The sequence below is a fragment of the Rhineura floridana genome, chromosome 2 (assembly GCF_030035675.1).
Source record: "Rhineura floridana isolate rRhiFlo1 chromosome 2, rRhiFlo1.hap2, whole genome shotgun sequence".
Classification (NCBI taxonomy): Eukaryota; Metazoa; Chordata; class Lepidosauria; order Squamata; family Rhineuridae; genus Rhineura; species Rhineura floridana.
The window spans coordinates 107,299,764-108,287,205 of NC_084481.1; the positions used below are offsets into that span (position 1 = coordinate 107,299,764).

Here is a 987,442-nt window from a genome sequence, read left to right on the forward strand (position 1 = left end):
CATGTGCTTCAAATGTGTGTTCAGTGTGCTTTAAATGAATGATGTGGATCTGCCCTAAGTATGCTGTGCATTCATTAGTGAATTGAAAATAATGATTTTAAAAGATACTTTTTTAAACAGGGAAAGGCTGTAGCTCAGTGGCAGGGCATATGCTTTGCATGCGAAGGTCCAAAATTCAATTTCTGGAAAAGACTATTGCCTGGAATCCTGGAGAGCCAATGCTAGTCCATATCATCAGTACTGAGCTAGATGGTATCAAATTGCCTGAGTTGGTATAAAGTAGATTCCTTTGTTCCTAAAAGTGGAAATAGACCCAAGGGCCACAGTGACTTCAAAATTTATTTATGTATTATATTTACGTTTATGTACCACTTTATTGTAAAAAATCTCAAAGTGGTTTACAGAAGGAATTAAAACAATAATATTATTGGCAAAAATACTTAAAGACAGGCATTTAAAAACATTCAAAATAATAAAACCAACGAGTTAAAAACAGATAATAAACACAATAGCTCCTACATGCCTGCGTAGGCTTACCTAAACAAAAATGTTTTTAGCAGGTGCTGAAAAGAGTACAATGAAGGTGTCTGCCTAATGTCGATAGGCAAGGAGTTCCAAAGTGTAGGTGCTGCCACACTAAAGGACTGATTTCTTACAAGAGCAGAACAAGTACTATATGGCACCCATAACATAGAAAGCACACCTTGAACTTGGCCTGGTAGCAAATCCACAACCAGTGCAGATTTCAGAACAGAGGAATTATGTGCTGATAGGGCCTCACTCTTGTCAGCAATCATGCCACAGCATTCTGCACTAACTGCAGCCCCTGGGTCAGGTTGTGCTGCATGAGGATTTCTGTGACCTTGGCTTACTGGCTGCCAGGATTTTTTTAGTTTTGGTGTTTGGTTAGGAATCCTGACTGGTTGTGGGATGCTGAGTGTTCTGCCTTACATATAGGAATTTTGTTGTGGTTGGTATGGTATTGCATTTAGGAAATCATCACTGTCTTTTGTTTTTCTTTTTCTGTTTGCATTTCATTTAACTTTAACTGCACTCTCTTACATCCATAGAAGCAATAACAGTGGTTCCATGCACTCAGCTCTACCCTCTTAAACTCACTGATGATGCACCTTGTTGGTTGCATGATGGTTTGTTTCTTGCCCAATAGTGGTAAAAGAGAATTCACATACTGGGAACTGTGGCTACAATTGTTGTTGTTCCCAAGCTGCTGTCTGTGAAGGTAGATCAAACCATGTGTTTTCTGTCAGTTATTACTTACTAGAATTGGGTTGGCTGTCAAAGTGAGTTTATAGCACAAGGTAGACAGAAAAGGGTAGAGAATCTTCTTACTCTTACTCTTTTGGAAGTGAAGGGTCAAATCTGTAAAGAGGTTTGGAGCAGCCATGTTGAAAGGTACAGGCAGGGCATTCCAGGCAGGGGGTTGCCAACCCTGTTTGGATATGGATATCTTTACAGAGTATCCCTAGTCAAGCTTTACCAACAGCACAATCCAAACCATATCTACTCAGAAGTAAGTCCTATGGAGTTCTATGGGGCTTAGTGTGTTTAGAACTGTAGCCTTCAGGGGCATCCATCTGTACTCCTGAGTGCTCCTATCTAACATCTCCACAACACTAGGCTCCCTTCTTCGTACAATGGCCTTCTGGTGACTGGCCTGGCCTGAGGGCACTTAAATCCTTCTTGCCAGAATCAAGTAGGCTAGGTTAAATGTTCCCTACCCAGGCGCTATCTTTTAGCTAAGATTTCTATCTTAATTTCCAATCAGAGAAATGTTTTTGTTTGAATTGTATGCTCTAAGCAACTGTGGTTTATGTTTAATGTATCATGCTTAATGACATCATTAGGGCCTGCCCCTGTGACATCACTTGGGCTTGCCCCTGTGACATCACTACAGCCCATCCCTATGACATCACTAAGGTCCGCTCCTAAAATCTCAGGGTTTGGGATGCTTCTGACATGGCAATCCTAGTATCTCATGTTATCATTGGGTAAGCATAGCATCTGAACCCCTCCCCCCCAACAAAAACCCTGCCTCTGCCCTAAAGATCTTGTAACATTGAATAGATGGGAGAAAGCATAATCATGTTATCCTTATTCAACATATTGACAGAGATGTAGGTTTTCATTTCTAAATACATTTACTCACATATTTCAAACTATTTTCTAAGGTGTGGAGTAGTGGTTAAGGTGTTGGACTACGACCTGGGAGACCAGGGTTCGAATCCCCACACAGCCATGAAGCTCACTGGGTGATCTTGGGCCAGTCACTGCCTCTCAGCCTCAGAGGAAGGCAATGGCAAACCCTCTCTGAATACCGAAAGCCCTATTCGTAGGGTCTCCATAAGTCGGGATCGACTTGAAAGCAGTCACTTTTTTCAAGATATTCAAGGCAAATAATTATACTTGGCTCTGAGAAATTATTTTTAAAATATATATGTGCAGCACCAGAAATTCAGGCTCAGCAAATTCTTTTCTTTGTTTGGGGAAGGAGAGAGAGAAAGCTCAGCAAATTCTAATTCCTTACTGCAGAGGGTAATGCCATTCCGTCTTCCAGAAAGAAAAGCAGAGCCCAGGAAATGCCTGTCATAGTTTCCTTGATATTGCAGAAAAGAGTAATGGTTTATATAGGCAGGGGCAGAAAAACTGTGGATGATCAGATAACAAAGATGACAGGAAGGACAAGCTCATACTATAATAGGAAGAAAAGTAGGTTTGATAAAATATTATGTAGTTCATTGTATGTAGGGAATACATTGTATGTGGTTCTTTTTGTGGCCAGTTGCTCTCAACCCCACTCCCAAGGTGTAGATCCTTAATTTCAGTGGAAAATTTTAGGGGTAGAGACATTAATAAAATATTATGAATGGGGATGGGCAAAAAAGGATCACATTATATCCAGACAGTCCACAGGCTGCATTGGTTTCCTAATATTTTCTTGGGCTGATTTTGATACAGATAGCTCCTCAGACTATACCAGATATCTCTGCTAGCTAGCATTGGCAACTGGGCTGCATCAAACTCATGGTGGGGGTTGTATCCTTCTGCAGGGAGCCCAGCCACCAACCCCTTTCTTCTCATCACCATGCTTCTTGGAGCTGTGTGGGAGAGAGGCAGGCTTGAGTGGGAAAACTTTCACTCTCTCTTGCGGCTCAGTCTTCCTCTTCCCTCCAGCGAAGGTGGAAAAAGAAGGGGAGCAAAACTAGGATATATAAGAGCAGTGAGGAGCCTCCTCTTCTCCTCTATACTGTTCTCTGCTCTTTTCCTTGTTGCCCTCCCATTAAAGTAAGTGTGAACTGAGACATGGAGAGGAGTGCCGACTCTGTGTATTGGCAGGCCACATGGGGACTTTGAGACTCCACCCAACAGATAAAAGTGATGGTGCTTGACTATGGTCTTATCTATAAAAATATTTATATACCGCTATTCATAAAAATATCAAAGTGGTTTACAACAATCATATACTATAAACAGGGGTGGTGGCAAAGAGGGGCAAGTGCTCCCCCAAACAAGGAGCTCACCCCCGCACCTAGCATATTTTGCACACCTAGCGCCTGATTTTTTTTTCTGGTGATGTTGCTGACTATAGAGAGTAGGATTTCTTGTGTGATGCAATTTGGTCTTTCTGAGCTTCCCTTCAGATCTTCCCATGTTCATTATGAAGGTCTAACGGGATTCTAAGCATGTTCCGGTGAATGTCTTTAGAATCCTCTCTGCAATAAGGAACCCTGATAATGCAGGCTTCCTGATTGCTGGAGTGGGGAGGTCCTAACCACATCCCCCTGAATGCATTTAGAATCTCCCTTCAGACCTTGGTGCTGGATACAAGTAGGTCTGGAGTGGAGGCAGTGTGACACGGAGCAGGATGGCTTTCACATGTGCCCCCTCCTCACTTGAAGCCCACGTGTTCACCCCAAAGGCTTGACTAGGGCTAGAGTGACTTCTCCAAGGCCATTCAGTCAGGGCACTCAGAGGCATTTCCTGTAGCTGCTGAGAAGGGTTGGAATTCCCTCTGCTGGTAGACTGCCAAAGTTTTTACCACGCTCTGCACTGAATAGTATCCTCAGTTTGAAAACACTCTTGAGCCTGCTTGACATGGAAACATTGGATACACACTGGTAAACTGCATATTCACTGTAACTTGCTGGAGCTCTCTTTGCTCCCTTCCCCCTCACTGTGTGCATTTTGTGTGCACATGCTGTAGGGCAGGGATGCTGCAGAAACTGTGGCTCTCCAGGAGTTGCTAGACTCCAGCTTCCATCAACTTCAGCTAGCATGGGCACAGTCAGAGATAGTGGGAGTGGCAGACCAACAATATCTGGAGGACCATAGTTTCCAATCTCTGCTGTTGGGAGTCTTGAATCCCTGTGGGGTGTACTCACAACAAAGGAAGAAAAAATACCAGTATGGTTCTCACATGTTAAAAGGAATATGAGAATGTATGATATATAGATGTGTATCTTCTAATTCCTTTGTGGTTATGTGAACAGGTTCTTTTTTGCATATACAATTTCTCCTTTTAAGAGGATGGTGAAATTTTGGTTAACATAACAGGCCTGCATTCATTGTCTGAAATATAAGCATCTTCCTTTTAAAGCTTATAGTAAATTACACACTCCAAACTTCTTACACAGGGAAAATGATTTAATCTGATCTTTTACTGGTTTACAGATTAAAATTCCGGCATTGCACGGAAGTGGGTAAACAAACAGCTGCAGCCTATGCTTACTGACCATCTTTGTACACCTTTAAAAAGAAACAGGAGCATGTCCTCTGTGCTAATTACTTTCAGTGCTTAATTGCTGGAATGAAAGTGTTTTCTCTTTCTGTTTGCATATTTAAAATAATGAGAGTCAGATTCTCATCTCAGTACCAAGAAATTGTAACTAATTATTTTGGGACCCATCACATTTCATTTCTCAGGTGCACGCTTTTAGATGTGTTGATTTAACAGTCCCCATTTCACCACTTAGGGGCCAATTCTGTCCTGTTGATATAAAACTGTTTTAGTTTTATTGATTTCAATACGGATTTGAATGCCAGCTAAGCTGATGGCCCTATTGATGTGAGTCGCTCATGTTCAAAGGTTGCCTTCTCCTTAACGCAGTAGGAGCTTGATTCCTCACTAACCCCCTGCTGAATGCTTGTGTCAAGGCACATACCAGCTTGTCTGAGGAATCCTTTTTCAGATAGCTTACTTTTCCTTGTATGATTTTTAATGTAGTTTCTCAGAGGTTTGAGGTGGGAGAAGTCATTTTTACAGCATTGTTTATGGCTGTAACCATTTTTGACACTGGTTCAGATATCTCTGTCCTGCAGGCTTGCACTTGCCTATTCCTTTCTCAGTGTAACTAGTTTGCTGTGATGTATGATCCAGGGAAACTATGTGTGATACCACTGACCAGTTGCCTCCATCCCACAACTGGGAAACAATAGGTTTTGGTTTCTGACTGTGGTTTGGAGGCAAACTATACTCAGTGGCTGGTAACCACAGCTTGCCACATTCAGACACCATGACAAACTATGGTCACCGTTAGCTAAGAAGTGGAGGAAGGCAGCAGCACATGATTGGGGAAGAATGAGCAAGAGCAGGAGCCCACAGCACACTGCTGATGGCCAATCCATAGTCTAGCAAAGACATCTAAACTGGGAAGAACTAGATATTACAAGAAATATGGAACTGTTGTTGTGCTGTACTTCTTTAACTCCTCTTTCTGGTAATGTTCAACCACAACATGTGATGTCATTATATTGTTTTTCCCCTCTCCTGTCACCAGTATAGCCAATTATGTGAAGTGCCAAAAGGCACAGCATAATATCACATCATGTGTTATTTGATATTAATGTCACCAAAAAAGGCAAACACAAAGCAGCAGTAGTTCTGTGTTTTTTGTAATATCTACCTGTCTGTCTGTCTTCTGCCCTTCCTCCCAGTAGGACCCCAGGGAAGCAAACAAAAGCACTAAAAACATTCCAAAACATCATAAAAACAGACTTTAAAATATATTACATCCTTAAAAACATATTAAAAAATATTTTTAAAAAAGGTTTAAAAAATCTTTTAAAAAAAGCTTTAAAAATTCCAATACAGATGCAGACTGGGATAAGGTCTCTATTTAAAAGGGTTGTTGAAAGAGGAAGGTCTTCAATAGGCACCGAAAAGATAACAAATATGGCACCTGTCTAATATTTAAGGGAGGGAATTCTAAACGGTAGGTGCCACTACACTAAAGGTCCATTTCCTATGTTGTGCGGAATGGACCTCCTGATAAGATGGTATCTGCAGGAGGCCCTCACCTGCAGAGTGTAGTGACTGACTGGGTATACAAGGGATAAGATGGTCTTTCAGCTATCCTGGTCCCAAGCTGTATGGGGTTTTGTACACCAAAACCAGAACCTTGAACTTATCCTGGTAGCTAATAGGCAGCCAGTGCAATTCTTTCAGCAGCAGGTTGAAATGTTGACGATACCCCACCCCAATGAAGTTGCACCACAGCAGTTTGCACCAGCTGTAGCTTCTGGACCAACCTCAAGGGCAGACCCACATGGAGCGCATTGCAGTAATCTAGCCTGAGGTTACCAATGTATGGACAACAGTGGTCAGGCTATCCTGGTCCACAAACGGCCACAGCTGTCTTACCAACAGAAGCTGGTAAAAGGCACTCCTAGCCACTGAGGTCACCTGGGCCTCTAGCGACAAGGATGGATCCAGCAGCATCTCCAGACTATGGACCTGACCTAAAGCTACTGGCTTAGATAAAATCTATGCTGGGAAAATAGGTGTTTTTAGTTAAGAAAATTCAACTATATATGCAATCAACTGAGTTGAAACTGAATATGAGTTTGTGGTGGAGAAACATAGAATCATAGAGTTGGAAGGGGCCTTGTAGGCCATCGAGTCCAACGCCCTGCTCACAGCAGGAAATCCACAGCTAGAGCATCTCCCGCAGATAGCTGTCCAGCCTCTGCTTGAAGACATCCAGCGAAGGGGATCCCACCACCTTGCTAGGCAGTCGGTTCCATTGCCAAACTGCCCTTACTGTCAAGAAGTTCCTTCTAATGTCCAATCTGAATCTACGCTCCTGCAACTTAAAACCATTAGACCTAGTCCTACCCTCTGGGGCAAAAGAGAACAAATCTGTACCCTCCTCTATGTGACAGCCCTTCAGGTACTTAAAGAGTGCAATCATGTCACCCCTCAGCCTTCTCTTCACCAGACTGAACATGCCAAGTTCCTTCAACCTTTCCTCATAAGACTTGTTCTCCATACCGGCTATCATCCTCGTCGCCCTCTTCTGAACCCGCTCTAACTTGTCTATATCTTTCTTAAAATGAGGCGCCCAGAACTGAACACAGTATTGCAGATGAGGCCTGACTAATGCAGAATATAGTGGGACTATTACTTCCCTCGACCTGGAAACTATAGCTCTGTTTATGCAGCCCAAAACCGCATTTGCCTTTTTTGCTGCAGCATCACACTGCTAGTTCATGTTCAACTTGCGATCCACTACAACTCCAAGGTCCTTCTCACACGCACTACTGCTAAGCCGGGTATTTCCCATCCTGTACCCGTGCATTTTGTTTTTGTGGTCTAAATGCAGAATCCTGCATTTGTCTTTATTGTATTTCATTTTATTAATTTCAGCCCAATTTTCTAGTCTATCTAGGTCCCTTTGGATTTTATTCCTGTCTTCCATTGTGTTAGCTATCCCTCCCAGTTTCGTATCATCCACAAACTTCATAAGGCTTCCCTCCACCCCATCATCTAAGTCATTGATAAAAATGTTGAAGAGTATCGGCCCCAGGACAGAACCCTGTGGCACTCCACTCGAAACCTCCTTCCAGTCCGAAGCAGAGCCACCGACGACCACTCTTTGAGTACGGTTTTCCAACCAGTTGTGAATCCTCCTGACAGTATTTGACCAGTTTGCTAATCAAAAGGTCGTGGGGGACTTTGTCAAACGCTTTGCTGAAATCTAGATAGATGACATCTACAGCATTTCCACCATCTACTAAGCTAGTGACCCGATCAAAAAAAGAGATTAGTTTGACAGGATTTTTTCTTGACAAACCCATGCTGGCTCCTACTAATCACAGCATTGTCATCTAGATAGTTGCCAATGGACTCTTTTATTATCTGTTCTAATATCTTTCCTGGTATTGAAGTCAGACTGACCGGCCTGTAATTCCCCGGATCTTCTTTTTTACCCTTTTTAAAGAGCGGGACGACGTTTGCCCGTCTCCAGTCCTCCGGCACCTCTCCCGTTCTCCAGGATTTCTCAAAGATGATGGCAAGAGGTTCCAAGAGTACATCAGTAAGTTCCTTCAATACTCAGGGATGCAGTTCATCAGGCCCTGAACAGGATTCAGTCATATCTTAACTCTCAGATCCAATAAGCCAACATGTTCTGAAAGTAGTATTCTGTATTAGGTCCCTCATGGCATGTGGAAGGACTGCTTATTGCTTCCTCCTGGACCAGACACAACATAGTAGCACTGAGGAAGGTGCTTATGTGCTTCTGCCAGGTGCTTTCCCCTTGCATACTCTGGCTGGGTGGCTGGCAGACAAGGGCTTTTTAGATGATTTGTGGTGGAGTGCAGGCAGCTTAGGGAGCTGCAGCAGACTGCTCATGACTGCTGCTTCCATTGTGACAGGTGTATGATAGGCTGGCCAAATGTGGAGTAATGGAAGAAAAGAATAGCAGGGGCGATATCTAGGTTTGATCATGGGAGCCCTGGATGTGTAGCCATTTGGTTATGTCCCGTGCTACCCAACCATTGCTCAAGACTGTAGGACATACATGTGATCTGTAACATAGCATTAAAGAGGGGCACCAGGAAGTGGCTTGCTCTTGATGGGAACCTCGGTGGCAGAGAACCGTAGGACCTAAAGGAGGCCTGGCTTTGTGGCCTCTTAGTACCTACATGGGAATAGAATTCCATTGCCCAATGGCCTCTGTTCTGAGGCTACTATTGTGATCTTGGTGTACTATGGTGATGCACCACTTCAAAGGCAGTCTGAACATCTTTGGTGGGCCAGTGGACAGCTGGATGAAGGAGCCATGGCTGTTGTGGGCAGAGAATGGTATCAATTTTAGTATATTTAATTAATTTCATTTATGAATTGCTCCCCATAAAACATCCCAAAGCCATTAAGAAAAATATTATCAATAATAAAATTAATACAATTTCAGAATTAATATACATACAGATTGGGAAAAGACTCTCACCTTAAAAGGCTTGAATATTCCACCCTATGCTCTTCCTCCATGATTTCTTCTTTCTCCCTTTCCTCTTCTTCTGTAAGGTTACAGCTCTCTCCCCCCACCATGTGCTCATGGCTTTTATACCTTCTTCCTGCCCTTAGGAATCCTACACTCATCAGTCAAAGTGCAATACTGGTAAGGTAGCCATGACAATATGATTATGTTTGCAGTTGTGTGTCTGCATAGGCATGATACTGACTAGCTTGTGAAGGTGCAAACTTTGGCACAGTGGTGGTGGGATAAGAGGGACATAGAAGTGGCCTGTAAAATAATTAAGGATAAAACCAGCACATGCACAAAAGTCAGAAAATGTAGTGCTGAAACTAATATAAAGGCTTCATCTAAGCTGGTACTAAGGAGCTGACAAAACCTTGTTCCCTAAAGATGCAACTTTGGATGGGTAACTTATGCACTCCAGAAACATACAGCCTAAAACAGAATGCTGTTTTTCCAGGCATTTTCCTTGATAATGTGGCAGGCATACAAAACATAAGCTCTTCAACCAACTGTGAAACACAAATGCCAGAATTAATCACTTAATGCCCTTTGCATTAGGATAAAGCATGTGGTTTAAAATACAACAGAGCACTTTTAAATGAGGAACTGCTGAATGCTGGGGGGGAAAAGAACAGTCTCCCGCATCCCAGTAATAAACGAAAAAGGAAGCTTAACTTGTAAAGATTCATGGAACTGATGAGAATAATAATGGCTAGGAGCTTAATAAATTCCCAGATCAGTTTTTTTAAAAAAAGCAAATTGATAAAAAAACCAATTAAAGCAACCCTGGCAAAAGTGGACCCCTTTAAGGATGAAGCTGTGCACACCTAGCTATCTCAGTAACTAAACACATAGCCAGTTTGTCTTCTCTCCAGTGCCCCTCCACCATGTGCAAAGACAAAACACACCAATGTCACGTCTTACCTAGAGGCAAAACTATGTTGGTAGTAAAGCCAATTCTGTCAACATATTTTGGGTACAAAGCCCAAGGATTCTTTTGCAGCATTTATTACATTTGAAGGAACTCAAGGCAGCATACATGACATTGTCAGGTGGCTGTTATGCGATAGCTTGGAGTTGATATGAAGGCAAAACTTCTTGGCATCAAATTAATAGTACGTTTGTGCAGTAGCGGTAAGGTTAAGAACTTTCCTTTTAGTTATTTAGCAAGATGTAGATTTCCTTTCCTCTGTTTTACCAGCAGTAGGAAAGAAAGGACAGACATCCAAGTATTTATTTTCCAACACTGCACAGAGAATGAACAAACAACTGGTTCCAGCACTGATTATGGACCATACAAAATAGGTACAGGCACTACTTTATTATTGCACTGACAAGAAAACGGGCCTTTCACCTTCACTGAGTTATAGAATCTGCTCACTTTCTCTTAACTGTTGGCGCTTACACCACAGCTCTGGAAAACAGACTGCCAGTTTTGCAATGTGACACGTAGAGAAATGGAAGGAAGAAGACTGTGTTAGCAATATACCCTGGTAGCTTTGAAGATGTTCCCTCAGTATGAGTGCAAGAGATTGAGTTTGATGGATAATGCCCCTTCCTCTATTTTTTTTTTAAAGCCACAGACTGGCTTTTCTAAGTAAACAGAATCCATCTTCCATTTTTATTAGTTTTTCATATCACAACCCATGGCACTTGTCACTCAGCTGGATTCCAAGTCCTTAAAATAACTTCATATCATGTAATAGTGTGGATGAACACCAGAGAGGTTATTTTCACATCCCCACCCCCTTAAAATTGATAGAAAGGCTATAAGTAGTGAACAACTGAAAGAGGTTAGCATGCTTTATTCTTTAGTTTCTTGTATAATAGAAGCAGTACAGGATGGAGTACAACCTTACAAAACCACAAACTAGCTGTAACTACAAACTTTATTAAAACTGCTGCTAGTAGCACAAAGTGCAGTTCAAAAAATTCACAATTCCCCAAAATCCATGGGATTCTGATGAACTTCCATCCTGGTTTTAATTAAATCTACAGTCCCAACTGTGGTAAGTGGATTTAATATTTCAGTAATTTCTTCTGAAGAGGTTAGTGGCTAGGGCAATAGTGTGCCCAGAGAGTGAAATCCCTCACCGGACATGATCTGCATATGTAACCACTGTAGCTTAGCTTGAGGATTTCTAGCACCAGGATGGTCCACATGTGAGTTGTATAATACATTCCTTCTGCTATTTATTTCTCCAGAGGGGCATAATTTAGGAGCTTCTCAATCAGATCCACGTGGGCAAGCAGCATTCGCCGACAGCAATATCTCTTCAGACCCAGAGCATCCAAGGCATCACTAAGAACAAACAAGAGTATGTTTTTAAGAAAAGCAGCATGCTAAAACTAGATCCCAGCCAAATAAAGACTTGCCTATGAAATAGCAAGAAGAATTATAGACCCTAGAAACAAGGAAGCAGAGAGGCTAGAGTACCCTGAAGGCTGGCTGACGTTGGAGGTTGTGATCTCCCCCCCCGAAGATCAAGCAAGTAAGACTGCTGTTGTGGTCAAGTACATTTTCTATAAGTTGTACTCTGATCAATTGCTATTTAGTTTTTTTATTCAAGTACATTATAATTATAAACTCATTTCAACAAGACTGAATGGGACAGCCTACACCTTTATTATTCGCCCTTTAAAGCAGATGTAAAACTGTGCCTGAAAAGTGCACAACTTACATGATGGCCTGACTGGCTTACACCTCCCCCCCCCTTTAAAAACAGTTCTGATATTCCTGAAAGGAAATCTCAACCATCTGTCTCTTTATTAAGGTCTGCCTAGCCACAAACAGAGATTTCTGTTTTATTCCAAGAAGCAAGGCTGTAAGGCATGGGAAAAAACCCTGACATACTTGCATGCTGGTAGGCTGGTTGACCAATAGTCAAGAAATCAGAAGAAGCCTAGGACTGGGGAGGGCAGCTATGAGAGAACTAGAAAAGGTGCTCAAATGCAAAGATGTATCACTGAACACTAAAGTCAGGATCATTCAGACCATGGTATTCCTGATCTCTGTGTATGGATGTGAAAGCTGGACAGTGAAAAAAACAGATAAGAGAAAAATCAACTCATTTGAAATGTGGTGTTGGAGGAGAGCTTTGCGCATACCATGGACTGCAAAAAAGACAAATAATTGGGTGTTAGAACAAATTAAACCAGAACTGTCACTAGAAGCTAAAATGATGAAACTGAAATTATCATACTTTGGACACATAATGAGAAGACATGATTCACTAGAAAAGTTAATAATGCTTGGAAAAACAGAAGGAAGTAGAAATAGAGGAAGGCCAAACAAGAGATGGATTGATTCCATCAAGGAAGCCACAGACCTGAACTTACAAGATCTGAACAGGGTGGTCCATGACAGGTGCTCTTGGAGGCCACTGATTCATAGGATTGCTGTAAGTCGTAATTGACTTGAAGGCACATAACAACAACAAACAAACAAACAAGGCCTTTTAGCCTTTTAGCAAGGCATCAAATGCACAAAACACCCTTTCTGCCAGAACTAGACTGAAGGGAAGGAGCTTCCTTCTCTCAAAAGATAAAAAACAACCATTACCTGAAAGCATATCTAGCATTTGCTTTTTTCCATGCCATGCCTGTCTTTAGAGATTCATTGTTCATCATTACAAACACTTCTGGCTTCCAGCAGCCTTCAACAGCCCTTTCTACATTTCCTCTCTCCCAACCACACAATGAGCCCTATTTTCACCACATATCCAGTATGAGAGAACATATATAATGGGGAACCAGATGACAGCAGAGGCTCCAATGTTATTATTATAACTTTATTTATCATCCCACACCCCAAGATCTCATTCAGGTGAATGTCTACAAGGTGTCTATCTGCTTTGCATGCAGGTCTCAGGTTCAATCCCCAGCATCTCCAGGTACGGCTGAGAGAGACCCTGTATGGAATCTTGGAGAGCTGCTGCTAGTCAGTGTAGACAATACTGAGCTAGATGGACCAATGGTCTGACTCTGCATAAGGCAGCTTCCTATGTTCTTCTACAATCTGAAACCATAGCAAAGCAGGGTTCCCAAATGCAGAGAGACAAGTATGCCGAAGCCCCCTTGTGGACATTCAACGCCAAGTGCTAAACAACCCCCCTTCACACATTCACTCACCCTGGTTATATCGCAAGAACAAAGCTAACAAGTCTCCCTCTGGAGAGTTCTTGGGGTTAAGCAAAGGCTGCCAGAGCAAAGAATATAGGGGGCGGGGAGGATGGGACTGCAGGTTGTTGCCAAAGACTGCTAGAAGACTGGTGGCAACAGCGGCAACAACAGCAGATACAGCAAGGAAGTTAGAAAACACTGAAAGCATTCTTTTTTTTTTTTCAATAATTTTTATTCAGATTTTCATAAAACATACAAGACGAAATCATAAAACATTCAAAGACAAAAAACAAAATCAAAAATAGTTAAACAAAAAGAAAAAAAGAAAAAAAAACAAAAATAAAAAATAAAGAGTAAAATATTGACTTCCCATTTGTCAAAGATCAAATCAGTTATAAGTCTATAATATATAACAATCCTGTCTCTTAAGTCATATTATAAAATCACTTTCCTCCAGTAGTTATCTTACTTAATCATAAAATCTCATAAACATTACTTTATTCTTTCCACAAAAAGTCAAAGAGAGGTTTCAATTCTTTAAGAAATATATCTATCAATTTTTTTTTTCCAGATAAGCATATCGATTAATCCATCTCATTACTAATTATGATAATCTTATTGTCATAACCATAGTCAAAATAAACATTTCAATTAATCCATCACATCAGAATCTGTTAGGTTCAGTAATTTCAGTAGCCATTGTTCTATTATCCCTGTTAATTCCATTTTCCATCTTCCATCTTCAGTAGTCTTGTTAAGTCCAGTAATTTCAGTATCCAATCTTCCATTATCAGTATTCCATAATAATCTTGCTGTCAAAGCCATAGTCATATAGTAAGAGTCTGATGGGAATTACCTCTATCCCAAATATTTCCATCTTCCATCTTCGATAGTCCTGTTAAATCCAGTAATTTCAGTGTCCAATCTTCCGATAGTCCTGTTAAATCCAGTAATTTCAGTGTCCAATCTTCCATTATCAGTATTCCATAATAATCTTGCTGTCATAACCATAGTCATACAATAAGAGTCTGATGGGAATTACCTCTATCCCAGATATTATCTTGCCAACCATTCTGAATAGGTTGCTGAAATACTGCTGTAAGATCATATCTCTGTTCTTTTTTTCAAAATGCACTGGCTCATCTCTTGAAAGTTTTTCCATTGTCACATGGCTGCAGTTAATTCCATCCATCACATCATTCCAGTCCAGAAGATTATCCATGCCATTGATAACTTTCTCTCTAGAATCTTCCTTAGTTTCTTCAGAGATAACATTAAATTCCAAACAATAGATTTTATTTCTAAAATCCATAAGCTAACACTGAAAGCATTCTTAAGCAACGGCTGTCTGGTTTGACATACTGGTCTAATGTAAGGCCCACCCTACACACATATACCATAAATGATGCCACAGCAGTTGGACTGGAAGCAGAACAAAGTGGCTGCGATCTTCTCTCCAGGAGCTTGCACATTTGCTTATCTACACTAAGTCATGGTTTGCTTTAACATTAAATGCACACTGGGTCACTGGTTTCTTGGGTTCTGTTCTTGACTTAAAATTCTTGTTGCTTTTTCAGATTCCTTTTCTCTGTTTTTGGATTTAGACTATTTTTAAATTGCAGATTTCAGATTCTTATGTTATTTTTAGCTGCTTTGTTTTATCCTCTTTGTTTTCTCTTCTTTAAGTTATAAAAATGAAATTCTATCTGTATATTTGAAGTAAGTTGGTAAGAGGCCATGAAGTAAGCATGACTAGTCAAAGTCAGATAATTGGTCCTTCCAGTTCAGTTTAGTCTATGCCAGACTTCACTGTTTTCGGACCTGGGAGCCACCTTTAACCTGTTGTCATATAACATTCACATATACTTGCTGCAGCTTTTTGCAATTTGATGCCTTTGGCAAATGCTTTTTGCAATTTGGTGCCTTTTTCTGCTTCAGTGCATGGAAATAGAAAAGGTGCCAAATTAAAGCAGCAGCTAGAAAAAAACTGGCAAGAAAGGAAGATACTTAATAGTGTGCTCCAAATTCTTCCCATGAAATTTGGCTCTGTAGCTTCACCAATCGAGTGTGTGATGTCATATGACATCAGATGATGGACAGGCAGATATGGGCTTTTTTTTGCAAAACCACTTCGCCAGCCAAATGGTCCCACTGCTGCTGTAACAAATGTGATGAATGATCAGTGAGTGGGACAGAAAGTTGGGTGATGGTTTTAGACAGACTCTCATTGGTGATAGCACCCAGTTATCCCCAATATCAGGCTTTGTTATTTAGCCTCAACAGATGCAGCTTCTCTAGCCTCAGCCCAGACCTTTTACATCAGCTGTCTATTAGTTTCTGTCCCCTGTAGTTTCAGGCTTTCAGCAGAGACTGATTAGCTAAGACTGACGCTTTGAGGTAGCAACATTAGAAGAGAAGCTGAGTTTTTCCAAGTTTTATTTATGTACATTTTGATATGCAAGACAGTAATACATTTCCCATCTGAGAATTTTGCTTATGATTTATGCTGAGGTGGTGGTCATTTTCCTTTCCATTATGGATCTAGTGTAATTAACATTCAGTTTGAGATGTGAGCCACTCAGAGATCAAGTAGGTAGAAGCTATAAAACAGAAGCAGAAAACTGATGAGCATAATAAGATGGTGTCTCTTGACCTTAGAGGACTTCAGCACAGGCAGCAGATTTCCACATAAGATAAAATCCTCAGTACAGTGTATGACCTCACAGCTTATTCAAACAACATAAATCAGCCTGTCAAATGTTTTAATAGAAGCTCAACTAACTTTATATTAGTTTTATTTATTTGTTTAGCACACCTAGGCTCCAATCCTGTACACTTACCAGGAAATAAGTCCCAATGAACTCAGTGGGGCTTATTTCTGAGTAGAGACACACAGGACTGTGTTGTTAACTTTCACAAAAAAATTGCTGAAAGATTTAGCACTGGAAAATATTTAAAAATAAATCTCCACACCTCGATATTTATCAACCCATGCTCCATTTTTTAAAAACTCTACAAGTGGTACATATTTAGCTAAACTATTAAGCCTAACTGAATATGCTCTTGAATATTTTCTCCTCCTCCAATATTCTGAATGACTGTCTAAAGAAACTCAATGTAAGAGAAAAGCAGCATTTCCAAATTCAACAGAATCTCTGCATCCTTAGACAAGCAAATTATTCCGTTTAGCTGACCCACTTTTTGCTACAAGAAATGATTTTAACAATAACTGACATATGGATCTACCCTCAACTACTTTGTCAGAAAGTAGTTAGCTAACAGGCAGCTTTGCTGCAAGGGGGAAACTCAAATATGTATTGTCTGCCCACAAAAACATACAAAAACACAAAAACATACAATAAATTGCAAGAGAATTTGATTTATGCCTCAGGCATATGCACTCATTCAGGTGCATTTATCATGCAAATATTGAACTAAAACACTACTTAATCTCAACTTCTAGATCTATAAATTCCAATTCTGCATCTGCAATGAAAAATCGTTAGCAAACCAGCTATGATTAACTGCAACCAGAAACAATGCTACAATGTTAAGAAAAATGGTAGCTACATCCACAAAGAATAATATATGGGCCTTCTCTAGACACTACCTAATCGAGGAACCATGCTTTTCTTGAGCCTTTTCTACTACATAATTTTGATTTTATATTATCTGGCCATTTAATTCCTAATAGGAAAATAGTGTTATAGTAATGTCAAAAGCTGAATTATACCCACCTATAAATGATATAATTACCAGCATTTTTTTAAAAACGTATGAGTGGTTAGCACAACGGGTAAAAATCTACTATTTTACTTGATTCTTTCTTCCTCCCTGTTTAGCAGCTTCAACATGGCACAGTAGAAAGTTCTTCATTCTAGTACATAAAACATCTTTTCATATTATTGAATTTAAATCAAGGGTTCATATCATACAGCCCATAATAAATATTTATTTATTATTTTATTTATTTATTTATTAGATTTATATCTCGCCCTTCCAGCAGGCCAGGGTGGCAAACAAAAGCACTAAAAGCACTCTAAAACATAAAAAAACAGACTTTAAAATATATTACAACAAAACATTCTTAAAAACATTAAAACAACTTTTAAAAAAATCTTTTTTTAAAAAAAAAAGCATTAAAAAGATATTAAAAAGCAATTCCAACACAGAGGCAGACTGGGAAAAGGTCTCTACTTAAAAGACTTGCTGAAAGAGGTTATCTTCAGTAGGCCCAAAAAGATAACAGAGATGGTGCCTGTCTAATATTTAAGGGGAGAGAATTCCAAACGGTAGGTGCCACTACACTACAGGTCTGCTTCCTATGTTGTGCAGAACGGACCTCATGATAAGATGATATCTGCAGGAGGCCCTCACCTGCAGAGCACTGTGATTGACTGGGTATATAAGGGCTAAGACGGTCTTCCAGGTATCCTGGTCTCAAGCTGTATGGGGCTTTGTACACCAAAACCAAAACCAAAACCTTGAACTTAGCTCGGTAGTTAATAGGTATGTGCACCCTTTAACAGCTAATTGGTATTCTGAAAGTTCATTACTATTTAAAACGTCCCATAATAGAATTTCAGTTCCTTTTTAAAGTTTCTAGTACTTGTAACCACTGGGACAAAAGAAGTGTGACAGCAGAAAGCTTAGGTACCAGAAGACATCTACAATTAGCCTTTAATTTGTTATAGGAACTCAGATTTTCTAAGCAATTAAGTGTTCTGGGGACTCAGCAGGAAGATGGGGCCTGTTACTTCCCACTACACTGAGAAAGCCAGAATTGTTTTTGAAAAATAAAACTATGGCTGCAATCCTCTACACACTTACCTGGGAGTAAGCCCTATTGAACTCAGGTTGGCTTACTTCTGAGTAAACATGCACAGGATTGCACTGTTAACAGACATACAAAAGAGCTGTGTTTATGGGAAACATTACATTGAAATACAAAAGATGGGTAAGATGATCAACTGTTCACTGATTTGTTTGCCATGTCAGATGGCAGTGCTCAATAAGAGAAGGAGATGCTTGAATATAAATGCTGAAGGATTGTCTGTGTTGGCATTAGGCCGTACTGCCTAAGGATGTTTTCATCAGGTCTGGAAAGTTACAAGCATGTGTTTTGAGAAGCAGTCTTATCTGCCATGCCTGGCCTGAGAGAGCAGACTTGAAGGTCAGACAGGTTGTCATGGTAATGGGAGATAACAGCTGGGAAAGTTGTAACAGCCAGTTGTTGGTTCTTCTGTTGTCCTTCTGCATCATGCCTCTGACCTGAGAGGCTGTCTTTACTTTTGCTTTTGAAGAGAAATGTGCTGTAGAGCTGGGGGGGGGGGGGGAAACTGCTGAAAAGCCTTAATGTCTTAATAAAGACTCTTACATGATTTAAATGCTCTGAAGAAGTTTCTTGCTCAATGTAACTCCAACATAATGTATGCTGTTTCACGCAACAACGCACACACGCCAACAGGGGTTATGGCCCAGATCCACAGCGCATTACACGGGAGTAAGTTGCTGGTCTGAACGGCAGACGGAGTTCCAGAGAGGGCAGCGTGATTGTGCCAGACGGTGGTGAGCAACATGGCTGTAAACCTGTCTGGGGGAGGCTTGCCGATGGAACGGCTTAATGAAAAGAATTATGGCAGCTGGAAGTCGAGAATGCGGGCTTTGCTAGTAAAAGAAGATTTATGGGAAGCTATTGAAGGTACACCCCCTGCACCCCTTACAGCGGCTTGGACTAGAAACGATGAGCGAGCTCAAGCTTTTATACTTCTGGCTCTATCAGACTCTCAACTGCTACACGTGAGGGATGTTACAAACGCCAAACAGATGTGGGACCGGTTGGAAGGCATTCATGTGCAACAGACTGCGGGATCTAGATTGTGTTTGGCACGGAAGCTTTATCAAATGCACTTCACGGGTGAGTGCGACATGTGTGAGCATCTCACGGAATTCAGACGCCTGTTTGCTGAGCTGACAGACTGAGGCGTCGAACACTCTGAACTTCAGAAGACCTATTTGATCCTGGCTTCGCTTGATGGGACTTGGAATAATATGGTAATGGCTTTCGAAGCCATGCCTGACGGAGGTTTGAACGTTGCGTTTATTGAGGAAAAGCTGACCCAAGAATGGCAGCGGAGACAGGAGGCGAAAAGAGCCGAGTCGATGGAAGCTGTCAGGAGGCAAGAGGTGAAAAATGCCGTGCCGAAGGATAGTAAACAGGAGCAGCAACAAAGGCTGAAGGCTTGTTTTGTTTGCGGAGATCGACGGCATCTCCAGCGGGATTGTCCAGTCAAGCGAAACTCCAGGGACGGAGGCTTGAAGCAAGGCAGTGTGAACTTTGTTTGTAAACAGAAGTCTCAAGATTTAGGTTCTATTAACTGGATTCTTGACAGTGGAGCAAGCCATATATTAATTAAAGACAGACGTTTGTTTTACGTTTCAGAAGAAGTGAAAGACTTTGTTTTACTTGCTGATGGATCGCGTAAGAACGTGGAAGCTCGTGGACTGGTGAAATTTGACAAGCTTGGAATAATGTCAGATTGTTTATTTGTTCCCGAATTGGCTCATAATATTTTGTCAGTGAGCAAACTGGTGAGTTGTAATTATTCAATTTTGTTCCACAAAGACCAATGTTTTGCAATGAGGGGAGATAAAGTGTGCATGCAGGGAAACCTTAATGATTCACAGTATGTAATAAAGAGCAGTCAAGCAGGGTGTGCTGTGTTAAATGCTGAGGCACAGGTACATCAGGGCTGCGTCCATGAATGGCATCAGAGGCTGGGGCATGCAAACCTTGACACGATAAAGAAAACCCCTTTGCACAGTGAAAACATGCGTTTAAGAGACTGTGGACAGATAATGGATTGTGATTCTTGTAATCAAGCTAAAATGACTATTGCACCAATAAACCGGGAGGCTGAGAGAACCACAACAGCTCCCTACCAGCTAGTTCATGTTGATTTATCAGGGCCAATAAATGCTTCACAAGGAGGTGCGAAATTCTTCATGGTACTGGTAGATGATTTTTCAAGATTTTGTCATGTTTTTCTGTTAAAGCATAAAAGTGAAGCTGAGCAGAAGCTGAAACTGTTCATTAAGAGAATCGAAACTCAACATGGCACCACAGTGGGGGCTATACTCTCGGACCAGGGAGGGGAATTCACGAGTAAAGCATTGAGTGACTTCCTTGAGAGTAAGGGAATAAACCAGAATTTCACTGCTCCATTTAGCCCATTTTCCAATGGAACTGCTGAGAGAAAAAATAGGGTGCTTAGGGAAGCAATGAGAGCCATGCTGATGGATTGCAGTTTAGGGAATTCTTTCTGGGCAGAAGCAATTCTTTATGCGAATTACATTCACAACAGGGTGCTATTGGAATGTCTCCTTATGAGAAACTTACTGGCAGAAAGCCTAAAATAGAACACATCCAAAAATTCGGGGCAAGGTGCTGGATCCACATTCCACAGGGAAAAAGGAGGGGCAAGCTTGCGCCCAGAGCACAGCAAGGTTTTGTTTTGGGATTTCAGAATGCATATTTCAGAGTTTGGTGTCCAGAAACACAGCAGTTACTTCTGAGCAGAAGCATTAAAGTCTCAGAAAAGCCTTGGGATCAAAGGCAGACAGTAATTTTTACAGAAACAGGTGGCACACAAACACGAACACCATCACAGACATTTAAGCCAGATCTTGATATTAAAGTGGAAGGTACACAAATTCCTCTCAGAGATGCTTTGAATGAGCTCATTTGTGGGAAACGCAGATCGAAGAAACGTAAAGCTGAGGAAATGGAAGATCCTGGGCACGTGGTGCCAAGCACAAGCACAAATGGGGGGGCAGAGAGAGCCGAAGCCCTGGTTCCTTTAAGACGCTCTACAAGAGCAAATTTAGGCAAACCGCCTGACAGATTTACCGTGGGATTAATAACAAGTCCTGGAATGAATAAAGTTGTAGAAATGGATCCTGATACACTTTATTTGACATGTGTTCAACCAAAGTTTGAGTGAATAAAGTTTTGAACTGTACTGAGATGTAATTTTGAACTGTACTGAACTGAAAATGTATGATGTAATGTACTGAAATGTATTGCAAGATGTATTGTAGAAATGTGTTATTGTTGTAATAGAGTTACAGACATGATGAAAAAGGGGGACTGTTGGCATTAGGCCGTACTGCCTAAGGATGTTTTCATCAGGTCTGGAAATTACAAGCATGTGTTTTGAGAAGCAGTCTTATCTGCCATGCCTGGCCTGAGAGAGCAGACTTGAAGGTCAGACAGGTTGTCATAGTAACGGGAGATAACAGCTGGGAAAGTTGTAACAGCCAGTTGTTGGTTCTTCTGTTGTCCTTCTGCATCATGCCTCTGACCTGAGAGGCTGTCTTTACTTTTGCTTTTGAAGAGAAATGTGCTGTAGAGCTAGAGGGGGGGGGGAAACTGCTGAAAAGCCTTAATGTCTTAATAAAGACTCTTACATGATTTAAATGCTCTGAAGAAGTTTCTTGCTCAACTTAACTCCAACGTAATGTATGCTGTTTCATGCAACAACGCACACACGCCAACAGTCTGTTCTTGCAGATCTTCCTGTGTGGGAGATATTGAAATGCTCTAATTGTGTTCGACATGTACTTCTCATTTTGTCACTATGCTTTATTTGTGAAAAAGTGCTTACAGTTAAATGTTCAGCAATGTAAGACTGCGTCAATCAAATTATCTCTAAATCAACCTAAGCATTGTCCCTTGAATTTCACAGGCAAAGGAATACCACAGTTCTCTATCATTTCAATGGGGTTTGTACACAATTCACCTCTCATTTTCTAATTAGTCACAGTCCTATTTCCTTAGCCATATCCCATACCCTGACAGAAAATGCAACTAAATCCTCTGCAAAATAAAATAAACCAAAGTGGGATGTGTGGCTTGCAGTCAAGCGGTCAAGATGAAGGCATAATTCCGATTTCCCAGGAGGATCCCTACGCCTGTGCAGCCTCTGAGACGAGCTCCGTCTTGGATGAAACTTATCCAGATTAAATTCAGTCAGAAGGCTCTTTTCTGACTGGGAATAATTTCTTCCGGTTAAAGAAGAAACGTGAGATTTCCCACATAGCTTTGTTTTGATTGTTGGAGTCTGGAATTCGTCAGAATTGTCTGTCTTCCAGCAGCTCAGACAGAGCGAGGATTTTTATGCTAGCTCAGCTGGATAAGTGACCCGTTTTTTTTTATACGGACTAACAGGCAAACATCCTCCTGTCTACATTCATCATTTTCTTATCTATACAGCTAAAGAGATTTGTCAAAGTAACAGCAATTGAGATAACCTAGGTGAGGTAAGACTTTCCTTTTTTTATTCACGGAACTAAGGGGGAAGAAAATATAAATAGCTTATCTTTTTTTTATTGCAAAAAGCTGACATGGAAAATAGCATTTTAAAGGTTACAACGGACGGGAGATTTCTGATTGGAAGAGATAAGAAATCTTTTTGATGTATGGCTGGGACTATTTTTTCTGATCTACTTTTTTTTTTTTGACGAATCTGCTCATTCTGTCTGCTACTAGCTATTTCGACGCTGTGAACTAAAGCCGTTCTTACACTTCCGGGCAGATAAGAGATAAGGGCTGTCTAGCGTGTGACGTTAGTTTGTTGGAAAGATTAACTCCTTTGTAACTGGTTAAAGAAATAAGCTGCTCTTTGTTTGGGACATTGAAAATTGAAGGAGTTTTGTTCCTTTGGCTTTAAGAATGACAATTAAGAAGATCATGGATGTACAAGAAGGGACTTTATCTTTAGACATGTTTCAGAAAATAATGAATGGGATTAACTCAATAAAACAAGAACTGAGAAACAATAGACAAGCGTGGAGAATTGAATTTCACGAAATGAGACAGGAGCTGAAAGAAACTCAGGATTCTATGAGAAAGGAGAATAAAGATAGATCTGGAAAACAAAAAAAGGATGAAAGAGAAATTAAAGGCAAGGTTCAAACTATGGAGATTGGCTTAATTATGGACATGAAAAAAGATTTGGATTTCCTGGCTGTGATGGATCCTGGAGACAAATATTACAGTTTGGAATTCAGCGCTGTCCCTGAAGGAATTGAAGAGATTGGAGATAAATATATTATCGGTTCCAAAAAATTCTTGGACTGGAAGGATTTGATGGAACTTGAAATAGAGAAAGTTAACAGAATTAATCCCTGTTTTGTGTCAATGGAAAAACCTTCAAGAGATGTACTAGTGTATCATGTGGAAAAGAGGAACAGAGATGCGGCTTTGCAACAATACTTCAGTGATACGTTTGGATTTGATGGCAAGAAAATATCTGTGATGGAGGAAATTCCTATCAGACTTTTATTATATGACTATGACAGCAAGATTTTTGGGTGCGTAAAGATGGAAGATGGAAGATGGACCCAATATGGATAATGACAGAAGAGCGATTTAAAATTACTGGACTTAGTAGATTTGATGAGTTGGATTAATTGACATGTTTATTTAGAAAAAAAAAATTGATTGACATATATCTCAAGGATTGGAAACTTCTCTTTGACTTTTTGTGGAAGATTAAAATGATATGATGTTAATGAGATTTGAAACCAACTAAGATAACCGTTGGAGGAAGGTGATTTTATAATCTATTAAGAGATAGGTTTGTTATATATTATAGATTTATAGCTGAACTATGACAAATCGGAAGTCAATATTCTTTCTTTTTTATATATATATATATATATATTTCTTTTTGTATTGTACTAGTTATTGATTTGTGTTGTTTTCTTTTTGTATTGTTTTGGTTTTGAAAATTGGAATAAAAATTAATTGGAAAAAAAAAAAAGATGAAGGCATAATTCCACAGTTCTCCTTTGCTCGGGAAAAATAAACCCAAGTTACATAATCCAATTTATATTTGCAAACTAAACATGCTTATGGAAGTTTGTCACATTTTCATAATTCATTTGAAGTGCAGCAAGGAATGGGTTTAACCACAGTTCAACCTTCAACACCGAGCCATGCCGAAGATAAGGAGAAGCATGGTTTAAAATGTATCCAATGCTGAATCTTTTTCAGATAAAATGAAACAGTATGGTACAGTAGGGCCCCACTGGTTCCAGACCCCTGCCGAAAAGTGAAAAACACCAAAAAGCGGATCAGCTGTAGCGTGAGGGTCTGGAACCTTACCCACTGATCGCACAGGAAGAGAAGATCAGCTGTACATCTGATCTTCCCCTCCTCCGGCACGATCAGCTGGAGTGCGGGAGTCTGATCACCCGAGGAGGAAAAGATCAGCTGTAGCGCACTACAGCTGATCTTCCCCTCCTTCGGCGTGATCAGATCGAGTGCAGGAGTCTGATCGTGCCAGAAGAGGAGATCAGCTGTAGTGCTCTACAGCTGATCTTCCACTCCTCCGGCAGGATCAGCTGGAGAGCGGGAAGCTCTAGCCCCCCTTCCAGCTGATCGCCCTGCTGGCGCCGTATTAGCGGAATGCCAAGAAGCGGGGCCCTACTGTAGAATCCTTTCACTCAGTTTTAGAAAAGATAGAGGCAGTGTTGTCGTTGAGCAGGACCCGCGGCAGGCGAGCGGCTGCTCCGCCTGGCAGCTCGGGGCATCGAGCTGCAGGGGCAGAAGAAGAAACGAGCGGAGCGAAAACAGAACACAGGGGATGAAAGCAAATATGGGTCAGCCGGTGTCTCCAACTCTTTTCCTTGTGCTGGTGGGGCTTCTGGGGGAGTCGCTCGGAGTCTTCCCAAACACTGCCAGTATAGGGGGACTTTTCATGAGGAACACGGTCCAGGAGCACAGAGTGTTCCGATTTGTGTTTTCCAGGGGAGTCTATGCCATCTTTGGATTCTATGACCAGATGTCGACGAACACACTGACATCTTTTTGTGGGGTGCTGCACATGTCTTCATCACTCCCAGTTTCCCAACTGATGCTGATGTGCAGTTTGTTATGCAAATGCACCCCGCTCTGAAAGGAACCATCTTGAGCCTTCTGATTTATTACAACTCGGAGAAGTTTGTGCACCTCTATGATACAGAAAGAGGTTTGTGGCATGTCCTTGATAAGCCTAACAACGACTGACCAATACTTGAAAGAGACATGTTAGTAAGGAAACTTAAACATAGACCATTTTTGTATTTAACTTTTGTAAATTGTATTTTGTAAATTGTTTTATTGTTGTATTTTATATTGTATTTGTATATTTGTGCTTTTGTAAGCCGAAAGGGTAAGCCGAACGGTGGGGTATAAATAAATTGTAACAATAATAATAAAAAATCCTTGCTTAGTCCCAAAACTATCCAAAGTATATTTCACACACTACTAGTAGCTTTGGACTGGAAAGCATTATGTTGCCATTTATTTAAATTTCTACATAGCCCTGATCCAGAGCAGTTAAAGGAATGCCTCCTGCATAAGCTATAGTATATGCTGAGGATATCAACTGAGGTCCTGGTTCAGGTGCCACTACGTTGCAGACGTGGAAAGATGGCAATAATAAATAGAACCTTTTCAGTCTCTATACTCTCCTCATGGAACTCTGCCCCAAAGAACCAATAAACTGACAAGACTGAGACACTGTTGGTGAGTGCCTTCTCTGACCAGATGGTGGATGTTCAACCTGTTCTAGATGGGGTTACACTCCCCCTGAAGGAACAGGTTCGTAGCTTGGGGGTTCTTTTCAATCCATTCCTGTCTCTCGAAGTGCAGGTGGCCTCGGTGGCACGGAATGCGTTCTATCACCTTCGGTTGGTAGCCCAGCTACGTCCCTATCTGGAAAGCGACGACCTCGCCTCAGTTGTGCATGCTCTGGTAACCTCTAGATTGGATTACTGCAATGCGCTCTATGTGGGGCTGCCTTTGAAGACAGTTCGGAAACTACAGCTGGTGCAGAACGCGGCTGCTAGACTGCTGACGAAGACTAGGCGGTCCGCACATATAACACCTGCTCTGGCTCGTTTGCACTGGCTGCCTATCCGTTTCCGGGCTAAATTCAAAGTGCTAGTTTTGACTTATAAAGCCTTACATGGCGCAGGACCACAATACCTAGCGGAACGCCTCTCCCGATATGAACCTACCCGTTCACTACGTTCAACATCTAAGGCCCTCCTCCGAGTTCCGACTCACAGGGAAGCTCGGAGGGTTGTAACAAGATCTAGGGCCTTTTCAGTGGCTGCCCCCGAATTATGGAACAGTCTCCCCGATGAGGTTCGCCTGGCGCCTACACTTTTATCTTTTCGGCGCCAGGTGAAAACCTTTTTATTCTCCCAGGCATTTTAATCTATTTTTAAGCTTTTAATGTATATTAGGTTGTTTATTGTTTGGTATTTACGCTCTATTGTTTTGTGATTTTATTGTATTTTATCCTATGTTGTTCACCGCCCTGAGACCCTTCGGGCTGTGGGCGGTATATAAATTGAATAAAATAAAATAAATAAATAAATAAATCAGACAACAATTATTTTTAGATACCTGGTTTAGGCTGCAGTCCTAAGCCCACTTATCTGGGAGCAAGCCCCAGTGAATTCAGTAGAAATAGTTAGGATTGCAGTCTAGAACATCCCTGAGTGTTTTCTTTTATTATTACTATGGTTCCACACTGATGCCGTTTATAAAAATTGTACCAACACTTATACAATATGAGCACAGGATAAAGAGCTCTATACATACCTTTTTATAAATGAGGCCTAGGTTTCTCCTGCTACAAAAAGTTAATGGACATTTCTGAAAATAGCTGTGAAAACGTAAGTACATGGATGAGAGTGCCTACCCTTCCGTATATTCTGCTTGCAGAAGACCAAGATACGCCTCCCACTTGTTTCCAACTATTTTGCCACAAAGTGAAGCATCTCACAGGTATAATCATTTTACACCTAGGGAAACATTAAACACGGGAAAATGAAACAAAAAGCACATGATATGATGTATTTAGAACTAATTCTACCAAGCAGTCTAAGTCTTTAAGCTGCATTAGTTTCAAAGGAAGATTACTGGATATAGATCTGCCTGAAGCAGGATTACTGGAGTCCTCTTCTCGTGTTCCGCCTGAACACGTCAGGGCAAAAAAGTGTGTATAGGGCAAAGGCATGCATGTTGGCGCTACCCTCAATGTTCCCCACCCCCCGGCAGCTCTTTCTCCAACATTCTTGTATTGAGCTGGAAAGTCAGAAGGGGGCTTCTATGCATGTTGTTCTTGCTCATTGTGGGGAGGCTGAGGTTGGAGCCAACAAGCATAGGACATTGGGGGCAGCACTAGCATGCATGCCCCAGGCCCCTTACACCCTTTTTGTTCTTGTATGTACAATTTAAATTATATGACTTGCATGTATTTAATTCCAAGAACCTTAACTTTTTCTTTTAGAAAACCAAAATTGGTTATAGACATCGTTCAGGAAATAGTAAAATACTGTCAATATTTTGACCAAAGGGTATTTTCCAAATCTCAACTTTGTAGGAGAACAGTTTTGAGTGGAATTGCAAATGTCTCTGGCTTAATCAGGGCTGGCTAAAAGTACATAATGTGCATGCTCATCTGCTGTTTTTTGTTTTGGTCATTTAACTTATAAGCATTATTCAAATCTAGGGGCAAGCAAAAAGGTGAACAAAGCATAAGACTGCAGTAAGCTGCTTTTCAATGTATGAAATATATATTGGAGATACTCTATCAACTCCTCAGTTTGAGTCAGACAGCATGCATGAATGGACCTATGTGGAGCAGTGGCTAGGGTGTGGAGCTTGAATACTGAAGGAATAAGAACCTCACTCCTCTTCTACGATGCACACTTGAGGCTAGACTCCTAGAAGGGGCATCCAAGGCAGAATGGTCAAAGCTGAGAAATCAGACTAAGATGCATCCAAACTCAGAGGAAGGCAATGGTAAACCACCTCTGAAGACCTCTTACCAAGAAAACCCTATGAACAGAGTATCCAAAATGCAACCCAAGATAGTGCTGGAAGATGAGACCCCCAGGTCAGAAGACACTCACTGAGCTACTGGGGAAGAACAAAGGACAAGTACGAGTAGCAAGTAGCGCTGCGACTAATGATGCCACTGGGTCAAAGCCAAATGGAAGCCCAGAGGCTAATGTGCACAGATGCAAAATGAGAGTCCTGAGTTGTACACACGTACAATGGGAACATGGAATGTGAGAAGCATGAACCAGGGAAAGTTAGAAATGGTCAAGCAAGAAATGGAACTTATCAACATTACAATACTTAGCGTGAGTGAACTGAAATGCATGGGGAATGGGACACTTTCAATCAGGCAACTACAAAATATTTTATGCAAGAATTGAGACATTAAGAGGAAATGGGGTTGCTTTAAAAGCGAGACGTGATGTAGCAAAAGCAATTTGGAGCCATAACACAAGGTCTGAGCGAGTGATATCAATGAGATTTAACGGGAAACCTATTAACATAACCATCATCCAAGTCTATACTCTAATGGCAAACACAGAAGAGGAGGAACTGGAGAGATTTTACGCAGAAGTACAGGAAGAAATTGATCACACTCCAAAACAAGATGTTCTGATAATCGTGGGGGGCTGGAATGCAAAAATAAGGAACAAAGAAGAACTAGAAATTGTGGGAAAATGGGGCTTGGGAGATAGAAATGAAGCAGGAGAAAAACTTATGAATTTGTGAAGCCAATAATTTGTTTCTTGCAAACATATTTTTTGAGCAACTGAAAAGACGTCTGTACCACGTGGACAGCACCAAATAGTCAGTATAAGAATCAAATTGATTATATAATTGGAAGCAGAAGATGGAGAAGTTCCATACTTTCTGTGAAAACAAGACCAGGAGCAGACTGCGGTACAGATCATGAACTGGTTGTATCAAAAATCAGAGTAAAGCTAAAGAAGAACAACAAAGGAATCATAATGCTGAATTACAATTTAAATAACATCCCAGAAGCATATAAAGATCAAATAAGAAACAGATTTGAGGCTTTAAACTCAGTTGATAGAGAACTAGAAGAACTATGGATTGAAATCAGAGACATTATCAGGGAAGAATGCAAAAAGACCTCTAGTTAAAAAGAGAGAAAGGCCTCAATGGATGACTGAAGAAACTCTTAAAATGGTTAAGACAGAAGGAAAGCAAAAGCAAAAGGAGAGAGAAACATGGTTAGAATGCTAAATGCTATAATACCATGACTAGTACGTAGGGACTAACAGAACTACTACAATAATTATTGTATATAAATAGAAGAGGATAATAAAAAAGTAGAACGAGCCCTATTCCAAAACATTAGAGAAATCAAAGGGAAATTTAAACCAAGAGTAGGGATATTGAATAATCAACAGGGGAACACACTGACTGACTGAGAAGAAATAAAAGGAAGATGGAAGCAATACATTGAAGAACTCTATAAAAGAGATGCCAGGATGACAGATTCATTCACGGAGGAACCATATAATGAAGAACCAGAAATTTTAGAATGTGTGAGGTGAAAGCTGCTCTTAAAATACTTGGAAGAAACAAATCACCAGGAATAGATGGCATACCAATAGAATTGCTACAAGCTACTGAGACTGAATCTGTCCAAACTTTGACTAAAATCTGTCAAGAAATATGGAAAACTAAACAATGGCCCACAGACTGGAAGCGTTCAATATATATCCCAATTCCAAAGAAAGGGGATCCCAGGGAATGCAGTAATTATCGAACTATTGCCTTAATATCCCATGCAAGTAAAGTAATGCTCAAGATTCTACAACAAAGGCTCTTACCATATATGGAGCGAGAAATGCCAGACGTCCAAGTTGAATTTAGAAAGGGAAGAGGCACCAGAGATCATATTGCAAACACATGTTGGATAATGGAACAGACCAAAGAATTCAGAAGAAAATCACCCTGTGCTTTATAGATTACAGCAAAACCTTTGACTGTGTAGATCATGAAAAACTATGGAATGCTTTAAAAGAAATGGGGATGCCACAGCATCTGATTGTCCTATACTCTGCACAAGAGGCTACTGTAAGGACTGAATATGGAGAAACCGATTGGTTCCCCATCGGAAAAGGTGTGAGACGGGTGTATTTTATCACCCTATTTATCTATACGCAGAACATATCATACGGAAAGCAGGACTGAACCAAGATGAAGGAGGTGTGAAAATTGGAGAGAGAAACATCAATAATTTAAGATATGCAGACGATACCATACTACTAGCAGAAACCAGTAATGATTTGAAACGAATGCTGATGAAAGTTAACGAGGAAAGCACAAAAGCAGGACTACAGCTGAACGTCAAAAAGACTAAAGTAACGACAACAGAAGATTTATGTAACTTTACAGTTGACAACGGGGACATTGAACTTGTCAAGGATTATCAATACCTTGGCACAGTCATTAACCAAAATGGAGACAATAGTCAAGAAATCAGAAGAAGGCTAGGACTGGGGAGGGCAGCTGTGAGAGAACTAGAAAAGGTCCTCAAATGCAAAGATGTATCACTGAACACTAAAGTCAGGATCATTCAGACCATGGTATTCCCCATCTCTATGTATGGATGTGAAAGTTGGACAGTGAAAAAGGCAGATAAGAGAAAAATCAACTCATTTGAAATGTGGTGTTGGAGGAGAGCTTTGTGCATACCATGGACTGCGAAAAAGACAAATAATTGGGTGTCAGAACCAATTAAACCAGAACCGTCACTAGAAGCTAAAATGATGAAACTGAGGTTATCATACTCTGGACACATCATGAGAAGACATGATTCACTAGAAAAGAAAATAATGCTGGGAAACACAGAAGGGATAAGAAAAAGATGTTACAACAAACACAAAGAAGATTCTGACAGCACCATAAAAACAAACGTTTCTTGTAGCATGTGAACTAGAATCCACTTAGGGGAAGGGCCATAGCTCAGTGGTAGAGCATCTGCTTTGCATGCAGAAGGTCCCAGGTTCCATCCCTTCAATCTCCAGTTAGGGCGGGAAGAGACTCCCTGCCTGAAAACCTGGAGAACCACTACCAGTCAGTGTAGACAATACTGAGCAAATTGGATTAATGGTCTGGCTTGATATAAGGCAGCTTCTTATCTTCCTATGACTAGTGGCTCCAAAGGCAAACTCTTATGCCACAATAAATCGGTTAGTCTTCAAGGCACCCCAAGGCTCTTGTTTGAAATTAACAGAACTTACTCTGCAGTAAACATGATCAAAGCGGTTTTTTCAGGTTTTTGTAGTACTTCAACGCTATAAGGGGGTGGGGAGGTGATGCCCTAGCTCACATGAACATGACTCACTTTACTACAAGATGCCTGTACATTCCGGTGTGACTGTTTGGTTAGGACTGGGGTCCACCATCCCGAGTTCCCCACTGAGGAAGGGCGCGATTTATAAACAGGATATGATAGAAACTGAGGGAAGGGTCAGCGAAGAAAATGTCCCCATTTACCGAAATAGGTTTGAGCCCCTGGAAACGATTTCGTTCCGCTTCCCAGTCCCTCCTTCCTCAAAATGAAAAGTTGGATTATTACTACTATTATGTTAGAGGTGGCGGCAATACAGTGAAGCCACCCTACAAACACCGTTACCCTTTCTTCTCTTACAATGGTGTTTTTTAAAGAGGGGAATGAGGAATAGGCAACAACACAGAGGAAAATCCAAACTGAACCTGGTAACTTAGCGGGCCGACCGACCGATCGACTTACCTAAACTGGAACCGCCAGGTCCCGCGCACGCCACGTTCAAGTCTCGAGTACGCCGTTGCCGCCGTTACATGGTTTGCAACCGTCACGCCTCCTTCTCTCCAGACGCTACTAATACACTAAATGGAGTGGAAAAGAGGTCTTTGGCTTCCACAGCTTACTTTAACCTTTCGCTACGTTAACAGATAACCGAGAGACGATTTCCATGGAGAACAGCCCACTCCCTGGTGGGGTGGAAAAGCGTGCCACTCTGCTCATTTCATTCTTAAAGCAACTACTCCCCGAGGGTGCTGAGTGGTACGTTCCAAAAGGTACGGCATCGCGGTTGGTTCAAGACAGCTGCGTTCGGCGATAGCTTTGCGTTTCTCGTGGGCGCTGCGCTAAGTGGTAGCTGAGGCGTTCGGATTGCAGAGCGCTGGCGGCTCTGGGCAGCGGGAGTAACTAAGCTCGGAGATTCATTGGCGCAAGTGGCGGTCGAGTGCCAGGTATTTCTTTGCATTCGCATTTCTATTGCTTTGACGCTGGCTCTTTTGCTGTCACTTGTTACTAGCGATCTTCTGAGAGAGAGTTTGAAAAGGTAGGAAGGTTTTTCTCCCCCCATAGGTTGAGTTGTGCGTTTAGCTAGAAAGTGCAACTGGTGTTGTTACAGCACTTAAGCCCTAGCAAGTTTTCCCTTGCTGATGGGAGCTGTAGAGTGAAAGGACCGCCCCCCCCCCAAGAAAACGGCGTTTCTTGCCGCTCCAGTTCTATGTCAGTCGACCACTGCCTTAGATAGGAACACAGCTGGTCAGCTATTATGCTACTCGTGGTGATTTCTTCTTTTTGCGCTGCCCAAACCCTCTCAAGTTCGTCGAGGTTTGTGGTGTGCCTGGGAGGAAATGCCCGGAAGGCTCCTCACGAACGGTGCTCGCAATCTCGGCGATATTTCTGCTGAAGACGCGAGAAGAACTTTAAATGGAAACACCCTACCAGAAAGAATTTTAAAAATCTTTTCATTTTGACATTGAGAGATGAGGAGGAAGAGCAACAACCGTTCTTGGACATTTAATCCCGCCTGATTTTCCATAATGCTGCCCCAGCGCCAGCACTCTCCTTCGGAAATGAGAAGCGCTTTTACTAAGGAGAGAATTTGTCTCCTTGGTCTCGAGTGCTAACTTGATGGATCTGATCGTCGCTGGTGTCATGCGAAAACTTCCCCAATATAGGCTTTTATATGCGGGGAGTAGCTGCTCTCCAAACCACCGGGGGTGGGTCCCGCGACCGTTCTATTTTTTCCCCGCAGGAAACTAAACCGCTCCGTGTCTGGCGCCCCAGACCTTCGCACATCTGCAGCCCGATCCAGTGCACGTTTTACTCTGAAGCAAATTCCCGATCATTGATGTTGGTGATATTTACTCCCCGATAAAAGTCCCGAGGTTGGCAGCCTGACCATATAAACGGTTAGGTTGCGATCATTTCCCACCCATTCCTCGGCATATTAAAGTAGTCGTTTTGTAGACCTACATCCAGGTCGGGCTACAGTTCCTGCGCACGCTTACTGGCGAGTAAGCCCTATTGAACCGACTGTGGCTTCCTTCGGAGTAAATTGCGTGCATAAGATCAAGCTGCGCTTGTTTTGTAAAACGTGTTTATTACATTTTTGTACCACTCTTTTCCAAGGAGCTCAGGATGGCGCATACATCCCTTCTTTTATCCTCACAACAACCCAGTGAGGTAGGTTTAGGGCTGAGGGATGTTGACTGGCTCAAGGTCACCCACTTCATGTGTAAGTAGAGATCTGAGCCAGTGACTCTTTGGAAAACTCCACAAAATGAGAATTATTTGCCATAGTGCTTGGGGGGGGGTTGGGGGGGCATGCTATGAAGTGGAATTAATCCCACGCTAGTTTACCAAGGAGAAATAAATGGGGAAAATCTGGTTATGGCTTACTCTGGGGTTATGCAGCTGAAGCTAATGGGACTGCTGTACAGTATGTGGGTTTGAGGATTGTAGCCCTTCGGGTTACCCTCCCTAGTTGAACATTTTCTGCTGTTCTCGGTTTGGCTGGCGTGAATGGGTGTGGTCTAGAGTAACTTTGGCTTGTGTCCTCTCTGGCCACAGTGTACCGAATATACTTGAGAGACTCCTTTAAAAGGGTGAGATTTATTCACATCTGTATTTAGCACAGAATGTTCCCGCTTCAGGAGGATTAGCGTGTAATGTTTGCAGGATCGTATCCAATGGCAACAATTTATTAGGGAAGAAGCGTTATAAATCATGGGGGGGGCGGTGTTGCAGGAGGAAGAACAAATGAATAGGATATTAGATTTGCAAGTTGTAAGGTTCTGCATTTCACCAAGCTATTGGTATGTCTTCAGGCAAAGACCAAAAGAGAGACTATTATATTTCTTGATCTCTCCTTTCTGAGTATGCTTGGTATTTGAAATGAGTGGGATTGGTTCTCATTCTGCAAATATTTATCTAAAGCTGCAGCCATGTGCACACTTGAGAGTGAACTCACTGGGACTTACTTTTGAGTAAACATGCATAGAGTTGGGCTGTAAGGGTTATTTACCACAGACTTTCTTAAAGAGGTGTGTCATTCCCTAAAAGGGGAGGCAAGCTGGTGGTTGATGAGAAAAGGGGAGTGTGACCTGCTGGGTGGAGTGGTGTGTGTCTGCACCAGTTCCCTTCCTCCCACTCCAGCCTGGTCTAGAAACAGAGATCCAAGGTAGTTTGCCACTTTGATGTCACTGTCACTTAGAATATCTGGTGTCACTTGGGCAGGGGAGAATCAAAGTCTTCCTGGGAGAGGTAAATAAAAGGAACTGTTCCCTATAGCAGTGGTGGCCAACCTGTGGCTCTCCAGATGTTGCAGGACTTCAGCTCCTATATGCCCAAGCGAGCATGGCCAGTACTTGGGGACGATGGGAATTTTAAACCTGGAGGGCCGCAGATCAGCCACTGCTGCCCAATAGCTAGGAAGGCTATCACTAAGGAGGCAACATTGAGGCTAATGGGAATGGCCTTAGATGAGGGGTGGGAGTAATGTGGTTGTATTCAGGGAAGAGTAGGCCCACTGATATCAATAAACCTAAGTTAGTCTTGTCTATTTACTTCAGTGGGTCTACTCTGAGTAGGACTAGTGTTCAATATCGCCCATTGTCTCATCCTAGACTGGTTTGTTCAAGCCATATATCCTGTGGGTGGGGAACAGGATCACTGCTCTTTTTGTCAAAGTGCAGCAGAGGCTACCCATGAGGACGAAAGAGCTGCTGCACACAAGGATGTGAGTGATTGTGTGAAGGGCTGCAGCTTGAGGAGTGACTGATTTCCTATCCCACTTCTTTCCCCTGCCCAGCCTGCCAAGTAATGGACGTATACTGGCTATATACCATTGGTGAATCAGGGAATCCAAGAATGTGCTAACTATACTCCCTTTCCCATTACTGTGGACTTCTGGTTGGCCACTGTGGAAAACAGGATGCTGGATAGATAAGACTTTACTCTGTTTCAGCAGGGTTGTTCTCGTTTTCTTACGTTGAGAAGGCTCTTGTTGCGGCAAAAACAAGTCTCCTAGCACCTTAATAACTTTATTACAGATGGCATAAGCTTTTGAGGTCTAGTCAGATGCACAAAAAGGTAACTGTCCTAAGTTAGCAGGGATGTTTAGACCAGCAATGGGAACCTATGGTCCTCCATATATTGGACTCCATCTCCCATCAGTCTCAGGCCACTGGTGATGAGGAATGATAGGAGTTCTAATCCAGCAACATCTGGAGGGCTGCAGATTCCCCATCCCTGGTATAGAGGAAAAGAAAATAAGGTCAAATGGTAATGAATAGGCAAAACATTAAGTTTGTGACAATCCTTTATGCTACGAGTGAATTCATTCTTCCACTGCCAATCCTTATGTAGACAAAAATGGCACCATCCATGCCATAAGATGGAGGTGGCACCAGGCTTGGGGGGAACCCCAAGGGTTGCAAGAAGTACAGTTTTAAAAAATCCTAAACATAGGGGAGACAAAAACGCACACACATCTGAAAGTGGGCTGAGCATGGTCACTAGCCAAAGAACACCAAGTGTCTTTTGGAGAAAGAAAGTGTGGCAGGGTGGAATGGGGTATCCTTGAGAGAATGGCTGGCTGGTTAGAACACTGGATCAAGAACACTCAATGCTGCAACATTTTGTTGCCCTTGCTCTGTGTAAACAAGAAGGAGCAGAGCAAAGTGACCATTCACAACAGCAGCAACTGATGATCACAATCATTTCAGTTTTACTATATAGTGAGATAGGAGACCATTGCTTCTATTCAAGCCTAAGCAATGAAATCACATTTTATCATTAGTTCTAACTCGGTTATTTCATGCTGGAGTCTTCCTTTTGAAATTTGTTTGTTGGAGAATGTCAAGTTTCAGGTCAGCAGCAGAGTGTTCTGGGAAATCTAAATATTCTCCCACTGGTTTCTGAATGTTACCATTATTGTGGATTACTCTTGGGTAATTCTGGGTTTTTTGTGAATAATGAACTCCCGAAGCTGTCCATCTGAACTACTCATCTTGTCACTTCTAGTCAATTGGTAAAATAGATATGGAAAGGCCCTGACTCATTCCAAGCACTTTCTTTAATTTCTCCAGCCTTTTGATTTATTCCTTGATTGTGTGTATGTTGTGAGAGTAAACACCATCTTTGTGGTTTGTAAAGACTGTAGATCAGAGGGAGAGAACTGAAGCAGGGATTCCATAGCCTCTGTTGAAAGACCAGCTGCCTTTTGACCTCCCCTCAACTGTCACTTAGCAGCATCAGGCTACCTAAATTGTTTCCTTCCAGTAAGAATGGTAACTTTAAGACCTGGTACATGGGCTTGCTTTATCCCTCCCTCCCTCCGCATCCCTTTTTCCTTCTGTGTCATGTATGTTAGCATGCTTGTAAGCTGCTCTGGGAGTCTTTTCTGAGGCCTAGTCAGATGCATAAAAAATTGTCCTCAAATGGCAGGGTAAAAATGCTTTAAATAAAAGGCCTGCAAAAAAACAAAACAAAACAAATGGCCCTTCCCCCTTTTAAATTTCTTTCTGGGTCTTCACATCTCTTAAGTCTGTTTGTTAAGTAACATATTAGGCTACCTTCATTATTGTGCAGCAGTCAGTCTTAAGTCTGATAAAGAGTCAGAAGGGTGCATAGGGGTGCCTTGGATTGCCCATCAGTAGTTAGCAGCTGGACAGCAGAGTTAGTAGGCACACAGGTCACCTGATGAGATGCCTTGTATTCCTATGTAAATATGATGTGCTGTATTCTATCTAAATGTGCATGTCTACATATTAATTAGCCTGCAAATGTTACGCAAATTGTGTCATCTTGTCTCTTCTGGTGATGCTTTTCCTCTGTTTTGGTGGTATCTCCCTAATTGACACATTGCTTTCTGGAGCTGATGTGGGTCACTAGAAATAATCACAAAGTGGCACTCAAGTTGGACCATAGACATAGACCAATGGCTGCATTCACTCTAAGAATCAGTACTGCATGGGGTCATCCATCAGGGTGTGTTGCCCCACATTGTTACTGTCTTGCACCACAGAGGCTATCTTTGGGCTCAGCCATCGATTGTCTGCTATTGGATCAGGTTTATTTATTATTGGCAAAGCCAAAAAATCTTTCAAGAAACCGAAGGAGAGCCAGCATTGAAGTGATGGTCCAGCCAGTTCCAGGATCCAACAGCTATTTCTGTTGTCCTGAACAGAAAGAGTTAGGTACAATGCCTCTTCTTCAAAATGCAGCTTCTTCTGTAATCCCTTATTCATGGGGGTAGCTGCAGCGCTATCTTGGCATGAAGTGTGCATTAGGAACAAACCAGGGGGGAAATAAAAGAAGTTAAATGAGAAATGTGTGTGGGTACTACTGATGTTCAGTAGTTCACTAGAATTGCCAGTGGAAAGGGGGCTGGAGTAAATAAAGACATAAAAATATATCCAAATCTAGCCCAACCCTGGGTTGGACTGATTCATTACTTGATTGCTGGTTCATTAGAATCAGATTCAATTTGATATGTGTGACATTATATTAGGAGTGCAATCCTTTACTACCACAAAAGTGTGTATAGGATTGCAGGCATTAATGCTATCGGTGTATTAAACTTAAATGGATTTACTTCCAAGTGGACATGCATGGGTCTATAAGTCAGACATGCCAAGAAATCCACATGTATAAAACTGCTCACATGTGGACTATGATTTTCAGTTTTGCAAAAGCTTTCCTACCTGGAAGCCAATATTATTCATGTGACCAGGCAAGTAGTTATTTAGAATACTGCATGAAGTGCTTTTAAAGAAGAGTTGGTCAACAAGTCTCATGGGCCAGATCTGGTCCTCAGCTTAATTTTACACGCTTCACACAAGGCATCCTGCTACGTTTTGATGCAGATGTAGTAAAATACTTGCACTTGGTTTGCAAGGAAGATTGTTTTTTGGGATTGGGGTGCATGTGAGAGAGATTTCACATTTTCCCTTTGGATTTTCAGTGTAACACCCTGTACCTGTGACATTCTTATCACAAGGTAGCGTTGACTTTATTATAGAGCCTGACTTCTGGACTTCTAACTGGACCTGCTTTTAACCAATAGTGTAGTGGCAAATTCAGAAGTGTTGGGTCCCTTCATGTTAGTCACAGCGATACCCCCCTTTTTTTGCTGCAGGGCTGAGAATGATATCCTTGTTAATGCCTTCTCCCACAACAACAGACATCCCTAGGAGACAATAAGTAGGAAACAGCAGAGTGTTAGCTACTGAGAAGAGTCTTCGCAGTGTTTGACTCACTTCCTTTCACTTTGATTGGCTTCAATCAGCAGGAAAGGACACAGAAGCATGTTAGAAGACTCTTCTCAGTGGCTAACACACTCCTTTCATGCTGATTGGCTTGTAGGATACTGGAGAAATTGTGACTTGCTCCCAAAAATGTAAGGGGTCTGAGACCCTGGATGACTATATTCCTGCTTCTAACAGAAATTAAGGAAGGGAGCTTTTGCCAGCTGTTTCTCCCTGTGCCAGTTTCTGCATATTGGATTGTTGTTAAAAGCAGATACAAGAACCAGTAAAAAAAAGAGAGGAGAAAACAAGCTGGCAACCGTTTTGGAAAGGACTTAGGTTGTGCTGCAAACTTTGCTTCCATTTTCTGGACTGCTGCTGTAAGCAGCTCTGAGGAATGCAGAAATTGACCATCCCTGTTCTAAAGAAACAGACCTTGCAAGTAAAATTAACACATTTTAAAAGAGGCACCAGAATTAGCTGCACATTAAACCTGAGTGGTTCCTTAAGGTCAGTTCTTAACAATTATTCATGTTGTTTGTAATACACACAGTCATTAACATTCAAGACTTGCATGCACCAAGTCTTGATTCATTTTCTTGTGTCTAGTCGCTCTAGTTAATGTTGTGCTATTGTATTGATAAAAAGGTCCTGCAGTACCTAGGGCAAATGTCTGGGAATAAAGATTTTTCATCTATTATTTTTTTCTTTAGAAGCTGAAAATAAGCAAGCCAACAAAACTCCTTTGTGTGCACCACAGCAAAAGGGTGACATTTGTCATGCTTCTGCAAAACACTTAAGCACATACTCTACTTTCTATCATGCTTTCTGTGAGACGGAGAAAGAGAGTGCCTGCATCCCCCAAAAGCCAAAATACACATATGTATACAGCTGGATATAAGCAAACTGAGCCCGCTAGTCCTAAGTGGGTAGTTCCACTTATTTTAAGGGAACTTGTGAGTGGATTAAGGATGCCAGTGTTAGGGTAACGAAACAGCAGCAGGACCACACTCATACCCTGAACCTATCCACTGGGAAACCATCAGGGGGATTGAATGCTGACAGAACCCTTGCATAGACCGAAGATTCTAGCTGGCTTGTACCCACAGAGCCAGGTGCTGGTGTTGAACCTTTCCTGTTCTGCTCCATCTGGTCTCTGAGATGCGGGGAAGCAGGTCAACAGCCGTAGTACCTTTTAGCGTGCCAACAGATGCGGCAGAATCTCGTTCAGGCAAGGCAAGGTCAGAGCCCTGGACAGAGCCCAGGCTGCAGAGGAACTGTTGTATCAGCAAGTTGCAACAAGCCTTCTGCGCGTTGGCCAAATTAGTCTTGCTGTTGGCCCCACCCCCTCTGAGGAACTGTCTGTGCCCTTAACGGGCTGTTGCCTTGTTCTGCAGCTGTTGGCTCCTGTGGCATGGGGGTGAATGGGCCTGCCCTGGGAGTGAGAATTTCAAATCTGAAGAGTCCAACAAAGTCATGTCTTCTAGACTGGAACGATCGGGTAAGGGGAGTTGTGGAGAGTCCTTGTCAGGGCCAGCGTTAAGACTCGGCATGGTTGGGCATCTGATGAGAGCCTACAGTATACCCCAGCAAGGGTTCCATTGATGAGAGCCGCAAGGACATGTGGCAGTGAAGAGGTAGACTCATGAAGGCTTCCCAAAACCTGGATGCAATACAGCTCCTTATCCAGGCCATCCCCTGAGTTTGTGGAGGTGATAGCATCTGCTCATGGAAAGTAGACAGCGTACCTTCGTGGATGTAACTGGATGAATATAGCTGAACTGTGTAAAAGCTTACACAGAATCCAGATTTTCAAAGAAGTAAATGTGGAAAACCACACAGGTGCAGAATTGATATTTTAATTACTGGGCTACAGTTCCCATCATCCTTGACCATTGGCTATGCTGGTTGGGGCTGATGGGAATTGTTGTCCAACATCTGGAGAATGCCATGTTGACTGCCCCTGCTCTAACAACTAGCATCACACTGGCTTTTAGGGTTGGGATGTTTTCTTCTGTCCAAAAAACAAGAGGCCTAAACCGGTCATCACTGGGCTCATCAGAGCAAAGGAGGACAATGACTGGCTGCGTCCAGAAAGAATTTCAGCAGGTACCACTCTTTTTCTTTCTTTTATTTATGCCTCTGCATAAGCAGGTGCACCTGTGGGAATTCCTTAGCCATCTCCATCCTGTTTCTATGTCCCTACACCCTCTTGCCTGGAACAGATTTTGCAAGAATTCAGTCCAGTAGCTTTTGGATTTTGGCCCCTGTGGAAAGTTGCACGTGGAACAGAGAACTAATAAAGTATGCATTGAAAATGGAACTCTGTGGGGCTGTATTTTGCTGTACTGTTGTTAGCTAATTGTGTTGAATTGGACTTTACCTCCTATTGTATGACTTGTATTGGCATCGGAAAAAGAATGTGCTGCTTCGCCATCCTTATTAAGTTTGCTAGTATTGTATTACTTTTATTAAAGTGCTAGTTTGTCTAAAAATGGCATTTGCGCTGCCCCTGATGTGAGGTGATACAAGCCATTACTGCCCTGTGTATAAATAATTGTCCCTTAATGCACAGCTTATGTTAATACGTCTTTTGTAACTTTTTTTTGAAAACATGGATTATTGATTTGATGGGCAGAAACTCCAGCCTCAACTTGAACTGTGGAGGAACCCACGCTACCAATATAAGCAATGGGGTTTTGAGACTGTTGAAACATGATTTTTAGGACTTCTAGTGCTAATGAAGATACAATTTTCCCTCCTCTGCTTTCCCAAGGACAGTAATTGTCTTTAGCTGTGAACAGAGGGAATTGAATTGGCAGCGAGCACAGAAGCAACTGCTGTGTGCTGTCTTTGTGAACCAATATATTATTTTTCTTCTTTAGTTGTTGAAGTTTTCACAAACTTAAATGTCATCCTGTAATCCTTCATTAGGACTTCAGCTGTCCTGAAGAAATTATATAGTTTTGAAAGATTTTTATTGAAGTGAATGTAAAAGGGGAGATGCTGTTTAAGGCTCCAGCCCTAAAAGTTTTTGCTGAGCAACAAGTCCCATTGAGCATATTGGGATCACTTCCAAGTAAACCCAAGTAGGATTTTTCTGTAAGGGAGTATCTTGAGTTGCTTACATGTTGAGTGACTGAGAGCAGTATGATAGTCTATTTTCCTTTTGTATAAACAGAGCATGGTGGATGCAAATAGACTGCTATAGCAGACAGCGAAACATCTAATGCTGCATCAGGTATTCATAGAGTGCTACTGCTTTACCTTCTGCCACCTCACAGCGCTTTCTTGCACTCTCTTGGCTCAAATTTCAACTGCAAAACACTTTCTAGCTTCCCTCTCTGAAGCTGAACTGAGTGGAAACTTGGAGATGGTTGCTTGAAAGATAATATTGTGTTATGGTGTAATATGGGCTAGATGCTGCTGCATGGTGCAAACACTAATTCCGCCTATCTATATTTCTCCCAAACTCTGGTGCATATTTCATTCCAAGGGTATTGCATTAACCCTTTTGTTAAGTTCCTGATTACTTATGAAATTCATCAAGTAAAACTGTAATGGTCCTATTGATTAAGACAACCAAACTCCTATAGCTTCATAATGCAGCAATTTAGGTCAAAGGAGATCAATATTTTACTAATTACTTATCAGAAACCATGTTGGCATTGTTATAGCTTGATTGTAGCTATGTTAACTTGGAAGACCTATTGAATTCAGTTGGAGTTATTCTCACAGGTAAGTGATCATAGGAAGACAAAGGAAAGGCCACAAGAGCACCTTTCTATGCATGAGGATCCTCAATAAATTTATTATTTATTAAATTTATATCCCGCCTTATGGCCAAAAGGCCCTCAAGGCGGCTTACAAAAACATGAATATAACACATCATAAAGCATAAATACAATAATGCAATTCTCAAAATTAAATAACAAATAACATTATTAAAAGAAAAGAAAAAACATTTAAATGTGTCACAATAAGAGAACCAAACACTTTATAAAAAGGCCTAGATAAAAATCTTCAATTTCCCAGCAAATAAGTAGCATTTTTATGTTTAACATATAAATATACACAGTATATAAGTAGCCAAACAATAATAAACAAACTAATGAGAACATCTCAATATACAATTAAACAATCCCCACACACTTCACAACAGTGTTTAACAAAAATATGCTATAGTCCAAATAACAGCAAAAATGAATCTCCAAAATTAAATCTTGACCCCCAAAACAACTAAAAAACAACTAACCCCAGTAGTCTATAGACATCCCGAGCAGCAGGTTCACGCACACATACACACACACGGTCTCTGGCCCCTTCAGCAGTTGCTGCTTTTGTAGCTGGAGAGAGACAGGGCCCCGCCCTCCCAGGCCAGGTAGAAATCAGCCACAAATGCAGGGAGCACGTCTTGCAGAAACTCACACAGGTAGATGGTCTCTGGCCTCTTCAGCAGTTGCTGCTTTTGCAGCTGGAGAGAGACAGGGCCCCACCCTTCCAGGCCAGGTGGAAATTAGCCAGAAATGCAGGGAGCAGGTCTTGCAGAAACTCACACAGGTAAAATATCTTTTCAGCATCTGATTTGTTTGCATATGGCCTGCACTGAGGTGAACAATATAAAGGCCTAATACTTCTGTCACATCTTTAAACGTCTGCAAACCTGTAAAATGCAAGAACCCTTACAAAATCTGAAATTGAAAGGTTGTTACTCGTGACCACATGATGTCTGTCTTAGCACAGAATGCTCAGTGATGGTTTGTTGAACAAATCCAAGTAAGCAGTGCAGACAAGTAAAGTAACAGCAGCTTGTTTTGCCTAACGTGGGTTTCATTTTCAAACTGTTCTTGCCTTGTACCTCTGTAGCTAAGTGAATGTCTGGCTCAGAGCACTGAAACAAACCAGGATAAAGCCAAGATAGTGGATGTAGATGTAAACAGGAATCATGGTTAACACAAGCCAAGATTTATAAGCCAGCTTCAAGCCATGCTTTCATATTCTGGTTTGCTGGCTATAAACAAGCAAGTTATTTGGCTGGGGAGGGTTTGACCATACATACAGTTAAGGTAAACACACTAGATCTTAGCATTAATGTGCCTTGCAATATGTGCACTTGACGTTGTGTCTTGCAGTCATGTAGTTCTCAAGGGTAGTCAGAGATGACTCTGCTGGCTGACTGCTCTCTATTGCCCTAGATGTGGTATGTGTATGTGTAGAGAAATAGCCGGCCTGAGCAAGCCTGTGTCTCATAAAAGCCTTGTAAGTTGCTTTATCTTCTAGACGGTCTGTGTCATGTGCATGTTGTTTCCTTTGTAACACTAATGTGGGTCACTAAAACATTCTATGTATGTTGATTTTCTCCTTTCCAATGCCAACCCTCACTCCTACATTTATTCATCTTTCGCTCTGCTTTTGCAAGTGCAAGCACTATTAATAATGAGCCACAGAGGTTTCACACTTTCTTGTCTTCTTAGCACTCTGATGAAGTGATAGTCCCTTGATCTTTTGACCTCGGGCTGTTCTCTGAGACTGCAAAATGTTTTTATGTGCCTTACATTTTATGACAATTGTCAGAATTTATTTCTCTTATTTATGAATGCATGATACTCATATGGATCAGACTGATGAAATACAATGCAATAGACTGTGAGGTGTGTGCTGTGTGGCAAAACTAATAGCTATGTTTGCTTGAAATAGGGATCGATTTCTGATCAGTTATTTGCACTTTGTTTTTTTCTTGAAATGCTTGTATTTTGCATACACCTCTTGCTAACTTATGCATCTGGACAGGCTACTTGACTGAGCTGCTTGTCAGACAAAGTTGGGTGTGTAAGAAGTTTTACAAATAGGCTCATGGAGTTCTGCAGTCAATTGTTAAACACCCCTCATTTAACAGACCAGCCTTCTCTATTCAGAGCTACTCAAATATGCCTTTTTAGACATTGTTGCCTGTGGATGCCATTGTGCCTGCGAAGGCATTCAGTGGTACCTCCAGCAGGTAGTCCAGAATCTGAGCTTCCTTCCTTCCTTTCTTTCTTAAGTAAGTTTCTAGTTCTCCTTGAAAGAAAATTATGGAGCAGAAAATGTGCAGGTACCCTTCTAAGCAATTAATGTGAAATTAACTAGCCTGGCTGCTCCTGCCTGTCAATGTTGTTAGCCAATGAGTGAAATAGGAACTCTGATTTGATAAGTGACTTGTTTGGACACCAGGCAAAAGTAATCCCTGGGGTCTTAAAGAGCTGCTGCCTTGCCCTCCCTTTTAGTGCACTTTTCCTGCTTCTGCCTTTTTTACTAGTCTTTGGAATCTCCATAGTTTGCTCTTCTTTTTCACTAGCAACCAGGATGCATCTTCCCTGTGCTGGGATTGCCTAAGATCACATAGTGCCCAGAAATTATTTTCTGCAAACATCACTACACAAAAAGTGACGGAAAATGTTAAAGAATTTTCCTTCCTTCAAAAGGCAAATGTGAAAACTTTGCAAAGAAGCATTGTCTTCTGCTTTACAGGAACTAAAGACCAGGGACTCATTAAGAATCCACTGTATTCAACTTACAGTACATTGGTACCTATGTTTCTCAGAAGAAAGTTTCTTTGTGTTTAATGGGGCTTATTTCCAGGTAAATGGGTACAGAATGGCAGCCTAGGGTTTAGTTTAGGTTTGGCACTGGGGAAAAACAGGCTTCTTGTGCCTTTAACAGCTTTATGGTAGGCAGAAATCCAACAGGTTAAATATTTTCTGGTATGGAAATACAATTATGAGGAAAACTTCACCAAGACTACTTGCTAATTTTGTATAATGCCATGCCTCCATGGGCAGCAATTTTGTGACTGGTGCCCCCAGCACTCTCTCAAATTTTGAAATGTGCCCTCTGGTCCAAAAGGCTTAGTGACCCCTGTTGTAGTTTCTCATTTAGCAGTTATCAATCTGTAGGGCAGTGATGACATCTTTGGTTAAACTCAGAAACCCTGTTAAGTGATTCAAGTGGCTGTATAACCTTTAAACTGATTTTTATAAACTGTCATGATGTGGGGCTAGGTATGATACATCTTTCTTCCTCATGGACTAATTTTCTCATTTATGCTGCAAAATGGACTTTCTACATTCATACATAATGTTAAGCCCTGGTATTTTGTAACCTTGTTCAACAAACCATGAGATATCTCACAGAAAAGCAAACAAGCCATGGCTTCTTTTTACAAAGTTTGGTTGGTTCTTCCATCTGCTCTTGCTTTGTGCTTCTGTAGCTTGGCAAATATCTGGGGTGGGGTGGCCAACAATATATGGTTAAGCAAGGCTGCTGGTTTCAGATATATCACCAAACAATATGTAAAACAATGCATTATAGCCAGCAACAAACTATAGCTTCACATTGTGGATTGTTGCCAGAAAATAACCCAAGGCTAATCTGCTGCATTGGGTTCACACATTCAGACAAACCACATTTTGGCTAAACTGGTGTTGAAACTTGTCATTTGATTTCCCAAAAGTTTCTTCCTGTGCAGAAGAGGCTTGCATTTTTCGTCTCATTCTCAGGGCACTTTAGAATTTAGGTATCTTATTTTATTGTTGTGAGCCAATCAAAGGTGGTGTATCTTCTTTTCTTTCCAGTATACATTTTTTGGGCACTGTGCAGTCTCCCTGGCTATCCATGCTTCCCTATCTGAAGAATCCTAATGGGGGAAGTTCCCTCATGATGATTTCCCTGGGCTTTAATTGAAACTTGGGCACCCAGGAAGGCTGCAAAGTGCAGACAATTGGTGAGGTGGTTTATGGAATGCAAAAAAAGAGAGGACCCACTTAAACACCTTTCGGCCACCTCAAAGGTAAGGTAAGCACAATAAAAAGCCTGCACCCTACCTATGACACCAATGGAGGCTGGTCTGGTCTGTTTGGGCGAATGAGGCACTGCCCCAATAACCTTCAGCCAACCCCCCACCTTGCCTGCTTTCTTGCCTGTCATTGGCCCAGACTCCACCTACTGTTTGTCTCCCAGCCCTCTGTCCTACCTATCCCAGTGGACACCAGCCACCACTGGCTGACATTGTACCCCGGCTGTGCAGTGTAGGGAAGATTGGCAGTGGTATAGGCAAGTTATCTAGGCAAGTTATATTCTAGGACCATTGTTTCCCACTATTGAAGTTATAATTGAGGAATCCCTGATAAGCTCCTGAGGAATACCAGGGATCTCTAGAACACAGTCTGAAAACCACCATTCCAAGTTCCTCAGTCAGCAGCAAGAGGATTTACTGGCACTGTTGCTCAAGGATCTGGCCTGCCACGAAAGGGTTTTTGCACCTCCAACACTCTTTATCCATTTTGTTTCTTTTTCGCTCCAGTCCCTTACTGGCTGAGGGGATGATATTTGCATTTCCAGTATACTTCCTGGAATTGCAAGCTCAGGGTATTTGGTTTGCTAATGAATAATCACTGAATTTGTGCATCTGCACCCAGGTGTTTGGATACCTCCCAATAAGTTTTATGCTGAGAAAATGGGAGTTGTAGGGGCAGCTCGAGCCTTTGGCTTGGATTCAGAAGTAATTGGATTCTTGGTGAAGTAGCCAGAATGTCCAGCTTTTTGCCAACAAGCAAAACTATCAAGGTGTTCAGGTGTACTGAAGGAAATTCTCTAGTGTAGGCTTCAGCTGTGAAAAAATGGGCAAAACGATGACCAAGGAAAAGGGACGGTATGGGACTTTAGATCACACTAGTAGCATAAATTGCTTGTACCTTTTTAATTAGTGCATGGTTTGTGCTCCCTTTAATGGTTTTTGGATGCAAAAAAACCCCCTGGTGCATCAGTTGATGTGTAGCTGGCACCCCTTTCTTATTGGCAAATCAGCAGCAAACATGCAGGAAAGACTGCTGATGCAGATGCAGGTATAGGGGCTCCTCCGCATGCTATGTGGTGGCAAATGTATTTGCTTTTCCACCATGTGCACATAGTGTAGGGAGTTGTAGTCTCCTCTCCCGTCATGTAAGAAGCTGCCCCAAGATAGCACTGCCTCAGTGTATGTGCTCCCCCCGCTGGCTGTTTCGAGGAGTGGAATGTATTTTGTCTCGTAAATGCTTTTGTTTTCCTGTGCCGCCTTTAGATAGCAGAAATGGGCATGTTTGTTTCTTTGCATAACTGAAAAGTTCTGATTTATCAGATTTTTGCCTGTCAACAACAGCTGAAAGTAAGCAGGCACAAAAGAAATGTGTGTGTGTGTTCTTCCATTTGTGCTAATCGTCTAATGACGGAGAGCTTGAAATGTCCTGGCATCTAATTCTGGACAGCTAGCCCTTCAGTTCTTTGCATGCTGCTTCTTGCCTTGTCACTTTGAGGAGCAAGGCCAGCTGAGGCTCTTGTGTCTGGATACGTGTGAAACAAAGTCTGATACAGTCTGTGCTCATTGCTGGACTGCTGCTTACCCAGGACAATTTTCATTGGGTGACCAGAGACAAAAATTGGGGAGGCAGAAGGGTTGGGGCATCGGTCACTATAAAAGAGGTTTCTGGCGAAAAGGTTTCTTAGGCAATGACAAAAATAAACCCCAATTTTTGCATTTTAATTAGGAATTATGACTTGTGACGTTTACAAAAAAGCAACTCAATTTAAAATCCAATATTTCCACATGCAAAGTAGTTGTGTAAACTAAATTATCAGTGACTAGGAAGGAAATGTGTATTGTGCAAGTTATCCTACTGTAATGATCTGAACTGTTAATAAAGTCTAATGCGCCGTGATTTCTTTGTATACTTGTAGAGCAGAGCTTGGAAGTAACTAGTTACAAGTAACGAATTACTTGTAATTCATTACTTTTTTTGAGTAACGAGTGGGTAATTCCTTTACATTTTGATTGTAATAGAACTAGGTGTAATTTTACTACTTTTGTGGAGTAATTGTAACATTTCCAGAATTACTTTTGGCCATTACTTGGGGGGGCAGGGGAAGTCTTCTGCTCTTCTGATTTGTGGATGAAAATCATGTGCCTCAAACTGGGCTTCTGTGCAGTGTTGCTCTTTCCTCATGCTCTGTGGATGGGTAGGAGGCGATGAGGGAGGAGGCGGAGAGTGAGACGGGGTGGAGTGGAGAAAACAATTATTTTAAAAAATGGATAGTGGTGGTGAAGAATGGAGTGGAGGGAAAAAGGATCCGGAGGTCAAGAACATGGATAAAGGAGGAGAAGGAGGCAGAAGCAGAATGGAGATAAAGAACTGTGGAGGTGAAAGATGACAACGTGTGTGTGTGTGTGTGTGTGTGTGTGTGTGTGAGAGAGAGAGAGAGAGAGAATACTGTGTTTGCACTTGGCACACAAAGTGGCGTCCACCACCCTCTCTGGCTACTGTGCTGCATTTGCAGTATTTTAACTTTTTTTGCATCTCAGGGGAAAATGTTTGCTTGAGTGAGTGTCCCTTAGTTGGTGGCAGGACAGGGTCTGGGAGGTGGTTAAGTGAGAGAGATTATGCTGGCTGGCTGAGTGAGGGGGTTTGCACTTGGTTTGACGTGCAAAAATCTGAGTAGTGGCCTCAGCCTTCCTCCCCACCACCCTTACTAGTGGAGAGACCACCATTGCTATCTTATGAATAAAAATAATTATTCTACTACCTCTGTATGTGTTTGTTTATTATTAATGTTGTTTTAGGCTACTTAGATGTGCAGCAAGGCCAGCATCTTGTAGGCAGTTTTTTAAAAGTACAGTAGGGCCCCACTTCCCGGTGCTTCGCTTCCCGGCATTCCGCTAATGCGGCAGCTTTGATTCTCTGTTTTTAAAGCCGATTTTGCCCTTTTGCGTCATTTTTGCGTCATTTTCATGTCATTTTTGTGCGAAGCACCCCGTTATATTCAATGGGGTTCCGCTTTACGGCGATTTCCGCTTTATGGCGGGGGTTCGGAATGAAACCTGCCGTATAAGCGGGGCCCGCCTGTAACTGAAATGTAATTGTAGTGATTACTCTGGAGGAAAAGTAAAATCAGTTACTTTTAGAGCAATTGTAATTGTAACGGTAATTACTACTTTTTGGGCCATGTAACTGTAACAGTAATTTATTATTTTTTAAAAGTAATCTTCCAAACTCTGTTGTAGAGGAACTGTTCACTTGAAATTCCTTGAAATATGTTACTTGCAAAAGTCAAGATTACCAAGTTTGCTTTTCTCTGATGAAGCATTGAATACTTGTATTGTGTCAGCACTTGTGACAAAGTTGAGAATGAATTTTCACACACAGTTGGAGATGAACCAAAGGTGAGTCCTGCAACATAGAACGTGTACATGCATGGAAAGGCTTCCACGTGCAGGTACAATGTTTTAGTGAGCTCGTGAACTGTGAGTTAAGTTTTCCTGAGGCAGCTATTTCCCGGAACTATCCTGGTCTCCTCTTACCTGCTTTCCTGGCATGGCAAAGAAGTTTCACTATAAAAATTAAATTGATATCTATAAATATAATTTTTCATAAGGAAATGCTTGATAGCTTCACATAGGAATTATAGTTCTCTTCGAACTACAGGAGCTCGAATTAATTGTACATGCACACAACCTCTGTTCTATAGAAAGGACCTGGGCCAGCCAGCTATCGCCGCTTCTGATGGCTCTACCAGCAAATCTCACACACCCTATTTTGTAAGTGTCCATGAGAAAAGTTAGATAAGGTGAATTATTTATAATGATTAGTTGCACAGTTGGGTGGATGTTTACAATTATTGCAACTAAGGCTCTAGTCACATTATACTCTTCAAAACCATTTTGAAATGGAACCAGCTTGAAAAAAATCAAAGGATATCCTTTCAACCTTTTAAACAAACTAGGGAAGAAATGCCTCCCAGACATGCCCATACACACAGTAGTCCAGCTCCCCATTGCCTGGGCTCAGTTAGTAAGGTCATTAGGCTTCCTGGCCTTGGAGAGTTAGCTCACTCACATCTCTGCTTCTCAGGTTCTGCCCTGGACTCGGCTAGGCTGCTGCACAGTCTAGGCCCCAAAGCCTAGGCACACCCACCAGATGCACTAACAATACCCACCAGCTACAGGGGAGGGGGAGATCCTCTGCAGTGCACACCAATGCTGTCCTTCCTGCCTTTTCTTTCTTCAATTGCAAAACGTTAGGTTTGCCAGTTGCCTCCCCCATCCATCTAGATTTGTGTTCACTTCATTCTCACTTTGAACTCTTACGTTTGCTGTGTTCACATTCCTTTGGTAACTTCGTTCTGCCCCTCTCTTTGGATGCTTAAACTGTATTTCTAAAAGCTCAACTGGAATTTTAAGTTACCGCAATCCTAGAAATTTGGGCACTGAAGGGAAATTTCATTTGGGGGGGCAGAACTATAATTTGGGGGGCAGTGCCCTTGTTTGCCCCCCCGCTACACTGTTGTGCTGACCCTTTAATGATATAAAGAGAAGACGTATGAAAAAAGGCAGAGAGGAAGATTCAGAAATGCACAACGCTGAAGGAACTGTTCAGGAGGTGAAATAGAACCGCCATTATTATATTGAGACAGGAAAATAATTATTAAAGTTGATGTCTCCAAAGTCTTTGGCTTTCCGTAACTACAACAAGGCGTTGCAAAGCTTTTGCGGTAGGAGGTGCAGTTTCCCTTGCAGATCCTTGACACACACTCCCTCGTATTGTGCATAGTGGTGGAGCTCCGAAGGAAAGGGCCAACATATGTGTGTCCCTTTGACAGCGAATGCGGATATTTTCCTCCAAGCTACTCCCACTCCCTGTTAGTCCAAGTCACAACAGTCAAGGCCAGCCTTCCCAACCTGGTGCCCGTCAGATGTTTTGGATTACAACTCCCATCAGCCCCAACTAGTAGATGAAAACATCTGGAGGGCACCAGGTTGAGGAAGGCTGGGCTACACTGAGGCCACTGAGGATTCCTTGGTTTCCAGAAGAGCTGCTCAGGATCCAAGCCATTCTCTGTCTCCAACTTTTGTGAGGCAAATTTGGAAATTACTGAAGTGGAACAGACGGGGAATAGCACTTTAAGACTGGGAGCGTGGCTGGAGATGTCACAGTTAATATTTGCTAACTTTATACCCCTGATTTCATTAAATGCAGTGCTTACAGTCTGCTTAAAATTAAAAAAGTTTCACCATATTTGGTAAGCTTGTTATGTTGGGTGCAATGAAGAACAGCTGTGGAATAAATGCATACATAATATCCATTGCCAATTTGGAAAGCAGCGTCAAGACCTTGACTTATTTGAAAGGGAGAAAGGGGACTGTTAAGGCAGGTGGCAGGCTGTTTATTTTACACCTTGTTAATTGCTGTCTGCTGATTTATTTTCCAGTGGTAAGGCTTGATAATAGGAGAAGAATCCTCTTTTATGTGCCCCAGTTTTCTTAGTGAGGCCCACTAAAAACTGTCTGCACCTTTTCACTGGGCATTGCAACCTGTCTATACTATTAAAAGCCTAATGTTGGGGAACTGGGGCGCCTTCATACATTCCCCCCTACAAGAAACTCAGCATTGCTTTCCAATTTGGATGGTCCTGGCAAGGTATCTTTTGCCCTGGCAATAAAGATCTTTCATGGAAGCTGATTGTAGTACCAAAATTTGTGAGCAGAAATTACATAAATCCCTGTTCATTGTATTCAGGCGTTAAGCTGGCATATAGCTAATTTCTACCCTGGATTTTTGTTTTGCGTATTCAGAGACACCATGCCCTGTCTTTATTGCTTGCTTCTGGAACTAGAATCCCAAACTGAGCTGCTTCAAGCCACCCATGCATGTCCCTAGCACGCAACCAATTGTAGCACACATCTGTTCTATGAGTTGTCATGTGAGCCATGGTAAGCCAAGAATAAGTAAATGTTAAAGCAATCTGTCCTGCCAATCTACATCCTTGTGATTGGGTGACCAGATGCAAAGGAGAGTGGTGCGTTGCACCTTTCTTTTAAATGCAGCTTTTCTCTCCTTTATGCCAAGTTCTATCTGTCCAAATCCTTTTCTTTATGCAAGTGCCAAAGGTACAGGGGCCCCTGTCCTTTCCTTAGCATGTAGTCACTCTACTTTTACTGCTGTTGCTGCCACTGGTAAGAGAATCAGTGATGTAGGGCAAAAAAATTCTGGACATTTTTCTCGTGCTTTACTTTTCCATGGGAAAAATTATGTTTAATAAGTTCATTAGTAACAATGAACAGATGCCCATTGCAAATACAAAACTAGGCAAGCTTGGCAGTTTCAAAGTTTTTAGCTTTGTTTGCTAAATAGAAGTAACATGCTAAATTGGATCACTAGGACATCAGATTTCCCCCCCCAATGCAACCTGAAAATCACCCAATGCAGATTTACTATAATTGGCATGGGATTATTTTTTTCTGGAAAACCCTGCTTACTGAACAGATTCCTCCATCTATATACATTTTGTTGTAGATAGGAACAATGAGCCTCTCATGAGAAGCATTTTCACCCAGATGAAGCAAGCATTTGGGCATGCTACCATAATATGGAATAGTTTCTCCTCTATTTAGGAATGGATTGAGGGTGGCCACAGCCATGGAAGTGGTCTCCAGGGTCACATGGCAAAACGTGTTTTTTCTCAGAAGCACATTTTGCCTTGAAAAGTGCTTGGGAAAAGTGTAGTGTAAATACCGGGTGAAAATATAGTCTCCTAATACTCTCAAGCAGAGCTTGGAAGTAACTAGTTACAAGTAACAAATTACTTGTAATTCATTACTTTTTTGAGTAATGAGTGGGTAATTCCTTTACATTTTGATTGTAATAGAACTAGGAGTAATTTTACTACTTTTGTGGAGTAATTGTAACATTTCCAGAGTTACTTTTGGGCATTACTTGGGGGGGGAGCAGGGGAAGTCTTCTGCTCCTCTGATTTGTAGATGAAAATCATGTGCCTCAAACTGGGCTTCTGTGCAGTGTTGCTCTTTCCTCATGCTCTGTGGATGGGTAGGAGGCGACGAGGGAGGAGGCAGAGAGTGAGACGGGGTGGAGTGGAGAAAACAATTATTTAAAAAAACAGATAGTGGTGGTGAAGAATAGAGTGGAGGGTAAAAGGATCTGGAGGTCAAGGACATGGATAAAGGAGGAGAAGGAGGCAGCAGCAGAATGGAGATAAAGAACTGTGGAGGTGAAAGATGACAACGTGTGTGTGTGTGAATACTGTGTTTGCACATGGCACAAAAAGTGGCCTCCACCACCCTCTCTGGCTACTGGGTTGCATTTGCAGTATTTTAACTTTTATGCATCTCAGGGAAAAATGTTTGCTTGAGTGAGTGTCCCTTAGTTGGTGGCAGAGCAGGGTCTGGGAGGTGGTTAAGTGAGAGAGATTATGCTGGCTGGCTGAGTGGGGGGGTGTCGCACTTGGTTTGACGTGCAAAGATCTGAGTAGTGGCCTCAGCCTCCCTCCCCACCACCCTTACCAGTGGAGAGACCACCATTGCTATCTTATGAATAAAAATAATTATTCTACTACCTCTGTATGTGTTTGTTTATTTTTAATGTTGTTTTAGGCAGCAGCCAAGGCCAGCACCTTGTAGGCTTTTTTTTAAAGTAACTGAAATGTAATTGTAGTGATTACTTTGGAGGAAAAGCAAAGTAATCAGTTACTTTCAGAGCAATTGCAATTGTAACAGTAATTACTATTCTTTTTGGGCCATGTAACTGTAACGGTAATTTATTACTTTTTAAAAGTAATCTTCCAAGCTCTGCTCTCAAGAATCCTTAAAATTTAAGTTAGGCATGTACTACTATTTCCGTGCTGTGGGGAGAGGCATGACTGGCCTGTTGCCTTCCAGATGTTGCTGGACTCCAACTCCCACCAGCATGGTCAGAGATGACTGGGAGCTGGAAGGCCAGAGATCCCCCATTTCTAGCCTAAAACTATCACATGAGCTTATGGCACAGCTGAGCAGTGGTGGCTGATAGCTCCATGTCAGTGGGGCAGTGGAATCCACTCCAGGTTCTAGTCCAAACTTTTAAGAAGCTGTCCAAGGTGCTTAGCACCTATGTACAGTCCTAGGAATGCTATCTTTAAAAGCCCCATTTTGCTGGAGAGGACATATATGTAGGGAGGAAAAAACGTTAAACCAATATATATTCTAAAGTAAATTTGTACCTATTCCCCTGCTGATACTCATGGTGGCAGAACATAAATTATAAATGGAATATAGCTGCAGTGTGTGCATACCTGGGGAATCTTGCTGATTATTTTCTCCCATAGTAATATTTAGTTTGAAAACAATTCCAAGTGAATCAGTGAATGCTTCAAGTGGGACAATTGCCCAAAGGCTCAAATCCAGAAGTCCTCAATCTAAGGCAGTAGCATGATATCTAATCCATGTAATGGATTCGGGAGGGTTGGAGTGGGTAAGGCAATCTTCCTGTGTTGAGGTTTTGCTGTTTACTGCTTTCAGAAGGTGGGGGACAGATGTGTGCTCTACAGCTAAAGAAGGGGAACATACAGCCTTGAAGAAATCAAAATAACGGTTTGAAAAGAAAAAATGTAATTAAAAGGTTGGGGCTCTGCTTATTGGGTGGGGTAATGTTTTCAGTGTTTTCTTTTAAAAGGGCTAGCTGAGTGTTGAGTCCTGGGCTGATGTGGTACAATAGGAACTATTCAACCTTTAATAAGCAACAGCAGCAAGGGAGGACTCGAGTTGCATCATTGATTGCTGCTGGTGTCACAAATTCTGTGGAACTGAGCTCATTGATGTTTGTACAACTGTGTTCCTTTTAGAAGAGCAATGGGAATAATTGTTCAAGAATTTTGTTTTATTTATTTAGGCAACCTACGGACCTCTTACTGTATATAAAATACCTCACAGTGGTTTACAAAGACTCTAAAACAAAGAACAAATAGTCAAGGGCTCTGAAATATACAACAATTCAATACACCTATACAGATAATATAAATAACCTGCAACTGAGTATAAAATACTTTAAAAAATAAACAGTATGATCCAGTGATCAACAGTCAGGAACTGCTCAGATGAAAATATACTTTTTCAATAAGCATCTGAAGCATGCTACAGGTGGCATCTCCTGGATGGAAAGTGCAGTGCCCCTTCTGTAGAAGAACAGTACTGACTGAAGATGTCTGGATCCCACCAGTAGTGTAGTCATTCAGGGTCTAGGTGTGTGTGTCACAGGCCTTTTACTTTTTGGGAAGCTGGGTCCCAATAGGGTCTGTATATCTCCAGAGTCCTTTACTGCTGATTGGAGCCAATCAGACTGAAAGGAGGCAAGTCAGCCACGGCGAAGACTCTTCTCAGTACCTAATGCACTCCCCTTTCATGCTGATGGACTTAAGAACAAGAAACCCACAAGCAGGACCTAAGTGCAAAAGCACTTTCCCCTTCTGTGATTTCCACCAACTGGAAAGAGAGCAAAAATGTGTGTATGGGGAAAAAGTGTGTTTGTGTATGTGTGATGGTGTTTCAGCTTTTAATGATGACCTATATATGTGTGCCATGCATGGTAGCGTAAAATGCAAATTAATATGGATAAAAGTGTGTGTGATGCAGCCAACTCTAGAGGTTAGGATCAGGAATTTCGATGCATAGGTTTTCTACTTAAAACTCACAAGCTCTACCTAAATGTAGTTACTCTGAGTTTAGTATGACACCAAGAAGGGAAACTCAGCAAAGGAAGTTCCTTACCTTATAGCATCTTAGTACATTTGCCTATGTAAGTGCACAGAACATAGTAGATCTAGCTGAAAGGCAACACGGGGAGATCTGCATTGATATTGCAATGCATTAGTAAAGGAAAGTACTCCAAATAAAGTAAGAGACTGAAAGCTCATTTTATTGTATAATCTTAGAAAGTTGTATAATCTTGAAAGGGGGCATAGCTGTATGGGGTTATGGCTATGACGGAACATGGCATGACTGTCATGAAGGGACTATACACTTCTGAATTTGCCACTACCTGGTGGATCTCACACACGAAATGAACAGCTGTATATTCATTGTAACACACATCACCACCACTGTAGTAGTGTAGAAATGCCTCAAATTGGCTGTATAAAAATCTGATCCTCCCTGTAGGGATGTTTCCAGCAGGTGGTTTTTCTGTTCAACCCTTTAGCATTTGTGCTATCAGGTCCCACAAGGTTCCATCTTGTCTGACCCCCTATGCTTTTTAAATCAATTTCTATATGAAGCTGCTGGATGAAGTCATCCAGAGATTTGGAGTGAGATGCCATTGGTGCATTGATGATGTTTGGTTCTATTTTTCCTTTTCATTTGAAGCTGTAGAAATGTTGAACTGGGGTCTGGAATCAGTGATGGGCTGGATGAAGGCCAATGAACTGACATTCAGTCCTGATAAGACAGAGGTACTATAGGTAGATAATTCCCTGGGTTCAGGGAGATGTTTTGGATGGGGTTGCACCCCCCCCTTAAGGATCAGGTTTGCATCTTGGGGGTTCTTCTGAATCTAATGTTGTCACTAGTGTGGAGTTCTTTGTTGCAACTTTGCCTGGTTTTCCAGTTGATTATTCTCCTGGATAAGGATAGTCTGGCCACAGTTATTCATACCCTAGTAACCTGGTTGAATTACTGTAATGTGTTACAGTTGGAGTTGCCTTTGAAGATAGCTTGGAAGCTTCAATTGACACACAATACAGCTGCCAGGATTTTGGCTGGTACAGTTTCTTCAGATGATACCTCCCAAGTGTTAAAAGAGCTCTGCCAGTTCCAAGCTTTTTTCAATTTGTTAGAATTAATTTAAAGCAGGGGTTGGGAATCTGTACTTGTCCAGATGTTGTCTGACTCCAACTCTTATAGGCCACAGCCAGTAGGGCCAATGTTCAAGGATGATGGGAGTTGTAGGTCTACAACATCTGGAGGACCAGAGGGTCCCTATGCCTAATTTAAAACTAAACAGTTTTATACACAGTTAAAAGTAAAGCAGGTGACAACCACAGAAACTGCCTTCTTAGCTATGATATCTCATCTATGGAACACCCTCCCATGGGAGGCTTGCCTGATGCCAACCTAGTCTTTTTAAGGTGCCAAGCAATCTTCTCAGTCTTTTTAGATTTTGGGCATTTAAACATCTTTCCAACTTGCTCTTTCCTCGCCTGCTATTTAGTGCTTTTAAAAATAATAATGTGGTTTTATTGTTTTGATATTTTCATTGTCTAAACTACCCTGGAATTGTTTATTTGTTAAATGCATTTCCTTATATCCTGCCTTATTTAGGATGCAAGTCCTTCCAAAGTGGCTTACGAGTAAGCAGTATCAACATATAATGGGCCATAAGGCTCCGGAACAAGAGCAGGCTCTTGATGGTGTCTTTGCCTGCCTCCCTCATTTTGCTGGGATCCTTTCCACAGGGTGGTGGTTGGCCCTGGTTGAGGGGAGGGAAGGCCAGGCCACTTGGAACAGGCTGTAGTGACAACTCTCTCTCTCCTCTCCCCCCCCCCCTGTGTCTGTCTGTCTCTGTGTGTGTGTCTGTGTCTGTGTAACAGCAGCTTGGCTGGACCAGGCTGCAGTGACTTCTTTGCTCTTCTCGCTCTCCTTTCTTTCCCACAGGGCAGTCGGTGATAGTTGGCCCTGTGTGTACGGTGCTAGGTGGCAGGGCAGTATGTAATCAATATTAAATAAAATCTCTCCTGAAGAGTATACAAATGTTCCAGAAACGAAGAATATTCCAGCTTTGCCACTCCAGCCCCTGACAAAAATAGTTAAGTCAACAGTGCAGAGCAAGTGAATTGTTTCAGGACAGCAACCTGATACAGCTTAGGTGCAGTGGGGCAAACGGGGGGGATGAATACTGAAGCGGGGGGAAAATGGGAAGTAATAATGGAATGAATTTAATAGGATGCAATGGGGAAAAGAGGTAGAAATCAATAACAGCACGTTTAGTTTTTGCCTTTCATTCTGGCTCCACACACTTGGTCCTTGGCAGGTGGGCCAGGTAGAAATACAGCCCTCAGGCTGAAAAAGGTTCTCTACTCCTGGCTTAGGGCTATGTTCTGCAGTCCTCTCCCAGAAGCTCCGGGTAAGATACATGGATTCCCATTATGTTTTGTATTGCTGGGAAACAGCCTTGGATTTATCAAGTCAGAATTGGCAGAGGAGAAGAGGAATGGGGAAAGGAGAGTTGTCATATATGCAATAATTAACTTTTATTTTTTAAGGTTGTGTTGGACTCATTCCACTCTTATATGTACTGCTCTTGAAGCCCTGCCACTTAACTTCAGATGTGTAGGATGTACTGTGTTTATTCAGAGGCCAGAAGACTCTGCTGTATAATGAAAACAAAAGGTGCTCTGCCCATGTTCAGAGGTACTCTGGTTAGTCCATATGTGCCAGAGCTGGCACTGAATATAAGTTCTAGGGGTGAAGTCAGGTAGAGCTGAGCCCTGGGTCAGTTTAGACCTGAATACAGGGCAAGGTGTCAACTCTATCGCCTTATTAGTACTTACAGAGAAACAGAAGGAGGTGTTGGAACAATGGAACCCAGCCTGTGGTTTTTATCTCATGATAATTTAAGGTCATAAACTGCCAGTTGAGCAAAATGCATATTTCAAAAGTATATTGGCAATTATATTTGTACAGCTTGATTCTTTCTGATGCAGGGGAAGAAGGTACAATCTTCAGAAGAGCTCTGAAGAGCTTAATGACAACTTTTACTGATATGTTTAGGCTTTGTTTTAAAGCAAAACTGCCATTTTGATTCACCTTTGGCTGAATTATCCTGTGACATGCCCTTTGTAAGAGAAAAGCTGTTATTATGCCAATATATTGCTGACTAATTGTGAACACTGTCTGCATGCACACACATTTTTAAAAGAGGAAGAAAAGTCACCCCTCAGAGGGACCACTTTAATCAGTAACATCAAGAAGGCTGGTCAGTGGCTTTTTCCTTCTCCCTGCTTTATGGTGCAATCCCTTCTTCCAGCTAGACCTTCCTTGGGGTTAATTAATAGAAAATAGCTAAACCTCTGTTGTATTGTTCTTTGCAAGGAGATAAAGGTACTTGTGGAAATCTATAGTCTTACCTGTCAAGTGAGTAGTACACACACAGCGAACATGTAGGGCTGGTTTGTTTTCAAAGCTGGATTCCATTCCATGTCTGGAGTTGATAGCAAAGCTTTTTATTAGCTCCAAATGGAAATTGGGGCATACCCACATCTGCCTATACTCTGTGAATACTGAGAGGTGGGGAAAGCCTTACCTAAATTAAAGTGTAATAATCATTCAGTCTCTCTTCTCCCTGCCCCCGCTCCACTCTGAGAACTGTAATTAAGTGCAGAGGGGGCCAGCTCTCTAAGGAAATTGTTGACCACCTTCCCCAATCTACTATTCACATAGGGTAAACAATAATATACATTTGTCTACAGAGAAATTGAGAGAACACCTTGTGAAAGTTGTGGGAGCAAAATATTTCTTATTCAGATAGCTCAGAGCAGTGGTGTCATATACATTTCATTTAGGGTTTTAGTAACCAGACTTTGAAAATCACTCCTCTGCATGACAGGCTTTTTTAAAGGCTAATTGCTGCATTGGGAGGATTTTTTTAAAATTACAGTATCTGACCTGATCCTTCCCAGCTATGACCTGCCTCCTTGCAAATTGCTTCCATGCACTCCAATTAGGGTTAAAAATCAGCTTCCGTTGGTGCCTTTGGAAGCTTTTTTTTTTTTAATCCTGATTGCTGTCCAAGAGAGGTTGCAGGCTGTGTGGAGGAAGCACCAAGGGCTGCATTCAGCTAGTGGTTCCGCAGCTCTGACCTAGAGAATGAATTCAGGGAGAAGCTACCGAAAGGAGATCGCAAACATTAAGTAAGTAAGCAAGTAGTGGATTGCAAAGCTTCTGGATGGCTGAACCCTCTTTCCAGCCCTGCAGGAGGCAGTTTCATCTTTTGAACAGAAGTAGTAGCGCTGTTTCCCCTGAGCTGCTTTCTGTGCCTGACCCTGGTCTGACTGTTGCCTGTTTAAATCCTTAGCAAGCGCCAGGAGGGGCTTGCCATTTTGGCAAGTAGCCACTTTGGCATCAGCAAGGCACTGAAAGGGAAGTGTCATCTGTGTTTTCTTCCTGGTGCAAACAATTTGGCAAATACTGATCTGTGAGTTAAATCTTCTGCTTTCCTGCCTTAACATCCTCTTGATTGACACTAATATATTAACTGGCGGACTGAATACTGTACTTTGTTTCTTTTTTCTCACTGCAAGAACTATTTTGAAAGATGTATAATTCCCTAGAATTTCCTGTGTTCCTGTTGTGAATGTTCCGCATGCAGCCAAAACAACATGATTCGTACACAAGGGGTGTGTGTGTGGATAGGACTGGTTGTAATCCTGACCTATCTTCTCTTCTTTCACTTACAAGAGAGGTTCAGTCTGAGTCCAGGCTGCCTCTGCAGGAGAGCTGATGCTGCGTTAAACTTGGTGTATGGTAAATGAGCATATCTGTCATCATGTGCCTGTGTGACAGACTTGCTGCATCCTTATGAGTGACAACCAGTCTCTGAAATGACAGCCTTTGGAAGCAGATCCTGAAATCTATAACATGTTTCAGCAAAGTACAGACATGCAGGAGGGAATGAATAGCTGAACTGAAATGGGCTGATCTGAACCCAGCCTTGATGAAAGTAATGCTTTTATACGTCCTCTAATATTAGATTTGTTCTTTCTAGAGGCTTTAAAAAAGAAAGAAAGAATTAACCAAAAACAAAAGCCCAAATGCTCCCTACAGTATTAATGGGCATGGTATTGGCTTCTCTTGGCAAATTAAGTATGTCACTTTGAGTGCCCTTAGGGTGATGGACACTACTCAGCGTGGTAGTTCTCTCACCTTAAGACATGCTGGGTCTTCCAAGAAATAGTGGAGCTATCGTTGTGCGAATCCAGGAACCATAGGGGTCCTGTGCTTAAAGCACTGCTCTTAAAATTACCCTCCCTCTCTCTTTGCAGTGGGGTACTCTGTAGAACAGCAAATTGCTTTTTGTTGTGTTCCTTTCAAAATGAACTCTTTCAGGTCTTAAACCAAGTACTGTGCATGCAGAGGAACGACTTTTGCAAAAGGTTTTTTATTACAGTGTTTAGAAACTATTATGGCCTAATGGGTAAACAGGAGGAAAGCCCTTATGCCTGTCCGTTGCCTTTATAAATATGGATTTTAGTTCTTTTGTGTCTCTTGCGTATGTGTTTCATTCAAGTGCTGCTGCTTTAATTTATTTGCAGCACATTGAAGGAGAGGATGGTTACAGGTGAGAAAGAGGGTGTGCTGGCTGAAGTATATGCTTCATGCAGATGCACTTCAAAACCATTAGTGAAGGAGGGCGGAAGCAGATTTCTGAGATGCATTATAGGGTGGGGGTGGGAAATGGGGGTGTTCAGGACTCGGATAACAGTGGCATTTTTATCAGGGATTGACATGCATTGGCAAAGGTTCTGTAAAGCTTTTGGCAGCACAGAGATCTTCAGACAAGCAAGGCATGCTCCCCCTTTTAAATTAAGGGTTTTCAAGGAGTCATTGTCATGTTATGGATAAACATTGGTGTCTAACACAATCTTTGCTCCAAAGATGGTTTTTGCACATGATGCCATCCCCATATCGCCTACTTCTCACACCCCAAGGAAAGGGGGTGAAAGAGCATGGGAGGAATGAAATGGAAGTGGAATGGTGAAGCTTTTTAAGTCTTGTAGATGGCTAGAAAAAAGAATAAGATTTACTAAAAGCATTCTGGCTTGTTCCACCTTTTGCTAAGGCTCTTTGCTTGCTGTAGCTAACATTGAAGGTCCTCCAGCCTAATGTACCTGGGAAGGAGAAGTATGGATCAGAAGGAAGTTAAGAGCTGTGTATGGGATCTTGCTTGGATGGCGAATGTGGGTGTTTGGTGACTTGCTTGGAAGTAAATCTTTCAGGATTGGATCCAGAACTCTGGTGACAGGATGCTCCCACTGGAGAGGGGAGGAGACAATTTTAGATTCCTTCTCACCCCTGAAAACTGCTCCAGAGGATTGGGAGACTGGGAAAGGTGGAGTTGTTGAAAATTGCCTCCTTCCTCCAGTGGGTATCTCTGCTGGATCTCAGTCCAGATCTTGGTCTCTTCCACAAACAGAATAATCTCTTCCACCCACAGAAAAGCAACTCTGAATTCAACTCAGAATTCAACTCTGATTTGAGGAGCAGCATGTTGAAAGCCCTTCCACTTTGCCTAGTACTAGCAGAGAGTTTTATGTTTAATTTCTTGGCTGTTGACAAGGTGTGCCATCTCTATGAGCACGGTTAAATAGTGGTATGTGCATCATGTTAAAACTCTGGTGTTTCTGGGATACATGATTAAATCACATAGTCTGGCACATCAGGGAACAGTTATTCAGGAGTTTGTTCTGAAGGGCAGCAGCTTCTCTTTCTGATCTGATATGCAGCTCCTGCTATGCTTTCCTGTGGACACTGGGAAAAATAAAATAATGTTCTGATCAGGAGGTCACATGATAAAAAGCTTTGTAATGATTGAGAAACCCTTTCCTGACAATAGATGGATGGCTACTAAGAGCAATGCACAGAAAATGATTATGTTGCATTCTTTTTTTATGGCAATGAACTGTGTAATGTGTATTTCTGAATAAACATCAGTTTGGTCAGAGTTTGAGTTGTGAAGGTTAGTTTCACCTTGCTGTTGCCTGTCCAAAAATGTGCCTGAGGGTTGCCTGTCTTTGTGCTTTTTGCCGTCACAAATGCCCTTCAAGCCACTTCTGGGAAATGGAGAATCTCTTCCAGCTTTGCATCAGAATGAAAGTAGCATTCCCCCCCCCCAATTCTTGTAATTATTCAATGTCTCACGAATGTGTTCACCCCTCTGGGTTATTTGCATGTTGATTGCCATTATCACTTAATAATGTGAACTTGTGAAATTGGTAGTATCAGTCATCCCATGATAAGTCTGTTGCTGGAGCCCAATCCAGGTAGGGAGAGAGTCTGCAGACTGTGTTGAGACCAAAAGACCGGTAAAAGGGGAGATGGGGAGGTTCAGGGAGGATTAAAATAAAAATTAATAAGAATCCAATGACATCCCTCCTCTTCAGTCACTGCAGGTGGCTTTGAGAAAGTGGCAATTCACAGTACTGTATAACAATGCAGCCTCGCATAACTCCCCTTTCAGCTTACCTCTTCCATTTCTTCATTGGTGAATTGTCAGGGTTGTCACTTCAGCTGACACAGTGTCATCCTCACCCTGCCAAGGGGAGTTTGTGTCAGCTTTGTTTCTGCTGCCGTGCTGTGCAGTAGCAGGCCTTGCCCTCCCTTGCAACTTTCGCTCAAAATAAGAGCCATATGGGGGGCAGTTAGAAGCAATGCTGTGTGATGGCTGATCACTAGGAACTTGCGGGTGTGCTTGGTCATCTTCAGAGTCCCCTCCTCCCTGTATTATACAGCCATGAGAGTGGCTGTATACTATAGCCAGCGTGGATTTTTCACATTCCTCAATGTTAAATTGAAAATACCCCCATGCCATTCTGATGCTTCCCATAAGCTTATTTCAAAACAAAACCTTACTAAACTTACACTCGGGAACTCAGAAACGCTTTCTTAACAACCCTCTCAATTTTCATGGTGATTTAATGGTAAGACGGTGTATTTTATCACCCTATTTATTTAATCTATACACAGAACATATCATATGGAAAACAGGATTGGACCAAGATGAAGGAGGTGTGAAAATAGGAGGGAGAAATATCAATAATTTAAGATATGCAGAAGATACCATACTACTAGCAGAAACCAATAACAAATTTTGAAACGAATGCTGAAATGAATGCTGATGAAAGTTAGAGGAAAGCACAAAAGCAGGACTACAGCTGAATGTCAAAAAGACTAAAGTAATGACAACAGAAGATTTATGTAACTTTACAGTTGACAATGAGGACATTGAACTTGTCAAGGATTATCAATACCTTGGCCCAGTCCTTAACCAAAATGGAGACAACAGTCAAGAAATCAGAAGAAGGCTAGAACTGGAGAGGGCAGCTATGAGAGAATTAGAAAAGGTCCTCAAATGCAAAGATGTATCGTTGAACACTAAAGTCGGGAACATTCAGACCATGGTATTCCTAATCTCTATGTATGGACTTGAAAGTTGTGCAGTGAAAAAAGCTACCAGTGCATGGACAACAGTGTCTGGTCCAGAAATGGCCACAGCTGTCTTACCAACCAAAGCTGGTAAAAGGCACTCCTGGCCACTGAGGTCTCCTGGGGGTTAGCAACAAAGATGGATATCCCCACATAGAGCGCATTACAGTAATCCAGCCCAGAGGTTACCAGTGCATGGACAACAGTGGTCAGACTATCCCGGTCCAGAAACGGCTGCAGCTCTCTTAGCAGCTAGGCTTCTAGCGACAAAGATGGAACAAGGAGCACCCCCACATAACAAACCTGCTCTTTCAGAGGGAGTACGACCCCATCCAAAGCAGGCAACTGACTAATTATCTGAACTTGGGAACCACCAACCCACAGCTCCTCCGTCTTGCTAGGATTCAGACTCAGTTGATTGGCCCTCATCCAGGCCACCACCGAGTCCAGGCAGCTGTCAAGGGCTTGCCGGCCTCTCCAGATTCAGATGTTACAGAGAAATTGAGCTGGGTATCATCAGCGTACTGCTGACACCTCGCCCCAAATCTCCTTTTTTTTTTTTTTTACAATAATTTTTATTCAAATTTTCATAAAACATACAAAACAAAATCATAAAACATTCAAAGACAAAAAACAAAACAAAACAAAAATGATTAAACAAAAAAATAAAATATTGACTTCCCATTTGTCGCAGATCAAATCAGTTATAGGTCTACAATATATAACAATCCTGTCTCTTAAATTATATTATAAAATCACTTTCCTCCAGTAGTTATCTTAATTAATCATCAAATCTCATAAACATTACTTTATTCTTTCCACAAAAAGTCAAAGAGAGGTTTCAATTCTTTAAGAAATATATCTATCAATTTTTCTCCAAATAAACATGTTGATTAATCCATCTCATCAAAATCTGTTAGGTCCAATAATTTCAATAGCCATTATTCCATTATCCATATTAATTCCATCTTCCATCTTCAATAGTCCTGTTAAGTCCAGTAATTTCAGTGTCCAATCTTCCATTATCAGTATTCCATAATAATCTTGCTGTCATAGCCATAGTCATATAATAAGAGTCTGATGGGAATTTCCTCTATCCCAAATATTTTCTTGCCATCAATTCTGAATAAGTTGCTGAAATATTGTTGTAAAGTCATATCTCTGTTCTTCTTTTTTACAGAATGCACTGGCTCATCTCTTGAGAGTTTTTCCATTGTCACATGGCTGCAGTTAATTCCATAGATTTTCTCTATATCAAGCTCCATCACATCATTCCAGTCCAGAAGATTATCCAAGCCATTGATAACTTTATCTCTAATATCTTCATTAATTTCTTCAGAGATAACGTTAAATTCCAAACAGTAGATTTTATTTCTAATATCCATAAACTCCAGATCTTTTTCCAATTCCACATTTGTTCCAATCTCCAGGGCTTGTATCTTCCCTTTATTTTTTCTTTTCTCATCTCTGATCTCATTCTCCTCTCTCACAGGATCCCCTATTTCTTTAAGCTCCTGCGTCATTTTGCTCAGTTCCATTTTCAGCTCCTTACTGCCCTGTCGCAGGGTTTGTTTCGTTATCTCAATCTCATCCATTATTTTCTGAAACATAATTACTTCCAGATTCTCAGCCACTTTCTTGATTGCCATTTTTAAAACCACCAAAACAAAACAAAACAAAAATAAAGAAGAACCACTTCTTATTTCAGCAACAATTGGGTTAATATTCCAGGCTTGATGACATCACAGTATAAACAGAGCAACCTGCCTTATCTCTCTATGTTCAAGAATACAAAACAAATTTAGTTCCCAGCATCAAAACAGTTAGTGGCGTCATGAAGAAGCAGATTCGTCAAAATAAAATAGACCAAAAAGAGAATAGTCCCAGACAATATAATGTTCCTCGGAATAGAAATCCCTCTTCTGTTTATATCTTTAGAATGCACTTCCAGGACAGCTTTTTGCAATAGAAACAGAGATAAGCTGTTAATTTCGTGAATAACAGAGAAGAGTTATAGCTCACCCAGAAGTTCTTTAAAGCTGATTCATTTGACAAATCTCTTTTTGCTGCAACAATTTAAACCAAGTAAAAAAAAAAATAGAAAGAAGGGTGCTTGCCTGTTAGTCCGTTTTCTCTTTGAAGAAAAGATAAACGTATCGCATTAATCAGATAGAGCTTGTTCGGAAGTCCGTCCGGCATTGCTGGCTGGACCTTTTCTCATAAATTAATGAAATCCAGTCCTCCCAACAAAAACAAGCTTTTGAGGTTGATCTCTACGTTTCTCCCTGCCCGGGAGAAATTTCATCAGTCAAAAAAAAATGTTCTGACTGATTTATATCTGAATAAGCTTCTTCTGCGGCGGAAGCCCGTCTCAAAAGCAGGCGCAAGCGAAGTCACCCTTCCCGGAAGTCCTCGCCCCAAATCTCCTGATGACTGCTCCCAAGGGCTTCATATAGATGTTAGACAAGATGGTTCCCTGCGGCACCCCACAACACAACTGGGTTGTATAAGGCAACACCGAGACTAAACAGGAGGAAATTGACAGGCAGGTTGTAAGTAAGGCAGGCAGGTAGGGGCTGACTGAGATTGGTGGGGCAGTATCTTGTTTGCCCTAATTGATCTACCACTGCTGGGATGCTGACGTGCATTACTGGACCAGTTGACAACAAGAAGCTTAGCCAAAGCACCCACACTTCTTTGGCGAAGGCAAATTGGTTATTCTGCCATGCTTGTTTGAGGTGTTGAGTGTAACTGGAGTGGATAATTGTTCCTCATACTCTTCACTTGTTCCTCGTACTGTTCAGCCTGAAAGATTGCTTTCTTCTCCACCTTGTCAGTAAAGCCTATTAAGACCTTCCTGTCCCTGCTGACCTTCACTTTCAACGAACAGTACCTGCAGTTGTGGACAATTTCAGCCACGGAAGGGGCAGCTGCCTTGGATGAGCCACTGACTGTTAATAGAGAGCCTGTTTTGTTTGTAAAAGGAAGTTAATATGTATTTTCTTAAATCCTGTGGGTTAAGTGGTGAATTTAATTTCCATAATGAAAGGAAACTTCCTTTCCATCAAAACACTTCACCCCCTTCTGAATGTCTTGTAATTATCAGATTAAATGAATTTAAAAAAGGGGGTCTGCACATTATACAATTAAAAAGGCTTAATTGTGTAATGTAAATGCAGGGCGGAGGGGGAGAAATTAATGGGTGGTTGTTGCAGTTCTGCAATAGTCAGGGAATCTAAAAATCTAGGGTATAGAAAATAGCTTTGCAGAGTTTGAATTAAAGTGCACCATAAATTTGGGAGAGACAAACATTTACCAAGGAACATGCCTAGATATGAGTGTTCTCTCCTGTAATAAGAGTAGAGATTTGTTGTTGTTGTTATGTGCCTTCGAGTCGATTACGACTTATGGCGACCCTATGAATCAGCGACCTCCAAGAGCATCTGTCATGAACCGCCCTGTTCAGATCTTGTAAGTTCAGGTCTGTGGCTTCCTTTATGGAATCAGTCCATCTCTTGTTTGGCCTTCCTCTTTTTCTACTCCCTTCTGTTTTTCCCAGCATAATTGTCTTTTCTAGTGAATCATGTCTTCTCATGATGTGTAGAGGTGTTTTTTCATGAACCACTATTTTCTCATGTCCATAGACATTGTATTTGCTAGCAATCCTTTGCTGTTTCTTACATGTATGGTTACGCAGTTGTCTGGTTTTCCCAACTATGGCCATAGCGGAATGGTGTAGTTGATTGTAACTCTGTAAAGCTTTTAGTGGGTTAAGCCTGGGATTGGCATTCTGAAGAACATCATATTGCAGCTGGAGTATGTTTTTACCCAGGAGAAGTAGGTGGTACGACATGCATCTGGCTGAGCTTGGCAGTAGCCAGAGGGGGTTTTGGGAGGAGAAATGTCAGGTCATGTTGTGTAATGGATGTGTTGCCTGATACTTGCATTGCTGTGCTTAGGAACCCGTTGGGATTCCAAGCTGTGCTCTCAGGCTTATGCACAATAATTGTGCATTGGTTTCCTCTTGGTTTGTGTGCATCTTGTATGTCAACCCTTAAGGTAGTTGCTGACAGGGATGTTACATTTTCTGACTATTTGAAAACATATTATTTTCTACCTGGGGAAAATGTGATGCTTCCCAGATGCCAATTGCAATGAATGCACTGTATGAAGTGTGGTTGCACTAAAGTTCAAGTGTGCATCTTCTGCAGTAACTCTAGTGTTTGAGCCTAGGAATCCATGCCACATGTAGCCCAAGGCATGGGGACTGAAGTAAGGGTAAAGTACAAAAAGGTAGTTCTCTGAAAGCCTGATACTGATGGATCTGCTGAGCAATATGATCAGTTCTTAAAGTTCTGTTAAGTTCATTGAAGGAAATGAGAGGTAACTGTGGCAGTTGTATAATGATTAACAGTGCAATCCTGAGCATTTTTACTCAGAAGCAAGTCCCATTGAGGTAAGTGGAACAACTCCTGAGTAAATATGTTTAATATTGGAGACTGAGAGTGCTATCCTAAGTGGATGGAGGTGTGTGCAACCTGGCAGATCTATTGCCCCTTCCAGAGCCTTGGCAGCTTGGGCAGGGCAGGGCGGGATGTGGTGTGTGTAGGGGGCAGATGTACCTTTTTTCCTGCTGCATAGATCCTATTTTGAAATCGTTTCAGTGGGGGTAATTAATTAGGCCAGCTCCAGGTTGGCATAGAGGCAGTGTCTGATTCTGGGGCCTCTCTGATGAATGAAGGGTCCTTGGATTCAGAAGATCCAAGGCTGCTTCCGTCCTGCTCCCCCCCCCCCATAATGCCATTCTGGGGCCTGGTAACCTGGTAGATGGATGCAGGTGGAGCTTCCCATGGGTACTCCGCAGCAGGGGCTGTCTCCTCCGGCAAAGCTTTTCTGCTTAACCCTAAACAGGCCTGTAGCCCCACCCCCTAAAAAAATTCTGTCCCCCTAAATTATTTTACAATATATATATATTACAAAAAAAGGCAGCCCTCCTCCTTTTTGGTACCCCACCCAAAATTTTAGGCTGGCTGTGGGTCTGATCCTAACCCTTTTCAGCCAGGATATCTGGGATTAGGATTGCTCTGTAAGGGGCTGTTACTAGATCTTTCATTTATATGCACTTTCTGTGACTTTATGGTACCACATTGCCCCCTTTCTAATATTTCTGTGCATCTTTGGTGATTAAAACAGTGGAATAGTGTGAGGTGTATGATGAGAGATTTTTATAACTGAGTTTATTAATATTTTAAAAAGAAATTTGATTATAGAAATTGTCTTTCTACAAATCTTGTTCAACTGGAAATCTGAACTGAATTCAAGCATAATCTCTCAAAGCTGAAACCATGACCATTTATCAAATACTGAGTTAAAGGTTGCTTTTTATGTAAAAGAGAATTATGGAAGGAACTGTCTCCTTCTGAGACTAATAGGTGACGATGTATTGCAGGTTGAATTCAACTACGTCTTACTTAGAGTAGATCCATTGAAATTAATGAACCTAAGTTGGTGGCACATCTGTTGTCCTTCCCGTTTGCATTGAATATCTCCTTGTATTTGTGGGATTCCTACTGTATGTAGGGACCAACAAGTCATTTCAAGGATTTGGAATCTTGAGATGCTATCCTGTTGTCGCCGCCGGGAATACGTCACTCCAGTATTATTCGATCTACACTGGCTTCCAGTTATTTTCCGGGCTCAATTCAAGGTGTTGGTACTAACCTTTAAATCCCTACACGGTTTCGGACCAGTTTACCTGATGGAGCACCTCCAGCGCCACCAATTATGCCGCCCGACAAGATCAGCCACTCGGGGCCTTCTCTCAGTCCCACCAACTAAAACAGCTAGGTTGGTGGGGACTAGAGAGAGGGCATTTTCAGTGGCGGCCCCCACTCTCTGGAACTCCCTCCCGTACAATCTTTGGCATGCCCCTTCCCTGAATGTATTCCGCAAAGCCTTGAAGACCTGGCTTTTCAGACAGGCCTTTGGGACTTCCGGGGAGGGTTAATTTTCAGGACTAACTGCCTATTACTCTGAACTGTTATCATTCCTATTTATAGTTTCCTTGTTATATTGTATTTTATGTGTATTTTATTGTGCTGCATTTACTGCAACTGATTTGTACGTCGCCTAGAGTGGCCATTGGCCAGATAGGCGACACATAAATTAAGTTATTATTATTATTATTATTTCCTTGCTAGCACCATCTGCTGCGCCCATATAGATGAGGTGTATTTCCTACTGAATTTATCCTATAAGATTAAGGTGTAGGAAGCAAGTGGCCCCTAGAGTCGTGTAAGAAGGGCTTATGAACTCTCTCTAAACATTTAAATTTAATAAGTTAAGATCTCATTAAATTATTAAGTTAATAGTTAAGCAATCAAAATAGTATTAGAAACTCCATACCTATTTCCTAGCTATTTGATGCAGACAATGATTTACTTTGATTTTTGTGTGTGTGTGTTATGTGACTTCAAGTTGATTATAATTTATGGAGAGCCTATGAATCAGTGACCTCCACTAGCATCTGTTCAGATCTTGTAAGTTCAGGTCTGTGCCTTTCTTTATGGAATCAATCCATCTCTTGTTTGGCCTTCCTCTTTTTCTACTCCCTTCTGTTTTCCCTAGCATTATTGTCTTTTCTAGTGAATCATGTCTTCTCATGATGTGTCCAAAGTATGATAACCTCAGTTTCATCATTTTAGCTTCTAGTGACAATTCTGGTTTAATTTGTTCTAACACCCAATTATTGGTCTTTTTCGCGGTCCATGGTATGCGTAAACCTCTCCTCCAGCACCACATTTCAAATGAGTTGATTTTTCTCTTATCCGCCTTTTTCACTGTCCAACTTTCACATCCATACATAGAGATGGGGAATACCATGGTCTGAATGATCCTGACTTTGGTGTTCAGTGCTACATCCTTGCATTTGAGGACCTTTTCCAGCTCTCTCATAGCTGCCCTCCCCAGGACTAGCCTTTTTCTGATTTCTTGACTATTGTCTCCATTTTGGTTAATGACTGTGCCGAGGTATTGATAATCCTTAACAAGTTCAATGTCCTCATTATCAACTTTGAAGTTACATAAATCTTCTGTTGTCATTACTTTAGTCTTGATATTCAGCTGTAGTTTCTGCTTTTGTGCTTTCCTCTTTAACTTTTATCAGCATTCGTTTCAGATCATTACTGGTTTCTGCTAGTAGTATGGTTATCATCTGCATATCTTAAATAATTGATATTTCTCCCTCCAATTTTCATACCTCCTTTATCTTGGTCCAATCCTGATTTCCATATTTTATGTTCTGAATATAGATTAAACAAATAGGGTGATAATATACATCCCTGTCTTGCACCCTTTCCGATGGGGAACCAATTGGTTTCTCTATATTCTGTCCTTACAGTAGCCTCTGGTCCAGAGTATAGGTTGCACATTAGGACAATCAGATGCTGTGGCACCCCCATTTCTTTTAAAGCATTCCATAGTTTTTCATGATCTACACAATCAAAGGCTTTGCTGTAATCTATAAAGCACAGGGTGATTTCCTTCTGAAATTCCTTGGTCCTTCCATTATCCAAAGTATGTTTGCAATATGATCTCTGGTTACCTATTCCCTTTGATTAATTCCCTTTGATTACTTTGATTAAGCATTGCCTTTTAAAAGTGTTGCTTGAAACAAGAAACTGAGGAGCATGCCTGCAGCCCTGAACTCATTTTATGGAGAAGCTGCAATTAAATCTGATTTAAAAGCTCCATTTAAATCTGTAGTTAACAAAATAATCAATTGTTTCGATTAATTCCTTTGGGCCAACATGCAGTGCTTCTTGACATAAGGAAATGAACTGAGCAGGGGAGACATGTAGATATGGGAATGGCATTCTTAAACTTATTTCCTAAAACAGTTGGGGGAGGGGAGTTTCAAAGGAAAATCTCTTAGCTTAACTTTAAAGAATTGGATCTTAATTTTGTAAGCCAATTTGTCAGCAAACACATGTTGAAATACCAGCTCCAACTCTTAAAAAAAATAATTCTGAAATAAAAGCTAATGTTGAAACTCTTCGTTTTTGAAATTGCAGAAACAAAATATTTCCTAACCGCAGAGGGAGGAATCTATTCTTACCAGCTACAGAAATCCTTCTGTCCTGCCTCTGTCCCAGTTAGTTCTTTAATATTGCATGCTGCTTGATGAAATCACAGTTGTCTTCAGTTAAAGAACGTGCTCTTTCCCAGCATCACTCATGAAACTTAAACTAGGAATAAAAACAACTGGTTTGCTGATTTGATTTTCAAAGCGGTTTTGCCACTGCCAACTCCTCATATTCCTGTGAGCGCCTCACAGAAGAGTGGCACACATTAAATGTCTTACCATGCAACACTTCTAGTTGTTATATGCATTCAAGTTGATTACGATATCTCCTTCTGATCTTGGGGCACAAGTAGGTATGGGAAGAAGTGACCCATTAAGGCAGGGGTAGCCATTGTGGTGTCCTCCAGATGTTGTTGGAAGACAACTTATGCAGTCCCTCTCCATTGGCTATAGTGCTGGGGCTGCTGGGAGTTGTAGTCCTACAACATCTGGAGGGCACCATGTTGGCTATCCCTGCCCTAAAGATTTTGAAGCTAAGTCATTCAGGTACTCACCAACACTTTTAAATGTGCCCAGAAGCAGTGTAACTGTTGCAGGATCAGTATCATGTCAGATAAGCAGATCCTACCATGGGGACTAGAGCCGTGCAGAATTTAACACATCAGGTAGAAGTCTCGGGCTGAAATATTGCACACTGTTTGAAGTGCTCAGGAATGTTCTTCCACTTCAATAAATGTGCATTCCCACAATCCAGAGGTTATGCTTTCCGCACATATCCCCACACCTCTTCCAGCTTCTAGTGTGTGTGAGTAAAGGTTCCCCTATCTGCCTATGTATGTTTACCCATACTGCCCTGCAATGGTATTGTTCTAATCTGCCCTCTGCCACTTCCTTTATGTAGGCATCCTGCTGCCTACCCAATTTTTAAAAAATCAAATATAGCTATGTGCACGAGTCCTACTGGCCATATTTGCCTCTTTAAAGGACCACCCCAAACTCGCTCTTCAGAGCAGCAACAGTAATGGTGGCAGGGGCAAGGGGTGGATTGGTAGTGTTTTCCCATAATTTGTGAAATTGACAAGGCTTGCCCCAACTATTTTTATTTCTCTGGAGAGCACAGGAAAATGGTGAAGAAAATCTGCGTCACTGAAATTGGCAGGGCCTCCTCCCCTTGTCTGTGCAGCAAGGAGTTAAAATATGAAAAAAGCCCTTCCCAAATGTGCACAACTTCACTATGGCAAAAATGCTTAAGGAAGGCCAAACATGGGTTGTGGTAGAACACACCTGCTCAAAGGTGACACACAAAATGCAGTGTAACTCCACTTTCCTGAATATATAAATATCTTATAATATATATGTATAAATATCTTAAATAAATACAAGATAAAGTGCATTTAAAGCCACATGTCTACTGATAGTAGGAAGGAAAAGCACTTTAAATGTCAATTTGAAATCTGTTTAAGTTGGTCCTTTTAATATTCAGGTCATTAACACCCATTCAAGAAGGCATTTTGGGAAAGTGATCACTACACATGTTCTGTATATTGAACTGTTTTAAATGAACAACTGTTTCCTTGTTTATAGTATATAAAAGTAAAATCACATATATTGTGCGTAAGTTATGTTTAAGCTTTACTTTTTAACAAAAGGTTTGTTTTTTTGAGCTGTCTGTGAGATAAATAAGAGAATACAAAACTTCCATTTACTTAGTACATTTGCATAAACTTGCATTTCTGCTAAGAGAACCGATGTTCCTTCCAACACATACTGTCATATTCCAATCTACTTTATTTCATGATCTGTGAGGAGGAATGGGGGAGGAGATTAAGTTTAGGTGTTCTGCAGTCTGATGAGATTCCTAGGATTTAGCAATGCAAATCATAATCCTATAAATTTTGTTCAACCAACATTTTGTTGTTGTTGTTTGTGCAACCCTCCCTGTTATGTCACTACTGTATCTGTATCTGTATTGTATATATGTGGAAAATATCCTGTTGCAGACTTCTCACCATTTCTCCAATCTGGAATGTGAAATTGGCAAGATTCTCTCCCATTCAAAAATACTTTTTGTTCTGTGGGACTATTGTGTTGGAAAGAGGGAGTTCACAGTATTCAAAAAGAAAAAGGAATAAAGTCTGCTAATGCCAGGTGCGATACTATTTTAAAGCATTTCTACTTTGCCTTTATGCCCCTAAAAGGGCCCCCAAGGTGGCTTCCAACACATAGATATATACAATTTTTTAACCCCCCCACAAATTGCATTACATAACATAAGTTAAAACAGAAGAGAATCTAAAACCAGATCAGGTTCTAATGCAACAACCTACAGCACAAGAATAAAAACATGAGGCAAGTGAAAAACTTGCCCAAATAATAACAAAGTTTTTAAAGCCTGCCTAAAATGCAAAAGAGAAGGAGCCAGCTTAGGAGGAGTTGGGTGTTGTTATGTGCCTTCAAGTCGATTACAACTTATGGTGACCCTATGAATCAGTGACCTCCAAGAGCATCTGGTTTGTACCACCCTGTTCAGATCTTGTAAGTTCAGGTCTGTGGCTTCCTTTATGGAATCAATCCATCTCTTGTTTGGCCTTCCTCTTTTTCTACTCCCTTCTGTTTTCCCCAGCATTATTGTCTTTTCTAGTGAATCATGTCTTCTCATGATGTGTCCAAAGTATGATAACCTCAGTTTCATCATTTTAGCTTCTAGTGACAATTCTGGTTTAATTTGTTCTAACGCCCAATTATTGGTCTTTTTCACGGTCCATGGTATGCGTAAACCTCTCCTCCAGCACCACATTTCAAATGAGTTGATTTTTCTCTTATCCGCCTTTTTCACTGTCCAACTTTCACATCCATACATAGAGATGGGGAATACCATGGTCTGAATGATCCTGACTTTGGTGTTCAGTGATACATCTTTGCATTTGAGGACCTTTTCTAGTTCTCTCATAGCTGCCCTCCCCAGTCCTAGCCTTCTTCTGATTTCTTGACTATTGTCTCCATTTTGGTTAATGACTGTGCCGAGGTATTGGTAATCCTTGAGTTGGGACTCCCCCAATATTTGGAGGCACTACCAGTTCCTGGCTAAAGTGCTCAAGGAAGTTCCATCTGCATTGACTCTCGTAAAGTAGTTTGTGTGGGTGTTTTTTAAAGCTGTAAAAACAAAACAAAAACCTTCCCCCTCTATTTTAGTGTTGTTCCCTGCCAATTTGTTGTGGTTTTTCAATGCACTCATCCACCTTACAAAAAATAGTTCATTTATATTGATACACAGTTTTGAAATCCTTAGATGTGATTTTTAAAAAAAAAAAAATCTCAACTATGCTTAATTTAGAAGGTATGTGTGTATGGGGAAATCTTTCCCATGTTTCAGTGACCTTTTTGTTCTGTGAATGAAACTGGGCACTGAATGCTTCGTGTTGCATTTTAGTTACTGTATTGCTTGGTTTAATGTTAGGGGAAGTAGATAGAAATGCCCTTACCAGAGGGACTGTATTTTCCTAAGCTTTGGCTTCTTTTTTAAAAAAGCCTGATGGTTCTTCTTCACTGGTACGTAGTTGTAGTCTTCAAAAGGACTGCTTCCTTGGAGAATGGATGTTGGACAAAAAAAGAGATTTGCTTCATTTCAGATCTGGCTTCTTTTGTTGCTAGGTCCATGGCATTGTTTTAAAAACAGATCTGCTAGAACAAGAGAGCCATGAAGGCTATCAGACTTGAGAATTAATGCATATTCCATTGTCCAAGTTACTGGGGGGAAAAAATAACTTTAACTGAAAAGCTCACATATTTTTAAAGTACTAGTTGGTCTGACTAAAGGTCATTCTTACTGATTCTGTACCTTGTAAAAAATGTGTGTGGTTTTATTGTTCATTCAGCATTGGATGTGCGCGAAGAGGACAGAAAAACAGAACTATACAGCACCTGGATGTTAGGGATTGCTTGTTTCCAAGCAGGTTTTTATTCCTAATTGTGTGTGACTTGTGATGAGGAAAATGACATTTTGAGCATAGAATAGATATATGCAAAATGATCAGTCATTTGCATAATTATCCTGCAGTCTTTTGGAATGAGCTTATGTGGAAGTTATGGAGAGAAGAGAGAGCCTGGAAACAGAAGATAGATGGACAACTAAAGTCAGTGGGGCACAGAAAGGGGGGGGGAAGCCCTGCTACCTCATAGCTAGAAAGCTCACACAGACCTCCACTTTTGTTTCTTTGTTTTTAAATTGAAAATGTACAGACTATAGCTGCTTAAGGGTTAGAATGTAGAAGTTCAAACACACACCAAAAATGACTTCTTAAAAATGAGGGTTTTATGTTGCTAAATCTTGTGCGAGATCCTTTATTCATGCCTTGGGGAGATATGTGCAGAATGCTGACTTCTCTGTGTGTTCCTCAAATGCCTGCCTTTTGCATAATCCATTCAACCTGTGAACATCTCCTTCTAAAATTTAATGATTGAATCAGACATTTTCTTAGGAACAATGGCTGTAGAGAGATACCTGTGGAAAGCATTACTATGGAACTGCAAATCCAAACAGATTTGTCAGGAAAAGCTCATTGCGCAGGATACGATATTCCTTTCTTGCTGTCTCCTGCTCACACTTCTTTCCTGGAAAAAACAAACAGACCCAAATCACTGAATTAGACAAATAAACTGCCCTCTTCAACAGCCCAGTAAAATTTAAACTTGTTTTATTTCTTATAATTAGAAAAGTATAACATTATACACTCAACTTCTGATGTGCAGACAAACAGGAAAAAGAAACTGTTCAAAATTTGCAGTGAGTTCTAGCCAGTACCTGCAGGTCAGCAAATGTCTTTTTAATCACAACTTTTTCTTTTATGCAAATCTGTATAAATAGCCATACACATGCACCCTAGCCCCCAACACATGGCTGAGCTGACCATATTGTTTTTCTTGATTACCAATGTGGCTGGTTCATTTTATTGTCAGCAGAAGCTTGCCTGGTGTGCAGGCGTCTTATACTCTTCCTTTTAAAAGCATCACAGTGGAGGGTAATGCTTTCATTCAGGATGCCTCACTGAGTTTTATACACTTAAGACAAATATTCCATGTACTGAGCTGTGTCTAATACCTAATTAAAAAAAGGGGGGGGGAGAAAGAGGCCAGAATCACAGAGGCGAGAACTTTGTTTCCCATCTGCCCTGTTTTGTACTTCCAAGTGTTTCACAAAGAAGAGGATCACCTTGCAACATTAGATTTGTGTTGGAGAAACTGACCCTTGGGACACGTTTCCACTTGAGTGCTGTGAGCTCTTTGGTCAGGGATGGTGAACCTCTAGTCTTTCAGATGCTGTTGGCCTACAATTTCCATCATCCCTTACCATTGGCCAAGCTTGCTGGGGCTGATGGGAGATAGTCCAACAACATCTGCCTGTAAAATTATTGGCAAAAACTGGTATTTAAAAACATTCAAAATAATAAAACCAACAATGAGTTAAAAACAGATAAAAAGCATAATAGCTTTTACATACCTGGGTAGGCTTGCCTAAACAAAACATAAAAACAGATATCAAAAAGAGTACAATGAAGGCGCCTGCATGATGTCAATAGGCAGGGAGTTCCAAAGTGTAGGTGTTGCCACACTAAAGGATCGATTCCTTACCAGAGCAGCCATAACATGCAAAGCACATGTTGAAGTTGGCCTGGTAGTAAATTGACAACCACTGCAGATTTCAGAGCACAGATATTATGTGCTGACAGGGTCTCAGTCATGTCAGCAATAGTGCCGCAACATTCTGCGCTAACTGCAGCCCCAGGACAGATTGTGCTGCATGGGGATTTCTGTGACCTTCCTGACTGGCTGCCAGGTTTTTTTAGTTTTCGTTTTTGGTTAGGAATTCTGACTGGTTGAGAGATGCTGAGTCTTCTGTGTTATAGGAATCTTGATGTGGTTGATATGATATTGCATTTTGGGAATCATCACTGACTTTTCTTTTTCTACTTGCATTTCATTTACCTCTGACCCCGCTCCTTTACATCCATAAAAGCAATAACAGTGGTTCCTTGTGCTCAGCTCAACCCCCTTAAACCCACAGATGATGCACCCTGTTGTTTGCATGATAGCTTGTTTCTTGCACAATAGTGGTAACACACAATTCACATACTGGAAAGTGTGGCTTTAATTGCTGTTGTTCCCATGCTACTTCCTGTGAAGGCAGACCAAACCATGTGTGTTTTCTCTCTGTCAATTACTACTGGAATTAGGTTGGCTGTCCAAGTGAGTTTATAGCAGCCCACAGGATAGGCAGGATAGGGTAGAGAATCTTCTTAACTCTTACTCATTTTTCAAACCTCTCTCTGCAGTCAAGGGTCAAGTCTGTAAAGAGGTTTGGAGCAGCCATGTTAAAAGGCAGGCAGGGCATTACAGGCAGGCGGTTGCCAACCTGGCTTTGATATAGATATCTGTGCAGAGGATCCCTAGTCAAGCCTTACCAACAGCACAATCCTAACCATATCTACTCAGAAGTAACTCCTGTTGAGTTCTCTGGGGCTGAATCCCTTAGTAAGTGTGTTTAGAATAGCAGCCTTCAGGGGCATCCATTTGTACTCCTGTCCCATTTAACATCTCCACAACACTAGGCTCCCTTCTTCCTACAATGGCCTTCTGGTGATTGGTCTGACCTGAGGGCACTTAAACCCTTCAGAAGCAAGTAGAGTAGATTAAGTGTTCCCTACGTAGGTTCCCAAAACAGGTGAGAAGGAATAATCCCATCACTTCAGCTGGACCTGGGAACACCCTAATTTAACTAAGATGTTCATCTTTATTTCCAATCGTAGAATTTTTTTTGTTTGAATGGTATGCTCCAAGCAACTGTGGTTGATGCTTAACATATGATGCTTAATGACATCACTAGAGCTCTGCCCCATGACATCACCTGAAATCTCAGGGTTTGAGATGCTTCTGTCCTGGCAACCCTACTCAGAAGCCTTTCCAGAATGAGAGTGAGACCATGGCTCACTGTATTGTGGAAGTTCTGGACATATTGTGAAAAGAGCTAAAGGCCTTGGGCCTGCAAGGTAGTGGTCTAGTACAGCTTGGAGACCTCTCCAGCCCATGCTAGGCCCACATCTTGCACATCTTACGGGCTTCCAGTGAGTAAGGTTACCATGTCATCTGGCTCAGATATGTCCTCAATGTTGTGGATAGGCAGGCTGAGGTGTGAATATTCCTCCAATATTAAATTGAATGGGAGAAGGTGTGGCATATGCAGAGATTCGCTCTTTAGTCAAGATGGCCTGCGTGTAGAGAGACCTATTTGATTGGCCTGTAAACCTTCTGTAAACCTACCCTTCTAAGCGCTAGTCCCATTTCAAGAAGCACCATGCTTGGAATTGACTTGCTAGTGTAGAATTATGAAGGGACTATGACACTTGTGGCACTTGCAAAGACTTAACACATTTATTATGACATAAGCTTTTTGGTAGGTTAGAGTCCACTTCATTAGATGCAGGAAGGGAATTAATTTTTTCTCATAAAAATATTCATAAGACATGATTTTGCTTTGAAAATGACTCTAGATTGGGATTACTCAAGTAAAAATATGTAAGCTGCAAGCCATTACTGACACTGCTTCATGCAGTGGAGGACCCATGATTATAGATACACTTAAGTGTTGCCTCCTGGCTTGCTCTTGCTGAGACCAGCCATTTATTTTGGACTGTCCAGGTGCTTGGTAGCCCTTCTTTTTTCCTGTCTGTCCGGGACTGCAAAATTGAGAGATAACTTGCCTGTACATAGCTGGTGAGCTATATTGAGCTTTGAGGATCACTGTGATGTTCCTGCTTATAGTGTAAATATGGTAAGTGCTGTTTATATAGAAGACATATGGTAAGTGGAGTGAAAGAGGAGGGGGGAGTACATGAGCAGTAGAATGCTGGATGATTGGCTGAGTGTTTGGATGGCTGGGAGTATAAATGGAAGAATGACAGTTGAATCTGGGTGAATGTTGGGAGTGTGGAGAAAGAGGTGTTTGAGGGTGGAGGAGTGTGGAGAAAGAGGGAGTTGGAGTTCTGATTAATAATAAGTCAAGTACAAAACAGGAATAGATGAAACCATACGCTTGTGAAACATTCTAAAACTAATCTTGTTATTTCTGATATTTAATAAATACTTGGTTTATCAAAGGCCTGATCCTTGGCTGGGGGATATACATACCAGAAGGGAGGGCAAGGTAATTACCAAGGCTGAACAGAAACAGTATCTAATGGTGGCAGCGGTGAAGGGAGGAATAATAACAGTTCAAGTATCCAGAGCAACCCAGAGTTGTACGCGTTATCTATAAAGATACAAGGGGGTTGGGAACAGCATAAGCACGCAGTCACAAAAGTAACCAGCTAGAGATAAACTCAGGCAAAGTCTCTGGGAGTATTGGTTATAGGACGTGACTGGTGGTGCTGCCTAGCAGGGGGATCTAGTGAGATCTGTGCTAGAGCGGAGTGAGAAACCATATAAAGGATGGTCCGGACTGGTGGTATCCCTGGTGGTGCCTAGTGAAAGGCAGTAGCCACAAGCAGGTGGGAACCTGACAGGGAGAACCAGGGGGAGGACGTCACAATCACTAGTTACACTTCCAAGCCCAATTCAGGGTGCTGGCTTTGACCTATAAAGTTCTTTACAGCTCAGCCATTGTGGCTTGTAACCACTGGACTTGGTGAGCCAGCCATGGGGGTCATGGGAGATGGGGCTAATTTGTTCTGGTTTTCTCCCTATCTTCCTCCTTTATTTATTTATTTATTATTTGATTTATATCCCGCCCTTCCTCCCAGCAGGAGCCCAGGGCGGCAAAGATACTGTGGGGACACTTAAGCAATGCCTTAGTAACATACTGGTAGGGTTCTTCCTGGTGACCAGCTTCCCTCGCTACTTGGGAGCCTAGCATCTTATGGAACACCTCTCCCAAAGTGAACCTACCCTTTGATCTTCATCTGAGGCTCTGCTCTGGGTCCCTCCTTTGAGGAAGGCTTGGAGGAGGAGGATGACAAGGGAGAGGGCCTTTTCAGCTGTGGCTCCCTGTTTGTGGAATACTTTCCTTTCTTGTTATAGAAATGTATGCAATAATCAAATACTAATATCATGATTATTATGGTGGACTTCGTTCAGATCTGATTTGGCGATTCAGACCTGATCTGACTAGATTCAGACCCCAAATGCAAATCAAGGTTGGAAAATTGTATTTTTATGCTATTTTATGTTCACCGCCCAGAGAGCTATTGCTAGTCGGGCGGTATATAAATTTAATAAATAAATAAATAAATAAATAAAATCCAGATCTTCGGTTCTCTCATTGACTTGGACTGGGAAATCCAAACAACTATAGCTTATTTGTTTTTCCCAGAGGTGCATGACATTTGGAGATATGCTAGCCCCGTGAGAGGATTATCCTTGCCCACATTTCAGATCGCTTTGAAATCCTGGGGGTTTTGTGCTAGTCACCTTAAAATTTGCTTTTCCCTCAAAAAATAAAACATAATTTTTAAAATACTGTAAAAGACTGTGTGCTGCTTGTACACTTATTGTGTTTAATGTGCTTGCAAGACAAAGTACTCCTAAAAACAGGACACAGTTGTAAACAATATACAAACCCTAACCTAAAAAACTAGGACCAAAATGGCGGTGGAGCAGGGGGAGATAAGGAAAGTAATGCTGCTTAGCACAGAGACAGCAAACAATTTTACATATTTTTAAATTTTAGAATAAGGATGGAACTCGGATTGATTGGGAAAAGATTGGAAAACAAACAGGTGTATAAAAAATGCTGAGTAGTAGACAAGCTGAACAAAATGCCACCAAACTCTTACAAAAGAGTGAAGCCCAGTGAAAAAGAGCCACAATGTTTTGTAATTTCACCATTTCCCTTCTGCACTTTGATTGGAGAATGCTGGGTGAGATTCTAGCCCTGGATTGGAAGCTAGAGCTGTTGTTGCAAGACTCCTCCGTAGACATGTGTTTCACATTCACATGTCCTACAAGTCTTGTGAATTAGGATCTTTAGACATTGGCAGTAGTGTGTCCTGACAGATTTACCCAGTAACTTAACACTCACACAGGTCTTAAACATGAGGGTATTTATTGAGCATAGACACAAAGAATCAAAATATACACATTTAACACTTTAATGGGGAATAGCTCAGTAACAATACATATCTACTGACAACAGTTAGGATAGCTCAATAACAATGTGCATGAGGGAATTAGCTAAATAAACCTAATCATAACCAAATTTACACACACATGAAGGAGCAAGAAGGCATAAGAGGAAGATGGGGAGGCTGAGTTCAGCAGAACTGAGGAAGGCACACTAGCCTGCCCTTTCTCTCTCTGGGCTCACTTTGCAGATTACGCCTCAGTCGTGCAGCTAGGCAGAGAGGATCAGAGTATGGCTTCTTCAAAGGCTGCTTTCGCACTGCACTTTATCCCGTTATTCTGACGGTTTCTTACCTGGTAATTTGCGCATTATATTTGCTCTTTCATATGACGCACAAGCTAGCTCCAGAATTCTAGTGGAATGTGGTGGAAGTTTAGTGCAAATTTCTGTGTTAAATGAAAACAGAAATAATTCGTTAGCAAGGCTGGGAACCCGGAAGATCGCTGAAGGTTTTTGTTAGCTGCAGCCGCTCGTGTGACAGGCATCCCAGCATGCTGTGTGTTCCTGCCCTTTAGTTGTATGGGTTTTTCTTTTGCCTGATGAATGTTGTATCGGTATTCTGGCATTGGTGCAGATAGCAGCATTTCCCACACACACCCCAGTCTTGATACAACTAAAACAATTTAAAAAGTCAGATCCTAAAGGGAGAGGGCTTGCATGGTGATGGGACAAGATCTTAGACCTCCTACACAGTGGGGAACAGTGCTCATGGGTGAGGGACGAAAACAAGCCGTATGAAAGACAGTTGTGCGAAATGCCGGTATATCAGCTGAAAAAGCTGCTCTTCCTTAACGCAACAGGTACTGCAGTGTGAAAGGGATTTTAGAAATCGGGACAGAAGTGCTACCTTTTAAATTGGTTAAACTAACGCCATCAGCCCCATGTGTGAAAGCAGCCAGTGATAGACAGAGGGATCAGACGTGGAGGCTACAATCTGTAGGGAAAGGACCTGCAGAAGACAAGACAGAAGGCAAACTAGAAATCCAACCTGAGCATGTTGAGACTCCTGGGTCATGCAGGGAAACAGCAGATGCAGCAGGCAGTTCCTGAAATGGCTTCTTGGATCTCTGCTTTGGCTGGTAATGGTCTAGAGCAGCCTTTCCCAACTATTGTGCCTCCAGCTGTTGTTGGACCACAACTCCCATCAGCCTCAGACAGCATTGCCAATGGTCAGGAAAGATGGGAATTGTAGTCCAACAACATCTGGAGGCACACTGGTTGGGAAAGGCTGGAGCAAAGCAGGAAAAGTAGCTTTTCCCTGAAAAGAGCTTTTGAAGCAACTTCAGCAATCAGGGACCTCTGTTTCAGCAGGCAGGGGTCCAGAGGTAATGAAGGAAAAGCAGAGGGGAGTCAGACCTCTGGGTTCTGGCTGGCTAGGTGATTCAGCAGGCAATTTCAGGTAGAGTGATATTCAGCAGGGTTGATGGCCAAGACACAGAGGCCCAGAACAGCAATTCAGCAGGAGATTTCATAGTGGAACTGGGCAACCAGCAACCAGAACTCAGAACCTCAAATGTGACTCTAGGAGTCCAGTTTTTATACCTTTCTGGACAAAAGCCTCGAAGGAGATTGCAGAATTGATTGGGTCAGGCAGGTATCCTTCCTTAATTTCCATACCTATGATGGGTCAGATGGGCAGGGTAATAGGCTTTTCTTTTGTGAAGACAGGTGGTGGCATTCACCTTTTAGCTAGCTTGACAAGAGAGGAGCCCATTGTTCAAATCTTGAGGGCCAAACTTTCACAACTACTTTTGGGATTGCATTTTAAAAATAATATAGGCTGTGTTGGGATGGAGTGTCTCTCACATTTACAGGCTCGCAGCCAGCCTGCCAACACTGTCAGTGAGCAAAGTTCAGCTTCCCACTCTGGTGTTCTCCTTATATAGGGTAGTATTCAATGCTAGTCTTACTCAGAGTAGACCCATTGAAGATAATAGACATGACTAACTTAGGCTCATTAATTTAAAGTTTGATAGAAATATCTGTTGGCTATAGATATGTTCTTAAATAGCAAGGGTTTTTTTTCTTATTAGTGAATTTCTCTGCTTTTTAATTGTGGAGGTAAGAAATGGGATCCTGTGCAAGTTTGCTGAGAATGGATTGATCATGTGCATGCTTATAGAGTTCAGTGGGATTTACTCCCCTGCAATCATGCTTAGAATAGGTTGACCATGGAGTAGGCGTAGGGGGGAGGAGGAAGGGCAGAGGAGAGGAGGGGAAGGGGAGCAGGCGGGTGGGGGAGGAGAGGAGGAGAGCAGGTTTGATTATTTGCATGCTTATTGACTTGAGTGGAATTTACTTGCATGCATTCATGCTTAGGTTAGGTGAAACTGACCACAGGAAGTGAGGGCTGGAGTAATGTGATGTTCCTGATTTGTAATGTAAGTATGGTAAGTGCTGGTATAATACAAGACATATGGTAAGTGGAGTGAGTGAGGAGGGGGAGTACATGGGCTGTAGAATGCTGGATGATTGGCTGAGCGTTTGAATGGCTGGAAGTATAAATGAGAGGGTGACAGTTGAATCGTGGTGGTGTTTTGTGGTGGTGTGTTGGTGTGTTGGAGACGTTGGTGTGGAGAGTATAAGGTGGCTGTTGAGAGAGTGAAATAGGAGTTCTGAGGCAATTATTAAGAAGTAAAGTACATAAGAGAACATATATGAAACCATACGCTTGTCAACAAAGTCTTAAGTAATCTTGTTATTTCTAATGCTTAATAAATATTTCTTGGTTTACAAAAAGCCTGATTCTTCAGCTGGCATACACAATCCAGGGGGGATGGCAGAGTAACCAAGGCTGAAAAGTAATTGTATCAAATGGTGGTAGCGGTGGAGGAAAAGATATTTTATCCAGTACCACAGAGAAACCCACGGCTGTAAGCTTCAGTGCAAGAGGCTGCAGGGGGGTTTGGGAATTACCTATACCCATAGACACAAGGTATCGAGATAGCCTGGCAGAGACTAAGGCACAGTCTATAGGCTATAAGGGATACAGAGTGTTGGGTAGTGTGGCCTAGCAGGGGGATCTTTTGAGATCTATGCTAGTGGGGTGAAAGGTAAAAATAAACCTGATGTTCCTGACTGGGGGTGACCAGAGGTGGGCTGCACATCATAAGGTGGGCCTGGCAGTGGTAAGACATCACTAGTGGTCACAGGCAGGGAAGGACGTCACAGAGCAGGCGGGTGGGGGAGGGGAGGAGGAGAGCAGGTTTGATTATTTGCATGCTTATTGACTTGAGTGGAATTTACTCACATGCAATCATGCTTAGGTTAGGTGAAACTGACCACAGGAAGTGAGGGCTGGAGTGGGCAAGGGAGCAAGAAGAAGGAAGAGTGGAGGGCAGGGAGGAGAGGCAAGTCTGATCATTTGCATGCTCATTGAATTCAGTGGGATTTACTCCCATGCAATCATGCTTGGATAGGTAAAACTGACCATGGGGGGAGGGAAGAGGAGAGGGGAAGGATGGAGAAAAGAGGGGGGAGGGGAGAGGAGAGGGGAAGGAGAAGGGCAAAGGAAGGGGATAGGAGGGAGGAGGAGGAGGAGGGAAGAGCAGGTCTGATCATTTGCATCCTTTTTGAGTTCAGTGGGATTTATTCCTGCACAATCATGCTTAGGATAGGTGAAACTGGCTTGGAGGAGGGGCAGGGAGGGAAGGGTAGGGGTAGGGAGAAAGGGGGAGGAGGGGGGAGATTGGGGGTAGGCACTGGGCAGAGGAAAAGCCCCTTTCCTTTCCAAAGGAAAACATTGTGAAAAGTATAATTGCTTTTCAGCGTTTCCCTCCACCGTTTTATTCTACAGCAGGCACATGTAGCCTCCCACCCAAATTTACCCCCAACGCTGTCCCTGGCCACATCCACACCTTTATGTCACTTTGGACAGTCATGGCTTCCCCCAAAGTATCCTGAGAAGTGTAGTTTGTGAAGGGTGCTGAGAATTGCTAGGAGTGGCCCTATTCCTCTCACAGAGCTACAGTCCAAAGAAGAGGGGCTGACAGTTAAACCACTCTGGCCACTGAGTTCTGTCAGGGGAATAGGAGTCTCCTAACAACTTCCCAGGATTCTTTGGGGGAAGCCACGACTGCCTAAAGTGAAATAAAGGTCTGGCATGGGTGTGACCCCCTGGTTAGCCAAGCCAAATAGCTGTTGTCTGGTTTTTAAAACAGTTGGTTCTTACTGAGCGTGCCTGCACTTATCATTGACTCCAGTGTTAAATATCTTAAATTAATTAAAAATCAGCCATGCATTTTTTAAACTTTTAAACTGCAGAAGATGAAGGTCAGAGTATGGGACAAGGCCAGTAACAGGGTTACGGGCACTCTGTGAACATGGCTGAATTTTAATTAATTTCAACAAATTATGAGATCACTGACAGAAAAAAATCCAACAGAGGTCTGGAGTTTTCCCCTCTTGTTTTAGACTTTGAACTCTTGATTCTCTCTGTTTTGTGTATCACCATGAAAACCCTGAGGGTTGTTAAGCAAGCATTTCTGAGTTCAGGACTATAAGTCTTGAAATGAGTTTATGGGAAGCAGCAGAATTGCATGGGGTTATTTTCAATTTAACATTGCAGATTGCGAAAAATCTGTGCTGGCTATAGTGTACAGACAGTCTTGCAGCTGTAGTGTTTTTCATTTTTGCAACATTTTGGAGAAACAAAAGATTTTGTTCTAACAAACTGTCAGTTTTATTATCTGGACTATTTCCCATACTTGTAACTATCCATTCATTTGGCAATGGAGATTTAGGAGCACCTTTCCTAGTGAGGTACACCTGGCCCCCTTGCTGACATCTTTTCAGTACCAGGTAAATGTGTACCTTTCCCCGTACCCTTTGATAGACAGTGTTGTTGTTTGGTGCTAGGTGTACTGCTGAAGCCTTTTGCTGCTGTTATTGGGAGCTATGTTTGCATTTTTAAATGAAGTTTTATTCCTTAAGCAGGCCATTCAGACCAACATGTTTTTTCTGATTTTTTGTGTTGTCTCTTCGTGGGAACTCTTAGCATGCAATTTGCATAGAGCAGTACTACTGGAACAAGAAGTGACCTTTTCTGTTCAATGTCACTACTTAGGTTACTTCCATTCCTCATTTTCAGTTTCTACTTCTTACTTTCTCTTCTCCCCCTTTGGTGAAATGCATTTACTTTGACTAGTATCACATTTGCCGTGGGTGGACCAGAGTGCCTTCTTTTAAACAAACCTTGTCTTGATTAGTAAAATTGCATGCCCATACGAAATATGAGGATAAGCTCATTAAAATGTTTGGTTAATAGCTTGTAGCACTGATATGAAGACATGTAGCAATCTGTTTCTTCCTTTTTATTCTGCCAACTTTTGTGGAGATAGCAAAGCGACTCCAGAGCTCATATGCATGCAAACCTTAATAAAAATGGAATAGTAGCACAACCTTCAATCTAATGAGGGCAGAAGAAAAGGAGCATAGTATGACAAATGTAAGGATTGTGCAACCAAAGGCAGTCCAGTCAATAACAGTACATGTTGTCTGTTAGCAGCACAACTCATGTATTGCAGCAAAGAGCTTGTGCAGATAACTTCGTTTCAGAGCAATGGAAATGACCTTCTCCTGCCATTAGTGCTGCACTTGCTACAGCCCCAATCCTGATAGCAAGAGATCATTACAATTCCAATATTCACTAAATATCTACATAGGTACTTTGACAATGCCGACTTAATAGTAATTGACAGTTGGCCTGCTGAAGGATTCAGTCTGCTGCAACTTCTTCGGATCGGTTTCAGTTGATGTGGTGTGATGACGTGGACAAAGTGCTTGTGACGATGCGGCCAACAACATGTCCTCTTGACCCTTGTCCTTCTTGGCTTATTAAAGCTTGCTGAGGGGGTTTGACTGAGTGGATCCAGGGTGTGGTCAATGCGTCATCGTGGGAGGGAGTGGTTCCAGCTGCCCTGAAAGAGGCAGTGGTCCGACCTCTCTTGAAAAAGCCCACCCTGGACCCATTGGTTTGTGACAACTACCACCTGGTTGCAAATACCCCCTTTTTAGGGAAGTTGATTGAGAGAGTTGTGGTGCAGCAATTGCAAGTATTCTTGGATGAAACAGATCATCTTGACGCATTCCAGTCTGGGTTCAGGTGTGGTTACGGAACTGAATTGGCCTTGGTCACCCTGATGGATGATCTTTATCGGAAGGACAGGAGGAGTGGAACCCTGTTACTCTTACTTGATCTCTTGGTGGCTTTTGATACCATTGACCATGGTATCCTTCTGGGCTGGCTTGGTGAGATGGGTATCACAGGCCCTGTTTTACAGTGGTTCTGATCCTATTTCCAGGGTCATTTTCAGATAATAGCATTGGACAATTGTATTTTGCCCCCTGGCAGTTGTGCTGTGGGGTGCCTCAGAGTACCATCTTGTTCCCCATGCTATTTAACATCTATATGAAGCCCTTGGGAGTGGTCATCAGGAGATTTGGGGCAAGGTGTCAGCAGTACACTGATGATACCCAGCTCAATTTCTCTGTAACATCTGAATCAGGAGATGCCGTGCAAGCCCTGGAAGGCTGCCTGGACTTGGTGGTGGGCTGGATGAGGACCAATAAACTGAATCTGAATCCTAGCAAGACGGAGGAGCTGTGGGTTGGTGGTTCCCGACTTCAGATAGTTGGTCAGTTGCCTGCTTTGGATGGGGTCGTACTCCATGTGAAAGAGCAGGTTTGTTGTTTGGGGGTGCTCCTGGCTCCATCTTTGTCGCTAGAGGCCTAGGTGCTAAGAGAGCTGCGGCCATTTCTGGACCGGGATAGTCTGACCACTGTTGTCCATGCACTGGTAACCTCTAGGCTGGATTACTGTAATGCACTCTATGTGGGGCTGCCGTTGAAGTTGGTCTAGAAGCTGCAGCTGGTGCAAAATGTGGCGGCGACACTGCTCACTGCGGCAGGGTATCGCCAACATGTCACTCTGCTGAAAGAATTGCACTGGCTGCCCGTTCGCTACTAGGCCAAGTTCAAGGTTCTAGTTTTGGTGTACAAAGCCCTATATAGCTTGGGACTAGGATATATTCTTTATATATCCAGTTGATCGCTGTGCTCTGCAGGTGAGGGCCTCCTGCAGAAACCATCTTATCAGGAGGTCCATTCCGCACAACATAGGAAACGGACCTTTAGTGTGGTGGCACCTACCCTTTGGAATTCCCTCCCCTTAAATATTAGATGGATGCCATCTCTGTTATTTTTTTGGCGCCTACTGAAATCTTCCTCTTCCAACAAGCCTTTTAAGTAGAGACCTCATCCCAGTCTGCCTCTGTGTTGGAATTACTTTTTTAGATTTTTTAAAGATGTTTTGTTTTAATATATTTTTAAACATGTTTTTTAATATATTTTAAAGTTTGTTGTTATGTTTTAGAGTGTTTTAGTGCTTTTGTTTGACACCCTGGGCGCTCCTACTTGGAAGAAAAGGCAGGATATAAATTTAATAAATAAATAAATGTTTTTAGTTAACATGAATTAGACCCTGGTATTTGAATGCTGACATACAATTGCATTTAGTAGCTGATAGTGCTCAATATGAAAGATCTTCCTAAACAGGTTACAAGACAAAACAATCATATTTTGAATGCTGAAGCCCAATTTTGAATTCTGATTTCCATGTTTAGGTCAGATTTCAAAATTTGATTCTGGACAAATTTCAAAACTTTTCATAAGCGTAGATCAAGCATAGGCAACATGGTGCCCTTCAGATCTTGTTACAGGACAAACTTTTAGCCGCGGTTTGTCCTGTGGTTACAGATTGTGGTTAAGGATGAGAGACTGTCATCATGATCCTGGGTTTGGACAACACACTAAGCCAGGACTGGCCTTCCACATGTTGCTGAATTACAACTTTCATCAGACCTAGCAAGCTCGGCCAATGACCTGGGATGATGGAAGTTGTAGTTCAGCAACATGTGAAAGGCCAGTCCTGGCTTAGTGTGTTGTCCAAACCCATCTGGAGGGCCAAAAGTTCCTCACACCTACACTAAGCCAAACCTTGGCTTAGCTGCCATGCAGCACTGACCTAAAAAGCCCAGGGAGGAGCAAGGTGGCTATAATCTTCTCCTCCTTGAGAGCCTGCACATTTGTGCTTAGCCATGAATTGACTTAGTATTATATGTGAACGAAGTCAGTGTAGGCAAGATACAAAATGAGTTAAATGAACCAAGGATCTGAGTGTATAAGGCAATTTCCCGTGTAGTGGCGCTTGGATCAGAAACAAGGCAACTCCTTGTGGGCCAGTCCTTCCTGCTGTGAAACCCTCTATGGCAGCTGAAGGAAACAGTCTGATGACCAGAATACTGAAGAATCATGGTGGTTTAGCCAAGTTTAATTGGATAGCGTTATCCAATTAACTGTTTGATTATACAGCCACAATTTTGGCTGTATACTATAGCCAGCATGGATTTTTCAGATTTTGCACTGTTAAACTGAAAATACCCCCATGCTGTTCTGCTGCTTTCCCATAAGCTTATTTCAAAACAAGATTTTCCAAAATTTGTAGTCCTGAACTCTTGCTTAATAAATCTCTATGTTTACATGGTGATAGACAAAACACTCAGAGAGACTCCAGAGTTCAAAGTCAAAAACAAGAGTAAAATAATTCAAACCCCTGTTGGATTTTTTCTGGCAGTGGTCTCATAATTTGTTGAAATTAATTAAAACATCAGCCATGTTCACAGAGTACCTGTGATCCTATTACTGACCTAGTCCCTTACTCTGACTTTAATATTCTGTAGTTAAAAGTTAAAAAAAAATGCCTGGCTGATTTTTAATTAATTTAAGAAATTAAACATTGGAGTCTATGATAGCACAGACACGCTCAGTAAGAACCAACTGTCACTGTTTTAAAAGCCAGACTAACAGCTGTTTGGCTTGGCTAATCAGGGGGCCACACATAAACTGTCATGGCTTCCCCGAAGAATCCTGGGTAGTTTGTGAATGGTGCTGAGAGTAGTTAGGAGACTCCTATTCCCTTGATAGAGCTCCAGTGTCCAGAATGATTTAACAGTCAGCCTCTCTTCTGGTGATTGTAGCTTTGTGGGGGTAATAGGGCATCTCCTAACAACTCTCAGCACAACTACACTTCATAAACCTTTAAAAAAAGTTTTTTAAATGTTTTTAACGCTGTTTTGCCTTAATGTATTTTAAGATTTGTTTTTATGATGTTTTAAAGTGTTTTTAGTGCCTTGTTTGCCGCCTTGGCTCCTGCTGGGAGGAAGGGCGGGATACAAAACAAACAAACAAACAAACAAACAAATTAATAATAATAATAATAAACTACACTTCCCAGCTTTCTTTGGGGGAAGCCATGACTGTTTAAAGTAGAATAAACATCTGGTGTGGATGTGGCCAGGGACAGCTTTGGTTTAAATTTGGGGGGAGACTAGATGTGTCTGCTGTAGAATAAAAATGTGGGGAAGCTCCCCAATACAATAATACTGTTGACAACAGGGTTGCAAGGTCAGAAGCATCCAAAAGCTTGAGATTTCAGGGGTGAGGTCCTAGTGATGTCATGGGGGGCTTTAGTGATGTCATTAAGCATGATATGTTAAGCATCAACCACAGTTGCTTGGAGCATACCACTCAAAATTATCTAAATGGAAATTAAGATAGAACCCTTAGCTAAATGAGGGTGTTCCCAGGTCCAGCTGAAGTGATGGGATCATTCCTTCTCACCTGTTTCTGGTGCCTGTGTAGTGAACATTTAATCTAGCCTACTTGATTCTGGCAAGAAGGGTTTAAGTGCCCTCAGGTCAGACCAATCACCAGAAGACCATTGTAGGAAGAAGGGAGCCTAGTGTTGTGGAGATGTTAGATGGGACAGGAGTAATTGACAGAGAGAAAATGCACATGGTTTGGTCTGCCTTCACAGGCAGTAGCTTGGGAACAACAGCAATTGAAGCCACACTTTCCAGTATGTGAATTGTGTGTTACCACTATTGTGCAAGAAACAAGCTATCATGCAAACAACAGGGTGCATCATCTGTGGGTTTAAGGGGGTTGAGCTGAGCACAAGGAACCACTGTTATTGCTTTTATGGATGTAAAGGAGCGGGGTCAGAGGTAAATAAATTGCAAATAGAAAATAAAACCAGACAGTGATAATTCCTGCAATGCAATTCCATACCAACCACAACAAGATTCCTATGACTAAGGCAGAAAACTCAGCATCCTGCAACCAGTCAGGGTTCCTAACCAAAAACAAAAGCTAACAAAACCTGGCAGCCAAGGTCACAGAAATCCCCATGCAGCACAACCTGACCTGCAGTTAGTGCGGAATGCTGCGGCATGATTGCTGACATGAGTGAGACCTTGTCAGCACATAATATCTGTGCTCTGAAATCTGCACTGGTTGTCGATTTGCTACCAGGCCAAGTTCAAGGTGTGCTTTCCATGTTATGGGTGCCGCATAGTACTTGTTTTATTTTATTTATTTATTTATTATTTGATTTATATCCCACCCTTCCTCCCAGTAGGAGCTCAGGGCTCTTGTACAAAATTGATTCTTTAGTGTGGCTGCACCTACCCTTTGGAACTCCTTGCTTTAAATGTATTATGTGGATCTGCATTACTTAATTAACTTTCTGTATAAATCATTTTAATTATTCTTTAAAGTGGAAATCAGCTACAAATTTTACTTTGTGACCATGGGCTGCTCGCATTCCCTCAGCCTTATCTGCCTCTCAGGGTGAAAACAGAGGGGAACCATGACCACCCCAAGGAAGAACGATACACTTAAAATGTGGAGGAAATAATAATGTACAACCATAGTGTGAAATCAAATGCATACTGAGACATAGTATGAAGAAATATTTATATAAGCATGCACGTCAAAGATGTTTATTATTTACACAACCTCTAGAGATATTTATAATGCAATCCTATGCATGTTTATTCAGAAGCAAGTATCAATGTATTCAGTGTATTCAAACGGGGAAGCGTGCACAGGACTGGAACCTCAAATGATAAGGAACTTCACTCACCCAACCCAAAATTCAGAATCATGACACTTTAAGCTGTTTTGCAACTGTTTATACTTGTTCTTATGGTTATTGGATGTTAAATGGATTTATTTCTTGTGGTAAGTTTTGTTGGTTTCTACCTCACAGGGTTGTTGGAAAGATTCCGTATACACACACACTGGAGATGTAAAAGTACATACACTCTATATAATAGTTTATTGTCAAAACTGGTTGGTCATTGCAGAGCATTGACCTTTGGGTGAAGGGTGGGTAATAAATTCTAATAATAATTCTAAATAAGCTTTGCCTAAAGGTAAAGGTGTCCCCGCACTTGTAGTGCGAGTCGTTTTCGACTCTTAAGGTGACATCTTGTAACGTTTACTAGGCAGACCATATATATGGGATGGGATTGCCAGTTCCGTCCCCGGCCTTTCTTTACCCCCCAGCATATGCCGGGTACTCATTTTACTGACTACGGATGGATGGAAGGCTGAGTGGACCTCGGCCCTTTTTACCGGAGATTCGGCTTCCTCCTTTCGTTGGAATCGAACTCCAGCCGTGAGCAGAGCTTCGGCTGCGTTACCGCCACTTACCACCTAGCTGCTGTAAAAAAAAGGATTGGAGTGGGAGAGAAAGATTTACAACACACAGTCCTTTGCTATGTGCACTCAAAAGTCCCATTGATTTACAGCACAATGCTAACCATGTCTACTCACAAGTAAGCCCTACTGAATTCAATGGGGATTACTCCCAGGTAAGTGGGATTAGCATTATAGCTATATGCCCAGAAAAGTGGGTAATGGATTAAAATTTCATATTGGGAAGGTATTCAAAACAGGCTTTGAATTAATAATAAATAAACTTCCCTCTTCAACAGCCCAGTAAAATTTAAACTTGTTTGACTGTATAATTAGAAAACTATAACGTTATACGCTCACTCAACTTCCGATGTGCCGACAAACAGGAAAAGGAAACTTTTCAGAATTTGCAATGGGTTCTACCTAGTGCCTGTAGGTCAGCAAATGTCTTGTTAATCACAACCCTGACTTCACTTATTGGCTAAAAATCTGAAAGTGTGGGATTTAGAGCAGCCACCTTCTAACAAAAGTTGTGGGTGTGTGTGCAATGTTTTAGTGTATAGTGTGAACCAGACCAACTAGAAACTTTTTTTTTAAAAAAAGAAAGCTGAGAGTCCAGAGATTAAGGTGACTCACTCGGAGACCTGGAGAGGACCCCCAAAAACCAGAGTCTCTGGGCGAAAATTGGAGACCTGGCAATGTTTTCCTTTTGACAGTGTTTTCCTTTTGGAAACGAAAGGGGCTTTCCCTCTGTCCAGTGCCCACCCACCCAATCTCCTCCTCTCCCCTCCCTCCCCTTCCCTCCTTATCCCTCCCCTTCCTCCTCCCCCTCCCTCCCCTACCCCCAGATCAGTTTCACCTATCCTAAGCATGATTGCACAGGAGAAAATCCCGTTGAACTCGATAAGCATGCATATAATCAACCTCCCTTCCTATCCCCTCCCTCTTACCCCTCCATTTCTAATTCCCTCTCCCTCACCCTCCTTCCTCTCCCTTCCTTCCTCCCTCCTCCCCTTTTCTCTCCCATCCTCCTCTCTCCCTCCCCCTTCTCCTCTCTCCCTCCCCCTTCTCCTCCCCCATGGTCAGTTTCACCTATCCTAAGCATGATTGCACACGAGTAAATCAACTGAACTCCATCAACATGTAAATGATAAATCCATTTTCAGCAAACTTGCACAGGATCCCATTTCTTACCCCAGGATTAAAAAGCAGAGAAGTTCACTAACAGGCAAAAAGCCACTGGGGTTTAAGAATGTAGCTATAGCCAACAGATATTTCTATTAAACTTTAAAAAGCAGGGAAATTGGGCAGTTACAGTGAGTGCACCAGGGGAGCATGAGACCTGACTTCTTCTCTGAGACATTGTATTGCCCTACAAATTTGTAAAAATGGAAACACAATTTGGGTTGGTCTTTCACAGTCCAATCCATTTCCTGTGCAGCTTGGAAGAATTTGGTAACATGTGCCTCTGAGCATGTGGTAGCAACACCTGCAATCAGGACTGCATCTTCAAAGATGGGAAATTACATTTTTTGTATGTTTGTTAGTGTTCTTTGCTTCTTTCCTGTGCTAGTTTCTACTGAGAATCTAATCTAGAAAATTATATTTCTCTCATTATTCATCCAAGAAATCTGTGTCAAATTTATTTTTATTAATTTCAAAGCTTTTTTATTGGTCAGTGTCATATGATTGTGAAGACAGCCTTTTGTGTTTCCAACTGGAGGTTATGTTCTATTTTTATTTTGGGTGTATTAACAGTTGAATCTGAAACTGCAGTTTGATGTAAAATCAGACTGATTACAGTATGTTGCTACTCAAGCAATGAATAAAACCTCTATTGTACTTTTCTTTTGTACCTCCATGCTCGTTTAATTTTAATTTTAATTTTGTTTTATCTGTGTGAAGGTTGGAAGAATCCTTCCCCCTTTTCCCCCATCATGAGTTGTATGAGTGTGTATTGACTCTCTGGAAGTGATAAAATTGCCTGGTGCTTTTCATGCTTGCTGTATCCAAGAAGACTATCCTGAAGAGCTTATCTAGTAAACAAATGGTGGAATTGCTCATGGTAGATAAAGCAAAAATCAGGGCAGAACTCTTGACTGACTGCTGTTCTTAGATTCCGTGCTTCTAGCTATTGGTTTGTGCTATCTCCTATAAAGGCACCCACAGTTGTTCTAAGAGGATAATGGGCTAGTGCATGGGGGACCTCTCTCTTGGGAAATGACTGTCTAGTTAGTTTGCTGTATGTAGATAATCCGTTGGCCAGTCATGATGGCCTGCTTGTATATAACAGATTACCCCATGGAAGTGAGTCAGAGAACTAATGATCCATGACAGTGCTTAACAGAATCAAAATAAATAAGACTATAAATTACAGTCTCTTTCTCTCTCTCTCTCTCTCTCTGTGCAGTCTGGGATTTCATCCAGTACATTTGAAGACATTCCAAGGGTCCATGTCAGGAAAGTTTGAAAGGGCAATATTTACAAATATCCTGCTATGATTGCTAGAATAACAGAACGATGTGGAACTGGTTGAAATGAAAAAAGATCTTGGTAGCCTTATTATTCAGGCACTGGGGGTTTATTGGTCTGTATGTGTGTTGGTCCTTGCCTCAAATGAGGAAAACTGGATAAATGCTACATAACCATTTGTCATTTGCTTAATTATAATAGTTCTCTCTGAAAAGTAGAATGCAAACTTTTCTTACCCTGAACTGTGCAGTCCCCTTTGACAGCAGGATATGAGATTTGATGTGGGTTAGTTCCTTGCTTAACTCCTTTGCAAGTTCTAACCATTTTTATGGTTAGGCTGTGATCTTAACTCAACATTGCAGAATGTTCAGTACGTGGCTTAAAAACAATTGCATATTGTCAAAGATAAGGCACTGTACTATAGCATCCTGAACAGTGCTTGCACTATTTTGGGCTGCACATCGCTGTGAAATTCACATGTGATATGATGACATTTGGGTGAATTTGTGACCTGTTTTTCTTCTGGCAAAGTTCTATAAAGCAGCAGCTTTGCATCACTTAGATTTCCTAGGGTTAACAATGTCTCCCAGAGGGAAGACGTTTTTCAGCTGCAGGGATATTTAACTAGATGATGCCATCTGGAACTAGACTATTCCTAATCCATGCTGTTTTGAGCCAGGTAAAGGTTTGTTGTTGTGGACTGCCAGCTTTGCAGTCCCATTTCCAGAGATCACTTTTGTGCTGCCTAGATGAGAACTAGATGCACATTCAGGTGAGCTTTTGGGCTAGGTGGGATTTTAAATAGAATCTTAGAATTCAGTCATGTACATAAAACTCTTCCCATCTGAGAGGCACTTGTAGCCAGGTTTTGAAAAGAGCTTACTTTCTAACAAGGCACCTGGCTGGGTAGCTGGATGTTGGGATAATTGATTAGATAGTTTTATTTTCTAAAAATCTGGCTTTAAATATAGTGCTTTGGTGGCTACCTGGGTCTCATTTAGGCCCTAGAATAAGGATAGCTAGTGGTCCTCTCCAGATGTTATTAGACTACAACTCCCATCAGCCCCAGCTAACATGGCCAAGGGTCAGAGGTGATGGGGCTTGTAGTCCAACAACATCTGGAGGGTACCACATTGGCTGACCCTTCCCTAGAAGGAAAGTTTGTACTTATCTGAAATGGTGAACAATTGTATGGTGTTGAATAGTAAACGTTTAGTCCAAGTTCTGTTTTTGGGTGGTGTCATTGCATGTGCCACTAAATAAGAAATTCTAGAAATAGTCTAACTAGATTCTACATGGGATGGCTCTGGTAAAGTTTAAAAAGCTTTTAATGCTATGTGTTTTGTCATTTTCACTTAGAATGTACAAATAAATTTATCCATGGTGTGGAGGAAGTAGACAGAGAAAGGTTGGAGGGAGAATAGGTGTTCTAGTGCTCACTGGAAGTGCAAGCCTCTCAAAGCATGTAGTGTGTGTTGCAAGTTTATGAAAACATGCACGCACTCATAGCTCATCTTCCTGGTCTTAAATAAATCTACGCCTGCCCCCTCTTTTAATAATTAGTATTTTATTGAATTTTCCAACATAAACACAAACAAGTACAGAACATTCCAGTAACAACCACAAACCCCTTCCCTCCCCCCAACTTTATGCATGTCCTTCATGTAAATCAATAAAGTATACAAATAGAAAAGATTTCATATTTATTGCCAGGTCAGAAGCATCTCAAACCCTGAGATTTTGGGGTGGGCCCTAGTGATGTCATTGAGCATGATACATTAAGCATCAACCATAGCTGCTTGGAGCTTACCATTCAAACAATTCCCCCCCATTGGAAATCAAGATAGAAATGTTAGCTAAAGAGGGTGTTCCCAGGTCCAGCTGAAGTGATGGAATCATTTCTTCTCACCTGCTTAAGAAGTCTGGATAGAGAACATTTAATCTAGCCTACTTACTTCTGGCTAGAAGGGTTTAAGTGCCCTCAGGCCAGCCCAGTCACCAGAAGGCCACTGTAGGAAGAAGGGAGCCCAGTGTTGTGGAGATATTAGATGGGAGCACTCAAAAGTAAAGATGGATGCCCCTGAAGGTTGCAATTCTAAACACACTTACTAAGGAACTAAGCCCCAGAGAACTCAGCAGGACTTATTTCTGAGTAGATATGGTTAGGATTGTGCTGTTGGTAAGGCTTCCCGAGGTGTCCTCTGCAAAGATATCCATATCAAAGCAGGGTTGGCAACCCCCTGCCAGTAATGCCTTGCCTGCCTTTTAATGTGCTGCTCCAAATGCCTTTATAGACCTGACCTTTGACTGCCGAGAGAGGTTTGAGAAATGAATAAGAAGGTTATCTACCCTTTTTTGCCTAACCTGTGGGCTGCCATAAACTCAAACTCACAGGAAAATTTAAACTTGTTTGACTCCTTATAATTGGAAAAGTGTAACATCTTGTAATGGCATCATAAAATGCATGTACATTTTAAAAATATCTGTTCAAAAATTATTTGAAAGATAAAATGTATAATATGCTGCTTTTGTAAGTAATTAACAATAATTAATTAATAATAATTGAAATTGTATACTGTGCATGCCAACCAAGATCCTGCTGTGATCTTTTGTTCTAGATCTCCTGCTTGATTTTTGTGCAGTATGCACACAGAGAAAGGCACTCTTGCTGCTGCTGCTGCAAGCTATAAACTTATTCCACTCCTGATGTGCAGATAAGCAGGAAAAGGAAGATGTTTTCAGGACTTGCCGTGGGTTCTAGCTATTGCCTGAAGGTCAACAAACCCCCTTCAGTCACAACCCTGACCTCGCTTATTGGCTGAAAACCTCAAAGGGCAGGGATTCGAGCAGCCTTCTATTAGCTCATTTAACAGAAGTTAGAGGGGCTGACATTTTAGTGTATATCTCTTGAACCAGACCACCCAGGAACTTAATTTGTTTTTAAAATGAAAGCTAAGAGTCCAGAGATTGGAGTGACTCACCAGAGTGTATCCCCAAAAAATGGAATCTCCAGGTGAAACCCGGAGATGTGGCAACACTATTCATACTGTACATGTCTCACTTGCACATAGTCGAGGACTGTATATATATAGGAAGCAAGTCCATCCTAAAGAGCTGTTGAATGTTTGTGAGCATCGCTACTCCACTGTGTCTTGACACATAGGTTATAAATGGGTACCAGGATCCTGCAAATGTATCACTCAGTTTTGCCCTTTGCAGAATTACTTGTATCTCTCTTTGAAAGACAACCATTTATAATGGCTGGTGTTCTGAAGCAAAGTACCAAAGAATCTGAGACAAACAAGCAAATAATACCATAATATATAACTTGAACTGGGGCCAAGCACACAGAATGTACTGGTGTGTTATTCCTGGTTTGTGCACAAGCTTAAAGTAACATTACAAATGCATCTTCATTCCTCTGTGACTTGAGCATGTGTGAATTAGCCATCAAAGATCAAATGCCACAGCTGAAGCTTTCATACCTACCACATCAAGCAGAATCTTTTGTCCATTGAGGCAGTTCACACATTCAGCAGCAGGTTATCCAGCAATGTGAAATATTGAGTGATGGGTTTACACAAGTGAATTGACTCTCAGTTTATGTAGGGTGTGCTATCTATAAATAATTCACAAAAGTGCACTGCCCAAAATAATTTGGATTTTTTTTTAAAAATGCCAGCACTTGGGAGTTTGTTGCAAGCTCTTTCTTTAGATTTCTACTAAGGAGAGAGGGGGATTTTCTTTTTCTTTTTTTAGAAAAGATGTTTGGAGTCAGAGAGAAATGTAGTCTCTTAATTTTAATTTTTTTTGCACAAATCCCCTAAAATGTAATTACTCAAGTAAGATCAACTGAAGCCTGGTATGTGGGTTATTTTCAGTGAAGACAGGGAAGCTGCCTTCTACTAAGTCAGCTCATTGGTCATGTACACTGACTGTCAGTGGTTCTCCAGGATTTCAGGTAGGGAATCTTTTCCAGCCCTGCCTGGGGATGTTCAGTGTATGAGACTCAACCTTGAGCCAGTGTCCTCTTGCATCTTGTATTTTTTCCTGAACAGAAAGATCCGATTTGAGATACAAAGCAAACCTGTCCCCCTTGAGGTTTAGAGAAATAGTGATGGGTGGAAGGAACCGGGGTTGCTTCACATTTTCCTCATGCACTGAACTACCTACCCCAAGGCTGCTAGTAAATTGATGGTGTATGATTCAATCGAATCATTACTGGCTGACCTGTAGAATTTCAGTAACTAAGGAGCAGGAAGGGAGGTAATTGTTGACCCACCTCCACACCATCGGGAAGGGATGATTGCACCTTTTCATAGTCTATCTTTTTGTAACAGCCCCGTGATCGATCCTGACCAATTTTACAAAATTGGGTGCACAGTTTCACACATGTAAACCTGTAATGGCCCTCATGTGCATAACTGTTTGTGCAGGACTATAGGCCAAATCTTGGAAATTGAGCAGCTTCTCTTCAGCTCCTGGATTGTTTAAAAAAATATGTTTGATTTCTTTCCAGCTGCAGTACATTGGGAAAGCAACTGTAACTTGTGGCAAATCGCAGCTCATTTTCCTTTTTGCGTGCTACCTTCTTCTTGGGGAGCCTTATAGCTCTGGCACAACTAGTAAGCGGGCAGTAATGTAGCTACTTTTTGAGTTGCTCTCTGATTTGCTTTGGATGGAGGCAGTTTCACCTCACCACAAGGCATGTGTCTTTTTCTCCCTTTCCCTTTCACTTTATGCAGATGTCATTTCCTTGCCCTTGGTCCCATCATTTGGCTTGAAACAAAAAACAACCCTAACCTTGCAGGACATGGAAGCCCAATTTTTCATGATTCTGGCATGTCCTTTACATTCTCTCTCTCCCCCCCTCTTTCTTTTTCCCTACAAAACTACAAAGGTGGATTGAGAGGTTTTTTCTTGCTAGTGCCAGTCACACTGTGAAGATTTGAGTGAAACCTGCCCTCCTTGTTCTGTCTCCCTGATGATTTGCCTTGAAATTCTTTGCTTGTTGGCCTCAGCTGGGGCTTCTGGTTCTCTTCTCTTTTCTAGCTGCTTTCAAGGCTGCTCAAATGAGAAATTCAGTGTCTCACAGTTGGCAGATAAAAAAAATGCTTGGATGAAAGATGATCAGCAACTATTTGTCTTTTAGAATGTCTTACAATGGTATATCCTCAGTGGGGTTTATGCTCTTTTAAAATGATCTGGCGGAAGGATGGAAGACATCTTATGAACAGGGCTGGTGAACAAGAGACGGGAACGTTGCTGCACCTGAAAGGTTAACACCTAATCACAAATTAGCTAGAGGACTAGTTCAGCATGATGCATTCATAGACACATGGTTCTTGTTCACTACTTACGTAGATGCAGAAGTGCCACGTTTATGCCTAGTTAACATCCATCTCTTTGGAAAGATAATCTGGTATGAGACATATGAACGTTCAAAAGGGTAGCACTTCTTTCTTCTGTATACTCATGCTAGACTCGCAAGTCATTATCCAGTGTTGTGAAGCTTTTGTACTGTACATAACATGCAAAACATGTTCATAATTGTTTCAATAGTAATAGGGCTCCCCAGGAGCATGGGGAGCAGAGAGGGAGGGGAAGTTATGTTGTGCAGCGAAATGTGCTTGAGCTGGCAGAACTGTTTAGTTGGGTACTGCCCATGATATATTTAAATATAATAAACATATTTTTATGGATATTAAATATATTCAAATTGTGAAATATCGGATTAAAGTTTTTGGTCCCCCCCTTTCCCCAGTCCTGTTTGTGTATTCCTCAAAATGTTTTTGAAGATGGTAAAAAACAAACTATTGGGATAATAAGAGATTCCTTCAGATTTAAATGAAATTTTATTTTTTATTGTTGATATTTATGTTATGGTTGTACTTACTCAAATGCCCTGTTCAACAGCTGTTAACACTGTACCATCTCAGAGGCTCAGATATGCACATGGAGAATTGTTTGAAAATGCTCTTGTCTCCCCCATGTTAAAATTTTCCTTCACATGCAAAGTTAGCATGTCAGGGAGAAAGACAAGGTTAGAAGCAGCTTTACCCTGGAAGCCAACCTTGTAATATTGCATGCACAAGTTTGCTTTTCATATGAAAAAAGTATCCAAATGAATGTGTGGGATATTTGAATTATAATAATCTGGAAAAGTCCTTTGATTAACCTGGGAAGAGTTCTTTATGATCTCAACTAGGGGGGTCCACAAATGTGATGGCCAGTGGCTGCCATAAATTTATATCTGGCCACCTCCTTCGGGGTGCTCAGGACAAAGCATGTGATTCCTCTTTTCCCTTAAGTTTCTCCTTATCAGAGAAGCAGGAGAGAATCTCTCACTCCATACTGGTGAAGGAGATGGACACGACCCTTTTTGTGAGTTCTCTCTGTGTCTGACAGGTCTTGGATGCGGTGTGGTTAGAGGTTACCACAAATATGATAACAACTGGTCACCACTAGTTGGTCACCACTGGTTGCTACCACTGCCAGCATATATTTGTGGATCCTTTTAGCTCAGTGCTATGAAAGTATCACATGGTCATATCCTATGAATTGACTTTTTACTCTGCCGTAATAAGCACTCTTTGTGAAAGGGACTGCGCACATAGTCACAATCTCCCCATGTATTGTCACTATGCTTTTCCCAAAATTAAAGGCCCAAACCAGTGCTACATCTGAAATACAGTGTAGCTCTTTGGCTGTGGGTCGATCAGATCTTCCTGAAGAGCATTGAAAGTGTTTGAGAAAGCAGGACCCCTGTGCTTTCTTTCAGAGTATGATCATACTCACGATAATGCTTCTGATGTGAAGGTGACCAACTTGCCTTTTGAGCCAGAGCTGAAAGTAGGCCATGGATATGTATAAAGACCAGCCATGCTTTTCATCCATGTTGCTTCAGCTTTCCACAATACTGCAAAGGAATCCAGTGGAATCAGCCCATTGTGTGACCCTCACTTTCCTTACTTTAACCATAGTACTTGGCTATTGTAAAGGACCTGCTTGCTAAATAATTGTACTTTCTCCCTAGTAGGATGTTGAATTCCTTTCTGGAGTAACTGTTATAGTTGCCACAAGCTTTTATAGTAGGACTTAATGCTATGTTTAAACATTTTTTTTGCAGATTTTAAAAGTTATTATGAGAGCGGAAAAGATGGATTTCATTATCTGCACTGCATCAATAGGAAATGGAGGCACATAGAAGCAAATGAGCTTTCACAGCAGTATAGGTGTTGCACCAAGATTTTAGAGCTGCTATATATTCACTAAAAGACAAAAACCCTTGCAGTTTATGAATATACCTATAGCTGACAGATATTTCTATCAAACTTTAAAAAGCAGGAAAATTGGGCAGCTATAGTGAATGCACCAGGGGAGCAGGAGACCTTACCTCCTCTCTGAGATATTGTACTGCCCTACAAATTTGTAAAAATGGAAACACAATTTGGGTTAGTCTTTCACAGTCCAATCCACTTCATGTGTAGCTTGGAAGAATTTGGTAATATGTGCCAGGGGGAGGGAGAGGGGAGGGGGAGGGAGGAGGAGGTGAGAGGGGGAAGGAAAGGGGAGGGGGGAGGGGAGGTTTGATCATTGACATGCTTGTTGAGTTCAGTGGGATTTACTCCTGCACAATCATGCTTAGGATATGTGAAACTGATCTGGGGCAGGAAGGGGAGGGGAGGAGATTGGGTAAGTGGGCACTGGGCAGAGGGGAAGCCCCTTTCCTTTCCAAAAGGAAAACACTGTGAACAGTATCATCATTTTGGGGGGGGTTTCTCCACCTTTTTATTCTATAAAAGACACATGTAATCTCCCACCCAAATTTAAACCTAAGCTGCCCCAGGCCACATCCACACCAGACCTTTATTCCACTTTAAACAGTCATGGCTTCCCCCAAAGAATCCTGGGAAGTATAGTCTGTGAAGGGTGCTGAGAGTTGCTAGGAGACTCCCTATTCCCTTTACACAGCTCCAGTCTCCAGAATTCTCTGGGAAGAGGGGCTGCTGACTGTTAAACCACTCTGGCCACTGGCGCTCTGTCAGAGGAATAGGAGTCTGTTCAGTACTAGTAAATGGACAGTGCATTATGCAAGCGTGGATGCATGTTCTTGGCTACTGATGGAAATCTCCTCAAGGGCAATTAAAGCACGTGCATTAAATAAGCAGGAAGCACAATCTACAGAATGGATACATAAAACCAGGGTCATAGAAATAAATAAATCTAGCTGTGGCCAGATAAATAAGACACAATGTGGCAAACACTTTTTATAATGAAAATAACTTGCAGAGAGAGTAAGGGGCTGAAATTACAAGGCTTTAATATATGCATATAGCTTTATAATTTTGGGTGTTACTTCTGATTCATCAAGATCTCTTGTATACTCAGTGAATGGATTCCAGGTAAACCAGAAAGTCTCAGGCTTAGCTCTGTCCGTGCTAACTTTAATTTGGTGTATAATCTTCTTAGCAATGAGGAAATTCCACACTGCCTCTCTGAGGGATTAACTCACAAATTATTACGAGATTTTACCTGTCTAGCTCATGTTACCAATCAGGTACATATCTCCCCACAGAAATGAATGACATGAACTGTAAGTTTTCAGGCTTTCGAGTAATCAGGACTTCATATATTCCTATGGATCTCAGGTTTCTAGCCTGTGGGGAGTCCCCTAACAATTTTTTTAACCCCACTGGGTAAATCATTTTTTTCTAAAACGACAACTTGCCTAAGGCTGCTCAGTGACCCTGAACCCTAAGGAAACACTTAATGCTTGTTTTTTTAATGTGATATAGAGGGTTAGGAGTGTCGCACTAGGACTGGGAAGACCCAGATTGAAATCACTGTTTAGTCATGAAGCTCACACAGTGATCTTGATCTAATCACCATCTCTCAGCCTAGCCTACCTCACAGGGTTGTTGTCATAAAATTGTGGAGTGGAGGGGAATGGTGTGCATTGTCATCAGTTCCCTAGTAGAAGGGTGGTATATAACTGTACTAAATTATGTTTTAAAATGTGTAATTCTTATGATCTTCAAACTGTGGTTTTCAGGATCAGTAATAAGCCTGAGGGAAGGAGATTAATCCCGTCTGCTTCCACTTGGCAGCAAACCATAGCTTTGTCTGAATGTGACAAATGATGGTTTGCACAAACCATGGTTTGCACAAACCATAATTTGCCCTCAAACTAAGACCCCAAACCAGGCTTTAACCATATTTTCGGATGCTAGTTGGAGGGCAAATGATCCCATGATTTGATGGGTATTAGAAGTGGTAGTTGTGGTGCAAATCTGCCCCACATTCCTGCCAGGCTATCACTTGTAAAATTGCCTGGGGTTCCTTATCCTCCATTTCCTCCAGGAATTTATTTATTGAATTTCTTAGTCACCCATCTGGCAGGCTATCCAGCCACTCTGGGCGACGTACAAAAAGTGTCATACTTCTGCCAAGGTTTCTATACACACATCCTGACATCCCCACCCCCAGCCATTGCCACCTGGCTGGCTTCATCCTCTAGTCCCCAGAAATTTTACTGGCTATGTGGCACTCATTCTATTTGCCAGACAGACTCACCTGTCAGCCTCCTGGGTCAAAGGCTCTCCAAGCAGAACTGGTGTCAATATTCTTTGCCCCTTTTCACTCTCTCAGTCTGCAGCTGACATTAGAAGCTCCCGGCACTGGAGTTCATCATTTGAGAGTATGTTTTGCTATATTCACTTGTGTAGGAACAGTTAGACTGATATTCTGTTCTAGGGCGTCTGTTTCCATTTTGAACTGCATCCTCGCTCTTCCTTTCTATTTTCCTGTCTGATATACTCCTTTGAACAAGCTGCTGAATTGTATTGCTGGACTGGACTGGTTTTTGGGTCACACTCAAGGGCTGCTTTTTCTTTCCACTTTGGGCTCTGTTGCTGGCTGCTAAAGTGCCTGGGAGAGCAGGAGGGGAGGTGGGCTGAAGTTGTCAAGCAGGAGACGTGGAATTCAGTTGCCTCTTTCCATACCCCCAAGGAGACCACCGTAAGAGAGTGGGGATCCTGCACCCCATGCCCTTGGTGACAGGCTGATGGTGGCAAGCGCAGAGACTAGGATGGGACATCCATTGCTACCTTACAGGGTTGGCGCTGGAACAGGTGGCATCCGTCTGCTTCATTAGTGCCTGATTTCCTCCTCTAGTGTGTAAAGGAAGGGGAACAGGGAGTATGTGAGCCAGAGGCTTGCTTTTGCTCATTCTCCAAAGACACCATAGTTGGTTGTTACTTTTTGAATTGAGCCTAAGGCTGTACATCAGGGTCACAAATGTGGTACCTGCAGGTACCAGTGTGTCCATCCGTTCTTCCTATGGCACCTGCAAAAGGTCTCAGTAAATATCCCCTCAAAAATCCACGATGAATAAGAGACTGTTTGCTTTTCCTGCTTTGCTCCTGTTTGTGCTGGCTTAGCCTCCTACATTGAGCACGTCCCCTTATTAAACACATCCACATTTGATTGGATGCCAGGTTTTGACACCCCCCTCCCTCTGTTCTGAACAGAGAAGAGATGCAGAGAGCTGCTCTCTGTGAGTGAGTGTGGCAGTAGCGGGTGTAGGTGCCTTTTCTCCCACTGACTGATGGGGAGCCATGCCTGCACCATTTTGTTTCTTTTTCTGCTCTTTTTGATGTGCCATATCTCATGGTGGCCATTTTGTGACTGGTGCCCATGACACTTTCTCAACATTCCAAATGTGCCCACTGGTCCAAAAAGGTTTGCACTCCACTGCTATGCTTACTGCAATGTGCTGGTGTTCTTTAAGACTCAAGCTATGTGTGACAGCTGCTGACGTGGTTGCTTAAAGCAGAGCCTGTCCCAATAATACATAAAGAGGTGGTGGTGGTCTGATTTCTAGCATAGAAGGGGCATGTGGGTGGTTGGGGGACAGTTACACTTCTAAAAGCTGTTGCTGTTATGTTTAAATATATACAGCACAGGGAAGCTATTCTGCAAAGTTGTTTCCATTTCGGTGTATGCTTTTTCTTGAAAGAGCTTTTTAAAGTAATAATAATAATGAAAAACCCCAAAAATAATATTTGCTGGCTGTGATCTCCAAAGATGTCATTTGGGAGCCGCATGTATGAAAGCTTTTCTCTCTGCTTCCATTGTTGAGCTGTTCATGGTCTGTGCCACTAATTTTCTTAGAGATGGCAAAGTACCAGCTTTATTTTAAAGTTTTGCTAGTCTATTATTTCATTTTCTGCTTTCTTCAGTTGTAAACTAATTGAGTGTTTCAAAGGCATTAGATTGACAGGCCTCAAGAGATGCAAGCTTTCTAATTCTACTGCAGGAGCCAAGCAAACTTCCCAGTGTGGCTTCTTTTGAAAGTATTTGGAAATTAGCTCAAGGGATATTGGCACTGGTCCCAATTCCCATTTTTGTGTGTGTTCCCACTTTGAATGATGAAACCAAAGTAGGGATGGAATTCCTTTTTTAAAAGGAGAGAAACGTTGAGATACAGAGCATCCCTATGTGGACAGATCTTCTTGCTTTACCACAGACCCTGCTCATCACCCTGAATGGCCAACAGAGATGCCAGCAAAACATACCAGGTTTGCGCCAAGATATGAACTTTGGGGTCTCATAATGAAAGCCTCAAAGAAGAAGTAACTGCTACAAGGCCCCTGAATTCTTCTGACTCAGATTTTAATCTGATCTGGAGAAAAATAATCCAGCTCATCTATCACCCCCTGCCCTCTATCCCTTTCAAAATCTCATCTCGGTTGAAGAGAAATGAGCAAAGTACATATGCACTTGGGCTAATGCACACAAGGATGTTTTCCGCATTGATTCCATCCTGTGTGACAGTAACCCAAGATGGGAATTCTTTTCAGTTGACACACATCTTAAAATTGCTTCTATGGGCAAAACAAGGGGAACTGTGGCCAGCCTGCAGTCCAAGATCCTCGCTCAGCATTTGCCTAACCCAGTGCCTTCCAGATGCTGTTGAACGGCAACTCTTGTCATCCCTGATCATTGGCCATGCTAGCTGGGACTCTTGGCAGTTCATTTATTTATTTATTATTTGATTTATATCCCGTCCTTCCTCCCAGCGGGAGACCAGGGTGGCAAACAAAAGCACTAAAAACTTTAAAACATCGTAACAACAAACTTTAAAATACATTAAAATAAAATGTCTTCAAAAACATTTCTTAAAAAAACCTTTCAAAACATCTAAGATTAAAAACGCTTGAAAAACGAAGGTTTAAGAACATATTAAAAAGCAATTCCAACACAGAAGCCGACTGAGATAGGTCTCAACTTAAAAGGCTTGTTGAAAGAGGAAGGTCTTCAATAGGCACCAAAAAGATAACAGAGATGGCACCTGTCTAATATTTAAGGGAAGGGAATTCCACAGGGTAGGTGCCGCCACACTAAAGGTCCTTTTCCTATGTTGTGCAAAACGGACCTCCTGATAAGATGGTATCTGCAGGAGGCCCTCACCTGCAACGTGCAGTGATCGGCTGGGTATATAAGGGGTAAGACGGTTTTTCAGGTATCCTGGTCCCAAGCTGTTATAGGGCTTTGTACACCAAAACTAAAACCTTGAAATTGGTCCAGTAGCAAATGGGCAGTTGTAGATTAACAACACCTGGAGGGCCACAGGTTAGCCACCCTATCCATTGCTGTGCATGGCAGGGTAGAGACGTGCCAAATCAGGTATAGTTTTGGGTCTACCTTTAGTTGAACATAACAGTGAATCCTCGTAAGTATCAAAATGCAAACTGCTCCAAAGAATTATAGGTTGGAATTTGATAAATCAGTGAAACTATTGTGAACTTCACTGATTCTGAAATTTTATTTGTTTAGTTTTTAAATCCACCTACCCCCCCCTCCCAGTTTTCCCCAAATATATTGTGTCAACTTGTTAAATATGGTATTCAGACTCCCTTTCTGTTTATGGTCAAAATTTTCTCCCTTGGCATTTCTTTGTGTATTGATTCCTTCTACAGCCTATTTTGCCACTTCCCATAGAAGGCCCCACATTGATATTTTATTCCTTTCTCGGTTATGTTCGTATCCTGCCCTTCCTCCAGTAAATTCAGAGCAAAGGACTTCTGGGCAGTCTCCCATTTGAGCCCTGACCAGATCCAGGTTCCTGATACACTTCTGCTGGTTTATGGTCCCTTGAAAGGGTGGGCACCTAGTTAAGCCCTTGGTTAATGTTATTGAAGGGGACTTCTCCCTGCATAATGATGCCACTCCAGTTGTTGTGCATGCAGATTTGGAGTTGAGTGGCAGCTGTTATTGCTCCTCAGACTGCGTCTGTGAGACCTGGAGTGGGCATCTCTAAGCTCCCACTGTCTCTAAGTTGTCAGTGTTTAAATGACATTTCTATTTAAGTCTAAATGGAGGTTGCCTTGACAAAGGAAAGTAGTTCGAAAGAGAGCGTTATTGCAGCACTGCAGGCTAGAGAAAAGAAAAAATTCTTTGTTTAAAATGAGCTCCCAAGTAAATCTGTCTTCTGTAATGTATGCAGAGGAAAGGAAATATTCTTTGTTCTAAATGAACTCCTGAGTGAAGCTGTCTTCTCCTAATGGATCGTGTTCAATGGCTACTTCGATAAATGACAATGGCTTGTTTTGATTCAGCTCTGGCAAATGAATGTTCTTGTGCCTGACACTTCATCTTATTGAGGTTGGTCTTTTCCAGGAAGGGCTGGAGAAAAGATTTTCTTTTCCCAGGGCTTTTGAGATGGTACGTACATCATGGACACCATGAAGAGGCCTCTCTAAATGGTTCCACATGGCAGCTGAAACCATTCAGCAAGGCCCAATGGTCTAACTTGGTATGAGGCAGCTTCCCATGTTCTTATGTTCCCCTTCTTTGCAGTGGTGTACCATGTGGATTAGACCATGTTCTCAGTGCTACCATTAACAGCCCCAAACAAAAAAGATTTGTGGTAGCCTGGAGAATGTTGCACAATTCACATGGGAGCTACTGCACACTAAGGGTTAGGAACATACAAAGCTGCCTTATATCGAGTCAGGCCATTGGTCCGTGTAGTTCAGTATTGGTTGCAGCGACTGGCAGTGACTCTCCAGTGTTTCAGGCGGTTTTTTCAGCCTTACCTGGAGATTCCAAGGATTGAACCTGGGACCTTCTGCATGCAAAGCATGTGCTCTACACTGAGCTATGGCCCTTCTTCCCAAGGGTTACAACTAACATGTGAATTTACTCTACTGGCAACAACTAACATGTGAATTTACTAAATATGTGCAAGTGGTGGTTGTAATGTGTAAGATATCCTAGGTGCAAGAGATGTGTGAAAAATGCAGGCGGTTTTCCTTCATTGGGCATGTGGCCAGCAGTGATGAATTAGGGGAACATGATGGTACAAGGTGCATACATCTAACATTGTTTACATATCAGATTGAGATGCCTTTTTTATCCCATACATTTGCGGCTGCTTAATGATGATCAAATTTCAATCTATCACCAGCTTTGTTGGAGATTAGAGGTGAAGGCATTCTCTCCAGGTTTGCTACTGTAATGTCTTTGGGAGGGATCTCTCTGAACTCTAAGGCATCTCATTTGCTGAGTCAGGGTCTCTTGGCTCCAAAATTGATGTTGCACATTGTTCTTCTTTCTTCCCCTCCTTCCCCCTTCCCTTCCACTCAGTCATTTGCTTTGGATGCTTTGATTCCCAGTTGGATTTCTGTACTTGCTGAGCTTAAACAGGATGGGAGTGTTTGTTTTCCTTCTGTCTGCAACCAAAAGCTTTTATTGCTTGACATTTATTTGCTTACAGTCAACCTCCCACAATCAGGCATGCAAAACTGCAGACTGAACCTTGTAATACAGGTGAAAAAATTTTTTTTTGAAGCAACATTTTTCATGTCTTTCATCTTCCCCCGGCTGTTGGGAACAGTATATTTCAATCTCTTCTTCCATTTAAGTTCTGGCAGGGGGAAAAGTTAAAAGATGCTCTGGTTTAGTGTTACTATTTGTTTTCTTGGAAATGTCCTTAATGTAAAGTACATGAATGGCTGTGCTGGGCACCAGGAATTGGTAGTATTGGGCATTTTATAGTGCCAAGATTTGTTAAGGGGCCCATTGGTGATAAGTGCTGCCATCTTTCATTTTCTGTGTGGCCTGGTCTCATTCAGCTGGGCCACTCCATCTTTCACTCTGTTGAAAGACCAGCTTCGTCAGGCTTACCCCTCAGCTGTCATCTACAGCAGCAAACAGTCCTTTAGGCCACAGGTGGGGAACCTGTGGTCCTCCAGATGTTGGACTTCAGCTCCCATCAGCACTAACCAGCATGCCCAATAGGCAGGGATGATGGGAGCTGTAGACTTGCAACATGTGAAGGGTCACAGGTTTTCCACCCCTGCTTTGGACTGTAGGAGAGGGAGTGATTGGGATTGTAGGACCTTTCCAGTGGCTTTGTTGAAAGACCAGCAACTGTTGCCCCTTCCCGCCTTGATTTTCCCCCGATTCAAGTTCCTTATGATAAATATTCTCTAACTAAGAAATGGTGCCTGCGTTTGCTTCCCTCTTTCCTCCCAGTCCCTTTTGTGATGTGCCTTTTTAGATTGCAAGCCTGAGAGCAGGTTCTGTCATATCATCTTGACATTTTGCAAGCTGCTGTGTGAGCCTTTTGCAGCTGAACAGTGAGATATAAATGTTTTAAATAAAACCATAATGCAAGCAGTATTTATTTAGAGTACTTCGCGATGGTACAGGGTGTCTGGAATGTGCTGTTTCTTCTGATGTGGCTCAGGATGTCAGGACGATCAGAAGTAGCATGCCATGTCCCTCTTACCTGGTCTATGCCAACTAAGAGTATGTTCTTGAGGGCTCTGAAAGATTTGAATCCAGTTCAGATGCTTTCCTGTCCTGCCACCAACCACTTCTAAAGGAGATAAGCTGTTCAAGAGTTTGCAAGAAGCTTCGAAACATCCCTAGGCTTGTACCTTAGACCCAGCACAGCTGTGCTGGCTGGGGCTGGTAGAAGTTACAGTCCTAAACATCTGGAAGGCACCAGGTTGGCTTAGACATCAGCAGTGGCCCGGGCCAAATGCCTATGGAGGAGAGCCCACAGTTATGACGACTGATTTCTCCTATCCGGAATTAGGTCTCCATGACTCAGTAATGTTGGGCCATACTTGTTAAATTTATGCTTGCTCTGAGTTTCTGAGTCTGTGTTGCTCCTCCGGAGAGTCCTGAGCCCAGTCTTTTTTGACTCGTTCAGGGGCCACTGCACTTTCTGCACAGCCAAAGTTGACTACCTTGGTTGTTTCTGTCTCTCCTGAAGAATGGCAGGTGACTTCTTTGTACTGTTGCCCTTTGAGATGTAAGACAGTCGTCGAAAGGAAGCAGATTCCACATCCAACCATGCTTCTCTCAGCACCAGTTTTGTGTGTGCAGGAATTCTTGTCTCTGGGCAGGCCGAAAAAGAAAGGAAAACCTTCACAGACATGTCAAGTGTTGACTGCCATTGGGCAGATTACCTGTTGCCCACAGGGCCTTTTTTTAAATCTCTGCAGCAAAAAGAAGCACTGCTTCAGGTTTGTACTTCACCAAGGAAAGTTGGAAACCCAATACAGGATTTGAATGAATTGGATAAACCTACATGTACCTACTTTCTTTGCATAATTTGTTTTCTTTATTTTTTTGTGTGGTGAACGTGGTGGAAGTTTTGGCAAAGAAGGACAGAAAGATGGGTAGCTTGTGGAGACTTAAGCGGACTGTAGGGACAGTGTGATGTAGTGGTTAGAGTGTTGGACCTGGACGTGGGAGATCAGTGTTCAAATCCCCAATCAGCCATGAAGCTCACTGGGTTACCATGGGTCAGTCACAGCTCTCAGCCTAACCCACTCCACAGGGTTGTTGTGAGGATAAAATGGAGAGGAGGAAAACCGAATATGCCACCTTGAGCTCCTTGGAAGAGAGGTAGGATACAAATGTAATAATAAATAAATAAATGGACTGCTTGAGGACAGAAGACTGGACCTCTGTAAGGTGCTGAACACACGCATCCTGGTCATGGGAAGACCTCCTCAGTTCCCTGGCTTTTTCTTTTTCACCAGGTACTGCCTACATATGTTTAGGACTGTTCCCTATAACTATAAACTACCCCCCTCCCAAAAGCTGAATTGGGTAATCTGCCAGTTATCCAACAAATGTGCTTGCACACAGGGCCCTGCCCCTTTGCTCCTTGACTAGGAAGAAAGTAAGTGAGGAAGCCAGGAACAGTTGCAACTTCTCAGCATTCAGGAGGCAAATTGGGACAGATGCTGCTTCTCCCTTAAGGGTGACAAAAGAGGTGTATGGCCTGTCATGCTGACACTGCTGTGGAGGTGATATAGTATGGCTCTGGGAATATATGCTAGCTAGGGGAAGCATGAAGGCACACAGTGCTGGCTGAGTAGTTCAAAACACTTGGTTACTGCATGTTCTTATAATGAATAGTAGTCTTCTATTCTCCCACTCTGCCGATGGATACTCCTTGACCAAACAGGGCTAAAGAAACAAAGGTGGTTGGATATGGTGCTGTTCTAGGTATACGTGTGTGTGTGAGAGAGGCATCAATTCACAAAGAAACAAAACTGGCAGACCATACAGGCGCCAAAAAAGAGTCTTGCATACATGCAACAGTATTGGTGATTTATTTTGTTATTTTGAGCCAGAGAGGCTCTTCAACGAAGGATATAATTTAGTGCCCTGTTTCAGTATGTTACTGTTAGAGACTTGCTAACATCTCAAAGATCATTTGTAGAGTCAACTGTGTGGTTTGCCACCTTTGTTTATTTGCTCAAACGTGGTGCTGACTGCATCATTCTCTCCATTCCACTCATGATGGAAACTGGCACATCAGGTGGATGCAAACTGCAATTTCTGCCTGAGAGGAGTATGTCCTATCAGCATTTGATCACAATGCTGATTTGGAAGAAATTGCTTGCATAGTCTGCCATCTCTCCCCAAAATGCCAAGGACCAGCATAAGGAGGAGGTGTTGATATCTTGAGGAAAACAGTCCTCCAGTCAAATAATGCTTTTCCTTTCTCATAACATTTTTGTTTTTCTTTCCTCTGCCTCCCTCACTGGTATCACTTGATTTCTTTGCTCTGGCTCATCTGCCTGATGGTAGGCACTCATAATTTTCTCTCTGACATCACCCAAACAAGAATACAGGAATCCATGTCTTCTGTGAAAGGTCATAGTTTTATAGGCAGCAGAGGGCATGAGATGGTATGACAAAAGCTATATTGCTTGCTAGCTTTATAGCTGTGATCTTCCTGAACAGGCTGTTGTACAAAATAACTTTTGAATGCATGATGCGCAACTGACCATGAAGTTTGTCACTTACAAGATAAAAACTGTGTGCAGTTACCATGTGTGAGTGTAGGTAGTGGTAGTGTAGATAGTGATGCTGTCTAGAATGCTACTTCCACTCACAGAAGATGCAACTTGTGTTAGAGGGTGTGGCAGAGAGCAGGGCCAGATGAATTCTACAGAAATGCATTTCCAGTCCACCAAGGATTTAAATTATGGTTAGGTAAACACTGGACTTCAATAACAATAATAATAATAATTTAATTTATATGCCGCCTATCTGGCCGATGGCCACTCTAGGCAACGTACAATTTAGTTGCAATAAATGCATCATAATAAAATACACATAAAATACATATAACAATAAAACTATGAATAAAGAACAATAACAGTTCAGAGAATAGGCGATTAGTCCTAAAAAATTAACCCTCCCCGGAAGTCCCAAAGGCCTGTCTGAAGAGCCAGGTCTTCAAGGCTTTGCGGAATACATTCAGGGAAGGGGCATGCCGAAGATCATATGGGAGGGAGTTCCAGAGAGTGGGGGCCGCCACTGAAAATGCCCTCTCCCTAGTCCCCACCAACCTAGCTGTTTTAGTTGGTGGGACTGAGAGAAGGCCCTGAGTGGCTGATCTTGTCAGGCGGCATAATTGGTGACGCTGGAGGCGCTCCATCAGGTAAACTGGTCCGAAACCGTGTAGGGATTTAAAGATTAATACCAACACCTTGAATTGGGCCCGGAAAATAACTGGAAGCCAGTGTAGATCGAACAACACTGGGGTGATGTGTTCCTGGCGGCGACAATTTGTGAGTAGTCGAGCCGCAGCATTTTGTATCAGTTGTAATTTCCGGACCGTTTTCAAGGGTAACCCCACGTAGAGCGCATTACAGTAGTCTAAACGAGAGGTGACCAGGGCATGTACTACCAGTGGGAGCTGGTGAACAGGGACGTAGGGTTGCAGCCTACGAATGAGGTGTAATTGATACCAAGCTGCCCGGCTCACTGCCGAAATCTGGGCCTCCATGGACAGCTTGGAATCAAGAACAACCCCAAGGCTGCGGACCTGGTCCTTTAGGGGCAATCTCACCCCGTTGAACATCAGGTCAACATTTCCCAACCTTCCCTTGTCTCCCACAAGCAGCACCTCAGTCTTATCGGGATTTAACTTCAACCTGTTCCTTCCCATCCATCCACTCACGGATTCCAGGCACTTGGACATGGTCTCCACAGCCAACTCTGGCGAAGATTTAAACGAGAGATAGAGCTCAGTGTCGTCCGCATATTGGTGACACTGCAGCCCAAATCTCCTAATGATTGCCCCCAGCGGCTTCATATAGATATTAAATAGCATGGGAGAGAGGATAGAGCCCTGTGGCACACCACAATCGAGAGGCCAAGGGTCTGAAACCTCCTCCCCCAATGCTACCTGTTGATGCCTATCGGAGAGAAAGGAATGGAACCACCGTAATACAGTGCCTCCTATTCCCAATCCCTCCAGGCGATGTAGAATGATACTGTTGTCAACAGTATCAAAAGCCGCTGAGAGATCGAGGACAAGAAAGGTGAATTCTCCCCTATCTAATGCCCTATCTAATAATCACAATTCTGCATCAATATTACTTAAAATTGTGGGCTAAGAAGAGCAATGTCTGGTAACTTGTAGAAAGTTAAGAAAAACCTGGGTGTGTTTTCATTTGTGTAATTCTGAGTTGCTGATCCTGGATAGGAGTGAGGAAGCTCTGCCTCCTGCCACTGGAAATCCTGTTCTCCCTCCTTCAGTTTCTTTTGCCCTCCCTGTTTAAGATTCTGCTTGGCAGTGGTGGTGTTGCTCACATACTTCAGAAGCTGTCTTCAGACCTGTAAGCACTAGAGGCTTTTTTAAAATGAACACCTTGCTTGATTCTAGTACGCACACTGCCTTGGCTTATGAATGACTTCTGCAAGGCCATTCACATATGTAGTCAGCCCATAGCCTGCCAAGACTGCTGCTCTTCAGATCCTGTAACACCAGTATTTTTTAAAGAAAAAGACTGCAAGCCTTGATCACAGGCTATAATAAACATGAACTTGTTTCTTGCTGAATTAGAGCTTGTATTATATTAATATTTGTACATATTAAAAGTTGCATAATAACCAAGAATGAATTATGGTATTTCTACACAAGTGTTAATGCTTTGAGTATAAAGTGAAGTTGGCTCCTATATTGTAGTACTAGAGATAGTGATGGTCTTCACTGAACTTTGTAATGGAGAGCTTGAGAACTTATACTCTGAGTGTTGGAACAAAAGTAGCTCCTGTCTCCAAATATGCGATATGCCACCACCAGACTTTCTTTTCTCTCCGAAAAATTTCAAAGGCATTTCTCAAGGCTACAGGCAATAACATTAGTTAGGGAGACGAAGGCGCCTTCAGCCCAGGGAGCAGGGTAGCTTGCTTTCCTCCAGTTCTTCTTAGACACAAACACATAGTCTGGGCTCAAAGGATTTAGACACTGGAGACAATAATTGGATTTAGACACCCCATTATTTCGTGGGCAGTCACAAATGTGCATCAAGCCCCAGCAGCCAATTTTAAGACAGTTTATTAAGACTAAAGGTTTTGGATTGTATTCACCTAAGTCCCATTCAGAGTAGACCTCTTGAAATTAATGGACCTAAGTTAATCATTTCCATTAATTTCAGTGGGTCAACCCTGAGTAGGACTTAGTTGAGAAAAGGCAGCAATTGTGCATAAAAGAAAATAAACATATCAAGTCTATCTACCCCTAGGCAACTACTTATAGGCTTCTGGTCTCATGGGTACAGCATCCTGGATGGTCAGTTGGATAATGAGGGATGGTGGGGGAGAAAAGGATATATTGGCAGTATCCCACTTTTAAGGGTTTTTATCCCAAGTAAGGTCTGACAGATGCCTCTGAGCCAGGTCTGTGGAGTAAGAGTTGGAGTCATGGAGTTGGAGTCAGAGTCGGAAGCAATTTTGGGTGGAGTCAGAGTCGGTAGAAATGTACCGACTCTGACTCCGGCTTCAAAATAAAAACTGATAATATTATAACAATATATGGTAAATATACAATTTTATTCTTATATTTTATACTTTTTTATTTTTCACGAAAAATATTTGTAATTTTGATTGACATTTTTTTTAAAAATTCACAATGTCAAAGAAGCTTCCCATGAAGTCAGCTGTATTTGAGCCAGGGCTGTGGAGTCGGAGTCGTGGAGTCAGAGTCGGAAGCAATTTTGGGTGGAGTCTGAGTCGGACATTATAAAAATAGAAGGTTTGGCCTACCGACTCCATAGCCCTGCTCTGAGCAGCCAATCACAGGAGTTGCACATAGCCAGGAAAAGTGCTGTTATCTCTTTTTGGAAGTTAGAAAATGGAGCTATTACAGTATTAATGACTGTTGGAATTACCCACCTTCCTTGCCAAACAGCAAGCTTTCCACAGGTTGTGTATTGCATTGAGACAGATTTGCCTGTATGCCTAAGTGACTCTGTGTGACTCTGTGTATTCGTTCAGGCATGATAGAACACAGAGCATTTCCAGAAAGGGGTACAATTTTGAGAGTGGTTGAGTGTGGCTGGTAGGTTTTTGAAGTTTTCCCTGTTTTGAGTAAAATTACTAGGCAAAGCCTGATTATGAAGTCAGGGCTGACATAATAGTTGGAGGCAACCCGATTGACTTGGATGTCTTTTTACCTGCTTAAACAATGTCTGTACTGTTGATCTGGCAAGTCCTACTCCATAAGGTTCTCATTTCAGTAGTTGCGTCTGGAGTGCAGCAGTAGCAGAGCTATCTGGACCATTGTCAGCCAACAAGCTTAATTATCCTGGGAATTGAAGTGATGCTTTGTGATTGTCCTGTAAGTTAGGGAAAACTCCTATTCAACTACCATACATGGATTTATGGACAGGGAATATCCTGAAACAGATCAATTGTGAACATCTGGGCCACAGAAGGAAGTTCTTAACCTATGAATAGGGTTTTTATGGTAAACTGTATTCAGAGGGGATTTACCCTTGCCTTCCTCTGAGGCTGAGAGGCAGTGACTGGCCCAAGGTCACCCAGTGAGCTTCATGGCTGTGTGGGGATTTGAAACCTGGTCTCCCAGGTCGTAGTCCAACTCTCTAACCAGTACATCACATTGGCTCTCAATGTTGTCATAACAATTTTTTAATCTTCCATTTTATCAAATTAGAATTTTTGCCAGTATCTTTTGTATTGGGGGGTAGTGATGAAGTCTGTTTTATATCAATGTTCCTGTGCTGCCTCATGTTGTGGGAGTGGAGGGCAAAGAGGAGTCTGGGGAAAACGAGGACCAAGAAAACTGGGGGCCAGTTCTGAATGAATTGATCCCTTGAGATTCAAGAGACAACGCCAAACTAAACTAGGTGATGTGAATTGAGTGAATGCGATTCTGTGCATATTTTGTGTTATGTAAATAGCAGTCTTGGGACTCCTGGGGATGAGGAGTTTTAATTATTGGTCTTTCTGCCATAGTCCTGAGAAAAATTGCCTCTCCAAAGCTGCTGTTTGCATTTTTAGAATTGTTTCTATTGGTGCATCCTTGTCAATGACACTCCCCCTCCCCATGGTCCCATGGCTGCTCAGGTTTCCCTGCAGCTGTTATTTACATAACAAAAATGTGCATGTTAATTGCTTTCAGACAGTTCACATCACAGGTAGCTTAGCTCTTAGGAACCTCCCCCCAAAAAGTTGAGGTTAGGGTTGAAAGAGGGAGTGGTGGTGTGTCAAGGGGAGTATCAGCTTTGTGTGGGCAACTGCCACCCACTCACCCACCCACCCACCGTGTGCGTGTGATTGTGTGAGTAAGGCAGTTTTGAAGAGAGAAGTCCTTTTTCATACCCCACCACCCCACACTCAAAGGGATGTGCTGCTTGTTGTTCCTGGTGTCAAAGTTGGAGGAAGGGGGAACGAATGGGGCTGCTGCAGTTGGACCTACAAAGAGATTGATAGTCAGCAATGTGCAAATGGATTTCCTGCCCTCTCTGTGTGAATGGTGGGTAGCCCTGCCCAGTATTGCATCCTGACCTTGCACAACTGAACTAGTGTTCTACTAACAGAATTATAGACATCATGATACTCCAGTAGGACTGAAAATGCATCTTTGCTGATTTAGGTCTGAGAGAAGGAGGCGGCTGATGTCTGGGCACTGAAATTCTGTCACCACCACCTGCACTCCCCCCTCTGCCTAATATAATTGCAAAGCCTGAGGAATGCTTTTAAGAAAATCGACAGATAACATCTTTCTTTCTGGTCAGAGCAAGGCAAAGGCTTTGCTCTCCAGTGTGCTTTGTATGTGGGTACATAACCAATGGTGGCTGGTGCTCATTGGGACTGGTGGGGCAGAGGGCAGTGAGCCCAACACTAGATGATGCCATAGCCAAGGATAGGCAGAGCCACCTAATTCTGTTTTGTCCCCATCCTTCTCCCTGCCCAGTTCTATAAGGGCAATCCTATCAAGGAGGAAACCACCTTCCAAGGCTGGTGTTTAGCAAGGGAGGCAGATGAGGGGCTTGCTGAAGGTAGACTGAGGTTGATGGACAGTGCCCCGTTCACCCTCATGGAGTAGCCTCTACTGCACTTAACATTGTTGATATTACAAGAAGAAGACTTGAGGTGGTTTCTAATGTTTTTAAAGCTGTCAGTTGTAGTATTGATACTCACTTTGATGTTTTTGCTTGTTTTAAAATGTAGATGTTACTTGACTTCCTTTCGCCAAAGCAGGTGTGAGAAGGTAAAATATGATGAGAATAGTCCTTGCTTTGGAAGTGGAAACTATCTTGGTTTAGATCAGCAGTGGGGGTCAAATGCGACCCTCCAGACCTCTCTGTCTGGCCCTGGGGACTCTCAAATGCGGGAAGAATGGGGAAAGCACTATTAAGAATTGAAACAAAGGAGAACAGGTTCTGGTGCTTAAGGACACCAGACTTTTATTTTAGCTCAATGTATTTTGGAGTGAACTGCTCCTGCTTGAGGAGCTATAAACAAAGATAATGGAGAACATTAATGTACCAATTCTTTGGGACTCTCCCTAGGCTAGGCCACACCTCTCACACGATACCACCTTCACCTTCACCGGGTGCTTTGGCTTGGTTGGAATGTGCCCTTGAACAGTGGCAATGCCTCTTGCTTACCTGGATATAGGGGTATGTGTAGAGGCCTCTGACTTCTGCATGGCTGGTATGTAGCCGCCTGTACAACAGAAGGAGTCCCATCCTGTCCAGTAGGAGTCGCTATTGCTGTGCCCACCTTTTCCTCTGCCTCACCCGGCACAGGCCTGGGCCCCCTGAAAAGGTGCCCACATGGGAATGCAGCCCCAGGACTGAAAAAGGCCCCCGGCCCTATTTAGATGTAGATTCCTGCCCTACCCCAAGGACTCTGGAAAGCTTTTCCACATTTTAGAACTATTGAAAGAGACAAAAAGAAGACCAGCAAAATAGATTTACACATCCTCCAATGAAGATTGTGACTGGGATGTTTGGTTCCTCACTTCCCACCCAGATCTAGAAACATTTAATTCATTTTTCACCTCTGAGTAACAACCATGGGAGAAGGAACACATTGGAATGATAGTATATGTATAGCCACTGGAGAGATGGTAGGAGGCAGACCAGAACATAATTGTGCAGAGTATAGCTATCTCCCAAGGTCCCTTTGGCTGTTATGCTTTTACCAGAAACTTCATAATTTCCCAAAATTTATTCATGCCCCTGTCAAATCTTGCTCTGTATCATTGAAAAGAAAACTGGGATTGTCAGACTTGTGCATTCAAAGCCGTGTTACACATTATGTCCATTCAGAATTCTTGAACCTTTGGTAAGTATGCCTTACTTAGAAAAAAGTAATTCTGATTAAATAAACCATGTATTTCAGCAAAGATATCCTGACACATTTTGACCACAAGATCTTCTTGGGCGGGAGGGCAGGGATACTATTAGAAATAACTATCTTTAAAAAGCTTTGTGGTTTTCTGGAAAAGTTTGGCTTGCATGCGACTGTAAATATTATACATGCTTACCTGGGAATAAGCATAGGAACATAGGAAACTCTCTTATACTGAGTCAGATCACTGGTCTATCTAGCTCAGTATTGTCTACATTGACTGGCAGGGGCTCTCCAAGATTTCACACTGGGGACATTCCCAATCCTAGGTACAGATGCTGGGGATTGAATTTGGTACCTTCTGCATGCAAAGCAGATGCTGTACCACTGTGGTATAATCTTCCCCAAATGTACGGCTGCCTCTGTGAAGACAGTGGAACTTATTTCTGAGTAAGCATCCCTAGGACTGCAGGTTGTGTCAATTAGCCAGGTAGCTAGTGAGAGTTATTCCTATAATGCACAAGATAAAAATGTAAAATAGTTGCTATCACTTTAATCAGATGTTCATTATCTCACATGTCAATCAGAAATTCTAGGAAGAAGAGTTTTGTCTCATTCAGCAAGCACATTATCCGCCATGGCTAACTCTTAGTGCACGGAACTGGTTGTTTCTTTATACGGCACTTCTTAAAAATGGATGGTTCTATATGCACTGCAAAAATGAATTTTATTTCCTTTACATTCGACTCTTGTAAAGGTACATTTCTCATTTTAATAACATTTTAAAACTGCCTGGCTTAAGGATTTTCACTTGAAAGATCTGCTGAAAATCCTTGCTTATGTGGAAAATCTATTACATGAAGATACGATCTAAAATTTCATCAAACTCCTAAGATTTATTGTATCTTATCTGACTCAAGGCATGAATGCAAGGGTAAGAATTATGAGACACGGAGCCCTGAAGCAAAGGTGGATTAAAAAAGGGGGAGGGGGGAGAGAAAGATTCAAGATCAAGGAAAATATCTATATTCACTGATACAAGATCACTTATTTGTGTTTAAAATACTTTAATTGACTGTCTGCCAAATTAGGTGCCCAAAGCAGCCTACAAAAGGAGATGGCAAAAGAATGTGACGTGAAAGTCTGATGCTCTCTCAACTTTGCAGTCAACCATTTCCTCAGGTTGAAAAATGCTTATTATTTCTGGGCAAGTAGCTTGTCAGCACAGCTGCCCAGGCAGGTCAGTAAAACCTGGGGGCAGGATTGCTCAATGGTTTCAACTGGCCCCGGTGATGCCTTTTCTGACATAGCAATAAAGTAATCGGAAAAAATGTAACAGCTTAATTTCTGTGTGTCAGGCTGCTGTTGATGGCATGGGAGCAGGACCAGTAAATACAAAAGGAAGAATAAAAGGGGGGTTGGAGGAGGACAAAAGCCAGTAACCTTGTTTGGGATGGTGGTCAGCTTTCTGCACTTCCCTGCAAAATTGCATTATATGTGCAATTTCAGAAACACTCGTCTGGAGTGTAATGTGGGAGGACGTCGCTAAAAGATCTGATGAAGGTGAGTAACGGTTTCTGTTTTATCGTGCTTTTGTCTTGGCATGAGATTGGAAAATAAAATCTGATTGTGATTAATCATGCCGTACTGTTTTTGCTGTGATATTTCATGTGCTGCCCGTCAATCAATAATAAAATACCTTCCAGCATTTAATAGATAAAAATAGAGGCACACTCTTTCGTATGCTTGGAACACTTCTCTTTATGGCTCTTGATGGAAACCCCCCCCCCCCATGCTTGTGGGAAGAACTCTGTGGTAGCAGCAATCCTGTCCTCTTGACGGGAACATAATTGTCTTCTCCACTCCTGCATCTGGTCCAGGGAGCAGTTGCTCTTTAATCCCACCACCGAGGCCACTGACATCAACAAAGAAGGAATGACCCCCAAACCGGCTGCCTGTAGGAATGGCGGTAAGACTGGATCAGCTTTGATCTCCTGGAGTCCTGGCCTCAGGCATTGTTATCTGCTGTGCTCTGAATTTGGTCCCCACCGTGTGCGTAGATGTGGGAAGGGCAACTCAGAACCTGAGTTGTCATCTGCTGTTCCGTGGTAGAAGATCTGCATATGGAAGCTCAGTCCGTGCTGAGCCTCTAAGCAACTTTACTCAAATGGGTTTGTAACCCAAACCTGTCATTTTAAGTTGTTTTCTATTGACAACCCATATACTAATTGGGTAGTTTAGTAATAAAAACATTGAGCTGTGCATCTAGATATTAGGCTGTATCCAGTGGTGTCCTTGCTTGTGAAAGGCTCTTTGCTCCAGCAGATGCTTCCATGAATGGAAGGGGAAAGGAGGTGGTATTGGCAAATTCTCCTCCCTGCACTTTGCTGTGCCACCTTCCATGTGTTCCAGAGGGACTCCCAGCTTTCTGGAGATGATGGGGCGGGATGCAGAGGAAAGGGGGAATCTGTGAAAATGGTGTCTTCTCTCCCCTCTTTCTGCTTGTGGAAGCCTTTGCTGGATGAAAGAGCTTTCCTTGAGCAGAGTGACACAACTGGATACAATCCAGAGCTTTTATTCCGCCTGGGGGCATGATTCAAAAAGCTTTGGTCATGCATCCCTCATTGCATGATTGTGATGGGATTCCTTTTTGTGCTGTTTTAATCAATTCGAATCTTCCTTGGTGCACATTGGTAACCTGTAAAGTTGGGGGGGGTCAGAAAGAGACGCAAATTGAAGACTGCCGTAATCTGCAAATGTGCAATGGTCTGACTAGAAGTCCAGAAAAAGAAAGAAGGATGCTAAAACACTGCTGTGTTTGTCTGCAGTGCAAACAAGATCAAGAAAGTAGAACTACAAAATCAGGTAAGGAGTCTGGGGAGAATTTTATAAGCATCCCTATCACTTATTCTTTAATATTGTGTCCTATACTAGCTTATAAAATAGGTATGTTACTAATTAGGCCATGAGTGTTTCCTTTCTAAATGTATAAATAAATGCTTAGTCTCACAATGAATCTAGTTAGTATAGAATACCTGCAACTCGCACATAATCAGCAATATTTGCTCTCTGGATTGGCAGTTTATATAGAGGGCAGAGGTGGAAGTGAATTGCTGCAGTGGCATTTTGTATTTAGAAAACTCAATCAAGAAAACTCAAGAGCCACTACTGGGCTCTGATCATAAAACGAAAATGTAAGGAGGGTGTTTGGTTCTTTTGGAGAAAAATGTAACAATGCCTTATAATACATTGACAAATGTTAACAGTTAAAAATTAGCTTCCTTAGTTGCAGCATGTAACAGAAGATGACGTGCAACTGATGGTGATGCTGTCATGCAAGTCCATTTGCATGGATGTGCACAATCAAGATGCAACCCCCCTCTGCAAATGTAGGGGAGAGGAGTGAAACTTTAAGAATGGCAATTTATACATTTGTTTTAAAGGCATTCTCAAAGTCTTTCCTAAAGATGACCTATCTTCAGGTAGAAGAATAAAAAAGGTTGTCCCTGGATGCTGTGCACAATAATGGGGCTGCTGGTTTTAAATAACCAGTTCTCCTCTATGAGAGGTTCTAGTGTAAGAGATGGATATCTCTGCCTTTGTTTATACACGTTATTGGAATTTAGCACCACACACACTTTCCTTTTGAAATATGTAGGCTGAAGGAAGCAACTTTTTTCCCCAGCTACCTTTTTTTATTTGTTTCTTGTTGTGAAACAGACAACTAGGTGCAAGATGGCACATAGGCCAAGGAACTTAAAAAAGGCAAAGGCGCAAGTTATCATCTTAAAAATGAATTGAAGTGCAGAGTAGCTAATCCTTTATAGCCTAGTAAAATATCGCAGCAAACCAAAATTACAGTGTCAGTTTTCCTAAGTTCCTATCTAAATTGGTATCTAATCTTAGTCACTGGGAGAATGAACAGTCAAGGATGTTGTTTATAGTGATGTCTGTCTTATTGTTCAAACAGAAGGTGGAAGGTGAAAATCTTCATGATCTTTAATCAAACAAGGCAATTTCGGGTGAAAACTCTGTTTCCAAATATCAAAGTCTTGAGAAAACTATTTTGTTATTTTAGGACAAAAGCTGTTGTAACTTAATGCACTTGACTGGGAGATGAAAAAATGAATGCTGTGACATCAACATGACTGCTGCTTTATCCAGCAGAAATGCATAAAATGATCTGCTTGCTTTTATCCTGGTACTCAGCAGGCACTCAGAGGATGGCCTCTGGTAACCTTCTTAGAGGAAGATTCTTGGGTACTGTTAAAAGGGTTGTAGTGAATTGCCTTTGAGATATGAGCTTCTCCATGCTTTCTAAACTGATGTGAACACTGACAAATTACAACAGGGGTCACCATCATGGTACCCGTAGGTGCAATGGCACCCTTGAGATCTTGACCTGATGACCATGAAGCCTCTAATATTCCCCACTCACTATCACTTTGGTCATGAGGTTAGTTCTCTTTTTCTCCCTTGAGAAGTACGTAGAGCTAAAAGAGGAAGTTGGAAGAGTGATGCTCTTCCTGCTTCCTCTTTTAGCTCCATGTGCATTTCAAGGCTCAGATTCATTTTACTGGATCTGACTTTTACCACATCCCTTGGAGAAGTGGTCTATGTGTGTACATTTTCTGACTTTATTTGGGGGGGGGGTGATTTGGGAGAGGGAGAGAAAAGTGACCATAGGTTATGCCATTTCCACTCACCCAAAAATCCAAATGTGCCCATGAGCCTAAAAAGGTTAATGACTCCCGTATTACAAGGTGGAACTGGGACTGCTGTTGAGTCTTCTGATTAATTTTCTTTCATCCCATCTATCTTGTGTAGAAACAAACATACCCACATCCCAACTTCATTGTGGTGTGCATTTCTCTGCCAGTCGCTGTCAGTCATATACTGCGGGAACAGGGAATTATATCACCGCCACCACCCCATGATATAAACATGACAAATTGTTAGTGTCATGTTCAGGTCTGATGCCAGATCCCATGGAGAAAGCAGCAAGGCTGGTCAAAGGTTGCTTGTCCATGAATAGCTCTGAATGAGCAACTTGCTCGAACAAAGGTTAGGATCAGACTGAGGCTTTTTAAGTCTCTGTCTTCAGACTACCTCCTCCAGGCTTTACCCTCTGTAGAGATCTTCAGAACCTTAAAGAGCCAACCCTCTGGACTGAAGATGGGCACTCCTCCATTCCAGAACCTCCTTCCTGGTGTGCTCCTTGTGCTGCCAGACAAATGATGTGTGGTGAGAGGCATCTGGTTCTTCAGGCTCAGGGGAACATGCCCGTGAGAGTCTGTAGGCACTAGTGGTGTCTGGGAGGTTTCCCTGTGGGCTCCTGTCCAAGAGACTTAGCTGCAATTACCCCCATAGGCTCAGCAGCCAGCCCTGAACCCTGACTCTAACCCAGCACTCCATCTGGTACCCCTGCAGCCTCAGGCTCCATGTCCAGATCACTGCTAGAATCAGGGGTCATGACAATAATTTATCACATATTTTTCAGGGAAAGAACATGTCATGGGATGTTATTTTCAGTAGCAACTCCCCTGCTCTCCATAAAGTGTGTTTTGTCCATCAAAGCAAAGATACTCTAGGATGCATTGCTACAGACTCATTTGGGGGCTTTTGTGTCAGATGTACATTTAATGTGTCTTTCACCCTTTGAGGCCTATGTTCATCAGTTTAGAGTTCTCCTGTATTACATAACCTCTTCTTATTTGAGTGGTATTTGTGCCATCATTCTGCCATGGGGACCTGTACAGACCTTTTTTTCACAAGCAGACCAAATAAACCTCTTTTGATATATTGGGTAGGTGTGCTGCAAGCATCACCCACACCTCTCAAAAGAGCCGGTGTGGTGTAGCGGTTGGAGTGTTGGACTAGGACTTCAGAGACCAGGGTTCAGATCCCCACTCAGCCATGAGGCTCACTGGGTGACCTTGGGCCAGCCGCTGTCTGTCAGCCTAACCTAACTCACAGGATTGTTGTGGGAATTAGATGAGGAAAAATAGAACCTTGAGCTCCTTGAAGGAAAGGTGAGCTATAACTGTAATAATGAGTAAATAAATACATAAGATGGTATTTTCCCCTTGAGTTAAATTGTCTGACAGCAGGAATCCTAGAGGAGCCCTTCTAATTCATACCTCTTCTTCCACATAGGCAATACAATAACTCTGTCAATTTCCAGAGGTTTTTTGCACATGTAACAGCCCTCATGTTGTCACATTGGTTGGATCTCCTTCAGCTTTCCGCTACCCACAATACAAGGGATTTGTATTAGATTTTTGTCTGCTTCGTCAGAGCCAGCTAGAAAATTCATGTAATTTCAACAAGAAAGCGATGAAACCTCTTAGAATATTTGCCTTCTAGGACTAGCTAGATGCTCCATTTGTTTTTCTTTTACTCTGTAGTCTTTATTGGCATACCTCTCTCTCTCTCCATTTCTCTAGAATATAACCTGATAATTTGGAATACCAGAGGCTGGAGTGCCAACAAAACCTTAGGCCTACCCAGGTTTCTGCTCATTCTTTTATGCTGTGTATAATCATTTAGTCTGAGGAAGAGTTCTGTGTGACTTAAAAGTTTGCATGCTACTTTGTGAATATTTCATAGATCTAAATAAAAGTGGGATTTCACTGTTCCTCTGTTCATTATGCCATATAATTGTTTTAAAAACAATTAGGTTGTTGGCCCTTTTTAGGGATGGCCCCTCAATTATAAAATTTACTTCCAAGTGAGATAAGGGGGACCCCATCCCTCATTAATTTTAAATTGGCCTTGATGACTTTTTTTTAATCATAAGACTTGTAAACTGGATCTTGTGTGTTAGTGCTAGCTGAATTATTTTTCTTTTATTGTATGCTGCTATTTTATTCTATTTTATTAGATTTATGTCCCGTCCTTCCTCCAAGTAGGAGCTCAGGGCGGCAGAGGTGGGGGACCTATTAAGTTGGTCCGCTCCCGGAGGCTTATGGATCCCGTTGCTTTCCAGAGCGCTCTGGGAGTTTTTCCGGCTGATAGCACTGGCGCTCCTGTCGAGGCCATGGTCGACCTGTGGAATACGGAGATGACCCGGGCCATTGACATGATCGCTCCCGCGCCCCCCCTTCGGTGCAGAACTCAAACAGCACCGTGGTATACCCCGGAGCTGAGAGTGATGAAGCAAGAGAGAAGGAGGCTAGAGTGCAGGTGGAGGCGAACTCCTGACGGATGTAGTCATTCTTTGGTGAGTGCTTCCACTAAGTTGTATGTAAAAGCGGTTAGGGCGGCAAAAAAGTCATATTTTGCTGCCACCATTAGATCATCTCTTTGCCGCCCAGCGGAGCTTTTTAGGGTGGTACGAGGGCTCTTACATTCTGGCCCTCATGATACTAAGGAAACATCGGAAGCCCGCTGCAACGAATTTGCGGAGCACTTCCAGGACAAGATTGCTTGCATCCGTCGGGACTTAGACTCTGATGTTATGACAGATGACTCCATTGAAGTGTCCAGAACGCGGTCTTGTCCTTCATTGTTGGATGAGTTTCAGTTGGTGCAGCTCGAGGAAGTGGACAAGGTGCTTGGAATGGTGCGGGCGACCACGTCTGCCCTGGACCCTTGCCCATCTTGGCTGGTGAAGGCCGGCAGGGCTGTAACCACCGGCTGGGCCAAAGAGGTGATAAATGCCTCCTTGAGAGAGGGAGTAGTCCCTGGTAGTCTCAAGGAGGCAGTAGTGAGACCTCTTCTAAAGAAACCTTCTTTGGACCCAGACATTTTGAACAACTATAGACCGGTGGCGAATGTCCCTTTTTTGGGCAAGGTCTTGGAGCGGGTGGTCGCCGGCCAGCTCCAGGCGCTTTTGGATGAAACCGATTATCTGGATCCATTTCAATCTGGTTTTAGACCTGGTTTTGGCACTGAAACAGCCTTGGTCGCCCTGTATGATGACCTTTGTCGGGAGAGGGACAGTGGGAGTGTGACTCTGTTGATTCTCCTTGATCTCTCAGCGGCATTTGATACCATCGACCATGGTATCCTTCTGGGGAGGCTCGCGGAGTTGGGAGTTGGGGGCACTGCTTGGCAGTGGCTCTGCTCCTACTTAGCAGATCGTTGTCAGAAGGTAGTGCTTGGGGAACATTGCTCGACACCCTGGACTCTCCATTGTGGAGTCCCTCAGGGGTCAGTCTTGTCCCCCATGCTCTTTAACATCTACATGAAGCTGTTGGGTGCCGTCATCAGGAGTTTTGGAGTGCGTTGCCATCAGTACGCTGATGACACGCAACTCTACTTCTCCTTTTCACCTTCTTCAGGTGAGGCTGTTGATGTGCTGAACCGTTGCCTGACCGCGATAATGGACTGGATGAGAGCTAATAAACTGAAACTCAATCCAGACAAGACTGAGACACTGTTGGTGAGCTCTTTACCTGCCCAGATGGTGGATGTTCATCCTGTTCTGGATGGGGTTACACTCCCCTTAAAGGAACAGGTTCGTAGTTTGGGGGTCCTTTTTGACCCTTCCTTGTCGCTTGAGGCTTAAGTGGCCTCGGTGGCATGGAATGCGTTTTACCATCTTTGCTTAGTAGCCCAACTACGCCCCTATCTGGACAGTGACGATCTCGCCTCAGTTGTTCACGCTCTGGTAACTTCTAGACTGGACTACTGTAATGCGCTCTATGTAGGGCTGCCCTTGAAGACCGTTCGGAAACTTCAGCTAATGCAAAACGCGGCAGCCAGGTTGTTGACGAGGACCCGTTGGTCCGTGCATATAACACCTGTCCTGGCCCGTTTGCACTGGCTGCCTATCTGTTTCCGAGCCAGATTCAAGGTGCTGGTTTTGACCTATAAAGCCTTACACGGTGTGGGACCGCAATACCTTGTGGAACGCCTCTCCCGCTATGAACCTACCCGTTCACTTCGTTCAGTATCCAAGGCCCTCCTCCGGGTACCAACTCACCAGGATGCCCGGAGGATTGTTATTAGATCTAGGGCCTTTTCTGCGGTGGCCCCCGAACTGTGGAACAGCCTACCTGAGGAGATACGCCTGGCGCCTACGGTACTTTCTTTTAGGCGCCAGGTTAAGACCTGGCTATACTCCCAGGCATTTTAATGTTCAATGTTTTATATTTAATGTTTTTCATTTAATTTGCTGCTGTTTGTTATTGATTTTATTGTAATACTGTATTTTAATCTTGTTTTGTTCACCGCCCAGAGAGCTACTCGCTATGGGTGGTTTATAAATGAAATAAAATAAATAAATAAATAAATAAATGATATCTTGGTCTGTATACTTTTGGATGAAAATGGGTATTTTAAATGTTTAATGGTTTAGTGTTGGATTTTATGCATTTATATTGTTTATGGTTGTAAACCATTTTAGGAGGCATTTCTGCCTAACACATTGTCTATAAGTCTATTAAATAAATAAAATAAAATAAATGTATATATGGAGTCAGTACAAAAGTAAAATGTAAATGATTGTTACCTGTGCAGATTGTGTTTCTTACCACACTTTCTTGTTTAGTTTAATTTGTTCATTTTCAGTAGTAAATGTACTCTTACTCAAAGGAACCCCTAACTCCTCCCTCCTCCCAGACATTCCATGTATACATATCATTCACAAAGAGGCAAGTTATTTAATAAGTCATGTGTAATAAGTCTTTTGCTTCACAAAAAGACCTCTCGTTCTGAGTAAGGGTGTCATCAGCAGGGGCAGTGTGAGGAGATGGGAGTCAGTGATAGTATTTCCCTCTTCTTCTTGGTAACTCCACCCTCAGCCTCCTTGGTCATCTTTCGTGTATTTTATAGGCAGATGCCTGCCCTTGGTGTGCCTGAAAGATGCTCTGGCGATTCAGCAAAAGTCTTCCCCTCTAGTTTGGAGCAAGGGGGAGGTGTCATCTGCAGTGGCAGTGGAGAGCAGACAGTGTCCAGGGAGTGAAGACTTAAAAAAAAATAATTTCTGTACTGTTTGTGGCTCCCTCTGGATTATTTCGTGGCCCCCCAGGGGGTCACGGCCCCCAGGTTGGGAACCACTGTTGTAGGCTTTAGTTAATGTCATATGTTCATTGTCTCAGCAGGTTACTCCAGAGATTGCCATGAGTTGATGGAGATGTTTTAGACATGTTGCCTCTAATATGTTGTCTAAAGATGGACCATGTTTCCTCAAAGTCATCTTTGTTTGATGTATCTTTTAGAGCCTTAAGTTGCTTAGAGAGTTTTTCCTTAAGTGCAATGGTCCACCACCCTTTCTTGTAAGTCAGGCCTGATCCTTACTTTCACTAGTCAATTCTACAAACTTTTTCTTTTTGCTATACAAGCAATTACTGGTTTGTTTTACTGGAGCTGTTAAAGAAAAAGGTTTTAATAATTTCCTAGTATGTTAAATGTAACCATTATACGCATAGATTCAGAGGTTGGAAAAGTTACTTTTTTTGAACTACAACTCCCATCAGCCCCAGCCAGCATGGCCACTGCATTGGGCTGATGGGAGTTGTAGTTCAAAAAAGTAACTTTTCCAAGCTCTCCATAGATTATTAACAGAGTGATAGATTTGACCATCCTTTTGTTACCTGCATGCATATGGCATGTGAATGAAACAAAGGTCTGAAAGGAATGGGATTGGTAGTGCTAAAACTGTCCTGTTGCTTCTGTAACTGGAAATGCATCTTTTGTGCTGTTGTCTGTTGTGATGGTATTACTTCACAAAACTGCACTGGCATTACCTGGATCTAGTCTAGATAAACTGATATAAGTAACCTGCTTGATTTTGAGTTCTGATCTCTTTAGTCATCCAACCTTTCAATTTACTTCCCAAATAATGCAGGAGCTAAATGTAAAAAAATAGTCACTTCTAGCTGCCAGCTGCATATTACAGGTGATGGAAATGATCTCTTACACAGCCTATATAGAGCAGGTAAGACTCACTGAAGTAGTGAGACTACTCATAAAAATTGCATAACTGTATATATGTTGAATTTGTGATATTTATCAAATATCTCTTTGCAAAGAATCTGCTCCACTAGGCAGATCCCATAAGTGATGGCTTTATTTTTAAAGACATTGCATATGACTTTGTGGACATCCTCTACAATTGTAGCATACCCTTTTGGCTGCCGTTGTCTTTGCCAAAGACCTGGGGTAAATGTAAGAAACTGTATTTTTCAGATGGGTTGTGTTCCTGTTGATGCCTCAGACATTCCTGACCATTGGGTGTGGTGGCAAGGGCTAACGGGGATTGTAATATCTGGAGGGCATCAGACTGAGAAAGCACACACACACACACAACACGCACACACACATGAGTATTCAATGAAACTTATTTCCAGGACAGTGTGTGGGAGTAATTTCTAGAGTTTAACTATGTGCTGTGTGAAGAAGTACTTTCTTTTGTCTGTTCTGAATGTTTCAACATTCAGCTTCATTGGATGTCCAAGAGTTCTAGTGTTAGGAGAGAGGGAGAAAAACTTTTCTCTATCTACTTTCCCCATGCCATGCATAATGCCCCATCCAAATGGATGGAGATGGCCAGATGGCAAGCCTAATTGAAGTAGCTTTAAAAAAAAAACTTTCTGGGAAATGATTTGATATTCAGAACTGCAATTTAAATCCCAGCTGATTAATCAGCCTCCAAGCCAATCCTACTAATGTTCTAGAATGTTGGAGACCAATTCATACTCCAGTTAACTGAAATAAGCAGAGGGATTCTTGTTAGCAGCCTTAAGTACTTTGGGCTAAACAATGCACAGTTGAATCGCTGTATGTATATAATTTTTAAAGGAAATGCAACTGTGGTGGCTGCCAGTTTCTGTGGAGTAATGGCAGGAGGTATTTAACCTGTCCCACCACTGCTGTTCTGAAATTTGTTCCTGATTCCCAGTTCTTACTTTCCCCCCTCTTTTGTGCACTGCTCAGATTTATCTATGGTATATAGTTTTATTCTGTTTTTTATTTAGCTTTTAAAAGGTCTTATCTGGAAGTTTTAAAATATGGATTTTACATTGATTTTTCCCCCAACTATATTTTATGTAAACTATTTCAAGATTCCTTTTTTATTAAGCAGTATATAAATTCTATATAAACCATGGCTCTTTGTGCTGTAGGGAAAAATTCCATGTACTTGTACCTCCCCCCCTGTGCCCCCAAGATAAGTAGCTGGAATAGAAATGTATGTTCATATAAATCCCTCTCCCCCCTGTTATTGCACTGAAGAAATTAGCCGCACCTCCCCTAAACTGTATTTCAGGTGTTGTTGTTTTAAAAGTTGGGAGACCTGATTACAGATACCCTGTGTAATATCTGGCTCTGAATTTGCATTTTGAGAACATGCAATTGGAGTTCAGGATTTTCTCAAGCAAGCCTATGAATCTTCTCTAACCAGGTTATCATGGGTTAGAACAGTGGTTCCCAACCTGGGGTCTGTGACTCTCAGAGGGGCCAGGAAGTCATCGGGGGGGGGGTTGCAAGGAGCCAAGAGAGGAATTATTTGTTAATTTTTTTAAAAAGAAGTCTTTGGGACAGCTGAAACGAACTGAGCAAGTGTGAACAACTTTCATTCCTGGCTCCTTCCCCTCGCCCCAAGGAAACCAGCTGCTGGTTGTTCTTCCTGGGCTCCTAGCTCCTCAACCCCTTATGGAGAAGGGAAGCTTCAGCCTTTGCATGCTGCATTGACCGGTGGCGGCAGCAGCAGCAGCAATAGCAGAAGGAGAGCACAGACCTGGCAGTGAACACGTGCGAGTGGGAGGTGTGTGTGTGTTTAGGGGAGGGGGGGTCCTCTGGCCTTCTTGCAACCTCTTCCCATAACCCACCAGACTCCTGCAATGTGAACAACACAGAAAGAGTCACACAGCAGCAGCAACACACTCCTCTGTCCTTGTGCATTTTCCTGTAGCCCCATATAGGCCATTACCAGGCTAAAAGAAAGGGGGGATGAGGGAGAGAAAAGAAGGGGAGGTCACTCCTCAGCCCTTTGCCTCAGAAAGAGAGGGAGAGAAAGAGGTGACAGTTGAGGAGGATTCCACCCTTGTGCTCGCCATCTACTTCCTCTTCTCCCTCCTGCGGGACACCCTCCCTTTGGTGTAAGGGGACAGGAGGAGGGAGTGAGGGAACGAAGAGGAGTGGGACCACGTGCATGTGTTTTGAGGTCTCACTCTGAGAAAGGAAGCACCTAGACTAGACATGCAGCCCACTTGACTCCAACCCTCCCTCCCTCCCCCTCATGTCTCGAGTGCCCTCCCCACATGGCTGCTCCTCTTCACTCTTCCAGCTGCTGCCGTCTCTTACTTGCTGCCTTCTTTTGACCCACCGAACCTCTCCCCCACCCACAACTTGACATGCAGGAACTCCATTGAATCCTGCCCCTCTCTTCACATCTGCCTCTTTTCTTTCTCTCTGCCCACTCACACTTGCCCACCCCCACCCCTGCCTCCCAAGTTTGCTCCTGTGTGGATTTTGCCTATAGGTTTGCATGAACTGTGTGTTTAAAGTTATTATATATTTATTGGGCCTTAATTTCCTGCCAAGCGGATTTCTCTCTCTCTTCAGCCTCTGTTTCGCTGACTGCATGCAAATTGTGGTGATGGCCAGAGTAGCACCAGCAGGAGAAGCAACAATTAACATGTGGGGGTCGTGATTTTTTTTGAAGTCACAGAGGGGGCCTTGTACTCATAAAGGGTGGGAACCACTGGGTTAGAAGATACATTGTGTACTCTGAATTTCTATTTTGTAGCCTCTTCTGTTTGTACTTTGTCCATCTGGGGTAGAACAGAGACTCCATCCATTCTTCTAGTTCCTTGGCAGGCCAGTCTTTTCACACAACAATCTCCTTATTGGGCACATATGCACAGGACTTCCAAAAATGTATCCAGCCCACTTCTGTCTCATCAGTTTTAGGAACTCAGCTAATGCCATTTCTCTAAACAAACTTTCACTAACATGGTGCCCTCCAGATGGGTTGGACTACTATCCAGCAAGTGCTGTGCTGACTGGGGCTGATGGGAGTGGTAGATGAAAACATCTGGAGGGCATCAAGTTGGCAAAGGCTGCTTTCAGCCTTTAAGAGATAGCAGGCCACATTTTAAACAAGAATTTTCACCTGTTCATAAGTAATCTGGATTAAAGGGTGAGCAGTGAGGTGGCCCAGTTTGCTGATGACACCAAATTATTCAGGGTTGTTAAAACGAAAAATTAATTCAAGGAGCTTCAGAAGGTTCTTGCCAAAATGTGGATCAATGTACGCAAATATCAAGTGATGCTTGTTGGGGCAAAAAAATCCTGGGTTGTATATCTGACAAAGTCATCCCATTAGTGCAAAGACATCCGCTTGTGCAACAGAACTTCCTCTCTTTTGCAGTAATGGGACAACTTTGTTGGATACAATCCCCTGTCTTCATACATGTGCTGATGGCATCTGAAGTGGCAGTGATGGGCTAGGGAAGAGATCTTCAGGTTGTGAATATATAAACCTCCTATATGGCCAAATGTGTGGAAAAAGGCAAATTCCATGCTGGGGATCATTAGGAAAGGGACTGAAAACGAATCTTCCAATATCATAATGTCTTTATATAAATCTATGCTGTAACCACACTTGCAATGCTGTGTATGGTTCTTGTCACCTTGTGTCAGAATGGGTACTGTAGAACGGGAAAATGATCAGAAAAGGGAAGGAATGAAATAAGGTTACAAGATATGGGACTTTTTAGTTTAGGAAAAAATGAGGAAGATGGGGCATGAAAGAGGCTAAGCATATTATACGGAGAAAGTGGGTAGAGCCAAGTTTTTATTCTCTTTCTCATAATGCTAGAACCTGGGGATGGGGGTGTGTGTCATCCAGTGAAACTGAATGGTGGCAGATTCAGGGCAGAGAAAATAAAGTACTTCTTTATTCAGGTGCATAGCTAATGGAATTCACTACTATAACTTGTAGTGATGGCTACGAACTCCGATGGCTTCAAAACAGGCTTAGACAAATTCCCGGAGGACAAAATTCTCCATGACTATAAGTCTTGATGGCTACGTGCTACCTCCAGGATCACAGATAGTATGCCTCTGAATACTAGCTGAATAAGGAGGCTTCCACTTCAGACCTTTGTGCTCAACCTGGGGGCAGGGCTGTAAAGTGGATAGAAGCGATGTGCTGGAGTAGGCAGGGCTTGTTGGCAGCATGCCCCCACTTTCACATGTTTGTATATATGTGGGTAAAATGCATGCTCAGACAGGGCTTGCATGTTGAGGAGGGGAAGCTGTGGCCTTGCGATGGTCCAACAGCATCTGGAGGGCCATAGGTTCTCCCCCCCCCCCCGGTGTATGTGCAGATCCTTGTACACTTAAAGCCAAATTATAAATACCATGATTTCCTGCCAAAAATAGCAACATTTAAGTGTAGGAAAATGTTTCCATGTAAAATAAATTGCCTAATTGATCTAAGATGAACAACCAAAGTTGTGCAATAGATTATATACAGAAAAGATATCTTATTAGCATTTCATATACACACCAGTGTTTCCACTTAGAGTTTCAGGTTTTTTGTTTTTAGAAGTGTTTTCTATGATTGTGTGAAAAATGATTCTTTCCGCTAAAGGTCATGTGTTGATGGGGAAAAAATGTTTTATTTTTTAAAAAATATATCCAGACATCCATCGCTGAAACAATCAAAATTAATGTTTTTGGGAGCTGTGGGGTTATGTTGGTGGTATCTTCTGCTGTTGGAATGGGAAAAGAGAGTTGCCAAGCGACAACAATATTGTGTTTGCATGATTACACAACTTGTTCCCTTCATATTCATCATTTTCATGAAGCCTTTGGCACAACCCCCCAATCTCCCTATTCTATTGTAACTTTTTCTAAGTATGTGTAACTAAAGCAAATGCATGTTCTTCCTCTGCCTCAATTTCTCTCTCCTTCCATGTATTGAATTGCAGGAAGAAGCTGCTCTTTGTACTTTGTAAAGGGCCACATGCATTGAGTTTGCTATATTATAAAATAATAATAGTCTATTAGCAGATTTCCTTAGGTGGAAAAAATGGAAATTGTTGTTCTACTGGATGCTACCTTGCATTTAGAGTTCTGAAAGGCACTCTGTTGTGCCTAAAAAGGCTTGGGGCTACAATATATTATCCTCCAGGAGTTGATGTTTAGCCTGTTCTTGACAAGGTCACACTCCCCATAAACTTCAAGCTGAAAAAGGCACCCTTTGCCACCAATCCAGGCTGAGATTCAGGCAGCAATCACAGATCATTGGACACTCCAGGCTGCAAACTAGATTCTTCAAGGTTTGAAGAATCTAATTTGCACCAGCCTATGACACCCATTGATCTGCAGCTGCTGCTTGAATCTCAGGCTGGGTCAGTGGCAAGAGGTGCCTTTTTCCAGATCCATTTGGTATACCAGTTGCACCCTTTGTTGGGAATCTGGGCTATTCCCACATTATACACCATGCTAAATGTTTATTTGGATTACTGCAGTGCACCATATGTAGGGAGGCCTTTCAAGACAGTTTGGAAACTACAGTTGGTCCAGAATGCAATGGGCAGACTCTTGTGTCGGGCTGGTTGTAGTTGCTGGCTCATATAGCACCTAGCCTAAAGGAACTGAATTAGTTACAAGTTCATTTTTGGGTTCAATTCAAAGTGCTGGTGTAGATCTTGGTTTTACACAGCCTGGGACTAGGTTATCTGAAGGAGTGTCTCCTCCCATACATTATCCCTTATGCCTTCTCATCTACCAGCAAGGCCTTTCTGCGTGTTTCCTCACCAATAATGGAAATGGAGACCTAGAACTGCTGCGACGATGGAACCCATTTGGAATTTTATCCCATTTGGAACTTCTCCCAGCTTCTAGAAGATGAGCAAAACCTTCCACTGTTAAGGAAAATTGTGTATATGTAAATAATTCCAAATAAATTTATTACTGTAAAATAATTTTCAGATAAACACCCCAGTACTAAATCCAGAACAGGAAAAAATCCTATGCAGTGTGTTGACAACAAAAGCAACACACATTTTAACATGATGGCTTTCAACAGTAGCCTAGCTTTTGCTCCTGCACTGTTTCTGTTCCAGTTGGTCATTATAAGAACTGTATTTAACTTTAAGAATTGGCATTTGAGTTTGTTTTTTTCCTCTTCCCTCCCTGACCTTTTTTCCTTTTGTGTCATGCCTTAGATTATAAACCTGTGGTCAGGGGTTGTTATGCTCTACTTGATTGTTAGTAGGCTGCTCAGCTTTTTTTGGCTGAAGAGCAGGGTACAAATTCTAAAAAAAAATACAATATAACACCAACAGGTTAAATAAATATATGAAAAATCTATAAACAACAACAATACCAGGTCAGCACTTGTGGAATAAAATGTAACTATGCATAAAAATCAAACTTTTACTCACCATAGGCATTGGCTATTGTATATGAAACTTCACAGGAGGATGACAAGACAATTGACTTCAAAATTCCATTATTAAACAACTGACCTGTCCAATTAACAATTTTCAGTAGTCTACTAATTAAAATCATAGTCACATCCATCCTAACAAATCCCATACCATAGAATTAATCTTGGTTATAACTGTAGTTTTAGTTTTGTATTGATATTCTTTCACTGTGCAGCATTCTAGTGGTATCTGGAACAGAAGGAGTTAAATGAATCTGTGATGACTATGATAAGAGGGTAGGCAGTATAGCTTAGATATAAACATACTAAGGGTTGAAATAAAGTAAGTTTATTCGTGCTCATCAGAGGCTTTGACTCTGTGAATAGAAAATAAATTTCTGTGGAGGCGGAGGTTATATTTACTATCCTGGGAAAGTTTATATTGATGGTCATATTGAATACTAATTTGGTAAGGTATGAGAAGACTTAGGGCTCATCTAGACGTCTGTAAAATGTGTGACATGATCGCTTTGTGTTTTCATTATTTTTCGGTCATCCATATGATGCCGTGCGCTTTTGCGCGGTTAAATCCGCTCCTGCAATACCGCAAATCATGCGATTTGCTTTTTTAAACCGGGAATCATCCGTTGTACCTTCGGGCACTCGGATGCTATACCGTGGACTTTACAGCTGTGGGCGTTTGATGGGCGGTTCCCCATATCCCTTCCCTCATTCTCAGCCAATCACGTATTTCCACTGTTGCGCATGTGCGCGAATGTCTGGGGAAAGCCTGGGAAAAAGGAAACTATCAGAGCAATGGTGTGGTGTTGGGGGCCCCCCCGTGCAACTTGTACTGCACAGATGCAAAAAAGCACATTTGCGCAGAAGCAGCAACAGCGGTTAATTTTTAGCCAGCCTGCAAACTGGGCACCTGCTCAGGGTGAGATCTGCAATTGTGGTTGTTTGTAAACTTTTTCAAGGGAGAAAATATTTATCTTTGCCTAACCTCCACCTCCCACCCCTCACCCCCCCGCATCAAATGCCCTTCTTGAATGTATTGGTCTTTGCTTCCAGGCATCCAGAGTCGAGGGAGAGGGGGGGAAGAAGAGAAATAGAGTCTTTCCTCTTGGATTACAGACACTCACACACCCTTAGTCAATTTTGCTTTCCTGCCTGCAAGGCTACTCTCTTTGAGTCTTGTCAATTTCAACACAGCCTGCAGGTTCTCTGCAGCCCAGCTGAGCTGAAAAGCATACAGTCGCTTTTGCAAAATATCGCAAATACAAGCAAAAAACGCACAGGAATTATTGGCATATAAGTGGTTTGCTAGAGCGTCTCAGCCACTCGCAACCATAGAAACTGGTGGTCTACCTTCCTAGACATGACACATCATTACTTGCTGTTCTGGAGAAATAAGTGGAATTGCAATCATGTGTATCTCCAGAAACGTTAAAGGTAGAAAAGCATACAGTTGGTTTTACAAAATATCGCAAATACAAACAAACAAAAATACAGGAATTATAGGCATATAAGTGGTTTGCATGTTTCTTTTATCAGAGGGAACACCGCAAAGCCTGTGCTGGTCGCTTCAGCGCAGATTGACACAGCAGCACGTGGGGCTGTTTGCCCGCATTCCCTGCCCGAGCCAAGAGCGGCCACCTGTGGAGGGGCTGTTTGCTTCCCTCAGGGGCAGCATTCCTGCCACCGAGCCGCATAACGGTCTGGGGCTGAACCCTGCAGTGAATGAGCCCAAGGGTTATGGGGGGATTTGCCCGGCAATTACAAGCACTGATCCCTTGCACTGCCCACAATCCCCCTGGATGGTCAGGGGCACCTGGAGACACACACCCCCGGCCAGCGCTGCTCCAGAGTGGTGAGCGACAAGGAACTCCATTACAGCCGCTATTACCAAACCATCAGGAAATTCAAACTTTCACGCTCGTACGTTCAAGCATCTGCGCCTTGTTGTGCTTTGTTGCAAAGGGGGAGAGGAGCATACGTCATATTTTTGCGGACCAATTGGTTGATAGAGGGGAGTATTATGGGCGGAGCTGGGAAAAGGCGAGAAGAAGTACGGGTCCTCTCGCTGCGTGTGTGGGCGCAAAACCTTTTTTTATTGGGAAAGAGCGAACAAACAGGCAAAGTGAGGACTGTCAGATGACAAACCGGATATGGAAAACGTGGATTATCCCACTCCGTTTGGATGAGCCCTAATTCTGTGGTTTGGGATTTCTTGGGAAGGATTTTTAATTTTTTTAAAATAATATTTTTTAAGTGGACAAGGTTTGCCTGTGACCAGGATGATGCTTCATGCATCTGATGAATTGGACAGTAGTCCACAAAATCGTATGCCGTAATTAATTTGTCAGTCTTTAAGGTGTGAGAAGACATTTTTGCAGCAAGAGACTAATAAAGCTATCCCTCTGGAAATTATTTGCATTCAGTCTCCCTAGCAGCGTGAGGAACTTTTTAGCGAAGAAATTGCTTTTCTGTAATTTGTTTTCCAAGTGCCTAAAAAAGCTGGATCCTTCTGCTGACATTTGATGAAGTTTTTGGTCAATAGATGTCCAGGCCTTTCCATTTGCTATGCCTACCAATTGTTGGAATGCTTATTTCACTTTTCTTGTGGATAGTGAATTGTGCCACAGCTGTAGTCAACTATTGGCTGTGTTGCCCTCAGGGGATCTGTTACTAATGTGTGTTTTGTTTTCAAGCCTCCTTCAGTTTGATTAATAACACTCATGAAGCTATTTTTTTTAGCCTGCATAAGAAATAAGTCAGATAAGTGACAAACATTTCTAATATCTCCCTTCCATCCCATAAGAGAGATGAAGTGAAATAACTATTGAGCTGTGGGGAAAATGGGGCCGTGTGAGAGAGGGAAAGTGCTTCACTCCCTGATCCTCAAGATACACCAAACTGACAAGGGTCCTAATGCGTTTATATAAATCTGTGATGTGTTCACATTTGGTATATGGTGTACAGTTCTAGTCATTCTGTGTTTAAAAGGATATTGTAGCATGCACACACCCGATTGTGGTTGACCTCTAAGTGCTCGGGACCAGCTTGTGGGCTTCCCATAGGCATCTGGTTGGCCACTGTGAGAACAGGATGCTGAACTAGATGGGCCATTGGCCTGATCCAGCAGGCTCTTCTTAACGTTCTCAGTGCTTTAAATTGCTGAGTCCAGAGTATTTGAATGGGTACCTCTTCCCTAGCATTGGTTCATAGCCTGGTTGGCTGGGTTTTTCCCAGTTTCTAGCTATCGTCTTCTGCTGCATCTTTGGGCTTACAGGGGAACTGGAAGAGTCAAACAAAGTTTCTTCTGGGCAGGTGGAGTTAGACAACTGCAAATCAAAAGCAGAAGTCAGGACTATGGGCAGGTTCCAATGGGCCTTGCTGGCAAAACTATGGGAAGATGTTGTCTCAGGAGAATGCTGAGGCCATCTGAAACCTTAAGTAGGCTGGCAAAGCCTGTACTCTGGTTGGTTCTATGTTCTTGGAAGAGAAGAGCTGGCTGTGCTGCCTTAAAGGGCTTTTGCCTGATTCTGCAAACACTGGCTTTTTGAGATGTGGAGGAGATGAGAATGTCATTAGAGGCTCATCTGCTGAGTGTGAGGAAAGCAGAAGGGCAATGTCCTCAGGCTGGGAGGGCCTAGGAGGAGGTGCCGAGGGTTCCCCTCCTCAAGTGAATGGGACAGCCTGTATTTACTTCTCATCAGTACCTTCCCTGGGGTAGCAAGAGGGGGCTGGTTCAGGGATCATGATACTAGCCATACTACCCACCAACTATTGTCTGGCCTGGATTCCCAGCTTTCTTTTTAAAAAGCAAAACAGAGTATCTAGCCCATAGAGCCAGAGATAGAAAGCAAAAATATACAAATAGCATTCTGTCTAGTCATTTTGTGATGAATGAGCCTGCGCCCTCCCTCTGTTGTTCTTAGCCAAGTAGGGAAATCACAGCTAAGATTGACACTTGGGGAAACAGCAATATCCACAGATGGTACTGCCCCTAGGCACCGGGAAGCGGGGCAGTTGCCCTGGCCCTGCGCTTTGGGGCCCCCCGTGCTTGGCAATCTGATTTTGTTTAAGATGTGCGGGTGGGCAAGCAGGCGATTGGGCAGGCGCAGGAATCCTGTGAGGTGGTGTGAAAGAGGTGGCCGGGGAGGTGGCATCGCGGTCCTTGGGCGTCAAATCGTGAGCTGCACTTTCTGATCCTTGTTTCTCTATGAGCCGCACAGCCTGAACTTCCTGTATTCAATTGGAAGTTGCTCTCGGCTGTGGTTCTCTGTGGACACTGAAACATCTGCACCTCTAGGCTTTTTGGCATCTCTATGGCGAAAGCCTTCACTGCAGTGCTTTGCATTAGAAAATGAAGGAGCGGGAAAACCTCGCCTATCAAGAGCGTGTATAGCTCTAAACGATGGATTTGGGGGCGGTTACTAATATGCAGGGACTACAACACCCAGTGTGTGTGGGGGAAGCAGAAAGTGGGAGAGTCTAACAGCTCTCTAACAGCTGCCTGTCATGCTTTATGGGGTGCTGCTCCCCTGGGTCTCCCGACCTTTTGAGATAGCTTACTGGAAAATGAGGGAAGCTGCCACTTGAAGTAGGATTGCTTACAAGCCATTGCTCTAGCATGCTGGCTTGGATCTTGACTATATTTGTGCAAAAAAATAATGGTTTGCCAGTTATCCAACAAATCCAATAAACATAAGCATAACAAAAGAAAGAAAAAGTAAGCTTGAGTCTTTGACATGTTGATAATGTTATATAATATATAGAGAGAATGAATGTGGGGGGGGCAACTATGCTTTTGCCCTGGGCCCCGCACATGCTAAGGGTGGGCCTGTCCACAGAGACCAAAAAGAAATAAAGAAATAAAAAAGGCTAGAATGGCACACCATATTAGGAGATGGAACTGCATGGTTCATTTTTAAACCAGTCTTTTGGCCATACCTGGGACTGAAGTAGTCCCAACTGAGACTGGCAATAGAAAACAATAGAGAATTCACTATTTTAGTACAGCAGTAGCATGTCCATCCAGAAGCAAACGATAGCAGCAAAGATGGGAGTTCATGCGTTTTTAAATCCAGGTTTTACTTCAGCACAAAATAAGGATATTTTTGCTGTTGTCTTTAGCAGCCATTCCATTAGGCTATAGGAGAGATGAGATGTCAGAGCCTCTCCATTGGCTCTGTTGAAAGACCAGCAACTTTTGGCTTCTTCTCCTTGAAAATTTTCCATTCCAGCTGATAAGTAGAAGAATTTGGTAGCTAAGAAATGGTGCCTGGGTTTGCCGTTTTTCTCTGCCCTCCCAATCTCTTTTTCTTTTGTGCTTTGTCTTTTAAGCTGCTTTGGGAACGTTCTTTGACAGAAAAGTGAGATAAAAATGCTTTACAGTAATATTTTTTCCAGTTTGTAAATATTAAAAAATATGTCAATGAAAATAAAAGGCATCATCATTATACATATTGCTGGTTGGCATGGTAAAATAAAGATCATCTAGCTGAGCACAGTGTCTGGCTTGCATTGTTTGAAAAACTGTCCCTAGTGCAGTATTTATGAAGACTAGACTAACCTGGCATGCTTTGAATGGCCAAACGTGTAATAAATTGACCAGCTTATAGCATGGTGAAGATTATTGCATTGCCTTTGGTCTTTGAAAGATTTCTGTTCACCAAAATGTTTAATATAAGTGGTGGAAACAATGGGTTGGCTTCTGACAAGGAAATAAAACCCTGTGCATTTCATTGCTGAGCCTGCTTATCGCTCTGTCTTTGTCTATTATTCCTTGGAAGGAACCTCTGGTTGTCATGACAACAAGAGATAGGGACCACAGAAAATGCTAAGCTGGCTCTTGTACCTGTATAATATTGCCAGTGGGTTGAAGCTCTTCCCAGTCCAACCTTCTAACCTAGCCAGAAGGTTTTTAGGCAGTTTGGTCTTAGGGTTGCTAGGAGACAACACCCATTTAATTGAAGTGGCAGGACAACTTTTTGGGGATGCTTGTGGATATTGGAGCAGAGCAGCGATCTTGCAAAACAGTGGAACAAGTTCCATGTGCTACTTCTGTGGCTGCCCTTTGGCTTGAGCTGTGAGTTTTATAATCAAGTTATGACCAAGGCAACTGGCACTGGTACCTGGCACCTTCTTTGTGCCATGTCCTTACACCTCTATAGTGTACACAACTTTGGAGTCACTCTGGCATGATCACAGTGGATCAGACAGGCTTCTCCCCTGAGGTTGAGGCAGATCTCGGAGCTCCATCTAAGCCTTCCTGCTCTCTGTAACGTGCAGGGGAGACCCAGTTTTTCCTTCAGCTTCCATCCTGATGCATTGTGCAGATGTGTGACATATGTGAAATTCTCTGTAGTGGCTTAAACACTGTGCAATTCTCTGCTAAAGGTGCTTTGCCAGAACCTACAGTAACTATACCGGCTTTTTAGGAAATGCTGCACAGAGTTGTTTGCATAACTCGTTGACATTGCATTGATTTTTATGAGCCATTTGGCTGGTGCTATGGCCTTTGATACTAGAGGTGTGGTTTTATATTGAACTATGTGTTAACTTTATTATAACATGCCAAGAGTTCATGTATAATGGGCAATAAAAGCATTAAAACCATTTCATTACTTCCTTTGTTTGGCCCCATCCTAGTGGTTTTGTTTTCTCACTTCTTCCTATTCTTTGTTGTGTTTAGAAGTGTCATTTGGTTAGATGAGTGCATGCAGTGCTTTCAGCAAGCTGCCACTTAAGTATTCCATTCTTTCTTTGGGCTAGACTGGATATTGCCTCTAGAATGTTAATCCTTTGTTCAGATCAGGGGAATGAACTTTGTGTGTACATAGATTGACCTGGAGTTTTAAGTCATCAAGGGTAGTAGCTCAGTGGCAGGGCACATGCTTTGCATGCAAAAAGTTCTGAGTTCAATCCTTGGCATCTGCAGGTAGGGCTGGGAAATGCCTCTTGTTTGCAACCCTAGAGAGCTGCTGCTGGACAGTGTCAATAGTACAACGGCTAGAGGGACAAATGATGTGACTTCCTATGTAACATAAGGTAGCTTCTTATGTTCCTATGGCATGCTAATTGGGAGGAAAATGGCTATGATGGCTGATGGAGCAGACACAGACTCTCTTTCCTGCTTATGGGAGGTTGCAGTCCCTAGAACAGTATCCTCCTTACTGCCCTTACCCAAACTGGCAGCAAAAGGGAATGGTGGCACAAATGCACTATTTACACACTATTGAAAACCAGCTGCAGGGGCACAGTAGCATTCAAGTCTTCAAGCCTACAAAAAAGGCAAATGCTAACAGAAATATAGTCTCCACATTGCGTGGCTTACTTAGTTCCCCTCTATTCAGCACAGGTGAGGCCTCATCTTGAGTACTGTGTCCAGTTCTGGACGCTGCAGTTGAAGAAGGATGCAGATAAACTGGAATGGGTTCAGAGGAGGGCAATGAGGATGATCAGGGGACTGGAAACAAAGCTCTATGAGGAGAGACTGAAAGAACTGGGCATGTTTAGCCTGGAGAAGAGAAGACTGAGGGGAGATATGATAGCACTCTTCAAGTACATGAAAGTTTGTCGCATAGAGGAGGGCCGGGAACTCTTCTCGATCGTCCCAGAGTGCAGGACACAGAATAATGGGCTCAAGTTGCAGGAAGCCAGATTTCGACTGAAAATCAGAAAAAACTTCCTGATGACATACGACAATGGAATCAATTACCTAGAGAGGTAGTGGGCTGTCCAACACTGGAGGCATTCAAGGGAAAGCTGGACAGCCATCTGTTGGGTATGTTTTAATTTGGATTCCTGCGTTGAACAGGGGGTTGGACTCAGTGGCCTTATAGGCCTCTTCCAACTCTACGATTCTATAATTCGATGATAATGTGCCTTCCCATGCCATGTAAGGGACTTTGATGCATTTTGGGTCTCATTAGTGGCTGCACCAGTATCCTTGCATGTATCCTCCCCCTCCCCCCAAAATTTACAATATTCATCTGTGCTTTCTTGCTGTAGGAAACTGTGTTTAGATCTGTGCTGTGAATCAGAGTTTATGGTAATAATAAACTTTTATAAAATGACAGGGGCTGGAGAAATGAAACTTAAGACACTATAGAATATTCTCTTCTTTTCTACACTCTTCCTTCCATTGTTTTTAGATTGCTGTGTTTGTTTAAGTAACTATTACTTAAATCAGTGTTGTATAGTGGTTACAGTGTCAGACTAGGACCTGGGGAGACCAAGGTTTGCATCCCCACTCAACCAAGAAGCTCATTAGGTGATCTTGGGGCAGTTCCTATCTGTCTGCCTAGCCTACCTCACAGGGTTGTTGTGAAGATAAAATGAAGTAGGGGAGAACCATGGCTCCTTGGAGGAAAGGTGGGATATAAATGTAAAAGCAAAGGGCGGTATTCAACTACCACATCCCATCAACGCAAGGATTTCCACTTGAGCAGTGGGACTTCTCTCCCTCTCCCCTCCTGTGTGTGCCCTCTACAAATCTGCTATCCCATATTTATTTATTTATTTATTTATTTGATTTATATCCTACCCTTCCTCCCATCAGCAGCCCAGGGCGGCAAACAACAGCACTAAAAACACTTTAAAATATCATAAAAACAGACTTTAAAATACATTGAAACAAAACATATTTAAAAACATTATTTTAAAAAGCTCTGAAGAGATCTTAAAAAAGGTGAAAAACTTTAAAAAAAAAGATTTAAAAAACATATTAAAAAGCAATTCCAATACAGATGCAGACTGGGATAAGGTCTCAACTTAAAAGGCTTGTTAAAAGAGGAAGGTCTTTAATAGGCATAGAAAATATAACAGATGGCGTCTGTCTAATATTTAAGGGTAGGGAATTCCACAGGGTAGGTGCCACCTTACTAAAGGTCCGTTTCCTATATTGTGCAGAACGAACCTCCTGATAAGATGGTATCTGCAGGAGGCCCTCACCTGCAGAGTGCCGTGATCGACTGGGCATATAAGGGGTAAGACAGTCTTTCAGGTATTCTGGTCCCAAGCTGTATAGGGCTTTGTATGCCAAAAACTAGAACCTTGAACTTGGCCTAGTAGCAAATGGGCAGCCAGTGCAGTTCTTTCAGCAGCGGGATGACATGTTGGTGATACCCTGCCCCAGTGAGCAGTCTTGCCAACGCATTTTGCACCTGCTGCAGCTTCCGGACCAATCTCAAGGGCAGCCCCACACAGAGCGCATTACAGTAATCTAGCCTGGAGGTTACCAGTTGTCAGCTCTACACTGCATCAGCAGTGTCAGGGGGGTTGGAAATTCCTGGGTCTTTGGCAGGGAAGGAAAGTACTTAGCCAGCAGTCGGGTTGTAAATCTGCCAGGCCTATCCGAAGCATACTTGCCGAGTCAGAAGTCCAGAAGCAAGGTCAGTGGAGGTCCGGGATCAATTGCCAAGGAGGTCAGTCAAAGAGATGCTGCAGGGAAACTAGGTCTACACAAAGCCACGCCTGATGTTGCAGTCAGCAACAAGCTGCAGCCAAGGTGTGCCTTATAAAGAGCAGGATGGACAGCAGGTGTGAGCCCTCAGCGTTTGGGCCTTAAGGAGACAGGCCTGCCTCTCTTCTGCCTGACCTTCTGCTGTCTACGTTCTGCAGGTGAGGGGGGAGTATCCTGTTCACTGTCTGTGTCTGGCTGCAGGGCCTCTGCTGTCCCTGGGGTGCTCTGCAGCTGAGGGGCAGAAGGAGCTGGATTCTCAGGAGGCTCCTCCGTGTCTCCTGCTGCTTCTGGGTCTGCTGCTGTTACTCCCGAGTCGTCCTCATCTGAGGAGTCCTCTGACGGGGCCATGACACCAGTGCATGGACACCAGTGGTCAGGCTATCCCGGCCCAGAAACAGCTGCAGCTGTCTTACTGTCCAAAGCTGGTAAAAGGCACTCCTACCTACGGAGGTCTCCTGGGCCTGTAGCAGCGAAGATGGATCCAGGAGCACCCCCAGACTATGAACCTGCTCTTTCAGAGGGAGTACGACCCCATCCAAAGCAGGTAACTGACCAATTATCCGAACTTGGGAGCCACCAACCCACAGCACCTCCTTCTTGCTAGGATTCAGACTCAGTTTATTGACCCTCATCCAGCCCACCACCGAGTCCAGGCAGCTGTCAAGGGCTCGTACGGCCTCTTCCAAGTCAGAAATAGAGTTGGGTATCGTCAGCGTACTGCTGACATCTCGACCCAAATCTCCTGATGACCGCTCCCAACGGCTTCATGTAGATGTTAAACAGCATGAGGGACAAGATGGTACCCTGTGGCACCCCACAGTACAACTGCCAGGGGGCTGAGAGACAATCACCCAATGCTATTCTCTGAAAATGACCTTGGAGATAAGATTGGAACCATTGTAAAACAGTTCCTCCAATACCCATCTCACCAAGTCGGCCCAGAAGGATACTATGGTATCAAAAGCCGCTGAGAGATCAAGTAAGAGTAACAGGGTCACACTCCCTGTCCTTCTCCAGATAAGGGTCAGGGCAACCAAGGCCGATTCAGTCCCATAACCAGCCCTGAACCCAGACTGGACTGGGTCAAGAAAATCTGTTTCATCCCAGAGTACTTGCAATTGCTGTGGCAACAATATATTGACCACACCCTGGATCCACTCGGTGAAACACTTTCGGCAAGGTTTAATAAGCCAAGAAGGGCAAGGGTTGAGAGGACATGTTGCTGGCCACATCATCACAGGCACCTTGTCTATGTCATCAGGCCACATCAACTAAAACCGTTCCCAAGAAGTTGCAGCAGACATTGCACTGGACACCTCATTGGGAACTACAGTAGATGTGGATGGGGCATCAAGACTGCTACGAAGGGGAGTAACTTTACCCTCAAATCCCAGTGGGCCTCCAAAGGGTCTAAAACTCCATTTCCTGGAGTTGATGTCAACAGACCCCTGACAATACAGAAAAGCTCCACTGGATGGCTACTTGATGCAGTGGAGGCAGAGAAGTGGGCCTTCTTCACCGCCCTCACCGCCACACAGTAGGCACGGTTATGATGTTTTACTCGTGCCCAATCGGCCTCACAGCACGTCTTTTGCCACTTGCTCTCTAGCTGTTGTCCAGCCTGTTTCATTGCCCTTAGTTCACTGGTGTACCAAGGTGCAAACTGGGCTCAACAATGCTGGAGAGGGTGCTTGTGGACAGCCATGTCAAGAGCATGATGTACCTCGCTGTTCCACAGCATGGCAAGGGCTTCAGCAGGGTCACCTGCTGTATCTACTGGGAACTCTCCCAGGGCATTCAGGAATCCAGTGGATTCCATTAGTCTTTGGGGGCGGACCATCTTAATCTGTCCACCACCCCTGCAGGGAAGGATCGGAGCCATAAGTCTAAACTTCATCAGGAAGTGGTCTGACCATGACAGTGAGGTGACATCCACCCCCCATCTCCAGACCACCCCATCCTCTATGTGGAGCAAAAACCGAGAGTGTGCCCTGCTCTATGCATCGGGCCAGTGACTACTTGAGACAGCTCCATGGTCGTCATGGAGGCCATGAAGTCCTGAGCCGGAACACTAGAGGCAGCCTCAGCGTGGATATTGAAATCACTCAGGGGGTGATTTAGGGGGTACTCGGGGGGGGGAGAGGGAGAGGATGATCTGTTGCACAAGGAGAAATCCTTCTGCTCGTGGAACGAGACTTACTGGTACGAATCCTACCCAAATAAATAATGTTTGTTTGTGGTGCAGAATTATTAGTTTTTATGAAATGATATATTTAATTGTTGTTATTTTTAAAAAAATCTAATGCTTGGGTTTTTTTAAAACTGAATTGCCTGTAGTTTTTGCTCAGTGGAAAATGATTTATTGTTTTTATTATTTTCACAGCGTATCTTTGCTACCAGGATTGGTTCATAACCTGGAGGTCTAGTAACTCTTGTTAGTAATGCTGGCTCAAGTCTTAGAAACACAAAAGATAAAATACATGGAAGGAATCTGGTCCCTGATCACTCCCCTTGCAGCCACCTAACCCTGTATGCTACTGCTTTTTGAGAATTGTACTAGCCACGATGAAAATGTACTACTGTGGATGCTGGATTTCCTTGTCATGGACTGCAGTATTACTACAATTCAGTGGTAATCTTACTCAGAGTAGACCTGTTGCAGTTAACAGACATGACTTAGGTTCATTCATTTCAATGGGCCTACTTTGAGTAGGACTTGGTTTAATACAAGCCATTGGTTCTTTCGTTTAGTTTGCACTTTCAGGCTTCTACCATCAGCCATAAAGACACGGAATGTGTTTTGCTTCAAAAACAAATGAAGCAAAACAAGCAAGAAGCTTGGGGAGATGCAGGGCAGCTGGCCCAAAACATTTTAGTGCCCGAGAAAAAGGACAAGATTCCCCCCCATTCCATGTACAAAAGCCAGCTGGACCGGCAGTCGAATATTACTTCAACAGTGATGATCAGACAACATCCTCTGCTGCTGCTAGCTGAGGGGGTGCATGGCATGCCACTTGGCACACACAGCTCTGTCTACCTTATTGCCAGTTCACCCCACCCTCAGCATCTGCCTCGCCCTGGGAAGATGGCAAAGGAAATTAATTGGAACAATCTAATTTCTGAGCCATGGACTGAGAACGCACAATAATAGTTAGAGCACATTGCAATATTGATTTACAGGGACAAACCATTGGTGGTGCACCATTAGGGTGGAGGTTTTTATGGAGGTAACCCCAAGCACACATTACAAATTTATACTTAAGCATTGTATATACTATCTGAAAGGCCTTTGGTTCATATGATCACTTAGAACACATTTTTGATACTACTAATTTAGGATTACAAATGCAGAAATATCTTGCAGACTTGAAATCTAAATACACCTCTTGATCTTTTGTATTGGTATGAAGTTACTCCATTTTCCTGAAAAAAGGGAGCAAGTGCATTCCTCTCCCCACCCCATTTCACTCATGTCTCAAATGCAGCTAGAATCGGTAGAAATTTAGAGACAGGTTGTCCAGCACAGCCCAGAACCAGCTAAGGGTGCCTCCAGACTGTTAGTGTTTTGCCAGAGAGATTGATGTTATTAGTGTAAACTTTAATCTACTTTATTTGTGCAAACATAAAGTGCTCTGTCATCCTAGCACAAATTCACTTGCAGAATGAACCCATGGTTAGCAAGAAAACAGCAAAAAAAATCAGAACAAATGCCCAATAAATAGGTTGTCTGGAGGAGTACTAATACACCCAATTTATTTCACATGCCAAAGTGTGCCCAAAGCCCTGAGCACAAGGTTCCCCCATAAAGCTTATCTTCTAATGCAGACTCCCCTCTCCAGATTGGGATAATGTAAATAGTAGCTACATGCGTCTTTAATGCTGGCTCTGTAGAGAACAGAACTGAAACTGAAAAGCAGAGCAAAGAGAAGTCCAAGGGGTGGAGTCTAATTCTAGCCCATAATTCAAAGTTCTAATATTTAACTCTTCAGGGGTCATGTTACTATACAGCTGTTTTTTTCAAAATCACTTAAGTAATTACAGTAGGGCCCCACTTTACGGCGTTCCGCTGATACGGCGGCTTTCACTTAGGGGAAATTCCCCGTTTTAAAGCCGATTTTGCGCTTTTGCGGCATTTCCGCTCTGCGCGACCCATTATAATCAATGGGTTCCGCTTTACTGTGATTTCTGCTTTACGGCAGGGGCCTGGTCCCTAACCCGCCGTATAAGCGGGGCCCTACTGTATAGGGTGATTATGATAATGAAAAATCCACCCTCTTTCAGGGAAAGTCTGAGTAAGCAGACTTTAGGGGGATCTTCCAGATGAGGCTTTGGTTGTGCACTCACTATGCCTTATTCACTGAAATTTTCAGAGGGTCCTATTCTCAAATTGCTCCTGTTCTTAAAACAAACTATCATTATTTAAATGGAGATTGTCAAAAATTAAAAGGACAGTTTTTCAAAAAGGAAGGGAGAAGCACAGTTCTGGGGGGGGGCAGTGCACCCATTTGGCCTACCCTGGCTACAGGCCTGCCCATCAAGCTGTTACTTGGTATGGGAGAGAAGCTGCTTTTAGCTCCAATGGAAGCTTCCCTCCTATGCCAAGTACCATCTTTGGGTGGTGGTTGGATGGAGTCTTTGTGACTGTAGTGCCACAGTCAGAGTCTTTATCAGGCCCTGCCATGGCTGCTATTTCAAGTTCTAAAAACAAGCAAATGATGTGTTTAATGTAACCTGCCATTTGGCTCATCTCAGTGACTCCTCATGCATGTGGGAACTTCAACAAACACATTGGCTTCTCCATCATCTTCAGTGCTGAGGCAGCTTTTCATGCCATTACTGTCCTTAAAATGTTCATAGTGACATTTTCCATCCCCAACCTTTTGTCATGTTTTGGTTATTTTATATAATGGAATGTTTCCTCCCCACAAAACAGTTGCATGATGGGTTACTTTTCTTTTCCATCCTGAGAGTGCAACTTCAATAAAATTGCTTCTAGTGCGTCCATTTTCAAAAGATTGCTTGACAGCACATTGTGATTATCAATTTAATGTTTCACAGAAGAGCTGTCATTTTGCTTTCTTTCACCCTTGGGTGCCTCATCTTTATCCAACTTCTTCAGATATTTATTTCATTCAGATGATGGGATAAAACTGATCTAGAATGCCTGTTCACTGGGGAAAAATGGTGTCTCAAGAATATGCAGCGTTTCTCCGCTCCCACTATTTTCTATATACATTATTGTAATACATTGGTCGTCTAATACTGTATATAAAACAATAAATCATAATTGCTGTATATTTTCTCCTTTGCTTTTATACTGTATATACTCGTGCAAGTATTATCAGTGGTCCATGGTGATATAAACACTCCCACAAAGTTTACTTTACTTTATAAATATTCTTATATATAAACAAATCAACTCATAAAAATATGGTTGTGTACAACAAACAATGCTAGCATGTTGAATAAAATCATAACTGTCAAAATAACTGTACATAAGCTATATTTACATGTGTATATGTAACTACTTATCTTAACCAAAGATATACTGCCAGCAAGTTTGGTTCTGAACAGTGGCTCTATGGGAGACCACCTGAAAACTCTGTCTGCTGCTCTAAGTTCCATCCAGGAGGGAAAAATATGAGATATAACTAAATAATTATAGTCATTTATTAGATAGACAGAAGATGGACAGAAGGGTACAAAAAGATGGTGAAAACTGCTGAGCAGTAAATTAGATCTAAAAGAACAAATACAGTTAAATACATGTAAAGCTGTTATAGGACAGTCCTATCCCGAAACCTATTTGCAGGTTTTTCACAGCTTCTGCAGTTGAAAAGGCCAGCAGAGCTGTCTGAAGCAAAGAGTGTTGGGGAGTACTTGGAAGAGGAACAGAAAGAGAAAGAAAAATACTGCAGGTGAATCACCGGCTACAAGGTGGTGCCGATGTGAGAGATTTGGATTCTGGGACCACGGGTTACGCTTCCTGGAAGATGGACTGCTGGCAAATGATGGGTTGCACCTCACAAGGACCGGGAAGAATGTGTTTGGCCACAGCATGGAGAACTTCATCAGGTGTCCTGCCCAGAGCCCGAGGCAAGAGATGGAGGCGAGGCTTGGTTCAGTTCTCTTTTTATTAGTGTGATGGTTACATCCAAAGCAGTGTGCTTCATAAACCTGTCTACTCTAGCTCACTACTTTCCCTAGCTAAGCTACCTAAGCAGTCTCTGCAGCATGTGGGGAGAGTTGACTCAGCACTAGAGTCTGGGTGGGCACCTGCTTAAGTAGGGAAAGTCTTCGTCCATAGACGGCTCCTCCGAAGTACTACCCTCTCAAGGTCCCTCTTCTCGTGCCGTCTTGCGTGGGGTGAGCCTCCGATGGCCCATCAGACAGCAGGGCTTCACTAGGTGATGGCTTGACTTCAGGGAGTGGGAAGCTGATTGGCGGGAAAGCGTTTGAAGTGCCAGGTGGGGATTCCTGTGGGGGTGGGGGTGGGGTGTGGGAGGGGTCGCTTCCCAATGGCTCAGGCAAGGAACTTGCAGGCAGCACGGGAACCACCTCGATGGGGGGGCTGGCTGGGGAAGTCTGCGGGTTGACTGCTCCCCCTTCCTTCAATGCTCCCAGGGACCTCGTCCTCATCTGACTCCTCTCCCAGAACTAGCTCCTCTTGCACCTTGTTTGCAACATCAGGAGAGCTTTAAACTGAATCCTAAGGGGGAGGGAGATGTAAACTTGGCGGTAACAACTAACAAAGGCTTATGCACAGTAAGAGGTACTGAGAGAACTCTAATGAGGCCCAGTAATGGTTTTCATAAAAATGTAGGATGGAAGCAAGATAGTAAATCAGATGGTCTTCGATGCCTGTATATAATGCCCAGAACATGGGAAACAAACAGGGTTAACTTGAACTCTTAATACAGGAGAGTATAACTGAAACTTGGTGGGATGAATACAGCAATTGAAGGATACAACTTTTTCAAAAAGAACAGAAGGTATAGAAAGGGAGGTGGAGTCGTGCTCTATGTTAAAAATATATATCCCTGCACAGAAATACAGGAGGATGAGTTTGGTAGCTCCACTGAGAGTATCTGGATTAAAATTAATGGGGCAAGGAATAAAAGGAATATGGTGGTTGGAGTCTACTACCGACCACCCAATCAAGGAGAAGACGAGGATGAAACTTTTGTCAAGCAAATTGCCAATGTTTTGAGAAGGCATGATGTACTAGTAATGGGGGACTTCAATTGCCCTAATATCTGTTGGGAGACAAATTCTGCCAAACATGGACCCTCCAAGAAATTTCTGACTTGTGTTGGAGATAACTTTCTCCTCCAGAAAGTGGAGGAAGCAACCAGAGGATCAGCTATCCTGGACTTGATTCTAACCAATAGAGATGACTTGGTGGATGAAGTGGTGGTTATGGGAACTCTGCAGGAAAGCGACCACGCTAAACCTGAGTACTTTATTTTAAAGGAAGCAAAAGCTGAGAGTAGCCATATCTGTACCTTGGACTTCAGAAAAGCAGATTTTAATAAACTCAGTACAGTGATAAGTAAGGTTCCATGGTAAGTGATCCTAATGAGAAAAGGAGTCCAAGATGGGTGGGAGGTTCTTAAAAGGAAATTCTAAAAGCACAATTACAAGCAATTCCAACAAGGAAAAAAGGTGGAAGACAGCAGAAGAAGCCAATGAGGCTTCACGAAAAGCTTAGAGATGACCTGAAAACAAAAAAGGACCCATACAAGAAGTGGAAGGAAGCCAGTCCACAAAGGAAGAGTACAGACAGGTAGCATGGAATTGCAGGGATGGCGTCAGGGAGGCTAAAGCTGAGACTGAGGTGAGGTTAGCGAGGGATGCTCAAAGCAACAAAAAAGCTTTCTTCAGGTACATCCATAGTAAAAGATAGAGAAAAGAAATGGTGGCACAGCTACTCAATGAGGACAGCAAAATGATAACGGATGACAAAGAAAAGGCAGAAGTGCTCAATTCCTACTTTGGGTCAGACTTCTCCCAAAAGAGGGTCTGGGAAACATGAAGTGGAAGGGGCAAGATTGGAACTTGAGATTGACAGACAAACGGTCAAGGAATACCTAATCACTTGAACAAGTTCAAATGAGCAGGGCCCAATGAACTGCATCCTAGAGTATTGAAGGAACTGACTGAAGAATTCTCGGAACCACTGTCTATTATCATTGCAAAATCGTGGAAGATGGTTGAAGTGGCAGATGACAGGGCAGAGGGCTAATGTTGTCCCTATCTTCAAAAAGGGTAAAAAGGAGGAACCTTGGAACTACAGATCAGTCAGGTTGACATCAACCGCTGGGAAAATTCTGGAGCAGATTATAAAGCTGTCACTTTGTAAGCACCTTGAAAACGGTGCAGTGATTATTAGAAGCCCACATGGATTTGTCAAGGACAAATTCTGCCAGACTAATATTATTTTTTTATCTAACATTTTTTTAATATTATTGTTTTTAACCTCCCTGGTAGACTGTGGGAATCCAGTGGATATAATATATCTCAACTTCAGCAAAGCTTTTGACAAAGTGCCCTATGATATTCTGATTAGCAAGCTAGCTAAATGTGGGCCGAATGGAACAACTATCAGGTGGATCCACAGTTGGCTACAGAACTGTACTCAAAGAGTGCCTATCAATCAGGGCTGGCACCAGGGGGCAGCCAGGTTGGGCCCTTGCTAAGGGCCCTAATGGCCTCCTCCTTAGGGTGGGAGGGTAGCACTCCCATTCTGCAGTCCATGGCAGTGGCAGCTGCTGACCCTTTTGCGGATCGCAGAGAGGGAGCTCCCAGACTCCCCCCCCCCATACAGTCACTGTGGGCTTCAGTAAACCCACATGCATGTCCCACCTACCACTCTCATCCCTGTGAATGCCGTGTGCACAACTGCCATCAACCAAGATGGTGGCAGAAGCTTCCATAAGGGAATGATGCTCCCCCCACCATCTTGATTGATGGTAGGCATGCGCAAGCAGCACACATATGCCTACCATCAACTGAGATGGCGGCAGAGGCTCCCCTAGGGGGCTGATGCCTCTGCCACCATCTTGGTTAATAGCAGGCATGCAGGTACAGCATGCATGTCATTCACGGGGTGATAAAGGTAGGTGGGACACACGGGTGGGTTTATTACCCCACACTGCTTGTATAGAGGAGTTGGGCTATGGAGTTATGGGCCCAGGGCAGGCTGGTGCCGGTCCTGCTATCAATGGTTCCTTCTCAGACTGGGGGGAGGTAAGGAATGGGGTACCGCAGGGCTTGGTCTGGGCTTAGTGCTCTTCAACATTTTTATTAATGACTTGGATGAGGAGGTGCAGGGAATGCTTATCAAATTTGCAGATGAGCCAAAATGGGGAGGGATAGCTAATGCCCTGTAAGCCAGTAACAAAATTCAAAGTGATCTTGATAGGCTGGAGCAATAGAATGAAATTGAACAGAGATAAGTGCAAAGTTCTACACCTAGGAAAAAGAAACCAAATGCACATTTATAAGATGGGGATAACTTCGCTCAGCAATACTACATGAAGGAGCTTGGGATTGTTGTTGATCACAAGCTGAATATGAGCCAGCAGTGCAATGTGGCTGCAAAAAAACGCAAACACTATTTTAGGCTGCGTTAACGGAAGCATAGTTTCCAAATTGTGTGCAGTATTAATTTCCCTCTGTTTGGCAATGGTTAGGCCTCATCTTGAGTTTTGTTTCCATTTCTGGACACTGCAGTTTAAGAAGGATGCAGACAGACTGAACAGGTTCAGAGGAGGGCATTAAGGATGATCAAGGGACTGGAAACAGAGCCCTATAAGGAGAGACTGAAAGAACTGGGCATGTTTAGCCTGGAGAAGAGAAGACTGAGGGGAGATATGATAGCACTCCTCAGAACTTGAAAGACTGTCACACAGAGGAGGGCCAGGATCTCTTCTCAATCGTTCCAGAATGCAGGACATGGAATAATGGGCTCAAGTTTCAGGAAGCTAGATTTTGACTGAACATTAGGAAAAACTTCCTAACTGTTAGAGCAGTACAACAATGGAAGCAATTACCTAGGGAGCTGGTGGGCTCTCCAACACTGGAGGCATTCATGAGTCAGCAGGATAGCCACATGTTGAGTATGCTATAATTTGGATTCCTGCATTGAGCAGGGGTTTGGACTATACAGTAGGGCCCCACTTTGTGGCGCTCCGCTTTGCAGCGTTCCACTGATACAGTGGTTGTCAATTGCATAAAGGCCCCACTCCTACGGTGCTTGTTCCACTTTTATGGCATTTTTTGGGTGTCGGGTGCCATTTTAGACAATGTTAGTCAATATGTTCCGCTTTACAGCAGATTTCGCTTTACGGCGGCGGTCCAGAACAGAACCTGTCGTATGAGCAGGGTCGTACTTTATGGCCTTATAGGTCCCTTCCAGTTCTCTTCTATGATTCTATGATATCCTTAGAGAGAAAGATCAGTGGTGAAAAGGAGGGGGGGCTCCATTCATCAGACAAAACTGTTTCTAAGATGTGGATCATTTGAAGGTGAGGTGGGTACTCATCCTGAAAGCTTGGACATCTTGAAAACTCTACAGCGAGACATAGAAAAAAGCTTTCCTGGGGAGAATGCTTTAGTGATAAGCAGCTAGAAGCTGGGGCACTCTTGTGGAGCTTTGCATTCCTCATGGGAACATGATTGCCACCATGGCACAGAGGACTCTGAGAGAGACCAAAAACAAGCCTTAATTTGCAGTCTACACAGATGATGGTGTGTTCATTGGATTATGCCATATTTGTTATGATTCCATTCATTGAGCCTTACTCCTCTTAAAGAATCAGGTTCACAGTTTGGGGTGCTCTTAGATTCAGCTTTAGCCTTGGATGGTACTAGATGAAGTTGGTGTGCCAACTGCAGCCTCTCCTGGGCATAGATTGTTGTGACCCAGGTTGGGGGGCATTGAAGCTCCAGACATTAAGGACTGTGGAAATGAGCAGGGGAGGGGACAAGCAGCAGGGATAGATCACGGAGTGCGCAAAGCCCAGTCACTGACACCTCAACTCCTCCCGATCCTGCCCCCCCGAAGTGCAACCAGAACTGTCAGAGGCTGTCCCTTTGAAGACTGCTATGATGGAAACACCTCCCCCACCTGCGCCCACACTGGAAGCACCGCCTGTTGCACCTGACGTTTCCCAGCTGGGTGCCCCACAGGTTCCCACGGTCGAGCAAGTGAGAGAGAGAGAATCTGAGTGCCAACCCCTTTCACCCCATGTGTGCAGGAGACAGATGCAGGAGATTCAACAGGCTTTAAGGAGGAACCAATGGCTTAGTGAGAAAGCCAAGCCTTCTTAAGGGGGCATGGAGGGGGTTTGTTGCTGATTCAATGTCATAGCACTTTGGAGTCAAGCTTAGTCAGAGTTAGTCAGGGCAAAGTTCCTAAAAAGTGTAGTTAGGATAATGAGGCGTACTGCTTTTGATGTAACTTTAATAAAAAGAGAAAAAATCACAGCCGTGTCTGGATCTCTCAACTTCGGATAGGACATAGATAGCTTGGCCATGGTTTTCTTGCTCCAGTAATATCCTGTTTGGAGTAATGTAATGTGCTGTGCTTGGGGCTGCCCAGGAAACCTTCATTTGTTCAAACTCTAGCATCTTGATCACTGACTGGGTCTGGACAGGCAGAACATAACTTGCCAGTTCTAAAGCACATACTGGCTCCTGGTCAGTTTCTGAGTACAGTTCAAAATGCAGGCCTTTATCCTTTTGAAGCTCTACATGCTTCAGGGCTTGGGTTGCTTCAGGATTGCCATCTTGAACCTAGATCTTCCCTGGCAGTTCTTCTCTGGGTTCTCATGCCTTCGGAGGTGAGACGGGTGATTGCTGGGGAACAAAGCCTTTTCAGTTGATGCGCCATGGCTCTAGAATCCTCTCCCAGTGTTTTAATACCAGATTAAGACCTTTTTATTTGCTCAGGCTTCTTACATGTTCTGCTCTGTTATTATTAATCTCTATTTTTAATATTGAATACATTTCGGCTCTGTTGCTATTTATTGTTTTATTTATTTGTTCACTATGGGCTGTACCTAGGGTTGCAGAGTCACCTTAATCTCCGGACTCTCAGGTTTCATTTTTTAAAAAAAGTTTCTAGGTGTTCTGGTGCAAGTGATATGCACCAAAACATCAGGCCCCCCCAAACTTCTGTTAGAAGTCGGCTGCTCTAATCCCTGCCCTTTCAGGTTTTTAGCCAATAAATGAAGTCAGGGTTGTGATTGACAAGAGATTTGCTGACCTCCAGGCAAGAGCTAGAACCCATTGCAAATCTTGAAAACAGTTTCCTTTTCTGTTTGTCTGCACGTTATTATTATTATTGTTGTTGTTGTTTATTTATTTTATTTGTATCCCGCCCTTCCTCCCAGCAGGAGCCCATCAGAAGTTGAGTGAATGTATAATATTGTTATGGGTCTGGGGTTGAGATGGATGATTTCTGTGAGTCCCCTTCCAGCTTCTGATTTGGAACCCTGTACCTGGAGGTGAGAAACCCACTCTGCTGGCCAGATGAGTCCCCTTTGTTAGTGTAATAGAGTGGCTAGGTAAGTTAATGGGTCTGTCAAGTGCCCATTAACTGGTGAATGAGCCAAGGAGATTCTATTGTTATTGAAACTCTTCAGGAGAGCCTCCCTCCTATAGCCAAAGAGAGGTTTGAGTTTTGAGTCTGCGGGAAGACTGGGAGCTGGAGACAAGCAGAGAGGCTAGCTCTCTGCACCATGGCTTTGGGGTGCTTTGTGTAAGCCTGATGGAAAAGCAAGATATTGGACTGATGATGCTTTGAATCCCTCTATCTTTAGCTCAGGTTGGAATGTGTGTAAATAAATAAACTATATTTCATAAAGACACCACAGACTCCACTGAGCTTCTTCCCAAGGAAACCAAACATCTGTGTAAGTGCAGGGACCCCTGGAGATCTCTCACTGCTCAGAGATTGGGGTGGTGTGCAGCACTATGTTATACTTTTCTAATTATAAGGAGTCAAACAAGTTTAAATTTTACTGGGCTGTTGCAGTAGGTAGTTTATTTGTCTAATTCATAGCCTGTTTTGAATACCCACTTTTCCCATTACCCACTTTTCTGGGTGTAAAGCTGCATTGCAAATCTAACATATTTGGGAGTAAACTCCATTGAATTTAGTAGGGCTTATTTGTGAGTAGACATGGTTAGGATTGTGCTGTAAATCAATGGGACTTTTGAGTGAACATAGTGAAGAATTGTATGGTGTAAATCTTTCTCTCTTCCTCCAATCCTTTTTTTAAAAAAGTAACTAGGCAGGGCTTTTTAGAATTATTATTAGAATTAGGATTTATTTCCTGCCCTCACCCAAAGGTCAATGGTTGTATTTGGTATGAAACTAATACTGATTTTTTTTAAAGTTCTGCAATGACCAACTAGTTTTGACAATAAACTATTATATAGGGTGTATGTATTTTTACATCTCCAGTGTGTGTGTATATGGAATCTTTCCAACAACCCTGTGAGGTAGGGTTGGAAACCAATGCAGCTTACAACAAGAAATAAATCCATTTAAAATCCAATAACCATAAAACAAGTATAAAACAGTTGCAAAATACCTTAGAGTGGCAAGATTCTGAATTTTGGGCTGGGTGAGTGAAGTTCCTTATCATTTGAGGTTGCAGTCCTGTGCATGCTTCCCTTTTTGAGTACATTGGGACTGAGTAAACATGCTTAGGATTGCACTATAAATATCTTTACAGGTTGTGTAAATAATAGACATATTTGACATGCCTACTTATATAAATATTTCTTCATAATATGTCTCAATATATATATCAAATGCGGTGGGTTCACAGCGTCTAGCAACTAATTAACGGATAAGGCCAGACCTTAAATCTGCCAGGCAGGAGAAACCAGGGGGCCAGCCAGCGTGTTTACCATTTGGGAAGCACCAAAGGAAGAGGCAGAGACGTCCTTAAGGGAGTCCAAATGTCCAGAAACCAAGAGATCCGATCAGGCAGGGCAGGGTTCAAGGCACGGGTTTAACAGGAGAGCTGGAGTAATGTCTGCAGCAAGGCTTGACATTGACTCTAGCAATAATTCTCCCTTTGCTTCCAGTCTTTTATGCTTGGCGTGCGAGGCCAGGTGCTTACAATCAGCCAGGGTTCTTGCGAGCTCTTCTGCTCCTTAGTCGAGCTGATTGCCTTTGTTGCTGCAACGGCATCTTCTCTCTTCTGGGGAAGGGGCAGCCTCCTGGTCGCTTCCCGACTCTGACAGGTGGGCTCCCTCAGGAGCTTGCCCCTGGTCTGGTGAAGGATCTTGAGCTGTTTCCCTGCTTGTCCCCTCTGCTGGATCTGTGGTCTCCCATTCCTCTTCCTCCTTGGATGAGTCCTCTGAGGGGGGCATGACAATGTATCTGATTTCACGCTATGGTTGTACATTATTATTTCCTCTGCATTTTAAGTATGTCCTTCTTCCTTGGGGTGGTCATGGTCCTCCTCCATTGTTTTCACCCTGAGGAGCAGATTAGGCTGAGAGATGGTGAGTGGCCCATGGTCACCAAGTAAACTTTGTAGCTGATTTCCATTTTAAAAATTAATTAAAATGAATTACATGCAGGCAAAGTTTATTAAGTAGATCCACACAATGCATTTAAAGCACATCCGACTCACATTGAAAGCACATGAATTCCCCTAAAGAATCCTGGGGGGTGTAGTTTCTCCCTCACAGTTATAGTTCCAGCGACCTTAACAAACTACAGTTCCCATGATTCTGTGGTGGGATTAATGTGCTTCAAAGTGTGTTGAATGTGCTTTAAAAGAATGGTGTGGATCTGCCCTAGGTATTATGTGGCACCTGTAACATGGAACGCACACCTTGAACTTGGCCTGGTAGCAAATTGGCAACCAGTGCAGATTTCAGAGCAGAGGTATTATGTGCTGATAGGGTCTCTCACATATCAGCAATCATGCCACAGCATTCTGCACTCACTGCAGTCCCCGGATCAGGTTGTGGTGCATGGGGATATCTGTGACCTTGGCTGACTGCCTGCCCAGATTTTTTTTAGTTTTGGTTAGGAACCCTGACTGGTTGCGAGATGCTGAGTTTTCTGCCTTACTCATAGGATTCTTGTTGTGGTTGGTAGGTATTGCATTTAGGGGATCACACTGTCTTTTGTTTTTCTTTTCTATTTGCATTTCATTTACCTCTGACCTCACTCCCTTACATCCATAGAAGCAACAACAGTGGTTCCATGTGGTCAGCACAACCCCCTTAAACCCACTGATGATACACCTTGTTTGCATGATGGTTTGTTTCTTGCCCAATAGTGGTAAAAGAAAGTTCATATACTGGGAAGTGTGGCTTCAATGGTTGTTCCCAAGCTACTGCCTGTGAAGGTAGACCAAACCATGTGTGTTTTCTCTCTGTCAATTATTACTCACTGCAACTGGGTTGGCTGTCAAAGTGAGTTTATAGCAGCCCACAAGATAGGCAGGAAAGGGTAGAAAATCTTAACTCTTGCTCATTTCTCCAACCTCTCTCTGCAGTCAAGGGCCAACTCTGTAAAAAGGTTTGGAGCAGCCACATTACAAGGCAGGCTTTGATATAGATATCTGTGCACAGGATCCCTAGGCAGTAATACAACCAATTCTAAAGAAGCCCTCCTTGGATCCCCAAGATCTGAACAACTTTTGCCCAGTCTCAAATCTGCCATTCCTGGGCAAGGTGGTTGAGCGGGTGGTGGCGAAGCAGTTGCAAGTGCATTTGGAGGAAGCGGATTATCTGGATCCATTTCAATCAGGCTTCATACCTGGACATGGGACTGAAACGGCCTTGGTCACCTTGGTGGATGATATGAGGAGGGCGTTGGATAGGGGCAAATGTACCTTCCTTGTCCTTCTGGATCTCTCAGTGGCTTTTGATACTGTTGACCACGGTATCCTTCTGGACCGCCTGAAGAGGTTAGGCATAGGGGGCACTGTATTGCAGTGATTCCGTTCCTTCCTCTCTGGTAGGTACCAGAGAGTGGCATTGGGAGATGAGGTTTTGGATCCTTGGCCTCTCACTTGTTGGGTGCCACAGGGCTCCATCCTCTCCCTGATGCTGTTCAACATCTATATAAAGCCGCTGGGGGCTATCATCAGAAGATTTGGGCTGCAGTGTCACCAGTATGCGGATGACACGCAGCTCTATCTCTCATTCAAATCTTCACCAAGGTTGGCTGTAGAAACCCTATCCAAGTGCCTGGAGTCGGTGAGTGGCTGGATGGGAAGGAATAAGCTGAAGCTGAACCCTGACAAAACCGAGGTACTGTTTGTGGGAGACAAGGGAAGGTTGGGGGATGTTGACCTGGTAATCAGTGGGGTACAATTGCCCCTGAAAGACCAGGTCCGCAGCCTGGGGGTCATTCTTGACTCCCAGCTGTCCATGGAGGCTCAGGTCTTGGCTGTGAGCCAGGTGGCACTGTATCAACTCCATCTGATACGGAGGCTGTGCCCCTACCTTCCCAACCATCTGTTCCCATCTGTGGTACATGCCCTGGTCTACTCTCGCCTAGACTACTGTAATGCGCTCAACATGGGGTTACCCTTGATAACAGTCCGGAAGCTGCAACTGGTACAGAATGCGGCAGCTTGCCTGATTAAAGGCAGCCGCCGGCGAGATCACGTCACTCCAGTGCAGAAGGAGTTGCACTGGTTACCGGTTGTTTTCTGGGCCCAATTCAAGGTGTTGGTTCTGACCTTTAAAACCCTATACAGTTTCGGCCCAGTCTATCTGAAGGAGCGCCTCCAACATCATCAGGGATGCCGCTCAACAAGATCACCCTCAAAAGGCCTTCTCTCTATCCCACCAGTTAAAACAGCTAGACTGGTGAGGACTAGGAAGAGGGCTTTTTCAATTTTGGCCCCCACTTTGTGGAATTTCCTCCCAAATTATCTCCGCCATGCCCCCTCTATGATGAGCTTCCGCCGGGCCTTGAAAGCCTGGCTCTTCAGGTAGGCTTTTGGGGTGGGTTAGGTTTTATTATTATTGTTGAGATTTTTAATGTTTTAATGTATTTTTATGTTTTTATTTTGTACGTCGCCCAGAGTGGCTGGGCAGCCAGCCAGATGGGCGACTAATAAATTTAATAAATAAATAAATAAATAAATAGTCAAGCATTACCAACAGCACAATCCTAACCATATCTACTCAGAAATGAGTCCTGTTGAGTTCTATGGGGCCTAGTCCCTTAGTAAGTGTGTTTAGAATTGCAGCCTTCAGGGGCATCCATCTTTACTCCTGAGTGCTCCCATCTAACATTGCCACAACTCTAGGCTGTCTTCCTACAATGGCCTTCTGGTGAGTGGCCTAGCCTGAGGGCACTTAAACCCTTCTTGCCAGAAGCAAGCAGGCTAGATTAAATATTCCCTACCTGGGCTCTCTAAACAGGTAAGAAGGAATTATCCTGTCACTTCAGCTGGACCTGGAAACGCCCTCATTTAGCTAAGATTTCTATCTTAATTTCCAGTCAGAGATTTTTTGTTTGTTTGAGTCATATGCTCCAAGTAACTCTGGTTGATGCTTAACATATCATGCATAATGACACCACTAGGGCCCCACCCTGTGACATCGCTAGGGCCCCACCCTGTGACATCGCTAGGACCCCACCCCGTGACATAATTAGGGCCCACCTTTGAAATCTCAGGGGTTGGGATGCTTCTGACTTTGCAAACCTAGGTGTACCCAGTGAAGTAATCCCATTTGTGCAAAGTCTTCCTCTTGCGCAGTGGAACTCCCCTCCCTTTCCTCTCCCCCTGTGCCCCCACACATCTTCCTTAAATCTACTCCGGAGAGTTGGGAGAACCCCCAGAACAGATTGGAATGGGTTGGAGAGCAGAGAGGGAGGGGAAGTTCTGTTGTGCAAGCAGAAGTCCTTGAGTGAACTGGACAACTTGGTTGGATTCAACCCAATGTCTTTAAAGCGTGTAAGACACTCTAGTAATCACTCTGAGGACTGAAAAACTGAGTACCAAGTACCCTAAATAAATAACATAAATAAAACTGTGTGTTTGACAATCTGCTCCTCTCAGTGCAATTTTGCAGCTCGTAGAACTTAAGTTCACAAAGAAACATAAAATGCCAGAAAATGTCCATACAGTGTTTTGCTCAGGATGCATGTACAGTGGTTTGAAGGATTGTGTACTTGGCATTCTCAAAGGTCATCCTTTCAGAGTAAGATGGGTAATTACCCAACTGAGCACTCTGTTTTAATGACATCTAAAATAATAAAAAAGGCTTTCTTCAAAAGCAGTATGAGGGCCTGGTGAGCAGATAAGTCAGACTGTGGGTTTTGCAGGAGATTTCAAGTATAATGTGTTGATCTCAATCTCACTTTTACACTAAGTGTGAAATTCTAATCCATATAGCTAGTGGTTGTTTTAGATCACTTGAGTTTTAACATAAGGTTGCCCACCTCTTTCAGCGGGGAAAAATGGCATATCTGCATATTCTTTTCTATATATGCACATTTTACCAATAGTGGGCACAGAGCTAGAGCTTTAAAAAGTCATTCCTGATTTTTTTTTTTTTTAGAATAAGGAAGAACAATAAGGCCAGTTTAGTATTTGTTAAAAATCAAAACCCTTGACAGTAGGAGGACCCTGTTCTTTTGTGCACTAACAGGATAACGTTGATCTAGTTGGGCAATAATATTCCATCAGAGATGAGACTGCTATCCTTTTAAGAAGCTGAGAAGCATCCAGCAGATGGTGCTTTTCCTACAGCATCATTATGATGAGAGGAGCTGCACCTGTGACTTTTCTCTTCCTCAGACCTCTTAGGACACATGCCCAGCTTCATTTGGAAGATGTTCACCTTAATTTTCAGCTATTAACTTTCAGGTATATGTACTTTTAAAAGGAGGATAATAGGCAAGCATTTGAGAAGTCTGAGCATCCATACACCAATTAATACACTTCTATGCCTACTTTTACAAGATGCTTTTAAACTGTGGCTGTGTTTTTTATATATACCACATTTACATAATGGCCTGTAGTATACCTGTTTTAAAATGTCAACATTTTGTGTTCTAAGAAAATCTAAACCATCTAAATTTTAGTGTGTGTGAGAGGCCAAGATCTTCACAGGTTACTGGTTTCTCTGTGGTAAACACTGGCCAAAACTACTGCTTGCTAAGTTGTAATCTGATCCTACGGACAAGGAAACATTAATCCATTGCACCCTTCTGATTAAATAGCCACAGTTCTAGGGCCTGTCACTTGAATGACACAATATTATTATTATTATTATTATTATTATTATTATTATTATTATTATTATTATTATTATTATTATTACAACATTTATATGCTCTAAGCCAGCCTTTCCCAACCAGATGTTGTTGGACCACAACTCCCATCAGCCTCAGCCAGCATTGCCAATGGTCAGGAAGATGGGAGTTGTGGTCCAACAACATCTGGTGGCACACTGGTTGGGAAAGGCTGCTCTAAGCAGTTACCAAAAACATTAAAGTTATTGATAAAACAGCTGAAAACAATTAATTTAAAACATTTTTAAAACAATTAAAAAAGCAACGGAAAAAGGATTAAGGTTGCAATCCTTGCCTGGGAATAAGACCCATTGAACCCAATGGAGCATGCTTACTCCTGAGTAGACATGTATTGGATTGCCGTCTAAAACACATAGTCTGGATAGGCTTGTCTAAACAAAAAAGGTTGTAAGCAGGTGCCTATCATCATCATCATCATCATTATTATTAAAAGCTACAGTCTAATAATACAAGGCCTTTGAGTGATTGCAATCCCATACTCTCTTATCTGGGAATGAGTCCCTTTGAAATGCAGTGGGACTTACTTCAGAATAGATACATATAGGATTGTGTTGTGAATCAGTGAAAGATGATTTAACGTCAGAGGGTAATGGAGTAGTGGATATTCAAAGTAGGGTAATTAACCAGAAGCCAAATTTATTGTTGATGATTAGATATATTCTGCATAAAGATTGTTGATGCTAGGTCAGTGCTTTTTCTCTCTCCTTGTATTATTAAGAATTAATAAATTATTAAGGATTATTTATTAAATTTATATCCCACCCTTCCTCCCAGTAGGAGCCCAGGGCGACAAGCAAAAAGAGTAAAAACACTAACGCATTTTAAAAACAGATTTTAAAATATATTAAAACAAAACATTTTATTTATTTATTTAATTGTTTTATATCCCGCCCTTCCTCCCAGCAGGAGCCCAGGGCGGCAAAACATCTTTAAAAACATATTAAAACATCTTTTAAAAAATCTTTTGTTTAAAACAAAAGCTTTAAAAACATCTTAAAAAGCAATTCCAACACAGACTCAGACTAGGATAATGTCTCTACTTAAAAGGCTTGTTGAAAGAGTAAGGTCTTCAGTAGGCACTGAAAAGATAACAGAGATGGCACCTGTCTGATACTTAAGGGGAGGGAATTCCAAAGGGTAGGTGCCACTGCACTAAAGGTCCGCTTCCTATGTTGTGAGGAACAGACCTCCTGATAAGATGGTATCTGCAGGAGGCCCTCATCTGCAGAGCATAGTGATCGACTGGGTACATGAGGGATAAAACAATCTTTCAGGTATCCTGGTATCAAGCTATATAGGACTTTGTTTCAAAACCAGAACCTTGACCTTAGCCTGGTAGCTAATGAACAGCCAGTGCAATTCCTCCAGCAGCGGGGTGACATGTTGGTGATAGTCTGCCCCAGTGAGCAGTCGTGCTGCTGCATTTTGCACCAGTTGCAGCTTCCGGGCCAACCTCAAGGGTAGCCCCACATAGAGCACATTACAGTAATACAGCCTGGAGGGTGCTAGTGCATGGACAACAGCGGTCAGGCTATTGAGTCCAGAAACGGCCGCAGCTGTCTTACCAGCTGAAGCTGGTAAAAGGCACTCCTAGCCACTGAGGTCTCCTGGGCCTCTAGTGACAAAGATGGATCCAGGATCACCTCAGACTACGAACCTGTTCTTTCATAGTGAGTATGACACCATCCAAAGTAGGCAACTGATCAGTTATCCAAACTCGGGAACCACCAATCCACAGCACCTCCATCTTGCTAGGATTCAGATTCAGTTTACTGGCCCTCATCCAGCCCACCACCGAACACAGGCACTGATCCAAGGCTTGCACGGCTTCTATAGATTCAGATGTTACAGAGAAATAGAGCTGGGTATTATCAGCATACTGCTGACTCCTTGCCCCAAATTTCGCCTTTGGCCCCATAGTGCAGAAGGGGGTGGAGTGCAGAGCCTTATCTGATCTATCATATGTTCTAATTCCACTGTTGGAGGCACTCTATCTCTGAGCGCTAGTTGCTGGGACTCAAAAGTGGAGGGAGTGCTTTTGTGCTCATGTCTTGCTTATGGGCTTCCTGTATGCATCTGGTTGGCTGTTGTGAGAATAGGATGCTGGGCTAGATGGGCCTTTGGCCTTATCCAGATCTTTAGTCATGTTTGTAACCTCAGAGATAAATTTGGGCATACTGAGTTGTTTGAGGGTTTGAGATGCACATATTTATTTATCAGTAGAAACTGATAAATCAATATTGTAGTATCGTTTCTGCTATCGTTTTCTGTGGAATAAAGGTCTGGTGTGGATGTGGCCTGGGACAGCTTTGGTTTAAACTTGGGTGGGAGGCTACATGTGCATGCTGTAGAATAAAATGGTGGGGGGAAAGCTGAAAAGCAATAATAGTGTTCACAATGTTTTCCTTTTGGAAAAGAAATGGGCTTCCCCTCTGCCCAGTGCCTGCCGACCTACCCAATCTCCTCCCCTCCTCCTACCTTCCTTGCCCCTCCCCCGGGTCAGTGTTGGACTATGACCTGGGAGACCAGGGTTCAAATCCCCACACAGCCATGAAGCTCACTGGGTGACCTGTGGCCAGTCACTGCCTCTCAGCCTCAGAGGAAGGCAATGGTAAAACCACCGCTGAGTACAGTTTACCATGAAAACCCTATTCATAGGGTCACCATAAGTCGGGATCAACTTGAAGGCAGTCCATTTCCAAACATCATTGCACAGAAATAAATCCCATTGAACTCAAAAAGTATGCAAATCATCAAACCCACCCTCCCTTCTGCTCCCTCCTATCCCCCCTCTTGCCCCTTCCCCCCTTCCATTGCCCCTCCCTCCCTTTCCTCCTGCCCTTCCAATCCCCTCCTTCCCCTTCCTCCTCCCCATGGTCAGTTTTCCCGTCTTAAGCATGATTGCGTGGGAGTAAATACCATTGAACTCTATAAGCAGGCAAATGATCAAACCTGCCCTGCCCTCCCCCTTCCTTTGTCCCCCTCCAATCCACTCCTTCCCCTTCTTTCCCTTCCCTCTCCCCCTCTTCCTCCCCCATGGTCAGTTTTACCTGTCCTAACCACGATTGCATAGGAGTAAATCCCCTTGAACTCAATAAGCATGCAAATGATCAGACCTGCCTTTGCGCTCCTTCCCCTCTCCTCTTCTTTCTTCCTCCTCTCCCCTCTTCCTTCTTCCTCCTCCCCTGCCCACTGCTGCCCTCCCTCCCTCCCCCCGGCCAGTTTTACCTATCCTAAGCATGATTGCGTGGGAGTAAATCCCACTGAACTCAATAAACATGCAAATTATCAAACCTGTCCTTCTCCCATCCTCCTCCTCCCCTCTGCCCTTCCTCCCCTCCCTCCTCCTCCCCCTCCTCCCCTCCCCATGCCCTGTGGTCAGTTTCACCTATCTTTAGCATGATTGCGGAGGAGTAAATCCCACTGAACTCAATAAGGATGGAAATGATCAATCCATTCTCAGCAAACTTGCACAGGATCCCATTTCTTACCTCCCAGATTAAAACGCAGGGAAATTCACTTATAGGCAAAAAATCTTCTGGTTTCAGAATGTACCTATAGCCCACAAATATTTCTATCAAACTTTGAAAAGCAGGGATATTGGGCAGCTATAGTGAATGCACTAGGGGAACAGGAGACCTGACCTCCTCTCTGAGATAGTGTACTGCCCGACAAATTTGTCAAAATGCAAACACAGTTTGGGTTGGTCTTTCACAGTCCAATCCACTTCCTGTGTAGCTTGGAAGAATTTGGTAACCTGTGTCTCTGAGCATATGGTGAGCGGTGGCAACACCTGCGGTCAGCCCAAAGAATAGAAAAAAGACTTGTGCTGTGCTGATCTTGTTTTAGCAGGGAGGAAGCAACATTATTAAGACAGGTGATATAGTTTAGATGGTCACTTTAAATATGTCTCATTTACTTTGCAATTTTAGTGACGTTTCCAATAGGAAATCATTTTCTTTTGATTCTGTTTCTGTGAATATGTGAAGTACAGCAACACTTTGCAAAATTTACACTAAAAAAACTCCAAACATAATTGTGGAATAATGGCACTGACTATTCTGCAGAATAGTCTCCAGTGGACCTCAGGAGTGTCTCAATTTGCACAAGATAAAACAGTGGGAGGTGAAATATATTATAGCAAAATGCTAGGTGTGCTCTGTTTTTAATTGACCGTGCCCACGTTGCCTTAAATGAAGTGGTTTAAACATAGCAGGCTGAAAACACACATCCTCTTTTTTCCAACAGCTAGAGTCATTGCTGAAGTAGCAACATATTGTAACCCATCTGAGTTTACATCAAACTGCAGTTTCAGATTCAACTGTTAATGCACCCAAAATAGAAATAGAAAATAACCTCCAATTTGAAACATGAAAGGCTGACTTCACCATCATATGACACTGAACAATGAAAAAGGCTTTGAAATTAATAAAAATAAATTTGACACAGATTTCTAGGATGAATAATGAAGGAAATAAAATTTTCTAAATTAGATTCTCTGTAGAAACATTAGTGACACAGGAAAGAAGCAAAATAAGAACACCAACAAACATACAAAAATATAATTCTCCATCTTTGGAGATGGCAGGTATTGCCACCACTCACCATATGCTCAGAGGCACATGTTACCAAATTCGTCCAAGCTACACAGGAGGCGTATTGGACTGTGAAAGACCAACCCAAATGGTGTTTGCATTTTGACCAATTTGTAGGGCAGTACAATATCTCAGAGAGGAGGTGAGGTCTCCTGCTTCCCTGGTGCATTCACCATAGCTGCCCAATTTCCCTGCTTTTTAAAGTTTGATAGAAATATCTGTGAGCTATAGATATGTTCTTAAACCTCAAAGTTTTTTGCCTATTAGTGAATTGTCTTTTCTAGTGAATCATGTCTTCTGATTATACAGTAGGGCCCCGCTCATACAGCGGGTTACGTTCCGGACCCCCGCTGTAAAGCGAAAACCGCTGTAAAGCGGATCCCATTGACTTACATTGACCAAAATGGCGCCCAGCGGCAGAAAACTGCTGTAAAAGCGGAACAAGCGCTGTAAAGCGAGGCCTTTCTACAATTCACAACCGCTGTATTAGCGGAACGCTGTAAAGCAAAGCGCTGTAAAGCAGGGCCCTACCGTTTGTGCAAAGTATGATAACCTCCTTTCATTGTAGCTTCTAGTGATAGTTCTGGTTTAATTTGTGCTATCACCCAATTATTTCTCTTTTTCGCAGCCCATGGTATGCGCAAAGCTCTCCTCCAACACCACCTTTCAAAGGAGTTGATTTTTCTTTTATCTGCTTTTTTCACTGTCCAACTTTCACATCCATAAATAGAGGTCGGGAATACCATGGTCTGAATGATCCTGACTTTAGTGTTCAGTGATACATCTTTGCATCTGAGAACCTTTTATAGTTCTCTCATAGCGGCCCTCCCCAGTCCTAGCCTTCTTCTAATTTCTTGACTGTTGTCTTCATCTTGGTTAATGGGAGTGCCAAGGTATTGATAATCCTTGACAAGTTCAATGTCCTCGTCAACTTTAAAGTTACATAACTTTTAGTCTTCATGACGTTTAGCTGCTTTTGTGCTTTCCTCTTTAACTTTTCTCAGCATTTGTTTTAAATCATTGCTGGTTTCTGCTAGTAGTATGGTATTGTCTGCATATCTTAAATTATTGATATTTCTCCCTCCAATTTTCACATCTCCTTCATCTTGGTCCAATCCTGATTTCTGTATGATATGTTCTGCGTATAGATTAAACAGATAGAGTGATAAAATACACCTCTGTCTCACACCCTTGGTTCCCAATCGGTTTCTCCATATTTGTCCTTACAGTAGCCTCTTGTGCAGAGTATAGGTTGCACATCAGGACAATCAGATGTTGTGGCATCCCCATTTCTTTTAAAGCATTCCATAGTTTTTCATGATCTACACAATCAAAGGTTTTGCTGTAACCCAGGGTGATGTTCTTCTGAAATTCCTTGGTCCATCTCTGGTACCTCTTCCCTTTCTAAATCCAGCTTGGAAGTCTGGCTTCTCGCTCCATATATAATAAGAGCCTTTGTTGTAGAATCGTGAGCTTTACTTGCATGGGATATTAAGGCAATAATTCGATAATAACTGCATTCCCTGGGATCTCCTTTCTTTGGAATTGGGATGTATATTGAACGCTTCCAGTCTGTGGGCCATTGTTTTATTTTCCATATTTGTTGACAGATTTTTGTCAAACTTTGGACAGATTCATTCTCAGTTGATTGTAGCAATTCAATTGGTATGCCATCTATTCCTGGTGATTTGTTTCTTCCAAGTATTTTAAAAGCAGCTTTCACCTCACAGTCTAAAATTTCTGGTTCTTCATCATATGGTTCCTCTGTGAATGAATTTGTCATCCTGGCATCTCTTTTATAGAGTTCTTCGGTGTATTGCTTCCATCTTCCTTTTATTTCATCTCATTCAGTCAGTGTGTTCCCCTGTTGATTATTCAACATCTCTACTCTTGGTTTAAATTTCCCTTTAATTTCTCTAATCTATTGGAATTGGGCTGTTGTTCTACTCTTTTTGTTGTCCTCTTCTATTTCTATACAAGAACCATTGTAATAGTTCTCTTTGTCCCTACGTACTAGGTGCTGTATTGTTGCATTTAGGGTTCTGACCGTGTTTCTGTCTCCTTTTGCTTTTGCTTTCCTTCTCTCTAACCCTTTTAAGAGTTTCTTCAGTCATCCATTGAGGTCTTTCCCTCTTTTTAACTAGAGGTATTGTCTTTTTATTCTTCCCTGATAATGTCTCTGACTTCATTCCATAGTTCTTCTGGTTCTCTGTCAACTAAGTTTAAAGCCTCAAATCTGTTCCTTATTTGATCGTTATATTCTTCTGGGATGTTATTTAAACTGTATTTTGGCATTATGATTGCTTTGTTCTTCTTCAGCTGTACTCTGATTTTCGATATGACCAGTTCATGATCTGTACCACACTCTGCTCCTGGTCTTGTTTTTCAGAAATTATGGAACTTCTCCATCTTCTGCTACCAATTATATAGTCAATTTGATTCCTATATTGACCATTTGGTGATGTCCATGTGTACAGTTGTGTTTTCGGCTATACTCTGATTCTAAATTCTCAGCTGCTGTTTTTATTTGTTGCCCAGTCGTGTTACAGGCTGGTGTGTGTGTGTGTGTGTGTGTGTGTGTGTGTGTGTTTAGTAACCTAAAATTGTTATTAGATTGTTTTTGTTGTAAGCTGCCCTGTGCTCCCTATGAGAGGAAGGGTAGGGTAGGGTACAAGAATAATAAAATAAATAAATAACTGCAAGAATATAGTCACCTTCTCCCATGCAGTGATGCAACAACACCAAGTTCTGTAGTGTACACACACGTGTGTGTTTTGGTTGAAGGCTTTAAAAAATCCTGACCTAAAGGATGGCTGATTACTTTGTGCTCACTTGGGAAATTTCCTGCCCAACCCTTGCAACTGTTTTTGTGAAACTCAAACCAAACCACTAGTGGCGCCAGATTTTTCTGTGCTGCCAGAATTCACTGCCATGTGGAAGAATTAAGTGTAAGCAGTTGTCTTCCAGTGCATGTCAATTATGTGTGGCTTAGTCTGTCAGACTTCACAACTGCTGCTACATACTTCCAAGCAAGGATAAGAATGCTGTTATGTGAAGGACATTTTGGTAGAATTAGGGGTGACCTAGGCTAGGGGAAGTCTATGTCTTTGGTTGGTCTGTGTCTTGCATGGCCCGTTGTTCTTTTTGTTCCTAGACTGTATCCATGGGGGCCTAACCTTGGATGTACTTCACCCAAGCAGGCGACATTTGCTATTGATAATTAGGAAAAGACAAAATAGTTTGCATTGCTTTATGCTATCTATTCCTGTTTTAGTGCTACTTTCTATAAAGTTTGATCATGTAAACTGTTTAATTAAAGGGGCATAATTTTTCATGTGATTAGCCTGATTGGAAGTCTTGCACTGTTGCTCTTTCTGGCTACTTTCTGACTATCTTTCAATACCAGCCATTACCCCCGCCCTTCCCATGTTGCAGTTGTACTATTTACTATAGACAGGTTATTAACTTGTTCTGTTTCTACTAGCAGAAGTCAAACTAGCTACTTCAGTTTCTGTTCCTCAGCATGGTTACTTCACAGTCCTTATCTCAAGCTTCTCACCAGGGATAGCCAACTTGGTGCCCTCCAGACGTTGCTGGATTCCAACTCCAGTCATCCCTGATCATTGTCCATGCTGGTTGGTGCCAATGGGAGTGAGAGTTCAACCACATCTGGAGGGCACCATGTTGGCTACCCCTGACCTGGGAGCTCTATTTGGCACACTGGTGCTATTTCAGTGTCAGTTTCGGGGGAGGGGAAGGAAAAAAAACCCAAACCCTCATGCTTGGAGAAGGATACCCAGACACTGAAAGGTAAAAGTGGAATTAAATGCTACAAAAGCACTGCTCCGGGCAAACCCTCAGATGATGAATAGTGATAAGGCAGCTGTGCAGCATAATTCAGGGCAGCAGAAAATGCCAGTTGTATCCTGGGGGAGGGATTCTTAAATAAAACCCAGGAAAAGTATCTTGGGTTGTATGTATCTGGCTCTGTCATACTCAAAGTGGATCCATTGAAATCAATGGACAATTTGCCCATTGAGTCTACTCTGAGTATGAATGAGTCATATATAACTCTCTTATCTTTAAACTAGCAGTAAGGACAGCCTTAAAACATGTTGCAGATGTGTTTCTGCACCTGTTAAGATTGTTTTTGGCTAATCCTAAGGTTCCTACTTAAGTATGAAACCATTCTACTTCCCTCATACCTTTTTTACTTCCCTCTGTGTGTGTTTTTGTTTTTGTTTACTCTGTGGTACAACTGAATACATAATACCCAAGTCGTGCTTCATTAGGGCTGTTGCACAGTTGTATTTATGCTTTTGTTTTGAGATGTTAGATCTTCAAAACCACTGAGGAACATCTGGTGCTTATTAAAGATTACTCAATAGGTCAGCACTGCTAGGGGCTCTCCAGGATGGGGAAATGTGTTAAGATGGCTTCCAAAACTGAACAGCTGGCAGCATGGGAGTTGGACACCTCTGGATTAATGCTTTTCTGGTTGTTGTTTTGTAAAAGGAAAGAACATTCAATACACTGATTTCAAAAGATTTTTATAGCAGCTCAGGGAATAAAATATTGATACTTCCACAACCAAACGGGCTGTGGTAATTGTACAGCAAAATGTTTTATAAGATCTGATTCATAGTGTTCATTTTACTTCATTTCACGATGTAGAATGTCTTACTTGTTGCTGTTCCACAAATATTTGCAGCAGTGGTTCTGTCAATGTGGAAATGTGATTAGGTAAGGCTATATCTAAAGGACTACAATAATACTAGTAAATGACTGAAGATAATCAAATTCTGGGCTGATCACATATGATTAGAGAAAATGTTGTCTATGTGATGGAGGTAAAGACAGAGAGACAAAAAATAGTGTAGATATCAAAAGCCCTGCACTATTAAAATGGAAATTCTGCAGATATCAGAATATCCTTAATTTGTGAATCCAGCAGAGAGGTATGTAGAGAAGGCTGTCTAAGCAGTTCCCCTTCCCCCTCTTATTTTGGTGTATATGTGTATACTATGACATTTTTGTTGGCTACATTGTAATAAATATTCTTTGAAAATGACAGCTGGTTTTATGAGAAAAATTGGAGAAAAGTGTTGTTCCTTGAGCGGGCCACTAAACTCCAGTTCACTGTAAACTGGATGAACACTGGCATCCCACAGAAATCAGCAGGATGTCTTCAGTGTGGATATGACTATCAAAGTCTTCACAGAATTTATCTGAAGAGTCTCTAATATAGCTGGACTTTATCCAGTATGCCTAACTCTTGAGTTAGGTATACTGGGATTTACCCCTGCATGATACAAACAGCACGAAGTGCCTGCATTTACAGGACTTGAGCAAGAGGTGCATAAAACTGGTGTGATTGAGATCGTGTTTCACCAGCAGATTTTGACTTGCCTGAGGTAATTTATTTATTTATTTATTTATTTTATTACATTTTTAGACCGCCCTATAGCAATAAGGTCCCAGGGCGGTGTACAGCATAATAAAACAGGTTAAAATACAAGTGGATGTAATACACAATAAAACATAATTAAAAATTTTCAATTTTAAATTCAAATTTTAAAATTTTTAAAATTTTTAAAATGCCTGGGCGAAGAGGTAGGTCTTTACCTGGCGCCGAAAAGATAACAAAGAAGGCGCCAGGCGTATCTCATCAGGGAGGGCGTTCCATAGTTCGGGGGCCACCACTGAGAAGGCCCTAGCTCTAGTTATCGTTCTCCGTGCCTCCCTATGCGTTGGGACACGGAGAAGGGCCTTCGACGTCGAGCGCAGCGACCGGGTAGGTACATAGCGGGAGAGGCGTTCCGCCAGGTATTGCGGTCCGATGCCGTTAAGGGCTTTATAGGTAAGAACCAACACTTTGAATCTGGCCCGGAAACATATTGGTAGCCAGTGCAGCTGGGCCAGGACAGGTGTTATATGATCAAATTTTTTTGTCCCAGTAAGAACTCTGGCCGCAGCATTCTGCACCAGCTGAAGTTTCCGAACCGTCTTCAGAGGTAACCCTACGTAGAGTGCATTACAGTAGTCCAATCTAGAGGTTACCAGAGCATGGATAACTGTGGCAAGGTTCTCCCTATCCAGATAGGGTCGTAGTTGGGCTACCAGCCGAAGCTGGTAGAACGCATTCCGTGCCACCGAGGCTACTTGAGCCTCCAGTGACAGGAGCGGATCTAATAAGACCCCCAAACTACGGACCTGCTCCTTTAGGGGGAGTGTAACCCCATCTAGGGCAGGTCAGACATCAACCATCTGGGCAGAGAGCCCCCCCACCAACAGCATCTCAGTCTTGTCAGGATTGAGTCTCAGTTTATTAGCTCTCATCCAGTCCATTATCGCGGCCAGGCAGTGGTTTAGTACGTCAACAGCCTCACCTGAAGAAGATGAAAAGGAGAAGTAGAGCTGCGTATCATCAGCATATTGCTGGAAACGCACTCCAAATCTCCTAATGACCTCGCCCAGCGGCTTCATATAGATATTAAAGAGCATGGGGGACAGAACTGAACCCTGTGGGACCCCATATTGGAGTATCCAGGGACTCGAGTAATGCTCTCCAAGCACCAGCTTCTGGAGACGATTCTTGAGGTAGGAGCACAGCCACCGCCAAGCAGTGCCTCCAACTCCTAAGTCCGCAAGACGTCCCAGAAGGATACCATGGTCGATGGTATCAAAAGCCGCTGAGAGATCAAGGAGAACCAACAAAGTTACACTCCCTCTGTCTTTCTCCCGACAGAGGTCATCATACAGGGCGACCAAGGCTGTTTCTGTACCAAACCCCGGCCGAAAGCCCGATTGACATGGATCCAGATAATCAGTTTCATCCAAGAGAGCCTGGAGCTGGTGAGCGACCACACGCTCTAAAACCTTGCCCAGGAACGGAACATTTGCTACCGGTCTATAGTTGTCAAGATTTTCAGGGTCCAAGGAGGGTTTCTTTAGGAGCGGTCTCACCACCGCCTGTTTCAGGCAGGGTGGTACCACTCCCTCTCGTAAAGAGGCATTGATCACCTCCTTGGCCCATCCGGCTGTTCCGTTCCTGCTAGCTTTTATTAGCCATGAGGGGCAAGGATCCAGAGCAGAAGTGGTCGCCCGCACCTGTCCAAGCACCTTGTCCATGTCCTCGAGCTGAACCGACTGAAATTCATCCAATAAAACAGGACAGCACTGTGCTCCGGACACCTCATTAGGCTCAACTGCTACAATATTGGAGTCAAGGTCCCGGCGGCTGTTTGTGATCTTATCTTGGAAGTGTCTCGCAAACTCATTACAGCGGGCTATTGATGGTATTATTGCGTTCTGAGGACCAGAGTGTAAAAGTCCCCGAACAACCTTATAAAGTTCCGCTGGGCGGTTAGAAGATGACTGAATGGAGGCAGCAAAGTACTGCTTCTTCGCTGCCCTCACCGCCTTCACATAGAGCTTGGTAGAGATCTTCACAAGTGCAAGACCACAGCCGTCGGGAGTTCGTCTCCATTTGCACTCAAGCCGTCTCCTTTCTTGCTTCATCACTCTTAGCTCCGGGGTAAACCACGGAGCCAATTGAGCTCTGCAGAGGAGAGGGCGCACCGGGGCGATCGTGTCAACTGCCCGGGTCATTTCTGTATTCCACAAATTGACCAGGGTTTCGACAGGAGCGTCAGTTTTATCAGCCGGAAAACTCCCCAGAGCCTTCTGAAAACCTTCAGGATTCATTAGTCTCCGGGGGCGGACCATCATAATTGGTCCTCCACCCTTGCAGAGGGGAGAAAACATTGTGAGCCTACACCTCAATAGGCGATGATCTGTCCATGACAGAGGAATAGATGTAAAATCCCTCACTCCCAGATCACCATCCCCTGCTCCAGTAGCAAAAATTAAGTCTAGAGTGTGCCCCGAAATATGCGTAGGGCCAGTAACAAATTGAGACAGCCCCATGGCTGTCATGGAGGCCATGAAGTCCTGAGCCGCCCCAGACAAAGCGGTCTCGGCATGAATGTTGAGATCCCCCAATACCATAAATTTGGGGGATCGCAACACCAAACCCGAGACCACCTCCGTCAGCTCAGTTAGGGAGGCTGTTGGGCAGCAGGGTGGACGGTACACCAACAGTATTCCCAGTCTGTCTCGCTGACCCAACGTAATATGGAGACACTCCAGACCATTAGCTACCTGGATAGGGTGCCTAATGAGAGGGATGGAACTTCTATAGACCACAGCGATTCCCCCTCCCCGACCCTCGGATCTACCCCGATGCTGAACCGAGTACCCAGGTGGGCACAGCTGGGAGAGATTAATGCCTCCCAGATCGCTCACCCATGTCTCAGTAATAAACGCCAGATCGGCCGCCTCATCCACAATTAAATCATGGATGAGGGAAGCTTTATTATTTACCGATCTGGCATTAAGAAGCAGCAACTGGAGATCCGAGAGTTGGCTGATAGAACTACCAGCAATCCTGTGGATGTGGGGAGGACCGGAACACGGTACAGCCACCAATTGTCTGTGCCGAGTTCCCCTCAGCCGGCATGTCCTCCTCACAACGCCATACCTCCCATTACCCGTCACTACGCTAACAGGGGCCCCCTCTGGTCCCCCCTCCCAATACCCTATCCTCCCGCCCAGGCACATAATAAATTTATTTATATTTATTTATTTATTTATTTATTAAATTTATATACCGCCCGACTAGCAATAGCTCTCTGGGCGGTGAACATAAAAATAAAATAAAAATAAAAATAAAATAAAATAAAAATACACACACACTCACAACATACAGTCATACAAACATCCACTCATTCCATTCAGGTCTACACAACAACCACAATCCCGTGCTCCATGCGCACCAACGCAGCTCTCAAACCGTTCTTCTACCCGGGAAAAGCACCACCTGGGGCCTGGTCCTGCAAGGTGCCCACGTGCAGAGCAGGAGCCCAAGAAGGAGAGAGCAGAGATGTTGGCCAAGCAGCAGCAGCAAAGCAGGCAGATGGCTCTCCCTCCCTGGGCGGTGATGGTCCTCTTCCCTTGCAGGCACTGGATCTCCCAAGCCCCCTCAGCCAGCCGGCTTATATATCCCCTCCAGAGAAGGGACAGGTGGAACAGTATCAGGCACAGCTGGCTGAGTACCTGGAGCCTGGTCCTGCGAGGTGCCCATGTGCAGAGCAGGAGCCCAAGAAGGAGAGAGCAGAGATGTTGGCCAAGCAGCAGCAGCAGCAAAGCAGGCAGATGGCTCTCCCTCCCTGGGCGGTGATGGTCCTCTTCCCTTGCAGGCAGTGGGTCTCCCAAGCCCCCTCAGCCAGCCGGCTTACATATCCCCTCCAGAGAAGGGACAGGTGGAACAGTACCAGGCAGAGCTGGCTGAGTACCTGGAGCCTGGTCCTGCAAGGTGCCACGTGCAGAGCAGGAGCCCAAGAAGGAGAGAGCAGAGATGTTGGCCAAGCAGCAGCAGCAGCAAAGCAGGCAGATGGCTCTCCCTCCCTGGGCGGTGATGGTCCTCTTCCCTTGCAGGCAGTGGGTCTCCCAAGCCCCCTCAGCCAGCCGGCTTACATATCCCCTCCAGAGAAGGGACAGGTGGAACAGTACCAGGCAGAGCTGGCTGAGTACCTGGAGCCTGGTCCTGCAAGGTGCCACGTGCAGAGCAGGAGCCCAAGAAGGAGAGAGCAGAGATGTTGGCCAAGCAGCAGCAGCAAAGCAGGCAGATGGCTCTCCCTCCCTGGGCGGTGATGGTCCTCTTCCCTTGCAGGCACTGCAGGTAACTTGGGAGACTTGCTTGACAGAAAACACCAAAACATTTGAGGTTTATTTCTTGCACTGTCAGAAACCCTAAGCATAACAAAGCCCACCTTTTTCTAACGAATGTGCAAACAGGATACTTTGCTTTCTCAAACATGATTTTTAAGGCTCAGAATGGAGACTCAGAATCCTGTTTGATGCCGTAAAGACACCTAATAAATACACCTAATAAATATGTTATTTGTCAATACATTCATGTTTTGTTCCATGGGGAAATCCTGTACAAGGATTACTCATTAGGCATAAAGTTTCATGCTATTACAATATGGGCTTGAAGGATTCATCATTATTAAACTGTATAACAACAGTTGGAAGATGGGAAGAGCAGAACACAAATATATAGTTAAGATCTTAACTAATACCCCCTTCTGGGCAAGGTGGTTGAGAGGATGGTGGCAGTTCAGTAGCAGACACTTTTGGAGGAAACAAATTATCTGGAATCATTCCAGTCTGGGTTCAGGCCTGGTTGGTTTTATCAAGGAATTGGCGTTGGTTGCCATGATGGATTGCCTTCTCTAGGAGAGAGACAGGGAGTATGGCCCCTTTGCTCCTTTTGGAACTCTCAGTGGCTTTTGATACCATTGACCATGTCATCTTCTTGGAGTGTTTCTGTGAGTTGAGGGTTGGAGGCACTGTTTTATGGTGGTTCTACTCCTACTTGCAGGGCCAGTCTTGGAGAATAGCACTGAAGGACTAATTAGTCCTTCAATGGACTAGGGTTAGGGTTTCCACTGGCATTCCCTTGATTTGTTGAGCTGAATATCCTGTGTTTTAATTGCTGAAATGTTTTAATGGTACTATTTTATTGTGTATTTTAACTATGGATATTTACATTTTAATGGTTTTGTGTATCTTGATTTTTATGTTTTGTAAACCACTTATAAGTCTACTCTGGCACTGTGGTAGATAAATTAATAAATAATATACATGTGAGCTGTAATATTTTTAGTAGCAATTCATAAAACAGCATAAGAGATGTGTTTTCCTTGGGATTTCTTCGTTCCTTTCTGCAGCCCATTTGAACATCTCCTGGAGGGGGGGGGAGAGAAGAGATTCTGACTTTATACACATTTTCCTGCTGATGACCAACAGATTTATATTGTAATACAGTAGAAATCTGAGAACCACCTGTGCAGCTAAAATGGCTTCTAAAGATAAAATCTATTATGCCTCTTGAAAGGCCATTTTGGTCTCTAGAGGAAAAAGGCAATTTTGACTTGACTGGGACCTCATGTATTGATCTTACACAGGTGGTGTTAACAGAAGAGAGAGATTAATCTGGGAAAGGAGGTGTTCTCTCTGACTTGTGGAACATGCCCCAGAATGGTTCCAAAGGAGTGAAAAGCTAAATACTAATTCTCTGAGAGAATGCGCATTTCATTTTTAAACTTTTCAATGCTTAAGATGTTCACAGACTTTTGTGAAACTCATAAGGCATTTGACTGGCAGGCTTTTTTTTAAATAATAGCTTAATATGAGGTTTGATAACCAGTTGTTTGCCAGTGACCCTCAGTTCCCTTTTTGTGTGGCCTCCTGGAATAGCTGAATAGTGATGGACTTGGTGGCCCAGGGTTTATATCCCACACCTGACCCAAAAAAGACTGACCTGACTGGCAATGGAAGCAGGCTTGTTCCGTGGGGAAAAATAGACAAAGTAGCCTTTCAGTAAATACCTGTTGCAGTGCAGCTATGATGACTCTTCCTGTCGAGAGCAGCAGGCTTACTAAGACACTCAAAGCTATATCTGGCAGTAACTGTAGTTCTTTAAGGGTGGTGGGAATTGTAAACTACAGTTCCCAGGATTCTTTGGGAGAAGTGATGTGCTTTCAGTGTGCTTTTAACATATGGTGCGTATGCAGCCTTCTCTGTGAAAATTTGTTAGATCATTGGCATAGTAATAGGCCTCAGTGAGATGTAAATCTTGTTTGAAGCATACCACAGCTGGATCTGGGGGCACAGGTGATGTGCCACAGAAATTAATCCCATTTTATAGTACAATATAGGTATTCTTCAGTTTCGGATAGAACATAGAATACTATATACCTTTAGGAAAAAAACCTACTTGTTGCTGGCATTGATGTCTACAGCTGTCATTATTTAACACCCAGCTGGAAAATCCATTTTAGAAGTGTTTGCCCCCCCTCCCCAAAATAGCATTAGGGCCTGTAATTGTTTTTCTGCCTGTTAATCACATTTTTCTTAGTGGTTAGAATACTTCAGGATTTACACATACCCACACACATTCCTAGTTTCAAGCCCATGGAAATAATCCTGTTGAATTCAATAAACCTTGGCTTACACTTGTTGGGATGTATAGATCTCTGTCTTTGGTACAAAGAGCCAGTCAGCAGGGGTTTGGTTTTGTACCTTGAAAGGCTTGCCTCCATTCCTGGGATTTGTGTTCACACAAGAAAGCTCTCTGTATGGTAGCTAATGTGTGACACAAATGTTGGATGGCATATCATATTACAGTTTTCAAAGAAGAACATGTGAAATCCGTCTTCACTAGGGTTCACAAATATATCCCTTTTTATCATTGTGTGAAATCCTGGTTCTGCTGAGCTTATTTTGTCTTGCATTTTCCTTTTGTTCTGTGTTGCTATTGTTAAGCTGCCTGTGGAGTGTGTGTGTGTGTGTATGTGTGAGTGAGTGAGTGAGTGAGTGTGTGTGTGAGAGAGAGCGAGAGAGCGTTTTGACTCAAGGTTAAACAGAGTTCCAGGCTTTCCTTTATTATTAATATACCCTGCTCTTTTTTTCCTCCTGGGTTTGTTGGTCATGAGGTTATTGCATTTTGCAGGACTTAGTTTAAGCAGAATTTCACAGAGAGAAGTAGCTGCAAGGCAGCACCCCTTCTCTCATTGGTGCACTTGAATTCTGTAGCATTAAAACAGACAATTGCTAAGATGCTTGTGAAGCAGCTTGCAATATCACCACCACCATGGATTCTTACTGGATAGGACTGACTGAGAATTAATTTTAAAAGAGTTTAGTGGATCATACTCTTGGGTGATGTGTATAGGTTTGCAGCCTTGGCTGTTTGCTCATATGACTTCCTTAAAAGTCCCTTTGGGCCTCTTTTTTGCTTTTTGTACCGCATTGCTTTGTTGTGATAGAAAATAAAAAGGGATAAAAAATTAAACCTACATTGTAACCAATCTCATTACAGATCACAGAAATGCAACTAGCACTTCACTGTCATTTCAAAAGTCAAAGGGAGCTGTGCTTCAAGTTTCACTGCAGCAAGATCCTTGGAGCAAAAAGTGTAGATTTGTATTTGGTGCAGATAGAATGCAGCCTAAATCAAGTCTGCAATTGCCATCATCTAACTCACCAGTACTGTACTGAGAGATCTCATCTCAAAAAATTCCCGAGCCTACTCTGATGCATGACGTCACCCTCTCTAGGAGTGAACTTGGCTGGTAACAGAATTGTAGCCAGAAAGGGGCCACTGAGAAACAAGGAGTTATCAGTATGCTTGGGGGAACCTCTAAGTTTGCAGAAGGACAAACAAAAGTCCAAAGGGGTAACCCGCTCCCCAAAGAAACATATCTATGAGAGCTAAGCATGTTCAGGGGCCAGAGAAAGCTAAGTGTTTGTCAGGTGTGTGGGAGAAAACTGGGGTGAGGGTGGGGTGGGAAATGAAAAGGAGTTTCCTATAAGGGGGTGTGGCTGACTGGCTTGAATACTGAACTAGAGTAGTCCACACTGTGACATTTTTGTTTTTGTTGCAGATCCCACTTACCCTTTTCTTCTGCTCACCTGGCATAATCTTTGTGGCCTTTTCAGTGCCAGGTGGAGACCTGTCTGTTCATCCAGGCTTTTAAAATAACTTAGGTAATCCATTTTTTTAAAAAAAGTTATAATTTTGGGAGTGCAGTGAATGATTTTTAAAATTTGTACATAATTTTGGGAGTGCAGTAAATTCTGTTTTGTTGTATTACCCCTCCCTTTAATGATTTTATGTTTTATTTGGTATTTAAATTGTGTTTGTATATTTATTGTAAGCTGTTCAGATAAATTTGTTATGCGGTGGCATACAAGTGCAATAAATAAATATCATTTGATGGAGCTGTTGTGTATATATATATATAAAGGGGGCATCCTTTTAAGTAAGAATCACCTAGTGACTATTTACGCCTTGTGCTGGAACCAGAGACCCAGTCTTGGCTGATTACATGGAAGTGGTGAAGCATATGAAAGTTTGAAATCAACATACTTTTAGTTCCCATCAGGATTCTCAAGTGTATGTAGGACACATTATATGCATTTATATATACATGTAAATGTACTGCTTTCAAATCGATTCCAACTTATGGTGACCCTATGAATAGGGTTTTCATGAGGCTGAGAGGAAGTGACTGGCCCAAGGTCACCCAGTGAGCTTCATGGCTATGCGGGGATTCAAACCCTGGTCTCCCAGGTCGTAGTCCAACACCTTAACCACTATACCACACTGGCTCTCACACATTTATATATAAAGGCCTAATATAATCCAAGAGCTGTTTGGGACTGTACCCGTGTTTCTTTTGCAATATTAAATATGGGTCATGTGGGGAAGGGAATGCCAGAGACTTAAAAATGTTGGGCTATATTCAGCTAAATGTTTCTCAGAGTAGATCCATTGACATGAAAGAACCTAAATTATTCATATCTATTAACTTCAGTGCATCTACTCTGAAGGACTAGCATTGAATGCCACCTATAATTTGGGCTGTGGCATTATGGTTATTTCTGTTCTGGGCTTCTTGGGAAATTTCACTCTTTTCCGGCAGATACCTGTTCAACACCTTTTTTCTTCCAGGTATCCCTGTTTCAATCAATTAGTATTCTCAGGCATTCTTTTGATTTACTGTAATAGATCACCTAAAACCAGTATATCTGCTCCTTAATTCACAAGATAGCACAATGAGTTGGAGAATATTTACTCTGGAGAGTAGTCTGTTGCTGCATGTATCCTGGGAGGGGGATTTTTTACTTCTGTGCTTCACTTTGGTTGTTAAATGATGAACAGAATTGGTTTCATTCATTAATGTATTCTAATGACTATATTTGCATTTTATTACATTAGGACCCAGCATTGGGAAATGCTTAAATATATTCTTAGTTTGAAATCAGTAGTTTAGAACAGGCTTGAATTCAAGTTGTGCTATTCTAGGTTGACATAAGCCTGTGATTACTGAAGTGAATCTGTCCTGCATCAAATATGGCTTCATATGCCCTACTCTTTAATGGTATGCTGATTTCCTCCCCCACCTTCTCTTTCCAAATTTAGTGGCAGATACTGAGGAAGTGCTGACTGACATGAAATTACACTTTTTATGGTCATTTTGAAAGCACATCCTGTCCTTGTAAAACACTGAAAGGCATTTTGTTTTCATTAAAGCTGTGTGAGTAGGTTTTAACAAGCAAGTATTAACCAAGCAATTTGGAGATACATTTGAAACACAGCAGAGTGCTAGCAGTACAAATTTAATAGGCAATTGTCCCAAAAATCTGGGAGATATTTTAGTACAAAAAGGACAAAGAACCTGACTCTGAATAGAAGAAGGAAAATGGGTGGTAAAAGGTGGTAGATGGGATCTGGAGTGTTGGTTCCCAGGAATTCACAGAAAGCTACTTTTACTCTAATACCCTAAAGCTATCGAAGGCTGCAATTCGATACCCACTTACCAGGGAGTAAGGCTCTTTAAAATCATTGCGACTTACAGCACCATTCTGTCCAAGTCTACTTAGAAGTAAGAGACTGAGTACCCAGATGGCTAGAATGTATATATTATCAATATTTTTCTTTTTGTTACTTTCAGAGGAGCAAATAGGAGAAATTATACCTCCATCTGTTATACATTAACCTCCAGTGGCAGTTGGATACTGGCTATGGACTTCGTGTGTTTAAAAGATGTGGCTTCATGGCTCTTTGACGATTATGCATGCTTTTTACGTTATATCCAAACCCTACAAGCAAGTTTGTGCTGTTTTCCCACATGTCTGCATGAATGGGGGCAACATAATCTGTACAAGAGGCTAGTAGTGATGTGGGGAACCAATACCATACTGTCTCTTAGAGGAATTTACCATGCTTCTGAATTAGCCCAAAGCACTGAATCAGAAAAGGGGGGGTTGTATGCAGGCAAGCCCTTAGCTGATTTGTATAAATGCCAGCAGTAACTGATTTTGCGCAAAATAGATTAGAATTGTTACTCTTGGAGCGTCTTTACTCCCATTCCCCAGTGTCAGAAATGAGATTATAAGTTCCCATGGGCAGGAGAAAAGGTGGGATATAAATGTAATAATAATAATTAGGGACCTTACTTTTGCTGTTAATGTTACCTGTCAGGATCCAATGACTTTAAATAATAATGAGTCTCCACCAGTGTTATGTGAGGTGACGCTTTGTGATTATGGAAACTTATCATAAAGGCCACAGTTGGCTACTCTAATAACTATTGTGGTGTATTATTTTATATATATTTGTGGAAGGGTTGGGATCATCTCCAGTAAAACTACACATGAGTAGAACTACTAACAAATAATGTCTGTCTTCATTAGAAATTTTGTTAATAATCTTCATGATGTGATCTCTTTTAGCTCTTAGCATGTCATCTCCTTGACTGGGGCTCTGAAATGTGTGTTAAGCAAGCCTTGGAGATGGAAAAGCAGATAAAATAAATAAATACAACACATTATTTACCTGTTTAACCGAATTGTTTGAAAGACAAGGTTGCTTTCTTTACACTGGCACTTTGCTTTCGTTATTCTCTGATGTTTTCTTTCTTGCACTTACAAATTCCACAAGAAATACTTTTCTTGTCAACGTGTCCCATTGAAATTGAGTTTTCTTTTCTCTTCCCTGTCAATAAAGACATTAATTAGTACTGCAATAGTACCTGGAAGAGCCAAATGAAATCACAATCTCTTTCCTAGGGTACTGTGCTTAAATGTGAAAAATATAGTCCATATTGCCAGTAGCCTATAATTGAAACAATTAAGGTAATCAAAGAAACAGGCTCCTTATTTTAGTTGGTGGAACTTCTTGATATTCACAAGACCACATAATACTGATTTGTTAGTCCTTAACAAAGAAACACACTGGCTAGAACTTAAGGGCCATTTATATTAACTGGTATAAAATATTATTAAATAAAAAAAACTTGATTCAAGAGAAAGTGAAACAAGCTTTTCGTACATTTTAAGAATAGTAGTTATAAAGTGGAGTACAAATAGTAATGCATTTAAATATACAATGCTGCAGCTCCCCCCACCCCATCCCACCCCATACTTTCAGCCACCTTTTCGGTTAATAAATCTGCATTCATTTATTTTCACAGTACAGTGTATGCTAACATTTACATTTGATAGCCTTGTAAGTTAAGTGACTGTGAGAACATGTTGTGGTGGACTTAACCTGGAATATGGTTTTGTGAGCTTCATTCATATGGCATACAAGAAGTGATTTAAAGTAAGAGCCATTCTGTGGTCAGGGTTCTGCATTTTCACTTGTCATGCTTCTCTTGATGGATATGCTGCTGGCCTCTGTGGAGCAGTTACCAGGGTGTTCCTCAACTGGGCGGTCCAAAATGTTTTGATGCCTGAGGTGAAGGATATAGCCGCACTCCTTCCTGTTCCATATACAGAAGCGGCCTGGACTGGTAGTCGAATCTTACTTTAATACTGGCAACAGGACAGTGTCCTCCATTGCACCTCTCAGGCTAGCTGAGAGGAAATTGTGGGCAGGCTGCATGGCACACACAGCTTTGCTCTCCAACACATTGCTGCTGGTTCTTATCCTCTAGTATCTGCCACCTGAGGTGGTTGCCTCAGTCTGCCTAAAGGCAGGGCCAGCACTGATGCTCACTAAACTCTGTAGCTCCAAGGGTGGGAGGAAGGCAGGAAGTTGTTTAGCACCTATGTGTGACTGAGCTGTCAAGGGTTTCAGCTTTCAGGGGACTCTGACAAAGTCATTTCCTTTGCTAGGAGCTGTGATAACGTTTATCTGGTTGCTTGGTATGACAGAGATTTGAAATGAGAGAGGCTTCTTAGGTATTAGTACATATGCTGTTGATTTTGACGAGACCTTGAATAAATTCCTTGTTATTGGCCACAGCCAATAAGTCATTTCTCTTGTCAAAGCAGACTATATGCTCAGGGAAGTGAGTGTTGGGAAAGGCAATCTGAGTTCTAAAAGATGTCAGAATGAATTGGTGAGAAGCTAGCTACACTGTGTTTCCCAAACCATGCTAAGAGAAGGAACTTCTTGTAGTAAGTTCAGTGAATACAAAGATTGACTTAAGCTCGTGCTTGGTGGTAATAATTCATAGCAGAGAATGGCACTATTGCAACCTTTGTCTTTCAACAAATCTTTTAAGTAGAAACCTTATCCCAGTCTGCACCTGTGTTGGAACTGTTTCTGGATGTTTTAAAGATGTTTATTTGATTATTTATTTAATATATTAAATTTGTTTGCCCCTTTTCTAGACATGCACACTCAAAGCGAGTTACAGTTAATAAAAATAAAAAATAAAAATTAAATATTTTAAAAGATAAAAATAAAACAGTACATAAAGATGTTTTTAGTGTTTTTGTTTGCCATCCTGGGCTTCCTCTGGGAGGAAGGGCAGGATATATATTTAATAAATAACAATAATAACAACTTTTTACATCTAGTTAGATGGTGGCAAAATACATCTTCTTGTGGTACTGAAAAGATTCTCAACTCCCAGAGTGCCAGGCACCCAACAGATGTTTATAGATATTCTTCATTCTTCAAATTCCTCATTCTTATCATACTTTATGAGTGGGTTTATAGCACAATACTTTCTAGCTAATGTATGAAGACTTAAGGTTAGTAAGTGCTCCATGCACTTGCTTAGATCTTTAGAAAAGGACCATAATTTAGTGCAGATTTCTCCAACCTGGTGCCCTTTGGATGTTTTGAACTACAACTTCCATCACCTTCAGCCAGCGCTGCCAATGATGACTGGAGTTGCAGTTTCACCTTTGGTATTTCTATTTACAGAATCTGTTCAACCAAGGTCTAGTAAAGATGTCAGTTGAAATGGGTTTTATATCTGTTGACAATCCAAGGCTGTAAACCTTCACTTTTCCCCAGAAAAAAAACAAAAACTAGTAATCATTGGTAGTATGTTTTGCATCAGTGTAGTACAAACCTAGAAACACACCAGATTTGATTTAAATGAGAGTATCTGTCACATGGCATAAAACACCCTTAAAAGATCACCATGAAAATATAAGAAGCGATATAAGTAGTCTACTTATTTATCCTTGCACAGTGGCGCCACTAGGGTTGGTGTCACCCGGTGCGGTAACTCATGGTGTCACCCCCCATGGACCTCCTCCCGTACCAGACCTAGGGTGCCTAGGGACAGGGCGGCTCTTAGTTAGGGTTGCCATATTCCAGTTCCACAAATCCGGGCAGGCTATTTTGCATATTATGCAAAATATTTGCATATTAATATTTGGATTGTCCAGTTGTTTTGTTTTTGTGCCTAGGAATTACCACCAAAAACTGGGGAAAGATGTGAGAAATCTTTTTTTTAAAAAAGGTAACATTTTCAGCCTTAAATGCCTAGACTCTAGTTTCCAACACTATGGAATGTTGATTGATTGATTAAGAGGATTTATATCCTGCCCTTCTGCTGTTAAAAACAGAGCTCAGGACAGCTTACAAATATAATAAAAACAATAAAAATGCACAATCAATATAAAAACATAATAAAAACACAAAATAGCAACAAACATAAAGTAAGTCAGGGCAGCAGTACGGTTAACCATTACATATACGATATATTTCAGAGATGTGGTGGGTGGAGGAAAACAAGCCAAAATGTTAGGAAAAGGAGTCTTTCACGCCACATGCTCAGTTCTAAATACTGTTGCAGCAAGTTTTACAAGTTCCTCCAGTATTCCACTGGTGCAGGCACTCAGACATTCAAAGTATCTGTATGTTTCTTAGGTTTTATAAAAGCAGAGCTTTGCTTAACTCACAATTTCTTCTCCCTTTGATCAGCCACATCTACACAGGTTCCACCTCCATACTCAAAATAAAACTGGGCCTGGAAGTGTACAACAACCCCACACATACCTTGCTAATTAGATTACCAATGCCAGGATGTCTTATCTTATCAACTATTCTCCTGCTCCCCCCCCCCCCCGGGCATCATGAAAGACCCAGTCCACGGCTCAGAAAGAAAATAAATATCTGGTCCTCTTCAAAGTACTGATAAGCCTCTTGTTTTAATTAAAATAATAATTATAAGTTCTTGCTCTTATCACTAATGGGAGTTAATTATCTTGCATATGCTGCTGTTGCTTCTATGGCTGTAACAGAGTGAGGTTAAAGATAAGTGAAATGCAAATAGGAAAAAAACACACAGAAGGCAGTAACACTTTCCTAAATGTAATACCATACCAACCACAACAAGATTCCTATGAGTAAGACAAAAAACTAAGCATCTCACAACCAGTCAGGATTCCTAACCAAAAACCAAAAATATGATAAATGAAGAAATATTTATATAAGCATGACTATCAAATATATTTATTATTTACACAAACTGTAAAGATATTTATAGTGCAATCCTAGGTTTATTTATTCAGAAGTAAGTCCCAGTGTATTCAGTGGAACTTACTCAAACAGGGACAGAACTGCAACCTCAAGTGATAAGCAACTTCATTCACACAACCCAAAATTCTGAGTCATGCCACTTTACGATGTTTTGCAACTGTTTATACTTGTTTTTATGGTTATTGGATTTTAAATGGCTTTATTTCTTGTTGTGAGCTGCCTTGGTTTCCAGCCCTACCTCACACGGTTGTTGGAAAGACTACACATACACACACACACTGCAGATGTATAAATACATACAGCCCATATAATGGTTTATTGTTAAACCAGTTGGTCATTGCAGAAAAATCAGTATTAGTTTCCTACAGAATAAAAACTGTAATACCTAAGTAAGCCCTGCCTACTTGCTTTAAAATAGGACTGGAGGGGGGGGGACAGAAAGAGAACACAAACACAATTCTTTTTTACATTCACTCCAAAGTCCCATTGATTTTCAGCACATTCATAACCATGTCTACTCAAAAGTAAATCCTGTTGAATTCAATGGGATTTACTCTGGTCATATGGGATTAGCAATGCTTTTACCCCCACAAAAGCAAGTATTGGGAAGGTTTTCAAACGCTGCCCAGGATCTGACTCCTACACACAAGAGGGGAAAAAACTGAAATGTATATACTTACTCAATTTATGAGATTTTCAGATAAACGGGGGGAAACCACCATTTTCTGGCCTTGCAATGAGGTTTACTAGACACTGCCACAGGTCAACCAAACGCTTCACTGATTGGCTGCAATCCTGAACAGGTGGGGTTAAAGCTACGAAGTGCTATACAGTAGTTTAAAAAAAGATTTAACGGGGGGGCTGACGTTTTTATGTATATCTTGAGAACCGGACCACCTAGAAACTTAATTTTTTTTTTAAATGAAAGCTGAGAATCCGGGCCAGCGAAGGGGCTAAATGGGCGCCAGGTGGCATGCGAAGAATCTGGGTAAAACCCAGCTAACCGGGCAATATGGCAACCCTACTCTGGGTGACACCCCCCTCTCATGGTGTCACCCTGGTGCGGTCCGCACTCCCCACACCCGGCTAGTGATGTCACTGTCCTTGCAGTCTGATGCAAAGCATACAGACTCAAATAGGAAAAATGGGTCAGATAAGGCTTGTTGAAGATTGACTGTTGGGGGTATAGAACTCCAAAAGCATCACTTTCAGAGTGAATAACCTGTTCTTAAGGGAGGAGAGAGCAGTGAGGCTTCCTTTGGATATTTCTTTTCTGATTTGCAGGGTGTGTTCTTGCTTTTATATAACTCCTTGATGATGAGAGTTCACAGGCAAGTCTTGGATACTACCATTCATCAGAGAGCTTCTCCTTTGGAGCTGGTTTCCCCAGGATCTCTGTGCTCCTAATAAATGTCCTATAAAATTATGGTGTCATAGAGGGACGTTGCTCCTTTCTGCATAGGGGGGTGCAAGAAACTTTTGGAATGCTATCTCATTCTGCTTTGAAGCCAGAAGGGGAGAAGTTCTCCCCCCCAACTCTGCATTGACCTAACTACTGATTAACCTTTGATAGAAAACTGTATTCCAAAGGTATATAGCACGTCAGTAGTCATACCCTGTTTACAGGAAAATTATTTAGATATTATTATTTATTAAATTTCTATCCCGTTCTTCCTCCCTGCAGGAGTCCAGGGCAGCAAACAAAAACACCAAAACCACTCTAAAACATCTTAAAAACACATTAAAAACATAATAAAACACAACATTTTTAAAAACATCTTTAAAAAATCTTATATCAAGACAACAGTCTTTATGGTAAATCACAGGCACAAATTAGTTGCTCAAGAGAATGCACTAAAGTAGCATTAAAAGCAGGTCTGACATAATATTACAAAGCTGAAATTAGGTAGGAAGGCAATTGCTGAAGAAGTATGTAGCTGCCTGGAGAGCATATAGGGAATCTTGTTATAAAGCTGCATGTGAAGACCCCTAGTGAACATGAGTTCCTTTCCTACAGAAAATACCTGTAATATATTGGTGGCCAAGTTGTATGCTTTTAAATGCACTGTTGTCCTATGGCCTGTCATAATTGTGCCAGCTGTTTGCTGGAAACTCATAAGCACCTAGTACTTGGCTAGAATAGAATGAAAGAACAGCTGGCTGCAGACCTGCTGTGCTTTTGGGCTCTGGCTGCCAGTATGCTTGCTTTCATGAACACAAATGTCAAAAGAGCAAAGATGAGAAGATGTCACTTTTGAGTACTCTTTTCAGCACAGACGTCAGCATGCCTTCCCAATAGGCTTAAGATATTTGTGAGGTAATATCCCATTTATAACTGGAGATCAATGGTTAAAAATACCAAATGGCTATTTGCAAAACATTAATTGGATATTTATTGATGACAGCCAGAATTCTAAACCCGGATTTTAGAAGGATATAAAAGGAATCTCTATACAAAAATGGTGCAATATAACATGGGAGATTGATCTCATAGAAGAACTCACACAGAAATTACATATAGCAAAGGGGAAGAAAAAGAAAGATACTTTTGCAGGAGATTGATGGAACTTCATCATAGATACTAATGACCATGAATATGAAGCATCTCTGCTGAAAATCGTTCAAAAAATATGTGGATCCTGTAATTATGTGTCCTGCATTTTTATTTATAATATACTTACCCTTGTACTTTACCTGTCCAGGCATATTATTCATAATACACTGTCAAGTTTATATTCATTTCTTTTCTCTGTTACTTTGAATATGATTTGTAATGTATTTTTGTAAATTTGCTATTTTTATTTTCATTTGTACTGGTTAATGAAAATGAATAGAAAATTATTATTTTTAAAAAATTAATGGCACATAGCACTTGATACTTGACATGGTGTTGGCTATGCTCTTTGGTCTAAATGGCACCATGAGTTGGAACTGTGCATTGGTGTGTCACCAAGGCATAAGGCAGATTCAGTCTTTCCTACAATGGTTCACACATGTATACCTTAATAACTGAAACACAACAATTATGCAGGTTTTGACAAAGCAGCAGAAGAAAAAAAGTTAGTAATGTTCACAAGAACGTGCAGGTATAAGGCAACAGAAAGGTGAATGACATTGTTATAAGAATGGCACCCTGCACAGAGTAATTAGTAATTAGATTGTTTTTTAGTTGCATTCTCATCTATGTGCTGGTATATTATATGCAGATATAAAACTTTATTATTTTTTATTTTCATTGTCCCTTCTGTATGAATAGTACACATCATTTTGGTAATGCTGTGGGATGTCTTAAACTTAACATTGCTTAGGGCCTCAGCATGTCTTAATCCGGCCCTGTGCAGGAGTTTGTTGGAAGACATGCCTAGATATCTAATGGATAAATTCATGCAAAAAAGATTCCTGAAGGCAGAAAGTAGCTATAATTAATGTTGTGGAGTGCTGGGGCTCAAGGAATCCTGAGGTATAACTTAGGGTCACATTTCATCCGATTTGGCAGTTCAGCCATTCTTCCTTCCAACAGTTTTCTTTCCAAACAGAAGCAATTGCAAAAGACTGAAGTCAGGAATATAAGAATGGTGGGGAGAGGAGCTGTTTAATCCTCCCCTCTCCTGTAGTTTATCCACTGAAATCCCTTCCTAGCTGCTTTTCTCATTATGGAAGGGAAGATAGTGAACAGTATGTTCTACATCTTTTCTTAACCGGAAAGAAAAGTAGCTTAGGACTCATAAACTTTTCAGCAGAAATGGGCAGGTAGAGAAAAGGTTGAGCAGACCTATTATTCTCCCTCTCCCAACTTCCTGCTTATACTTTCATTTTATAACATTATCATAAGAGGGAAGAATTATGGATCTGTACATCACATGTTGTTTAGTCGTGAGACAAACTTGCTCTTCATACACTGTGTGCGTGCGTGCAGGGAGGGGATTTGATGGAGCAAGCAGAAAGTAAGATGAGTCCAGGGGTGTTTGAAGGAAACTAGATAGTTTTATTAAAGCACCTGTGTCTCTCTTTGAGAAGGATTCATGTGCCACTTGTAACAAAGCAATCTTGTAGAAGTTTAATTGTTTACTGTGTGCAGAGTACTGGGGAGCATTTGAAATCAATGCAGAATTCACATGTCATTTATACGTAATATTCAATATGCAATGAGCATATTGAAAGCAATGGGTCTGGAGAAGGGTGAGTGTATGGGGCTCCCACAGACAACTTATGTTCTCTTGCCCAGTGCCCATTCAGAAACTAGGGGCTCTTCAGCTGTTACCTTAGCAGTTGGAAGCCTTCTGTGTTTGCATCTTCAGAAACATTGAAAGTTCCAGGTCACATGGGAGGAGCTAGTAATATAATTCTTTCCCTCACCAGCATTGCCCTTCCCTAAGACTTAGCGCAGTGCTGGTGAAGTGGGTATGGGGAAATGCTGCCATTTGTAGGTTGTGACCTGGAGCTTTTGATGTTACGGGAGCACGGTGTGAAGAGCACACAATGCAGCAGCTCTCACAGTGGTAAGATAACTCTGGAAAGGACTGTTGCAGATCTTTTACTCCTCAGAGTTTACACTACAGGCCTATCAACAATCTTTTTTCATATTTTACATTCACGTGTGTGTGTGTGCTTGCCCTTATAGTGGTCTGTATTCAGAGATGGTAACTGGAAGTTTATGTGATGCACTGCTCCAGCATAGCCCCAGAACAGCTTTTCCTGTGCGTAGTAGAGTCCATGTCATAAGAACATAAGAAGAGCCTGCTGGATCAGGCCAGTGGCCCATCTAGTCCAGCATCCTGTTCTCACAGTGGCCAACCAGGTGCCTGGGGGAAGCCCGCAAGCAGGACCTGAGTGCAAGAGCACTCTCCCCTCCTGAGGCTTCCAGCAACTGTTTTTCATAAACATACTGCCTCTGACTAGGGTGACCAAAATGTTTTGGTATTGATGATATGTCTCATGTGAGTGGGTTCTTGGAGCTGAATCTCTTGGAAACACTGCTGTTAAAGGTGTAAATGTACAATTGGAAGCTGCTACTACAGAATGTAAAAGAAATAAGGAAAAGTATATTGGAAGGGGCCAGCTCTAGAAGATGATTGAATACGTAGCAACAGAGGGGAGACCACATAGATAATTTATGAATCAATAGAGACAGGTGTCTATAAGTTTGGACACAATGCCTTTTATTTGGAGTCAGTCAGTAGTGAAGACTTGTCCGTTAACTATGATGCTACAGATATTGAAAGGGTAAGTTTAAGTCCCATATTGCATGTCTTAACCTTTTGCTCTATGATGAAAAGAGAGAGAAAGCAGAAACAAGTGTGTTGGCTGGCACTGACTGAAAATTAATTTCTGAAACGTGCAGGCATATTTGCTCTAACAACAACAAAAGGAGAGATAGCGCTGCTTAGTTTTGAAAACCTATCTTGTAGACATGAATTAGCAATGTCTCCAATCTAAAAGTGTGAGTGGTGAGTCATGGGTTTCCTTCATTCTACTATACAGTGAAAATTAACTTTATGCGGAGCTTGAAAATCCTGCAATCTCTAGGGCAGTGGTTCCCAATTTTTTTCCCCCATGGACCTCTTGAAAATGCTGAGGATCTTGATGGACCACATAATTATTTTTCTGCCTCTTGTATCAATTGTAACATGTGGCGCTAGATGCGGCGGACCGCCGGTGGTCCACGGGCTATAGTTTGGGAACCTCTGCTCTCGAGTCCTTTCAGAGGGCTTCCTAGTTAAAGCATGAGTGAATTTCTCAAGTCATTTATGTGAGCATTCTCAAAACCCAGGGAGGAATTTATGATTGTGTTTGTTAAGTGATGTTCACTGAAGCCTTAGTAGGCTGACAATCTCATGCTGCTCACAGTAATGGATATTTGTTTGCTGAAGCCCCACCCAATTGGCCTTGACTTTGAGTGTGCATTTTCAAAAGAAGCCTATGATCCACGAGCAGCAGGGAGCACAGGGTTATTTGCTGGCCAAGGCTGGGACACCGTGCTGCTGTGGCTGATTAGAAGAAAACTTGCATAGCACAAGTCCGAGCAGCTCTGTGTTTTTTCATAACTGTGATCGCACTGTTTTAAAAGAAAATTAGTGTCAATGACAATGGGAAAAGTGGGTAAAAAACATGGGTTGTGCTGCAAAAGAAAAAAGAAAATCCCCAAATACAGGTTTTGATAAATGAGTTTTATGTTTTGGTAGGTGGATTTTATGTTTTTTAGAGGAAGAAGAAAGGCATAGGAACATAAGCTGCATTATACCAAGTCAGACATTGGCCCATCTAGGTTGCACTACACTGACTGGTAGCAGCTCTCCAAGGTTTCAAACGGGCTGAGGACTGAACTTGGGGCCTTCTGCATGCAAACAATGTGCTCTGCCACTGAGCTACAGTCCTTCCATGAAGTATGCATTTCTACACAAAGGCATGAAGGAGCCTTTTTTCATTCTGTCTCACTATCCTGATCCATGGAGAACCACATTGCCAGTGACACCTCTGCAATCGGGCTTTTAGAATTCAGGTGCCAATGCTTAAATTTACCATGTCTTTCAGGAGCCAACTGGATACTGAGTCAGTGTATGGGCTAAATAACAAACAGATGTCGAGGTAAGCTGCTATAAAGTGCTCAGATTTGCCAGGGCTTTCTTATTCTTAGAGTGCCAAAGAGAGAAAATAAGGAGCAGTATATAAAATAGTCAAAGGCTAGTAGAGAAGCAAAAAATTATCCAGGAATTTGCACATATTGTCTACTCACTTGGTTTATTATAATATTTTATAACAGAAAAATAATATCATCATGGCTACTGGTATTGCTTACTGTAATATTTGTTGATTATCATTTCAGTAGAATAATAGGAGCAACTCCCTCCTTAGCAATAGGTGGTAATTATACATGTGTATTGGAGCTTGGAGGAGGGAATTTGGTTGCAAAGGAAAAAGCATGGTGTCTTCTGTCTCCTCAACCCATACAAATCCCTAGGGTGGTGAAATTGACAAGACTGGATGGTAAACAGCTTCTAGTCTCCTTAAAGGAAGTTCTTAAATGATAAGAAACCTTCTGAGTATGCTGGAGAAGAATCAAGGCCCGTTCTTGAAAATGGATTTAAAAAAAAAGCTGGAAATCATTCTTGAAATGTTAGTTGTGAGGAATTTATGTGAATATTCATGTGGATAAGTGGATATGCACATATCCTTTACCATTACTAAATTAAAATAAACAAAAGCTTTGTTTTGGGAATGGTAAACGGAAGTGTGTTACTTCTTAACCAGTGATGTCACAGAAACTGTCAATTGTGAAGGTTATCCACAAATCAATTGCAGCAGCTCCTTTGATGAGAGATCATGATGGGGCATAAAACAAGTAATGTCTCAGTCACAAGCAGTGACAACTCTATAATACTGTCTCTAGGTCTCTGAAAAGTTTTGGTCTGTGTATAGCCTAAAAATCATGAGGAAATTGGCCTCCTACCTGCTGGGGTGGTAGGGAAATCTGTTTTATTATTTATTTATATCCAGTTTTTCATGTGGAGTCCTCTAGGCAGAGTGCAGTGGTGACATTATAAAACATACTTATAAAAACAAAAGCAACCCAACTGTGCCTCCTTCCCTCTCCTGGTTTCTCCTAATTGACCCTGTGATGTAAAAAGACAGTAGTCCAGCTAGAGCAAAAGCAAGTTCCCCTCCCTCCTGCCCTCTTTCTTGCATTCCCTCCCATAGGGCACTTACTGGTAACCTCCAGGCTGGATTACTGTAATGTGCTTTATGTGGGGCTGCCCTTGAGGTTGGTCTGGAAGTTGCAGCTGGTGCAAAATGCAGTGGCGTGACTGCTCACTGGGGCAGGGTATTGGCAACAAGTCACCCTGCTGCTGAAAGAATTGCACTGGTTGCCATTAGCTACCGGCTTAAGTTCAAGGTTCTAGTTTTGGTGTACAAAGCCCTATACAGCTTGGGGCCAGGATGCCTGAAGGATCATCTTGCCCAGTCGATCACTGCTCTGCAGGCGAGGGCCTCCTGCAGATGCCATCTTATCAGGAGGTCTGTTCTGCACAATAAGGGAAGTAGTCCTTTAGTGTAGTGGAACCTACTCTTGGAATTTTCTTCCCTTAAATATTAGATAGACTCCATCTCTGTTATCTTTTTGGTGTCTACTGAAGACTTTCCTCTTTCAACAAACCTTTTAAGTAGAGACCTTATCCCAAACTGTGTTGCAATAGCTTTTAAATATGTTTTTAAAGCTTTTATTAAAATATGTTTTTAAAGATGTTTTGTTTTAATATGTTTTTAAAGATGTTTTGTTTTAATATGTTTTTAAAGATGTTTTGTTTTACTATATTCTAAAGTCTGTTTTTATGATGTTTTAGAGTGTTTTTAGTGTTTTTGTTTGTTGCTCTGGACTCCTACTGGGAGGAAGGGCGGGATATAAATTGAAACAACCACAACCAACAACAGCAAGGCCCTGTGGTGTGGGAAAGGTCACTCCAGCTGGAGCAGGAGCTAGCATCTGATGTTCTAGATGTAAGAGATGAATGATGCAAAAGATAATTTTGTTGCAAAATATGATAGCCTTGAAAGCAGAAGAGTCCTTGGGCTCCTGGCTCACAGTATCTTTTCTACTGAAGGTCATCACCACTGCCTTATATGTATTGCTCCATTGCTGGTTGTTTTCACTTAAGGGGCTTAGTAATCAAAGCTTTTATGAAATATTTTAAAATAGCAAATTTCTAGCATTCATGAATAAGAAAGAGCTTAGCAGTAACTGGACTTAGAAATTGGAGGGGGCATGCTGTGCTGCTACTAATAGTTATTGCTGGGACAGCTGTGCTGTTTGGTGTCCCCTCTGACTATGTTAATATTTGCCCCATGCAGTTTGTTGATCAACACTTAGGTTTAGCCCACCAGCTTATTCAGATGCTAGACGAGTCAGTTTTTGTGCAGAAGGTGGATATTTTCTTCTGTTTGCACTGGAGAGTATGTTTATCTATGTGGCTTTTACCTCCATTTGGCCATGGTAATGACTGAATGTCTTCACCATTCATGTAACCTTAACTGAAATAGTATAGTGTGTGGCAGCAGTATGACCATTTTTAGCTTGGCATATCTAGCCTTTCCCCATGGATATGCCACCCTGAAATGGCTATGTGCATGGGAACATAACATATGCTCAATTGGCTTCAGTTTGAATTGTTACAGAATTTACATTACTTTCTGAAAAGATAATTCATTTTCAGATCTAACATGGCTTTAAACTTTAAAGGGCAGGGCGGAACCACCTTTTAAACCCCCCCCCCATTGCAGAGCAATTCAGTCTAGGGTGCTTTGAACCTAGATCTGTTCTGGAAGAGAGGCACAATATGCAAAGTGCAGATATATACTAGGAAACTACGTTTGGGGAATGAAGGGTAGGCTGGTGGGGGACAAGGAGGGATTTCCTTGTGCTTCCATCACCCAGATCTTGTTTTCCTCCTTCAATAAATTCGTTTTTACAAAGATACATCTGTGTTATGATTCACATGTATTTAAAAATGAGATTTGGTTCCAGCTGCCTATTGCTTTAAAATGTGATTCTGCTCATCTTATTTGACACTGATTCCCCTAAAGTACTTAAAAGATTTGTTAGGCAGCTACATGCTTTCAGAGAACACTTAATGTTAACTTCATTAATTTCCTGCATAAAATAAAAGGCTTTATGGGATATCTTACTGAGTTTCTGCCTTGCTAGTTTGATTTACAGCCTGGCAAAATGTCAGAAACAACAATGTAGCTTCACATAACAAGGGGCTGGGAACATTCTGTTACCTAGTCCCCCCTACCTTGGTTTACTTGAAAACTGTTATAGTTTAGCTCCTGAAATGGCCAAATGTGGCCTATCCTGAGTGTAGAGCAATCATGTGCTTCTTCTACAAAGTAAGGACAGTTTATTTGTATTTTAAAATGCAGGGTTATATAATTTTTGATGATGATGTTACTGGTGAAAGTTTACAAGCACAAGAATATCAACTCCTGTGCATTTGGAAAAAGTTCCAAGAAATCTCTCCCTCACCCTCTCCGCTACCCAGGATACAGTGATGAGAACATTTTAATCTCCCCTCCTGTCATGTTGAGATCTCATAGTGCCTCTTGATCAGCATGCTCCATGACTGTTTCCAGTGCCAACAGCTGGAGAGTGGGAAGGGTAGACTGTATGGAAGGTGGCTGAGGGGATGGGCTGTCCATATATGAGGTTGTGCATCTTGCATAAGTGACATAAGTCATTAAAAGTGTATGTACCAATGAAGTGCTGTTTCCCCCTGACCTTGATCTATTGTCTGGCTTAGCATGACACTTAATGCTGTTTTTGAGACCAGTGTTAGAGTGGTTAGCTTTGGTGAGAGAAACTGATACCAGTGCTATAAAACCATTGATACCTGGTTTTTCAGATGGTGCTATAGGAATATCACCTGTGATGTGTAAGCCCTTTTGTTTTCATTTCTGGAATGAGAAGTGCCAAAGCTGAAGGCTGTTTTCAGCACTGGGCCATAAACAGTGAAGCATACAGAGTGTTTGAAGTACAAGAGCTAGTAGGATTGGAACTTGAGATAAGATAAAGAGCTGGGCACATCTCACAGGAGGGCTGAGGGAAAATTTGGGTGTCAGGCAGAGCAATTAGTTTGCAAGGTGTTTTTGTAAATACTTGTAGCAACAAAGCCCAAGGCATGTGTTCCTTCTGAAATACTATAGGCAAACTTTGCTTGATGAGAATGGTCTTTTATTGACAGGGTTGGAGTAGTGGCATATTTGTGTTTTGAAACTATGACCACCTTGGGTGTCTTTACCCAATATGAAATTATGAAAAGTGGCATGTGCATCTGCAAATTGCTCTTTTTGGGTAAGATGCAACTAGGAACTTTGGAGCTGCTACTTTGCCGTTCAAAGTTGTGCACAGCCCACAAGTGGATGCAAGGATAACCTGCATGCATGTACATATTATTTATTTTACATTATTTTCAGAATGTATAGACTGCTTAATCATAACAATTTTGAAGCTGTATGCAGCAAATATAAAAAGCAGTAATATAAAAAAATATTATAAATACAGTTTAAAACAATTAGAACAACAGAGTGATGATAAGTGGTTAGGTCCCTAACACAGGAATGCCAGGAAAATAGGGCACATCCATCCCATACATTTAAAGCACTCTTATACCACTTTAACAGTCATAGCTTCTGCCAAAGAATCCTGGGAACTGTAGCTTGTTAAGAGTGCTTATCTCTCACAACTTCCAGCACCCTTTACAAACTACAATTCTCAGGATTCTCCATGACTGTTGATGTCGTATAAAGGTGCTTTAAATGTATGGTGTGGACATGACCTGAGAAAGTCTTGAGCATGTGTCAGGAAATCAATATTGACGCATGTCTGATGTCAGAGGTGAGGGTATTCTGCAAAATGGGTATTGCTCTATATTCCTGCTCTGTATCACTGCATAGTGGACCTCAGGAGTGTGTGGCACCACCAGAAGGGCCTATCAGATGACCTTAGTGACCTGGCAGATCTATAAGGAAGGAAGTCTTTCAGGTAACCTGGTCCTAAGTTATTTAGGGCTTTGTTATACCATATACCACCAACAAAACCTTATGTGTGGCCTGGTTAGAATATTTGCAGCCAATGCACTTTCTTCAACAGGGGTGTTGTATGCTGGCAGCTGGTTACTCCAGGAAGTAGCCTCATTGCTGCATTCTGCACCAGCTGCACCTTACACACTATCCTTAAGAGCAGCAGTGCAATAATTTTTTCTTGAGTTCACCAGTGCCTGGACCACTGTGATTGGCGTGAGCCCCATGGAGCGGTCCTGGAGTGATGATGATAACAAAGATACAGAATGAGACCTGGCAGAGGATCCTAGTGGGTTGCAACCAGGAAGTGCCAAGACAGTAGGCTTCAGTACTTTTGAGAGGGACAGCTCCTCCCCCTTAGCTCCAGTTACAACAGAAGGAACACTGGCTGATTAGGAGCCCCTCCCATCTCCGCCCCTCCACCCACTTCTCCCAAGGCACCGCCGCCACACACACCTCCTGTAGAGGAGGAGGGTCTTGATGAGAGCAGACAACTGATCCATCACCTAGACCCAGGAACTGCTCATCTCCATGGCCTCAGTCTTCTCAGGATTCAGTCTCAGTTTATTGGCCCTCATCCAATCCTCCATTGCATCCAGGCTCTGGTCTAGGGCTTGCATGGCCTCATGTGATTCAGATACTACAGAGAAATATTATGTACAACATATATATACTGCCCCAAAATAATAGCTTTCTGGATATCTTACAAGTAAAAATTAAAAACTTGAGATAGAAATCATAAACATGAAATATAAAATGGAACAAAAGCAGCAACAGAATAAAATATGAAAACTAGGGTCCCCGAAGCTCCCCCATTCCCCCCCCCATGGCTCACCAAACCTGCTGCCCGGGCTCCATGCTCCTGTGCCATCACTAGCCTCCCACCTGGCCTCCTGCCCAGGCTGTAGCCACTGCCACCACCACTTGCCTCTTGCCCAGCCTCTCATTCAGGCTCCAGACTAGGCCCAGGTTGTGGCTGCTGCTCACCAGCTCATTCAGTGGTCTTGGCTGCTATGCCCTGCCATTGCCATGACTCTGTGATGTCATGGTGCCGTGACGCTGTGAGGGCTTACATTTTTATAGAGAGAGAGAATACCAGGAATAGTTCACAGTATCAGTAGAAATAATTTTAAAAGTACTAAAAGATAGTAAGATTGAAAACCCTGGGAAAATGAAATGAACATGGCACTCAGAAGACCACAACATACGTACCAAGCAAGTTTCTCTCGGGAGGGTATTCCACAACTGGGGAACCACCACTGAAAAGGCCATCCCTCTGGTAGTCAACTGCCATATCTTTTTTGTTTTGTTTTGTAATGGGAAGAGATGTGAAAACTGGATGTATCAATCTGCTGTATTGCAGAAACTACTATGTTAAAATATTGTGTCATTATTTCATGCCTCTCTTTCCCCCCTCTTTTTTAAATAGTTGCACAAAAGAGGACCATTATTGTTTTGGACCTGTGAAGGCTGTGTCTGACATCATTAGCAAACATGTTCACCCTATTAAATTTCTGCATCTTTAGAGTAGTCAAGACAGCAAAAGTATTTTTAAAAACAGAATTTTGTTTTTTTCCTATTTGTTCTCCAGTAACCATCCACGTAAACTTTAATCAAAAGGTCTGGAAAGACCAATGTTGGAAATTCAGTTTGCTGCCTTGAATCTCTTAGTGATGATCTGTTCTAGCAGCTTTTAAATTGAAGCCATTTATGTATGTGTGCGTTTGATCATTCCTTGAACAAAGACGGTCTTCATAATGACATCTTCAATCTGTGATGATGCTGTCATTGTTCAATTCATTTGCATAATATAGGGGAAGAACTTAGGGGGTGGAAGTTGAACTTGCATGATTAGATACCTCACCCCTTATAGGTGTTAAAACAAAACAGGACAAAGCAAAAAAAAAGCAACACTCTGGGGAAGTAGTCCTGCAATGACCTTAGAATAGTGGACTCCCCCCCCTTATCATTTCTGTTCTATTAAATCTTCTTCAAAAAGTGAATGCTTTGATTCTTTTTTCTTTTTTCAAAGGCTCTTGAGAGATTCCATGGGTCTGAGTCCCTGATTTATCCTCTTAGTCTCGTTTGAAAACACTAAGGAAATATTTTTCTTTTTCCAGCTTTTATGAAACTATTCATTGACCTCTGTCAGTCTTCTGATCTCTCCTAGCCTATAAATCAGTGGAACATTCAGAGCAATCATAAAGTATTAAATCTTTCAAAATGCAGTTTAATGGTGGTATTTTCCTGCAGTGTACACATCTGACATCTGTACCCCCTGTGTTTATATTGCCATCTATCTTTTGGTCAATTTTAAAAAACTTAAAAGAGTTACAGTGTTGGATCTGAGCTCCTCACCATGCATCCATCTTCATAACACACCTGTAATGTAAAGATGGGCCATTTTCAGCTTACACCTGGGAAAAGAGCTGCAGAATTAGGAAATTCAATCACTAGTTCTAGAGGTCTGTGTGTGTTACGTGCCTTCAAGTCGATTACAACTTATGGTGACCCTACAAATCAGCGACCTCCAGTAGCATCTGTTGTAAACCACCCTGTTCAGATCTTGTAAGTTCAGGTCTGTGGCTTCCTTTATGGAATCAATCCAGTTCTGGCCTCCTTCTAATTTCTTGACTATTGTCTCCATTTTGGTTAATGGCTGTGCCAAAGTATTGATAATCCTTGACAAGTCCTCATTGTCAACTTTAAAGTTATGTAAATCTTCTGTTGTCATTACTTTAGTCTTCTTGACGTTCAGCTGTAGTCCTGCTTTTGTGCTTTAACTTTCATCAGCATTCATTTCAAATATAACTCATAATATTTAGAGTGTTTGTTTTCAGGCCACCTCTAAACTTCAAATTTTATTTCTAACTTGCTGTCATGCTAGATATGGCTACATTCAGACAGCAGTTTATTCCATTTTCCTGACCTTTCCTTACCTGATAATTTCTGCATTTTATTTTATCTTTCACATGACATAAATCCACTTATGGAAATCTAGCAGAATATAGTGGAAATTTTGTGCTCATTTCCATGTTAATTTTTTCCAAAAAAAATCTACTTGCAATCCCACTAACCCAGGAAATAGCGGGAGTAAAGTGATGAAATTTGAGATGGTGTACTTGCATACAGTTCTTTCCTGCCATTTTCATGGAGGAATTGTGGGGGAACAGAAGTGTGCATATGCGGAAAGGGTAGGGGAATAGCGACATGTCCAATGATGTTCATTGTGATGTCATGCCACACTCACTGGCATGAATGAAATTTAGTGTGATGTGATGGTATATCTGTCAAAAAGTTTCAAAGTGTTTTTGGTGTTTTTGTTTGCTGCCCTGGGCTCCCCCTGGGAGGAAGGGCAGGATATCAATCAATCAATCAATTAATCAATCAATCAATCAATAAAAAGCAAGCCACAGTTCCATAATGCAAAGTTACTGCAGTGTGAAAGGAATGTTACAAATTGGGACAGAAACGTTACTGTTATAATCAGTAGAACTAATGCAATAAACCCCATGTCTGAATGCATGTTTGTCACTCTTAGTACTGCCACTTCGTTTCTCCAACTCCTCCTTAACTTTCCACCCACCTCCTGTCCCATACTGCTGTAGAGGAAACCAAGATGAAGCTTTCTGGGCAAGTATAGGCCCAGGCAGATCAACAAACATTGCTCCTGCCGACTTTATATTAAATAGCAGTAGTGAAGAATTGTGGATATGGTAGGATTAGTACTAGAGATGGGTCTAAAAAACTGCTGGCTTTTATTTTTTCAGTAGAGAACTGCCATTTCTTCTCTGTCCCACTATGCTTTGTGAAACCTGAGATCTTCTGCACTAATTTAGCTTGCAATCCTGTATTCATTTACCTGGGAATAAGCCCCAGTGAATGCAGGGCATCTTAATTCTGAGTACACACAGTTAGTCTGCAAAGAGCTTCCTGAATCACAATTTATAGATTGTCTCATGCTTCACAGTGGGCTTTACCAGAAATTTTCTCTGTCCTCTCTTCTCTTCTCCTCTGTTTTGTTTAACATTCAGCTTGAGGAAGAGATCTGTCATACCCCAAAGCTAACTCTTTATGTTGTAACTGTCAGTTGGTCATAATAAAGGTATTACGTTACTGCTGCTGAGCTGCTGGTTTTTGTGCTGTATTTTTAATGGATACATGTGACATTTAATCCTGAAACAAAGTGAGATATGGGAGGGAGAGGGGGTATTAGGATGTGTTCCACTTGCTGTTTTAGTATGTGTTATTCTGTCAAGTTTTCTCTTGGCTTTCACAAGCTCAGTTGGCTGCCTGGTATCCCCACATCTATATATATGGTATATATGGTATATAAATTAAAATACAGATTAAAGGATTAAAAAAGTTAAGAAGATTAAAAGATTTGAAGTTAGACAGTTGTGCTTTTTTTTGAGTTTGCACCGAACAGAAGCTAATTGCCTTGATTCAGAAGAAGTATGAAAAGATGTCTGTCTTTTGAGGCAGATGAAACAAAGGTGAGAGCCTTTGTCAGAGTTAGGTGGCTGTGCTTTTACAGCAGACAGTGACATACTGTTGCAGGTGGTTCTTTTTATTTTTCTCCATTAATCTCACAGACTAGAACTGTTTTTGCAGAGATGCCACTCCTTAAAAAAGCTGTGATCATTAGCTTTTACTCAGAGTAACTTAGGAAGGAAAGTTAAGAGTGATTAATAATGGTCTCTTTTCTTGTGGGACAAGATGTTCATTTGCCTTAAGATTTAATGGACTACTCTAACTTATATACCCTAATTTATATCTACATGAGAATCTAGTCCATGAATCTATACCTGTACCCTCATTGATTTTGCCTATATTTTTATCTGCAAACATTTTTTACTTCCTTATATTTTAAGCTGTTACATAGAGTTACTCTACAGTTAAACCACCTCTTTTCTTAAAAATACATTTATTATATTTTATTATATTTCAGGTATTAGTAAACCACCTTTCAAGACTAGTTTTTCCAAGGTGGCCTACATTAGTAACAGAACTGGTTATTTATTAAAAACAAAATTTAAAACAAATAATACAAATCACAATAAAACAGGAAGTTAATAAAATTTAATAAAACACCAATAGAAACCCCAGCAACAACTTATACAATAAAACTTTTGAACTAAAAGTCAAGGCAATCCAAGGACAGTTTCTTAAAAACCTGAAGAGCCAACCAAACATCTCTCCATGAGATAGGAGCCAGCACTGAGAAGACCCTATCTCTTATGCCCATTGTCCTAATTGACCTTAAAGGCGGGCATACAAGTATGGTATTTGTAGCTGATCTTAAAACACAGGCAGGTTCATTTATGTTTAGGCAGATCTTCAGTGAACTTGGACCCAAATTATTCAGAGCTCTAATGATCAAAAATGGCACTTTGAATTGGCCTCGGGAATGTATTGGCAACTGGTACAGGTTCAGTATGATATGATTGGACCATCTAGTACTAGGAAGGACACAAGGAGCTGAAGCTGAAGTTTCCAAGTGGTCTTCAAATGCAGCCACTTGTAGAGCACATGATAGTAATCCAGCCTGCGTGCGTGATTGAGGCAGGGTCTGCTTTCCCTTGAAACATTGTAGCTGTCATCCCAATGAAAGTTGGAACTTTCTGAGGCACTCCTGACCCCACAACTACTACCTGTGCTTTCACAGACAGTGCTGAGTCCAGAGTGACCCCCAAACTACTAATGTGCAATGCCACGCAGTACTAGTTGGTTCTCTCTGTCCATGTCAGCAGATTTCTCCACCTAAATATCTCCATCTTGTCCAGATTAAGTTTGAGTTTATCCTGCCTCCCGACATCTGCTCAGAGGTTGGTAAGAATTGGAATCCAGCAGCATCTGTAGAGCCATAGGTTTCCCACACAAATACACACCTCTCCATGAGCTGACTCCTAGGCTTGATTGGTTGGTTGATTGAGTTTATATGCCACCATTCCACACTGAGCTGTGCCCACAGTAGGTTACAACAAACATTCACTCATCAAAACACAAAGCGTTGGGATGCAGGAGAGAATTACAAATTCTTCCAAGCTACACAGGAAGTGGATTGGATTTTGAAAGACCAACTCAAATTGTGTTTGCATTTTGACAAATTTGTAGGCCAGTACAATATCTCAGCGAGGAGGTCAGGTCTCTTGCTCCCCTGGTGCATTCACTATAGCTGCCCAATTTCCCTGCTTTTTAAAGTATGATAGAAATATCTGTTGGCTATAGGTACGTTCTTAAACTGCAAGGTTTTTTTGCCTACTAGTGAATAACCTTTTAACATTTCCTCCCAAACACATTCCTAATCTCCAAAATAAGTTCCCAAACTAAAACACAATAGGGGATTTAATACAGAAAACAAATACCAAGGTCCTTTACCCTTTGCTGTACCCCTTTGTGGTGAGCCAACCTCCAGCAACCTGTTAAGAAGACCTGACCCTGGAAGTGTTACTGGGTTACCTCTTCCTTCCCCAGTGCTCTCGTGTGCCGCATATCTGTGCTGCTGCTGGAGGTAAGCTGGCCTCACTGCAACCACTCTGGGAGGTATAGGGGAATCTTAGAAAAAGGCAGTCCTCCACATGTCTTGATGACTGCCCTGGTCCTTGTGGTTACTCCTTGGTATAAAATCTACTCCTCTGCTCTCCTGTGTGCCATGCCTGTAGTGGCTGGAAAAAAGCTTTCTTGTGCCACAGACTGTGTAACAGGGCAAGAGCCCTTTGCTCTTGTGCCCTTCAGCTTGTGCCAATGGATTAAGACATTTTTATGCTTGCAGAACGACTTCCACACATGCAGTGGAACTTTCCCTCCATTGCCTCCCCCTGCACCCCACTCGGATTTGCACTAGAGGGTTGGGGTGCATGTGGGGAGGAGAGGAAGGGGAAAGTTCTTTTGCATGAGTATGAAGTTGCTCCATGAGTGCAATAGCTTTGTTGGATACAACCTTTTGTTATCTGGAGAGAGCAGGGAAAAGCAAAGTCTATCAGGTAGACCAAGTATTTCCTCCAGGCTCCTCCCCCGAGAAGCCTGACTTTTGTTGATACTTGGAGATAAAAATAAGTCTGACGATGAAGATATTCCTGTGGTCCTGGTTTGAAACTTCAATATATAAAGGGAGGATACTGATAACTAAAAATTGCAGACTGTGTATCCTTTATTTGTGTGTTGCGCTGCCCACCCAGTAGAAATACTGTAGTGCATTCTGAGGGGAATCATAAATGCCTGTGACCAGGTGTCATGAATTTCCCCCCTAAACCTCCTATGATTAAACATTGAGAATTTACCCACTGTTTGTGTATCTTTGAGAAAACAGACTGATTTTTGAAACCAAAAAGGAATTGTATATTACGGTACAACGGTCTTGTGGAGTTATCAAAATGGTTAAGGCACTTGAATACATGAAAAGCAGGAATTTGGTATGCGCATCATCTGAGACAGCCTGATTACTAGAAAAGTGGTGGGAAAGGACGTTTTTAATGCTTTTCACTCAAAATATTTCATCAAAGAGCACATGGAATGGAGAAGCGTGCAATTTTCCCCTTCATTCACTTTAACAATCCTCAAATTGAGGGAGGGGGTATTTTAAGTGGTAGCTAGAGTGAATCTCTGTTTGTAGAATAAAAGCTTGTATATTCTAGCATTGCATAGAATTACATGGCACAGTTCTTAGTCCTGTTAAGTCAGTACTGTATTCAATTTCCCTAGGAACCAAGTAATAAAAAGTGAGAACAAACTCCTCATTTAAAGCAATACTCTTCCAAGGGGGGGGGGAATATATATATAAAGCTAATGCTTTGAAACAGCAAAAATATTTTTTCCTTTCCCCCACCCTCAAAAAGTGAGTTTCTTCTTTGTGGCCCTGTCCTATTACAGAGTTCCTTTTTGTAACCATTGAAATTTCTCCTGTGTCAGGTGAAGCATTTTTTATGTTCAAGAACCTTTCATAGCCAATATTCTGTTGCTTTGTGATGCTAACCTCAGAACTCTCTAGGTAGTATTTTTCTTTCTGTCATTTACTGAAGCTGCATGCTTGATTGTTCTGTATATCTCCCCTATCTGTACACATCCCCCAAACTAATTTCTCCTTGTTTTGCATTTTATGGCCAGATCATATTTGTGATTGGTGTGTACCTTTTATGCCTCTTTACATTTAAATGGAAAAGTTAAGGTCAAGAAAAAGAGACGTGAGTGTTTTAGATCAAGTGAAGAAATGCTAGGATTGAGCTGATTTTTTGGCTAAACCCGAGATATGCTGGTTAAGGTAAATGTTTGCACAATATATTGGTAAAGCGTTAAAAACTTTTTCTTAAAAATAATGCAGCATATGGTGTGGGGAAAACCTGATCAAAGGATGCATAAGTGTGCTATTCAGTTGCTGTTTAGTTACTATCAGATCCTTCTCCTGAGATGTTCTATATGAGGAGCTTCTTACAAAGAAACTCAATTGCTTATAGATACAGTTTATTTTAGGCTTAGTCAAAATAATAAAAAAGAGAGGGAGAAATGCAAAGGAACTAATGGTAAAGGAAGCACAGCTTTCCAGCTCATTCTGATATCCCTTACCTGCACACAATTCTCTATGTGTGTATTATGCCTTTGCAAAAATACCCAAGCTGAGTCATCATGAGACAGTGTCTGAAAGGATGGTCTTTAGATAAATCAAGGCCATGGGTTTTCCTTCTCATTCCCTGACACTGCAGATGTTGTGAGCCCTGCTGGAGGGAAATGGACTGATGAGAATGAAGCAGAGGAGGAGGAGGACTTAGAATGGAATGGTCGAGCCGGGGAGTTGGACTCAGAAGACACCCCAACTCTGGACTTTTAACAGTTCAACCTTTGAAGCCCCAGGTATCCCTGTGAAAAGTCAACCTGACCAGCTGGTTGTTTCCCAGCCTGATGCTTCCCCTCTCCCAATGCCCGTGTCACCCACAGGCAGCCTTCCTCCCTCTGAGGGAGAAGATGGGACGGTGATGGAGGCTCTGCCTCGCACCAGGAGGTGAATGCGGTGAGAGATTCAACAGACAGAGTTGAGGTTGAGTCTTTGCCTGCATGTGCGCATGCTCCCAACAGTGACAGTTGGCACACGCAAGTAGGGTGCCCACCTAGCCTTACTTAAGCTGGGGGGGAGTAGTTGCTGAGCCGACGTCTTAGTGCAGCAAAGTTGTGCCTAGTTAGACCTAGAGAGATGCTGAGTTCTGAGTAAGCTGTAGATAGATTTATGAAACTGTCTCATACTACAATAAAAGAAAAAACCACAGCCGTGTCTGAGACTGAGTTCTTTGAGTTCAGGCAGGACAGCTTGACTCAGCCACCACCTCCTCCACCCGACAACTCTGGAGATGGAAGTGAGCGGTGGGACAGGGGAGGACTACTGGAGTGCCTTTGAGACCGTGCTAGCCAAACTCCATAAACTCTTGAGCTGAGACCCAGACCCTCCGAACGGAGAATCAGACCTTGCATCTGCGAGTGACTCAGCTTGGGAATCAAGTGTCAGTCTCACAGCAGAGGGCTGCCCCAGCCCCACCAGTGCCTACACGTTGTGTCAAGACACCTGTGGGACTGCCCCTCTGTTACAGTGGAAAGAAAGAGCAGTTTGCCACATTCATCGCTCAATGTGAGCTTTGCATCCACATACATCAGTCGGACTTTCCCAATGACTCCTTGAAAGTGGCCTTCGTCATCAAGGCTGTGGAGTCGGTACACCAAACCTTTGACTCCGACTCCTCTATTTTTCTACTGTCTGACTCCAACTCTGACTCCACCCAAAATTGCTTCTTGTCAATCAAAATTTATTTGGAAGTCGGAGTCGGTACATTTCTACCGACTCCGACTCCAACTCCTCCCAAAATTGCTCCCGACTCCGACTCCGACTCCACCCAAAATTGCTCCCGACTCCGACTCCACCTCCACAACTCCAACTCCAACTCCACAGCCCTGTTTGTCATCAGCCTCCTGGAAGGGGAGGCTGCCCAGTGGGCAACACCTCTGTTGCTTCGGAATGACCCCATGCTAGCCCAGTATGGTAACTTTATTGTGGCCATGATGGAAACCTTTCAGGACCCCCAGTGGAAGGCCACTGTAGCCCACCAGTTGGGAACCCTGCTGCAGGGCAAGAACTCTGTCGGGACTTATACCAACACTTTTCATATCCTGTCCCAAGAGATGGATTGGAATGGAGGACAGGGCTATCAATGGCTACTAGCCATGATGGCTGTGCTCTGCCACCCTAGTCAGAGGCAGCATGCTTCTGAAAACCAGTTGCCGGAAGCCTCAGGAGGGGAGAGTGTTCTTGCACTCGGGTCCTGCTTGCGGGCTTCCCCCAGGCACCTGGTTGGCCACTGTGAGAACAGGATGCTGGACTAGATGGGCCACTGGCCTGATCCAGCAGGCTCTTCTTATGTTCTTATGAGTCCACTTTGATGTACCAATACCATAACTGCCTCAGCAGCAAGATCCTCCATGAATTGGTGTGAACTCCACCACCAGACACCTTATCAGAGCTCATCCAGCTGTGCCTGCAGATAGACAGCAGACTTGAAGGTTGTCACCTAGAGCACAAGGCAGAGGAGGCCTGAGCCTTGCCTCCCACCCCACTGCCTTGCACCTGCTTCTCACCCAGCATGGAAACCTCCACCCAGTCGTGGGGGGAGCCTATGCAGATAGGGGGCATGGCTGCACCTGACAGAGACAGAGAAGCAGCAGCTGTGGGAAGGCCGGACACCTTGGAAAAGCATGCCTCTCCATGTCAGGGAAGACCCCAGTGCAGAAAAACTTCAAATCCCAGCTCTTGATTGACGGTAAGCCATAGATCTCAAGTCGGTCCTATCCCGCCAAAGTCTGCTTGACACCTGCCAATCCACCCAAGCTTGCCTGCAGGCCAAAGCATCCAAGTGTTTTCCATGGTCAATTTGGGGCATCCAGTATGCATTTGGACTTTACTAAATAACATGGCATCCCAGTCACCATGCTGGAGACTCCCCTGTCCGTGGAAACCAGAGATGGGCGGCCCCTGACATCAGGAGCAGTCACCCAGGCAACTGCCAGGTTGCAGGTGGAGCTACCCAGGGATATAGAGTGACTGTCCTTCTACCTAGCTGCCCTGACCTGATTCCTGGTGGTTCTGGGGATGACCTGGTTGATGCAACATGATGCTACAATCTCTTGGAGGGTAGCAACTGTAATGTTCCAGCTGGACTATTGCAAATGTCACTGCAATAGCAGCAAGGGCAGCAGTGGCAGTGGCCACCCCATCCAAGGAGGCTCCCCTGCCCACAAAGTACCAAGATTATCAAGATGTCTTTGACAAGAAGATGGCTGACCAGTTGCCACCCCATAGGCCCTATGACTGTGCCACAGACTTGCTCCTGGGGGCCCAAGTTCCCCCCGGGCACATACATTCATTGTCCGAACTGAGACTTCCTGGATGTCAATCTGCGGTGAGAGTTCATTTGACCCTCAAAGTCTCCTGCTGGGACTCCTTTACTATTTGTCAAAAAGTGGGGAACTTTGCCCTTGTCGTGACCCTCGGGAGCTGAATAAAATCACCATTCCCAACAGCTGTCCTTTCCCCCTTATCAACAAGATGCTAGATTAGCTGTGCATGGCCAATATCTACGCTAACCTGGACCTTCAGGGAGCCTATAACTTGGTCTAGATCTAGGAAGGGGATGAGTGGACAACAGCTTTTAAGATGCAATATGGTCATTTCGAGTCATGCCTTTCAGACTATTGAATGCTCCAGCAGTCTTCCGGCATTTTATGAACAACATGTTTCAGGACTACCTAGATCACTTTGATTGTTTATCTGGATTACAGCCTCATTTACTTGGACTCCCTGGTGCAGGATGAGACGTACGTGACAGCGGTGTTGCAGAGGCTGAGAGAACATCACCTGTATGCTAAGCTGGAGAAGTGTGGGTTTGACCTAACTGGGTTTGGACTTTCTAGGCTATCATATCATGCCAGCAGGGGTGGAGATGGACCCAGGAAAGGTGCACTGCATCCTCTCCTGGCACCCCCCAAGAGTAAAAAAGACTTGCACCAGTTCCTTGGGTTGCCAACTACTATAGACGGTTCATCGCAGCTTTCTCCAGCTTGACAGCCCCCCTGACAGGCTGCCTCAAGGGATCTGGCCGTTTTGATGGTCTGAGGAAGCCCAGCTGGCCTTTGAGCGCTTGAAAGAGTTATTCTCATCAGAACTGATGTTATAGCATGCCAGTCCCCACCTGCGTTTCGTGGTGGAATCATATGCCTCAGATGTGGCCATTGGAGTAGTGTTGTTACAACCCGCAAAAAAAGGGAAAGCTGACCAGTTCAGAGCAGAACTATACTGTCTGGGAGAAGGAACTGTTAGCCATCCAAGACACGTTCAAGACCTGGTGACACCTCCTGGAAGGAGTCCATCATGAGGTGGAGGTCTGCACTGACCACTGGAACAAATAGCTGTGTGCTGCTCAAGAACAAGACCCTTTCTCTCAGGAGTGGGTGTGAGAGCTAAAGCAGCCCCCTCAGGACCGGAGTGCGGGCTTCTCCCAGAGAAATGCTCTACCATTTTGAGGCCCTGTACATGCCCCCTGGGGAGATCCGAGCCAAAGTCCTATGGCAATGCCATAACACCCTGACCATGGAGCATTTTGGGGTGTTCAAAATGCTGTAGGCGGTCGCATGTGATTTCTGGTGGCCAAGAATAAAGCATGACATCAAGAGATATGCTCAATCTTGCCCCACATGCATGAGAGCCAAGCACACCCTGGGCGATTGGCCAGGCTACTGGAGCCACTCCCCATGCTTGAGGGACTCTGGTGGTTGGTAACCCTGGACTTTAACATGGACCTACCCACCTCTCAGGGAAAAACTACTGTTCTGGTGGTCATGGATGCCTTTAGCAAGATGGCCCATTTCATTCCATGTGCCAGCATACCGACAGCCCAAGAGACTGAACAGTTGTTAATTCAACACATTTTCCAGATGCACGGGCTCCCAACCAACCTAGTCTTGGATCAGGGTCCCCAGTTCACTACCTGGTTCTGGCATGCCCTGTTGCAGCTGTTACAGATGGAACTACGACTGTCTTCGTTACACCACCCCCAGATGGATGGGCAGACAGAGAAAGTGAACGCCACCCTGGAGCAGTATCTCCACTGTTATGTCAATTATCAGCAGGATAATTGGGTGCTTTTATTGCCCCTGGCTTTGCCTACAATAATTCTGTGCATGCCTCTACCCAGGAGACTTCCTTCTTCGCCAATTTTGGCTAGCACGCTCACATTTTCCCCACTCCTAACTCTACCGTTGCAGTTACTGTGGTGGGAGAGTTTGAGCAAGAGTTGCAGGTGATGCAGCAGCTGCTACAAGAGCAATTGACAAGGACTAAGGCCGCCTACAGGAGAGTTACCGACCAGCATCACCAGCCCAGCCCCGAGATACAGGTGGGAGATAGAGTGTGGCTATCTACGCCTTTTTTGCCAATGAATGCGCCTTGCCACAAACTAGAGGCTAGGAAGGTGGGGCCCTTCAAAGTAGAGGCACAGATCAACCCGGTAGCATTCTGTTTACGCTTGCCTATCTCCATGAAGATTCACCCAGTGTTCCACCATTCATTGCTAACCCCTGATAATGTAAGTTCTTTATCTTGACCATACGTGACTTTCATCTCTGAAGAGCAATAAACCTTCAACTTTCCTTCTCCAGTAAAGGTTTAGAGAAACTTAAGCAAAATGAGAAACATACAGAGAACAATTAGTATATATCCAGAAAGGAAATTTGCGGCACATACAACAAGTTATTTCCTACTACTGTGTTCTGTACTAAACTGTGGATATATTTAAATAAAAGTAACTTGTTTTCACAATGCAGCAGAAAACAATCTAAGTGTGCTAGGTAACTAGGCACAGTGGATAAGTGAAAAAGTGATTGGAAAACTGGAGATGCAATTCCAGCGAAGAAAACTGAACTAAACAGGCAAAGGGGGAAAGAAATTAAAAAACAGTTGTTTATTCATTTACAGTGAATCAAGTTGTTAACTAAGTAATTGATACAGGTTATGTTATGGTCAGAGTATGTGTAAGGAGGGTAAGGCTATCAATGGCCACTAGCCATGATAGCTCTGTTCCGCTTACACTGTCGGAGGCAGTATGCCTCTCTGTGCCAGTTGCTGGGAACCACTAGGGGGTGAGCTGCTGTTGCACTCAGGTCTTCCTTGTGCGCATCTGGTTGGCCATTGTGAGAACCAATTGCTGGACGAGATGGGACTTCGATCTAATCTAGCAGGGCTCTTCTTATGTTCTTATGAAACGTTGGGGAAAGAAAAGAAGCAAATCATCTGCATATGGCAGTCATGACATGCATGCTGTATGCAGCTTTAGACCACAATAACTCCACTAAGTTTAACATGTGCAGAGTGCAGGACACGGAATAATGGGCTCAAGTTGCAGGAAGCCAGATTTCGACTGGACATCAAGAAAAACTTCCTAACTGTTAGAGCCATACAACAATGGAATCAATTACCTAGAGAGGTAGTGGGCTCTCTGACACTGGAGGCCTTCAAGAGGCAGCTGGACAGCCATCTGTCGGGAATGCTTTGATTTGGATTCCTGCATTGAGCAGGGCGTTGGACTCGATGGCCTTATAGGAGGCCCCTTCCAACTCTACTATTCTATGATTCTATGTCAGCAAGGCAAACCAGCTGTGTGAAACCTCTGTGAAATTAACCCAAAATTTATGTGTTTGGCAACTCCAGATAGCAGCTTTGGAAACCTAATAGCTTGGACTAGATTTCTCTCTGCAACCAGACTATTAAACTGTGTTGGAAGGTGGCACAAAATGACCTAAGCACGATTTAAATAGAATTGAATTTGTACCCATTCACACAAACAGAATAAGGGACCAACCAAGTCTTTATTAAGCATCACTGGAGGCATCTAAGAACAGGTTTCTCCTCCCCTCCCCCCTTCTGCTTTTTCATCATTCAGCCTGAAGGAAGCTAACTCTGTGCTTTTTACAGAAAATGAATTGCAGGAAAGATAATATTTACTTATGTCCCGGCACTTTTTTCTAAACTGAGGAAGGTCACAGGGATGAGAAGGGCTCCAAGCAGCTGGTTACCCAATGAGAAAGTACAGAGCACTGCCAACATGGTATATGCCAGTCATCAGGATTCTAAGTGGCACCAGCAGGGCTGTGGCAACTGAAGTACGTATCTCAGCTGCCAGCACCTGGAGGCATTGCTTCAGGGGAACAGCCTGCAGGAGCCCACTGCAAATAACTTCATAGTAGGTGGTGGAGAATCTGGGAGTCATTTTTAGCTATGTACAGATACCTGAATCATATATCTGAAAGGGGGGGGGACGGGACAGAGGGAAATGATTCTGCTTTTCTAGACTATGCTTCTAAAACCATCACTTTAGGTAATTTACATTTAAATGGAATTTGTTCATGAAGATTATTTTGCTAGTCGTACTACATACTTCTCTCCTTCCCCTGCTCTTCACAGAAGTATTCAAAAGTTCTGGCTGACGTCTTCTCTCCTCCTTACTTTTTTAACATGAATACCTAAAATTACCTTTTCCCCATGTTTTCCTGACCCTGTTCTCTCCCACAGTACTTCCTCCTCACTTGGATGATCAATACATCTGACAAACTAGAAGGTATCTGAATTCTGATCAATTGCAAGAACTTCATTAAGGTCTACTGGCATGAACATATAAGCCCAGTGTGACTACAGAAGTAGGATGTTTCTTTCTCAGGTGCCTGACTAGCTGGAGAAATGAAAAATGCAGTTGTTAATTTCTATGTCTTCCTCTCAAGCTCTCCAAAATACAGGGCCAGATTCTCAGCTAGGAGAAAGTAGTAGAGCCTGGGTCAATTCATTAAGAGAGCAGAGGCCCTGATGTTTCCTTTTCAGCTCTATTTTCTTCAAGGATAAAGGCCAGTTAGCTTAGTATCTAACTAAAGCTGGTTGAAAGTATCATTAAAGATAAAATAACTAAGCATAAAGAAACTAAGCATAAAGAAGAAAAAAGCACGGCTGAAGCAGGACCAGCAGGCTTCTGCAACAGTAAATCCTGTCTCACTACAGTTGCCATATTGCCCGATTAACCAGCTTTTACCCAGATTCTTGCCATACTACCCAGTGCCCGCTTAGCCCATTAGGTGGCCTGGATTCCCAGCTTCCATTTTAAAAAAGCAACTCTCTAGCTCTTGTGGATCCAGAGATAGAAGGCAAAATGTGGAGGCAAGTTTCTGCCCATTTTGTTAGAAATCAGCCTATTCCTGCCTTACATTGTTGTTAGCTAATGAGGGACACCACAGCTATCCTGGGAAAATCAAGAATTTTAGTCTGTCTGCTGCATATGCAGAATCAAGCAGCTTAGAACACTGCACACGCTCACTTGATCAACACGTGCAGCTCCACCCTTTATCCATAGACTTTCTGGTTGAGTCAGCAAGGAGAAGCAGGCTTCATCTCAACTGCCTCTGTGTCTCAGGGTACGTGCCTTATGTGGTGAATGCAATGGGAGGGTCTGCCTGCCATCATGTAGGATGGAATAAAGGGGTATGAATCCATCAAATGCTCTCTCCCCTGAACAAACACAAGATATAGAAGCAAACCTCTCTATAGAAAAGACTACAGTTATTATTTGCATTTTTCAGCCCTGCCCCATCCCTGTTAAATGGTGCTTACTCCCAAGTAAAGTTGCATTGGAATGCAGCCTCACTCACCCTGTTTCCTGGCAGAGGCTCTGTTCAGCAATTCAAAAAAGGCTGAAAGTATTTTTTGATACATACTCTTCTTCAAAATAACTGACAGGCATCTCCCCACCAAAGATCACCCTAGTTCATTTCCTCCCCAGGGATGTATGTATGTTTTTATATATATAATATATATATACACACACATATGTATATTTTACACACACACACACACACACACATATATATGTATTAAGGGGGTGTAACCTGTTCCCCCCTTAAGACCAATAGGAATGGAACAGCTGCCTTGCCTAATGCAAGCAGCGCTTGTCAGGTCTCTACAATTCACTGCATTTTTTATTTTATTTGTTTAAAAAAGGGGTGCCAGCACTCAAGTCTCCATCAAGTTACAGCCTTTATCATAGAAGGCTGTGATTCCCCTCTCCTTGATCTGGTATGTGAGAACCCGTGTACTAAAGACACTTCTCATGTGTTCAAACACTACTCTTTAGATGATAGACCAAACTAATAATATTTAAATCTTGATTTCTACCTGTGTTACAAGTTATAGTGGCGTGTTCATTTCACGTTTACCAATTGTTGGTAAGGACAACCTCTAGATCACAATAGTACTTTTAATTGATGCTTTGCTGGCTTTTTCTTTTATGCTGGCTTTTTATACTGCTGCATTGATGTTTTATATTTGTTTCTATTTATTATTTTTTATATTGATTGTGTATTTTAATTGTTTTTATTATGTTTGCAAGCTGCCCTGAGCTCTGTTTTTCACCGTGGAAAGACAGGATATAAATCTTTTTAATAAATAAATATTCCATAGTGTTGGGAACTAGAGTCTTGGCATTTAAGGCTGATAATATAGGGGTTAAAAAAGATTCCTCACTTCCCCAGTTTTTGGTGGTAATTGCTAGGCACAAAAACAAATACACAATACAATCATTAATATACTTAATTTGCATAATATGCAAATTAGCACGCCCAGATTTGTGTAGCTAGGATATGGCAACCCAATGTCTCACTAACCTATTAGAGTTCTTTGACAGTGTCAATAAGCATATTGACAGAGGTGATCCAGTGGACATAGTGCACTTAGACCTTCAAAAAGCTTTTGACAAGGTACAGCACAAAATAATCCTGAGTAAGTTTAGCAGTCATGGAATAAGAGGAGAGGTCCTCTTGTGGATCAGGAGCTGGTTAGAAAACAGAAAGCAGAGTAGGAATAAGTGGACAGTTCTCCCAATGAAGGAAAGTAGAAAGTAGAGTCCCCCAAAGATCGGTATTGGTACCTGTTCTTTTTAACTCATTCATAAATGATCTAGAATTAGGGGTGAGCAGCATGGTGGCCAAGTTTGCTGATGATACTAAATTGTTCAGGGTTATTAAAACAAGAAGGGATTGTGAATAGCTCCAAAAGGACCTCTCCAAACTGAGTGATTGGGCAGTAAAATAGCAAATGTGATTCAACATAAACAAGTGTAAAGTTATGCATATTGGAGCAAAAAAATCTTCATTTCACATATATGCTAACAGGGTCTAAACTGGCAGTCTTGGGGGTCATCATGGATAGCTCAATGAAGATGTTGACCCAATCTGCGGCAGCTGTGAATAAAAAGGCAAATTCCATACTAGGGAACATTAGAAAAGGTACTGAAAATAAAACTGCCAATATCATAATGCCATTATATAAATCTATGGTGCAGCCGCATTTGAAATACTGTGTACAATTATGGTTGCCTCACCTCAAAAAGGATATTGTAGAGCTAGAAAAGGTTCAGAAAAGTGCAGCCAAAATGATCAGGGGGATGGAGCAACTCCTCTATGAGGAAGGTTGCATCATTTGGGGCTTTTTAGTTTAGAGTGACATGATAAAACTATGAAGGTGCATAGCATGCAGAGAGTGGGTAGAGAGAAATTCTCTCTCTCTCTCTCTCTCTCTCTCTCTCTCTCTCTCACACACACACACACACACACACACACACACACACAGAGGGAGAGGGAGAGCGAGAGCGAGAGATAACCCTAGAACGCATGGACATCCAATGAAGCGGAGTGTTGGAAGATTCAGGACAGACAAAAGCAAGTACTTCTTCACACAGCACATAGTTAAACTATGGAATTTGCTCCCACAAGAGGCAGTGATGTCCACCAATTTGGATGGTTTTATTTATTTATTTATTGGATATATATCCTGCCCTTTCAGTAGGAGCCCAGGGCGGCAAGAAGATTAGACAAATTAATGGAGGTTAAGGCTATCAATGGCTTCTAGCCATGATGGCTATGCTCTGCTTCCATAGTCAGTGGCAGTATACTTCTGAAAACCAGTTTCTGGAAGCTGCAGGAGAGGAGAGTGCTCTTGCACTCAAGTCCTGCTTGCGGGCTTCCCATGGGCGTCTGATTGGCTACTGTGTGAACAGGATGCTGGACTAGATGGGCCACTAGCCCGATCCAGCAGGCTCTTCTTATGTTCTTACATAAGATCCTGATTTATAGTATGAACGTACAAAGCTGTCTAATACAGAGTCAACCCATTGGTACACCTTGCCCACTTCTGACAGCTCTGCCACTTACTTAGTTTGGGTCTTCTGAATGCAATGCATGTGCTATGCACTAAGCTATCACCTCTGACCAAAAAATAATAATTTTAAAAAGTGAGGTCAGATTGTATGGCCTGATCATAATACTTATGTACAATCATTCTTTTATTCCCTGTTACCATGAAAATCTAAATATAGTTTGTAAAGTAATAAATGTATGTTACTACTGCTATTACTACTACAGCCAAGCTAGCTAAACACCCAAGTATTAAAAACAACCAACATTAAAATAAATAAATAAAACCACACATAAAAACAAAAGCCAAGCAGCAGAATCAATCACAACCTCAAAAGATCCAGGGTTAATCAAGCATGGGCATTCCCAAAGGTCTGCTGAAACCAAAAAGATCTTCAGGCAATGCTGCTTCAAGTGTGATAAATTGTCTTCATGAATAGCACTGCTGTGTAGAACACTGACTGAATGTGCATCTTAGCATAAGGTATGAGTTTTCTGTTGTTCACACTGGGGGAAACTTGATAATAATATTGTTAGATGTTGGTTTCTGTATTTAATAACTATTTTACTTGTAAGCATGGTTGTTTACTATGGGTTCTTTTCATTGTTGTGGAAGCAGAAGAGAAATCCATTCAACTGATCTTTCTCTTCCCCTCCTCCCTGGTGCAGCCTCTTGTACCCCCCCAAAAGCTTCTCTAGAGGGTTGGGGGCCAATCAAACATTTTGGTTATGTCATCTACTGCTGCAGTGAGAGAGTATAATCACCCCAAACTGGACAGAGGAATCTTGCATTCCCCCAGTGCAAGATTCCTCCACCCATTGGACAATTTACACACACGCAAACATACTGCAACTCCATAAGACACAGTCCAACAATGTTCAGTAGGTTCCCCTGTCCCTATGGAGAAGCCCTTTGGGGAGGACAACGGGGGCAGGGGGAACAGAGGGAATGATCCAAGCTGCCATTCCATTCATACAGCGTTAGACACAGCCCTGTGCTTCAACGACTTTTATAGATTTTTATTTCACCTGAAGGAACTTCAGGTTTTACAGAGTTAACATTTTGTTACATGTGAAGCAAAACTAAAGCTGTTTCTCTATGTATGCAAATGTTTTCTAAAGTGTAACCTGTTCTGTAGTGTCTGGCTGTATTTCCACCAACAAAAATGACATTTATTTATTTAAAGTATTTTTAGCTTGTTCTTCAACTGAAAAAAGGCTCCCACAGCAGCTTATAACAATAAATAAAAAGATCATAGCTGCCCTCAGGCTTTCAATCTAAAAGACACAACACAAAAAGAAAAGGGATTGCGAGGGAGGAGGAAAAAAGCAAACTTGGGTGCTATTTCTTAGTTTCAGAGTTCTTATAAGTATTGTTTCTTGCATTGAGGGTAAAGCAAGCTCCCCACAGTAGCTCCCTCTAGATTGGGTCGGGTCTACACTTTTCCATTATGTTTTTCCTGGGAGCTGGGGAGAGCTGCCTCCCAGCATCCCTTGCAGGCCTGGCACCAGCAGGTGGCCAGGTTGGGCACTGGCCGAGGGCTCCTGGCACTGGAGGGGCCCCTGCTGCTGAGGCTGGGTGGGTGTAGCTCCCACTCCACAATCAATCAACGCTAGCATTGGGTCATGGAGCATGCACCCCGTGACCTGATGCTGACAGGATCATAGCGGCAGCCACTCTCCCAAGACCTCCTGCCACCAGACGCCCCCCCCCCCATCTTGGGTGATAGTAGGATTATATGTGCAGTGTGCTAATACTTGACAAAGCAGTAGTGCTGCCATCGCCAAGGGCCCCTGCAGTCTGGTGACCAAGGGCCCATGGCAGGCTGGCATCAGCCCTCGTCCCTTGTCAATGGCAGAAGCCAGAGTGCACTGTGCTTCAGCTCTGCTGTCCTGCCAGAACTCGAAGAACTCAGACTCGGACACGGCTGTGGTTTTTTCTTTTATTGTAGTACAAGACAGTTTCAATTCAGTGCTTTTCATGAATCTATCTACGGCTTACTCAGAACTCAGCATCTCTCTAGGTCTAACTAGGCACAACTTCGCTGCACTAAGATGTTGACTCAGCAACTACTCCCCCCCCCCTCACTCGGCTTAAGTAAGGCTGGGTTACCCTGCTTGCATGCAAACTGTCACTGTTGGGGGAGCGTGCACAGGCGAAAACTCAACCTCATCCGTGTGTGTCTATTGAATCTCCTACCACATTCACCTCCTGGTGTGAGGCAGAGGCGGAGCCTCCATTACCGTCCCGTCTTCTCCCTCAGAGGGAGGAGGGCTGCCTGCAGGTGACGCGGGTGTTGGGAGAGGGGAAGCATCAGGCTGGGAAACAACCAGATGGTCAGCTTGACTCTTCAGAGGGATATCTGGAGCTGCTGGGGTTGAGCTGTCAAAGTCCATAGTTGGGGCACCTTCTGAGTCCAACTCCCCACTCAGCCCTTCCCCAGCTCGGCCATTCCATTCTAAGTCCTCCTCCTCCTCTGCTTGCACGCATATGCCATTTAGATATTAAAAGACAGGCAAAGACAAAACAGAAATCTTCAATAAATTCTCCCCAAATGATTAGTCTTTTCAGGAAAACTTTTAAGAGATTTTGACTTTCAAAGAGATGCAACTCTTTATTTCTATAATTGGTTTTATACAGATTGCTTGATGTTCCTATGAACCCCTTAACAATTTTCATTTGCTGAGACTAAATGTGTCTGCTCAATGTTACAATGATATTCTTGATGCCGTTTATCTAAGTATGTTTTTAATAATAAAGGATTATGACTGGAAGCTTGTGAAAATTCTTGATAATGCCTGATGGAATTCTATATGCAGAATTATGGTGTTACATTAATAACTTGTTTTTCCTCATGGCTTGATCCTCAAAATGCCTCCTTTGTCTTTTAAAACTCTGGAAGCAGTTCTCAGTGACATGAGTTCTGATGAGGCTTTTACTATAGATCCTATTTATCTCCACAGATAATTGAATCTCTGGGCTAACTCCTGTGATAGCCAAAAATCATCCAAAATCATGAAAAGCCCTGGAGTCTTGATCAATGTCCCAATTACATTCTTCTAACTTCTCCAATAGTTTGTCTGGGGTGGGCTCACCATTAGCAGTAACAGTAGCACAGCTTCTTTTTTTCTTTTCTTTTTTGCTGCTATTGCAAGTGGGAGAGCAAAAGCAGTGAAGGCAGCCTAGCCACTAACTTTAATCCTGCCCAAGGCCCCAGACCTAGCATTATTCTAGGGGCATGTGAGGGAAATGATAGCCTCCACACAAAAATGGTTGAGAATTCTGAGAGAAAATCCTGCAAAATAGCCATTTTCTAAGATGGTGAGAAAAAGAAAGATCTCAGAAATATCCCCAGAAATTTCAGCTTGTCTCTGCCTATACAAAGAATGTTGTATTATTTTGTCTTCATGTAAATGGGCTTCTGATAGCACATTAAGCTGGTTTCCTCTTTGCACTTAATACTGCTTTTCTGGACAGCTATTTTTTTGTTGCTGATTATAGAACCCTGAATTCCTTAAAGGTCACTTACTTCTGCACATCTCACTGTGATCCCAAAAGTTGACATAATGCTATGTTAACAGTGCTATCAATGCAATTATACATGCCCAAGATTTGTACACAGTCATCCGTGTGGCTACTCCTTAGTTATGGTACTCCTTTCTCTAAAACATCTGCAGGAAATGGTTTTTCAGCTTCTTTTCCCCAACTGGCATTGTGGTTTGAGTAAAACACCACTGGGAAGTTATTTCAATTTATAAAATCTTGCACTTTGTATTTTAAACTTTTCTCCAACGTTTGGTGCAGGTATTACACTTCTATCTTTTCGGCACCAGGTTAAAACCTTTTTATTCTCCCAGGCATTTTAACATATTTTACTGTTGTTAATATATACCAGGCTGTTAAATGCTTAAAATGTATGTTTTTAGTGTTTTTATTGTCATTTTATTGTATTTTTGTATTGTATTTACTTTATGCTGTACACCGCCCTGACAGCCTCTGGCTTTGGGAGGTATAAAAATTGAATTAATTAATTAATTAATTAATTAATTAAATAAATAAATAAATAATGCTCTTTGAGCATTTTAGCTGCTGAAATAAATGACTGCATCAGTATTTCCAGTCCTCTGATAACTTTATACAGCTGGTGACAGTAAAGCTAAATTAGATACATTGAAATTTTAAAAATTGAATAATACATTTATGATTAAGATTTAGTATGTTGAAATTTATCCTTTTGAGATGTCCAGCAGCTTCTAGCTTTGGAAAGAAGCTTGAACTTCTGTCCAATGGAAACAAAGCTTTATGCTTTTTTATGGCACATCAATCATTGCACATGATTATGCAAAAGACTGCAAATAAATATTTTCAGGCTATATTTTCTTCATGCAGCTGTGATTTTTAGCAAAATGATAAATGACCTTAAACTAGAAAGTGAACTGTGTCTCAGTGTCAAAATGGATTATAATCTTAAAGGTGACCGGCTGAAGATAAAGTGTGTTGTGTTTATGCCTTTCTTTTCACATTTTGTGTTGCATGAACACAGCCTGTGAATTTGTCTTTTATACTAGAAATTCCAATCATTCCACATCTCCAAAGCTCTAGTTCGGGAGAGAGGAAGTCTGCACATGTTTTAGGGCTGATCCACATATTCCTGAAAAGTGGGCTCCAACCATATTTCTTTCACAGTGTGGTCCTCCCACAAGTCCTTCAACTATGACTGGAGAAGAGCAATAGTTTTGTTGAGAGTTGATAATAATGATGTGATAGAGGCATGATTACCTTTTAGTGTACACACTATGTTATTTCATCCCACTGTTGTTTCTGGTCAAACTGCTTTGCAAGGTTTGTTTAAGACTACAAATGCTTGCAAGGATCCTTGACTTCCACAAGAGAGTTATGCATATTGTTCTGAGCTCCACTCTGTGCTTGACTATGGTTGCACTGTAATGTGCTCTTACTCTGTTTCTAAACCTGCTTTTTGTATTGGTGTCATCATACAAGATTAAAACTGAGTGTTTGAGAAAACAAGCTGCACACTAGTTTTTAACTTCTTAGTTATAGCATAAACTATTTTGTTTTATACCTTTTGGTATCTCCTTGTTCACTATATCCTTAACATCCTTTTTTTTATGAGCCAAAACATATGCCAGTCATTTAATTCCTGGTGTTCATACGAAATTTTCTGTTAACTTGACCTTTACATAGCCCATTATGTATAACTAACACACTCTGCATGGAGGAGGAGTGGGGAGGTCACTGCCTTTCCCTTCCTCTGGCCTGGCCGTCACATCCTCTATACCAATGAGTGGAGGAGGGGAATTGGCTAGCGCTATGTGCCTCCCCCCATAAATGCTCCACTTAAAAATATGGTTGCCTCACCTAACAAGGAAGGCCGGCTACAGGGCTGACGACTAGCCTTATCCTCCATGAATTTGTCTAAAGCTCTTAAAGCTGTTTAAAGTTGCCCATTGCTACATCTTGTGGCAGCGAATTCCATAGTATAACTATGAACTATGTGAAGAAGTACTTCCTTTTGTTTTCTCAAACATTGTTTTAATCTTTCTTGATGAAGGCAATGAGATTGAGCCATTAACTTAGTAAAATATTTACTTCATAACAGACTTCCTTTTGTAAAAATGCTTGATAAACATGCAGGAAAGCTTTCCGAATGGTAGGTTTGCAATGCACCACTGGGAAATTATTTCAATTTACAAAATCTTTCACTTTGTATTTTAATCTTTTCTTCAACTTTTGGTCCTGGTATTATGTGCTTTGAACATTTTAGCTGCTGAAATAAATGAATGCATCAGTATTGTCAGCCCTCTGATAATGTTATACAGCTGGTGCCATTGAACCTAAATTACATACATTGAAATTTAATAAATTGAATAATACATTTATGATTAAGATTTAGCGTGTTGAATAATTTATCCCTCCTAGTCTTGTTCCCGACTGTTAGATTTTAATTTCCTGTTGGACAATCAAGGGAAAACATTTTAATTGGCTGCTGTATAAACTAAACAATTGGATGCTAATTGTAGGAAGCAATTGGTTGGTGTTTTTTTACTGGTTGATGGGTTGATTTTTCTACCCAGAAACCCTGAAAAAACTTCATGCTGAGCTACACACTTTGGGAAAATCAGAAATTAGGCCTGAGTTGCAGCTAGGGCTGGGCATGTATCCTCCCAATCTGACTTATGGCTCTGATTTGTAAATGCAGATCAGGCCCAATTCAGTCTGGACAGATTTGGATCTGATCCAGATCCAAATCCAGATCACAATATGGGTATTACAAATCTTCAGAAATCCCACTGACTTACACTGCAAAACTGAAACAGCTGTAACTTTCTTGTTTTATGATCTAGAGACATGGAAGCTGCTTTATAGGGGAGTAAACATGCCAAGTTTCAGGTAGGTATCTCCATGGATTTTCATGCTAGCTACCTTTGCAGTTTAAAATGTTTTAAAAATAAAGTGGAAATAACACTTTGTGTTTTCACACTTGGACATGAAATTTGGCAGTATGGTAGCCCTTATAGAGGGGAGTAAGGCTGCCAAATTTCAGGTGAGTAGCTGCAGGGTTTTCACACTGGCCACCTTTAAATTTTGCTTTTTCAAAGAAAGTTTTTTTAAAGACACTGTTATGTAGGAGGCAGATTGCTAACAGCATTACTGAGTGCGGGGAAAATAAAAATACTACTTAATATTAATAATATTGACTGTAGTTAACAATTGGAAAACAGAACGTATAAAAAAAATTCTGTGTTTTAAGAGGTCACCTGTCCCAAATACTGTGATTGGAGAGTGCTGGGTGGGGTGATAGCATTCTAGCTTTAAGAACATAAGAACATAAGAAGAGCCTGCTGGATCAGGCCAGTGGCCCATCTAGTCCAGCATCCTGTTCTCACAGTGGCCAACCAGGTGCCTGGGGGAAGCCTGCAAGCAGGACCCGAGTGCAAGAACACTCTTCCCTCCTGAGGCTTCCGGCAACTGGTTTTCAGAAGCATGCTGCCTCTGACTAGGGTGGCAGAGCACAGCCATCATGGCTAGTAGCCATTGATAGCCCTGTCCTCCATGAATTTGTCTAATCTTCTTTTAAAGCCATCCAAGCTGGTGGCCATTACGGCGTCTTGTGGGAGCAAATTCCATAGTTTAACTATGCACTGAGTAAAGAAGTACTTCCTTTTGTCTGTCCTGAATCTTCCAACATTCAGCTTCTTTGAATGTCCACGAGTTCTAGTATTATGAGAGAGGGAGAAGAACTTTTCTCTATCCACTTTCTCAATGCCATGCATAATTTTATACACTTCTATCATGTTCCCTCTGACCCGCCTTTTCTCTAAACTAAAAAGCCCCAAATGCTGCAACCTTTCCTTGTAAGGGAGTCGCTCCATCCCCTTGATCATTCTGGTTGCCCTCTTCTGAACCTTTTCCAACTCTATAATATCCTTCTTGAGATGAGGCGACCAGAACTGTACGCAGTATTCCAAATGCAGCCGCACCATAGATTTATACAACGGCATTATATCGGCTGTTTTATTTTGAATACCTTTCCTAATTATCGCTAGCATGGAATTTGCCTTTTTCACAGCTGCCGCACACTGGTTCGACATTTTCATCGTGCTGTCCACTACAGCCCCGAGGTCTCTCTCCTGGTCGGTCACCGCCAGTTCAGACCCCATGAGCGTATATGTGAAATTAAGATTTTTTGCTCCAATATGCATAATTTTACACTTGTTTATATTGAATTGCATTTGCCATTTTTCCGCCCATTCACTCAGTTTGGAGAGGTCTTTTTGGAGCTCTTCACAATCCCTTTTTGTTTTAACAACCCTGAACAATTTAGTGTCGTCAGCAAACTTGGCCACTTCACTGCTCACTCCTAATTCTAGGTCATTAATGAACAAGTTGAAAAGTACAGGTCCCAATACCGATCCTTGAGGGACTCCACTTTCTACAGTCCTCCATTGGGAGAACTGTCCATTTATTCCTACTCTCTGCTTTCTGCTTCTTAACCAATTCCTTATCCACAAGAGGACCTCTCCTCTTATTCCATGACTACTAAGCTTCCTCAGAAGTCTTTGGTGAGGTACCTTGTCAAACACTTTTTGAAAGTCTAAGTACACTATGTCCACTGGATCACCTCTATCTATATGCTTGTTGACACTCTCAAAGAATTCTAATAAGTTACTGAGACAGGACTTTCCCTTGCAGAAGCCATGCTGGCTCTGCTTCAGCAAGGCTTGTTCTTCTATGTGCTTAGTTAATCTAGCTTTAATAATACTTTCTACCAGTTTTCCAGGGACAGACGTTAAGCTAACTGGCCTGTAATTTCCGGGATCCCCTCTGGATCCCTTTTTAAATATTGGCGTTACATTTGCCACTTTCCAGTCCTCAGGCACGGAGGAGGACCCGAGGGACAAGTTACATATTTTAGTTAGCAGATCAGCAATTTCACATTTGAGTTCTTTGAGAACTCTCGGGTGGATGCCATCCGGGCCTGGTGATTTGTCAGTTTTATATTGTCCATTCAGCCTAGAACTTCCTCTCTCGTTACCACTATTTGTCTCAGTTCCTCAGAATCCCTTCCTGCAAATGTTAGTTCAGGTTCAGGGATCTGCCCTATCTCTTCCACTGTGAAGACAGATGCAAAGAATTCATTTAGCTTCTCTGCAATCTCCTTATCGTTCTTTAGTACACCTTTGACTCCCTTATCATCCAAGGGTCCAATCGCTTCCCTAGATGGTCACCTGCTTTGAATGTATTTATAGAATTTTTTTTGGTTGGTTTTTATGTTCTTAGCAATGTGCTCCTCAAATTCTTTTTTGGCATCCCTTATTGTCTTCTTGCATTTCTTTTCCAGAGTTTGTGTTCCTTTTTATTTTCTTCATTCGGACAAGACTTCCATTTTCTAAAGGAAGACTTTTTGCCTCTAACAGCTTTCTTGACTTCGCTCGTTAACCATGCTGGCATCTTCTGCGCCCTGGAGGTACCTTTTCTGATCTGCAGTATGCACTCCAGTTGAGCTTCTAATATAGTGTTTTTAAACAACTTCCAAGCATTTTCGAGTGATGTGACCCTCTGGACTTTGTTTTTCAGCTTTCTTTTTACCAATCCCCTCATTTTTGTGAAGTTTCCTCTTTTGAAGTCAAATGTGAACGTGTTGGATTTTCTTGGCAATTGGCCAGTTACATGTATGTTTAATTTAATAGCACTGTGGTCACTGCTCCCAATCGGTTCAACAACACTTACATCTCGCACCAGGTCCCAGTCCCCACTGAGGATTAAGTCCAGGGTTGCCGTCCCTCTGGTCGGTTCCATGACCAACTGGTCTAGGGAATAGTCATTTAGAATATCTAGAAACTTTGCTTCTTTGTCATGACTGGAACACATATGCGGCCAGTCTATGTCCGGGTAGTTGAAGTCACCCATTACTACCACATTTCCTAGTTTGGATGCTTCCTCAATTTCATATCTCATCTCAAGGTCTCCCTGAGCATTTTGATCAGGGGGACGATAGATCGTTCCCAGTATTAAATCCCTCCTGGGGCATGGTATCACCACCCACAACGATTCTGTGGAGGAGTCCGCCTCTTTTGGGGTTTCGAGCTTGCTGGATTCAATGCCTTCTTTCACGTATAGAGCGACTCCGCCACCAATACGTCCTTCCCTGTCCTTCCGATATAGTTTATATCCAGGGATAACCGTATCCCACTGGTTTTCTCCATTCCACCAGGTCTCCGTTATGCTCACTATATCAATGCTCTCCTCTAAGACCAAGCACTCCTGTTCTCCCATCTTGGTTCGGAGGCTCCTACCATTAGCGTACAGGCACTTGTAAGCAGTGTCTCTCTTCAAGTGTCTTTGGCACTTGTGGTTTGACCTGTGGTAATTTTGCCCTTCTGAATTGATGTCCTGTGCCCCTGCTCTCACAATGCCTACTTCTAGGCCTACCCCTTTTAAAATTTCATCATTTCATTGGTCTTTATCCCAGGGGGGAGGTTTATTCTGAACCGGACCTTCCTCAGCTCCTGTCGGGTTTCCCCCCTCAGTCAGTTTAAAAGCTGCTCTGCCACCTTTTTAATTTTAAGTGCCAGCAGTCTGGTTCCATTCTGGTTCAAGTGGAGCCCGTCCCTTTTGTACAGGCCCGGCTTGTCCCAAAATGTTCCCCAGTGCCTTACAAATCCAAACCCTTCCACCCGACACCATCGTCTCATCCATGTGTTGAGACTGCAAAGCTGTGCCTGTTTGGCTGGTCCTGCACGTGGAACCGGTAGCATTTCATAGAAAGCCACCTTGGAGGTCCTGGCTTTCAGCATCCTACCTATCAACCTATATTTTGCTTCCAGGACCTCACGGCTGCATTTCCCCATGTCGTTGGTGCCAACGTGCACCACGACCACTGACTCCTCCCCAGCACTGTCTACCAAACTATCTAAATGATGGGCGATATCTGCAACCTTCACACCAGGCAGGCAAAACACCTTGTGGTCTACACGCCCATCACACAACCCACTGTCTATGTTCCTAATGATCGAATCACCCACTACAAGGATCCCTCCACCCCCTGGAGATATATCCTCGGCACTAGAGGATAGCTGCTCATCCCCCAAGGAATGGGTCCCTTCTAAGGGATCGTTTCCCTCTTCCTCAGCTGGATGCTCTTCTTCCCTGAGGCCATCGTTCTCCATGATAGCAGGAGAGCTACCATCCTTGGAGTGGGACACAGCTATAACGTCCCTGAAGGCCTCATCCACACACCTCTGTGCCTCTCTCAGCTTTTCCAGGTCTGCCACCTTGGCCTCAAGGAAATGAAGTCGTTCCCAGAGAGCCAGGAGCTCATTGCACCGAGAGCACACCCACGACTGCTGTCCAACAGACAGATAGTCGTACATGCTGCAGGCGGTGCAAAACACTGGAAAGCCCCCACACCCCTGCTGGCTTCTTACCTGCATAGTTTTGTTTAAGGTTTATTACGTCAATGGGTTGGAGACTGTGGTTTACTTGAGGTCAGGGAACAGACGGGCAGAGGGGGGAGCCTGGCCTCCTCGCCCTGCTGCCGAACTCGCTCTGCTGCTTAACTCGCCTTGACGCTTTGTCAGCTGGGGCCTTGATGCTTCGTCAGCTGCGGCTCCCTCTAGCTCATGGAGCTTTCCTCCCTCTTTGCACACCCTGGCGCTCTTCTTTATGTTGTTGTTGTTGTTGTTATTACAGTTTATTTCTATACTGCCTTTTGGCCGAAAGGCCCTCAAGGCGGCTTACAAAAAATAAACACAAATACAGAATACACATCAAGAAAAACAATACAATTTACAAAAAATAGATAACAAAGTATTAACATTATTACAAAGCAGCAATACAGTAGGGCCCTCCTTCTCGGCACCCCGCTTTTTGGCATTCCACTAATACGGCGCCAGTGGGGCAATCAGCTGGAGGGGGGCTGGAGCTCCCCATGCTCCTGCTGATCTTGCCGGAGGAGGGGAAGTTCAGCTGTAATGTGCTACAGCTGATCTTCTCCTCCTTGGGGCTATCAGACTCCTGCACTCCATCTGATTGTGCTGGAGGAGGGGAAGATCAGCTGTAATGTGCTACAGCTGATCTTCTCCTCCTTGGGGCTATCAGACTCCTGCACTCCATCTGATTGTGCTGGAGGAGGGGAAGATCAGCTGTAGTGTGCTACAGCTGATCTTCCCCTCCTCCAGCATGATCAGACTCCTGCACTCCAGCTGATCGTGCCAGCATGATCAGACTCCTGCTATCGTGCTGGAGGAGGGGAAGATCAGCTGTAGTGTGCTACAGCTGATCTTCCCCTCCTCTGGCGCGATCAGCTGGAGTGCAGGAGTCTGATAGCCCCAGGCTACAGCTGATGCACTTTTCAGCGGGGGTCTGGAACCTAACCTGCTGTATGAGTAGGGCCCTACTGTAACAACTTTCAGTGATAATACAATAACAGGCAACACTTCCCTAACACTTCCCTAATAAATTCCTAATAATTAGATGATGTTTACTAGTTCAATATGTTGATACCAAAGCATGGTACCACTGGGTGTCCTGCTGGTATTGCACCTGCCAGTCCTGCTACAGGAAAGGGAGCAGGAGCAGTCCAGTGTTTTGCCAACATAGACAGTGTCCACGGTAAGCAGTACTTCAACTTGATCATGGGGATGAAGCCATTGATGTTCTGGCGCACAATCTCCCTGCCCTGGCTGGCCAGGCTGCTCTCGTAGGTCATGGCAAAGATGGAAACAAGGGGCTTGAAGGGAAAGGAGAAGAAAGAGGTGGAAGCTTGCTTGGCGTGGGAGGGTCTGCCCACAGGAGAGATGGAAATGATGGGCTCTGAGAGGAAAGAAGAGGAAAGAGATGGAGGCTGGCTCAGCGTAGGTGGATCTGTCTGTGGGAGAGGCCCCGGTGCCAGAGCTCGTGTTGTCAGAGAGTTGGTGTGGGCTAGACGATGAGAGGCCCAGGAGGACAGCGAAGAAGACATTATGGTGGAGACGGGCAGGCGGCCCTTGGTGGCTCTCGGGCTTTCAAAAGTAAAGGTGGCACAGCTGCTCCTCTGCCAGGGTCTGAACTACTTAATTGTAGGCCTCGTTGGTCTCCCCCAGCGAAGGGTGGCATTGACGGCAGCTTCAGAAGCAGCAGCGTCAGCAACATCTTCCCCTTGGTCCCAGCAATTGCTCCATTTCAGAGACGCCCTGTCTGGGTTCATTAGAGACCATTTTGAGCTACAAATCTGTATAAATCTCTGCACATTGATTTGGGACTAGCTAATCCACTTGGTAGAGATTTGTAGTTGCTTCAGCCCAATTTGGACAGGATACAAATAGGCCCAAATTGGCCCTATTTGGTTTGTTATTTGTTCAAATACAGTGCACAGCCCTAGCTACAGCCTGGGTAGCCAGCCAGCCAGCTAGCTAACTAACTGTAGTGCACACAGCAGTGTTTCTATTCCTCTAGGGCTGTTTTCATCTTTTGCCATCAAGAACTCAAGAAAAGGAAAAAATAGCCACTATGATTGTGAGTAAAGTGAATGCTAAGGGTAAATTAGGGTAGATTTTTGTAAAGATCACCTTAAGTTATCTCTTTATTTCACCATTTAGCAATAAGCACCCAATCCTGCTCTACCCATAATAACTGCAAAATAAACTCTTCCTTCTTACTGCAAGCAAACAAACATACTTCTTTATTGCTGGGTGGGTAGAGAACAAAATTGAAACTGAAACTGAAAAGCAAAGCAAAGGAAAGTCCAAGGGATGCAGTCTAACTCTAGCCCATAATACCAAGTTCTAATATTTAACTCTTCAAGGGTCATATTACTATATCGGCTGGGTTTTTTTCAGGATCACTTCAGTAATTATAGGGTGATTGCGATAATAAAAAAACTACCCTCAATCAGGGAAAGTCTTGAGTGAGCAAAATTTGGGGGTAGGGTTGCCAGGTGAGAAGCATCCCAAACCCTGAGATTTTTTTGGGGGGGGTAGTGATGTCATAGGGGCATGCCTGAGTGATGTCATGGGGTGGGCCCGAGTGATGTCACAGGGGCCCTGAGTGATGTCATTAAGCATGATACATTAAGCATCAACCACAATTGCTTGGCGCACACAATACAAACAAAAACATTTCTCTGATTGGAAATTAAGATCTTAGTTAAAAGATGAAAGCCTGGGTAGGGAACATTTAATCTAGCCAACTTGCTTCTGGCAAAAAGAGTTTAAGTGCCCTCAGGCCAGGCCACTCACCAGAAGGCCATTGTAGGAAGAAAGGAGCCTAGTGTTGTGGAGATGTTAGATGGGAACATTCAGGAGTAAAGATGGATGCCCCAAAAGGCTGCAATTCTAAACACGCTTACTAAGGGACTAAGCTCCATAGAACTCAATAGGACTTACTTCTCAGTAGATATGATTTGGATTGTGTTGTTCGTAAAGTTTAACTAGGGATCCACGGCAAAAATATCCATATCCAAGTAGGGTTGGCAACCCCCTGCCTGGAATCCATCATTTTAACATGGCTGCTCCAAATTTCTTTACAGATTTGATCCTTCACTTCAGAAACGTGTTTGAGAAATGCGTAAGAGTAAGAAGATTCTCTACTCTTTTCTGTGTCCCCTGTGGGCTACTATAAACTTACTTTGAGAGCCAACCCAATTCCTACTTAATAAACTTTGCCTGCATGTAAATTGTTTTCATTATTTTTCTAAAATGGAAATGAGCTATAAAGTTTACTGGGTGACCATGGGCTACTCACCATCTCTCAGCCTAATTTGCTCCATAGGATGAAAACAACAGAGGGGAAGAAGGGCACACTGAAAATGCAGAGGAAGTAATACTGTACAACCATAGTGTGAAATCAGTACTTATCAGAACATAGTATGAAGAAATAGTTATATAAGCATGACTATCAAATATGTTTATTGTTTACACAACCTGTAAAGATATTTATAGTATAGCCCTACGTTTGTTTACTCAGAAGCAAGTCCCAATATAAACAGGGAAGCATGCAGAGAAAACCCCAAGTGATAAAGAACTTCATTCACCCAACCCAAAATTCAGAATCATGCCACTTTACGCTGTTTTGCAACTGTTTATATTTGTCTTTTAGTTATTGGATTTCAAAGGGATTTATTTCTTATTGTGAGCTGCCTTGGTTTCCAGTCTGCAACCCTACCTCACAAGATTGTTGGGAAGACTCCATATATATACACACACTGGAGATGTAAAAATACAGACAACCAGGGCTGGTTCTAAAGGGTGGCCAGGTGGGGCACTGGCCCGAGAGCCCCTGGGGCTACAGGGGCCTCTGAGGGGCCCCTCTGCTCCCCTGCCGCAGATCGCACGGCAAGAGCTTCGGAGCGCCCACTGTCCCTGCCATGAACCAAGATGGCGGCAGAGGCTTCAGCCCCTTAGGGAAACCTCGGCTGCCATCTTTGTTAAGGGCAGAGCTGCATTTGTAATCGCAGAACAAGGTAGGTTAAGCAAGGGAATGGCGGGGCATGCGATCCATGGCAGCGATCCTGCCATGAATCATGGAAGGGGAGCACCGGGGCCTGGGGCAGGCTTGTGCCCAAGGGCCCCAGCATACACCTCATATAACAGTTTATTGTCAAAACTAGTTGGCCATTGCAGAACATTTTTTTAAAAAATCAGTATTGGTTTCCTACGTGACAAAACAGTGATACCTATGTAAGCCCTGCCTAATTGCTTTAAAACATAGGATTGGAGGGGGAGAGAAAAATTTACAACACAAACACAATTCTTATGTTCACTCAAAAGTCCCATCAATTTACAGCACAATCCTAACCATGTCTACTCAAAAGAAAGCCCTGTTGAATTCAATGGGGTTTACTCTGGGTATGTGGGATTAGCATTGCAGCTTTACTCTGAGAAAAGTGAGTATTGGATTAAAGCTTCATATTGGGAAGGTTTTCCAAACAGTGCACTCTTCAACAGAAAATTTAAATTTATTTGCCTCCTGCACACAAGAGAGAAAAAGACTGAAAGCTATATAATTGATGAGATTTTCAGAAAAGCAGGGGAAAAAAGTTTTCTGATTTGCAAAGGGCACTAGTTACTGCCTTGTCAATCACAACCTGGACTTCACTTATTGGCTACAAACCTGAATGAGCGGGATTAGACCAGCCAGGTATGAGCTCATTTAACTGAGGTTGCAGGGGGGCGGCTGGCATTTTGGTGTATATCTGGGGAACCAGACTACCTAGAAACTTAATTTAAAAAAAAAAGAAAGCTGAGAGTCCATAGAGCACCCCAAAAATCCAGAGTTGCTGGTGAAAACCGGACACCTGGCAACCTTATTTGGGGGGGGGGCTCTTCCAGATGAGGCTTTTGTTGTGCACTCACCATGCCTTATTCATTGAATTTTTCAGAGGGTCCTATTCTTAAATTGCTCCTATTTTTAAAACATGCTGTCATTCTTTAAATGGAGGCTGTCATTTTCTGTCATGTCACAAATTAAAAAGTCAGTTTTCCAAAAATATTTTGGGGAGCAGTACAGCTATTTGCCCTACCCTGGCTCCAGGGCTGCCAGTCATCATGGCCATGGCTCTATGCTCTCTCCAGGGTCAGAGACAGTCTGCCTCTGAATACTGGGAAACAACAGCATGACATAGCTATATCCCTCATATCCCTCTTGCAGGTTCCCCAGAATCATCTGGTTGGCCGCTATGGGAACAGAATGGTGGACTAGAGGGGCCTTTGGTCTGATTCAGCAGGGCTGTGCTTAAGATATCACAGACATTAGTCAGAGTTAATAGACTAAAAACAATTAATGGCTATCTTAATAGCAATAGGCATGTTATGTGACGGAAGAACTTATTTTTCTAGTAACAACATATGATCTGAATGGTAGGAAACCCTACAAGTGAAATACTACTAGATCCCATAGAAAAATGGGACAACAAACGCACATTTTACCATGTGCACAGGGTGTTGGGGCCGATTTTGCTGTAGAAGGGGGATGATTAAACCTCTTGGGCTTTTTCCAGCTTTTTAGCTGCAAATATAAATGTTTAAGAGAATGAACTGTCTCTCAGATTGAAAGTACTGTACCTCACAAGTCTGTTGTTTCAGTAGTATATACGCAGCAGGAATCTGAGCTTTTGGGAGGGGGGTTGTTTTCTTGTATTCTAAGCCTCTAAGACAGGACTTGGGGCATAGAAATGACAGATACACCCCAAGAGAGCGCTCTGAAAGAGGGACCAAAATCTTCCGGCTCTTGACAGTTGGCGAGTCAGGTTTCAGTATGTGTGTGTCCCCTGCTTCCCTAAAACCAACACTTTGTAAGTGGGATGCCTGCAGTAAGGTATCTGTTTCTGCTTACAGCTTTCATAAACTGAAATGTATTCACTGATCTTCTGATATATATTTTTTAAATAAAATGTTTAAACTGATTTCAGCCTCTGGTCATCTCTGGTCACAAGCCTATCACTCACTGGGGGAAATCAAGGACCTCAGTTTCACTGCTTACCACACTTCATTTGTGCCTCCTCTGCCAGGCTGTTGTACTGTACTACCCAATTATCTCCACCTTTCCCTTTGTTGCTCCTGCTGTAAACAGTATTAAATACAGCAGAGTTGTGGTGAATTGTATTATGTTGCTATATATACCTAAAACTGTACAGAAGAGAACACGTTCTGTTCTAATTGCCCTGGCTTCCCTGCATTATGCATATATGGTCATTTTCCTTTTGCTTACAAAGGGTTTTGTCAGATTTTCATTACTTCTAGAAAGGATCTTGTTAAAATGAATGGTAACTGGATCAGCTCCAAAACAAGTGTCTGCCGATGTATTATTATCCCATTGAAGCACACACAGTGTAGATATTTGAGGCCCTCTAGTGTCTTGACAAGGGTAAGATGCATCATTTGCTAGGGAAGATAATTATTCAGCTTTGGCAATTGATTGTGTGCCATGTCCGGGAGCTCAAAGCGGGTGACAGTATTATAAGGATGCTGTTGCTCCCATTGGGCAATCAGTGGCAAGCCATTATCACGTTAATAATATTATTTCACTGATAGTGGTTAGTTGTCCCTGTTTCTGATTGTACGCATGTTTGTATGAGCATGTGCTCAAAGTTAGAAGTAAATAATCAGAGGTTAATCTCCAAAGTATGTGTTGTTCCTTTCATATTTCAGTAATGAAGGATAAGAGGGACTTTAATGCTTTTGATGTGGAAAATGGCTTCGGCAAGTATTCGGCAAAACTGCTCTTTAATTTCTGTGGCACAATGCCTGATGGGAAAAGCTGTAATATTCAGAGAATATGAAACACACACTTTTATTGAAAGTGAACATTAAAAAGCAATATTGTAAGCACTGTATATAACTTCGTTTATATGTCAAGACAGAACAAAAGATACCTGCATTTAATATATGCCAGCAAATTGGAGGAATTAAAAATGCATGCTTTTGGTATTGCCCATCTGTCACTTTATTTTTACTTTATTCTTATGATTTAGTGTGCAACTTGGAGGCAACATATATATTTTGGGAATCATGTATATTTTCCATGCAGCAAATTGGGCCTTTAGGGTAACAGGCAGCATATTCAATGGCACTTTTTGCAAATCTGCCTAGTGGAATTTGAAGCCCAGGAAAACTGGTGGGAATGGCTCTACTTATTCACTTGACTTTAGCTCAGTTCTCTTACTCTCATGCACTTTGTCAAGAGATGTGTTGTGGAAACTTTGTACTGAAAAAGCTATAGGAATGTCTTGTACATGTTTAAACTCCTGGCAACCTTCCCTCCTTTTGTGAAAGTGGACATGCTGTATTTCAATTTAGTTTCTTGCCTTTAAAACATTGGCAAATTGGTTTGCAATTATGCCTGTAATTTGACAACTTAGGGCTTTAAGCATATTTATGGATGTGTTTGAAATGGCAAAATACGTCAGTTGCAATATGAAGCTGTCTGAGGAAAAGATTGAGTTTGCTTGACAACATATTGTACAATTGGGTGTGTACTGCTCTGCTAGCTGAGGAGTTGCCAAGGAGCCCCGGGGTTTCCCAGAACACCATTTTGAACACCACTGACACACACCATTGCCCACCAGGAAACATATTCCCACTTCTCAAATATCTCCATTTGCCTGTTCATTTCTTCTCAATCCCTAATTCTCTTTCTACCAGTTAGTCTTTCCCCCTCCCTTTCACACATTTGCCAACGGCCTTGTATCTTAACTACCTTTCCTCATTGCTATAGGGATTAGTGATTAAATGGTTAACGCTTAAAGTTGACTGTTGGGATATGAAAGTTCCATTTTAAATTAGTAGCTCACAAAGGCCCATTTATAGGCCTTACCAAGAGACATATAGCACCAGTTCCCATGAGCGTGCTCCATGGCCAACCACTTTTCTCAGTCTTGCTATTTTTGCATGTGACAAACATGTTGTGTGAATAATCATAAACACACATTCCAGTTTGATGTGTTGCCACAAGCTTCCTTAATGTGCACTGAGCCAGCAGGATATCAAATCTCAATTGTTTTGCTTGTGATAAATGAGTCAAATTGCCATATGCGTGTTGCAGACTGAGCTATGGGGAAAAATACAACTGGCTTCTCACACAGAGTAGTTTTGTGAAGGGGGGGTTAACTATTCCAGGTTCATTGCAACACCTTTTGCTTATGTTGAATGTAGTAGAAGGAACAGAATCAAGCTTGTTACACATCTTTTCTGTTCTTTCCTCTATTGTGCGGAAGGGGCAGCAACCAGTTTCTTCTTGTGTACCTTAGTTAGAACTAGTGCTGCGCAGAAACCTGTCCTTCAATTTCTCAAAATGTTTTTTCCCCTGTGAAAGAGGCTTCCATTTTTCTGCCTCTTTGTCTGACATGTTAGAATTTCTTTAGAACTTTGGTGGGTGGGGGGTTGAGCTTGCTTTATTGCTGTGAGATGGCCATAGGTAGCGTGTGTGTGTTTTCTTTCCATTAAACGTTTCTCTAGAGTTTTGCAGCCTCCCCAGGTGTCCACACTTTCTGATCTCAAAAAGATTCATGGGAGTTACCTCATGATGTTTTCCCCTTAGTTTTTATGCCAGAGAAGCTGGTTACTAAGTGCTTGAGACTGGTGTACTGGTATCTTTAAACGTTAAAATACTGCGCTTAAAACAACCAAATGAACAGCTGTCAGGTGCATAGTTAGGCAGACCTTCCTGAGCTTACAGGAAAGCCCAGTTGAAGATGTCATGGGCTTTTCAGGATGTGTGGGCACCCAGGAAGGCTGCAGAGTGCAGACCACCAGAAAGACATGTATAATAAAATAAAGGACAATCACATGTGTCTCTTGGCCACCTTAGATGCAAGGCAAGCACCAAAAATCTATAATAGCCACTGATTAGATTTTCACCAAACTTTTCAATTATTTCTGTATGGAATTGCTTTTCTTTTTAATTGATGGAGAACCATCAAAAATTCAGGATAAATGTTTGACATAGAACTAGGGGAGCCTTTTTCACCCTAAGGTGACATTCCCTCATGGACAACCTTTCAAGGGCTGCATACCAATTGTAGGGAGGGCCAGAGGCAAAAACTTGCCTTTTGTACAATAGACTGCATTCTAGTCACACACAAGTCAGAGGTTACTACTACCCCGCCAACATCTCTGCATCCTCTATCTAGGGAGCCATAGGTCAAGGACACATTCCAGCCAGGCACAAGCACTCTAAGCGGATGCACAGCAAGGCTGGCAAGGGATGTAGCCTGGGGAGGAGGCATGGCATAGGAAAAGTCCTGAGGGCCAGCTGTACTTGGCCCCTATGAATTCATAGCCGTAATAGCAGATTATGCTTTTTGGCTGGTTCAATGTAAATTTTGATTAGTTGATTTGATACTTCTTTACTATTGTGATCTTGTTGTATGGCTCTTCTTCAAAGTCTTTGAAGTAGTACTCACTTTCTTCCAAAGCAATCAGCGCATCCTTGCATATAAAATCTGCAAAAGTTACTTACGCTGCACAGATTTATCCTGATCCACCAACCGAAACATGCTTTCATGACCTAAAAAAAGACAATGTTTTATAAGCTTCTGTATCTGACCACCTGAAGTTGACCAGGCAAATGGCTATTTTACAAGTCTGAATTAGAAGATCAGAGAAAACTGTGCTGCAAAGATACCTGTACACAAAGTGCTGATCTTTTCTTATATGAAAGCTTTCTTTCTCTCTCTCTCCCCCCCGTGTGTGAGAGGTTTGATGATACCTTACATAAGTAATTTCTGATTTTAATTTTTTACATGGTTTTAGTGTGTGTGTGTAATCATATATATGATTGTTGTAAATCACTATGGTATTTATTTATGAATAGTGGTATACAAATATTTTTATAAATAAATTAATAAAATAAAGTATTTTTGTTCCTTTGTATATCAGACAATTATACCTTTCCTCCCACAGCTGCCACCACAGGGCTACACAAGAACCTTCTTGCCTAGGAAGAGAGGAGAGAGAAGATTTGAACAGTCTGGGTAGCTATCTAGCTCATGGTGTTCCAGCCAAGCTGGTCTCTTTCCCCCAGTTGCCACTGCAGTGTCACCTAAAGGCATTTTGCCTTGAGGAGAGGGGAGAGAGGACAGAACAGCCTGGAGAACGGCCTACCATCTAGCCCCTGTTCTATCTAGCACCCCAGCTATGGAACAGAATAGTCTTCCCAGAGAAGCCAACCTGGCAACTTTTATGTGGTCTTGTTGGTGCCAAGTGAAGACCTTTCTATGCATCTAGGCTTTTCACTTGTATTTTAAATCTGGGCTGTAAATTGCTTTATGTTCTCTCAGTTGAAAGGGAGTATTTTATTGTTTGCTGTTGATTTTAATTATTATTATATTGTATTTTAAATATTGTTTTGTTTAAGTGCTTCAGAGGATATTTATTCATGGGCATCTGTATCAAACAAATGAACAGTACCTCAGGATTTCTATGAAATCAGATTTGTGTTAGGATTGACAGGGATGGGCAGAAGATAGACAATGGGGTGGGGAACCTTTGGCCCTCCAGATGTTGTTGGTCTACCATTCCCATCAGCCCCAGCCAGCATGGCCAGTGGGCAGAGATGATGGCAGTTGTAGTCCAACAAATATCTGGAGGGCCGTGAGGACTGCTGGTGAACCATTGGCCTCTTTTCAGTGGACCACCTAGTCTCTGCTGATCGCTGGGATATTTATAGGAATATGGGATTAGAAAGCTGCCTTATATTGAGTCAGACCATTGGTCCATCTTGCTCAGGATTGTCTACACTGACAGGTAGCTGGTTTCAGGCAGGGTTCTTTCCCAGCCCTGAGATTGAACATGGGACTTCTGCATGCAAAGCAGATGCTCTGCCACTGGACTACAGCCCTTTCCCAGGATTCTGGAGTAGGTGGACCTTGGCTTGATTCAGCAATGCCCGTCTTATGATGATAAGCAAGAGTGCATAATGGGACCACTTAACACAGTGAAGACATGTTTCACTGGAAAGAGATCCTGAACATGTACTCCTGCTTTGTGAATTTAAAACATATCAGGAGACCATGGGGTTTCTATTTTTTTTGTTTTTACAAAAGTGGCCATGCAAGACTATTCAGCTCACTCCAGAAGTTCGAGACAATTCTTGCCATTCTATTCTGTTTCTGAATCCTATTGCAACTGTACTAATGCACACAGTCTTTTGGCCTGAAATCATCTTGTATGTTTTATTTCTTTCCCTTGTGCAAAAAAAATTATGGCAATATTTTTTGTCAAAGGGTCCATAGAGGAAGGTTATGATGACAAACCAAAGTGCAGTAAGAACAAATGCCACTAGTTGTCGCTCAATTGCCATTTAAAAGATGGAATAACTTCAAGAAGAAATGCACATAGCTGCTGTTGCTAGGAAAAAAAGGAAAAACAAGTTTTTCATGTTTCAAATGTATAAAGATTAGTGTTCAAAATTTTCCAGCTGCTTCTGAATCTTGACTGTGGGGCTTATATGGATTGCTCAATGTGTTGGAAATTTATCCAAAAAACTCTTTTGCTCTTGCAGTTATTTTATTTAGCCATAAGTACATATGGTGTTTCTGTTTTTGTTTTAAAAACATCTTGCATGTGAGTGGCAACATTGTTCAGCATCCTTTTAAACTTTTAATATATTTGGTCTGGTACAAAAATATCAATTGGTGAAACTGATTATGACATGTCAGAATTATTACATTTGGGGAATGTACGTAGATCAGTGCTGTGGAGTGTGTGCTCTTCCTGCAGAACATTCCCAGGTTTACTCTCCGGCATCTACAGGTAGGACTAGAAATGTCCCGTCTGAAACTCTGGAGACCTCTGCCAGTCAGTGTAGGCAATACTGAGCTAAATGGACCACTGATCTGACTCAGTATAAGATGGCTTCCTATGTTCCTGAAAGAACAAATGTGAAAGTAGTGAAATATGTGGGTCAAGTAATGAAAGAGAGACAGACGGATGTTGTGGGACTGTAAGATGATTCTGTTTGGAGAGCGATTGGGAGGCAGCCTGATTTAACCATATAGGTTTGGATGCTAAATCTGTTAAGATAATTGTAATAGGATGCTGGTCAAACTGTTGTGTCCTTATGGACTTATAGATGTTTGCAAAGCCTACCAACCCAGCAAGCTGCTATAACAGACCTTTCTGAGACCCTTAAAAAGCAGAGCGTTTACGAACACTGAAACATTGATGAGGACTTCATCAATTAAATGCGGATTACGGAGAGCTACCCTATGTAATCTCAGTTGCTTTTTAGGGCATGTGTGCTTTGATAGCTATACCTGTTCTTTTTAATGGATGTAATAATAGCTGCTGACTCAAACGCTTGGGAAAAAGAGTAGGCTGATATAGACTGTAACCCTACCTTTAAACTAATATTTCTTTCTTATTGTTTATAGAATAAATTACCTAAAATTTATTTGCACAGCCCAAGACTTCGATTGTGCTAGGTGCTCTGCAATTACTGTGTAGGAGGCAGTTTGCATCTAAAGTAAACCATGGAAGCAGAAATTACAGGAAAAAACCCTCCGAAACATAGTCTGTGTGCTCTTGTAGACTGTTGCTTCTTATGGAGTCTACAGATGGTGGGAGTCACTGTCTCCCTGAAAAACCATTCATCTCTAGGCAAGCAAACCTGCTTGAAAGTTAGCCTTAGATGTGCTTGTTAAGATGTGTGTCTAATGGAGGTGACTATCCATTGGGTGGATTCTTCTTCTTCTTCTTCTTCTTCTTCTTCTTCTTCTTCTTATTTCTAGAGTGTTTACATTAGCATGGCACTGTATATCAATCACCTAAGGCACAGGACCTGTCCTCAAGGAAAGAGATATGGGAATGACAAAGCCAGAGAGAAGAGACAAATTGTAAACAGAATTGTATGTCCAGTGTCTAAGCTAGGTTGAGGTTTTTTGTGGGATGAAAATGGAAATGGACTGCCTTCAAGTCGATTCCGACTTATGGCAACCCTGTGAATAGGGTTTTCATGGTAAGCTGTATTCAGAGGGGGGTTACCATTGCCTTCCTCTGAGGCTGAGAGGCAGTGACTGGCTCAAGGTCACCCAGTGAGCTTCATGGCTGTGTGGGGATTCGAACCCTGGTCTCCCAGGTTGTACTCCAACACCTTAACCACTGCAAGTGGTCAAACAACACAGTAACCCTTGGTCTTCTGGCCGGTGCAAGTGGCCAGGCTGAGTTTCCCCTTATTTTTGTAGTACCAGGCCAACTGATAATTGGAGCAGAAAGCTAATACATCAGTTGCAGGGACAATTCATGCTTGCAGGGAATTCATGGGCAGTGTACCTGGGATGCCATTCCATATAGGATAGAAGGAGCCACTGTGATGTAGTGGTTTAGAGTAACTTTCCCTCTCCCTTCTCCCTTCCCCTTCCCCTTCCACAACTTTTAAAGATACAGAAGACCTCTTGGTTGCCAGGCCCGGCCTCCAAAGAGGTCTTCTGTATCTTTAAAAGTTGTGCAGGGGGAAGGGAGAATTCCACCTTGTGGTTTTTCCCATTACAGAGTTGCAAGAACACCTGCACTTGGCTGACTTTCTCTTCTCCTAAAGATACAGGATCAGTCTCAGGCCATGAACCTGGCAACCCTACTCACAGCATTTTATGCTATGGATATATTAAAAGCCATAGACTTAAAGCAAAGTGTATCCAGCAGCAGCAGGTGACCGGTATGTATCTGCGTCCTTCCCTCTAGTTCGTTTGCATGCAGCAGTATGTATAAGATGGGCCAAGTAGCACTGTTAAAAAGCTCTTACTCATGGTGATGATCCACACAGCTACCATGATGTTTAAAAGATTCTTTACACATGAACAGCACTATAGATGTGTAGCACCTGTGTTCCCTTGCAGCTGTTGCCTAGCCTTGCATTTAGGCATGCAGGGTCAGTAGCTTTTACACTAAGGTAGCTTAGGGGGAGCCAGGAGTGTAGCAGCAAATTCAGAAGTACAGGGTCCCTTCATGATAGTCATGCCATGCCCCCTCAAAGCTACACCGCTTCACTTGCTTGCTTGCTGTCTGTCATCATCTCCACATTCCTCAGTCCTTCCTACACATGCCTTTTCCCCCAACAGACGTCCATGTTACCTACAGAGAAAAGCTGGCCTAGGGTCCTTCTGGGAGGGGGAGATAAATTTAATAAATAAATAAAAAGGCTTCTTAGTGGCTGATTTGCCTCCTTTCACTCTGATTGGCTTCAATTAGCAGGAAAGACAAGGAAGCATGTTAGAAGACTCTTCTCAGTGGCAAACACACTCCCCTTTCACGCCAGTTGGCTTGTAGGATGCTGGAGACATAGGGACTCAGCTGGGACCCTGCTCCCAAAAAAGTAAGGGGTCTAAGACCCCCCCAAGATGCTGGATGACTACACCCCCGGAGGGGTGCTACATGTGGAAGGTGTCAGATTTAAAGCCCAAGGTCCTCCCTAGCACAAGACTCTTGTGGGTCTAGGATTGGGCAGTTTCTCAGGCCCCTCTCTCTCCCCTCGAAAAGAATCCATGTGAAACACCTTTGGCTTTGAAGGTGTGGTGGCTGATTGTTGGTCAGAAATGGCTCTGAGAAATTTTATCTATCTGAATTCTTTGAATTATTCCTCTGTAATAATTTCTGTATATTGTCATGTACTTGGTACATCTCCCTCCATTTTAGAGCTCTGATATGGAAAGAGGCAGATGGCTCTTTTAGGTTTGTGCAGAGCTGCCTCTCACGTTGGTGTGGGAAAGTGTGTGTTCGGTACTTACAAGAATTCATATGAAAACCAGTGCAAAGAGAGTTTTTCTTCTGCTCTTTCATGGATTGCTTTGTGTTAAGAAATGTATGCTGCTTCACTCATAAATTTGTTGCACCATTCTTTTTTCCCCTTTCTCTGATGGCAGTTTTTACTGCATGCCATTTAATGTTCAAGCAGTGGTTTTGGTTTTTGTGGTCTCAGAGAAAACCAGAATGAAAAGTCCCAGTGGAAAATTAAAGGAGCATAAAACCCTAAAATGACTTTTAAAAAAGAAACCGCTAGCGGCTCTGACTCTTAATTGTCTTTACATGATCCACACTTAATTAAATCTTAATATTTTTCAGAGCTTGTTCAATGTGGGATTTTAATCTTCAAATAGTATCCACTGCTCTGACAAAGCAGAGTCTTGCAATCCAATACACACTTACCTTGGAGTAAGTCCCATTGAACCCAATGGAACGTACTTCTGAGTAAACATGGATTGCAGCCTAAGTGAACATTGTTTGCAGTAATGTTTCCTGGGGCTAACCGTTTCACTCGCCTTCTATGGCTGTCCTGCCACCAGAAGTGCTTCTTATGCTGCTTCCTGAATTTTCAGGATGTTGAGGCTAAATTAAACAAGTATGCCTGTATCTCTGTACAAAAGTATAGAGTAGTGATGACAGTTTATTAGCATTGAAAATGTATTGCCACCTGTCAATTAAGAAAAAAGTTATGACCTGAATATATTCTGTTGTTTCTCCTCATTTGGAATGTAAAACAGCGGTTTTATCTTTAAAAAAATCTTCTTACCCAATATATGGAGTAGTGTATTTACTGTCCAATAAACCTTTTAACTCCTGTGTATGAGGAGCCTTTCCCACCTCAAAACAGCTGTTATACCACTTTACCAAGAATTTTAAACAATGTCCCAAACCCACTATGAACAAAATGGGGTGGGGTATCTTTGCTAATTATCTATTGCTTCCCATACAGATGCATGTCATTAACCGAGCTATTATGATCTCACTGGTTTCATAAGCTGATGGCACATGGGCTTAGAACTGAAGAAACAAAACCAACCTTATACTGTTGCTATGGTTACTTCCATCTGTCCTGTTTATCGTGCATTCATCTTGATTTGTTTGCAGGAAGTTTAGATAACATTGGAGGTTTACTCAGCATTCATTCTGATTTGTTTACTGGGAAGTTTTACAACATTACGTCAAGCAAGTGCTATCCCATACTTTTCCAATGCATTTTATTGTCACTTTACTTTTTGCAAAAGTCTGATGTTTTGGGGTGCATTGGGCAAGACCTCCAAATCAACTTTAATGGCTTAATAGATGATAGTTTCTTAAGCTTTCCCCCCCATGCATTCTGCTATGTTCCACCCATACATTGAGCATGAGTCTCCTCCCCTTTCTCCTAACAACCTAGTTGCTTAATCATTTTTAAAGTTGTTTTTTCCTCCCAGCATGAGGCAGTAAAGGAACTATGCAGCATGAGTTTCTCTCTGGCTGTACATTCTCTGTGCTAAAAAGGTCAAATATTGCCAGTCCTAAGAAACTGCAATTCCTTCATTTCCCTCTTTTCAGCCAGAGTAGTTATATCAATAATAACGATATACTCAGACATGTACATATATACACACTAACAGGAACTCTCTAATTAGAGGCCAATCAGATTAGCAGTGGTGGAAAGAGAAAGCAAGTAATGAGGTGAAAACCAGCAGGAGGAGCCTTAAAAAGGGGTGAGTGTGAGAAATGGTGCTAAGGAATAGCCACACCTGTGGAGTTTCTGCTACTGTTCCATCCATCATTCTTTTTATATTAGTTTTTCTGTAGTAGGAGAATACATGGGACAACTGATAGAAAAACACAGATAATTGCACAGGGATGGCAACATCATCTCCCACCACAAATTGTGAATGAACGAGGCATGGCCCTTTCATATTCATTTCCATACCTCGTCTGGAAGAACCTCCGGTTTCAGATCCTGCTTAGTAAATGGACATTAAATCACAGTTCCCTGTTTCAGATGTAATGGGAAACTCTGTTTTAGAGAGCACAGGATGGGAGTATTGAAGCCAGCATGGGTATGGAAGGGGCAAGTGGGAGCATGTAGTCCTGATGCTTATTCCCAGCTTAATAAAGTATTAAGCTTAATAAACTTATTAATCCTGGAACTTTGCATCTGAGCTTGCCCGCAGATTGGAACTTCTATCTACTTTCTCATTCAAATGTAATAGATTTTTATTTCACCAAATATTTTTTTACCAAGGCAGCTTACATATTACAATACAATAAATACAATAAAGTACAACCATATATAACAAAAAATGTAAAGGACAGGTAAAAGCAGCATGAAATCAATCAGGCTCAGGGTTAAAAGATCTGGGAAAATAAAAAAGGCCTTCACTTCGCACTGAAAAGAGGACAGCATAGGCCTAGTAGCTGACCGGGGGGGGGGGCAGGAACAGAGCTTACCTGACCTTGCAGGGGAGTCGCTGTTGCTTACGGAGTGGGAGGGGCAAGGCGGTAGGAGGTCAGTCAGCACTCTGAAAATGCACAGGGAGCCAGTGCTTCTGCCAGTGGGTTCACACAGGAATGATCTCCTTGCCCCTCCCACTCCCCTTCCTGGTAAGCAGCAGCAACTCTGTTGCTGGGAAACTCCAAGTAAGCCTCTTTGGAGAGAGCATTCTAGAGACCAGTGCCACCCAGTCAGCACCAGCCACTGAAGCTCATTTGGCAGGAGTGTGGAGGAAGGCCTCCAACAATGATCAAAGGAAATGGACAGATTTACAGAGGCAGGGGATCATTCTGTTAATAGGGGCAATTTAGAATAAAATTGATACTGGTGTCTGGTTTGTTTCATAAATGCTCATTCTCTCACACCTTTGGTTTTCTTTTTAATAATTCTTTTTAAGTAAGCACACTTTCTTGAGAAGCTCATAGATTCTCATCAAGCCCCCATAAATGCCATGCATCTCAACATTTACCCTCAGGAATTAGCAATTGATTGATTGTCTCTCATAATTATGTTTGCAACCATCTGAAGGCACAAGAAATTATTTGAAGTTTATGACTAGAGTTATTTAAAGTAACTGTGTTTAAACACCAGGTCTTTGGGGACTGTGTTGATTAAGAGAGGAATGCCAGATGCCTCAGGTACACTCGGTGTCAAGAAGGGATAATTAATATTTTGAATAAATATGTAATTTTTTCTACAAAAGTCTCAGGCTGTGCCTAACATAAATGTTAGAATCCATTGCCAACATTCTTGACAGACAACCCGCTGAGAAAAAAAATATTTTTCCCTGTTTGCTCCTTAAGTAAGTACTCCACGATACTGTAGTTGGAATGGACCTATCAAGGACACTCTAACCTGTTGCACTGATTTTTTTCCTCAGAGGGGATGTTATTTCTCAAAATCATGTTGCATGAATCAACCTTTATTCCCCTAGATGATGATGATGCCAGTTACTACTTTATACAGCATTATTCATGTTGTGATGAAGGGTGGGTTAAAAATATTTTAAATATGTTATCTCAGCAATCTTTGTTGGTTGATGTTATTATCCTCATATTACAGATGAGCATTTGAGGCTGGCCTAAAGCTATATAAGGCAAAGACAAAAAATTAAACTAGCAACTTCCCAGTTTGAACTCAGTTTTGTTTTACTTTATGCTATTTATACATATCTTGATTCTGCATATGGAATATTGCAAACATTTCATTAATATTTTATTATATAAATGACATTATTAGATCATGTCTAAATAATTCACAGATTTAGCATGTAATGAAAAGCCAAATCATGGCTCAGCATGAATGAACAAGCATGCAAGTTCCTGGTGAGGAGATCATGGTTGCTTTGCTCCTCTTCCTGTCATACTGCTTCCATGTTGCTATGAGCTAAGCCATGGTTTGGCGTAGAGTTATGTCCTAACCCAGACTTATGGCTTATCCTGCACCAGAGAAACTATGAGCTGTAGCCCAGATTTGTTCTTTGGCTTATTGCTCATGGTTTGGGGGTGATAAGCCATGAGCCTGGGTTCAGATGTAAAATTTAGAGTTAACTATAGCATAGCTCACAACAGTATGACAGAAGCAATTTTGTGGGGAAAGCAAAGTGGCCATGATCACATCACCAGGATGCCTCATGTTTAGTCACTCGTGCTAAACCATGGCTTGGCTTCGTGTTGTGTGTGAACATGGATATAGAAAGATACAAGATTAAAGTCAACTGGAATTTTAAGAAGTATATGTGCAAATTATTTCCATCCTCATAAAATGATTCTGTCTCTGAGATGTTTGGGGCTTAATCATTTAGAGCTTTAAACACTAATGAGAGCACCTTGAATTGGACCTGGAAACGAACTGACAACCAATGCAACTATTTTAGAATAGGGGTTATATGAGTTCTAGGGTTGCCAGGTCAGAAGTATCTCAAACCCTGAGATTTTGGGGGTGGGCCTGAGTGACGTCATGGGGCAGGTCCAAGTGACATCATGGGGTGGGTCCAAGTGATGTCACAGGATGGGTCCAAGTGATGTCATTAAGCATAATATATTAAGTATCAACCACAGTTGCTTGGCACATACAATTCATACAAAAATGTTTATCTGATTAGAAATTAAGATAGAAATCTTAGCTAAAAGATGGAGCCTTAGGTAGGGAACATTTAATCTAGCCAATTCGCTTCTGGCAACAAGGCCAGGCCAGGCCACTCATCAGAAGGTCATTGTAGGAAGAAAGGAGCCTAGTGTTGTGGAGATATTAGATGGGAACACTCAGGAGTAAAGATGAATACCCCCGAAGAGCTGCAATTCTAAACACGCTAAGGGACTAAACCCCATAGAACTCAATAGGACTTACTTCTGAGTAGATATGGTTTGGATTGTGTTGTTGGTAAAGCTTGACTGGGGATCCTCTGCAAAGATATCCATATCCAAGTAGGGTTGACAACCCTGCCCCTACCTTTTAACATCCAAATTTCTTCAGAGATTTGACTCTTCACTTCAGAAAGAGGTCTGAGTATTGAGTAAGAAGATTCTCTACTCTTTTGTGTCTCCCCTGTGGGTTGCTATAAACTCTATCAGCCAACCCAATTCCAGTGAATATAATTGACAGAGAGAAAGCACACATGATTTGGTCTACCTTCATAGGCAGCAGCTTGGGAACAACAGCAATTGCAGTCATGCTGCCCAGTATGTGAATTCTCTTTTACCGCTATTGGACAAGAAACAAACAACAAGGTGTATCATCAGTGGGTTTAAGAAGATTGAGCACAGTGCATGGAACCAGAGTTGTTTCTTCTACAGATGAAAGGGAGTGAGGATAAAGGTAAATGAAATGCAAATAGAAAAAGAACAAAAGACAGTGATGATTTCTTAAATGCAATACCATACCAACCACAACAAGATTCCTATGAGTAAGACAGAAAACTAAGCATCTCACAACCAGTCAGGATTCCTAAACAAAACCCAGAAATATGAAAAACGAAGAAATATTTGTATAAGCATATCAAATATATTTATTATTTAAACAACCTGTAAATATATTTATAGTGCAATCTTATGTTTATTTATTCTGAAGCAAGTGCCAATGTATTCAGTGGGGTTACTCAAACAGGGACAGAACTGCAATCTCAAGTGATAAGCAGCTTCACACAACACAAAATTCAGAATCATGCCACTTTAAGCTGTTTTGCAACTGTTTATACTTGTTTTTATAGTTACTGGATTTTAAAGGGATTTATTTCTTATTGTGAGTTGCCTTGGTTTCCAGACTGCAATCCTACCTCACAGGATTGTTGGAAAGATTTGCATACACACACACACACTGGAGATGTAAAAATACATACACCCCATATAATAGTTTATTGTCAAAACCAATTGATCATTGCAGAACATAAAAAAAAATCAATATTAGTCTCCTACATAATAAAAACAGTAATATCTAAATAAGCCCTGCCTAATTGCTTTAAAAATAGGATTGGAGGGGGAGAGAAAGATATACAACACAAACACAATTCTTTCCTGTGTTCACTCAAAAGTCCCATCAATTTACAGCACAATCATAACCATGTCTACTCAAAAGGAAGTCCTAATGAATTCAATGGGGGGTACTCAGGGTTTGTTTACTCTGGAAAAGCAAGCACTGGATTAAAGCTACAATTTGGGAAGTTTGCACAACACTGCCTTCTTCAAAATTTAAACCTGTCTGACTTCTACATACAAGAGAGAAAAAGACTGAAAGCTTACTTATTCAATCTGTGAGATGTTCAGAAAAACAGGAAAAAGCACATTTCTGAGCCTTGGGCCAGTCACTGCCTCTCAGCCTCAGAGGGAGGCAATGGTAAACTCCCTCGGAATACCACTTACCATGAAAACGCTGTTCATAGGGACGCCATAAGTCAGAATCGACTTGAAGGCAGACAATTCAATTTGACTTTACATTTTTGGTTCTATAATTCCTTGTCAGTCACAACCCTGATTTCTTATTGGTTAAAAACCTGAAAGGGCAGGGATTAGAGCAGAATTTAGAGCAACTAAGAAGGTATAGTGGGGTGGCTGACATTTTGGTGTATATCTCTGGAACCAGACCACCTAGAAACTTAATTTTTTAAAAAATGAAAGCTGAAAGTCTGGAGATTAAGGTGAGCCACCCAGAGGCCCGGAGGGGACCCCCAAAAATCAGAGTCTCCAGCTGAAAAATGGAGGCCTGGTAACCCTAATGAGTTCTAAAAGGACCCCCAGCCAACTACATTTTGGACCAATTGAAGTTTCTGAGTCGTCTTCAAGGGCAGCCCCATGTAGAATGCATTGCAATAATCCAATTACCAATAATCTAGTTACGAGAGCATGGAGTACTGTTGCCAAGTCATCTCTGTCCAAAAGGGGACATAGCTGGTGAAGCAGCCGGAGCTGGAAATAGGCACTCTTAGCCAGTGAGGCCCCTGAACGTCCAGTGACAATGCTGGATCAAGGAGTTAGCCCCAAGCTACGGACCTGCTCCTTCCAGGGGAGTGAAACCCCATCCAGAACAGGCCGCCTTCCCATCTTCTGGACTCAAGAACTTGGACCACATAACACTTCTGTCTTCTCAGGATTCACCTTCAGTTTGCTGGCCCACATCCAGCCCTCCATCACTGCCTCCAGACACCTGTCTAGCACCTCAACTGCCTCTCCTGATTCAGATGGCACAGAAAGATAGAACTGAGTGTCATCTGCATATTGGTGATGCATCACTCCAAAATTCCCGATAACCACTCTCAGTGGCTTCATATAAATGTGAAATAGCATGGGGGACAAGATGGAACCTTGCGGGACACCACCGGAAAGCTCTCATGGTGTTGAACAGAAGCCTCCCATAACTACTTTCTGGAAACATCCCGTTATGGCTGCATTACTCAAATCCTGACATATTGTATCTATATGTGTTGCCAAGGACTCTATTTTCCTTTACTTTCCCTTGAAACACTTGTTTTCATCAATAAGGCATGACTATATTGTCAGACCCATTCTGAAAATTCTGAAGCTGCTCAGCTCTCAGTATCTCCAGATACAAAAACACTCCTGCCCTCCCCCCTAGATAGTCTGTATTATAAACTCTTAGCTAGGCCTGCTTTCCAACTCCCAATTTCTAACTGGGTTTCCCATTTCTAATCAAACTCCCCTTTCCAACTGGATTTTCTCTCCTGTTTCCACCGGTTTCTGGATTTTGGCACCATCTGTTAATTTGCTGCTAAATGTTAATTAGTGGATCCAGTCAGGGCCCATGCATAACATGCCAAAATTCTGGTCTGTGCATCAACCTTCATTGGATTTTTCATCCTGGTTCTATTTGCTCAGCAGCAACCCAGTGGAACGGGGAGGAAAACACAATCCATGACTCAGAAAGACAAAATTGTAACTGAAACGAATACACCGGTTTATTGATGCACAAAGATTAATGGTATTATGGGATTAATAGAAGATAAAACAAAGATAATACTTTGATATTACAGCAGCTTAAAGTAACTTGGAAAATATCTTAAAGCAATGTGATATATATTTGCATAAACTAATTAATTAAAACAATAAAAATATGAGCTAACATAATAAATCGTATATTTTCCTCCTAACTCCCTCCAGCCCCACTACTTGTGTATTTTAGCTCTAAATTTCTTAGAATATTAGATTAAAGAAAGACATAGTTACCTATGAGTGGGTAAGCCTGAAGCCTTCAGCAAAGCATGCGAAAGCAGGGCAGAGCAGATCGCAACAAGAAAAGAAGAAAAAGTAATCCAAAGGCAATCCCCACCCCTCTGAAGAACTAATAACTCACAAAAATCTGAATACATATCTTATACCAATCAGCTAACTGGATCAAAAGGTTGGAATTATCCAATAAATTTACATTAATTTAAATAATTATGCGTGGACCCCAATAATATGCCATGTATGTCCATTCATAATGTCCATACGCATGTCCATGCGTAACCTGTACATTATCACGATCCATCTGGGAGAGGGACAAAGAGGAGCATCTGAGATCCCTGCACCAGTGATTTTCTAAGTGGTGCCCTTATTCTTTCACTTAGATATTGTTTTGTCTATCAGGCAGCTCTGTATCAATGTCTTATCAGAAGCTTTTCTTCTTTGGCAGCAGAAAGTGACAATGCTTTGCAGATATCAAAGCAGCTTTCCAACAAAAAATGACACACACAGCACAAAAGTGTCATCCATCTTGGTTCATCATCGCTCTAAGTACATCTGCTTTTAACTTGCCTGCCATATGTAGAGCATGTAACAGGCCATGTACAAGACCCAGCTTTGAGCAGATTAACAAGAGAAACCACAGTCATTCAGTTAATTTCCTCTTCCCTTTATAGTGCTTTAAATCCATTTTGCAAGCTGCAACCATGAAGTTCAATAAGAAAAGAATGGATATCTGTTTTGAAAAACTGGAAGTCACATCTTTATATGAGAATATATTTTGTTGCCACTAAACTATCGTCTTGTATCTGGACTAGTAATTTCCTTAAACTTTTTTTTTAATCTTCCAGAGACAAATCTTGTGGAGAAGTGTATAGGTGACCAGATATGCTAATTTTGGGGGGACGATAGTATGTTAAATCAAAAGAAGCTGGAGAGTATGTCAGTGGAATTGAGTATCACTGGGGGATAATTTCTCTGTTGTTAGATAAAGGGTATCATAAATCCTCAATCCTTTTGTATTGCATTGGGGTTTTGAGCCTGTGGCAGTGTTCTTGCTAAGGCGGTTTTATTTCTATTACACTAAATGACAGGTTGCATTATTATTCAGTTCATCTCATGAATAGAAGGGCTCACCAGGAGGCTGTCCAATATATCTTTATTGATTTTGCTAGGTCTTGGCAAATGCTGAAAACAAACTTTTTTTCAGTTAGTTGCAGACTAGCCTTGTAAGTTATCAGCATTGGTTTGAATTTCTGACAGAACTGACACCAACCAGTTATGACAGGTTTTATTACCAGTTGTTATACCTGTTGTTACACACCCAAACGTTATTACTTTCCAGGTGGTAAGGGAATGGCGACATATATGCAACCAATCAGGGTGATGAATTCACAATTTGGGTTGGTCTTTCACAGTCCAATCCACTTCCTGTGTAGCTTGGAAGAATTTGGTAATATGCCTCTGAGCATATAGTGAGTGGTGGCAACACCTGCCATCTCCAAAGATGGAGAATTACATTTTTGTATGTTTGTTGTTCTTACTTTGCTTTTTTCCTGTGTTACTATTGTTTCTACAGAGAATCTAATCTAGAAAATTTTATTTCCCACATTATTCATCCTAGAAAACTGTGTCAAATTTATTTTTATTAATTTAAAAGCCTTTTTATTGATCAGTGTCATATGATGATGAAGACAGCCTTTTGTGTTTCAAATTCAATTTCAATGAAATTGCAGAGTAAATCAAACATATTTAAAGTGACTGAACTATATCAACTGTCTTAAAATTGTTGCTTCCTGCTGCCTAAAAAAAGATCAGCACAGCACTTATCTTGTTTCTGTTATTTGGGCTGATTGCAGGTGTTGCCACCACTCACCATATGCTCAGAGGCACATGTTACCAAATTCGTCCAAGCTACACAGGAGGTGTATTGGACTGTGAAAGACCAACCCAAATTGTTTTTGCATTTTGACAAATTTGAAGGGCAGCACAATGTCTCAGAGAGGAGTCAGGTCTCCTGCTGTCCTGGTGCATTCACTATAGCTGCCCAATTTCCTTGCTTTGTAAAGTTTGATAGAAATATCTGTGGGCTATAGGTACGCTCTTAAACCGCAAGGTTTTTTGCCTAATAGTGAATGTCTCTGCTTTTTAATCGTGGAGGTAAGACATGGGATCCTGTGCAAGTTTGCTGAAAATGGATTGATCATTTGCATACTTATTGAGTTCAGTGGGATTTACTCCCCTGCATTCATGCTTAGGATAGGTGAAACTGACCACGGGATGGGGAGGGAAGGAAGGGCAGAGGAAAGGAGAGGGATGGGAGCATGCAGGAGGGGGAGGAGGAGAGCAGGTTAAACCACTCTGGCCAGTGGAGCTCTGTTAGGGCCGTACAAGTCTCCTCTCAGCACCCTCCACAAACTACACTTCCTAGGATTCTTTGGGGAAGCCATGACATTTGGGGAAGCCATGTAACATTTCCAGAATTACTTTTGGGCATTACTGGGGTGGGGGGAGCAGGGGAAGTCTTCTGCTCCTCTGATTTGTGGATGAAAATCATGTGCCTCAAACTGGACTTCTGCGCAGTGTCGCTCTTTCCTCATGCTCTGTGGATGGGTAGGAGACGACGAGGGAGGAGGAAGAGAGTGAGACAGGGTGGAGTGAAGAAAACAATTACTTTAAAAAATGGATAGTGGTGGTGAAGAATGGAGTGGAGGGGAAAAGGATCCGGAGGTCAAGAACATGGATAAAGGAGGAGAAGGAGGCAGAAGCAGAATGGAGATAAAAAACTGTGGAGGTGAAAGATAACTCTGTGTGTGTATGCGTGCGTGTGTGAATACCGTGTTTGCACTTGGCACACAAAGTGGCGTCCACCACCCTCTCTGGCTACTGTGCTGCATTTGCAGTATTTTAACTTTTTTGCATCTCGGGAAAACGTTTGCTTGAGTGAGTGTCCCTTAGTTGGTGGCAGGGCAGGGTCTAAAGGTGGTTAAGAGACAGAGATTATGCTGGCTGGGTGAGTGGGGGGGGTTGCACTTGGTTTGACGTGCAAAGAACTGAGTAGTGGCCTCTGCCTCCCTCCCCACCACCCTTACCAGCGGAGAGACCACCATTGCTATCTTATGAATAAAAATAATTATTCTACTACCTCTGTATGTGTTTGTTTATTTTTAATGTTGTTTTAGGCAGCAGCCAAGGGCAGCACCTTGTAGGCTTTTTTTTTAAGTAACTGAAATGTAATTGTAGTGATTACTTTGGAGGAAAAGTAAAGTAATCAGTTACTTTCAGAGCAATTTTAACCGTGACGGTAATTACTACTTTTTTGGGCCATGTAACTGTAACTGTAATTTATTACTTTTTAAAAGTAATCTTCCAAACTCTGAGTAATAGGATTACAGGTACTCTGTGAACATGGCTGATCTTTAATGAATTTCAGCAGATTATGAGAACTCAAAGAAAAAAGTCTAAAAGGGGTCTGTTTTCTCTCTCTCTTTTTACACTTTGAGCTCTCGATTCTCTCTTTGTCTATCGCCATGAAAATCTAGGGGGTTGTTAAGGAAGTGTTTCTGAGTTCAGGACTTATAAGTTTTGTAAGGTTTTGTTTTGCAGTGAACTGATGGGAAGCATCAGAATGGCATGGGAGGTATTTTCAATTTAATATTGTGGAATGCGAAAAATCCATGCTGGCTATAGTATACAGCCACTCTCATGGCTGTATAATAATCACCTGATTCAATCAGTGTGTTATCATTAATAACAGGTCACTAAGTGGCCTGTTCTGAGATTTTGTAAAACACTTTGGAGCAGAATTGCCTGTATCTATGCTCATCTTGATGTCATAATTAGTGTTGATCTATTGGAGTTTCCTGGAGCACTGTCTGATTACAGCATCTGGGATCAGTTGTTGCAGCCTGAGGATGTGGACAGGACATTTGAAGTGGTGAGGCCCTCTCAATCCCTGCCCATCATGGCTAGTGAAATCTTGGAGGAGGGGATTCACTGGATGGGTCCAGGGAATGCCTCACTATGTAGCAGACATATGCTCACTGCCTTGATGAGGCCATGGACCCAAAGATTTTAGAAAATTGCTAGATGCAAAGGTTTTAGAAAACAGCAGTCCAGTCTCTTATATTCCCTTCCTGGGTAAGGTGATCAGGAGAATGGTGACTAGCCAGCTACCACTGTGTCCTGTCTCTTGCCCAAACATGACACCAGGCATACTTGCAATAAGGTATTAAAGCAGATTAACAGTACAGACTCAGCTCTTACAATGTGAAGGGTTAGCAAGAATAAGTCTGTTCTGTGCATAAGGGCCAGGGTTCACAAGTCCAAGATCAGTAACAGGAATTCCAAAGCTGCATAGGAGCTGTGAAGTTGTTCCAAGAAGTATCCCTGCCTTATGTGCCGAGCTTTTAAGTAGATGTGTCCTGCTACTGCTTGTCGGAAGGCAGAGCTGGGGTCCCAATCCCGGGGAGCTGGATCCCGGAGAGTTGGGAGAAGAGTATTCGGATGGATGGCAGAGGGAAGGGGGAGGAACTTCCCCCCTTTGGAGCGAAGACGAAACAGAGGAACTGCCAGTGATAAGGTCGCTTAGCAACGGGGAGCCTGAGCCCTCCCTGGACATTCTCACGCCTCCCCCTCTTTCAGGCTCAGAGCAAGAGGGGAAAGAGGGAGGGCTGCTCACAGCCGAAAAGCGGGGAGGCAGTTTACCATCAGCTCCTCCCCTATCCCCCATCCTGGAATCGGAAACTTCAGAAGAGGAGGGGGTGATGCTTCCCCCCTCACCGCGCACACGCAGACAGCTGAAAAGACAGGAGAGAAGGGGGGGAAGGCGGGCAGTACCTGAGGGGCAGTTAAGGAGGAGCGAAAGATTGCGCGCCCGTTTGGCCCCTTCTTAAAGAACAGGCGGGAAGAAGTCCCTTGCTCTGTCAACTTTCTCCCAATGCCGCAGGACCTGTATCCCTGTATTGCTTCATGAGAAAACGCAGTCTTTGTTTGGACATTACCCTAATAAAACACGAATTAACTACAGCCGTTGGTCTGGTTCCTGAGTCACATCCTGGGCCTGACACTGCTGGAGTTCCTACCTTGTGGGCAGGTGCTATGTTTAGAGGGACATACCTCGTCTTTTCTCTTGATGTGCCACCTCTCCCTGGGAAACAATGCTGACTCTGCCTCCAGCTCTCAATCCCCTTGCCCTGATACACGAGACTGTGTACTTGAACCCTCCCTGTCCCCTGGAGGGGAAACGGCCTGTGCAACAGACTCTGACAGCCCCTTCTTCTCTACACATGGAAGAAAGGAAGGCTCTGAGACTCCTGCTTCAACAGCAGAGCCAGACGTGTCTGGAGGCAGGGGGGCACTCTGTCAACTCGTCTCTGCTCTGTTGTCTCATCTCCCTCTCCCGTTCATCATTCTATTCCTCCAATGCCTGCTACTCCTGGTCTGAATCATGTCCTCAGAGGTAATCATGTCCAAGGAAGCAGATTTTTTAGGGTCATTGCAGACTGGTTCCAGGCCTAGCTTAAGCACCAAAACAGCCTTGGTCACCCTGATTTATGATCTTTTGTGGGAGAGAGATGGGGGACCACAACCTTGTTGGTTCTGCTTGATATTCCAGCAGTTTTTGATACCACTGACTCTACTATCCTCTTGGAGTGACTCAGGATTGGAAGTTGGAGGCACTATGGTTCTGTTATTATCTGCAAGGTTGCTCCTAGAAAGTAGCACTAGGGACTGTTGCTTGATCCCATGGTTTTTGGGCTGTAGCATCCTGCAGGGGTCCATTCTATCTCATATGCTATTCAACATTTATATGAAACTGTTGGGAGCTGTCAGCCAGGTGGTTAGGATCATGGTGCACAGCTTGTCTCTCCGTTCCAGTTGAATTAGGAGACACTGTGAAGGTGTTGGACTGATTCCTGGAAGCAATGATGGGCTGGATGAGGGCCAATGAACAGAAGCTGACATTTCAGTTTCTCTTTCGTTATAATTGTTCACACTGTTTTAGGTACGATCTTAACAGGCCTGAACTGAAGTCATCCATCTTTATCAAACTTGTACTCTAGTACCTTTGAAACTCCTTGGGCAAAGAACTGGGACCATCCCTGGAAATCCCTTGCTATGTAACCCCTATAACAATGGCGGTGAACCTTTGTCAGTCCAAGAGCCACATTGCCTTATAGGGAATCTTGAGGTGGCCATGTTCCAGCGGTGGGCAGGGCCAGAGGATGTGATTCTTACCTTTGTACAGTTTACAACATTCCAGCCACACAAATGGCAGAGACTTCTTTACGTGCATACATACACACATACATACATACACACACACATACATACATGCATACACACTCTCTCCCCATCCATTTAGGCAACCAACAGTTCAAGGATACATTTCAGTGAGGCAAAAGCGCTTGAGAATGTGGAGCAGGACTGGGGAGGGCTGTGGCCTGGGAAGAGGGGGTGTAGCCAAGGGAGAGCCCTAAAGGCTGAATAAAAAAGCCTGGAGGCACATGGACCTTAAACAGGGCCAAGACGCTAGCTGGCTGCCTGTGTAGCTGGAGCAGAATAAATATGGTCTTTTTACCACAGCCCCATAGGATATGAGGTACCACATTCTGCATCCTGTGCAGCAGAGATGGGGAACCTGTGGATTTGGTACCGAATTTTCCATTCATTTGCTTATTTTACATAATTGCGGAACTTATTTTTATTTAGCGACTTTCTGTGGCTATTTTCAAAAATGTTTTTTTTTTAAAAAAACTGAAACATTGATAGAACAGTAATTTATTGATATTTCTTTTCAAAATATCAATATTAATATTTACTTTATGCGTTGGGGAAAAACAGAATGGTAAAAGTAGCAGTCAGCGAACAAAGAGGAAACTTGAATTGATACTGGCCTGTTAGGTCAACATAATGCTTTTAAACCGGCATTGGCCAACAGATCCCATCCCTACTCCAGATGTTGTTGGAGTCCAACTCCCATCAGCCCCAGCCAGCATTTGGGTGATGTGAGTCATAATCCAGAAATCTCTGGAGGGCCTGTCCCTACTCTTCAGCATTTACATATAATTAAGGGACAATCCTATACGTGTAGCTCACTCAGTCAGTGCCATAACTTGGCATGTGCAACAGGTGCACAGGCACAGGGCACTGGACGAAGGGGCCCCTGAAATGGATTTGCTGAAATGAAAATTATTTATAAACAATTGTTATATCGTATTTGTTTTATGATTATTTTTGCTGAAATGAAAATTATTTATAAACAATTGTTATATCGTATTTGTTTTATTATTATTTCCCCCCCCCAAAAAATATTAAGGGGCCCAAAAATAAAACCTTGCACAGGGCACATGAAAAGCTAGTTACACTACTGCACTCAATAATGGAATTTTCAAATGCAGGGATGGTTATTGATTGCTAGATTGCTGCACTCTAGAAAAGACTGCAGCTAATAACAAGATGGAGCTGAAATAAGGCATGTTTGAATATAGATGCTACCTGTAGAGGTACTCCAAGGTACAAACCAGCTCCACTAGACGTGAAGTCATGTATCAGTGACTTCCAGTTCCCTAGAATATATGGGTTTCTAACTGCCTTCTTTTCACCTTGTTTGGATTCTGTTTCAACTCATTTATCTACTACCACCTGACTGAAGTGACCACATGCTGTTTCAGAATGGAAAGCACAACTCAGTATTAAAGAAAATTAGAGTTAAGTGTCCTCCCGCTATTGATAAGATTACACTATAGATCCTTCAGCAATCTCTTCCAGCAGTCTTATATGATGATTAAAATACAAGTGACAAAGCGAGACCCTGTGGACATCACAAGTCAGGTGTGCATATAAGTTATGTAAGATCAGGGGGAAAAAATTCAACAAATTATCCTTGACACTTTTGCTGTTATTTATGCCATCTTTATTTAAGAAGGAACCCGCCTGTTTACATCTGCTGTTTTTGCTAGAAGGCTCAAATTTGTATGTGTCTGATTACTTTCCCCACAAAATCAAGTAGAGGTAGTGCAACCTATAATTTAAATGTAAATTACAAATCAGATGTATATATTAAGCAAAATTCATATTACTTTTTACTTCCATTCTAGAGATTAGATTTTTTTTTATAGATCTTCATCCCATAATACATACATTTCCTTTAAAATTCACTTTTGAACTTTACCCTGACAGTTTGAATTATCCTGAGTGGACTTCTAAAATGCTCATGTAAGAGTAATAAAAACATCCCAGAGTCCTGTAGCACCTTCAAGACTAACACATTTATTATGGCATAAGCTTTTGTGGACTGGAGTTCATTTCATCAGACGCATGTGTTGTCCTCATTTGGCAGAAGTGTCCGCATACGAGGGATGTGCATCCTCTCTGTAAGAATCCCAAATCGCAAGCAGAAGAGAAAGCCAACTTTGGAGGATTTGTGCCTTCACAGAGTGAAGCAGAGTTTCCATGAAGCATGACAGGGTGGATTGGGGTCCACACAAAACACCTTGTCGTGTTGTGTGATCCAGACATTTAAAAAATCCCAACTGCATAAAGGGCATATAATACATCTTGCCATAGAGAAACTATGTCTCACTCTCTAACCATAAGGAAAATGCTCTCTCTCTCTCTCTCTCTCTCTGTGTGTGTGTGTGTGTGTGTGTGTGTGTGTGTGTGTGTGTGTGTGTGAAGTGGAGCTTTCTAGAAGTGAAACATACAATGCTTAAAAAGCAACTTGCAGGGTGGGGGGGTGAGAGGACTCATTTGCAACTGACATGTCACATTTTTAATTGGAGGGGAAATTTTACTGTGGCTCTCTGGTCACAGTGGTTTGGGGGAGGGATCAATAAATATAAGCAAAACCACATGGAGAAAAGTCAATCCCTTTTACTTCTCCCCCCCAGTCAACTTTAAATGTGTGTAGCACAAACACCCCTGTATCTATTTGTCTGCAAGTTGGCAGGTTTGTTACTCAGAGGTACCTCTCTTATGTCTGTAACTTTCAGAAAAATTGTCCAGAAAACACTATGGGAGATGATTCTTTTTTAAAAACACTACGCAGTGTAACTGCTGCCCTGCATGAAAACCACTGTCCTGATATTTGGTAGGGTACATGCTTAAGAACATAAGAACATAAGAAGAGCCTGCTGGATCAGGCCAGTGGCCCATCTAGTCCAGCATCCTGTTCTCACAGTGGCCAACCAGGTGCCTAGCTTTCATAAGGGTTGACCACAGTTGCAAATTTCATCCAATATATCCTGCCCTTCCAAAAGTAGCCCAGGATGGCCAAAAAAAAGTGATAATGCAATAAAAAAAATCTTTAAAACATTTTAAAAACAATTCCAATACAAATGCAGACTGGGATAATGATCTCTACTTTAAAAGCTTGTGGAAAGAAGGTCTTCAGTGGGCGCTGAAAAGATAACAGAGACAGCACCTGTCTAATATTTAAGGGGAGGGAATTTCAAAGGGTAGGTGCCACAACACTAAAGGCTTGATTCCTATATTGTGCAAAATGGACCTCCTGATGAGATGTCATCTGCAGGAGGCCCCTGCAGAGCGCAGTGATTGACCGGATATAGAAGGAGTAATTCAATCTTTCAGGTATCCCGGTCCCAAGCTGCATAAGGCTTTATACACCAAATTCAGCACCTTAAATTTTACCCCGGTAGCTAATCTTAGTGTTACTGAGCTTATTAATACCTGTAGTTGGACAAGAAACCATCGTCCCCAAATGAATAGAATCAAATGTATTGTTAAGTATGAATTCTGCAGTTTCACGTTGGGGTCTTTCCTGGAAGTTCCTTTTGAGGAGAATTGCACTGTTTAGGAGTAAAGCTCGTAATGGGCTACCAGGAGACTACTGTTCACCCAGAAATTCCTAGCAATCTCTAACTAGAAAAGTCCATTTATGATTGCCGATTCAACATGATCTTATTACATGAACCACCATGAAGTATGGGGTATTGGGTTAGTTTGTTTGTTTTGCTGTGATGCTTGGAACAACTGGTGATGAGGTATTTAGGCAGTGCAGGCTTTAGATGTGTACTTTATAGGTAATTTTATATAAAATAGTGAAATACTTTTGTAGCTAAGATATAGCATGGGTACTGTTCTCTCTCTTGCACAGAAACACACACATTTCCTTGAATAAAATCCTTGAGACAACTTTCCATGAACCAATTAATGTATATACTTGTATTTAGACTGGTTTTAGTTCTTTTTTTTAGCTTTCTTTTGCTTCATTGGTTTGTGAATCAGGCCAAGTATTGCTCTGTGCCTTGATTTTCCATCCATCAAGTGATGGTAGTGTATTTTTTTAACAGATGTATTGCAAGGATTAATGAATGTAAGTGAAGCCCTTGGATGATGTAGCATGGTGGCCATCTGTGCATGTAGATGGATGAAATAGTGTTTTCAGATCAATAATCCAGAGCTGGCAGGGAAAAAACTACATTTGTGTTGCCAAAGAGTAAGAGAAATAGACTCAGATACAGAGAAAGAAGTCTCCTGATCTCAGACACAGCTGATGACAGTCAAAAACTATTTACAGTTGTTAACTCTTATATCAATTTGTCACTGGTGACGGCCACTGAGTGAAAATCCTCCTAGCTATGATCTGTACTTCTCCATCCCTTAATTTAGAGTGCCGTTACCTCACTATGTTCACCTGTATATTTCCCCCCTCTCTTTCTGAGGCTTAGCTTTTTCAGTAGCTACTAGCTTCATATGTTTCATTTTTAAAAATTAAGTCTGAAAATATGTAAAGTTTGATATTCAAACCAGGGGCAACTTCTGACATCACTCTTAACATGGCAGATGCTCTCTGGAATTGTTCAGAACCCTGAAATAGTAATGGCTGAGAGGGGTGGATGTTTCGGCTGAGAGTAGCCTGTGAAATTATCTGAACCTGGCCTTACAAGGGGATGTTGGTGTAATGAGACCATAACAGCCACACTAATGATAGGCAGTGCAGCCTTGGGATATTCAGGCTGGGCAAACATCCTTTACCAGGTGTATCCTGATCAGCTCAATAGAAAGCACCCAATACTTTTCAAAATCAAGAATTCTTGATTTTAACAGAAGCAAAAGCTGAGAGTACGTGCACCCTGAACTTCAGGAAAGTTTATTTCAATAAACTCAGAACAATATGGTTCCATGGCAAGCAACCCTAATGAGAAAAGGAGTCCAAGATGGGTGGAAGTTTCTAAAAAAGGAAATTCTAAAAGCGCAATGGCAAGCAATTCCAACAAGAAAAAAAGGGGGGAAACAGCAGAAGAAGCCAATGTGGTTTCACAAAAAGCTTAGAGATGACCTGAAAACAAAAAAAGACACATACAGGAAGTGGAAAGAAGGCCAGGCCACAAAGGAAGAGTACAGGCAGGTATCACGGAATTTCCGGATTGATGTCAGGAAGGCTAAAGCTGAGAATGAGCTGAGGTTAGTGAGGGATGCTGAAAGCAACGAAAAAGCTTTCTTCAGGTACATCCATAGTAAAAGACAGAGAAAAGAAATGGTGGCACAGCTACTCAATGAGGAGGGCAAAATGATAACAGATTACAAAGAGAAGGCAGAAGTGCTCAGTTCCTACTTTGGCTCAGTCTTCTCCCAAAAAAGGATCTATGGCCCTCCCAGGAAACATGAAGTAGAAGGGGAAGGATTGGAACTTGAGCTTGACAGACAAACGGTCAAGGAATACCTAATCACTTTGAATGAGTTCAAATCGGCAGGGCCCGATAAACTGCATCCTAGAGTATTGAAGGAACTGGCTGAAGAACTCTCAGAACCGCTCTCTATTGACTTCCGGGAAGGGTGACTTCGCTTGTGCCTGCTTTTGAGACGGGCTTCCGCCTCAGAAGAAGCTTATTCAGATATAAATCAGTCAGAACATTTTTTTTTTTGACTGATGAAATTTCTCCCGGGCAGGGAGAAACGTAGAGATCAACCTCAAAAGCCTGTTTTTGTTGGGAGGACTGGATTTCATTAATTTATGAGAAAAGGTCCAGCCAGCAATGCCAGACGGACTTCCGAACAAGCTCTATCTGATTAATGCGATACGTTTATCTTTTCTTCAAAGAGAAAACGGACTAACAGGCAAGCACCCTTCTTTCTATTTTTTTTTTCTACTTGGTTTAAATTGTTGCAGCAAAAAGAGATTTGTCAAATGAATCAGCTTTAAAGAACTTCTGGGTGAGCTATAACTCTTCTCTGTTATTCACGAAATTAACAGCTTATCTCTGTTTCTATTGCAAAAAGCTGTCCTAGAAGTGCATTCTAAAGATATAAACAGAAGAGGGATTTCTATTCTGAGGAGAAAAAAATAAAAAATATGAACTTTGGAACATTATATTGTCTGGGACTATTCTCTTTTTGGTCTATTTTATTTTGACGAATCTGCTTCTTCACGACGCCACTAACTGTTTTGATGCTGGGAACTAAATTTGTTTTGTATTCTTGAACATAGAGAGATAAGGCAGGCTGCTCTGTTTATACTGTGATGTCATCAAGCCTGGAATATTAACCCAATTGTTGCTGAAATAAGAAGTGGTTCTTCTTTATTTTTGTTTTGTTTTGTTTTCGTGGTTTTAAAAATGGCAATCAAGAAAGTGGCTGAGAATCTGGAAGTAATTATGTTTCAGAAAATAATGGATGAGATTGAGATAACGAAACAAACCCTGCGACAGGGCAGTAAGGAGCTGAAAATGGAACTGAGTAAAATGACGCAGGAGCTTAAAGAAATAGGGGATCCTGTGAGAGAGGAGAATGAGATCAGAGATGAGAAAAGAAAAAATAAAGGGAAGATACAAGCCCTGGAGATTGGAACAAATGTGGAATTGGAAAAAGATCTGGAGTTTATGGATATTAGAAATAAAATCTACTGTTTGGAATTTAACGTTATCTCTGAAGAAATTAATGAAGATATTAGAGATAAAGTTATCAATGGCTTGGATAATTTTCTGGACTGGAATGACGTGATGGAGCTTGATATAGAGAAAATCTATGGAATTAACTGCAGCCATGTGACAATGGAAAAATTCTCAAGAGATGAGCCAGTGCATTTTGTAAAAAAGAAGAACAGAGATATGACTTTACAACAATATTTCAGCAACTTATTCAGAATGGATGGCAAGAAAATATTTGGGATAGAGGAAATTCCCATCAGACTCTTATTATATGACTATGGCTATGACAGCAAGATTATTATGGAATACTGATAATGGAAGATTGGACACTGAAATTACTGGACTTAACAGGACTATTGAAGATGGAAGATGGAATTAATATGGATAATGGAATAATGGCTATTGAAATTATTGGACAACAGATTTGATGAGATGGATTGATTGATATGTTTATTTGGACTATGGTTATGACAATAAGATTATTATTATTATTAACGAGATGGATTAATCGACATGTTTATTTGGAGAAAAATTGATAGATATATTTCTTAAAGAATTGAAACCTCTCTTTGACTTTTTGTGGAAAGAATAAAGTAATATCTATGAGATTTGATGATTAATTAAGATAACTACTGGAGGAAAGTGATTTTATAATATAATTTAAGAGACAGGATTGTTATATATTGTAGACCTATAACTGATCTGCGACAAATGGGAAGTCAACATTTTATTTTTTTGTTTAATCATTTTTGCTTTGTTTTGTTTTTTGTCTTTGAATGTTTTATGATTTTGTTTTGTTTGTTTTATGAAAATTTGAATAAAAATTATTGTAAAAAAAAAAAAAGAACCACTCTCTATTATCTTTGTGCAATTGTGGAGGACTGGTGATGACTGGAGGAGAGCTAATGTTGTCCCTATCTTCAAAAATGGCAAAAAGGAGGAACCAGGGAATTACAGACCAGTCAGCCTAACATCAATCCCTGGAAAACTCTGGAGCAGATGATAAAGCAGTCAATCTGTAAGCACCTTCAAAACAATGCAGTGATTACTAGGAGCCAACACGGATTTATGAAGAACAAATCCTACCAAACTAATCTTATCTCATTTTTTGATCGGGTAACCTCCCTTGTAGACTGTGGGAATGCTGTGGACATACTATATCTCAACTTCAGCAAAGCTTTTGACAAACTGCCCCATGATATTTTGATTAGCAAGCTAGCTAAATGTGGGCTGGATGGAACAACTATCAGGTGGATCCACAGTTGGCTCCAGAATCGTACTCAAAGAGTGCTTATCAATGGTTCCTTCTCAAATTGGCTGAAGTAACGAGTGGGGTACCACAGGGCTTGGTCCTGGGCCCAGTGCTTTTCAACATTTTTATTAACGACTTGGATGAGGAGGTACAGAGCATGCTTATCAAATTTACAGATGATACAAAATTGGGTGGCATAGCTAATACCGTGGAAGACAGAAAGAAAATTCAAAGGAACCTTGATAGGCTGGAGCATTGGGCTGAAAACAACAGAATGAAATTCAACAGAGATAAATGCAAAGTTCTACACTTAGGAAAAAGAAACCAAATGCAGTTATAAGATGGGGGATACCTGGCTCAGCAATACGACATGTGAGAAGGATCTTGGAATTGTGTTTGATCACAAGCTGAATATGAGTCAACGGTGTGATGTGGCTGCAAAAAAGGCAAACGCTATATTAGGCTGCATTAACAGACGTATAGTTTCCAAATCGCATGAAGCATTAGTTCCCCTCTATTCAGCACTGGTTAGGCCTCATCTTGAATACTGCATCCAGTTCTGGTCTCCGCACTTCACGAAAGATGCAGACAAACTGGAACAGGTTTGGAGGAGGGCAGCAAGGATGATTAGGGGACTAGAAACCAAGCCCTATGAGGAGAGACTGAAAGAACTGGGCACGTTTAGCCTGGAGAAGAGAAGACTGAGGGGAGATATGATAGCACTCTTCAAATACATGAAAGGTTGTTGCACAGAGGAGGGTCGGGACCTCTTCTCAATCATCCCAGAGTGCAGGACACGGAATAATGGGCTCAAGTTGCAGGAAGCCAGATTTTGACTGGACATCAGAAAAAACTTCCTAACTGTTAGAGCCATACAACAATGGAACCAATTACCTAGAGAGGTGGTGGGCTCTCCGACACTGGAGGCATTCATGAGGCAGCTGGACAGCCATCTGTTGGGAACACTTTGATCTGGAGTCCTGCATAGAGCAGGGGGTTGGACTTGATGGCCTTATTAGGCCCCTTCCAACTCTACTATTCTATAATTCTATACTTAATTTCCAGAAAGGGAGAAGGGCTTTTGTGCATATAGCAACATCAGAGTACATGGTGCTTTAACATAACAAAAAGAAACAGGCAACATCGCTGTTCTGAGAAGCTTACGGTCCAAATTTTGACTATATTGGGAGACAACAAAGAAAAAGGAAGAAACTGAGAGGCATTCAGTGTACATCATTATATCAGATGAAAGTATTTGTCCATCCAATCCCATATTATCCACTATGCCTAGCTGTGGCTCTTCAGGTTAAGCCAAAATGTTGCAGAAAAACTTGAGTATGAGCTGGGATTTGAATGAAGAGAACAGATATTCTAGAAGCAGCGAGCCAGGCAGAAAGTGCAGTAAGTGAGAATGGATAGGGTTCTGTAAGAGAATCATTTTCATCATTCATCCCTGGTGATCACTCGTGGCCAAGTAAGATTGTCTTCCAAGATAAGGTCTTTAACAGTGGGTCCGTAAATGACTGTGGAAGCCAAATCTGGATCCACACAGCCTCCCACAGTGAGGACATAGGTTTCCAGACGGAAGATGGCCGCAATGAGGATTTGTTTGACATGCCTTCCGCTTGGCTCGTTTGTCCCGTTCGCCCTGTATTCATGCTTCTTCGAAGTCCACAGTACCTTTGATAATAGCCGATCTCCATTTGGGACGTTCATGGGCCAAGACTTCCCAGTTCTTGATGTTCACGTTACATTTTTTTAGATTCGCTTTAAGAACATCTTTAACCCTCTTTTGACTTGGGCTGCTTGGGTTGGAAAAGCAAAGGGATATGTAAACATCTTAAGTGTTGTTTTTTTTAAATTAAGTGGTCCGTACATTTTGTTACACTGTATAAAATAAAGTATGAGGAGGGGTGAGCAATGTAAACAATTCTAGAGATAGTTCTGCGTAGCAGTGAGAAGATTAAACTTTGAAAAAGGGATGCCAGAAAGACAAAGTTTACAGTAATCAAGGCAGGAGGTAACCAGACAATGAGTTGGAGATTTAGGGTGTCTCCAGACTGTCAGTATTTTGCAAGAGGAATTAAAGTGTGTGCCAGAACTTTTGGTTTGTTAAAGTAAGGTGGATTAAAGCACTCTGCAACAACTAATTCACTTTTTTAAAAATATAGAGACTTTTTGCAGTTTGGAAAATGATGTGGAAGTGTATTGAAAAATGTGGGAGAACAAATGATTAACGGGAAGTCATGTAAACACCCCACAAGCAAATCAGGATGAATGCTCATTGTCATCTAACTGCTTTGTAAACAAATAAGAAAATGCTCAAAAACTGGACATAGTCTAACCACAGTGTAAGCTTTGTACAAGCAAATCAGGATGAATGCTGAAGAAACAGACCATCTGGAGGAACATGGAGCCTGGGTGGTTCAACTTTTTAGGAGTCAAAGCCACATGCACTGACCTAAAAGCTCTGCCCCTCATACCAGTGTGTTAGCAGGACTTGGTGGAGGCTCAATGATGAGAAGAAATGCTCTGTTCCTCTTCAGATACAGTTCTGTTTATGATGATTGATTCTGCAGTTATGGTCATTTTTGTAAAACATGTCCAGACTGACTTTTCTCTCAAATCTGGATGAGCACCCATTTGTCTGCTTTGAGCCACGAAGCAGTTACACATGGCTTTCTTAGTGGCTGCCTGCTGTGTGAGGTATATTTCCATTTCTTTTTGAGGCTTATTTTTTCCTCTCCCTCAATTGCACCGGCATGAATACTTTAGAGAGTAGCAACCATGCTAACAGACCTCTGTATATTTATCAGCAGTCTTCTAAATAAAAGACTCCTGGTCTATGCTGGTGAGTGAATCAACAGTGACCCTTGGTGGCTAAATGTGTTTAGTGCTGAAGTTTGATGGCACAGACTTGCTTTCTTCCACCCCCTGACTACTTTCATGCTATATGCAAATACCTCTGCTATATTTGGCTGTCTGAAGCAGTGGATGTTTTATTTTTGAGTTTTAAAGCTAAACCATTTTCTCACCACATGGAAAAAGCTGATATTAAACTGATATTTGAATTATACATGCATGGATGTTAATTTAAATAGCCCTGATGGAAAATTTAGCATAGCTGTAATAATTTTGTATTAATAGCAGGATTTGTTCGGCTTAAAATTGTCCACTCCTACATACAAGAGATGAGTCTCAGACAGAAAAATTACATCTTACTGCACTCAGGCCTCACTTTTGCTTAGAAAATGCTGAAAACTAAGTGTGGCATTAGCATTATTGTATCTGTTAGAAATCAATTTTGTTTTTCTGGCATCTGATTTCTGACTTGCTTTCTAACAAACTAGTATATTTTTTATGTCCTTCAATGTTTTGTTGGCTAGCTGTTCCTCATAACTGCTTGACAGAAAATTGCACAAAGCAGTATAGATGAAACTGAAATGTAGAAATATTCAGGTTCTACATGGGTGCTTGTGGATCTATTTTGTCAATGAAGCATGAATAATTCATTTTCAATCAAATACAATTCAATGTTGTTTGCTTTCTGTGCCTCCCTCTCCACCACCTCTGGTGGCAATGCAACCACAGTGGACTTCTGTTTTTATCATCACGCTGGAGTCTGTTCTACAAAGGCTGTCACAGGATGCAAGCTAATGGGTCTGAGGAGGCCATTACAAGAGCTCACTGATGGGCTTAATGTGTAGCTATTGCAGGTGTGGAGTTAAGTCATTGCCAAGGTAATTTTTTGAGGCTGGCAGCCAACCGAATCTTTTTTGTTATTGTATGTACAATTGATTTGGCATGGCTATCTGGATTTTCTGTTGTTCATTTATATCCATTTTTTTCAAGGAATTCAAAGTGCATACATGGTTCGCCTCATTTCATAAAAAGCAATAAATCTGCACCATATATTTGTTGAACTCTTCTCTGATATTTTATGAAATTGTGATATCTGAGTATTTTATTTATAAATAAACAACATTTCTTTGTTTTTACATTTTCATCCCACCTGAGCTCTAAGGAGCTCACGGTGGTGTACATGATTCTCTGCCATCTCATTTCATCCTCACAACAATCCTGTGAGGTAGGTTTGGCTGAGAGAAGGTGATTGGCCGAAGGTCACCCAGTAAGCTGCATGGCTGAGTGGGGACTTGAACCTGGGTCTCCCTGGCTCTATATACACCACATGGGATTTAGCACACCAACACCAGAAACTCATTTTCTTAAAGCACTTTCTATATGTTGGCTGGCCTGCTAACATTACTGTTATTTGGTTGTCAGTTAGCTCATGAATCTGTTAAAATATGGGATTTGCATCTTTTTCTTCCCATAGTTCCTATATACCTCCTGTCCTTTTGTGCCTCATCCTCCTATCCCATCCCATCATGTGGGGAACACATGGGCTTAGAGCTGTAGGATTTGAATATAGTAAAACATGAGTGTTCCATTAACCGCTTGAGGAGGGACAGATGTTTTTTTATATATGGGTTCAGACAAGCAATAAAGATTGACGTCAGCTGTGTTAATTAACATGGCTTTATTCTGCTAACAGATTATGATTCTGTAGAGCAGATAATATGTTGCCATGCAGCTATTGGGTCAGGCCCCCCTTCCCTAGTATTCAGGAAAGGGGACCTCCTCTGGAATGGTTCACCAGCCTTCCCTAAGCCTCTTCTGTTCTGTGCTATTGATGTTCAGTGGTTGAGGTCTGCTGCCGATGTGCCAATGTGCTGTGCTCTGAGATGCTCTTTATAGACCAGAAATACTGAGGTTTAAGAAGTCATTTCTAGACTTATAAGTGGCAAATAGGTGGCACTGCCACATCACAGGAGGAAACATTATTTACTATTGTTTCCACAGTTCTCATGATCTCATCTTCATAGTCATAACATACTTATGAGACATCTGTTTTTGTGTACAGTAGGGCCCCGCTTTTCGGCGTTCTGCTAATACGGCAGCTTTCAATTAGAGTAAGGCCCCACTCATATGGCGCTTGTTCTGCTTTTACGGCGTTTTTTGGGCATCGGGTGCCATTTTATTGACGGAGTTCTGCTTTTCAGCAGGGGTCTGGAACGTAACCCACCGTATGGGCGGGGCCCTACTGTACTGTTTCCTGTCCTGATGTTCCCAGGTTTCATGAAGGCTAACTACATGAAAGAGCTTGCGCAGTCTCTTCTGCCTTTCATTCCTACAGAACTTCAATCCTCCACTTTTTGCTATTACGTACAAGCAGTCCTGGGCTCCTTATGGGAGGAAGGGCAGGATATAAAAAGTATAATGAGTATGTTTCAGTACTGGAGCAGAAAAGGAACTGGATGTTATTTGCTTAAATCCTTGCTTAAGCAATTTATTATTTAAAACCTGGTGGATATACAAAGAGAAATTAAGGTCCGGCCGTTCATTTCGTACAGCTATTTATTATAATGAGGGGATCGAAGAAAAATGCATTTTGGGCAATATGAAGAATTAGGAAGAGCATGGTCTAATAGAACTCAAGAAATTACAAATACATGACCCTATAAAAAGTTAATGAGAAATTATGGGAAGAAGTTGGTGGGCATAGGGTTGCCAGGTCTCTGGTTTTTGGCTGGACCCTCTGGTTTTTGGGGGTACTCTCAGGGTCTCTGGGTGAGTCACCTTACTCTCCGGACTCTTACCTTTCATTTAAAAAAAAAAGTTTCTAGGTCATCTGGTTCAAAAGATATAAACCAAAATGTCAGCCCCCCCCAACTTCTTAGTACTGGCTGCTCTAATGCCTGCCCTTTCAGGTTTATAGCCAAAAGGTGAAGTCAGGGTTGTGATTGACAAGATTTGTTAACTCCAGGCATAGTTAAACTCATAGTTTCCTTTTCCTGCTGGTCTCACATCAGGAATTCAGTAAATATATAGCTTTCAACAGCATAAAGAGTACTTTCTCTGTACAGGATTGGGTCTTGCTTCTGAGTAAACATGTATAGGATTGCACTACAACAAAAGACCACAGCAAGATCTCCGTAGGCATAAAAATGTACATGCACGGTTTTTAGCAAATCATCACTGTCTTTTTCTATGTGCATTTCATATACCTCTGAGTTCACTCCCTTGCATCCATGGAAGCAACAACAGTGGTTCCATGTGCTCAGCCCAACCTCTTAAACCCACTGATGAGGCACCTTGTTATTTGCATGATGGTTTGTTTTTTGCCTAATAGTGGTAAAAGAGAATTCACATACTGGGAAGTGTGGCTTCAATTGCTCTTGTTCCCAAGCTACTACCTGTGAAGGTAGACCAAACCATGTGTGTTTTCTCTCTGTCAATTATTACTCACTGGAATTGGGTTGACTGTCAAAGTGAGTTTATAGCAGCCCACAGAATAGCAGGCCACAGAGTAGAGGAAAGAGTAGAGAATCTTCTTAACTCTTAATCATTTCTCAAACCTCTCTCTGCAGTCAAGGGTCAAGTCTGTAAAGAAGTTTGGAGCAGCCACGTTAAAAGGCAGGTATGGCATTCCAGGCCGGGGGTTGCCAACCCTGTACTGATATGGATATTGTTGCAGAGGATCCCTAGTCAAGCCTTACCAAAAACGGCACAATCCTAACCATATCTACTCAGAAGTGAGTCCTGTTGAGTTCTATGGTGCTTAGTCCCTTAGTAAGTGTGTTTAGAATTGCAGCCTTCAGGGGCATCCATCTTTACTCCTGAGTGCTGCCGTCTAACATCTCCACAACACTAGGCTCCTTTTTTCCTACCACGGCCTTCTGGTGACTGACCTGGCATGAGGGTACTTAAACCCTTTTTACCAGAAGCAAGTAGGCTAGATTAAATGTTCCTTAACCAGGTTCTCTAAGCAAGTGAGAAGGAATGATCCGTCACTTCAGCTGGACCTGGAAATACCCTCATTTAGCTAAGATTTGTATCTTAATTTCCAATCAGAGAAATTTTTTTTTGAGTAGCATGCTCCAAGCAACTGTGGTTGATGCTTAATGCATCATGCTTAATGACATCACTAGGGCCCACCACCTGTGACATCAGTAGGGCCCACCGCTGAAATCTCAGTGTACAGGGTTCTTTTACATTTAACAGCTATATGGCAGGCAGAAATTCAACAGGTAAAACCTTTTCTAGTGTGGAAATATAATTATTGGGAAAGCTTCATCATGACTACTCTCTAATTTTGGTTATGCCATGCCCTCATGGCAGCCATTTTGTATTGTGACACTCACTCACGGCAACCATTTAGTTCCTGGTGGTCCCAGCACTCTCTCAAAACTTGAAATGTGTCCTCAAGTCCAAAAAGGTAAAAAGGTTGGTGACCCCTGAGCTAGGAAGTTGCTTCAAAATGAACAAGGCAGTCTTTTCTCCATTGTCTAAGTCCAAAGAAACCATAGAGTCACACATGCAAAAGAGGAGCACAGTTTCAAAGTGAACCAAGAAAGTCCTGAAGCCATTCTGAACCTTCTCTGAAATGTTTGTATCTCTACATTTCTCCATAGCACTTGTCAATCATAGCTGTGACTAGAGATGTGCTAAAGTACAGTTAAAGCTGTTTGTGTACAGGGGAGCTTCTTTAGCTGATATGCTAACTATTGATTCTCCAGCCTGTATCTATGCTTTTAAACAGAGAATCAGAAAGCTAATTACTTAGAGGTAATTACTTTAGCTCCACACAGAATCCCTTTTACTGAGTTAAGATTTAATGTCATGCCTTCTGCCTTTCTCAATGGCCGTCATAAAAAACTTCCCTTAGAACACCGGTTTTGTGTGTTTTGTAAAACGGCTATAGAGGTTGCTGTTCATTATGTTACCTAGTGTTCTTTATATAAAGATCCTTGTGAGAAATATCTGTCTGAATTTAGTCATAGGAAAATTTTTGTTTCACCAAGTGAGTTTGTGTGTTTTTTGTTATTGGACAAAGAAATATATATCTCATTGCATGTTTTCTTATTTGCCCCGGCAGCTAGGAGTTTAAGAGCTAAATTCTATGATCTATGTATGTAATGGCATATTGCTAAACAAATAAAACAATTATGGTATGGACTAGAGATGTGAAGGCACAGGGAAAGACAGAACAAAAAAGTTTTTCTCCAGTTTTTCTAGGTTTTTTCCCCGTGGGCCTTCACATCTCTAGCTGAGACTACCCTAAAAATACAGAAAAGTAGGACTGTATCACACAAGGCAATTGCTTCATATGACGCCTGCCCATTTTGCTTCATAAAATTTGTTCTACAAGGGCTAGAGTGTTTAAAAAAAATGAAAATTAGGTCTGAGTTCCCTGATGTACAGGGCCGGTTCCAAAGGGCGGCCAGGTTGGGCACTGGCCCGAGGGCTCCACAGCTCTAGGAGCCCCTGGGGGGTCTGTTTCACTCATTATGTTTCTAAGGCTTTTTGCCAAAGAATCCTGGGAAGTGTAGTTTGTTAAGGGGTCTCCTTAACAAAGAGCACCTGTGACAATTTCCCAGGATTTTTTGGTTGAAATAAAGTGCTTTAAATGCATAGTGTGGTTAACTCCTAAGTCTATATCTGAGATGCTTCACACATATACCTAAAGATATTATATATTAAAAATACTAGGTTTTTTAATACTTCAAAAGAGCCAAGTTTTGCTGCATCTTCCTGTTGAGTGTACACACAGTAGCAAACCCAGATTTACCACCATGTAATATGCATTCCTGTTAATTAAAGAGTCTAGTTTGATGGCTGGTGGACGGCCAGAAGAGCTTTTAAATAATATGGATTAAGGTAGGGATGAGAAATACTGAGACATTGGTTGGAAGACCAACATCTGATCCCTCAGCATTGTGATTGCTTTTATCATGTTGATGACTTCTGGATTTTAACACACCAGGTAGAGGTTTGGTTGCAATGGGATAATTGCCTTCATAATGTGGCTAATTTATGTGATTCATGACAGATGCTATTAGAGGTCACCGATTCATAGGGTCGCCATAAGTCATAATTGACTTGAAGGCACATAACAACAACAAAACTTGTTACATGTTTAGTGCTGCAATTTGTAGTGCTGCATCTCAATCCTGGATTTGCATGAAGCCAGAACACAGCCCTCATTGGAGGATTTGTAGTGCCAGTGGCGACTGGTGGAACCTAACCCTGATGGGGTGCCTATGAGGTCATGATGGCAGAGCCTATGAGGTTCCCATCCTCCTTCCTTGCAAAGAAACAGTGGGCAGTAGAGTTCTACAAATGCTTAGCACCAAAAAGTGTCTTACCTTGGTTCAGAAGGGGCCCCTGCAGTCACAGTGGCAGTCATTGCTGCTTCTCCACCCCCACTGCCACCCCCTAGACAACCTCGTGTTTACCATGGGACGTTAGCTATGTCTTGCTGGTCCTGTTTGTTCGGAGTAAAGCACCAACTCATGTTGCAAGCATCCTGAACCAGTGAGTCGTGATAGATAGAAAGGCTATCTGTTCTTCCTTCTGCTGATTCCACTTCTAAAGCAGGAATTTGTTCCTCCCCTTCTTCCCTTCTCTTCCTGTCTTTATTCTAAGTTAGTTAGTAATGGCTCCCTGAGTGCAGGCTGCATGGCTGCTTCGGTATGCATGCCTTTACTTCTTTGTAGTAATGAACCTTACGTTTCTTTATTCTTTCAGCTACCAGTTAACATAGCAGTTATTTCTCCAGTGCAGTATATATACCAAGAACCCTGACACTGATTGTGGAAATACAGCTGTTAAAAGGTACAAGAACCCTGTTTTTCCCAAGGCTAATCCTAAACCATATGCTTTCTTCTTTTTATGTTTGTGGGTCCTCTTTGTTCAGTAAGAGAAGGCTTTCGTCAGGCATCAGTTGTGTGTTTGTTTCATCTTGGATTCCCACTCTCAAGAGGTTTCTGGTCCTGTCAAGGCATTTGTTTGAGGGAGAGAATTGTTTATGTTTATAATGAATATAGTATAGCCTTTATTATCCTAAATATTTTGGGTAACACCCACCACAGAGGTTTGGAAGTTTGGGTGTAGAAGTGGTTTATAGGCCGCACCTGTCTGAACCAGGGTTAGACTTTGTCCCTTTACATTCAAGTCAAACCTTAACATGCAATGGTGACAGGTGTGTGGAAAATATGTGCTTGATTTTAAAACTTACTTTTTATTACTGATTAGAACTATCTAGTCATATAACTGATCTTTGTAAGCAACTCTGGAAACTTTTTTAGGATGAAATGTGGGGTATAAAAGGCTTTATTTTTCTGTCAGTTGTATATTTAGTATGCAAAATTAAAATCTTCATGTTTCAGGATAGTGGGGTTTGCTTAGGTTCTTGAAGCAAAGCGTTGTGTTCACGAGTTAGCAAAAATAAAAATAAACTGGAGTCAACAAACCAGAAAGAAGCAGTCTTTTATTTAAAAGAGGGGTTGGAATCCCTTTGAATATAATGCTGGATCAAGCCAAAATTCAATCTAGTCCAGCATCTTGCTTCCCACAATGGAAACTATTCCCCTCCGGCAACATGAAGCAACACACACTCACCCACCTACTTTCCCCCACCTCCCTTACAGCCCCCGCACCTCAAGAAAGAGGTGTCAGTTCAAAAGCATTCTATCGACCTAACAGGCTGGCATCAATACAAGTTCGTTCTATACCCTCTAGCTGCTGCTTTTACCGATCTGTGGGTTTTTCCGCTCAGAAAAAGTGTCAATATTAATAGCAATAATTTTAAAGGAAATATCTATATTTTGAAGGAAATATTGATAACTTATCATTCTTAAAATCATTGTTTTAGAGGTGGATTTTTTTAAATCATCTGTTTTCAAAAATAGCCGTGGAAATTTGCTACATTATCCTCAACAATTAATAAGTGAATTAATGCAAAATTCAGTGCCAAATCAGAATTGGGCAGAATTCTTGCACATCCCCTAGCCAACGCTCAAGCAAGCAATAAAGAAAAAAGGGCTTATCTCCTCATCCAGGGAAACTTGTAGCTGATTTGTCTCAGTCAGTTCTCTCCGTTGTCACACACACAAATTACGTAAAATCAATGGCTTTTTTCACTGGACTGCAAGCTTTCTGAAAATGAGGGAAAGGAATGACCAACAAGGTGCAGACTCAGAAACAGGAATAATTATTGGTTGTGGAAGGGCAGATACAAGCCCTCCTCTCCTCTGTTTATTTTATGGGTCTTTTGATATGCAAGTGAGCCCATTAGCTACTTAGAGAAAAGATGGGGGAGGGAAAAATGGACAGCACATTTTATCCTTTGCCCTGCCTAACAAAGCTGTCTCTAATCATGCTTGGTTTTCAACATTTTCCTCCAAGGAGATAGTGGGTAGAACCATCTTCTTCTACTAAGAAGCCTATAAGTCAGTGGTAATATATTAATATTACTGTGGGTGTCAGTGAAAGACTGGCCTATGGTTTTGGAGGGTTTGGGGGAGGAGTTGGGGATACAGAATCTTGGGAGGGCTATGCCCCACTTCGCCTTGAGACCAGCCTCCCCTGTATAGTGCCTTATCACAATCCTGGGATTTGCATAAGTCAGTGTGGGATAGGGAAATAAAAGAGAAGGCAGATTGTACAACAGCAGTGGCTGTAGCATGGGAGTGAGAAGGGAGGGACACTGGCAGTAGAAGAATGGTGGTTTAAAACCATGAGAGCAGTCTGAATAGATTGGGAAGGGAGGAACATGGAGGGTTTTGTTTTTTTTAAAGGAGAAATAGCAGGGATGGGTACAACACAGAAGCTAAAACAACAGAGCTTTCCCAACTCCCTCTCACTGTACTCAAACCTCTGTTATTGTTTTCTCTCAGTGTCCCTCAATCGCTGCTTTACTCAAACAGCCACTATTTAGTATTCCTCCTTTCTCGCTGTAATTATGCAGAATTATGGTACACTGCCACTCAAGTCACAGTTAGGTGACTCATTCTCACCCACCCTGCCTATACCCAGCATTCAGGCACCACCACCATTGTAAGTGTCTTTGAAACGTGTGTGCTGCAAACTCTTTTCCATTTTTTTTGTTTGAAAATATACCTTTTTCTTAGTAATAGTAACATAGCCATACAGCCAATCAGATTTGGCTATGTAACAATATCACTGAGGGCAAATGAACAATGAAGCTTGTAAAAGAAATGCCTATTTAGGAAAAGTACTGCACTCACTCTGAGTTAACTTTGTTTGCACTCAGTGACAAAGCATGTAGCCAAATCTGATTGGCTGTGTGAAGTTATTCTTAAAAGAAAGGAGGGTATTTCCTCAGCAGAAACAGTGCTGATGCTCCAGCCAATCAGGAATACATACAGCAGCAAATTAATGCCCCCCCCCAAAGTCTTTAGGGACCTTCTGGAACATTTTTTAGTTTCATCCAAAGCTTTTCTTTTGTCCTAAAATGTTACTTTGAGAGCACAGTCCTACTAAAAACTAAAAACACAGAGAAGTGAATCACACTCCAGATTTGTTGTTGTAAGCCAGGGGTGGGCAGAAGGAGAGCCAGGTTCTACTGGTAGAGCTCTGGGTGATTTGCAATAGGTTGGCAAGGGTTTCAGACTCCAGTTGTTTAACAGAAGCAGCAACAACAAAACAACTTTTCCCACCTAAATTATGCTGCTGATATGATGAAGGTTAACCAGGAGTAGACTTTTGTGGGAAAGGATGGTTCAGAATGTGCTTAGAGGCACCCTGTTATTTAATTCTAATTCTCATTCTATGGCAAAGTACCAATCTTTCTTGAAGACGCAATCCTGCAAAAAACTCATTTGTTTCAGTGAAGTTTCTATAGCGAGCAGCGCTATATGGATTATGTTCTGGTGGAAAAGGCCCTTGTTGCAGGGTTTCTTTTAGGAAGTGTCACATTTACCGGAACTGCAAGAAAAAGTTTCTTTTGTATTTGCCAGTTTCTGTTTTGATTCCTGAATTTTGAAAAAGAACCAGAGAGGGGATTTCAGAAGACATGGAAGGTTGCATTGCATTTAATTCATGTGAATTCCCTACAGTAGTGTTAGATTTATTGTTGCTGGATTCTCATTGAGAGAGCGTAAGTCAGAGCAAGGTTGCTGAAGACAAATAAATCAACTAGTGACACTGGAATTTACGGTCCACCGCAGAAAACAGAATGGGAACCATGATTTATATATTTATTTGCTTTAATAAATTTAAAAAAATAAAGTGTAGCATTATTTATTGAGGACTGTGGCAGTGAACGATCACAGTTCAATTTGTTTTTGTCTATGTAGCAGACAAGTCTTTCCCTAGAAAAAGGTCCTGAGCAATGGACAGTGGTTTATGAATACAAAGTGTCTATTCAATTATCTATCTGTTACAACTGCATGTTCAGGTGCAGGAAAATCCAGTGAGGTTGGTAGGCAGGGTCAGATTGTATCCATTGAAACTGAGTCATTTGGGACAGATAACCGTCTTTGTATTCTTACAGTCTGCACAATTTCTCCCAGTGTGAATACGACAAAACCAAAGGGAAGATATGTTAGATCCTGTTTTAAAATAAAAAAATATTTATTTATTGAAGTTTTATAATACAAAAGAATAAAAGAGAAGTAACATACAGTACCTGTACGCAGCACGATATTTCCAAAAAGAAGAAAATCAGCAGTAAAATAAAGAAATACCAGTAAAATAAGGAAGTATGGAGAGTATACATATAAAAAAGTTCAACTATAAAAGGAGATTCAGCTCATTAGAAAATAACAGAGAAACGCCATTTACATGTGTTACACAATAAGTCAAAAGTTTAAGGAATTCATCCTAAAATATCCTTCTACAAAGAAGTGTGTGTCAAAGGAGGGTACCGCAAGTTTACCTTAAAGAGCTTCTGATATCCCGCTCTTCATTCTCAGGGGTGACTTTGACTTTGGTTATCAAATGATAATTACAACTAACATGAGGTAACTTGAGTTTTAAGAAAATCCTAAACTTCCATGGTTATGAGCTTTCACCCTCCATTTGTATAGCAACATCCAGTATACAAAGTGCTTTATAATTGTCCTTTGAATGAAATACCCAGCAGCAGAGGGAAGCTTGCCAAGTTGGGGGGTCTTGTCATTGGGTAATCAACCCCTAAATTAATCCTGTGAAGTGGTCCCAACTTCTCTCTCTCTCTCTCTCTCTCTCTCTCTGTGTGTGTGTGTGTGTGTGTGTCAAATTTATATCCCTCTCCTTCCCCCAGATGGAGCCCAGGGCAGCAAACAAAAACACTAAAAGCACTTTAAAACATATTAAAACAAAACATCTTAAAAAACTTCTTAAAAAGCAATTCTAGCACAGATGCAGACTGGAATGAGGTCTCTAATTAAAAGACTTGTTGAAAGAGTAAGGTCTTCAGTAGGCACTGAAAAGATAACAGAGATGGTGCCTGTCTAATATTTAAGGGGAGGGAATTCCAAAGGGTAGGTGTCATAACACTAAAGGTCCACTTCCTATGTTGTGTGAAACGGACCTCCTGATAAGATGGTGTCTGCAGGAGGCCTTCACTTTTTGAATTTCAGTGAGACTGGGGTCTGTAAAGAAAGGTTTTCATAAGTTTGATCAGTAATATTCAGTTCAATAGTCTGTCTATAGATTTATCGAACAGCAGAACAAATAACACCTTCAAAAACTAATGTAAGAGTGCTAAGTTAATGAAAGATAGAGGTAATAATCAGACTCAGTGCCAGAGGTCAACCAGGTTGGGCACTGACCAAGGGCCTCAGGGGCTCACAGTGGCCCCCACTGGCCCTGCTCTACTGCACCACCACTTAACACCCTCCTTGCTGGACCTTCAGAGGCATTTCAGTGCTGAGTAGGTGATGCTGCTACTTTTGAATGGATGCCAAACTTGGTTCTCATCTGTGGTGGCCACCAGCCATGTTTAATTACCCAGAATGCAATACGCCAGTCATATATATACAGTTCCAATAGGACCACAGATCTATAAAATAGATCTACAGACCCAGTAGGACCTAGATAGACTCTGCCTTGGTTGGGAGTCCCATCAGCAGCACTCTCTCAAGGCCCCATGAAGTTTGGCCCTGACCCTGGATAAGGACTGCTTTGCACTTGCTAATGGCTCCCACAACTGTGCTCGTATAGAGGTACTATTGATGTACACTGGAACTTCCACATGGGAGCTGTATACAGGCTGCTGCAGTTTGTATTTGTAACTGAAATGAATGCACATTCTTTCCCTTTTTTACCCCTTTTCCTCTGTTGAATTTACACTGTAAGGCCTTGGGGACAGGGATCTGTTGTCTTGTACTCTTGTAAAGCATCGATGGCACTATAATCGATGACACTAATGTAATTAAATTAATTAGCTAATATTGAAAATAATTGGCCAAGTATTTAAACTAAAGACAGCTGTCTCCCTCTCTTTTTGCCTTGATTGCTTTGTGTTCAGATGTAATGAAAAGAGAATATCTCCTCCTGAGCTTTTCCTGTATTTTTCTCCACAACCTGTTACAGGTATTTCTTCTAGGAGGTTATACCGTGTAACATATGTCGAGACCTTGCAATCCTCCCAGTGCTAATACTAGCTCAAATGACATGCTTCAATTGTAAGCACTGCTAATATAAGTCTGTCTTTCATTCTGAAAATGCAATGGGGGGAAACGATAGCCATTAATTAGCAATCAGAAGAAGAGGATTGATACTTGGACAATAAATGAGGCTCTGAAAGGGGCTTATTTGAGTGTGACTCAAGGCAAACACCTGTGATTTGGGCTTCTTTGTTCATTTATCTACTTAATTTTTTTTCTTTTTTCTTAACTGTAGGCATTTCTATGCTGCACTAAACCCACTTTCTCAGACAGTCTACAACCAGAATAAAAATAAATTTAAAATAATGCGATAAAACAGGTCAAACAATAAACATGTGTTGTCTTTGCTTTTCCTATAAACTCTTGGCCGCCCTGCTCTTCTCTTACCATGCTTCATTTTATTCCAGTGACTCTAGACCAGGGGTGGAGAACCTTTGACCCTCCAGGTGTTGCTGGAGTACAGCTCCCATCATCCTTGATCACTGGCCATGCTGGCTGTGGCTGATGGAAGTTGGAGTCCAACAACATCTGAAAGGCCAAGGGGTCCCCACCTTGGTCTAGTCACAGAGAGAATGCTGCCTCCTGCAGAGCACTCCAGGGAGAACTATAGCTAGCAATTTTGCTTTTACGTTATTGTTAGTTTTTATTGTTAGTCGCTTAATGTTTTGATGTTTACATGTTCTGCTTTGTACATTGCTTAGAGTGGCCAGATAAGCGACTAATAAGTCAAATAAATAAACAGCAATTTTATGCCTTGGACAGGGCCTGACTTCAGTAACCTAGAAGTTGTTTTCCAGGTTCTGGGTGGCAGGCATCATATGCCAGTTCCACAAAGTAGGCACTTCCCCCATCCCACATACTTGTTACTGTTGGGATGAAGGCAGACTAGTATTCTGTTTGGGGGACTTCTGCTGTGCAAATATTTAGCTATGGATATTTTTAAAAAATACAGATGAGTGCATCAGTTCTTGCTATGTGCAGACTTGTAACTGCTGCTTTTAGTAAATTGTATTGTTTTTATTGATGTATTTTTATATTTGTGTTTATTTTTTCTGTAAGCCGTCTTGAGGGCCTTTTGGCCAGAAGGCGGGGTAGAAATAAACAACAACAACAATAATAATTTATTAGCTGGAATATCCAGATTACACAGGAAAGGATATGCTGGAGCGCTGGCTGTAATTTTACTGAGCAAAGGGCAAACCCTAAATTTTGAGCTTGGGCTTAGCTTTGGAAAGTGAAAAATGTAAAAAAGGGCCTTTGAGCATGTACAAAATACTTTCCCATCACTGCCAAGTAAGTTGATCAAAATGTATTGTCAAATATAGAGGCCCAGGTGACCTCAGTGGCTAGGTGTGCCTTTTACCAGCTTCAGCTGCTAAGACAGCTGCAGCCGTTTCTGGACCAAGATAGCCTGACCACTATTGTCCATGCACTGGTAACCTCCAGACTGGATTACTGTAATGCACTCTACATGGGACTGACCTTGAGGCTGGTCTCGAAGCTGCAGGTGGTGCAAAATGCAGCAGCTCAACTGCTCACTGGGGCAGGATATTGCCAACATGTCACTCTGCTACTGAAAGAATTCCACTGGCTGCCAATTAGCTACTAGGCCAAGTTCAAGGTTCTGGTTTTGGAGTACAAAACCTTTTACAGCTTGGGACCAGGATACCAGAAAAATCGTTTTACCTCTTATATACTCAGTCAATCTCTGCAGATACCATCCTATCAGGAGGTCCAGTAGTCATGGCTATTGCTCTATCAAAGAATCAAATATAAGTAGGGTTGCCAGGCTCAGGGCTTGAGACTGATCCTGTATCTTTAGGAGAAGAGAAAGTCAGCCAAGTGCAGGTGTTCTTGCAACACTATAATGGGAAAAACCACAAGGTGGGATTCTCCCTCCCCCCGCACAACTTTTAAAGATACAGAAGACCTCTTGGAGGCCGGGCCTGGCAACCAAGAGGTCTTCTGTATCTTTAAAAGTTGTGCAGGGGGAAGGGACAATTCCACCTTGTGGTTTTTCCCATTACAGGGTTGCAAGAACACCTGCACTTGGCTGACTTTCTTTTCTCCTAAAGATACAGGATCAGTCTCAAGCCCTGAGCCTGGCAACCCTAATAATATATCAATCATAGCTTTCACAGGTTATATGCTCATTGGGTTTAAACAATACACTCATTAATAATTGTCAGTCACACACTGGCCGAGTTTTGGCAAGAAAACAGGAGTTCACAGTAAGGTGAACTTGACCATTGCCTGCTTTTTCTAGACCTACTCACAGGTCTTATTTTAATGCTAGGATTTTTAGGGTTGGGGTCTTGAAAAGGCCTGTGGGCTTCTGCTTAGCTCCTTGTGATTCTAAAACATATACCTTATAATATCCACGTCTATATGTGTGGATATATAAACATTCTCCATTAAAGACACCAACCGCATACATCTAGGTTTAGAGGAAACTGCTTCCATCCACAGCATGTAGTAAAAACATAACAGTGAAGGGTGGCAGGGATGGGGGCCTTTATGATAACAAGGTCACACCCACACCATACATTTAAAGCACTCTTATATCACTTTAACAGGCATAGCTCTCCCCACCCCAATCCTGGGAACTGTAGTTTGTTAAGGGTGCTGATAGTTAGGAAACCTTTCACAGAGCTACAATTCCCAACACTCTTAACAAACTATAGTTCCCAGGATTCCTGGGGGGAAGCTATGACTATTAAAGTGGTATAAGAGTGCTTTAAATGTCCATTTAAATTGTAAAAATCCATTAAAGGCATGGACATCTAGCAATTCTTCTTATATATCTTTTCTTCAGATTCTTTAAAAGTTGTACATTTTCAACATGTTCACAAATTGGATGTGGAATTATAGAAGAAACCTGTTTGATTTTTCTGGTTGTATTGCTTTTACAAAATCTGCCTAATTGTTTTCAGACTCCTGGTGATAGTTTTGTTTTCACAGTAGTTACGCAATAGCTCTGTATAGACAATATGATATCCTCAGGGTACTCATGTACATCTTTGGAATATGTATGGGCCTATAGCCAACCTAAATTGGAGGGGGGGGAAGTGTGTGTGTGTATTTTTCTGTAATAAATGTAATTAAAAACAACAAATTAGGTGGCAGAAAAATTTAGGGGGCGCCCTCCCAGACCCTCCCTGGCTACTGGCCTGAAAAACCACAACTGAATTAAGGCATTACAACTTTCACTCTAAAGACATCATGATGTCCTATTGATTCATTTCTCCTTTCGCTTTCATGCTGTGCACATTTACTGGGAAGCAGGTCCCAATGTATTGTATAGAACATACTTCCAAATAAGTTTGTTCAGGACTGAAAACTCACCTCCATGTAATGCATTTAGGGTTTGGTTTGTTAGTCATACAGTTTCTTCAAGTTTATTACGTTCTGCCTCTTGACAGATATTACTTCAAAGTTCAATGCGACTATAACTGAAGCTGAACTTTCCACATGTAATATATTTGCTGCTGGGGTCGTTTTCCTTTCTTGTTCTTATCTCATCTGCTATCAGTGCAACTTTTGTCTTTGCATAGTGTCGCCAATGACAACTGAACACACACTGGAGTGGCGTTTTGTTAATCTTTCTGCTGGAGGCAGACTCACTCCTTTGAGTAAAGGAAAAATGATGATAGCATTTATCTGGTAGAAAAGCTAAATTTCATGCTTCCCCAGGTTTCTTCCTGGAAATGTATTTTCCTGCCTGTTTGGACTATGAATGTGAACAAATACCCAAGGGACCAACCTTCCACAAAAAGGGGGTTGGATTAAAACAGACGAACTCATACATTTTCTCAGAAACTGTTTAAATAGGCTGTGGTTGGATAACTGTGATAATTATTCCTGTTCAAATTTTCCAGAGTTGTTATTGGTTATATATCCATGCAAGTTCTATTTTGAACTTGTAATAAAGCAGCCTCATGTGCTGTGAAAGCCAACGTGAAAATGATTTCTTCTATGTCAAGCTTTCAATGATCACTAGAGAATATCTGGTAACAGAAGAATGGAAAACTGGATCAAATTATGGGCATAATAAACAGTATTGAAAAGGCAGATCAGAAATGTCAGTTGCAAGACAAGTGAAATTGAAAGGATATTTGAAGGGGATAACTTTCCCCCCACACATTGAACAATAAGGCCTGAGAACTGCAAAGTATTAAATATAATTGTTTTATTTGGATTTTAAGAGTATAAATCTTTAAGTTTGTCTGGAATTATAATTACAATGGGTAATTACTATCTATTGTTAGTGTGGTGAATTTCACCTTTGTTTTGTATTCCAAAATAAATTCGAAATCAAAGTTTCTTGAATGTTTGGCACATGATAAAGCAATGCTTGTTTTTGGGAGGTCAGGTCTAACTTCAAGATATGGCTTAACAATACAATCCTGTGCATGTTTATTCAGATGTCAGTCCTACTATGTTCAACGAGTCTTACTCTCTAGTGTGTTTAGCATTGTAGCCTTAAACTATGATCCAGATCTTCCAGTTTTGGAAAATGCCATTGCTTTTCCTTTCCATGAAAATAGGGATAATACCACCAACGTAGCTTGCAGGAACTAATGATACAATGGTAGCAGCCCATTTTCCACATCAAATGTGTTAATTTCCATCTCTCATATGAAGCATCAGGTATGGCCACTGCTGGCAATGCATTTATATCCAAAATATAGATTAACATGACTACATATAAACAAATATGAACATTTTTGGCTCATCTATTGGCAACATAATACATAAAGTAAGGGTTGCAGTTTTGTTGAACACATATGTTTTGACCTCTTATTACAGCACTAATACATTATGCTGAATATGTGTTTTTATATTGTGGCACTTTGTTGTAATCCATGTAATTAGCCGCATCCCATGTCCCTTCTCTGTACTTTACAACAATAAGTAGAGCAAGGAAGATTTCTGTGGAGAATGAGAGCAGAAAAATTCTGGTGGTGTATGTGCAATGAATGCAGTTCTGGATTACCGTTGTTGCATATGTTTGAGAGTTTGCAAGTGCCAAGGGAATGGTGGCTGTGGCTCTTGTATATTGAGATTCTAAACCAGGCTCCCAGCTGCTGCAAATGGATGGTCCCATGCTGACCATGCTGGCAGTGATGAATTGAATCCCTTGAGATACAAGGCTGAGTAGACGCAAGTGACCTTAACTGACATAAAAAAGAGGCCTTATCTATATGAGAGGGGATGCTCAGCTTGTCAACCTCTGCTGTCTGATACAAGAAAACAAGGGAGGGGAATAGGGACAATTTGCTCAGGTACAAGTTGGCATACTGGAAAACAGCTGTGAAAATACACAACCAAGCATGTATTTTTAATCTAGAGCCCTGACAAATTAGGAGAAATGTGGTGTAACTGCTGGGTGATAGTAACCGTTCTGCCAGATGTATAACTATACATTATTTCTTTCTATTGGCACAATATTTATTTGTCTAGCTTATGTTTTATTGCTGGATTACCTGCTACTGTTTTACATGGAAATGAGAAATCATTTGTAAATGTTGAAATCAGACTTGCTGAGAAACAAGAATCTAACCACCGGAGCATTTCACTGATACAAGTGTGGATTTAAGCACACTTATTTTTGCCAGATTTCCAATGAAATATTGTCAATGTGTATTCCTTGGCAACTTTATTAATTTCATATCCCGTTATTTTGCCCGATGTATATGGTTTTATAAAAACATCCTTAAGTTAAATACATTCTGTTCAGTGAATGTACTCTGAGTATGATTTAGTTGGATACCACCCAAAGATTTTACCCCATAGCACTATAGCCACTGATTTGGACAACTAACTTGACAATTAATAGGACATTTCTGCCTATCTCTATTGCTATCATCGCATCTTCTTTTAGGTGAATGTACAAAATGAAGTACTGTTTGCGTCTTGAATAGGAAATGATGTTAATGGGACCAACAAATACATTGTATAGTGGCTTAATTACAATTCTTATGCCAGAAAGTAATGATTTTACCTTGTGTGTGTGTATATCTATATATCTCTATATATCTTGTGTGTGTATATGTATACAATTCTGGAATTCTTTGTAAGTCTTAAAAAAATGAAATTTCAGAGGTGTGATTCAGTTGGAGCGGGAGAGAGTGAGAGGGTGTCTATAGAGATAGGCTTGCACAGGCAGATCTTCCTCTACGCCACTGGATGGAATTTTCTGCTCGCAGTTACATGGTGCTAGTATAATGCATGTACAGTGTTGAATAATGTCAATGTTGATTACTTATTGGAAGGCATACCTGCCCTTTCCCTCTTCCATAGAACTGATGGTCAGCATCGTCAGAGCTGACAGCACCGTTTGTCTGTTTAATGGAGAGGAGGAGTCCTTGTGTTCAGGAGCAAGTGAGGAGCCATCATCTATGCTTAGGATTGTCTGAACTGACATTAATTATCATGTTTAGATATAAATTGAATTGGACTTCAGCCTCCTACAGCTAAACTGGAGGAGAGGCTCAGTGATAGTGTCTTTTGGTGAGTTGGCTCTCAGAAACCTTGCCTAGTCTCAGTCTACTTTGTTCTCTTTTCCAATTAACTTCATGCAGAGTCATGCAGTTTCAGAATGGGTTCCTTGTTTGTTCATGAAACTAATCATGTAAAATCCTTCAAAAAACTCTCTCAAATTCTATACACCTTTCAGTACTCCTACTACTCTGATAACATCCTGATTGGATTACTGCAGTTCATTTTATGTGAGGCTTTACCGCTTACCATGAAAACCCTATTCATAGGGTCGCCATAAATTGGGATCGACTTGAAGGCAGTCAATTTCCATTTTCCCTTGAAGATGATCTGGAAGCTCCAGCTGGTGCAGAATGCTACTGTCCATACATTGTTTTGGGGTAATGAGATGGGTTCACATCACACTGATCTTGAAAGCACTGCATTGCCTACCGGTGAGCTACTAGGTCCAATGCAAGGTGCTGATACTAGTGGTAGAAAGTCCTAAATGGCTTAGGACCCCTGTACTTGAAGGATTGCTTTCCCCAATAGCAGCTGACCTGACTATTAAGATCAGCAGGTGAGGATCTGCTGGTAGTGCCCGTGATGAGTGTGCTTTGTGTGGCTACCATGCAAAATACAATCTTTCTGATGGCAGTTCCCATGATATAGAAGTCCCTCCTTGTAGAGATCTGGTTGTTTCCCACACATTCGTTTCATTCAGGTGCCAGTTTAAAATTTATTCACTAATAGATGAAAAAACCTTGTGGTTTAAGAACGTACCTATAGTCAACAGATGTTTCTATCAAATTTTAAAAAGCAGGGAAATTGGGCAGCTATAGTGAATGCACCAGGGAAACTTTGAAATTAATAAAAATAAATTTGACACAGATTTCTAGGATGAGTAGGATGAGACCTGACCTCCCTGAGATATTGGACTGCCCTACAAATTTGTAAAAATGCAAACACAATTTGGGTTAGTCTTTCACGGTCCAATCCACTCTTCCTGTGTAGCTTGGAAGAATTTGGTAGCATGTGCCTCTGAGCATATGGTGAGTGGCAGCAACACCTGCAATCAGGACTACATTTCCAAAAATGAAGAATTACATTTTTTGTAAGTTTGTTGATGTTTTTACTTTCTTCTTTCCTGTGTTACTACTGTTTCTGCAGAGAATCTAACCTAGAAAATTCTATGGTGGTTTACCAAGTGGTTTACCGAGCCCAATTCAAGGTGTTGGTACTGACCTTTAAAACCCTATACGGTTTCGGCCCAGTTTATCTGAAGGACCGCCTCCAGTATCACCAATTAGGCCGCCTCACAAGATCAGCCACACAGGACCTCCTCTCGCTCCCACCAGTCAAAAGAGCTAGGCTGGTGCGGACCAGGGAGAGGGCGTTCTCGGTTGTGGCCCCCACCCTCTGGAACTCTCTTCCTTATGATCTTCAACATGCCTCCTCCCTGATGGGTTTCTGCCAAGCTCTAAAGACCTGGCTATTCAGGCAGGCCTACAAGAATTTTGGGGTAGATTAGCTCTCTGATATATAAATTGATGTTTTTGATGTTAGATTAATTGATGATTGTGTTTTTAGATTGTATATTGTATTTTATTATTATGTTGTTGTAAGTCGCCTAGAGTGTCCGTTAATTCGGACAAATAGGCGACTAACAAATAAAATTTATTATTATTATTATTATTATTTATTATATTTCTCTCATTATTCATCCTAGAAATCTGTGTCAAATTTATTTTCATTAATTTCAAAGCCTTTTTATTGGTCAATGTCATATGATGGTGAAGACAGCCTTTCGTATTTCAAACTGGAGGTTATGTTCTATTTCTATTTTGGGTGCATTAACAGTTGAATCTGAAATGGCAGTTTGATGTAAAATCAGATTGATTACAATATGTTATTACTTAGGCAATGAATCTAGCTGTTGGAAAAAATAAGCTTGGCCAAGATGCATGCGTTCAGCCTTATTATTATTATTATTATTATTATTAAAGCACTACGCTCACCCTTCAATAGATCAAATGGTCATGGACTAGTTCTGTTGAATCACTATGTAAATTATGGGAATTGGCTGTAATGGTAAAATCTAAATAATGGCTTGTGTAAACCAATGCTTATTAAAACAATGCTTATTATTACTAGGGGCTTTGGTCCTGCCCACTTCATGTTCCATCCCCCCACATGCATTCACCCAGACACTCTCTCTCTCTCTCTCTCTCTCACACACACACACACACAGAGAGAGAGAGAGAGAGACAGACAGACAGACAGACACACACACACACACACACACGGCACCCTAGCACAAATTGTGCAGTTATTTAATTTTGGGTTTAATTATTACTGTTTAAATAAATATAGAAAATAAAGTCCCTTCTGCCATGGGTGATTCTGTATACCTTTGCATTATGAGAAACCTTTCCCTCTCTGCATCCTCACACTGCTTATACCCTTTCGTCTTCTTATCTTCAAATTTGGAAATCTGGCTAAGTAAAGTGCCAAACCTCTTTTGTTAAAGATATGTAACTTCCACCTTCTCTGCTGTTTAAGCAATGTAATGGGGAAGTAACATATAAACTCTTGGCTGAAACAATGCTGAAGACAGCATTGGCTATGCCATAACCCTAGAGTCAGATTCCCCTTCTTCAAGGGATGAGGCTGGGGATTCCAAGTAAAAGAGGAAACTGTCCTCATTGCCAGCCCCAGATGTACATACTCAACCAAAAACACTTAGGAGCCCATTTTGCAAGTACCTCTCCATTAGAAAAAAACTCCAGTTCAGAAGCCCTAGGGGACCACAGCCTCCTCTGCTCCATGACTGCTAAAATAGGCTGGGGCCCCGTTGTATGAAGAAGTTGCTCTCATAGAAGTCAGAGCTTGCAACTGAAAGAGAGGTGCATCTCCTATTTAAGGCTCAGTCTGAGGATGTCAGCTGCTGAAGCAGCATGTGAGCTCTGCATTGAGCTTACAAGATACCATTGAAGCCCCACTTCTGTAGTGATGAGGCCACTGCTCCAAAACAGGACAACTTACTGTTTTGCATTTTTTGTTTGTTTCTAAATAAAAATGTAAATACTAAAAAAGCAAGGGTGCTCATACTCTCACACTCTAAACTTGGAATAACAACTCTTGTTGAGGTTTTATTTTTATAATAGAAACATATTAGAAAAATAGCATCTCTGTCATATTTTTCCTCTTCCACTTTGCCAGCTCTTAATTTGTACTCTAGCTGAACTCACCTTTTAGTATATATTGAGGTACTAGAAGGAGGCATAAAATGATGTTGGCTGTGGAGTAGCCATTAACTCTGGGCAGTGGGAACACCCAGATGGCTGGCTGTGATAAATGTTCCAACTGTAATCTCTGATCAAGCTCTTTATCTACTAATTCCACCTATTAATTGGATGAGTCGTGTTAACTTTACTAATTTATATCCTGAGGAAACTGGGTTTGTAATGCAGAAGCAGCACATCCAGTTCAGACAAGTGGTATTGCTGCACTACTAAATATGGTGGTAAAAGCAGGTGAAAATGGCATTTGTTTCTCTCACAGAATTGCAGTAAAAATAGTGGTAAGAAGTGCAAAGTGGACCCTTGACATTATTAGCCTTGTCATCTGTGGCATACGAGTAAGCTATCTGGAAGTGCAACTGGTGTAGAGAAAATTACTTAAGGCATTATATCAACACTACACTGTAAATCAGGGGTCACTAACCCAGCACCTGCAGGCACTGTGGTACCTGGAAAAGGCCTTCATTGGTACCCCTGGGCATGGGGCCCAGGCTCTAAGCTTTCATTAAAAAAAAAGTCTCCAGCCCTCCTAGAAAGTAAGTTATGAAGCAAAATGTGCAGGTACCCTTCTATGCAATTTCTTTGAAATGAGCCAGCCTTGCTGCTCCTACCTGTCAGTGCTATTAGTCAATGAGTAAAGTCCGAGCTGTTATCAATAAGTGAGTTATTTGGACACCAGACAGTAGGAATCCCCTCCCCTCTAGTGCACTGTTCCTGCTTCTATCTTATTTTCTAGTAGTTGTAATCTCCATACTTTTCCCTTCCTTTTTTCCTAACCACCAGGATGCAGCTTTCCTGTGTGGTGGTGGTGGGGGCATCACATAACACAAAATTAGAGAGGATATGCTGTCATGGTAATGCTTTTCCCATAATTGTATTTCCATACCAAAAAAGTCTTAATTAGTTGAACTTCTGCTTGCCAGCTGCTAAAGGGACAAGAACCCTGTTTTCCCCAATACCAACCCTAAACCAAAGCCTAGGCTGCCATCCTGTGTCCACTTACCTGGGAGTAAGTCACATTAAAAACAAGCAGACTTACTTCTGAGTAGACATGTATACCATTGTACTGAAAGTTAACTATACAGTGAATTCTTCATGAGTCCTGTTCTTTTGCTCATGTACAGCAGGAAACGTGTAAGCTTCTTTGCGGTTTTCCCATTTGCTTTTTTTGAGGGGGGGCAGTTTTTTCACATCCACCCACACTTATTGTATAGTGGTATGTATAAAGTAAGTTCTAGGGACTATCTAATCTCAGATGACCCCATCAAATATTGCCGACCTGGGCTCCTGCTGGGAGGAAGGGCGGGATATAAATAAAATAATTTATAAATAAACAAGAACCCATACTTGTCCTTAAACAGTGCCGTTTGCTTAAATCTGTTATTCACCATATAATTAAAGAATTCTGTGGAAAAAATCTTTTGGATCAAGAATGGGGTCATTTAGTGTTTCATCAAGGGAAAGTCCGTTTCTTTCACATACACTACTCTGGAAATGTTATCTCTATTACAGATTCGATGGGCCTGGATTAAGGGAGAAATTTTTGTAGGGAGGGACTTGCTTGCCTGAAGTGCTGCTGAGTTGGACAAGGCAGACTGAGACTGACTGACTGTAATAGAGGCAGGCAGGATTTTGTACAAGATTTTGGGGGCCCCTAAAGCATGGGGTCCCAGGCAGTTGCTCAGTTTGCCCACTCCAAAAGCCATCACTGGTAAATGGGCACAAGGGGACAGAGATGCCAGTTCAACCAATAAAGGGGACCTAGCCATGTCAAAATTTCTCTTAGTTATAAGTTTTCCTGTGAGAGGAAACACAAGTAGTCTGCTAAATAGTTACCAATCACAGGACATGGCAAGGACTCAACTATTTATTTATTTATTTATTGCACTTGTATACCGCCCCATAGCCGAAGCTCTCTGGGCGGTTTACAGCAATCAAAAACATTAAAACAAATATACATTTTAAAACACATATTTTAAAAACAATTTAAAACACAATTTTAAAATTTAAAACAATATAAAAACAATTTAAAACACATGCTAAAATGCCTGGGAGAAGAGGAAAGTCTTGACCTGGCGCCGAAAAGATAACAGTGTTGGCGCCAGGCGCACCTCTTCACAGGGATCATTCCATAATTTGGGGGCCACCACTGAGAAGGCCCTCTCCCTTGTTACCACCCTCCGAGCTTCCCTTGGAGTAGGCACCCAGAGGAGGGCCTTTGATCTTGACCATAGTGTACGGGTCTCATAATGTGACTAACTCATAATGTGACTTTCTGTAGAAGATCTTGCAAAATTTTGTCAGTATAGATATATTTGCAGTGCTTTGGAGCAGGATTTAATTCCTGTACAGCCCGTAACACAATAGAATTCTGATTTCACTTGACTAAAATATTCCTTGTTGTTAGGAAGTCCTCAACCCCTGATTCTAATTTGGTGCTCTCTCTTGAAGGGGGGAAATGTCAGTGTTTTTAAAGCAGAAAATAAATGAAAGAAACCAGGCCTGGCAGCCCCAGAAATCAGTTTTCTGTAGTTATTCAGTGGTGCACAAAAAGGCCACAGGAGCTTATTTATGCATTCACATACTCCATACCTTGGACATTTTATTAGTTCTGTATGCTTTCATGTGATAGACACATGAAAGTAATATGAGAATTGGGCCACAAGAGAAAACTGCTTGTTGAAAATTCTTGCTTTAAATGTTTAATGCATTGTTTATTCAAGACAAAGTGAATCCATCAGCCCTAGTTATTTTGTTTACATTTTTAAGAAAGAGAGAAACTTATCCAAATGGTATACTTTTTTGAAAGAACTCAGATCTAGGTTGCCATTTCCAATACTAATGGGGTTATCTCACTTGCCAAGTAATGGTAATGGGCAGGTGAATGAGTAACATGGAAGGGTATTTAATAAAGAGGGTGCATGACACATGAGACTCCTTTCTACTGGCCTGGCAAAGTTAGAGCTGTCTCTGACCAAATCAGACCCCATGTCAAATTATGTATTTATTTATTTAATTTGTATCCCTCCCTTCCTCCCAGCAGGAGCCCAGGGTGGCAAACAAAGCGCCAAAAAACTTTAAAACTTCATAAAAACATATCTTAAAATACATTAATACAAAACAGCATTAAGAACAATTACAAAACAACCTTAAAAAGGGTTAAAAACATTGTTAAAAACATATTAAACAATTCTGACATGGATGCAGACTGGGATAGGTCTCAACTTAGAAGGCTTGTTGAAATTAGACAAAGACAACAATGCTGGATCTTTCATAGGTGGATACCTGAACTGGTTTGGGCTCCAGTACTCTCCAGCCCTTCCAGTCTCTGTCATCACGGCACCATTTGTCTGACTATATCAAATGCACAGTTGTCAAAACCCAGGGATGGACAAATGGAAAAAATTACTCATCACCAATATGCCGTGTTGGAAACAAATAAAATGGATGGTTGCATCATTTCTGAATTAATGTTCCATGGATTTATGCAAGTAAATAAAGAATGGTTAGCTGGCTGCTGTACTTTTCTTTGATGCCATTTCTACAGTTTCCAAAGGAAAATGAGGTAGCCTGAGAGCATTTTCATCTTTTGTGAGGTAGAGGTGTCTAACTTTGCGTCATGCCTGCTGAGAGAGGGTACAGGTACAGGTGAACCTGCTGTACCATGGTTCATGTCCAGAGTCAGCAGGTGGCCCTGGCTTTGAGCTTTCATTAAAGAAAAAAAGAAGTCTGAATAAACAAGTGACCAAACTACTCAGGGTAAGCAAGCGCATGTCCTGGTTACTTAGGTCACCGGTCCAAGCTCTCCACACAGAACACAGTGGATGCAGGGCTATGGACTAATAGTTAAATAGAAATGGTTGTGTTTTCTTCCTCTTATACACTAGTTCTTATTTTGGCTGTGAGATACTGCTGCCAGATGGTGCAGTAGGTTTGTGTTTCAACATAGAGTTGTTGGTGCAGCGAACTTCATAGAAATAATTAATATAGTTGTATTACTTGAAGTGGTGCAGATTATTTAAAGTGGCAATGGCTCTGTAAAACACTTGGTTAATTGAATGTCAGGGAGAGTTATAGAGCTTGATCAGTCACATTCAAGCAATATAATAGCTTTTATTTATTTCACTAGTTCAGATGTCAGCCTCTGGCCAGGTTTACTGCTATAGTAGTTAGTATATTTTAACTTCATTGTTGTTTTCCTCTGCTACTCTTAATTGCAACTGAAACAGATAGAATTTTTAAATGAGTTGGCCTATTACTATGCCCATCTTTCTCTAAATGAGGCTTTTTACTGATAGCAGTTGCCATTGTTGCAGAATAATGTGATATGTAGCAGTACAACTGCCTATCCAGAGCTTCAGACACTGAACAGTCAAGAGGTTCCCAGGAGATTGGTTTTCAGCAAATCTGTTCCTAAATCCCTAAAGTGATTATTTTCCTCTCTCCCCTGCAAAAAAGTACATCCAAAGCTTAGAGAATGGTCTTCCATAATTGAATAAATTGGCTCCACAGTCTCTTGACTTGTTTGACATAGTGGCAAGGACACTGGTGTATGTGCTGTGCTTGTTCTTATATGCTTAATACAGAAATTATGCCAGAAGTATTGTGATAAGTTTCTTTTCTGCACATAAGGAACAGGGGTGATTCATTGTAATGCAGTTCTCTACATCCATCATTCATGGCTTGACTTGAAATATCATATATAATGTAGAAAGTACATGTAAGTGTACAAACTCCAACAGCAATATAAGATCCTTCTTGGGATAAACCATCCCATCTCAAAGCGCTGTTTTGAGACCCCAGCTCTGCATGCTGTCTCATGAAGGCTGATTCTCTCTCATGTGCTTTCAGAGGAGAGCGGGCAGGCCTGTTTGTGCAGAGGGGTATGTGGTCTCTAAAAGTACTCTGCTGTGTTTAAGACCATGGTGTTGTCTCCACGACATTAATTTGAGTTTCTTTGAATGTTTTTAGCTCCCGAGGAAGGAAAGTATTTCCCAAACGCGTAGAGCACTACAATAAATTTTATTCGGCACCAGAGCTTGCCTCTCCTTTTTGTCTCTAGTTTGGTGCCTGTTCCCTTTTGTTCCTGCAGAATAGTATGTGGCAAGGTCAGCACTTGGCAGATCCAGCTTCCAGTCAGCTGAAGTGATTGGGTTGTCTCTTGGATTGCCTGGCTAATGCTTCTAGTTTCTGATGATATTCTGGGTCTGCCAATTCTCTGACCAAATCTAGAGCTGGTGTGTGTGTCTGTGTGTGTAAAGATATTCCTGCTACCATCTTAAAACAGGACGTAGGGGAACTGGAGAAATATATTAGTATATATATACTATGAGACAAGGTATACTACTGGACATAAATTTGACTTGCTTTGTCATTATTTCTGGATGATCCAGAGTATATGTGACACTAATTTCCCCTTTCCCATCACTACACCTCAGTTCTAGGAAAGGCTGTTTTAACAGCTGCATACTAGGCAGAAATTCGAGGATGGAATTTACCCCTTTAAGAATCCTAACCAAGCATGGGGAGGAGCAGATAGCCAAGTATGGGGGAGTGTCCTGCTGAAGAGACTCGAAGAACTCAGACACAGACACGGCTGTGGTTTTTTCTTTTATTGAAGTAAGAGAAAGTTTCAATTCAGTGCACTTCATGAATCTACCTATGGCTTACTCAGAACTCAGCATCCCTCCACATCTAACTAGGCACATCTTCGCTGCACTGAGACGTTGACTCAGCAACTACTTCCCCCCCCTCACTCAGCTTAAGTAAGGCTGAGCTGGCACCCTTCTTGCATGCAAACTGTCACTGTTGGGAGCATGTGTGCAGGTGAAGACTCCGCCTCAGCTGTGCCTGTTGAATTTCCTGCCACATTTGCCTCCTGGTGCTAAGTGACGGCGAAGTCCCTGTCACTGTCCCATCTTCCCTCTCAGAGGGAGGAGGGCTGCCTGTGGGTGATGTGGGCGCAAGGAGAGGTGGAGCGTCAGGCTGGGAAACAACCAGCTAGTCAGGCTGAGTCTCCACAGGGCTATCCGGAGCTGCTAGGGTTGAGCTGCCAAAGTTCAGAGCTGGGGCACCTTCTGTGCCCAACTCCCTGCTCAGCCCCTCACCGGCTTGACCATCCCACTCTAAGTCCTCCTCCTCCACTTCATTCTCATCGGTCCACCCCCCCTCCAGCAGGGCTCACGACAGGGAGAGGGAAGACTGAAGTGGATTGAGAACACACCTACTGAATGGGATTGATGTTGGGGTTGAGGTGAGCTACATACATTCTCATGTATGTATGTATGTTAGGTTCCTGGAAGTTGGTCCTGATCTCTGTTAAGTGTGACTAATATACAACTACAAAAACTAATGGGAAGCAACAGTTGCTGTATGTATTTGCCCAGAAACACTATGAAACAAGAAGAGTGGTTGTATACTATAGCTAGTGTGGATTTTTCACATTCCACAGCTTTGAATTGAAAATACCCCCCAATGCCATTCTGATGCTTCCCATAAAAATGGAAATGGACTGCCTTCAAGTCGATCCCAACTTATGGTGACCCTATGAATAGGGATTTCATGGTAAGCAGTATTCAGAGGGGGTTTACCATTGCCTCTCTCTGAGGCTAGTCCTCTCCAGCTGGCTGGGGCCTGCACAGCGTGCCACAGCTACACAAGCTGGCCCTTTCCTTGTCTTCAACTGCCAGCTGGGGGGCTACTGGGCTCCTTGGAACTATGCAGCTTGCCCGTGGCTGCACAGGTGGCAGGCAGGGCACATAACCCCTGAGCCACTCTCTGTGGGGTGATCTTTAGCTGGCTCTTGACACCCAGGAGACATGAGCAGGGATTTGAACTCACAGCCTCTGGACTCCCAGCCAGGCTCTCCTCCCCACTGTGCTTCCTATAAGCTCATTTCAAAACAAAACCTTATAGTCCTGAACTCAGAAACGCTTGCTTAACAACCCTCTAAATTTTCATAGCGATACACAAAACAGTCAGAGAGAATATCGAGTTCAAAGTATAACAAGAGCGGGAAAAAACCCAGGTCCCTTTTGGAATTTTTTTCTGTCAGAGTTCTCATTATCTGTTGAAATCAATTAAAAACCAGCCATGTTCACAGAGTACCTATTACTGACCTTGCCCCATACTCTGACCTTCATCTTCTGCAGTTTAAACGTTAAAAAAATGCCTGGCTGATTTTTAATTAATTTAAGAAATTTTGGCTGGAACCCTATGATAACATCAGGCATGCTCAGTAAGAACCAACTGTCAGTATTCTAAAAGCCAGACTCACAGCTGCTTGGCTTACCTAATCAGGGGGCCACACCCACACCAGACTTTGATTTCACGTGAGGCAGTCATGGCTTCCCCCAAATAATCTTGGGAAGTGTAGTTTGTGAAGGGTGTTGAGATTCTTATCCCTCTGACAGAGGTCCAGTGGCCAGAGTGGTTGAACAGTCAGCCACTCTGATTGAAGGTCTGTGAGGGGAACAGGGTGTCTCCTAGCAACTCTCAGCACCATTCACTAACTACACTTCCCAGGATTCTTTGAGAAAAGCCATGACTGTCCAAAGTGAAATAAAGGCCTGGTGCAGATGTGGCCAGGGACAGCTTTGGTTTAATTTTGGGTAGGAGGCTACATGTGCCTGCTGTAGAATAAAAAGTTGGGGGAAACTCTGAAAAGCAACGATACTGTTCACAATATTTTCCTTTTGGAAAGGAAAGGGACTTCCCCTCTGCCCAATGCCCACCCATCCAATCTCCTCCCCTCCTCCTCCCCTCCCTGCTCCTCTCCCTGGTCAGTGTTGGACTACAACCTGGGAGACCAGGGTTTGAATCTCCACACAGCCATGAAGCTCACTGGGTGATCTTGGGCTAGTCACTGCTTCTCAGCCTCAGAGGAATGCAATGGTAAACCACCTCTGAATACTGTTTACCATGAAAACCCTATTCATAGGGTCGCCATAAGTTGGGATCAACTTGAAGTCAGTCCATTTCCATTTTCAAACATGATTGCACAGAAATAAATCCCATTGAACTTAAAAAGTATGCAAATGATCAAACCCTTCTCCTCCCTCATGCCTCCCACTTCCTTTGCCTCTCCCTCCCCATCCCCATCCCCTTCCAATCTGCTCCTTCCCCTTCTTCCTCCTCCCCCTCCCCTTCCTCCTCCCCATGGTCAGTTTTACCTATCTTAAGCATGAATGCATAGGAGGCGAACTCCATAAGCATGCAAATGATCAAACCTGCCTCCCCTCCCCCTTCCTTTGCCCCCCTCCAATCCACTCCTTCCCCTTCGTCCTCCCTCTCCTCCTCCCCAATGGTCAGTTTTACCGATCCTAACCATGATTGCATAGGAGTAAATCCCATTGAACTCAATAAGAATGCAAATCATCAGACCTGCCTTTCCCCTCCTTCCCCTCTCCTCTCCCTCCTTTCCTCCGCTATTCTTTCTTCTTCCTCCCCTGCCCACTCTAGCCCTCCTTCCCTCCCTCCATCAATTTTACCTATCCTAAGTATGATTGCACAGGAATAAATCCCACTGAACTCAATAAACATGCAGATGATAAAAACTGTCCTCCTCCTCCCCTCTCCCTCCTGCCCTCTGCTCTCCCTCCCCTCCCTCCTCCTCTTCCTCCTCACCTCCCCATCCCCTGTGGTCAGCTTCACCTATCCTAAGCATGACTGCAGGGGAGTAAATCCCATTGAACTCAATAAGCATGGAAATGATCATTCTCAGCAAACTTGCACAGGATCCCATTTCTTACCTCCTGGATTAAAAAGCAGAGAAATTCACTAATAGGTAAAAAAACCCTTGAGGTTTAAGAACGTACCTATAGCCCACAGTTATTTCTATCAAACTTAAAAAGCAGGGAAATTGGGCAGCTATAGTGAATGCACCAGGGGAGCAGGAGACCTGATCTCTATGTATGGATGTGAAAGTTGAACAGTGAAAAAAGTGGGTAAGAGAAATACCAACTCATTTGAAATGTGGTGTTGGAGGAGAGCTTTGCGCGTACCATGGACTGCAAAAAAGACAAATAATTGGGTGTTAGAACAAATTAAACCAGAACTATCACAACAAGCTTAAAATTGTGAAATTGAGGTTATCATACTTTGGACACATCATGAGAAGACATGATTCACTAGAAAAGACAATAATGCTGGGAAAACCAGAAGGGAGTAGATAGAAGGCCAAACAACAGATGGATTGATTCCATAAAGGAAGCCACAGACCTGAACTTACAAGATCTGAACAGGTTGGTTCATGACAGATACTGTTGGAGGTCACTAATTTATAGGGTCGCGATAAGTCGTAATCGAGTTGAAAGCACATAACAACAACTCCCCAGTTTTAGCCCTGCACTCTAACCACTTCAACAAGCAGGGTAAAAACACTAACGTAAGCTGCACAGAATCTTCTCCAAGACCACAGATACATAACAAAAGTTATTTGGCTACCCTGTCCCTTTCTTAGAAACAGTGACTATATGGCTCATGCAAAGAACACTAATGGCATTATTTCCATGTTTTACATTTAACTCTGGAGAAAAGGGAGAGAGAAAACCCTTGTATAAAAAGAGCAACTCTTTATTACACTGCTGTGATATGTGGTTCCCCATTTGCTCTTTCATACCTCTTCAGTGAGCCCTGGCTGACATGGAGAAAGAGGATGCTTCTACTCATTTACCTACACTTTAAATGACTTTCCACAACAAAAAGTAACCCTTGATTGAATAAGGCTGCATTCAGACAGTATTTTATTCCATTTTCCCAACACTTCCTTCCCATTCTGCAAATCTAGTGGAATCAGGCAGAAGTTTAGCACTCCTTTCTGTGTTAACTGCTTCCGGGGGGGGGATTAACCTGGAAAATCACAGGAATTTGGTGTTTTATTTTTCCTATAACTAAATTTGGGGTGTTATTCCAGCCTACAGAAGTGCACACGCACATAAAGGGTGGAGGGGGTTACATGTTGGATGATGTCTCCGGTTGTTGTATCACACTACACCCACTGGTATGAATGAAATTTAGCATGACATGGCAGTATAGTGATGAAAAGACCACAGCTGCATAAAATAAACAGGTACTGCAGTGTGAAAGAAACATTAGAAACTGTGACAGAAGTACTAGCATTATAATCAGGAAAAATGACACAATAAAACCCACATCTGAAGGCAGCCTAAAGGATGCAATATGAACAGAGATGGAGGTGGAGTTTTCTAAATTAGCACTTTTGTTACATTAACTTTCTATCTTGTTCAAAGAGAATAGAATCACAAACTGTCCCCCTAAGCCATTTGATATTCTGTCATTGTATGCAGCAGTTGTGGAGTATCAAAGCAGAGGCTTATACAAATTTTGGAGACCAAACATATGTAGCCACTGATAATATAGTTCAGGAATGCAACAGCAGTCATTACAAAAGAGGGCTGGAAACCACAGTGCAAATACTTCCTCACTTAATGATGACAACTCAGGCCTGGTCTACACATGCAATAGAATGAGGTGGTAGGATGAACTGCACCACTTCATACTGCAGGTAGGAGAATCATATGTTGAAAGCTTCCCTACCTTTTAAACCTCCATGCAAGCAGGAAATTAGCACAGCAGGGAGCAGGCTGGACTTCCCTAGATGTCCTAGTTTTCTAATTACCGGGAGCTACTTCTGCTCCGCCCTCATAGAAGGAGCATCCAACAATGGGATTCCCCACCTGCAGAGTTACAGTCCATCCTTCCACCTCAAAATTTTACCACCTAATTACCACCTAATTCTGCTGCATGTATAGCAGCCTCAATTCACTTTGAACTGAACACAACAGGGATATGAATTATTCTCAACACATTTGTGCCATACCTAAACCTGTCTCAAGAATATGCACAAAAGTGTATTAATGACAATTACTGTATTTTGTTCAACATTCTCCTTGCGTTTACCTGCTGCTCTCTTCCTTTAACCAGTGATGATCCTGCTGCTATTGTTCAGGAAAACTTTCTGGCAGGTATCTAAATTTTGAAAAACAGCTTTGTCTGATAGGATACCCATTTCAAACCAACAAATAACCCAACCCAACATAAAGGTGTTTGGAAGCATCTGATATACAGACAGCAAAGTGCAGATTATTTGATTCTGTCCAATTATAATGGAACCTATTCCTAACATCACTATGGGTGCAATCCTAAAGCCTGCCAAAGGCTGGCTTAAGGGCCTGTTGAATGTACTATAACAATTGTTCTGCTGGCAGAGAAGGAGGCCTGCCTATGGGGTGGCATTTATGCTGCTAAACACACACGCACACGCACACACACATGCACACGCACACACACATATGCAGTGGAAAGAGGAGGAACAAGGCTTGGGGGGTATGTCAGGGCAGCCAAGGATCCTAAGCCATAGCTCTGCCACAGAACTTCCTTATCACCACCATAGGATTGCTTTAAACCTTTGTGCACTTGCCCCAAATATTTACAGCAGCCTGATGCATAAATGATTAAGCCAGTGGAACTTTTTTCACAAGTGGGTAAATTTACAGACTGCATTCAGACACACATCCCACTAGAGTTGCCAGGTCAGAAGCATCCCAAACCCTGAAATTTCAGGGGCAGATCCTAGTGATGTCATGGGGGCATGCCCTGGTGATGTCATAGGGAGTGTGCCCTGGTGATGTCATAGGGGTGAGCCCTAGTGTTGTCATAGGGAGCAGGCCCTAGTGATGTTATTAAGCATGATACATTAAGCATCAACCACAGTTGCTTGGAGCATACCACTCAAACAAAAGAAATGCTCTGATTAGAAATTAAGATAGAAATCTTAGCTAAATGAGGGTGTTTCCAGGTCCAGCTGAAATGACGGGATAATTCCTTCTTACCTGCTTAGAGATCCTGGGTAAGGAACATTTAATCAAACCTACTTGCTTTTGGCAAGAAGGGTTTAAGTGCCCTCAGGCTAGGCCACTCACCAGAAGGCCATTGTAGGAAGAAAGCCTAGAGTTGTGTCAATGTTACATGGAGCACTTAGGAGTAAAGATGGATGCCCCTGAAGGCTGCAATGCAGATATTGTTAAGATTGTGCTTTTTTTTGGTAAGGCTTGACTGGGGATCCTCTGCAACAATATCCATATCAAAGCAGGGTTGGCAACCCCCTACCTGGAATGCTATGCCTGCCTTTTAACATGGCTGCTCCAAACCTCTTTACAGACTTGACCCTTGACTGCAGAGAGAGGTTTGAGAAATGAGTAAGAGTTAAGAAGATTCACTGCTCTTTCCTCTACCCTGTGGCCTGCCATAAACTTACTTTAAAAGCCAACCCAATTCCAGTGAGTAATAATTGATGAGAGAAAGCACACATGGTTTGGTCTACCTTCACAGGCAGTAGCTTGGGAACAACAGCAATTGAAGCCACACTTTCCAGTATGTGAATTCTCTTTTACCACTATTGGGCAAGAAACAAACCATTGTGCAAATAACAGGGTGCATCATCAGTGGGTTTAAGGGGGTTGAGCTGACCACATGGAACCACTGTTGCTTCTATGGATGTAAGGGAGTAAGGTCAGAGGTAAATGAAATGCAAACAGAAAAAAAAAGACAGTGATGATTTCCTAAATGTAATACCATTTAGGACCACAAGGTTCCTATGAGTAAGGCAGAAAACTCAGCATTCCACAACCAGCCAGGATTCCTAACCAAAAACCAAAACCAAAAAAATCCTGGCAACCAGTCAGCCAAGGTCACAGAAATCCCCATGTAGCACAACCTGACCCCCGGGCGCTGCAGTTAGTGCAGAATGCTGTGGCACGATTGCTGACATGAGTGAGACCCTATCAGCACATCAGCTTGGATGGTCGGGGGGGTTGGGGAGTACTGGCCTGGTGGGTGCTCAGACCCACGCCTCCGGTGGCTGCTGGCACTCTCCATTGCTGGTTCTCACAGTGGCTGGGTGGGGGGATAACGGGATATTTTGGCACTTTAGGTGGTCCTGTCTGGAAGTGGGGGGACTTTACTTGAGTCCCGGCGGGAGGGAGGCATGTGCTTGGCAGAGAAGGTTCTTGTGGGGAGGGAGGATGGCCATGTTATCGAGAGGCTAGGCGGCAGATGCTGGAGGGGTACGAGGCGCAGGCCATGCCAGCTTAGCGGAACAAGGGATAGATGCATAATATCCATCCCCTGTTCCGGGCCTGCGCACCACCAGAAGACAACTGGGAGATGTACGACTCCACCCAATCTTCGACTGCTGTTGTGTAACGCCAGGTCTGTGGTGCAAAAAACATCGCTCATCCATGACATGATCATGGATGAGCATGCAGACCTGGTGTGCATTACGGAGACCTGGCAGGATGCAGCAGCAGCGCCTGTGCTTGAGGCCATGAGTTTTGCCAGACTCCCTCTCCACGAGACCAAGTTTGTTGACTGCATGTACTGGAGGTTGGGCCCTAAGGGCAGTTTAGGGATTCTTCTTGTGTACCGCCCACCCCGCTACACAAATGACTCCCTGACCGAGGTGCTCGAGGTTGTCTCGAGCTTGCGGGTTCTCTCCCCTGACCTCTTAGTCTTGGGGGATTTTAACCTGCATGCCGAGGCTGCTCTCATAGGAGCTCCTCGGGATTTCATGGAAACCATGACTTCCTGGGAACTGCACCTTTGTAATTTTGGACCCACCCATGTAGCCGGTCATGCTCTTGACCTTGTGTTTGTCTCGGGAGGGGAAGGAAGTGCTCTGAAAATGGGGGCTGTTTCTTTGAACCCCGTGTCATGGTCAGATCACTATCTGGTGAACATGGACTTCTCACTGCCACATACCCTCCGCAGGGGTAAGGGACCCATTAAGATGGTCCGCCCCAGACGCCTGATGAAGCCAAAAGGATTCCTGAATGCGCTGGAAGATGTGGAGCCGTCAGAAAGTCGCCCAGTCGAAACCCTGGTGACGGAGTGGAATAGGGAGATCACCAGGGCAATAGACTGGGTGGCTCCAAAATGTCCTCTCCCACTGAATAGAACTCAGATTGCACCCTGGTATACACCACGCTTACGGGGCCTGAGGCAGGAGGTGAGACGACTAGAGCGCTGGTGGAGGAAATCTCGTTCTGACGGCGATCGGACACTTGTTAGAGCAGCAATAGCTGCCTATCAAGTGGCAACGAAGGCAACGAAGAGAGAATTCTTTGCTGCCTCCATTGCGTCTGCAGAGTGTTGTCCCAGGAGGTTGTTCCAAGTGGTCCGAAGCCTGGTCGGTCCGGTTGCACAGGAACCCTTGGAACATTCTAAAGCCTCCTGTGACAAATTTGCCAAGCACTTTGCTGATAAAATCGAGCGCCTGAAGAGCACGATTCCGTACGCCGTGGACACAGGTAGTGGGCCAGAGCTGGCCAATTGCATTCCGGTCCGGTGGGATCGGTTTCAGCCCCTTCCCTCTGAGGAAGTGGACAAGGTGCTCTCTAATGTGAGGCCAACCACGTGCTTGCTTGACCCTTGCCCTACATGGCTCATTGTGAGCTGTAAAGAGAAATTGAGCGAAGGGATCAAGGCAGTGGTGAATGCTTCCTTGGAAGAGGGTGCAATGCCATTAGCCCTCAAGGAGGCAATAATAAAGCCAATTCTGAAAAAGTCCTCCTTGGATCCCCAAGAGTTGAACAACTTTCGCCCAATTTCCAATTTACCATTCTTGGGCAAGGTGATCGAACGACTGGTGGCTACTCAGTTACAGACATACTTGGATGAAGCGGATTATTTGGATCCATTCCAGTTGGGCTTCAGGACTGGACATGGAACTGAAACAGCCTTGGTCGCTCTGGTGGATGATTTGAGGAGGGCGTTGGACAGAGGTGAACACACATTCCTCGTCCTCCTGGACCTCTCAGCGGCTTTTGATACTGTTGACCCCGGTATCCTCCTGGATCCCCTGAGGGGAATGGGAATAGGAGGCACTGTTTTACAGTGGTTCCATTCCTATCTCTCTGATAGGCACCAGCGGGTGGCATTGGGAGATGAGGCTTCAGACCCTTGGCCTCTCAATTGTGGTGTGCCACAGGGTTCTATCCTCTCTCCCATGCTATTCAACATCTATATAAAGCCGCTGGGGGGCATCATCAGGAGATTTGGGCTGCAGTGCCACCAATATGCAGATGACACTCAGCTCTATCTCTCATTTAAGTCCTCACCAGAGATGGCTGTGGTTACCATTTCCAAGTGCCTGGAGTCCGTAAGTGAATGGATGGGAGGAAACAGGCTGAAGCTGAACCCTGACAAGACCGAGGTACTGCTTGTGGGAGATAGGAGGAAGTTGGGTGATTTTGACCTGGTGTTGAATGGGGTAAGATTGCCCCTGAAGGACCAGGTTCGCAGCCTCGGTGTTGTTCTTGATTCCCAGCTGTCCATGGAGGCTCAGGTCGTGGCGGTGAGCCGGGCAGCTTGGTATCAATTACATTTGATACAAAGGCTGCGACCCTACCTCCCTGTCCATCTGCTCCCACGGGTGGTACATGCCCTGGTCTCCTCTCGCTTAGACTATTGTAATGCGCTCTGAGTGGGGCTACCCTTGAAGACGGTCCAGAAATTACAGCTGGTACAGAATGCGGCGGCACGTCTGATCAAGAACAGCCGCCGCCGAGACCATATCACTCCAGTACTTAAAGATCTGCACTGGCTACCAGTTGTTTACCGGGCGCAATTCAAGGTGTTGGTTTTAACCTTTAAAGCCCTACACGGTTTTGGTCCAGTTTATCTAAAGGAATGCCTTCAGCATCACCAGATAGGCCGCCAAACGAGATCAGCCTCCCAAGACCTTCTCTCGGTCCCACCAGTCAAAACAGCTAAGCTGGTGCGGACCAGAGAGAGGGCATTTTCAATTGTGGCCCCCGCCCTCTGGAACTCTCTGCCTTATGATCTCCGCCATGCCCCCTCCCTGACAGGCTTCCGCCGAGAACTGAAAACATGGTTTTTTAGGCAGGCATTCGAGACCTCTGTCTAATTTAGTTTAAATTTTTGTATGATGGGGTTAGGTTTGGATTGAGTATACTTATTGTTGTTTTGTATTATATGTTATATTTTACTCTATGTTATATTTTAGTCTATGTTATATTTTAGTCTATGTACGCCGCCTAGAGTGGCCGTTAATTCGGCCAGATGGGCGGCCTAGAAATAATTTTTTTAATTATTATTATTATTATAATATCTCTGCTCTGAAATCAGCACTGGTTGCTGATTTGCTACTAGGCCAAGTTCAAGGTGTGCTTTCCATATTATGGGTGCCACATAGTACTGGCCGCAATAATGGACTGGATGAGAGCTAATAAACTGAGGCTCAATCCTGACAAGACTGAGACGCTGTTGGTGAGCGCCTTCTCTGACCAGATGGTGGATGTTCAACCTGTTCTAGATGGGGTTACACTCCCCCTGAAAGAACAGGTTCATAGCTTGGGGGTTCTTTTTGATCCATTCCTGTCTCTCGAGGTGCAGGTGGCCTTGGTGGCACGGAATGCGTTCTACCACCTTCGGTTGGTAGCCCAGCTACATCCCTATCTGGAAAGCGATGACCTCGCTTCAGTTGTGCATGCTCTGGTAACCTCTAGATTGGATTACTGCAATGCACTCTATGTGGGGCTGCCTTTGAAGACAGTTCGGAAACTACAGCTAGTGCAAAATGCAGCAGCTAGACTGTTGACGAGGACTAGGCGGTCCGCACATATAACACCTGTTCTGGCTCGTTTACACTGGCTACCTATCTGTTTCCGGGCCAAATTCAAAGTGCTAGTTTTGACTTATAAAGCCTTACATGGCATGGGACCACAATACGTAGCGGAACGCCTCTCCCGATATGAACCTACCCATTCACTACGTTCAACATCTAAGGCCCTCCTCCGAGTTCCGACTCACAGAGAAGGTCGGAGGGTCGTAACAAGGTCTAGGGCCTTTTCGGTGGCTGCCCCCGAATTATGGAACAGTTTCCCCGATGAGGTGCGCCTGGCGCCTACACTTTTATCTTTTCGGCGCCAGGTTAAAACCTTTTTATTCTCCCAGGCATTTTAACTCTATCTTTTAGCTTTTAATGTATATCAGGTCGTTTAATTGTTTAATATGTATGCTTTTACTGTTTTTCTGATTCTATTGTATTTTATCTTATGTTGTGCACCGCCCTGAGAGCCTTCAGGCTGTGGGCGGTATAGAAATCGAATAAAATAAAATAAATAAATAAATTAATCTGGTCTTGTATGAAATTGATCCTTTAGTGTGGCAGTACCTACGCTTTGGAACTCCCTGCCTATTTCCATTAGGCATGCATCTTTGTTGTATGCATTTTGGCACCTACTAAAAACGTTTTTGTTTAGGCAAGTCTACCCAGGCATGTAGAAGCTATTATGTTTTTTTCTGTTTTAACTCATTGGTTGGTTTTATTATTTTGAATGTTTTTAGATATCTGTCTAACTGTTTTTGCCAATAATTGTATTGTTTTAATTCCTTCTATAAACTGCTTTGAGTTTTTTTTACAATAAAGCAGTATATAAATGTAAATAAAATATATAAATAAATTTCGTAGTCACTGTGGCTACCATCTAGCTCAGTGCTGCTGACATGGATTAGCATTGGCTCTCCAGGATTCCAGGCAATAGTCTCTTCCAGAGATTGAATTTTGGACCTTTGCATGCAAAGCATGTGCCCTACCACTGAGCTACAGCCCTGTTTAAAAAACTATCTTTTTAAATTGTTCTTTTCATTTCATTAATGAATGCACAGCATACTAGGGCAGATCCACATAACACATTTAAAGCACATGAATCCCACCACAGAATTCTGGGAACTGTAGTTTTGTTAAGGGTGGTGGGAATTATAACTGTAAGGGGGAAACTACACTTCCCAGGATTCTTTAGGAGTAGTCATGTGCTTTATAGAGAGCCAGTGTGGCATAGTGATTAGAGTGTTGGACTACAACCTGGGAGACCAGGGTTCGAATCCCCACAGCCATGAAGCTCACTGGGTGACCTTGGGCCAGTCACTGCCTCTGAGCCTCAGAGGAAGCCAATGGTAAAAACCCCTCTGAATACCGCTTACCATGAAAACCCTATTCATAGGGTCGCCATAAGTTGGGATCGACTTGAAGGCAGCACATTTCATTTTTTTCATTTCATGTGCTTTAAATGCAGGTTGGATGTGCTTTAAATGTATCATGTGAATCTGCATTACTTCATAAACCTTGCCTCAGAGCTTGGAAGATTACTTTTAAAAAGTAATAAATTACAGTTACAATTACTTGGCCCCAAAAAGTAGTAATTACCGTTACAATTACAATTGCTCTGAAAGTAACTGATTACTTTACTTTTTCTCAAAAGTAATCACTACAATTACATTTCAGTTACTTTTAAAAAAAAACTCCTACAAGGTGCTGGCCTTGGCTGCTGCACATCTAAGAAGCCTAAAACAATATTAAAAATAAACACACACACACAGGGGGTAGTAGAATAAAAAAATTTATCCATAAGATTAACATAATGGCATAACAGAATCTCAGATCCCCCCAAGCAATGAAGATACACCAACACTTGAAATCAAATTTTACACTTGAAATGCTTTTATAATATGTTTCTGTTATGTCTCAAAAGAACAAGATGCTCAAAGAGCATGTCAGACAAGGAATGTCTTTTTACAGTCATTACGTTGCCACCAGTACTGAACAGGCGTTCTACTGTGGCGCTTGAAGGCATGCCTGTGTTGTGCTGCAAAAAACACCGCAGCACACGTGGAAAGCCATGGAGTGATGAGACTTCCCTGCTGAGAGACCTCAGGTACCTCACCAGTTCCTCCGCAGCAGTGTCCACTGCTGACTTCTTGCCCTGGGGCAGAAAGTTAAAGAAGTCATCTGCTAAGTCATCTCCTTCCTGGTCTTTATCTGAAGACTGATCACTGTCCTCATTAAGTACACCCATCTTTATTTCAGCTTTCAGCAAGGCTTCCATTGTGTATCTAAGAAAGAGAGAGAATATGTTAACACATATATGTTAGGAAACCATCATCTGCTCTTCATTTCCTGATGCTTGTCATGTCCGCTGGTTCAGGGTCCAGCCTGAGCCTGTGGATGATGACATGGAATGTAGGAAGGTGACCAAGTCACCACACTCATGGGGCAGCACAGCAGACCCTTAAGGATTACCTGCAGCAACCCAAGGTTGTGATGAGGAGCCCCAGGAAGAAAAGGCCCAGCCCCTGCCTACCACCTTAAGCCCTCTGATGCCTCCCTTGAGACAGCATTTCCCTTGGAGTAATCCACCCAAAGGGCTTCCCTAATGTTCTTACTTGTTGGTATGGGTGGTGGCCTGACACGATTCCAGCCAATCTAGTTTGAAGCGAGGGTGTAGGCAGGCTGCCAGAAGAAGCCTCTTGTCCTCCCAGACAGCTGCAAACCACTTTCTTAGGGCTTCGCGCACACCTCTCAGCAGCTGAAAACAGTATGTGTACCTCTCAGGTTTGTTTTCCAGTCCTTCTAACTTGCGGTCCAGATTGCAGAGCGTTGGTAGCAAATACCCCATGAACATGCCGTTCTCCCATTGCAGGATATCTAGGGACTGGGCTAGTGGCTCCATAATCTCTGTGTATTCCTGTACCACTTCAATCTCAGCAGCTGTGATCCTGGACAAGGAGCAGCGGTCCATTATGGTATGCATTTTTAGTGGCACAGTTGACAGGAGCTCATGTGGTTGCTTCAACGCATCAAAGGTGGAATTCCACCTGGTCTTATTCGGTACCTTCAGATACACACCACATTGCGCATGGATATACTCAGCAATCTGGGCTGAGTGGTTCTGCTTGGACCACAACTTGCTGCACTTTCCCATCAAGGAACGAAACTGTTTCTTGAAAGGACCAAGAAGACTACTTTTGGAGGAGTCAGAAAGCATGGCCTCTATGTCTTGTGTTGCCACAAGGTTGAGGGTGTGGCTAGCACATATCTGGTGTGGTGGTAAAACAAAATCCTCTCCTGAGTCTGCAGCTTCTTCCTCTGCCTCAGGTCCTGTGTCCAGGATCTCACAGATAGGCACAAACTCCACCTCAGCCTCCTCCTCCTCCTGGTTATTACCATCATCGTCACTGGTGCCTGCAGCTTCCACTGGTTCTTTGGCCATGAAAACTCTGAACGCTTTCACAAAGTTGGAGCCATTGTCTGTAGTAGTGCACATAACTTTGTTGTAGATCCTGTACTGCACATGTACATCATGCAGTGCTTTTGAAAGGACATCGTATGTATGGCGCCCCTTCAGACGCTTACAAGCCAAGGCCCCGACCTCACGTTTCAGGGTAGTTGGGTTGATCCAGTGGGCTGTTACCCCAAAGGAACTCTTCTTGCCATTGGTCCAACAATCTGCAGTGGTTGCTATATATGCCACAGCACCCATTCGGTTTGCAAGAGTTTCTCTCATGTGGCATGCTCTCTTCTCAATTCTGTCTCTCAGAGTCTTGGCACATATGATGGTGAGATCTTTGGGGAGTCCAATGCGAACCAGATTAATGAATGATGGTTTGTCCACAGTCTGAAGTGGTAATGTCTCCTCTACAATGAAATCAATGATTCTCCTGTCGAGATTGCTCTGGGTGACAGGCTCCCTGCCAGATCCCCACCTCTCAAGGGTTGTCTGCTGCTGCTTCAGCATTTTGGGAGGAGGGGTGTCATGCATTGGTTCAGGAAGGCCACGTCTCCTTGCCTTTATTGCTTCTTCAGTTGCTCTCAGCTTCTCAGGGTGTGCCCTCTGAGGAAGAAGAACAAAGCATGAATCCAAGAAAAAATGGAAGAGGAACTTCACAATTTAAACATAAATAGACAATGGACACTCTTTGAGGACCAGCATGACAAAGGCTTACCTCAAAATGTTTCTTCACATTGGATGAGGAGGAAACAGCTGATCTCAGATTTTTGATCCTTGGAAGGCAGTAATTGCATCGTACAACAACATTTTTCCCACTCTGGCTCACAAATGTACAAGCTTTCTCAAAGCCAAACCATGGTACTTACAGTTCTGCAGATGTGGCCGTGGGCAACTGGCACTGCTTCATGCCCTCCTCCTCCTCGTGCACAGGGCCTCCTTTCTGAACCTCACTTTCTAGTTTTGCCTCCTCAGGATCAACAAGCTGTGACTCAAGTGGCCGCACTAACTGACTGCTGCTCTCAGCAGCAAAACCTGCAACAGCCGTCTCTGTAATAAACAAGAGATAATGCTCCTATGTGGGTGAACTTCAGCTGTGATGTGCCCCCATCTCTTCCCCATGCTGCAAGATCCTCCAGTCAGAGTGGAAGCAGGTCGATAGCACAATTAAAAGAGATCCTATTTGCATCATTTTTGCTCACTAAATAACCCTGCCTGGGCCAGTCTAACCTACTATCTCACAGGGTTGTTGTGAGAACAAAATGAGACTAGGGTTCAAATCCCCACATAGCCATGAAGCTCACTGAGTGACCTTGGGCCAGTCAGTGCCTCACAGCCTCATGAAAACCCTATTCATAGGGTCACCATAAGTTGGAATCAACTTGAAGGCGGTACATATATTTTTTATTTTGAATATGATGATTATGATAATAAATATGCAGCATTTCAAATTAATTCTGTATGAGAAGCATTCCATGCCAAGCTTGGAAAACCAAGGATGAGGTATAAAATGTATACAAAAATACTTTTGACAAAATACCGTTTATCTTTTATATATATGAGCCTGGGTAGGGAACATTTAATCTAGCCTACTTGCTTTCAGCAAGAAGGGTTAAGTGCCTTCAGGCTAGGGCAGTCACCAGAAGGCCACAGCAGAGACAAAGGAGCCTAGTGTTGTGGAGATGTTAGATGGGAGCTTTGGGGAGTAAAGATGGAGGCTCCTGAAGGCTGCAATTCTAAACACACTTACTAAGGGATTAAGCCCCAGAGAACTCAACAGGACTGACTTCTAAGTAGATATAGTTTGGACTGTGCTGTTGGTAAACCTTGACTAGGGTTCTTCTGCAAAGACATCCATATCCAAGCAGGGTTGGCAACCCCCTGCCTGGAATACCCTGCCCTTATCTTTTAATGTGGCTGCTCCAAATGTTTTTACAGATTTGACCCTTTACTTCAGAAAGAGGTCTGAAAAATGAGTAAGAGTAAGAAGTATCTTTTAAAATTGTTCTTTTCAATTCACTCTTGAATGAACATCATACCTAGGGCAGATCCACACCATTCCTTTAAAGCACATTCAACACCCATTTGAAGCACATGAATCCCACCACAGAATCATGGGAACTGCAGTTTGTTAAGAGTGGTGAGAACTATAACTGTGAGGGGGAAATGACACTTCCCAGAATTCTTTAGGGGAAGTCATGCGCTTTAAATGCGAGTTGGATGTGCTTTACACATATTGTGTGAATCCGCTTAATAAATTTTGCCTGCATGTAAATTGTTTTAATTAATTTTTCAAAATGAAAATAAGCTATAAAGTGTAGTGGGTGACCATGGGCTACTCACCATTTCTCAGCCTATCTGCCCCTCAGGATGAAAACAATGGAGAACCATGACTACCCCAAGGCATACTTAAAATGTAAAGGAAGTATTGTACAACCATAGTATGCAATTGGATACTTATAGGGACACAGCATGACAAAACTGGGTGGAAGTAATGAGTGGGGTATCACAGGGCTCGGTCCTGGGCCCAGTGCTCTTCAACATTTTTATTAAGTACTTGGATGAGGAGGTACAGAGCATGCTTATCAAATTTGCAGATGATACAAAATTGGGGGGCATAGCTAATACCGTGGAAGACAGAAAGAAAATTCAAAGGGACCTTGATAGGCTGGAGCATTGGGCTGAAAACAACAGAATGAAATTCAACAGGGATAAATGCAAAGTTCTACACTTAGGAAAAAGAAACTAAATGCACAGTTATAAGATGGGGTATACTTGGCTCAGCAGTACGACATGCAAGAAGGATCTTGGAATTGTTGTTGATCACAAGCTGAATATGAGCCAACAGTGTGATGTGGCTGCAAAAAAGGCAAATGCTATATCAGGCTGCATTAACAGAAGTATAGTTTCCAAATCATGTGAAGTATTAGTTCCCCTCTATTCAGCACTGGTTAGGCCTCATCTTGAGTGCTGTGTCCAGTTCTGGTCTCTGCACTTCAAGAAGGATGCAGACAAACTGGAACAGGTTCAAAAGAGGGCAACAAGGATGATCAGGGGACTGGAAACAATGCCCTATGAGGAGAGACTGAAGGAACTGGGCATATTTAACCTGGAGAAGAGAAGACTGAGGGGAGATATGATAGCACTCTTCAAGTACTTGAAAGGTTGCCACACAGAGGAGGGCTGGGATCTCTTCTCGATGATCCCAGAGTGCAGGACACAGAATAATGGGCTCAAGTTGCAAGAAGCCAGATTTCGACTGGACATCAGGAAAAGCTTCCTAACTGTTAGAGCCATACAACAATGGAACTAATTACTAGAGAGATAATGGGATCTCCGACACTGGAGGCATTCAAGAGGCAGCTGGACAGCCATCTGTCGGGAATGCTTTGATTTAGATTCCTGCATTGAGCAGGGGGTTGGACTTGATGGCCTTATAGGCCCCTTCCAACTCTACTATTCTATGATTCTATGAAAATATTTATATAAGCATGACTATCAAATATGTTTATTTATATAACCTGTAAAGATATTTATAGTGCAATCCTATGTTTGTTTACTGAGAAGCAAGTCCCAATGTATTCAATGGGGCTTACTCAACCAGGGAAAACTGCAGCCTCAAGTGATAAGGAACTTGTTCTTTTAACAAGTCCTTTAAGTTGAGACCTTATCCCAGTCTGCGTGTGTGTTGAAATTGCTTTTTAATATGTTTTTAAACTTTTTCTTAAAAAAAATACTTTTAAAGCTTTTAAAAATGTTTTTAAAGATGTTTTGTTTTAATATATTTTAAAGTCTGTTTTTATGATTTTTAAAGTGTTTTTAGTGCTTTTGTTTGCTGCCCTGGACTCCTACTGGGAGGAAGGGCAGGATATAAATCAAATAATAAATAAATAAAAATAAATAAATAAACTTCATTCATTTGTTTAAAAAAAACACAAGTCTGCGCTATGTTTACTCACAAGTCCCATTTATTTATAGCACAATCCTAACCATGTCTACTCAAAAGCAAGTCCTAATGGAGTTCAATGGGGTTTACTCCAGGTACATGCTTTACTCCCAGAAATGGCTTTACTCCCAGAAAAGCAGATATTGGATTAAATACTTTCATATTTCATAGCCCAGGGTCTGAGTCTTGGACAGAAGAGGAAAAAAAACATTAAGCCATATTACTTACGCAAACTGCAAAAAACTCAAAGCCACCATATTCTGACATTCAGCCTAGGCATGCCTGGATCAACAAGTCACAACTCTGGCGTCATTGGCTACAATTATGAAAGGGCGGGGTTACAGCCAGAGCTTTGAAAAGTTACTTTTTAAACTACAACTCCCATCAGCCCCAGCCAGCATGGCCACTGGATTGGGCTGATGGGAGTTGTAGCTAGAGCATGGATCTGTTTAAAAAAAGTTGTGCGGGGGGGCGGTTGACGTTTTGGTGTATATCTCGGGAATTAGACCACCTAGAAACTTACTTTTTTTTAAAAATTGAAGCTGAGAGTCTGGAGAGTAAGGGGTGGTAGCCAGAGAGCCGGAGCCCCCCCAAAACCAGAGACTCCAGCCGAAAACACACACACTGGGGCACACACACACACACACACACACACACAAATCATCGTCACTCACCTCCACAGCTCTTCGCCATTCTGCTGCTGCCTTCCTTGCCCTGGCTTTTTCCTCCGGCATCCATTTTTTCCTCTCAGAGGCTAGCAGGCCCTGCCTATTCACCTCTTCCCTCGTGCCTCCTAACACAGATCACGGGGGAAGAGACAGTCTGCGCAGAGGTCCAATCAGTGTGAGGCACATGTCTTGTGTTAACCAATCACAGCCAGGAGCTGACTTCCCCTTGTTCCCGCCCCCAAGTAACGTCCAACCTAACGTGGAAACGTTAAAGTTGCAGTTGAAAAGTAGGGAAATTACTAGTCGTTCCTTTACTTGCCAAATGTAATGGAATTACCCACTCGTTATTTAAAATTGTAACTAATTACAAGTAATTCGTTAAAAATAACGAGTTACTTCCAAGCTCTGCCTTGCCTGCATATAGATAATTTCTGTCATAGCCCTGGGCTCCTACTGGGAGGAAGGGCGGGATATAAATCAAATAATAAATAAATACATTTTAAAATGGAAGTAAGTTACAAAGTTTACTGGGTGACCATGGGCTACGCACCATCTCTCAGCCTAATCTGCCCCTCAGGGTGAAAACAACAGAGGGGGACCATGACCACCCCATGGTGCAATCCTATGCATGTTTACTCAGAATCAAGTCCCAATGTATTCAATGGGGCTTACACAGACAGGGAAGCATGCACAGGGCAGCAATTCAGTGATAAAGGACTTCACTCACCCAATCCAAAATTCAGAATCATGCCACGTTAAGCTATTTTGGAACTGTTTTATACTTGTTTTATGGTTACTGGATTTTGAATATTTCTTGTTGTGAGCTGCCTTGGTTTCCAACCCTACCTCACAGGGTTGTTGGAAAGACTTCATATACACACACACTGGAGAAGTAAAAATACATACACCTGATGTAATAGCTTATTGTCAAAACCAGTTTGCCATTACAGAACATTTTTTTAAAAAAAGTAAGTATTAGTTTCCTGCCAAATAAAAGCAGTGACACCTAAGTAAGCCCTGCCTAACTGCTTAATAAAAAAAAGGATCAGAGGAGGAGAGAAAGATTGACAACATAATTCTTTTCTATGTTCACTCAAAACTCCCACTGATTTTCAGCACATACCTAACCACGTCTACTCAAACATAAGTCCTAGTGAATTCAGTGGGGTTAGCTCCCAGGTATGTGGAATTAGCATTGTAACTTTACTCCCAGAAAAGCTTCATATTGGAAAGGTTTTCAAAATAGGTTATGAATAAGACAAATAAAGTGCCCTCTTCCAGTAAAATTTAAACTTGTTTATCTCTTTAATTTGAAAAGTAAAACACTGCAGCATGTACACTTTTTAAAACTTATGTTCAAAAATTATTTGAAAGATAAAGTGTTGGACTTCTGCTCTGCAGGTGTCACGCCTTGAAGGACCAGCCCCCCAGGTACTCAGGCAGCTGTTGCTGATATGATCCACCTGTCCCTTCCCTGGAAGGGATACATAAGCTGGCTGGTTGAAGTGGCTCATGCTTTGCAGATTGCCTGGCTTTTTGCGGGTCTTGAGTCATGTGCCTGGGAGAGAGGATCCAGAGCCAACTGGGGAGACTTGAGGGCCCGGGCCCACCAATTAGTGTAGCGACTGGTAGAGGGAGATATGGCATTGTGAGGAGGACTTGCTAGGTAAGGGGAATACAGCCCAGGCAGTTAATGACTGTGCCTTGTTCTGGTCCTCCCCACACCCACAGGTTTGTTGATTGCCCTATCAGCCAGCTCCCAGACCTCCGGATGGTGCTCCTAAACGCCAGATCGGTGCATAATAAGGTTCTCCCTCATTCATGATTTAATTGTGGATGAGGCAGCCGATCTGGCATGTATAACCGAGACCTGGGTAGGTGAGCAGGGAGGAGTCAGTCTCTCCCAGCTATATCCGCCAGGGTACCTGGTTCAGCATCAGGGTAGACCTGAGGGTAGGGTAGGGGGGGTTGCTGTGGTCTATAGGAGCTCCATCACTGCTTGCTGAAGTTTAGACTTACAGTGGCTTTTCCCCTCTGCAAGGGTGGCGGACCTATTAATTTGGTCCGCCCCCAGAGACTAATGGATCTGGATGGTTTCCAAAGGGCTCTGGGGAGTTTTTTGGCTGATAGGGCTGGTGCTCCTGTCAAAACCCTGGTTGAACTGTGGAATACAGAAATGACTTGGGCGGTTGACATGATTGCTCCTGAGCGCCCTTTCCTGTATAGAGCTCGTACAGCTCCATGGTATACCCCAGAGCTGAGAGCGATGAAACAATATAGGAGATAGCTTGAGTGGAGATGAAGATGAACTCCTGATGGATGCAATTACATGCTGGTAAGTGCCTATGGTAAGCTGTATTTAGGGGCAGTGAGGGCAGCAAAAAAGCAATATTTTGCTGCCATTATCAAATCATCAATCTGCCACCCAGCGGAGCTCTTCAGAATTGTCCAGGGGCTGTTACACGCTGGCCCCAAGGACATGGCAGAACCATCTGAGGCCGCTGTAATGAATTTGCTAGGCACTTCCAGGATAAAATCTTTAGCATCCGCCGGACTTAGACTCCAGTGTTATAGCAGGTGAATCAAGTGGGATATCCAGAGCACAGCCTTGTCCCAATTTCTTGGATGAGTTTCAGTTGGTACAGCTTGAGGATGTTGACAAGGTGCTTGGACAGGTCCATGCAACCACTTCTGTGCTGGATCCTTGCCCTTCTTGGCTAATAAAAGCTAGCAGGGATGGAACAGCTAGCTGGGCCAGGGACGTGATTAATGCCTTAAGAGGGGGTGGTGACTGGCTGCCTGAAAGAGGTGGTAGTGAGACCACTCCTGAAGAGACCCTCCCTGGACCCAGAAAAGCTGAACTATAAGCAGATAGCAAATGTTCCATTCCTGGGCAAGGTCCTTGAACGAGTGGTGGCAGGCCAGCTCTTGGATGAGACCGATTATCTGGATCTATTTCAGTTGGGTTTCAGGCCTGGTTTTGGCATGGAAACAGCCTTGGTCGCTCTGTATGATGACCTCTGTCGGGAGGGAGACGGGGTGTGTGACTTTGTTGATTCTCCTTGATCTCTCAGCAGCTTTCGATACCATCAATCATGGTATCCTTCTGTTAAGACTGGCTGAGTTGGGAGTGGGAGGTACTGCTTATTTGTTTTTAATGTTTTTAATTGTTGTAAACAGCCCAGAGAGTTTTGGGTATGGGGCAGTATACAAATGCAATACATAAATAAATAAAATGTATAATATGTCATTTTTGCAAGTAATTAAAAAAACCCTGCATGTACACTTTTATGCCTACCAAGATCCTGGTGTGATCTTCTGTTGTAGTACAATTCTATGCATGTTTACTCAGAAGCAAGACCCAATCCTGTATAGACAAACTACTCTTTATGCTACTGCAAGCTATATATTTACTGAATTCCGTATGTGAGACAAGCAGGAAAAGGAAATTGTGAATTTAGCTATTGCCTGGGGTCAATAAATGTTGTCAGTCACAACCCTGACTTCACTTATTGGCTAAAAACCTGAAAGGGCAGGGATTAGGGCTGCTGGTAGTAACAGAAGTTGCCGGGGAAGGTAGCTGACATTTTGGTTTATATCTTTTGAACCAGACGACCTAGAAACTTAATGAAATGAAAGCTAAGAGTCCGGAGATTAAGGTGAGTCGCCCAGATACCCAGAGAGGACCCAAAAAACCCGGAGTCTCTGGGCGAAAAGCAGACACCTGGCAATCCTACCTCCACCCCAAACACACTACAACCCAACATAGTTTGCCCAGTTCCAAATCACTCCCCTCAGCCCACCAAACAGCTGTAGGCTATGAGGAGTGCAATTTACATGGGGAAGAAGGTGTATGGGGCCGACTCTCCTCATGTGCCTTTCTCCTCATTGCAATTGCATTATACTCAGCTTCCCAAATAACTGTTTGACATGCTGAAGGGAATGTGAATGCCAGCACCAATCAGGAGGGAGAAGGGAGGTATGCAATGGGATTTCTGCCCATCATGTACCTCCCTGCTGCCCAGCTGATGGGAAATGGAAAGAGCTGAGGTGTCCCGTTCAGAGCCGAAAGAATGAGGCTGGAGTGTGTGTGCAAGTAAATCTCATTTTATTAGAGTAATGGTTACATCAAAGGCATTGCGCTTCATAGGAAACCCTACACTAACTCACTAAAGTCCCTAACTATACTCTAGACATGCTCTGCAGCGTGTGAAGGAAGTTGACTCAACGACCCCCCACTGGGAGCGGCAGGCTTATATAGGAAATGTTTTTGAATGTAATCTCTGACTCCTTCGTAATTCCTGTCTTTGCCCTGTCCGTTTCTCGCGGCGACGGGAACGAGGAGACGGGACGTGCATCCAACAGCTCATCTGAAGACACCTGCTCCTGAGTAACAGGCTTGAGGTCAGGGGGTGGTGCCATGCTGGAATCCTCCTGGGAACTGCTTGAAAAAGGAGGAGCTGGCACTGACTCTGAAGCTTCCTCTCCCAAGTCCTCTGCATCAACTGGGGGCGGTGCGCTCAGCTCCTCAGAAAGGGAGTTACTCGTGGGAACTGGCTGAAGAGCAGGCTGCCCCCCTCCCGCATGATCCTGCTCAGACACAACAATCCCTAACTCGGCTTCTTCTGGCTGCGGAGGTGCCTGAAACTCATGCCTCCAACCTTCCTGTCCCTTCTGAGTTGGCTGCAGTGCAACATGAGGAGTATGTCTCTGTGTGTGTGTGACCTTTCTGTGTGTCCAAATGTGTGCACATGTACATACAAGTGCATGGCCCCAATTTCCACAGAAAGGTTGCTCACCCATTATTTGTCTCCATGGCACTAAACGTTTCTCCTGCTTAGTTTCTTCCATCAGCCTTCTCTTTAAAAAGAGCACAGTAAAAGAGTGGCAATCTTATGTGTCAATTGCATGCATGATATAGCTAAATTAGCTTTGGGGACAAATTCAAAGATTATGAGGAGGAACTCTTGGAACAAGGTCTTCACTGAGTGAAAGAGGCTACATTATTTATTTACATCGATTCTAAGACCTTGCTGCCTAATGGATAGCATAATTATTTGAATACACAAGAAGAGAAAGAGAGACAGTCCAAGAATTACAGGCCCATTAGTCTATTGGACATTGCATTTAAATCTATAGTTGTTATTTGTTAACTAAATTGGAATACTGAGTTGACACCAATCAAATAATTGCAAAACAGGCTGGCTTCCAGAAGGGAGAAATTCCTGAGAACTTTATTTTAGTCCAGTTAATAGCTGAATACACTACAGCCTCCACAGAGAAAGAACTATACAATGACTTTGTTAATTTTACATCAGCTTCCAATCTTATGGATAGACGGTGGCTCTGAGGCAAATTACTGTAGACAGTGCAATCTTAAGCATGTTTGGTTGGAAGGAAATCCCAGTCTACACAAGGAAATTAGTTCCAAATAAGTGTGCTTACGATAGGACTATGAGGTGTGTTTAGGATTACAGTCCAACTTCAATAAAAGATTTTCTGTTGCTAATATGGACTTTATATTAATACAGATTTGAGTGTACAGCTAAGCATATGACAATTTAAATTTTATTTTAAACATTTGTATTCTGCTTCTCAGCCTTGGTTTTAAACACATTAAAAAACCTATATAAGAAATAAAATCAATAAAACTAAAAATAACATACACACAAAAATCAAAAGAGCATAAACAAGAAAGATTGTTCAGTATGACTAGCTGTTGGTTCCCTTTCTCTTTAACAGCTATGTCAGTGGTGAAAACTAGTCCTCAAGTTTTCCATCCTCCACCTCACAATTCAGAAGCGTAAAGTGCTGGTCTTACAAGCTGATGTTACGGCAATTTCAGTTATCCAAGTAGGCCTGTGAAGGCTAATTAAGAAGTTTGGGGCTTATTGCTCTCAAGAGCGTATCTGTATTAATTACTCCAAACTAAAGTAGTAATTTTGGGTAGGCACTTGAGCGCACATAAATGGTCAATTAATGGCCATCAAATAGAACAAGTGAAGGTTTTCAAGTTCGTTGGAGTCCATTTAGTCAAACTTCTGTCTTGAAATCCATTTCCTTTCCGCTAAACTGAGAGTAATTCACTAATAGGCAAAAAACCTCACGGTTTACAGATATTTCTATCAAACTTTAAAAAGCAGGGAAATCGGGCAGTTATAGTGAATGCACCAGGGGAGCAGGAGACCTGACCTCCTCTTTGAGATATTGTACTGCCCTACAAATTTGTCGAAATGCAAACACAATTTGGGTTGGTCTTTCACAGTCCAATCCACTTGCTGTGTAGCTTGAAAGAATTTCATGATACACAGAAGAGGAGGAACTGGAGATATTTTATGCAGAAGTACAGGAAGAAGTTGATCACACACCCAAACAGGATGCTATGATAATCGTGGGGGACTGGAATGCAAAAGCAAGGAACAGAGAACAGGTAGAAATTATGGGAAAATGGGGGTTAGGAGATACAAATGAAGCAGGAGAGAAACATATTGAATTCTCTGAAGCCACTAATTTGTTTCTTGCAAACACATTTCTTGAGCAACCGAAAAGACGACTGTACACATGGACATTACCAAATGGGTAATATAGGAATCAAATTGATTATATAGTTGGAAACAGAAAATGGAGAAGTTCCATACTTTCTGCAAAAGCAATACCAGGAGCAGACTGTGGGAAAGAACATGAACTGGTAATACTGAAAATCAGAGTAAAGCTAAAGAAGAAGAACAAAGCAATCATAATGCGAAATACAATTTAAATAACATCCCAGAAGAATTTAAAGATCAAATGAGGAACAGATTTGAGGCTTTAAACCTAGCTGATAGAGAACCAGAAGAACTATGGAGTGAAGTCAGAGACTTTATCAGGGAAGAATGCAAAAAGACAATACCTCTAGTTAAAAAGAGAGAAAGACGTCAGTGGATGACTGACAAAACTCTTAAAATAGTTAGACAGAAGGAAAGCAAAAGCAAAAGGAGAGAGAAAATGGTTAGAACCATAAATGCGATAATACAGTGACTAGTATGTAGGGACTAAGAGAACTACTACAATAATTATTGTATAGAAATAGAAGAAGATAATAAAAAAGTAGAATGAGCCCTATTCCAAAACATTAGAGAAATCAAAGGAAAATTTACACCAAGAGTAGGGATGTTGAATAATCAACAGGGGAACACACTGACTGACCAAGATGAAATAAAAGGAAGATGGAAGCAATACACTGAAGAACTCTATAAAAGAGATGCAAGGATGACAGATTCATTCACGGAGAAGCCATATGAAGAAGAACCAGAAATTTTAGAATGTGAGGTGAAAGCTGCGCTTAAAATACTTGGAAGAAACAAATTACCAGGTATAGATGGCATACCAATAGAGTTGCTACAAGCTACTGAGACTGAATCTGTCCAAATTTTGACAAAAATTTGTCAACAAATGTGGAAAATAAAACATTGACCCACAGACTGGAAGTGCTCAATATACAGTAGGGCCCCGCTTCCCAGCTCTTCGCTTCCTTGCGTTCCGCTAATGCGGCGGCTTTCATTCCCCATTTTAAAGCCGATTTTGCAGCATTTTCATAGCATTTTCACGCGACATGCCCCATTATACTCAATGGGGTTCCGCTTTACGGCAATTTCCGCTTTACGGCAGGGGTCCGAAACAGAACCTGCCTTATTAGCGGGGCCTGCCTGTACATCCCAATTCCAAAGAAAGGGGATCCCAGGGAATGCAGTAATTATTGAACTATTGCCTTAATATCCCATGCAAGTAAAGTAATGCTCAAGATTCTACAACAAAGGCTCTTACCTTATATGGAGCGAGAAATGCGAGATGTGCAGGCTGGATTTAGAAAGGGAAGAGGTACCAGAGATCATATTGCAAACATACATTGAATAATGGAACGGACCAAGGAGTTTCAGAAGAACATCACCCTGTGTTTTACAGATTACAGCAAAGCCTTTGATTGTGTAGATTATGAAAAACTATGGAATGCTTTAAAAGAAATGGGGGTGCCACAGTATCTGATTGTCCTGATGCGCAACCTATACTCTGCACAAGAGTAATAATAATAATAATAATATTTAATTTGTGTGTCGCCTATCTGGCAGATTGCCACTCTAGGCGACGTACATTAAAATGGGATAAAATACAATAGTATCAAATGCAGTCACATTAATCTCAATAAATAAAATACTGGACAGTCATCAGTACATTTATAAAAACATTTACATATACAGCATATAACAGATGACAAAATCATGGAGATTAACCCATCCCAAAGATCTCAAAGGCCTGTTGAAATAGCCACGTCTTCAGGGCCTTGCGGAATACATCCAGGGAAGGGGCATGTCGGAGATCAAACGGGAGGGAGTTCCAGAGAGTGGGGGCCACCACAGAAAAAGCCCTCTCCCTAGTACCCACCAACCTAGCTGTTTTGGTTGGTGGGATTGAGAGAAGGCCTTGCGTGGCTGATCTGGTCGGGCGGCATAATTGGTGGCGGTGGAGGCGCTCTTTCAGGTAAACTGGGCCGAAACCATACAGGGTTTTAAAGGCTAATACCAACACCTTGAATCGGGCCCGGAAAACAACCGGCAGCCAGTGTCGATCAAATAACACCGGCATAATGTGATCACGGCGGCAGCTGTTGGTAAGTAAGCGTGCCGCTGCATTCTGTATAAGTTGCAATTTCCGGGTCGTTTTCAAGGGTAACCCCACGTAGAGCACATTACAGTAGTCCAATCGAGAGGTGACCAGGGCATGTATTACGAGTGGGAGCTGTTGAACAGGGAGGTAGGGTTGTAGCCTACGTATAAGGTGTAATTGATACCAGGCTGCCCGGCTCACGGCCGAAATCTGAGCCTCCATGGACAGCTTGGAATCAAGAATGACCCCAAGGCTACGGACCTGGTCCTGTAGGGGCAGCTTCATCCCGCCAAACACCAGGTCAACATCTCCCAACCTTCCCTTGTCTCCCACAAGTATTACCTCGGTCTTGTCAGGGTTCAGCTTCAGCCTGTTCCTGCCCATCCATCCACTCACGGATTCCAGGCACTTGGATACGGTCTCCACAGCCCTCTCCGGTGAAGATTTGAATGAGAGATAGAGCTGAGTGTCATCCGCATATTGGTGGCACTGCAGCCCAAATCTCCTGATGATCGCTCCCAGCGGCTTTACATAGATGTTAAATAGCATGGGAGAGAGGATAGAACCCTGTGGCACACCACAATTGAGAGGCCAAGGGTCTGAAACCTCATCACCCAATGCTACCTGTTGACGCCTATCGGAGAGAAAGGAATGGAACCACCGTAAAACCGTGCCTCCCAATCCCAAACTCTCCAGGCGATCTAAAAGGATACCGTGGTCGACGGTATCAAAAGCCACTGAGAGATCTAGGAGGACAAGGAAGGTGAATTCTCCCCTATCCAATGTCCTCCTCATATCATCTACCAGAGCGACCAAGGCTGTTTCAGTTCCATGTCCAGTCCTGAAACCCGATTGGTATGGATCTAGATAATCTGTTTCATCCAAGTGTGTCTGCAGCTGATTAGCCACCACTCGCTCAATGACCTTGCCCAAGAATGGTAGATTCGAAATTGGGTGAAAGTTGTTTAATATTTGGGGATCCAAGGAGGACTTCTTTAAGATGGGCTTTATAATAGCCTCCTTGAGGGCTAGTGGCATAACACCCTCTTGCAAGGATGCATTGACCATTGCCTTGATCCCCTCGCCCAATCTCTCTTTGCAGCTCATGAGGAGCCACAACGGGCAAGGCTAAAGTAGACAAGTGGTAGGCCTTACAGATGAGAGCACCTTGTCCACATCCTCAGAAGGAAGAGGCCGAAATCAATCCCATTTGACCGGTTTGCAACTGGCCAACTCTAGCTCACTCACTGTATCCACGGCACACGGAATCGAGCTCCTCAGGTGCTCGATTTTATCAGCAAAGTGCTTTGCCAAATTGTCACAGGAGGCCTTGGACTGTTCCAAGGGTTCCTGAGCAACTGGACCGACCAGGCTTCGGACCACCTGGAACAACGTCCTGGGACAGCACTCTACAAGAGGCTACTGTAAGGACAGAATATGGAGAAACTGATTGGTTCCCCATCGGAAAAGGTGTGAGACAGGGGTGTATTTTATCACCCTATTTATTTAATCTATACGCAGAACATACCATACAGAAAGCAGGATTGAACCAAGATGAAGGAGGTGTGAAAATTGGAGGGAGAAATATCAATAATTTAACATATGCAGATGATACCATACTACTAGCAGAAACCAGTAATGATTTGAAACGAATGCTGATGAAAGTTAAAGAGCAAAGCACAAAAGCAGGACTATAGCTGAACGTCAAAAAGACTAAAGTAATGACAACAGAATATTTATGTAACTTTACAGTTGACAATAGGGACATTGAACTTGTGAATGATTATCAATACCTCGGCACAGTCATTAACCAAAATGGAGACAACAGTCAAGAAATCAGAAGAAGGCTAGGACTGCAGAGGGCAGCTGTGAGAGAACTACAAAAGGTCCTCAGATGCAAAGTTGTATCACTGAACACCAAAGTCAGGATCATCAGACCATGGTATTCCCAATCTCTATGGATGTGAAAATTGAACAGTGAAAATAAATAAATAAATAAATAATAAAAAAGTGTATAAGAGAAAAATAAACTCATTTTGCAGATACCATAGACCATGAAAAAGACAAATAATTGGGTGTTAGAACAAATTAAACCAGCACTATCACTAGAAGATAAAATGATGAAACTGAGGTTATCATACTTTGAACACATCATGAGAAGACATGATTCATTAGAAAAGACAAAAATGCTGGGAAAAACAGAAGGGAATAGAAAAAGAGGAAGGCCAAAGAAGAGATGGATTGATTCCATAAAGGAAGCCACAGACCTGAACTTATATGATCTGAACAGGGTGGTTCATGACAGATGCTCTTGGAGGTCACTGATTCGTAGGGTCATAAGAACATAAGAACATAAGAAGAGCCTGCTGGATCAGGCCAGTGGCCCATCTAGTCCAGCATCCTGTTCTCACAGTGGCCAACCAGGTGCCTGGGGGAAGCCTGCAAGCAGGACCCGAGTGCAAGAACACTCTCCCCTCCTGAGGCTTCCGGCAACTGGTTTTCAGAAGCATGCTGCCTCTGACTAGGGTGGCAGAGCACAGCCATCATGGCTAGTAGCCATTGATAGCCCTGTCCTCCATGAATTTGTCTAATCTTCTTTTAAAGCCATCCAAGCTGGTGGCCATTACTGCATCTTGTGGGAGCAAATTCCATAGTTTAACTATGCGCTGAGTAAAGAAGTACTTCCTTTTGTCTGTCCTGAATCTTCCAACATTCAGCTTCTTTGAATGTCCACGAGTTCTAGTATTATGAGAGAGGGAGAAGAACTTTTCTCTATCCACTTTCTCAATGCCATGCATAATTTTATACACTTCTATCATGTCTCCTCTGACCCGCCTTTTCTCTAAACTAAAAAGCCCCAAATGCTGCAACCTTTCCTCGTAAGGGAGTCGCTCCATCCCCTTGATCATTCTGGTTGCCCTCTTCTGAACCTTTTCCAACTCTATAATATCCTTTTTGAGATGAGGCGACCAGAACTGTACACAGTATTCCAAATGCGGCCGCACCATAGATTTATACAATGGCATTATGATATCGGCTGTTTTATTTTCAATACCTTTCCTAATTATCGCTAGCATGGAATTTGCCTTTTTCACAGCTGCCGCACACTGGGTCGACATTTTCATCATGCTGTCCACCACAACCCCGAGGTCTCTCTCCTGGTCGGTCACTGCCAGTTCAGACCCCATGAGCGTATATGTGAAATTAAGATTTTTTGCTCCAATATGCATAATTTTACACTTGTTTATATTGAATTGCATTTGCCATTTTTCTGCCCATTCACTCAGTTTGGAGAGGTCTTTTTGGAGCTCTTCGCAATCCCTTTTTGTTTTAACAACCCTGAACAATTTAGTGTCATCAGCAAACTTGGCCACTTCACTGCTCACTCCTAATTCTAGGTCATTAATGAACAAGTTGAAAAGTACAGGTCCCAATACTGATCCTTGAGGGACTCCACTTTCTACAGCCCTCCATTGGGAGAACTGTCCGTTTATTCCTACTCTCTGCTTTCTGCTTCTTAACCAATTCCTTCTCCACAAGAGGACCTCTCCTCTTATTCCATGACTGCTAAGCTTCCTCAGAAGCCTTTGGTGAGGTACCTTGTCAAACGCTTTTTGAAAGTCTAAGTACACTATGTCCACTGGATCACCTCTATCTATATGCTTGTTGACACTCTCAAAGAATTCTAATAGGTTACTGAGACAGGACTTTCCCTTGCAGAAGCCATGCTGGCTCTGCTTCAGCAAGGCTTGTTCTTCTATGTGCTTCGTTAATCTAGCTTTAATCATACTTTCTACCAGTTTTCCAGGGACAGAAGTTAAGCTAACTGGCCTGTAATTTCCGGGATCCCCTCTGGATCCCTTTTTGAAGATTGGCGTTACATTTGCCACTTTCCAGTCCTCAGGCACGGAGGAGGACCCGAGGGACAAGTTACATATTTTAGTTAGCAGATCAGCAATTTCACCTTTGAGTTCTTTGAGAACTCTCGGGTGGATGCCATCCGGGCCCGGTGATTTGTCAGTTTTTATATTGTCCATTAAGCTTAGAACTTCCTCTCTCGTTACCACTATTTGTCTCAGTTCCTCAGAATCCCTTCCTGCAAATGTTAGTTCAGGTTCAGGGATCTGCCCTATATCTTCCACTGTGAAGACAGATGCAAAGAATTCATTTAGCTTCTCTGCAATCTCCTTATCGTTCTTTAGTACACCTTTGACTCCCTTATCATCCAAGGGTCCAATTGTCTCCCTAGATGGTCTCCTGCTTTGAATGTATTTATAGAATTTTTTGTTGTTGGTTTTTATGTTCTTAGCAATGTGCTCCTCAAATTCTTTTTTAGCATCCCTTATTGTCTTCTTGCATTTCTTTTGCCAGAGTTTGTCTTCTTTTTTATTTTCTTCATTTGGACAAGACTTCCATTTTTTGAAGGAAGACTTTTTGCCTCTAAGAGCTTCCTTGACTTTGCTCGTTAACCATGCTGGCATCTTCTTGGCCCTGGCGGTACCTTTTCTGATCTGCGGTATGCACTCCAGTTGAGCTTCTAATATAGTGTTTTTAAACAACTTCCAAGCATTTTCGAGTGATGTGACCCTCTGGACTTTGTTTTTCAGCTTTCTTTTTACCAATCCCCTCATTTTTGTGAAGTTTCCTCTTTTGAAGTCAAATGTGACCGTGTTGGATTTTCTTGGCAATTGGCCAGTTACATGTATGTTTAATTTAATAGCACTGTGGTCACTGCTCCCAATCGGTTCAACAACACTTACATCTCGCACCAGGTCCCAGTCCCCACTGAGGATTAAGTCCAGGGTTGCCGTCCCTCTGGTCGGTTCCATGACCAACTGATCTAGGGAATAGTCATTTAGAATATCTAGAAACTTTGCTTCTTTGTCATGACTGGAACACATATGCAGCCAGTCTATGTCCGGGTAGTTGAAGTCACCCATTACTACCACATTTCCTAGTTTGGATGCTTCCTCAATTTCATATCTCATCTCCAGGTCTCCCTGAGCATTTTGATCAGGGGGACGATAGATCGTTCCCAGTATTAAGTCCCTCCTGGGGCATGGTATCACCACCCACAACAATTCTGTGGAGGAGTCTGCCTCTTTTGGGGTTTCGAGCTTGCTGGATTCAATGCCTTCTTTCACGTATAGAGCGACTCCGCCACCAATACGTCCTTCCCTGTCCTTCCGATATAGTTTATATCCAGGGATAACCGTATCCCACTGGTTTTCTCCATTCCACCAGGTCTCCGTTATGCTCACTATATCAATGCTGTCCTCTAAGACCAAGCACTCCAGTTCTCCCATCTTGGTTCGCAGGCTCCTAGCATTAGCGTACAGGCACTTGTAAGCAGTGTCTCTCTTCAAGTGTCTTTGGCACTTGTGGTTAGGCCTGTGGTAATTTTGCTCTTCTGAATTTATATCCTGTGCCCCTGCTCTCACAATGCCTACTTCTAGGCCTACCCCTTTTAAAATTTCATCATTTCTTTGGTTTTTATCCCAGGGGGGAGGTTTATTCCGAACCGGACCTTTCTCAGCTCCTGTCGGGTTTCCCCCCTCAGTCAGTTTAAAAGCTGCTCTGCCACCTTTTTAATTTTAAGTGCCAGCAGTCTGGTTCCATTCTGGTTCAAGTGGAGCCCGTCCTTTTTGTACAGGCCTGGCTTGTCCCAAAATGTTCCCCAGTGCCTAACAAATCCAAACCCTTCCACCCGACACCATCGTCTCATCCATGCATTGAGACTGCGAAGCTGGGCCTGTCTGGCTGGTCCTGCGCGTGGAACCGGTAGCATTTCAGAGAAAGCCACCTTGGAGGTCCTGGCTTTCAGCATCCTACCTAGCAACCTAAATTTTGCTTCCAGGACCTCACGGCTGCATTTCCCCATGTCGTTGGTGCCAACGTGCACCACGACCACTGACTCCTTCCCAGCACTGTCTACCAAACTATCTAAACGACGGGCGATATCCGCAACCTTCACACCAGGCAGGCAAAACACCTTGCGGTCTACACGCCCATCACACACCCCACTGTCTATGTTCCTAATGATCGAATCACCCACTACAAGGATCCCTCCAGCCCCTGGAGATATATCCTCGGCACGAGAGGATAGCTGCTCATCCCCCAAGGAATGGGTCCCTTCTAAGGGATCGTTTCCCTCTTCCTCAGCTGGATGCTCTCCTTCCCCGAGACCATCGTTGTCCATGATAGCAGGAGAGCTATCATCGTTGGAGTGGGACACAGCTATAACGTCCCTGAAGGCCTCCTCCACACACCTCTCTGCCTCTCTCAGCTTTTCCAGGTCCGCCACCTTGGCCTCAAGGAAATGAAGTCGTTCCCGGAGAGCCAGGAGCTCATTGCACCGAGAGCACACCCACGACTTCTGTCCAACAGGCAGATAGTCATACATGCTGCAGGCGGTGCAAAACACTGGAAAGCCCCCACACCCCTGCTGGCTTCTTACCTGCATAGTTTTGTTTAAGGTTTATTACGTCAATGGGTTGGAGACTGCGGTTTAGTTGAGGTCAGGGAACAGATGGGCAGAGTGGGGGGCCCTGGCCTCCTCGCCCTGCTGCCGAACTCGCTCTGCTGCTTGGGTCGTCATAAGTCGTAATCGATTTAAAGGCCCATAGCACACACACACATGACTGAAGAAATTCACAGCACTATCATATCTGCTGCTTGGCAGATTACATCGTAATCCCTTCGATGAAATGTATGGGAAACCTCCCATCTTCAGATTATTGATCTATATCTAAATTCTCATAGGTAATTTTTCTGTAATGCCTAGATTTGGTTTACATATTCTCTGCAGTGTGGCCTTGACCGTTACTTACAAAGCTGACATAAGACAGGAAGATACTGACTTTTCAGCTTTGGGAGTACATCAGTGTGTTGTCCTTTCTTGTTCTCATTGATTGGAAGGATTTGTGCTGGGTGCAAGTTATGGTCAGCAGGATAATATAATGGGATTTGTGACAGAGAAATATGTCAGTTCAAGGGATTAGAAAGACAGACTGGGGAAAAAATCTAACTGTGATGACCTTGAGCCTTGAGCATAAAAAACAAATAATCTTAGGCTGCAATCCAATTCACACTTAACCTGGGAGTAAAGTTCCATTGAACCCAGTGGAGCCTAGTTCTAAATAGACATATATTGGATTGCAACCTTACTCTTCTTTGAGCAGTAGACTTTCAGAGCTGAAAAAAGATTTATTGGTAGAATAAATTTTCATTCAAAACAGCATTTAAAATTTTGCATCATGGAACCCCCCCTCCTGCAAAAATTACAAATGGAATATATACAGAATTTGAATTCTGTGACAAAGTCTGGGCCGCAAAGGCTGTTACTGTTGCCATCACTCCCCATGTTGCTCTTCTGAAGAGGATTTGGGTTCTGTGGAACTCCAAGCCATTTGAATTGACTTTTCATTAGGAAATTATTACTTTGGGTTTTTTTGTTTTGTTTTGGTGCTATGTTGTTGCTAGTGCTATTACTATCAATCTTCCTTGCTACCACTTTTTGAATCTTATGTATATCCTCACATTTTGCTACTGTTGTAGTCAATTTCAGATAAAGTTCCCCAGAGTGTTGCGCTCACCCTTCCCCCCACTGTGCAGGCATCTTTTGCATAAAGAAGATTATTGGCAGTAATTAAAATAAACCAGAAAATGCAGTGAATCAAAGCAGAGTTTCTGGCAGAAATTCAGGTGTTTTACATCTTAACAGAAGATAAGTGCGACAGTTTTATTGTAATGGTTGTGGCATTGCTTGTATATGTGACACTGCTGTGCACTGTGTCATGTGCTATAATGGTCTGTTCAAAGATTTAAGTGAACAGACCGTTCTTGATCCATCAGGATGAATTAACTAGATAAAGTGTAGAAAGCTGGCTAGTAAATTTGCTTAGCCAGGAAACTCCTAGATGTGAGTTTTTCAAACTGAGCGTGTTCCAACTTGTTTAGGCTAAATAGCTTTAGAGCTGATTTACACACTACCAGGAACCTCAAGTGGTGATATCTATTGCTGAACCCTGTCACTTCAGGCTGTGAACAGGATTACATGTTTGAATGCTTCCTCACAAAAAACCATCCCTGCACATAGCCTCCTCCTTGATGTGCTTTTGTTTCCCTTTGTTCAGGGAGGGAGGTTTTTTTATTTATTAAATAAAGACCATATAAGCATGTGATTCCCCTACTCAAAGTATAAATGATACAATCCAGGAAAAGCAGCAACATATCATTCAGCTGCATGTGTTGATTTGCCTCTTAGATTGTGGCAGAAAGCCATGCTCTCTCACAAATGGACCCATTTTGAGCACACGGGGCTGCTTTGTTTGCAGGCTGGTGGACAGAACAGCATACCAGCACAGAGAAAACAAAAAGGGGTTTCAGGGGAGTTGAAGAGTGCTCCAGAGTGCAGTGGTTTTGCCATCTATAATGAAGGAATTACAAGGTACTTGCCATGTATCTTTGTAGAATGCAGCTACATTAAAAGTGGATTCCTAAACCCATGTTTGTTTGCTGAACTACAGGAACATGGAGCCAAGAAAAGGAATTTTCAGGGGAGGAGCAGCAGGTATCGATGTTTCTTTCACCTGGTCTTCTCCCTCACCCCTCACCCCCACTGCCCAACAACCCTTGCTCCCAAACTATTTTTGCCTTCAGCCAAACTTATTTTAGTCTCAGAGCTTGGCTGGGAGAAAGGGGGGGAGGGGAAATGGTGTGAATGAAAGTTGAAGACCCCCACTCCTCCCATCACATCTCCTGTTGATCAGGCATACCTGTTGTTTTGGTGGGAAAGCTCCCATTCTCTCCAATGAAAGTCGCTTTTCCAATTTAAATCACAATTGGGAACACAACTGATAATTGCATGAATTGCATCTAGTTTGGCCTTTTGGAACTGGGAGCCCATGTTTGTTGATATAATGTGTAGTGTCAGTGCCTAAGATTTTTAGAAATGTGTAATTTACTTATTGATGATATAATTTCCAAGCCAGAGTGCCACATTATCTGCAAATCTCCATCCCCATTTGGCAAAACTGCAAGGGAGAGAGATTACAAGCTTGCTGAATATCAGAAAGTAAGATACACCAAGTTAAACACAGAATCCCAGCCCTGCCATATAATTTTGTTCCTGGCACTTAATAATTCTTCACCATTTACATCTGCATTATTATCAAAAACATGGATTTTTTTCCCTGAAAGCATCTCATTGTTTCTCCTCATAAGCAGAATGTGATGTGATACATATGCTCATTAGCATTTTTATATCCCATCCATGGGAACTGAGTTTGCACCTTTCTTAACAGGATGCCCCTGTCCTTTTAACTAGGGTTGGCATACAGCCCGGAGAGCTGAATTTTGTCTGTATTCTAGGCATGCCACCTGGTGCATTTTTAGACCTCCCTTCTGTATTGGAAGCTGAAGGACAGACACAAGAAAGTACTTTGTCACACAACACAAAGTTAAACTGCGGAGTTTGTTCCCAGAAGGTGTACTGTTGGCTGCCAACTTGCATGGCTTTAGGAGATCAAACAAATTCGTGGAGGATAAGGCTATCAATAGCTACTAACCATGATGGCTATGTTCTACCTCCACTGTCAGAGACAGTAGGCCTCTGAATGCCAGTTGCTGGGGAGTACAAGTATGGAAAGTTGCTATTGCATCCAGGTCCTGCTTGTGGGTTTCCCATAGGCATCTGACTGGCCGCTGTGAAAACAGTGTGCTGGATTAGATGGGCATGTGGCCTGATCCCTCAGGGGTCTCCTTATATTTTTATTCCAACCAAACGGACAGGTTACCTATTCCTCATAAAGGCAGAATGCAAGCTGTTTTAACTTCCTTGAATGGCTGAACATTAGAAGTCATCACCACAGGTGAGCCAATCAGTGTAAGGAGCTTCGTTGCCACAAACACGATCCAATAATGATAGTTGCTCCAAACTTGGGTAGGCAGAGAAAGCCTACTGCAGAAAAAACTAGCAGTGAGAGACCTATGCATGCTGATATATTACAATTATATTGTGTAATTAGATCTATATTGCGGTTTTCCATTTAGTTTCTAAATTTTGAAAGAAAGAAATTCTCAGTCACACTATTCCATAATATTGGGAGCTAGTTTCTTGACATTGCAATAGTAAGCATACTAACTTAGAAATGAATCTAATTGAGATGAATGGAGCTGCCAAGTATGTATGATTAGTACTGAAGTCTTAAATATGTTGATTCAACTCCCAACACTATAGTTATTGTGACAAGGGTTTCCCTTTATACTTGGAACTTCTGCCTCTACTCTTTAATGGCATGAACCATTCCACTGCTCCTTCCCCACCTTTTTGTGGTATTTATGAGGAACAGATGGAAAAACAATGGGTAGAAAATGCTCAGGTAATGACTTTGATTTACATCATTAGAAAACAAGTGGCATAAATGGATTTTGGGACCTGGAATATGACACGTTTGCATTTCACAGTGGCCCAATATACACAAATTTAGCAGGTGATGTTTTTCTTCCCTGATATATAGAGATAAATGGTAGAAAAAGTTTTATAGCTGCATTTTTGTGCACCCAGCTGCTCTTAAAGACACTGAAGAAGGGACAGTAAAAAAATGGCAACGCTGTCTAGACCTGCAGAGTGGACACCCTACCAATAATAAAGCTTGGGGTGAACTGAAGAGAGAGCAGTTTAGAAGAAAATATGTTCAGCCATTTTTAGCACATCCTGCAAAGAATCTATTGTTAAAGTTTTCCTTGTTTATAGAAACTTCAGTAATTAATAATGTTTTGGCAGTTTGGTGGAGATTATGCTTCTAATAGCTTTGTTTACACTTGCAATCTTTCCCTCAAGGGCGGGATATCTCTTGTTCATCCTCTTTTCTACCTTAGACAAATGTCAGTTTCAGTTACAGTGGCATTTGCTTCATTCCTGTAGCAGTGCAGCACAGTCCTATGCAAGTTGAACAATGGGGGTAAGTCCACACATACAACTCATTCCAGAGGTCTAATCTGGCTATTTAATATGTTTCATATTTATAATATTTTATTACTTTAAATAAAATCAATAAAGGTTATTATCTCACCTTTTCTAGGGAGAATGAAAACTCTTTAAAGAAGCAAATTGTATTCTCTAGAGCAGCCTTTCCCAACCAGTGTGCCTCCAGATGTTGTTGGAACACAACTCCCATCAGCCTCAGCCAGCATTGCCAATGGCTGAGGCTGATGGGAGTTGTGGTCCAACAACATCTGGAGGCACACCAGTTGGGAAAGGCTGCTCTAGAGACTGTATGTGAATGGAAACATAAAATCACATGTGTTATCTGTTGTGTAAATACTATTTTCTTTCAAACATTCTTGGCTGAGAAGTTTATAAAATATAACCATACCATTACAAATGGATTAAACTATCTCAGCTTATTTCCTGGGCCATTTGAGTTGTTCTTAAGCTTCCATATTTTGCCCATATTTTGGCACTGGTAGCATTGTGGGTCTCATGATGGGCAACTTCAAAGCCCTTGTTCTCCCTTTCAGATACAGGACTGTCCTCTGTAAAGGCCACGCTTGACTTGAATATTTGTAAGTAATATTACAAAATGCCTTAAGTGCATTCCTCCTTCAAAAGGAAACCTATTCCAGTTAAAGGCTGCCATGGATCTTTTAATTGCTTCAGAAAGTGGGAAGAACATTTTCCCCTCCTTCTCCCCCCCTTTTCACCATGGTTAGGTACATTCACATTTTTGTCTAAGCTATAGAAGAAAAAATGAGTGTTGCTGAACACATTTCTAAAGCAGGTAGCAAGGCAAATATATCAGCACTAGATAGACACAACTGTTTAAGTGCAGAAACAAGCTGTGAACCAAATTTATGCCTGTGGCATGACAAATGAAAGGAGAAAAGGTGCCACTCAGTAGCTCCCCGGGCTCTTCATAAATTTCAAAGTGGTGTCTTTCTTTTTTTAGTAGCCTGTAAAATGCAGCTGTGGTACCATTAGATGTGCTGGTGAAGGTGATAGGAAATGAGAGAAGACATTTTTTGGCCCCAAATGCTTAATGATTTGTCAGTCAATTAACCAGAGGTCAGATCTATCTTCCGGCTGTTAGTATTACACTCCAGCAGGCTGTGTTATCAAATTCTTCTGGTTTGTGTCTTAGAAGAGGCAGATATTATGAATCCTTTTTGTGTGTGAATTATGCCACATTTTGAATTTTGAACGTACACGTTCCATCTATGTAGAATGACACTTTGGCACATTGCTCATTCAAAAAAGGGGTGGTGGTAGGGAGAAGGTATAATTGATGCATCTTTCTTAAATGTTCTAATTGGAAAGTGTCTCTGGGGATGTTTTTTTTTAAGGAGCAGGTTTAGTGTTGCAGCACTAAACATAACCAGTGATCGCCCAGCTAGTGAGGCATGACAAGTGTTTATTTTGCTAATCATAATAGCCTCTCTGCCATGATCTGCTCTTTGCATTGATTGTTTTCCCATTTTCTACCTGTTCATTCTCCCACTACTGTCATACACATTGAGAATCCTGCTTGCTTGCGGGATACAGAAGAGAAGGGCAGCCAAGCAGACTATACTGACTTTTTTGTGGTTCTGGAGTCCTTAAAGCTACAGGCATAATAACTAGCCTTAGAGTTGGGAATTTTACCCTTGACTTGACTCTTAACACCATTAGCTCTACAAAGATGAGTTTTAAGGAAGAGGTTTAGTTCGAGTTTACAAAACTTGTGGCCCACCAAGCTAAAGGCTTGAGTGCTTTTTTACTACAAAATTTGGAGTGTCTTGGTTTATCTTGCATTCTGATTGACCGAAAGTTCATTGAGTACATAATTAACCTGTGAAATTAATTGCCACAATACGTGGTGTTGGCCTCTTGTTTCTGTCCATCCCAAATCTTCTCCTTGGCCTTTCTAATGCTGCAAGAGGTTTATGCTGTGCATAATTAACCCACAAAATTCAGCTCCAAACTGTGGTTCATTATCCTGGTTTGTTCTAATAAAACATAATTAAAACTAGCCACAGTTCCTGTTTGGGCATAATAACATGCCTTGGTTAGCTGAAAATTGATGGAAAGGCTTCCAGTCTCTTCATTGTAGTCTGGGCAGGCCCTAGGATAAATAGCGCCCTAGGCAAAGAATGCATTTGGATATTTTTTTATCTTAAAAGAAAAGAGAAAAATTTGGGCTCCTGCTGGGAGGAAGGGTGGGATGTAAATCTAATAAATAAATAATAAAAAGTTATCCAGCTGACCTCTTACAGCTTATGGCTTTATTTTATTATTATTTATATAATGTTTATAGTATTTGAAGTGCTAAGTGCTCAGTAACATTGCCTCAAAGTAAAGCTGTGTTCCAATGATTTTTACCTAGTGCAAATAATATCAAAGTGGAAATTGGAAAAAAAACCTACTTTAAAGCTAACTGAAGGAAGATCATTTTTGTAGTTAGCACCCAAACCACCTTGAAAAAAAGGTTACAGATACTTGCTTTTTGCCACCCCAGCTCACTGCAGACAGTACAGTAAAAAACAACCCAGCTATTTGGAGTCCCCCTTAGCTCGGTGCCCTGGGCGACTGCCCAGCTCAACCATCCCTAAGCCTGACCCTACTTGTAGCCTGCTTGGTAGAGATTGGAGGAGGAGAGTGGAGGTGGGAGCAGACTAATACGTTCTTAGTGTTGTGTCCAAAGATGTTCAAGGGCAGCCCAAAGTGACCTGCTTATAGACAGCAAGCTACAGGATGGCAGCAGCTTGGAAAAAAAACACCATGAGGAATCTTTAAACCGATTGTGGAAAAGCCTTTACAATCCACTTCCTGACCTTCAATCTGTTTCTCATCTGTGAGTTTCCTTTACCAAATATCCCTGTTGACACTTCCTATCATGTCATGTTTATCCACCTTTAAACAATCTGTTCTTAACTGCAGTCTGCCTTAATTTGCCTAGCAATGAAATAACTTGTATTATCGAAGGTCATCTTTGGGAGGTCCCCCACAACATGATTTATTGTATTACAGTCATTTACCACAATAACACCCTTGTCTTTTTTGATATTTCTGTGTGGGTGTTCATGTACAAAATGTATTGAGACATGGGAGGTGTTTTGCCACCATTTCATCAAACTCATTTAATGTAATTGCCACAGTCTTCTTAAATCCAAGCCCATCTGAGTTAATCTCTGAAGGTGAAAACTTTGCTGTTTGGGGTAGAGATTTTATGTTTAGACTCTTAATAGTTTTGTAATGAGGTTTTGAAAAATTTATCAGACAATTGATCAAGTTACAACTCAAAATGTTCCTAGTAAGATATATGGGTGAACCACAATCACTACTAATTACATTATGTCTTCCATTAAACTGGATGTAATTAATGCTACTTTGGAAATTGCTACAGAGAGGAAAGTCTGCAGTTTAATATGTTGTGGAGCATGAATTCAACTTTCAGTGTGATTGTTGGATGGGAATTTAAGAAGTGTTAAGTTTTCTATCAAGCTTCTAACTTTAGAATTCAGAGCAAAGGGCTTTACTCTAACGGTTTGTATTGTGAACAGAATAAGAATATCATGAGTTGCATTCAGACATCATGCTAAATAGTGAGAATGAGTCACAGCGAGCCTTGGTTCATGCATTCTCCCCTCTTCTCTTCCAGCATAGCTGTAAGTGTGGTGTAATGTCTTTTTAAGATCCATGAATTGCTTGCTAAGCACAGGTGAGAAGTATTCAATCAGCCAAGTGCTTTGTCTGGCATTCCTTATTTAAATATATGTTTTTGAGCTTTTCATAAAACCTGTTTCCCGTATCTGAGACTGGAGTGTTTCCTTTTGGAGTTTGCCATACAGGACCTTGATAGCCAGGCATTACATGGTGTCAGAAGTCAAATTGGATTTTTTCTCCTTTTTTGCAATTGAGGGTTTGTTGGTGTGTTCTTGCACACATTTATCAGCTTAAGTAGCTGTAAACATGGACTCATTTCGGCCTCCACCACCACTTGCTTTGCAAGATAATTTGGCTGAGAACTGGAAATGCTGGGAGCAAGCTTTTCAGCTATATCTTACTGCTGCTGGAGTTGATAATGTCCCTTAGAAAAGGCAAGTAGCTATTTTGTTGCACTGTGTTGGAGAGAAGCACTGGCAGTTTATAATACTTTTGCTTTTTCTGAAGAGGGCCCAAAAGATATAGCGGAACTTCTTGAACAATTTAGGATATATTGCACTCCTTGTAAGAATGTGGTATTCAAACAATATTCTTTCTGGAATCATTCAAAGACACATGGAGAAACCAGTGAACAGTTTGTTACTGAACTTAAACTTAAAGCTAGTAACTGTGAATTTGGTTCAGCATTTAATGATATGGTAAGGGATAAGATCGTGTTTCGTGTGAAGGAGGAGAAATTAAAGGAAAGATTGCTGAGGGACCCTGATCTTACTCTGGAGAAAGCAATTGAAATATGTCGTGTAGAAGAATTAACAAGAGCTCAACTACAGACTATGTCAACTTCCTCAACGTATGGCAAGGAGTTGTATGCAGTACATGTAACTGATTAAGGTTGTGAGGGGATTCCAGTACAGGCCCTTGGACCTGAGAGGTCACAATATAAATGCAGATACGAACAAACTAAAAGTAATAAGTGTTCTTGTTGTGGTACAGTGTACAAGCCTCGAAATTGTCCAGCATTCGGAAAGATTTGTCATAAATGTGGCATGAAAAATCATTATGCCAGAGTATGTTAAGTAAAATCATAAAGTTTCAACAAAGAACAACAGGGATATAAAATCCATGAGCTTGATTTAAATAGTTTGTTTATAGGAGAATTAGCTCATGAGACCACTGGTGTAGTTGCAAGCCAAGTGGGTGGATGGTATGTTGATATAATTCTGCGAGGACTTTCAGTAAAATTTAAACTGGATACAGGAGCTGAGGTGAATGTTTTGCCACTGCATATATTTTGTGAGTTACCAGTCAAGAAAGTGCTAACTAAAAGTGATATAAGTCTTGTGGCTTATGGTGGAGCGCATATAAAGCCTTTGGGAGCTATTGTCCTTGATTGTCATACCCCAAGAGGAGCAGCTAGATTACTGTTTTATGTAACAGATAGTTCTTCTCTTCCACTACTGGGCAGGGTAACCTGTGAGACTCTGGATTTGGTTCGTCAGGTTGATAGTGTGTATACAGTTGAACCTTTAACACAGGAATGGCTACTTGCTATACGTTCTGATGTTTTTGAAGGTCTTGGCGAATATGCTTACCATATCCATATTGATCCAGCAGTGGCTCCTGTTATTCATGGCTGTCGGAAGGTACCTTTTGCAATATTGGACAGATTAAAGGAGACCTGGGACAGATAGTGAGTGCAGGAGTAATATCTAGAGATATGGGTCCTACAGAGTGGGTCAGTAGTTTGGTCATTACAGAAAAGAAGAATGGGAAGTTGCATGTATGTCTTGACCCTCGTGACTTGAATAAAGCAGTTCCTAGACAGCATTATACCATTCCTACAACAGAAGATGTTTTGAGCCATTTAGCTGGTATGAATTTTTTTACCATCTTAGATGAGAAAGATGGATATTGGCAGGTAAAGTTGGATGGACCTTCATCACGTTTATGTACATTTAATACACCTTGGGGAAGGTATTGTTCCCACTGTTTGCCATTTGGACTTAAATCCTCTAGTGAGGTGTTCCAACAGAAAAATGAGGAAACCTTTGGCCATATAAGAGGGGTGTACATGATAGCTGATGATATGATCATTGCAGCAGAGACATTGGAACAGCACGATCAAATTCTTAATCAAGGTATGGAGACAGGACATGCTAAAAATATTAAGTTTAATAAGGATAAGATTCAGTTTAAGGTCGACTCAGTGAAATACATGGGTCAAATAGTGACAACTCAGGGAGTCCAACCAGATGTTGACAAAGTTAAGGCTATCCAAGATATGATACATCCACAAGATAGACAAGGTGTGCTCAGATTTTTGCGATCTGTGCAATAACTGTCAAAATATATTCCACGGGAGGCAGAATTGACAGCACTTTTGCGAAACTTGTTGAGAAAGGATGTAATGTTTCAATGCATGCAAGAACATCAGAAAGCTTTTGAACTGATTAAACAGCAATTGTGTCAGGCACCTGTGCTTCAATACTTTAATACTACCAAACCAGTTACTGTGCAAGCTGATGCATCCAAAGATGGTCTTGGAGCATGTTTGCTTCAGGAGAATAAACCAGTGTCTTATGCTTCGAGATCACTTAGCTCATCAGAGCAAAATTATGCTCAGATAAAGAATTGCTTGCAGTTTTGTATGCAGTGAAAAAGTTCCATCAGTATGTGTTTAGTAAAGTTGTTTTAGTTCAGACTGATCATAAACCCTTAGAAGGAATTTTTAAAAAGCCAATTGGTAGTGCTGCTGCTCGTTTGCAGCATATGCTTTTACAGCTTCAGAGATATCAGCTTAATGTAGTGTACACCCCAGGTAAGCTCATGCATCTTGCTGATACATTGTCTCGAGCTACTGTGCATCTTCCTGTAAGTGATGAGGATTCCATGTCTGGTGAAAGAGTAATACATGGATTGGGTACACTGGCCATGCATCCAAGCTACTATACAGGAAGCCACAAAACAAGATCTTCAACTTCAGGTAGTGGCAGCCCTCATAAAGAATGAATGGCCACAGTATCTGAGAGATGCATCTCCTGTTGCAAAGCATTTTTGATCTGTAAAAGACTTTTTACGTTGTCAAGATGATACTGTTTATTTGGAGGACAGGGTAGTTATTCCTGTGTCTCAAAGACAAGGTGTCCTCTCATAACTTCATGATTCTCATCAAGGTATTTAGAGAACTAAAGCTAGGGCAAGAGGATTGATGTATTGGCCCGGCATGTGTAATGATATTGAGAAGGTAGCTGGAAATTGTTCTGTTTGTCCTTGGTATACTCTACGTCATCAAAAGGAGCCATTTAAACCACATGAGATTTCTGAATTATCATGGCAGAAGTTGGGTGTAGATATTTTTGAACATGGTTCTTCTTTTCTTCTTTGATTATTTTTCAAAGTATCCAGAAGTATTGAGCTTGCCTGACAAGACAGCAACAACTGTGATTGTTAAGCTTAAAACTGTGTTTGCTTGTCATGGAATTCCAAAGATAGTTGTGAGCGATAATATGCCCTTTGCTAGTAAAGAGTTGGGCAAGGTCTTGGAACAAGTGGTTGCTGGCCAGCTCCAGGCGCTATTGGATGAAACCAATTATCTAGATCCATTTCAATCGGGTTTTAGGCCTGGTTTTGGGACCGAGACAGCCTTGGTTGCCCTGTATGATGACCTATGTCGGGAGAGAGACAGAGGGAGTGAGTGATCTCTCAGCGGCTTTTGATAACATCGACCATGGTATCCTTTTGGAGAGGCTCGCGGAGTTGGGAGTTGGAGGTACTGCTTGGCAGTGGTTCCGCTCCTACTTGGCGGGTCGTCTCCAGAAGGTAGTGCTTGGGGAACATTGCTCAACACCGTGGGTTTTCCAATATGGAGTCCCGCAGGGGTCAGTTTTGTCCCCCCTGCTTTTTAATATCTACATGAAGCTGTTGGGGGAGGTCATCAGGAGTTTTGGAGTGCGTTGTCATCAGTATGCTGATGACACGCAGCTCTACTTCTCCTTTTCATCTTCTTCAGGTGAGGCTGTCGATGTGCTGAACCGTTGCCTGGCCGCGACAATGGACTGGATGAGAGTTAACAAACTGAGGCTCAATCCAGACAAGACTGAGATGCTGTTGGTGGACGGTTTCTCTGATCGGATGGTGGACATATACCCTGTCCTGGATGGGGTTACACTCCCCCTAAAGGAGCGGGTTCATAGTCTGGGAGTCTTTTTAGACTCTTCCCTCTCACTTGAGGCTCAAGTAGCCTCGGTGGCAAGGAATGCGTTCTACCAACTTCGGTTGGTGGCCCAGCTACATCCCTATTTGAGTAAAGAGGACCTTACATCAGTGGTACATGCTCTGGTAACCTCGCGTTTGGATTACTGCAATGCGCTCTACGTAGGGCTACCTCTGAAGACAGTTTGGAAGCTGCAGCTAGTGCAAAATGCGGCAGCCAGACTGCTAACAAGGACCAAGCGGTCCGAGCATATAACACCTGTTCTGGCCCGCTTGCACTGGCTGCCAATATTCTTCCGGGCTAGATTCAAAGTCTTGGTATTAACCTATAAAGCCTTATACGGTGCGGGACCACGATATCTGTTGGAACGCCTCTCCCGATATGAACCAGCCCGTACACTACGTTCTGCTACGAAGGCCCTCCTCTGGGTTCCAACTCATAGGGAGGCCCGGAGGGTGGTGACAAGATCTAGGGCCTTCTCAGTGGTGGCCCCCGAACTATGGAACAGTCTCCCCGAGGAAGTGTGCTTGGCACCGACACTGTTTTCTTTTCGGCGCCAAGTTAAAACCTTCCTATTCTCTGAAGCATTTTAATTTAAGTTAATTTAATCCTAAAATTTCGTTGTATTGATTTTAGACTGTTTTTATGTTTTATTGTATCATATTGTGTCATTTATTGTATTTCCTATGTTCACCGCCCAGAGAGCTATTGCTAGTCGGGCGGTATATAAGTTTAATAAATAATAATAATAATAATAATTTGCTTGTGATTGCGGGTTTGAACAATGTTTTAGCAGCCCAGGGTATCCGCAATCCAATGGAATGGTTGAAAGAGCAATCCAGTCTATTAAACAGCGTATCAGAAAGGCAGAGGATGCTCAGGTGGACCCACATTTGGCATTGCTGAAATATCACAATACACCAGTTACTGGAATGCTATATTCACTTGCTCAAATGTTAATGGGCAGGATGCTTAGGAGTAAACTTCCAGTAACAACTAATTTATTATACCCCAAGATACCCATTGGTGTACTCAGGGACCTTCAGAAAATACAGGATAGACAAAAACATTTCTATGACCGTACAGCAAAGCACCTTAAGGCCATAGAAGAAGGATATTCAGTATTGATAGTCTAACAAAGGCTGACTCCCTGCTATTGTTATAGAGAAATGTGAGCAGCCTCGTTCGTATCAAGTAATGACACCAGATGGTTGCAGGTATCAGCGCAATAGACGCCATTTAAAGCTTAAACAGCAGATATCTGAAAAGTGTGACGATATATGTTTAGGGTAGGATGAATTTCTTGCCATGGAACAAAATACTCAACTGGACAATGCTGTTGACAACGTTGTAAGTAATGCTAAAGACGCTAATGAGGACAACATCGTACCTCAGGAGACAAGTGCTTCCTATGTTAAAGAAAGGCGTCCTGTACGTGTAAGATCTTGAGGCAGACCTGTCATTTTACCAGCAAAATTTAGGGACTTAGTCCCTTGAGAAAGGATGGTGGTAAATACCATCCTCAGCAGTGGGCTAAGTACTGGTGACCTCTGGTCCCATTATAATGATTTTCTTGATTTTTTGTGTTTATATGTCAAATATGATTTTATTGTTTTTTTATATATATGTGCTTTTGTTATGAAATGGAGATGTGGTGTAATGTCTTTTTAAGATCCATGAATTGCTTGCTAAGCACAGGTGAGAAGTCTTCAGTCAGGCAAGTGCTTTGTCTAGCATTCCTTATTTAAATGTATGTTTTTGAGCTTTTCATAAAACCTGTTTCCTGTATCTGAGACTGGAGTGTTTCCTTTTGGAGTTTGCCATACAGGACCTTGATAGCCAGGCATTACAGTGAGAAGATCAGAAGTCTTTGATTCTAATTTCAATTAACCACAGTTTAGTATGCTGTTTGAACTCTCAACTGTGGTTAATGTTAACTATAGTTTGTTTAAACAAGCCAGCTTCATAATTCAAGGTAGTTGAGAGTAACCCTAGTTTGTTAGGTTTTGATGTCACAACAAGCTGTAGTTAACCTAAACTGGAATAAAAAGCTTCCAAACTCTTCCTTGCATCTGGGAGGAGGCGGGCAGAAGTACACAAACACAAGAGTTGCTGTCAGTCATTCTCATTATACTAAATCATGGTTCAGTATGACATCTGATCTGGGCCATTGTATTAATGTCCACAAACTGTATTAATGCATGGGTCAGATTTGTGCATGACCTGAAACTGGATTGTGGCATGCCCTCAGTGCAAATTTGTATTTATTTATTTATTTATTTAAGATGTTTACTATCTTTAAACCTTCCTAAAGTGGTTTACAAACAAAAACATGAAAGAATAACATATATTTTACAATTAAGTACTACAACATTTCACCCCCAAATCCAAGTTGTAATAAAAACTATCAGCAACAGTGAAAAACATAAAATATAAATTTGTCATCAGCCCAATGCATAGGGCAGGGCACACCCTCAATTTGGTTTTTACTCCAGATAGAGGAAGGGGTGGTCTGGAGATGGGGGGTGAATGTCACCCCATTGTCATGGTCAGACCACTTCCTGGTGAAGTTTAGACTTACGGTTCCAATCCTCCCCTGCAGGGGTGGTGGACAGATTAAGGTGGTCTGCCCCGGAGACTAATGGAAGGCACTGGATTCCTGAATGCACTGGGGGAGTTCCCAGTAGACAGAGCAGGTGACCCTGTTGAAGCCCTTGTCACGCTATGGAACAATGAGGCATGTTGGACTCTTGACATGCCTGTCCCTGAGCACCCTCTCCACAGTTGTGGAGCCCAGTTTGCACCTTGGTACACCAGTGAGCTAAGGGCAATGAAACAGGCTGGACAACAGCTACAGCGCAAATGGTGAAAGACATGCTGTGAGGCTGATCAAGCATGAGTAATAACCATGCCTACTATGTGGTGGTGAGAGTGGTGAAGAAGGCCCACTTCTCTGCCACCATCACATCCTCAAGTAGCCATCCAGTGGAGCTTTTCTGTATTATCAGGGGTCTGTTGACATCAACTCCAGGGAATGGAATTTTAGACTCTTCAGAGCCTCACTGTGAATTGTTTGCAAGGCACTTGGAGGGTAAAGTTGCTCACCTCCGTGGCAATCTTGATGACCTATCCACATCTAGTGTAGTTCCCAGAGAGGTGTCCAGTGCAACATCTGCTGCAACTTCTTGGGATCAGTTTCAGTTGATACGGCTTGATGATGTGGACTGGGTACTGACGATGATGTGGCTAGCAAAGTGTCCTCTCGACTTCTTGACATATTAAAGCTTGCCGAGGGAGTTTGACTGAGTGGATCCAGGGTGTGGTCAACACGTCATTGTGGGAGGGAGTAGTTCCAACTGCCCTGAAAGAGGCGACCTTGGACCCATTGGTTTGTGACAACTACCATCCGGTCGCAAATATCCTCTTTTTAAGGAAGGTGATCAAGAGGGTTGTGGTCCAGCAATGGCAAGTACTCTTGGATGAAACAGATTATCTTGACCCATTCCAATCTAGGTTCAGGCCTGGTTATGGGACTGAATCAGCCTTGGTTGCCCTTTATCATGTTGCAGAAATGGCAAAATGCATATTTAACAACACTATCTTATCCTCCAAATTTTAAACACAAAAGGATATATACTTTTTCACTTTCAACCAACTAAAATACACAATATGTAATTCATAATATGCTCCATTTATGTCTTTCCCCCTTAATGTTTATAACACTTTGTTGATCAAAGTTCCTTGGAATGCCAAGGCCAGTTGCTGAAATTCACAGATTTTAAAGGACAAAGTTGAAAACAAGAGCCAGAATAATTGATGCCTTTTAAATTGCCTAAATAAACTGATAATTGATGCCTAAATAGTTCCTACTTGAACCAATACCAGCAATTTCTCTTTCTCCTCCTCCTTTTTATGATTCAAGGAATGAAAGAGAAGCTTAATTGGTGTTTATTGCAGATTATGACTTTTAGGGTTTTTTAAACAACCACAAAAAGCTGTGATGTTTTCTTGATGTAGCAGCACTTTAGTTATTTTTTTACTTCACTTCTTGGCCACACTGTTTGTTATACTCCAGATTACCAAAAGCTCTGGCTGCCCCTCCCTCCCCACTTTATGCTCACACACAGTTGTGCAGTGGCAAATTCAGAAGTCTAGAGTCCCTTCATGAGTCATCAGAATCAGCCTTACAGGCCAAATTTGACAGGTGACTGGGGGCACCCACCTGTCAATCACATCACATCATTATCCAACCCACTTATCGAAACCCCTTGCAGGGGGTTCCCAAGCCGCAGCATCCTGTGGCAATCAGGTGCTTGGAAATTGCTGCACATGGGGCATTGCTAGCCCTGTGCTCAGCACTTCCCAAAGCACCAAAGATAGAGCTAGCAAAGTGGTTGTTTCTCCCCTCCGCATTGTGGGTGAGGACACTGTTATCTTTTCGACACCAGGTCAAGACTTTCCTCTTTTCCCTGGCATTTTAGCATGTGTTTTTAAATTGCTTTTCAAAAATGTATTTTTAAATTTGTATATTTGTTTTTAATGTTTTTATTTGTTGAACACCACCCAGAGAGCTTCGGCTATGGGGCGGTATACAAATGCAATCAATCAAATCAATCAATAAACAAGCAAGCAAGCTGGTATTTTACAGGCATTGCTGCCTGCAAGAACGGTCCCTCTCACAGCTGATCTGCAAAAAGCAGGTTTCTTCCCCCTGCATTTTGCGTGTCAGCTGAGAGAAGGACTTCTCTCTTGCACATGATGCCTGTAAAATACAAGGGGCATTGCTTGACAAGTGTTTCTCTCACCTTGCACAGACTTGCTGCAGCCAAAATGGAGGATGCATGGGGAGAGAGAGAAAGAGGGCTAAGAAGAATGGGTGGAGAGTGAGGGGAGGTGGCATTTCCTCACAAAAAAGGGGGCAAGGGGCAAAGGAAGACTGATGAAAGGGAGAAGGAAGGCTGTCTGTAAAATACCACCCTGGGCTTCTACTGGGAGGAAGGGCGGAATAAAAATATAATACATAATATCAGCAGCAGCACTATGGCCCAAGCGGACTGGTCGGCAAAGAAGCTTGTGTGGGTCCCGTTGGAGAAACATGGGTTCGAGGCGGCAAGCATTAAGGAGGAAAAAGGAGCCAAGGTGCTGGTGGAGCTGGCTGAGAATGGGAAGAAGGTGACTTTCAGCAAGGATGACATCCAGAAGATGAGCCCACCCAAGTTCTCCAAAGTGGAGGGCATGGCTGAGCTGACCTGCCTCAATGAAGCCTTCGTCCTGCACAACCTCCGTGAGAGATACTTCTCCGGCCTCATCTGCACTTACTCAGGTCTCTTCTGCGTGATAGTAAACCCTTACAAGCAGGTGCCCATCTACTCTGAGAAAATTATCGACATGTACAAAGGGAAGAAACGTCACTAGATGCCCCCACATATTTACGCTATCGCCAATGCAGCATACAGGACTATGATGCAAGATCAAGAAGACCAGTCCATTCTTTGCACCTGCACGAATGCTATTGGTGCCATAGTGGAAAGTTATAATTCTCCCCCCTCTTTGGAAATAATGGTTTAATAAAGTTTGAGAATTTGCTATAATGGCCAAAATAAAATCTTATTTGAGAGCAAGAATGCCAAGTGAATACAGAAACAAATTTTGGGAAAATGGGTTGCCCCTTATACAATATTGCCAAGAAAACCTCCAGCAACAGAGCATTCAAGTGGATTTTGCATTTTTTTCCAGAATAAATTTTGTTATCTTATGTTAAGTTGTTTAATTTATTTAATTGTGTAATATAATGATGAGAAGCAAATATTTACTTTTGAATTAGTGTTTTGTTGATTATTGGATTATTTTGTTGATATTGTTGATATATCAGCTTTGGGGGTTGCTTTTGGATATTTTGGCTTGAGCTTTATTGTTGAGCTTTATGCTCGTTTACATTTTGATGTATATGATACGATTTTTTGTGTGTGTTGTAGCAATTGTTCTTTTTATTATGTATTATGCTACAGAGTTTGGGCTGTTTGTTTATATAAACCGCTTTGAGCACAATTTGTGGAAAATGCGGTATATAAATAGACTATTGACTATAAATAAATTAAGAAATAAATAAAATAAAATAAAAGGGGAATTACTCACAAAGCAGTTCTTTTCCCCTCAATTGTGTTTTTTGCAGGTTATCTGTGAGAAAGTGAAGGGGGAGAGAGAGAGAGAGAGCCTCACAGAGGGTGGGGGAAGACGGAAAGAGCAAAGAGCTAAGATGTGTATTTTACAAGGGGAAGAAACCTGCTTTTTGTAGATCAGTTGGGAGGAGTTCTGTCTCATGCAGTGATCTCATCCAATGATGTAAAATACCCCCACTCTTCATAGCCCTTTGTCTCTATCCCCAACCCTTCATTTTCTCCCAGACAATCTGCAAAAAGCATCATTGAGGGAGAAAAAATGCTTTACAAGCAACGCACCTTGTATTTTACAAGCAGCCTTCCTTTTTCCAGCCTACCTTCTTTCAGCCTTCCTTCCTTTGTCCCACTTTTCTGTGAGAAAATGCTGCTTTGCCTCACTCTTAGCCCCATCCCCCCCGTGTGTCTATCTTCATCTACCCTCCGCGTTCACTGCTGTGGATATGCGTGGGACTATTTGAAAGCCCTTCATTTTAGTGAGATTCTGATGCAAACCCCATCTTAAATCAGGCTTGTTTGTCCCTCCTCTTCTCAGTAAACTTCTCTCTCTTAACTCCTGTTGACCCTCCCTCCTCGTGTTTCTCTCCTCCCCACAACAATATATGGTGGAAGCCTATTAGCATGCAAGGAGATTCATACTGACTGCTGATTAGCTGTAGTGTCTCCTGACCTTGCTGGATTCTCCAGTTCTCCTAAGGCAAGAGGAAAGGGTGTCATTTTTAAATGCAAGCATACACTCGGTGTTCAGGAATTGTGGTAGCTTGATTGGCTGTAGAGACAGACAGAGGGACTGCAGGAGAGAGACAGCAGGAGGCCAGCTGCAAAAAAAGTAACAGGCTGCGTCCCAGGAAAGCGTATCTGCTCACAACTCTATCATTGCCATTGTTGTTGTTTACAGCTTGCATTGGTTTTTCTTTTGTGTATTACAATATACATTGCCATCCTTCTACCCTCTACCCCTCATGTCCCAACTTTCTACTGTACCCTCCTCTAGATCATCTTAAATCAGAAGCAGATTTTTCCCCATTGCGAATTTAGATGCCAAATCCCGCTAGAGTACTGCCATGACTTTGCCAGACAGATGAAGGCCCCTGATAACTTTAAAACCAGGAATATTTCTCATTGAACAGTATTCTTATATCACATGTGCTAGTGATGTCAAACTTGCCTCTACTAAGGCGTTCATAAGGCAGTAGTTGCTGTCCCAATTCTCCCTTCACGCAAAATGTACCATATGTATTTTATGTATTTTAATTTATTTTGTGATTTTACTATTTACAATTTTATTTATGTACATGTTTGATTTTATTTTTGTAAGCCACCCTGAGTTCCCTATTATAGGGTAGAAGGGCGGGATGGAAATATTTTAAATAAATAAATAAAATATTTTTGTTCTTGAGAGGTGTCATGTCTACTGGGGATGAGCTTGGATGTTTCACTTGAAACAGTGGCACTGAAGCATCTGGATTATTTTTGAAATGCAGAGGAGCCCACACTTTCCAGTACATGTGAATTAAATCGTTACATAGGTAGTGACCAGCTTTAAAATGGTTGTTTCCTTTGTTAGATACCACCAAGTGTTAAAAGCTGTGTTCATATTAGGGGCTGAAAGATCTGTCAGTTTCGTTTCTTTCAGTTTCTCATTTTTCTAATCTTAAATTGATTTCTCCACATTTCTGCAGCAATCTGCAATATACATACATACATACATACATACATATACATATACATATATATATATATATATATATATATATATATATATAAATCCCCATGAAAATTCTCTGGCATTTTAGTGCAAATTTCTCCTAATAAATACATTTTTGTAGGCAGCTTTGACTAATGCACACATTTTTGCAAGCAATTTATCCTAATATAATGCATTTTATATGTTATTTTCACTCATAGATTCATATTTATGCACACTTTCCTCTAGCATATGAAGTTTTGTAAACACTGGTTGATGAACAGCATTGCAAAATTTGAATAAGTGCAAATTTCAAAGGATGACTGTTTCAGCTCTCACATAGCTTTGGAAAGTGCGAATTTTATAGATTTGGCTCAAAATGCAATCAATCACATTTCTTGCCCATCCCTTGTTCATATACAAAAACACTGTGGAAATTCCCTGAAGCCCAGAACATGAAGGCATTTGATTCAGCAAGGCAACTTTTTGGTGTATGAGTAATTCCTTTGATTTCATGAGGGCAATATCAAAACTGGCCCAAGAAGGTCTTGGAGAGAAGACTTGGTACTTTGTAACACCTTCCTGCCCCACTCACATGCTGAGTCAAGGTTATTTTTTCCTGCAGAGAAACAGGTTTGTGTGTGTTCATATGGACTTTTCCCCTCCACCTTAACATCGTTGGAAGCTTATAGGCTGCAGCTGCAGCACTTTTACAAAGGTAGCAGTTGCTTGGTGGCAATTGCTAGGGTGTGGTGAATGGCAGTGAGGTGTGGGAGGACAGACTTGTGCAGCCTGCCCTGCACCTTGTACACTAGACTGCTGCCTTCAAGTGCAGTGAAGACACTGTCCAGGCTCTGGTGTTGAAGTAAGATTCAGCCGCCAGTCCACTCAATATCAGTATGTGGAACTGGGGTGTGTTTGAACATCTTGTCCTTTGCCTCAGGCAGCAAAATGGCTCGGGGCAGCTCTGTATAGTTGCAGGATGTGCCCATGAGAAGAATCCTGGAACTGGTGGCGTTTAGTTATTGGAGAGGATGGGCCAGTGGAGACATAGCTCAGCTCTCAAGATAGCCCTTCAGAAGGGCCTGAATCTGATGTACATTTCTTCATCTCTACCTTCTTAAAGGAAAATGTGGTTCTTTCTATGTTGTTTACCAGACCTGGAAGCTAAACAGAGTTACTGGGAATTTGTACATGGCTGTACAAATGGTGACAGGCACTGTTTATTTAGCAAAATAAAGCAACTACTCTTCTTCATGCTCTTTGTTCAGCCTTGGTTTTATATAATTTATTTCTCTAATGGATTTCTTCTTCAGTTGTGCTCATCCTAATCTGATAATATTCTTAAGTGCCATTGTTCCTTGATCTAATACTTTTATTGAGTCCTAAAGAGGGTCAGCTCAAGATAAGCTCTTTTGTAAAAGGTAGGAAAAGAATGTATATATATAAAGAATGCTATATTCTCTTCCGTAGAGGTTAGGTCTTTCAATAAGATATGTTGGCTACAATCTAAACTCTTCTCCTCCTTAGATTGCTTTTGAACTGAATTCTGGGGAATCTAATGGGAACAGAATGTTTGTCTGCATCCCTTTGTCCTGAAAGAGTTAAGCTACTTTTTTGTGGAGCTTCAGGAGGGCTATTAGACCTTTAAGTATCTTGTCTTTGAGGATTAGCCAGAACTGTAATAGTCCATTATTGATGACTTCAATCACACTACGCTAAACAAGTAATAGTGTTAGTTGCAGCATATAGTGTGCTAGACTAATTTTCAGACTTTGGTTTTAAATTTATTTCCATTTGTGGTAGGCATGTCCTTTGTGTGATGGTGGACATGAGGGAAGATGTCTCATCTGCTTTGCTGCGATTAATAATAATAATAATAATTTAATTTGTGGGTCGCCTATCTGGCCAATGGCCACTCTAGGCGACGTACAATTTAACAACAATACATTACATCATAATAAAATACATCATAAAATACAATATAACAATAAAACAATAAAACAGTTCCAGTACAGAGTAGTAGGCTATTGGTCGTAAAAATTTAACCCTCCCCGTTAAGGAAAATGTTTTTCCGTTTTTTAAGGAAAATGTTGCCATCACAGCTAGTGCTGAAGCTGATTGCATTGTGAAAATGTTTAAGAAGCATTGATCTATATAATGTTCAATTTTCTAATAGGATTTAACCTCTATACATGGAATGATTGTTGTTGTTATGTGCCTTCTAGTCGATTACAACTTATGGTGACCCTATGAAGGTGGTGGACTACGACCTGGGAGACCAGGGTTTGAATCCCCACATAGAAATGAAACTCACTGGGCGACCTTGGGCCAGTCTCTGCCTCTCAGCCTCAGAGGAAGGCAATGGTAAACCCCCTCTGAATACTGCTTACCATGAAAACCCTATTTGTAGGGTGGCCATTGGAATTGACTTGAAGGCAGTCCATTCCCATTTTCATGAATCAGCAACCTCCAATAGCATCTGTTATAAACCACCCTGTCCAGATATTGTCAGTTCAGGTCTGTGGCTTTCTTTATGGAATCAATCCATCTCTTGTTTGGTCTTCCTCTTTTTCTACTATTTTTCCCAGCATTATTGTCTTTTCTAGTGAATCATTTCTCATGATGTGTCCAAAGTATGATAACCTCAGTTTCCTCATTTTTGCTTCTAGTGATAGTTCTGGTTTAATTTGTTCTGACACCTAATTATTTGTCTTTTTTGTGGTTCATGGTATCTGCACAGTTCTCCTCCAACACTACATTTCAAATGAGTTGATTTTTCTTTTATCCGTTTTTTTCACTGTCCAACTTTCACATCCATACATAGAGATCGGGAATTCCATAGTCTGAATGATCCTGACTTTAGTGTTCAGTGATACATCTTTGCATTTGAGGACCTTTTCTAGTTCTCTTATCAGTCCTATCCTTTAGTCTTCTTGATGCTTCGGGGTAGTCCTGCTTTTGTGCTTTTCTCTTTAATTACATCAGCATTTGTTTCAAATAATTACTGGTTTCTGCTAGTAGTACGGTATCATCTGCATATCTTAAATTATTGATATTTCTCCCTCCAATTTTCACATCTCCTTCATCTTGCTCTAATCCTGCTTTCCGTATGATATGTTCTGCGTATAGATTAAACAAATAATGTATTTAAACAAATAACTCCCAGCAGGGTCACCCATGGCGGTAAGGTCAAGGGAAAGGAACCAGACAAAGAAAGATCCAAGAAAGTCCTCAATGACAGAACAGGCAGAGGATAACAATGTGTATGTTACAACAGCTGTGAAGGCGGATGAAGGCTGCAGCCGATAAAAGACTTCCAATCGTCATGGTATCCATGCCTTTGGATCAAAGCCTTTTTCTGTCAAGATTATGTGTTGATCGTTGTGCACTGATCTCCCCACATAAAACAAATTCACGCACAGGCATCTTCCAACCAAACCAAACCAAAAGTCCCATAGTTATCGGCAAATGGCAATGGGGGCAGGACTGTGAAATCTGGAAGCCCCTAGTCATGGACTGGCACATGGGTGGTGGATACAGACTCAGTTGTCCTGGCTCAAGGACTGAGGCGGTTGCGTAGTTTGGCAGCTGTATCCATGACTGAGCAGTCCTATTCAGAATCCACTCGGCTCACCCCGTATGGGGAGGGGGCTAGAGAAGGTGCCCTAAACATAGTCTGCCTCATCTCTCTCCCTGACTGGATCACCGCGTCCAGTGGGATCACCACTTTGTGGTTGCAAAAGACAAATGAACTTTGGAATGTGGAATATACAGACATTGCTGGACAATACAGATAGTGAATGTCCTGAACGCAGGACTGCCGTCATTGCGAGGGAGTTGAGACGTTTTAATATTGACATAGCAGCACTCCAACAAATTCGAAGAGCAGGAGAGAGACAATTGAAGGAAGAAAAAGGAGGTTACACCTTCTTCTGGAAAGGACTGCCTGAACAAGAACAACAAATACATGGAGTAGGCTTTGCTATTAAAAATGATCTTGTGAAGCTCTTGTCAGAAGTTCCTACTGGCATTAATGAACAACTCCCAACTCTCTGATTAAAACTTGCCAAAACCCAGCAGGCAACTATTCTAAGTGCTTATGCACCAACATTAGATGCTGATGAAGACATCAAGGAAAATTTTTATACCCAGCTGGACACCATCTTATCAGAGATACCTAAGGAGGATAAAATTATTCTTCTGGGCGATTTCAATGCAAGAGTTGGGCGTGATTTTGATTTATGGCCAGAAACCATTGGGAAAGAAGGAGTTGGCAATAGCAACCTGAATGGAGTTCTACTTCTGACTAAATGTGCAGGGCATAATCTTGTTATCACAAACACACTCTTTCGCCAGAAAGATAAATTTAAAACATCATGAAAGCACCTTCGGTTGAAACACTGGCATCTCCTGGATTACGTAATTGTCCATGCTAGAGATGGTCATGATGTACTCCTCACCAGGGCCATGACGAGTGCTGATGACTGCTGGACAGATCACTGATTAATTCAATCCACTATGGCCATTAATATTGTTCCTCAATGTAGGCTCCAAGGAAGAAAACCAAGGCATAAAATGAACATCCACGACCTTCAAGATCCTATTAAGCAAGCTTGTTTTCAAACAACTCTCAACAAACATCTACCTACGGAACTCTCTGAAAACGTTGAGGAACACTGGATTAAACTGAAGACTTCCATTATTGCAGCATGTGAACAAACTATTGGATACTAAACTAAGAAACATCAGGATTGGTTTGATGAGAATGATAGTGAGACTGAACATATCATCAACAAGAAAGGGAAAGCCTTCCAGATTTGGCAAAAAGACATTAACTGTGCTGCTAAGAAAAAAATTATGCCAGTGCAAAGACTGAGGTCCAAAGAAGAACTAGAGAACTTAAGAACGCCTGGTGGATAAAGAAAGCTCAAGAAATCCAGCACTTTGCAGATGCTCATGATGCACGGGGCTTTTTTAATGCCACAAAGGCCATCTACAGACCAACAAATTATAGTACAAATCTCTTATGTTCAGTAGATGATACCAAGCTTCTAAAGGACAGTCTATTGCACTGCGTTGGAAAGAGCATTACCACAACCTCCTTAATCGTAACTCTATTGTGGCTGATGAGGTCTTCTCGCAAATCCCGCAACAACAAATTAGAGATGAGCTTGCAGTATCCCCTAATTTGGATGAAGTCAGTAAAGCCATTAATCAAATGAAGAATAACAAAGTGAGTGGACCTGATGGGATTCCTGCTGAAGTCTTTAAAGAAGGTGGGCCTGAACTTACACAACAACTTCATAAGCTCATTGAAAAACTTTGGATGAGGGAGGAGATCCTGGAAGACTTTAGGGATGCCATAATTATCACTCTTTTCAAGAAGGGTGATAGAACAGATTGTGTGAACTACCGAGGCATTCTCTTCTTGCTACTGCAGGTAAAATCCTTGCAAGGATCCTTGCAAATCGCCTCCTACTTATCTCAGAAGACATCCTCCCTGAATCCCAAAATGGTTTCTGCCCTTCCAGGGGGACAGTGGACATGATCTTCACTGCACAACAGCTTCAAGAAAAATGCAGGGAGCAAAACCAACCTCTGTATATGGCGTTTGATACTGTAAATCGAACTGCTCTCTGGACCATCCTTCTGAAAATTGGATGCCCTGATAAATTTGTGAATATTTTGCAACTCCTCCATGACAACATGACGGCAACAATTTTGGATAACAATGGCTCCCAAAGTGATCCATTCAAAGTGGGATCAGGCATCAAACAGGGATGTGTCATTGCTCCAACCTTATTTGCTGTTTTCATCGCCATGATTCTACACGTTGAGGGGAAACTTCCCACTGGCGTGGAAATCACATATCGAACAGATGGAAAGCTTTTGAACCTCAGTAGGCTGAAAGCAAAAAGTAAGGTACTTACAGCCTCTGTCATAGAACTTCAATATGCTGATGATAATGTAGTCTCCGCACATTCAGAGGAAGATCTTCAAACTATCCTAAATGTCTTTGCAGAAGCATATGAAAAGCTTGGCCTCTCATTTAACATCAAAAAAACCAAAGTGCTTCATCTGCAAGTGTGAACCAATCCCTCTGTAGCACCATCAATCCAGCTTAATGGTGCGACGCTGGAGAATGTCGATCACTTTTCTTATCTTGGCAGCCATGTCACTGTAAAAGCTGACATCAATGGTGAAATTCAGCATCGTCTGACCTCTGCGAGTGCCGCATTCTCCCAAATGAAGCGTAGAGTGTTCGAGGATCAGGATATTTCCAGGGAGACCAAAATGCTTATTTACAAAGCCATTGTACTACTGACCTTACTGTACGCCTGTGAAACACGGACCATCTATAAACGCCACTCCCAACTTCTTGAAAGATTCTACCAACGCTGCCTCCAGAAAATTCTGCAAATTACTTGGGAAGATAGGCAGACTAATGTTAGCGTATTAGAAGAAGCAAAGACTACCAGTGTTGAAACCAGGGCTGTGGAGTTGGAGTTGGAGTTGTGGAGTTGGAGTCGGGAGCAATTTTGGGTGGAGTTGGAGTCGGAGTCAGAGTTGGTAGAAATGTACCTACTCCGATTCCGACTCCGACTCCTTCATAAATGGCAAATGTATATTAACTAGTAATAACAAATTTACTGTAGTAAAATGGTAGCACAAGGCATTTCATCACCACCACATGAATCCAGAGCTTGGAAAAGTTACTTTTTTAAACTACAACTCCCATCAGCCCCAGGGATTTGGCTCGTGGGAGTTGTAGTTCAAGAAAATAACTTTTCCAAGCTCTGGATTCACGTGGTGGTGATGAAATGCCTTGTGCTACCATTTTACTACAGTAAATTTGTTATTACTAGTTAATCTGCATTTGCCATTTATGAAGGAGTCGAAGTCGGACAGTAGAAAAATAGAGGAGTCGGAGTCGGAATTGAAAGTCTGGTGTACCGACTCCACAGCCCTGGTTGAAACAATGATCCTCCAACATCAACTTCGCTGGACCGGCCGTGTTGTTCGAATGCCTGATCACCGTCTTCCAAAGCAGCTACTTTACTCCCAACTTAAGGATGGAAAATGGACAGCAAGAGAGGTTTAAAGATGTTCTCAAAGCTAATCTTAAAAAATGTAACATAAGCATCGAGAACTGGGAAGCCTTGGCCCATGAGCGTCCCAATTGGAGGTCTGCCATTATCAAAGGTGCTATGGACTTTGAAGAAGCATGAGTACAGGGCGAACGGGACAAACAAGCTAAACGGAAAGCACATCAAGCAAATCCTCATCGTGACTGTCATGAACCTGTAATGGTCATGAGTTATTAAAGATCTGATAACCATACTTTGGCTCCAGTAAGGGACTCTGGGAGATGGCTATAGTTAGAAAAGACAAGCCTTTGCTAATTTGTAAAGTTAAGTTTCATTTTTCCAGCTGAAGATGGTTAGAAGAAGCCTTAACAAGCTGCACCTGGTTATCTTGGCTGATTAGCAAGTGCCTGGCACCCAAGGTCATCCTTGGCCTATGCAGTTGGAAAACACCGTTGGGAGGGGGGCCTGAAGGCGCGAAAATGTGAGAAACATCGAGAAGAAAGTTACATCAGTCACTTTCTGATTGGTCAATTAATCTTGGGCCGTTAGGATCCTTTTCCCTTAAGTATAGGGCTAGGGACCTATAGTCTTTGTTCTCTGTTCTCTGCCTATGCTGACTGGCACCAGAGTTCCAAACCTTTTCTGCCTTATGGTTCCTGGGGTTGCTTATGGGAAGGCAACCTATGTCTGGTTCCATTGCTTTATGTTGAACATCCATCTCTCTTAGGAGAGGTGCCACGCAACCAACTACCTCGTATGTAAGTAGTTAGGTGAGCTAGTTTATTATTTTCTTGTTGTGTGTATGAATTCTCTTGTAAGAACCTAAACCCCTGTTGGGTGAATGGTCTTAAAGGATTACTTGCTGCTATACGATATGTGCACTTATATATTTTAATAAAGCTACTTCTATTTAACCTGGTGTGTTCATTTGAGAGAAGGGGTGGTTCTAAATTCAGTGTTTTGACCCAACCTCAGTCACTCACTACCAAAGAGGGTTAAGAAGTTAAAAGCTTGGATTTTAAGTGCTAAACCAGAGGTGCCTGGCAAGGAGTGTAACTGTGACTCTTGCCTTTTAGGACCTTGGTTTTATATACCTTCTGGGCTCAGAGATCCCCTGGCTCTGAGTGGACCAGTATACAGGGGTGGTGGCAGCCTACCTTCTACCTTGCAGGGTTGTTGTGAGCGTACACAGCCTTGGCAAGGGTGAAGTAATAGCTTTTTGGTTCCAGTCTCATTTCCCTAAGGGTGGGGGTTTGAGCCTGATGCATGATCCCGGGACCCTGAGGGTCGGGCGGGCATGACATGGCTGGCAGTGGTGAGGATCGAAGCCATTCCTGCTCTTAAGTGAACACGCTGTGTGAGATAAGTGCATTGCAGCAAGTTGTAAATTTTAAAGAGACTTCTGACACAATTGTTTGTTATTTTGGGTAGTAAGGTTAGTGCAGAATGTCGCAAAAGATAAAAACCAGATCTCAAAAGAATGGAGCCGAGGATGTGCTCCTGGCAGACACTGTGTTGCCTAGTCAGCTTGCTCAGCTGGAAGAAGGCGCTGCTGCTCTGTCGTTTATACCTCAGCCTTCTGTGGATGACAAGGAGTTCGTGTCTAAGCAAACTGAGGATAGCGAAGATGAGGAGGAATCAGATTTGGATGAGGAAGAGCTGCCTAGGAGCATGCAGCGCTACCTGGCTAAGCAAATGAAGCTGTTGTCCCTGCAGTTCAAGGCTATGGAGGAAGATCGCCGGAGTAGGGAAAGCTTTGCTCGTGAGATGCAACAACTGCGAGGAGGAAGACCAGACCTCCATAAAAAATCCTTTCCGACCTTTCGTGAGACAGATGACATCTTTACCTTCTTCCAAGTTTTTGCTCACTCTTGTAGAGATCAAGGTGTGCCTAAAAAGTACTGGATGAGTGCTTTACGCATTAATGCTGAAGGCGAGTTGAGAGAACTGTTGAACTCTTTGCCACTGGAGTATGCAGATGATTTTGACTACTTTTATGCTTTGGCCAAGTCTCACTTTGCGGTAACAGCAGAGGATTGTTTTCGGCACTTAGAAGCAGACCAGAAGAAGTCTCGGGAAAGCTTCTCAGCCTTTGCTGCACGGATGGGCAGAAATGTGGAACGTTGGGCTGACACAGCCGAGGCTGTAACTCGAGAGGAGGTCTTAGATCTGTTTGCTAAAGAACTGTTTTACAGACGCCTCCCTCGAGATTTGATGGCTCTGGTCAGAGACCAGCAGCCCCGTTCTCTGACTGAAGCAGGCATGCTAGCAGATCGTATGTTTAAAAACAGAGCTGGAGAAAAGTATACTTTGTTTCGGAGACCGGAGTACGTTCCTGTGAAACCGCCGGGGCGAGAGACTGCAGGTATGCAGAAACCAGGGCAACCAGCGAAGGAAGAGAAAGGGGGGCCTGCTGGCTACTTCAAAGTGCCTTCCGCCCAGCCCGAGGCTGCATTGCAAGAGAAGCCCCGTGGAGAAATAATTTGCTTTAAATGTGGGAAAATTGGTCATAAGGCTAATTCCTGTTCTAAAACCTTGTCTAAGCCCAATCCTGCTGGAAGGAAGAACCCCAAGGTTGCTCTAGTTGCACGTGTGAGAGACTTAACGTCCCCTGGAGCGGAACCCCCTGAACTTTCTTCATGGTCGTCAGCCGAGGAGAATGAAGGAGCAGAATCGGATTTTGTATTTTCTGCCCCAAATTCACAAGACCGTCCTGAGACTCCTCGTGGACCAGTTGTTAAAGCCCTGCCGGTGAGTGTTGTACAGACTGTGTCAGGGGACCGAGAGGGAGGAGTAAAGAATAGTTTGTTTCCAGAGAAAGACTCTCCAGGACCCCTTTCATTGGAATGTAAAGAATGGGTTCAAACGCAGTTTTCTGAATCCATATATGTAAACTGTATTAAGGTCAAGGGAAGAATCGATTCAGGCTCAGAAATTACCAGTATTGCGGAACGGCTGGTTAAGCCGGAGCAATATGTTCCAGAGTTACAAGTGGCGGTCACAGCGTATGGCCAGCAGACAGTGCAAGTGCCTGTAGCTGATGTGGTGCTTTCATACCGAGGCTGGACTGGACGCCATAGAGTTATAGTTCATTCGGATGACCATTTATGGGATGTTTTAATAGGAGTTGATCTGTTGTTCCTAAGCCATCAAGAGACTGTACGTGAAGCGGAAATAAACGCTCTTACCAGGTCTCAAACTTTGTCACAACCTATGGAAGACTATGGGGAGAAATGGCCTCTGGGTGGCGAGGAAGAAAGGGCTGCCGTTGGGAGGGCTGGGACCCTGCCCGAACAACAGGGAAAAAACTCCTTTCCACCCAGTGTGGGGGAGACGGAGGAATGTAAATTACCGGCAGCCAGCTCTCAAGCCTTTAAGGCAGCTTTATTGAAGGATGAGAGTTTGCAAAACTGCAGAGAAGAAGCCGAGAGAAGCCCTCCTGCCTTATCAGAGACTGTGAAAGTGAGATTTTATTGGGACAAAGGCTTGCTTTATCGAGAACATGTTCCTGGGGGGAATTCTACGGACTGGCAACCAGTCAGACAATTAGTTGTGCCAAAACCTTTTCGCTTGGATGTATTGCGGCTGGCCCATGATGTTGTGACTGCGGGGCACCTGGGTGTGAAACGGACTTTGTTTTCTGTTACCCAGCATTTTTATTGGCCCTTAGTGGCTAAGACTGTTAAAGAATATGTAAAATCCTGTGATATTTGTCAACAACTTGGGTATGCGCGTGATCACCCCAAGGCACCCTTACAAGTATCCCGGATTGTGGCAGAACCTTTTGCTCAAGTGGCTGTGGACGTGATCGGCCCTTTCAATCCGACTAAGACTGGGAGAAGATTTATTTTGACTGTAATTGACTTTGCCACGAGATTTGCCGAAGCTATTCCTTTGAGTTCCATCACTGCCCCAGTCATTGCTAAAACCTTGTTAGAGTTATTTTCGCGTTGGGGGTTTCCCAAGACTATTTTGTCAGATCGAGGGCCGAGTTTTGTGGCCAAGTTAACTAAAAAACTTTGGGAACTTGCTGGCATGGAACATCACATTACGACTGCTGGTCACCATTCCTCGAATGGGTTATGTGAGAAAATGAACGCCACTATTAATAAAATGTTAAGGGCGTATGTGTTAGAACATCCTAGAGAGTGGGATGTAGCTTTACCTTTCCTGATGTTCGCCTATAGGGCTACTCCCTCTGCCAGCTTGGGCTATAGCCCCAACCAGCTAGTTTTTGGAAGGGATCTGGTGGGGCCTTTGTCATTACTCAAGAATGAGTGGGAAGGAAGGTTGGAAGCTATGCCTGTGTCGGTAGTAACTTACCTCCAGAAGTTACAGAATATTTTAAGAGATGTTTTGGCTGTCGCTCATGAGAATTTGGGGGAGGCTCAACAACAGCAGAAAGCCCATTATGATGCTCACGCTAAAGAAAGACACTTTGTTGAGGGGTCAGAAGTTTTGGTACTAAAGGCCCAAGTAGACAATAAGTTGTCGGTGGCCTGGGAAGGCCCTTTGATTGTCAAGACCCAGTTGAGCGACACCAACTATCTGCTAATTGACCCTAAATCCCATAAGAAACCTAAAGTATACCATGTGAATATGATGAAGCAATATTTTTCTAGGAAACACCTGGTTTTGACTTGCACTCCTGCTGTGGAGGTTGCTGAAGATGCCCTATCTCGGTTACCTGTTCCAGTTGACTGACATTTGATTCATGCCTATTCCACGGACTGATTTTCTGGCTCTGATGACCTCTGGACTGTTTTTAGACCTTGTTTTACTCTTTTACGCTTTTAATATGTTTTATAGACTTTTATAAGATTTTATGGCTTATGACCTTTTTTTTTGAATCCGGACCAGCTTTTGGATCACCCCATTTTTTATTCTATCTCTTTAATTTTTTAATAAAGTCTTCTTTTCTTGGGTGTTTTAGGGGTCCCTTAATTCTTTTTTTTTGTTTTGTTACTTTGTAATTTAGTATATATTAAGAAGGCATAAGTCAAGAAGTAGCTCACTTGCTTAAAAATGTATTAACTTGTTCTTTTTTCTTTTTCTTTTTTTTTAAATATATGTTGTAATGTTGGTGGAATTTTTATTTTTTATTTTTATTTTTTTTTGTTTGTTTGTTTGTTCCCTTATCCCTGGTTGCTGTGGCGATGACGCAGAACTATCCAGAGTTCTGACATCATCTTCCCAAAAAGGGGCGTGTCATGAACCTGTAATGGTCATGAGTTATTAAAGATCTGATAACCATACTTTGGCTCCAGTAAGGGACTCTGGGAGATGGCTATAGTTAGAAAAGACAAGCCTTTGCTAATTTGTAAAGTTAAGTTTCATTTTTCCAGCTGAAGATGGTTAGAAGAAGCCTTAACAAGCTGCACCTGGTTATCTTGGCTGATTAGCAAGTGCCTGGCACCCAAGGTCATCCTTGGCCTATGCAGTTGGAAAACACCGTTGGGAGGGGGGCCTGAAGGCGTGAAAATGTGAGAAACATCGAGAAGAAAGTTACATCAGTCACTTTCTGATTGGTCAATTAATCTTGGGCCGTTAGGATCCTTTTCCCTTAAGTATAGGGCTAGGGACCTATAGTCTTTGTTCTCTGTTCTCTGCCTATGCTGACTGGCACCAGAGTTCCAAACCTTTTCTGCCTTATGGTTCCTGGGGTTGCTTATGGGAAGGCAACCTATGTCTGGTTCCATTGCTTTATGTTGAACATCCATCTCTCTTAGGAGAGGTGCCACGCAACCAACTACCTCGTATGTAAGTAGTTAGGTGAGCTAGTTTATTATTTTCTTGTTGTGTGTATGAATTCTCTTGTAAGAACCTAAACCCCTGTTGGGTGAATGGTCTTAAAGGATTACTTGCTGCTATACGATATGTGCACTTATATATTTTAATAAAGCTACTTCTATTTAACCTGGTGTGTTCATTTGAGAGAAGGGGTGGTTCTAAATTCAGTGTTTTGACCCAACCTCAGTCACTCACTACCAAAGAGGGTTAAGAAGTTAAAAGCTTGGATTTTAAGTGCTAAACCAGAGGTGCCTGGCAAGGAGTGTAACTGTGACTCTTGCCTTTTAGGACCTTGGTTTTATATACCTTCTGGGCTCAGAGATCCCCTGGCTCTGAGTGGACCAGTATACAGGGGTGGTGGCAGCCTACCTTCTACCTTGCAGGGTTGTTGTGAGCGTACACAGCCTTGGCAAGGGTGAAGTAATAGCTTTTTGGTTCCAGTCTCATTTCCCTAAGGGTGGGGGTTTGAGCCTGATGCATGATCCCGGGACCCTGAGGGTCGGGCGGGCATGACAGTGACCATCTTCCATCTGGAAACCTATGTCCTCACTGTGGAAGGCTGTGTGGATCCAGAATTGGCCTCCACAGTCACTTATGGACCCACTGTTAAAGACTTTATCTTGGAAGACAGTCTTACTCGGCCACAAGTGATTGCCAATGAATGAATGCTCTGAATAAGTAGAATATTCCTTTTCACCACTATTTAAATAACCCAAGTATAAATTGAAAAGAAATGGTTAAGTGGTGAATACCTACAGCTAATACAAATAAAATATCTTTATCAGAATGAAAGTTCACAATATGATCTATGAACTTTTCTCTGAGACTGAATGCAATTAGAAAGGGGGAAAATAGATGTGTTTGGGAGAGGGCATAACATTTATCCCAGTCTGCAATCTGTGCCTGTGTTAAGGTGAGAGTAGAAAAAGTTCCATCAGACTAATTAAGAACAGTTTCTGATTACTTTATTTAAAATATTTCTATTCTGCTTTTTGCCAAAGCAGATATTCAGAGTTGTACAATAAAAACATTCTAATACACTGATAATACAATATTTACTTCACTTGAAGGTCTCATATTATTATTGCATGGATGCTAGAGAAGCAACTTTTGAGCATAATTCTATGCATGCCTACTCAAAAAGAATTCAAATAATTTCAGTAAGTAGTGCTTACTCCAAGGGCAAGTGTGTTCTGAGATCAAGTTTTGGAAGTCCAAAACCCAGCAGATAACAGATTATGTATCTAGCACCAGTGTTTTCAGCTAGGTCAAGTAAAGGGTTTAATTTGAGCCAGGGCTTAGCACCAGAACCTGCTGTGAAGGATGCCACAGCTGAATGACAGATGTATAACCTCTGAGCATAACTAGAGTACCTCTTTTTCACCATCAGGTAATAGTCATGTCTGGGGGATCAAGGAAGAGTTTGGGGGGAATGTGGGAATAAGTGTGATCTGGTAACCTCCCAGTTGGAATAATGTAATGCTGAGGTCAAATGTGTTGCCCTCCATCTTTTATGGCACCTACCAAAGTCCCCAGCTCTTTCCAGTTTCCCCCCTAGTTTGGGGGTTGCCTGTTTTTTTGTTTGTTTTGCAATGTCTTTGCTTATTGTTTGGGGTGGGGTCTGAGCAATGACACCTGTTCTATTGTGAAATGGATATTTTGTGATTCTTGCAGAGGTGGGAAACCTGTGACCCTGCAGATGATGTTGGACTCCTACCTCCCATCACCCTCAGCCAGCATGACCAATGGCCAGGGATGATGGGAGTTAGAGACCAGCCATATCTGGAGGGCCACAGATTCCTGTCCCTACTCTTCGTTGAAGCTTTTGGACCAGGGGCTAAGGTAGAACTGAACTTGCTGATCACAAACTGAATATGAGTCAACAGTGCAATGTAGCTGCAAAAAAGGCAAATGTTATTTTAAGCTGCATTAACAGAAGTATAGCTTCCCAATCGCATGAAGTATTAGTTCCCCTCTATTCAGCAATGTACTTGAGTACTGCGTCCAGTTCTGGACACAGCACTTTAAGAAGGATGAAGACAAAGTGGAACAGGTTCAGAGGAGGGCAACAAGTATGATCAGGGGACTGGAAACAAAGCCCTATGAGGAGAGACTGAAAGAACTGGGCATGTTTAGCCTTGAGAAGAGGAGACTGAGGGGAGATATGATAGCATTCTTCAACAACTTGAAAGGTTGCCACACAGAGGAGGGTCAGGATCTCTTCTCGATTATCCTAGAGTGCAAGACACAGAATAATGGGCTCAAGTTGCAGGAAGCCAGATTTTGACTGAACATCAGGAAAAAAACCCTAACTGTTAGAGCAGTGTGACAATGGAACCAATTACCTAGGGGCTCTCCACAGGTGTGCTTTAACTTAGATTCCTGCATTGAGCAGGGGTTGGACTTGATGGCCTTATAGGACCCTTCCAACTCTACGATTCTATTTTTCTATGAGTCTAAAACATGTGAAACGCCCTATAGGAAGCAAGGTCTTAAAATGAGATTATTTACATGCTTGGAGCTGAGGGGAGGACAACAAAGAACACAACTGGTGATTGGAATGACTGTACTCTTTACTCCCTTTCCCTGCTGGAGACTGAAAGAGAGATAATAGCAATGAAGAAAACATACAAAAACATTTGTTGATGTGGTAATGCATTAACAAAGATCCTTTAATTACCTGTTTTGCCTTTTTCTTTCTTGTCAGAGTGGGCACAGCCCATAATAGAGGAACCTCCCTGGTAGTATTGTCACCAACCTCTAAATTTCGGAAAGGTAGCCTCTACAATCTGTGAGGGGAATGGGAAAGGCTGCCAGTAACCCTTCCTCCCAGGACCTGGCCAGACTATGCCGATTACTGTGGCACTCTGTTTTTGTTAGGATCTATGGATTATAATGGTATATTGTGTAATTAAGCATGTGCAGTAAACACTAAGCAGTAGCTTGGTAGAAATTGCACTGAGAGTCTGGTGTAAGAAAAATAACAAACTAAGTTTATTGTAGGAAATACATTTAGTTAGAAAAGATCTACATCTGACTGAATAGATAGGAGATGCTGCAGAAGAGATGTCTGTTGCATCTGTGTTCATCCTCGGGGAGCCATGCTGGCAAGCAGGGCCAGCGCCAGGCATGACTGGGCCCTTGGGCACCAGCCTGCCCCAAGTGCATGGCTCCTGCCTGTTCCATCTACCTCTCTCCTGTGTTCTGATGCTGCGCGCACTGCGATCAACCAAGATGGCGACAAAGGTTTCTCTAAGGGGCTAATGCCCCCGCCACCATCTTGGTTGATGGCAGCCCTGCGCGTGCAGCACGTGCAGCAGCAGAACACAGGAGAGCAGTAGATGGAGCGGGCGAATGGGAGGGTGGCCTGGAAGCTCCGTCCATGCAATCCATGGCAGGTACCCTGCCACAGATCTTAGAAGGGGAGCGCTACTCTCCCCCCCATTGAGGGGTCTTCCAGGGGCCCCTCTGGGCAGCAGGGGCCCTCAGCCAGTGCCCGACCTAGCTGCCGTTTGGCGCCGGCCCAGCTGGCAAGAAGTACAAAGGAAGATTGAGATCAGAGAAGGAGCAAGAAGGGAGATTTGTTTCCTCTGAGGATATCAGTTTACACCTAGAAGGAAAGGTGAGCTTAGGTGAGAGTGAACAGAACAGTCTAGGAATTTAGGAGGACTTCTTTCTACCTCTCTGCTTCCCATGTAGCATGCAGTCCCCTCCCAGGCTTCAAGCTGAGTTGCACTGGAACATTTCCAACAGTTTTCATATTCCTTTTTCCAGGACTACATAATGCTAGTAGCTTTGGCCTTTGAACCTACCGTGGCCATTACCATTTGCTATTGTTTGTCTGCTTTCTATTTCTTTTTCAAACCTAAATGTTCATAGCCACTTGTGTGCAGGACAAACAGGGCCAATGCTGATCTGGTTGCAGTGACCTCTTCCTCATTATCTTTTCATTGGCCAGTGGGGGACTTTTGCTGCCAGATTTGTTGCTGGATCCTAGAGCATCCTGATAGATGTACTTTCTAATTGGTAATCTAATGAATTTGGACTTATTTTTCTTTTTCAGAGTGAAACCAGCAGACTTTGAGGAGCTCCTGCTGTGAAACTGATCTAACTTGGCACAGCCACAAATCAGGTACTTATTTAATTTTTTAAAGATTAGATTAAAGCTTTATTTTCCTTTATTATTGAACAAGTTAATAAAGTTTCTTGAAGTGCGGGAGGGCTATATTCTATTTTTTTAATGGAATGTTGTGGGTGATTTTGGTATCTTTGCACAACCCAAAGCAAACTAGATGGTTTGTCTTGTTCATTGAATTCCAGCTGGAAAACCATTGTCTAATCCAACCCCCAAAGAAAGTAAGTGCAAGACCATTCTAATGATGGGTCTTTAGGTCACAGCTGGGCTACAGAATAAGACACGCTGATTGTTTAAAGGAGCGTTTTAATGGTCAGTCAGTTTTTGGGAGCAGGGTCCCAATGTCTCCAGCATTCTATGAGCTAATCATCATCAAAGGGGAGTGTCTTAGCCACTGAGAAGAATCTTCCAACATGCTTCCTTGACCTTTCCTGCTGATTGGAGCCAATCAGAGTGAAAAGAGATGAGTCTTCTCAGTAGCTAACACTCTTCCCTTTCATGCTTATTAGCTCCTAGGGGTGTGTACTGTGGGAGAAGGCATTAACAAGGATCTCATTCTCAATCCCACAGCAAAAAAGGAGGAGGGGCGTGGCTATGACTAGCATGAAGGGATCCTGCACTTCTGAATTTGCCACTATACTACTGTTGGAAAGTGAGAAAATGGGCTGGGGGAAGGTAGGGCCATCATGGAAAGAGGTGGAAGCGCATGGAGGGGAAACAAATCAACAACAGTATATTCTTGGACAGGATAGTACTCTTCAGCAATATTTATCACCTGGAATACAATTGTACTCTTACATGACATGTACAAAACGTTACTAAACGTAATGGGGAAAATTGCTCATATGCATATCCCAGGGGTCCTCTCAGTCTTGTAAAGATCTTGATTTCCTTTTTACTGCCTTATGAGTTAAGAACACCTTGCAGGTTGTTAGAGGCAGGAATTGCTCAGTTTTACAGTTGCCTACTTTTTATTGCTTAAATTGTCTTAATTTTATGCTTCAGGTTTGTGCCTCAGTTCTGCACTTAATATGTTTTGTTATTTTTATTTTTACCATGAATTCTTTGACAGATTTGTAAAAGAGTTTATCCTATTTCTGGTCTTCATTGTTTGTTGGATGCTACAAGAGCATGAGAGCCCAGGACAAAATTTTTAAGCTGCTGTGCAATGCTGTATACTAAATGGGAGAAAGGGAGAAATACCCTGACATCCACTAAGCTACCCATCTCAGTTCCAGATAAAAAGAGGCTGCTCTGCCAGGAAGAATCTAGTTCATGACACCTTTTTCACAATATCAAAACAAGCAGCTTGGGTCACTTCAGATCCATTTAAAAGTGGTCTCTCTTCTCCCTATTAGACAAGGGATCCTGGTCTATGAATAGTGGTGCCATTCCTCAGTACTGAACTGATGTGTCTTTGGCTCCCAGTTTTTGGGGAATTAATTTTTTTTAAAAAAACAGGTGTAACGTATGACGTTTTACAATAAGAGTAAATAAATTAGTTGCTATTCCATTTGTGAATGGCAAATTCTCTTCTCAATTTTGGACTGGACCAGTTCTTCTGCATTTCCCCTCCTCGTTCTATAGTATGCTACTTCTTTGTTAGATCCTTTTGTTATCACTCTGAAAGTCTTGTGCCAGCCCCTGCAGTATAGATTAGGCACTTGGCAGTGATTCAGTCATTGGTTTATGTCTGCCCTATATCCTTCCTGTCACTGAAAAAGCAGCTTTCCTGACTGGTTGTGTGCACTTGCTCTGCTGCGCTGCAACCTTGTATAAATTGTGCTTTCAGACTTGCTAACACAGCAAATCCTTTTGTTGCCTAGATTGTACGTGAGCCCTTAGAGAGCATCCACTGCAGTCTAAGCGATTTCCTTTTACATATCTTCCCCAGGCATCACGTGGATGAATTAGCTAATGTTTGTAAAGTACACTGAACAGAAGAAAGGTCTCTGCAAGTGCTTGGCGTCATTATTACATAACATGCAATTAAATCTGGCTGTATTGTACAAAGCCCACTTCATGTGAAGTGCTATGTATTTCAGATTAATATATTTCAGAAGAATTGTATTACACTGAATATGTTGTAAAGCAATCTGTGCCAGTGACTAGGAGATCTCTTGTGTTTTCCATTGTTATGTTGAAGTGCTGTTAATTGCCATATTTGCAATTTAAATTCTTATGTATTGGAAAATCAGAACTACTAGGCAGTGTACAGCATTGTGTCAAACACCCAGCTAGCGCACACATTAGCATCTATGAAAGATCTAACTCAGTGTGCAGGGACTCTTCATGAATCCAGCTCACAGAAACTGTGAGGTGGGTGGGGAGAGAAAGCAGCCAAATATGGGTTAAAGCAGGGATAGCCAACATGGTATCCTCCAGATGCTGTTGAACTGCAGCTCCCATCAAACACAACTAATGGTGTTGTAAGGATGATGGGTGTTGTAGTCCAACAATGTTTGGAGGACACCACATTGGCTACTCCTTGGCTAAAGGCTAGGTTTATTTTTTTGCATGGTTGCCAGGTCACAAACTGGAGAACTGTCTCTTTAATAGCCCCAGAGCTGCAAAAGATGTAACTGCACCTTGTCCTGGGCCTGCTTAGTCATGTCACCCTCCCTTTCGCTGCACGTCCTGGAGCAAGCAGGACTCTCATGCTGCACCAGAGCAGGCAGGAGGAAAAAGTGCGTGAAGTTACCAGAAGAAGAGTGGAGCAAGAAGTGGTGTGGTTGCCAGCGTTTTTGCAGCTGTGAGACCAAATGGCTCTCTGGGTTGCAGCCTAGCAGCCAGAGCTTTCCACTGCATGTGGCGCAATAAACACATGTCACCTATGTCTGTGTAAACACACAGCTTCCTACATAAAAGTTATATCCATGTAGGAAATGAGACTTGTATGAAGCAGTCCCCACTTTCTCTTTTATAAAAGTATCTTCTTCGGTCAAATGAAAAAGGGATTTTTTTAAAAAAGGTCTAATTGATTTAGTTTCTGTACAAAAAGCATGTGCCATCCAAACTATTCTGAGGAAGTGACTCCCTTTGGCGTGGCCTCTCTGTTAGTGGTTAATTATCATCCACGTGGAGGCTGCTGGTCTATTTTGCAGTCTCCCTCAATTTCTTTGCTATTTGACTATGAGCAGGAGGCCCTATCTCTTGGCAAGCAGACTGGGAACTTCATCTTTGTAGCTGGAGCTTCTAAATGGTTATAGAGTAAGGAACAACACAAGCAGTCTCTGGAGCCTTATAGGTTCAATGAGGGACTTTGGGGTATATTAAATATTTTATGCCCAGAGCATTGTTACTGTGGAGGGGGATGGGGGTGGGGAGAGGGCATTCAGGAATGCAAAGTCAAATATCTGAATCGGAATGCCTACATCAGAGCTCAGATTGCTTCTTGCACATACGTGGAGCCTATCTGATCAGCATTTCACCTTTACAACTGAAGTTTCATTTGCCTTTATAGCCAGAAGGAAAAGGAATTGTCTGGTGAGGATTTCACTACTTATTGATTACCACTGTCAAGTGAGATTGCAGATACCTCCATCCTGTCATTCACTAGATATTTAGTTACAGAACATGAGCTCAGCTGTCAACAGCAAGGAGGGGTGCAAAGAGAAGAATTGGGAGGGTGCGCTTGTGTGTGTGCGTGCTAGGGATGGAATTCTCTCCTTTTTTACGTTTTGTTTTTAAGTGTGGGCCCCTGGTGGTCATTAATGATCCAATCCTTTTTCCTCCAATATCTTTTCATTTTTCGAATCTCATATGTCCTGTTCACATGTTACATTCAACGAGTGTACAGTTTGTGTACCTGGGTATACAAGTAGTTGAGCTGTACACTTGTACAGTTATTTACACTTAACATTCAACGAGTGTACAGTTTCCATTATATACACATTTGCTGCTAGGAAAAGGAATGGCTTCAATGACACTTAATAAAAGTGTCATTGAAGCCATTCTTTTTTACTGGCAACAAGGCAAGGAATGCTGGGTCTGTTATACTTCCTTAAACTGTTTCCTATCAATGCTTACATTCAATAGAGTTTTGGCAGAAAGAGGAACATAATTCTATTCTTTTCATTTTTCCTGCAGTGTCTTAAGCTTTTAAAATTAAAACACCAACTTTTAAAAAGAAAATACCAACTTCTGTAACTATCATAATCATAGCTATTAAAATATTTCAAATCTCATTGACTGTTATTCTTAAAGTATATATGGTTTTCTTTGATGCAAGCATTCATGGCACAATCCTATACATGTCTACTGAAATGTAAGTCCTATAGAATTCAATGGGACTTACTCATAGATAAATCTGTGTACGTGCAGACCTAAATATATTGAATGTTTGTAGATGAAAATATATTGAGGAGGGGACTGCAACAAAAACAAGCTGCTTACAAGAGTATTTGAACTGAAATGATTCTTCCAACATGGTATACCTGATTCCTTCTTGAGGTTATGTTTTAATACACAGAACTCCACTCAAAATATAAATGTGGCAAAGATTATTTATACAATTGGGCTTTCTAGCCTGCTGCTCCCACTGTAACCTACTGTGTCCCCTGGAAAGCCTTTCCTGGAATTTGGGAAAAAGGAAAGCTCTGGGCTGTGGTTTTTCAGTGGAAATGTTTGCAGCTCAGTATCAAAAAGTGATCATCAGTATCTCTTTTTATGATCTATATTATAATGCATAGCTTTTGGATAGCAGTTTAGATGCAGGGTGGGCAGAAAGTAGATTGAAATGGTTTGGCAAGGGTGACTTGCAGAAGATAAGCGAGAATTTCTGACTCCTAATCATTTCACAATAAAAACAAGCAAATGACCTCCCCGCCCATGCTGATGAAAAGAAGAAAGCTGGAGGTTGGTAATCAGGAGTGGATTTTTGTGTGAAAGGACTGCGAGCTTAATTCAGTTCTGGAACTCAAAACAATCCCAGGGCTAAGAATTATGTAATTCTAAGTGTATATATTTTGTGGCTTGCTCTGGTTGGTGGATCTTGGGTTGTTGTTGTTAATACTAATACTAATACTAAATGTTAGTACTCAAACTCTGAAGTGTACCTATCCTGATCTAGAATATTACAACCCTACAAGGTGGGTTTGTGTTACCATAAAGTCATGTAATGCAGCTTTTTAAAGCAACTAACAATTTAGATGGACCATGTCTAACTGTAGCTTCCCTGACAGGGATGTCTTTTTTTTAGGCAATCCTAACTTCACTTACCTGTGAGTAAGCTCCATTGAACTAAGTGGGACTTATTTCTGAGTAGACATTTTTTGAATTACAGTGTGAGCCCTCAGAATCTCCCTGCCTTGTGTTCCTCCTTTTGCCTTCTCTCAGGATTTCACTTGCCTGAGACCACAAGAGGCTTGAACTCCATTTAAGTTTGAAAAACAAACTTAATTTTTTAGAATTAATAATTTAGACAGTTCATTCCTAGCTCTAGCTTCCCTGACAGCGCTCTCTCACATTTTTAAGCACTCCTAACTTCACTTATCTGGGAATAAACCCCATTGAACTCAATGGGGCCTAGTTCTGAGTAGACATTTTTAAAATGCAGTGTGAGTCTTCCAAAGCTTCCCTACCCCCATTTTTGTCTCCTTCCCTCAAGTTCCCTCATTGCCAGTACACAGAAGCTCTGTTTCAGGCTGGTTTCCTTCCCCTCTTTCTTTCTCTTATGTCCATTTTACCCTTATTCCATCTTCCCAATCCAGCAATTAATGTTTCCTTGAGCTTATTTCTGATTGGCAGCAGCTGTTGCTGCTAGAACAAAGCCTCAGGCTCTCCCCCAGGAGGAAAACTAATTGCTCATGATCAAAACCACATGGACAGCATGCAGGAGAGTGAATACATGAACAAAAGACCTCTTTCTTCAGGGGACTGTGGTTATTTTTTTAACTGACGACATGTAGACTTTCTCAAGAGCAGCTGAACCCAGGTACAGGGGACTTGTATCTGGGTACAGAGTAACATGTGAATACCCCTCTGATCACTATTTATTCACAAGTCTCCACTGGTATCTATTTTTATTCTGAACCCTGTAATGATTGCCTGTTTGTATTCCTGTTCAAATGCACTGCAGAGCACACAGATTAAGGCAGATAATCAAGTCAGTGTCTCCTTCCCCACCACTGCTTACATTCAACACCTCATTCCTCCTTACTGCTTTCTGTCTGTCAGTTACAATCAACACATCATTGACTCAGTGAAAGGAATACACTTTTGAAGAGCTCACATAAAAAGTAGATTGATAAAAGCATTATTATTATTTCAATTTATTTATTTATTATTTCAATTTATATACCGCCCTTAGCAGAATAGCTCTCAGGGCGGTGAACAAACCGCCTGAGTCCCAGCTGAGCCAGAATGGAGACCTTAAGCTGGTGTACCTTCAGCTGAGCGTGGAAGAGAGACTTCAGTTGGCATATCCCCAGCACAGCCAGATATCCACATATTCCATACTCTGCTCATTACTCATGCTATCGATCATTTCAAAGCAAATTTTTAAAAAATCGGAAAAAAAGAAGAATGAATCAGAAACCAGGCATGGAGAGTTGCTACTTCAAAATTCTCTCCACAAAGATAGAGAATATCAGATATAATAATTAATCCAATGGCAAATCCAATTATTGCAGAAATGTAGCCCATTGCTAGCGTGTGCATACATGCATGGTTGTTCATCCTCTTGACAATGCTACATCATATCTATATCTATGGGTTTTTTTGTGTGACAGTACTCACTAGTACAGAGTACCAGCATCTCTTTTTTATTATTTCTTTTTCCTGCCCATTGCAGCCATTTGTGCTGGTACCCATGGCATTTTTATCAAGATATGAGTCCTGACACCTCATTTTTTTTAAAAAAAAAATCACTTTGTGCATGTATGTGTGTGTATATATATAATGCCATGAACTGATTTTGAAGATGTGGGTCATCATCATTTCTCAAAAAAGACCTTATTTATTTATTTATAGCTATATTTGTATTCCGCTATTTCATTTAAAAATATCAAAGCGGTTTACCACAAGTTAAAAAAAGAAAAGAAAAACCATTCAGTAAAAACCTTTAAAAATACAGTAAAAACAGAGATCTCCTATTACAAAAAGACATCTTCTTAATTGCCTGCATGAGCCTGGCATAAGGAAAAGCTATTGAGGAAGAGCATGACTAAGGAGAAGAGGAAGGGAAGTTCCTCCTTCTCTATGTTTTCACCCACTGAAATTGGTTGCAGGACCCCACTTGATATAACTTAAATCCACTTAATAAATTCTGGCTCTGACTTTTTTGACTGGTTGATCTTGGCAGTAGTAGCAGCTTGGCAAGGGGCCTTCCCTCCCTTAACTTGCCTGATCCTGCCCATCAAAGTGATGAGCCTTCACAAAGTCTAATATAAAGCAAATTATTCTGGACAGCTAGAGATTATTTACTTGTTTAAAATTATTTATATCTTGTTGTTACTCCCTAAGAAGATCAGAGCAGCATATACTAAAAACAGGACAAGAGTATAAACAAGCAACAGCAAACAAGACTCACAGCAGCCACCATATCTAGGAGGGTATCTCCATATCGATCCCTGCCCAAAGGATCTTACCATCTAGCTTTTTAGCCTAATTAGAGTATAATAACCAGTTTTCTTTTTTTTAATAGAAACAAAATAAACAGTAGTAATTTTATAAAAGGATTATTATTGTCAAAGCTGATTTGAAATCCAGTATATCTTCATATAAAACAGGGATTACAGCTTTAATTACAATGAAGGATGGACTGAACATTCCCATAGCACCTGTTTAATCAAGAACAAAGGCTTGCTGCGTGGAATAGTATTTTCATACCACTTTATGGTGACAATAGTAAGGAATACAAAACCTACTATGAAACAATGTTGATACGCTCCATGAGGTTGTATATATTGCTCCTTGCTTTTCCATATTGGTTTATAATAACTTAAAGTGATTGCATCATTTGTTGTTTAACACAGGGCTAGTTCATTTGGTTTGTCATCTAAGAATACTGGTTGTGTGAATGCTCTTGCACCTGCCACTGAGTGTGTATTGTGAACATATAGGGAAATGTCTAATGCCCATGAAGCTTCCTTTTGAGGATGGAAGGACTACAAAGATTAGAAGAAAAAATATTTGCTGCCTGAGCTCCTACTGGGAGGAAGGGTGGGATATAAATCAAACAATCAATAAGTGTGCATGTATCACATTATATTGTGGCAGAGGACCTGGGTGCAGGTCTATGACCTACTGCACCTATATTATTTCTAGAGCTAACTTAAGATACAAGTGGCTAAGATACTGAGATCTGAACCAGGAAGTTGCTGGTTGAAATCTTCTCTGTGCCACAAATTCACTTACAGAGCAATCTAAACTATAGGAAGCCAGTGTAATTTACCACTGTTCAAAACTTCAGGCATGGGGCAATGGCTGGCTGAGCCTGCTGAAGCCTGGCAGAGGGAAAACAGGCCTTTAAAATTGAGTTTGACTTACACCACTCTTTTACCAGTGCAACTTCCACTGGGTCATGTGACCAAACTGAATGGAGTATAGAAAAGGGGTAACTCCCTCCTGCCACACCACACCCTCTGGAACTCTCCTTTTGTAGGACTTACCCCAACATCAGCTCAGCTGCCTGAGTCCCAGCTGAGCCAGAATGGAGACCTTAAGCTGGTGTACCTTCAGCTGAGCCTGGAAGAGAGACTTCAGTTGGCATATCCCCAGCACAGCCAGATATCCACATATTCCATACTCTGCTCATCTTGGTGGTTCTTGGGTTTGGATTGCTCCCTGAGTGGCTTTAGGCAAGCTAGCTCTTAGCCTTAGCTTATCCTACCCCCATTAGCAATGTTGACCTTCAGTAGCAAAGTGGTGTGGTATGTTTTATATGCACTAAATTGATTTCACACATGTAATACAAAAATATAGTTGTTTCTTCTGGGGGCAGTCATGCAAGGGGTGCAAAAAAATATTCCAGCTGTGCAATTTCCTTTCTGTTTACTGATAAGTGAGTTCAGTGGGACTTACTTCCTAATAAGTGTGTTTGTTTGCAGCCCAAGTAGCAAAAGCTTAGGAGATTTATTTTTGTTGTCTTGAGTAACGTATTTCTAGTTTGCCACTTTATTATTAGATTTATCTGCTTCTGTACTAAGACTTTGTTTTATTGCTGACTAAAAGAGTGAAATATTGGAAGTGAGAAATATTGTTGGTCTTGTCATTGGATTTGTTTCCATTAAATGTGAATGATTATAACTAAATAGTCAGATCACTATTAAAAGAAGAAAAAGGACAGATCTATCTGGAGACCTGCCTCAAGATGCACATAATGCAGAAGACGTGTGCATATATACTTGGGAGGCATCTCCATTGAACACAACAAACATATAATTGTGCTGTTAGGCTATAGGTGAAGCAGCAATGGTCTCAAAGTTGAGTTCCCTATCCCCCATCTCAGGATCTGTAAACATACCTGTACACTTCTAGCATTTCAGAATATTAAAACATTATCAATCTTGTAAAACCAATATGTAAAAAAATATGACATCAGATGATTAGGAGCCTGTCAGGCTAACACATGTTTGGAAGAGCTGTAGTTCCAAATAGAAAGACTCCCCAAAAGATGGCATCTTCTCTTGCTTGTTTCTGGTTTGTTTGATTGCACTGAGAGCAGCTGACTACAAAATCCTTTGAAAAGTGACCAAAGACTTGATTCCTCCTCATATTAAAAAGGTCAGTCCTTATATACTGAGCTTGTGTAGTCTGCCTGAGCTACGTTTCATGCTACCTTTACATATACCTGACTGGTATGGTTACTGCTGGCTCTGTGGTTCCTTCCATGCTGATCGGAGTCCTTTGGTTCTGCTCTTGTGATTTCTGTGTTGCTTGCCTAGCATATTAAACACACCATCAGAGGAACCCTGGGTGTGGAAGCTTTTTCATGCATCCAGAATAAATTGTGTGGGAGCAATAACCAAGCCATTTGGGTTCTTGTAGAAGGGGCCTCATATATATTTTACTTTTTTGAAATGATTAATCACTGCATATTTTTTTACAGATCTTGAAGACACGAGTGCAGACATTTTGGATTAAATCCAGCAGCTAGTTATCTTGTATTGTTCTCCCTGGCTTTGCTTATTGCAGCTTCACTAATTGATTGGTTTTTTGCAGTACTTGTAGATCCTGAGACACAAAACTAAATGGAAAGTGTTGTTGCTGTGTCACCCCTGATGGAAATATATTTCCCTAGATTTTTGCTATAACACAAAAGAAGGGAGCAGATTACATTAACCTGACCCATAAGAATCCCCAAAGGAAAGCTACAGGCCAGGGTTTTTTTTCCCAAAGTTTGATCTCAAGTAAGGGCATGTGAAGATGGCATTTACAGCTGGCTTGAATGCATGACTAAGCCTTGAAACTAAGAAAATAACTGCTGTCATATTGCCTGCTGCATGGGAGACAGAAATATGTTTGCATAGAAGTCAAAACAATGTAGCAGAGAGAGAACTAGAGAGAGCAAAACAGTAATAAAATGAAGCTTAAAGAAACATTATCTAGCTCTCTTTTCCGCAGAAATACATTTTGGGAAGTTTATGCATATCTACATAAAGTACAGAAAAAGAGAACCACCACAAACATTTGTCTGTGGATAGGCTTGTCTGTAAGAGGGTTGTGTCCAGGCAAGAAGATGGGCTAGGGATGTGTTCATATCCACACCTAAGACTTTGAGCCAAATCTTAACCATGCTTTTTGTGTATGAGAGTATCACCTTTCTGTCTATTTGATAATTTCTTCCTTGATTTTTTCCCTTCTAGTCTCTTTTATCTCTTTTTGCCTTGTTGTCTCTTTATCAGGTACCATGATGTGCTCCTTTCCTCTTACCTTCCAAGGCAGAAGTTCCTTGTTTGTTTCTATATTTGTGTAACAGTAAAATGAGTCAAACCAGAAGTGGAATTCTCTTCTTTTGTGTATGTGTTTGTGTGCTTTGCTGGTTCCAGTGCATCTCCACTTCTCTGAAAACGGGGCACGCAACGCCAGTCAAACTCCACCCGTTTCTACTCTAAAACCCTAATCGGATCATGTTGAGTGTTTTAATTCAGCTTCAGGCAGATTTGGCAACTGATTGGTAGATCAACCCATTTGCCTTCGAGGTGTGGCCAATGAAAGAGCTTTGCTGCAGGCTCAGGCAGAGACATTGATTGGCCCAACACTTTGCTGGTCCTGAAAGGTCTGAAGTCAGCAGTGGAAAAAGAAGGTGTGGCCAGCAGAGGTCAGAGTTGCTTCAAAACGCAACCAGAAAAACCATGCTGGCTGCTTTTGAAGCCCACACCTTTAGAGTTTTTTCTGCAAGTAGTTTCCTCATCCCATGTTCTTTTCTGTGCTCGTGTGTGTGTTTGGGGATGAGGGTGGGAGATTTCAGGAACTACAGTATAGGAAACTAGATTGGCGCATGGAATGTGCATTCTGTTACTGGCATCTTGCAACTATACTGATGGTAAAGTGTTGCTACACTGAAGGCGCAAAACTCCCACATGATGATTATTAAAAAGGAAGTTAGCTGTAGTGACTTTCTGGGGGTTTTATTCTGAAAACTAGGAAACTTTGGAGAGGCTTTATGAAATGTAGAAACAGATACATTACAGGCACAAAGCTTTATGTTCTGGACTCCTGCTATCATCCGTCTTCCTAAGAAACCTTACACTGAATTGACTGAATAGCTTATGCCTTTCTTCCCTTCCCCCACCCCAACATCATTGCTATGCTCTTATTGTAAAACTTCAAATCTAAGGGCACTTCCATTTTGTTGCTATTTTGTGGGTGGGATTCAATTGCATATCAGCAAATTCAGGTTGCTGGATTAAAGTGAATTTAGTGCTCTTGTGCAGTAAACTCATGTCCAAAAATCTGACTTTTTGTGGTCAGGAAAGCAATGGAAAAATGTGCTGGATAGTGGGGAATAACAATTGCTTGACATGGCATCATATAACATCCTTGCAAACAAATCAGAATGAATGCTAAATAGTCTGGTAGCACCCCAAGTCTTAGTGAAAGGCTATCCATCCATTTCCCCTCTGTCTCTGATCTGTATAGAAATTGCGTACACTGAAAGCCATTGCTATTTGGCCTCTTTCTCAGGTAACTTTTGAACTCTATAGATTTCCAGCCCAACTCCATTGGATTCAGACTCATACTCACTGGTGTGTTTTTCTCCATTATGTTTCATGTGAATCTCAGCTTAGAGCATTTCATAGATCAGTTTACAGATAAAACAGAACTCTGCCTCTCTACATTGCATAACTAGGCATGACTACTCAAGCGAAGTTGTCCCAATAATTAGATATGCCCCTTGAAACCCTTTAAATAGGCTTGGGGCAGGCATTGTATTTGCATGGGGAGGGTTTCTCTGAATGGGACTGGGCTAGCAATCTGGGACTCCTGAGAACAGGTCAAAAGCTGGTGCCATCTGTGAGTTCCTGTGTATCTGCCTGCAGTGGCAGTACTTCATCAAGATCTTCCTTAGACACCATCTCTAGTTGAGCCTCTAATCTCTCCTCCTCTAGAGAAAGTGTGAGTGGCGGTAGCTTGGGTGATGAGGGAGGGCTGAGGGGAGGAAAAGGGGCTGGGTCATTGTTAAACAGTGTTTCTTCAAATGGAACTGGAACTATAGGAGTGGAGCTGTCACTGTCAAAAGTGCTGAAACCTCTTGTTTTAGCCCCCTCCTACTGCAACCTACTGGGCCTTTCCCCAAGATCCCAGACTTCCTCCTCCTCCTCTTGATCACTCTAAGAATGCTCCACAGGGCCCATGACAATAGCAACATTTCCCAAATGCCATAATATAGCCACTAATGGACATTACAACTGTGACACCACCTTTCTGTTCACTTAAGGCAGCTCCCCCCAACCTGGCACCCTCCAGATGTTTTGGATTTCCACAGATACAAATGGTTAAACAGTGTCAGAAGAAATATATTTTAAAGTATAATATTCATAGGTCACTCAACAAAGACATATTTTATTATCCTTATTGTCAATGAGGCAGTAGATTTATTATGGCTAGATGTATCAGATCTATACAAACACTGACATAACAAATTTACTTCAGTTTACTATCTTCTCATATTTGTAAGGTGATGCAAAATATAAGCTATAGTGTTTTAAAAATGTTTTATATATTGTTGCATTTTTAGAAGGCTAGTTACAGAATCAGAATTCATTCTAAAGATACTGGCTCCTTCCTTACTTGCCCATGGGCGTAAAACTCACATGCTATTTTGGACATTTTTGCTTTTGAAATGTAAGCATCAGTTTTATTCATTAGCAACCAAAAAGGGATTAACCAGCTACCAAAAAGGCAGAGTCATCTTAGTTTATAATCTGCATAGTGTTTACCACTTGCACCTCTCATCAACTATCATGGCTCTAATGTAACTGTATGGTAAATCCCATGACAAAATCCCCATTCTGGTCTGTTGAAGATTAACTATGCCGATCTCTCTCTATAGTAGTTACTTTCTCTCCAAAGCCTTTTATACCATTAAAACATTGTACCTAGCAAGACCACATCACCAATTGTACATATATTGTCTATTCTGATTAATAAGAAACTTCCATTCTGTCTGTGGGTAAAGTTGTTTGCAGGAGCAAGAATCTGTTGAATTGTCCTTAATCAATGTACTTGTTTTGACCAGTTTTAATTATTAATGGACATTACTACTGTGACACCACCATTCTGTTCACTTAAGGCAGCCTCCCCCAACCTGGCACCGTCCAGATATTTTGGATAACAACTTCCATTAACCCTAGTCAGCATGGTCAGTGGTCAGACACTAGGGTATGGAGTAGAAAAAGATGAAGACCAAACAAGAGATGGATCGATTCCATAAAGGAAGTCACAGATGTGAATTTACAAGATCTGAACAGGGTGGTTTATAACAGATCTATTGGAGGTCCCTGATTCATAGGGTCGCCATAAGTTGTAATTGACTTGAAGGCACATAACAACAACAGGGTGACTTCAGACTTGTTCAGTGGTAGAATCATAGCATTGGGGAAAGCTTCAAAGGTCATATAGGTCATGCAGGCAGTAAATAATCTACTACAACACCCCTGATGGGTAGTTATCCCAGTTCTGCTGAAAATCCACTAATAAAGGAGAGTCTACCACCTTCTAAAGACAGCCTGTTTTCCTGTCAAACAGTTCTTCTTATGTTTAGTCAAAATCCTCTTTTAATTTGAACATGTTAGTCTGGAGCAGCAGAAATCAAATTTGTTTTATCCTATGTGATAGCCCTTCAAATATTTGAAGATTGCTTTCATATCACCTCTTAATAATCTCTTCTCCAGGATAAACATACCTTACTCCTTTAACCTTTCCTCATAGAACTTGATCTCTAACCCCCTCATCTTCTCTGAACATATTCCAGTTTGTCAATATCCTTCTTAAACTGCAAATACCAACAAAGTGAGTAGCCAAGCTTGCTTCTGGAATGATACCTTGAATTAATTTCAAGTAGACAGGAAATTCCAGATTATTCTAGCCTCCCTACTCCTGAGAGTTATTTTTAACTCCAACCACCTCTGCATACTTTAGAGTTTCACTGTCAGGTATCTCATTTTTTTTTTTTAAAAAAGGGAAACATTTTTCTGCCTTAGATTATCCTCTGTAAAATAAATTCCCTCTCCACTAGTGTAACCTTTGGAAATTCAACTCTATGCTTGTTATCAAAATGAAATGGAAAATCATCTACCAGAGTGAGGTCTGATGGGAATGAATGGCGTATTGGATACTGGGTTTCTAAATATCTTGAGGTGTATCCTAAGCTCCTGATGCAAAGGACTCCAGAGGGCTGCACACAATAACCCTTTAGCACCCCAGCAGTCAAGTTGTCAGTTCTTTATATTCTTCCTGCTTCACTGAGCTAAACAGCCAGAAAAGGCTGCCATCAGTTCCCTGTGTAGTCTGTTGCACAGAGACAAACAAAGCCCAGCCAGCCATGAATTGGGGTCTGACACCAGTAATATGGCTTGTTCTGATCCTGTTCCACATCAGTCTAGGAAAAGTGTGGAGCCTTTATAAGCAGCTGTTGAATGTTCTGAAATACACACACACTGTCTTCAAAATAGACATTTTTTTTGAGGAGAATTGATCCATCACAATGTATTTCAAAGGCCACTTCAGTGGTGGTGACCTGCAAGCTGTGTGCAGTGTTGGCTTTCTTGCCTGAGAACAACATGGTGTACATGTGCAACACGTGCAACAAGTGCAAGCTGGTTGCACTGTTGGAAGAAAAAGCAAGAGTGATAAGTACGGTTCCATAGCAAGCAAACCTAATGAGAAAAGGGGTCCAACATGAGTGCAAGTTCCTAAAAAAGGAAATTCTAAAGGCACAATTGCAAACAATTCCAACAAGGAAAAAACGGGGAAGACAGCAGAAGAAGCCAGTGTGGCTTGATAAAAAGCTTAGAGATGATCTGAAAACAGAAAAGAACATATATAGGAAGTGGAAGGAAAGCCAGGCCACAAAGGAAGAGTACAGACAGGTAGCATGGAATTGCAGGGATGGTGTCAGGAAGGCTAAAGCTGAGAATGAACTGAGGTTAGGGAGGGATGCTAAAATCAACAAAAAGTTTTCTTCAGGTATATGCACAGTAAAAGATAGAAAATAAGTGGCTGTTCAGCTACACTACACAGTGAGGATGGCAACATGATAACAGATGACAAAGAAAAGGCAGAAGTGCTCAATTCCTACTTTGATTCAGTCTTTTCCCAAAAGAGGATCTATGATCCTCCTGGAAAATGTGAAGTGCAAGATGAAGGGGCAGGATTGCAGCTTGTGATTGATAGACAAATGATAGACAAATGGTCAAGGAAAACCTAATTACTTTGAACAAGTTCAAATGTTCAAATGTTGAGTAGTGAAGGAATTGGCTAAAGAACTCTTGGAATCACAGTCTATTATCTTTGCAAAATCATGGAGGTTTGATGAAGTGGTGGATGGCTGGAGGAGGGCTAATGTTGTCCCTATCTTCAAAAAGGGCAAAAAGGAGGAACCTGAAAACTACAGACCAGTCGGTCTGACATCAGTCCCTGGGAAAATTCTGGATCAAATTATAAAGCTGTCAGTCTGTAAGCAGCTTGAAAACAATGCAGTGATTACTAGAAGCCAACATGTATGTATCAAAACCAAATCCTGCCAGAGTAATCTTACCACTTTTTTGATCAGGTAGCCTTCCTGGTAGACTGTGGGAATGCTGTGGATATAATATATCATGACTTCAGCAAAGCTTTTGACAAAGTGCCTCATGATATTCTGATTAGCAATCTAGCTAAATGTAGGCTAGATGGAATAACTATCAGGTGGATCCACAGTTAACTACAGAATCATACTCAAAGAGTGCTTATCAATGGTTCCTTCTTAAACTGGGAGGAGGTCATGAGCGGGGTTCCACAGGATGCAGTCCTGGGCCCAGTGCTCTTCAGCATTTTTATTAATGACTTGGATGATGAAGTGCAGGGAATGCTTATCAAATTTGCAGATGATACAAAATTGGGAGGAATAGCTAATACCCTGGAAATAAAATTCAAAGGGATCTTGATAGGCTGGAGCATTGGGCTGAAAACAACAGAATGAAATTGAACAGCAATAAGTGCAACATTCTACACCTAAAAAGAAACCAAATGCATAGTTATAAGATGGGGGTTACTTGGCTCAGCAATACTATATGCAAGTGAACAGTGTGACGTGGCTGCAAAGAAGGCAAATGCTATTTTAGGCTGCAGAAGTTTCCAAATTGTGTGAAGTACTAGTTCCCCTCTATTCAGCACTGGTTAGGCTTCATCTTGAGTATTGCATCCAGTTCTGGGCACTGCACTTTAAGAAGGATACAGGCAAACTGCAACAGCTTCAGAGGAAGCAACAAGGATGATCAGGGGACTGGAAACAAAGCCCTGTGAGGAGATACTGAAAGAACTGAGCATGTTTAGTCTTGAGAAGAGAAGACTGAAGGGAGATCTCTTCAAGTACTTGAAAGTTGTCACACAGAGGAGGGCTAGGATCTCTCCTCGATCATCCCAGAGTACAGAACATAGAATAATGGGCTCAAGTTACAAAAAGCCACGTTTTGGCTGAACTTCAGGAAAAGCTGCCTAACTATTAGAGCATTGTGACAATGGAGCCAATTACCTAGAGAGGTGGCATGCTCTCTAACACTGAAGGTGTTCAAGAGGCGGCTGGACAGCCACCTGTAGGTATGCTTTAATTTGGATTCCTGCATTGAGCAGAGGGTTTGACTTGATGGGTTCATAGGCCCCTTCCAACTCAACTATTCTGTGATTCTATGAAACTTCCTAGCACATCAGCTTGCCTGCTAAGGAAAGCCTGCATATCAGTACAGAACCCCTGTGGGACTGAAGAAGATTCTGGGGGCATGCTGTTGGTTATGCAATCACTTCAACAAGGAGTTCTGGCCATGCCTGTTGGATCTTATTGTTGTCCCATGTGAATTGAGAATGTCCTCTGGAAGGCTGTGCACTGTAGGAAAAGATTGGCAGTGGTAGGAAAGCTGGTCTTTAGTAGTTCTTGTCTGTCTTTCTTCTTGAAGATTTCTTGATAATATTCAAGAAAGTAAAGTGTTCCTTAGCACTGAGTTTGAAAAACAAAGACCTAGCTATGCACTGAATAAGTGTTACGACTTACAGCACTTATAGGTCATGTACCTGATATTCATCTTTAAATGAATCACATAGCAAAGAGTTCCATTCTTCTAAATAAAGCCCAAAATATGCAGCTATCTTGTGGTAAGCATAACGAAGGCACAAGGCACGGGTGGGGAGCCTCCAGGCTGTGGACCTCACGAGGGCCCCCACATCTCAAAGGTTGCCCTGGAAGGCCATTTTGTGCATACTGCTACCACCTTTCCTGTGGGAGTGATATCAGATGTGGGAACGTTCGGAAAAGAATTCAAGACCTCCACAGGGACAGAAAAAGGTGCCAAATTAAAAAAACATCAAATTCAAGCTGTGGCCCCAAATGAAGAACCATACTTAAGAGTGCTCTTTTAATTCTTCCTTTGCAGCCATGGCTTGAATTTAAAAAGCACTGGCTTCAAGCTGTAGCTAATTCTTTGTAATAGCAGATTGAAGTTTCAGTCACCAGATGTCAGGTGATTGACAGGTGGGAGCCCTCCCACCCCCTGTCAAAGTGATCTATGGAAGGTTGGCTACTTCTGGATCAAGCCCTCCAGCCAGACATGGTTCTTCACACCTGGCATAATAGATAGCTGAAATGGCTTTTATCAGCGCTCATGCATTTTCTTTCATAGTCAGGCACATTACAAAAACAAATGAGGTGATGCAATTATGTATATACCTACATGGAATGATGAACTTTTCATAGTTTCTCCAAAATTGTTAATGATATGCTAAGACTACATTTTGCAGCATCCATTCTGAAATGTCTTCAATTGTCCTAATTTTTTGCAATGTGCTGAACATCTCTGCCTCCATGGCATCTGAAAATGGTCTCATTAAACAGACTTGAGCATCTAAAACCTCTAGCTCTTTTTGATGATTTAGGCCTTGCTGACTTTAATGAAAGATAGCATCAGCTTTCATTATCAAGATAATCAATCCAAGTTCAGCTCTTGGTTAAGTTAATGAAGATATAAACTGGCTGAATTTAGAAAGCAGAGACCATCATCCATGATTTTTATTGCCTTTTATAATTGTTGTTTGCCTACCTTTCTTGTAAATTAAAGGGAACAGTTTTTAAAAGTGCAAGAGATCTTGTATCAGATTTACAATACTTCTCATTTTGTGTGCCCTCTTGTGTCAGTTCTGTTTAAGATTTTCTGAGAATTATATGGCAAACGCCAAGCTGCTTTATATTCAGTTTTAACAGGTTTGTGAAACTGAGGCAGGAACTGAGACAATAAAATGCTTAAATATTAAGTTGCAGATTTTAAACTCCTAGATCACAACCAGCTTTAATTCCATCAGTTTTTAAAAGGGATGGTTTAGTTAATGTAAGCTATCCTCTATTCCCATATCATCAGAAGCAGTGACTACATCACCAACTCCCCTTGCTGTTACCCCAGTGTATTAAAAACGGTAGGTTCACTATAATTATTTTTATTACAAAGATCACTCTATTGATCTGATATGGCAAAGTGAATTAGAGCAAGAGTTATGACATTTATTGTTCTGGTTTTTTTTGTAACAGTTGCATGTGTTTTATAAGTATAATGGTTTTACTTGTTTTTATAATTATATATTTTATTTCTGTAACCCACTCTGGGACCTTATGGTGAAGGGTGGGTAAGAAATCTTATTAATCAATCAATAACTCATTAGGGGGGCTGTCAGCTCTCCATATGAAATATGGGGATAATCAGGTACACTGGCATAATTCACACATTTAGCCTAAAGATCCAGAGATAATAGTATGTAAAACTCTTTGAGCTGTCGTTATTTATTGTGCTTTTTCCTTAAGAATTATATTACTACTGTAAACTTGTTTTGAGGGAAAGAGAGTGTTGTAGGAGGCTTTGGAGAATATAATACAGTCTTCCCAAACTAGGGTTGCCAGGTCAGAAGCATCCCAAACCCTGAGATTTCAGGGGTGGGCCCTAGTGATGTCATGGGGCGGGTTCTACTGATGTCATTAAGCATGATACTTTAAGCATCAGTCACAGTTGCTTGCAGCATATCACTCAAATGAAATTTTTTATCTAATTGGAAATTAAGAAAGAAATCTTACCTAAATGAGGGTGTTCCCAGATCCAGCTGATGTGACAGGATCATTCTGTCTCACCTGCTTAGTGAACCTGGGTAAGGAACATTTAATCTAGCCTACTTGCTTCTGGCAACAAAGGTTTAAGTGGCCTCAGGCCAGGCCAGTCACCAGAAGGCCATTGTAGGAAAAAGGGAGCATAATGTTGTAGAGATGTTAGATGGGAGCACTCAGGAGGAAAGATAGATGCCTCTGAAGGCTGCAGTTCTAAACACACTTACTAAGGGACTAAGCTCCATAGAACTCAACAGGACTGACTTCTGAGTAGATATGGTTAGGATTGTGCTATTTTTGGTAAGGCTTGACTAGGGATCCTCTGCAAAGATATCCATATCAAAGCAGGGTTGGCAACCCCCTGCCTGGAATGCCCTGCCCCTGTCTTTTAACGTGCCTGCTCCAGACTTGTTTACAGACTTGACTCTTCACTATGGAGAGAGGTTTGAGAAATGAGTAAGAGTTAAGAAGATTCTCTACCTTTTCCTGCCTACTCTGTCGGCTGCTTTAAACTCACTTTGACAGCCAACCCAATTCTAGTGAGTAAAAAGTGACCGAGAAAAACACACATGGTTTGGTCTACCTTCACAGGCAGTAGCTTGGGAACAACAGCAATTGAAGCCACACTTCCCAGTATGTGAATTCTCTTTTACCACTGTTGGGCAAGAAACAAACCGTCATGCCAAGGTACATCATCAGTGGGTTTAAGGGGGTTGAGCTGAGTGCATGGAACCACTGTTGTTTCTTCTATGGATGTAAGGGAGTGAGGTCAGAGGTAAATGAAATGCAAATAGAGAAAGAAAAGACAGTGATGCAATACCATACCAATGTAATACCATACCAACCATAAGAAGTTTGCCACCCTGGGCTCCTACTGGGAGGGGAGGTGGGAGATAAATCAAATAAATAAAATAATAAATTAAACAAGATTCCTATGAGTAAAGCAGAAAACTCAGCATACCACAACCAGTCAATGTTCCTAGCCAAAAACCTAAACAAGAAAACCTGGCAGCCAGTCAGCCAAGGTCACAGAAATCCCCATGCAGCACAACCTGACCAGGGGACTACAGTTAGTGCCAAATGCTACGGTATTATTGCTGACATGAGTGAGACCCTATAAGCATGTAATATCTCTGCTCTGAAATCTGCACTGATTGCTGATTTGCTACCAGGCCAAGTTCAACGTGTGCTTTCCACGTTACATTATTGTCAAAATCAGTTGGTCATTGCGGAACATTTTTTAAAAAATCAGTATTAGTTTCCTACCAAGTAAAAGCAGTGATACCTAAGTAAGCCCTGTTTAATTGCTTAAAAAAAGGATTGGAGGGGGAGGGAAAGATTTACAGCACAATCCTTTGCTGTGTTCACTCAAAAGTTCCACTGATTTACACCACAATCCTCTAACCATGTCTACTCAAAAGTAAGTTATACTGAATCCAGTGGGTTTAACTCCCAGGTATGTGGGATTAGCATTGCAGCGTTACTCCCAGAAAAGTGAGTATAGAATTAAAGCTTCATATTGGGAAGGTTTTCAAAACAGGCTATGAATTAAACAAATAAACTTTCCTCTTCAAGAGCCTAGGAAAATTTAAACTTGTTTGACTCCTTAGAAAAGTATAACACGTAATGGAGTCATACGTGGCAGCTGAATTTCTGTTCAACAATTGCTTGAAAGATGAAATGTATAATGTTTTTGCAACTAATTAAAAAAACTGCATGTACACTTTTATTATAATCGTAACTGAAATTGTTTACTGTGCATGCCTATCAAGATCCTGCTGTGATCTTCTGACCTAGGTCTCCTGCACAGAAAAAGTACTCTTGATGCTGCTAAAAGCTGTAAGTTTACTGAATTCCTGATGTGCAGACAAGCAGGAAATGAAAACTGTTTTCAGAACTTACGGTGGGTTTTAGCTATTGCCTGGAGGTCAACAAATCCCTTGTCAGTCACAACCCTGCCTTCACGTTGGCTAAAAACTTGAAAGGGCAGGAATTAGAACAGCTGGTACTAACAGAAGTTACAGAGAGGCCTGACATTTTGGTGTATGTCTCTTGAATCAGACTACCTAGGAAGTTATTTTTTTTTTAAATGAAAGCTAAGGCTCCGGATATTGGGGTGACTCACCCAGAGACCTGGAGAGGGCCCCCAAAAGTCTCAGAATAAAAACTTGAAACTTGGCAACCCTATCCCAAACTGTCTGGGGCTGATAAATTGTAGTCCAAAACCTCCAGGTCACAGTCCTTTAGAACTTTAGAACACACACCTTTAGAACTCTCCCAGGCCTGTGCTTGAACTTTTGGGGTAAAGATAAGAGAGCTCTTAATGAAATCCACAAGCCCAGCTCCCTGACTCCCACAAGATTTAACCAAATATTGTACTTCTCTAACATTCTTTTAAAAACAGTTGCTGAGAAAGCTGTCACAAGTGGAGTTTTCATCTTCTGCTGTCCTAGCACAGCCCAGTCCTGGCTTTCATAGCCCTCCTTTTGACATTTCCTATTTTTCTGTCTTGCTCTGCTGCAATACCGTCCTCCTCAGTAGTGTAGTAGCAAATTCAAACATGAAGATTCTCTTCATGATAGTCATGCCGTGCCCCCTCACAGCCATGCCCCCACACAGCCACACCCCTCCTAAGATTATGCAATCTTCAAAGATTATGCAATAAAATGAGTTTACAGCCTCTTACTTTGTTTGGAGTAGTTTCCCTTAGTGATGCATTGCAACAACCAAACAAGATCTCCATGTGTTGCCTTTCAGCTAGACGAACTATTATTTGTGCACATACATGGTCAAATGTACTAAGATTTGGTAAAGTAAGGAATTTTCTTTGCTGAGTTTTCCTTCTTAATTGTCACATTAAGGCTTAGGGTAATTGCTTTTGGGCAGAGCTTATGAGTTTTAGGAGGAAACTTAAGCATGGAAATTCCTGATTCCAATGTCTGGTGTTAGCTGCTCCACTCTCACTCATATTCATTTGCATTTCATCTTACCATGTATGGTAAAAAAAGCCCACCATCTCTCTCTCTCTCTCTCTCTCTCTCTCTCTCACTCACTCACTCACTCACACACACACACACACACACACACACTCTCACACTCTCGCACACGCACTCACACTCACACACACTTTTTCTCTCTCTTTCCCTCTTCCTCTCTACTCCTGGCTTTGGGCTGGAACAAAATAATACATCTTCTCTCCCCCCCCCTTTTTTTTTTGCTGCTGGGTTGAAAATAAGATCGTCGTTAACAAACAAACTGGAGGCCATGAGAGAGAGGGAGAGGGAGAGGGAGAGAGAGAGAGAGAGAGCATCCCTTTAGCCAGAGTTCTCCCCTACTTTCTGTTCTAATTTCCCTTGCTTGTTTGCTCTCTATTGTCATCTCCACATTCCTGTGCATGCCTTCTTCCACAGCAACAGATCTCCCTAGGAGCCAATCAGCATAAAAGTGGAATGTATTAGCTACTGAGAATAGTCTTCTCAGTGGCTGACTTGCCTCTTTTCACTCAGATTGGCTCCAATCAGCAGGAAAGGATGCAGGAAACATAGAGACCCTGCTGGGATCCTGCTCCCAAAAAAGTAAGGGAAGTAAGACTCCCTAGGACCCTGGATGGCTACACTCCCCTCCTTCTGCCATATGTCAACATATTTTAAAATTATGCATCCCTATCCATTTTCTGCTAGCAGAGTAAAAAAGTAGCATGATAGAATATGATAGCTGGTTAAGTGTATTTGGTGAAGGATGCCCCTGAGCAACTACTGTGGCTACTGTGGTGGTGGCTTGATCATTGGGAGATTCAATACTGTGAATGCTTTCTTCCATCTTCTTCATATCATCCAGTAGTGAGAGCAAAGGGGGGCAAGATAGGTTTCATGTACAGCTTTCAAATGTTTGGGCGCATTTTGTGTCATAGTTTCCTAGAGTTAAGATTTTTAGAGGTTTTGAGTCATAATCCCACAAAACTCTTTTAACGGTGTCCGGCAGCATAGACTCATTAACTTTTAAAACTGGATGTGTGTTTAGGTAACCTGTTTGGTTTATGCCTGAATTTAGATCATACCCTGTGACTAGATTGGAAATGTGTATCTAAATAGACCCACTTTTGGAGTGGGGCTTGGTTTTGTAGGAACCATTATATTTACTGTTCACATAGATCAGAAGGAATGAAATGTATCGCTAGTTGAATGGGATGTAAATGACAATGTGAAAAGAAGAATGAGGAGACAAAATACAGAATAAGGGAAGAATCTTGGTGTGGATAAGGAATCTAAATTTGGGTGTTCTTAATGTTATATTTTAAATTGCTTTCTCAAGGTGCTCTCAATTGCTGAAATGTTCTACCTCTGAAATAAAATAAAAGCTCTTTTTGTTTGGCTCTTTAAAAGACAGCTTTTTACATTTTTCATGGAAGTCTATAGATTATAATGACAAAATTCTTTAGTCACAGTAAAGTACTGGCAATTTTAATTTCTAGCTGTTGTATTCTCCTCATGTCCTCTTGTGCTCAGTACACTGGGTGGTGCAGAAACTGCAGCATAAATCCTTGACTTGGCAACAGAAATTCTATCCAATTATCTTACTGGCTGGTCTTTATTACACTTCATCTGGTTTTCTGATTTCATTTCATATCTGCTGACATCTGTTCTGCAAGTGACAGTGGCAGGCATAGATATTTATAGATATATAGATAGATGCTCATGTATGTATGCATAATAAATACGCAAGGCAGTATGATCAATTGTGTGTTATCATACAACCTATTATTGTACAGGAAGTGGGTTATCATAGCTTTCCTCCTAGTGGCATCTATTTTTAAGATGGCTAAAATAAATGGGGAAAGTGCAACAGATTAATTCAGAGAGCGCACATTCCATCAATCATTCAAAAGTGAATGAGTTGACTTGACAAGTTCAATTTTCAAAGCAATTTCTCTCAGGGTACAGAAAGGTAACAAGTGAGGAATCCTACAAGAAGACTCAATTTACCAAATGTCAGGCAGGTGGAGTTAATTTTCAACAAAAAGGCCAAATTTTCCAATGCTGGATATTTAATTGGACTCATATTACATGTGTCGTGGAATGTAGAAGCTCTCTGAATGCTGGTCTGTGCTTATCTTTCCCTTTTGGGGAGGGTTTCCCCCCAATAAAAAGTATTCTTTCTCTTTTCAATAGCAAGTTACCTTGAGGAACACCAACAAGATTGTTTCGAACTCGCATTAGCTGTATGCAGCTTGTTGCATTCCTGGAAGCCGGAGGCACCATTGCTCAGCCTTGCACTAGATGTCATAGCCGAGATTTTCAAAATGGTGTTAAGACCCTTTTTATATGTTTCTTAGTTTTCATAAAAGATCTTGCCCAGGATCGCATTTAGCAATTTAAGCAGCAGTGGTGCAACGTTTTGCATCCATAGGGTGGTAACAGCAAGTTGTCATTTTTGCACACTTTGAAGTAATATTTTCAATACTGAAAGTAACTGTTATCTTCATATACTATAAGGGGCTAAAAACATGGTTGTATTCACATGTAATGGTAAACCAGTATTCTTGGCTTAATAAACAATATTGTGCATGAGTTGCGTGCTGGTTGTTGGCTTACCAATTGTGGTTTCTTAGGGCAAAACATACCCTTTCCTGTGAAGCAGGAGTGATCAGGCGGCATCATTGCTTGGATGAACTAATTCAGGTTAACTAATTATCTAAACTGATTCAGAAATCTCTGAATTACACCTGAAAGTAGTTCCTATAATTTCCGGATGAACTGAATGTGAATTAAGGGCCTTTCATGGTGGAACTTTGGGTAAATTCAATTCAATTCCATTTTTAATTTTTATTTTCAGTGTACAGATACATATTTGTAACCAGAACAACAACAAAAAATGAAAATAATAGAAACGGGGGAAAGAAGTATCAGGGGCTACTCTGTTGCATTAAATTAAAACTTTTTCCGTTTTTCTTTGTAAATTATTACAGGAGGTCCAGGATCCAAAGTTTCACAGTAAATCATCAGTGAAATTCAATTTTAAAATCGTATCCATATCTATATCAGTTTCACCACACTTATGAGGCCATTCCATTTACCATTTTTACCTATCTGAAAAGTTATGCTGCTGTTCAAGCTTAAAGAGCATAATTGTTGGGGAAAATAAAACAATTGTTCACATTACACTGTGTATGTGTTTTGATGTTTCCTTACTCTTCTTAAGTATATTTTATACCTTAGCAGAACAGCTTGTAAAATTCTGAAGGCTGAAAAAAAATGCTAAGGACCATGTGAATAAATTGTGAATTGAACTAGAACAGACTTAGTGCCTTTTTGGAGGGGATGAATTTGAATGAGAACTTATTCCTTTTTGGGGTATGTGAACGGGAATTAATTCCTTTTTAAAATGAACTTTCTAAGCACTGGACTGCATGCATTAGCATGCAACTTATGCACAGTATAATTTATTAAACCAAGAAATCTGGCTTATTATATTAGGTAAGTTTTAATTGTATGCTGAAGATGCACCTCTTTGCCTTTGATCCCTGAGATATATATTTTTAGGACCCACCCTGTTCTCTTGACTAATTTTTTTAACTGATTTAATATTTTATTTTAAAATTGTTGTAACCTACCCAGGGACCTTACGGTGAATAATAATAAATAATAATAACAAATATATGAAATTATGGCCACTTAAATAAAAAGAAGTCCCTCTCAGTTAAAAGGAATAATAGGAGAACGTGTGGGACAGGAAGAAAGAGTATGGCTTTGAGATTTTGGGGAAAACATTTTTTAAAAAATTGCTTGGCGTTTCACTTGGTAGGGCAGAGATTCTCCTAATGGAGCAACCACTGCATCTAGACCATAGGGCTCTTCTTGGAATCTGGCTGGGCGCACTCCCGTTTGCTGTACAATGTAGAAAATAGTTTAATGCTTTTTTTCAAATTGTTTTCACCAGTTTGTTTCTATAAGTCCTTCCCTCCTGTCCATGTGACTGGTAACAGTCTCCCCCAGTCTCATTGCTTGTTCTGCTTAATCTTTAGTAAGATTAAGGGCATAATCCAACTTTTATTTACGCTGGGCTCATGGAAGTTGGATATGGTGGACCCCTGGCTGAGCTAGCAGGGTCCCAGCTCTGCTGGGCTGCACCTGCCAAAGTCCTTCACCCCGGCTCAGCCAGGGGTCCACCAGGGAAGCCCAGACTGGCAAAAGGGGTGCCAGCGGGAGCCGGTGTAAACCCCCCCAAAAAACATATTTCCTAGTGTTATCAAATAAATACTTTTATTGGTTTACCAAAAGCCTGATCCTTGGCTGGGGATATACAGACCAGAAGGGAGGGCAGGGTAATTACCAAGGCTGAAGGGAAACTGTATCACATAAATGGTGGCAGCGGTGAAGGAAGAAACTGTAACATCGTCAAGTATCCAGAGCAACCCAGGGTTGTATGCTTTATAGACAAAGATACAGGGGGGTTGTGGACAGCTAGGGCACCCAGACACAAAATAACAAGCCATAGGGAGACTAAGGCAAAGTCTCTAGCAGTATTGTTTACAGGGAGTGGCTGGTTGTGCTGCCCAGCGGTGGGATCTTGAGAGATCTGTGCTAGAGCGGAGTGAGAAAAAATAAAAACGACGATCCTGACTGATGGTGTCCTGAGGTGGTGCCTAGTGAAAGGCGGTAGCCACAAGCAGGTGAGAACCTGACAGGTGGCAAAAGGGGTGCCAGCGGGAGCCGGTGTAAACACCCCCCAAAAGGCATTTCAGGGGCATGTTGAAGGAGGGGCCGAGGGGGGACTTACATAACATCCACCTCCCATTTGGAGCACTCCTGCGCATCCCGATCTGGACCAAAGTTACACTGGGAAAAAGGTCACTTTAAGAAAATAATTACAATGGAAATCTGTGGAGTGTGCTTGGTAGGGGCATTCATGAGGGCTGGCTTTTACTTTCCAGTCCCTGTGTGCAGCTCCAGGCTGAGCCTGTGTTCAGTCAGCCCAGAGGCTCCCAAATGCCACATGGATGCCATGGACCTTCCCACCAGCTCCTCCTTTGCCAGCTGCACTTCCTCCAGCTTCCCATGAGTTGGATTGCTCTGCCCATAAGATTTTTTGAGCTTGGTTAGACAAGCTCAAGGGTGACACAACTGTCTTGCTCCCAAGGCTTGGTAGCGTCCCTGAGCTGTGCACTGTGGGTTACCTCAAGAACCATATTGACATCTATTGCACAGATCTGTGCTGTGATTAGGACTTGATTAAAAAAAGCTTTAGATGTTTATATATTACAAAAGGTTCCCCCCTATTAAGCATGCATATTTTAACACGCAAACTACAATTCCTGAAAATTAGGCATATCTGATTCATACAAAATAAATAATTAAATAAAAGTAAATGCCTTGAACATGGAAAAGTAGATAAGAGTAGGAAGAGTTCTAGTCTTGCATCTAGTTTTCTATGTGCAGGACTTTTTGCTGTATAGAGGAGCATTCATTGTCCCCACCCACTGTAAGAAATGGTGTGTAACCCATATACATCTCAGTGAGAACTAAGCTTCCCCCAAATTCTTTATCTGAACCAAATGCTGTTTTTTCTTGAGTTCAGGAATATGCTACAGATGTGTGTAGGCAAAGGTTCTGGTATTGATTTGACAAAAAGATCACTTAGCTAAAATCGAAGTGAAAAGGGCAGAATATAAAAAATAAGGTTGAATCAACCTTAAAATGAGAGTAAATCTATTCCATTGTTGCATATTTCCTTTAAGATTTTACTATGAGAAATAGGAAACAATAATAAGGCAGGCTGTTTGCATAGCAAGAGTCTTACAAGGTTCAAGAAAGCACACAATTTCACAATAAGAATGGTTAAGTAAGAGGGCAAAGGTTTCTGGTAAGAAAATGAACCTGTTTTTCTCCAATGTCCATGACACGTTGTCTTGACACCATCCCAACATGGAATTTATAGATGCTGCTGCAGGGCGGCGGTTTCCAAGCTAAGAGAATCCCAAATCGCTTGCATCTGTAGAGATGTCAGGGGTATAATGTGGAAAAGATATTTCAAAAAAGTTAGTCTATGAATGTTCTGGGAAGAGGCAGCTTGTTAGAGAGGATTATGTGAGACGATATTTATTACTTCGCTGTCCAGCTACCAGCCTCGCAATGGAGACTGCAGAGCAGCAAGAGCAAATCAATAGCAATTCACTATGGGATAAAAAGCAAGATGTAAAGTATTTGCTCCATTTTATTTTTTTGACAACAGATCTAAGCATATTGTAATTGAGTGATAATTTTCACTTGCTGTACATGTTGCTTTAAGAAAACTACTACTACTAATGCAGCTCTCAAATCTGCATATGAAAATAATTTATTTAAAAATGTTTCAGTACTCTTTCTTAACAGATACCTTTACTCTTAAGTATTTCACAATGACAGAAAAAAAGAAAATGGGATTGCCAGATTAAAATTACCAGAATAAAAAGTATAAAAACTTACTTTAAGGATAAAATTAAAAATAATAAAGCAAGAGAGCGAGAGCGAGAGCGAGCAAAAATCTATATGTGCCTCTGAATAACAGCTGGTCTACAGAGTAGAAGAAGAGGACTGGAACATAAGTTAGATGTGTGTGATAGTATATAATAATGTGAGTTCTGAAGGGACTCCTCAGACAGGTTACATAGTTGGAAATAATGAGTCGGCTAATGATCCTCAGCCCTACAGCTAGTATATATTCAGCAGAGCTACATTGTATATTATGAGGCAAAATGAAGTAGAATAAGAATTTGATTATCTTTTATAAATTAACACAACACTGTGTAACTTTCACTCAAATCGTATAATCTGGGTCTCCCATGTTTGGAGCTAATATTCCTACAGTTGTACTGCTCATTCCCATAAGTTTTATATTCACAGGCTGCATAAAGACTGAAATAATCTTTTGCATATTTGTGTGCCTAAACAAAATAGGATAGTCAAAACCAGAATGTAGTCCACAAATAGCACAATATATACTGTATATTGTCCTGTGATTTCTAACACATTTTTCTTAAGAACTGTACATTAATTGCCACCTTTGAGGCAGCCATCTTTAACAATTGGCCCTCCATTTTCAGACCCCTATGCTATTGAAAGAGCTCTTTCAATGGTTCCTCTGAGTTCCTCTGACCATTAGCCCCAACAAACACCCTGAATCATCCTCTCTCATACCTGATGAATGGTCCTTTTTCACTTTTGCTGTTTCTTACATGTCACGTAGGCCTACTCCGGCCTGGATCCCCAGTACCTTACGATGCTGCCACACCAAAACAAATTAAAGAGATGGAAGTGACATTAGAATTGTTGCCCGAGGATTGTACAACCATGAGAGTGGCTGTATACTATAGCCAGTGTGGATTTTTCACATTCCGCAATGTTAAATTGAAAACACCCCCATGCCATTCTGATGCTTCCCATAAGCTCATTTCAAAACAAAACCTTACAAAACTTATAGTGCTGAACTTGGAAATGCTTGCTTAACAACCCTGTCAATTTTCATTGCGATAAACAAAACAGTCAGAAAGAATCGAGAGTTCAAAGTCTAAAGAGACAGAGAGAAAAAACCCAGAGCCCTTTTGGACTTTTCTCTCTCCAAGTTCTCATAATCTGTTGAAATTCATTAAAAATCAGCCATGTTCACAGAGTACCTGTACTCCTATTACTGATCTTGCCCCATATTCTGACTTTCATCTTCTGCAGTTTAAAAGTTTTTAAAATGCCTGGCTGATTTTTAATTAATTTAAGAAATTTTGCATTAAACTGAATGATAATGTCGGGCATGCTCAATAAGAATCACCTGTCAGTGTTCTAAAAGCCAGACTCACAGCTGCTTGGCTTGCCTAAGGGGGGGCCACACCCACACCAGATTTTCATTTCATGTGACACATTCATGGCTTCCCTCACAGAATCCTGGGAAGTGTAATTTGTGAAGGGTGCTGAGAGGAGACTGCTATTCTCCTGACAGAGGTCCAATGGCCAGAGTGGATTAACAGTCAGCCGCTCTGACTGAAGCTCTGTGAGTGGAACACGGCCTCACCTTGCAACTCTCAGCACCCTTCACTAACTACACTTCCCAGGATTCTTTAGGAGAAGCCATGACTGTCCAAAGTGAAATAAAGGTCTGGTGTGGATGTGGCCAGGGACAGCTTTGGTTTCAATTTGGGTGGTACATGTGCCTGCTGTAGAATAAAAAGGTGGGGGAAACCCTGAAAAGCAATGATACTGTTCACAATATTTTCCTTTTGGAAAGGAAAGGGGCTTCCCCTCTGCCCAGTGCCCACCCACCCAATATCCTTCCCTCCCCCTCCTCCTACCCTCCCTGCCCCTCCCCCAGGTCAGTGTTGGACTATGACCTGGGAGACCAGGGTTCGAATCCCTGCATAGCCATGAAGCTCACTGGGTGACCTTGGGCCAGTCACTGCCTGTCAGCCTCAGAGGAAGGCAATGGTAAAACCACCACTGAGTACCGTTTACCATGAAAACCCTATACATAGTGTCACCATGATTCATAGGGTCGGGATCAACTTGAAGGCAGTCCATTTCCATTTTCAAACATGATTGCACAGAAATAAATCTCACTGAACTCAAAAAGTATGCAACTGATCAAACTCCCTTCTCCTCCCTCCTATCCCCTCCCTCTTGCTCCTTCCCTCCCCTCCCCCTCCCCATGGTCAGTTTTACCTATCTTAAGCATGATTGCACGTGAGTAAATACCATTGAACTCAATAAGAATGTAAATAATCAAATGTGCCCTCCCCGCCCCTTCCTTTGCCCCTCTCCTCCAATCCCTTCATTCCCCCCACACTCTGCTCCCCTCTCCCCTCTCTTTCTCCTTCCCTCTCCTCCCCTCCCCTTGCTCCTCCCCCATGGTCAGTTTTACCTATCCTAACCAGGATTGCATAGGAGTAAATCCCATTGAACTCAATAAACATGCAAATGATCCGACCTGGCTTTCCCCTCCTTCCCCTCTCCTCTCCCATCCTCCTCCCCTCCCCTCTTCCTCCTTCCCTGCCCACTCCAGCCATCCCTCCCTCCCCCCGAGTTTTACCTATCCTAAGCATGATTGCACGGGAGTAAATCCCTCTGAACTCAATAAACATGCAAATGATCAAACCTGTCCTCTTCCCCTCCCCCTCCTTCCTGCTCCCCTCCCCCTCCACCCTTCCTCCCCTCCCTCCTTCTCCCCTCCCAACCCCTGTGGTCACACCTGTCCTAAGCATGATTGCAGGGGAGTAAATCCCACTGAACTCAATAAGCATGCATATGATCAATCCATGCTCGGCAACCTTGTACAGGATCCCATTTCTTTTTTTTTTATAATTTTTATTCAAATTTTTCAAAAGACAAACAAAACAAAGTCAAACAACAAAAACATAACAATACAACAAAAGAAAAAAAATAAAATAGTTGACTTCCGATTTGTTGCAGATCAGCTATAAGTATATAATATATATCAAACCTGTCCCTTAATATATACATACAGGATCACTTTTCTCCATAGGCTATCTTAGTTAATCGTCAAATCCCAATATCATCATTTTATTTTGATCTTCCAACAAAAAGTCTAAGAGAGGCTTCCATTCCTTAAGAAATGTGTCTGTCGATTTTTCTCTAAGTAAACATGTCAATTTATCCATCTCTACTAAGTCCATTAATTTCAATAGCCATTCTTCCGTTGTTGGTGTTGATTCCATTTTCCACTTTTGTGCATATAATAATCTTGCTGCCGTAATCATATATAATATTATTCTTCCATATTTCTTTTCTATTTGTTTATCCATAAAACCCAATAAAAAAAATTCTGGTTTTGACTGAATATTTATCTTTAGAATTTTTTGCATCATCCTACCTATCTGTGCCCAAAATGATTTTGCCTTTTTACACAGCCACCACATATGATAAAATGATCCTTCTTGTTGTTTACATTTCCAACAAACATTAGAAACATTACTATACATTTTTGACAACTTTTCTGGAGTCATGTACCAACGATACATCATTTTATAGAAATTTTCTTTAAGATTATAGCATAATGTAAATCTCAAGCCTTTTTTCCACATATTTTCCCATTGATCCATTTGTATGTTATAACCAAATTTTTTTGCCCACTTTACCATACACTCTTTTACTTGTTCTTCTTCCATATCCATTTTCAGCAAGAGTTTATACATTTTTGCAATTATATTTTCATCATTTGTACACAAACCTATTTCAAAATCAGATTTACTTATTTCAAACCCATACATTTTCTTGTCCATTTTATATCTTTCTAACAATTGTAAATAGGCAAACCATTGAGAACTATATCTTTCCTTTATCAGTTGTTCTCTCTCTTTCATTATATATTCTCCGTGTACATTTTCTAATAGTTCTTGATAAGTTAACCATTTCTCTTTTCCAGCCATTTCTCTTCTGTAAAACACTTCTTGACTTGAGACACATAATGGTATTTTCGAATAGAACCTTGGTTTATATCTATTCCATATTTTCAACAGAGGATGTCTTATAAAAAGATTATTAAAGTCTACATTTACTTTTACTTTGTCATACCATAGATATCCATGCCATCCCCACTTCAGGTTATGGCCCTCCAAATCCAATAGTCTTTTATTCCTCAATAAAATCCATTCCTTTATCCAGACTAAACAGCAGGCAGCAAAATAAAGTCTCAGATTTGGTAATCCCAGTCCTCCTCTTTCTTTGGCGTCTTGTAGTAATTTAAATTTAACTCTTGGTTTTTTTCCTTGCCATACAAATTTAGAGATATCTTTTTGCCATTGTTTAAAAGGTAAATCAGAGGATATTACAGGTATTGTTTGAAACAAAAACATCATTCTCAGTAATACATTCATTTTTATCACAGATATTCTACCCATTAATGACAATTGTAGTTTATCCCATCTTAGCAGATCTTTCTTAATCTCTGTCCATAATTTTTCATAATTATTATGAAACAACTTTGAATTTTTATTTGTCATAATGATACCTAAATATTTCAACTTTTTCTCTATTGTAATACAGGATCCCATTTCTTACCTCCTGGATTAAAAAGCAGAGAAATTCACTAATAGGCAAAAAACCTTGCAGTTTAAGAACATACCTATAGCCCACAATCAGCCCAAATAATAGAAACAAGACATGTGCTATGCTGATCTTGTTTTAGCAGGGAGGAAACAACATTATCAAGACAGTTGACATAGTTCAGATAGTCACTTTAAATATGTCTGATTTACTTTGCAATTTTAGTTTCCTAAGGAAATCATTTTCTTTTGCTTCTATTTCTGTGAATATGTGAAGTACAGCAACACTGCAAAATTTATACTAAAAAAGTCCAAAAATAATTGTGGAATAATGGCACTGACTATTCTGCAGAATAGTCTCCAATGGACATGAGGAGTGTCTCTGCACAAGATAAAATACTGGGAGGTGAAATATATTCTAGTAAAATTCTAGGTGTGCTCTATGTTTTTAATGGACTGTGCCCACCTTGCCTTAAATGAAGCGGTTTAAACATTGCAGGCTGAAAACTTGCATCTTGGGCAGGCTAAGTTTTTTTCCAACAGGTAAAGCCATTCCTGAAGTAGCAACGTATTGTCATCTGTCTGATTTTACATCAAATGGCAGTTTCAGATTCAACTGTTAATGTGCTGTTAATAGAAATAGAACATAACCTCAAATTTGAAACACAAAAGGCTGTCTACACCATCATATGACACTGACCAATAAAAAGGCTTTGAAATTAATAAAAATAAATTTGACACAGATTTCTAGGATGAATGAGAGAAATAAAATTTTCTAGATTAGATTCGCTGTAGAAACAATAGTAACACAGGAATGAAGCAAAGTAAGAACACCAACAAACATACAAAAATGTAATTCTCCATCTTTGGAGATGGCCGTTATTCTCAGAGGCACGTGTTACCAAATTCTTCCAAGCTACACAGGAAGTGGATTGGACTGTGAAAGACCAACCCAAATTGTGTTTGCATTTGACCAATTTGTAGGGCAGTACAATATCTCAGAGAGGAGGTCAGGTCTCCTGCTCCCCTCATGCATTTACTATGGCTGCCCAATTTCCCTGCTTTTAAAAGTTTGATAGAAATATTTGTGGGCTATAGGTATGTTCTTAAACCACAAGGTTTTTTGCCTTTTAGTGAATATAATTTAAGCATATAAAGATCCCTGCTGATTGAGATGATGGCAGTTCTTAATTGTATCTCAAGGCTATAGTGGATTTTGGCCTAACTAATGGTATCTTCAAGTTCTAGTAGATTCAGGCCTAACATAGATTCAGACAGCAGCCCTATCCAGGTGAGGCACTTTATGTAATAAACTGAATGTTGTCCTATGCTTGTCAGGTTCTTTAGTAAAAATTCAAAGTAAGCTGTCCTGTCCTTCCCATTCTATAGTTTTAAGACCCCCCACCTTTTGAGCCGAGTGCTTGCTCAGGCCACAACTCCCTATAAAGACAAATTATTTAATGTGGCAGCAGAGGTGAAGGAAGAGCTGTGTGAGCTGACAGAGCTAGGCTAATATATAAAAACACCTCCATGCCTCATAAACTTAGGCTTATTATCAGCAGGCTGAGTTAGAACACAAGGTGTCAGATGGTGAGTTTGAGAGTCCATTACACTTTAATTCCTCTTTACTTTCCACACAGGAAAAATGCACTGAAAGCAAGTTTTTTAAATGATTTGTTAAAAGAGAGTACTGTCCTATTTCAGGTTAGTATTAACATACATATTTTATGTAGTAGGAGCAGGGGGTTCCACTGCAGAAAGAAGTAAAAGAAGAGGGTTGTAAACAGAGTTGCCATCTTTTTTCCTTGCAGGGCTCATGCGGTTTTAATCATATGTCAGGCAGAAATCCAACTTGTATAACATTTTAGCATGGTGATGATTATTGGGAAAGCTTCATCTGTTGAATTTCTGCATGTTGAGCAGGTGCTAAAGTGCATGGTCCTTATCAGAAGAAAATGTGGAAACTTTATATGTAAGATGTATAAACATACATGGTGTATAAACTAGCTTATAATTTTTGGCTTGTTAGATTAAGAACCTTTAAAGCTGTTCAATAAGTGTGGGTGATATGTTACAATTTTGGCATGGCTTCATAAAATAAATCTCATAAGCTTCTAACCTTGTCTGAACGTAGAGGCTTGTCTCATTTATTGGAGGAAAGCCTTAAGCTCTGGGTGACATTAGCAGTGAAAATGTCACATTTCGTAGTGTGTGGTACATAAGCATGCTGTAATTTCACTGTACTTAATGTTATGGAACAATAATCAGGGCTTGTATGGTTCTGCTGAGTTATTTTGTAATACTGAAGGCTGCTCTACATATTTATACAAAGATCTGTTGAAACAGCCTCTGCATGATGCTTTAGTTTGTTAATGTAATACTTACAGTCAATCACCATAGTGCAATTCTGTGCTACATGAGAGTACATGACATGTTATGATCCTGGAGTCGGTTTTCCCATCTTCAGGGGATGAGGCCACAGATTCAGAGTGGAACAGGGAATTGTCTTCAGGCCAACCCCACATGTCCTTACTAATCCAGAAGCACTAGTGCAAGACAGATGTTTATGCCAGTATTGCTCCAGGTTGATGAGATCACATTGCTCTCCTCTGTCTTCAAGGACTGTAGCTCAGTAGCCTAGCGGAACTACTGTCTCTCCTCATATTTGAGGCTCAATATCAGGTTGACTGTTGCTGAAACAGCATTTGAGCTCTGCTCTTATGTAGTATGCTGCCTGAGCCTTAAACAGAACTGTCTGAGGTGCTGTTGACCACTAAACCACTTGCCTTGTCAACCTCAACCGTCCTCTACTTTGCCTTCCCTTACCCTTTTGGGCTAAATCTGAACTCTTACCTTAGGTCAGAACCTCTATATTGCTGAAATGTTACCTGAAACAGAACATGTCCCTGATGAAGATTTGCACTAGTACTGAGATTTCACATAACGTGAGCCCAATTCAGGTGTTATCCTTCACGTGATTAACCATTGTTTGATTGGGCACATCTGTAGGAGGGAGGCTATTGTACATGTGTAGCTGTTCCTGTGATTTAGAACCCTTTATGATCAGGTTTCTAAATAATGGAAGGAGCCTAGACACACAGGGCAGACTCCCATCTACGTATGTGCCCCCCAATGCTTTCACAGTACAGGTGGGGTGCCCTGCTCTCTACTTCATGTGATGGTTGACCATGTGAGAGATACCCAAATAGGGGCTAGGTCACTTTTGTACATTTTCTACAAGCAAATAGTGGTGATGGGTAAGGTAAGCAGACACTGGAGATCATAGCACTCATAACATTTTACATGGGGATAAAGTGCCGTTGTTATATTTTTACTATAGTGGAACACCATGTCATGGCTTGGTCACTAATTTCATACTGGCAGAGAATATAGAATAAAAGACGATTAACTGAATTTATTTCATTGATATGTCTTCTTTAATCATAATGGATTTCCAGTCAATGTTCATTAATATGATTTATGTGGAGAACTGTAGTACCTAATTACATCCAAGTGTGTGAAAAGTCCCCATGGAGGGATACTTGCCTGCATTTAATAATCTGCAAGAAAGATTCAAGACCCTTCCTCAAAGTACCAGTACACTCCTTGTCTCACATTTGCCATTTTCTGGTTGATGCTAATGAAAGTATCACTACACAAATATATGTTATATTTGTTTTCGCCTACAAATATTATTTTATTTGAGTCACATTTTGAGATACATGGCAAAACACCAAGGCTGCTATATAATTAATGCAATACACTGGGCGTTTTCTCTTCTTCTGTTTGTGTACATTCGACTTTCAGTTGAAACAGAAGGTTTTAAAGCCACCATAATAGAAGCTATAATCTCTACTGCAAATCAGGAAAGGTACCACCAAGATCAAGAAGATGCCAGCTTGGTTAACAAGCAGAGTTGAAGAAACAGAGGCAATAAGACTTCCTTCCAACAATGGTAGGTGGGGCCAGAGCCAAAATGGATCTGACTCTTACTTCTGCATAGCAGGCTACATTCTAACCATGCCAAAGTCAGATGTTTTTATACATGCACAAACATCCCTCCATCCATCCATCCATCCATCCATCCAAGCAAGCAAAATGCATTCTTACACCTCAAGCACACATTCCAGCCAGGCAAAAGCATTAGAGGAGGGCTCAAAGCAGGGCCCATATAAAGGGGATGGCCTAGGGAGAGTTCCAAAGGGTGAATAGAAAGGCCTGGGAGGCTGCATTTGGAAACTGGGCGTGAGGTTCCCCATCCCTGCAATAAAGGATGCAAAAGAAATTGTTTTTAGAAGCACATTACCTAAAGCACAAAACACCACCAACAAGCATATATCTAAATACAGTATGTTAGAAGAAGGAAATTGGCTAGGGAGGCGGCTGGACCTTTGGATGACAAGGGAGTCAAAGGTGTGCTAAAGAGGGAAAAGGAGATTGCAGAGAAACTGAATGAATTCTTTGCATCTGTTTTCACTGTGGAAGATAAAGGACAGATCCCTGTATCTGGATATACTTTCTCAGGAAGGGAGTCTGCTGAATGGTGGCAAATAGTGATGACAAGAGACAAAGTACTAGGCTTTATTGAGAAATTAAAAATGAACAAATCATTGGGCTCATATGGCATCCACCAAGGAGTTCACTATTATAAGCCTCCATACCTGAGGACTGGAAAGCAATCAAAGTAATACTAATTTTTAAAAAAGGATTTGGGGGGGGGATCCAGGAAATTTCTCTGTTCTGAGAAAACTGGTGGAAAACATTAGTAAAGACAGGATTGCCAAGCATATAAAAGAAAAAGTCTTGGTGAAGCAGAACTGGCATGACATCCACAATATACATTCTGTCTAACTAATCTTTTAGAGTGCTTGGAGAATGTACTATTTCCAGTATTGGAGGCAATATGCCTCTAAATACCAGTAGCTGGGGAGGGTGATAGTGCTCATGTCCTGCTTATGGGCTTCTGTAAAAACAGGATGCTGGACTAGATTGCCCTTTGGTCTTGTCCAGAAAAAACTTGTCTTATGTTCTTATTGACTTGCAAATGCCACTTTATAAACTCTGTAATCCCTATATTAATTGTGGCATGCACTATTGCAAGGAGTGCTCAAAAATGTCAATTGTTTGGTCTAGCCGCTCAACACTGGGAAGGGTATTTTAAATATCAATGACATTTTTTGACACCTCAAATGGAACTGGACTGTTTCAAACAAATTTCATGGCATGCAGAAGCTGGAGATAGTGATAGTGTAAGACTGTAGTTTCCTGTCCTACCACAAAAGTTTTAAATTGTTTTAAATTTTTAAATTGTTTTTAAAATATGTGTTTTAAATTGTATATTTGTTTTAATGTTTTTGGTTGCTGTAAACCACCCAGAGAGCTTCAGCTATGGGGCGGTATACAAGTGCAATCAATCAATCAGTCAATCAATCAATCAGTCAGTCAGTCAATCAATCAATCAATGTATACGTGGAAGTTTTTTTACAACTTATATTCCCATGAACCACACTGGTTTGGATCTGGAATTTGAATGAGCAGAATTGTACTCATAGATTGTTCCTATTGGAGGAGGGCAGAATAGTGTTTTTTTCCTGATTTCCCCCTTTCCCATGAAGCCCCCTGAGAAGCTGCCCCAGAGGATTGGGGGACCCTCCTGAGCAGTGTGGGAGGTGGTATGGAGGAGCTGCCAAGGGAATGGAGAAGAGATGAAAATTGTCTCCTTTCCCTTTTCCTTCAGCAAGATCTAATCCCCTTCCAAGAATAGGAGACTTTCTGTTCAAGGAAGCAACATTCTAGATCCAACACAGCATTTATAATTCTAGCTATTAATTATTGCTTTGTTCAGTGACATAAAAATGCCCAACAAAAATTAATACCAATAGTAGTATACCTGTCTGTGTTTACACATAAATATATGAGGCAAATGAGGTCTAACAGGGAAGCTGATGAAGTGCAGATCAGCACTAGATGTGGACAGTAAAACATGAAGCACTAGCCTGAGTGTAGTAAAGTGAATTAATTAAACAGTGTTGAGGAAAACATGGAAACGTGTTTCAAATATCAAGAGGTTATGATTTTAAAAAATAAATGTTGAAGAAATGTGTTTTTATATTTTTGTTCCTTGAATTTCCACACATGGTAGAGAATTCTTTCTTGAAACAATTGCTATTTAATTCTGGAGAAACAGTATTAACCCAAAAGTGAGAGAATTCATTCCTTTGGATTCAAGAATGGCCTCAGTGAGAAAATTTCCATGAACTTGAGAGGGAATGGGATCAGCTTGACTGGAATTAAGATGTAGCAGAGGCCTCTATAGATGCATGGGTGTTTCATTACATGAAATGAAGTGTATCTGTTCACCTTGACCAAACTGGGCTTGTAAAGGATAAAGGAATCACTGTTCAAATTCTATATCCTGTCCTATATGGGAAAGCAGACTTAATTATCTGATCTCTAAGTTCACAAAGAAGAGAGCAATTTACTTTGCTCACCCCTCCTGTTTGCTTCAGAATATGCAGTATAATCAGGAAAAAGGTAGTAGAATAACATAAACTGGTAGGGGGGGATAGGGAGAAGAGAGGAGGTTTAGTGGCAAAAGAAATGTTATATCCAGCTAACTCTGCATAACCAGTAAAAGGAGACATAAAGGAACTTTTCAGTGTGAGGCAGGCTCATAGTTGTACACCGGTCAGACAGCTATGCTAGTGGGGTGGTATAAAAATTCAATAAATAAATAAATAAAATAGTATAAAAACAAACCATCAACTTCTAGAGACAACGCAAATAAAGGCTGTAGTATTGAGGGGTGACGGAGAGAACATATTCATAGGGAACATTGTGTTTGTGTGTGTGTGTGTGTGTGTGTGTGTGTGTGAGAGAGAGAGAGAGAGAGAGAGCGAGTACGTGTTCAGTGCATATGCTTTCATTACAAAAACCATAAACTGAAAGTCAACTCCTTAATTCTGTAATTGAAGGTTCCAAAATTACTTTTTTGTGTGTGCCAAGTTGTTCATGGTTTTTAAATGCAGGTAGCCAAGATTGGAGCCTTTTTGAATCTCCTTTCCAGCATGAATTAATATTCACTAATTGGCAAAAAACCTTGTAGTTTAAGAAAGTACCTATAGCCAACAGATGTTTCTATCAAACTTTTAAAAACAGGGAAATTGGGCAGCTATAGTGAATGCACCAGGCGAGCAGGAGACCTGACCTCCTCTCTGAGATATTGTACTGCCCTACAAATTGGTCAAAATGCAAACACAATTTGGATTGGTCTTTCACAGTCCAATCCACTTTCTGTGTAGCTTGGAACAATTTGGTAACATGTGCCTCTGAGCATATGGTGATTGGTGAGCTCTGTCAGGGGAATAGGAGTCTCTTCTCAGCACCCTTCACAAACTACACTTCCCAGTAAGCCATGACTGTCTCAAGTGAAATAAAAGTCTGGTGTAGGTGTGGGCCCCTGATTAGGCAAGCCCAGCAGCTGTGAGTCTGGCTTTTAGAACACCAATAGTTGGTTCTTACTGAGCATGCCTGGCCTTATCATTGAGTTCAATGCTAAATTTCTTAAATTAATTAAAAATCAGCCCAACATTTAAAAAACTTTTAAACTGCAGAAGATGAAGGTCAGAGTATGAGACAGGGTCAGTAATAGGATTACAGGTACTCTGTGAACATGGCTGATTCTTAATTAATTTCAACAGATTATGAGAACTCTGACAGAAAAAAGTCCAAAAGGGGTCTGTTTTTCTCTCTCTCTTTTTACACTTTGAACTCTTGATTCTCTCTGGCTGTTTTGTGTATCGCCATGAAAATTTACAGGGTTGTTAAACAAGCATTTCTGAGTTGAGGACTATAAGTTTTGTAAGGTTTTGTTTTGAAATGAGCTTACGGGAAGCATCAGAATGGCATGGGGGTTTACCTGATGGAGCGCCTCCAGCGCCACCAATTATGCTGCCCGACAAGATCAGCCACTCAGGACCTTCTCTCAGTCCCACCAACTAAAACAGCTAGGTTGGTGGGGACTAGGGAGAGGGCATTTTCAGTGGCGGCCCCCACTCTCTGGAACTCCCTCCCGTACGATCTTCGGCATGCCCCTTCCCTGAATGTATTCCGCAAAGCCTTGAAGACCTGGCTTTTCAGACAGGCCTTTGGGACTTCCGGGGAGGGTTAATTTTCAGGACTAATTGCCTATCACTCTGAACTGTTATCATTTATTTATAGTTTTCGTGTTATATTGTATTTTATGTGTATTTTATTGTGCTGCATTTACTGCAACTGATTTGTATGTCGCCTAGAGTGGCCATCGGCCAGATAGGCGACACATAAATTAAATTATTATTATTATCATTATTATGGGGGGTATTTTCAGTTTAACATTGCGGAATGCAAAAAATCCATGCTGACTATAGTGTACAGCCACTCTTGTGACTGTATAATTAAGAAATCTGTAAGTATCCAGTCTGATTTTGCAGCTAAAATTGATGTGACACTGATCTGAGATCAGGTTGTGTGTGCGGGTCTCTGTGTTTTAATCTAATGGTGCGAGGAGAAGATTCTGTAGCTGGTACAGGGGAGTTTAACCCTTTTCTCTGGTGCCATTTTTCTGATATAAATAACCCCTCTGAAGCTGCCGTTTACCCTGTACAGATGTCCGCAGGGCAGATAGTTTCAGGGGGATTATTTAAATTAGAAAAATGGCACAGGGCTAAACAACTAACTCCCCTACCCATGGTATTATTTATTTGTTTTATTTATTTATTTAAAATATTTCTATCCCTATAATAGGGCACTAAGGGGGGCTTACAATAAAACTGAACACATACATAATAAAATTGTACACAATAAAGATCACAAAAACATTAAAATAAAATACATAAATACTATATATATATATATATATATCCCCATCCAGATAAATAGGTGCTTTTACCTTCTTTTTTTTAAGTGGAAGATCTGATTCTGTACCTCCCACGATCACATCTGGTTTGACCCTGATACTGGGTTATTAAACTATCTATCCTTTGCTTTACTAAAGGATAACTGTTAGAGGCCAGTAGCTTTTTACTCACTGCATTACATGGTCACAAGTCCAGGATAACCACAAAGTGCACACTTAAGAAGGACAGGCAGAGAATCACCTCAGGTGAGTGTATGCATCTGAATCACATTCACGTTTAACAGTTCTAGGTTTTCACTTTAAAAACCAGAGATGAACATCTAAAAAGTAGAAACAGATCTACAGTTATAAAATAGGGCCTGACTGTTTTGACTTTCCTTGTAGCAGTTCTGTATGTATTGGTGCATACTATACAGTATATGCAAATTTTACCAAAATAAAACTGATGGAAGTAATATAAGAGGGCTCCTGGTAATTCAGAAAAGACCTGTCAATTTTTCTCCTTCATTCTAATTTTTCTCATGTGTTGTTTGCAGACTGTAGGAATATTCATATGTTATCTTTAACTGCGGCTGATATGTGTATTAAGGCACCTCTTGTGAGGTTTTAAGGCAACTAACAAGTTATAATAAAATGATCATAATCCATAAAAACATTTAGAAACAGCAGATTGAAAAGAGTAAATAAGCAGCTGCTACTAAGCAACAGATCTGATTAAAAAGGGGAACAAAAGAATCTAAAAACCTTTAAAGAACATTCACAGTTAAAGAGAGCAGCATTTGCACTTAAAAGAAGTAGTGAAGGTGCCAGGCAAATGTCACATGTGACAGTAAGCTTATGGAATGCTTCATGAGTTTGTATGCCACCCTGGCACAGGGGCCGTGCTTATCATTTCAGTTTTTGTATATGTGCCCCCAATGCAAGCATGAGCACTATACTTTTGAGCTGCTATTTTGCAGCTCCCCATGGCTTCTCAATTTCAATTAAGTGTAAATTCCCACTTTTTAAATTACAACTAGGAGAAGACTGTCATCTTCCCCAACTGGCAGCAGAATCCATGTATTGGAAATCAGCTGTAACTTCTAAAAATTTTAAACCACAGGCCAGTTTCCCATGCTTTCACCCAAAGCATGATTCATAATGTGGGGAGAGCATATTTTGCTATTGGTCCTGTATTAAGGGTTGTTAGAGGATTATACTGAGAGTAAAAGGCAATGAGAACACACTTTTCTTGACTGCAGATTCAGAAACTCCTTAGGTCAGCCTGGGCTCCCACTTGCACTAGGAGCTTGTCTTTCTGCTTGTGGTGGGGGCAAGGGCACTTTGCTCATCCAGCTATACTGACAGGCAGTTGGCTGGTGTGGTGTGAACATATCTGGACCCTTCCCAGCTGATCAAGAAGTGGCTGCAAGGGAAGGAGGCAGACTCAGGTGGACCAGATGGAGACTGTCTTCCTTTCAAGTCCGTTCATAAAGGATATAAGGGCAGGTCTTCCATGGACCCAGCTATTCTACTTCTGGCCTGCCTAGGCCTACTATCTCCTTGTTATCTCAAGGTGGTACTAAAGCTGACTTAAACTATTGTCACAGTTGCTATGGACTCAATGTTAGCTCTTGGTTGCTGGGGTTGTATAAGACTTTTACCCAATATCATGCTATTCCTGGAGATTTTGCCTTCTTCATCTTTGTTTGATGTAAACATTTACTCCGTTCTCCCTGCAGTGCTTTTTTACCTTTTTGTCACAACTTTGAAGTATTTTATAACTAGTGTTAGGGCATCTAACAGAATCCATGCATGAGATGGGAGTGTGAGTCAGATGCCTTGCTCCCTCACACAGGGAGATGTCACTTTAACGGTGCGGGGCCAGTCCACATTGTGGTTGGCACCGTTATTACACTCTTTTACCAGCTAGAGCTGGTAAAGGGCACTCCTAGCCACTGAAGTCACCTGGGCCTCTAGCGACAAAGATGGATCCAGGAGCACCCCCAGACTACAGACCTGCTCTTTCAGAGGGAGTACAACCCTATCCAAAGCAGGCAACTGACCAATTATCCAGACTCGGGAACCACCAACCCGCAGCGTCTCTGTCTTGCTAGGATTCAGAGTCAGTTTATTGGCCCTCATCTAGCCCACTACTGAGTCCCGGCAGCAGTTCAGGGCTTGCATGGCCTCTCCTGATTCAGATGTTACAGAGAAATAGAGTTGGGTATCGTCAGCATACTGCTGCCACTTCACCTCAAATCTCCTGACGACCGCTCCCAAAGGCTTCATATAGATGTTAAACAGCATAGGGGACAAGATGGTACCCTGTGGCACCTCACAGCACAACTGCCAGGAGGCTGAGAGACAATCACCCAATGCTATTCTCTGAAAATGACCTTGGAGATAGGATCAGAACCTCTGTAAAACAGTGCCTCCAATACTCATCTCACCAAGTCGGCTGAGAAGGATACCATGGTCAATGGTATCAAAAGCCGCTGAGAGATCAACTAAGAGTAACAGGGTTGCACTCCCCCTGTTCTCCTGATAAAGGTCATCCATCAGGGTGACCAAGGCCAATTCAGTCCCATAGCCAGGCCTGAACCCAGACTGGAATAAGTCAAGATAATTTGTTTTATCTGAGAGTACTTGCAATTGCTGCGCCACAACCCTCTTGATCACCTTCCCTAAAAAGGGGGTATTTGTGACTGGGCAGTAATTGTCGCACACCAATGGGACCAGGATGGGTTTTTTCAGGAGCGGTTGGATCACCGCCTCTTTCAGGGCAACTGGAACCACTCCTTCCTGCAATGATGCGTTGACCACACCCTGGATCGACTCAGTCAAATCCCCTTGGCAAGATTTAATAAGCCAAGAAGGGCAAGGGTTGAGAGGACATGTTGCTGGCTGCACCTTGCCCATGTCATCACACCACATCAATTGAAACCATTACCAAGAAGTTGCAGCAGACGTTGCACTGGACACCTCACTGGGGACTAGAGTAGATGTGGATGGGGCATCAAGATTGCTATGGAGGCAAGCAACTTTACTCTCAAAGTGCTTTGCAAACGATTCACAGTGGGCCCCCAAAGGGTCTAAAACTCCATTTCCTGGAGTTGATGTCAACAGAACCCTGACGATACAGAAAAGCTCCACTGCATGGCTACTTGAGGATGCGATGGAGGCAGAGAAGTGGGCCTTCTTCACCGCCCTCACCGTGACACAGTAGGCATGGTTATGATGTTTTACTCATGCCTGATCAGCCTCACAGCACGTCTTTTGCCACTTGCACTCTAGGCGTCGTCCAGCCTGTTTCATTGCCCTTAGCTGACTGGTGTACCAAGGTGCAAACCGGGCTCCACAGTGCCAGAGAGGGTGCATGGGGGCAACTGTATCCCCTCTGTTGTAATATCTTTGTTGTGGATTTTTTTGTGGAGCAGCTGTGAAGGTTGGTATGTAATACTTTTATAACTGACTGACTCTCACCCTGTTGAATTTTCTGTCAAGAATGAAATTGATCTAGGATGCTAGGTATATCACCCTAAATCACAGACCATCTGCATTCTTTCTTACAGAACCTTTATCTACAGAAGCAGAACATAGCCCATTAATATAGCTTTAATATTGTCTGAAACGTTTCAAGTCATCCCTGTCCTCTGCATCCCCCACTGTGTTCTACAATGGGCTTCCAGATCGGTTTTCAGAGACGAAACATTTTGAAGCAAGGAATGATGCCGTTGTACAGCTCCCAACATTTGCTAATGGAGTCTGAGTATTGTAATGTAATGCTTCTAAGTGGCTACTTAAAATCTTCAGCTATATATTTATTTGAATAGCCTGGGATTTAAAATGCAAATGTGCATCTTTTTATAAAGTGCTCTGTGCTCAGTGGCACAGTTAGGTAATTTTAGACTTGATAGTCTTTCTGAGGCCTCCCTCTTTAGATAGTAATGTGTATTACTTATTTCAAAATGTGGTGTGCCAGCCCTGCTTTGCTTAAGGGCTTTCCTTCCCATTTTGCTGGGAGGGGCCGTGGACTTTTGCCTCAAAGTCCTGCCCTGACAGCACCAGTGTCTGTGCTGTGTGATGGTACCTTGTAGCAGGTATTGCATTTCTCATTTTGCAGATGAAGACAATTCAATTACAGACTGATTGATTTGGCCAGTTTACACCAGTTCTGGATTTAATCCCTGAATGCCACCGTTGGTCCATTCTGCCTAGCTCCTCATCCATGCACATCACAGATGTATTGATAGATGGAATGCAGACTGGAAAAGTACACAGGGTTAAAGAAGGGTTAGACTCGTGTATTGCTGATATCACCCATCAAGTATTGCACACAGTGCCTTCTGAATTGCTGTGAATGTCACATGCAGCTACCCCAGCTGGGAGCAATTCCATCCCTTTCTGGTAGCCAAAGTATGTGTTCCTCCCTGAGGAGAGAATGCTTGCTGCACATCCCCAGTGGAGAATATATGCTATTGATCTTTTCCAGGCAGTCTCAAACTTTCCCTCTTGTTTTCTTTTCTTTATTGCAAGTTTCTTCACCTTTGGGGCACTTTTCCTTTTTTTCTCTTTTACTTTTGGTTCTTCTGATTTTCATTTTAGCTCTGGTTGCCAGTTGGTATTGCATATTCCTAATGGGTTCAGCCAGACTTACTTGTTAGGGCTAGCAGAGGCATCAATTCACAGAGCTGCTGTTGCAAGCTTGTTGAATGATGTTAAAATCTGAACACTTTTGGCTCATTGGCATTTCTTTTACGTTTTCTCTGAGTGTACAGTGGCAGCAGACTGTCCCGAAAGGTGTCAGAGGAAAATGAAATAGAAAGTGCTTCCCTCCCTGAAAACCTTGTGGAAAAGCACATTGGCTCTGTTCTCTTGTTGTGAGTGCTTCAGTCCTATTAGCTTTAATGGGAGTTAGCTGTGCATATGTCCCTCCTAGGCACGTGCTTGGAACACAATGCGCTGTGTAGCTCCTGGGTGTTACCAACCCTTATCTTCTTTTTCCATATTGATGGTATGGAAATAAAAGCTGCTGTAGAGACAAATCCATAACGGGCTTGTTCTTCCTTCCCTCTTTCTCTCCCTCCCCATTCCCCACCTTGATGCAGCTCATGTCTCCTCCTTTATAACAAGGCAAGAATAGAAATGCATGCTACATTTCAGTCTACTGAGACAGGAGAATAGATTGCTCTTGTGTGATATGGACTGCTCCCACATTTTATCTTCTGGTGTGAAAGGTCTGTTAGATTGGACATCCTGAAAATTCCAGATACCCTCTGCCATTTCTTTGGATCAGATTACAGCCCCTACATTGTGGAAGATTTGGAGAAACTAGGGTATTATTTTAAAAACCACAATCCCTGTGTCATGCAGGTTCTTTATAAATTAGAGGTGCATAGGATGAAAATAATACCAATATTTCCATCAACAGAAAGCATTTCTTCTGATGATCAAAACTAATTGGCCTTCCTATTGTTGCTTAGGATTTTTTTAAAAGATGCTCATTTAGAACTAAAGCAGTGCCAAAAATTTCATTCCGTTTGTATTTTGACCGAATTAGTTTTCCAAGGGAAAAAAAAATATTTATACAAGGGGGGGGGACTTACCCAGTTTCCCAACATCCTCATGCTTTTGCTGAAACTAGATTTGCAGCATTTTCCTCACTTCTACATTCCAGTGTCCTGCTGGTTCAGAGTATGCCATTCTGTTTTTCAGTTCTTTCTCATATCTTGCCTCTCTCATTTTAACAGGATTGTGTGCACTATGAAGCCCTGAGCTACTTAACATGTTGTTGTTGTTGCTGCTGCTTCTGCTGCTGCTGCTGTAGTAGCTGCTGGCTCTGTTCCTGCTGCTGTTGCTGATGACATCTTGACTTTGATTTCCATAAACATTATTGGCTGCACACTATTAGCCAATCCCATTCAGCACACAATACATGATATTGTGATATCCTGAAGTGCAAAGGTGCAGTCATGCTATAATCATAGTTCTGTGTTGGAGCAGCAACATTTTGATAAAGGGAATGAAAGATGCTGAGGAAAGGGTGGTGGTGGCAATCAGTGGTACTGAGAGTAAAAATATTTTTTTGTGTGTGGATTGTTTTTAACACAGCCTAACATAGAATTTTAATCTGAAATCCTCCTTCTGTCCCCTCTTCTAATATTCTTTAACTTTTGCATGGAGGTCAGTTTAACCTGAATATTTCAGTGGTTGACTAATGTTCCTGTGACAGCATCATACTGTAACCCAGTACTATAGCTGGATGGATTCTGGTATTCCAGCATTTCCAATTACAGCCTCTCTCCCTCTCTTCAGTTCTCACACTTGTTACAAGGTTAGTAAGATTTTCCCCTCTTATCTGCAGCATGTCAGAGCATTACTAAGTCTTCTTATTCTCAGATATCACTTGTTCATTTCCCTAACATTAGTGCTCACACCCAGATTATTGCTGTCAGTTATCACAAATGCTGCATATTTACAAAGGAGTTCCAGTAAAGAAAGCTATTTACTCCTCAAACCCTTCTGACTGTCTCTGAGGAAAACAGCAATATTGGTATTCATGCGTTTCCAAAGATAGACGCATATTCACATGCAGACCTCATTCTTCTTTTCAAGTTCATACCACATAAGAACATCATCTGACTCCCTCCCCCACCTCCCTGCAAGAGATGTGTGATTCATAAAGAGCTTGCAAGGTATACACAATTTTCCTTTGCTCCCCTCTTCCTCTGAGAGTTCTGTGTTGTTTTGAATCTATTGTCTCCACTTTGTGTTTGAGAGGCTGTTCTGAATATTCGTCTAATAAACCCTTTCCCATAGAAGTTCTGGCTCCCTAAAGGTAAACCTATAATGTCTTTATAGAAAACTATAATAACAATGCAAAAGTTTAGATACAGATTGTAGAGGCAGGCTGTGCATGTTCTACACATCTTGTTTTGAAAACCAGGAAGGCCACTTCGGTGCCAGGTAAGCTCCTAGTCCATGCACCTTCTTCCCTGCCAGCTTTTCTTGCCTTATATTGCTCCAGTGCTCACACAAATTCTGAATTGTTAAAAAAATCCTAAAAATGGTATCAAAAGAAATATCTGCATATGTGTAAAATATATTTTAAGTCTAGAATTAGAATTCCTTTGGTTTATATATATAGTTTTTCTTGAGCCGAGGACAAGATTAACTATTTTTATTTATTTATTATTACATTTATATCCTGCCTTTCCTCCAAGGAACTCAAGTTGATGATACGGTTCCTCCCCTCCACATTTTATTCCCACAACAACCCTGTGAGGTAGGTTAGACTGAGAGAAAGTGACTGGCCCATGGTCATTCAGTGAGTTTCAAGGCTGAGTGGGGATTTGAACCCTGGCCTCACAGGCCCTAGTCCAACACTCTAACCGCTACACTACACTGGTTCTCCAGTGCAATTCAAACTCCTGCTTGAGGAGGCCAGTGTCTGTGGGCTCTCACATACAACAAGAGGAATATGAAGACACAGATAATCTGATTGCTGCCAAGGATTGGGCTCTCTCTGTTTCAGTGGGAAGATGAGAAGGTGCAGCTGTTGGGGCTGCTGTGGCCAATCTTGGACTAGACCTTTGGCCCAGAGATCATGAAGCAGCTCTGTGTTTCGGAGCAGGGATGGGAGCACTGCACAGCTGCTCTCTCAGAAAGCTAGACAAGGCCTTACAAGAATGGCCTTGGGGAACACGTCTGTCCTGCCAACACCATTTGAATGGGATGACTGTGGGAGACTGAGGAGGCTTAGTCCCAGGCTGGCTAGTCAGAAGGCAGCCAAGCACAGAAAGGAGGCCAGTCAGGCTAGCTGGTTAACTCCCTTCCTTTCACATTATTCTCTATACATCTGAGACATAATCATATTGAAGGTGGGGGAGCTATACATCCTAGCAGCTTTACCATCATTAATATTTCATTTCTCATGAATTATTTCACAACTTTATATCCCACATCTCCAAGTTGTTTGAGACAGCTAACCGGAGAGATGCCTCTGTTCTTCAAGAATAATTACGTGTAGTCTGAAACACACAAGAGGACCAGTTCTGTTCACTGGCACACTGTCATGGGTAGTTCACATGCCTTTTATGGATCACTTTTGAACAGTTTGTTATTACAAAGCAAAATGTCCACTAATGTTTATTTGCATTCGATTTAAACTTGGTAATAGCAAGAACTAGTCTCACATATGTCAGTGCTCTCTGTGTCATGATCTTTATTTATATTTATATCTATCTCTAGGATTTATGGGATAGTCATCATTTTTAATAATTGCATTTTTAAAAAACTTTTGATGTGCAGATATATTAAATTAGGACTGGTTGTGACCTTTCTGGTACATCAAGCCATTTTCAGAATGATTAGCATAGTGAAGATACTGAAGACTATCCCTCTCCAAGAATCTGATACCAGTGGATATTTTTAGATGTATCAGACAAATTACAGATTACAGCGTTCTTCCCTCTTGAGGAAAACTCCTTTCAGGGTCAGTTGCCAAGGTGTGGGTCCACATTACAGCTGGCCATGTGCTGATGCAATCATGTGATTTCTTCTGCATGTGGCCAGCACAAAAGGTAAACAACACTGATTATTTACTTTAGAAGGTTTACCAAACTGCGTTAGATCCCTCTGCATTTCACCTTTAATTATTTGACTGGACCGCTATTACATATGACTTCACGAAACTCATCACTGCTACCCCCACTGTTGCTTATGAGTGCCTCTGACATCATGGTTAGCAACCATCCATGTGACAGTCATTTGTGAGGTCTGACCTCCTGCATGGTTGCCATGCTGAAGAGCAGAAGACTTTACTCATACTGGGGCTTTCTGCAGCATGCCGCCGTGGGTCTCTTCTGGGAGGAAAGGTGGGATATAAATTCAGTAAATAAAATAAAATAAATAAAAATGTGAAAAGAGCCAGGGATGTTCTAATTTTGAGGTGAAGTTGCTCAAAGGATGCCTGAAAGGAAACCTTCCCACCCTGTGTGGAATGTGGACCAGGATTAATATCATTTGGCAAAATTAATTTAATATCAAGTAAGGCATAATTAAAAAGGCTTGACCTAATCGGAGGCTATGGACTTCAACAAAATGGGGCCCAATAATTTAGAAAGAAATGTTGTTAATAGAAAAGACAGCTCTGAGTGTTTTCAGAGGTGAAACTTTTAAAGTTAGTGCTGTGTCATGATGAGCTCACAAAACGTCAATCATGAATTGCACACACAATTCATGGAGTCTTGGATAGGTGGTTCTCTGTTAACAAGCATTGTTCTCCCAAAGAAGGGAGTAATTTAGCTATTCTAAGCAGAAAGAAACACCTCTGAGGTCATTCCTCTTGCTGACATGTGCTGTACACTGTAGGTCTAATAAAGAGTAAAAGCCCATTAGCAGAATATGCATATGATCACTTCAGAAACATATTTTGCATTTGGCATTCCTGTATGAGGATGTCAGTCCTTAAACCCCAATTTGTATGAATAATGCTCCTTGCTGCCTGCCTGGAAATGATGGTGCCCTTAGACATTCTCCTTGTTGTGTGAAGAGCTGCTTATTTGTGAGTAGAAATTTTTATTTGACCTCCTTGATGGATCTGTGTTATGGAATGCCTGTCACGCTGGGAGAGGGTCTCCAGTTATATGGAAAATATTCATGCGATTGGGGTCTTCCCATGCCATTGGGTTATTTGAAGGTTTCCTCACATATATGGGGGATAGTATGGGTGAGCTGTCCACATGAATCTGAAAATACCTAGATGGCACCTGTGTCTGCTTCCATGAACCGTCCTAGATGAAGGCTGGCTAGCTACAATTGCACGTGTTCATGTTCTAATATAATGTATCTGAAAGGCCTCACTTCCTTTCTGTGAATATTGATAGATGAATTAAGGTTGACCTCTTGTTGTTCAGTTCCTTTACAGAAATTGATAATTGCCTTGCAAAATTTGATAATACTGAGGCGAAAAGTGCATGTTAAAGGAAGCTGTATGGTCACTATTTTACCCCATATCTTTGGGGTAAAGTATAACTGAAAATAACACACTACATTAGTGTTTAATGCCCCCTTTCTGCATCATTGGCTGTCATGTTTAGGCACTGGTGTAAGACTAATGTTATGATGTCACTCTATACATTTTTCAGCTACTTATTACAGGGGAGCACCTACTGGGAGCTCCTATTTGTGGGCTTCTACTGGGAGAAAGGGTGAGACATAAATCAAATAAATAAATAAAATAAAAAATACACGTATCACCTGTCACACCAGTTCCCTGCTATCATGTGGGTTTTTCTCATGTTCTCAATAGGGATCTTACTTTCCTATTCTATGTGACCCTGCTTCTCTGTCTTCAGGTCCCAACGTGTTTACTCTTCTCAATCTAACCACCCCAAAAATAGGTATCTAATAAAATCATGTCTGACTACAACTCTTAGTAATGTCTATACATGCACCCTGTACTTCTGTTCTGGCAATTATTTTTGCATCGTTGAAGTTTTGCTTCTCAGTTTTCACTGGACATTTGTGTTCTTGTCCTGTTGTTTCAACATGTATACCAGAATGTACTTGCAATATCAGCTATTAATGCTCACTTTGGTACCTTTTCATTATCTGCCCTTTTACCCAAATCTCTGTCGCCATGATACCATTTCCTCTTTTATTCACTTGTACTATTTTGGTTCCCCTAATACGGCACAGTGAAAGCCACTAAGCAGTATTTATAATATTCAGACACTAAGCAGTATTTGTAATATTCAGATACCTCTCCCAAAATCCTAAATCACATTTCTTAATCCCAAAAATCCTTACAAGCCAGAGGAGGACCTGGCAGAGTCAACCCCGCCTCCGTTGCCACAGATGCACCATTGGTGGCACAGGCATGAGCAAACTGAGCCCATTAGCCAGCCAGCCCATAGGAGTGCCTGCTTGCTTGCTCAGTAATGAGCTGACAAAAAAGCCCTGAGAAAGTCATGTGCCCGTCCCATCCTTTATTAAGGGGATTTATGGTGTGTGTCAAGTGTTGCAACAATGTCTTCACTTGAGTAGCCATGCTGCTTTGTAGTAATTATAGACTTCATAAGCTGTATCCTGACCTATGTTCAAGTGATACACTAACCTGTGGATTAAAACCCTTAGCAATAAGCAAGCCGAGAGTCCCATATATGATTCTGTGGGTGGGAGTCAGGACAAATAGTATGATTCTACTGGAATGGACCTTTCAGGGCATTTCTTTCTGCACCATGCTACAGCCTGGTTGTCCATCATTTATATGGCACTACTAGAAAATTCAGGCAGCAGCACATTATAACAACTAGTGTGATTTCTTTACAGTCATCTCCATGTGGTTGGAGATGTGTCAGCAGAATCCAGTCATGTTGACTATGCCTGGTTTGCCCATAATGCTGAGCTATTGGTTTATTATTTATTAAACCATGGCTTAGTAATATGTGTGAACCTTGCCCAGAAGCTTAACTATGGCTTGTTTTTTGCCTACAAACTATAGTCTGAAGCCATGGTTGGCTTATGAATCTTGGTTTTTTCAAACTATGGCTTAGTGTTCTGTGTGAACCTATCACCCTTTCTTAACTATAGTTCTTTGACCATTTCACTCTAGATGATCACTAAGCTACAGAGGCATGAGGCAAGAGCGGCTAGAAAACAAACCACATTTTTGGAGAAACAAGTTGTGGTTTTGGGGACAGCTCGTGGTTTGTTTGTGTAACAAACCATGATTTAGGATTATGTGTGAACCAGGCCACTGTCTCTGTCTTATACTCAGAAACTGAATACAGGAGGGCCCTGCTTTTTGGCAGCCCGCTTTTCGGTATTCCGCTAATACGGCAGTTTTCAATTAGAGTAAGGCCCCACGTATGGCGCTTGTTCTGCTTTTATGGCATTTTTCGGGTGTTGGGTGCCATTTTATTGACGGAGTTCTGCTTTTCGGTGGGTTTTGCTTTTAGGTGGGGGTCTAGAATGTAACCCGCCATATGAGTGGGGCCCTACTGTATAAACACAATCTCTCTCTCTCTCTCTCTCTCTCTCTCTCACACACACACACACACGCACACGCACACGCACACGCACACGCACACACCCCAAGAGTAGGCGGCACATTGAAAATCTGTTTGTGTAGTGTATATCCAAAGTCTTTTATTTATTCGCCATCATTTCAGTCTTGTTAGGTGAGTTGAGCTATAACCCTAAACTTTTACAAGAAAAGAATTAAGGTATAAAAAGGCTGCTCCCCTTCCAAAGTTTTAAGAGTTTGGGTTTTCTTTTGTGGTTATGACTGTCTAATTAATCAATGACTCAATATTTCGGAAACAATAACAAGCAAAAGAAATGCAATATACAGGGCTTCTACTCCATGAGAAAAATAGTTTGCCAGGTATAAAGAAACAGAACCAACGGGGAAATATGCCTCTTTTTCTACTGTATTGAGAGGGTAACTTTAAAAAATAATTGAGAATGTCCCCCACGTATTTGTGCACTAGGAAGTTAACAAGCTGGCTGCAGTACTTTTTTGTGGATGTGCTTTTGTGTGTCTGTGAGAGAAAGAGATGCCCATGATCAGATTCAGAATGATGATGATGAATGAATGTATTTAGCATCAAAAAGAGATGGATGAAAGTTAGCAGACTACCACAGCCAATAGATAGTATAGTCTCTTTTCATTGTGCTGGTGCTGGCATGATAAGTATAATCTTTTCTATATTACTGATGCTCTTTTCCCCAGAGTTACTTCATGAAAATTGTTTCTTTTTCTTCTTTTTTTTACAAAGCTGTGAAGGAAGAAATGTGGATTATTTTATTTATTTATTTATTATTTGATTTATATCCTGCCCTTCCTCCCAGCAGGAGCACAGGGCGGCATTAATGTGGGTTATTGCTAGTTTAAGATGACTGAATGTGGCACGAGAAATGTTGATGTGTGTGCTGTGTTTTAATACAAGAATAATGTCTTATTAACAACTTATAAAACACATTTTATTAACAAAGTGCTTTAAAATATGTATCTTTGGGCTAGATTATCCTGAGGGTCCCAACCTCGGAATCTTATTACAGCCTCTGAACTTTCAAAGCCAAGTTCCAAGTGAGTTGAAAGAGCAGTAGAGCCTCTAACAAAATGAGGACTCTTAACATCCTTTCTCTTTCATTTTATTAATAAGTTGTCTTGTAAGCAATAGCAGAATAGTTATGAAATCGAGTGTCCCGTGAATGGTTCAACATAAACAACAAAAAGTTGTAACTGAAGCACCTTGGAATTCTTTGTGTACAGAGGAATAATAAGTGTGGGATGATGATTTTCGCTGTGTAAATGTGCCCTTTTTCATCCTCACAAATAAAAAATATAATTATTATTCTCATTTTCAGTTTGGGTAACTGAGTCTGTGAGTTTGATATCTCCAAATTTAATCCAGTGAGATCATAGGTGAGCTAGATTTAGAAGCCAACCATCCACTTCTATATTCTACATTTTTAAAGCACCACTGGCTCATGTATGTGCTAAGATTGGCCACCAAAATCTGTATGGGTGGCGCCTTAAGGCATTTCTGGCAGGACTGGTGGGTGCAGTACCAGCAGGACACCCCAGTGGCACCACACTTTGATGCCAACGCATTGATGTAAGAACTAGTAGACATCATCAAAACATTAGGAAAGTGCTGATTGTTATTGTATTGTTATTGAAATATGTTGCTGCTGCTCTTTAAACAATGTTAATATTTTCTATTTTATTTATGTAACATATTTCTGTCCCGCCCTACTACCCTATAATAGGGCACTCAGGGTGGCTTACAATAAAATCGAACACATACATAATAAAATTGTACACAATAAAGATAAACATTAAAATAAATTAAAATACATAAACTACAATACATGTATATATATACATATATGTATACACAGACACATATAAGAGAGTGGTAGTGAAGGGACTAAAAAGGTAAAATTTTACAGGGGTGATATGCTCCCTGCGCCGTGCTCCAGTTAACATTCTGGCTGCTGTATTTTGAATCAACTGTAATTTCTGAACAGTTTTCAAAGGCAGCCCCACATAGAGTGTGTTACAACAATCAAGCCTTGATGTCACCAATGCATGTGTCACTGTGGCCAAGTCAACTGCTTCCAGTAATGGGTGCCGCTGGTAGACCAGTTTGAGTTGGCCAAAAGCACTCCTAGCTACTGCAGCCACCTGATATTCAAGCAGCAGGGCAGGATCCAGGAGGACTCCCAAACTGCGGACCTGCTCCTTCAAGGGGAGTGCAACCCTATCTACAATAGATTGTAACTCTATCCCTGGCGCAGTTTTCTCCTTGACCAGCAACACTTCCGTCTTGTCTGGATTAAGTTTCAGTTTGTTAGCCCACATCCAGCCCATCACAGCCTCCAGGCACCGGTTTAGAATGAGCACTCCCTCCCTGCAATCAGATGGAAGGGAGAGATAGAGTTGAGTGTCATCATCATATTGATGACATTGCACTCCAAACCTCCGGATGACCTCTCTCGGTGGTTTCATATAAATGTTAAAGAGCATGGGAGACAGAATGGAACCCTGCGGTACCCCCGTAGGCCAACAGCCAGGGGGTCGAGCAGTAGTCTCCCAGCACCATTTTCTGGGTCCTGTCTGTCAGGTAGGACCGGAGCCACTGTAAAACAGTGCCTCCCAATCCATCCCAGCTAGACGACCCAGAAGGATACCATGGTCAATGGTATTGAAGGCCGCTGAGAGGTCCAGCAGCACCAACAGGGATGCACTCACTCTGTCTGATGCCTGGCATAAGTCATCAAGCAGGGTGACCAAGGCAGTCTCTGTCCCATGCCCAGGCCTGAAGCCTGATTGGAAAGGGTCCAGATAGTCCGATTCACCCAGGAAAACTTGGAGCTGAGCAGCCACTACCTTCTCAATCACCTTGCCCCCAAAGGGGAGGTTAGAGACTGGGCGGAAGTTATAAAGATCCGCGGGCTCTAGTGAAGGCTTCTTTAACAAAGGACTTATCACAGCCTCCTTCCACAACATTGAATATTTTTTTATTTTGTAATATTTTGTTATTTAAATTTTTGTAAACTGTATTGTTCTTTTCTGATGTGTATTTTGTATTTGTGTTTATTTTTTGTGAGCTTTTTGAGGGCCTTTTTGGCCAAAAGGAAGCATAGAAATAAACCTTAACATAACATAACGTTTCCTAAGCACCTGGTCCCTGTGATGTTTTTATATTTAGAGATAGATTCCACAGAAAAATTGTTCGAAGGCCAAAACAGTCACCTATATTTAATTAAATATTCTCCAGTCCCATATTTTTTACTCCATATTGTGAAATCTATAGGCATAACTATAAAAGTAAATGGAGGTGGATGGGTGGAAGAGAGAGATTAATTTGAGCTGCTGTATATGTGTCTTCTAGCCCCAAGGTTTAAGCACTCGGGGCACAATCCAACTCATATTTATGCCAGGCTGAGTGGAGTCGAATGTGGCTGAACTGGCAGGGTTCCAGCTCAGTCATGGCAGCACCAGGACCCTGCCGGCTCAGTTGGAAGTCCATAGGGAAGCCCAGCAGGGTGGAAGGGGTGCTGGTGTAAGCCAGCATAAGGCCCGAAAAAGGAGCTTTCTGGGCGTGTTGGAGGCGACTTATGCAACATCCACCTTGCGTTCGGAGCACTCCTGCGGGTCCCAATTTGGGCCACAGTTATGCCGAGAAAAAGGTTGGTCTAAGAAAATAATTATAATGAAAGTCAATGGGGAGCACTTACTCACCAGTAGGAGTATTCGTGAGAACCGTTTTTTTCTTTTCCGTTCATGCATGCAGCTCCTGGCTGAGCTGACGTTCCACCAGTCCCATGGCTCCCGAACAGCAAATGGATGCCATGGAACTTTCCCCTGGCTCCTCCTCTGCCTGCACCCCTTCCCTTTGCTTCCCATGAATTGGATTTTTGGTTCTTGTTGGTCCAAACATGTAAACCAAAGATATAATTTGATAATCCAGTTTCTCAGGTACAATCTTTGCAGTATGTGATTTGTATTAATGATAACGTTCAGAAATGTTCAGGTTAGCTATCCAAGTACTACAACAGTATTGAGAAAAACAAAACTGTTATTGCAGAAATATTGGAAGTTAAGAGAAAGGATTTTACCATAACACTATTGGAGGACCATCAGCAGAAAAAGTCTGCCGGCAAAATGAGAACAAAAATGAGATTCCTTGTCTCCTACTACAAGCTTTTTTGTGGCTAAGATAAATGTTGCATGTCACAAAGTATTTTAGGGCTCTTCCCTTTCAATTTGCTTTGGGAGTCTTATTTATCCTTCTAGTTTCCACTGGTATCTGAAGTCATCTGTAGGTATTTGTTACACAGCATATTTGAGACTGAAGGCATGAGCGGATGTGTCGATCCTGATAACCTTACCACTAAATCAATGTGCAGAAAATGTACTATACTGAAACTTCGATATTCCCAAAAGGAGTCACAAATCTGCAGTCACTGCCAATGGCTTAGTTCAGACAACATGGAAAACTTTGTTTAAGTATAATAATAGTTTGCTGTGATGTCTGAATTGACAGACCATTGTTATGACTGGTTTGTCTTGCTCCAGACAAGCCACGAGCTCTTCCCAAGGTTCATTCTATGGCCTACTGCTTGTGTTTTGTCTGGAGGAGACAAACCATGAGCCCAGGTTCAGATGACACACTAAGCCAAACAGTGGCTTAGCTCATTGCAGTGTGGCAGCAACAGTACAAGAGATGGGACAAAGCTGCTGCAGTCTCCTCGCTGCGAGCCCACATGTTTACATGTTTGCATGAAGTCATACTTTTGTAACAGGGTGGTTCATGACAGATGCTCTTGGAGGTCACTGATTCATAAGTCGTAATTGACCTAAAGGCCCATAACAACAACAACAAATATGCAAACATGGTGGTTGTCTTTTTTTCTTTTGGTTAGGTAAGAAATTATTTTGAGAGGTCTATATTTTCATTCTTGCAACAAGATTGGAACATCTCTTGAAGCATTTTGTATAGTAAGCATTCCGAATGAAGATCACTTAAAGCAAGGAAATACATGAGACCTTTAACATTCATGGTTTATTCACTGAGAATTCATTGTAAATGAAATACTGCTCTGACAAATTTGATGTACCGTAGCTCAAATGAATTATCAGTTTTCTTTCCTGTCCTATTTCAGTGCCTTGGGGTAGGATATTATATAGATGCTTATCTGGTTTTTATCTTCACAATAGCCTTTTGAAGTAGGGTTACCTGGGAGTGACTTTGCTCAAAGTTGCCTAGTAAGCTTTGTGTCTGAGCAAGGGATTTGAAAATGGACCTTCTTGTGTCAAAACCAACAGTCTCTATCAGTGGCACCACATCACTTCTATATGAGATTGTTTTTTGGTCTTTTCTTCTAGCCATCAGTTTTCTGTAGCCCTATTCAGTATCCTGGGCCTTAAGTGTCCTTCCCTCAGACTTACATGCTGACTTTTAACAAGCAAAAGTTCATGGTCTTCTAGATTCAAAACTATTAAACAGTCACTGCATAAAGGCAAAAGTGTCCCCGCACTTGTAGTGTGAGTCATTTCCGACTCTTAGGGTGACATCTTGCGACATTTACTAGGCAGACCATATATATGGGGTGGGATTGCCCGTTCCTTCCCCAGTCTTTCTTTACCCCCCCAGCATATGCCGGGTACTCATTTTACTGACCACGGATGGATGGAAGGCTGAGTGGACCTCAACCTCTTTTACTGGAGATTCGACTTCCTCCTTCTGTTGGAATCGAACTCCGGCCGTGAGCAGAGCTTTCGGCTGCATTACCGCCGCTTACCACTCTGCGCCACTGCATAATCACTTCTTAATTAAAATTGTTGGGTTGGAGCTGATGAATAGAGTTCTACTCACAGAGGCATCTGCTCCTGCAAGCGGGTGGTAGTGTTGAAGAGACAGCCAATTTCCACCTAAAAAAAATTATCTAGAGGCTGGATGATCCTCCAGAACAATGTTAAGAACTGGCTAGGAAGCTGCAGGGGAAATTGATGAAAATTGCTTCCCTGTTCTTTGAGCAGCAGCCTCTACTGGATTGCCAGGTCTTTCGTCATGTTCACAAACTAATGGAGCTCATGGAGCTAAGGGCATGAACAACATGTAATTTTTTTTTAATTTAAGCAATGAGTTATGAAACCTTTTGTCTAAGAATCATGGGTTAAAAAGGGAGAAAACTATTATCTGACTGTTAAACATCAGTGGGTGGGGAAGATGGTAGATTATTGTGTATTTCTTAACAAAATGGTGTGATTTTTTAAAAAGGCGGTGCAAATCTGTAAATAAACTCTCTCAATTTGTCCAAAATCTCCCAGCTGGAACAAAATAGAACCATTAAATTGTGTTCTGCAGTAACCCAATATTTCAGATGGTTTGAGACCCTGATTAAAACAGAGCCAGGTCTACTGCTATAATATTAATAGCTGTGGCAGCGTCTGTGAAAATAGCTGTTAAATGGGGAGTAAAAAGCTTCCCACACTGCCAAAAGTGTGATAAAAATGGAACTGTCAAGTATATAATGTTGTTGGCCGAAATGATTGTGACTTTACAATTTTCCAATGCATTGAGTTAGTTTGATATAAGAGATACGAGTGTTGTAAGAGGTTAATGTAGAGCCTTAAAAAGTGATAGAGCACAAGATAGAAAGATTTTACTTATTTCATAGATGGGATAGTCCTTGGTTGTGTGCTGTGCCTTGGTCCCCATCCTACAGTTTTGTCAGGCCTGAAGAAGGTCTGGGAAAAAATTGCTTGTAGGTGATTAGAAGTGATTGTCATGGTGATCTTTTCTGCACACAAATATCTGTTGGCATAATTGGAATCTGCTGAAAAATTGGTTATCTAAGTGTGCTGATCTACATAAATGGAATATTTATGCTGTTTGTCCACCCATTTCTAAGAGCTCTGGTTAGATCCATACAGTCGAAATGTGTTCATAACACAAAATACGTTCATTTCATTCATTGGTGATCACCCGTGGCCGAGTAAGATTGTCTTCCAAGATAAGGTCTTTGCTAGGAAGACACCTGTGCGTGAATTTGTTTTATGTGGGGAGATTGGCGCATGACGATCAACACACAATCTTGACAGAAAAAGGCTTTGATCCAATGGCATGGATACCACGACAATTGGAAGTCTTTTATCTGCTGCAGTCTTCATCCACCTTCATAGCCGTTGTGACATACACATTGTTATCCTCCACCTGTTCTGCCACTGAGGACTTTCTTTGATCGTTCTTTGTCTGGTTCCTCTCCCTTGACCTTACCGCCATGGGTGACCCTGCGGGGAGTACATGACTCCCAACAGCATCACTCACAGGGTTCATTGGAACATGCAAGCCCACTCACCACTACAAGGTGACGATCCAGCGAGAGGACAAAATACATAAAATATAATGAATAGAATAATGCCCCCAACCCTATCATTTTAAACCTGACAAAGAAAATCCATGCAAATAAAAATGTATGCTGCTTCCAGATGATACTCGAGGTTTGATAACAGGGAAATGGCTACCATTAAAATCTCTCTGCGTATGGTTGATGTTGAGGTCAGGTACATGCATGTACGGGTAAGAAGACATGCTTGGTCAGTCTGAGATATTATAATAGTAAGCTTCTGAGTCTGGCACATTGAATAGTGCCTGAAAATCAGGGGAGAGCCAGTGCAAATGATAGAGCTCTTATACTCCCATCTTGACCTTTCCTCCTTTTTACTCATATTAAGAATGACCACCATGTATCTTATCCGGACAAGCCCTGAAGTACCCAGAACTGATATTACAGAGTCTGTCTGAAATTGAAAGTGTTTAGTCAGCTACAGGAAAAGAAAAGAGGCACTTGTGGGAATGCTAAGAATCTCTCGATGACCTGGACAAATCATTTACAAAAGGTTTTCTCTGTAAAGCAGCCTTGGCCAGCCTGGTGCCCTGCAACTCCCATCATCCCCAGCCAGGTGATAAGGGTTGTAGTCCAAAACATCTGGAGGGTACCAGGTTGATGAAGGCTGTTGTAAAAATCTTTTAGAGCAAGGATGGGGAATCATAAAATCATGGAGTTGGAAGGGGCCTATAAAGCCATCCGGTCCAACCCCCTGCTCAATGTAGGAATCCAAATTAAAGCATACCCGGGAGGTGGCTGTCCAGCTGCCTCTTGAAGACCTCCAGTGTTGGAGAGCCCACCACCTCTCTAAGTAGTTGGTTCCACTGTCGTACAGTTCTAACAGGATGTTTTTCCTGATGTTCAGGTGAAATCTGGCTTCTTGCAATTTGAGCCCATTATTCCATGTCCTGTACTCTGGGATGATCGAGAAGAGATCCTGGCCCTCCTCTGTGTGGCAGCCTTTCAAGTACTTGAAGAGTGCTATCATATCTCCCCTCAGCCTTCTCTTCTCCAGGTTAAACATGCCTAGTTCTTTCATTCTCTCCTCATAGGGCTTTGTTTCCAGTCCCATGTTCATCCTTGTTGCCCTGCTCTGAACCTGTTCTAGTTTGTCTGCATCCTTCTTAAAGTGAGGTGTCCAGAACTGGATGCAGTACTCAAGATGAGGCCTAACCAGTGCCAAATAGAAGGGAACTAGTATTTCACACAATTTGGAAACTATATTTCTGTTAGTGCAACCTAAAATAGCATTTGCCTTTTTTCCCAGCCACATTGTACTGTTGGCTCATATTCAGCTTGTGATCAACAACAATCTCATATGTAGTATTGCTGAGCTAAGTATCCGCCACCTTATAACTGTGCATTTGGTTTCTTTTTCTTAGGTGTAGAAATTTGTACTTCTCCCTGTTAAATTTCATTCCATTGTTTTCAACCCAAAGCCCATCAAGATCCCTTTGAATTTTATTTCTTCCAGGGTATTAGCTATCCCTCCCAATTTTGTATCATCTGCACATTTGATAAGCATTCCCTGCACCTCCTCATCCAAGTCATTAATGAAAATGCTGAAGAGCACTGGGCCCAGGACTGAGCCCTGCAGTACTTCGCTTGTTACCTCCCTCCACTTTGAGAAGAAACTACTGATAAGCACTCTTTGAGTATGATTCTGTAGCCAACTGTGGATCCACCTGATAGTTGTTCCATCCAGCCCACATTTAGCTGGCTTCTAATCAGAATAGCATGGGCAGTTTGTCAAAAGCTTTTCTGAATCTGAGACATATTATGTCCATAGCATTCCCACAGTCTATGAGGGAGGTTACCCAATCAAAAAATGAGTTAAGATTAGTCTGGCAGGATTTGTTCTTGAAAAATTCATGTTGGCTTCTAGTAATCGCGGCATTGTTTTCAAGGTGATTACATATTGACCGCTTTATAATCTGCTCCAGAATTTTCCAAGGGAATGATATCAGGCTGACTGATCTGAAGTTCCCAGGTTCATCCTTTTTGCCCTTTCTGAAGAGAGGTACAACCTGTGGCTGGACTACAACTCCCATCATCCCAGATGATTGGCCATGCTGCTTAGGCTGTTGGGAGATGGAGTCCAACAATGTTCGGAGGGCCACAGACTCCCCACCCCTGTTTTAAAGCATGTGTTAGCAACATGAGAGCTGAAGATTCCTATCTCTTCTTGACTCGTAATAAATGGAGAACTTGCACCAAATGCTCTAGCAGTCCTTCACATCCTTTGGGGGATGTATGTTTATTTTCATATCTTTTACTAGCCAATTTTACTTTTCCATCTAGAGGAAGAACTATGGGAGCAGAGCCTTCTATAGAAACTGTATAATGATTGCTATCAACTGAATAGTAATGCTGCACACATATTGCTAGTGTTATTTTACCAGCAGTGGTGCCTGATGGCTCCATGTCAGTGGGACAGTGAAATCTGCTCCAGGTTTCAGTCTGAGCTGTCCAAGGTGCTGAGTTTCTTGGTGCTTAAATAGGCCCAGCCGCATCAGTGGATTAGCATGCTGTGTGTGCGCATGCCTGCCATCATACAAGATGGGTGTGTGTTGATGCGCCCACCAACATCTTGGGTGATGAAAAGCATGTGTATGCAGTGCATTGATGCGATGCTGTGGCACTTCAGGAAGTTGTGTGGTCAGACCATGCCCGTTGCAGGGGGTTGTTGCTTTGGAAGGTGGCTGCTGCTTCACGATCCGTGTCAGGATAAGGTTGTAGGGCGCATGTTCTGCAACTCAATGCTAGCACGGAGCAGGTGCTACACTCACCCAGCCCCAGCAGCAGTAGCTGCTCTCAGTGCCAGGGCCCCCTCTCAGCACTAGGGGCCCTTAGCCGTGCCCACCCTGGCCACCTGCTGGTGCCGGCCCTGATATTTTCAAAATGATGTTACTAACATTCTTAAATCAATTAACTTTGGTTGCTTCCACGCTAGAGCCCTTATTGCTGTTGAAACATTGGCTTTTCCAACTAGAAGTGGAATTAAAATGGGGGTTATATGCAAACACAAGTGCTATATCATGCAGAAATGCCCTTCCCCTTGACCAAGATCCTTCTGTAATGTCTACTCACAAGCAAGTTCTTTATGTTATTAATTGAAAGCCTCCTGTGTTTGGGTTTTGACCACTGTATTGCTTTCCTGCGGGGCTGTTGATGGATTAATGCTGAATTACCCCATACTTAGTATCTGTTCCCTTTGTGTGTTTATATGCATATGTTAGTTAAATTACAGCTTTAGTTTCCACTTCCCCCTTTTCTTTCCATTACAGTGAAATAGCATTCCATTAGAGTGAAATAATGGAAAGAAACTAGGAATGTAATACCCCATCTATTGGGAACAAAAATGTTTAAATAAGGGGCAATACATTACTGATCTTCCAGCTGCATTGAGAAGGAAACCAACAAAATGGAATAAACCTATAAACAGGAAGCTTTAAATGTAAAGAAATAGTTGTTTTTTAAAAAGCAAAAATCCTGTCACAAATCATGTCTGTGGGGAAAAACGTATAGTAGGACAAATAGAATGCAATGATTTGACAAGGATTCCCTGTAAAGAGTGAGTGAACAAAGGATGGCAATTCCAGAGCAAAAGGACTGTGTAGAAGCAACCTTTGTTGATTGTCATGACTTATCTGTGTCTCATATCAAAAGTATATGGGTTTTTTTTCATTTTTAAGAAAAGGATAACCCAACTTTTGCTGAGCCAAAGGCTGAGTGCTTTTTCATCTTTAAGCCTGCTGCATTGCAGGCAGCTTATATTTAAAAGAAGAAAGAAGGTACATTGCAGATATGAAAGTATTTATCAGCCCTAAGGTGTCATGTTTTATTCGTTTATATCCCTGCCTTCTGGCTCCCTTAAATTGTTCCCTTAAATTGCAGGTTGTTCAAAATTATTTATCAATTGAACGGTAACTGTTGTCATAAGGAATATGCATGATGCAGCTTCTATGCATGAGTCAAAAAGCTTTGTTTTTAAGTACACTGCTCAAAATTCAATTAAAAGATCTGTTGAAGTAAAGGTGATTTGTTTTGCTTTTGCTCACTGCTGCAGCCTTCACTACTGCTCTGTTTTGTCAAGTTAAAATGTGAAACATCTATATTGCAGCAGGAGGTGGGAGCAGGGAGTGACTGCACACAGCAACCCTCCTGTTCTCTCCAGTTTATCAACTAAGAATTCCTGCTGGGAATTTGCACATTAATAGAGGAGGATGTAGGAGAATATTTCCTTCAATAGCTACCAGAGTATGATTTATTTATCCTCCTTGGTGGAGACTGCAGCTATTGCCATTTAAACTACTGAAACTACGGATAGAAATAAATTTCCGCTTCACACTAGCAGTAGATGAGGGATTCTCAGGAGGGAGGATTAGGGAAGGATCCTTGTGATTTATACCTCACAGAAGACTGATAGGAGTGACTCATTTCAAAGCAGGTGGCATGGCACACTGGACAACCGAAAGACAAAATAACAATAATAAAAATACATAATAATAATAATAAAAAACAGGTTGAACCTTAGAGATTTAATTTGTTGATTGGGCAATGGACTTTCATAGGCAACACAACCTACTTCACCAAATACTCACTGAGAATATTAGAGTGTGTGTACATCAACAGAGGTTTCTGTATGCTAGTGGATAAGCCAAATTAAAAAGTAAAGATGATGGAAATAAAGAAAGGTAGAAAAAGGCTGATAGCAAAACCTGTTCTAGAATTTAAAAATAATATTGACATTTAATTAGGACTTTTGAGTGTTGAGAGTGTCTCATTCATTTACAATGTAAATTTTACACCATCATATTGATCTTTACAACAGCCCTGAGAGATAGGCCAGCATTATTATGATCATCATCATCATTTCCATAGGTGAAAGACAGATGGGGCCGACAGGCTCACCTAAGGTCTTTTTAGAGAGGTTATGGTTGAAATTAGAAATGTAACTTGCCTCTCAGTTTAGTAATCACTGTACTGCACCAGTTCTTTTTAATTATTATACAGCCACAAGAGTGGCTGTATACTATGGCCAGCATGGATTTTTCACATTCCGCAATGTTTAATTGAAAATAGCCCTCCATGCCATTCTGATGCTTCCCATAAGCTCATTTCAAAATAAAACCTTACAAAACGTATAGTCCTGAACTCAGAAACGCATGCTTAACAACCCTGTCAATTTTCATGGCGATACACAAAACAGTCAGAGAGAATAGGGAGTTCAAAATCTAAATAGAGAGAGAAAAAACCCCAGACGCCTTTTGGACTTTTTTCTCTCCGAGTTCTCATAATCTGTTGAAATTCATTAAAAATCTGCCATTTTCACAGAGTACCTGTAATCCTATTACTGACCTTGTCCCATACTCTGACCTTCATCTTCTGCAGTTTAAAAGTTTAAAAAAATGCCTGGCTGATTTTTAATTAATTTAAGAAATTTTGGCTTGAATCTAATGATAGTGTTGGGCATGCTCAGTAAGAACCAACTGTCAGTGTTCTAAAAGCCAGACTCACAGCTGCTTGGCTTGGCTAATCGGGGCCACACCCACACCAGACTTTGATTTCACTTGAGACAGTCATGGCTTCCCCCAGATAATTCTTTGAGAGTGTCAACAAGCATATAGATAGAGGTGATCCAGTGGACATAGTGTACTTAGACTTTCAAAAAGCTTTTGACAAGGTACCTCACCAAAGATTTCTGAGGAAGCTTAGCAGTCATGGAATAAGAGGAGAGGTCCTCTTGTGGATAAGGAATTGGTTGAGAAGCAGAAAGCAGAGAGTAGGAATAAACGGACAGTTCTCCCAATGGAGGGCTGTAGAAAGTGGAGTCCCTCAAGGATCGGTATTGGGACCTGTACTTTTCAACTTGTTCATTAATGACCTAGAATTAGGAGTGAGCAGTGAAGTGGCCAAGTTTGCTGACGACACTAAATTGTTCAGGTTGTTAAAACAAAAAGGGATTGCGAAGAGCTCCAAAAAGACCTCTCCAAACTGAGTGAATGGGCGGAAAAATGGCAAATGCAATTCAATATAAACAAGTGTAAAATTATGCATATTGGAGCAAAAAATCTTAATTTCACATATACGCTCATGGGGTCTGAACTGGCGGTGACTGACCAGGAGAGAGACCTCGGGGTTGTAGTGGACAGCACGATGAAAATGTCGACCCAGTGTGCGGCAGCTGTGAAAAAGGTAAATTCCATGCTAGCGATAATTAGGAAAGGTATTGAAAATAAAACAGCCGATATCATAATGCCGTTGTATAAATCTATGGTGCGGCCACATTTGGAATACTGTGTACAGTTCTGGTCGCCTCATCTCAAAAAGGATATTATAGAGTTGGAAAAGGTTCAGAAGAGGGCAACCAGAATGATCAAGGGGATGGAGCGACTCCCTTACGAGGAAAGTTTGCAGCATTTGGGGCTTTTTAGTTTAGAGAAAAGGCGGGTCAGAGGAGACATGATAGAAGTGTATAAAATTATGCATGACATTGAGAAAGTGGATAGAGAAAAGTTTCTCTCCCTCTCTCATAATACTAGAACTCGTGGACATTCAAAGAAGCTGAATGTTGGAAGATTCAGGACAGACAAAAGGAAGTACTTCTTTACTCAGCGCATAGTTAAACTATGGAATTTGCTCCCACAAGATGCAGTAATGGCCACCAGCTTGGACGGCTTTAAAAGAAGATTAGACAAATTCATGGAGGACAGGGCTATCAATGGCTACTAGCCGTGATGGCTGTGCTCTGCCACCCTAGTCAGAGGCAGCATGCTTCTGAAAACCAGTTGCCAGAAGCCTCAGGAGGGGAGAGTGTTCTTGCACTCGGGTCCTGCTTGCGGGCTTCCCCCAGGCACCTGGTTGGCCACTGTGAGAACAGGATGCTGGACTAGATGGGCCGCTGGACTAGATGGGCCACTGGCCTTATCCAGCAGGCTCTTCTTATGTTCTTATGTTAATCCTGGGAAATGTAGTTTGTGAAGGGTGCTGAGAGGAGTGAAGGGTGCTGAGAGGAGACTGCTATTCCACTGATAGAGCTTCAGTGGCCAGATTGGTTTAACAGTCAGCCATTCTGATTGAAGGTCTGTGAGGGGAACAGGGCATCTCCTAGCAACTCTCAGCACCCTTCACTAACTACACTTCCCAGGATTCTTTGAGAGAAGCCACGACTCTCCAAACTGAAATAAAGGCCTGGTGTGGATGTGGCCAGGGACAGCTTTGGTTTAAATTTGGGTGGAAGGCTACATGTGCCTGCTGTACAATTAAAAGTTGGGGGAAATGCTGAAAAGCAATGATACTGTTCACAGTGTTTTCCTTTTGGAAATGAAAAGGGCTTCCCTTTTGCCCACTGCCCATCCACCCAATCTCCTCCCCTCCCTGCCCCTCCCCAGGGTCAGTGTTGGACTATGACGCCATCACTGTTATCTTTTCGGCGCCAGGTCAAGACTTTCCTCTTCTCCCAGGCATGTGTTTTTAAATTGTTTTAAATTTTTTAAATTGTGTTTTAAATTGTTTTTAAAAGATACGTTTTAAATTTGTATATTTGTTTTTATGTTTTTAGTTACTGTAAACTGCCCAGGGAGCTTTGGCTATGGGGCGGTATACAAATACAATAAATAAATAAATAAATAAATAAGACCTGGGAGGCCAGGGCTCGAATCCCCACACAGCCATGAAGCTCACTGGGTGGCCTTGGGCCAGTCACTGCCTCTCAGCCTCAGAGAAAGGCAATGGTAAAACCACCTCTGAATACCATTTACCGTGAAAACCCTATTCATAGGGTTGTCATAAGTCAGGATTGACTTGAAGGCAGTCCATTTCCATTGCACATAATTAAATCCCATTGAACTCAAAAAGTATGCAAATTATCAAATCCACCCTCCCTTCTCCTCCCTCCTATCCCCTCCTTTTTGCCCCTTCCCTCCCCCTTCCTTTGCCCCTCCCTACCCATCCACATCCCCTTCCAATCCCCTCCTTTCCCTTCCCCCTCCTCCCCCTCCCCTTCCTCCTCCCCCTCCCCTTCCTCCTCCCCCTCCCCTTCCTCCTCCCCATGGTCAGTTTTACCTATCTTAAGCATGATTGCATGGGAGTAAATACCATTGAACTCTATAAGCATGCAAATGATCAAAACTGCACTCCCTTGCCCCTTCCTTTGCCCCTTCCAATCTGCTCCTTCCCCTTCCCCTCCCCCTCCTCCTCCCCCATGGTCAGTTTTACCTATCCTAACCATGATTACATAGGAGTAAATCCCACTGAACACAATAAGCATGAAAGTGATCAGACCTGCCTTTCCCCTCCTTCCCCTCTCTTCTCCCTTCCTCCTCCTCTCCCTTCTTGCTCCTCCCCTGCTCACTCTAGACCTCCCTTCCCCCTGGTCAGTTTCACCTATCCTAAGCATGATTGCAGGGGAGTAAATCCCACTGAACTCAATAAGCATGCAAATGATCAATCCATTCTCAGCAAACTTGCACAGTATCCCATTTGTTACCTCCCGGTTTAAAAAGCAGAGAAATTCACTAATAGGCAAAAAACCAAATTCTTCCAAGCTACACAGGAAGTGGATTGGACTGTGAAAGACCAACCCAAATTATGTTTGCATTTTGGCAGATTTGTAGGGCAGTCCAATATCTCAGAGAGGAGGTCAGGTCTCCTGCTCCACTGGTGCATTCACTATAGCTGCCCAATTTCCCTGCTTTTTAAAGTTTGATACAAATATCTCTTGGCTATAGGTATGTTCTTAAACTGCAAGGTTTTTTGCCTATTAGTGAATTTCCTTGCTTTTTAATCCGGGAGGTAAGAAATGGGATCCTGTGCAAGTTTGCTGAGAATGGATTGATCATTTGCATGCTTATTGAGTTAAGTGGGATTTACACACACACACACGGCAATCATGCTTAGGACAGGTGAAACTGACCACAGGGAATGGGGAAGGGAGGAGGGGGAGGAGGGAGGGGTGGAAAGGCAGAGGGGAGGACTGGGATGGGAGCAGGCAGGAGGGGGAGGGGAGAAGAAGGACAGATGTGGTCATTTGCATGTTTATTGAGTTCAGTGGGATTTACTCCCGTGCAATCATGCTTAGGATAGGTAAAACTGACCGGGGGGGAGGGATGGAGGGATGGAATGGGCAGGGGAGGGGGAAGAAGGAAGAGGGCAGGGGAGGGGAAAGGGGAAGGAGGGAAAAGGTAGGTCTGATCATTTGTATGATTATTGAGTTGAATCGGATATACTCCTATGCAATCATGATTAGGACAGGTACAACTGACCAGGCTGGGCCTGGCAACCAAGATGCCTTCTGTATCTTTCAAAGTTGGGCAGGGGGAAGGGATAATTCCACCTTGTGGTTTTTCCCATTACATTGTTGCAAGAACACCTTCACTTGGCTGACTTTCTCTTCTACTAAAGATACAGGATCAGTCTCAGGCCCTGAACCTGGCAACCCTACCTCCCACCCAAATTTAAAACAAAGCTGTCCCTGGCCACATCCACACCAGGCCTCTATTACACTTTGGACAATCATTATTTATTTATCTATTTATTTAGTGTATTTATATACCGCCCCATAGCCGAAGCTCTCTGGGTGGTTTACAATAACTAAAAACATTAAAAACAAATATACAAATTTAAAAACACATCTTTTAAAAACAATTTAAAAGAATTTATCATGACTTCTCTCAAAGCCATGGCTCAAAGCCAATCATGGCTTCTCTCAAAGAATCCTGGGAAGTGTAGTTAGTGAAGGGTGCTGAGAGTTGCTAGGAGACGCCCTGTTTCCCTCACAGACCTTTAATCAGAGTGGCTGACTGTTAAACCATTCTCTCAGGGGAATAGGAGTCTCCTCTCAGCACCCTTCACAAACTACACTTCCCAGGATTCTTTGAGGGAAGCCATGACTGTCTCAAGTGAAATCAAGTCTGGTGTGGGTGTGGCCCTCTTATTAGCCAAGCCCAGCAGCTGTGAGGCTTTTAGAACACTGACAGTTGGTCCTTACTGAGCATGCCCTGCGTTATAATAGGCTTCCAGCCAAAATTTCTTAAATTAATTAAAAATCAACCAGGCATTTTTTTTAACTTTTAAACTGCAGTAGATGAAAGTCAGAGTATGGGGCAAGGTCAGTATTAGAATTACAGGTACTCTGTGAACATGGCAGATTTTTAATGAATTTCAACAGATTATGAGAACTCGCAGAAAAAAGTCCAAAAGGGCTCTGAGGTTTTTCTCTCTCTTTTCAGACTTTGAGCTCTCGATTCTCTCTGTTTTGTATCGCCATGAAAATTGACAGGGTTGTTAAGCAAGCGTTTCTGAGTTCAGAACTATACATTTTGTAAGGTTTTATTTTGAAATGAGCTTATGGGAAGCATCAGAATGGCATGGGGGGATATTTTCCATTTAACATGTGAACAATCCATGCTGGCTATAGTATACAGCCACTCTCGTGGCTGTATAATAATCCCTAAACAGTTTACATCAGATGTTAAAGCCTAAATATACTTATCACATACATTGTATTCAATTTAGTATTAAGTTGAACGTGTCATCAGCATAAGGATTTGTCTTTGTGCAATGGAATATTCTCCCCCTCCTCCCCCCTAAATCTGTTCTGGTGTTTTCCCTAGCCTTCTGGAGCAGATTTGGGGATGGTATGAGGAAAGCACACGAGGGAGGGATTTCTTTACACTAGTTGGAAGTTGTTCTGCTAGCACAATAATTTAGTTGAATACCACCCAGTTATCACAAACTATAATAAAACAATTAATACACATATCAGTAAAAACAGAACAGTGAAGTAAAACTTTTGTAGTCTTTATTATCTTGGCCTCTTGTCAACAGCCTGCCTGTGCATCTGTTCATCTACACCTATTCTAAACAATCCATCTTAGTTGCCTGTGCATTTCTGGGCTCAGGTCAAAGTACCAGTAACAATTTGGGACCAGATTGTCTGATGGATAACCATAGACACCATAGAAACCCTACTCACAGACATAGCGTTAAGATCCATCTGACTGGTGGGCACAAAGGACAGGACCTGTCACTGTGGAACACTCTCCCACAGGATATCTCTGGCTCTCTGGTTGTGTTCAAACAGGCCTTAAAGACTTGGATCTTATTTTTGTTGAATGAGGTTGTTGCTCTATAGTTTTAACTGTTGCTGCTTTTATTTTTGGTTGAGTGGCTAAACCTTTTTGGCCAAGGGTCACAATGACCCATGGTCAACTTTTGGGGGCCTTATGTCAGTGTATAGTGTGACCAACAAGTAAAAGTGGGTGTGACAACCATGTAAAAGTGGGCATGGGCATTTTTTTTAAAAGGCAAATTTTGGTGAGTCGGGATGGGGTGTCACAAAAGCTTTTTGATATCACAGAAACAGCAGGGGACCTGTGTGAGTGATCAATGCTTTTTAAAAAAAAGTTTAAAATTTGAGGGCTTCACAGTATCACAACGGAGACTTGTGGGAGCAGTCCATACATTATTTTTTAAAATTAAAATTAACTTTTAGCTATCTGTGGTGTTATGTTGGATGGTTTAATTGTTTTACATTTTACATTTTCAATGTTTTATGATATAAAAGTGGTAATAATAATAATAATAATAATATGTTCTTTCCTGTTATTGTTTTCCATTCTGTTGACTCTACTGAATTGACTTACCAAAGTAAGTTACACGAGGAGTTTCTGCATATTTATGTAACCCTGATAATAATATGCTACCTTCTTCCATACAGGTAGCAACCAGCAATTATTAATGAATACTGTGGGCAACCAAAACACAGAACCATGTTTGGTGACTCTGTTTTGATAATGAGGCATGTTTTAAATAAAACAAGGTCTGAAAATTAACTGACCGCTCCAACTGATCTGTTCTCTCATGAGCCTAGACAAAGTGAAAAAGCACTCTAATGCCTTAGAAAAGGAACAGAGGCTGTACCAGAGTTCTGCTTGTTTCTGTTCACTTCAGCTGCTTGCTCCAACTTGCACACAAGGTTTTGGCTCATGCATAGGAGTGGCCAATGAAATTACTTAAGTGGAGGAGTGCTAAACCCTCTCTTGGGTTGTTTCTAGGTGAGTTGTTTATTGTGCATTCATCCTGATTTGTTTGCACAAAGTTTGTGGGGAGGTTATTTAATGTCAGCTGTTTATTGAGATGATTTGTTTGCGGATTGGTTATATGGCATCACATCAAGCAGTTGTCATCACACACTTTCCAGTGCTTTTTCCTGTCACTTTACTTAATGCAAAAAGTTGTTTTTTTAATAAAGTGGGTTTATTGCACAAGAGCTTCAAATCCACATTAATTGGGCAACCTAAATCTGCCAGTATGTCATTGATCCCCCCCCCCAAAAAAGGAATAGTTTGGAAGTGCCCTTGTTGAACATTCTGTGGATGGAGGAAGTGAAGCAGCCCTTTGTGTTTTGGTTTGGGTGCATATTAATAATCTTTGGGGTGAAATGGTGTTACATAGCCAGATTAAGCTCCTGGACTGCCTGTTACTTGCCCCTTGTGTTGGCAGACATCCATTCCACAGTGATAATTGAAAGCCAGGAAACCAGTAAAAAGTTTGAGACAGCACAGATCTACACTGTACTGTATGAAAACTATCTTGTTGAGGTCATGGGAGTACATCAAGGAAAACCATTGGGCAAGAGAGGATATATATTCATATGCAAAACTCTAGTTAGTATTGGATATTATCGTGTTTGTGATCTAATATACCATGATAGAACATTTGCATTATGGAATGTAAGCATTTTGAATATCCCAAGGTAAGTTGTTTATACTGAAAGTTTGGTGCTAGTTTTCTGACATTTAGTGTCACTGAATGCTTACTTCTGAAACAGAATGCCTTGGGATATTGCCAGCTCAAATGTTCAATGGCAGCAAACATTTTGTGCATTGAAAAAACACACACCATGAGTTTTGATCCTTAACCACACAGGGCTATTAAATATCTATGGTCATTGGTCAATCTGCTGGGAATCATGGAAACAAGTTACAGCAAAGGCAGGCACTGGTTTGATCAATAGAACTAATTCCTACTGGGAGATGGACTTTTAAGTGTAAAGTACAAACTGAGGTTTTGTTTATGCTTTGTTTTCATTTGTTATAGCAAAAGCACATCTTGGACATGAATGATAATTTCTGCTTTGTTGGGGATGCCACACACAATGCATTCAGTACTAATTTAGAGGATATTTTAAGATAATTTTGCCCAGGATTTGTACCTGCTATTTTTTGTTGAATAAATTAAGTGCTTTCAAAACCAAGAATCTGGTTGCAAATATTGTCAATCCCCATATAATCCTTGAGTACTAAGGAAACTGGGGACAGCACTGGGTTCCCGTGAGAAAATGAAGAGCAAGTACCTAACTGTGAGGAGCCCTCTGTGTGCATTTGAATGTGTGTGCAAAAAGAGATTAGAAAAAATTAACTGGGGGACATGGAATACACTTCATGCTTTGGAAGCTACTCTTTTGCTCCCTAATCCCCTTCACATATATTCCTGAGGAAGAGAGGATAAATATATTCAAATATTTTTTACAGCACTTATTTGAACATGTGTACCTAAAAATAAATTCAAGTTTGTTCAGTGAGGTTTGCTTCCTTGTAAACACGCTCATGAGTACAGCCTCAGTTAGATTTTTGTTAAATTGTATCTATTTAAACATAACATTTCAAGAGTCAGTGTTATCCTATAATTGTCCTAGGCTGTACCACTACTGTTTAAACACCACAGTTTTTGTTGTTGATAACATTTTATTGTTATTTTATCATAAAAGCAACCATTAAACAATATGTCATATGATAATCAAATCTTACCGATACAATTCAATCAGTTTGTTTTAAGTAGTCATAGAATAGTAGAGTTGGATGGGGCCTATAAGGCCATCAAGTCCAACGCCCTGCTCAATGCAGGAATCCAGCTTAAAGCATGGTCATCAGTAGAAATACAAATACCCCCCTTCCCCAGCTTTCAATTTTATTGTCACGTGGTGGCTCCCATTATAAATAAGACTGGTTAAATATGCTGCTGAAATTTAGGTGACATGTACAGGTATACCTATTGATAGCCCGTTACAAACATGGGAAGGGAAGGAAACAAGTGGTGAGTTGAGTGCTATATTGCTTCTCCTTCATCGGTGCTTCAAGAAATGGCTTGGCTGCAGTTTCACAGACCGATCCTATAGTCCTGCTGTACTGGTAACTGCTATGTCAATGCTTGTGCTAGCATAACATATTTGTGATCGTATGTACTTCCAGCAGTAAAGTCAAAGCCACAGAAGTACCACAAGAGATAAAACCTATATTTATTTGGATTTTTTTCTGTTCCACTCTTCATTGTTGCTGTTCCCAGGATGGGTTAAAAATCATAAAATATTCAATAAAACAGAAGCAGATAAAAATACATCAGTTAAAAAAACAAGCACTGCTGTAACACCATTGCTATCAACTTCCACAGCATGCACAGTAACTCCATCACCACCCAGCCGTCACAACGTGATTTGTTTGATGTTGCCCTATGCTAGCCACACATGGGAGGTTCTAACCAACCATGCCTTCTATTCCCTCGTTGCTTTTCTATATAGCAGTGGGCCAGATCCTTAGCCTTTCCCATAGGCTAAGTTTGACATGTGGACAGGCCTGTCTGTCATGAGACCCATGCTTTTGACAGAGTGTGAGCTTGCATGGCAGTGTTTGACAGATGAGGAGGAGGAGGAAGCAGAGGGTGCAAGTGAGCTGGGACAAACCAGGAAGGAGAATGAGGACCCAGCTCCTTTTATTCTGTATGTTAGGGAAGGGGTAGACGGAGTCTCCGGTTCTCATCCCTGTCCAGCCCGAGCATGGGATGCTTCACTGGGAACTGGAGAAGTTGTTGGCCAGTTGGGAGGGGTGGCACAGGAGGAGGAAGAACCAGGGGGGCAGGTCACTGTTCCATTGCCAAGAACTTGGCACTGCCTTTGTTGGCATGAGCAGTTGCAGCCCCCGTCCCAACAGAAGTGCACACCTGCAGATGTAGTATTCTTGTACTGGATGAGAGTTTTACGAGTGAGCTTGGTACACCTTGGTCTTTTAAAACTAGATAGGAAGTTGTGGCAACTTGCTGGGACATCTTTGTTGCTACTGTCCAGACTTGAACTCAGGACCCTGCTCCTTAGGCTCTTCTGTTGTGATCCCCTGCAACCTAAGCCTACTGCTGAACCTATACCTAGCCCTCTTGAATAAAGCGCTCTCTGTTACTTCAGAGAAAGAGCCTTTGTCATGGTGTTTTGGGACAGTGAGCCAAGACACCATTCACCTTTCAATCACCTGACATCACAATGATGTCAGGTGGTCTGCTTTAGCCTGCTTGATTTGAAATCAAACTTTGTGGGTAAAAAAGCATGCTCAGTGCTTCCCACTATCAGTGGATAGTTAGAGCTTGGGAAACACTGCACAAGGCACCCCTAAAAAACCCCTTTTGTCTACCCCTTACCTTTGCCTGCCCCACACTTGGTGTCATAAATGATGTCAGGTGTAGGGCCAGTGGGCATGGCTTGTGGGCCAGATGTGGGTATGTGATGTTCCTATATTAATGTATATATGGTAAGTGTTGGTTGTTTAGAAGATACATGGTAAGTGGAGTGAAAGTGGAGGAGGAATGAATGGGCAGTAGAATGCTAGATGATTGGCTGAGTGTTTAAAATGGCTGAACGTATAAAAGGAAGAGTGAGAGTGGAATCTGGGGGGGAGAAGAGAACTGAGTGGGTTGCTTGGTGGGGTTTAGAGAGTTGTTTGCCAGGAGAGAGTGAAGAAGGAGGGGGGTGGAGTTCGGATTAGTATTGAGTAAAACCATATGCTTATGTGCCTTAAGAAGAAATCTTGTTAATCTTGTTAGCTTTGTTATCTTTAATAAATACTTAATTTGGTTTACCAAAGGCCTGATCTTTGGCTGGGGTTTCACAGACCAGAAGGGAGGGTAAGGTAATGACCAAGGCTGAAGAGAAACTGTAACAAATGGTGGCAGCGGTGAAGAGAATAACAATACCAGTATTCAGAGTCTCTGGGAATACTAGTATTAGGACGTGACTGGTGGTTGCCTAGCAGGGGGATCTGTTGAGATCTATGCTAGAGCGGGGAGAGAAACAATAAAAAAAGACAGTCAGGACTGGTGGAGTCCCTGGTGGTGCCTAGTGACAGGCAGTAGCCACGCGCAGGTAGGAACCTGACAGGGAGAGCCAGGGAAGGGCGTCACAGGTGGTGGCAGTAGCGGTGGGATACGAACAACAGAGAATCCAGATACGAATACTAGAGAATCCCTAACAGTGGTGTGGCAAACAGAAATAACAAAACAAGGTTACTTGTGAGAGTGACTGGCAAAGAGTGTGTGGCAAGAGTGAGTGAACTCAAACACCATGGCTGAATATATAAAAATGAAAAGAGAGGAGCTGGTGGAGAAGTGCATAACATTCAATTTACCTCACGAGGGTAAAGGGGTAGATGAATTGAGGGTAGCACTTATAGGATTTGCAACTGCCCAGCAAAAACAACCTGTCAGGGAAGAGACCCCAGAAGGATACTCAAGCAATCCTGCTTATATAGAGTACTTGAGAGAGAAGTTAAGATGGGAGGCTGAGGAAAAAGACAAGCAGAGAGTCTTTGAAATGGAAGAAAAAGACAAACAGCGGGTCTTTGAGGCTGAGGAAAAAGACAAACAGAGGGAGTTGGAAACTGAGAAGTTGAGAATGGGGTTTGAGGAGAGGGAGAAGCAACGAGCATTGGATGCTGAATTACAAGTAGAAAAGTTAAAATTTGATAGAGAGAAATTTCACTCTGAGGAGACAAGGAAAGACAGAGATGGAGCAAAAATAAAAATTACTCCAAAGGACTTTGCTGTCTATGAGCCTGGTCAAGATCCTCAAATTTACCTCAGCACCTTTGAAAAAGCAGCTCAGTTGTGGGGGCTACCTGAAGATAAATACATGCAGTATTTATCAAACCTGATTAAAGGGGAATTGGCTGAGGTATACCAATATTTCCCCTCAGACAGGCCTGTCACCTATGCTGAATTCAAAGAAGCAGTGTTTAAAAGATTCAGACTGGGGCCTGATTATTTTAGAAAGCTTTTCAGAAACTGCCAGATACAGACAGGGAGGTCTTTCGTGGAGCTGGGGGCAAAACTGATGGACATATTTGGGAAATGGCTGACAAGTGCAAAAGCTCAGTCTGTGGAGGAGGTGAAAAACTTCATGATATTGGATCAATTATACCATCAGTTACCACCAGAAATAAGGCTCCTGTCAAAGACCGTTCCCCTACATCGGTGCAGGAGGCCGCAGAGTTGGCGGATCACTTCACCTCCAACAGAACTGGCTGGGTGGGGAAAACAACAAGAGATTTTAAACCCAGACCATATAACGCTGGCAGAAGGGATGTGGTACCACAGTGAGTGAGTCCTCCAGTAAAATCTGAAGGGCACAGGACACCCCAGAGTGGATCTGTGTACCCTAAAAGTGAGGAGAAATTATGCTACAAATGTGGTAGATCGGGGTACCTACGTTTTCAATGTGAGGTTGCCAACCCCATTAGTAATCCTGCTCAGACAAGGACAGTGAAAACAGAGCCCAAGGCTTTAGAAACAGCGAAAAAGGTTCAGTTCTGCCAGATAAACTGGACAGAAGTAACAGACCTTGATTCAAGTCTGAGAGAGGAAGTGAGTGTACAAGGGGCAAATTATTGGGCATTGCTTGATACTGGTGCCGCTCAGACATTACTGAGGCCAGATTTAATAAAATCTGAGGTAATATTACCTCAGGAAACTGTGACTATCCAAGGAGTGAGGGGTCAACCAGAAAGTTTGCCTGTGGCCCTGGTGGATATGACTTGGAGAGGCCGAGAGGGCCGATATAAAGTAGGCATTAATGCCCAGCAACAAGAACCAGTAATACTGGGAAGAGATGTAATGGGAGCACAAGGAAAGATCTATGTAGTGACCAGACAGCAAATTGGCAGAGAAAAAGAAGCCATATTAAGGGGGGCTGAAACAAACAGGGTGGAATCTGTTAACCAGCCTCAGGTCACCATAGCAACCACTAGCAGGCCTGCTGAAGGAGACAAACTGTATCAAGTGGTCTCTGATAATGATGAGGCAATGTATGTGGAAATGTTGTGGTCTAAAACATCTAAAGACCACTACTTACCATCCCGCCACTAATGGGTTAACAGAGAGATTCAATGGCGTTTTGAAGGGCATGATCAGAAGCTACGTTCAAGATCACCTACAAGACTGGGATGAACTGTTGGGATGCTTCTTATTTGCATATAGAGAAGTCCCTCAAGAGTCAACAGGCTTCTCACCCTTTGAACTCATGTTCACTAGAAAAGTGAGGGGACCTTTGGAACTATTAAAAAATTCATGGGAAGGAACCCCGGGAGAGTACAAAACATCTGTAGTAGATTTTGTATTGGAATTCCGCAATAAATTAACATCAATGATGGAAGTGGTGAAAGAGAATCTCAGTCAAGCTCAGCAGAAGCAAAGTTACTGGTATGACAGAACTGCCAGGGAACGTGTGTATGATGTGGGAGATATGGTTATGGTGTTCATACCCAGGAAACATGACAAATTACAGGCTAACTGGGAAGGACCATATACCATCAGAGAAAGGCTTGACACAGTGACGTATGTAATCACCACAGACCAATTAAACAAAAGCAAAGTGGTTCATGTAAATATGTTGAAGCCTTACCATACCAGGGATGCACAGGTGTTGCAAGTTACCTTATTCCCTGAGGGAAGTGGGCCTGAACTTCCAGATTTGGTACAGGAAAGCAAAGACAAAGGAGGGGTAGATCAAGTGGAATGGTCAGAGGAGGTGAAGGAGGAAGTAAAAGAAGAGATTCTGAGAGTTTTGAAAACCTATAGGAATCTCTTTAGCAACAAACCTGGCCGAACCAGTATAGTTATACATTCCATTGATACTGGAGATCATGCCCCAATCAGATCTGTTCCGTACCGTGTGAATGGGAAAGTTTTGAATGAGATCAAAAAGGAGGTGGAAGATATGCTGGAATTAGGTGTGATCAGGGAATCCATCAGTCCCTGGGCCTCAAGTATTGTCCTGGTTCCGAAAAAAGATGGAACGACAAGGTTTTGCATTGATTATCGGCTAATCAATAAAATTACTGTCCCAGATGCGTATCCTATGCCTAGGGTAGATGCAATGTTAGAGTTATTGGGGGCAGCAACCATTATCTCTACACTAGATCTCTGTAAAGGATTTTGGCAAATGGAACTAGACGAGCAATCCAGAGCCAAAACTGCCTTCAGTACACCAGATGGGTTATATGAGTTTGTGACCTTACCCATGGGACTAAGGAACTCACCAAGTTCATTTCAGAGGCTAATCAATACTGTGTTGCGAGGCATGTCAGATTTTGCAGTGGCCTATATCGATGACGTGGCCATTTTTAGCAAGTCGGTGCCTGAGCATGTCCAACACCTGACAACAGTATTGGAGGCCTTAAGAAAAGCAGGCCTCACAATAAAAGCTAAGAAATGCCAGTTTGGACTAAAGGAAGTAATCTATTTAGGACATAAGGTGGGGAGTGGGAAAATCACCCCCTTATGGAGCAAGGTGGAGGCAATACAAGCGTGGCCGATCCCCTTAACCAAAAAACAAGTAAGGGCATTTCTGGGTGTGGCTGGATTTTATAGGAAGTTTGTGAGAAATTTTGGGGAAATAGCAACCCCCTTGCATGAATTAACAAAGAAGAAGTGTTCTGAGCGTGTGGTATGGACGGATGAATGTCAGAAGGCTTTTGATCTACTGAAGCAAGCCTTGTGCCAAGGACCCATATTAATAGCACCAGACTATGAGAAACCATTCATCGTGGCTACAGATTCGTCGGACCTGGCGCTGGGAGTCGTCTTGCTACAGGAGAGAGAAGGCACCAGACATCCAGTGGCGTACCTGAGTGGCAAGTTGACGCCGAGGGATAAAAACTATTCGTCGGTCCAGAAGGAGTGCCTAGCGGCCGTGTGGGGACTGAACAAGTTGCGCCCATACGTGTGGGGATGAAGATTCACAGTGACTACGGATCATCAGGCCTTGTTATGGTTGTAGACTATGAAAAACCATAACACTATGCTGCAGAGGTGGTCCTGGGCCCTACAGGACTATCAAGTGGACTTCCAGTTCATCAAAGGCAAGGACAATGTACTGGCCGATGGACTTTCCAGGCAAGTGGCTGGGACTGCAGTGACGTGACCAGACAGAGGAACAAAGAAAGACAATTTCCCCATAGAGACTTTTATTTGTTAACGCGACGTGTAAATCCTGGAACAGGAATAATACTCTGCCGTTGTTTTAAGGGGGGGGAATGTGATGTTCCTATATTAATGTATATATGGTAAGTGTTGGTTGTTTAGAAGATACATGGTAAGTGGAGTGAAAGAGGAGGGGGAGTGAATGGGCAGTAGAATGCTAGATGATTGGCTGAGTGTTTAAAATGGCTGAACGTATAAAAGGAAGAGTGAGAGTGGAATCTGGGGGGGGAGAAGAGAACTGAGTGGGTTGCTTGGTGGGGTTTAGAGAGTGAAGAAGGAGGGGGGTGGAGTTCGGATTAGTATTGAGTAAAACCATATGCTTATGTGCCTTAAGAAGAAATCTTGTTAATCTTGTTAGCTTTGTTATCTTTAATAAATACTTAATTTGGTTTACCAAAGGCCTGATCTTTGGCTGGGGTTTCACAGACCAGAAGGGAGGGTAAGGTAATGACCAAGGCTGAAGAGAAACTAACAAATGGTGGCAGCGGTGAAGAGAATAACAATACCAGTATTCAGAGTCTCTGGGAATACTAGTATTAGGATGTGACTGGTGGTTGCCTAGCAGGGGGATCTGTTAAGATCTATGCTAGAGCGGGGAGAGAAACACTAAAAAAGGACAGTCCGGACTGGTGGAGTCCCTGGTGGTGCCTAGTGACAGGCAGTAGCCACGCGCAGGTAGGAACCTGACAGGGAGAGCCAGGAAAGGTTGTCACAGGGGGGGCAGGCCTAATGTTCAGGTAGGGACCAAAAAAGTAGGGGGAACATTTTTGTTTCTGTAATATATTTATTTATTTTTGTAAAAAACATTGGGGGGCAGAAAAAAAATTAGCCCCCCTGGCTACAAGTCTATGGGGAGGCCTAATGGGCCTAATTAGGCTGCAGGCCAGAGGTTTCCCACTCCTGATACACAGCAATTGTGGAGAAGCAGTGATACCACACAACCCATCCCATGTCCCATTCCTGCACAGACAGTACTAAACTTACCATCAGGAAGAACTCACATTGTCTTCTGTAGCCCAGGCTCATCAATCTGCCATTTAATGCGCTCTCACTAGTCACCTTGATGTCTGTGTTTGCCCGTTGTCTAACATACAGATAACACTCACACATTCAATCCAGGATATTCTACTTGACTTCTAGCTCTTAAGTTCTGTTTTCTCTGCTGCCAGGCTCTGATCCTGATGAGAATTCATAGGATCATAGGAAGCTGCCATATATTAAAGCAAACCCTTGGTCCATCAAGCTCAGTTCATTGACTGGCAGTGGCTCTCTAGGGTATCAGATGCGGGACATGCCCACTCCTACCTGGAGATGCCAAGGATAGAACCTGTGACCTTGTGCATGCAAACTGGATGTTCTACCACCGAGCTATGACCCTCCTTCAATTTTTGGCCAGCAACAGTAACGTGCCTAGTGAGTGTCTGGAGTTAATGAACTAGAAAGATTATGTTTCACATAGCCTTCTCCAGAATATAGTGGGAGTTCATATGGGTCCTGTTTGCGGAAGATACTGCTGTAACCTTTTATGTATTGGGGGTGGGGTGGATTATTAAACTACTGCACAGATTTCTCAGACTGACTCACTCTGAGGCTGTGTCGCATGCTTCTACAAAGTGTTTCCCCTTCTACCAAGTTCCCCACCACCAAGGTTCCCACCTGTGTACCTATAAGTTCTCTAGTCATGAGGAAAATATTAACATACACGTTTGTTGGAAATTAATTATTGAAAGTATAGGGTTGCATCCAACTAAGTCATACTCAGAGTAAGACCCATTGAAATTATTGTACTTAATTAGCTCGTGTCTATTAATTTCAATGAGTCTGCTCTGAGTAGGGCTAGCATTGAATAGCTTGTCTTCTTAGCCTCTTTGGGAGAAGGGATTTTAGAAGAAGTTCTCATGAGTAGAGAAGAAATTTATGTATGTATTTATTTAAGATATTTGTACAGTATACCATATTTCAGGTGAACTTCATAATGGTTTACACAAGTATTAAAACAATAAGCATTAAATAATAAAAGTGTACATACAAGCTACTAGTTCTCTCCTCTACTCACAACAGGGCAAGATGTATATTGAGTAGCTCTGTAGTGTCAGTTGAAAAGAGAGAGCTCACTTCAGCTGGTACTGGGAGCCAGAGAATGGGAACTTCCCAGTCTGTTCTCAGGTGTGACTTTACTTCTTGTGATAGAGATTAGATGAGAGTTTAGGGGGCATGCTCTGTGTACAAAAGATTCCATGCAATTGGTTTCATACACATGCTTCCCCAAAATACAAAGGCCCTTCAGGAGAGAAGTGATAGTAGATCACGTTACTGAGGAGCTTTTAAAAGCAACCTTAATTTTTGTTGTTTGCTAAGTTTCTCTCCTTTTTTTAAAAAAACAATGTGATATATAGGATACGTTTTGATAACAGAAATAGAAGTGATTATGAAACAATAGAAATGTAGTTGGCACCGCTGTTTTCTTGATTTTTTCAACTGTAGACATTCACAGAAGAGTATATTTTAGAGCTTTGATTGAACAGGCAAATGTTTAATGAGCATATTTGTACTGAGGTCCCATGGGTATTGTTTTTCCATGAGTATTGTTTTTCTGTATATATGTATTGAACATCAAGAAATAATTTAATATCCAACCTTTGAGGAAAATTTTCTGTGAAACAGCCTTGGGTATATTTGACTGTAGAACTCACCAGGTTTGTTTTTTAAATGCTTACTGCTATAGAATTCAATTCCTCTGTGCAATAGATATCATGAGTATCTAATGTGACCCATGGATTTGGATCCATTCTGCTGCACAGAATGTGTGTATCTGCTGATAAGAATTCATTATATTGTCCTTTCAGGAACAACAATGCATTCTAGAGAGATAGTTTTGTTTCATGTCTCTTGCATTTAGTGGGTGTGTCTTCTTTGGGGATTGCAGCATCCTATTTAGTAGATATTGTATTATCTACCAAGTTAATTCATTATTATATATACAAAGGAGCTGAGTATTCATTTGTTAGGCTAATAGCCCTGGATGGTTGGCTGAGGTGTCGTCAGTGGGAGCTAGAGGCAGGAAATGGGTCCTAATGGTGGAAGATCTCCCTTGAGGTTTAGAAGGATGTAATGTGGGAGGTGATGCTTCTCCAAATGAGAGAGAGCGAGAGAGCTAGTACAGAGGTATGAACTAGATGAAGAAACCTTGGGGGTGCAGAGCCTCAATAGAATTAATGTGAGCCTGCAGATCTGCTGCCATGTAGAATTGCAAAAAATTATTTTTGTAAATAAAGCAAATATAACAAAGACACCTCACATCTTTAGTGCTTTTCTTATCCAAAATAAACTAAATCTGGTTGTGTTTCCCTGGGCAACACTTGGGGAAGTGGAGAATATATCCATTTCAAACTACAGTATCAAATAACAAGACCAACATTAATTATTCTAGTTACTTTCCTTAATCCTTTACTATTAATGTTTTATGTCTTACTTTATTTTTGATGTCATCTAATATTGTTATATGTTTACTAAGTATACATTTTAAAACACGTGGTCGATTCTATAAAGGTAAAGGTGTCCCCGCACTTGTAGTGCGAGTCGTTTCCGACTATTAGGGTGACATCTTGCGACATTTACTAGGCAGACCGTATATATGGGGTGGGATTGCCAGTTCCGTCCCCGGCCTTTCTTTACCCCCCAGCTGGGTACTCATTTTACCGACCATGGATGGATGGAAAGCTGAGTGGACCTCGACCCCTTTTACCGGAGATTCGACTTCCTCCTTCCGTTGGAATCCAACTCCGGCCGTGAGCAGAGCTTCGGCTGCATTACCTCCGCTTACCACTCTGCTCCACGGAGGATCCTGGTCGATTCTATAGAGTTCACTTATTCTTTTTCAAATAGTTTTCCTATTAGCACATCCTAGAACTTGTGGATCCAGTCTATTTCTTCCAGTTTACCAACTTATTTATGATGAATTAGGCATGTAAGTGAGACTTCCAAAATCTTGAGTATCCCAAACAGAACAGTCCATTTCAGGCATGGTGATCTTTGTTTTGATAAACTATGCTTTATCAGCCCATGAGGGAGCATTGTGCCCATGCACTCCCTCCTCCCCTTTCCTCCTTCCTTCTTCTCACGTGTCATAATATTGTGGTCCAGTCTACAAGTCACATTAAACCAAATTTTAAAACAAATGTATGGTTTAATGTGAGTATTCTGGTGAACACTGCTGAGAAGTTCTCACTGTGTTCCTCCTCTGTTGTTGCACTGTAGATGAAACAAATCAAACACTGCTTGACATGTTTTCCAAATCTAGTCTCATGGGACAAACCCTGGTTACCACTTATGTTTGCAGATAAAAAACGATAAGCCCAGGGTTGGACAATATGACAAGCCACACTTTGTGGTTTAATGTGACATGCAAACCAGGCCAATGAAACACTTCCAGGGTTTAATTAAACCACTGTCCTGTGATATCCCAACTAGAAAACTGGTTTCATCTCTGTTCACAAACAAGGATATGAAACCAGGTGATAAAAGCACAGCAGAAGTGTTGAAGATAGGTTGGAGGGAGGGCAGAGTGCATGAGCACAAGGTTCATTCTCAGTGTAAAAAAGCATGGCTTATTACACTGAGGTCTACAACTGAACTGCACCATGGTTTGCACTTAGGGTTCCTTTACCCCTGTTGTTGCAACGTAATATTGCACACTTTGTATGAGCTTGAAAAGAGTTGTTTTGCCTCCTCACTCCTTTTTCTTTTTTATATTTCATCTGGGGAGTAAAATTAAATTCCTAAAAGAAAAATTGTGTGTACAAAAGGAAGCTCCTTGTTTTGGAGGCGCTGTACCTAAAATGCTTACAGTGAAAATGAAGAAATATTTACATGTTTAAAAAATATGTAAATATAAAGCATGGATCAAAAGCCTGACTTTTGATTGCTTACAATAATGCCAGGATGTCACATTTTCTTCTTAGCAACTGTGCAGTTTAAAAGCTACAGTGAATGCCGGAGAACCATATATCCCTAAAATATATCCTTAACTAGCTGGGAATGGTTTATCTTTAGAAGTCATTATAGAACAGAGAGGCTGTGGCTGGTCAAGGGTAAAAATAGTTCTGAGTTTTCAATGCTACATTCCTGGCTGGAGCCTGAAACCATGAATCAGGACTCAGCCCTCAGACTGTGCAAGGCTAAGTGAGGGAGCTGTGCTACGAAAGGCAGGAGGGGAACAAACAGCTAGCTGAGATGAGTATACCCCCAGCTTCACTAATCCTTTGGGATGGACCTGTCTTACTTGTGCAGCCCCAACAAGGTACTGTGTATGTGGTGTTGCCATAGGTTTTGATGGTTCTATCTAGTAATATAAAGCTATAAAAATAATGATGATAGGGTCTGGACTGTGCAAAATGTTTAATTCCCTTCCCCCTTAACTAAATCCAGCTTTTTTAGGACTCTGTAGTTGTACATGTTAAAGCTGCCAGAGGTTTAAAGTCCTGTGTGTTGGCTAAAGTTTTAGATGCATTTTCTGACCACTTCTGCTTGAATAATACTTTTGCGTTCACTTATGTTCATAGTTCTTTGGATAATTTCCAGCCCCCAAATGTTTTGGACAATCTAGCTACTGGAATGTATAGAGATTCCAGACAGTCCTCACCCTACTAGAGGCATGATAAATTTAGCATGATTTCCAAGGCGGTTTTGAGCAAGAGAAGTTGCTGGAGATGGGTAGTCCAGTTTTCATTATGTATCAGTGGTGTGGTGTCTCAGGTTGCAAATTAGATTCTAAGTTATGAGAAATATGGAATGCACATATATAAGGTGGGAAATAAGTAACTAGAAAGTTGGTTTGCAAAAAAGAGAACACAATTTTAGGTTGTAGCATTGTCTCAAAGACTTGCTTCTGGCTTCTTGTTTACTCAGTTCTGGTAAGACTTGCTTTTCAGTGTTTCGTTTTAGGAGGTTGTTGGAATGTAGCATGGAAGCTATAAGGGTGTATTTTTTATTTTTTAAAACGGCTGATTTTATTTATATTTTGAAATTTGTTTTAGGCCAACTTTCTTTTAACTTCTGTCTTATATCAATAAGTTTAATGTATATTTTATGTAAACAGATTTAAGGTTTAATAAAATAAATTGGCAAAAAGGAAGAGCAGACATAGGAAGCAAGTATGTTTTTAAATAGAATATATTTCAATACATAATTCATATTACATTTCATAACAATCTCTTTAGACGATTCTTAAGATTACTGACTAACATCAATTTTATACATCAGGAAGCAGGTTTTAAAACTACTGTGGAGGTTTACTTAAGCTAAAAAATATCAATTTGTACCCGTTGGTCCCAAACATTTTAAAACAAGATTGAAATGAGAGAAAAGGCAACTTCTCACCATTTCAACGTGAGGATATGACAAAATTCAGGAAGTTAGATTTAGGTTGGATATTAGGAAAAACTCCGACCCACATAGGAGGTATAATGTTTTGAGAGTAACCCATTGTGGGAAAGCTGGCCCTGTGTGTGCTCTGTAGACCATGTTCTTTTTTTAAAAAAAATGTTTTTTGTTACATTAAAGAAAATTATATAATCATTATAAAAAGTGTGATGGTGGCTCATGCATATGCATAATAGGCTGCGAATCTGAAGATGGGGTAAGTACAATAAGTATAGTAAAAATATATTAAAAACACTAAAACAGTCTTATTACAGACTGTCTTAGGCTTGATAGTAGTGGGATGTTTATCATCACCTCATGAGCAGTTCACTCACATATTTCTAGAGGTTTTGTCTTCTCCTTTGCCTCTTGACGGGTTGAGAGACTGAATATGGATTTATACAGTATGGGTTCCATATGAAAACTGCTGAAAACACCTCCACATGACAACACTTCCAAATGGGCAAAGCAACATGTGCCTGCTCTTTACCATGTGGTTCAGCCTGGTTGTGCAAGAGTCTTCATGCTGATACCAGCCACTACCAGGGCCAGAGATAAAACTCATGTAGAATAATTACCTCCCTCCACCAACATGGCAAGGCTTAGCTTCTTATGAATCTATAATTACATGTCCTACAAGCCTGGTAGTATGACCACATCGTCAACCAACACACACTTCTATTACTCAGTATTTTCCAGGTGGTCCATATCCCTTGAGATCAAGGGACCAACTTGCACCATATTGCCATGGTACTTTTAGGTCCCTAATACCCTGTACTTGCATTGGTCTGGTTCACATTTAATTCTAAGACAGACTATGGCTGGTGCACATTTAGAAAACTGCATCTGCTCCACTCTGTCCCAGGTTCTGCTGTTGTATAGTATCATAGAATCAGAGAATAGTAGCGTTGGAAGCAGCCTATAAGGCCATCACATCCAACCCCCTGCTCAATGCAGGAATCCAACTTAAAGCATTATCCAACAGGTGACTTTCCAGCTGTGCCTTGAATGCCTCCAGTGTTGGAGAGTCCACTACCTCCCTAGGTAATTGCTTCTATTGTCATACTGTTGTAACAGTTAATATTTTTTCCTGATGTTCAGCTGAGGTCTGGTTCCCTGTTACTTGAGCCCGTTATTCTGTGTCCTGCACTCTAGGATGATCGAGAAGATATCCTGGCCCTCCTCTTTGTGACAATCTTTAAAGTATGTGAAGAGTGCTATCATATCTCTCCTCAATCTTCTCAGTGCTAAACATGCCCATTTCTTTCAGTCTCTCCTCATAGAGCTTTGTTGCAGTCCCCTGATCATCCTTGTAGCCCTCCTCTGAACCTGTACCAGTACACTAGAAGCTAGGCCATGGTTTAGCTTAGCATTACATGTGAGCCTAGCCTTATGGTTTGTCATGCTCGAAACAAGCCACAAGCTATAATCAACATTTGTTTGTGGCTTGCCATTCATGGTTTGTTTGATGGCGACAAACCACAAACCCCCATTCACATGTAATGCTAAACCAAACCATAGCTTAGCTCCTAATAGCATGGCAGCAGCAGGACCAGGAGAGGAGGGAAGTGGCCACAATTTTCTAAATGTGCACTAGTACAATTGCTTGTTCACACTAAGCCATAGTTTAGCTTACCTTTATGTGCTAAGAGACCCATTGTAGTTGGGCTTTCCACACAGTGTTTTCCATTTACTGTCCATACTGCCATCCCCATCTGCCTTGTAGACAGGCAGGAAATCTGCATGGCATTCTGCAATTAGACAGGATTGTATGGATATACAGTATTCTGTTCTCAAATCAAACAACATGTAGATAGTTCCTACTGGCAACAAGAGTAATTTTATGTAGCATTGAGCCAGCCAGGATCACGGAAGACTGTGATCACTCATTGTAAGGATGGCTCCCACTTACTAATGGTAGATACAGAACATGACTGTTCTGGAGATTCCAGAGCTTGGTTTGTGTATTTGTTTCTATTGATAATCTGAAGAGAGCACAGTCATGGCAGCCAAATCCCACTGACACATTATATTTCCATAGCTTTCTTCATTTAGGAACAGGAATCTTACAGAGCATTGCAAAGATAAGGTTAAGAATCTTACACACAGCATTTCTGTGGAAGGGTATGGATTATAATTATTTGTAGGGGGTTTTCCTGTTCCCTGTGAGATGCCCTGTTGCAGTATCAAAGAATTTTACCCAAAGTCCTGAAATACTATATTGTATGAAAGACAAATCTTTGGCAGTTGCAGTGTGGGTGGTTCATATGACCCAATATTTTCCTATTAATATCCAAAATGTAAAGGGTATTTGTGGAATTTGTTGATAGTTTTCTGTTTAGAGTACTATACTGTTAATTACATATGGAAGCTTGCTCATATGATGTGTGCTATGCTCCTTGTAAGAGCCTGATACTTTTTATCATCTCTCCAAATATCTTTTGAAGATTGCCTTCCACTGGTCTACTGCCATTTCTGCAAAGCACTGGACTCAGGGTTATCTTTAAGCACAGGAGTAGTTTTGCAGCCATTCCACTTTGCTATGCCCAGAGTAAAACAGAGCTTTGCATGATCAAGGCTACAGTGCTCTTTATAGGATCAAGTCCTAAGCAAAAGTACTAAGTTTAGTGACACTGGCAGGGCTGAGAATTTTATTCAGGTTGCCTTTTGTCCTTGTGACCTGTAAACCTCTGAGAAGTTTGTTAACTTTTCCATAACTCTCTGGCTGGGTCTATTGAATTACATAATAACTGTAATTTTTCAGGCTGTTACAAAGCATAGTCCTTATATAAATTGATAAGTATTAGTGCAGCACTACATTGTTTTTTACATTATTTGTTTGTTTGTATCCCACCCTTTCTCCCAGTAGAGTCCTGGGCGGCAAACAAAAACACTAAAAACACTCTAAAATATCATAAAAACAGACTTTAAAACATATTAAAACAAAACATCTTTGAAAACATACTAAAACAAAAAGATATTAAAAAGCAATTCCACCACAGACACAGACTGGGATAAGGTCTCTACTTACAAGGCTTGTTCAAAGAGAAAGGTCTTCAGTAGGAGCCAAAAAGATAACAGAGATGGCGCCTGTCTAATATTTAAGAGGAGGGAATTTCGAAGGGTAGCTGCCACAACACTAAATGTCCACTTCCTATGTTGTGTGGAATGGATCTCCTGATTAGATGATATCTGCAGGAGGCCCTCACCTGCAGAGTGTAGTGATCGACTGGGTATATAAGGGATAAGATTATCTTTCAGCTATCCTGGTCCCAAGCTGCAGAGGGCTTTGTACACAAAAACTAGAACTTTGAACTTGGCCCAGAAGCTAATGGGCAGCCAGTGCAATTCTTTCAGCAGCGGGGTAACATGCTGGTGATACCCTGCCCTAGCAAGCACTCATGCCCCCAAATGTTTCACCAGCTGAAGTTGGTAAAAGGCACTCCTAGACACTGAAATACCTGGCCCTCTAGACACAAAGATGTATCCAGGAGCACCCCGAGACTACGAACCTGCTTTTTCAGAGGGAATATGACCCCATCCAAAGCAGGCAACTGACCAATTATCTGAACTCTGGAACCACCAACCCATAGTGCCTCCGTCTTATTAGGATTCAGACTCAGTTTACTGGCCTTATACAGCCCATCACCAAGTCTACTCAACAGTCCAGGGCTTGTACAGCCTCTCCCGATTCAAATGTTACAGAGAAGTAGAGCTGGGTATCATCATCATACTGCTTACACCACACCCCAAATCTCCAGATGACCAAGGTCTTCATATAGATGTTAAACAGCATGGGGAACAAGATGGTACCCTGCAGCACACCACAGCACAACTGCCAGGACAATCGCCCAATGCTATGCTCTGAAAATGACCCTGGATATAGGATCAAACTACTGTAAAACAGTGCCTCCAGTACCCATCTCACCAAGTTGGCCCAGAAGCATAAGCTGCTGACAGATCAAGTAAGAGTAACAGGATCACATTCCCCTGTCGTTCTCCCAATAAAGGTCATCTATCAGGGCGACCAAAGCCAATTCAGTCCCATAACCAGACCTGAACCCAGATTGGAATGGATCAAGATAATCTGTTTCATCCCAAAATACTTGCAATTACTGTGCTACAACCCTCTCAATAAACTTCCCTAAAAAGAGGGTATTTGTGACTGGCCAGTAATTGTCACAAACCAGTGGGTCCAGGGTGGGATTCTTCAGAAGTGATTGGATCACCGTCTCTTTCAGGGAGGCTGGAACCTGTCCCTCCCGCAACAATGTGTTGACCACACCCTGGATTCATGCATAGGCAACCTCAAGACTTGTTTATTGCAATGTGCTCTATGTGGAACTACCATTGAAAGCTCCAACTGGTGCAAAATGCTGTGGCTCAACTCTTGATGGAAACAGACTTCTTCTTCTTCTTCTTCTTCTTCTTCTTCTTCTTCTTCTTATTATTATTATTATTATTATTATTATTAGATTTATATCCTGCCCTTCCTCCCAGCAGGAGCCCAGGACTACCACTAGGCCATCACATAGCTCTGGTGCTTAAAAGCTTGCACTGGCTGATCATATGTTACTGGGCCAGGTTCAAGGTTCTTGTATTTTCAAGGCCCTTAACAACTTGAGTCCAGGATATCTGAAAAAACGCTTGACCCTTTATATTTTGGGTGAGCCTATGTTGGTTGATCCCCATGGCTCAGATACACAGCTTGTAACAAGTAGAAGCTCTGCTTTCAGTGTAGTGGGCCGAAGCCTGTGGAACTCCCTCCCAACTTAGATTAGACAGGTACCCTTCTTGGTGAACTTCAGGACTATTACTAAAAAAAAATTCAGCAGGCATTTTAAGGTAGTGTCTGGTTTTATGATGTTTTTATTGTTTTATGTATGGCTTGTTTTTATGTACACCACTTACAAATGCAAATAATTAAGTGGGATATAAATGTTTTAAACAAACAACTTATTTTAAATTGTGGAAACATTTGTCCAATTAATAACGTGTATAAATAAAAAGACACAATACAATGCAGATAAGTGCATATAAGCGTGCTTAAGTGCACACTTAAGCGCATTACATTATAGCTAATACATAGAAAGCTAATTCTTAGGAAAATCTTTTGCATATATTCTACTGCTACACAAATTGTTAGAGAAGTTGTAAACAAGTAGGGCATTATCTCCATATGTGGTGGACGTGTACAGCTGAGAAATCTTGGAAGAAAGTAATCATCCAAGCAATTATATAAATGCTACAATTAGAGAAAACTGGACAGTCTGCTAAGCAACTTATGAGGTTGTGATCTTGCTCTGGATAACTATGACAAATTAGCAGTTAATCTTTTGGTACTAGTTAAAATGCTGAATATTTGTCATTACAGTAGGGCCCCGCTTACCGGCACTTCGCTTACTGGCATTCCGCTAATGCGACGGCTTTCATTCCCCATTTTAAAGTCAATTTTGCTGCTTTTGCGGCATTTTCGTGTCATTTTTGCGCGATGCGCCCCATTATACCCAATGGGGTTCCGCTTTACAGCGATTTCCACTTTACGGCTGGGGTCCGGAATGGAACCTGCCATATAAGCGGGGGCCGCCTGTATTGCAGTGCTTCATGAGTAAACTAATTTGGAATATTGTGAATATAGCAAGACTTCGTAATTATATTAAATTGCAATAAAACAATCTTTTGGAATTTAAGAAATAGTGATAATATGCAAATGTTTTTTTACTTTATAATGTATCAGTGCCATGGTTTAATACTAGATAGTTCATACTTATGGTTACTATTTTCATTTCTTTGAAAATGAATTAATATGTTACAATCAAAATGTGTACAACATCAGTTCCAAAAGAACAAGAAATGTTCTTTGGGGGATTTCAAATTATTAAAACTGTGTTTGTAGGATCACCAGAGCCAAACTATACATAACAGAATGGAAAACATATGCACACCCAGATTACCCCTGCCCACCCACGCCCTGACTGGATGTTCTCCTATTATCTCTCTCAAATAACCTGAGAGAGTATTACTGTGCTAAGGGAAAAACACACTTGAAGAACATATTGATTTATTGTGTAGAAAAGCCCTTAAATGTCTAACTGGAAGCCAAGATCATTCTGAGACTTGGTGTTGTTCACTAATGTGTACTGAGCTGTGCTTGCTTTTGGCATGCATTGAACAAGGAATGGCAGAAAGGCAGGCAAATTGTGTAACTAGTTTTATGCAGCATAAGGGTTGCTTTGGATTAATTCTAAAGATTTATTCAGGAAAAATGTTTTGTTTTATCTTAATTAGTACTTATCTTTAATGTTTGCTTTAATAAGAAGCTGCAGAAGTACAGTTCCTCAGCACTTTTTCACGTTGGCCTTGGAACTGCATGTGCTTTGCCTACATTGATTTAGCCTTCGAAGAGCCATTTCAGATAACATTCTGCTTTAACATGGAAAGTGCTGCTAAATTCTTATCTTGTCTGAAGCAATCCTATGAGCTATGTCTGGTATTTATGGGGGAGGAGGTTCCCTGGCTGAATTGATGAATGTTATGGTTATGGCTAACACTGCCTCATAATGCCAAACCCTCCAGCATTTCATAAAAAAAAACAAGAGCGCACACACACTTACGAGGGCCTTTTTTTTTTTGTCCCTGCTGGATTTTTTTCTAAACGTGTTTTGTACTTCTGCAAACATTGGGGGTTCCCCAAGCCTAGTGATACCTCCCTCTTGTTTGTGGGTAGTACCCTGTTGGCTATGTAAAAATTGGCACTTGCAGCCCAAACACCGGAAATGGGGTAAATCTTATTGTTTTTATGATGTTTTATGACATAAGCTACTTTGGCCCATAGAGGACCAAAAGTGGTGTACAATTGTTTAAAAAGCTGTTTAAGAGATTCTACAAATGGTCTTCTCATATGAACTATAACGAATGGAAAAGGACCGTATGTAATACAACGTATCAGCATGTTGAGAAGGGATGAGGAGAAGGGAGCATGTGAGCCTGAGGGTTCTTCAAGGCTCATTTATATAGCACCAAACCGTAACTTTGCATTACATCGGAACCAGCCCAGAATATGGTATTTGTGCATGGAGATGACATTTGTGTTCTTTCTAGAATAGTGGTTCCTAAACCTTTCCCTTCACAAACCACTTGACAAAGGCTGATAATTATGGCAGACAACTTAATGATTTTTCTGTCTGTTGTAGCATTTGTAATGCGCTGTACTAGATGCGGTATGATTTTAAATTGTATTTTTCTTGCTGCTTTTATTTCAAATTGTTTTCAAATTATTTCAAAATAGAATTCAAATTGTAATACAATAAAATACAATATAAGAAATAAGAGAAGCGATAAAAACACTACTAAAAATCAATATGAATATTTAATATGGACATGCTGCAGACCACCTGAATGAAGCCTACGGACCACAGTTTGGGAACCCCTGTTCTAGGATATCAGTAAGGTTCAGGACAGAGCTGGTGGTAAAGAGTTCCACTGTGTGCAACCCAGATTTGGAGACTAGATTTTGCCCCTTAACATCCCTGCATATGTACAGTGATACTACTACCAACATGTATGGAATTCTAAAAACAATGCGCAAGTCAGTGCCATTCGTTCATCAGACCTCTGCAGACGGCAAAAGCAACTATTGGTATCATTGATTCATGCATGTAAGGCAGGATGGATCTTTTCTAGTGACTGATGTGTGATGCATGTCACTGCTGGCAACTGAAGTGCTAAACAGCGAGAGCTTTGGTAAGCTTGTATGTTGTCTCAGCTAGCTTTAGTACATGTCAGTCTGAAGCATCTAACAATCTCCCATCCTAACTAGCAGTTCTAGGGCATGTGCTCTCCTCTTTCAACTCTTTCCAGCTGGCATTTGTACCACAGAGCATAGGACTTTGTTATGGATCATAAGCTAAGAAATACATCACATGAGATGTGCATGCTCAACGCATTTTCTGCCTGTGAGGCTTTGGCATAGCTAATAGCTGAAGAGTCTTATTCTGGCAATGGATAGTTTTTCGAACGCAGTAAAATGTTCATTCTCATCATGGGTAGCTTTATCTGCTAGCTGGTGAGTTAATGGTGTAGTAGATGAGCTTTCCTTGAGAGTGAATGATGAGAGGGAGGATTGTGACAAAAGTCTATCGTGTTTCTAAAGTTGTAAGCAGAACTGCAAGTTAATGCCATTTTGAGAAAAGTTCACACAGGAATCTATCAGACAGAGATGCTTGGTAATCATTTTACCTTCAATTATATAAGGCCACATAAAGTATTTGCTTGGAAATCCTAGTGTCATAAATACAGATGGCAGGTACTAAAATAAATGGTCTTGTAAAGAGATGCTACAAGGCAAAAAATGAAATGTTCCGCAGCTTGCAGTCCAAGGTGAGATGGAGGCAGAAGTAGCCCCATCTCCCCCAATCCCTGTCCCCTTCTTTTCTAGATTCCTCTTGACCTTGTATGGGGGAATATGTGTGTGTGTGTTGGCAAGATAGATAGATCGGAATAATATTCTGGGCCGATGTTCCTTTATGTTATGTGAGCTTCCTAATATTGAATTGTTAGGTATCAGTCCAATGTCATAGCACAATATGTGAGCCATACAGTTTTCTCCGTAGGGATTGTTAAGAAGTAACGTAGAAGACCTTCGGCTAGTAAGATAGCTGCAGACGTTTCTGGACCAGGATAGCCTGACCACTGTTGTCCATGTACTGGTAACCTCTAAACTGGATTACTGTAATGCACTCTATGTGGGGCTGTCCTGGAGGTTGCTTTGGAAGCTGCAGCTAGTACAAAATGCAGCAACTCAACTGCTCACTGGAGCAAGGTATTGCCAATATGTCACCCCACTGCTGAAATTGCTCTAGCTGCCCAATAGCCAGTGGGCAAGTTCAAGGTTTTGGTTTTGGTGTGCAAAGCCCTATGCAGCTTGGGACCAGGATACTTGAAAGATCATCTTACTCCTTATATGCCCAGTCAATCACTGCAATCTGCAGGTGAGGGCCTCCTGCAGATAGCATCTTATCAGGAGGTTCATTCCACACAACATAGGGACCTTTAGTGTTGTGGCACCTTCCCCTTTGGAATTCCCTCCCCTTAAACATTAGACAGGTGGCATCTCTGTTATCTTTTTGGCGCCTACTGAAAATCTTCCTGCCTGAACAAGCCTTTTAAGTAGAGACCTTATCCTAGTCTGCATCTGTGTTGGAATTGCTCTTTAAGATGTTTTTAAAGCTTATTCTAAAAGATGTTTTAAATATGTTTTGTTTTAATATGTTTTTAAAGATGTTTTGTTTTAATATATCTTAGTCTGTTTTTAAGATTTTAGAGTGCTTTTAGTGTTTTCTTTGCCACCCTGGACTCCTATTGGGAGGAATGGTAGAATATAAATTTAATAAAATAAATAAATATATATTTTTTAAAAGCCTCATTGGCTACTACCTGGGCCATTTGCACTTCCAGAAAGGGAGAACCATCACATATTTTTCAATTTTAATGGTATAATTCTCATAGTGATAAATAATGTGCTTGTTTTTCACAAGTATAAGCACACTCAGTGAGCCTGGATGAAACCAATTATCCTAGTATGAAATCCAAAATCCAGTTTGATGTTTAGCTGGGGAAGGGAGGGCTTCTCTTTTGCCAAAGAGCAGCTCCACCCTGAACCAGAGAGCTATTTGGAGACAGTGCTGGTCCAGCATCTTGGGAGTTGTATGCTGCAGTGGGGAGTCCCAGGTCCCAGTCCCATGTCATTAGGCCCAGCATGCTGGAAGGCAGAGCAGCTTTGTTACCTCTCAGCTTTCCTGCTGCTCTCACCACTGGGACTATTGCTGACACGTGAATTACTGAGGAGTGTCACAATTTTGCAGGAACACAGACAGTGACAGTAGCAGTAGTAGTAGTAATAACACCACCACCACCACTAATAATAATAATAATAATAATAATAATAATAATGAGAGCCAGTGTGGCGTAGTGGTTAGAGTGTTGGACTACAACCTGGGAGACCAGGGTTCCAATCCCCACACAGCCATGAAGCTCACTGGGCGACCTTGGGCCAGTCAATGCCTCTCAGCCTCAGAGGAAGGCAATGGTAAACCCCCTCTGAATACTGCTTACCATGAAAACCCTATTCATAGGGTCGCCATGCATCGGGATCGACTTGAAGGCAGTCCATTTCCATCTTTTCAATAATAATAATAATAATAATAATAATAATAATAGTGCACAGAATTTAGCATCCTGAAAATCTCAGCCGTTTAAAGCAAGGTTTTAGTCCTTATAGATGGGAATATATGTAATGTATGGTGTCACTCTTTGTTGCACATCTGGCTGAATCCCCTTCCCCCCCCAAAAAAAGAACTGAGTTTTAGTAGTAGATAACTGAAGTCTACAGTTCTACAGCTTGAATTTCAAATCCTAGGAATAAATTAAGCATAAAAAAAATACTTTTTGTAATAGTTTGTTACATTCCTGTTTACAGACCTCTCAAAGGCATATTTATTTATTTATTTGATCTATATCCCGCCCTTCCTGCCAGCAGGAGCACAGGGAGGCAAACAAAAGCGCCAAAAACACTTAAAAACATCATAACAGACTTTAAAATACATTAAAACAAAACATCTTTAAAAACGTTTTTTTAACTTTGAAGACATCTTAAAAAAGAAAAAGAAAAGAAAAAGAAAAAGAAAAAAGGTTTAAAGAACATATTAAAAAGCAATTCCAACATAGACGCAGACTGGGATAAGGTCTCAACTTAAAAGGCTTGTTGAAAGAGGAAGGTCTTCAATAGGCACAAAAAAGATAACAGAGATGGCGCCTGCCTAATATTTAAGGGGAGGGAATTCCACAGGGTAGGTGCCACAACACTAAAGGTCTGCTTCCTATGTTGTGCAGAACAGACCTCCTGATAAGATGGTATCTGTAGGAGGCCCTTGCCTGCAGACACCAGTGATCAACTGGGTATATAAGGGATAAGACGGTCTTTCAGGTGTCCTGGTCCCAAGCTGTATAGGGCTTTGTACACCAAAACTAGAACCTTGAATTTGGCCCGGCAGCAAATGGGCAGCCAGTGCAATTCTTTCAGCAGCGGGGTGAGATGTTGGTGATACCCTGCCCCACTGAGCAGTCTCACCACCACATTTTGCACCAGCTGCAGCTTCCGGACCAACCTCAAGGGCAGCGCCACATAGGCCACATTACAATAATCCAGCCTGCATGGACAACAGTAGTCAGGATATATCTGTCCAAAAATGGCCGCAGCTGTCTTACCAGCTGAAGCTGGTAAAAGGCACTCCTAGCCCCTGAGGTCACCTGGGCCTCTAGTGACAAAGATGGATCCCCAAGCACCTCCAGACTGTGGACCTGCTCTTTCAGAGGGAGTATGACCCCATTTTCGGCGCCAGGTAAAGACCTTTTTATGCTCCCAGGCATTTTAATCTTCTTAACTTTTTTAATCTTTTAATCTGTATTTTAATTTTTGTAGTATTTATTTTGTTTTTGCTGTGCTTTTCGTTGTTTGTTTGTATATGTTTTTGTATTTTTATTATGATATATTGTATTTTATTTTGTTTGTTCACCGCCCTGAGAGCTATTTCGCTAAGGGCGGTATATAAATTGAAATAATAAATAAATAAATAAATAAATAAATAAATAAATCCAAAGCAGGCAACTGACCAATTACCTGAACTCGGGAACGACCAACCCACAGCGTCTCCATCTTGCTAGGATTCAGACTCAGTTTATTGGCCCTCATCCAGCCCACCACCGAGTCCAGACAGCGGTCCAGGGCTTGCATGACCTCTCCTGATTCAGATGTTACAGAGAAATAGAGCTGGGTATTGTCAGCATACTGCTGACACCTCGCCCCAAATCTCCTGATGACTACTCCCAAGGGCTTCATATAGATGTTAAACAGCATGGGGGACAAGTTGGTACCCTGCGGCACCCCACAGCACAACTGCCAGGGGGCCAAAAGATAATCACCCAATGCTATTCTCTGAAAACAACCTTGGAGATACGATCGGAACCACTGTAAAACAGTGCCTCTGATACCCATTTTACCAAGTTGGCCCAGAAGGATACCATAGTCAATGGTATCAAAAGCTGCTGAGAGATCAAGTAAGAGTAACAGGGTTGCACTCCCCTTATACTTCTCCCGATAAAGGTCATCCATCAGGGCGACCACGGCCGATTCAGTCCCATAACCAGGCCTGAACCCAGACTAGAACAGTCAAGATAATCTGTTTCATCCAAGAGTACTTCCAATTGCTGCACCACAGTCTTCTCTAACTAATGCGCATAGAAAGAATGGCACACATGTTTGCCTGTTATCCCAGTGATACTTTTTGCCATTTAACTTTTTGTAGAGAGAGAGGAAGGGAGGAGACATGAAATTACCTGCATGTCTCTTCTTTCAAAGATATTGTTTGCAATGTAGTAATGTTGTTAGGAATTTATTAAAGGGTTAGGAAAGTGTGATTTGTTATTGTATTTTCATTCAAAGTCGTTATTGTTGCTTTTTAATCGTGTTATTATCTTGTTATTTAATTTTTGTAAATTGTACTGTTTTTATTGATATGTATTTCTATATTTGTGTTTATTTTTTGTAAGCCGCCTTGAGGGCCTTTTGCCCAAAAGGCGACATAGAAATAAACGACAACAAACCACCACCACCACAATAATAATAAAAGTGAACTTCCATTAAAAAATAAAAAATTATCTAGCTTTTATGTTAACTAAACAGGCACACACACCCTTTTTCATCACTGGTATGAGATTTCTGTTAGATTGTTTCATTAGACTAGTTGAAACTGTGAAACTAAAACTGAAAATAGTCTGACAGATGGGAAGGGAAATTCTGAAGACTTGCTATATTGTATGTCTGTGGTCATACCGTCTTTTACTTAGACAGATGTCTTTTAGTTCACCTTGTACATCTGTAGCCTTAGTAGCAGGTGCTGCTTCCAGACAGATGAACAATGCTGGTGTGATTTCTGAGGAACAGAGGGGACATCTTGTTGCACTGTTGCAATAAGTGAGTTTGAATGGGGGAGATGGAAGCTGAAATGTGTGTGTCTGTGTGTATATGTGTATTTGTTGGAGGTTTAGAAGAGGAGAGAACATTCTGACAAGAAAGAGGAAGATGAACTTTTACACTTTGCTTGTGAGGAATAAATATGAATAGAAAGGTGTGTTTCCATGTAGCTCACAGTACAGATTGAATGTGAGATGTCTTGTCTCAGAAAGACAGGAGCACAAGTTCATGTCCAAACGGGGGACCATCTGCTGTTTTAGAATAAAATTAGATATAGTAGGTGAGAAGTTAACATAATTTTTCCTGTTTTTGAGAAGCTAGTGGCTGCACGCAGTTGTCAGCAAAGCCTTTGAGTATGAGTTTCTTTTCCTTTGCCAGGCCCCTGATGAAGAGAGGGCTCTAGTCCACAAAAGAATATGCCATAATAAACATGGCAGTATTTTATGGTGCCATAAGACAGTCTGTTGTTTTTCCTGCAACAGAGTAACATGACTACCCCTTGGGAATTTGCTAGGCCAGGTACATGGTGAGACATTAGCCCACACGGATCCTGAGCAATCCCTTGAGAAATTAATGAACTACTGCCTTAATATCCCATGCAAGCAAAGTAATGCTCAAGATTCTACAACAAAGGGTCTTACCATATATAGAGCAAGAAATGCCAGACATCCAAGCTGGATTTAGAAAGGCACCAGAGATCATATCGCAAACATATGTTGGATAATGGAACGGACCAAGGGATTTTAGAAGGAAATCACCCTGCTCTTTATAGATTACAGCAAAGCCTTTGATTGTGTAGATCATGAAAAACTGTGGAATGCTTTAAAAGAAATGGAGATGCCACAGCATCTGATTGTCCTGATGTGAAACCTATACTCTGGACAAGAGGCTACTGTAAGGACAGAATATGGAGAAACCATTTGGTTTCCAACCGGAAAGGGTATGAGACGGGTGTATTTTATCACCCTATTTGTTTAATCTATATGCAGAACATATCATACGGAAAGCAGGATTGGACCAAGATGAAGGAGGTGTGAAAATTGGAGGAAGAAATATCAATAATTTAAGATATGCAGACGATACCATACTACTAGCAGAAACCAGTAATGATTTGAAACAAATGCTGATGAAAGTTAACGAGGAAAGCACAAAAGCAGGACTACAGCTGAACGTCAAGAAGACTAAAGTAATGACAACAGAAGATTTATGTAACTTTAAAGTTGACAGTGAGGATATTGAACTTGTCAAGGATTATCAATACCTTGGCACAGTCATTAACCAAAATGGAGACAATAGTCAAGAAATCAGAAGAAGGCTAAGACTGGGGATGGCAGCTATGAGAGAACTAGAAAAGGTCCTCAAATGCAAAGATGTATCACTGAACACTAAAGTCAGGCTCATTCTAGATATTCCCAATCTCTATGAATGGATGTGAAAGTTGGACAGTGAAAAAAGCGGATAAGAGAAAAATCAGCTCTTTTGAAATGTGGTGTTGGAGGAGAGCTTTGCGCATGCCATGGACTCTGAAAAAGACAAATAATTGGGTGTTCGAACAAATTAAACCAGAACTATCACTAGAAGCTAAATGATGAAACTGAGGTTGTCATACTTTGGACACATCATAAGAAGACATGATACACTAGAAAAGATAATATGGGGAAAAACAGAAGGGAGTAGAAAAAGAGAAAGGCCAAACAAGAGATGGATTGATTCCATAAAGGAAGCCACAAACCTGAACTTACAATAGCTGAACAGGGTGGTTCATGGCAGATGCTCTTGGAGGTCACTGGTTCATAGGATCACCATAAGTTGTAATCAACTTGAAGGCACATAACAACAAACTATCCATATGAATTGGGTTTCATTGATCATAGACCAAGACTGAATATTATGGGTCCTGTTTTCCAGATTCCCTTTAGTTTGGGGAAAGTGAATTAAAGAAAAATGAAAGGGGGAGATCAATCATTTGACACCTGCTAGCTGGAATTCTTATGCTTAAGAATGAGAATTCTAATGTCCCTAATGTAGAAAAGGGCTGGGAAAATGTCTTTATAATTATCCTGAAGATAGTGTATGGCAATTGTGGATTTCTGTATGTTATTTTCCCCCACATAGGTCTGAATAACAGGGTATATGTGTGGGGGCTTTTTTCACATCAGAAACAGAAACGGCTGGCTTGTAAGTCTGAAAGTAGTTCCAGAACAAGAAACTGCAAGTGATTAATTAACCTTTGAATTCTGTTATATCTTGACTAAAGGGAGTGGAGGAAGCATTTGAACATGCCCCTTCTCTAGGGTGGCATGGCAATTAGCTCCATGTTTAGAGACAGTGTACCTATGAATACCAGATGCAATTAACGGATTTCCTACAAGAGGTGTTGCCTTTGTGCCCTTATGGTAGGCTTCCTGGAGGTTTCTGGCTGTTCCTATTAATCGAGGTACCTCCAAATGAAGAGGCTCACTTTTAATCTGAAATGCTTATCCTCCACATCCTACCTAAACAAAGAAATAACTTAAAATATAGCAAATTTATGTACAAATACTTGAGCAATTTGATATTAAGAACATAAGTAGGAGCGTCCTGGATCAGACCAAGCCGAATGTTCTTTTCTCATAGTGGCCAGCTAGATGTGTATGGGAAGCCACAAGCAGGACAGAAGCTCTTCAGCACTTCAGCTCATGTTCCTCAGTAATTCAGAGGCACACTACCTCTGATAGGGGAAATAGCACATAGCTATCAAGATTTGTAGCTATTGATAGACTTTAGTCTCCGTGAATTTGTCTAATCTCCTTTTTAAAGTTGTCTAAGTTGCTGGCTTTCATTGCATCTTGTAATACTGGATTCCATAGTTAAACTGTGCACTGTGTGAAGAAGTACTTCTTGTTTGTCCTGAATCACTTACCATTCAGCTTCATTGGATGAAAGAAGTACTTTGAGAGAGTGAACAAAACCTATCCACTTTCTCCATAATATACATAATCTTATACATCCTTATCTTGTCCCCTTTTGCCTATTTTTCTAAACTAAAAAGACCTTTGATCAGTTTTGTTTCTCTTTTCTGCACCTTTTCCATATCTACAATATATATATTTTAGATGTGGCGACTAGAACTATGCACAACATTCCAAGTGGGGTTGCACTATAGATTTTTATAAATGTATTACAATATTGGCAGTTTTATTTTTGTTCTCTTTCTTAACAATCCTAACATGGGATTCACCTTTTCCACAGCTGCCACACAAAGTGTCAACATTATCATTGAGCTATCTACCCGAATTCCAAGCCAGATTGATTCTACCTTAGATAGACTTGTTCTCCTATAAACTTGATAATTTCTGATATTCATTAGCTGAATTTGTTGGAAATGAACCATTTCCTCTTCACAGTAGCATGTGAACAAAATTATTTATGTGGGGAGGAGGTGAGAAGCTTGTTTTCAGATTCACCCTGCTTTGAGTTTAATAATAAAGGCAATTTCTTGTTCCCTTTAATCTTTAAGAGTTTATGCTAGGATCCTATACATTCACACCCAATACTGTTCATTGGGTACCTTCTTGCTTCCAGATTATTTAGAACAGCACTGTCCCCACTAGTAAACAGTCAGATGCCACTGGAAAGCTCACAAGGAGGGCACTATAGAGAGATCTGTCTTCTGTCATTGTACAGCCACGAGAGTGGCTGTATACTATAGCCAGCATGGATTTTTCATGTTTCACAATGTTAAATTGAAAATACCCTCATGCTATTCTGCTGCCTCCCATGAGCTCATTTCAAAACAAAACCTTACTAAACTTATACTCCTGAACTCAGAAGTGCTTAACAACCCTCTAAATTTTCATGGCGATACAGAAAACACGCAGAATCCAGAGTTCAAAGTTTAAAACAAGAGAAAAAAATCCAGACCCCTGTTGGACTTCTTTCTGTCAGTTGTCTCATAATTTGTTGAAATTAATTAAAAATCAACCATGTTCACAGAGTGCCTGTAATTCTATTACTGACCTTGTTTGGTGTAAAATAAAACTGATTACAATATGTTGCTACTTAAGCAATGACTCTAGCTGCTGGAAAAAACAAACTTGGCCTGCCCAAGATTTTATTTATTTATTTTATTTAATTTAATTTATATACCGCCCTAAGCCCGAAGGCTCTCTGGGCGGTGTACAAAAAGATAAAAAAACAAGCAACGTATAAATACAATAAATACAATAAATCAAGAAAACAAAACAAACAAACAATAAAAGAACCAAACAACATCCAAAATACAAATAATGATGAAAATGCTATTAAAACACACTTTAAAATGCCTGGGAGTATAAAAAGGTTTTCACCTGGCGCCGAAAAGATAGTAGCATCGGCGCCAGGCGCACCTCATCGCATAGGCTGTTCCACACTTCGGGGGCCACCACATAAAAGGCCCTGGTTCTAGTCACCACCCTCCGAGCTTCTCGATGGGATGGCACTCGGAGGAGGGCCTTAGATGTTGAGCGCAGTGTCCGGGTAGGTTCATATTGGGAGAGGCGGTCCACCAGGTATTGCGGTCCCATGCCGTGTAGGGCTTTATAGGTCAAAACCAGCACTTTGAATCTAGCCCGGAAACAAACAGGAAGCCAGTGCAGACGGGCCAGAACAGGTGTTATATGAGCGGACCTTCTGGTCCGCGTCAGCAATCTGGCCGCTGCATTCTGGACTAGTTGTAGTTTCCGAACAGTCTTCAAGGGCAGCCCAATGTAGAGCGCATTGCAGTAGTCCAGTCTAGAAGTTACCAGAGCATGAACAACTGAGGCGAGGTCGTCACTGTCCAGATAGGGATGTAGCTGGGCTACCAGGCGAAGATGGTAGAAAGCATTCCGTGCCACCGAGGCCACCTGGGCCTCAAGTGACAAGGAAGGATCAAAAAGAACCCCCAAGCTACGCACCTGTTCCTTCAAGGGGAGTGTAACCCCATCAAGAACAGGATGAACATCCTCCATCTGGGCAGAGAAGGCACTCACCAACAGCGTCTTGGTCTTGTCTGGATTGAGCTTCAGTCTGTTAGCTCCCATCCAGTCCATTATCGCGGCCAGACAGCGGTTTAGCACGTTAACAGCCTCACCTGAAGAGGATGAAAAGGAGAAATAGAGCAGTGTGTCATCAGCGTGCTGATGGCAACGCACCCCAAAACTCCTGATGACCGCACCCAGCGGCTTCATGTAGATGTTGAAAAGCATGGGGGACAGTACCGATCCCTGCGGGACTCCACAATGGAGAGTCCAGGGCATCGAGCAATGTTCCCCAAGCACTACCTTCTGGTGGCGACCCACCAAGTAGGAGCGGAGCCACTGCCAAGCAGTACCCCCAACTCCCAACTCCATGAGTCTTCCCAGAAGGATACCATGGTCGATGGTATCAAAAGCAGCTGAGAGATCAAGGAGAATCAACAGAGTCACACTCCCCCTGTCCCTCTCCCGACAAAGGTCATCATACAGAGCGACCAAGGCTGTTTCGGTGCCAAAACCGGGCCTGAAACCGGATTGAAATGGATCAAGATAATCAGTGTCATCCAAGAGCCCCTGGAGCTGGCCGGCAACCACCCGTTCTAGCACCTTGCCCAGGAACGGAACATTCGCCACAGGTCTATAGTTGTTCAGGCTATCTGGCTCCAAAGAGGGTTTCTTCAGGAGCGGTCTCACAACCGCCTCTTTCAGGCAGTCAGGGACCACTCCCTCTCTCAGAGAGGCGTTTATTATCTCCTTGGCCCAGCCAGCGGTTCCGGTCCTGCCAGCTTTCACCAGTCAAGAGGGGCAAGGGTCCAGCACAGATGTGGTCGCCCGCACCAGTCCAAGGATCTTGTCAACATCCTCAAGCTGTACAGACTGAAACTCATCCAATAAACAAGGACAAGACCGTGTTCTGGATGCTTCATTAGATCCCACTGCCATAATATTGGAGTCTAAGTCCCGGCGAATGCATGCGATCTTATCCTGGAAGTGCCTCGCGAACTCATCACAGCGGGCTACAGATGAATCTATAATGTCCCGAGGGCCAGAATGTAAAAGCCCTCGAACGATTTTAAAGAGCTGCGCTGGGCGGGACAGAGATGCCTGAATTGTGGCAGCAAAATATCTCTTTTTTGCTGCCCTCACCGCTACTACATACCGCTTAGAAGAGGCACTCACCAAGCCATAATTGCATTCGTCAGGAGTTCGCCTCCATCTGCACTCAAGCCTCTTCCTCTCTTGCTTCATCACTCTCAGCTCCACGGTATACCATGGAGCTATATGAGCTCTACATAGGAGGGGGCGCATGGGAGCGATTGTGTCAACCGCCCGGGTCATCTCCGTATTCCACAATCCAACCAGGGCTTCGACAGGAGTGCCAGTCTTCTCAGTCGGGAAATCCCCCAGAGCCCTTTGGAAACCCTCAGGATCCATTAGTCTCCGGGGGCGGACCAATTTGATAGGTCCCCCACCCTTGCAGAGGGAAAGGGTCGCCGTGAGTCTAAACTTCAGCAAGCGGTGATCTGTCCATGACAATGGGGTAGATGAAAAACCCCCAACCACCAGATCACCATCTCCATGTCCAGTAGCGAAGATCAAATCAAGAGTATGTCCCGACACATGCGTTGGGCCAGTAACAACCTGAGACAGCCCCATGGTTGTCATGGAGGCCATGAAGTCCTGAGCCGCCCCAGATAAAGCAGTCTCGGCATGGATGTTGAAGTCCCCCAGTACCAATAGTCTAGGGGACCACAGCAATACCTCCGAGACTACCTCTGTCAGCTCAGTTAGGGAATTTGTTGGGCAGCAGGGTGGGCGGTACACCAACAAAATTCCCAGTCTGTCTCTCTGGCCCAGCACAAAGTGGAGACACTCCAAACCAGTCGACACCTGGACAGGGTGCTTGGTGAGTGAGAAAGAACTCCTATAGACCACAGCAACCCCACCTCCCCGTCCTTCGGTTCTACCATGATGCTGAACCGTATACCCAGGTGGGCAAAGCTGGGAAAGAGCAACTCCTCCCTGATCGCCCACCCAGGTCTCAGTTATGCACGCCAGGTCGGCCTCCTCCTCCACAATTAAATCATGAACAAGGGAGATCTTATGGTGAACCGACCTGGCGTTTAACAACAGCACATGAAGATCCGAAGGCTGACTGATAGGACAACCAGCAGTCCTGGGGATGTGAGGAGAACCGGAACAAGTCACAGACACTACTTGTCTGGGACGAGTTCCCCTTATCTGGCACGTTCTCCTCACAACGCCGTACCTCCCATTGCCCGTCACTACGCTAATTGGGCCCCCCGAAAGTCTCCCCGGTCAATGTATAATACTCTCTCCCAGGCACATATTAAAACTAATAAAACACACAATACACACTCACCAAATCACAGTCACCCACACAATGCACATTCACACCAATACACACTAAAATTCACACACAGACACACACACATTGAATCAATCACGCACTACAATAAACATACATATAAAACAATCAAACAATATTAAGATGCAGGTTTTCAGCCTGCTATCCTTAAACCACTCCATTTAAGGAAGGGTTGGCATGGTTAATTAAAAACATAGAACTCACCTAGAAATTTGCTGGAATATATTTCATCTCCCACTGTTTTATCTTGTGCTAACTGAGACACTCCTCATGTTCATTGGAGTCTATTCTGCAGAATAGTCAGGGCGATTATTCTACAATTGTTTTTGGTGGGTTTTTTACAGTAAATTTTGCAAAGTGTTGCTGTACTTCACATATTCACAGAAACAAAAGCAAAAGAAAATTGACTATAGGAAACTTCACTAAAATTGCAAACTAAATCTTATTTAAAGTGACTATCTGAACTGTATCAACTGTGTTAATATTATTGCTTCCTCCCTGCTAAAACAAGATCACAGCGCATGTCATGTTTCTGTTATTTGGGCTGATTGCTGGTGTTGCCACCACTCACTATATGCTCACAGGCACATGTTACCAAATGTTTCCAAGCTACACAGGAAGTGGATTGGACTGTGAAAGACCGACCCAAATTGTGTTTGCATTTTGACAAATTTGTAGGGCAGTCCAATATCTCAGAGAGGAGGTCAGGTCTCCTGCTCCCCTGGTGCATTCACTATAGCTGCCCAATTTCCCTGTTTTTTAGAAATATCTCTTGGCTATAGGTATGTTCTTAAACTGCAAGGTTTTCCCCCCCTATTAGTGAATTTCTCTGCTTTTTAATCTGTGAGGTAAGAAATGGGATCCTGTGCAAGTTTGCTGAGAATGAATTAATCATTTGCATGCTTATTGAGTTCAATGGGATTTACTTCTCTTCAATCATGCTTAGGATAGGTGAAACTGAGCACGGGAGGATGGGGAGGGTAGGAGGAGGAAGGGCAGGGGTAGGGGAGGAGGAGGGAGAGGAGGAAAGGCTGAGGGGAGGAGGTGAATGGGAACAGGCAGGAGGGGGAGGGCAGGTTTGTTAATTTGCATGCTTATTGAGTTCAGTGGGATTTACTCCCATGCAATCATGCTTAGGATAGGTAAAACTGACCATCGGGAAGGAGGAGGAGAGGGAGGGAGGGAGGGCTGAAGTGGGCAGGGGAGGAGGAAGAAGGAATAGGGGAGGAGGAAGGGAGAAGAGAAGAGAAGAAAGGAGAGAGAGGGAAGGAGAGAGAAGGAGAGGAAAGGCGGGTCTGATCATTTGTATGCTTATTGAGTTCAATGGAATTTAATGCAATCATTCTTAGAATAGGTAAAACTGACCATGGAGGATGAGGATGTGGGGGAGGGGACAGGAGAAGGAAGGAGGGGGGAGGGGATTGGAAGGGGAAGAGGAGGAAAGGGGCAAAAGGAGAGGATAAGAGGGAGGAGAGGGGAGGGCAGGTTTGATCATTTGCATGCTTTTTGAGTTCAGTGGGATTTACTCCTGTACAATCATGCTTAGAATAGGTGAAACTGACCTGGGGGAGGGAGGGGGAGGAGGGGGAAGGGTGAGATAAAGGGAGGAAGGGTAGGTAAGGAGGGGGAGGGGAGGGGATTGCATAGGCAGGCACTGGGCAGAGGGAAAGCCCCTTTCCTTTCCAAAAGGAAAACATTGTGAACAGTTTTTTGTATTTTTCCAGGGTTCCCACGCCTTTTTATTCTACAGCAGGCACATGTAGTCCCTCACCCAAATTTAAACCAAAGCTGTCCCTGGCCATATCCACACCAGACCTTTATTACAGTTTAGACAGTCATGGCTTCCCCCAAAGAATCCTGGGAAGTGTCATTTGTGAAGGATGCTGAGAGTTGCTAGGAGACACCCTATTACCCTCACAGAGCTACAATCCTCAGAAGAGGCACTGACTGTTAAACCACTCTGGCCACTGAAGAATAGGAGTCTCCTAGCAACTCCCAGTACCCTTCACAATCTACACTTCCCAGGATTCTTTGGGGGAAGCCAGGATTGTCTAAATTGGATTAACTGTCGGGCCTGGGCGTGGCCCCTGATTAGCCAAGCCAAACAGCTGTGAGTATGGCTTTTAAAACACTGCCAGTTGGTTCTTACTGAGCATGCCCAACGTGATAATAGACTTCAATGCTAAATTTCATAAATTAATTAAAAATCAGCCATGCATTTTTTAAACTTTGAAATTGCAGAAGATGAAGGACAGAAAATGGAGCAAGGTCATTAACAGGATTACAGGCACACTGTGAACATGTCTGATTTTTAATTAATTTCAGCAAATTATGAGACTACTGACAGAAAAAAGTCCAACATGGGTCTGGATTTTTTTTCTCTTGTTTTACACTTTGAAATCTCGATTTTCTCTGACTGTTCTGTGTATTGGCATGAAAATTTAGAGGGCTGTTAAGCAAGTGTTTCTGAGTTCAGGAGTATAAGTTTTGTATGGTTTTGTTTTGAAATGGGCTTATGAGAAGCATCAGATTGGCATGGACAGTATTTTCAATTTAACATTGTGGAATGCAAATAATCCATGCTGGCTATAGTATACAGCCACTCTCGTGGCTGTATAATTCCACTTTAAACAGCCATAGCTTCTCCCAATTAATCCTGGGAAGTGTACTTTGTGAAGGGTGGTGAGAGTTGTTTGGAGATTCCTATTCCCTGACAGAGCTCCAGTGGCCATAGTGGTTTATCAGTCAGTCCCTCTTCTGGTGATTGTCTAAAGTGGAATAAAGGTGTGGTGTGGATGTGGCCAGTGACAGTTTTAGTTTAAATTTAGGTGGGAGACTACAGATGTCATGGACGCCGGTTGGAGGAGGTGGTGGCTGAGTCAAACTAACTTGCCCAAACTCGAAGAACATCAGACTCAGACACTGTTGTGGTTTTTTCTTTATTGTAGAAAGGGACAGCTTCAATTCAGTGTGCATCATGAATCTATCTAAGCTTCCTTAGAGCTCTCAGCATCTCTGTAGAACTAGCTAAGCATGACTTCACAACTCTAAGACATTGACTCAGTAACAGCTCCCCCCCAAGTCCTCTTAAATAGGCTGGACAGGCTTCCCGCTTGCATGTGCCAACTGTCATTGCTGAGAGCATGCGCATAAGTGAAGGCTCTGCCTTAACTGAGTCTGTTGAATTTCCCGCCTCATTCGCCTCCTGGCATGAGGCGAACGCGGGGCTTCGGCCACTTTCTTGTCTTCCCCCTCTGATGGAGAGGGGCTGCTAGCTGACAGTCTGGGCATGGAAAGTGGGGGTGTGCTTGGCTGGGAAACATCGGATAGGCCAGGTTGAGTTCCTACAGGGGGGTCCAGAGTTGGGGGGGCTGATCTGTCAAGGATGGGAGCCAGGGTGCCTTCTAAGTACATTCTGCTAGTTGGCCCCTCCCCGGGTTGTTCATCCCAGTCCAAGTTCTCATCCTCTGCCTCGATTTCATCTGTCCACCGTCTCCTGGCACAGCTCACAACAACAGGTATCTGCTAAAAGGAGTAAACTTTGGAAATGAAAGGTGCTTTCTCTTTGCCCAGTGCCCACCCACCCAATCTCCTCCCCTCACCTTTCTTCCCTACCCCTACTCTTCCTCCCCCATCCCAACCCCTCTCCTAGGTCAGTTTCACTTATCCTGAGTATTATTGCACAGGAGTAAATCCAATTAAACTCAAAAAGCATGAAAATGATCAAACCTGCCCTCCCCTCCTCCTCCCTCCTATCCTCTCCCTCTTGCCCCTTCCCTCCCCCTTCGTTCACCACTCCTGTCCCTTCTCTCTCCCTTCCGCCTCTCCTCTCCTCTCCCCCTTCTCCTTCTCCCCCATGGTTAGTTTTACCTATCCTAAACATGATTGCACTGGAGTAAATCCCATTGAACTCAATAAGCATGCAAATGATCAGACTTGCCTTTCCCTTCCCCTTCCCCCTCTCTCCTATCCCTACCCTTCCTTCCTCTCCTCTCCCCTTCTCCCCCTCTTCTCTTTCCTTCTTCCTCCTCCTCTGCCCACTCCAGTCTTCCTTCTCTGTTCTCCTCCCCTGTGGTGACCTACCCTAAGCATGATTGCACGGGAGTAAATCCCACTGAACTCAATAAGCATGGAAATGATCAAACCTGCCCTCCTCCTCCCCTCCCCAGCCCCACAGTCAGTTTAACCTATCCTAACTATGACTGCAGGAGCGTAAATCCCACTGAATTCAATAAGCATGCAAATGATCATTCCATTCTCACCAAACATGCACAGGATCCCATTTCTTACCTCCCAGATTAAAAAGCAGAGAAATTCACTTATAGGCAAAAAAACCCTTGCAGTTTAAGAATGTACCTATAGCCAAGTGATATTTCTATCAAATTTTAAAAAGCAGGGAAATTGGGCAGCTTTAGTGAATGCACCAGGGGAGCAGGAGACCTGACCTCCTCTCTGAGATATTTTACTGCCCTACAAATTTGTCAAAATGCAAACACAATTTGGTTGGTTTTTCAGTCCAATCCATTCCTGTGTAGCTTGGAAGAATTTGGTAACATGTGCCCAATGTCCTTGCTTTTTAAGTTTGATAGAAGTATCTCTTGGCTGTAGATACATTCTCAAAATGCAAGGGTTATTTTACCTATTAGTGATTTTTTTCTAAGTATCTCATAAGCAGAAATAATACTACATCTCAAGATAGAGGATCCATTCTTAGCTATCCAGGGTAAGTGCTTTTGATACATTTGTCCTCCATACATTTGTTTAATCCTTTCCTAAAGTCCACCTAAGCTAGTGACCATCATCACATCTTATAGCAATGAATTCCATAAGTTCATCATGCATTGTGTAATGGAATGCTTCCTTTTGGTGTCATGAACCTGTTGGCAATCAATTTTATTAGATGACCTCAAACCCTGGAGAGAATAATTTATCTGTTGTGTGTACAGTCAGGTCTTGTGTTCTAGCAGTTCTTGGGGAGGCTTCTTTAGTGTTTTCATGGCACATTCCTTTGCTATCTGGCTGTAATACTATGAAGGTACCAGGCAGTAATGTGAATTGAGTTTGATAGTTAAATGGCATGTTTGGAAGGAAATCCAAAGAGCTGACATGAGAAATTATGTTTCAAAAGTGACTAAGAAAAGTGTGTGTACACGTGTGCGTGTGCAAGGCAGCCATTAAAATGCCAATCTCTTCTCAGCCACTCAAAATTGCAGCTTAAATTTAGTATCATTTCAAAGCTCAGAATAATCTTTTATATAACTCTGGAGAAGAAGCTACGTTTTCTCTGTGGTTGTGGAGAATATTGCCATTTAAAGATATGTCAGCATTTTCAAGCAACTGGAAATTGAGTTGTTCAGAAAGTATATAGCCCAAGATGGCAAAGGCTGTGTAGAGTACAAATGCATAGTGGAGGGAAAATGGTTTTCTCTCTCTTTTCTTCAAAGTCATCTCCCCAGTCTTGACAGTGAGTAACACTTTAAATGATTTGATGAATGTCACAGATTTTTTGGCAATAAATTTCCTATCTGATATCCAGCAAATTTACCCTGCCAAACCTCCTTTCCCCGCGCTTGCAAATGTTCTTGTTTTGTGAATGTAAAGAAAACATAGTGAGCATTATCAGTGCATTTCACACCCTGGCTAAATTGAACTACTTAAATTTAAGCTTCTTTTGAAATAACGTCTACATATTACAAAATTAAATACACAAATTTAGGGCACTATGTTTGATTCAGTGGGGTTAATGTGGATTATATCCTGGTATTTCTGTTTGACTGAATTGTGGTTCAGGCTGTATGTATTTTGTATTTTAAATCAAATGGAAATTAAAGCTAAAAGTTCCACACTGCAGTTAGCTCTTTTGCCAAAATCCTTAGTAACACCTAAGATTGAAGTTTTGTCATGTCTCACAATAATTTGATTCCCCCACCCCTTTAGCCTCCATTCCTGAAATCTTCAGTTTTTACAAGTTTAAAGAGAGGTGGGTGGGGTGGGGCTTGTGACTCTCAACGTGTTGTTGGACACCTAACTCTCATCAGCTGTAGCCAGCATGGCTAGAAATTATGAGAGCTAAAGTCCAGGAACATCTAGAGGGCCACAGGTTCCCCACACCTGTTTTAAAATATATTTCTACTTTGCATTACTAAAACGGCTTTCAAATGTTCATAAATTTTTACAGAATTTACCATCAGTTTATTTAATGAGTATTAGGAGAGCCAGTGTGGTGTAGTGGTTAGAGTGTTGGACTATGACCTGGGAGACTAAGGTTCGAATCCCCACACAGCCATGAAGCTCACTGGGTGACCTTGGGCCAGTCACTGCCTCTCAGCCTCAGAGGAAGGCAATGGTAAACCCCCTCTGAATACCACTTACCATGAAAACCCTTTCCATAGGGTCACCATGGGTTGGAATCGACTTGAAGGTAGTCCATTTCAGGAGTGTACATAACTGGGTACCTTAGTACTTATGAGGACTATGTGACATCTAGGGATGGGTGAGAATTTCAGTTCAGTTCTCATTTCAAGCAGAATTTATCAAATGTGCAATTTCTGAAACAATATAAGAACTGAAACACAGCCATCCTTCAAAATTTGCATTTATTAGAATTTTAGGATGCAGTTCACCAGCTAGACAACATTTTAAAAAATGCATATATTAGGGGAAAGTGTGCATAAATATGAATACATGAGTGAAAATAACATGCAAAAAGGCATGAAAATGTGTACCTTCGTCAAAAATGCCTACAAAATGTGTTTATTTGGAGACATTTGCACTAAAATGGTGGAGAATTTTCATGAGGATTTTTTTTTAATCGCAGATTGCTGTAGAAATGTAGAGAACTGAATTTAACATTGGAAAAATGAGTGGGGAGCCTTTTCTCTCTGGCAGGCCAGATGCGTATTATCCCTATCCCTAGCAGGCCAAATTTGACAGTTGGACAGGGACTTCCAATCTTAATGGATTATTAGTAGCTGCAGTAACCAAAATGAAGCCTCCCTGTTCAGAGGTGGTTTATTTCTGATTAGCAGGTGCTGGCAGCAAATGGGAGGCTGTCTCCATCATGCCCTTCTTGAGGGTTTCCTGAAGGCATCTGGCTGGTCACTATGCTAGTTTAGACCAAGGGTTGCTCATAGGTGCCCGTAAGTGTACATGTACCCTTAGGGGCCTCCCCTGATGGTTGCCAGGTCCCCCCCCTCTTGCCCACAACAGTTTCTCTGGTTCACAGATGTGCCCACAGACCCAAAAAGATTGGTGACCCCTGATAGACAGACATTGATCTGATCCAAGAAGATACTTTATACATTCTTAAGCAGGCATGCATACTCAGAATTACTTATCATAGATTAGTCGTGCCTTAACTGTTAAGAGATCCTGAGTATGTACTCTTGCTTTATAAATGAAAAATGTAATTGTGGGCCACAGAGATTCTAGCAAAAAATACAGAAGTAAGTACATAAAAGAGGTTAGCCACCTCTACTATAAGCAATATACATAAGGGATGTGCTCAAATTTCACAAAATTCAAATTTGACACTAGATTTCCTATTTATACATTTTTCGGTCCTCACGAACCTCAAAAATATCGATATTAATATCAATATTTTCCTCAAAATATCAATAATATTATTTCTGTCCTCGCTGAACCTCAAAAGTATCAATTTTCCTCAAAAATATTAATATTGATATTTCCCTCAAAATGTTGATATTGATATTTCATTTAAAATATTGATTTTTTAAAAATCTATGAAAAATTGATATTTTTGTGGGAAAAAATGAGTAGGTATTTATAGCAAATAGTGAACATTGATCCCTGATGAAGAGGTACCAGAAACTGTCACTGAAATGCGGATCCCATCCCTAATATATATAGGAATGGGATTCATAGCCTCCATCTTACCAGATCTTCCCTCAACAGAGGGAACATATCTTTCAGCTAGGTTTATGTGTCCAGGCTTTTCTTTCACACCTGTTTATTAACAAGATTCAGTACCAAATCTGAAATAGGGATTACTGTATAGGGTCTCCAAACTGGCTTCAGACATTTGTCTCAAACTTGTTCTGGATCACACATATATCGTGGTTTTTGTGCCTGAATGAGCCATGACTGCAGACTTTTACATCGCCTCAAGCACAAAGCCTAGACATCAACAGGATTGCAACATTTAGACATCTAATCAGTTCCATCAATATTTCTAAAAGCTTTTGATGGACTATAATTGTGGCCCTGATTAATCAAGCAATCTGTTGAGTTTTTAGAAATTTGTTGAGTTTATTTCTAATGTAAGTATTTACAACAGGAATGTGGAATTTGTAACCCTCCAGATTATGATGGACTACAACTTCGATCATCCCTGGCCTATGACTATAGCTGGAGTCCAGGTTTCCCAACTAAAAACAAAACAAGAGGTATTAGGTGCCTTGTAGAAGAGGCATTCTGCTTCTGTACACAAACGAGAATGCCTCTTCCAAGGTGAGTGTTGCTGTTACAGGTGTAATCTAGTCGGTGTTTTTCTTTAAAGTGTGAGTCACACACAGATTTGATTGATTAGAACTCATACAAGTAATTGATTAAGGTTTCTTTTATTCTCTTGTCAGTGAAATCAGTTCATACATTCAGCTGTGTATCATCAAATGATACAAAGCTGTTCAACGGTTTGCTTTTCTTATGTCTCAGGCAAATTAAATTTCCCCCCTCTTTCCTCCCTTCTTCCACATCACACTTGGTATCTTGGTATCCTGAGCAGCACAGCAACAGCAAACTGAATGATAAAATATTAGCCAATACCATTTTCTCATGTTGATTTTTTGTGTGTGCTTGTCACTTCTTTACTTCCCTTTACAACTATATCTATGTTCCTGGCAGCTGGTGGAGATCAGAAGGCTCTGGAATGCAGGGGATATCACTCAGCTGATGAGCTGCCAAGCTGCCTCCAAAAATGCAGGCAGGGGGTTTCTCTCCAAGGGATTTACATAGCTGAAGCAGCTGCCCCAGACTTTTGCCACCCTCAGGCGGTTGCCTGCTTTGCCTCCTATGGTTCTCTAGGCCCTGAAGTGATGTGCATGCACGAGTGAACCAGCTCCTTGATCTATTTCATGCCAAATATTATTTTGGGCAATTTTCTCTATGCGTATCTTGTACTTCTAGCACTTGAGGTGCCCTTCTCACACCAATGAGAGCCAGTTCAATCACTGGAAATTCTTGGAATGTCAGATATAAGTCTAAGGAATGCTTTTTGTGGATTTTTGCAGTGAGACAATGCTACAGCAATTAAAAAGAAAAATCAGTTCTGTGTGTGGGAACTGGCTCTGAGGTATTACAGAACAAATGTACAGAAAACTTCCCCCCCCTGCTGTGTAGAGTAGTAGCTTTCCTAGAAGTTTGGCACTCAGTTGTTGTACAACAGACTTCCTATCTTTGCCTTAAGTAGGAATGTCAAGATATAAAGAAGAACAGAGGACAAGTCAAAAGGTTTTTTTCCCTCTGAACTCTTGCCAGCCCCCTCTTATGCTCTTCTTTTGCCCATCACATTTATTGAGGTGGCTAATGGGCTACTGCTCAGATGAGTTGCTCACCTTGTAGGATGAGGTGATCTCATTTGGAGTCCCCTGTGAAATGCTGCTGGTTGCCTACCAGCAGATTGGTCTCTTGGCAGCAGATGCCCAAGCACAAATTACTTTGTCCTTGTTTTTAATTTGGCTTGCCAAGACTCCTTCTGATTACTAGAATGACATTGCAGGATGCGGATAACCCATATTTATCTAACAACAGTGCAAGACTGGGGGAAATATTCCAAGGGAATTTAGAATCATGTGCACAGCTATGTGGTATCAGTCCTCCTCCCTGGTTTTGCAGACAATTTCAAATTTACCATTCTTGGGCAAGGTCATTGAGCGGGTGGTCGCCAATCAGCTGTCAGCGCACTTGGATATAACGGATTATTTAGATCCATACCAATCGGGTTTCAGGACTGGACATGGAACTGAAACAGCCTTGGTCGCTCTGGTGGATGATTTGAGGAGGACACTAGATAGGGGAGAATTCACCTTTCTGGTCCTCCTTGATCTCTCAGCGGCTTTTGATACCGTTGACCACGGTATCTTGCTGGATCATCTGGAGGGATTGGGAATAGGAGGCACAGTATTAAACTGGTTCCGTTCCTTTCTCTCCGAGAGACACCAGCAGGTGGCATTGGGAGATGAGGTTTCAGACCCTTGGCCCCTCAACTGCAGTGTGCCACAGGGCTCTATCCTCTCTCCCATGCTATTTAACATTTATGTAAAACCGCTGGGAGCTATCATCAGGAGGTTTGGGCTGCAGTGCCACCAATATGCGGATGACACTCAGCTCTACCTCTCATTTAAATCCTCACCAGAATTGGCTGTGGAGACCATGTCCAAGTGCCTGGAATCCGTGAGTGGATGGATGGGAAGAAACAGGCTAAAGCTGAATCCTGATAAAACGGAGGTACTGCTCGTGGGAGACAAAGGAGGGTTGGGAAATATTGACCTGGTGTTTAATGGGGTAAAACTGCCCCTGAAGGACCAGGTCCGCAGCCTCGGGGTGATCCTTGATTCCGGGCTGTCCATGGAGGCTCAGGTTTCATCGGTGTGCCGGGCAGCTTGGGGTCAATTGCGTCTCATCCGAAGGCTGCAACCCTACCTTCCTGTCCATCAGCTCCCACTCGTAGTACATGCTCTGGTCACCTCTCGTTTAGACTACTGCAATGCACTCTATGTGGGGTTACCCTTGAAAACAGTCCGGAAATTACAACTGGTACAAAACACGGCGGCTCGTTTACTTACGAATAGCCGCCGTTATGATCATATTACCCCAGTGTTATACAATCTCCACTGGCTTCCAGTTGTTTTCCGGGTTCAATTCAAGGTGTTGGTATTAACCTTTAAATCCCTATACGGTTTCGGCCCAGTATACCTGAAGGAGCGCCTCCAGCGTCATAAAGTGTGCCGCCCGACAAGATCTGCCACTCAGGGCCTTCTCTCAGTTCCGCCGACTAAAGTGGCTAGGTTGGTGAGGACTCGAGAGAGGGCTTTTTCTGTGGCAGCCCCCACGCTTTGGAACTCCCTCCCAATGGATCTTCGACATGCCCCTTCCCTAGATATATTTCACCGGGGCCTGAAAACTTGGCTTTTCCATCAGGCTTTATGACCTTTGAGACCTCCAAGGTGAACTAATTCTAGAACTGGAAAAAATGAACAATCTACTAAATACTGTAATTTTTGTATTGTACTGTACTGGCTATATTGTTTATTGTATTTTATCATGTTTTATTGTACGCTGCCTAGAGTGATCATTGGCTAGATAGGCGGCCTATAAATTAAAGTTTATTATTATTATTATTAGGCAAATATTGAAATGGTACTTTTCCCATTCCTTCCTGGTGCTCTTCGATGTGGCAATCCAACTTTACTCCACCTGCCAGGCCCTGTTCCTTAGTTAGACCCTGAGTACCAACAGAGAGAATCAGTGCTCTGGGGTACAAAACAGAAACCTTGAGGTCTGAGACTGGAATTTAGTCTTGTGGATTATTATGGACAATGTGTGCTATGGCTTCAGAGCTCTTTTGGGGGGCAAAAAGAGAGGGTGTGCAACATCCACTATTGTGACTGGTGGGCACCATGAAGCCTCCAGACGGGCCAAATCTTGTATAAATGCCAGAAGCCTGGCCTTTGTCTAGTCAAGGGAGCAGTTATCTTCTGCCTGATGCACAGCTGGACTCTGATGCTCTCTTAGGATTATGTCAGCACTATTCACCTCTAAGGGCCCCTTCTCCTAGGTTCTAATGGGCTGCTATCACTTTTCACTCATCCATCAATGTCAGACCATTGGTCCTAGTTCTAATTGTTGTTCAGTGTGATGCGTCCTTCCCTGGCTCTCCCTGTCAGGTTCCTACCTGCTCGTGGTTACTGCCTGTCTCTAGGCACCACCAGGGACTCCACCAGTCCGGACCACTGTCTCTTATGGTTTCTCTCCCCGCTCTAGCACAGATCTCAACAGATCCCCCTGCTAGGCAACCCCCAGTAACGTCCCAATACTAGTATTCCCAGAGACTCTGAATACTGGTATTGTTATTCTCTTCACCGCTGCCACCATTTGTTACAGTTCCCCTTCAGCCTTGGTCATTACCTTACCCTCGCTTCTGGTCTGTGAAACCCCAGCCAAGGATCAGGCCTTTGGTAAACCAAATTAAGTATTTATTACAGATAACAAAGCTAACAAGATTAACAAGATTTCTTCTTAAGGCACATAAGCATATGGTTTTACTCAATACTAATCCGAACTCCACCTCCCTCCTGGTAAACAACTCTCTAAACCCCACCAAGCAACCCTCTCAGTTCTCTTCTCCCCTCCCGATTCCACTCTCACTCTTCCTTTTATACATTCAGCCATTTTAAACACCCAGCCAATCATCTAGCATTCTACTGCCCATTCACTCCCCCTCCTCTTTCACTCCACTTACCATGTATCTTCTAAAACAACAACACTTACCATATATACATTAATATAGGAACATCACATTCAGCCATTTGTTGCACCAATAATATTCACTCAGATAATAAAGAGATTTCATGATGAAATAATATCTTTCATCAGCTGAGGCTGGTGCACAAGATGTGGCCTTTTCTAGACCACGGTTAAACCATGTTGTGGTAACATCTGAGTATGGCTCTGAGTATGGCAATATGCCGTATATGAGGCTGCCTTCAAAGATTGTCCAGAAACTGCAGTTAGGTCAAAATACAACCTCTGCACTATTGACTGGGATCCTATTTTGCTGATACTGGAAGAATTTCACTAGCTTCTGGTTTCTTTTCAAAGTGCTAGTGATCACCCCACATACATAAAGAAATACCTTGGGGGCTGTTCTATACCACAATAATAGAAACTCAGCTAGAAAGTATACTGCAGATTAGGAAAGGTATACCAGGGCCAGGAGGATGCCTGCATGTTTTAACAAGTAGGGTCAAGGAAGCTACTACATGTATGGAGGTTTCCTTCAGAAATGGAAATCTGGTCCTGAAGAAATGCAAGCAGACAATAAGGGATGCAAAAATGAATTTGAGGAACCCATCGCTAAAAACATTAACATTAGCTTAATATCTGTTCTGGGAAAACTGCTGGAAAGCATTATTAAAAATAGAAGATCAAGTCTTGCTGAAGTAGATTCAGCATGGTTTCTTACAAAGGTAAGTCTTGTCTCACTAATCTTTAGAGTTCTTTGAAAGTGCGAACAAGCATACTGGCTAATACAATTGACAACAAATAATATAGAGGAAGTCTATCTTTCAACTTTTATTTCTCCTGAGGAGCAGAAACTCCTGCGTTAAACCAACACTGGGAAGTGAAAGTCCCCTGCAGCTGTTGTACCCTATAAAGGGTCACACTAGAAGTCTTCCCACAGCTCCAAGCATTTGGTATGTGTGTGTTTGTACCAACTTCATTACCTGTAGGCTATCTTTAAGCATATATCTGTTTTTTGAGCACTCTGGGTTTGGGGGTCCCAGACTCAAGAAGCACATTTATTTCTGCCTTGCCCAGCCCACTTGATTGTTAAAGAGCCTGTAGCAGTAACCCTGGGAGGGCAACTAGTCCACAGGGCAGCAGGAGGAGGCTTCAGCAACTGTTCAGAGAGTCAGAGCAGAGGTAAAGCCCAGTCAAAGGCTGGCCTGAGATTGCAATGGTGGGGGAGAAAGCCTCCTGTCACCACCTCCAGTTTTTGGAGGCATGCATTTAGGTAGGCAGAGAAGAACATTTTGGCAGTACTGCCATCCTTTCAGGGATTTGTAGAGATTTAAGAAAGAAAGAGAAAACCCAGAATGTGCCTCCATTTGGCAATTCCATGTTTGTTTTATGTACAACTAACATCTTAAAAAATCTGTGCATGAATATGACGAACAAATGTGTCAGGCGGAAAGGCTGGCAGGCATAAGAAGAGCTTGGCCATTGCCAGCCTGTCAATAGGAGCAGATGCAGTAGCAGCATGTAGGGAAACCAAGCAGTAGGATAACTGCAAGGGAACAGAGGGTCTCTCTTGTAGAAGTTGCACGTGCTGACAGATCCAAGCTGTCTTCGGGATTCAGATCGACAACTTATCAAATAATCATATTCAACGTCTTTTCTGAACACACGGAACAGACACATGCTAGTGCTCATTTACCCACTTTAAAGAAGTGAGCAGTTTATTGCTCTTGCCAACAGAGATTTTTTTCCCCTTCCATGTAGCAATAATGAAAAGAAAGCCATAATCAATACTAAGGCTGCTTTCACACTGCACTTTATTCTGTTATTCCAATGATTTCTTACCTGGTAATTTGCACATTTTATTTGATCTTTCACATGACGTAAAAGCTAGTTCCAGAAATCTAGTGCAATATAGTGGAAGTTTAGTGCTCATTTTCCTGACAAATTATTCCAGAAACAATCTGTTTGCAAGCTTGGGAACCTGGAAAATAGTGGGAATTTTGCGCTAACTGCAGCCACTCACATGACAGGCATCCCGACATGCAATGTGTTCCTGCTCTTTAGGCGTGCATCAGTTTTTTTGCATACTTCTTTTTGCCTGATGAAATTGTACCAGCTTCCCCTTCCTCCTCTTCCCAGACATACCCTTGTGTCCAGACACCCCAGAAAAATATTAGATGCTCTAGGAGGAAGGGTGGGATATAAACAAAAATAAATAAACAAATAAATAAATAAATAAACAAATAAATAAATAAAGGGAGAGGGGTCTTTCCACAGAGCCAAGTTCTAGAGCTTTGAGGGCAATAAGATTTCTCATTGAGGGGCTGTAATCCTGGCCTATCTTTGCATCCACTTAACTAGGGGACGTCTCCTCAAAAAAGGTTTCCTCACATAAAGGAGGATCAAACTTCTCAGTTTCTGCCTCCTCAAATGAATTAATGTGCTTTGGACTCTTGTTTTTAAAACAACAATCAAAGCCTGAAGATAGAGCTGAATGAGGTTTCATGAAACTATAAACTCCATTTTAAAAAGGGAGCTCAACCACACTCTGTAGCTGAGAAACTACTGGTATATTGGCATACACCAACAGATACAATAATAACAATAACAACAACAACAACAACAATAATAAGCCTACACTAACTTGCACAATGATTTATGGGGGAACCACAGTGTGCCTGCGTATAAGGGGTGAGGGACGAAAGCAAGACATTGTTCGTTGCAGCTGTGTGAAAGATATTTGCATGAAATGCTGGTATATTGGCCAAAAAAGCCACAGTTCCTTAATGCAACAGGTACTGCAGCGTGAAAGGAATTTTAGAAATTGAGACTGAAGTGATACCATTTTAATCTGCAAAACTGACCCAATAAGCCTCATGTGCGAAAGCAGCCTCGATGACACTAGTGTAAGTTGGTTGAAATGCTAGCTCATGAGTCTCCCAAATGTCTTATTTCTTACAACTGCTAGTCCCCATCTGTGTTTTTTTGAGACCTTTCATCTTGGCTTCCAATTTCTTGGGTCAAGCAATCACTTTACAAAGAGGATGACATTGGAATCAACACTAAAAGGTGCCAGAAATGACATAAAGATTCTGTGACAATGCTGAAGCCAGAGCATTGGTACAAAATATTTCTGCTGTTGCATAAGCTGGTATAAACTAAAGAGCTTATTTTCTACTCTGTTATTGTTCAAATAGCCCCCATCCAAGTCATGCATTGCACTGGGTCACAGAGGAATTTTTTTTGAAAGATTGCAAGGCTTGATACTCTGAAAATACCTTGGTTTTAAAAATCAGTATTCAGGTTGCTTTTGATGCTACAAACCCATTTGATGTCTGTATGCTTCTGAAAAGTCGAATCTTTGGTATCTCTTGAAATGGAAAGCTAAAGGATGGAGGCATTCACAATGAGTGACCCCATCTCAAATGCTTGCACACAGGTTTGATTCTCTTCTCCTGCTTCATATAGATGGAAGGAAAGCTTCTAGCCAGATATTTAGATACAAGACGAGGTATGATGGAGAGAGCTAGGCTAAGAAGGCAAAAGCTGTGTTCTGCCTCAACCACATGTCTTGAAACTCTTGCTGCCATTTCTCCTCTGCAAAGTGGCTTTGAGAGGAGGCAGTTTGCAGGGGAGAAGCAGTGGGTAGGGATGGGTGAGAAATTTGATTCAGTTTTGCACTTTCTGAAACAATATAAGAACAGAAACAGAGCCATCCTCTGAAATTCACATATCTGCATTTTTCAATGTAGATCACTAACCAAACAATGTTTACAAAAATGCATATATTAGGGGAAAGTGTGCATAAAAATGAATATATAAGTGAAAATAAGATACAAAAATGTACTATATTAAGAGAAATAGCTTGCAAAATGTGTACATTAGTTACAACTGCATACAGAAATGTGCTTATTACAAGAAATTCACACTAAAATGATGAAGAATTTTCATGAGGATTGAAAAAAAGCAAAGCAAATTTCTGTAGAAATGTGGAGAGCTGAACTTAAGATTGGAAAACTGAGAGGGCTGAAATTGACAGATCTTTCCACCCTTAGTGGCAGGAGGGGTAGCTGAGAATGTTCTTGTTTTGTGTGGAGAAGGTCCTAGAGTTGCGACAATACAGCCAGCAACGTGTCCTCTTGACCCTTGCTCTTCATGGCTTATTAAAGTTTGCCGAGAGGGGTTGACTGAGTAGATCCAGGGTGTGGTCAACACATCGTTGTGGCAGGGAGTGGTTCCAGCCACCCTAAGAGAGGCAGTGATCCGACCACTCCTGAAAAAGCGAACCCTGGACCCATTGGTCTGCAAAAATTACCGCCTGGTCGCAAATACCCCCTTCTTAAGGAATGTGATTGAGAGGATTGTGGTGCAGCAATTGCAAGTACTCTTGGATGAAACAGATTATCTTGACCCATTCCAGTCTGAGTTCAGGCCTAGTTAAGGGACTGAATCGGCCGTGGTCGCCCTGATGGATGACCTTTTTCAGGAGAAGGACGGGGAGTGCGACCCTGTTATTCTTACTTGATCTCTCGGCGGCTTTTGATACCATTCACCATGGTATCTTTCTGGGTCGACTTGGTGAGATGGGTATTGGAGACACTCTTTTACAGTGGTTCTGATCCTATCTCCAAGGTCATTTTCAAACTATAGCATTGGGTGATTATCTTTTGGCCCCCTGGCAGTTGTGCTGTGGGGTGCCGCAGGGTACCAACTTGTCTCTCATGCTGTTTAACATCTATATAAAGCCCTTGGGAGTGGTCATCAGGAGATTTGTTGTTGTTGTTGTTGTTGTTATTATTATTATTATTAATTAATTAATTAAATTTATTAGTCGCCCATCTGGCTGGCTGTCCAGCCACTCTGGGCGACATACAAAGTAAAAACATGCAAATACATTAAAACATTAAAAATCTCAACAATAATAATAAAACCTAACCCACCCCATAGATCCAGCTCTATTTCTCTGTAACATCTGAATCAGGAGAGGCCATGCAAGCCCTGGACCGGTGCCTGGACTCAGTGGTGGGTTGGTTGAGGGCCAATAAACTGACTCTGAATCCTAGCAAGACAGAGACGCTGTGGGTTGGTAGTTTCCCGAGTTCGGAAAATTGGTAAGTTGCCTGCTTTGGATGGGGTCATACTCCCTCTGAAAGAGCAGGTCCGCAGTCTGGGGGTGCTCCTGAATCCATCTTTGTTGCTAGAGGGCCAGATGACCTTTGTGGCTAGTAGTGCCTTTCATCAGCTTCGGATGGTACGACAGCTGTGGCCATTTCTGGACAGGAATAGCTTGACCACTATTGTCCATGCACTGAACACCTCCAGGTTAGAATACTGTAATGCGCTCTATGTGGGGCTACCCTTGAAGTTGGTCCGGAAGCTATAGCTGGTGCAAAATGTGGCAGTGAGACTGCTCACTGAAGCTGGTTATTGCCAACATGTCACTCCGCTACTGAAAAAATTGCACTGGCTACCTATTAGCTACCAGGCCTAGTTCAAGGTTCTAGTTTTGGTGTACAAAGCCCTATGCAGCTTGGAACCAGGATACCTTAAAGACCATTTATCCCTTATATACCCAGTCGATCACTGCACTCTGCAGGTGAGGGCCTCCTGCAGATCTTATCAGGAGGTCCGTTCCACACAACATAAGAAGTGGACCTTAAGTGTAGCGGCACCAAACCTTTGGAATTCCCTCCCCTTAAATATTAGACAGGCACCGTCTCTGTTATCTTTTCAGCGCCTACTGAAGGCCTTCCTCTTTCAAGAGGCCTTTTAAGTAGAGACCTTATCCCAGTCTGCATCTGTATTGGAATTGCTTTTTAATATATTTTAAACCTCTTTAAAAATGTTTTTAAAGCTTTTTAAAAAATGTTTTAAAGATGTTTTGTTTTAATATGTTTTTAATGGTTGTTGTGTTTTAATATATTTTAAAGTCTGTTTTTATGATGTTTTAAAGTGTTTTTAGTGCTTTTGGTTGCTGCCCTGGGCTCCTACTGGGAGAATGGGTGGGATAATACCTCTGGATACATTGGCACCACATGGCCTGAACCTGGAGGACAGTACCACCACTACTTAGCTTGTGCAAAGGAAGCCCCTCTGAGCATTCCATCCTCAAAGCTGTATAACTGCCACCTTGGTAACAGCATTTGTATGTCGGCAGCTGATGAAGGTGGAAGCCAAAACATTTTGCTAGAACAATAAAAACCTCTGTTTTGATCCTTGGCATCTTTGATTAAAAAGTCAAAGTGACAGAGGATAGACTTCTGTCAGAGGTCCTAGAGGTTTGTTATTAGTTGGAATAGACAATACTGGGCTAAATGGGCAAATGGTCTGATCTGGTATAAGGCAGCTTCCTATGATCCTCTCCTTGGTGGTTTCCCCCAGTAGTTCCCCTTTCCCTGCAGCCACTCTCTCAGACCTGTGTTTGCAAACAAAAGGCATTCCCAGCTCTTCTGTTTCACATATTTTTGGAGCAAGAGATTTCAATAATGTAAGGGTGTGGGGAGATTTAATAAGATCCAAAGCTTTAGAAAACGGGGGGGAAAACACTAGTGCATTAGCGGAAAGCAGTTGTTGTGGTTGGTTTCTAAATATCTCAGCATACTTATAGTGATGTTATCAGCAGCAAAAATACCTTTTTGTGGTTGAGATGAAAGGATTTGTTACTTTAGCACTCATAAGTAACGTAGGCCCCCTGAAATTACATTCTTTTGGCTGTTTCAGATGAATATTCTTAATAATTGTAATCTCCCCTCATGTTACCATCTGGTAGTTTGCAGAAAGTTTGACAATGGGATGGCTTTCTAAGCAGAAGATGTTGTCCTGCTTCACCAGAATCCATTTTGTAAAAGGCAAATGGTTCCTAAGTGCCCCATGATGCATAGATTCCCATATGTGAAAGTGCCAATTTTCCTCTCTTATTTTCTTGTCAGAAAGCAAATGCCTTCCTAGCATGATGTTAATGGCTGCTGATTATAGGTCCTAACTGATGGAATGGTGAAGGACAAGTTAATTTTCCTCAGCAAACAAGGTATGGTGTGGGTTTCCAGGGCAACCAGTACTATCCCACGATGCTGTCCAGAACACACTTGGAAATATTTTTTAAAATCACAAAAAATTCACAAAAATGTTAAAGCCTGTGTAGAATCAAAAGGCAAATATCCCAGAGGTTTATGACTGTTGCTTGCATGTGGGAATAAACAGAGTCAGGAATTCTCAAACATCGTCACAGAGACCCTAAGAAATAATAGTTTGAGCCTCCCCAAATGGTAACTCTGACAAAGCAAAGAAGAAGCGCCTGACAAGGCCTTTTTTCCTGTCAGGTGAAGAAAGGGGAGGAGCCCCCCCTACAATTGTGGTAAGTGGAAATGACTTAATGACCTCATGTGAGAGGCCCAAGGAAATTCTAACATTGGCAAAAATGTTTTATCCTACCCCACCTCTAAAAAGTTGTTGTTTAGATTTGTTAGTCACTCACACAAAAGCTAAAGGATGACTACATTCTGATCCATGTAGCAGAGCAAGAAGTGTGAACTGGGTCAATTTGCTTACAAAATGCAAACCATATTAAATCCTTGAGAATCCTTAAGCACAATCCTGTATAACGGCCCATATCTTAACTCAGGAGAAGAAAAACACGGGTAGGTAACAATTACTTTCACTTCATTTTCTATTTGATTTTGCTGCTCTGATGGAAACCCTCTTTCCACTGCTAAATATAGATGATCTTTTAATATGTCATACATCTTGGACACTTCTGAATATTCTGCCTTGTGAGAAACTAGATCAGAATGAGCCCAGGATCAGAGATAAGTTAAAAGAAAGTAACAGTCTCCAACAAATTTGACTTGAAAGGAATAACACAATCATCTACTTTGCAGTTTTTACAGAGGCAGTGAGCATTTTGTTTGCCTGTATACCAAACTAGAAGGTTATGCCTTGTCTGTGTTTTAGTTTTTAAAAAAGTGATAAGGGTAAACTAAGAGCTACAGTGGATTTTCAAACCTACTTAATTCTGTCATAATACTTTTTTAAATATATACTCAGGAGAGTCATAATTCCACTTACCCTTGGCATAGGTGATGGAGGAGATGGGTTAATGGGACAGAAGGGAATAGTTATGTGTAATGTGATAAGCATGATTGTTTTGTGTATACCTAGCACATATGAACATCCCTTATGCCAAGGTGTCTCTTGAGAGTGTTTGTACTATAAGCCCCTGCACCAGTAATTGCTACAGCGCTCTTTTCCTAATAGCTCAAGATTGATTTTTACTGCATTGTCCCTTTAGGATTTCTTTCCCCAAAAGTGCATCTTTATATTAGGGATTTTATTGAAAATGATCTCATCTTGCCTATTCTCTGGCTTATTGCATGAAGAGATTCTTTTGTGTAGTCCCACACTTTCACAGCTATTCACAAGCTGACACCGGTATACATCTGTAATATACGATACCTGTGATCCATTTCTCAACCATGTGCTTTGGGCTGCATTATTGATTTCCCATTGCCAGAAACCCAAGCACAATAAGAACACAAATGTCCTTATCTTTTATGCTCTCAAGAAGAAGAGATGCTGGTTTGAGATACGGCTTGTTGCTGAAAGGCAGTCTGGAGCTGCTTTGGTACAAGCAAAGGCCTTTGCTGCAGTGACTGTAGCACCCTGTCTAAGGTGAGCATGACAGAGATGTGCAGAATGGAGATGCCCAGCTACTTTGAAGGCAATGCTAGCCTGCGACACTCCCTTTTAGGTCTGCCATCATCACTCAGTTTTCTCTTATTCCTTGAACAAGAGGAACTCAAGAGTTGCAGGGTGACTTTCCAGCAGGGGTTGATGAAGTGAGTGGCGGTAACTACCATCCAACTCTCCAGTCGCCACTGAGTGAGTTTCAGGGGTGTAGTGGAGCAAGAGTGGGGTGGAAGCACAGCATTTGGAGTTTTTTTCAGAGCAGGAGCGACCATGTCATCTGCTGGAGTAAGTGATAGAACCTCCTTGCTCTGGCAAGTGAATGAAGTGATAATGAGACTATTGAGCTTTACTATTTGTTCATGACATATTAGCCTGCCATAGAAGATGAGGAAAATAATTAAGCAGATTGATGAGATTCATCCTTCAGTATAAATGGTGACACTCCTTTCCAAGATTAATTAATTTCTAATGAAAAAGTAAAAGGTTGCATTTCGACTGGCTGAAGATGTTTTGTTTAAAGCTCAGTGTGTTTTACAAGTTGAGTCTATCCTGTCAGAAATGAGCACCACCAAGGTCAATGCAGTAACTATGCAGAGGATTACAGTCATGTCATGTGGCTGATCAGGTAGTGAGCCCAGGTCTCCCCAGCCAAATTCCACTACACAACCACTGCAGTTTGGACTATCATATAATGATGAGCTCCTGCCCTTCAAAATGTACTGCTACACTACTGGTAAGTAACCCTGTTTTTCCCCCTTACCTCCCCTTAGTCAAAGCATGTAGCATGGAAGTGCAGGCTAGCAGGCAAGAGAAAGATCCTTGAGTTGTCAGAAGTATACATCCAAACTCCAGGTTCCAATTTAAGACACTTTATAATGATTAGGAATGGAGATATAATTAGGAATGGAGATATAATTAGGAATGGAGATATGATGAGAGTGATAACGGGTATAATTAAAAGAAGCATAACAGTTTATTCTCAATCAGTCAATCAATCAATCAATAAAGGGGGTGCCACAGCATCTGATTGTCCTGATGCGCACCCTATACTCTGGACAAGAAGCTACTATAAGGATAGAATATGGAAAAACTGATTGGTTCCCAGTCGGAAAGGATATGAGACGGGTGTATTTTATCACCCTGTTTGTTTAATCTATACGCAGAACATATCATATGGAAAGAGGTATTGGACCAAGATGAAGGAGGTGTGAAAACTGGAGGGAGAAATATCAATAATTTAAGATATGCAGATGATACCATACTACTAGCAGAAACCAGTAATGATTTGAAACAAATGCTGATGAAAGTTAAAGAGGAAAGCACAAAAGCAGGACTACAGCTGAATGTCAAGACTAAAGTAATGACAACAGAAGATTTATGTAACTTTTCAGTTGACAACGAGGACATTGAACGTGTCAAGGATTATCAATACCTTGGCACAGTCATTAACCAAAATGGCAACAATAGTCAAGAAACTAGAAGAAGGCTAGGACTGGGGAGCTATGAGAGAACTAGAAAAGGTCCTCAAATGCAAAGATGTATCACTGAACACTAAAGTCAGGCTCATTCAGACCATGGTATTCCTGATCTGTATGTATGTATGTGGAGGTTGGACAGTGAAAAAAGTGAATAAGAGAAAAATCAACTCATTTGAAATGTGGTGTTGGAGGAGAGCTTTGTGCATACCATGGACCGCAAAAAACCCTAATAATTGGGTGTCAAACCAAATTAAACCAGAACTATCATTAGAAACTAAAATGATGAAACTGAGGTTATCATACTTTGGACGCATCATGAGAAGACATGATTCACTAGAAAAGACAATAATGCTGGGAAAACAGGAGTAGAAAAAGAGGAAGGCCAAACAAGAGCAGCAAGATGGCGGCCGGAGGCATAACCAGGCTCTAATCTCTCCCGGCTGACCGAGTGTTTAACCAGCTATCCAGCTCTTTTTTTCACTGGACTGTTCACCTGTTTAATCCAATTATTTTTTTGAGGATCTAAGGCTTCCAAGGAATTTATTTGCTACTCATTTGCTAACCTTGTGAATCTTAAAAGCTTTGAAAGGCCTAATCTCTCCAGCGTCTCCGGCGACTTTCCTTATCAGCAGCTGTGCGTGGGAAGCCGAACGGCCTTAACTTACAAGCGGTTATTGGCAGTGAAAGGAGCATTATCCATCTTAAACAGGACATGAACAACAATATCAAGGTAAAACCAAAACCAAGAAAATGATTCTACTTTGAAGAACAATGCCACATAGATGTGTCTCTCTTTGCATCTGTAGTTTGGCGACAGCAATAAAGAAATGTAAAACAAGATCATCATCCCTCCCTGTTGGATTGCTGTTGTTTGATTTGCACTATATCCTGCAGGATTGGGTCCCAGGAACCTTAGCCGGCCGTGGTTTATTTTTTCCATCTATCCTTTGGAGGGATATGTTGACTGCGGACTGAGGGACGTGTGGAGACATTTTTGCCTGCAGGAAGAGGAACATTGCTGTCGCTTAGGGAAAGAGAGCAGCTGTGGCTGCTACTTTGGTTCTTACACACAGCATTTGTTCCAGCTGCCCACGGAGTGAGAGCTATTATTGCTGTTTGCTCCTGTCTTCTCTTGATTGTCATCATTGCTGCGCTTCTCGTTGAACTGCTTGTACTGGGAAGATCAAGACAGCCAAGCCTGTGGTGGACACCTCTACACCTCCAACATATGGACATTTTCATATGAAGTTAAAAAAATCTAAGTAACAATTAGAACTGAGTTGCAACCTTCTGTGGAGCCACAATAACATTGTGGAAGAAGAGAGGTCCAGAGTTGGCGTTCATTCGTACAGAGTGCGGGACTATGTTTACTGTGCAGATTTGAATTGGATGTGTGGGTATTTGTATGAATGTATGTTATGAGTGAGTGTGTATTTTTAAGTACCGTATATTCCGGCGTATAAGATGACTGGGCGTATAAGACGACCCCCAACTTTTCCAGTTAAAATATAGAGTTTGGGATATACTTGCCGTATAAGACTACCCCTGCTTATGACATGCAACACATTTGGAATCAAAGAGCTCCTCCCCCAGCACAAAGGGCTAGAGTTCCAAACAGGCTTAAGACCCAGCATTTCTCCCTTTTAGGAAATAAATCCTCCACAGGCAGCGAGCCTTTTACTCCGCGCCCGGTTTGGCTTGGCCAGCAGCCTGGACAGCAGACCCTCCGCCCCCATTTTCTAGAGCAGTGACAGCAACCCCTCCTCACTCCGCCTTTCATCCTTCAGCCCTGCACTGTCTGCGGAGCACTCCATGGAGATCCCTGCCTTAGTCCTTCCCCAGGCCACTGCCCCCTCCCCTCATGTTCTTGCCCTTGCCTGGACTCACTCGCCGCTCCTCCCCTCAGCCTGCTTCCCATTCCATAGCTCCGCAGGCACTTACATAGAGGGAGTTGACGCTGGAGCCGTAGAAGTGCAGCGGAGTGCTGAGCTACAAAGGCGGGGAATTCGCGAATACTAGAGAATCCCTAACAGTGGTGTGGCAAACAGAAATAACAAAACAAGATTACTTGTGAGAGTGACTGGCAAAGAGTGTGTGGCAAAAAGTGAGTGAACTCAAACACCATGGCTGAATATATAAAAATGAAAAGAGAAGAGCTGGTGGAGAAGTGCATAACATTCAATTTACCTCACGAGGGTAAAGGGGTAGATGAATTGAGGGTAGCACTTATAGGATTGCAACTGTCCAGCAAAAACAACCTGTCAGGGAAGAGACCCCAGAAGGATACTCAAGCAATCCCACTTATATAGAGTACTTGAGAGAGAAGTTAAGATGGGAGGCTGAGGAAAAAGACAAGCAGAGAGTCTTTGAAATGGAAGAAAAAGACAAACAGCGGGTCTTTGAGGCTGAGGAAAAAGACAAACAGAGGGAGTTGGAAACTGAGAAGTTGAGAATGGGGTTTGAGGAGAGGGAGAAGCAACGAGCATTGGATGCCGAATTACAAGTAGAAAAGTTAAAATTTGATAGAGAGAAATTTCACTCTGAGGAGACAAGGAAAGACAGAGATGGAGCAAAAATAAAAATTACTCCAAAGGACTTTGCTGTCTATGAGCCTGGTCAAGATCCTCAAATTTACCTCAGCACCTTTGAAAAAGCAGCTCAGTTGTGGGGGCTACCTGAAGATAAATACATGCAGTATTTATCAAACCTGATTAAAGGGGAATTGGCTGAGGTATACCAATATTTCCCCTCAGACAGGCCTGTCACCTATGCTGAATTCAAAGAAGCAGTGTTTAAAAGATTCAGACTGGGGCCTGATTATTTTAGAAAGCTTTTCAGAAACTGCCAGATACAGACAGGGAGGTCTTTCATGGAGCTGGGGGCAAAACTGATGGACATATTTGGGAAATGGCTGACAAGTGCAAAAGCTCAGTCTGTGGAGGAGGTGAAAAACTTCATGATATTGGATCAATTATACCATCAGTTACCACCAGAAATAAGGCTCCTGTCAAAGACCGTTCCCCTACATCGGTGCAGGAGGCCGCAGAGTTGGCGGATCACTTCACCTCCAACAGAACTGGCTGGGTGGGGAAAACAACAAGAGATTTTAAACCCAGACCATATAACGCTGGCAGAAGGGATGTGGTACCACAGTGAGTGAGTCCTCCAGTAAAATCTGAAGGGCACAGGACACCCCAGAGTGGATCTGTGTACCCTAAAAGTGAGGAGAAATTATGCTACAAATGTGGTAGATCGGGGTACCTACGTTTTCAATGTGAGGTTGCCAACCCCATTAGTAATCCTGCTCAGACAAGGACAGTGAAAACAGAGCCCAAGGCTTTAGAAACAGCGAAAAAGGTTCAGTTCTGCCAGATAAACTGGACAGAAGTAACAGACCTTGATTCAAGTCTGAGAGAGGAAGTGAGTGTACAAGGGGCAAATTATTGGGCATTGCTTGATACTGGTGCCGCTCAGACATTACTGAGGCCAGATTTAATAAAATCTGAGGTAATATTACCTCAGGAAACTGTGACTATCCAAGGAGTGAGGGGTCAACCAGAAAGTTTGCCTGTGGCCCTGGTGGATATGACTTGGAGAGGCCGAGAGGGCCGATATAAAGTAGGCATTAATGCCCAGCAACAAGAACCAGTAATACTGGGAAGAGATGTAATGGGAGCACAAGGAAAGATCTATGTAGTGACCAGACAGCAAATTGGCAGAGAAAAAGAAGCCATATTAAGGGGGGCTGAAACAAACAGGGTGGAATCTGTTAACCAGCCTCAGGTCACCATAACAACCACTAGCAGGCTTGCTGAAGGAGACAAACTGTATCAAGTGGTCGCTGATAAGAAAGAAGCAGAGCAATTCAGGGAACAGCTGCATAAAGATATAAGTTTGAAGCAGATAAAGGAACAAGCTCTGACCCAACAGATTCCTTTCACTGACAAACTGAGGAATCAAGTTGTGTGTGAGAATGGGATTTTATATAGACTGTGGATGCCTGCTGAGAGAAAGGATGAATGTGAACCAGTGAAGCAATTGATAGTACCTAGCAAATACAGAACCAGATTGCTAGAGGTAGCCCACGATGTCCCATGTGCAGGACATCTGGGAATAAAAAAGACCAAGAGGAGATTGGCAGCACACTATTATTGGCCAAACATCTCCAAAGATGTAAAATCTAGTATTCGCTCCAAGCCGAAGGGGAAAAGGAGCCCCCCGTGAGGGAAGCAACGGCGGGCATGCGGCCGCGGCCGTTTTTGAGCTCCCCCCACCATACGCGTCGACCGCAGATTCTCCAGTCCGGCTCGGAAGTTTCAGCACCCGCCCTATAAGACGACACCCGGCGTATAAGACGACCCCCGACTTTTGAGAAGATTTTCCTGGGTTAAAAAGTCGTCTTATACGCCGGAATATACGGTATATGAGTTCTTTGCATTTATAGTTTACAATGTGCCTGGGGAAGAGGTTTTTCCATCAAGCGGGGAGAGTTGAGGGGGCCCCAATTGCCGTATTGACGGGCAGAGGGAGGTATGGTGTTATAAGAAGGACGTTCCAGGTAAGGGGAACGCGGCCCAGACATGTAGTGGCTGTACCTCGTTCCGGTCCTTCTCATATCCGCAGGGTTGTTGGTTGTCCTCTCAGCCAACTCTCAGATCTCCAGTTGCTGCTTTTTAATGCCAGATCGGTACATAATAAAACCTCCCTCATCCATGATTTGATTATGGACAAGGCAGCCGATCTGGCATGCATAACCGAGACCTGGGTGGGTGAACAGGGAGGAGTTAGTCTCTCCCAGCTCTGCCCACTGGGGTATTTGGTTCAGCATCATGGCAGATCTGAGGGTCGGGGAGGTGGGGTTGCTGTGGTCTATAAGAGTTCCATCTCACTCACCAAGCACCATGTCCATGCAGTTACTGGTCTGGAGTGTTTGCACCTTGTGTTGGGCCAGAGGGACAGACTGGGAATCCTTTTGGTGTACCGCCCACCTTGCTGCCCAATGGCTTCCCTAACTGAGCTGACGGAAGTGGTCTCAGAGGTGTTGTTGAGATCCCCCAGACTATTAGTATTGGGGGATGTCAACATCCACGCTGAGGCTACTTTGTCCAGGGCGGCTCAGGCCTTCATGGACGCCATGACAACCATAGGGCTGTCCCAATATGTTAGTGGCCGAACACATACATCGGGGCATACTCTCGACCTTATCTTTGCTACTGGACATGGGGATAGTAATCTGGATGTGGGGAGTTTTACATCTCTCCCTTTGTCATGGACAGATCACTGCTTGCTGAAGTTTAGACTTTCAGTGGCCTTTCCCCTCTGCAAGGGTTGGGGACCTATTAAATTGGTCCGCCCCCGGAGACTAATGAATCCTGAAGGTTTTCAAAGGGCTCTGGGGGATTTTCCGGCTGATAGGACTGGCGCTCCTGTCGAAGCCCTGGCTAATCTGTGAAATACGGAGATGACCTGGGCTGTGGACACGATCGCTCCTGCACGCCCTCTCCTCTGTAGAGCTCATTCAGCTCCTTGGTATACTCCAGAGCTGAGAGCGATGAAACAAGATAGGAGGCGGCTTGAGCAGAGATGGAGACGAACTCCCGATGAATGCAATTATGCGCTGGTTCGTGCTTCCACTAAGCTGTATGTAGGAGCGGTGAGGGCGGCAAAAAAACAACATTTTGCCACCACTATTAAGTCATCTCTCTCCCACCCAGCGGAGCTTTTTAGAGTTGTCCGAGGGCTTCTCCATCTAGGCCTACAGGACACGGTAGATACATCGGTGGCCCGCTGTAATGAGTTCGCTGAGCACTTCCAGCATAAGATCTTATGCATTCGCCGGGACCTAGACTCCCATTTTATAGCAGTTAACCCTAGCGAGGTGTCTGGAGCACAGTCTTGTCATGTTTTGTTGGATGAGTTTCAGTCGGTTCAGTTCAAGGATGTGGACAAGGTGCTTGGACAGGTACGTGCAACCACTTCGGTACTAGATCCTTGCCCCTCTTGGCTAATAAAAACTAGCAAGGAGGGAACAGTTGGCTGGGCCAAGGAAGTGATAAATGCCTCCTTGCGAGAGGGAGTGGTCCCCGGCTGTCTGAAAGAGGCAGCTGTGAGACCACTTCTGAAAAAACCTTCCTTGGACCCAGAAGATTTCAGCAGCTACAGACCAGTAGCAAACGTTCCATTCCTGGGCAAGATCTTGGAACGAGTGGTTGCCGACCAGCTCCAGACGCTTTTGGATGAAACCGATTATCTAGATCCATTTCAATCGGGGTTCAGGCCTGGTTTTGGCACTGAGACAGCCTTAGTTGCCCTGTTTGATGACCTATGTCGGGAGAGAGACAGAGGGAGTGTAACTCTGTTGATTCTCCTTGATCTCTCAGCGGCTTTTGATACCATCAACCATGGTATCCTTCTGGAGAGGCTTGCGGAGTTGGGAGTTGGAGGCACTGCTTTGCAGTGGTTCCGCTCCTACTTGGCAGGCCGTCTCCAGAAAATAGTGCTTGGGGAACATTGCTCGACACCGTGGGTTCTCCAATGTGGGGTCCCGCAGGGTTCAGTTTTGTCTCCCATGCTCTTTAACATCTATATGAAGCCGTTGGGTGCGGTCATCAGGAGTTTTGGAGTGCGTTGTCATCAGTACGCTGATGACACGCAGCTCTACTTCTCCTTTTCATCTTCTTCAGGTGAGGCGGTCGATGTGCTGAACCGTTGCCTGGCCGCGACAATGGACTGGATGAGAACTAACAAGCTGAGACTCAATCCTGATAAGACTGAGATGCTGTTGGTGGATGGTTTCTCCGATCAGATGGTGGATATATACCCTGTCCTGGACGGGGTTACACTCCCCCTAAAGGAACAGGTCCGTAGTCTGGGAGTCGTTTTAGACTCTTCCCTCTCACTTGAGGCTCATGTAGCCTCGGTGGCACGGAATGCGTTCTACCAACTTCGATTGGTAGCCCAGCTACGTCCCTACCTGAGTAAGGAGGACCTTACATCAGTAGTACATGCTCTGGTAACCTCGCGTTTGGACTACTGCAACGCGCTTTACATAGGGCTACCTTTGAAGACGGTTCGGAAGCTACAGCTAGTGTAAAATGCGGCGGCCAGACTGCTAACAAGAACTAAGCGGTCTGAGCATATAACACCTGTGCTGGCTCACCTGCACTGGCTTCCAATACGCTTCCGGGCCAGATTCAAAGTGTTGGTGTTAACCTATAAAGTCTTATACTGCGCGGGACCACGATATCTGTCGGAACGCCTCTCCCAATACGAACCGGCTCGTACACTACGGTCTACTACGAAGGCCCTCCTCTGGGTCCCGACGCATAGGGAGGCCCGGAGGGTGGTGATGAGATCTAGGGCCTTCTCAGTGGCGGCCCCCGAATTGTGGAACAGTCTCCCCGAGGAGGTACACTTGGCGCCGACACTATCATCTTTTCGGCGCCAAGTTAAAACCTTTCTCTTCTCTGAGGCATTTTAATCTTAGTTAAATGTTTGTAACTTGGTTTTAGATTGTGTAGTTTTTATATGGTTGTATCAAATTCTGTAATTTTATTGTATTTTATGTTAACCGCCCAGAGAGCTATTGCTAGTCGGGCGGTATATAAGTTTAAGAAATAAATAAATAAATAAATAAATAAGAGATGGATTGATTCCATAAAGGAAGCCACAAACCTGAACTTACAAGATCTGAAAAGGGTGGTTTACAACAGATGCTATTGAAGGTTGCTGATTCATAGGATTGCCATAAGTCATAATCGATTTGAAGGCATATAACAACAACCTACACTAGACAATCTTAAAGAGGAATCTTAGCACCCTCCACCCAGGTATGTCCATGTGGATTTGGGCACACCTCTAAGGGTACAGTTGATTAAAAAAAATTAATAAAAACATTTAAAGTCTGCCCTTCAGAGGTCCCAGGGAAGAAATACACAAACAACAAAATCAAATTATCGATAAGAACTAACATGATACAAAACTATACAAAACACAATAAAACAAAATTCACAATAAAATCTCAGGTCAGTAAAACCACAAAAAGTAGCATCAAACAGATAGTGTAATCTCCCAAGGCATCTCATCCATTCCCGAAGGCTGGACAAAGAAATGCGTCTTCATCTGCCGATGAAATGAAAACAAATGTTTGTGTTGAAACATACTTCAGAGAGGAGGTCGTTCCATAGGTATGGAGCTCCCACTGGGAAAGACCTGCACAGTCAAGGCTCAGCCAGAAAAGGATGTCCTTACAGGCTCCTCCTTGCCCTGAAGGAGTCTGTAGTCAGCTTGGGTGGGTGGAGCCAGATCAGATCTGGAGACTTCTTCCATGAGAGGTTGCAGCTATAAGACTTAGCAATTCAGAGCTTGGAAAAGTTACTTTTTTGAACTACAACTCCCATCAGCCCAATCCAGTGGCCATGCTGGCAGGGGCTGATGGGAGTTGTAGTTCAAAAAAGTAACTTTTCCAAACTCTGCTTAGCATGCAGGTTAGTGGCCAGCAGTTCTTGATGCTTGACAGTTGTGCCTATTTGTATTTATTTATTACAAATCTGTGGAGCATGAACTGTGGAAAATGACCCTAACAATTCCTTTTATGGCCATACACCCTAACATCAAGTCTGCACAGAAACTGGCAATTTGCTGTTAGTACATTGATAGCTGTTGGCAGAAAGGCTTTTGGAATGCTGCTAGGATATACTCTCGAGCCATATGTACACAGTAATTATTGTGAAACAGTGATGGCAGCCAATCTCCTACTGCCTATGAAGGGGGAAATCTTCAGTCAAAATCCAACATTTTGAATGAAAGAGCAGGATACTGGATTGGGGTGCTTTTACTACCAACTAAGAATCAGCCTCAGTAAGTACTAGATAAGCAAATTTTGTGAAAGTCAGCTGGAATGTGATTTAAATTGAACTTTACTTTGAGAAAGTCATAAAGCAGGCTGATGAATGGTTACCTTCTCATTTCTTCAGTCCTGTACTTTTAATCCTGGCTCAGGCCACTAGCTCTAGCTCTTCTAGCAACTGGCAAAAAAGGCCCAAACAAATCATTATAAGGAATGTGCATTCATGTTCAGATTAAGGCTCAATATCTCCAAATCAAAACTTTAAAAAAATATTGTAAATATAAACCCAGTACTACCTTTCCATAATGTTGGGTCAGTGTGTTCCTTTGTTGGTGCAAAAGGCATGAATTGATGGTTGATAGGCAAGATGGTTGGGAAGATTCACTAGTTGTTGTTCATTATTTTAATATGAATTTGATATTCAAGATGATCCAGAATAAATGTTCTGGGCTTTAAAAAAAACCTGTTGAAAGTGAGCCACAGCATGGTGACACAACATGGTGACACGGTAAACATTCCTTCTTACCCAGGCATTTGATGGCTGAAGGGGACTGATTGTGGCAACCTGAACATCACTGATGAAAGGATGTTTTTTTAACTGTGACTGTGTTTTAGAATGTTTTTAACTGTTTTCAAAATGCTTTTCTTTTTCTTGATGTTCAGTTGTTTTTGTTGATGTATTTGCTGACCTGGGCTCCTTCAGGAGAAAAGGTGGGATAGAAATTCAATAAATAAAGTGTGTTTGCAGAGCTGGAGGGGGGTTGTTGTCTTGTAGGTCATCTGTTCCAATGCCCTGCTTGATACAGGAACTCCAGAGCTAGGACATCCACAAGAGCTGGCTGTCCAGCCACTGCCTGCAGACCTCCAGTGAGGGAGAGCCCATCTCATGTTTTATTCTTACAAAATAGATCTGGACCTTGCCCAACATACTGAGAACTGCCCAAGGACATTGGGTGCCCAGTATTTTTATTTGGGAACACTCAGGCCCATTAATAGACTTCAAACTATGAATTAAAAGATGCAATATTCGCTAGTAGCCACTTGGAAATGCTGACAACTGTCACTTCTAAGTCGGCATGGCATTTAATTTATTAGTAAATGTAGTTCCCATTCACATGACATGAAGGGGTCATTCCCGAGAGGGAATTCTTGTGTAAATATATTGTGTGAATTATCTAGGCATTGGAACTAGGCACCTAAATTCCTTGGGCTGGACAGCATACTGCACAAGATCTTCCATCCCAAGAACCTTGGAGGACAGGTCCAGTAGCTGCCATGATTTCCACATCACATTATGATGGCACATCCTAACAACCCAACCCTTTTGTGGCAGTTATTTCAGGAATGGTGTGATATAAAGAATATGCATTTAAAATGATGCTTTTCTTCTTATCACAAGGTTTCTTTAGAGTGTGAGATTATTAACTTTGCCCTATTAATTATTAATTATTATTATTTATATTTCTTATTCACCCTTCACAATGAGGTCCCAGGGCAAGTTGTTACAGTATATAAAACACAATTCAATCAAAATTGCCGCAAAACAACAAAACATTACAGAGAAGTTTACAGATAAAGTTACGTATTTTTGTAAGTGGAGTGTCTAGAAATATTGGCAACTCTGTTGTGCCTCTACCTCTGGGTATACTAAATATCCTCTGTGAGAATTTTATGTAACTTGTGGCCATCTGTACACACTAACTGGCTCTATGTGGGCTATAGTTCTTGCATTGCTTTTCTATATAAATAATATTTGTGGTCTTGCATGATTTGTGCTGTCATACATGATTTGTGAATATGGCTTGACATACTAGAGGGAGCAAAATGTTTCTGAAAGCCAGTTATTAATTTATAAATATCAGGAGCAGAAAGAATGCTGAAGGATGCAATTTAAAGTGGCTTTCTTTTGTGCGTACTTGATCTGCCATAACATCTACTACTGCAATCTGCTTTGCATCTGTGTTATAATACACTGAAGACCTGTGGAGAATCATTGGCTTGTTGAAATGCAGAAGCCTTGCTAGTTGTGGTTGTTGCTGTTATTAAATTTATTACCTGCCCTTCACCAGTAGGTCCCAGGATGGGTCACAACAATATAAAATAATTATTAAAAAAAATAAAACAAATTACTGTTCTATTACATCACCTCATTGTCCTCAGGGGTGCCAACAGGATTTTTGGGATCCAGTACACTGTATGAGGATTGGGTCCTCTGCTGAGACAAGGAGGAATGTGCAAAACTCAGGTTCAAAAGGGGATTAACCTGATTTGCTCCAGGAGGGTCATGACCCAGGTTAGATCATGAATCCACCTTTGGATCCCTTTACAAGGCAGTCTAAGAGCTCCAGCACTGCATCTGTCCTTTTAACTATTTTTTGCCCGGTGGCGCTAGATGCTGCTGGGTGAGTCTCTCGATTCTGGTTTCTCATTTTTTGAGTTTTGCTTTAAAAAAGCAGTCAGTTTGCTTAAAAAAAAGTCCTCATGAAAATTCATCAGTGTTTTACTGCAAATTTCTCCTAATATACACATTTTTGTATGCAACGTTCTGTAATATACACATTTTTGCAAAACAATCTTCCCCAATAAAATGCATTTTAATGTTATTTTCACTAATGTATGCATTTTATGCACACTATCCTAGTATATGCATTTTCATACACATTACTTGGCTGGAGAACTGCAAAATTCAGAGAAGTGCTGATTTTGAAGGATGCCTATGTTTCGGTTCACTTATTGTTTTGGAAAAGGCAAATTAAATAGGTTAAAATGTGATCTGAATGGAATTCCTCCCCCATCTCTAGCTGCCACGTTTTTGAAATGCAAGAGCAAATCCCACTGGGAGCAATGGGACTTCATGACATTTTGTTGCTCTTCGAGGGAATTGTATAGGGATAACATGGCTGCCCCCAGTTTTTTCCATGGGGCAAACCAGATTGTGCTTCTTTCTCCTTCCATGGTAGGTAACATAAGCCCTATGAACTGAATCCAGCTCACTTGTGCTTTCCCCCAAGAATAATTACTTCACAGATATTTCTTCCCATGTCAGCAGTGTGAAGATGTATGGGGCCAGGGAAAGCATCTTGGCAGGTTAGAGTTGGTTTGCAGCAGACTTTTCATTACCTATGTCAGGAATAGCTCTTCAGCCTTGTGCTCACTAGAGGCCAGCCACTTGAGCTTCCCTACATTCTTTGTCTTAAGCCATCCCTGTAAAAAGGAGTCTGGAAGATGCTGCTGGCACACTGGTCAACAGCTCCTGCTGACAGATTCTTGGCTGTGCCTTGAACCTACTGGCTTCTGTTTCCTTTGCCTTACACTCTGCCCTCCCCCTCATCTGTTTGCCCATTCCTTGCATGCTTGGTCCCTGGCAGTCCCTAGCCTATTCTATGAAATAAATCGTCAACTTCAGGAAATTATTTTGCACACATTGAAGCTCCCCCAAATTTTTTCCAAGAGGTTAATTCTAGCCCTCTCAATCTGCTTTTGCTTTTCAGTCTAAGCCTTTTGGGAAGCCTGCAATGTAATCCTTTCTGTAGCCAAGAAATTATGTTTTTCCCCTCTGGTATTAAAAAGGGAACAAGAATGAAAATGGCATCTTTGGAAGCAGAGTAAAGAAAATCTGGGTGAATTAGAGGGACTCTGCTTTCTCTTCTGCTAAGTGGAGAGTGTTCACTTTGCTGTGGAATGAAGCAATGGCCAGTGGCCCCCAATCTACTCCACTAGCAATACTTTTTTGTAGCATTCATCCTGACTTCTGGGGGACATTTGAACCCCAGATGCACTTTCCATTGTGCAATTTACACATGAGTAGACCTACAGGGTTGTCCTCCTTGGGCATTGTCACAAACTGTCTCCCATACAATGTCCTCAAATTTCAGCCAGTTACCACTTACCATTTTCCTTCTGGAAACAAAAAACCCCCACTGGGGTCCAAAAATACCCCAGTTTACTCAATATGCATGGAGAAGGAGCCAATGTATACTGCTCACAAAAATTCTACCTCCTTTGAATAAGTGTTTTTTTGGCTCAAAGGTACTTTGGTAGTCTCAAGCACACTTGAAGTGACAAACATATACACACATAGACACAAAAAAGGTATCTGGGGTACAAAGTGACCCCATACTTCCACTGGAAATCTCATTGGGATCTAAATATAGCACCAAGTCAGGCAAGTGTGATTATCTTTGATTCATAACATCAGTGATAAGCCATGGCTATGCATGTAATTGAAACAGGCAGCATACAGGACAATAGAATTTCTACTGAAAGCAATGAATGCATTGACACAGGTCACAAACCCATTTTTACTTACCACTTATTGAAGGCCTGTTATAAAAAATCATCCCCACCAAACTGACTGTTAACATCATTTGTGGACTATCTCATTTGTGGACTAATTTTAACATGAAAGAGTGGGAGGAGAGAGGGTTGTTTAAGGGAGAACAGCTGAGAGAGCATTTAGCAGCTCCATACACTTATTTTTATTATTACAGGTCTTGTGCAAGTCTCATGTGAGGAGCAAATTGAAGTCAGGGTGTGGCAATGGAGGCCATCCATTGAAACATCACCACCCACATGACAAACCACTCACCCATCCACCCAAAAACAGCTAAAGAGCTTCTGCACTAGCAATGTCTGCAGGGGTATAACAGGTTATATTACTTAACCAATTAATCCACATAAAATGAAGAAAAAGTATGGGTTGCCATTTTGATAATGATAACATTGTGTGGATGCTAAGAAAAACTTTCAAGCATGAGCAGTACTGAGTACACAATAAAATGCTGTGTAGAAGCACCCGCTGTGCAAGGGGCCTCACTTTCTCACAACATCCCATGGCCACCCCCACCCCCCATATAATGGCCCACACTCAATTTGTTAGTGTCACAAGACACTCTCTGTTGTTATTACAACCTTTGAGTTTTGGACTTAAGTCTGCATCTGTGTTGGAATTGTTTTTTAGTAAGCTTTTAAACCTTTTTTTAAAAATGTTTTTAAAGCTTTTTCTGAAACATTTTAAAGATGTTTTACTTTAACATGTTTATAAGGATATTTTGTTTTAATATATTTTAAAGTCTGTTTTTATGATGTTTTAAAGTGTTTTAGTGCTTTTGTTTGCCACCCTGGGCTCCTATACTGGGAGGAAGGGCAGGATATAAATCAAATTTCCCTTATGATGGCAGAGAGGGCAGGACAGGAGGACCCTGAGAGATATCTTTTTGTGGACAGGGCAGTAATCTACAACCCTGCTACACAGGCTGATTGGACTGCTAAAAAACTGGTGTGGATTCCTTCAGAACATCATGGCTTGAAGCTGCAAGCATCAAAGAGGAGAGGGGAGATGAAGTGCTGGTTGAACTGGCTGAGAATGGGAAGAAAGCAGTTGTCAACAAAGACAATATTCAGAAGATGACCCCCCTAAATTTTCTAAAGTAGAAGACATGGCAGAATTAACATGCTTAAATGAGGCCTCTGTTCTACATAATTTGAAGGACCGATATTATTCTGGGCTCATTTATACATACTCTGGGCTCTTCTGTGTAGTCATAAATCCTTACAAGAACCTCCCAATTTACTCTGAGAATATCATTGAAATGTACAGAGGAAAGAAACGCCATGAGATGCCTCCACATATTTATGCAATATCTGAATCAGCATATAGGTGCATGTTGCAAGGGGGAGGAGTCATCCCTCCCTCCAGACTGAGCTGACAGAGCAAGAACAACTCCTCAACCCCATCAATGCCAACCATGCAGACTCTCCTTAAGCAGAAGCCTGTACAAGCAGAGGCTTTACATTGCCGTTGGGGACAGAAATGTTGAGCAATGTTGCTAAGTCATCCCAGAGGTAGGAAGGGGTTAAAGATGACTACTCTAATTGTGGAGGCCACACAACTGCGGCTTATCAGTTGGCTGGGCATAAAGCCTGCAAGCCCAGAACAGGATGTGTGGGGGGTGATAGGAGAGAAGCTATGTACGTTGGTGTGTCTTGGATAAAGGGTGTTATTGCAAACAATTCTGAATTGTGATTTCTTTGCTGAAGAGCGTTGTTACTCCGCACTGTGCCCTGTGCAACAAGAGCAGCTGGCTAGTTGGTTCAGGGCATATGAGCACAACAAGGGCTATGGGCCCAGCTTACAACAAGCTCTGAAAGCACCACGTGTTCCAGAGAAAGCAGAAAACAAAGAAAACCAGGTCAGAGTTACCTATAGTTGAAAAGGAGGCTAGATGGCAACGTCTGGAAGCTCATCTATACCCTTGGAGAAGTTGAACAGCACCAACTACGCTTACTGGCGAGTAAAGGCAGAAATGCTTCTCATAAAGGAGGGAGTATGGCACACAGTGTCTGGAGACAGTCCCTCGAGACCCCCATCACCAGAATGGATAAGAGCAGAGGAAAAGGCAAGAGCTCTGCTCATATTATCTCTGGAAAACTCTCAGTTGATTTACGTGAGAGGGCTAACTACAGCAAGGGAAGTGTGGGCTGCCCTTAGACGGGCAAATACTAGGGATACAGCAGGCAGCAGAGTATTACTCGCGAGGAGGCTGTATCAAGCTCATTATAAAGAGGGTGAAGCAATGCAAACACATATACAAAAAATGCTGAGTTTGTTTGCAGAGTTAGAGGACTTGGATGTGCACCATACGCCACAACAAAAGGTGTACATAATTCTCTCAACATTAAATGAGTCATGGGATGCAGTTATAAGTGCGATTGAAACCTTACCCGACCAAGAGCTGGATGTAAATTACTTAACAGCAAAGCTACTGCAGGAAGCTGAGCGAAGACAAGAAAGAAGCAAGCAAGGCAGGAAAGAAAAACCGGACCAGACTGAGGGCGGTAGCAGAGTGTATGGGCAGAGGCGGTGTCACAAATGCGGTTCCCCATCCCATCTTCGCAGACAGTGCCGGGTGGGAAAGACGGAAGAAAAGAAACGCAGACAGGACACTGAACCATTTGAAGTGCATGTCGTAAGTGCCAGAAGGACACAAGAGAAAGAAGAAAACAGCATGTTGTGGGTCCTTGACTCAGGATCAACAGCCTTTCTCTCAAAAGATGCTGAACTGTTCCAAACTTTGACTCCAGCAAAGCAGCAACAAATCTTCCTGGCAGATGGAAGCGGCAGAGATGTTAAAGGGGTAGGAGCAGTGTATTTCACTTGTCTGAACACATTAGTCACTAATGTTCTGTATGTGCCAAATTTAGAAAGAAATATGATGTCAGTGATAAAATTAAATGGCATGGGGTACAATGTATGTTTTGCTAACAAAGAATGTAAAATCAGAAAGGGTAATATATGTATAAAAGGAAAGGTGCAAAATACATTATTCATGATTGAAAATAAGGTAGAGAAAAGGGTTAATGTCATTGAAAACAGACCTCAACATGAGCAATGTATACACAATTACCATCAACGTTTTGGGCATATCAGTTTTGGAGCTTTAGTGAAAACACAAAAACACAGCGCAGACTTGCAATTTAAAAACTGTCCTGCATATATAAGCTGTGAGATATGTAATGAATGGAAAGCCACAGCGGCTCCAACAAACAAGGAAAGGAGACATAATACCCAAAGACCATTTCAATTACTGCATATGGATTTAGCAGGGCCATTTAAACAGACAAAGGGACAAGCCAGGTTTTATTTCATCCTGGTGGACGACTTTACAAGGTACTCATTTGTTTATTTGTTGAAGAACAAGGCTGAGGCAGCTGGCACACTAAAACACCATATAGCATGGATGGAGGTGAAATATAAAACACGGATAGCAGGAATTAGGTCAGACAGAGGGGGAGAGTTTCTGTCTTGACAACTGCACAGTTTTTTATTTGAAAAAGGAATTAAACAGGAACTCACGGCCCCGTTTTCCCCACACCAGAACGGAGTAGCCGAGAGGAGGAGCAGGTATTTACAGGATACAGTGAGGGCTATGCTGGCGGACTCCCCATTTTCAAGAGAATTTTGGAGTGAATGTATTATATATGCAAATTATATTTTGAATCGTATGTATGCTAGTACTGTACAGTGCACTCCTTATGAAATGTTAAATGGGCAAAAACCATGTATAAAACAAATCAAAAAATTTGGTTCAACGTGCTGGGTGCATGTGCCAAAAGCGCAAAGGAAAGGGAAACAGGGTCCCAGAGCAGTGAAAGGATCTTATTTAGGATTTGAAGGGGCTTCCCATCGCGTTTGGCTAACTAAGGAACAACGTATTGTTGTCACTAGAAGCGTAAAAATGCAGGAGCAGGATTGGGGGAACTATAAAAACAGCAGTACAACAGTTGGAATCAGGGAGCCACCAGAGGATGAAGTAGCAAGTCCCCCAGTAAATGAGGGGATGAGTAGGCAAATCGCTTCAGACAATAAACTAGAAAGTGAACAAGAAGTTATTAACACATCACCTCCACTAAGGAGATCCAAACGATCCAATTTTGGACGACCCCCGGTTAGGTTCACAGTGAATGCTATCATGCATGATCCACTGGAACCAACCTCTTATGAAGATATAGCCAGATTACCCAGTCTAGAACAGCAGAAATGGCATGACGCCATGAAAGAAGAACTTCAAGCAATGGAATGGAATAAAACATGGACTTTGCAGAGACTACCATGTGGTAGGACAACAATAGGATGCAAGTGGGTATATAAAATTAAAAGAAATAGTGATGGGCGAGCAGAGCGTTATCGAGCTCGCCTAGTAGCAAAGGGATTCCATCAACGTTATGGTCAGGATTACCATGTAGTATTCGCTCCTGTTGTTAAACATGAATCCATTAGATTTATGCTAAAACTAGCAGCAACTAGGAACATGGAAGTGTATCACTACGATGTCGATACAGCTTTTCTGTATGGGGACCTTAATGAAACTATATATATGGAACAACCCCCAGGCTCTCATGTAGAAAATCCCAACTTGGTTTGCTGTTTACAGAAATCTCTCTATGGATTAAAACAAAGCACCAGATGCTGGAACCATAAACTAAATGCCATCTTAACTAAAATGAATTTCAGGCGGAGTAGAGCAGATCCCTGTCTTTACATTCAAGATAGAAAAGAGGGAAATACTTTCTGTCTGGTGTTTGTAGACGATATTTTGTTTATGTGTAACAGCCTGGAGGAGGAAATGACGTTTACGAGACAGTTACAAAACCATGTCAGAATAAAATGCCTTGGTCCCGTGAAACATTATCTGGGAACAGAAATACAGAGAAACAGTGATGGAAGTTTTGTTTTACATCAGGCCCCTAAGATAAGGCAGGTATTATACGAGTGCAATATGTCTGAATGTAAACCTGTGAGTACACCCATGGTAGTGGATTACCAGAGAGAACAAGACAGTAAGGTTCTGCAAGATCCTAGTATGTATCGAAGCATAGTGGGTAAACTCCTATATATAGCAAAGGTATCCAGACCGGATATCAGTAATGCAGTTGGTATTCTAGGATGCAGGGTTGAGAAACCCACGGAATATGATTGGAATGGCATAAAGAGGGTCTTACGGTATTTAAAAGGCACATGTGAAATGAAACTGCTGTTGTCAAACTCCAGCGACAAAAGCCTAGAATGTTATACAGATGCTGATCATGCAGCAGACCCCAGTAGTAGAAAATCCACGACTGGGATAGCAATAATGCTGCAGGGCTCACTGGTTGACTGGACAAGCCGAAAGCAGTCAGTTGTAGCCGTGTCAAGCACTGAGGCAGAATATATCAGTTTATCGACAGCGTGCAATGAAATAGTATGGTATAACTGGTTAATACAGGAGGTTGCTTTGCAAATAACAAAACCTTACCTGATATATGAAGACAACCAGGCATGCATACACATGGCAATGGCAGAAAATAACACGAAAAGAACAAAGCATGTTAGTGTACGATTTCACCATGTAAGAGACTGTATACAAACCGGGTTAATCAGGTTGAAGTATTGTGAAACATCCAATATGGTCGCCGATGTTCTGACAAAGCCGTTATGTACTGAGAAACATGTGAAACTATGTGAACGTATGGGACTTGTGTAAAAGAGTAAAAGAGTAAATATAACATGTATATACAATTGTTGCTGCAACATGGGTCTCCTACCACGGAGAATGGGTGGGGGATGTTGAGCAATGTTGCTAAGTCATTCCCCGAGGTAGGAAGGGGTTAAAGATGACTACTCTAATTGTGGAGGCCACACAGCTGCGGCTTATCAGTTGGCTGGGCATAAAGCTTGCAAGCCCAGAACAGGATGTGTGGGGGGTGATAGGAGAGAAGCTATGTACGTTGGTGTGTCTTGGATAAAGGGTGTTATTGCAAACAATTCTGAGTCGTGATTTCTTTGCTGAAGAGCGTTGTTACTCCGCACTGTGCCCTGTGCAACAAGAGCAGCTGGCTATTTGGTTCAGGGCATATGAGCACAACAAGAAAGACCACCAGTGCCCAAGAAGAAGCACCATGAGCAGGGTTCAAAAGAGCTGCATCACTATAATAACCTCCACCACCGTGGGTATGTGCCGACTGTCATCATTTTGCAGGGGGAATTCAAGTGCACACTGGAACTTTAGCACATGTCAGAACGGGAAAAGCAAGCAGAGGTATTAAGAAACAGTTTGATTTGTACTGTATGCTAGCTGAGAGGCCAAGTTGTTTTCCTTTGAAACGGAAGCATCTGATCACCTTAGGAAAGGACAAACTCTTCTTGCACAGCTTCACTATAACAAATCCCTGTCGCCCTTCTGCCTCTCGGGAGCTGCCGCCCCTGCTAACACCACCTCCTCTTTCTTGGCAGTGCCGGTAATGATAATGCTATTTGTTATTTAATGTTATTTGTTATTATAATGTTATTTGTTGTTTAATTTAATTTTTGTAAATTGTATTGCTTTTTTTGTATTTTTATTGTATTTTTATACCTATGTTTATTTTTCTTGGTAAGCCGCCTTGAGGGCCTTTGGCCGAAAGGCAGGGTATAAATACAATTTAATAATAATAAAAAAAATAGATTTATAGCCGCATAAGTTAGTTATTCTTTTAAAACTCTGCTTTTAACATTATTATTCATCCCTTTTTTCAGAAAGGTGAACTTTGGGGTGGTCACCATCTGTTCTCACATTAAAATAGTGGCTTCTGGCTCTTCCAAGTGAATATCACTGGCTTGGCTATAGGCCTACAGCTGCCTGGAGATGCAAGATTTACCTCATGGTATAGCAGTCAAGAGGCAAAGTGTAACAAGCCCTAAGATATAAAGGGACTGTTCTGATTAGTTGTGTTCCTGTGAACCAACATGCTGTTTCCAATTATTTTTGTTGCACCAAGCTGATTGGAGATGAGGTTCATGCTATCAAAAATGTAAAGGCTCTCAATTTACTTTGCCAATAGAAACGGGCTCTTCATTCCATTTCAAATCTCCATCACTTGGTCAGAGTGGATTTATATTGGGATGTTTCTTCTGCCTCAGCTGGTGTCCCAGCCAACTACAAAATAATCAGTGTCAAGGGTGACTGTCAACATATAATTGCTCTTATAGTAAAACCATAAAACACTGTAATTAAGGCTGTTAGTTGTTACAAGAGCAATTAACAGCAAAGCTGACCTTCCACTCTAGAAAGCAGCTTGCTGGCACCAGTTACTTCAGTTGAAATGTGGCCGTTTGCCATCCCCAATTGGCAATTTGCCTTTTTGAAGTTACAGTGAAATTGTACTCAACTAATTCTGAAATACCAGGTTCCTTTTGGTATGTTTGTCACCTCTGCTATGGTAACATTTGGTTGCTTGTACTGTGATCAGAAATGCATTGTTGTACCTCCATAAGATGCATCTGTATAGTGAGTGATGGACACTTCCTGCCCAAAAGGGTTTGCTGTCTAATGTAGCAAATAGACAATTGTGAAATGACTTCCCTAAAGCCACACTGCAGCCTGTCAATGGCAGATTGGAGCTGGGAATAGCAGCCAAAGGCCCCGACTTTCAATCCTGTATGCTTTATGTCTGTTGCTGGCTTGTGCAGGCTTGTAGATCTTTTTCATGTATTATGATCTAATTTATCCAAATAGCCTCAGGGATATCCAAAAGGTTCAGACAAAAGTTTAGGATAAGTGGGATTTCTGTTTCCATAGAGTTATACTGACAGTGAAGATGATTTTTTTAAAAAAAAGGGTTGAGTGAAAATGGTCTTCCCATTTGCCCTTCTATTCATAGGCAGTGCCGCAGTGAGTTTGGGAGGAGCATTTTGAAGATTTTTTTTCAGGGCAGAGAATGATTAAAACATTTTAGGGGGAGGGTGTTGGTGACAGTGGCTTCTCCCCCTTTTCCCATTCTCAGTGACAACATCCTGGCAACTGTCATTCTCCTTCCCCCCCAATTCCCTTGGGGGCTGAAACTATGTAATGCTGTTGGAACATTGGGGGGGGGGTTGGTAGTACTCCTGCTAATATGGAGCAAGCCCCCATACCCAAAAGTAGTGAATAATTTTACCCCTTCTGAAGTTGTGTCCGCATGTGTGATGTCCCATAATTCTCCCTCCAACACATTTTGAGTTGTAAGTTCTCAAAAGTTCAAAGATAGGCTCAGTGCTAATGAAATTATTTATTATTTTACACACTTATTAGTCACTTCTAGCCAAATAAATTGTCAAAGTAATTTTTAAAATTATATAAAACTCCTGCAGTCTCTTAAGCTGCAACTCCAGCTCTCAGCCCCATCAGCATGGCTAATGGATTGTGGGAGCTATAGCCTAGCAACATCTGGAGGGCCACAGGGTCCCCACTCCTGATCTATAACATTACGCTACATTAATGGCAAACAGAAATCTTGGTTAGATCCCCCCCACACACTTTATAGGCTATCTCCTCAGAAATGTTAAAACTGTGGCTAACTATCTACTGCAATGTATAAAGGGCAATATTGATTAGAACCAGACATACCACAGAATCTCCAGCTGAAAGGACTGGAGATCCCCGAGTTTTGATAACTTCCAAAGATGTCCCACCTAAGGATGCAGATAAGCAGAAATATGAACTCATCAGTTAGCATAATACATGTGTTTTACATAATTTTTTAACATCCTATTGATGTTAAGAATTTTGTAGCACTGCACACAATCAACTATAGAGGAATCAGATTCAACAACACTTTTTTGTTCTCCTTTTTCTTGCTATTGCCTTTGTCCTCTATCTGTAGTTGCATTGAGTATAGGAAATACATACACAATAGAATCATAGATTCTACACCAGATGTAGGCTAAGCAAGGTTCCTTCTATTTATTATTACTTCTACTGTATGTACACTTTCTCTAGTTGGAAAAAAGTGGGGAGATGTATTGTGAGGGGTTTTTTTTAATCTCCATTCAGATTTTAGGGTTTCCAAGCTATGGCCTTCTGTGACCTTGTGCCAGGGAGTTTGTTTGTTGTGAATTTGTGGCAATCTCTACCCTGTTCTTCAGTACCCATCTACAGTTCTTCCTATCTACTTGGGAAGAACTCAATCCCAGAGGCATATATAATACCAGAGATATGAGCAACTGAAGAACAGCTTATAAAGAAAAAGTCCCGACACAGTTAACAATTGAATTTACTGTACAGTGAAGATTATAATAAAACTGGCCTTGGCCACAGTATATATCCAGTACTCATTACTGCACAGGAAGAAATAGTAAACATAAAAGTGGCCTTTTTCTAGTGCAGTGAGCATGCACTGTGAATATGGATTGGAAGCTAAATATAACAGCATGAGGTGACCTCTGGAACACCTTGGCTGCTTGCCTTCAGGAAGGAAGGACCTGAACTTGGCCAGGGACTCTGCTGAGGATGAGGAATCATTCACAGCCCAACAGTGAACCACCTGTGATTCTTTGGCATCCACTGTACCAGAATAATATGAGCTGCTGCTTTGGGGCTGGCTCAGGACCAAAACCTGCCAGACCAATGGGCAGAGTGCAAGAAGAATACCTTTGTCCACTTTGCTGCGGTACCAATGCAGGATTCAAGCTTCAGCATAATAAGCCAAAACCTGCCCAGAGGTGAGCTGCAGTTAGTCTGCTGATAATGCTTTCTATAGAATAAAGAGCCAGGGCAAAGTTGTGTGTTTACTGCATACACAAAAAAAACCATGTGAGTTTTAATCCGTCGTGCTGTGCTGTCCGTCACGTGTAAAGGCACACAAGGGAAAAAAAATAATTATAATTGTTTCTAATTGTTTGTGTACTGATAACATGGCTGCTTTCTGTATTGTTTGACATCTGTCAACAAGTTATTGGAAACAACTACCACGTATCCCATTGCATTTGCACTTGCATGCAAAGAGAAGCACCCAAAGAAAAGAATGCTGGCATGAGGAATGTAACTGTAAACTGTGAATAATTTGAGCAGCTGAGAATACTCCCAGTAACAAATGGGACGACAGGTTTTGTGCTACCTGTAGGTCTCTTTTCCCAGTGGATAGGAGACAGTATGCCTAGGTTCTTATAAGGTACCTTAAAAACGTCCATGTATTTCATAGGTACCATGCCTTTTCCAGGTATGCAGAGAAACCCACTTCCACTACTATATCATGAAGGCTGAGACCCAGCTCTGCTCTATGGGCTCCTACTTTGTGGCTATCTGCAAGCACGAAAAGAGGAAATATCTCTCTGTGTGCTTCCTTTTTGATAACTTGGCTTAACCTTTCCAGTGCAGATGGACATCAGCAGGTCCTTGGCATATGGGGGGGGGGGAGAGGGTTGCTGGGATTGGGACCTTTCCCTTTAAGTTCCTCAATATATTTGGGATATCCTCTGCTTTGTGTAATCCTTTCCTGATATTCCTGCCCCCGAACTGTGGAACAGCCTACCTGTGGAGATACGCCTGGCGCCTTCGGTACTTTCTTTTAGGCGCCAGGTTAAGACCTGGCTATACTCCCAGGCATTTTAATGTTCAATGTGTTTCATTTAATTATTTTTTTTTTGTTTAACTTGTTGCTGATTTTATTGTAATTTTATTGTAATATTGTATTTTAATCTTGTTTTGTTCACCGCCCAGAGAGCTATTCGCTATGGGCGGTTTAAAAATGAAATAAATGAAATGAAATGAAATGAAATATTGGCCTGATATTCACACATCACACTAAGCCAAATTCCTCTCTAGGGGTCTGCATGCTCATATGTTTGCACTAAGCCATGGTTTGGCTTAGTGTGTCGTACAAACCAGGCCATTATAATGCCCAATAACATAGTAATCTGTTGTTCCATCTAACTCAGTAATGTCTGCACTGACTGGCAGTGGCCTTCCAGGGTTTTAGGCAAAATCCCTTCCCAGCCCTGGTTGGAGATGTGGGGATTGAACCCAGGATTTTTGTGTGTGTGCAGAATAGCTGCTTTACAACTGAGTGATGAGCCTTCCTCTGTCTATCTAAAGGTACGCTTCTCCACCTTTCGACAGAAGGTCGAGAAGCAGCAGCAAGAAAGTGGGCATTTCTTGAGTGTCTAAGGACTTTGTGTGTGCTCATTTGGTACATATACAGAGGCTTGACTCCTTTCATTGCAAACGGGTGGGATGCTCTTGTATCCCTAGTTTGCAGAACCACAATGTCTGTGTCTCACCACCATATATAGCATATTTGAGCTGGAAATGTCAATAAAGCCATTTTGAAGCTTTCTGGGCGAGTTTGGAAGTTGTCTGTTCCAAGAGCAGAAAGAAAATTCTTGTTACTTTCGGGGCCTAAATACACAGAGAATAGCAACTTCTAAAGTGAATTCTCAAAGCCACAATAGTACTGAATAATTTACAGCTAGCTATGGGAAAAAATGTTTGCATTAAGCATTAATTAGATTGGTAGAGGTTTTCAAAGGCACAAAGGACAAATTGTCTTGTAGCTCTTACTGAAAGCACTGAGAGTTTTGTGCCTAATTTCCATGTGGCTATTTAAGAAGCTACCCATTTGTTATTGTATGTTTGTGTGACTTTCAGGTTCTTTTTTTTAGCAGTTTTTTGTATGTTGTAAAGCAAGCTAAAGAAATTGAATAACTATCTGTGGAGCTTCATCCATTGAAAATCAATGCAATTACCTATTACATCACATCTTACATCCTATACGTGGAAATAAGTTGAGGACCTGTTAGATTATTAGTGGTTTGTATCTGAATTGTCTAAAGTAGCTTACCTGTTGAGTTGGGGAAAAATTGCTGTGACTACTCAGAAAGTTGGAGTGACACAAATGTAGCAGATTGATTGGATACACACAAACACATTTCACATTTGATTTTTTGAATAAGATTCTGGGGCTATCCTCTGTTTCATCTTTTGTTGTTTGTGCATTTTGCAACAGCCACAATGATTTATTAAGGAAAAATAGTATGAATAAATTTGAATTATAAAGTCAATCCAGCTGTGGAAGAATTACCATAGCTTCGCCTGAGCAAAAGCTTTCCTTCATCTCATTTTTAATCAGCCCCCCCATGATTACAATAAACAGCGTAACTCCTCAAATAATTCATGTTAAAATCCTGTTTGAAACATCTTATCTGATTTCTGCCTTGATGTGTGCTTCCATTTACATGTTGTTATGACTATATAAAGTGGTTGTTCAATAATTATTACTCAAAATACTGAAGATAACAATCAATATATTTTATACCAGAACAAAATCACATTTAAGTAAACATTGCATAGAGTTCAAAAATGATGGGTTTTGGAACACAGTTCCTAATACGTCTCCATTCTGAAGATTGCTTAAATGTAAGGTTGGGTAATAGTTCTGAATGCCCATAAAATACAGTTCATGTCTCTGGACTAACATGTACTGCCAAGGAAGGGAGTCTGTGCGTATGCTGTGGTTATAGCTAAAGTTATTTGCCAGAAGTCCATTAACTGCAATGGAGAAATTATGTCCCTTCTGGCTATTGCTGCTAATGGATATTGAGCATATAGCACAATCTGCTTTCTAGGGAGAGGCAAGTGTGTTGGCTCTAGATAATGAAAGAGCTGGGAATTACAGCCATACAAGGGATTCTGGTGGAAGGATTGGTTTCAGTCATGCATAGATGCGTAGGTGTGGCACCATTACAGATAGCCACAGAATAAATTACTGCTTACTGACTCAAAAAGGGATAAACTATTTGGAGTTATCATGCCAAAAGCTGAGGCTTTTCAAACCTGAATTAGATGTTAGCACCTATCTGAAGAAGATTCTCCAAAAAGAAAGCCCCATTGACTTGAATGCAGTTACCCAAGGGTTAAATGGATTGATCCTCACTGAAGGTATTCCTCCATTGATTTTGACAGTTGTGCATACTAAGATTTCATTTGACCTTGGGAGAACAGAACTGAGGCCTCCAAAACCAGAGGAGAAGGCTTGGGTGCTTTTATTAATTTCATCTCCCTTGGGATGTGTTTTCACTCTGCAGGTTTCTGCAGCAACTTTTATTTTATTTTATATGAATGTGTAGTTCGCCCTTCACCATGCAGTCCCTGGCACGTTATATACAACTCAGCACAAAAAGTAAATCATGTAATACATAAAAATGACTAGACCATAACAGAAACCAAAACAATAGCGGTAGAAATAGGAACAACGCTGCAATGGGAGGGATGTTCTGATCACATCCTTTACCCCCAAAGGCCTGTGCAAAAAGATGTATCTTGACCTGATGTTGAAATATATCCAAGGATGAGTCCAAATCTATCTCTGAGGGGAGACCTTTCACATCTTAGGGCCACTACAGAAAGGGCCCTTGCATGCACTGCTGTCCCACAAATTTCACCGGGCAGCTGAACTGCCAAGAAAGACCTCCCTTGAAGATCCAAACACCCAGATAGGTCAATATGGGAATAGGCATTCCTTCAGATTGTTCAGCTTGATTCATTTAGGGCTTTGTATATTAATGTAGGGTTGGAAAAATCTGTCAGTTTTGGTTCTTTCAGTTTGCCATTTTTCAGTCTTAAATTCAGTTCTCCAGATTTCTGCAGAAATCTGTGGGTTTCTTTTAAAAAAATCCTCATGAAAATTTTCCAGCATTTTAGTGTGAATTTCTCCTAATAAACACATTTTTGTAAGCAGCTTTGCATAATGTACACATTTTTGCAAGCCATTTCTCATCATATAATTCATTTCTGCATGTTATTTTCACTCATATTTTCATTTTTATGCACTTTCCCATAATATACAGTATGCATTTTTGTAAACATTGGTTGGTTGATGGACTGTATCACAAAATTTGAGTAAGTGCGAATTTCGAAGGATGGCTGTGTTTTGGTACTCATATTGTTTCAGAAAGTGCAAATTTGATAGATTTGGCTTGAAATGTGAACTTAATAGAAATTCTCGCCCACCCCTGTGTTAGTGTAAGCACCTTGAATTGGGCTTAGAAGCACATAAGCAACCAGTGCGATCTTTTAGAACTGGTGTAATATATTCCCTCCCATTCTGCACCATTTGCAGCTTGCAAAATGTCTTCAAGGGCAGTCCCAGATAAACTACATTACAGGAATCTACTCTTGAAGTTACCAGAGGATGAACCATTGCAGCCAAACTATCTTTGTCCAGGAAGGACTGTAGTTGGTGAACCAACCAGAATCAGAAATAGGCACTCCTTGCCACTGAAGCCACCAGGGCTTCAAGCAACAGTGCTGGGTCAAAGAGTATCCCCAAGCTGTAAACCTGATCTTTCCAGGGGAGTACAACTTTGACCCAAACAGGTCTTCTGCTCCCTCCCTGGACCCAATAGCCTGCAACACAGAGAACCTTTTCCTGGAGGGCAGTCCTGACTCTTGGGATGCATCCTCCCTCTAGCTGTGCAGGCAGGGTCCACTTCTAAACGCTGCACCCAGGGGGCAACTAGCCCTGTGGAGGACAGGCGAGTGCCTCCCATAGTGACAACGAAGATATCTTCTCCAACCTTCCAGGGTCGAATCAACTGCAGGGCTGCAGGATCTAGGCACAGAAGCGGTGAGTGCATGTGGTCCCCATGCGGCTGGTATCCCAGGGGAGGAGGAGTTCCCGAAATTCCTGGCATGGATTAAGGAAATTGTGGCAAAGGAGGTGGAGGGTGCCAAGTCTTTGGCAGGCACTTCCAAGGACTTTCACACGCATAATTCCCAACAGGAATCTAGGAGCCTTGCTAGGGAAAGGAAGGAAAAAGGGAAGCATATTAGCAGGCCATGCCAGGCTAAAAGCTGACGCACCAAGTCTCCGCCCCCTTAGGGTTCAGCCACTTCCTCCCCTCCCTCTATGTGCCTCTTCTACTGCTTCATCCTCCCCCTCTCCCCAGTCATCTACTCATGGGAGGGGTGGGAGTGGGGGACATAAGCACAAGAGCAGGGGACATGGCTCTTCTAAGGTTATTAGATGCGCATCTCCTGTTGGGGGAAAGCGCAAGCACAGCAGGAAGATGGCAGAAATTCTGGGTCTGCTTTCAGATTCTGAGGGCTGTCTCTGGAGGAGAGAGAGGAAGGAGAGCTCTCAGAGGAAGAGCTGGAGGCTCCACCCCCTAAGGGAAGGCTTTTCCAGCTGGAGTTCTTTCCAGCCTTGGTGGCCAAGGCTAGGAGAATATTGGAGCTCCCTGAAGCACAGGTTACAGACACAAAAGGCAAGGCTTCCCATTCTAAGGGAGCTATATCGGCCTTCCACAGCCTTCTCTTCCAACCACAAGTGAATAAGCCAACCACAAGTTTCAAAAGGGGCCTAAGAAGAGTCAGTTGGCCTGATGCCAGGCCCCAGCCTCCACTGGGAGTGATAGGAGGAAGACAAACGCTTTGCAGACAGATGGATACAAACTACAATGGACCGATGGGTACTCAGAACGGTTTCCTTAGGGTCCTCCTTGGAGTTTTCCAGGCAACCAAGGGAAAAATTCACAGCAACTCCGCAATCCAAGAAGCCGGACAAACATGGAGCGTTTTGCAAAGCTATAAGTCATCTTCTATCAATCTGCACAGTGGAACCAGTTCCAACGCAGGATCAGGGGCTCCATCTTCTTTCTCATTCCGATGAAAAATGGCGAGGTCAGGGCCATACTTGATCTCAAATAGCTCAACAGGAGGATGGCCTACAAAAAATTCAAGATGGAGACCCTCAAATCAGTTGTGCAGGCCATAACCCAAAATGATTGGATGGCTTCAATAGATTTGTCAAAGGCTTATCTCCATGTCCCAATATGCAAGAAACACAGGAAGTTTCTGCGGTTTTGCTACAGAGGTCAGCATTATCAGTACAGGGCGCTCCCCTTTAGTCTCACCTCTGCTCCCAGGGTTTTCATAAAGGTTCTAGTTGCCTTGGTAGTTTATCTCAGAACCCTGGGGGTGAGGGTACACCCTTATCTCAATGACATCTTGATAAGGGCACCTTCGAGGGAACAATGCTCCGCTGACATGGAAACCACTATATCATGCCTTCAGAACCACAGATTCATTGTGAATCTCAAGAAGAGTGCTTTCCAACCTACACAGGATACCACTCATCTGGAAGTGAGGATAAATTCACAACAGTTTCGAATGAGACTCACAGATAAAAGAGTGGACAAAATTCATACCCTGGTGAGCAAGGTGGTATCATTGGAGTCCGGGGATCTGATGGAATTGGAAAAATTACAGGGCATGTTGGTTTCTTGCCAGGACTTGGTGAGCTGGGCGCGTTTCCACACCCGTCCTCTTCTCCAGCTATTGCTTCTCTTCCAGGAAATCATTGTACACCAACATATGCAGAGTATTCCCATTCCACAGACCCTACACAGGAGCCTGAACTGGTGGCTGTCCCCTCAGTGGCTGAGAGAGGGAGTAAGCCTAGAAATCCCAGTCAGAAAGATGATCACTACAGATGCCAGCCTTTCAGGTTGGGGGGGCCCATCTGGACTCACATGTGACACAGGGGGTCTGGTTGGCCAAGGAAGTTCAACAGAGCATCAACTGGCTGGAACAGTCAGGCTAGCGATGTTGGCATTCGCTACCCTCATAGAGGGAAGCTATGTGTTGATGAGGACCGACAACACATCTACTGAGACTTATTTGAACCATCAGGGGGGCATGAGATCGAGAGCCCTGATGCAGAAGGCTCACTGGTTGTTCAGATGGGCAGAGAGATGCATACAGTCTCTGAGAGCGGAACATGTGGCAGGAACACTGAATGTTACAGTGGATTGGCTCAGCAGGATGGTAATCTCGGATGCAGAGTGGCAATTAAATTCCCAGGTTTTCCAGCATGTAGTTCATCACTTCGGGAGCCCAGTCCTGGACATTTTTGTGATGTCCCACAATGCCCAGGTCCCCTGTTTCTTCTCTCGGCACCAGTCAGAAGGAGCACTGGCGACAGATGCTCTAGAGGCGAAGTGGCCTCAGGGACTTCTCTAAGCCTTTCCACCGTTCAGCCTCATCCCTCAGACTATTTGACGGATCTGCCATATGAGGACACAGATGATTCTCATTGCACCATACTGGCCGAGGACGCTGTGGCTCCCAGATCTGATTCATCTATCCAGAGAGAGGACCTGGCGCCTTCCATCTCCGGAGGACATGTTGATCCAGGGATCCATAGTTCATTCCCATCCGGACCTCTTCCATCTGACAGCATGATGGTTGAGCGGCTATGGTTGAGAGAGTTGGGGTTCTCGGGGGAGGTTTTAGACACGATTATGTCATCTCGTAAAGCCTTCACAAATAAAACTTACAATTCCACTTGGAAAGTTTTTCTCAGTTGGTGTCACGCTCAGAGGAGGGATCTCTCTTCCAGAAAGTTGGTCGACATTTTGGGTTTCCTCCAGTCAGGATTAGAGAAGGGTTTGAGCACTAGTATTAGCCAACAAGCCGCAGCACTAGGTAGCATTCTGGGCTGTAGAGGGGATTTTTCCTTATCTGCTCACCCTGTTTTCCATCGTTTCCTAAAAGGGGTTGGGCCAGTGGTCCACTAATTCCCCCACATGGAATCTGAACATTATCTGCGCTTATGGGATTCCCCGTTTGAGCCCTTAGCTACCTGCCACCTTAAGTTTCTGACACGTAAGACCATCTTTTTAGTGGCCATTACTTCGGCACGTAGAGTGTTAGAGCTGGGGGCATGTCTTTGGACAGCCAGCTCTGCATATTCCATCAGGACAAGGTGGTACTTTGTCTGGACCATCTTTCATTCCTAAGATTAACTCATTGTTCCATAGGTCTCAGGAGGTGGTCTTGCCTTCTTTCTGTCCAAACCCGGCTTCACCCAAGGAAAGGATGTGGCATATCCTGGATGTCCGTAGGGTCCTTAGATTCTATCTGGATAGGACCTCAGTCTTTTGCAAGACAAAGTCCATGTTTGTGTCCTTTGGGAGGAAGTCTCCTGGATGTAAGGTCTCGTCGTCCTCCATCTCACACTGGCTCAAGGAGGCAATAGTTTTGGCTTATCAAGCTTTAGGGAAAACCTCTCCCAGAGGGCTCACGGCCCATTTCCTAAGAGGCGCTTCTACTTCAGCAGCTTTCAAAGGTAGTTTCCCCCTATTAGATATTTGCAGGGCAGCTACATGGGCTTGACCAGATACATTCTCTAAGCACTACAAGATTAATTCCTGGACATCTGCAGATGCAGCATTCGGTCTCAAGGTTTTACAAAGAGTAGTGCGCACATGACCTTCTGTCTGGAACCCCGCCCTTGTACAGGCAGCTCTGTTATCCCAAGAGTCAGGACTGCCCTCCAGGAACCTTCAAGGAAAACATGAAATTCTTACTGTGAATTTCTATTCCCAGGGGTTCCCGGAGGGCAGGACCCCACCTCTTCGTTCCGGCAAGCGAGTCATACACACTTAGAGGCTTCTGCCAGCGGCCCACATGTGGGGAGGTAGCCAGCCCCCCCCCCAGATTTCCTGGCATTTTTACTAACTGTATTATTAATAAATGTTCTCAGTTATAGTTAGTTCTTTACCAGTCTTCTGTTGTAGTCTGTTTTAATAAGTTCCAGTATGTCCTGTGGAAGTAGTGAGACAATAGAATCAGGGGTCAGCTACAACTCTGGACACTGGATGGGGTGGAGGGGTTGTTCTTGCTCTGACATCCAGTCTGGAGAGCAGGGATTGCCCCTCCCCCTTGGTGAGGCATTTAGAAGTGGACCCTGCCTGCACAGCCAGAGGAAGGATCCATCCCAAGAGTCAGGACTGCCCTCCAGGAACCCCTGGGAATAGAAATTCATGGTAAGAATGTCATGTTTTTCCTGGGTTCAATTTCAATTTAGTGGCCCACATCCAGCCCATTACCACTTCAGTGCTGTGATCCAGCACCTGCACCCCTCACTGGATTGTCACACTGTAGTGTTGAGTGGGCTTGTGTGTTCCAATGAACCCTGTGAGCGATGCCGTTGGGAGTCATGTACTCCCAGCAGGGTCACACATGACAGTAAGGTCAAGGGAGAGGAACCAGACAAAGAATGATCCAAGAATGTCCCCAACAGCAGAACAGGTGGAGGATAACAATGTGTATGTTACAATGGCCGTGAAGGCAGATGAAGGCTGCAGCAGATAAAAGACTTCCAATCGTTGTGTATCCATGCCATTGGATCAAAGTGTTTTTCTGTCAAGATTGTGTGTTGATTGTCATGCGCCGATCGCCCCACATAAAACAAATTCACGCACAGGCGTCTTCCAACCAAACCAAACCAAAAGTCCCATGACGATTGGCGATTGCCGATGGGGGCAGGACTGTGAAATCCAGAAGCCCCTAGTCATGGACCAGCACATGGGTGGTGGATACAGACTCAGTTGTCCTGCCTCAAGGACCGAGGTAGTTGAGTAGTTTGGCAGCTATATCCACAACTGAGCAGTCCTTTTCAGGAACCACTGAGCTCACCCCATATGGAGAGGGGGCTAGAAAAGGTGCCCTAAACATAGTCTGCCTCATGTCTCTTTCTGACTGGATTAACACGTCCAGTGGGGTCACCACTTAGTGGTCGCAAAAGACAATTGAATTTTGGAACATGGAATATACAGACATTGCTGGACAATACTGATAGTGAACGTCCTGAATGCAGGACTGCCATCATTGCGAGGGAATTGAGACATGTTAATATTGACATAGCAGCTCTCCAAGAAACTCGAAGAGCAGGAGAAGGACAACTGAAGGAATAAAAAGGAGGGTATACCTTTTTCTGGAAAGGACTGCCTGAACAAGAACGATGAATACATGGAGTAGGCTTTGCTATTAAAAATGATCTTGTGAAGCTCTTGTCAGAAGTTCCTATTGGCATTAATGAACGACTCTCAACTCTCTGGTTAAAACTTGCCCCAAACAAGCAGGCAACTATTCTAAATGCTTATACACCAACATTAGATGCTGAAGAAGGCATCAAGGAAATTTTTTATAACCAGCTGGACACCATCTTATCAGAGATACCTAAGGAGGATAAAATTATCCTCTTCGGCGATTTCAATGCAAGAGTTGGGTGTGATTTTGATTTATGGCCAGAAACCATTGGGAAAGAAGGAGTTGGTAATAACCTGAATGGCATTCTATTTCTGACTAAATGTGCAGAACATAATCTTGTTATTACAAACACACTCTTTCACCAGAAAAATAAATTTAAAACGTCATGGAAGCACCCTCTGTCAAAACACTGGCATCTCCTGGATTATGTAATTGTCCATGCCAGAGATCCCTGTGATGTACTCCTCACTAGGGCCATGACAAGTGCTGATGACTGCTGGACAGATCACTGATTAATTCAATCCACTATGGCCATTAATATTGTTCCTCAACATAGAACAAACTACCTCTCATTTGTTGCTCTGCTTTCATTGCACTCCTGCTCCATGCCTAGGATCCCAATGAAGTCTCCCTCATATGGTGGGGGTTCATCTCAAAGGATGACTCATGGAGTTGTAGGCCTATATTATTTAATATCTTCAGCACACAGACAAAATGGCTCCTGCTGCAAGCCCTTCTCCCTGAGCTCTAACACTCCTGCCTCAGCTAGAAGAAGTAGGCCCTCTGTTGGAGTGGTGTAACTAGTCTTAGAGGGGCAGTATCACCATATGCTACTATTTTTAGTAGTACCCCAACAACCTATAGAACCTTGAAAAAATAAGGCTACAGGCACTTGCTTTTTGCCACATTAGTTCACTGCAGCCAGTACATTCAAAAACACAGTCACTGAGTTCAGCTTAATGGCCTAGGTAACTGCCTAGGCAACTGCCCAACTCACCCACCCACCCACCCCTTAGGGCGGTCCTGTTCCTGCAGAGTTCTTTGAGTTCCTGCAGTATCTCTGGGTGCTTTCACACTGCAGTTTATTCCGTTATTCTGACAGTTTCTTACCTGTTAATTTTCGCATTATATTTAACCTTTCACACAACGCACAAGCTAGCTCCGGAATTCTGGTGGAATGTAGTGGAAGTTTAGTGCTAATTTCAGTGACAAATGATACCACAAATAATCCATTAGCAAGGCTGGGAATATGGAACATCGTGGGAGTTTTCTGATAGTTACAGCCTCTCACGTGACAGGCATCCCAGCATGCATTGTGGAACAGAGGGGGGAAATTAGCAGGAGCCGCCTTAAAACAGAGGGAGGAAATTAGCAGGAGCCATCTTAAACAGAAGGAGAAAACCAAAGAAGGGTGAAGGGAGGTGCGTTATCAGGTGCTTCCCCACCCCACAGTCGACCGGAGCTGCAGCTGGGAGCTCCGGTATAGTCCAGCCAAGACGGGGAGAGCAAGGGTAAAAGGAGCTGCCTCTGCAAACTCCCAATGGCTGCTGAAGCTGGCACTGCCACCCGCAGACCCCAAAATAAAAATGAAGAACAAGGAGAGCCACCTCTGTGAGCTCCCGGTGGCCATAATAGCAGACGACGACGCCTCCCCAACCCCCAGGGCTGCCTCCACAAGCCTTGAAAACCAAGTCATGGGGGGGGAATATACCAAACCCCCTAAAACAAAGGGGGGGAGAAAAACTCTGCTCTGTTCATTGTAGCTCTGTGTGTGTGTGAAAGACTGTAGCGCGAAATGTCGGTATAACAGGTACTGCAGTGTGAAAGTGGTTTTAGAAATCGGGACAGAAACATTTCCTTTTTAATCTATTAAACTTATGCAATCAGCCCCATGTGTGAAAGCAGCCTCTGACTCTCCTGCGGATTAGATGCAATGTTCCAATGAACATATTTCTTTCCCTGCAGTTTATTTGCTGGATGAGAGCTTTTATGAGACAGATAAATAAAATGAAATGGTGGTGTGGCTTATGTTAGCTTCTCTCTACACCTGGCCTAAAACAAATAGCAACTCCAAAGGCAAGGAGTATTTCCCAATCCCAAGAGACAGAATGTTTGGCTTTGAGATGGAAGGTGAGAGGTCAAAGCACGTATTTAACATAGGATATCTTCTTTCTTCTTAATACATAAGAGCATGCTCATTGTAGAAAATGTGTAAGACATTTTGTTTATTATTTACTATATTTATAGACTGCCCCTTAGCTATAAGGGCTCCCGAGAAGGTTTATAATGTGAACAGACTGAAAACAATTCAGGTCTGAAAAACAAATCCAAAACCCAATTGGTAAGAAGCTGAACTAAGCAGGTATCAACAGCAGGACAATCAGAATAAACAAACACATAAAAAAGCTAACACCAAGAATAATAATAGCTTAATCTAATAACTGAAGGTGCAGGAAAAAGTGAAAAGTTCTTACTTTTCCCTGAAAAGATGACAGGAGAGGAGGTTTCTGCCATGCCTCCCAAAGGAAGTGAATTCCAGTGACCAGGGACAACCATGGAAGGAGCCATGCTCTCTGTTGAGAATGGCCTAGCATCCACAGCTGACGCAGTGCAGGGCTTCATTATTAGGTTCTCCCCTAAGCATAAAAATCAATAGAAGAAGGTACTCTAATATAGTCAGGAAGGACAGAGATTGTATAGAGGAGCGGTGGTAAACTGGATCTGGCCAGAGGAAAAGGGATATGTAGAACATTGGTGTGATTTAAGGTTTTTTGTCATGAATGATGTGCACAAAAGTGTGTGGTGTGCAAGAAAGGTAACATGTTCATATCTTTGGGTGGAGGTTCCTAACCTCAGATTCTAATGGGTGTTCCAAATAGGTATAATGTGCTTACTAGTGGTCTTCAGTGCCTCAGATATGGAGCATCTCCTGACAGAGCCCTAAGCAAGCCAAATCAGGACGTATCTTTGATGGATGGAGATCAGGCAGAGACGAAGGCACCTGCATATTTTGGAGGTTTCATGCTACAATGCTGTTGAGCGTCTTGGGAATGACTCTTCAGCTTGCAGTATCACTTCAGACTATTACTGAAAGAGTCTGGAAAAAAACTGGGCTAGGGAGGAGCCACATGTACCCCAAGCAACTATTTATTTCTTAACATATTCTAACAATTAAGCAAGCATTGCAACTCCACCCAACATGCAAAGCACAGTAATACATGCTGGGTTCTCTCACAACAACTGTATAATATCTGTCTCTACCACTTGGTGGCTTATGTTCCCCCCATTCCAAAGTTCTACATATAGTCATCACATTAATGAGTTCAGCATCACATGCAATGGTGCATGAGCTATCACAGATCAAATCCACAAATACAGCTTTTATATCCTCTCATATGCCATACATTTCAGTGAAGTTTGTTCACACATTCAGCTCAAGTCACAATATCAAAAGAACAAGAAATCGACAGAGGAAAATGGCCGTTGGATCCTCCATTTTATAGCAGCAGACGTATTCCTAGGAGGAAACATTTACCCCTACCAAGCAATGTGTATAGACTGCAGAAACTGTCTTGCATATGACACTGCAAAGCTGGATCCTACACCATAGCTGGATCCTGGGATGTAAATGTCAGAACAGGAACGTTGATGTTGATTTCAAAAAGGTTAGGAGATATTTGGTGTTCTTGATGTAAAAGTGTTTTGGATGCAAGTTTTTTATTTCTTTTGTTGAAAGCATTCCTATCACTGTCCTGTATCACACTAAGGAATGATCCAGCTGCCATTTTAGTACAGGACCTGCAGTGAGATGGCGAGCTGCATGTCTCTTTGGGGCTGCTGTCAGTTCCACATGGTTGGCAGACCAATAAAGAGAGCTCAAAATCTGGCAGGTATTTGAGCTATTCCTCCTCTTTCAACTTCTGGGAACTATCATATCTGTCACATGTGTATCTTCTTCAGTCTTGGGAGAGATCATAGTTCTGTAGCAAACATTTTAATCCTTCTCATACACAAGACATTGGATGCCTCTTTCTAATCCACCCTTTGGCAACAAAATGGGCCCCCAAAGTAACTCAAGAAGGTTGAAATCAAAAATGGTTGCAGTCCACTGAAGACTGTTCTCCTGTAATTTCCATTCATCTGGGTGGAGATTTTTTTGCTTTATGTTTTTTATTGATATTTTCAATAGAAGAAATCTGCTCTATTCCAGAATGTTGATAATTCAATATTTTTCCTGAAGTGGCCACTATATTTTTCTTTAGTGCTAGTTTGTAAGTTATTTTTTCTGTATGGTGAATATCAATCAAAATCACAGCCAATACATTCTGTGGCTGCCATACCTGTGTAGCTGTGTCAGGGGAAAAAATGCTTGTCCCTGATTCATGTTCCATCTGGCCCAACTTGCATCCAAGCTCGATTTATTTATTCTCGATAGAGCATCTTATGGTGATTCCCCTGGAGAATTTACTTATTGGTCACAATCTGGTGCCAGCAGAATTGATTATGTTCTGACCTCATATAATTTGCTGGACAGCTTGATCCTTCTTAAAGTTGAGCCACATCAGGTTAGTGATCACTTACCTATTTTTCTGAAAATAGAACTAGAACTATGGCTACTCATTTAACAGATAAGTTTGGCATAAATTTTACGTCTGCTGATGACCATAAAAGAGTCAGATGGTCTAACAAGCTAGATGAGATAAGTATTAAATTTCTTAGATCTGATAGGGCCTTTGAATTCTTCTATGACATTACTACAACAAACTCACCTGAAATAGCTATTTGTGCATATCAAAATTTAGCCCTTGAACTGCAACAGGTCCTAACAAAAAACTCTTGTCCAGTTAGTATCCACTTTATAAAACACAGTTCGAAGCCCTGGTTTGATTTAGAGTGTGGCAGTAAAGAAACAGCTGGTAGCTCATTATCAACACTACAGACTAAGGGCTCATCCAGACGACTGCAAAATGTGTGACACGCCCGCTATGTGTGTTCATTATTTTTCGGTCGTCCAATTGACGTCTCGCGCTGTTACGCATTTTCGCGGGTTAAATCCGCTCCTTGCAATACCAGCAAAAATGCGATTTGCTGTTTAAAATCGGGAATCATCCTCTGTGCCTTCAGGAGTTAGGATGCAATACCACAGACTTTACAGCTGATGGGTGGTTCTTGGGCATTTCCCCTTGCCCCTGCTCCTCATTCCAGCCAATCACGTATCTGCACGAGAATAAGCCTGGGAAAATTGAACCAATCATCGCAATGGTGGGGTGTTGGGGGGGGTCTGCAACTACTGTGCAGATGCATTTTATTTTTTGCCAGCCTGCAAACTGGGTGGCCGCTCTGGGTGAGATCTGCAATGCACAGCAAGCGAGAAAGGGGGGTGGTTGGTTTCAGCCTGCCTCCGAAAGCGTTGTCAATTTCATTCTACTTGCTGGGGTTTTTGCTTCAAATCAGAAAAGCATACATTCGTTTAAGTGTAATATTGCAAATGCAAACAAGAAAAGGGCTTCTGGTCGGTTTCAAGCCTGCTCCGGAAAGCTTTGTCAATTTCATTCTCCTGGGAAGGAAAGGGAGAAGGAGGGGGGGTGACACGTTTCTTGCTTTTTTGGAGAAATAAGTGCATTGCCAGCATGTGTATCTCCTTAAATATCAATAAAGGCAGAAAAGCATACATTCGTTTAAGTGTAATATCACAAATGCAAACAAGTAAAGGGCTTCTGGTCGATTTCAAGCCTGCTCCAGAAAGCTTTGTGAATTTCATTCTCTGTGGGAAGGCAGGCGTGAAACCGACCAGCAGCCTTTCCTTCCCAGGCGAGAACTCCTTTACAGCCCTATTGTGTTTCGTTGCAAAGGGGGAGAGGAGCATACGTAATTTTTTTGCTGACCAATTGGTTGATAAGGGGAGGTTTTAGAGGCGGAGCTTGGAAAAAGCGAAAAGAATGTAGGGGTCTTACCGCTGTGGGTGCGGGTGCAAAAAAGCGTGTTTTTTTTTAATTGTGAAAGAGCGAACTAAAAGGCAAAGTGAGGACTATCAGATGAGAAACCGAATATGGAAACCGTGGATTATCCCGCTCCGTTTGGATAAGCCCTAAGTAAAGCTAGCTCATTTCCCCAACATAGCACCTTCTAAAAAAAAACAGCACAAGGAGCTAATCAAAAAGAAAAAGCGGGAGGTATTAAGCAAAGTTGATCCAGGCAGCTAGAAGCAATGATTCCTCTCTCTTTTGATGAATTGTAGGGAGTGGGCTTCAGTCAGAACCTCCTGGGATGGCCTGTCTGGTGTCTGCCAAGACATGGGAAACCCATTTTAGTGCACTTTACTCAGCAGGGCTTGACTCTGCAGTAGCTTCAATTATTAATTTGGCAGACTCTCCTTCATGGCAGCCAGTCTCGATATCAGAAATAAAAAAACTAGTTGCTCTACTCAAACCTGGGAAGGCTCCTGGGATTGACTGTATCCCACCAGAGCTGATAAAAAAACTTTTTACATTTACAGATCAATCAGCACAAATACCAACAGACTGGGGTCTGGCCATTATCATCCCAATATTAAAAAGGGATGAAAGGATGACCCCTCCAATTACCACCCAATTAGTCTGCTTAGCACAGTAAGCAAGCTCTATGCCAGGCATATATTGTGGAAACTCTGGGACTGGCTTGATCGGGCGAATATATTAGTTGAGGAGCAAGCTGGCTTTAGGTCTGGCTGCTCCACCACCGATCAATGCCTGATCTTACATCATCTGGTTAGGAAATATAGCTGTAGGCCCAATGGAGTCCTTTTTTCAGCTTTTGCCGACTTTATGGATGTATTCAACAGAAACTGTTTACTTTGCACTTGAGGTTACACTGTCATTTAGGTTAAAGGTCATGGGTTTTATTCAACTAAGTCCTACTCCAAGCAGACCCAGTGAAATTGATGAACCTAATTCATGTCTATTACCTTCAATGGGTCTATGCTGAATAGGACTAGCATTGAATACAACTCTCTGCCTTATGCTGTATCTTACAGCTGTATTGATAGGATGGTTATTTGAAGAACAGAATTATATTGTTCAGTTAGCCACTTTTTTCTTAAAGGCTCAGAGTAATCTGTTACATAAAACATAAAATGAAATATATACCAGTGAAATAACTCTTTGATAGGCTCTTCCACTGCCACCTGGTTACTCCCACCCTGTTCCCTGAGCATTTATTAATGCACTATAGATGCAAACAGTATGGATGTGGGATGGGATGGTGCTGTCAAATAGATTACTGTGCCAGGCAGTCCACTATACAAAACTCACCTGCGTTATCTGTGACAAGTAATGGTTGCCTGCAGGCAACAACTTCTAGAGAGGTAGCCATGCTAGTTTCTTGCAACAAAAACGCCACCATCTTCAGTGTGCCACAAAACACTAACAAATCTATAGTGATGTAGCTTTTATGGACTTTATTTATTATAGACATTTTTATCTGTCCTTGAAACATGTTTCTATTGTACTTCTATTGTACGACAAGATCCGCCACGCAGGGCCTTCTCTCAATCCCACCAACAAAAGTAGCTAGGTTGGTGGGGACTAGAGAGAGGGCTTTTTCGGTGGCAGCCCCCACTCTCTGGAATTCCCTCCCGTTCGATCTTCGACATGCCCCTTCCCTGGATACCTTCTGCCGAGCATTAAAAACTTGGCTGTTTGGTCAGGCCTTTGAGACTATCGGGATGGGCTAATTATATACTCAATCCCCGCTGCTATGTATTACAATTGCTGCTATTCTGTCACTGATGATTATTTGTATTTTATTTATTTATTTTATTTATTTATTTATTTATTAAATGTCTATACCGCCCCATAGCCGAAGCTCTCTGGGCAGTTCACAACAGAATAAATACATCAATATACAATTAAAACACATATAGAATTAAAACACTCAAAAATACTAATGTTAAAAATACTGATATACTAAATACTAATAGCATAAAGTATAAGATACAAAGATGTTATAATGTTAAATGATTAAATGATTAAAAATGATTAACATAATTAATTAAAATGCCTGGGAGAAGATCCAATCCAGGCCGCTGTACCAAATCATTTCCCCCTAAATGAATAACCAGAATGTTAGCGGAGGGGCCACCTGCTGCAACTCTGCAGATCGTATTGTATTTACTGTATTTTGTATTTTATTGAATTTAATATGTACGCCGCCTAGAGTGGCTTTGGCCAGATAGGCGGCCTAAAAATTAAATTATTATTATTATTATTATTATTATTATTAAATCTGCATTTGACTATCTCCGGAACAGGCTGTGGGCAAAACTGGAAGCCTCCCCTCTTGATCACAGGCCGCACCTTGCATGAAAATAATTCTCTTAGAGTAAGGTGCAACCCACGGAGTCATCTGTCCCCCTCAGTTCCACTGAACAGAGGAGTGAGACAGGGCTGTATTTTGGACCCCCCCATTATTTAATTTTTACATCAACTCGCTTGTCCCAACTTTAACAAACCCAGACTTTCCCAGCCCAAATTAGCGAACCAACCCATTCCTGCCTTATTGTATGTGGATGACACTGTTATATTATCTTACTCAGAAGTAGGTCTCAGGAGAGCCCTTCGTGCCTTTACGGCATACTGTATATAGGAGGAGCTTGCAATAAACTATCACAAGACCAAAATCTTGGTCTTTTCCAAAAGATATACTAAGCGCAGATGGAGGGTCAATGGGCACAATATTGAACAGGTCAAGGTATATAAATACTTGGGCATCGTTTTTCAAACAACTGGCCTGTGGAGAGCCCAGATTGCACAATGCCCAAAGAACTAGCTCTGCTATTCTTAGATGTTTCTTTTCGGAAGGGGGCTCTCATATCCCCTCTGTCATCAAAGTATTCAAGGGCAAGGTGTTGGCCCAATTACTCTATGGCTCTCAGATATGCCGTTATAAAGATTTTCGCTCACTGGTGGCAATACAGTCCAAGTTTCTATGATCCATTTTTGGTGCCCCATGTGGCATTCCTAACGCCCTACTCACATTGGAATCTGGGCTAGTTTCTCTTGAAGGACGAGCATGGCTAAACGCATTAAGCTTCTGGCTCCAGCTAAATTTCAGCCCTCAAGGATTAGCCCCTCTGATTTTAACAGACAACCTGACCTCTGCTTGGGCAAGTATGGTTGAGGAAAAATTACATCTTTACAGGTTTTCTCCCTCAACTCTGGTTCAGCTGGGACCTATAAAGGCCAAAGAATTGATTAAGAACCGGATTGGGGATGTTGCCTTACGAGAAGACAGAGCTTGGGCTTCTCATTACTTGTTCCCAGTGAATCATAATAAGATTGCCCTTGAAGCCTATCTTTATGCTCTGGAGATCCCTAAGTATCATAGGGCCTTTACATTGGCTCTTTTCAACTCTTTACCATCAGTCTTGTTGGAGGGGAGATATTTGTGCATTCCTTATTCCCAGCGCATCTGCCCATGTCAATCGGGTGAGGTTGAAACAATCACCCATGTCCTGTTATATTGTTCATATTATAAGGACATTCATTCCTTTTATATTGTTCCAATTTTAAAAAAATTACCAGGTAGATCTTACACATTCTACACTTACTTCCTTCTCTCAGATTTAAGAAATGAAATAACTTAAAGTGGCAAAATTCTGTCCCATAGTATGTACTATAAGGAAGCAGATGGTTAATGCATTTTAACTTCAGTATATCAGATTTTATTTTCTTACGTTTGTTTATATATAAATTATATAATTTAACTTGTTTATTTGTTTATATGTAATTCTTCTGCCTTTTGCATTTAAATATTTGTACCTGTCAATTACCGCAAACAATAAAGATGATGAATATTTTTCCTGAAATGGCCACTGTTGGGAGACAGAAAAATATGAAGCAATAGCTACATACACCAGACACATGAAATATACATATACATATATTTTCCTTTAGTGCTAGTTCATAAGTTACTTTTTTCTGTATGGTGAATATCAATCAAAATACGTGCTGCCAATACGTTTTGTGGCTGCCATACCTGTGTAGCTGTGTCAGGGGAAAAATGCTTGTTCCTGATTCATGTATGACATCTCTAACCAAGTACGTACTTCTTTCTGCTAGGATATTGAATAAACACATCTTCTTACCCGGACATTAATCCAGGTTAAGCAATGTAACATACTTTAGAGGGAACCAGTGACAGAGGTTGGGCTGGCTTGATTTATAGCTTATAATTTAAAACTCCATTTTAGAGGCCTAAACCATTTCTTTTATTACCAACCTGATGGCATTCAACAAGGTCCAAAGGTCATTTCACTTTATTCACCTTTACATGTCATTAGGAACACTTCCATAGTCTTATGTAGCAGTTACATAACTGACTGTAAAAGTGCAGGAGGCTATAGTAATGTGATAACTTGCCATTAGTCCATATAAAATTAAGGACTATTAATAAATAATAAAGAAAAAGAAGTATCTTTCTCCAAGCACAGAATAAACTATTTCTGCAAGCAGGCCTATCAGGTATTCTATTTAAACATTAATAAGCTTGCAATTATAAAATATTTTAGAGCAATTTTAGAGATTACTAGGTTAATCTTCACAATTGTTAGAAAGTAGTATTGTAAAGTTAGAGTGTGTATTTTATCATATGTAAATAGCTGATTCTTTTCAATAGAATGGGAGTGGATGTAGACCAGGGGTCACCAACCTTTTTGGATCATGGTACATATTTTGAATTTTGCTGCGGGTGCCCATCACAGAATGGCTGCTATGGGGGAGCGTGACATAACAGCATGGCTGCCATGGGTGCATGGCATAATAAACATGGTTGCCATGGTAGTATGACATAACACAAAGTTATGCTGCTTCTAACTCCTCTTCTCCTTCCCTCCCCCAGGACAACCTCATGCTTACCATAGGAAGTAAGCTATGGCTGCAATCCAATACACACTTACCTGGGAATAAGTCCCATTGAAGCCAATGAAGCTTACTTCTGAGTAGACATGTACTGAATTGCTGATGTCTTGCATATGTCTTGCTAATCCTGATTGTTTAAATACAGCTGTTAAAGGAACAATAATCCTGTTTTCTCCATTGCTAAACCAAAGCCTAGGCTGCCATCCTGTATGGACTTATGTAGGAGTAAGCCCCATTACATACAAAGAGACTTACCTATAAAGTAGTCATGTATACCACTGTGCTGCAAGTTAACTATACTGTGAATTCTTAATGAGTGCCTGGACATTAGATCCTGCACAGCAAGCTAAGTCTCTTTGAAAAGTTTTCACAATTTGCATTTGCCATTTGCGGATTGGGGATTCTTCAACATTCACCCACACTGTGTAGTAGTAGTTGCAGAAAATAATTTCTAGGGAGCACCAAATCTCAGATGAACCCACTATAGGAAAGATGCAACCTGGTTGCTAGGTAAAAAGGAAGGGCAAACTATAGTGATTTCAAGGATTACTAGAAAATAAGCCAGAAGTAGAAAAAGTGCACTAAAGGGGTGTGGAAAATGGCAGATCTTTTGGACCCTGAAGATTTCTATTGTCTGGTGTCCAAACAACTCACTTATCAATCACAGCTCTGCCTTCACTCATTGGCTAAAAAAACTGGCAGGTAACAGCATTTCACAGAAATTGGCTACAAGGGTACCTGCACATTTTGCTTCATAACTTCCTTTCTAAGAGAAATAGAGACTTTTTTTTTTAAAAGAAAGCTCCGAATCTGGGACTGCTGGCTGGGTGCACCAATGAAGGCCTTTGCAGGCACTGGGTTGGCAACCCCTGAGGTAGACAATATTGATGTACCTAAGTTCAAAGTGTTGGTTTTTGTGTACAAATCCCTATACAGCTTGGGACCAGGGTACATGAAAGACTGTCTTGATCCATATATACCTAGTCGATCATTTTGCTTTGCAGGTGAAGGCCTCCTGCAGATAACATTTCATCAGTAAATCCATTCCACGTGACATAGGAATCGGGCCTTTAGTGTTGTGGCACCTACTTTTTGGAATTCCCACCCCTTAAATGTTAAACAGGTGCCATCTCTCTTATCTTTTTGGTGCCTGCTGAAGACCTTCCTCTTTCAATAAGCCTTTTAGGTAGAGACCTTATCCCAATCTGCATCTGTGTTTGAATTGTTTTTAAGATGTCTTTACATATTTTTTTAAAGTTTTGTTTTTAAGATCTTTTGCTTTTATGGTATTTTTAAGATGTTTTGTTTTTAAGATTTTTTTTGCACATAATTTTGTAAAAACTTTTATGTACATTTTTATTATCATCATCACTGAAATAGCTTATACTGCATGCCTACCGAGATCCTGCTATGCTGTATGTTCTTCTTTGATCTTCTAGACCTTGTGCTGGATGTGCACAGAGGGAAAAACGGGCAGGCAGGCAGGTAGGCACGCATACTACTGCTGAAAGCTATAAGCTTACTCAACTCGTGATGTGCACATATACACTATTAATCAATATGCAAAGACAAGCATGAAAGGCAATTCTTTTAAGGACTTGCAAGGTTTCTCGCTATTGGCTGGTGTTTAACAAATCCCTTGTCAATCACAGCTCTGACTTGACTTATTGGCTAAAAGTGTGGGGATTGAAGCGGCTGGTTAGCTTATTTCACAAAAATTGTGGAAAGGATGGTGGTGGCTCCTCACATTTTGGTCTTAATTTTTCCAGAATACTTAGAAACTTGCTTTAAAAAAAAAAAAGGCTAAAAGTCTGCACCCCCTGCTGGCCCTGGGCCTGGCCTAACAGAAATGGAACATTTCTACCTGTTGGTGGCCCTGATGTGTGTAGTACTTTAAACCTTCCCCCCCCCACCACCACCTGGTTCTGCAAATCTTTGTCCCTAACTGGTTTTATTTTGAAGGGTCCCAGATGTACATCTTTTTCTTCACATTTTCTATGAAGAAATCAGTCCCCATCACCACCACCACCTAGCAGGACAAGGCTTCGCTTCTTCTGTTCCTGCATTCTTTTGGTGAACAAGCAGTCTCTTTTCCACCAGGGAAGCTAGAACTACAGTTAACATGGGTTGAAACATACGTATTTGTGTTTCACAAGACTTGCATTCAAAAAAGTTTTTTTAAAATGCATTGGTGTTTTGCTGCTTGTATATAATACAGTACAGTTTATTGCAAGAAAAGTTTCCATGGGAATGACTACTTTCTATATAGCAAGTTACATTCCTTCAACCAAATTCTCTACATGCAGCGAACCTTGTCATTTTCTTCTGAAAAAAGAACCCCTGCTGTGTTCTGAAGATATTTTTGGATCAGAGAAGTCACATCGAGGAAGAAGAGGAAATGACTGATTGCATTCTAGGAGCCTGGCTTGTTTTGTTATTTTTTTCCTTCTGATGCAGGTGCATTCCTCTTCCATATTAATGCTTGATAATATTTTTATATATTGTTTCTCTTTCAGATGCTCTTGTCTCGCTAAAGCACTGGGTTGTTCCTTATTTCAATTTTAATGTTAAATACTCCAGTGAAGCTTTACTTGTAAGCTTGTTATAGTTTGGAATGCCCATTTTATTTCAGTGTGAGTTACCATCGAAATTGTGTCCTTTGAGCGTGTTGGCATACTGGCTATCCACTTTTAAGTGGAATAAATGTCTCTAAAGAAATATATATTTTTAAAATAAGGCACACATAAAATCTGCTGCTGCTACAGAAGTTAATTTTTAAAAATTCTTCCTGAGACCAGGATTTTCATCAAGGAGGCTAATAGCCTGCTCAACTTAGCAAAGTTCAGTTCAGTGAGATTTCCATTATATGCAATTATGAGAACTAATCAAACTTTTACAGAACCAATGTGCTTTTTGTTAACTTTTCCTTATGGTAAAGTAGAAGTAAGATCTAATACTTTTGTGCAAACGTGGATAGGATTGCTCTGTAGGTGATATATATATTTTGCCCTAATGGAGAGGTAAAACTAGGCATGAAAAGTGTAGAGGGATATGATACCAATTGAAAGAGGTCAAATCACAGTAGGGTAAAACACATTAGTGCCACATTTGGAGACTGACACCAGGTGTAAGTATTTATATCCTTATACTAGAGCCAAGATGGATGAGCTGGAGTGCTTGGTTTTAAAAGAGAGCATAGTATTAGTGGGCATAATGGAAACCTGGTGGAATGGAGAAAACCAGTGGGATATGATTATTTCTGGATACAAACTCTATAGGAAGAGCATGCTGGACCTAGCAAGAGCTCAACATGCTTGAAATCCTAGAGGAAGACGCCTCCAAAGAACTGCTGTGGATGACGATTCCATACCCCAAGAGTAATTTAGTACTAGGTCAGTACTGTCATACAATCATAGAATTGTAGAGTTGGAAGCAGGGTTGATTCCAAAGGGCAGCCAGGTGGGGCCCTGGCTGAGGGGCCCTGGGGCTACAGGGGCCCCTGAGGAGCCTCTTTGCTCCCCTTCCATGATTCACGGTAGGATCGCTGCCACGGATCACATGGCAAGAGCTTCGGAGCCCCCGCAATTACCTTGTTTAACCTACCCTTCTCAGCTGTTGTGCAGTTTTACACTCAGTGCTGCCGTTAAGCAAGATGGTGGCCGAGGTTTCCCTAAGGGGCTGAAGCCTCTGCCGCCATCTTGGCTGATGGCATGCATGCATGCTGCGTGCGCGCATCCCTGCCATGAGCCAAGATGGCAGCAGAGGTTTTAGTCCTTTAGGGAAACCTTGGCTGCCATCTTGGTTAAGGGCAGCGCTGCGTGTGCAACTGCACAACAGCCGAGAAAGATAGGTTAAGCAAGGGAGTGGTGGAAGCTCTCACTGTGTGATCCGTGGCAGCAATCCTGCCGCGAATCGCAGAGGGGAGTGCCAGGGCCTGGGGCAGGCTACAGTTACTCTCGTGTAGACTGAATTTTGACAAAGGTAAATGTTTTAGATATCCTAGAAGATTGTGCTCTAGAACATTTGGTCATGGAACCTTCATACCTGAGGTTTGGAACATGGCCAATATAGTACCAATTTTTAAAAAGGGGGACCTGGGAAATTGCAGGCTGGTTAGCTTAACATCTATCCCAGGAAAACTGATGGAAAGAATTATTAAAGAATGACTTACCAAAAATATAGATGAACATGTCTTGCTGAAGTGGAACCAAGGGTCAAGTCCTGAGTAAGCTTATCAGACATGGGATAAGAGTACAGGTTCCCTTATGGGGCAGTAACTGGTTAAAGAATAGGAAGCACAGAGTAATGGATGGTTCTCACAATGGAGAAATTAAGAAGTGGGTTCCTCCAACAATCAGTATTGGGACCTATGGTTTTAAACTTGTTCAGAAATGACCTGGAATTAGGGGTGAGAAGTGAAATAGTCCAGCTTATTGATTATACAAAATTGTTCATTGTGATAAAAGAAAAGGGAATATGAAGAGTTGGGAAAGGATCTCTCAGACTCGGTGAGTGGCCATTAAAATGGAAAATGTGATTAAATGCAAGTGTTGTGTTCAGTGATGAGGCAAGGCAAGTCCAAACTCAGGCTGAGTGTGGGATGGGGTTCAGGTTGGGTACCAGGCACACTGAGGCATGACTTGGGTATAGGAGGGTTCATGCTGTGCTCTACAACCACAAAGCTCCTATGTTGCTTCAGCAGGGAACAAACCGAGCCTCAGCCCTATATAGCAGCAGCACAACTGCCTCCTAATCATGAGCCTCACTTGTAGTGGAAGATGTTTCTTTGCTTAAAGCCCTCTCCATTAGTCTCTCGCTGTGATGCAACAGGGGGGTCTGGTTGCTCTGGGTCTTCCATCAAGTCTTCTGAGTTCAAGGATACTAAAACTGCCAGTATTATAGTGCCATTATACAAACCTAAGGGAAAACCACACTTGGAATACTGTGTGCAGTTCTGGTCACCTCACCTCAAACAGGTTGTTGTAGAGCTCGAAATTGTTCAGAAATGGCAACCAAAATGGTCATGGGGCTGGAACAACTCCTGTATGAAAAAAGTTACAAGATTTTGGGGCTTTTTAGTTTAGAAAAAAGGCAAGCAAAGGAGGACACGATAGAGGTATATAAAGTTATACAGATCTGAAAAAGAAGAAATTGTGTGGATCTGGAGAAGTAGAGAGAAGTTTTCTTTCTCATAATGCAAAACTTTGGAGAAATCCAATGAAGCTGGAAGATTCAGGACAGACATAAGGAAGCACCTCTTCCCACAGCATATCGTTAAGGCAGAGATTGGAAAAGTTACTTTTTTGAACTACAACTCCCATCAGCCCAAACCAGTGGCCATGCTAGCTGGAGTGATGGGAGTTGTGGTTCAAAAAAGTAACTTTTCCGAGCTCTGTGTTAAGGTTTGGAATTCATCACCACAATATGGCCACCAGCTTGGATGGCTTTAAAAGGGATTATATAACTATGAGCATGGCTGTATAAGATAGCCAGTATGGATTTTTCACATTCCACCATGTTAAATTGAAAATTGCCCCTCACCATTCTGCTGCTTCCCATAACCACATTTGAAAACAAAATATTACAAACCTTACACCACTGGACTAAGAAACACTTGCTTAATAACTCTGTACATTTTCATGGTAAAAAACGCTACAGAAAACCCACAGTTTAAAGTGAAAACAGGAGTAAAAAAAATTCAGAAGCCTAGTGGACTTCTTTTCTGGAGGTGTTCTCAGAATTTGTAGAAATTGATTATAAATTAAGCATGTTCCTAGACTTGGTCACCTCTCAACGACCTTGCCCCATACTCTGAGTTTCATCTTCTAGACTTTAAAATGTTTAAAAAAGCAAAAAAAAAAAAGGCTTTATTTTGCATATATTTTAGTAAATGAATATTGGATCTTTGAATATGCACCATATGTGCAATAAGAAGCAATGACCAGAATTCTAAAAACCCAACTAATTGCGGTTTGGCTTGGAGCCAATGTAGTCCATTTGTTAAGCCAGGTTTGCTTAGGGTTGCATTTGTATGGGCAACTACACGGGTGTGCTGTCTGCGGTAGAATATTTTATTACCTTGTGTTATTTTTGTGCTATCATCTTTTCCTACCCTTCCTTCTCCTTCTCCTTCTTCTCTTTAATTCAAATTAATAAAGTCCTGCAGTGAATGGTCCTCTTCTTCCATAGAACAATGATTTCAAACTACTTTCCCTGAGGACCACTTGAAAATTGCTGATGGTTTTTGCATACCACTTAATGTTTTTTCTGCCTGTTGCAGCAATTGTGATGTCCGGTGCTAGATACTGTGTGGTTTTCATTTTATTTTCAATGCTTTTATTTTGTGTGTTGTTTTTGTTGTAATTTGTATTCCATAGAATTCAAATTGTAGTACAATAAAATGTAATATAAGTAATAAAAGCAGCAATAACAATACAATTGAAAATCAGTATTAATATTTAATGTGGACATGCCATGGACCACCTGAATGAAGATTGTGGACCACTGGCAGAACCTGCCATAAAAAATTCTTTTGAAAAGACAGACAAATTCCTCAAAAATCACAGTGCTCATAAAATGGGGAAGGGGGAGGAGGGAAGGACAACTATTAATCTACCCTTAGACTTCACTGACACTATGAAGGGTCACATAATTTGCAAACTCTCATAAAATGCTGACAAAATTTATTCATTTCAAATTAAACAAAGGTAGCACAGAGTAATCTTTTTCTATTAAATAGTAGCACTTTCTTTTGCTGGTACAGCACTAAGATTAGCACATTCATTGCTGCTACAGTTTCACTAACCCTGCTGAATGATTCACTGAAGCAGAACCTTCTGATATCAGTTTAGAAAGGCCTTGATTATGGCAGGAAGTGAACTGTATAAACCATTTTTCATTAAAGGAAAAACTCTCCTTATAGAAAAGCTATAAATTTGTATTAAATGTGCATTTTTTTAAACAAAGTTTTTAATTGGTAGGAATTTAGTCAGCTGTGACCTTCTTATATTTTGTTTATAATAAACTACAAAAACATTTGAACACTAGTAGACAATACCAAATGGCAAATTCAGTAAAGCAAAAATGAATGAAATACCCCACAAAAGAAGCTCCTACCCTAGAGTTTGCTATGGTTCCTTAGGATGTAGTGGTCCATTTGCTAAGCTTGGATTTGCATTTGCATGGGAGATTACATGTGTCCGCTGTACAATACCCTCCCTTCTGCTGCAACACTTCTGCTCAGGCAGGATCCAGAAGATAGCTGTCTCCTGCAAAGAGATTCCAACACAAATGCATGGTAAGCAAAAGACTCTTCATGCAAGAAAAGGCCAAGGGACTATTATATCAGCATATCAGCAGGGCTTTCACTCTGGAATTAGCTTTTTTAAAAAAAGAAAAACCTTCTCTGCCAATATGGGAACAGATTGTTGGACTAGATAGGCCTTTGTTCTGATCCAGAAAAGATCTTCTTATATTCTCATGAATGCATTGTAGATCACTCTCGAGCCAGATTACCTCCCCAAACATAGAAGCACTCTGTTTTAGGCAGAGTAGCAATGCTTTGGGAAAGCAGTTTTCCCTCCTTTTATTTTAAAGATGGGGGAAGGGAGAGTGTCCTTTGTGAAAATGTCCTGTGTTGGCACAAAACAGCAGCTGTAGCTACTTCTTAAAACTTCACACTTGAAATCAAATCAGTGTACATTAGCTTTCTTTCATTTTTCTTGCTTTGTTTATGGGCGACAGAGTTCACTTTGAACCAACCTGCTTTAAAGGTAGATTAAGATGGACAATAAAAATTGTGGAGATAGCACCATAGGACTATTACTTTTACAAGCTAATATAGTATTGTTTGAATCCCACTCTTCTCCCCCCCCACACACACAATTGAGATCTCTGCTTTTAAGACATGGTGCTATCTCAAGGTACCATACCTGTAGAGAGTTTATGCTGATTTTTGTGCTTGATTGAATGCTTTGTACTAAGCAGTGAAAGCATTTGTACCATACGTATACCTTTGAATTGCTGCTGCTTTGAACCTCAGGTTAGATCTCCCAGGTTAGAAGATATGGCATGCATAGGCATGCATGATGGCTAGCATATAAATTGCATTGCCACTGTAACTGGCTGCAGATGAAATATAGAAACCTCTAACAATGAGACTCTTTTGAGCAGAAATTGACTTGCACAATAACCCAAATGTGACCTGCATCTCTTTTTTATTATTGATATTAGCATGAGTATGGGACATTTGCTTCTTTTAGGGATAATTTCTAAGGGCTGCTTATTCCTCATTAGAAATAATAATCCTTTGTACCCATGATTTAAACAGTGTTTTTGAGGAAACTGAGTAATGTGTAATGTGCAATATCAGTGTAGGCATATCACTGAAATGTATAGAGGACTGTTACTACGTGACCTTATCTACAACTGTCAGTGACTACATGTGTTACAGGAAGAACTATAATTTCAGGCTTGAACCAAGAGTCTTGATGCACCATGGGGAAAACTGGACAACTGGTGTGCAGTGAGATTAGAAGCCAGTGTCAGAGAAATCAAATAAACAATTTACGATAGCAAAATAAAAACTGATTAATCACATTGACAATATCCATATTGGACTGGCAACTGTTTGGTTAAATCTACGGAAGTTAGACGGAATCAGGATAGATAGAATGAGAAGAAGTAACCTGCTGGTGATAATAAGGGGGCTGCAGAAAAAGCAGAAAAGGTTGACACCAAATAAGGACAGAGGAGGCTGATAAGCACCAGGTAGAAACACAGGGGGCCTAGCTGGGTTTGAAGGAAGAGCTAGGAGGTAAAGGTAAATGTAAAGGTGTCCCCACACTTGTAGGGTGAGTCATTTCCGACTCTTAGGGTGACGTCTTGCGACGTTTTACTAGGCAGACCGTATATATGGGGTGGGATTGCCAGGTCCTTCCCCGGCCTTTCTTTACCCCCCAGCATATGCCGGGTACTCATTTTACCGACCATGGATGGATGGAAGGCTGAGTGGACCTCGACCCCTTTTACTGGAGATTCGACTTCCTCCTTCCGTTGGAATCGAACTTTGGCCGTGAGCAGAGCTTTTGGCTGCGTTACAGCCGTTTACCACTCTGCGCCACGGAGGATCTAGCTAGGACGTAAATAACCCATAATTAACTAGACAATGGCTAGAACACAAGTGGCGAAAGACGTGCTGTGAGGCTGATCAGGCATGAGTAAAACATCATAACCATGCCTACTGTGTGGCGATGAGGGCAGCAAAGAAGGCCCACTTCTCTGCCTCCATCTCATCCTCAAGAAGCTGCTTTTCCATATTGTCAGGGGTCTGTTGACAGCAACTCCGGGAAATGGAGTCTTAGACCCTTCGGAGGCCCTCTGCGAATAGTTTGCAAGGCACTTTAAGGTTAAAGTTGCTCACCTCCGTAGCAGTCTTGATGCCACATCCACATCTACTGTAGTCCCCAATGAGGTGTCTAGTGCAACGTCTGCTGCAACTTGTTGGGAACAGTTTCAGTTGATGCAGCCTGATGATGTAGACAAGGTGCTTGTGATGATACGGCCAACAATGTGTCCTCTTGACCTTTGCCCTTCATGGCTTATTAAAGCTTGCTGAGGGGTTTTGACCGAGTGGATCTAGGGTGTGGTCAACACATCATTGTGGGAGGGAGTGGTTCCAGCTGCCCTAAAAGAGGTGGTGATCCGATTACTGCTGAAAAGCCCCACACTAGACCCATTGGTCTGTGACAATTACCGACCGGTCACAAATACTCCCTTCTTAGGGAAGGTGGTTGAGAGAGTTGTGGCGCACCAATTGCAGGTACTCTTGGATGAAACAGATTATTTTGACCCATTCCAGTCTGGTTCAGGCCTGGTTATGAGACTGAATCAGCCTTGGTCACCCTGATGGATGACCTTTATCGGGAGAAGGATAGGGGGAGTGCGGTGTGACGCCCTTCCCTGGCTCTCCCTGTCAGGTTCCTACCTGCTCGTGGTTACTGCCTGTCTCTAGGCACCACCAGGGACTCCACCAGTCCGGACTGTCCTTTTTTATGGTGTCCCTCTCCGCTCTAGCATAGATCTCAACAGATCCCCCTGCTAGGCAGCACCACCAGTCACGTCCTATAACCAGTATTCCTAGAGACTCTGCCTGAGTCTCCCTCAATTAGGTTACCTCTGTGACTGCATGCTTAAGCTGTCCCAATCCCTTTGATTTACTCAGACTGCTTATAATTCTGGTTTGCTCTGAATACTTGTGGTGTTATATTCTTCCCTTCACCCGCTGCCACCATTTGCCACTCTTCAGCCTTGGTTATTTACCTCACCCTCCCTTCTGGTCTGTGAAACCCCAGCCAAGGATCAGGCCTCTGGTAAACCAAATTAAGTATTTATTAAATAACACACAGAACAAGATTAACAAGATTTCTTCATAAGGCACATAAGCATATGGTTTTATCTAATACTAATCCAAACTCCACCCCCCTCCTTCTCCACGCTCTCCTGACAAACAACTCTCTCAAACCCACCAAAACAACCCACTCCAGTCCACCCACGTCCACCTCACATCCACCCAGATTTACCTGACATTCTTCCTTTTATATTCTCAGCCATTTTAAACATTCAGCCAATCATCCAGCATTCTACTGCCCATTCACTCCCCCTCCTCTTTCACTCCACTTACCATGTATCTTCTAAACAAACAGCACTTACCCTATTTACACTAATACAGGATCATCACATGCGGCCCTGTTACACTTAGTTAATCTCTCAGCGGCTTTTGATACCATTGACTATGGACTTGGTGGTGGGCTGGATGAGGGCCAATAAACTGAGTCTGAATCCTAGCAAGACGGAGGCGCTGTGGGTTGGTGGTTCCAAGTTTGGATAATTGGTCAGTTGCCTGCTTTGGATGGGGTTGTACCCCCTCTGAAAGAGCAGGTCTGTATTCTGGAGGTGCTCCTAGCTCGATCTTTGTCACTGGAGGCCCAGATGACGTCAATGGCTCGGAGTGCCTTTTACCAGCTTCGGCTGGTAAGACAGCTGCGGCCATTTCTGGATCACGATAGCCTGGCCACTGTTGTCCATGCACTGGTAAACTCCAGGCTGGATTACTGTAATGTGCTGTATGTGGGGCTGCCCTTGTGGTTGGTCCAGAAGCTGCAGCTGGTGCAAAATGTGGAAGTGAGACTGCTCACTGGAGCAGGGTATTGCCAACATGTCACCCCACTGCTGAAAGAATTGCACTGGCTGCCCGTCTGCTGCCTAGCCAAGTTCAAGGTTCTAGTTTTGGTGTACAAAGCCCTATACAGCTTGGGACCAAGATACCTGAAAGACCGTCTTACCCCTTATATACCCAGTCGATCACTGCACTCTGCAGGTGAGGGCCTCTTGCAGATACCATCTTATCAGGAGGACCATTCTGCACAATTAGGAAACAGGCATTTAGTGTGGTGGCACCTACCCTGTGGAATTCCCTACTCTTAAATATTACACAGGTGCCATCTGTGTTATCTTTCCAGTGCCTATTGAAGACCTTCCTCTTTCAACAAGCCTTTTAAGTTGAGACCTTATCCCATTCTGCGTCTTTGTTGGAATTGCTTTTTGATATGTTTTTTAAACTTTTTTCAAACAACATGTTTTTAAACTTTTTAAGAAGATGTCTTGAAAGCTTTTAAAAATGCTTTTAAAGATGTTTTGTTTTAATGCATTTTAAAGTCTGTTTTTATGATGTTTTAAAGTGTTTTTAGTGTTTTTGTTTGCTGCCCTGGGCTCCTGCTGGTAGGAAGGGTGGGATATAAATCAAATAATATATAAATAAATATATAAATTAGGAGACTGTGAGGATGATGTGCTTGAGAGCTTTAAAAGGGGAGAAAAGCAGAATTAATGAAGGGAAAGAAACAAAGATGCAGATCATATCCCAAAGTATGTGGGGGATGGAGAGAAACAACCACTTCTTCAGTGGGATGCTGTGGATCAGGAGGGACTTTTGTGGTGCCAGGGTACTAGGGTTGCTCTTTGCAAGTATGTGATATGGGAATTAATGGTAAGCAAAGTCCTTGCAGGTCCCTTTAGCCTTATACATTACAAGGCTTTTTGGGATGAAGGCTAGAAGAGGAATAGGAGGCTTGGCAAAACTGAGAACGAAATAACAAATGCAGCTGTGGAAAGGAAAAACTGGGGGAAAGGGTAGGATGGCTGAATAAAGATTGCTAGCATGAGTGCATTTTCAAAGAATTGAGCACCGTTTAAAGTCTTAGATTATTTCTTAAAGGTTTGGTTATGTGAGAGGTAGGGTTTTCTAGATCAACGAAGGGAAAGGGTACCTAGAGTACTACTTGGATCTAAGTTTTCCCACCATAGCTGGCGAGTGCAAAAATATGTGAGATTTCATATATGCATTTTGGGTTGTGTTTCCTAACCTTGATAGATGCTAATGGGCACTAATGTTTTCACCTCTGGTTCCAGTGTCTCAGAAAGTCGGGCCCCATCATTAGGTAAAGTGAGGAACTGCTTCACATAGCAAATGTGTGGGGACATGTTCCTCCTGAGCCCCCTGGCTGCAGAACTGTGTATGTTTCGTGGCCTGTTCTATGGTTCCATAAATAGCCTGCTATCCTTTAGGAGGCACACCTTAATGTGGTGAGGGGGCTTGAGAGTGTTGAAGAAGCTGAGAGCAATGCCGTCAGGAGTCTACACCAAGAGGGTAAATTCCAAGGTGGAATGATCAAAGCTGGGACACGAGGCTAAGATGCATCCAAACTCAGAGGAAGGCAATGGTAAACCACCTCTGAATACCTCTTACCACGAAAACCCTATGAATAGAGTATCCAAAATGCAACACAAGATAGTGCTGGAAGATGAGACCCCCAGGTCATATGGCACTCACTGAGCTACTGGGGAAGAACAAAGGACAAGTACGAGTAGCTCTGTGACTAATGATACAGCTGGGTCAAAGCCGAAAGGAAGCCCAGAGGCTGAATTGCACAGATACAAAAGGAGAGTCCGGAGTTGTACGATGCACACAATAGAAACATGGAATGTGACAAGCATAAACCAGGGAAAGTTAGAAATTGTCAAGCAAGAAATGGAACATATTTACATTACAATACTTGGCGTGAGTGAATTAAAATGGATGGGAATTGGACATTTACAGTCAGACAACTACAAAATATTTTATGCAGGAAATGAGAAATTAAGAAGAAATGGGGTTGGTTTAATAGTGAGAAGTGATGTAGCAAAAGCAATTAGGAGCTACAATGCAAGGTCTGACCGAGTGATATCAGTGAGATTAAATGGGAAACCAACCATCATCCAAGTCTATGCTCCAACGGCAAATACAGAAGAACATAAGAAGAGCCTGCTGGATTAGGCCAGTGGACCATCTAGTCCATCACAGTTGCCAACCAGGTGCCTGGGGGAAGCTCACAAGCAGGACTGGAGTGCAAGAACACTCCCCCCTCCTGAGGCTTCCAGCAACTGGTTTTCAGAAGCATACTGCCTCTGACTAGGGTGGCAGAGCACAGCCATCATGGCTAGTAGCCATTGATAGCCCTGTCCTCCATGAAGAGGCCATGAAGAAGAGGAATTGGAGAGATTTTATGCAAAAGTACAGGAAGAAATTGATCACACACCAAAACAAGATGTGCTGATAATCATGGGAAACTGGAATGCAAAAGTAGGGGACAGAGAAGAACTAGGAATTGTGGGGAAATGGGACTTAGGAGACAGAAATGAAGCAGGAGAAAGACTTACTGAATTCTGTGAAGCCAATAATTTGTTTCTTGCAAACACATTTTTTGAACAACCAAAAAGACGACTGTACACATGGACATCACCAGATGGTCAATACAGGAATCAAATTGATTATATAATTGGTAGCAGAAGATGAAGAAGTTCCATACTTTCTGCGAAAACAAGACCAGGAGCAGACTGCGGTACAGATCATGAACTGGTTGTATCGAAAATCAGAGTAAAACTAAAGAAGACCAACAAAGCAATCGTAACGCCAAAATACAATTTAAATAACATCCCAGAAGCATATAAAGATCAAAGAAGGAACAGATTTGAGGCTTTAAACTTAGTTGAGAGAGAACCAGAAGAACTATGGAGTGAAGTCAGAGACATTATCAGGGAAGAATGCAAAAAGACAATACCTCTAGTTAAAAAGAGAGAAAGACCTCAATGGATGACTGATGAAACTCTTAAAATAGTTAAAGAGAGAAGGAACGTAAAAGGAAGAGGAGATAGAAATACAGTCAGAACCCTAAATGAAACAATACAGCAACTAGTACGTAGGGACAAAGAGAACTATTACAATAGTTATTGTATAGAAATAGAAGAGGACAACAAAAAGGGAAGAACAAGAGCCCTATTCCAAAAGATTAGAGAAAGGAAAGGGAAATTTAATCCAAGAGTAGGGATGTTGAATAATCAACAGGGGAACACACTGACTGACCGAGATGAAATAAAAGGAAGATGGAAGCAATACACTGAAGAATTCTGTAAAAGAGATGCCAGGATGACGGATTCATTCACGGAGGAACCATATGATGAAAAACCAGAAATTTTAGACTGTGAGGTGAAAGCTGCTTTTAAAGTACTTGGAAGAAACAAATCCCCAGGAACAGATGGCACACCAATAGAGCTGCTACAAGCTACTGAGACTGAATCTGTCCAAATTTTGACTAAAATCTGTCAAAAAATATGGAAAACTAAACAATGGCCCACAGACTGGAAGCGTTCAATATATATCCCAATTCCAAAGAAAGGAGATCCCAGGGAATGCAGTAATTATCAAACTATTGCCTTAATATCCCATGCAAGTAAAGTAATGTTCAAGGTTCTACAACAAAGGCTCTTACCATATATGGTGTGAGAAATGCCAGACATCCAAGCTGGATTTAGAAAGGGAAGAGGCACCAGAGATCATATCACAAACATATGTTGGATAATGGAACGGAGCAAGGAATTTCAGAAGAAAATCACCCTGTGCTTTATAGATTACAACAAAGCCTTTGACTGTGTAGATCATGAAGATCTATGGAATGCTGTAAAAGAAATGGGGGTACCACAGCATCTGATTGTCCTGATGCGCAACCTATACTCTGGACAAGAGGCTACTGTAAGGACAGAATATGGAGAAACCGATTGGTTCCCAATTGGAAAGGGTGTGAGACAGGGCTGTATTTTATCACCCTTTTGTTGAATCTGTACGCAGAACATATCATACAAAAAGCGGGATTGGACCAAGATGAAGGAGGTGTGAAAATTGGAGGGAGAAATATCAATAATTTAAGATATGCAGACGATACCATACTACTAGCAGAAATGAGTAATGATTTGAAACAAATGCTGATGAAAGTTAAAGAGGAAAGCTCAAAAGCAGGACTACAGCTGAATGTCAAGAAGACTACGTAATGACAACAGAAGATTTATGTAACTTTACAGTTGACAATGAGGACATTGAACTTGTCAAAGATTATCAATACCTTGGCACAGTCATTAACCAAAATGGAGACAACAGTCAAGAAATCAGAAGAAGGATAGGACTGGGGAAGGCAGCTATGAGAGAACTAGAAAAGGTCCTCAAATGCAAAGATGTATCACTGAACACTAAAGTCAGGATCATTCAGACCATGGTATTCCCGATCTCTATGTATGGATGTGAAAGTTGGACAGTGAAAAAAGCGGATAAAAGAAAAATCAACTTATTTGAAATGTGATGTTGGAGGAGAGCTTAAACCAGAACTGTAACTAGAAGCTAAAATGATGAAACTGAGGTTATCATACTTTGGACACATAATGAGAAGACGTGATTCACTAAAAAAGACAATAATGCTGGGGGGAAAAGAAGGGAGTAGAAAAAGAGAAAGGCAAAACAAGAGAAGGATTGATTCCATCAAGGAAGCCACAGACTTGAATTTAGAAGATCTGAACAGGGTGGTCCATGACAGATGCTCTTGGAGATTGGTGATTCATAGGGTCGCCATAAATCGTAATCGACTTGAAGGCACATAACAGCAAACCCTCAGGCATGGTGGAAAATGCCATCTTGTTGTCAGTTTTGAAATAAGAACTGCCAGTCTAGCCATCTTTTGTACATGGTGGAGGCACCACCTAGTCCTTTATGTCCAACAGCAAAATATCTAGGGCCAGCCCTAAGCAGTAGAAGGGCCAATTAGTGGATATACCTTGAATTGATTGATTGCATCAGGGACTTGGCAGGGAGGTAGGCATCTGCATGTTCCAGAGTTCTCATGTACCTTTGCATAATGAGTGAAAATTGCTCCTCTTATGAGTGCAAAAAAGTGCTCCTCTTGTGGGTGCTATAGAATGATCTTGTCATGTTTCCTATGTCTCAGCTTAGTTCAACTTCCTAGACAAAATGATTCCTAGAGTCAAGATGCTACATTAGTTATTACTACATGTTTATCCCAGCCTTCCTTCAACCAGGTCAGAGAATACATGGCTTCCCCTCTGTGTTATCCTCACAGTAACCTTGCTAGGTATGCTAGGGTGAGAAATTGTGTGACTAGCTCCAAGTGAACCAGTGAACTTTGTGGCGAAACAGGGATTTGAACCCTTGGCTTTAATCAGACTATCCACTATTTCAGATTGACTTTCTTCCATGCATGGGGAAGACAGAGGCACCCAGCTGTTCATAGGTGCAACATTTATCCAAACTCAGTTACAGGCATAAGAACATAAGAACATAAGAAGAGCCTGCTGGATCAGGCCAGTGGCCCATTTAGTCCAGCATCCTGTTCTCACAGTGGCCAACCAGGTGCCTGGGGGAAGCCCGCAAGCAGGACCCAAGTGCAAGAACACTCTCCCCTCCTGAGGCTTCCGGCAACTGGTTTTCAGAAGCATGCTGCCTCTGACTAGGGTGGCAGAGCACAGCCATCATGGCTAGTAGCCATTGATAGCCCTGTCCTCCATGAATTTGTCTAATCTTCTTTTAAAGCCGTCCAAGCTGGTGGCCATTACTGCATCTTGTGGGAGCAAATTCCATAGTTTAACTATGCGCTGAGTAAAGAAGTACTTCCTTTTGTCTGTGCTGAATCTTCCAACATTCAGCTTCTTTGAATGTCCACGAGTTCTAGTATTATGAGAGAGGGAGAAGAACTTTTCTCTATCCACTTTCTCAATGCCATGCATAATTTTATACACTTCTATCATGTCTCCTCTGACCCGCCTTTTCTCTAAACTAAAAAGCCCCAAATGCTGCAACCTTTCCTCGTAAGGGAGTCGCTCCATCCCCTTGATCATTCTGGTTGCCCTCTTCTGAACCTTTTCCAACTCTATAATATCCTTTTTGAGATGAGGCGACCAGAACTGTACACAGTATTCCAAATGCGGCCGCACCATAGATTTATACAATGGCATTATGATATCGGCTGTTTTATTTTCAATACCTTTCCTAATTATCGCTAGCATGGAATTTGCCTTTTTCACAGCTGCCGCACACTGGGTCGACATTTTCATCGTGCTGTCCACTACAACCCCGAGGTCTCTCTCCTGGTCGGTCACCGCCAGTTCAGACCCCATGAGCGTATATGTGAAATTAAGATTTTTTGCTCCAATATGCATAATTTTACACTTGTTTATATTGAATTGCATTTGCCATTTTTCTGCCCATTCACTCAGTTTGGAGAGGTCTTTTTGGAGCTCTTCGCAATCCCTTTTTGTTTTAACAACCCTGAACAATTTAGTGTCGTCAGCAAACTTGGCCACTTCACTGCTCACTCCTAATTCTAGGTCATTAATGAACAAGTTGAAAAGTACAGGTCCCAATACCGATCCTTGAGGGACTCCACTTTCTACAGCCCTCCATTGGGAGAACTGTCCGTTGATTCCTACTCTCTGCTTTCTGCTTCTTAACCAATTTCTTATCCACAAGAGGACCTCTCCTCTTATTCCATGACTGCTAAGCTTCCTCAGAAGCCTTTGGTGAGGTACCTTGTCAAACACTTTTTGAAAGTCTAAGTACACTATGTCCACTGGATCACCTCTATCTATATGCTTGTTGACACTCTCAAAGAATTCTAATAGGTTACTGAGACAGGACTTTCCCTTGCAGAAGCTATGCTGGCTCTGCTTCAGCAAGGCTTGTTCTTCTATGTGCTTAGTTAGTCTAGCTTTAATAATACTTTCTACCAGTTTTCCAGGGACAGAAGTTAAGCTAACTGGCCTGTAATTTCCGGGATCCCCTCTGGATCCCTTTTTGAAGATTGGCGTTACATTTGCCACTTTCCAGTCCTCAGGCACGGAGGAGGACCCAAGGGACAAGTTACATATTTTAGTTAGCAGATCAGCAATTTCACCTTTGAGTTCTTTGAGAACTCTCGGGTGGATGCCATCCGGGCCCGGTGATTTGTCAGTTTTTATATTGTCCATTAAGCTTAGAACTTCCTCTCTCATTACCACTATTAGTCTCAGTTCCTCAGAATCCCTTCCTGCAAATGTTAGTTCAGGTTCAGGGATCTGCCCTATATCTTCCACTGTGAAGACAGATGCAAAGAATTCATTTAGCTTCTCTGCAATCTCCTTATCGTTCTTTAGTACACCTTTGACTCCCTTATCATCCAAGGGTCCAATCGTCTCCCTAGATGGTCTCCTGCTTTGAATGTATTTATAGAATTTTTTGTTGTTGGTTTTTATGTTCTTAGCAATGTGCTCCTCAAATTCTTTTTTAGCATCCCTTATTGTCTTCTTGCATTTCTTTTGCCAGAGTTTGTGTTCTTTTTTATTTTCTTCATTTGGACAAGACTTCCATTTTTTGAAGGAAGACTTTTTGCCTCTAAGAGCTTCCTTGACTTTGCTCGTTAACCATGCTGGCATCTTCTTGGCCCTGGCGGTACCTTTTCTGATCTGCAGTATGCACTCCACTTGAGCTTCTAATATAGTTTTTTAAACAACTTCCAAGCATTTTCGAGTGATGTGACCCTCTGGACTTTGTTTTTCAGCTTTCTTTTTACCAATCCCCTCATTTTTGTGAATTTTCCTCTTTTGAAGTCAAATGTGACCGTGTTGGATTTTCTTGGCAATTGGCCAGTTACATGTATGTTAAATTTAATAGCACTGTGGTCACTGCTCCCAATCGGTTCAACAACACTTACATCTCGCACCAGGTCCTGGTCCCCACTGAGGATTAAGTCCAGGGTTGCCGTCCCTCTGGTCGGTTCCATGACCAACTGGTCTAGGGAATAGTCATTTAGAATATCTAGAAACTTTGCTTCTTTGTCATGACTGGAACACATATGCAGCCAGTCTATGTCCGGGTAGTTGAAGTCACCCATTACTACCACATTTCCTAGTTTGGATGCTTCCTCAATTTCATATCTCATCTCAAGGTCTCCCTGAGCATTTTGATCAGGGGGACGATAGATCGTTCCCAGTATTAAGTCCCTCATGGGGCATGGTATCACCACCCACAACGATTCTGTGGAGGAGTCTGCCTCTTTTGGGGTTTCGAGCTTGCTGGATTCAATGCCTTCTTTCACGTATAGAGCGACTCCGCCACCAATACGTCCTTCCCTGTCCTTCCGATATAGTTTATATCCAGGGATAACCGTATCCCACTGGTTTTCTCCATTCCACCAGGTCTCCGTTATGCTCACTATATCAATGCTCTCCTCTAAGACCAAGCACTCCAGTTCTCCCATCTTGGTTCGCAGGCTCCTAGCATTAGCGTACAGGCACTTGTAAGCAGTGTCTCTCTTCAAGTGTCTTTGGCACTTGTGGTTAGGCCTGTGGTAATTTTGCTCTTCTGAATTTATATCCTGTGCCCCTGCTCTCACAATGCCTACTTCTAGGCCTACCCCTTTTAAAATTTCATCATTTCTTTGGTTTTTATCCCAGGGGGGAGGTTTATTCCGAACCGGACCTTTCTCAGCTCCTGTCGGGTTTCCCCCCTCAGTCAGTTTAAAAGCTGCTCTGCCACCTTTTTAATTTTAAGTGCCAGCAGTCTGGTTCCATTCTGGTTCAAGTGGAGCCCGTCCCTTTTGTACAGGCCCGGCTTGTCCCAAAATGTTCCCCAGTGCCTAACAAATCCAAACCCTTCCACCCGACACCATCGTCTCATCCACGCATTGAGTCTGCGAAGCTGGGCCTGTCTGGCTGGTCCTGCGCATGGAACCGGTAGCATTTCAGAGAAAGCCACCTTGGAGGTCCTGGCTTTCAGCATCCTACCTAGCAACCTAAATTTTGCTTCCAGGACCTCACGGCTGCATTTCCCCATGTTGTTGGTGCCAACGTGCACCACGACCACTGACTCCTTCCCAGCACTGTCTACCAAACTATCTAACTGACGGGCGATATCCGCAACCTTCGCACCAGGCAGGCAAAACACCTTGCGGTCTACACGCCCATCACACACCCCACTGTCTATGTTCCTAATGATCAAATCACCCACTACAAGGATCCCTCCACCCCCTGGAGATATATCCTCGGCACGAGAGGATAGCTGCTCATCCCCCAAGGAATGGGTCCCTTCTAAGGGATCGTTTCCCTCTTCCTCAGCTGGATGCTCTCCTTCCCCGAGACCATTGTTGTCCATGATAGCAGGAGAGCTATCATCGTTGGAGTGGGACACAGCTATAACATCCCTGAAGGCCTCCTCCACACACCTCTCTGCCTCTCTCAGCTTTTCCAGGTCCACCACCTTGGCCTCAAGGAAATGAAGTCGTTCCCGGAGAGCCAGGAGCTCATTGCACCGAGAGCACACCCACGACTTCTGTCCAACAGGCAGATAGTCGTACATGCTGCAGGCGGTGCAAAACACTGGAAAGCCCCCACACCCCTGCTGGCTTCTTACCTGCATAGTTTTGTTTAAGGTTTATTACGTCAGTGGGTTGGAGACTGTGGTTTAGTTGAGGTCAGGGAACAGACGGGCAGAGTGGGGGGCCCTGCTGCCGAACTCGCCCTGCTGCCGAACTCGCCCTGCTGCCGAACTCGCCCTGCTGCCGAACTCGCCCTGCTGCCGAACTCGCCCTGCTGCCGAACTCGCCCTGCTGCCGAACTCGCCTTGATGCTTCGTCAGCTGGGGCTCCCTCTAGCTCGTGGAGCAGGCTCCCTCGCTAGGGTGCGCTGACTTTATATGTGTGGCTGGTTCCTCCCAGCTACTGCTGCCAGCCAATGATGTGTTACTTGAGGCTGATGGCTATCAGCTGGGGCTTAACTCTTTAGTATTCTCTCAGGCTTCCTTCCTGAGCGAGGGGCGGGGCTGTTTAAGCTTTTGGCTGCTTTTAATCTCAGCAAGGGGTTGCGCCTTCCAGGCAAGTCTTTTGTGTTTGTTGTTTTCCCACCTAGAACAGCCTGACCTTTCTTTAACCTAGGGAAACAGAGCTTGTGGTTGTGTTTCAGGAAGGCTGAAGCTGCCCTTTTTAGCAAGGATTGAGCTGACTCTCTCCCTGTATATATCAGTGGAGTTTCCTTTTCCCCCTTCTCTCCGACTGGAATTTAGCCTTGTTTACAGTGTCCCCTGAAGCTTTCCTGCTAGGGTGGTGTTGAAAACTAGCTTTCTATACGCTTCCTTCTCCTAGGATCTGTCTCCTAAGATATAGGTTCTTTCAGGATTTGGCTCCTAGCTCAGGGTGACCTTGGGCTGCCCTTATTAGTTATTGCTCTGAGCTGTTTTACTTCAATTAAATAATGGAATAAATGGGAGCTACTTACCCTCTTTTTGCTCTGCTGCTTAACTCGCCTTGACGCTTTGTCAGCTCTTGATGCTTTGTCAGGCAATGGAGATCTTTTCATTTACATTATTTAATTTACAGTTCAACGCCTGCAAGTGTTATGTTATGATCAGTGGCAGTTCAGCTTCTGCCCATGCACACTTAGAGCAGTTGCCACCAACAGCTACTGTTAAATCCTAGTTTTCTATATCCTGGCTTTATCCACCAGCTTACATTTGGATACTCTTGGCTGGGCAAGCATAACTTGAGCTTTGATTGGCCATTCTACATTTCAGGGTCAAGACTTGTGGCTTTGCCTGTGTCATAGTCTGCTCCTGCTTAGGCTCAACATGCTTTTTCTATCCTTTACATCTGTGGCCTCCCTGTTCTTGGAATGGAAATGGACTGCCTTCAAGTAGATTCCAACTTATGGCGACCCTATGAATAGGGATTTCATGGTAAGCGGTATTTAGAGGGGGTTTACCATTGCCTCCCTCTGAGGCTAGTCCTCCCCAGCTGGCTAGGGCCTGCTCAGCTTGCCACAGCTGCACAAGCCAGCCCCTTCCTTGTCCGCAACTGCCAGCTGGGGGACAACTGGACTCCTTTGGACTATGCAGGTTGCCCATGGTTGCACAGGTGGCGGAGCACATAACCCCTGAGCCACTCACTGTGGGGGTGATGTTTAGCTGGCCCTTGACACCCAGGAGATACGAGGGGGGATTTGAACTCACAGACTCTGGACTCCCAGCCAGGCTCTCCTTCCCACTGTGCTTGTTTCTATGTTTCCATACCAGCATCGATTCCTTTTTGGTTTTGCCTTGGTTTTTCAGTTTGGTTGTTGTAAATTTTTTATTTTTCTATATCATCTTTTTTCATAGCATCAATAAAGAGGAGGGAAAAGAGATTTGCCAGTTCATACTGGTTATTTCAAGAATGTGGTTTCCTGGTTTCTACCTTTTAGTCAGAACTCTTCATTGGCTGCTCCTACCACCGTGGCGTGGTTCATGCAACATGGTCAGCCAAAATATGTCTTTTTGTTACAAGTCATGGTTATTGAGAAGAGAGCTTAACTACAAGCTTGGGTCTGGACAACATGGCAAGCTCTGGGAGCCCATTTGTTGGTATGATTCTGGTTAGCTATGGTTTATCATGTCATGCAAACCAAGCCTACGTGGCCTATGTGGTTTAATCATTTGTCCAGAATCCTATGATTATGTTATGTACATTCTCTGCAGATTTACCCTTCTTGCAAAGAAAATTCATTCTCTTACCTTAGTTATTGAAAGGAAAGTGTTGTGAATGCACACTGTAAATTAAAGTGATATTTACTGTGGAAAAGTGCATAATATGAGAAGTGTGTGGAATTTCTGTTGAAATATAAACCCTCTTTTATAAAACTGTAAGTGTATAGGAGGTGTGGAACCATGTGTGCTTGTCCTGTCCCCCTCTGCCTCTCAACACAGCAAAGTCTGAACAAGGCTTGTAAATGTGTTTGCTTAAAAGTTTACAAGCTTCCCTGTGTTTGGGAATCCCAGTCTCACAGGGATGAAGGGTGTGGATCTGGTGTGCACAGCCTCATGCCTCCTTCAGACTTAGAATTTTATAAAGCCTGAATAATGATAAAGTAAGATGCCTTGAGTGGATGGTCCAGTTCTGCTTTTGGGGCATTTTGACTCTATGAATCTTTTGACTCTCCATTTTTTATAAGCCACAGTTTAGCATTGTGTCCAAACCCTAAACTGTGGTCCATCTTAACTATGGTGTGTTGAAACAAGATATTGACTTGTTTAAAACAAACTGTAGTTAAGATTAAAGACAATTTATTTGGTTCAGATGAAATGACAACCTGTGGGTAGTCAAAAATGGAAGTGAAAGCTTTCAATCTCCTCATGGCTGTGCCAGAGAGGAGAGGGAGTGCATGTCCAAGACTTGCCACAGTTCTTTCCTGCCACAATAAACTCTGGTTTATCATGACATTTGAGCCTTGAAAGTATAATAGCAAAAAATGATGAAGGATAACATGAGCTTGTCAGGAGGCCTTCCTTTTTGCAGCAATATTTTTGAATGAGAATGGTCATCAAACAATAGAAACTTTGTGATAATTTAACTTTCATAGGATCTAGCCAAATACAGCCTGAGGGCAATTGTTTGACACCTGGGGAAACTGAAATGTCTAATTATTAACTGTCTCACAGCACAATCCTATATGTGTCTGCTCAAAAACCCATCAGGCATAAGATTATGGCCACATTGCTATGTGTGGTATTTCTTTGCATGCCAGACACAAAAGAAGCAGTGGTGACCCAAGATCCAGAGGCAACCATACATGGGTGAAAAAATGGCCACAGCTTTCTTGATTACAAGATATTGCGGTTTAGCTTGGTGTTGGGCATGGATCCATCCATCAGGTAGCCTAATAGTATGCCCAGTCCATCTGCTGGGTTACCAGTAGGAGTTGTCAGGGGGAGGTTCCCACCTTGGTGCAGACTAGATTGGTGGGTCCGATGGCAACCTGGATGTGTGACATCTGAAGCCTTGCCATGCAACCCCAGGACCTCTTATGGGGATTGTGATGTTCCTATATTAATGTATATATGGTAAGTGTTGGTTGTTTAGAAGATATATGGTAAGTAGTGAAAGAGGAGGGGGAGTGAATGGGCAGTAGAATGCTAGATGATTGGCTGAGTGTTTAAAATGGCTGAAAAGGAAGAGTGAGAGTGGAATCGGGGGGGAGAAGAGAACTGAGTGGGTTGCTTGGTGGGGTTTAGAGAGTTGTTTGATAGGAGAGAGTGGAGAAGGAGGGAGGTGGAGTTCGGATTAGTATTGAGTAAAACCATATGCTTATGTGCTTTAAGAAGAAATCTTGTTAATCTTGTTAGCTTTGTTATCTGTAATAAATACTTAATTTGGTTTACCAAAGGCCTGATCCTTGGCTGGGGTTTCACAGACCAGAAGGGAGGGTAAGGTAATGACCAAGGCTGAAGGGGAACTGTAACAAATGGTGGCAGCGGTGAAGAGAATAACAATACCAGTATTCAGAGTCTCTGGGAATACTAGTATTGGGACGTTACTGGTGGTTGCCTATCAGGGGGATCTGTTGAGATCTGTGCTAGAGCGGGGAGAGAAACCATAAGAGAGAGCGGTCCGGACTGGTGGAGTCCCTGGTGGTGCCTAGTGACAGGCAGTAGCCACGCGCAGGTAGGAACCTGACAGGGAGAGCCAGGGAAGGACGCACCACAGGGATCCCTTCATAATGTATGGATCCTGCCCAGTGCCCTTCCCCACCAAGTTATGACAGGTGAGGAAGATGCAAACCCCATAAACCTAGTCCAGTTTGGTCATGGGTAAGATCCCTTCCTGGCCCTATCAAACAGCAACCATGGTGGGTGGGCTAGGTGGCAGTGGCAGGGAACTGCGGCTGCAGGCAGGCCCCCTCTTAAGGCCCAGAAAAATGCAGTCTTCTGTCTGATCTGTGCCCCCACTCGGGAGCCTGCCAAGGCTGCTGATTGGCTACTGTGGCCAGCAGAGGTCCATGCCACACCAGCACTGCCATTCAGCCAGGCTCCCTGCTTTCTGCCATACTGAGAGCACAATGCTGTCTACCAAGAAGGAGCAGCAAACTTGTGTGAGGGTCATTGCTCAGTAGTAGAGCATCTGTTTTGCATGCAGAAGGTCCCAGGTTCAGTCCCCAGCATCTCCAGGTAGGGCTGAGAAAGACTCCTTGTCTGATCCCCTGGAGAGCCGCTGCCAGTCAGTGTAGACAATAGTGAGCTAGATGGACCAATAGTCTGGCTCAGTATAAGGCAGCCTCCTTTGTTCCTATATCTATGGTATACAACTAAAGATAGCGTAAGTATTGGAATCACTATCTATACTTGTGTTCAATAAGACCATATGGGTTAGGGAAGGAGAGAAGAGATGATAGCCTATCATTTTAATAAATTCTTTGTAGTTCAAACAAGTGGATGGTTTGCAAGGATGACTTCTTCATTCTGCCTCATGATATGATTTACATCAGTGATTCCTTATCCAGAGGGGCATCAGTGCACCATGCATTATGCCAGCCTCAATGAGGCTGTTGCACTTGGAATCCTCCATATCTGAAGTCTCTGTGGACTGAGCTGCAAAGTCACAGCTTCCCAGCTGAAGGCAGTGGGCTTGCATAAACTTGGTGAAAAACAGCGGTAATGGTGCATATACACAGAGCAGAGCTTGGAAAAGTTACTTTTTTGAACTACAACTCCCATCAGCCCCAGCCATCATGGCCACTGGATTGGGCTGATGGGAGTTGTAGTTCAAAAAAGTAACTTTTCCAAGCTCTGATTCACAGAGTGTTAGCAAAATGTCCTGAACTGAAGAGTTTTCCTTTAAAGTAGCCAAAGAATGGGAGTAGGGAGGGGAGGGAATTCAGCACCATTCTGCCCACATTGTTACATGTGGAAACTAGAACTTAGAAAGCTGTTTATATTGTTGCTGATTCTAGACATTCAAAAAGAAAAATTGAACAAAGGCCAAGAGAAAATTCTCTCTCTCTCCCTCCACCCCTTTCTGTGTGTGCGTGTGTATGTTTACTTTCCACGCTTTCACTTCACCTGTACTACTTTCTCTCGCTTTTCTCTTCAACTCTGAGCAGTTCTTAATGTATGTGCTTCAGTTTCTGAATGGGGAGCCCAGTGCGTTCAGAGCTTTATTGAAGCATCAACAATAGCATTGTTTGTTATAATATCAGGAGAATTAGCTAAGTGTGACATCGTGGCAGCAGAACATGATCTGAGTTTGTTTCACAGTGCCGTGGCCATAAGATAATCTTTCTTCCCATGTCAGCCTAACATGTGTACTGCTTGCTGAATTAGGTGGCAGATGAGATACACCCCCACCCCTGCCCATGGCCTGTTTGATGGTGTGGATGGAGACTTCTTCACCTTTAAGTGGAGAAGAGGCTACCCAATGCAGTCAGGGCTAGCAGCATTCCTTCTTTGGTATACAATAGGGGAGCCCATCCATACAACTGTTCATTTGATCCTCACAGTGCACTCGCCCAGAGTAATATCACCTATTGTAGTCTCATCCAGTAGGGATAATTGTTGGATTGTGAAGGTGGCATACATGGTCCCAGGCTATGGTCTGAAGGCACATGAGGCCACCACCTTGCAGAAGCTAAGTGGGTTTGGTCGGTCAGTGCATGGATGGGAGACTGTGTGTCACCTTGGGTTCTATGGTGAAAGAAAGGCAGGGTGTAAAATAAAAAAATATAGTCTCCATGTTTTGTTTTATGGATACATTTATATTCTGTTTTTCCTTCAAGGAGCTTGAGGCAGCATACATCCTCCCCCCCATTTTATCCTCAAAACAGCCATGTGAAGTATGTTAGGCTGAGAGATGGTGAATGGACCAAAGTCACTGGGTGAGCTTTGTGGCTGAGTAGGGATCTGAACCCAGGTGAGGAGGGGAACATACCTGCCCTTTTCAGAAACAATTTTCTGCACCCTTGATTGTGTGCTGTGGCACTAAATTGGGAGTTCTGGGAACCTGCTGTGAGGGGGATCTGAGAGAGAAACTCAGCTGTCAGGACAATGGAGTGAATGACATGTTGGATTAGAGCAATGAAAAAGTGAAAGACAGATGTCCCCACAGTAAGGAATCACTTCAGCAGCAGTCCATGTCAGCTAAGATTGGGGGAGGGGGAGCAGCATCTCCAAGGAAGCTTAGTAGCTCTTCCTCCGTACAACAAACATCTTGTGCGAGTCTTAATGTGCTCCCTGCTTTTCAGGGCAATTACACTTAGAACATCTGTAAATTCTGTGGCTCCTTCCTAAGGGACCATAAATCCAAGGAACCAGTGGCAGCTGAGATGATTAAAATCCCATCCCATGCACCACTATTCACAGGACAGAGTGAGAATGCAATTACCTTGGGGAACAACTCCAGTTAAATCTTAGATACATACAATAGTTTCTTTAACTGTACACCGATTGGTTAAAAGCAGCTCATGTTGGATTTGCTGTGAAGAAACAGAAGGGAGTTTTTTTAAAAAAAGAAGGTGATGGGAGTAGAGAGTAGCGTAGTGTGAGAGTAAATTTGATTGGCTGGGGGAGGGGGACATGAGCTGGAGAGAGTGCTGAGCAGGCATTCATGAGATACAGTAAGAAAAGCGGCTTTCCTCCTGCCTCTCGCTTCAGATGCAGAAATGGACCAGAGAGCTGTGACTGTGTTCGTAGCACAGAGAGAGCATGACTGGATTGGAATCTCAAAGGAGTGACAGCGCTGTGAATGAAGCACGGGTTGTTCTTTCTTCCTGCCGTAGGCTTCCTCTGTGCGAAGGGAAACGGGGAAATCGTTTACAGGGAACTGAGCATCTCTAGGCAGAGCAATGTGTCCAAGAGGAATGGGACACTGTCTTTTGGATAATCTCTGTTCTTAGCCTCAGTTCTGTGCAGCATCCCTGGTTTTTTTGAGAGGCAATGTGGAGTCAAGACTTTATATGGCACTTGGGATAAAAAAAAAGAAGACCATATTTCTTTTTTAAAAAAGAACCAAAACAAATTATTTGGGTACAGTATCTCTCTCTCTCTCTCTTGTTTTGATTTTTTGATAGTATGGGGGAGGGGGCGATTGTGACACCAAAGGGAACGTTATCTGTGCAGGAGAGACTTCTCAACAAGTAAGCACCTTGTTTCCCAACTCCTGGCTGAGCAGGCTCTGGCTGCATTTACAGCACACTTTTTTTCCTTCATAGGATGGCAGGCAAAAGAACAACTGGCAGAAAACAATAGCGGGTGGGGAACCAAATAAGGAAACTGTCCACAACCCCCCCCCCCGATAAAGTAAACTTACAAATATCATTGTCAGTAATAATTGTGGAACATTGTTGACGTCACCATGCGCAGATCTAGCACAGATGAATCGACCTATCACAGGAGCCCTTCTTTGGACAGCAAGGATTACAGTTTTCCAAATGGCCCCTTCCGCCGCTACAGCAGCATGTATGGCGGCCAGTTTGGGGCCGCAAGCAACTCTTTTTTTGGATTCCACACCAATCCAGGCCCTAAGGCCACCAAGGCTAAGTATACGTCCCCCAAGGGGAACAAGTATGTGGTCTTTTACTTGGATCTCTCCTTTATTTTTCTTCTAGAACTGAAGAGGTGCAGCATGGCTCACAACTGCCTGCAGTGCATTAAGTACCTCATGTTTGTGTTCAACCTTCTCTTCTGGGTGAGTATGTGCACATGTGTGAGATTTTTCCTTTGTTGCCTCAAAAAGTCTTATTGATTGTTTTCCTCTAAACTTCAGGGCAGTGATTAATGGTAAAAATGAAAAACTGGGAGCTGTTCTACACATCATGCAGAATGAAATGGTAGGCTGAGGTGGCAGGATACTGGACTGTACCACTTCAGTTTGCAGTTGGTAGTTCCATGTATCTGAATGTTCTGCCATGTTAAAACAAAAACAACAAAGCAGCTTCCTTTATGTAGTATACTAATACACCAGGGAGAGAAAAAAATAGCATAATCCTGTCTGATGTTTTAGTTTATTGCATGCCAGGAGCTTTTTCTGTAGGGGATATTTAAAAATAAGGAACCCCTCACCTTGAACCTGAAGTGGTACAGCCCAGAGGTCTGCCACCTCAGTCTGCCACTTTATTCTGCACACAATGTATAGAATGGCTCTTTATCTCTCTAGCTTAAGTTGTTTGATGAGTAGTTATGGGACCAAAGAAATATAGATATTTCTCTTGTTCTGTTTTTCTGTGTTCTTCGTTAATCTGGTTCAAATGCATGCATGTTTAAATACTGTTATACAGACTGAGAATTCATTGTTTCCTTGTTCCATCTGAACATGTATGTGCTCAAACTCAAACCTGAGTTTAGCTAGATTTGCAGAGGGACTCCCTATTTTAAAGGTGGTTCTTTTTATGAAATACTGAGCTCATGGATATTGTTGTTCTGTGACATGGAATTGTCTGAATCAATGCATACATCATAGGCATTCATGTGATGAGGTGCCCACCTATGCCTGACAGTGTCATCAATAAATAAGTGATACTGCAGCTGGTATAAAGTAGGTTAGCAGACTAGCTCTTGGCTTTCTGCAGTGAGCAGGGACTTTGCATCACAGAAACAGGTTTACTGGGGACAGTGTGTATTGTATATACCAATAGTAACTTCCTGTCTTGTAATAAGCTGTCACAATACTTGTATTCCCAGAAGAATATCTGAAAATCCAAAATTGAAAGGAATTTTGCTTTTGTTTAAGGTAGTCCCATGCAAGATTTTTTGAGGGAAGGTTGTGCTGTGGAAAATCAGGAATGACCATGAGGAACTTTTCCTTTGGAAGATTATTACAAGTTTTGCATAAGCAACTGGAATTGCTTTGCATTGTGTGAACACAGTCTGGCTGAAGGGAGCATGATTCAATTTGTTAACTCATTTATGTCGTGTATTTGCTTGTGTACAGATGGGCCAGCATGTGGAGAGTGGAATTTGTTGTTGCAGGTGCAATTGTATAACATTCCTACTATGGTATGTTCTTTTATGCCAGGGAAGTACTAAGCAAGGTAAATTCCCGTAACACTAGCTCTCATCACAATTAATTAGAATGTGGTTAAGGAAAATAAAGTGTTGGGGTCAGCAACTAGCAGTGCTTGGCCCATAGCTGCAGGGAATTCGGAGTGGCCAAGGCAAGTTCCTTGATCTCCCTCTCCTCTTGCCGTAGACAGACATCAGAATCAGACAGGAATTATACTGAAGGAAATGGGGAGAAAGCAACAGCTGTAGCCTTGTTGGTGGGGAGGAGAGGAGGTGGGTTTGATAGCTCATTAACAAAGGTCTGGGTTGGCTTCATCCACTGCTCTGCCTTTCTCAAAATGCTTCCCCCTTCTTCCTTGCTTTCCCTATGTTCCTGACCAAAAACGTGCTTATTCAGCATTGGATTGGTTACGGAGGGGAGTTCTGAAACACAAGGAGGAGAACTCCATTTAAGTTCGGATAAGCTGATTAAAAATATCAATAAGTCTAGTCTGTGTTCTAGTTTCTGATTCTCTCACACTGCTGGGACCCCAAATATCCCCTGGTGTTTATCCGAAAGCTTCCTGAAAAGACAGGGACTGTGGATCTCTTGTCCTTTCAAGCCATCCACTTCTCTAAGGCTTTTGTCCATTTCTGATGGAGTTCACAGCTCATTCAGACTGCTGAAATGTTATATGCAAAAGAAAAACAAGACGACTGGCATGAATAACCATCCTTAGAAATTGTGCACAAAAGAGCCTTAAAGGACATTCTCTGTATGTTCTCTCCATTCATCCTGCACTGTATGTAGCACATGCTTATCTTTTAAAAAAGGAATTACTGCTTGCAACATGTGTGTACTTACAATGACATGACTGCAGAATATTTCCTTGAAATATTTTACAATGGCATTGCTATTATATTATGGTCTGAAAGAGCGCCCCCCATTTTTTGCATCCTTATTTTCTTAAGGTCTTGGTTGATAGAATGCAGGAGTTTTGAGCTGTATGTGCCACAAGAATAGAACTGGAGAGCATACAAGAAATTACTGATGATGTTAATGTACAATTGTAGTAGAGTAGTATACCTGAAAGGAGTGGAAATTTTCATGTTTCTATTTTTGCTTACGTGTAAACATATCTGGGGTTTATTTTTTTAACATCAAAAAGTGGGAACTGTCAATGTTTAAGAATCTATGAATATCCTATGCTCTTAAACACACTCCTACTCAATCATATATATTAATGCATTCTTCAAGTTTTACCAAATCCATCTCATAGAGCCACCAGAAAATCACTTGTACCCAAACAAGCAGCTTGCCTTTGCTCAAACAGAAATAAAATCGTCACTCTATCAGGGCTGCTTCCTTAACCATCCCCATACCCTGGTCACTGTACTTAATACTTCTACTTTTGGTTACCTCTGATCACTTAAGGAAGAGTGCCCTTTTCATGTTTCAGACGAGGAGTGATTATTCCTCACTAGCCAACTCATAGGTGCTAATCAAGAGAATGGCCATTGTTGTAAAACAGGTATATTTATAAAGTACGCATATCAAAGACACAAATCTCTTTGCTTTTTAAAAACAAAGATATAATTGCTTGACATGTATTGGTATTGCTTTGTTGTTAATAAAATATATTACAGCAATTACAATAAATGCTCTTTCTGAATACTGCAATGGTGTATGTTGTACCATACTTCATGCCAGGAGTAGCCATCATGGTAATCTCTGGATATTGTGGACTACAACTCCCATCAGCCTTGACTACTGGCCATATTGGCCAGGGCTGATGGGAGTTGCAGTCCACAACATCCAGAGATCACCGTTGGCTATCTTTATTGTAGGCAGAGTTGCTCCCAGTTGCAGTAGAGATGTACCAGTGGTTTGACTGGGTAACGCTGAATATATCTAAGAGAGGTCCTTTACACTTTGCTGAGAATTCCCCCCCCCGATATCTAAATAATAGCTTTGAGCCATGCTATGACAACCCTTAAAAAAACCCTCTACTATGAGAAAGCATGTAAGGAATAAGCTTCTGACTCTCTTTTCCAGAACTGGACATGGCAATTCAGAGAATGGGAACCAATTGCCATCCAGATATTGTTGGACTACATGTCCCATCATCCCTCACTGCTAGCTATGTGGTGTAGAACTTAGAATGCTGGGTTGAGACCTGGGAGACCTGGTTAAATCCCTGCTTGGCCATGAAGCTCACTGGGCCAGTCACTGTCTCTCAACCTAATCTACTTCACAGGGTTGTTGTGAGGATAACATGTTTGTATGCCACGTTGAGCTTCTTGGAGGAAAAGCAGGATATGAATGGAATAATAAATAAAGTAAGTAAATGTTGGCTGGGGCTGACAGGAACTGTCCACCAACATTTGGATAGCCATAGGCTCCCCATCCCATATTAATTGATCATTATTGTGTGAATCTATAAGGATCAGACAAATGTGATGTGGCCACAGGCATTGAAGTGTGTCTGTCTGTCTGTCCTTAAACTTCTGAAATTGTGAGAATAGAGTACAATAGTGGAGTCCAAAGAAAAGTGAGAGACAATGGGGTGGGAGCTGTGTTCTCATTGCAGCAAGTATGTGCAACTGGATGTGGTTGGATGTGACCCATGACACCTTTGGTTGCAGTTTGTGGCCTCACCTTCTTGGTGTGTCTCTTACATGGCAATTAGGCTAAGGAAAAACCTCCCATTTATAGAAATGATCCTTTTTAAGGACTACGTGCCGCATGGAGGACAATTTTTAGTGGGGAAAGAGATAAGGAGAGAAATAAAGAAAAGGGGGTGGCAGAAAGAAAACACTCACTGCCAACCACCCACTACCAGCTCCAGCTCCAGCCCACGCATGGTATGGCCTCCTGAGAGATTTTTTTTCCAGGCCCTTGAATAATAAAGGTTCTCCATCCCTGAGTTACACTTAGCAGTCTGGAAGATCTTCGTTGAACCAAGAGAAGGAAGGAGGGAGGAAAGCAAGAAAGCAAGAAAGTCTAGCCAATGTCAATGGCACCTGAAAATTATATTTTCAGAAGATAGTCAGAACCAGGCATACAAATTGTGTTCCTGGGAAATGGGCAGCCAGCCAAAATAGGAACTTGTGGCTGCAGAGAGCAATGGTGATGGCAGAAAACTTTTTGAATGGGCCAAAAGGGATCATAGAGAAACAGAGGATGATTGAAAGTGGAGATCTGGTAGATTTTCTCTTGAACTTGTACAGCACCACCTGCTGTCCATTTAAGGACTTTGGTGGATAAGTGGGAAGCCTGTTTTTAACCCATCTGCCTTCAGAACAGGTCACCTTAGTCCCATGTAAATCTGTCCTCTCCCCCCACTTAAAATCTGTTTACAGAGGAAAATAGTTTTTCATACAATAACATGTTGCCCACTAATCCATTAATCACACAAACTTTAAGTAATTTTAAGTAATTTGAAATGTGTAAGTTATGCATGGCTAGGCTATAATGCTGGTGTTTCTCTAGTTCCAAGAAAGAACAATGTAGCAGCTTTAATCACATAATTCAACAAACATGAATGACTAGTTGTAGACACTGAAGTACAGCACCATTAAGTAGTGCATTGCTGAATCTGGAGGAAGATAATGCATATTTCCGGAACATAATCAAAAGCTTTTCAGCTAATACCAGCTACAGCGTATCTAGACAAATAGATATATTTCTGTCTATCTAGTTTCCCAACATTTTGTCATGCAATAGTGACAAAAAGGCCAATGATGGGGTGGAGCTATAGAGATGGAGAAGGCTTGATTTCTTAATGGCTTCATGGCTCCCTATGGTTAGGGAGCAGGTTTAGCATCCACCCCAGTAATACCATGAAGGCATTCCTATACCTTCTCCCACATGTATGTCTGTGAGGAAAATAAAGCAGTACACCTGAGAACCCTGTTGTAGAGAGGTCAACCCCTGCCATAAACACCTAATACTGCCCAGCCCCACTTCACAGGGATCCCACAATAAGGGGAAGTGTGATGCAATATGCATAAGAATGAAGAGTGCAAAGACATGCAGTGTACTTCCCTTGTAGATTACAAGAGTCCCTGTGGAAGTCCATTGCATCTGTTTGAACTCTGCAAAGGTAGGTAAGGGAGCACCCCATTTTGTGATTCTGGTTGTCTTAGTTGTTTTTAACACTGTATGTTACAGTTGTTGTAACCTGCCCTGGTACCTCTGGTTGAAGGACCAGCAATAAATGCTGCTGCTGCTGCTTGCTAACAACATCAACAAGTGTATAATTGTGATGGGCAGATAGTCTTTACATTATTACATGTGGAGGGATTGCCAATACGGGACAAGTTGTCACTACAGGCCAATCTTCTGTACATATCTACCCATCACAACGAGACAAGATACTAGTATTATGAGAGAGGGAGAGAAACTTTTCTCTGTCCATTTTCTCAATGCCATGCATAATTTTATACACTTCTGTCTCCTCTGACCCGCCTTTTCTCTAAACTAAAAAGCCCCAAATGCTGCAACCTTTCCTCGTAAGGGAGCCGCTCCATCCCCTTGATCATTCTGGTTGCCCTCTTCTGAACCTTTTCCAACTCTATAAATATCCTTTTTGAGATGAGGCGACCAGAACTGTACACAGTATTCCATAGATTTATACAACGGCATTATGATATCGGCTGTTTTATTTTCAATACCTTTCCTAATTATCCCTAACATGGAATTTGCCTTTTTCACAGCTGCCGCACACTGGGTCGACATTTTCATCATGCTGTCCACTACAACCCCAAGGCCTCTCTCCTGATCGGTCACTGCCAGTTCAGACCCCATGAGCGTATATGTGAAATTAAGATTTTTTGCTCCAATATGCATAATTTTACACTTGTTTATATTAAATTGCATTTGCCATTTTTCCGCCCATTCACTCAGTTTGGAGAGGTCTTTTTGGAGCTCTTCGCAATCCCTTTTTGTTTTAACAACCCTGAACAATTTAGTATCGTCAGCAAACTTGGGCCACTTCACTGCTCACTCCTAATTCTAGGTCATTAATGAACAAGTTGAAAAGTACAGGTCCCAATACCGATCCTTGAGGGACTCCACTTTCTACAGCCCTCCATTGGGAGAACTGTCCGTTTATTCCTACTCTCTGCTTTCTGCTTCTTAACCAATCCCTTATCCTCAAGAGGACCTCTCCTCTTATTCCATGACTGCTAAGCTTCCTCAGAAGTCTTTGGTGAGGTACCTTGTCAAACGCTTTTTGAAAGTCTAAGTACACTATGTCCACTGGATCACCTCTATCTATATGCTTGTTGACACTCTCAACTCTGTTTCCCACACTCTTAACTCTGTTTCCCACAGAAGGGGATAATATAACCTCCCCTACCTGAATAATTTGTACAGACTTTTGGTCAAAGCAAGAAGTGTAAAAACACTCTATCAGTTTTGTCTCACTAGTACAAATGTGTGAGACTGTGAGTAAAGCTCACATGTAGATCACAATGCATTAATCAATGCAGCTTGTCTGGTCTACATTATTTTTTTCTTGAGAGCAAGCAGAATGAATTGGTTGGGGGGATTTTGTTCTTTTGCATCACATACGTTGGCATGCCAGTCTGCTGCCTTTTGTAGGATTTGTGTTGAAATGTCACAGTTGAGCTCCTTAATCTTTGGAAGGGGAAAAGCTTCCAAAAAGTAGAGGCAATCCAATGTGTGCTTCACTATAGGGGCAGTTTAACCCTAAAACCGATAACTGGCTGGCTGCTGAATGGATAAAGAATTCAGTCCTTGATATGCTCAGTGACCTCTCCTTGAACATAACACTAGGTGGCGGTAGAGAGGCATTGCTTAGATCCTGAGAGACCTCAAGTGGGAAGGGAACTTGTCAAAATTAAATTGGAACAAGAGGTTTCGGCATAGCACCTGCTGCTGTGTGCATTTGGATGTGGTTCACCTTGCACGAGCAAATATTTGTTTGTGCTGCTTTTTGGCCTGTGTCAGAGAGCAGCTAAGTCAGATAGAAGGTCTCCCCCGTACAATCTACTAGCATAATTGCATACAGTACTGCAGATTATTAATTTATGTTAAAAAGAAACAACTACTGAATGGCAAGGTTTCTAGCTTCTTCATCATTGCTTTCCACCTTTGGATATCATAAAGGACTATACTGGGCTAGTAAATCCAGTCTAAAGGTTAGGGATGGAGAACCTGTGGCCCTCCAGATGTTGTTAGATTCTGTCTCCCATCAGTCACAACCAGCATGCCTAATGGTCAGTTGTAGTCCAGTGACATCTGGGGGCCACAGCCTCCCCAGCCTTGCTGTAAGTCTTATAAAACTTCATACCCCTGACAATACAGTGGTGGTTTTCAATCTAATTTATATTTTAATACAGGGAGCAAATAGGGGTAGGAAGCCTAGGAATTTTCTGCAGATTATTATAATACAACCCCTTCCCCAAATGTATCAGTCACTGAGTTCCAAATTGGGAGTCTTGAGATTGACTGACTGATTCACATAGGTATCAAAATGTTTAGGATACTTCCACATCAGTTAGAAATTCCAAGACAACCAGAAAGAAAAGCCAGGAAAAAAACTAATTGTGTATGTTTCTTTATTGAAATGGAAGCATAGACTCCCTCTCTCTCTCTCTTATGCATATGCATGATTGCACAGCTACTTACTAGAAAATTCTGAAAATGGGACATTTTAATGTACAGTGGTTAAATCTGAGGATACACCTTCTGCCACCAAACACCAGCATAAAAAAAACAAGGCACAGATTAGCTGGAATGTTGGGCTGAAAGAGACTTCCTGTTTCCACACTTGAAGCAGATTTAGGTTGTAGAAAGAGAAGGAAAAAATGTAAATCTGAAAATAGAAAATGTCATTCATGCATGGGTTTTCCCCATTATGTACCTCAGTCATTCTGTGAGGAGAGCATTATCTCCTTTCACAACACTTCTATATTTGCAAAATGCAAGTCAAATATATGATTATGCGATATAGAATTGGAACTCTTGATTGTATATGAGGCTTTCATGAGAACTCTGTCTTTGAGAGAGAGATGTCTTTTTGCTTTAGGGGAAGGGAGGAAGAGATATCTCTCTGGATTCCTCCAACAGTCTTTCTTTCTTAAGTGAGTGCTAGGGTTCCATTCATCCAGGCATTTTCTCTAATGTGTAAACAGACTGACATTGCCTTAAAAATCAATCTTGCATGGAGAAACTAAAATGGAATTAGGTGGTATGCTGATACACAGTGGGAGATGGTGATCTCTGGACCTGGCAGGGCTACTAGGAGACCACAGAAGTGTGGCCCAAGAGGATGTGGAGGCATGGCCACATTGTCTGGTATTCTCCCCATCCTTCACTCTTGCAAGGATTTTGTGGACACTTGAGCATTACAGTTATACACATACTTAGCACCTAACTCTACTGGAAATTGCTTTATCTTGGTTCAGAAGGGGTCTCTGCTTCTTTGCTGGGAGAAAACTTGTGCAGTCTCCCCCTGTTCTGATTCTGTCCATGTCTTCCTTCTTTGCAAAGAAACAGTGGACACTTAGACAACTGCAGTTGTATAAGTACCTAGCACTTAACTAAGTGTCTTGTCTTCATTCAGAAGGAGTTCCTGCTGCCACAATTTCTGGATTGGGCTCATGCCACAACAACTGTACATTATTCAGAAGTAAACCCCACTGAATTTCATGGGGATTGCTCCCTTATAGGTGTGTACAGGATTGCAGCCTTAATTAGTTCGTCTTAAGGATGCCGCACCAGACTATTAACAAGAGCCCTCATAAATTTCCAGACATATAGGAAATGATTATTCCTCTCCCCCAGTTTATTCACTTAATTTCCTTCCCAAATGTGGAAAAACGTGGAGGGATATTAAGTGGACTAGGATTGAGTACTGTGTCCAGTTCTGGTCTCCGCACTTCAAGAAGGATGCAGACAAACTAGGACAGGTTCAGAGGAGGGCAACAAAGATGATCAGGGGACTGGAAACAAAGCCCTATGAGGAGAGACTGAAAGAACTGGGGATATTTAGCCTGGAGAATAGAAGACTGAGGGGAGATATGATAGCACTCTTCAAGTACATGAAAGGTTGCCACACAGAGGAGGGCTGGGATCTCTTCTCGATTGTCCCAGAGTACAGGACACAGAATAATGGGCTCAAGTTGCAGGAAGCCAGATTTCGACTGAACATCAGGAAAAGCTTCCTGTGAAAGCCATATGACAATGGAACCAATTACCCAGAGAGGTAGTGGGCTCTCCGACACTGGAGGCATTCAAGAGGCAGCTGGATTCCTGCATTGAGCAGGGAGTTGGACTTGATGGCTTTATAGGCCCCTGCTACTATTCTATGATATGATTCTATTATGTGGTCTGTTGCAAACCATTACTAGTTGACTACACTTTTGACTGAAAGTATACCAAAGTAATGTACCCCAATACCATACAGTGAGCCTGTGACAGAGAGGAGGAATTTTAAATTAGGTCTCAAGATCTTCTAGTGGGTTGCCTTTAAAAAAAAGCATAAAGAAAAAGCTCTTGCCAGTTGGCTTACTGAGAAGGAAAACGTGCAGGCACAATTAGGAATTATGACCCTCATATATAAATGGCATGAGCATGCACAGAGTGCACCTGTCTCGCCAATGAGGAACCTCTGTTTGTATTTAATAAGATGATTCCACAATGTCTATTCCTGGCCAAAAAGATATATGTGTCCCTTGTGCCTTTGAAGAACGCTTCATCCCTTCTCCTCTCTTCTCAGCAGAAAACTTTTTAATTTCATCAGCTTTGACTGGCAAACACATTTTAAAAAATAATAATTTAGGTCATCCCAATCCTTCCATGTTTCATAAAAGATACATGGTATAAGTAAAACAAATACAGACACATACATTTATTTTACAAAGAAGAGACTCACAGTGGTGTCTTGTAGTGCTCACTCACACAAAAAGGCAGTGAAAGGAAATTAAGCAAACAGTAAGGTTGCTCAGGGAAACAAACATTCCTACTCTTTGTAGGTGTGGCTTTCAAGGAAACAGTTCTGCACATGCTCAGAACATATCTACCAATGTACTTCTGCTAATGTTGTACTGTGGCTGTATGCTAATTACTGTGTCTTGATTGACTGGATTGCCATTATGATAATCTGAGAGAGTTAAGGTGTGTTAGATACTAGCAAAATGCAATTTTTTCCAATTGGTTTTCATGCCTGGAGACAGATGGGAGGGACCTCCTTGTCACAACAATTTAGTTAAATTGGGATTGGCTGAGTGATGCAGAGATCTGATTGGCCAGAGAATACGAGATTGACAGAAATATCTCCAGGAGTCTCCCTAAGTTTAAACGGAAGGATGTGACTGTGTGTGGGATGGGAAAATGTGTGGCTTTGAGATTTTATGGAAACATTTTTTTTAATTGCTTAAAATTTTATTTGTAGGGCAGTGCCCCTGTAGACTAGCCTCCACTGTGAATACAGCCACTGTGGGTGGTATTCAATGCTAGTCCTACTCAGAGGAGACCAATTGAAGGTAATAAACATGACATGACTAATTTAGGGTAATTAATTTCAATGGGTCTACTCTATGTAGGACTTAGTTGTATATAACTCTGTAATTTGTGAGGTCATGGCATCTGGAAAAAAGTGGTGTCATGACTGTAGAAGTCACTGCTGCCTGTATCTGTGCATTATTCAGTTCATACTCCATGTTTCTCCACTACAATTGCCTATCACAGGCTGTGACTGATTGTGTACAGGACTAAAGGTCTCTTTTCTAGTTTATAGGGTAGTCATGTATCCTACTTTACAGAGGATAGCACTCTGTTTCAGGATCTGCTCAGCCTAAGTCTGGTTTAAAGATAAAAGCACCATAAGAATGGAGAGCAGGGGGCCTTGAAGTTAGCCATCAACAGATAGCACCTGGATTCAGCAAACACACATGTTATCTGGTCACAGTCTTTCTTCCCTACTATGTTATGTATTGCTATTTAAACTTTTATTTTGACATTTGCATATATACATATAAATTAGCATGTGCCCATTTTATGTAAATTGGTGCTCTCTTGTCCTCTTTTTTGGTGGTGTGTAAGTGATCACCCTACCAGTTTGTAAAGCATATGAAATTGGAGAAAAATTGCATTCCTGTATATTTAATTTGTTTAGTTTGTATAAATGTCCTGTATGTAATTTATTCCGCAGCAGTAGATGGCACTGTGAACTGAGCCAATGGCACAAAGGCATTTCCAAGCCTGTGTCTGAAAAGCAGACAGTTTGTTGTTTTGGGAAATATGGCGGTTGACAACCAAGGCGAAATAAGGTAGCAGTTCTAAAATGAGCCAATAAGGTTTTATCCTAGGAGCATGTTCGAAGGGAGGAGGGATGATTTAGAAGAACATTTTTTCACAATATTATTTTAAATTGCATGTAAGAGATAATGCTGCAAATGGCTTCAGGCAGATCCATAGCACAAAACCTATTTGCATTGTTGGCCAAACCAAATATCCTAATTTGTGTGCTAGATGTGAAAAAATGCTGACATTTCTGGGAAAAGCACTTACTATTTCTGAAAATTCTCGTACTACATTTTCTACTGAGATAAAAATAATCTTTTGTTTTTTAAAGTATTCCAACTACTAGAAAACCATAATATGCTTTATTATACAGCCATGAGAGTGGCTGTATACTATAGCCAGCAAGGATTTTTTGCATTCCGCAATGTTAAATTGAAAATACCCCCATGCCATCCTGATGCTTTCCATAAGCTCATTTCAAAACAAAATCTTACAAACGTATAGTTCTGAACTTAGAAATGCTTGCTTAACAACTCTCTAAATTTTCATGGCAATACCCAAAACAGAGAGAATCGAGAGTGTAAAAAGAGAGACAAAAAAGACCCCTGTTGGACTTTTTTCTGTCAGTTCTCATAATGTGGTTGAAATTAATTAAAAATCAGCCATGCTCACAGAGTACCCGTAATCTTATTACTGACCTTGCCCCATGCTCTGAGCTTTATCTTCTGCAGTTTAAAAGTTAAAAAAAAAACCTGGCTGATTTTTAATTAAGTTAAGAAATTTAGCATTGGAGTCAATGATAACCCTGGGCATGCTCAGTAAAAACCATCTGTCAGTATTTGAAAAGCCAGACTTACAGCTGCTTGGCTAATCAGGGGGCCTCACCCACACCAGACATTGATTTCACTTTAAGCAGCCATGGCTTTCCCCAAAGAATCCTGGGAAGTGTAGTTTGTGAACAGTGCAGAGTTCTTAGGAGACTCCTATTCCCCTGACAGAGCTCCAGTGGCCAGAGTGGTTTAACAGTCAGCCACTCTGATTGAAGCTCTGTGAGGAAAACAGGGCATCTCTTAGCAAACCTCAGCATTCTTTACTAACTACACTTCCCAGGATTCTTTGGGAGACTGTCTAAAGTGAAATAAAGGTCTGATGTGAATGTGGCCAGGGACAACTTTGGTTTAAATTTGGGTGGGAGACTACATGTGCCGACTGTTGAATAAAAAGGTGGGGGAAACGCTGAAAAACAATGATACAGTTCACAATGTTTTCCTTTTGGAAAGGAAAGGGGCTTTCCCTCTGCCTACCCACCCAATCCCCTCCCCTCCCCTCCCTCTTCCTGCCCTTACATCAAACTGCAGTTTCAAATTCAACTGTTAATGCACCCAAAATAGAAATAGAACGTAACTTCCAGTTTGAAACACCAAACGCTACCTTCACCATTACATCACTTTGACCAATAAAAAGGCTTTGAAATTAATAAAAATAAATTTGTCACAGATTTCTAGGATGAATAATAAGAGAAATATAACCTTATAGGTTAGATTCTCTGTAGAAACAGTTGTAACACATGTAAGAAGCAAAGTAAGAAGAACATCAATAAACATACAAAAATGTAGTTCTCTGTCTTTGGAGATGGCAAGTGTTGCCACCACTCCCCATATGCTCAGAGGCACATGCTACCAAATTTTTCCAAGCCAGGAAGTGGATTGGACTGTGAAAGACCAACCCAAATTGTGCTTGTATTTTGACAAATTTGTAGGGCAGTACAATATCTCAGGGAGGAGGTCAGGTGTCCTGCTCCACTTATGCATTCACTATAGCTGCCCAATTTTTCTGCTTTTTAAAGTTTGATAGAAATATCTGTTGGCTATAGGTCAGAGCTTGGAAAAGTTACTTTTTTTGAACTACAACTCCCATCAGCACCAGCAAGCATGGCCACTGGATTGGGCTGATGGGAGCTGTAGTTCAAAAAGGTAACTTTTCCAAGCTCTGCTATAGGTATGTTCTTAAACCTCAAGGTTTTTTTGCCTATTAGTGAATATTTAGATGAACAGGTGAAAGATCTGCAGCCATGTAAATTGACATGGCGCCTGCCCCCAAGCAAAGCAACCTTGTTTGCTACCCTCAGGTGTTTTTCTTATGGGTTTACAGTACTTAGTTAAGTAACACCTGGTTGGCAGTTGCCCAGGTGGAGAAACTACATACTGTGGAAACAGTTATTTAAAATATCTGTCTAGTTACGTAAAAGCCATTTTCTATGAACAGGACATTCTTTGTCATATTTTTTCCCTGGCAGTTTCATTAATGGATGAACTGCTGAATGCAAACTCAATAAATAAGCAACTGCCTGTGAAAAATGCTGCTGTGGCATTTGCAAGAATATGGTGTATTTTCAAGGTCTGTTGCTTTTGAAGGATCTGACCCTAATTTTATGAAACAGTTTAGAAAAACTACAGAGCTCTCAACCATGTGCCAGTAAATGTGGAGGGAACAGGGGAACAGGCAGGCTGGTGAGGGAAACATATGGCTCTGGTCTTGTAGGAGTGATAAACCTGGGAACATTTGAGGTGGGGTTATAGCTCTGAGGAAGAGCACCTGTTTACGCAGAAGGTCCCAGTTCAATCCTTGGTTTCTCCAGTTTAAAGGATCAGGTAGTAGGAAAGGCTTCTTCCTGAGACTCCGGACAGCTGCTGCTAGTCAGAGTAGACAAAACTGGATTAGATTTACAAGGCAAATTCTGTGTGAAAATATGAACACACTATAATTAAACCCTGAGTAACAGGCACACAAGACTATGTCAGGCTCAAAAATGACATTGTAATGATTACATAACCTCAGTAGGTGGTAGATATTCAGAAAATATGGAAGGAACAGGAAGAGTTTTGTGTAATGATTTGAAAAGAAAGTTCTATGCATTTGGTTAAAGTGATACCACTAGAAAAGCACTGCACAAAAAGCTTTCATGAAATGATTCAATTAAAATAGTGATAAAATTTCTTGATCCATGGATAAAATACAGCCAGCCACTGTTTTGACTTTTCTGCCATGAACATTTTTAGGTTAAAGGATTCTCCTACCTGATTGTCAATTTCTCTAGAATTAGACTTCAAAACAGCAAGTCACATCTAAAATCATTGAGAAACATGCCAGTAGTTTAAAAATCAAATTCTTATTTACCATCTAATTAAAAGGGGAAAAACACATTGGAAGAAAACACAAAGGAAGAAACACATTTCTGCTATTAAAATAACTTGTGCATTAGTGTACAACTGGTGGAGAGCAAGCCCCCTGTTACACATGATTGCATAATTGGCCATTTTCAGGGAATGTGCCTGAGCTAAGACTGGATTGACAGCCGCACAAACCCTCTCATCATTATACCTAATGCAGCAGAATGCATTACATGGCCTCCATTAAAATTTCTCTCTTCAGGAGTGCATGGACCAAAGGGGTTTCCTTTTGCTCTGTTTGTTTAAAAAACAGCACCCTACCTTTAATATTATACACCAGGGGTTGCCCTTTCTTGAGGAGCATAACCTGGCCTCAGCCACCCAAGCTGTAATTTCTGAACTGAATTATTGCAATGTGCTTGACATGGTGCTGCCTCTGAAGACTATTTGGAACTTTTACTTGGTGCAAAGCCTGCTGCCAGGATGCTAATAGGGGTCAGATGGTCTGAGCATGTCAGACCACTTCTCTACCAATTGCATTGGCTATGAGTGCACTTCCCAGCCTATTTCAAACTGCTCATTATCAACCTTTAAGACCCTAAGCAGTTTGGGCCCAGATTACTTAAAGGACGTTCTGCCTTCTTGCCTAGCCTTGACTTGATACCAGGTATGGAGTCCTCAGAGGATGAACCAGACATCCCATAGCTCAAGGACATTTAGGGGCAGGCAGTGTATTCTGTAACCAGTTGTAAGGGTCTCCTTGAGGGGCCCTCAAGGGGGAAGACCTGCTGAAGATTCCTTGGAGTTATCAGAGGATGAGGTGGTGCAAAAAGACCTAAGCTGGGACAGAGTGTGATGACATAGCATGTGTGTATGGACCCAGAGGTGTCACACATTTCATGAGTAAGGGGTATCCTCATGAGTATGTAACTCCTTAAGTGCTTTCAATACCAGTTAGTGTGTGGTCTAGGAGGCCAGAATATATAAGGTATCTCTCTTGAGCTTTCCAGTTCCTGGAAAAAATATCAAACTCTGCCTCTTTGTTCCTGATTCATCTGCACCCCTGCCCTCATTGGTGAGTGTTTTGCTAAAAGGCTTATATCTCCTGAGATTGGGACTCTAGCCCCTGATGCCACTTGCTAGAACAAGACACCTGTGCCATATGCCCCTGCCCATAAGATTGGTGTTTGAGATCCTGCTTGTGTGCCTACCAGTACACAGGACAGTGTACTTCTCAGTGGTGGCTCTTCAGTTGTGGAAGACCCTTCCAGTTGACCCTGTTTGGTCACTTCACTTCTGGCATTCAAGAAAGCCTTAAAATCTATTTACTATATTGCCTTTCCTTGGGACAGTAGGTGATCTAATTCACTTTCTCTTGTGGGTCTGCAGTCTGTTTCCTCTCAGCGCTTCAAATTCTGTTGTTTTTAAAGTTTCTCTTTGTATGTTGCTCTGTCAAGGCTTGCCTTCAAAAATGACTGATAAATAACTGGGTTGGATAAATAAATAAATAACTATTCCAGACCGATCAAAATAGCAGTCTACAAGAAATAACATTCATGAACTGGACAATAAGACAGTGTGATGCATGTATATAAGAAAAGATATCAAAGTCCCAAATACATTTTGATCTCAAAGAATTTTCTTCTACAGGAAATGGTATAATGACGTAAAACAAAAGCTGCACCTATGGGTTATTGTAAAACTGGAAGTCCACTACACTGAGGGATGTGCTCTTGGCCCCACTCTGGCAGTTGATTTCTGAAGCTGGAAAGAAATGGAAGGGAGTCCTTAACCCTTTCCCTGCCAGTTATGCTTTGTTTGAACCCCTTTCCTCAGCTGCCTTTAGCCCTGCTAGTGTTGTGCACCCATGTTGACACTGCAAACAGGAGTCTAGAACTCCTGTTATCAGCTGCTGGGAACGAATTTCAGTGGAAAAAAGCTGGCTGGGGAAGGGTTAAGCGCTCCCTTCCCCTCTGATCTTTGTTTCAAAATGCATCTTCCGCAAGGTACTTTGATGCAGGGAAGGGACTCGTTTGAAGAGTGATGGGTAGTGAGGGCTGATTTTGAAATAAAAGGTTGCTAAAATACCTGTGGTATTAAATACTGGAACAGTTTAAGAAGGGAGAATGTAGATGTGCCATTATGATTAGAAGTCGTCTTGCAAGATGTTTTTCCTACATCTAGAATAAATTCTGCCGTCTGAGACAAAATTGTTATTTATGTTCTATTCTTTGTGTAATGACTGTAAAGACAAAAGAGAGACAGAGAGCAATATCTGGCACTGTGAGAGCCAGTTATTACAACTCTATGACACTCTTGCCTAATGCAGTCTCTCACCTGTGCAATGACAAGCTCTAATGCTCTGATGGAGCTAGGATTTGGGAGAAATGAAAGAAATCGGCAGCGCAGGGATATGGTGGGTAAACTTTACAAACTGTAAGTAGCATTTACTAGGTGGGATGGTGAAAACTCATATGTGCTAATAGCTAATAGCAAACTCGATGCTCAGTTATGGCGGTTATGTAGCTGGAATGAGGCTATGAGGTGAGATATCAGCATGCTCGAGGAAACCCCAAGGTTTGCAGGAGCGGGGGGGGGATTTTGAAAAAAAAACCCACATAGTTCAATAAGGATACTGAGCGTGGTCAGTGGCCACAGAGTACTGAGTATGTGGAACTGGAAAATGGGGTGGAGAATGGAATGGAATATTGGAAAGAAGGCATGGCTGGCTGGAACACTGGACAGGAATATCATGCACTGCAACATGTTCCCACATGTGTATTATTTAATATGCAAAAAGAATGGGAGGCTGTATATAGCCTTCCCCCAGCAACCCCCATCAGCCCCACCAGCATGGCTGAGTCCAAAACATCTGGAGGACACCAGGTTGGGGGCAGCTGAGCTAGCATTTGGCTGCTTGCAAGCAGAATCACGGCACCAACACTCCCTGTTATAAACATTGGGATAACTTTGTTCTCTTGTTTCTTGGGACCTTTTTCATCCTTCTCCCTTATGGACCTGCTGGAGGCCTAAGGCTGACCATTTGTGGGGTATAGCTCTAAGGAAGGGGTGCCTGGGCATATTCTTTTCTCACCATGCCTGCCTCCCTACTGGTTTGCTTCTCAGTAGACAGAGTTACCAGCATGTTCATGGAGGGAGGGATACAAAGTAAGGCCGGTAATCCATCAGTGTGCCTCAGGAGAGTCCAGCCATGGGTTTGTCTTGCCTTTTCCATGACAGATATGCGCAGTTCAAATCAGTTTTGTGACATGTAAAGCTTCCCCCTGAATGCTGCTTAACTGCCACTGCCCTCTAAAACTGACTTGCTTGCTCTCCTTTCCTGCCAAAGCTCGCCCTATCTCTTGGCCCTAGTGAGATCTTGCTCGAGCCACACTTTCCCCTTAGTCTTCCCATCTATTGTCTCCCCGGTCCTCTGCTTTTTTCAAAATCCATTTTTTTTACCTTCTCTCCTTTGCTTTAGCCACCCTTCCTTAACTCTTAACGAGCTTTCCTGCCTACCCAGCACTCCTGGCTTCTCCCTTCCCCTCAGCAAACAGCCCAAAGCAAACTGCCTTGCCTGTCTTAGACCGTGTAGCAGTGTTCCTTACAGTCCGCCTATAATTAGTCCCTCCAGCTGCTGCCATCTATACTACTTTTCTCTTCCACTGCGGATGCTTTTCCCAGGTTCCTGTGTTTTATTCTACTGTCTGCTCTGTCCATTTCGTTCAGCTCTCTGCCCTGAAGCTTTTCCATCATTTGAGATCCCTTCCTGTCCTACAGAGATCCTGCAGGGGGCTCACAGGGGCTTATTTCTGCGTAGACATGTACAGACATTGTGCTACCAGAGTTGCATGAGCTTATAATAAGCCTTTCTGCCTCCCAGGTCAGGTGACTGCCTTTAAGGAAAAATGTATTCTGGTTACTGTATGAAAATTAATCCTGCCTGGGTCCTTCCCCCACCCATAACTTAGGGATTCTTTGGATATGGTATTTACATGTAAGACGCGACTGCTTGTTTGAATTCAGACCTTAACAATCAAGGTATGAATTCTTTGCCTCAGTCAGAAGCTGTTGCTGTTCCTACTTTGGCATTTTGTCTAATCAACTTTGTACGTGGGGGGTTCTTCAAAGTTAACTTTCTTTACATTCAGTGTTCTCAATCAATGTTGATACCCAAGAGTTACAGTGGATATGACACATTGTACTACGTAACTAAGAGTTTAATCTTTCTGTCAAGAGCAGCTGGGTGAGCAGCATACACAGATTGCTCATCTTACTTGATCAGGTTCACAAAATTTGAAAGTAACTTAACGCTTTGGGGATTAAGGATCTCTCATTTTATTTAAAATGAAACATTTCAAAGGGCTCCTGAATTTTCTGAGTCCTTTATTGGTGGGGATGGGAGGGTGAGGTGAGCATGGGAAACAGTCTACTAGTGCCAGGGTGGGTTGGTATCCAACTGGTTAAGAATGTGTGAGGTTCATGGGTGTTGGTTAAAATCCAAAGAACTTCATTTTGCCAGCTTTAATCACTTCAGAGACAGCAGAATAAAAGGCTTGGGAACCAGAAAGCAGATAAGCAGAGCCCAGGTTTTTTATTGTGCCTTTAAAATCTAATGTTTTCTAAAGCACTTTCCTGAGGGTTATATTTATGACTTGAAACTTGAGAGAGTGATTACAGTACCTCTTGGTTATCCAATTATATTAGAAAAACTTTGTCATGAGGCAGATCTTGGTAAACATGGTAACATCCCAGAAAATGTTCCTGGAGCAGCAGAGATCCTAGTGCTAACCACTTTTTCTGATACCATTAGGCAAACTTGGGAGTTTCTTGCTCTGTTGTCAAAGATTGCATTGTAAATAGAGATTGCTGCTGGCCTATTCATAAGAGTAGAATTATTGATCTTGTGGATTCCCAAAGAGTTGGCAACATCAGAATTGAAAAAAAGGACAATCCAGGGAGATGTTATGCTTCCTGATATCCAGCCCCTTCCAGGCAAGGCCTGCTCCAGGCATGCCAGGGCCCTTGGCTCCAGCCTGCTCTGGGCCCCGGCACATGCAGCCGTGGATCGCACCGCCCACCCATTCCCTCGTTCTGCTTATCTTTCTGTGTGCTACACGCACACAGGGCTGCCATCAACCAAGATGGCGGCAGACGCTTCAGCCTCTTAGGGAAACCTCAGCCACCATCTTGGTTAAGGGCAGTGCTGCATGTGCAGCCACAAAACTCAGGAAAGGTAGGCGAAGCAAGGGAACGGGTGAGCAATGCTTATGGAGCCACTCTGGGCCATGGGCCTACCTTGCCGCCCTTTAGAGCTGGCCCTACTTCCAGGTATCCCACTGAGATAGGTGATGGTGACAGTAAAATAAGCACCTGTCCACTGTTGGAAAACAGAACCATACATCCATTTGGGTTGATTTTTAATAAGAAAAATGTTGACTAGATTGAAGAAAAGAAAAAAACTTCAGTTCCTAAACCTCTCTATCCATCACTGTAAAACAAGTTAACTCCCCAAAACCCACACCAAACCAACAAGCAAATGGAAGTCACCTAGTGCAGGAAGACTGCATGGGACAAAACACTAAATCTGTCCCTTTAAACATCCTAGGAAAGAGCAAGTGACTCGAGTTAGAGCAAGACTTAGTGAACTAGCTTTGACATTTGTTGATGAAAGAACAACCAGTTGCACTGCTCGGCTAGATATAACTACTTTATTTTCTTTAGCTAGCAGCCAAACTTTCTTCAGATAATCTAATTTAAGGGGAAAAATAGGACCTTATCTTATGTTTTAGGTGCCTGTAGAGATTCTGGTTTTTGTTTGTTTTTGTTTTTCAATTGACTTTTGATATTATTCTTTTCCTTTCCCCACTCCCCAAGCAAAGAATTGTGGATAGTTGTGGTCAGATCTTAGGAGAACAATCTAAAGCGATATAGTGGTACTTTGAAATGTTTCATTTTGGTTGTTTTGTGAATTGATTGTTCATTGATGGCCATTATTTCTCCCACTGATCTAATGGAGGGTGTTCTTGATTTTTCCCTGAAGAACAGTGGTTTATTTTTTGGATCATCTAGGAATATTTTATTATTGACTCGTTGCAAGTTAAAAAAAGATTTGTTACACTAATTACAGTGCCTTCCTTTCTGTGCTTGCTGCATGATATTGTTATGGAGTTGAGGGTTGAGATGGATGATTTCTATGGGTCCCCTTCAAGATGTAACCTTAAATCTGGAAGTGGAATCTGCAGTGGAAGAAACCCACTCCACTGGTCAGACTAATTTCCTTTGTTAATCTAATAGTTTAGCCAAGTCAGCCTGTGAGTTAATGGACTGATTGAAGGGTCAATCTGCATATTATTATTGTTAGTGTTGTTGTTATTTATTTCTACCCCGCCTTTTGCCCAAAAAGTCATCAAGGCGGCTTACAAAAAATAAACACAAATATAAAAATACACCAATAAAAAAAATACGATTTACAAAAAGCAGCAGTTACAACATCCAATAATAATAATTAACAAATCACAAAGCAAAAATCCACTCCTCTCTCTTCCTGGCCTTCTAAGAAGGGTCCCAGGAGAAAAGATGGGAGACAAATGCTCATCTCCAAATTGGCAGAGACACATACAAAAGTATTTCTCCAGCGAACCTTCCCAGTCTAGGTTCAAGGCATACTCTCCTCCACGCTTCTGGAACATCTGATAGGCGAAGAAGCAGGACAAAGGCTTGAGGAGGAGGCTGAAGATGGCCATGCTGGCGCTGAAGCGGGTGGTGTCGAGCAGTGAGGAAGGGTAATACAAGCTACTGCTTTTCCTGGGCAAAAGGAGGTCTTACTGGAGCCGCCTCCGGCATATGATCCCAGAGTCGTCCATCACTGGCCGGCATGGAAATCTCACTCCATCAACTCCCTGTGCCTGCTGCAAGAATCAGAGCACGGTAAACATCTCCCCGCTTTTCCTCTCTCCCTGCCCCCCCCCGCAACACCAGCATTCACAAGTTACAGGATTCAGATGCAGGTTCTCATCCGAGAAGGGTTTCCAAAGGACACCATTGCCATGCCATTGCAAGCCACCCCCTTCCTGCTCCAATCGTCCAGTCTGCCCTGCAGACTCCTCTCTCTCTCTCTCTCTAGCTCTCTCTCTAGCTCTTGTCATGAAATCTCTCCATTGCCCCTCCCACTGAAGACCCAGATAATGGGGGCTGGCAGGAGGCAACAGGCGCTCTGGGGAGCTTCCTTGTCCTTCCAGCCCCAAAGGATTCTGGGAGATCCAAATAAATGGGGCCAAGAGAGGTCTTGTTGCTATTGGAACGCTTTTCAGGGGAGAGGCTCTCCTCCCCCCATCTTGGAGCCAAGGAGAGGCTTGTGTTTTTAGTCCTGGCTGGAGAAGCTGGGAACTAAGAAGACACACAGAGAGGCTTGCTCTCTGCAGCATGGCTTTGGGGTGCCTCCCTACAAGTCTGATGGAAAAGCCTAGCTAAAGCTGGCACCCCTGGAAGTCTTGCAGCGCTCAGAGATTGGAGGGGTGTGCAACAATATAATACCTATAAATGTAGATATGTTTACTTCTAACTTGGGCTGGGGGGCATTATATTTTTATATGCCTACTTTGGTATACTGCCTTGAGCTCTTTTGAAGAAAGGTGAGATATCATGGTTCTCTTCCCCCAATTTATCCTTATAAGAACCCTGTGAGGTAGGTTAGTGGCTGGCTCAAGGTCATCAAGTGAGCTTTATGGCTGAGCCAGGACCTGAACTTGTTTCCCCAGTCCTAGTCTAACGCTTTAAGCACTATGCTACACTGACTGCATATGTATGGATAACACCATAGACAGAGACAGTGTCATAAGAATATATGTCATTCTTATTTGGGGTGTGATACATTTTTGCCTTGCTTGCTTGGCTGGATGTTGACCTCTCTTATAAGATCCACATTTCTGTAACCATATATTCAGGAGATTTGATTAATAGACACAGAAAATACTTCATCTGCTTTATTTCAACAAAGCAAAGCCTGCAAATCAAATGTCTGAAAGATGATGTAGGAAAAATCTTAACAGACGTCTTCTTCATTAATTAAGGAGCTTGCACTGTGCATTTAAATCATGCATCATGATCACTATTTTATGGTACAATAGTGCAATATGTTCATCTTATGTTTTGTAATTATAAGGTGGAACAGATGGGGAACTCTCAAGTTACTTGCCATTCAAGTAAACTACAGTGCGCCTGTGTGCACAATGCAGAACAGGGTGGTTGTCATGGTGGAAGTAGGGTTTTGCTGCAGCGATTATTGTAGACAGCATTGCTGTTTCCCCACATGAATGGGTTTCATCAGTCTATACCTTCTGCCCGTGACTCTTAGCAATATCTAGAAGGCAGTGGGAGCCAAAGTTAATAAGCCTAAGCATTGTTTACTAAAGCTTCCTTATGGCAAAGAATTGCTGCTGCTGATTTCTTCTAAACACCTCTCTGGTCTGTGCTACTTTTCTGTTAGCCTTCATGCTAAATTGCATTTTCCATCACAGACATATTTATCTTCAGATGTTCACTCTTCTTTCTCTCACTTCTCCAGATTGATCCAGGATCATTTAGGGACTTCCTGCTTTGGGATCTCAGAATCTGACTTCTTTTTTCTCTGTTAAGCAGCTGGAACAGAAGACAGAGAAGTGTCAGTCTCCTTTCTTGAAATGCTTGGGCAGCGTACTTGAATAGCTTGACAGCTGTATGGCAGCGTCAAACTTCAGTTTGGTTGTTCCTGGTCTATGTGCCATGACAGAGTGTGATGCAGTTCTAGTAGGTGACAATCTCTCTCTCAGGAGCTTTGAGTGTATAGTTTTGGTATGACATCATTGCTGCTGCTACTGCTGCTGAACTCTTACATTTAAAAAAGATTGTTGGCAGTCTGGATATGGAGGTTCACCCTGGAATCCCATTTCTTATAATTGAAGATTTCTATTAACCCTTGAATGTTTATAATTAATTAAAGTGTGGAACTTCCGGGAAGGGTTGCTTTGCCTGTGCTGCCTCTGAGTCGAGCTCTCGTCTCAGAAGAAGCTTTTTCAGCTTTAAAATCAGTCAAAACGTTCTTTTTGACTGGTAAAGATTTTCTCCCGGGCAGGGAGAAACGTAGAGATTAACCACAAAGCCTGTTTTTGTGGGGAGGACTGGATTTCATTTATTTATGAGAGAAGGTTCAAACTGCAATGCCGGATGGACTTTCATCAAGCTCTAGCTGATTACAGCGACACGTTTATCTTTTCTTCAAAGAAAAACGGTCTCTAACAGACAGACAAGCATCCTTCTTTCTATTTTCTTTTTTCACTTGGTTTAAATTGTTGCAGCAAAAAAGAGATTTGTCAATGAATCAGCTGTGAAGAACTTCTGGGTGAGTTATGGCTTTTCTCTTTCACTCACGAAATTAAGGAGGAAAGAAATCGAAAAAGCTTATATTTGTTTTTATTGCAAAAAGCTGTCCTGGAGGTGCATTCTAAAGATACCAACGGAAGAGGGATTTCTATTTCGAGGAGGGGAAAAAAAAAATTTTTTTTTGGTCTATTTCATTTTGACGAATCTGCTTGTTCACGACGCCACTAATTGTTTTGATGTTGGGAACTAAGTTTGTTTTGTATTCCTGAACACATAAAAGATAAGGCAGGCTGTACTGTCTACACTGATGTCAGCAAGCCTGGAATATTAACCCAATTGTGGCTTAAATAATTTTTGTTTCTGTGGTTTTAAGAATGGCAACCAGGAAAGTGATTGAGACCATGGAAGAAATTATGTTTCAGAAAATAATGGGTGAGATTGAGATAACGAAACAAACCCTGAGACAGGGTAGACAGGAGATGAAAATTGAATTTAACAAAATGACGCAGGAGCTTAAAGAAATAGGGGATTCTGTGAGAGAGGAGTTTGATGGGATTAGAGATGAGAAAAGAAAAATTAAAGGGAAGCTACAAGCCCTGGAGATTGGAACAAATGTGAAATTGGAAAAAGATTTGGAGTTTATGGATGTTAGAAATAAAGTTTACTGTTTGGAATTCAACGTTGTCTCTGAAGAAATTAATGAAGATTTTGGTGGTAAAGTTATCAATGTCTTGGATAATTTTCTGGACTGGAATGATGTGATGGAGCTTGACATAGAAAAAATCTATGGAGTTGGCTACAGATATGTGACAGTGGAGAAACTCTTAAGAGATGAGCCAGTGCATTTTGTAAAAAAGAAGAACAGAGATATGACTTTGCAGTAATATTTCAGCAACATATTCAGAATTCTTGACTGGAATGATGTGATGGGGCTTGACATAGAAAAAAATTATGGAATTAACTACAAATATGTGACAATGGAAAAACTTTTAAGAGATGAGCCAGTGCATTTTGTAAAAAAGAAGAGCAGAGATGTGACTTTACAACAATATTTCAGCAACATATTCAGAATTGATGGCAAGGACATATTTGTGATGGGGGAAATTCCCATCAGACTCTTGTTATATGACTATGGCTATGACAGCAAGATCATCATGGGATACTGATAATGGATGAATGGATACTGAAACCACTGGATTTAACAGGACTATTGAAGATGGAAGATGGAATTAATATTGATAATGGAAGAATGGTTATGGAAATTATTGGACCTAACAGATTTGACGAGATGGATTAATCGATATGTTTATTTGGACTATGGCTATGACAACAAGATTATTATGGGATACTGATAATGGAAGAATGGCTACTGAAATTACTGGACTTAACAGGATTATTGAAGATGGAAGATGGAATTAATATAGATAATGGAAGAATGGCTATTGAAATTATTGGGCCTAACAGATTTGAATCAGATGGATTAAGCGACATGTTTATTTGGAGAAAAATTGAAAGATATATCTCTCAAGGAATTGAAACCTCTCTTTGACTTTTTGTGGAAAGAATAAAGTAATGTTTATGAGATTTGATGATTAATTAAGATAACTACTGGAGGAAAGTGATTTTATAATATAATTTTAGAGACAGGATTGTTATATATTGTAGACCTATAACTGATCTGCGACAAATCGGAAGTCAACATTTTATTTTATTGTTTAATTGTTTTTGTTTAGTTTAGTTTTTTGTCTTTGAAAATTTGAATAAAAATTAATGATAAAAAATAATAATTAATTAAAGTGTGAAAATCTGAAAATACAGATGTCCAGTGAAGCAGATATTGGCTGCCACCACTGGAAACTTATGGAGAACAGCTAAACCAGGCTTAGGTTTTTGTTTTGTTTGTAAGCCAGAGAAATGCAATAGTTCAAATGTGCTGATTTTAATTCATGAAAAAGACAAAAACCAAACTTTTAAACAATAAAACACTGGGAGGGGGAGGGGGCCTTGGTGGGCACCAAGGGGGTTGTTTCAGAACCCTGTGGTTCCCACAGGTGCCACATTGAGCAACCCAAGTCTAGTATGACTAAGGTTGCAATCCAATACACACTTACCTGGGAGCAAGTCCCATTGAACCCAGTGGAGCTTACTTCTGAGTAGACATGTATTGGATTGCAATCTAAGAAACCAAATTTATCTTGGGCAATGCAGATAAGATTTTTCAGATTTGCTATTTTTGATTTACTAAAAAATTCCCTTTGGTTGTTTCATCTAGGTGTGAACTCTTGAAAAGCAATGCTTCATAGAGAGGCATTGTAGACCACCTCTCAGCTATGAAACAACCTTCCCTTATGAAGATTCATCAGAGTTTGAGCTACTTTTAGAACCTGATAACTCTTCAAATGAACTCATTCATTCGTATATCCAAAACATTAAATCTAATTGGGCTATCCTCATTACCACTTGCTGATCTTTGTTTAGGACACACATTACCCCCCCCCATCAATCACTGTTTCGTTTTGTTTCAGTCTTGTACTGTAAGAATGGCATCATTTACATTTCATAATCATACTATAGGAACTAATTTGCTTTAGCAAGAAACTATTATAGTGACTGGATTTTAATGCTGCAATAAGGGAAGATTGTGTCCCTGATTCCCTTTATGTAAACTTTAGCAGTTGGATTGTGAAGAGTCCAGCACTCTCTCTGTGTGTGTGAGAGAGAGAGTGAGAGTGAAAGAGAGTGAAGATTATATACATCCAGGAGAAGAGAAACATTCTGGATATTTCTGTGCATCCAGGAAAAAAACCCATGTGATGTAGCATAGGCTCTTGGTATAAATTGGATCTCTTTGAAAGATATGAGAGATGTATCTGTGTTTGTACAAGCAATTTACAGCAGGCGTGGATAAGCACTGACAAATTTACAAAGGGAGATGCTATGTGTAAGAGGGGGGAGGGAGGAGCAACAATATCATATATAGGGAACATCAGAGGGCAGCATTCAACCTTATCCTTATGCTTAGCTTCCAAAAAGGTATACCATGAGACCAGTTCTTGTTAATCCTATGGGTTTGGGCATAGCCTGTGGTTATTCACTATTTATTTATTTTATTTATAACCCACCTGCCTTCCTAAAGGAGCCCAGGGCAGCAAGTAGTGAGGATAAGGCACTCTGCAATATTTAGATGTGCTTTCTCTATCAGTTTATGTATTCCAGGACTTAGCCATGGTACCAAAAGCAAATTCCAGATTTGAGTCTTAGCACAAATTATAGGTCTACTGCAGTGGATGGTGCATTATGTTGCACTCCCTCATCCTGGGTCAAGCTAAGTTAAGAACTGGCTTCTCTAAACCACAAGTCCCTCCAATGTCCCTCTCTAGAGTCTATAAGGTTTGCCTCTGAGGCATAGAATGGGATCACTCTTTTGTTTGAATGAACCACAGATAAAAGTATATTTTGCTTCAGATTCCTGTTCTTCTAGGTTTATAATTGTTGAAGTGTGTGCGTTGTTGCGTGAAACAGCATATGTTACATTGGAGTTAAGTTGAGCAAGAAACATCACAGAGGCATTAGATCAGGTTAAGAGTCTTTACTACAAGACATTATGGCTTAAGGCTTTTAAGATTACATGTAGAGTTGCTCCCCCCTCCCCAGGAGAGAAGTTCTCAGTTCAAAGACATGACACAGAAGACAACCTCTCAGTTCAGAGGCAATATACAGAAGACACAACTTACAGACTCTGTTAGAACTTTCCCAGTTGCTATCTCACGTTACCATGACAACCGCTGGCCTTGGATGTCTGCTCACTCTCAGGCCAGGAGATAACAGTTACTTCTCCAAACTTGCAGGCTTTATGGAAAACAACTAGAGACAGTAATGCCTATGGGTCACAGCCCAACATATCCCCCTTTTTCCATTAAGACTGCAATACTTCCCATTGCATCTATAACTTTTCCATTTCAGCAATAAATTTCTACAATACAAAAGTAATACATTTCAACACATTGCATCATACAGATCCACATTACATCTCAGTACATTGCAGTACATTTCAGAACATCTCTGTACATTTTGCTAACACTTTATTCAATCAAACTTTGGCTGAACACAAGTCAAATATAACGTATCAGGATCCATTTCAACTTGTTTATGCATACCTGGGCTGGTAATTACCCCCACAGTAAATTTTTCAGGCGGTTTCCCTATGTTTGATCTTGTAGAACGTCTTAAAGGCACTAGGGCTTCTGCCCTCTCTGCCCCCCCATTTGTGCTTGTGCTTGGCACAGCGTGCCCAGGATCCTCCATTTCCTCAACCTTGCGTTTCTTCGATCTTCGTTTCCCACAAATGAGTTCATCTCTAAGTGGAATTTGTGTGCCTTCCACTTTTATGTCAAGATCTGGTTTAAATGTTTGCGCTTGTGTTTGTGCTTGTGTATCACTTGACCCTGTGAGAATGACTGTTTGCCTTTGATCCCAAGGCTTCTCTGCAACTTTAATGCTTCTGCTCAGGATTAATTGCTGTGTTTCTGGACACCAAACTCTGAAATATGCATTCTCTTGTGCTCTAGGTGCACGTTTGCCACGTCTCTTACCCTGTGGCTTGTAAATTTTGGCTGCGATGCACTCTTTCAGGCATCAGCCTGACTGCATTACATGAATACTGTGGCTGTGAGCTTTTAACAGCTGTCTTCTTACAGCTCTGACCGTCATTCTCTTTCCGCCTCATTAAACTCAAGGCATCAGCACACTTCACACCCATGGACATTTTAAACTGTGAATCATTAAGGCTTCCCTGCAAACACACTTGATCTCCCCTCATTACAAAACATTGGTCTTTGTGAAACAAGACTGAAAAATCACAACTCACCAGTTTTCTCACTGACAATACGTAATGAGCCAATTCTGGGACAAATAAACATTCTGACAGTATTCCAAGCTTATCAAATCTCACCAGTCCTCGAGCCTCCATCCTCTTCTGCGATCCATCTGCAAGTAAAACAAAGTCCTACACGTCTTCTGAAGTGTAAAACAAACTCCTCTCTGTGATTAATATATGGCTTGCGCCGCTGTCAAGAGTCCAGTTAACAGGTCTTAAATCTTGAGACTTCTGTTTACAAACAAAGTTCACACTTCCCTGCTTCAAGCCTCTGTCCCTGGAGTTTCGCTTGACTGCACAGTCTCTTTGAAGATGCCCACGAGCCCCACAGAAATAACATGATTTCAGCCGCTGCTGCTCCGGCTTGTTTTCCTGTCTGCAGCTGCTTTCTTCTTTCAGCTTGGCTCTTTGCTTTTCCTCAGCACTTTTCGCCTGTTGTCTCTGCTGCCATTCCTGGGACAGTTTTTCCTCAATAAACGCAACGTTCAGACCTCCGTCAGGCATGGCTTCAAAAGCCATGACCATATTATTCCAAGTCCCATCGAGTGAAGCCAGGATCAAATAGGTCTTCTGAAGGACAGAGTGTTCCATGCCTCGATCCTGCAACTCAGCAAATAGGCGTCTGAATTCAGTGAGATGTTCACTCATTTCACACTCACCTGTGAAGCGCATCTGGTACAGCTTCCTTGCCAAACACAATTTAGATCCCGCAGTCTGTTGCACATGTAGGGCCTCCAACACGTCCCACATCTGTTTGGCGTTTGTAACATCTCTCACGTGTAACAGTTGAGAGTCTGATAGAGCCAGAAGTATAAAAGCTTGTGCCTTCTGATCTCTACGCGTCCAGGCCGCGGTCAGTACCGCTGGAGGGGGTCCATCTATAATGTCCCATAAATCCTCTTTTATCAGCAAAGCCCGCATCCTCGGCTTCCAGCTGGCATAATTCTTTTCCGTCAATCTTTCCATTGGCAAGCCTCCCCCAGACAGGTTTACAGCCATGTTGCTCACCTCTATCTGGTACAATCGATCAAGCTGCCCTCTGGAACTCCGTCTGCCGTTCAGACCAGCAACTTACTCTTGTGTAACGCGCTGTGGATCTGGGTCCATAACCCTGTTGAAGTGTGTGCGTTGTTGCGTGAAACAGCATACGTTACATTGGAGTTAAGTTGAGCAAGAAACATCACAGAGGCATTAGATCAGGTTAAGAGTCTTTACTACAAGACATTATGGCTTAAGGCTTTTAAGATTACATGTAGAGTTGCTCCCCCCCCCCCCAGGAGAGAAGTTCTCAGTTCAAAGACATGACACAGAAGACAACCTCTCAGTTCAGAGGCAATATACAGAAGACACAACTTACAGACTCTGTTAGAACTTTCCCAGTTGCTATCTCACGTTACCATGACAACCGCTGGCCTTGGATGTCTGCTCACTCTCAGGCCAGGAGATAACAGTTACTTCTCCAAACTTGCAGGCTTTATGGAAAACAACTAGAGACAGTAATGCCTATGGGTCACAGCCCAACAATAATACCTAAATAATATATATTTAGCATGAATGACAAATATGAGGTATAACTGAGAATGTATTTAAAGGCTATGTTTGGACCTGTCTTTTCAAACAGCACTAGGTGAGTTGGTGTGGGAGCTTCTGTGCTGTTTACACTACTATTTCAGTGGGAAGTAAACTCTTTCTGTTCCTTTCTGCATTGTCCCCAAAAGAAAAATAGTGACTATTGCAGTTTTCTTTGCATTGAGCAAGGGAATATGGTGGCTGCCATATTCTGTAGAGGAGGCAGAAGTAGTAACACCCCTGAAAGTTTCATTGGCTCTGTCAAGCATCCCAGCAGAAATAAGAGGAAACGACCCTTCCAGAGCAGATCTTCCAGCAGTAGTCTGAATGGGCACTGATGAAGTGCACACACACCCAGCATTAGCAGCAGCGATCAAATGTCAGTTGCACTTTTGTGTAGAAGGGCAAGTTCTGTCTTCAGACAGAGAAACAAGGTCAACAGAGTTGCGTATGCTCCCCAGGACCTAACAGTGCACTGTGAGTGATTGAGTCAGGTATGCTTGCATTTTTAAACTTATGTGTCCTATTCTTAAACCAAAACAAACCAAGAGGTGTGTCCCAACAAGCTGAAAAGCGAAAAGGAAAAAGAACTGGGAAACAGAAAAACACTAAAAACTGCCAATAATGAAGGTGTGGAACCGTTATAGAAATTACTTTACAGAGAAATATATACCCTTATCCCAGCTAATTAATTAAGAGTAAATACAATCAATATATACAACAACTACTGTTGGGGTAAAATATCACAAATACATAACAAATACAAAAACAACTTATTTTATTTATTTATTTATTACATTTGTATACCGCCCCATAGCCAAAGCTTATGAACTGAAATGCCTAAACATGTGAGCAAACACGTTTTGACATGGTCTTCTTCAGTGGTCAACACATGTATGAACAACTACTACACAGTTCAACATTAAATATGACAATGTGATTCAAGGTGCAGCTCCTGCAGAGATAAAAAGTGTAATAATCTACATACTGGCGATATAATATTGATCCAAATAAAAAGTCTAGATATTCCTTACATACACTCACCCTGTAACTCTACAGAGCTATAGTCTGGTAATTTCCTGAATGTTGCCCCACAATGTATAGACAGAGAAGCTGTTCTCAAACTCTGTGGGCATTACAGGACTTCAGTTAGAACCTTACCTAACATAAAAAGTAAATATATAAATATAAACAATAAAAATCCAATATGCTCATCATTCAGTTTAATTAAAATAAAGAAGTAAAAAAAGTTGGTATGACAAACATACCTGACTCATTTACTCAATATAATTATTTGCTTCTTAAGACTGCACCAATATTAAAACATCCTGTAGTTCTGCTTGATTCCAAAATTCCTTATGCATAAGAACACAGCTGTTGCTTTTTAGTAAGCCTAACAGGTGTCTTTGTATTTAAGAAAATTTTTTTTAAAGAGATATCCAACACATCAATCAAAGGCAGTATGCTGCATGTAACCAAACTCCTACAATGGCCAACCTATAAACATCATATAGCCTTGTACACACTGATTCTACATTTATCCATAATAACTTCTAATGCATCACCATCCAATTAACATCTTCATTAAGGCTTTTTGGTGTTTTTGTGTTGAGAGTATAGATCCAAAAAAGTTCTCGTTGCTGAAGTCTGTGATATAGTTGATATCCTTGAGCTTGTATCTTCTCCAGGCAGCAAAATTTTAAATCTTGCACATTATGTCCACATTCCACAAAGTGTTGAACCAAGGGGGCTTGTGTTTTTCAAGTCCCGATGCAGCTCATGTGCTCACGTATACAAATTTTAACTGCTCTTGTTGTCATCCCAGTATATATATATTTTGCACGGACAAATAATAGCATAGTCAACCCCTTTTGTAATACAATTAAAGAAACCATCATAAACTTTTTTGATGATTAATAGGATTCATAAATGCTTCTCCTTTGTTACAGTTCCCACAAACACTGCAATTGCCACATGGAAAATTACCTCTTATTGTTGTACCCATGTTTGATCTCTACTGGTTGACCTTGGTTTACACATACTGTGAACCAGCATATCCCTTAGATTCCTCTGTCTTTTATATGCAAATAAGGGGCCATCCTTGTATCCTGACAGATGTGGAACTAGATGCCAATGTTTTTTGAATATAGTCTTTATTATGTCTATATGGCTATCAAAAGTGGGAGGGATCACCATATTGTTTTTCCTTTGTTTGGGCTTTGATGTCATTAAATCTCTTCTGTCTAGGGCTTTATATTTAGCCTCTCTCAATTTCAGTGGATACCCTCTTCTGTTTAAATGTTCTGTGAGTATTCTGGCCTGTATATTAAAATCTTTAATCTCACTACAATTTCTTCTTATTCTCAACATTTTGGAGTAGGGAAGGCTGTGTTTAATGTGCATTGTATGGTAACTATAATATTGTAAAAATGAATTAACATCAGTATTTTTATGAAATAGGTTAGTTCAAAGTTCCTTATTTTGTATGGAGACCTCCACATCCACAAAATGAGCTTTATATTGATTGTAACTCATATCAGATTTGATGGTCTCATGAACTCCATTGACATACTGCAAAAACTCTTCAAGAGTCTCCACTGTACCCACCCATATCAAATATATCATCCAAGTACCTCTTATATTAGGTAATATACTTTTTAAATATATTTCTTTACTGTATGATATGATTACATTCAAAATAATCCATATATAAATTGGCAAGCTCAGGCGCAATGCGGCAGCCCATGGCAGTGCCCGAGAGTTGCCAAAAAACCCATCCTGAAATTGAAAAAAAAAGTTAAGAGCTAGTTCAGCTAGCGTGGTACAGTGGTTAGAGCAGCCTTTCCCGACCAGTGTGCCTCCAGATGTTGTTGGACCACAATTCCCATCTTTCCTGACCATTGGCAATGCTGGCTGAGGCTGATGGGAGTTGTGGTCCAACAACATCTGGAGGCACACTGGTTGGGAAAGGCTGGGTTAGAGTGTTGGACTATGACCTGGGAGACCAGGATTCAAATCTCCACACAGCCATGAAGCTCACTGGGTGACCTTGGGCCAGTCACCGCCTCTCAGCCTCAGAGGAATGCAATGGTAAACCCCCTCTGAATAGCTTTTACTATGAAAACCTTATTCATAGGGTCTCCATAAGTCGGAATCAACTTGAAGGCGGTCCATTTCCATTTGTCAGCTAGTGCACATAAAAATGTCGTAAGGAGGAAGATATGTTTTCTTTTATTCAATGTTAATTCAATAATATCCAAAGCTTCATTTGGAGGAATATTAGTATATAGTGATACCACATCCATGGTTACTAACAACGTATTGTCAAGCTCTATATTAAGACCTTCCAAGATGTTTAGGAAATGGTTGGTGTTTCTTATGTATGATCCGATATCTGGACAAAAGGTTTAAGAAAGGAGTCCACATAGGTGAATAAGGGTTCCAGTATGGAGCCATATTGGTCTCCCTGGCACAGGAACACATTTCTTATGTATTTTAGGCAATAGATAAAATCTCGGTATCCTGCCTTCTGACTCCAACAAATACTTATATGTATTCTTAACAATGAATCCCTCCAAAAATGCTTCATCAACCACCCTAAGTATATCCTTTTTAACTTGTAAGGTGGGATCCTGGGGGCATAATGTATAATGTGAGGCATTATTAAGTTGCCGATAAGCTTCTTGAAGATATTGTATGTCTCCCTGTTGCTCTGATCAAAGAAGTATTCCAGACCTGAATACTGTTGTGGGATCAGAGCCTGTCACAAAGCGTTAGTTGCTTTGATAGCTCTTATACGTCTGGTTGGTGGCTGTTCTGTCCTTTGATCAAAGGTAATTGGTGCTTCACTGGATGAATCTTTGCTGACAACTTCTAGATCCCAAGTTCAAAATCTGCTATAAGGTTGATTTCTGAGAGCATGTTGTCTGAAAGATGTTGAGTGTAGTCTGGTTTTCATATAACCTGCCCCTGAAATGCATTTTGGTGGTGTTCCATTGCTATTATTAGGAACATACGAAGCTGCTTACACTGAGTGAGACCACTGGTCCATCTAGCTCAGTATTGTCTACACTGGCAGCGGCTCTCCAGGGTTTCGGGCAGGAGTCCCTCCTAGCCCTATCTGGAGATGCCTGGGATTGAATTTGGGATCTTCTGCATGCAGGCTCTACCACTGAGCTGTGGCTCTTCCCCAAAGAATTTGTCTTTTTAGTTCAGGCCTTGTATATAGCAGGGAGACATATAACCAAACATACAGACAAAAACTCCCTCAGAAATACACAGTCGATCAGAGCACATGCTGTCTTACTAAAGATCATGTAATTTCACCTGGTTGTTAAGCAGCATCTCCACCTGTTCCTCTCTTGGCTGGTTGACTTTAGCACTAACAGACCCTTAAATTAACCCTTAATTTACAAATTGAATAAACCCTGTTGTTGCATTTGCAACATATGTCATCCACTGGATTTTTTTGGGGTGATTCAGAGCCTCAATGTGCTAGCCTAAATGAAGTGGTAAAATTCTTTGTAGCCTACCATAACTGGTTTGCAAGGCATTTTGAAGATAACGATTTCTTGCATCGATTGGGACGTGGACTCCATTGTTGTATCAGGTCATTGCCACCACACTCAGAATTAAGATGCGAGACGACAGTTGGGGTATAAGGGTGACAACGTTATTAATCTGTCTCAGTAAGGATCTATAACAAATACAACCATAACTTATAATTAACTGTTTTGTAACCCATTGTGTGCTTACTGATAAGCTCCATATTATTACAGCAGCTGTAGCTGGTGCCCCCCCCGATCTTGTTGGACTACAGCTCCCATGCTCCCTGACCATTGACCATGCTGGTTGGAGCTGATGAGTGTAGTAACAAATGGAGAGGACCTCTTTGGCTGTCCCTGTATTGCAGGGTGATACTGCAGCTGGTAATACCAGAATCATAAGCGAGCTATACTGAGCACTGACAGCAAACTAGCTTAAAGGAGAGGTTGAGGTTGTTTCAGAAAGCTTCTCTCTGTGATACCCAAGTTTGATCTTTATTGTTCAAGGGAAATCAGCCCTGTTTTCAAAATTCCTCACAACAGAGCTGGTCTCATAGAGGGGCTTGAAGAACAGGCCTTTACTAAATCATTTGATCTGTACAGTTGGGAGCATCTGGGTTTCTCTGTTCTTCATAACTGTGCCCACATGAACGACTTCAAGGGCAAGATAATTAAAACAGCCCACTCTGCAAGTGTTGCATGTACTCAAATGCCATGTGTTTATCTGTGTTAAAAGGCACATTACTGTGCCTCATTAATTCATTACATTCCTCTGCAAGCCACAGACGGCTGCAGTAATGCTAGAGAATCAATACAGCTCTGCACTTCCCCTGCCAAGATTCATTTTCCTCATCTCCAGTTCAAGCAAAGTGTAATGTTGACCTAGTCTGAAGGGGAAAGGCATATAATTAATCTCCGGGTTTGCTTCCCCACCTTCCACCCCCTTGTGAACCTCTGCGCACTTCATGAAGGCAAACCGTTCATATTTGAGTTAAGAATCCAACCTAAGAGATATTTCTCTTGAGAGTTCAGCAGCTGGAAACCTGGAAGGGAGGTGGATTTTATTTAACCAGGCCACCCATCTTGAGAATGAACCAGGGTCTTCCATGAACTGGCATGACTCAAGCCTGCATTAATTTCAGCCCTCTCCTACTCTCTGCCTTCTCCTTAATTGGAAACTTCCTTATTGCTATGATTAATAATGCTGCCTGGAGGCTAGCATTTCCTCCCTGTCCTTCTGATAAGTAATCTCTTAGTGCTGCTGACAGGATTGCTGCCCACAGAATCAATTGTTGACGTGTGTGGCCTTCTCCCAAGGGAAGTACCAATGAATACCAATGAGGTGGAGGAAGGGTGTGATCTCCCCAGGGGAAATGTCTCAGAGGATTTTCAGATTGGGCTGTAGCTTGAGTTCAATGCTCACCTAGAAAAGAATGGCACTGAAATAAGAGTATGGGGAATCTCAGGTTTTTAGTATTCATCAAGTTAAATTTGAAGGCAACATCTAATTTTAGTTGTATATCATCTATCAGTGTGAAAGATTTCTGAATACATCATACGGCTGGAAGGCCATGTAGGCCAATTCTCTGCATTAGGACTGGATAATGTAACTCCAAACATTTGTGACCCTCACATACCTCTCTCAATAGTTAGTAGGCTCCTACTTAGCCTCTTTTATACTCAAATTATTCAATGAGCCTACCTATGGTATAACTAAGAACTCAGTGAGTTTGCTTCCCCTTTTAATTAGGGAGCACCACATTATATGGTGTACTTCCTTTTTGCTGCCTGTTTTTTAACTTTATTTCAAAATAAATTCAATTTTTTTAAAAAGGGCAGTATTTAAATAAAGATATTGTGCTAGCGAAAGGAGATTTTCCCCCTCCTCCACACACGTGCCCTGTGCCATCTCCAAATCTGCTCTGGAGGGTTAGGGGAACCGCCCAGAACAGATTTAGGGGTATGTGGGAGAAGGGGAAACTATTGTGTTATGCAATGAGAAATTCTTACGCTGATGGAACCTTAGCCTTAGTGCTATGTTGAATGTAACCCATGGTTAATTCTTGTTTTTTTAACAAGGGTCTGTTGTAAGCACATGTACCCAATTACTTCTGCTCATATTGGTGTTATTTGTCATTTGTTTATGTGTTAGACCTTACTGCAAAGGGTTTGTATTGAGAGAGTATATACAAGTTAATAATTTGATACATACCAGTCTGATATCACCTTACAGCCACCCCTTTTGTACCCAGACCTTTTAACCTACTCTGTTGTGCAGAAATAAACATCAGCCCTGTGTGCTTTCTTAACCACTTTAGAAATGTTATTGTCTGCATTATTTGTCTCTAGAAAGCTATTCCTTCTTCCCATGGAATGTAGTCTGAATGCTACTTTTCACTTGTCCACTAGCCTTCTGTTTGACTTTAGAATCATCCTTATTTCTTGTAAATCCATTTATTTCTGGCTGCATGAATAGACCCAACTAGGGCATTTTTCTACAGTGATGTATACCATACTGTCATGTGCTTTTTGATTCAAAGTAATTTTCTGCAAGATCATGTAAGCAGTTGCTACACTGTGAAACTGTAACCTGAGAGGAAATGAGTATGCCCTTTGGCCGCTATAACTAGCATAAGGCTTAGTACTGAGTGAGGAATTGCACCCAAACTGTTCTGCCTTTCTGTTCCTGTTCTATTATTTTGGGAATGAATCAAAGCATGTGAACATTTCTATTTAACTTTGAAGAAGCCAATGTCTTATGGCATGATCACAGAACTAGTGTAGTTCACGCTCTGTTGAATGCAAATTAGCTTGACACTGAAGATGCTTCATGTAGAAAGATCCTCTGGGGATGAATATGTTAGCTTGAGAGTTAGGTGATCCAGGCTTGGCTGCTAATCTTACTGCAGATTATCTTGTTGAATCTAGTCAAGATAGTTAGCCTATCTGCATGAGTCCCTCATTTATTTTATTTATTTATTTATTTAAAATATTTCTATCCCACCCTTCTACCCTAAAATACATAGAATACACTATACATATATATAGGGAGTGGTACTAAAGGGGACTACAAGGGTAAACTTTAACGTAGAAGGAATAAAATCAGTTTGATTATTTGATCTATCTGTCTGTCATTTGATAGTTAGGTGGGGATACCTGGGTTCAAATCCCTGCTCGGCCACAAAATTTAATGGGTTGACTTTGGGCCTGTCATTCTCTCTCATACTAACATACCACTCAGAGTTGTCATGAGGATTAAAAGAAAGTTCATAAATACACTGACCTCCTTAAAGGGATGGGATAAAATGTAATCAACCAGTAATTCTGTAAATAAAGGATAGCAGGGGTTCATATAATCCCATAATAAGTTGCTATGCAGAATGTACCGATTTAGTGTGTGTACTGCATCCTTCCCACTCTAGAAAATGACATCTGTTGGGGCCTGTATTTATTTTATTCATTCTGTTTCTGTTATGAATTGCTTCTCATGAAACATCCTGAAGCAATTAACAATAAAAACATCAGCATATATACATACTATTTCTAGTCCACTGTAGATAAAGACTGGGATAAAAATATCTACTTAAAGGGGTGTTGGAAGAGGAAGAGTTCCCGCAGGTGCCAAAAAGATAATAGAGACAGCGCCTGTCTCATATGTAACAGAAAGGAGTTCCAAAGGGTAGGTGCCGCCACACTAAAGGTCTGATTCATACATTGTATGGAATGGACCTTCTGTTGAGATGGTATCTGCAAGAGGCCCTCTTCTGCAGAACACAGGGGTCAATTTGGATGTATAAGGGGTGAGACTATTTTTTGGATACCTTGTCCCACAGCTGTAGCAAGTCTTGTACATATAGCCACAATCAGAAATCTAACTAAAACCATTTGATAGATATGACAAACAATGATCACAGTACTAGTGAAGTCCGGATCTGGATGGCATCCACCCAAGAGTCCTCAAAAAACTCAGTTGTGAGATTGCTGATCTTCTAACAAAAATATGTTAACTTGTCCCTCAGATGTACCTCCATACCTGAGGACTGAAAAGTGCCCAATGTCACACCAATCTTTAAAAAGGGATCCAGGAATCCAGGAATTTGCAGGCTGGTTAGCTTAATGTCTGTCCCAGGAAAACTGGTAGAAAGTATTGTTAAAGAGAAAATAACCAAACATGTAGAAGAGTGAGCCTTGCTGAAGCAGAACCAGTATGGCTTCTGCAAGGGTAAGTCTTGTCTCACTAACCTATTAAAGTTCTTTGAGAGTGTCAACAAGCATATAGATTTATTTATTTATTTATTTATTTATTTATTTATTTCATTAAACTTATAGACCGCCCCATAGCCAAAGCTCTCTGGGCGGTTCACAAGAACAAGAAAACAATAGATAGAGGTGAACCAGTGGACTTTCAAAAAGCTTTCAACAAGACACCTCACCAAAGACTCCTGAGTAAGTTTAGCAGTCATGGAATAAGAGAAGTCCTCTTGTGGATCAGGAATTGATTAAATAGCAGGAAGCAGACAGTAAGGATAAATGGACAGTTCTTCCAATGGAGGGCTGGAGGAAATGGAGTCCCCTAAGGTCCAGTATTGGGACCTGTGCTTTTTAACTTGTTCATAAGTGATGTAGATTCAGGGGTGAGCAGTGAGGTGGCCAAGTTTGCTGATGATACTAAATTGTTCAGGGTTGTTAAAACAAAAAGGGATTGCAAAGAGCTCCAAAAGGTGTTCTCCAAACTGAGGGATTGGGTGGTAAAATGGCAAATGCAATTCAGTGTAAACAATTGTAAAGTTATGTGTTTTGGAGCAAAAAAATTAATTTCACATATATGCTTATGGGGTCTGAACTTGCAGTGACTCACCAGGAACGATTGACCAGGGTTGTAGTGGATAGCTTGATGAAGATATAAACCCAGTGTGCAGCAGCTGTGACAAAGGCAATGACAACAACAATATTTATTGAGGTCAGCCAACCATTAAAATGTACACAACTGGATAAATACATAATCATAAAATAAGAACAAAGGTGAGGGTTTAACAGCCAACAGTCATGGAATGTCTAAGATATTTCTATTTTCAGAAATATTGCTACCTGTTCAGTAATGAATTTATTGGATCCCTCAAGCAAAATGGCCAGAAGAGTCATTAGGGATCCATGCTAGGGATCATTAGTAAAGATATTGAAAAGAAAACTGCCAATATTATAATGCCATATAAATAAATCTATGTTGCAACCACATTTGGATTACTATGTACAATTCTGGTTGCCTCACCTCAAAAAGGATGTTGTGGAGCTGGAAAAGGTTTGGAAAAGGGTAACCAAAATGATCAGGGGGATGGAACAACTCACCTATGAGGAAAGGCTGCAGCATTTGGAGCTTTTTAGTTTAGAGAGAAAAGGCAAGTAAGAGGTGACATGATAGAAGTGTATGAAAATTATGCATGGCATGGAGAAAATGGATAGAGAAAAACTTTTCTCCCTTTCTCATAATATTAGGATTAGTGACCATTCAATGAAGCTGGAAGATTCAGGACAGACAAAATAAAATACTTCTTCACAAAATGCATAGTTAAACTATGGAATTTGCTCCCATTAAAGGCAGTGATGGCCACCAACTCGGATGGCTTTAAAAGAGGATTAGACAAATTCATGCAGGGTAAGGCTATCAGTGGCTACTAGCCATAATGGCTGTGTTCTGCCTCCATAGTCAGAGACAGTATGCTTCTAAATACCAGTTGCTGGAAACAGCAGGAGCTGAGAGTGCTGTTTGCCTTCAGGTCCTGCTTGCGACCTTCCCATGGGCAACTGGTTGGTCACTGTGTGAACAGGATGCTGGACTAGATAGGCCATTGGCCTGATCCAGCAGGTTCTTCTTATGTTCTTAGTCTGATCATACAGAACTGTCCTAGCGTAGGTTAAGTCTTCCTTTATTGGGCATTATTAGGTTGCTGTCAGTGCAAGCTCCTTGATTTTGGATTGGTTATCCTGGGCACTTCCCTGTTGGTTGGTCTTCTCATCTGAATGTCTAGATTGGATCACTTAATGAAAGACTGTGACATGTACGTATGTATGTGGTGGTTTTGTTCTGTTTATATAATTCACAAATGAGCAATGGATAATGGCCTTTGTTCGCCATATGTGTACATTTGCAGGAGATTAGAAGATCAATTTAGACTGGGCTATGTTGTTGTTGTTATGTGCCTTCAAGTCGATTACGACTTATGGTGACCCTATGAATCAGTGACCTCCAATAGCATCTGTCATGAACCTCTCTGTTCAGGTCTTGTAAGTTCAGGTCTGTCGCTATAAGAAACAAAAAATTGTAAAAGAAACTTTTTACAATATACATAGCATACAAATACATAATTGTCAAATTATACCTTGGGGTCAATTAATTTTAAAATGGGTGTTTATGAATTTAATCCTAGCTATTAAACACATTTTGAACATGTTGCCTTGTGGGAATATATGTGGAAAGTCTAGACCCAACCCAAGGCTGGATTGTGCAATGCATCTCTGGTACCCTTCAAGCTTATTGGAAGTGAGGGTGATAAATAAGAGTGGGTATTTGAAGAGAGCAGACTGGTGTCCCGTAGAGCAGGCTTCCCACCAGATGAATATAAAGCAGATGAAGTGGGTAGACAATATATTTTTCACCTAAAGAAAGTTCCTTAGAGAGAAAGAACTCGCTGATAGAATCTAATTAACTAAGGCATAGGAGAAAAACACACAACTTTTCTTAAGTGGAATTATTTACTAGCAATTTGATTTGAAATCAAGTTACTAGCAACTGCTGATTGACTTTTTATTTCTCTGCCCCCCCTTCATCTAAACAATGAAATGCATCTACATAGTTGTCTGGCGTCATTAGCAGTTTTCTCATATTTGTTTTCTCTTCACTCTGTAATATGCAGTGAACTAGACTGATATTAAACCAGGCTTAATGAGTGATTGCTTTTTAAGCTGTAGTTGCTTTGTGTTTTGAGAATGTTCACTATCACTTTTTCTTTTAATGTAACAGTTCTTGTAGGCTAGAGATATGTACATACCAATATTGTGTGGGATCCAGAATTTATGCAAGCAGAAGGCTGCTTGCATAGACAATATTTTTCTATCTCTCTGTACCCTGCAGTCCCATGTGACTTCCCCAAAGCCTCCATGGAGGTTGTGATGGGGCTCCTGAACAGCGCAGATGCTGTTATGGATAATTGTAGCCAGAGTGTGTGTGCATGTGGGAGTCTTCCACCTAATTTTAGGTGATAGTTTCCACTCCCACTGGAACCTACACTATTCAGGAAGGTTGATTGTATGATTGGCATTTGTATCCCACCAATTATGTGGCAACTCCAATCAATATGCCCATGTTTTGGAAATGAAAGATATCCCTTTGAAAGATGCATAGCTCAAATATGTCCAGGACTTCAATCTTGTCACAATTCAGTTCTCTCTTTCACTGCCACAGAACAAAGTTTAATGTGCTTTCTCTATATAAGCATATCCTACTTCAGGAATTGTAGGTTTGAATTTTTGAATAATGGGTTTTAAAGTGAAAGTAAAAGCTTTCCCTCTCCTCTTGTGCATGGAGGAGGAAGAAGAAAAGGGAGAACCAGTGTGTAAGCCTTCAACTCATTCCCAATCTTCTAAACCATGATTTATCGAATCACCATAGTCAAAATATGTTCAGGTTTTGATCCAATGGATATGGCAGTTATATTCAGGGATCATTATGGGCTTCATGTGTATATATATTCCCACTCAACAATGCTCACTGGATGATTTAGGGCAGTCATCTCTTAGCAAAACCATGTACTTCAACTTGAGCTCTTTGGAGGAAGGTAAAATGAAAATGAATAAGTAAATGTATTATATGATTTCCCACTGGCTTTAAAAGAAGATGTAAAACTACTAGAACCCAGAGCCATTCAATGAAGCTGAATGTTGAAAGATTCAGGACAAGCAAAAGACAGATTCAGGACATCATATAGTTAAATTGTAATACTCACTTCCACAAGATGTCATGATGGCCACCAACTTGGATGGGTTTAAAAGAGGACCTCCGCTCCTGAGGACCAAGTTTGTTGATTGCATGTACTGGAGATTGGGCCCGAAGGACAGTTTAGGGATCCTGCTTGTGTACCGCCCGCCCCGCAACACAGCAGACTCCCTGGCCGAGGTGCTTGAGGTGGTCTCGGATGTGTGAGCGTTGTCCCCAGAGCTGTTAATTCTCGGGGACTTCAACGTACATGCTGAGGCCACTCTCACTGGAGCCCCTTGGGATTTCCTGGAAACCATGGCTTCCCGGGAACTGCACCTTAGTAATACTGAGCCCACCCACGTAGCCGGTCATGCTCTCGACCTTGTATTTGTCCTGAGAGAGGAGGGAAGTGTTCTGAAGTTGGGGGCTATTTCTTCTACCCCTGTGTCATGGTCAGATCACTATCTGGTGAATATAGACTTCTTGATGCCACACGCCCTCTGCAGGGGTAAAGGACCTATTAGAATGGTCCGCCCCAGGCGCTTGATGGATACAGATGGATTCCGGACTGCGCTTGGGGAATTGGAACCTGCTGAAGGTCGCTCGGTTGAAACCCTGGTGATGGAGTGGAATGAGGGGATCACCAGGGCATTGGACCGGGTTGCCCCGAAACATCCTCTCCCCCTGAACAGAACTCAGATAGCAGGTCAGACACAGGTCAGAGCAGCAGTAGCTGCCTACCAGGTGGCAGTAAAGGCGGCAAAGAAGGAGTTCTTTGCTGCCTCTATTGCATCCGCAGAGTGCTGTCCCAGGAGGTTGTTCCAAGTGGTCTGAAGCCTGGTCAGTCCAGTTGCTCAGGAACCCTTGGAGACCATTTCCAATCTCCTTTTCAATATCATTGTACGTGCCAGGCCAATACATCACAGATGCTGCCCTAGCTCTAGTTCTGTGAATACCTTGGTGAGATACATGAAGCTATGAAAGAACACCTTGCCTCTGGGAAACAGGAATAACTACTTTGTTTCCCAAGTAAATAATGCCATTATGATAGCGCAAAGAGTCTTTAATATGCCAAAAAGATTTTGCAGCACTGGGAACATCCTTCAAATACTGAGGCCATCCATTTTTTATAAACACTGCCACTTCTTGAAGTTGGGAGTCATGCTTTGTAGCTTCTTGTATAATAGCCACCCCCTTTGGATGAATGACAAGTGTGCCCAATCCATGTACTACTCTCTCTCCCACCATAGAATCCTCAACATCTGTAAATACATCCACAGGAGCCCTAGACAATGTATCAGCAATATGCATATGCTTACCTGGGATATATATCACATTAAGATCATACCGCTGAAGCTGTAATAACATGCGCTGCAAACGAGCAGGAGCACTACCAATTGACTTTTTAAAACTTATTTCCAAAGGCTTATGATCAGTATGAACTGAAACAACTTTACCAAATACATACTGATGAAACTTTCTCATTGCATATAACACCGCAAGTAGCTCTTTCTCTATTTGAGCATAATTTTGTCCTGCTGAACTAAGTGACCTTGACGCATAACATACAGGCTTATTTCCTTGAAGCAAGCATGCTCCAAGACCATTTTTTGATGCATCTGCTTGCACAGTAACTGGTTTGGTAATATCAAAATATTGCAGTACAGGTGCTTGACATAGTTGCATTTTAAGCAACTCAAAAGCTTTTTTATGTTCAGGCATCCACTGAAATAAAATATCTTTTCTTAATAAATTACGCAAAGGTGCTGTCAGTTCTGCCTCACCCGGAATATATTTGGATAAATACTGCACAGACCCTAAAAATCTAAGAACACCTTGTCTATCTTGTGGACATTTCATCTCAGAAATAGCCTTCACTTTATCAGGGTCAGGACATACTCCTTGAGCAGTAACTATTTGACCCATGTACTTTACAGAGTCAACCTTAAATTGAATTTTATCCATATTAAATTTGATGTTTTTAGTACGTGCTGTATCCATAACTTGACAAAGAATCTGATCATGCTGCTCTGAGGTTGCTGCCGCAATAATCATATCATCAGCTATCATATAAACCCCTCTTATATGACCAAAAACTTCCTCATTTTTCTGTTGAAACACTTCACTAGAAGACTTAAGCCCAAATGGCAAACGATTAAAACAATATCGTCCCCAAGGTGTATTAAATGTACATAACCGTGAAGAATGTGCATCTAGCTTTACTTGCCAATAACCATCCTTTTCATCTAAAATAGTAAAAAACTTCATTCCTGCTAGACGGCTCAAAACATCCTCTAGTTGTAGGAATTGTATAATGTTGTCGACGAACTGCTTTATTCAAATCCCGAGGATCAAGACATATCTGTAACTTTCCATTCTTCTTCTCTGTAATAACAAGACTACTGACCCACTCCGTAGGACCTATAACCCTGGATATCACTCCAGCATTTCTCATTTGTCCTAAAGTCTCTTTCAGTTTATTCAATAAGGCAAAAGGAATTTTTCTACATCCATGAATAACAGGAGTCACAGTAGGATCAATATGTATATGGTGGATACCTTCGAATTCACCAAGCCCATCAAACACATCAGAATATTTCCCAAGTAACTGTTCTTTCGATAATGATTGAACTGTAGTCACATTATCAATTCGACGAACTAAATCCAGAGTTTCACAAGCTGCTCGTCCAAGCAATGGAAGAGAGGATCCATCTGTTACATAAAACATCAGTTTTGCTGCGCTCTGGAAGTACGACAATCAAGAACAATAGCTCCCACAGGCTTTATACGAGTCCCACCATACGACACAAGACAAACATCAGTTTTAAACAACACCTTTTTGTCTGGTAACTCATGAAATATTTGTATAGGCAAAACATTTGCTTCAGCTCCTGTATCCAACTTAAACCTTACTGAGAGTCCTTGCAGAACTATATCAACATACCATCCATTCACCAAATCTTCACCAGCTTCATGAGATAATTCTCCTATAAACAAACTGTTTAAATCTAGCTCATGCATCGAATAATTCTGTTGCCCCTTTTTGGCACTGACTAAATTTACTTTGCATACTCTAGCAAAATGATTTTTCATATGACATTTATAACAGATTTTTCCAAACGCTGGACAATTTTGAGGTGGATGCATAGTACCACAACAGGAGCATCTACTATATTTCATCTGCTCATATTTATCTTTAGATTGAAACTTATCAGATCCAAAAGCCTGGACTGGACTTTTTCCATGGGTTTTATCAATCACAGAGACTGCATGTAGCTCTTGACCATCTCTTGAAGGAGTTGACATAGCTTGTAGTTGAACTCTTGTTATTTCCTCTAAACGACATATTTCAATCGCTTTCTCTAAAGTAAGTTCAGGTTCTGCAATCAATCTTTTCTTCAATTTTTCATCTTTAACACTGAACACCATTTTATCTCGTATCATATCATTAACTGTTGCACCAAACCCACACTTACTAGCCTTAAGCTTAAGTTCAGTCACAAACTGTTCACTAGTTTCTTGATATCTCTGAGAGTGGTTCCAAAAAGCATAGCGTTCAAATATCACATTTTTACGAGGAGTACAATATATCCTAAATTGTTCAAGAACTTCCTCTATGTCTTGTGGCCCCTCTTCAGGTAAATCAAAAGTATTGTAAACTGCTAATGCTTCCTCTCCAACACAATGTAATAAAATAGCGATTCTTAGCAACATTATCAACTCCAGCTGCAGAAAGATATAAAATAAAAGCTTGCTCCCATCGCTTCCATGTCTCAGCCAGATTACCTTGTAATACCAGAGGAGGTGGAGGTCGGAATGAGTCCATTGCAGACTTCTGACACCATATAATGTGTTGTGTTTCACAATAAACACATCTAGTTTCTTTATCAATAAGAATTGTATACTTTAATCACCATTCCATAGGGCACAGTCTTTACATATGCTTATGCTGTGCTTCACTCATCTCAATTGAACTCTAACTGCCCTTAACTGACAATTCCAAGACCTTAAAGAGATATTACATCACAGCAATGGAGGGGATGGAAGTGTACCATTATGACATTAAAACTGCATTCCTGCACCGGAACTTGCAGGAAGAAATTTACATGGAACAACCACCAGGGTGTACAACGCAACCGGGGCTGGTATGTAAATTGCATAAATCCCTGTATGGCCTCAAGCAAAGTGCACGATGCTGGAACATAAAACTGGATGAGGTGTTAAAGTCCATGGGATTTAAGTGTTGTATTGCTGACTTCTGTGTTTATGTGAGACAACAGGGAATCAAGACCACGTACTGCCTAGTGTACGTGGATGATATTCTATACATCCATACAGACAAGCAGGAGGAAGTGGCGTTCTATAACAGCTTGAAACAACATGTAGATACTAAATGTTTAGGACCAGTGCAGCACTACCTGGGAACAGATGTAATTTGTGGTGATGACGGGGGTTTCATGCTACATCAGGAGGGTAAAATACAACAGCTGTTAGCCAGTTGTGGGATGACTGACTGTAATTCCGTAAAGACACCTATGACAGTGTCTTTCCAGCACGAAACAAATGAGATAGCATACGATGATTCAGAACAGTATAGAAACATTGTGGGCAAGCTGCAATATTTAATAAAGGCCACACGTCCAGACATCTCAAACGCTGTCGGCATATTAAGCAGGAGGGTAGAAAAGCCCACAGAGCACGACTGGAACGGAGTTAAACGGGTGCTTAGATATCTCAAAGGCACATCAAATAAGGGACTAGCCCTATCTGTGACTAACGAGGGCAACTTGGAGTGTTACGTCGATTCAGACCATGCTGGAGACCAATCCAGCCGTCGGTCAACGTCTGGCGTGCTCATATTGTTTAATGGGTCAGTCATTGACTGGTACAGCAGAAAACAAACAGTCGTGGCTATATCTAGCTCGGAGGCAGAGTACATAAGCCTGTCAACGGCGCGTAACGAGCTTAGATGGTTTGAGCAGCTGATGGGGGAAACATATATAGAAGTCAAGAAACCAATACACGTGTATGAAGACACCTAAACGTGTATCAGACTAGCCATGTCAGAAGCCAACAATAAACGCACCAAACATATCAGTGTGCAATATCACCACATCAGGGAATGCGTTCAACAAAAATTTATAACGTTGATATATTTAAACACGAGGGACATGCTGGCAGATGTGTTGACGAAGCCATTGAATGATGAAACATACAACAAACTGGTAGACAAACTAGGAATGAGCAACATTGAAACTGTGTAGTATGAACAAGTAACTGTAAAGAAATGTCTGTAAAAAAGAATAAAAAAAACATCTTTATGGGAAAGTGGGAGCTGTAGACAGTTGAGGGTGCATAATGTCTTGTTTTCCAGAAAGACGGTTAAGGGGTTAAAATGACAGAGCTGCTCAAGGACACAGCAGCTGGCACAGAAGCCATAAAACCTTGAAAGGAAAATGCACAGTGTGGGGGTTGTGAGGTTCGTGGAAGGAAGGTGTTTTGTTACTGTCTGTTTGAATCTTGTTGAGCTTGCCAGTAAAGACTCATCTTAACTAAAAAGACTGGACGTTGTCTTTGGACTCTTTTCGGTGCTCACACAAACGCTACTGTACGCCACGCACATACACGCATCAAAACTACAACACATCTCTCCTGTCTTTTGTGGCTGCATGGGGTGCTACACGCGTGCATTGCTACCATCAACCAAGATGGTGGTGGAGGCGTCAGCCCCTTAGGGAAACCTCGACCGCCATCTTGGTTCATGGCAGTCCTGCGTGCGCAGCCCATGCAGCCACAAAAGACAGGAGAGATGAGTAAGTGGAGCCAGAGAACAGGCAGGTGGAAGAAGCTCTGTCCCTGCAATCCGCTGTAGCTGCTGTGTTTCGGATCGCAGAAAAGGAGCGCTACTCCTCCCCCACCCTATCGAGAGGCCCCTCAGGGGCCTCTGTGGCTCCAGGGACCCTCGGCCAGGACCTGACCTGGCCGCCCTTTGGGACTGGCCCTGGCTCTCCCTCTACTGTCAGAGGAAGTATCCCTCTGAATGCCAGTAGCTGAGAATCACAAGAAGGGAAAGAGCTGTTTGTGGGCTTCCCATAGGTATCTAGTTGGCTACTGTAAGAACAGGATGCTGGACTATTAGTAGTAGTGGTAATAACATTTATTACACACCTGTCACCCAAAGGTCACATGGTGAGTTACAACAATTTTAAAATACAGCATTAAAAACAACCTTAAAAAACAACTTAAAAAGCCAAATAGGATGGGTACTAAAAATGTACGTCTCAGGTGTCAAAGGCTAAGGAAAAGAGGGCCCGTGGTCTCATCCGACAGGGCTTTGCTCATGAGGGTTTGTGGAGTTATCCTCTGCAGGTGTTGCAAATTTTGGGAAAGATCATGCCATTTTGTATGTATTGACGAAACATAAGGAAGATAATTGATTTGACTTAGGTTCTGATGTCATCTTTAGTGTTAATGAGTAACCAAGGCCTAGACAAGGACACAGATGTGACCAAGTGGGAAAATTTATCCATCTGCTGTACTGAGTCACCTCTTTGCTTTCTTGAAGGGCTAATTACAGCAACAGGTATCCTTGCACCCAAATTGTGCCTCTTGAACAGTGACGGTGAAAGGCTAAATGACAGTAGCAACAGGTCACTGAATAAGGTGCACTTTGCATGACAAAGCTGAATGTGAAGGAAATATAGTATAGGCCTTAACAGCATGCAACTTAAGACAGCAGAATTTGTTATTCTACCATGTAGCTATTTGTTCTTATGTTCTGCAGTGGTTGTTGATCAGTATGCTTGATACTGATTTTATTTGTTTAAATGTCTTTTATAAGTGAGAGAAATTGGATGTGAGGAAAGTGAAGCTAGATACATATTAGTGGGTGGAGTTTTAATTAATGTCCACAAACATTTTATTTATTACTTTTATATACTACGTCTCCTCTAAAGAGTTCAAAGCAGTGTACATGACCCTCCCCCTCTTCATTTCATTCACACAACAACCTTGTGTGGTAGGTTAGAGATTCGAACCTTGATCTCCCAGTCATAGTTCAACCAATACACCACACTGGAATGTATGCATACATGTTCTCTCCAAGTGTGTCCATTCCTCTACTCCCCTGGTCAAATGTTGCTAACAGAAATCACTTGCTATTGCTGATTTACGTTTGGGCTACTTTCACACTGCACTTTATTCCATCATTCTGACGATTTGATCTTTCACATGACATACAAGCTAGTTCTGGAATTCCAGTGGCATATAGTGCAAGTTTAGTTTAAATTTTTGTGATGAAAGATACCAGAAATAATCCGTTTGCAAGCTTGGGAACCTGGAAAATCACTGGAGTCTGTTCTCAACCTCTAGGCGCTCTTCTTTTTTTTTGCCTGATGAAAACTGTACTAGTATTCTGGCATAGGCGCGGGTAGCAGCAGCATTTCCCACACACTCCCTTGTGTCTATATAACTAAATATATATACATGTCAGATGCTAAAGGGAAAGGGGTTGCATGTTGACGGGATGAAATCTTAGACCTCTACACAGTGGGGAACCATAGTGCACATGTGTATAACAAGTGAGGGACTAAAACAAGACTTTCATTGCCGCCATGTGAAAGACATTTGTGTGAAATGCCAGTATATTGGCTGAAAAAACTACTGTTCCTTAATGCAACACGTACCACAGTGTGAAAGGAATTTTAGAAATTGGGACATTGACCACATTCACACCACACATTTATTCTACTGTTATTCCACTTTAAACAGTCATGGGAGCTGTAGTTTGTGAAGGATGCTGGGAGTTGTTAGGAGGCACCAATTCCTTTCACAGAACTACAATTCTCAGAGTTCTCTGGGAATGGGAAGAGGGACTGACTGATATCGACAAGTTAGAGCGGGTTCAGAAGAGGGCGACAAGGATGATAGCCGGTATGGAGAACAAGTCTTATGAGGAAAGGTTGAAGGAACTTGGCATGTTCAGTCTGGTGAAGAGAAGGCTGAGGGGTGACATGATTGCACTCTTTAAGTACCTGAAGGGCTGTCACATAGAGGAGGGTACAGATTTGTTCTCTGCTGCCCCAGAGGGTAGGACTAGGTCTAATGGTTTTAAGTTGCAGGAGCGTAGATTCAGATTGGATATTAGAAGGAACTTCTTGACAGTAAGGGCAGTTCGGCAATGGAACCGACTGCCTAGGGAGGTGGTGGGATCCCCTTCGCTGGATGTCTTCAAGCAGAGGCTGGACAGCTATCTGCGGGAGATGCTCTAGCTGCCCCTTCCAACTCTATGATTCTATAAACCACTTTGTCAATTGTAGCTCTGTCAGGGGAATAGGAGTCTCCTAACAACTCTCAGCACCAGGGCCGGATTAAGCTGAGGAGGGCCCTAGGCTGATTGGTGTTTGGGGGGCCCTTCTCCTCTTAGGCAATATTTTTCTCAAACCCCTTACAATGGGTTACAAGGAGCTTCTGAGCTGCCCACCGTCTCATCCCGTCCCATCCCGCTTCACCTACCTTTCTGCTTTTTTTGTGGCTGCATGCACTCTGCGCGCAGGTTTGCCATCAATCAAGATGGCAGCCGAGGTTTCCCTAAGGGGCTGAAGCCTCTGATGCCATCTTGGTTGATGGCAGCAATGCACGTGTGTAGCACGCATGCGTGCCATCAACCAAGATGGTGGCAGAGGCTTCAGCCCCTTAGGGAAACCTCAGCCGCCATCTTCATTGATGGAAAACCGCAAAAAACAGTGGAGAAAAAGGTAAGTGAAGCGGGGGGATGGCGGGCGGTTTGGAAGCTCTTGTCCTGCAATCCGCGGCTCCTGTCCTGCTTCTGCGGATCACGGAAGGAGAGCGGAGGGCCCTCTATAACTCCAGGGGCCTTTGGGCCAGTGCCCCACCTGGCCGCCCTTTAGAACCAGCCCTGCCTGTTCCTACAGTATGCATGCCACAAACCGCAAAGATTAAAAACTTCAATTCATTTATTTTGGTCCAAGACCAGCACATTTAAAACAGCAGAATTATATACATTTACAGGGCAGGTACAGTGTAATTACAACAAATATTAAAATGTTTGGGCCAGACACTTTCTGCGTGCCATGGCCGCAACACAGAATCTTGCTACTCTCCCCGTAATAAATGGATCGCAGTCGTCAAGTAAAATCTGTACCTGATTATCTTCGGAAGATCTAAATCTTCTAGAAAGACGGGGGGAGATAAAGAGTGCGGAGGTCTGTATATAGAGAACAATGTAATATAACATGTTCTACCCCTTCCACCGCTCCAGAGCCACAGAGACAAAACCGTTCCTTGAAAGACACTTTCTTATATCTCCCCTCTAATACAGCAGAAGGGAGAACATTAAATCTGGCCAAAGAAAATGCCTTTCTATATTTGGGAATGCTCAAAGAAGTTAAATAAGTTGCGAGAGCAGGAGCTTTTACGCTAAACCTGATATTGGGGGATGCTGACAATTGGCTCATGTTATGCTGTAGTTCAGTGTCTCTGATGTGTAACAAGATGAGCTCTTTGGCTCTTAAATATCCCATATGTAATACTGCTGCCCATGAGAAGCCCATAGACAGCAATTTAGAATTCACCGCACGTTTCCAGCGCAATTGATAAGGGTCAATAAGAGTTAGTGGAGCAAGTCCCAGGGGGGAGAAAATCAGCTTTAACCACAAATTTATCTGATAGACCCAAGCCCTAGTCTCAACCAGCAAGGTATCTAACTCCTGGCGTAATGCAACATTTGGGACGCAGCAAGGTAAGCCCAGAATGTTCCTGAGAAATTTAGATTGCGCACGTTCCAAGGGGGTGTAATCACCCTGGGTGCACAAATGGGAACCGTATAGGAGTTGGGGTATGACTTTGGAGTTAAAGACTAACATTGCTGCTGGGATGTATAGGCCCCCCTTTGAGAAGAAAAAAGAGAGAACCCTAATACTTTTCTGTGCACTTTCGACTGAGTTTCTTAGGTGGAAATTCCAGGAGCCCAACGAGTGAAAAATAATCCCCAAATATCTGAAAAGGGGGACTTGTTCAATTGGATGATTATTCAGCCTCCAACGATGTTTGAGTTTCTTCCGTGTAAATACTACGATCTTAGATTTTTCGTAGTTAATTGTAAGGAGTTCTGTCTTGCAGAAGCAACTAAGTGCTCTCAGAAGGCGACGTAGACCCACACAGGATAGGGACAGGAGGGCGGCATCATCCGCATACAAAAGGGACAACAATGGCCTTCCCGCCAATATAGGCGGGTGAGCATTTTCCCTAGCAAGATGTTTAATTAGTGGGTCAATGTAAAAGTTGAATAGTGATAGCGCGAGAACACAGCCCTGTTTAACACCATCGTAAGTTGGGATGGGTGCAGTTAACTGTCCCGCATGGTTACACCTAACCTTTAGGTAGGTGTTCGCGTGTAGGCCTTGAATTAATAGGAGAAGTCAATACTAAATATCGGCACAGCGCACAGGCGCAGTACAGTTATGGGAAATAAAATGTTTACTGGACTGTTTTTATTTGGCTTGTGTGCATTATGTCTTTTAAGCCATCCTTTTAGAACGTTATGAATGCGATTGCAAAGTGCAAACATTTTCTTTTTGTACATAATGAAAAATCTATATTATAATTTTTTTAGCTTATGCACGGGTCCCCAAGAGCTCTGGGCCCCTAGGCTTCAGCCTACTAAGCCTAATGGATAATCCGGCCCTGCTCAGCACCCTTCACAAACTACACTTCCTAGCATTCTTTGGAGGAAATCATGACTGTTTAAAGTGGAATAATAATGGAATAAATGTATGGTGTGACTGTGGCCAAAAGCGCTACCATTTTAATCCATTAAACTAATGCAATAAGCCCCACGTTTGAAAAAAGCCTTGATCATGTAACATTTCCAGTTTGTGTACCTACATGTAAAGTCCACTCTTTAGTAGTCCTGGGGATTTTATTGCCTCTTATACCCCTCTGCTGCTCTTAGCCCATGACAATCAATGTAACATGAGCATCGAGTACTGGGAAGCTTTGGCCCATGAGCGTCCCAATTGGCAGTCGGCCATTATCAAAGGTGCTATGGACTTTGAAGAAGCACAAGTACAGGGTGAAAGGGACAAACGAGCTAAGCGGAAGACACGTCAAGCAAATCCTCATCGTGACCATCTTCTATCTGGAAACCTATGTCCTCACTGTGGGAGGCTGTGTAGATCCAGAATTGGCCTCCACAGTCATTTACGGACCCACTGTTAAAAACCTTACCCTGGAAGACAATCTTACTTGGCCACAAGTGATCGCCAGTGAATACACTGAAAATACTGTGGTCGTGGTAAAAACTTTCAAAAAAGCACATGAAAAGTAGCTTTTTAAAGACCCTAACAAGAGGCCCCCCAAGCCATACATTTCCCACCTTCCCTCTGTCCATTGGCTAAAACACATTGTTGCGTACAGGGTATGTTTATTGATGGGCAGCCATATGTATTTAATAACAATAACTAGCTAACTAAATTGGGAGGCAAGAGCCTGGAAGTTCCCAGCCACATCTGGCTTAAACCAGTTATGCTGTGGTTGTGGATTTGGTCTTTAGTTCTCAGTACCTTACAGAAACTCCAAAGTTTAATTGGCTTTTAGTTTTCGTTAACTTTTTTTGTACTGTGCAGCAATGACTCCCAGCTTGCACAGTTGTTATACCAGTGTCTTTGGAACTTCTACCAACCATTCTCATTCCACACTCCAAAAGGAGTCCTTTCTAAAGTTCAGCAAGCCTTTAGAGATTACAGAGGAACAGTAAAGAAAGCACTTTTCTAAAAAAACAGCTTTCCCCTCCCTGAATTAGAAATGTGAGACTTGTCTCCGTCCCTGAGCAGATGACTGCAAGACTTCTCTGTTCTTTTCAGTTGAGAAAGTAACACACACGCTGATACATGACTCATCAAAGAATATCATTTGTGCTGATTAATTTTAGGCGCAGTTTACAAGGAATTTTCTTCCACATCTGAACACACTAACCAGGAATCCCAACAGAAGCACACCCTTAAGTGGTTATTTAATTTTCATTCATTATCATCTTAGGGACCCTGCTTATGATTGCCGCATCTCTGCTTGAAAGAAATTCATCTGGTTATAAATTCTTACAATTAAACAAGAAGTGGACATATTTCATGCTTAATCTTTTAAAAACAATTATGGGTTGTGTCCAAGGAAGTTTTACTCAGAACAGACCCACTGAAATTAATGGACCTAAGTTAGTCATGTCCAATAAGTAAATAGATCTACTCTGAGTATAACTTGCTTAATTCATATTTTTACTCCATCACTGCATGAACCTAAGTTAGAAAAAAAAGAAGAGGTCTGTTTACTGCTTACCTAGGCATAATTAAAAACCCTTGTTAGTTAAATTTGAAGTATTTAGATTTAGACAATCACATAAGACAGAACTGCTGTGGGTCTAGGACTACTTATCTGGAAAAAGGGGTTCAGACAGTTTTAGATGAAATTATAAAGGTGCATAGTTTGGCAGTGCTCTTGGATCTGTTCCTAAAATCCCAGGTAATGGCTGTGACCAGGAGTACTTTTGCAGGTGCACCATGCATGTTGCAAGAGAAGGTGGACTGCAACAGACATACATGACTTAGTTACATCAAGACTGAATCTAAGTTATGGAGGCAAATAGGCTCACTTGGCACCAATTCTAGTATCTTTTCAGTGCCAGGTTAAAACATCTTTGTTCTCTCAGATATTTTTAAGACCGCCCTCCTTTATTAAGATTTTAAATACTGGGCTGCTAACAAATTTTCCACTCTGTTTTATTATTTTTTTTATTTCATTGTATATTTTTATTATGCGTGTGTTTATTGTGCTGTCAACCACCCTAGGTTAAGATTGTATAAAGGGTAGTATACCCTAAATAAATTGATCACATTTTCTGCATGGAGCTGCCTTTTTTATAACTGTTTGGAAATTTCAGCAGTCCTGAAATGTGGCAGACAAGGTTTTAACTGGAGTTGAGACATTTGTTTTGGAGCATGTGACTGCTGTTATCGGCTTTACTGGTTTCTGGTTTGTTTCTAGGCCCCACTCAACATTCTGCTTTTCACCTGTAATAGCTTGAGATCGGGATTGGGGAAGGGTAGAGCTTTAGCTTTCTGTGTTTCAATCCCCAACATCTCCTGATAGGGCTCGAGAGGCCACTGCCTGAAATCCTGGAGAGCTGCTGCCAGTCAGTGTAGACAATACTGAGCTAAATGAACCAATGGTCTGACTTGGTATAAGGAAGTTTACTGTGTTCCTGTGATACTTAAAGGACCATCTACTTTCATATGAGTTGTCTTAGTCACTGAGATCATCAGGAGAGGCCCAGCTCGTATCCCACCTCTATCAGAAACACAACTGGTGGTGGGAACATGGGGGAGGGCCTTTTAAAATTTATTTTAAGGACCCAGACTGTGAAACCTTCCTACCTTGGGAGATTCTTCTGGCCCTCTCCTTTAATGATGCTGAGTAAACTTCTCTTCCATTGGGCCTTTGATCTAGCTGGACCATAAAGTGTGATGCCCTTAGCTTTGAAGAACTGGGGTGTTTTGTTTTTAAACTGTTTTTTCTTGGTGAAACATGTTTCACCCTTGACACTAAAATGCAAGATTGTCCTTGGAAAGGTATAAATTGGGCCTATTTAAAATGTAAAGATTTAAATGACAGTCTTCCCACAGATTTCTAAAGTTGCCTGAAGGGAATATTAGTCTTAAAATCCTGGCAGCTGCCCAGAACAGCATTACAGAAGAAAACAAAACATTACCTTAGACAACTTTGCAAAGTGCCAGGCACCCTGTACTTACAGGAAGCTTCATTGATACAAAGATGATAAGTTAGGTTGATGTAAGGCAAGGCTTTATCAGTAGAAATGCAACTTCTTCCAGGAAAGCTTCTTTAATGCTTCAGTGATATCACAAAGCACATTTTATGAGCTGCTATCTGCTCTGTTCAAGCTCTTCCCCTTGCTTTATAGTGTGTGTCATTTAAAATTGGGTGCTGAATCTTTCTTTCTGCATAGAGATGTTTCTGTGTCTTTTACCTTATTTTAGTAGCTTAAAATAACTTCTACTTTGCTTATAGTAACTAGCCAAATAAAAGAAGCTTTTCCTTGGATGTGTCTGATATGCGGTTCATGGACCTTGCATGACTCTTTTGGTTTAACTTTGCATAAATGATTATTGACATTGACAGTTTTTGTTGGAGACCATGTCCAATGAATTTGGCTTATGAATTATTATTATTTCATTGTGCAATTGGATAGGAACCTTCACAGAAGGTTTCCATGTGTTATTTAAACAATAAAGTATGTCTTGGTGTGTGAATGTTTGTGGAGGTAAGGATACTGTTGTTTAATTTTTTAAAAAAATAATCAGAGTTGATGCAATGTATATTGATACAGTTTTAATTAACACTAACCATGAGCTTTGCTTTTGGTAGGAAAACAAGCCTAAGAATTTGCTTGAGGCTCCTGAAAGATATTTTTAAAAAATCTGAAGATGGCACTAAGTAATTAATAGTAAATGTCAGAGCAATGTGCCATGGGGACATGTTGGGTGTAGGGTTGCCAGGTCTCCGGTTTTCTGCCGGAGTCTCCAGCAAAAGGGGGCCGTCTCCGGCCTCCGGCAATACTTCCTTTAAACTGGAGAATCTCCGGCTTTTCATTGGCCCCCTCAGCCACGCATGCGTGATTGACACACGCATACGTTGGGCTGTGGCTGGCCGCTTTCCCGCCCTTTCTCAGTCAGGCAGCCGCAGGCAGGGACTAGAGACGAGGACTGAGCAGCCGCCGCCCCTGCAGGGACCCCTCCAGCAGCAGTCCCTGCCCGCTTCTGCCACCCACAGAAGTACAGGTGAGGGTGATGGGTGGAGGCGAGCGGTGGCAGTGGAGGCCAGGCTGGGCCGGCTCCTTCTTAGCCCTGGTCCAGAGCCAGTTCCCCTGGGGCTCAGCAGTCTCTGGCTGGGGGGGCCCATCACAGCTGCTGCCACCCAGTGGCGCCCACAGCAGGAGGGGTGAAGCCACCGGCCGTCCTTTCCTGAGCAGGGGAACCGGCTCCGGGGCTAAGAAGGAGCTGGCCCTGGCCGGCCTCCACTCCTGCTGAGGCTGCCCGGCCGCGTGGGCCCCGTCTCCTAGCAACCGCTGCCGAGACAGGGCCCATGCGGCCGGGCAGCCTCAGCAGCAGCCGTGGAGGGCAGGCCGGGCCGGCTCCTTCTTAGCCCCGGAGCGCCTGCTCCGGAAAGGACGGCCGGCAGCTTCACCCCTCCTCCCTCTGGCTGGGGGGGCCATCGCGGCCGCTGCCGCCCAGCGGCACCCACAGCAGGAGGGGTGAAGCCACCGGCCGCCCTTTCCTGAGCAGGGGAACTGGCTCCAGGGCTAAGAAGGAGCCGGCCCTGGCCGGCCTCCACTCCTGCTGAGGCTGCCCGGCCACGTGGGCCCCGTCTCCTAGCAACCGCTGCCGAGACAGGGCCCACGCGGCCGGGCAGCCTCAGCAGGAGCCGTGGAGGGCAGGCCGGGCCGGCTCCTTCTTAGCCCCGGAGCTCCTGCTTTGGAAAGGATGGCCGCCGGCTTCACCCCTCCTCCCTCTGGCTGGGGGGGCCCATCGTGGCCGCGGCCGCCCAGCAGCGCCCACAGCAGGAGGGGTGAAGCGGCCAGGCGTCCTCGGGGCTAAGAAGGAGCTGGCCCCATCCGGCGTCCACTGCTGCTATGGGTGGCAGGCTGGAGGGAGAGAGAGAAAGAGAGAGGCTGGAGAGAAAGAGAGACTAACTGTCCATAGATGGGAGTAAAGTAGGTACATCGGGCTAGTTCTAATGACTTGGCCATCTAAAATCTGTTTAGAGACATCCTGTAAGTATTGCCATAAGCCTTTCCTCTCTCCTAGTTCTAGAGTAATGCTTAGAATATTTTTTTAAACCTGCATTTCCATTCATTTCTGTGCTTTGCAGTGTTTTGGAGGAAGGCTATAGGTAACTTCTAAACTAGATTATTGTTGGCCACAGACTAAACCTTCAAATGCCAATAAAAACGCAGTATAATATAATAATTTGGGATTAAGATGTTGTGTTGAATACCTGTTGAATGGGGAAGCTGATCCCAAAACTTGGCATTTCTGTAACATCTAAAGCAAGTTGATGGCAATATAGTTGGTGTAAAAAGGTGACTTGCTGTTTTTAAACTTCCTGTAAGTGTATTCATTGGCCTGTTCTGTAAAAGTCTAAATAAAGGTAGCTTTATATACTATTTTCTGTATTCTGCATTTACTGTTAAATAAAAAGCCCTTTATACCTGTTATTCGCCTACCAAAACCAAATGGTCTGACACAAACTAGAATTTTCACTCCGAGCCATAATCATACATTGAAAAGACACCAGAAATCTCATGTTGTGATTAATTACCCCTCAAAACATTTTAGTTGACCTCTCATACCTAACAGTGGAGTCATTAATCTATAGTATGTATCCTGAATGAGGCTTGGGAAGCGTTTGTGTGAAGGGGTATAGTTTTAAATGTGCAAAAATATTTTAACACTGATCTCCAATAAGGTGGTTTATTTTTTTTTACCAGTGCCTTTTGAAAGTGTACAAGTTTCTTTATAGCTGCAAACATATTGGAAATCTTAATTTAATCATAGTTCCTAGGAAGCTGCCATTTGTCCATCTAACTCCTGTCTACAGCAGTGTTCTTCAACCTTGGGTCCCCAGATGTTTGTTTATTTATTATTTGATTTATATCCTGCCCTTCCTCCTAGCAGGAGCCCGCCAGATGTTGTAGGACTACAACTCTCATCATCCCCAGCCAACTTGCTAATGGGTATGGATGATGGGACTTGTAGTCCAACATCATCTGCAGACTCAAGGCTTCAGACCCAACAAGTAGTTGATGGTAGTTTTCCAGTGTTTCAAATAGGTTCTTAGCTGTACTGAGAGATACTGGAAACTGAACCTGGGCCCTTCTGCATTTAAAACGTGCTCTTGCTGAGCTTACAGCCCTACTCACCACCCCATCAGATTTTGCATATGGGTAAAAAACTTTCTGAAGCAAGAAGACTCCTTTTTAGGGAAAGCATATGTGTTGGAGTAGGCAGCCAGTCCCTTAATTGTCTCCCTGGGCTCCTGCGGGAGGAAGGGCAGGGTATAAATTAAGTAAATAATAGTTCATGGTAAGAAAAGGGGAATGTCTCTAAAGACTGCACTTGTCATCTTCAGTTTTTAGGTACTTGCATTAAATCTCTTAATCTGCTCATCTAGTTGGGTCACCTTTTTTAAGAAGTCAAACTGCATAGTCATGTAAAGAGAACAAGGCCAACTTTGTACAGTGGTGCTTATTCCCAGTAAGTGGGTGTAGAGTTGCAGGCTGAAGTATTTTTGCTGCATTAAACTTGAAAATACAATTTATTTTATTTATGTGTATTGTATCCCACTCATCATAGACCTCTAAGCAGCAACCAAATCTTAAAATCCATTAAGAGCAATTAAAACATATCCAGCAATGAGAACAGAAAAAACAGCAGTAAACGTCATATACTCATAAAAGCCTGAGCAAAGAGGTATGGTTTTTCCTGGTGCTGAAACGCCAATGTACTCTTGGATGTGGCTTAGTTTCCATTGGACAATGAGCCCCCAGTTCTCTAAGCTGTTTGGATGCACTATTCAAATGTTTTAAATGTACAAAGTAGAAAAATAAATCCAAATAAAACTAAAGGATCAAAATTAGTTTTTAAAATTTGGGGGGATGTTTCACCTAAAAGGTGGCAGAAGGCAGGCCTTCCTAAAGTGGACTTTCCAAAGGCAGGGAACCACCACTACACAAAAAGCTTTCTTCATTTGCTACCTGCTGCACTACAAGCAGCAGAGGGATATGTGAAGAGGGAGGTGGATGGGCAGATGTCTCCAAGAGCATCTAACATGTTCTAGGTTGGATTTGGAGAGGGGGAAGGGCAGATAGTCTTATCAGCTTCAACTGGTGTGCATCAAACTTGTATGCCCACACCAGTATTAAGCTGGCAAATTCTAGGGTGTCCTTACAACAGACTGTTAAGATAGATTTGTTCTCATACTGGAAAGAGTGAATGCAGAAACACTGAGGTGATATTTTAGCCAGGAACTTTACTCCTCACACTTAGTCACTATGCTACCTTGTTCATCCCCCTCTTCACCCCTTTTCTGTCTTACTTTGGAAGTAGTCCTTACTTCCTTATTCCTCAGGCCCAATTTGCTACAGTAGGTTTTACTTCATCAGGAATGAGTTGCACACTGTTCAGTAGCGTCGGAATAACAGTTATAAAGCTGACTGATTGATTCCACATAAATACCAACCACCACCACCCATGAGAGTATGCTGCTGTCATTAGAATGACCAACAGGGTCCAGTCACAGGCTGGAAATATTAAAATAAATTGTTATGTGCCTTCAAGTCAATTATGACTTATGGCGACCCTATGAATTAGTGACCAACAGCATCTGTCATGAACCACCCTATTCAGATCTTCTAAGTTCAGGTCTGTGGCTTCCTTTATGGAATCAATCCATCTCTTAGTTTTTCCCAGCATTATTGTCTTTTCTAGTGAATCATGTCTTCTCATGATGTGTCCAAAGTATGATAACCCCAGTTTCATCATTTTAGCTTCTAGTGATAGTTCTGATTTAATTTGTTCTGACACCCAATTATTTGTCTGTTTTGCCTAGAATGCCCTCCCTTGTCCTTAACATGGCTGCAACCATATCTACTCAGAAGTAACTCCTATTGAGTTCTATGGGGCTTAGTTCCTTAATAAACATGCTTACAGTTGCTGCCTTCAGGGGCATCCATCTGTGCTCCCATCTAACATCTCTGCAACACTAAGCTCCTTTCTTCCAATAATGGCCTGGCCTGAGGGTACATAAACCCTTCTTGCCAGAAGCAAGTAAGCTAGATTAAATGTTCCCTAAAGGCGTTGAACTGTGACCTGGCAGACCAGGGTTCGAATCCCCACACAGCCATGAAGCTCACTGGGTGACCTTGGGCCAGTCACTGCCTCTCAGACTCAGAGGAAGGCAATAGTAAACCACCTCTGTCTGAATACTGCTTACCATGAAGACCCTATCTGGGATCAACTTGAAGGCAGTCCATTTCCATTTTGCATCACCATAAGCTTGTGAGAAATAATGACCTTGTCACTTCAGATGGACCTAGGAACACCCTATTTTAGGTAAGATTTCTATTTTAATCTCCAGAGAATTTTTTTTGAATGGTATGCTCCAAGCAACTGTGGTTGATACAATGTATCATGTTTAATGATGTCACTAGGGCCCACCCCGTGATGTCACTAGGGCCCACCCCGTGACATCACCAGGGCCCGCCCCCATTTTCTCAGGTTTTTGGATGGTTCCGACCTGGCAACCCTAGTAGGGTGGTATCCACTTGTGTCCCACTTGTACAACAGACCACTTGTGCAAATAGGATTTACCTTTCCTCTTCTCCCCCTGTAGTCCCCCAAATGCCCCCCAGATCTGCTCTAAGGGGTGCAGGGAGAAGGGATGGGGGAATTCTGTCATATCACTGGCTCGATGTTGGATCTTGCGTATTGTCTCTCATACAATGAAATTGTTTCCTCTAGAGAGGGGAATTCATGCTGTCTTAGACTGTGTTACTTAAAAGCTAATTATGACTTGTACATAAAGTGTTCTGCATGAAAACATTAACAGTGCCTGTTAACATTCTTGTGTAAGAAGACATTATAGATATGTAAGCTTAAGCCACGTAAGACAGATTCACACTACCACTTTTCTCCCACTGTGTGGATGTTTTGGAATCCCCCACTAGATGAGATTCATGCAGAACTTGGTATCCTAAAATGGTTCAACAAACATGCTGCTCCTAGACCACCACACAAACGGTAACCATAAAAAGTATTGTCATTGAATGGTGGCTTAGGCACTAGATTGAAAGCAGATTCGATCTTTTCACAAGTCTGTGTTCTAGGTGGTTCTTACTATGGAATGATGGCAAAATGACTGCATGTTAGTAGAAAGTAATCATGATAATCTAACTTCAGGGAGAGAGTTGAAATCATAGGGTTAGAAACCACCATAAAGCAAGAATATTTCTACACATTATTTTTCCCTTTCCTTTTTTCTTCGCAATCAACTATACAGTCTAGCCTAGAGGACGTGGGAGAGCAAGGGCAGTAAAATATCTGCAGAACAAATAGCCAGATGCCTTGGTCAGGCCTATCAGGCCTCAAGCATCTAAGAAGGAAGGTAGACATTCAACCAACCTGTGCAACTGGTCAGGGGGAAAATCCCTCCTCAACCTCAATATCAGGATGTAGTAGACTGGTCAATTAGGATGAATGAGGCACTGCCCCCGCAAACTCAGTTTGCCCCCAGCCAGTCCCCACATGCTTGCTGCCTTATTTACAACCAGTCCAGGGGTAGAATTGGCTCTTGGTTTCCTCCTCCTTAGTCTCGGTGTCCTTCTTAGTCTCAGGTTTGCCCTTGTAGAATTCAGCAGGGAAAAGGATGGAGACAAAACTAAACTGGCTGGACTTATCGTTGCTTCTGCCTCTGCCTGTCATTGGCCTCCCTGGCTTCTATCCTTCAAGTAGGCACTAGCCACCACTGAAATAATGTCATTTTCCATATGTGCAAAACCCAAGCACATACTTTTCTCATAGAAAATATTACTAGACTGTACATCAATGCACCTCAATAGCCTACATTTACTTGTAAACAAGATAACTTAATCTAGGAGGGAAATTATTTTATTTGATCTCAAAAAATGATATAATACCAACATTAACTAATATTCTAGCCTTCCATAAATTCATGTAAACCTGCCTTGAATTCATTGAGGGAAATGGCTTTTACATTTACAAAGTCTAGCATTTCATAACCAACATTAAAAGATCTTTCCAGACTCCCCCCAAAATTCCTGCATGTCTCCAACCATAGAAATGGAAATGGACTGCCTTCAAGTTGATCCTGACTTATGGCGACCCTATGAATAGGGTTTTCATGGTAAGTGGTATTCAGAGGTGGTTTACCACTGCCTTCCTCTGAGGCTGAGAGGCAGTGACTGGCCCAAGGTCACCCAGTGAGCTTCATGGCTGTGTGGGGATTCGAACCCTGGTCTCCCAGGTCGTAGCCCAACATTCTAACCACTACACCGCACTGCTCTGTATCTCCAACCATAAGAACACACATTACTAGGACTTGGTCAATCCTTGTGGTGTGTTTGCTGCATGTCCACAGACACATGTTTCCCCTTCAGAAGATGCAGTGTTTGCTGCAGAGACATGTGGGACACATTGCACTTTTCATACTGTGTGTGAAGCATCCCCTACTTATTGCTCATACCATGTTCTCTACTTTTTCAGTCATTCTAATTGCTCTGGCTTGCATCTGTTCTATTTTGAATTCCTACTTCTAGAGCATGGATGGGATGGACTGCCTTCAAGTCGATCCCGACTTATGACGACCCTATGAATAGGGATTTCATGGTAAGCAGTTTGCTATTGCCTCCCTCTGAGGCTAGTCCTCCCCAGCTGGCTAGGGCCCACTCAGCTTGCCACAGCTGCACAAGCCAGTCCGTTCCTTGTCCACAACTGCCAGCTGGGGGGCAACTGGGCTGTTTGGGACTATGCAGCTTGCCCACGGCTGCACAGGTGGCAGGGCACGTAACCCCTGAGCCACTCACTGTGAGGATGATCTTTAGCTGGCCCTTGACACCCAGGAGACATGAGTGGGGATTTGAACTCAGACTCTGGACTCCCAGCCAGGCTCTCCTCCCCACTGTGCTATAGTGACCAAAATTGGATATGGTATTCCAGCATTAGTATCCTAACTTACTGTAGCTGCTATACAAAAAAGAGAACAGGGAAACAATGGTAAATCTGGAACTTGTCTAAATATCAGATGGTTCACATTGTCTGTTGAGTATGTCCTGTTCATATGGACCATATAAAGGTGTGTGTTTCAGGTTGCATGTTGCGTTCCTGGTTTAATTGTTGCAAACCAAGGTCATTTTTGCCTGATGGCTCAGAAATTATTAAAAACCACTCAGATATAAATAAACCACACTGAGCCAAGATTTTCCTGGTTCATCTAACATTGTGCCCTACTTCCACATCTTACCAGCAGCTGTCCTTTCCTTTTTAATTAAAATTATCTTTCTCCCACCCCCCCAGATTTCATTTCATTTCCATACCACAGGGCTGCAATTTCTAGGCTTGTAAAGGAAAATAATGTTATTCATTGATGCTAAGTGAATCCCAGTGGCCTTGATGAACTGTTGTCAAGGTCTGATGTACTCTGTAAAGTTTTTTGCTGTCTTTTTTTTTGCATTCTGAAACTTTCAAGACACTGTAAAGATGAGAGGGATAGCTAATAAAATCTCCGAGAAGTTAAATGTAATGTTCAAGGATTTAAATGAACTTTGTGGTTTGCTCTAATTGTAAGAGGCAAAATGAGTATTAAGGTCTCTGCTATCAATGTGTTGGCTTACTACTGTACTTAAAAAAAAATCTGTTTTCATCTGTTAAGATCATATTCTCTGTTCGTTTGAATCAATGCTTTACCAGTGACTTCAAAAATAATTAGTCTGTCTAAGCTGTATAATGAAGAGCTGAATCCTTTCAGCAATATCTGTTTTGCTAAAAAGATTTGTGGTCAAAACCCTAGCTCTGTGACCTTCTATGATGTTGCACAATGCAAATTATTATGCCATAGAAAGTGTAAATGTATGTAAATAAATGCTATATTTAGATTCTGTATTCTTTACAAGTGAAATTCAGGCATGCCACCTTTCTATAACTTGGGAAAGATAGCCTTTATTGGCTGAGGGCAATGTATCCCGATCTCTCAACAGAGATTGAAAGAGCTGCCAGTTTTGGTTTCTGTTTCTCATTTTTTCCATTTTAAATTCAGTTCTACAGCAATCTGCAATTTTTTTAAAAATCCTCATGAAAATTCCTTAGCATTTTAGTGTGAAGTTCTCCTACTGAACATATTTTTGCATGCAGATTTGACTAATGTACACTTTTTTTTGCAAGTATTCTCCTATTAGAAAGTAGGAGAGTGTGGGACTGGGACAACACAGTTGCAGCAGAAGGGGTGGCAGATGGACATTTCTCTGTAGGATTTGAAATTAACAGCTAGATCAGTGATGAGGAGTCTGTTGCTCTCCATATGTTCCTGGACTCCAGTTTCCACCAACCCCACCTGGTATGGTCAATGGTCAGGGATGGTGGGGGTTGGAGACCAGCAAAATCTGGAGGGCCACAGATTTCCTACTCTGAGTTAGATGCTTGTGTGCAGGTTCTTAGTGTACTTTAGCCAAGCACATATTTCCTTTCTAATAGTTTTTTAATATGTTTTTAGTATTTTTTTGGTCTGGTGATGATGTATTATACTTTGAGCATGAAATACACAATGTATTCTAATACAATTCCTTTCTTTTGCTGCTCGACAAATGGGGGAAACAGCAGTGCAAGTGGAGTTACTTCCCCTGAAATCGTTTCTGAAAGTCTAATGAGCAGAGAATGACTTTGCTTTCTCTCATCATGCTTCTGTTATAAACAACCAGTAACAGGTTGGCTATGAGGCATATAGAAATGTCAGAATATTATTACCTTAAGTAGTATTTTTGCAGTAAAATGATCTTCTTCCACATCATTTGAAAGGAAGATTTGAGTTATGTTGACAGTCAACTTTTTCTTGCTCTCAGACATTTGGGAGAAAAGGAAGTGGGCATAGCTGATGTGAATAAAGAGAACTGGATGTTGCTTTTGAACCACCACCTGGGTGATCTTGGAAGGCTAGCTTAATGGCTGTGTGCCTTAGTTTCCCTATAAGTGAAATATGGGTAACTGTCATGACTCTGGAGTTCAGCAGAGACCAGGATATCAAATCAGGGGCAACACTGGCATTAGCAGAGGAGCTGGGCTAGGCTTCTGATTCTGAGCCTGAGGCTGGTGATCAGGGGCCTACTAAACCTCACGTTGGCAGGCAAAAGCCCACTGAACCAGATCCCACAGCATAAGGCCTGTAGAACCTGAGCCCCCCTGGGCTCAAGGAACTGAATACCTCAAACACTATTTTGCCAAGCAAACAATACAGGAAGTGCTCTAGGTGAGGACATGGAGTGCAGGAGAAGCAAGTTGCTGATTAGGACCTCTCCTTGGTGCTGTGAGACCCAAACTGCCTTGCTAGGTGGACTCTTCTGTGGGACTAGAAGAGGACAGTAATAGATACTGAGGTGGTATACTGTTGATATAGGTGTCATAGCAAAAGGTTTTGTTCATCATCCCTCAGAAAGTGATGTGAGTTTCACTCAGCTGAAGTTCAACAGTACTACTTCCTTCACTCTTCTGTTGATGCCATGATGTTGTTTATTTGCATTCATTCCATTCCAGGAGGCTTAATTGGGGCTCTCAGACACGCAGTCATCCAGGCACTTCCCTGGCTGAGAGACCTCTCCTTAGCTTTAATGATATCACAGCTTTTGAGTAGGACTTGTTTTATGTCACCATTTGAAACTGTTACATGGATTTGTGCCTTTGGGGAGACTGCTTTTCAATAGCAAAGAATTCTGGTAGTTTTTTAAAGTTTATTATTATTATTATTATTATTATTATTATTATTATTATTATTATTATTATTATTACTCTTTATTTTTACCCCGCCCTTTTCCCAAAACTGGAACTCAGAGTGGCTTACAAATAAAAACTACACATAGATAAAAAACATACAAAAATATACAATTAAAATAGAATTAAACTATTCGTAACATTAAAACCATGAAACATACACTTAAAATACTAAGACAATTTAAAACATTAAGAATAGGACCATAGAAAATACAACAGACCTTATGAGGTCCTATCTTAAACATCTTCTAGTCCAAAAGCCTGTCGGAATAAAAAAGTCTTTGCCTGCCGATGGAAGGATAGCAAGGAAGGGGCCATTCGTGCTTCCCTAGGAAGAGAGTTCCAGAACCTGGGGGCAGCCACCGAGAAGGCCCTATCTCGCATCCCCACCAATCGCGCTTGCGAAGGTGTTGGGACTGAGAGAAGGGCCTCTCCTGAGGATCTCAACGCCCGGGCAGGCTCATATGGGGAGATACGGTCTGACAAATAGCCTGGACGTAGGCTGTATAGAGCTTTATAGGTCAAAACCAGCACTTTGAATGTGACCGGAAACATACTGGCAGCCAGTGGAGCTGTCGCAACAAGGGGGTTGTATGGTCCCTGTAACCAGCTCCAGTTAGCACTCTGGCTGCAGCTCTTTGTACCAGTTTAAGTTTCCGAACAGTCTTCAAAGGCAGCCCCACGTAGAGTGCGTTACAGTAATCTAAATGGGATGTAACTAAGGCATGCATCACTGTAGTCAAATCAGGCATTTCCAGGAATGGGCGCAGCTGGCGCACCAGTCTTAACTGGGCAAAAGCACTCCTGGCCACTGCAGAGACCTGGGCCTCCATGTTCAAAGCTGAGTCCAGGAGCACACCCAAACTGCGAACCTGTGTCTTCAGGGGGAGTGTAACCCCATCCAGCACAGGCTGAATCCCTATTCCCTGATTTGCCTTTCGACTAACCAGGAGCACCTCTGTCTTGTCTGGATTTAATTTCAATTTGTTCGCCCTCATCCAGTCCATCACTGATGCCAGGCACCGGTTCAGGACCAGGACAGCTTCCTTGGCTTTAGGTGGAAAGGAAAAATAGAGTTGGGTGTCATCCGCATACTGATGACACCGAACCCCAAACTCCCAGACAACCTCACCCAGCGGTTTCATGTAGATGTTAAATAACATGGGGGACAAAACTGAGCCCTGAGGGACCCCATATGTCAATGGCCAAGGAGTCGAACAGGAATCCCCCAGCACCACCTTCTGGGTTCGTCCCTCCAAGAAGGAGCCGAGCTACTGCAACACAGTGCCCCCAAGTCCCAACCTGCCAAGGCGGCCCAGAAGGATACCATGGTCGATGGTATCGAAAGCCGCTGAGAGGTACAGTAGAACCAACAGGGACACACTCCTCTTACAGCTTTTCATAGTATTTCAGTATAATTTGAGATGTAAGAAGTTTTGAGAAAGGTTGCAACGTCTCTCTCTCAATAAAGAGTGCCAGATGTCTACAGACCATTCTCTTTGGATACTTCCACAAGGCAGTTTATTGTGGACTTGGTGCTGCTAATGCATCCATTTTTTTCACAGCATCCACACAACTTCATCCTCGTCAAAATCCCATCCCATATGCCCTCCCCCATTTAATTCAGATCTACCATTTCCATATCAGATTTTCTGCAGAAATGATTGTTCCAGATCAAATGGAAAAATACTATAGGATGGCGTTTTGATGAGGACATCATGGGAACACTGTGCAAAACTTGCATGCATGAGCAGGACCATGCTGTCAATAAACTGTCACGTTGTAGCACCCTTAGTGTACTTTTTTATGCATTTTTGTTTTGTTTTGTTTTGGCTATCGATGCAAGTTCAAGAGTTTTGTTTGTGGAGCTCCTAATTATGTCATTTCCAATTACAGGTGTCTGAGGTTCCTAGTGAGACTAAAGCAGGGATGGGGAACTTGTGGCCCTCCAGATGTTGCTGAACCTCAGCTCCCATCAACCCTGGCCACTGGCCAATCTGGCTGGGGGTAATAGGAGTTGGAGTTCTAAACATCTGGAGGGTACCACATTGGCTAACTCTGGATACAGATCCCAGTTCAAAACAACTAAGGGAGGGAATGAAAGATCTGTATATTTTTACAGGCAGAATACTGAGACAATGCATGTGCAGTACTGTACAGTAGCATTTTCATCTAGTTAAGATGTAAAAAACAATGGCATGCCCCTAAATGAGATTTTTGCCTATGTTTTCATGTTGTTGCCAAACTCCTTGTTAGGTAGAGATCAAAAGCCTTGCGACTGGTGCAAACAGCAGGTGAGATATAAACATTCCTATGATCATGCCATAAATACCTCAGTGTAACATAGATATTGAGCTATATGTGACTGGGAAGTAGATGGGTTAGCTGATAATTAGGGTGTCAGCAGGGATAAGGCTTTTGATGGCCACTTATTAAGACTTCAGCTATTTAAAGTGCCATGCACCTTGCTGCTGAATGAATGAGAGAAGCCCCCGTGAATGATGTGAGAGAAAATTGAGAGTCTTTAATTCAAAACAAACAGAAAAATTGTTCATAATCCCTAAGTGAATCTGTCTCTGTTCTGCTTGAATAATAATTTGGAAGTGGTAGAGTTCTCTAAGAATTTCCTATTGCTTTTGACTTTCACAAAAAATGCATTTAAAATAATTTCCATCCTTTCCCCATGTGCATGCAGAGTAGCAAAGTAGTTCATTCCATGCCTGCTGATGCCTGCTTTATGCCTAGAATGCCAATGATTTAAGTATTTGTCTGTAATGTTCTTAATACCCATTTATTGGCAAAAACATGTATACAGAAACAGAATGTAGCATTGAAAAGGATTTGAGGTATGGAATGGGATCAAACTGCACACCAGAGTACTGTGTGTACTTTGGTGTAGAATCAGCAATACCCTTTTTGATAGAAACTCTTGCTTAATCCCAGTGTTGTCATCACTCTCTTCAATCCTCTCCAGGTTTATGCAGTTGTGGTAGATGAGTTTGCCCGCTGACTTTAATTAGAGGATTGTGATCCAACTCATATGAGTTCTAAAGAATAGCTTTGCTTGAAAAAATAATGTAAATGAAGGATAACTTCTTCAAGCAAATGCTATATGAGAGGCAGCTCTGTTCAGTTTGATGGCAGTTAAAAGTTTAGGTTGTTTTCAGAGACACCATCCTTTACACTACCATGTTTTTCATGTAGCTTTTGTCTTCTGTTCTAGGTAGTAGTTTCAGCTAGATGGGGTTCCAGTCTGAATTGGGAGGAAGGGAGGGAGAGATGCTAGGCAAAAGTTTGCGTTTCAGGAAAACAAGCCAGGCAAAGACGAGCAACATCAAACTGAGGTTCCAGCAAGGCAAACTCAAGCAAAGCAGAGGTCAAGTTCCAAGTCCAAGTTCCAGGTAGCACCCTGGATAGCTATGTGTGAAGATCACGCTAGAGAGTCAAACAAGTGGGGCCAAATGTTGCTTCAGTGACAAGCAAACCTAGACTGAGCCTTGAATAGAGCTGTAGCTCAATGTAGGTGGCTGGTTCCACCTCTGAAAAGAGAATCCTTCTCAGTTAAAGAATCCAGCCTTCTTCATTCAACATTTACTCCAGTACAGTGGTGGTGGGGGCATGGCTCTGCTGAGGCTAGAGTACATGGATGGCCACATTGCCACCTTGGGTTGGAAGGATGCTTGCAAAACAGGCTCTTATTGTGCTGGTATTTCTGGGGCTGTGGAGACATTTGAGACTGGGTCTAGGAGCAATTCCGTCTCCCATTCTCTAATACCTCCTTGGAATCCATGGCTGCCTCCCCTGAAGATGGAAGGTCAGACCCAGGATCATGACAGATTGCTACTTTAAATTTGCAAACTGTGTGAGCTAACATGCAGTCTGTCATCATACACAGCCAGTCTGAATGGAAGATCATGCTCAATGAGGTTATCACAAGGGCAGCTGAAAGGATTTATGAGCCCCACATTCAACACAAATCTTTGCCCCGCTTTTTAAATTTCCCCATTGTGATATATGCGTCACTTCTAACTCTGGCTTACTCCATGCCATGTTGGGTGTGCTGCTCATATTCAGTGCTCTCACTTGCAGTGACGTCTGAAATCCATCTGTGGTATTTGCAGAAATTCTGGTTTTTCTACTTTGCTTCCAGTCACATCAATCATTGGAATGGCTGCTGGGTTCCCCCCACACACTCCAGATGCCGCACGTGTTACACTGTTAGACCAACTCTTATCCTTGAATGGCTGTGCTAGACTTCCTCATGACATCCCTTCTCTCTCTCCCCCCCCCTCTCTCTCATAGGTTTGATCTGAAGGTGGGTCTTCACATGCCCTTCCCTTTGGACTATCAGAGCTTTACCTCCTCCAACTTTAATCCTCCTGGGTTCTTAATTATCACAATATCCATCACATAAATTTACTATGTTAATCTACTGTGGGACACTGAAATTGGAGAAGCTTTCAATGCCTTGTGCTATTACATTTCTTCACGTGGTCAGATTTGGCTGCTACCAGAACAGCAGGTGCCTCCTGTTTGATGGGATTTGTGTATGTCCACATTCACGTGCTCTAATAGATTAGTTCCTCATCCTTTCCCCTACAAATTATTTTCCAACTTCTATCTGCAGCAGCTTTTAAACAATAACTGTTTTTAATCTCTGAGCTCTCACTTGGGCTTTACGCATGTAGTATTTTTCTTGTACCAAAGTCTATTTAGCTTTAGCTACCTTCTGATGAAACAGTTTCCTAGATCTTTCCCTCCAATTTGATTCAGCCAGGTTATACCAGAGTAACTCTTGATTCTCAGCAGAATGGCTGAATCCCTGAAATTCATTAAAACAAATTAATCTCTCAGATTAACAACATGCCTCATTGCTTTTGTCCTGCCTTGACTAACAACTTTTGACAAGTAAATTATTGTGTCGGTAGTCCTTGCAAGATGGAGTGAATTTAGGAAATTGGCAACAGCTTCAAAGCACAAACAGCTTATTGTCATGAGAAATATGGCAGATTTGCAGGGAAGCTGAACCCAATTATCCATACTCTCCTTGGGTAATGCCAAGCTGTTGGAGGCTAATTGCTCAGAGTTTGGGCCAATTTATCAAGACGTTTTGCGTTTTTCTAAACAACCCCCCCCCCCATGGTTTTGCTCTTCTGAAATGCAGTTCCACATTTTTAATTTTCAGTGTGGCTTTTGTTTTAATTATACTACTTCAGTTGAATTGGCTTGGGACTGATGAATGAATAGCTTGGTATTGCACATTAGCATTTTCATTTCAATATTGGGGTGGGAGGTCGTTATGAGGATGTTGATAAATAGCTGGCTTCCACATTTGTTATTCTATGATATGTCTTAGAACAGTCTAATCACTGACTGAAAGCCATTGCTTTACTTCAACACATTGGCAAGATCAAAATCCTTTGTACAATTCCAGTTGGCTTGAGACCTTGATTAGACTCTATCATTATGTTAGCAACTCTGGGGTTTGGACAGGGAGTCTCATGACTTGAGACTGGGACCTAGCTTAGTGACCTACTGTGGACTATATGTGTTATGGCCTTAGAGCCCTGTTCAGGCATGCAAGAGAACTGAGGTGTCTAATACCATCTGCTACTTGATTAACCAGGCCTGGTAGAAACATCTGAACTTGACCAGATGTCAGTTAAAAATGTGGATTGAACAGACCTGGTATAAATTCTAGAAGGCTGTCCTTTTGCCTTTGATCAACAGAGCTGTGCCTTTTTTCTTTGGCCCTGCTATTAGGCAGAGTGAGGTGATTGCCTCAGGCAGCTGATTTTGGCTATCATAAAGAGCAGCAAATTAGTAGTTGTTTAATTTGTTGTTGTACTTTTAGTGCCAGGAATGGGGGAGAAGTGACTGTGGGATTTTCTGTCTTGGATGCCAAAATAACTTTACTGGCCTTGGGTACTTATGCCCTTTACTGCCAGGGGGGAGGGGGATTTGCTGCTCTGCCTCAGGCAGCAACATGTCTTCAGCTGGCCCTGAGTTCAGCCTAACTTTTCTGAGTCAGGGTTTCAGAGGTAAGAGGGTTTCAGAGGTAAGAGGTGTGTGTGTGTGTGTGTGTGTGAGAGAGAGAGAGAGAGAGAGAGAGGGGGAGAGGGGGAGAGAGGGGGAGAGGGGGAGAGGGGGAGAGGGGGAGAGGGGGGGAGGGAGAGAGGGAGAGAGGGAGAGATACCCATACACCAGATCTCTGGGTTGGGTTAGGCTGAGAGATGATTGGCTCAAGTTCACCTAGTGAGTGGGGATCTGAACTTGTGTCACCTGCCTCCTAGTCCAGCACTCTAACCAGTACACCACCACAGTTGCTCTGTAGGAGTTCAACCTAAAGTATAAAATTGTAGCTTTAAGCATGAGGCAAGTAGTACTAGTTGTGACAAATTATATATGTTACATGAACTATGAGAAGACATCAAGATATAGACCACAGCAGCAAGGAATGATATCTGTCAGAAACTGAACAGCATGTACAAATAGCAAACAAAAGGAAAAATTACCTCATTGTCTTTTCCTTTCCCACAGTGAATATAGGAGTACTAGAAATATGCAGTTTCTGATTCATTTTAATGTAATCACTTCCCAAAGGGAAATTGCTGTAGGACTGGATATTTTACTCTCCCCTTCTTCTGATCTCTTAGAACAGCAGCTCCCAAACCTTTTCCCCCACTTGAACATTGCTGAGGGTCTTGGCAGACCACTTAATGATTTCTCTGCCTGTTGTAGCAACTACAACACACAGTGCCATATGCTGCATGATTGTTAATTGTATTTTTATTGCTTCTTTCCATAGGATTCAGATTGTAGTACCATAAAATACAATATAAGAAATAAAAAAAGAAATAAACATACAATCAAAAATCCATATTAATATTGAATGCAGACATGTCAGGGACCACCTGAATGAAGCCCGTGGACCACTGGTAGTCCATGGACCACAGTTTGAGAACCCCTTGGTTAGAATAAACCTTTCTTTGAAGCTTTGCAGGTTTCTACTGATAAGTAATCCTTAGGAAAAGGATTGCCTCAGCTTAGCCTCTTGTTTTTTAACTCTGTTCTTACTATTGTGCCTAGCATTTGGTTCTCACATGTGTATGCACACACTTTGTGGATTCAACATGCATGCATTCACACACACGTACACTGTCTGTATAATACGTGTAAGCCATAATATGTCATTCAAGTTGCAAAGGGTCGAATGTATGTTGACTTAACAATAAGGTATTTGTGGTTGATAGAAAGGGCAGAACAAAACAGGATACAGAGAAGAAACTAGCATGTGAGAATGCAGCCATCCAGATCTGTCATATCATGTCACTTTACCTCAAACCCTATGCTTTTCATATCATATAATTATAGAATAGTATAGTTGGAAGTGGCCCGTTAAGTAATCGAGTCCAACCCCTTGCTCAATGCAGGAATCCAACTTTAAGCATACCCAATCGATGGCTGTCCAGCTGCCAGTTGAATGCCTCCAGATGAGTCAGTGCATGTATTAGATGAAAATCACCATTTGTTGACACATAGAGATGAGAAATCAAGTTACATATTTGCATGTATGAAATGGCACCAGCATATGATCCTGCCACAATTAATGATGGCTGAACTTCAAAAGTTACATTTCAATGGGAGTGAATTACTATTTTATAAATCTCTTGTAATGGTGCTCCTACCAAGTTTTTCTGTGTTGTTTTTCATTTCTAACAGGAACCATAATTATTTATAGTTCATTTCCATCCAGCAGTCAGGGGAGACACAATATTTTAAAAAACAAAAAAACAGGTATAAAATATTTCATTAACATTCAATTTAATATAGCTAAAATAATATCAGATGCTATCCCTACCCCCCATCACTTAACCCCAGTCACCAGACTAAGCAGAAATGTCTTGAAATACTCTGAAAATGTGTTTCACAACTGGAAATATTAACCATAATCATAATGCTTCTAATCAAATGCTCCTGGTTTGTGTATAATAATGCGTTTGCCAGCTCTTACATTACGAAGTCCATTACTTCCTTTCCCATTTAACATTAGAAATAATTATGTTTCTGTTCTTTATATAATCTAAAGTTCTGGTGTATGGTTTCGAAAAGTTTATGGTTTAGAAAATTCTAAGGGGGTAGACTCTACAATACAATTGTTTTCAGTAACACCACTCTCAGATCAACCCTTTTTCTTGTTTCAATAATTGTACTTCATTTTTTGTTATTGAGTTCTTGATATGGGAGGCTTTTTTTATTTGCTACTTTGACTCCGTGAGCTATGTAATGATAGTTCACATTTAATCTCCCAAAATAAATTCAGCATTTATTCCTGTAACAATACATGTTTTTATCTCAAGGTTATATGAAGATGCATTGCAATAAAAGACCCAGCTGCATCTTGCAGTAATGTGAAATTAGAATTCCTGGGGTTGAGACACAATCAATATTTATTTATTTGTATAAAAATGTAAACTTTACCTTTCAAATGCACATATATTATACAAGGTGGCTTATGTAAATTAAATAACAGGATAAATATATAACAACACTATCAGCAACAGAAATCATATTATAGCAATAATAAATTAAGAGTTTTATACAAATACTTAGATTAGGGTCATGGAAATCAATGGCAAAACATAAATCTATTGATTTCAGTGGGCTTGTTCTTTGACCTAAAAATATAACAGTATCAGCAAACTTGACAATGACAGCCCTGCAGAGAGCAGATAAAACAGTTTTCCTTTAAATCGTTTAACATTAATGATTTTTTAAAAAGAATCAGAATTATATTTCTGAGCAGTATATTAAAAGTTAACCTAGAATTTTTATTGCTTGAATGTCACATTTGCATTGTTACTGTCTTCGTTATTGCCAATCGCTATGGCTTGGATCCTAAGTTAGCCTTCCGCAGATTAGACAGATCCTTCCATTAGAGTCACTTTTGAAAGCAGCAGAGGATCCTGTGGGTGGAAAGGCAGGTGCCAGTTCCCCCCTTCACCTCCCCCATTCCCACCCTAGAGGGTCCTCCTCCCTTCCATCAGTGGCAGGAAATGCAGGATTTAAGCCACAAGAAAAGGAAAGATTGAAGTCCAAATCATGCAGTGTAGTTTGTTACTTTTGATTTGGGGTAAAGATAAAATGGATTCACAGGTATATCTCTACTGCTATTTTCTACTATGCATATAAGACTGACTTCCGACTGAGTGATACATACAGAAGCCAAGTTCACATGCATCATTAATGGTTATCTGCCTGCCTCCTAACATTGCCATTACATTTCTTCAAAAGCAAAACTGGAAATAAGTTTGGAAATTCCTGCTTGGGAAAAACACTCAGGGAATTTTAAGGGAAGAGTTTTCAAGATGGATTTAAAAAATCAATAAGACAAAAATATATAGCAAATAATACTGCTATCAGTACCTAGGGAGAAATATGACAACAGCATTTCAAAGTAATTCAGTAAATAATTTCGGAAGAACCCTGGAAATCTCTCACCTCTTGGAGACTGGGGTGGTGCACAACATAACATTTCAATAATGCTAATGGCCCATCTCAATTTTCATTAAAGCATAACAAGAATAATTGTAGTAACAATTAAATAAATGCAAGCTGTAAAGCAATGAAAAGTTGCACTGAAATAGTAAGCACAAACACAGGAAACACGTAGATGATAATAGCATTATTTTTAAAAAAATTAGTTTTAGTGAATCCATCAAGAGTCTGTTAATACAGCCTTCCACAACCCAGTGTTCTTCACATATTTTGAACTACAGCTACATCAGCCTCAGTCAGCATGACCAATGGTCAGGTCTGATGGGAGCTACAGTCCAACATCTGGAGGGAACCAGGTTGGGGAATGCTGGGCTAAGCAAACAAGATGGGGGGTAGTACCATTCACTGAGCAGCTCAAACCACCTGTGGATTTTATTCTGCCCTCCACCTCTCTTCTCACCAGTACATCCTCCTTATGCCCCATGATAGCAATACACCAGAGTCTAGGCCCTTGCCTGTACTACAGTTCTGAAATGATGACCTTCCCTCCTTGTCTGAAGGCCAGCAAGTCTTTTATGGTGCCTCTAGGAAGGAGATTGAACCTTTGAGGTCATGATGGTGTAGCAACCTCTCTTTCTCTTCAGTGGCTTACTCTCTGCGGCTTATCTTCCCAAGTGCTTTTCTTAAGAGAAGGTCACCTTCAGTATTTGAGATCCCGCTGAAATAAAAGCGACAGGAGCACCTTTCAGAAGTAAGCTATAGATGGTGGAGGGCCCTGCAGTGCTCATCCATTCATCCCTTTTGCTTTTAAATTTGGATCCCCACCTTCCTCTTTTTATGCAAACAGGGCAGTTCTAGTTTGGACCTGATGCCACCCATAACAGGCCAAGCCTCCCAGAGTTGGAGTTTGGGTGTTGTATTACTGGTGACATGGAACATAGGGCTACCAGCCCAGTCTGGTATGAGGCCAAGCACCTGCTGGACATACCTAGCAACTGCTGGAAGTAGTGTCTTGAGCTACCTCTGCTAGCACTGGCTGTGAGAAAAGGAACTCTTTTCATTCTTTGCAAAAGCCTGGGTCTCTTCAGGACAGCCAAACTCTCCAGATCAGCTCAGTACAGTTATATTATTTGAAGTGATGCCAAAGACACAGCTTTTTGATAGGTCGAGAGTAAAAAGAGATCCTTACAATTTCCAAATCTATGTTTGGGCCTATGCTACTTGACATTTTCCTTTTTAATAATTATAATAATATCTTGATAGCACTGTGAATCTAATCATTTATGTTTTTGCACAGGGTGCTGTTTCAATACAATAAAGACTTGCACTGGATTGCTCTGGGCAACATTGATTAGATATTGCAGATGACAATTTAACATTTATATTGATCGGGGGGCCCCCCAACAAACATGATTTAATGCTACACAGCGGAGTCTTTTTAAATAGGAGCTATGAAAGAACCTAGAATTAAGAAGTGATACAAACTGGTTGTGTTCTTACAGAATTTCTTGTTAAGAAATTGACTGTTAGGAATGAAACATCTCTGTATTACAATGGTAATCAGTTTGTTTTTAAGTACAGCATGTGGTAAATTCTTATAACAGGTCTGAATGTATTGTTAACAAAAGGGGACTAGTTGAATATTAAGACAACCTGTACTTATCAAATAAATAATTCTCCTGAGTAAGTAGGGGTCCATTGAACATATCTATAAATGAGACAGAGGTTTCCAATAGGACTGGCTTTACCATTAGGTAAAGTGAGGCAGCTGCCTCATGCAGCAGATGCATGGGAGGCAGAGAGCGATTGCACAACAGTTGTGTGTGTTGCATGATGGAGCATGTTGTCTCATCTCCCCTGTTGAAGTAAGATTCAATTGCCAGTCCAGTCAGCTTCTGTGTGTGTGCCGGGGTGGGGTGGTGGAGCATGTCCTTCATTTCAGGCAGCAAATGTCTTGGGCCAGCTTTGATTCCTCAAGAGAAAAAGATGCAACAGCCATTATAGCCAGGGCCAAAGTCATTAATATACGGCTTGATTGTATAGTTGTGAAATCTGAGTTTAGATAGTAAAAATGCTTGAGAAATTTGATACTTGCAAATTCTGATATAAACTGATCTGATCTACACTTTCCAGATTACCATACAGACTGGAACTTAAGTTAACCACACAGAGCTGGTTCTAAAGGGTGGCCAGGTGGGGCACTGGCCTGATGGCCCCTGGAGCTACAGGGGGCCCCTCAGCTGCCCCTCCGCTCACCTTCCGTGATCCGCGCCCCCCCCACCTACCTGTCTGCTGTCTTTTACCATTGCCCTTGACGAAGATGGCGGCCGCAGTTTCCCTAAGGTGCTGAAGCCCCTGCCACCATCTTAGTTGATGGCAGAGATGCGCGTGTGTAGCACACACGAGTGCCATCAACAAAGATGGCAGCGGAGGCGTCATCCCCTTAGGGAAACTGTGGCTGCCATCTTCGTTAAGGGCAATGGTAAAAGACAGCAGACAGGAAGGGGGGGGTGTGCACATGCACGTACACACACACACACACATGCCGGGGGCCAGGGCAAGCTGATGCCCAATGGCCCCGGCATTCCTGGAGCCAGCCCTGCAACCACATTTTCACATTTTCTGACTGTTCCTGTACCATTCTTGTATCAAATTCAATTTTAAAATGCATATTTTGAGAGACAATATGTTTAGAAGAGACAAAATGTTTAGAATTGCATATTTTATGAGAAAGTACATTTAAGAACAGTATTTAAATATGTATTTCAATGTGACTTTGGGAAAATATGCATATTATGTGGATTTTAAGAGGTGCATATTAATGTGGAAATGGAATGACACAGACTATAACACATGCAAAACTAGCACCCACTAGAAACAGACTGATTTTCCCACCCCCTATCCCTAGATACAGAAACGCTTCTCTTCAGTACAAATACCTGAGTTTGCTCTAAGCATCGGAAGGACATAATTAATTGGTGCAACAGCACAGACCCTGGGTTCCTCCTGCTCAGATACTGAAAACTGCTTTTTTCATTGGCTCTTTCTTGTTTTCAGACATCATCTTCAAAGAGTGGATCATGTTACTGGAAAACTACTCTGTCCTTAAACACAAGAGGAGGAGGGGTGTAGTTGAAGGGACATGTGCTTCACATGTGGGAGTGGAAATGGCATAGAGTACAAGGCTAGTTCTAAAGTATGCTTTTTAAAGGTGTTGAATTTGTCAGTTACTGGAACACAATGTACAGTATATTATACAAGGCAGGTAAACTGGGAACCAGAGGAATCCAGGAATATTTTTAAAATATTGTTGAAGATTATTCTGAATATTAGTGTTGTTCTTTCCATTCACTGAAAGATCTTTGATCCAGTGAAGGTTGGAGGACCTCTGGAACAACATGGAGGTTGCAGGAGAAAGGGGGAAATTGTGAAAATCGCCTTCCCCCTGTTTCTGCTAGATTAGAACATAGTCTGAGGTGCGGGGACTTCCTAAAAGTGCAGAATTCAGGCAGGTTAAATTTATTTGGGGGGTTAACATCCAATTTTGCAGAAACACACTTCACTCACGTGTAGGGTGTTTTTTTTTTAATAATAATATTTCTACCCCACCTTTCAGCCGAAAGGCCCTCAAGGCGGCTTACAAAAGAGCACCGATATAAAGATACATCAATAAAACATCAATAATACATCAATAAAACAATAAAAAATACAATTTGCAAAAATTAAATAGTTAAACTTCATTAGATATTGATGGTGGAAATCATACCAATAGCACATGCCAGCCTTAAAAAAGCAGCCTTGCGAGCATCTTTTTACAGTTTATGGCTCAGCTAAACAGCAAGTCATCCTGAGGTTTTCTGCAGGTTCTGAAGAAAGCGCAATTGCTATGCCCTTCAGACTTCCCCAGATTCTCAGGTTCCAGAACGGTAGCCATCTTAAGTCTGCTGTCTCTCGGGGAATCTGCCCATCCGCCCAGGGCGCTCCTTTTCCCGCAGCCACCCTCCTCGTCCCGGAGCCTCACTCAGCAGCAACAGCCGCATCTGCATCCTGCCAAGTTCAATGCCTGGGCTGAGACTGTAGCATTCCTGGAAGGACTCGGTAAGGATGGGAGTCCCAACCTTCATCAGAAGTCCTCTGCGTCACTGCTGGTACGGCATCCGGCAAGCCTGGGAGTTGCTCCGGGGTGGTGGAAGTGGCGGCTCTCTGCCGGGACTTATGGTAAGAGAAGGTCGAGGAGGCAGGCAGCAGGAACATTCTGAAGGCTGTGTGAGCTCCAGCCCAGCCGAGCACGCTCCTAGGGTTGCCAGGTAAGAAGCATCCCAAAGCCTGAGATTTCAGGGGTGGGCCCTAGTGATGTCATGGGGGCAGGCCATAGCAATGTCATGGGGATGGGCCATAGTAATGTCATGGGGGAGGCCTAAGTGATGTCACAGGGGCGGGCCCAAGCGATGTCATCAAGCATGTTGCATTAAGCATCAATCACGGTTGTTTGGAGCATACAATTCAAACAAAAACATTTCTCTGATTGGAAATTAAAATAGAAATCTTAGCTGAAAGACAGAGCCTGGGTTTTGTTGTTGTTGTTATGTGCCCTCAAGTCAATTACGACTTATGGCGATCCTATATCAGTGACCTCCAAGAGCATCTGTCATGAACCACCCTGTTCAGATCTTGTAAAGAGCCTGGGTAGGGAACATTTAATCAAAGCTTGGAAGATTACTTTTAACAAGTAATAAATTACAGTTACAATTGCATGGCCCAAAAAATAGTAATCACTGTTACAATTACAATTGCTCTGAAAGTAACTGATTACTTTACTTTTTCTCAAAAGTAATCACATTACATTTCAGTTATTTTTTTAAAAAAACACTTACAAGGTGCTGGCCTTGGCTGCTGCACATCTGAGTAGCCTAAAATGACATTAAAAATAAACACACACGTACAGAGGTAGTAGAATAATTATTTTTATCCATAAGATAGCAATAGTGGTCTCTCCGCTGGTAAGGGAGGTGGGGAGGGAGGCTGAGGCCACTACTCAGATCTTTCCATGTCAGACCAAGTGAAGCCCCCCCTCTCAGCCAGCAAACATTATCTCTCTCACGTAAGCATCTCCTGGACCCTGCCCTGCCACCAACGAAGGGACACTCACTCAAGCAAACATTTTCCTCTGAGATGCAAAAAAGTTAAAATACTGCAAATGTACAGTAGCCAGAAAGTGTTGTGAAGGCCACTTTGTGTGGCAAGTGCAAACACACACACACACACACACACATTGCCACCTTTCATCTCCACAGTTCTTTATCTCCTTCTGCCTCTTTCTCCTCCTCTATCCATGTTCTTGTCCTCTGGCTCCTTTTTCCCTCCACTCCATTCTTCACCACCACCATCCATTTTCTTAAACAATTGTTTTCTCCACTCTACCCCGTCTCACTCTCCACCTCCTCCCTGGTCGCCTCCTACCCACCCAGAGAGCATGAGGAAAGAGCAACACTGCACAGAAGCCCCGTTTGAGGGACATGACTTTCATCCACAAATCAGAGGAGCACAAGACTTCCCCTGCTTCTCCACCCAAGTAATGCCCAAATGTAATGCTGGAAACATTACAATTACTCTACAAAAGTAATAAAATTACTTCTAGTTCTATTACAATCAAAATGTAAAGGAATTACCCACTCGTTCCTCAAAAAAGTAATGAATTACAAGTAATTTGTTACTTGTAATGAATTACTTCCAAGCTCTGCATTTAATCCAGCCTACTTGATTCTGGCAAGAAGAATTCAAGTGCTCTCAGGCTAGTTTGGTCACCGGAAGGCCATTGTAGGAAGAAAGGAGCCTAATGTTGTGGAGGTTAGATATGAGAACTCAGGAGTAAAGATGGATGCCCCCAAAGGCTGCAATTCTAAACACACTTCCTAAGTCCCATAGAACTCAGCAGGACTTACTTCTGAGTAGACATGGTTTGGATTGTCTGTTGGTAAAGCTTGACTAGGGATCCTCTGCAAAGATATCCATATCCAAACAGGGTTGGCAACCCCCTGCCTGGAATGCCCTGCCTGTACCTTTCAAGATGGCTGCTCCAAACTTCTTTACAGATTTGGCCCTTCACTTCTGAAAGAGGTCTGAGAAATGAGCAAGAGTAAGAAGATTCTCTACCCTTTTCTGTCTACCTTGTGGGCTGCTGTAAACTCACTTTGACAGCCAATCCAATTCCAGTGAGTAATAATTGACAGAGAGAACACACACCATGCTTTGATCTACCTTCACAGACAGTAGCTTGGGAACAACAACAGTTGCAGCCACACTTCCCAGTATGTGAATTCTCTTTTACCACTATTGGGCAAGAAACAAACCATCATGCAACCAACAAGGTGCATCATCAATGGGTTTAAGGGAATTGAGCTGAGCGCATGGAACCACTGTTGTTGCTTTTGTGGATGTAAGGGAGTGAGGTTAAAGGTAAATGAAATGCAAACAAAAAAATAAAAATAGAAGACAGCGAAGATTTCCTAAATGCATTACCATACCAACCACAACAAAATTCCTATGAGTAAGGCAGAAAACTCAGCATCCCACAACCAGTCAGGATTTCTAACCAAAACCCCAAAACTGAAAAACCACTGGCAGCCAGTCAGCCAAGGTCACAGAAATCCCCATGCAGCACAACCAGACTTGGGGGCTGCAGTTAGTGCAGAATGCTGTGGTACGATTGCTGACAAGAGTGAGAACCTGTCAGCACATAATACCTCTATTGCAAAATCTGCACTGGTTGTCGATTTGTTACCAGACCAAGTTCAAGGTGTGCTTTCCATGCTACGGATGCCACATAGTACTTGTTCTGCTCTTGTAAGAAATCAGTCCTTTAGTGTGGCAGCACCTAGACTTTGGAACTCCCTGCCTATTGACATTAGGCAGACACCTTCATTGTACTGTTTTCAGCACCTGCTAAAAACATTGTTTAGGCAAGCCTATCCCGGCATGTAGAAACTATTGTATTTTTTATATATTTTGAATAATTTAAATACCTGTCTTTAACTGTTTTTGCCAATAATTTTATTGCTTTAATTCCTTGTGTAAACTGCTTTGAGGTTTTTTACAATAAAGTGGTACATAAATGTTGTAAATAAAATACATAAATAAATTTTGGAGTAACTATGGCCCTTGGGTCTCTTTCCACTTTTAGCAACAAAGGAATCTACCTTATACCAACTCAGGCCATTTGATACCATCTAGCTCAGTACTGATGACATGGACTAGCACTGGCTCTCTAGGATTTTGGGCAATAGTCTTTTCCAGAAATTGAATTTTGGACCTATGCATGCAAAGCATATGCCCTACCGCTGAGCTACAGCCCTGTTTAAAAAAGAATCTTTTAAAATTGTTCTTTTCAATTCACTAATGAATGCATATCATACCTAGGGCAGATCCACACCATTCATTTAAAGCACATTCAACAAACGTTTGAAGCACATGAATCATGGGGACTGCAGTTTGTTAAGGGTGGTGGGAACTATAACTGTGAAGGGGAAACTACACTTCCCAGGATTCTGTAGGGGAAGTCATGTGCTTTAAATGAAGAAATATTTATATAAGCATGACTATCAAAGATGTTTATTATTTACACAACCTGTAAAGATATTTGTAGTGCAATCCTATGCTTGTTTAGTCAGAAGCAAGTCCCAATGTATTCAATGGGGCTTACTCAAACAGGGAAGCGTGCACAGAACTGCAGCCTCAAGTGATATGGAACACTTATGCAACCCAATATTTAGAATCATTCCCCTTTAAGCTATTTTGCAAGTGTTTATATTTGTTTTTATGGTTATTGGATTTTAAAGGGATTTATTTCTTGTTGTGAGCTGCCTTGGTTTCCAATCAACAATCCTACCTCAAAGGGTTGTTGGGAAGACTACACACACGCACACACACACACACACACACACACACAGAGGAGATGTAAAAATACATAGACCCCATATAATAGTTTATTGTCCAAATGAGTTGGTCATTGGAGAACATTTTTTCCAACAAGATAAAATCAGTAGTTTCCTACATAATAAAAGCAGTGATATCTATGCAAACTCTGCTTAATTGTTTTAAAAAACAGGATTGGAGCGGGTGAGAAAGATTTACAATACAAACAGTTCTTTACTATGTTCACTCAAAAGTCCCATTAATTTACAGCACAATCCTAACCATGTCTACTCAAAAGTAAGTCCTATTGAATTCATTGAATTCACTGCTATCTTCAACAGCCCAGGAAAATTTAAACTTATTTGACTTGAGAACACAAGAGAAAAATATACTTGGTACTTACACAGGAAAAAATAATAGTTTTCTACCTTTGCAATGGAGTCTAAGGACTGCGTGGAGGCCCAGAAATCCCTTGTCAATCACAGCCCTGACTTCACTTACTGGCTACAAACCTGAAAGGGTAGAGTTAGAGCAGCCAGCAACGAGATCATTTCATGTAAGTTGCAGGGGGCGGTGGTTGATGTTTTGGTGTATATCTTGAGAACTAGACCACCTAGAAACTTAATTTTTAAAAAAATGAAAGCTGAGAGTCCTGAGATTAAGCTGACTCAACCCAGAAACCCAGAGAGGAGCCCCAAAAGCCAGAGTATCCATCCGAAAACTGAACATCTGGTAACCCTGCTCACCTGATGGGGCTTCCCCTTCCTCTCCTCCACCTGCAGTTCCCTGTGCCCCTCCCTCCCCAGTCTGTTCTGCCAATAATGCCCATTCCACTGGTGGATGGATAATCACTGGGTTTAACCATTTCCTTTCTTTTCTTAAAAACGTAATTATTCAAACATGGAAGCTGTCTTAATAAATTGGCACATCAATGTGGTAAAGCCTCATTTCCTATGTTACTTACTGCAGGGCTTAATTTAAGCATAGTTTAATTTAGCATTTAATTTAGCCACTGAACCACTTTTGAATGCTAGGGAGATACGAAGTAGATACAGATATAATGGATTAGACAAAAATGAAGAGGCTTTTTCCTGGGCCCAGAAATATCTGAACCATCTAGGTAAAATGATGTGATTTCTAGTCTGAGCTAACCCTCTGTGCCTTTTATTATGGAAACTGAACACATTCAGAGAGCACTTCAGTCTCTCCTAGGCTAGCAGAGTCCTAAACGTGTTACTTAAGAAACATTAATGGGACTTGTTTTCAAAAATAATGTCTTATACCTCCTGGGGTTAAGGCTACCAACAAAACAGCAACCACATTGTTTGGTCTTGGCTGGTTGTTTGAGTAAACTGTCGAGAAATGTTTCAGACTGCCAGTGAGATAGATATTTACTCTGGATGTTTCAGTGGTTGTATTGAGGAAGTAAAACTTGGTAATGGAATGTGACTTTCCTTGGCACTTTTTCAACAACTTCTGTAATGTAATATAGAATTAATTAGATTCATTAAATGAGTGCTGCTGATGTGTCTGGAACTACAATTTCCTTTTTTAACTGAAAATGTGAAATGTAACTAGAGCTGAACCAGAACAGTTTTTGCTGTTTCATTAGAACATGGCTTCCAATTCCCAGTAAGGTGATGAACAGTACAATCTAAATCTTGTTCATTCAGAAGCGAATCCCTCCTGAGTTCAAGAGGATTTACTTTCTAGTTAGGCACTCTCTTTGGGATTGCATCCTAAGTGTGTGGTCATCACTTGGCTATACTAAGCAAAAAAAACACCCACTAATAGATGCTAAAAACTTTAGTTGATTTAGTTGACATATGCCAATACTTTTAAAAGGGGAATCTTTTCCAGTTTCCATGCACAGCTTACCTTAAGGCAGGGGAAGAATCCCTAAGGTGAGGAATTTCTTACAAAACTAATGTTCCATGCTGGATACTAACTATCCTTCCTGGATAAACCCAGGGAAATCGTCACAGCCAAGGGTAGCCAAATTGGTGCCCTCTAGATCTTGTTAGACTCCAACTCCCATCTGCCCCAGCCAGCATGGATAATGAATGGTCAGGGATGATGAGAGTGGGAGTCCATTAACATTTGGAGGGCACCAGGTGGCTACCACTGTTTTATGGGCTTTTTTATGATGCAGAAGAGCTCAGAGCTCAGTCCAGAATAACCTCTCTGGGATGGATAATGGGCATTGCCGTAGAATAGAAGTCAGCAACTGAAATTCCCTGAACCAATTCTGCCCATACAAGGTACTGTCAGGCTCCGCTTCCTGATTGTCAATCCTAACAGTGAAGGAAGTTTGGGTAAATGTGGCAACCAGACTTGCTGGTAGGCCACTTTAAGGCTGAAGGTGGAAGGTGCTGGTTCTTCTCCACTCACTTTCGTCTAAAGCAGCCCTCTGGGAAAACTAGTTGCTAGCCAGGTCTGTAGAGGGAGGCAAAATACTTCCAGTAATCACAGCAGCATTTATAGAATTCAGATGGTTTGAACCCGGTCCTACTTGACACTCACTTTTTCTGATTGCACCACACCTTGGTTGCTTGCTATGTAATGGTTTAATTTAATGCAGTGGTCCAAAAAGAAGAACGGGGGGGGGGGAATGACAAATTCCCATTGCTTCTTATCAAACTGACCAAGAAATAAGCCACTTCTTTCCAGAAGAGGTTCAACAAAATGGGCTCATTTCTTGAGCCAATTGTGTGTGTGAGAGACAGAGAGATGTGGGAAATGAAACAATTCCCCTCCCCTACCTTCTCATTTTATCTACTTTTAAATTAGGATGGTGTGGGGGCAGGAGTGCCAAGGAGAGAGCAGGGAGAAAGGAACTTCTTTTCTGTCAAGGCAACTTCCCTCCTCCCCTGTGCCATTCTAATTTAAAGGTCAGTAAAAGGGGAGAGAGGGAGCACTTGTCCAGTTTAGATGGCATCTGAACTAGAGAAGGGTTTTTTTTTGGAGGGGTTTTAAAAAAAACTGTCCCTCATGTATGGTGGGTTTTTGAGAGCTTCACAAGTTCATCTCCAGTTCAGGCTCCAAGCAATGATACTCTTTTCTTTTTTTAAGAATAACATAAATTAGCTTTGCTGGAACTGATGAAAGGGCCACCTAACTCAGCATTCTGTTTCCATGTGGCTTCTGTGGTTCCTGTTCTGGCCTCAACATGTTGAGCTGTGTGTCTATCCAGGCAGATAAAATCACGCCCAATCCACACTTTATATAACTCAAATCTTCTATTTTATTCATAAGTAATCTTGAACAGCAACTAATAAATTCAGCAACAAAACACTTAACTGCACAAAGATGATAAATAGATTCATGTGAGCAAAGGAAGTAGAATGGATGCATGGTGAAAAGATAATGCACAGCCAAGCCCTCCAAGCTACACAGAACCAAGCCTGAGGGAGGATGTCTGCCTTCTAGAAAAAAACACGCCAAACACAGAACTAAGGAATCTTTCCAGGAGCAGCCAATTGAGGCTTCATAACAGACAATCAGACCTAATCAGTTGCTAAGAGATTTACTAAAGAGGATACTACCTGCAAGCATGCAGGCAGTATATTAAATAACATAATGCCCAGTTGGGGCAGAACAGTTCTTTTTCCAGTGGCCAGCACCCACCTTTTGAGGCAGCCTCCTCACCCTGTCTGTTGGTAGGGCTAGCCCGGCTCAGCAATAACCATTGATAGACTAAGGTTACATACACGCTTACCCATTTGTAACACAAAAATGTAATTTTTCTCAATACAGAATTCTTCATGCTCATCCTCAACATGCTGCAATCTAGATTGATCCTGCCACCCCAAATGGCATATTTGATATGTGTTTGAAATCTCTTCCCTTGATTAGATTACAGGTTTGAAAACCTTCCCCTTGCAATCTTGGCATAAGCCCACCCACAACATCACTGGGTAGATGTGGATACACCTCCCACTGCCAGGACTGCGTACATCTGTTTTCAAATAGACACCCTGTGGGTAAATTAGAAACAATCTGCAATGAGCTTTTAGTTTTATGTATTTTTGACCAGTCTGTCTAGAAAAGCTTTTCAGTGGTGAAAATTATACAGTATGTCTAGATTTTGTGTGGATTAGGTAGAAATAACAAAACCTCAGTCTCCATTGATTCTAGAATAAAATGTGTATATGCAGCCTGAGGGCTGCTTTCACAAATGGGGCTGATGGCTTTAGTTTAACAGATTAAAAAGGTAGCACTTCTGTCCTGATTTCTGAAATCCCTTTCACACTGCAGCACCTGTTGCATTAAGGAACAGCAGCTTTTTCACTCCATATACCAGCATTTCATGCAACTGTCTTTCACACCGCTTGTTTTTGTCCCTCACCCATGCACACTGTTCCCCACTGTGTAGGAGGCCTAAAATCTCATCCCGTCATCATGCAAGCCCTCTCCTTTTTGGATCTGACTTTTTAAATTTTTTTAGTTGTGCCAAGACAAGGATGTGTGTAGGAAATGCTGCTGCCAGAATACTGTTACAATGTTTGTTAGGAAACCCTCCCCCACGTGACTAAAGGGTGGGAACACGCTGCATGCTGGGATGTCTGTCATGTGAGGGGCTGCAGCTAGCGAAAAACTCCTGCGACCTTCCGGGTTCCCAGCCTTGCTAACAGATTGTTTCTGGTATTATTTATCACAGAGATTAGCACTAAACTTCCACTACATTCCACTCGAATTCTGGAGCTAGCTTGTGTGTCATGTGAAAGATCAAATATAATGCGCAAATTACTAGGTAAGAAATCGTCAGAATAATGGAATAAAGCGCAGTGTGAAAGCAGCCTAATTCACACTGGATACATACAATTTGTATTTAAAGCCATCTAAGCTTGCGGCCATTGCCATATCCTAAAAAGTTAATTATGCATTGTATGAAGTAGTACTTCTTGGATATCAGGAAGAATTTACTCACCATTGTTAACAGTTCCAAGAGCGGCCCTAGGAAGTGTGTTTTGAAATAGAAAGAAAAGGCTATTTTCAGAGCCTTGTAAGTCAACTTTCCTACATCCAAGCAGATTGGGTAATCACAAATATTGTTGAGATCCGTTAACTTAAGCACTATTAGAATAATAGCAAGAAAGAGCCAGAGCAGTTAGGGCAGTGTTTGGAAGGCAACTACACGAGGGATATGGTCCAGTAGAGACTTATGGCCCTAGTTTGAAAGAAAAATCATAGGCTGACTTCAGAAATAATGGGATCTGGCTGGCACTCTCTTCCTGCTGGGAACTTGTATTTCACGCTGAAGAGGTTTGTGCTATTAGTGGTGTGAAGTGTGGAAAAGATGCATAGCTGACTTTTGGGAGCTGGCATCTCCTCTTCACTCAGCTGTGAGAAACAAATAATGTCATTTTCCTCCCTGAAATCAGCATTTAAATGTTTCATTAGGAACAGTCAAGCCTTGCCATGTGCTCAGCAGCTCCTCATAGTCACTGTCCTCTTCTTAGCCACTTGTGCATGATTGTTTGTGTCACTGCTAAAAATGAATTCAGCCTCAAACAGAGTTGGGTGGGTGTGGGGACACGGAATGAAATTGCACAGGGGGTAGATGAGACAAAAGAACAAGGACTTCTTTCCAAGATCATAAACTGGATAGAAAGTGATTTTGTGTCATACTGGTCAGTGCTGCATAGACAGTTTAGAACACAACAAAAGCTCCCTTCATACATTATGACCATGCAGTTAAAAGGACAAAAGGGCTTCACTGCTGGCCCACTGTCAAGGTTGTATCACTTTCCCTGGCCCCATCACCAACATCCTATACAGTAGGATTTGACGTCTGCAAGGGAAAAGACTGTGCACTTACGCATGTACATAAGTTGGCTTCCCTGGGAGCTCCCAGAAAATAATGCATATAGGCTTTCCTCCTACAGACATCCAAGCCTAGTGTATGGATGTTGGGGCTGGAGAAGCCACATGGCCTTGATGGTGGAGTTAGTGGTGCAGCCCCACTACTCCTTTAGTCATGTGAATTATTATATGAATCCCTTCATGCACATAACATATGTGAAGGGAACTGAGGAGACAACAAGATTAGCCGTCATGCAGAGACTGAGCTACATATGGCATGAGGTATGTGTGATTAAGCTCCTGAGATATTTTTTTCAATTGAAATGCAGCCATGTGGGCTGCTTTGAGCAGTATTGGGGAAGTGATAGTTCTTAACCCAATCAAAATTGCTCCCCTAACTACTTTCCTGTCCATCTGGATAAAGCTGCATAGCCCCTGTATCTTTTCCTTCCAGTGAGAAAAACAGCTGAAGACACAACTACTGATCACAAAAAATGGCCATGGGGAAAGGATTAAGCATTGCCTCCCTCCAGTGTTGATCTGATCAAATTTGCAGTTCCCCACAGCTGCATGTTTTTTTTTAAAAAAAAATGGGATACTGCTCACATATCTCCTGCATCAAATCTAATTGGTCCCTGAGTCTCATTAACTTAGATAAGGAAAAGGTTTCGCTTGCCCTGGAGCACAATATGAAGTTATGTATCTGCCTGAAAATAGCCTCTTCGTTCAACATTTATTTATCCTAATCCTCATTACAGTGGGAAATAACCAAGTAGCTTTCGTGACTTCCATACTTGAATTGTATGAATGTTTGATCCTTAGAGAATAAGTTACATCCATATCCCACCATTGCTGCAATGAACTCAAAGTGCTGTACGTGGTTTTCTCCTCCCCCATTTTATTCTTACAACAACTGTGTGAAGTAGGTTAGGCTGATAGGCAAGTGACTGGCCCAAGGTCACCCAGCAAACTTCATGGCTGAGTGGGGATTTGAATCCTGGTCCCCTTAACCATTACTAACCATACACTGGCTCTCAGACTTTTTATCTTAGCTTGAGAAAGGGATGATATTTTCACATTTTGGAAACCACCTGCAGCATGCCTCCTTCCCACACCATTCAGGTGATATCAAAATCTTTCAACCATGTACGAGGAGTCAAGTGCATCTTCCTTTGCTAACTTTGCCCCCATTTCCTAGATGGAAAACATTGGTATGGATAGGAACTGTGTTGGGGACTTGTCCCACATAGTTCGTGGCCTCTAATGTTACCTAAATAGCATGGAAAAGAGCTGGGCTACAGTAATTTCTACGTCATCGGAAGGTAATCTTTCATATCCAGATCAGAAAGATGGAGATGCAGAGTGTAGGCATTGGGCAGGTTGAGGTCATTGGCATAAACAAATAAACCGTGGATTTTGTGGATCTTTATAATTTAAAATTGGTGTGTAATGTTTAGCATTATCCAAAGCAGCAACAATATGGGGCCTCATGGGGCTCCCAGTAGCATAGCCCAAGTCATAAGAACATAAGAAGAGCCTGCTGGATCAGGCCAGTGGCCCATCTAGTCCAGCATCCTCTTCTCACAGTGGCCAACCAGGTGCCTAGGGGAAGCCCGCAAGCAGGACCTGAGTGCAAGAACACTCTCCCCTCCTGAGGCTTCCGGCAACTAGTTTTCAGAAACATACTGCCTCTGACTAGGATGGCAGAGCACAGCCGTCATGGCTAGTAGCCATTGATGGCCCTGTCCTCCATGAATTTGTCTAATCTTCTTTTAAAGCCATCCAAGCTGATGGCCATTACTGTGTCTTGTGGGAGCAAATTCTATAGTTTCTTTTCTTCAATTAATTTTTATTCCAATTTTCAAAACCAAAACAATACAAAAAGAAAACAACACAAATCAATAACTAGTACAATACAAAAAGAAATATATATATATATATATATATATAAAAGAAAGAATATTGACTTCCGATTTGTCATAGTTCAGCTATAAATCTATAATATATAACAAACCTATCTCTTAATAGATTATAAAATCACCTTCCTCCAACAGTTATCTTAGTTGGTTTCAAATCTCATTAACATCATATCATTTTAATCTTCCACAAAAAGTCAAAGAGAAGTTTCCAATCCTTGAGATATATGTCAATCAATTTTTTTTTCTAAATAAACATGCCAATTAATCCAACTCATCAAATCTACTAAGTCCAGTAATTTTAAATCGCTCTTCTGTCATTATCCATATTGGGTCCATCTTCCATCTTCCATCTTTACGCACCCAAAAATCTTGCTGTCATAGTCATATAATAAAAGTCTGATAGGAATTTCCTCCATCACAGATATTTTCTTGCCATCAAATCCAAACGTATCACTGAAGTATTGTTGCAAAGCCGCATCTCTGTTCCTCTTTTCCACATGATACACTAGTACATCTCTTGAAGGTTTTTCCATTGACACAAAACAGGGGTTAATTCTGTTAACTTTCTCCATTTCAAGTTCCATCAAATCCTTCCAGTCCAAGAATTTTTTTGAACCGATAATATCTTTATCTCCAATCTCTTCAATTCCTTCAGGGACAGCGCTGAATTCCAAACTGTAATATTTGTCTCCAGGATCCATCACAGCCAGGAAATCCAAATCTTTTTTCATGTCCATAATTAAGCCAATCTCCATAGTTTGAACCTTGCCTTTAATTTCTCTTTCATCCTTTTTTTGTTTTCCAGATCTATCTTTATTCTCCTTTCTCATAGAATCCTGAGTTTCTTTCAGCTCCTGTCTCATTTCGTGAAATTCAATTCTCCACGCTTGTCTATTATTTCTCAGTTCTTGTTTTATTGAGTTAATCCCATTCATTATTTTCTGAAGCATGTCTAGAGATAAAGTCCCTTCTTGTACATCCATGATCTTCTTAATTGTCATTCTTAAAGCCAAAGGAACAAAACTCCTTCAATTTTCAATGTCCCAAACAAAGAGCAGCTTATTTCTTTAACCAGTTACAAAGGAGTTAATCTTTCCAACCAACTAACGTCACACGCTAGACAGCCCTTATCTCTTATCTGCCCGGAAGTGTAAGAACGGCTTTAGTTCACAGCGTCGAAATAGCTAGTAGCAGAGAGAATGAGCAGATTCGTCAAAAGAAAAGTAGATCAGGAAAAATAGTCCCAGCCATAAATCAAAAAGATTTCTTATCTCTTCCAATCAGAAATCTCTCATCCGTTGTAATCTTTAAAATGCTATTTTCCATGTCAGCTTTTTGCAATAAAAAAAAAAGATAAGCTATTTATATTTTCTTCCCCCTTAGTTCCGTGAATAAAAAAAGGAAAGTCTTACCTCACCTAGGTTATCTCAATTGCTGTTACTTTGACAAATCTCTTTAGCTGTATAGATAAGAAAATGATGAATGTAGACAGGAGGATGTTTGCCTGTTAATCCGTATAAAAAAAAACAGGTCACTTATCCAGCTGAGCTAGCATAAAAATCCTCGCTCTGTCTGAGCTGCTGGAAGACAGACAATTCTGACGAATTCCAGACTCCAACAATCAAAACAAAGCTATGTGGGAAATCTCACGTTTCTTCTTTAACCGGAAGAAATTATTCCCAGTCAGAAAAGAGCCTTCTGACTGAATTCAAACTGGATAAGTTTCATCCAAGACGGAGCTCGTCTCAGAGGCTGCACAGGCGTAGGGATCCTCCTGGGAAGTCCAATTCTATAGTTTCCATGGTTTAACTATGCGCTGTGTAAAGAAGTACTTCCTTTTGTCTGTCCTGAATCTTCCAACATTCAGCTTCTTTGAATGTCCATGAGTTCTAGTATTATGAGAGAGGGAGAAAAACTGTTCTCTATCCACTTTCTCAATGCCATGCATAATTTTATATACTTCTGTCATGTCTCCTCTGACCCGCCTTTTCTCTAAACTAAAAAGCCCCAAATGCTGCAACCTTTCCTCGTAAGGGAGTCGCTCCATCCCCTTGATCATTCTGGTTGCCCGCTTCTGAACCTTTTCCAACTCTATAATATCCTTTTTGAGATGAGGCAACCAGAACTGTACACAGTATTGCAAACGCGGCCGCACCATAGATTTATATAACGGCATTATGATATTGGCTGTTTTATTTTCAATACCTTTCCTAATTATCCCTAGCATGGGATTTGCCTTTTTCACAGCTGCCGCACACTGGGTCAACATTTTTATTGTGCTGTCCACCGCAACCCCGAGGTCTCTCTCCTGGTCAGTCACTGCCAGTTCAGACCCCATGAGCAAATATGTGAAATTAAGATTTTTTGCTCCAATATGCATAATTTTACACTTGTTTATATTGCATTTGCCATTTTCCCGCCCATTTACTCAGTTTGGAGAGGTCTTTTTGGAGCATCTTCGCAATCCCTTTTTGTTGTAACAACCCTGAACAATTTAGTGTCGTCAGCAAACTTGGCCACTTCACTGCTCACTCCTAATTCTAGGTCATTAATGAACAAGTTGAAAAGTACAGGTCCCAATACCGATCCTTGAGGGACTCCACTTTCTACAGCCCTCCATTGGGAGAACTGTCCATTTATTCCTACTCTCTGCTTTCTGCTTCTTAACCAATTCCTTATCCACAAGACGACCTCTCCTCTTATTCCATGACTGCTAAGCTTCCTCAGAAGTCTTTGGTGAGGTACCTTGTCAAACGCTTTTTGAAAGTCTAAGTACACTATGTCCACTGGATCACCTCTATCTATATGCTTGTTGACACTCTCAAAGAATTCTAATAGGTTACTGTGACAGGACTTTCCCTTGCAGAAGCCATGCTGGCTCTGCTTCAGCAAGGCTTGTTCTTCTAAGTGTTTAGTTAATCTAGCTTTAATAATACTTTCTACCAGTTTTCCAGGGACAGAAGTTAAGCTAACTGGCCTGTAATTTCCAGGATCCCCCCTGGATCCCTTTTTGAAGATTGGCGTTACATTTGCCACTTTCCAGTCCTCAGGCATGGAGGACAACCTGAGGGACAAGTTACATATTTTAGTTAGCAGATCAGCAATTTCACATTTCAGTTCTTTGAGAACTCTCGGGTGGATGCCATCCGGGCCCGGTGATTTGTCAGTATTTATATTGTCTGTTAAGCCTAGAACTTCCTCTCTCGTTACCGCTATTTGTCTCAGTTCCTCAGAATCCCTTCCTGCAAATGTTAGTTCAGGTTCAGGGATCTGCCCTATCTCTTCCACTGTGAAGATAGATGCAAAAAATTAATTTAGCTTCTCTGCAATCTCCTTATCGTTCTTTAGTACACCTTTGACTCTCTTATCATCCAAGGGGCCAATCGCTTCCCTAGATGGTCTCCTGCTTTGAATGTATTTATAGATTTTGTTGTTGGTTTTTATGTTCTTAGCAATGTGCTCCTCAAATTCTTTTTTAGCATCCCTTATTGCCTTCTTGCATTTCTTTTGCCAGAGTTTGTGTTCCTTTTTATTTTCTTCTTCGGACAAGACTTCCATTTTCTAAAGGAAGACTTTTTGCCTCTAAGAGCTTCCTTGACTTTGCTCGTTAACCATGCTGGCATCTTCTTGGCCCTGGCGGTACCTTTTCTGATCTGCGGTATGCACTCCAGTTGAGCTTCTAATATAGTGTTTTTAAACAACTTCCAAGCATTTTTGAGTGATGTGAACCTGTGGACTTTGTTTTTCAGCTTTCTTTTTACCAATCCCCTCATTTTTGTGAAGTTTCCTCTTTTGAAGTCAAATGTGACCGTGTTGGATTTTCTTGGCAATTGGCCATTTACATGTATGTTTAATTTAATAGCACTATGGTCACTGCTCCCAATCGGTTCGACAACACTAACATCTTGCACCAAGTCCCGGTCCCCACTGAGGATTAAGTCCAGGGTTGCCGTCCCTCTGGTTGGTTCCATGACCAACTGGTCTAGGGAATAGTCATTTAGAATATCTAGAAATTTTGCTTCTTTGTCGTGACTGGAACACATATGTGGCCAGTCTATGTCCGGGTAGTTGAAGTCACCCATTACTACATCATTTCCTAGTTTGGATGCTTCCTCAATTTCATATCTCATCTCAAGGTCTCCCTGAGCATTTTGATCAGGGGGATGATAGATCGTTCCCAGTATTAAATCCCTCCTGGGGCATGGTATCACCACCCACAACGATTCTGTGGAGGAGTCCGCCTCTTTGGGGGTTTCGAGCTTGCTGGATTCAATGCCTTCTTTCACGTATAGATTGCCACCGCAACCAATATGTCATTAGTGAAGATTATAAATAGCACTAGCCTTAAGGCCTTTCTCTATGAAACCCCATTAGGAACTTGTAGTGTATTGGGTCAGTGTTATTATGACTGTGATTTTTTGAGTATGTCTTTAATCTGTTGTTCTGCCAGTGATTATTTAGGGCTGCCTGGAGAACACATTCAGGCATGCCCCCTGTGGGTTTTTCTTCCTGTCCTTTCTTCTTGTTCTAGAATATTCAGTAAAGAAAATGCTGATGGCAGAAAACTCTTTATTCCTGCGTTGTTGTTTTTTTGCTAAAGGGCAGCAGGAGGACTTAACAGAACTTAGTTCAGTCTGGCATTTGTTCTTAAGTGAATCCATGCAAGCTACTGCTAAGCATTGTGCTTTCCTATAAAAGTTTACAAAATTGTGCCGGTAAACTAATCAGCCTGAAATACAAAATGGGTACTGTTGTTTGCTCTCCATTGAAGACAGTCATGTTCCAACTTATAGAAGGCAATGAAAGCCAGAATGGAGGGTGGGGGACCCAGCACTTGCCTCCAGCGCTCCCTCTCCCTCCCCCCATACCTCATGTGGTAACTTAGCTGTTTCAAAAACACCTGAATAGGGGTATAGTTAAGGCCAGTGCCAACTAGGGAGGGATTTTGTACAGAAAACGTGGGAAGGGAGTACTGGAGTGTTTCATCACTGAATACTGAAAACCAGTAGGAACTGCATACAGACATGAATACAGAAATCCAGTTTTTATCCTGTCATTTAATACTGTGTCAAACTGCGACACACTCACCTTCAGAAGCCCTCAGTGTCTGGCAGTGAGCAGTTACGTTGCTTTTACAAGAGTATGAGTAATGACACAAACGTGTGATATGACTTGCTAGTGGTGATAATAAAGGCAACTTGTGAGCTCTGCCTGCTCTGCCAATGTCAGAGTCTTTTATTTTCTTCTGCATTGGACAAGAAAAATGCTTTCATTTTCTTTTTCTTGGATATTGTTATCTGCTCTGGGCTGCCATGATGGGATATAAGCACAAATAAACAATGGTTAACTGACTTTGCTTGGTTCAAGATAAAACTACATTTTGCAAGTAATATGGGAAACAAAGAAACAGGAGCCTCATACCAAGTTCTATCCTGCTCCATAACAAGTTCTTCCCCTCCCCTCTGTAGCTTACCACAATATCATAACCTTCTGTGTATCTCTACCACTGGCAGCCAATTTCATGGGGAGCAAGGGCAGGGAAATGCTGCAGTATAATAATGTTAGAAACACTGTTGCAAGTGCTACTTGTTATGGAGTGAGATTGCTCAATGCACATGGTGGAAAACCTATGTTGTATGGAAGAGTTGCTAATGTGGTGCCCTCCAGATGTTGCTGCGCTACAGATTGCATAGCCCCTGACTATTAGCCATCCTAGCTTGGGCTGATGGGAGTTGTAGCCCATAACATCGGGTGGGTATCACATTGGTTACCTCTGTTGTAAACTGTAGCTTTGCCCTGAGTGGCCAAACCAGCATTGGTTTATAGCACCTACATATTTTTCTCTGCAGGGAGGGTTCAATTTTTCTCCCTCTGCTCTACAGCTCCTCTAAATCATGGCTGCTTTTAGCAATAAAAAGTTTCATTGGGATACCTATAGTTCTCCCACATGACACCAAGTTTGGCCCTTACCACAGCCACAATTTTACTCCTAGAGAAGGATGAGTGGCCCAGGAAAAAGCGAATAAGTCATGAGTCATGACAGCACTCATCAACCACAGGTTAATTAGAAGATATAGAAGCTCTAGAAATTATTAATTTCAGTTGTAAGAAATCTGGCATTTAATGACTTATGTTAATTTATCATTGCTATCAAGGAAATTGCCATTTACTGAATTTAAATACGTCTTTTCACTTTTTTGGAGAGGACAGTTCAGGGATGATGATGAATCTGTATCAAGATAAAAATCCTTTTATTCTCCTAAAGATTTCAGAGCTCACATCTGGCAATATTTGTTGATTGTATTGGGAGCATATGCACAGTGCAATCTCCCTGGGAATCTGATCCTATCTTGTTTTGTTCTGTTCTCTCTACCAAGCATAAGTAATTTATCACAAGTCAATATACAGTTGTCACGGACACAGTCCCTTTGCAGTTTGAATGTTGTATTATTCCTGGCAATAATACAATGTCTGTTTTACAGACATTGGTGAAGAGAGTAATTATGGGTGAGTGTGTGCTTATCTTGCTGTATATGAAGTTATGTGTCTGTGGGAAGAGTATTCCATCCTGGAAGGACATTCCAGGCTATGTGCATGAAACATTTGTGACTTGAAAGGTGTGTCTTTCATAACAGACCTGTTGCAATTGATAGAACATCTTACTACTAGTGTAGCCAAACTGCAGTTCCATTGAAGGTGGTGGGAGAGTGCTGTTCATGATCTTGTCATGCAAAATCAAAAGGCCCAGGACTGGTTTAGTATAGTGGCTAAGAATTTGAGCAATGAGCCAAGAAATATCCAGTTCAAATCTCATTTGTTATTGTCTGGTGGACTTGCCCTTCCCATCTGATTTGCAATGAGGCCATTTAAATTGGATTAATTGGGAAGATGGCCACTGGATGCTCTAAATTGGTAGATGGGGAACCTTTTTCAGCCTGAGGGTCACACATTCCCTTGCAAGCAGCAATCTTGGGGCATGCGTTTCTTCATGTGTTCAAGTTGGTTGACTTGCTCCTGGTTTGTAGGCTAAAACTAACATGACTTTCATTATTATGATAAAATAATGAACAGCCCCTTTACCAAAACAGGCAGTTACCTCATCAGTCTGACAATATAAGACATAGGAGTCGCCAACCCGGCACTTGAAGGCACCAGGTTGGTGGCCCTTGTGTATTTTTTGTGGTTTTTTTTGGGGGGGTAGGTAGGGTTTTTTTTAATGGCAGGCACTTCCTTCACCTATGGAGTGACTTTTCTGAATGTGTGGGTGGATGCTTAATTAGTCTGTGTGTGGTGTGGGTGAGAGAGGGATAGATGGACTTAGGCAGAGAGAGAGAGAGGGAAGGGATGTGTAGTATGCAGGGCCAGTTCTAAAGGGCGGCCAGGTTGGGCACTGGCCTGAGGGCCCTGCAGCTACAGGAGCCCCTGAGGGGCCCTCCACTCCCCTTCCGCGATCCGCGCCCCCACGCCCCCACTTACCTGTCAGCCGGCTTTTTAGCATTGCCCTTAATGAAGATGGCGGCCGCAGCTTCCCTAAGGTACTGAAGCCGCTGCCGCCATCTTAGTTGATGGCAGAGATGTGCGCACGTAGCACGCACGTGTGCCATCAACAAAGATGGCAGCGGAGGCTTCATTCTCCTTAGGGAAACCGTGGCTGCCATCTTCATTAAGGGCAATGGTAAAGACTAGACAGGTTGGGGGGCTGTGGGGGGGGCGCACACCCACCCACCAGGGGGCCAGGGCAAGCTGATGCCCAAGGGCCCCCGCATGCCTGGAGCTGGCCCTGGTAGTATGTGAGAGGAAGAAGGGGTGGGGGTTTGTAAATCTGTTTGTATGTATGGTCTGTGAGACATGGGGAGAGATGCACTTGGGCAGAGAGAGATGTATGTGTGGTCACGTATATGTGAGGTGTATGAGTATGTGTGTGTCTGAGAGAGATGCCTGTGTGTCTGTGGTGAATGTGTGTGTGCAACACAGAGTGCAGTGTGGTCACCTTATATTTTTCCTGGTACTGGGGAATGCTCCAGATTGTTTTTAGACAGCATCAACATTGTATATGTGAAGTGAGGGTGGGGAATCAGTATTGTGTGATCTCCACAATCAGGACCAGCAGAACATAGATAATTTTGCATGGCAAGCATGAGATTGTTGAGTTGGGCGGGAGTAGCAATGACTATACTTTCTCTAATTGTGTGATATGCCATGTCCACCGGCAACCATTTCGTGACTGGTGCCCAGATATCTGGTCTGCTGATCCAAAAAAGTTGGGGACCCCTGACCTATTGCATGTGGGCTGATTTCATATCCACATGCATATCATTTGATGTCTCATTACTTCTACCTAAAAATGTGAACTGCCTTTATTGAAAAGCATTTGTTTTGAATTGATGTGAGTTGATAGGAAACCTCTGTGTGTTGACACATGATTGCTGTTGTGCACATGAATATCACTTGATGTTGCAATTGTTCCATGATGTAAATGCATGCAAGGAGTTAATCATGAGTATAAGGCAAAATGGGTAATTGTGACACTTTTGATTTGCTGTATCTGTTGATCAGAGGCTCATCACCTCCCCCACACACACACTTCCAAACATGAGGGTAGCATCCATGGACATCATTGCTAATAATAGCCAGAATGACAAATAGTGACAATAATGGCTGCTAATGACAACAATTATTTTTTCATTGACTTCTTGACTGTTGCTTGTTCTCCACCATCAATTAGTTTACAATTTTAGAATGTTACACATGTTTCTTTTCCATTTCATTAAGCTCCTGCTTTTGTTATTGTGAGAGTGTCTAAGATGTAAATACATTGCAGGTTGTACTAAAACTACTACTTCAAAATGCCACCAAAAAGGTTTTGCTCTCTATGTTGTGAACTCTAAACTGGATTATTAATGCTTCCCAGTGTAATTTGTACTGTTGTGTACTCTGTTATGGTTTGTAAAGCTTTACTGTTTTAAAATAATTTGTTATGTCTCATGGCTAAAAAAAAGACTTATTGGCATCTGTCTCTGCTGGCTTTTTAAAATGTAACTTTTGAATGTAACTTTTGAAAAGCAAATTGCCGATGTTTCGAGGAGTCGTGATGTAGTAGTAATGGGGGACTTCAATTAACCCGATATCTGTTGGGAGACAAATTCTGCCAAACACTGCCCCTCCAAGAAATTTCTGACTTGTGTTGGAGATAACTTTCTCCTACAGAAAGTGGAGGAAGCAACCAGAGGATCAGCTATCCTGGACTTGATTCTAACCAATAGAGATGATTTGGTGGATGAAGTGGCAGTTACTGGAACTCAGGGAAAGTGACCACACCATACTTGAATTCTTGATTTTAACAGAAGCAAAAGCTGAGAGTAGCCATACGCACACCCTGGACTTCAGGAAAGCTGGTTTTAATAAACTTAGAAAAATTCTAAGTACGGTTCCATGGCAAATGACCCTATTGAGAAAAGGAGTCCAAGATGGGTGGGAGTTTCTACAAAAGGAAATTCTAAAAGCACAATGGCAGGCAATTCCAACAAGGAAAAAAGGGGGGAAACAGCAGAAGAAACCAATGTGGCTTCACAAAAAGCTTAGAGATGACTGACATACAGGAAGTGGAGAGAAGGCCAGGCCACAAAGGATGCGTACAGGCAGGTATCATGGAATTGCAGGGATGGCGTCAGGAAGGTTAAAACTGAGAATGAGCTGAAGTTAGTGAGAGATGCTAAACTCAACAAAAAAGCTTTCTTCAGGTACGTCCATAGTAGAAGACAGAGAAAAGAAATGGTGGCACAGCTGCTCAGTGAGGAAGGCAAAATGATAACAGATGACAAAGAAAAGGCAGAAGTGCTTAATTCCTACTTTGGCTCAGTCTTCTCCCAAAAAAGGGTCTATGACCCTCCTGGGAAACATGAAGTGGAAGGGACAGATTGGAGCTTGAGATTGATAGACAAATGGTCAAGGAATACCTAATCACTTTGAACGAGTTCAAATCAGCAGGGCCTGATAAACTGCATCCTAGAGTATTGAAGGAACTGGCTAAAGAACTCTCAGAACCACTGTCTATTATCTTTGCAAAATCATGGAGGACTGGTGAAGTGCCAGATGACTGCAGGAGAGGTAATGTTGTCCCTATCTTCAAAAAGGGCAAAAAGGAGGAACCAGGGAACTATAGACCAGTCAGCCTAACATCAATCCCTGGAAAAACTCTGGAGCAGATTATAAAGCAGTCAGTCTGTAAGCACCTTGAAAACAGTGCAGTGATTACTAGAAGCCAAAATGGATTTATGAAGAACAAATCCTGCCAAACCAATCTTATCTCGTTTTTTGATCGGGTAACCTCCCTTGTAGACTGTGGGAATGCTGTGGAAATAATATATCTCTCCTTCAGCAAATCTTTTGACAAAGTGCTCCATGATATTCTGATTAGCAAACTAGCTAAATGTGGGCTGGATGGAACAACTATCAGGTGGATTCAGTTGGCTCCAGAATCATACTCAAAGAGTGCTTATCAGTGGTTCCTTCTCAAACTGGGTGGAAGTAACGAGTGGGGTATCACAGGGCTCGGTCCTGGGCCTAGTGCTCTGCAACATTTTTATTAACTTGGATGAGGAGGTATAGAGCATGCTTATCAAATTTGCAGATGATACAAAACTGGGGGGCACAGCTAATATCATGGAAGACAGAGACAAAATTCAAAGGGACCATTTTAGCTGACCGCCTTACAAACCAGGCATTCTTTGACATGCCCTACTTTACAACCATCTGTTTGAAGGAGTCCTGTATTTTAAGGCCTGTCCCATCCAAGTCTGGTTTAAAGATAAGAAGGGAGCTGCCCATCACCAGTTAATAGCCGGACAGCAGACTGAGCAGGTGCACAAGTCACCTGGTTTCGGTCTTCCCCACTATGGGGAAGCAATGTATTGTATAGCATTTTAAATTATAGTAATTATTTCTACATTTGCATGTATACGTATAAATCACCATATGAAAATTTCTAATTGAGATATGTGCCCTCTTTTTTTTGCAATGTGTAAATCCCCAGGAGATAGAGAGCAATGTGCCATGCAGGGAGGGTTTCTTTCCTTTTAGACTCCTGCAAATGTAGTGTTGAAAGCAGAGATACATCAAAATGGCTTTTGGTAAGGCCAGAGGAAATTGTATTTCCAAGGAGGGGTTTTACAAAGCGCTTAGAGAAAGATTTTTTTGCTGCTGGTGGGAAAGGATGCAGATGAGTAGGGTGGTCATGTGTTCTGTTTTACGAGGACAGTCCTCTAATTGAAGGGTTGTCCAGCTTAAGGCTGTTTTAAAGATAAGCTACCATAAGAAATGGGGAGAGGAGGGGTCTTGAAGTCTATGAACAGTTAGCACTTGGGAGTCAGACTGAGCTGGCACACAGGCCACCTGGTCACTATGAAGGCATCTATTATATTTCTATTTAAATTACAGTACTTATTTCTAAATCTGTACATATGCATATAAATCAGCATATGCAAATTTGATGCAGATCTTTTTCCCTTTTTTGGTGATGCATTCCCTTTCCTATATATATAAGACAGTTTTGAAAGCAACAAACAGAACTTCACTGAAGCTTGCTCTGGATCCCTATAAGGATTCTGTTAATCACCTAAAATATATATATGAACGTAATTGTGATTAACCAAACAGAGGTTTTTATTATATTAACAAAACGTTTCAGCTTCTGCCTTCATCAGCTGCCAACATGCAAATGCTGTTACCAAGGTGGCAGTTATAAAGCTTTGAGGATGGAATGCTCAGAGGGGCTTCCTTTGCAGAAGCTAAGTAGTGGTGGTACTGTCCTCCAGGTTCAGGCCATGTGGTGCCAATGTGTCCAGAGAGTAAATCCAAAAGTTCTCCATTTTGGTCAGTGCTGCTGGATCTGCTGGCATCTCTATTGCTGTAATGGAAAAGTCCAACAGGCTGTGACCCTCGATGTTAAAATGCTTTGCAACTCGTTGCTCCACTTTTTTTGTCAAGATTGCAGACTTGTGGTTCCTGAAGCGCGTGCGTAGGTCAGTTGTGGTCTTTCCTACGTATTGGATATGACATCCTGGTCTTTTGCACTCGATGATTTAAACTATATTGCAGGATCTGCAGGTGATGTTCTGTTTGATGTAATAGGTCCTGCCTGTCCTAGTGCTTGTAAAAGTGGCTGTCTCCCTGAGGTACACACAGGTGATACAGTGTTTGGAGTGACAAGGATGAGACCCTGGATTGGTGATAGGTGGCTTAAGCACAGCTCTCACCAACAGTCTGTGCAAATTAGGAGGTTGGCGAAATGCTATAACAGGAGGCCTGCTGATGGCTCTGGTAAGATGTTCAGAGTTTGCCAGCAATGGGTAGCTCTCCTTGATTGCTCGGTGATAGTTAGGAGATGCTGGATGGAAATCTACCACAAATGGAATCCATTGCTCTCTGCTCTTTGACACCTCAGTATGATGGAGGAGGTTTTCTCTGGACAGAATGGAGGCTCGGTGGATGTTGCAATTCATAATATGTGGAGAATATCCTCTTCGAAGAAGGTGTTCTTTCAGTTCACTGGTATTTATCTTCAGTATTGCAAATAAGTTTGATTCTCAGAGCTAAGCTATCCAGAGCTTGGAAAAGTTACTTTTTTGAACTACAACTTCCATCAGCGCAATCCAGTGGCCATGCTGGCTGGGGCTGAGGGGAGTTGTAGTTCAAAAAAGTAACTTTTCCAAGCTCTACACAATGTTCTTCTTTATATGCCTAGGATGGCAGGATTTCCAGTTTAAATAGGTGTGGGCATCAGGGGTTTGCTGTAGAGATCAGTGGCTATTTTGTTGTTTTTAGTGGTAAGAAGGACATCCAGAAAAGGGATGTGCGGATTGTCATTTGTACTATTAAATGTAAAGTTAATAGAGGGGTGGATAGAGTTGATGTAATTTTTAAATTGTTCCAAAGTCTCTTTACCATTCGTCCAGACCATAAAGATGTCGTCAATGTATCGCCACCATGTAAGTGATTTGTTGATGGCCTTTTTGAGGATCTCCTGTTCAAGTTTACCCATAAAGAGATTCGCATATGATGGAGCCATGCGAGTCCCCATAGCTGTGCCTTGTAGTTGCAGGTAGTGTTCTCCATTGAATGTAAAGTTGTTACAAGTCAGTACTAGCGTAGCTAAAGTTGTGAGAGCCTCTGTTGGAGGATTGTTCATATCTCTGGTGTTACGGAACTCATTTAAAGCCTGAATCCCATCATTATGTGGTATATTGGTGTAAAGAGATGTTACATCTAAAGTAGCTAGTATAGTATTGTTGTGGAATTGATACTGCTTGTTTAAAGACTCAATTTTAAGCAAGAAGTCCTTGGTATCTTTGATATACGATGGGAGGTTTTGCACCATGTTTTGTAAATTTAAGTCAATGTACAGAGAAATCCTTTCAGTAGCTGTGTTATATATATATAAGGAAAGTGGCCTCCTACATATAGGTGAGGAGAACTGAATATTATATGCTGCTGTTTGAAGTTATCTGCTTCTTCTGGTAACCGACTTGATTAGAAAAAATTGAGTGTGGCTTCCATTGGGAGAGTTTCTTTGAATGAGTCTGTGTTGTTTCTTTCAATGATATCAGATGATATAATATTTAGAATAATATTTTTGTTCTTATTGTTGTGAGTCCCTGAGAGAAACTTCTTTTGAAAAAGCGGTAGAGACTTTTAAAAATTAATTAACCAATAAAAATAAGTACATAGATGTTTGTGGTTTGGGTAAAATGTGGAGACTACACTGCATGGCCTGGGGACTGGTGTGGGGGGAGGCCTTTGTGAGCTAGGTATAACATCACAGGTTGTTTGCATCTTCTTAAGAACATTACAGTTTTAATACTAGTATTTATTTTATTTCGAACCTATGAAAGGAGATGGTTCTTTCAACTTACTTCATCTCAATTTTTAAAGGGCCATGTAATAAATTTCTGCAGCAGGAAGAACATTTAATATACTCTAACTTTTTGACCTTGATAGCTCTTTCTGCAAATATGAAGCTTTTTTGTTAAGTGGGTTTTTTCAGTCACAACATTTTTAATGATAAAATGACTTTTCAACGAAGTAAGAAGAACTAAGTGCCTCAATTCTGAAAATCAATAGTAAATCTCGAAACCCATCAGCAAACACACAAGGGTCTTCTGTTACTCAAATCCCTTTTATTTTCACCTTTAATGAGGTAGAATTTTTTTCATTTGACACATTATGCCCTGGCCTTTTCGCAATAATTGACCTGGGCCACTGGGCCATGCCTTAATAAATCTCTTATTTAAGAATATTGGGGGAGGGGAGAGAAATTTATTTGTTCTAGAAGTTGTTAAATTTGATTCCCTTGTTGGAATTTCATGGTTCTCTTTTGCATTTTTGTTTCTTTGCCTGAGCTGGATTGCCAGTATAGGATGAAGAGTGTGATCAAAGTAATGTGTATGTACGTGTGTCCAGTGTGGCACTTCCTTTTGATTCTCTTAAGTGACTGGCAATTTACTATACACTTAGAAGCCTGAAACCAAGAATGCAAAATTTATTCTAAGATGCATTCATATTTTTTGAGCTCCATATCTTTATTAACCTCAGCCTCAGGGTATCCAGCAAAGTTGCTCATTGACACAAAAACTTCTACTTGTGCAATGGAACTTTCCCTCCCTTTCCTCCCCACCCCCATTTACCCACCAAATCTGTTCTGGGGATTCCCCAACTCTCCAGAGCAGATTGGGGGGGCATGGGATGTGAGAGGAGAAGGAGAGGAAGTTCTGTTGTGCAATCAGAAGTCCTTGTGCAAATGGGACAACTTCACTGGATACAACCTTTAGACTAAACTTTTGGCGTGTTCCTAAAACTCAGTTTGAAGGAGCATAGTAATGAGTGTGATGTTGATAAACAAGTGAAAACCAAGTGAAAAATAGGTTTATTTGGGACTGCACATCTTGTGCCCTGAAAGTAAGGCAAAGAAAGACTCAAGGATGGTTCTCATACAACAGCCATACATATTCAGAAAGAACAAAAATATGTACAGCAAACTACCTGCTACATGGGAGGCCTCTGTTCCTCAGAGGACTCTTGAAAGTAAGTGGGTGTTCAGCGAGATTACTTATAATTTCCTCTCTTAATTAAATGTAAAAGCAATTGCAGAAAGTGCCATTGTAATTGCCTTAAGCAACCATATCCTTCTTATTAGGTGTGGGTGTAAAACTGGGCACACACAAGGATATTGGACAGTGTGGCTACCCAATCAGATGTATAGGGAGATTTAAATAGATTCTGACAGAACAACCTCCATTTCTGTCAACATATGAAGGGAACAATTGATGGGGCACAGGTATTTAATCATTGTTTTCTCTTTATTCTTGTGTCAAATGTGAACTGGAAAAGATCTTGTTATTCTCCCCCATCCCTGCCTGAAACATATCTGCTAAATCAGACTTCTTACCGGATTCCAATTAAATTCGACAGTCCACTATCTTTTTGGACCGGCACTGATTTCTTGTGGCGGGCTGCAGCTGTAATTGGCACAGATTTATTTATTTTTAAAAACCTCAATTTTATGTAATTATCTTCATAATTTCATCTAAATTGATTCATTCATAACAGTGTGTAGATGTGATAAATAGGAAAAAAATAAAACCAAGTGGAACACCTTGATCATTTACATAGGCATTTAAGTTAAAAATTATGCAATTTTTTTGCAACCAAAAAAAACAAACCCATAGCAGATTGAATTGACAAGCGCCAAAGCAAGTGAGAACAAAAAAGGGGCGGATCAGGATGGAATGATGGACTCTCTGAATACAAGTGGATCAGAACTAGGCAGCAAACCCCATCCCTAGTTTCAGCGAACTGCTTGTTTGATGTCCTCCGTTCCAGAAAACTGAAGAAGGATGGGCAGGTTTATGATTCCATCCCACATTTTTGTTATCCACCTCATAATTAAGATAATGATATCAACAATAACAACAACAATGATAATCTGAATTTGATTATGCTGATAAAGGTGAAGAGCCGATAGTTCTAAACCAACTGTAGCAACCATTTTGGGAAGTGCACCACAGGTCAAGTATAAAATGAAATCTAGCGGTACCCACAAGTGGGCTGCAGAACAAGTGGTGTGCTGAAATGTCATCCTGATTCTGTGCCACAGCCAGGCCTACAGCCTTTCTGTTGCTCTCCAAATGTGAAAAACATGTTTGATACTTCTGTCTGTGCCACTGTGGCAGCTGTGCTGCAGTAGCTTGGTCTACCCAGCAAAGTTCTTGAATGCTTAAATTCAGCTTGAGAACCCTGCTTCAGAAAATACCAGTATCTCATAGTTTCACTGGAACTGAATAAAGGTGCATATGCCTGTTCCAGGATCAGGATTATCATCTTGTTGCAAGCTTAGGCAGCCTGAATCATATGGTTACATTATCATCTGATTTTCAACTATCTTGCATATTGTTCTGTGAATCTGAAAGCTTCATACTAATTTTCCCTGCTTTGGGCTTGTAGAGTAGAGCAGCAGGGCATCTTTCTGCAAAGCTGCTTTTCCAGCCATAATTTTTTATTAATTCATCTATCCAGCTAAAACTTTTTTTCTCACCACATCTGTGTGATTTGAAAAGGGCTGGTGCAAGAATCTGTGACACTGCCCCCCCACTTTTCTCCCCCACCTCCTCCCCTTTCCCCTTAGTGGTCTGTTGTTGCTGCCACACCTCCCTTTCTCCCTCCCTCCTCTTCACCCCTAGGCATCATGTCAGTGCTGGCAGCACGGGCTAGCTGTTCTTCTCCTCCTCCTCCTCCTCCTCCTCCACCACCACCCTGCCTTGCTCTGAACAAGAAACAAGTGTGATTGGTCCTTAGAGCATGGCATTCTGGGTGAGGTGGCTAGGAGACTGCCTATATTGCCAACATGTTCCTGTGGCAGTTTTATTTAACCTAAGGTAACATTTTAAAGTTAACTTTAATGTTAACTAAGGTAACTCTACAAGTTTATCTAAGTTTAAACTAGAAGCCTAGTTGCTACAACCAAGTAGCAGTACAGGTGGTCTCACAGCCGCCTTGCCCAGGATGCCTTGTTATAAGGAAGAATCCCCCCTCCCCTTTGGTCCTTCCTCAGAGAGAGAGAGAGCAAGGAGGGGTGGAGAAGGAGAGTCCTGCAGAAGCTCTGTGTAGGTGGGCAGGGCTAGCAACAAGGTAAGTGAGCAAGGTAGTAGGGGAAGCCAGTTCACCAACCTCCCATGCTCATTGCCTAAGACAGTTGTTTCAATTCACCTCATAACTGGGCCGGCCCTGATTTTGAAGTTCTAGCACACAAACTGGGAAAGAAGAAAATACTTGCTCAGCCAATAAGAAATAGGAAAAAGTCTGATGAACCCAAAGAAAGGTGAATAAGTAATATATTAACCTTGGAAGCTTTACCGCAGTGCGTGCGTGATATGTAATATTCATCCTGTGTAGAGCTTCGGCTATGGGGCAGTATACAAATGTAATAAATAAATAAATATTCAGAGTATACCATTTTAAATGGATGGACAAGTTACAAGGCTATGGGAGCCTGGATGTGGTATTTGGAACCATGTCCTCGTGAATGCATGGTTTGGTTGATCATGTCTTGCATATGGTTTTGTTTACTTTCTTATAGGAACTTAGGAAGTTGATTTATACTGAGTCATACCAATCTAGCTCAGAATTAATTGTCTACACTGACTGGTAGCAGCTCTCCAGGATTTCAGACAAGAGTCTATCGCAGCCCAACTGGACATGAACGGGATTGAACCTGGGATCCTCTGTATGAAAAACCTCAGCTCTACTAGTGAGCAATGGCTCTTTCCTAATAGTCCTATCTTCCTCAGTAGTCTGACTTTGGACAATTGGTGAAGAGTTTTCTTTGCACACTTCTGAATGTTAAAGAAGATAGCAGTTTCTTTGCATCCAAATTAATGGACGGTTATTTAGCCAATCTTTTTTGTTCCATGTGGTAGGGAGGAATGGAAAGTAACCATGGTTTAAAGTGCACGCTTGCTGCTTATTGAGGCAATATTTTTGATCCATGATCTGCAGTAAATGAATTGTGCTGGACATAAAACATCACTTTCCCCCTCAACTATGTATTTTGATACAATCTTGGTCCTAAGCATGCAAGCTGCAAAACTGTTTTCAACATTGGTTCCTTGGTGATGAATCACTTGGTGAGATGGGATAGGTTTTAGGTAAAGTAACTCACACTAGTGTAGATCTTTGTGTTTCAAAGGCTAAATATCACATTGCCCTTTTACAGAAAGCTATCATTTTGGCTTTTGTCATTTCTTTGTTCCCAGAGATATCAGCTGTTGGTCTGAAAGACTGAAGGTCTCGCAGAGGGCACAGGCAGTCTTTCTTAAATGAAAAGACAGTATTCTGACCTAAGCATGCTGTTCACATTGAAGTTAAGTAGATTGCACTAGAGAGCAAGGCAGTGAAAGAAAAACTGTAATAGTTTACAGAACAATTTAAAGTCTCTTTCTTTCCTTTTCAGATAAATGTAGGTTCTTTGGTTTTATATTTCCAGTATAAGGAACATAGGAAGCTGTGTCATACTGAGTCAGATTATGGGTCCACCTAGCTCAGTATTGTCTCCACTGAGAGTGGTTTTCCAGGGTTTCAGGCAGGGTTTCAGGCTTTCCCAGCCCTACCTGGGGATGCCATGGATGCAAGGGAGATGATCTACCAATGAGTTCCAGCCCTTCCCTGTATTACATTTTTGTGCCTGGTAAATGTGTTTTGCCTTATTTTTAGATTTTTATATTTCCTTGGTCACTGGATATGAAATGGTTATCTGAGCCTATACAAAGTGGCTTTGCGCTGGTAATGTAAAGATGTTTCCATTAATTTCTTAAAACCCTTTATTTACTTTTAGGTCTATAGTCTCATCACACCTGAGTTTATTTTGAAATGGTAGCAGAGTTAAGTGTCAGATTTAACAGGCAGAACCATATATATATATTGTATACTAAAAAATTCATGCTGTTACCTTAGAAATATATTTTTCCACTTCAGATTTTGCCTTATAACTGTTTTATATTACGTGTAGGAGAATGACATGGCATATTAATTTCATGTGTATATCCTCAAGTAGGTCAATGCCACCACCTTGAATGTTACTCACAAGGGTCAATTTATAAGTGGTTGCCACTTCTCTGTGGTGGGATCCAGTGCTGCACCATTCAAACACCAAGTCTTGCTGCACCATTCAAACACCATTTCCTGCTTTCATCTGTCATCCCATCCACATGATACCACCTGAAGCATGCTGCTTCACTCTGCTGTATGGCAGGACTGAACCTGGCCTTTCCTCTGCATATTGTCTTCTGGCTTTAAATTAAGTCTATGGATCAATGTCTGCTGACGGGTTCTACCAACCTCACAGCCTTCAGTTATACAGCTGCTGTTGTTGCAACCCCTCCTCTCCGCAAACATTATTGATCATCTTTCCAAAAGTCATACTCAAGGTGATAAACACTGCACAGACCTCAATAACAATGGAAATGTTAAAAGAACAATCAAATAGTATAAAAACAACAGCAATAATATCTTTTAAAACTTCATCTCTACTAGCATTTAAAAACATTTGTCCAAACCAAAAGGTGTTGAGAAGTCTATAATACAGGGGTTGGAAAGGTCTCGAGTGCCAACTTGCTGTGATGCGGGATAGCCATGTATCCTACTTAACAGAGGACAGTTCTCTATTTGCAGGCCTATCTGAGGTCAGTATTTGAGAGGGTCCACTATTTGAAGGGCTGTTCAATCCAAGTCTATTGTTAAAGTTAAAAGCATTTAAAGAGCAGGGACCTTGAAGTTGTCCATCAATAGCTGGCACCTGGACAATGCACACATGTTACTGTTAGATTTCCCCACTATGATAAATTGTATTTATATATTTAATTATAGGAAATATTTCTAAATTTGCATCTATAAATATAAAGCAGCATATGCAAATTTTATGCAAATATGTGCCTTCTTTTGTACTCCTTTTGGTGATGCATTTCTTCTTTTGGGGAAATCTGTAAGTAGCCATCTTACTGTGATATCTTGCAAACTGCTGGCTCCTGGGATTATCGCCCTCCTTCCAGAGGATTCCCAGGCCCTTGCTTCCTAAGACTTTTCATGTGTATATGAGAGAGGATGCTGCCCTTGTCTTTGGTGTGAACCATACTTGGGATTTGCAAACCCTTGGACATCATGGTCTGGGGTAAAAAAAAAAAATGTTATCTTTTTCATACATGCAGAAATTGGTAGCATACCTCTCAACCATTTGTAAATTCCTGGTAAATACTTTTCTTCCCTGGTCCCTGGGACTTGAAAACTTCTTCCAAACCTTGACACAGAAAGTGGCATGCTGCCTGAGCTGATCTAGCATCATGTGCCAGAAGCAGCATGAGCCTAGCTTTGGATATCACTCTTTGTAAAAGTACAGCAGGAACAAAACTGAACTCAAGAGCAAAACCTCCCTGTAATGAGGCCACAATGGCACTCTGCAATGTGTACTTTAAGGCATGTAATTTGGAAAAAGTCTCAAAAGAAATGTAACCCTACCATATTTCCAATTTAACACTGCAAATATTGCATAGTTAGGTTTATGTAGATTTTCTGTTACTCCCCTGGAGGTTATTCAGCAGCATTTATATTGCTTTGGAAAGAACCTTATCAGCATAGCAACTCTTTTGTAAGGTTTCAGAGGTCCTTAGGTGCTCAGAAAACATGTACAGGTTCTGCATGAGACAAGAGAGAGGTCCAGATCTGGAGCTGTCATAACATGCACCCATGGAACAGTATAAAAATATTATAGCCTATGGCTTTTTGCATTTCTCTTGAATGCACTGTTAATCCTTCAGACACTTGGCTTTTTCTGGGTTGTTTTTTTAAAAAAAAATAACAGGTGGAGGGAATTTTAACCCACAATAAAAAAAAAATCAAGGAAAAAGTTAAAATCTGAATATGAGGCAAAATGTTTCTTGAAACAAAAGTGAATATGACCAGAGTCCTCTGATTAAAAAAATGAGTTGAATTCAAGTTTAGGCCGCACACATTTAAAATGTCTTTTATTAGCAAAGATGTTTAAAATCTAGCAATTTCATTTTAAAAAACCCTCTTTCTACTTTATAGCGGTTGGTTTTAGCATGATTTAAGCATAATTCTGTATTTGGATGCTGCGTCTTTCCACTTTGCAGTCTATATATTTGGGATGCAGTTGGACTGGGAAAGAGGACCAGGTTCTCTGTGTATTGCTTCTGGCTTCTGTCCAATTGGAAGTGCCTTGTGCTGAGATTATTATATTGCTGAATAATGGCATTTGGCCAGGGGAGGGCGAAGGTACAGTTTTATTGGCCTTGGCTCCAGTAAAGACTGTGCCTCTGCATATTAGGCAAGCCATTAAAATGTCTTGAGCTAGATTTTGCCCTTTGTAGTAAATAGATTATACGTGAATACTTTAACAAACTGGCATGTTGGAAAATGAATGTGTAGCAGCAGCAGCATGCAGTAGCAGCAGTGTTGATCAGATGAATGTGAAAAGGCTATTGTTGCCCTAGGTGGGAACTGGATGGTTTCTAGCAACACTGAAAAGAGATATGAAGTATTATGGTGAATTGTAATCAGTGCAGCAATAGGCAGCATAATGTTACTGGACAAAGTTGAGACGGAAGAAAGAGAGCAAGAATGAGGCCAAGCACCTTTTTGGCAGGACTAGCCCTATCGTTAGGCAGAGTGAAGCAGTCGCCTCAGACAGCAGATTTGGAGTGTTGTGAAAGGGCATCAAATTGTTATTTAATTTAGTAGTATATTATTCACTGCCTTGGAGAGGGAGAGTTGCTTATGAGCTGTTCTGCCTCAGGTGCCAAAATAAATTGACTACCCTTGAGCACTATGTACATTGAGTGCAGGGGGGTACAGGGGGTGCTATTTACTGCTTTACTTCAGGTAGTAAAATGTTTTGGTCTGTCCCTGTGCTTTGGGCTACTTTAACAAAAGTATTGCTTGCAGGACATGGAAGCAATTGTAGTTCTCATGCCTTGGCTTGATCTACTTAATATAGTTTTGGTCAAGAAGAATAAAAAATGGAGATGTCCCGAAGTTAGCAAAGACATGACATACAGAGGATGACTTGAGGAATTTCAGTTTGTTGAGCTTATAGAAAATGTTAAGAAAGGGATGGCTGCACTTTTAAAATATCCCAGAGGACACTATGTCAAAAAGGAGGAGGAGCCTTTTTTTAAAAAACAAAACAAAAAAGACAACTAAGGGATGCAGTGGTGCAGTTAAATAATGGTAGAATCTGGATTTTATGGGAGGGTGTTCTTTAAATGATCATATTTATTACTTCAAAATGTGGTAAATCAGCCTTACTGCATTTGGGGCCTCTCCTCATTCTGCTCAGTTAGGCCCTAAATTTCTGCCCTAAAGTCCGGCTCTGATGGCACCACTGAAGGGAAGGGCAAGAAGTGATGGATTCAAATTGAAATACAAAAATATATATAAGGGAGAGGTTTCCTAGCTGTATTCCTAGTGTAAACAGTTGTATAAAGAAGGCAATTGCCCACTGAAGTTTTGGTATATTCTTCTCTAAAAGGTTTTTAAATCCAGATGTTAGTGAGCTCTGTCAAGTCCCTTCCTGTCAGGATCCCACCTCAGGCCACCACCTCCTAGGATCCTGCCTGTGGCTACCGCCTTGTCACGGTCCCACCTCAGGGTCCTGGTTTTTAAATGGTTCTCTCACAGGCTCTAGCAAAGATCTCTCAAGTTCCCACTGCTAGGCAGCAGCACCAGTCACTCCCAGTAATTCAATATTGCCCTGATGTTGCAAAAATGCTGTTCGTTTCCCTGGTAGGCTGTATCTGAATTACCACCAAGAATGAGAAGTTAGCCAGTCGAGGGTTCAACTAAGTTTTATTCTCATCTATGTCAATAACATCTACGTCAATAACATCTACCATCCAGGTCAATAACATCTACCATCCACATCAATAACATCTACCATCCAGGTCAATAAGATAAGTTGAACAAGATACATATTGTCAGGATGTATGGTTGGGATTCTGATGCTTCTGAGAATGAGCTAGGAGAGGGGGGCAGTTGGGCTGAGTCGTCTGGAGGGGAGGAGGTGGCTTCCCAGATAGAGGGGGAAAACCTTGAACAGGCAACAGACTCGTTTCCCACGTACTCCCCCCCTAGGAATATGAGGCAGTTACAGACAGAGGGGGAGGAGGAGGGAGACCAAGGCCCTTCGGTTGCAGAGAAGGGCAGAGAGAAATCGCCTGAAGTGTTGGGCCAACCCCCCCCACTCCCTACCATCCTTTCCGAATCAGAAGGGGAGGAGGCAGCCGCCCCCCCATCGCCCCGCACCCGAAGACAATTAAAAAGGCGCCAAAGAAAAGTGGAGGGAAGGGGTGTAGATGTGGGCAGTTTGAGGCGGAGTGAGAGAATCCAGGCCTGAAAGCCCCCTTGATAAGGGACAGGAATGTTTGATACTCTGTTCTATCAACTCTCTTCCATGTCGCGGGTTTTGGTTCATGTTAAGAGTTCATGAGGCGGAGAAGCCTATGTCTGGAAATTACTCTAATAAAAACTGATTTGCTTTCATCAAGTGATTCTGTTCTTGAGTCCCAACCCGGGCACGACAGTTTGATAGAACCAACTACTCAACCCTCCTTGCTCCCGCCACTTGAACGTGACAAGATGGAAAAGGGAGCTGCTGGGGGGATAAACCCCACTTCTGAGACGGAAGAAGTGAAGCTGCTGAGGTCAAGCGTGGCAGACCTACAGTCGGACGTTCAAAGCCTGTTAGCAATGGTGAGAACCTTGAAATTGGACAATCAGAGCCTGAAATCCACAATAGATCGAATGCGGGCAGCCCCTGCAGCCGCCATGGCAAAGATCCCAATTGGACTACCACCCAAGTATGCGGGACAGAGCGACCAGCTCTCCACTTTCGTGGCCCAATGTGAGATGTACCTGGACATTAAGGATGCAGAATACCCCAGTGATGCTGCCAAAGTGGCCTTTGTGATCAGTCTATTGGAAGGGGAAGCTGCCAAGTGGGTCACCCCCTATCTAATCAGAAAGGATGCCATCCTGGGCAGGTATGGAGGATTTATACAAGCCCTGACCGAAATGTTTCAGGATCCCCAAAGAGCCGAGACGGTGGCTAGGCAATTGAGTGCCCTGAAGCAGGGAAAAGGAGCTGTGCTGGAATATACCAATGCCTTTAAGATCTTATCTCAAGAGACTTCCCAGGAGGATCCCTCCGCCTGTGCTGCCTCTGAGACGGGCTCCCGTCTTGGATGAAACTTATCCAGTTTTAAATTCAGTCAGAAGGGTTTTTTCTGACTGGGGATGATTTCTTCCGGATAAGGAAGAAGCGTGAGATCTGCCACATAGTTTTGTTTTGATTGTTGGAGCCTGGAATTCGTCAGAATTGTCTGTCTTCCAGCGGTTCAGACAGAGCGAGGATTTTATGCTAGCTCAGCTGGATAAGTGACCCATTTTTTTTTAACGGACTAGCAGGCAAACCTCCTGTCTACATTTATCATTTTCTTATCTATATAGCTAAAGAGATTTGTCAAAGTAACAGCAATTAAGATAACCTAGATGAGGCAAGACTTTCCTTCTTTATTTACGGAACTAAGGGGGAAGAAAATATAAATAGCTTATCTTTTTTTTTATTGCAAAAAGCTGACATGGAAAATTGCGTTTTAAAGATTACAACGGATGAGAGCTTTCTGATTGGGAGAGATAAGAAATCTTTTTGATTTACAAGACTTTTGTGTAATATATATAAGGGACTATTTTTTCTGATCTACTTTGTTGTTGTTGTTGTTGACGAATCTGCTCATTCTCTCTGCTACTAGTTATTTGAACGCTGTGAACTAAAAGCTGTTTTTGCACTTCTGGACATTTAAGAGATAAGGACTGTCTAGCGTGTGACGTTAGTTGGTTGGAAAGATTAACTCCTTTGTAACTGGATAAAGAAATAAACTGCTCTTTGGTTGGGACATTGAAAATTGAAGGAGTTTTGTTCTTTTGGTTTTAAGAATGGCAATTAAGAAGATCATGGATGTACAAGAAGGGACTTTATTTCTAGACATGCTTCAGAAAATAATGGATGGGATTAACTCAATAAAACAAGAACTGAGAAATAATAGACAAGCGTGGAGAACTGAATTTCATGAAATGAGACAGGAGCTGAAAGAAACTCAGGATTCTATGAGAAAGGAGAATAAAGATAGATCTGGAAAACAAAAAAAGGATGAAAGAGAAATTAAAGGCAAGGTTCAATCTATGGAGATTGGCTTAAATATGGACATGAAAAAAGATTTGGATTTCCTGGTTGTGACGGATCCTGGAGATAAATATTACAGTTTGGAATACAGCGCTGTCTCTGAAGGAATTGAAGAGATTGGAGATAAAGATATTATCGGTTCAAAAAAATTCCTGGACTGGAAGGATTTGATGGAACTTGAAATGGAGAAAGTTAATAGAATTAATCCCTGTTTTGTGTCAATGGTAAAACCTTCAAGAAATGTACTAGTGTATCATGTGGAAAAGAGGAGCAGAGATGCGGCTTTGAAACAATACTTCAGTGTTACGTTTTGATTTGATGGTAAGAAAATATCTGTGATGGAGGAAATTCCTATCAGACTTTTATTATATGACTATGACAGCAAGATTTTTGGGTGCGTAAAGATGGAAGATGGACCCAATATGGATAATGACAGAAGAGCGATTTGAAACTACTGGACTCAGTAGATTTGATGAGTTGGATTAATTGACATGCTTATTTAGAAAAAAAAATTGATTGACATATATCTCAAGGATTGGAAACTTCTCTTTGACTTTTTGTGGAAGATTAAAATGATATGATGTTAATGAGATTTGAAACCAACTAAGATAACTGCTGGAGGAAGGTGATTTTATAATCTATTAAGAGATAGGTCTGTTATATATTATAGATTTATAGTTGAATTATAGTGTTTTGAAATTACTGGATTTAGTAGATTTGATGAGCTGGATTAATTGGCATGTTTATTTAGAAAAAAAATTGATTGATATATATCTCAAGGATTGGAAACTTCTCTTTGACTTTTTGTGGAATATTAAAATGATATGATGTTAATGAGATTTGAAACCAACTAAGATAACCGCTGGAGGAAGGTGATTTTATAATCTATTAAGAGATAGGTTTGTTATATATTATAGATTTATAGCTGAACTATGACAAATCGGAAGTCAATATTTTTATATATATGTATTTTTTTTGTATTGTATTAGTTATTGATTTGTGTTGTTTTCTTTTTGTATTATTTTGGTTTTGAAAATTAGAATAAAAATTAATTGAAAAAAAAAGATCTTATCTCAAGAGACTGGATACAATGACTCAGCACTGATGTTTATGTACCGAAGTGGACTGAATGCTGAGATATTGGATGAGCTGGCCAGGGTCGCATCTCCAACTGATTTGTCTGGACTAATCCAGCTGTGCCTACAAATTGATCACCGACTAGAAGGAAGACGTTTAGAGAGAAAACAAGAGATGCAAAAATATTCAGCCTCAGTATCCCGCAGTAAAATCCCTTCAACCCCCGGGACGTCAGGCAACGCGGGGGACGGCTCTGGAGGGGCGCGGACGAAGCTGTCGTAGGAGGAAAGAGACAGACGTCGCAGAGAACGTCTCTGCTTTATTTGTTCCAAGCCAGGCCATCTAGCTAGGGACTGTGAACTGAAAGGAGACAGAACAGGGTCGTTGGGAAACGGAAGCACCCAGTCCTAGTGCAGGCCGGAGGACTGGGGGCAGCGCTGTGCAAAGGGCCTCCGTTAACTCATCCCCCCCTAAAAGGGGTTCTGGTATTACCCATTAGGATTACAACTTCCACAGGAGTACAGTTCAACTCAACAGCGTTGATCGACAGTGGAGCCTCTACAAACTTCATCGATACCGCCCTAGTCAAACGCCACAACATCCCGCATCCGAAACTAGAAGCCCCCTTATCAGTGGAGACGATAGATGGCAGACCACTAAAGTCCGGGGGGGTCACTAGAGCCACTGAGGATTTGAAGCTAGAAATCCCGGGGCACGAAGAATTCATTTCCTTGTGTGTATCGGACCTGTCTAATTTTGAGGTGATTCTGGGAATGCCATGGTTGATAAAGCATGACCCAAAAATAGCCTGGAGAGAAGCAGTTGTGTGGTTTACGTCCCAGTATTGCCACAAAAATTGTCAGCCAGAGAAAGCAATAAAAGCCCTAGCAGGAGCTGTGCAGGAGGTCAAGGAGGTGACCCTCCCCTCGAAATACCTGGACTTTGAGGATGTGTTTAGTGAAACTGAAGCTGAGACTTTACCCCCCCATCGGCCATATGACTGCGCTATCGATTTGGTGCCAGGAGTGAGCATTCCAGCAGGCAAAATCTACTCCCTCACAGAACAAGAGAGAGTAGCTCTGAAAGAATTTTTGGAAAAGAACTTGAAGTGGGGATTTATTCGTCCCTCGCAGTCGCCTGCAGGAGCCCCCCTACTCTTCGTGAAAAAGAAGGGGGGTGAATTACGGCCTTGCAATATTATCGCGCCCTCAACCAAATTACCATTCCGAACAGCTACCCCCTGCCCCTGATTCCAGAGTTATTAGATCGACTGCGTTCGGCCACGATTTTCACGAAGTTGAATTTGCGGGGGGCATATAATTTGGTCCAAATGAAGGAGGGACATGAATGGAAGACGAGTTTCAACACCTCTTATGGTCAATTTGAGTACCTGGTCATGCCATTTGGATTAAGTGGTAGCCCAGGAGTGTTCCAGAAGTTCATGAACGAAGTGTTTAGGGACCTTTTGGACCAGTACGTGGTTTGTTATCTGGATGACATCCTGATATTTTCAAGGAGCCAGTCAGAGCATGACCAACACGTGAGAACTGTGCTGAGAAGGCTGAGAGAGAATCACCTATATGCCAAGCTGGAAAAGTGTGGCTTTGACCTGTCTTCCCTGGACTTCCTTGGATACAGAATTTCAGCAGGGGGAGTGGAGATGGACCCCGGAAAGGTGAGCTGTGTGTTGGATTGGGGCCAACCGACCACCAAGAAAGACGTGCAACGTTTCTTGGGCTTCGCCAACTACTACAGGAAATTCATCCCGGGCTTCTCCAAACTAACCGCCCCCCTCACAGACTGTTTAAGGGGAAAAGGGAAGTTTCAATGGACAGACCAGGCAACAAGAGCATTTGAAGACCTGAAAGAGAAATTCGCCTCCGAACCTATCCTACGCTTTGCTGACCCGACCCGGCCTTTCGTCGTGGAAGCTGACGCCTCGGACCGGGCGATCGGGGGGGGGGTTCTCTTGCAGCCTAACGGGTGGGAAGGAACTACACCCGTGTGCATACTACTCTCGAAAGCTGAAAGATGCTGAAAAACACTATACTGTGTGGGAAAAGGAACTTTTAGCTATTAAAGACGCTTCCGAAAACTGGAGGCAATATTTGGAGGGGGCTCGACATCAGATAGAAGTACGATCCGATCATAAGAACCTTGAGAGCCTGCAGACCACTCGGAAATTGAACCACAGACAGATACTCTGGTCGCAGTTTTTCACCAGGTTTAACTTCAAAATAACGTACCACTCCCATACCAAAAATCAGAGGGCGGATGCCCTATCCAGACAACCCCAATACAAAGACGAAAAGGCTGACACCCCCCTCCAACACATCATCCCACCGGAAAAACTCACGTTAGGAGCCTGTCAGCCGTCCTGGGAAGAAGAGCTCAAGAGGGCCCAGTAGGGGGATCCAGACATACAACATTACATCCAGGAAACGGAGCAGAGCACAGACTCAGAAGTAAGTTTCCACTGGAGGGATGGGTTGTTGTGGTTTAAAACTGCCAGATATGTGCCAAAAGGGGACTTCAGACTCAGAGTATTGCGTCAATGCCATGACAATGTCACAGCTGGGCACTTCGGCATTTTTAAAACCATTCAAAATGTAGCTAAGGATTTTTGGTGGCCTCAAATGCGCAGAGATGTTGAGAACTATGTAAAATCCTGCACCGTGTGCTTAAGGGCGAAGGCAAGCACAGGAAGGCCTGCAGGGCTGTTGGAACCTTTAGCCACTCCAAAGGGGCCGTGGCAGGACCTCTCCATGGATTTTATAACCAATCTACCAAGGTCACAAGGAATGACTGCTATTTTGGTTATCATGGATTCATTGACTAAAATGGCCCACTTCCTCCCTTGCTCTGGTGCCATGGACGCAAAAGAAACGGCAAAGGTGTTCATAAAAGAGATTTACAGATTGCATGGGTTGCCAGACAGCCTCGTCTCGGATCGAGGCACCCAGTTCACAGCCAAGTTTTGGAAGGCTGTTTGGAAGCAGTTGAAAACGGAGCTAAGGCTCTCCTCCTCTCACCACCCTCAGACTGATGGGCAAACTGAGAAACTTAACACAGTTTTAGAGAGGTACCTGCGTTGTTACATATTGTTACGACATGTGCTCTTGGGAACCTGAGTGTGTGCATTTGCCACCCTCATGTCCCATGAAACACACCTCCTTGAGAGGAGGGGATCTTTTGCTAGGGATAAAACAAGCGCTTTGCCCTGAAATGTGCTTAAATGGTGTATATATTTAACCCAAGAAATGCAGGTCCAAACCAAAATAAAGCAAAGCTTGATTTTATTGAGAGAAAGAGTAGGAAAGCATTACAGAATTACTTGGGTGCATGGCAGCATTAATCATTAATATCCTAACCCATTCATAACTTTAAACTAAAGAAATCAAAGGACCCTATTACTATAAGAGGTGAAAGGTAGGAGATATTACCTATCCTATGCCCGGAATGGGCGGTTGAATACAGCTGAAGCTATGTGGAAGAGCTCTGATCCGAAACCAGGAAGGAATCTCTTGGTCTCAAGGTTTTGCACCGAGACCCAGAGTCTCCCCGGTTCTGTCCCTGCAGTCCTTGATGCGTTCCTTGAGAGCGTAGTACACGTGTGTCAGAGCTCTGATGTTCCTCAGCCCCCCTTCCTCTTCTCCCTTTTTTTTCTACCTTCAAGCCTCGGTTTTAAAATACTTTTTTCCTCTCTCCCCCTCCTGCCAAGGAGGGTATGAAAGTCTGGTGATGTTGTGTATGTGTGTGTGTATCTCTAACTGACCCTGAAAACTAAGGCTCCTAACAAACAATGGGATTCACTGTGGGTGAGGGAAATTTGCCAAAGGACAAGATAACAATTATGCAGAACATTTATGCTGTAGCTTTAGTTTTGTATCTTAAATTCTGCCCTTGTTACTCTTCGCACAAAACCTTGTGGGAAAGCATAACCAGCCATACCATTTGGTGGGGGTGTGGGGTGGGAATTGTAGTTTAGCAGGCTCCATGGCCCTGCCTCGTAACAGTATCTTACCAGCAAACTGACTGGATTTCCTATTTACATGTTGCAGAATTCGCCTACAATAATTCCGTGCACACCAGCACTGGGCAAACACCCTTCTTTGCTAATTATGGATTTCATCCCAAAGCTTTTCCCAGCCGCTGAGGCGGCGGGCCTGTGCCAGTGGCCAAGGACTTCCTCCAGGAATTACAAGCAGCACAGCAAGTGTTGAAACAACAGTTAGACGAAGCCAAAAGGGATTACAAAAGAGTTGCTGATCAACGTCGGTGTGAGGGGGCCCCCCTCCAGGTGGGCGATCAAGTATGGCTGTGAACCCGCTTTCTTAACATGCCGGGTAAGTGCAGGAAGTTGCAGGATAGGAGAGTGGGACCCTTCGAGATCCAGGCTCAAATAAACCCAGTGGCTTTTCGTTTAAAGTTGCCAGAGACTTTTAAAATGTACCCAGTATTCCATCGTTCCTTGCTAACGAAGGCCGCCCCCCCCCCAGTGAGTTGAGGCCAATAGAATCTCCAGGGGCACCGATATTGGTGGGGAAACAAACAGAGTTTGAAGTGGAGCAGATCCTGGACACCAGGAGAAGGAGAAATCAGCTGCAATATCTAATTCATTGGAAGAATTATGAGCCAGCCGACAGATCCTGGGAAAAAGCAGAAGACGTTCACACCCCCATTTTAGTGAGAGACTTTCATGAGAAATTCCCTCATCACCCCAAACCAACAGGGTGGGAGGGAGCACGGCATGGAGAAGGGGATGATGTCAGGATGTATGGTTGGGATTCTGATGCTTCTGAGAATGAGCTAGGAGAGGGGGGCAGTTGGGCTGAGTCATCTGGAGGGGAGGAGGAGGCTTCCCAGATAGAGGGGGGAAACCTTGAACAGGCAACAGACTCGTTTCCCACGCACTCCCCCCCTAGGAATATGAGGCAGTTACAGACAGAGGGGGAGGAGGAGGGAGACCAAGGCCCTTCGGTTGCAGAGAAGAGCAGAGAGAAATCGCCTGAAGTGTTGGGCCAACCCCCCCACTCCCTACCATCCTTTCCGAATCAGAAGGGGAGGAGGCAGCCGCCCCCCCATCGCCCCGCACCCGAAGACAATTAAAAAGGCACCAAAGAAAAGTGGAGGGAAGGGGCGTAGATGTGGGCAGTTTGAGGTGGAGCGAGAGAATCCGGGCCTGAAAGCCCCCTTGATAAGGGACAGGAATGTTTGATACTCTGTTCTATCAACTCTCTTCCATGTCGCGGGTTTTGGTTCATGTTAAGAGTTCATGAGGCGGAGAAGCCTATGTCTGGAAATTACTCTAATAAAAACTGATTTGCTTTCATCAAGTGATTCTGTTCTTGAGTCCCAACCCGGGCACGACACATATATTCAAGCTAACATTGTTCTCCTAACAAGATACATGTATCCAAGCTAACCTTCTGTTTTTCTTTGCCAGTTTGTCAGCATATTTCGTTTCAAGTTTTCTATAAGGCCTTGAGACCTCTAACATAGCTGTACTTTGGTTCAGCATTACATATCAATACACATTCTAAGCATAATTATAACCTGGATTTTCTCAACACAGAGACTGTGCCTTAGTCTCTTCCAGGCCTATTGATACTTTGTGTCTGGGTGCACTTGCAGACCACAACCCCCCTGTATCTTTGTGCCTATAAAGCATACACCCCTGGGTTGCCCTGGATACCTGATGATGTTACACTATCTCTTCACCGCTGCCACCATTGATACTGTTTCCCAACCTTGGTACATGCCCTGCTCACCCTTCTGGTCTGTGTAAACCTAGCCAAGGATCAGGCGTTAGGTAAACCAAGAAATATTTATTTATATACACAGGAATAACAAGATTACTTAAAGGTATAGTTTAACAAGCATATGGTTTCATCAGATGTGTTACTCTTTATGTTACTAGTCATCAATAACCTGCCTCATTACCAGCCTAATCCAATCCAACCCACAAAACCAACCAACAGCCTTCCTCAGAAATCCCACCAACAGAACTCACAACCAACTGTCATCCTCTCAGTTATACCTTCAGACACTCAAACGCTCAGCCAATCATAATACAACATTCTCCAGCATTCTAGCCCATGTACTCCCCCCTCTCACTCAGTCCACTTACCATATACACTCTAATAAACCTACACTTACCATATTTACAGTCATATATATACAGGAACGTCACAAGCTCATTCCCAGCCAGCATAGCCAATTGACAGGATGATGGGAGTTGTAGTTCAACATCTGTACTGGCCAACATCTGAAGCACCCTATATGTTACTTAATTTCTTACAACATAGCCCTATTTTTCATTGTGCGTGCACAGTATAGTTGGCAACAACATCTGCTGACATACAAAATTCTGATATTTGGGAGGGGCACAAATACAACAATATATTTGCTTACATGTCATCTGCTACCAAGCAATGTCCATGTCTGTATAACAGGCTGCCACAGATCAACCGAATACAATCCAGATTGTGATGCAATTACAAAGCACAAACTAAATGTGCATAAAGAATATATAATCACGTTTACTTTTTCTCACATGTGTATCACTGAAGCTGAGACTAATCCCAAAGAAAACCAGTGAATCTGTGCATGTAACTGAAAATGTATGCAGATCACTCAAGAAAGTGAGTGCAATATTCATTACAATAGGGCAAGGCATTAAACATTAAACATGTTCCAGAAAACATTTAAACACCCTCTCTCTCTTCTCCTCCTCCTTACATTCATGCATATTCTTGTTTGCTTTCCTTTGAGTATGTCTGTCCAAGTCTGAGGCACTTGATTACCACCAATCTTCCCTGATTCCAGATCTTGATGTATCTGCAGCCATACCTGTTTAGGAATCAGTCAAATATCTCTTTCTCCCTCCTTCTGTACTCTAAGTTGAAACTGCTATCTCTCAAAGGTTTCATTTTGTTCAGGAGTGCAATATTCATAAAAAGTTTGTAACACAGTCTCACAAATAATTTGCTGTTCTACACTCAGTTGCAAACTGTTAAATAATGCCTCTCTGTCCCAACAACATTTAAGGAAGACTATAGCTATGCTTGTTTATACTCTTTCTTTGTAGTTCCACTTGCTTTCAGAAAGAGGTCAAATTCTTGTCAGAATCTTTTCCAGTTTTCTGCTGCATTTCTGCAGAGATTAAGGGTTACTGGAGTTCTGAGTTGTTCTACCTTTGTTTCCCCCCCAGTTTTGTCCTGTTCCTTATTTTCTTTTCCAGTTGTTTCTCTTACACAGTGTAGTTATCTCTACTTGCAGTCAACCACCCATTCCTAGTATCATGTTGTACTTTTGCATTAACCTTTAGGGTCCAAAATGCATTTAACTTAAAAAGGGCTGTAGAACATATGCTTTGGGTGTAAAAGGTCACAGGGACAGTCCCTGGTATATCCAGGTAGAGCTGGAAAAGACCCCCAGGGAGCCACAGCAAGTCAACAATGCTGAGCTAGATGGTATGATATTTAATGGCAGCTTCCTATGTTCCTGAATATTTACATCAGGAGTGGGTAACCTTTGGCCCTCCAGATGTTGCTGGATTACGGCACTCAAAAATTCCCTGGCTATTGGCCATGTTGGCTGGGGATGATGGAGTCCAGCAATATCTAGAGGCCAAAAGAACTTCTGATTTACATTATTAAGGCATTGTTAGAGGAAGAGAGAAATACTATTACTTGTTGCTGCCAGATAGCTACTTACTGAGAGGCTGTTGATAGGATCACACAACATTTAGGCACAACTCTCTTAAAATGAAAGTAGCCTCATACCCTTTTGTATGAACACAACAGGAGTTGGGAATGTGTAATCCTCCAAATATTTTTGGACATCACCTTACGTTAGCCCCAGCCAGAAAAGACAATAGCTGTGGAAGATAGAGACAGAGATGGCAGATGGAGTTGTACACCAACAATATATCCTCTCTCTCTCTCTCTCTCTCTCTCTCTCTCTCTCTCTCTCTCTCTCTCTCTCACACACACACACACACACACACACACACACTGCTGCAAAACAAGCAGCAACATAATCCCTCTGTGATGACTAATCCTCACATCTCCCTGTTAACCTAGGCTGTGTCATCAGCTGCTGTATGCTCCTTTGTTGGGTAGCCTGGCTGACAGCACTGGCAAGCTTGCGGAATGTGGGGTGAGTCAGGTCAGCTGGCTCCTGTTTGCTCCCTCCAACCACAGTACTGAGACAATTATGAGCAATGAGTGAAACAGCCAACCAGTCTCTTCTGAACTGCAACTTACAGTGAGTGGCCTAGGAGACAATGGCTGGGTGCACCAGAGGGTATTTATTTGAATTTCATGACATACCCACCCATCTTACCACACATACACCAGATCGCTTACCCAGCCCAGTATGCATGCATGCATGCACAATGTACATATATAAAATTAAAACAATATTTAGAAGCATTAAAGCATTTTTTTTAAAAAACTGATCAGAGATAACAAAATCCTGGGATTGGCCAGATCACATGTTTTCTGAGGACATTGAACTTGTCAGGGATTATCAATACCTTGGCACAGTCATTAACCAAAATGGAGACAATACTCAAGAAATCAGAAGAAGGCTAGGACTGGGGAGGGCAGCTGTGAGAGAACTAGAAAAGGTCCTCAAATGCAAAGATGTATCACTGAACACTAAAGTCAGGATCATTCAGACCATGGTATTCCCGATCTCTCTGTATGGGTGTGAAAGTTGGACAGTGAAAAAAGTGGTTAAGAGAAAAATCAACTCATTTGAAATGTGGTGTTGGAGAAGAGCTTTGTGGATACCATGGACTGCAAAAAAGACCAATAATTGGGTGTTAGAACAAATTAAACCAGAACTATCACTGGAAGCTAAAATGATGAAACTGAGGTTATCATACTTTGGACACATAATGAGAAAACATGATTCACTAGAAAAGAAAAACAGAAGGGAGTAGAAAAAGAGGAAGAACAAACAAGAGATGGATTGATTCCATAAAGGAAGCCACAGACCTGAACTTACAAGATCTGAACAGGGTGGTTCATGACAGATGCTGTTGGAGGTCACTGATTCATAGGGTCACCATAAGTCGTAGTTGACTTGGAGGCACATAACAACAACAGCAGCAACTCAAGTATGCAACAAGGTGGGATTGTTAAGAAAATGTGTATATGAGATGAAGGCACAGATGGCTTCCTTGTGAAAATAGTAGTCTGCAACCCCCAAGCGAACTGGAAGAAGCTTTCTGGGTGAAGAGAGAGAGTGGACATTTTCTTGGTTACCCAGCAAAGAGTTGGTGCTCCTGCTTCTGCTGCACAGTTGGAAATGGTTTCTTTCTAGTGAACAATTTGTCCTCCTTTAGGGTGAGAAGATCTGATTTCTAGGGAAAGGGAAATGCTCTACTGTTCAGTAGACAGAGTTTTAGTTGCAGTTGAGGAGGCATGAACAGTTGCCTTCATTTCAAGTGGTTTATTGAAATGAAATGCAGAAGTTTGAGAATTCCTGCAATCTTCTCCTACAGAGGTAACTTGTATAAAGTTGTAGATTTAAAGAAAAGCTCATGGACTTGCTTTGAGACATAGGGCAGTGGATGCTGTCACAAAGAAGTTAGCATATGTACTTTGTGTATCTCTTGCCTTTTCATTAGCTCTGATATTGATTAGAGGCAATGCACACCTTAAGAGGAAATAGGTGTTTTGTCAGCTTTGCTGATTGTGGCTTATTTATAAAAATCCAGATCTCTCGCTTGGGAAGTAATTTTGCCCACTTAGGTTTACTCTGAAATTGACTCAATTAAATTGGAAACCACTTTTACTAAAGTCCATGTACCACCATGAGTGACAAACTGCACCATTAGGCATAACAAGGATTCTGATGCATCATTTAACTTGAACACCACTGTCCAAGGAGGCAAATAAATGGTTCCCTCTCTCTCTCTGTTGTACATTATTGAGATAAATATTTGTCAGCTTGAAAAGGCTTATTGGCTTTTCATAGTGAGCCATGTTTTCTGTCTCATGCCATCTCTGCAAGAAAAAGAAATATTCCAGCAAATGGAATCCCCTAAAAGCCAGTCATTCAATATATGCAGCATTGCATTAAAGAAATCCGAACAGATTGTGCTGCATTCTGAGAGAAATTTTCTTAAGTTTTGGTTTTCAAGTAAAAATGTGCATGTTCACTGAATAAGAACCTTTTGGGAAGCATTTAAGCAAGGCATGTGCAAACTGTTTTGCTGCTTTTTGTCCAAGACCTGGACACTAATCTCAGGCAAAGCTATGCAAAAGTCCCCAACTTAATGACTGTTAAGGTTCTAAGGAACTCTGCCGTCTGTTGTATAGGATAATGCACAAGGGGCAGCCCAGAGAAGCACCTGCACCTTGGGCGCATGGAAGCTGTGCAGTCTCTGAGCTTCTCTGATCAAGCTTGGGGAAACTTAGGCACGGTCCCTTGAAATGTTATCTTTAAGCCTGCCCCAGCCCAAGTCACTTTAGGGATGGGGGCACACTGATGGCTCTTACCAAATCACATGGGCTAGGGAGGAAGGCTTACAGTGAATATATAAAGGCTGCTTCCATGGTAGGCATTTACTGTGGAATCACCATGCCTCATTCACTCACATTTTACAGTTGTCCACACAGTCATCATCCATTTGCAATCCTCCCATGTTTCCCCAGTGTTTTTTACTTAGTAGAGAAAGTCTGGATTTCCTTGAGAAGAACAGAAGAGTACTGCAATCTCCACAGTTGTAGATATCCATAGCTCTGCTCTTCTGTCTTTTTCAAGAGGCATAGTTTTGACATGGGCAGTGACTAGGCAGGTGACCCTATCAAAACTAACCATTAATTTACTAAAACTCTTTGTGGTGGAAACCATTTGCACCCCTTTAAATTTAAAAAATATTTTCATTAGTGCTAAGACACTTTTCTAGATAAACATTTAATATTGAAATAGTAGGGAAAAAATTCTTAGATGAAAATCTTATAGCACTGTAACATTAAAATGCTATTTTATAATTAAAAACTTTTTAGTCACCTCCATTTTAGCAACTTTTTCTGCCTAATTAAACACTTATAGTCTACACGTCTGATCCAAAACAAATGTTAAATACTTTGCATTTTGACCATTTGTGGGTAGTGATAAATGAACGCTATAATAAATAAATTCTTAGCACCAAATAAATCATTTATTTTTTTTTATAAAAAGGTAATTGGACAGAATTCCCCCTCTCCCAACCACTCAGATGAATTGCATCTTTCCCTTCCCTCAGCAACTGTGTCATGTGGACAGAACACAAGTGGGATGAACTTATAATAAAGTGCAATATCTCTGTTAGTGTGGAAAGTCAATCACAATTCCACTTGTACCTTACAGAGGAAGAGCACTGATTTATTAGCACTGAGACTCTCTTTGGAAGCAGCTAAAGGGACTCTGCCTAAGCTTTTGTTCATTTAGTAAGGTAACTGGTTGGTCCCATCACTTCTGATTCAATGGATTTAAATGGGAGTTCACATTTTCAGGTGAAAGCCAATGTATTGCTCAGCCTGTAGCCTCTATAACTGCTTTAAAAATCTTCCCATTTTTTGAGAGAGGCCAATGTAGAGAAAATGAGAACACATCTGTCTTAGTTCTAAGGATATTGGTTTTGATTTTGAAGTAGATCTCAGCTTCAGACCTCAGCTGCTCCTGATCTTATATCGTTGTACTTCTAGCACCCTTGCAGAAATTCAAATTGCACTTGGCAAGAAAATCTACTTTTCTGAGTTTTTGATGTGCTTCATTTGTGACTGTGGATGAGATCCTGCTCCTTTTTTTAGATCAACTAGAGCTTATAAGGGTGCTGTTGTGAAAGAAACCCAAGATCCCTTTGTGGAGAATAAATGACAATTTAATGGGTTAGATCAGCAGTTTTAAGTGCATTACTATTTTATTAGATTGTATTATGAAGTAAGTGCATAAGTGCCGATCAGCACTTCTCATTTATACTTGAGATTTTATGGGGGTTATCAACAAGGCGATGTGTTAAAAGCTCGGTTGTTCTGGATCAGCATGTCAGTACATTAGTGGTTCATGTAAATGCTTAGATGACAGAATCCTGTGGGGCTACTGGAATATTCCTCTATACCATTCATCTCTCCATTCCTGTTTTCTGTTGCTTTGAAGTAAATGTTTTGAACTTGATGGATCTTGGTTATCATCAAAGGTGGGCATTATTGGCCCTTCTGTGTACTTGGTTTTAAAGAGGAGTAACAGAGAAAGCCATAATTGATTTTTCTTCCCTCTCCCTTTTCTAAATACAGTAGGTCCCCACTCATATAGCGGGTTACGTTCCAGACGCTCACCAAAAAGCGAAACCTGCCAAAAAGCAGAACTCCATCAATAATATGGTGCCCAACCCCCAAAAAACACCTTAAAAGCAGAACAAGCGCTGTAAGATGGGACCTTGCTCTAATTGACAGCTGCCGTATTAGCAGAACGCCAAAAACCAGGCTGCCGAAAAGCGTGGCCCTACTGTATTTTAGATATTGAGGAGAGTAAACCCCCCCCCTGGTTTCAGAATATAATCAAAAGGAACAAAAATAATACATTTGTAAGTACAGTAAATACAGTGAAAGATGGTTGGGAAAATATTGTTAATGAATAGGAAGACATGGAGATTATATTGATTGCTATTACCAGACTAATTCAAGCATATGAGGCATAAATAACATACATGAGAAAATGAGAAATTTGTTGTTTCAATAAATTATAAATGTATTTATAATTATAAATTATAAATAAAAATCATGTCTCAATTAACTTGTCGTCTTTGAGTCTATTGTACGCACGCATATGTCGCTTAGCCATGGAGAAGTAGGGTTGTTTTTTTAATAAGACTACCTTGCAAATTTTCCTTCATCATTTTGGCACTTGGTCATTCTGATGACTTCCAATGCATAATATGGCTGTTATAATAAACTTAGCACATGTAGATTCAGTTGTTCAATTTCAGATTTGTGAGATGATAGCCTGTAATAAGTTGTATAGTAGAAATAACTTCAGTTGGCATGTGCAAAAATATGCATATATTTTGCTTTTGATGCTTGGTATTTCCAACAAGAATCTGAAATTGATTTTCCTTAGCTTATATAGAGTAAGATACCATTAAAGATTATTTTGGAAAAGCTTTTAGGTTTGCATTTATTAATACTGAGGGAATATTACTGAGCAACCAATCCCATTCTTGTTCTTGTATAAATAAGCTCAAGTTTCTGAGGTCTTTCTCACATTTTTTTTATAAAATAAGTTTTGATTATGGTCCAATTTGATTTGCCAGCAAGTAGTTCATATAATTTACTGATCAGTTTTTGTATTAAAGCTGATAATCCAGTTCTCCACCATTGTCATTTCATGAGCATGACCATATTTTGCAATCAATTGAGTAACAGTATGCCGTATTTGAAAGAACTGGAAAAGTGAAGGCTAAGAGTCTCCCAGTAAAATAGCAAGCTTATTATAAGAGATTATATGATCACTAACAATCTGCTTACAAATTGGTAAAATGGATTTTTGGTACCTAGATGAAAAATATCCCAAAGTTGTGATTTTTTTATTTGCTTATAAAAAATTGAGATAAGAGGTGATAGTCCAAGGCTTAAGCTTGCACCAAACATTGATTATTGATTTTGTTGATAATAAGACCATGGGATCACACACAGTAAACACAAAAGGTCTGTGATAACTACCTTCTTGGTAGTTCTGCCACTCTCAGAAATTCAGGGGATGGTGGGCCAGGAGAGAGCTTTCTCTGTGGCAGCCCCTGTGGAGTTTCCTCCCTACAGAGGTGCATCTGGCGCCTTCGGTATACAGTTTTTTGGCAAATGCCAAAGACACACCCTTTACCCTGGCCTTTGACCCCTCCTGAGATGTGTGTTTTCAGAACCCACCCTATTTTTGAGATTGAAATGTGTTTTAATTCTTTTTAATACTGTATTTTAGATTTTATAGCCCGCTCTGGGACCTGTTGGTGAAGGATGGGCTTTTATTATTATTATTATTGTTGTTGTTGTTGTTGTTGTTATACTAATAAATAAGGCCTTAGTGTGTTTAATAGTAGTACTAGTAGTAGTTTTCTGGTTTCAAATGGCATATTAACTGTGAACCATTCAGATTTATCAAGGTTTACTTTGTAAGTGATTTTTTTTAGATTTTTTTATTTTTAGAGTTTCTTGAAAGAGTTCATTGGGTTGGCCAAGGTTAAGGTGATACTGTGTGCATACATAGTTTGTGCAAGGACTTTCACTTGTGCAGCAGAACTTCCCCTCCCTCTCCAACCAATGTGTGCCCCCCCCAATCTGTTCTGTGAGTTCCTCTGAAGTAGATTTGAGGGCATGTGAGCAGTGCATGGGGAGAGGAGAGGAAAAGTAGGCTCCATTGTGCAGTTGGACTTCCTTGCATGTATGGGACAACTTCATTGGATACAACACACTGATCACTAGTTGTGCTGGCAATACAGTGATGACCTGCAAAATGATCTCATCCCTAATATACCCAGTCCATCGCTATGCTGTGCAGGTGAGGGCATTTGGCAGATACCATCTTATCAATTTGCTCCGCACAATATATGAATTGGGCCTCTAGTATTGTGGCAGTTGCACTTTGGAATGTCCTTCCCTTAAATGTTAGACAGGTGCTATCTCTGTTGTCTTTTCAGCACCTATCGAAGACCTTCCTCTTCCAACAAGCCTTTCCAGTAGAGATCGTTCCCAGTCCTCATCTGTAATTGTTTTTAAGATGGTTTTATTGTTTGTTGTTTGCCACCCTGCGCTCCTTTGGGAGGAAGGGAGGGATATAAATTTAATCAGAGCTTGGAAAAGTTACTTTTTTGAACTACAGCTCCCATCAGCCTAATCCAGTGGCCATGTTGCCTAGGGCTGATGGGAGTTGTAGTTCAAAAAAGTAACTTTTCCAAGCTCTGGATTTAATAAATACATTTATTTAGTGTTCTGCAAGTCCAAATTATTCCCAGAAATTTCAGTGTTGTTTCTGACTGATATTGCAAATGGTACCAAGAAAATAACAAATAAAAGAGGAGAAAGTGGGCATTTTGACGTGTACCTCTTTGTAATATGAACTGGAAAGAGAGAGCTATTAATATAGATTCTTGTTGAGGGATTTTTTATTTTTATTTATTTTAATACAGTCCAAACAATAAAAACAGACGCAACACATTTAAAGGGCAAAGGTTGCTACAGTCTTTATAGCAAGGTATACTGGGTCCGTTATTTTGCTGAATTGGTTTAGTTTGTTTTTCTTTGGAGGCATCAGGCATAATATCCCTTGAAGGTTTGTTTAGTGGACAAGATTGAATTCCATGAGTCAGTTATTCTCCTCTTCATATTCTGCAGGTGAAGGCTAGCCATGCTCATTTTTTCCAAGTGTATTCAATAAAACTATCAGCACTGCAACAAATGTGCCTCCCATGCTTTGCCCACTTCCTATTTACAATTTCTGAGTGAGCTTTTTTAATGACACACTTTTTGATACCAGTATTCAAGGTTCATAATTTAAAAATCTCCCCAGGGCTTTGACAGGAGTGTCAGCAGTGTGAGCTGGAAAGCCCCAGAGCATTCAGGAATCCATTGGAATCCATAAGTCTTCATGGTGGATGATCTTAATGGGTCCCCCACATCTGCAATGGAGTATCAACAATGAACTAAAATATACCAGGTAATGGCTGGTCCATGACAATGGGTCCACAAACACACAGAGACACACCAATCGGAGATTAGTGCCTTTTCGTCCTGTAGCAAAGGCCAGTGTTACAGACTGTTGGAGGGCAATTCATTGTGTAAGGGGATGATGCGGGTCCTCCCCTCTACATGACTCAAGCCCCGCATAAGAAGTGTATATTTTAGTTTTAAAATTGTTAGAACGTTCCATAGTTAATGATCAATATAATTGGCTGAAGAAAGTATAAGACAGAAGCTTGCCAGGGAAGGCTATTTAATCTTTGTTATACTTTGTTAATAACATGGAACATGGCTAAGCTATAGTACTTGGTTTTTTAAAAAACATATTTTTATTTTTTATTTGTATAATATAATCAACAAAACATATAGAACAAGTAAATACTTGAAAAACACTTGAAGTAAAAAACAGCCACAACAATAATGTTCTCTCCCATAGAAACAAAAAGCAAAGTGGATATGAGAGGCTTAAACAATTCAAAGTGACACAGGGGAATGAAAGGCATCATAAGAAACTGGAAGAAAAATATAGAGCTTGAAATTAATGTGGGAAACTATACAAACAGTAAAATTTTACAAACAACACCAAATAAAATCATGATTAGCAGGAATCAAAGCACAAAAGGGATGTTCATTAACATGAGTTATAAAAGTCCATCAGGCTGCAGCAAGATCCTCAGGTTTGGCATCACCTCATAATATCTTAATATATAAGTAAGTTTTTCGGACAACGTAGAGTGACTTTTTATACCAGACTTCCAGAATTATATCCGAGGCCTCTTTCCACCCCTAAGTTATAAGCCTTTGTAACTGGAAGATACTGTATTCAGTAATTCAAGCAATATATCTGAGAAAAGACAGTCAAATGGTGACAGTGATAGAGCAGCAAAAAGCAGTATTAAAGCCTGGTCAGATTATTTTATAATTTTAGAAGGATTATCATTTTAGAAGGGTGTGTGGCTGTGAGGAGGCATGGCTGTGATTATCATGAAGGCACCTTGCACTTCTGAATTTGCAGCTTATTGTGAGGCCCTTTAAATACTATCCTCGTATAGCTTTTTCCAACCTAGTGTCCTCTAAATGTTGTTGGACCCCAACTCCCATCATTTCTGATAATTGGTCATGCTTGCTGGGTCCAACACCAGGTTGCGGAAGGCTGCAATATTTAATGGCACCCATAGTAAGCTGTATCGTGTAATAGGGAACATCGTGCATCATAGCTTAGCCATTAAGGCCCCCCTCTGTTTCAAAACCTTTTCTATCATGTATAGAAGGAATGGGGATCTGTGGCTCTCTGTGTTGCAGGACTACATCTACCATCATCCCTGACCATTGGCCACACTGGCTAGGGTTGATGGGAGTTGGAGTCTAACAATATCCAGGGTTGGGGAAGGTTGATGTGCAAGCAAGCCCAGCCACCTCCTGTTTGTATCCAGCCCTACCTGTGCTCTGAGGGCAAGGGCTGATTATTGGGGAAAGGCTGCAGTAGAAGGAATATTTTATATGGTTGAAGCACTACACATTTTAAAGCTTTCTACCAGAAGTGATGAATAATATGAGTAACATTAGCTCTAGCAAGTAACATTGTTGTATATTCATGGGGCAAAAATAATGGGTCACAAACTGCACATCACCTTTTGCAGCCTCTGTGGCTTTCACAAACTTAATTGCAGTGCACCTTTTATAGGCTGTAAGTTCTAGTGTTCCTGTGAAGCCCTTCCTATTTGCAGGAGGAGATAGCCCCCTGGCACTGTGATGATGCCCACCCACAGAGAGCAGGTAGAGCTTTTCTTAAAGAGAGAGTAGATAGACCAGGCATCCAAGGACTGTGGAGAGAGGGAATTTACAAGCTTAAGGGAGGTTGGACCACCTCCTCAACTTCTTGCATAGCCCTCCTCCATATTTGGTTGAGAATGTGGGCTGCTTTAGTAGTGTTTATAGGTTGAGAGAGTTTTGCCTTAGCATAAATAATTTAATTATAAGGAAGAGGAAGAGGGAATTTTCTTTAAGCAGGGAGACATCAACCTAGTTTTGACATCAACCTAGTGTAGTTAGCAGTGCTTCTTACACCAGTATCTGCTGAGTGGCTCCCAACATTTTGTAATTAAATAAAGACTGCTTTTTAGGCCCAGTGCGTTAAGCTCTTCTTTCTCCTTGCCCTCCTCACCCCCCACTTGTCACTTGACTGCTGCTTGTCTCAGAGATGCACCATTTTACAAGGGTGAGTGGGTGTGGTTTGTTGATCAATTTTTGTGTGTGTCTGTTGCACACAATACATGCATTTCCTCCCCTTAAAAAAACCCACCCACGTTATTCAGCTAGCTTTAACATAAGCCTGGAAGGATTCTCTCCCCTCGCCACCAAAATAAATAAATAAAGGGAAGTTCTTATGTATGTGGAGAGAAATATGATGAAAAAAATCAATGAGCCCTGGTGCTTTGTACTGACTTTCATTACTTACCTTTTCATTTTTATTTCCTTAAAAAAATAAATGTGGAACATAAGAGAGTCTGCATCAACACCACCAGTAGAAGCTGATCATCTGTTTTGTTACCTCCTTGTGCTTCCTCCACTCTTTATTAAGTGAGATATAAATAAAAATGTTTCTCTGCTGGTTCTTTTCAACCAAGAGATCTGTGTGATTTGTGTTTTGAAACACTAAACCTCTGGGGCTGGCAGGCTCCAGGGAATATACCAGAACCTTTTCCAATCAGACAGAGAATATGCTTTTCTCCGCTCCAAACAATAGTAAGAGCCTGACTGACTTGAGAAAGACTGTTGTCTGGTTTCCTTATTGTCATTCCATCGTAAATTGACCTTTATAGCAGGCAGAGCTATTGTTATAAGGGTCTTAAAGAATAGTGGCTTAGCGCCAGGATGCCTCTGAATCTTTCCAAGCATCTGAGCTTGAAAGAAATATACTTTGGCTATATAAGAAGTTATTTTATCCTGTGAGTATTATGAAGGAGGAATTTAATTGGGTAAATCAAATAACTTGTGAAGGAGTCAAGGGACTGCTGGTGTATGAAACGACTGTGTTCTCGTTTGGGTTTTGTTGTGTGAGCATCTGTGTGTTTTAATTTAGGCTGCCTTGAAATAAGAAAAACAAACAAAGAAGTATGATGGTGGGGTTGTAGGGCTTTCAAACAGATTTGCATCTGCATTCTGATTATGGAGATAATTACTGAAGATTAAAATGAGCGAAGTTTATAGGAAATGCAGATCTGATGTGTTGCCAAAGCTTAGATTTAAATTAAATGTCCTCAAGTGTAATACTGTGAAGAAGAACTAGCATTACGTAATGGAAGTGTGTTGGACTTGGGCCAGCGAGACTTGGGTTTAAATCCCAACTCAGCTATGAATCTTGCAGAGTGTCAGACCTAGCTCCTGCAGAGTTGGCCCATAGCCAGCAAGCAGAGAACCTTAAGTGAGCAAACCAGACCCAGAAGCTGTCATAATCATCAAGGCACGTTACTTGATCTGCTGTGGTATGTTTCTGTGAGGAGGCATGCATTCGCGACCTTCCTGTTGCTCTTCTCTGAGGCTGAGTTGCTATTCCCTCTGTTTGCAAGCAGCAGATTAAAGCAGCAGCAAACACACACCACTTTGAAATAAGCATGTACCTTTGTGAGTTCATTGACTCTAGTTCATGGACTGTAGTTTGTTAAGGGTTCTGAGGGTTGCTAGGAGACTCCTATTTCCCCCACAGAGCTACACTTTCTGGAGTTCCATGGGAAGAGGGACTGATTGTTAAACCACTCTGCAAATAGTAGCTCTGTGAGTGGAATAGGAATCTTCTAGCAACTCTCAGCTCCCTTAACTACAGTTCCCAGCATTATTTGGGGGGAAACTATGACTGTTTAAAGTGGCATAATATTGCTTTAAATATATAGTGCAGATGGGGCCTTAGAGGGCACCCGATTGGAGAAAGCAATACTAGGGTCATAGTTAAAGAGCCCCACAGTGAGCTGTTGTTGCTCAGTCAAAAGGAACACCAAGCACTATAGCTCAGCTATGTTCCACGTTACCAATGTGTTGCCAACAAAGCATAACAATGTATAAATGGCTTTCCCCACAAGCTTCTGTCTTATACTTTCTTCAGCCAATGATATTGATAATTAACTATGGAATGTTTCAACAATTTTAAAACAAAAATATACTGTACTCTTCTTGATATGGAACTTGAGCTGCAAAGAGGGGAGATTCTGCTTCATCCTCTTACATGCTGACTTGCTCTCTGTCAGACAGCAACACTGGTCTTTGCTACAGGATGAGTAGTCCCCTAATTGTGCGTGTGTGTGTGTGTGTGTGTGTGAATCCATTGTCATAGATGGACTGTCCAGCCATTATCTGGTGATAGTTTGTTTGATGGTGATGATACCCCCCTGCATTAAGGTAGTTTGGGTAAGGGAAGTATATGCTAGTGGAAATTCTAAGAATTTTAAGGGTGTGGCTATACTTATACATAAAAACGCTCCTCTTGAAGTGTTACAAACAGTAGTTGATCCAGATGTGCAATACTTTATTTTGGTGGCCATGACCTCTAATATAGTAATTGCTACTATAGTGAATATTTGTGGTCCAAATTTCGACTCTTTGTGAATGTTTCAGTTAATTGACTTATTTAACTTATGATCATTTTGTAATTGGGGGAGATTTCAGTGAGATTCTTGATTTTAGACAAGAGTACTCAACCCTGTAAAATCCAATCTCCAGTGAGGTCAATGCTAAATGCATATATGTCTGAATTTGGATTGACTGATGTTTGGTGTGTACTATACCCCACAGAATGCAATTATACATTCTTTTCATCAGTACACCCAAACTGTTTCCAGTTAAAAAAATATTATATCCTCTTCCCTATTTCAATATGTAGCAGCATGTCAGAACAAGACAAAAGCATAGCATAACAACTCAATAGGCTTTGGTCCCTGTATATAGTACTTCAAAGGAAAATGGCAGACAATTCACTTTTACTTCAAAGCTTTTCTTGTTAACATTCAACCTGGGCAAACACATTGCTGTTCATCAATGTAGCCATCAATGTAAACTTTCCCCAGACAAGAAATATAACCTCTTTCTCCATACAGATTTGCCTTCTTTATACAGAGTCAAAGCCTCTGATGAGTATTTCTTTTCTTTTTAAAACACACATTTTTCCTTAACTTTGCTTTTGGATGCACTCAGCATGTGACATGTGAGGTTGCTAATTATTAAAATAAGCAAACAATCCGAGGAAGATCTTGATCATGATTCTCCTGTGTTGTGTCATTCTTGACCCTGAGAAGCTGATTTCCATCATAGTGGTGCAGTAATTATTGCTTTGACAAGAAGGAAAAATAATCGATTCACAAATGCCTGAAGCACATAAGTTGCAGCTTGTCAGAGGTGATATTTTGCCATCAGCACAACAAGTTATTAAGGGAAGATTACTGTGCACAGTGTCAGTCAGCATCGATGTGGATGCTTAATAGAATGAATAATATTTATATCAATAAGATTAACAGTAAAATAGTCTTGGGGTAATTAATATTCTAATTAGCAGAAGCACTAGATCTATTGTACTGTCTGCCACAAGATCATGTTATAAAACTTAGTGGCATCAAGTTGGAGACAGGTGTGGATTCTGCTAAGCACTGTTCAAATACATTATTTATTTATTTGATTTATATTCCACCCTTCCAAACAGCAGGAGCCCAGGGCAGCATTAATTAATTAATTAATTAAGCAAGCCTGTCACTTTTAATATTGCAAATAAAGGCTCGTTCCATATAGACCCATCTTTGCAAGATTACCTGGATTTTAATGTGATGATTGATTCTTGCTCCTTTCACTCATACTTTGTGGGAGTTGTGACAATGTCCTAAATTTTAGGACAGGAGTGTGTAAACTGTAGCCCACCAGACGTTGTTGGATTCCAACACGTGTTAGCCCCAGCCAGCATGGCCAATGATCAGAGATGATGGGAGCTATAGTCCCAACAACAGGCTAGCCACCCGTGTTTAGCAACTAGAGGTTGCTTGGAATACAAATAAGAAGAAACAAAGGAGTCCACCAACTAACCAACCAATCATACATACAAGAAGGTTAGCAGACAATGACTGAAGAGATTAAATGTTTGTTGTTCACTTTTTTCAACAGTGTTTTAAATTTCCAGCTCCACAGTTGGTGATACAGTGCATGTCCCATTTTCTAAATATTTGTTGGTGATGGTACAGATCACAGAATACTGCCATTAAGTGTAAAAATAAAAGTAGAACTCAGTCATAGCTTGTTCTTCTCAGAGTGTGAACCAATTTTCATGAGTAACAAGAAGTCAAACACTGATAGAGCCGCCAGTCAAACTTGCTCCATCATACTCTAGGTAGTCTGCCTGCCTTTTAAAAAGATATATATATAAGTTTATTAATTCATGCATGATTTTTCATCTCAATAAAAGCAAACATTTTAAAACAATTGCAAAATTGTTGCAAGTGGGGGGATGTGTTGGTTATGACATATATGCTAGCCAATTCTCCAAAACTGGTTTTTCACCATGTCAAAGTGAACTGCATTGCTAGCCTGCAGAAATGTATTATGAGCACCCCAGTATCAGAGTGGTGAGACTTCATGGGTTCCAGTGCTTACCCAGGGCTCAGTTTTCTTGGAACAAAGGTCACTGGAGACTGTAGTGTCTTTAGGATATGTGGGGTTTTTTTTACACATATTTACAACCTGAACATAAGATGGTAGGACTCACAGCATTAATACTCCAACAGATATTGTTTCCAGGGAGTGCCCCCCCCCAACCGCCCATCCATAGCTTTGGTCTCAGAACAGAGAGCAAGTTCAGCCTCTGTGTCTTTCCAGGTCCCAGCTCTGGACAAAACTTGACAAATCCTAGTCCCTGGTCTATTGTTCTCTTACATCTAGGATTACATGGTCTCCAGCCAAGTGAGGGGGAAGGCTTATTCCCTCCTTCTGGAAGCATCACTAGTTGTTTCTATGGCAACACATCTGTATTTGACCAAGTCTTTAGACATGAAAATCAATGCCTAACAGGCTTGACCAGGCCCATTAACTTCACAAAGAGACTGGTTTGTCTTTTTCAGCCCTTTCCTCTGCTGCAGATTCCAGTCTTACAGATACAAAATCACAGATTTGGAGGGGACCCAAAGACATCATCCAGACCAACTCCCCCCAATCCTGTAACAATATAGTTTTTTTTCTAGAGTTCATCCTAGAAAATGAAAAGTACATTTGGGTTGAAAACAGCAAGGTGCTTCCAGACTGGCCTTACTGATCTATAAATATTGCCTTTGCCTTCATTGTAAGACCCTGGATTTGAGCTTAGCTAGGAATTTGGATATTGTGTAGATTACTATCCTATAATGTAGTGGCAAACATTTGTGTGGCTCTTGAACAGGTTGCACTTACAATATTTTCAGGAGAAAGTGTTTCAGTTATCTATACCCACAGAGATTACTGTGGTGTTTGAAGGAATTTGCTTGAATGATGCTATTGGGAACCATTCTTGAAACCCAAGGAGCAATAACCCACATCCAATTGAGGTGCCACTGCTCATGAAATAACACATAGGCCTAGTGTCATCACAGTGTTCCCTGCAGGAGCAGCTTTTTGTACATCTGAAGATTCTTTGAATTTCTCAGCCTGCATTTGTAATACTGTGATAACATTTCACAGAAGCTAAATAATGTTGCATTTATAATAGGGCAGCAAAAGCGACACACTTTCCATAGGAAGCAGAAGTACATATTCTCATTGTTTCCATATGTGCATTCGAAACATAATAGCACATTGAGAATTGGTGCTTAAGAAGAGTGCAGTCCTTAGAAATGATTATACCAAACAATGCAAATACCTCTCTGCTAAGGTCCTTGTGATGTCTGCCCAGTTGATTTTCTCATTTGCACATAATAGAAAATAATGTTTGCATTGGTTTGGAAAGGGAATGGTGTTAAAATAGACCCTTCTACTTAGTGCAGCCCCCAAAATCTTAGCATCTTTTATCAGGAAACAGGCTACTGAGAGGGATATCCTGCTATAAGAAGCTGGCAAGCTAGTTCCTTTCATCTGAGGTCTTGAATGGCATGACCTCCCAATCAGATGTGTTCTTTAAACCCAATAATCTTACAGCCTTTAACAGCAAATGTTTCTTCTGGTTGTGTAGAAGAAATGTAACCTGCCTTTCTTTGTCAGGATCTGTGTGCACATATACAACAGACAGGTTGGACCACACTATCCTGTAATGCATCCCAGTTCATGGAACAGATGGACATATTTGTCTTTTCTATACCACCTTAGTTTGCCTTCCTTGCTGAGTTACAGACATTTTCCTTCCCTTTAGCATTAATGTTTCCCAGAGTTACACCTTACTTAGAAAAATACTCCACTGTATATAATCAGCATGAGTAAAAAGCAATAAACTGATGTGTCTGTAATGCAATGGAGTCGTTAGCCATCTGTGTGTACAGTGCTAATTGGAAGCAGCAGGATGCAGAGGCGCAAAACTCTACTGGCTATCCTAGAAGGTTGCCAATGGACCATAAGAGCAACAATGATTCTGAATCTCTCTGACCTGTCATTATTTCAGTTTTATTTTTTATTATGATTTTTTACCATTATCAACTCATTTGAAATGTGGTGTTGGAGAAGAGCTTTGCAGATACCATGGACTGCGAAACAGACAAATGATTGGGTGTTAGAACAAATTAAACCAGAACTATCACTAGAAGCTAAAATGATGAAACTGAGGCTATCATACTTTGGACACATCATGAGAAGACATTATTCAGTAGAAAAGACAATAATGCTTGGAAAAACAGCAGGGAGTAGAAAAAGAGGAAGGCCAAACAAGAGATGGATTGATTCCATCAAGGAAGCCACAGACCTGAACTTACAAGATCTGAACAGGGTGGTTCATGACAGATGCTCTTGGAGGTCACTGATTCATAGGGTCGCCATAAGTCGTAGTCGACTTGGAGGCACATAACAACAACAACAACATTATTCCTAAAATTTCTCTACACTGCAAATATTAAAAAGATGGCATGGTTCTGCCCCAAGGCTTACAGTCGAAATGACAAGATGCAAAAGGGGGAAAATATAGGGAGGGAAGAGAAAAACAAGTGATTTCAGTGCCAAAATGTTCCAGTTACATAATGACGAGGTAGAATGGCTACTGAGGAGATGGTTCTGACAGTGGAATTCTGGTCTCATGTGAGATGATGGAGCGGCCTGTGCTGTCTCACCTTTCCCTGTATTGTAGCCAAGTAGAATGGCTGCTAAAGGAAAGTTTGTGGAGAGGAGGAGCCAAACAACCATTTGTCCATGTTTTTGATGCATCTTTGTTTAAATATGAGCTATGACCCTACAAGTTCATCATATTTCTATGTAATCAGAATAAATAAAAACTTTGGGATAATTGATGGCATGAAATTAAGGACCTTCCAGAACCAGGCTTTTAGGTGCCATACTGAGTTAGGTAGGTATCCCTGGGTAAATGCTTGTAAAACCTTAAAAGATTGCTATAGGGCCAAATCCCTCAAATTTCACTTGAAAACATGCATCTTTTGTATTGACTAGAAAAAAGAGGCAACTCCTAAAAATGAAGTGTGATGATGCAATGACCCAGGGCCAGTCTCAGGTTAACAGTGCCTCCTCTCTTCCCCCCCCCCCGTGGTGTCTTATAGCATTTCCAAGTTGTGCAGGTTTGCAAAACCTAGCAGTGTAAGAGGCTTGACTACTCCCAGGTTTTCCCAGCAGTGTCCATTAAATGACCCACTCAATATTTTTTCCTTCGCTAACTGCTCACTGTACACTCATAAACACCAAACTCAGCTTAGCACCTCCTCCAGATTGGCACCCAGGGTGAACGCCCAGTTCACCCACTCCCAAGGCTGTCCCTGGAGAGAGCCATGCTTTCAAATGAAATGGAGGTTTCAAACTCAGATGAACAACTGAAGCTGTGGAGATACCACAGATGAGAGTTGTTTTCAGTGGGATTGTTTACATACGTGACTGTCCAGATAAGTGGCAAGATCACAACTTGCTTCTAAATACCAGTTGCTATGAATCACAAGTGGGGGGAGGGCTATTGCATGCATGTCCTGCTTATGGGCATCCCATAGGCATTTGGTGAGAACAGGATGCTAGACTAGCTGGGCCTTTGGCGTGATCCAGCATCTTATGTTCATAAGTTGCTACCTTCTGGCTCAAGTCTGATTCCATGTGTTTTACAGGTGGGAATGAGTTACAGTCTCATCACTTCTCTATGATTACCATGTTTTAAAAATGCAATATTGACATACTTTTAGTATATGCTATATAGTCTCACAGCTTCACCTAGAGATATTTTCTTCAAAATTTCTGTTTCGCTTATATTTCTTGGGCAATATATATATATTTCTTGTGCCTGAGAGAGAGGCTGCTTGATTTGCAAGCATCAGTAGATTTGCTCATGTTGCTGAGAGAGAGGGTCTCACAGCACCCCTGTGCCTTCAAGTTTAATTTTGTGCTAAATCTATGTTGCTCCCCCAAACGGTTTCATTTGCTGCTTAGATGCCTTTCTGTTTTGCTCCTTTGTCATGTTACCGGTCTGCAGTGTAAAGGGTTTGGTTTGTGCACTGTGTTCATCTGTAGATGATGATGAGTGCTGTTATAATGAATGAATGTTATAATGAAACTGGCTTAATATAAGAGAAGAGCCTTTTTGCAATGGTGTATCTGGGAAATTATATGAGCTACAGCAAATACATCCTTAAGATGTTCTCAGATAGCCTCTTGATGGTTCTTACAAACAAGGAGCAAACTGAGAATGGTAGCTATTAGGAGTTGGAACATGGAGATAATTACAGCCATCTTGTAACATTTCAGTATGGATGGCGATTCATTAGTACATGTTTATTATGCCAATAACTTTGCTCTATCTTACCAAGGAACTTTCCATTGAAAGAACATCAACAAAAAAAATTGTTCTTATTTCTATGAGGAATTTATATCCACAACAATAAAAAGTCACCTATAGCCATTCATGGTGTGTCCTTTCTGGAGCTGCTATTTTTGAATCTAGAGCAGGGAGAGGGAATTGCTTTCTGTTGAGGGCCAGAAGTAATTAGTTGGGAGCTGTGTGCTTAGAGCAGCCTTTCCCAACCTTTGGGTCCCCAGATGTTGCTGGACTACAATTCCCATCATTCCTGACCATTGGCCATGGTGGCTGGGGCTGATGGGAGTTGTAGTTCACCAACATCTAGGGACCCAAAGGTTGAGAAAGGCTGGCTTAGAGGTTCTTTTTACAATCAAGTGGTATATAATTTTTTTAAATTAGATAATAATTGTTGTCAATCGGTGGGGCTGGAACCAGCATTGGGCAGGGCTGCACTCAAAAGTGGGCAGGGCACCCCTTTTCTCTCTTTCCCCTCTAAAGGGGAAATCATGCTGAGGCTTCAGCTGCAGGTTACTCATTCCTACTCTGTTTTGTGTGTGTGTTGAATCGATGCATATTGTTGTAATGGTCTTTTGTGAACTGCTTTGCCTGAAAAGCACAATATAAATACAATAAATAGAGTAAAGCATGAACGGCATATTCAGGTCACTTAACCTCATAAGTGATATGGTACAGCTGGAAAGGTTCAGAAAAAGGCAACCAAATTTATCAGAGAGATGGAGACAACCCCTTATGAGGAAAGGTTGCAACGTTTTTATTTTAGAAGCAGCCTTTCCCAACCTTTGGGTCCCCAGATGTTGCTGGAGCACAACTCCCATCAGCACCAGTCGGCATGACCACTGGTCAGCAATTATGGGGACTGTAGTACAGCAACATCTGGGGACCCAAAGGTTGGGAAAAGCTGGTTTCGAGAAAAGGCAAGTAAGAGATGACATGATAGAAGTTTATAAAATTATGCATGGCATTGAGAAAGTGGATAGAGGAAAGGTTTTCTCCTTTTCTCAGAACACTAAAACTCATGGACATCAAATGAAGCTGAATGGTGGAAGATTCAGGACAGACAAAAGAAAGTCCTTCTTTGCATAGAACATAGTTAAGCTATGGAATTCGCTTCCAAAATAGGATGGCTTTAAAAAGGATTATGCAAATCCATGCAGGATAAGGTTATCAGTAGTTACCAGCCATAATCGGAGGTGGTATGCTTCTTAATACCAGGTACTGGAAACTGCAAGAGGGGAGAGTGATCTTGCATCCAGGTCCGGCATGCAGGCTTCCCTCAGGCATCTGGCTGGACACTGTGTGAACAGGATGCTGGACTAGATGGGCCACTGGCCTGATCCAGCAGACCCTTTTTATGTTCTTCTGTGGGCAGATGGTCTCTCTCTGTGTGTGTGTGTGTGTGTGTGTGTGTGAGAGAGAGAGAGAGAGAGAGAGAGAGAGAGAGAGAGAGGGTAAAGAATATAACTGCTTCCTGAGATACCCTCTCAAGAAGTGGGCTGTTGGTGGTCTTTGCCATTCCATAAGCGACATGAGCAGTATCATATCTCTGACTACTGTATTGTAATGGAAGATGAATTATACATTTACCTAAATAAATGCAGAGCATGCATAAGAAGTACACATGCAGGCTTCACTATCTTTTTCTTATCAGTGAAACTTTTGTACATTTTTCAAAATTTCACCATGATTGAAATTCAACAGAGTCACAATAGGCCAGATGAAGTTGCTTCGGGTGCCAGATTTAGCCTTGGGGTCTCCAGTTGGCCATCCCTGCTCATGTCTAGTGTATACGATGAGGTTAGACTAGCAAACACTTTGTAAAAGCAGTGAGGGCTGCCATGTTTGATGAAGGATTGTAATTATATAATGACCTGAAGGAGAGTTTTGACAAGCATTCTGCCTAGATATTTTGTAGCACAGTATTTTATTTATAAGCCTGGGCCTTTTCCTTGCCACTGGCTTGAGACACATTTAAAACAATCTGGAGTTGAAATAAACTATTCACAAATTTTGTTTGTTTGTTTTTTGCAAATTTGGGCAATTCACTACAATACTGTAAGAACAGTTACATGCTGTTTTGGTTGTGACTAAATATATATAAACTCTGATCTTTTTGTAAACTACTTAGGTAAATGTGGGTATTCAAACCAGGCAGCAATCAGTACCACAAATGTCTGGGAACACAAATGAGTGAACTGCAGGACGTACAAATGCAAGAACAAATTATTCAAGGCTTGGAGCAAAAAACACCTCCCCCCCAGGTCACCTTACCATATATGTGGGTGCTTTTCAAACATGGCCACAGAGTTGGGTTACAAATAAATGGGGAAAAGGGAAGGAGGTAGGACCTTGAGCTAAGCTGAGGCAGTGGACTAGAGGTGAGGTTTCCAAGAAACAAGAGAGATGGGAAGAAAGGTGGCAAAGCCAGCCAAGAAGGGGAGCTCAGGCTGGCACTCTCTCACGCACAGCTGCAGCTTGTCTTGCTAGCCAGAAACCCATACCATTTGGTATGCATTTCACTGGAATGTAGGATATTTCATACAGAGATTATTCAAAGGCATAGGATAAAATAATAGAATTAATTCTTACCTCCATAAATAAGTTAAATGTTTGGGGTTTATCCTGTTGTGTTTTGTTAATCTCTTGGATCCACTGCTGTCACTTGAGGTACAGGTGGCCTCAGTGATGCGGAGTGCCTTCCATCAGCTTAGGCTAGTGGCCCAACTGCAACCCTATCTAGACAGGGATAAGTTGGCTACAATAATCTATGCTCTGGTAACCTCAATGTTGGATTATTGCAATGTGCTTTACAATGTGCTTTACTTTGAAAATGGTTTGGAAGCTTAAATTAGTGCAGAATGCAGCTGCCCGATTATTGACTGGTTCAAGGCAGACAGAGCATATAACACCTATCCTGTTCCAATTGCACTGGCTGCCTGTACAGTTCCAAGCCCAATTCGAAGTGCTGGTTTGGGCCTATAAACCTCTTTATAGCTCAGGACCCCCAAATGTTCTGGAACACCTCTCCGATATGAACCTTCCTGGACCGTTAGATCTTCTTCTGAGGCCCTTCTCCAGGTCCACCTCTAAGGGAGGCTCGAAGGGTGGTGAAAAGGGAGAGGGCTCTTTCAGTTCCTGTGATTGTGTGGGGTGCTTTTGCTATTGTGTTGTTGCTGTTTATTGTTACATTTTTATAGGAAGTTTTATGTTTGCATCTGTGTTGGAATTGCTTTTTAATATGTTCTTAAACTTTTTAAAAATGTTTTTAATCTTAGAAGATGTTTTGATAGCTTTTTTTAAGTAACGTTTTTGAAGATGCTTTGTTTTGTGTTTTAAAGTTTGTTTTTATGATGTTATAATGTTTGTAGTGCTTTTGTTTACCACCCTGGGCTCCTGCTGGGAGGAAGGGTGGGATTTAAAATAATAATAATAATAATAATAATAATAATAATAATAATAATAATAATAATAATAATAATAGTGTTTTTGCTTTAACATTGTATAAGTCACTTGGGGACCTTCGGGTATCAAGCGACTAATAAAGCTAATAAATAATCATCCTTTTGACACACTGAATATTTAAATCCAACAGTACAGTTGTCTAGATAATAGTATTGGGAATGAGAACAGTGTTAGGTCAGCACTGGGTGTTTTGAATTGATCCACTCAGCTCCTGCACTTGCAAGGGTGTTCCCATTCACTGTCATGTAAGGGACAAAGTGTGCGCACCTTCATTGCATGTGCAGAGTGGTCCCTAGCATTCTGTATATGTTCTGAATGGGGAAGCCTATGATCACTCCAATGTGCACTGATGCACCCACAGATATTAAAATGATAGTCCAGCTGGTATGAGCAATGAAAAACATGACATCTTGTCTGAAATAAGTTTTCATGGGATCCCGGAGCACAAGAATTGCTTCAGGAACAGCACCCCCAATGAAGCAATGAATAGTCTGAGAGTTGTGCCCCATCATCCTCTGTCTACCTGTCTATCTATGTATGTCTTACATTGCAAGGGATGCTGGTGTATGCATATGGTGTATGTGTATGATCATGCACAACTACATCTACCAGTGCCAGCATCGTCTGCGACATGGAAATGTATTTTGGAGCACATTTATTGGATCATGTGCTGCATCCACTTTAAAAGTGTGCTATTTCAGACAACAGCCTAGAACTCTTGTACAGTAGATACATTATTTTTTTGCCACAAATCTTACTAGGTGATGAAACCAGATGAAATAGTTGCACTGCAGTTATGTGACGTTCTGTGGAACTATGCTAATTCGTTAGGGTGGCCAATGCGGCCATTGAAACCTTTAGTTGCAGTTTCCAGCACACTAGGAAGAAATCCTTTAAAAAATAGCATTACCAGGTAGTAATAGTTTTGATATCCTGCTTTAATAAAAACTGTGATCCAGTTTTGATATCCTTTTAATTAACAATCCACTCTTGCATTGTGCTTAATATATTGGGCTCTGTCATATGCAAATGGAAACAAAAATATCCTTAATAGCTCCATAGATGGCTGAAACGAAGTGTGCAATGGGTTCTTATCATATTTTCAAGTCAGTTTTTTTCTCTAAAGCAAAAATAATTAAAATAATGCACAAGGCTCTGAGCTGGTTTGCAAAGGAAGAGTGATTTGCATGCATAATAGATGTAGCCAGATTATAGTCAACTGAGGATATTGACCAGACTTGACGTAAAACAACAGTAGGAAGAGTTATATATAGTACATTTACCCAGACATATACAACATGACACATATAAATGACAACAACCAAAATGGAAAATTGTGGTTGAATGTGAAATTTCTAATAGAACTGGCATGGTTAAACCAATAGCTGGGTAAAAAATGATCAGAATGGTCTCTTGATTTTGAAATTGTACAAAAGCTGCCTTGAAAATTCTAAGGTGGAGGTGTGTGTGTGTAAAATCATTGCCAGAAGCAGTAAATGTGTGCTTCAGTTACAGATGATCTACCTGTATCTAAAAAGTCATGTGGTCAATCTGGCATTATATTGGAATCCAAGACAGCTGTTGTGAATTAATGTTTTGATAAATATTTCAGTTTGCACTTTGTTGTTGTTGTTGTTATGTGCCTTCAAGTCGATTACGACTTATGGCGGCCCTATGAATCAGCGACCTCCAAGAGCATCTGGTTTGTACCACCCTGTTCAGATCTTGTAAGGTCTGTGGCTTCCTTGATGGAATCGATCCATCTCTTGTTTGGCCTTTCTCTTTTTCTACTCTCTTCTGTTTTTCCCAGCATTATTGTCTTTTCTAGTGAATCATGTCTTCTCATGATGTGTCCAAAGTATGATAACATCAGTTTCATCATTTTAGCTTCTAGTGACAGTTCTGGTTTAATTTGTTCTAACACCCAGTTATTGGTTTTTCCGCAGTCCATGGTATCCACAAAGCTCTCCTTCAACACCACATTTCAAATGAATTGATTTTTCTCTTATCCACTTTTTTCACTGCCCAACTTTCACATCCATACATAGAGATCGGGAATAGCATGGTCTGAATGATCCTGACTTTAGTGTTCAGTGATACATCTTTGCATTTGAGGACCTTTTCTAGTTCTCTTATAGCTGCCCTCCCCAGTCCTAGCTTTCTTCTGATTTCTTGACTATTGTCTCCATTTTGGTTAATGACTGTGCCAAGGTATTGATAATCCTTGACAAGTTCAATATCCTCATTGTCAACTGTAAAGTTACATAAATCTTCTTTTGTCATTACTTTAGTCTTTTTGACATTGAGCTGTAGTCCTGCTTTTGTGCTTTCCTCTTTAACTTTCATCAGCATGCTTTTCAAATCATTACTGGTTTCTGCTAATAGTATGTTATCGTCTGCATATCTTAAATTATTCATATTTCTCCTTCCAATTTTCACACCTCCTTCATCTTGGTCCAATCCCACTTTCCGTATGATATGTTCTGTGTATAGATTAAACAAATAGGGTGATAAAATACACCCCTGTCTCACACCCTTTTCTATTGGGAACGAATCAGTTTCTCCATATTCTGTCCTTACAGTAGCCTTTTGTCTAGAGTATACGGTGCGCATCAGGACAATCAGATGCTTGGCACCCCCATTTGGTACTAGAATTAGAAAATGAATTCCAGTGGCAAAACCAATGCTATGTGAATCAACAAGATCAATCTTAATGTTTCTATCAAGATAGCCATTTTCAGTTTATCTGCTAGGAACTTACTATTTTGTTCATTGTTAGTTACCCAAAGATTTGCAAAATTGCTTCATCAGCTATGTTTCAGATACTTTGTCATGAAACCTGGTTCATAGTCTGGGGTTGCTCCTTCATCCATCTTTAGCATTTGAGGTCCAAGTGGCTTCAGTGGCAAGGAAAACCTTTTTCCAGCTACACCAGTTTGCTAGTTACAGTTGTTCCTGGACAGGGACAGTCTTGCTACAGTTTTGAATGCTCTGATTATCTCCTCTCTCAAGTAATGTAATGTGCTCTACATAAGGCTATCCTTGAAGACCATCTAGAAATTGCAGCTAGTGCATAATGCTGCTGCTGAAGTGCTGACTGAAACCTCCATGTACAGCCATATAACACCTATCTTGCAGGATCTGCACTGGTTACTTGTATGTTCCTGGGCCCCATTTAAGATTTTGGTGTTAACATATGAAGCCCTGAATGACTTGGGAGCTCTGATGGAGCACGTGTACTCATAACAGCCTGCCTGGGCTTTCAGATCAGCCGAGGGGGTGCTTCTTGCTATCCCTGAGATGAGTGTTGCTTACAGCATGGGATGCAAGATCAGGCCTTTTCAGTAGTTGTGCTCCAACTGTGGAACTCCTTTCCCCTGGAGGTATGGACAGCTAATCTTTGAATAGTTTCTGTCACCAACTCAAAACATACTTGTTAACTTAGGCTTATGGGAGACTTGGTTAAATGTGCTCTGGATCACAGGAGTGTTTGCTGTGCTGTAGTATTGTGACTATTAGTGGAACCTATGCTATTTTGCTAGTGTTTTACTGTTTTAATTATTGAATTACTTTGAACGATGGTTTGCTTTCTAACGATAGATAGATAGATAGATAGATAGATAGATAGATAGATAGATAGATAGATAGATAGATAGATAGATAGATAGATAGATAGATAGATAGATAGATAGATAGATAGATAGATAGATAGATAGATAGATAGATAGCATCATGGTCACCATAAATGCTTTTCAGTGCAGATACGCAGCAGTGGCTAAAGCGTTCATGGCAAGTGGAACAGGCAGGCAAGGCTGCAGCATGAATGCTTCAGCTGTCTGCCTCGGCAATGGTGGTAGCAGCAGGCAAGGGGGTCAAGAAGCGAGGCTAGCGGATGAGGCTGGGCCTTCCCGGAGGACAACTTTCCTGCAGCATGAACCCTTTAGCCGCCTGGCATCACTGCAATAGCAGGCAAGGGGGCAGGAGGTGAGGGTGGCAGGTGAAGAGGTAACAAGTAAGGTGGGAGAACGAGGCAGCCCAGGCGAGCCATGGAGGAACAGTCAGGACAGCCCAGGGTAGCTCCTCCTCCTCCTCCATTCTGCTCTGCTGTTTCTGCCCACCCCCACCTCACCAACAGCCTCAAAATCAAGATGACTACTGAGATGCTGCCCTGGCTACTCCCCACTGTTTCTGTGTTGTTTGCTTTGGCCGACCGCACAGTGGGGAAAAGTTGTATACAAATATTGGAAATAAATGAATAAGCTCTGACGGAGGTTGGTGAAAACAGACTCATTCATATTGTCCTGTACAGCAAAAATATAGGAAATAAAACTTGGCAGCTTCATTAGAGGTTTTCATAACAAGGTAATCTGAAACAGAATAAAGTGTATGAAGCAATGTTGCAGATAATTTGGGTATATAATGAACAAAACAGTAAGTTGTGTTCAACCAAGTCCTACTCAGAGTAGACTCACTGAATTAATGAACTTAAATTAGTCATGTATATTAACTTCAGTGGGTCTATGCTGAGTAGGACTAGCACTGAATACCACCCAGTAAATCTGCAGCAGCCATCTTTAAATCCAGTATAGACTACCATCATGGAAATGTAACAGAATGGTTCACACAATGTTGGTTTTGTCATTGGAATTAATTTTTGAACCCTTAGTGGGAGCTGAAAAAATGACCAAAATATGAATTCACAACAGTCATCTTAAATTCCAATGTGGTGGCTAGTCTATACACACTACTTATTGGATTAGCAACATGACACGCATAATGCTAGCTAAAAGGTCTTTCACTTTACATGCTCAAACTTACCCTGCAGGACGATGAGCCTCTCTCTTCTAACTCTCTGATATTCATATACCACCTTTTTCTTATAGACCTAGAAAATCTTCCTACACTCTTTTGTCTTTGTGCTTCTCTGTATTTGTTCCCTGGTTTCCTTCATATTGTCTTCCCATGATCTCAGGAAAACAAACATTTATGTTTAGAATATCACTTTAAGGGGTTTTTCTTGTTTTATTCATTTGGCATACAATATGCTCAGGTCTCCCATTATTTCTATATATAAACTGAGGAAAGACATTCAAGTATTTACGATGGCTGAAGATATAGGTCTTCCAGTTTTAATGCTGTGTTGTACAACAGAACTGCTATGTGACCTTTAGTCAGAGTGCTAGTTCTCCATCTGTAAAACAGGGTAATAGCCAGATGCCGTCTCACATAATTGTAAAAAGGACTACAAATCGTAAGATGGTGAGAATCTGTGGAAATAATTCAGAAGTCACTTGCCTTAAAGTAGTACCACTTGGAGCAACTGAACTACTCCAAATAATGCAATTTTGTGGTTTATGGGTTGCCTTGTAATGGGGGCTGTTTGAATAACTCTTGATAGAATTACAGACCAATATAATTGCAGTTGAAAGTAAACTCACCCGGTGAAGTGGATTTCAAATTGCAAGTCTTGAAAGGTAGTATAAGTAGATGGAATGCTATAGAAATGTATGCACTGAAATTACATGGAGAAGTGTTTTGTTTAGAATATCCAGTTTCTGGTTTCTAAGCTTTTGCTATCCTTGCTGAACAGCACTTGTTATTTTACAGAGGACTGATCGCTGGCACTTTGGCCAGCACATCATATTTTTTTGGCTTGCTTTTCCCACTCCACCACTGAACCAAATAAAAGGTGGATGCCATTATTGGAATTCAAATGTTGATATAGTGTTAATTATAAGGTCTAATTCTAGATAGGTGATACCACGAGAGGTTTTTTATTTATTTATTAGATTTACATCCTGCTTTTTGATTATCAGATCCTCAAAGCAGCTTACAACATTTTAAAATATAATTTTAACTACTATTTACACACATATACCTAATTCCGTATACCTTAAACCAAGGATAGCAAACATGGTGCCCTCCAGATGTTGTTGGACTACAACTCCCATCAGCCTCACCAGCATGGCCAATGATGGGAATGATGGGAGCTGGAGTCCAGCAGCATCTGGAGGGTACCACATTGACTTTCTTTGCCTTAGACTCACTATGGGTAATAGTTCTGCTGTAGCCTATTCCTCCCTAGCATCTTATAAATATCCCTTCCCTACTATTTTGTAATTGCTTAAAGAAAACTCACACAATTTTCCTCTCAGCTCCAGAGCGCTATATCCCCAGAGCAACAGTTTCCATAGGCATCACCTTTTGCCATTTGCCTGAAGGCTGGCAACCTCTGGGGCTGCAGAACTCTTTTAATGCCCCAGAAGCAAAAGCAGAGAAGAACCATATGCTGTTCAGCATAAAGCAGTGCTGTGCCAAAAAATTCTCCTACTTTTTTCCAACCATTCTCTGTCAATTCATTGGAAAAGAAATTGCACTGAAAATTATCAAAGGGGAGAGATAATTTCAGGTGTTGTCACTCTTTCCTTGCTTTTGAGGTGGTTAAGGACTGCTTGTGAATGCCCTTTCATACTACAAATCATCTTGCCAGTGGCCTGCATGCTGCAGCCTTCCTAGGTGCCTTCTCAGTTGAAGCCCAGGGGAAGACAAGACATCATGTGGTAACTCCTCCCATGGGGCTTTTTCAGTTCAGGAAGTACAGGGAGGCTGCAGAGTGCTGGAGAAATGTTTACTCAAAAGAAAAACAGATCACACACACTACCCCCCAGCCATCTCACGATAAAAAATTAAGCTCCCTCACCCTGCAGTGCTGAAATTCTAAAGTGCCCAGAAAATGAGACCAAAAAATCAAAGCCTCTTTTGCAGAGGAAGAAAACTTGAGAAAGTGGAGGACAGATTTTGGCACAGCACTAGTGTAAAGTATCTTCCATTGGTAGCTAAAGAATGGTTGTTGGCTGGAAGCTAGGCTTTCTACTCTCTTTCTGTTGGGGTTAGAGCTCTGATAATGTCTAAGGATTCAGGTGCTCTTCTGCTTGATGTGTCTATGGTGTACTTTGTTTTATACTTAGATTACAAATCAAAATGGCCTAATCCATATTTCTGAAAGCAAAATAGCTGTGCTCTGAATTAGCAGGCAGTCATGAGCAGGATGTGTCAATAGAGTGGTCCATAAAGCACTAAATAAAATATGTTGGACTGACACCACCTCATGGGAAGAATTCCTTTCAAACTGGAGTGACATCTCATTTATGGGGAAAAGTGAATTTTCAAAGTGTCATCAACAATGGCTTAACTTACATTATTCTTCAGTTGTCCCAGGGAGCAAAGTAAATGCATCTTAAGTCTCTTGTTGATAATCAGATGGAGTGTCTCTGTTAACAACTAAAATATGCAAATAAGCTCCATTGCTTTCCTCATCCAGTCAGCTTTCCATGATGCCCTAGCTACAGGTCTTGGGATCCATATGATACAGCAAACATATTTGCTGCATTGTGTTATTCCCTGTTGCACCATACAAAGGAGGGGAGGGGACAAGAAACTAGAGTAAAATAATGAAATCCTATCGCTCGAAATTAATATCCCATATATATTAATATCCCATGCAAGTAAAGTAATGCTCAAGATTCTACAACAAAGGCTCTTACCATATATGGAGCAAGAAATGCCAGACGCCCAAGCTGGATTTAGAAAGGGTAGAGGCACCAGAGATCATATCGCAAACATATGTTGGATAATGGAACGGACCAAGGAATTTCAGAAGAAAATCACCCTGTGCTTTATAGATTACAGCAAAGCCTTTGATTGTGTAGATCATGAAACACTATGGAAAGCTTTAAAAGAAGTGGGGGTGCCACAGCATCTGATTGTTCTGATGCACAACCTATACTCTGGACAAGAGGCTACTGTAAGGACAGAGTATGGAGAAACCGATTCGTTCCCCCATTGGAAAGGGTGTGAGACAGGGGTGTATTTTATCACCCTATTTGTTTAATCTATATGCAAAACATTTCATACGGAAAGCAGGATTGGACCAAGAGGAAGGAGGTGTGAAAATTGGAGGGAGAAACATCAATATTTTAAGATATGCAGACGATACCATACTACTAGCAGAAACCAGTAATGATTTGAAACGAATGCTGATGAAAGTTAAAGAGGAAAGCACAAAAGCAGGAGTACAGCTGAACGCCAAAAAGACTAAGGTAATGACAAGAGAAGATTCATGTAACTTTAAAGTTGACAATGAGGACATTGAACTTGTCAAGGATTATCAATACCTTGGCACAGTCATTAACCAAAATGGAGACAATAGTCAAGAAATCAGAATGCGGCTAGGACTGGGGAGGGCAGCTATGAGAGAACTAGAAAAGGTCCTCAAATGCAAAGATGTATCACTGAATACTAAAGTCAGGATAATTCAGACCATGGTATTCCCGATCTCTATGTATGGATGTGAAAGTTGGGCAGTGAAAAAAGCGGATAAGAGAAAAATCAATTCATTTGAAATGTGGTGTTGAAGGAGAGCTTTGTGGATACCATGGACTGCAAAAAAACCCAGTAATTGGGTGTTAGAACAAATTAAACCAGAACTATCAGTAGAAGCTAAAATGATGAAACTGAGGTTATCATACTTTGGACACATAATGAGAAGACATGATTCATTAGAAAAGATAATAAAGCTGGGAAAAGCAGAAGGGAGTAGAAAAAGAGGAAGGCCAAACAAGAGATGGATTGATTCCATCAAGGAAGTCACAGACCTGAACTTACAAGATCTGAACAGGGTGGTTCATGACAGATGCTCTTGGAGGTCACTGATTCATAGGGTCACCATAAGTCGTAGTCGACTTAGAGGCACATAACAACAAAAATAGCTCGAAATTAGAGTAATGTAGTGAGATGTAAGACTGTTACTATGAGAACTGTTACTCCAGTTTTAGAAACTCCAGAAAAGGAGCATATTTGAACCTGCTTGTCTTTGTGTTGTTGCCTTTACTTACATATTGGTTTTGACTGACTAAATAAGCTTTTGTTTCTTAGATGCTTTTTGTGCTTGAATGCTTGCAAACAATATTTCTTCTGCATACAGGAGAGAATTGTTGCTCTGACTATGATGAAGAATCTTTTCTATACTCTGCTGCTAATTTGATCCCTGACAATGTTGGAGGCATTATTTGTATGTGCCCTCCAAGATTTGCAATCTGTAGGATTTTTTTCCCTCCCTCAGTGATATGTGATGTAATGAAGAAGACGAAAAGTACTTTTTAACTGTCAGTAAGACAGATTTTAATTGCACAACAACTCCAGCTAAGTACTTCACACCAAAAGAACTTTTAAAGCTTATTCAAACTGAGAACATAAGAGAGACAAGAACAACAGAAGTGAGAGGTGCAAAATGGCTAGCAAACAATATGTTGCTGTGTCCCTCTTGGCAGCCATCTCTAGCATATTTCATTTTCACAGTTCCTTTCTACTAAATCTTTTAAAAGCCTGCATTGGTTCCTGGAAATTAGTGCTTACATTAATATAATTGGGTGAATGAGAATTTATTTCTGAATAAGAAAGCAGGCTAGCTTTTAAAGAACATCTTCTAAAGGAAGCAGCTTAATTTCTCTAAACTAACAGCTTTGGTACACATATGCAATCTCTGGTGTATGCATAAGCTTTGTGCTAGCAGGTGCTGCTTCAGTGCCAAGGAAATGCACTGTGCACATAGTTGTGGAGTCATGTGCAGAGCATGCCTCAAAATTGAGTACACCTTGCTAATAAGAAATTTGTGTGAATTGTTTTGTCTAGATGGATGCAATATGTTTTGGCTTGTCTACATTGATCATTATTGAGTTCAGGTCCGATTTTATTTATTTATTGAATTTCTTAGTCGCCCATCTGGCTGGCTATCCAGCCACTCTGGGTGACGTACAAAATAAACATACAAATACAATAGGCATTAAAAATCTGGAAACAGGAATAATAAAATCTAGCCCACCCCAAAAGCCTGCCTGAAGAGCCAGGTCTTCACGGCCTGGCGGAAACTCATTAAGGAGGGGGCATTGAGGATTGAGCCAGCCATTCATTTGTACTTTCTACAAATGGGAGTATGGGATATCCTTCGCTGGAGATACCAATAGCCATCTATCAGGCATGCTTTTCTTGCATCCTTCACAGCACAACCTGCACCAAGAAAGGAGTTGGACTAGATGACCTCCAAGGTATCTTCCAATTCCAACATTGTCCAGTTCTATCATTCTGTACAAAGTGACCAATGTTCCTGAGCCAGATAACAGCAATACATTGTTCTCAGCTCCCAGAGCTTGAAAAAACTTTTTTGAACTACAACTCCCATCAGCCCCAGCCAGCATGACCACTGGATTGGGCTGATGGGAGTTGTAGTTCAAAAAAGTAACTTTTCCAAGCTCTGTCTCCATAATCTCTGCTTCTTTCCCTTTCTGCAGCAGATTACTCCCACTGGCACTTTACTCTTCCCATCACTGTTTTGCCCTGTACCCTATGAAGGAAAAACAGGTTGCAGTTTGTCTAGACCTGGCTAGCCCTTCATAGCTGCCACTGGAGTTTTTCTTGCATGGATCAAATTGTGCCACATTGTACAAGGGATGGATGCAAATGTTCCTGTTTATTTATTTATTTATTACATTTATATACCGCCCCAAAGCCGAAGCTCTCTGGGCGGTTTACAGCAATTAAAAACATTAAAACAAATATACAAATTTTAAAACACAATTTAATTTTTTTAAAAAATAATTTTAAAAAACATGCTAAAATGCCTGGGAGAAGAGGAAAGTCTTGACCTGGCACTGAAAAGATAACAGTGTTGGTGCCAGGCACACCTTGTCAGGGAGATCATTCCATAATTTGGGGGCCACCACTGAGAAGCCCCTCTCCCTTGTTGCCAACCTCCCAGCTTTCCTCCGAGTAGGCATCCGGAGGAGGGCCTTGGATGTTGAGCGTAGTGTACGGGTGGGTTCATGTCGGGAGAGGCGTTGCATCAGGTATTGTGGTCCTAAGCCGTGTAAGGCTTTATAGGTTAAAACCAGTACCTTGAATCAAGCTCAGAAACATACAGGCAGCCAGTGCAAGTGGGCCAGAATCGCTGCATTTTGCCCAAGCTGCAGTTTTGAAACCGTCTTCAAAGGTAGCCCCACGTAGAGCACATTGCAGTAATCCAACTTGGAGGTTACCAGAATGGACCACTGAAGCCAGGTTATCTCTGTTCAGATAGGGGCGTAGCTGGGCCACCAACCGAAGTTGGTAGAAGGCACTCCATGCCACCGAGGCTACCTGAGCCTCAAGTGACAGAGATGGTTCCAGGAGAACCCCCAAGCTATGAACCTGCTCCTTCAGGGGGAGTGCAACAACATCCAGGACAGGTTGGACATCCACCATCCGGTCAGAAGAACCAACCACTAACAGCATTTCAGTCTTGTCTGGATTGAGCCTGAGTTTATTAGCCTTCATCCAGTCTATCGTCGCAGCCAGGCACCGGTTCAGCACATTGACAGCCTCACCTGAAGAAGATGAAAAGGAGAAATAGAGCTGCGTGTCATCAACATACTGATGGCAACACTCCAAAGCCCTGGATGACCGCACCGAACGGTTTCATGTAGATGTTGAACAGCATGGGGGACAGAACTGACCCCTGTGGAACCCCATACTGGAGAGTCCAGGGTGCCTAGCAATGTTCCCCAAGCACCACCTTCTGGAGGTGACCTGCCAAGTAGGAGCGGAACCACTGCCATGCAGTCCCTCCCACTCCCAACTCAGCCAGGCTTCCCAGAAGGATACCATGGTCAGTGGTATCGAAAGCCTCTGAGAGATCAAGGAAAATCAACAGAGTCACACTCCCCCTGTCTCTCTCCCAACAAAGGTCATCATACAGGGCAACCAAGGCTGTTTCCGTGCCAAAACCAGGCCTGAAACCTCACTGAAATGGATCCAGATAATTGGTCTCACCCAAGAGTGTCTGGAGCTGGCCTGCAACCACTTGTTCCAGGACCTTGCCCAGGAATGGAACATTTGCTACTGGCCTATAGTTATTAAGATTTTCTGGGTCCAGGGAGGGCCTCTTCAGGAGTGGTCTCACTACCGCCTCTTTCAGGCAGCCAGGGACCACCCCCTCTCGCAGAGAGGCATTAATAACTTCCCTGGCCCAGCCGGCTGTTCCATCCCTGCTAGCTTTTATTAGCCAAGAAGGGCAAGGATCCAGCACAGAAGTGGTTGCACAAACCTGTCCAAGCACCTTGTCAACGTCCTCAAGCTGTACCAACTGAAACTTATCCAAGAAATTAGGACAAGGCTGTGCCCTGGATACCCCGCTTGATTCACCTGCTATAACACTGGAGTCTAAGTCCTGGAAGTGCCTAGCAAATTCATTACAGCAGGCCTCAGATGATTCTACCATGTCCTTGGGGCCAGCGTGTAATAGCCCCTGGACAATTCTGAAGAGCTCTGCTGGGCGGCAGATTGATGATTAATATTTCAAAACCTTCTGAAATGTGTGGAAATGGCAATCTGACATCATTGTTATCATGTGCAGGCTGAGCTAAGTTGTATTCTCTCTTTGTCCCTACTGCCTTGGTCTGTAATTCTACCTGGCACAATAAAGGTGGTTATATACTAGTATGGTTGTCATGTCAGAAGCATCCCAAACCCTAAGATTTCAGGAGGGGTAGTGATGTCATGGGGTGGGGTCCTAGTGATGTCACATGGGTGGGCCCTTGTGATGTCATTAAGCATGATATGTTATGCATCGACCACAGTTGCTTGGAGGATACCACTCAAACAAAAAAAAGTTTCCCAGTGGAAATTAAGATAGAAATCTCAGCTAAATGAGGGTGTTCCCAGGTCCAGCAGAAGTGATGGGATCATTTCTTCTCACCTGCTTAGGGAGCCTGGGTAGGGAACATTTAATCTAGCCTACTTGCTTCTGGCAAAAAGGGTTTAAGTGCCCTCAGGCCAAGCCAGTAACCAGAAGTCCATTGTAGGAAAAAAGGAGCCTAGTGTTGTGATGTTCAATGGGAGCACTCAGGAGTGAAGATGGATGCTCCTGAAGACTGCAATTCTAAACACACTAAGGGACTAAGCCTTATAGAACTCAACAGGACTTATTTCAGAGTAGATATGGTTAGAATTGTGCTGTTGATAAGGCTTCACTAGGGATCTTCTGCAACTATATCCATATCAAAGCAGGGTTGGTAACCCCCTGCCTGGAATGCCCTGCCTGCCTTTCAACATGGCTGTTCCAAACCTCTTTACAGACTTGACCCTTCACTGCAGAGAGGTTTGGCAAATGAGTAAGATTTAAGAAGATTCTCTACCCTTTCCTGCGTACTCTCTGGGCTGCTATAAACTCACTTTGACAGCCAACCCAGTTGCAGTGAGTAATAATTGACAGAGAGAAAACACTGGTCTACCTTCACAGGGAGTAGCTTGGGAACAACAGCAATTGAATCCACACTTCCCAATATGTGAATTCTCTTTTACCACTATTAGGAAAGAAACGAACAATCATGCAAAAAACATGGTGCATCTTCAGTGGGTTTAAGGGGGTTGAGCTGAGCACTAGGAACCGCTGTTATTGCTTTTCTAGATGTAAGGGAGTGAGGTCAGAGGTAAATGAAATGCAAATAGAAAAACAAAAACAAAATACAGTGATGATTTCCTAAATGCAATATACCATACCGGCCACAACAAGATTCCTGTGAGTAAGACAGAAAACTCAGCATCCCACAACTATTCAGGGTTCCTAACCAAAACTAAAAAAATTCTGGCAGCCAGTCAGCCAAGGTCACAGAAATCCCCATGCTGCATAACCTGACCTGGGGTGCCATTATTGCAGAATGCTGTGGCACAATTGCTGACATGAGTGAGACCACAGCTTGGAAGATTACTTTTAAAAAGTAATAAAGTACAGTTACAGTTACATGGCCCAGAAAAATAGTAATTGCCGTTATAATTACATTTGCTCTGAAAGTAACTGATTACTTTACTTTTACTCAAAAGTAATCACTACAATTACATTTTAGTTACTTTTTTTAAAAAAATTGCCGACAAGGTGCTGGCCATGGCTGCTGCACATCTAAGTAGCCTAAAAAAACAAAGGGTAGTAGAATAAAAAATTTTATCTGTAAGATTAACAGAATGGCACAACAGAATCTCACATCCCCCCACCCCACTCCAGCAATGATGCTACTCCAACACGCATATAATTCACTTGAAATCAATTTTTACACTTGAAATGCTGCTTTTACAATACATTTCTGTTATGTCTCAAAAGAACAGGATGCTCAAAGAGCACATCAGACAAGGAATGTCTTTTTACAGATTACGTTGCCACCAGTACTGAACAGGCGTTCTACTGCGGCGCTTGAAGGCATGCCTGTGTTGTGCTGCAAAAAACAACACAGCACCCCTTCAACTAAAACACATTTTGATCAGTATGGCAACCTCCTATCATCAAAGAAAAATGCAAACTTTACTAGTTGCCTTTGTAATTTTTTTGTCAACAGTATAACTCAGAGGTAACTTAATCCTGTACATACTTACCAGGAAGTAAGTCCGATTGAACTCATTGGGTAGACATGTATGCACAATTGAACTGTCAGAAGCAGAACTTAAGAGACATAATGTAGGTAAACAGAAAAGTAATCCACCAGCATAAAAGTTATCCCTTCTCCTGCAATTAAAAATGTGGTCTTGCCCAGCATATAGTGAAACTATGGAATTTACTACCACAAGAAGCAGTGATGGGGACCAACTTGGATGGCTTTAAAAGAGGATTAGACAAATTCATGGAGAATGATGGCTATGTTCTACTTCAACTGTCAGAGACAGTATGCTTCTGAATATCAGTTGATGGAAATACAAGTGAGCAGAGCGCTGCTCGTGTACCCAGGTCCTGCTTATGGGCTTCCCTTTAGGACATCTGATTGGCCACTGTGAGAACAGGATGCTAGGCTAGATGGGCCACTGGTTGGATCCAGCAGGTTCTTCTTATGTTCTTGTATGTATTGCAACAAACAACAAAAGTTACTTGTGGGGCCTTACAGATCAAGGATAGCCAATGTGGTGTCCTCCAGATGTTGTAGGACTACAATTTCCATTATCTCTGAATTGGTTATGTTGGTTCCCAGTTCCCAGTTCCATATTTGCTTGAAAGTTCAAAACACTAAAAAACAAGAAAAGTTCACAGCTACAGCAACTTCATAGGAAAGTTAACACGTCTCTGAACCCTTAAATATATGTTGGGGTACCCCATATCATATATCACTGTGATCTGGGGACTCCCCCTGTCAATAATAACAACAAATTTATTCAATCAAAATTATCAGGCTTCTGAAATGCTCATAAATGCATAATGATGTCATAGAATCATAACAAATAAGTAACTGAGGGTGCCCACCCCAAAATCTGGCCCACAGCTTTTGCTGGACGCAGGGCAGGGATAAGGGCATCTATGCACAACCAAAACAGACAAAAAGATGCAAAAAACAATAAGAAACTGAGGGTGCCCACCCCACAATCTGCTGTGGGCCAGGACAAATCATACACCCAAGGAAAGGGGAGGATATCTTCTACAAGATGCCAGTGCTTCCCACCGGGTCCAGAGTTTCTGTTGGATTCAGGGCATGTATAAGGGCATCTATGCACAACCAAAAGAGACAAAAAGCAAAGCAAATAATAAATATCCGGGGGTGTGCACCACAGAATCTTCTTTGGCCCAAGACAAACCAGACACTGCAGAAAATGATAGGGTGTCCTCTATGCTGTTCCAGTGCTTACGGCCAGTGCTTATGATCTATGTGGATTTTTTAAAAAATTGTATTGGTCTTCCCTGTTACTTACTTTGTTATAGCTCAATTATTATTTTTAAAAGCCATTGATGTTGGTGACAGAACGACTTGTGGCAGGGTCAACAAACAATGATTTCTTGAGGAAGATGTAATTTCATACTCTAAAGTATGCATGGATGGCATCTCATAGAGCACAATCTCCCAGAGGCATGGAAGTATGATATGTGGTGCTCCATATCATCTTTTAGGATGAGCACTCCAGTTTCTTATTTTGTTTCCTCTACATATTCGCTATTTTTCTAATACACATATGCCCTTGTCTGAACCATACATACAAAAGAAGTGCTGAACTGGGTGGGAACCCTCTCCTGCATGCATATGTATGTATGACTTGTAGTGCCCAAAGCATGTTCTGGGGTGGGAACCCGCAGTTCCTAATATACATTCTACATTGCTTGTTGTGCATAGATGCACATATCCGTTTCGTGTGTCCACAAGAAAATCCATTCCAGGTAGGATGCAGTGGCATCTCGTTGAGGACACTCTCCCCTTTGCTCAGGTGAATGATGTTTCATGGCCTACAGCAGATTTTGGAGTGGTCACCCCAAATTACATATTTTCTCTACTTTTCAGTATTTTAGTTCTGCACAGATGACCTTATGAGTGCCCTGCACCCAGCAGAAACTATAGGCCAGATGGGAAGTACTGGCATCTTGTAGAGGCCACCTCCCCCTTCCTGGGATGTATGATTTGTCCTGGCAGCAGGGGTGTAGTTGTCCAGGGGCTCAGGGAGTCCTAGACCCCTTACTTTTTTGGGAGCAGGGTCCCTATGTCTCCAGCATCATATGAGCTGATTGGCATGAAAGGGGAGTGTGTTAGCCACTGAGAAGAGTATTCTAATATGCTTTCTTGTCCTTTCCTGCTGATTGGAGCCAATCAGAGTGAAAGGAGGTGAGTCACCCACTGAGAAGACTCTTTTCAGTAGCTAATACTCTCCCCTTTCATACTGATCGCCTCCTAGGGACATCAGTTGTTGTGGGAGAAGGCATTAACAAGGACCTCATTCTCAACCCAGAAGCAAAATAAGGAGGGGGGGGTCTGGCTGTGGCTGAGACTATCATGAAAGGACCCTGTGCTTCTGAATTTGCCACTACACTTCTGCCTGGCACAGTGCAGATTTTTGGGTGGGCACCCCCAGTTTCTTATTGTTTTCTGCATATTTTTGTCGCTTTGGGTTGTGCATAGATACCCTTATCCCTGCTCTGCACCCAGCAAAAGCTGTGGGCCAGGCAGGACGCACTGACATCTTGTAGAAGACGCCTTCCCCTTCCCTGGGGTGTATGAGTTGTCCTGGCTTAGAACAGATTTTGGGGTGGGCACCCTCAGTTACTTATTTTTTATGATTTTATGACATCATTATGCATTTATGAGCATTTCAGAAACCTGATAATTTTGAGTGAATAAATTTGTTGTTATTCTTGACGGGGAGAGTCCCCAGATCACAGCGATAGATGATACGGGGTACCCCAACATATATTTTAGGGTTCAGAGACGTGTTAATTTTGGCTTGGAATTACTGTAGCTGTGAACTTGTCTTTTTTAGTGTTTTTAACTTTCAAGCATAGAAGGAACTGGGAACCAGGAACCAACTTCAGCGTTGTTATGTTATCTGAGACTGATGGGAGTTATAGTCCAACAACATTTGGAGGACACTATGTTGAAGACCAAATTAGATTAACACAACTCCCGTCCCACCTACCCATCTGTTTCAAACACATTCAGAAAAGTATGTCTCTTAAATTCTGTCTGACAGTGTGATCCTTTCAGAGGTAAAAATTAATCTGCAATCCTATATATGTATCCATTTAACTCAATGAGGCTTAATTTGAAGTAGACATATATAGGACTGGACTCCACCAGAATATATTTCAGCATTTCAGGGGCTATACTTTATTAATGCTGTACCAACTACTACAACAAACTGCCGCTTATGTACATATATTGTCTCAGCCTAAGCTACCTCACAGGGTTGTTGCAAAGATTAACAGGGAGAGGGAATGGCCATGGTCATGGCTTTCACAAATCAAAAATAAATCTGGGGAGGGGGGCACACACAAATAATAAGATGTCTGACAGATAGAATGTTAACAGGTGAAGCTTTCCCTATAATTGTATTTTCATACAAAAAAGGCTTAATCCAATTAATTTCTACCTGCCCCACAGCTGTACATAAGAGCCTGATCTCCTGCAATGCTACTCCTAAACTATGCAAAGAACTCAAGTAAAAAAAAACCCACCACAGAATTTGCACATTTTTTTTAAAAAAAGAACATCTGTAACAGTATGAAATACGACATTTTTGGGCAAAAAGAAGTTATGAGACAGTAGACACAAAAACAACATACAAAGCCCAGACAAAGAGCGACAAAAATACTCTGAGCATGAACATTTTAAATTTTTACTCATCATTGTTTTGCTTATTTATTGCTTTGGGCTAGTCCCTAACTCTTAGCCTTAAGTACTTCACAGGGCTGTTGTGAAGATACAGAAGGCAGAATTAAAATGGGAAAGAAGGAAACTAAGGCTGCAATGCAATACATGTCAGAAGTAAGCTTTATTGGGTTCAGTGGGACTTACTCCCAGGTAAGTGTGTACACAATACACACTTGCCTGGGAGTAAGTCCCATTAACCCTATGTACCAGGCAAGCTTCTTTTCCGTGTAATTCACATATCCAGGTGAATGCAATTTTCTTTAGTGTTTTATGTGATGTTTTCCTTCAAAATACAAATATCAAGCACAGTGTGGCAAATTAAAACTCTAGGATGGAGGGGCACAAAGCAACACCTACCTAGTACACCAAGACACCAACTACGTCCTTTCCTGCTGTAGCCTTCTGTGGTGTTTTTTATTAGTTTGTTTTTGCTTTGTTTTTTGAAGAAGGGCAAAACATGCATGTTCGGTCGAACTTTTGGGATGAGAATATTCTCTTCTTCTGAAGTCTTTTTGCCCCAGAGCTGTTCCTACACACCATGGGGCAGGTGGAGTACCTGCTATTTTTCTTATGCATCTTGGGAAGTGCTAAAGCCCTTCTAATGTACTACCATGCCATTATTGGAGCTGCTCCTCTAGGAGGAAAGGTGTCTGACTTTCTACCACATGTGTGCGCTATTATGAAAATGTTGCCTACTGAGGAGAGTATTTTGCACTATATTTGGCTTAGAAAGATCTTTGTATGAGAATTTTATGGGTTGGGGAGTAAACCCAAGGTTGTCAAAGGTCATTTACTGGCACACACTGCTAATAACAGATACATTGTGTGCATTTTAAAATTATTGATGTAGAATCTTATGCAAGCTTCACTAAGGCAGATGAGAGCAGGATTGTTTTTGAATTATAAATGCAATGACAAAAATGTCAGTAATGAAGGGCTAATATGAAAGAAGTTCTGCCCTTAATAAGTTACAACGCTGGGAATCATTGCTCACCTAATCCTTACATTAAAACCCAGGTGCCACGTGGGCTGCTTTAGCTGTATCCTATGAAATAAAACAGAAAAAGACCTGACAATTCTCCATATGTGTGTCAATAGTCAAACCATTGTTTTACCAGTATTTGACAACTTATTAGATTTTATTTTTTTAGTTTTTTTCCACTAACACTGAAGGGCAAAGCTAAGTGGAGGAAGAGGAGCAATGCAGGGCTGTAGCTCAGTGTGGTAGAGAGAAGTGCCTGGTTCAATCCCCAGCATCTCCAGGTAGGGCTGGGCACGGCTGTAGCGAGACAATTTTCATTGGGGGGGGGAGCAGAGACAAAAATTGGGGGGGGGGAGATGGATTGGTGCATTGGGAGGCAAAATTTTCATAGGTAATGACAAAAACCCCAATTTATGCCTTTTAATTATACAGCCACGAGAGTGGCTGTATGCTATAGTCAGCATGGATTTTTTGCATTCTGCAGTGTTAACTCAAAAATACCCCCATGCCATTCTGATGCTTCCCATAAGCTCATTTCAAAACGAAACCTTACAAATGTTATAGTCCTGAACTCAGAAACGCTTGCTTAACAACCCTCTAAATTTTCATGGCGATACACAAAACAGTCAGAGAGAAACAAGAGTTCCAAATGTAAAAAGAGAGAGAGAAAAACCAGACCGCTTTTGGACTTTTTTCTGACAGAGTTCTCATAATTTGTTGAAATTAATTAAATAAATTAAAAATCAGTCATGTTCACAGAGTACCTGTAATCCTGTTGTTGACCTTGCCCCATACTCTGGCCTTCATCTTCTACAGTTTAAAAGTTTAAAAAATGCCTGGCTGATTTTTAATTAATTTAAGAAAGTTTGCCTTGAACTCAGTGATGTCAGGCATGCCAAGTAAGAGCCAACTGTCAGTGTTCTAACAGTCAGACTCACAGCTACTGGGCTTGGCTAATAAGGGGGCCACACCCACAACAAACCTTTATTTCACTTTAGACAGTCATGGCTCCCCCCAAAGAATCCTGGGAAATGTAGTTTGTGAAGGATGCTGAAAGGAGGCTCCTATTCCCCTCACAGAGCTCCAGTGGGCAGAGTGGTTTAACAGTCAGCCACTCTGATTGAAGGTCTGTGAGGGGAACAGGGTGTCTCCTAGCAACTCTCAGCACCCTTCACTAACTACACTTCCCAGGATTCTTTGGGAGAAGCCATGGCTGTCTAAAGTGAAATAAAGATCTGCTGTGGATGACAGCTTTGGTTTAAATTTTGGTAGGAGGCTACATGTGCCTGCTGTAGAATAAAAAGTTGGGGGAAACCCTGAAAACGAATGATACTGTTCACAGTGTTTTCCTTTTGGAAAGGAAAGGGGCTTCCCCTCTGCTCAGTTCCCATCCATCCAATTTCCCCCTTCCCCCTTCTTCCCTCCCCCTCCCCCTCCCCTTCCCCTTCCCGCCCCTCCTCCAGGTCAGTTTTACCTACCCTAAGCATGATTGCACAGGAGTAAATCCTACTGAAGTCAAAAAGCATGCAAATGATCAAACCTGCCCTCCCCTCCTCCTCCGTCCTATCCCCTCCCTCTTGCCTCTTCCCTTCCTTCACCCCTCCCTTCCCCTTTCCCATCCCCTTCCAATCCCCTCCTCCCCTTCCCTCTCCTCTCCGCCCTCCCCCATGGTCAGTTTACCTATCCTAGGACTACGACCTGGGAGACCACAGTTTGAATCCCCACACAGTCATGAAGCTACCTGGATGACCCTGGGCCAGTCACTGCCTCTCATCCTCAGAGAAAGGCAATGGTAAGCCACCTCTGAATACCGCTTACCATGAAAACCCTATTCATAGGGTTGCCAAAAGTCGAAATCAACTTGAAGGCAGTCCATTTCATTTTCAAGCATGAATACGCGGGAGTAAATCCCCTTGAACTCAATAAGCATGCAAATGATCAAACCTGCCCTTGCTGCCTCCTCCCTCCATCACCTCCCTTTTACCCCTTGCCTCCCCCGTCCTTCATCCCTCCCCCTCCCCTTCCAATTCCCTACTTCTCTTCCCCCTCATTCTGTTCCCTTCTCCCCCTTTTTCCCTCTATTCTCCCCTCCCCCTCCTCCTCCCCCATGGTCAGTTTTACCTATCCTAACCATGATTGCAGAGGAGTAAATGCCACTGAATTCAATAAGCATGCAAATGATCAATCCCTTCTCAGCAAACTTGCACAGGATCCCATATCTTACCTCCCAGATTAAAAAGCAGAGAAATTCACTAATAGGCAAAAATGAGCTCATGAACTGTGAATTCAGTTTTCCTGAGGCAGCAGCTTCCTGGAACTAACTACCCTGGTCTCCTTTGCCATGCCAGGAAAGCAATTAAGAGAAGTTTCACTTCAAAAATTAAATTAATACTTATAAACATCACTTTTCATAATGAAATGATTGACAGCATGTCACATAGGAACTATAGCTTTCTTTGAACTACAGGTGCTAGAATTAACTGTACAAGCGCACTGTTCTACAGAAAGGCCCTGGGCCAGTCAGCTATCACCGCTTCTGATGGCTCAACCAGTATATGTTACATGTCCTATTTTGGTAGTACATAAGTTCACAACAGAAAAGTTAAAGAAGTGAATTATTTATAATTCACCCCATCTAGGATGCACACCTTAACATGGTGAGGGGGTTTGAGAGTGTTGAAGAAGCTGAGAGCAATGCCATCAGGAGTATAAACTAAGAGGCTAGACTCCCAGCAGGGTCACCCAAGGCAGAATGGTCAAAGCTGAGACACCACAACAAGATGCATCCAGACTCAGAGGAAGGCAATGGTGAACCACCTCTGAATACCTCTTAGCACAAAAAAACTATGAACAGAGTATCCAAAATGCTATATGAGATAGTGCTGGAAGATGAGATCCCCAGGTCAGAAGGCACTCAATGAGCTACTGGGGAAGAACTAAGGACAAGTACGAGTAGCACTGTGACTAATGACGCAGCTGGGTCAAAGCCGAAAGGAAGCCCAGAGTCTGATGCACATAGATGTGAAAGGAGAGTCTGGAGTTGTACGACGCACACAATAGGAATATGGAATGTGAGAAGCATGAACCAGGGAAAGTTAGAAATTGTCAAGCAAGAAATGGAACGTATTTACATTACAATACTTGGCGTGAGTGAATTAAAATGGATGGGAATGGGACATTTTCAATCAGGCAACTACAAAATATTTTATGCAGGAAATGAGAAATTAAGAAGAAATGGGGTGGGTTTAATAGTGAGAAGTGATGTAACTAAAGCAATTAGGAGATACAACTCAAGGTCTGAGCGAGTGATATCAATGAGATTAAACAGGAAACCTGTTAACACAACCATCATCCATGTCTACTCTCCAACGGCAAATGCAGAAGAAGAGGAATTGGAGAGATTTTATGCAGAAGTACAGGAAGAAATAGATCACACACCAAAACAAGATGTGCTGGTAATCATCGGGGACTGGAATGCAAAAGTAGGGAACAGAGAAGAACTAGGAATTATGGCAAAATGGGGCTTAGGAGACAGAAATGTAGCAGGAGAAAGACTTATTGAATTTGTGAAGCCAATAATTTGTTTCTTGTGAACACATATTTTGGTAGCAGAAGATGGAGAAATTCCATACTTTCTGCAAAAACAAGACTAGGAGCAGACTGCGTTACAGATCATGAACTGGTTGTATCGAAAATCAGAGTGAAGCTAGCAAAGAACAACAAAACATCTCAGAAGAATATAAAGAACAAATAAGGAACAGGTTTGAGGCTTTAAACTTAGTTGAGAGAGAACCAGAACTATGGAGTGAAGTCAGATACATTATCAGGGAAGAATGCCAAAAGACAATACCTCTAGTTAAAAAGAGAGAAAGACCTCAATGGATGACTGAAGCAACTCTTAAAATGGTTAAAGAGAGAAGGAAAGCAAAAGGTGATAGAAACACAGTCAGAACCCTAAATGCAACAATACAGCGACTACTACATAGGGACAAAGAGAACTATTACAATAGTTATTGTATAGAAATAGAAAACAACAACAAAAAGGGTAGAACAAGAGCCCTATTCCAAAAGGGAAATTTAAACCAAGTGTAGGGATGTTGAATAATCAACAGGAGAACACACTGACTGACCGAGATGAAATGAAGATGGAAGCAATACACTGAAGAATTCTATAAAAGAGATGCCAGGATGACAGATTCATTCATGGAGGAACTATATGATGAAGAACCAGAAATTTTAGATGTGAGGTGAAAGCTGCCCTTAAAATACTTGGAAGAAACAAATCCCCAGGAACAGATGGCATACCAATAGAGTTGCTACAAGCTACAGAGACTGAATCTGTCTAAATTTTGGCTAAAATTTGTCAAGAAATATGGAAAACTAAACAATGGCCCACAGACTGGAAGGTTTCAATATACATCCCAATACCAAAGAAAGAGCATCCCAGGGAATGCAGTAATTATTGAACTATTGCCTTAATATCCCATGCAAGTCAAGTAATGCTCAAGATTCTACAACAAAGGCTCTTACCATATATGGAGCGAGAAATGCCAGGTGTCCAAGCTGGATTTAGAATGGGAAGAGGCACCAGAGATCATATTGCAAACATATGTTGGGTAATGGAACGGAGCAAGGAATTTCAGAAGAAAATCACCCTGTGCTTTATAGATTACAGCAAAGCCTTTGACTGTGTAGATCATGAAAAACTATGGAATGCTTTAAAAGAAATGGGGGGTGGCGCAGCATCTGATTGTCCTGATGCGCAACCTATACTCTGGACAAGAGGCTACTGTAAGGACAGAATATGGAGAAACCGACTGGTTCCCTATTGGAAAGGGTGTGAGAGAGGGGTGTATTTTATCATCCTGTATGCAGAACATATACGAAAAGCGGGATTGGACCAAGAGGAAGGAGGTGTGAAGACTGGAGGGAGAAATATCAATAATTTAAGATATGCAGATGATACCGTATTACTAGCAGAAACCAGTAATGATTTGAAACGAATGCTGATGAAAGTTAAAGAGGAAAGCACAAAAGCAGGATTACAGCTGAACGTCAGAAAGACTAATGACAACAGAAGATTTATGTAACTTTAAAGTTGACAATGAGGACATTGAACTTGTCAAGGATTATCAATACCTCGGCACAGTCATTAACCAAAATGGAGACAATAGTCAAGGAATCAGAAGAAGGCTAGGACTGGGGTGGGCAGCTATGAGAGAACTAGAAAAGGTCCTCAAATGCAAAGATGTATCACTGAACACTAAAGTCAGGATCATTCAGACCATGGTATTCCTGATCTGTATGTATGGATGTGAAAGTTGGACAGTGAAAAAAGTGGATAAGAGAAAAATCCATTCATTTGAAATGTGTTGGAGGAGAGCTTTGCTGATACTATGGACCGTGAAAAAGACAAATAGTTGGGTGTCAGAACAAATTAAACCAGGACTATCACTAGAAGCTAAAATGCTGAGATAGAGGTTATCATACTTTGAACACATAACGAGAAGACATGATTCACTAGAAAAGACAATAATGCTGGGAAAAACAGAAGGGAGTAGAAAAAGAGGAAGGCCAAACAAGAGATGAATTGATTCCATAAAGGAAGCCACAGACCTGAACTTACAAGATCTGAACAGGGTGGTTCATGACAGATGCTCTTGGAGGTCACTGATTCATAGGGTCGCCATAAATCGTAATCGACTTGAAGGCACAGAACAACAACAACAACAAAGTTCAACCTCTGCTCAGCTGGGAGTAGCCCAGCCACTGTGTTTCAAATGGAAAGCTGGGTGCTTAGCCAGCCAGGCAATGGCTACAGAGGGAGGGTGGCTTTCTCTTTAGGTGAAGTGTGGCTGATTGGAGCAGGGAAAAGAAGCAGGAGCCGGAGGTTTGGGTGCATATGAGGACTAGACAGAAGTGACAATCCTGAGGGATAGAAAGAACAATCAAGGACTGTGTGTGTGAGAGAGAAGGGTGCAATAATGCCAATTGGGAAAGGAGGTTGAAGGAAGTACTTGCCTACCCATTCAGCTGCAGCTCACTTTTTTGGTCATATTTTTGTTCACATTCCTGTCTTTCATGTGGGCATCCCACTAGTCTAGTAGCAGTAGTATTTTATAACAATGTTAACAAACTAGGAAAAAATGAAAATCAAAGTGGAAAAAGTCTTTTAATAACTAACTCATCTTCCCCCCAAAAAAGAGAGAACAATTACCTATAGAACCTTTGCAAGACACTTTTTGTTCTTACTCATTTTGAAACAGACATTTCAAAGGCTTACTGGGAAGGGGGAGGGGGATGCGCTGAAATTAACTTGTCTTCTTCAGAGACCCTCTCACCTCCTGATCTATTGTACCTTTATAGGAGTGCAAATGTTTGGTAGATCTCCAGAGACAGAAGAGAGCACTATTGTTTGTGAAGGCAAAAAGGCAATGCAGATTGACAGTTTAAGTGCCTACATAATAATAAACGAAACACAGATTTTTGTGACCATTTGTCTTTTCCTTTCAGCCCCTGTTTGGATATAACATTGGAATGCCCTTGTTGCAAATGGCTTTCTTGCATAATGCTGGAGAGCTTCCAGCCTTTAAAATTACCTCAGCTTTAATTTATCCCACTTTTGATATTTTCCCCTACCGTATATCTAATATTCTGTATTCCCCCCGCCTTTTTTTGCTCTTTATAATTCATATAGCAAAATATTTTAAAAGCAGCCCAAATTTACCTTTAAAATTAGTTGTCATTTGTTATCTATATGAATAAAAAAATATATGTAGTACATTTGAGATGGGGGATCTGGTAGGGGAAAATGACTCATTTCAAGAGTATTTCCAATAACTTAAAATGGTAAAACAAACAATTCCTGCCCCCCATCTGTGTTCAATGTAGTTTAAATGAAAGGCAGCATGTTAGAAATGCACACACAAAGGATTGACTGAATCACAAAGATATCCGCAGACCCAACACGTTTGGGACAAAAATACCCACAATTCTAATATGTGGAGTGGTTGCAGTAACCTTTAGGTAGGGGCTGCAGAACCTGATTCTCTGTTTTGACTGGGAGCTCTAGTGACTGCTCTGGGCAATCACAGCAGTGCAGATAATTGCTGCATGGCAGCTGGGCTATCCTTTTTATCCAACCAAAGCTGTAGCTGGCATTTGTTTGGGTTTAGCTGCCTCTGATGGTGCAAGGGAAGGAGGGTTGCATTGCTGAGTCCAGCAGATAGGTGAGGTCTGAAAGAGTTCTGTCCAGGTTGTTATCAGATACAGACAGAATCTTCTGTGGCATAATTCTTGAGAATGAGAGGACCTAAAAATAAAAAGGCAGCATTGTACTCTTCAGAGTGCCAACTTTTGGCTCAGCTTTGGCTCTGTTCTTCTTTTCCAGGCTTCCATCCTGGGCCACATGATTTCCAACATTATGCATGTCTCGGCGTATAGATGGTTTGTTTTTTGTTATTATGGCAAATTGAGGCACCCAGTGATCACCTGAAAATCCAGGTGCCATATTCATGTTTTATGAGGAACCTGATTTTTATGGCTAAATTTTATGTTGAGAAATGGATTGCAGAGGAGAGTTTTGCACATTAAGAAGTACAATGAATTATGCATGAGGCACAGCAGTCAGGCATCGGCAGTGCCTTTTTATGAGCAAAAGAAAGCGATATTAACAATTTACACCACGCTCTGGCTCTTATTTTTCATTGAGAAACAACGGCTGTGGTGCTGGAAATGAGCAGTGTGTGGCTCCTCCTCCAGGTCTTTAGGGGCTTTCAAAAGCGATTTGGCAACAGGAAACAAAATGCCAATTTGAGCACTATGCAGGGGTGAAGTGCAGTAGGAGGGAAAAGGACACAGTAGTTTTGTAAGTCATTTGGCAATGCTTTGCAGGAGTACTAGGATGGGAGGCAAGTTGACAGATCTGTGCATTTATCCGATCTGTATAATGGGGCTGAAAGGCCATTGTACAAATCAGCACATAGGCACGCCTGAAATAATCATATCTATCAAATCCATAAGGAAAAGATTAAGAGCGGGGGGTGGGTTGGGGAAGAGAGTCTCTGATAATCAAATTAGGGTTGCCAGGTGTCTGGTTTTCACCGGGAGATTCTGTTTTTTGGGAGCCCTCTCCAGGTGAGTCACCTTAATCTCCAGACTCTTAGCTTTCATTTTAAAAGTTTCTAGATGGTCTGGTTCAAAAATATAAACCAAAATGTTACCCCCACACACACAACTTGTATTAGTACTGGCTGCTGTAATCTCTGCCTTTCAGGTTTTTAGCCTATAAATGAAGTCAGGGTTGTGATTGACAATAGCAATAACTAAACCCCATTTCAACTTCTGAGCACAGTTTCCTTTTCCTGCTTGTCTCACATCAGGAATTCAGTAAACATAGCTTTAAGCAGCATGAAGAGTACTTTCTCTGTACAGGATTGGGACTTGCTTCTGAGTAAACATGCATAGGATTGCATTACAACAGAAGACCACAGCAGGATCTTGGTAGGCAAAAAAGTGTACATGCAGGGTTTTTTTAATTACTTGCAAAAATGACATATACTTTTTATCTTTCAAATAATTTTTGAACAGAAGTTTTAAAAAGTGTGCATGCTGCAGCATTATACTTTTCTAATTAATGAGTCACACAAGTTTAAATTTTATTGGACTGTTGAAGAGGGCAGTTTATTTGTCTTATTCATAACCTGTTTTGAAAACCTTCCCAATATTTTTATATATATATTAGATCTATATCCCACCCTTTCTCCCAGTAGGAACCCAGGATTCCCAGCATTTCTGGGAGTAAAGCTGCAATGCTAAGCCATACGACAATGGAACCAATTACCTAGAGTGGTAGTGGGCTCTCCGACACTGGAGGCATTCAAGAGGCAGCTGGACAGCCATCTGTCGGGAATGCTTTGATTTGGATTCCTGCATTGAGCAGGGGGTTGGACTTGATGGCCTTATAGGCCCCTTCCAACTCTGCTATTCTATGATTTTATTAATCCCACATACCTGGGAGTTAACCCCATTGAATTCAGTAGGACTTACTTTTGAATAGACATTGTTAGGATTGTGCTGAAAATCAATGGAACTTTTGAGTGAACAGAAAAAGATTGTGTTGTAAATCTTCCTCTCCCTCTCCTTCTGTGATCCTTTTTTTTTAAAGCAGTTAGCCAGGGCTTACTTAAGTGTCACTGCTTTTATTTGGCAGGAAACTAATACTTATTTTTTTTAAAAAAAATGTTCTGAAATGGCCAACTGGTTTTGACAATAAAGTATTATATAGGTTGTATGTATTTTTACATTTCCAGTGTGTGTGTGTATGGAATATTTGACCGAAAGGTCAATGCTTTTATTTAGTAAGAAACTAATGCTTCTTTTAAAAAAATGTTCTGCAATCATCAACTGGTTTTCACAATAATCTGTTATATAGGGTGTATGCATTTTTACATCTCCAGTGTGTGTGGTTGTATATGAAGTATTTCCAACAACCCTGTGAGGTAGGGTTGGAAACCAAGGGAACTCACAACAAGTAATAAAGCCATTTAAAAAACAATAACCATAAAACAAATATGAAACAGTTGCAAAACAGCTTAAAGTGGCATGATTCTAAATTTTGGATTGGGTAAGTGAAGTTCCTTATCATTGAAATGCAGTCCTGTGCATGCTTACCTGTCCAAGTAAGTCCCATTGAATACATTGGGACTTGCTTCTGAGTAAATATGTATAGGATACCTTTACAGGTTGTGTAAATAATAAATAACTCTGACAGTCCTGCTTATATAAATATTTCTTCATATTATGTCCCAATAAGTATCTGATTTCACAGTATGGTTGTACATTATTTTTCCCTCTACATTTTAAGTGTGCCCTTCTTCCTTGGGGTGGTCATGGGCCCACTCTGTTGTTTTCACCCTGAGGGGCAGATTAGGCTGAGAGATGATGCGTAGCCAACTGTCACCCAGTAAACTTTGTAGCTGATTTCCATTTTAAAATGTAATTAAAATGATTTATATGCAGACAAAGTTTATGAAGTAATGCAGATCCACATAATACATTTAAAGCACATCCAACTCACATTTAAAGCACATGACTTCCCCCAAAGAATCCTAAGGAGTGTTGTTTCCCCCTCACAGTTATACTTCCCACTACCCTTAACAAACTACGGTTGCCAGGATTCTGTAGTTGGATTCATGGGCTTCAAATGCATGATGAATGTGTTTTAAATGCATGATGTGGATCTGCCCTAGTATGCTGTGCATTCATTAGTGCATTGAAAAGGACAATGTAAAAGATTCTTTTTTAAACAGGGCTGTAGCTCAGTGATAGGGCACATGCTTTGCATGCAAAGGTCCAAAATTAAATATCTGGAAGACCCTATTGCCTGGAATCCTGGACAGTGAATGCTAGTCCATGTCATCAGTACCAAATGGCCTGACTCAGTACAAAAGATGAAAGAGACCCAACGGTCACAGTGACCCCAAAATTTATTTATGTATTTTATTTACAACATTTATATACTGCTTTATTGTAAAAAAAGTGGTTTATTGAAGGAATTAAAACAAAATTATTGGGAAAAACAGTTAAAGAGAGGTATTTTTAAACATTCAAAATAATAAAGCTAACAATGAGTTTAAAAAGATTAAAAACACAGTCAGGGATGGCTCCAGGAATGCCAGGGCCCATGGGCATCAGCTTGCCCTGGGCCCCAATGTGTGTGCGCGCAGCCCCCCACCTACCTGACTGCTGTCTTTTACCGTTGCCCTTAACGAAGATGGCAGCCGCAGTTTCCCTAAGTGGATGAAGACTCCGCCACCATCTTTGTTGATGGCACCCATGCGTGCTACGCACGTGCATCTCTGCCATCAACTTAGATGGCGGCAGGGGCTTCAGTACGTTAGGGAAACCGCGGCTGCCATCTTCGTTAAGGGCAATGGTAAAAGACAGCAGACAGGTAAGTGGGGGGATGTGGGGGGGCGTGGAACACAGAAGGGGAGCGGAGGGGTGGCTGAGGGGCCCCCTGTAGCTCCAGGGGCTGTTGGGCCAGTGCCCAACCTGGCCACCCTTTAGTGTTGGGCTGGTGACCAGTAGGCATTACTGTCTCTAGTAGTTTTCCATGAAGCCTGCAAGTTTGAAGACGTAACTGTGGTTAAGGGGGAGTTATGTCTTTGCCCTGTCTGGGAACGGACTGCCAGGGCCGTTGCTATGGTAGCCATCTGATAGCGACTGGGAAAGTTCTAACAGAGTCTGTGTGTTGTCGTCTTCTGAATTATGCCTCTGAGCTGAGAGGCTGTCTTTTGTTTTTATCTATGGAGAGAGATGTACCAGAAGGGGGGTGACTGAGGAATCTCTACATGTATTTACTCTTAAGCCTCTGGCCTTAATGTCTTTCAATAAAGACTCTTAACATGCTCTGAAGAAGTTTCTTGCTCAACTTAACTCCAACGTAATGTATGCTGTTTCACACAACAATGCACACACGCCAACAGTGGTAGCAGAGGATGGTTGCGCTCCACAGCGCATTACACGGGAGTAAGTTGCTGGTCTGAACGGCAGACGGAGTTCCAGAGAGGGCAGCTTGATTGATTGTACCAGACGGAGGTGAGCAACATGCCTGTAAACCTGTCTGGGGGAGGCTTGCCGATGGAACGGCTTAATGAAAAGAATTATGGCAGCTGGAAGCTGAGGATGCGGGCTTTGCTGATAAAAGAGGATTTATGGGACACAATAGATGGACCCACCCCGGCGGTACCGACCGCGGCCTGGAAGCGGCGAGACCAGAGGGCGCGGGCGTTTATAATCTTGGCTCTATCGGATTCTCAACTGATGTGTGTGAGAGATGAGCCGTCGGCTAAACAGACGTGGGACGCGTTGCAGGATTTGTCCCAGGAATGGCAGCGGAGGCAGGAGGCGCAGAGAGCCCAGCCAGTGGAGGCTGTCAGAAGCAAGGAGGAGAAATGTGCGGAACCGGAGCAGGCTGCCGAAAGCAGACAGGAAAACAAGCGGGAGCAGCAGCGGCTGAAGTCTTGTTTTGCCTGTGGGGCCCGTGGGCATCTCCGTAAAGATTGTGCAATCAAGTGAAACTCCAGGGACGGAGGCTTGAAGCAGGGAAGTGTGAACTTTGTTTGTAAACAGAAGTCTAAAGACTTGGAACAAATTAACTTTATTCTTGACAGCGGAGCAAGCCATATATTAATTAAAGACAGACGTTTGTTTTACGTTTCAGAAGAAGTGAAAGACTTTGTTTTACTTGCTGATGGATCACGGAAATCCATAAAAGCTAAAGGTCTGGTGAAATTTGACAAGCTTGGCATAATGTCAGACTGTTTGTTTGTTCCTGAATTGGCTCATAATATTTTATCAGTTAGCAAACTGGTGAGTTGTAATTATTCAATTTTGTTCCACAAAGACCAATGTTTTATAATGAGGGGAGATGAAGTGTGCATGCAGGGAAGCCTTAATGATTCACAGTTTGTAATAAAGAGCAGTCAAGCAGGGTGTGCTGTGTTAAACGCTGAGGCACAGGTACATCAGGGCTGCGTCCATGAATGGCATCAAAGGCTGGGGCATGCAAACCTTGACACGATAAGGAAAACCCCTTTGCACAGTGAAGACATGCGTTTAAAAGATTGTGGACAGTTAATGGATTGTGATTCTTGTAATCAAGCTAAAATGACTATTGCACCAATAAACCGGGAGGCTGAGAGAACCACAACAGCTCCCTACCAGCTAGTACATGTTGATTTAGCAGGGCCAATAAATGCTTCACGAGGAGGTGCGAAATTCTTCATGGTACTGGTAGATGATTTTTCAAGATTTTGTCATGTTTTTCTGTTAAAGCATAAAAGTGAAGCTGAGCAGAAGCTGAAACTGTTCATTAAGAGAATCGAAACTCAACACTTGGTCACGGTGGGGGCTATACGCTCGGACCAAGGTGGGGAATTTATGAGTAAAGCATTGAGTGACTTTCTGGAGAGTAAGGGAATAAACCAGAATTTCACTGCTCCACACAGCCCGTTTTCCAATGGAACTGCTGAGAGAAAAAATAGGGTGCTTGGGGAAGCAATGAGAGCCATGCTGCTGGATTGCCGTTTAGGGAATTCTTTCTGAGCAGAAGCAATTCTTTATGCAAATTACATTCACAACAGGGTGTTACACAGTGCTATTGGAATGTCTCCTTGTGAGAAACTTACTGGCAGAAAGCCTAGAATACAACACATTCAAAAATTCGGGGCAAGGTGCTGGATCCACATTCCACAGGGAAAAAGGAGGGGCAAGCTTGCGCCCAGAGCACAGCAAGGTTTTGTTTTGGGATTTCAGAATGCATATTACAGAGTTTGGTGTCCAGAAACACAGCAGTTAATTCTGAGCAGAAGCATTAAAGTCTCAGAAAAGCCTTGGGATCAAAGGGAGACAGTCCTTCTTACAGGAACAAATGACACACAAACACAAACACGAACACAATCACAGAAATTTAAGCCAGATGTTGACATTAAAGTGGAAGGTACACAAATACCTCTCAGAGATGCTTTGAATGAGCTCATTTCTGGAAAACGCAGATCAAAGAAACGAAAAGCTGAGGAAATGGAAGCTCCTGCGCAGGTTGTGCCAAGCACAAGCACAAATGGGGGGGCAGAGAGAGCCGAAGCTCTGGTTCCTTTAAGACGCTCCACGAGAGCGAATTTAGGCAAACCGCCTGACAGATTTACTGTGGGATTAATAACAAGTCCTGGAATGAATAAAGTTGTAGACATGGATCCTGAGACACTTTATTTGACATGTGTTGAACCAAAGTTTGAGTGAATAAAGTTTTGAACTGTACTGAGATGTAATTTTGAACTGTACTGAACTGAAAATGTATGATGCAATGTACTGAAATGTATCACAAGAGGTATTGTAGAAATGTATGACTGTATGACTATGTATTATGGAGATGTATTTCATGTGTATTTTGCAGTCTTAATGGAAAAAAGGGAGACTGTTGGGCTGGTGACCAGTAGGCATTACTGTCTCTAGTAGTTTTCCATGAAGCCTGCAAGTTTGAAGACGTTATTGTGGTTAAGGGGGAGTTATGTCTTTGCCCTGTCTGGGAACGGACTGCCAGGGCCGTTGCTATGGTAGCCATCTGATAGCGACTGGGAAAGTTCTAACAGAGTCTGTGTGTTGTCGTCTTCTGAATTATGCCTCTGAGCTGAGAGGCTGTCTTTTGTTTTTATCTATGGAGAGAGATGTACCAGAAGGGGGGTGACTGAGGAATCTCTACATGTATTTACTCTTAAGCCTCTGGCCTTAATGTCTTTCAATAAAGACTCTTAACATGCTCTGAAGAAGTATCTTGCTCAACTTAACTCCAACGTAATGTATGCTGTTTCACACAACAACGCACACACGCCAACACAGTAGCTTCTACATGCCTGGGTAGGCTTGCCTAAACAAAAGTTTTTTACAAATAAGAAGAAAAATGTGTAACAGTGGAAATGATTATTATATTGAATGGAAGTAAATTAAAATCAGAGAGGCTGCTTATTAATTTTGGAGGACTGTTTATCAAGTCTGTTCTTTCCCACCTCTACCCATTAACATCTTTGCTTGTGCTGAGGATCCCCACATTGAGGAAGATAAGTAACAACATCTATACCTTTTCTGTGGTTATCCAAAGATAGCAGGACAGTTTTTCAAATCTAATTAGCTCCCTCCCTTCTGACTTTCAACAATAAGTGTAAACGGTAAATTACTTGACTTTTGAAGCTAGGCTAATGAGTGTGTTTTCTATTGGAATGTATTTAGAGTTGTTAAACCATTGTTTTAAAAGATTGTTTTTAAATGCTTATCTGTAATGTTTTAGTGGTTGTGCACTGCCTCAAACATTTGGATATTTAAAATAAAACAAACTGATATTTCTTAGGCCTGATATACAAGGATGTTATGTACACCATTCCTTCAGCTTCCAGTCTGATGGTGAGCAGTCTGTGGAATCAAATGCCCAGTGCCAGACACTTGAAAATGAAGGTAGCCCAATTCTAACATCTCTCTGGATGTATTGGTTCTGCTTCCTTGCATGAATGAGAGAACTGGCTATTAACCTGTTCTTCCCACAAACACGACTTTATAAGGCCCTGCTCCTGTCTCCTTTAGTATTAATTTCCACATAGGAAAGAAAGGGTAGAGATAGAAAAACTAGAATTCTGTCATCCTCAGCTAGGGACCTATACTCAACCTATGGGCAACTTATACTCTGGACAAGAGGCTACTTAATGTAAGGACAGAATATGGAGAAACTGATTAGTTCCCCATCGGAAAGGGTGTAAGACGGGTGTATTTTATCACCCTGTACGCAGAACATATTGTACGGAAAGCAGGATTGGACCAAGATAAAGGAGGTGTAAAAATTGGAGGGATTGATATTAATATATCAATAATTGAAGATATGCAGACGATACCATACTACTAGCGCAAACCAGTAATGATTTGAAAGGAATGCTAATAAAAGTTAGAGGAAAGCACAAAAGCAGGACTACAGCTGAACGTCAAGAAGACTAAAGTAATGACAACAGAAGATTTATGTAACTTTAAAGTTGACAATGGGGACATTGAACTTGTCAAGCATTATCAATACCTCAGCACAGTCATTAACCAAAATGGAGACAATATTCAAGAAATTAGAAGAAGTCTAGGACTGGGGAGGCAGCTATGAGAGAACTAGAAAAGGTCCTCAAATGCAAAGATGTATCATTGAACACTAAAGTCAGGACCATTCAGACCATGGTATGATCTCTATGTATGGCTGTGAAAGTTGGACAGTGAAAAAAGCGGATAAGAGAAAAATCAACTCATTTGAAATGTGGTGTTGGAGGAGAGCTTTGTGGGTACCATGGGCCATGAAAAAGACAAATAATTGGGTGTTAGAACAAATTAAACCAGAACTGTAACTAGAAGCTAAAATGCTGAGATGGAGGTTATCATACTTTGAACACATAACGAGAAGACATGATTCATTAGAAAAGATAATAAAGCTGGGAAAAACAGAAGGGAGTAGAAAAAGAGGAAAGCCAAACAAGAGATGGATTGATTCCATCAAGGAAGCCACAGACCTGAATTTACAAGATCTGAACAGGGTGGTTTATAACAGATGCTATTGGAGGTCACTGATTCATAGGGCCGCCATAAGTCGTAGTCGACTTAGAGGCACATAACAACAACAGCAATAGGGAAGAGATTTGGTTTGGTTTTCATTTTAATGTGAACCTATCTAATTTGCCCTTCCCAAAATAATATGTGAACTGAAATGCAGCCATCCTCTGAAATTTGCACTTCTTATAAGAACGTACAAAAAACCTGCTGGATCAGGCCAGTGACCCATTTAGTCCAGCATCCTGTTCGCAAAGTGGCCCACCAGTTGATTATGGAAAACCCATAAGCAGGACCTGAGTACAAAGAGCAGTCTTCCCTGCTGCAGCTGTATTTGGGAGCATACTGCCTCCGCCTATGGAGGCACAGCATAGCCATCATGGCTAGCTAGAAGCCACTGATAGCCTTTTTGTCCATGAATTTTAAAAATATTTTTTAAGAACCTTTAACAACCTTGAACAATTTAATATCATCAGCAGACTTGGCCACCTCGTGTTCACCCCTAACTCTAGATAATTTACAAACAAGTTAAAAAGCACGGGTTCCCAATACCAGTCCTTGGGGACTGCACTTTATATCGTCTAAGTTTGCATGTGTTGGAAGTGGGGCAAGAGCAACTCCTGTTTGGGTTCTTTTGTTTGTATTCAAGAAGGAAGATAGAGTTAGGGTCTTCCAGCTGGCTAGGCTTGCCTACCTTTACCTGTGCTCCTGTCTACCTAACTTCCTTCCGTTGCAAACTGATCTGCTCAGGGAAGCTGACCTGCCCCTCCTTCCTTTGTCTTCTTTGACTGTCCAAGGAGAGAGATCTTTGTCTTTGTTCTCTCTCCTGAGCCAAGAGGGCAATACCCAAGTCTGGGCATTGCGCCTCCAACTTAGTTAGTTAGAACTAGGTATGCCTTTCCTATCTGCTATGTATTTCTATAAATTAAGTAGCTTTTCTTATTTTACTAACTTTTAAGTCTCAGTGATCTAAATGCAGAGTAAACGCCTGCTGCTTAGGTAAATACACACACTGAAGCACACGCAGCTCAGACGCTGAGTATCTACATATTTTCATAACAGAATGCAGTTCTCCAGCCACATAACATGTACAAAAATGCATGTGTTAGGAAAATTGAGACATTCTACAATGCATTATATTAGATGAAAATGCTTGGAAATTGTTATCTTACTACTGTATACAAAAATGTGTAAATTAGAAGGCATTCATACAAGAACGCTGACAAATTTTAATGTGGACTTTAAAATAGCAAACTTGCAGAATTGTGGAGAACTGAAGAGTGAAACAAAGAAAAATTGAAAGAAGCCCCAAAACTGACAGATCTATCCATCTCTGCCTTCAACCATTCCATCTCATTATATGCCATTTCTATTGGAGAGAGTAAGCAGAACTCCTTTACTTTGGCTCTATTTTTATCTTCTTGAATTCTACTTAAATTCTACATGAATTCTACTTAAGTCAGAAAACAATTCTGCCCATTATCAGTTAGAGAGCATATGCACACTGCAGCAGGCTTGTGCTCCTGTGTCCCATCTGGATGAGGCATTTTGACTACATATAGGTGCTGTGCACAGTTCTTTCCTTGATCCAGCTGCCAGGACAAGCACATACAGAGGCCTGCTTGAAAACTGACAATAGCTCCTATTATCTGTTTTGGAAGGGAAGTGGGCCAGCTGCTGTATATGCACACAGACCAGGTCTTTCAGGTTAATTTATCTTTCTTGCCAATATGTGACACAGTGTGGCATCCAATAAAAACACTGATTAGAATCATTGTCAAGCATTTATGAATCTTCATCTAATTAGAGTGCTTTATTGACTGTGGATTGCCAAACCATTGGGTCAGGACATAAAGTACCTCCTGCACACATAACATAAAAAATACACTATCACTATTAATTCCAGTATGGACTCACTGGAATGTTTCACTTTAGGGTTATTGCAGTGAGTATCTGTGAAGAATTAAGCCATCCTTCTTAAATGCAAACAGTAAATTGCTTATTGTTCCCTAATTGTTTTCTTTTTGGCAAAATGACTTCGTAATGTAATTACATGTGTACCCAGGGGGCATATGGAGCTGAATTATGAGATGTGCCCTGCCCTCAGTTTTCACTTCTTCTCAGACACCCCATAATTCACTTATAGGTACCTATCTGGGGATAACGCAATTGTATAAATACAGTAGCAAGAGAGCTAGCTCAGAGCTCCAGGTATTGCACAGAGTTTACAAGGCTACTTGATTCTTTCTAAGATATTTTATATGCTTTCTGGTCTGTCTCTGACATGAAATGAGTTCAGATGCTATAAAGCAGGGGGTGTAACCTGTGGGCCATATACAACCCCCAAGAAGCTTTTATGTGCCCCCCAAGGCATTGCAGTGCTCCCACTTTGTCCAAGTGTCCTGTTCTCAGTTTCACTTGCGTCTGACTTGTTTTGGGGGAGAAATACCAAAAAAGCCATCTGTTTTGCATGCAGAAAGTCCCAGGTTCAGTCTCCATTATCTTTTCCAGGTAGGGCTGGAAATGTCATCTGAGATCCTGGAACTATGCCTGCCTGTATGCAATTCTGTAAGTCCAGTCATACACCTGACCTGCATGACTTATACTGTGCCAGAGCCATTCACACTAAGTGCACTTAGGCGTATGGAGCTGGCACTGTGGCAGTAAGGCAGTGTCAGCATGGGCCTATTGTGGGCCATGTTGATCCTGTTTAGGGAAAATATGTCATAATCCTATTCTTCCTCCATCCAAAGTGGGAGCATGACAAATGTGCATTGCCAATGCTACTTTAGAAGCGGGATGGGTGGGTGGGCTTCTGATATTACTTCATTGGCAAGGAAGCCACTGCAGTAGCCTGTCCCCTTAACAAGATGTTCTTGTGAATTCAGAACTCCAGGTCACATCAGAGGTATCCATGACACAGCTCCTTCTCATGCCAGCTTTGCCTCAGTTCCTAACAAGGCAAAGCTGATGTAGAAAGTAGCCACACTGTTGGCTCCTCACATCTGACCCTTGGCACTTGATGTTACCAAACACAGCCATGCTGCAAGTACCAAGATATCATTGAAAGAGAGCCTAGATAGCCTCCATGGAGTTTTTTTAAATTCATTTTTTTAAAAAAAGTATTTCTATAACCCTAACCATAACCCTAAAGTAAAGTATCAGGATGGTTTCAAAGGTAAAACATAAAGTACTATCTAAAAATAAAAACACATATAATCATTAAGGTGACTGGCTATTCAAAATGAAAAAAAACCTCTAAAGGCCAGTCAGTATAAAAAAGTCTTCAAGAGACACATAAAAATCAAACGTGAGAATGCCTGCTGAATCTCTGCTGGAAAAGTATTCCACTGCATGGGACTGGCCACACTAATCGAGGCCAACTGTGCTTTTGTAACACATAGGGACAAATAACAGCATTCCTCCAGATGATCTCAGCTACAGTATAAGGGCTCAGACTGTCCTTAAGGTATCCTGGACCCAAGTTATTCATAGCTTTGTTTGTTAATATAAGAACTTTGAACCTGGCTTGGTAGTATATGAGCAGCCAGTGCTGATGTTTTAGCAAAGATGTCACATGCTATCAGCCATCTGCCCCCATCAGCATTTTGCCCCAGTTGGAACTTCTGGACCAGACCCAAGAGCAGCCCCACATACAACATATTACAGCAATCCAGTGAGTTCACAGAGGAGAATGTGCCTTTTCCTTTTCTTATGATGCCCTCATTTTGTAATAGTGAGGTGAGTCCTTCATCTGGACTGTTTCACACCATGATTTCTTGGTAGCCACTGGGAACAGATACTGCCTACCCATAGAAAAAACCCTTGTGTTCAACATCAGCTGCTGCTTATCATCTGAAGATTTTACAAAAGCCCCATGAAGGAGTTGGTATAGATCCTCCACGTCCATCCTCTTTTCCTGTTGTATTGCAAGAGTTACATAAAGGAGCAAAGCTGCTCCACTGGTGCTCCCCAAGTTTCTTTTCCCCCCAGCTCTATTGCACTCCTATTCAAACATCCAACAGATGGTAATAAAATGCCATGGGTGCAATAGGTAAAGTTTATGACAGTTCTGCTTGTGCTTTTTTTTAAAAAAAATTGAAAACAACTTAGGCACCAAAAGGAAGTAAGAGGTTCTTGTTCTGCATCCTTTAGGGTATACTGTTGAATGAAGCAGATGGACCTACATACACCGATACAGCACATAAAGAGATGCTTCCTAGCAAGAATATGATTTATACAACATTTTTCTAGCATATAAATGGTACAACAGTGTTTACATATAGGAGTTGTCTTTCTTTGTTTTTCCAGGCCTCTTCTCTAAATGTAAATTAAAGGGTCTTGCAGGAAAAGCAGACTTTCATAAGAGATCTTCTTGCCACATGGATAAGTACTATCTCTAATTCTTCAGTTGCCACTTAATTAAATTGCTGCCTCTTGCTTTCTTCTGATATAGACTGATAGCTGCTTTGCTGTAGGCTCAGGGAAACAATAAAGTTATTTACATTGCAGATCTGACATAAAATACCAACCAAGCAAATTATGAATGCTATTTTTAAAAAAAGAAAAGTCAAATAAAGCGAGCTGCTATTCTACTTCATATTGGAAACTTCCTTCCGTGAAGTTAATTTTCATAACTGTAAACGAAGCAAAATCTCCATTCTAACATTTCATGGCTGCCAATGAACTAAAGCTCAATCCTAAAACTTACCAAGGATCCTCCAGTGACTTCAATTGATGCAGGATCAGACGCTTAATATGCAGGTAGCAGTGCCGAGCCATCATATGGGGAAATAAGAAGAGCCAAGCTGCCATTTGCACATTTTTGCTTGTTTGTCTGCTGTAACAGAAGAGCAGGCTGACAGAGTCTGGCCAATGGCCCTTCCATCCCAGAGCCCTAGTCCTGATAATAGCAGCCCATTCCATATGCCATAGTGGAAGTTTGCAGTAGAACAAAGCAATCATAAGCAATACACATTGTACTATAAAGTTCAACTTTTTGGTAGTCTAAGATTTATGGATAGTCCAATTCATTCACTGGCCAGTTTACAGTTTGTGCATATTCCTGGGCATCATTAATTTCTGTAGGTTTTAAAAAATCTGTTTACATTATATGACATAGTGTTATACTACACCCCAACTAGAATGGCCATTTGCCCTGTTTTACAGAGGACAGTCCTCTCTTTGAAGGGCTGCCCAGTCCAAGTCCAGTTTAAAGATACGGAACCATAAGAGGGATGAGAGCAGAGGCTTTAAGTTTCCCAACAACTGTTAGCAGTCAGGCAGTAGACTGAGCAGGCACATTGGTCTCCTAATCACAGTGCTCGCCAGTGTGGAGTGATGCATGGTGTTTCTTGTTAACTTATAGCAACTGTTTCTAAATTTGCATATTCCAATTTTATGCAAATTGTTCTATTTTGTTCCCCTTTTTTGGTGATGCATTTATTCTCTTTTGGTGATATGCAAGTGACCACAATAACCCCAAGTCCAAATATCATGGGACCAGATTTCAGAGTTAACCCCTTTTTGTTTAAAAATCTATTCTCCTTCTTTCATAGTGTCTGGGATAGGATACATTAAAAGTTAAAAAAAACCCAAAACCAAATAGTTAATCAGATGTTCTTTAGTTCTAGTTTTATATGAAAATATGGGGCAAGTAACATTGACTCTTAAGAATGTCAAATCCAGATCTTCAACCTGATAACTATTAATTTTTGTGGAGTCCATAAGACATTCCTAAAATCTGGGCCACATGGTCATTGATTTAAGGTAGCATGATATTTCTAAAACTTAAAAGTTCTGGTTCCTAGATTGATTTTTAGCTTGGCCAGCTATTGCTCTGGAGCAGATTCACCTTTCCTCGACTGACTTTCTTGATCAGTAAAATGGGAGAAAATACTTGCAGTGTTAACATTTTCTAATCTTGCGTGCAACATTATAGCCTGAAATCCTTAATGGATGCTTATGACCTCAATACACATATTGAGATATTCCTATAAAGCTATGGCACTTTCTTAGAGCTGTTTTGAAAAGCCCCGTGACAATCCTAGAAAGTGTCTTGCAGCACTTTTGCTGAAATGCACAAACCAATTTCTTATACCTTAGCAAGTTGCTTGGGGTGTGGGGCTCTGATACAGCTGGGGTACTTCCTGATTATTAAGGTGTTCAAGCTTGCACCCTCTGGACCATCCAGTTCTGTAAACTTCTTGCCATTGCCGTGCTTTCCACTGCTGTGCTGACTTTACCATTTTAGCAACAGAGTTGTCCCCATGAGGAATTGAAGTTTGCAGAAGTTGGAATCAGGTCACAGAGCTAAAGGACTAGCTTTCTGGCTTTTATATGCTGAAATATTGAGATGCAAGGCAAATGGAAATGTGATGCTATAAGCATTTCGGGAGCATAGAGTGTGTTTCCACCATACATCTAAACAAACACACTTGTCTGTACCTTGCCCACGAATCCCATCCTCATTGAAAATAATAATAAAAATTCTCATGGAACGAATAATTGTGCTGATCTCTTGTGATGTTGTACTAAAAATGTAAGGCACTTCTGAACAAACATGTCCTGAAACTCCATGTGAGATTTCTCATTGAGCTGCTGGAGAACAATAGCAACGTAACAACATTATATTGAGAAATGGGAGCATTGCAAATAAGGTTGCAAAACAATACCCCAGAGTGGCAACCCTGAGATAATTAAGGTAAAGCTATTTTATACTTAGAAAGCTATTTTAACTGTTAGTTGCTTCAGCTTTCCTGTTTGCAGTAAAAGATCTACTGTGCACAATAGGCTCATGGCATTGCGCTTTTGTTCTTTGAAATACTACCAGGTAAGACTTGAGGTTTCTCATTCAACATATATGAATCATAGAATAAAATAGAATCATAGTTGGAAGGGGTCTATAAGGCCATCGAGTCCAACCCCCTGCTCAATGCAGGAATTCAAATTAAGCATACCCAACACGTGGCTGTCCAGCTGCCTCTTGAATGCCTCCAGTGTTGGAGAACCCACCACCTCCCTAGGCAATTGGTTTCATTGTCACACTGCTCTAACAGTTAGGAAGTTTTTCCTGATATTCCGTTGAAATCTGGCTTCCTGCAACTTGAGCCCACTATTCCATGTCCTGCACTCTGGGACGATCGAGAAGATATCCTGGCCCTCCTCTGTGTGGCAACCTTTCTAGTATTTGAAGAATGTTATATCTCCCCTCAGTCTTTTCTTCTCAGGGCTAAACATGCCCAGTTCTTTCAGTCTCTTCTCACAGAACTTTGTTTGTAGTCCCCTGATCATCCTCGTTGCCCTCCTCTGAACCCGTTCCAGTTTGTCTGCATCCTTCTTAAAGTGTGGTGTCCAGAACTGGATGCAGTGCTCAAGATGAGACCTAACCAGTGCCGAATAGAGGGGAACAAATACTTTGGAAACTATACTTCTGGTGTGTGTGTGTGTGATGTGCCTTCAAGTGGATTACGACTTATGGCGACCCTATGAATCAGCAATCTCCAATAGCATCCTGTTCAGATCTTGTAAGTTCAGGCCTGTGGCTTCCTTTATGGAATCAATCCATCTCTTGTTTGGTCTTCCTCTTTTTAATGCAGCCTATAATAACATTTGCCTTTTTTGCAGCCGTATCACATTGTTGGCTCATATTCAGCTTGTGATCAACAACAATCCCAATTTCCTTCTCACATGTAGCATTGCTGAGTGAAGTATCTCTCATCTTATTACTTTGCATTTGGTTTCTTTTTCCTAGGTGTAGAACTTTGCACTTATCCCTGTTAAATTTCATTCTGTTGTTTTCAGCCCAATGCTCCAGCTTATCAAGATCCCTTTGAATTTTGTTTCTGTCTTCTATTATCTCTCCCTCCCAATTTTTTATCATTAGCAAATTTGATAAGCATTCCCTGCACCTCCTTATCCAAGTCATTAATAAAAATGTTGAAGAGCACTGGGTCCAGGACTGAGCCGTATGGTACCCTGCTTGTTACCTCTCCCCAGTTTGAGAAGGAGCCATTGATAAGTATTCTTTCAGTACAATTCTGTAGCCAACTGTGGATCCCCCTGATAGTTGTTCCATCCAGCCCACATTTAGCTAATTTGTTAATCAGAATATTGTGGGGCACTGGACTTCCCAGGAGGATTCCTCCGCCTGTGCTGCCTCTGAGACGGGCTCCCGTCTTGGATGAAACTTTTTCAGTTTAAAATCCAGTCAAAAGGGCTTTTTTGACTGGGGATAATTTCTTCTGGATAAGGAAGAAACGTGAGATCTCCCACACAGCTTTGTTGTGTTTGTTGGAGACTGGAATTCATTAGAATTGTCTGTGAAAGAAGGTCTTCCAACAGCTCGGACGGAGCTAGGATTTCTAATCTAGCTCAGCTGAATAAGTGAGCCTTTTTTTTAAAGAAAAATGGATTAACAGGCAAGCATCCTCCTGTCTATGCTCATTATTTTGTTATCTATACAGTTAAAGAGATTTGTCAAGGAATCAGCAATTAAGAAAACCTGGGTGAGTCAAAACCTTCTATCTTACTCACGGAACTAAGGGGGAAGAAAATAAAAATAGCCTATCTTTTTTTATTGCAAAAAGCTGGCATATAAATCAGCATTATAAAGATTACAACGGATGAGGGGTTTCTGACTGGGTAATTTTTTGATTTATAAGACTTCTGTGTAATATATGTCTGGGACTATGTTTTCTGGTCTTTTTTTTTTTTTTTGACGAATCTGCTCATTCCTTCTGCAACTAGTTATTTGGATGCTGTGAACTAAAGTTGTTTTTGCACTTCTGGGCATATAAGAGATAAGGAAATCCGTACTGTCTAGAGTGTGACGTCAGTTGGTTTGAAAGATTAACTCCTTTGTAACTGGATAAAGAAATAAACTGCTCTTTGCTTGGGACATTGAAAATTGAAGGAGTTTTGTTCCTTTGGTTTTAAGAATGACAATTAAGAAGATCATGGATGTACAAGAAGGGACTTTATCTTTAGATATGTTTCAGAAAATAATGAATGGGATTAAGTCAATAAAAGAAGAACTGAGAAATAATAGACAAGCGTTGAGAATTGAATTTGACGAAATGAGACAGGAGCTGAAAGAAACTCAGGATTCTATGAGAAAGGAGAATAAAGATAGATTTGGAAAACCAAAAAAGGATGAAAGAAAAATTAAAGGCAAGGTTCAAACTTTGGAGATTGGATTAAATATGGACTTGGAAAAAGATTTGGATTTCCTGGCTGTGATGGATCCTGGAGACAAATATTATGGTTTGGAACTCAGCGCTGTCCCTGAAGGAATTGATGAAGAGATTGGAGATAAAGATATTATCAGTTTGAAAAAATTCCTGGACTGGAAGGATTTGATGGAACTTGAAATGGAGAAAGTTAACAGAATTAATTCCTGGTTTGTATTAATGGAAAAACCTTCAAGAGATGTGCTAGTGTATTCTGTAAAAAAGAGGAACAGAGATGCGGCTTTGCAACAATATTTCAGTGATACGTTTGGAATTGATGGCAAAGAAATATCTGTGATAAAGGAAATTCCTATCAGACTCTTATTATATGACTATGACAGCAAGATTATTTGGTGCGTAAAGATGGAAGATGGAAGATGGAACCAACACAGATAATGGAAGAAGAGCGATTTGAAATTACTGGACTTAATAGACTTGATGAGTTGGATTAATTGACATGTTTATCTAGAAAAAAATTGATGGACATATATCTCAAGGATTGGAAACTTCTCTTTGACTTTTTGTGGAAGAATAAAATGATATGATGTTAATGAGATTTGATACCAATTAAGATAACCGCTGGAGGAAGGTGATTTTATAATCTATTAAGAGACAGGCTTGTTATATATTATAGACTTATAGCTGAACTACGACAAATCGGAAGTCAATAGTTTTTATTCTTTTTCTCCCCTTTTTTATTGTATTGATCTGTGTTTTTTTGGGGGGGGTATTGTTTTGGTTTTGAAAATCTGAATAAAAAATTAATTGAAAAAAAAGAATATTGTGGGGCACTTTGTCAAAAGCTTTGCTGAAATTGAGATATATTATATCCACAGCATGCCTGCAGTGTATGAAGGAGGTTATCTGATCAAAAAAATGAGATAAGATTAGTCTGGGAGGATTCATTTTTGATAAATCCATGTTGGCTTCTAGTAATCACTGCATTGTATTCAAGGTGCTTCCAGATTGACTGCTGCTCCAGAATTTTCCCAGGGATTAATGTTAGGCTGAGTGGTCTATAGTTCCCAGCTTCCTCCTTTTTGCCATTTTTGAAGATAGGGACAACATTAGCCTTCCTGCAGTCATCTAGCAATTCACCCATTCTCCACCATTTCGCAAAGATAATAGACAGTGATTCCGAGAGTTCTTCAGCCAGTTCCTTCAATACTTTTGGATGAAGTTCATCGAGCCCTGGAGATTTGAACTTGTTCAGAGTGATTAGGTATTCCTTGATCATTTGTCTATCAATCTCAAGATGCAATCCTGCCCCTTCCACTTCATGTTTGCCAGGAGGGTCATAGACTTCCTTTTGGGAGAAGACTGAGCCAAAGTAGGAATTGAGTACTTCTGCCTTTTCTTTGTCATCTGTTATCATTTTGCCCTCCTCATTGAGTAGCTGTGCCACCATTTTTTTTCTCTGCCTTTTACTGTGGATTTACCTGAAGAAAGCTTTTTTGTTGCTTTTAGCATGTCTCGCTAACCTCAGGTCATTCTCAGCTTTAGCCTTCCTGACGCCATCCCTGCAATTCTGTGATACCTGTTTGTACTCTTCCTTTGTGGTCTGACCTTCCTTCCACTTCCTGTATGTGTCCTTTTTTGTTTTCAGGTCATCTCTAAGCTTTCTGTGAAGCAACATTGACTTCTTCTGTTGTCTTCCCCCTTTTGTCCTTGATGGAATTGTTTGCCATTGTGCCTTTAGAATTTCCTTTTTTAGAAACTCCCACCCATCTTGGACTCCTTTTCTCACTAGGGTTGCTTGCCATGGGACCTTACTTACCATTGTTCTGAGTTTATTAAAATTGGCTTTCCTTTTCTACTCTTGAGCTTTCTACCCTTCCCCCTGCCTCCGTCTCAGAGTGATGACAGTCTTAAAACTGTTACTTCTGAATGCAGACATGCCAGAAGCATTCTTGGTGTCTTCTCCCCTTCACACTAAAGATGTGGAAACTGCTTCATTCAAAGAATCATAGGATTGGTTTGTACACTCATCCAGCCAAGATTTGCCTTTTTATGGCATGCCCTCCTTTCCATCATGTATGTAAGCTAATTGGTGACTCAAATATTCCATGTGTATACTTGATTCATGTAATCTACCTCTTTTTTTCTCCTTGTTCTTTCTAAGTGGAAGGGTTGCCTAAATGTTTCCTCTGTGCTGGCCTTTTTAAATCTGTTGCCCTCCAGATGTTTTGGACGCCAAGTCCCATCAGCCCCAGCTGTGCTTGTCCAAAATATGTGGAGGTCCCAGGTTGGGGAAGGCTGTGCTGCACACATGGCAGGACCCAGCTTTGGCATCTATTTTCTCTGTCAGACCTCAGCCCTGGGACATCTGAATTAAGAATGGATGAAAATGTCCTAAAGGAGTGCAATATGCACTTTCCTCATTTGGGCCTATATGTAGAACGCTGTGTTGCACATTATTTCTGGTGGTGGAAGGTGCAAATCTATTCCATCAAAAAGAGGATGGACTTGGCTGGGTGAACTTATAAACAGGTGCAGAGAATGGAAGCAAGCCAAAAGGTTCACCCCAATGGGGAAACCCCCCCAGAACCATGTATCTACCAGCCTCTCCCTAGCATAATCCCAGCCACAATAAGCCAGTCAGACAGCAGGTACACTATGGAAGACAAGAAAGTTTAAGGGAAACAATGACAACAGCAAAACTACACATCAGCATACTCTAGAATTAAGGGCCATTTCATATTATTATTATTATTATTATTATTATTTATACCCCGCCCTTTTTCCAAAACTGGAACTCAGGGTAGCTTACAACTAAAAATGAGTACATATATTATGATATTATGATCTAGCACTACATTTTGAGATTCATAATGTTTTAATTGTCCCCAGTGGACTGCTAGGCTGCCAAATATTTACTCTCTGTGTTAGGTCAGATGTAACATATAACACGTACAAAACACTCCTGTAAAACACAATCATATATGTCAAAAGATTCACCCCTTTTTTTTTTACTTCATGTGTTTTCTACCTTTGAGGAGTTTAAAACTGGGATGTGTATTTACATTTATATTGTGTTTGATTATGTTATCTTAACCATTCCCACATACAGCTCTGTGCAGTACATTATAAAGACTTTTTTTTCTTTAAATGCCTTCAAGTCGATTTGAACTTATGGCGACCCTATGAATCTTTTGGATATTACATCATGTGAAATTATCATTAAAGAAGGGAGGATATTGTGAACTGTGTCCTCCAGGTAGATAACTGAAGTGTAGCAAGTTAAATGGATTCCCTTAGGTATCACAAGGGGGAGGCCTTCAGTGCCTCAGTTTCATACCTTCTACTTTATAGATCATATATTAAAAAGAAACCACTTCCTTGGTTTTCATTTAAAGTGGCCTTTATCAAATTGCCTGGGTTTCTTTATCTAATCTGCGGTGCTTTGATGTTTGGCTTGTTTATACCATTATAGTTCAGAGGATCGAGCCATCAAAGAGAGCCAGGCTGAATTTTTAAAATGTCAGCTAGGAAACCAAGTTTTATCACTGCCAGTCTCCAACAGCACTTCATATTTTTTATTTCTCCTTCATCCAGGTGTGTACAGTTTAATGCTAACAATCTGAAAGGGAACTTATCCAGCTGTGTGGCATGTAGTCCCTTAGTACCAGTCTGTGCTGCTGTTAGGCTGGTGGTGTACAGTCTGTATCCAATCATCATTATCTGCTCTGCTGTTGTTTTGATTTTCACTTGAGTGAGATGCACCTGCTGCAACCTTCATTTCCATTGGGCCAAAAGTCTTGAGACCTTGTGACAGGTGTGAGATTAACCTTTGCCTTCTCTATAATTATATCGGCAAATGGAAGTGATTTTTTCTTTTTTAAAAAATTGGCATGAAATTGAAAATAGCCAGTCTGCTTCACAATAGGAAGAATGCATTTCCTAGCAAGCAAGCTGTTGTTCAATAAAGCAAGCAAGCAAGGGCATTTGCAGTCAGGCAGCAGGTGCTACACTTCAGGTGCAGGTGAGGATGGATGAAATGGCACTTTGAGGTCTGTGTGCATTCTTTCAGAAGATCCTTGTCTAACTATTTGTGTAGCTTCAGTTGTCCTAGCAGCACTGCTTTCATTTCTTGGTTTAGCTGCCTCATACGGTCCCAACCGAGCGAAGAATAGAACTTGAAGCCTTGAGGGAAAGTCCCACGTTCTCTGCCCCTTTTATAGAGTAGGTACAAGCAGAACCTCAGATTGTGTTGTCTAAGTGCACTGTGCTATGGAATGCTATACAAAGAAGCTGCAGAATAATTTTACACCACTGGGAACGAACCTGCATAAAGGCAGGAAGTAGGGCAGAAGAACTTACCTGCAATGGGTTTGGGGCCAAAGACTGTGTGTGTGTTTGTATGTGTGTCTAGAGTGGTAGTGGTGAACTTGCTTCCATCTCTTTCAGTTCTGTGATCATCAAGGGTCTTTGCCTTGGGCTCAGGTCTCATTTGCCCCTGAATCCAAGGCAATCTAGCCTTCCTAGTGGGTTTGTGATTGAACGGCAAAGCTCTTTCTCTCACACACACTTTCAGCCCTTAGTTCAGTGCAGGGGTCTCTGCTTGGCAAAAGAGAAGCAAATGGCAAGCCTGCTTCATTTGGGGATCTTTTGAGGCAATGGGGCCTTTCAGACTCCATGCTGTTGTGCAGAAAGCATGTTCCCTCTAAGTTCCTCAACTTCCGTTTCTGTATATACACAAGGAAGGTTACAAAAAAGTAGATGGTGATACAGGCAGAATTCAAAGAAGCTCAGAGTTGAGGACAGGAATTTTAAGTGCAGGCTCTAGAGAAAGTAGGGTTTAAACCCAGGTCGATGGCGCTCACCAGCGTATAATCCTTAGAACCAGGTTTCAGTACTAGCCCTAGAACACTGAAGTTATTGTAAAGGAGGGAAAACTTGTGGGTGGGTGTGTACCATTTGTAACATTTGGAATAGGAGAAGTTGCATTCACTTGGCTTCCATGCACACTTGAGTCCTGGAAATTCTCTTTTTTAGAAATGAATCCCTGGAAGGAAGTCAGGGAGAAGAGATATCACTGATCACATCCAACAGACTGGATAATTGTCATGTGGTATGTCTGTGTTGTGTTTGTCTCACTATAAATGTCACAATCCTGGCAGTTGATCACTTAATTTTAGCAGAAAATATTGCATCGTTCCAAAGACTCCGACATAAGGGGAGGAAAGAATGAGCTGTCTCCCTTAAGTGGAATACGAGATTACTCTGTCACAAATGACATGCATGTATAACACTATATAATTACAGGCTGCTTGCGGTTGGCTTCAGGAAGCTCATACACAGATCTTTCTTTTCTCATGCCTGCTAGCATGTCAGTTATGTTTCATATTGGAAATCTGTTTTCTTTCTTCTTCAGACAAAACATTTTCTTTTCTTTTTTTCAAGTTTGTAACTTTTGAAGAAGTGCCTACTATTTTTGAAAATCAAACACAATACAATTTTTGATGAAAATCCAGGATGGGATTTCCCCCCAAATCTTGTTTGAACATCTGCTGAAGAAGGAATAGTTCCTCTTCTTCAAATTAAAAATGCACAGATTTTGCATTGATATTTTAGATGAACAGCCCTAGTCTTAGATTATGTGGAAGATGGCTAGAATTCAGTTATATACCTAGTAAATGATTTGTAATATTGATTTATATAACGTGTATCAGTAAATACAGCTTACATACTGCAGACATGGCCACTTCCCCCATCTCACATCTGAGAGTTATTGAGGTGTGTGAAAGAGGAATTACACACTCTTTCATCCTTTAGATTTAAACTGTAGTTGCCAGTGCAAAGCCCTTCTGCCTTAACCTGAGGTTTGTTAAAGTTTAAGGCTTATTTCACTTCACTTGCTCTCTGCAGGAATATGGTGCCTGCTATTAAGAGGCAAATTTTCGCATCTATACATCATACCTTTTGGTTATGGATGCAAAAAAATGACCTGTTTTCAGACTGTTCTGTTGATTTTGAAATTTTCTTTGCTGCTCTTCAGCTTGTAGGCTTTCAGAATTGTTAGCAAAAGTTTAAACGGTACAAAACAATAGGGTAAAAAATATGTTTTATTTATTAAATTTCTATCCCACCTTTCCTTCAAAAGGAACCAAGGGTAGCAAACACTCCAGTGTCAACCCACCCCCCAAAAACCAAAATAAAATAAAAACACAGAGAAGTTTCCAAAATATGTTAGTGTGCACTAGGTCAAAACAAAATCCCCAGCACAGCCCTCCTCCCTCTGATGGGAAGGGTCCAGCTGAGGCAAAGCAGCCTCCCTCACCTTGTACACAGAGGCAGTTGTGCCAGCAAATTCAACGTGCCCCCACAATCCCTCTGAGGAGGAGTGTTCATGTGCATATGCGTTCTCAACAGTGACACGCAAGTAGGGTGCCCGCCCATCCTTACTCAAGCCAGGTGAGGGGGCCTGACTAGTTGCTGCGACATCTTAGTGCAGTCATGTTTCGTTACTCCTAGTAAAGATGCTGAATTCTGTGTAACCTGTAAGCTGATTCATGAAACGCTCTGAATTGGAACTTTCTATTAAACCTACTAAAGAAAAGCATACCTCCTCACTTGTGTCTGACTCCAGTGGGTTTGGCAGGATATTATGTAATCCATGTCCAACTGGCTTTATTAAATGGTATTCAGACTTTTTAATTACCCCCCCCCACATACCTTAGGTACAAAATCAGTTGTAGGCAGCTTTAGTAGCATTATCTAGAAGTTACAATTATTTCATCTAATTTGCTCCTCTTTTCGTCTCCCCCTGCTTCTCCCTTTCTTTTATTTTTGCTATGTCTAATTTGTCTTTTGTTCCCATTTTTGATCTCTTCCATTAATGCCTTGAAGACTATTGTATTGGTTAACTATAATTGCTGAATTAATCACATTTTCTGTAATATATTATTGTTTTAACTATTCACTCATATAACATTTCCAGAGGGTACACTGTTCTCGATGCAAGTATCATTATAAAACATATATGAATTTATCTTGGGGGGTAATCAGGAATAACAAATAAAGGTAAGTGACTAGAAAAATCCCAGGAATGTATCTTTGTGAGCTGAATTAAAAAATAATTCTGGAATTTGAAACTGTTTCCAGCTTTTTGTATACCTGGTACATAAAAACCCCAAACCCTCTCTTATAAATTTGAAGTTGGTGGCTTTGATTTCTTTATTTTCATTGGGGCTCACTGATTGCTACCCTAACTTATGCAGTGTAGCAGGACATAAAATTAAGACAGGTTGAGAACCAAATTCCCTGTCCAACAATTGTGCAGTGGGCATACCCATAATATTTTTCGCCCCTTCCAAAATCTGCAGGTTTTTTTTATGGAAGGGGGTCACTGTGGTACTACATTTAATGTCTAAAATGTATATCTGCATCTAACTCCAGTGTGCCACCCTTTCATATCTTGTTTGTCAAAATCCTATCATAATGCTAAAACTGATCCTCAATCATTGTTGTCCCCTCCACAACATGGGTTTTAGCACTCCCGCTGCAGCTACCAGCTCCCCATCATCTAACCCCTTCACCCCCTTCCAATATCCCTCTACTTGTTGTTCAACATCTTTCACTTTCTAAAGACTGAACATCCCTACAATCCAGGTTTCCTTCTGTCTTCCAGGTCTCATTTCCCATTGTTTCAAAAGCCTCCTGTGCATATACCCCACCCTCCCACTCACCCCCTCCCCACTCCTTGGCTGCAAGAGCTGGCAGATTGTATACTATCTTTATTCCCACTCTTTGATATCTGCCTGCATTACTAATCTAAGCAGAATGGAGAAAAGGCTGATATTTTGGTGTACAACAGCAGCCATTTGCATTACCAAGGGCATCATTTTCCAGCTTTGAAGATAGTTTGGTCATTTGTATGGAGTGTGTTAGAGGTGGAACTAGAGATCACTAAGGGGAAGAGTTTCTAACTTGTGGCCCTCCAGATGTTCTCTGACTCCATTGCCTATTAGCCCAGCCAATATAACCAATGGTCATGGATATAGAAGTTATACTTGTAGTTCAAAAACATCTGGAAGGGCCACAAGTTAGCTACTCCTATCCAAGAGAATGATATGAATGCCTCTCCTTATCTTTAACAGCCATATACTAGAGTAACCTTTCCCCTTTTCTGGAGCAATAATTCTTGAAGCTCTGTTGTAGAAAGTTAAACAACTATTGATCTCTCTCCTCCTAATGCTTGCCAAAAATATATGTTAAAAGGAATTGCTTGGTACCATTGACCAAGGAATGGCTACACCTGTCCTTCTCCATGCATTTCCAAAGTAATGCACTTGTGATTTCATGAAAGGTTATTTTTACCCATGAGTCATACTCCATGATTTTAGGCACTGGTCATCCTTAGCTCACATATAAATATCCCTATCTTTCATTTTACTTTGCTTGCAGTTCTACTAGCAGTATTAGTAGTGTCACAGTTCTGGATGATCTTTAGCAAATTATCGATGTAACACCCCTTCTTTCTCTTTACAAGATTAACCGTGCTTGATTTCTGCTGTGTTCGTGTACAGGAATCTTGCAGTGCAAGCCCCCAGGTCTGCTTGTCAGAATTAATTTTTCTTTTTCCTAGATAGCAATTGTGAACTTGTTTTTTGTCAATTTACTAGTGGAAAGAGAGAAGATCTTTTAAAGCAACAGCAGAAAAAAATAAAAAGTTAGGACCAGTCCCCAGAAGCCTTGGAGAAAGCAGGCTAGTTGCCCAGAACTTTTACATTGCTAACTCCCTGGTATTGGGGATGATTTTTCATTTGCTGTCACAAAATGTGCTCCTGAATATTGCTGTGTTTTCATGACAACCAACTGAAAGAGGAGAATTCTAAAATATAATAGTATGCTGTCAGAGAACATTCCAGAGGCCATTAGGACCCTAACTTGCTGCTCTTTTCATTTTCTCTTTCTCCCCACCCCTCCATCACTCTCTCTCTCTCTCTCTCATCTTAAATAGTCCCACCACAAGATTCCCTTGGCTTTATAAAAACTACCCAAGTTTTGTAAGACATGGTAATTTTTCTGCAAGCATTTGTCTTTTATGTTTTTCAATACATTGGGGTGAATTGGGCTATTACCATAATACCTCAGTTAATAAAGTAGATGTGTTCTTGGACATTACTTCTTTAACAGAAACTTCTGTACCAGAGGAAGAAATAACATGGAAAGAATAGGGATAGATTCCTATACCCGCTCATATATGGCTTTAAAGGGTGCCTACCCAGCACCCACCCACTCCCACCCCTTCCCCTTCCCCTTCCCCCTTCCCATCCTCCTCTGAATCATATTGGATCCTCCCCTCCCCAGCCCTGGGAGAAAGCAAGAGAACTCTTTAATGCAAAACAAAGACAGGCTGGTCAGTTTTACCTTAAAGCAAAGGCACATAGCAGCCTTTCCCAACCGGTGTGCCTCCAGATGTTGGTGGACCACAATTCCCATCTTTCCTGCCCATTGGCTATGCTGGCTGAGTCTGATGGGAGTTGTGGTCCAACAACATCTGGAGGCACACTGGTTGGGAAAGGCTGATCCATAGCAAAGCAAGCTGGTCAGTATCACCTTAAATAAAGCCTTGCTTAAAAGGAGCTTTGTTCCTGGAGGATTCATTAACTGAGGCATTACTATAATACATAAAGTCTGGGAAGAATTGGCGGTGGAGATTAAATGGTGTGTTGACTTTTGTTCAGTGTTCCTCAAAGGTCCTTTCAGCAATGTATATTTTTTTCTTTTTCTTGGCAGTGTTAGTGCAACTCACGCAACACTTTCACATGTTTTTAAAAATGTTGGGTTTGTAATGCCTTATAGAGCCACATGTTAGCACACAGCATCAGCTCTAAGATTTTGGGGGCCTTCCTCAATGTGTTCCCCCATCTCTAAGAGGCCCAGCACGCAATCTGTGATTCTCTTTTCATTTCTCTGATTATCAAAGTGAGACTTGAGAGAGAGTGATATGCCCTTTACTGATTTTGGACCTCTAGTAAATGACTGACCTTGCTATGCTCTGGGATTGGCTATGTATCAGGATGTTTTTATAGTAGGCATGCTAATCACTTTTAAAAAGAGATGATGTTAACATTCATGCCAGTCAGTACCTCAAGCCTGTGTCTGGCAGCTCAAGTGAGCATCCAGGTGAAATTTGCTGTGTCCTATAAAATTAAAGGGTTCATGAAATGGTAGGGAAGCCCCTGGTGTATACCTCGGACCACTGAAAGTCAAAGAACTCTAGCACACATCATTAGACTCCATTTCCCATTATGTAAAAAGGAAACATAGCTCCCTTTCGGCAAATGCCTCTCTCATGGGTAGGAATGTGGTATTAAACATTACTAGAGAATGTACCACAGAAATAGACATTTCTGTCAAATCTTAAAAGTGGTGACGACCCAGTAACTTTGAAGGGATCTGAATTATTTGATGGAGCTGTCCACCAAGAATAATTATAATTGTCAATTTGCTCATTTTTTCAGAAGAAGTGTTTACATTTAAAATAGTTTTCCAACCTGAAAGTCAGGATAACTTGAAGATTAAGAAATTGATTGTGCAGAACTGAGCAAAGCTTCAGTGTCTTCTCTAGACTAAAAGTACACCATGATTTCCTTTGTCAACTCACAGGAGATGACCATCTGTGGACCCAAAACTGCCAAGCATCAGGTGTATCATTGTGCCTGTTCAGTGAAAGGTCTTTCCGCTTCAGTACAGAAGAGAATCTTTTTTTGTTAACAAACAGCAGAGGTCTTCTGCAAAAGAGAAAAACTTCTGAGATTTTACATGTCAGAATTAAAACACTGGTGGAAATAACAGTGAAGCAGGAAAACTTGTTACACTGTATATTGTGGCATTTTCACCTGTTATTCTCTTTATTTTTATGTGGTTTGAACTTCTGCATTTAAACATTTCACTCACCTCTCAAAACAACTGTTTTGGATGGATTTTTCTGCAACCAACATTTATTTTTTTAAAACAGTATGTGGTCAATTCAACTTGGCAGTTAAGTTTATATGTCAAATCATACCTTTGTGGTTTACCCCTAAAATCTTTTCCTAGACTTTTGCATTATTGAACAGGATTGGCCACTGAAGTATGGGGCACAGCTGCTGCACAAGCATACTTCAGTGGCCAAACCTCTTCAAGTTCAATAATGCAAAAGTCTAGGAAAAGATTTTAGGGGTAAACCACAAGGGTATACCACAGATATTGCTCCCACATTGTCTGTTACAGGGATGGAGAACATGTGGCCCTCCAGATGTTGTTGGACAACTACTCCCATCAGGAGCCCTGGGCTCCTACTGGGAGGAAGGGTGGGATATAAATTTAATAAATCATCATCATCCCGACTCAAGCTAATAGATATGTTATGCTGGCAGTTAGCACTGGCATACGTGCATGTATGATGTACAGTTATTATCACATCAAGCAGTTTCATAGGATGAATATGGGTATACATGAGTATGAGATAAAAATCAAGTTGAGGTTGACTTATGTAAACACCATTGTAAATGTATTTCAACTTCCATGGGGCCATCTATTCCTCATTTGATAATTCAATAGTAACTTCTTATAATGGGTTTGAGAGCCAGTGTGGCGTAGTGGTTAGAGTGTTGGACTTCGACCTAGGAGACCAGGGTTCAAATCCCCACATAGCCATGAAGCTCACTGGGTGACCTTGGGCCAGTCACTGCCTGTCAGCCTCAGAGGAAAGCAATGGTAAAACCACCTCTGAATACCACTTACCATGAAAACCCTATTCGTAGGGTTGCCATAAATTGGAATTGACTTGAAGGCAGTCCTAATGGCTTTGGACTGAAGTAAAAAATGCAAAAGACAATGGGAGTGTAAGCCTGATTCATGCTAGGAAGGGTGCTAGGAGGCTAGTCTCCTTCAACTGTCTGATGGTATTGTGTGTGTATAGAGCCTAGAGGTTAGCATCTAATTAATCTAGGGATAGCTAGATTAATTTTGGGGCATCTAATCTAGGAGTAGACTCTCCGTGGCGCAGAGTGGTAAGCGGGGGTAACGCAGCTGAAGCTCTGCTCACGGCCGGAGTTTGATTCCAATGGAAGGAGGAAGTCGAATCTCCGGTAAAAGGGGTCGAGGTCCACTCAGCCTTCCATCCACCCGTGGTCGGTAAAATGAGTTCTCGGCATATGCTGGGGGGTAAAGAAAGGCCGGGGAAGGACCTGGCAATCCCACCCCATCTATACGGTCTACCTAGTAAATGTCGCAAAACGTCACCCTAAGAGTTGGAAATGACTCGCACTATAAGTGCGGGGACACCTTTACCTTTTAATCTAGCAGTAACTGATTCCCCTCCAGAAAAAATAAAATTCAGATAGTGGACATTATCTGTCCATCACTTCACATTCAGTGCATAAACCTTTTAGTACATAAATAAAGTGTAAGCTGATATATACCTGATTCATATTTACTGCAAATACAGTATATGTATGTTTGCCTCAGTAAACCTATGTCTCGCTTTCTCTCCAGTTACTGGCTACAGCTACCTTGCATGTGTCCATTGGGCATTTAGAGATTCATATCTCATCCACGCTTTCTGGGTAACCATGGCAAACACAACTGCTGTGTGAAGAAGCCATGAGGGCCAGCCCACAATGCTTAGGGAGAGTACATTACACTGGGTCTATAGGCAGATTCAGCTATGCAAATATTTGTTCTGTAGGACACCTGTGTACATTTGAAAGTTTCGGGATGAAATTGAGCATCTGGAGAGCTGGGTTTATTGCTTTATATGGGCAAGTGGGTCAGTGTAGTTATCATGGGAAGAGATGTTGTACCCTTTCTGACTGATGTGAGCAATTCCTTCACTTCTTCCATTCTAGCAAGCATTTTCTTTTCTTTTATCTTCTGCTGTGTTCAGAATATCTGTTAGCAGTTGTATACCCAGGGTCATCTCATTTTATTTTATTTTCTGATAGCCCAGACAAAGTATTGAAATAGTTTTGCTCTACTGGGGACTCTTCAAGTCATCTGAAGGTGAGCTATTAGAAGGAAATCAGAGTGGTAACGGCTTCCTATACCCTTTGCAGTGTTCATCTGTTAAATAGTTAATGTGATACGAAAGGAGCTCTCTAAAGGTTCCTTCCCCCTCAAATATCCTCTTGCTCCAGGCACTTACTGTTCACATTCATTGAGCATTAGGTTCTTAAGGGGTCATTAATTAGAAGCAGTTTCTTTATGGTGAAGTTACAAACTTAACATTGCCTCAAGGAGCACATAGTGTTGAATGAAGCAGAATACTTGGTTTATCTCTTCATGGAGCCTGTCTTTCCACCCTTTAATGAAGGGAGGCCTGTAAGTTCGCTGAGGGATTCTCCTCTGAGTTGTGAACAGCCCAGAAAGGAATCCATAATCAGTGGTGGCCATGCACTAGCAGCTGCTAGGCCTTGCATTGTAATCTGTGGGGCTTCGAATGCAGTGAGGGACTTGTTAATCTATCACCTCCTTAATAAGAACATAAGAAGAGCCTGCTGGATCAGGCCAAAGGTCTATCTAGTCCAGCACCCTGTTCTCACTGTGGTGAACCAGATGCCTCTGGGAAGCCCAGAAGCAGGACCTGAGCACAAGAGCACTCTTCCTCCTGCAGTTTCCAGTAGCTGGCATTTAGAGGTATGCTGCCTCCAACCGTGGAGGGAGAACATAGCCATCATGGCTAGTAGTCCCTTTCTGTACAGAGGCAGGGAATGCCAGGCTTTGCATGCCTAAAGGTCTCTTGCATGGTAAGGATATCACTAGCTCCTCATCACACCAGGGTCTCAAGAGCACAAGTGGTGAAGCCAATCGCAGCCATCTCCCAATCCTATTTATCTCCTCATTTCATTTCATTTCTTTCACTAGTTAGTTGAAGCTTATTTTTATGCAGCCGGAAAAAAAGAAATGGACTGCCTTCAAGTCGATCCCGACTTATGGTGACCCTACAAATAGGGTTTTCATGGTAAGCAGTATTCAGTGGTGGTTTTACCATTGCCTTCCTCTGAGGCTGAGAGGCAGTGACTGGCCCAAGGTCATCCAGTCAGCTTCATGGCTGTGTGGGGATTCGAACCCTGGTCTCCTAGGTCGTAGTCCAGCACTTTAACCACAACACCACACTGGTTCTCTTTATGCATCCAAGAAGCCCCCAAAATAGTGTCCAAAAAGTAAAAAAATACAATAAAATAAGCAATTTGCCAATGATGAAATGCCCCAAACAGCAATGTGACAGCATTTTCAAAGATAGCAGAATTCACAGCAATCAATCCACAGAGCTACATTCTTGATCATCATTAAAAGCCAAATGGAAAAGAGAATGGCCTTTATCTTTGTGAAAAGGATGAGAGGGAGGAAGTCAAATGTGCCTCATGAAGAAGGGAATTCCAGAGTCTATCCGCTGCCCAACTGGGGTTTCAGTCTAGATTGTTATTGGAGCAGCCTGTCCTAATTTCACCTATGACTATCCTCCCAAAAAGTTAAAATACGAGAAATAGACATTGACTGGAAAGAAGGAAACCAGTCCATAATCTTAATAATTGAGAAAGAGAGCAAATAAAAAAGGATGGAAATCCCAGTTGCTGTCCACTCTTTTCCTACCCAGTGACTCCCCCTCCCATATAGCCCCTAATCTTACACTCTCTTGCAAATTACCTTGCACACACACACTCCTTTTCCCCCAGACTGTAAACAAGGACAAATGTAAAATAAATATAAATCCCAACACCAACACCACACACAAAGAAACAACCCTTTCCAGTGGTTAGTATATCTAGGTCTTAAACTGACTGTTGCAGGTAACAGAGGTGGAAACTGCTTGCCTGGGCCTATTCTTCTTGCATGGTGTAAATTGCGGTGACTGGTGGGTGATGTACTGTACTATCTACTGTATCTATTACAGCATTGACACCTTTCTCAGCACCTTGGACAGCTCCTTGAAAGTTCAGATTAAAACCAGAGCAGATGCACTGCCCCACTGATATTGGAGCCACCAGCCTCCATTGCTCCCCACCCCACCAGATCAGATCCAGGAGCACTCTAATGTCCAGGACAGCTCCTGCCACACAGTTCTGTCTAGCTAGCTTAGATGCAGTTGGTTATTAAAATGAGGTCTGGTGACAGCAGCAACGGATTGTGATAGTGGTGGTGATACCCTATATGTGGGTGCACCACTCATGCAGTCACTCCCCTTTGCGTAGGAGAGATGTCATCTTGGTGTGAGTATGCATTAAAAGTGCAGTAAATTGGACTACCTGATTCATGGTGGCAGTGACTGCTCCATAAATGTATGTACCAGGACTTTAACTTACACAGGTCTTCCCCATTCTGGTTGCATGGACCTTTAATAGCAGCATCAAACAATTTAGAGTCAACAAACTTATTATTGGGTCATTATTGCTTTGAAAAGCAAGAACTGATGCTTTAGAGGTCTGTACTCTTTTCAGGTGTGCTGTGTAAATAATATAGCTTCAGAATGTTTTCTTATACATGTGTTCTGGTTGCCTCAACTCAAAAAGGATATTGTAGAGCTCTAAAAGGTTCAGAAAAGGGGAAGCAAAATTATCAGGCGGGTTGGAATAACTCCCCTATGAAGAAAAGTTGCAACATTTGGGGCTTTTTAGTTTACAGAAAAGGTGAGTAAAGGGGTGACATGATAAAAGTGTAAAAAATTATGCACAGCATGGAAAAAGAGGAGAGAGAAAAGTTTTTCTGCCTTTCTCATAACACTAAAACTCGTGGACATCCACTGAAGCTGAATGTTGGAAGATTCAGGACAGACAAAAGAAAGTACATCTTCACACAGCACATAGGTAAGCTATGGAATTTGCTCTCTCAAGAGGCAGTGATTGCCATCAACTTGGTGGCTTTAAAAGAGGATTAGACAAATTCATGGAGGATAAGGCTATCAGTGGCTGCTAGTCATGATGGCTATGCTCTGCCTCCACAGTTGGAGGCAGTACGGTTCTGAATACCGCTTGTCGGAAACCGCAAGAAGGGAGAGTGGTCTTGCACTCAGGTCCTGCTTGTGAGCTTCCCACAGGCATCTGGTTGGCCACTGTGTAAACAGGATGCTGGATTAGATGGGCCACTGGTCTGATCCAGCAGGGCTCTTCTTACGTTTTTACTGTGATAGACAATTACATAGACATTATATACCTGAAGAGCTATAGCTGCTGTTTGGTTTTGTAAGTTTGGAAATAAGTTTATTTTATTTATAAAGACATACTTACTTAATGATACTTTATTGAAGAATGAATTATTCTGAAGAAGCCCCCAAAAGTATATATAATATTTATTTCTTCTAGGATGCTGTTTCCATCAGGGAAGCACCACTTCATTTGAGGCAGCCATCACCCTACAATATTGAAAATCCCCAGAAATCCAGCTTTCTGCCTACATTTCCCCCCTCCTCCTTAGACAGCAAGGGAGAGTATGTAAATAAAACTGGCAAACATAAAATTGCAATAAAGTGCAGCCACTCCATGAATTTATAACATGAGGAGGTAAAGTAATGAAAAGCTATAAATTTAGTTCTAGTCAGCCTCCTTTATCAATCTGTGTAAGCAGCGTGTACATGAGGAAATGCAAGAAAAGGATTAAAGCATCACGTACATATACTCCACGGGCAGTTTGCTGAAGTTCCCTGTCAGAAGTACATATAATGCAGCCAGATAAAAGATTTACCGGCAGACTGAAAATGTACAATAGTCAAGTCCTGCTGCAGGTTTTGTGGGACCACTGGACAGATGTCATCCCTGAACACTCTGCCTCCACACTCGGTGAGCTTGGGGCAACTTATGAGCATTCTCCAGTCTCTTTGTGACCATAGTGATGTAGGAGACTCTGAAGGCTCGCTTTCATTTCCCCCCTCTCATCTAAAGTAACAGCAGTCTGCAGAATCCTTTAGACTTTCATTTCAGTGGGTCCATAAATAAACTGGGTCTTGGCAAGTGTAATAAGGTTAGAATTACCTTTCCTTTCTTTTATGCCTGTATTAAAGTTCTGTTTTTCTTAAATAAATCTTATCCTTGTTCAGCCACTGTATTTAACTGCCTCTGGGTTCAAGTCTTTGCCACCCAGAAGCTTAAATGCTAAGAAATGGATTAATGGACCATCTACAGAGGAGATATCATTTGGAAGAGTGCCCTGAGTTAAATGAGCAAGGTATGCCTGGAACAAATGTAAATAAAAATCCTGATTATGCCTGAGTCCCCTGGAAGTTCTGCCACTTAGATGTTAAGAAAGGAGTTGAGTCCTGATAGCTGTTTTGATGATGGTGATGGTGATGGGTACTTTGTGCATTTTTTAATAAAAATGTAACATGAGATCTCATGTTATAACTCCTGAAGGTACATTTACATATGTAATATTTGGACATGCTGTAACTTTCTGCAGTTCTCTGTCTAAACAAATGTTTAATATAAGGTGATAACTCTTTTGTATGCTTAAATCCGTTTTGATTTGATTAGGCTTAGTTCTGGGTTTTTCAAAAACTGCTTTGTCCTTTTATTCTTTTCATGTTCAAAAGAAATCTTCTGGAGGCAAATAACACCATGGTCTTTTAAAATCTTTCAGTCTTCTGCTTCTAAACTGGTGAATCACAGTGACTTCACTTTTGGACATGTTTCATACCAGAAAATGCTGTCCTAGATATGGTGATAAAGCAGCAAATATTTCCAAAAGCAAAGGAAGGATTATTCAGTGCATCATGGTTCTGGAAGGGCTTGCTTAGGTAATGCTATTCAGAACACACTGAACAAAGAATATAGTGTACTAGGGAGAACAGACTCAATTGCATCTCACCATTCTATTGCTGAGCAGAGTGTTAAATATGGACCACTGAGGCAGGGATTCAAATCCCTACTTTTCTATTAAGCTCTGTGGGTATCCTTGAGTATGTCATACTCTAACAACCTACCTCACAGGGTTCTTATGAGGGTAATATAATAACTTCTCCATGTATGCTGTCCTGAGCTCCTTGGAGGAAGGGTAGGGTACAAAGCTGACAAATAAGATGGCTACATATTAGTAATCGGATTTGCTCATATATAGCAAATGAATTATTTGTCATTTCTTTTTTGCATAGCATTCATCCTGACTTCTTGGGTACTTTGGACCCCAGATGAAATTTTCATTGTGTAATTTACACATAAGTAGACCTAAAGGGGTGTCCTTCTGGAACATTGTCACAAACTGTCACCTGTACAACATCCCCAAATTTCAGTTACCACTTACCGTTTTCCTTCTGGAAACAAACAAACAAAAAAAACTGGGGTCCAAAAATACCCCAGGAAAAAGCCTCAAGGGCAAATTTCTGCCCCAGGTGCACGTTTCATTGTGTTATTTACACATGAGTAATTTACACATTATTACAAATGGTCACCCATAAAATGTCCCCAAATTTCAGCCAGTTACCACATACCATTAGCTTTCTGGAATAAAAAAACCACTGGGTCAAAAAATACCCCAGAAATTGTGTTGTTTACATGCATGGCAAAGTGACCAGCTCAGAAAAAAATACTCCTCCGAATAAGGCTTTTTTTGGCTGAAGGTGCTTTGGTAATGTCAAGTACACGTGCTGACAGCACAGAAAAAATGGTCGCTGGGGGACAACGTTACCCCATCCTTCCATTGGAATTCTCATTGGGTACAAATATACCCCAAAGACAGCCATTGTGATTTCCCCCCCACTCTGGATGAAGGGTCCCTGGGGAATTGAAAAGCAATTTGAAACTTATTTCGAACTTTTCTTAGCCTTATAGTGAATTTTAAAGCAATCAGATGCCTTTACTTTGTGAAATGTCACTACTTGTTATTACAGTGTGATTATTGTTCATAAGACTGCTATTGATCAATCAATGCCTCATGCTGCTGGGGCACCTCTTGCCCCAAGCTGTGAAAGCTGCACATGGTTTGAAGAGTATGTTTTATATCCCCATAAGAGCAAGTTTGTCCTCTTACAAATTAAATATGCAGAAAGTGGCTCCAATCAGCATCTTTATCTTATGGAGACCATTAATATTATTCATACTTAGGGGCACATAAGCATTTCATATTTCAGCATCCTAAATATCTGCTATAATCAGAAATCTTGTTTGTGTGTTTGGAATGGAACACATTCTACTTAATGCTTGAAATGCCTGCTAAAACATAATCTATTGCTTTCATGAGGAATTCTAATCATTCTTATGGTTGGCAGAATTGACAAAGATAAGGTGGAGGGAAACTTTTGTTGCATGTCCATAGCAGTAGCTAATCATTTTCTCTTGCAACATTTCCAATGCACCTAAGTTCAGTCTAGTAAGGGTGGGCAGTAATACCTCAGTTAACAAAGTAGATGCTTTCCTGGACATTACTTTTTTAAGAGAAATTTTGGTATCAGAGGTATCAGCATGAAAAGAATAGGGATAGGTTCCTACACCTGCAATTAGATGGTGGGCGCAGTTTCAACAGGACTTTTAAAGGGTGCCTTCCCAGCACCCACCCCCTCCCCCTCCCCCTCCCCCTCCATCCCACTCTTTCTCCTCCTCTGAATTGTATTGTATCCTTCCCTCTCCAGCCCTGGGAGAAAGCAAGAGATCTCTTTAATGCGAAGCAAACACAAGGCTTATCAGTTTCACCCTAGGAAAGCAGTGGCACAGGTTTATCAGTGCACTGATAGCAAAGGAAAGACACATGCCGGTCAGTTTCACCTTAAAGCAAAGGCATAGCCCTGAAAGTTTATCCATAGCAAAGCAAAGCTAGTCCGTTTCACCTTAGGAAAAAGCCTTAAAAGGAGCTTCCTTCCTGGGGGATTTGTTAAGGTAGGTATTACTGTACTCTTTTTAAAGAAATAGTAAGGCAGGCAATGAAAGCTCAGTATTATTTGCTTTATGTTATTTTACTGTGGAGCTGTTTAGTAGCATGACACAAAATCCAATATGGGCTGTAATGGATCTTTGGCTTCAGTTTGTGAATTATTAGATAAACACTTCTGTGTCATTTAATGACAAATCAGGTATCATTCAAGTATCTTCATAGCAGCTTGTAAAAAAGTATATGCTATGCCAGCTCTGGAGAATGAATGGGGAGAATGACACTGGTTTATTTCCATGTGCACATGTTTCTGAGCAGTATTAAAGGTAACAGGTCAGGGAGTCTGTCATCCTGGATGAGGAACAACCTACTTCTTTATTATAGCTAATAGAGCTATATTACCTTGGAATACATCCAACCATTATGGGGAGCATAAGTAGTAACGCGTACAGAATTCACATTTGGAAACAATGAAAGTCCGGTTCAGTTCACTATGTAGACTGATGGCACTATATAAATGGCTTAGATTCCAACTTTAAGCTCCATGAATGGAATGAGAGTTAACATCCAAGAATTAGGATCCAGACAAAGTAAGGATCCAGGCAAATAATAACAATAACTCATGTTCCCGATGCCTCTTCCTGACCCCTGTGTACTTCTATACTTTGCAGTGCTGTGAGGCTTTATGGACTTCCCTAGTCTGGGACCTCCACAGCAGACTTAATAGTATATAATGCGGCCAGGCAAGCTACTAAACCTCATTCTAGTTTAACAATTCACAAAATACCTTGCCACATTTCAAAACACATCTTGCAAACATAGTGGTTCTTTTTTATTTTAACCTTAAGATGTTCAAGTAGCATAAATGGTTAAAAATATGAACCAACCTGATAGTGAAGAAAAGTTGCTCTTGGAAAACATTGGCAAGCTATTAAAGCCAAAATTAAGGGTAGCAATACATCTTCTGCCAATGTCTATGTTTCAGTACCAAGGACAGCAGCCCAGAATCCTGTCTTGCAAGCCGCTCATTCAAAAATACATGGTTTATTTTGAGGATATTATAAAAAGAAGCTATTTACATCTCCCTCATTGTTATACTGACAGAGATCCTTGTGAACTTGCTCCATCCTTAAAAAGTCAGCTCAAGATGACTAAATGAATTATTCAAGGTTATATAGGGCTATAAGCCACTATAGGCTTATCTTCTTGATGATTTTGCTGTTTGTGTGTTTCACAATGGCATTTTTTCCTTTTTAAGGTGTTACCTCAACTGTCAGGCTGTTTTATAAGCCGTTGAGGAGACTGATTTGTATGCTACACAAATACTTCCTTGTTCTACCAGAACTGCCTTGGAAAACATCAAATCATTCTGTGTTTAGGGAACTTTGATCACGTCAGTCACTTGTAACCTCATTATTTAAAACCTATCCCTCATTGTAAGCCACATTTTAGACTTTGTTTTAAATCAGGGATGTGGCCAACTTCTCTTTCCTTGAGGGAATTTTATTCTCTTGTTGGTGGTTTGGGGGCCAGAATTTTGCTGCACAAACTGATTTTTCTTATCAAAGCTGCTCTCAGCTAGCAGTAAGAGCTTCCCAGATATAGAGCACAGGTATAGCTGGCACATTTCATAAAACACCAGAGGGTGATGTAATGTTAAAATGTGGATTGCCTCTATCTTTTAAAGCTAAAAGGCATTGTTTCTGTTTTTTTATGAATATAACTGGGCAAACCTTTCCACAACTTGGTAGGGTTACCAGTGGACAGGTAAAATCATTTTCAATAATTTTTATTCAGATTTTCATAAAACATACAAGACGAAATCATAAAACATTCAAAGACAAAAAACAAAATCAAAAATAGTTAAACAAAAAGAAAAAAAGAAAAAAAAAACAAAAATAAAAAATAAAGAGTAAAATATTGACTTCCCATTTGTCAAAGATCAAATCAGTTATAAGTCTATAATATATAACAATCCTGTCTCTTAAGTCATATTATAAAATCACTTTCCTCCAGTAGTTATCTTACTTAATCATCAAATCTCATAAACATTACTTTATTCTTTCCACAAAAAGTCAAAGAGAGGTTTCAATTCTTTAAGAAATATATCTATCAATTTTTTTTTCCAGATAAGCATATCGATTAATCCATCTCATTACTAATTATGATAATCTTATTGTCATAACCATAGTCAAAATAAACATTTCAATTAATCCATCACATCAGAATCTGTTAGGTTCAGTAATTTCAGTAGCCATTGTTCTATTATCCCTATTAGTTCCATTTTCCATCTTCCATCTTCAGTAGTCTTGTTAAGTCCAGTAATTTCAGTATCCAATCTTCCATTATCAGTATTCCATAATAATCTTGCTGTCAAAGCCATAGTCATATAGTAAGAGTCTGATGGGAATTACCTCTATCCCAAATATTTTCTTGCCATCCATTCTGAATAGGTTGCTGAAATACTGCTGTAAAATCATATCTCTGTTCTTTTTTTCAAAATACACTGGGTCATCTCTTGAAAGTTTTTCCATTGTCACATGGCTGCAGTTAATTCCATAGATTTTCTCTATATTGGGCTCCATCACATCATTCCAGTCCAGAAGATTATCCATGCCATTGATAACTTTATCTCTAGAATCTTCATTAATTTCTTCAGAGATAACATTGAGTTCCAAACAATAGATTTTATTTCTAAAGTCCATAGACTCCAAATCTTGTTCCTGTTCCACGTTTGTTCCAATCTCCGGGATCTCCTCTCTCACAGGGACCCCTGTTCCAGTCTCCAGGGTCTCCTCTCTCACAGGGACCCCTGTTCCAGTCTCCAGGGTCTCCTCTCTCACAAGGACCCCTATGTCTTTAATCTCCTGTGTCTCCAAACAATAGATTTTGTTTCTAAAGTCCATAGACTCCAAATCTTTTTCCTGTTCCACGTTTGTTCCAATCTCCGGGGTCTCCTCTCTCACAGGGACCCCTTCCAGGGTCACCTCTCTCACAGGGACCCCTATATCTTTAATCTCCTGCTTCATTTTACTCAATTCAATTTTCAGCTCCTTACAACCCTGTCGCAGGTTTTGTTTCGTTATCTCAATCTCATCCATTATTTTCTGAAACATAGTTATTTCCAGATTCTCAGCCACTTTCTTAATTGCCATTTTAAAAGAAAAATATAGGAAAACCACTTCTTATTTCAGCAACAATTGGGTTAATACTCCAAACTTGGTGACATCACAGTATAAACAGAGCAGACAGCCTTATCTCTCCATGCTTAAGTAAACAAAATGCAGTTCCCAGGATCGAAACAATTAATGGCGGTCGTCAGGAAACAGATTCGTCAAAATAAAATAGACCAAAAAGAGAGTAGTCTCAGACAATATAATATTCTTCAAAATAAAAATCTGGAATAGAAATCCCTCTTCTGTGTATATCTTTAGAATGCAAATCCAGGACAGCTTTTTGCAACAAAAACAGAGATAAGCTATTAATTAGTGAGTAGCAGAGAGAAGTTATGGCTCCCCAGTGAGATGTCAAAAACCGATCAATCTGGCAAATCTCTTTTAAACAGCAACAATTTAAGTCAAGTAAAAGAAAAATATAGAAAGAAGGGTGCTTGCCTGTTAGTGCGTTCTCTCTTAGAAGATAAGATGAACGTTCGCTTTATCAGATAGAGCTTGTTGTTGAAAATCCGTCCCACCTTCGTCGGCTGGACCTCGTCCCATAAATTAATGAGATCTGGTCGTCCCAACAAAAATAGGCTTTGAGGTTAATCTCTTCGTTTCTCCCTACCCGGGAGAAGTTTAATCAGTCAAAAAAAAAAAAAAACTGACTGATATATCTGAATAAGCTTCTTTTGAGGCAGGAGCCCGTCTCAAAAGCAGGCACAGGCTAAGTCACCCTTCCCGGAAGTCGACAGGTAAAATCATTTTAAGGTCTAGATCTGGCCATTGACTGTGCGTTAGCCATCCATCTTTTAAACTAGGGTGGTCTACTATCATTGATTTGCTTTCTACTCTTTGTGGCTTCTATAAGGAATAAGAGCTCCAGAGTATTGTCTGCTTATGACCTGCCATTTCTGATTGCTATTTCAAAAGATTGAACTTGGCCAGTTTGATTTCAGAGCTCATAAATCCAACCTTCCCCCTGATTGTGTTGATTTCATTATGGTCAATCTTAGCTGCATGTTAAAAATGACATTTGGGAAGAAGATGGCCCAGTTTTAACAGTTTCAAGTTTGCATTGGTTAAAACTAGAAGTGATTAGATTATTTTTCCTCACTTATATTCATCTCCTTTTTTTTCTTAGATTCCCGCTCCGCGCCCGGTACCTGCCGGGCTAAGGGGCAAGTTTGCGGCCGCAGCCGAAGCCTAGGCTGCCATCGTGGGGGATGTGTGTGTGCACGCAGCGCACTGGCGTGCCTGCGTGACACACAATAGGAGGCGGGGCTGCTGAAGGCCATTTAAGGCCACTCCGCCAGCCTCCCGCCCTCCTTTGAATTTTGGCGGCGAGGCTTTCGGCGCGGCAAGGCCTGCGGCGCGGTGAGGCCTTGCAGCATCGGGCGAAGCATGCAGCTCGGCAGCCTTGCAATGGCGAGGCTGCGGCCGAGGGAGGCCTTAAATCCAACCTTCCCCCTGATTGTGTTGATTTCATTATGGTCAATCTTAGCTGCATGTTAAAAATGACATTTGGGAAGAAGATGGCCCAGTTTTAACAGTTTCAAGTTTGCATTGGTTAAAACTAGAAGTGATTAGATTATTTTTCCTCACTTATATTCATCTCCTTTTTTTCCTTAGATATGTGTTCACCGTACACTGTTGAAAATTGTCTAACACCATGCTCAAAGTCTCTGCTTCATTTTAATTAAAATTTGAGGATATGCAAGTTTCAATGCTATGACTTTGTTAATCATCAGCTTTAGAGTATTCTATTCCAGAGGGCTAACTGTGTTAGTTTGTTCCAGGAAAAACAACCAAGGGTCTCGTGGAAGCTTCAAGGCTAACAAAGCTAACAATGCTGTTGTGGCACAGGGTTTTGCAGCCTGGGGCCCTGCTGCATTAATTGAGTGAAGTGGCATCTACTCTACGAAACCTTGTGAGAGCTTAAGGTTCCATGAGGCTCTTATTTTTCAGGGTGTTCAGTGTTTTTTTTGCTCTTTTCCCCCTATGACTATTGATAACTATCTTCCCCTATTGGAGAGGTAACAGTTTTATTCTAAATTGATGGTATGACATGGTATAAGGAGTGGGACACAGTTTATATTGGTGACAAATATCACTAGTTAAAATTAATTATGAGCATATGAAGCTGCCTTGTACTGAGGCAGATTGTAAGTCCATCTAGCCCAATACAGTGGCTCTTCAGGGTTTCAGGCCAGAGGCTTTCCCCATCACCTGCTACCTGAGATCCATTTATTTATTTATTAGATTTATATCCCACCCTTCCTCCCAGTAGCAGCCCAGGGCAGCACCAAAAACACCATAAAAACACTTTAAAATATATTACAACAAAACATCTTTAGTAACATATTAAAACAAAACATCTTCAAAAAATGTTCACAGACACACATACACCCCATTATGTAGGTTTGGACTCCAGGTATGCAAATCCACACCCTACTGCTTATAAAAATGATAATAAAATTAATGAAAACAACTCCCTCTAAGCCAGCTGTTTTTATTGATTTATTTATTACATTTATATCCCACCCTTCCTCCCAGATGGAGCCCACAAATGCCAGGGACTGAATCTGCTACCTCCTGCATGCAAGGCACATGCTCTACTCCTGGGCTACAACCCTGTCCTGTTCACACAGTACTGAAGCAAAAGTTGCTTTTTCAAGGACATACAGATAGTACTGCTTTGGTATTTCATATGCTCTCTTCTTCCGTATTTCACTAATCATATAAGCAGGCTACTTGTGTTAGCTGGTTAATATCTAAATACTGTAAACCAATTCTGATGTATGGATTGGCCAAAATGTCTATAGCCATATGACCTCCACCTCTGCACCGCCAGGCAGCAAAGGATCGTAACCAGGGACCCACAAATATTAGCTTAGATTACTACTATATTTGTACTTGCATTGACCTCTTCCCTCCTCTCCATCGTCTGACATGCACAGAGTGGTTGTGGGAAATGCAGCCATTTATCTCATTTATGCAGGTGTAAAAAAAGGGAAGAAATGGTGGGAGAGATCCTGCCTTACTTGTCCAAATCTCAGTGCACCTCCCAAGTCCTCTGTACTTGTTCAAGGTAGAGGTATTTTTTCTCTCCCCTAAATTGCATTAGAGCTTGGAGGAGGCAACAAACTGCAGGGTTTTTTTCTGCTGTTTATCTTCTCTAAACATTACTGTAAATGAGATAAGACACCCACCCATCCTCTCTCTTCCAACCCCGCTCCTCTGATGCACGCAAGGCTTGAAGGAGTAGCATGGATTTTTCTTATCTGCACTTCAGTATGTAGTGGTGGAGAACAGCCAGAGAGACTCCAAATCGCAGCGTAAGTGAGAACTCAGAGAAATGTATTTCTGCTGCTGGCTGTCCTTCTTCTAAGAGTTCCAGGGACACTCACCTATGAGAAGTGGGTGAGTGTGTTTTGTGGATGTTTGATCAAAACACATTACAACTTGTATCGTGCTATCTTCAGTTTACTATTAGAATAAGGTGCATCATTCTAGAATTCAAATAATGGCTTTTAATGCCACTGATACCACTGAACACCTTGAAAAGAGTCTTGTGGAACCTTGAGCTCTAACAGGTTTTGTGGAGTTGGTGCCACTTTGCCCAGTTAATGCAATGGGGCTCCAGGCCGCAAAACCCTGTGCCACAACAGCAATGTTAGCTTTGTTAGCCTTGAAGCTTCCACAAGACTCTTGGTTGTTTTTCCTGAAACAAACTAACACAGCTACATCTTGGAAATGACCATCTTATAAATGATACTTAATGAAGATTTATAAACATCAAAAACATTGTTTGTGTTGGCAGACAGAATAAAGTTCAAAGCTGCAGCAGATGGCACTGCCGAATAATTCACTGACATCTGGAAAGCTGGGCAAGGCAATGGGTTTGAAGCAGGTCCATTGAATTTCATTGTCTCTAGCCCCCTGTAAAGGACACGTTGGCAAGTATTGTGAGCCAGAGCTTGTCCCAAGGCAAGTCTATATACTGGAGTTCTTAAGTAAATCCAACACTATTTGCAGCATAATATCAAAGGATCATCATACAACAGTCTGATTAACATGATTCCAGTTCTCCAAGATAGATCAGTAGACAGGGAATCGGATCAGGTACTGTTGGAGGCAATATGCCTCTGAATGCTAGTTGCTGGGAATTGCAAGTAGGGAAAGTGATGTTGCACTCAGATCCTGCTTGTGGGCTTCTCATAAGCATCTGGTTGGCCACTTGAGAGAACAGAATGCTGGACTAGATGGGCCTTTGGTCTGGTCCATCAGGGCTGTTATGTCAGGCAGTCAAACAACTTGGAGACATAAAACAATAGTTATAGCTACCAGAAGAGACTTGAACTTCAGCGCCAAAGCATGTTCAAATTTTCCCAAAGGCTTACTAAATGGTGCCAGAAGTTCATCAGGATGCAACTAGTTAGCAAGCAGGAGGTGGGGCTAAGTCACTAAAACAAATAGAACCAGAAAAATTCAGAGAAGGGGTTCAAGCCTGCTTTTCCTAGAGCTTGCAAGCCAGTGATCTGCTGCCAAGTCTCAGTTTAGAATAAGAGGCACCATTCTAGAATTCAAATAATCAATTTCAGTTTCACTGGTACCCACACAAATACATTGGCAGCCCATATGACCCTCTTGTGTATGGAAAATATAATGAAGGGACCATGCTGGAGGCTAGTTAAATATTGTAGCAATGCTTCACTGATGGAAACAAGCATAGCTAAAATGTGGGTGTGCTTAAGTTTTGCAGGTGGGTTGGCTTGTTCTTATGCATGATTCCAAATTATGTGCTGGCTTTCAATCTCAGAAAACCAATCTGTATCAGCACTGTAGATTGTAGCTTTTGTTTCAGACTAATTTTTCAAACAGATAACAAGGATGTGGGATGGCAGTCTAAACAATTAATTTCAAAGATGTTTTAATTTTTAATCACTGCGCACTGTTTATCATCTTCAGAGCTGCAAGGAGTGGCAGCTGTAATTCTCTGTGATTTACTCAATCCCATACATCTGAAACTCATTCTATTCCTCAGGGCTGTAGCAAATCTAGATGAAATGGGACAAAGGAGAATAAATGACACTAGGACAAAATGAAGGAATGTTAAAAAGAAAATACAGCAAGCAATAGATTTTGTTGTAAACTATTGCCATGAGACCCATCACGGAGAAGCAGCTGTTGTGTGATGTATTATTACTTATGGCCATGCAACCTACGTGCCAGGCTGACTTGCCATTAGTTTGGAAAAGAGGTTGAATGTGGCTTGGAAGCAAAGCAAGCAGGATGAAATGCACAGTTGGTGGGGGCAGATTATCTTGTTTCAGTTTGGCACTGTATACCATAGTAGCTTGCAAGCAACTTCTGCAAAGTTTGGGTAATGCTTCTTACTATTTATTTGTTTGTTTAATTAATTAATATATTTATAACCAATCTTTCCCACTGCTCAATGCAGCTTCCTACAAAAAATATAAACCACTGCATACAACCACACAAAATACAATTTAGAACCAAAAATCAGAGCAGCAATGAAAAAAAAATGTTATCAACAGTGCAGTCTCCAGAAGGCTCACCATCCCTCTGTTAAAATAAATGAACTTCGCCAAACCTCAGGAGAGAAGAACACAAAATGGCTTCCATGTGAGGTCATTCTACCACATTGGGGAAACCAAAGAGATGGCTTTTCTTCCAGTAGATATTCCGACTTCTTGAAATTTTCCTTTGGAGTGGAGCCCTTGATCATGGTATCAACAGGAGGATGGATTGGAAGCTCAAAAATGCCAAAGCCAAGTGGTACTACTTGTGCTGTATTACAGAGGTGTCCCCAAGTCAACTAAGAAGTAGTAAACCGTTCAACTTTAATGTGTACTACATCCCTATCTGGACAGGGATAACCTGGCTTCAGTTGTCCATGCTCTGGTAACCTCCTCATTAGATTACTGCAATGCACTCTACGTGGGGCTGCCTTTGAAGATGGTTCAGAAACTACAGCTTGTGCAAAATGCAGCAGCCAGATTGGTAACAGGGACCAGACGGTCCGAACATATAAAACCAATTCTGGCCCGCTTGCATTGACTGCCTGTATGTTTCCGAGCTCGATTCAACCTGCTGGTTTTGACCTATAAAGTCTTACATGGCTTGGGATCACAATACCTGATGGAACGCCTCTCCCGATACGAACCCACCAGTACACTACGTTCAACATCAAAGGCCCTCCTCTGGGTGCGTACTCCGAGGGAAGCTGGGAGGCTGGCAACAAGGGAGAGGGCCTTCTCAGTGGTGGCCCCCAAATTATGGAATGATCTTTTTGATGAGGTGCGCCTGGCGCCAACACTGTTTTTTTAGCACCAGGTCAAGACTTTCCTCTTCTCCCAGGCATTTTAGCATGTGTTTTAAATTGTTTTAAATTTTTTAATCCTTTTAAATTGTTTTTAAAAGATGTATTTTTAAATTTGTATATCTGTTTTAATGTTTTTAGTTACTGTAAACCGCCCAGAGAGCTTCGGCTATGGGGCGGTATGAAAGTACAATAAATAAATAAATAAATACTACAATACATGTGAAACTTGCCTGCCACACGCTTCTTGGGTTCTACTTGCCTCTAAACAACTGAGATGGGGTGAAGGAAGGCAGCAGTGCAAAGCGGGGGTAGCAAGACAGAATGTAGGTGTTAGAAATTGCCCCCTCCCGGCATTGGAACACAAGTTCACTTAACATCACTTGAGCTTCGCTTCTTTCTTCAGCTTGTCTCTCAGTAGCCATCATAAAGGGAGGCTGCTGGCAGGTTGTTTAGCAGCTCCTGCTTAGATCCGCTTAGCTGTGCTTTAAACCTCCTTATGGAGCCAAGTTTCCTTTGCGTTGTTGGGCCCAGTCTCTTCTTGAATTCTGCCCGGTATGTTTCCCTGTGCCTACCTTTTAGCCCTTTAGCTTTTCTTCTGAGGTAGCTAATCTCCCATTGTCCCAGTTTGCCCCTCTGGGAAATAATACTATGGGGCCTAAATTGGCTATGATACAGAGTTGGATCTTCACTCTTGACTGCTATGCTGCTGCCTATTCCATGCAGGGGTGTAGTCATCCAGGGTTTCAGGAGGTCTTAGAGCACTTACTTTTTTTGGAGCAGGGTCCCAATATCTCCAGCATCCCATGAGCCAATCAGCATGAAAGGGAGTATGTTAGTCACTGAGAAGAGTCTTCTACCCTGCTTCCTTGTCTTTTCCTGTTGATCAGTCAGAGAGAAAGGAGGTGAGTCAACCACTGAGAAGACTCTTTTCAGTAGCCAAGACTTCCCTCTTTCATGCTTATTGGCTCCTAGGGATGTCTGTTGTGGGAGAAGGCATTAATGAGAATCTCAGTCTCAACCCAGCAGCAAAAGGAAGGGGCAATTGAAACTGGCTCCATGTCTCAATTGACTAGAGCAGGGATGGGAAACCTGGGGCCCTCCATGTTGCTAGACTCCAACTTACATTCATCCCTGACCATGGACCATGCTGGCTTGGGTAATAGGAGTTGCAGACCAACAATATTTGGAGGGTCACAGGTTCCCTACTGCTGGACAAGAGCCAAAATTACCAAGGCATAGGAACTACATATTTATGTACTTCACTACATGTGAACTTGATTTGTGATACCATCACACACAAGAAGGCCCACACACGCACGCACGCACATACTGATATGTTTAATTATTCCTTTGTCTTATAATGTATCCTTAAGCACATACTGAAGCAACAGGTTTCAGTTCCCAGTTTTGAGTGAATCTCAAGTGCTAAGAATATGGAGCCAATTGCTTAAAAGCCTCCGTCCACTTCTACTGTCAAACGTCAGTGTTAACATATAAGGTCAGGAGCCACTTGCCCTTGATGCCTTTGATCTCAGACAAACTTGAATAAGATCCTTATGGCCACTTGAAAAAACAGTCTGGTTTAGATACCTAATGCATCTGAGAAAGGAGTTTACCTTTTCATCTTAGCTAATGATCAGCTGGTATAGCACAGTGAGGAGGAGAGCCTGGCTGGGAGTCTAGGGTCTGTGAGTTCAAATCCCCACTCGTGTCTCCTGGGTGTCAAGGGCCCGCTAAAGATCACCCCCACAGTGAGTGGCTCAGGGGTTACGTGCCCTGCCACCTGTGCAGCCGTGGGCAAGCTGCATAGTCTCAAGGAGCCCAGATGCCCTCCACCTGGCAGTTGCGGACAAGGAAGGGGCTGGCTTGTGCAGCTGTGGCAAGCTGAGCAGGCCCTAGCCAGCTGAGGGGGAGTAGCCTCAGAGGGAGGCAATGGTAAACCCCCTCTGAATGCCGCTTACCATGAAAACCCTCTTCATAGGGTTAGCCATAAGTCGGGATCGACTTGAAGGCAGTCCAACTATGCGCTGCAACACAACAATGACAGGATTTAACTGTTGTGTCTTAAGGGGACTTTTCTCTCTCACATGTACAGTAGTAAGAGCTGGATTTCAACTTGGTGAGATGAGTAGAAGAGCTGTTTTATTAATTTGTCCACATCTCTGCACTCTCCCTTCTCAGAGAAGAAGCTGGTATCAAACAAAGCTTGCAATACAAAAAGAAAAGAACATTTTTATTTAAAACTGAATTTGTAAAAATCTCTCATTGTGAGTTCTGTTGAAGTATTTATCGAAGGCCTTTAGTTGGTGTAAAATGAATGAATGAATGGTATTTATCTCAGTTGTTAACTTGGGAAACTGTGCCTGTCCCTGAATGTTAACAATGCAGCTGTCTTAAAGCTACAATTCTATACACTTACTAGGGTGTGTTCCCCACTGAATTAAGTGGGACTTAATTCTAAGAGAAATGCATATTGCTTTCCCAAAGATTGTATGCCCATTCATTCTTCAAATGCATACTTCAAGAAGACTCTTTGAAAAACCTTCTCCTGATTTTTCATTATATATCTCCCCAGGAGACACATGTGCAACATGAATGATGAGAAAGTCTGAGGTTAGCGTGTGTGTGCGCGCGCATGTACACATATGCACAAGCCCATGGGGTTGGCACAAGAAACTTGGATAAAGATCCATAAGAGAGAAAGTGGAAACATAGCCCTTCTTTCATCTTCCCAGTACTTCTGCCAAGCCGTTTTCACTGCTGCCATTGCTAGAAGGGACTGAGATGGTTCTCTGGCTTTGACCCTGCACTTCATTTCCATCACAGCAGCAACATTAGCATCCTGGATTAAGGTCTCTGATGTAAAGCCATACAGAGAAAGCGCTTTCCCCACTTCTGCACCCTGCTGGCCTTCATCCAAGCCACTACTACCATCGGAGTGATGCGGAGGTGGGGGAGCATTTTCCCTGAACAGCATATCATATCTCAGGAAAGGTGATGTGGTGCTTTGCATTTCTTCTACATAGTTCTGTCCTGTCTGCCTGCAGAGCCCCACTCCACAATGAAGTGGGAATGGAGCGTTTCATAGATATGACGCCTGTCAACTCGTTAGGGTTTTGTTTTTTACTATAAGGGATATTCTGCATTTGACTTTGCTTCCCCCCCCAGCAGAGCTGTCTCCCCTCATTTGGCCTTATAAACACCCCCTTTTGTGCATGCTTTGCATGCAGAGCTCACAGGTTCAGTCCCTGGCATCTTCAGGGGGGATGGGAAAGGCTCTTGCCTGAAACCCTTCAGAGCCACTTCAAGTCAGTGTAGACATCGGCTGTGCACAACACCATACACTTAATGCACATGTTTCCACCAAAAGACTGCTGGGTATTGTAGTTTGTTAAGGGTGCTGGGAATTTTGAGGGGTAAACCACAATTCCCAGGATTCTTTGGCGGATAGGATGTGCTTTAAATGTTTGATGCCTACTCTGTCACAAAACTGAGCCAGGTAAACTAATGGTCTGACTTTGAATAAGGCAACTTCCTATGTTCCTGCTTAGCAAAGCTGTATGTTTAAAAATGTTAAGATGGTCTCCAAAAGGAAATGGTGTGCCTGATAGAGTAAAGATGCATTAGACCGCCAACTGCTTCTTCAACAGGGTTACTGGAGCTTTGGTAGGTAAATCTTATCCAGCACATACTATGTTTAGGCCATTCTCTTATAGACAGATTCAGGGGGGCAGAGGAGTTGTCAAGTGTTCCTGAGCTTCTGGGAAAAGAAGATCATGAACTTCTTTTGCACTTTGAATATTGAGGCTTGGATGCATTGTTTTAAAGCAGACGTATCCAATTTTTTTTGGCTAGTGGGTACATTTGGAATTTTAAGAATGTGTCATGGTTGCTGCCATGGAGGGCCTGCCTCTTCACAATGTGGTTACTGTGGTGCATGCAGATAGTTGCAAAACACCCATTTCACAGAAACCAAACTGGTGAGACTAAAAAACAAATAAAATGCCCAACAAACTGAGTATCTAAGACAGAGAAGGGGTCTGAACCTTCAAACCACTTCTTTAAACCCACATTACTAGGAACATCATCTTCAAATAATTTCCCACCAGCACACGTGCATACACACATGCACACACACTCTGTAGGCACACAAAAATCTCACAATGCAGGTACAAAAACTATACAGCCCACATTTGTCTTCTTTACATTTTTTAAGGGCCAAATCGTTCCTGACATTTATTTATTTATTATTACATTTATATCCCACCTTTCCTCCAAGGAGCTCAAGGTGATATACTAATATTGTTCACCCCCTCCTGATTTGATCCTCACAATAACCCTTTGAGGTAGGTTAGGCTGAGAGGCAGTGATTGGCCCAGGATCACCCAGTGAACTTCACGGCTGAATGGGGATTTGAACCCTGGTCTCCCAAGTCCCAGTTAGACACTCTAACCACTACACCACTCTGTAAAAGTCTCAAGTGTTGACAGGAAAGGGAAAACATATGAAGAGTTTTGCTAGATCACACCTGTCAAATCTAGCATCTTGTTTCCCACAGTTACCAGACAAATGCCTCTGGAAAGCCCTTAAACAAAGCATGAAGGCAACAGCCCTTCCTTGTTGTCTGCTCCCAGTATTTGAGGTATACTAACTCTGACTACATTGGTTTCATTTTGCTGAAATTGCAGATAACCATTCATATACTTGCTGTCTATGAATTAACCATTCATATACTTGCCCTCTATGAATTTGTCTGATCTTTTAAAAAGCCATCTAAGCTAGTGGCCACCACTGAGTCATGTGGTAGGAAATTCTGGTAGTAAAGCTAAATATGCATATGCATGTTATAAAACAGTACTTTTTTTTCTTTGCTCTGAACCAACTGCCAACCAGTTTCATTCAGTGACCCGTAAGACACAGTGGGGGGTGGTGGTGGAAGGGAAGGATTGGAGACTTCTTGTGGGGGCGGGGCTGGGGAGGGATTGGACCATGCCACGCTCCCAAATACATCACTGGGGATGCAACAGAGTCTGAATTGGACTCCGAATATACTGAGCTATTTTCTGAGACTTTGGGGCAAAGAGTTTGTCCACACACAATTTGGAGCCAGCTGAGGAGAGCTCTCTCCACCATTGAAAGCAATGTTTGTTTATGTTTATGCCTTTAAACAATGTTGTTGTTGTTTGCCTTATCAGTATGTATTTTGCCAGGCTCTGTTAATCATTTGGGCAAGATATCTATTTTTTTTACCATTTTTAGCTGTGCTGGTATCCTTTTACCCCTACTAATCTGTGGTATACATTTTATCTGAGCTCCAGTTTTTATGGTTTTAAATAATCTCTCATTCTCTTGAAGGGATTTGACCCATCTAACCCTCCAATTTTCTTTTTACTAACCCTCTCTTCTGAAATGAAATGTAGCTGTGTTTACTTTGTAGGTGATGTAGAGATATATGGACTTTTTGTTCGTATATATGTTGAACAGTGAGCGCTGTGGCCTCTGCTCCAAGTATAAAACAGAGGTGTGCCTTTCAATAATTGATGAGCCCATGTGACATTCTTTATTTTTCATGTGAGTTTTTGAGGGGATAATGGGCAGTTATGACCAGATTTAGACCTAGGAGGTCAGCCAGAGGCGCATAGGTCAGTGACATGAGCTGAAGGAACTGGAGCTTGAAGTGCTGTAAGCAGAAGATATTGATCTGTTGACCAGGTGATGCTGAAGACTAGACTCCTAGTATTTATACAAGGCTTGTCCAATCCAGAGGTTTCATACTGTCTGCCAACAGCTGGGTCCAATGTTACACAGAAAAGGTTGTATTCAAATGTGGCTCTGCACTAGTGGAAGTGCTTCTGCTTCTGCAAGGCCTGATTATCACCAATCCCCTCTACCAATAGTACCCCTTTATTCTATATCCCATACCGCCCCAGATGGTCACTAACCCTCAGGAGAATCTTTTGGGGAGAGTGGAAGGGGAACTGCCTGGTAGGCGAGATCAGCAAAAGTCGTGCACTGCGTCGCAGAGGCGCTTCTTAGAACCATTCATAAGTTGTTCTCACCACACCAGGGAGAGGGAATCTGTAAGCTTCATCTCCCATCACTCCCAGACAGCATGAGGATGATGGGAATTGTAGTGCAATAACATCCAGAAGGTCATAGGTTCCCCATCTCCATGTGAGTGCAAAGCCACAATTTGATATTCACATTGGCACCTGAAGAGGGCTCTGAGGCCTCTTGAACACACACACACACTAAGGTAGGACCCATCTTCAGAGTCCCAGTTCAGGATAGTTCTGCTGTTACTAACACCAGCTTAGGGAGTACAGGGTGGCTTGCCCTTTCTAGCTTTGCCCACTATATGTTCCCTGTAGAGCAGAGGTGAGGAAAACTGTGGCCCTCCTGATGTTGGCCAGAGATGATAAGAGCCAACAACATCTAGAGGGCCACAGTTTCCCCAACCCCGCTACAGAGTCTTTTGAAATAACCCGATTAGACAGCATTGTCATTATAGCCTTTTGCTGAGTTGGGGTGGGTGGGGAAACCTGCTGTGTTTCTCAGGCACGAAGTCGTTCCCATGGTCAGTATATCACAGCTGCAATTTTATGATGGAAAATGTTTAGCTGCCAAAATCATAGAGAAAGTGTAACTAACAACATGAATCGAAAACAATGTGGGGCTCAAAGAGACGATGTTTTGATTGCATGGAGCTTCCCACTCCACCCCTTTAAATTAAATGAAACAGGTCTCTTGGTATTTTTCTAAAGAGATTTTTGTTTTGTTAGAGTCAGTGCCTTAGAATGAACAGCTCTGATTTCTTTCTAAAGCTGTCAATGCATATGGTGAACCTGAGGAGTTAGAGGAACAACAATTTAGTTACTAAGCAGCTGAATGGTGCAAACTACTGATGTTAGAAATCTTATTTAATGCCAGTGAAATAATATTATAGTGTAAAAAAAAGGTTACTTTATTTTACTTGGTGTTAAAATTGTAGTAGAATATACTCACAGAAAATTAACTAGAATTATTCTGAGAGCATAGTATTCTCAAACTAAGGCTATAAGCAGATGTAAAATACAACTGAAGAACAGATTTTCCCTCTATGTATAATGCATGATCAGTGTTGAAGGAGGTTTTTGTGTGTATTGTTGTTGCAAAAGGGCTTACTTACAGCTAAATGAGAAGGCACTGTAGTGTGTACGGATTCTAATCTGATAACAAACCCAAGAGCTGATGATTAGATGCATTTTCCGGACAATAAAAATCACTTAGGGGCACCAAGACTGTTACAATGAAGAATGAGGCAATTTCTGCCACCATGTTATAAAATGTGTGCAGAACTAAAGCATCGAGTTGTATGCTTATATGAGAAGTTACTTGGGATTACTTTGTTTACAGTAGTGTAAGATCAATTGAAGTATATGCATTCAAGGTCTGAATAATTTATTTTCTAACTTGTTTGAATAGCTAAGAAGCTGTAAGTCTGCAGCCCTTTTCTTCCCTCACCCCTGCCCAGGAGTTTGTGTATGCAAAAGGGATGGGTATGTAAAGGATGGAATTCCTGGTTTACTTAGTGAATAGGAGAAGGAATTCAGTTTCTAGGAATGTAACTGAGTTTTCTAATTCCTTGACTCAGAAAATGTATCTTGGCAACTTGTAATGCTTGTCTTAAAAACAGGGTGAATGTTATGATCCCCAAGATGTTCTCTGGCTTGGATTTTAAGGTCATGCCCCCACCAACGATGCTTACATAGTGGTTGTTCCAACAGAACCAATGATGGCTGCAGAAGGAGAAGATAGCTATCTCTATCTATTCTGTCATTCACCCCATTGCCTCTCCTCTCTTGTCCTGTCCCTCCCTCCCTGGCACATGGAATGCTGGGAAAAGTAGCTCTCCTAGGGAATGTCGGATGCACTTGAAAAAAATTACATTTCCCAGCATTCCAGGTGACAGAAAGAGAGAGAGAGAAAGGGGAGACTGACTCCTGTCTCCTAGCCACAACAGCCAATACAGATGGGGAGGGAGGGAAGGGAGAGAAAAAGCACTGCCCCCACTGCAACCCCTGAGCCAGGAGATGTGAAGACTCATGAGGGGAGGCAATTATAAGCAAATTTATCATTCTTTGAGAGGGGACTTGCTCAAAGTTGAATCAAGCCTGGGGAACCTCATCCAACTCTGCCTTCTATGGCTGATGTAGACAATGTGGAGCCCTTCAAATGGCTGTTGAACTACACCTCTCATTATCTCTTATCATGGACTGGGCTGGCTAGGGCTGATGGGAGTATGAGTTCAACAACATGAAGGGGCCCATGTTGGCTCTGTCTTTGTGTATTATAGATAGATAGATAGATAGATAGATAGATAGATAGATAGATAGATAGATAGATAGATAGATAGATAGATAGATAGATAGATAGATAGATAGATAGATAGATAGATAGATAGATAGATAGATAGATAGATAGATAGATAGATACAAACATGCCGACACATTTAATATCCCACAATGGAGGGATATGCAATGAGGCTTAAAAGAAAAAAGCCTGAAAACAATAGCATCATTTAGAATAGTCCATCATAAGCCCCTTCCACACATTTGGGCTCTCCGCTGCATGTTAATGAACTTGTGGGGGCACCAACCAGAGGGGTGGTGCTCATGGCAGTCTCTCAAAATTCCATATGTGCCCATGGCCCCCAAGAAAGGTTAGCAACCCCTGATCTACAAAGTCTAGCAGCATCAATAAAAAAGAACACCATACAAAAACATGAGGCAGACTAACTTGAGTTGTGAAAATTCAGAAATGCTACGAGAAATGTCCATTGTCAACACCTGTTTGTATTTTTTTTTAAGGAAAACAATTCTCCTTGTCAAAATGCAGGCCCTCCTTCACCTCTTGGCCTCCCCAAAGTAGCTCAAAATTAAGAATTGCCATGAATCACATTTACATAAAATTCTTCCTTACGTTACTCCTCTAGAGGCTGGCCAGAGAATAAAGATAAGGAAGAGAAGTGGTGGTATATATGCTGTAATTGTGTGGGATAGAGGAGATGTCAAAAATAATTACTCAGTGCCAGCATTCAAAACCTGCAGTATTTTAATTCAAGGTGGGATAAATGCTGCTGTCATCAGGAAGCTAGCTGAAGGTGTCATCTTTGATAAACAAGGCCTGCTTCACACATTTGCTACAAAATCAATATAGGCTTGGTACTTACTTGCTAATATATCATGCCATCTTTGCAGTCTTTTTTTGGTTTTGTCACTCTTTTGTTTCAGTGATTAGTGTACCCTTTCACTGTGACAATTTGGGGGGCTTCCAGAAGATAGTAAGCTATCAAAACCAGCCCTGTTAGTTTTTGTTTTCTTTCAGACAGTAGCAAGCTCTGAAAACTGTCAGGAGTCATTGTTTCATCACTCTTCTGTGAATTGTTTGGCACTACAAACAAGGAATGGTGGGGAACTGGGGGAGGGAGCATCACATTAATAACTGAGTACAATTATCCATAAATCGCAGATGCTTAGGTATCAAGGGTAAAAAAATCAAAACAGGCAGGCAGCAGACAACACTGACAACAAAACTTTTTGGCGCCTATATGTGTCTATTCCAAGGTATCGTACAAACTCTTCACAATAAATCTTTTACTAGTGTACATCAAAAATAACCAAATCTTTTGGATGAAAAACAGCTGTTTTCATATGGTCAAAACATTGTTATGGAGAAATGTTTTTTGTTAGTTAAAGGCAAGGATAGGGTTGCGAGGTCAGAAGCATCCCCAAACCTGAGATTTCAGGGGTGGGCTCAAGTGATGTCACAGGGGTGGGCCCGACTGATGTCATTAAGCATGACACATTAAGCTTCAACCACAGTTACTTGGAGCATACAATTCAAACAAAAACATTTCTCTGATTGGAAATTAAGAAATCTTAGCTAAAAGATGGAACCTGGGTAGGGAACATTTAATCTAGCCTACAGCAGGGCCCCGCTCATACGGCAGGTTCCGTTCTGGAGCGCCGCCGCAAAGCAAAATCCACCTTAAAGCGGAACGCATTGACTAACATTGTCTAAAATGGTGCCCGATGCCCAAAAACGCTGTAAAAGTGGAACAAGCACCGTAGGAGCGGGGCCTTTCTCCAATTGACAACCGCCGTATCAGTGGAATGCTGCAAAGCAGAGTGCCGCAAAGCAGGGCCCTACTGTACTTGATTCTGGCAAGACAGATTTAAGTGCCCTCAGGGCAGCCCAGTCACCAGAAGGCCATTGTAGGAAGAAAGGAGCCTAGGGTTGTGGAGGTGGAGGAGCACTCAAAGAGTAAAGATGAATGCCCCTGAAGGCTGCAATTCGAAACACACTAAGCCCCATAGAACTCAATAGGACTTACTTCTGACTAGATATGGTTTGGATTGTGCTGTTGCTAAAGCTTGACTAGGGATCCGCTGCAGTGATATCAATATCCAAGCAGGGTTGGCAACCCCCTGCCTGGAATGCCCTGCCCTTACCTTTTAACATGGCTGCTCCAAGCTTCTTTACAGTAAGAGTAAGAAGATTCTCTACCTTTTCCTGCCTACTCTGTGGGCTGCTATAAACTCACATTGACAGCCAACCCAATTCCAGCGAGTAATAATTGACAGAGAGAAAACATACATGGTTTGGTCTACCTTCACAGGCAGTAGCTTGGAAACAATGGCAGTTGTTCCCAGTATGTGAATTCTCTTTTACCACTATTGGGCAAGAAACAAACTGTCATGAAACCAACAAGGTGCATCATCAGTGGGTTTAAGGGGGTTGAGCTGAGCGGATGGAACCACTGTTGTTGCCTCTGTGGATGTAAGGGAGTAAGGTGAGAGGTAAGTGAAATGCAAATAGAAAAAGAAAAAAGACGATGATTTCCTAAATGCAATACCATACCAACCACAACAAGATTCATTTGAGTGTAAGACGGAAAACTCAGCATCCCACAACCAATCAGGATTCTGAACCAAAAACCAAAACTAAAAAAATCCTGGTAGCCGGTCAGCTAAGGTCACAGAAATCCCCAGGCAGCACAACCTTACCTAGGGGTTGCATTAGTGCAGAATGCTGTGGCACGATTGCTGACATGAATGAGACCCTGTCAGCACATAATACCTCTGCTCTGAAATCAGCACTGGTTGCTGATTTGCTACCAGGCCAAGTTCAAGATGTGCTTTCTATATTATGGGTGCCACACAGTACTTGTTCTGGTCTTGTAAGAAATCAGTCCTTTAGTGTGGCAGCACTTATGCTCTGGAACTCCCTGCCTACTGACATTAGGCAGACACCTTCATTGTACTCTTTTCAGCACCTGCTAAAAACATTTTTGTTTAGGCAAGTCTACCCAGACAAGTAGAAGGTACTGTGTTTTTTTCTATTTTTAACTCGTTGGTTTTATTATTTTGAGTGTTTTTAAATACCTGTCTTTCTTTAATTGTTTTTGCCAATAATTTCATTGTTTTAATTCCTTCTGTAAACCACTTTGAGTTTTTTTTCCAATAAAGTGGTACATAAATGTAAAAATTCATAAATGCTTTTTAGAGTCACTGTGGCCCTTGGGTCTCTTTCCACTTTTGGGAATGAAGGAATCTGCCTTATACCGACTCAGGGCGTTTGGTACCATCTAGCTTGGTACTGATGGCATGGATTAGCATTGTTCCTCCAGGATTCCAGGGAATAGTCTTTTCCAGAAATTGAATTTTGGATCTTTGCATGCAAAGAATATGCCTTACCACTGCCCTACAATCATTCTTTTCAATTCACTAGTGAATGCAAATCATACGTAGGGCACATACACACCATTCATTTAAAGCATATTCAACAAACCTTTGAAGCACATGAATCATGAGGACTGTAATTAAGAGTGGTGGGAACTATAACTGTGAGGGGGAAACTACACTTCCCAGGATTCTTTAGGGGAAGTCATGTGCTTTAAATGAAAAAAATATTTATATAAGCATGACTGTCAAAGATGTTTATTATTTACACAACCTGTAAAGATATTTATAGTGCAATCCTATGTTTGTTTACTCAGAAGCAAGTCCCGATGTATTCAGTGGGGCTTAACCAGGGAAGCATGCACAGAACTGCAACCTCAAGTGATAAGGAACTTCACTCAAGCATCCCAAAATTCAGAATCATGCCAATTTAAGCTGTTTTGCAATTTTTTATCCTTGTTTTTGTGGTTACTGGATTTTAAAGGGATTTATTTCTTCTCATGAGCTGCCTTGGTTTCCAATCACCAACCCTACCTCACAGGGATTTTGGAAGACTCCGTATACACACACACACTGGAGATATAAAAATACATGCACCCCATATAATAGTTTATTGTCAAAACCAGTTGGTCATTGCAGAACATTTTTTAAAAAAACATAAAATCATTGTTAGTTTCCTACATAATACAAGCAGTGATACCTATGTAAACCCTGCCTAATTGCTTTGAAAATTAGGATTGGAGGGGAAGAGAAAGATTTACAACACAAACACAATTCTTTGCTATGTTCACTCAAAAGTTCCATTAATTTATAGCCCAATCCTAACCATGTCTACTCAAAAGTAAGTCCTATTGAATTCAATGGGGTTTACTTCAGGTATGTGGGATTAGCATTGCAACTTTACTCCCAGAAAAGCAAGTATTGGTTTAAAGCTTCATTTTGGGAAGGTTTCAAAACCCTGCTCTCTTCAACATCCCAGAAAATTTAAACTTGTCTGACTTCTGCACACAAGAGAGAAAAAGACTAAAAACTATATACTTACTCAATTGATGAAACAACTGTTTTCATGCCTTGCAATGTGGACTTGGTACTGACTGGAGGTCAATACTTATTGGCTACAAACCTGAAAAGGCGGAGTTAGACCAGCTAGCTACGAGCACGTTTAACAGATGTTGTGGGGAGGCAACTGACATTTTGGTGTATATCGAGAACCTGACCACCTAGAAACTTAATTTTTTTGTAATGAAAGCTAAGGGTCTGGAGATTAAGGAGACTTACCCGGAGACCCAGAGAGGACCCAAAAAATCCAGAGTTTCTGGGGAAAAAATGAACACCTGGCAACCCATGGCAAGGAACCTCAGAGGAATCTTTATACGGTCAATGCTTTCTGCTGAACAGAGGCCACTGTGCCTTTGTCTTCAGCTTGTCCTCACCATGCTCATAGTATCAGGCAACGTTACCTTTCTGATTTGTATACACTAATTGGGGATGCAGTAGAGCACATGCTTTGTATGCAAAAGGTCCCAGGTTCAATCCTTGGGCTCTTCAGGTAGAGCTGGGAATGACTCCTACTTGACATCCTGGAGAGCCATTGAAAGTCAATGTATAGGCAATACTGAGCTAGATGGACCAATGGTGTGATTTAGGATAAGGTAGCTTTCTATGTTCACACTAGACAGGGAGAAAAAACAGGGTTGTACAATGTTTTGTGAATGCCCAAGGACATCTTGCTGCCTGCTGTTGGAAACAGTTATGATCCAGCATGGCAATTTTTCTATTCTTACTTTTTTGGGGGGGGAGGGGAGAGGACATGCTATATCTAGGAACTTTTTAATATATATAATATATTAATTTGCTAGCAGTGCAACTATTTTCCTTTGCAGATATTTTGTGTCTCCCTTATCTTTATCTAAAAGCTTTCCCTTTCATTAACCATATGAGATGTGCTTAAGATTTTCTTTTTGGTGTTCACTTTTTTCTGTAGTTTGTAGAGGCAGATAGTGATTTTTTTCATTTGAAAATAATTGAATGCTAATGTTTACTTGAGCTGAATGTGAAATTATCTCTATATAGTCTGGTCATATGTTATTTTATGTTAGTGTTCAGTCTTGTAGCAAGCTTTACTTTATACCTCTTCAGTCTGCATCAGACCCGTGACCCACCAGCCATGTATTGTGACCTCCCTAGTAGTTGAAAACTCTCCCTGACTCTTTTTGCACTTCTAGGCAGGCAGCAACTGCAGGTGTATCAAGCTGCTGGTAGGCTGCCACACATGGCTCATGTGCTTGTTCTTCAGCATGGTGAATCAGGAGCTGTGCAGTGCTTGGTCCAAGTATCTTCCCTAATACCTTACAGAGTTAGTGGCTCTGTAGGATTTCAGGCAGATCCTAGGGCTGCTACCCATGACCCTTTTAACTGGAGATGCTAGAGAATGAAACGACCATCTATTTGCAAAGGATGTGCTCTGTCACTGAGCTCACCTGCCATGTATAAGTGGATGAATAACAGGCTTTACAAGTTGTATATTGTTGGCTATTAAACCGAGAAAGCAGAGGTTAAATTTCCACAAGTGAGCTACGTGACTTAGCAGCGAAAGTTGGCAGAGCTCGAGCCATCTTCAAGGACACGTTGCTATGCAACCTAGGCTCGGGCAGCTGGCCTTATCTATATAGAGGGCCAGCAGACACTTGTGAGTGTGGGGGTCGAGGAGTTTGTACAGAGAGAGCTTGTGATATATTGTCAGTAAAGTGACTCTTAAAACTTATTGCTTGTCCGGCTCATTGCTTCAACTGGCATCTAGCCTGTCACTATATTGTTCTGCATCCTGGGCATCTGCTTGCGCCAGATACAACATCCTACAAGTGGTAGCAGAGGATGGTTTCCTGGTGCTGATGGTTCCTGGTGCTGATGGTACCTGGTGCTGAGGATTACCTGGAGCGGAGGATTGCAGAAAAGCGGCAGAGAAAAGCCAGAACTGCTGACCAGCGGGAAAAACAGCAGAGAGACAGAGAAACCGAAAGCTGAGCTGAAAGCTGTGAGAGAGCCGTGGGAAAGAAAAAAAAACTAACTGAAGGACAGAGGTGAGAAGCTCTAATTACAAAGGCGGTGAACTGTGAAAAGTGAAAGTATGTCTGTTACGTTATCGGCCGGGATTCCCTTGGAAAGGCTGACAGGGAAAAATTATGGCACTTGGAAACAGAGAATGCAGGCTTTTCTAGTGAAAGAAGACCTGTGGAAAGCTATCGCAGAAGACCCACCCGCCGGGGTGCCTATTCCAGCAGATTGGAGAAGGCTGGATGAGAGGGCAAAGGCGTTAATTGTTCTTGCTATTGATGATTCTCAATGACTGCACGTGCGTGGTGCAACAACGGCAAAGGAAACCTGGGAAACTTTAAGAAATATTCATGTGAAAAAGACTGCCAGTTCTAAAATATATCTTGCCAGAAGATTATATCAGATGCGCTTATCTGGAGATACAACCATGTCAGAGCATTTGTTGGAAATAAACAGACTGTTTACTGAGTTGTCAGAACGTGAAATTGAACATTCTCAAACGCAAAAAGTGTATATCACATTATCTTCACTAGATTCAAGTTATGATAGTCTGGTGAGCTCTTTGGAAGCAATGGACGATGCCAATCTCAATATGGATTATATAGAAGGCAAACTTTTACAAGAATTTCAAAGAAGGCAAGAAATGACAAAGCAGGAAAAGACTGAGTCTAAACACAATGTGGAAAAGCAGAACAAAGCAGCACAAGAGAGACTGTATGGACAAAAGGCATGTTATTTTTGTGGTTCCAAGCAACATCTTCAAAGGAATTGTGAAGCAAGAAGAAGAGAAAGAGGAAGAAAACCATGTGTACAGGTGATCTATGCTAGTAAGAATAAGCAATGTATTAACAATGAGCAGGGAAATAACTGTAAAGATTTATGGGCAATTGACAGTGGGGCAACAAATAGTATAATCAAAGATAAATCCATGTTTCATACATTTTGTGACGTAGAGGATCATGTAATAATGGCTGATGGGACTAAGAAACTTATCAAAAGTAGGGGTACAGTGAAATTAGCAGGTTTCAATACCATTATGACAGATGTGCTGTTTGTTCCTGATATCGAATGTAACATCATGGCTGTTTTGAAACTCAATGAAATGGGGTTCACAGTAATGTTCAAAAGGGGTTCAGTGCATGTAATGAGAGGAGAAAAAATATTCATGAAAGGAATAGTAAGGAACTCATTGTTCTTCTTACACGTGAAACTAACAAATCATGTACTCATGTGTGCTAATAAGAAACCCCATAATAATTGTGTTCATTTATGGCACAGAAAGCTAGGCCATATAGGATATGAAAATGTGGTGAAAACAACAGAGAACAGTAATGATGTGACATTGAAAAACTGTGAAAAATATGTAGACTGCCACGTGTGTAAACAAACTAGGGCAGTTGTGGCTGCAAAGAACAAAGAAGCCATGCCCAGTACAAATGCACCTTATCAATTAATACACGTGGACTTAGTGGGGCCATTTCAACCTACTCAGGGGGGTGCAAGATATTTCCTGACAATAGTTGATGATTTTTCAAAATTCTGCACTGTTTATTTACTAAAAGCTAAAAGTGAAGCTGCAGAGAAACTGAAAAGATTTGTTACAAAAATTGAAGTGCAGTTTGGTGTCAAAATACAGAGAATAAGATCAGATCAAGGAGGAGAGTTCTTAGGACACTCTTTTACTGAATACTTGGATAAAAGAGGAATAAAACAGGAGTTAACAGCCCCTTATAGTCCTCATCAGAACGGGTTAGCTGAACGCTGGAACAGGTTGCTTCAGGACTCAATAAGATCAATGCTATGTGACTCCTCTTTAACACAAGGTTTCTGGGGAGAGTGTGTTCTGTATTCAGCTTACATTCAAAACAGAATATTCCATAAGGCCACTGGAATGTCTCCTTATCAGAAATTGTATGACAGAAAACCCAGATTAAACCATTTGATTAGGTTTGGAGCAGAATGCTGGGTACATGTTCCCAAAAATAAAAGGACAGGGAAGCTGCAAAGGAGAGCAGACAAAGGGTACATGCTGGGATTTGAAAACACGTATTACAGAATATGGATGCCAAAACAAAGGTCTGTGGTGTTAAGCAGAAGCGTGCAAGCAATAGAGCAGGATTGGGAAGAGAAAACATATGTGGAGTTGGGAAACACTGAAGGTAGTAATGAACAAGAACAGGCAGACACAGTACCAATAAAACAAGAAGAAACAGGCAGCAGTAGTGAATCAAGTTCTAGCTCTGAGAGAGAAACAGAGGAATCGCCTGACACAGACACAGATACTAAGGCAGAAATACAACCACACAGATCAGAGAGAACAACAAAAGGTATTCCACCTGTTAGATTTAAAATAAATTCCATTAAACATATAGACTTCAGTAACTGGAGAAAGTGGGATGATGGAAATCATGAAGAGTAATGAAATATAATGAAAATGATGCTCAGAGTGCAATGGAGTAACTGTATTACAAATGAAAGTGATGTAAACTGAAATGAAAGGAAAGGTATCAGAAGAATAAAACCAAATGATGTAAATGTAATGACATGTAAAATGTAACACATGTAAATGGAAGAGAAATGTAACTAGCTGAATGTGGAAATTTAAGGTGGGGGATTGTTGGCTATTAAACCGAGAAAGCAGAGGTTAAATTTCCACAAGTGAGCTACGTGACTTAGAAGCGAAAGTTGGCAGAGCTCGAGCCATCTTCAAGGACACGTTGCTATGCAACCTAGGCTCGGGCAGCTGGCCTTATCTATATAGAGGGCCAGCAGACACTTGTGAGTGTGGGGGTCGAGGAGTTTGTACAGAGAGAGCTTGTGATATATTGTCAGTAAAGTGACTCTTAAAACTTATTGCTTGTCCGGCTCATTGCTTCAACTGGCATCTAGCCTGTCACTATATTGTTCTGCATCCTGGGCATCTGCTTGCACCAGATACAACATCCAACATATATTGGTTATTTACAATAATGGCATTGGAGGGAATTAGTAGTTCCTGTTATCATATAGCTGTGTGGCCTCCCTTAGCTGTCAGAGTAAATAAGCCAATGTCAGCCAGAGGCGTCATGAGATGGGAGTATGCTGGTTCAGACAGAATCAAGTAATAAAAACCATGTGTGTGTCTGAATAGTCTGCAGTGTTTTCTTGGCTTACTTTCTAACATTTTCCAATTCTAAACATTTTCTGTAAGGGCTTCTTTCTTTTTACATGTCATCCAATTCTTGCAGACATTTAGTTATTATTTTCTCTATTATTTTAATGAAAATGCTACATCTGACTCTTTGGGCATTTTGTGGTGGGTAATATGCAATTCTAAACCTCAATAAATAGCTCAAATGGCATTATTCTGTGTAACTGGTCTTACACAAAATCCCTTTTACTTTGTTTTGTCTGCTTATTTTTTGCATTTCTATTTGAACCGCTGCAAATTTTGGAGTTTGCTCACCATTATAAACAACAGGTTATTAAATGTTAGCTATGCAGGTTAGATGTGGGTACTGAGGGCTATGATGTTGTTCATATGGTTTGGTTTTTTAAAAAAATAAAATAAATAGCTTGCAAGGGGGAGGGTATATGGGGACTGCAACATGGGAAGAAGGAGGAGTTAGGCCTTTGTCCCTGCCATGGTTCCAATCAAACCACATACCTCCTTCCTGCTGTTCAGGCTTGTACCATGATTGTTACTTTGCTTCCAAGGATGAGCACCTACTAATACCCACATTCTAGACCTGCCGAAGTTTCTGGAGAATCTTCAAAGCCAAACCCATTTAGATGGGTAATCATTACAGTATCAGTTGGACATGCTTACAATTTGTGATATTTAGGGATGGTCCTAGGCAGTAAAATCCCTGCATTTAGTTAGGGTGGCCACGTGTCCTACTTTACAGAGGCCAGTCTTCTAATTTGAAGGGCTTTCAGAGGTCAGTCCTCTATTTGAAGGCATCCTCTGTTTGAAGGACTGTCCAGTCCAGGTCTATTTTTAGATAAAGAACCATGAGACAGTAGAGCAGGGGCCTTAAAGTTGCTCATCAACAGCACTTGGCAGCTGGCACACAGCACACCTACTCATGTCTTTCCCACTATGGTGAGCTTTTTGTATTTCTGTTTAAATTGTTCCTAAATTTGTATCTATACATATAAATTTCCATATGTAAATGAATGTCTTTTCTCTCTTTTTTGGTATCCATTTCCTCTTTTTTTTGGTGATGCATAAGTGGCTACCCTATGTTTAGCAGTTGTATGGCAAGTGACATTCACTAATTATGGTATATGGTTTTTTTTAAAAAAAAAACACTATATGGTTGTTTTTTATTGTTATGGGGTACTGAGCCTTTGCAGAGGTATATTTACAGTTCTTATGAATCTGCTCCATGCTTTCTCCCCCCCCCCGCCACCGCTGCCGCCCCATTGCTGGGATGTTTGGCAGTCCACACTGTTTACATTGGCAGGGAGGAATCATGGGGTCAGGTGATCTGCACCATTGTTTAAGTCTTACAATTATGGCCAGTGTTGAGTGTTGTGATTAATAGAGTAAGTGCTTGCAATTTATGTGTGCCAGAGCTGACCAACCAATGGCTTGTAGGCCACATTTGCCCTCTGTCCTGATTTTTCTCACCCCTGAAACTCTCCCCTCACCAGATTGGGAACATGAGACATGACACCACCTCTTAACAAGCAGGTAACTTTCTAATTTCTTGATAAGGGAACCTGCAGTGCAAGGTAAGCAGCAGCACTGTGCCTTGTACACACAGCATGATATGGATAAGGGTAATTGACTCTGCAAGAGTGTCACGCTGCTACTTCCTTGCAGACATACCTCCCATTGGAAATGAGATGGAGGGGGGAATCCAGTTTTTGAGCAGTTTTGAGAATCTGACTATCCCTGGTCATAGCTGGAAACAGAATTATAGGGAGAGGCTTGCTCGGGCATTCTTTGCCAACAGCAGCAAACAAGAGTACAGCTGGCACAGATCTGAAATTTCAAATATCTGATCTTCCTACATTATTTTGTGGATCTTTTTTAGTCTCCAGCTACACCCAGGCTTCATTAGCTTCTCTCAGTGTGTGCATGTCCTTTAAGCAAAAAATGTCAATTTGAGCAAAGGCACTCTTGAAATCCTCAAGCTTAATTTCCAATCCCAGCTGTGAGGCAGGCTCTCTTTGTGAGACTAGTCCAAATCACTCCAATTTCTTGCCTTTGGAAGGGGGAATCGCAGCACTTCCATACCTCCAGCTCATTCTTTCTCCTTCGTCTCTTTCATGTGAAGGCTTTAAGGGATCAGAGCCTCTCGCTTACTGTGTTCATAAATGTGCCCAGCAAAATTGCGTCAGTCCTAATTGGTGCCCTTCTACCAAGTTATGTGCACTGTGTGATTTCAATGAATAGAAATATGTATAACTGTAAGAACACAGCATTATTTTGAACTTCTTAAATACTGCTGCTTCTGCTGTTAATGATAATGAAGGATAGGCGGTGAGGATGGTGAGGATGATTACAACTGTCTTATCTCATTTCTCCTTGTTTTCCATTTTCTAGCTGGGAGGCTGTGGGATCCTTGGAGTTGGCATATGGCTAGCTGTTACCCAAGGGAACTTCGCGACCCTCTCTTCTTCCTTCCCTTCCCTGTCAGCTGCCAACCTGCTGATCATCACGGGGACTTTTGTAATGATCATTGGCTTTGTGGGGTGCATAGGAGCCATCAAAGAAAACAAGTGCCTCCTGCTCAGTGTGAGTATAAAATAATGTTCAATTGTCTACCTGCATTCTATCTTACAGCCTCGGAGTGCTTGTCTTTATGTCGGATTAATGCACAGCTAATTCTTAACATTGAGCCAGTGTGGTGTAGTGGTTAAGGTGTTGGACTACGACCTGGGAGACCAGGGTTCGAATCCCCATACAGCCATGAAGCGCACTGGGTGACCTTGGGCCAGTCACTGCCTCTCAGCCTCATAAAAACCCTAGTCATAGGGTCACCATAAGTCGGAATCGACTTGAAGGCAGTACATTTACATTTTTATTCTTAACATTAGACACTGTGCATACCAAACACAGAAGCAAACACCTTCCTGCCATATGCTGAAAATGGCTCAATATTTTCCTCTGTGGTAAGATATCCACATCTGGAATGTACTAATTATGTATGATATGAAAGATACATGTTACCCAATTATGGATAATAAGATGCATGCTGATTCACATCTAGGATAGCCACCAAGCTGACAAAATCATATTGTTTTAACATCTTGATGTTTGCTGCCCTGGGCTCTTTTGGGAGGAAGGGTGGGATACTAAATGAATGAATGAATATATAAAGCAACTTAGACCAAGGTTCCAAACCCCATGAGCTAGATAATTCAAAACATATAAATTCAGGCCTTTAAAGACACAAGTGGGAGCAGAATAATACAATCTCTGGGTTGTATAGCATGAATTATTTTATTACATTTATATTTGTTTATTTCATAAATAGACCATAGCCGCCATCAATACAAATAAGAAAGTGGTGATCATGTAGAAGTGGTTATCCTGTTTTTTTATATATGATTTGCTTTTAACTGTCAAATATTTAAAATGGAAATAGTTTAATAACCTCCCTGGAACAGTTATGTGAGAAAATAATGTGCAAGATGAATGAGGGCTCAAGACAAATTCAAATGTAATGCAGAACTGTGGTTTGTTCTTAAAATGAAAGTAGAAGTTTTTAGTCTCCTCTCATATACAGATGAGGAGAAGGGAAGGAGACTGTGAGAGTCTGAGGCTTGCTACGGCTCATTCCCAGTCACATTAATCATAGTTTAAGAGATCCTCAGAAGTGGGTGGTAGCGTGGTGATAGGTGGAATCAGTCACTAATGTGTGGATGTCCACATACATTAAGTAGTGTTAGAGAGCCAAGATAAGAGATGCAAAATCAATGTGTTTTTCTAGGAAACTTCAAAACAACGTCTCTCTAGCCTACACTTAATAATTCCCCTTCCTTTAAAATAAATAAATCTGGCCTAAATGTTGCAGGATTACACTTCCATAATCCCTGACTGTTGTGATTGATAGCATGAGCTAATCCATCATGGTGGAGAAAAGGCAGATAAGAAATGGGAAAAACAAGGTGGGCTTTTGCTAGGGGCTAGTGTTCTATTTTCTGTTGTGTAGTTTATACAGTTATGATGGTGTGGTGTAACGGTGTTGGACTATGACCTGGGGGACCAGGGTTCGAATCCCCACACAACAATGAAACTCACTGGGTGACCTTGGGCCATCACTGCCTCTCAGCCTCATGAAAACCCTATTCATAGGGTCGCCATAAATTGGAATCGACTTGAAGGCAGTACACAGTTATGATATTTTGTTAATAATTCATTGCACAATCACCTGGAGTTTGGGTCAAGTGCTTTCCCAGTAATATATACTGAATAAAAATGTTTCTGATTGAAGTGGGCAGGGGGATAAAGGTATTTAGCAAGTGATCTGGGTGACCCTCAAGTCTTCCGTGTTTAAAATTGCTCCTTAGCAATCCTTGCCCATTTTTAAGGGATAAGGAATGCTACTGTTCATTCTGGAGAAGTCATTCCCATTAAATCATTCCAGTCAGCACAGTTTAGAGCAGGCTGAAAGCTAAAGATGAGAGGCAGAAGAAAGTCAGCTTAGAGACAATTTTGTTCCCATTGTTTCTTGATTTCCATGAAGTATGGCACACCTTAAATTGAACCCTGCCATGGCTGAGAAGAATACTATCATCTTGTCCTCCTGTGCCTCATATAGTGTGCAGTGTGTAGTGCATACGTATGTAGACAGTTGGGTGGAGTTTTTTGTGTGACTTTCACATGAATGAGAAGATATTAATGTGTATGTGTGCTTCATACACAGTGGGGTTGGGGTTCGCTGCCTAATTCCGATCCGCTTTATTTGGATAGTCTGTTGTTCCATCCCAATCTGCCCTTTTTTGTTCCTGCTGGCTTTGGCACTTGCCGATTTGATCCGCTGTTGTTGTTGTTTTGATTGCAAAAAAGTGCATAATTTTTAACGTAAAAGCCTATGTAAATGATCATGGTGTTCCATGTGGTTAATTTTTCCTATTTATCACACCTACTCACTGTTATGAATGAATCAACTTAGATGAAATTACAAAGATAATTATGTAAAATCGGGGGGGAAATTCAGAAAAAAAAATCCATGCCTTTTACAGCTGTGGCCCACTGCAAAAAATCTGTACTGATTACAGCCGCAGTCCACTGCAAGAAATCAGTGCCAGTCCAAAAAGGTAGCAGACTGTTGAATTCAGTCGGAATCCGGTACGAAGTCCGATATGACGGATATTCTCCCCAATCCCTAGTACACTGCAAAGTATATTCCCAGGGATATCCTTAAACAGATAGGTGAAATCCAGCTACATAGCTATTATAATAAATATAAATAAACAAATGGGATGGGTGGAAGGCTTCAGTTCATAAGGATGTGAATGTCTTGTTGGAAAGCATATAAGCGATTTCCAGTTCCTGGATAGCAAAGATGGGGAATCTTGTGTGTCTTGTGGCTATATTTGCAGTTGGAAGGCTGAGCTAAAATCACCCTGCTGTTCCATAGTTGCTTAGGTAAAAAAAACAAACCTCTTCCCTTTTCAGCGCCTCTTCCAAAAGTTTTTGTTTCTCTGTTTTTACTTCTGCTTGGATTGCAGTCCTCAAGTGAGCCTTAATGGAAGACATACCCATGAACTTTTGCTAGTTCTTCCCGAGGTTGGCTAGCTCCTTGACACATGGCCCTTCAGAGCTAGCCCAGGAGACTGTACAATGTGGGCAGCTTTCTCAGCTTTGTCTCATTTGAGCTCATGGTGATAGCAATGCTCAGAGGCTAGGAAACAGCCTCCACAAAATATCCTTGGTGAAGGGGAAAACAGTTTTTCATATAGCATGCCAGTTGGTTGGACAAAAAGCTCTATCTTGTCAAAGGGTGAGTTGGGATGAAAAAATCAAAACCTACAAGAATGGGACTCTGCCCTAATTTTACACCAGGGGTAGCTAATGTGTTGCCCTCCAGATACTGTGGACTGCAACTTCCATCATCCCTGACCACCAGCTGTGTTGGCCGGGGCTGATGAAAGCTGTAGTCCTCAGCATCTGAAGAGCGCCATGTTAGTTTCCTCTGTTTTAAACATATCTGTAGGGCTGTGCATTTTCATTCAGATGTGGGTCCATGCACATAATGTCACCATCTCTCTATCATTACCAGCTTGGATGGGAACTATGCAGAACTATTCCAAGGGGGAAACTGAATCCTGGAATGGAAGTAAAGGGACTTTCATCACTCTTGAAAATTTCATTTGTACTTGGCTGGTATGATCTTTGAATATGGACAAGCTAAATATGAGCCAACAGTACAATGTGGATGCAAAAAAAGGCAAATGCTATTTTAGGCTGCATTAACAGAAGTATAGTTTCCAAATAGCATGAAGAGTTCCCTTCTTTTCAGCACTGGTTAGGCCTCACCTTGAGTACTGTGTCCAGTTCTGGACACCGCACTTTAAGAAGGATGTAGACAACCTGGAACAGGTTCAGAGGAGGGCAACAAGGATGATCAGGGGACTGGAAACAAAGTCCTATGAGGAGAGACTGAAAGAACTGTGCATGTCTTGTTGGAATGTATGAGGTTCAACTCCAACTTGTGGGTTCAGGCTGCATGGGGTTAAAAAGGGTAGCTAGAGAGGAGACCTCTTGGTTGCTAGGCTATACTATCCCTTTGATCTCCTGCTGTCTCTCCCTTCCTGCTAGACTGATATGCAAAAGATGTTGATCTCAGTTCCTTCCCTCCTTCCCAGTCTTCTTCTTTCTCTCAAGAGGGGAGCAGACATATTCCTTTGTCTCCCCCTCTCCTCCAGCATGAGGGCGAGCACTGGGCTCAGTGCTTGCCGCTCCAACTTAGCTACTTAGCTAGATATAGGACTCTTTCCTATCAAACATGTACTTCCAGAATAAAGTAGTTATTTCTTATTTTAAAGCTTAAAGTCTCTGTCTGACTAATTTGCAGGGAAGGTAGAATCTTAGCAAAGATTCAAACACACACACATAAGCTCGCTGAATACTCTCCGTTAAGCAGCGCAACTCTGCAGGGTCCTACAGGACATTGGGCCCAGCGTCCGATATGTTTAGCCTTGAGAAGAGAAGACTGTGGGGAGATATGATAGCACTGTTGAAGTACTTGAAAGGTTGTCACACAGAGGAGGGCCAGGACCTCTTCTCGATCGTCCCAGAGTGCAGGACACGGAATAATGGGCTCAAGTTGCAGGAAGCCAGATTACAACTGAACATCATGAAAAACTTCCTAATTGTTAGAGCCATACGACAATGGAATCAATTACCTAGGGAGGTGGAAGGCTCTCCAAACTGGAATCATTCAAGAGGCAGCTGGATAGTCACCTATTGAGTGTGCTTTAATTTGGATCCCTGCATTGAGCAGGGGGTTGGACTCAGTGGCCTTATAGGCCCCTTCCTACTCGAAATTCTATTATTCTGCATTATTCTATATGAGGAAAAGTAGGATTGGGGCAGTGACAAGGGGCTTAGTGAAAAATGTGGGCTTCTGCTTTTGCAGGTTTCGCTGCACCTAAACTATGCTGTTTGTCATAGGAGACACTAAATAAGGAATGGACAGACTAATACCCTATGGAATATGCTCATGCGTATTTGTTTGATCAGTTACAGTTGTCTGATTCATGGATTGCTTGGCTGTTTATTCAGTTGTTACATTTTTATCCTTTCATCCATTTGGTTATTGCAGTGCATTCCATGTGGGGCTGCCCTTGAAGATGATTGAGAAATTTACAACTGTTCCAAATTTCAGCAGCCAGATTACTGGCTGGGGTTCAATTTAGAACTCATATAAGCCTGATTTAAAATAGCCGCACTGGTTGCCAGTTTGTTTCTGAGCCTAATTCAGGATGCTCACATTTGTGTTTAAAGCCCTAAATGACTTGTTGTTATGTACCTTCAAGTTGATTTTGACTTATGGCGACCCTATGAATCAGCAGCCTCCAATAGCATCTGTTATAAACCATTTTGTTCAGATCTTGTAAGTTCAGGTCTGTGGCTTACTTTATGGAATCAATCCATCTCCTGTTTGGTCTTCCTCTTTTTCTATTCCCTTCTGTTTTTCCCAGCATTATTATCTTTTCTAGTGATTCATGTCTTCTCATGATGCGTCCAAAGTATGATAACCTCAGTTTCATCATTTTAGCTTCTAATGATAGTTCTAATTTGTTCTAACACCCAATTATTTGTCTTTTTTGCGATCCATGGTATGCACAATCTATCCTCCACCACCACATTTCAAATGAGTTGATTTTTCTCTTACCTGCTTTTTTCACTGTCCAGCTTTCACATCCATACATAGAGATTGGGAATACCATGGTCTGAATGATTCTGACTTCAGTGTTCTGTGTTACATCTTTGCATTTGAGGATCTTTTCTAGTTCTCTCATAGCTGCCTTCCCCAGTCCTAGCCTTCTTCTGATTTCATGTCTCCATTTTGGTTAATGACTGTGCCAAGATATTGATAATTCTTGACAAGTTGAATGTCCTTGTTGTCAGCTTTAAACATAAATCTTCTGTTGTCATTACTTGAGTCTTCTTGATGTTCAGCTGTAGTCCTGCTTTTGTGCTTTCCTCTTTAACTTTCATCAGCATTTGTTTCAAATATTACTGGTTTCTGCTAGTAGTATGGTGTCGTCTGCATATCTTAAATCATTGATATTTCTCCCTCCAGTTTTCACACCTCCTTCATCTTGGTCCAGTCCCATTTTCTGTATGATATGTTCTGCATATAGATTAAACAAATAAGGTGATAAAATACATGCATGTCTCACACCCTTTCCAATTGGGAACCAATCTGTTTCTCCAAATTCTGTCCTTACAGTAGTCTCTTGTGCATCAGGACAATCGGATGCTGTGGCACCCCCATTTCTTTTAAAGCATTCCGTAGTTTTTCATTATCTACGTAATCAAAGGCTTTGCTGTAATCTATAAAGCACAGGTTGATTTTCTTCTGAAATTCTTTGCTCTGTTCCATTATCCAATGTATGTTTGCAATATGATCTCTGGTACCTCTTCCCTTTCTAAATCCAGTTTGGACATTTGGCATTTCTCGCTCCATATATGGTAAAAGCCTTTGTTGTAGAATCTTGAGCATTACTTTACTTGCATGGGGTATTAAAGCAATATAGTTCGATAATGACTGCATTCCCTGGGATCCCTTTTCTTTGGAATTGGGATGTATATTGAATGCTTCCAGTCTGCAAGCCATTGTTTAGTTTTCCATATTTGTTGACAAATTTTTGTCCAAATTTGGACAGATTCAGTCTCAGTAGCTTGTAGCAACTCTATTGGTATGCCATCTGTTCCTGGTGATTTGTTTCTTCCAAGTATTTTAAGAGCAGCTTTCACCTCACATTCTAAAATTTCTGGTTTTTCATCATATGGTTTCTCCTTGAATGAATCTGTCATCCTTGCATCTCTTTTATAGAGTTCTTCAGTGTATTGCTTCCATCTTCCTTTTATCTTGGTCAGTCAGTGTGTTTCCCTGTTGATTATTCAGCATCCCTACTCTTGGTTTAAATTTCCCTTTCATTTCTCTAATGTTTTGGAAAAGGGCTCTTGTTCTACCTTTTTGTTGTTGTCCTCTTCAATTTCTATATAATAACTATTGTAATAGTTCTCTTTGTCCTTATGTAGTAGCCCCTGTATTATTGCATTTAGGGTTCTGACCATGTTTCTGTCTCCTTTTGCTTTTGCTTTCCTTCTCTCTTTAACCATTTTAAGAGTTTCTTCAGTCATCCATTGAGGTCTTTCTCTCTTTTTAACTAGAGGTATTGTCTTTTTGTATTCTTCCCTGATAAAGTCTCTGACTTCAATCCACAGTTCTTCTGGTTCTTTATCAACTAAGTTTAAAGCCTCAAATCTGTTCCTTATTTGTTCTTTATATTCTTCTGGGATGTTATTTAAATTGTATTTTGGCATTATGAGTGCTTTGTTCTTCTTCTTTAGCTTTACTCTGATTTTCGATACAACCAGTTCATGATCTTTCCCGCAGTCTGCTTCTGGTCTTGTTTTTGCAGAAAGTATGGAACTTCTCCATCTTCTGCTTCCAATTATATAATCAATTTAATTCCTATATTGACCATTTGGTTATATCCACGTGTACATACATGTTTTCAGTTGTTCAAAAGATGTGTTTGCAAGAAACCAATTATTGGCTTCACAGAATTCCTAAATGACATAAGCTCCAAATGTCTGAAAGATCACCTGCTTCCCTACAGAACCTCTTGGCTGTAAAGATTGGCAGAACGAGTCCTCTTGGTAACTTCACCACTCTCAGAAGTTTGGGGGAATGGCAGCGTGGGAGAGGGCATTCTCTGTGGCAGTCCCAAAGCTGTGGAAATCCCTCCCCACAGATGAGCACCTGGCACCTTCATTATGTAGTTTCTGTTATATGTGGGATATGCATCACTTTATCCTGGCCTTTGACAGAAATATATATATATATATTGAGGACCCAACCCATTCTCTTGACTCTAATTTGTTTTAAACCAATTTTAATACTGTATTTTAAAATTGCTGTAATTGCTGAGATCTTGTGGCGAAGGGTGGGTAAATAATAATAATAATAATAATAATAATAATAATAATAATAATAATAATTTTTTAAAATGATGATGACATACGTAGGGATACCATCATCATTATCCCAGTGGTTTGTGAGCTCAGACTGAGAAGTACTGAATTGTCCAGGGTCCCTTAGTGGGCATGGTTGAGCAAGGATTTGAACCCAGATCTTCTGAGTCTCATTCCAACATTTCATATATTACATCATACTGGCTTTTTTTCTTTAGATAGTGATAGTTCCCAAGTTATAGCAAGATTGTTTCTGACTCATTCACCAGAATTGAAACAGTCCTGGTTTTCATATAGTTGGAGGGGGTCCTGGAGGTCATCTAGCCCAACTCCCAGACTGATTGAGGATATCCAAAGCTAAAGCAGCCCTAACAGATGGGTGTCCAGCCTCTGGCTGAAAAGCTTCAGTGATGGAGAGCTACACCCCTACCCTAGGAAATTGGTTCCATTGTCAAGCTGCTTTTTTGCACACCACTTCAAGCCACCTCAATATGTTTCGGCTGTAACATTCAAACTGATCACTGTTTTGCTTGTGTTGACCTACTCACAATAAGCAAGGAAATGCCATGGCTTTAACTTACAAGGAAAGGAAAGAAACACCACTAGTCTACCAGTCATATGAATTGGCTTTCAGTTGTCGTTTCTTAAAAAGTTGTGCAAGCTTCAAAAGTTCATCTATGACAGGCCTATATATTAAGGGTGGTGGTGAAGAAAATACCCTGAAAGAGGTTTTTCAAAAGTGTTCTGTTTCCAGTGCTGGACTTTATTGAAGTACTGACACCCAAAACTCTGTCGGTGACAGGGAATTTGACTAGCAAGATGTTAAAAGGTAAGAAAGAGAGAATGGAACGAGATTGTCCTGTGAATGATTTTCTGCCAATAGTTTTCTCACATAAAGTTGTAGGTATTGATCCTTGCCTAGTGTTTTAGCTTCTGTTGTTTTAATGGCTTGAGACAGGAGGAAGGAGGGAGGGAGGGAAGGAGGTGATATCTACAAGTCAGTTGGTTGGCAAGAGACACCCTTGGAGGAACAGCCTCGCTCACTTTTGGAGCACTGGCTTCGAATGCAGAAGGTCCCAGGTTCAGTCTGTGGCATCTCCAAGGGACTGAGGCAGGCAGTGGCTAGAAACCCTGGAGAGCTGCTGCCAGCCTGTGTAGAGCAGAAAAGGGAGGAGACAAATTTACCATCCAAAATGCATTGGGTGTTTGGTACTCAAGGTAAATTTTTCATTCTCTCTCAGCCTCTGATGGGAGGCATGTTCCAAAGTTAACAGAAGCCCCATTGCACCCCATTAAAACCAACATTATACCCACTACCCAAGAACCTCCTTCTTTAGTAGTATCAGGAAGACAGATGCTTCATGCTGGCCGGTCTTTTCACTGAGTCCAGGGAGAAGCTCTGAAGTTCGTAATTCTGCAGAAGAAGAAACTGGCTTAAGGAAGTTGCTCAGCTTGTTTAAGGCTGTGGCTCTCCAATTCTGTGGGAGTGTGAAAGCAGGCAGTGTCCACATCAAGCAGAAAACAGATGGGACCTTGGACAGCTCCAAGGACCTCTGCTAAGACAGCTACCTGAGATGATTTATTTATTCCATTTATATCCAACCTTTCACCCAAGGAGCCCAAGGAGTTGTACATAGTTCTCCTTCCTCTCTGTTTTATCCTCACAACAACCCTGTAAGGGGTTGACTGGCCCAAGGTCACCTAGTGAGCTTCATGGCCATCTCTGCAGGGCGGTACAGTCAACTGAAGTCTTATGTAAGTTGACCTGACCTGGAGTGTGGTAAGCTTCACCTCCTTGGAGGAGCTGGCTGGCTGGTTAAATGCCCTCACCTTATTTTGTGGTCTTTGCCTTCTGTAAAACTGGAGAGACAAAGGTACTGTAGGGGACTCATTCTCTAAGAAAGAGAATGGTTTGCAGGGGTGTCCTCCATCTGGGACAGTCCTGAATGAAGTATGGAGGTTCTTCCCCTGAAGAAGTTACCTGAACCTCATCAGAGTCCACAATGCATTACAAGAACCCCAGGTCCTTGGCACAGTGCTACAGGTCTGCAGTAAGGGTAATTGTAGGCATAGCCCTTAGACAATGTCAGAGAGGTAGCATCTTTCCTGTTGCTGTGAGCTGTTGACTGTTCACTGAATTTTAAGATGACTTTCATTTATGCTGGGGACAGCAGTAAATAGAGACCATAGATCAAGCATAGTCAACTTCTATACTGCTGAGACCATTCTGTTTTCCAGACGCTAGTCCAGGGACCAGAATAACTACTGCTGCTGCTAATATTTCCATTCATATTTCACCCTTTTATCCAAGACTAAAAGCAAAATGATATTCATACAAAGCCATAAAGCAATATAACAGCATACTAAAACCAAAGCAATTACCAGATCACAGTAATCAATACAGCAGTAATAAAAAAACTCTAAGCATCCAGAAGAATGATTAAGATGACCCATATTTGGGTGGATCAATGTGTCTGTAACTTACGACAAAAATGTTCATCCAACCATGCCTGAAGCTGTCTGGACACCACCCTCTCTACCATGTTACTAAAAAAGGGAATATTTGCTACTTGGTGATAGTTGTTGAGGATCCCTGGCTCCAGTGATGGCCTCTAGAGGAGGGGGCATATACCAGTGCCTCCTTCAAGGCTTCCAGTGCCACCCCTTCACACAGAGAGGCATTAACCACCCACCACCAATCCCCTCCTATTAGCCCAACATGCCTGACTATTAACCATGCTTGTTGGGCTGACAGGAGTTGGAGGGCACCAAATTGGAGTAGGTCTATGTTGCTTGGCTGCAGCTCTCCAGGTTTTCAGACAAGGGTCTTTTGCAGCCCTACCTGGAGATACGAATGAACCTGGGTCCTTTAGTGTGCAAAATGTGCTCTGCCACTGAGCTATGGCCCTTCCAAACTCAAACATATAGAGAAAGCACTGTTGTGTCTGGATTGTGTAGCACTTTAGAATGCAAATGAGGAAATTGCAAGGTTGAATCTTACTACTTCCATGCAGAAACTACCACAACCAGGAGAATGAAGGTGATGAAACTTGTTGCTTCTTCCTGATCAGAGTGAATACAGGAAGCTGTCTTATATTGAATCAGACTGTTGATCCCTCTAACTCAGTATTGGGTACGATGATGGGCAGCAGCTCTCCAGGGTTTCAGACAAGTGTCTCTCTGAGATTTACATGGAGATGCCAGGAATTAACCTTGGGCCTTCTGCATGTAAAGCAGGTGCTCTATCACTGAGCCTATGGGTTTTCACTGTGTGTAGAACATACAGGGTGAAGATGAAATGGGAGAAAAAACAGACCTGTTTCTATGAATAATTGTAGATGGACCTCTTTATTGCCTATTAATTGAAAAGCACTAATTGTCCCTCTCATTTTCTGAGTTCTTTCCAAGCTCCCTTTCCTTCTCCATTATCAATTTACAGAGACAGTTATTTGAAGTTCATTTTTCAGAGTTTTCCCCCCTCTGTGCTCCTCTCATTTGTTTTAATTAGTAGCCAGAGTTATTGTTGAAGGCTCAGACAAGGGGATGTAAATTTAGATATAAAACCCTAGATGTAAACCTTAGATATAAAACCCTTTTTTCCTGTTAAACTTTTCTCAGGCTATTTTATCTGATCTGAATAATGTAAGGGGACTGCAGACCTTTAAGCTAGGATTTGAGTAGCAGTTCAAATTGTTCTGCGTGTTGAGCCTTCTAACAAGATATAGAATTCACATAGGGACAGAGCAAGTCATAGAATCATAGAATAGTAGAGTTGGAAGGGGCTTATAAGGCCATCGAGTCCAACCCCCCTGTTCAATGCAGGAATCCAAATCAAAGCATTCCCGACATATGGCTGTCCAGCTGCCTCTTGAATGCCTCCAGTGTCAGAGAGCCCACTACCTCTCTAGGTAATTGGTTCCATTGTCATATGGCTCTAACAGTTAAGAAGTTTTTCCAGATCTCCAGTCAAAATCTGGCTTCCTGCAACTTGAGCCCATTATTCTTTGTCCTGCACTCTGGGACGATCGAGAAAAGATCCCGGCCCTCCACTGTGTGGCAACCTTTCATATACATGAAGAGTGTTATCATATCTCCCCTCAGTCTTCTCTTCTCCAGGCTAAACATGCCCAGTTCTTTCAATCTCTCCTCATAGGGCTTTGTTTCCAGTCCCCTGATCATCCTTGTTGCCCTTCTCCGAACCTGTTCCAGGTTGTCTGTATCCTTCTTAGAGTGCGGAGACCAGAACTGGACACAATACTCAAGATGAGGCCTAACCAGTGCTGAATAGAGGGGAACTAATACTTCATGTGATTTGGAAACTATACTTCTGTTAATGCAGCCTAAAATAGCATTTGCTTTTTTTGCAGCCACATTGCACTGTTGGCTCATATTCAGCTTGTGACCAATGACAATTCCAAGATCCTTCTCACATGTTGTGTTGCTGAGCCAAGTATCCCCCATCTTATAACTGTGCATTTGGTTTCTTTTTCCTAAATGTAGAACTTTGCATTTATCCCTGCTGAATTCCTTCTGTTGTTTTCAGCCCAATGCTCCAGCTTATCAAGGTCCCTTTGAATTTTGTTTCAGTCTTCCACAGTATTAGCTGTGCTCCCCAATTTTATATTATCTGCAGATATGATAAGCATGCTCTGTACCTCCTCATCCAAGTCATTAATAAAAATGTTGAAGAGCACCGGGCCCAGGACTGAGCCCTGTGGTACCCCACTCATTACTTCCACCCAGTTTGAGAAGGAACTATTGATAAGCACTCTTTGAGTACAATTCTGGAGTCAACTGTGGATCCACCTGATAGTTGTTCCATCCAGCCCACATTTAGCTAGCTTGCTAATCAGAGTATCATGGGGCACATTGTCAAAAGCTTTGCTGAGTCAAGATATATTATGTCCACAGCATTCCCACAGTCTACAAGGGAGGTTACCCGATCAAAAAACGAGATAAGATTAGTTTGGCAGGATTTGTTCTTCATAAATTCATATTGGCTTCTAGTAATCACTGCATTGTTTTCAAGGTGCTTACAGATTGACTGCTTTATAATCTGCTCCAGAGTTTTTCCAGGGATTGATGTCAGGCTTAGTGGTCTATAGTTCCCTGGTTCCTCCTTTTTGCCCTTTTTGAAGATAGGGACAACATTAGACTTCCTGCAGTCATCTAGCACTTCATCCATTCTCCACCATTTCGCAAAGATAATAGACAGTGGTTCCAAGAGTTCTTCAGCCAGTTCCTTCAATACTCTAGGATGCAGTTTATCGGCCCCTGCTGATTTGAACGTTCAAAGTGATTAGGTATTCCTTGACCATTTGTCTGTCAATCTCAAGATCCAATCCTGCCTCTTCCACTTCATGTTTCCTAGGAGGGTCATAGACCCTTTTCTGGGAGAAGACTGACCAAAGTAGGAATTGAGCAATTCTGCCTTTTCTTTGTCATATGTTATCATTTTGCCATCCTGACTGAGTAGCTGTCCCACCATTTCTTTTCTCTGTCTTTTACTATGGACATACCTGAAGAAAGCTTTTTTGTTGCTTTTAACAAGTCACTTGCTGGCAACTTGCGCAGTGCATGTAAAGTGTGAGAACCAGCTGTCTGTTGCATCAGAGGGAAGAATAGGATGCGCAAAAAGAAATCTTCAGGAAATTTTAATGAATTATACTAATAGTTATTTTCCATAGGCTAGTCACTGATCTCTTAGCCCTTTTCGATAGGGACTTGTCTGCTTTCAAGAAAGGTTCTCATGAACAAAAGAAAATATGAAGACCCATAGGATCAGGCCAAGGGCCTATCTAGTCCAGGACTCTGTTCTCACCGTGGCCAACCAGATGCCCATGGGAAGTCCACAAGCAGAACTTGAGCACAATAGCCCTCTTCTCGCTTGTGGCAATGATGCTGATGATTTATTGATCACCTTCTGCACATATATCTCAAGGCAATGTGCACAATGTAATAAAAATAACTAAACAATAGTTAAGAACAACACACAAAAAACAGGAGATGAATTTTAAAACTATAAAATGGACACCCCTGGCAGAGACCTATTCATCCAGTGAGAGAGCTTGACGGAGCAAAAATGTCTTCAAATGTTTCCGGAAAGTGCAGATGTGTGTGCTTGTCATGTCTCGACAGGAATGCTATTCCACAGACAAGGGGCAGCCCCATGATTTACAGCAACAGGTATTCAGAGGAACACTGCTTCTGACAGTGGAGTAGGATTTGGAGTAAGTCTCATGCTTGGAGCAAGGCTTGCTTTATGCATAATTATGCCTCTCTGGCAGAATAGGATCTGCCTGCACAGCATGCAGCTTTTTGCCTATATCCTCCTCTGGACAGGATTTACAAAACTGAGCAGAATCACACAGTGTTCCAGAATTGCCAATCTCTTGTTCTGTAAACCTGAAAAAATCCTGCAGCTAGGGCAGCCATGCAGTCAGAATTGTCAGCTCCTTGGTTCCACTCATCCATGGTCTAGAAAGCAATACTCTACCCAGGCTCAACTATCCCAAACTCTGGAAGAGGCTTATGCTCTGCTGGAATTTCCAGCATTTTGTTTTTATCTTCTTCAGATGTAGAGGTTGTAAAACCCAGCAATGGAAGCAAACATCCTGCCAGAAATGGCAGCCTCTTTTCTGTACCTTTATCTTCATCAGATAATTGTAAATTGCAGCACAGACCTTCGCCTACTGAAATTTACAAACTTTTCTCTGGACTTCCTCCTGGCCCTGCAGGCTGCAAAATCTGGCAGGGCAGACCTCATGCTGAAATTTATATCCCTCACCCTTGTTGACCGGGGCAGATAATATTTATGCCCTCTACTGGTCCAAGTATTGTAGAACCTGCCAAGGGAAGCAATCTGTCCTGTATTAAAAATGTATTGCCTTGAACCTCCTCCACATTAAAGGAAGCTACAGACAAAATGTTACAATGTCTGAATAGTTTTTTAAAAACGTGTCTCAAATCTGTTCCATTTTTAGTAGTGTTACTAAGAATTCTTTTTGTGTGTGCGTGCCCCTTTAAACAACCCCCATTGCAAAATCCTTTGGTGATTTAAGGGCACTGTTAGACAAACTGCTTCAATTGTTATTGAGTATGCACAAAAGTCACATGTAGCAAAATTGACAATTGATACAAATTATGGTGCTACACAGGTCTACAGTGTTGCTGGATGTGCAAGAACAGTTGCCAACTTCTCTGCATTGAATGGAGACAGATAAGAAATGATAATAAAAATGTTTACAACCCCCCACATATTTATTACATAGGAAGCTGCCTTATATTGAATCAGACCATTGGTTCGTTTGGCTCAGTATTGTCTACACTGACTGGCAGAAGCTCTTCAGAGTTTCAGGCAGGGGTCTCCTCCAACCCTTCCTGGAAATGCTTTGGATTGAATATGGGACTGCTGCATGCAAGATAGATGCCCTTCTACTGAGCTATGGCCCTTCTATGAAATCCAAACAGCATGTATAGGTTTCCCAAGTGGTCTTCCATCCTGATATCTACCACACCCTGGTCTGGCTGGCCTAAGCCAGGTTGCTACATCAGTGTGCCTTCTGACTATTATAATCAAGGCCCTCCATAACAGGAGCAAGAACATTTATAGTCTCATGCACAAATATTCAGGGTTACTCAGTGTAGCGCTAAAATGTACAATACAGTAGCACAAGCCTGTACGAAGAGTATGAGAGGGAGAATGTGCTGGATAGCGTGAGAGAGAGAGAGAGGGAAGGAGGGAGAGATTTCCCTGCTTTGTTGCAGCTGTAGTCCCAATCAAAAGTGCCAGAGGGAGGCCTGAAGACATATGTCACACCTTTCTCCCTATCTGCAGAGGATGCAGGGAGTGGGGATATTTCCGTCCCTCTCATGGGTTGCTTCTCTCCCCAGTGTTGGTGGTGGGAAAGGGGCAGTGGAGTGATAAAGGGAAAATTATTTTGCAGTGGTTTGGGGGGAAGCAGATAAGAAGGCAGCCCTACACCTCTTTAAACAAGGTTAGATGTGAAGGTCAGCTGACAGGTCTCTGATCACTTTTGCTGAGGTGAGATGAGAAAATGGCATGGCAGCCATATTCCTCCCAGGTACTGTACCTGAAGTACTTCCCTGAAGTGATTTGGTTGATAGTGCTGCTGCTGCTGCTGTGGGAAGAAGGAAGGAAGGTAGGAAGGAAGGAGTACAACATAGAATGTAAGACTGGAGATTCTTCTGAACAACACCTGAGAATACTGAGGCTCGGAGAAGAGGATTCCTGTCTCCTCCTGTCCAAGCTATTTGGTGGTTGAGAGAGAAACCCCGCCTCATAATGACAAACTGTGCCATTGGCCATTTGGCACTTTTTGATGGAGGATGAAATCTGCCACCACATTCTGTCTAATGCCATTCATGGAGACATAGGTGGCTGCCCTCTTGACCTTCAGAACCATGGGTTTCAATCAATGTCGTGCTAAGGCAAACATTCCGTCAGCACAAGGCAGAAGTCGCTCTGCTTGTGCAATTATTTAAATGAATACCACCCCATGTCTGTAGTCAGGGCTGACCCTATCATTAGACTGAGGCGACTGCCTCAGGCATCAGATACTGGGGGGCACCTTCACATCCTGTTCTCACAGTGGCCAACCAGATGCCTGTGGAAAGCCCACAAGCAGGACCTGAGTGTAAGAGCACTCTCCCCCACCTGCAGTTTCCAGCAACTGGTATTCAGAAGCCCCCAACTGTGGATGCAGAGCACACCCTTGTGGCTAGTGGCCCTTGATATTGTTACCCTCCATGAATTTGTCTAATCCCCTCTTAAAGCCATCCAAGTTTGTGGCCATCACTGCCTCTTCTGGGAGTGAGTTCCATAGCATAATTATGTACTGTGTGAAGAAGTACTTTCTTTTATCTGTCCTGAATCTTCCAACATTCAGCTTCATTGGATGCCCCCAAGTTCTAGTGTTATGAGAGAACTTCTCTCTTCCCATTCTCTCCATGCCACACATAATTTTATAACCACCTATCATGTCACCTCTTACTCCTCTTTACTCTAAACTAAAAAACCTCAAATGCTGCAACTTTTCCTCAAACGGGAATCATTCAGTCCTCTTGATAATCTTGGTTGCCCTTTTCTGAACCTTTTCCAACTCTACAATATCCTTTTTGTGGTGAGGCAACCAGAACTGTGCACAGTATTCCAAATACAGCTGCACCATAAATTTTAATATTTATTTATTTATTTAATTTGTATCCCGCCCTTACTCCCAGCAGGAGCCCAGGGCGGCAAACAAAGCACTAAAACACTTTAAAACATCATAAAAACAGAACTTAAAATACATTAAAACAAAACAGCATTAAAAACATTTTAAAAAACAACCTTAAAAAGGGTTAAAAGCATTATTAAAAAACATATTAAACAATTCTGACACAGATGCAGACTGGGATAGGTCTCAACTTAAAAGGCTTGTTGAAAGAGGAATAATGTCATTATGATACCAGCAGTTTTATTTTTAATACCTTTCCTAATGATCCCTAGCATGGAATTTGCCTTTTCCACAGCTGCCACAATCTAGGTCAACATCTTCGTTGAGCTATCCACTATGACCCCAAGGTCTTGTTCCTGGTTAGTCCTTTGACTCCCTTGAGACTCCAAGGGTCCAACCTCCTCCCTAGATGGTCTTCGGCTTTGGATGTATTTAAATAATTTCTTCTTGTTGGATTCCCCCCCCCATTCCTTTTTATTTTCCTAATTTGGACAAGACTTCCATTTTTTGAAGGAAACCTTCTTGCCTCTAATCGACTCTGCTCATTAACCACTCTGGCATCCTCTTGGCCCTTGTGGACCTTTCCTGATATGCGATATACACTCCAGTTGAGCTTCTATTACTGTGTTTTCAAACAACTCCCAAGCATTTTGGAGTCAGTTGACCTCTTGACTCTGACTTTTAACTTTGTTTTTACCAATCCCCTCATTTTTGAAATGAAATGTGATTGTGTTGGATTTTCTTGGCAATTGGCCATTTACATGTAAGTTTAATTTATTAGCACTATGGGCACTGATCCCAATCGGTTCAACAACATTTACATCTCACACCAGGTCCTGGGCATCACCTAAGATTAAATCCAGGGTCATCGCCCCTCTGGTTGGCTCCATGACCACCAGCTCTTGGGCACAGTCATTTAGGGTATCTAGAAATTTTATTTCTTTGTAGTGACTGGAACACATATATAGCCAGTCTGTGTCAGGGTAGCTGAAGTCACCCATTACTGCAACATTTCCTAGTTTGGATGCTTCCCCAGTTTCGTTTTTCATCTCAGGATCTCCCTGAACATTTTGATCAGGATATGATAGGACATCCCCAGTACTAAGTTACTGTTGGGGCCCGATATTACCACCCCCAACAATTCTGTGGAGGAGTCTGCCTCTTTGGGGGTATCTAGCTTGCTGGATTCAATTCCCTCTTTCACATATAGAATGACTCCAGTTCCAGTTCTTCCCTCTCCTTCCAATTTTAGTTTATATCCAGGGATAGCCATATGCCACTGTTTTTTTCCATTCCACCAGGTTTCTGTTATGCTTACTATATCAGTGCTGTCCTCTAAATTGCACTCCAATTCTCCCATCTTGGCTCAGAGGCTTCTAGCATTATAAATACTTTCATACAGTGTCTCTCTTCAAGTGTCTTTGGCACTTTTGGTTTGGCCTCAGGTACTTTTGCCTCTCTGGATTGCTGTCCTGTACTCTGCACTCACAATGCCTAGTTCTAGGCCTATGCCATTTAAGTGTTCATCTTTTTTGGGGTCTTTATTCCAGGGGGTAGATTTGTTCTGAACCAGGCCCTCTTCAGCTCCTGTCGGCTTTCCTCCTCAAGCAGTTTAAAAGCTGCTCTGTCAACCTTTTTGATTTTAGGCACCAGCAGTCTGGTTCCATCCTGGTTCAAGTGGAGCTTGTCCCTTTTGTACAGGCCCAGTTTGTCCCCAAATATTCCCCAGTTCCTATCAAATCCAACCCCCTCCTCCCTACACTATTGTCTCATCCATGCATTGAGACTGCAAAGCTGCACCTTCAAAGCTGCAACCTAATTCTTGCTTCCAGGGCCTCACAACTGCATTTCCCCATGTCATTGTTGCCAATGTGCTCTATGACCACTGATTCTGCCCCAGCACTATCTACCAAGCTCCCTAGATGATGGGCGACATCTGCAACCTTCTCACCAGGCAGACAGATCACCCTGTGATCTGCACTTCCTCCACTCACCCCACTATCTATGTTCCTAATGATTGAATCACCCACTACCAGTATCCCTCCACCCCTAGAGAAGTAGCCTTGGCATGAGAGGATATCTGCTTGTCCCCCAAGGAATAGATCCCTTCTCCAGAATGATGCTATTTTTCCCCGAGGCCTTCATTCTCCATGATAGCAAGAGAGCTATCATCCTGGGAGTGGGATGCAGTTATAATGTCCCCAAAGGCCTCATCCACACACCTCTGCCTCTCAGCTTCTCCTGATCAACCACCTCGGCCTCAAGAAAACAAACTCCCAGAGAACCAGGAGAGCTCATTGTATTGAGGACACACCCACAATATATGTCCATCAGGCAGATAGTGGTACATGCTACAGACACTGGAAAGCTCCTCACACCCCTGCTGGCTTGCTGCCTGCATAATTATTTTTGTAGTTTATTGAGTTAATTTATTAAAAGCTTGGGTTTGGTTTAGCCCAAGGGACTCTTTGCTGCGCTGCCAAACATACTCTGCTGCTTAACTCGCCTTGATGCTTCGTCAGCTGGGGCTCCCTCTAGCTTGTAGAGAGGCCGGACCCATTGCCTCAGGTGTGGTGGAGGTGCTACCCTATTACCAGTGTTCAAATAAGACAACTGCCAGTCCAGTCGGCTTCTGTATGTGAGATGGGGAGGGGAGTACCATCTTGTCCTTTGTCTTAGGCAGCAAAATGTCTTGGACCAGTCGTTTGTAGTGGAAAGGTCTGCGGCTGTCTATATTGCACTACTGGGAAGGGAGCAGTGTGGTTAAGCGATAGCTAGTATGCTTCCCTCCAGTCAGCTGCCTGGATTTCTTGAGAAAGCCTTCTTCTTGCTTTACACTGGTGTACTGCACAGAGATCTATTTTCCACTTTTCTTCTTTCACATACGTTTCTTGTTGTGAGGCATTATGTACTTACAACTACAACTCAAGCCTGGCTCTTCCATTATCTTCAGTATGAGTTAACTTCAGAGAAAGTTGCCATGGAAAGATTCAAGACCAATACATGTAACAGTTTGGGTACTTCAGTGAAAAAGCTTTAAGGTTGCCTTACACAGAATGCTCCTCAGCTACCATGACTTCTTAAAGTCCCCATTAAAGTGTAGGAAATAAGCCAGTTTCTTCTAGCTTAGCATCTGGCCCACTAAATCTTCTTAAAGGGTTCTCTGCTACTTTCTACAGCAAAGATGCCTGCATTTTAACTATCAGTGGAGCTGTCTGTTTAGAGCAGATATTCCTCACAACTCTGAAATCCTCATTTTGCAGGCTTCTAAGACCTGTGGTTTTCAAAGAAGTATATAGATGGCCATTGAATCCAAGGGTCAGAGTCTCTTGACATCCTTTAGCTGTAATGGAGAATTCCAGCCCTAAATGTTTGAGATGATACAAAGATGACTCTCTGTGCTACTTATCTAGTTCCAGCAGCTGGTTGCATACAGTAACAGCTGGTACAAGACTTTTATGTTCAGTGAGGTCAAGGCTTAAGATGGCTGTCTGTAAATCCTTTGTGTCCCAGGGAAGGTTAATAATGAGGGGGATGCTAAAGTTAGTGCTGTCCTTCTTTACATTAATATTCTGTTATGTCTATGATTTACTAGCTAAAGCTGTGTTGAGTGTATGCATGGAATGTGACAGAGATCTGTGAGTTTGGTATTTTATAACATTTTATTGATTTGGAGTCTGTTTTCTTCCAAAAGTCATAACATTCTGAAAATGCCATAAAATGGCAATTAAATCTACTATCTGACATACAGCTCAAGGGACCGCTTCCCTGCCCCACTCTAGATTGCTAAACTAATAATACCAAATGATTCATATTGGAAGCCCAAGTGAGAATGGGGTAGACTCACTCACCAAAAACATAGACCATGATTTATGAGTCTTTTGCATTTTAGAAACTGTATTTGCTTCTAGAAACTATTAACAAGAGCTGGACCTTGTGCTATAATGTATTGTCTAGTATGCAGACTTCCAAAGCCCTGTTACACATCCCTAACCTGTACACAGCCCTTACTTGTTCACAGCTCACCTGCTATCTGCTAATCCTAGACCACCAGTCATAATGCACTTAGTCTTTTTGTAACCTGCCAAGGACATGTTTCATCATATTGCAGATCAGATTGCAGATGATGTGGTACATCTGTCTGAGCTATATCACTTAGCCTATAGGTGGGGATGACTTGATTCTTCATACAATGATAATTATAGTAAAAATAATCTTGCACATGGCAACTTAAGACAACAGGAAAAAGGCTTTCTAGGATTGCACAGTAAGTTGGGACAATTCTCCTTAACATCTAGTTTTCAATGTGTAGGACTTGTTTGCTTGTATAGAATGAGAGCACCCACTTTCTGTCTAAAGTCAAGACACAGCTTTACAGCCTTATGTGATGTTAAGTAGTTCGTCCAGACTAAGTTCATCCTGAGAATAGTTGATTCTGCTAGGAATCTTAACTCTAGCGTAGGGATTGTTATAGTACTCCTAAACAGCCTGAACATGTGCAGTCCAATACTACTGTATGCATGTTTATTTGGAAGTAAGGTATATTGAGTTCCATGGGATTTAGTTCTAAGCAAATTACCTATGATTTTCGCTTTAGAAAGATCTCCATATGGAACCTGTGTGTACGTGTGTGTGTGTGGCTGCTAATTAAAGCAATGGAGCAGAGGTCTATCAGTGAATATTAGCCTTAAGAGCTGAATGGAACCTCCAAATTCAGGAGCAGTTTCCCTTTGAGAATTAAATGATAAGGCAAACAGTATGTGATGGCAAATATCTTCATGCTTTGTATAGAGACTGAAAGACTCAGCACATAAGGAAAGGAGAGTTGGCATACATCACAGCTGTTACAAAGCTTCTGCATGCAGTAAGTACCCCAGGGTGGCCTGGCATCAAAAGGGAGTGAGATAATTTTGACAGGCTCTTGAAAGTTGGCAGCACCCCAGAGTGTGTCAGAGCTACACATAAGCTGTCATGGCTACTGGTCCTCAGAAGAATAGCATGATACCCCAGAAACAAGTGAGGCTTTAACTTTCAGCATAGGCCCTTTAGGGACCATATTAGAAAAGAGGGAGAGACCAGAAGGCAGCTGGTAGAGCAGCAAGAGAAGGCAAAGGCAGTCATTGTCTGACACCCCAGAAACAGGGCTTCAACTTGCAGCATGTGCCCAGAGGACAGGTTAGGAGGGGAAGAGAGAACAGACAGTGACTATGGATGGAGAACCAGTAGAATATGAGAGGGAAGAAAGGAGAGGGAGACGGGCATCATTCCGGAGGAAGAGTTGACAGCAGAGCAGCAGGATATGTGAGCAGGAGTATCGGTGCTCCCTTTGGACTTGGCAATTTGGCGCTTGCCCCAAGTCACTGGGCAGTTAGGAGAACCCCAACCATCATGAAACATTAGCCGTTAGGAACACCAGCTGCTATAAGGAAGGGAAACGGCTAGGAAACACATAGACAAAGACAGACAGAGGGAGAGAGAGAGATGAGATTAAAATGTAAATCAAGAACTGCAATTTCTTTCTTAAAGGGGGGGGAATCTAAAAATGAGTGGCTTTGAAAATAAGAATATGATTTGGGGAGCAAATTCTGAAGACACTCGGCACACAGAATTAGCAGCAGACAAGTGCTCGAAGCAACAGTCCCCTGCAGTAATAGTTTTCATGGTGGCTCCCTCCCTTCCACTGCCCCAAAATGGGTAGTCACATAGTAACACTCTCAAACAAAGCCCTATGGCAAAGTTTCTTTGTGGGTTTCACAATTCTTGTCTGAGATGTTTGCAATGGCAATTGGCCAAGATGCCAGTCATATGGTTCATGCTGTTCCCTCCTTCTCCCACTTCCATCTAGCTGAAAATGCTATATAGTATTGTATCCCAGCCTCAGTGCAAACAGTAAGGAGACAAAATCATTAAAATTTTGTTTGCTTTAAATTAATGCAATAACTAAAACAAAAGTGACTAATAATATTAGCTGTTCTCTGCATTAACACATAACATGAGCTTCAGGCTCATGCACTCCTCCTCCTTTCATCCTCCAGCATGACCACGAGATCTAAGCTTTCTCTTCTGTTCCAGTTATTTTTTCTCATTACATCTGACCTGAGGCAAACTATACCTAATGTTAAGGATGATTTAGTCATTGAAACGAGCCAACTTCACCCTGTGATAAATGATCCTGGTTGGTTTCATAAACCCTAGTAAAACCATGGTTCAATCAACCAAGGTTTCAGTAAACCACAGCTCCTGGTTTGGACATAATGAGAAGCCATGGTTAGTTGAAAATGGAAGTGGAAGCTTCTGATTTCCTCCTTGCAGCTGCGCTAGAGAAGGAGTGTGGGTGGGTGGAGTAACACACAAGCCTGAGGCTTCTGCGTATAACATTATGGCTTAGCAATACATGTAAACCAGACCATGGTATTAGGTAAAATTAAATGTTCATCCCCAATTGAAAGAAGGTAAAGAGTGCAGGACTGAAAGGTTCTATTGTGATTCAAGGGAACTGTGTAGTAAAGGTAGTAGTGAGGTACAGAATAAACTATTTTTTTCCCCATCCTCCTACGGAATCTTAGCACATAAGAGCCTTAGTGATTCTTAACCTATAGGTACCCCCTCATCAACTTCCTCTAGATACTATCTTAGCCACAGAAAACTTCTGTGGTGAAATATGCCTCAGTGCAATGTAAGATTAATCTTCTTTATGAGGTTCTGTGTGAATGCTTTGCATTGGGATTGTGTTGTCTCAAAGCATAAATCTTTCCTATATCAGCAGCCTGCACTCCCACTGAACCACAGCAAAGTCCATTTTTATTTTCCTCCTTATTTATCATTTGGGTTGGGAAGATTACTTGAAAGCAAGCTGTAAGACTTTTGAATGGTCTATGCCCTGAGCCTGTCTAGTCTTCATTGCACTTTGGCCCATTGCAGTTAGTCTTATAACCTGCATATATTTCCATGTTAGATTATAACTAAGACACAACTGTTTCTAAGGGTGGCTGTTAGGGAAATGAACAGGGGTAGATATGGCTGTATTTATTAATGGTTTGGAGTTTAATCAGTGCTCTTTTTAAAAAAAAATGAGATGGAGGTACTCATATCTTGATAAAAGTGCCATGGCTACCAGCACAAAATAGCTGCCATAGGCACCATCACAAAAAAAAGCACCAGGTTTAGTTATTCAGTACATATGAAGCTTCTCCATGAAAGGTATTGCTGCACTTTTCACAACATTTTAAAATTGGGAGGACTAAAAGGTCAGTAATGTCTGCTATGAATGCTGCTAAAAAAATATAAAACATCATAAAATGGGAAGGTTGCCTGCATTTATGGCTCTTGGAATTGTATTCTCCTGGCCATACTTCTCCTTAATCCTAGACCTTTTTGACATCCCACCTTATAAACATGTGGAAGTTGAATACGCCAAGACTGCATATTCATTAATTGTATGTAATTTCCATGGTATCATACAAATGTTAGCATTCTGTTTTGTTCTCCCCCCACCCCTGGTTCTGATTTATATCTTATGTGGATTGGCTCCCCAAACTACCCTGTCTGCCTATGTCACAGTTCATAAGCCGGGGTGTGACTATGCCCTTTTTTCCACATCACAGAACATTGAAAGGAAATTTATGTATTTATTATTTATTAGATTTATATCCCACCCTTCCTCCCAATAGGAGCCCAGGGCAGCAAAATATATGTATATAGGGTCTTGATATAGATCTACTGCAGATACCCATGAATTCAGGGAAAGCTGGATGTTTTAGAAATCCAATACACATTCCATCTGTCATTTTTGAAGGACCTCTTTTTCTGAAAGCTACACAGAATAGCCTGTGGTTTGCATTTCCTTGTTTTTTATCAGAATAGCAGGGGGGGAACGAGAATGATGCCATTTTAACTGCTGCTTAGTTGTCTAATGCTGCGTTGAGGTTCATCATCAAGTATTATTTTTATGGAAGTGGAATTGGCTTGCTTAGCAAAAGCAGCTCCCAAGAGAACAAGCAAAAGACGAGAGAGGCAGCAGAAGGTTTATTTCTGCTGAAGGATCGAGAAACAGAGTGGGAACAAGAGAGGATTTCTTGCAGAACTAGGGTGGAAGCTATGCCCAGGAACAGTAGGAGTCAACGAGACCCAAATATTAAATTGCTTTATACTCTTTAAAAAAGTATATTGCAGAATAGAACTGGATTATGTCCCTTCTGCTTGCTGCTTCCCCTGTTGATGAATGCTGTACACTGTGTGTGTGTGTGTGTGTGTGTGTAATCCTACTCACACATACGCCAGTTCAGCAGCCTAGGGAGAGACTGGCACTTTGAAAGAGCAAATGCCCACGTCCTCATTCCTGCTCCCCCTCCACACACACATTCTTTTGTGACATGTTCAGTTTTCCTACATATTACATTTTCAGGATAATTTCAGCAAATAAATTTGTGAGAGGTAATGTTTACATACTGCATAATATTGCATAATAGGCTCCTTGGGAGGAAGGTGTGGGATATAAATCTAATAAATAAAAATTGTGAGAGACAACATCATGTAGAGGCCCAGGTCCAAATCCCCATTCAGCTTGAAGATCCCTCGGTGACCTTGGGGCAGTTATTATCTCTCAGTGTAGCCTACCTCATAGGGTTGTTTTGAAGATGAAATGGTGGTGGAGGTGAGGGGCAGGGAGAACCATTTTATGCTTTTATGAGCTTCTGGTAAGAAGAGTGAGATAATACATGTAATATAATGTAATAAACAAATAAATATCATGCTGACTGGTTCAGATATAAAATTTAAGCCCCCTGAAACTTAACAGCCCTGGTAGTTGACTTACAAAACCCAAGTATTATTTATTCCCCTATATGTCAAAATGCTTAGAAGTCATGACTTTTGGAACATTGTCAATCCATGGTTCTCCTTATTTGCCTCATAGCTTCTGCATTTTTCAGGGCCAGACTAGATGTGGCATGCAGTCTTTATCTTGACTCTTGTTCTTTTTAACCAGAAGCAGTCTTGGAACACTGCAGGTTTGAATAGAGGAAAAACAGAGGAAAGGGCCTGCTTAACCTTTTTTCTGCTTAAAATTCATCCCCATGTTGCTCCCCCCCCCATTTCCTATAAGGAAAAAACAGCAGCAGGAAGGGTGATTTTTTAAGGAAAATGGCTAAAAGGGAAAGGATTACACCCGTCACGTGAATGAGAAATTGTACCATCCAAGTAATGATTTAGTTCCTTAGTGAAAACTAGGCTGGAGTGAGACCAGTCCTTCTATGCACAAATGTACGTGTTGGGCAGTACTAGAAAGATGAAACCAATTTTGATGTTTCTCGGCTTTTGTTTCTCTCCCACCCTTTTTTCTCTTGACAGTTTTTTATCATGCTGTTAATTATATTTGTGCTGGAGCTCACTGTCGTGATTCTCTTCTTCGTCTACACCGACAAGGTATGTCAAAAGATTTTTTTTTCTCCTTTCCTTTCCCCTTCAGCAAATTTGTATGCCCCTTTCCTCATAAATAAGCCATGAAGCCTTTACCTTGGCACACATATCATGTTTTCTTAAGACATCATCCTACTTCAGGAATAGTGCACTCTGAATACAAAAATACTCTTCTGCAACATGGGTACCCCCCATCTCTCTCTCTCTCTCTCTCAATTCAAGGTCAGACATATTCAGATATATTAGCAACACAATGGTTGTTTAAATACAGAGAACTCTAATCAGGAAAGGCTGATGAAAACTCACGCACTAAAAGGCAGATGGTGATCACATTAAGATGTTCATTAGTAAGGGTATTTATGTTGCTGTGAAAGTTTCCTAATTGGATATTGTTGTAGACATTCACCAAGAAATGAGAAATGGGACTTTGCTGATATGTTCAGAAGTAAACGTTTGGAATTTTTGACTTGCCTGGTTTTGTTGGACATTGATATTGACCATTATTAACATTAGCCAGAGAAGACCCCTTTGATGATACTTTCAACAGGAGAGTCCTTGGATGAGAATGACATCATATAGATGACGGCATCATGTGGACGATGTGAAAAATGTGCACACATGGGATGCATCAAATTCGCTTTAAACTGTTGTTTGTACACACGCTTAGTCACAATGCCTTTCCTTATCTCTTCTTCTTCTTCTTCATCATCATCATCATCATCAAATAAAACTATCAGCTCCTCCTTTCTTCCATTTTCACCTCCCCCTCCCTGCCTATGCATGGAGACCAAAGTGAGTACGTTTTCTTTTCTTTTCTTTTAACTGTTTGCTGGCACCTCTTGCCAAGAGTAGAGCTTTAGCAAATACCTTGCCCCCCTGCCCCGACTCCCTAATGACCTTGTGGAAATGGAGATTACTAATTTTGGGCAGCAAAAATACATAATCTGTCTCTACCCTCTTGATTATGCCATGTAACGGGATAAAAATGCTTAAATTTCATTTATTGATTTTTTTTAAAAAAAATTGTATTCTCCATAGTTCGTTATGGCATTCTAATTTGTAGTGGCTAGTGCCAAGGGAAGGAGACCAACAGTAGCTGGAGCCAATGCCAAGGACAGGCAGGGCCAACTAATTCTAGTTTTGCCCCTATCCTCCTCCCTGCTGAGTTCTGCATGAGCAAAATGGAGATTAAGGAGGAAGAAGCAGTCACCTAGACATCCTCTGGACTGGTTGTAAGTAAGAAATCAGGTGGGCTGGGAGGAATCCAGACTGAGGTTGGTGGGGCAGTACCCAATTTGCCCCAATGGGCCAGCCTTCTGGTTTTACAATTAACCCATGATGTAGGTTAGGTTGAATCACTGTACACAATGACTCTTCTGAAATACCTAGAATTGTGGCTGGAAAGGTGGTAAAGGTGTGAAACCTATGGCAAAAGGAGGGAAAAGAATAAGATTACCAGAGAGATAAAAATTCCGAGTTGCCATGCAAGATGATTTACATTGTCAGTGATAATTTTAAATTACTCATATGCTGCAATGACTCATGAATTAGTAGTAGCCTCTTGAAAGAGAGGCTTATGCATAATAGAAAACAGGTTAATACAGGGATTTCTACGATGTGCAGTAGTATTCCCCAAAAAGTGCACACCATACTTGGTATGCTAAGCAGGGGAAAATAATGAAGAATATTATGGTGTTCTTATAGACTGACACTCAGGATGGCGCCTGAGGAGTAACAACAGCAGCCTCCTCCTGAATCCTTGGGACTTTTCAACACAAATTGTTTAATTTATTTTACTGTTCAACCATGAAATGCTGGAGTTTTGAGGTTGCTGAATTGTGAGGGAGTTTGTTTTGATGTCTAGTCGGCTGATATCTCTTTCAGTCAGAAGATATAGCCTTGTGTCCATTGGAGTTTTTGGCTTGGAGTTTTTCTTTCCATCTGAGGGGTGGTGGACAGAGTGAAGTTTTTATGAACAGTTCTTCTGGCAAAGTACAACCAGGATTTATGGACAAAGAACGGGAGTGATGTTTTCCTTATCTTATTTTAGCAGTGGTATAGTATATTTACTCTCTCGCGCAGACTGAAGGAATGGATTACAACTGATATTCACCAAACAAAAAAAATTGCAGAAATTGGTATTCACTCCCCTTGGTGTATTTTCTTCTGGTTCTATGTTTTTATGTTTTTATGTGTATTTGTTGAGGAAGAAGAAAATCTTTTAATTTGAAGCTATTGCTACTGTTTGGATTAAGAGGAGGAACTGTTGTGCTCCTGTTCTGATAAAACATGTAAGAGAGAAAGAGTCTACTAAGTCAAGCGGAGAAGAGAGCAGCATTGTTATTTGAGAGCTGCTGGAATAATTCATTAAGTTGTCTAGCTCTGATAACTGCTGCAGCTGGGAACTTTATACTCCCGGCCTTTCCATGGCCAGTTTTGAAGGCCTGGCCGAGCTGGGTGTGAGGAGCATAAATTAAACTAAAAATAGCTGGTTAAGAAGATGGATGTCTAATTATCTGAAGACCTACAGCATATTGCATTTCTGAATTTACTAAATAGGGCTGATGAACTGGGACTTTATTATACTAGGAAAAACTCTACCAAAACTATAGAAAATCTACCAAACTATAGTCTGAGAGGGGAGATAGGAATAGAGTTTTAAAGTTTTTAGTGTTCTATCATTTTTATCAATTTTACTATTTTACTAACTTTTCATGTTTTATTGCTTTTTGTGTTTTACTGTTTAGAGTAATTTATTGTTTAATAATGTGTGTGTGTGCGTGCGTGTGCATGTGCATGTGTGTATTTATTGTTGTTATATGCCTTCAAGCCGATTTCGACCTATGGTGACTCTGTGAATATATATATGCATGTGTGTATATATATCTATATCTTTTTCTCACCCAATCATGGGAAAGATTAAACCCTTAGGTAGTCCCAGTTCTAGCTCTTGTGTGCCCAAGTCTAAACAAAGAAGAATTGATTCATTTCTGGGTTCTACATCTTCCACAAAGTTTAACGTCCCCACTAGTAATCAATATGCTGTACTGGAGCACGTTTCCACAAGGCCTCTAGGAACCCCTAATTGTGTTCCTGCAGACCCTTTTAAGACATCCAAATCAATACATGATTTAGCAACATCTAGCTATGAGGATGGAAAGTTTTTGGCTGACCACTGCTCTTTAGTGGCTAGAACAGTCTCTTTAATCTATGTTCTTTTAAAAGTACTGAAGAAAGATTTGGAGCAGCTCTCTGCTAAACTAAATTTTAAAGTATTAATAAATGTAACAAATCAGATTATGCATTTAAAGTACAAAGTAGAGGCAGTACCTTTTCTGTCCACCAGCAAAATGATCTGATGTTACATCTACAAAGGATTGCTCTGGTACTTGCACCATATTATGGTAAAATACATCAGTGGAGATCAAAGACCACTGTGATACGTAATTTATCTCAGATTATGAATCTCCACAGCAGTGAAATTGACCTCCAAGACGTGGGAGTCTTGTTCTCAAATTCCCATGCAAAAAGATACATATTAATTTTTTATTCTAATACAATTCCCAAAATGTTGTTGGATATTAAGAACAGATTACAGTATAATGGAATAACAGTACTATTATAAAACATATTGCAAAAAAATTACACAAGGAATATATAGTTAAAAATACAATGCATACAATAGAAAAATTAATTGTATTTATTTATTATTTGATTTATATCCCACCCTTCCTCCCAACAGGAGCCCATTGTAAAATTGTATTTTAAAAGCAGAAATAAGATTAAATCAATAATACCAATTATGTAATAAGATGTAGTACTCAATAGGTGTGGCCCTTCAGAGGTGGAAGAAATCTGCTATTTATGTTGAGCTGTCCAACGGCACATTAGCATGTGCATTGGTGCTAAGATGTCTCGCTTCACTTGCCTGCACCCCCCCATAGCCTCCTCAAGATGTGGTTCTTGACAGTGGGCTATAGAGATTCCCCCCCCTTGTGTGGTGGCAAGATGTGGGAAGGGAAGTAGGTAAGGACAGCTAGGTGGCCCTCTTAGGCACCTTTGGAGGTGATTGGCGGCTCCGGAGGCCTGCAAGTCAGGGCTTTAGGGCCTGGGGGCAAGATATAGGCTGCTTTTGGGGCCAACTTACCTCATCTGCCTGGAGTTGTTGGGCCCTGGGGGATGGTGATGTGGGGAAAAAAAAACCCCGCTCACCTGCAGGGTGTGGTGGGGGTAAGGGGTAAGCAGAAGGGCTTGCCCTTGCCCCAGCAGGGGCTGGTAACCTGATAGCTGTATTTCAGCTGCTTGCTTATAGACAGTTCCTGCACCTATTTCCCCTCTGCCGGTTTAGTTTAAGGGGTTTGTTTGAAGTTTAATAAAGTGGCCCTTTGTTCAACCGAGCTTGCTGTGTCTGTGTATTATTTCAATCCTCGGCCTCAATTAGAGCCTGAGAACTGTCCCTTATTTTGTTTAATATGTATTTACCCCTGCGTATTCAGAAGGATGACCTACAAATAATTTGGTCCAAATTGGAGGCTATTTTTTAGCAAAAAATCAAGTTTCCTTCAGCATTTCTGATTTTAGTGGGTGATTGGAATGCCAGGATAGGGAACCAAGCACCCAAGCAGTCCACATATTATATTAGTTCAATGGATGACAGTAAAAAGAAGCTTGCTGGGTATAGCTGACAGTCTAAAGATACTTGCATGCATTTTGCTGGGAAATGCTTGCTGCAATTTGCCAATCAATATGAACTTCGTGTTTTAAATGGTAAAGGGTTGAAGGACAAATGAGGTGAATTTACATTTATGTCTTCTAATGGGTCCAGTGTGTTGGACTGTACTTTGATTTCTAGGGATGTTGTTTTAAATTTTGAGATAGGGAAGCGGACTGACAGTGATCACTTGCCCCTCCAGCTGACTCTGGCTTTACCAAAGGAATTTAGATTAAATTCACAATCTTTGCCATTCCAAATGCTTACTGTTAGAGGGGATAACAAAAGAATCAAGTGGTCCAATGCTACAGAGGATGCTTTTCTTGAGCTTATTGATTCACCCCCAATGTTGGAAATGTATAGGCAAATAATTGCTGACTCTGCTGTAGAATGTGGTATACCAAGGTTTGAAATCTTGGCATCCAAAATACATTTAAAACTACAACCCAAAGCATGTACTTTGAAACAGCCACTGGGCCATGCTAAGGGTTGGTTCAACAGAGAGTGTGCAAGTGTGAGGAGTCAATTGCACCATCTTTATCTAAATTATCACAAAAATAATGAACATTATCAGTCTCCCTACCACAACGAGTTGTGAAAAAAGTATAACATCCCTCTAAGATGCCAAAAGCTGGAAGCCGCTTTCATGGCAGCAGTTGATATCGGCCTCATATTCCCAGAATTCTGCTATGTTTAGGCATATAGTTTCTGATGCTTTAGTCCATAACTTGGGTGGGGCTGAATGCCATATACCATCTAGTGTTTGGGAGAGTCATTTTACAACTATCTTCAATGATAGTCAAAACTTTTTCCTCAAACTATCCTCCTCATGTGCCTCCTGACACTCCTGATTGGCCTCCTGTCACAACAAATGAAGTCAAAATAATTAATCCAGCAGTTAAAACCTGGAAAAGTTAAAACCCAGTTACGTCTTAGAAGACTGCTCATGGGATTTGCAGGCTGCTGTAGGCAAGAATATCTAAACTATGCAAAAGCAAAGATCATTGTGTTTTCCAAAAAGAGGATTAAATACTCCTGGTCCATGGATGGACACAGGTTAGAACAAGTTGACTCTTACAAGTATATTGTGATTTGGGTTTTTTATTCTTCCAAGTGGTCTGTGCAGGCTAATTTAGCAAAGGCAAAGGCTGAGCACACAATCAAAGCAATCCTTAGGTTTTTCTATACAAAAGAAGGCAAATAGGTTTCAGCGGCTTTACAAGTATGTAAACAAAAGTTGTCAGCCAGATTCTATATGGAGCCTCAATCTGGTTCCCTGGGCTTAAATTTTCTCTAGAAGGAACTCAGTCCGTTTTTCTTAGAGCTATATTGGGTACACCCAAATGTGTTCCTAACGCTACCCTCTATTAGGAAGCTGGACTCAATTCATTAAGCTGCTTAGCATGGACAAATCATATTCATTATTTCCTTAGAATCCGTTCTTCCACTTCTCCAATGTCTCTGGTTTATTAGTTGCTACCCGATCCTTTTATGTCTATTTGGAAAAGAGAGCTAATTGGTAAAATGAGAACTGTTGGTTTGTCTCCTTGTCTGTTGTCCTTGGACCCAATGCAAGCTAAATCCATTGTTAAACAGAGAATAAAAGATGTGGATAACCAAGAGATGCATACCTTAGCAAATGGGCCTTGTTCACCATGTTCACTGGTTGTTGACACTTTTTAACACTTTAACATTTTACCCTCAAAGATGTTAGAGGGCAGATTTGCCAAAGTTCTGATTAAGGATAGATGCTGCCCATGTAATCAGTTGGAACTTGGAACAGTTTCCCATGTGCGTGTTTTTTTACTGTAGATTTTATCAAGGGGTCAGAGAACATATAATCTACCCTTATGAGGCAATTTCCCAGTTGATCATTAGAAACTCTTCTGAGTATTTTCCTTGAGGGATCCAATAAACTCATTACTGAACAGCTAGCAATATTTCTGAATGTAGTAATATCTCTTAGACATTCAGTGATTGTTAGCTCTTAAATCCTCATTTTTTCCTTCTGATTTTATGCATTTATCTAGTTTTGACCTGGTTGGTTGACTGCAATAAAATGTTGTGTCATTGTGTGAATCAGCGACAATGTGTGTTTGGGTGGGTTGGTGGGATTTACTTGGACTAAAGCACAGTGGTGTTCCCCCTTCCCTTGCACCCACCTCTGCCCTAATCTCGGAAAAGATAATGGAAATTATGAGAAGGACTTAGCTGAAAAGGTACTTCAGTAAGATTGTTTGGGAAAATAAAATGTTAAGAGGAATAAATATGTAGACTACATTCAGTAATAGGGCACACATCAGGAAGGTAATAGAATTTAAAGTGGAAAATACTTGCAAATGGTTATGTGTAGGTGGGTAGTCTGTTCAAATACTTGCTACATTGCATTGTGGGGTTTATGGTTGTCTTGTAATTCATTGTGGAATTTTGGCAGATACAGTATATGTGTCAAAGAAGAACAGGGAGAGAGATTTATGTTGTCACCTCATATTCTTCTGATTGGTTAGCTGAGTGAATTAGGTGGGGAAAGATTGTTTGAATATATGCCTCTTCTATTTTGCTTGCTGCTCTCCTATTAGTATCCTCATCCCAACAGAGCTACCATTAGGTAGCTAAATTAGCACCTTGAGCTCCTTGGAGGAAAGGTGGGATATAAATGTAATAATACTCCTAGTAGTCATGGGCCCCATGGAGAATGCTTGGCAGGATTGGGGAATGGAGAGGGGTTTGTAGATGTTATGGAGGAGGCTGAGGAAATCACAGGAGAATTGCCTCCAGAAACCTCTAGCAGGTCCGTGCCTAGTGAGTCTACTAAAATCAGTAACCCCCTTCACATGTGACAAAGCTAAAAGAATCCTCACTCTCACCCAGCCCAGACTTAGACTTTGAACATTAGATTCTAATGAACTGACTGGACTCTTCCAGAGAGACAAGAATGAGGATTGTTTGTCAGAGCCTGAACTAACCATTTCTCCAAAGTCACAGAGACTGGAGAAAAGATGGCTTCAGCTAAAGCAATTTGCCTTTCTTCCCAGGAGAAATCGCTGCCACTTCTAAAACTGGAATATGCTAAATCTAGCTTGGGCATGTAAAGTGCCTACTCACCTCTCTTTTATTTAAAGTGTCTGGGTGTGATAAGGTCATTGCAACAACTGTCCATTGCTGCTTCCATGCCTAGTTTATACCTGTTCTCTATCTTGATATGCCTTGTATGTTTTGATGCTTTGTCCCTGTGCTGACTTCTGGAATGAAGTCTTATGCAAAACCCAGTCTTTGGGCTCATTCAGACGACTGTAAAATGTGTGACATGATTGCTTTGTATTTTCATTATTTTTCTGTCATCCATATGACGCTGCATGTTTTGGCGCATTTTCGCGTGGTTAAATCCGCTCCTGCAATACCGCAAATCATGCGATTTGCTTTTTTAAACCGGGAATCATCCGCTGTACCTTCAGGCGCTCGGATGCAATACCGCGGACTTTACAGCTGTGGGCGTTTGATGGGCGGTTCTTGGGTGGTTCCCCATATCCCTTCCCTCATTCTCAGCCAACCATGTATTTCCACTGTTGCACATGTGTGCGAATGTCCAGGAAAGCCTGGGAAAAAGGAACCTATCAGAGCAATGTTGTGGTGTTGGGGGGCCCCCCTGCAACTTCTACTGCGCAGATGCAAAAAAGCGCATTTACGCAGTAGCAGCAACAGCGGTTAATTTTTAGCCAGCCTGCAAACTGGGCAGCTGCTCAGGGTGAGATCTGCAATTGTGGTTGTTTGTAAACTTTTTCAACGGAGAAAATATTTATCTTTGCCTAACCTCCACCTCCCACCCCTCACCCCCCGCATCAAATGCCCTTCTTGAACGCATTGGTCTTTGCTTCCAGGCATCCAGAGTCGAGGGAGAGGGGGGGAGAAGAGAAATAGAGGCTTTCCTCTTGGATTACAGACACTCAAGCACCCTTAGTCAATTTTGCTTTCCTGCCTGCAAGGCTACTCTCTTTGAGTCTTGTCAATTTCAACCATAGCTTGCAGGTTCTCCACAGCCCAGCTGAGCTGAAAAGCATACAGTTGCTTTTGTGAAATATCGTAAATACAAGCAAAAAACCCAGAGGAATTATTGGCATATAAGTGGTTTGCTAGAGCGTCTCAGCCACCTGCAACCATAGAGACTGATGGTCTACCTTCCTAGACATGACACATCGTTACTTGCTGTTCTGGAGAAATAAGTGGAATTGCAATCATGTGTATCTCCAGAAACGTTAAAGGTAGAAAGGCATACAGTTGGTTTTTCGAAATATCGCAAATACAAACAAACAAAAATACAGGAATTATAGGCATATAAGTGGTTTGCATGTTTCTTTTATCAGAGGGAACACCACAAAGCCTGTGCTGGTCGCTGCAGTGCAGATTGACACAGCAGCACGTGGGGCTGTTTGCCCGCATTCCCTGCCCGAGCCAAGAGCGGCCACCCATGGGGGGGGCTGTTTGCTTCCCTCAGGGGCAGCATTCCTGCCACCGAGCCGCATAACGGTCCGGGGCTGAACCCTGCAGTGAATAAGCCCGAAGGTTATGGGGGGATTCGCCCGGCGATTACAAGCACTGATCCCTTTTCACTGCCCACAATCCCCCTGGATGGTCAGGGGCACCTGGAGACACCCCCCCGGCCGGCGCTGCTCCAGAGTGGTGAGCAACAAGGAACTCCATTACAGCCACTACTACCAAACCATCAGGAAATTCAAACTTTCACGCTCATACGTTCAAGGGGGAGAGGAGCATACATCATATTTTTGCGGACCAATTGGCTGATAGGGGGGAGTGTTATGGGCAGAGCTGGGAAACAGCGAGAAGAAGTAGGGGTCCTCTCACTGCGTGTGTGGGTGCAAAAAAAGCGTTTTTTTAATTGGGAAAGAGCGAACAAACAGGCAGAGTGAGGACTGTCAGATGACGAACCGGATATGGAAAACGTGGATTATCCCGCACCATTTGGATGAGCCCTCAGACTCCTGAATCTGCTTCTCTCATCAAGAGCCAAGACACTGCTGCTGCTACTGCTGCTGCTAATAATAATAATTTACATGTTACCTTTTTCAATCCCAGCTGTCCATTACACCTAACATCTAGTTTTCTATATAGAAATATATATATTTCCTTGTACCATTAGGGTAGCCATTTGCTCTTCACCACAAAAGGCAGGAAATGCACCAAAAAAGAATTCCAAAGAGAATATATCTTAGAAATAATTGCTATAATTGAAATAGAAATTATTTATTATTTTATTTATTTCATTTATTTTATTTAAAATATTTCTGTCCCACCCTTCTACCCTACAATAGGGCACTCAGGGCGGCTACAATAAAATTGCACACATATATAATAAAATACACAATAAAACATTAAAAATTACAGTAAATTAAAATGTATAAAATACTATTAAAATACATAAAATGCATTATGCATACACATACAAACATAAAACACGTATATATGTGCATACACATATAAGAAGGTGAGAATAAAAGAACTTGAAAGATAAAAATAAAAGATAAAAAACCTCCCCACACACCATCCCCAAATCTACTCTGGAGAGTTGGGGAACCACCAGAACAGATTTAGAGGGTGCATGGGGGAGGAGAGGAGGAGATTATTCCATTGAGCAAGGAGAAATCCTTGTGCTGATGGACTGATCTGCTTAGTGCTATGCTGAATACAACCCCAAGTTTTTAAAGGATTATCTCCCTTCAGATTATGATCATTTCTGACTTTCTAAGGGAAGGGTTACATGTACTGGATTCTTGTCAGCCTTTGAGCCCAGTTTAATACACTTGAGACCTGTACTTTATTTACATGGATTCCAAAAATACAACTATCTCACAAGTAAGAAAATTGAAGTCTGCTGATTTGCAGTAAGGCAAATCAACTTATGATTGATTTTTAGACTTCACTCCATTGCAATCTCCTCTTTAACCCTTCTACTGCAACCTATGCAGAAACTGTGTTAAATGAGATCAGCAGATAATGAAGATGGAAAGGATATATTAATATACAGGTGTCTCTGTTACAAAGCAGGTCATTTCTATGTAAATTGTCATAAACCATGATTCAGCAGTGGCATTGCCATTATACAGGAACAAGACAACATCATATGTTGTTAAGAGCTTCTGTGTGTGTGTGTGTGTGTGTGTGTGTGTATGTGTGTGTATCACACACACAATCTTACTTTATAAAAGAGAAATGTTCTGCTTGTGTCAGTTTCTCCTTTTTTGCATTAAAGAATTTTCCAGAGTTACTTTAATTTTTCCTGATCGTAGGAGATGCTGTTTATGTTTCAGTTTACACTGAAGCTGATCAATGTTGCATTGTTTCCAGTACTGTCAGTCATGACGGTCAACACTTCTGGGTCACAGAGAGGTCCCTCTTACTTGAAATTCATTAGCTAGAAATTGTAGGGATCAGGCCTGGAACGTCATACATGTAAAGCCTATGTGCTGTTCCTGAGCTAATGTTTTTCCTTAAAAGAATTAATAATTGTCCTTGTCAATGCATTCCATTTGATTTCTCCAGAACTTTATTATGTGACTATGTATATGTCATAAGATGAGCAAAACAAATATTTCTTTTTTGCTACATTATTTTCTCCTTGAAGTCTTCTTGAATTATGGATTTCTAAACAGAAGAAACCCCTTAGCAATAATGAATAAATACCATAGCAGTGATCCCTCTCTTTCAGGCCTTGTGCTAGCTGCCTGTCACAGTTCATGTTCTAGTTTTTAAAGGCCCTTCGCTTCTCTCTTTGTGACTATATTACTCCCATTGTCTCCCCTTGTTTTCTTGACATCTCCTCAAAATATTCCAAAATGGCTGGCATAGAAATGATAGTGAAAAAAATCTGCCCCCTACTTCCTGCCCTGGCCACACTGTTGCATTCACACCTTACATTCTGAGGTGTGAGGTTTAACACATGTGCAAAGAGGACCTGTGTTAATTCCAGCAAGAGTAAACCCTTCTTTTCTCCTGGAGAAAATATATGTAATTTCAAGAAGAGCCATCTCACTGTTGCTGCCTCAGACTATCACAAGCCTTCCATTTTATCACTTCTCAATCCTCACCTCACCTACTTGAAGGGCAAATGTGAGTGTAACATTTTGGGAGCAAGAAGGATTATTACAGGTGCATTGTTTTCAGAGTGTTGACTCTGTAAATAATGTCAGTAATAACTTATTCTGCCCTTCTACATTTTACATCTGTATTTATATTTCTGTTGTGGATGCTTTCCTGAAGGCAAAAATAAAGGCCAGATTTACTTACTTTTGCAGCATTATATATCATTTCCCACTAGGCTTATTTATTCAGGTGTCCCCCATTCTTGTGATTTATGTATAGAACTTTAGTAGTGCTATTTAATGCCTCCACTCTGGAATTATAAATCCAGGATTTTTTAAAAGTAAAAAAAAAGGTCAAAAGAATTATCTTTTACAAATACAAAGAGTGAGAATCAGACAGTAGTTTTATGTTGAAGATTCATGTTATTGAGTGTCGTGTTCAGGTCCAGTGCCAGATCCCTCAGAGAAAGCAGCAAGGCTGAAGGCAAGGTGAGGCTGGTCAAAGTTATTGCACCATGGGTAGCTCTGAGTGAGCAACTTACTCTGACCAAAGGTGGGATCAGACAGAGGCCTTTGAAGCCTCTGTCCCTAAACCACCTCCTCCAGGTTCCACCCTTGCTGTCAAGAGCTTCAGAGCCTTAAACGGCCAATCCTATGGCCTGAAAATGAGCACTCCATCTCTGTTGCATAGCCTCCCTCCTGGTGTGTTCCCTGTGCCACCAGACTGGTGATGTGTGGTAACAAGCATCTGATACTTCAGGCTTGCAGAAGGTGCCTGTGAAGGTCCAGGCTCTGGCCCTCTGTGTCTTGGTGGTCTGGGAGTTTCCTCTGGGAGCTCCTGCCCAACTGCCTCTGGTGCAATGGTCTTCCTATGTTCAGCAGTCAGCTCTAAACCCTGAACCTGACTTGGCTCCCTATCAGGAACCCCTGCAGCCTCCAGATCACTGCTAGATTCAGGTGTCATGACATTGGCCCCAGCTTGTGGTTTCAAAACTAAAATTTGCAAAGAAACTTGATGGAGTTGACATCCAATCAAAGTTTGCTTAGGGCAGAGCTAGATGCTATCTCAGCAAATGTGCATTTCCACAAGATAATGTGAGAAAGAAGAGTCAGGACACTTACAGGGCAGGATCGGCAGAAAGGTGTTCCACCTTTCCTGTGCTTACCAGTTATCCCATACAAATACCGTACCCCCCCTGTCTTCTGGATGTGTCACCATTTTACATCTGACTGGGAATGGCTGATAACGTGTTTGAATTTATCCATCTCAACCAATTCCAATCAACTGAGTTTGACTGAAAGGAGAGAATGAAGAGCACAGAACATTAATTTTGTTGAAAGATAGAAGTGTTTTGTCTATTTCTGGAATGTAAGATAGGAAAATGTAAGTTTCTGAAGATACCTGTTTGTGTAATAATTAATATGTAAGTGAAGCTCACTGGGTGACCTTGGGCCCTATAGGGTCGCCATAAGTTGGAATTGACTTGAATGCAGTACATTTACATTTAAGTAAGTAAGTAAATGCAAATCCCACCTCCAATGCTATTTTATTTTCTGCTGAACTACCCTGCAGTTTCATCTCCCTACTGGGGAAAGCATCAATTAAAAACTATCCAGAGACATTTATGGAGAAAAATCCCTCCCACCTGTAAGTGCCCCACCCACGTTAGCTTTACAAAGGAAGCATGACGTTAGGTATTCTGTGTTTTCCTCCTAACATCTGGCTCCACCCTTAGGCTCAGAAGTACAGCTCAAATAAATGTATTATTTATTATTTATTTATGGAATTTAGATCTTGCGCTTCCTCCTGAAGGAGCCTAGGGCAGCAAAGATAAAACAATTAAACAAAAAAGAAGAAGCAAAAACAGTTTTAAAAGTTCCAAAAACACACTTAAAATTCTAATTTGAGGTGAAATGCTCAAATTCTTCTGGCTCAAACTTGTATCCATATTTCCAGTTTTAGATATTGTTAGATTTGGGGATTTAAGAGGAGTATAAATACTGAATTTAACAAATTAATACTCAGTATTGTTGCATTAATATAATAATACAAATAGTACAAATATCTTTTGAAACTGAATTTCAAAAGCCAAAGTTAAAAGGGTTATATAGTGTTCTAGGCTTATATGCTTGCTGAAATCCAAGACTATGGCTAGGATGGGGTGACTGCAGTTCCCTGTTCTGGCCCCTGAAAACAATACTCCATTGGATCTAGTTCCCTCACTGGCTTCCCTGGATTCTATGATCTCTCTCCAGACATTGTACTTTGAGACCGGTAGCATCCCAAACATGGAGATTTCAGTGTGGGCCCTACTGATGTCATGGGACGGGCCCTACTGATGTCATTAAGCATGATACATTAAGCATCAACCACAGTTGCTTGGAGCATACCACTCAAACAAACAAAAAATCTCCCAGTGGAAATTAAGATAGAAATCTTGGCTAAATGAGGGTATTCCCAGGTCCAGCTGAAGTGATGGGAACATTCCTTCTCACCTGCTTCAGGAGCCTGGGAGGGAACATTTAATCTAGCCTACTTGCTTCTGGCAAGAAGGGTTTAAGTGCCCTCAGGCCAGGCCAGTCACCAGAAGGCTGTTGTAGGAAGAAAGGAGCCTAGTGTTGTGGAGATGTTGGATGGGAGCACTCAAGAGAAAAGATGGATGTCCCTGAAGGCTGCAATTCTAAACACACTTACTAAGGGCCTAAGCCCCATAAAGCTCAATAGGATTTACTACTGAGTAGATATGGTTAGGATTGTGCTGTTGGTAAGGCTTGACTAGGGATCCTCAGCAGATGTATCCATATCCAAGCAGAGTTGGCAGCTCCCTTTCTGGAATGCCCTGCCTGCCTTTTAACATGGCTGCTCCAAACTTCTTTACAGACTTGACCCTTCACTGCAGAGAGAGGTTTGAGAAAGGAGTAAGAGTTAAGAAAAGTCTCTATCCTGTCCTGGCTACCCTATGGGCTGCTATAAACTCACTTTGATAGCCAACCCAATTTCAGTGAGTAATAACTGACAGAGAAAACACACATGGTTTGGTCTACCTTCACAGGCAGTAGATTGGGAACAAGAGCAATTGAAGCCACACTTCCCAGTATGTGAATCCTCTTTTACCACTATTGGACAAGAAACAAACCATCATGCAACCAACAACTTGCATCATCAGTGGGTTCAAGGGGGTTGAGCTGAGCGCATGGAACCACTGTTGTTGCTTCTATGGATGTAAGGGATTAAAGTCAGAGGTAAATGAAATGCAAATAGAAAAAGACAAAAGACAGTGATGATTTCCTAACTGCAGTACCATACCAACCACAACAAGATTCCTTTGAGTAAGGCAGAAAACTCAGCATCCCACAACCAGTCAGGGTTCCTAACAAAAACTAAAAAAATCCTGGTAGCCAGTCAGCCAAGGTCACAGAAATCCCCATGCAGCATAACCTGACCCGGGGTGCTGTTAGTGCAGAATGCACTGGCACGATTGCTGACATGGGTGAGACCCTATCAGCACATAATACCTCTCCTCTGAAATTTGCACTGGTTGTTGATTTGCTACCAGGCCAAGTTCAAAGTGTGCTTTCCATGTTACGGGTGCCATATAGTACTTGTTCTGCTCTTCTAAGAAATCAGTGGTAGTACCTACACTTTGAAACTCCCCGCCGATTGACATTAGGCAGACACCTTCATAGTACTCTTTTCAGCACCTGCTAAAAACGTTTTTGTTTAGGCAAGCCTACCCAGGCATGTAGAAGTTATTGTGCTTTTTATCTGTTTTTAACTCATTGTTGATTTTATTGTTTTGAATGTTTTTAAATACCTGTAACTGTTTTTGCCAATAATTTTATTGTTTTAATTCCTTATGTAAACTGCTTTGAGATTTTTTACAATAAAGCAGTATATAAATGTTGTAAATAAAATACATAAATAAATTTCAGAGTCACTGTGGCCCTTGGGTCTCTTTCCACTTTTAGAAACAAAGCTTATACCGACTTATACTGCCTTATACCATTTGGTACTTTGGTACTTTCTAGCTCAGTACTGGCATTGGCTCTCCAGGATTCCAGGCAATAGTCTTTTCCGGAAATTGAATTTTGGACCTTTGTATGCAAAGCATGTGCCCTACCACTGAGCTACAGCCCATACCCCAATTAAAAAAAATGTCTTTCAAAATTGTTCTTTTCAATTCACTAATGAATGCACAGCATACCTAGGGCAGATCCACACCATTCATTTAAAGCACATTCAACACATATTTGAAGCACATGAATCATACCACAGAATCATGGGAACAGTAGTTTGTTAAGTGTGGTGAGAACTATAACTGTGAGGGGGAAACTACATTTCCCAGGATTCTTTAGGGGAAGTCATACACTTTAAATGTGAATTGGATGTACGTATTGTGTGGATCTACTTAATAAACTTCGCCTTCATGTAAAACATTTTCATTTTTTTTAAAATGGGAATGAGCTATAAAGTTTACTGGGTGACCATGGGCTACTTGCCATCTCTCAGCCTAATCTGCCCCTCATGATGAAAACAACAGAGAGGAACCATGACCACCCCAAGGAAGAAGGACACACTTAAAATGTAGAGGAAATAATAATGTACAACCATAGTGTGAAATCAGATACCTATTGAGACATAGTATGAAGAAATGTTTATATAAGCATGACTGTCAAAGATATTTATTATTTACACAACCTGTAAAGATATTTATAGTGCAATCCTGTTTGTTTACTCAGAAGCAAGTCCCAATGTATTCAATGGGGTTTATTCAAACAGGGAAGCGTGCACAGACCTGCAACCTTACTTGATAAGGAACTTCACTCAACCATCCCAAAATTCAGAATCATGCATTTTAAGCTGTTTTGCAACTGTTTATACTTGTTTTTATAGTTATTGGATTTTAAAGTGATTTATTTCTTATTGTGAGTTGCCTTGGTTTCCAGTTGGCAACCCTAAGTCACAGGGTTGTTTGAATGACTCTCTCTATATATATACACACATTGGAGATGTAAAAATACATACACCCCATATAATAGTTTATAGTCAAAACGAGTTGGTTATTGCAGAACATTTAAAAAAAATAAAATCAGTATGAGTTTCCTACATAACAAAAACAGTGATACCTAAGTAAGCCCTGTCTAATTGCTTTAAAAAATAGAATTGGAGGGGGAGAGAAAGATTTACAACACAAACACAATTCTTTGCTATGTTCACTCAAAAGTCTCATTAATTCACAGCACAATCCTAACCGTGTCTACTCAAAAGTAAGTCCTGTTGAGTTCAATGGGATTTACTCCAGGTATGTGGGATTAACATTGTGGCTTTACTCCCAGAAAAGCAAGTATTGGATTAAAGCTTCATATTGGGAAAGTTTTCAGAACTCTGCCCTCTTCAACAGCCCAGGAAAATTTAAACTTGTCTGCTCCTGCATACAAGAGAGAAAAAGACTGAAAGCTATATACTTACTCAATTTGAGATTTTCAGATAAGCAGGAAAAAACAACATTTTTGTCTTGCAATGGGGTCTAGCTAATTCCTTGTCAATCACAACCCTGACTTCACTTATTGGCTGCAAACCTGAAAGGGTGGGGTTAGAGCAGACAGCTACAAGCCCATTTAACAGAAGTTGCAGGGGGGGAGCTGACATTTTGGTGTATATCTTGTGAACCAGACCACCTAGAAACTTTTTTAAAAAATAAATGAATGCTGAGAGTCCAGAGATTAAACTGACTCACCTGGACACCCAGAGGACCCCAAAAATCTGGAGTCTCTGGGTGGAAACCAGAGATCTGGAGACTCTAACTGAGCCCCAGGCCTACCCAATTGTCTGTGAAGTATATGAAGCCTATGCAAGCGGAGGCTGCAGAGCCAGATGTTTAGGGTTTGTTGGAACCTATACACATCAGGTGTCTCTTGAGTAACCAGGGGCACTTGCTATGTTTTGGTGCTTCTTGAGGCAACCTGATTAGCTGATGCTAGTGCTATAAGGCAAATCAGGAGCTGAGATCATCCCAGGCTGCTCTTTGTTCATCAGCTGCTTGGTACCCAGAGTCTGGGTCTGATTAGAGCACCCTTGCTGCAGTTGTACACTCCTGACCCCATGCGTATTCACCTGGAAGGTTCTGCAAAGCCATCTGTCAAGATGTGGAATATCCCTGATAATGGATAGTCACTCTGAACATCATTTCAGGGCTGATGCCAAGGCAAATATGAATCTGTCAAGTGGGCAGATACAATGCTACATGGTAAGGAGTCAAATAGTTACATTCTCTTGAGATTAGTGCAATACTTCAAACAGGTTATTGCAAATGTGTCCTTAGTGAAATTAAGGAATTATTATGTTATTAATCAAATGATACATGAGTTATTTTGCATATTCCTACAGCCATAGCAATTAATATTTTAAATAAAAGATTCCCCAACTGTGTACACAAACCTGAGAAAGAGAACCATTTTTCTTTCCCCAATTTTATTTATCCAGTGTTAGATCTGAATCCCTCTCCCCATCAAAAAAAATGTTAGACACCTTGTGAAATGCTATTAGGTGTAAGGATCTAGAATGGTATGAGAGTATCAACAGAAAGAATGAAGGGCACGTGCAGACGCAGGTGTTATTGTACAGCAGAAATGAACTAGACATATAAATTGCATTAGTCCTCCCTTCTGGTAATCTCTGACCATTGGTGCTCATGGCTTAATGGGGTCTTGGAATAAAGCACTAATGCATTAAATAGTGGAGCTCCATATCAAAAGTTACAGTTTCAAGACAGAATCAATGCACCTGTTTGTTATAGGTAGGGAATCAGCACTTGACACATGTAGCCTAATCTTAACTTGGACTTCTTAAACCCTTCAGTTGCCCTTTACCTATTTATCAACTGTTCTCATTTTTAAATTTGTTTCCATGTACATTTTACAGCTATGCCATTTCACATAGCGAAAGCTACTCATTTACCTTAACCTGAATTTACTGTTCAAGTATGGTACTTAGGAGTCACTGATCATGATCCACCAGGAACTTCTCATGCATGATCCTCAGATTCCATTTTTATATAGCTGCAGGCAATTGTGCAGAAAACATGAATTACACTGATTGTAGTACATAGTACACACATATTACAACAGCTGTCTGTCATCTTCATTGGCAACCCGTACATTTCCAAGCCCAATTCAAAGTGCTGTTTTTGATGTTTTGATGTTTAAGAATGACCTTTGATGTTTAAGGTCATTCACAGCTTGAGACTTTGACATTTGAAGGATTGTTATTTCCCACATATATCTATCCAAACTCTGAGTTCTTCTCATGAGGACTTTCTTCATGTGCTCCTACCAAGTAAGGTTTGGTGAGTGGTGATGTGTGAGAGGGCTTTTGCAGTGGTGATGCCCTGGTTATGGAATGCCCTCACCAGGTTCGTCCTGGTGCCAAGTTTAATATTTTTTGAGCATGAGGGCAAAGACTTTTTTATTTTTCCAAGTCTTTAAAATATTATAGTGTTTTAACACTTTAGCGCTGATGTTTATTTTTTGCTCTTTTTAAATCTTTTTTGTAAATATGACTTTATTCAGTGTATTCACTTCTGTGTTTTATTTGAGTGGTTTTGCCTTTGCATATTCCTACATAATCCATTTTGCATAATCCATGGTTGGATTTTTCATTTGTTTTTCTTTTTCTCCATGTGCCATCCTGAGAACTTCTTTGCCAAAAACAAAATAAATCGATAGTAAAAAAAAGCATGGCCAACTAATGGGCTACAGTGCTCTCTAGAAGATTATTTCCCCATGAACTGCTCCACACCCTATTTGGAGCATTAGGACACAGTGTCTGCTGAGCCATTTATGCTGTGGATGAGCCTAAGGCCTAGTCAACTAAGGGTCAAGATGACGATGATAATGGGCAGCATTTCTGGGCAGAAGTCCTGCAGAAAATTGCTTTCTTCTGCTGCATATTTATGTCCATATTTCTAAGTTATAAAAAGCATGGTTGGCTCTATGTTATGAAGAACATTACAGAGCTTTGAAAAACAGTACCTGTGGACTTTGTGGATTTCAGCATCCCAGTGGCTGTGGAATCAGTTTGTATTCCAGCTGTTGCCCAGACACACACCAACTTCCACTCCAAGCTTGCTTTTCTAGGAATAGAGAAGTAGCCTTGGTTATGGAGCTTGATAGACAGCTGTCGTGGATAATCAATCCTCAATGGATATTGATGAGGCTCCATTTTCCATTGACCCTTGACTCAGCACAACACACACTCAGTTCCCCTAGTGTTCACTGTTCCATTCTGTTGCTCAGACTGGCCTCTTGAAATGGATCAGTCAGTTCCCAGGCAGGATAAGGAAAGGGGGAAAAGGGGGCCTCACCAGTTTGAGTATATCAGCACCTCACAGCAAATCAGTGTCATTGAAGTCTTTTTGGTGAATTCCTTCACAGAACTAATTAGCTGTTAAGGGAAAAGAGGAAGCAAAGAGGGCACTGCATGCTGAGTGCCTTCTTTTGTACCTAGCAGCAGCTGATAATCACAGAGAGATTTCACTCTTGCTGCAATTGGGACACCCATCTTATCATTATATGGCTTGAATTTGTAGTTACCTGGCTCAACATATACATTTGTCCAGCCCATAATGCTCAGCTATGCCATTTCTCAAAAATTCTTCTTCTCCGGATTGGAATGTTAAAGAATGATCTGAGCATGTGTGGTTAGCCGTTAGCAGACCAAGTGCTGAAAGCCAGCTGCTTTATAGGCATAGGTTCTATCTAGTGATAGTACCTTAATCTTGTTGCAGCTCTCATTGATTTCTGTGAACTACATGACTAGACTATTACTCGACCTGTTTTCTCTAATTGGATCAATTATCTTGATTGTGCCTTGCAAACTTTTTTTGTGACTGTTGCTCCCGTGCTCCTAATCCAGATTTAAACTCTCTTGTGAGAAAACTCTCTTCTTGTCTCCTAGGTGGGATTGGGGAGGGGTTTGAATGTTAGGCAGCTCTCCTCTGTGGGTGGTGCTATGGGACATGTGAAACCAAGCTACAAGGGGGCAAGATGATGATGTGCATTCATAAAGCACTGTCAATATACATGTGCCAATATTATGGGCCACGAGAGAACTTTCAGGAAACCAATTAGTTTTTTCTAACCCCTCACGGAAAGAGCTCATAAATGCCAAGCTGATTTTGAACTGAGTTGTGGGGGAGTTACCCATCACTAATTATGAATTTATTTGAAATCAGCACTGAGTATGTTGATTTAACAAGCACTTTGCCTAAGACAGACTTCCCCAATCTGGGTCCGTCCAGATTCTATTGGACACCAATTCCCATAAACTCTGATCACTGGCCTGCTGGCTAGGGCTGATAAGAGTCCAACAATATTTGGAGGGACCCAGCTTGAGAAAAGCTGGTGTAAAGAAGCCATTCTTGAACACTTTTCTGAAATTGGAAGGAAGCAGAAGTAATTGTGATTGCAGGGTCTTCCTATTAAAATGTAAAACCATGCAAAAAAAGTATAGTTTGGCAACCAAATTAACTGAGGTTGCTATGCTGATCTGTGTTGTACTGTTCCTTGCTTTTCTTCTTGATGTTCTTATGCCTTCTGCAAAAAGTGAAAAATATGTATTTATTATTTCAATATGTATGTTACTTTCCCACATAAATGGGTCCAAAGCTGCTCACAACATGACAGCAAAAAATACAAATGAATACATTATTCCAATAATAGTCTAAATGCAAATTCATTTCAAAATGTAATATGACAATCCAAATAAATAATTCAATTTAGATAATATGGATGTTATATAACATTTTAAATTCATTATAAAAATAAGCTATCGGTCATTAAAAGATATAAATTGATATCAGTTAGTTAAAATATATAACCAGAATCAGATATAATAAACATTTCCAATGCAATCAAATATTAATAGTGATATAACCAACAACCAGTATATGACAGTACTACCAAATAAACTGCACAGCATTTTTTCATAGAGGTTAAAAAAAATAAAGTGCACACAGTTCCTAGCAGTTTGATTACTATAAAATGCACAAAAGTCACTTCTCTGTAGTTCTCAGAGAGAGCCACTCTTATATATAGCTTCAGTCACCTTCTTCAGGCTGGCCTCTCATTCCAGACTTTAAAGTCAACTGATAACTGCGGAAAGTTATAGTGTATATACAAAACCAACCCATCTCTCACACAAGAGGTCCTACCCAACACTCTTCGCTTCCCTGGCTCTCACCCAGAGAGGGAGATCTATAATTACTACAACAAAGAATGACTAAAAGGGACAACCCGTTGGGGCCACCCCAGTGCTCACGGCAGTGCCTCCTTTACCTCTGATCAAAATGCTGGAAAGTGTCTTCCCAAAGGAAGTGCCCAGAGCCAGCTCAGGTGTCGATGGTCAGGAAATCAAGGTCTAGTGTCACCAGAGCTTGGAAAAGTTACTTTTTAAAACTACAACTCCCATCAGCCCCAGCCAGCATGGCCATTGGATTGGGCTGATGGGAGATGTAGTTCAAAAAAAGTAACTTTTCCAAGCTCTGCGTGTCACCTCCCCTCACCTGCACTCTTGACCTGCGAGACCAGTTCCTGCTGCACTTAAAGCACCTGCAGTTTTTAGTAGGGCAGATATTTCAGGAGCAGAGGGAAAATGAAATAAACAATCTGCCATCCCTGTTTAATTATTACAGCCTCCGTTGATTGCTGTCATAGTTTATGCTGCTGCCCTAATATTCTAGCTGATCTCCCCCACACACACATTTTAACCTCAGTTGTTTAGATTTTAAAAGTTGCTTTACATAATTGTGTATTTTATTTCATATTTTAAACAGAAATATATTTCAATATTTTATTTAAATGTGTCTTTCTCTTGCATGTTCCTACACAATACATGCTCTTGCCTATATCTTTGAAATTAAGTAGTCAAACCCAGAACAGTAAAGCAGCTAACATGAAAACAAATATTCACAGCCTAGTGCAATAAACTAATAACTGAGGCAGGAACAGCCGTGAGTTGGTGGGCTGGAGAGATGCATCAAATGAAAAGGAATTATTAGTATTGTGTATTGAAACAGACAGGACACTTTTTATTCATTCCAAGAGCATTTTGAAGTGTCACTATATATTTAAGCCAACGTTATGTGTTGACAGTAAACTGTTTTAACAGTTTTACATATAGAAAACAGAGTATAAAATTGATGTTTGTGTTCTGTGACTGTTTATGGGTCAGTGGATAACAGTCTTCATCTCACACCTGTCAGTTGCCAATGAAAATAAATATTATAAATAAATAAATATTCTAAACACAGCACTTAATTAACTACAGTTTGAAGCCACTGTTCTTCTTTTACTTTAACCCAAGAGTGAAATGTGTGGGAAGAATTCCAGCTATGGTAAGAGGGTTTTTTGGTCATATATGGTATATACTGGTCAGCTTGTTAATTGACTTGTCAAACATATCTAACCATTAAAAAAAATAGACCAACTGAATGTGAGATGAATCTTAAAAAAATACTTCCGTTTGCGTTATAATTATATTTAACTGCACAAGAAAGTAAAATGTCAGACAAATTATATCTGATGGCCAAAAATGTAAGAAAATAAAAGTAAGTAATGTTTTTAGATCATGACAGGGAGAGAAGAGGAAAGTTAAACGTTAAGACCACAAAGGAAAGGTTTCAAGAACAGATGGACAATCTGAATGAAATAGCAACTACAGGCTCTAGAGATGTTCACAGGTCAAATCTCAGAAACACTAGAGAGGAAGACAGAGAGGGAGGAACCAGTGTTAGACCCCCTGCTTTGCATATAGAAAGTCCCGGATTCAGTTCTCCGCAGCTTCCTATGTTCCTAGAACAGAAAGCATTTCTAAACCGTGGCTCCATTCCAAGAAAAGTTAATCATGCACTTGCATCCTATTAAAATTAATGGAACTTGTGTTGTTGTTGTTATTTGATTTATATCCCACCCTTCCTCCCAGCAGGCGCCCAGGGCAGCAAACAAAAGCACTAAAAACATTAAAACTTCATAAAAGCAAACTTTAAAACACATTAAAACATCTTCAAAAAGTTAATTAAACAAGCTATCAAAACATCTTCTGAGATTAAAAACATTTTAAAAAAGAAAGTTTAAGAACATATTAAAAAGCAATTCCAACACAGATGTCGACTGTTGTTAGATGCACAGATGCAACATGTTAGTTATAACTACTTGTCCCATTGGGTTGCAAGTAATGGTTTTTGATTTAGGAATAATGGGTGATATCCAACATTAGTCATACAAAGAGTGGACCCATTGAAATCAGTTGACAAATCCTTTGTTTTCAGTATATCTACTCTGAGTATGACTGACTTGGATATCACTCAATATATTTTACAGCAAAAATAATTCCCCATTTTTAACTCAGGTGTTGCATGGTTTCAGTCCCCACTCCTCCTGTTACCTTCTGCATGGCAGAAAGATTACATCTTCCTGGCACTCAGATGGCAACATTGATTGCTAGAAAAACGTTACACCTCCCCCCCACCTGCTTTCAGCTAGTATGTCTGCTGTGATAGTGAATGGATAAAGGTTTATAGACTAGCTATCATGGGCCACTGCAATGTCAGTGTGAAACATAAACAGCAGTATCCAAGGGAATAAAAGATTATGCATATCACTTACTTATTTGAAACAAAAGAAAAGGAATAAGAAGGTGGCCATATGCACAATCAAGAAAAACATTGATTTGCATTCGTTTCCCTTATCCATGTGGCTGGAAGTACAAATTTAGTAACAGCCCTTGTAATATATGTGTATATATAATTGGCATGCTAACAGGTTTCTCCATAGTCAGGTGAAGCTTCTTATGCAAAGCTTCCCTCAGAACATTTGTAGAATTTACAAAACAGTAAATTGACAAAGTCTGCCACTTTCCCTGAATTATAAATGCATTGCTGATTTTCATAGCTAATATTATTCAGTCTCTCATGGAGCACCATACTAGGCATGGATTGCAATCTTAAGATGTAAAAGCATATCTCAGCCTATGATCAGGGAGAGCCTAGTCCATCCTATAGCTCCAGTCACTGAGAACTGCCAGTCACAGAACAGGTTTTAAGTTGTTTACTATATCTCTATCCTCTTGGCCCTCAATTTCAAGGATTTTCTGTTTAATTTTCTTTTGCATGTCTGTTTAAGCCAGATCAACTACAGAAAATGCAGCAATTCATCATATCACTTTCCCAATAGACTGCACCAAGAATTCCTTCTACTCCAGATGAAATCCCCCAGTTCATGGTAAAATCATAGTGAATACACTGTTGAATGTCATTGAATGTCATATGTGAGTGTCATCACTAGTGACAAGCAATGCATTCCCTCTCCCCTCTATGTTTACAATTGATTATTTGTTCTTTATATGTATGTGTGACTATTCAATACATACATCTTAAAATAAATATTATTTAAGTCTGAGTGCTCCCCATTGTATAGTGAATCATGTGAATGCTCATCTTCTCCTTTCAACAAATGAAAAGTGGTGAACATCAGCACAGCTTCTCTCCTCCTTTGATATTCCAGGCAGTGGTCCCAGCTGTGATATGGGGTTCTAGCCCAAGGGGGGTATGTGCTAGCCACAGATTCTAGGGATGCAAGTTCACATATTGCTAGTCCCAGTTCAGGATCTAATAGTAAGGAATGTCAGCTCCAGCAGAAGCTAGGTTCCAGCAGGCCAAGGTCAAACATGTTGAGATCAGATTCTGATGAGCAGGGTCAGGCAAAGTAGAGCTCAGGTTCCAGTGAGGTCTATCAAACACAGCAGAAGGTAGATCCAGATAAACTAAGTAAGACAAAGCAGGAGGTCCAAAAAGGCAAATAATGAAAACAGGTAACACCATGGATAGTTCCAAGTGGCCTGTAGGTGGAAGTTAGACAAGGCAACCTTCAATGTTGTTTCAACAACCAGCAAACCCAGACTTAGCTTTAAATAGGACTGCAACTTCCCACCCCTGGGACAAATCCTCCTCATGGTGCTCCTCCTTGAGGATGGGGAGTTGGAACCCTGGGTTATGAAAGTATGAAACCTATTTGGAAGACTAGTTACTTAACACCCTCTCTCAATCTTTGGAAGCCCCAAACTTATCTCTCAGATCCACCTCCATACCTGAGGACTACAAAGCAGCCAATGTAACACCAATCTTTAAAAAAGGATCTGGGGGCATTCTGGAAGTTACAGGCTGGTTAGCTTAATATCTGTCCCAGGAAAAATAGTAGAAAGTATTGTGAAGATCAAATAATGAAGCTTATAGAAAAACAAGCTTTGCTGAAGAAGAGCCAGCATGGCTTCTATAAGGGTAAGTCCTCTTTCACTAACCTATTAGAGTTTTTGAGAGTGCTAACAAGCATATAGATAGAGGTGATCCAATTGACACAGTGTACCTGAACTTTCAAAAAGCTTTTGACAAGGTGCATCACCCAAAATTCCTGAGTAAGCTTAACAGTCATGGAATAAGAGGAGAGGCCTTCTTGTGGATCAGGAACCGGCTAGGAAACAGAGAGCAGAGGGTAGGAAACAGTTCTCCCAATGGAGGGGTATAGAAAATGAAGTCCCCCAAAGGTGGATATTGGGAGCTGTGCTTTTTAACTTGCTTATAAACAATCTAGAGTTAGGGGTGAGTAGTGAGGAGGCCACATTTGCTGCTGATACTAAATTGTTTGGCGTTGTCATAACAAAAAGGGACTGCAAAGAGTTCCAAAAAGACCTCTCCAAACTGAGTGAATGGCTGGTAAAATGGCAAATGCAATTCAAAGTAAACAAGTGTAAAGTTATACATATTGGGGGGGGGACTTAAGTTCACATGGTCAGAGGTGGTATGTTCTAAATACCAGTTGCTGGAAACCACAGGAGGGGAGAGTGCTCTTCCAATGGGCATCTGATAGACCACTGTGTGAACAGGATGGTGGACTAGATTGGCCAGTGGCCTGATCCAGCGGCTGTTCTTACGTTCTTAAAACTCTGTCCAGTCTTTCTCATGTAATAACTATCATGTATGGGGAAGAGCAGGTAGTCTCCATGGTTTGAGGGCTGAACCTCTGCAGCAGGGAACCTGCTGTATTTGACCAGTCTCCTGCACTATTTAGGATCCTGATCTTCCAGGGTAAGTACAGAGAATCTACTTGAGTAGAGCAGTTAAGCCCGGGGGGGGTACAGCAATAGTGGCAGGGGCAGGGCCAAATGGTGCATTCCTGCTCTCCTCACACAATGGTAATCATATAGGGGAAAGGAGAATGACTGAATGACTGGCTTGTGTACTCATGTCTCCACCATAGCAGTACACACAATTTTATGATTGCACTATTAGTCTTTCTTTTCTCTTCTTCTGAAGCTTCTTTATTTGCAATTTACATTAAAATGTGATAACAATACTGTTGAGACTGAGGTTTGTGCAGATCTAGTGGTAAGGAAAAGCATGTGGGCTCACTACCATCACCATTGATTGGAAAGCTCACTAGCCACACAATGTCTTCCAGTTCCTTACCATGTAGTGTCTCCAGGCCACTAGAGGGCACAAAATCAACCCTGTATTAAATACTCTTTCTAGGCTTGTAAATCATGTTGAGATTCTCAACTGGAAGATCCTGCAGAAGTACAAACTGGAATATTAAGTAAGATAAGTTGGAAAATTATTTACATCAGAAGAAATGAGGGGGATTAAAGCACTGAAGTCCTTGGGGGGGGAGGGAATTGGTTTTCCCCCTCCACAGATTAATGAAAGAGGGAGAAATGAAATGTGTCAGAGAAAAGATCTCATGACAGGAAAACAGTTACTAGTTCAATCTTCTATTTGACCCATTAGTTTCCTTCATAGACATTTTAAAATGGTATAGTAAAACTAGAATTAGCCCGAATTACCGAAGGAATATTTTTCAGTGGGATCTATGACAAAAGTAATGCTGTTCTGTGTTAGCAGCAAGGATGGAGCTTGCTGCAATTTCCTTCCAGGTTTGTTGCCTTGATGAATATTGCAGACAGCAGAGAAGGAGCATCTGGTAGTTTTAACAAAGCAATGTAAGACTTTCCAAGGGCAGAGTACTGAAATGGAAAGCACAGGAGAGAAAGAAAGTCATTTTCCTTGGGGAGGGGTGATGAGAGAAGAAAGCAGAAGGAAAACATGTGTCAAGAACCATTCACTGTATTGAAAAGATCACTTAATATTTAAGTAATTGTCAACTAAAACTCTCTTGCTGCTACCGCCAACATTAAAAGCTATTCAGTAGTCATGTGTCAATACACCTGGTAGGATGTACTTAGTGGAGGCAGCCTCATTGTATATGGAGTTTGCAGCTTTGTTTGATGCTGATGCTGATTTATGTACAAGTAGCAGAGGCAACCTTCTCATATTGACTTTGGTTATCACGGATGAACACAGAGAGGTGACGTAGGATGCCTTTCCCCCCTTTTAATAAATAAACATAAGTTCCCTACTTTCCTGGAAAGTGCCAGTTTTGCACATGGAAGATAATTACATGGTTGAAAAAGGGTGATGGATTATCTCCTGTTCCTCAGAACTAGTAAACAGTATCTGCATGACATTCATTTTAGGGTGTCTCTTGGGTACTGAATTATTGCTCATTGCTATATGTCATAGCAGCCTTCACCAATCTGGTGCCCTCCAGATGTTTTGGATTATAACTCCCATCAGCCATAGCCAACATGGCCATGCTGGCTGGGACTGATGAGAGTTGTAATCCAAAACATCTGGAGAGCATCAGATCAGTGAAGGCTGCTTGACAGAGTGTTTAGCTTTTGCACAATCTTTTTTAATGCCAACAGTTCTGATTGCCACCTTGTAAATTTCTCAAAAATTGTATTTATTTCATTTGGGATAGCTTCTTATAAGGTGACTTTCAGAAATTAGTGATCCAGGTGATGCAAAGAAGAGAGCCAATACTGGAAGGTGGGAAGGACAGTGTCCCATTACCTGCCCCATTGGCCACAGCTCATCCATTTGATGCTGTAGTAGCTTCTCTGCAATCACCCTTCATAGTCATGTATGGCAAAAAAATTGAGGAGGTTTGGGCCACTGAGAACAGGGTGCCAGACTAGATTGGTCTTTGCTCTGATGCATCAAGGTTCTTCTTATGTTCTCAAAGTATGGGGCACTAGTAGCAAGGTTAATGGAAAGGACCTCTGTGACTATAAGCCTATCACTGTAAGCAAGATCACTTCAAGTTTTGATTTAGTCCTCTTAACTTTAGCAGAACTGAGGCTTGTGACTTTAGGAACACCTACCTAGAAACATAGCTAAATTATGAAATTCATTACCACAACATGAAGTAGTGGCCACCAACTTGGACAGCTTTTTAAAGGGGAGTGTGCACATTCTTGAAGAATAAGGCTATCAGTAGTTACTAGTTACAATGGCTGTGTACTGTGTCCAGTATCATAGGCAGTATTTTTCTGATTGCAGATTGCTGGGGAACATGAGTGTGGGGAGGGTGCCTATGCGCTCAGGTCCTGCCTGTGGGCTTCCAATAGGCATCTAATTGGCCACTGTGAGAACATGATGCTGGACTAGATGGGCCTTTGGTCTGATCCAGCAGGGCTTTTCTCATGTTCTTAGGTTAGAGTTGAGGAGCAATAATGGATGGGATAATGCAGAGGGTCTTACACTGTATGCAGAAGAGAGAAAAGAAGAGGTCAAGATTAAAATCAAAGGGCTTCAGTTACAGAAATGTAGATTTTGGTTGAACACTAGGGAAAACTTCTTAATAGTGAGAGCAGGTGGTTGATGGAACTACTGTAACTGCCTAGAAGAATGGTCTTCAAAGAGAGGCTGGACTGCCACCTGCTGAGGATGCTCTTGCTCTGGATTCCTACATTGAACAGCTTTTTAAAAAAATGTGGTAGAAATGCAGGAAGGCAAAAACCTGCTGGCAAATGGGTTACTTTTGCCAGTAAGGAAATGTTCAAGGTAGAAATAGGTATAGATCCTTGACTATTTTGTTAAATTACACATGAAGTATTGCAAGTATTAAAACATATGAAAATAAATATTATATATTATGACTCTTTCAAGAATATTATTTACTAAGGCCTGAAACCAGAGTCAGATCCCCCCTCAAAACAGGAATTGATAAGGACTCAAAGACATTTTATGTATCCAACAAAATGAACTCTATCCTTCAAATGCTTCTGCCAAAATACATTTCTTAATCTTTCAGATGCTACTGGTCATGGAATTCATGTGCTAAAACAATACAGGAAACAAAAACAAAACTGATAAGGAAAATAAAATCCTTATAATTCCCCACTGCATTACTTTGGGAAAAGTGACCATGAACTTCTGATTCTGGAGGGAATAAAATTTGTCTATAAATTATCCACATCTGAACTCCTCCCTGCCCATAGGGAACATGGATCACTTTGATTTCAGTGCCCTCCAAGGCAAATAATGATGTGGTGGGACCAGAGAGAAAAGATTGGCGTGTGCCCATTGGGCATAAACTGGAGATGAGGGCATGAAGTTCACATCATAACACCCACAGTCTGAGTAATATTGGGATGAAGTGTTCAAACTTCAAGTGTGATGGCTGAAGGCAGAGTCAACAATATAGCTGGAGCTAAAGCATTAATGAGCTCTGAAGAGAGCTGTTCACCCAGCAAAGATCTAGAGAAGACTGAGGGGCGTATATAGTTACTGCCTCCCCCTGATCCTCTGAGTGCTCCCCACTGTACAGGTGGTGGCTTGCAGCAGGACCTTTTCCTGCTTCCTGAGTAGATCCATCATCCCAAGTAGACCCCTGCTGATAGAGCTGTCTGCCAGCCAAACAGATTTCAGTGTTGTGCTTCCTGTCTGGTCCACTGCCACTTTTGCTCCTGAGGCCCAGGGGATGATGGGGGCCAATCAGATAAAATCAGCTCTCAGGATGGGGTCATAGGGAGGACAGGACAGGCATCTCTGAGATGGGGCTCTTCACACTGCCTTTGGACTGGTGCAGGTTTCCCCGTGTCTTCAATGGAAGCAGAGTGCTGCATGAGGTCTTTTGCGTCTTCCTCTGATGAAGTCTCTCCAGGGTCTGGGTCAGCTGGGATGTGGACACATACCCCTTTCAACAAGTTATGAAAGCAGCAGTGTATCTTGCTAGACCATTCCAGAAATAACCAAGTTGCGCTTTTTTTGTATTGGAGCAATGAGAAATGTCTCTTCTCAATCCACAATACACATTTGCTGTATTAATATCTTCTATACCAACAGCAACGTGGACTGACAAGCAGAAATGATGGTATGTGATTGAAAGCAGAGCCCTCCTGGGAGAGCCCCAGTGAGGATTCTCTACTTATTCCTCATTAGTCCTGAGCAGGTCTGCTCATGAATCCTGTCACCCTGGCAGCAAAAGATCTCCTTCTTGCTTTGCTGTCTGTGGGAAAATGAATTGCATGAGCATTGAAATTCATGAAGGCAGACTATTGCAATTAATTTTCCTAAAGCCTCTCTTTATATATTTAGTTTGGAGACAGGAGGGATGGAGACAGGAGGAGGTTTTTAGCTGTTATGAATTTGAAAGCAAAGTTCTATGCCATCTTCATTTTTTGGAGATGAAAAATTGTTTGAATCCCAGAAAAAAATATATTTTATTTTACATTTTAAAAATAATAAGGAACTGGGGAAGGCAGCAGTATAAAGAGTTATTAATGTTAAGATTTCCATTATAGATTTATTTGACATATGGAAATAAATGAGTAATATAGTAGGCACAACTAATTTATTGGGATAATAGGAGAATGGTTTGGATCCAGACTAAGTTAATTGAACTTTGTGCCTATTGAAGTCAGTGACACTTAAGTCATGACAAACGTGTCCCATTGACCTCAGTGGGAACTAAGTTCAACTAAGGGCTCATCCAAATGGAGCGAGATAATCCATGTTTTTCATATCTGGTTTGCCATCTGACAGTCCTCACTGTCTTTCCCCCCCGCTTTTTTCCGATTTAAAAAATACGTGTTCTTTGCGCCTGCACATGCAGCGGGAAGATCCGTACATCCTTTTCGCTTTTTCCAAGCCCCGCCTGTAAAACCACCCTATCAGCCAATTGGTTCACAAAAAAATGACGCGTGCTCCTCCCCCCTTTGCAATGCACAATATCGCACATGCGCTTGAACGTTAGAGCGCAAAAGTTTGAATTTCCCTGTGGCTGTAAAGGAGTTCCTTGCTGCTTGCTACTTACAGGTCTCTCTGTGGCACAATCAGTTAGCGCCTTCGGCTGTTAACCGAAAGTTGGCGGTTCGAGCCCACACAAGGACAATTCATGTTTTCTTCTGTTATTACCCATCACAATTATAACTCATTTTATCTGGGTTAGAACCAATCCAGGAGCAGGAGAGGGGACGTGAAGGGACAAAACTGCTGGCTCCCTTCTTTTCTGGCTGCCTTCCAAAAGCAGCTCCTCGAGGAGGGACCCCCAAAGGGAGGTTCCTGCCCCCTGCTTTTCTACCTTTATACATATTAAGAGCATCTGCCTCGCATGCAAATGGTCCCAAATTCAGTCTCCGGCATCTCCAGGATGGGCTGTGAAAGACTCCCGTCCGAAATCTTGGGGCTTATAAGCCACTGCTTGACAGGTTAGCCTGTACTGGGCTCGATAGTCTGACTCGGTGTCAGGCAGTTTCCCGGGGGGGAGGAAGACGTGGGTAAGCGAGCTCCACAAGTCAGTGGGACGGATATCCCTCAACAGATTGGTTGTGGGATGTGTTTTTGTCCGTAGAACTAGAGCCCATCGAACTTCACAACGAGGCTGCAACCCCCTGCAAAATGTCTCGAGAGTAATAGAGTGGAAATTTGCTTCTGAGCTTGAATGTTAGAGCGCAAAAGTTTGAATTTTCCTGTGGCTGTAAAGGAGTTCCTTGCCACTTGCTACTTGCAGGTCTCTCTGTGGCACAATTGGTTAGCGTCTTCAGCTGTTAACCAAAAGGTTGGTGGTCCGAGCCCACCCAGGGACAATTCATGTTTTCTTCTGTTATTACCCATCACAATTATAATTCATTTTATCTGGGTTAGAACCAATCGGGGAGCAGGAGAGGGGACGTGAAGGGACAAAACTGCTGGCTCCCTTCTTTTTGTGCTGGAAAGCCAGGACTTGGCTGCCTTCCAAAAGCAGCTCCTCCAGGAGGGCCCCCCCAAGGGGGGTTCCTGCTCCTGCCCTTCCATTTTTGAGAACGCCTTGTCACAACCACTACCACCCCTCCCTCCCATTTACCTGTGTTTCTGGAGAAATGTGGAATTGTCAGCCCTGTGTATCTCCAGAAACGTTAATATGTATAAAGGTAGAAAAGCATACAGCCACGTTTGTGCTATACCGCAAATGCAAGCTAACAAAAATACAGGAAGGGACTACACTGCTCGAGGAGGGCCCCCCAAAGGGGGTGCCTATTCCTTGCCCTTCCATTTTCATTTCTTTTATTAGATGGAACACCGGAAAGCCTGGCTGCCTTCCAAAAACAGCTCCTCGAGGAGGGGCCCCCAAAGGGGGATTCCTGCCCCCTGCTTTTCTACCTTTATACATATTAAGAGCATCTGCCTCACATGCAAACGGTCCCACATTCAGTCTACAGCATCTCCAGGATGGGCTTCAGTGCAGCGGGGCTGTTTGCCCGCATTCCCTGCCCAATCCAAGAGCGGCTCCCTGCACCAACCAGCCACACTTCAGTGAGACCAGCCAGGAAAAGGGGGGCTTTACACACAACCACAATTGCAGATCTCACCCAGAGTGGCCACCCAGTTCACAGGCTGGCTAAAAATAAACTTGGAATTTTGCATCTGTGCAGTAGTTGCAGAGCCCCCCCAACACCCCACCATTGTGATGATTGGTTCCATTTTCCCAGGCTTCCCCCCCAATATTCATGCACATGCGCAAAAGTGCAGATACGTGATTGGCTGGAATGAGGAGAAGGGGCATGGGGAAACGCCCAAGAACCACCCATCAGCTGTAAAGTCCGCTGTATTGCATCCTAGCTCCTGAAGGCACAGTGGATGATTCCCAATTTTAAAAGGCAAATCGCATTTTTTGTGGTATTGCCAGGAGCGGATTTAACCCATAAAAAAGCGCAACAGTGTGTGATGTCGTATGGACAACCGAAAAATAATGAAAACACAAAGCGATCGTGTATCACATTTTGCAGTCATCTGGATGAGCCCTCAGATTGCATAGAGTGTGTGTGTGCATGCAAAGTGGTAGATCTGCCACCATTTCCAAAGCTCGGACGACTCATGCCAACTAGGGTAGGAAGTGTGTAGGGGATGCAAACTTATCTCTTTTTTGCTACACAGATCTTGTGGGTTTTTTTAAATTCTCCCCTGTTGGTTCCATTAGTTAAACCAGCAAAGGTCTTTTACACCAGTGGACATGCCCTTCTGCCAGCAAAATTCTTCTCCACCAGTGGAAAAACACCTCAGCTCCTTTCAAACTCCCTCCAGCCAGCAGATCTGGGGGGCTAGATTGCATTTCCTCTTAGGATCCAACCCAATGAGTCTAACCTGTTCTGACAATCACTTAGCTGCTTACTTCAGGAATGTATATGAATTCATGGAGGAAAAAGATGGTTACGGAGATGGTGACGGGGGAAGCTGCTCCACTTCAAGATTAAGATAAATATAAATTAATTACGTTGAGCAGCTAAAGAAGAAAGTTTGAACAAGAAGGAGAGAAGGAGCTGAGCAATTTATATTTAATTGCTCGCCCTTACTAAGTGCTGCAGCTAAAACGCCTTGCCATCCCTCCACAGGGGAAGGGAGAGAAGAAAGGCAGAAGAATTTCATCCATCCACCCTTTACGCCTCCCACGCTCAGTAACAACCCGAAACAGCTGAGCAGAGCACCCGCATGGGGCTGCGTTGAAAGCATCGGCAGTGGCTAGAGAAGATAGCGTAAATGTGAAGGAGTTGAGTAATGTATATTTCATCTTATCTGATTACTTGCCCTTCCAGAACTGCTGCAGCTCAAATGCCTCACTTTCTCCCCTATGGGAAGGGGGGAATAAGAAAGGCAATATAATCTCATTCATCATTCACACCTACCATCCCCAGCAAGGAGCTGAACAACTTATATTTAATTGCTCGCCCTTACTAAGTGCTGCAGCTAAAACGCCTTGCCATCCCTCCACAGAAGGGAGAGAAGAAAGGCAGAAGAACTGCTGCAGTTCAAACGCCTCACTTTCCGAGACCCCAACTTACTGTGGATATTGCGCCTATTAGTAACGGCTGGAGAGGAGAGTGGGAACGTGAAGGAATTGAGCAACATATATTTCATCTAGTTGTTTGCATTTCCACAGTGCTGTAGTTTAAACGCCCCTCCCTCCCTGAAGTACTGTTTGAATACTGTTTGCACCGATTAGAAGCTGAGATGCTAACTCACGTTGGACTCAACATTTACAACAATGTTTGAAGAGAGTTAGCGTTCCGGTGAGCTCACACCTGAGCTGAGAAATAAACAGACATATTTTTCTTTATTTCTTTCTCTTAACGTGCTAGCAACATTAACTAAACCTTAATTTTTCTCTTTTCCTGCTTTTTATTGCTCTTGACTTTGTCTTAGTACCCAATATTTTTTGTATGATTACTGTTTTTGCAAGTGTGTGATGGAAATGAGAAAATTTAAAAGAACTTAATAATAATAAGAACATGAGCAGCAAAGATACTATAATATAAGTGTTTATTTATATATCTACTTATGAATTAAGTTGGTACTTAAACCAGATAAGTTTTATATCTTTGGGGGCTAAGTTTGATATATGCAAGCATTACGTGTAATATATTGTAATATATAATTAACTGGTTGTTACTGCATCTATTGTTAATAACCCTACTGGAATAGTATCTTTTAATAACCACTACTTTACTTTACTATAACCCTACTTTTAAAGAAGGCATAACAACAACAGAAAGGAGTAAAGATAGAACTGTGACATCTGAGCTTTCTCTTCTGATCACATTTAAGAAAATGGGAAAGAAAACAGCTAAAACCAAGGACTTAAAACAAAGGTTATTAACAAAAGACTTAAAATTAAAGCAAGAGGAAATGAACACAAATAAAGAACCTCCACAAGAAACAGAGATAGAAGAGCAAATTCAGAGGAAAACTGAACAACAGAGCAAGGACTTGCAGAAAAATACTTAGAGCTGGTGTTATCTTTAAAATCTTTGCTAATAGAAGAACAGAAAACCTCAGAAGCAAGAATTAATAAAATTCTGGAGCAAAGGGATGAAAAATTCTTAGAATTATTACAACAAAGAGACTCTGAATTTAAGAAAAAATGGGAAGAATGTGATAAAAAACTAGAAGAACAACTGGATATAATAACAGACAAAATGAAGAACTGGGAACAAAAGCTGGAAAAACAGGATAGAAGACCTACAGAGAAAACAAGAATCAGAACAAGTGCTAAATCATGTAACAAGTAAAGAAATTAAAGAATTGAAAACCACAGATGAACATTTAAAAACAGATCTAAACAAGATAGAAGATAAAATACAAGAACTACAATTTGAATCAAGGAAACATAATCTTAAATTTAGAGGTCTGCCAGAGAAAATAGAGCAAGAAGACCTTATAGGTTTCCTTTCAACCAAACTGAAGGATTATTTAAACTTAGACAATCCTGCAGCAGTTGGCATTGAGACAGCTATAAAAATTGATGCAAGAACAGCAAAAAGGAATGAATAAACCTCAAGATATTCTAGTTTCTTTTATCACTTTAAGAGTTAAAGAAACAATACAACAAAATATGTGGGCCAAGAAAAAGTTAATAATCCAAGGTTCAGAAATTCAGATATTTAACGATATTCACCCGGAAACTTTGTCAAGAAGAAGGGAATTTAAATTTCTAACAGTACAGTCATTCGGGATACGATACAACTGGAGCATTCCTTTCAAGTTAAATGTCCTAATAAAGAACGAATGGGTCTGGATTAGAACATTGAACAATGCAAAACAGTTCGCTATGGCATTAGAAGATCCAAACTACTCAATTTTCTTCAACAAAGTAAAAATAGATTCTCAATTTAAATATTAAATTTGAAGTTAGTTATTTACTACTTTCTTTTTTCTCTTTCCTTTTTATTGTTTATTTGTGTAAATTGTTTATATTTTAAAATGAATTCATTAAAATTAATATCACTTAATGTTAAAGGCTTAAATTCTCCAGCAAAACATAAAAGATATGCCAGACAATTGAAACAAGAACAAGCAGATATAATCTTCTTACAAGAGACTCATATAAAACAAGGACAAGAAGTCTATTTGGAGCGACTAAAATTGGGCAAAACATATGCAGCAAGTGAAAAAACTAAAAGAAAGGGAGTTGCAATAATGATTAAAAATCCATATATTAACGTAATAAACTCTGAAAACGAGGAAAATGGGCATTACATACTTTTGAACGTACAGATATCTAATCATAATTACAGCTTAATCTGTGTATATGTGCCATTAATCAGAATTTTTTTTTTATAGAACAATAAACAATTTAATAAAAAATCATGCTCAAGGAGAAATCATTCTTGGAGGAGATTTAAATGGAGTAATATCATCTACAATGGATAGATCTTTTAAAAAAAGCATTTCAAGGAAAATTACCTAAAACGTTTATAGAAATGATGAAGCAGAACAATTTAGCAGATGCTTGGAGATTCTATCATCCAGATGATAAAGATTATACATATTTCTCCCATGTACATAACTCATATTCAAGAATAGATTACTTTCTGGCAACTCTGTATTTACTCACTCAAATAGAAGAAATTAAGATTCAACCTATGACGTATGCAGATCATGCCCCAATAAAGATAAAACTAAAATTACAACAATGTCAACATAATAGATTTTGGCGATTAGACAATACTATTTTGAAAAATGAGGATATTAGAGAAACAATCAAACAACATTTGGAATTATATTTTGAACAAAACATAACTCCAAATGTAAACTGGTCAACAATATGGGATGCAGCTAAAGCATACATAAGAGGGATCTTAATACAAAAAACAATTGAGCAAAGGAGAAAATCCAAGCAAAAAGAAGAATTGATCTCATTGATCGTCGAAAAAGAAACTGAATATAAACTAATTGAATCATCAGAAGTATTAGAAAAATTAAATATATTGAGACAGCTATATCAAAAAATGCAAACTGAAAAACTAGAAAAATACACTAACAGTATGAAGCAAAGATGGCATGAATATGCTAATAAACCATCAAGAGCACTATCTAAATTTTAAAAAGATAAACAAAAGCTCTAGTTCCATCTATTAAATATAAAGACAGAAAAACAATGAATTCAACAGAAATAGCAGAATGTTTTCAACAATTTTATCAACAATTGTACTCTTCGCAAAAACCATTAGGGGAACAAATGGATAAAATATTTTTAAATATCAACTTGCCTAAAGTAACAGAACAAGATTTAAGAACCTTAGAGATAAATGTATTAGAAGAAGAAATAAGAACTACAATTAAAGCATTGGGAAATAATAAAGCTCCTGGACCAGATGGGTTAACAAGCGAATTTTATAAAATATTTGTGGATACATTAACTCTTCATTATCTAACAATGTTAAATGAATCAACGCAACAAAGAAAATTACCAGCATCATGGTCAGAAGCCATTATTAAAGTTATATTAAAACCAAACAAAGATCCCACCTTGCCGGAATCATATAGGCCAATTTCATTATTAAATCAAGATGCAAAAATATGGACCTCCATTATAGCAAAAAGGCTTAATAATATAATACCAAGCTACATTAAGCAAGACCAAACGGGATTCATAAAAAATAGGAAACTACAACATAATGTTAAAAAAATTGTTGATTGCATAGAAATAAGTCGAAAGCAAAATTTACAAGTGTTATTTTTGTTCTTAGACGCAAAGAAAGCATTTGACAGGGTGGAATGGTCATTTCTGATTAGAACCCTACAAGAAATGAACTTGGGAGGGATATTTAAATCCTGGATAGAATTAATATATGAGAAACCCACAGCAAAAGTATATGTTAATAATCAAGTATCAAAACCTATTTGGCTGAAACGTGGAACTTGTCAGGGATGCCCACTCTCGCCATTATTATTTGCTATTTTTTTGGAACCATTAGCAACATGAATAAGAAATAACCAACAAATAACAGGAGTCAAATATGGTTCGGAGGAATTTAAAATAAACTTATATGCAGATTATATAGCTTTAACTTTAACACACCCAGCAATATCTATTGAAAGCACTTTTAAGGTGTTACAACTATATAGTGAAGCATCTGGATATAAAATAAATATAGATAAATCTGAGTGCTTTGGAGTTAATATATACAAAAAGCAAATAGTAAAACAGCTAAAGGACACGGGTTTACAATGGGAAGATAAACCAATAAGATACTTAGGCATTTGGCTACATCCTAATCTTCAAATAATCAAAGATTATAATTATAAAAGATTGCTTAAACAGATTGAGGAAGATTTAAATAAATGGGGAAAATTACAACTGTCATGACTAGGAAAAATAGCAGCTATATCCATGATGATCCTACCAAAGATTTTATTTATTTTTATGACATTACCATTAGAAATAGAAAACTACAAACTTATTCAAATACAGAAAAAAATATTGAAATTTATCTGGTCAAACAAGCCAAGTAGAACAGCAAATGAACATCTGTATCAAAAAATTAGTAATGGAGGACTCGGAGTACCCAACATTATTAGGTACTACCAAGCAGTCAAATTATCGTTAATTACGGATTGGTTTGAAGATTGCGATAGTATCTTATTAAAAGCAGAGCAAGAAATGTTTAGGAGAAGATTACAGGAACTACTATGGGTTAAGCCAAAAACAATAATAACTAAACAGAATTTCCTTATATCTACAAACATAGTATTTAAAGTATGGATTTATTGTGTAAAAAAGCTGGCTCCAGGTTTCTCCCCTCTGACTTCAATTTTGAGAAACGAATTTGTAAACAATCAACTACAACAAACTATTAATTACCGTACATGGGGAAAACTGTTTTATAGTGATTGGTTTAAACAAGGGTTTATTATTTCTTATGAAAATGCAGCTGAAATTTTGAATAATAAGAGGCCTCCATTATTTCAATTCTTTCAATTAAGGCATATAGTAGAACAAATAAAAACAAAACATGGAAACCCACGTCCTCCAACGGCTTTTGAGACTTTTTTACTGCAATCAGAGAAAAAGAATGCTATTGCTAAAATATATCAAATCCTCTCCTCATTAAGTATGCAACAATTACATTTGACGTATAAAAAGAAATGGAGCAGAGATTTAGAGAAATTTAATTTATCAATATCGGAAGAAGAGTGGATTTGGTTGTTTAGGAATATCCCAACCACATTATCAAATAGTAATTTGAAAGAGAATTTTTTTAAAGCAGTTTATCAATGGTACTTAACACCACATAGATTAAGCAAAATATTTAATCAAAATATGTACTGTTGGAGATGCAGAAGAAGTAACACGGATTTTATACATCTTTTTTGGAGCTGTGTTAAAATAAAACCTTTTTGGAACAACATTTTAGATATAATACAGAATATTACAGGTCAAACGTTATCCAGAAATCCTAAAACAATTCTTTTGTGCTTATTTCGTGAAGAAATTATTAATGTAGATTTTCAATTAGTAGCTACTTTGCTCACAGTGGCAAAAATATGTATTGTGCAAAAATGGAAGAATAACAAACCCCCAACATTGATGGATTGGTTGAAAAAAACTTGGGAGACAGTATTAATGATAAAAATGACTTATAATAGGAATGCGATGAATTATAACCATCAAAATAAATTTGTAGAGAAATGTGCTTTATTTATACAATTCTGGAATGATAAAGTGATAGATGAATAGCTCCATTTAATTTATTTACCTCAATATAGGAAACTGTTGTATTATTTTATTACGCTTAAATACGAAGGGGTAAGAAGTTAACCTTAATAATTACCTTACTTTTGTTCATTTTATATTTTGTATTTGCTGTTGTTGCTTTATTTTATAATGCTTCTATGTAATCGGATTGGAACATTTTGTACTCTTACTTTATCTTGAATAAAAGTTTTTTTGAAAAAAAGAATGTATATGAATTCATGAAGCTGGCTTATGAGCCAGACCACTGGTTTACTGAGCCCACTATGTCTACTCCAGTTGGAGACAGCTTTCCAAGATCTTAGACTGAAGACTTTCCCAATCTCTGTACCTGACATCTGCTACTCAGCTATAGCCCTTCTCCGTAGGTCTTTTGTTCTTCTTCTTCAAATCAGTTTCCCAGTTAATGGATAGGAAGGGGGAAAGAGCATGTATTTTGCTAGACCAGATGTTGCATTCATAATTCTGTCACAGCAAAACATGTGGTGGCAGCACCACAGCTGTGATGTGTGATCTTGGTAATGCTATCTATCCACCACTGACAGTAGCTTCTGAGTGATACATTTGAGAGTGCCTGTGGTTGGACAAGGCATGTGCCCTTTAGCCCTTTACCCTGTTACTAAAATAGATGTGAGTGTGTGATGGTAAGAAGGATGGCTTCTTCACATTGAATCTGCATGTGCCTTGCACAGTGCACATGCAGCAGCATCTTGGAGGCATCATTTTCCTCCCTGACATCTTCAGTCTGATGGATTTTTGGTAACAAATTGAAAAGATGACAGTAAAGCTATCCAAAGTTTAGTGTCCCTTAATATGCACCTCATTTGTTTCACCATAAACCAGAGCCTTGAATGAGTAAATAAATAGCAACACTTGATCCTCTTTGCAGACTTAAACTTAAAGAACTGTTTTACCTTTTTTAAAAAAAGAAAAAAATGATAATTATTAGGACTTTTCTATAGAAACATTAACTGAGATCATTTAGCTTCATTCCAGGCAATGCTTCTTGGTAACCCTCACTCCTGTGGAGCGATGAACTACATAAATGCTGCCCTTGTGGGGCATTTTCAGGTTGTGCTCTGAAAATAATTCCTCATTTGATTGAGGATTATTTGCTGGGCATCTGCTGTGAAATTGCTCCACAGTAGTTGTTACCTAATCTGCGATTCTCCATTTAGTGGAGGAGTGCAGGTTATTTTGATTGTCTTTGATCTGCCCACATTAGGACTTAAAACATCCAGCTACTGAGAGTGGGTGAGTTCAATTGCTTTGGTTTCTTTAAATACAGTCGGGTTTTTTAAGGAGCACCACAACCCTTTGTAGGTTAACGACATGGCTGAGAAGATTCTAACTTAACTCATTTAAAATCAGTAACGGACTCTGAATGAATCTGGTGGTTTATCTGCAGAGAAGGCTTCATTCTTTTTAACACTCACTTTCCCTTCTTCCTTTATTAGTGATAAACATTATCTTCCAATTTCTCCCATAAAAATAAACACTGGCAGGTTCTCCAAGTTCTGTTTTTTGATGAGCTTTTAAAAACTGTAGACAGTTTGCACATTGTTCACAGTGTAATGAGCTTGTTGTATTAGCATGCCATTATATTCATATGCTTACTTGCTATATCAGTACAAACTCCCCTCAAGTTGCTAAGCAATCTGTATTTCACTGTAGCCCCTTCACAGAATTAAAGAGAAGTAGGGCATGTTTCTAGTCCTGCCCCGACATCATCACACAGTTTTCCTGCCCCGACTTTGTTGAGTATTGATGTCTGTACGGAAAATCCTAACTGCATAGACCTCTGTGTGCTCTGGGACCCTGTGATATCTGCATTTCAGCTTATGTGGAAAGCCTACACTTGTAGGCTGTCCCTTACAGATGTCCATGCTTAACATGTGGATGTCGGGGCCAGAGAAGCAATGTGACCCTGCGTCCCCTGAATTAGGTGGAGACCCTTCATGTGATTAGCATGTGAAAGGGGCTTGTCACATGCCTCTACTAAAGCTGCTTGACACCTTTTGGATAAATAGCTCCGGTGTACAAATAATCACAGTTATCCAGTGTATGCAACACTACACAGAGTTTGAAACACATACATACAATTGTGAAATGTGATAACATATGTAGGTTTCATGGAATGTCAGTGTAGGAAATCCACAACGTGTAAAGTACTGCTAGTTGTATATATGGATGCATATAAATCATGTTTTGCCCACGGGGATTACAGTTATCACATAAGAAAGTAAGAAGAGCCTGCTGGATCAGGCCAATGGCCCATCTCGTCCAGCATCCTGTTCTCACAGTGGCCAGCCATGGGAAAGCCACAAGCAAGTCCTGAGTGCAAAGAGCACTCTCCCTTCCTGCGGTTTCCAGCAACTGGTATTTGGAAGCATACTGCCTCCACCTATGGAGACAGAGCATACAACACAATAGCTCTCGCTCTCTCGCTCTCTCTCCCCCCGTGTGTGTGTGTGTGTGTGTGTGTGTGTGTGTGTGTGTGTGTGTGTGTGAAGCTTCCATCATTTGCCTCGTGCTTTTATCAGCACATGTAAACAAAACTCTTTGCTGGGGGGAAAGTTTCTCCATTAATTAAACTTTTGCTGCTGTTTTGTTGGTGTTTGCTGTTTTGGTTTTTATAATATGTGCATGTGTGTTGTGTTTACTTATGTATTTAAATATTTATATCCCACCGTTCCACATCACTAGATATGCCCCAAATGGCTATCAAGAAGGGTTTTAAAACATCTCAACCTTCAAATAATGAAGTCCAAGCAAGAGCAATGGAAAAGAATCCCAAGCAAGGGAACCAGGCAAATAAAAGTCTTCACGTACTTGTCAGGTTGAAAGCCTGTTTTGATGCAGAAGTGGGCTGATATTTTCAGCATAGCTTTTCTCAACAGTTTGTAGGATGAGAGGGGGGAAAACACCTGTGATAGTGTAGGGGAACCTGGAAACATATGCATTTTAGTATGTGTGTTGCGAGGTGTGAGGGTGGCTTACCTTACTTAAATGTTGGTGAGGTTTGCCCCCCCCATCAATTTCTGGTGTGCTTCACACTCGCTGTGGGTAGCTATAGGAGGCTATGGGGGAGAAGTTCAGTTCAATTTATATTTATACAAATTATTGGCTTCACAGAATTCAGTAAGTCTTTCTCCTGCTTCATTTCTATCTTCTAAGCCCCATTTCCTCACAATTCCTAGTTCTTCTCTGTTCCCTACTTTTGCATTCCAGTCCCCCATGATTATCAGCACATCTTGTTTTGGTGTGTGATCAATTTCTTCCTGTACTTCTGTATAAAATATCTCCAATTCCTCTTCTTCTGCGTTTGCCGTTGAACATGTGTAAAAAAAAAGGCATCATGAAAATTCATCAGCATTTTAATGCAAATTTATTGTACTATAAACATGTGATTATATAAACCGTTGCCTGACCTCGATAATGGACTGGATGAGAGCTAACAAACTCAGATTCAATCCTGACAAGACTGAGATGCTGTTGGTGAGGGGTTTCTCTGATCAGATGGTGGATATATACCCTGTCCTGGATGGGGTTACACTCCCCCTAAAGGAGCGGGTTCGTAGCTTGGGAGTTCTTTTAGATCCTTCCTTGTCACTAGAGGATCAAGTAGCCTCGGTGGCACGGAATGCGTTCTACCATCTTCGGTTGGTAGCCCAGCTACGTCCCTATCTGAGCAGAGAGGACCTTACATCAGTGGTACATGCTCTGGTAACCTCGCGACTGGACTACTGCAATGCGCTCTACGTAGGGCTGCCTTTGAAGACAGTTCGGAAGGTTCAGCTAGTGCAAAATGCAGCTGCCAGACTGATAACAAGAACTAAGCAGTCCGAACACATAACACCTGTTCTGGCCCGCTTGCACTGGCTTCCAATTTGCTTCCGGGCTAAATTCAAAGTGCTGGTTTTGACCTATAAAGCCTTATACGGCGCGGGACCACAATACCTGTTGGAACGCCTCTGCCAATATGAACCTGCCCGTACACTGCGCTCTTCATCAAAGGCCCTCCTCCGAGCTCCGTCCCACAGGGAGGCTCGGAGGGTGGTTACAAGAACTAGGGCCTTTTCGGTGGTGGCCCCCGAACTGTGGAACAGTCTCCCCGATGAGGTACACCTGGCGCCGACGCTGCTGTCTTTTCGGCGCCAGGTTAAAACCTTCCTCTTTTCCAGGGCTTTTAATCTAACTTACTTCTGTTTTAGATTGTATTGTAATTGTTTTTAGATCTCCCATTCTCTGTACTTTGTGGTTTGTTTTATTGGATTTTATTGTATTTTGTATTAATCTGTTGTTCACCGCCCAGAGAGCTATGCTAGTCGGGCAGTATATAAATTTAATAAATAAATAATAAATAAATAAAAATAATAAATAATGAATTTTCATGATGACTTTTTTTTAAATGCAAACTGATGTGGAACTGTGGAGAACCAAACTTAAGCTAGAAAAAATGAAAAAAATGAGAGAAGCTAAAATTGTCAGATTTGCCCCTCCCTACTTGAGTCATGTTTTACAAGCGAGCACAAGGTGCACTGGATCCTGCCGCAGTTTCTGCTGGAGGTGAACAGGATGTCCACTGGAACATTCCCATCAGTGTTCTGCCCACCCCCAAACAGTAAACTCAACAGGTTTGGAAAGTGCTGACATGGGCTCCCTTTGAGTGGAAAGGCAGGATAACATTAACAAACAAACAAACAAACAATGCATCATACCCACTACAAGCAGCCATGCAAGGCTTTTCCTGAAGTGGGTGTTGGGGGAACCTATCGCCATTTTGTTTAAGTAAAGTAAACTAAGCTCCTTTCCCCAAACATTTTGGGATATTTTCTTGACTCCCCTGAAATGAGCAAAATTTCCTTTCCCCCTTTAAAGGGGAGCAAATGGTCCACTGTAAATGGGAAGGACATTTGGCTCAGCATTGTTTTTAGCTTACATTGTACTGCTGTCAGGGTAGTTACCGGTCAACAAAGGTATTTCATGTGCCCACTCCATCCAGCCTCAGATGTTGGTAGGATGTCAAAAAGGAACTCTCCAGCTGACCGGAGTAGACAACTGAGTGGCTTGGAACCATTTAGAGTTTTAAAAGGGATAACCAGCTCTTTGAATTGAGCCTGGGAATAGACTGGTAGTTAGTAAAGCTGATAAAAAAGAAAAGTCACATACTTCCATAACCCAGCTCCAGACAGAACTTTACCGGCTGCGTTTTGAAGCAGTTGTTTCTGATCATTTTGCAAAGGCAGCCCAGTACTTTTAAAAATATGCTTTGAGCTTGTGGAGAAGTAAGATATAAATGTTTTAAGTAGACAGTCTGCCACTCTACCTCACCTAATGCAAAGGGAGGGACAGAATGGTTTCAAATTAGTGGGTCAGTGATTATTTTTAGTAAATAAAGAATATGTTTGTTCTGGAAGTTATTTATATGGCACTAGAAGAGGACATTTTAAATTGGTTGGGAGCTTTGTGTTTGCTTATATATGTACACTTGTCATACCTATTTGCAATGATTTAGAATGATCTTAAAGGCTGGGGCTATGGTGCATGATCTTCCACAGGGAAACTTCAACGAGGAAAGAAGTCTTTTTACGTACACCCTCGTACATTTCTGTCTTATCTCATCGTGAGTCACACTGCATTACTGCCCTAATGTTTCTATCAATAAATGATGGATTTGCCAATGGTGGTTTGAGTTTAAAATTACTTGCAAAAGCTTAATGAAGCCAGCAAATCAGGAATTATATTTCAAAGAAATTGCCTGTGGCAGTTAAAAACTACAAGTCCAAAGTAATTTCAAGGGTGGCACTTTCTTCATCATTTCTCCTTTTGCTGTTCATTATGACTTGGGCAAAACAGAGGGGGCTGTGTAGAAATTGCTCTTAACCTTTGCAAAGGAATTTAAAACTGCTTCCTGCCACAGGCCTGGAACTCTCCTATATTCTGGATTTATTATCAGTGTGGTGGAACAGGTAACTCTTTATCCTGGGCAAATCAAGTTTGCATGTGGCATCTGAATGAAAATGTCATCCTACCACTTGTTAAACTTTCACCTACATTTATCGATATAAGACAAAAAAAAAATTAGCACTGGATTTTAATGAACTAAGTTAAGCTGGACTGGCATGGGACATACTGTATTTATATTTTTATGTTTTTGATCTGCTTACCAGCTAATAAATGAAGGCTGCATCCTCCACAGCCACAGATATTTTCCTTGCTCCCAATGGAAAAAGCCTGTTCCCTCAATCAAGAATTGTTTTTAAAAAACAAACTTCTCATTTCCCTCCATTCTGTGGCGCAACTGTCAAGGTGTACCTTCTGAATTTTGACCATATTTCAAATTCTTCCTAATTATCAAGGTGTTTGGAAAACATGTAGCCAATGTCAATATTCTATCTGTTGTGGAAGTATATTACAAATTTGGACAGCCTCATGAGTGAGTCATTCACTGAAGTGTTGAGAGTCTCTCTATATTTCTGTTCTTCTCTGCCCTGAGTCCCTGGGAAAGGGTGGATCATTAGATATTTCTGTTATGTCAGAAGACCTTTTTTTCCTGGCACGTTATATTGGTAAGGAATTTTTTTTGGTCAATCGCACTCCTGATGAAGCTACTTTTAAAGAAGAATGGATTGTCCGTTTGAAGAGAGAGCAAACAAAAACAAATGAAAGCAAGGCAAGTCAGAAGTTATCCTGTCCAGCGCAGCCCATGGAGCTTCCCCAAACTCCTTCAGCATTCATGCCTCCCTTTTGTGGGAGTCGCTGCTCATTTTGATGAATGGTGAGATAATTCAACACTTGTGACAGAGGCCACTTCTGGGTAACCCTAATCATAACTGACTGTGGCTTAGTTCACCTGAATTGCCATTTAGATCTGTTAAATGCAGTTTCTCCGGTGTGGTGTCTGAGCTGGACTAGCAAGTAGACACTCCTGCCAAAACATGTGGCATAAGGTGAACATAAGGTTTTTGAAGTCAAACAGGACCCGTTTTCCGGTGGTGGCTAGTGGGTCCAATGTCAGTGGGGCAGTGAATCTGCCCCAGGTTTAGTCCGCAGCTCCTTGAAATTTCAGATTTAAACCCGGAGCAGATTCACTGCCCCACTGACATCGGAGCCTCCACTGCATTTTTCATTTCCTTCTAGTATGGGAAATCTTATTTCACCATTCAGATTGATAGAAAATGCTACAAGTTATTTTAGCCGCTGCTGCCTATGGCCCTAATGCAAAATATGCTGTCTCTTGTGTGTGGCACACGAAAGCCTGTTCTGCTTATTTGTGAGTACTCTAGTTGGGAAAGCAGTTTGTTGCCCTCTGCCTTGTTAAGGATACAGAGGGGGGAAACAGGCTAAAAAACGTCATGTCCATGGTCACCTGACTTCCCAGCTTCTTCATATGGTTCCCCTTTATTACTTCATGGCATGGAAAGTAGCATTTATGCTTAAGTGCAGCTGTAAACCACCCCCCTGTTCATAATTTATTCATTACCATTTACTACTTGTAGTACCCTTCCTACATACAGTATTTGGGGGCCTAACTGAACCTAAAGAGACACTAATCTGTGCAACCTCCCACCATATGTATTTTCCTATAGTAAGGAAGTCAGTGTCGTTTCAACATTCTTATTTTTTTTGTGTTCCATTAAAAGGGCATTGTGTGTTATGTTCTATGTTTTTATATTGCTTTCTTTTTGTAAACCGCCCTGTGATCATTTTTGGTGAAGAACGGTATATAAATCTGCTAATAAATAAATAGGGCCACCCTACACATCCAAGATACAAAGTTCAAGTGACCACATACATAAACGTAAATAGTTACGGTGTGAAATTACACTTAACACATTATGCTGATGTTAAGCTGCAATTTTCAGTTGTTGTTTTACATGTTTGCATCTCCAGACAGGAATGTTAGTTTAAAAATGGATAACTAAGGGATTGTACTCGGTGGACCTACTTAGAAATAACAACAGCAGCAACAAATTTGCCTTTTACCTGTGTTTCTGAAGTAAGTTTATCAACATCCCATAAAAACAGCTGAAATAGTTTTTAAAACAGTACATAAAAACACCACCACTAACGATAGGTTTAAAAATAATGCAAAATGTTCAGGAGAATCATATCAAAAGCCTTTACATTTTTTATTATTAAAATGATATGAGTTTCTTTTCTATGACAGTATCCATAGTTGAAATACAAGTATACTATGCCAGTAAAAACAATGTTTTAAATTCTCAAAACAGTTACAAAATAAACACTCGCAAAAATCAGTTTTGGTGCCAAAAGTAGTCAGAAAGCTGGATTGAAATGTATGTATAGAATGTAATGAAAATAAGAAATTTAGGCTGCAATCCCTTACTCACTTACCAGGAATAAGCCACATTGAACTCCATAGGGGTTACTTCTGTAAATAGGATTACATTGCAAATGACACAATTTATCCGAAAGGATTTACTTGCAAAATTTACATTTAAGTTATTGCTTCCTCTTCATCCTATTCTAGCATATTGGGTGTGGAAAATCTTTGGCCCTCCAGATGTTGCTGAACTACAGTTCCCATCATCCCTGGCCATTGGCTATGCATACCAGGGCTGATAGGAGTTGTAGTTCAGCAACATGTGGAGGGCCAGAGGTTCTCCACACCTGTAGTACACATCATTTAAATATTTTTGTTGCATTGTTATTACTGTTATATGTAATTTCTCTGCCTCTGGTTTGTTTTTAATATGGGGATCCATTTGATCCATAGTAGTTTTGGTGTGCTTATTAATACTGTGGTCATTCCAGATACCAGGTATATTCCTTGTGGTTGTATATCTTTACAATAATTGTTCCTAATTTGTTTTTTAAAAAATAGTCAATAATCAATGACAAATATATGATTGGTTTTGGGTTTATAAGGCTGTAATGATTAAGTGATGAATCACTTTAATTAATTAGACTATTCTGACAGACAAAAATGTGTCTTGTTTAATCAGGCACCATTTTTAAAATAACTACACAAGTAATTCTAAAAAGCTTAATCCAGGCAAGACTGAGATGCTGCTAGTGGGTGGCTCCTCTGTCAGGCTGAGTAGTATGCAGCCTGCTCTAGGTGGGGTCACACTCCCTCTGAAGGAGTGGGTTTGTGGTTTGGGGGTTCTTCTAGATCCATTACAACCACCTAAGGCACAAGTGGCCTTGGCATGGAGTGCCTTCCAGCAACTAAGGCTGGAGGCCCAACTGCAACCTTATTTGTACAGGTATAACTTGACTACAGTGAATTCTGGTAGGGGTGAACTAAGGAGGGGTGGTGGCCCAAGCAAGAGAAAGTTCCTGGTTCCAAAGGCGCAGATACCTTGGAGGGATGTAGTTTCAGGATCATGGATAGTGCTCTGCACTGCAGCAGATGCTGAATATCCAAGTTATCTCGCTGAGTTGGTTGCATACGCACCATGCATTTAAAATATATTTAAAGCATATGACTTCCTGCAAAGATTTCTGGAAACTGTAGTTTGTTAAGGTGATGAGAATTGTAGCTCTGTGAGTTCTCATGATTTTTTGGGGAATACAATGTGTTTTAAATGTATGGTGTTTATGCAGCCTTATACCAGGGCTAGGTAGTCATTAATTGGAGGCCCTACCCCATTAGTGCTTCTTTCTTCTGCAGCTGTTGGCTCTTCAGGGTAATGGGTTTCCAGCTGGGGATCTCTCCTCAGGGCTCTCTTGAGCCCCCAAAGAGTCTGTGGACCTTCCATCAGCATCTAGTGGCAGAGGTGTCTCATTGGGACTTAACGGAGACTGCAGATCCACATGGAATGGACCAGGGAGTGGATCCATTTCCTTCTTTGAGCTCCAGTTGCCATATGACTCTCTTAGCAGTCCTGGTCCAGGACCATGACAATTCCATTATTAATTGATTAAGTTGTCAAGTGACAATCCTACATTTTAAAAACTGTGATTTAATATTACCTTGGGGCTCAGAGGAGACTTTGGTATCTGCAGTTCCACATGGATTCACATTAATGTGGATCACACTAAATCCATTTGAAAACAATGCCTCTTTAGTAAAGTGTTTTCTACAAGCATAGGAGAGTTGACAATGCCTCAGTAGCAGCAACATCTAAGGTCCATGGAGTGGACATGTTCTATTTTCAGTTCCCCACTGCACCCCACTCCCCAAGGCTCCATCAGGCCTTCTTTGCCACTAGGAAGAGGCTGGAGTCACAGATTGCCCAGGGATCAAAACATCTGGTTGAGTGAGTGAGTGTGTGTGTGTGTATGTGTGAGATTCCTGTATGATTACCATCGAGTCTGCAAAGAGCAGCAGTTAACTCAAACTACAACAGAACAACTAAGGCTGGGAGAGACATTTTCCACCATTATTCCTCCACCCCATCCCCAATGCCTTCATAACTCACCACCGCCTTAACAAACAAACTTACATTTATTATGTATCAATTTTCACTTGTCAGTCACCTTGGAGCCCTGTTAACAGGCAGAAAGGTGTGGTTTAACTATTTCAGTTAATTAACAATTGCTAGGACAAAGAACCACAAGAAGACCCATCTTTTGGAGTGGTGCCTAACATCAGAATCTGTGTGTTCCTTGTGCTCTGCTTAAGCATGGATAAGTTTTACATGTAATATACCACAGACTTTCGGGTGTATTGGAGAACACTAGAACTGTCCAGTTAAAACTGTCTTATGAAGGAGTAAACAAATGAGTCTGTGGGAGAAATAAAAGAGCCCAGATCTCTTGAAAGGCATTAAATTAGCAATCTGTTCATGAGATCTGTACAGATTGCTGCTTATTCTTTTTGTTCCTCCATATATTTTGGCAAGAAGAAGAGAGGGGCACATTCAGGATGTAGCAGAAGCTGAGATAAACCTGTGTTCCTCTTGACTAAGCTTTGTTTACTATTGTAGTATGTTACATGTGTACGTTTGAAAGTCCACATGCGTATTTACTCATTAGAAACTCAAACACGACTTTGTGAATGTTGCTAAATCTTTTGCTGGAATTAAACCCTTCACCTCAATGAACCACACAGAAAGTAAAATAAAGATTGGTTTATTAGAAGAAGAAACAGGAAAAACATTGCATTTTACAATTTCAGGCAGCTTTCTAGCTTCAACCCAATCACTCATCCCTAGTACTCCAGATAGAATAAGATAGAGAACTTAACCGTTATGCACACTCAGAGTTATGTCAAATCACACAGAAAGAAAAAGAAAAGAAAGGAGTTTGAGAGTTTAGGGTTAATATACCTTTTCTGAAGATTGCAGCAAGGGTCTAAGGTCAGAAGGGAACCTTCGTGTCTAGCCATGAGCCAAAGCTCTGGACTTACTGTAGCCTTCACTAGACTTGAAAGATCTCACCTTTCCTTAGTTCTCGTTGTTCCGTGCAGCCCCGATGTTGGTTCCTAGGGTGCGATGTGTAGAGGAAGTAGCAGCTGAACCCACAAGAGAGAGGTGCTACCAATTCTCAAATTTGCCAAGTTTAAGTATTGTTTGGGTCTCCATTGGGTTGCATGTATATTGGGAGGGTGAACATGAACATGACATGTGAGAACAATGTAAAAATTTGGAATTCCTGAAAGGGGCTCTGGCTTTACCAGATGTGTTTCCTGATAAGACTCTTGTCTCCTGAGAAATATATATTGTAAATTCTTGGTCTTGGAATTACTTATCCCTTAAAAGTTAAAGGATACTAGGGTTTTCAGATCTTTGTTTTTCAGCAGGAGACTCCAGATTTTGGGGGTCCCCTCTGGGTCTCCAGGTGAGTCACCTTAATCTCCAGACTTTCAGCTTTCATTTTTTAAAAAAATTAAGTTTCTAGGTGGTCTGGTTCCAGAGATATACACCAAAATGTCAGCCGCCACCATGCAACTAATGCTCTAAGTTCTGCTCTAATCCCTGCCCTTTCATGTTTTTAGCCAATAAGAAGTCAGGGTTGTGATTGACAAGGAATTACAGAGCCAAAATGTAGAGTCAAATTGAATTGTCTGCCTTCAAGTGAATTCTAATGTATGGAGACCCTATGAACAGCATTTTCATGGTAAACTGTATTCAGAGGGGGTTTACCATAGTCTCCCTCTGAGGCTGAGAGGCAGTGACTGGCCCAAGGCTCAGAAATGTGCTTTTTCCTGCCTGTCTGAACATCTCACAGATTGAATAAGTAAGCTTTCAGTCTTTTTCTCTCTTGTGTGTAGGAGTCAGACAGGTTTAAATTTTGAAGAAGGCAGTGTTGTGCAAACTTCCCAAATTGTAGCTTTAATCCTCTTTCCTCTTCTCTCAGGCATTTTAACAGCATTTGAATAACATGTGTTTTTAACTTGCTTATCTGTTTTTATGGGTTTTAATGGTTTAAAATTGTATACTTGTTTTTAATGTTTTTAATTGCTGTAACTGCCCTGAGAGCTTCAGCTGTGGGGCGGTATATAAATGCAATAAATAATAGTAGTAATAATAATAATAATCCAGTGCTTGCTTTTCCAAAGTATACATACCCAGAGTAAACCCCATTGAATTCAGTAGGATTTCCTTTTGAGTAGACATAGTTAGGATGTGCTGTGAATTGATGGGACTTTTGAGGACATAGGAAAGAATTGTGCTTGTGTTGTATATCTTTCTCTCTTCCTCCAATCCTATTTTTAAAGCAATTAGGCAGGGCTTAGGTATCACCGTTTTTATTATGTAGGAAACTAATACTGATTTTTTTTATGTTCTGCAATGAACAACTGGTTTTGACTATTATATGGGGTGTATGTATTTTTATATCTCCAGTGTGTGTGTGTATATGGGAATTTTTCCAACAACCCTGTGAGGTAGGGTTGCAGTCTGGAAACCAAGGCAGCTCACAATAAGAAATAAATCCCTTTAAAATCCAACAACCATATAAACAAGTATAAACAGTTGCAAAACAGCTTAAAGTGGCATGATTCTCTATTTTGGGTTGCGTGAATGAAGTTGCTTATCATTTGAGGTTGCAGTTCTGTCCCTGTTTGAGTAAGCCCTGCTGAATACATTGGGACTTGCTTCTGAATAAATAAACATAGGATTGTACTATAAATATATTTACAGGTTGTGTAAATAATAAACGTCTTTGACAGTCATGCTTATATAAATATTTCTTCATTTTTCATATTTTCAGTTTTTGGTTAGGAATCCTGACTGGTTGTGAGATGCTGAGTTTTCTGCCTTACTCTTGTTGTGGTTGGTATGGTATTGCATTTAAGAAATCACTGTCTTTTGTTCTTCTTTGTCTATTTGCATTTCATTTACCTTTATCCTCACTCCTTTTTATCCATAGAAGCAACAACAGTGGTTCCATGCGCTCCGCTCAACCTTCTTAAACCCACTGATGATGCATCTTGTTGTTCGTTTCTTGCCCAATAGTGGTAAAAGAGAATTCACATATTTGGAAGTGTGGCTGCAATTGTTGTTGTTCCCAAACTGCTGCCTATGAAGGTAGACCAAACCATGTGTGCTTTCTCTTTGTCAATTATATTCACTGGAATTGGGTTGGTTGATAAAGTGAGTTTATAGCAGCCCACAGGCGAGACAGAAAAGGGGAGAGAATCTTCTTACTCATTAGACCTCTTTCTGAAGTGAAGGGTCAAATCTGTAAAGACATTTGGATGTTAAAAGGTAGGGGCAGAGCATTACAGGCCGGGGGTTGCCAACCCTACTTGGATATGGATATCTTTGCTTTATCAACAACACAATCCAAACCATATCTACTGAAAAGTAAGTCCTACTGAGTTCTATGGGGCTTAGAATTGCAGCTCTTTGGGCATCCATCTTTACTCCTGAGTGCTCCCATCTAACATCTCCACAACACTAGGCTCCTTTCTTCCTACAATGGCCTTCTGGTGACTGGCGTGGCCTGGCCTGAGGGCACTTGAACCCTTTTTGCCAGAAGTGAATTGGCTAGATTAAATGTTCCCTACCCAGGCTCCATCTTTTAGCTAAGATTTCTGTCTTTATTTCCAATCAGATAAATGATTTTGTATGAATTGTATGTGCCAAGCAACTGTGGTTGATGCTTAATGTATCATGCTTAATGACATCACTTGGACCCACCCTGTGACATCACTTTGACCCATGATGTCACTCAGGCCCGCCCCTAAAATCTCATGGTTTGGGATGCTTCTGACCTGGCAACCCTATTGAACTGTGATCATGTCTGTTGCCTGTCTGAATGGAGCAGTATGTGTTTGGGAAAGGGGTGTAGAAACCCCTTACTTTTGCCTGGATGGAATGCTGCATGGATACTGTACAAAAAGAGTTACATCCATTGACCCACCCACTGTTGCCTCTGGCTTCACCACTGGCACGTGGCCCTTGGAAAGTTGCCTAAGGATGAATGTGGCCCTTGAGCTGAAAAAAGGCTCCCCATTGTTGTTATATATAATCACTACAGAAGCTGCTTAAGTAGAATCACAGGTTTTTTATTCAGTTACTTTAAAGGTGCAATAGCATGTTGGTCAGTGACGCAGGTTGTGAGACTCACAGACAAGGTTTTTAGCAGAGAGAGAGAAACCTGAAGCAGAAGGGTTAAACTGTGAGAACAGAGTTCCAGACAATCAAGGTCAGTGTGGCTAGCTGAGTGTGTGATAAGCTGGGAACTGGCAGGATCTCGGGTGTGGGGGAAGAATTGTCAATGGAGGAAGATGTCTCTAATGTCTTTGCCTAGTAAAGACTCTTACATGAAACTTGCCTGGCCTGTATTATTCCTGTTCTAAACGGCTCTTGGACTCATACCACGTCTCACCTACACACGCAGTGCGCTACATAGCAAAGTGCTTTTCTCTTGCCCCAGGCCTGAGAAGGTCTTCCTCTTCTAGTTGCAGTAGTTCTCTAGCTCATTGAGGGAGCAGGTGTTTTCACAACATTGCTCCACGATTCCTCTCTTTGCCCTCTGAAAGTCCTGTGGTTGGAATGGCAGTGCTTCCACTTCATTCTGTAAAGGCCCATTTGCTGTCAGATAAAGAGAATGCCCAATTTAATGCTGCTTTGAAATGTACTCTATATAGTGTGTTTATATGTCAGCCAGAAAGTTTGGATTTCCTATCTTGCTTCAATCGTTTTTCAGAGAATATTATAGGACCCCCACCCCCACCTTTGAATTAGCTTTGAGGTCACGGTAGCGGTGGTAAGTTTAAATCAGGAGGGAGCTAAGGGTTGGCACAATTTCAGACAGCATTTGTGTGAAGCATGGAGAACATATGTACCCAGAAGTGTTTTGACAGGGTTTTTTTAACCAGTCTCTCCGGGGAAAAGGCAAGTCAGTTTCAGATGGAGAAGGGGGGGATGCCCATTCTGCCATGTAATCTGCTGCAGTATATATTTTCAGAACACTTCTGGCTTCATGTTCACTTCTAGCCCATCTCTTTTATGGCTGCCCTGAACTGTGGCCCTAGTCTCTGCCCTTTCATTGAGCCAGTTAACTGAAATTAAACGGTATATGTTATTACCCACTTTGTGAGCCTTTGGAACAAGATGAACCACCAATAAATTCCCAAATAGCAATACCCAATATTCCCTCTGTGCATCACTTTCTTCTGAATGTGCTCCTTCTCCTTGTGCCATAGCAGCCTTTCCCAACCATTGGATTCCCAGATGTTGCTGGACTACAAGTCCCATCAGCCCCAGCCAGCAAGGCCAATAGTCAGGAATTATGGGAACCATAGCCCAGCAGTCCATGGGCTGAGCTTTGAAAATCACATCAAGCTGAAAGAGGAAGTGGGAAATAGTGTCAACTCTTCCACTTTCAGCTCTGTGTTGGAAGAAAAAGGTAACCACCCTCACCACTCCAGCCCAAGAGGGTAGTGAGTGAGAGGGGGACTCAGAGGCTTTGTGGTCACCAAGGGGAGACTTGAAGGGTACAACTGCACCCAAGAGCACCACATTGGCAACCCCTGTGTTTAGTGTGTGACTAGGTTGATAAGTATATCTTTTAAACCCTTGTTCCCTTCAAATTATTTCTTAAGTTGAATGCCCAGGAATGGCATCCTTGACATAAATACTGGATTTCCCTCCCCCCCCCCCTTAACACAAGGTTCCTCTACATCTGAAGTTATGACTTAGTGAAGAAGTCACAGGATCAAACTCTTCATGACAGGCACTCTTGAGGAAGTTGGAAAAATTACCTGGGGGCTGTTCAATGTTGCGCCGTGTTGTAAGAGAATAGTAGAAGCCCCGCTCTCCACATACGAGCCTGAGTGCTTCCACTAGATGGGAGCCACATAGATGCTGATTGGGATCGGCATAACTAGCAGGAGGAGCCGAAATGGCAAGCAGCACTAGGAGAGGCAGAGATGTGATCCAAAGAGTCATGGTGAAATAAGCAAGACCTTGAAAAGAGAGGGTGGAGTGGAAAATGGGGTTAGAGAGGAGAGAAAGGAAGTTGCCAGTAGATTGCCGTCATTCTGAAGCTGAAAATCATTACCCCATATGTGCCCACTTGACTGCTTTGATCTGCAGAACTGGCACTTTTACAAGTGCCATATAATGTTGGTTCTACTCTTGCAAGAAATTGTTCTTTTAGTGTAGCAGCTGATATTCTCTGGAGCTCCCTGCCTATTAATATTAGGCAGGTACCTTCTTTGCACAATTTTTGATGCCTGCTAAAAACTTTGTTTAGGCCAGCCTACCCAGACATGTGATTTTAATATGTACATTTGGTTTTTAAAACTGTTGATTTTATCTATATTTTTATAATTTCATTATGTCTACTGTTTTAAATCTAAGGTTTTCCTCCTGTTTTATACCATTTTATGTAAACCACTTTTTTATTAAGTAGCATAAGCTTTGCTGAATAAATAAAAATAAAAATTACTCTGAATCTTAAAAATTCTTTAAAGTTGATCTTCTCTATTTTCCTTTCGATTACAAAAATCCTATGGCAATAACACTTTAAGGCTATTTCACATGTCATTTTTTGTACACTTACATACATTTTACATGTATGTCTAAACATTTAACAGGGATGCTTGACAAACAGACTGTATGCATGGTAGGGAGCTGAGACTGGCATTGGCAAGGCTATGGTCTGAAAGCACATGAGGCCTTCACCTTGCTGCTGCTAAGCAGGTCTAGGTCTGGTCAGTGTGTGGATGGGAGACCACTTGGAAACCACATGTATACTGCCTTGGGTTCCTTGATGAGAGAAAGGTGGAATATAAATGTAAGAAATAATACATGTGCACACAATAGTAAGCACAGGTTTGCTGTCACACAACATGTGAAAACAGTTCTTATTTATTATTGCAATACAATATCAACCTAACTGTGCATGTTTGCTTGAAGTGTTTAATGGGTCTTACTCCAATCCCAAGTAAAGTGTTTAGGGTTGAAGCCTAAAGAGTTAGGCATGCATAGCACAGGTCATCTATAGATAAGGATGAGAGTGGAAGTCCCATTCTATTAGTAATTAGTGAGCATTGACCTCAATCCCCTTTGCTGATAGAATGGGACCCCCTCTAGTAATTATGGATAGCACTTCCTTCAGATGCACGTCTAGCTTGTAAGGTTGCAATCCTAAGCAGAGCTCTGCAGTTGTAAGAGCTCCTATTTGTAGTCAAGGGAGGAAATGTTTCAACTGAGTCAGCAGAGTTCTCTTTCCCTTCCCCACAACTAGTGGCAGGAAAGCTCTCCTGTACATGTGCACCAGCAAATCTATGATGGTTGTCAGCCGATAGCAGTTATGGTGTGTGTGTCTCCAAATGCTACTTATAATTGATACAGCCGCTTTTTAAGGGTTAAAATGCTTTGACATCTCTTTCATTTATCCCGCAGCAGGATATGCCAACAATAGTTTCAGAAGCTACAAAAGAAGTGTGACTATGCATTGTCTGGTGGTGCTTCATTGGAATTTCTGAAGTCAACTTTCAAGACATGCCTATGATCACCCCTTGAGTACAACACCCGGCAGAGCTTTGAACACCCAAGTTTAAACCTAACACTCTATGTGCTGCACCACAGCAAGTAAGAAATGGTAGAGACCACAGACTTACCTAACCAAGATGAGACTAGTGGAAGATTTGAAGGTTGCTCAGAGGCTAAAGGAAATAAGTGACTTCCGCCTCATCTCCTTTCAATATTTATAACCCTTTGGCTTGTTCCAATGGCATAAGATTTGGTCAAAGCTCCACCTTCTTAACATTGTCACCCATATTTTTGGCTGAGCACATTAAGCCAAGTGCACATATAATCAACAAGTCTTAACAGTTTGTACTTTCCATCTCATTACCTCAGCAGCCTGTATTTCACAGAGTCCCTGTCTTGACTTACTGGGACCCTTTTAGTAGTCAAGATAATGGGGCTATTTCATCAGCAAAAGCTACCTGGTTATCATAATTAACTTACCTGACCCATATAGGTTTTATATCTCTGAAGCATCATTATATTATGTTAATCATTCAAATTACAAGATACTCACTTGTATATTTACACTCACCTATGTACTCTCACACTTCTGTATATTTGCTATATCATAATCGTAAATATTGGCTCTGGGGAGGGGGGAGGGAATTGGGGTTACATTTATTTTACATTTATCTTGTTATAATATTTTTGTTAAATTTTTGTATAACAATAAAAGGTTAATAAAAAAAAGATAATGGGGCTATTAAAGCTCTACAACTGCACTAATGCTGAGCAATAGGCAGTGCTGGGATCGGGCTGGCCACTAAGATGTCAGCTGTTTCTGAAGTGCAGAATTAAGGAAAAATAAACATGTTAACATGTTAGGCTAATTTCACCCCTGCTGGGGAACTAATGATGAGACAAAGCTGTTGAGGAGACACTGCTATAGCCAGCTGTTAAAGAGGAAAGAAAATACTTCATTATAGCAAAGGGTAGCTGAGATCACATTCTCTGCTTGTTTGAAGAATATGTACAGAAACAGAGATACGGAAATTTTATATGGGGAGCATGGTGCAATGCTACCTCTGAACTACCAAGTTCCAAATTTGTAACAATATCGTTATACGTTTCATTTCATGTGGCGCAAATAGAAGAACTCTTGTGCTTTTTCCCCCGGGGACTGTGGACACCCATTTACAACTAAAAGTTTCAGAGATGCCAGATTTATGTATTTAAAAGCCATGCAAGGATGCCAATTCTCCAAACCCAAAACAAGTGCATGAATGAAAAATGAGAGATGGGTATAATCTTCTCCTTTTTATGTTTTGCAAGTAAGTCATCTGCTTGGTACAAAGGGATAATAATTATACAGCCACTACGGTCAGCATGGATTTTCCACATTCCTCAGTGTTAAATTGAAAATACCCCCATGCCATTCTGATGCTTCCCATAAGCTCATTTCAGAACACAACCTCACAAAATGTATAGTCCTGAACTCAGAAAGGCTTGCTTAACAACCCTCTAAATGTTCATGGTGATACACAAAACAGTAAGAGAGAATTGAGAGTTCAAAGAGTAAAAAGAGAGAGAGAAAAAAACAGCCCCCTTTTGGACTTTTTTCTGTCAGAGTTCTCATAATCTGTTGAAATTCATTAAAAATCAGCCATGTTCACAGAGTACCTGTAATCCTATTACTGACCTGGCCCCATACTCTGACCTTCATCATCTGCAGTTTAAAAGTTTAAAAAATGCCTGTCTGATTTTTAATTAATTTAAGAAATTTAGCATTGAATGCAAACACAATTTGGGTCGGTCTTTCACAGTCCAAGCCACTTGCTGTGTAGCTTGGAAGAATTTGGTAACATGTGCCATGTGCCTCTGAGCATACGGTGAGTGGTGGCAACACCTGCCATCAGCCCAAATAACAGAAACAAGACATGCGCTGTGCTGATCTTGTTTTAGCATGGGGGAAGCAACAATATTAAAACAGTTGATATAGTTCAGATAGTCAGTTTAAATATGTTTGATTTACTTTGCAACTTTACTGACGTTTCCTATAGTAAATCATCTTATTTTGCTTCTGTTTCTGTGAATATGTGAAGTACAGCAACACTTTGCAACACTAAAAAAAAGCTCCAAAAACAATTATGGAATAATGGCACTGACTGTTCTGCAGAATAGTTTCCAATGGACATGAGGAGTGTCTCAGTTTGCACAAGATAGAACAGTAGGAGGTGAAATATATTCTAGCAAAATTCTAGGTGTGCTCTATGTTTTTATTTGATCATGCCCACCTTTCCTTAAGTGGAGTAGTTTAACCATAGCAAGCTGAAAACACGTATCTTGGGCAGGCCAAGTTTGTTTTTTCCAACAGCTAGAGTCATTGCTTATGTAGCAACATATTGTACATTTTACATCAAACTGCAGTTTCAGGTTCAACTGTTAATGCGCCCAAAATAGAAATAGAACATAACCTCCAGTTTGAAACACAAAAGGCTGTCTTCACCATCATATGACACTGATCAATAAAAAGGCTTTGAAATTAATAAAAATAAATTTGACGCAGATTTGTAGGATGAATAATGTGAGAAATATAATTTTCTAGGTTAGATTCTCTGTAGAAACAGTAGTAACACAGAAAAGAAGCCAAGTAAGAAGAACACCAACAAACATACAAAAATGTAATTCTCCACTTTGGAGATGGCAGGTGTTGCCATTATTCACCATATGCTCAGAGGCACATGTTACCCAATTCTTCCAAGCTACAGAGGATGTGGATTGGACTGGGAAAGAGCAACCCAAATTGTGTTTGCATTTTGACCAATTTGTAGGGCAGTCCAATATCTCAGAGAGGAGTTCAGGTCTCCTGCTCCCCTGGTGCATTCACTATAGCTGCCCAATTTCCCTGTTTTTTAAAGTTTGGTAGAAATATCTGTTGGCTATAGGTACATTCTTAAACCTCAAGGTTTTTTGCCTATTAGTGAATATTAACTTATTTTGCAGGAAAAACAGGAAAGTCATCTATGGCATGTTAGAGACTAAGGCCAGGTTCCAAATATTCCTGTACGTTAGTCAAAAACATATGTACAGGGGAGTAGGATTGCTTATTTTCTCTTCTTGCTGTATCTCCTTGTGCAATGTTGAAAGGTGCTTTGGAGGGTCTCCGGCCTCTCTATGAGCAGCTTTAATTGAAATAAGGAACATAACCCCCCCCATGCACATAGCCCTTTGGATCTTGGTGAAATCCATTTGGTTCAATCCAGGCTAATGTTAGTTGAACTTAGGTCATCTTGAAATCAACAGGACATGTTAGTAATGACTTAAGTCCCTTTGATTTAAATCATAGAATCATAGAATAGTAGAGTTGGAAAGGGCCTATAAGGCCATCAAGTCCAACCCCCGCTTAATGCAGGAATCCAAATCAAAGCATTCCCAACAGATGGCTGTCCAGCTGCCTCTTGAATGCCTCCAGTGTCGGAGAGCCCACTACCTTTCTATGTAATTGGTTCTATTGTCGTATGGCTCTAACAGTTAGGAAGTTTTTCCTGATGTTCAGTCGAAATCTGGCTTCCTGCAACTTGAGCCCATTATTCCATGTCCTGCACGCTGGGACGTTTCAGAAGAGATCCTGGCCCTCCTCTGTGTGACAAACTTTCATGTACTAGAAGAGTGCTATCATATCTCCCCTCAGTCTTCTCTTCTCCAGGCTAAACATGCCCAGTTCTTTCAATCTCTCCTCATAAGGCTTTGTTTCCATTCCCCTGATCATCCTTGTTGCCCTGCTCTGAATCTGTTCCAGTTTGTCTGCATCCTTCTTGAAGTGCAGAGACCGGAACTGGACGCAGTACTCAAGATGAGGCCTAACTAGTGCTGAATAGAGGGGAACTAATACTTTTTTTATATAATTTTTTTTATTCAAATTTTTCAAAAGACAAACAAAACAAAGTCAAACAACAAAAACATAACAATACAACAAAAGAAAAAAATAGTTGACTTCCGATTTGTTGCAGATCAGCTATAAGTATATAATATATATCGAACCTGTCCCTTAATATATACATACAGGATCACTTTTCTCCATAGGTTATCTTAGTTAATCGTCAAATCCCAATATCATCATTTTATTTTGATCTTTCAACAAAAAGTCTAAGAGAGGCTTCCATTCCTTAAGAAATGTGTCTGTCGATTTTTCTCTAAGTAAGCATGTCAATTTATCCATCTTTACTAAGTCCATTAATTTCAATAGCCATTCTTCCGTTGTTGGTGTTGATTCCATTTTCCACTTTTGTGCATATAATAATCTTGCTGCCGTAATCATATATAATATTATTCTTCCATATTTCTTTTCTATTTGTTTATCCATAAAACCCAATAAAAAAAATTCTGGTTTTGACTGAATATTTATCTTTAGAATTTTTTGCATCATCCTACCTATCTGTGCCCAAAATGATTTTGCCTTTTTACACAACCACCACATATGATAAAATGATCCTTCTTGTTATTTACATTTCCAACAAACATTAGAAACATTACTATACATTTTTGACAACTTTTCTGGAGTCATGTACCAACGATACATCATTTTATAGAAATTTTCTTTAAGATTATAGCATAATGTAAATCTCAAGCCTTTTTTCCACATACTTTCCCATTGATCCATTTGTATGTTATAACCAAAAAATTTTGCCCACTTTACCATACACTCTTTTACTTGTTCTTCCATATCCATTTTCAGCAAGAGTTTATACATTTTTGCAATTATATTTTCATCATTTGTACACAAACCTATTTCAAAATCAGATTTACTTATTTCAAACCCATACATTTTCTTATCCATTTTATATCTTTCTAACAATTGTAAATAGGCAAACCATTGAGAACTATATCCTTCCTTTATCAGTTGTTCTCTCTCTTTCATTATATATTCTCCATGTACATTTTCTAACAGTTCTTGATAAGTTAACCATTTCTCTTTTCCAGCCATTTTTCTTCTGTAAAAAGCTTCTTGACTTGAGACACATAATGGTATTTTCGAATAGAACCTTGGTTTATATCTATTCCATATTTTCAGCAGAGGACATCTTATAAAGTGATTATTAAAGTCTACATTTACTTTTACTTTGTCATACCATAGATATCCATGCCATCCCCACTTTAGGTTATGGCCCTCCAAATCCAATAGTCTTTTATTCCTCAATAAAATCCATTCCTTTATCCAGACTAAACAACAGGCAGCAAAATAAAGTCTCAGATTTGGTAATCCCAGACCTCCTCTTTCTTTGGCGTCTTGTAGTAATTTAAATTTAACTCTTGGTTTTTTTCCTTGCCATACAAATTTAGAGATATCTTTTTGCCATTGTTTAAAAGGTAAGTCAGAGGATATTACAGGTATTGTTTGAAACAAAAACATCATTCTCGGTAATACATTCATTTTTATCACAGATATTCTACCCGTTAATGACAATTGTAGTTTATCCCATTTTAGCAGATCTTTCTTAATCTCTGTCCATAGTTTTTCATAATTATTATGAAACAACTTTGAATTTTTATTTGTCATAATAATACCTAAATATTTCAACTTTTTCTCTATTGTAAAATCTGTCTTGTCCATTAACTCTTTCTGTTCCCTTAAAGATAAATTTTTCACCAACATCTTTGTTTTTTGATTGTTGATCTTGAATCCAAATTCTTTTAATTTGTCCATCAATGCATTAATTCCTTCCAAAGGGTTTTCTAATACAATTATCAAATCATCAGCAAATGCTCTCAGTTTATATTCTTCTTTTTTTATCTTTAGTCCCGAAATCCTTTTATCTTGCCTTATATCTCTAAGCAGCACTTCTAAGACCAGAATAAATAGAAGGGGAGATAATGGACATCCCTGTCTTGTACCCTTTTGTATTTCACATGAATCCATTAAATCTCCATTAACAATTATCTGAGCCTTCTGAGATGTATAAATCGATCTAATCCATTTTATAAAATTGTCTCCAAAATCCATTTGCTCCAAAACCTGAAACATAAATTTCCAATTCAAATTATCAAATGCTTTCTCAGCATCTAAGAAAATCAAAGCTGCTTGTTTATCATTTCGTTGTTCTAAATATTCCAACACATTCAAAACATTCCTGACGTTGTCACGTAATTGTCTTTTAGGTAAGAACCCCGATTTATCTTCCTGGATAAATTGTTGCAATATTATTTTCATTCTTTCTGCCAAAATCATTGCAAAATTTTTATAGTCATTATTCAATAGAGATATCGGCTGATAATTTTTTGTTTTAGTTAAATCTTGCTCCTCTTTAGGTATTGTTATGTTAGCATTTTTCCAACTATCCGGTATCTTCCCCTCTTGCAAAATAGAATTCATTGTATACTGTAAATGTAACAAGAGTTCTTCCTCCAAACATTTATAGTACACTCTATTAGGGGAACTAATACTTCATGCAATTTGGAAACTATACTTCTGTTAATGCAGCCTAATACAGTATTTGCCTTTTTTGCAGCCACATCGCAGTGTTGGATCACATTCAGTTTGTGATCAACAATTCCAAGATCCTTCTCACATGTCGTATTGCTGAGCCAGGTATCCCCCATCTTATAACTGTGCATTTGGTTTCTTTTTCCTAGGTGCAGACCTTTGCATTTATCCCTGTTGAATTTCATTCTGTTGTTTTCAGCCCAATGCTCCAGCCTATCAAGGTCCTTTTGAATTTTGTTTCTGTCTTCCACGGTATTAGTTGTGCCCCCCAATTTTGTATCATCTGCAGATTTGATAAGCATGCTCTGTACCTCCTCATCCAAGTCATTAATAAAAATGTTGAAGAGCACTGGGCCCAGGACCGAGCCCTGTGGTACTCCACTTGTTACTTCTGCCCAGTTTGAGAAGGAACCATTGATAAGCACTCTTTGAGTATGATTCTGGAGCCAACTGTGGATCCACCTGATAGTTGTCCCATCCAGCCCAGATTTAGCTAGCTTGCTAATCAGAATATCATGGGGCACTTTGTCAAAAGCTTTGCTGAAGTTGAATATATTATATCCACAGGATTTCCACAGTCTACCAGGAAGGTTACCTGATCAAAAAATGAGATTAGTCTGGCAGAATTTGTTCTTCATAAATTCATGTTGGCTTCTGGTAATCACTGCATTGTTTTCAAGGTGCATGCAGACTGGCCGCTTTATAATCTCCTCCAGAATTTTTCCAGGGATTGATGTCAGGCTGACTGGTCTGTAGTTCCCAGGTTCCTCCTCTTTGTTCTTTTTTGAAGATAGGGACAACATTAGCCCTCTTCCAGTCATCCGGCACTTCACCCTTCCTCTACGATTTCACAAAGAGAATAGACAGTCATTCCAAGAGTTCTTCCGCCAGTTCCTACAATACTCTAGGATGCAGTTCATCGGGCCATGGAGATCTGAAGTTCAGAGTGATTAGGTATTCCTTGACCATTTGGATATCAATCTCAAGTTGCAATCCTGCCCCTTCAACTTCCCTCTTTTGGGAGAAGACTGAGCCAAAGTAGGAATTGAGTACTTCTGCCTTTTCTTTGTCATCTGTTATCATTTTGCCATCCTCATTGAGCAGCTTGTACCACCATTTATTGTGTCTGTCTTTTACTGTGGATTTACCTGAAGAAAGCTTTTTTGTTGCTTTTGGCATCTCTCACTAACCTCACTCATCCTCAGCTTTAGCCTTCCTGGTGCCATCCCTGCAATTCTGTGCTACCTGTCTGTACTCTTGCTTTGTGGCCTGCACTTCTTTCTTTCTGCCCCTTTTTTCCTTGATGGAATTGTTTGCCATTGTGCCTTTAGAATTTTCTCTTTTAGAAACTCCCACCCATCTTGGACTCCTTTTCTCATTAGGGTCGCTTGCCATGGAACCTTTCTTACCATTGTTCTGAGTTTATTAAAACTGGCTTTCCTGAAGTCCAGGGTATGGGTATGGCTACTCCCAGCTTTTGCTTCCTTTAAAATCAAGAACCCTAGTATAGTGTGGTCACTTTCTCCCAGAGTTCCCGTAACTATCACTTCATTCATCAAGTCATCTCTGTTGGTTCAAGTCAGTCAAGTCAAGGGTAGCTAGTCCTCTAGTTGCTTCCTCCACTTTCTGTAAGAGAGAGGTTTATCTCCAACACAAGTCAGAAATTTCTTGGAGGGGCTGTGTTTGGCAGAATTTGTCTCCCAACAGATATCGGGATAATTGAAATCCCCCATTACTACTACATCATGCCTCCTCGAAACATTGGCAATTTGCTTTTCAAAAGTTACATTCTCATCCTTCCCTTGATTGGGTGGTCGGTAGTAGACTCTAACCCAGCCTTTCCCAACCAGTGTGCCTCCAGATGTTGTTGGACCACAACTCCCATCAGCCTCAGCTAGCATTGCCAATGGTCAGGAAGATGGGAGTTGTAGTCCAACAACATTTGGAGGCACACTGGTTGGGAAAGGCTGCTCTAACCACTTTGTTCCTTTTATTTCTTGCCCCATTTAACCCAGATACTCTCTGTTGAGGTACCAAGCTCATCCTCCTGTATTTCTGTGCAAGGATATACTGTTTATTTTTAACATATAGCATGACTCTGCCTCCCTTTCTATTCCTTCTCTTCTTTTTGAACAAATTATATCTTTCAAGCGCTGTATTCCAGTCATGGGAGTCATCCCACCAAGTTTCAGTTATACCTATCAAGTTGTATTTACAAGCCTGTATTAAGAGCTCCAGTTCATCCTGTTTGTTTTCCATACTCTGGGAACGATGTATACAGACATCGAAGACCATGTGATTTACAACCTGGGTTCCTTCTTACATTTTTGTGACTATTACTGAGCCCCATTAGATTGGTTTCCTCAGTTCCTCTTAATGTGCATAAGCCTTTGTTAGTCATTACTGCCAAGTTTACATCTCTCTCCCCCTTAGGATTCAGTTTATAGCTCTCTTCATGAAGTTCTCTGTGCTGTGGCCAAACACATTCTTCCCAGTCCTTGAGAGGTGCAACCCCTCATTTGCCAGCAATCCATCTTCCAGGAAGCATAGCCCTTGGTCCCAGAATCCAAATCTCTCGGCACCACCTTTGTAGCCAGTTATTCACCTGGAGGATTTTTCTTTCCCTTTCTACTCCTCTTCTAAGTACTGGAAGGATGGATGAAAAAACTATCTGGGACCCAAAGTCCTTGAGTTTCCTTCCCAGAGCTTCAAAGTCTCACATGAATTCTTCATAGCTCTGCTTGACAGTATCATTTGTCTCCACATGGAAGAAAGGGATATCTGTCCGTGGGCTTTATGAGTGATGTCAACCCTGCTGTCACATCTCTAATCTGTCCTCCAGGGAGACAGCATACCTGGCGAGTCCATGGATTTTCTAGGCAAAAGTGGATTTCAATCGAGGGAGTCTCCCACTACTAATACTCTTCTCTTCTTCCTGACGTGGGGCATGGTTTCATTGCTGCTGGATTAAGGCAAAGCCTGTTTTTCCTAAATGAAGGAATTCACACTTTGTAAACTGGCCAGGCATTCATTTTGCATGGGAATTTGCAACCCTTTGAACTTTGCCACCTTCCAGGATTTTTTACAACCCCTTCTCCTATCTCCCTGGGTCACCCCCTTCTCCTACCACACATAGGTAGGATGTTAGGGGAAAAGAGAGGTTTTAGTTCATTCAGGCAGTTGTTCATCATCATCATCACCATCATTATGCTGTAATGTAAGGAACTTCCTTTGCTGAGTTTCCCTTCTTGGCTGCCATACTAATGCTGCAATCCTATTCACACGTACCTTGGAGTAAGTCCGATTGAACTCAATGGAACTTACTCTGAGTAGACATGTATTGGATTGCAGCCTAAGACTCAGAGTAACTACATCTGGGCAGAGCTTATGAGTTTAGCAGGAAAGATAAGCTTGGAAATGCCTGATCCTAACCTCTGGTGTTGGCTGCACCGCACACACTTTCTCAGGGATATTCATTTGCATTTCACCTTACCATGCACAATATATATATATATATATATATATATTTCTATTTTCTTCCTCCTCCTCCCCTATTCCTGGCTTTGGGCTGGTATAAAACCACACTTTTTTTTCTGTTAGGTTGAAAATGAGATCCTTCTTAATGCCTTCTTCCCAGAGCTTGGAAAAGTTACTTTTTTGAACTACAGCTCCCATCAGCCCCAGCCAGCATGGCCACTGGATTGGGCTGATGGGAGTTGTAGTTCAAAAAAGTAACTTTTCCAAGCTCTGCTTCTTCCTCAACAACAGGTGTCCCTAGGAACCAACCAGCATGAAAAGGGAGTGTGTTAGCTACTGAAAAGAGTCATCTCAGTGGCTGACTCACCTCCTTTCACTCTGATTGGCTCCAATCAGCAGAAAAGGATGAGGAAGCATGTTAGAAGACTCTTCTCTAACACACTGCCCTTTCATGCCTATTGACTCATGGACCCTGTTGAGACCTGGCTCCCAAAAAAGTAAGGGGTCTGAGACTCCCTAAGATGCTAGATGACTACACCCCTGGGCAGAATACAAATGGGGAGAGTCCTATTGCACTCATGTCCTGCTTGTGGGCTTCCCATAAGCATCTGGGAAACCATTGTGGGAAAAGAATGTTGGATTAGATAGGCCTTTGGTCTGATCCAGCAAGACTAATCTCATGTTCTTATGTAAGAAAAAATGCATTGACTCCCTCTTATGTATAAACTTCCCAGGTCCCCAGTTTTTGCCTGGATACTTCAGGTTCATGCGGTCACCTCCGTACTCCGGGTGAGTCACCCCAATCTCTGAACTCTCAGGTTTCATTTTTTTTTAAGTAAATTTCTAGGTGGTGTGGTTCATGAAATATACACCAAAACATCCCCCCCCACACACACACACAACTTCTGTTAAATGAGCTCCTGGCCGGCTGCTCTAACCACACCCTTTCAGATCTGTAGCCAATAAGTGAAGTCAGGGTTGTGATTGATAAGGAATTTGTTGGAATTCATGTGCTTCAAATGTGGGTTGAAATATGCTTTAAATGAATGGTGTGGATCTGCTTTAGGTATGCTGTGCATTCATTAGTGAATTGAGAAGAAACATTTTAAAAGATACTTTTTTAAACAGGGGAAGGGCGGTAGCACAGTTATAGGGCACATGCTTTGCATGCAAAGATCCAAAGTCCAATCTCTGGAGAAGACTATTGCCTGGAATCCTAGAGTCCATGTCATCAGTAGTGAACTAGAAGCTACCAAATGACCTGTGTCAGTATAAGGCAGATTTCTTTGTTCCTAAATGAGGAAAGAGATCCAGTTTACAGAGGGAATTAAAACAATAAAATTATTGGCAAAAACAGTTAAAGACAGGTATTTAAAAACATTCAAAATAATAAAACCAACAGTCAATTAAAAGCAGATAAAAAATAATAGCGTCTACATGCCTGGGTAGGCTTACCTATACAAAACTTGTTTTAGCAGGTGCTAATAAGAGTATAATGGAGGCACCTGTCTAATGTCAATAAGCAGGGGTGCTGCAATGCTAAAGGATCAATTTCTTACAAGAGCAGAACAAGTACTATGTGGCACCAATAACATGGAAAGCACACCTTGAATTTGGCCTGGTAGCAAATCAGAAACCAGTACAGATTTCAGAGACGAGGTATTATGTGTTGATAGGTTCTCACTCACGTCAGCAATCATGGCACAGCATTCTGCACTAACTTCAGCCCCTGAGTCAGGTTGTGCTGCATGGGGATTTCTGTGACCTTGGTTGACTAGCTGCTAAGTTTTTTTAGTTTTGGTTAGGAACCCTGACTTGTTGTGAGATGCCAAGTTTTGCTGCCTTACTCATAGAAATCTTGTTGTGGTTGGCATGGTATTGCATTTAGGAAATCATCTCTGTCTTTTCGTTTTTCTATTTGCATTTCATTTACCTCTGACCTTACTCACTTATATCCATAGAAGCAACAACAGTGGTTCCATGTGCTCAGCTCAACCTCCTTAAACCCACTGATGATGCACCTTGTTGTTTGCATGATGGTTTGTTTCTTGCCCAATAGTGGTAAAAGAGAATTCACATACTGGGAAGTGTAGCTTCAGTTGCAGTTGTTCCAAGATACTGCTTGTGAAGGTAGACCAAACCATGTGTGTTTTCTCTGTCAATTATTACTCACTAGAATTGGGTTGGCTGTCAAAGTGAGTTTATAGCAGAGCTTGGAAAAGTTACTTTTTTGAACTACAACTCCCATCAGCCCAATCCAGTGGCTATGCTGGCTGGGGCTGATGGGAATTATAGTTTTAAAAAGTAACTTTTCCAAGCTCTGGTTTATAGCAGCCCATAGGGTAGACAGGAAAGGGTAAAGAATCTTTTGAATTCTTACTCATTTCTCAGACCTCTCTCTGCTGTGAAGAGTCAAGTCTGTAAAGAAGTTTGGAGCAGCCACATTAAAAAGCAGACAGGGCATTTCAGGCAGGGTGTTGCCAACCCTACTTTGATATCAGTATCTTTGCAGAGGATCCCTAGTCAAGCCCTACCAACAGGACAATCATGACAGTATCTACTCATAAGTAAGTCCTGTTGATTTCTATGGGACTTAATCTTTTTAACTCTTACTCATTTGTCAAACCTCTCTCTGAAGGGAAGGGTCAAGTCTGTAAAGAGGTTTGGAGCAGTGACATTAAAAGGCAGGCAGGGCATTCCAGCCAGGGGGTTGTCAACCCTGCTTTGATATGGATATCGTTGCAGAGGATTCCTAAACAAGCCTTACCAAACAGTACAATCGTAAGAATATCTACTCAGATGTAAGTCCTATTGAGTTCTATGGGGCTTAGTCCCTTCGTGTGTTTAGAATTGGAGCCTTCAGGAGCATCCATCTTTACTCCCGAGTGTTCCCATCTAACATCTCCACAACATTAGACTCCCTTCTTCCTGCAATGGCCTTCTAGTGACTGGCCTAGCCTGAGCCACTTAAACCCTTCTTGCCAGAAGCAAGTAGACTAGATTAAATATTCACTACCCAGGCTCCCTAAGCAGGTGAGAAGGAATGATCCCATCACTTCATGTGGACCTGGGAACGCCCTCATTTAACTAAGATTTCTATCTTAATTTCCAATCAGAGAATTGTTTTTGTTTGAGTGGTATGCTCCAAGCAACTATGATTGATGCTTAATGTATCATGTTTAATGACATCTCTAGGGCCCGCCTCATGATATCACTAGGGCCCAATCCATGACATCACTAGGGCCTGCCCCTGAAATCTCAGAGTTTGGGATGCTTCTGACTTGGCAACCCTAACCACAACCCTTGTCCAGATGATCTCATTGTTTGTTAGAAGCCCGTTTTCTACTTATACAGAAACTCATAAATCCATGAGAGTCAGGATGTTTGTGCCCTCTGGCTTTTGGCATTTACAGATAGCTCATGTCTCCACAGAGGGGCTGTTTCCCAGGATGGCTTCCATCTTTTAGGCTTCCAAACTTTGGTTCACTGAGATGAACCAAAGAATGAAAAATCCCCAATGTTATAGATAATCCTTTACAATTACATTTAACATGTCTTTCTGATTGAGGATTTCAGATCTGTCAAGATTTCAGATCTGTCTCTGGCTGGCAGGAGGTGTGTCCCCCTTTCTTCCAACCTGCTAGCTTTCCTGTCATTCCCAGATGGAGCTCCTGATTTCCAATCTGCTAGTATGAGTGCTGATCACACACAAATATGTTTCCCTACTGGCCCATAGGTGGCTCGGTTTTTTTGATGAACCTTGGCATCAAAGAGCAGAATATATATTGGCAATATTCATATGTAATCTTGAAATGGCTCCAGCATCTGTTGCCAGCCATCTGGATATTTCCAGGCTATGGCTTATGTAGCCCACACTCATGAGAGAGAGGTATCAACAGACACAAAGGGACCCCAAGGTTTGTAAAAGTATAAAAATATTTAGGGGGAACATCCATATGCGGAAGCCCCCAAAATAGCCCAATGATGACTGAGTGTACTCAGTGGCACAGAATGTAGACTTTCAATGGGGGGGGTGTATGGAAAACCAGGTGGGAATGGGATGAAATCATGGATAAGGCATGGCCTACTCATTGTAATAGTGAACAAGGGCACTCCACGTTGCCAACATTTTGTTGCAGATATCACTTGTTTAGATGCAATTGCTGAATAAAAACTAAAGCAGAGTTTAATTATGGTAAGTGCATTGAACCTTTGCTCAAACAGGGAAATATCTTGTTCTATCATGCTATGTTCTATCATGTTATCAGGTATCAGTTATCAAATATCTAGTTCTATCATGTTGTCAGATCTTGTAGGTCAAATTCTTTCAGTCTGCTTCCATTCTAAGCCCCCACTCTGATAATATATCTGTTCATGTGTCCTGTTGGCATCAGCTATGTATAGTTCCTTTTCCCCTGCTTCCCATGGCACAGTTAGATGTGCATTGATTTTTTTTTATTATAGGGTTTTTTTTATCATTTCTGAGATGGCAGTTTGGTATGCTATGTTTGTGCCCTGTGAAAAATTCTGCAAATGGTTGTTGCATATGGTTTATGACTACAATTTTTATCTTTGTCCTCTTCTTTTTTCTTTGCTTTTGGATGAGATTTGTAAACAGCATGCCACCTTTGCACATTATGAACATGAACTCCAGCTTATTTCCCTGCAGGATTCCTTGTGAAAGAGCAATGTGAACCTTAAGTCTGTGACAAATGCTGACTTTGATAACTAATCTTATTGGATGCTTATTTGCTAATAGGATTATGAGTAGAACTGGCACCACTTTACCTTGGATGTTGTCTGTGGTTACAGTGCTGCATGCCACCTCCCCTCCTGATGTGCTTTGCGGAAAGAAGCCAAAATCTGAGAAAACAGAGTTGTGATATCATCCATGAGTTAATGCATGTCATGGACTGGAAAAGAAGCCCCCCTGTTCGCTATGACATGGAACGGTCTGTTGTTTTGCCTTGGTCTATCTGATCCCTATTTGAGTCAGATGCCAGGAGAAACAGATCATTGGGCTGCCACCATTAGGAGTGGTCCCATGGTATTTGCGTTCCTGACATAGCATCGTTCCCACTAGGCCATTTCTTGAGGAGGAATGCTAGCAGGATGCTTCTTCTTATCGCTGCTTGAAGTGTTAGCAAAGCTTTTTTAAACCAAAAAGAAATACTAACTAACCTGCAGCCCTCTGCCACCCTTTATCTGTCTGGCAAGCTGCCCCTGAAAAAAAATTAGAAATTCCACCACATCTGGACTGTTATCCGTCCACCCACCCTAAGAAAATGGCGGGGCTACATATTTCAGTCTGGCACTAATCAGGACTGAAACTATAAGTCGTTCTTGGTTTAACCAACAGGCGGCAGATATACAGTATTCAATTTCCTCTCTATTTTCCAATTTCAGGTCCATCTTGTAGATACACAGTAGAGAGAATTTGTGTCATAACAGGAAACATTTCCTTGACTTTATTCTTTAGTGTTAAACAAAAACAGAATTATTCCATGAGCAAGAAAACTATTTTATATCCAGTGCATTAGAGCCTCCTTCATTTGGGTTTGGGTATACATATACGCAAACAGCAGTGTAGAAGAGGCAGCAGTGATGATGCCCCCAAGTCCAGGTTTGCAGAGTCTAGGTGTAGATAAACAGTAGGGAGAGAGAGGTATTTTACTCATACTCAAGACATTCTTCTTTCTTCTTATTTCACATGTTCTAAGGCTAGTTCTGGCATTAAAACAATTTCTTGCATACTAGTGAGACTAGAAGGGTGAGGAGAGGATATATATATGAAATTTTATAGAGCTGATGATAGCAACACCCGGGAACAGCCATGGCTATGATATTGCTAAGATATTTGGAAATAAATTTACAACTATCTCACCAGTCCGGCTGCAGGTGAAGAGAAGGTGCAAGGAAAGGTTCCAGGTGACAGGGCTTCACAGTGGTGACCAAGGTTTTCTTTCTGCTCTTGATATCTCATGTCTCATGATCTGTGTCTAGTGCATTTGTGGTTTAGCTTCTGATATCAACGTGGATTTTGTAAACACCCTGCATTGAGCAGGGGGTTGGATTCGATGGCCTTACAGGCTTCTTCCAACTCTACTATACTATGATTCTGGCTTGATTTCTCATACAATCCAGCACTTGATTCCAGGTCATCATAATAGTCACCCCAGTGTTCCTATTTGGTTCTAGGCTTTCTTGATCAATGCATTGTCAAGACAAGTCCAATATATTCTTTGTGCAATATACCAAGTTAGGCTAGGCAGTCAAGGAGCTACCATCTTGGTATTTTGTCTCATAATGTGCCAGTATGTCCAGGGCTGAGAAACATGTCACCCACAATCACCATACAACAGCCTTTGCCAACTTGGTGCCCTTCAGATGTTTTGGATTACAACTCCTATCAGCCCCAACAGTACTGTAGTTCAAAACATCTGGAGGGCACCAGGTTAGCGAAGGCTGACATACAACAGTAGAGATTAGATTAATGGTGAAATCTATGTTGAAAAGAACAGTAAGTAATTCAGACAGAGGGCTCAGACCTGGGAATTTCACTATATTATTCTTATTCTTTCTTCCTTTATTCATCACTATATATCGCAAAAGACTCAGGCTGACTTAAAATAATACAAAGAAGTAAGATATAAAAATTGTATACACTAAAGCATAATATAAAGTGATCATACACTAATTCCCAACAATGCACACACCCATTTCCCAAGTACATCAGTTATAATCACCATTAAAACTAACTAATGAAAACCATAAAGCAGCAGAAGAAAATATGAACAATCAACAAACAAAATCAATTCTACTTTGATCACTGTGGAAATTACCCTGTCTTGGAATTGGCAGTAGGTTATTCTCAGTTTTCAAGCTGCATAATTTTTGTCCTCAGATTTTATAATGTTTATATTAATACATTTTCCCAATTTGCTTCTACGTTAGCTAAATGAATAATACAAATAATAGACACGAAGGTTATTCTCTTCAGATTGCTTAATCAAATATGGTCAAGTCTTTCATCTCTACATAAACCAACCCCGCTTCCTTTACTGGCTGAAAATTCCTGCTAGGGATTATATGCTCATTGTTTCTGTTCTGCTCAATTTAAAATCATACAGTGGTCATTAGTTTTAACAATGGAAAAGATGACTTTCCCTGTTGACTCGCTTCTGCCTCATGTAGCCTTTGTAATAGCTAATTGGAATTCCATCTCTATTGACATGTTAAAAATCCTGGCTTGTGGGGGTTCTTGTTCTTTTGACAAAATAAGGGAATACCTGGCTGTTTCACAGATGTGAAGGTGTGGCTGGTGTCCACAACCTTTTGCATGATTTGATGTGCCAGGGTCAAGGATGAACTAATGATTACTCATGATTACAAAACTATTTTTAATCAGAGTTAAGATGAATAGTCAATCATTATATTGTCTGTATGAAAAAAAATTTCTTCATCCTTCATTTCCACAATTTCCACACGTGACCTCTGATGGGTGGAGGGCCCTGCACAGCCAATCCTAGAATGCCTGCAGGATTCGGAGGTTGGCTTCCTGGTGATATAGGACCCATAAACCCTCAATCAAGACGTCACTTCTGGCAATTTGATTTAAGGTATCCTCACCTTAATAGCAACAACTCATTTGAACAGCAGCCTCTCTATTCAGCAGTGGAACTGCTACACAATAAATAAGAAGCTGAGACCTGACTCCATGTGCTTGTCTCCCCCATGTATGCACATTATGTCACTGGAACCTCTCCCCAAGAATTCCATTGCTGCTTGAGAAATGTTGTTTGGTCCTTCAAAATATGATATTTTAGCAACTGATACCTTTAGTACACCTAGGATTGTGTGGGGATTCAAACCCTGGTCTCCCACATCGTAGTCCAACACTCTAACCACTACACCACACTGGCTCATGATTTAAATTACCAAGAGAAATCCTTGATTTAAATCAAGTTTGGCACTTCACGTATTAAATATGTTAATTTACAACTCAGTATAGCATTTTACAACGAGGGTACACTTTGCGTAATTGTTTAGATAACCTAATATTTATTAATTTAGGAAATAGTACATAATACTGCCTGTGTGAAGCTACAGATGCTTGTTTTTTGAGAAAACAAGTATAGAATGGAGTTCCCTAAGGAAGTTGAGTTATGCTGAAGTAAAACAAGGAATAGACTTATTGCATCACCATTTTGGTTTGCCATGATGTTCCAAAATTAGGGGCATGTTATGTAATATAAAATAAGAAAATGACACTCAGTGGCAACTCCTAACTGCATCTTTTTGTACTCTAAAGTTAGGTTATAAATTCTAAACCTAGTCAATTGATTAAACAAGCCATAAGAAGCTAAAAAAAATTTCCTATTAACATCCAACATAACGAACAGCTTGTTAAATAACACTATTACTAAAAGGCATAGAGAGTCTAGATGAATGAAGCATTCCCATAATGCATTTCAAAGCTGATTATTCAATTTGCTATTCACTTGATCCATATTGTTCTTCAGACATATCCGCATCTTCATCCACATCATTTTCTCCCAATATGCAGGTTTCATTATGACCTTTCATCATTCTTGTAACTAGATCCTATATCTCCCCGTTGCACTGTTTACACTTTGCACATTTTCGTTTCTCGCCCAGCGAAGGAATTTCTTCAAAATATTCCCAGATCTCTTGCACAGGTCCAGGGCCAGTGGGTGGCCAGGTCAGGCACTGGATGAGGGCCCCTGGGGCTAGCTGAGGGCCCCTGGGGCTGGGGCTGGGAGAGTGGAGCTCCCACTCCATGATCCCCACCAGCATTGAGTCGTGGGCTGCGACCGGATGGTGCTGCGGATTACAGAGCAGGAGCTCATTCTCCCACCTGACATCAGCCCAACAAGTGCACACAGCTGGTGCTCACTTAAAAATGCCTGGTTGTGCCATCTTGCACATCAGTGCACTGTTTGCTCATGCCTGCCATCACCCAAGATGGCAGCAGGAGAGCCAACATACCTCCACCAATATCTTGAGTGATGGCAGACATACATGCTGAAGTGCGAGGTGGCACAACTGGGCATATTTTAATTTATGTGCGTGTGCATGTGTACACACGGGGGAGGTGGGGTCCATGGCAGTCTGCTGCCTGAGGGCCTGTGGCAAGCTGGTGCTCAGAAGCCATGTCAATTCTGTGGCAAAAGTAGGGGGGAATAGGAACTGTGTCTGTACCTCTTCCTTTTTTCCTTTCCAGTCCTATCATAGAATCATAGAATAGTAGAGTTGGAAGGGGCCTATAAGGCCATTGAGTCCAACCCCCTGCTCAATGCAGGAAGCCAAATCAAAGCATTCCCAACAGATGGCTGTCCAGCTGCCTCTTGAATGCCTCCAGTGTTGGACAGCCCACTACCTCTCTAGGTAATTGGTTCCATTGTTGTATGGCTCTAACAGGAAGTTTTTCCTGATGTCTAGTCGAGATCTGGCTTCCTGCAACTTGAGCCCATTATTCTGTGTCCTGCACTCTGGGACGATCGAGAAGAGTTCCTGGCCCTCCTCTATGTGACAAACTTTCATGTACTTGAAGAGTGCTATCATATCTCCCCTCAGTCTTCTCTTCTCCAGGCTAAACATGCCCAGTTCTTTCAGTCTCTCCTCATAGAGCTTTGTTTCCAGTCCCCTGATCATCTTTGTTGCCCTCCTCTGAACCTGTTCCAGTTTGTCTGCATCCTTCTTGAAGTGTGGAGACTAGAACTGGACGCAGTACTCAAGATGAGGCCCAACCAGTGCTGAATAGAGGGGAACTAGTACTTCATGCGATTTGGAAACTATACTTCTGCTAATGCAGCCTAATATAGCATTTGCCTCTTTTGGAGCCAAATCACACTGTTGGCTCATATTCAGCTTGTGATCAACGACAATTCCAAGATCCTTCTCACATGTCATATTGCTGAGCCAAGTTTCCCCCATCTTATAACTGTGCATTTGCTTTCTTTTTCCTAAGTGTAGAACTTTGCATTTATCCCTGTTGAATTTCATTCTGTTGTTTTCAGCCCAATGCTCCAGCCTATCAAGGTCCCTTTGAATTTTGTTTCTGTCTTCCACAGTATTAGCTGTGCTCCCCAATTTTGTATTATCTGCAAATTTGATAAGCATGCTCTGTACCTCCTCATCCAAGTCATTAATAAAAATGTTGAAGAGCACTGGGCCCAGGACCGAGCCCTGTGGTACCCCACTCGTTACTTCCACCCAGTTTGAGAAGGAACCATTGATAAGCACTCTTTGAGTACGATTCTGGAGCCAACTGTGGATCCACCTGATAGTTGTTCCATCCAGCCCACATTTAGCTAGTTTGCTAATCAGAATATCATGGGGCACTTGGTCAAAAGCTTTGCTGAAGTTGAAATATATTATATCCACAGGATTCCCACAGTCTACAAGGGAGGTTACCCGATCAAAAAATGAGATGAGATTAGTTTGGCAGGATTTGTTCTTCATAAGTCCATGTTGGCTCCTAGTAATGACTGCATTGCTTTCAAAGTGTTTACAGATTGACTGATTTATAATCTGCTCCAGAGTTTTTCCAGGGATTGATGTTAGGCTGACTGGTCTGTAGTTCCTCGGTTCCTCCTTCTTGCCCTTTTTGAAGATAGGGACAACATTAGCTCTCCCCCAGTCATCCGGCACTTCACCAGTCCTCCATAATTTCGCAAAGATAATAGACAGTGGTTCTGAGAGTTCTTCCGCCAGTTCCTTCAATACTCCAGGATGCTGTTTGTCTGACCCTGCCGATTTGAACTAGTTCAAAGTGATTAGGTATTCCTTGACCATTTGTCTATCAATCTCAAGCTCCAATCCTGCCCCTCCTACTTCATGTTTCCCAGGAGGGTCATAGGCCCTTTTTTGGGAGAAGACTGAGCCAAAGTAGGAATTGAGCACTTCTGCCTTCTCTTTGTAATCTTTTATAATTTTGCCATCCTCATTGAGTAGCTGTGCCACCATTTATTTTCTCTGTCTTTTACTATGAACATACCTGAAGAAAGCTTTTTTGTTGCTTTTAGCATCCCTCGCTAGTCTCAGCTCATTAAGAACATAAGAACATAAGAAGAGCCTGCTGGATCAGGCCAGTGGCCCATCTAGTCCAGCATCCTGTTCTCACAGTGGCCAACCAGGTGCCTGGGGGAAGCCCGCAAGCAGGACCCGAGTGCAAGAACACTCTCCCCTCCTGAGGCTTCCGGCATGCTGCCTCTGACTAGGGTGGCACAGCACAGCCATCATGGCTAGTAGCCATTGATAGCCCTGTCCTCCATGAATTTGTCTAATCTTCTTTTAAAGCCGTCCAAGCTGGTGGCCATTACTGCATCTTGTGGGAGCAAATTCCATAGTTTAACTATGCGCTGAGTAAAGAAGTACTTCCTTTTGTCTGTCCTGAATCTTCCAACATTCAGCTTCTTTGAATGTCCACGAGTTCTAGTATTATGAGAGAGGGAGAAGAACTTTTCTCTATCCACTTTCTCAATACCATGCATAATTTTATACACTTCTATCATGTCTCCTCTGACCCGCCTTTTCTCTAAACTAAAAAGCCCCAAATGCTGCAACCTTTCCTCGTAAGGGAGTCGCTCCATCCCCTTGATCATTCTGGTTGCCCTCTTCTGAACCTTTTCCAACTCTATAATATCCTTTTTGAGATGAGGCGACCAGAACTGTACACAGTATTCCAAATGCGGCCGCACCATAGATTTATACAATGGCATTATGATATCGGCTGTTTTATTTTCAATACCTTTCCTAATTATCGCTAGCATGGAATTTGCCTTTTTCACAGCTGCCGCACACTGGGTCGACATTTTCATCGTGCTGTCCACTACAACCCCGAGGTCTCTCTCCTGGTCGGTCACCGCCAGTTCAGACCCCATGAGCGTATATGTGAAATTAAGATTTTTTGCTCCAATATGCATAATTTTACACTTGTTTATATTGAATTGCATTTGCCATTTTTCCGCCCATTCACTCAGTTTGGAGAGATCTTTTTGGAGCTCTTCACAATCCCTTTTTGTTTTAACAACCCTGAACAATTTAGTGTCATCAGCAAACTTGGCCACTTCACTGCTCACTCCTAATTCTAGGTCATTAATGAACAAGTTGAAAAGTACAGGTCCCAATACCGATCCTTGAGGGACTCCACTTTCTACAGCCCTCCATTGGGAGAACTGTCCGTTTATTCCTACTCTCTGCTTTCTGCTTCTTAACCAATTCCTTATCCACAAGAGGACCTCTCCTCTTATTCCATGACTGCTAGGCTTCCTCAGAAGTCTTTGGTGAGGTACCTTGTCAAACGCTTTTTGAAAGTCTAAGTACACTATGTCTCAGCTTTAGCCTTCCTGACACCATCCCTGCAATTCCATGATACCTGCCTGTACTCTTCCTTTGTGGTCTGGCCTTCTTTCCACTTCCTGTATGTGTCCTTTTTTGTTTTCAGGTCATCTCTAACCTTTTTTGAAGCCACATTGGCTTCTTCTGTTTCCCCCCCCCCCTTTTTTTCCTTGTTGGAATTGCTTGCCATTGCACTTTTAGAATTTCCTTTTTTAGAAACTCCCACCCATCTTGGACTCCTTTTCAGCTTTCCTGAAGTCCAGGGTGTGCGTATGGCTACTCTCAGCTTTTGCTTCTGTTAAAATCAAGAATTCAAGTGTTGTGTGGTCACTTTCCCCCAGAGTTCCTGTAACTGCTACTTCATCCACCAAATCATCTCTATTGGTTAGAATCAAGTCCAGGATAGCTGATCCTCTGGTTGCTTCCTCCACTTTCTGTAGGAGAAAGTTATCTCCAACACAAGTTAGAAATTTCTTGGAGGGGCCGTGTTTGGCAGAATTTGTCTCCCAACAGATATTGGGATAATTGAAATTCCCCATTACTACTACATCATGCCTCCTCAAAACATTGGCAATTTGCTTTTCAAAAGTTACATTCTCGTCTTCTCCTTGATTGGGTGGTCGGTAGTAGACTCCAAGCACCACATTCCTTTTATCACTTGCCCCATTAATTTTAATCCAGATACCCTCGGTGGAGCTACCAAGCTCATCTTCCTGTATTTCTGTGCAGGGATATATATTTTTAACGTATAGCGCAACTCCACCTCCCTTTTTATTCCTTCTGTCCTTCTCGAACAAGTTGTATCCTTCAATTGCTGTATTCCAGTCATGGGTGTCATCCCACCTAGTTTCAGTTATACCTATCAAGTTGTAATTGCCCTCTTGTATTAAGAGTTCAAGTTCATCCTGCTTGTTTTCCATGCTCTGTGCATTAGTATACTGACATCGAAGACCATGTGATTTATGGCTTGGCTTCCTTACTACATTTTTCTGAGGGCTGTTACTGGGCCCTATTAGAGCCGATCTCTCTGGTCCCGCTACTGTGCATAAGCCTTCATCAGTCGTTATCACCAAGTTTACATCTCCCTCCCCTTTAGGATTCAGTTTAAAGCCCTCCTGATAAACTTCTCCATGCTGTGGCCAAACACATTCTTCCCAGTCCTTGTGAGATCCAACCCATCACTTGCCAGCAGTCCATCTTCCAGGAACCATAGCCCATGGTCCCAGAATCCAAATCTCTCACATCTGCACCACCTCCATAGCCATTCATTCACCCGGAGGATTTTTCTTTCCCTTTCTACTCCTCTTCTAAGTACTGGAAGGATGGATGAAAAAACTATCTGGGCCCCAAAGTCCTTGAGTTTCCTTCCCAGAGCTTCAAAGTCTGATGTGATTTCTTCATAGCTCTGTTTGACAGTGTCATTTGTTCCCACATGGATGAGGACAAAGGGATACCTGTCGATGGGCTTGATGAGTGATGGCAACCTTTCCGTCACATTTCTAACCCATCCTCCTGGTAGACAGCATACCTGGTGAGTCCACGGATCTTCCCTGCATACATGGGTTTCAATCCCAAGCAGTAGGGAGTCTCCCACTACTAGTACTCTTCTCTTCTTGCTGTGGGGCGTGGTTTCATTGTCCCTGCTTGATTGAGCTTCAGCCTCTTGCTTGTTGTCGCACGGGGTTTCCTGTAATTCTTCCTCCACAGGCTGCCCTCCAGTCTCCTCCTCGAGTGGTTGAAAGTGGTTCCGGGGGACTTCCGGGAAGGGTGACTTAGCCTGTGCCTGCTTTTGAGACGGGCTCCTGCCTCAAAAGAAGCTTATTCAGATATATCAGTCAGATTTTTTTTTTTTTGACTGATTAAACTTCTCCCGGGTAGGGAGAAACGAAGAGATTAACCTCAAAGCCTATTTTTGTTGGGACGACCAGATCTCATTAATTTATGGGACGAGGTCCAGCCGACGAAGGTGGGACGGATTTTCAACAACAAGCTCTATCTGATAAAGCGAACGTTCATCTTATCTTCTAAGAGAGAACGCACTAACAGGCAAGCACCCTTCTTTCTATATTTTTCTTTTACTTGACTTAAATTGTTGCTGTTTAAAAGAGATTTGCCAGATTGATCGGTTTTTGATATCTCACTGGGGAGCCATAACTTCTCTCTGCTACTCACTAATTAATAGCTTATCTCTGTTTTTGTTGCAAAAAGCTGTCCTGGATTTGCATTCTAAAGATATACACAGAAGAGGGATTTCTATTCCAGATTTTTATTTTGAAGAATATTATATTGTCTGAGACTACTCTCTTTTTGGTCTATTTTATTTTGACGAATCTGTTTCCTGACGACCGCCATTAATTGTTTCGATCCTGGGAACTGCATTTTGTTTACTTAAGCATGGAGAGATAAGGCTGTCTGCTCTGTTTATACTGTGATGTCACCAAGTTTGGAGTATTAACCCAATTGTTGCTGAAATAAGAAGTGGTTTTCCTATATTTTTCTTTTAAAATGGCAATTAAGAAAGTGGCTGAGAATCTGGAAATAACTATGTTTCAGAAAATAATGGACGAGATTGAGATAACGAAACAAAACCTGCGACAGGGTTGTAAGGAGCTGAAAATTGAATTGAGTAAAATGAAGCAGGAGATTAAAGATATAGGGGTCCCTGTGAGAGAGGTGACCCTGGAAGGGGTCCCTGTGAGAGAGGAGACCCCGGAGATTGGAACAAACGTGGAACAGGAAAAAGATTTGGAGTCTATGGACTTTAGAAACAAAATCTATTGTTTGGAGACACAGGAGATTAAAGACATAGGGGTCCTTGTGAGAGAGGAGACCCTGGAGACTGGAACAGGGGTCCCTGTGAGAGAGGAGACCCTGGAGACTGGAACAGGGGTCCCTGTGAGAGAGGAGATCCCGGAGATTGGAACAAACGTAGAACAGGAACAAGATTTGGAGTCTATGGACTTTAGAAATAAAATCTATTGTTTGGAACTCAATGTTATCTCTGAAGAAATTAATGAAGATTCTAGAGATAAAGTCATCAATGGCATGGATAATCTTCTGGACTGGAATGATGTGATGGAGCCCAATATAGAGAAAATCTATGGAATTAACTGCAGCCATGTGACAATGGAAAAACTTTCAAGAGATGACCCAGTGTATTTTGAAAAAAAGAACAGAGATATGATTTTACAGCAGTATTTCAGCAACCTATTTAGAATGGATGGCAAGAAAATATTTGGGATAGAGGTAATTCCCATCAGACTCTTACTATATGACTATGGCTTTGACAGCAAGATTATTATGGAATACTGATAATGGAAGATTGGATACTGAAATTACTGGACTTAACAAGACTACTGAAGATGGAAGATGGAAAATGGAACTAATAGGGATAATAGAACAATGGCTACTGAAATTACTGAACCTAACAGATTCTGATGTGATGGATTAATTGAAATGTTTATTTTGACTATGGTTATGACAATAAGATTATCATAATTAGTAATGAGATGGATTAATCGATATGCTTATCTGGAAAAAAAAATTGATAGATATATTTCTTAAAGAATTGAAACCTCTCTTTGACTTTTTGTGGAAAGAATAAAGTAATGTTTATGAGATTTGATGATAAAGTAAGATAACTACTGGAGGAAAGTGATTTTATAATATGACTTAAGAGACAGGATTGTTATATATTATAGACTTATAACTGATTTGATCTTTGACAAATGGGAAGTCAATATTTTACTCTTTATTTTTTATTTTTGTTTTTTTCTTTTCTTTTTTTTTTTTTGTTTAACTATTTTTGATTTTGTTTTTTGTCTTTGAATGTTTTATGATTTCGTCTTGTATGTTTTATGAAAATCTGAATAAAAATTATTGAAAAAAAAAAAAAGAAAGTGGTTCCATAGCTCCACTGGTGAAGGGTGTCTTCTAGCTCTTCTGCTCCTAACTGTCACCCTTTCCCACAGAGTTTCCTCCACTTCGTTGTTCCTCTCCAAAGCACTCTCCTCTTCTGCTACCACATGCTGTTGCTCCTCCACCTCTACGTCTCTTTGCTGCTGTTGTTCCAGCGTTCTGTCTAAGAACTCTTCATCTTCTCTTATAGTCCTCAGTGTGGCCACCCACCGTTCCAGGCCTCTCACCTTTTCTTCTAAGAGTGCCACGAGCTTGCACTTGTTGCAGGTGTACGCCATGTTGTTCTCAGGCAAGAAAACAAACATGGCACAGACCTTGCAGGTCACAACCACTGGAGTATCCTTCCTGTTCATACTCTCTTCTACCTTTCGTTTCTTTCTAACTACTTGTTTTGGAGTGGCCTGGGCTTTGTCCTGTCCTACTACATGGTAAACTTGAGAGTCCCACTAGTATGCAGTGTGCTGTAGAAGGAGAATTAGTAATTTGTTTGGTTTTTTTTTTTAGGGACCTCCCTCTTGACCTCCCCTGTGGAACTCCTTTGTCAAATTCCTGTTTGCCCTCCCTGTTCGCTCGCTCTCTGAATGCTGGCTTGCTTATATGTCCTCACCTGTAGATCAACTGAGACAACTCCCTCTGCTCTGCTCTGCTCTGCTCTGCTCTGCTCTGCTGTGCTCTGTTAGGAGTCAGGAAACATAATGAGAGTTCCAGCACGCACACACACTCTCTGCTGTTCCTTTCTACTCTGCCTCCAACTGTCCTCTTCTACATTGTCTCTGTCCTAATTCCTTTGCCTTCTATGGCCCAGCTCCTCCCCCGCATAAGCTCAGAACAACAACAATCCCATTCCTATCCAGCCCATGTTTTTGCACATGTAACTTGAGTTACAGAAACCAAAAGTCCAGAACTACCAAGAAGCAAAAGTTTGTAGTTAGGCTGAACAGAGCCATTTTCATGAGATGAAAAATTAAAATGAATGCCCATGTTTGATTGAGAGATAATGTATGTATGATAGAGCCATTAATTCATTTTAATAAGACTGTTAAGTGTAGGTTTGGCATGTTTGTCATAAGATAGAATTTAATGAGAAATTTACTATTAATGATTTTTTAAAAATCCAATTTAAATTTAAAAACTGATTTTTAAATTGAATCATGGATTTTTATCCACCCTGCCCCATGTATTCTATTCAGCCAGGCAGGGGTTAAATATCAGTGTAGCAAGAGTTTATATTGAGCTTCCCTTACAGTAGGGACCCGCTTACCGGCGTTCCGCTAATGCGGCAGCTTTCCTCCCCTCTTTTAAAGCCGCTTTTGCCGCTTTAGCGGCATTTTCGCATGACGCGCCCCATTAAAGTCAATGGGGTTCTGCTTTACAGCAATTTCTGCTTTATGGCAGGGGTCCGGAACGGAACCCGCTGTATAAGCAGGGCCCTACTGTATATATAAACTAAGTGAAGACTCTGCAAGTAATGCCTTGATGTCTCAAATACTTTCTTCTGGTCAGTGATGTGCCATGTCAACCACATTAGTTTCACCCTCATTCAGGTTTTGCTAGTCAATATGAAATGCTGTCATGTAAAAAATCTCCAATGGATCGGACAGCAAGACACTTGTCATAGCCCCGTCAGAGGACTCATCAGACGAGGATGACTCGGGAGTAACAACAGCAGACCCAGAAGCAGCAGACCCAGAAGGAGAAATGGAGGAAACTCCTGAGAACCCAGCTCCTTCTCCCCCTCAGCTGCAGAGCACCCCAGACACAGCTGAAGCCCTTCAGCCAGACGCAGAAAGTGAACAGGATACTCCCCCCTCACCTGCAGAACGTAGACAACAGAAGGTCAGGCAGAAGAGGGGCAGGCCTGTCCACTTAAGGCCAAAACGCTGATGGCTCACACCTGCTGACAAACCTGCTCCTTAAAAGTCCAACCTTGGCTTCAGCTTGTTGCTGACTACAACGTCAGGCGTGACCACTGTGTGTCTTCCTATCCCCTGACCCTTGACTTGGACTGATCTCTTGGCAAACTAGACCTGGACCTTCATTGACGTCTCTTCTGGATTTCTGGCTTGGCACGTAAGCTTTGAACGGCCTCTGCCCTTATCTTGCTTCCTCCTTGCTAGCCTGGCAGATTTATAGCCAAGCTGCTGGCTGAGGACTTACGGCCTGGCAATTACCAAGGAATCTCCAGCCCTGCCTGCACCCCCACCGACACTGCTGTCTCAGTGAAGAGCTGACAACACTATTATTTTGGGATAGTGGATGGAAAGGAAATTTGGAAACCCATAAATGAAAAACAGAAAATATAAAATAAAAATGAGAACCCTTTATGATGACTGTTTATATCTCATAGGACCAAACTCTGAAGTCCATTGCAAACCTCCTGTTAATCTAAAAAAATCTTCAGGTTCCAAATTAGCTTCTGCCTTAGCAGGTGTGCTTTTGGTATGTTTTCAGATCAAAGACTTGGTGCAGTCACTGTCCTAAAATGAGGCTCTGTGAATCTTTCACCTTCATGGCAAGTTCATGTACTGAATAATGGCCCAACCCAATATTAAGCTGTCCTCATCTAGTGGTACAATCAATCACATATTTTCCCCAGGAGGCAGTCAGGCTGCTGCAAATGACCTTATAGATTAGGTGCTCTCTATTTACATTCAATTTCCAGCTCCACGCTATCTGTAGAGAATGATTATCAAGGCATGAAATTGGAAGTTTCACCCAGTGGGAAACAACTGGATATTTTGTCATTTCTTTATAGCTTCTTCTCCCTTGTTAGTGGGAGGAGGGAAGCAATCATCAGAAAGGTCAGAAATATTTACTTACCAATATTGAGACACTGCCTAGGAGGCTTTCTTCAGTATGAAATAATTGCTGCTTGGGATCTCAGTAATTGGGGGATGGGTGAGGGGAATGTGATGCTGTAGAGAGCAGTGGGGCCTGAAATTAGAATTTCTGTCCACAGGTGGGAATCCATGGGAATGCTGCTGTTGAGCTTATCTATCTAATCTATCTAATCTATCTATCTAATCTATCTATCTATCTAATCTATCTAATCTAATCTATCTAATCTAATCTATCTAATCTAATCTATCTAATCTATCTATCTAATCTACAAAATCAACCAATTCTTCCTAGTACTGGACAGAGAATAATGGCATTAGGAAAATTGTTTCTAGGAATAGGTGAATCTAAAAGGTGGCAATGAGAGAATAGTGCTCCTCCGTAGTAGAATCCCATTTATGAAATGCTCTCTGCAAGGAGGCACATCTGGTGCCAAATTTATCATGTTTTTGTTTTCCCAGGCATTTTGGGCATCACCGGTGTTATGTTACTGTAGTGTTGAAGCTGTTTTTAATCACATTTAAGTGGTTTTATTTTTATTATTATTATTTTACTTTGGTGTTAAGAACAGTTGGGAGGGGAGAGAGAACTACAACACTCTATTTGCCTTCTACTCAGAGCTCTGTAAGCCGCTTTTTTAACATCAAGTTTATCCCCCTTTAACACCTTTTGGGACTATAAGAGGGGGGTAGTGTTGAGCTGAGAAGCCCACCCCCCTTTATGGCCATCCCCCCTACCTTAGGGTCTGGGTTTTGGTGGCAGTGAGGGAGCAGTGTGACGGGCAGCCAGAACATCAGCCAGGTGGTGGTGGGAGAGCGCCCAGTCTGCTCCCCCTGCCTGTGGTGTGGAGGGCTGTAGAGAGTAACGGCCTGGCGGTGGTGAGAGCGCCGCAGAAAATGGCCGGGCCCTGGACTCGGTGTGAGGTGCCAGGAGAATGGTCGGGGTGGCAGCGTAGAAGAGCCGTGGAGGACATCGGCCCGGCGGCGGTGGGAGCGCCGCGGAGGGCAGCCAGGCTCTGGGTGCAGCCCAGCAACTGAAGGAAGATTGCCGTGGAGAGCAGCCGGGTGTGGAGCTCTGGCCCGGCGGTAGTGAGAGCGCCACCATTGCCTTGGGGTTCCATTTTGTGGCCTTGTGCCGCCGTTCATCGCCTTCTGCCTGTTTACGTGCGGGTGCCACCTTGCTGCGGCCGCTGTTGCCGACTGGAGGACCGTTCTTTGGCCTTGCATCGCCGACGCCGTCGCTTCCCCGCTTGCGTGTGGGTGTGGCCGTTGCTGTGGCCACCGCTGCAGACTGTGCGGCTGCCTGGGTGCCGTAGTTTGTGGCCTTGTCATCGCCACGGTGCTGCTGCTTGCCTGCTTATGGCGACCAAGACGGATGTTCGAGTAGGAGCTCCGTATCCTATCTTATAAAATTACCAACTGTCGCCTACTGTTCACCATCTACCATCTCTCACCTTACCTGTGCCGCCAATGACATCGTCTGCTGGTGCGAAGCTGGCTGTGTGTGTGGCTGTTGTTGGTCCTTGCTGTGTGGTTGCGTGGAGTTGCTGTGCTCCTTCCTGCAGCCTCTGGCGCCGCGGTCTCGGGTGCTGCCGCTCTGCCATTGCGGCCGGGCGTGGGCGGCGCCACGCTCCCTTGGATCCTCTCTGGATTATTGCGGCTGGGTTGCGGCTGCTGCCTGTTGTCGTGACGGACGGCCACGCCGCGCCCTTCCTGGACTGTCATCATCACCCGAGCGCAAGTGCTGCTGTGCCGCTGTTCAGTTGGGACCGCTGCCGTCTTGTTGTTCCTGGGCCGTTGGTTGCTGGGGCCAGACTACACACCTTCCTCCACCCTGCTATAATGAGTGAAGAATATATGGATGTAAATGGAGTTAGATAAACTCCTCCAGTACAAGCTCCTCTTTGATGTCTTTCTTGGAACTATTTATTTTCCAGCTGCTACCTTAAAAAAAGTCTTACTTTCTCAAATACAAGTCACTAGAGCTGTGCAAATGTCATACACCTGACAAGTGTTCCTTGTTACCGCCCTCCCCGGTGGGTCTCTCATCATCCAGCCTTGCTGTGATGGCGGACCCTCACCAGCTCTTTGATGATATGATCTCCAGCTCTGGGGCCTCCCCGGCTGGCAGACCCGCCTACGCAGAGCAGGCCTCCTCCTCCTCCCTCTCTCCACCTTTGCGGTGGCCTATGGAAGCAGCCTGGCCAGCCAGGGCAAGGAGATTGTGGGCCAGAACATCAATCGCTTCATCCCCATGACCCAGCTGAAATACTGTTTTGCCGTGGACACCTTCTATGTTGGCAAAAAGCTGGGGTTGCTCCTGTTCCCTTTCCTGCACCAGGCCTGGTAGGTGCAGTACCAGCAGGACACCCCAATGGCACCACACTTTGATGCCAACACACTAATGTGAGAACTAGTAGACATCATCAAAACATTAGGAAAGTGCTGATTGTTATTGTATTATTGAAAGATGTCGCTGCTACTTTTTTAAACAATGTTAATATTTTGTTATTTAAATTTTTGTAAACTGTATTGTTCTTTTCTGATTTGTATTTTGTATTTGTGTTTATTTTTTGTGAGCCGCCTTCAGGGCCTTTTTGGCCAAAAGGCAGCATAGAAATAAACTGTAACATAACATAATACAACATAACATAAAGTGCTAGAACCTGTTTCTTCTCTGACATTTCAATTCTCGCATATATGCTCCACTGTGTGCAGTGAATGAATGGGTGGGTGGGTGGGGAGAAAGGGAAAGAACTGCCCTGAAAGTAAGCACATATACTAAAATGACGATGTTTAAAAATAAACCTCAAGCATATGAAGCATTTGGTCAGTTGGAAAATAAGACACTATGCAATTGGGTCAGTTGGTGGTGGTTGATTTTTTTCCAAGTCTTGCATATTTCACAGTAGCCCAAATGAACTTGAAACCTAAGGCTAGAATGATCTGTCATCGCTTATACGAGCCCTGTCACTACAGTAAAGCAGTCTCTTGAGCATTTTGTAAACTATGGTGTATTTATTCTCATGATATCCTCTGAACTATGCAAGAGGCTGTATCTGTTTTACATGTATAAACCTGAAAAACAGCCGCTAATAGAATGTATTGCTATTTCTAAACTAGTAATGGCAAGCATTTCTAGAGTTGGATATGGTCTGTAAAGTCAAATCAATAATGGTGGTATATAAAGTAGTGATAATGGCTAATCATTTTGGATCTTCAAGCTGGAAACATCTGACACACAGGGCTCATGATATGACCTGCATGCTGCAACTTACATTTATGTATTGGGTTCTCAGAGATATTGAACTTGGAGATTAGACCAGAGCAAGAATACCACTCCTAGAACTGTCTTGTAACTAGGCATTCTGAAAATCTGGGCCACATCTAGCAGTCACCTAGTTTTTTATCAGCCTGTGGTGTGCCTTCAATCCTTCTTTCAGATACCTTTAGTAACCAGCTAATTTACTCCCATGTTCAGAGTTATGTGGCATCACAGGGAATGATAGTGAGCAGGCACTCTCAAAATTATGGGTGCCACAAAACACTCAAACAATGCAATCCCAATTATATATCAGCAGTTATTTATTAATGAAAACACATACTAATCAGAAATACATCAGAAAGTATTAAAACATAATCATTGGTAGCACTTTGTATTACTAGAGAGCTTCTGGATTTGGGAGATGAAACATCAAATTTAAGATGAAAAACTGGTCTATTTGAGTTTTACCCTACTGCTTTCTAAGTCCAAACCAGAACACCTTGTAGCAACCTATCAGGGCAACATCTGCCCCAGTGTCAATTTAGCTTGCTTCAACAGAAGTGTGATGTTCCCAGTCTAACATCAATTAAAAATAAGCATTGATAACCATGTGGGATCATTGGAGAACCCAATATCTACAGTATAGTGGGTATTAAAGGGCTGTAATAAGGGCTGTAATCTTGGTTGATGGCAGCGATGTGCGCGCTGCGTGCCATCAGCCAAGATGGCGGCAGAGGCTTCAGTCCCTTACGGAAACCTCGGCCGCCATCTTGACTGATGGCAACCCTGCACGCGCAATGTGCGCAGCTGCAAAGAACAGCAGAGAAAGGTAGGTGAAGCGAGGGGGATGGTGGTGGGCGGCGGCAGTGAGTGGCTCGGAAGCTCTTGTCTTATGATCCACAGCGCAGCTCGTGCCACGGATCGCAGAAGGGGAGCGGAGGGGCCCGGGGCAGGCTGATGCCCAAGTGCCCTGGCATTCCTGGAGCCAGCCCTGCATGTTACCAAATTCTTCCAAGCTACACAGGAAGTGGATTGGACTGTGAAAGACCAAGCCAAATGGTGTTTCCATTTTGACAAATTTGTAGGGCAGTACAATATCTCAGAGAGGAGGTCAGGTCTCTTGCTCCCCTGGTGCATTCACTATAGCTGCCCAATTTCCCTGCTTTTTAAAGTTGGATAGAAATATCTGTGGGCTATAGGTATGTTCTTAAACTGCAAGGTTTTTTGCCTATTAGTGAATTTCCTCTAGATTTGCAATTTGCAGCCAAGAAATACCTTGTATCTACAGTGGATTTATGAATAGCTTTTATACACACAGTTATGTAATTGCAGATGGCCGTATGTGTTTTCCACTTGCCAAGAAATACCTGCCATGATCTTTGAAATGTTAAATGTCCAGAATAATCTATATATGTGTCTGTGATCAAATAATGCAAAGTATATCTTTGTACATGGAGACTTCAAGCTGCAGGTATCATAGAATTATAGGTTTGCATATACATTTTCCAAATCTGCATTTTTTTACAGATGGATGCATAGACATTTGGTTGGAAGATCATATTATTACAGACAAAACTCTCATTAGCCTTTCGGGATTTTTATACAAATAGTGGGCTTTATTAAGAGGGTGATAAAGTAAACTGCTTGTAGTTTTTAGTATGGAGAATCTTGCCTCATACTGCAATAGATGATTTTCAAAGACCATCCCATCCTTGGGTTCAATAAGGGAAAGTGGATCAATGCAATGCCAAGGTTTGAGTGTGTGTGTGTACAAATGCAGACAGGGACTTTTTCACCCCTTTACCTCTTATCATTTTAAATTTTTTTGCACCTGTTTTTTCCTTCATGGGAGAAAAGATTCCTGTACTCTTTTCTTCCATTGGGGAAAAAGCTGGTGAGGGCAATTTTCAGCTGAAAATCAGTGACGAGGAAAGGGTTAAAAAGCTGTCACCCCAGCTAGATCTTCCAAGACAGTTGGCAGCTCTGCAGCAGCATTTTGAAAAAAAAATAAACCATTACCCGTGTGAGGGTGGTGGTGGTGGGAGGTAACTACTTGTAACTCAAACCTTGTTCAGGCATTGTTTAAATGGGCAAGTTTTCTGGGGCTCTAAATGTGTAGGGAGTCTCCATGGACAAAAGAGGCTGCCAGTTGCAGAGAGTCACCTTCCAAGTCATAGAAGGCAATGAAACAACCACAGAAGGGGCAGAGCTAGTACACACAATGGAAGTTGATCTATTAGGGTGAATGGGGCGCTGCCCCACCAACCTCAGCCAACCCCCATCTGCCTGCCTTTACTTAAAACCAGTCCAGAGGTTGCACTGCCTGTCAGCTTCCTCCTCCTTAGTCTCAGTGTTGCATCTGCAGAACTCAAAAGAAAGGAGGGTGCAAGCAAAACTAGAATGAATTGACTTAACCTGTCACTGGCTCCACCTATTGTTGGCCTCCCTGTCTTCAGCCCTATCAGTCCCAATGGGCACCAGCCATCACTAAATGCACTTGTCCCTGCTGCCCTCCCCCTTACATGATAACTTACTTGTCTGAAGCCCTATTCAGGTGGTGTTTAGTGTTACTTGTACTTTGTCCCTGGGATGCCAGATGTCACTTCAGTAACTGGTGTTAACGGTTTCTTAAATACAGCAAAAATAATCCACGCAATACCCTCGCATATCTGCCTGGGCTTTTTAGCATAGTGGGAAGGGGATCACCCAGAAAACTCCACTGTGCCTTGATAGGCATTAAATTTACCCACAAAATATGTCCTGTCAGTCAGGTTAACTGTTTATGGCTCTTAGGACTTGTGTCCTGGGAAAAGGTGATGGCCTCCCAGATGCTGTCACCTACTGCAGCTGATTTTTATTTATACAAGTTGCACATTTTCTTACATAGTACAATGTTGAACAGAAATGCATGGTTAAGCAATCTATTATGGTAAAATTAGAAAATGTGTTAAGGCACACCTGAGCTAACAAAATATTCCTCTGGATCCTTCAGGCATTTTATAAATGTTGACTTGGGGTTATTAAAAATTATTGATCTGAAACAGGGCATGAAGATTACATTAAGTAGGGCAACATCTAATTCTAGTCAGAGGGATTATCTTAGTGTGCAACCGTGTCAAATGGTTTGCAGAATTGACTGAAGAAAAGCATCCTTCGCATCTTCCGTATCCTTAAGTCTGCTGCTTACATACTTTTCTATTTTCCAGTGTGGGCACTCCTATTCCATGTTAATCTGCAGATGAAATGTAGGCTGATACAGTGGATGCCTATTATGAAGAACAATTTTCTCAACCTTTAAGAACCATTTCCATGCTACCTTATTCCCAAGCTAGCACATCTTATTTACCAGTCAGATGTCTTCCATTTCCTGGCTTTCTCCTTTTCTTTTTCTTTTTACTTCCAACATTCATTTTCCAAACAGGATGTATTTTGTTATCAATTAACTCAGTTCCTAAGTGGTACAAGTGCCCCTCTACCTGCATTGTTCACCAGGGGCCTCAATTTCCACTTCTTTGCTGCTCCTTCACCACAGTTTTTTTCTCCTTTGCTGCATGATCCAAGCCAATCAGGTATCATACAGTTAGTGTGATGATTCCAGATTTGGTTACATGTCATCAGGAAGGTGGTTCAGAGTGGGGGGAAGTGCTTCCTGCGCACATTCTGAATTGGCTTCACGATGATGCCACCAAAAGTAAATTGATTTGCCTTCTTGGGGATGCTGCAGCTGCTAATGTAGAGGGCAGGATATATTGCCTTCACACTCAGTAGTATGACCACTGTTCACAGCCTCTCTCCCCTGCCCACCCATATTATTGAAAAGCAGTGCTTTTAATGGGGTCAAAATGTTTGTGAAAGGTGGCTCCTGAATTCAGCTCATCCCTAAATGAAATTCTTCACATAGAAATAAATCAGAAGTATTTGTCCTGTGTGAAGACATTTACTTTTATTAAGGGGAACTGCTATTGGAAATGTGATGCTAAAATGCCTCTATTCCAGTCTGCAATATTGATATTTTTCTTGCAATATTGAGCGGTTCCACACAACTTTATTTTGAAACTTATTCTCTTTATAGAGTGTGGAGTATGCTGAAAATAGGAGGCAGCTTTTCTACACAAGGAAAAGCACATCGGTCCCTAACAGAGTTTACATCTTCAATAAATTATTTTTATATAGCAAATAAATTCTTAGGCAAAGATGACTGAACAAATGCCAAATGCAAACCCATGTCTCATAGAATGTGAGGAAGAATTAGGATATGGATGGAAGAAGGATTAGCTGCTGAGGTTATTTTCATATCAGATGCGCATTTGCCCAGATACCTGGTATTCTTTATTTGCCACAATTTGCACACAAGTCCCACCTTCAATGCTATCATTACCATGACCTCTCAAAGGAATCCGTTTTAAAAAGTGTCATTTTGAAGATTTCAAGGTCTAGCATACTTAACATGCAATTGTATGTGTTTCATTTCCAGATTGATAAGTATGCTCAGCGGGACCTGAAGAAAGGGCTTCATTTGTATGGAACTGATGGAAATATTGGCCTAACTAATGCATGGAGCATCATACAAACAGATGTAAGCTTACATTCTTTTTATTTTTTATCCACCAACACATGATACATCTTTTTGGCTTTAAATTTCTAGCATAATGGGAAGGATTTCCTCTTGATTTCTACAACAGTCTGTTCTTGGGACTGCCTCAGTTGTATAAGTGACACTTATTAAGCTACATGGCCTCGTTCATGGGCACTTACCTATGAACCAGGCCATGTAGCTTAATAGTCCTTTCCCACAACTTCACTGAAATCTACCTTCAGCAATTTCATTTGCAGGTTTGGGCTTAATTTCATCTGCACTGTGCTCTTCATCATGCAGGCAGGCATGCACACACATGCAAATAAGCTAAAAGCACCTATTTTTAGCAGCATGGGTAGTGAAAATTCATTAAGGAGAATAGAACCAAACTGCTCTATCTCATGAGTGATTTTAATGCATAGGAGATGTCACATTTTGATTATAGTTTTGGAACAATAATGGGATTCAACAGGAAATGAGCTCATTTGAGTCTCAGACACTTTTCTATGATTGAACCTTTTGCTTTCTCCGCTTTATTCTTTTCTCTTCTCCTGAGGCACTTTTTGATATATCAGAGGGCAAAGCAGGAGAACATTTCACTTATCCATGTATTTATTTTAATCTATTGTATACTTGTAGACTACGACTATTCACAGGCCATCCATTTTCATGATGCAGCCAAAGTCTGGAATTGGGGAGTTTAAACTCTGTACTTTTCAATTCTGGAACTTCTAGGCTAATTATGACCCAAACACAAGCCAGCAGAGGTTTTCCAAGTAGTGAGAGGCCTTCTACATCAAAAGCCTCAGGAGGAAGGATTGGAGCCCTTGGTTGTCTGCTGTGACCAATATGCATCATTCTTTGCAGATAAAATCACTTGAATATGGTTCGATCTTGACACAAGAGTTATGACAGTACCTACTGAGTTGCCTTGGGAATTGGATTGTCCTGTTATTATGGATTCTTTTCAGCTTGTACAACCTGAGGATGTGGACAACATCCTCTCCAGTGTTTAGGGTACCACATGTGCTCTGGATCCATGCCCATCATGGCTAGTAAAATCTTCCAAGTATGGTTGAGGAAAAGGATTTAAAATCTTCCAAGAATGGTTGAGGAAAAGGATTAGCAACATCATACAAGAGGGGCAGTGTCATGAAAGGAGGCAGTAGTGCATCCACTACTAAAAAAAAACCTCCTTGGATGCACTACTACCCTGTCTCTAACCTCCCCTTCTTGAGCAAACTTATTGAGCGTGTGGTGATGTCCCAACTGCAGCAGATCTTGCATAAAACGGATTAACTTGACCCATGTTAGGTCATAGCACTGAAAGTGATTTAGTCACCTTGGTGGATGACGTATGCTGGGAACTGGACAGGGGGAGCGTGTCCCTGTTGGTTCTGCTGGACCTCTCAGCAACTTTCAATACCATTGACCATGGTATCCTTCTGGACCGCCTCAGTGGATTGGGGTTGGGAGGAACTGTCTTTGACTGGTACTGGTCCTACCTCAAGGTTCACGTCCAGAAGGTGGTGCTGGGGGACTGTAGTTTGACTATTTGGTCTTGCAGCAGTTGTCCGAAGATGTGGGCTGGGCTGCCAGAAGTGTGCTGATGATACCCAGTTCTTTATCTCGGTCACATCAGATCCGAATGATGCAATGCAGGTGCTCGATAGGGGCTCAAAGCTGTAATGGACTGGATGTGGGAGAACAACCTGAAATTAAATCCAGACAAGACAGGTGTTGCTGGTGAGCAGAAATGCTAACCAGGATTGGGTTTATACTCCCCATGAAGGAGTGGGTTCACAGTCTGAGAGTCCTCCTGGATCCAGCCTTGCCGCTAGAAGACTGGGTAGTGGCGGTGGCCAGGGGCCTTTTGCTCAGCTGTTTTGCCAGCTGCTGCCTTATTTGGATGTTCAGATCTGACCCTTACCCATGCCCTAGTCACCTCGAGTTTGGATTACTGTAATGTGCTCTATGTGGTGCTGCCTTTGAAGACTATTTGGAAGCTGCAGCTGGTTCAAAATGCGGCTGCCTGGATGCATTGCAAGTGCCTACTATGTCTGAAGCCCAATTGGCAAATACTGGCAATAGAGCTGTCAAAGTGAGTCTGTAGAAGCCCACAGCGTAGACAGAAAAGGGTAGAGAATCTTCTTGCTCTTACACATTTCTGAAGTGAAGGGTCAAATCTGTAAAGAGGTTTGGAGCAGCCATTTTGAAAGGTACAGGCAGGCCATTCCAGGCAGGGGGTTGCCAACCCTGTTTGGATATAGATATCTTTGCAGAGGATCCCCAGTCAAGCTTTACCAACAGCACAATCCAAACCATATGTACTCAGAAGTAAGTCTTATTGAGTTCTATGGGGCTTAGTCCCTTAGTAAGTGTGTTTAGAACTGCAGCCTTCAGGGGCATCCATCTTTACTCCAGAGTGCTCCCTTCTAACATCACAACACTAGGCTCCTTTCTTTCTACATCTGCCTTCTGGTGACTGGCCTGGCCTGAGGGCACTTAAACCCTTCTTACCAGAAACAAGTAGGCTAGATTGATCGGCACACAGGGGGGAGGACATGTGCAGATCGGAGGGGAATGTTGTGGGAGGATTGGGGGGCCACCGAATTAAATGGCTGGACGGCAGATCCTGGAGGGGTGGTGGCAGGCCACGCCAATCTAGGGGAACAAGGGATAGATACGTCATACCCATCCCTTGTTCCAGGCCTGTCCAAAACCAGAAGATAACTGGGGGATGCAGGGCTCCATCCAATATTCGGCTGCTGTTATGCAACGCCAGATCTGTGGTACAGAAGACATCCATCATCCACGATATGCTCTTGGATGAGGACCCAGATCTGGTGTGTATTACGGAAACCTGGCTGGATGAGGCCTCAGCTCCCATACTTGAGGCCATGTGTCCGGCTGGTTTCCGATATGCACAGCAGCTGAGGATTGGTAGGCGGGGAGGGGGTGTGGCGGTTATATATCGAGGGTCCTTGGTTTTCACCAGGCCCCCCCCTCCCGGAGACCAAGTTTGTTGATGGCATGTACTGGAGGTTGGGCCCAAAGGGCAGTTTAGGGGTTCTACTAGTGTACTGCCCACCCCGCTGCACAGTAGACTCCCTGGCCGAGGTGCTCAAGATGGTCTCGGCTGTGCGACTGTTCTCCCCTAACGTGTTGGTTTTGGGGGACTTTAACGTACATGCTGATGCCGTTCTCATGGGGGCACCTCGGGATTTCATTGAAACCATGACTTCTTGGGAACTGCACCTTAGTAATACCGGACCCACCCATGTAGCCGGTCATGCCATTGACCTTGTGTTTGTTTCGGGTGGGGAGGTAAGTGATCTGGAAATGGGGGCTATTCATTCTAAACCCGTGTCATGGTCAGATCACCACCTGGTGAATATGGACCTCTCAATGCCGCACACCCTCCGCAGGGGTCAAGGACCCATTAGGATGGTCCGCCCCAGACGCCTGATGGAATCTAAAGGATTCCTGACTGCACTGGGGGAGCTGGAGCTTGCTGAAGGGCACCCAGTCAAAACCCTAGTGGGGGAGTGGAATAGGGAAATCGCTAGGGCGATAGACCAGGTGGCTCCGAAACGTCCTCTCCCCCTGAATAGGACTCAGACAGCACCCTGGTACACACCACGGTTGCGAGGTCTGAGGCAGGAGGTGAGACGACTAGAGCGCCGGTGGCGGAAATCTTGCACTGAAGACGATCGAACACTGGTTAGAGCAGCAATAGCAGCCTACCAGGTGGCAACAAAGGCAGCGAAGAGACAATTCTTCGCTGCCTCTATTGCATCGGCAGAGTGTTGTCCCAGGAGGCTGTTCCAAGTGGTCCGGAGCCTGGTCGGTCCGGTTGCTCAGGAACCAATGGAGCATTCTAAAGCCTCCTGTGACGTATTTGCTGGACACTTTGCCGATAAAATCGAGCGCCTGAAGAGCATGATTCCGCACGCCGTGGATACAAGAAGTGGGCCAGAGTCGGCCAGTTGCACTCCAGTCCAATGGGATCGGTTTCAGCCTCTCCTCGCTGAGGACGTGGACAAGGTGCTCTCCACTGTGAAGCCAACCACCTGTCTGTTGGATCCTTGCCCTTCTTGGCTCATCATGAGCTGTAAAGAAAGACTGGGCGAAGGGATCAAGGCAGTGGTTAATGCATCCTTGGAAGAGGGTGCAGTGCCGTTAGCCCTCAAGGAGGCGGTAATAAAACTTATCCTGAAAAAACCCTCCTTGGATCCCCAAGAGTTGAAGAACTTTCGCCCATCTCTAATTTATTATTCTTGGGCAAGGTGATAGAGCGAGTGGTGGCCAAGCAACTACAGACACACTTGGATGAAGCAGATTATTTAGATCCATTCCAATCGGGCTTCAGGACTGGACATGGAACTGAAACAGCCTTGGTCGCTCTGGTGGATGATATGAGGAGGGCGTTGGATAAGGGTGAACATACCTTCCTTGTCCTCCTCAACCTCTCAGCGGCCTTCGATACCGTTGACCACGATATCTTGTTAAATTGCCTTAAGGGATTAGGAATAGGAGGCACTGTTCTACGGTGGTTCCATTCCTATCTCTCAGGTAGATGCCAACGGGTGGCATTGGGGGATGAGGTTTCAGACCCTTGGTCTCTTAATTGTGGAGTACCACAGGGCTCTATCCTCTCCCCCATGCTATTTAACATCTATATGAAGCCGCTGGGAGCCATCATCAGGAGTTTTGGGCTGCAGTGTCACCAATATGCGGATGACACTCAGCTTTATCTCTCATTTAAATCTCCACCAGAGTTGGCTGTGAAAACCATGTCCAAGTGCCTGGAGTCTGTAAGTGGATGGATGGGCGAGAACAGGCTGAAGCGAAACCCCGATAAGACTGAGGTATTACTTGTGGGTGATAAGGGAAGGTTGGGAGACATCGATGTGGTGCTTAACAGGGTAAAATTACCCCTAAAAGACCAGGTCCACAGCCTAGGGGTCATTCTTGACTCCCAGCTGTCCATGGAGGCTCAGATTTCGGCAGTGAGCTGGGCAGCTTGGTATCAATTACATCTGATACAACGGCTGCGGCCCTACCTTCCTGTACATCTACTCCCACAAGTGGTACATGCCCTGGTCTCCTCTCGCTTGGACTATTGTAATGCGCTCTATGTGGGGTTACCCTTGAAAACGGTCCGGAAGCTACAACTGGTACAGAATGCGGCGGCGCGCTTGATTAAGCATAGCCGCCGCCGGGATCACATCACTCCGGTGTTGTTAGATCTACACTGGTTACCAGTGGCTTACCGAGCCCAATTCAAGGTGTTGGTGTTGACCTTTAAAACCCTATACAGTTCCGGTCCAGTTTATCTGAAGGACCACCTCCAGTATCACCAAATAGGCCGCCTTACAAGATCAGCCACGCAGGATTTTCTCTCGGTCCCACCAGTCAAAACAGCTAGGCTGGTGCAGACCAGAGAGAGAGCGTTTTCGGTGGTGGCCCCCACCCTCTGGAATTCTCTCCCCTATGATCTCCGACATGCCTCCTCCCTGTTGAGTTTTCGCCGAGCCTTAAAGACCTGGCTATTCAGGCAGGCCTATAAGAATATTGGGGTGGAGTAGCTTTTTATATGTATTAATTGCTGTTTTTGTGATGTTAGATAGATTGATGAATATATTGTTTTTATATTGTATTTTAAAATGTTATGTAAGTCGCCTAGAGTGTTCGTTCAGTCAAACAGATAGGTGACTAACAATAAAATTTATTATTATTATTGTTGTTGTTGTTGTTATTAGATTAAATGCCCAGGTTCCATCTTTTAGCTAAGATTTCTATCTTAATTTCCAACCAGAGAAATGTTTTTGTTTGAACTGTATGTTCTAAGCAACTGTGGTTGATGCTTAATGTGTCATGCTTAATGTCACCACTAGGACCTGCCAATGTGACATCATGAGCCCCCCCGTGACATAACTAGGGCCCACCCCTGTGACATCACTAGAGCCCACCCTGTGACATCACTAGGGCCTGCCCCTAAAATCTCAGGGTTTGGGATGCTTCTGACCTGGCAACCGTACTAGGTGGTGCTGGGAAAGATTCCCTGCCTGAAACCCTGGAGAGCTAGTGCCAGTCAATGTAGACAATACTTAGTAAAGAACAGATGAACCAATGGTCTGCCTCAGTATACAACAGCTTCCTATGACACACCCTGTGCAAAACAATGCTCTGGAGCAGTCCTTGCTCACTTTGTGCTTCCCCTTCTCTCTGCAATGGCAAGACCTCTGGAGCTCAGAATAATTGTTATTTTTTCCTATAGATATGAGAATCCACTTTCCCTGGTGGCCTCTCAAGCAACTTAAGGATGGGCATCAGTGTATTTTTCTAAAAAAAAGGACATTGCAGTTTTGAATTTAGGCGTCTGGTTATTGACCTCTTTTCTGTAGGGGCCTATTTCTGTTTCTTTGTCTTTATGTCAGTTTCTACAAAGAAAAGTATGGAAGTAATTTAAAAATATATAAAATATCAAATAGCTTGTCAGTAATTTGAAACCCAATACATAGAATAAAATACAATAGAACACAAAAAATCTAAAGGTGTTCATCCATAATAAAAATATTAAAAAAATATTTTTGCTACACACTGCTTTTTTTAGGCTGTCTGATTTGCTGTGTGCCCTCCCTTGATGTGAGTAATTGCTCCAGATTTAGTACAATTAATTACTGGGAATCCTTGTATTTAAATATCCCGTTTGTACTCAACACAATAGGAGAGGTTTGTCATAATCCCAGTGGCTTGCTCTTTTTCCAGCTTGAGTAGCTACGTTGTCTGCCAGAATTCCTCTTGTACATTTTCATGGATGTGCATTCCGAATCCTAAATTGTTGTGGCATATTGCTTGGCACAAATGGGAAATGGCATTCATTTTAGAAACATTGGAAGAGCAAGGAAATAAGGGAGTTATTGCAGAGAGTATATATTAATCCATTTTGAGGAAAGCTAATGCAAAAATCAATAACCTATTTAACATGGCCAATGGGGAAAATAGAATATGGAACTCCCTTAAAATATATGGTAGCCATAATACAGCATTCATGTACTGGAAAAACCAATTTAAAAATCAGCAAACAGCTACAACAACAGAAAACCCAGTTTTGAAATATTGTTAATTCTATCGGATCTCCCTATGTTAGTGCAACAGACTTAACCCCATACATAGCAGCAAGGAATCATCCACTCTTTTGAGAGAAAAGGCGAGATAAGGAGAAGACACACCAAGTCCAGCCACTAGGGTGAAAAACTATCCAGAATCAGCTTACTCTTCCCCCCTCCCCCCAATTTACCTCTTTTCTGGGTCTTTCCTGCCTGAGGGAATCAAATGCTTCCAAGATTTGTTATCCTTTTCCCTTCCATGGTTTTCCCCCCTGTGCGACTGACATGGTTACAAATAATTTTGGAAAGATGTGGGATGTAAACTATGACACCTTTCCTTTTATTGTTCCACAAGATGGCACTGAGATGCTTTAGTTTGCCAATGTGTGTGTTTGAAATGCAGCCTTGGAATTCATGTCTACAACTAAGCGTTAATTGTTCAGAATGGTGACCTCCCAATTAGTGATTAATGTTCCCTAAGGTATTTCCCTCCAAAATAGGAAAATAGCTCACCTTCTCAAAACTGCATTGTGGTTGTGAGTGAAATGGGGTTTGCTCCATCATCCATAACCCTCTAAGGACTGCCCCCACCTTTTGCCTGTGAGCCTCCACTCCTCCCTCCACATTTCCAGCCGTCTCTCCCAACCTCATATCTATAGAAACTCAGAGACAACCCAGTATTCCTGGTGCTTGGCTCACTACCATACCCATGCCAGGCAAGGAGGGAGCAACAGCATTAAGTAAGTGAGCAAATGAGAAGGGTTTGGGGAACTCTCTGGAGAGAAGAATTCTTCTGTAGATCAGATGAAAATCCTAAACTGGAGAAAAACATTGGGATTGTAATGCTCACCTCATGTTTCAGGCAAGCAGCATGAAACACCAGCATTTGTATTCCGAATAAGTTAAATTACAAAACATTTCCATTCACAACTTCCTATGTCTTCTGCAGAGAAAATAGTAAGATGTTCCACATAGCCACACACACTTGGAGGCTGAGTCAGAGACCTCTTTTTTTCTCCCAGATATCCCTTGAGTGCCATCTTGTTGCTCTAGACAACATGTTACAATAGAGGGATGCAGTCACTTTGGCTGAAGCTGCTTCAGAAAGGGTTGGAAGTAGGGATGGGGGAAAATATCCACTAAATTGGACTTAGTACCAGATTCCAACTGAATTCGACAGTCCGCTATCTTTTCGGACCAGTACCAATTCCTTGCTACGGGCCACGGCTGTAATCAGCAATTACATAATTACCTTCGTAATCAAAGCTGCTGCATTTGTAACTGTAGGTGTGATAATGATCACCATTTATCCATTACATATTATGAAAAAAAATGCATTATTATCACCACGCAAAGCAAAACATATTGGCTGCCTGGCCTGCTCTAGGCTATACATGTTATCAATATTAATTGTGAAATCATCCTGCAATTTTGTGTTTTTAAAACAAGACAGCTCAGAGCATTCTGAATCTCCATCCTCTTGCATGGGAAACATTATGATGATGAGACTGACCCATGCTACCCGTCCCACCCCCACCCCACTTTCATTGTCATCTTGCAGCACCTTTTTTGTAAAACAAAATTGACATTGTGTAGTTCACAACCACATGCAAACATTAATGCAGCAGGCAGGCAGAAGGGGAAAAAATCCTAATCCTATTTAAGCCCTACTATCTACTTCTTCACACCACCAACACCATGCACAGTCAGTCACAGACACTGAAGAACACAATCCTTTTTTCCCATTCTCCCCCCATTACACTGTGACTTTAGACAATACATCAGCCACACTTGGACAGGATTGGCTCCCCCCCCCACTTTTAAATCTGTACTGCCGATGCGTGTGTGTGTGTGAACAAAAATTCAAGGTGGTACTAATGGTGGTGGTGATGATGCTACATTGCTACTGTCAAACTAATTCAAGAATAGCGAACAGCGAAAGGGAGGGAAATCATTAAGCAGCATATTAGTTAGCCCGAGGCAAGAGACAGACTTAAAGGCAATTATCTGCCTCATCAATATGTAAATAGGAAAAAAAAGTGGAACACTGTGATTGTTGACAAAAATATTTACATTAACAATTATGCAATTTTCCCCGTCACTACTCCCCCCTTCCATGATCAAATCACCAAAAAAACCCACAGCAGATCAAATCAGCAAGTACCAGAGCAAGCAGGAACAAAAAAAGGGTGGATCAGGAGTGAACAACAATCCAAATACAAGTGGAGCAGCAGGGCCGGTTCTAAAGGGCAGCCAGGCGGGGCACTGGCCCAAGGGCCCCTGGAGCTACAGAGGGCCCCTCAGCGGCCCTTTTGCTCCCCTTCCAAACAAAACAAGACACTGGACTACTTGGAATATGGCAATACTACATTGGCAGATTTGGATAGGTTCATAGTTAAGGATTGGTGGTATGCTAGATAGTGTGGGAGTTGCAGTAACAGAATTCGGGCACAAGCCAGCAAAACAAATACTGTGGATGTTGCAAATTAGATGAAGACTGTTTTGAAACCATGGCTGGGACATCTGAGAGGAGTGAATGAATTCACTTGCCCAAGCTGCACAGTCCTGCATGCCATACATCAGGTTTGCAGACTGGAGCGTGTGAAAGAAGCATGAACTCCTCCAGCAAACATTCTACCCATTTAGCCAGAACAATAAATCACTTACCTTCATGAGGCACTAAAATTCTCATCCACATGCTGGGTTGGTACGATGGGAGAGATACAAATCAAAGTTTAGTGCTATGCTACTTAGAAAAAAGTTTGCTATCTGCAATTTCAGCTCCACAATCGTGAATGTCTATGTTACTAACTGTCAAAGACAATTTCAAGGCAGAGTATGTGCAACTGTGAAGCCGCTTATCTTTTACAAAAAAAATAATAAAACACGTTTCATTGCTGTAACCATTTCATTTGCAATTCGTTTTTTTTTCTTGGTAGTAATAGCATACTTGAAAAATAGTATCATTGCACTCTGGTGTGCTTACAATCCAGTGTTTGACAACAAACAATTTGCTGAGTCATGGATGTTTATTTCTAAATCTCAAACACAAGAAATAGTGGGGGGGAAATGATTTTCCTGCTGCTCCCCTGCTGTAATTTTAGTCCTCTTTTGTTATGAAATGCTGGGGGGGGGCATTTGGGAGACCTTCGAATTCTAAGATCAGCTACAAAATGTTATACAATTAAGATGCGTCAGTATTTTAATTAGAAATAAATGAATTTTTTGCAAGAGAATTCCACTGAGTAATGCACTGTACCAGATGTATATTTTATGAGAGGATCCAAAAGATTCCAGAATACCTTTTGAAATCCATTGCTTTCAGCTGGTAAGTCTGGCTGTGCCAGACCTGTCCCTTTTGTAACCTTTAGACCTGTGTGTGTTCTTATTGTCAAAAGGGCTTCTTTTTTGTCTTCAGTTCAGATGCTGTGGAGTGTCAAACTTCACTGACTGGTTTGAAGTGTACAATACCACACGGGTGCCTGATTCATGCTGCTTGGAATTCAGTGAGAATTGTGGTCTTCATTCCCCAGGGACCTGGTGGAAAGCTGTGAGTAGATGTCAAAACTTAATTCTGATGACCTAGTGTCGTATAGGCTTCGCTGGAGAAAATAAAGTAATAGTCTTGCAGCGTTACTAGATGCTGATGTTGCATGATCTAGCATCTTTCAAAAAGACTGCAATGGCACATTCATCATAAATTTGTATGATTGTATTACAGACAACCAACAGAAGAAGCCTTTGCTGACAAGATATAAAATAAGCAGTTCTCTTTTGAAGCACAAATGCAGAAAGGGATTGAGCTAAGGCTGGGGCATGTGGTTAATGTGAAATTTCTGTTCCTGTCCATCATGACTTCTCCATCATTTCTCCAGTCTCGTCTGTAATAACAATGAATCCTTCAAATGGCTAGAGCAGTCTTCCCCAATATACTCTCCAGATGTTGTTGAACTCTTGACTCCCATCAGTCCCAGCCAGCATGGTCAATAGTCAGGGATCATGTAATCTGCTGCAAAATTCACCACAGCAGATTAATATTCTATTAGAGGAGTGAGCACAAGGCTCTGCCATAACTATCTCAAAAACCTGGAAAATTATTCTTTATGTAATGTTAAGCATAATCTCCTTCAGGTTAGATTTATGCCTTGAAAGAAGTATCTGCAGTGATTCCACTCCCAGCTGTTCACAAGTATTGCAGCCCCTGGTTTTTGGTTTGGTGGCCATTTTCTTCCATTTGTTTCATTCCTCCTCAAGAGGAGAAATGATCACATACTGGATATGATAATGCAACATAGCTAGTCAGATAAATTTGACTGCTGATACAGTGAAAGGCAAATGAAGCCCCGTAGAGTTAGGACAGTGCTTCCTGTCCTGAACACGTGATCCCAGCCAACTGAGGATGACACACAGGATCAGTTTCTCAGCCTTTTGCAACAATCCCTGAAAAAATAATTAAAAGGGGGTTGCATCCCTTTTAATTCTGGCTCAGGTATGTAATGAAATTTTCCTCCTTCCCCATTTCAGATTAGCATTCATTTGAAGTGGAAACACACAACTTCAGAACATCTTTAAAAGTCACAATATAATAGCTATTCTAGTACAATGCAAATACAGCCAGAAGCAGATGTTGCACAGTGGGCCCTAGCTGAGCTTCTTCCAAATGTTCCACTCTCTCAAAGGGTCTGCTGACATGTTACAGACACAACTGGAAACTGCTCTGTATGATGGTGGTTGGTATCAATGCTTGTGTATAATAGCTTACCCCATGTTTGGATTGATTACTTTCACTTCTCTGCAAACCGTTCTTTTCAGATAATAGGGCTAGCCTGAGAAAAATTATCCCAACTGTATTGGGAGCTACTTCACACAAGTGGGTTATTATACAACGACGATGTCTATAATGTATAACATCCACAATGTTGGAGGCCATGACACACAGACCATGCACAAATGTCTCATGCTCTAAAGTCATGTCTCTGCGTTGCTACTTCTGGAGACTGCATGCTCAACCCATGCCAATCCCATACCCCGTCCCCACAGCTGAGGACCATTGCAGAACTAATTCTGGTGGTCTAGTCAGCACATGCAGGTTTCCATCTTGGGTGTGGGCTGTCCTATAAGAAAACATGCATGCACACACTTTTCTTGAAAATATTTATGCAGGGTCATTGTAAACATTATTGCACCCAACTGAGAGTATAGGTGCTTCACATGTCCTGAGAGCGGATAGAGTGTTGGAAGGACCAGGTCAAAAACCTATGCTCAGCCAAGAAGCTCACTGGATGACCTTAAGCTAGTGTCTTCCACAGTTTATGTCACAGGATTTCCCCCCCCAAGGATCAAAGGAAAGCCAGCTGTTACAAAAAGGACAGTTGACTATTTTCTTTATGTGTTGGCTCAACAGATCATACTAGGAGACTATCAGTGCTCAGGTTTGATATATCAACAACAGGGCCAGCATATCACCAAATGTAATTCACTAATAAGCAAAAAAACCTTGCGGTTTAAGAATGTACCTATAACCAACAGACATTTCTATCAAACTTTAAAAAGCAGGGAAATTGGGCAGCTATAGTGAATGCACCAGGGGAGCAGGAGACCTGATCTCCTCTCTGAGACGTTGTACTGCCCTACAAATTTGTAAAAATGCAAACACAATTTGGGTTGGTCTTTCACAGTCCAATCCACTTCCTGTGTAGCTTGGAATAATTTGGTAACATGGGGATGGGGGAGGGAAGGGGGGGATGAAGGAAGGGGGAGGGAAGGGACAAGAAGGAGGGGATAGGAGGGAGGAGGGGAGGACAGGTGTGATTATTTGCATGCTTTTTGAATTCAGTGGGATTTACTCCTGTGCAGTCATGCCTAGCTTAGGTGAAATTGACCTGGGGGAGGGGCGGGGGAAGGGGGGATATTGGATGGGTGGGCAGAGGGGAAGCCCCCTTCCTTTCCAAAAGGAAAACATTTTGAACAGTATAATACTTTTTCAGGGTTTCCCCCACCTTTTTATTCTACATGTACCCTCCCACCCAAAATTAAACCAAAGCTGTCGCTGGCCACATCTACACCAGACTTTTGTTTCACTTCAGGCAGTCACGGCTTCTTCCAAAGGATCCTGGGAAGTGTAGTTAGTGAAGGATGCTGAGAGTTGCTAAGAGATGCCCTGTTCCACTCACAGAGCTTCAATCAGAGTGGCTGACTGTTCAACCACTCTGGCCACTGGAGCTCTGTCAGGGGAATAGGAGTCTCCTCTCAGCACCTTTCACAAACTACACTTCCGAGGATTCTCTGGAGGAAGCCATGACTGTCTCACATGAAATCAAAGTCTGGTGTGGGTATGGCCCCCTGATTAGGCAAGCCCAGCTGCTGTGAATCTGGCTTTTAGAACACTGACAATTGGCTCTTACTGAGCATGCCTGACATTATCATTCAGTTCAATGCAAAATTTATTAAAGTAATTAAAAATCAGCCAGGCATTTTTTTAACTTTTAAACTGCAGAAGATGAAGGTCAGAGTATGGAGCAAGGTCAGTAATAGGATTACAGGTACTCTGTGGCTGATTTTTAATGAATTCCAACAAATTATGAGAACTCTTGACAGAAAAAAGTCGAAAAGGGGTCTGGGTTTTTTTCTCTCTCTCTTTTTAGACTTTGAACTTTCAATTCTCTCTGACTGTTTTGTGTATCACCATTAAAATTTAGAGGGTTGTTAAGCAAGCGTTTCTGAGTTCAGGACTGTAGTTTTGTAAGGTTTTGTTTTGAAATGAACTTATGGGAAGGATCAGAATGACACGGGGGTATTTTCAATTTAACTTTGCGGAATGCAAAAAATCCATGCTGACTGTAATATACAGCTACTCTTGTGGCTGTATGTTATATCTCCATTGTGCAGATGCTACAAAGGCAATGCAAGCTGCTATATCAATGAAAAAGTTTTGGTTTGTACAGTAATTGGCCTATAGTTGCATTTTCACATCCCTGCATTGCACCTGTGCTTGTAGGAAGGTTTACTGTTGAATTTTGAAAGGAAGATACTGACTCTTACTAGATAGAAGGGGGACGGAGAGAACTTCTTTTTTATTATTGCATCTTGCACACAGCATTCATCCACTTGCTCTTCAGCTGTACAGAGTTTGAGCCCTTAACACCATACTTCATTGCAAGCTAGCCCCAAGAGACATTCTTCACCGTCACTGGAATGCTGAAATTGACACCTTGAGATCACTGTTTGATTTTACTTGTCATTTCTTCTTGTGCCTTTTGACTCCCCACGCACCAAAAGCTCATGTTCCTGGGTAAATAAGTATTCTCATTGTATTTCTCTCTCTCTCTTTTAAAGCCTTGTTATGAAACAGTGAAAATATGGCTCCAGGAAAACCTGTTAGCAGTGGGAATTTTTGGATTGTGTACAGCTTTGGTTCAGGTATAATTTTAACTTATTGCCAGAGTGCTTTCTGTTCCGTTATTGCATACCAGTGCAGTGAAGGGTTCAAACGTATATGAGCTTTTCTTTCTCTCTCAGAAATATTTAATCTGATATTAGATGTCAGAACCATAAGAGGACTTTCCTAGCAAAATTTACATGCAATTATATATGTATGAGTGAGTGTGATACATATATCTTCAACTGCTGGCCACCAGCAAAATGGGATGCAAATTTTGGTGATTTCCCTCTCCCTGCTGCAGCCCTCCGCCCTTCCCAAAATCCTTTCCTGAGGCTTGGGGGATGCATGGTGCAGAACTGTGCCTCTTGGGTCTGTGCTTAATATCTAAGCATAGATCACAGGCACCTGGAAAGGAAAAACCTACTTGTGAGCAGGGCTGGCAAGCAAAGTGCCAGGAGCCACACTTCAGCTTCTCTTCCATGTATTTGCAAACATTAGTCCTACTCATAGAGGGCAAAGGACTTATCCAGCCCTTAACCCTGCAATGTTACATGCAGTTTGTTTGTTTAGATCCCACTAAAAGCAGCTTTGGGAAAGTTCTGCACACGCTCTACAGTTCCCATTCATGTCAGTGGTGGTGCAGGAGAATTTCGCAGCAGCTTGTGCTCCATCTAGGTTACCACATCATAGTATTATGTACATGAGGGGCCGACGGCCTACTTCATCAGATGCATGATTCTTGCGCCATAAAAAAAGACGTTTAAGGTCCCACAGCCTTTCCCCCCCCTCATTCATCCCAATATTTTAGTTTAATTTGCTTACAAGCAACTGTTCTGAAGAGCACAAATTTTAATATAATCTCATCCCCTACTTGACATTAAAATGCCTAGGATAGGGTGAGGAACCTGTGCCCTCCAGATGATGTTGGGCTACAAAACTCCCAGCATTCCTGGCCCATTGACTGTGCTGGCTAGGACTAATGAACTAGACTCGATCATCATCTGGAGGGTTATAGGTGCCTTAGGACAGGAATGCCCTCTTAAAAGAATAATCTATACATGAATGGTAAAGAAACTCTTCGTTGTAGCTCTTTGGAATTGTTCATGTAGCCGTAAACTAAGCAGACTCTGGAAATTGTGCAATATGATTTTGTTTGGCGTTTACATATTTAGCAGCCTTGGACGCTTCTTTTAAATTACTATGGTGTACGCTCTGTGTTAAATACATTATCCACCCAGAGTCAATAGAAAAGGATTCAGATTGAAATATAGATAATAAACCATGCTTGAGTTGTGTGTGAAGGGGAGCCTCACCATCAGCCTCTGGTTGAAATGGACGAGGAAGTGTGCTGCCTTGGAGGGTGGAGGGAAGAGAGCGACCCACTTTTGCTGCTAGACTGTCCTTCATGTTCTTGAACGGACAGATGGGCTTGTGTTCAAGGTGCAGAGCTGGCCAGGCAGGAATCTCCCCCAAATTGTTTTTTTTTAAAAAGTGTTTTTAAATTTGTGTATTTATTTTTAATGTTTTTAATTGTTGTAAACCGCCCAGAGAGCTTCGGCTATGGGGCGGTATACAAATGTAATAAATAATAATAATAATAATGTAATCTTAACTATGCTTTTTCTTCCTATAGATTCTCGGACTTACATTTGCAATGACCATGTATTGTCAGGTTGTCAAGGCAGATACCTACTGTGCATAGAAATAATATTCTGTGTCTGGCAGCCGTGGCTTACCTCTCCACAAGATGAAAGAGGACTCTTCTTCATGCTCCGTCATATTTTTTTTCTATGTAAAATAAACTGTGTATAATCTTCCTTGGAAATTTTGTGAATCAACTTAGTTTGTCACCATTATATAAAAGGAACTCAGACTTGTTTGGACAAAAGAAAATAGTCTCAAAGTAACAAGAAAGCTAAGAAAGAAAGAAAAAATGCTCCCTTTTGCACAGACTGTGGCAAGTGTGAAGAGGCTGCTTATTTTATTTTCCTGGCAGCTGTTGGCAGATAGAAGTTTTCCAGCATGGTGAATCCTCAGCAAATTCCTGGAAATATAGAGAATCAAGTTATATGTCAACATGAGTGTAGAGGATGTGGAGTCACTTGGAAGTTTTGTTTAACTGCAATTTGTCTTTATAGACAGCCAGTGTGTTGGATCACGGGACACACTTCTGAACTCAACATTTTACCATGGAGTAAGACGCCTTCAGGAAAGTTTCTATTTAAAGAAGTTGTTTCAGTCTCATGCTCTCTGAATCTGTTCAGATATGCAAAAGGGTCTTACCGTGGCCTAAGTGTAGGTCCGTAAGCGGAAATTGGGTTGTTTTGCAGACTAAATCCGTAACAGCACACAAATGGTAATGTGTAGTAATTTATACAACGTATATATATTCATCAGCCAAGCATTCTAGAGAAAAGTAGTCTAGCAGGTGCCTATAAAAGTAGGGGGGAAAGGGTTCTCTCCTATATTCAGTGGGACCATGCATTTATTCAAAAGCAATTAGTGGGATATTATTTCTTGGAGGAGATATTTGGCCATTGGGAAACACTTCAGAGAAATCTTCAGCAAAGAGGAAGCAAGTCATTGTCTTTCTATCATTGCCCTCTGGGTTTCTTTTAAATGCCATTCTGGTTTCAACTTATTTTGTCTCACTCTTTTCCATGCTTGAAGTCCCATGAAGAGCTGTCAGCTGTTTGTCACTAATGTGCCATTTCATTAATTTGCTCCCTTAAAATTTCATCATCAGCTAGGATGTTTACCTTCTTGAGTTGGTTTTTTGAGCTTATAACCGCTGTTAAAAGAACTAAATCAAATAATCTCTAGATCGAGAAAGTAAGTTTGCACATATTTTCCACTAACCAAGGTGGCCCTATTGATGGTTTGGATGTTGCAAAAGAAAAAGATGAAATTTTACATAGGCACATCTCTATAAGCTTTTGTCTGTTAAAGGTATAGGTTAGCAGATACACTAAAGTAATCTATGCTATTTTGCAGAATATTCTCTCTGCTCACCACTAAACACCCAGACCCAGGTGCTCATGTGGCATGTTGGGTCAGCTCTATGCTGAGAAACTGCATTGTGTGACATTTTTGTGAGCAAAAATAGCAGTGTTAATTCTGCTCATCACTAATAAGACTAAATTAACATGTAACACAAAGTTTTTAGTATGTAAGCAAGCATCAAGAGAAACAATGTGCTGGTGTGAGCATGCTCTAACCCAGTTTGTTAGTTCACACCATGTATGCTCTGGTTACACAATAAATGGACTATGAGGCCAGCTTGCAAGCCCTATTTTTACACCTGGAATTCCCCTTCCTGATTGACTCCCCCTTGAAGAATTGAGGGGTATTAATATGGCCTTCCATTCTTCCCACCTTCTTATACAGCTGCTCACTGGTGCTATTCTGTCTCTAATGGGGGCTATGAACATGCAGCTGTAGATTGGAGCATATAGGACTATGCAAATTAATTTCCCCTATCTATAAATCTGGAAGATGTCATCAGTTAGATTAAGTTCAAATGGTATTCATAGATTATTTTTCTCATTCGAGTGACTCTTTGTGTACAGAGAGTCACTCAGTATAAAGTTAACATAAAATAAACTGTTAAATAGTCCACTGTGCGCTTAACACTGACAACTTTCTTTAGAGCTTATAGAACACAAGAACAGATGTCTGGAAAAGGGTGAGCGGGGCACACAACCAACACGGTTCCCATGCCAGAATAAACTGCTTCTCCTCTACTCCCACAAGGAACAACCAACCTGCTGCTTGCAGCAGGTACAGCTGTGCACAAGGACCATTGATAAGAGATGCTAGGTCAGCTCTGCTAGAAAGGTACATTTTGCAGAAAGGAAAAAGAGGCAAAACAGTTCAGCTATTTGATACACCTCCCCAGAGTAGGCATTCTAATGACAAATATATCAAGTATGTGTAGAGCGCAGAAGTTAAAGCAGAATATGCAAATATTTTTCAAGAGCCTGCTGTATTCCAATTTAACTATCATGGTTTTCCCCAAAGAATTGAAAGGAATTGTAATTTGGTGAATGAACTTAACATTGTCTTAGAAATCCCTAACATGCCCTTCCTCCAAATCTAGACTTCTCGTGAGTCCCTGAGGACAAGGCAATAATTATTAAAAGAGTTTAAATCTGTAGCATAGCCAACAGGAAAGGTCCTTAGCTCAGTGACAGAAGGCATGGTTTTCATGCAAAAGGCCCCAGGTTCAATCCATGGCATCTCCAGGTAGGGCTGGGAAAGATCCCTTTTTGAAATCCTAGAGAGCCACTGTCAGTCAGTGTAGACAATACTGAGCTAGCTGGACCAATGGTCTAAGAAAGCATCCTATGTTCCTAAGACTTGGTTGCTACAGAAGACTGAGGGACGCAGTCCCTGCTAACTGTAAATTGCTTCAACACAGAAAGAATGCTAATGGAGAACTGGGAGAGGAAATGTGAAGATCTGGCAACATAATGGCCATGTTGAGAGAGTCTTGAACGTTCTTCTCTTGTACATCTAAGCGCTATTGCTGACACCACAGCTAGGATATAGCAAAATAAAACATGAATTATAGGAGTGGCTCTGAACTTGGCCCAATAGACGTCCACAATTTAAAAGTTTTTGCATCAAAGTAGGACATATCTCCTAAGTGAACAAGGAGCCAGAAGCAAGTTAAGAAGTGCTCACAGTTATAGGAAACAGATTCTATAATAAAAACTAGTAACCATTTTTCCCTGTGCATCTTAAATCTTTCTCACTACCCCTTGTCCTTACTATAACTTGTGTGAGCTTTGAATAATTAAGGCCTCAAGCAACAGCATCTATTTCTGTCTTTCTATGGAATTTGCTTCCTTCCCTCCCCCCCCTTCGCACCTTTTTTCTTATAGATGAGGAGATTGAAACTTGGAGTTCCATTGCTGGTAGTTGCTGTCATGGTTCATTACCACTGTTGTATTGACCAGCATTCCTATTGATAGCTTGTGGATTCGCAGAATAATGGAGTGATGGAACACATTAATAAAACATTGGTTCTAAAAAGATTAAAGACAGATAAAATCTATTTATGGAGGTCCCCATCAGCAAAAGTTAACACAGAAGTCCGGCAGGCTCAGCAAATAAAAACATAGAAGTTGTGGATCTCAGTTAATCATTTTATAATGTTGTCTCCAAAAAGGAGGGAGCTAGTATTGCCAAAAAAAGTTACATGTTAATGCTCTTTCTGGAAACTGCAGATCCACTGAATGGATGCTGTAGTACTAGTGGACTGTTTGGAAATTTAGATGAACAGCCCTGTTGTTCTTCCACTGAATTCCTGCCATCCATCACAGAGGTGTAGGGATTGCCATTTCTCTACCAGCAACAAGTCATGTAAACTGTGCAATACCCAGAGGGCTACCCTTAAGCAGTAGCAATCTGTTAGCAAAGAGCATTATCTTGTCCAGAGTGGATTCTCATGCTTCTTGGTTTATGGTTCAAAGGGGGCTTATGGTCCTGCTAGGCATTATGGAACAGACAGAGAAGTCAAAATGATGAATGCACATATCTTTGCCATACTGTGTGCCTATTGTGTGTAACTAATAGACTTTTTCCAAAGATGCTAAAGAGAGGTTGACCACATTGGTGACATTATTTAATTAGAAGCAGCTCTCTGAGCACAACACTGCCAACCTTGGTGCTAAGGCAAATACTGGCTGCATGTAGCCTAGAAACTGACACAATTAGAAAAAAAAGGTGCTCATTCAACAACAGTCACCAAAGCTAGGAAACTAGATCTAACCTACAGGTTACACACACACTGCAACAAACTCTTGCTGTATTATCTCATCCACTGTGTCCCATTAACCTGCCACTCGTCCTCCACTTAACTCCTCCAGTTTTTTTTTTAGATGAGGAAAATAATTTCATTCCTGAACAAACCATTCCCTTGCTGATGAATCCACAATAAGCAACACACTCAGTTTGTAACAACTCCTTCCTGTACACATGTCCCACTCAACTAGTTTGTTAGTAACACACACATTCAGAGCAGCATGTAAGAAGCCAGTGCAGTTGTTTGCTTTTGATATACAACATGACCAAAGTCAGTGAAGGTCCAGGTGTTGAGCCTGCCCCTTGATATATAGGTTTGAGTCCTTGGTGCTTAGTTTCTGGTCCATGGCGCTAGAGCTTAATCGTAACCCTGTTGAAGTAAACACAAATTAGGATGTGGGTTTACATTTCCGTCTAGCATTTGTTGAGACAGTGTTGTCTTGTGTCTGCTATGAATATAACTGATGCAATGTGTGCTTTAAATATACTGTAAAATAACTATTGATAGCTGCCCAGTTTTGTTAACTGTTGGAAGGGGACGAGAAGGATTATTCAGCTCCCTACCACACAGAGTTAATGACAGATTACTGATCTACAACTACACCCTATGACTCTTGCTTTAACTTTCTTTTAGTTCTATTGCTGTTTGGCCACAATATTTGCACAGAATAGCAACAAAGTGAATTTGCCATAGATGCTATGGGCAGATACGCACCTTATAAACAGGAAAAGGCTTCTTTGGAAGATTGTGCAATGTTGTCTCAGAGGTTCTCAGGCGGAGGCTTGTAGAGTAAAAGCTTTTATATATAATGGGATAGGTTCCTGCATGTGAAAAACATACTGCTGTAATCTTCACTTCATGGTTGTGCAATACCCATAGCACAAAGAGGAAGGGCAATAGTAGTGGAACTGAGTGTGTGTTAAGAGCTAAGGTTTACCCACACACTCACACACACAATGACATGCGGGCTGATTTTATGTGTTTTTATTCAGATAAACGTCCCATAGAACTCAGTGGAACTTGGTCTCAAGTAACTGTGCGCAAAGTTGTAGCCTTAGGCACTTTTGCACATTAAGTGAGACAGACCTAGGTTTGACACCTGAGTGTGTGCTTTTCCCCTATCTTAAAAAGAAAAGGGGAAAAATAGCAGAGAAACAGTAGGAAGGGAAGAGAAATAGGATCTGCTAACCCTTTCCTCTCTGGTCACTTTGCTTCTCTCAAAATTGTCACCCTCTCAGCTGCTCTTCTTCCCACAGGTGAAACTGTGGATTTTCCATTATAAAAGGAAAAAGCAGCTTGAGGAATACCCCTCCCCCTGCTATTCTTCCATCAACTCATAGCCTCCCAAGGCTATTTTGCTGCTGCTGCTTCCTTTAAATAAAAAGGCAGGCAAAAGCAGCATCTGATTCCAGATCACATCCAGTTTAGCCCAGAGAATTACAGCAGCCCTGCCTTATAGAGTGTATACTAATCCAATATACATGTTTGCAAACAAGGTTGTCACATTCCCATTGCAGTATACAGTGGGGCCCCGCTTTACAGCGTTCCGCTAATACAGCAGTTGTGAATTGTAGAAAGGCCTCGCTTTACAGCGCTTGTTCCGCTTTTATGGCATTTTTTTGCAGCCAGGCGCCATTTTGGTCAATGTAAGTCAATGGGATCCGCTTTACAGCGGTTTTAGCTTTACAGTGGGGGTCCGGAACGTAACCCGCTGTATGAGCAGGGCCCTTCTATACACCTGAAACAATGTGTGAAGAAGCCCAGAAATCACACCGATGTTGTGATTTCAGCTCCTTGACATCTACACCATATACTTTTGTAAATGTTGTGCTCTGTTTTGCAAAGCATTTTCAACTTATGTAGCTTTATTTCATTTCAGGTTCAATTTTGAATATAAATTCTTCTCAGTGTTACCTGTTCCTGTTCATTGTAGCTTTCCTTGGTTTCTTGGCTATTACAACAAAAAGGAATGGTATATTTTCATGCACCTCATAGGAAGAAAAAAAGCTATACGTTATTTTTTAAAACATTAAATATTCTTTAAAGTTTACAGTGAAATGTGTTTTGTATTCTTTAATATGTGTTTATAAAATGATACTATATACTGTCATATCTAAAATCACTTTGAAGTTTTATTTATGTGGAAAAAATACATGGCACATTTCTCTATTCATAAGTTTTAATTCCTATTTTTTGCATGCACAGGGATAGTGGGGGTGGGGGCTAGCAAAACTGGCATTGCTCTGTACAAGGACAGCACTTCATGATACACAATCGGTGATTCGATTTCATGACTATAAAAAACAAATCATGCAAACTTAGTTACTATTGCAGGAAGGAAAATGCACTGTCATGACCCTATTAAAAATTCATCAACACTCCATTAATAAAACTGTTTTATAACTCCCCTGCCCAGGCCCAGTGCTGGCATTGGTATGGCATAGTTGCCATATTTTAGATGCCTAGTTTCAACTGAAGAGCATAGTGATTTTAATAGGCTTTCTCATGGAATATTTCAGGAACCTAAAGATGCTGGCATTTTAAAGAATGTCATGCCTGCAAACCTATACACATAAAAAGATCAGTTTTAAAGATATAACCATCCAAGTAGAATGTAGCTCTGCAAAAAATAAAAATGACTGAACTTAGCAGATTTTATATATCAGCCTTTCCCAACCAGTGTGCCTCCAGATGTTGTTGGACCACAACTTCTATCAGCCTCAGCCAGCATTGCCATGGGAGTTGTAGTCCTGCAAGATCTGGAGAGCTAAAGGTTCTCCATCCTTGTTTTATTTATACACACACACACACAGAGTTTTATATATTATATATGAGCATTATTTGAGTGTACTAGATTTTCATTTCCTAAATACTGATCCAATAAATAAATAACGGTTTTCCACCTGGGGAACTCTACTCTGGGGAACACAAAAGGCCATTGATGGGGAGGAGGACCTCATATGTGAATGACCGAACAGATGATCAGCACTATTGGCTCTGATAAAGCTGGTCACTTTGGAAGGAAGGGTGGGAATGCAGGTCCCTGCATTGTTCTGCCCGTGATCACATGTCAGAGGAGACCATGCAAATCACCTGTTTGGCAAGAGACTTGGTTGTGCTCAGTCAAACATCTCTGACTCAAGGCCCACAACTGATTGGGTTTTCCACCCAAGCTTGTATTCAAGTGTACTCTTAAAAGTTCATTGTCACACCACCACAGAAAAAGTTGTAAACATACATAATTAGGTTGGGTATTGGTGGCAACATACCTGCTATGGTATGCAGACAAGAGTTTCCATTTCAAAGCAGCCTTACACTACTAGTGATAAAGAACACCAGTGATGTCTATGCTATGTCACAGGAACATAGGAAGCTGCTTAATGCTGAGTCAGGGTGGTAGTCCATCTCGCTCAGTACTGTCTGCTTTGATAGGCAACAGCTCCAGAGTGTCAGATGAGGAACATTGAACCTGGATTCTTCAGCATGCAAAGCAGATGTTTTGCTATTGAGTCATAGCCCTTCCCCTCACTTCGATTTACATCAGCAGTTTCCCTTCCCATAGACGTTCCACTGGTGGTAATGGTAACCAGGAACTAATTCTAGGTGGTGGGGGGAGGGGAGAGAATACTTGCCATTGTTTTAAACACAACAGGTAATTGAAAACAAGGATGTAAGAAATAAACAAGTTAAGCACTGATGCACACAGTGCGGCAGCCATGTATGTTTAACATGCAGTATTAACACAATGATCAAATTATTTTGACCAATACAATTATTACAGATATAAATAGGATGTGAACTGGAAAGTGATGAGATACAGAAGTCACACAGCCCATAAGTTCTGCTTTCTATTTTACAATTTTCACTTAAAGGAAAGTTCCTTCATGTTGCTTCCATGATCTCATTGGGAGTTTTAAGTTTTTAAAAAAATCTTATATAGGCAATGACCAGAAGCATTCACATACGATTTCTTTTTTTTTTTACAATAATTTTTATTCAAATTTTCATAAAACATACAAAACAAAATCATAAAACATTCAAAGACAAAAAACAAAACAAAAATGATTAAACAAAAAAATAAAATGTTGACTTCCCATTTGTCGCAGATCAAATCAGTTATAGGTCTACAATATATAACAATCCTGTCTCTTAAATTATATTATAAAATCACTTTCCTCCAGTAGTTATCTTAATTAATCATCAAATCTCATAAACATTACTTTATTCTTTCCACAAAAAGTCAAAGAGAGGTTTCAATTCTTTAAGAAATATATCTATCAATTTTTCTCCAAATAAACATGTCGATTAATCCATCTCGTTAATAATAATAATAATCTTATTGTCATAACCATAATCCAAATAAACATATCGATTAATCCATCTCATCAAAATCTGTTAAGTCCAATAATTTCAATAGCCATTATTCCATTATCCATATTAATTCCATCTTCCATCTTCAATAGTCCTGTTAAGTCCAGTAATTTCAGTGTCCAATCTTCCATTATCAGTATTCCATAATAATCTTGCTGTCATAGCCATAGTCATATAATAAGAGTCTGATGGGAATTTCCTCTATCCCAAATATTTTCTTGCCATCAATTCTGAATAAGTTGCTGAAATATTGTTGTAAAGTCATATCTCTGTTCTTCTTTTTTACAAAATGCACTGGCTCATCTCTTGAGAGTTTTTCCATTGTCACATGGCTGCAGTTAATTCCATAGATTTTCTCTATATCAAGCTCCATCACGTCATTCCAGTCCAGAAGATTATTCAAGCCATTGATAACTTTATCTCTAATATCTTCATTAATTTCTTCAGAGATAACGTTAAATTCCAAACAGTAGATTTTATTTCTAATATCCATAAACTCCAGATCTTTTTCCAATTCCACATTTGTTCCAATCTCCAAGGCTTGTGTCTTCCCTTTATTTTTTCTTCTCTCATCTCTGATCTCATTCTCCTCTCTCACAGGATCCCCTATTTCTTTAAGCTCCTGCGTCATTTTGCTCAGTTCAATTTTCAGCTCCTTACTGCCCTGTCGCAGGGTTTGTTTCGTTATCTCAATCTCATCCATTATTTTCTGAAACATAATTACTTCCAGATTCTCAGCCACTTTCTTGATTGCCATTTTTAAAACCACGAAAACAAAACAAAACAAAATTAAAGAAGAACCACTTCTTATTTCAGCAACAATTGGGTTAATATTCCAGGCTTGATGACATCACAGTATAAACAGAGCAGCCTGCCTTATCTCTCTATGTTCAAGAATACAAAACAAATTTAGTTCCCAGCATCAAAACAGTTAGTGGCGTCGTGAAGAAGCAGATTCGTCAAAATAAAATAGACCAAAAAGAGAATAGTCCCAGACAATGTAATGTTCCTCGGAATAGAAATCCCTCTTCTGTTTATATCTTTAGAATGCACTTCCAGGACAGCTTTTTGCAATAGAAACAGAGATAAGCTGTTAATTTCGTGAATAACAGAGAAGAGTTATAGCTCACCCAGAAGTTCTTTAAAGCTGATTCATTTGACAAATCTCTTTTTGCTGCAACAATTTAAACCAAGTAAAAAAAATAATAGAAAGAAGGGTGCTTGCCTGTTAGTCCGTTTTCTCTTTGAAGAAAAGATAAACGTATTGCATTAATCAGATAGCGCTTGTTCGGAAGTCCGTCCGGCATTGCTGGCTGGATCTTTTCTCATAAATTAATGAAATCCAGTCCTCCCAACAAAAACAGGCTTTTGAGGTTGATCTCTACGTTTCTCCCTGCCCGGGAGAAATTTCATCAGTCAAAAAAAAAAATGTTCTGACTGATTTATATCTGAATAAGCTTCTTTTGAGGCGGGAGCCCGTCTCAAAAGCAGGCACAAGCGAAGTCACCCTTCCCGGAAGCAGTCACCCTTCCCGGAAGCACATACGATTTCATGAAGACTGGCATAATGGGTCTGGTGCTGAGAATCAGCAGGGATATTCGTCTCTGACTGAATATTTGTTTCTATGACTGTATATAGAGTTTTCAATAAAGATCCACACAAGGAAATTTTATCTAATTGCATAGGGATTGCCTTACCATGTGACATATATTTGCTTAGAGTGTAAAATCAATTGATGGCTTTCATCAATGGATCATTGTTATTCAATGTGAGGCAGACCAATGGCACTGTTTATTTTGTTATTTTTAATGAGAGAGTCAACAAAAAGAAAGAAGATGAGACAGACAGACAGATATAGCAAAAAAAACGAAAGCAATTCCCATGTTACTAGCTAGATGGGTCCTTGGTCTGAAAAGGTTGAAGACTGTGTTAGAAAAATCCTTGCTAATGGGTGACATAAGCTACTGTAAGCTAGTCAACAGAGTTTCAGTCTGCAAGAATTTTTGGTACAATTCTGTAGAATCATTATGTTAAAGGAAGTATTTACTAGAACTGATTGTACATGTGATCTACATCTGATTGTACCTAGGTGGAATCCTTACCTTATAACAGAAAGTTACTTTTGCTTAGAATTACTAGTATGTACAATGACAGCCATACCATTATTAACATTAATGTTTTTGTACAAAATACAGCATAAAAGGAGAATGTTAAAGGCTACTGTTGTTTCGGTATTTATTTCCCCACAAGTGTAATCATTAAAGAATTAGTTTAGGCCCTCATTCAAAAGATACTTTAAAAGGATATTAGAGAAATTTACAATTCATGCTTAAAAGGTGCAAGCTTATGAGACTCTCCTCTATTGCTTTTTCCTCCATCTTCCTTTATCAGAAACTCAATAACTTCCTCAACGCTCTTTCCTAAGTTCCTTCTGATCTTTCATGAATCCACTGTTAGTAATCTAAACAGAAGAACTTTTAAAATATGGCAAGATGCTTCGATTTATCATTCAAACTGCTAAATGAATATGCATATCATTAGAATGATCAAAAGTTAACCTTGCATTGGGAAGCTAACCCTGGAATTTCAGTCTTTGTTGCTAGCCAGAAAACATAAATCAGGGTGAGGAATCTTTTCTTCAGTCTAGGTCCATGCTCCCTATGGGGTAATCCTTTTGGAGATTGCATGCCAGTTGTGGGCACAGCCAGAGCAAAACATGCACAGAGGTTGCAGCATTATACAACACACACTCACTCTCTCTCTCTCTCTCTCTCTCTCTCTCTCTCTCTCTCTCTCTCTCTCTGTGTGTGTGTGTGTGTGCCAGGAATGACAAACTATTTTGGCTCTGAGGGCCAGATCGACCCCAGCAGGCCAACTGACTATATTGCATTTATAGATGGCTTACTATCTGGAGATCTCAAAGCAATTTACAACAGATAAAATAGATACATAAACATAATAAGTAAATAAAAACAGTGTCAAACGATCTATATATAAACATGAATAATATCCATCAACACAATATCAATATAAATACAGACAGCATATAAGGAAGCATAATGTAAAATCCCAACCAATGTAAAATTCATACAACCACTCACCCAGTCTCACTCTTACCATCCATTCCCCTCAACCACTAGTCATTCATTTCCTCATACATGATCTCCTTCAACCAACCACTCGTAACAAACCATTCATACTCAACAATATTACAATCCACATACAAAAGATAGCTGCTAAACATACATACACATATAAGATACTTCCCCCAATCGCTGAAGCACTAATGGGCTAATGTCCCACATTCACTGGATCACCTATTACATCTCTCACACCTCTCACCTTGGAGTGGTCCGTTCTATACTAGAGCTGATCCTCCCAGAGCAAGGTGAACCCTCACCCAACTATCACCTGATTGGCAGTGCGGGCATGCCTTGATCCAGGAGGGGGAAGCATTTTCTATTGAAACAGCTGCTAAACTGGAGGATCGCTGATGAGCAGTAAGGATGCACTTTGCTCCAAGCAAAGGGACAACTGGGAGCTCACTTTAATTTCCCAATACTTCCCTTGAAGCCAAGCTTTCACCTGCCCCACGCCTGCTATCACATACGATGTCAGGTGGTCATGGTTAGCGGAAAACGGGCTTGTGGGCCAAAACAGGGTGCCTGGAAAGCCAAGTATAGCAAACCAGCTGGAGATTCACCATCCCTGCTCTGTGCCACCCTATCCCCCCATCTGTTTCAGCTCCCCCCCCATTTTCTCCCTCCATTAATTAGGGATAGAGGAGCAATCCATTTCAAATGTATTTATATAGAGAGCTTGGTGGTTAAGACTCTATAAAGCTTTGCCCACATTGGACTGCCATGTATCCTGAGCGCCTCCCTGTGCCAGAGCCACTCATCCATTGCCTTTTTTCTTTAAGTCCAATAATTATGTTAAAAATTATATGCAAAAATGACATATATTTTACATATATGTATAAGAGAGTCAAGCCCCATGTGGTACTATATTTCTGCAGCATCATTATATAACTGTTAATACATAATTTTTTTATTATACACTTATATATGTATCTGTCTAAGTGCTGGTTACTGTAGGAAACCTGGAATGTATATGTTCATATTTTTTAGCAGAACTGGTAAAAAAACAACTTTCTTCTCATCAAGATCAAGGAGTGAGATGGGAATTAGAAAAAAATGTGCAGATTTTACATCAAGATTTTTAGAAAATTCCATCCCTACCTTTAATACAGACTTGAAGTGATTGCTTGCAGTGGGCTTTCTCTTCCCCTCCATCACTTTGTCAATTTCCTTCTTTACCTCCCGCCCCACACACAAACACAATGCAGAAGAGGAAGTGATTTACAGAGGGATGATCCAGACAACAATAATGGTTTGGCAGGATATGGAGGGATGCAGGTTCTCCACACCTGACATAAATCATCCTTGCAAATTTCATGAAACAAACTTACCTGACACTGCACGTAGATCCATCTAAGCAATTTGTGGTTTTAAAACAGCCTTAAGAAATGGGAGGGGGAAAAAAAAACTTCCATTACATTGGGAAGAAAGAGACGCACACCATTCAATGGGTGAAATAAGGCCACAACTTTGTTTACAGGCAGATTCCAGAACAGCTGGTCATGGGTAAAGCCACAAGTGGTATTTCCCCATCTCACTTGCCTGAGGAGCTGGCTTGGCTTCCCATGCCACTCTTCTGCTCCCCACACAGCCTGTTCACACCAGAGGCTTCTAACCTAGTGAGGTGAGAGCAGGCGATGACCTCAAGGCTAAGTTTACATGAGGGTTGGGGGGGGGGGAGATGGAGTATCAGACAAGTGCAGTTCCACCAGTTGCCCAAATTCTGCTGGGAGCCCACTGCTCTGTGCCTTTGTTCACTGACACACGGGCCCTCACCTTTATTTATTTATTTTATTATTAAATTTATATCCCACACAGCTGGTATAGCACAGTGGGCAGGAGAGCCTGGCTGGGAGTCCAGAGTCTGTGAGTTCAAATCCCCGTGCGTGTCTCCTGGGTGTCAAGGGCCAGCTAAAGTGAGTGGCTCAGGGGTTTCGTGCCCTGCCACCTGTGCAGCCATGGGCAAGCTGCATAGTCCCAAGGAGCCCAGTTGCCCCCCAGCTGGCAGTTGTGGACAAGGAAGGGGCTGGCTTGTGCAGCTGTGGCAAGCTGAGCAGGCCCTAGCCAGTTGGGGAGGACTAGCCTCAGAGAGAGGCAATGGTAAACCCCCTCTGACTACTGTGTACCATGAAAACCCTATTCATAGAGTAGCCATAAGTCGGGATCGACTTGAAGGCAGTCCATTTCCATTTTTTCCTCCCTGAAGGAGCCCATAGTACACAGAAAGTACCTTCTGTGTACTTTCATCCCCTCTCCTTTCCAACTGCCCTCCAGACTTAAGTTGTTATAGTAATAGCATCAAGGCATATATACAATATCCCCCATAGGAGTCACCTGAGGGAAGGGGAAAATATGCTCATCAGCCAATCTGACAGCACACACACACATCCTTCTTGCCACTGCCACCACCAGCATACACCTGGGGTAACCCTCAACATCCTTGGTTATGTTAATGGATGGGTGAGACAAGCTGATGATTTGGCCCTCACTTAAGCCAAGACATATGGGCAGGGCCTTATAAATTGAGATCCCACCCTTCTTAACCTTGACAGACTCCAAAGACTCTGATCTTGCAAGATTATGTCATTCTGATCTCGCAACGGCCCAGACAACCATTCCTCGCAAGATCTGCTTCCCTTCTTCCCTGATAAGCCTGTCAGGTTCTTCCTCATGTCAGGGAAGAAGATGAGTGGCTGTTTACTATCTTGGATAATTCACATCACTATAACTGCAAAACTCTCATCTTCAGCTACAGAGTTTGCATCAGCTGCAAACTCTGGGAGCTTTGAGACTGCTGCTATTTTGGGGTGGGATTCAATTGCTAATCGGCAAATTCAGGCTGTGCAATCAAAGTTAACGGAGGTCTTGTGCAACAAGGCAACGTTCCCAAATGATCAGACCTTTTGCGATAAGGAAAGTGAGGGGAAAATGCACTGGGAAGTGACGAAATGTCATTTAACCTCCCCACAAACAAATAAGAATGAATTCTTAAAAATTGCAGATGTCGTCTAAGCTCTCTGCAAACAACTCAGGATGAATGCTCAACAAATTACATCATCTGGAAGTGAGCTTAGTTATGAAATGTTGCCAGTGGCTTGGACAATCTGAGAAAGCACCGTTGCTTTTAAAAGATACACCTGAAAAGTACGTCTTGTCTGTCTTTAAAACTTTTGTGGCTCAGTATTTTTAAGTGTGGTGGTGAGCGAATTCTCCAGTTGAAATTATTCTGATGATTTATTATTACACCCTGCTTTATATCTCCCGCTCTATTTGCCAATACAGTAGACTCGTTTGCAAACAGCTGGTAAGTTTTCACATATTTTAAACTGAATTTCTTCAACCAGAGGGTTTTGACCTACCATTTTAGTGAATGGAAATATGTTTTTATTGAAAGGTTAAAGCTACCAAAATGATCTTAGATTGCACATTTCACAATTAGCAGAACACAGCAGCCTAATGCCAAACAAAAGTAGTCATGCTTCAGCCCCATTTAAATTAACTACATCTAAATGAGTTGCAACTTACTTGTCTTACTGATTGTACTTGCTTGCATTTTCTGGTTTGCTTTCATATTTTATTTTTATGGACATTCTTATGTCCGTAAGGAGGAATTTACAAAGAGTACAACCAATTCAAATAAGATGGGGATGCATAAAGTATGCTGGTAACTAGCAGATGGAGACCCAAACATTTTTATTTATTTTGCAAATATTCACACATTTTAAGGGTTTGCCTGATTTCCTGATTACTGTTTCAATTTCTTAAGTTCTCTTGCAGATCTCTCATTTCATTGCATTTACTTCAGATGGTGCCCTGAGAAATTACGGCATTATTTACTCACATAACTTGATCTACATATTGTTGGGATGCTTGCTGCCATGCAGGTCTATATTTTGGTTCAGTTGTTTACCTTGCCAGTTAGGAGGTAGCTTAGTTACTTTGCTTGGTAAACTTTGCTTGAAAATCTTGTAAAATCTAAGAAGCGCTTGGTATTCAGTTCATGCTATTGAATGAGGAATTGATGGAACATAAAACTCTTTGGAACTCCAGCATAAATCCATGAGCTTTAGGGCCACCTTCTGGTAATTTGCATAACATCCAAATGCTGTTCATATTAACCACTTGCTCCACTTATTCCCCAAATGTAATCTACAAGTAGCTCTCTGATACAGCATTTCCTTTTTTTCCCTGTTTTCCCATTTTTCAGTCAGCCCACTCAAGTCCTCAAGGCTAAGTCTACATGGGGGATGGATGAGATGGACTATGTTCTGTCTTTCTGCTACAGTTTTAAGCAGTGCTTTTTTAAGTTTGTGGAGAGGATGCTATCTGGACAGTGATGATCTCGCCTCGGTTGTTCACGCTCTGGTAACTTCTAGACTGGATTACTGTAACGCGCTCTACGTAGGGCTGCCCTTGAAGACTGTTTGGAAACTTCAGCTAGTGCAAAATGCGGCAGCCAGGCTGTTGACGAGGACCAATCGGTCTGCGCATATAACACCTGTCCTGGCTCGCTTGCACTGGCTACCTATTTGTTTCCGAGCTAGATTCAAGGTGCTGGTGTTGACCTATAAAGCCTTACACGGTGTGGGACCGCAATACCTTGTGGAACGCCTCTCCCGCTATGAACCTACCCGTTCACTTCGTTCAGTATCTAAGGCCCTCCTCCGGGTACCAACTCACCAGGATGCCCGGAGGACTGTTACTAGATCTAGGGCCTTTTCTGTGGTGGCCCCCGAATTATGGAACAGCTTACCGGAGGAAATACGCCTGGCGCCTATGGTTCTTTCTTTTAGGTGCCAGGTTAAGACCTGGCTATACTCCCAGGCATTTTAATGTTTAATGCTTTATGTTTATGTTTTTAGTTTAATGTGTTCCTTTGTTACTGATTTTATTCTATATTGTATTTTAATCTCGTTTTGTACACCGCCCAGAGAGCTATTAGCTATGGGCGGTCTAGAAATGAAAATAAATAAAATAAATAAATAAAATATATAAAACACACTGCTGCAAGTAAATTTGTATTTTCAGAGCAGTGAATGCATATCTTCATGAAACATGGCTGCAAACTTAATGGGAAAAAACATTTCATGCCACATCCCAGGGATATCACAGAGAGCCTGAGGCCCAACAGATAATGTTGGACTCCTACCCCCATCAATTCCTGCCAGCATGGCCAATACTCCGGGATGATGGGAGCTGCAGTCCAACAAGACCTGGGAGGCTATAGGTTTCCCATCCCTGGCATAGCATAAATCAAAATAATTTCTTCTGGTTAGCTTCCTTTTCTGTTTAGCTGAGAGTATTTGTCAAATGGGGTTTAGAAAAAAAAATCAGGTTCACAGTCCTTTGTTCAAAGCATCCCACATGGTTCCTGAGCGGCATGTGATCTGGCACAGCTTATCCATGCTATATTGCTGATCAGCAAAGCAACAGCAAATGATCTCCCACATTGGTCCCATTAAAACGAAAAGTAAAAGTTCTCATCAGGTAAATCGACCACATCTCTCCACCCCCAGCTCTTAGCCTGTTTGGTCAATCACAGTCCTGAGTATCATCAGTGACATTATGAAAAGGAGGCAAGCAAAACTCTTCCAGGCAACACTGCTTACCTACCATTTAATTACAAGCACTGCAGGGAGGGGAATAAATGGCCTTCTCCAGAATGATCTGATGAAGCTTCCTCCACAGTGAATAACTGGATGTACCTTTCCCTTGACTGAGACAAAGGAGTCGAGACATTACTTATTATATGCATTTCAATTACAAGGGACTTTGTGGGCCCTGGCTGTCTTGCTGTCTCCTAAATGGAGTTTAGTACTTTTAAAAGTGCCATTCTGGGCTCCTTAGGGAGGAAGGGCAGGGCATAAATTTAATAAATAATAACAATAATAAAATGGCATCATAAATAAGTAGGCCAGATATTAACAGAAACAGGTTTAACATTGATCATAGGGGGACAGAATCTTAAAGTATCATAAAGTAGCTGGGCTTGCCACTGGTGCTAAAATACCAAAGTTAGCATAGCATCTAAATCTGGGTGCCTAATTTGATCATCTGGCTCTCCATGTGCTTTGGGGCCTTTTCTTGCACTCTGCTCTACCCCTCTGGAAATCACTTCTGTTTGGGTCATGTGTGAGAGGTGGAGAAGGCATGAGGTGGGACAGACAAATAAAAAGCTGCATAATGCTGCATACTCCACCCACCATTTGATTTTGACTCTACCCACCATCAGTGGCAGCACCCCAATTAACACCGCCCATCAGTAAACAGCCCTTCATTGGAAAATGTCTCCTTACCCCCTGGTCTAGACTGATAAGATTCAAAGAAAATGAAGAAGCTAGCAAATAAATAAGCTTTGCTAGTAGGCACAAAGTGACACAGCATCTGATTGTCCTGATGAGCAACCTATATTCTGGACAAGAGGCTACTATAAGGACAGAATATGGAGAAAGAAACAGATTAGTTCCCCATCGGAAAGGGTGTGAGACAGGGGTGTATTTTATCACCCTATTTATTTAATCTATACGCAGAACATATCATACGGAAAGTGGGATTGGACCAAGAGGAAGGAGGTGTGAAAATTGGAGGGAGAAATACCAATAATTGAAGATATCCAGACAATACCATACTCCTAGCAGAAACCAGTAATGATTTGAAACGAATGCTGATAAAAGTTAAAGAGGTAAGTACAAAAGCAGGACTACAGCTGAATGTCAAGAAGACTAAAGTAATGACAACAGAAGATTTATGTAACTTTAAAGGGGGCAATGAGGACATTGCATTTGTCAAGGATTATCAATACCTTGGCATAGTCATTAACCAAAATGGAGACAATAGTCAAGAAATCAGAAGAAGGCTAGGACTGGGGAGGGCAGCTATGTATCACTGAACACTAAAGTCAGGATCATTCAGACCATGGTATTCCTGATCTCTATGTATGGATGTGAAAGTTGGGCAGTGAAAAAAGTGGATATGAGAAAAATCAACTCATTTGAAATGTGGTGTTGGAGGAGAGCTTTGTGGATATCATGAACCGCGAAAAAGACCAATAATTGGGTGTTTGAACAAATTAAACCAGAACTGTCACTAGAAGCTAAAATGATGAAACTGAGGTTATAATTTGGACACATCATGGGAAGACATGATTCACTAGAAAATACAATAATGTTGGGAAAAACAGAAGGGAGTAGAGCAAGAGGAAGGCCAAACAAGAGATGGATTGATTCCATAAAGGAAGCCACAGACCTGAACTTACAAGATCTGAACAGGGTGGTCCATGACAGATGCTCTTGGAGATTGCCGATTCATAGGGTCGCCATAAGTCGTAATCGACTTGAAGACACATAACAACAAGAAGGAGGAGCAGGACAAGGAGGAAGGCAAGGCAAGGCAAATGTAAAATAAATGGAAACTAAAAAAGATAATAGGACGCTGCTTTATATCAAACCATCTAGCTCAGTCTAGTCTACACTGACTGGCAGCAGCTCAGAGTTTCAGGCAGGAAACTCTTCCAGCCCTACCTGCTAGGAATTGAACCTGGGGCCTTCTTCATGTAAGGCAGATGCTCTACCACTAAGCTATGACCTTTCCCCTGGCATGCTATGAGAAAAAACTGTAACTATTTAAAGAGACAAATGACAATGTGCAAGGCAACTGGGAAGCACAAAGCAAAGAGTGTCAGGCTACAGGATGCAGGGCAGAGACTGTCTTGCTTCCTCACAAGCACCAACAGAAGCCAGTGCAGGGATCCCCGTCTCCGTCATAGTGAGCTGGTGAGTCTCACATCATTGGCATGTAGAGACCTAACAAACAAAACAGAATCTAAGAATGTTCAGCCATTCTGCTCTATTGATTAACTGAATGCTCCAGTGCCTTGTTTATAGGAAGAAATATTGCTGCATATAAACAGAAATAATAGATGACACTTCTATTGTTGTTGCTGATGGCGCACAAAGCTTTTTCATTTTAATTTAGTCGACTCTCCCACCGAAGCTATTGTTTCCTCCGATGCTTTACAGTGCATTAAATGCAAAATTGAAACGTAAATTGAAAGTGCCAGCACTCCACATAAATATATGCATAGTAATTTTGTGGCAACATAGTGGAATATTTGCATTTAATTGTTCCTAGAACTATATTGGCAATTTTGGGTTCATTTATTCTAGAATGCATCATTTACTCTTTGGCGGTATCATAGGCAAAACTACCTGAAGCTAGACAATACAGGAATGGGTAACCTAGAAAGTGAAAAGTAGATTTAAACAGAAAGGAAGGAACACTTTTTTGTATAAAGATTAAAATGGATCCTCATCCTGAATATCCTCCAAATCTCTCTAGACATTTCAGCTTTCATATCAGCTTTCCCATCTGCTTGTTAATGTCACTACATAGTGAGTACCTCTGCTTATTTTAAAATGTCAGAAAGAGTTTTTCTCATCTTTGCCCCATTCCTTTTTAACTCGCTGCCATTGTTTCCATGATGCCACTTAATAGAAGTCTAGATTTTAGGAGGTGAAGGAATTAGTGTACATACATGTTCAGGCTGAGAAGATGCCCTAATACTAACAATGTTCTTAAAATCCCACATGGCAAACAGGTAAAGATGCCAAGGAATTGCAAAGATAATTTATATTCATGAAACAGAGAAAGAAAAGGATTCCTGAGCAGTGCCGCAGAGGGACAGCGCCTGAGCATATTTACAGATTATCACTGGGGACTTTTAAACCCTGATGTCCATTTCCATTAATCCAGAGCTGCCAGCCCAATTTCACATTGGCACACTCTCCATACAACAACAGATAACTTATTAAATATTAAGGCTTTAATCTTAAGTACTTCTGTGTGATGGGGGAGTCCTACACACTGCAAAGGCATTTTCCAAGTATGAAAAGTTATCTTGCAGAGGTAGACTAAAAGCAAGTAGCCAAGGACTATGTCAAATATGTTCAGTTGCTCTAACTGGTGCAGCATCATTAGCAATGTTGGTAACATGCAGGTGCTTGTTAAGGACAACATCTCAGAATCCTCACACACCTGAATGCAAAATTGCAGCCTCTGCGCTGCATTTCCCAGCTTGGATATGACCATATATGCTTTGACATGAGTAGGAACTTTATGTCTGTAAATCTCCCCCTTTCCCTTGTGAAGCACTCTTAAGATGCCAATCTGATCAGAGCTGGTAAAAAATAACCAGAAACCAACCATGCCAGATAGTACACTACCACTAACTCTCCAAGGGGGAAAATTCAATCCTCATAGTCAAAAAAAGGCTTGGCTGGGATTCCAGTGGAAGTAAATGCTAAGAGACTTAAGACAAAAAGATTACTCAGTAGCTAATAGCCAAGAAGGACCAAAACACTGGACTTAGACCTGAGTTCCCTGGAACAGCACACCCAAAGTAAATATATTAATATTTTAATATTAAAATGCATAAGAAAATATGCAAGTGCATCAAAATAGAAAAATACATGAAAAGAGCAGCATCAAAATCCTTTAACCCAGTTCATCCCAAAAGTTAGGTCCAAAACATCAAATATCAAAAAGACAGTTAAGGAATAACTACAGGACCAAAATAATAAAATTTAGCTGTTCCTGCTCTATACATACCAACAGAGCTTCAGGTTATCAAAGGATACTTGACCCAGGAACACAATGAGTTCGGACAGGTGAATAGGGAGGTAACAAACAAAGAAAATCAAAATACTTTTATAGGATATGCCTAGCAACAGCAGGGCAGATCCTTAAGCCAATCAGAAGGGACAAATGAACTGTATAAATCTAGGCTTAGGCATACGGAACCAATTAGGAGGCTAAATGGTTAGAATCTTCTGGACCTGGGACAGGCCTTGGCCAATCAGAAGAGCAATTTGGACAGAACTTTCTGGGCATATGTGAGAACCTCACAAATCAAGCATCTGAATCCAGTTAGCAGAAGCAGCCACAGCCTTGACTCTATCAGAGATACCACAGGTGCAAAAAACAACCTCACACAGCCAATTAGCTGAAGAAGCTGGTAAAAAAAAATCTTTCTCACAGACCAGCTTGCAGCCCAGATTTTACCCTTCAAACTCACACAAGATGTATTCCCAGAATCCTTCATGGCAGAGTCATGTTGTCAGGTCAGAACAGGTTTTAAACACGTTTTCTTGACACTATCAAAGCAGGATGTACCAGTAACAGGTGACATTTTCATGGAAGACAGGACTACTTCAAAAGGTGCTTTCCACAGAGGAACTTAATGGAGAAAAGTCCTTACATCCTCTCCACCAGTGGGAGGGAGGGATTGGCTGATGCTATACACCTCTCCTCCCACCAAATTCCCCACCTAGAAATGTGGCTGCCCCATCTAACAAGGAAGGCTGGCTACAGGGCTGAGCTGCCTTATACTGAATTGAACCATTGGCCCATACAGCTCAGTATCAGATTGTGTGAACTACCAAGGCATTCTCTTCTTGCTACTGCAGGTAAAATCCTTGCAAGGATCCTTACAAATCGCCTCCTACTTATCTCAGAAGACATCCTCCCTGAATCCCAAAATGGTTTCTGCCCTTCCAGGGGGACAGTGGACATGATCTTCACTGCACAACAGCTTCAAGAAAAATGCAGGGAGCAAAACCGACCTCTGTATATGGCGTTTATGGATCTGACTAAGGCCTTTGATACTGTAAATCGAACTGCTCTCTGGACCATCCTTCTGAAAACTGGATGCCCTGATAAACTTGTGAATATTTTGCGACTCCTCCATGACAACATGATGGCAACAATTTTGGATAACAATGGCTCTCAAAGTGATCCATTCAAAGTGGGATCAGGCATCAAACAGGGATGTGTCATTGCTCCGAACTTATTTGCTACTTTCATTGCCATGATTCTACACCTTGTTGAGGGGAAACTTCCCACTGGCATGGAAATCACATATCGAACAGATGGAAAGCTTTTGAACCTCAGTAGGCTGAAAACAAAAAATAAGGTACTTACAGCATCTGTCATAGAACTTCAATATGCCGATGGTAATGTAGTCTCTGCACATTCAGAGGAAGATCTTCAAACTATCCTAAATGTCTTTGCAGAAGCATATGAAAAGCTTGGCCTCTCACTTAACATCAAAAAACCCAAAGTGCTCCATCAGCAAGTGCAAACCAATCCCTCTGTAGCACCATTAATCCAGCTTAATGGTGCGATGCTGGAGAATGTCGATCACTTTTTCTATCTTGGCAGCCATCTCTCTGTAAAAGCTGACATCGACGATGAAATTCAGCATCGTCTGAGCTCTGCGAGTGCCGCATTCTCCCGGATGAAGCATAGACTGTCCGAGGATCGGGATATTCGCAGGGAGACCAAAATGCTTATTTACAAAGCCATTCTACTACCGACCTTACTGTACACCTGGGAAACATGGACCATCTATAAACACCACTCCCAACTTCTTGAAAGATTCCACCAACACTGCCTCCGGAAAATTCTGCAAATTACTTGGGAAGATAGGTGGACTAATGTTAGCATACTGGAAGAAGCAAAGACCACCAGTGTTGGAAACAATGATCCTCCAACATCAACTTTGCTGGACCGGCCATGTTGTTCAAATGCCTGATCACCAACTTCCAAAGCAGCTACTTTACTCCCAACTTAAGGATGGAAAACGGAATATTGGTGGACAGCAAAAGACGTTTAAAGATGTCCTCAAAGCTAATCTAAAAAAATGTAACATAAGCATTGAGAACTGGGAAGCCTTGGCCCATGAGCGTCCCAGTTGGAGGTCGGCCATTATCAAAAGTGCTATGGACTTTGAAGAAGCACGAGTACAGGGCGAGAGGGACAAACAAGCTAAGTGGAAGGCCCGTCAAGCAAATCCTCATTGTGACCATCTTCCATTTGGAAATCTATGTCCTCACTGTGGGAGGCTGTGTGGATCCAGAATTGGCCTCCACAGTCACTTACGGACCCACTGTTAAAGACCTTATCTTGCAAGACAATCTTACTCAGCCACGAGTGATCGCCAATGATAATAAATGAAAAAATGATGATTAGTACACCATGGATGGGGAACTGGTGTATCTATACCTTACCTCACCTCACTCTCCCATGAGCCAATTTTGATAAGTTGGCAAGGCTGCCCACCAGTCAACCACCTGATATCACAACAACATCAGGGAAATTGTTTTCCCCTGCATGGCTTGAAATTAAATTGTGCGGGGTGCACGTCTCTTTGAATCATGTGAATGGCAGGGCTTCAAGTGCCACACAGAGCTCTTTGCAAGCTTCGGTGATCAGCCCAAATATGTAACAGTAGGATCAGATTGGTGAAACACCTAGAGGTCACTCCATGCATTACTCCACTACAATGTAAGGTATTTATGCATGCTGCAAATGTGGCTGCAGATCAGCCCAAAGCAAGCACACCAATGCCAGGGAGCTGGAATCGGTTGTTGCTCCGCCAAACACCACAATAGCCCAGATGACGTTAATTTTGAGGGGACATCTATTTGGACATCTGGACGGCTTATTTTAACTTGTATGCTTACTTCAAGATGTATGTACTAATGGCTATTGTATCCATGATTTATTGTTATTATTAGCAGCCATATATTATACCTTTTTAAATTTTGTACCTTTAATATATTAATTTATTCTATTTCATTAATTTTTCTTTGCTTTCTTCTTTTCAATGTTGAATTTACAAATAAATATGGTATGTAGAGTGTGCAAGCCCAGGGTGTTGATTAGTTCCATTCCTATAACACTAAACCAGTTTAACATTTTATCAGTTTAGCATTTCATTTCAAAAAGAAAACATAACATACTTGCTCTTTGGAAATTGTTAAGTGTTACTGTTATCCCCAAAGTTTTTAGTGGGGACAGGGCCCGTTTCAGGTTCCTGGGAGCCCTTGGGCACAGTGGACCCCTTCCCACCACCAGCCCTAGGGCTGCATGGTGCAGGAAATTAGCCTCACGGACACTGTAGCCGCAGCAGTGTCCATGAGGTGAAATTTCCCATGCCATGTAGGCTGCTTCTGACGGGGTGGGGCCTGACGTGATTTTGGCGGTGGTGGCTGCAGAAAGGCTCATGGCAGAGCAAACGGAGTCTCCAGCTGTTGAAGGGATGGGTGACCGCTGAGGAAGAAATACAAGTAATGGTGCCAGCGGGGCCCCACAGCAATGAAGATGGGAGGGGCCATTGTATTCCTTAGAATCATGGATTTTAATTAAAAACAAGGGGTGTGCTAATACAGTTTCAAGCAAAGAAAAAAGTTTTAAAATCTTTTCCAAATTACTTTCATAGAGGAAACCTTTTGATACATGAACTCACAGAATCACGTGTAAGTTTTGTAAGCCCAAGAAAATAATTACTCTGATAACCTATCACTGTGGAACAACCTACGGCACATTAAATGAAATGAGATAACGTTTGTGTGTCTTTATTGGTATCTCAAATATTGAACTGTTTTATAATCTACATTCTGCAACACTCAAATTTGCTTTGCCATCCTTGTTTCCAGACAAGGTTTGGTAGACCTTTCTTGTCATAATGAAATTCCTTTACCTTATCGCTCTAGATCTTGATGTCTAACTTCACCCAGGTAAGAATAAATTGAAAGTGCTCTGATCAAATCCAAGCGGGCAGCATTTATCAAGAAGATAAATACCCAGTGTTTCAACACCTTTGACAGCTGATGGGAGTAGGAACAAAATGAAATTAACCCTTTAAGACAAATCCTCCAAAAATATGCTCCTCAACTTGCAAGGGGCCAAGTATGAAACATCATGTGCAACCAAATCAACAAATGCATTACATTTAAGAGAATTACAGCACCAAATTCTAATGTACTGCACCAGTTTTATTCATCTTTTATATTGGAAGTAAACACAACATAGTGGAGCATGTAGGAGGGCAAATTCCCACAGACAAAGAGCTTCAGGATTAAAATGAATTTGATCCTTAAATTAACTTAACTGTACAAAGGGGTAGGAGAGAGAATGAATGTTTAAACTAGCGGGTTCCTTAACACCTTACAAATGAGCCCCACCAGACTCATGAGATCCATTCTAATCTAATGCTTGAAAAATTACCAGCATCCAAAAAAGAGAGACACATTTGGCACTATCACCTGCCAGGGAAACCTCTCTAAGATTCCTTCTTAAAAAGGGAGGTAGCTAGAAGGTCATAGGAGTCAAAAGACCCACAGGATGTCCAGGAGAGAGTCATCTGAGGCTCTTCCCCTCCCTGGCTTATGACAGGGCAGTGAAAGTGAAAAGGGGTGACCTCATGTTACATTCAACAAGTATACAATCTGTGCAACTGGGTACACAATAACTAAGCTGTACAAATCAACAAAATGTACACTCTTTTACACAAACACTTTACAGAGACAGCTTATAGCTGTGCTCAGTCTTCAGTGAAATGTGTATACAGTTGTAAAGCCGGGGTGAAAGGGTAACAGCCAGTGGAATGGTATCCAAGAGATGGTGACGTGTGGTCACTGGGGCAGCTGTCACAAGTGAGTGCCATTGCATCAAACACTGAAACCCACACCGCCAACATACCCGCTTCTTTGTTCCAACCCCTACTCTCCAAAAACGACATGTTCTTAGCCCCTTTTGCTGCATTGCCCTCATCCCTACTCCTGGCAGCCAGGAGCCAATCCTGAGTGTGTCATTGCTTGTAGTTCATCAGCCAGTGCTCAGAAACCACTGGCTTCAAGAATAGTTCTTTGCTCTGCTTCCAACTTTTTCTCAGGCTCAGAGAACATTTTA

General features: G+C 41.8%; 3 protein-coding genes, 1 long non-coding RNA gene and 1 pseudogene across 16 annotated transcripts; 2 read left to right on the plus strand and 3 right to left on the minus strand.

Annotated features, from left to right (window-relative positions):
* Positions 1 to 11,071: 11,071 nt before the first annotated feature.
* Positions 11,072 to 27,259, minus strand: POLR2L (RNA polymerase II, I and III subunit L). The gene is given in 3 exon segments (XM_061610073.1): positions 11,072 to 11,583; positions 27,164 to 27,231; positions 27,233 to 27,259. Coding segments are annotated over 3 exon segments (204 nt in total). The 3' UTR covers positions 11,072 to 11,474.
* Positions 15,823 to 27,157, minus strand: LOC133376979 (uncharacterized). The gene is made up of 3 exons (XR_009760588.1): positions 27,064 to 27,157; positions 17,141 to 17,280; positions 15,823 to 16,003 (listed from the first exon to the last, which is right to left on the minus strand). It is a non-coding gene; the product is annotated as an uncharacterized LOC133376979 (long non-coding RNA).
* Positions 27,260 to 32,132: 4,873 nt separating the features above from the next.
* TSPAN4 (tetraspanin 4) lies at positions 32,133 to 969,352 on the plus strand. Of its 13 annotated transcripts, none has more exons than XM_061610064.1 (10): positions 32,376 to 32,538; positions 281,827 to 281,913; positions 374,499 to 374,567; positions 579,080 to 579,159; positions 822,632 to 822,823; positions 849,337 to 849,411; positions 944,774 to 944,875; positions 955,409 to 955,540; positions 959,326 to 959,409; positions 961,005 to 969,352. In XM_061610064.1, exons 4-10 carry the CDS (start codon positions 579,097 to 579,099, stop codon positions 961,071 to 961,073), a joined length of 717 nt encoding a protein of 238 aa, XP_061466048.1. In that variant the 5' UTR covers positions 32,376 to 32,538; positions 281,827 to 281,913; positions 374,499 to 374,567; positions 579,080 to 579,096; the 3' UTR covers positions 961,074 to 969,352. The 13 variants fall into 13 exon arrangements, with proteins under 13 accessions (XP_061466051.1, XP_061466048.1, XP_061466047.1 ...); XM_061610065.1 differs by lacking the exon at positions 32,376 to 32,538 and adding an exon at positions 182,700 to 182,745; XM_061610067.1 differs by lacking the exons at positions 32,376 to 32,538; positions 281,827 to 281,913 and adding an exon at positions 32,133 to 32,364.
* LOC133376082 (myosin-10-like) lies at positions 520,442 to 520,976 on the plus strand (annotated as a pseudogene).
* Positions 904,929 to 906,428, minus strand: LOC133378272 (insulin-like). The gene is made up of 2 exons (XM_061613085.1): positions 906,242 to 906,428; positions 904,929 to 905,069 (listed from the first exon to the last, which is right to left on the minus strand). The coding sequence occupies exons 1-2, from the start codon at positions 906,426 to 906,428 to the stop codon at positions 904,933 to 904,935; spliced, it is 324 nt and encodes a 107-aa protein (XP_061469069.1). The 3' UTR covers positions 904,929 to 904,932.
* Positions 969,353 to 987,442: the final 18,090 nt, after the last annotated feature.

Bases quoted from the DNA above. Each gene is read 5' to 3' on its own strand.
- TSPAN4 (XM_061610060.1), top strand. From the start codon at position 578,827: ATGCGCAGATCTAGCACAGATGAATCGACCTATCACAGGAGCCCTTCT. The intron at 849,412-944,773 runs GTATGTCAAAAG...TTTCATTTCCAG, and splicing joins TCTTCGTCTACACCGACAAG to ATTGATAAGTATGCTCAGCG. The intron at 959,410-961,004 runs GTATAATTTTAA...TTCTTCCTATAG, and splicing joins TGTGTACAGCTTTGGTTCAG to ATTCTCGGACTTACATTTGC.
- LOC133378272 (XM_061613085.1), bottom strand. From the start codon at position 906,428: ATGACTCTTTGGATCACATCTCTGCCTCTCCTAGTGCTGCTTGCCATT. The intron at 905,070-906,241 runs GTAATTTTTCCA...TTTATCTGACAG, and splicing joins CAACATTGAACAGCCCCCAG to CAAATGGGCCTTTACAGAAT.